Raw genomic sequence first — 918,742 nt, forward strand, 5'->3', positions numbered from 1 at the left:
TGTGGGGTCAGGTACCTCTTGAGGCATTAACTCCACTGTAATCCAGGGGAGGAACACATGCCCAAGTCCAAGTTAATCAATATATTGTTGCCCCTAGCCAATATGATTGGTTCAGGAAGGGTTTTGGATTTGAACCTGGAAGTATATAGCTCCTGGAGCTATTGGCCGCTTTCAGGAAAATGATGCAGCACTGAGGAACCAGAAATAAAGAAATTAAGAAAGAGAAAAACAAAGTTCTGGTCGTGTAATTGGATCCTGGATCATGATGCACCAAGGAGAGCACTTGGACTGGTTAGTAACACAAGCCCCGAAGTTTCCTTTCGCTTCAGACAGTGTGGATCTCAATGTCTTTCTTTTGCAACTAAAATAATCCTGACTTAGAATAGAGAAGACAAGTCCCTAGGCATAAAGACACACTCAGTAAATATTTATTGCAAGTCTACTATGTACCAGTTTTGAGAAAATCTGTGTTGGAGGCATATAATTAATGAGTACATAAAAATGAATAAAATAGTCTCTCTGGTCAAGCTCCTTTTAGGTAGGAAAGGAAAATCTTCCAGCAGCTTTGCCCAGGTCAGTCTGGCATTCTACCTTGACTCCTTTGTACACCCTGAACCGGATAAATAGAATTTCATGTAAGTGGCTATGTCAGGAGGAATTTCTGAAAGTAGTACTATAACAGACACAATTTGGACTTTTAGTAACCACATATTTGTGGTAAACTCTATCCTTAGAAAACCATAATCTCTCATTACAAAAAATTAAGACATGATACCAATTTAGAGCATAGATTTAACACTATCTTTTAAAAGCAGCAGTGCTGTTTTAAGCGAGCTGTTTATTAAAGATACCACATAAAAATTAGAGGGTAGGTTGAATTAAACCCTTTTTAGATTTATGTGCTGTGCACTTCTGATATTTAAGGTTCAGTTACTTGGTGGAAATCTGGAACAGAAAATATTTAGCAGATTAGGCTGAAGAACAAAGAAAGAAAGGGCCATTCTGGGTACAGCACTTGCTGGACAAATCAATGCCATATTTATTTCAGTGCTTAATGTGACAGATAAGCCAACTGATGCTGATTATTAGCATGCTAGGCGTATAAAACTGCATTTTAGTAATCCCACAGATAGTCTGACACTGAAAGATTTCAGCAATTTAGAGCCAGTCATAAAGCTCATAAAAAGCTAATAAAAATCAGTATTATTACATTCATACTTGAAAAAGTGAGCCAGTTATTATTGATACTAATTGGAATTTTAAAAATCAAAGGCTAAGTGAAACACAGAGTTTCAGTAGAAATCTGTTCATATATAATATTATTTGAAACTTAAAAAAGGACACGTAGACACAATGAGACTCAAACTTTACCCTATTAATTGCCCAGAACCTTGAGTCAGAGGCAAAAGTGAGCTTTCATGTAAGTTAGTAATGATACATTAGGATGAAAAGAGACCTTAATGATCTGTAAGATTACCTAGATGTAGGACAAACTCCTCGTTTATAGAGGAAGAGTCAATTGAATACATACAAATATGATTTTCATAAAGGCACGAGGCAGCCCTACTCTGACATAGAACAAATTTGAGGTAATTTTACAGACTTTGAGTATCAAAGAAACTTTCTGTATGGTGATATCTATATCTATTTCTATCCATATATCTAGAAATATGTATAAATATATATATAGTCTAAAAATTAAAATAATCCTTCCCGCAATACAAAATCAATAACCACTATGCCCAAACTTTGACTCTCTGAAGAGCACTGTTAGGAGGCAATGCTGGCATTTTACAGCCCACAGAATGTTCTACGCAAGTCTACGGCCATACCACCCTGAACGTTCCCAATCTCATCTCATCTCGGAAGCTAAGCAGGGTTGGGCCTGGTTAGTACTTGGACAGGAGAAGGCACTGACTGATGCCCTTTGAGGCTTCCCTGGTGGCTCAGTGCTAGAGAACCCACCTGCTAGTGCCGGGGACACGGGTTCAAGCCCTGGTGAGGGAAGATCTCACCTGCCGAGGAGCAGCTCAGCCCCAGGTCCACACCTACTGAGCCTGGGAGCCACAAGTACTAGCCCATGCGCTGCAACCACTGAAGCCCCGGGGCCCCAGAGCCTGCGCTCCACAAGAGAAGCCTGTGCCCTGCACTGGAGGGGCCCCTGCTCGCCGCAACTAAAGACGAGTCCGCACAAAACGGAGACCCCGCACAGCCAAAACTAAACAAATGGATAAACTTATACCGATTTTAAAAAGACACGCCCTTTGGCTAGCTCTCTGGTAATAGCATTCAGACACTTTCACCTCCTCACTAGAAACATTTCCAATAGTCCTGGCCTACGTAGGGTTGCAGTTTTTAATTTCATTATAGAGTTTGTAGTGAGACAAATTACTGACTTAAATAGTGAATAAGCCTGCATTTATGGTCTCGTTCAAAAAATACTTCTCTTAAATAAATTCACCACGCTTAAATTTTTTAAAAAGAGATGGGATACAGAAGCATGAACAGCCAGCTTAAATATAATTAATACATTAAACATACTTAAGTGTTCCAAATACATATGAATAACCCCAACAAGCCCCTTCTACTGTAACCACCCATAAAGATATGTAAATATTATTTAGAATGCATTTAATTTCTCATTAATAATGTTCTTTTTATAAAAATAAAGTGTGTTATCAAACTATAGAATCCTTCACATAAATACATCTTACTTGCTACCTTAAAAATTCATCTCTATGCAAGGGAAGGAGAGGGTAAGAGAAACCGAGAGGAGCACTGAGACATATATTAATACGTTACCATGTGTAAGACAGATAGCTAGTGGGAAGTTGCTGGATAACACAGGGAGCTCAACCTGGGGCTCTCTGACAACCTGGCGGGGAGGGATGGGATGGGGGCTGGGAGGAAGGTTCAAGAGGGAGGGGACCCATGTACACTTCTGGCTGATTCACGTTGTTGTATGCAGAAACCAAGATAACACTGGAGAGCTGTTATCTTCCAATTAAAAAATACATTAAAAATTCATTTTCTATGACATGAACTTCAGAGTATGTGAAATTAACACTACATGTCTTACTAAGGTGAATTCTAAAGAAGTTCTAGGGCTGAGAGAAAAGGTTATTGATGTATTGGCATCATTACACTAGTCATCTGTTGAGTTTCTTATGACAGAACAGCAAGAATCAAGAGATAAACGAGGAGGGAGATAAAACCCAAACCAGAGGGAACACTAAAGACCAAGAAAAAATGAATGTCTAATCTGCTCACAACCGCAGGAGGACAAACATGTTTTCACAATCCAGACTGTAATAATTACAGGCCTATTTAACTGGAAAACAAGGTACATATTTAGTCCTGTGTAAGCATATTATACTCAGCATCCCCAAAGATGTACTAATCCCAGATTTTGTTTTCCATATGTTGATAAATTTTATGTTTCTAGGAGTATATCCATTTCTTTTAGGTTGTCTAATTTGTTGGTATATGATTGTTAATGGCATTGCATGATCCTTGTTGTTTTTATTTCTTTTTATTTAATTATTTTTATTTTTTCATTCTAATTTCAAAATTGTATTTTTTCAAAATGAAAAAATTGATTTTTACTTTTTCATACCACGTGGCATGTGGAACTTCTCCCACCAGGGATGGAACCAGTCCCCCAACAGTGGAAGCAGAGTCTTGAGCACTGGACCACCAAGGAAGTCCTGATAATTATCTTCTACTACCTACGGGAGATGTTTTGTGTTTGGTAAAATATCCTTTCCCCAAGAAACTACGAAAAAGAATTCTCACGTGAGCCTATAAAAATGAATATTGTGAAATTGCTTATTAAATCAAAAATATATTCTGAGATCAACTTAGCTTAAGGTTTTCATTTCATGTGAAATTGTCAAGTTATCTGAGTACTTGATGATTTTTACATTGCTTACTCATATACCAAGTGACAGGCAACATATGTTCAGCATTTTCAATGACCCTCTCAACTTCACCCAATCTCCATTGCTTCTTATGTACTTGTTTACTCATTTATTTATTTATCCACTTATTTGTGATTCAGCAAATGAAGTTATTGAGTACCTGATATTCTAGAATTGGGAGATTCACTTATGTACTATGTTTTCCCCATTAACTATGACTCTATTTTTATCCTCTTTAAATTATATGTTTAGTTTAAAAAAAAACAAATTATATGTTTAGTTTTTTGAGGAACTGACAAACAGCTTCACTTGTATATTTTTTAAAACACAAAATACTTCTATGTCAGATGGGTGGATAGGTAGGTAGATAAACAGACTGAGAGAGACAGATGTTTGGTGTAATGGATAAACTGAAAAAACACTCATAGAAGTCATTTCGGTGGTGGGGATGGAATTGATATGAGGAGAGAGGAAAAATTAGGCTAGGAGTGATCAAAGGAAACATTAGTTTTATCTGTAGTGCTTCCTTTCATTTTTTAGAAGGGCCACACTCACGTATGTTATTTGCAAAATTATTTTAAAAGTGGGAAAGAGGGACGTAAATTTGATAGAATATAAACAGTTGTCAATTTGAGGTAGAAGGAATATCCATGTTATACTATTCTTTATACCTTTCTTTTTTTTTAATTAGAGAAAATGATTTTTTTCTAAAAAAAAAAATTACTTGATCTATATAAAAATTGGTGAAGGAGATAGGATCATGATATAACATTATCCTTACTGTAAAAGGCAGAGCTCTGAAATAGTCGTGGGCCAGAACCAGGAGTAGGGCTCTGGTCTGCTGGTGGAGGGCTTGAAGAGGAAAGTGGGGCTGAAGAGGTGAACACCCTAAATTCTTTGATGCTGTGTGCCAAAACCCCTAAAATTGCTTATTTGTTCCCCATTTTTGATGGTATGAAGACATTTCTGTTTTGAAGTTCGCTGCTTTAGTAAGGTAACATGGAGGAAGAAAGGATGAGGTTCAGGAGAATATAGCAACAAGAGGCAAGGCTGGGGGACAAGATAACAACTGAGAACAGTTGATAGGAAATGAGCAAAGTGGAGGAAAGGAAGGATTCTGAGGTAACACAGATCAAAGTCAGAGAGCTTCAAAGGGCCATTTGCAGCAGGCCATTTGTGCCAGTGAAGAGGAGATGGATTTTCCCAAGTCTTGATTTCCTACCAGCACCCCTGACCTCTTCCCAGGTTTCACTATCTTGGTGCTAAGTGACTGAGAGGGCAGGTATGTGCAATGTGTGTATTGCAGGTAAGGAAAACGAAGGACACGAGGAGCCTGGAAGCAATGTGGGATGTGAGATAAAAAGCCAGTTAAATTAAGAACAAACTGTCATCTCTCTGAAGTAGACCAACTGTTGGCTGTCAGATCATTCAAAGCCGACGCTTTGTCAGATACATCTTCCAGACGCTAACAAAATTAGTAAACAAAAACTTCCAAATTCCTCAATAACATTTCTTTTTTCACATCCTAGCCATGGAAAAAGATTGCTTCATAACTAATTTGTGCAAAATAATTAAGTCTCTTGTTTCTAATGTCTTTAAGTTGCTAGTTTTAGAGACACGAACAGTATCAGGGCTGAGAACAAAGAACCCTTCACTCACAAATGTACTTATTTTCAGCTGAGGAAATTAGAAAAATCTAAGAAGGAAAGGAAAGTTATCTGTGGTTATGAGTTCCACCTACACACTGCCAGCAAATTCATTTTCCTCAAGCTCAGGGCTGAATACATCATTTCTCTATTCAAATTTCTCTCGCTGACAAAAGCAATAACCCCCCCCCAAAAATTTCTCAAAATTATCTTGGTATTTCTTGAGAAAAGGAACTCCTAGTTCAAATAAGTTTAGAAAACGATAAGCAAAATTTCTTACTGCAGAACTTTAAAAAATTAAACTGAAGCATGAAACTGCATGGTGTAGAGCAACTTTGAAACTTATTTAACCAAAATATTCCCTTGCCCTTATTCCCTCCCAAACCTCTGCCCTTCAAAAACCATCTATAACTTTTCGTGGAATTAGAATTCTGTGAGACATAGTTTGAAAATCTTGAACAACCTCATGAAAAGCCTGGATGCTAAAATCAGACCTGGGTGTAAGTCCCCGCTCAACCACTCAGTAGCTGAGTGATATTATGCTAACAACTTAATTTTTCCTATTTCCGTTTGCTTTTTGGTAGAATGGGATAACCACCTTTGCAGGGCCATTGTGAAGATTAACTGAGATAACATTGTTATCCTTGGATTTAGGCCTCAACCTGTTTTTCCAGCCTTCTGAAAAGAATGAGGACCGGAGAGTGAAGGGCCATAAGTTATTGGAAGTCATGGTAAGGTTTTAAATAAGAGTAAGGTGAATTCTCCTACCCTTCCTAGGGCAGCTTATTCACATCTCCAGAGCATGGTCATGCCTTGCCCTTGTTTTACACATATAAGTCCTACTTACCACTCAAGATCCTTCTCAAAAGCCTCTTTCTCAACAATGCCCTCTTCCATTCCTTCACAGGCAGTTTGTAAATTTTTCTTGTAAACTCTCTCACCTTTTTCCCCATACCTTTCTTCTAGCACTCAACTCATGCCATTACAGATCAGAGATATTTATGTGGTACTGTATTTATTTCCCTGACAAGTAACCTTTTAAGGGTAGCGTCCTTAATTTGTCCCATCCTTGTAAGTGTGATACCGTGATCTGCAGTATTCACTACATATCTGTCAAAGAGAAACATGTTTATTATTTTATGGTTCACAAAGTGGCTTTCTCATTATACCACTGAAATAAAAAGAACTGGTTTTCTCCCATTAGCAGAAATCTACAAGTTTAGAGCTCCTTCCAAAAACTCCTTCCAAAGAGCATCATCTGCTGCCCTCCTGTGTTTGATTCAAAAATTATTTCACACCAGTACAGAGTTACAGGTTCAATTAAAGGTATTTGGACCGCATTTTATTTACTTTCAAACCCTTGAATGGATTTTTCCTACATAAGTGAATATTTCCATTAAAATAATCTTTCTTCAATACATTTCACATTATATTTTTTAAGTGTTATATAAGAACTTTCACATTGGTCTGATAGTCTTTCATTATAATCTACTAAACTTTTAATATTTCCATTTTTCATCTGAGACAGTAACTTATTTCCAATTATTCTAATATGATTTTCTACCTGTTTGGGCAACAGTATGTTTAAGACTTTGTACTTTGGAACTAGAATGACCTGGTTCAAATCCTGGCTTAGCCACATAGCATCTGGGTGACCTTGGGCAAATAGCTTTTCTGAAACTGTTTCATCTGTAAAACAAAGATAATACCTCCCAGAGATCACATCAGATAAAACACTCAGTACACCATAAAAGCTATCGATATGTTAGCTATTATTACTATCTGAGAAGCATATTTTCAAATATCTCTTTCCTTTGCTCTGACCTACTCTGGTGAACTTAAAGACTGCCTAAAACATAAATTAGTATAGTGTCTAAATTAAGCCTTATCTTTTCACATTCAACACAATATTTGTTGAACACTTGTGATATGCTGGCACCATTTGAGACACTTGCGATTTATCAGGCAATAAAACAAACCCAAATCCTTGTCCCTGTGAATCCTGATAGTATAAATTCAAGCCAGTTCATGTAAGTCTCTAGGTTACTAACTTCCTTCTGAATTCCTGTAGTTCTTTATTGTCCACATTTTCATTTGATTCTTTATATAAATTACCCTATACTAAATATTCAGTCCCTTCCTCTCTATTTGCAACGTGGGTTGTCATCTCTCCTGGTCTACTGCTACACACTCCAATCAGAGACAAGGGCTCCCTCTCATTCCAGTTTCGTAAGGATGAGGATTTACAGCTTGACTCTCTCCTATTCTTTATGGGGGGAAAAGCATCAGTATTGATACTTTTATTTAACTGCTGACAATTACGGTCTGTTCTCTGTTACATCACCTATATCTATTCTCAACACAACAGCCAGAAAGACCCCTTTAAAAAGTGGTTCAGTTGTTTTCCTGGAAATGATGGCCCATTTCATTCATTTTCTGAGAAAATATCTGCTAAATACTTAAGTCTTGCTGTTGTTCAGTTGCTTAGTCGTGTCCGACTCTTTGCGACCCGGTGGACTGCAGCATGCCAGGCATCCCTGTCCTTCACCATCTCCCAGTGCTTGCTCAAACTCATGTCCATTGAGTCGGTGATGCCATCCAACCAAGTCTAAATAATATAGTTTAATCTATCATTCTATAAGTTTTTGTTCAAGTGAAAATGGTAGGAATTTCAGAGAATCTGTGAAGTTGACACTATTTTAATAATACTTAATAATACTTAGATTTTACTTGCCATTTTCACTGCGTTATCTTGATATAAAAGCAATCGTGAATAAAACTACTAGCACTTAACATCAATCAAGATAGTGACACCAGACTACTAGTAGTCATTGTATTCTTCACTGCCATATACTCTCAACAAAAATAAACAAAATAAAAAATCGACTCCGTCTCACTTAAGAATGTCCTTGATTAGGGGAGAAGGCAATGGCAACCCACTCCAGTACTCTTGCCTGGAAAATCCCATGGATGGAGGAGCCTGGTGGGCTGCAGTCCATGGGGTTGCTGGGAGTCGGACACGACTTAGCGGCTTCACTTTCACTAAAAAGAAAAGAAAAAAAAAAAAAAAGAATGTCCTTGATTAGGGCTTCCCTGGTGGCTTAGTGCTAAAGAATCTGCCTGCCAAATCAGGGGACACAGGTTCAATCCCTGATCTGGGAAGATCCCACTTGCCTTGGAGCAGCATAGCCCATGTGCCACAACTATTGGGCCTGTGCTCTAGAGCCCACGTGCCACAACTACGGAAGCCCGTGTGCCCTGGAGCCTGAGCTCCACAACAAGAAAAGCCCGCCCACAATGAGAAGCCCGTGCGTTGCAATAAAGAGTAGCCCCTGCTTGCCACAACTAGAGAAACGCCCACGCAGCAACCAAGACCCAGCGCAGCCAAAAATAAATAAAATTATTTTTAAAAAGAATGTCCTTGATGAAATAAAACTGATTTTATGAAATCTTAGCCCACAAGGACACATCTTCTCAAATGATCAAAATTGGTAGTATGCATAAACCATTTCTGCTGCCACCAAAGCACAGTGGTTTTTTTTTAAGAAAAAGCACTTGTTATTATTTGAGTTGCAGACTAAATGGACTCTTTTTTTCTTTCTCTCTCAAGGAACATCATTCTTTACTTGGAAGACTGACAAACTGTAATTATTCAGAATTTGGTGTTTGACAGATATTTTCTTGAAAATGAACCAAGTAGGCTTGTCACTTTAAGGGAAAAAAGAGACTTGATTTGCCACCAGTAAGCAAATTTAGGCTATCAAGTAAAAACTTCAAATTGTGGAAAACTTATACCATCACTGTTAGTTTTTCAGCTTACTAACGCTGTAAGACTTTTCTCAAGAGATCAGCGATGATACTAACAACATGTACAAAGAACATTATTTTGGTACATACAATGAAATGTGTCAACACTTAGAGGGCCTGTATAATTCAGTGAGCCAACACTTTCCAAATGAGCAATTAAAGATATTATAAAATCACATATGGGTAAAAGGTCCATTCAATGCTCAACATAGATTAATGAATTTTAATATAATAGAGAATGAAAAGTTGATCATATCCTACCTTCTATCTAACTTCTAAGATATTTGAAAAGGCTATTGAAGTATTTCTCCCTTACTATATATTTATGTGAAGTGGGTTTTTTTTAAGATGACTTAAAAAAAAACTTTGTTTTTTGGTTGTGCTGGGTCTTCACTGACGCACAAGGGTTTTCTCTAGTAGTGGCAAGTGGGGGCTACTTTGTTACACAGCCCATGGATTTCTCACTGCAGCGGCTTCCTTGCTGTGAAGCAGAGGCTTTAGGTGCACAGGCTCAGTAGTTGTGGCCTGTGGGTTCTAGGGTGCACAAGCTTCAGTAGCTATGGCACACAGGCTTAGATGCTCTGCAGCATGTGGAATGTTCCCAGACCAGGGATCCAACCCTTGTCTCCTGCATTGGCAGGAGGTACCACCAGGGAAGTCCCGAAGCGGGTTTTTTCATACTTCAGCCAAAACTTCATATTCTAGGAGTTTGAATGCAGAAGCAGATAAAAGAATACAGCTGTCTTATATTAAGCTGGACATTGAAGAAGGGGGGCTTCCCTGGTGAGTGAGGTGGCAAAGAATCTGCCTGCAACGCAGGAGACGCAGGTTTGATCAACTGAGCAATTAACACCTTTATATACGGACACTGAAGTCATATGCAAAGTTGTTTTTAAAAAAAAAGACACTATCTTTTTCACTAAATTGTTTTGGAAAAGTTATTTTTCATGAAAAATATTCTCGTTAACATGTAATGGTCTTTTTATTGTTATTTTATTGATTTATGTATGGTTGCACTGGGTCTTTGTTGCAGCGTGTAGGCTTTCTCCAGTTGTGGAGTATGGGTTTCTCATTGTGGTGGCCTCTCTTCTAGTGGAGCACAGGCTCTAGAGCAGATGAGCTTCGGTAGCTGCAGCGCCCAGGTTTAGTTGCCCCGTAGCACGTGCAATCTTCCTGGACCAGGGATCAAACCTATGTCCGCTACATTGGCAGGCAGACTCTTAAAAGCTGGCCCACCAGGGAAGTCCTCTTATTGTTATTTTAAAATGAATTACCAGGTATTTTAAATATTTCTCAGTTTTAATTTTTAATTTGGTGACTATCAACAGCTATAACCAAAAACAAAGGCTCTGTGGGAGTCTTCAAGAATTTTTAAGAATGTAATGGTATTCCAAGGCCAATATGCTTGAGACTCACTGACCTAAATTGTGTCAGACCCTATCACCTAATAGTCTTCCAATGGCTCCCCATATACTCAGGATAAAAGCCACAAGTCCTTACATAGGCCCACCAGGCTCTACTCTTATCTGTTCCCTCTCCATAAGCTATACCTCCACTCTCCCCCGGCTCATTCCCTTCAGCCATACTTGTTTCTTTACTCTTCATCCAATAAGCCATACACAATCCGTCTTAGGTACTTTTCACTGGAAGTTTTCTTGGCCTGGAGAGTAATTTCCCCCGTTTTCTGTATGGCTATTTCCCTCACTTCCTTAAAATCTCTGTGCAAATGTCACCTCCTCAATAGTCTAATACGAGGCAGCCTATTTAAAACTGCAATGCTACTGTTACTCCATTCTCCACAGTTCCTTCTAACATTTGCTTGTTATCTACAATTGATGCAGTGTGCTGCTCCCCCAACTAGTGTTAATATAAGCCCCCAAAGCATGGAAAATGCCTGCCACATAGGACTCAACAAATACTTGTTGAATGTTGAATGAATGAAAGAATTCGTCTGACAGCTTGTCAAGTCTCAAGACACATCCATAAAGTCCCCAAAGAAAGAGAGAATGCAATCTGCAGAGAGAGGACAACGCCAGCAAAGATTTTCTTTTTTTTTTTGAATGAAAGAAAAAGAAGGGATACCATGATCACATTTTTCCATACTGAAAGCGTTATGGGCCTGAAAAAAGCTCTTGGGAAAAGTCTGGGTTGGGGAATGTTATAAAGGTTATGCAGGGTGCATTTAAGTGTCTGGCAATGAACGCTGGCCCTGAACTACCTACCCAACCCCTTCCTAACTCTCCCCTTCTTTATCCCTCCTATTCTCCCGCCTCCCCCAAAGCCATAGTCCCAAAGCCCTCCCTGGACCCCTCCACCAGAACATAAGTAGTCCACACCAAGAGACTGAAACATTTCTAAACTTTATGTAAAAAGCAACAATCAACTAGCCGAAAACGAGCCTCTAAATCCAGTCTCACTCCAGTGCCGTCTTCTCTAAAGTTTGCTCCACGGTCCAGTCACAGTTCTCAGGGGTCCTGACGGTCTCCCAACGCTGTGTTCCACAGGAAAACGGTCCACAGGAAGGCAGGTCATGCGGGACGCCCTGGGTAAGCACCTCTGTAGAAGGAAAGCACGAGAAGGAGAGACATGGAGAATCAGTTCACTTAAGAACAAGCGAGAATGCAGGCAAACCCGGGGGACTCAGGGACAGGTACTCACGTACAGCGGTGATACCGCGGGGACTCAGTTCTCCTCCGGCTTGTCAGCTGGCGGGCCGCAAGGCTGCAGCATCTTCTCCATCAAGTTGAAGCGGACTCGCGCTTTGCTCTCATTCTCGGCAATGGCGAAGTAGTTGAGAAGATCGAAGTGGCCCATGTAGGAGCAGTAGGAGTCGCGGTGCTGGTTCACCAGCCATTCCCACTTCGTGGTGTCCGCGTGGCCGGTGCCGATGTACTTGGACTGCAGATGCTCTAGCTGGCTGTGAATGGTGTAGCGGTCAGTCATCTCACCGCTTTTCCCTTTGCGCCCAGGTGAGAGGCAGCCGACTACAGGAAGGCGCTCTGGGACTTCAAGAGGGACTGCGGAACTTCCGAAACCACGCGGTCGCAGGCGGATGGCGTCACAGCGACGAAGCCGCGCAGATTCGCGGTCCCAGGACTCAGAGGCGGAAGCGGAAGTGTAGTCTGTCACCGAATTGGAGTTGCCTAGGCGACGCTACAAGTGGGCCGCCCCTGTAGAGAGTCCCGCCCCCTTCGCAGAGCGTTGCATGCTGGTCCTTTTAGTGGCCCTTTCCTAAAAGGAGCTTTGCATGCTGGGACTTGTGGTCTCTGAGGGCTGGTTTCGCAGGCTTTTTAGGAACCCTGAGAAATGTTTAAAGGATTTCCCTGGTGGCTCAGTGGTAAAGAAACCGCCTGCCAATTCAGGAGACATGGGTTCTAGCCTTGGGTCGGGAAGATCCCCTTGAAGAAGAAAATGGCAACCCACTCCAGTATTCTTGCCTGGGAAATCCCATGGACAGAGAAGCCTGGCCGGCTACAATCTATGGGGTCGCAAAAAGAGTCAGACAAAATTTAGCGACACAACAAGAAATGGAGAGATGTTTAAAAGGATGTTGGCGGCTTAATGGAGGGAGGTGTCTGGGAGGCAAGAGGCATCCTCAGGTGGAACTGGGAATATGAACTCTTGGTATGACACCGCTTTCGGAGCTAACGAGGCGCAGTGGTAGCCCGTTCACAACCGTGGATGGGTCACCTTGAAATCAGGAGACGCAAGTTCTGGTCCCAGCCACCTTTTACAAGTTGTGTGGAAAGTTATTTCATCGCTTGCAGGGCTGCCATTTCCTGCCTGGTCACCAAAGTACAGCACCAGTTACGACAGGTTCTGGCGCCTTCATCAAGCCTCTCCTTCCTCTTGAGCTTCTAATTTTGATATTCTCCCTTCAACTTCTCACCCCGGCCTACACGCCCTCAGCCTATAAATCTTTCTCAACGTTCCGTGCTGCTCGCCTCCCCAGATCTCCGTTCCTGCTGTTCCCGCTGCTTGGAATGTTTTGTTCCCCCTGGCAAACACTTTTCTCTTTAAGTCACCTCGGAAGTATCTCCTTGAAATTGACTTTGGCTACTCCAGACAGATGGAAATTCTTCCTCTTTACATCTCTATGTTATTATCACTTTAAATCCAATTTTTGGTTTAAAGAACTTCTTCACACGAATACAAACTACTTAAGAAAAATTGTTTGCGTCTATTGATGATGTATCATATGCTTCTTTTATGATATCCTCATAGCCTGGCAGAGAATGTTTCTCTAAAAACTTTTGATGAATGGGTGAACAACTGTATGGTAGCCATATAGAAAGAACTCTTCACGGGGTGAAAGACAACTTTAAAATACTTCTATTCTGGTGCAAAATGGCAGTTACCTAGTACCAGTAAGTCTAGAGAGGTACAGCATGATGATTATAGTTAATGCTATAGTGAATGTCGAAATTTTCCAGAGAGTAAATTTCAGGTGCTGTCATGAGTTTGAGTAAGCACAGGAGATGGTGATGGACAGGAAGCCTGGCGTGGTGCCCTCTATGGGGTTGCAAAGAGGACTGAGCGGCTCAACAACTCTAATGCGAGGAGATGCATATGTTAATTAGCTTGACAGTAGTAAATAACGTTTCACTGTGTATATGTATATGAAATCTTTTTGCACCCCTTAGATACACGCAGTGGTTTTTTTTAAAGAAAGGTTGAAAAAAGAAAATGACACAAATATTCTTAAAGCATCAAATAAGTGTATCAATAATGAAAAAAAAAATGTTACCCCTTCAGTTCAAACTTTGTTACAACAAATGTTTCCTTCCTAAAACCTAGAAACTAATATAAGGCATGCTTGTGGATTTACCATCCAGATGTATCAAACTTGGCCTTTTGCCATTTTTGCTTCCAACTTCATTATTTTGTTTTGGCTTTGTTTTTTTAAAGAAATAAACTCGAAAAATTCTCTGTATTGATGTCCCTAACTTACTCACTTTAGGATCCTATCTTGAGTTTAGAATTAATCATTCCTGAGCCCATGCTTTTGACTGCTGCAAGTTTGTATATCCATAAACAATAGATGTCTTTGTTATGCATGTTTTAAAGCTTCATAAATCTCATGGACAGAGAAGCCTGGCGGGCTACAGTCCATGGGGTTGCAAAGAGTCGGACACCACTTAGCGACTAAACAATGATAATAAATGACACAGATAAATGTGTGTACTGTTATGAAAGTTGTTTTTTTTCCTTGTCAGCATCCTTGTTGATATATATAGCTATAGCTATGTGTTTTATTTAGCATTTAAAAAAATGTGTTTATTAACCTATTGTATTCCTGCTTCTTATCCTTTGCCCATTTTCGTATAGGGATGTTTGACTTTTTCTTACTAATTTTTAAGGAGATCTTTAAATATTCAGGATACTAGGCTTGCCACTTGCATGCAATGAAAAAAATTTTTTTCCAGTCTAGGGTTCATCTTTACTCTTTATTTATGGTATGTTTTGTTATACAAAAGTTAATTTTAAAGTAGTCAGATGTATCAACCTTCCTTTATGGTTTGTCCTTTTTGCATTTGGTTTGAAAAATGAAATAAAAACAAACAAACAAACTCTTTTCTACTCCAGGACCATAAAAAATAGTTTTCTTAATTTTCTTGTAAAAGTTTTAGAATTTTGCTTTTTCATATTTAGAAACTTAATTCACCTGGAAGGTTTTGTTTCTTTAGGGATCTAATTAGAAGGAAATGGCAATCGACTCCAGTATTCTTGCCTGGAAAATCCTGTAGGCAGAGGAGCCTGGCAGGCTATACAGTTCATGGGGTCACAAAGAGTAGGACATGATTGAGCACATAAACTCAACTCAACTCATATGGCTAAATAGTTAAATATGTTTCTATATGGCTAACAGTGATAACCAGTCACTCACTAAATAGTACATCCTTTCCCTACTCACCTTTAATGCTTCTGTTGTACATGTAGGTCTGTTTCTGGGCATTACGTTCTATTAGTCTCTTTGCTGTGCCCATACCAGTAACACAAGATCTTAATTATTGTATCTTTATAATAAGTCTTGATATCTGACAGCATGAAAATCTGTAGAATTTCCTGCTTTCATAAATGTCTTCACAATTCTTGATCCTTTACTCTTCCACATGAATTTAGACTGTCAGTAAAATCCTCATGGAAATTGTGATTGAGTAGTTAAATAAAGCCATGAAAGTTAATATTATTTGCATATCATTAAGAATGATTCTAAGGATATGAGAGAAAAACCTCAAATTCTAAGACCTTTGGAGCTAGATAGAAAATATTTATATGTATTAATTAAGACCCAAGGTGTATAAGTTTGCTACGGCTGCCAAAACAAAGTGCCACAAACTGGATGATTTAAACAATAGAAATTTATTTCCTTCCAGTTCTGTAGTCTGGAAGTCCCAAGATCAACATGTTGGCAAGATTGGTTTCATTCTGAGGACTCTCTCATTGTCTCACAGATCTCGTCTTCTCTCTGTCTTCACATGGTTTTCCTCGTGTTTCTGTGTCCTAATCTCCTCTTCTTAGAAAGTCAGAAGTCATACTGAGTTAGAGTCTGGTTATAACACCTCATTTCATGTAAAGGCCCTGTCGCTAAATGCAGTCACCCGTAAGTTACGAGGGGTGAGGACTCCAGTGTTTGTTTGAACTAGGGTGAGGGGTAGTGAGGTTCATCACTGTAGTGAGGTTCATCATTCCACATACAGTGATGTGGAATATATGAGAACTTTTGAAAACATTTATAATTTGTGAAAATAATATAAGTACATGGGAACTTGTATTTGTTGTCAAACAATTGCAATACTTAAAAGGAAAACTGAAGAGTTATGTTGAAAGTTATGGTATAAAATATTTGAGAGTAAAAATTTGGAATGAAACTCAATTTTATCTCAAAGCCTCTTAAAAATGACTGTGAAAATTTGATAGACTAGTAAATAGTTTAGGATTTTTTGCTGAGCTTGAAAGTTTAAGGAGGGCTTCCTTGCTGGCTCAGTAGTAAAGAATCCTCCTGTCAATGCAGGAGACATGGGTTCGATCTCTGATCTGAGAAGATCCCACTTGCTGTGGGACAGCTAAGCCCAAGCACCACAACTATTGAGCCTGTGTTCTGGAGCCACAACTACTGAATCCCACGTGCCCTAGAGTCCATGCTCTGCAACGAGAGAAACCAAAGAGAAGTCCGCTCACCACAACTTGAGAGTATGCCCTGCTTGCCACAACTAGAGAAAAGCTCATACAATGAAGACCCGGCACAGCCAAAAAAAAAAAAAAAAAAGTTTAAGGAAAGAGGAGGTTCTTCGATTTATGGCTTTAATAAATTGAACATTAGCTTTAAAAATCTAAATTAACCTCTGAATATTATTTTGTACAAAAGATCCTCAAAGTCACCAAGAAAGCCTTCCATGTATCAAGATCAGCATACAGATAACACAAAAACCCTGCTTCACTTTTAATTGTAGTTACCCTGAATTGATAGATTATTTGGGGAGAATTGTCATCTTAACTATATTGAATTTTCTCATCTGGCACATGGTAAATATTTCCATTTATTTAAGTCTAATTTTTTGACTTTAAATAAAGCTTATGTAATTTTCTCCAGATGGATCTTTCATGTCTTCTATCAGATTTATCCCTGGGTATATGCTATATATATTTAAAGATGTTCCTTATGAGTCTTAAATTGTCACCTTGTAAAGAGTATCACATTTTCTTACATTTCTTGCTAATAAAGAGTTTTGGTCTGGAACCAGTGGTCTTGTTGGTGAGATATATCAGAAAAACTGTTACTATTTCCTGTCCGAAGATATTACCTTAAGTCAGTCCTGCCTATTAGGTTACGTCAATATAGCGATCAAATGCCATCTTGTATTTTGGCATTTAAGTAAAGAAAATAAGCAAGACAAGTTTCCAATAAAGGATATAGAATAAAAAATGTATAAGGAAAAGAAAAGATATCTGTTTTAGGTGGAAAATTATACTTTAATCCATTTCTAAAGTCCAGTAATGCAAGGCAACATTTTTCTCTTTTCATCTTCTCTTGGTCTATCTTTGTAGCTGCTGGCTTTAAAATTTTTTTTAAAGTCATTTAATATTTTAAATGGTCAAGGTTTCGTTCAAGACCAACAGAATGCATTTTTCAACATCTACCCATTTCCCATCCTCAGTAAGTAACGACTGCTATGTGTATCTTGTTTATCCTTCCAGAGATTTTAAAAATGAAAGCACAAATATATATGATATACTTATTTAAGTGCCTACGGATATATTTGATATTTAACCCCTTTTAAAATGTAGATGGTAGTAAAATGCTCGCTATAGTTCTCTACTTTGACTTTTTGTTTGCTTTTTGTTTTATTTTCTTGGACATATCGTGGTGATCATCTCATATGAGTACATAAAAAACTTCCTCATCCTTTTTGATTTCTGGTCTTGTTTTAAAGCTGCATAATATTCCATTGTATGGGTGTATTATGCTCTATAAATAAGCACCCTCTTATTGATGATCAAATGTCTTGTGTATCCAGAAATTATATTTAAGTTTTATTAATATTGAATAAAAATACAAAGTTCAAATTGAAATGAACGAAAATCACATCTCCTTTGGTGAAATAATTATTTTAGATATCCTTTTTCTCTAAGCAAATCTTAAAATAGCAAAAGGATTTTCTCTATGTCCAGGTGTTGATATCATGTTTCACACTAGGGGTCGCCAAAACAGTATTTAAAGCTAACAAACAGGCCAGTGGTTCAGTTCAGTTCAGTTCAGTGTCAGACTTCCAGACCCCATGGACTGCAAGACGCCAGGCCTCCCTGTCCATCACCAACTCCCAGAGTTTACTCAAGCTCATGTCCATCGAGTTGGTGATGCTATCCAACCATCTCATCCTCTGTTGTCCCCTTCTCCTCCTGCCCTCAATGTTTCCCAGCATCAGGGTCTTTTCAAATGAGTCAGTTCTTCACATCAGCTGGCCAAAGTATTGGAGTTGCAGTTTCAGCATCAGTCCTTCCAATGAATCTTCAGGACTGATTTCCTTTAGGATGGACTGGTTGGATCTCTTTGCAGTCCAAGGGACTCTCAAGAGTCTTCTCCAACACCACAGTTCAAAAGCATCAATTCTTTTGTGCTCAGCTTTCTTTATAGTCCAACTCTCACATCTATACATGACTATTGGAAAAACAATAGCTTTGACTAGATGGACCTTTGTTAGCAAAGTGATGTCTGCTTTTTAATATGCTGTCTAGGCTGGTCATAGCTTTTCTTCCAAGGAGCAAGCATCTTTTAATTTCATGGCTGCAATCACCATCTGCGCCATCAGCACCATTTTGGAGCCAAAAAACGTAGTTTGTCACTGTTACCACTGTTTCTCTATCTATTTGCCATGAAGTGATGGGACCAGATGCCATGATCTTAGTTTTCTGAATGTTGAGTTTTAAGCCAAACTTTTCACTCTCCTCTTTTCACTTTCATCAGAGACTCTTTAGTTCTTTTTCGCTTTCTGCTGTAAGGGTGGTGTCTTCTGCATATCTGAGGTCACTGATATTTCTCCTGGCAATCTTGATTTCAGCTTGTGCTTCATCCAGCCTGGCATTTCGCATGATGTACTGTGCATATAAATTAAATAAGCAGGGTGACAATAAACAGCCTTGATGTACTCCTTTCCCAATTTGGGACCAGTCTGTTTGTTCCATGTCTGATTCTAACTGTTGCTTCCTGACCTGCATACAGATTTCTCAGGAGGCAGGTCAGGTGGTCTGGTATTCCCATCTCTTTCAGAATTTTCCACAGTTTGTTGTCATCCACATAGTCAAAGGCCTTGGCATAGTCAATAAAGCAGATGTAGATGCTTTTTTGGAATTCTCTCACTTTTTCGATGATCCAACAGATGTTGGCAACTTGATCTCTGGTTCCTCTGCCTTTTCTAAATCCAGCTTGAACATCTGGAGGTTCACAGTTCACGTCCTGTTGAAGCATGGCTTGGAGAATTTTGAGCATTACTTTGCTAGCATGTGAGATGAGTGCAATTGTGCGGTAGTTTGAACATTCTTTGGCATTGGAATGAAACATTCTTTGACATTTCTTTGGGACTGGAATGAAAACTGACCTTTTCCAGTCCTGTGGCCATTGCTGAGTTTTCCACATTTGCTGACATACTGAGTGAAGCACTTTCACAGCATCATCTTTTAGGATTTGAAATAGCTCAACTGGAATTCCATCACCTCCACTAGCTTTGTTCATAGTGGTGCTTCCTAAGGCCCACTTGACTTTGCATTCCAGGATGTCTGGCTCTTGGTGGGTGATCACACCATCGTGGTTATCTGGGTCATGAAGATTTTTTTGTACAGTTCTTCTGTGTCTTCTTGCCACCTCTTCTTAATATCTTCTGCTTCTGTTAGGTCCATACCATTTCTGTCCTTTGTTGTGCCCATCTTTGCATGAAATGTTTCCCTTGGTATCTCTAATTTTCTTGAAGAGATCTCTAGTCTTTACCATTCTATTGTTTTCCTCTATTTCTTTGCATTGATCACTGAGGAAGACTTTCTTATCTCTCCTTGCTGTTCTTAGGAACTCTGCCTTCAGATGGGAATATCTTTCCTTTTCTCCTTTGCCTTTTCCTTCTCTTCTTTTCTCAGCCATTTGTAAGGCCTCCTCAGACAACCATTGTCTGAGGCACAACCATTGTGCCTTTTTGTATTTCTTTTTCTTGGGGATGGTCTCAATCACTGCCTCCTGTACAATGTCACAAACCTCTGTCCATAGTTCTTCAGGGACTCTATCTATCAGATATAATCCTGTAGTTGAGAACATTTTATTATTAGGCACCTTGAGTATCTCAACTATGGGAAGCAGGAAAGGTACATTATGACTGAAATGTTGAAGACAAAACTTTGGTTTGCTGTATTTTCAATGGCAACTAAGGCTTTTATAACATAGGAGAAAACTAAGCTATCTTTTCTTTATCATCATAAAGATTTTACTTTAGGGTTTTATGTTTAGTTGGAATAAGTGATGATGTGGAATTTAGGTAATATGGAATTTATGGAACTTTTAAAAAGAAGTTTGCTGGACATGATCTTACGTTGCTGTGGTTAAAAATGTCTTTAACTCCAGCTTTTCTTCTTCCAGCTAACATAGGTTTCATATATTGGAGCAGATCTAGAACTCTCAATTTTTGTAGGGTTTTACTTCTAGTTGGGCACATACTTCAAAAGTGTAAAATGTTCTGTACTTTAAAAGTTCTCCTTGGGCAGATATGATTGCCATGGGTTTGTATTCAATAACTTTTCATTTGAGATTTTACAGGCTGGTCCTTCTCTGTTTAGTAACAATAGTCAATGACATACTGGTATAATTTTTGAACAAAAATTTCTCATAGGAAAAGTTGCACAAAGGAACTTTGAAGTATTATGCATATTTTCCATTTGTTGCTTAATATGAAATCTTGTAGCATTAAGATTAATGATTTATATATCATAGGTGCTGAACCAATATTCAATGAATATATCAGTGAATGAATGTTCATGACAGCATCTTAAGTGACAACAAATGATTGGAAACAAGCTTGGTGCCAAAAATACAGAAATAATTGCATAAATTGTGCTTTAAACTGAGTACACATAGCATATCTCATTTGAATATAAGCTCCTCTGAAATGTGTGACTTTTTTCTCCATTATATTAGCATGGTGATTTACCCATTGTCAGTGCTCAATAAATATTCCTTGAATTACAATATTTTTCTCACACTGGGTTAGGCATGGATAGCGCCAAATCACACAACATCCCCCAGGAATTGGGACTGTCCACCTCAAAATCACAACCATCCTTTATAAGAGACATGGGTTTTGGGGGAATACTTTTTTCTATGGAGTTAATGTCAGAGAAAAAGACCCATGCCAAGGCTTTACAAAATTATGAATATACTACATTTTAACTGTTTTAGAATTGCTTCACTCAGTTATCTAAAAAGATTGCAAGGAATAGTTTTTCATAGCTGAGCCAATTCAAGTGAGCTCTGTGAACATTGGTAATCAGAACTTAGGATACAGAATCTAAGAACAAGAAATGAAATGGATAGGATTGACATATGCAACATTGCAGATATCCAATTAAACATAAGATTCATTCTTGTCTACATGCAGTAAAAGTCAGAGATGAACCTGGAGGAAAGGAGTTGAGTTTATACCTTTCTTCAGATTTGCATCTGAGCAAGTGTAAGGTTTGGGGTTTGTTTTAATTTTAATTAATTTATGGCTGTGCTGAGTCTTCGCGGCTGCATGGGCTTTTTCTCTAGTTGCAGTGCTCGGGCTTCTCGTTGTGGTGGCTTCTCTTTGGAGCACAGGCTCTGGAGTGTGCAGGGTTCACTAGTTGCAGATCCCGGGCTCAGTAGTTGCGGCCCATGGGCTTAGTTACTCTGCAGCATGTGGGATTTTCCCGGTCCAGGGATCAAAACCGTGTCTCCTGCATTGGTTAGCAGATTCTTTACCACTGAGCCCCCAGGGAAGCCCCTCTAGTGGAGGTTTAATGCCTGCAGTTTTGAATCAACATGGGCAGTTGTTTCATCTTGAATTTTTAGAACAAGTGTATGTGTAGAAGAGAAGACTTTGGGCCTATCAAGGTATGGTGTTTTTCACTCTTCACAAGTTGCACTTGATTTCATAAAACAGAAACCTATTTCAAAGTCTGCATGTGTGTTTTTGTGATCTTTTTTCTTTTGTTTTATTTCTCCTTCGCATGTCACTTATGAGTGTTTTCTAACAGCATTCCCGAAAGGTTCTATGTTAATATGCTGTGTACAGTGGCCCAGAAAGAAAATGACGCAGAAGCAAGCCTAATACTTTTAATGCTGTTGATTTATTTATGGTAGCTTAAGGCCAAAAAGGAATTTGGAGGATGGGAGAGATTGGCACACACAGTCATGGCAAAGTACCAACAGTGCCCTATCCCCACCTGTTCCTTTTGCATTTTTTTCAGCTTATGTAAACCACTCTACAAATGAAGTTTCAAGTCTCCCCACTTCCAACTAGACCTCTGCCTCTAAGCCTCTCTTACAAAGGAATTCTAGCATTACAGCTACTGAGGACTGCTCTAATAAAAAGTTTTAGGGAGTGAACTGTTTCTATTGAGTGAGGAACTGGTTTGCTCTATAGAAATATAGACAAATCTCCAGTTACTGCCTCATCTGTGGGGCCCTTGAGAGAGCAAAATGCTGTTGGTTTAGCCTTTTGTCTCTACTTTTGTGTCTCCTGATTTGTTAGGATAATCTTTATGTTCGGCTTAGTAGTTTAGCTTTAAAACGTCAGAAAAGTGCCCGAAGTTTTGTTTAGTCTAGGTGCAGTTCTGCCCCTAGATCAAGACAAGAGTGGGCCTTGAACTGGGCCCCCATCAGTTTAGAGGGTCCTGCCATAGCTCCCCTCTAGCTGCACCCCCCCATAAGCTGAGAAGTCCATGGGTCAACAGACATACCTATCCCTGTTGATACTCCCTTTAACCCCTGGCTTACACACACAGACAAAGTTTTGAAACACAAATTCCAAGGACTACAGAACTTGCACAGGCTTCCTGCCTGCTCTGTCCTCCTAAAGGCTGACCTTGTGGCTGGTGTGCACACCCCTTGGCTTGCAAAGGGCCCAAAGAATGGCTACTGGCTGGGGTGTTCACTTTATGAACTCAAAGAGGCAAATTGAGGCATTTCACTTGAAGGGGTTGGGCTTGGAGGCCACTCTTAGAGATGATTTTTAGGACTCACAGTTCTACCCATAATTCAGAAAAGGTTGTTGTTGTTTAGTTGCTAAGTCATGGCTGACTCTTTTGTGACCCCCTGGACTGTAGCCCAGCAGGTTCCTCTATCCATGGGATTTCCCAGGCAAGAATACTGTAATGGGTTGCCATTTCCTTTTCCAGTATATCTTCCCCACCCAGGGATTGAAATTGTGTCTCCTGCATTGGCAGGCGGATTCTTTACCACCGAGCCACCTGAGAAGCCCTCAGAAAAGATTACCCTGAACCTAAACTTCCTCCAGGTTCCCTTCCCATTCTCAAATTTCTTATAGGTAAGTAATCTTCTGGTTATTTATTGTAGAATAAGTAACAACGACGTGTGCTAGGTGGTAACCTCAGTTCTCCTAAAATGGAACTTCTCTGATCATCTTCAGTGTTAAAGCTATTGCTTTATTAAGTAGGTAAATGACTTTTTAAACAGAGGAGAATTTATCAGTTCAGTCGCTGAATCGTGTCCAGCTCTTTGAGACCCAATGGACTGCAGCACATCAGGCCTCCCTGTCCATCACCAACTCCCGGAGCTTCTCAAACTCATGTCCATTGAGTCGGTGATGCCATCCAACCATCTCTCCTCTGTCGTCCCCTTCTCCTCCTGTCTTCAATCTTTCCCAACATCAGGGTCTTTTCCAATGAGTCAGTTCTTCACATCAGGTGGCCAAAGTATTGGAGCTTCAACTTCAGCATCGATCTTTCAAGTGAATATTCAGGACTGATTTCCTTTCGGATGGACTGCTTGGGTCTTCTTGCAGTCCAAGGGACTCTCAAAAGTCTTCTCCAACACCACAGTTCAAAAGCATCAGTTCTCCCGTGCTCAACTTTCTTTATGGTCCAACTCTCACATCCATACATGACTACTGATAAAACCATAGCTCTGACAAGATGGACCTTTGTCAGCAAAGTAATGTCTCTGCTTTTTAATATGCTGTCTAGGTTTATCATAGCTTTTCTTCAATATTTTCATGTTAGGTTTAGAAATGATCTGCTTATGTATATTATTTACAGTATTTGTAATACTTAAGAGACTTTGGCATTGTAAACTATCTGATAGATAAATATGACTGTTTATGTAAAACATGTCATTGACTTATAATTTCTAATTAAAAGAAGAATGTGAGCAAGTTTTTTTTGTAAGTTGTATTCTAATATTTAAGAGAAATAGGCTTACCAAATTTGTAAGGTAAATAAGATTTACAACAGTCTGAAATGATTTGGATGGTTTCTCTTACAAGCATCATGTACTAGATTGGTCAGACATTTGAAATGCTTAAAAGTAATTTGAACATATTAAACTCATTAATATAGTTTAAAATATTTAAGTGACATTGCTGGATACAAAAATCAATACAAAAAAGTAATAGTATTTCCATATTGCAGCAGCAAAAAAAAAGAAAAGAAAGAAACAGCCACTATAAAAAAAGGATTCTTGATAAATGACAGTGGTATATTACAGGAAAGTGAGAAAAAAAGACAATCTTTCCAATAAGTGGAGGTTGGACAGTTGTGTACCATGTGGGAGAAAAATAAAATTGGACTCCTAATTCACACTATGCATAAAAATCAACCTCAGGTGGATATGAAATCTAATATGAGACAAATTATAAAGTTGTTCAATGATTAATACAGGAGAGTATCTTCATGACCTTGGGGGTAGTGAAGGGTTTCTTAAAAGAGACACAAATGCACTAACCCTAAGGTACAGATTAGGAGGGCTAAAGGAAACTCTGAGCTGGAGGCAACAGGTTTAAGGTCCAGAGAGGGTGACTGGCCAGTTCCAGATCATGATGCCTCCAGGAGAAGGATTGAACAGTCCTTTTGTAAGTGCAGAAGAAGCTGTTCCTCCCCATAGGCTGGCACCTAAAATATGTGATCAATGGAAGAACCTCAGAACACATCTAAAATGATGACAGCTCCCCCAAGGTGGAGTTTATAAGATGCAAGGCCACATGAGGCTTGATGAAGTGGGATTATTCGAGTCCTTGTTGCATCAGCGATTCTGTCAACTAATTGAGTATCTTGAAACGACTAAAATAGTAGCAGAGTTTAAAGCCACTGTAAGAAAAACAAAGCCAACTTCTTCACTGCTGTGGGATAGAGAAGGAAGGCATAAGCAGGGACACTAAAGGTCGTGGGGCGTCTCTGGTTACAACCTTGTTTAGATCTCAAAGCCATTTACCCTTTGGGGATTCTGCTTCCTGTTCTGAGACTCCTGCTGCTAAATCCCAAATGCATACATTTTATTTCATCCCTAGCTATTGTTCTTCAGTCTTTTCTTGAATGATCTTTATTACTTTTCTTCTCTGCTGCTAGCTGTCAACAAAAACCAAAATGTTGCTCTTCCTTCAGGAGGGACTGGTTTTGGCCTCTTCACAGGTGGTTTTGTTATGAATTAATTGTTCTTTTGTTCTCTCACCAGCCTTAAAGGTCAACCTTTATCCTTCATCAGTGTCATGGACAATTTCCTTCACAAGCTACAACTCTTCCTCTCTCTGGGGCCACTGACTTCTGTAAGACTTTAATCTATTCAGAAGTATTTAGGTAATGGGGTTATGTAAAACCTTAATAGTTCTTTATTCCTGTTAATCGTGAGAAGAAGAGATGCTCAAGAACCATAGGCCCTGAAATTTGAATTCTTTAGTAATAACTAAAAAGTGATTTAAAAAATCTGCTTCCCATAAATGAATACTGATTCTGGCCTATTTCTGATACCTTTCCAGGGAAAAAGTCAGTTATTCAGGTACACCAATTAGGCTACTTTATAAAGCTTTCCAGAAGCTCTAGATCATATTTACAAACAATTTCCAGAAAGGACTTGGAGACCTTAGGCCAGGAGGTTAAGCAGTTTAGCAGAGAAGTGTCAACTGGCTAAATTCATGGTATTTGCCCAAAGATCATGGGCTGGCAAGAGTTACGTTGGCTTTCCAGGTGGTGCAGTAGTAAAGAATCTGCCTGCCGGTGCAGGAGACACAAGAGACCCATGTTCGATCCCTGGGTTGGGAAGATCCTCTGGAGAAGGAAATGGCAACCCAGCCCAGTAGTCTTATCTGGAGAATCCCATGGACAGAGGAGCCATGCGGGCTATAGCCCATGGGGTTGCAAAGAGTCAGACAGGACTGAGCGCGCACACACACGAGTCTTATTGCTATAATCTGACAGGTGAAAGTCTCTCCCAGTCAGTTTGTGTAAGGCTACAGTCTCAATTCCCACCCTTCACTCTTGTTGGACCAACTGTTACCAGAGGAGAGAGTCTGGGTGGTGGAGTGACTCGTATGAGTGTCTACAAAGCTGACACCAAGTGCCAGAAATATCTTCATCATTATTAAAGTTTAGAAAAGCCCAAAGTGTGTTTAGTCACTACACTCCCTTCGGCCTCACTGGTTAAGTGCCTGCAAGAGCTACCTGCCAAGCTCCGCTTCACGTACTTGGCACATCAAGGGGATCTGCTCACGGCTTTGTCAACCAGTTTTCCCTCTTTCAATTGCCCTTCTGACTTTGGAGTCAAGAAATGCTCACCCCGCATGACTCTATGGAGCACTTCCTATCTCCATCCTTTAAATGGTTTGCAGCTCAAAAGTGGTTATAACAGAGTTGATTGGAATTCAGAGCATTTTTATCCCATTAAAAAATGTCATAAACGGTGGTTAGCTTTTTAGGCCCAAACATGCTAACTTGTTTAACTTACAGTGTAATGGAATAGTTGTAGAAATGAGCTACCATTTTTGTCTGTGGTTTTGTTTTTGTTTTAATAGAGAAGAAAATGATTTGTGAATTCGAAACTGGATTGCCAAGAAGAAACCTAACATTGTAGTGCTGACCTTGTGGCCCACCCCGCTCCCACCACTCGCTGCTGTCGGCCAAATGAGAGGAAAAGCTCTCCAATTCCATCAAAGGCAGGGATTTGCGGAGGGGAGATGGGGGAAGCCAGAGATGGGAATACAGACCTGGAGGAAAGAGAAAAGCATGAACTATAGCATAAGCCTCTGGGTGGCAGTGACAGAACTCTTTGAACTTTCTTCTCATCATTTCTTTTCCTCCATGAGGCTGTAAGCATGGGTTTATAGTGCCTGGGTAGTCTGGTCACCGTAAGAAGCACAAGAGGGGTTTCTGTGCTTGATCGGGGTGGTGATTCGTATTAGGAAGAAATTCTGTATATTGAGGACTGCCTGTACTTGGAAGATTCAAAAATTCTTAGCATTCTTTTTCTCAACTTCTAGGCTGCGCTGAGAAATTGTAGACTCTATTAAGCCTAAAACTTTCTAAAAGTGCATTTGATGCCAAATGTTTTTCTAGAGTTGTATCAAAAGCAAAACATCAAACCTGTACTAACATTTCAATGTAATTTTGACAGGACCATTTTGCTATTTTCATCAGGCAGGATTCAATATAGCAATTGAATTAAAGTAGCAATCATGTATTTTTTTAAAGCAAAGATTTGTATATCAATTACATTAAAGGAACGCACTCTGTTTATCAAAAATTCACTTTAAAAGCAAAAAATACAAACCACAGATTGGAAGAAGGTATTTGCAGCCTATGTAACCAATCAATAACAACAATAAATATTTTGTTTTTAAATATATAAGGAATTTTTACAGTTTGAGTCTTAAAAAAGGCAGAAAATCCAATAGAAAAATAAGTGACTTGATTATGCAGTATACAATAGAGGAAATCCAAATGGCTAATAAACATTAAAAAGTGTTTTTAACATGGTTAGTAAAGAAGATATGCCCACTATTATTAGCAAGCTTTCAAAAGTTTTATAACATCACATATTGGTGAGGAAATCTAACTTTGGGTGGAAATGTACTATAAATTATACAGGCACTTTGGAAAACAGTTTGGTATTATCTAAATTGATGATATCCATATCCTATGTCCAAGCAGTGCCTCTCCTGAATGTTTTTTCAAAGTAGATTCCCTGGATTAGCAGTATTAGTATCACCTGGCAACATGTGAGCAATGCGGATTCTTCGTCCCTACATCAGATCTACTCAATCAAAAACTTGGGAAATGGGGCCCAGAAATCTGTTTTAACAAGTCCTCTAGGTGATTCTGATGAAAACTAAAGTTGAGAACCACTGACTTAGAGATTATTCTGTTCCTGCAGACACAACAACATGTAAACAAGAAAGTTTATAGCAGATTCCCAAATGGAAAAAACCCAAATCCCCATTGCTAGCAGAATGATAAATTCATTTTTAACTAGCGGCTAACTGAAGCATCTTTATATACTGAGGGTTGAGAACAAGTCAAGGCAAAAGCCTCCAGTTAAAAGAGAAGAGAAAAATTTGATGGAATAAGTTGAAGATGATAAGATCTAAATAGGGGTGTTAATTGAGGAAAAAAGAGGCACCCCTTTGTTGAAGACCGGAGAAGGAATGCAAAAATTTTATTGAGGGGGTGGAATAGGAGAATTTAAAAATTTATTCATGCATGAAAGCCTTTATTTTATTTATTATTAGGATATTTTTTCTCTGCACATGCAGAGAAAAAAGGTGATTCACCTAGTTTAGTTTGGCCAGAGGAGTAAATTAAATGGAGGATAAAATGAGACTCATTGTCCCTGCATCCTTTAAATTCTCGAGGATGACACTCAACTCTGCTTTTCCTCTCCTGGGATGTAATTCTCTTTTTGATTTACAATCTTTGCTGAGAGGTGAGGGTGTAGTTTTGGGGACTTCTACTTGCCCTTCCTACTACAATAACTTTTAGTCTACAAGTCAAGGAACTAGTATGAAGATCCTATAAAATTCTAATGTCTGTTCCAATTATACTTTAAAAAACTGAGGAAATGATCTGTTTGGATCTGTGGATGAGTGGTCATGTATACCTGGCTAGATCTCCATTAATACGGTGACCCTCACATGCTCCTACTCTAACAAGGGTGTCAGAAGGTGCTTTGGGTCTCTGGATATTAACATCAACTCAGACTCTGTATCTAGTAGTCCTTAAAGGAGCCATATATTCCCCTATCTCCAGTTCATGGCTACTCGAGTACACAGCCATAAGACCCTTTGGGGAAGAACCAGAGGAATATTCAAGTACCATGGCTTTCCTGGTGGCTCAGAGGATAAAGCGTCTGCCTGCAATGCAGGAGACCCGGGTTTGATCCCTGGGTTGGGAAGATCCCCTGGAGAAGGAAATGGCAACCCACTCCAGTATTCTTGCCTGGAGAATCCCATGGACAGAGGAGCCTGGCAGGCTACAGTCCACGGGGTTGCAAAAAGTCAGACATGACTGAGTGACTTCACTTTCTTTCTTTACACCCTGCCATGGTACTGCAGGGTCCTTCTCTATGTGGACCAAGTCTTTTTTTTCAGTCAATGGAGATGTTCTGTGGTAAGTTTGAAAACTGGCTCAGGTTTGAAAAACAGGCAAGGGATCATGACTTTCCTCTGAGGCAGCTGATTCACAGTCTTCTACTCATCTGTTCTTGATCTTTTTTTATTAGATATATTAAGCTATATCCTTGGTGGATGCACATCTATCTTATTCCTTAGAAATCTTATTCTATTAAATATCTCCATAGATTCCTAAAGATCAGCCCCCTATTCACTGCATTCCAAATGTGTTGCCCATTAAAAACATTATACCCATATTGATTCTGGTAGTTAAGTGCTACCATATGACTTCTGCTCTTCTGGGATCCCATCATCTCCATGGCTATTAGGGACCCTAGTTCTGTAACAGAATCATTTTATCAATTCTAACTTAGAGGAGAGCCACCACTGAGCTTCTGAAAGACACTGATTCAGTGGGTGTTCTGGAGCATTAATTGCATCTCAGAGTTGGTGCTACTGAGACAAGGGACTCAGTATTTAATTTCCCAGTGTTCGTCACTAACTGTGATCTGCACCAAGGATAAGGTGGCTCCTATTCAATCAGGGGCAATTCCTTGGAGAAGAAGGTACTTCTTCAAAAGCTGATAGCAGCCAGTGTCTAGAGCAGTTGGGGATGGATACAAGAATGTGATAAAAGTGATCTGGGTGGGGCAGATCCTGAAACTTCTGTGCATTAGTTTCCTTTATCTATAAAATATGGATATCAATATTTAGTTCACAGATTTATTTGGAAGTAAAGGAAATTAAATGATAGGTGGCTTGAATCTAAGTGGAATTTGGACAAGCCACAATAGAATGTCTGCAGAAAAATCTTGACTAAGCCTCCCAAGAGCCTGTTTGGATGTGGAGTAAGAAGCAATGTGGGAGAAGATTCAAATTGTGATTGTTAAGATTGATTCATTCCTTCACTCCCTGGCAAATGCTGAGTGCTCTTCGTTCATGTGCCTGCCCTCTATTAGGCTGTGAATGTCTGACTGGATTCAATGTGTGGAAGTGGGGGAGGTGATCCATCAGGAGTCCCTTCCTCTCTGTCTTGGAGCTGAGACACATTGAAACATGGATCAGGCGTGATGAGCCTGACCGAGCCTGAGGCCTGAGAAGACTGAGGGCAATAAGGAAAAACAAAAAGAATATTTTATTAAGATCTCTACTGTAGTGGAAACAAGGAGCACAGCTTAGGAACTCATCTGACAAAGTCTTGGACACGAATGGGGGCAGGGAGTGGGGCAATGACTTCTCACTTCACAGCAGAACATCAAGAGCTTTGTCATCAAGTTCACTGAGACTGTGATGGGAGAGCACTGTGCTAGGAAGACTTGTCAGCAGAAAGCACGGTGACTCTGCGGAACTATAGCAGTAGGAGGCAGACACGGACATCTGTGAGTACATGACTACATGTGTGAGCCCTCTGGGCACTGTCAGAAACTCCCCAGGCCCTCCTCAGCATCTGTCTGATGAAGCCTAAGGAAGCTTGCTTCCAGCTCTAGCCTGTCTAGAACTCTCAGCAGGGTGTGCAAAGCTTTACTCTCTTTACTCAACTCATTATTCCATTGGTCCTTCCTCAATTCAGTGCCTTTACCTTGCTGCCCTTAGGTCACCAAGCAGGCACCCTAAATACACATTTTAATTACTGTCAGTTTAAGGAACATTCTAACTCCCAGACACACCCTCCCAAATTTTTTCATTTAATGATAAAGTCTTTGTTAACGATCTTTTTATTAAATTCCAAAATGGCAACTATTTATTCAATGTGGGTAGAAGGAACCAATAACCTAGAAAATCTAGGGCTCAAAGTTAACCTTTCCAAAAAGATACTGGTTTTTTCTCAGGTGGCACAGTGGTAAAGAATCTGCCCGCCCATTCAGGAGACACAGGATACCTGGGTTTGATCCTTGGGTCAGGAAGACCCCTTGGAGGAGGAAATGGCAACTCACTCCAGTATTTTTTTTTTTTTTGGAGGCTAATTACTTTACAATATTGTAGTGCCACTCCAGTATTCTTGCCTGGAAAAATCCCATGGACAGGGAAGCCTGGCAGGCTACAGTCCATGGGCTCGCAGAGTCGGACACAGCTTAGCGACTGAGCATACACACTGGTTTGTTGTTTTTGTGACGCTTGCTCTGTACCCAGATGATTTCATGAGTCACTGACTAAATGACTTGTCTTTTCTTTTGTTTTTCACTGCCCTAGAAAGGTAACTGATTTTCCTTATATCAAAAATGACTCAACCTTCGACATAGAGTTAGAACTAGAAGTATTAGTCTTATGGTTTATTTTCATCCTACCGTATACTTTTCTGTCTTCCTCTGGCTTAGGATTCTGCTTGAGTGGTGTGTGGTCCTGAGTTCTGATGGGTGTCCCAATTCTTCCCATACCACCAGGATTAATACAAAGTGCATGATATAGTTTAAATCAGATCAGAAACAAGAACTATGGACCAAAAAAGAGGTCACATGTAGAATAGACAGAGAGGCCAATAACATGAAATTACAAAAGGGTTAATATGAAATCCTGTTTCTTAGGAAGAGGTGTCCTTATAAGGCCAATATGGGATCTACTTTCAAATAATTTATTCACCTTAAACTTAGAGTTTGTTTATTTCAACAAATATAGCCATATTTTTCCTGTCTCATTCTAACAACAAGCTAATGAAATTGGCCAACATGGACAAATCATTCATATGAAGTAGAAATTGTAGTCCTATTGTAACACACAATTTAATACTGCAACTATTTTCATTTCTACTCTGTCACAAAAAATTTAGTAGCAGTCAAAACTATAATTTTCTTTTCTTCACATTTCTGAATAGGCCTGTGAGGTTAAAATAGAAAGTGAAGTAACATAAGTGACATACTAAATGACCTAGCAAGTGTTTGACAGAGATAAGTTATAACACTTATGCTAAAAACTGAAAAACTGTCACTTCCTTGTTAAAGCTGAAAATAGCTCTTACCAATTGTTCTTCCTGATGCAAATCCATATTAAGCTTTGTATTACAAACACAAATCACTCAAAACAATTCCAAATGAGCACATATAGACTTAGAGAGAATTATGCAGTAAGTAACACTAGATTGTTGATAAAGCCTTTAATCCAATTTAAACGAGCGCCTCATAAAAAGTGAGCTGGCTTGAGATTTTTCTCTTACCTTGTATAAATTTAGCACTTATATACCAATTTCATTTAATAAACATGTATTATGTAGCTCTTAGGTAAAAATTCAGAGATTAGGTGCTCCCAGCCCTACAAAGGTAAGATGTAGTACTATGTAATTTACAATATAATTGTTGTTACAAATATGAATATTTTCCAATTTATTATAAAGGAATGCAGTATAAAAACAGCAACTATTCAGAGAACAGGTAGGCTATTTTTAATGGAAGTGATGGAAAATGACTTTACAAAAGAAATATCATCCGGGAGAGGCTTGGACATCTGTGCAGCACAAAAGGTGGTGATGGGCTTTTAGAAGATCATCCTGGTAGAAGGTCTGTCATGAGAAAAATCATGGTGTATTCAGAGAATGGCCAGTTGAGAGGAATAAAGAAGGGTAGGAAAGAAGAGGGTGACCAAGTATTGAGATGGTATTATGGAGGATTTTAATAGTGCATTCAGTAAAAGTGTTTAAACTTCTATGTAAGTAATAGGGACCTATTGAAGATTATGGGACAAGAGAATAGCTTACTGTACTTTAAAATTTTAATTATTTATTTTTAATTGGAGGATAATTGCTTTAAAACGTTGTGTTGGTTTCTGCCATACAACAACACGAATCAGACATAAGTATATACATAGCCCTTTCCTCTTGAATCTCCCTCCCATCCCCACCTCCATCCCACCCCCTAGATCATCACAGAGCACTGGGCTGAGTTCCCTGGGTTATATAGCAACTTTCCACTAGGTAACTATTAATATTTTACACATGTAAGCCGGTACTTTGAATTGATGGCCAATGACAGTAACCTAGAAGAATCTGAAAGTGGAGGCAGATAGATTGGTGAGGTGGTGTGATTATACTCTAGGTGGGAAACAAGGTCAAATTTTGGACAGCCTTGAAATGTTAGGCACCTGAGACGAGGACAGCGTGTTGTCTCCAAGGTCGATTTTCCTCTTCTTCCTTTACTTACAAATCACCCCATTTTAGCCAAACATATGTTCATTTGGAATAGAGATTAATCCCTGCCTCCCTTGCAGTTACATGGGCCATGTGTCTAAGGTCTGGTAAATGGGTGTAAGTGGAAATAGCCTGTGTAACTTCTGTGGAGTAGTATTAAAGAATAGGTATTATAGTCAACTTTTCTCCTTCCTGATGGTTAGAATATAAACTAAACCTTTGTCCCTGCCCCCTACCCTCAAATACACATGTCAAATCGTAATTCCAGTGTGACGGTATTTGGACGTGGGGCCTAGTGAGGTGATTAGATCATGAGGGTGCAGCTTCAGTGTATGGATTAATGCCCTTATAAAAGAGATCTCTCGACCCTTTTCCAATGTAAAGACACAGAAAAAAGGCAAACATCTGTGAGTCAGAAATCAGGCTTTCACCAGACACCAAATTTACCAGCACCTTAATTATGTACTTCCTGGCCTCCAGAACCATGAGAAATAAATTTCTGTTGTTTATAAGCCACCCAGTCTATGGTACTTTTGTTATAGCAACCTGGATAGACTAAGAAATAGGGACAAAATGACTAGAAATGGAACAGCCATGCTCTTGGGCCATGAGGTAAGCTCAAACATGGTAGCCACTCATGGTAGAGCAACAACTTAGAAGCACCCCAAGTCCTTAACATCTGGCTCTACAGATGAGACCTGGAATACTTATCTCTGCAACTTCATCTGAGAGAAATGAACTTCGGTCTGGTTTTAGCCATTGTTGTTGGGCTTTCTGTCATTCATAACTGACCCTATCTGTGAGCTATGAAGAGCCACAAAAAGTTTTAAGCAGAGGAATGAAAAAATGAATATAATCAATTGTAGAAGCTTACTCACTGTATCTTGAAAGAAATGGAGAAATGAAAATCAATAGGCAAAGACACAACTTGGAATGATATGGCAGCCAGTCTGGTTTGAGAAGGTCCTGGGCTACAGTGGGTTAGCGGGAATGAAAGACTATGTGAAGTTATTCTGTGAAGATACCCCCAGCCCTCTCACAAGTCCCACATTTTGGCTCTTGCTATGCCGTCTCATTAGAAAGACTTCCCCTTCAAGACCTAGTCTGGTGACATTGTCTTCAACATTCTCAGTATTTCTCTTTTCCATAAAAGTTTGCGCATTCATTTAGTTCATGCTAATAGTGCTCTTTCAAACACATACATAAACCTGATGGTTTCTTGTTGCAACTCCTTAGCCTTGCAGCAAGTTAGAAGTACCCCAAGTCCTTAACATCTGGCTCTACAAGGCTCAAAAGACAAGGCTTTTGAGGAGATAGCAATCATGGAGTGCTTACTATGTGCCAGGCAGTGTATTAAACCCTTTATGTGCATGATCTCAGGTAATTCTCAATACATTTCTATGAACAGAGCAGACTGTCTCAAAGAACATGCCCCCAGACTCAGCAAAGCAGCCCCTCTCTCCTAGTTATCCTGCACAGACAAAGTGAAAGTGAAAGTCGCTCAGTTGTCTCCGACTCTTAGTGACCCCATGGACTGCATGCTGGAATGGGTAGTCATTCCATTCTCCAGGGGATCTTCCCAACCCAGGAATTGAACCCATGTCTCCTGCATTAGCAGGTGGATTTTTTTTTTTTAATCACTGAGCCACCAGGGAAGCCTCTGTGTGTGTAATTCTGTGCAATTTTATTCCATGTATAGATTCATGTTACCACCAGTGTAACAGATATAGAGTGATTCCATTATTTACCTCTTTGTATTTGTACCCACCTCTCACCTCCTCCACTTCTTGATTCTCATCCCTGTTCCCTGGCAAGCGCTGTTCTGTCTCCATCACTATCATGTTACCATTTTGAGAATGCTTTATAAATGGAATCTCACTGTGGGTAATCTTTTGGGAGGGCCATTTTTCACTGAGCATAATGCTCTTGAGGTCTAACCAGGTAGATAATTGTATCAACAGTTCACTTCTTTTCATTACTGAGGAGTATTACGTGGTATGGATGTACATTCTTTAAACCATTCACCCATAAAGGAACATTTGGGCTGTTTGTAGTACTTCGTTATCATGAATAAAGCTGCTGTGAACATCCATGTAGAGATTTCTTGGTGTGAATATAAGTTTTCATTTCTCCGAGATTAAAGAATGTGGCTGCTCAATTATATGGTAAATGCATATTTTGTTTTGCAAAAAATTGCCAAATTATTTTCCAGAGTACCTATACCATTTTACATTCCCACCAGCAATGTATGAGTAACGCAATTTCTCTATATCCTTGCCAACATTTAGTATTATCACTATTTTTTTCCATTTTCTTAATTGTGATACAATTCAAATACCATGAAACTCACCCTTTTAAAACATATGATTCAGTGGGTTTTAGCATATGCACCATCACCACTACGTAACAGCAGAACATTTTGATCATACCCTAAAGAAAGCTTGCACACATTAGCAGTTATTCCTCACTCCCCACTCCTCCTCCCAGCCCCTGGCAACCACCAATCTACTTTGTGTTTCTATAGACTTGCCTATTCTAGATGTTTCATATAGATGTAATCATATGTGGTCTTTTGTGTTAACAGAAATTTTAATTTTAGTAGGTCTAATAGACGTGTAGCGATATCTCAATGCAGTTTTAATTTTTATTTCCTTAATGGCTAATCATGCTGAAAATCTTTTCACTTGCTTATATGTCATCCTTATTTCTTTGTGGTGAAAATTTCTTCATGCCTTTTGTTTACACTGTAACTAAATTGTTTACTATTGAGTTTTGGAGGTTTTTTAGATATTCAAGATATAAGGCCTTTGTCAGATATTATATACAGCTTGCAAATCCTCCCCAATTCTGTAGTTTGTCTTTTCATCTTCTTTGCAAGATTGTTCATAGCACAAAAGTTTTTAATTATGGAAATTTATTAATGTCCTCCTTAGTGATCATACTTTTAGTTCATGTCTAAGAACTTGCTTATCCCTGTTTCAAAAATATACAAAAACAAAAACAAAGGCACATCATAATCAACCTCCTGAATCTCAACAGTATGGAGAAAAACCTGAAAAGAAACTAAGAAAAAAGGTACATTAAATATAGACTTTAAAGTGCTGAAAGAAAAGGTACAAAATGAATTATTGATATTTTAATTTTAATTTTGTGAATGCATATATGAATGTGTGTGTACACATATACATACATACAGGCAGTTGATCTTACACAACTGGATTACTTGTTCAGCAGACTCTGCAAGGCTGATACTGGAGATTGAACTCCAGAACAGCAGGCAGAAAAGGAAGATGGGCAGAAAATGGGGGGAACCAAGAAAGGGCACCCCAGAACATGCCCCAGAAGGGTTTCAAACACTGTGTTTATGGAGAATACATCCAGTTAGGCCCCAGCAAAAAACAAGTCCCTCCAGGCAGGATTTGGATAAGAATTGGCTTCCCAGGTGGCGCTGGTGGTAAAGAACCCATCTGCCAGTGCAGGAGATATAGAGTGGGTTTGCTCCCTGGGTTGGGAAGATTCCCCGGAGGAGGAAATGGCAATCCACTCCAGTATTCTTACCTGGAGAATCCTATGGACAGAGAAGTCTGGCGGGCTACAGCCCATAGAGTCGCAAAAAAAGTCAGATACAACTGAAGCGACTTAGCACTAACTAAGTTTACACAGGTGAGGACAGGTGAAAGGAACCAAGAAAAAGACCTGAGGCAGGTTTCATATGGTATGAATGTTCCATATAAAACCATATGTTTCATATGATAATTTATGTTCTGGAATGTTCCAGAACAAGTGCCGGCAGAAGGCTTTCCTTCCCCAGATTTATAAGCAGACCAGAGCTCCATAGCAGCTGCTGTGATCAGGGACACAGCTACTGTCAGAACCTCGGTGTCGAGCCTGGAAGGGAGTGAAGAGGAAATATTCTGCTGATTGTCATTCTGCCTTAGGAACTCGTGGGACTCAGAGCAGCAGACAGAAGGGCTGAAAATGAACCTGGGAGAATACACAGAGACTAGCTAGCACTGTGAATAATATCCCATTCAGCCAAACTTCCTAACGTTTTACCAAAGAGCCTGAAATATTTATAATGATAAATAATATAGTAGAAAGTTTACATTTTCTGTGAAACTGGTTCTTTTCCACTGGTGTTGCAACTTTATTCATCATGATCTTGACAAATGCCATTAATTTTCATTTTCCCTCCAATGGAACATTGCCCTATAAATTATTTTCATAGCAAAGAGTGACTCAACTCTCAATAAAAGTGATTTATAGGATTCTGCCATGTCTTCACTCTGCTACTCATAAATTTTATGCATGTAGTCAACTTTCTTAAGTATTCTGAGCCACAATAACTCATGGTCAGGCACTGAAATGCAACTCAACTGTTCCAAAGGTGAAATGTATGATGGGTTAATATGTCATTCGAGTAATAATACAAGAAAGCAAGCAGCTCAACAAAATCACAGCACCCAGTGCACTTAGTTCAAGAAGTGGTGGATGGAAGTCAGGGTTACAACAAAACGCTTCTCAGGTACACTCTTACCTTAGATTTAAATTTTAAAAGTCCAGTGTAAATCTCTGGCTCTTTCTTTGGAATACAGTTGGTATTCTCTCTTTCTTCCTTTTCCCCTTCTTTCCATCATCCTTCCTTCACTCCCTCCTTCCTGTCTCTATTTTCAAGCACTTTTATGTGCCCTGTCTTATTTAATTCTGAATAGAGATATTATCCCATAACGCAGATGATGAAACCAAGGCTCAGGAACTTTGAATAGCATCCAGCTAGGAAAAGTACAACCTCAAATTGAAGGTGGATCATTTGCTTACTGGAACTCCCTACTTCAATTAAAACACTTTCTAATGTTTTAAAAGGCCATTGTCCTGCCTGCTGACTCTGTAACCGATACTTTCTGTGAACTATCATCTTAAAAATCAGTCTTCCAGCTTCATTTCTATGATTACCCTGCCTTGCTAGAGGGCTGTGTTAATACAGCCTTACAAAAGAGCTTAAAAAATTTTTTTTAACTTCTTGGTAAACGTATCAGTTCCACAGTGACTTAAAAAAAAAAAATTCAAGTGTAGTAGTGACCTTTAATGGAGAAGGCAATGGCACCCCACTCCAGTACTCTTGCCTGGAAAATCCCATGGACGGAGGAGCCTGGTGGGCTGCAGTCCATGGGGTCACTAAGAGTCGGACACGACTGAGCGACTTCACTTTCACTTTTCACTTTCATGCATTGGAGAAGGAAATGGCAACCCACTCCAGTGTTCTTGCCTGGAGAATCCCAGGAACGGGGGAGCCTGGTGGGCTGTGGTCTTTGGGGTCGCACAGAGTCAGACACGACTGAAGTGACTTAGCAGCAGCAGTGACCTTTACAAGTACGGGACTTCTCTGGCAGTCCCGTGGTTAAGACTCCACACTCCTAATGCAGGGGTGTGGGTTCCATCCCTGGCTGGGGAACTAGGATCCCACATACTGCATGCATGTGTGCTGCCCCCCACATTTTTTTTTAAAGATTTTTTTTTTTTGGTGTAGACTATTTCAAATTCTTTATTAAATTTGTTACAATATTGCTTCTGTTTTATGGGGTTTTTGGCCATAAGGCATGGGGATCTTAGTTCCCTGACCAGGGATTTAACCCGCACCCCCTGCATTGGAAGGCAAAGTCTTAACTACTGGACTGCCAGGGAAGTCACATTTTAAAAAAATTAAAAATAAATAAAAATTAAAATTAAAAGTCACTCCAGGTCAAGAGATAATAAATTGGCTGTAGGACCAGAAGTTATCAAATGCACCTGACACATATATAATCAGCTCCTAAATCAACTTAAAAGAGAAGGCTTGCTAAAAATCTGTCTATTTAATCTTCTTCAACAAGCTTTGGAGAATGCAGGGTAGGGTTTTTCAGCTCATATTTTCAGAAAAATCTACTCTTACTCACTACTCACCCTCCATTCACAATATAACACTTTTACTAATTTTTTTATTGGAATATAGTTGCTTTAAAATGTGTTAGCTTCTGCTGTATAACAAAGTGAGTCAGTTATATGTACACACATATCCGCTCTTTTAGATTTCCTTCCCATTCAGGAAAATCTGAACAGTTCCATTACTGATAAAAAGACTGAATTAGGAAAAAAAAAAGACTGAATTAGTAATTTAAAAACCTCCCAACAAACAATAGTCCAGGATCAGATGGCTTAACTGATGAGTTCTACCAAACATTTACTAAAGAAGAATTAATGCCAATCCTTGTCTAACCCTTCCAAAAAGTGGAAGAGGAGGGAACACTTCTGAACTCATCTTATGAGGCCAGCATTACCCTAATATGAAATCCAGGCAAGGACACCACAAGAAAAGGAAATTACAGGCCAATTTTTCTGATAAGCATAAATGCAGAAATCCTCAACAAAATGCTAGCAAACCAAATTCAATAGTACAGTAAAAGGATCATACACAGTTAAGTGGGATTTATTCCAGCGATGCAAGGATGGTTCAACATCTGCAAATCAGTCAATGCAATACATCACAATAACATAATGGAGGATAAAAATCATATAATTATCTCAATAGATGCAGAAAAAGCATTTGACAAAATTCAACAGATCCACTGGAGAAGGGAATGGATACCCACTCCAGTATTCTGGCTTGGAGAATTCCATGGACTGTATAGTTCAAGGGGTCACAAAGAGTTGGGCATGACTGAATGACTTTCACTTTTCACTTTACCATCCATTCATGATAAAATCTTTCAGCAAACTGAGTATAGAGAAAATATACCTCAGTATAGTAAAAGCCACAAAAAACAAGCCCACAGTGGACATCATGCTCAGTGGTGAAAAGTTGAAAACTCTTCTTCTAAAATCAGGAACAAGATGAAGATACCCTTGTCACTTTTGATATACTACTGCAAGTCCTAGCCAGAGAAATTAGGCAAGGAAAAGAAGTAAAAGGTATCCAACTTGGAAAGAAAGAAGTAAAATTTTCTCTATTTGTGGGTGGTATTTTGTAAATAGAAAACTATAAATGCACCACCAAAAATACTGTTAGAGCTAACAAATGAATTCAGTAAAGGTGGAGGATCCAAATTTAATACACAGAAATCAGTTGTGTTTCTACACACTAACAATGGACTACCAGAAAGAGAAGTTAAGAAAACAATCCTATTTACAATTGCATCAAAAAGAATAGCATAACTATAAATAAATTTAACCAAATAGGTGAAAGATCTATACACTGAAAACTATAAGATAGAAGTGAAAGAAATTGAAGAAGACAAAAATAAACGCAAAGGTAATCTGTGCTCATGAACCAGTAGGATTAATGTTGTTAAAATATCCATACTACCCAAAGCATTTTGATAAGTATTTAATGCAATCTCTATCAAAGTTCCAATATCATTTTCATAGGCAAAGAATGGTAGCTGATGTAAATACAGGCATATAGATCAATGGGTTAGAATAAAGAGCCCAGAAATAAACTCATGCATATATGGTCAATTAATTTTCCACAAAGGCACCAAGAATATAATGGGAAAAGGACAATATTTTCAACAAATGGTGTTGGGAAAACAGGACAGCCAAATGCAAAAGAAAGAAACTGGATTTCTCTCCTACACCCTACCCCATAACCAACTCAAAATGGATTAAATACTTGAGCATAAGACCTGAAACTATAAAAAAAAAAAAAAAAAAGACCTGAAACTATAAAACTCCTAGAAGAAAACACAGGGGTAAACTCCTTGACATTGGCAGTGATTTTTTTGGATTGGATGCCATAGCAAACGCAACAAAGGCAAAAATAAAGAAATGGGACTACATCAATAAAAAACTTCTGCATAGCAAAGGAAACCATCAACAAGATGCAAAGTTAGTTTACTGAATGAGAGAATATGTTTGCAAATCATATATCTTGATAAGGAGTTAATGTCCAAAATATGTGAAGGTCTCATACAAGTCAAAAGCAAAAAACCATGCAACTGGATTTTAAAATGGACAGAGGAACTGTGTAGAACATTGAACATTTCTTCAAAAAAGGACATGCAAATGGCCATCAGTACAAGAAAAAGTGCTCAACGTGACTAATCATCAAGGATTAATGAGTAATGAGTTATCTGCTCATATCTGCTAGAATGGCTAGCATCAGAGGGACAAGAGATAAAAACTGTTGGTGAGAATGTGGAGAAAAGAGAACCCTCGTACCCTGTTGGTGGGAATATAAATTGGTGCAGCCACTATGGAAGAGAGTATGGAAGTTTCCCTCCAAATTAAATAGAACAATTATATGATCCAACAATCCCAATTCTGGATATAAATCCAAAAGAAATGAAAAAGCAAGATACTGAAGATATTTTAAAAAAAGATACTGAAGATATATCTGCACCCCCATGTTTATTGCAGTACTATTCACAATATCCAGATTATGGAAACAATCTAAGTGCCCATCAACAGATAAATGGATAAGGGAGATATGTTATACATAAGTGCATGTTTCTCTGAAATGGCAACCCTCTCCAGTATTCTTGCCTGAAAAATCCCATGGACAGAGGAGCCTGGAGGGCTAAAATCCAATGGGTTTCAAGAGTAAGACATGACTGAGTAAACATAATAAATATAAATAATACATAAATTAAATTTGTAATATGATTTAGCCATGAGAAAGAAGGAAATCCTGCCATTTGCAACAACATGGATGGACCTTGAGGGCATTATATTAAGTGAAGCAAGCCGGACACGGAAAGGCAATTACTACACTGTGTCACTTATATGTGGAATCTCATAGAAACAGAGATTAGAAAAGTGGTTGTCAGAACCTGCAGGTTGGGGGAAATAAGCAAAGGTTGGTAAAAGGCTACAAACTTTCAGCTATGAGATAAATAAGTTTACACTAAAACCTGTGTAAACACGGTGTAAAACGTGGTGACTATAGTTGATAGCACTGTACAGTTGATCCTTGTACAACACAGGTTTGAACTGCATGGGTCCACATACACATATATATATATATTAAATTAAATGCATATTACACAATCTGTGGTTAGTTGACTGGCTGTGAAACTGTGGATACAGTAGCCTATTAAAATTATACTTTGATTTTCTACTGTGTGGGAGGCTGATGCCCCTAACTACCATATTGTTCAAGGGTCAACTGTATTATATAATTGAAATTTGCTAAGAGAATAGAACTTTAATGTTCTCACCCCAAAAAAAGAAAGATCAGTATGTGAGGTGATGGATATGTTAATTAATTAGGTGGTGGGAATCTTTTCACAATGCAAACATGTATCAAATCACCACCACGTATACTTTAAGTTTCTTACATTTCTATTTATCAATTATATCTCAATAAAACTGAAAAAAATTGTGGCTTGATGATTCAAGATATCAGTATGTGAGGTGATGGATATGTTAATTAATTAGGTGTTGGGAATCTTTTCACAATGCAAACATATATCAAATCACCACCACATATACTTTAAGTTTCTTACATTTCTATTTGTCAATTATATCTCAATAAAACTGAAAAAAATTGTGGCTTGATGATTCAAGATGAATGTGTAGTTTAAAAGGGAAAATCATAGCAATAATAAGGAGAATCATTCAAATGAGTGTTATCTTCAAAATAAAGAGACTCATATAGATAAATGAAATACAAATTACCCCAATGCACTTTTGGAATAGACATTTGGTTTTGCTTCATCAAAAAAAACATTAAATCAATGCTGTTTATTTTAATATTATTAACTTTATACTTGTAGTGTGTGGATTTGGTTAAATTTTATAGTTTTTTAAAGAACTTGTAGTCATACAGAATTTATGTCATATTTATATAAGCTACATTGTATTTATATTATGTTCAAGTAATTTGTCAATATTAGGTGCCGTTTATTCTTTTTCCTTGAAGAGCAGTGTACTCCTTACTTAAGCTGGAAAGATGATGTACTAGGACCGTAAAAGAAATAAGGAGTGAATAGATTATGTCCAGCGCTCATATCTACATTGTAATCAATTAGGAATTTCAATTTGCAGGGGGGCATTTGTTTTGTAAATGTTTCTTTGTGACTAGGGATGTTGAGTTGTGTCAAAAGTTCCTGTTTCATAATTGACCTTTGCTGTCATCAGCCTATAGAAAAGAGGGTTTTAAGAAATCAGGTGGGGTGGCCTGCTTTCAACACCCAGAACTAGTGATGTAAGACCGTGCCAGCTGCTAGCAAGGATTCCTGCTCACCCTGGGACACATAGGAAGGTGAGGAGCTGGGGACTTGAGAGGAACATCTGTCAGCTTCTACACGGTCTCCTCAACAAGCTCATCATTCCAAGAGCAGGTATCCTCAAGGAAAGACTGTCCACTGAATCTGTGACTTCTCTGCTCGGACTTCAGTCTATTTTCATTGCGTCACTCTTTTGTACTAAGCTCATCTTTAAAATACTCATCATTTAAAACACACTTTTTTTTTGTGGTGCCAATATTATACTTTTATGTTTTCTTTAGCATCACGAAGGAATGCTGGTTGTGGTCTATGAACTCATAGAAATTATAGACCACCTTTGATGAAGGAATCTATCCAATTGAAGTGTGTGTTAAAAGGAAAAATAAGACAAATAAAGACATGGAGCTGCCGCAAGGGGATGAAATGGATGACGAGGAAAAAACGAAGACCACGTCTCAACCACAAAGTAAGGCTTTTTGCTGTAGAAGCTTACAGTTTCTAAATGGATGGCACAAATTCTTCTAAATGAACAAACTATAGATGTAAAAATGTTTAGTCTATTTGTGAACACTACACCTTTGAGAACTAATTTAGTTATTCAAATTCGAAAGCAGCATTGGCTAAACAGCCTGTAAAAGGCATGGCTTATTTGTTACCTTCTGTTGGTGTTTTTTTGTTTGTTTGTTTCACTTTTATCAGTTCTTCAGGACAGGGCTATGGTGCAAAAGGGATTTACCAGAAGTGAGCATTGATCAACAGTCTCATCTTAAAATACTTTTTCAAGTTGTTATGCAAAATCACAGTTGCAGAAAAATTGAGGTATTAAACAGATCATTTATGCTATCTCTAGTCCAGATTTTTTTAGCCCGTTCTCTTTCACAGAGAATGTTCTGTTTGTATGCAGAGTAGCCAACACATGCTAAACTTCAGGCCTCTTACAACAAGTATGCCAGTATATCAGAGGAAAGTTTTTACTTATTTGCAATTTCTGTTAAATTGAAAATACAATGGTGTCATTTCAGGAACTATAAGCAAAGATAACATGTAACTAATACCAAAATAGTACAATTTGCACCCTCACTTTCTACCCCTTCTTGTGTACCATGCACAGAAAAATAAGTTTATTAAACAAGAAATTGCTTTTCTAAGAGCGATGTCTGTTGCATTTTTTATTTTTTGTATATTTGTATTTATTTTTTAATTTTTAAAATTGTTATTGGAGTAGAGTTGATTTATTAACACAATGTTGTGCTAGTTTCAGGCTCATGGCAGAGTGAATCAGTTATACACACGGCCACACTTTTTTAGATTCTTTTCCCATATGGTCCATTACAGAGTATTGAAAAGAGTTCTCCTTATTAGTTATCTATTTTACATATAGTAGTGTGCATATGTGCATTCTTGTTTCTTTTCTTTTTTTAGTAGTTTTTCTAAGCTTACCTTGAGTTTGATATAACAGGATGAAATAAATCATTTGCGTTGGAAAACTTTTCTTTTCTGTTTTATCTGTGGTCTTTGAATTGCTCTTGGACACTTTTTTGTAGTTAAGAACATAACCTTTTATGTTGGACGCTAAGATTTGGATCCAGGTTCCTTTGCTTGCTGGTCCCGAGACAGTGGGCAGAAGATTTGAAGGCTCTTTTCCTCCTCGGTCAGATGAGGTTGAGTTGTGCATACCTCATACCTTGTGATGCAAATGATAAATGTTGGTCATCTTTGATATGAACCTGCCCTCAACGTGGGAGACCCAGGTTCAATCCCCGGGTCAGGGAGATCCCCTGGAGAAGGGAATGGTCACCCACTCCATTATTCTTGCCTGGAGAATTCCATGGACAGAAGAGCCTGGGGGCTACATATAGTCCATGGGGTCACAAACAGTTGGACATGACTGAGCGACTTTGATATATTAGTATTATGGGGTTTATTATTTTTTTTAAATGATCTGTTGTTTGCTAATATTCGTAAGTTTAAATCTTGAGTTTCCAAGATGTCTTAATCTGTTTGGACTAAACGGTATACAAAAATACTCAGACTGAGTGTCTTATAAATGACAGAAATTTATTTCTCACAGTTTTGAAGGCTGTGAAGTGTTACATCATGGTAGTTACGAATTTGGTGTTTGATGAGAGCTTGCTTCCTGGTTCATAGATGGCTATCTTGTTGCTATATCCTCTCACAGCAGAAGGGGTGAGAGAGTTTCCTGGGGCTTCTTTTCTAAGGGTACTAATCATGTTCTTAAGGTTTCTATATTCATGACTTCATCACCTCCCAAGGTTCCACCTCCCAATACCATCACATAGGGATTGAGTTTTAACATATGAATTTTAGAGGGGCAGAAACATTCAGTGTATAGGAAAGGGTTAGAAAAACATTGGCTTGTTTGAAGTACTGATCTGTAAAAGGCTTATTTGGGGAAAGGGTTAGAAACTCTGTTCTCCTATATGCTGTGTATGTTGAATAACAATGGCTTGTTTGAAGTACTGATCTACCAATTTCCTCATATACCTTTAAAAGGCTTATTTGGGAAAAATAAATAAATATATTAAAAAAAAAGCTTATTAGATACTGGATAAATGAAACCTTAAAAAGTTACCTGTTTATAAAATCTTATTTCTGTATTTCCATAAATTGCATTTTATATAGATAATCTATATGCAAAAAGATTTGGATGTGAATCTGAGAATATTTTTCTAGTCCGAGTGTATTAGGGAAAAATTTATATCATATGACATACAACATTGTTTCTTTGAAAAGCTGACCAGTGGATTTAAATAAGAAGATGAAAATATCATCAGGGAACATTTTTCATAGACTGTGGGTATAAACATTTCAGAGCAGATTCAGGTTCTACGCTCTGGTGGCTCAGTGGTAAAGAACCTGCCTGCCAGTTCAAGAGACCTTGATTCGATCACTGGGTCAGGAAGATCTCTTAGAGAAGCAAATGGCAGTCCACTGCAGTGTTCTTTGGGAAATCCCATGAACAGAGGAGCCTGGCAGGCTACAGCCCATGGGGTCAAAAATGGCTGGACACTACTTAGCAACTAAACAACAATCCCTATGCTCTAGCTACCATTTAAGGATGCTGTGGCAGTTAGGGTCTCAATGTGAAAGAGACGGCGCATTCAAATTAAAATAATTCAAGGAAGGTTTGTAAATAAGGGTACTATTGTAAAAGTGTGAGCAGAGAGGGAACTGAAAGGGACCTCTGGGTTGTCATATCCCAGGCCTGAGAACCATGAGTAGAGAGAGGTACCAAGAACTGAGGGAGAGGGAATCACGTAGACCAGACCACCTTAGAGGAAGCGTGAGCTTATGCTGAGGGACACAGACACAGATAGCCCTTCTGTCTAGAATAAATTCCCTGACCTCATCCCTGCTTTTGCTCTCCTGCAGGACTTCCCTTCTGGCCAAACCCAAGGAAAGCCAAAGGGCACAGGAGCCTGTTAGAATAGTTCATTCTTAGCCTCCAATTAAAAAAAAAAAAAGAATAGTCCCTCCTGAGAGTCATCAACCTCCCAGGGTTGAGAGCAGAACAGAGGGAGATAGAAAGTGGATCTTAAGGAGCAAACAGAAGATTACACACATGCTGACATCATAAAATCTAGAATTCATTTTTTTCTTGTTTTATTCATTGGTGGCAAGTGTTTGGTGGCTCAGATGGTGAAGAATCTGCCTGCAATGCAGGAGACCCGGGTTTGATCCCTGGGTCAGGAAGATCCCCTGGAGAAGGACTTGGCTACCCACTCCAGTATTCTTGCCTGGAGAATTCTGGAAAGAGTGGTCTGGCGGGGCTACAGTCCGTGGAGTTGCAAAGGGTCAGACATGACTGAGCAACTAGAACTATTCATAAATAGAGTTAAAGCTTTATAAACATGCAATAGACAGAATCCTTGCAGGAATTTTAAAGCAACTTTTTCAACAGTAGGATAAAAGAACAAAGCTTAAATTCCATGTTCTGTTTTTTTTTTTCCATGTTCTGTTTTTTAAAAAAAGTCTTTTAAAGCTACATCAGTGCTAGAGACAAATTCCAAAATCTTGTTATACCCCGCGTCACCCTCTAAAATGTTCTCTCCGTGACCTGAGCTCCCCCAAGTTCCACTTGGGGCTTACACTGGTCATTTATTCATTCATTATGTAACAGATATTTATTGAGAGTCTCCAAGGTATTTTGCTAGACTTTGGGTAAATAGTAATAAGTAGAATGGACACAATCTCCACTGTGAATCTGAGAATGTTTTCAAAGTTTATGGTTTAGTAGGTAAGTAGTTTAAAGGATGTAAAGAAAGATTTAAATAGTTTATAGGGATTTTCCTGGTGGTCCAGTGGTTAAGAGTCTGTCTTCCAATGCAGGGTCCACTGGTTCTATCCCTGGTCAGTGAACTAAGATCCTGCATGCTGCGTGGTGTGGCCAAAAAAACAAACAAAAAAAAGACTTAAAAAGCCTAAATAATTTAAAAGTCTGTGTTCACAAAGGTAATCATCCAGAATAACAGAACCATATGCTCACCAAAAGTCCAAATTAATATCTAAACATTAAATTTGGGGGAATTCACAGAGTAGCCATTTATGTATTAAAGAGCCACAGACATTTTAGACAGTGTACATCCCCCCTTCTGAAGGAGATCAAACCAGTCAGTCTCGAGGGAAATCAATCCTGAATATTCCTTGGAAGGACTGATGCTGAAGCTGAAGCTCCAGTATTTTGTTCATTTGATGTGAAAAATTTGACTCATTGGAAAAGTCCCTGATGCTGGGAAAGGTTGAGGGCAGAGGAGAAGAGGGCATCAGAGGATGAGATGGCTGGAAGACATCACCGATGGAATGGACAAGAACTTGGGCTCATTTCGGGAGCTGGTGAGGGACAGGGAAGCCTGGAGTGCTGCAGTCCATTGGGTTGCAAAGAGTTGGACAAGACTGGGCGACTGAACGACAACAACTTCCTCTCTTATTAAAGAAGGATTTTTATCTTAAACTTTAGTTATCCAGCTCTGGGAAAACTTATCCAAATATAATTAGTGAGACAAAGAATAAGTGGCTACCAGGATCTAGAAAGTGCTGTCCAACACAGTAGCTAAAGAGTTGTCTGCAATAATGGAAATGTTCTATTCTGTACTGACTGATACATTAGATACTAATAAGCGCTAGTTATTATGGTGACATGTCGGTAATGAGACTGATGAACTGAATTTTAAAATCTGCTTAATTTTAATTAATTTAAATTCAAAGAGCCACATGTGGCTACAATAAGAACAAGATGTACGAGGTGGGGCTTGCTGAATACAAGTTGATTCATTTAATCTCATTTCCCTTTTCTACAGAGTTAATAACAGTTATTTATTTACTCATGCAGCATCATGGGCCCAGCAGGATATCTAATAGAGAGGAAATTAAAGATAGGTTATATGAAAATTACAAGTGTTAACAAAGAAGTGGAAAATTTGGAACACTTATGCGCTGCTGTGTGAATGTAAAGTAGTGCAGCTGTTGTGGAAAACAGTATCATGATCCCAGAAGAAATAGAATTACCATTTTTTGTTGTTCAGTCACGAAGTTGTGTCCAGCTCTTTGAGATCCTGTGGACTGCAGCATGCCAGGCCTCCCGGTCCCTCAATATCTCCCGGAGTTTGCTCAGATTCATGTCCACTGACACGTCCACAACTGAGCATCATCATTTCTGCTTCCGTCCAGCAGCTTCATTCTTTCTGGAGCTCTTAGTAATTGCCCTCCGCTCTCCCCTGCTTGCATATTGGACAGCTTCTGACCTGGGGGCTCATCTTGCTACATTATATCATTTTTGCCTTTTCATGCTGTTCATGGGGTTCTGGAGGCAAGAATGCTGCAGTGGTTTGCCATTCCCTCCTCCAATGGACCACGCTTTGCCAGAACGTTCCTCTAGGACCCATCCACCCTGGGTGGCCCAACACAGCATGACTCATAGCTTCATTGAGCTATGCAAGCTCGTTTGCCACGACAAGGCTGTGATCCATGAAGGGGAGAATGACCATATGATCCAGCAATTCCACTTCTGGGTCTCTACCTCAGAAAAATGAAGGCAGAGACTGAAAAAAAAATATTCAGTCTTTATTTTTTTTTAAGTATTCAGTCTTTAAAAGGAAGATTTTGACAGATGTTATAACATGCATAAACCTTGAAGCCATTATACAGACTGAAATAAGCCAGTTATAAAAGGACAAATATTGCACGGTTTTACTTATTTGTGGTCTCTAGAGTAGTCAGAGACAGAAAGTAAAGTGGTGGGTGCCAGGGGCTAGGGAGAGGGGGAATGAGGAGTTGGTGTTTACTGGCTACAGAGTTGTCAGTTAGGGAAAATGAAAAAGTGCTGGAAATGGATGGTGGTGGTTGCATAACAACGTGAATGTACTTAATGTAACCGAACTTCTCATTTTTTAAATGACCACCGTGGTACATGTTATGTCACATATATTTTAATCGCAGTTTTAAAAAGATAGGTTAAACACCTGTCCTCAAGTAATTTGAAAATTAGCATAGAAAAGAGAAACGGGAGCTGGTGATTGTTACATGGTGTAGGGATATAAAATGGCTATTTAAAATGTTGTATGAAAGGAGAGATTGCTCTATAGCAGAGACTGGCAGAATGCCCTAAATCAACTGTACTTTAGTTTTAAAAAGTAAAATAGAATGACTATTTATAGATGATCTTCTAACACTGAGACTGAATGGGTTTATGAGCCCTTCCAGTGAGGGATCGTGGTACACAGGATGATGTATGCAGTATCCAGGGGGTGAGCCTTTATGTGGCAGATGTGCCCCTCTTCAAGTGCGTGCCCTGCTTTATCTGAGCTTTACCCTAAAGTACTGGCTCAGAGAATCCAAACTGGAGGGAGACTTCCCTGGTGATCCAGTGGTTAAGGCACCATGCTGTCATTGCAGGGGATTCGGGTTCCCTGGTCAGGGAATCCTTGGTCAGGGAATTAAGATACCCCCTTGCGGTGCAGTACAGCCAAAAGACAAATAAAGAAGAATTAAAAAAAAAGTCCAGACTGGAGGTGAGAGCCAACATCTCCAGAAAAATGTCTATAAATGTAGAAGACCTATCTGGGAGCCTAGCCGGGTGGTCAGGCCAAGTGCAGAGAACCAGGTCAGTCTAGATTTTGCCATTATCAATATCTGCATCTCTTCATAGTCTGCTCTCTGACAACCAACTTTTTTTTTTTCAACTGAATCTCTCTAACCACCCCCCTCCCAACTGCAGCAATTTCTTGATACCCTGGATCTTCTGATCCATGGACCTAATATCTTTTCACATGGCCCCATCACTATTATTCATGTCCTCTCTTCTCTTCTTACTCGGTTTAGATGCCATGGTCCTGAATTATGGTTATTCCCTGGCATAGACCCTCAACACTCTGGTCCCTGTTGCCTCTATCATATTCATCTGGCAGCTCCAAACTCTGATTATCTCGGGACCTCCGCCTAATTTTACTGGTGTCCAAGTAGACACACGAGGTTCGTGAAAACACAACTGTACCAACTGGTCTCCCTTCACATTCATGATCCCCGATTTCAAATGAACTCTTAGTACCACTTAACCATCCGACTAGATTTTCAAAATCCATTAGCTCTCTCCCTGTTCCAAGGTGCTATTTCCTACTTTCTCCTCTCTTCTCGAACTTCCTCTTACTCCTCACTCTCAGCTGATGACTTTCCTTCTTCATTGATAATACTTGTTCCTATTTCCACATTCAGTAGCATCTGTGCCTGTACATTCTGCCTCCTCCTCTGCCATGAGGGGAGAAACCTATCTTCTCTTTTTAATCCCAGCTTTCCATCTGTGCACTGGATTCCATATCTGCTCATCTACTCAAGAGCACTGTTTTGGCAATTATCCCTTTTCTGTCTTGTCACCTTTTACTTGTCTTCTGGCTCATGCCTGTGAGCATACAAATATGTAGATTTTCTAATTTAAAAAAATTCTCCCTTGACCATACATTTCCTTCCAGCTATTGCCCCATTTCTCTGTCTCCATTTACTTTCTTGTTATTCTCTCTGGGCTCCACAGAAACATTGATCATCACACACCACGGAACCCTTATCAATTTCACCATCAACCTCCATATGGCTAAGCCCATTGCTCAGTTTTCAATCCTAATTTTATCCACTTTAGCAGCATTTGATAAGATTGACCACTCTTGAAATATTTTATTTCATTTGGCGTCTGGAACTTTCTGCATCACTTTACCTCCTCTCCCATTGATTACACCTTCTCATCCTCCTTTCTTGTTCTTCATCTTCCTGACCTCTAAACTTTGGAGTACCCTATGACTCAGACTTCAGACATCTAAATTCTGTGTCCTGAAGACTTCCAGATTGAAACCAACATCCCAGACTCACCAATCCAACTGATACTTTTGACAACTTAACACTCCAAACGTCAAGTGTCCGAAATGGAGCTGTTAGTCCCCACAAACCTCCCCTCCCCTCCCTCAATCCCCACATGTTGCTTCCCAGGCAGTCTCCTCATCTCAGTCTAATCAGCCATGGGTGTAGATGTGTCTCCCTGTCCCGAACACCCCCCTCTCCTCCCTCCCCACCCCATCCCTCCAGGCTGTCCCAGTGCACTGGCTTTTGAGTGCCCTGTTTCCTTCATCGAACTTGGACTGGTCATCTATTTCACATATGGTAATATACATGTTTCAGTGCTATTCTCTCAAAGCATCCCACCCTCACCTTCTCCCACAGAGTCCAAAAGTCTGTTCTTTACATCTGTGTCTCTTTTGCTGTCTTGCATATAGGGTCCTTGTTACCATCTTCCTAAATTCCATATGTGTATATTGGTGCTTTTCTTTCTGACTTACTTCACTCTGTATAATAGGCTCCAGTTCATCCACCTTATTAGAACTGACTCAAATGTGTTCTTTTTAATAGCTGAGTAGTATTCCATTGTGTATATGTACAACAACTTTCTTATCCATTTGTCTGCTGATGGACATCTAGGTTGCTTCCATGTAGAAGGCACATTCTAAACCACTGGACCACCAGGGAAGTCCCTAAACTTAATTTTTTTCAAATGGTTTTAGATTTACAGAAAAAAATTACAAAGATAATAAGAGAGTTTCTATAAATCTTGTTCCCATTTCCCCCTATTATTATCGTTGTACAATTAAATATGGTACATCATCGTAACTCATGTACTAATCTTAATATTGTAACAGAAGTCCATACTTTATTCATATTTCCTTAGTTTTTACTGAAAAGCCTTTTCCTGTCCACATACATTTAGTTGTCAGCTTTCCTTAGGATGCTCTAGGCTATAGCAGTTTTTCACACTTTCTTTGTTTTTTATGGTACTCATATCTTTCAGAAATATTCAGTTCAGTTAAGTTCAGTCGCTCAGGCGAGTCCGACTCTTTGTGACCCCATGGACTGCAGCGTGCCAGGCTTCCCTGTCCATCACCAACTTCCAGAGCTTACTCACACTCATGTCCATCCAGTCGGTAATGCCATCCAACCATCTCATCCTCTGTCATCCCCTTCTTCTGCCTTCAATCTTTCCCAGCATCAGGGTCTTTTCAAATGAGTCAGTTCTCCACATCAGTTGGCCAAAGTATTGGAGTTTCAGCTTCAGCATAGTTTGTAATCTAATACTACTTTATCTTGTTCAAATTGCTCCTCCTCTGGCTGTGGGAGCTCTTTCGGTTGACTCCTGCATTTCTTTGTTATTCCCCATCAACGCAGATCATTTTCATCCCCCTTCTTGAGCACTTTCTAACTTTTAAGCCTCAGGTTTATTCAAGATACCACTAACCTCCCATGACAAGCACTTTATCTGTCCATCTTTCCTCACTGGAATTCCAGGTCTTTGCGGGTAATGTCTTGGCGGTGCTTTAGACCACACAGCATCCTCATCGCCTGTGTGGACCCTGGGTTGGTACTGAATGAATGAATGAACGAACCGGACTGGTGTTTAAAAGCTCACTGGAAAGGGGTGAATTGGAGTGGGTTCTGGGAAGAAGATACTCAGCCTCGGGGTGACTCGCAGCCTCCCTGCCGGCCGCCTACGGGGTAGGCACAGGTGCAGGGCCGGCCACAGTCCCCCCGCACTGAGAACGGCGCGGGAAACACACCTGCACGGCCAGCAAACGTCACCAGCGCAGGGGGATCCCCGGGGAAAGTCCAGCGCCTTTGGGCCACCCCCGCCCCCCGGCTTCTAGGGGGGCCTCCAAGGAAGAGGAGGCTAGGGAACGCGGTGAAGTGCCCCGGGCGGCACGCTTCGCGGCTGGTCCTCGTCTCCCACGCGCAGAACATCCGGGGTGCACGCGAGGGAGAGGAGGCTGGAGCGGGTCGGCCCGGCTGCCGGGGTCCGGAAAGCACAGGCTCCGGGCGGGGAGGGGCGGGGCGGGGAGCCGGCGCCCGGGGGCGGGGCCTGACCCCCAGCTGTGGGTGCTTCCGACGCCCCGGGGCCCGGGCGGGCGCCCAGATGCGGCGGCGGCGGCGCGGAGCTCGGGCGGCCCGGGAGGAGCCGCGGGAGGCGCCGGGAGCCCGTCGACTGGGAGTCGAGCCGCAGGTTTCCATCCCCGCTGGGACGCGCGCCCACTGGAGACGGCCCCTGGGGTCGCCCGCGCGGCCCCGTTCCTGGTTCGTCTTTCTCTCCTTGGGGCTGCTTTTCTCTCTTCCAGGAGAGGCTGAGCGCTGTAGGCGTGCGGCCGCAGGGGTACTCGCTCGCTCGGGGACAGAGGGATGCCTTCGGGGAGGGGGCACCTCGGGTCCCTCGCTGCCTGTTCACGTCGGGGGACGCGGCCTTTGGGTCTCTAATTCGGAGAGGAGTGATTGTTTTTTCCACGTAATGGACGAGGTCTGCGCATTTAGGGCTTCTTAGAAATTATTTCACGGACATCTGTTGGTAGGCTTCCTTTATACGGTATCTACCCAAGACTGCTTTTGTTTTTTCAGTCGAAAGGCTGAAGTTTGGGGGGATTGTGTTTGTTTTTTGAATTAGAAGGGGCATGACTTCGATCACCTCTTCACTTCCTATTAGGTTGCACTTTCGTAGTATGACTCAGGAGCCAAGAAATACAGAGAAGTCGTACCGCCTTGAAATCGTTCCTTCCCAGCCCACAGAAGACTTTTTTTCTTTCCTTTTTTGTTTTCAGTAGAATGCAGCGCCTAGGTGCTCCACACCGTCCAGAGAGGGAATTCTAGGCTCGGCTCCCAGTGCCCGCGATCTCTATTACTTCCGGTGGTTCTCACGCACTTGTTGAAGCCGTTTCTCAGCAAAGGGAGGAGTCGTTATTTCGGGTATCCAAAAATGAGTCACAGAGCTGCTCTCTTACATGTGAGACTTTGTTAATGAACTTTTGAAAAGTGAGGTTTGCTCTGGCTGTATTTAAAATAAGACTAAGATGTGAAATGCAGGGGCTGATAAACTGGAACTGGTTGTATAGGAAGTCATAGTTTAAAGTTTTGTTTCCAAGAGCGCCTGGGTGGTACCCCATACCAGCTAGGCTCACCAGGCTGATGTAAGATAACCATTAAAATCATGTGCTTTGCCACAGAGGCCCAAGAGAAATGTAATTTCGTTATTCAATAACTGGTTTGTTATTGCTTTTGCTGGGATGGTGTGGTGGAAACATGTCATGTTACATAGTGATTGTAGGTCACGCTGAATCGAAATCTTTTAGACAGTTTGTCTTTATAAATTAGTGCCATGTAAAAGTTGTGAAGATGGTGGATACCCCTTGGGGTTGAGAAACTAAAATGTTCAAGCTGATAAGCCCTATTGCAGCTGGATAGAGACACAGTCGAGATGTGGACAGCATCACTGTTGGAGTTGAGTTGAATTCAGCCCAGCAAACAGTTATTGGGCACTTTCTCTGTGCCAGTCTCTTTATCGAGCTCTGGTTATACAATTGAGAATAAGACAGGATCTTGCTGACAAGGACCCTAAAGACCAGAGTAGAAGGCTGGCAAATCCACTAGAAAATCCAGTAGAAGGAGTTGAGTGCAATGACAGATCTATCCCCACAGTTGAGCCTCTGTCCCAATATGACTGAAGTTCCTGCAGCTCTGGGATTTTTTTCTTTTTTTTTTTTTTAGCTCTGGGATTCTGAATGAAGTAGGTTATCATTGCTGGAAGAATGATGAGGGTTTGAGTTTAATCATCTACTTGTCTTTGTAGGCAGCCTGTTGAGCTTATTCGGTCAGTGTTTTATTCCATACGTGATTTAAAAATATGTTCATTAGAAAGACATGCTTTTTAGAGTTTTTTTTAATTAACCACATTTCAAATTATCTAGTAACCATGTAAAAATAAGTCCAGTCTGTTATTACCCCTAGATAGCCACAGGCATTTTAAAAGTGACTAATTAATGGCTAATAACATGACAACACCATAGTGAAACAACTTTCTGATCATTGTTTTTACAGTTCAGGTCAATCTTTTCTAACACGTTATAGCTGTGTAACTCAACATGAGTAAATCCACTGTTGGGACTGAAATCTACTGAGGTGCTTTTTGAACCTAATGCCAAAATAGATCCAGTTTCTTCAATTCCATAAGCTATCCACCCACTGAGGGAAACAGTGTTAAATTTGACACAAATTTTTCTTAGTTTCCACACTTTATTTCTCTTTCAAGAGCCTCAAAATTACTTTTTCTATGAGAAAATGTTGAGTGTGATCTTCATCATTGTACTCCTTGAATTTGGCACAGGCTTCTGTCATGATAAGTTTTAGGGAGTAGGTATCGATTAAATAATGAACCTTAATGTAAGAGGAGGATTTGTCATCCAATGGAGGGATAGATGACCCAGCAGAAGAATCAACCTGTTCAAGGTGGACACTGGCTGGGGAGAGGGATCGAGAGACAGACTGGGTCAGATCACATAGGCCCATATGTCATGTAAGAGCTTTGAGTTTATCCTATAAAGGACTTTAATCATGTGAATGATATTATCAGATTCATCTGTGTTTGGAAAAGCCAACTTTGACTCAAGATAGAGAATAGGTTGGATGAGCGGGGCACTGGCCTTTGGGTGACATGGAGGAGATTGTTGTAATATTCAAGATGAGAAATTAAAGAAGCCTTGAGTCAAGCAGTGACAGTGAGGAACGGAAAAGAGGGAAAGAGCTAAGAGGTGTTTAGTAGGTGGAATCTGGCCCGGAACCCAGAAATGGCAGTGAGAGGGACGGAGGAGGTTGGGATGACTCCCGCATTTCTAGTTAATGACTAAGATAGGAAGATAAACAGAAGAGTAGGCTTGGTTTCAAGGATAATGAGGACCTCATAAAGGGTTTGGCATATAGTCAGTACTCATAAAACATTTTTGAAGGAATACTAATAACAGCTAACATTTATTGAGTGCATATTATGTTCTAGGCACTATTCTAGGCTCATTATGTGAATCAAGTCTTTCACTCCTTATTGCAATCCTCTGAGATAGGTACTGTTGTTAACTATGTTTGACTGGTGCAAAAAGTGCAGTGTTAGTAATTGTCAGAGCCAGGAATTGATCCTGAGCATCTTTGACTCCAGAACTTGCTTGTATTCTTTTATCATTTTTTATGTTTAGAATGTTTACTGACATAACTAAATATTAACAGTCTGTTACTGAGTTTTATAACTCAGTATGAATAGCATGCTCTTAACTCTAAAAAATGTTCATATGTACATGTATATTTATGAAGCAGTTTAGAAAGCTATGCATCAGAAAGCAGAGCTTGCTTGTATCCTTTTTGTTTGTTTGGGTTTTGTTTTGTTTTCTTTTCCTTGCTTGTGTTCTTGCCACTCTGCTCTGATAGGCTGTCTTTGTGAATGAATGAGTGATGTTTTAGACACTGTGGTAAACTCAAATTGGAGTCATTCTCCTGATTCTGACAATCCTCTCGCAGCCAGGAATAGCCCAGTACATGAGATGGCTCCCAGGGGTTCCACTGTGCTGTGGCACCTCTGCCCCTCCTGTTACCCCAAGAAGTACCTGGTTGGTCTAAGAATAAGCTTAGCTTAATCAGAGCATTTCTCCTGAGAATTTAAAATATTTTAATGGAGATTTAACATGTCTGAAGGTTCCCAGAGCTTCCACAGCTGTGTCCTCAGAGGCACCTCAGTTATTGCCCTTCCCAAAGCCTTAGATGTACAATATTGTGTTTCCTGCTTGTGCATGCATGCTAAGTCACTTTGGTCGTGTCCGACTCTTTGCAGCCCCAGGGACCATAGCCCACCAGGCTCCTCTGTCCACAGAATTCTCCACGCAATACTGAAGGGAGTTTCCATTTCCTCCTCCAGGGGATCTTCCTGACCCAGGGATCAAACTCGCATCTCCTATGGCTCCTGTATTGGCAGACAGATTCTTTACCACTGAGCCACCTGGGAAGCTGCTTGTGTTTCTTAGATGCTCAATGTTTTGTAGCTAAGATGTGTAGTATGCCTCCCATGGGGAAGCAGAAAGGCTGGCCAGGGGATATACATCATCTACTGAGCAGGGTCTGATCGTAGAAGATTTACTAACAGATGCACGCAGGTCCATAACAGCTCCAGATCTTACAGTCTTGGTTTATCATCTGTTTACTGAGGCCTGTTTTGCTTTGGTTTTATCCGAAACCAGGTAATTACCAATCCCTCCTGCTTCTAACTTTTCAGAATCTTGGTAAGTTGAAGCTGGCGCCAGTGTTTCCCGTTTTCTTGATTTAAGCTAGGCAAAATGATTCAAGTTTCCTGGGTTTGGGCTGTCATTTTTATTTACAGGTCCATTCGTTTGGTCCTGATAAATATATTTTTCATTATCAAACCCCGAAATCTGACCCCACCTCTTCACTATTCTCATCGGCTCATGATTCACTCTCTTTTGACTTGGAACAATTCTCTGATTTTTGTCCAGCAAGCAAGGTCTAAATCCCTTTTTCCTCAAGAGCCTCTCCTTTGGACCATGTAAGGTTTATAGACATTGAATTAATGTTGTTCCTAAATGAATGGCAACCCACTCCAGTACCCTTGCCTGGAAAATCCCGTGGACTGAGGAGCCTGGTAGGCTACAGTCCATGGGGTCGCAAAGAGTCGGACACGACTGAGCGACTTTACTTACTTACTTACTTAAATGAATCAGCAAACTCACTTAAGTTTGAAGTTATAAAATGCTCAAGTATTTTAACACTTGAAGCTTTGAAATGTTTTCTCCATGCATGAACAAAATGTTTCATTCAGCATTGCTTTAGATTTACCAGGAAATCTCGATATTTATAGTTTTCTATTATATGAAACTTTGACATAAAGCCTTCTGAGATAATCCAGTCCATGTGTTTACCCCTTGGTCTAAATTCCTATATGCCTGCCTGTTACTCATTCAGTGTTCAGAGAATAAGAAAGGGAAGGGTTTTGGTTAATATTTCATGTGGGTTTGTCTGGCCTTCTCATTTCCACTGTGGTTTTCCTGAGTGCAGAGAATTGCCAGAGTTAACTGCTCTTGTAGGTCTCAGCCTCCTCTGAGTTCTAACTATTCTGTGACTTTTGCTGATCATGAAACCATCTGTCAGAGTAAGTTTGCTGGTCACTCCTTCTGAGTTTCTGGATACCAGACACTATTTGTGTATCTCACTCAAGTTCTTTGTAAAACTCAATAATTTGATTATTTTTAGTAGGAAGAAGTTTTAGGATTAGTAATTTTCATTTATCTTTCTTGAGCTAATTGAATGTTTTCAGTTAGTTTATATACTTTTTTTCTTTCTAGTGGATACAATATCAAGGTAATATAGAAAGTACAAGTTGCTTAGTAAAGTGTTCCCCATTTTGTATACCCAATTGTTTCACTCATTTCTCTATTCAAAGATAAAGGACATTTCATGCTCATTGCATAACTTGTTGGGTAATAATGTAAATTCTGACTTTTTACAGTAGTGGAAATGGCTCAATTGCTATCTTCACATGGAAAAAGAGGGAACAAGGATTGTTCTCACTTTTGTTTCAGAGTTGCATCAATGCATGTCTCATTCCTGGTTTTGCTTTTAATTTCTGTTATGTGCCTGGGTGTACTGATTAGTGACACAAATCTGTTGATTTGAGATAAAGTCAAGCACATTGTGTAAGCGGAATTCTATAATATTAGTGGATATCCCCCTTCTTTTTCCCCTCTTACCCGATTATTACGTGGCTAAACCAACCTACAGTGATGTCAGTTGACAGAATTATACAGTTCTTCATTACTTACAAAGTAATCTCATAGATATTTTCTCTTTTAATTCTCGTAAAACTCTGGCAAAACAGATATAACACGTATTATTGTTTCCTGTATTTAAATTGTGTAGATGAGGAAGGAGACCACGGGAGAGATTAACTGACCACCCAGCATTACCTGAGAAGTAAGGTGCAGAGGCCCCGTGCACTGTGATGTTATTACTTGATTAAAAGAGGCAAGTTTCCTCTTCTGACGTTAGGTCAAGCTTCCTGGGAACAGACTCTGAGATTTGCACATGAGGAACTGATTGGGAGGTGCTCTGAGAGGCCTGGGCCGGGGGAGAGGAGAGCAGGAATGTGCAGATGGAAGAATGAACTGCAGTGCAGGTACAAGGGTGGTCTTCACGGTGGGAAACCTTGGAGGTGGGATGGCCCTTCAGAATTGTAATGCCACCCTGAAGCATGGGGGCTGGTCGTTGTATCCCTGGCATCAACTCATCATTGAATGTGGGCTGTATCCAGGCAGAAGTGTGTAATGTTGGGCCAAACAACTCCCTTTATTTAGTCAAAGGCAGTTCCTGGAGCTGTGACCCTTCTACAGTCAACGTTCCTGGCAGCCGGAGGAGCAAGGGCCTTGGTCCTGAAGGGGATGTGAGTATCCCATCAACCACTGCATTTCTCCAGAAGGCAGCATTCTCCTCCATGAGGGCTTTGTCATGTCCTTCTGAGCCAGACTTGCCCTGCTAAGTGAAGCCCAGAAAGCTGAGGTTTTGTCCAAGACCCTGGAGGATATGGAAGAGCTGATCAGAGATCAAGAAGATAGTAGTCTTAATCCTGGGAAGATTATGAGCAGAAGAGTCAGGTGAGGGTCGGCCAGGATGAGTAGAAAAGGGTGCATCACAGAGAAGGCTAACCAAACACGCAGGCTGTTCAAACAATGGACAGAAGAGCTGGTCTTTCCTGTAATTCAAGACTTTACTGTATTTGAATTAGTATTTACTAATTCAAGTATTGGCCACCTGATGTGAAGAGCTGACTCATTGGAAAAGACCCTGAAGGTGGGAAAGATTGAAGGCAGGAGAAGGGGATGGAAGAGAGTGAGATGGTTGGATGGCATCACGGATTCAATGGACATGAGTTTGAGCAAACTCCTGAGATGGTGAAGGACAAGGGAGTGGTGTGCTGCAGTCCGTGAGATCCCAAAGAGTCAGAACCAGTTAGCGACTGAGCAAGGGCAGCAACAAGGCTTTACCATTGTTAAATGGTAAACAATTTTATTAGGCTCTATTTATTAGGCTGTCTGGAGGGCTATAGTCCATGGGGTCGCAAAGAGTTGGACACGACTGAGTGACTAACACATACATTTATTAGGCAACATTTTCTCTCCCTTCTCTCCCTCCTCCCCTCTCCCTTTTTTAAAAGCCTTTGAAAGGCCCCAAATCAGTCCAGTGAACCTCAATGTGTAGCCTGTAGATTATAAGATCAGAATTGCCTGGGATATTTTAAAACATGCCCCACAAACAAGCAACAAAAAGAAAACAGAAAAGGAAGTCCGGGTTTACATTCAAGATTTACTAGAGTAGGATCTTTAATGGTGGAAACCATGAATTGACATTTTCAACCCATTTTCCACAGATGATTTTCATCTGTGCTATAGTTCAAGTACCATTGCCTGGAACTCTTATGCCCTTGATGGTGACCAAGCCTATTGGGATTTTTCAGATTAGCAAAAAGTCACAGGAACTGTGGAGCAGAGGAGCACCTGAACCTTAATCCCAGCAGGATAGAATTAGTGATATTCACTGTTTGTCCTTTATAGCATATTCCTGGCTTGGCCACCAAAGAGCCTTGCCCAAATTCCCTGGCTGGCTTCCAGCTGGGATTGCTTGAGAGAGGAGTTTCTAGCTTGGCCTTTTACTATCTTGATAACTGGGGGAGAGATGCCAAATTCCTGGAATAGTTGTAGATAAAAAGCTTGGGGGTGGAGAGTAAATCAGTGAATTTATAGGAATCAGTAATTTCTAGGAGAATAAGGAGGTTCCAGAAAATCTTATGCCAAATGAAACTTTGAGGTGCTGTCTTAAAGCTTTAAATGACCATCTAATAGAATGAGATAGATAACTATGATAGGAAAATATATTACCTGATTCATTGAAATAGGGAATAATTATTTCCCTGGTGGCTCAGACGGTAAAGAATCCACCTGCAATGTGGGAGACCTGGGTTTGATCCCTGGGTTGGGAAGATCCCCTGGAACGGGGAATGGCAACCCACTCCAGTATTCTTGCCTGGAGAATCGCCATGGACAGAGGGGCCTGTCATGCTGTAGTTCATGAGGTCGCAAGGAGTTGGACACAACTGAGTGATTAAGCACAGCACAGCACATTTTTCTTCAAAGGGAAAAGCATGGATTTTGAGTCTGGTCATTGCAGGAAATATTAGTCACCTAAAGAGTAGTCTGATAAACTCCTAGCAAATTTTGATATGTTTTGTTCATCTTTGCAGCACCTAATTGCTCTAGTTCCTATAGCTTCAATGGTCTGGGTTGTCTCTGCCTGGTCCCTTCCCCTTTTCCTGGCTCAGCAAACTCCTGATAAACCATTTAGAAGCATCCAGTTGAGTTCTCTGGAGAAGGCACTGGCAGCCCACTCCAGTACTCTTGCCTGGAAAATCCCATGGACAGAGGAGCCTGGTAGGCTGCAGTCCATGGGGTCGCTAAGAGTCGGACACGACTGAGCGACTTCACTTTCACTTTTCACTTTCATGCATTGGAGAAGGAAATGGCAACCCACTCCAGTGTTCTTGCCTGGAGAATCCCAGGGACGAGGGAGCCTGGTGGGCTGCCGTCTCTGGGGTCGCACAGAGTCGGACACAACTGAAGTGACTTAGTAGCAGCAGCCGCAGTTGAGTTCTCCATCTTCCAGTGAGTTCAGAAAGTACACCCATCTATTCCTCTATTCTTACATTTATTATTATCCTTCTACCAGCCTGTCCTCTTTTTTTTTTTTGGCTGTAACTTGAAGCGTAGTATATGGGATATTAGTTCCCCCAACAGGGATTGAACCTACTTCCCTGAATTGGAAGGGTCGAGTCATAACCACTGGACTACTGGGAAAGTCTCTTGTCTTCTTCATCTTGAAGATAAGGAGTGTCACTTCCTCTTTGTGTACAAGAGACCTAGCTTCATCAGAAATGGTTGAAAGAAATAACCAGTCTGGCAAGCATAGTTATTCAACAGATATTTACTGAGGTTCTGCTATGAGCTCGACCCTCGAGGGCACGTGGCAAACACAGTAAGTACAGCCCTTGACCCCGTGGAGCTTATTGGCCAACAAAGTAGATAAGCAATGAAACAAGTAACAATAGAAAATAATGAATGTCAGGAAAGAGGAAGTATCATGGAACCAGCAACCCAGCTTAGTCTCGGGTCAGAGAAAGTTTCCCATTCTTATGGAATACAGTTTATATAAAAAACAGAACCTGTGAACCTGGCTCTGGTTCTAAGATAAGGGACCTCTTTTTAAATAAAGAAAGATCTTTTGTTCTGTCTAGTTCAGAATTGACCAGTCCTTCACACACATGTGTGTTTGCGAGCACACACACTGGCAAAGATAGAACAAGAAAGTGACTCCAGTTTTTTTTTTTTTCTTTTTTGGCTGCATGGCATGTAGGGTCTTAGTTCCCTAACCAGGGATTGAACCTGCACCCCCTGCATTGGAAGTGTGAAATCTTAACCACTGTACCACCAGGAAAGTCCTCAACTCCTTTATTTAATGAATAAAATAGATAGCAAGGAACTGAGAAGAAAGTTTCTATTCATCTCTTTCAATGTGCCATTGCTAGAAGCTAATGTATACATATTTTAATATGTAATATACAGTGAAGGAACATAAACTTAAAGCTGACAATCATGAGCTTATGTTACAGCTTTTTAAGGGTTAACTTTAAAAATCTGATGATTACAGCCTAGGAGGGTGCTTGACAGATTTGCCTTTGGATCTTGTTTTAGATCAAGGTAGAGGCACCTGTGCTCAGAGGTCAGTATCTGCTCTGACTTCTCGTCTTTCCACTTCGTTTTCTTGGCCCTGCTGTGGGAGGACCTGGCACTGGTGTTGTAGCTCTACCTGGCTTAGCAGCTCCTGCTGAGTCCTTTTATTCCTTTTATGGCCAGTTCTTGCTCTTTGATTATTTCTGTACCTGCCTATTTCTCACTATACATTTTAAAAAACTTAGTTGAGGGCAGTGATTGTGACTTCTTGATTTTTTAATCTTTGAATCTCCTACATCTCTTCTGCTGCAATTTATTTATGTCCAACAAAAGTCCATCTAGTCAAAGCTATGGTTTTTCCAGTAATCATGTATGGATGTGAGAGTTGGACTATAAAGAAAGCTGAGTGCCAAAGAATAGATGCTTTTGAACTGTGGTGGAGTAGACTCTTGTGGGTCCCTTGGAGATCAATCCTAAAGGAAATCAGTCCTGCATATTCATTGGAAGGACTGATGCTGAAGCGGAGACGCCAATACTTTGGCCACCTGGTGGGAAGAACTGACTCATTTGAAAAGACCCTAATGCTGGGAAAGATCGAAGGCGGGAGGAGAAGGGGGTGACAGAGGATGAGTTGGTTGGATGGCATCACCAACTTGATAGACATGAGTGTGAGTAAGCTCTGGGAGTTGGTGATAGGGAAGGCTGGCGTGCTGCAGTCCATGGAGTCGCAAAGAGTCAGACATGACTGAGCGACTGAACTGAACTGATTACATTAAATAAATAAATATAGTATTTGAATTAAGAGTCTTGGGGTTGAGAAAGTAACCAGATTGCTTCTCTACTAAGAATCGATTTCCTGTTTAACCAGACATCACAAAGCAAATATGTGCACATTTAACCTGTGAATGTCTCCTTTACTAAGAATACCATCCATTGGGGAATGCCCTGGTGGTCCAGTCGTTAGGACTTGGGCACTTTCACTGACAAAGCCAGATTCAATATCTGGTCAGGGAACTAAGATCCCACAAGCCTCATGGTGTGACCAAAAAAAAAAAAAAGTCTGTTTGGCTGATTTCGGGGAAGGAAGGGTTAAGTCATCATAGAACGGTGTTTACTAGATGTAGATGGAAGTGTAGAATGCTCCGCTGTGTCTCATTTCTGTCAACTTAAACACAGCTGCACTGTCCACCATCTAGCATCTCAAAACAACTACATCTCAAAACAAAAGTGGAATTAAAGACTACACTGCAAGTAAAAATGTAACTCAGATTTGAAGTGTGATTTTAAATGAATGGACAAGTGATGTCCTGTGATGACCATAAGCCATGTTTTCTCTCATCTTTCTGCCCATGCTTGGCATTTTCCTTAGTATTGCAAATGTACTTTATGTTCTAATTTTTTTCTTGCTTCTACTATAAATATTGTATTGATATACAGGGAGTATATGAACGATGAGGAAATCATTGCATCAGTTCTTATACTTTCTATTTTTCATAGTTCAAGCTTGGTTTATCGCTGAGTGTAGGTGGGTGACAAGTTTAACCATGGTGAATCCAATTGAATACTTTTGTAAATTAGTTCAGCTTTTATATTTTCATTGAGAGTTTTTTCCAATGAGAAATTTCCATGAGATTTCTAAAATATAGTTGACTTAAAAATTATTTATTGATGGCTGTATCAGGTCTCAGTTGCAGCGTGAGGGATCTTTCGTTGCGGCCTGTGAACTCCGGAGTGTGAGGTAGTTGCTCCAGGGCATGTGGGATTTTAGTTCCCAGACCTGGGATCGAACCCATGCCCCCTGCATTACAAGGAAGATTCTTAGTCACTGGACCAGAAGGGAAGTCCCTATGTTTAATTTTTTATTTTATATTGCAGTATAGCCGATGGACAATGTTGTGATAGTTTCAGTGGACAGCAGAGGGACTCAGCCATACATGTACATGAATCCATTCTCCCCCAAGTTCCCCTCCCATCCAGACTGCCACATTATACTGAGCAGAGTTCCCTGCACTATACAGTAAGTCCTTGTTGGTTATCCATTTTAAATAAAGCAGTGTGTACATGTCCATCCCAAACTCCCTAACTATCCTTTTCCTTCTGTCCTTCCTCCTGGCAACCATATGCTAGTTCTCCGGGAGTCTGTTACTGATTTGTAAACAAGTTCATTTGTGTCATTTCTTTTTGGATTCCACATAAAAGGGAATACTATACTGTGAGAGGAGACCTTTTTTCTGTTCCTGCAGGTGAGCTGAAATATTTTTCTCTTTTGAAAATGTAGAACTCTTGAGAGGATGAAGCTTTTTCCTTAAAGAGTCAAAATTATAGTAGTGCCAACCCATCTGAAAAGATTAACAGTTGGTGGAAGAAAATTCCATGTAGTCAGCATTATTTTGTTTTTGTTTAATTAGAAAATTTCTCAAGATATTAACTGCCCTTTGCTGAAGCTGAGTGCATGGAGTTTTTCTCCTTTCTGTTGACATCTAGACCCCTACACCTACCACTGATAGCAACATAAACACACAATAAACATTTTCAATTTTGTTCTTTCCATGTGGTAACTAAGGCATCAATAAACCTTGTGGTTTTTTTCTCTCTATCTGTTAGTCTAAAGTAGTATCTTATTTTTAATTTGTATTTATTTGCTAAAGAGCAGATCTTGTCATTTCATATTTTTATTGAGAATATTTTATTTCCTGTGATTGTCTTTTTATATGTTTCCTTTTATCTTTTATGTCTTTCCTCAATATATTTTGTCATGTTATTTTCTTTCTGGTTAAGATTGTGTATTCACATAACATTGTATGTCTACCTAATGTCTATTATGTTTTGCGCAAATATTTTCTTCTGGTCTCTTGCTTTGATTTTTAATATTTATTATTATTTTTGTTTCACAGAATTTTCAAATTTTGTGTAGTCACATTTGGTTATCTTTTTTCTTTGTGAGTTCCCCTACAACCTCCAATCCAGTTTAAAGTTATCATTATCCCAGAGTACTGATAAATACTCCATTTTATTTTCTATTAATGTTACTATTATTGATGTTTGCATTTTTAACTCTCTCATGTTTCTGAGGTATATTATGGGGTCTGTGATAAGGATTAGAGAGAAATAAATTCTTTTTTTTAATAAATTCTTGCTCGTCATTCTAGTTGCTTAAATTCTTTCCTATTATTTTTCAGTGACTGCTTCTTCATAAACTAACATTTTATATATAACTGGCTTAGTTTTCCGTGTTTCATTCATGTCCATTTATCTACTTTTCATGTTTGCAAAAGTATCACACCTTTGTGTGCTTATTCACTCAGTCGTGTCTGACTCTGACTCCATGAACAGTAGCCCACCAGGCTCCTCTGTCCATGGGGTTCTCCTAGCAAGAATACTGGAGTGGGTTGCCGTTTCCTTCTCCAGGGATCACGCTTTGAATGATTGTCTTATAATAGGCGTTCCTATCTGCCGGGCTTCCTCTGCTTTACCAGTGTTGTGTTCTTTCCAATTTCTAAAATAATTAACCATTTATTATTTGAGTTTTGTTTTAGGATCACTTTGGTTTTCAGATTTATTTTTTAACTCTGTCAGGAGTTTTGGATTTAGTTCAGTCAAAATATTAACTTGAGGAGAGTTCCCGATTTCACTTATAACTGTGTCTAAGTGTCAGTGCTATAGCAGAACCTGTAAAGAAATGTTGGCATGAGAAGGAAATGAGCAGACAAGACGGAGGGTTGGTTCCTAGAGAGCTTCTGGTTAACCCCAAGCCAAACCCTTAAATTCATATCATTGCCCTTTGGATTGGTGGTGTGGATTTCTAGAAAGCCTTCTTTCTTCCTTCCTGCTTTCTCCCCTCCCACCCTCCTCTGCGCCCTCCCTTCCTGCCCCCACTTCCTTCTTCTTTCTGTCTCTTTCTCTCTCATTTTTAATTTCATCAAACTTACATGTAGATAATTAGAATGAACTAGTTCTATAAAAGATTTAATGAAAAGTCTAATGACAAAAATGTCTATTTCACTTCCCCTTCCCAAAGGCAGCTACTTTCGACTATTTTTGCTGTTTCCTTTAGGATGTATATTCATGTCTCTAAATAACACACTTCTATTACTATTTCTTGATTGCTTTCTGTTTTGTTTTAAGCATGGTGTATTGACTTCTCTGTGTGGAAGATGGTGTTTTAGTTCACTTTGACACCTCTTTTCCATAGACACACACCCTTCCTGTCCCCTTCTCCCATTCTCCCAACACAATTGCATTATACGTTGTTAGGTCAGTCTTCTATGATCATATTTTTATGATTATGAAAATGCTAATCACAGCTGAGCCATGATTACCTTCCCATAACTACATATTTCTTTTTGCTTTTCTAGAAGTTATTGGTGTTTTTTAATTGTTGTTGTTAGTTTTATTTACACTTACAACGTACTCAACCCCACATGGTCTAAATCTCCTCTCAAGATATTTTGACTCCTCAGAAATTCTATCAGTTTCACCTTCCTGCAGAAACCACTCTGGCCGCCTGCTCACCTCATCTAGACAGAGGATCCTCTCAGCCAGGTTCCTAGCCGTCATCTTTGTCTCCTTTGCCATCATCCTGGGATGCCTTTGCCTTTCTCCTCTGTTCGAACTTGTTAGGAGTCTTTATTCTGTGTTATTTTTCTGCTTCATTTCTTTCTTTTGTTGGAACATATTCCTCAGCTTCTTCCTGAAAAGGAGAACAGAGGAGATAACTTTTTTGAGACTTTGTCAATCTGAAAATGTCTTTATCTATCTTCACCTTTGATTGATGGTTTGACTAAAGTCTGGGTTAAAAATACGTCTTCCTCAAAAGTTTAAAAGGTGTTGTTCCATTAGTTTTAAGTTGTTTTGACCTTTAAAGCTTTTTAGGCGATCTATTTCTTTCTCTGTGGAATTCCTGGTATTTGGAATTTGAACTTAAACGATTGGACCCCTAAAGTCCCATCTATTCTGTTATTTTTTGCTTCTTTTTCTTTCTTTCTGCTTTATGGAAAAGGGTCTTCCATTCTCCTCCCTATCGACTGCAGGTCAGTGTGCTGGACGTTAGGTGAGTGAAGACATTCACTTAAACATCTTCTCTTTAGGTGGGCATCTGTAACCCAGTCTTGGTTCAGATTCTAGCCTTCTCTCCTGCCACAGTAGGATACACTCACTTCTTTTTAAAAAAATATTTTTATAAATATTTTTATTTCTTTGGTTGTGCTGGGTCTTAATTACAGCATGTGAAATCTTTTAGTTGCAGCATGCAAATTCTTGGTGTGGCATGTGGGATCTAGTTCCTTGACCAAGCCTCCCGCACTGGGAGTGTGCTGTTTTAGCCGCTGAACCACCAGAGGAATCCCTACACTCACTTTTTAAGAAGGCTTCTAACCAAACATATCTGTTATTACCTCACCGCCACTACCTCCTTTTCCGTCCTCAGCTTTCAGTTCTGGTTCCTAAGCCTTTGAGTACCTGTTTATGGTGTAATCATTTCTTGGTCTTCTCCAATTTTTGCTTAGGGTTTGACTTTCTTGAATCTGCTGAGTTAGTTACCATTGGCCCATTTGCTTTACAAATTCTGAAATTTTGTTGCTGCTTTCTTCTGTCTTGTTCTTTACCTTGTGGGTGTATGCCTTCGAAAGTTCCTTTAGTGGAATTTTGGAAGAAAGCAAAAGTAATGTTCAGTTTGCCATTTTACCCAGAATATAGATCTTCTTTAAATGTGTGTGTGTCTGTGAGTCACTCAGTCATATCCGACTCTCTGCCATCCCATGGGCTGCAGAACAACAGGCTTCCCTGTCCCTCACCATCTCCTGGAGTTTGCTGTTTCATGTCCATTGAGTCGGTGATGCTGTCTAACCATCTCATCTTCTGCTGCCCCCTTCTCCTTTTGCCTTCAGTCTTTCCCAGCAGCAAAGTCTTTTAAAATGAGTCACCTCTCCACCCAGGTGGCCAGTGTATCGGAGCTTCAGCTTCAGCATCAGTCCTTCCAGTGAATACTCAGGGTTGATTTCCTTTCGGATTGACTGGTTTGATCTCTCACCATAATTTGAAACCATCAGTTTTTTGGCCCTCAGCCTTCTTTATGGTTCAGCTATCACATCCATACATGACTACTGGAAAAACCACAGCTTTGACTGTATCGACCTTTGTCAGCAAAGTGGTTTCTGCTTTTTAATACACTATCTACGTTTCTCATAGCTTTCCTTCCAAGGAGCAAGCATCTTAATTTCATGCTGTAGTCTTCATCTGCAATGATTTTGGAGCCCCCAAAAATAAAGTCTGTCACTGTTTCCACTTTTTCCCCTTCTATTTGCCATGAAGTAATGGCACCAGATACCATGATCTTAGTTTTTTTAATGTTGAATCTAGGGCATAGCAAGGAGAGATAAGAAAGCCTTCCTGGGACTTCCCTGGTGGTCCAGTGGCTAAGACTCCATGCTCCCAATGCAGAGCGTATGGGTTTGATCCCTGGTTGGGGAACTGGATCCCACATGCTGCCATTAAGAACTTACATGTTGCAACTAAGACTGGCACAACCAAATAAATTAATCAAAAAAAGAGAGAGAGAGAAAGCCTTCCTCACCGATCAATGCAGAGAAATAGAGGAAAACAACAGAATGGGAAAGACTAGAAATCTCTTCCAGAAAATTAGAGATAAAGGGAACCAAGGGAACATTTCAGGCAAAGATGGGTTCGATAAAGGACCGAAATGGTATGGACCTAACAGAAGCAGAAGATATTAAGACGTGGCAAGAATACACAGAAGAACTGTACAAAAAAGATCTTCATGACCCAGATAATCATGATGGTGTGACCACTCACCTAGAGCCAGACATCCTGGAATGTGAAGTCAGGTGGGCTTTAGAAAGCATCACTGCAAACAAAGCTAGTGGAGGTGATGGAATTCCAGTTGAGCTATTTCAAATCCTAAAAGATGATGTTGTGAAAGTGCTAGACGCAATATGCCAGCAAATTTGGAAAACTCAGCAGTGGCCACAGGACTGGAAAAGATCAGTTTTCATTCCAATCCCAAAGAAAGGCAATCCCAAAGAATGCTCAAGCTACTGCACAATTGCTCTCATCTCACACGCTAGTAAAGTAATGCTCAAAATTCTCCAAGCCAGGCTTCAGCAATACGTGAACTGTGAACTTCCAGATGTTCAAGCTGGTTTTAGAAAAGGCAGAGGAACCAGAGATCAAATTGCCAACATCCATTGGATCATCGAAAAAGCAAGAGAGTTCCAGAAAAACATCTATTTCTGCTTTATTGACTATGCCAAAGCCTTTGACTATGTGGATCACAATAAACTGTGGAAAATTCTGAAAGATATGGGCATACCAGACCACCGGACCTGCCTCTTGAGAAACCTGCCTCTTGAGAAACTGTTGCTTCCCAGGTCAGGAAGCAACAGTTAGAACTGGACATGGAACAACAGACTGGTTCCAAATAGGAAAAGGAGTACGTCAAGGCTGTATATTGTCACCCTGCTTATTTAACTTATATGCAGAGTACATCATGAGAAACGCTGGGGTGGGAGAAGCACAAGCTGGGATCAAGATTGCCAGGAGAAATATCAATAACCTCAGATATGCAGATGACACCACCCTTATGGCAGAAAGTGAAGAGGAACTAAAAAGCCTCTTGATGAAAGTGAAAGAGGAGAGTGAAAAAGTTGGCTTAAAGCTCAACATTCAGAAAACTAAGATCATGGCATCTGGTCCCATCACTTCATGGGAAATAGATGGGGGAAACAGTGTCAGACTTTATTTTTTGGGCTCCAAAATCACTGCAGATGGTGATTGCAGCCATGAAATTAAAAGACGCTTTCTCCTTGGAAGGAAAGTTATGACCAACCTAGATAGCATATTAAAAAGCAGAGACATTATTTTGCCAACAAAGGTCCATCTAGTCAAGGCTATGGTCTTTCCAGTAGTCATGTATGGATGTGAGAGTTGGACTGTGAAGAAAGCTGAGCGCCAAAAATTGATGCTTTTGAACTGTGGTGTTGGAGAAGACTCTTGAGAGTCCCTTGGACTGCAAGGAGATCCAACCAGTCCATCCTGAAGGAGATCAGTCCTGGGTGTTCATTGGAAGGACTGATGCTGAAGCTGAAACCCCAATACTTTGGCCACCTCATGCGAAGAGTTGACTCATTGGGAAAAGACCCTGAAGCTGGGAGGGATTGGGGGCAGGAGGAGAAGGGGACTACAGAGGATGAGATGGCTGGATGACATCACCGACTCAATGGACATGAGTTTGAGTAGACTTCGGAAGTTGGTGATGGACAGGGAGGCCTGGCATGCTGCGATTCATGGGGTCGTAAAGAGTTGGACACGACTGAGCGACTGAACTGAACTGAACTTAGGGCATTAATATTCTGTCACCTGAGTTTTAGGAATAATACAGAAACTGATATCAGAATAGTTGTTTGGTTTTATAGGATCGTTTAAAATCACTTGGTCTGTATGGGTTTCTTAAGGAATAGTACTTGAAGTATTTTGAATAAACTACCTCGTGAAATAAACTGATTATGGATGGAAAATATGCAAAGCCGCAACTCCTAATATCATGTTGTGGGTTTCCCAGGTGATGCTAGTGGTAAAGAACCCCGTCTGGCACTGCTGGAGACGGAAGAGACAAGAGTTTGATTCTTGGGTGGGGAAGATTCCCCTGGAGGAGGGCATGGCAACCCCCTCCAGTATTCTTGCCTGGAGAATCCTGTGGATAGAGGAACCTGGCGGGCTACAGTCCATGGGGTTGCAAAGAGTTGGACATGACTGAAGCGACTGAGCATGCGATATCATGATCGTAAAATACTTAAAAATTTACAGAGTGCTTTTATATACATTTTAAACCTCATTTAATTATCAGAAAAAGAAGCCCTTATAGGTAGTGTCATTACCATTGTACCAATGGAGAAACTGACACTCAGACGTATGAAATGTCTCCATCCACTTTATACAGCTAGAGTTAGAAACAGGAAGGCCTCTGACACCTAGGGGAGCATTCATTCTCCCACACCTCATTTGTTTTCAGGACTCGAGGCAGTTAGCTGATGAGCTAGACTCTTCTGTGAATGCTCTTGAAAAGTAAAACAAACTCCTCCCTGACCAACAACAAAACCTTGTGGAGTGGGGTGGGGAATAGGGCTTATCTTTATAGACATTTATGAGGGAGGTGTTTGGAGGATGTTTACTGAATTAAAATTGTTCATCTGTTCCTGAAAGAAAGCCTGGTCACTGACTTTATAAACACTGAATCCTGAAGATACCAGTCCTCATTCTCCCGCTTTGGGATTCTTGAACATGAAAGTAAAACACAAGGACTGTCTCATTCTTTTTCTTAAAATAATTAAGTCTTTATTGAATTTGTTAAAATACTGCTTCTGTTTTATGGTGTTTTTTTTTTTTCTTTTGCCTCGAGGCATGTGGGATCTTATCCTCCCCACCAAGGATTGAACCTGCACCCCTGTGTTGGAAGGTGAAGTCTTAACCACTGAACCGCCAAGGAAGTCCCCTCTCTTTTTAAAAAGAATTTCCTTTCCTTTTCCAGATTGCTCTTCAGTGTTCCTTTTTTAGCTGATATCACCTGCACAAAAATGGTGGTGGTGGAAAGTACAGTGGTCCCCTGGCAGGAATAAACCCCTAGAGAACTCTTGCAGTTTACCAGAAAAATGTCCCATAGTTTGTAATCAGGGTCAGCTCTTCTGGATACTGTTAAGTATTCACAGCCTTCTTGAATAGAAAAGAGTCTGGAAGACTATGTATTAGACTTTAATCATTGGTTATTTTATAGTTGTTATATGTTGTTGTTCATTTGCTAAGTCGTGTCCTACTCTGCAACCCCATAGACTATAGCCCTCCAGGTTTCTCTTTCTGTGAGGTTCTCCAGTCAAGAATACTAGAGTGGGTTGCCGTTTCCTTCTCCAGGGGATCTTCCTGGACCAGGGATTGAACCTGTGTCTTCTGCATTGGCAGGTAGATTCTTTACCACTGAGCTACCAGCGAAGTCCTAGTTATTATATATAGTGGTATTAAATGATGAGACATTTTTACTTTCTATGTAAAACAATTCTGTGTCATTGGATTATTTCTTCTTCATCTTTTCAAAGAGCAAGGGTTGCTTTCATAATCAGAGAAAAGGAGAGAGACTTTTACAAAGAAAATCTTAAATAATCTGCTGACCCATGGGTATTAGAGTTCACTTATGATTATGATATGAGTAACAAGATGTTAGTAATAAACTGTTAGTGGTATATCAGCCAATGCACTATTTATACTGCTAGTTACTGAATCTGCATTAGTTTTTTGAGTGAATTAAAATCACAGAATAGATGATAATAGAGCACGTATACAGAGTGCTTGCTCTCTGCCGGACACTCAGTTCTAAGACCTTTTTTTTTATTGGAAGATAATTACTTTACAATGTCGTGTTGGTTTCTGCCATACAGTAAGTGAATCAGCCATTAGTATACATACATCCCACCCTCTAGAGCCTCTCTCTCACCACCTCCTCATCCCACCCCTCTGGGTCATCCCAGAGCACTGGGCTGAGCTCCCTGTATTACACAGCAATTTCCCACTAGCTGTTTATTTTACACATGACAGTGTGTGTATGTCAATAGTGAAGTGAAGTCACTCAGTTGTGTCTGACTCTTTGTGACCCCATGGACTGTGGCCTGCCAGGCTCCTCCATCCTTTGGATTTTCCAGGCAAGAATACTGGAGTGGGTTGCCATTTCCTTCTCCAGGGGATCTTCCCGGACCAGGGATTGAACCGGGGTCTCCCACGTTACAGGCAGACTCCCTAACATCTGAGCCACCATTGCTACTCTCTCAATTCGTCCCACCCTCTCCTACTCAGCTTGGATTATCTCATTTAATTCTCTTCCTCATCTTCTGCAGTCGGTATTTATACATGTGGAAGATAAGACAGAGAGGAGGTGAATGTAAGGAAACGTGACATCAGCAGACATTTGCAAAGCACTTACCTGTTAGGAATTGCCCTCTCTTACTGCCAGGAACCCTGAAACCAGTGAGGAAGCCCAGGCTACTCCCAGTGTCAGCAGAGTTCTCTCCCCAGGCTGGACACTTTGCCACACTCTTCCACTGCCCTGACTGGGTGTGGAATTCTAAGCAGATTCTACAACTGGGAAGCAGTATCCTGATTGCCTTAAACACTCAGAAAGACTAGTAAGGTCTTAATTCAGTGCTCCTGAGGACCCTGGTTCACATCACATTAATTTTTGTTCCTTTTAGTCAGCAAGAAATGTCTCTGGTTCAGTCTTGGGTGATGGAGGGTTGGAACATGGCAGGAGAATCATGTTTGGAAGTTGCATTTTGCCTAGCTGGTGTTCTTTACTGATTTGAACAATAGACTGATGATACATTTAAACTATCTACTTCCATTTCAAAACTGGCTTTTCAAGTTCTTAGAACCTCTTATCAGACTGAAACTCAGCCAGAGTTAAAGCTGCCTCGCCTGTCTGTGCTGCCCTGCCCCCACTGCTCGAGAACCTCGATTTAGCATACTGCATTATCAAACCGCTTCTGCAGCCTTTCTTGTGGAGGCTGCTTGTGTGTGAGATAGTCTTTTTTTAGCATCGTTTTTTTCCCCCTTACTATGCTTATGACCACAATCCTCAAAAGGAAAGGAAGGCTGTCCTCAGACTTGTTAAGAAACACATGCTCCTTTTATTTGTATGCTTTACATTAATGTCTGTATACAGTATGAACAGGAAGTTGTAAATGTAGACTGTCAAAACCCAGGTGTGTAATTAGGCCATGATCATCAGGACAATGATTTGGTACACGTTTCTTATGTTTGTGTGTTTAAATTGTAGCAATGAACTTTGGTTTAAATGCAGCAGCCTTTACTTTCAAAGAATTATGATTTATCCATGAGTCACATCATCCACCTAGGTGCTCTTTAAGAAGAACACAAATATGGGGGTATAGAGAAACCCAAAGAGTGGTGTATCAGTTAGCTCTGTGAGTATATCAAAATACTCCCAAGTCACCATTGTTATTTCTCATCATTGTGAAGATTAAATGAGATAATCTACAATATGTAAAGCTTCTACAGTGGCACCTGGCAGAAAGTAAATTCTGATTAGTTCTTCCAATGGGTTCACTTTGAGGTCAGTCATACAGATGTAGGGGTGGGTCACCTGGGGTGCGCTGGCCTCTCTCTCCTTGTGGTCATTATCTTCTAGGAGGCTAGTCTGAGCTTCCTGACATGAGGTTTTGGTGTTCTTGGTAGTAACAGGGCACATGCCCCAATCTGCTAGTGCTGTTCAAGGATCTGCTTGCATCATGCTTTCTATTGTCCCGTCTGTAAAAGTCTCATGGCCAAACCCAGATTGAAAGTGTAGGGAAATTGACACTCCGTTTTTTTTGTTTTTGTTTTTTTTGAGAATGATACTTTCTGTTTTTATACAAATACTATAAGCATGTGTACATACAAGTACATAGATTGCCAGCTTTTGGTGCCCCCTCACTAAAGAACTGTTGAAAACACTGTGTCAGACAGGTCCAGTTGATGTGTTGACCTCTGCTCAACACAGGCTGGTCCCCTCTTCTTCCACATGCTCTCTCCGTTCTGTTGTACCTGCTCTTCTCTGCAGACCCCACTTACTGCCAGGGCTGTGAGTTTCCTAGCCCTCTGCCCTCCCTGTGAGTTGTGACTGCTGAGAAAGCAGCTGATTACTCTCAATGAAGCTTCACCTCACTCCTCCAGAATACCGAGGGTGATGAACTTTTATTAACAGGGCATGTCTTTTCCATCAGCACCGCTTCTTGATCAGGAGGTACTGCTAAGAATTTGTGGCCTTTTTTGGTGCAATCACATATCATCTGCCTTTGGTAAAAATTACTCACATTTCTGCTATAAGAAAGATACATTCACTCCTATCATAGGATTTGAAGAAGCCTTATCGCATTAAGGCATCAGCCTCTGAAGTCCAGAGGCTTATCCGTGATCTGCATCACTTCTGGGTATAGATGAGCCCCCTCAGATACAGCACGTCAGATATGGATCCTCTTGATCTAGTTGGATCTGTGGATCTAGTTGGATCTGTGGATCTAGATGTGGATCCGATAACTAGATAACTTTTTACGATCATATATTGTATCTATATTGCATATAGATATGATATATACACAATATATATGACAACATATATTTTAGTTATGTATCAATAGTTATCATAGTTTTTACTTATCATGGACAAATTATCTCCTTATACACACCCAACACATAATGGTGAAAAGGCAAAAGATAACCCCTCAAAACTACAGAAACAGAATACAGGCAGCGCTCAGCAGTCCACAGCCAGTCTATCCAGGCCCGTGTGGTTAGCTGCCCCCCACTCCCGGGCCAGCGGAGGTTCTTTGCTTAGGACCCAGTTCTCTTCCCCGGGAATGGTTCACTGGTGTCTCTCTGCTGCCCTCGGCTCTATCCTCTGAAACATTCTTCCTTTTTCCATAAGAAATGGCTTATATTTGCTTCTAAATAATTTCTGTGGCCTCGTTATTGTAAAAGCCCAAGCATCCAGACGCCTCTTTTCCTTTGAATGGTCTCTGTCTCTCTTAGGTCACACTTCTGCGCTTGCCAGTGCAGGCATGCATGCGAAGTTGCTTCAGTTGTGTCCGACTCTGTGTGACGCTGTGGACCATAGCCTGCCAGGATCTGCCCGTGGGATTCTCCAGGCAAGAACACTGGATCGGGTTGCCATGCCCTCCTCCAGGGGATCTTCCCGACCCACCTTTTCTTGTACTTCCTGCATTGACCGGCAGGTTCTTTACCACTAGCGCCACCTAGGAAGCGCATGCTTGTCAGTAAAACTCGCTTAAAAACTTTGAGGATTTCCTTAGGAGCCCATGCCCCTAAAATCCACAGCCACAGTTTGTTTTTTCCAAGTCTGACAGACCTCCCTTGACTCTGAGCTGAGCGTCAGACTGCTATGAGACAGTGCTTCTAGGAGTCTCAGAGGCCCTCTTGTCCAGCAGACAAGGGCCACAAGGCATCACATTAAATTTTACAAAAGTCTTCCCTCCGAGGCCATTTCTTGCTCTAAGAAGCTTGTCTTCCAGCTGAAGAGACTGGAGATATAAAAAATTTTCTTTTCCAATATCGTGAGTTCTTCTTCTTCTCTATTTTCTCTAAATAATGCTTATTAACTGGATAAATCATTTTGCAGCCCATCCGTCCTTTGCAGAACCTTACATGCAGCTAGAAACACTCAACGAACACCTCCAAGCTTCTGCCTGGAGTGCCTGGGAGCTACATTCAAACTTCACTGTGTACATTTTTTGTCTTTTATGTTGCCACAGGCACCACTTTCACCAGTTGTTTTGCTGCTGAAGAATGTGGGTTGCATTTTTGCCCGACAGCTGTACGGTTTCCTCATCACTACTCCAGCCTCCACCAAGAGTTTGTCTGCCATTTTCCTGGGTTTTGCTAATAGCTACCTCTCTGCTTTTCACCTGCTGTTTGCTCCCAAAGCTGATGTTGAGTGTCTTAAGCCTTTCATGGCATCCTGCTGCTTCTAGGTAACAATTTCTCTATCAGTTAGTTTTGTGGCTAAAGAAACTGCTACAAATCTTAATTGCTTAAGCAGCAATGGGCTTCCCTGGTCGCTCAGAGTCTGCCAGCAATGCGGGAGACCTGGGTTCGATCCCTGCGTCGGGAAGATCCCCTGGAGAAGGAAATGGCAACCCACTCTGGTACTCTTACCTGGAAAAATCCCATGGACAGAGAAGCCTTGTAGATAGTCCATGGGGTCACAAAGAGCCGGACATGACTTTCACGTTCACTTTTAAGCAGCAACAATTAGTTATTTCTTACAATTCTATCAGTTGGCTCATCAGTCTTCTGTTGGTTGTCTCCTGGATCATTTGTGTAGCTGCAGTCAGCTGATGGATTAGCTGGGGGCTGTGTTCAGCCAGGATTACTAAGACTCCTGGGTCTTATTCTCCTGCAGGGGGAATCCAGGCTTCTTCATATGTTTGATATAAGGGTCCCCAGTAACAAGCTCTTTTGCAGATGTGCTTTTCAAGCTTCTGCTTGCATTGTGTTTACTACTGGCTCGTTAGCCAGACCAAATTCCAGTCTCATGGCCACACCTCAAATTCAAGGAGTTGAGAAGTAGTCTGTACTTGTTGATTAGAGGACATGCAAAGAATGTATAGCAAATTTTTTTCAACCTTCCACAAAGAGTATGTCCATATTTGGGAGGGGAAAATTGGGCCCTGTAGGAAGTCAGGTTAAGAAAGTAGATTATGAATTGACAGTCATCACATCATGGAAATAACCTAACAATTTGATGCTTTCATAGTTATTGTGAATCTTGTTGATGGGTTATATTTCAGTTGTCCAGTACAAAGGCAGGCTCACACTGACACTAGCTTTTCTCCTTTCCTACTGTGCTTAGGTTTGACCCTAGAGGGCTACTGACCCACTCATAGCTTACATTGTTAAATGCTTGGTTTTTATATAATTTCTTGGCCTGATACAACCTGTATGGGGAGGGAGAGGAATGTCAGTAGCAGTATACAGAAATAACTGAGGTGAAGTCTGACATCATAACCGTGTGGAAAGGGAAACATTTTAAAACAAAGAAAAGTGCATCATTACACAGTTTAAGGATTTTAGTAATGATAATCTGAGTCACCAATAAATCGTAATCAATGCCCTGTCTTTAAGGAAGCAGTGAAATATATCAATGCAGTTTAGAAGAGGATTTCCAACAAAAAAGGAGTGATATTTTTCACATTTGAAGGAAGAAACTTCAGTTAGGTAAAAGTCACTTATACAAAAAAACCTCATGCACTGATGATGTTGAATAACAGATTTTTCTGCACTTGTGTAAAAAAATGTCAGCCAAGAGACTTCCTTGCTTCCACTTGCAGGGAGCATGGGTTGGATCCCTGGTTCGTGGCCTCCTCTCCCCAAAAAAGTCAGCCAAAATAATTATTTGTTTCCTTGGGGAATGAAAGAGGAAGAACCAGCCAACAGTATTAGGATCACTTGTTTATAGGACTTTGTTTAAGAGGAAGAGGGACAGAGAAAGAAACGTAAAAATTCTGTGAGATTGTCCTTAACTAGTATTATGAATTGGAATAGAAAAGATAATTAATAATTCTGGAAACACTATTGGTGTCTCTTTTTCAAAAGTTTAAAAAATAATTTTGGCCACACCACATGCGGTGTGTGGGATCTTAGTTCCTCGACCAGGGATTAAACCTACATCACTTGCATTGAAAGCATGGGGTCTTAACCACTGGACCACCAAGGAAGTCCCTGATTTCTCTTGTTTTAAAAAAATACTCTACGGAATAGGTATGAAATAAAAAGTTTAATCAAACTAGACTCGATTTATTCCCCATCACTCTTTCTTTCTACATAGATTTCTGCTGTTGTTTTTCAGACAGAGTTTTGCTTCACATCCTAGGGCCAAACCAGATCAGGTGTAAGACGCAGCAACAACAACTGTGTGTTTGTAGGTGTTGATACAGATAACAGTGGGAGAACTTGTATGGATGACTCGACCCTTGAATCTGGAGTGGTCCTCCCTTACTCTCTCCCTTACAAGGTCATCTCTAGCATTTCCTCACTTGTCACTTCTACACCCGCAACTGTAAAACTTCTCCCTCCAAGTATCAGTACTTTGGTCTTTCACCAATCTTGAGTCAGTCATAACCACAGTGGATCTTTGTTAGAATTATCTGTGTTTGTTAATAGTTTTGTGGGCTTTGGACAGTTATGATGAGTGACAACCTGACTGAGTGCTCTAATAATTGAAACATGACTGTGTTGGGAAAACTCTGATATGAAGACATGATTGTGGGAAAGAAGGTAATGGTTGTAATAGTGAAAAATCTTTTCATGTGTTCATCCAGAGCTAGGTTATTAGGAGCTAACAGTTGCTCTAAATAAAAAACCTCACTTAGGGAATGCTCCAGTCTGGATGCTTGTGTTCCCCCGAAATTGATAGGTTGAAATCCTAGCCCCCAGGGTGATGCTATTGGGAGGTGGGGTCTTTGGGAGGTGACTGGGTCATGAGTGTGGAGCCCTTGTGAATTGAAAAGGTGCCCCCATCAACAGACCAGAGAGAGCTTGCTTGCCGCTCTGCCCTGTGTGGTTACCGTGAGAAGGCCATCTATGAATGAGGAAGCAGGCCTTTATCAGACACAGAACCTGACCATGCTGGCAAGTCTGATCTCACACTTCCAGCCACCAGAACTGTGAGAATTACATTTCCATTGCTTACAAAAAAATTTCTGTTGTTTATAAGCCAGCCAATATATTCAGAATAAGTTCAGAATAAGTTCCCTATAAGATGAACAATTTCAGAAACCCTTTTAGGGCAAGGCTCAGGAAAAAGAAGCTAGCGTAGCTTTGTGGTTTACAGAAGGGCTCTCAAGTCAGATTTTCTGGATTCAGATCTCAGTTTCATATTTATTAACATTTATGGCTTTAGGCAAATTGCTTAAAACACCAGATTTCACTCACTGAAATAAAATGATTATTTATGGATCTGAATCAACACACTGGGAAAGTACACTCCTTGTTCTTTAAGGGTGGTGTTACTAGTGAAAGTGAAAGTTGCTCAGTCATGTCTGACTCTTTGCGACCCCATGAACTATACAGTCCGTGGAATTCTCCAGGCCAGAATACTGGAGTGGGCAACCTTTCCCTTCTCCAGGGGATCTTCCCAACCCAGGGATCGAACCCAGGCCTCCTGCATTGCCTGTGGATTCTTTACCAGCTGAGCCACCGGGGAAGCCCATGTTGCTATGGTGTGTCCTAAAAGTAACTCCCAAGTTACTGTGACACAGGCCCTATAGGGTTTCCTGGTTCTTACTGCATGTCTGTGGTGATGGTGGGCAGGAGGGACTGGGTGAGGTGGTCGAGAAAGGATGATCACATACGGCTGTGCAGGTGGTGTTCAGCACCAGGGTGAGGGGGCTAGAAACCCACCCCACGCCCAGTTCATCGGTCCTGTGCCCTGGCGCAGGGCTGCATCCACCCAGAGACGTCAGATGTCATACGGTCCTACACAAGTGCTCACAGAGGGACTGTCTGGACCAGTGGTGGACCTCAGCATAAAGACACATTCTGATTTGGAATCATCTTATTTTTTTTTTAACAGAATTTTAATAATTGGTATAAAGTCTGGACTTAGGAGATACAGATTATAAAATCTGAAAAGCAGAACGTGGGTGCTACATTTCAAGTTCCTGCTCAAAAGTGCTCATTTGGAGTATATATCTGCAAGATCTTTTTAGTTTTATTAATAACCAAGCCCTGTGTGTGTGTCTAAATGTGCACTTCAGTTCCTGTTGAAAGAAGAGTCCTAAACTTTATGAACTCACATCACATAAACACATCACATCTCTCTCACATCACATAAGAGATTCTAAAGCATCTCTTTGGCGTAAATACCGAAAGGAAGGCTCTTCCATGCTTTTGGATTGGTTCTCCTCCTGTAATCTATAAATTAATCTCCATAATAAGCCTCACATGATTTGTGTGTTGCCCTGCTACTCTGCATTGTATCTTCCTGTGTCTGAGTTTTTCACATAGTGCTGCGAAGCAGGGAAATGTTTTTACCCCTGCTAGTAGGCAGTTCAGTTCAGTTCAGTCGCTCAGTGGTGTCTGACTCTTTGCGACCCCATGAATCACAGCATGCCAGGCCTCCCTGTCCATCACCAACTCCTGGAGTTTACTCAAACCCATGTCCATCAAGTTGGTGATGCCATCTAACCATCTCATCCTCTGTCACCCCCTTCTCCTTCTGCCCCCAATCCCTCCCAGCATCAGGGTCTTTTCCAATGAGTCAACTCTTCACATGAGGTGGCCAAAGTACTGGAGTTTCAGCTTCAGCATTAGTCCTTCCAGTGAACACCCAGGACTGATCTGCTTTAGGATGGACGGGTTGGATCTCCTTGCAGTCCAAGGGACTTATCTCCAGGTAGAATTATATTCTGAAGTACTGGGGTTAGGGCTTCAACATATGAATTTGTAAAGGGGCTGGGAGGAGGTAAGACAATTCAGCCCATAACTTTGTAGGTTTTGTTCCCCTTAGAGTAAGTAGGCACATGAAAGATAACATCTCTTATGATCAGAGACATGACTATGTATTGTGTTTATAACTGATTCACTTAGAAGCAACTAGGGAATAATGCTTTCATGGGTATTCTTGGTTGGTTGGTTGTTTTGTTAGTCAATGAGTCTGTCTGACTCTTTTGCAACCCCACAGGATTGTAGCCTGCCAGGCTCCGCAGTCCATGGGATTTCCCAGGCGAGAGTATTAGAATGGGTCGCCATTTCCTTCTCCAGGGAATCATCCTGACTCAGGGATCGAACCCACATCTCCTGCATGGGTAGGCAGATTCTTTAGCACTGAGCCACTAGGGAAGCCTAGGTTATTCTCTGTAGCGTCCTGCATATTGGGTTACTTACGCAGTTATCACCCCTATTCATTGATCTTCTGAGGTAGGTAGAAACCTACTTTCTGAATCTTCCTTTCCCCATCTTTCTGAATCCTTCCCTAGCAGTTGCTTGTTTATCAAGATGCCCCAACCTGGGAGCTATTATAAGTTGTCCAGGACAGCATGAATAAAAAAATGCCATAAGTACCTGTGGAGTTGGTCCGAAATTTGAGTGTGCATTAAAATCACCCAGAGGGAATCCTAGATCCTCTGAGTCAGAACCTCCAGGGTCCCAGGCATCAGTACTTCATGTTTTCAGCTTTTCAGAAGATGCTGTTGCCTTCTAAAGTCCGAGAGTCACTGAGCTACCATCATCTATTTTCTCTTACATTGAATCACATTGCCCCATGAAAGAAGGCTGACAGAATTTCCCTGAACTTCCCTGTGGAATCCAGGTCTCAGAACAGATGACCTGCGTGCCTGAAAAGAAAATTAGAAGCAGATTTCTGGTAGCTGGTTGTAAATTTTCTTTTGAATTCTTCATCTCCATGAGAATCAAAAAAGCAGGATTTATTAAAAGACTCTTGCTCCTTGGAAGAAAAGCTATGACAAACTTAGACAGCATATTAAAAAGCAGAGACATTACTTTGCCAACAAAGGTCCATCTAGTCAAAGCTATTGTTTCTCCAATAGTCATGTATGGATGTGAGAGTTGGACCGGAAAGAGAGCTGAGCACCAAAGAACTGATGCTTTTGAACTGCAGTGTTGGAGAAGACTCTTGAGAGTCTCCTGGACTTGTTACTGAAGTAATAAAGGACTTGTTACTGAAGTTTTTCCTGACAGCACTTTTCAGAAAGAAATTTGGGGCAGGCTGAAAGCATATTCAAAGCTCCCCTCAAATGCCATGAGAATTTCCAAGCAGATCATCAGAAACAAGGAGAAAGAAAAGTCACATGCAGTTAACGTGGAGGAAAGCAGTGTCCTGAGGGAGAGGTGGCTGTCAGACAAGTGCATGATTGTCATCATGAACTTCTTGTCCAAAAATGCAAAAGCAAAGCTGTGATGACCAGCATGGCACAGCTAAGTGTTTCCAGAGATCTGTTGTACTACTGCTTCTGCTTTTCAACTCCTGAGCCAAATAAACCTTGCTGTGCCTTAAAAAAAAAAAAAAAAATGCAGGGAGATCAAACCGTCAATCCTAAAGGAAATCAGTCCTGAATATTCACTGGAAGGACTGATGCTGAAGCTCCAATACTTTTACCACTTGATGCAAAGAACTGACTCATTGGAAAAGACCCTGAAGCTGGGAAAGATTGAAGGCAGGAGGCGAAGGGGACGACAGAGGATGAGATGCTTAGATGACATCACCGACTCGAAGGACATGAGTTTGAGTAAGCTCCAGGAGTTGGTGATGGACAGGGAAGCCTGGTGTGCTTCAGTCCATGGGGTCAAAGAGCCAGACATGACTGAGCAACTAAACTGAACTGAACTGATTTGAACAATTTTATGAAGTTTACCAAAGTTTATTACATTATCCTTTATCATAATGAGACAGGAGGGTCAATAGAATTGTTTGACTTTTCTTTCTCATTTACTATGGTTCCCTTTTTCAGCTGTCACAGTAGAGAACCAAGCTATTGGGTATGTGGCTTATATTGATTTTCTTGCTGTGCCTACTTCTGTATTTTGGTATAACTACAGTAAGGAGTATATTTAAACCATTTAGGGAATATTGTTAGAAGTAGCAGCCTCTTGGTTGACCTTCTGTTGTAGTTTTCCCAATGTTTGCACCTTGGCAACCAGGAAACCTTCTAGATCAGTGGGACCAGCTCATTTGGGGCTGAGCTGGGCCAAAAAAGGTGGGCAGGAAGGCAGTGAAGGCCACTTCCGTGTGTACACCTCCTAGAGAATCTGGAGCTCCCACATCCTGCCTCTCTCCTGACTGGTTTGTAGACCTGAGTCTTCAAGTGAATTTAGACCTTCATCTTATTTAGGACCCATGGCTTCACGTTGGTAGGTATTGGGAAGGAATGACTGTCTCTGAATACCTTCTTCGAAGGCCACTTTCTATATAATTGCAGCGCACTTTGCTCATCCTATTGTGAATGAAATGATTCCCTTGAATAGCTTTTTCAGGGCTCCAGGAGAGCAGTAGCGGGCCTGGGACCTGTCTACGACTAGCAGAGACCAACAAGCAGGTCCCTAACGTTCTGGTGCATGATGCTCCCCTTTAACTACCCCCTTACCTTCTGTGGTAGTGCTTCCCAAAGCCTTCCTTGCATCCATCACCATTTCTTGTCCTTCAAAAATTTTTCATTCTCTGTTCTATTTACATTAAAAAAAAGTTTATATTTATTCTATCTGTATCTATCTTCAAAAATTATTAATTCTACACTTGCAGAGTAGCATATGTTGGCTGCTAACTTAAGCAGATAAATAAAGCTCAACTCCATACTAGCCAACTCATGTACTTTCCTCATGTCACATAAGGTGGTAACCTGATTGTAATGCATACATATTTGCCGGAGCCTGCCGGCAAACGAACTGGTCAAGAATGCAATTACCAGAGTACCTAGGAAAAATAAGACTCAGAAAGAAGACTCAGAAAGAGAAAGATGGGGTTGAGAGGGACGGAATCCGCTTGCGTCTGACTCCGCCAACTTTATTGAAGAATACCACGCCTATATATATGCTAACAGGAGTTACTAAGAATAGATCGAGGGTTTTGCATACGTGCAGAGCTACAGATGTTTTAAATTCCCACACTTAAGATCAGTAAAGCATTAATTACCCTAGCGCCCAACATGATTAAGATCATTAGAACATTAGATAGAAAACAGGCTTCATCAATAGAACATTAGATGGAAAACAGGTTTCAGGCATGATGAGCTTATCAGCACCAGAAAAACAGGCAAAAAGGTCACCGGTGTGTTTTTTCCCTGAAGGAGACAAATGCCAGTCTATACTTTAACAAGAAGGGGTGGCAGGACAAAGAGAGACTCTTTGTTCTCTCTTAGGGCCGTAAGGGGCCTGTACGTTCAGGCCGGCTCCCTGCACATCTTAAAGGAGTTAGCCTTTTAAACAAATACTTACGGTTTTGTGGGGTTTTGTCTAATTGATAAATCTACAGGACATTATAAAAATGTTGGAAAATAGAGAAAAGCACAAGGAAGTAATTAAAGTGATTTATTATTCTACAATTTGAAGAAAACTACATTTTGATGTGTATTATTCAAGTCTTTATTTCAAGATATTTGCATGACAGCACTGCTCATTCTCTTCCCTTCATAGATTTTTTTCTACCTAAAACGATATTTATGCTTTTCATCCCATTAGATAGCCTTCTAAATTCTGTGATTATGTAGCCATCACTATCTCATTTTTGCACCTTTAAATTATTTTTGAATGCCTGTGAAAACTGTGGTGATGAAAATATTTACAACGATGAGCTTCACATAACTCTGAATATATGCTTAGAATAAATGTACCTAAAACAAATACACATTTTAAAAGCTTTTAATACATATTATTCAACTGCCCTCCTACAAGGGTTTTTATCCATTTGCCCTCCTACAAGTATTTTTTTCAGAGTTCCTAGAATTCTCTTTTAAATTATTTTTATTGTTTTGGCCACAGCCTGTGGCATGCAGGATCTTAGTTCTCCAACCAAAGACTGAACCCAAGCCCCCTGCACTGGGAGTTCAAATCTCAACCACTGGACTGCCAGGGAAGTCCCTAAATTATTATTTTTAAAAATTCTTGCCAGCTTGATGACCAAAAAAAAAAAAAAATTTCAGTGGCTTAACTTGCATTTCCTTGTTTTGATAGTGAAGTCCCTCATGCCTCACTTTTTTACACTTGCTGGAAATAATTGAAGGTAGTGATTAAGCAGGGCCACTCTAGAGCTGGACTAGTCACTTACTGGTGACCTGGGGTATGTTCCTTCATCTCCCTAAACTCACTTACCAACTCTGATAATGACAGTACCTACTTCATGAAGTCCGTATGAAGATTAAAGACAGTATCACATGAGAAGTACTTAGAACATGCTTCCTGGAATTACAGTAAACACCTGATACCTACTAACTATCTCCATGTTCTCTGGCACTTATATTTCTTCTTATATGAATTGCCTTTTCATTGTCTTTGCTAGGGCAAGTGGTTTTTCTGTGTTTTTGGTTTGGAGGGGCAAGAGTTTTTAATACAGTATGTTAACTCATTATCTACTATATATTGCAATCCCTCACCCCCACCAACTTGTGCTTTATCTTTAAATTTTATTCAAAATGAGGAAATATTTAGGTATCAGGCAATTCAGGCCAGGGAAGGCATAGTTTTGGTCCAGCCTGGTTCTTTTTTCTGCCTTTCAACTGTGCTTCCTAGAGTCACTTTCTCCTCAGTGAGAAGGTCTGGTATTGATCTTTGTCATCAGAAAGCAGAAATGGCATTTTAAGCAGGATAATTTGTTGTATTAAAAATCACCACTAAGGAATAAAACTTTGCCTAATTTATGTAACTAATGGTCATGGCAGATGGGAATCCATGGTTAATATTTCACCATTTTCTATTTATCACTGAACCCAAGTTGTCAGCATTCCATTAGTGGTGTTGTGAAATTAATTACTTCAACTTGAGGGAGGCTTTTAATTTGAGATCAAGATCCCTGATAGATTGAGTAGCCATTAAATGCGACTACTTTCCCCGTTTCCTGCAAATTATATAATAGAAAGATTCTAGCCACAAAATCTTGTATAAAATGGCAAAATGTTCATTATTTTGGCATATATACAGTATTAAAAATGAAAGTTTTTCACTTCACTGGAAAAAAATATGGACACAGAGAACATTATTTTGCCTTGCTAAGCAGGGAATTGATCAGAACCACCCTTATAAAAGCATGGAAATTCTGCTTGAGCTGCCAACTTATTTCAAAAAGCTATTAAAAATGGGCAAATATTGCTGCTGTGTGATGGGTATATGGGAGTGTGTTATATTATTTCTAGTAGGCGTGTGTATGATTGAAAATTTCCATATAAAGCTTTTTTAAAAAAGCAGTTTTGTTAACATTTACCACTAGAGATATTGGGAAAATTTGAATGTCTTTTGCTTCTGATTCTTCCCCTGGCTTTTGCCATGTGATTCCCGCATAAACATCTTCTTTCTGCTCACCTCTCCTACTTATTAAAATCACATCAGTCAGTCAGTGAAAGTCGCTCAGTCATGTCCGACTCTTTGCCACTCATGGACATGGATGTGGACAGTCCATGGAACTCTCCAGGCCAGAATACTGGAGTGGGTAGTCTTTCCCTTCTCCAGAGGATCTTCTCAACCCAGGGGTTGAACCCAGGTCTCCCAAATTGCAGGCGGATTCTTTACCAGCTGAGCCACACTTAACTATTTCCTAATTTCTTTTACTCAGTATCATTCATTAGCTTGTATTTTGGGATTTTCCCCCAAAATATTTTTAAGCACTGAGTCTCAGACATTCAAGTTAAAGTATGTATTGGTGATATGGTCGTAAGAGCAAGGAAATTTCAACTTCCAAATTTTATACTTCCTTATTAGATTTTCATCTTTGTTCATTTTGTTGTTTTACTTTAAGCAGGTTCAATTTTTATGTTTTTAAGATAAAAAATTAAACCATGATTTATATCATTAAAAAACCATTATGATGTACAAGACTGAAGATGCTCACCAGTACTGAAATAGACACAGAATAGACAACACTTAGAGTTGGACTCAAAGCCTATAAATTGACTATCCTTATTTAACAATCTTTTTTTTTTTTTTTTTGCTTCTTATTGGCCTTTATTTTTCTACAAGTAGACTGAGGCTATCTGAGTGGTTGAACTTTGATATGTAAAGCAACATTTTCAGGTGATGGATACTACATATGCTATAGGTGTAAATCAAGAAATAACAATAAATAGTGGTAAATAAAAACTGTTAGATGTCTCAACAGTAAATAGTAAAATACAGCAATTATTCTTAAAAAATAAATTTTAAAAATAAAATGCAGAAAAAGATCCAAAAAAATCTGAAAATCAAGGCAGAAATTCGTCATTAATGTGTCAATGTATTTTTTTTAAAGTATGTATTTTACTTATTTAACAATCTTTATCTTTGCTAAGGGCATCTCAGGTGGCGCTAGTGATAAAGAACCCACCTGCCAATGCAGGAGACATAAGAGATGTGGGATCAATCCATGGGTCGGGAAGATCCCCTGGAGGAGGGCATGGCAACCCACTCCAGTATTCTTGCCTGGAGAATCCCATGGACAGAGGAACCTGGTGGGCCACAGTCCATAGGTTCGCAGAGTCCCACACGATTCAAGTGAGTTAGCACGCACGCATGCACTCATGCATGCATATAGATAGGGCTTCCCTAGTGTCTCAGTGGTAACGAATCCGCCTGCCAATGCAGGAGATGCCGGTTCATACCTCCCTGTGTGGGCAGGATCCCCTGGAGGAGGAAATGGCAACCCACTCCAGTATTCTTGCCTGGGAAATCCCATGGACAGAGAAGCCTGGCAGGCAATGACTTAGGGGCTAAAACAAGGAAGAATGAAGTAGCTGGGCCAAAGCGAGAAGCACCCTCCGCTGTGGGTGTGTCTGGTGGTGAAAGTAAAGTCCCAAGCTGTAAAGAACAATGTTGCAGAAGAACTGCAGATACCTACAAGCTATAAAACACAAAGGTGTCGTGACTCCCAGTCACATCAGTCCTTCACTCATAAGCCAAATGTCGTGAACCATTTAGCTCCTGTAGTGCATTTGTTACCTACACTCGGGTGTTAAGAATTGAGAGTGATGAACAGTGAGCAGAATGTTTCTCTATTTTAATGTCTAATTCTCTCAATGCAAATATTTTGACTCTCGCTAGAGGAGTTGAACCTCCATGTTTCTATTTGCAGGCAAAATGAAGGACCGACTAGGAGAACTCGCGGAGTTAACCAAGCAGTATGACCAGCAGTTCCCGGACGACGACGATGATTTTGACTCGCCTCATGAGGACATCGTGTTCGAGACCGACCACATCCTGGAATCCTTGTACCGAGACATCCAAGACCTTCAGGCGGAAAACCAGCAGCTGATTGCCGATGTGAGGCGCCTGGGAAAGCAGAACACCCGCTTCCTCACGTCCATGCGGCGCCTCAGCAGCATCAAGCGGGACACCAACTCGATCGGCAAGGACATCAAGGCCCGGGGCGAGAGCATTAACCGCAAGCTGGGCGCCATGAAGGCGCTGAGCGAGCAGGCGGAAGTCCAGCACGGCGCGCACTCAGCCGTGGCGCGCATCGCGCGTGCGCAGTACAGCGCGCTGGCCCGCACCTTCCAGGCCGCCATGCACGAGTACAACTGCGCCGAGATGAAGCAACGCGAGAACTGCAAGATCCGCATCCAGCGCCAGCTGGAGATCATGGGCAAGGACGTGTCGGGCGACCAGATCGAGGATATGTTCGAACAGGGCAAGTGGGACGTGTTCTCCGAGAACCTGCTGGCCGACGTGAAGGGCGCGCGGGCGGCCCTCAACGAGATCGAGAGCCGCCACCGCGAGCTGCTGCGGCTGGAGGGCCGCATCCGCGACCTGCACGACCTCTTTCTGCAGATGGCCCTGCTCGTGGAGCAGCAGGCGGACACCCTGGACGTCATCGAGCTCAACGTGCAGAAGACCGTCGAATACACCGGGCAGGCCAAGGTGCAGGTGCGCAAGGCTGTGCAGTACAAGAAGAAGAACCCCTGCCGGACGATCTGCTGTTTCTGCTGCCCCTGCCTCAACTAGCAGGTGGCCCCGGACCGCCACACCCGCATCCCCGAGCGGGATGGACAGGTAAGCGCTCTGGGGGTAGATTTTGAGGCCATCTGTCCTGGGGTGAGTTGCGCTAATCACTGTGGACCTGAGCCCTTAGAGAAAGGGAACAAAAAACACAAGGTGCAAGAATTCCAGCCCAGCTCGTACTTGGAACAAGGGTGGATCTCACCCGCTGATTCTTCAGTCACGACAGATGCCGGCTGAAGTTTTCTGAGGTCGTTTAAAGGGCACATAGCACCCTTGCCTCTTAAAGGAAGCCAAGTAAGGAACTGACGTTGTGACAACTCTACGGTAGGTGTCCAAGGCATGTTTGTACATGAACCTCTAGCCGGAAGTCAATTCTGGATCGGCTCACAGTATGAACTTGTTATCAAAATTCCAGTTCGATTACCTTATCCTGAAAGTACCTCGGTTCTGTTCCTTTTCGAGTGAAACTGACCTTGGGAAAAACTGCACATCTTCCATTTCTGAGTCTTCCTCTGGTTTATGCTATGCGATCCCCATCTGAATGAATATCTTCTGCTCACGTCCTCTACTTACTAAAATCACATTTAACACTTACTATTTCCTTACCTCTTTACTTTCAGTGTCTTCCATCAGAATACATTATGGGATTTTTTTTTTCTCCAAAGTTTTTTGAGCACTCACTATTGAACAAGCACTCAAATTGAAGTATGTGTATCACATTATATATATTTTTCATAAATAAAAATAATTTAAAATTTATCTTTTTACTTGATAATTATGAATACACTTATATGTTAATGTAAAGCGCCAATATTTACTAATGTATGTACATAATGACCAGTTGGTTTAGCTTTACCTTTGTAAATATGATATATAAATATCAAGAAAAACATTTTTACTGTGTTGATGTTGGTTTGCTTGTTTTGAGTTTATCTTGCTCCTGTCTGCATCTCCATAGTTCAGTCTGGATCAAAACCACCCAAGTTTATTTTGAGTTGGTTGGTTATGGTGGTAAAGAACAGATATCAAATGCTGAAAATGCATACAGAGTTAGAAATATTAAAAAAAAAATCTGAGAAATAATTACTTTTGTTTTACTCTGACCCATTCCTTTTGTGCATTGAAATGTAGTAATTTAAAATAAATCTTGTTTTTCAAGTTAAATAAACATTACATTATAAGCATGCTTTTTATGTATTTGTGTCCTGACCATTTAAATCTTAGTCTAACTTTTCAATTATTGTCTTAAAAATTCTACCACCTTGTTTGAGGCTGCAACAGGTGAATGGACCTCTGAATAGGGGAGGGGAGAATGAAAAAGAATTTACAAGGGGTTGTGTTGCTTTCTCTCCTGTGTTATTAGTAATAATTTAGCAAAGTCATCATGTTTTGGAGATTTGGTTTCATTTGTAAACTTTGTAATATCCTTACCTACACTCACCATGTTTCCTGTCTTTTTTATGAATCAACTCTGAACTCTTTCTACTCATTGTTTAATAGATGAGAGGGTTTATTCAGTGGTCATTATCCACAGGTGCTTCAGACAGTGAAATTTTAAAAGCAGTAGAAAGAATATCTGAACTCTTTGGAACTCACTAACTAATCTGCTTATGACCATGAAATCTAGCCCTGCTCCTAATTTTAATTTCATGGTTAAATATGAGAATTGTGGAAACCAAGTCCCACTGGATTCTTAGACTTCTCCCAATTCTTTCTCAGCTAATTCTAGGGATGATATGTTTCACCTTTGACCTAATTCCCTTTCTCTAAAAAAAAAAGTTCACACAGCTCCATTACTAAGTCTTCCATGGTAGTGAAGAGATACTGGGAATACAGGACACGAGCTATTACTAGTTTCCATAAGAGAGAATACTTCCTGAGTTTACCCCATAGTGCATTTTCTTTGTTTGGAACCATTGCTGAAAGTCAAGGAGTTTGCTGGTTCTGTGTATTAAAAAATTTTTCACATTGGAAAGTTAGGTAAAAATTTCACTTTAATATACTCAGAGATTTGTGAACTGTTGCTTATTGAAAAAGCAAGAATTTTTCTTCCTGCTCTTCAGTAACTATCCAACTGTGGCATACCAGAAAAGAACACAGATTCAGGACTGCACTCTCTGGGTTTAAATCATGACTTTGCCACATACCAGCCATATGACTTGTGCCTGTTTCCTTATCTGTAAAATGGATATGATAGGACCCACCTCCTAGAGTTGTTGGAAGAAGTGAATGACTAAATATGTAAAAGTACTTAGGATAGTGCTTGGCACATGCTAAGTACTATATTCATTATTGTTACTGCATAACTTTCTTGTAGACTGATAGAGCTGCTATTAATAGCTATTAACTTCTGAGAAAAAATACATGCTTATAAGGGCTTCCCTGGGGGCTCAGCCAGTAAAGAATCTGCCTGCAATGCAGGAGACTTGGGTTCAATCCCTGGGTTGGGAAGATTCCCTGGAGAAAGGAATGGCTACCCACTCCAATATTCTTGCCTGGAGGATTCCATGGACAGAGGAGCCTGGTGGACTACAAACCATGGTGTCATGAAGAGTTAGACACGACTGAGCAAATAACACTTAAACTTCCATTCTTCTGTTAATAATCTTTAATAAAATAGAAGAAAGAAACCAAGACCTTATCTTCTTTGAATATTAGGGTTTACATTTTTTTTTTTTTTTTTACAATGAAAGAGCTATTTTCTTAGTGGCATTTCATGCCTTCTTATATTCAAGTATGTTACAAAGATGAAATTAGATGTTCCACTCAAAAAATGTTAAGCAGGAAGCAGCTGTTCTGCTCCATGTGACAAGTGCTTTCCCCTGATCCTTCCAAGCTATGAGTCAGAAAGTCCCAGAAGTTCAGCTGTGGAGGCCAGGTCACTATAGACCAAAGACTCTTCCCACATCCCACCCTATTTCCTCAAAGCCCTTCCCGGCTCTGACTGCCCTGCCTTGGGGTGGGTGGAATGCTGGTTTTTTCCTTAAGAAAGGGGGCTCCAGTGCCATGAGCAGGTGCTGAGAGTGGGGTTTCCCTCATCCTGTGATGCTCACTTGGTAAACTCTGAAAGTTGCCTGTGGGTAAGAAGCAGACTTTGAGGCAAACCTGGAAACTGCGTCACTTCCGTACAAAATTAAAGAACCAATCACAAAGAACAATAGATCCTTCAGGGGCTGAAGGTAAAAATCTTTTAAAGCTATTTTTGAAAAATTTTTTCCTTTAAAACACTTGGCTGCACCAGGCCTTGGTTGCCGCACACAGGATCTTTAGTGGCAGCATACAGGATCTAGTTCCCTGACCAGGGATTGAACCCAGGCCTCCTGCATTTGGAGTGCAAAGTCTTAGCCACTGGACCACCAGGGAAGTCCCTTAAAGCTATTTTTTTTTAAATTTTACTTTTTAAAATTAGAGGATAATTACAATATTATGATGGCTTTTGTCATACATCAACATGAATCAGTCATAGGTATACACATGTCCCCTCCCTCTTGAACTTCCCTTCCATTGCCCTTCCCATTCCATCCCCGCAAGGTTGTCACAACACTGGCTTTGGGTTCCCTGCAACATATATTGAACTTCCACTGGCTATCAGTTTTACATGTAATGTATAGGTTTCAACGCTATTCTCTCATCATCCCATCCTCTTCTTCCCCCCACCGTGCCCCACCCCCGCCAGCTTAAAGCTATTTTAACATATGAAGTGACTCCTAACTAGCCAAAAACCACAGTCACAGCCACAGACTCTAGCTGATGACAACCCAGAAATGTAAATAATAGGAAAGATGCTCACCTTGGATGCATCAGTATCCAGGATAAAAAGAGTTAGAATTTTTAAAAAGCTGATCAATAACATTAAAATGTTTGAACTGTGACATCACAAGAGTCAGTTTATAGTCTTTCAAGATAAACACTTGGAAAGAAAATAGGGTTTCTTCTTGTGTCAATGCTTTAATACTTAAAAACAGTTCCAATGCTTTGTAGTTAAATGTCACATGCAAAGATTTTTCAGGCTCAGTATAAACTTGCTATAAACAGTATAACAGTTTAAACTTGTACAGTTTAGATCCTTTTGTAGTTCATGAGCATGATGATTGGGTGCTCACGCTGCTGCGTGACATGTGCCTCCCTCCAAACCTTGTTACGACATCGGCACATTACCTGTCTGACGTAAAAAGAATAAATAAATAAAATAAACTTGTACAGTTTAAACTTATACAGTAAACAGTATAAACTTGCTATCTTGACAGGCAACTACTGAATATTGTGCAGAGCTTAAAAGTAATAAAATAGGGTACCCGTAGTCTTGGTTTCTCTATATAAATTCTGCCATTCTACTTTCTATTAATACTATCAGAACTCTCTCTTCAAAATATGAAAGGTAAGTATTAATGGATAAAATGAGAACCTATGCATAGCAGAGGAAACTCGACTCAGTGATCTATGATGACCTAGATAGAGAGGAAGTCCAAAAAAGCGGATACATGTATATGTGACTGATCCACTTTGCACTACTGCAGAAACTAACAGCAGTGTTGCTGTAAACAACTCTACTCTGATTTAAAAAAATATGTAACGTATTTCAAACTGCAGCATGCAAGTCTCCCATTTGTAATCAAGGTGATAGTTTGAACATGCATTTATAATCAGAGTAACAGTTGACTGACTTTTGATAGCAGAATTAAAAATGATTGGCCTTAATAAAATAGGACTATTAGAAATGGAAAATAAATAGGATCTAGAATGTAACTGCACCATCATATAAAAATTGAGCCTCTTTATTAGCAACATTTTCATTATAGGGGACTGGAATGCAAAAGTAGGAAGTCAAGAAACACCTGGAGTAACAGGCAAATTTGGCCTTGGAGTATGGAATGAAGCAGGGCAAAGGCTAATAGAGTTTTGCCAAGAGAACGCACTGGTCATAGCAAACACCCTCTTCCAACAACACAAGAGAAGACTCTACACATGGACATCACCAGATGGTCAACACCGAAATCAGATTGATTATATTCTTTGCAGCCAAAGATGGAGAAGCTCTATACAGTCAGCAAAAACAAGACCAGGAGCTGACTGTGGCTGAGATCATGAACACCTGATTGCCAAATTCAGACTTAAATTGAAGAAAGTAGGGAAAACCACTAGACCATTCAGGTATGACCTAAATCAAATCCCTTATGACTATACAGTGGAAGTGAGAAATAGATTTAAGGGACTAGATCTGATAGACAGAGTGCCTGATGAACTATGGATGGAGGTTCGTGACATTGTACAGGAGACAGGGATCAAGACCATCCCCAAGGAAAAGAAATGCAAAAAGGCAAAATGGTTGTCTGAGGAGGCATTACAAATAGCTGTGAAAAGAAGAGAAGCAAAAAGCAAAGGAGAAAAGGAAAGATATTCCCATTTGAATGCACAGTTCCAAAGAATAGCCAGGAGAGATAAGAAAGCCTTCCTCAGTGATCAATGCAAAGAAATAGAGGAAAACAACAGAATGGGAAAGACTAGAAATCTCTTCCAGAAAATTAGAGATATCAAGGGAACATTTCAGGCAAAGATGGGTTCAATAAAGGACCGAAATGGTATGGACCTAACAGAAGCAGAAGATATTAAGAAGACATGGCAAGAATACACAGAAGAACTGTACAAAAAAGATCTTCACGACCCAGATAATCACAATGGTGTGATCACTGACCTAGAGCCAGACATCCTGGAATGTGAAGTCAAGTGGGCTTTAGAAAGCATCACTATGAACAAAGCTAGTGGAGGTGATGGAATTCCAGTTGAGCTATTTCAAATCCTGAAAGATGATGCTGTGAAAGTGCTGCACCCAATATGCCAGCAAATTTGGAAAACTCAGCAGTGACCACAGGACTGGAAAAGGTCAGTTTTCATTCCAATCCCAAAGAAAGGCAATCCCAAAGAATGCTCAAACTACCGCACAATTGCACTCATCTCACACGCTAGTAAAGTAATGCTCAAAATTCTTCAAGCCAGGCTTCAGCAATACGTGAACTGTGAACTTCCAGATGTTCAAGCTGGTTTTAGAAAAGCAGAGGAACCAGAGATCAAATTGCCAACATCCATTGGATCATCGAAAAAGCAAGAGAGTTCCAGAAAAACATCTATTTCTGCTTTATTGACTATGCCAAAGCCTTTGACTATGTGGATCACAATAAACTGTGGAAAATTCTGAAAGAGATGGGCATACCAGACCACCGGACCTGCCTCTTGAGAAACCTGCCTCTTGAGAAACTGTTGCTTCCCAGGTCAGGAAGCAACAGTTAGAACTGGACATGGAACAACAGACTGATTCCAAATAGGAAAAGGAGTACGTCAAGGCTGTATATTGTCACACTGCTTATTTAACTTATATGCAGAGTACATCATGAGAAACGCTGGGCTGGAAGAAGCACAAGCTGCAATCAAGATTGCCGGGAGAAATGTCAATAACCTCAGATATGCAGATGACACCACTCTTATGGCAGAAAGTGAAGAGGAACTAAAAAGCCTCTTGATGAAAGTGAAAGAGGAGAGTGAAAAAGTTGGCTTAAAGCTTAACATTCAGAAAACTAAGATCATGGCATCTGGTCCCATCACCTCATGGAAATATATGGGGAGACAGTGGAAACAGTGTCAGACTTTATTTTTTGGGGGCTCCAAAATCACTGCAGATGGTGATTGCAGCCATGAAATTAAAAGACGCTTACTCCTTGGAAGGAAAGTTATGACCAACCTAGATAGCATATTAAAAAGCAGAGACATTACTTTGCCAACAAAGGTCCATCTAGTCAAGGCTATGGTCTTTCCAGTGGTCATGTATGGATGTGAGAGTTGGACTGTGAAGAAAGCTGAGTGCCGAAAAATTGATGCTTTTGAACTGTGGTGTTGGAGAAGACTCTTGAGAGTCCCTTGGACTGCAAGGAAATCCAACCAGCCCATCCTAAAGGAGATCAGTCCTGGGTATTCATTGGAAGGACTGATGCTGAAGCTGAAACTCCAGTACTTTGGCCACCTCATGCAAAGAGTTGACTCATTGGAAAAGACCCTGATGCTGGGAGGGATTAGGGGCAGGAGGAGAAGGGGACAACAGAGGATGAGATGGCTGGATGGCATCACCAACTCGATGGACTTGAGTTTGGGTAAACTCCGGGAGTTGGTGATGGACAGGGGGGCCTGGCATGCTGCGATTCATGGGGTCACAAAGAGTCGGACACGACTGAGAGACTGAACTGAACTGATTAGCAACATGTGTTATGAAGAGTGAACAAGATGTCTTTATACACACAACAATGTGCTGTGTGTAGTCGCTCATTCATGTCCGACTCTTTGGGACCCCATGGGCTGTAGCCCACCAGGCTCCTCTGTTCATGGGATTCTCCAGGCAAAAATACTGGAGTGGGTTTCCATACCCTCTTCCAGGGGATCTTCCCAACCCAGGGATCGAACCCAGGTCTCCCGCATTGCAGGTGGATTCTTTACCATCTGAGCCATCAGGAAAGCCCATAACAGTATCTGTTGGCATAACACTTATTTTTGGCTGCGCACATGGGGGGTTATCAATTCCTCAATCAGGGATCAAACACAGGCCCTAGCAGTGAAAGCCCAGAATCCTAACCAGTAGGCCACCAGGAAACTCCCCTATAAAATGCTTTGATTTCATTATTTTCACGAGAATTCTGTGAAGTAATATTACCTTCTCTCTCTCTCTCTCTTTTTTTTTTTTGGTGGAAACTAAGAAGCAGTCCTATGCTGGGTGCTGGGCCCAGAGTAGGGGCAGTGTCCTGGGAGCAGGGGTGGGTCTTGGTGAGAGGAAGACAAATAAGACTGGAGAAAAAACTACTTAGGGAGAAGCAGATCATCCAAGAGAATGGTCAGTCCAAAAAGACTTAATGGAGAGAGAATAAAAGTCTGTCTCAGGGGACTGAAGTTGGCAGAATTGGGGTCAAATTGAGACCAGGAAGACTCTCTACCTTTTTAAAGGTACAGACTAAGGTGGGCTGCAAAGAAAGTTGTAAAACTTAAGTTTTAAATTTCAGTTTTAAGAAGGGACTTTTTTTGTTTTCTTTTTTATTCTTTCAGCCAAACAAAGATTATTTTTAAAATGGCACACAAGGGCTGACCTGGTGGTCCAGGGATTAAAAACCCACCTGCCAATGCAGGGGACACGGGTTCACCTCCTGGTCCAGGAAGATTCCACGTGCTGCAGAGCCACTAAATTCGTGCGCCACAACTACTGAGCCCAGATGCTGCAACTACTGAAGCCTGTACCCTCGGGCCCGAGCTCCCCAACAAGAGAAGCCACTCAATGAGAAGCCCACGCACTGCAGTTAGAGAGGAGCCCCTGCTTGCTGCAGCTTGAGAAAAGCCCACACAGCAACAAACACCCAGCACAGCCAAAAGTCAATAAATTTTTAAATGTTTTTTTAATTGTGGACAAAATATGTTGGCTCAGGTTTCAGCTATACATATTCCTCTTTCAGATGGCATCTAGTGGGATCATTTATATAAGATACTAAAAGGTTGTTCCTGACCCTCAAAAAGATGCCGGGATTCTTGGCCTCCGGAAGAGAAGAATTCAATCCGGGGCCAGAGACGAGGCTTGATCACTCAGAGCTTTTGTGTAATAAAGTTTTATTAAAATATAAAGGAGATAGAGGAAGCTTCTGACATAGACATCAGAAGGGGGTAGAAAAAGTACCCACTTGCTAGTGTTAGCAATGGAGTTATATACTCTCCAATGAATCCAAAGAATGTCTGGAGGTTGTAAAGGCCTCACCAGACCTTGGGCTTCCCTGGGGGCTCAGAGGTTAAAGCATCTGCCTGCAATGTGGGAGACCTGGGTTCCATCCCTGGATCAGGAAGATCCCCTGGAGAAGGAAATGGCAACCCACTCCAGTGTCTTGCCTGGAGAATCCCATGGACGGAGGAGCCTGGTGGGCCCCAGTCCATGGGGTCCCAAAGAGTAGGACAGACTGAGTGACTTCACTTTCACTTTCACCAGACCTACTCCCATAATTTACATTTTAAGATAACAGGATTAGCCAGAAGGTTTAATCCAGAGACTGTCCTCAGGCAGGATACATTATTGTTATATAATCCTAAGGAATGTAGAGGAAAAAAAGTTTGTCCTTTCTTCATCCTTGAGAATTCCAGGCCCCTCTCTCCTTGGGGACCCCTACACTTCTTATCAACCTGCCAAGGAAATGACTCTCTCAATACTAGTGTAAAAATCTGGTCATAAAAGGCTGTGTTTCAGGGCAGTGGCTTTGGGCATCAGTCCTAAACTGTCCCCAGTCACTGAGGTCTTTTTATGAGGCTGCCCTGAGATGCATCAGTTCATTTTCCTAAGTATGTCAGGCTACATCCACACCCCAATACAGATTCCTTAGGGATCCATAATACTTGTCCAGTGCAAAAATGTTCACCTGCAGGAGGACTGAGCAGAGAAATAACTGGCAAGGCCATTCCTTTTGCAGTAGGAGTTGAAGATCAAGGAGAGATTGGAGGACCCCAAACCGCCCATCCTTTGAGCTGTGAGCTCGTCTGGGCTACAAGGCCTCACTCTCCGCCTTTGGAAACCATCCTGGCAGAACTACTGTTAATGTTCTCCCAGCTGCCAGCAGCTGGTGCTCCAACACTTTCAAAAGATGGTTTGGGACCAAATCAAGGAAAGAATCTCCAGCGGGTAGAGAGGATATAGGAGGAATGTCACCCCTAGACAAAAAGAAATGATTCAGCCTGCATGTGACAGAACAGGAATTTCTCTTGCAGCGAGGAATGTTTAACCAGTTCATTCTTTCGCCCTGCCCTGTGGTTTACCCCGGTCTAAAGCACCCTTAAAAGGGAACAGATGAGGTTACAGAGCCTCTCTTTCGCGATTTTCATTACACTTGGTAATCCGGTTCATGGAAGAAACCTGTCAAACAAGAAATGTCACTGGATGGCAAGATGTTAAAACAGGCACCAGCCCAGGAGAAAGTAACACTGGCAAATGAAACGAAGTGCCTGTTTTTTCAATCCTGGGACTCCTCAGCAGGGGAGCTTCTTGGGTTTGGCACCCTGCCTTGGGTGTTATCAATACATGAATAACTTTGCAACAAGTGTTCATTTCCAAAAAGAAACCACAGCTTTATTAGCAAAAGTTGCATCCCTTCTCACTGATAAGAATTTCACTGTTATATTAGATATGACTGGCAGAGCACACCGGGGAATATAAAAACGGTGATGAGAAATCCTTTCCTTCTTGATAAGAGACAAGAGGCTTAAAATCAATATTTTTGGAAGGAATGGTATGAATGAATTTGATATTTAAAATAGGAAGAAGAAAGGATGACCTGTTCCTAGAATCAGAAAGCAAGATAACCCTGAACACCCTAAAGGGAGGAGGATTAGGGGACATGGCTGAAGTGGAAAGAAGTTGAAAGGGGAAGATGAAAGTACAAACATAGACTTTTCAGTGAATTAATCTGATTGATTTTCATCTGTGTGCTAAGAAATAGAAATTCTGAGCAAACGACTTACTTGGCTGATGTGTCAACAGGGGTAATGGTTTCAACTAGAAGTTGGTAGGTTAACTTCTTTTTTTCTCCTCTGTGTATGCCCTGTGAGTATAATTTGGTTAAATTATGTACTATAACATTCTAGAATATAATTTTGTTTGGACCTAACCTAAATTCAGTGTAGTAAGTGCGTTGAAAATTTTGGAAATTTCTCTTAACTCCTAAAGGCTTTCATAAATTTCTGATAACTCAGAGTCTTTATACTCACTTGCATATTCATTTATTTTCCTTTCACATTTTTTGTAAAACAAAAATGAAAAAACTGTGCCTCGAAGTTTGATATAATATGATTGTCACTACTCTCTTCATCCTACTATTACATTATTCTTTAACAATAAATAAAACTGGGAGAGGCTGATGCCATTAATTCCATTTAGTCTATTGTTTCTTCACCTGGTCTGCTTTTTTATTCAGAAGAAAATTTATATGTATGTATATATGTAATAAAATGTATAATATATACATATATATATATTTCCCTTTTCAAAATTTTTGCAACACTTAAAATAGATACTACAGTTTACACCTTAAACAGTAACTCCTGGGATTAAAGGTACATGATGTAGCAACTGAACAACTGAATTACCTTCTTAAAAAATATTGCTAAAATAAAACAAAATAAAAGGAAATATTTATGCATTCAGATTTATATTACCATTTCGTCTGATTTATTTGACTGGAAAAAGAGGCTGTGATCTGCCAATGCCATGCTCTTGTGGGCTTAGCTGACAGAGTTTGCCTTCTCCATAGCTACACTACACAGCTAAATTATCAAATGAGTAAGGCAACTAAGAATAAAGGGGGAGGGAAGTGACTGCTCCCCAGGGCTTGGCAGCGTAAGAACACAGAGGTACCACATATATTTTTCAGAGTAGTGGGTCAGATGAGTTTGCCTACACACCATCATGTGAAATGGCCAAGGGGGTCTACCCTTGACTCTCTCCTCTCTGTACATTCTTTGTAAGTGACCTCATCTGTCCCATGGCTTCGCTGCCTTATGGTGATGATTCTCAAACCTCTGTGGAGAGAAGGCTGCTCACTGATGACTCCAGCCTCTCCCTTGAGTCTGCCTGACGAGGAGGCAGCAAACAGTTTTCAGTGCATTCGAGGCATCCTGGTGCCCTCAGCATGAGTGGGCCACCTCCCCTGAGCAGGCGGCCCCCAAGTTAGAGTCTTTTTCTTCTGGTTGCAAGACCGCTCCTGTGCTCACCTGTGGGAAATACTGGTTTTGAGTAGCAAGGGTGAACTCCTAACGACTGCACTGGGTCCTGCTCAAGGATATCCTGGGATCACTAGACATCACACCACGGTACCTCCCTCCCTCCAGCCTGTGGTTCTGCCTGCACCGTGGGACACTCAGACATTTGCCTGAGCCATTCACTCAATAATCCCTATCTTAAGCCTGGACTTGTCGCCTGAACTGCAGACTTTTATATCCTACTGTCTACTTGAATTCCCTTCCTGAATGTCCCATGGTTCCTCAAACTCAGCTCGTTCTTCCTCCTCCAATGGACCTCCTTCAGTTAATGGAATCATCACCCTCCCAGATATCTAGAGGCAAAACATCAGAATTGCCTTCATTCAATTCTGTCCACAACAAAAAAAGAAAGTAAAGAATTGCTGTTTATACTTTTTGAAAAAAGATGAATATTTTTGGGTTACTATGTGGTTAATGTGGGCTTTCCTGGTGGCTCAGTTGGTAAAGAATCTGCCTACAATGTGGGAGACCTGGGTTTGATCCCTGGGTTGGGAAGATCTCCTGGAAGAGGGCATGGCAAACCACCCCAGTATTCTTGCCTGGAAAATCCCCATGGACAGAGGAGCCTGACGGGCTGCAGTCCATAGGGTTCCAAAGAGTCCGACATGACTGAGTGACTAACCACACACACACACACACACACACACACACACACACACACACACACATGTGGTTAATTTAATCCAAAATGCACAGGAGAAACTTGAACTGTAAAGGCAGCTACAATTTTCTGTCTGGATTTTTCTAAGTGACACAACAAGAAAGTTTCACATCTCAGGAATTGTGTTTTGATTTACACTTACGTTTGTATAGGGGCTTCCCTTGCTGCTTAGACTGTAAAGAATCTGAATGCAAGGCAAGAGACCCAGGTTCCATCCCTGGCTTGGGGAATCCCCTGGAGAAGGGGCTGGCAACCCACTCTAGTATTCTTGCCTGGAGAATTCCAAGGACAAAGGAGCCTGGTGGGCTATAGTCCAAGGACAAAGGAGCCTGGTGGACTATAGTCTCTGGGGTCACAAAAAGTTAGACACGACTGAGTGACTAACATTTTATGTTTATATAACTATCAATGTAGTTGTTCATTCAGTAAATATCTTTTAAGTGCAGAGCTGATATTATTTAATTCTGGTCTAAACTTGCATACCCATTTCTTTCAAATACATAAGTTGCTTAGCACCAGCTTCTTGCAGATCTGTCGTCCAGCATGACTTTTAATAGCTTCTCCTTTCACTTTCACAAGTGTCTGAGTATAGATGATAAATTGTATGGTCACCCAACATATATCTGATGTATAATTTTGGTGTCACTTTGTATGACATTTTCTAAGTTCACTGTGCCCTTTAATATCTAGCCAATATAGTCTGAGTCCCCATTGTGACTGGCTGCAGGAAGACCCTACCCTTTGTTAGATTGTCCCTCTCCTCCCCTGGGGACAGAGGATATGGCCTTTCTCATTGCCACTTCCGAGGCTGTATTTCCTACTTGCTAAAAACAGAAAGTAAAATAAATACCCCTAAAAAAAATTAAGTATAATAATGCAAAGAAGAGAGAAAATTAAGAAAAACTAAAATGTTAAAATCCAAATACAGGTTAAAATAGAAATATCATGAAAAGTGAACTACAGCAAGATAAAATAACTAGATTTAACTATAAAATAAAAATTAAAAGCTAAATAAAATAAAATCATAGCATAAATATAGATTAAGTAAAAATCTAAACTAAGACTAAATATAATTTCAATCAGATATAAAAGTAATAATACTTTTAAAGGAAATGCAAATAAAGGTAAAGTAAGGAAAACAAGATAGAGGCATAACACTTAAATAATAAAGAACTAAAATATAAATGGGACACATCCCTGGTGGTCTGGTGGTTAAGACTCTGAGCTCCCCAAACAGGGGATTCAGATTCAAACCCTGGTCAAAGAACTAGCTCCCGCATGCTACAACCAAAGAGCCCATGCACCACAACTAAGACCCAGCACAACCAAATAAATAAGTAAATTTTTAAAAATAAACATTAAAATATATATATATATATACACACATATAGGGAAAATTAGATAAAATGAGATAATAGTGTAAAGTGCTTCTCACAGTAAAGTGATCTGAAGACACTGCCCCAAAAAACAAAATTTGTCTTTGATAAAATTGGAAAACAAAAGATGAGGGGGAAGGAAGGAGAGAAGGGAGTAAACAGCCCTGTTGAAGGCAGGCTAAAAGTCCTTTGCAAAACTCAGAATGTGCTTCTCTGTAGCTGAGTCCTGAATTGCCGGGAGGCAGAGGGCACCAGGCAACACAAACCTCCCTCCCCTTCCGTCCCTTGTCTCATGTCCCAGCAACCTTGCATCCCTTTGTGATACCTCTAGCCCTTAGCTTTCTGAAAGAACCTCATCACAATTTCAGCAGAGTCAGAGCTGGTTGACCTCACGCTTGCTCAGTCACCAACACAAGAAAGGCACACTGAGGTACCTGAAAGTGCCTGAGAAGTATTTGGTAATCCCCACTGCAAGCAAACAGAATGCTTCTCTTTCTCACCTTCAGATGAAAAAATATGTCCTGGTGTTAATGCCGTTTAGTGATAATGTTATCCAGTCTGGTTCTTGGTCTCTTTAATCGATAGAAATTGGTAACAGGCCAGACAAGAAATTCATGCAAAGTTTTACTGGGACTTGGGCTGCAAGCTCAAGGGAGTGAAAGCAAATAATAGATTCCCTTGCTTGCTCCCTTGGCAGAGTGAGGTTGTCCCTTAAACGGGGTGAGGGTAGGGCCAGATTCAGGCGTTGGGAGAGGGGTGGCTTAGGTGGTCTACCCACCCCCTTGATGGTGCTGTGTGCAGGGATCATGGGAAGTAACCTGCTTTAGCTCCTGACACCTCAGAAGTGGCAGTTGGGTTTTTGATCTTATCATACCAACTGCCTGTATACACACTTATATTTAGTCCCTTACAGTTTCTTTGTATCCTGTTACTGAGATGTCTGTCCATGCGCGTCACAATAATATTCTAAAAATCTATGATGTGGTCATATTTCTTCATTATAGAGATAAAGAAGGGGTTTAAAGGAAGCTGGAAGTTGAAGTGTTTAACTGATGTTGAAATAAAAGGGTGTTAGAATGAAGTCAGGAAATGAGAGATTTCGGGGAAGGTGAAAGTGAAGATTCTATCAAAGGCAAGACACAGCTAGAGAGAAGGCAGCTTCGGGGCTCTACACAGTAATTTATATATTTATTTAAATACTGAAAGATAGCAAGTGCATTCTCAGGAGACAGTCTCAGGGGAAAAAAGATAAATGATAAGAGTCATGCTTGTAATGGGGAATCAGTCAAGGATGGATTCTTGACCTTGGGGGAATACTGTAGAACCCTTCAAGTGTTCTACATGTACTGTCTAGCCCTTAGGAAGGTTTTGGCAGAAACCCTACGGTGAAAACAGTGCTACTGTATGAATGCATACATGTGGAATCTAGAAAGATTGTACTGATGAACCTATCTACAGGGCAACAGTGAAGACGCAGACATAGAGAACAAACTTATGGACACAGTGGGGGAAAGGGAAGGTGGGATGAACTGAGAGAGTAGCATGCAAACTCATACATTACCATATGTAAAACAGACAGCCAGTGGGAATTTGCTGTGAGACGCAGGGGGCTCAAACCTGGGCTCTGTGACAATCTAGAGGGGTGGGATGGGGTGGGAGGTGGGAGGGGATTCAGGAGGGAGGGAACATACGTTTACCTATGTCTGATTCATGTTGATGTATGGCAGAAACCAACACAACATTATAAAGCAATTATCCTCCAATTAAAAATAAATAAATTAAAACAAACAAAACCTGAGCATGCCTCACAACCCCCCAGTTCTGAGACACAGATTCAGGAAGTTGGGCTGGGGCCTGAGAATCGGTGTTTCCAACAAATTTCCCGATGATCCTGGTGTTCTGAGACCCATTGGCATGTATTTCAAGGCATGCTAATTATCCCATATCACAGACAGATTGAGGGTAGGTAGTTTCTGGCTAGCAGTGGCTCTTAAAGGTCATTAAGAGCAAAGTTTCTTTCAAACACATCTTTCTGACATCATCGGGTGTTAGCTCCTCAGCCACAGGCTCGTCCTCTTGTGGCCACAGGATGTTAACACAGTTCCAAGAATTTCGTCTCACACCATGTCGTTGAAGGTAGGAAGAAAAGGGGAAGGCATAGCACAAATTTTCACTTCCCAAGACTCCCCCTGCCCCTTTTTTTTTAAATTCTGAAAGAATACCTTTCTCAGCAGCTCTAGCCAACTTTCCTTATCTCCTACTAGCCAGATCCAGATCACTGGTCCACTCTTCCCCTTATTTCCAGCCCCAGGCCAATTATTGGCAAGAGGCCAACAATAATTTACCTCATGGGGGAGGGGGTAAAATCTTCCTTCCTTGAAATCAAACTGGGAATGACCGTTTGAAGAGCAACAAGCAGTGACTATCACAGGAGTCCCCTTCCAACCAAGCAGCCTGCTAGATGCTTTCCATGTGGTTTTTCACTTAATTCTCACAACATTTCTCTAAGACAGGTATTATTAGTCCCACTTTACAGATGAGGAAATTGAGACTTGCAGACGTTAAGTATATTGCCCACACAGCTTGGGAAAAATCAGAATTTGAACTAGATCTATTGACTCCACAGCCTAAATAATGTCTTTATATTATGACATCCTGCTTCCTTGTGTTTCATCTGTAGAAAAATCACTGCGGTCATAACAACAACCCTTAGACAAAATGACTAATTTATATGCTGCTTAATATATAGAAAATGTGTATTCTACATTTCATGAGTTTTGAGACAAAAATTTAAACTCTGTAACTAAGGAAATTATGTTACTAACAATAATATGTTATCACACATTGTTATCACACACACTAATGTTATCACATACCTTAATTATTACAGTAAACAAGATCAAGCAGAGTGATAAGGATGCTTCTAAAATCTAATTTGGAACTTCCTAAGTTTTGTACACTCATATTTGCAGGTTAATGTAACTGACACTTACTCATATCACCTTACAATTCAATGTGTAGTGGGGAGGTAGGGTTTATGCTGAGCCTTGGAAGACAGTTGGGCAGAAAGAAGCAGGAGGAGAGAGACAGAAAATGCCCAGCATTTCTAAGGGACAAGGGTCCCAATTCAATATGACTGGAATGACAGGGCTTGTGGAAAAGGGTTATGCACTCTACTTCATTCATTTCTATATTGTTTGAACTTCATACAACTTTTTCACTCTGAATCTGTTTTAATAAAGATGTTTTCATTCTGAAAAGATAGAAAAGGGTAGAAGCCCCACAGTAGAGGATTCTGGAGAAAAGTGAAAGTAAACGAGAGGACTTGGGAAGTGTGGGCAACTCCATCTAAGAGTTTGAAAACAAATGGAGGACGGAAAGTTCAATTTTAGCAAAAGGGTCAGCAGGATTATTCTTTTAAGATGTATGTATGGACAGACATAGAGAACAAACATACAGATACCAAGGGGGGGAAAGGGGTGTGGGGTGAACGGGAGATTGGTATTAACATATACACACTATTGATTCTATGTATAGAATAGATAACTAATAAGAACCTACTGCATAGCCCAGGGAACTCTACTCAATGCTCTGCGGTGAGCTCAACTGGAAGGAAACACAACAAAGAGGGGATAGATGTACACGTAGCCGATTCACCTTGGTTACAGCAGAAAGTAATAGAACATTGTACAGCAACTATACTCCAATAAAAAAAAAATTTTAAAGATATACGTATAGAAAAAATATACGCCTGTGAATACACTGTCAAAGCTAGAGATGGCGACCCACTCCAGTACCCTTGCCAGGAAAATCCCATGGACGGAGAAGCCTGGTAGGCTACAATCCCTGGGGTTGCAAAGAGTCGGACACGACTGAGCGACTTCACTTCCACTTAGTATGTCTATTAGTTATCTATAGCTGCATAAAAATAATCACAAAAGGATTTATCATCTTGCATTGTTTCTGAGGGGCAGGAAATCAGGGTTTCTCCGGGTGGTTCTGATTCAGGACCTCTCAAGAGGTTGTAGTTGAGATACTGGCCAAGGCTACAGTCATTCAAAGGCTTGACTGGACTGAGGCCTCCGTTCCTTGCAGTCTGTTCTTTACCACACGGGCCTCCAGAAAGCTGCCCAGGAGGTGGCAGCTGGTTTCCTTCAGTGGGAATTGTCCAACAGAGAGAATCCAGGCTGATGGCAGCACTGCCTTTTGATGACCTGGTCTCCCAGGTTGCACAATGTCTCTTCTGTTTTATTCTTCTCGTTAGAAACAAGATCCATCCATACTCCCAACGCTGGGGACCCGGGGTGTGATCCCGGGTCAGGGAATTAGATCCCACACACCACAGCTAGGACCCCAAGCAGCCAAATAAATAAATAAGCCTTTAAAAACTAAAGAAACAGGATCCAACCTACATTGAAGGAGAAGGTAATTAGCCTCCATATCTTAAATGGAGGGGGGCTTCCCAGACGGTCCTAACGGTAAAGAACCCACCTGCCAATGCAGGTATAGATTCCCTGGAGGAGGGCATGGCAACTCACTCCAGTATTCTTGCCTGGAGAATCCCATGGACAGGGGAGCCTGGTGGGCTATGATCCATGGGGTCGCAAAGAGTCAAACATAGCTGAAGCTACTGAGCACAGTCTTGAAGGGAGGAGCATCAAAGCAGTTATGGACATATTTTCAAAACCACTATAGAGAGCATAAAGAATGTCATGTCTTAAATAAACACATACACAGCGAAAAGTAGTTTAAATAGAGTAAATCATTTCCCCATGAGAATTATGTTAAATGCAATTTCCTGAACATGAGGCCATTTCAACCTTAAAAAAATCCATTTTAATACTATCTTTTGCGCTCTAGTAGTGTCAGTTGTAACAAATGTCATTGCATGGTGCTTTTCATATTTTGTTCTAGCTTTCAGGTGGATATCTGTCATGTCTTGTGATTGCTAGCATCTTTTGAACACCTTCTGACATTTGAGCAATCTCCTCTATTTTGAGGCCGACTTCCTAAGGTACAAGCCAGCACTCGGCCTCCGAGATGCAGGTGGTGAGTAGTGGGTGGTGTCATCACCACATTGGTGCCTATAGACCCTGGCAAGAGTCCACGTTCATCTCCTCTCAGCAGGGCAGGGCCGGCCTGGGGGATGTTCTGGCTCTGTCCTCTGCAGGCTCTGGGAGGGCCAGGCTGACGGCCAGCAGGTGGGACAGTGTTCAGGCTGGAATGTACACACAGGCCACTGATCCCCCACGATGTTACGTGGCCAAGTGGGTAGTGGGCAGTTCCACCCATTCCTCTCCCGGGGAGCTCTCTCAGGGGGTGGTCCGTACTGTTGACTGGTACTCAGAGAACCAGGGCAACAGGCTGGGCCAAGGCCTCCCGGGGTCACGGCAATGTTCCCGGGGAGCACAGGCGTCCAGGAGGTGTCAGGGCAATGGGCTTCTCCGTGTGACCCAGTGGGTGATGAGCCAGTTGGTGATGTGAATGTGTGTACAGACTCCAGGACGATGGAAGCTCTCGGTCCAAGACAGCCAGCCTGCACACCCTGGACAAGGGCCTGGCTGCCAGATGGTGGCTCCCTGACGCTCCAGAACGCAGAAGCCTTGGCTGTGTGCTGGATTCCAGGTCCTGGGTGGTGGAGAATGAAGTGAAAGCCCTGGAAAAGGAAGCGAAGTGAAAGGACCATGTGCAAGCTCTGGTGCCCCGAAAGGAAGGAGAGCATTGCAGAAAAGTTAAGATAAGAACGTAAACATCTAGGTGCACAGGCGGGTCAGCGACCCGAGAGGAGGCCGTGTCCGCAGCCAGCCGGGCGGGCGAATAGTGCTGCGCTCCCTGCACTTGCCGGCTCTGTGTAGACCCACGTGGCTGCAACGCTCCCTGCCCGTGTGACCTGTCGAGGAGAAAAGCGGCCCACAGGGACGGGGCGGGGTGGGGAGGGTCCCCGAACTCTGCTGCTGCCCGTGCAACCCACTCCTTGAAGTTTATCCCACCTGGAATAAAACAAACACACCGCCACCCTCTGGGCGGCGTCGCGGCGCCGCGCCCAAACGCGGTCTGCGAAATCCGGAGGTTCACTGGCGTGTTTGTTTCCCGCGCCCGCGCACCTCGAAACCGAAAGCAGAGTGGCTGGGCCCGAAGCCCGCCTGAGCGAGCGGCCTGGCCCGCCGCCGCCGCCGCCCAAAGCGCGCCGAGCTCGGCTGCAGTTGCCTTGGCGGCCGTGGCCGGCCGACAACAACAGTGAGTTGCAGCGGCAGAAAAAGCAGGCTCTGGCTGGCGGGCAGCTGCAGCTCCAGCTCGGGGAAAAAAAAAAAAAAAAAAGGGACGGCGGCGAAGAGCGAGACGGTGTAGTACCGCTTGTAGGGTGAGCGAGTGAGACACCAGGATGGCCGAGTGGTTAAGGCGTTGGACTTAAGATCCAATGGACGTATGTCCGCGTGGGTTCGAACCCCACTCCTGGTAGCTAGGTTTTTTTCCTCATATTAAATTTTTTTTTTTTTTTAAAAAACATATATACATTTTCACTGAGCACATTATGCCTTAAACTCAGGAATTCTGTCTCCTAGTTGAGAGAGGAGTTAAGTCCCACAACACGCGGCTCCGCTTCCCACAGGCCAGAGGCAACCCAGCGAGTGGGCCGGGCGTGGGGCTCGCGCGCCGGCGCTGACCCCCGGTCGGGGCGGCGGGGTCGGGTGGGGTGGGCGTCGCACGCGCTCAACTGCCTCGGGGGGCCCCGGCGGGGTCGGGACTCGGGAGGCGGCCGCGCTGCGGGGCGCACCTCCCTCGCTAGCTGGGCAGGAAGGCCGCCTGTGATAATGGCAGGCAGCGTAGTTAGAAAAGTGCAGAAAAAGTCAAGAATGCATCTCTCCCTTTTCATAATTTTTCGCAAAATTAATTGTGTGCCCAGAATTCTTTCGTTAAATCCATGAAGATGGAGACAATATGCATCACAGCTACAAAATGGACTCTAATCGGTAATCGCTAAGAATTTTAAAATAAGATACACAGTCTAGGTTTTTTATTTTTTGTCTTTGTTGTTTTGAAAATACTTTTAAAAAGTGAAAGTAATTACAATCTAGAGGGGCGGAGTTGCAAGTACAATGAAAATTACTCCCCCCTCCAAAAAAAATCATTTGAGAGTAAGATACCAAATAGATGCTCCAGTACAACCGTTAAAAATCAGTAAATTAACGTTGATAATTTACTACCATCTAATCCCCAGGCCCCATTTAATCACCAGTCGTCCCTTAAAGTAAAAGGCTCCTCCTGTTCAGAATAATGCGTTGCATTTACTGGTCACATTGCTTTAGGCTTCTGCAATCTGAAATAATTCCTCACTGTTTCCTGACTTTCATATCTTGAAACTTCTGAAGATGACAAGCTCGTCATTTTGCAGAATATCTCTTTGTCAGTTTGGGTTTGTCTAATGTTTTCTCGTGATTCGATTCAGGTTGTACTTATAAAGCCCAGGGCTATCCCAGAATTGACGTTGTGCTTGCTTTCTGGCCTCTCAGGTGGCATGGTTTTGATGTGTCCTGTTACTGATCTGAATTCACTTGATTAGGCTTTTCTGCCAGTTTCCCCGACTATACTTAACCCTTTGTGATTGATGCATATTTTGAGGTGAAGTGCTTTGAAGCTATGTAAACATCCCATTACTCATTAAACTTTCTGTTTTATTCAATCATTATAGAATCACAAGTTAGGCAAGTATGCATTCATAGTGTCCTATTTTTAATTAATGGTTACAATCTATTTTATTTCTTTTGATGCTGCAAGTGTCCCAGATTTGGCCCCAGTGGGAATCTGTTCAAACTGACTTTTGACATGCCTGAATTTTTTAGCATGTCTTTACTTCCTAGTCCAAGATGATCCATGCTTACCTTGTATTGCTCTTGATCCAGACAATGCAGGATCAGACATTTTGAAAAGAACCTTTAGTTCTTTAGGAAACCTAAAGTTTCCTTTAGTGGAGAATGGTAATTAGAAACCAAGATCTCAGTAGTAGATGTGCTCCTTGGTTTTGTTGTGTTACTGTTCCCAAGCCCTCTCAGTGGACAGAAAGAGATATGTGTGTACACACCTAGTACACCTAGATAGTATCTATCTATCTATCTATCTATTTATATTTAGGAGTTCATACCAATACTCTAATTCTGATACAACACTATAAATCTTGTTCTAGTTTTTCTATCCATATTTGTAATTCCCAAAATTGCCCCCTGGTCCCCTGCCCCAGTGTACTATCTACCTTCTTTGGGCCCATCTAATGGATTTAGAATGGAATTGTTCAAGAAGAAGGGAAGAGGAAAAGAAAGAGGGTCTAAACAGGTTAGAAATAAGCATCCTGCCAGCACCTAGAACTGGCTATAAACCAGTCACTGTTAGACCTTTCAGATGTGCAGATAAATAAGCCAGCCTTTCCTTAAAGGAGCTTAGATAGTGAGAGACCCAGATGCTAAAGGAGCAGTGCTGAAAGCCCTCTTTCCCAGAGAGTCAGCTTTAGATGAGAACTGAAGGAAGAGGAGTAGGGTAGGAGTAGAGAAGGGCAGGGAGGAAGAGGGGTACATGTCGGGGAAAACATCTTGAAACCATCCTAAATATGGTGCCTGAAGTCCACTGAAGGATCCAGAACAAGAAGCAGCCTGATCAGTGTTGCATTTGAAAGTATCTCTTGTCTATTGATGTGCAAACTCTTGATGTACAAACTCAATGGGTCTCTTTATGCTCAGGACAGGGGACATGTTGAATTGGCAGGAAATATTTCTTAGGGAAAAAGCTGAATGCAGTCAGTAGCCAGTTAGACTAAACTCTATGCCTCTCTTCCTCCTTAAAAGTTGAGCAAGGAGAAAAACAATATTGACTTGAAGCCTTCCCAGTCTGAACCCAGGGGTTCTTGCTGATTTGTTTTTGTTTTTTTTTTTTAATTTTTATTTGTTTTTATTAATATGTTCATGTGCAAAAATGGAACAAACCTTCCAAGAAGAGGCAGAATAGAATTGTACTTTGTAGAACTGTACTTTGTACAATTGTACAGTGTAGAATTGTACTTTGTTCCTTTAAAAGTATATTGTATCTCAAGCTTCTAGTCAGTAGTAACCAGTTACTGTGCTATAGCAAAGATGGTAAAAGTCAGCTAGTATTCTTTCTTGTGCTTGTTAAAATTCTGACAGATCCCTGAGATTCCATGAAAAGGAGTGAAATGATGTCTGAAAGCTGCTGGTCTGGAAACAAGAGAATTTATTAGATGAATCCTAGGGCACTGTGATTGATCAGTATAGTTGGCCCATTTAACCGCAATCTTCACATGGCAATTTAGACGGAATTTTCTGCTTTACTGTATCCTTCTCTATGAAATGTTCTATCATTGATTTCCTCTGATTGGAAGAATTCTCTAAGTGAATTTCAATTTAGTGTGGCAAACTCTAAGACTATGATTCAGTTTATGAAGTACATAGCACAGAGTGACTCGGTAGGAAGAATCCAGGCTTTGGGGTCAGACAGAACGTAACAACTTTCCCAGGTTATCAGCCTTCTTTCTTCATTTGCAAATAGGAAAATAATATTTTACCCACACAAAATGCTTGTGAGGCTGTAATATTCTTCTCATAAATGTGGGTGTTTTGTAACTGAGTTCACTTCCCTTTTCTGGAGCAATCTTTTGTGGAAAGTACAGTAGAAACCAGCAGTGCAAGTAGGAAGGAAGCTTACCTTGCCTGTATAGACCACTTTGCAGTTTTCCCAAACACTTTTACATTCATATCCTTCTTTGACAGACAATATCATATACGTAGACTAATTGTACCTAGGTGGTAGATATGATTAGACACAATTTCCCTTAATAAATGTAAAGAATAATGTTTTCTTTCACTCAAAGATAGATAGATATCTATATCTATCTGTAGATAGATAGATATCTATCACACATAGATAGAGCTAGAGGATAGCATTAGTTCTTTAAAAATGGAAACTCTCTCCTAAAATGTAGCAGAATTTTTACTTTTCCTTGAGAAGTAGACGTGTTATATTTGACTATTTATTTTTAAAAATTCTTAAAATATTTTGAATTTAAATTTGAATCATTTGTAGGTATACTACACCTAAATTTAGGATGATTTTCCAGTGATTATTTTAGCAATAAGAAATTAAGTCATTAAGTTGAGCTATAAATATGAGTGTAGATTTATGAGCATATTTTCGGTTCAGTTCAGTTCAGTTGCTCAGTCGAGTCTGACTCTTTGAGACCCCGTGGACTGCAGCACGCCAGGCTTCCTGGTCCATCACCAGCTCCTGGAGCTTGCTCAAACTCATGTCCATCGAGTCAGTGATGCCATACTTTAAGTTATTAAAAAATTGATCTTTTTCTATGGGACTTTACACAGAACATAGGAGAAGTGTTGCCAATGTATTTAAATAGTGACATCTACTGGTTCATTTGAGGTAAAATGTTTGCTAAATTCTGTCTGCTTTACTCTGTAAAATCCTGATAGTTACTCCACAGTTACTGTATTTAGGAGTACATTAAGGCTATGTGTAATCCAACCAGCAAATTGAATTTTTCTCTCTTTCTATCATTAATGATAAAGCTGCCATTGAAGAGAATCTCAAATCACTGACACCACTCGCATGATCTATTATTTTAATTGTATGAATAGGGCTTTTATCTCATCATATCCATCATCTTTGGTTCTTCCAATATAATATTTTTCTTCCAAAACTCACTATGAAGTTAAAGGAAATAGAGGTTTGGATTAGTCATGTGCTTTACAGAAGTCAGACCCAATTTGAGAAATCCTGAACAAGAAGCTTTCCCTGGAGAGCTTAATTATGCCCTTTCTTTTACATTTTGCTTTTAATACAATTGCAGCAATTTCATGAACAAATTGGGCTTCCCTGGTGGGCTCCGTGGTAAAGGCTCCACCTGCCAATGCTGGAGACATGGATTCAGTCACTATGTCAGGAAGATCCCCAAGAGGAGGAAATGACAGCCCACGCCAGTATTCTTGCCTGGAAAATTCCATGGACAGAGGAGTCTGGTGGGCTACAGTCCATGGGGTCACAAAGAGTTGGACATGACGGAGTGACTAACTTTTGTTTGCTAACTGTTCAAATGATGTAAATGGTAATGCCCCAAGTTTTAATGAATGTGTCCAATTATGAAGATGCCATGTAGGAATCAGAGACATAATCCTAGGTCCTTTGCATCCACCCTATTATTTATTAAAGAGAGGGCCATCGTGAAGCACCTGGTTCATTAGTGAACCACTTGGTTTCATTTTTATTCATATAAGTTTTGGTGTTTCTGGACCACTTATCAGTGCTTGGCAAAGAAGCAGTGATTGCACTGGGTCTTTACTAAAGTGAGATGGGAACTGCTTAACAGAGTGTCTCTTCTATACGTGGTATGCACTCTATAAATGCTTGTTGAATAAATGAACAGCCTTGAAGTCCATTGAGTATATTTCAGAGTTCATTCTATTTATTGTACACACACTAATTTTCATTTAGGATATGTGTTTTAAAATGTCCCCAGGGTTTTCTTCAATCAGGCATGTTAAGATACGGAAATGACTGTCAGGAAGAATTTTGTATATTCACAGATCCCTGGAAGCAAGAGCCATGGCACACCACGCAGGGCCGCCTAGGGACGAATGAGGATCAGGAGGCAGAGGGAACAAGGAGAAAGCGAGGGCAAGAACTTTTATTGTGGTTTTGTTGTTGTGTTGTTTTGTTTAGTCGCTGAGTGTCCTACTCTTTGCGACCCCATGGACTAGCCCGCCAAGCCCTCTGTCCATGGGATTCTCCAGGCAAGAATACTGGAGTGGGTTGCCATTTCCTTCTCCAGGGGATCTTCCCCACCCAGGAATTAAACCCGTGTCTCCTCAGCAGGTAAATTCTTTACCACTGAGTCACCTGGGAAAACCTTCATTTCAGTTTTTACAGGAAGGAATGAGCAAGGCAGAGTAAACAGGCTGAGGATTGGCTAGTCTGAATAATTTCAGCAGGCTCTGGAGTGTTGGGGTTGCCCTGAGTTTTCTGATATTTTTAGGAATTACCTAACCCTTGGAGGAGCAGTCCCTCCCTGGTCAGCAAGGCCCCAGACGCCAGCACATCAAGAATACAGAAAGTAAGAAAGTAGAGTTAGTATAGTAGGTCACACATTCTCACACTTTTTTCCCCTTCTTCCTTCTCCATCTTCATCTAGGGTAGACCCTACTCATTAGGAGAATCAAGATTCAGAAGCCCAAAGAGACAAGCACTTAAATATTGGGAGCTTTTAAAATCATTTCTATCTGGATTAGCTATACAATATACCTGTGCAATTCAACTCTCAGATATATCTTTGGGTTTAGATTGTATTTTCAGTCATTTTGTTCATTACTATAGAATAATGAGGCTAGCAGTTACTGAATAAGTTAATTTTTAAAATGGCATTGGAAAGATGGATTACTAAAAAGAGTGTTGCATATCTATCTCAATTCCACAATCTTCTTTATATATAAATGTAGGAATATATATATTTGTGAAATACGCATCATAGGTCCTAAGTAGCAACATAGAACTGTGATTAGGAGGAAGATGACCCAAGTTTTTAGTTTCAGGTGTGCATACCATTATACTTTGACATATGTATGCACTATGAAGTTATATCCACCACATGTGTAGTTACCATTGATCACCATACAGTTGACCTCCTTATTCATTTCACCCATCCCCTTTCCTGCCTCCACCCTGATAACCCTAAGCTGATCTCTGCATCTGTGAGTTTGTCTTTGTTTATTTTGTTTGTTTTTTGACTCCACATATGTGAAATCATACAGTATTTGTCTTTCTTCTGACATTTCATTTAGCATAATATCTCCAAAGTTCATCTATGTTGTTGCAAAGTGTAGAATTTTTTTCTTTTTTTACTGGCTGGGTAATAGTCCATTGTATATATGGATATGGATACCATAGCTTCTTTATCCATCCATCATGGAAAACTTAGGTTGTTTCCACATTTTGACTGTTGTAAAAACTGCTGCAATGAACATACAGTTGCATACATCATTTTGAATTAGTGTTTTTGTGTTTTTTGGATAAATAGCCAATGTGGAATTGTGAAACCTGTATGTGGGTCAAGAAGCAACAGTTAGAACTCTGTATGGAACAACTGACTGGTTCAGGATTGAGAAAGGAGTATGACAAGGTTGTTTATTGTCACCCTGTTTATTTAACTTATAAGCAGGGCACATCATGTGAAATGCCGGACTGAATGAGTTACAAGCTAGAATCAAAATTGCAGGGAGAAATATCAAGAACCTCAGATGATACCGCTGTAATGGCAGAAAGCGAAGAGAAACTAAGAGCCTCTTGATGAGGGTGAAGGAAAAGAGTGAAAGAGATGGCTTAAATATTGAAAGAACTAAGATCATGGCATCCGGCCCCATGACTTCATGGCACACAGAAGGAGAAAAGATGAAAGCAGTGACAGATGTCCTCTTCTTGGGCTCTCAAATAGCTGCAGCCATGAAATTAGAAGATGATTACACTTTCCTGCTTCTTGGCAGGAACACTATGACAAACCTAGACTGTGGTAAAAGGCAAAGACATCACTTTGCCGACAAAGATCCATATAGTCAAGGCTATAGTCTTTCCAGCAGACATGTACAGATGTTAAGAGCTAGACAGTAAAGGCAGAGCACTGAAGAACTGATGCTTTTGAACTGTGGTATTGGAGAAGACTCTTGAGAGTCCCTTGGAAAGCAGGGAGATCAAACCAGTCAACCTTAAAGGAAATCAGCCCTGAATACTCCTTGGAAGGACTGATGATGAAGCTCCAAAACTTTGGCCACCTGATGTGAATAGCTGACTCATTGGAAAAAACCCTGATGCTGGGAAAGGTTGAAGGCAGAGGAGAAAAGGGTGACAGAGGATGAGATGGTTGGATGGCATCACTGATTCAATGGACATGAACTTGGGCAAACTCCAGGAGATGGTGAGGGACAGGGAAGCCTGGTGTGCTGCAGTCTATGGGGTTGTGAAGAGTCAGACACGACTTGGTGACTGAACAACAACAGAAACAACAGTTGTATTTTTAATTTTTTGACGTATCTCCATGCTGTTTTCTATCACGTCCGCAGCAATTTACAGTTCCACCAATAGTATTCAGAGGCTCCCTTTTCTCCACATCCTCTCCAAGATTTGCTGTTTCTGGTCTTTTCTATAATAGCCATTTTAACAGGTGTGAGGTGATTTCTCATTTGATTTCGATTTTCATTTCCCTAACAATTAGTGATGTTTAGCATCTTTTCTTGTACCTATGTCTTCTTTGCTGCTGCTGCTGCTAAGTCACTTCAGTCGTGCCCGACTCTGTGCGACCCCATAGACGGCAGGCAACCAGGCTCCCCCGTCCCTGGGATTCTCCAGGCAAGAACACTGGAGTGGGTTGCCATTTCCTTCTCCAATGCATGAAAGTGAAAAGTGAAAGTGAAGTCGCTCAGTCGTGTCCGACTCTTCGTGACCCCATGGACTGTAGCCTACCAGGCTCCTCTGTCCATGGGATTTTCCAGGAAAGAGTACTGGAGCGGGTAGCCATTGCCTTCTCCGTATGTCTTCTTTAGAAAAATGTTTATTCAGATCCTCTGCCCATTTTAAAATTAAGTTGTTTGAGGTTTGTTGTTGTTGAGTTATACAAGTTCTTTATGTATTTTGGATATTAAACCCTTATTAGATATATGATTTGCAAGTATTTTCTCCCACTCAGTATGTTGCCTTTTCATTTTGATAATGGTTTCTTTTGCTATGCAGAAACGTTTTAATTTGGTGTAGTCCCATTTATTTATTTTTGCTTTTGTTTCCGTTGCCTGGGGAATCAGATCCAAATTTTTTATTACTGTTTCATTCTGCTTACTTCTAATTGGTCTGTTCAGATTTTCTATTTCTTTACAATTCAGTATTAGATTGTATATTTCTAGGAACTCATCCATCGCTTCTAGATTGTTCAATTTGATGATGTGTAATTATTCATAATGGTTTCTTATGATCCTTTGTGTTCCTTCTGTCTCAGTTTGTAACTTCTTTTTCATTCTGATTTTATTTATTTGAGTCCTTTCTCATTTTCTTGGTGAGTCTAGCTAAAGGTTTGTTGATTTTGTTTATCTTTTCAAAGAATCCCCTCTTAGTTTCATTGATCTTTTCTGTTGCTTTCTTAGTCTCTACTTAATTTATTTCTGAGCTTTCCTTATTGATTTTCTGTCTAGTTGAACTTTCCATTGGTGTAAGTGGGGTGTTAAAAGTTCCATGCTACTGTTGTATTGCTTTCATTTTTTCCCTTTAAGTCCATTAATACTTACTTTATGTATGTTGGCTCCTCTGGTTCATGTACATTTATAAATATTATATCTCCTTGCTAGGTTGACTTGTTTATTATTATGTAATGCCCTTATTCATCTTTTATTACAGTCTCTGTTTTAAAATTTATTTTGTGTGATACGAGTTATAACTACTTCAGCTTTCTTTGCATCTTCATATACTTGAATATATTTTTCCATTCCTTCACTTTAAGTCTGTGTGTCTTTGTTGTGAAGTGAGTCTCTCATACACAGTACATAAATGGGTCTTGGTTTTTTTAGCCCATACAGCCACTATATATTTTTATTGTCAAATATGGTCCATTTTCATACGGGTCTTATTGACACATTTGTTAATTTTGTTGTTTTCTGTTTTTGTATCCCCTCTCTGTTGTTTCTTTTCCTTCTCTCTTCCCTTGTGTTTTGGTGGTTTCCTTTAGTGTTATATTTTGATTCCTTTCTCATTTTCTTTTGGTTATTTGCTATAAGTTATTTTTTTATAGGTTTTTTTACTTGTGATTTCCATGAAGTTCACATGTAACATACTGTGTCAATAGTTGCCTGTTTTTTTTTAAGCTGGTAACAACTTTAATTTGAATACTTTCCAAAGCTTTATCTTTTTACCCTCTGTAATGTGAATGTTACTCCTCTTCTTCTTGTCCCAAAGCTCTATTAAAGTACATTTACTTTGCTTAATTCTTTTAAAATTTTGCTGCTCTGTTTGAGTGAGTTCCAGTGCTTTGTCTTCCATCTCATTGATTTGTTCTTCTACCTTATCCGGTCTGCTATTGAACCTCTTTATGTATTTTTCAATTCAATTATAATTTTGTGGTGAACTTGCTTATGTTTTTATTTCTTTGTTGAAGTTCTCACTGTGTTCATCCATTCTTCTCCTGAGTTCAGTGAGCATTTTTATGACCATACTTTGAACTCTTTATTAGTGAGTTTCAGTTCAGTCACTCAGTCGTGTCCAACTGTTTGTGACCCCATGGACTGCAGCACGCCAGGCTTCCCTGACCATCACCAACTCCCAGAGCTTTCTCAAAATCATGTCCATGGAGTCGGTGATGCCATCCAACCATCTCATCCTCTGTCGTCCCTGGCCATGGCCATTCCAAGAAAAATCAGTTTGTTTATCCCTGTTTCATTTAGTTCTTTTTTCTGAATTTTTTGTCTTGTTCTTTTGGTTGGAATATATTGTCTCCTTATTTTGCCTAATTTTCTGTATTTGTTTTTCTATATTAAGCAAATCAGCTCTCCTGGTCTTCAAGGAGATGTTCTGTGGGGCTCAGAGTCAAAATCCTGCCTAGCCACAAGAGAAGGAGCTCAAGGGGTGTCCTGAATATGGGCTACATACACTTTCTTGTTGTGACTACTGTTGTGGCATGCTGGTGGGATGGACTGGACCTGGACTGGCTGCAGGGCCTGTCCATGGCCATTCCAAGTTTTAATCCCATCTCCACATTTTATTATTAATAGCTGTGTGACTTTAGGAGATGCAAGCTCGATCTCTGGGTCAAAAAGATCCCCTGGAGGAGGGCATGACAACCTACTTCAGTATTGCTTGGAGAATCCCACTGACAGAGGAGCCGGGCGGGCTACAGTCCATAGGGTTGCAAAGAATCAGACATGACTAAAGCAACTTAGCACATGAGACTTTAGACTAATTATTTACTATTTCCAAGACTTCAATTTCTCACAAGTAAACTGGGTGATAACAAAGGTACCTATCAAACAGCTTGTTGTGAGAATTAAGTCAATGTTGGTAAAGTGCTTAGAAAGTAGTGGCCTGTAGAAAGACCAGGAGATTAATCTGTTGTTACATTTTGTGACAAAGAGCTGTATAATCAAAGCTACGGTTTTCCCAGTAGTCATGTATGGATGTGAGAGCTGGACTATAAAGAAACCTGAGCAACAAAGAATTGATGGTTTTGGACTGTGGTGTTGGAGAAGACTCTTGAGGGTCCCTTGGCATACAAGGAGATCAAACCAGTCACTCCTAGAGGAGATCAGTCCTGAATGTTCATTGGAAGGACTGATGCTGAAGCTTCAACTCCAACACCTTGGCCACCTGATGTGAAGAACTGACTCACTGGAAAAAACCCTGATGCTGGGAAAGACTGAAGGCAGGAGGAGAACGGGACAACAGAGGATAAGACGGTTGAATGGCATCACTGATTCAATGGAGAGGAGTTTGAGTAAGCTCCAGGAGTTGGTGATGGACAGGGAAGCCTGGCATCCTGCAGTCCATGGGGTTACAAAGAGTCAGACACGACTGAACAACTGAACTGACTGACTGGCTGATACTTTCTGATTCTTATAAAATGTACCTATTTTGTAAAGTACATTTACAAAATCCAGTATGAGACCAGATTTGTTAAAATGGTAAAAGTTGTTCATGGAATTGATTCTGCTGTAGGAGATACATTATATTTGCCATAGAAACTGCAACAAAAGACACAGTTTTTAAAAGACATGAATATTCGGAAGAAGGACTTAGATTTCATTCTTCTGATTTGTTCATTAAACTTTATTTTTCCATTTAAAAGTCTTTAAATGTTAATATTCCATAATCAACATTCTCTTTGTAAAAAAACTTCCATAAGTCCTTTAATAATTTGTATCTTAAAAAATAGCACAGAGTTCTAAACTCCAAGTTTTCAAATTCATTATAAGTGAACTTATTGTTTTCCTTTGGGTGTTACACCCACTGGGTTAGTCACAAATAGCTATATTAAGGATGTTGTTCACATTTTTTTAAACACTAGCAATTCTGACCCACCCAGTTTAGCTTCAATTTTAAGAGCAACCTGACTTTTTTTTTTTTTAATTTCACATAAGAAAACATAAGAAATGCCTGTCATTGGAACATATGCAAAATAATATATAATGTAATGCTTTTAAGTATGGAAAAGTGCTTCTTACACTATAGACTGGCATTGAATTCTATTATTATGCAGGAAAACTCTTTTATAGTGATTCAGTGGAATGCCTAATTTTATTAGTGCATTACAAAGAACAGGGAAAAGTATGTCCATGTATGCTAAATCCCTTCAATCCTGTCTGACTTTGTGTCTGACTCTTTGGGACCCTATGGACTGTAACCTATCAGGCTCCTTTGTCCATGGGTATTCTCCAGGCGAGAATGGGTTGCCATGCCTTCCTCCAGGGGATCTTCTCCACCTAGGGATTGAACCTGTGTCTCCCAGGGCTCCTGCATTGGGAGACCCTATGGACTGCAGCACACCAGGCTTCCCTATCCATCACCAATTCCTAGAGTTTGTTCAAACTCATGTTCATGGAGTTGGTGATGCCATCCAACCATCTCATCCTCTATCATCCCCTTCTCCTTCTGCCTTCAATCTTTCCTAGCATCAGGGTCTTTTCAAATGAGTCAGTTCTTCACATCAGGTGGCCAAAGTATTAGAGCTTCAGTATCAGTCCTTTCAATGAATATTCAGGACTGATTTCCTTTAGGATTGACTGGTTGGATCTCCTTGTAGTCCAAGGGACTCAAGAGTCTTCTCCAACACCACAGTTCAAAGGCATTAATTCTTGGGCGCTCAGCTTTCTTTATAGTCCAACTCTCACATCCATACATGACTACTGGGAAAACCATAGCTTTGAGTAGATAGACCTTTGTCAGCAAAGTAATGTCTCTGCTTTTTAATATGCCATCTAGACTGGTCATAGCTTTTCTTCTAAGGAGCAAGTGTCTTTTAATTTCGTGGCTGCAGTGATTTTGGAGCCCCCCAAAATAAAGTCTGTGACTGTTTCTATTGTCTCTCCATCTATTTGCCATGAAGTGGTGGGACTGGATGTCATGATCTTAGTTTTTTGAATGTTGAGTTTTAAGCCAAGTTTTTCAGTCTCATCAAGAGGCTCTTTAGTTCTTCACTTTCTGCCATAAGGGTGGTGTCATCTGTGTGTCTGAGGTTATTGATATTTCTCCCTGCAATCTTGATTCCAGCTTGTGCTTCATCCATCCTGGCATTTTGTATGATGTACTCTGCATAGAAGTTAAATAAGCAGGGTGACAATATACAGCCTTGACGTACTCCTTTCCCAGTTTGGATAAGTATACATAGAATGAAATTTTACAGTGGCCTAAAGAATCGAAATTACCACAGCAATATACTAATTGAATCAGTCAACTTCTTTCATGCTGATTTTGGTCTCCTATGAGTAATTCTCGGACTAAAGTGAAATGGGGGTGACTTTGGATAATTCTGGATGGAGAAGCCACTTAGGTGAATCGGGACAAAGAGGATCCCTCCCATTGGATTTCTCTATTTTGCTTCTACATCTCAGAATCATGAGTCAGCCCACTGCCTGCTTCTAGAACACACAGCTACTGCTGCCTTTTGCCCATATTTTCAAATGTCTAGGAAATTCTTGTGGCAAAATATCAGGACTGGGCAACCTCTAGTTTCAACAGGGTGAGTCACTCATTCTGTAAGTATTTTTAAAAGAATTTTATTTATTTATTTTGGGCTGGGCTGGGTCTTTGTTGCTGCACAGGTTTTTCTCTACTTGGGACGAGTGGGGGCTATTCTCTTGTTGCGGAACCCAGGCTCCTCACTCTGGTGGCTTTTCTTGTGGTGGAGCACATGCTCTAGGATCCAGCACTCGCAGGCTCTGGAACACAGACTCAGCAGCTGTGGCGCACAGGCTTAATTGCTCCCGGTGGGATCTTCCTGAATCAGGGATCGAACCCATATCTCCTGCATTGGCAGGTGGATTCTTTACCGTTGAGCCACCAAGGAAGTCCTCTGTGAGTATTTTTTAAGTGACCGGAATGAGCAATGCTATGCTGGCTGCTGGGATACAGCAATGCATAAGAAAGACCAGGTCCTGTCAATAGAGCTTACATTTTATTAGGGAACGCAAGTGTTAAACAACTACTTGGAGCATCAACTTTTTCATCCTCACAGTGTCTTTCTTGAACCGTGGGACACAGTTCGGAGCAGGAGAAGAGAAGCAGAGACCTTCCAGAGAGCAGACAGAATGTGAGTGATGCCCATAACCATCTGGGCATAATCACCGGGAGATAGCCTGGATTCAGCCTACAGAAAGAAAGAGGAAAAGGAGAGGGCGGGGAGAGAGAGGGGAAAGGAGGGACAGAGGAGGGGAGGAAGGATAGAAAGGGGGAGAGAGAGAGAGAGGAAGGAAAAGAGGAAGGAAGATGAGGGCATGACCTCACTTGACTTCTTTTTTTAAGACTGGGTCTTCGCTGCTTTGTGCCAGCGGTCTCTATTTGTGGTGAGCAGGGGCTGCTCCTCGTTGCGGAGTGTGGACTTCTCATTGTGGCGGCTCCTCTTGCTGCAGAGCGTGGGTTCTAGGGCACCTGGGCTTTCAGTAGTTGCAGTGCATGGGCTGAGTAGTTATGGCGACTGGACTTACTTGCTCCGCCACATGTGGAATCTTCCGGGACCAGGGATGGAACCCGTATCCCCTGCTCTGGTGTGTGGATTCTTATCCACTGTGCCGCCAGGCAAATCCCTCATTTGACTTCCTGAATCCAGTTATTTCAGAACCAGCTGCACACTCTTGGTTCCAAGTTTGTGTGTGTGTATGTTCTTGAGCGTGCGCGTGCGCACACTCAGTCGTGTCTGACTCTTTGCGATCCCCTGGACTATCGTCTGTCAGGCTCCTCTGTTCGTGGAATTTTCAGGCAAGAATACTGGAATGGGTCGCCGTTTCCTCCTCCAGGGGATCTTCCCAACCGAGAGATGGATCCCGCGTTGCCTGCGTCTCCTGCATTACAGGCAGATTCTTGACCCACTGAGCCATCCGGTTAAGACAGTAAAGCCTTCTTTTGTATGTGGATGGACACAAGTTTGCGTTGGTTTCTTGTTATTTGAAGCTAAGAGTTCTGACTGAAATAACTAATATTCATATAAATTGAGTATCTTTTTGAATATCAAAGAAGCAGAAAAATATAGTATTTCAGAAGGCAAACAAGTAATGGCTTCATGAGATATTATTGTGGGCTTATTGAAGATTAGAGTTTGAAGTTTGATTAGAGTTTTACTTAGACAAAGCTTCCAATAAGGCAGAAATAACCCACCAACAACTCCTGCCAGATGCAAACTTGTTTCTAAATCAGTGGTCCTTAACACTGGTCCTGGGGGACATTCGAGAAGAAAGTAGGGCTCTTTGAGCTTGTCATCATAATTTTTGGAGTCTACTGCCATTAGGGAGAGAGCAGAGATGTTGGGCATACTGCAATGTATGGGTGTCCCACACATTAGAGAATTACCCTTCATCCTGCAAGATTTTGAAATGTCCAGCAGGGTATCCCTGTAGGTTAAAAGCCTGTTTACCTGAAACTACAAACTAAATCGATTTTTCATATTAAACATAAAATGTTTTTGCAAGCTTTCAATATGCAGTGGATTTTCAAAGTATACCACTACCATGTAAATCAAGGGAACACTGTATTTTGTTTTATATAGAATTTCATCAAGAGTTTGTTTCCATGTTGGAAAACTCACTTCACTCACAGCAAAAGCACTGGTGGCATTTGAGTCATTGATTCAACACACCTGCTTCAGTGTGCATTCATAGCTGTTGTATTCCTCCTGGTTCAACTGGCTCTGTCTTCCATGTGAAGTGAAGTCGCTCAGTCGTTTCCGACTCTTTGCAACCCCGTGGACTGTAGCCCACCAGGCTCCTCCGTCCATGGGATTCTCCAGGCAAGAATACTGGAGTGGGTTGCCATGTCCTTCTCCAGGGAATCTTCCCGACCCAGGGATTGAACCCAGGTCTCCCACATTGCAGGCAGAGGCTTTAACCTCTGAGCCACCAGGGAAGCCCCTGTCTTCTATAATCATGCTCTAACACTTACATATTGAGATATAATTTAGAACCAGAAGTCTTCAACCTTCTCACTCATCAAGATAGGCCTTTCTGTGTCCCAGCCATTGTAAATAGTGCTGCAATGAACATCAACAGATGAATGGATAAAAGAAGTTGTGGTATATATATGTGATGGAATACTACTCAGCCATAAAAAGGAATGGATTTGAGTCCATTCTAGTGAGGTGTATGAACCTAGAGCCTGTTATACAGAGTGACGTAAGTCAGAAAGAGAAAAACAAATATCACATATTAATATGTATATATGGAATCTAGAAAAATGATACTGATGAACCTATTTGCAGAGAAGCAATAGAGACACAGGGGGGCTTCCCAGGTGGTGCTAGTGGTAAAGAACATGCCTGCCAGTGCAGGAGATGTAAGAGACACGGGTTCAATCCCTGGGGCGGGAAGATCTCCTGGAGGAGGGCATGGTAACCCACTCCAGTATTCTGGCCTGGAGAATCCCATGGACAGAGGAGCTTGGTGGGCTACAGTCCATGGGTTGCAAAGAGTCGGACACGACTGAAACAACTTAGCGTGCAATAGAGACACAGACGTAGAGAATAGACTTGTGGACACAGTGGGGGAAGAAGAGCGTGGGACGAATAGGGAGTAGCATGAAACATATGCATTATCATATGTAAAACAGATAGCCAGTGGGAATTTGCTGTTATGATTCAGGGAACTCCGGTCAGTCCTCTGTGACAACCTAGAGGGGTAGGATAGGGTGGGAGGTGGGAGGGACATTCAAGAGAGAGGGAACATACATATACCCATGGCTGATTCATGTTGATGTATGGCAGAAACCAACGCAACATTGTAAAGCAATTATCCTCAATTAAAAATAAATACATGTTAAAAATAATAAAAATTTAAAAAATCAAAAAGGCCTCTCTGGTCTTATAATTTAGATAAGATGGTATTGGACAGGTTCTCCACTGTAAAGTTACTTACTAAGTATTTTATACTTTCACCCACTAGTACTAGCCTCTGTTGATTTTGTTTGAAAAAATTACTATGATTTTTTTTTCCTATGTCCATCATTCTTTCTATATTTCTTAGTTGGCCTTCTTCTATAAGACAGACTTTTCTCTTCTCCCTTACATATTAATTCATTTACTTATTTGTTATCAATGTAGGCTCATGGATTCCTATTTTACTCAATTAATTATAATCTATACAATCAACAACTAAAATTTCACTGCTCAGATTTTTTAAGATTTGGTCTCTGGGAGCGCCTTCAAGTTGGGTCATCTTCTCCTTGACTCTGTCCACACTTGCCAACCAAGTAGACCCAGCTCACTTGCTGTGGTCATGTTGAGCTGACACCCTTCCCAATTCTGGGCCATCCATACCCAGATCCCAAGCAGTTATGAATCTAAATACTGAACTTGACACAGGTCTTTTAATAGCCTTTTTTTAAGCTATTTTTTTTAAGATTATTGAGATCATTTTGAATTTTGATTCTGTCATCCACTCTCTCTCATACTGTTGAACCACCCAAGCATTTAATACATTTTATATTCAAGTTGCTGATAAAATCTCGAACATAACAGAGTGAGACTTTCCTGCTATTAGAGATATTCTTTCTAGGAGAATTGATACATTAATACACATCTGTGTATGTCATTGTTCAACTATTTCCAGACTTACTTTCAATAATTATCCAGTTTACTTTTATTTATTGTGACCACAAGAATATCTTAAGATATTTTTTCCAATGGTGTGCCAAAATTAAAATGCGCTCTGTCTATGCATAGTAGTGACCTTGTAAAAGATAAGAATTATGTTAGTTTGACCTAAGATGTTATTAATGAATCTACACTGGCTTCTACTACTGCTCATGGCTTTCTTATCAGAGAGGTTAAGTAACTTGCTCAAAGTATTGCTACTAAATGAAATCCTGGAATTTGAATTCAGGCTGGTGTGTCTCTAGAGCCTTGCTCTTTTTACAACACCTCCATCAGTTTACATGGAGATGGGGAAGGGATCTCCTCTTTCCCCATCTGCAGCCAAGGACATCTTGGGAAAGGGCTCAAAAAGCTGTAAATAACAGTTCCCTGTATACCTCTGTTCCCCTCCCCCCCAATCCCATCCTCAGGGACCTGAGACAGTGGTAACTCCTAAGTCTTATCAGATTAACCTTTGTTTTGCCATTGGGTACCCTGGGGCTTCCCAGGTGGTGCTACTGGTAAAGAACCGGCCTGCTTGTTCAGAAGACGTAAGAGACTTGGGTTTGATCTCTGGGTCGGGAAGATCCCCTGGAGGAGGACATGGCAACCCACCCCAGTATTCTTGCTTGGAGAATTCCATGGACATATATAGATAGAAACCTAACATACAAAAGCATGTGTGTTTCTTCAAGATCCAAGCATTTCTAAAACACAAATATGAAATTGAATTATTCATACATATGAAATATTTAGTCAACATTGTTTTATCTCTCAGAATATCAATATTTCAAATATGGATTTCTATGCAGCTTTTTAGTTCAAGAAAGTTACAAATTTTTTATAATGTCTTTAAATCTAAATCTACAGCTTAGAAATGCCACAGAAGCCACGGAAGACATACCCATATCCAAGAACCTGATGAAGGTGGCATTGCTAGCCAAAAAAAAAATGGAGGAACAAACAAACATCTCAAGTACTAGAAGTGGTCTATTGAGGCTTTTTGCTGGATTTGATAGAATGTTTTGTGCAAAGATCACATTCTTGAGGTTGTGGTCGTGTTGAAGGGGTCAGAACAGAGGACGAGGAAAGAGTCTGAACAAAGGAAGATTTAAGTTGACTGGCAGGGAGAAAAATCCCCACAGAGGAGTCTGTAAATTCAAAAGCAGTGGTGGGAGTTCCCGCTGGAATACTCGGAGATGAACTGCACGAAATAACAGAGGCCCTTCTGTGGGAAAGAGCCCAAGCTGGCAGTTGCTCAGACAAGTCCACCCACCAGGACCAGAGTCAATGATGGCTCTAGGGCTCTCTCCGTTTCTGTGGAAGAGTTCCCTGCCTACAGCCTCTCAGGAAGATGGCCTGCAGGCCTCTAAGTCCTGGCTCAAGTGATTCCCACCATGCTGGATTGCACCTGGAACTGAACAAGCAGGAGGAGCCTTGGAAAACATCTTATGAGCTCATTGACTTTATCCATGTGAATATCTTTATTTTTTTCTCTACAAATACAAAAGTAACATTCCTGGCATGTTCCCTGGTGGGCCACTCTGAACTTCCAATGCAGGGGTCATGGCTTTGATCCCTGATTGGGGAACCAAGATCCCACATGCCATGTGGCCAAAAAAAAAAAGTAGCGTTCCCTTTCATGATCAAATATCTAGGTATTTTCTCAAGGTCTTATCCATTGTTCAGAGAATAGTATTGCTAGACTGCATGTTGTGCCCCTCCCCACATGTACTCTTCACGTCATCGGTAGTAATTGAAGCTGTGTTCGAGGGCACCCAGAGCTGCCTTGAATAAAGGCCACATTGTCCAGTTTTCTCTTAACTGCAAGCTGTAATGTGAATAATTGGCCAGTGACTTATAAGTGGCCCTGGAAAGCTTCCAGGAAAACATACTTAAAAGATTGTGTCAGTGTGCCCTTTGTCTGCTCCTGGGAACACCAATTCGATGACTGATAGTTCAGCCATTGTATTGGACCACAAGGATGGAGGTCACAGCCCAGAATTGGCAGAGAAGTGAGCTAGTTTTTTTTCCTGACGCCTTAGTCAAGTCTCTATCCCAACTCTGGACTACCAACCTTCAGACTTTCATGAAGGCTGAAATAAGCTGTTATTTGGAGAAGATTTCTTTCATCTGCAGCCAATGCTAGACCTACCTGATATTAGTACAAATTAGTGTAACTATTAGTATAAGAAATACAAGAAAGAAGTCACTAACCATCTCCCCATAATACCCTAGCTTTTTCTTTTTTATCACGTGTCCTCTCAATCCTTCTCTGAAATAATGCTATAGAATCTAAAAAAAAATTGTTAGAATTTCAATTTCTCTACCTGAATATTGACTTAGAGAAATACTCACATGCTTCAATTTTTTTTGCTTCTGGTCTCGTGATTGTGTCCCTCCCTTCTGGATCCTCCCATTCTCTGCTTGCCCGAGGACCTTCAGATATATGATATTAAAACTCAGGAGAGAGGCAGGTTAGAGGCATCAGATGAGAGTTGCCAAGCTACAGGTGGCAATGAAAACATAGGGCTGAATCCAATTGTTCAAGAATAAAGAGATCAGTGAAAAGACAGTCTCGGATGAAGTTCTGTAGAAAGTTCACATCGAAGTAATGGGTACAGAAAGGGCATCAGTAGCACAATGAAGACCATGAAGAAGTGGTCAGAGGTAGAAAAACAACAAAAAAAGACATTATCTGGGATTTCCCTGGTGGTCCAGTGGTTAGGACCCCCTGCTTCCATGGCAGGGTGTGTGGGTTCCATCCCTGGCTGGGAAGCTAAGATCCCTGGCTGACAAAAAGAAAAAGACATTACCATGCCTTTTGTTGACTAATTGGTGAACAGTATCAACTTCTTGTGACCTGGGAAATAAGATACGAATTGATGGATGGTTCTTTGGATCTAGCAACTAGAAGGTCATCAGTGAGGACGGATGCAAGGAGCAGTTTCAGGTGGCAGGACTGGGGATGGGGAGACGTTCAGACTGGAGAAGGACTGAGATTCTGTGTATAGATATATTCAAGGCTACATCCAACACCCAAACTGCTGGGCTGCTTTTTTTTCTTTTTTGCATTCAAGGGCAAAATCAGTTTAAAAGTCAGTTGACTGGACTTTTCAAGTCCTTTGACACATCTTAGCATGTGTGTGCAAACCCAGCCTCTGTTAGAGGAAGGAGAACAACTGGAAAGCAGCTTTTCTTGGAGGGTAAAATCTTTATGGTTGGCAGGCACCCTCTGGTTACATGTGTTAATCACTCAGTCGTGTGCGACCCTTTGCGATCCCATGGACTGTAGCCTGCCGGGCTTCTCTGTCCATAGAATTTCTCCAGGCAAGAATACTGGAGTGGGTAGCCATTCCCTTCTGCACGGGATCTTCCTGATCCAGAGATAGAACCTGCATCCCCTGCAATGCAGGCAGATTCTTTACTGTCTGAGCCACCACGGAAGCTAGTGGCAGGCACCATAGCACTGCCGAAGTGCCTGGTTGGAGCATGTGGAAACGGCAGGGAAGCCCTAATGGCCATTGCTAGGTAGAATCTTCACATCAGCCTTGAAAGGCATTAGCTATCTAAATAACTCCCCTGTATCCAAAATCAGGCACTTCACATGGGGAGGGAGGCTGAAAACTGGGAGAGAAGGAACCAGAAGTGCCTGAGAAACTGCCCTGCCTTTTGGGAGCTAGAATTAGGATGGAAATCTGGAACTTGGACTGTTTTTTTTCACACTGATTGTTTTTTTAAAAATCACGTTCCTTCTGCACACGCTGAGTATTTGGTAAAGTTCTCTAATCATGTAGAGACAGTTTCTTCTTTTTATCTCTGTTTCCCAGTGCCTCGCCTTATCGTGTGCTAAATATACTTCACCATTTTATTTACTTCGGGCTGAAGCGCTGACACCATTATGTGACTTTTCCACATCCAACTCGAAGCTGCACATTTCAGAGATAAATCACTGTAATTATTTATTCTCCTGAAAAGGAGCAGGAGGTGTAAAAGCCAAACTAATATGCACCTTTTAGCCCACCCAAATGACACTTTGGAAGCTGTCTGCTCTGATTGCTCTGAACTCCTAACTTTTGGCTCCCTATTTCCAGATCCTCTAATAGTCTGAGATAATTGAGGTTCATAGAACAAGTTGGGAAATTTTACTTATCTTTCAAAGACTACCAACCATAGCTACATATTTATTAGGATTTCTTTTTTTGGCCACACCAGGCAGCATGTGGGGTCTTAGTGTCCCCAGAACCAGAGAACCTGCAGTGAAAGTCTGGAGTCTTACCTGCTGGACCACCAGGCAAGTCCCTATTTATTAGGGTTTTTATGAGCCCTACGGTGTCAGCTCTCAGGGCTGGTAAATTCATCAAAAACTCAAAGATAAACTGACAACTAGAGGTTTGGAATTCAGGATGAGCTTTCAGTGCTAGGACTAGCAAAGTTTTTATTCAGTTGCTATGGTTTATTTCTAGGAGACCATTTTTTTTTCTCAGTATCATTCTTCTTTGTTGTTTAGTCGCTAGGTCATGTCCAACTCTTTGTGACCCCACGGACTGCAGCCTGCCAGGCTTCCCTGTCCTTCACTATCTCCAGAGCTTGCTCAAATTCTTGTCCATTAAGTTGGTAATGCCATCCAACCATTTCATCCTCTGTCACCCTCTTCTCCTCCTGCCCCCAATCTTTCCCAGCATCAGGGTCTTTTCCAATGAGTCAGTGGCCCAAGTATTCCCATCAGGTGGCCAAAGTATTGGAGCTTTAGCTTCAGCATCAACATTTTTCTTAGATAACTTAAAATGCGATTATACTCACAAATTCAAATTCCCTTCCCTTCACAGTGGCAGAAAAAGAAGTTTTTAAACAATTATTTCCTGGACTTCCCTGGCGGTCCAGTGGTTAAGAATCTGTCTTGCAATGCAGGGAACTTGGGTTTGATCTCTGGTTGGGGAACTAAGATCCCACATGCCATGGGGCAACTAAGCCTACACACCACAACTAAGACCTGATGCAGTCATAAATAAATAAATTTTAAAAATATATTTCCTATTCCAGTCTGAGGTAGAAAGAGAAGTTTTATGGAGAATTTTTTCTTTAGATGGATAGACCAAAATATGGCCCACATATGTACCTTGAACTGGCTTTGCAAGGATAATGCACAAAGATGATCACTGTTTTCTTGAGAAAATATGCCAGTGTCAGGGCCTTAATGTCAAATATGACCTCTTACCCCAACACAGTTGCCAAGTTCTGCTTTAAAAATGTTTATTTTCTGCGGCAAAAATGTCTTGGTTCATTGTTTAAGAGTACCTCCCAGGCCTTTGGGAAAAAGCTGGGTGGATTAGAAGTGGCTCATGATTTCCTTCTCCCTACTCCTGCCTTTTAATTTTAAACACTTTAAAAATGTTATCTCTTAAGAAATATTAGTGGAAAATATTTGGGTTTAACCCATTTTATTTATAAATCATTTTCACATAAGTAAAATTTTGTATATGATTTGTTGTTCAATTGCTAAGTCGTGTCCAGCTCTTTGTGACCCCATAGACTGCAGCACGTCAGGCTATCCTGTCCTTCCGCATCTCCCAGAGTTTGCTCAAACTCATGTCCACTGAGTTGGTGATGCCATCCAACCTCTTCTCCCTTTCATTTTCGATGATGGAAGCTAGTAATAAGCAAAAGCCAGGAAAATAAGATGCAGGTTCCAATTCATTGAAGGCCAGTTTTTTGAAAGCTAATCTGTAGGCTAATATGTCACATTTTTATGAATTTACAAAATTCACTATTTTCCTTTGCAAAATGTTTGATTTAACAAAATGTTAGCATTTCATGTGGAAATCTTTCAGCTCTTACTTTTTTCTTAATATATAAGATTGTTTTAGGTAATTTCTGACTTATTTTAGACAGTTTTACATTCAAAATTAAAAGTGAAAGCTGATAGGGACTTCCCTGGTGATCCAGGGGTTAAGACTCCAGACTCCCAATGCAGGGGGCACAGGTTCAATCCCTGGTCAGGAAACTAAGATCCTGTATTGAAAGGAAGCTCTCTATTTATCCAGGACTCATTCTATGACTAGGGTACAGTTGAACCGGTGGGTGCTAGAGTTCTCATTGCTGGGACTGGATGGATCTGGAGTCAGCAAGTACGAGATTTAAATAATTTAAATCCTTCCCATAAGTGGCTTCTTAAAAAAGTAGGTTGAACATGTGATTATTTCAGTATGTCTTGGTATCTTGGATTTCTTGATATTGACGTCTGAATGAGAAACTCTCGTCAAGGTCGGGTTGTCACTGAGAAAGGACTGATGGTCTGGCTTCCAAGAGGTCTCACAAGGTGGCATTTATCTTAATGACTATCACAGTTTTCCAGATGCGTAATTTCCAGCTTGCCATCACTCTAGAGTCGATTCAATTTGGACAAGCCAACTCACGCTGCGTAAACATCAGGAGCCTGACATATGTAAACCCAAATATGTGTTAATTCACAATATATCAATATGACTAGGGCTTCTCTATACAGAAGACTACTTGGGGAAAAAAAAAATGTCAGAAAGTACTTTGTGGTGAGCATGCGGTATGTTTTGAATGCCTAATGGCCTGAAGCTCCGTCAGATGTACGGCCTCCATCTCCACCTTGGGACTGTGCACACCCGCGTTGCTCAGCCTGCAGACTCTCTGCCTGGCGCAGGTAAGGCCTGCCACACCCGCCTCTCCCTCTGCCCCTTTGCTTTGCTTTCTTTATTGATCCGTGTTCTCTGCTGATTGCTGCTTCTTCTTTCAAATGTGTTAACTTTAATCAGGTTGCTATCAAATCTTCCAGGTCTGAAAGCCATTCTGTCTCTTTATCAAGGTGACTTTACATAACTCTCCTCTGCTCTGTCATGTAGTGAGTTTATGTGTAATTTTCAGACAATAGCTTTAAAAATTATCTTTATTGTTTTCTTTTGATTTAAAAATACACTTTTAAGTCTCTGGTCATAGCACCCTGAATGTGCCCGATCTCCTCTAAAAATGCACTTTTTATTGGAAAATTCAGAAAAATATAAAGATAATTTGTAATTCCACCATTTGGTTGAAACATATTTTTTAATTACAGAGTTTGTTTCTGCATTACTGTGAATGTTCTATCAATAGAACTGCTTTTTTAAAATAATTCTATTGATATAAAATTTATATGTAAAATTCACCCATTTCAATGATTGTTAGTAAATATATGGAACTGTGTAAGCATCATCACAATCCAATTTTAGAACATTTACATCAGTTCAAATCAATCTCTCATGCGCATTGGCTGGAGCCCATTCCTACCTCCACCTTTGTCAACCACTAATCCACTTGTGTCCTTAGATTTGCCTATCTGGACATTTCCTAGAAATGGATCGTATAATATTTGATTTTTTGTTACTGTCTTCTTTCACTCAGACAGTAAAGTTTTTGAGGCTCATCTATGTTGTAGCATGTATTGTTCCTTTTTATTGTAGAATAGTCTTCCATTATGGATATACCACACCTAACTTAACCATTCACTACTTGAGAGAAGTTTGGATGGTTTCCACTTTTTGACTATTAATGAATAATGATCCTGTGAACATGTATGTGCATATCTTTGTGTGGACATATGTTTCCCTTCCTCTTGAGTAGATACCTAGAAGTGAAACTGCTGTACCATATGGTAAATTTATGTTTAACATTTTAAGAAACTGTCTAACTCTTTTTAAAGTGGTTGCACCATTTAAAATTCCCACCAGCCATGTACGACTTTTCCAATTTTTTCATATTATTGCCAGCACTTTGTATTGCCTGATTTTTTTTATTGTATTCTAATACATGTGAAGCAGTATCTCATTATGGTTTCAACTTGCATTTTCCTAATATGATGTCTTCTTACTATTGATTTGAAAGAAGTCTTCCGTGAGATTTTCCAGGCAGGAATACTGGAGTGTGTTACCATTCCCTTCTCCAGAGGATCTTCCTGACTCAGGGATTGAAGCCGGGTGTCTTGCATTGCAGGCAGATTCTTTGCCATCTGAGCCACAAGGAAAACCCTTATATGTTCTGCTGCTGCGGCTGCTAAGTCGCTTCAGTCATGTCTGACTCTGTGCGACCCCATAGATGGCAGCCCACCAGGCTCCCCTGTCCCTGGGATTCTCCAGGCAAGAACACTGGAGTGGGTTGCCATTTCCTTAGTAATTTATCAGATATATGATTTGCAAATTTTTTTTCTTTTTCTACATCTTATCTTTTCATTTTCTTGAAGATATCCTTTGAAGCACAAAATGTTTTAATTTTGATGAAGTCTAATTTAGCATGATTTGCACCTTGCTCTATGATCTGTTTTCAATATTTCTGGAGTATAATGTGAGGTAAGAATCTAAATTCGTCTTTGTGCATGTGGATATTTAATTATTCTAAAACCATTTGTTGAAAAGATAAGTCACATTGAATTGTCTTGGCCCCCCCTTTAAAAAATCTAATGACCATAAGTGTTTCTGAGCTATAAATTCTGTTGATTTTTTTTTTTAAATCAGTACCACACTATCTTGATTACTGTAGTTTTACGTTGAGTTTTGAAATTAGTATCTCTGTTTTTCTTTTTGGCAGTTCTGCTCTGCTCTTTGAGCTATAGCCATCACTTGGTATGTTTATTCTATTTCCTTTCTTGTCATTTCCCATATCCGGTTGCTATCATGGTATCTAATACTAGGACTCCCTTTTTCTCTTCTCCTTCTTTTCCTCTCTCTTCTTTTTTTTCTTTTTTCCACCAGGTCATTTTAATCATATAGTTAGGTCTGGAAACCAAAGAACATTGTCGTGTGTTGATGTAGTGCTTTATATTTCCCATATCATGTGTGAGTTACCAGCATAGAAAGAGGACTGGAAAATAACAGCTCCAGTTATTATGTGTGCTGTGCTTACTTGCTCAGTCACGTCTGACTCTTTGCGATCCCATTGACTATAGCCTGCCAGGCTCCTCTGTCCACGGGGATTCTCCAGGCAAGAATGCTAGAGTTGGTTGCCATGCCGTTCTCCAGGGGATCTTCCCAATCCAGGGATCAAACCCAGGTCTCCCACATTGCAGGCGGATTCTTTACCATCTGAGCCACGAGGGAATCCCAAAGAAAGAGGTATAGTTTCAGAATGGAGAAGACACTCTCAGTCCCTCCTATATTGATATATAACATTCATTACAAAGGAGGTGATTGTCCTGCTGTATTCTCTGGACTTACCTCACCCAGGATACTGAGTTCATATCTGGACATCACAAGGTAAGTTCTTCTAGTAAATACAGCTTGCTTTCCCTCTGAGACACCACTTGTTTCCCCACTTAAGTGCATGCATTTCCAATAAAGATGTCTTTATTCCTTACTCTTGACCAGTCAGCATATGACATTCTTTTGGTGACAGAGGCGTGCTCAGGGGAAAGCATTTGGCATTTGACACATGCAGAGCTACTAATATGCAATGAAACTTTGTCTGGAATTCCTGAAAGATTCCCACTCTTCTCTGTTAGACTTGAGACTGTAAGAAGATAAGACTGGAATTCTTTAACCATCTTGCTGTCCTGAGGGAAAAGCCTGCCTGAAAATCTTTCTTAGAAAGATGAGAGCTGGGAAATGAAAGAGACAGCAAATCCTGGTTCTGGGGATCTTCTATGAACCCTGGTTTCAAACCATGTCTTAAATGAAACTGACTTTGGAATTTTAAATTATGCGAGCCAATAAACCTCTTTTTTTGCCTAAACTAGCTTAAACTGAGTTTTCTGCCATATGCAACAAAAATAGTTTTTACTAATTCGTTTTAAGAGAGACATTGATAAATTAGAATAAGCCTAGAGAATTGCCATTGGGGGTGAGTGTGATCAGAATTATGTTAAAAGGGGAGAAATCAAAGAGAGTTTGACTTGAGGAAAGACAGTCTGGTGTGTATGTGTTCCAGGAAAAGAAGGATGTTAAAAGTATGGAGCAGGATAACAAAGAAAATACCTTCAAATATTTAGTTAGAATTCATGATAGCAAGAACCTGGGAAACAAATTTCAACTCAAAATGTTACAATTTTAACAATTTAATGTGTCTGAAAATCAAATAAATTTTGTTGATAATACACTTGCTAAGTCTAAAAGCATTTTAAATCACTTATCAGAGATATTATAGAGTGAATTCAATAGATGGTGTTTTCTGAACTTTGGTCGTTTGAATATGGTCTTTACTGGTTTTGTGCCAGTACCATACTATCTTGATGACTATAGCTTTGTAGTATAGTCTAAAGTCATGAAGTAGCAGGTAGATTCTTAACCACTGGATGACCAAGGAAGTCCCAAGATTTCTTTCTAGAAGTCTACAATGCTATACTACTTACTTTTTACATTTATGAAATCCAAAATTCAGTTTGAAGTAGTTACTCCTTTTTTTTTTTTTGGAGGGTTGACTGCAAATTTATTCATCTTATAAACGTTTTATAAAGACAACATAACAAAAACTAGAAAAGCCTACTGAGATACCAAAACTTGAAAAGTCATAAAATATGTTTAGAGGACCATAAGAACAAATGAGATTAAAGCAGTGCATGTGTGCATATGTGCTCAGTCATGTCTGACTCTGTGACCCCATGGACTGCAGCCCACCAGGTTCCTCTGTCTATGGGATTCTCCAGGTTCCTCTGCACAAAACTGGAGCAGGTTGCCATTTCCTCCTCCAGGGGATCTTCCTGACCCAGGGACTGAACCCCCAACCTCCCAGGCTCCTTTATCTCCAGCATTGGCATGCGGATTCTTTACCACTGATCTACCCGGGAAGCCCATAAGAGCAAATTAAATAAAAGCCAAAGTTACTTAAATTCTCCAAACTCTTCTTCACTGTGCACAGAGTTGACTTTCTAGTATCCACTTTAAAAATTATATACAAAGGAGGTCTAGAAACAGAAGGAAAAGCTGCCCCAAAACATTCATATCTACCCCAGATTAAAGAAAATAGAATTATACATAGAGCAAATAATAGAATATATGTTGCCTTTTCAATAGCAAACAAATTAACAGTATAAAAACTTAGAAGTGATGGAGCAGCAGGTGGAAGAAAGAAGGAGAGGAACATGCAAGTATAATCATATAAACATCAAGATTGCTTGATGTGAAAATAGATGACTCTTCTACTTTCTTATGATCAGGGAAAATAACCCAGGACAATAAAAAAGTAACATAAGAATCAAATAGCAGTGAAATGACTAATGTTTACATCACTATAGAAGAAAATCAAGATGGTAGCCCAAGGGAAATATCTGAATTTTTCTTATCGGTATTATAAGGAGCAGTAGATGGAGGGGAGGGACACTCCGAGGAACAATAAACAATTAGGAAACAAATGAGAGTCTTCCTCTAACTATATTGAATAATAAGGATGGGATAAAAAGATGCAAAGATTTCCCACCTGCATTCATTTTCCTTATCAAATAGACAAATTTCTTAGTAAATCCTAAATAAATAGATTCTCACTTTATTTCTCTTTTTAAAAAATGTTTATTTGTTTATTTGGCCCAAGAGCAATCTATGAAGATTACATGTGTAAGGTTTTCCAGTCTGAGTAAATAGAACTTATCACAAAATGATTTAGGCTCAGGAGTTAATGAAATATATATATATAATCATTAATAGGGGTTTCCCTGGTGCCTCAACAGTAAAGAGTCTGCCTGCAATGCAGGAGACTCAGTTTTGATCCCTGGGTCGGGAAGATCCCCTGGAGGAGGAAATGGCAACCCACTCCAGTATTCTTGCCTGGAGAATTCCATGGACAGAGGATCCTGGCGGGTTATAGTCCATGGGGTGGCAAAGAGTTGGACTCGACGGAGTGAGTTTTACTTCACATTTTCATAATCTGTTCTCTGATTAGGAAAGAATAGTAAACAGTTCACATCAATTAATACAGTTTATGTTACAGTAACCCGTCAAATAAAATGATTTTTCTGCTTTGTTAGCTCTCCAATGCTGTTGCAGAGAATAGCAATGAATGAAGACTCCAGTGAGCACTGGGGGCCCTCTACACCTCTGGTGATACACTGTCTCCTGATGGGATGCAAATAAAACACATGGTGTCATGAAGTATTCTTGCCAAAATCGTTTAACCTAAATCTAATCAAGTTTTAGATACAACTCCCATAAAACGTGAAGTAGTTACTTTTTTGTCTCTGGGTCTGCAAACTCATAGGCTAACTAAAGACCGTCTCTGCACCTTCTGGAATATTCTCTTTGGGGATATTTGGCATCTCCCTTCGTACATATGACAGAGGAGCAGCAATGAAATCAAGTTGCTATGTTACAATGAGAAAACACATCCTCCTTGCTCCCTAGCCACCAAATGAAACCACAGACAGCTTCTCTTCTTGGATTATAAATCCTTCTCTCCAACTGACATTGGAAAGTCTGACTCAGTAAAAATGTGGGGTGTGTGGGTGTGTGTGTGTGTGTGAAGAAATCTTTACAATTCTTCTAATCTTACATGTATAAAGGTACTTTAGTTCTGAAAACAATTGGTTCATTCTAAACCAAGTAGATGAGCAGGTAAGAGGAAACTGTTGTCTTTAAGAGCATAGCTTTTGACTGGGGTTACCTTATTTGGAAGAATCTGAAATGTTGCTAACGCTCCCTGTGGCTCTATGACTGATGGAGAACATCTGATACCAGTTTACAGATTCCATGATTCATTAAAGGATTTTGGTCTGTTTCTACTCCTTTAGTGCCCTGTCTTTATCCTAAAGATTTCCCCACAAACAGATTTCAGCATTTTCCTAAATGGACAGATTATTTCTCTGAGTTTATTTGTGTGATTTATTTTTTCCTTGTCTTTTTTTCCTAATTGTGGTGATTTACTGTCACTGGTGTTTTTCTTTTGAGTTCCTTTCTTGGGTGGGAGATCATTTTTGGCTTCAGACTGGAATGTCCCAGAATAACTGCTGTTTAAAAGACTACTTGTGTGTTGCAATTTTAAGGAACTCTCATGATTGAGGCCCGAGATCTATCTATAGGTCCCAAATAGGGTGGGAATATTTATATCTCTGATTTCTGTGCTAAGACTCCCATTACTTCAGAGTACATTTAGCCCAATTCTCTACTCAGGCCTAGAAGAAGCAAAGCAGTAAAAGGACATCAAAGTATGCTATAGACTCAATTTCTTATGTCCCCCAAACCAATAAGCTGAAACCTAATTGCCAGTGTGATGATATTTGGAGGTGGGGGGGTCTCTGGGAGGTAATTAGGTCATGAGGGTGGAGCCCTTAAGAAAGGGATTAGTGCCTTATAAAAAAAGACCCCAGAGAGATCCCTTCCCACTTTGGCCCTGTGAAGATATAGCCAAAAGACAGGTATTTATAAGCCAGACACCAAATTTGCCGGCACCATGATCTTAAACTTTTCAGTCTCCAGAATTTTAAGAAACAAATGCTTGTTACTCAAGCTACTGAGTTTATGGTATTTTTGTTAGAGTAGCTCAAATGGATTAAGAGTGTATGGTATAGTAAGAGGCAGGATTTTGACTCAGTTTTCAATCATCTGAGGACCTTGTTAAAATGCAGATTCTGAGCCAGTAGGTCTGGAGTGGGGACTGAGAAATTGCCTTTCTAACAAGTTCCAAGATGATACTGATGCTGCTGATCGAGGCACCGTACTTTAAGAACCACTGTGATGTAGTCTTTCCCGAATTTGCCTGAGGCTCATCAGAAGTGACTGTTGTATATACAAATACCAAATCTTTCCCCGGGAACAGTGATTCAGAGGTCTCCTTTGGGGTCTCTAGTCTGCCATTCTAAGAACCTCTTCATGCTACGGTTCCACACTACATCCTGACCTGATCTACTGGTACTCCTCTACCCTCCCTTCATTCATTTTCCTCCTTCCCTTCAGGGGCTTCCCAGGTGGCTCAGTGGTAAAAGAATCTGCCTGCAATGCAGGAGACGTGGTCCCCAGGTTCGGAAGATCCCCTAGAGGAGGAAATGGCAACCCACTCCAGTATTCTTACCTGGAGAATCCCAAGGACAGAGGAGCCTGGTGGGCTGCAGTCCATGGGGTCTCAAAGAGCATGACTGAGCACGCGAGCACACACACACACACACACACACACACACACACACACTTCCCTTCTATATCTTTTTCTCCCTTCCCTCCAACAAATATTTATTGAGCCTGCACTTGGGATATATATCTGAATAACAGACTACCTTTGCAGACAATAGACAAATAAATAGGTAAATAAGCAGAAGAATTACAGTCTGTGATATAGTTAAGAGGGAAATAAATAAATCTGATGAGATACAGAGGGATGGGTGGGGTGGGAAACCATTTAAGTCAAGGTTGTCAGGGGTGTTCTCTAAGGAAGACAGTTGGGCTAAAATTCTTATTGAACCCTCCAGCCTAAGCCTCACTACTTGTGTTTTGGGGACACAATGCCTTGGTTCATGCTGTTTGTTTGTTTTTTTTTTCACCATGAGTGTTTCAGAAGAGTTCTAACATTAGTGTAACATTAAAGAGGAAAGAAAAAAAAAAAAGAACAGAATTCCCTTCCTGTCTTGTATTAGTTTGCCATGGTGCTGTAACAAAGTACACATATTGAGTGGTTGTAATAACAGAAACTTACTATCTCACAGCCCTAGAGGCTAGAAGGCTAAGATGAAGGTGTCAGCAGGGCCAAAAGCCCTCTGAATGTGCAGGGAAATATTTGTTCTCAGTCTCCCTCCACCCCCAGCTTCTGCTGGTTCCTTGGTTTAAGGCTGCATAACTCTGCTCTTCCATGGTATTCTCCCCGTGTGTGAATCCCTTTCCCCAAATTTCCCCTTTTCATGAGGACACCAGTCATATTGGATTAGGGACCCAACCTACTGACCTCACCTTAACTAATTATGTAAGTTAACAATCCCATTTCCATATAAGGTCACATTCTAAGCTACCACGGGTTAAGGCTTCACATATGAACGTCTGGGGGACACATTTCAGCTGTGGACAAAGAATGTCACTGACTGCCTTGTCCTAAAGCCATCAGCCACTGCAGCCACCCCACTATGGGGCACACTCAGAGAATTCAGGATGAAGAAAACTAAACCCTGGCCCTAGATAGTTAAGGTGCATGTCAAAGGGATGATTTCAAAGAGTCCAGATTCTTGCATCTTCCCATACATAGAAAAGTACTAAATTTATTAACTTGAGATATGTTTTTTAAGTAAGAGTAATCATTTTAAAAAATATATATTTGTGTATTTATTTATTTGGCTGCAACAGGTTTTAGTTGCAGCACATGGGATCTTTAGTTGTGGTGTGTGAACTCTAAGTTGCAGCTTGTGGGGTCTAGTTCCCTGACCAGGGATCAAACCTGTGCCCCCTGCATTGGGGGTGCAGAGTCTTAGCCACTGGACCACCATGCAAGTAACAGTGGTCTTTGGATGTTCTGACCACGAGGGTTTTTTTTTTTTTCCAAAATTTCCTATATATCCTCCCTTATATCCTCCTATATATCCTCTTCAGAAGAGCCCCTCGGAGCTATGAGAGAGTGTATCCCAGCCTCAGTGTGTCTGCTGAATAAACCCTAATTCTCAACTTTTAGGTTGTGAAAGTTTTTCAGTCGACATAACCCATAACAGATTTCTACTACATAGCTTTTCTCACAATGCTGATCCCTAACTTACAGAACCTGATATAGTTGTGCTATTTGCCCTTTCCCAAAGCCAACACTGCTGAGGGGTCAAGTGATCAATTTAGAGAAGTTTCACTGTGCCAAAATTGAACCTAGCTTTAGCTTCGACCTTCAATAGATGTAGCTGTCCTACAGTCACCAGCTCCAATGTGAGTAAGTTTTTCTCATAAGCAGACGAGGTCACCTACATAACTCCAAAAACTTGCCTTAAGCCACAATAACCTTTGATTTCTTCTGACCCTCACTAAAGGGGTGTGTTGGTTTCTACGTATAACATTACAATATCTAGAAGTTATGTTTGATGATGCTTAAAATGCTTAAACTTTATTTCAAAGTGGATTTAACTTAGTAACTTTCACTTAGTATCAGAAGTAAAAGGAAATGAAATATTGAAACAGAGCAGGTCCCTGTGGGGCCGTCCTGGGTACAAAGCCTTTCAGTGTCCCTCATTTCTTGTTTGTAGGGAAAAGGCTTCACCCTTCTAGACCTTCCCTGAGTTTCAAAGAGCAGACCTCTGTGAATTGTGTGCTTCAGTCGTGTCCAGCTCTTTGCAGCCCCGTGGACTGTATTCCACCAGGCTCCTCTGTCCAGGGGATTCTCCAGGCAAGAATACTGGAGTGGGTTGCCATGCCTTCTTCCAGGATATCTTTCTGACCCAGGGATAGAATCCATGTCTCCGGAGTCTCTTGCATTGGCAGGCAGACTCTTTACTACTTAGTAACCCACACTGGAAGTACATCATAATGCAAAATAGGTTAGAGTGATACAGAGTCAAACTTTTAAAGTCCAATCAGTCACAAAGCACAGGATATGTAAATATTAACAATATTGAATCGGCCAACAGGGCATTTTGCTTAATAGACTGCAAAATTCCTAAGGAGAGAGATTCTGCCATCTGACTCAGCTTTGATCCCCAACACAGTGCCTAGCCCAGGGCATTGCACAGAGCATGTTTCTGATACATTAAATTGAATGAAGTTTTAAAAAAAGTGGCTTATCTCCCTTAACAGAGATTGGAAGCATTCAAAGTTAAATTTAAGGAGTTAAAGTAAAACTCTACTTTCGGGGAACTGTTATAAATACAATCAGAAACAGAAGTAGACTCAATTATCTCCATCCTAAAGAAAAAGAAACAGAGATTAAATACCTCACACAACTAGGGAAGTAACCGTGAGAATTCACAATATGTTTATAATCATTATGGTCCACATACTCAACCATTGTTATATATGTCAGTTAATACCACTGGTGAATAGCCAGAGGTCCAGAGCATCCTTTTTCTAAGGAATTCTTCAACTGAGAGGTTTGCTATTAGCTTATTAGTGTATTCCTCCTGTTGAAGTCAAGAAATACACTATAATGATTATTCATTCTATCTTTGGCATTACTCTATTCCTAAGTTCAAATTCTGGCTTTGGCATAGTGTAACTGTGTAACTTTGTGCTACTCAACTTTTCCAAACTCAGTTTCATCATCTGTAAAATAAGGCTAATTATTGCTACCTCATAGAGTTGTGATTTCATGTTTAAAGCACATGTTTTAGCACAGTTCTTGGTACATAACCCAAACTCCATAAAGATATATCAAAAGTACACCTATTTTGTATGTAATATGTCATTGTATGAATAGACACAATTTATTTATTCACTGTTGATATATATTTGAGTTGTTACCAGCTTTTGATTATTACAAATAAAGCTACTTGAACATTCTTATATGTTTTTGTATAGAGTTATGCTTTAATTTCTCTTGGGTACATTTCTAGCGTGGAATAGGAGATGTATTTTTAGTTTTTACAAGATTGCCAAAGTGTACCGAGGGAAAGGAGGTGGGTGGGATGAATTGGGAGGTTGGGACTGACATGTATACACTGCTGTATATAAAACAGATAACTATAAGCACCTACTGTATACCTCAGGAAGCTCGACTCAGTGCTCTCTCATGACCTAAATGGGAAGGAAGCTTTAAAAAGAGAGGATATATGTGTACATATAACTGATGCACTTTGCTGTTCACTAGAAACCGCCGCAACATTGTAAAGCAACCATACTCCAATAAAAATAGTACAAAAAAAATCTCCAAAGTCTTTTCCAAAGTGGTCGTGCCATTTTGTATTCCCACTAACAGTGAGTGAGAGTTCCAGCCCTTCACATTGTTATTAAGACTTGGGATAGTCAGTTTATTTATTTATAGAATTGCTTGTGTGGTGAAACAAATAAAATTTGCCGTCTTGACTAGTTTTAGTGTATAGTTCATTAGTGTTTAGTACATTTACATTGTTTGAAACATGTTCAGAACATTTTAATCTTACAAAACTGAAAATCTATATCCATTAAACAAGTCCCCATTGTCCCTTCTCCCTAACCCCTGGCAACTACTATTTTACTTTCTGTCTCTATGAATTTTACTACTTTAGATCCCCCATATAAGTGAAATCACACACCATTTGTCCTTTTGTGATGAGTAATTTCATACAGAAAATTTTACTTCTTCCCTTCCAATTTAGATGCCTTTTATTCCTTCTTTTTCTTATTTAATTGTACTGACAAGTAGTGATAGCACTGTGTTGAAGAGAAGTGGTTAAAGTGGGCATCCTTGTCTTATTCTTGATCTCAGAGGAAGAGTTTTCAGCTTTTCACCATTGAGTATGATATTAGCTGCAGGCTTTTCATATATTGGCTTTATTATGAAGGTAGTTTCCTTCAACTCCTATTTGGCTGTTTTTACCATGAAGGGATGAGAGAACTTGTCAAATATTTTTTCTGCAAAAGTTGAGATGATCATGCGTTTCTTGTCCTTCATTTTGTGAATTTGGTCTATTATGTTGATTTTCATATGTTGAACAATTCTTGCATCTCAGGAATAAATCCGGCTCAGTCATGGTGTATAATCCTTTTAAATGTGCTTTTCAATGTAGTTTGCTAGTGTTTCGTTGAAGGTTTTTGCATTAATATTCATCAGGGAAATTAATCTGTAGTTTTCTGGTAGTTTCTTTATCTGGTTTTGGTATCAGGGTAATGCTACCCTCAGAGAATGAATTTGGATGTGTTCCCTTCTGTTCAATTTCTTCACAAGCGTTTGAGAAGAACTGTAGTTAATTACTTCTTTAAATGTTTGGTAGACTTCTTCAGTAATATCTGGTCTTGAGTTTTTCTTTGTTGGGAGATATATATCCATCTGTCTCTCTCTGTATATATCTCCCTGTCATTAGAAATGATAAAGACTATATTCTATTTGGAAATGAGACTGTACCAAACAATGGCTGCAGAAGAATCATCCATTCTGTGTCTTCTCTTCTGTTGGGTCACTCAGAAATACATCAGCTAGTGGTTTTTGCTTGTCACTTCCAGTTATTTTTCATTTGTGCATTTAGTTGCACCTACTTTCCCTTCCATATAAATTCAAGATCCCCTTTTCACATACTGTTCTGCCAAGTCTCTGAGGCCTGGCCAGAAAGCTGATTTTCTGTGCCGTGTTGTCTTTTGACTGACATCGTCCATATCTCAGTTTCCCCTGATCACAACATCTCATTTATTGCTGGAGAAAACACGGTTGCTGGATTTTCCCGTGTCACCTGTCTCATGACAGAGTCCTGACTCACTTCCCAAATAACTGCACACAATTAAGAGATCTTTTGAGAACCAAACTGCTAGTTATTTGAGACTCATCAACCTAGGAAATACCTGTAATACAGGTTTTTGAAACATGGTTTATTTTTTGGTTACAATTGTGGTCTTTCTGATGCTCTAGCCCTGATGTCTGACAGTTCAGAGATCTGTTGGGAGGTTTTCGTTCACTGATTCAATCTCCTTACGAGTTATTGGTATGTTCAGATTTTCTTTTTCTTTATAATTTAGTTCTGGCAGGTTTCTAGGAATTTTATCCAATTTGTTGGCATACAGTTGTTCATAGTATTCTCTTATAATCCTTTTTATTTATGTGGCATTGGTTGAAATGCCCCCCTTTTCATTTCTGATTTTAGTTATTTTTTTCTTAATCTAACCAAAGGTTTCTCAATTTTGTCGGTCTTTTAAATAAAGCAGCCGTTAGTTTTATTGACTTAAAAAATCTTTTTCTATTCTCAATTTTAGTAATTTCTGTTCTAATCTTTATTATATCCTTAAAATAGTAATTTTTATGTTATGTTTTTCATGATAATTTAAAAAAAAATTTTAAACATCTTTTAAAAAGGAAGTCAGTTTCCCTGGGAGAGGGAACAAGAATGAGAAGGGTCCTGAGGAAACTTTTCAAGATTGATGGATTTTGATTGTGGTCATGGTTTCACAGATATAAACATATGTCAAAACTCATCAAATTGTACATTTTGCAAATGTACAGTTTATTGTATGTAATTATACCTTAATAAAGCTATCAAATAGCAGATTTCTAAAAACAAGTCAAATTTTAAAATTTGCAGGCATACGTTATTTCAAGTGATTTTTTTTCTAAGTTTAGTCTATTCAAAATTCCTTCACTACAAAGTCAATATTTGTATATTTGTCTCCTGTGCTTTGCCTGTTCCTGGATCTCCAGTTTTGATACTGACCTGCTATTCAACTCTGAGCCAATCACTCTCAGTCTTCTTGAGTAGAGGTATCACTATAAAGAAGTTCAACAGAAATATTCTCTCAACCTTTTTCCAGTTAGACTCTTTCATCATTGCATTTTCAGGTTGATATTCATCTCATCAAAGGAGGTTGCACCTATGAAATAATCTTGTTCTCTTAATTTTTAAAAGCAGATAGCATTTATGACATGATTGCAGATACTTTATACATTTAACTTTGGAGTTTTACTTTTCAAGAGCTTTATTTACCAGTATGAAAACTGGCAATGATGTTACACTACTCCCGATGGCTTTAAGATGCTAATTGTGTCACTGACGTTGTACAGTTTTAATAACAGATGTGACTCCTTTGACACTAGTACTTGGAAAAATCTACAGCCCCTCTTTGTTAAAGCAACTGAACCTAAAATACTAATATGTGCTCTATAATAGATGAAAGATGTTTTAAGATAGGTAGGCCTAGGGGCAATTTGACATTTTTCTCTTTGATTTTTAGTTATTACCAATGTAATCATACCAGGTTCAATGCAATCCCAAGATTCTTCCCTTTTTCGTCTTCAAAACTTGAAAATTCTTACTTTTTCATATAATTGATTCCATCATATACTGCATCACTTTGTACACTTACAGCAACTCCAAATCCACCTAGTGGTTTTATCTGCAATGTAAATCTACTGGCTCCCATCATCTCTCTTGAAGGCTATGGCTTCAACATAATTTATTCAGCATTTTATTCAAAAGATATTTATTGAACGTCAAACTATGTGCCAGGTCTCTATACCAGAGATATGGCTGTGAACAAGGAAAAACAATCACTCTCATGGAGTTTGTAGTCTAACTGGAAGACAGATTTTGAACAAGCAGTTATAAGGTTGATGAGTGTAACAATAAAGGAAGTGTAAGACCAAGATATTTGCTATGGAAGCATTTCTTTTTCCTTCGCGCTTTGACGGGCAAAACCACTAGCTTAAAAAATGGTATGTATTTCTTCCAACTCCCTGCTCCTGGCAACTCACAGGAAAGATTCCACATAGGGAATATCGTGTCAAGAAGTAGAAACAAGTCCTTATGACTTTTTTTTTTCCCTTTTTAGGGAAGTCAAAACATCCTTCTTAACAGTAGTCATTCTGGTTTAGCTGCCGGCTGAGCAAGACTAGGTATTTAAAACAATTCTCCAAGTTTTCTCTTGGTGGCTACAGCTGTTTCCCACATTTTATAAGTTATCACTGCATGGGAGATACTTAGAAGAAACACCCTCCGAAAAAGATTGTTTTCCTATGTTTTTAAACAATAGTTCAGAGAGTTGTTAGACCATATCTACAAATTGGTTCCATGAGAGCCTTAAGGAGATTTTTTTTTGTTTTCTTTAGTCTTAGATTTCTTGACATACCTGGGGGCTCTCAGAGAAAAGACTTTATTGACTTTAAGGCCATGTTTACAAGTGAATAGCTCAAACATTTTTGCTATGAAAGCTGTTTGGTGGCTCTACAAGCACAGTTAAGCTTGTCAGAGGGTAAGTAAATGAACAACTACAACTTAGGCATCTTCTGAAAGATCATTAGGTCCAAACTCAACCCCAATATCAACAGCAGCTGAAAAAGACACTGAAAAAGACAGAAAAAGACAGTCACACCTGGTGAAAAATACAAAAGAGATAAGATGCTTTTCAAAAGGCTAACCTAGGATTATCTTTCAACCAGGGCTAAACCAAATAGAAGATAAAAGACGTGTTTACTTGCAGAATCCTATCATATTTGTGCAGACCCAGAGTCCAGGCCTGCTTAAGTGAGTTGTTTTCGCTCTTTGTCACCCCAGTTTACAGAGGAGGGGAGGAGAGTTTGGGTGCCTGCCACTCAAACCTTCCCCCAACCCTCTGCTTCCTAACATCCCTGGTGTGCATGGGTGGATCTGTGAGGCCAGTTCCGCATTTTGATTGAGTCTATAATCTTCTGGCTGACGAGGACAAAAGGTTTTGCTGGCAATAGACCTAGAATAATCAGGCAGCACATCTGTGTGAATGTTAGCACCTTATGGTGGAAAGAGCCCCAAGTCTTGGTTAAAATCGCATAACCTCTCTGGGTCTCATTTTCCCCTTGTTTTAAAATGCACTAGATTAGAAGACTGCACATCTGAATCACCTGGGATACTTATTAAAAGTAGGTATTTCTGGGGGCTTCCCTAGGGATCCAATGACAAAGACTCCGCACTCCCAACGAAGGGGGCGGGGGTTCAATCCCTGGTCAGGGAACTAGATCCCACAAAACGCAGCTGAGAGTTCACATGCAGCAACTAACAGCCAGTGCAGCCAAACAAATAAAATATTAAAAGGAAAAAAAAAGGTATTTCTGGCCCTTCCTTGCAGATTTGAATAAGTGGTGGCATGAGGATAGGAGCTGGGTTAGGGGTAAGAGTGTATGTTGAAATCTGTTTTCTAGAAGCTCTGCTGGTGGCTCTGCTGGGTAGCCTGTCACATTCTGTTGTAAATTTTTCAGAGATGATTTCAGAAAACCACAAAGTTAATATTAAACAAGGAATACACTAGTATTGTACTATATAAAGTATTAAAATATGTGCTGAAAAATACAGCAGTTGTTGCTCTTTCCTCCCATCTCCAAAAGACTAATCTGAGTTAACCCCAAAGTTATAAGCACTAGTAATGATAACAATAATATTAAAACTTAACTACATGCCAGGCACTGTCCTAAACACTTCATAGGTCTTCAGACAATTATCTCAACAACCCTATGAGATAGAGTATTACTGTTAGTCCATTTGATGTATGAGGAAGCCAAGGCATGAAGAACTCAAGTAACTTATACATGGCAACACAGATAGCAAAATAAACCTGTTGGATTCAGGCTGGGCCAGAGGAACATTCTGTCTGGAGATATTCAAGTAGTTTCCCTCTGACATTTGCAGGCAGTATAGTTGTCTGGAAAAAGCCAAGGCTTTCGTTTCAAACACTCAATTCTGGTATAATTACTCACTGCTTGTGTGGTCTTGAGTGATCTTACTAAAATAGCATAGTTGTTGTTTAGTTGCTAAGTCATGTCCAACTCTTTGCAACCCAGGGACTGTAGCCTGCCATACTCCTCTGTCCATAGGATTTCCCAAGCAAGAGTACTGGAGTGGGTTGCCATTTCCTTCTCCAGGGGATCTTCCCGACCCACATCTCTTGTGTCTCCTGCATTGGCAGGTGGATTCTTTACCAATGCACCTTGTAGACTGTGTGGCTAAAGAACAGACATTTATTTCTCACATATCTGAAGACTGGGAAATCCAAGATCAAGATGCCAGCCACTTCAGTTCCCGGTGAGAGGCCTCTTCTTGGTTTGCAGAAGGCCATCTTCTTGGTGTATGCTCAAGTGACTCAGAAAGAGAGGGCTCTGATCTTTCCTTCTTCTTATATGGGCACTAATCCCATCATGGGGGATCCACCCTCATGACTTCATCCAAACCTAATTATCTCCCCAAGTCCCCCCTTCAAACACGATCACATTGGAGGTTAGAACTTAATGTAGGAACTTCAAGAACACACACCATTCAGTCCATCGTACTGAGTTTCAATTTTTTTTTAAATCTTCATGTTACATATCATAGCTATTTGTAAGGCTTGAAAATGACAAAGCAAGATTTTTATAAGGCCATAGCTCGGTCCCATAATAAAGCCAAAGTAAAACGTTCAAAACTTTTATTGATTACGTACTGATTACATATCAGTCTCTTAGTTGTGTCTCTTTGTGACCCTGTGGACTGTAACTCGCCAGGCTCCTCTGTCCATAGGATTTACCAGGCAAGAATACTAGGTTGGGTAGCCATTCCCTTCTTCAGAGGATCTTCCTGACCCAGGGATCAAGCCAGGGTCTCCTGCATTGCAGACAGATTCTTTCCTGAGCCACCCGAGCAGCTAACACATGGTGATTGTCTCATGGTGTATACTTTTATTTTCAAACTCACCAAAATGTATGCATTAAATATGTACAGCTTTTTAGTGTATGGCCCCTACCTCCTCAAATCATGAACTTAAACAGTGGAGCAAACTGACCTAAAAAGAATCCAGTGGCCATAGTCTCTGCTTTGCCCCTGTCCCACTCTCTCCTCTTTGTTTTTTTTCTAAAATTAATTTCCATTGGAGTATATTTGTTTTGCAATGTTGCGTTAGTTTCTGCGGTACAACAAAGTGAGTCAGCTCTCCATGTACTTATATCCCCGCTTTTTGGGATTTCCTTCCCATTTAGGTAACCACAGGGCAGTGAGTGGAGTTCCCTGAGCTATACAGTAGGTTCTCATTAGTGATGTGTTTTACACAGAGTATCAGTAGTGTGAAAGTGAAAGTCACACAGTCGTGTCTGACTCTTTGCAACTGTAACCTGCCAAGCTCCTCTGTCCATGGGATTTACTAGGCTAGAATACTGGAGTGGGTAGTCATTCCCTCTTCCAGGGGATCTTCCCAATCCAGGGATGGAACCCAGGTCTCCCGCATTGCAGGCGGATTCTTTACCAGCTGAGCCCATATAGGGAAGCCCATCAATAGTGTATATATATATGTCAATCTCCCAGTTCCTCCCACCCTGCCCCCAACTCTTGATGTCTATTACCCGAGGCCAACTTCAAGGGGAGAAAAACAGCTGTGAAATCTTTAGCCTAAGGGCAGTGTTCTTTTCTAGCTCTAGAATTCTTTAGTGTATGAGCCATCATCCAGCCCCTCCTCCTTCTCTGTTTCTGATTCATCAATGGAGTGTGGAAATGTTTAATACTTTCTCCTTTGGAATAATTCTTCTGTGACCTTTTCACCTCCAGTCTAGCCTACAGGCTGAACAACTAGGTTAAAGATTGAAAAGCTTTGGGTTTTAGAGGAAACAATAAATAAACTGGGATTGAGTTTCCTTTTTAGGAAAAAATTTCTAGATTAAAAAAAATAGCAGTATCATTTTAATATTTTTAAAATATGTTGGTTATGAAATTCATGGAGAAAATATGAAGTAGTATAGCAATGTTCTGAAGAAACTGAATTGTAATCACAAAACCACACAACTGATATTAGAAACAAAAGCACTGACAGAAAAGCCTCTTTTCCCACATCACCGGAAAAATGAATCTAACCGCTGAATCTCTTATTTGGCAGGATCCGAAGACTCAGCTACTTAAGGTAACCACTGGAGAAGCTGGCGGTCAAGTCCAAGGAGATGCCACAGAGAAACCACACTACAGTATTCATCCAGCCAACACAAGACCATTAATCAACCACAAAGACAGAAAGATGAATAAGGAGACTCGAGAATTTGAAGAAGTTAACCCCAGGAATCTTGGCCCTGTCATGCAGTGACCCCTCACGTTAATATTGGACAGACCATATCATTATCTGAAGGAAGATAAGCAAAGTATGTAGGGCTCTGGCACATCCGCATTGAGCCACTTCAGGGAATAAGCTCTTGAAGAAGGGTCTATGAGTAACAACCTGGTAACACCTAACATTTGGGGACAATTAAACAAGCATTGCTATTCACAATCATTGTGGCACAAGACCAAGAAGAAATCAAAAATTTATTCATGTGTTTTTCTGTCTTAACCTTGTTTCTGACCTCGTCTTATCTTTCCAACCTATAATTTTAATTTGGTTCAGCTTTCCTCAGCCATTTAGCTTGAATTTTATTTAATCATTATATAAATAACCTTAAATCCCACGGAGAGTCAGTAGAAATCATTAAATAATTAAATACTTATTAAGACAATGACAGCAAGAAATTTCTCTCTCCCTCCTTTCTCTCTGGCTCTCTCTCTCTCCTCTCTTTTCTTTATACAAAGATTCTTTGAGAATGCAGTGATCTCAGGCCTAAAATATTCAGCTCTGCCTTTTGTTCAGGACTCCTGGAAAGCTGGGGTGGTCTACAATCTTAATCTACAATTAAGATGTCATCCCCGCACCCTCCTCTTTTGCCCCATGCTTTGCCTGTACAAATGGAGGCTTTGGGATTTTGCAGTGTGCTAGCACTCTAAAACCCTATTAATACTGTTGCCTTTTTGGTTGACAGATTTGTAGTTACGGTAACTAATCTGAGCTAAAAGATGTAGAGGTTTTTGCAAGTTCAAACAAAACCTATTATTATTTTGAAAAAAACAAAAAACAAGCCACAGACTCAATCTCCACACTTAATTTCAAAGGACAACCATCAGAACAATATTCTTTATCCCAACGTGGGAAATTAAAAAAAAAAAAAGTAAAGGATTTTTCAAACTGCAAAACAGACAAAAGTTCCTCTACTTAAAATTTGAGGTTAATAAACTTCAGAAATCTTGCTAAAATAATGAATGAGACCGGTTTCCCAAGCACTTCCTGTTGTAGTTGAGGAAAGAAAAGGCTCCTTCCCCAGCCCTCCCCCAACCTGAAAGACAGTGGGTGCTACTAGGACTGCATGCTGGTTGAGCAGACGCCTGGCTGGAATTCCCAAAAAAAAGGCGCAGCCAGGGTGGGGCAGAAGCACAGGCCTCCAAATTCACAGCTGCTATCAGTTTCCCAAACTGTTTTTAGAATCTCCAGGGTTGGGAGTGGGATAGATTATGCTCTGCACAATTTGGTTTGTGGATCTGGGAAGGGAGCCAGATAGAGTTCTCCCGTGATTCTGGGGATGATGTGTGCTCTCCAGAGACACGTGAAGTTACATGGGCCTTCGGATATCACTCGGTGAATCTGTCCATTTGTTTTCCAGAACATGCAATGGAGGCGCAAAATGTAAAATAATAGTGTCCAAGGTCATCACATAGATGTTCTCTTGACACAGCAGGGACTCAGACCCAGTGTCTTCTTCCAACTCATTCATGTCTAATAAACCAAGTAGGTAGTAATCAAAATTGTCAGATATAATTTGAAGATATATAAAACACGGACTTTGGTTTAGTATGCATATAATAATTTTAATGTAGTAAAATATATATAACAAAATTTTTAAAGTGTACAGTTCAGTGGTATTAAGTACATTCACATTCATATACAAATATATATTTTACAATGCCCACTATCTGCATGGAAGTGGAAAAGTTCAGCCAAAAGTATTTTACTATTCTCAATCAATTATTGAATGGGAACCTACTATGTGGCCATGTTAGGCCATGTTTAACGTGGCCTATTGTGTCTACCATGTTAGAATCTGACAGACTCTAGGACTCAGGAGTTTATAACTTGTTCAGGAAACAAGATTCATAAATAGGAGGCTGTAATTAAACATAAAAGGAAGTATGATGCCGTTTTCTTTTTGGTCACACAGCTTGTGGGATCTCAGCTTCCTGACCAAGAATTGAACCTGGGCCATGACAGTGAAAGTGCTAAATCCTAACCACTAGACCACCAGGGAACTCCAAAAGGCAGTATGATACATTTTAAATGAATGATAATGACAATAAGTGTGTAGAATCCAAAGGACAAAATCTTGTCCTTGTGAGATGTATGAGATGTGTGCATGTGTGCTCAATCACTTCAGTTGTGTCCAACTCTTTGCAACCTCGTGGACTGCAACCCCCCAGGATCCTCTGTCCATGGGATTTCCCAGGCAGGAATACTGGAGTGGGTTGCCATTCCCTTCTCCAGGGGATCTTCCTGACCCGGGGATTGAACCTGCGTCTCCTGCCTGACGAATTTTTCACCACTGTACCACCTGGGAAAGCCTCGTTGTGTGATGGGTAGTCAGGAAAAGCTTCAAAGAGAAGAAGGACTTGAGCCACATTAGTAAAACAGAAGTCACCAGTGGATGCTCCAGAGGAAGGAACAGAGCGACCCAAGCCATGGAGGTGCACTGCAAAAGACTTTTTGACAAAAAGTAAATTAAAAAGTCTGAGAATAGCAAAGAGCAGCTTGCTACCAGATTCAAATGGCCAGTTCTATGAAAGAGGCCATTTTATTGGGAGCTGTTGAAGACTCTTGAACAACATGATTTTAACAGCACATTGCAATGAAATGTGTAGGATGGATTGAAAGAGAAAGAGCTGTAATTAGGAGGCCATTATGAAAGTTTGAGTACAGAGAAAAGAAAGAACGGTGGGGTTGGGATGTGGTGCCATAGGTAAGTGAAATATTGCAAAGAGAGAATCAATAGAACTTATTAACCAAATAGATATTGAAAGTGGGGAGGAGAGGCAAGAATCCTAGGTTCAAGCTAGAGTGACCAGTATTGTGGTACCAAAGACTGGATTAAGTCAAGAGAGGGAGATAATAGTAAAGGGAAGTTCAGTTTTAGATATGCTGAAATGGAAAGACTTCCCTGCTGGTCCAGTGGGTAAGGCTCTGCCTTCCAATGCAAGGGATGTGGGTTCAATCCCTGGTCAGGGATTACTATTCAAACACATTTTAAAGAAATTCTTTTTATTTTCACTTGCATCTTTGGCACAAAGTCTTAAACTCCTCAACTCAACTAACTGAAATGGGAATGATTAAGTTAATCACAATGTATGACATAATCTTCATGCAGAAGTAGAAGGACTGTAACTCAATGGCAAATATCAAGTTGACTTTATAATAATGGAGAAAGAATTGGAGACAGAAAGCCTTTTAATATGGTATTCGGTTGAGACTAATCCTATTGAAAATTGCAAATACACCCAGCAAGTTTGCTATTGGTTTATATTAAGCATCTGTGGTGGTGGTTTAGTTGCTAAGTGCTGTCTGACTCTCGCGACCCCATGCACTGTAGCCCCACCAGGCTCCTCTGACCATGGAATTTCCCAGGCAAGAATACTGCAGTGGGTAGCCGTTTCCTTCTCCAGGGACTCTGCCTGACCCAGGGATTGAACCTGCATCTCCTGAATTCCAGGCAGATTCTTTACTGCTGAGCCACCAGGGAAGCTTGTATTAAGCTGCTAGGTTCAAGAATTTCAACATGATGTTACTGCTCTGAAACAAATTTAGAAAAATCAAGAGAAAATACTGTGTAATGTACTAACAGTGTTGGAATCAGACAAAAGAAAGTTTTATTGTTTATAAAATTATTTAATTGCCATCACTCTGACCTAGAAATTTTGATACTTAGCAGAAAAAGCATTAACTATAGAGTAAATGAACTCTGTATTTTTCTGTATGTTTGTCCTGTAGGATGGATCTAATCAGTAGGTACAGTGCTTAGGGACCATGATATTATTATTATTTTTTGGGGGGACCATGATATTTTTTAAAAGCCCATGAAATTTTATTAAATTTTGTCTAAGAAGAAAAAAAAATGTTGAAACATATAAATTACATAAAAAATAATTTACAATATTGATATTAGAGTGGGAGGGACCCACAGAGTCAAAAGTGTCTATAGGGTCCACAAAAGTCATAATGTGACCTGCCCTCTGTACTCAGAACTGGGTCTCTAGTTCTAACCATAAACCACTGCTTTTCAAACTGTTCTGCATTCACTTAAGAATTCTGTCAGCCTATTATTTTCTTTTAAAGTTAAACATACTCATAATTAAGGATCAGCTAGTTCTACAGAGTTTGCAAAGACAAATGTCAGTCTGCAATGGCTTTTCTCCATATTCTCTTTCTCAGAAGCATCCACTTTGTACTTTTAAGTTACTCTTCTGACATTACCTCTAAATCTCTAAGTAACAAGCTTGTAATGCTCCTTGTTTCCTTTTTTAAGGTTTAGATTTTATCTATTGACTTCCTATCATGAAGATAATTATTTATTTATTATTATTTTAAAAAGTATTTATTTATATATTTGGCTGCACTAGGTCTTAAGTTCGACATGCAGAATATTTAGTTCAGTGGCATGTGAAATCTAGTTCCCTGGCCAGGGATCGAACCCTAGGCCTCCTGCCTTGGGAGTGCAGAGTCTCAGCCACTGGACCACCTGGGAGGTCCCTGGTTAATGTTTATATTATACTGGGCTTGTTCAGTCACAAGTGATAGAATTCCCACCTAGGTTAACACTGAGAAGAACAGAGCTATAGAAAGGGCACTCTTGTATGTGGAAACCAGGAACTCTCACATCCTCAAGTCTCCTTTCCCGCATTTATTCGGCTCCAGATGTGATACTTTATTTTCTCCTCTATAGGTATAGAACTCAAGCTAGCAGTAGGAGCAGGAGATGGGTGTGGAGAGATTCTACTTTATGCTGCTCCAGCAAACTAATTCCAAAGAGAAGAAAGAAGATTCCCTTCCAGTGTTATTGCGAAAACTCTTCTGGAAGGACTCAGATGGGCCTAGCCTGGATCTCCCCTCTTCTCTTTTAGGTTAATCATTATCACAGGGTTTGAAGCCTATGATTGGCTGTTCTTGAGGCATAAGCCCACCCCAAGGCAAGGTAGAGAAGTGATTGACAGCTCCACAAAATTTGATTGGCACAAGAGAGGAGCAATTACCTAAAGGAAGAGGTAACATTCCTTCCAAAAGGGGAGAAAAGATGTCGGGCAGAGTCAAGACCATAGATGTCCTTTATGATCTCTATGATCTCTTAAGGATCAGCTTGGGTGTCATTTCTTGGTACCCCTTACGCCCTCAGTTCAGTTCAGCTGTTTGGTCACTCAGTCATGTCTGACTCTTTGCAACCCCATGGACTGTAGCACGTCAGCCTTCCCCATCCTTCACCAACTCCTGAAGCTTATTCAAACTCGTGTCCATCGAGTCGGTGATGCCATCCAACCATCTCATCTTCTATCATCCCCTTCTCCTCCTGCCTTCAATCCTTCCCAGCATCAGGGTCTTCTCCAATGAGTCAGTTCTTCGCATCAGGTAGCCGAAGTACTGGAGTTTCAGCTTCAGCATCAGTCCTTCCAATAAATATTCAGGATTGATTTCCTTCAGGATTGACTGGTTGGATCTCCTTGTAGTCCAAGGGACTCTCAAGAGTCTTCTCCAACACCACAGTTCAAAAGCATCAATTCTTTGGTTCTCAGCTTTCTTTATAGTCCAACTCTCACATTCATACATGACTACTGGAAAAATCATAGCTTTGACTAGACAGACCTTTGTTGGCAAAGTAATCCTGTTGGGTTACATGTCCTTTTCTGGGCTCATGTTACATCTTGGCTATACTGAATCCATATTAATTTATATGTGCATCCATATTAATTTAAAATTGTCTGTGTGTTGGTCTTCAGAAACAGAAGCTTTCTGAAGAGAGCTACTGTAGCTTATTCCCATTTGCACACCCAGCCCCTCAGCAGATAGTGGGTGTTCCAGGAATGTTTAAAAAAAAATTAAAGATTATTACAAAATGGCAGCAAATCCTTTTGAATTGAGAGGAAAGAACAAAATGAAAGCTTAAAAGTATCAAACATTGTGATAAATGGTTTATAACAAGGGATTCATTTGATTTTTCACAACAGCATTTGAGGGAGGTATTCTTTTATTTCACAGACAGGAGGTTACAGATCAAGGTCCCACAACCTCATACAAATGATGTGCCAAGCTAATAATAAGCACTTTACCACTTGCTCAGTGGTAAAGACTCTGCAGTGCAGGAGACAAAGGAGATACGGGTTCAATCCCTGGGTTGGGGAGATCCCCTGGAGGAGGGCATGGCAACCCACTCCAGGATTCTTGCCAGGAGAATCCCGTGAACAGAGGAGCCTGGTGGGCTACAGTCCATGGGGTGACAAAGAGTGGGACACGACTTAGCACACACGCACTGCACACAGGTAACTTAAACCAGCCTGTTGGCTTTCAGCTACATTATCTTCTGCCCTCGCCTTCAGGTTAACAATGAATTTATATAACTTAGTGGTGCTCTTCTCCCTTCTTGGTAATTTGAACATTTCCTGCCAAGATTGTTTTATTTTACCTAAAGGTACTCCCTAGTAAGTTTTGCATCTTTCATTTGTTTATATCCTTAAAAAAATTTTTTTATGTTATATTGGAGTATAGCCGATGAAGAGAGTTGTGATAGTTTCAGATGCACATCAGAGCCACTCAGCCATACATATACATGTATCTGTTCTCCTCCCATCCAGTCTGTCACGTAACATTGAGCAGAGTTCCCTGTGCTACACAATAGGTCCTTGTTAGTTACCCATTTTAAATATAGCAGTGTGCACCCGACAATCCCAAACTCCCTAACTATCCCTTCCTCCCATCCTTACCCCCTGGTAACCATAATTTTGTTCTCTAAGTCAGGGAGTCCTTTTTCTGTTTCTTGAATCAGTTCGTATGTATCATTTCTTTTTAGATTCTGCATATAAGCGATATCACACAATATTTCTCTTTCTCTGTCTGGCTTATTTCACTCAGTATGACAAACTCCAGGTCCATCCATGTTGCTGCAAATGGTTTTATTTCATTCTTTTTAATGGCTGAGTAACAGTCCATTGAACATATATCCCACATCTTCTTTATCCATTCCTCTGTCGAGGGACATGTAAGTTGCTTCCATGTCTTGGCTCTTGTAAACAGTGCTGCAATGAGTATTGGAGTGCACGTATCCTTTCGGACCATGTTTTTCTCTGGATACATGCCCAAGGGTAGGATTGCAGAGTCATATGGTAACTCTATTTTCAGTTATTTAAGAAACCTCCATACTCTTCTTCATAATGACTGCACCAATTTACATTCCCAACAACAGTGTAGGAAGGTCCATTTGTTTCTTTATCCATGAAATTAAAGGGTTGAAGGAGAGACTCTGTATAATCTCTGCCAGTGGCAACATTATAAAATTATACAAAGTAAGTGAAACCAAGTAAAAGTAACAAGTATGCTAACTCCATCAAGAAAGCTGAGTGCCGAGGAATTGATGCTTTTGAACTGCAGTGTTGGAGAAGACTCTTGAGAGTCCCTTGGACTGCAAGGAGATCCAACCAATCAATCCTAAAGGAAATCAGTCCTGAATATTCATTGGAAGGACTGATGCTGAAGCTGAAACTCCAACACTTTGGCCACCTGATGCGAAGAACTGACTCACTGGAGAAGACCCTGATGCTGGGAAAGATTGAAGGCAGGAGGAGAAGAGGATGATAGAGGATGAGGTGGTTGGATGGCATCACTGATTTGATGGACATGAGTTTGAGTAAGCTCCAGGAGTTGGTGAAGCACAGGGAAGGCTGGCGTGCTGCAGTCCAAAGATTTGGACACAACTGAGCGACTGAACTGAACTGATGATAACTCCAGTTTTCTGGTTGTCAGGAGGCAGGCACACGGAGAAGGAGCTGGTGTGGGTTTACACCCTCCACTCTCTGCTCCCCTTCCTTCTGCTTCTGAGCCTCCTTTATTCTCTCCTTTTGTATCAGTTGCTCTTTCCTCCCCAATAGCTTAGTCCTTTTATTTTATCCTTAGTTTCCCTGGACCTGGCATTTCAGCATGCGTACCCTCCAGGGTCCTCTCCTCTCTGCCCTCACACCATCAGACTTTTCCTTGCAGATCATCCAGGCAGGCTTTAAACCACAGAGCAGGTTGAATTGCCCAGAGGGCTCCTGAGATGTGAATGACCTCTGGTAATCTCAAGAGTGATCCACAACTGAATGAAACACTTGAATGTGAAGTGTTAAGGCTAATTGTGGGTATTTTGAAATTATGATTGATCCAGTATGGATTTTTTTCCTTGTAGGGCAATTTCTAGACCCATTTATAGTCATCCAGAATGGCCTATTTGAGGCCAGTCCCTTAGGGAACAGTTGCTCAAAGTGTGATTCCCCAACCATCGTGATCTAACCTCATGGGTTGCTTATTAAAACTGCAGCTTCCTGGGCCTCACCAGACTAGTAAATCAGAATTTCTCACAGCTGGCAAGCAATTTGAATTTAAAATATGCTCCTTGGCGATTTTTAAGTTCACTAAATTATGAGAAACTCTGCCATTGTGCTAATTATCATCTAAAAATCATTATCCTCTAAAAACCCACTATAATTTTTCCCTCTTTATATCACAAAGAATTTTATTTATATGTACCTTTAACTTGTGCAAATGTTAGATATTAGATATTAGGCTGAGGAATTTAGCAACAATATTCAGCAAATATTCTATCTGTTATACATAAGCCATAGAGCTATACTCTCTTGACTTGAAAAAGATAAGGTGAATTCTCCAACCTATGTCCCTCTTTTAAATGCTTCCATGTAGGGGGAGTGATTCATAGTCACCAAGGAGCACCTTGCTTTTTAAAAAAATTTTTTATTTATTTTTAAAGATATTTGCTTTATAATACTGTGTTGGTTTCTGCCATACATCAACATGAATCAGCCATAGGTACATACAAGTCCCTTCCCTCTTGAACCTCACTCCCACCTCCCACCCCATCCCACCCCTCTAGGTTGTCACAGAGCCCTGGTTTGAGTTTCCTGCGTCATACAGCAAATTCCCACTGGCTGTTTTACATATGTTAGTGTATGTATTTCATGCTTCTCTTCCATTCGTCCCACCCCCTTCTTTCCCGCCACCTCCATGTCCATGATGTCTGCATGGACATTATGCCTGCATATCCATTACTGCCCAGAAAATAGGTTCATCAGTATCATCTTTCTAGATTCCACATATATATATAATGGAAAATTACTCAACACCTTTTTTTTTTTTTCATTTATTTTTATTAGTTGGAGGCTAATTACTTCACAACATTGCAGTGGGTTTGTCATACATTGACATGAATCAGCCATGGAGTTACATGTATTCCCCATCCCGATCCCCTCCCACCTCCCTCTCCACCCGATTCCTCTGGGTCTTCCCAGTGCACCAGGCCCGAGCACTTGTCTCATGCATCCCACCTGGGCTGGTGATCTGTTTCACTATAGATAATATACATGCTGTTCTCTCAAACATCCCACCCTCACCTTCTCCCACAGAGTCCAAAAGTCTGTTCTGTATTTCTGTGTCTCTTTTTCTGTTTGCATATAGGGTTATCATTACCACCTTTCTAAATTCCATATATATATGTTAGTATGCTGTAATGTTCTTTATCTTTCTGGCTTACTTCACTCTGTATAATGGGCTCCAGTTTCATCCATCTCATTAGAACTGATTCAAATGAATTTTTTTTTTAACAGCTGAGCAATATTCCATGGTGTATATGTACCACAGCTTCCTTATCCATTCGTCTGCTGATGGGCATCTAGGTTGCTTCCATGTCCTGGCTATTATAAACAGTCAACACCTTTTTAATACATTGTGTATTTCACGATGCTTCTAGGAAATGGCAGCCCACTCCAGTATTCTTGCCTGGAGAATCCCATGGACGGAGCAGCCTTGTAGGCTACAATCCACGGGGTCGCAAAGAGTCAGACACGACTGAGCGACTTCACTTCTTCACTTCACTATTGTTCAGAGAGGATCTGCATTTATATAATTTTACATAAAAAGTTTAGTTGGAAAGTTTTCTTTTTGGCCCTTATGTTAGTACACAGTTTCCTGTATATGAACCATATCTATGTAGAATCATGTCTCTTGATATTATATACACCTACATATGCATATATCTTTATGTAGAAATCTATCCACTACTCATATCATCATATTTTCTCCTACGTCAAGGACTTTATCCCTGAGACATCAGTTCAGTTTTCTTCAATTTTCATGTTCTCTGGTGACTGTGGGGCAATTCAGAGTTTGGATTAATGACAAACCCAGGCCACATTCCTGACTTTTCCCGACAGGGGTTGAGGGGACAAAATCCCATTATAGGCTACTGTCCCTGCTGCGTGGACTGCAGCTGGAATAATGTGGATTGTAGGTGCACTAACTGCTATCCGCGTCCTGGTGGTCTGTCTTCACTTTCCCCTCATCTCCATTCCCAAGGTCACACTGGCCGCTCTATGGAGAGGCAGTCCTTAGGGACAAAGTCTCCAGCTAACTGTGGCTTCTCTACTTACGGAGCAAACAGGGAGCAGGACCGGAGTGGGACTGCTTGGTTATTCCATCAGCAACAAGTTCTTTGGCCTCTTTTGCTCATGTCCCACAGAGAATATCAGTGTCTGGGTGAGAGGAGAAGGGCTAGAAAGAGACAGGGCACAGGTCCCAGCGAAGCCCCCAGAAACCGCCCTCTAGCCGGATGTGGCTGGAGTTGGTCTCGTACAGACGGTGCCTATGGTCCATGTGTCCCCTTTCTTAGGGTTTTCCGGGAAACTTAACTACACATCCCTCAGAGCTTGAAAACTCAGAAATTCTAGGTTCCCAAATGACTGTTTTTCTCCAAAATTTTGAGTTTAATAAATTAATCTTTGTGTAGCATTTTGCAATTTACAAAGTGCTTTTCACTTACATAATTTTGAGTAATGAAACCCTCAAACATTCCCAAGTGGTTTTATTTTAAAGGAGGAGATTTCAGTTTCCATTAACCCCATCAAGACACAGTGCATGACAAGTAGCTTTAAGAGTTTCTAGAATTAACAGTTAAAAGAAGCCCCAGTCTCCTGTAATATAGCCCGACTCAGAAAGCATTTGATCTATTCTTTTCTTAAAGCATTTATTGCTGATCTTGCATATTCTTATTTTTTTACTTGCCTTATCTCACTTAGTAGATTTGAAATTCTTTAAAGCAACATCTCTGTCAGATTTATCTGTCTATTTTTCACAGCACCAGTGAAAGTGGCAGGCCCCAAATTGATGTTTGTAAAATGAATGAAAGCAGATGATTAATTATACTTATTTCCTATTAATATTCTGGATTTTATTTGGCTTATGTGAAGAAAATCCACATAAAGGAAGGAGTCTAAGCTAGAGATTTTATAAGGAATCCTATCTTTCAGAATGCAAACCCCACCACCCCACCCCCAGACCTTTTACTCTATAACTAATAAAAGACTAGTGAGTTCTTTCTGAAAAAACTGTTTAAGGTCCCTAGTGTTTGTCTGTACTAACTCATAAGTTGATAACTCTCAAATATTAAACCAGCAACAAACCAGAGTTCCTTTTCTCACTGTTTATAGGAACTAGGAATTTAGGTTGCCGTTTTATTTTCCCCCCTCCCAAGTATATTGATCATGCAAGAGAAACACAGACCACACTGGGAATGAAATATGTAAATTAAAAAATGCACACACAGCACAAAAGCTGTATTACAAAAGCTGTAATAATTTCTTATCAGATATTATTTTGACCAACACCTCAGCCTTGAAACAGACTCTGCAACAGATGTTTTAGTGTGTATGTATATTGAAAAAAATGGAAAAATAAGATCAGCGCAAACACTATTTGTATATATGTATGAACGAATATAAAACGAAATTGTCAAGTTTTTCTTAATATTAAAAACGACACCAAGAAAATGATATAAAATATATATACCCTTGCAACTAGGACCAAAAATTTGACAACGTCAACACACTGGGATGGGGCGAGTGGAGGGGTAAATGAGAATTCATTTCTCAAAGGAGGGAAACTGGAGAGCGGGTTGGCCTGAGGTGGGTGTGACTCACATTTTCGGTTAATCTGAATAAACGGGACCGTGGCAGCACCAGGCATCCATGCTAGCTCCGGGCTCCCGGCACTCACCCTCCGCTCCGGGTGCGCCGCCCCAGGCCAGCCGAGCGCCAGCCCGGCTGCTGCCTGCGGGGAGGGAGCGCGGGGCGGGCGCTGATTGACGGGGCGCGCGGTCAGGTGACCCCGGGCGCCACGTTCCCGGAGCCCAGCCTGCGGTGGCCGCCTGGGCCGGGCCGGGGCCGAACCCGGAGCCGAGAGGACCTGATCTCCCGGAACAAAGTTGCCGGCCCTGCGGCAGCCGGGGCGGGAGAGCCGAGGCGGAGCCGGACCTGCCGGGCGCCCCTCTACTGGGGAGGCCGAACCCGTGTGCCCGGACAGGAGCCGGTTCCCAGGAGGGCGGCGGCGCGCACCCCGCGGTGCTGCGCCCTCCCCGGCCTCCGGCGCTCCTTTCCCCGCTTCAACAAAGGGGCCGGCCGGCGGGCGGGTGAGGGGAGGAGGAGGAGCCGGGGGCGCGAGCCGCCGGCGCACCAAGTTGTGGAGTCGCCTTTCCTCGGAGGAGGGGAGCGGGCGGCCGCGGCGGCCCGCGGGCTTTCTCCCGCCGAGGGGCGAGGAGGAGCCTCCGGCTCCCGAAGCCGATTGGGGAATCTCGGGGAGCGGTGCCCTCCCCGCCGCCACCCTCCTTCGGGGTCATTTCTGCAGACGGAAAACTCTCCAGTGTTTGGCAAACTTGGTGCCTGCGCGCCCGTTCCAGGTTCGCACTGGGACTGTTTTGTTTTTGGCGGAACTACGGGGCAGGAAGATTGCACAAGTTAGGGGCGTTTACAATCGAGTGTCAAAAAAAAATTTTTTTTTCTTTCGGATCTGGTCTGGTTTTCCATATTTCCTTAAACAAAACAAAACAAAACAAACCAAGCAAAAAAAAAAAAAAACAAAAAACCGCACCACAAAGCCCACGTTTGCACACACACCCGCGATTACTGCGCCTGAAACACCTCCGAGGAGACCCGGGCCGGCTTGGGATTCGGCGGCGGCGGCGGGCTGGCGAGGCGGCCCGCGGGGCATGGGAGCAGGTAAGTCCGTGCATTATTGAGCCTCGGGCCGGGCAGTGTGACCACAGCCTCGGGGACATGGGACGTAGGATGGAGGAGGATGGAGTTTTCTGCGACTCCTGTGCCCAGCATCAGCGTCCCGAGCTCCTTCTCAAGGCTGAGCCTAAGATGTAACCAACTTTTGCGTGCACTTTCCTTGGAACCTCAGTGCAGCTCCCCGCCCCGAGGCAGGGAATTCCAGAAACGTGGGGGAGAGCTCGGGCTCGGAAGTCCTCGGAATCCGTGTAGTATTTCCTAACGACCCGAACTCCTTCGACTGGTTCTGGGCAGCTTCTTGACTCCCTGAGTCTTTCTCCTGGCTGGGGTGAGAGGGTCGTGCCTCCGTGCGCTCTGGGCCAGTGATCCCCAAGAGGGGACGTGGCTTCCTAGGAGGGCCTGTCACACACACACACACACACACACACCTCAGCCCCGGGAAGGCGGGGCCCCGGAGGTGTCCGCCAGGACCGGGTGGGGAGACGTTCCCAGCCATCCGCCTGGCAGGAAACGTGCTCGACCTCCGGGCCGTTGCTTCTCCCGAGGGTGGGGCTTTGGAGAGGTGACAAGGAGCGCTGAGTTGGTGCGTAGTCCCGCGCGATTGCCTCTTCTGGGGTCCCGGATCCTTGGCATCTCTTGCGGCAATTGGTAAGGTAATTCATGTCCCTGTGTGGCTTGGGGTCCGAGGCACTGGTTGCCCAAGGCCCCTTTAGGAAACCGACACAGCACAAATTTTAGGCAGTGCAACTTTTAGAAGGCACGCTGTTAAAACTGGATTTTTTTTTTTTTTTCTTTTAAAGCCAAGCCCCAGATTACGAAAGGGACTGATTCCAGGGTTGTTTCAAGGGGAGGAGAGAATGTGCCCGACTTGCAGGAGCCAGAGGACTCACACTTTGTTTTCCACTGAACTGGGGAGCCCGGGTCTAACCCGGGTCTAACTGCCCTCCCCCGCTCCCGGGATGGCCCGGGAGAGTCTCCTCTTTGCCAGCCTCCAGGTGACCTGGGTCACCAGGGCCTCGCGGGTTGTAACCCCTTGTGGGCGAGTGAACCGAATTCTGGGAAGCCTGGATCCCCGGGTCCGGGCGGGAGCTTGCTGCTCCTGGGAACCCGGCAGTAGCCGCATCTATTCCTTTGTAACTTGCATGGGCCTCGGGAGTCGGGTGGGCGCCTCTGGGCTGGTTGCTAGTGGACCCGGGGGACCCGGGAATCCGGCGACAGCTGCAGGAATGTGGAGCTCCTGGGTGCTTCGGCTTCCAGAGCACCGGGGGGCGAGGACCATGGTTTACGCGGAGTCATTCCCCGCCCCCTGGACCAGTTTCTGAGACCCAGCAGACTTCGTTTTAACTCTCCTTCAGGTGTTTACCTGAAATTGATCGCCACCGTAAAAAGTATTAACCACAACTGTTTGAACTTCCCTTGGAGCGCTTCCGAGAATGAATGGCAATTCTTGACACTGGGCGGTGTCTTTTACTAAGTTTCCTAAGGAGCCTCAAACTCTGGCCCCCGGGCTTTCCTTTCCACTATCTCTAGCATTCTTAGGATTGTGTAAACGAATGAGTACTTTTTGCCCAAGGACCTACAGCATATTTCCATCATAATTGTAGATTGTTGAAAATGCTTGTATTTTTACTTCTTGTAATTTCCAAATTAAAAAAAAAAATTAAAGCTTGAGTTTTGCCTGTAAGGCCATCCCCCGTCCTTTTAACCCAGGTTTATTGTGGTGGCTTCTGGTTCCCTCTGACAGCCAGAGAACTTTTGAAGAAAGAACTGGATGTAGAGTTGAGGGTATTGGTTTCAGTGAGAAAGAGCTGGCTAAACTTTGCAGAACTTCATTTTGGGGAAACAGACCCTAGAGCAGAGGTAACAATAAATTATAATTATAAAGCAATATCTCATTCTTTTATTCGGTTTGTCACCTAGCTTGGTGTGGAAGATGGTGGTGTTTCCATAGTATGTATGTGGAAGTGGAGGGTCGCACGGAGGCGCCTTGTGATGAAACTTTGATCCTGTCTTCCGGCAACCAATAATGACTTGCTGCCAAATGTTACTCAACTTGGAGACCCCTGCCAATTAGTGGCATAAAGTATCAGTCAGTGGCAATGTTACTGTTAACATTTTGGTCATCTGCAGTTCTCCCAATTTGCCTTGTCTTTCCTTGTCCTCTGATCTCCCTTACTGCTGAATCTGTGTAGCCTGTAAAGGATTTTGATTATCAAGAGAAAATCTGAGATTATCTTAAGGAGCTGGCAAAGTAAAACTTTATGATGAAGGAATATTAATGTGCAAATGAAACACAGTTCTGTGCAAGCAATTTACTTTTCTCTTTTGTGGAATGGGAAAAATCTTTTGAAGACGTTGGCTAAGACCACTTATGAAAGAGAGAATTAGAAATGTATTTCAAGGGAAATAATTAGTTGCTTTCCAGTAAAGAGAATTTTTTGCTGGGAAAAGCTGATTTTCATAGTAAAATTTTATGTGCATTCTTCTGAACAAAATTTTTGGTACTCGAATGTAATAAAATACCTTTAAGAATTTAGCAAATCTTTGGCAGGTATTTACCCCCCAAAAGGAACCTAATTACATGATAATCCATAAAGTACAATAGTAGTGGACAGTATAAAAAGTGAAAAATGTTTTTATACTCTCACAAAATCTCGGAGATTCAGGCTGATGATCTAACCCATATATTTCTCCCTTTTGGAGAGAAAATTGTTCCTAAAGCTTTAGCAATTCATCAGTTTTCATCTACCTCAAACACTTTAACATTTAAAACCTGTTTCTAAGGTGACCTTGACTTCTTTATTATTAGAATATACCCTTTTCCTAACTACTAAGGAAAAGAAATTTTATATTTTATGTATTTATATTGTTATGAAATATAAAACAAGGTGGTGTGTCCTTGAATGTTACATATTATAAACATTATGTAAGAACTTCTAAATAGTGAATAGATATGTAAAAGAACTATATTACAAAATACTAATGCATATGATGTGTCCTTGAATTAAATAATTGAGTTGTCTAAGCCTAGCTAACAATAAACTCTGGTTTTGATATCTATTATAATATGTGAATTAATGTCTATTATTTGTAGATTAATATTTGGATGTCTTGACTGTTATTTTCCCAATTAAATGATTGATTTATTTAGCTGGCATTTGAGGTGCTCATAAGGGGATGTTAGGGTATAGCCAGGTTGCTGACCTTAAACTTGAATTCTGATTCTATTTGGGTTGCTTGGGCATTGTGTTCCAGAAAGTTCTAGGACAGTGCATGTCTAATTGATGACATTTTAAAAGAAAAGTGGTACTGCAGGGTAGAATCCTCAATTCTGTAAATTCTCATCATGCCTCGACTCTTTTAACTACTAAAAGATTAAAATTATTTTGAGTGATGTCTATTCTCAGGAGAATTCACGTGATGGGTTTTCCAAAATAAAATCTGTGTCAATGGATATAACATGTAACTGTCCAGATTTACATATAATCCAGACCATTCCTGAGATCAGACTTTTTGGTTATCTCCACGTGTATATCTCAAACTCCATCAATCCAAATCACACTCCTTATTTCGTCCTTCAGATTCTCATGCTTCAGTGTTCCCAACTCATTGAATGTCTCAATTGCACAGGCCAAAATTGGGCAGTCATTTTGTGCCTCAATATCCTGAAACTCTCATATCCAGTCAGTTCCCAAATCCTATTGGCCTTCATTTAATATCTAATAGCCCTCATGTCCACCCACTTCTTTCTATCTGAGCTTATTTAGGCCACAATCATATGTTGCTTCCCAGCTTAAAATCATCTGCTGTTTTCCCACTGCTCTTCGGAGAAATAACAAAATCCTGTACAGTCTGTCTTTACAGCCCTACCCCTGGTTCTGTCTACCTCACCTAGTTCAACAAATCCCTCTCCTCTTAGGCTCCAAAAGCACCTGCCTTTGCTCAGGTTTTTGAATGCTCTTTGATGCTTCCTGTCACTTTACATGGGAGATTCTTACCTTTTCCTCTTCTCATCTCTTATCCTTGAAGGCTTGGCTCAAATGTCACATCTTCAAGAAAGCCTTCTTTAATTGCCCAGAGCAGGTCAGATTCCTCTGCAGTATGCTCATATTACTCTATGCATCTCCTTTGTACTTTTGTAACTTATTAGTAGTATAGTGAAATACTCCATTATATAATTAATTACTTGGTGTCTGTGGATTTCAAACTAATATAGGTTTTGTCTCTTTGATAGTCATATTTCCATTGCCCAGATCAGTGCATTATACTTGAAAGTGAAAGTGTTAGTTGCTCAGTCATGTCTGACTCTTTGCAACCCCATGGACGGTATAGCCTGGCAGGCTCCTTTGTCCATGGGATTCTTCAGGCAAGAATACTGGAGTGGATTGCCATAGGTCCCAAATAAATATTTGTTGAATGAAGGATTACTGTATAAAACCATATAGAATGTGCACAGTCACTTCAGTAGTGTCCAACTCTTTGTGACTCCATGGATTATAGCCCACCAGGCTCCTCTGTCTATGGGATTTTTCAGGCAAAGATACTGGAGTGGATTGTCATGCCCTCCTCCAGGGGATCTTCCTGACCTACAGATTGAATCCTAGACTCCTGTCTCCTGCAGTGGCATGTGGCGTCTTTACCACTGAGCCACCAGGAAGCCCACATGTAATATATATACATATATTTTAATATTTATAGTCATATATATTATACATCTATGATATATATTGTGGTTATATATTACATCTATATGTAACATGTTATACATAATATATATGTCAGCATATATTACTATATTACAACATATTAATATAGTCTTGTATATTTTTTAAAATCCATGTTTTCCCTTTTCTCTTTAGGTATTGATGTTGATAATTATAGAAAATTGAAAGTCTTTAAAAGAGGATCTTGTCAAGCCTTTGGATTGTATTGAAGTGCAACTAAGATGGCCAAGTATGGAGAACATGAGGCCAGAGCTGATGATGGGCAGAATGAGTTCAGCGACATCATTAAGTCCAGATCTGGTAAGTAATGGAAGCTTCAGAAGATGGCTGATTTTTGTTCATAAGCTACTGAGAAGACATAGGATTTTGTTTGTTTTGCACTGTCCTTATGAGACAAACTTCTTGTGAGAAGCAGAAATCTGACAAATGACGATTGCACTGTAAAAGGAAATGCAGTATCTCTGTGTGTGCCCTGCTTAGTCGCTCAGTCGTGTCTGACTCTTTGCAGCCCCCTGGACTGTAGCCGGCCGGGCTCCTCTGTCCATGGGCATTCTCCAGGCAAGAACACTGGAGTGGGTTGCCATGCCCTCCTTGATATCTCTGTGTATTCTGTCTTAATTTCTCAATCCGTCTTGGTCTCCTGGTATGTTGATTGGCATTGCTTGGTGAAACTGCTGCCTGTTAGCTGGTAGCTGTTCATTTTTAAGAAGCCTCTTGAACATAAAAATTCAGCTTAAAAAATGATGCTTTAGGTAGGAAATGCTGTGGTTTCTGATGAGGTGGGTAGTCCTGAGATTTGCTTTCATACACCCTCTCCCCCATCCCGTTTCTAACCAGTGCTAGGCCAGTGTCTTTCTACCTCTGCTTCCCTTTTTGAAGCATCTTATAAACCTTCTCAAGGTACACTTTTACCTAGGTTATCTAGTAAACTAGATTAAGACAGATGAATGGTTTTCATTGAAGATTTAAATTGATGACATAAGGATACCACTCCCTCCCCCAATCTTTTTAGATAACCAAGTACTTTACCACTCTGGCTGTATTAACTGAATCAACTGGGGAGGGTTTTTTAAGTATAGATATGTTGGCTCCACTCCAGACCTACTGAGTAAAAATTTCAGTATTTTTAAAAAGCATCAAATGTGATTGAGATAGACTCTATGGGGAGATATTTTTGAGCAGCCAGGACCTGAGTTGTGAAAGTTACACAGAACTTGACCCTGGGTGTGAACACTATACTTAAGTAACTTTGAGAGTTACTTTGGGCTATAAACTTAATACCTAGTGTCACTTTAAAACCAAAAAAGGAACCTCATGTCTGTTTTTGCTATGTGAACCATCTTTATATTATGTTAGAAGGTTGTTTTTTTATTGTATGAATCTGCAGAAATATGCACTGAAAATAGGCTCTAAATTGATAGAGATGAGGGTTTCCCTGGTGGCTCAGATGGTAAAGAATCTGCCTGCAATATGGGAGACCTGGCTTTGATCTCTGGGTCAGGAAGATCCCCTGGAAAAGGTAATGGCAACCCACTCCAGTGTTCTAGCTTGGAGAATTCCATGGACAGAGGAGCCTGGTGAGCTACAGTCCATGGGGTCACAAAGAGTTGGACATGTCTGATCTACTGACACACACACGCACATTTAAGGTATATTTCCCTTCATGGCCCTAGTGTTGGTTGATTGGTAAAGACTGGTTATTACAGTCTTGGCTCTAAATGTGTAGCCTCTACTGTGTAGTTTGAAGGATCTTTTAGGGGGTACAGCTTAACATCCTATTTTAAAGTATGCTCTGAGAAAGTTTAATGCCCCCTAAAGTTTGTCTTGATTTAAATGCTTTAGTTGTATAAAGTACTATGTTGATGTAAGGGATTACTAATATCTTCTAAACAGTACAGAATGTATGTCTAGAAAAATATAGATGTACCAAGGAGGAAAATGACAGTGAGACAATTTAATGTATCCATGCTTGTCATGTTCTATAAATTGTGAGGAGTTATGTTCTTAAATAGTTTTCTGAGTCAACCACCATTACGGTAAGACCTTTGATATTTATAACTGTGTACTTTAGCCATGTCCATAAAAAAGTAATTATATAAGTTTAAAAATACTTGTTATATATGATGAGTACACATAACTTTTAAACTACTCTTTAAATTAAAAATGATCATTTCAAAAGACTGACTATTCTCATACACTATTGGGGACAGTTGGGCGGAACTTATTACGTTTTTAACGTATGCATTCCAACTGGCCCAGTACCTCTATTTTTGGAGTTTTGTTTAGAAGTCACAGAAATATACAAGCAAAAAGTTGATCATAGCATTTTTATTACAGAAAAAAAAATTAGAAATACCATAAAAATCCAATAGTGAGGATTGGTTAAATCATAATTTCCCAAAGCATTTGAAACAAGCCTAAGTTCTAATGTATAAGTTGAAAAAGGATGTCACAGGCAAATAATTTTAGGAAACAATGGTTAACCTATGCTGTTCCTTTAGTGTAGGGCACTTGACCAAATCATATAGAATCTCAGTGGAGCTAATTAATGTGTATTCATAAAGTAAATATTATACATTCATAAAAATGTTATGATATGTATATATATGAACATAGAAACATGTTCTTGATGTTGTTATATAAAAATTATGTGCAATATGAAATCATTTATGTGAAAAATTTTTTTTTCCCAATAAAGTTCAATGGAATGTACACAAAAATGTTAATGCTGGTCATTCTGGCATTTGGGGATTATTATTTTTCTCTTTTTCACTTATATGCACTTTAAAAGCTTTTCAATGAGCCTGTATTACTTCTTAAAGTATTTTTAAAGTATTCTTAAAAATCTCAAATTGCTTCAAGTGTTTTGATGCCAAGGTGATGACTGTTACTTTCTTTTTTAGTTTTGATGGTTCCTACTTCAAAAAGCATTGAAAACTTAGCTGTTGCATAGCTGAGATCTGAATCACATTCTTTTGGCTGGATTATGTTGCAAAAGGCAGTAGATAAATTTGGATTTGAATGGGCCTGTTAATTTCAATCTTGCTTTCTGAAAGTCAAAGGAATCATATACATATAATGCATATTCTCCTATAGGAGAATTTTGATTCAAATATATTTCTGTGTTTCTACCTTTTGAGGGTCTAGCTATGGCGGAGGGGATAGAGATTAGGGTAGGGAAGACCTGATGTTGAGATTATACTGATAAACTTTTGTCTTGGTTCATGAAGATTTTTCTTGTTCCTCCTCAAATCCTTAAGTTTGGACAGTCTAAAAGCCTGACTTCATAAAAGTATTGGTGCATTTTATGTTAAGGTATTAGGATCGTTTATATTGCCCTCATTCAATTTTAATTTGCTTTATGCAGTGTATGAGGTTTAATAATTTTTAAAGTAATTTCCACCAACTAAACAGAAATCTAAAATATCAAGAGTAGGTGATGAAATATTTCATGAATATAAAAATCACATATTTCTTAATGATTGTAATACATTTGTCTTGGATTTGAGTGAATTTTAGAAAAGAACTTGAAAGAATATGACCTTTAATGATTCAAGATTTGGAATTGGGTAAAAGTAAGTCTTTCCCTAACTTAAGGACATGCAAGTCAAATTTGCCTGTCATTAATCAGAAAAGAACTTGAAAGAATATGACCTTTAATGATCCAGGGTTTGGGATTGGGTAAAAGTAAGTCTTTCCTTAACTTAAAGACATTCAAGTCAAATTTGCCTGTCATTAATGATAGCCAGAATTAGTGAGCTTCAGAAAGTTTTACAATTTATTAAGTATTTTAAGAGTAGGTCAAGAGTAAGATTTTTTTTTTTTTAAGTGAAATATGTTATCAATGGAGTCTGTGGTGCGTAAACTTCTGCTTGGAACATTTTAAACGTGAAATAAAAAAATGGTTTGAGATATGTGTAAAATCAAAGAATAGCCTCACTGCTATTTTATTCTATCAATAGTGACACTTTAATGCCAGTAACATAGAATAAGTCAACCTTTTCTGTTCTTCTCAGTGCTGTTCTGGTAAGTTTTAGCTCAAAGCCCCATAAAGAGGGTAGACCTCAGGGCTAAAGACTGCCAACTAGCTCCTTGTGCGGATTTTGACTAGTAGGGATTAGAATCACAGATTCTCACATGGGAAGGGGCCATTTGTTGAATGAATTAGTCGGTAAAACTCCACATTGTTGTATGATTCAAAATATTCTTGAACAGCCTTTAGGCAGGAAGCCCGAGTGTAACATTTTTATCATTGCTTCCTTCACTTTTTCTCTTCTTGTGTAATCCTGACCTAATTGTGGATGGAACCTGAGAGGTCCTGTTGCCTGGCCATGCCCCCGTGTACCCAACCTCTTCTTGCACACTTCTAGTGATGGGATCTCACTGATTATGGTAATTCTAGCAACTGACACTTACTGAATACATGCAGTGTGCAGATGTGGTGCTCAGAGTTTCACCCTCACAATGACTGTTTTACAGATGACGGACATGAGCCACACGGAAGTAATTTGCCAAACTGGCCTTCTTTCTATTTCTGCAGAGGCCCCGCCATGCCTGCCTGAGGGCCTTTGCACATCCCTCTTTGCCTGTCTTTGCCTGATGGGCTCCTCTTCTTAGGTAGATCTGGGCTTTAGTATCACCTCTGAGAAAACTTGCCTGCTGACTTTAGGAAGTAACTCTCCCAGACATCTTTTTGTTGTTGTTACTGTTTATTTATAAGACTTTCCTGCTTGTCCTGTGGTTAAGAATCCGCCTTGCAGTGCAGGAATGTGGGTTCGATCCCTGGTTCAGGATCTCAGGGTTTTCCCTGGTGGCTTGGTGGTAAAGAATCCACCTGCTAATGCAGGAGATGTGGGTTCGATCCCTGGGTCGGGAGGATCTCCTGGTGAAGGAAATGGCAAGCGGCTCTAGTATTCTTGCCTGGGAAATCCCATGGACAGAGGAGCCTAGCGGGCTACAGTCCGTGGTGTCACAAAAGAGTCAGACATGACTTGGTGACCAAACAACAACACTGGGGACTGAGATCCCACCTGCTGTGGAGCAGCTAAGCTCGACCACCACAGCTAGAGTCTGTGCGATGAAAAATCCCACGTGATGCAACGAAGACCTGGCACGTCAAAGAAATAAATATTTAATTATTTGGCCGTGCCAGGCCTTAGTTGTGGCACCAGGGATCTTGAGTCTTTGTTGCGGCATGCAGAGTCTTTTAGTTGTGACATGTGGGATCTAGTTCTCCGACTAGGGATCGAACCGGGCCCCCTGCATTGGGAGTGCAGAGTCTTAGCCAGAAGACCATGAGAAAGGTCACTCCCAGGCACTTTTGACTGTATCAGTATATGAAGTTCCCCCTATGCTCTGTCTCTCTCTGGTAGTTTTCTTGTTTCTCTTTGTGTGCGTGTGTGTGTGTGTGTGTGTGTGTGTGTGTGTGAGCTTCCTTGGTAGCTGAGATAGTAAAGAATCTTCCTGGAATGCAGGAGACCCAGGTTTGATCCCTGGGTGGGGAAGATCCCCTGGAGAAGAGCATGACTACCCACCCCAGTATTCTTGCCTGGAGAAGTCCATGGACATAGAAGCCTTACAGTCCATGACGTCGTCAAGAGTCAGACACAGCCGAGCAACTGACACCTGAATTTTTCTTTCAATGTCTTACCCATCTTAATTCCACAAGAGCAGGGACCCATGCATCCCTGGGACTCAGCCCAGGGCCTAGCTCATAGCAGGTAAGCAATGAATGTCTAGTCAGTGAAAAAGGCTACAGAGCTAGAACTGTCAGAGCTGGGGTGAGAACTCAGGTGATCTGACCCCAGAAACTGTGCCTTCGAACTCTGGACAGAGTACCCAGTTTCCTAATTTACCAGGTAGTTTATTTTGTTACTGCCAGATGGTCCTTTGTTTTTTTTGTGCCTAAATTGATTCCTTAGAAATTTTGCAGAGTATTAATTGTTTCGCTACATCCCTCTGCTTCTGCCTTTGTGGTTACAAAATTGGGGCCCTTGGCTGTGAGATAGAGCTGCTCCGGGCCGCTGGCGGGCATCCTGTCCAGCCATGGGAAGGCCGATCGCAGGAGACCTAACCTGCCGCTCTCAGCCCTGATTATTGGCTCTGGTCTCTGTCATTCTCTTTTAGAAGTTAGCAAAGGAAAATACCAGAGGACTGGCAGTCCTCTGGGTGGAAGGTAGAAAAACCGATAATCTTTCTGACGTGAATTCCCCTTTCTCTTTTCCTTTGCCTGCTGCTCAAGGCTTTTAACTGGCTGGTGAAAAAAAAGGTAGTGGATTTCAGATGGACTGCAATCTGGCACAGTTTGAGGCCTGGTCTGATGCCTGGATGGGTATCTATGGCATTGAAAGGGTTGGTTGGGGAGGAGGGGACTGGGAGGGGAGAAAAGGGAGGCCAGTGAAATAAAAATAAAATGAATTCTTTACTATGGAATATTATACCTGGTTAAATTTATAACAGGCCTAACAATGATACTGTGTTTGCACGATACTATGTTTAAACTTTCTTAAGAAGATGTGGTTTTATGAAGCTGGGAGGAAGGTTACCTTATTTGTTTATCTTTTAGAGGCCTTTCTTTAGGAAAAACAGTGGTTACGTTGTATTTCCCATTGGTCTTCTTCTTTCTCTTTCATTTAAAGAAATATCTGTGTGGGATTTTCCTAAAGAGTTTAAGGGACTGTGAAAAATAATTTTTTTTTTTCCCTCCCCCTCCAAAGCATTACTTGGCTGGAATGCCTGTGCTTTGAAGGGAGTCTTTGAGTGTGTTTGTTTTTTTCCGTGAGCCCTGGGGATTTGTGGTGAGGGACAGTGACCCTGGTGGAAATTCAACTCTAATAGAGGAGAGCAGCTATTCTTGTCATGCACATAAAATATTCTGTGTTGGTACCTCATTAGGCTGAAATAGTGCCATCATAAAAAAGATTCTGCATTCATGTGATCCTCATGACCTGTAACTAAGGTTGGGAAAGCTGTGTAGGTGATCTGTTCTCCACAGGAAAACATAAATTTTGGAGAATGTTCTAAGCAGTAGAAGTCTTTAGTATATAGACAGAATGGAAAACTCAGTTTTATTGAACCTTATTTGAGCCCAGATTTGAACTAGATGTCGATAGGATGATTTTCAGGAAACAAGGGAACATGCAAGATCATCGAAGCAGTTGTAAATATTAGTTAAAATTCTATTGCGAAAGGTGGTTTCACATGTACTGGTTAGATTTTTTTTTTTTTCCTCTTTAAGCTGCGTGTGTGTGGAGGCATAGATATTTACTGTTTTACTCTTTTTATTTTCTGGTGTGCCTTAATTGCTTAATAATAAATACAGTCAGTTTAGTATTTGAGAGGTGAGTCGGTGTGAGATTTTAATATACATTTACTGTCGAAATGATGGTTGTGGACTGAGAAATCTAAGCTGGACCTAGTTCTTTCACTTTTCCTTGCTCTACCCCTGGATTTACAAAGGTCAAGTGTGGGAGGCAGGTAGTCCCAGGTTCCATGTAGCTCTCTGGCCTTGACATTCGTGCCTTTTCACAACCAAACACCTGAGATTTATTTATATTCTGTGAACCTTCTCTGTCAGAAGCTGTTCTCCTAGCCTAGCCAATAATAGGAATTGTTTGTGTGTATGCCCTCTTGGCAGTTAAGATTAAAGTTTGCATTGGTACAATCTTATACCGATTTTGAGATCTGTTTAATTAAAAAAGCAAAAAAATCAGTTTTGTTTGTCACAGTCATTAAAATCAAGGTGTAAAGCAGGAGAATAACATTTTGTAGGTGAATATTTTCAAATGAACTTTGTTTTGGTGGGTGGGTGGCAGGCTAATTATTATGATTTCTGTCTGGCTCATCAATCTCAGTATTGAATTATGTAACATTCTTTTTCCTGAAGATCAGGACAAAGCACGTTGACACATTGATAATGACATTTCTGATAGAGCAGAGAAATCTAGTAAAAAATATGACTTTCTGTCTCTAGACTGGCACAACTTAGAAGAATCCCATGATTAAAAAAATATTATCCGCTGAGATCATCTTCTCTAATTCCATTGTTTTAATGTTTGCACATTTGTCCCAGGCCATGTTCTGATTAAGATTTTGGTGTAGGATATTTATGTCCAAAAAGGCTTTAATATAAATTGATTGGTTCTCTTGCTCCTTATGGGCGAGTCTTGTGATTTTCATTAGTTCAGTAATTACATAGATGTCCACATATGCTTTTATTTTGAAAGTCGGGTTTTGGGCGCAGTCTCTCAGAGTTCCTAACTCTGGCTGCATGTCAGAACCACCCTTTGGGATTCCCACTCAGTCACGTGGGGTGGGGTCCCGGCGTCTGGAGTTTTAACAAGCTCTGCAGTTACTGTTTAGTGCCATTGATTTATGGACAAAGGAAGCAGGTTTAAGATCCTTGGAACCAAAGTGAAAGTGGTCTGTGCATTTCAGAGGAGAAAGGAGAGCTATGGTCCAATGTTGAAGATTATTTCTACCTCTTCTTTTTAAATAATTTTAAGAGGTAATGGATTTTGTGGTATTGGACTTTTTTTCTTTTGCCTTGTATTCTTGTGCTGAGCAAAGGTATAGTTGTGTAAAGAGAGCAGGAGAGTGATGAAACTTTGGTGCATTTCTTACTGTGGACTGTTGAACTGGAAGATCCTACCAAAATATCCAGCCCTGAAATATTTCTTCTTGGATCACCTTGGTCTTCAGTTTGGTGCATTTAGCCTCTTCCTGCTGCAAGGTTAGTCAAAACCTTAATTCTTTCATGGAATGCTCTGAATTTATCATAAAAACTTACTGTCTGTTTTTTTCTAAGAAAAATTTCCAAGACAGATATGGTTTGACTCATGGTGAGAAAAAATCCCACATCCATCCTTTATGTTGATTTTTTTTCTTTTTACTTAAGTTATAATTTATTCATACAATGGAATTATTTGCAATGAAAAATCACAAGTTCTTTCTGTATTGATATGGGATGGTCTCTAAGATATGATATAAAGTGCAAGAACATAATAACTTGATGGTAGTTTTCTTATCTTCTTTAAGGTTAATAAGGTATTACAATTGTATTTGCCTCCTTGTTTTTGTAATTGTACTTATTTTTTTAATAATCTTTATTTTTTATTGAGGCCTGTTTGATGTACAATAATACAATATGTTATGGGTGTACAATGTAGTAACTCACAATTTTTAAAGGTTATACTTCATTTATACTTATTATAAATTATTAACTATATTTTGCATGTTGTGAAATATATTCTTGTAGCTTATTTTATACTTAATAGTTTGTACCTTTTACTTCCCTACCCTTATGTTGCCTCTCCCCTCACCCTCTCCCCACTGGTAACCAGTTTGTTTTTATATCTATGAGTCTGCTACTTTTTTGTCATATTCACTAGTTTGTTGTATTTTTTAGATTCCACATGTGATACCATACAGTATTTGTCTTTCTCCGTCTCATTTATTTCCCTTGGAGCATAATGCCCTCCAAGTCCAATATTAGAGTTACAAGAATTTAAGTACTTTTGAGGTTTACTTGTCAGATAATTGAATTGTCTTAAAAGATAATCAAATATGTCAACTGTGGTTTGAGCTGCTGAAAGGAGTTTAAGTTTGTAAAGGAAACCAAGGATCAAACCCCCTGTATTAGTTTCTATGGCTTCTGTAACAAATGACCACAAGTTTTACAGTTTAAAACAATAGAAGTCTATAGTTTCCCAGTTCTGGAGGCTAGAAGCCCAAGATAGAGGTGTCAGCAGGGCCTTGTTCTTCTGAAGTTTCTAGGAAAGAATTCTCCTTGCCTCTTTCGGCTTCTGGTGGCTCCTGGCTTTTGCTGGCTTGTGGCAGCATCCCTCCAACTTCTGCCTCTTTTTCTAAAAATTGCAGGATAGTTGCTTTACCCTGCTGTGCCGGTTTCTGCTATACAATCAAGAGAACCATCCGTATGTATACCTACATTGGGCTTCCCAGGTGGCTCAGTGGTAAAGAATCCTCCTGCCAATGCAGGAGACACAGGTTTGATCCCTGGGTCGGGAAGATCCCCTGGAGGAGGAAATGGCAACCCACTCCAGTATTCTTGCCTGGGAAATCCCATGGACAGAGGAGCCTAGTGGGCTACAGTCCGTAGTGTTGCAGAGTCGGACACGATTGAGTGAGCATGCATGCACATACATCCCCTCTTTCTTGGCTTTCCTTCCAGTTTAGGGGACCACAGAGCACCAAGTAGAGTTCCCTGTGCTATGCAGTGGGGAGGTTTAGTCGCTAAGTCGTGTCTGACCCTTGCTACCTCATAGACTGTAGCCTGCCAGGCTCCTCTGTCCATGAGATTTTTCCAGGCAAGAGTACTGGAGTGGCTTGCCATTTCCTTCTCTAGGGGATCTTCCCATCCCAGGGTTTGAACCCTGGTCTCCTGCATTTCAGGCAGATTCTTTACCAACTGAGATACCGGTGAAATGGATTCCTGTTCATGTGGAACGGTCTGTCTCATTCTTTCATCTCTCTTTAGTTTTTGTGTACGGGACCATGTTCAGGTTTTACTCAGGGAATTCTAAAGTTTGCAAGACACATGACCCCTTATCAAAATACTGTCTTTTAAAATGCAAGTCTGACTTAGAGCTGGGAGAGTGACTGAGTCTTATTTGGTGTTGAAGGCTCTGGGCCATATCCAGAAGCTGCTTCCTGGGATGCTCTGAGATAAAACTCCAGGTATACTCTATTTGATACTTCCCTGATAGCTCAGTTGGTGAAGAATCCACCTGCAAAGCAGGAGACCCCGGTTCAATTCCTGGGTTGGGAAGATCCTCTGGAGAAGGAATAGGCTATCCACTCCAGTATTCTTGGGCTTCCCTTGTGGCTCAACTGGTAAAGAATTGCCTGCAATGTGGGAGACCTGGGTTCGATCCCTGGGTTGGGAAGATGCTCTGGAGAAGGGAAAGGCTACCCACTCCAGTATTCTGACCTAGAAAATTCCATGGTCTGTACAGTCCATGGGGTCACAAAGAGTCAGACACAACGGAGCGACTTTCACTTTATACTCTATTTACTTTGTTATCCTTATAGTCCCTTTGTAAGTTGTTTAGAAAATGTTATACTGCAGAATGTAAAGCTATTTATTTTTGTGCTTCTACTTAGGGTATCTGTGGTCAGTTCTATAACATAACAGTCCCTTCAGTTCAGTTCAGTTCAGTCGCTCAGTCGTGTCCAACTGTCTGCCACCCCATGAATCACAGCACGCCAGGCCTCCCTGTCCACCACAAACTCCTGGAGTTTACTCAAACTCATGCCCATCGAGTCAGTGATGCCATCCAGCCATCTCATCCTCTGTCGTCCCCTTCTCCTCCTTAATCATGTATTAAATCCTGTTATAATACTGTGTCTGTAGAAAAAAAATCAGAGTGACTTGAATTATTCTAACTTACATGTGCTTTTTCAAGAGTTGTGGCCTGTTAGAAGGGCGTTGGTATTTGGAGAATGCACGCACATGCTTGCTGTCTGTCTGGGGCTGGCCTTTTGGAGCATTTGGTGTAGCACAGATCTTACTCTGGGGACCTGGCATCAAGGCAGATTGCTCAGAGAGGGGAACTCATTTGCATGCATGTTTCAATGAAACATTTAAGGAAGTCTGATGCTGACCTATCTTTTTATGTCTCCCTCCCTCCAAAAAATACCCTGTGAGGGAGGCGCACGGTGCTTGTGAGGACGGCCCGTGGTCCTTTTCTTGTCTTTGGGACGTGGCTTGCTTTGTTTTCTCTGCTTGATTGTTCTTCCCTCCCCACCCCTTGGTTTTAAAACCTCCATCTTTCAAACATCAGCATAAATGCCACAAAGCATTCTATTCTTTGATCGATCACAGAGCCACAATCAATCTTCTTCCCTCTTGCTCACCATTTATTTCTATTTTTGGCTCCTCTTGCTTGTGCATGGGCACATGCTTTCCTAACTTGACCTTCTGATGCAGCCTTTAGCTTAGTCTCCACACACAGTAAGTGCTCAATAAAGGTTCGCCACGCTCTTTAATGGTTTAAAATAATCAGACTTGCTGATATACACACCTTATTCACTCCGCAAATGCTTGTCATTCATTCAGTGTAGCTAGGTGATGGGCCCAGAGGTGAGCAAGGCATTGGTCTCTGCTTCATTCAGGTGTTCTCAGGCTGGTTGGGAAGGAGACAGCGCTGCACAAACCCTGTGTAGTGTACCCAAAGCTGGGGAATCGGGGGAGGAGGAAGGGCAAGGTCTTACTTCATTGGGAAAGAGAGAGGCCTAAGAGGAAGGGAGCTGAGGTGTGCCTTGAGGGATGCATAGGAGGTAGTTGTGTGGCTGTGAAGGGAGGGCATTCCAAGGTGATGGGAAAGAACAGTGCATTTTGAGCCTGCAGCTGGTAGGTGAGTGTGGCTGGGGTGTTGTAGATGAGGGGAGAGGTTGGGACCAGATTTTGAAAGCAGGCTAAGAGGTTTGATCTTTTCCCTGTTGGGAGCTACTATGGGATTTTAAGTGGGTTAATGATGGGCTCAGTATTGTTTTTCAAAAAGGTAACTTGGTGGACAGTAAGAATGATAAATTTCAAAGCGAGCAGAGTTGAAGGGAGGAAGGGAGCAGATAAGTTGTGAAAATAACTAAGGTTAGAGATCATGGGAGCTTGGACCAGAGTGGCACAAGATTGGAGGAGTAGGGGAGAGGATTTGGAAGATGGTTTGCAGTTAGTGACAACATGCATAAAGCTATAATGCAAACTTCACTTCAAGGGATTTGTTTTATATTCTTCAGTTCTTCGAGCTTTTCACATTATATTATAATTCATATATATATTTTTCAATCAGATGTATAGTTCTAAAAATTATGTTATAAATCATGTTACAGCCCTTTTAGTATTTGCTCTTCCTCCAGAATTAATATTCTTAACTTGATTAATTTCTACATTTTAAAGGTAGCTTTTACTCCTTAATTACATTAATTGCTGTTTTTCTAAAATTGCGCTGTTGGTTGGCTTGTTCAGGTGACTTTGAATTGAACTGTTTTAATAGCATTTGTAATTTTTTTCTATATGTATATTCTGAAAGAAATGTCATGTTTAGGGAAAAAGTAGGTTGATTAAAATAAGAAAAAAGATAATATAAAAGCTCTTTGAAAAGGAGGCAAAGAAAGGTAATATTAATTTTTATCTTGAAGGGAATAGTCTTGGACAGCTGAAAGAAAATTTATGTGTGAAAAGAGCCTGGAAAATTATTTTAGAGGAAACTTAATTGAAGAATAGGATGTTTCATGTGAGGATAGTGTCATCCTATATCACTGATTTCACTTTCAACAGATAGCATAGAGTAAATGCAAATTAAAAATAAATCAAGAACAGACGATGAGAAATACCTCTCATTTAGGAAGTAATTAAGTGGTGGAAAGGTCATTGGAGTTCAGTCAATAAAGCAGGGATGCTCAAAAATCATAATTATTCAGGTAACAGATGCTTTTCCTAATGTGATGCTCTGTTGCAGAGGTTTGAGGAATAGAAGAAAGAAGAAGTTACTATTGTCATATTGTTTTTTCTTTTGCGTTCCGTCTTTCAAATCCTAATATTCAGTGGGCTAACTTTAAATTCTAATAAAGAAGCTGATATTTCAGAATGGTGGTTCCTTGACCTTCAAGGAGAAACAGAAGAGCTAGCTTGAAAATTCTGTGTTGTTGGGTTGTACATTGTGGTTTCTAAGGTTTTGACTTGGCCAGTTTAATTGTCTCTTGAGGTGGTGAATCTTACTTCAAGATTCAGCTTAATTTTCTGTTATGGAGATTGTTAGGGAGGGACTTATTTGTCTGTCTCTGTCTACCTACCTACCTATCTATTCATCCATCTGTCCTTCTAACTAACCATCCATCCATCCTATCTGTAAAAGACATTTTGACTAGCATGTTGTCGCCTACTATATGTCAAGCACTTGGATTGGCACAGGGTGACTAAGACATAGTTCCAGAGGTCAGTTAATCTTTTGCCTGGAGAGGGCGGTTGCACAAGCTTTTAAGTAAACAGATTGAACAGACAGTTAAGAGTTTTAAAAAATGAAACAGCACCGGTTGCTGTGTGAGCTTCCCGGAAGGGTAGCTGATGTCTAGGGGTCTCAGGAAAGGTTTCTTTCCTTAGGAGAGATATTTAAACTAAGATCAGAGGAGTGAATACAAGTGAGACAAAAAGTGGGCAGAGGGAGATGAGGAGGGCTGTTGAAATAAAGGGACTCGATGACATGTCAGAGGTTTGGAGGTTAAAACCGCAGATCACTCAGTGTGGCTGAAGTGGGGTTGAGAAGTAAAAGTAAAGGCTGAGAAGTTAAACTGAGACCAATTGTTGAAGAGTCTTATAAGCCATGATTGAGAGTTTGGGTTGTATCCTAAGAGTGACTGTGAAAGGATTTTAAATTTTTTTTTAAGTTTTGTACTGGGGTATAGCTGATTAACAAACAAGGTTGTGATAGTTTCAGATGAATAGAGAAGGGACTCAGCCATACACATAAAGGTATCCATTCTTCCCCAAAGTCCCCTCCCATCCAGGCTGTCACAGAACATTGAGCTGTTCACAATAGCAAGAGACATGGATGCAACCTGAATGTCCATCGACAGAGGGATGGATAAAGAAGACATGGTACGTATATACAATGGAATTTTCAGTTCAATTCAGTTGCTCAGTCATGCTTGACTCTTTGTGACCCCATGGACTGCAGCACGCTAGGCTTCCCTGTCCATCACCAACTCCCAGAGCTTGCTCAAACTCATGTCCATCGAGTCGGCGATGCCATCCAACCATCTCATCCTCTGTCATCCCCTTCTCCTCCTGCATTCAATACTACTCAGCTATTAAAAAGAATGAAATAATGCCATTTGCAGTAACATGGATGAACCTAGAGAGTGTCATACTTAGGGAAGCAAGTCAAACAGAGAAGGAGAAATATTGTGTGGCATCACTTATTCGTGGAATCTAAAAAGAAATGATGCAAATGAACTTACTTACTGAACAGAAACAGACTCAAAGACTTCCAGAGCAAACTTACGGTTCCTGGGGGGTGGGGAGGACAGGGGAAGGGATAGTTAGAGAGTTTCGGATGGACGTATGCACACTACTTTATTTAAAATGGGTAACCAACAAGGACCTACTATATAGCACATGGAACTCTGAAAGTAATTTTTTTTTTTTAATTTAAAACTTAACACTATTTAAAAAAATAATGAAGTGGTCCATACCAAAAAAAATGTAGAAATGATATACCGGATATGAGAACAGTTCCTGAAAGAAACAAGGGAAGAAGGTTTGGGTGTAGGGAAAATCTGAACTTCAGTGCAGTTACAGCGGGGGCACCATCTGACTGCTTAGGGAGTCCTGCAGCTGGGTGGCTCTTCAGAGGTTTCCCCAAGTGAGACCGTGGTGTTGAGCTTTGGGGCCCGTGTCTTGGCCTGTGTACAGGCTTTAGACTGACCGTGGGAAGGAGGTGAGGTGAAAGTCTGGCCCAGTCAGCTACCTTGGGCCAACTGCCATTCCTGGAGCTATGCAAGCTAGGAATGCTCAGGGCCAGCACTTTGAGCTGCTGGAGGAATGGGTGACGGTGTGTGTTGTCTCCTGTGTCATACAGCCTAGCCTCCCTTCAGTGATACACACGGTGCCGTTCTCCTACTGTCTGTTTGTGGGTTTGAAATAGTTCTATTTTTTCAAACCTCAGCATTAAAAAAAAAATTGTCCAGTTTCCAGATATTTCCCAAATTACTCCTACACACACACACACACACACACACACACAGATTACACACACTACAACATAAACCTCAATTCAAGTATCTGATCACACTCTATTTATTTTTCTCTGGCAGTTGGTGATGCCCTCCTGTCTCTCACTCCTGGTTTTAGAAGGTTTTGCTTCTCTGAGAGGTTTTAAATAGAGGGCTGATCTGATGAGATTTGCTCTGTAGAATAGAGGACTTGTGTTGGGGTGGTGGATGGGCACGGCTAGAGGCCTGGAGGACCCCTGTGTGACTGTCAGAGATAAAGAATGAGGGGTATTGTTGGCCTGATCTAAGGAGTGGTGATTGGGATAAGAAGAGGGGGGTGTTGGAAAGCTTTAGGCAAGAGATAGACAGAATGGGATGGAGTGGTGGGGAAGGAGTCTGCTTTCTGCTTTCCACTCCTGGCATGAGAAGCCTTTCTGTTAAGGTTTTGGGGGAGAGAGATGGTTGAGTGTCAGTGTTATTTGCTCAGTCATGTCTGATTCTTTAGCGACCCCATGGACTGTAGCCCTCCAGGCCCCTCTGTCCATGGAATTCTCCAGGCAAGAATACTGACTAGATTGGATTGCCATTCTCTTCTCCAGGGGATCTTCCCGACCCAGGGATTGAACCCAGGTCTTCTGCATTGTAGGCAGACTCTTTACTTTCTGAGCCATTTTAGGGGAGAAAGATGATTAGGGGATGTATTCTTTCTTTCTGTCCTTCTGTCTGTCTGTCTGTCTGTTTGCCTATCTACCCATTATCTACATCTCCTAGGAGTGTGGCCCAGACTGGGACCACATCCTTGAAAATTGACAGCTGGAGTCTTGACTATTTTCCTCAGTATCCATGGAACTCTTTAAAACACATCCTTAAAAATTTTCAAATTTTGTTAAGAACTGTTTTATTTCTCTTCATATTGTCTGATATTTTTGCCTGACCCTAGAATGAGCATCTGGAAAGGGTAATTTAAGACATGGTAGATGATGGTAGTGGAAAATGAGGAATTAAGAAGTGATCTTTGATTTTTGATTTTTAATATTTTTAGCAGATATTGGTAGTTAACCCCTTAGGAGTTGACTGTATTTATCTCCAAGAGTCATAGGAAACCAATTTGCAGATATTATTCTAGCTGACTTGGTTAGTTTGGGGAGGGAGTGGAGAGGGTTATTAAGAAATGGTTGTAATGTGTCCAGAGTTTTTACTGAGATGCCTCCGTGCATTTTCTGGGAAAAAATTGTCCACAGTTTTCATTTTTTTCTCAAAGAAGGCATATGACCCACCAGAAAGTTACGTCTTATTAGTCTCTTATAGGGTTTCAGTCTTTTCTGATGGGAACTAAATTGGTGGTCTGACACTCTGACATGAGTTTGGGGACCCACACTATTGCCCCAGATCAAATTCTGGGCCTATGTCACCTCTGTTTTCTCAGAGCCATTCCAATAAAAGACCTGATTGCCAGGATTAGGGTGAGTAGACACAAAGCTTGAAGGGCAAAATTTCTAATAATGTTTGACCCTAGTTTTGCATATAATGAATTTTTATTTGTTGATGAATCTTTCCCTTTTGTTGCTAAAAGTAGCAAATCATCAGACAAATTGCTAATTAATAATCTGGCTCAGATCTTTTTTTTTAATAAGTGGAACTTGTGCTTCATCAAGCTCAGGTGGAGTGGGTATCACAATGTTTCATTTTTTTTTAACATCAAACATTTTTTCACAAATAATGATATATCTGTCACTTGAAAATGGGCCAACAGTCTCTCTTGTAGTCTTGGAATAAGAGTAGTGGTCCTCACATGAGAACCCCACTTCCTGATGGCCTTTCTGATATCTCCTTTCTTCCACTCTGTCTCTTTTTTTTTTTTCTTTTGAGAGATCAGGTCATGTACCCTTTGCTTCTCATGCCACGTGCTGACCAGACACCCCCCCCCCCCCACCCCGCCTCAGCTTAAATCTTATATCAGTGAATTGCATCACCCACTAAATGTCATTGTTGGGATGGCACTCTGTCCCCCCATCACTCCCTCTCATTTCTTGGTCATTTTACCTCTTGGTTCACTGTTAACTCTCTCTAAAAGTCACTCTTTTTTAAAACAAACTTATGGCTACCGAAGAGGAAAGGATCAGGGAGGGATAAATTAGGAGGTTGGGATTAACATATATAAACTACTCTATATAAAATAGATGACCAACAAAGACCTACTATATGGCACAGGGAGATCAAACTAGTTAATCCTAAAGGAAATCAACCCTGAATATTCTCTGGGAGGACTGTTGCTGAAGCTGGATCTCCAATACTTTGGCTCCCTGATATGAAGAGCCGACTGTTGGGAAAAGACCCTGATGCTGGGAAAGATTGAAAACAAAAGGAAAAGGGGGTGGCAGAGGATGAGTTGGTTAGATAGCATCACTGACTCAATGGACATGAATATGAGCAAACTCTGGGAGATTAGTGGAGGACAGAGGAGCCTGACGTGCTGCAGTCCATGGGGTCACAAACAGCTGGACATGACTGAAAAACAGCAAATGATTGCACAGGGAACTCTACTCAACATTTTGTAATAACCTATAAGGGAAAGAATCAGAAGAAGGGAAAGAATCAGAAAGTAAAATATATATCTGAATCACTGTGCTATACACCTGAAACTAACATGATCCTGTAAACCAACTATACTTTAGTAAAAAAATTTTAAAAAGATACTCTTGTTTTAGTGATTTTAGTGTAAACATAGATGATTCTTTCAACACTATGCTGTCTCAGTTTTTGAGTTTCTTTTTCTAGTGATCTTGTCTTTCACTTCAGTGCTTATATCCTGGCTAAACCATGTCATCATTTAGGATGGCAGGTCCTCCGCAGTCTGAATGTCAAGTGTCACACTTTCTGGCCACCACATCTTAGACTTCTAGCTCACTCCCTCTTGCATCATAAGTTGAGCAGTTTCTGCTCTGGCAGGGTCTAGAATCCATCATCCCTCTATTATGCTGTTGCCCATCCCTTTGCCCTTTACTGAGATTGCCAACCAAAATCACTCCTTTCTCATGCCTTAAATTTCCTTGACGTTCTTACTTTGTCATAATTGTCAACCCCCACCCCTGGTTAAATCTAAGTCTCTACCTATTCTCTGCCAGTCCCCATGCAGAGACCATGGCTGGAGAAAACACATTCCTTCATTCCTTGCTGCTGCTGCTAAGTCACTTCAGTTGTGTCTAACTCTGTGCGACCCCATAGAGAGCAGCCCACCAGGCTCCCCGGTCCCTGGGATTCTCCAGGCAAGAACACTGGAGTGGGTTGCCATTTCCTTCTCCAATGTATGAAAGTGAAAAGTGAAAGTGAAGTTGCTCAGTCATGTCTGACTCTTCGTGACCCCACAGATTGTAGCCTACCAGGCTCCTCCATCCATGGGATCTTCATTCCTTATCTCAGTGTAATTTAAAATCATGCGTGAGACCTTGATGCTACTTGGCACTCATCTCCCACTGTTCTGCATGATTATTTCATACCGTCTGCTGTTTCCTGAAATATTTGCCCCTTCCTTCCTATTCTGACTCGTAGCTGATGACTTTGCCTACTCTTGTCCTAAGAAAACTGAAGTCAACTGAAGAGGAATCCATAAGGTTTGACACTACATCTACTTCTGACCAGCTCCTGCCCAAGGCCCTCCCCACCATATAATAGTATCCCGTCCTCTCTTGCTCATTTGAGGGTATTTTCATTGTACTTTCTGCATTCTTATTATTTTCCTTTCTAGTGGATTTTTTCCATAAGCATATGAACTACTACTTTTATTCTGTAAAAAAATCCTTCACTCTTGATCTTCCACCTCTCTCCACCTATCATCTTCTTTGTTCCCCTTTATGAAAAGACATCCTCTGAAGAGGTTTTTATACACAGTCGCAAGTCCTCTCCTTTCATTCTTTCCTAAACCACTTTAATGGCACGTAAGTGCATAGCTTCTACCATGCAACTGAAACTGCACTTGGCAAAGTTACTAGAGACTTCCCTATTGCTAAATCTGGCAGTCAGTTTCCAGTCCTCATTTTGCTTGATCTCTCAGCAGTGTCAACACAGTCCATCGTTTGTTCCTCCATGAAGCACTTCCTTCACTCGTCTTCCAGGATGCACCACACTCTTCCTGGTTTTCCTCTCCTTTTCCTTTGCTGATTCTTCTTCCTCGCATTGGAGGATCCACCGTATGGTCCTTGGACCTCTTCGTTATCACCACTCACTCCCTCTGTCATTCTTCAGTCTTGTGTTAAATACCATCTGAACACTGGACTCACATTTCTATCTCTGGCTCCGACATCTTCCCCTGAGCTGCATGCTTGCATTAACAGATGCCTGCTTGGCATCTTCACTTACATGCTCAAATCTGAACTCCTCATCTCCCCCCAAGCCCAAACCTGACCCCACAGTTTTGCCCATCTCTCCTAAAGGCAATCTGATTTTTCCAGTTGCTCAGGTTGAAGGTTGAAAATGCTGGAGTCATCTCTGTGGTCCCTTCTTTCTCTTGTAACCACATCCAGTCCATCAGGAAACCCTGTTGGCTCTATTTTCCTGATACTGTTCCTACAGAATCCTAGTCCAGTGTTAGCATCTCCACTGCCACCGGCGTGGGCGAGGCCACTGTGACACGTGCCTGAATTTCTGCAGCACCCCCCCACCCCCCCCATGGTCTCCCCACTTCCCTCCTTGTCCCACTGAGGCTGGTCTGAACCAGCAGCAGAGTGAGCCTGTTAAAAACAGAAGTTTTAAACTTCTGTTAAAGGCATAAAAACAGGATTATGTCATTCTGCATTCGCAGTTCTGCAGCTACTTCCCATTTTACTTATTGAAAAAGCCAAAGACCTGGCAGCAGCCACAGGCCCTGGGTGATCCGGCTTTACGTCCCCTTGGCCTCTTGCTCCTTGTACACAGCCAGTGCCCTCCCAGGTCAGGACCTTTGCCCTGGAGGCCCTGTCTGGAGTGCTCGTCCCCTTTCTCTGTGACTTGTGTTACTATCTGATTAGAACTGTAAACCCTCGTTTCTGAAGCACTCTCCACCCACTTTACCTGGCTTAATTTTTTCCCATAACCCTTCTCACCCACTAGCACAGTCTGCAGTTTACTTGTGTGGTATGCTGACATGTTGTCTCTTTCCGCTAGAATGTAAACTCCATGAGGGTAGGTCTTTTCCCTGAGTTCAGTTGCTAGCGTCTAGAACAGTACCTGACACATAGTATGTGTTCACTGCACGTGTCTGCTCAGTCACTCAGTCATGTCTGACTCTTTGTGACCCTATGGACTGTAGCCCACCAGGTTCCTCTGTCTGTGGGGTTCTCCAGGCAAGAATACTGCAGTGGTTTGCCATTTCCGACTCCAGGGGATCTTCCCGACCCAGGGATCAAACCTGCATCTCCTGCATTGCAGGCATATTCTTTACCACCAAGCCACCAGGGAAGCCCTTGTGTTCAATAAATAAAGGCTTTCTGTTGCTTTCAATAGACGTGTAATCCCTGAGATAAATATCAGTTTGATCTTTATTGTATCTTTATTGTAGTGATCGAGTAGCTCCATGTTAGCCTATGACTGTTTCCCAATTACTGGTTGGCAGTCCGCTTTATGTTTTTAACGCTCAGACATGAAATGAGAAGACTAAGGCCAATGTAATGTACATATTTGTTAGTGTGAGGTCGTCAACTGCCTTTTCTTTTCCAAGACTGTCATTTATTCTGAGAGTACATTAACTTTTTATTTGGTACAAAAATGCCCATTTAATGAAATGATCATGATAATTTTTCTGTGAGATGAATTTTGGCAGTAGGAAACTTTCTTCAGATTAAGCACTCCAAAAGGATCCAGATATAGGGTTCCTGAAAGTAAGGATGCTCATACTTTGTTAACTGTGTTAATTTTCCTCCCTCAATTCTTCTTTCCTTTCTTTCCTTTTTTTTTTTTTTGGTCTTGGAAGTCTTTCTGAAAACAAGTCTTAGCTAGAGGCCCGTTTTAGGACTGTGACGATGCATTGCTGTTCCCTTTAATGCAAGCTGACAGGTAGAGGGTAGCTTTGGGGGATGGGAGTGGTGGGAAGCCCTCCTCAGGCCCCTGAGGGTCCTTTATGGTTTTGGGAACTTAAAATCACTGCTTTAGTTGATAAATTCTAGAAAATCTGGGCACTCTATTAAAAAGAAAGATCTTACTTTAGTCTCAGAGAGGAGTAAGGATCTAGTTTTGTTCTTCAAATAACCAGGTATGTTATTTGAATTAACTAGTCAGTTTCTCTGCGCAGTTAATTGATTCATTTGTAGGGTAAGAATCAGCTCTAACCCAATTTGTTTGTGGGCTAGATGATCTTACATAGATTGCTTTAGAAGCTCCAGAGAACCAATTGTTCAAGTAAGTGAATTGGGCTTCCCTGGGGGTTCCTGCCTCCTTATGCAGGAGACCAGGGTTCGATCCCTGAGTTGGGAAGATCCCCTGGAGAAGGGATTGGCAACCCACTCCAATACCATGGACGTAAGAGCCTGGTGGGCTATACAGTCCATGGGGTCACTACATGCCTTAGCGATTAAATAACATCAACAATTATCTAAGCTGCGCTAGGGAAGCAGTGCGTTCTGTTACCATTTTTCAATGAACTTCAGTTTTGTCTGCATTGATCTTGTGACTGTCCCAAATATTCTCTATCCCTGGATTCTGATAGGCAGTATTGTTGTTGGGATTATAGAAAGGATTATATGATAGCATTTGGGCTAAGCATTTAATGTCTCAATAGGATTAGGGATGAATTATAGCATATTATTATCTCATACAAGTTTGAAAAGCAGAGTATGAAAATCCTGCAGTACTTAAAAATTTTATCAATACTCTCTTGCAGCAGTACTATAGGGATTGGTTCAAAACCGTATCAGAAGATATGGTTTTGAATCTGAACGTGACCACCCATTGGCTGTGTCAACTTGGGCAAATTGCTTAGCTCAGTTTCCTTATCAATGAAGTGGACATAGTAATAGTACCTTCTCCTTCGTGTTGTTACAAAAATTAAATTAAATATGTAAAAGTACTTTGGTACACAGAAGCACTCAATAAATGTTAGCTATTACTGCCATATAAGAACTTATTATACTTGTGGCTGTATTCTTTCCTGACTTTCTAAACAAGCATGTAACAATAGCTTCAGTCATCACGCGAGCAAAATTTGTGTTTTTATTTTTTAAGTATAACCAAAATTTTACCTTTTTATGTTCAATAAGAAAGCATTCTAGTATGGACTGAGCATTTTCAGGTCATGCTATAGACCTTTTGATACTATGGTTAACTCTTATTTGGAGCTTTTTATTTTTTCTTGTATGTTTAGCTATATATTTGATACATTTTTCTGGTAGGATTTTTGAGGGAAAAAAACAAAAGCTCTGCATGCATACAAAATCCCTCCTCCTTCTCTGCATTTTATTTTTCTTGCTAAGGCATGGTGCTGTCGTCTTTTGTCTGGGGTCACTATAGTTGACATATTGAATGTGTTAGTGTATCTGCAAGTATCAAATTTATAACCGGTTTATTTAGATCATTTGCAAATGTTTACTTAGAGTCTAGACCAAAGAAACCCCAATGCAGTGGCTCAGACGAGAGCAAAGTTGTCTTCCCTCTCATCTTACAGTTCAGAGTTGCTGGGTGCCTTGTGGCTCTGCCTCATATGGTCTCTTAGGCAGCCTGGTTCCTTCTTTCTTATCGTTCCATCGTTCTGCGGTGTTGTCTCATCTTGTTTGCGGCTGCCTCTCAGCACTGCGTCCAAGTTCTAGTCCGAGGAAAGGGGAGAGAGGAGTAAAAAATAAGCAATGTCCTTTTTGAGAGATATGACCCAGAGACTGCATCCAGGATTCCTTTTGTTGTCCTGTTGGCTGCAGCTTGGTCACATGGTCTCATCCAGCGGCAAGGGAGGTTGGAAAGTGTGATTTGTGGTGGGTGGCTGTGTGCTGAGCCAAAAATTGCAGGAGAACAGGAGAGGGCTGGGTGTCTGATACCAAAAAGAAGAAGGGAAGAATGGATAATGCCACGTATACTTTTATAGCAGCTTGGTGGGCTAGGTTTGAATTTAGAGTTCTCTACCTCCTAAGTAGAGGAGCTCTGTGTCAGAACATGGCAGCCAGGAGAACTAGCCTTTTCCCTGGTTTTCCTGTGTCTGCTCCGTTTTGCACTGGGAAGGGCCATGTGCACAAGTTGGTGGTCACCTGGCCAAACCTCCATGGTCTCTCTTCGTATCTCACTTGCAAGCAGTGAGTAGTGTGGCTCACCCTTGGAAAGTGAACTCAGGGCTTGTTTGGGCAGAAGAGGTCACATGGACTCTGGGTGCACTTGGCCCCTTGGGTCTGTATTTTTTCCATCCCATGGGGAGGGATGAGGCTGGTAGAAGACAATAGAGCCCCTCAAAAGGGCAGTGTTGAAGGCAGCACCCCTCTAGGTCAGAGGTTGTATTATAAAGGGAAATATAAACTTGATTTAGTTCTTAAATTTTTCTACTTTCCCTGTCTATGTTTCTTTTTTATGCTTCACTTTACTCATATTTATCATTCATAGTATACATGTTATATATTTAATCCACTAGGAGTGGAGTATCTTTGGAATGAATGGAGTGTCATTTTAATGGATGGTGAGGTGGGGAAGGACACCAGTGGAAGAGGCTGGAGAATGTTCACTTATTTAGCTTAATGTTGTCAACAGCTTAAAAAAAGTCCCTTTGAGTGGCCCTTGTGATTCAATGGCAGTTTGCCCAGACTTGTGGGAGCCAGTGCTGGGAATGAAAACTAGATTCACTTTGAAAATTTAGGAAAAAAAAAAGTGACTAAACAAGTTATAATAAGAATGTGCTTGATGGCGTGTGTCCTCTAAGAGCAAGTGAGGTACTTCAGCGGGCTTGAGCTCCTCGTCCGCTCTCTGCTCAGCCTTCAGCGTTCCCTCCTCTGACCCTGTGCCTGGCCTGTTTAGACCCAGGACCCCGATCCCAACCTGTCCCAGGGCTCAGCCTCTGCTGCTCTGACAGCCTGACAACTCCCTGATGGGAAACAAAGTCGAAATCCAACCTATGAGACTGCCCTTGGGTTGATTCAGCAAACCACCACCTCCTTCAATTGAGAGATGTGTTATGATACACCCTCAATCGCGTATTTTTTGGTTTCAGAGAATTTATGGTACATATGCTCTATATCAGGGGTCCCCAACCTCTAGGTCATGGACCAGTACCTCCTGTCAGATCAGGGAGGCATTAGATTAGAAATAAAGTGCACAATAAATGTAATGTGCTTGAATCATTCTGAAACCATCCCCCTCCTTCCCAGTCCGTGGAAAAATTGTCTTTCATGAAACCTGTCCCTGGTGCCAAAAAGGTTGAGGACCGCCGCTGTATATGATAAACTGTCTCTGGGGTTGTTCGAGACAGCGTTCCATAATTAAGTAGATGAATATTTCTGCATTAAAATGTATGAATATTTGCACAAATGGAAGATAAACAAGGTTATAAATAGCCTCAGGTCAGTTCAGGTTATGTTTTGCTGCCAAGTGGGCTATGGGAAAACCTTTGGTTTTCAGAGCTTTTTGGATGCTGGCATCATGGATTAGGAATTGTGTGCCTGAGATGGTCACTGTTTTTCTCAGTGACCAGACAGTCCTGTCTATTGAGTTTTGTAGCGCTCACAAAAGATCTGGGAGGCAGAAGATATTTTATTTTCTTTTGTTCTCTTTTTCCCTCTCTCTCTTTTTCTTCCTCTCCCACCTCCCACTGTCTCCATCTCTTTTCTTTCTTTCTTTTTTGTAGATAGGGGAACTGAAGTTTTGTGAGGCTGAGTGACTTGCTTGACATCAAGAGGGGCCCCGTACCCCTGGCCAAGACACTTACTGTGTTGTAAAAAGTTTCTGATTTGCTTGTTTGAAACTCTAAACTCTAAGCTAGCCCACAGAATCCTATGTCACGTTGAATGGTGCAGAAAGACACGAGAGCATTAACAGTGTCATTGGAGATAATCATCCTTTATAACATTGTTTCTTGATAAAACGCCTCTCGGTTCATCCGCAGAGCAGGAGCAGGGTCCGAGACTGGGCTCGTCTGTAGTGATCGTCCTTCCAGCAGCTCCTCCTCCAGGCCTGGTAGGGGCAGTGGGTCAGCACACTCTTCCAGGGCTGGTGGGAGTGCGGGCGGGACGTGGGTAAAATGCAGGGCAGAGAGGGGAAGGTTCGGGTGTTTGGTGTGATAGGAGAGGTCAGGGAAGGGGAAATTGACTGAGGTTCTGACACTGTGTGGTCAGGGCCAGCCCCAGGCGCTGGTTACTGTTTCCTAGTGGTTGCCATGGGCGCTGCTGAAAGAGGGATCAGAGACCTGGCGAGTCCAGTGGATCTGTTAGGGCTGCTGCTTGGCAGCGTTTTGTCTCTATGAATATTAGGCCAAAGCATCCCTTCTAGGTGGGCATCGGACAAACACGACCTCCTCTGGAGAGACGCAGTCTGATGGCCGCACTTAGTGGACTGTGCCTTTGTGCAAAGAAAAAGGTGTTCCTTCTGCTTGGAGTCATTGTTCTGGCTGGTTTCAGCCCCTCTGTTCTCTTGCATGGTACCTTCACGCTGTGTACAGAATTCATATTTGAATGTGGTAGCTCGGCATTCGTAGAGATCTGCCCGAAAAGCCCTGTATTCATGTTAGAATCCTAGGGATTGTTTTTTGATGAACTGGGGATTAGATGGTGCTTCCCTGGTAGCTCAGACAGTAAAGAACCTGCCTGCAATGCAGGAGACCTGGGTTTGATCCCTGGGTTGGGAAGAAAGGAAATGACAACCCACTCCAGTATTCTTGCCTGGAGAATTCCATGGACAGAGGAGCCTGGTGGCCTACAGATCATGGAGTTGAAAAGAGTTGGGCACGACTGAGTGACTAACACACACACAGGAAGTAGATGTGACTAGCAGGTGACAGATGAGAGTGCCGTGGCTCTGGGGGCTGTTTAAGCCCATCTCAGGAGTCTGTGACTCCTGGCTCCCTGACATCCTGGTCAGGGCTATTTTCTGCCCATTCCCACCTCTTAGGTGGAAGATGCAGCTTTGGAATTTCAGTATCTGTTTCCCCCAATGTTGCACTCTCTGCTGCCTCTTGTACTGAAAGGAGATCAAACCAGACAATCCTAAAGGAAATCAGTCCTGAATGTTCACTGGAAGGACTGATGCTGAGGCTGAAGCTCTGATACTTTGGCAACCTGATGTGAATGAAAAGCTGACTCCTTGGAGAAGACCCTGATGCTGGGAAAGATTGAAGGCGGGAGGAGAAGGGAATGACAGAGGATGAGGTGGTTGGATGGCATCACCAACTCGATGGACATGAGTCTGAGAAAGCTTCAGCAGATGGTGAAGGACAGGGAAGCCTGGTGTGCTGCAGTCCATGGGGTCGCGAAGAGTCGGACACGACTGAGCGACTGAACAACAACAACTCTTTCATTATTGTGTTTAAAAATGGATAAACCGATATTATTATTGAAGATATTATTTCTCCAGTATTTGGCAAAATTGTCACTTGTTGGCTCGGACTGATCTCACAGCTCTCACTCCTGAGTTTGGGTTAGAGTGGGCTCACTGGTGTGCCACTGAGTGGGGAAATGCAGTCATGTTAAAAGAAAATATCGGAAATCAGAAGGTCTTGGTAAATATGTTAGTATATCAATCCCTTTGTTACAGTGTCTTCATTTATATGACCCTAGTTTGTTAAACTTTTACTTCATGTAATAGATGGGTTCAGGAGTCTTAGCCAAAGTCAATTTTTTTTAATGGGAAGTATCTGTATATACATTAACCTTTTATAATTGTAACTGGTTAGTTATACCATAAAAGCTAGCAATGTGTGAATGAATTGATTGCTTGCTAAACAGAAGAACATAAGGAAAATTAATTATAGGTTGAGAAAGTATTTCCTAAAAGAGAAGGAGGTAGAGAGGTCAGCTTATGTACTGGGACCTTTCACATGCATTATTTCGTTTGCTCCCCAAACTAATTCTGTGGGAAAGATATAATCATTTCTGTTTTATAGACCAGGATACATTTGAGTTATTAGTTGGATCTTACAGTAAGTTTTTGTAATATTTAAAAGATGCATGTGTGTTTGTTGCTCAGTCGTATCCGACTCTTTGTGACCCCATGGACTGTAGCCCGCCTGGCTTCTCTGTCCTTGCAATTCTCCAGGCAAGAATACTGGAGTGGGTTGCCTTTCCCTTCTCCAGGGGATCTTCCTGACCCAGGGATAGAACCTGGGTCTCCCGCCTTACAGACAGATTCTTTACCACCTGAGCCGCCGAAGAAGCCCTTACCCCCCATCTTATTGCAGATTACTACAGAAAGTCACATAAGAAGTAGAATTTGGGCGTGGGGGCGGGGAGGAAATCAACAAAAGTGCAGAGAGAAGCAGAAATGAGTCAGTTAATAAGATAAGGCCAAGAGGAGTTGGTGCAGAGACATTCTATTTGCTTTGCATAAAATGCCCTGTGCTATTATTAAACTTTGAATGCAGGTTTGTTTCAGAATGTCTGTTAGGCAATGCAAAGAGGAAAAGGGTTAGTTAGAAGACTGGCATTATACATAAATTTTCAAAAAGACATTTACTAATGTGAAACAGTTGTTTTCATGGCCCTGAGCCCTCCAAACCTTTTCCCTGGTACCTTGTAATGGGGCAGTGAATGATGTGGAGAAAACTGTGTCCCCAGCTCTACATGAAATCTGGACTAAATAGACTCTGACTCTGACTTGTGGCATCCTTTATTATAAACCTGGTACAGATTTGTAAAGTCATTTAAAATAATAGATATGGGAAGAAGTTCTCTGGTGTTTTGCCTCAAATCAGCAACACATTTAAAAGATCCTGTTACCTCGGTCAGTTATCAAATTGTTGTAATATGAGGATAACAGCTACTCTTACCTTTCTTTTCATAAATGATTTTTTTTTAAAAAATGTGGTCCTCAGACTTCCCTGTCAAGAAACCCTTTGATATTTGATCGTGTGGTGTGGAACTTTTTCCACAGTTGTGTGTACATTTCCACTCTCACAGTCAGTAATTCTTAAGCATAAGCTTTCTTTCTGGGTTTTGTTCTTTCTTCCTTTCCTTTCCTGGAAATAGCTTCCAGATGGGAATTAATTTTTTTTTTTTTAAACAAACCTCAAATCCTTATTTTTACCATCTTTTGACCTATTACCTGTTTTTTTCTGAGTTTCATTTTTGGCTTAGGCATTCTGCTGTTAGGATTTTATCGCTCTGTAATACATCCTGAAAACACTTGGCAACTGTCATAAGGCCACGCAATAGCTCTGCTAATGATGCTATGCCCTGGACTTCTTTGCCACTCCCAGTTCTTAGAGGAATTATCTTCCTTCAGGATATTCCTTCTTTCTCACACCTGTAGGTTTCTTTAGAAGATACAAGAAATACATGGTTAGCTAGTTTAATTCCTATATCATCTCTATTGAAAAAAATAGTAAAAAGACAGACTTGCTTGGTATCTTTTTGAAATGAAGTGAATTTGTACAATATTTAACTAGACTCCCACCCCTGCATTGTTCTTTTGTAATTTTCTAAATGAAGCCACATGTCTTTCACCCATATGATGTCATGGCCCAAGGTGTTCCTGTCCATGAGGTCTTTTCTTTGGGAGGGCTTGTTCTGGGTGGACCACAGCTTTTGCACTTACATGTTCCCTTTGCCAGAGACCTTGACACTTAAGGATTTCTTGATAAAATGCTTCTAGTTGTTTGTTTTATGAGACGTTCACTTGGTCCTAGAGATTTAGATGATTGTTCCTTAAGAGTAACTTGGGTCACTCGTATCCGGCTTCTTGTTTTCATGTCATTATTTCTGTAAGTAAGGGAGCCTGGTAGGTTTTCCTGCAGGATTTTATATATCATGAGATTTATTTGAGACATTGTATCTGTCTTCGATTTTTGGTCCCAAGTTATTTAAAGAAACTTCCCTGAATGGCTCAGATGGTAAAGAAACTGCCTGCAGTGCAGAAGACCCGTGTTCGATCCCTGGGTCTGGAAGATCCCCTGGAGAAGGAAATGGCAACCCACGCCAGTATTCTTGCCTAGAGAATCCCATGGACGGAGGAGCCTGGCGGGCTACAGTCCATGGGGTCGCAGAGACAGGACTGAGCGAATAACACTTCCGCTTTATTTAAAGGAAAATTTAAAAATGTTAAATCTGGGGATTAAGTAGAAGGAAAAGAATGATTCTACTAAATTTTAGTGAATCTGGAGAGTTGCTGTGAGGATTAAATGAGTTAAGAGTGGTGAATTCTGTTGGAGGCTCTTGCTTTTGCTGTTGTTGTTATTATTATTGTTATTTTCTGCCTTTATTCCCACCCTCCTTTCTCCTCTGCATCCTTGCTCTTGACTTTTGGTAGGCTGTGGAGTGAGACTGGGGCTCCTCTGTCGATCCAGGTTTCCCAGGTCTGGCCAAATGGACTCTGATCCCTGTTTCCGGCCGCTATGTTGGTTGGCATATGCCTGATGTTCACACAGTGGGACTTTCTGGTTGGGTTTTGCAATGTAGGGAATGAGGGGAGAGCAAGAGAGTGAGGAAGTGTATTAAGTAAGGTGAGAGGGTGCGTTCTGGAGCAAAGGACAGTTTCTCATACGTAGGATTACTGAGACAAGAACATTAATCAAAACAAATTAGTGTAAAAACGTTCATCAAAACAATTAGCGTGATCACTGTGTTTTTCAGCCCTTCCTTTCAGCCCGCGTGTGAAATATTAGCATTCAGGTTGATGCTGGACTCACGTAAGCTTCATTTAATACTGGGAACATTCATTGGAGTCAGCTTTTTAGAATCTGTTAAGTACTTTCTCAACTCCAAGATAGATGGTACTTCGGCTTTATTTACCACGTTCTCTTATGGCCTCTTTCTGCTGATGGGGAGGAGTGGGAGAAGGTGCTGGTTGAAAGCACTCACATGAGCTTGCTGTGTAGGAACAGTTATATGGGCACAGATGTTTGGAATCAGCTGATAATTTTAAATAATCTCTACCTCATCATATTAAATACACTTGCACATGCTTAGTGGTTGCTTAACTTTAACCTGAAATGCCATGGAAAACGTTTGTTGAATAAGAAGCATTGCAGTAACAAGGACAGTAGCTTAATGGTTTTTGCATGCTCCCTCTGCCAGCCACTGTTCAACTGTTTTAATATTATTTATTGACTCAAACACCCACGTATGTATATCTACGTATGGACACACACACACATGAATTTATTTCTGACAACAACACTATGAAAGTGGCACTTTCTTTAACATCGCCATTTTACAGTGACAAAACCAAGGAACAGAGGGGTTAAGTAACTTCCCAATGTAGCACAGGCACAATTGGAATTTAAATCCACGTAGCTGTGCCACAGTCCCCATCACTACCCTGTAGAACTTCTCAGAGCTTAGTATTTAACTCCAAGCAAATAATAATATAGTAAGTCCGTCCAAAGTTATTTTATTACAAGAAAATCTAAAAACGATATGTGGTTGACCCTTGGACCATGCTTGTTTGAACTGTGTGAGTGGGGCCACGTATATACACGGGTATTATCACCAGTGAAGACTGCAGTGCTGCCTGACTGCGTGGTTGGTTGAATCCCGACCTAAGGAGGAGCCGTGGCCGTGGCAAGGCAGCTGTAGATTATACTTGGATCAACTCTTGCCTTGCTCAGCAGTCAACTGGAATTTGAAAAATGGAACCTCATTCTGTGGCATGGGACAAAATGGGCCTTTGTTTGGGATTTGGCTCTCTGTCTTTAAGTAGAGAGTTTAATTGTCTGGATGTTTCTGTGACCAACATCTTTGTGACTTCCTGAACTGTGTCCTGCATTAGTGAGCACCCAGCAAGTGTGTCCATGGAATTTACTGTCTCTCATCTGGAAACCTGTATCAACCGATCCCCAAAAGTCTGTGAGTGGCCTTTCACAGTGGCCTGCAGATAACTTTGTGGGCCAGGAATTTATTTCAGCCACGAGAAACGTTGTTATGACTCATCATGTAGGGCTTCTATCTTTCCTTATTAGGTATTGGAAATTAACAAAACTAACTCAGAAATGTTTCCCACACAGAGACCCATTAGGTGAGACTGATATTTCGGTATGCTGAGTGTTGGAGAAAAAGTAAAAGGATTTCATGGATCGTTTTATGTCACTGCCTAGAATGATGCTCGACATGTAGGGACTGGATACTCATATAATGGATTAATACGTAGAATACCTTAGGTTTGTAGGAAAATGTGTAGGGAGTGTTTGATTTTGATTTTTTAGAAGGTGAATTCTGTTTAGATGTAGAGGGTGGCACTATTTTGGCTTGCTTAGAAACTCAAGGACTAATTTCCACATTTATGTAGCAAAGACACAAAGAAGGTAATTCTTAGTAATTCTTAAATTTGGTGAGATTGGATCAATTATACTTACTTCAGTAGGCCATTAAATTGTCATGACCACCAGGCAAATTTAAGATTAAATATTATAAATAGTATTTGTAAATATTTTAGTATCTTCATCTTTACTCAAGAGTAATTATTATAATTGATATAACTATTATTGTTTGAATGAGAGCAAAATGATCCTCCCACTCTAATGATATGATAGAAAAGAGCAAAGAAATGTATTTTTGAGATACTCTGTTTTGAATGTTAGAGTTATTAAATATTCCTGGGTCAGAATCCATGGAGCACAATATTAATACATGTTTTGCTTTCAAGTTTGAAGTCACTTAATAGTAATTACCTTAATTTTTAACTTCATCTATCTCAGAAACACATAAAGGTTTAAAGGGAATAAAGGAAAGAACCTATTATTACATTTCTTGTTTTCTGTCATCACTTATTAACTTTTTGTGATACATTAAAGATATATCACAATGTTGGTAAAATATTTTCTGTGAGCTTCCATGACTTTCAGTGGCTTAATCAGATTGGCTTCTAAACAAAGTATTTTGGGCAAAAGTTAGCAATTTTATGAATATGCTGAAAATCTTTACTTTCTTAGCTTGAGAAGTTTCTTCTTTTTGTTGGATTTTATAGGGGAATATTGACATCTAGCTGTGAAGTTCTTTCAAGTCCAAAAGTAAAGTATTGAGAAATTATGGGAAATGCTTTCTGTGTTTTAAAGCTTACAGTCAGTTCTTTGAGACAGTTAGCATCTGGGTTATAGGAACATCTTACATTGGGTGTTTTTTCTTACAGTATTAATAATATACTTGATACGGTTATAGATTTTTTTCTTTAGTAAATATGGGCTTTGAATTTCTGTGTTTATTTTAGCATACATTTTTAAGACATAAAATTCATTTGACTTTATTTAATTTTTGTTAAGGCAATTTAGTACTTTCAGTACATACCAGTCAGCCTGCTTTGAGGTCCGCAAATAGCAGCTATAATTTGGCTGTATTGAATTACTAAGCGTAAATTTTCGCATTTGAAGATAAAAGAAAGAGATGTAATTTTATACTATAACTGCTTGTTGTTGTTCAGTTGCTAAGTCGTGTCTGACTCTTTGTGACCCCGTGGACTGTAGCACACCAGGCTTCCCTGTCCTTCACCATCTCCCAGAGTTTGCTCAGACTTGTGTCCATTGAGTTGGTAATGCCATCCAACCATCTCATCCTCTGTCATCCCCTTCTCCTCCTCTAACTGTTAGATTTCATTATATATGAAGTCACTGTGTTGTACTGTAAATATTGAATTCCAGTTCTAAACTGGACCCAAGCATGAAGAGAATGAGTAGAGGACAGTTATATCTGATGTAACAGGTGTTACTGTACACAGTCTGGTTTGACCTTAAAATATTCAGCAAGATTGTCTTTTGGAATTTGAGCCTGCGGAAACCTCCTACTGCCATGTGCCACCGATGCCCAGCTCTGGGTAAGTAGCCTTCCTAAGGATGAACTGCAGAAAGCAGAACTTGTAGTTAAAAGTGAAAGAGTCCGTGTGTGCCCATTTTTACTGTTGCTGTCATAGCGCTCGAGTTAGAGCAAAATCCCCAAAAGGAATAAACTGACATGGCCAAAGGGAAGTGGAGACAAGGGAGCTGTGTGTGCTTGAGGAAAGTGATGGTAGATGGTGGGGACCGCCCAGGGGACCAGGGCAGGGTGTTGGCAGCCAGAGGCGGCCTGCTGCGCCTCCAGACTTGGCGGGCGCCGACTTAGAGTCACCAGTACTGTCGGAGGTGGGTCAGGGGAAGTGGAGGGAGTTTGGGACTAAAACCGGTAAACAGTGTACTTTGTCTCTCAGGTCTTTCCCCTTCAGCCCCTCCCGCACAGGAGAACAGAGATTTATATATTTCATGGAGGATGATGAGGTTCCCGTTTGACGTCAGGAAAATGAAGGGACGTCAGAATTCTTGAAGCTATCCCAGTCCAAATCAGAGAATGCTTTTGTTGGGAGTATAGTATGAAAGTGTGAAAGTGTTAATCACTCAGTTGTGTCCAGGGGATCTTCCTTATCCAGAGATCGAACCTGGGTCTCCCGCATTGCAGACAGATTCTTTTCCCATTTGAGCCACCAAGGAAGCCCTAGGAGTATAGTGTAGTCACAGCATGGAATTGGATGACCTACTTTGAGCCCAGGAGTTGGCCGGTGACACCCAAGCTCATAGAACTTGAGCGGTCGATTGCCTTGTTTTGAAATGTGAGAGGCTGCCAGAAGTCACATGCTGGAGGGGAGCCCCTGTCATTACAGCCACACCCGAACGACAGGAAAAAGGAGCTTAGGGGAAACAGAGAAAAATGATACCTGATATTATATTTATCAGAGATTTGGGAAAATAATCGCATCTTTGAAGCAAGAAAATGCTATTAAAAAATCAGATTCAGAGAATAAGAGACCTTGGAAATTAAAAGTATGATATCAAAAACTGGGAGAGTGAAACAAGTTATATAGAAACTCTGTAAATAATGTCTGACAGTCAGAAAATAGTAGTGTAAGCATAGTATTTTTTTTTAATGAATGTTTCATTTAAGTTTTTATCTGGATCAGACCTCTTCAACATTATTCTTTTTTTATTTAATATTGATTTATTCATTTGGCTGCATCAGGTCTTAGTTGCGGCATGGGATCTTTTAAGTTGTGGCGAATAGGATCTAGTTCCCTGGTCAGGGATTGAACCCGGGCTCCCTGATTGGGAATGTGGAGTCTTAGTGCTTGGACCACTAGGGAAGTCTCAAATGCGGTATTTAGAAATGCATAAATGAATGTCAGAATAAATGGATAACAGATGAAAGGGGTCAGCCTCACGGAAGTAAAACTGAAGCAGGACTACTGCATTTTATTGTAGTCCTATGTGATTTAAAAAACTATGTGCATTTATTACCTTGGTAAAAATGGAGAAACATGTAATGAGAGATTTACTTCAGAAATCATTTTGTTGAAAAAAATTATTGACAGGATAGGAAATGTGGCACGATATTACTTTTTGGCAATCCCGGAAGTAGTATGGTCCTCTAAATTTTTTTAGTAGCTGTCTTTTTTCAGCACCCAATTTCTTGCCAAAGTTAGGTATGGTTATCCTACCATTCTCTATACCTTCTGCCAGGCCTGGCAAGCTTCGTGGCTTTTGAAATTCTTTATTGTGCATATGAACTGCAAAGATCCAGATTATTTTGAGACAGGCTTCTCCTCACGTTACCACCATGAACTTTCCATATTGCCAGTGATGGTGGGAAGATTTTCTGTTAGATATTTCACAAGTTGTGGCTGTAATGGAGTACAAATGTTGAGGAACGGAACATTTTAAATGAACAGTGAGAGCCTGCAGACCTTCCAGCCAAAGTGGACTCTTTCCAGCATTTCGAGACTTAGAAACCATTTTTTAGAGTTAAACGGCCTCCTTCAGCTCTTCGCTTAATAACTGTGGATGGCTATTGTGAAAACATGGGCCTCCACGGAATGTCAGAGCTGGAAGATGCTTTAAGGGGCCACCTAGTCCACATCTGTTGCCTGATGATTGTTGAGATTCATTCAAGGACCCAGGAAATGACTTTCCTTGGGTTACACAGTGGCCCCAGACGCAGTATTCTTTCTGTTTCCCTGGGCTGCCTGGACTGCAGGAAAATGTCTTGCTCACTTTCCTTCAAATCTCATTCTGTTCTTGATGGTTGTCTATGGATTTGTATTTGAAAAGAGACAGCTTTCCAGGAGATATTTATACATTTAAGAGTGGGGTCTGTGGACTTCTCGAAGGATTCTAAGTTTATATTTACTGTGTTGTGTGTGTTAGTCACTCAGTCGTGTCTGACTCCTTGCAACCCCATGGACTGTTGCCCGCCAGGCTCCTTTGTCCATGGGATTTTCCAGGCAAGAATACTGGAGTGGGTTTCCATGCCCTTTCCAGGGTATCTTCCTGACCCAGGGATCAAACCTAGGTCTCCTGCATTGCAGGCAAATTCTTTTACTGTCTGAGCCACCAGGGAAACCCAGGGGTTTTGTTAATTTCCTGAAAGAGATGTGACATACACCTGTGGATGTCAGATGTGACAGACACCTGTGGATGAAGACAGGCTGATCTCGGGCTTGAAGTCTTCAGTTTTAGCACAGACAGAGACAGGGTGAGAGAGGGGAAACGCAAGGTGGGGGAGAGAGTAGAGGTGCGATCACCAGTTCTTTCCTGTTATTTTCCTTTTGGTTTATGTGAAAGAAAAGCTGTGGTATTAAGTCTTCCAGAGCAGTTTTTACAATGCGGCAGAGACCGGCTTGCTGCCATCAAGGTTTGTGCAAAATTGGATGTTTGTACCTTCTCTGAACTTTTCCCCTCTGATCCAGCCCCTAAATGTTGTTCACTGGCCTTCTAACTCCATCTAGGCTTGGCATCTCCTGGAGCTCCTTTTTTATTGGAGTGTTGTGGGTATTAATGGTTGGCTGATTAAAGGAGCTCACAGCAAGGGTGTTAATGATTACTCTTTACTTCTCCTGGAGGGTATGTGCCTATTCTCACAGAGCTGTTCCAGAAGCGAGATGGGGTAAACCTCAGTTGTTGCTATGGAAGCTCCTGGTAGCAATTAGAATGTGGTATGTTTTGTAATCCTGAAAAGTGAAAGTGAAAGTTGCTCAGTTGTGTCCAACTCTTTGCAATCCCTTGGGCCTATTGCAGGCAGATTCTTTACCAGCTGAGCCACAACATAAGCCCAAGAATACTGGAGAGGGTAGCCTATCTCTTCTCCAGTGGATCTTCCTGACCCGGGAAACGAACCAGGGTCTCCTGCATTGCAGATGGATTCTTTACCAACTGAGCTATCAGGGAAGCCTTTGTAGTTCTACCTGCCTAGTATCTGTGCTTTGCAAACCCCAGAGGCTTAGTAACTCAAAAATGAGTCTTTCTGGAAAAAATCTGGAGAAGTTTCATCATTATCAAGAATATGTTTAAAAAAAAAAAGGTGCTAACATCACTAATTATCAGGGAAATGCAAATCAGAACCACAATGAGATATCATCTCACACCTATTGGAATGATTGTTATCAAAAATAACAAATAATAAGTGCTGGCAATAACGTGGAGCAAAGGGAACCCTTCTGCACTCTTGGTGGGAATGCAAATTGGTACAGCCACTATGGAAAACAGTATGGAAGGTCCTCAAAAAATTAAAAATAGAACTACAATGTGATCTAGCAATTCCACTTCTGGGTATATATCCAAAGGAAGTGAAATCTCTGTCTCCAAGAGGTATCTGCACTTCCATGTTCTTTGTATTATTTTTGACAATAGCCAAGATACAGAAACAACTAAGTGTCTACTGACACACACAGAAGATGTAAATACACACACACACACACACACACACACACACAATCCTGCCACTTGTCACAGCACGGGTAAACCTTGAAGGCATTATTCTAAATGAAATAAGCCATACAAAGGGGGACAGGTGTTGCATGGTCTCACTTAATGTGGAATCTAAAAAAAAGAAAAAAAAAACCACCTGAACTCATAGATACAGAGAACAGATTGGTGATTACAGGGGCAGGGTGTTGGAGGAGGGACAGATGGGTAAAGGTGTTTAAAAGCTACAAAAATAAATTCTAGTGATTTAATGTACAGTGGAGTGACTATCGTTAGCAATACTATAATGAGTATTTGAAAGTTAGTAAAAGAGTAGATCTTGAAATTCTCATCACAAGAAAAAGAATTGTAACTATGTGTGGTGATGGATGTTAACTGATTTTCTTATTGTGGTGGTCATTTTATAGTGCATACATATATCAATTATTTGTGCTGTACATGTAAAACTAATGTTATATACCCCAAAATAATATGTTGAAGATATCTGTTAGTTGAATTGTACAGTAACTATTAAAACCTATGACTGTCCTCTGAGAATTCCTTCCTTAAAAGTTGTGTGGGTGCTCTGTCGCTTCAGTCCTGTCTGACTTTTGTGACTCCCTGGACTATAACTCTCCAGGCTCCTCTGTCCATGGGATTCTCCAGGCAAAAATATTGGAGTAGGTTGCCATTTCTTCCTCCAGGGGATCTTCCAGACTGAGGGATCGAACCCGTACCTCTTATGTCTCCTGCATTGACAGGCAGGTTCTTTACCATTAGTGCCACCTGTTTAAAAGTTATTTTATACTAAACTATTGAAATACATATTTTTATTTATCATAAAAAATAACTTATTGGTTTAACAATTCTGCTAATTTTAAATTGTCTTTCTTTTGGAAATGTTTTATTCATTTCTCCAGTGAGTAAATATATGTTGAACCCATTGAAAACAGAATATAAGTGTTTCCTGGGAATTCCCTGGTAGTCCAGTGGTTAAGACTCCATGCTTTCACTACAAAGGGTGAGGTTCAATCCCGGCTTGAGGAGCTATCTTGCAAGCTGTGTGGTGTGGCCAAAACCAAAACAAAACAAAAAAAGAAGCATTTCTCAGTACATCAAATGTTTGTATCTTTTGATAATGATAGAGATTAGGGTTTTTATTGTTTATCATCACATCCTTTCCTGTTTTATCTCTGGACTCCTTTGGCAGTTAGGTGAATATAGGCAAGTGTTTTTAAATGCATATAGAATAAAGTATTTGGCATTACAAAGAAAAATTTAGTTACAAAATGCTGAAAAAACCTGTGATAGAGTAATTTTTTTTTGTTATATTAGTGCATTCAATGACAAGTTCCAACAGTGGATTCAGTAACTTTTATTCTAGTCTAGTCTGGCCTGCTCTGAAGTGATTATGAGACAAATGATTTTCAGCTATAATGTGATGTGAAAATGGCTGTGATTTTTGTTGGTGATCCTGCCAAAGATACTCCTAAGAGTGTGTTTTGTGATTTAACTTCTTCGTAGGAGATGCAAATTTCTGTTAGAAGTGGGTTGAAGAGTCTACGGCCACACCACCCTAACGTGCCTGATCTCGTCTGATCTTGAAAGCAAAGTAGGGTTGGGCCTGGTTAGTATTTGGATGGAAGAAGTGGGTGAAGATATCTCATTTTTTCCCTCCTGTCCAAGTTCAGGGATCCTTGGCATTGTAATCACCTTGGATGATGGTGATTATTTCAGATGAACATCTGTTTCCTTAGAGCTTTGGCAGTGACAGCAGTATGTCATGAAGAGTATTTTTTAACTTAATTTTTATTGGAGTATAGTTGATTTACAATGTTTCTGCCGTGCAGCAAAGTGAATCAGTTATATGTATGTGTATGTCCACTCCTTTTTCGATTCTTTTCCTATAGTCATTACAGAGTATTGAATAGAGTTCCCTGCACTATACAATGGGTCCTATTTTATATATAGTAGTGTGTATATGTCAATCCAAGTCTCCCAGTTTATCTCTCCCCCCACGGTCCCCCTCGGTAACATAAGTTTGGTTTCTACATCTGTGACTCTTCTTCTGTTTTGTAAGAAAGTTCATTTGTACCATTTTTTTTAGATTCGACCTATAAGCTGTATCATATGATATTGATGTTGAGTATTTTTACAGGGACAACAGTTTGAATGGGAATAACTCTTTGTTGAGTGCCCCCTAGGCTGGGCACTCTACTGGGCATGGTCAACGAAACCGATGAACACACAGTGATGGTGCCCGGCCTTTGCAGTGTGTAGATGAGGAGAAGAAACAGACACCAGACTGCAGAATATACAGGGTTGTGTAATTGCCTAGGGCATAAAAATGTCCTGCAATGCTGTGATAGCGCGTCATGAGGGGGCTTCACTGGACCTGGGAGGGCTCTAGTGGTGGGAAGGCCTCCTTAAGGAAGCCACATTTAAGTTGATGCTGGGGTGTTGTCTGAGGGTGGAACTTGGCCCACGGAAAACCTGAATGAGGGCAGCGATGGGGAATGAAGTGAGCTGAGACCGTGTGGTGAGGTTGGCAAAAAGATGCAGTTTGTATTTTACTCGGTAGTGTTTTTACGTCTGGTTGAAGAGGCCGAGTTTACCTTTTAGCTTATGGCATGTATTATTTAGTATATTAATGGCTCGACCTCTAAAAGCTTTAGAAATTCATTTGGAGTATATAGGTTGAAAAATTGATTATAAAATTTATGAGAACCAGCTTTCTTGAGAGAGCTGGACCCTTAACATTTGTTATCCTTTAATTCCTAAACGTTATTCTTCACCCACATTTTCATTTGGCACAAATGTAAGAAAAACCTAAAGAGAATTGAGGAGGTGCTACGCTCCTTCGTGTTTGTAAAGATACACACCTTCCTTACCTGGCTAGTCCTGGGCAAATAAGTGTTGTTCACTCTTCTGGGTTTTAAGGCAACAGGCTCCACAGCCTGGCAGAGGCTCAGACGGAGCAGAAGGGGATTGGAGCGTGGGGCAGGAATGCAACCATTCTGGTCAGGCCAGTTGGGGAGGGACTCCTCTCCCCACGATTCCCATACTGTTTGGCCCTCTTTTAAAATTTGACTCCAGCAAAGCACACTCTCCAGCCGAGGGGTACACACATCTTTGTGACTTCAGGAAACATGCACGGTTGGCTTGTGAACCTTAACTACCTTTGGAGGACATGCTGAGCCAGCAGGAAATGGAAGTGACATCCGCTTCTACACATGGGGACGATGGAGGGTCACAGGCAGGTAAAGAACATACAATGGCCCTGAAACTTTTGCGCGTTGGTTGTAGAAAGGAAACCTCGGCAGGACTCATTAAGCCAAAAATTAGTGTAAAAATGACTGAGCAACAGATTCTAAATCATTTTGTCTCTTGGTTGACCTTGGAATTTTTTGCAAACCATTTTCTTGTAAAAATATTATGAAAGAAGTTAGTTTACAGTATTTTGGAAACAGGATTTGCTCTGCTTGCTAGTGCTGTAGACCTTCCAGGGCAGAACAGAATTGCTGTCAGCCCTTGAGCCTAATACCCAACCTGGCACTTCACGCATGCTTGTTGATACGGTTGGATTAGAGTCTGTATCTAATGACACTCTGAAAATTATCCATCACTTGTCTATGATGCCAGGAGATTTGTCCCAAAGTGTTTGTTGTATGGAAATCATAAGGGGATAGAAATCTACACGCCGCCCCCCCACCCCCAACCCCCAGGCTATAAATGGGTTAATCAGCTAAAACCGTGGTGTGGTGCTATTCCAAAGCTCCAAGGCTGAGTAATGAATTGGCATGAGTGGCCATCCTGTGTTTGCTTCATCTGGCCATTCCTCTCTCGATTTGTTCGCTGACTCACTTGTCATTTATTGCATGTCTGCTGGTGCTGAATTCCATGATAGGCTGTTGAGAAACAGACAAATAAAGCAAGACCTGCGTTAGTGGCTTTTGAACAATGACTCAGTGCCAGCTGCTGAGGAGTGTGATAGTGGCGAGTCCTAGGGGTGGTGGGGCCATGGACTAGGAGGGACTCATTTCTGGACTTTGACTCTTCCTTGGAGAATCAGGGGATGTTTCCCAGAGGAAGCACCTGCGAGATGGCAGAGGAGAGTGTGGAAGGCAGGGGTTCCAGGCTGAAGGGAAAGTGTGTGTCAGGGCATAGGCATGTTGGGTGAATTATGTGGTCAGATGCCGTTTCTGTATTTATTAATGAGCCTCCTCTGTCGCTGCCAATCGCCTCAGCCGTGGCCAGCTTGAAGCTCCGGAAACAGCCTGTGTACAGGCTCTTTCCTATGCCTGGATCCCTTCCCTGGCTCTTGGCTAGCCCCTTTGACTATAATTGGGCGATGGATTAAATTGCACCTTTTCCGAGATGCTCGTCCTGACTACCCGTCTGAAGTAGATTCGTCCTGTTATTCCTACCATCCATCGTGTTGCTTGCTTCAGCTTACTTGTCACAATGCTGATTGCTTGTTTACTTTCTTGCTGAGAGGTCCCCAGACTGTCATCTCCACCAGGGCATTTCATGTTTACTGGTGTGTCCATAGTGCTTTGCCCAACGCCTGACCCGTAGGGGTGATAGATCCTTGTGGATGAGGGAATGAATGGATGAAGGAATGAATGAAAAGGCCTCACTTGAAAACCAAAGACATTCTTTTTTTTTTTTTTTTTTAGTTTGATTGTCCTTTTATTTTTTAAACATTTTAAAATGTATTTATTTTTAATTGAAGGATGATTGCTTTACAATATCATGTTGATTTCTGCCATACATAAATATGAATCAGCCATGGGTATACATATGTCCCCTCCCTCTTGAACCTTCCTCCCACCTTCCACCTCATCCGACCCCTCTAGGTTGTCTCAGAGTCCCCTGAGTCATACAACAAATTCCCACTGGCTGTCTGTTTACATATGGTAATATATGTTTGCATATGGTAATACATGCTACTCTCTCAGTTCATCCCACCTTCTCTTTCCCCCCGTTGTGTCCACAAGCCTGTTCTCTACGTCTGCGTCTCCACTGCTGCCCTGTAGATAGGTTCATCAGTACCATCTTTCTAGATTCCATAGATATGCGTTAGTACACAATATTTGTTCTCTTTCTGACTTACTTCACTCTGTATGATAGACTCTAGGTTCATCAAACACATTCTTAATGGACTTGTAATTCCAGTTTATGCCTTGAAGTTTGAGGTAATTCTTACCTAGGCACTTAGTATCTCAGTGAAGAATTTTGTTCAAGACCTTTGGGTGTTACCTTGAGGTAAAAGAAAGTGGGAGTTTACTCTGGATCTTAGAAGTGAGTGAGGTCGCTCAGTCGTGTCCGACTCTCTGCAACCCCATGGACTGTAGCCTACCAGGCTCCTCCGTCCATGGGATTCTCCAGGCAAGAATACTGGAGTGGGTTGCCATTTCCTTCTCCAGGAACTTAGAAGGAGTGACATTAAAAAAAAATCTAAGGATTCTTTAAATTGAATATGCAAGGGTGAGATAAATTCTATTCAGAATGCCTAAGTTATAAACAAGAGAAATTTATGAATTTGAAGAAAGCTGAATGAACTGCATCATTAAGTCATTCTTTATAGTCATTTTATAAAATTATTTATTATAATGCATTTCTATTTGTACTGCTTAGTTCTCTGACTTGTCCTGATAATTTTGGTGATTTATTCTTATCTGTGCTCTGAAATCTTATTTTTATAATTAATATCATTATTATTATTTAAACCCTTATGTAAGTCAGTGATGTTCTCATGTTGATAATTATTCTTTTTATTTCATACGGTATTAACATAACATTCCCCATCTGTGGACTCACTTTCATTGCCATTTCCCTCCACTTTTTCTTCAGTTCTTAGAGTCCGTAAAATGTCTTCATTTCCAGTTCATTTTACCCACACTCATATTTTTCTTATACACGTCACATATAGCACAAGATATTTTCCCTGACATATCGTTAGCAGATTATTTTCGTCATATTGGAAGATTATGCAGCAGCATTTATTTTGTAAGTTCTATAGTGGTGGCAGGTGGAAACTGTTACGTGAAATGGCACGTTGAGGAAAGGAAAATCCTAAAGTGAATTGCTTCAATGGTTATGATTGTTTTCCCCATTTGTTCTCCTCCAAATGAGAGTGCCCCTGCAGATATGTTAATCCCAAGGGGCGGCAGACAGGACTTCTCGGCTTTAGTCAGTGGCTGGGTGATTGGCACCTCCTGATATGTTTCATTATTGATATCTCTTTCCCTGGCTTCTGATTCCAGCCTTTTGTTCCCTTCTTGGAGAAATGGGGAAAAATACATTTATATACTATTTTGAAAGTAAGATTTTGGTTATCCTTCTTTGTGAAGGCAACGTCTTATTTACCTGTTCGTTTCATTCATTCATCCAGTAAATGTTTACTGCCCACGTACTCTGTACCAGGCACTGTGGTGGTCACTAGGCACTAAAAAATGACTTACGATTACCAACATTGAAATTATTTTACAGTGTTTCAGGAGAGGATAATGTGAAAGAAGTCTTATGTCAGCAGAGAAATATTTTGTGGTCTGCCTGGTAAATTTTTTTTTCTTTCCCAAAATTGCTACTGGCTAGAAAATGATGATGGCTTGCACTTCTGACAGTGCTGCTAATGTTGGGTTTCTGTGCCTGGGCCCTTTGTGCGGTGCAGACAAGAGGCGTTTGGAGACGCTTAATTTCACCGGAACGCTGCACCTGTTGCTGGCTAATCTTGCATACGAAATCCAGAACCTCGAGTCACTTGCTTTCATTTCCTTTTCCTGCCCCCTCTTTCCGGCGTGGAGGGACTCAGTTTAGTAACTCAGATGAAGAGTAACCATCTTGTTCCTTTGGGGCTATGGTTTTAATGCCCTGGGGAGTGGAATTGTAGGGGGGCCTTTTGAAATTCTCTTGCAGAGACGCTCACCTCAATTGACTGGCCTCAAGATTCTGCAGCTTGTGTTTATGCCAGTTTGGGACTGCGATGGGGGTGGAGCCGGCTACCTGATACCTGGGACCTAACTGCTGTTGAGGAACATGCATTTCCTTTTGGTTTCATACGGTTTTTGGCTGTGACTTTGAGGAAGAGAGGAAGTATTATATATAGTATTATTTACCCTCAGAGAAACAACTTTGAAACCTCTGGGCTTCATGATGATTCAGGCAGTGCTGTTGACAGCCAGTGAGCTGCTTCTCGAAGGCCCACGATGGGATGGGAGGAAATACTTGGGGGCAAGGAGTTAGTTCTGAGGTTCAGAACACCCACGGCATGAATTTGGTGTCATGAATGGAGAAGGAAATGGCAACCCACTCCAGTATTCTTGACCCGCGAATCCCATGAGCAGAGGAGCCTGGCAGGCTATATAGTCCATGTGGTCGCAAAGAGTTGGACACAACTGAACGAGTAACACTAACTTGGTGTTATGAAACCCTAGTTACCCCATTTTTCAAAGAGAGGCTGAGATACTGACACAGCTTAACCTGTAAGAATTTTGCAGGCATCCATGAAAATAAATGTGAAAGGACTCTGAAGTTCAGAGGTCCCTAAAATTGGTCACTTTTTACTGACCAAATTACAGACTGATGTTCCAATAGAAACATGGGTCGTTCCAACCCTCTACTGAATTGGCAGCCTCGGGGAAGTTATTTTTAGTGTCACGTTCCTCATTTAAAACCAGGTTTGTTCTATTGGCTGCATTTTAAAATCTTTTTATAGATAGACGGATTTACTCATGAACATTCTCTGGAGGAGAGAGATTTTATGGAAAGTGGAACTTTGTGTGAAGTGGCGCATAAGTGGTTCCAACCTGCAAACTGTGGAAGGACTTGCTTCCTGTCAGGGGCAGCCCTGGAATACGGGCCTGGCTTTCTTCTCCTCTTCTTTCTGGATCGCTGTTTTCTCTTTTGAACCTTCTGGTATTGTTTCCGAGCTCCACCCTCCCTGTTCTCTGTCACTCCTTAGATAGTTTAATCATAGGCTGTTTGTGCATTTCTTGCCTCTGTCGTGTTCACTCCCACCTTCTTTGGCAGCCCCTGCCCTCTCCTTTCCCCTTTTGCAAGCCCCAGCCTGTGTTGGGGCTGATCCCTGAGGGAGTGACAGCGGGCACCACACATTCTCTCTGCAGTTGCCTCACTTTGCCGGCCCTGGGAACTAGTTCTCGTCTGCACCGCATGGAACAGAGTAGGTGCTAAGTCAACAAATCAATTAGCTGACCGACTCCCATGGGCCCAAGGCTCAGGGATCTTGTTTATAAGTCCCATGGCTCATAAGTTCTGGGCTGACAACCATCACTTGCATTCTCTGTTCCTCACCTGGTTATTGGACTTCCCAGGTGGTGCTAGTGGTAAAGAAAGAATCTGCTGGCCAATGCAGGAGACAGAAGAGACCCAGGTTCGATTCCTGGGTTGGGAAGATCCCCTGGAGAAGGAAATGGCAACCCTCTCCAGTATTCTTGCCTGGAGAATCCCTTGGACAGAGGAGCCTGGAAGGCTGTAGTCCATAGTGTCACAAAGAGTTGGACATGACTGAAGCGCCGTATCATGCACCTGGATATCTCTTGGCAGCTTCATCATCCTAGAAATCCTGAAACGGATTTAAAATACCCAAGGTCAGTTCTTTGGCATTGGTTCTGCCTCATCATTACCTGGATCCTTCATTTTCTCCCCACTCCCAGCCCTCAGTAGGTGATTATGTTTCATTCCCACATGGGAGTGGGGTGGGTGTGCCATGAGTAGGCAGGACTATCTTTGTGTGGTATCAGCTGCAGGCTGAATATACAGATGACTCATGCAAGTTAATACCCATGTCTAATGAGTGGCCAACAGCTTCAGATTTGCATAAGGGCCTAAGAGCTCCACAGGAAACACTGAATTGAGATTGTCACTGCAGGTGACCAAAGGAAAAAGTGTTGTGAATGACATGTCCAGCTTTATAGGGTGTTGTGCCCTATGGGAGTGAGAAATGGAGTATTTCCTGATGTGTGAATAAACTAAGATGTCACAGTCTTCAGTGATTCCAGCCCTCAAGGGCAACTAAGAAGGAGAAGAATACCTGTGATCCAGTGGCTGCAGCCACTCCCTCTGGTGAGCACTGAGAAAAAAAAAAAAACACAAAAAACGTGGGATACTGGCCCCAGGTAGCTGAGATGCATATGAAAGGAATGATTTCAGTGAGCCCAGACTCTTGCATCTTCCCATACATAGAAAAGCACTAAATTCCTTAACTTGAGATAACCTCGTTTTCTTTAATTTCTTTAACTTGTTATTCAGACTACCTGCCCTTTGTTGCAAGCATCTGTATAACCTGACTCCTTCCCCTGTATCCTCGGAGCAGTTCTCTCAGGGTCACTTGAGATGCTGTCTCCTGGCCTTGAAGTCCAAAAATTCCCGCCAAATATAACAACTCTCAACTTTTAGGTTGTGACTGTTTTTTAAGTCACCAGGATACTTAAGTCACCTCTCCCACCAGATGTTTTTATAGCTAACAATGAAGAATAATCCCCATGCTTCTTTTTTTCATACTTTTCCATGAAGCTTGAGGGTTCTGGAACCTTTTAGAACCTGGAGAAGTTTTCCTCACAGACAGCAGATGTACTTCAAGAAAACTCACTGGCTGATCTTTGCTCCACAGCCCAGCAGGTTGCCAGTGATATTGCCTCTATCTTTACAGCACTTTTATTTCCAAATGTATCCTTCTTTTTTACATTCCTGAAAGCACCCTTCTCCCTTGGTCCCAGTTCCCTGATCCCTTTCTGCAATGCTGTGGTCTGCCCCAGAGCAGAGTCTTCCCCAGAATTGCTATTTTTTATTTTGCTCATGTCATAGACTGTGGTACCTCCTTTCTGCATCAGATGGCCTTGTTGTGGAAGCTCTGTGGGTGTGAGAGATGCCCAGGTTCCTCTCACTATCCTGGTTCATTCTTACTTTTGTTCTGCTGTCTTCCACATCAGCTTGTGTCTCTTCTTTCAGTAAATGCTCTTTTACTAAGTCCTTACAACATTTCAGGCTCCATGCTAAAGGATGACAATACAAAGGTAAATGAAAAATGACAATGTTTATTTTTTGCCTGATTGATAGAACATGTAGAAAATTCAGGAAAATTACTCCCTTCCTCTTTCTTGTTTGGTAATGTTTTAAAAGTCCTCTTTTAAAGCATCTGGGTTTTATTCGTCTCTTTTCATGTCTCCTTAAATACCCGTTCCTGCTCCCTGAAGAACCCTGGTGATAACCTTCCTTCCTTCTGCTGGAGTGAGGTGTTTGCCACATGAGTGGCTGTCCCAGGAATCCCTGTCTGAAGCAGCAGGCACTACCGGATTCTACCAGGGCCCTGGCAGAGTGGATCCTGGCTTTTACAGAGTGGTGGCCTCACTCGGTGTCCATGCAGTGTTGGCCTGTTCTACCATGACTGCTGTCAGCCACATATGCCTCACCTCGGTCGGATCATAGCAGTTGTCACTTCTGTTTGGAAGTAACTTAACACTGCCAGTGAAAATCCTGCCACGTGTGCGTACACACAGTCACACACACAGTCTGCTGTGAGACGAAGACAGCCCTGGGAGGGAACCCTCCTCCCCTCTCTTGGTGTAGGGAGAAGTAGGTATATACCGACCACTTCTCTCTACCCCCATCATTGTGGGATTCAGTGGTACTATTCTTTATCTCTCACTCTCACTGCGTTTGTGCACTTTTCCTGAGATAATTGTAAGAAAGGTTATCATTTTATTTTCAAATACAGTATCTAGGAACTTTTGCCATTCTGTGTGTCTGACTATTTGCACATTAGAAAATAAAACCAAAATAATTAAAATGTGATTTCTTTCCTCTTTCTTTGGTGTCTGCATCAGAGATAAGTCTCTATGTGGTTGGGGATAAATTCTGAGCTCTTTGGTGGTGGGGATTTTTGTTTAGCTCTCTCTAACATGATTTTGCTGGTTATAATGTCATTCACTTCCATTAATATACTAATATGGAAACAAGACATGGTTTCAGCTTTTATTTATATCTTTGTGCTTTGGAAAAACAATCTCATGAGAACTCACTCAGCCCATTAAATACCATCTTTGACGTTGCTTTTTTGGGTTTGCTTGTTTTTAGAAAAGTTTTTCTGGCTTTCACCCTTTGTATTTGGAACAGTAGCATAGCAAGTATTTTTAGACATGTGTTGTTAAAATCATGTGAAAAATCCTTTTCATGTCAACATATGGGATTTTACTAGTAATCTTTAATGTGATCAAGAACTAAGGTAGAATTTCCTAGCTAGAAAAGAATGAGTTAAAAAAAAATTTCCCATATTCCTTTGATGGTTGGAGAAGCTACATTCTATATTTTCAGTTTGATAAAAATATTCAAGAGACTGAATTAGATTGGCAGCATCTTGAGGACAGAGATTACACCTTTTTCACTTCTGTTTTCTTCTTGGGTGTAGCACTGTTATAGTCAAGAGGGTTGGCTTAGATGGTGGCTGCTGCTAAGTCGCTTCAGTTGTGTCCGACTCTGTGCAACCCCATAGATGGCAGCCCTCCAGGCTCCCCCGTCCCTGGGATTCTCCAGGCAAGAACACTGGAGAGGGTTGCCATTTCCTTCTCCAATGCATGAAAGTGAAAAGTGAAAGTGAATTCGCTCAGTCATGTCTGACTCTTAGCGACCCCATGGACTGCACCCTACAAGGCTCCTTCATCCATGGGATTTTCCAGGCAAGAGTACTGGAGTGGGTTGCCATTGAGCCTTGTAAACTATACCTCATAAGATTAGACTCCAACCTCTTTTTTTTTTTTTTTTTTGCATGGAAATCTTGAAGGATTTTGAAGCTAGAGAGCTGCAAGTAATTTACAAAGGTCACCCTGGAGACTCTGTGGGAGGGTTAATTTGAGTGAAGAGAGCCTGGAGGCAGAGGTAACACTGGAGGTGAAAGAGGATGTGGTGTGAAGGTGGGTGGGCGACACATGAAGCCACAGATTTCACTGGTAGAGGTCCACACTCTCATTTGCAGTTATAATAGCTAAAAGAACTCTGAAAACGAGAAGGTTTTTGTAATTCACTTGATAGTAAAACCTGAGCTTGACCTGAGCTCATTTTTTGGGCAAAATTTGACCAGAAGTGTTGGGATGCTTTTAAAATCTTTCCTTATCCCACTTACCTCCTAAAACAAACATATTTACTGCAGAAGTATTAGTGTATTTGATTGGGGGAAATTACCCTACATCTCGCCGTTTTTGTTTTGTGTGCTGTGCTAAGTCAATTCAGTCGTGTCTGACTCTGTGCGATCCTATGGGCTGTAGCCTTCCAGGTTCCCCTGTTCATGGGATTCTCCAGGTATGATTACTGAAGTGGGTTGCCATTTCCTTCTCCAGGGGATCTTCCTGACCCAGGGATGGTACCCGTGTCTCTTATGTCTCCTGCACTGGCAGGCAGGTTCTTTACCACTAGCTCCTCCAGCAGAATGCATAGCCTATGTAACTTCTCAAGTGGGAAAAGCTCTGATTTGGCAGCTCCTCTATGTTCTAAGGGCTTCCCTGGTGGCTCAGATGGTAAAGCATCTGCCTGTGATGTAGGAGACCTGAGTTCGATCCCTGGGTTGGGAAGATTCCCTGGAGAAGGAAATGGCTACCCACTCCAGTATTCTTGCCTGGAAAATCCCATGGACAGAGGAGCCTGGTAGGCTACAGTCCGTGGGGTCACAAAGAGTTGGACATGACTGAGTGACTTCACTTCACTTCACTATGTTTTAAGGGTTCTGGACAAGGAATTGAGAAACTCAGTTTGACCTGTGTTTACAAGATGAGGCTGATAAGACTCTCAGATTAGCTGTGAAGAGAATTGTGGAGGAAATAAGCATCTCTAGACTGGAACACTCAATGGTTAATAATGCAACTACCTCGTCAACATGAAAGAAAATAGGACTTTTGGTGGGGGATCAGAAACATTCATTAGAGAGTGAATGAAAGGATGTATTTATGAAGTGTTGCTTGTGTGCAGGCCCTGGGGTTCAGTCATGAAACAGAGAAAGGGAACCACTGGAGACATTTAAATAAGATCTGTGGAGTAGTTCATTGTATTGCATCAGTGCTGATTTTCTGGTTTTGACAGAACTGCTCTGGTTCTGTAAGATGGTAACATTTGGGGAAGCTGAATGAAGGGACTCTGAAAACCCTGTACAATTTTTTACAACTTTTTGGGTAAATCTAAAATTATTTCAAGTTATTAAAACTGAGGAAATAGTTGCTCTAGCCAACCTTAGATAGCAAGACGTGGTATCATCCATGCTCCCTTTAAGCAGAGAATATCTGTTAGCAGGAGTATGGTTTTCTTAGAGATTTTGAACTCTGAAAATGCAGGTTAAGTAGACTTCCAGGTTTCTGTCTTGCCTCAATTTTTTCTTTCTTTTTTTTTTTTCTAAAGCTGGCCTTGTTTTCGCAGAAGATTAATTGAAAAATGTTTGATCCAAGATAAAGCCTTGATCCTAGCTTACATGCATACAGAAGAGTTACAACATGAAACCAACTGTGTCTGGACAGTTCATGGAAGTGTTGTCACTTGCGTTCCCTCACTTTTCATCTCCCTTGTGTTGGGGGGTGTGGTTTATTTCTGGCTTTTGTCTGCTGCTCTGCAGGCTTAGGTGTAGGTTCATTGGTTTGCACGGAAAGTTGTAATAAGATGTTCAAAACCCAGAGGTTTGCAGATTACAGAGAGAATGAAGAAAATGCCTGCCTTTAATGGTCAAGGTTGGCTGACTTGGGCTTGGCTGTGCTGGTGTGCCCAGCGTGGGTCTCTCTGGTGGGAGGAGGGTTTGTCTGAAGGCCTCAGCTTCGCCGTCTCCCTTCCACACCACCTTCTGTGGTTTCAGCTGATGCGTTCTGTAATTCTCTCTGCATTCTGCTCTTTTCCTTCCTTTTGGGTGAGAGTAGGCCTAGGCTGGCAGCCAGGAGCCACTGAGCTATAATAGAGCTAGTGGTATGTACACAATTTGATTACTGCTGTCAACACGAGATTGAATAAGAAAGTGCATACCCTAGATAGATACTTGGGACATAAATGGTCTATTGATTTCATGAGAACTAGAAATGAGGCCACTGTGTAATCTAGCAGAAGAAAGGGTCAGTGGGTAGACGTTACAGAACAGTTTGTAAAAGTGCCCTTCTTTTAGACTTTTTTTTGGAAGAACTTTCAGATAACCTTGATAAACTGATTGTTGCTTCTAATTTTCTTCACCAAGTATTTAAGAAACTCCAATGTAGCCTTTGTACTTGTTTTCGTTCAATGGTTTGCCTTTCCTGTGTAAAATCTGGTTTAGAAATTGTACTGGGTGATATAAGCCGTACTTGCTCGTGAACTCTGATGACATTTCCACTTAGCTTAATATGACTGTTTTAGAAATTTCCCACAATGGAAAGTTCTGTTTGACATAGGAAAGTTCAGCGGTCAGTTTCATAGTCAGCTGTATGCCAAGAAATAACGAAAACAATGGATTACATAGTGCAGCCTTGGGACATGGAAAATTTCTTAGAAGATGAATGAATCATATTATTAAACATCTTGTGGGGCTTGAGGCCTTATATTGAAAAACAGGGGAAAAAGTTGTTATTTTTTTAAAGCTTGTAGCCTTTTCGTATTTTCCTTCTTGTGTTTTGTGTAGACTTTATTCTTTTTAATTTTTTAAGGCATTAAAAATAATTTAAAATAGAGTGTTTTAGGAATAAAATAATTCACTTCATTGTACATGAATTTTTTCAAACATCAAAAATCTGAAAAAAATGAACATCTCTTTGAATGAGATTGAGTTAGATTAGATAAACACTTCAAATTAGAAAATGTGATAATCCCTCAAGTTAGATTGGATTATATTTTTTTAATTTTGGATTAGATAATCTCTTTGAATTTTATTGGCTAATCCCTTTGAGTTAGAATAATTACTATCCTTCTCTTAATATCACATTTTTTAGAGAAAAGGGGAAAACATTGGTAGTGTCTAGAATCCTGGCTTGTTCCTCTTGGCGTCCTTAAAATTTTGTAATAACCTTAATCTTAAATCAAATCTTGTCTAAAATTTCTTCCTATAAATAATTATGATTATTCACTTATAAAAGGCTGCTTTAATTGAGACTGTTTCTATTTAGGAAGAAGACAAATACAGAAAGACATGTGGAAACAACTGATTTAGAATTTAATTTTCTTGTAAGTTTTCATAAGCAGCCCTTGGGTAGGGGAAGATAAGCCAACTGCTTTAGCAGCCTCTTGCTTAGAGATATAATCTGAACACCAGCAGTATTTAGCTGGCGTGTTAAACCAGATTAAAATGTTGAAATACATTTTTGTATTTGGGCTTTGACAACCACCAGGGAAATGTATATCAAGCCATGATGATATATCACTTCATACCCACTAGGGTGGCTATAATAAAAACAAAAAACAAAAAACAAAAACTAGATAACAATAGGTGTTGGTGACGATGGAGAGAATTTTATCCTTCATGTACTGCTAGTGAGGGAATGGAAGATGGTACAGCCACTTTGGAAAACTGGCAGTTCTTACAAAGGTTAACCGTAGAATTCCTATTATATGATCAAGCAATGCTACTTCTGGGTATTTATACTCAATAGAAATGAAAACTTATGTTGATATAATGATTTGTACCAGAATGCTTATAGCAGCATTATTCATGTTAGCTGAAAGGTAAAGACAACCCAAATGTCCGCCAATTGATAAGTGAATCAATAAAATGTAGGATATTCATACAAGGAAGATTATTCAGCTGTAAAACAAAATGATATGCTGACATACTACAGCATGAATGAAACTTTGAAAACATTATGCTAAGTAAAACAAGTCGGTCATAAAGGACTACATATTCTATGATTTCATTTATGTGAAATGCTCAGGAGAGGCACATCTATAGTGATTGAAATTAGATTTTCATGGTTGACTAGAATTGGGGTGGGGGGGTGCAGACAGAGGATGGAGAATGAGTGCTTTTTGGGGTGATGAAAATGTTCCAAAATTGATTGTGTGATGGATGTGTAACTCTGTGAATATACTAATAACCACTGAATTATATACTTTAAATGTGTTAATTGCATGCTATGTGCATTATATCTCAATAAAGCTATTACCAAAAAAAAATCAGGCTTTGACCATGTGACCTAATCCTTAGCATTGTGCTTTTCTCTCTCTCCTCACCACAATCCCACGAGACAGGTGAGGTCTCTACTCACAGCTTACAGATTTGGATATTGAGGCTTAGAGAGGGTGTTTTGCCAGGCATATGGTTTCTAGTCTAGAAGATACAGAGATAGGGAAGAGGAGAGTGGGGACTGACTGTACCTCAGCCAGTAGCAGGAAGAGAGATGTCTTCTGATTTCAGTCTGTGTGTATCCTGACAAGAGAACCTAAATTATGAAAATCTTTGCTTATACGTCGAAAGTTTCTGTTTCGAAGCAGGAGAGGAAATAAGAGTTAAACAGGAATAAAGAAGCCCATGAGGCAATATGGGTCATGAATTTCCTTGCTGTTGTATGTGTGTGGATGACATCTGTATGTTGTTGTTGTTGCGTTGCCAAGTTGTGTCCAGCTCTTTTGCAACCCCATGGACTGAAGCCCATCAGGCTCCTCTGTCCATGGGATTTTCTGGGCAAGTATAGTAGAGAGGGGTGGCATTTTCTTCTCCCTGGGGTCTTCCCGACGCAGGGATTGAAACTGTGACTCCTGCATTGATTCTTTACCACTGAGCCACCTAACATCTGTGTTAAGTGATAATAAAAGAGCGAGGCAAATACACAAGATAGAACAGGCTGGAAAATATGAGTCAAAACTGTTACCTCTGATCTTGTGATTCTGTATGGTTGAAGGTATTTTTTTCCATAATAGCAATCTCTAAGGAATTAAGAACAAATTCTTTTGAGTTCCATTTTTCCCAAGGTGTATATGCATATTGAAGTAAAATAAAAGTTGAATTTATGCTTTGAAGTAGAGTTAATATATAACCAAACTCTTCAGCCCAGTTGCATACCCAGGGCAAACGCCTCTATTTATATACATGTGGGTAAGGAGGTGGGTGGAGGTGTCCTTATCAGCTGACGCTGTCAAAAACAGGAAGCAAAGTTATAATCTCTTTGTAGTGGATCAGAAACATTCAAAGGCCCTCAGTTGTGACAATTAAAAGAACAGTGACAGAAAATGACCTAAGGAGTTTTCACAAAGTGCGAAGTGTAACATCCTGTCTGGTATTTAGAGGAGATTCAGTTAAGTTTTAGTCAGATCCTCTCATGGGAAAAATAAAAGCCACCCCGAAACAGGACATCCCAGTGTGCAGTTCGCAGGCTGCTTTTGTTAAAATCCACTTCCTCTGCATCTTTTTCCTCGTCACTTAAGCAAATGTAGGTGATGAGCGGCCCGGTGGCCACCGCGTTTCGTTGGAAAAAGTACAGATTTGATGTGCTAGGACACGTAGCTCGCCCGTCTGGCAAGCATTTACCAGGTAAGTCTGTCAGCTTGCCTGCCTCCCTGCCCTCCCTCCCGTGAGGTTTTGAAGAGGATGTCAGCAAAGACAGGGCTCAGCCACTTACTGAAGCCAGTGTGTTAACGTAACTGAGCTGTTGGAGGCAGGACCAAGCCGGGGATGGGAGCGCCCTGGCATGTTCCTCCTGGTGTCGCATCTGTTGTGGAGTCTGAGGAGTTGAGACCAGCATTGTGGGGTTTCCTCTTTTCCTCAGAATGCGATGATTTTCCAGTTCTTGGCTTCTTAGGAAAAAAAAGTACACAAGGAACCATATATTTGTTGTGACAGACGTGCTTCATGTATTTTCAAACTAGCTTATTATGTGTTGACTATTTTCTGTCCTATAGAGAAAGTTTCCTTTTTGCTGTTGTGTAGTGATAGTGTTGATTGTACTTGATTTACTGTGCTGACTAAAAATGTATTTTACTTTTAAAACGGTTCAGAGCTGATTAAGGGGAGAATCAGACATTGTACTTTTGGGCGGATTGTAAATGGAGGGGTTTTGTGTTTAGGCAGTCTTGTACAGAAGAACTCAGACGCGGAACTTCATGTTAGATGCACTTTTCTGCCGCTGGAGTTTACTTCCAGGGGGACCTAGTTTTTCTCATTGGTTCTGATGTCCATAACTTGTTTGATCTATATATTCATGTCCTGGTCAAATAAGCTTTCTGAGAAAAAAAAAAACAAACCAAAACTTAAGTGATGTGTAATATTTGACCTTACGTATCATGCTTGAATGTTGTTAGCATGGAATAACTTTTAGACTGGTTAGAATTTTTTAAAAAATGGTTTTCTTTCTTTTGGAATTACTCTTTCCCTCTCAAGTTTTCCCTCCTAACTCCATGTGAATGTGGTGGTAAATGCTGGTAGGCATCCTCTCCCTGGAGTGAATTCTCAACTAGAATGATTGGAGCAGCCCATGTTTTCTTAGCAAATTTGGCTTCTTGGTCAAGTGTAATAAGAGATCAGCATGCTATAATTCACTTTGTTGGCTGTTACTTTTCTCTCTTATTTAAAGAACCATGTGGTCTCAACAGAAAATTAAAATATCTGTCAGAAACCTGAATTAAAACCTCAGGTACAAGAGCAGCATTGCAGCTTGTAGCCTTTCAAATATATCTCTTGACTTTCACTTAATTCTCTTCCTTTTCTCAGCATGAATAATCTTCATTGTCTGCTAGTTTGTGCCGTAATGTCTTGCTACCAAGGGTCTCAGAAATAGGAAGATAATTAGAAGAAAAAATTCAGATAAAGCATTTTTTCCTACTCTGTGATCAGTCCAAAGGCTTAAGGACAGTAGAAAGCATTTTTTAAAAAAATATATTTTAGGGCACATTATTTTAATAAAAATAGAATATTAGTGTGTATATGGTTTGTAAGGGCCTAGGTGCTTTTCTTATTGGCTGTTATTAATTTATTATTTTCTTATATATAGAGGATAGCTTTCTTTAGTGATTTTGTTGTAAATAAAGGTATAAAAAAAGTACATGTTTATGGATGGCATACTCCATTGCAATATGTGGCTATTTTTGATCTTCAAGCAGTCTCCATAATAGATTAAACTTTGGGGGAATCTTTTATTTACAGACCTCAAGTAAGGTGGAAAGAGTGAAACTGTAAGTGTTTTGCATTAAACTGTTGACGTTACTGGGGTTGAGGTTTCAAATGACTTTTGCAGAACCTAAAGGGAGTAATAAAACAAGTAATAAAATGGAATAAATTGAAATATGTTTGTTGAAAATAAGCCTTTCAGTGTTATTTTTGAAAATGCCCATCCTTTTGCCCTGTGTTGTTTTCTAAAATGTGGAACTCTAATTTAGTGCGTTTGCCTCTCAGTAAGTTGAAATCTGATTATCTGTATCTATCTCTGGTATAGAATCATTACATTTTAAAATATTTCCTTTTCTTTTTCTTAATCTTGATGTCTGTGTACACAAATGCCTAAATGTTAACAAATAATCTAATTGAAGGAGAATAAGTTTAAAAAGAAAAGGCTTGAAGGTGTGAAATAAAAATTATTGGAGTTGTAGGCATCTACCAACGCACTGATGCTTTAGGTCTGCTCAGGAAGCCACTTCTGGGAGGCCTCGCTCTTGCCATCCTTCCTCTTTCTCTTCAGGCTGACAGAACCCTGTGTCAGTTGTTTCCTTTTTAGATGAATGGGTTCACACGTCCTCAACCTTGGCTGCACATTAGAGTCACCAGCGTGCTGGAGCCCCACACTTGGAATCTTGACGTAATCAGACTGAGGCCTTGACTCTGTAACTGTTCAAAAGCTGTCCAAGTGATTCTGACAGGGATTCAAGATGGAAGCGTATGGAGGAGTGTTACGGTTCCCTGTTAGACTGAAAGCTCCAGAAGAAGGGCAAGAAGGAAGCTTATGCTGTCCTTCCACACTCAGCCCATGCCTGTCAGCAGGGGAGTCTCAGGTTCTGCTTCTGGATTGGATGGATGAACAAATTCCTCTGAGCTGGAGGAGGCTATGTGAGGACCAGACCTCCTGGTTTCTGGTTTGAGCTGATGGAGAGGAGTGTGTTCCATGAGACTCCGGTCTGTCTGAAGATGGCTGTCATTGGGAAGAAGCTCTTGGAAGAGCTCACTGGGGAATAGGCCAGCTCGGGGTGCACTGAACAGACCACTCTGAAGAGACAGAGCTCCTAGATGGTAGTGTCTTCGTGAAGCAAGGCAAGTGGAGAACTTCGGAGTAAGGATTTCATCAGGGGCGGAGGTGCCTGTGTCTGAATATGGAGGTGGGGCTCGCTGTGGACACTACAGGGAGGTTGCCCCAGAGGTTCTGGGCGCCAGGGTTAGTTTGAAAGGAAGAGGTGTGATTATCTTTGCCAGGAATTAGTGGCTGCCTGACCCACCCATTGTATGAATATAAAGACTGTATGAGTATTTAGTGGTCAGAGTGCAGGGAGGTTTGTCTGAGGGAGTTTCTCAGGGCTTGTGAAATTTTAGCTGATCTTAATGTTTATAAAGAAAATGAGTTAGTGGTTAGGGAGAGCAGGTGGAATGTAATTTGTTGAGGCTTGAGAGAAAAATAATCGTTCATTTGGGTGAAGGGTAGATGGAATGAGTTGTTTGGAACTGAAGAATTTTGGGGGGGAAATGAGAAGTGTAATTAACATGGTAATGAGTTGTTTGAGGGAGGGGACCCGGGTCTCAGTTGCCTGTGCCATCCATGTGTAAGTCACTGAACTTCTGAGACGGGTCCCCAATCAGTAGCATCCCCCAGGTGATTTTGGTCATGAATAATTAGGTAACATGTTCTAAAGCACCTTGCAAGCTGTAATAACAGTTCCAGGTAAATAAAAGGAAGAGTAAGTTCTGTAAAAATTATAAAAATATAGTCAGTTGATAATAAACTTTGCCTGCTATCTACAGTATAGGAATGGAAAATCAAATATTGTGTGTTGGTATGGCACTTATAATGTATTTAAGCTTAAAATGGTACTTAAAATGTATTTAAGCTGACGCTGTGCACTCTGTCATCTTTTTGGTTGTGGTTTTCCTTGGCATTACTTGAAAGGCATGATTATGACACGGGTCCTGGTTTCATGTTTCACTACAGTTCTTTGACCCTAGTTAGAGGGTACCAGGTGCTTCCTCTCTAATTGTTGGCAAATTTAGGATTTGGTTGGAGGGCCACTGATAGACTGGTGTGAGAATTAGGTGGGATTTGGGCTTGGTGACTCCTTCCCCGCTGCCCCAATATTTTGACCTTGATTTGAACAGTTCAATGAACTGGCAGCTCAAGTAGTTTTTTCCCACTGAACTAGAACTCTCATTGTTTGGCAGAGGAAGATGAGTCATAGCCCAGTCCTACCATTGTGACAAAGTGAAATTTTAGTCCAGGGCTAAAGGAACACAGCTTAGAAACTTTCTGTCTAAACCAGAAAGTATTGAAACTTGGATTGTGAGCTGGATGGGAATTAGTGTGGCCCTCTCTGTGGGGTTACCCTCAAGTTAATGAAGCATTGGCAGATGGTAAAGAATTTGCCTGCAGGCAGCAGGAGACCTGGGTTCGCTCCCTGGGTCGGGAAGATCCCCTGGAGAAGGAAATGGCAACCCTCTCCAGTGTTCTTGCCTGGAGAATCCCATGGACAGAGGAGCCTGGCAGGCTATAGTCCATGGGGTCACAAAGACTTGGACACAATTGAGTGACTTTCACTTTCTCACTTTCTATATTGAAGTACATTTTTGATCCTAAATCTCATTTTTAGTGGTATATTTAAATAGTCAGGTCCCTTAAAAAATTCAGTGCAGAATTAAAATTATGCAGAGTGGCAAATTTCCAATTCCTCTCTCCCTCCATATCATTGTTATGTTTAGTTTGTCCTGCCACAACTGTTTTTTTGTGATTATAAAATGTATACTTTTAGGTCTAAATTCCCACAAGCACAGTTTTTCTTTTTAAACTGAAGTTGAAACCATCTGGCCATAGTGTATCCCATTTAAAAAATATTAACAATAATGACCTGTGTACATATAATTTAGTTCATTTGGGTAATTTCTGTGGCAAATATGCTTTTACTATTAAACTGCCATTTATAAAAGGGAGAGAGATGAAAACTAGTATATATTTGTTTGGACTTGCATTGTGTGCGTTTGCGTGTGAAATTAAACTCTGCATATATTTTTTTGGCTCTTTGGACAAATTCTTCAATGAATTGCCTTTTTATATGTTGCTTCCCCCCTGCCCCCAACCCCACCCCCATGGTGTTTGAATCTCTGACTTTTAAACCTCTACTGATTTCAAAGGAAATTAATGCAAAATGGCAGATTTTGAATGACTTACTTGAATTTTGGGTTTTAAGATGCTTAACTTCCAACCGAAAAGACAACCTGACTTCTGGGTCTCTGGGACAGAAGTTTGTGTCTTTGGACTTGGGTTCTGTGTTTTCTTGTTCTCTTTCAGCTGTGGAAGCTGTCATCATCCGAATCTGTGCTGAGACTGGTAATTATTTAGGAGCCCTCAAGACTGGTAATTATTTAGGTGCCTTCACTATTTTATTACATTTTCACATCCTGATAACGTATTTTCATAGTGATGGTGAATCCCAGGATTATTTTTAGAATAGCCCATGTTCTGTGTAATTTGTGGAACATGTTAGAGTTATCAGAAAGGATCTGGACTTGGAATTGCATGGTTGAATCCCAGCTATGTTGCATCCCGAGTCTTAGTTTCCTGTTTTGCAAAATGGAGATAGTGGAGCTGTTCTAAGTCTTTAAAAGTGTATGCATGAAAAGACTTCCCTGGTGACTCAGTGGTAAAGAATCCGCCTGCCAATACAAGAGACATGGGTTCGATCCCTGATCTGGGAAGATCCCACGTGCCTCCGAGCAACTAAACCTGTGCCCCCAGCTACTGAGCCTGTGCTCTCGAGCCTGGGAGCCACAACTACTGAAGCCTGTGAGCCCTAGAGCCCATGGCCTGCAAAAGGAGAAGCCACTGCAATTGAAGCAGAAATGCTGCAACTAGAGAGTAACCCCATTCACTGAAACAAGAGAAAAGCCCACGCAGCAGTGAAGACCCAAAAATAAAAATATATAATGAAAAAATTTTTAAACAGTGTATGCATGTAAGATCCCTTGCACATTACTTGGTAAATCGCAGGAAAGATTATAGTAGAGCTTTTTTAAGTTAATGGAAAAAAATACATTTTAGATGCTAAATGAGGATAATATTGGCTTCAGTGAGGCCCCACATGCACCATCATACTGAAAATTTACCAGTTTTTTCTCATCCTTCGATCAAGATCTGTTAGTGATTTTTCACCTCAAAGCATCAAAGCTGTAATTCTCTGCTGGGCTTATTTAACCACAGATCCAGTACGTGGCAAGAAATTTCAAGCTATACAGGGTGGCAAACGGCCTGCAGTTGCTTGGAGAGTATCTGTGGCAGGATGCCTGAAATGTTTTGCTAGTTTCAAAGTTCACTTTCATTTGCTCAGAAAGATTTGTATTGTTTGCAGGCAAGCAAGGAAGGGAACGGGTACACAGCTTCCCACAGGAGTCTATGCTGTGTGATCTGTTTGCCTTTTGGTGCCTTATAGAAAAAGCTTCGTACAGTCTGTAGCGAGGACTGATTCTCCAAATAGAGGAAAACTGTCATGATGGTCTGGAAGCGTGGTAGATTTCAGTTTAATGCCATTGATTGGGATACTGTTAGAGGCTGGGCTCCACTGCAGTTTTAAGATAGGTATCTTGCACAAAGTCTTCGAGGTCACTTGCATATCATCAGTGGGAGTGCCTCATCTGATAGCTGTGCACATGACCTTCTGAGAAACAGCTCCTCCTGACACACCAATGCAGACTTCTGGCCCAGCCCTCTGGCCCCCAGCTAGGTACCTGCTGCCATAGCGAGTCTCCAGGCTTTTGACTTGGCCTGTTTTCTTGTTTGACTCCTGGATTCTTTGCTTTTAATTTCTGCTTTGACTTTTAGGCATTAACTCTCTTTTTGGTGTTAGAAGCTCCTGGATTGTGTTTGATGGAAGAAATGTATTTCCCTATCAGATGCATTTTCTCCCTAGATAACCCTGACCTACCCATGCAGTCTGGTATCTGACAGTACTCTAATAACTGTTTAGTTAATTGTTAACAAATATTTATTGTCGAACTCTGAATAACTAGTATTATAGCAGGCAAAGGAAAATTAAAGTTTGTGTGTGTTTGCAGGTCCACTGATTTATGGGACATTTGGAGAAAGGAAAAAAATCGTGAAATGAAATACTTACTATATTTTATCCCTGACCATGTGGATTCTTTAAAGACTACATTCCATCTTTACTCACATGCATTTAAAAAATCATGGTGGATTTCATCGTAATGGACTTTAAGCTTAGAAGTTATGGATATTTTGCAAGTGGGTCGAGAAAGCTGTTCTCATTTTCCTCTGTGTCCCACTGGATCCTTCTTATCCATCCAGCTACTTCCTATCCATTTCTTCTGCTGTTACAAGAAAAATCTTATGCTTTATGTTGAGAATTTGTCTGTGCTTGAATTAACTGAGCACTCTTAAAAAATGTCCTGTGTATTTACTGAATTTGTTGCTAGGCCTTATGCTGCAGAATTTCTCAAAGTAATAAAATCTAAATAAAAAAGAATGGTGTTGAAGGTAAATCTCCCTCTTGATTACTGTAATAAAGAATTGACATTTACTTCCCATAATTTGAAAGTCAGTCAGTGGGTAATATTTGTCTGGTGTTTTATGATGAAGAATTCTTATCATATTGGGTTTGTGTTAGGAAGAAAGTAAGCATTGATTTCCCTGTAACTTTCTAATTTTATTTTTCTCATCATTGGTTCTTACCTAGAGTAGTGCTCAGTTTTCTGTCAACCTCAACCCAGCTACACATGGTTAAGAATAAAAGATAAGAAAAAAAAAAAAAAGAGCCAAAAATAAATGATTCAGAGAATACTTACAGAGACCTGCTGTTTTCTGAGTCCTGTCATAATTGCTGAGTGCTTTTGTTTGATTGATTAATTAATTTATTTGACTGCACCAGGTCTTAGTTGCAATATGTGGGATATTTGTTGTGACATGCAGGATCTATTTCCCTGACCAGGGATAGAACCTGGGCCCCCTGCATTGAGAGCTCAGAGTCTTAGCCTCTGGACCACTAGGGAAGTCTCACTGGGTGTTTTAAGTCAGGTTTTAAACTAAATGATTCCGCTCACTGGCAGTCTAGGACCGCTGTGTGCCCTGCAGGCTGCACATAAACGTTGAGGGACATCAATGGGGACATCACTGTGCAGATGGGAACATCAGTGAACTGTCTTCAGTTCAGTTCAGTTGCTCAGTCGTGTCCAACTCTTTGCGACCCCATGGATTGCAGCACGCCAGGCTTCCCTGTCCATCAATAACTCCTGGAGCTTGCTCAAACTCATGTCCATGGAGTTGGTGATGCCATCCAACCATCTCATCCTCTGTCTTCCCCTTCTCCTTCCCTCAGTCTTTTGCAGCATCAGAGTCTTTTCCAAGGAGTTAGTTCCTTGCTTCAGGTGGCCAAAGGATCGGATCTTCAGCTTCAGCATCAGTCCTTCCAATGAATATTCAGGACTGATTTCTTTTAGGATTGACTGGTTTGATCTCTTTGCAGTCCAAGGGACTCTCAAGAGTTTTCTCCAACACCACAGTTCAAAAGCATCAATTTTTCAGTGGTCAGCTGGGTCCTAGGCCCTCATTTTGGTGACTGTTTCCTTAATTCAGACTTAGATGTTCAGTTTGAAAGTAAATTTGAAAGGTAGGGGGCCTGAGGGCTGCTAAAAATGGAAACACTGACAATCATGAGACAGGCCTATTGGCAGGCTGATCCTAGCGAAGACAAAAAAGTAAAGAGCAAGGAAATGTCAAAGCCAAGCAATAAGAGTCAGTATGACGCAATTATTTTGCTACTCAAGTAGGCTAAATTGAGAAAACTATTAGCACGTGAAAAAGCTCTCCCATGCAAGTGAGAGGAGGCAGGATGGTTTTCTGCAGCATCCTTTCAGGCTCTAAAGTCCTCTTTGCATATTTTGTCTGGGTTAGTGTTAGTCACTCAGTTGTGTCTGACTCTTTGGGATTCCTCGGACTGTAGCCCGCCAAGCTCCTCTGTCCATGGAATTCTCCCGGCAAGAAGACTGGAGTGGGTAGCCATTCCCTTCTCCAGGGGATCTTCCCGACTCAGGGATCCAAACCAGGGCTCTTGCTTTGCAGGCAGATTCTTTACCCTCTGAGCCACTAGGGAAGCCACCTGAATTCAAATGAACAAAGCCCCCTTCTCTGACCCTGGATGGCCTGAGTCAGGCTCATCTGTGCTGCTGGTTTCCGTCTGCAAGGGATTGGTACTTTGCAGCCAGTGTTCACTTACTTTCGGAAGCTGTAAATATTCTTGGTACAGAGCCTTCCCTGCTCTGAGCAGTGTGTCCTCAAGTTCACTCTTTTTTTTTTCCCTCCCATCCTAAAACTATTTATTTTTATTTTTTAAAAATGCATTAAAAAAAATGAATCTTTGTTACTGCACACAGGCTTTCTGTAATTGTGGCGAGCAGCGGGTTACTCCCTAGTTGCAGTGTGTGGGCTTCTGATTGCACAGGCTTTAGAGCATGGGCTTAGTCGTTGCAGCACAGGGGCCCACTTGCCCCATGCCATGTGGAATCTTCCCCGACCAGGGATTGAACCTGTGTCCCCTGCATTGGCAGGCAGATTCTTAAACACCGGACCACCAGGGAAGTCCCTCAAGTTTGTTCTGCTATTGGAGTAAAACCAATTTACTTCATGGCTGGTCAAGTACATCTTTTCTAGGAAAAGCTGCCTTCCAGGTATGGATTGGCTACCCTCCCCTCTGCTTCTCCCACAGCTTCCCCACCAGGATCAAAGTCAGCAATCCCTAGAGTGTTTATCTGTTCCAGCATTTATGACAGATGTTATCGTGCCCAGTCACTTAAGTCGTGTCTGACTCTCTGCGACCCCATGGACTATATAGCCCACCAGGCTGTCTGCCCATAGGATTTCCCAGGCAAGAATACTGGAGCGGGTTGCCATTTCCTTCTCCAGGGGATCTTCCTGACCCAGGATTGAACTCATGTCTCCTGCATTGGCAGGTGGATTCTTTACCACTGAGCCACCGACTGTGTTTAGCTCAGCATATGTTTCCAGTAGGCAAGATCTTACATGCGTGTGCGTGCTCAGTTATGTCTGACTCTGTGCAATGCCATGGACTGTGGCATGCCAAGCTCCTCTGTTCATTGAACCTGGATCTCCCACGTTGCAGGCAGATTCGTTACCGTTTGAACCACCAGGGAAGCCCCAAGATCTTATTATAGATTACATATAAACTCCATATTTATGATATAAATGTATTGAGGGCATGCTACTTTCCAAATCAATGCACATAAAATAGGTGGCTTTTAAACATAATTTGAACATACGGATTTATATTTTGGTTTGATAAGATGACTTATTAAAATTTAGAAATCATAATTACCTATCTCTCCTTGGTATTTGTTTTTCTTCTTGATTTCCATTTACAGATGTTATAGATCAGTGTTTTTGAAAGTGTGCTCTATCACGTTTTAAAATCTCTGCAAGTGATTTTGCCTGTTTGAGAACCCCAACTCTAGACTTTGAGTTTAGAGGCAGGGCTTGTTCCTGTCTTTGAATCCTCAGACCTACCACAGCTCCTGGCACATTTTAGTTGCTCTTTTCTTTTTTTTCTCTCCATTGAATGAGATAGAGTCCCAATCAGAAGTGTTTGGAGAGCAGGTGTGCATGTGGAATACAGCAGCACAGTCAGAAGCCACCTGGATAATTCTTGACCATTTTTCTTTATGGTTTTGTAAATCAACAGTGTCTGAGAGTGAAAATGTAATATGGATATATGAGAATTAGCTTTTTAAAAATTTTCTTGCCCAGAAAAATATACTGTAACTTTGTTATTTGTGTTTTTACCTTGTTTGAAGCAAATTTTATTTTAGGATAGTTCTACATTTATAGAAATTAAATGCAAAGATGGTACAGGGAATTCCCATATACCCATCTCTGTGTCCCCTTCCCTCTGTTGTTGACATCTTTTATTACTATGTAATATTTGTGTGGGCTTAGGTGCTCAGTCATGTCCAACTCTTTGTGACCCCATGGACTGTAGCCTGCCAGGCTCCTCTGTCCATGGCATCTTCCAGGCAAGAATACTGAATAGAGTGGGTTGCCATGCCCTCCTCCAGGAGATCTTCCCAACCCAGGGATTGAATCCAGGTCTCCTGAATTGCAGGCAGATTCTTTACCATTTGAATCACCAGGGAAGCCCTTACTATGTCACAATTAGTGAATAATAATGATATATTATTATCCATTAAATCATTATTAATAGCATTAACTAAAGGCCTCCCTAAGGGTTATTATTAAAAGTTTGTAGATTTACAGATGAAATAATATTTATAACTTCTATCAAGTTTTTCTTTAAGTTAGGCTTTTGTATTTGAATTCTTGCACGCAGTCATAGTTGCAAGTATATTCACAAAGCGAGTGGGCCAATTCCTATGATAATTAGATTAGGCAATAGATTTTTCAGGTGTCATTGGCTTTTTTGGGACCTGGAAAAGGGGAAAGTTATTTTCAAAGGCTGACATTCAGTTAATATATCTGAAGCACTCTGTGTTAATGAAAATATTTATTGACCTCTCAGGTGTTGTTAGGTGTGAGGCTTGTTTTAACAATTTATAGTGTATTCAGGTGGAGGTATACTATTAAAAAAGTATTTCACAACTGGTATGGCATGGGCCCCCACCAGTCAGAATGAAGTCCAGATGATCGGAAGGAATAATGGCGGGCAAATGTATTTGTTAGTCCTGGCACTCAAATGTTCAGTCAGGTCCAGCTCTTTTTGATCCCATGGGCTAAAGCTCGCCAGGCTTCTCTGTCCATGGGATTTCCCAGGCAAGAATACTGGAGTCGGATGCCATTTTGTCCTCCAGGGAATCTTCCCCATCCAGAGATCCAACCTGCATCTCTTACATCTCCTGCATTAGCAGGCAGGTTCTTTATCACTAGTTCCACCTGGGAAGCTCACCTACTTATGTCTAAAATCTCCCCCAAATATCTCCAGACATTGTCAGTGTCTCCCATGGGGCATGATTGCTCCTGGTCGTAAACCCCTGATAGAAAGCTTTTTGAGCCATCTACTACTGCTTCTGTGAATTCTTTCTAAATATTTGCTATTATTGCTGCTGTTGTTGGTGTCTTCATTTCAGTTACTGCTGATGGTTAAACACATTCAGCTAACTAAGAAAGACACATCAGGATTCTTTATATAGTGAAATCTCGACATGTAAATAAGGCTGTATTTTTTATAATGTTTACTCAGTTTGTCAGACACGTACCTATGGTGGGAAGAAATCTCAGCTCTATTCACAAAGGAGGTTTTCTGCTTTCCTCACCTGCCGGTTTCCTTCCTGAGGTTGCGGCCTGTGACTAAGACAGCTCACAGGTGTGGAATTTGGAGGTTTCTGTAGGTGTGGAATGTAGGGATCAGTTGTCCCTCCTCCCTCCTCACGCCAGCCTGTAGCCTTCTAAGTCGATAGTGGCTCAGCCTGGGCAGAAGCCTGCACTTTGGTTCATGCCAAATTCCCCTCGTTTCCCATGATGATATGTTATTAGTGTCCTTATCCCTGTTATTTGTTAAGTTAATCTTTGCTTCAGGGATCTCAGAAGATCACAGCATTTTGTTTTCAGCCACTTCATTTTGTAATAAATACTCTGGGGAGGTGAGACGACTAGAGATGCGTAAGCCCAATAATTTAATATCTACAAATAGTGTTTTATATTTAATCTTCCTATCCATTCCTCTTTAGCGTACTAGAAACAGATGCTTAAATTGTCTAAACAGACATTTCTTCTTCCTTAGTGTTAGGTATCCATTTTCCTATTGACAGGAAATAGATAAACTTATTATTTTAATCTTCAGATCTGTGAGAGGGAGAATATCCCAATAGGGGTCCAGGATCAGATGAAATCCCAAGTGAGAATTGTTGGCTGTAGGACTTCTTATGAAAACTCTGAAAGCCTAGTTTTTTTCTCCTTTGCATCCTCACAAATAATTATTTGTCAATATTGATTGATTTTAAAAATAATTATTTACAGTATTTAAATCTGAAATAATAAAAATTAATTTTAGTGATTTAAAATTATTTAAAATGTGAGATCCTGTTGGTTAACTCATTTTTAGGTCTACGCAGAAAAATTAGGAAATATACTTCTTTTTCTTTTTAGTTTTTTTTTTTTAAATTTTGATGTGAACCATTTTCTAAAGTATTTATTGAATTTTTTACCATATTGTTTCCGTCCTGTGTTTTGATTTTTTGGCCACAAGGCATGAGGGATCTAACCTCCCCAGCCGGGGATCACACACGTACTCCCTGCGTTGGAAGCCAAAGTTGTAACCATTGGACTGACGGGGCGGGGGGGGTCCCAGGATATGTACTTCAGAAGGCAGGTTTACATCCCATGTATCAGATACGGTCAGTTCATTGCTGTAGGGAGAGGAACAAGGACAGAGCCTGTCTCCCCCCGACCCCCACCTTGTCCCAAGCACACTTATATTTTGATTGGAGCAGCTGGGCTTCAGAGGAGTCACTACCTAAATTTCACTCCAGGTACCTCCATTTACTACCTCTCTACACCCTGGGCAAGTTCCTTAATTTTTTTTTTTTTTTAAGTTCCTTAATTTTTGATGTCTGTGAGCTCTGCTGAAAAGTGGGGACCATAGAAGCATTTACATCATATGGATGTTATAGGGGTTAGATTACATAGTAACCCAGGAAGGAAGCATTAAATACATGTTGCTAATAATGGCAACAATAATAATGTTACTACTACTACTAAGACTAGTATTAGGGACTTCCCACATGGCTTAGAAGTAAAGAATTGTGTCTGCCAGTGCAGGTGATGCGGGTTTGGTCCCTGGGTCGGGAAGATCCCCTGGAGGAGGGCATGGCAACCCACTCCAGTATTCTTGCCTGGAGAATTTCATAGACAGAGGAACTTGGTAGGCTACAGTTCATGGTGTCACAAAGAGTCAGAGAGGCCCGAGCAACTAAAACTTTCACTTCACTTATGTATTAGAGATGCTAATATGACTCAAACTTAGCTGAATTGAAATTTGATTCTTTTTGCCCATTCTCTTTAGGTGATCTTTCCAACCCAGGAATTGAAGCCAGGTCTCCTGCATTGCAGCCAGATTCTTTGCTGTCTGAGCCCTTTAGGTGATAGTGAGCCATAAAATAGGTACAGTGTGTGTGTTAGTCTCGCAGTGCTGCCCGACTCTTTGCGACTGAACCTGGGTCTGCTGTACTGTAGGCAAATTCTTTACCAACTGAGTTACCAGGGAAGAGAAAGAGATATAAAATCTAGCTTCTTTATTCTTACACTGAACAGAAATATTATGACTTCAGAATTTAAAGAACTAACATTTGGTGCTATTCCATGGAAATCCTTCTTCCTAAATGTCTTGATATTAACTATCTTCTTAGCTTGTTAATTTTTATGTCGTTAAAAAAAAGATAATGTCTTATTTCATAAACACTTTCATTCTTTAAAGAAAATTCCAGATTTCTTACTAACATTGTTGAGTAGTTTTTCTTTTATAAATTACAGAAATATAAAAAAATAAATAAATTACAGAAATATGAAACAATGTTAGAAAAGAAAAATATTCCTATATCTGCCATCTTAAAACATTAGTACCTTCCAGCTCTTTTTTTCCCATTTAGTCTTTGTGTTTCATATCTTAAAGTGATTGTAATTACACAACTCTTCTAACACTTTGTTTTGGTTATTTTAGTTTTATAATATTTCATAAGTAATTTTCATGTTTCCATTGGGTAGCTTTATATAATTTATTTAACTCCCTGTTTTTTTGGTATTTAGTTTATTACTAGTTTTTCAGCCTTATGGGTAACAGTGCATTGAAAAATAGTCTTCATTGATCTGTAAAATTAAGATAATGAAAGTACTATAGGATTGTCTTGTGGATTATATAAGTGAGTAGATATAAAGCAGGGTTTATCAACCATGGCACTGTTGCCATTTTGGGCCTGGTACGTTTTTGCTGGAGGTTCCCTGATGGCTCAGTGGGAAAGAGTCCACCTGCAGTGCAGGAGACACAGGAAATACGAGTTTGATTCTTGGGTCAAGAAGAACCCCTGGAGGAGGAAATGACAGCCCACTCCAGTATTCTTGCCTAAACAATTCTATGGACCGAGGTGCCTGGCGGGCTACAGTCTAAAGGGTCACAAACAGTTGGACACACTCAGTGACTGAGCACACAAATACACAAAAATTCTTTGCTGGGGGGTCTGCCTTGTACTCTGTAGGTGTTTAACAGCATCTCTGGCCACTACCCACTAGTTTCGATAAACAAAAATGTTTCCAGACATTGTCGAGTGTGTCCTGGAAGGCAGATTGGCTCTCAGTTGGAAACCCTGAAATAAAACATTTAGAACAGCTGGGTGCTGCTCTAATGTGTGCTATATAAATATTTGTTATTACTGTTATTGTTTTTTGCTACCATTCTTCATTTCAGTTGACTTGTTTCTGATAAATTCCTAGAAACAGAATTTCTGGGACAAGAGGTTTAGTTTTAGGGTTTCTGACTTGTATGACTAAATATCACTCCCCAGAAGGACTGTGTTAAGTTAAATGCCATCAGCTGTGTGTAATTATGTCAGTATCTCTGAGATCCAGCCAGTATGCAATCGTTAGTACCACATATTGTTTTATTTTCAGTTCCTGCAATTACTAGTCCAGACAAGCATTGCCTATGTTTCTTTATTTGTATTGTCATATCTGAGGATTCTGGCTTATCCATCCTCACACCCCCGTTTCCCCTACACTTCTGTTTTTGAGCTGTTTTGCCATCCACCATATGAAGTTGAAAAGTCATACCCTCAATAAACAAGTTTGCATCAAGTCTCTTTGCTTGACCTTTAATAGCATCCAAGTTGAATGTTGAGATCCTTTCAGATTACTGTGATTTACCCAAATAGTCCTTTACTGTTTCAGATTAAGACACAGTAATTGACAGTGTCCCATAATATGAGAACTTTCTGGATTTAAATATAAGGTGGCATCCTCTTTTTTTGAAGGATATTTTGGTGGAAAAGCACTCAACCTTGTATTCTGTGATATGTGTCATCTAATGTGGTTGCCTCTGGTTTACCCTTTTGGAAACAATCTGGATCCTAGCTGTAGCAGAGGCCATGGGTGCCCTTCTAGCAACCCCTGCTTCCAACACTTTGTTGCTCAGGGGGGTTGCCAGTTCAGGCAACTGCATTCTTTCACTTTCCTGGAAAAGCTCATACCCAGGGTTGGTAGGAAGTGCCAGCCCCCAGCAACTCACAGCCAGTCACTGCTAAAGGATAAGTCCCCAGCTCTGTTGCAAATCTCAGGTAAGATACCTTTGAGATGAACCTTTTACACGGGTTCTCCCAAGTTCCCTGTTGAATTAAGATTCACTGAAAATTGAAACGACTCTTTTGTTGGTTCCTTTTTCTTTCCTGACTCAATTTGTCACTCCCTACCAGTGTTTCCTGGGGTCGTCTCCAAAATAAACTACTTATACTAGAATCCTTATCTCATGGGCTGCTTCTGGGGTAAAGCGGACTAAGATGTTAGCCAGCTTTTCTTTTGACCTTGGTGAAAGAAGAGAAAAAAACAGACCAGGAAAATAGAACTCTTTGAAAGACCTGACTGTGTAGGAGATAGATGAGTTTAGTTTCAGTGACTGAAGACACAGTTTGGACAAGTAAAAATTCCAGTTATGCCACTGCTAGGAAAGAGTCTCTGGGCTGCATGGTGAGATTAAAGCCACAGTAGGTTGGCTTTTAGTGTCCCTGCCTAATGTAACTTTCTGCCCACTTACCTCACACCATGGAGTGACTGCAGGGCTTGCTGGTTTTCAGTTTGTGACTTTCTCCATATAGCGAGAGACTAAGGTTAGAAAGAAAAAAAAAATCCTCATCTACTGTCCTCTGAATTTTGTCCTTGAATTTGAGCTAATTATTAATGCCATTTAACTTGCAGCTCTGCTCGTTTGACAGGCAGGGCAACATAACCTGGTCGCTCAGCAGTAAAGAATCCACCTGCCAATGCAGGAGACACAGGTTTAGTCCCTGGATTGTGAAGATCCCCTGGAGAAGGAAACGGCAACCCACTCCAGTATTCTTACCTGGAAAATCCCATGGACAGAGGAGCCTGGGGGGCTACACAGTCCATGGGGGTTGCAGAAAGAGTCAGAGGTGATTTAGTGACTTAACAACATTTTTGTTTTTCTTGTCAACCAACATATGTACTTTTACTTGTAAAAATTAAAACTTTTTGTTACATAAAACTTTGCATACATTCTTTACAAGTTTGCAGGACATTAAGTGATGGCCAGCATTCCGCACAAAACACAGAGCGGCAGCTTAGATCATTTAGAGCTTGTGTGGTGGACAGATGTCTGCCTCTCTCTGCCCAATGGGCCCAACCAGGCCCACCACCCTGGTTCTCTGAAGAAGAGTTGCAGCTGTCCTGGCTCAGGCAGGGCAATATTTAAAAAAAAAAAAAATTATTAGTTTTTAGTTTGGAAATATTTGCTTTATAATACTGTGTTGCTTTCTGCCAAACATCCACATGAATCAGCTCTAGGTGTGCATCTGTCCCCTCCCACCTCCCACCCCATCCCACACCTCTGGGTTGTCATAGAGCACTGGTTTGAGGTCCTTGAGTCATATAGCAAATTCCCACTGGCTGTCTGTTTACATACGGTGGTGTCTATGTTTCCATGCTACCCTCTCAATTCGTCCCACACTCTCCTTGCTCCACTGTGTCCACAAATCTGTTCTCTGTGTCTGCGTCTCCTCTGCTGCAGGTGGGGCAATATTAATTTCCATTTCAGGCTTAGTCTGGAGGGCTGTGTTTGAGTTAAAAGCATCAAGAAATTGAGGGGAAAACCAGAAGAGTTTATTTACAGATCCGAAAAGGGACAGGTGATGAAGAAAGAAGTGCCTTTTCAATTAGAGGCTCAACTTGATTCCAGGGATTTTTTTTTTTTCTCATTATGCTGCCACTGCCTTACTAAAATTTAAAGTCTAAAAACAAAGTCCAAATTAATAATAGGGATAGTAATAGTAATGGAAACAGAGAAAAGGAGTAAAATATTAGCTTCATTAATTAAAAAAAAAACATCAACTCACTGGAGCTGGTTTTTAAAAAGTCAAATTTGGTCAGAAAGTAATGACTCTGTTTCTTTAAATGGGTGGGGTCAGAATACTGAGGTCCTGGTGTGGGTACCCTAGATAGGGTAGAAGTTTTCCCCCTAGAAGGAGCCCAGCCAGGGAGGCAAGATGCTCAGCATACACAGAGGCACCTGCACCTCTGCCCCTCCCGACACCCTCCCGTCTGCCCATCACCCAGCCGCTGTCCGTCAGCACACCCTCTTCCCCATGCAGACCTTGAGGAGCACTTATCTAGAAGTCCCAGAGCTGGGCTGTTTCCTCGCCAGCACAATGTTGAATGTATTCTAAAAGGCTGAGGTCATTCCAAGGGCTTCAGTGACCTTAGTTGTGAACGTGACCCAGAGTGACCCACAGTGAATGTTGGCCCACATAGGTTTTACATTTTTCATGTGAAAGTTCTTCCTTTGTTGTTTGTGATTAATAACTGAATAGGATGTGGTGCCAAATGATTTCATTGTTGAATGCAGACTTGAAGGTCATGAGAAACTGCTTGTTCAAAGTAAGCTTTGCCAAGATACGGAGAATAGGTCTACATTAACACCTGGATAGTTTTTGAAGCAAGGCAGAGAAAAAAGGAAAAAGAAAAAATAAAGATAAAAGATTGTTCTTTATATGATGTGAAAGTTGATTTCATTTAGGTGAACTGATCATTGGATCCTTAGGAGAGATGATGACTTATGAAGCTGAGTTTGCACTGTAACACTTTGAAATAAAGATGTATTTGAGGACCTACTGTGTGCAAGTTGTTCAGAATAGAAATATGGTGAAGAGTTAGTTATAGGTATGTCTACTTTGTTAGTTGCTTGATTTTGAAGTTTGATATTGTATTGGTTTGCTATTTGAAATATGATTTTGAATCATTTCTTAGTACTTGGCACTTTGAATTTTATGTTTTCAGGAGAATTTAAGAATAACACATAATGATTTAAGAGTAGCACATACTAATTTACTACTTTAATTTAAAGACAGACAAAATAGTATGATATGAAACCCAGTATCATCCAGAACTATGCTTTGTGCTTATTTTCTTTTCTGTGCGTTTTCTGGGCTTTGGAGTCAGAAGATAGGGAAAGATTGCCTTCTCGTCAGTCCATCTTTACTTCCATCCATTGCAGATGGAAGTGCCCCTGCCTTTAGTTATTTGTTTATGCACACATGTCCATCAGTATGGTGAACTGGCATAAGATCTCGTAGCTATAACCATTACATACTTGGGACAGATTCATTTGAAAAGCAGTGCATTGAGAGCCTGGCCTTCCCAAGACTGGTGTGATGTAAAATGGTTGAGAGGTGAGTGGGCCTGGTTTCATTCTGTTCCTCCTCTTATTACTTGCTTGCTTTCCAGTCGGTCTTACATCTCCTCTTTCGGGACAGCTTCTAGGCTGTAACTCAGCTGGTAGGAATTTGATTGTGTGCTAGGAATAACTGCAGATGGGCAGAGATACAAACTACTTATTACAACAGTTCCCATTAGAATTTTCCTCTGCTTAAAGCAAGCAAACAGAACAAAACAAAGCTCCCATCACCCCAAACATTATTATTCTGTTGGAATTGAATTAACCCTGTTAAAGAAATTTCCTTACATGGCTAACTCTTAATTTCTTCTTAATGATCAGGACTTTTCTCCTTTCCCTAAGGGTATATTGGGTGATTTCTTATCGCATATTTATGGTGTATAAGCAACTATGTAGAGAGGCCAGGGAATAAGAAAATTTCTTCCTTCAGGGAATAAAGAATCTCATTAGGAGGGGAGATCAACATAGGCATGGATATATAATATGTGTGTGTGTGTGTGTGTGTGTGTATAGGCCGTGTATATGTATATATATTAGGGATTCCTTGGTGGCTCAGATGGAAATAATCTGCCTGCAATGTGGGAGACCCGGGTTCGATCCCTGGGTTGGGAGGATCCCCTGGAGAAGGGAATGGCAACTGACTCCAGTATTTTTGCCTGGAGAATTCCATGCACAGAGGAAATTGGTGGGCTGCAGTCCATGGGGTCACAAAGAGTCGGACATGGCTGAGTGACTAACACTTTCATAATATTACTAACTTTCAAAATCCCCCAATTGTTTTGTTGTAAGTAATGAACAAAATACAATGTGAATTCAAAAGATGGGAGTGGGACTTCCCTGGTGGTACGGTGGATGGAAATCCACTTGGTGGGTGCAGGGGACATGGGTTCGATCCCTGGTCCAGGAGGATTCCCCATGCTGAGGAGCAGCGAGCCCCGTGTGCTGCAACTACTGAAGTCTGCGTGCCTAGATCCTGTGTTCCACCACGAGAGAAGTCACTGCAGCGAGAAGTCTGTGCACCAAGAATAGAGAGTAGACCCCTCTCTCCACAACTAGAGAAAGCCCAGGTGCAGCAACGAAGACACAGCACAACCAAAAAGAAAGAAAAAACCCGCACAAACTCAAAAAACAAAAGGTGGGGGTGGAGGATAGAGCTGGATAGAGGGAGAAAATCTGTCAAAAGGCTTCCTGAAAGAGAGGGTACCAGCTGATATGAAAACTGATGGGGGTACTGGGCTGGAGGAGAATTCCCAGGCAGAGGGCACCAATGAGTAGGGGGTGACTATAGGCCTGTGTGCCAAATGCCATGCAAAGTAGGTTACTTCACATTGTTTAATAGAGATAACTATGCATGACTTTGAAGGCATTGGGTAATATCTGGAGATGTTGTGTGTGCAGGACTTATGATCATAAGAACTTAAATCTTTCAAAAATCTTTAGGATGCAAACAGGAGGGTGGATAGTTCTACTTGTAGTACATCGAGAGAGGGATGGAGGATCTGGACCCTGGAGTTGGTAGCCTGGGAATGTCTTGGCTCTGCTGAAGAATTAACTTGAGTTATGGCAAAGCTCACTTCATGGTTTTAAGTATTTAAGATTCTGCTGCCAAAAGCTGAGCTTGCTCTTCTGGGTGTGACTGTGATTGAAAGAACTTGTGTGTGAATGACTTTTCCCTGATGTTGCATGTTCAGTGTCCGTTTCTGGTTTAGGAGCTCAGCCAATACCTGCAGAAACTGCTTCGATTGTGATCTGTGTCTTCTTTGCGCTCTCTTTTGTGTTTTTTCCTAGTAATTTTTCCCTTGAAAGATAAAAAGAGGCTCTGAGGCCAAATTTCATTCTTTTGATCCAGTTTGTGTGGGCTTTGTTGGTAGCTGCTGATCTCCTTGGGCAAGTATATTTTGCCCAAGGAGGGCTAGAAGCTTAGATAACTATAGCTTTGCGCTCCCTGCTTTGTGTTGATATCATTACTTCTGATTTTATATTTCCAAGTTTGTGATTCACTGGCAAGGATGAATGACTATGAAATGTTGCAGATAAGTAGATGTGTTCATTTCCTCTTGCTGCTGTATCACATTGTATGTGTGTAGTGTCAGTCATCTCTGACTCTTTGCAACCCCAGGAACTGCAGCACGCCAGCCTCCTCTGTCCTCAACTATCTCCCAGAGTTTGTTCAAGTTCATGTCAATTGAGTCAGTGATGCTCTCTAACCATCTCATCCTTTGCTGCCTCCTTCTCCTTTTGCCTTCAATTTTTCCCAGCATCAGAGTCTTTCCAGTGAGTTGGCTCTTCACATCAGGTGGCCAAAGTATTGGAGCCTCAGCTTCAGCGACAGTTCTTCCAGTGAACATTTTGGATGGCTTAAAACAACCACAAATTTATATCTTACAGTCCTGGAGGTCAGAAGTCAGACATAGTTCTCACTGTACTAAAATCAGGGTGTTGGCAGGCCTCCATTCCTCCTGAAAGCCCTAGGGGAGAATCAATTTTCTTGTCTTTTCTGGCTTCAAGGGGCTGCCCATGTTCTTTGGCTCATGACTCCCTTCCATCTTCAAAGCCAGCAATGGTGGGTCAAGTCCTTCTCATGCTGTGGTGAATAACTCTTGATTTGCACTTTTGGGGGGGAGGGTGGGGGGAAAGAACCTCTGCACAAACAATTTAGCTTGGTGGTTAATTCCCCAATCATTACTTGCATGTCTGAAATAAATTTCAGCACTTTTTTTTTTGGAAGCTGACTTATAATTAATTTTTTAAAATGTTGGAAGAAGCGTGTGAGTGTGTGTGTGATGGTGTTATGGTCTGCATATTTATCTGATGATGGGGAAAAGGCAAGGAATGACCCCTGTACTTTCAACTGCAAGGACAGTATAGGACTGCAATTCTGGAATGAACAATGAAGAGTAGACTTAGCTTTGCTCTGACAAAAACATGTAAACCACTGGCACTTCATTCTGAAGCCATATACTTCAGTTACTATGATTTAGGGGTTTCTGTCAGTATCATTTGGCAGGATGTTATTAAGGAGAAGTATCCAACATGGTGTTGAAGTGTATTTGGGAGCAAAACAAGTGAGTAGCTAAATTAAAAGTGAAATTTAAATGATTCATTTTATGAAAAGTGAAGAAGGTCGAGGTTAGTTAAAAGGTGCTTCTTTGTTCATCTGTGAATTCGATGACAGTTTGCCCTTTGGAAGGAATTTATTTTAGGTCATTCAGTGTTATTATGGCAGATGATCCAGATTTTATGTTCATTGCATTCTACTGTTGGTATAAGAACTTGGACATTACAATTATCATATGAATATAAAAGTTGATATGTTATAGTTAAGCACATGCTCAGTCGCTTTAGTTGCGTCCGACTCTTTGAGACCCTGTGGACCATAGCCCACCATGCTCCTCTGTCCATGGGATTCTCCATGCAAGAATACTGGAGTTGCCATATCCTCCTCCAGGGGATCTTCCCGATCCAGGGATCGAACCCGTGTCTCTTCCGTCTCCTGCATTGCAAGCGGATTCTTTACCCACTGAATCTGTTAATTTAGTTTGAACTAAGGAGCATATTTTGGGGGATGTCACTTCCAAGAAATCTCTGTGTACATTTTTAAGGACTTAAAAATGTGAAATAAGGATTTATTAAGAAAATATTTCCAGAAAAAAAGAAAATACTTCCAAGACCATAAGAGTCATTTAAACATGTTGCTTCTTCCTTGATTACTTTATAGATCATGATTTTTTTCTGACCTCCATCCCACTCATCATTATATAAATAATGTAATTGTCACTGATTAATATTTAGAATTTTAAAAATAGCAAATATTTAGCATTATTTTTAGAAGGTGTACATTTCAGAAATACTCAGTTCAGTCACTCAGTTGTGTCCAACTCTTTGACCCCATGAACCGCAGCACGCCAGGCCTCCCTGTCCATCACCAACTCCTGGAGTCCACCCAAACCCATGTCCATCGAGTCGGTGATACCATCCAACCATCTCATCCATTGTCATCCCCTTCTCCTCCTGACCTCAATCCCCCCCAGCATCAGGGTCTTTTCAAATGAGTCAGCTCTTCACATGAGGTGGCCAAAGTATTGGAGTTTCAACTTCAGCATCAGTTCTTCCAGTGAACACCCAGGACTGATCTCCTTTAGGATGGACTGGTTGGATCTCCTTGCTGTCCAAGGGACTCTCAAGAGTCTTCTCCAACACCACAGTTAAAAGCGTCAATTCTTTGGCGTTCAGCTTTCCTCACAGTCCAACTCTCACATCCATACATGACCACTGGAAAAACCATAGCCTTGACTAGACAGGCCTTTGTTGGCAAAGTAATATCTCTGCTTTTTAATATGCTGTCTAGGTTGGTCATCACTTTCCTTCCAAGGAGTAAGCGTCTTTTAATTTCATGACTGCAATCACCATCTGCAGTGATTTTGGAGCCCAAAAAATAAAGTCTGACACTGTTTCCACTGTTTCCCCATCTCTTTGCCATGAAGTGATAGGACCAGATGCCATGATCTTAGTTTTCTGAATGTTGAGCTTTAAGCCAACTTTTTCACTCTCCTCCTTCACTTTCATCAAGAGGCTTTTTAGTTCCTCTTCACTTTCTCCCATAATGGTGGTGTCATCTGCATATCTGAGGTTATTGATATTTCTCCCGGCAGTCTTGATTCTAGCTTGTGCTTCTTCCAGCCCAGCGTTTCTCATGATGTATTCTGCATATAACTTAAATAAGCATGGTGACAATATATAGCCTTGACGTACTCCTTTTCCTATTTGGAACCAGTCTGTTTTTCCAGTCCAGTTCTAACTGTTACTTCCTGACCTGCATACAGGTTTCTCAAGAGGCAGGTCAGGTGGTCTGGTATTCCCATCTCTTTCAGACTTTTCCACAGTTTATTGTGATCCACATAGTCAAAGGCTTTGGCATAGTCAATAAAGCAGAAATAGATGTTTTTCTGGAACTCTCTTGCTTTTTCGATGATCCAGCGGATGTTGGCAATTTGATCTCTGGTTCCTCTGCCTTTTCTAAAACCAGCTTGAACATCTAGGGTTTTGTCATAGACAAATAGGTGTCAGTTTAATAGCCTACTAGCTTAGCTTAGACACTACCTAAGTCTTTTGTTTTCCTGTGATAAATTTGATTAGCTTTTATTTTCAAGGAGAAACTTATCTTCAAAGAGATAATTATTTGTTGGATGAAGGCCAAGAGAAAAAGTCTAGGAATGTTGTGCCCCTTTATAAGGGGAATTTTGATAATCCTTAGTGATCTAAGGATTGGTAAGTTTATCACTACTCTTCCTTTTCATTTCCAATAAAGATCTTTTGTACAGGCAGTTGAGAATGATCACGTGGATGTTTAAGGTGGCCTGATTCTGTATATTCATTCCTTCAGTTTCTATATTCTGTAGTGAGTAGAAGAAAGAAGGAAAGACCCTAGGCTACTGGGCTATCACAGTAAGAATGACATTAAATAGAGAACAGTGAGTCTGATTTGTAGTAGATGCTTGATAAACAATGATTAAAGGAAAGAATCAAATGCTTCGTAGATGTGGTTACGGTTAGTTTTCACAGAGTGGACTCCCTCTTTCCCTCCCTCTCTTTTTGCTTTGGGAAAGGTGTTTGTGTTGTAAATAAAGGAAAGAGAAACATATCTTTTATGTTTAGAACTATAAATTATAAGCTTAAAAGTAAGATTGGCTTAGTGTCATCCTAAGAATTTTAGAAGAGGATCTAAATGAGATCTAGTGACTATTTTTTCATGATTTAGAAAATGTCTGTACTATATTTGGCTTAAGGGATTTTGTTTTGTTATTTGATCCTTTAGTTTCTGTCTTAACCTTTCATAAACAGAGACTCTTTAATAATCTTTTGAGATAATGTGCTTAAACATTTTTGGGGCCAAAAAGTCATTTAAAAATTGATGAGAACTGTGGAATTTCTGCCCTCACTCCAAATCACATACCATTACACAGTTTTTCTCACAACTTCAAGAAGTTTGTAAAGTCACTACAACTTATCCAGATAAAGAACAAAATATAAACTTTTGTTCATTTATTCATATTTATTCATTCATTTCCATGACTTTTAAGGTTTGTGGAATTACTGGAGAGAATGCTCCCCTTAAAAAAAAAGAAAATATTTTGTATATATGTTTAAAAAGTTGAGCATTTCATTACATAAAAATTAAGCCCTGCTCCTAGGGAGGGAAATCCTCATCATTAGATTTTTTTGTTTGTTTGTTTGTGTGCATATGCTCACAGACTATGTTATTATGTATTCATAATTCCTATTTTTAACAAATACAAAATCATATTTTTTACAGGTTTTTTGTTTTTGCTTCCCCTATACACATTGAATTCCTTTTCATGCCAGTAGTGGTATATTCCTTTAAAACCACTGCTTCACTCTTTATTTAGCATGAACATCATTCTACAGAAACAATAAAATCATTTGTAGATTGACTTTTATATTTAATATGGTTGGTGGCAGAAATAAGAGGAGAGTCAAGAGCAACTTGTCAGAATGACATCTTAGTTGCTAAAACTCTGCTTTGTTCATCTCCTCCAAGTGTGGTTGTGTAGAGCTGGGGGAGGCATACATTTCCAACAGAGGGGCTTGTTGGCCAAGAAATGGGCCTCCACCTAACAGAACACCCACTGTGATGATTTACAATGTTTAAATCTCAGCAAAAATACCCCTTATATTCTGAATTCCTTTGTTTCAACTACATAACTCAGTAAGAAAGTTTCCTACAATTGAAAAGAATAGACACTGTTTAGAGGCCAAATTTTGCCTTTTAAAGGCTGAATGTGCTTTATGCTACTCTTTCTTCTCAAGAAGACTGGTATAAACAAGAGGAGGGCCCTCTGGTATTTCCATGCAAAGCACCAGTAATGCTGGGGTTTTTTTTTTTAAAGTTAATTATTTTTAATCCTGCTTATTTATTTAGTACTTAGTGCTTCTGACAGTACATCCTACTGATTAGTGGAGGCAGACTTGGGTTGGAATCTCTTCTTCAGTTCTTATTAGCTATGAAACCTCAGGCAAGTTTATTAACTCCATTTCCTCATCAATAAAATGCAGGATCACATTACGATCTCATGGTTGTTATGAAGACTAAGTAAGATAACACAAGTGAAAAGACAGTGCAGCAAACAGGAGAAAATATTTAGAAATCATATTTCTGATAAGGACCTAGGGTCCAGAATATGTAAAGAATTCTTACAGCTCAACAAGAAAAGGACAAATAGTCCAGTTGGAAAGTGGGCTAACTTTTAAATAGACATTTCTGCAAAGATATACACAAATGGCCAGTAAGCTCATGAAAACATGTTCAACATCCTTAGTCTTTACGGAAAAGCAAATTAAAACCACAATGAGATTCTACTAAAATGAGTATGATAAAAAATACAGGAAAGAAGTGTGATGAGCTTCCCTGGTGGCTCAGCCGGTAAAGAATCCGCCTGCAATGCAGGGGACCCAGGTTTGATCCCTGGGTTGGGAAGATTCTGTGGAGAAGGGAATGGCACCTCACTCCAGTATTCTTGCCTGGAAAATCCCGTGGACAGAGGAGCCTGGTGGGCAACAATCCATGGTGCCGCAAAGAGTTGGACACGACAGAGCGCATACATGCATTCATACAATTGAACATTATTTAGCCATAAAAAGCAATGTAGTATTGATATAAACATGAACCTTAGGAACATAATGCTAAATGAAGGAAGCCTGGCACAAAAGATCACATACCATGTGATCTATTTATATGAATTGTCTAGAATAGGAATATCCGTAGGAAGTAGACTAGTGGTTGCCTAGGGCTTCAGGAGGGGAGGGAATGGGGAGTGACTGATAAAGGGTACAGAGTTTTGGGAATAATGAGAATGTTCTGGAATTAGATGACTGTTGCACAACTTTGTAAATATACTAAAGCCCACTGAATTATATAGTTTAAATGGATGGATTTGTGACTTGTGAATTATATCTCAGCTGACCAAAAAGTAAGATAATACAGGGGAGTGATACCATTCCCTTACATTGTAAGAACTCTGCACATATTAACTACTTCTGCCATTGCTATCATCATTATTATAAAAGAGCAATTGCTTGTAATGTGCTTATATTATTTCTAGTTCTTTTCTTCAAACTACACAAATACTAGTAATTTGGTGCTTGCACAATGTCTTTTAAGGTTTGCATTTGTGAACAGGTTCTGTGAAGAAAAGCCTTTGGATTACCGTTGGCGTGTCTTTTTCCATTTGCTTCTACTGCATCTTTTTAGATAAAATAGAGTACTTCTTGGCAAGTCATATGACATTTATATTGATAGATTTTTTTTTTTCTTTTTACTCTCTTTCATTTGATTTTTCTGATTGGACTTGTAATGAAGTCCACTCTTGTAATGAATAGAAAGCAGAAAAATCAAGAATAAGATAATCTAGAATTCCTCAATCTTGATGAAATCTCCTTTCAATATTTTTCCTCCCACTCTTAGACTAGGAATTTTTCTCCTTCTGGCAGTAGCTACATAGTATGGGACTTGTAGTAGTACAACATGCTAACATAATCATACTTGGATTTATTTTTACATTTTTAAAAATAAAATATCTGTAAAAATTGAGTCTTTTCTTTCTGTAGTCAGTTATCTGGAATAACACTTACAAGGTTACAAGTGTTAGTCACTCAGTCATGTCTGACTTTGCGACTCCATGGACTGTAGCCCACCAGGTTCCTCTATCTGTGGGATTCTCCAGGCAAGACTACTGGAGTGGGTAGCCATTCTCTTCTCCAGGAGATCTTGCATATGTCTACCTTATCCTCAACACTGATCCTTTTAGGACTAGTAATAGGTGAAACTTGAGAGCATTTCATGGTTTTCAGGATTAAATGGTATTTATGCAAGTATACAAACTGTAATACATTCTAGTTTATAACATGTTAGAATATTTGCTTATGGCTAGGGAAATGCACAGTATCTGCCTGTTATAGGATATGAAATTGATCTGAGCTGTAACTTTCGTTTCTAGATTTACTCCTTCAAGCTTGTGGGATGTTCTAATTTCATTACTATCCATATTAACACAAGATCATTTCAGTTTCCTTGTAGCTGGGTGTCATGTTATCTTTTTTTTTTTTTTGGCCAGGCTCTTTGAATGTGTGACCTTGCCTGACTTGTCTTTGATTATTATATATCTCTACTCAGTGTGGTTTGCCTGGCTATTAATTTGCTATTTCACTTTGACCTCTGATAGAGCTGCTACACTGACTCTTTCTTTCCTAGTGGGGACCCACCTGGTTGCCCTGCCAGTTGGGTGCTTTGGTCTTGCTTGCTGGTTGAAGTGTATCCCCTGGTGGCTTTAAAAACTGGTATCCTTGTTTCCTGTCTCCTGCCTGGCTCATGCCTGGGGGTCCCTTTTTTTTGCTCTAATGCACAAGCTGCCGGTCACCACCTTTTGCATGGCAGTTTTGTGGCATGATTCCCAACCCCCCAACAAAGGGTAGCAGCCTTTTTATAAGTCGTATGTTTAACATGTGTATTAACACTAAAATCTTATTTATGTATGAATACATTTTATATGGTTATTGTTTTGATTTGAGAATTTCTGTAATAATATCCTAAATGTTATTTTTCTTCTTATTATTATTAAGCAAAAATAGTTTAATCAGTGAGCTCTGGTACTTTATACATTAAAAAATTATGTATACGACTGCCATAGGTGTCTTTGATTAAATTCTTTTATTAAAACTTCGCTTTTAGTGAAGTGAAAAACTTCGCATTCTGTGTGTATGTGTGTAATATATCATAACATGTATTATACGAATGAAGTGAAGTGAAGTGAAAGTCGCTCAGTCATGTCTGACTCTTTGCAACCCCATGCACTGTATGTCTAATTGCGGTTGTATTCTACTGATGTGTATTCATATAGATCTATTAAGTCAAAATATGTGTGCTGTTCGTGAAAGTTTGGCACCATCATGCCTTTGTATTATATACCCATGTGATCTTGGAGTTTAGTCCTGCAGCGGGGCTGATGGCCAGTGTGTATGATTACAGGGGAAAGCATTGCACAGTTTCTTCTCTGGTTAGTTGCTGCCGACATTGTTGTCTCACTGTGTGTGGCTTGGCCTCGGAACCCACAGTGTCTGCTCCCAGACCCGCTCCTTCTCTGGTTGCAAGTCAGGGTAGTACTTACTGGCAGTGAGTGACGGGGACGGTTGCTTTATGCTGTGCTCCGGCGTGCCCTTATTAGTATTTCTTGGTTCTCCCATCAGCAGGTCTCTGATTTCTTCATCACAAAATCATCTTGTGCAGAGTCATGAGCCTCCTGCCTTTACAAATCAGCCAAGCTTTGGAAAGGGAAATGATTGTTCATCAAAACTCTAAGCACCAGGATAAAATGTTCTTGTTTAGATGAATCAGGGGTCAATTTAGTTTTCTAATGAGCTTTAGAATTACTTTTCTTGTCTGCCTTTAGGGGCTATTTTAATTCTTGCGCTTCTTCTTTTTAATGTTTCTAGAAGTCACATTTTCATTCTTTGCCAATAATAAAATGATCTTTAAGCACGTGGATAAGAGGAAATGAGAAAGAGAATCTGGGTCATCTCAGTGATCATGGTTTTAATATTTTGCAGATGGATAGATAGAAAGGCCATAGATATAACAAATTCATGTTATTTTATTGGAGTGGACAGTTATTAAGTCTAGATTAAATTATAGTCAAAATATAGTTTGTTTGAACTTAATGAACACATTAAATACATCCACTCAATAAGTTTTAAAATTGACAACCTGTATTGGGAGCTGGGTATACTATGGTGATCAAAGTAGACTTTTGTTGCCCTAATGGGCTTACACAAATCAAAATGTAATCAAATTCAGATAGATATAGGGTGCAAAAGAAAACTGGATACTTTGAAAGATTGGGGAAGTTAGAAGTCTGCTCTGAAGAAAAGATGTTTAATATTAGACCTGAAATACCCATATGGGTTCAGCAGGTTGAAAATGGGCTCTCAGTAGACATAGCAGCATGATCAAATAACCTGGGGTAAGAAAGGGCTGGGTACATCTGAGAAACACAGAGGCCACTGATTGGAGCTGCAGAGAGGAGGAGAAGGCATGCAAGATAAGACTCTGTATAGGTAAGGGTCAGAAGGTCCAGAGCTTTGTAAACCATGTTAACTTGATTGTTCCAAAGTTCATTCTTAAGCTGGCTACATTTATAAAGTGTATTGGAAAGGAACAAGAATAGAAATTAAGAGATGGTGCCAGATTGTTGGTTTTAGATTAGTGGATTCCAAGCAGGAGATGAGAGTAGCCTGAACTGGAGATGGCTGGGAGATGAAGAATTGTGGCTAGAGTTAAAGTATATTTAGGAATTGGGACCAACAAAATTTGGTGATAGATTGTGGTATAAGATAGATTGTGGAATGCCAGGGATTGGTTTCAGGGTCCTGGCATAAAAAAGCAAATGGATGAAGGTGTCAGGCTCTGAGTTAAGAAAGACTGGACAGAACTGATTTCAGAGAAGACCAGCAGTTCAGTTTCAGATGTGTTCAATTTGAAATGAGTCTGTGCAGGTGTCAGATCGATGGCTGGATACCTGCTGTGTTATTTATCTCTTGCTGCATAACAAATTACTCTGAAACTTAGCATCAAATCTATATTAGTTACCCATTGCTGTCTAACAAATCATCCCAGCCTTTAGCAGTTTGAAACAACAAATATTTATTATCTCATACCGTTTCTTTGGTCAGGAATTTGGGAGTGGCTTTGCTTGGTGGTTGCGGCCCAGCGTCTCTCATGAGGTTGCAGGCAGTGTGTTGGCCAGGGTTGCAGGCCTGACTGAGGCTGGAAGATCTGATCCTGGAATGATTTATGCTCATGGCTTTTGGCTCACCATCAGTCCAAACTGGGCCATATGGTTATCCTTAGTTTCAGGGGGAGATGAATGTTATAAATGACTAACTTGCTTCAAGGGAAAAAAAAAAAAAGTGAAATTAGACATGAAAGCAAGGACGGGAAAAGGATGACTGAGTAGGAAGCCTGCGGTATCTCCCACCCTGGGTTTGAACCAGTGTTTCCCTCTGAAGTAAGATGACTAGAGGTGTGGTCATAGTGAAAAACAAGTCTGATTCTAGAATTCAGAATACCTGCCTTTATATTCAAGGGACTATGTTAAAAATATGGCTTTCAAAAGATGAAATTGAAACCAAGAAAAATTTCATTTGTCTCGTTGGGGAATATATGCATTGAGACATACTAAATATCTCTTCTTTGAAAATCAGGTTTTTGATTTGAAAATAGAAATGAAAATGGTTATTGATGTGCTCCCCACCCCGATTTTTCTGTGTGATGCAATACTCAGCATAAAATTTACCATCATGATCACTTCTAAGTGAACAGTTCAGTGGTATTAAGTACATTTACGTTGTGTAACTATGACCACCATCCACCTCTATAACTCTTTTTATCTTGGAAAATGGAAACTCTGTACCTATTAAACAATGACTCCCAATTCCTGACTCTCCCCTAGTCTCTGGAAACCACCATTCTACTTTCTGTTTTTATAAATCTGACTACTGTAGGCACCTCATATAAATGGAATCACACAGTATTTTTCTTCTTGAGACTTTGTTTTAAAAATGTCCTCAAGGTTTATCCATGCCATACAGTGCAGAATTTCTCCTTTTTGAAGGGCGAGTAATATTTCATTGTCTGTATATATCATGTTTTGTTTATCCATTTCATCCATGGGTGGAAACTTGGGTTGCTTCCATTTTTTTAACTATTGTGAATAATACTGCTATGAATATGGGTGTGCAGATGTTTCTTCAAGGTTCTGTTTTCAATTCTTTTGGGCATATTATTGTGTGTGCTTTAAACTCAGGTTCAGTCAGGTTTGCTAGTTTACTGTTGTCCTGAGGGAAGTGCTAATGCTTTGAAGAAAGATTATCTGTCCAAATCTTTTTTGTTTGATTCACTCTCTTGCTAATTCCAAAAGAACTTTGTCATCATGAATTCTGTTTTCCAATAGAATGTCTAGGATGATGGAAGAGAGGTAGCAATTGCAGTGTTCTCAGAAGACTCTGTCATTGGGCTTCTGCAAGGTCAAAGGACCCTAGTTGTTAGGGTGTCATTAGGAAGGAAATACGGGAGAAAGCAGAAAACATTATCCTTTCTTTGCAAAGCTGTTTTGACTGTGCGCAGGGACTATTGGTCTCCTACTTTAGAAATGATTTTAGAGTGAGAGAGATCTAGTAAGGAAGCACAAGTCTTGGAGCAAATGCTTTTGGTGTTTTTATAAAACTGACTAAAATGATTAAGACTTTTCAGTCCAAAATGATGGAAGAGGAGAGAAGATATAATTCTAATTACTAGCTATAAAATCATTTATTTCAGAAAAGCAAGCATGATTTTCTTCTAATCATCAACTAAATTGATTAAATTAATCTTCAAGTTAAATTGATCTAGACTTATTGATGCTTTATTAGTCAGTCAGTCGTGTCTGACACTTTGCAACCCCATGGACTGTAGTCTGCCAGGCTCCTCCCTGTATGGGATTTTCCAAGTAAGAATACTGGAGTGGGTTACCATTCCCTTCTCCAGGGGATCTTCCCAACCCAGGGATCGAACCCCGGCCTCCTACATTGCAGGCAGATTCTTTACTATCTGAGCCACCAGGGAAGCCCACTTTGATGCTTTAATGCGGTACATTTAAGACAAAGAGAAGGAAGAGCTATGATATACAGAAATAATTGCCAAGTTTGCAATTCCAGACTGAATTTTTATAAACAGCAAAAAAATCAGACCCACATTATAACTATTAAATAAAGACAGTGCTAATTTGAAGCAGGATCCTAATTTTCAACAGTGATTTTAGAGGATAAATGATCATAGACGATAACTTTAGTGTGCTGGGGAGTGGTTTCTTATCTTGTTCATACTCTAGATATTATCTTTTAGCTCCTTTGTCTAACCCTACCTGAACAAGCTTTTCAATAAAAATTGTTAATAACTCCTGTGAACTTAACTAGTTATGTAAACTGAAAATGAGGTAATATGCATTTTTCAACATAAGGCTATATTTAATTTGTTTTGTTTATTAACTTTCAATTTATATACCTTTAAGCAAAGAGTGCTGTGTTTCACGGGCTGATTTCCTAACTCTGAGGTTCATGGGAAAAATCTTTACCCCTGAGTTTTTAAGGGGAAACATAGTGTTCCTTTCTGGCATTTTCTTCCTGCTTATTATAAATATTTATCTTGGGTAAAGGATTGTATTTTAATGGACTTGCCATTTTGAAAATTTAATAAAATGATTTCCTTTTTTAAAAATTATCTTACATCTTGATTTTAACTTGTTGTGGCTCAATGTTAAAACATTCTAAAATAGAGAAAAAAAGTTCAAAAAGCTACTTCTGATATACTGGATTTTTTTTTTTTAATTTAAAAATTGCATTTGCACTACATGGTATTTCATCAGAGTACATGAACAAAGGACAAATACTTCTTTTTCTCCCAGGTATATGTTCTTTTTCTCAAAGTGAGTATAATATTAGGCTTTTTATAAAGTCTAGGTAGCTTGTGTGAACTGTGGATCTCTCTTCTCTTTAGTTCTAAGTTGTGTCTGACTCTTTTGACCCCATGGACTGTAGCCTGACAGGCTCCTCTGTCCATGGGATTCTCCAGGCAAGAATGCTGGAGTGGGTTGCTGTTTCCTGCTCCAGGGGATCTTCCCGACCCAGGAATTGAACCTAGGTCTCCTGCATTGCAGGCAGATCCTTTACCAACTGAGCTATGAGGGAAGCCCTGAACTATGGTTAACATTCTGTTTTGCTTAATCTTACATTTTATCTTCTCATCTTCCTAACTGATCAGTACACTGATCATTTTGCTTAGATATACTTGAATTTATTGCAAATGGTGTATTTTAAATGATGGAACTTCCTCTTCAACAGTGTTTCCACAGTGAATAGACTAGAAGGTGGGGAGAGATGGACCAACTTAGCACCTTTATTTTACATCTGTCTGATAATCTCTTCAGACTGGAGTGGAAAACTCACTGGACAGGCAGATACAAGTAAAAGCAATTTAACCTGGAGAATTTCATTTTTAGAAATATGTGCCCTTAACTACATCTAATTTAGAAAGTGTGGTTTCTGATACATTTCTCTCATTCATCCTCTGGGGTTTGGCTCCCTGAGGGAACCCTTCTCGGGTACTGAGTGTTGGCATCTACCATCTCTCCCTCCCCACTAGATCCTTCCTGTCTGCGTGTAATTACAAACACACGGAAGTCTCTTTATTCTCACCATCCCCGTTCAAAGCAGACCGACAGGCAGGCAGGCCTCCTCCCAGCCTGGTTTATTTTTATAGCTGCTAAATTCTCTAACCTTTCTACTTGTGCACATTGAAATGGAGAAAAACATACCTTTTGCAGGGTCAGTGTTTTAAAGAAAATTATGTGTATTATGTGTAGAATATTATGTATTTCAGAAATTAAAAATATAGTAGACTATAAGAGTCTCTCAGGCTCTTCTGAGAAATAAACAGTGCTAATGTTTTGGCTCTTGCCTTTTGGGTCATATTATATAAATGACTCATTGTGTGTACTCTTCGGCCTGCGCTTTTATTCCTTAATATAGTGTGAAAAATCTTCCCATGGTCTTAATATATTCTTCTTTAGTATCACTTTTGATGTTTGCATTTATGTATGAAAATATACTTCTAAATAATGCCCAAGGGTGAACATTTAGAATAACTTTAATGTTTTTTGCAATTATGAAGAATGTTTTGAAAAACATCCTTTTAAAGATATCTAAATATTTGTGTGTCTAATGATTTCGTAAGATGAATTCTCAGAATTTCTGGGTCAATGGTTATGTAATTTAAAAATATTTTAATATAGATATTGTCATATTGCACCAGGAAACTTGTAATAATTTGCGGGTCTGCCAGCCCAGCTTCCCTGTTCCCTCATAGCATCGTATGCCGGCTGGTCTTAGGGGTTAAGTTCACTTATCTTTTTTTCAGGCCTCATTTTCCCCAGCAATTCCGATAACTTTCTTTCAAACTGTGGGATATGTCTTCTGAAAACTTGAGCTTCTGAGATGGTCTCCTCTATGTGAAGACTCTCTCCCGTTTGCCCTAATCCTGCTTGGTATCTTCACCCAAATATCCTGCTAACCTCTAACTCATTAGGTGAAGAGAATTTCCTTTCCTAATCCATTTCTCTTCCGGTGCTTTTTTTCTCTATTAATATAGAGACACTACTGACCTTCTGGGCTTCCCAGGTGGCGCTACTGGTAAAGAACCCTCATGCCAATGCAGGAGACATGAGACGTGGGTTTGATCCCTGGGTCAGGAAGATCCCTTGGAGGAGGGCATGGCAACCCACTCCAATATTCTTTCCTGGAGAATCCCATGGACAGAGGAGTCTGGAGCATTGCACCTCTGGTCCATAATCATCCAGCTAGAGAAAGGGCTTGCATTTTTATTTGCCTGTCCTGTTCTTTTCATGCCTCTAAGACTTTGTTTGCTTCAGCTGGTGTCTTCCACGAATGCCCTCCCCCCCACCCCCCACCATTTATATATGCTTTTAACATGTCAATTCAAGGCCTAATTCAAATGTATCTTTTCGCTTGAATTCTTCCCTGATCTCCTCCTCCCCTCCACCAAGAAGAAACATTTTCCTCTGAATTTATAAATATATTTGTACCTAATATATGGGCATCCCTGGTGGCTCAGATGGTAAAGAATCTGCTTGCAATGTGGGAGATCTGGGTTCGATCCCTGGGTCGGGAAGATCCCCTGGAGAAGGGAATGGTAACCGACTCCAATATTCTTGCCTGGGAAATCCCGTGGACAGAGGAGCCTGTTGGGCTATGGTCACAAAGAGTTGGACATGACTGAGCAACTAACACACACACCTAATATATTAGTTATAATTGTCCATCTGTTACTTATGTACTTGCCTCACGCCCGTCTCCCAATTCTTCTTGACACACCTCCCCTTGATAGCTTCTTAAAAGCAGCACTTGGATCTTTTTTGGGACCAATAGAATTTGTCTGGTGCTCAGTAAGTGTCACCATCTGTTTCTTTGTACAATGTTTTCCTCAAAATAGATGAACAATTAATTTCCATTGAAAAAGAAGAAAATATTAAAACTAAATGATGAATGTAAGAACAACTTAGAAATATTTCCTATCCTTACTGTCTATTTCTTGGACTAAAAGTCTTACAGAATGAACAAGACCAATTTGGTCATGCCCAACTGAAAATTTCTGCTTTATTTTTGCTCAATAATACTAGCTCCAAGTGCTTAAAATAGGGTGTGAAGGGTAACCATTGTCCCACCATCAGGGTTAAAATGAAGGCAACTTTTGGACCATAACTGGCGTGCACATTGGCATTCATTAAACAATCATTATTAGCAAGCAGGCTCAAACAAAGTTCATTCAGCCTGTTTCATGAGCTTGGTGCCCTCTCCTTTTGAAGGACATGAGGTTTTAGTTGCAAGAGATGCAGCAATATTCTAGACCTGTGCAATGCAGTGTGAAGCCCGTTGTGACTGGTCCAAGCTGAAACATGCTAAAGGTGTGAGATACACACTGAATTTCAAAGACAGTAAGAAAAAAGAATGTTAAGATAATAGTTTTAAAAATATTGAATATATGTTGAAATGATACTATTTTGGATATATTGGGTTAAATAACATTACTAAAATTATTTTTACCTCTTTTTTTTTTTTTAATGTGGCTACTAGAAAATTTAAAATTATGTGTCTTTCTGTTGGACAGTGCTGGTTTAGAGAAACAATTTAGGTAGACTTATAGACAGCGCTGGATAACTAGGACCCTCCCAGCTCATGGCCGAGGGCAGGGCCTCCTAGACTTGTTAGATTTCAGTTGTTTGATTGATGTTCGGACACGTCTGTAAAATATTTTGGCCCATTCACATTCATTGAATAACACTAAAGTCACTAGTGGGAGATTGTTTCCAACCTTCTAATTATGCCAGTTCTCAAGCCACAGAAAAAGCACATTTCTCACATTCATTAAATTAATTAGCAAAGGCTCTGGTGTTAATGGAAACAAAGATAATTGATGCCTTTGTAGCAGCCACCTCTGGAGTTTAGCCTTTTAATTAAATTACAGCTCATCATCTCTGGAGTGTTATCTTCGGTTGGGACAACTGTGAGCAAGCCCCTAGAGTGGTTTGCCCACTGGAATGTGTGTGTCCCCTTGTGGCCAACTTTTCCAAGCTGTTTAAGCCACGTGAGGGGGCATCTTAGGTACCTACCTGCTTTCTGCTTTCCTGTCTTTCCTTCTAGGATTCTCCTCCTGAAGTTTTCAAGAGGAGGGCATACTTCTTACCCTCCATCCATCTTACTGGGCTGCATTATTGTGAGGCTCCAAACACAGGGCAGTTTAAGAATGCAAAGCAAAGAACACTTCCTTAAGAATTATTAAAATAGTCAGTGACTTATTGTACCTGGGGCCAGGCGTTGTGCCTCTTTCTGTCCTCCCATCCATCCATTCATCCATCCGTTTATCCATCCGCTCGCCTTAGAATCAGAATTCTGAATTGAGTTGTTGCCCTGGAGTACATGTGAAAGTAGTTTTAATTTTTTAAAGTTTTTTGAAATTTTATTTATTTATCTGACCGCACTGCGAGGCTTGTCTGATCTTAGTTCCCCAACCAGGGATTGAATCCAGGCCCTGGTAGTGAAAACCCTGAGTCCTAATTACTGGACCACAAGGGAATTCCCTGAAAGTGGTTTTTATTTTATTTCATTTTAATTTTTTAAAATTGTAGGTTCTTTATTATGGAATATTTAAAATCCAACTGTGTCTTTAAATCGAAAAATAAAGTCAGACTTTCCATGTCAGAAATTATGTCTGATTTAGCTGATTAGTTTGACAATGAGGAGTTAGTTTTGCCAATTAGGGAATAGAGGAGGCATTTTCTATAATTGAATGATCTAGGTTTGCACCTCATTAACAGTGTGCTAGGACTTTTGTCTGTTTCAGTATTTAAACTGACTATAAATATTAGTTGTCAACTTAAAAATGTGCCTGGGGATTCTTTAAGAGAATTTTCATGGAAACTTACTTGCATGGATTTTCTACATCTTGAGATATATTTTTAGGAAATAGTTTTTTGAGGGTTCGTAGACAGGGTAGGAGGCGAAGGGAATGAGAGGATGAGATGGTTGGATGGCATCACCGACTTAATGGACATGAGTTTGGGTAGACTCCGGGAGTTGGTGATGGACAGGGAGGCCTGGTAATGTTGCGGTTCATGGGGTCACAAAGAGTCAAACACAATTGAGCGACTGAACTGAACTGAAGACAGTTTTTAAAACACAACAGATCTTTATTTAGCTGGAATAAAGTGAAGAATCAGAGTTTGCAGAAAAAAATTTAATTAGTCTAATTTTGTCAGTCATTAAGAAAAAATTAATTTTCTGTAGACTTTTCATGACAGTGACTCATCATCTTTATGACTCATTCAGCTCCTCCTAAATAACCTCTCCTTATTCTGCTATATTTCCAGTGATTTTAATAAAACTCTCTTACTCTCAGGACAGAAGTCCAAAGTGAAGAGTTTTGTATGTACAGTTTACAGTTTCTTTCTCCTTGTTCTTCTGCATTAGCAACACATATAATATGTTTATATCTAAGATGTAAAGAGTTTTTCCAAAGGATACTTCCACAATGAAGGTTTCAGCCAATGCCCGGTGCCTGTAGGACTTACAGACACTCTTCAGTTAAGATTAGCAGCTATAAAGAATGAAAGTAGGAAAACATTTCCTCCTGTATTCCTATACATTCATTTAAAAAGCATGAGGAACTCATCAAGGAGAAAATAGGTAAGAGGTAAATACACTCTAGAATTAGAGGATGGACAGGAATTAATGGTTATACCAAATTCTGAAAATAATTCTTCGAGGAATAAATGAGTTGTTCTGCAATCTTGTGTGGATTAAGTGCAAAAGAGCTGTCTCTGAATCCTAGCCACTTTGTAGTAGCATGCTTTTGGACTTGGGCTAGTTTAGAGTCTTCAGGAAATTTAAAAATTTAGGAGATTTTGCTTGGTAATTTTTGAGTTTCCAAAATGCCTTTTTATGGTCAGCATCACTAAGTCATTAGAGAAATGCAAATACAGACCATTACATACCACTTCACACTTACTATGATGGCTATAATAATAATAATTTAAAAAAAGAAAGTGTTAGTGAGGATGTGGAGAATTTGAAACCCATATACATCGCTAGTAGTGTAGTAGCGTTAGTCGCTCAGTCATGCCCGACTCTTTGCGACCCCGTGGACTGCAGCCCACCAGGCTCCTCTGTCCGTGGATTTTCCAGGCAGGGATACTGGAGTGGGTTGCCATTTCCTTCTCCGGGGGATATTCCCAACCCAGGAAGATCATTAGGTATTATTATTATTCTTAGGTACATTCTATTAGGTACTTTATTAAGTAACCTGAAGATGACCTGGAGTATATGGGAAGATGGATGTCGGTCATATGCAAATACAACACCATGCTATATAAGGGACTCTTTGCTAGTGGGAGTATAAAATAATGCACCTGCTATGGAGAACATTTTAGTAGTTCCTCAAAAATCTAAAGATAGAATTACCATATGACCCAGCAATTCCACTCCTAGGTGTATATCCAGGGGAACTGAAAGCAGGGATTGGAACAGACGCTAGTGTACAGTTTTCATTGTAGCATTATTTATAATCGCTGAAAGATAGAAACAACCCAAGTGTCTATCAACAGATGAATGGGTAAAAAAATGTGGCATATACATACAATGACTACTATATACTATAACTAGCCACAAAAAAGAAATGAGGTTCTGAAACACACTACAACATGAATGAATCTTGAAAACATTATGCTAAGTGAAATAAGTCAGACACCAAGGGACAGATGTTGTGTGAATTCACGTCTGTGAAATATTAAGATGGGTTAAATGCATAGAATTGGAAAGTGGGTTAGAGGTTACCAGGGCCTGGGAAATAGGGGAATGGCAGAAGTGTTGCTAAATGGTTACAGAATTTCTGTTTTGGTGGATGAAAAATTTTGTAAGTAATGAGAATGGTTGCACAACATTGTAAATGAAATTGATGTTACCAAATTGAGTACTTTAATAAATTAAAGTAGCAGATTTTATGTTATATATATTCTACACAATTTTAAACATTGACATTTTAATATACCAAAACTCATTAAATTGCATGCTTGAAATGGCTGACTTGTATGGTATGTGAATTATATCTGCAGAAAGATATTTTTTAAAAAAGGCAATCTCAAAAAAAAAAAAAAAGAAAGAAAAAGGCAATCTCTATGGAGATTCCTTAAAAAACTAGGACTAAAGCTACCCAGTGACCCAACAGTCCCACTACTGGACATATATCCTGAGAAAACCATAACTGAAAAAGACACAGATTCCCCAGTGTTCACCTCAGCACTGTTTTCAATAGCTAGGACATGAAAGCAACCTAGATGTCTGCCAACAGATGGATCAGTAGAGAAGCTGTGGTACATAGGTAAAATGGAATATTACTCAGCCATGAAAAGGGACACATTTGAGTCAGTTCTCATGAGGTGGATGAACCTAGAGCCTATTATACAGAGTGAAGTAAGTCAGAAAGACAAATATATATTAACTCATTTATGAGGAATCTAGAAAGATGGTACTGATGAATGTATCTGCAGGGCAGCATGAAAACAAAGACATAGGGAACAGACTTGTGAACCAGCGGGGTGAAGGGAGAAACCACATGATATTCTACAGCAATTATCCGAAGTTTGTGTTCATACTATATACATATAGATAGACCTATGGAAATACAGAATTTTGTTTTATGGTTGTAGTGTTGGATTATTATTATTATTTTTTACAGAAACATTATAGATTAAGATTTAAATTGAGATTCATTTCTAGGTTCTGCTAAAAGAATTTTTGATGTGCCCTTGAGCTGGTGAAGTGAGAAAAAAATTTAAGCTAGTTTCCTGGAAGATTTATCAGGCAATTTTGTTGATGTTTCTTGCTTCACTTCTCTTACCCATCACAAAAATAAAATTCCAGGCTGGGCAGCGGCCCTTGGATCTGTGTGAGCTTGTCAAAAGCATTTTAAGAAGAGCAAAATATTTAGAGGAAGAATTTGGAAAATCAGCCTTAAGGGATTTAACACATTTTTCTTCTCCTAATTCAGTCCCGTGTTTGTCCCCCTAATGGAGAAAGGTCATTAATGGGTAAGATTTACTAAGCCAAGAAAGGCCTTTCAAAAGTTAGATGTTTTTTCTAAAATTCAAATGTAAAGAAAACACTTGTTTGAAAACCTGAAAGAATAAATTTAGCATGTAAATTATACTCACTTAATACACATATAAATAATCCAGTTATCTGTAAATTTGTATTGTCTGCTTACACATTTTTATTTTGGAAACATTAAAATAACTACTTGTAATGGAGAGTTGAACAAATTTGAGATTTGAAATTTGGTATAAATTTCTATATATATGATCAAAATGGCTGATCATAATAGCGTGATTTAGGATTTTAGTTGTCATGCTACCAACTTTGCCAGCAAATTTCTGTCGCCCTGAAACACTGACTTGGGCCAAGGTTGTTAGCTTAATTTTTTGTGGTGTGGAGGGCAGTTCTATACTAGTAAGTAAGTGTTCCAAATTTGTTACATTAAAAAAACTCATAATTGAAAAACTGCAGGCTAATTCCTATTCCTTTACTGAATTAATATCTGATAGAAAACAAGAGGTTTGTGTGTTTGTGTGTGTGTGTGTGTGTGTGTATGTGAAAAGGGAAATGTGAAATCAAGGCTTATTGAGATGTAAATCCCTCTTTTCCCCTTTAACTGTATCAGGAAAATGAATAAAGAAGAGTGTTTATAAAGTTTGGAGTATTTTTAAAAAGTTTGAATGCAAGACATTTTATCTTTTACAAGGCACTACTTTATTTCTGATGGCTCAGGGGTGAAGAACCTGCCTGCCAATGCAGGAGACGTGGGTTTGATCCCTGGGTGGAAAGATACCCTGGAGAAGGAAATGGTAGCCCATTCCAGTACTCTTGCCTGGGAAATCCCGTGAACAGAGGAACCTGGCGGGCTGTAATCCATGGAGTCGTAAAAGAATTGGACATGACTTCACAACTAAACAACAATAACTTCATTTCATATCATTTACTTAATTAGGCACATGTTCAGACTTTTATTTGAACCAAAGATAAAGACTATTATAGAAACATTAACTTCTAATTTTTACAAACATCTCTGTATGATGGGAACCTATTTTAAATAGTTGATCTCATTCTATATGTGATACAATTGAAGGTTCTTAGTTATCATCTGGGGGCTCTCCAGGTGGCACTAGTGATAAAGAACCTGCCTGCCAATGGAGGAGACTCAGGAGACAAGGGTTTGATCCCTGGGTCGGGAAGATCCCCTGGAGGAGGGCATGGCAACCCATTTCAGTACTCTTGCCTGGAGAATCACATGGACAAAGGAGCCTGGTGAGCTATAGTCCATGGGGTTGCAAAGACTCAGACATGACTGAAATGACTTAGTACTGCAGAATCATCATTTGATAAGGTGATAGGTACTCATTTCTTTGTTTACATTATCTCTGGAGAGGAACCCATATAGTATTTATTAGCTATTTTAACATGTTTTTTTGAAAGTAAGAAGGTTAAATGCTCAGCAAAGAGGTTAAAAAATGTAGAAATGTAGAAAAATAAAACAGAAATAAAATGTGAAATAAAACTTGCTTCTCAGAATTTCCCAAATTCCCAATAATTTGGTAAAAATTATTAAATTCAATGAATTTTATGGAACTGAGAAAATGTAATATTTATGACCGTTATATATATTTTTGTTCATAGCAGAATAATTTGCCCAGTACTCTGAACACTGATATTTAAGATTAAATTCATAGTGGTGGGCTGGTATAGCACTGTGCCGGCTGATGTGTCTTCCTCTTGCCTTACATACTGTGTATAATCCCAGCTCTGTCTCTCTTCAATGTGATGGTCAAGGCTGGGACATTCAGAGTGTGTCAGCAAGTCCTCTTGGTTAATAAATGGCTCATATGTGGCATTGATCAGATGGTAGAAAGCCTGAAATTGAGGCTGATGCTGACTGTGTTGTCCTTTGTGAAAGGCTAAGTCTTAGCTCAGTTGACAACACGAAGTTTCTTAGAAGTTTTTTCATCCATTGCCCTCTTTGTGTTTCAGAGTCAGTCTCCAGTTACCTTTATGGATCTGTAGAAGGGCACTCTTTTCTGAAACTGTTGCTATATTTATTCCAGGAGTGACCTTTTAATTACAAGCTCTCTTTCCAGAGCAGAATAAGGCCCAAAGATACCAGTAACTTGGTGAAGTCGTGGTTAAACTTGTAATTATGCTATTAGAGACGAGTGAGGAGGTCTGTGTTGAAGGCAGTTCTTTGAAATTGATGCATTGAGGGCAGAGCGCACTTGAGCCTTCTCCGTTACTATTTTACTGTTCTCCTGTGGGAAGCAGCCTGGCAGAGTGGACAGTAATGGAACAAGGTGTGTGTGTGTGTTCAGATAGTACCACAAAGTTTCTGCATTGTTCCAAATATTCCTTACATGGACAGTGGTGGAACAAGGTGTGTGTGTGTGTGTGTGTGTGTGTGTGTGTGTGTGTTCAGATAGTACCACAAAGTTTCTGCATTGTTCCAAATATTCCTTACATAGACAGTAGTGGAATAAGGTGTGTGTGTTTGGGGGGGCGGTCAGATAGTACCACAAGCTTTCTGCATTATTCCAGATACTCCTTACACAGCTTTTAGAACAACTCAGAGATGGTTAACATGCTCCTTTGTAGGATTTATGCCAACAATGACTGTTGCTCATTTTAACAGATAATTGAGGAACAATTGAAGAAGGTATGATTAGAAGTAACAGAAAGGGTAGGTAACATGGATATTTTTGTCTTGTTCACACATATGCTATAATAATAATTATAACTAGAATAACAGCAAAGAGCTCAATGTCAGTTCTTTGCCAAGTATTTCCACTTGTATCCACCAGCCCTCACAGGGCCTTGCATTATTAACTCCCATTTTACATGACTTCCTTGTACCTAACTAGATCACTTTGCCCATCTTCAAGAAGTTCAGGATGCTTTAGATTTTTTAAGGTCAATTTTTTTTTTGTTTGACCTGAAAAATGAATTTGTAATTCAAGCCAAAGTTAGTCATTAAAAAAAAAACAAAAACAAAAACAAAAAACTGCTGTGATTTCTCTGCTTGTAAAATGTGTAGATTCCTTTTTATTTTTTTAGGGAGGTTGTTTATTTTTAATTGGAGGATAATTGCTTTACAGTATTGTGTTGGTTTCTGCCGTATATCAGCGTGAATCAGCCATAGGTATATGTGCGTCCCCTCCCTCTTAAACCTCCTTCCCATCTCCCATCCCCTCCCACCCCTCTGGGTTGTCACAGAGCGTAGGATTTAAGCTCCCTGTGTAAGTTTCCACTGGCTGTCTGTTTTTCATATGGTAATGTATATGTTTTAATGCCACTCTCTCGATTCTTCCCACCCTGTGTCCACAAGTGTGTTCTCTATGTCTGCATCTCCATTGCTGCCCTGCAGATAGGCTCATCAGTACCATTTTTCTAGATTCCATATATATGTGTTGATATACGATATTTGTCTTTCTCTTTCTGACTTACTTCACTCCGTCTGGTAGGCTCTGAGTTCATCCACCTCATTGGCACTAACTCAGTTGCGTTCCTTTTTATGGCTGATATATGTACCAGAACTTTTTTATCCATTCATCCGCCTGTGGACATCTAGGTTGCTTCCTTGTCCTAGCTGTTGTAAATAGTGCTGCAATGAACACTGAAGTACAGGTATCTTTTTCAGTTATGGTTTCCTCAGGCTATGTGCCCAGTGGTGGGTGTAGATTGCTTTCAAAGATAAGATCATGGGATGGGGAATGCGTGTAACTCTATGGCTGATTCATATCAATGTATGACAAAACCCACTGAAATGTTGTGAAGTAATTAGCCTCCAACTAATAAAAAATAAAAAAATAAATAAATTTCACACAAAAAAAACACAAAGATAAGATCATTAAAACTTTGTCATGTCGGTCTTAATACAGGAAAACGGGTTACAGAATTAGCTATAAACTTCATAGTAGTTTTTGTTCTATAGGAATTGTATGAAAAGGGGGGAATCATGAGTTTCTTAGTTTTTTTTAAAAGAGAACTTCCATTTTTTGTCTTGAACACGCTATAACATTTTTGTCATGCTGAAACTGTATTTAAACAAAATGCAACAGAAAGTCTATGTGTATATGTATATAGTGCTTTGAAAGCAAGGTCTTGATTCTTTTCTCATGAACGTGGATTTAATGGTTGGTGGCAATATGCTGAGATGTGGGGTGAGAAAGCCAGCTTCTCTGGAAAGGTGTCTGGGCCTTCCTCTGCTATGGGTATTTGTTAGCAGACTCCATACATATTGAACTCATCAGTCATCCCTTCTTCATTAACTGTGGATCATTGTGCCTCAGGAACTCTACTAATAGACAATGTAAAACTCTCCAGGATGGAGATAATCTTATTTAGCACCTAAGTAAAATTATAAACTCTAATATTTTCCCTTCTCTCTACTTTTCCCTCCCACAGATGAACACAATGATGTGCAGAAGAAAACCTTTACCAAATGGATAAATGCTCGATTTTCAAAGGTAATGGAGACTTTCAAAAACTTTGATGATTCAGATGCCTCATTCTGGTTGATAGAGTTTGGTTGGAGGTGCAGTGAATTTTCCCCAGGAAATGTGACCTAACAGAAATCTTCAGAGTATACAGATACATTTATTTTTCGTTTACTCTCTATAATAAGTTTAAATGGAAATTCTGGTGTAAAAAAGTCATGATATAAACATTCATGGTGTAAAAAGCTCTGTGTTTTTATCTAACATTCTCTAGGGGCTTCCCCGGTGGCTTAGCAGTAAAGAATCCGCCTTCTAGTGCAGGAGATGCAAGAGACACGGGTTCAATCCCTGGGTCAGGAAGATACCCTGGAGAAGAAAATGGCAACCCACTCCAGCATTCTTGCCTGGAGGATCCCATGGACGGAGGAGGCTGGTGGGCTACAGTCCATGGGGTTGCAAAAGAGTCGGACAGAACTCAGTGACTAAAAAAATAACAACAGCATTCTCTAGATACAAAGCTGCTAGCTTGCTGCTTCGGATTTTGTGACTTCTTGGTGCATTTAGGAAATAATATCTCATTGGGAAATTTTTGTGCTTACTTAGCTAAAAATATGATGATTTAATTTTTGCCTGGTTAAAATCAATTTGCTATCATTCAGGTAGTCTTTTCTACCTGTGCAGTGTTTGGGGATAGTCATACTGATGGGTCTGGCTAATAATGTTTACTGCCCTGTGGTTCTTTTCTTGTGAACTTCCTGATTTATTTCCCCCAAATCTGTTCTTTGTCAACATTTCTAACCCTTGGATCATAATCAAGTTTTGATTAATATTTTTTTAGGAGCAAGAATGCTGAAGAGAGAAATTGATATTACTCTTTTTAAACTAGTTCTAATATAATTATTCATTGGTCATTGGAGTTGGAATTTTGTCTTCTTAATCTGAGATGGGAGAAGAATTGTTAGATTTTTCGATTATAGGACCATGCAAAAAACTGAAGGTTTCTCAGAGAAATGCTGTTTTGGGGTTTTTAATTTTAAAATTTCTTATTTTTCCATTTGAGAATGTTGCAAAGGTCAGGAAAATAAACATTGGCATTTCTTTGAAGCAAAATCAGAATGTTTTAAGTTTACTTTGAGTTGCAGTGCAGTTTAAAAAGTTGTTCCACTTCCCACTATTTACAGTTGATTATTTGATTGCAGTGTATTTTTAGGTTTTCCAAGTTTTTGTTGAGGGATATTTTATCTTGCTTCTGAGAATGTAAGGAATGTGCAAACTGCCTGACTTTGATAGAGGGTCAAGGAAGAGAATTACTCCATAATTGATGGTTTTGTGTGTAGGATTACTCTGAAGCAGACATAGGTGTTTTTTGGTAAAATTTTATTTGTTTTGTTCAAGAGGTACAGTTAACGTCTGAATGCTTTGGGTTCAACATTATTCAAAACTTTTGAAGTAATCATCTTCGAGGACCAGATTCTGGGCCAGATTCTGGTTTTAGGAACGAAGAGAGTCTATACAGGAGATATTTGATCCCAAGGGTCTCATGAGTGCTCAGTTGTGTGAGATTCTCTATTTTGACTATTACTGAGGTTAATATGGTCCTTTTCTAGACAGAGCAAGTTAAGCAGACCTCGTTTTTAGCATCTTGAATCATTGTGGAAGAATCACCTTAGAGCTGATTTTGAAGATTGATTTGAAAACTTTGTAGTGTAAATAGGTTTGCATTTAGGTAACATTTGAAACTAGGTGAATTACTTTTGTTCCTGTTAGTGAGACTAGAGAAACGTAGATAGTACGGTAGGATGCAAAAAGAGGAAAAGTAGAATAGAGCCGACAGTTGAGCAAAATAACTGAAAATGTTTAACCTCATCATCATTGCCACGAATCTGACCCAGACAAGACATTCCCTTAACGGCACATGATAGATCATTGAACTGGGGCATCACGCGGCAGATTCACGTCCTTTCCAGGTCCATAGCCGTGGCTGATACATGCAAGGTTACACTCTTGAACCCATGCTGCCCAAGTACTGCTTCATTCTGAGCTTTAAAAATATCCTCACTTCTGTTATTGTCCTGGGACTTCTTCTTCACTGGATGGTTCTCAGTATTTACTGATCATGTGGGTCATATACCCCTCTGAATTCTTTCAAGAAGTAAATCAGTATTTATCATGGGTCATTGATCTTTGGGCATCACTGGTGGCTTAGACATTAAAGAATCCTCCTGCAATGCTGGAGACCTGGGTTTGATCCCTGAGTTGGGACGATCCCCTAGAGGAGGCCATGGCAACCCACTCCAGTATTCTTGCCTGGAGAATCCCATGGACAGAGGAACCTGGTGGGCTACAGTCCATGGGGTCTCAAAGAGTTGGATACAACTGAGCAACTAAACATAGCACAGCATTGATGCCTTTAAAAAGATCTGAACACAAAGTCCAGTAGTTCTAGAATAGTTTATTTAGTGAACTTGATAATTAAATGTATACATTTATAATGTATATATTATTTTGTAATATTAAATGAAGGCTTTAAGTCCCATGTAAATTCTTTGCCCCAGGAAGCTTGTAATTATTAGCAAGACAATGAAATGATTAAGTAACATTATCAGTTATAGTAAAAGGTCCAGTTATGTAGACTGACATGGAAGCTAAAAGCTTGTTATCGTTTTCAAGAACAATTTTTGTTAAGACCACTATTAGGTTTTTTTTTTTTCAAGAACAGTTTTTTTTTTTATTATAGCTACTATTAAAAGATTGTTTGGAGAAAAATATCAAAGTAGAGCTACCCCTGGAAACATTTCCTTTCTGATTACTTCTGGTAAGAAATCAAAGTCTAGAAGGAAATCTGGAGGAGCCTAGAACACAGTTATCAAAGGATTTATGATTATTTGGATATAAAGAGGAGAGCTCATAACTGTCACACTAAATTTCAAGCACACTGTTTCCTTTCTTCTGGTTGTTTTAATTCTGTAAGTCGGGCTGCTTCCACGCTCATGATCAGAAAAGGGAATAAAAGTTCTGAACTGGAAGATTTCCATAAACTCCCCACAGATTCTTGCTGAGTTGGGATCAGGTTGTAATTGGGTATGGTGTCACTAGGTAATCCAGAGGTTAGCAAGGGGAAAAAAAGTACTATTGAAGGGAGCGGATTTTATTTCATTTCTTTTTTATCCATGTCCTTTGGTATATTGTGGTGGACTCTAAAATGTAATTATTGATCAAGTCTACTTTTTCTGTGCAATGTGAGTCTCTCTACAGAGCAGTAGTGTCCTTGTGTTGAGAAATCCAAGTAGACCCTTATGGCATCTTCTGCCATTTAGGAATTTGTTTTAAATTCCTTCCCTGGACATCTCCTTCTTGAGCATCCCCCCACTTCAACTAAAGTCTCAAATGCCAAATCTTGTTGATTCTAGTACCATGTACATTCAGCATTGTCCATTTTTCTCCATCTTTCTTGACACTTGACACCCCCTTTTGCCAAGTCATTTTTATCTGAGTTAAGAATAATTAAAAGCCTTCATGATGGGCAGAAAATCTGTGGGAATCCTGTCAGCTCAGCCATATGCTGTATCTGCCTTCCATCATCTTTGAGCTACTGTACAGCTCAGTGAGTTGTAGAAAACGGATAGTAATGGAAATGATTCTTATCCATAAAAATGCAGAGTGGCTGGAATGCAATTGAGTATTTCCCCTTGGATGGACTAGGTTTTGCATCTGTTGTCAATTTATTTCAACTTTCCTTTATTGCATTTACCATGTGGTTTTAAAAACTTTTCTTTGAACCAGTTGTAATACCTTACTGATTTCCTGATTGCTTAATGAGTTAAAGCCTTTAATGTACTGTGATAATACATTTGTTTGAGAGTCATGACTTTACTATTTGGGAAATTTATCCCTGAATATGTGGGCCATTATCATAATCTACCACTAGGTCTTCCTTTTCATGGTTCACCTTATCCATCTCCTCCCTTCCATTTTCTACAGAATAGCTGGAGTGTATCTTAAAGTGTAAGCCTAAATACCTCTTTCTCTTCAGTAAAATCTTTCAATGGCTGTTTATTTGTTTTTATTTGGCTTTTAAGAGCCTAAGAAGTTGCCCCTCCCATCTACTCTAATTTCACTTTACTCTAGCTCGTTATACTCTGGCCACTGCAATGGACCTTCTCAAGGCTTTAGCACATTCTCCTTCCTCCATCTTTTTTTAGGCAACTCCTACTCCTTTTTCTTATCCGAGCGTAAATGTCATTTTCCCAAGGACACTTTTTCTGAGCTCCGAGATTTGGGCAGATATGCTCTGTATACTAAAGTGTTAACCTTTGAAGCACTTACCATAATTGTCTTTTCACTAATTGCATCTCAAAATACTTGTCTTCCCTTTTGTAGACAGTGATATGTATGTTCCATGGGTGCAGGGATTGTCTATTTTATTAACTGGCACAACCTCTAGAATTTAGTAAGCGTTCAGTGAGTGTCTGTAGGCTTAATAAATAAATGAATGGCAGTGACAGAAACATACATTTAAATGCCTAACAGTATATATGTCCAAAAACCAGGTGAATGTGGTTGTCTTGGAAATAGATGGAGTAGAATCTGGAATTGAGTGCAGAATAGCATAAATTGCTTCATTTCATGGAAACAAACATTAGGGCTTTTGCTGCATTTATCCACAAAAACAAATCCAGCCTTGCAAAGTTTCAACATTTACCTGGTGTCTTGGAGATGTGCTGGAAAGATTGTTAGATCATCATTTGAATTTAATACGTATGATTCTCTTATTTATGGGAGAGGCTTCTTCAAATAGGATGCACCTACTGAATTCACAGTGATGAAAAATGAACTTTAAAACTTAAAATCTGCTCAGTTCATTCCTCTATAGGGGATTTGGTAAAGAGTTTGAGAATACTGTGTAATACTTTCATAGCTAAGACATAATTTACTATACATATATATTCTTTTTGCTGCAAGTCCTTGTTAGTATGTCACAGAATACATGCCACTTTGGAGTCTGGTTATCCTGAGAAGTCACACAGTGTAGAATAATTTAGGATTGTTGGGTTTGAGAAGTTATGGAAAGCATAGGAAAAAAATGATTATCTAGAGGAGTTGAGAATTTGGAAATTAAACACTTATTCCTGGGTATGCTGCTCATTTATTTATGACCTCGGGCAAATTATTAGCTAGTTTTTTTGTTTTTTTTTTTGCCAGGTCACTTGGTTTTTACTCCTTTAGCTATAAAACACACTGGCGCATAATTACTTGCCTCATATTGCTAAGAAATATTGAGGCATTATTGTGAAACTTTATAGGAGATTATAATTACCCAGGAATGCTAAATTAAAACTCTATCAGGGACCCTTCCAATTTGTGGTACCCCTGATCTGTGCTTTACATATATTTTAAAGCAGAAATGGAAAAAGGCATTGGCTCATTAAGCCCACTTTATTCCACGGTCTGGTGGGTGAAGTTTGAGTGTTTTGTTCACTCTGATTTTAAGAGGCTCGTTTATTAGCGGATTTTTCTCCCAAGGGAGGCAGCGAAGGCCTCACTCTTTCAGTGTTGGGAAATTTGTTCTGACTTTAAGCCTGCATTTTCTTTGGCTGACTTTCAGAGCTGCTCATCTGTCAGAGCAGAGATGTACAAATTGCAGAAGCTCTTTTATCAGTTTGGTGAGGCAGTTCTCAAAAGAAGTTTAAAGAATAAAGGTTAGGTAGAAAATAGGCCCACTTAAAAACGCTGAACTTCAGTTTGGGCAGATTTCTGCTTTTCCTTTTTCGAAGACAAAGGTGAGCCAAGTTTTCATTTCGTTACTATTCCAAACTTGAACTTCAAATGTATAGAACACCAGAAAGGAAATCTGTGAAGCATTTTTAAACCATTTCAATGTGAAGAGCTTTTCCTGTATGTTCCATTTGGAGACAGTGGGACATTGCTTTCAGTGTCCTATTGTTTGCAACTCTGTTCACACTGGATGTGGAGGGTCACAAAAATAGGAGTGGGAAAGGATGTGTAGGAGAGTGCAGCAAAAGCTGCCTGTATGTGTTTCGTCCTCTTCTTAGCGTCATGAGGGAGACTGGACAGGCGTCCTTGTTTGACCATAAATAACATCTGTAGTAGAGATATGAGTTGGAGTTACACACTGAGGTTACTATTGACTTATTTTCATGAATATGTGTATGGTGGCTCAACTAATTATTTTAGGGGGCCGTAAACATTCACATGGTTCCTTAAGTTTCAACTTATGTCTATCCACCAGTACCTATAAAGCAGACAGTACAGTGCATTTCATATTCCTAAACAGCTTCCTGACATGTTTTAGTTACATTATGTAAATATTTGGTTTTTGTTGTTGTTGTTTTCATTCAGTTTGATTGGTTTGGTTCCAAACATACTTGCAAACATGACCTTCACTTAGTTACTGTGGTTAAGTTAAAATATATATATTAAACATTATTTAACATGCTGTGTTTGTACAGATTGAGGATTCAATAAATAAGTTTGATTGAGCCTATTAGTATTGATACTTTTGAATTGTGGTGCTGGAGAAGACTCTTGAGAGTCCCTTGGGCGGCAAGGAGATCAAACCAGCCAATTCTAAAGGAAACCAACCCTGAATATTCATTGGAAGGACAATTGCTGAAGCTGAAGCTCCAGTACTTTGGCCACCCAATGCGAAGAACTGACTCACAGGAAAAGATCCTAATGCTGGAAAAGACTGAAGGCAAAAGAAGAAGTGGGCAGCAGAGGATGAGATGGTTAAATAAAGCATTACTGACTCAATAGACATGAATTTGAGCAAACTTTGGGAGATAGTGGATGACTGGATGACAGAGGAGCCTGGTGTGCTGCGGTCCATGGCACTGCAAAGAGTTGGATATGAGTTAGCGACTGAACTTTAGTATTTGTAATCGTTAAACAAGTTTGGACATTTGGTAGTATATGCTAAGCCTTTGTCATTGATAATCAATTTTGAGATTGATTTGCTGATAGGAAATGGCTTTTCAGCCTTCACCTAGAGAGGGGAGAGCAGAGCCACCTACCTTGTGCTTTTGCATTCAGCCCATGTGACCCACCATCTCCACCTTCAGAAATGGGCTCTGATTGGCACGTGGATGTGTAGATCTGAGACATTGTGGGCCAGTGATTTATAATGAGAGGATTCTTAAAGAGGTGGTGGTTTTGGGGGAAAAGAAGCTCCTTCTGTTAAAGAGGCCTAGGAGATCTAGGAACCATTTTCAACTGTACTTGCCCTAGGAAGCTTTTAGCTCCAATGGCTACTGGTAGTCACTCTCCAACAATGACCAGTCCTGATGGGAGCAGACTGGGTGGGAAGTTGGGGGAGCTGACACTGCTGTTTTTATTTTTATAATTTGTTGGGGAGATAAAAAAAAATCCTGTCAAGCTAAAGATCTTTATTCAACACAGAATACAGAGAAAACACAATTTATTATTGAATGTTTGTATCAGATGAGGTGCACACAGACAGTTGGTAAAAGACCAGAAATCTGGACAGAATTTCACACAAACAAACAAAAAATAAAGTAGAACAAAGAACAGTAAGTGTGTTTCTCCTGGAAAGACAAATGGGTGCTCCTTGTGCTGGTCTCCTGTCAATCTCCTGAGAGACTTCTGAGATGATTTTGAAGTTATTTTGCACTGGAAAATTGAAGATGGATTTATCAAATTCCTGACCCCCAAATTAGGCCTGTTGTGTCTTTAAAGAGAAATCCTAAGGAGAAGGAAGGGGCAGGGTGACTGCCTCTCCTTTATTAAACAAAAGAAATCTTTTCTTTACCTTTCCATTACCACTATCAATGCCCTAACTGATGCCTTGCCCTTTTCCATGGGAGCCTGTCTGTTGAGGCACTGGATTCTGCTGCCATTTCCACTGCTTTGGTAGTTGAGCATATAGGGAATGAGCTGTATTGTTTGTTGATTCAATAGACCTCACCTAGTTATTTGTCCATGGAGTGTGCAAGTGGCCTTGCCCCTGGCTACTGGGTGTGGGAGCCTTTTATTGTTCAGTGGCTCAGTCGTGTCTGACTCTTTGTGACCCCATGGACTGAAACATGCCAGGCTTCCCTGTCCTTCACCATCTCCTGGAGTTTGTTCAAACTCAGGTCTGTTGAGTCAGTGATGCCATCCAACCATCTCATCTTCTGTCGTCCCCTCCTTCTCCTGCCTTCAATCTTTCTGAGCATCAGGTCTTTTCCAGTGAGTCGGCTCTTCACATCAGATGGCCAAAGTATTGGAGCTTCAGCTTCAGCATCAGTCCTTCCAGTGAATATTCAGGATTGATTTCTTTTAGGATTGTGTTCCTTATCATCCCGGTTTTCTCAGTATTATCTCAGTTACTTCTGTTTTTACCGAAAGTGTTAGTTGCTCAGTCCTGTCCATGAACTATAGACCTCCAGGCTCCTCTGTCCATGGGATTCTCCAGGCAAGAATACTGGATTGGGTAGACATTGCCTTCTCCAGGGGACCTTCCTGACACAGGGATCGAACCCTGGTCTCCTGCATTGAAGGCAGGTTCTTTACCTTCTCAGCCACTTCTTGTTACATGTTGTATGACTTTTAAAAAATTTTTATTGGAGTGTAATTGCTGTACAATGTTGTGTTAGTTTCTGCTCTACAAGAAGTGAGTCTGCTATATGTATAGATATATTCCCTCCCGTTTGGACCCCCTCACCCTGCATCCCACCCATCTAGGTCATCACAGAGCACCCAGCTGAGTTCCCTGTGGTATACAGCGGCTTCTCACTAGCGGTCTATTTTGCACATGGTCGTGTATACATGTCAATCCCGGTCTCCCAGTTCATCCTATCCCCCTTGTCCCGCTTGTGTCCACATGTTTGTTCTCTGTGTCTGTGTCTCTATTCCTGCCCTGCGCAATAGTTTCATCTGTACCATTTTTCTAGATTCCACATGTATGTGTTAATATATGACATTTGCTTTTCTCTTTCTGACTTACTTCACTCTGTATTACTTTTGATTTTCTGAAAGATACTATTAGATTTAACTTGTATTTTATGGTATTCTATAATTTCTAAGGCAAATGCACCTTCATTCCTTTGACTCCTTTGTGAGCACAGCAATTATCACCGCTGGGTAGCTACTGTGACGTGAATTGGATTGCCTGAGCCATCTGCTTCTCCAGAATCTTTCTCCTTCATTTTCCTCTTGCCCTCCCTTCTTCCAAACAAGCTTCTAAATGGAATCTTGTCCAGCTCATAAGGACTTGTGCTGACCACTACGAATTCTTAAAGAGACTGGCCGAGAGCCATACACTCACTCATTCTTTGACTGTGGCACATTTTGCCGGTTTTTCTTTGTCAAGGTGCTTACTGACCTCCTTGGCACTTTATTGCTCCTGTTTTGCTTTTCAGTTGAAAGCAGTGCAGCTTTTGCTCTTTCACCATGGGACTGAATCATAAAGTAGGCACTGAAGATTATGCAGTCTTCGTTTCATCCAGTAAGCTGTATGCTTTGTAATTGTTATGAACCTAATTTCATCAGTTTGCTTAATTTTTCCTAGAGATCAGCTCAGTCAGTTCAGTCGCTCAGTCGTGTCCAACTCTTTGTGACCCCATGGTCACAAGACTTCCCTGTTCTTCACTATCTCCCGAAGTTTGCTCCAACTCATGTCATCGAGTTGGTGATACCATCCAACCAACTCATCCTCTGTCACCCTCTTCTCCTCCTGCCTTCAATCTTTCCCAGCGTCAGGGTCTTTTTCAGTGAGTCAGTTTTTCATATCAGGTGGCCAAAGTGTTGGAGCTTCACCTTCAGGATCAGTGCTTCCAATGAATATTCATGACTGATCTCCTTTAGGATGGACTGGTTGGATCTCCGTGCAGTCCAAGGGACTCTCAAGAGTCTTCTCCAACACCACTGTCCAAAAGCATCAGTTCTCTGGCACTCAGCTTTCTTTACAGTCCAACTCTCATATTCATACATGAATATGTTTTTCCATACATATGGAAAAAACCATAGCTTTGACCAGACAGACCTTTGATGAAGTGAAGTTGTGTCCGACTCTTTGTAGCCCCATGGATTATAGCCTTCCAGGCTCCTCCATCCGTGGGATTTTCCAGGCAAGAGTACTGGAGTGGGTTGCCATTCCTTTCTCCAGGGGATCTTCCCAACCCGGGGATTGAACCTGGGTCTCCCACATTGCAGGCAGACGCTTTACCATCTGAGCCACCAGGGAAGCCCCTTTGATACCACTTTTTAAACGACTTGGGCTTCCCTGGCAGCTTAGCTGGTAAAGAATCCTCCTGCAATGTGGGAGACCTGGTTTCAATCCCTGGATTGGGAAGATCCCCTGGAGAAGGGAAAGGCTACACACTCCAGTATTCTGGCCTAGAGAATTCCATGGACTGCATAATCTATGGAGTCACAAAGAGTTGGACACGGCTGAGTGACTTTCACTTCACCTCACTTTTTAAACAATCTATATTTATTTTATACAGTAATACACATTACAAACATTAGATGGTAGAGTAAATCCAAAGAGACTTTTTAAAACCACTTTTAATTCCGCCGTCAAGAGAAAAAGTACATTTTTGTTGTAAAATACTTAAAAGAAATCCTTTTACACATACACATAATTAACCAAAATGACATTGTACATAGTGCTCACTGATACATTATTGATTTTTAAGAAAAAAAGAATTACAAGAGGTACATTTTTATTAGTGCTGAGATTTGGGATTCATAAATTAAAGATTCTGGTTTTTAAAATATTAAAAGAAGTATTAAATTAAATCATTCACTTCTTTTTGAGTTTTTAAAATAACTCCTTGCAAAAAAATGACTCAAAGGAAAAGAGAGAGAGACTGTAAAACTTACAATATGTTATCAGATGCTGGAGCATCATTTTAAAATTGATTGGGGCATCAGACTGACCTGAGAAGAATGCAGAAATATGATGGCATGTACACTATATGGGCTTCCCAGGTGACTGTAGTGGTAAAGAATCCGCCTGCCAATGCAGGAGACACGAGAGACTCAGGTTCGATCCCTGAGTCGGGGGGATCCTCTAGAGTAGGAAATGGCACCGCACTCCAGTATTCTTGACTGGAAAAACCCCACGGACAGAAGAGCTTGGTGGGCTATGTCCATGGGATCGCAAAGAGTTGGACATGACTGAGCATAGCACATACACACTATATACCTGTATGTGTGTGTGTGTGGTGGGGTGCGGGGTATGCCATATATATGGGGGCTTCCCAGGTGGCTCAGTGATAAAGAAATCTGCCTGCCAATGCAGGAAGACACAAGAGACTTGGGTTCAATTCCTGGGTCGGGATGGTTCCCTGGAGAAGGAAATGGCAACCCACTGCAGTATTCTTGCCTGGGAAATTCCATGGACAGAGGATCCTGGCAGGCTACAGTCCTTAGCATCACAAAGAGTCGGACACATCTGAGCAGGCACACAAGAGAAGATGCCATATATATTAATATAAATATGTATGATACACACAGAATTAGACATACATAGACTCATATACTCACACACACATGCTGTAAACAGTGGGGATATTCACGGAATTGAATAGACTGCTTCAAATCCCATCTTGAAAATATGTAGGGTGTAAGTAAGTAGCAGAATAATCAGTGTCAAAGGGCTCAAATTTATTATTTGTTTGCAAGATACCATCATCAGACAAGTTAGTGGTGAAACCATTTAGAAACTGTTATCTGTTCACTCTTCTCCGTGTTGTTCACAGTTATAACTTCATTATTTATGATGGGATTAGGTAAACTGCAGAATAGAATCAGCCTCTGTACTATTAGTATATTTCTTATTTGGTGCAAATTTGGCAGAATCAAGCTAGTTCATAAATCCCTTTTACTGTGCTCCTCATGCTGTTTTAGTACCGATTTTATTTACTCAGTTTAGATTCTGAGTGCCGTGAAGGCACAGACTGTGTTTCTCATCATCTACTTGTTGGTGTCAGTATGGCACATTACAGAGAAAAAGCCGTTTTCTGACCCCAAAGTCCAAGTCTCAGTTCTGCCTCTGGTTTGTTTATTGTATCATCAAAGCATTAACATTTCATCCTTTTAAGAACTCCAAACTGCACTTCCTAAATATTACTGTTATTGAATCTTTTATAAATTTTTTTTTTCTATTACTACTACGACTGCTGCTGGAAAACTTGACCTCTGATGGAAATAATTGTGATTTGCCCGTACTGAAGAAAGGGGAGAATAATCCAGTATTAGATTATCAGATTAGAGGGAGAGTGGAGGGATCACGTGGGATCTCTCATTTGGAGTTTGAGTTGTATTTATGTGATGGGAGTCCATTAGGTTAAAGCCGAGACACGATGTGATGTGATGTGCACCTTAAAATTAGTTATTCTGACTCTCAGGCAGCAGTAAGGAGAATGCATGGCTTGCTATTGGAGACATGGATGAGAGTAAGGAGTAGTGGTCGCCTTTGGAACGTGTGTTGGGATGTAGAAATGACAGGGTTGTTATGATTAGAGATGAGGCATGAGTGAGGAAAAGAATCTGGTGTGACTCCTTTGTTTTTTTTTTTGGTCTGAGTCAGAATACCAGACTTTGCTGGTATTTTGCAATCAGTCATATTCCCTAGTCCGTGGATGGTGGGGGGTGTGTGTGTGTGTGTCTCTGTGTCCTATCCGCAGAGCTTATCAGTTCCCCAGAGGACTTACTGTTGACCAGTCTTAGGTTTCACCTGTATGTGATTTTGCCCTGTGAGAGAGATTGCCAGTCAGTCGTCCTGGGATCCAGTATGTCTGTAGACAAGGTTGGTTCATCTTGCACAGTGTTTAGGACGTTACAAATATCAGGAGATTATACACATAAATTCAGAGTTCCCACTCTCTGGAGAAACCAGGAGTCCTACCAGCGGTGGGTGGGATTCCCACATGGCTGGGACTGAGCACTAGCTGTCACCTTCAGCCTGTAGGGCTGACTGATTCACCAGGGGTGATGGGTCCATCCCGTTGGCCACATTCAGTTGAACCATCACATCTCCGTGACTGTGTTTGCAGCCCTTGCCCTCCGTCAGACCCCTGCTTACACCTCCCACATTGTCATGACAGTTTGTTTCTGTCCTCTGACATTTTAGGGTCGGGAGCTACAGTGGCTCAGATGTAGGTATTAGTGCTGGTCCCTCTTGAAGTCAAGATGATGTTAGAACTGGTGTCAAGAAAATTCAAAGACGTGTTGGGGACCAGGGGATGAGAGGAGGCAGCCAACGGGAGTCATCTGTAACATCTGTCATTTGGATTCCTATCATATTGTCTTTTTCGTTTTTTTTTTTTTTTAAGCTAAATGCGCTTCCCTGGTGGCTCAGTGGTAAAGAACCCGCCTGCCAGTGCAGGAGACAAGGGTTCGATTCCTGGGTTGGGAAGATCCCTTGGAGAAGGAAATGGCAACCTACTCCAGTATTCTTGCCTGGGAAATCCCGTGGACAGAGGAGCCTGTCGGGGTTCAGACCACGGGATTGCAGAAGATTCAGATACAACTTAGTGACTAAACAACAAAAAAGGCTAAATGCCGCTCAAGGCTTATTTGTCTTTCAAATTCAGGATGATTCATTTGTACTATTTTGTGTTTATTGAAAAACTATGGAAACCCTTGCTTGTAAATGGGGAGAGTGACTTGAATTTGGCATTTCTGCAGGGCCAGTCACAAAGGAGGTATTCACCAAGTATTTGTCCAATTGAATTATTAAACTGCATTCTCTCTGTCAGAGAAATTTCTGCAAATAAGTCTCAGCAGAGAATTAAAAATCTAAATAAGAGTTTAACTGTCGGGCTGAACCAACTTTTGTTTTTATGCAGCAATGACTTCTGACATTTCCAGCTGTTTCCCAGGGTGGATCCCACGCTTAGAGCCTGTGATTTGAAAGAATCAGAGGTGCTTTAAAGCCATGAACTTGAAACAGAATTTTCATTTTTAGTTCATTTACATGTGGTATATATCTTGTTTGCTCTCTTTGGGAAGTCATTAAATAAATACGCCCCTCCTTTTCTCCTCCCACCTCACCACTAGTTAATTAGTGGTGTTTCCTTCCCTATGTGTCAGGACCCCGTGCTCTCGTAATTTTAGCTGCACTTCAGTATGGACTTGGAGAACCTGGGTTTGGAGTCAGACTTTGTGGTATCATTGCCTGGTTCTGCCTCTCACCTGTCATGTCACTTCTGTGTCTCAGTTTTCTTACCTTAAAGTTCTATTTAAAGAAACAAAGAAGGCATTTAAATCTGTATTGATCTCTTAGAATATAACTGACACATAGTAAGTCATGCTATTATTATGTCTAAGAACTTTTCATGTTTCCACTGTCAGTTTTTGTATGGCCCATGAGCTAAGAATGGTTTTCACATTTCTAGGTGGTTGCAAAAAGTCAAAAAAAGATTTCAAGGTGCATGGACAGTCTATGAAATTCAGATTTCAATGTCCACAGATTCAAGTTTGTTGAAACACAGTCACTGTTCCCTTCGGCTTATCTGTTTATATACTGCTTGTGCTGCTTTGACATCATGACAGCAGGCTTGAGAAGTTTCAGTAGGGACCTTCTGGCCAGCAAAGACTAAATGAAATACTATCTGAACCCTTACAAAAGACATTCTCTGCCCTCTGTTGCAAGACACAAAGTACTGAATCACCATACTTAGAGGTGTAACTCTACTAGTTGTAGGTGGAAAGGGGTCATGTTCTTTCCACCTGTATGTGGGACATTCCTAAATTGTATTTTTTCAGGAATATGCAGTATTTTGTAGTGATTGGCCAGGGGTGTGGGGAGTGTGAATATGTATTTTATATGTAAATTCTGAACCACAGTTTTGAATTTGTAAGAGCCCTGGTCCCCCCCTTCCTTCTGTTTGTATGGTAATTTAACATTTTGAGGAAAGACAGAACAGTTTTCTACAGTGGCTGCATCTTTTTACATTGTTGCCAGCAAAGTACATTTTTCCAGTATTTTCACTTGCTCTCCAACACTTGTTAATTCTCTCCAATCTTGTTATTTTCTGTTGTGGCTGCTTTTTAAATTAGCTATCTTAGATGTGAGGTGGTTTCTCATTGTGATTTTAATTTTTCTCTCTCTGATGGATGTTAACTGTCTTTTCATGAAAGTGAAAGTGAAAGTCGCTCAGTCGTGTTGGACTCTCGACTCTTTGTGACCCCATAGACTATACAGTGCATGGAATTCTCCACACCAGAATACTGGAGTGGGGTAACCTTTCCCTTCTCCAGGGGATCTTCCCAACCCAGGGATCAAACCCAGGTCTCCCACATTGCAGGTGATTCTTTACCAGCTGATCCACAAGGGAAGTCCAAGAATACAGGAGTGGGTAGCCTGTCCCTTCTCCAGTGGATCTTCCTGACTCAGGAATTGAACCAGGGTCTCCTGAGCTTAGGATAATCTATATCTCATTGAAACCTAATTTAAGGAAAAAAATCTCCACTGAGGAGATCCATGGGCTGTATTTTCCTTCCTGCAGGTGTATGTGGTCCTTCTGAAGGTACTGGGTGGAAGTCACAGTGATCGTGTCATCACTGGGAGTGGGGTGGGGGAGTTGGGAGAATAGGGACACAGCACAAAGCATATTTCATACTGATTGCCATCAGTATTTTCCTGAAATTTGGGAAATGAATAAAGCAATTGAGTTGTTACTGTTGGATTTGTTTTGGTTTTTAAACAATATAAAGGCATTGATTTACCTTGGATGAGTGACTAACTTCTAGAAGGATAGAACTGTGTCTCAGTTACCTTTGTTTCAAGAGAATGCTTCACAAGGAGTTTTTCTGAAGATGTGTTGCTCAGTGAACAAATGAATGAGCTGGACAAGAGAGAGGAAAAGGGTGTCAGATGCAGGAAAATGAATGCTGCCTCTTGATGAATGCCTCCTGCTTTAACCACTGAGCAGCAATGTCACTTAGGAAAGAATCCTTTGGGTTTGCTGCTGAGTTATACTTGTCTCACGGTGCATGCGTGAAGTGCAGGTGTGCTCTTGTATAACCTTGTTCATTGTTTTTGAATGGGATGTATCCGTACACATCATCGAATTGGTGAATTTGGGACTTGGAAGATCTTTCTCTGTGAAGTGACACTAACATATACTCAGGTTCCGAATTTGCTTTTACATCCCTGCCTGAGATGAAGTGCTTATTTGTTTTATCCTTTCTTTCAGCTGTTGTTGACATTTTATGGCACTTTTATGACAGTAGAAAGCATGAAGGTTATGCTTCTGATATGAATGATAATTCCAAACATTAATTGAATCTCTGTCATCGTCAGATGAGTCAATAGATGTAGAAAGGCCACTTTTCCAAAGTTACATGACTGTTAAGGGGCTGGTCTACAGTTAGGTTCTGAATGGGCATTCATAATTGTTTGTAATATGGAGTAATACTTGCATTTATATATTTTTCAATGTATGTGTTTATTCTGTTTCTGGCTGCACTGGCTCTTTGTTGCGGCGCACAGGCTTTTCATTGTGGCATGTGGACTCTCTCCAGTTGTGGTGTGAGGGCTTAGTTGCCCTGTGGCATGTGGGATCTTAGTTTCCTGACCTGGGGTTGAGCAGCAAGTTAGAAAGAGCATGGACCCCTGCATTGGAAGGTAGATTCTTAACCCCTGGACCACCAGGGAAGTCCTTGACTAACATATTTACTATATTTTATTCTATGCTGGTCTGTGTTACTTTATTTCTTTTTTGGAAAATGGATAATGTAGTGGATTTGAGAATGGATAAATGCCACCCAGGGGCTTTCCTGGTGCCTCAGTGATAAAGAATCTACCTGGCAATATAGGAGATGTGCATTCGATCCCTGGGTTGGGAAAATCCCCTGGAGAAGGAAATGGCAACCCACTCCAGTATTCTTGCCTGGGAAATCCTATGGACAGAGGAGCCTGGTGGGCTGCAGTCCATGGGGTTGCATAGAGTCGGACATGACTTATTGACTAAACAGCAACAATCACAAACGCTGCCCAGACATTATTTAGCTGCCTGTGTCCTCAGTATTCTTAAGATCCTTTCTGTGCTGGGATATCCCTATTTGTTTCTTCCATGAACCTCACCTGTATTCTTGTCTCTTTGCTCTAAAACCAGAGTTGTTCACTTCTTCCTGAAAGGGAATCTGGGTATTTGGTGGCTACTTAGCTCGAGTGTGCTTGGGTGAGTTTTGAGAGGAGGAAGGTAGGGGTAGCAGATGATTGGGGCCTTTTCTGCCCTTTGCTTTTATTGACAGCAGGTAAGGAGTCTTTAAAACATTTTTTTTTTCTTTTTAAAATTTTTGGCCACACTGTGGGGCATGTGGGATCCTAGTTTCCTTGCCAGGGATCTAACCCATACCCCCACATTGGAAACATGGAACCGTCCCAAGAAGTCTTTAATGTGCAGGAAACTTTCCTGATCTGCCTCAAGGTATTGCCTCTGGATCTGGTCTCCTGCATCACGCAAATCTGTTTATTATGTGATAGATGGAGATCATCTAGATAGATGTTTCTGACATCATCGCTGCTAACGCAGTGGTAGCTGGAAATAAAAAAGCAACTTTGTTTCAGATATAAATAAATGATAGTTTATTCTTTACTGATTCTGTGGTGAAGACTTTACCATACTTCCCTTCATTTAGAATATGTGAACTATGGAAAAGCCACCTGATAAAAACCATTGGTTGAGTATATGTTATATATAATCAAAATCATAAGAAATCAAGAGGAGAAGAAAAAAAGGGAAAATGGAAAGTTTTAGGAAACTTGAGAATGTTTTTTTTCCCGCTTATCCATTTCAAGCTCAGTATAATTCTGTTTCATATGATTTCATGTTTTTTAAAGTGAAGAATAATGAAAACACAATAATTAATGGTTATAAAATATCTTTATTACTGATAGGAACTAAGACTGTTAATCTCTGGGGATTTCATGTTGGAAGAGAATAATTTGATTCAACATAATTATGCAACATTTATTATACTGTGCTTTATAACTTTTTCACCTAATATTAATTTTTAATTTTTTTTATAATAACCCGTGATTTAGAAGACAGTTAAGTTGGTGATTTAGGTTCACTACTTAGTTAATGATCATATTGAGATTTTCCATGAGTAATTGTCCTGTTGCATACAGCTATGATGTCACACACAGACAAGGTCTATTTGTGAATGAGTTTGGATTTTCTGGCATCAGGCATTCATCAGGGGAACGTCATGCTTCTCTGGTGGCTCGATGGTAAAGACTCTGCCTTCAGTGCAGGAGACAGCTTTGATCCCTGGGTGGGGAAGATCCCCGAGAGTGGGAAATGGCACCCCACTCCAGTATGCTTGCCTGGGAAACCCCATGGGCAGAGGATCCTCGCAGGCTACAGTCCATGGGGTTGCAAAGAGTCTAACACGACTGAGCAACTAACAATATCAGAAACAAAGAGTTTAGAAATTATGTAAGTTTTGTCATTTAAAATATAGGACTCATACTGAGTTTAGACACAGAGCCAAAAATATCCTAATCATTCAGAAGTTAGTAGCTAGAAATACAGACCAAGCAGAGACCAGGCGCCTGAGAGTGAAATTGGAGAGCTGAAATTGATGACGACATGACCTGCTTCCATAATGGAAATAGCGAACGCCACGGTTATACTGTGAATGTAAAGTGCAGAGCTGAAGTAAGAATACGCTGTTTTCTTTGGTCTCTGCACCCAGGTGCTCTAGGCTCAGTTATATTTTTAACACCTCTTCCTTCTCAGGAATACACTGGACTCTTGAACAGCATGGGGTATTATAGCTGCCGATGCTGCAGAGTTGAAAACCCACAAATAATTTAATTATCGCTCTCCTGTCCCAGTTCCACATCAGTGAACTCAACCAACCACAGATCATATAATATTGTAGTATTTATTACTAAAAAAAAAAAAATCCACCTGTAAGTAGACCTATAGGATTTAAACCGTGTTGTTCAGTGGTCAACCATATTTACCATAGTCAAAGCATATTGACATTAACCACAGTTTTATTTGCTCCTTTTCTAAGAAATAATGCAGTTTATATCTTTCAGCTTACATCATTTGTTATAGAATTCAAAGTTCTTTGCACTTTTTTCCATCCAAGGCAAATTTGTATTGTCCACTGATCACTCAGACTTGTAACTGGAAAAAAAAAAATGCAATTTATGTGTGAAATTTCTGCTGCTGATATTGTACTTTTCTTTTATAGAGTGGAAAACCACCCATCAGTGATATGTTCACAGACCTCAAGGATGGAAGGAAGCTATTGGATCTTCTAGAAGGCCTCACGGGAACCTCACTGGTGAGAGATGTTTTCAAGAACCAGTCTAATGGTGTGTCTCTTATTGCTGATACTTGAAGACCCTGTGGGGGTCCTTGCAATGTAAAGGCTGATATAGGAACATAAAAAAAGGGTTTTAATGAGTTTTTTATTTTTTTTTATTTTTTATTTTATTTTTTTTAATGAATTTTTTGATGGAGCTCTGTTTAGGCTTTATCAAAGACTGTATTTTTATCCAAAAAATTACTTTTTATTTTTATTGCTCTCAGGCAGTAGAGAATTACAAAAAAGGATGGATATTTAAGAAGGTATGATATTCTGAATAGTGGAAAGTAGAGACAAATATGCTTAATGTTATTTAACAAACAGTTAAAAAAAGTTATCAAAACATGATGTCTATTTTTATTCAGATTTTCAGTATTATCTTCATGTTTGTTTCATCATCAAATCCAACTCTATTACTTTATGTGCACGGTAGCTAATACTCACAAAGAAATAACTCTGCCAGTGAAGAGGATGCATTTTATGGGTACAGACTTTGACACTAGAGGTAGAATTACTATGAAAGGTATAGAGAGATGCACTTCTGAAGATGAATTTCTTTCTTGCTAGAGTGTGGGGTGTTACACTGTACCTTTTGCACCAGATGGTGGGTAGCCACCTACTGGAGAAGCTGATCCCTTTCTTAGATAAGATTCCCTGGCCAGTGAGGCAGAAAGAAGCCTCCCAGGTCTCCTTGGCAATTCCAGTCTTCCCAGCGGGCCCTCGTAATGCTATCTGGATCCTGGTATAGCACCTCTGAATCCTCTCTGCTCAATCAACACTAGTGCAGGTGGAGGTGACATAACCTCTAAATCTTTGTGCCTTCAGCCCAATTGAGACAGAAGAAGCTTTTTCCCTGGTGGAGCATTGGTTCCCAAGCTTGTTTGTACCTTAGAATCACCAGGGAAATCTTGTACAAATTCCCAAACCAGACTACACTAAAGACTCGCTAAAACACAATCATAGGGATTGGGATTGGACACAGCATTGGTGTCTTGGGAAGATCCCTAGGGAATTCCAGCGTTCAGGCATGCTAAAGAACTATTATCTCAAGATGCTATTTGTGGGAGGATTTGCATTCTGTCAACGCTGGCCTCCGTGGTGGCCTGAGAACCCAGCGTGGGCTCTAGCGCAGAGAGGATCTGTAGGCTGAGCTGCTGTTTCACGTGCATCTCAGTGTCAATCGTTGACAGCAATATGGAGGGATTCTGTCTCATTTGCTTTTGTGTTTTGCTTTCCAGCCGAAAGAACGTGGCTCCACAAGGGTGCACGCTTTAAATAATGTCAACAGAGTGCTGCAGGTTTTACATCAGAATAATGTAAGTTTGTCGTGTGACTTCGGGGGTCCTTTGATGCTATCGGGATGATTTATTATGAAACCAGCCACCTGCTCTGGGCACTGGTGTCAACTGATTTTTGGAAACATTTTTCATATGAGAAGTATTGAACCTTTTCTATGAGTGAAGGAATAGTTGTGCTTTTTTGTGATTACTTTATTGATCTATTGTTTAAGTAATACGTTGTTGTGACTTAGGTTTACCTGACTCTCTAAAGTGAAATTTTTCTTAACCATTTACTTATATTGTTGTCCAAATGTGCTAAAACAAAAACCTGGGTTTCTGTAGAAAAATTGTCTTAAAAGTTATTTTTTCGTTTTACTAGGTGGATTTAGTGAATATAGGAGGAACGGACATTGTAGATGGAAATCACAAACTGACTTTAGGATTACTTTGGAGCATCATTTTGCACTGGCAGGTGGGGAAATTTTTAATTACTTCTTAATAGGAATGGAAATGGATCATAGGTGTATTAGTTTCTTAGAGTTGCCACAGGGTGCCACAAACTGGGTGGCTTCAACAATAGAAATTTGTTTTTTCACAATTTTGGAGGCTAGAAATTGGAGATCCAGGTGTCAGCAAGGTTGGTTTCTTCTCCTTTATTGGCAGGTGGCTCCCTTCTTGTCTCCTCGTGTGGTCTGTGTATATCTGTGTCCTAATCTCCTTTGCTTATTCCAAGATACCAGTCATACTGGATTAGGGCTAACCCATGTGGTCTCGTTTTACCTTAACTACTTCTTTACAGATTTCTATTTCTAAATACATCCCTATGGTGAGGTGCTGGGGGTTAGGATTTCAACATACGAATTTGGAGAAAGGATATAATTCAACTTATTTGGAATGAAAAGCCTGACAAACTGCTCTATTTTCCTGGCATAGAGAGAAAGTATTTTTTAAATATTAAATTTTAAAAATACTGGACTTATCAAAGCATTGCAAAAATAACTCAAAGAATTCCCGGATACCTTTCACTCAGATTTTCCAAATGTTAACAGCTATTTGTATTTGTGTGTTTTCTCTCTCTGTCCCTCTTTCACTAAATAGTTAAGTGTGTATTTTGTAGAAGCAAATTATTTTTCTAAAAACAAGAAGTTCTCTCATATAACTACAGTATATTAAAATAATATAAAATGTTGAATACATAATATTTCAGTTCAGTTCAGTCGCTCAGTTGTGTCCGACTCTTTGCGACCCAATGAATCGCAGCACCCCAGGCCTCCTTGTCTATCAACTCAAACTCATGCCCATCGAGTCGGTGATGCCATCCAGTCATCTCATCCTCTGTTGTCCCCTTCTCCTCCTGCCCCCAATTCCTCCCAGCCTCAGGGTCTTTTCCAATGAGTCAACACACCTCGCATGAGGTGGCCAAAGTATTGGAGTTTCAGCTTCAGCATCAGTCCTTCCAATGAACACCCAGGACTGATTTCTTTTAGGATGGACTGGTTGGATCTCCTTGCAGTCCAAGGGACTCTCAAGAGTCTTCTCCAACACCATAGTTAACAAGCAGCAATTTTTCGGTGCTCAGCTTTCTTCACAGTCCAACTCTCACATCCATACATGACCACTGGAAAAACCATAGCCTTGACCAGACAGACCTTTGTTGGCAAAGTAATGTCTCTTCTTTTTAATATGCTATCTAGATTGGTCATAACTTTCCTTCCAAGGAGTAAGCGTCTTTTCATTTCATGGCTGCAATCACCATCTGCAGTGACTTTGGAGCCCCCCAAAATAAAGGCTGACACTGTTTCCACTGTCTCCCCATCTATTTGCCATGAAGTGATGGGACCAGATGCCATGATCTTAGTTTTCTGAATGTTGAACTTTAAGCCAACTTTTTCACTCTCCTCTTTTACTTTCATCAAGAGGCTTTTTAGTTCCTCTTCACTTTCTGCCATAGGGGTGGTGTCATCTGCATATCTGAGGTTATTGATATTTCTCCCGGCAATCTTGATTCTAGCTTGTGCTTCTTCCAGCCCAGCGTTTCTCATGATGTACTCTACATATAAGTTAAATAAGCAGGGTGACAATATACAGCCTTGACGTACTCCTTTTCCTATTTGGAACCAGTCTGTTGTTCCATGTCCAGTTCTAACTGTTGCTTGCTGACCTGCATACAGGTTTCTCAAGAGGCAGGTCAGGTGGTCTAGTATTCCCATCTCCTTCAGAATTTTCCACAGTTTATTGTGATCCACACAGTCGAAGGCTTTGGTGTAGTCAATAAAGCAGAAATAGATATTTTTCTGGAACTCTCTTGCCTTTTCGATGATCCAGCAAAAAATATATTATTTATATATTATATATTATTATAATATTTATGTTGCTAATATTAATCATTATACAATTATTATACTATGCCTTAACAAATAGTATATAATTATTAAAATCAGGAAGATAGTATTGAAACAAAACAATTATGTGATCTAGAGATCTGATGGAAATTTTGTCAATTGCCCCGATAATATCATTTAGAGAAAAGAATACAGGATTATGCATTACATTCTTTTGTCTTGTCTTTTTGGTCATCTTTATTCAGGCATAATTTCTGAGTATTTCTTTGCACTTCACGATATTGACGTTTTTGAAGAGTACTGAATAGTTATTTTGTAGAATGTTCTTTCATGTGGGTTTGACTGATATTTTCTCATGGTTAGATTTAGGTTATTCATTTGTGGGATAAATGTAACAAAAATGATGTTGAATTTTCCTTAATACGCCATATCACGAAGCACATGCTGTCTGGTATTTTTTTCTGGCTGTATTAACTTATCGTTTGGGTAAGCTGAACTCTGCCAGTGTCTCCACTGTAAGGTGACTGCCCTTTGTTATTAAAAAGTATCTTGTGGAGATATACTTTGAGACTTTGTAAATATTCACCTACTTATTAAACTTTTGTCCATTATTTTTAAGATCCATTCGTAGTTCTTATTATTTTTGTTTAGTTGCTAAGTCATGTCCAACTCTTCTGTGACCCCATGGATCGTAGCCTGCCAGGCTCCTCTGTCTATAGGATTTCCAAGGCAAGAATACTGGAGTGGGTTGCCATTTCCTTCTCTAGGGGATCCTTCCGACCCAAAGACTGAACCAATGTCTTCTGCATTGGCAAGCGATTCTTTACCACTGAGCCATCAGTTATTATTATGGTGCTTGGCAAAGTGATTGTCTCATTTCATCATTTCTTCTACATTTGTTAATTATCTTTCCACTTGTGAGGAAGAGCTTTCCCTTGTGTCTTGTTTCTCTGTATCTGTCTGTCTATTCATTTATATATCTGTGCACACTGATGGATTTTTACTTCTTTAGTAGGTTATGATCTTTCACTATCATTATTTATTTTATAAACCCCTTTAAGTTGGCTCTTGTGTGTTTTTTTTTATGTCCACGTCATTATTTGAACACTTCCTTCAAACATATGTATTAATTTAGAATAATAACATAAAATATTACTTCTAGATTTTAATTGTTACTGCCATCAGGAAATGCAATTCAATCTTGGATTTCATAGTCAACCAAATTCTTCCCTTCTTTCTGATTTCTGTAGAAAATCAAAATTGAGTTTTCCTCCTATTAAAAGATGTTTGTAACTGTATAGTTTTAAAATATTTTTTGTGGCTATGAAATTAATGTTCACTGTAACCAAATGTATTAAAAATATTGCTAAGGTATAGGAAATGCCATGATATGTGAAGGTGACGTTAAAACCACCTCTGAATCAAAGTCATCACTGTTAAAATGCTTTTATGTTTCCAGTGTATAAAGGAAAGTTTTGAAATAAAATGAATACCATTGCCCTGGCCCAGTGGTTCATGAATATAGCATTCCTTATTCAGGGACTTGATTCTCGTTACTACGTGAAGTTATTGGCAGGCGTTGTTTCCTTTGAAACAGGTGAAAGATGTCATGAAGGATATCATGTCAGCCCTGCAGCAGACGAACAGCGAGAAGATCCTGCTGAGCTGGGTGCGCCAGTCCACGAGGCCGTACAGTCAGGTCAACGTCCTCAACTTCACCACCAGCTGGACAGACGGGCTCGCCTTCAATGCCGTGCTCCACCGGCATAAGTGAGATGGGACTCTTCTTAGCTGTGCAGACTTGTACACATTTGTACATCCTTCCTGTCTCTCCCTACTCCTGTCTCCTCCTTCCTAAAGTCCCTTCCAACCACCACCTCTCTCCTCTGCACATGCTTTCTGAAAACATTAAAAAAAAAAAAAGAAACATCACGGAAAAAAAAAACCACACATCACATTTTGTTTCCATAGGACTTAAATGCCACAGTGTACAACAGCCCTTATTTCTTGTACGTATTTATAAGTTAAAAAATGTAAAATAATTCACATAGTTCAAGCCCACTCATTCCGCGCTACACTAATAATATACACAAAGAATTGTTGATACTTTTCAAAGCCTTCAGCTTAAAGGAAAAAACTCTATGAATTTAGTGCAACCCCAATTGAAAATAATGATTTTTTTTTTCATGAAACTTGTGATCAGAGTCTGATTCTATAATAAAAGGCCAAAGGATCAAAAGGAGCCACTTCATTCTTGAAGAAGAGACAGGCTGAAGTACTTTCCAAACAGAAAGCAAGACTAGTTATGAAGCTATATTAATTGAGACTATGTAGCACTACAAATAAAATACAGTGTAATAATAAGCTGAAGCATAAGAAATTGCCAATATTTGACTGTTTTTGACACGTAAGAATGGCAGTTTCATGTAGTTCAACCTAAGGGAATAAACAGCTCAGAAATAGCTCCATTCTGGTCTACAGCTGAGCCTATGCTGCAGATTAATAGATGGTGTGGAATAAGTGGAAACGGATGAGTTGGATCCCTGCATCACCATATCCCAAATAAATTCCAGATGCAGCAAGAATTTAATTGTGAACAGCAAAATTTGTTATGTGTTTTATCCCTCTTGTAAATTATTTATTGTCTCAAGTTTTATTTCCTCTATGTTCTTTATTGATATATAAAAATGCAGTTGACTTTTCTATGGCTTATATCTAGAAGACTGTTAAATTCTGATAAATTTTGAATTTGTTATTGTAGGTTTTATTTTGTTACTGTAGGTTTTTTTCATGACCATGAATTATAATCATTTATTTTCTCCTTCCCTCCCTTCCTCTCTCTTTCTCTCCTCTCCTCTTTCCCCTTCATTTATGCCTGTCCTTCAATACAATATTGATCTAAATTGGTAGTACTGAGGCAGAATGTCTTGTTCTTTAATGTTTTACCATAGCTCTGCTATTTGCTGTATTTTTCTTTTTCATATACCTTTTATCTGATTAAAAAAACCTAGTCTTCTTCATCTCCTTTATCAGTTTAAGGAGGTTGTCCTCTGTTTCTAGTTGGTTAAGAGATGCTGTCAGAAAACTTGAATTGTAGCTAAAACATTTTTCTATCTATTGCTTGATTGAACAAATATGTATGGAGTATCTTCTGTGTGCTGGCCACAGGATGTAGAACAGAGATAAAAAGCAAACAAAAATCCCAGTCCTCCTCCTTGGAATTAATGTTCAAATAGAGGGAAGCAGGCAATTTTTAAAACAGGGAAATGTGAGTTGTGTAGCCTATAGAAGTGGTAAATATTGCTGAAGAAAAATCTATCAGGCAAGATGAGGGGAATTACCTGGCATGTGGGAGGTCCCTGGGTGCAGCGGTGTGAGTAAGGGGTGTAACAGGAGATGGCGTCTGAGAGGGAACTGGGGGTGGGGGTGAGCGAGGCAAATCTCAGAAGGGTAGGCTGGTCCAAGAGCAGATAGAGCTCAAAGAAAATGATCAACTTTTAAGCAGTTAGGGTGACAGTCATGCCCAATTTGTGGGATTAAAAGAAAATCATGATAGATATGAAATACTAAACAATAGCTCTATGGAGCAGGGTGGATGGAAATTCTCTTAGGGATTTTCGCCTTAGAAATATCCTGTGAAGGGATTAGAGCTGGATTTTCTATTCTGCTAATCTTGGTCTTTTAATCAGAGATTCTAGTCCATTAACATTATTGTTATAACTGATGTATTTACAGAAGTTCATTCTTAACTTTATTTTGAGCTCATTTTTCTTACTTTTTCTTCTTGTCTTCTTGTAGGTTCTTCCTCCTTTTTTTTTTTTCTTTCACTATTTGGGAAATATTATACCATTTCTAGTCATTCAGTGGCTACTCCAAAATTTTAACAGCCTATTTAACCAATACAGAAATCTTAGAATGTTTTACCTGTCATGTTCATATTTATATTTTATAAAGTATTATATATTTGACAAACTTTGGGAATATAAAAGATAAACTTTTAAATTTATATTCACAAATAAAAAAGTAAAAAACTGAAATGTATATGATTATAACAGTAACAACTTTTTCACCACATATTTCATCATCACTGAATTTTATTTGCATGCTAATTTCAGACCTGATCTCTTCAGCTGGGATAGAGTTGTCAATATGTCCCCAATTGAGAGACTTGAACATGCCTTCAGCAAGGCTCAAACTTATTTGGGAATTGAAAAGCTATTAGATCCTGAAGGTATTGTTCAGTGTTTAATTTCAACCTTGGTTTTGCTTTACAATTTTGAATACTTGAAAAGCAGTATTTTTTTGTTTGGTTGTTGTTGTTGTTTTTTCTCTTTGTAGAAAGAATTGTGAGAGTTAAGGAAGGGTTTTTCCTTTTGAAATATGGTACAAAACTTCTTATTATAGACATAATACTTTTGTGCTTAACAATTTCTAGGATCCTTCAGGAGGAAATTTAATTACATCACTGGAGAATAGTTAATAAATACCAGCATAAGATTTAACGTTTTTGGAAAACAAAATTATCAGACAAACAATTTAGTGTTTGGTTCATTTCATTAAAATGTGCTTTTTGTGTGAATGAGCTTCTTGTATATGATGTGAAAACTCTACTTAAGTATGTTGCAAGACTGAAGTCTAGACTTATTTTCATAATATGAATGAAATCTGTGACATTACCTTAAATGGTAGCTTATCTTTTAGCCTTGTGGGGGAAACTGTAAGGGAAGATTTTTAAGAAATGGGATACTGCACAAAAATCCATAGGTAATCATCTTGACCCGTGTCTCATATATTATATGAAAGTTACCAAGCTGTGGTATTGCAAAGATAGTATACTAGTATTGTTTATGGGCACTAAGGACAGTTATTTTATACCTGATATCGAGCAGTTCACATGCTTTGGACATCTGATTTAAGCTGGTTCTTATTTTCTTTCCCTTTTAGATGTTGCAGTCCAGCTTCCTGACAAGAAATCCATAATCATGTATTTAACGTCTTTGTTTGAAGTGCTCCCTCAGCAAGTCACTATAGATGCCATCCGTGAGGTAGAAACACTTCCAAGGAAATATAAGAAAGAATGTGAAGAAGGAGAAATTAACATACAGGTACAGGTAAATTTTTACTAATATATTTGACTTGCCGTATTTGTTTTTCGTAAGGTACTAGGTAAGATAATTCTGAGGGTTTTTTTCTTGACTGAGGGGATCTTGGTTTCTCAGCATCAGAGCTTCAGTTTATCAGTTAGCATCTGTCACCATCATGTGCATGTAATGGAAAACCACAACTTTACTGATTTTACTTTTTAAAAGGGAAAATATATGTTTCACATAGCAAGGCCGGAGTTAGGGCCTAGGATAATCATGCTTTTGCATAACATGCTGTTTGATTAACAGCAAGTATATTAGGGAGTTTGGGATTGACATGTCCACACTGCTGTATTTAAAATGGATAACCTACTGTCTAGCACAGGGAACTCTGCTCAATATTCACTAATAATCTAACTGGGAAAAGAATTTTAGAAAGACTATAGATATATGTGTGTGTCTGTATGTGAGTGTATGTGTTAGTTGCTCAGACGTGTCTGACTCTTTATGACCCCGTGGACTGCAGCCCACCAAGCTCCTCTGTCCATGGGTTCTCCAGGCAAGAATACTGGAGTGGATTCCCATTCCCTTCTCCAGGGCGTGTTCCCCACCAAGGGACTGAACCCAGATTTCCTGCATTGCAGGTGGCTTCTTTTACTGTCTGAGCTACCAGGGAAGCCCAGATACATGTATATGGATAACTGAATAATAAAAAAGAGCAGTGTATTGACATTAAACTCTTCATCTGCATGCTTTCATTAATGCCTTAGAAGTTGAGTTAAGTTAATGGAAGGAACATGATGTGGTCAAGTTGTAATCATCTACTCTTTGACCTATCTTGCTATCTTCTACTTTTAAAAGAATGCTGATAGCCTGCCTTCCTCTCTTTCTCCTTCTACAGATATGTGCTTAGAGCATTAGGTGATCAGTAAATAATTCCTGAATTTCTCTTGAAATTGATCTCTCAGTCAAACATCTCCTCTTGTATTTGAATGAATACCTTCTGAACACTTGGCATTTAGATAACGCCTTCCATTTTCCACCTCATAGACCCTAGTGCCTGTCTTAATAACCTTTAGCTGGTCACTAACTTTCCTAGTTCTCAGATATCTTCATTAGAATATCAAGGTTTGATACTAAATGATCTCCAGGATTATTCTGGCTTCCCAGTTTCAGAGTTTTAGGTCCAGAACTTAACTCATTTTTCCTTCTCTCTCTTTGGCATCATCTCTCTCCTAATTATCCAGTGTTTCATCTATGGGCTCACTGATTGTGTTTAGCTCCTGCATGTCATTTACCGGGTCCCTTTGGATTCTTCCTTCAAAATATCTTGGGGTGTGTTTACTTTCTGTTCCAGCTCTCATACTTATTAAAGACCTCATCTCCTCTTGTAGTTTACAAGGCCCAGCCCCCTGCCCCAACTCATCTCAGGCCAGTGCACTCCAGTCGTGGTAGACTTCTCCTCTCCTTCCCCCAGATTCTTGTACCTGTGGGCTGATCTCCATGAAACGCTCCTCCACCCACTGTTTGCATGGCAAGCTTCCCATCTTTCCCCAGTTTCAGTGGAACTTTTTCAGAGAAGACTTCCCTGATTAACCTAATTGAAATCCGGCCCTACACACACACACACACTCACTCACTCTGTTTCTTGCTGCCACAGTATTTTTATAAACTATGTTAAGAATTTTCAATTGTATCTTAAGAGCATTGAGAAAGCAGTGGAAGATTTTAAGCAGGGAAGTCTTAGGATAAATTGCATTTTCCAAACATCATTCCGGCTGCTCTGTGAGAAGTGGATGGTGGAGGTAGAAGTTTGGATAGTAACAGGGAGCTGAAGACACTGGTGATCAGGCTGTTGTAGTCCTGAGGTCAAATGACAATTGTGAAGATGCAAAGACCTGGATGGGTTTGAGGTAAATTTTGAAGGTAGGAATTGCTTATCCATATTAAATGTAGGAGGGGAAAGGAAAAGAGGAATCATGTCTGGCCTCCTGGATTTTAGCTGGAGGAGTTAGTTAAGTGCATGGAGGAGCCATTTACTGAAATGGGAAGCCAAGAGAGGTTTGGGGGGAAAAAATGAAGGGTTTAAATACTGACAAGGTTTGATATGCCTATGAAAAATTGAAGTGGAAATGTTAAGGAAGGTGGGACATAGGAGTTTGGGACGAGAAATATAAAGGTAATAGGATATGTTAATAGATGGTTCTTGAAATCTAATAGCAATGGATGAAGCCATCCAGGCAAAGTACATAAAGAGAATTAAAAAAGGGCCTGGGACTTACTTTTGAGGAGCTGCATTACTTACATGTTGGCAAATGCTTTTGAACTAGGAGAAAAACCAAGGTGGTGTTATTAAAGCAGAGGAAGGAGAACTTCGAGAGGGTGGGGACAGGTCAGATGTATAGAATGCCACTGGGAGCTTAAGAAACAGAAGGTGACCAGACTTCTGGCTTTGCTTTAAACAGTTCTGGTTTATGTATTTTGTTCTAGCACTGTGATGATAAAAAATGTTCTGGTTTTGTGTTCATTACATGATCCTCCTAAGGATGATGCTAGAAGAATGGATTTGTCATTGAGAAGTTTATTGTTAATGGTGGCAAAATACTTTCCAGGTGTGTGGGAGGGACCAATACCTGATCAGCATGAAAGGGAGTGTTAACAGCCCTAGTTGTTAAATACATGGGCTTTCCTTATGTTGTTTTCTATACAATTTTGTATGTTTCAGATACATGAAAACTGTGGATGAGAGGTGAAAAGGTAGAGACAGGCTGTAGGCAAATTTTAAAGAACTTTGCTCTGGAAGGGAACTTGTAAATGAGATAGGTGGTTAGTTTGGTTATACAATTCTGAAGTATATAAGAAAATACTCCATTGCTTAGAAGGAGCTTGGAATAACTTATTCCACAGGCTCTTAAAAAAAAAAGAAAAAAACCCAGCTAGTAAACTAGAGGGTTACTACCTCAGAAAAATATCATCAGTACAATAGCCTGTATACGTATGGCTGTCTTTTAGTGTCTAAAATGCAATGCTAAAATGCTATTCAGTAAAAGCAATTTAACAAGGGTTCTAATTGCTCTCTTTAAATGACATCTACCCTTTCAAGGTCCAGCATGTTCCAGATTCTCTGTGAAACTTCCTGTTCTATCCCTTGATGAATTCAAATAGCATCCCTTGTTAGACCCATGGAATTTATAATTTTGTTAAGAGCCTGTTTATTTTTGTTCAGAAGTGATTCATGTGGGTTATTTGTCTCTTCCCAACTATATACTCTGGGAGATAGTGAAGGACAGGGAAGCCTGGTGTGCTGTAGTCCATGGGGTCGCAGAGAGTCAGACAGGAGTTGGCGACTGAGCAACAACAGCTATATTGGAGTATATCTGAGTATCGAATCCACGAGTGATCCAGCTTTTGTACTCTTTGCCACCCTGGCATGAATAAATGCTTTCTGACTAGTTCACAGCATTGCTCACCCAGCTCCTGAGAATCCAACGGATGCCTTAAGACACAGTGGTGTTTACCTTGGGTCTCCATCTGGTGTGCCTTTGTTGAACACCTTCTGGTCTTCACGATGCTTGTGGATTTTCTTGGATTTGTTTCTATAGAGCTCGGCACCAGAGGAGGAGCAAGAGAGTCCCCGAGCGGAAACCCCCAGCACTGTCACGGAGGTTGACATGGATCTGGACAACTATCAGATAGCACTGGAGGAAGTGCTGACCTGGTTGCTTTCTGCCGAGGACACTTTTCAGGAGCAGGATGACATTTCTGATGATGTGGAAGAAGTCAAGGACCAGTTTGCAACCCATGAAGTAAGTAGTCTGTGGCTGATGAGCAGGATATATGTGCCATGGTGCCTATGTCTTAATCAGGAGATGTACCCTGATGTATGTTGTTTACTGAATTCTGCTCCACAGAAATTTCATGGCATTATTTGAGGACTTCAGTGCAGTTCAGTTCAGTTGCTCAGCCGTGTCTGACTCTTTGCCACCCCATGGCCTGCAGCACGCCAGGCCTCCCTGTCCGTCACCAACTCCTGGAGCTTGCTCAAACTCATGGCCATTGAGTCGGTGATGCCATCCAAACATCTCATCCTCTGTTGTCCCCTTCTCCTCCTGCCTTCAATCTTTCCCAGCATCAGGGTCTTTTCAAATGATTTATTGTTCGAATTAGGTGGCCAAAGTATTGGAGCTTCAGCTTCAGCATCAGTCCTTCTTCCAATGAATGTTCAGGACTGATTTCCTTTAGGATGAATTGGTTGGATCTCCTTGCAGTCCAAGGAAGACTCAAGAGTTTTCTGCAACACCACAGTTCAAAAACATCAATTCTTTGGCACTCAGCTTTTTTTATAGTACAACTCGCACATTCATACGTGACCACTGGAAAAACCATAACTTTGACTAGGTGGACCTTTGCTGGCAAAGTAATGTCTCTGCTTTACACTTTTTTTTTTTTGAGGACTTAAGATTTTTAAATAGGGCTTCATTATAAAACTGGCATGGGTGATTAACTGTACGTTGGAGTTAAATTTTCAATTTTGATCTTACCATAATTTGTAGATTCAGTGGAGCCACTGACAAAAATCAACGCTTTAGTACTGCTCGTTTTGGAAGTGTATTATTATAGTTAAGACATAAAATGGCTAATCAGTGCATCAAGTCTTTAAATTTTGAATGCTCCCTAGGAAGTGGTTATTTTTATTTGTTATATGATTAAGCAAACTTGTATCCAGTATTCTTGTATACTTTTATATAATGAAAATTTCCTACCATTTCAGGAATATATTGCATTGTAGTGATTGGCTTATGTGAAGAATTCTTTTGATTAAGTAGTTTTTGGTGCTATATTAATTGACAGGTCTTATTTGCTGTTTTGGTTTGAAAATACTACAAATGGTCATTTTCTTTAAGCAAGTCCTTTTGGGCGAGCGTGGTATTTTATTTATTATATCTTCTCATAGCTCCATGTTCATGATCTATCAGTAGCATAATCAGCATTGACATAAAAATAGCTGGTGTTATCAGATGTAACATGGTCTTCTTTGATCTTTTCTTTTTCCTTAGGTCAGCTGCTTATTTCCTATATTCAGAGCTTAAAAAAAAAATGGATCAAAGTCTTCTTTATTTGAAGTCTGCATGGTCACTTTTTTTTCCCCCACAGCATTGACATTTGGGCATTAACAATTTATTAAGATTTGCTTTTCTTCAATGAGCAGCTCATAGATCATAATAATGTACCTTCCCAGGCTTTTATGATGGAGCTGACAGCGCACCAGAGCAGTGTGGGGAACGTCTTACAGGCAGGAAACCAACTGATAACACAAGGAACTCTGACAGATGAAGAGGAGTTTGAGATTCAGGAACAAATGTCCCTGCTGAATGCCAGATGGGAGGCGCTCAGAGTCGAAAGTATGGACAGACAGTCCCGGTGAGTGGAAGCCCAGGAATGAACACTGCTGCAAGATGGCGCCCAGTTGTTTTAAAAATTTTTAAAAAGTCTTTATTGAGTTTGTTATAATATTGCTTCTGTTGTTTATGTTCTGGTTTTTTGTCCACAATGCTTGTGGGATCTTAGCTCCCTGAGCAGGGATCAAACCCTTACCTTCTGCTTTAGAAGTGAAGTCTTAACCACTGAAAGTCTCTCTTGCCCACTTTAGCACAAGTAAAAGTCTACATGTTTGTGGGAACAAGATAACCAGAGAACTTGCCTTATCGCATTTTGACTCTTTTCTGTATGTAGCATTGCTGGAATTTTTATGATCTTTATTTCCCCTTTGATATGTTAACCAAATGAAAGGTAAAAGTGGCCATACAGAAATCAGCGAAAAAAAAGGGTGAAGACATTGTATGTGGACTTTGCAGTATTAAAATTGGCTAACCATCAACTCTGACATGAAGATAGGGCTATGTTATATTTATCTAGAATTTCATTTTGTAACATTTTTTAAGAGTAGTTTTCCTCCACAGTTCATTTTATTTCATGTATTGTATGTTAAGGAGCAAACTGTTCCATTGCAATTTCCACCTATTTAATAGGCAGGAATTCCTGATTAAAGAAACAATGATTCTGATACAAATAGAGGGTGCTGTTATTTGCATTCTTGGAGTGCATTTAATTGACTCCATTTAGGAAGAAAATAATTTTTTTGCTGGTTTCTATATATAAAGACTAAATGTTGCTTTAAAAGGTTAGACAAGAGTATGTCCCCTGCCCCATTTCCCTGATGCCTGGAGTGTGTGTGTGCCTTTGCAAAGGGAAGAAGGAGTGGGGATAACGCTTTGCTCCCCTTGGACAGGCTGCACGATGTCCTCATGGAACTCCAGAGGAAACAGCTACAGCAGCTGTCTGCCTGGTTGACGCTCACAGAAGAACGCATTCAAAAGATGGAAACTTGCCCCCTGGATGATGACTTAAAATCCCTGCAAAAGCTGCTAGAAGATCATAAAGTAAATCTGGCTCATATTTCTTTTATACCTTATCAAATATGGAAAAGCAGCACTTAGAATTCTCAGGGGCTGATGGCGTCTATCATTAGCGCAGAGCTGGGACACTCCTTCAGTAGCTTGCTTGCAGGGTGGAGTGCGTAGGGATGGGGGTTTTCTGAGCCAGGGATGAAAGTGCAGGTCAAATTTTATATGGGCATGTAGAGGTTTGTTATGAAAGTACATAGTGTTTGTAAGGTTTTTTTTTTTTTTTTGGACTCATGAGTGGTTAAGAACCCTAGTCTATTGCATGAAACCAAAGTGTTGGGAAATAAGGAAACCCTCAGATTGATCTGTTCATAATCCTTCCAGGAAAGCTATTGCTTCTTTTCCTAGGTGAGGATTCATGAGTTTTGTGAGTGGTCTGAAAAGTGAAAGTTGCTCAGTCATGTCCGACTCTTTGCGACCCCATGGACTATACAGTCCATGAAATTCTCCAGGCCAGAATCCTGGAGTGAGTAGCCTTTCCCTTCTCCGGGGAATCTTCCCAACCCAGAGATCGAACCCAGGTCTCCTGCATTGTGGACGGATTTTTTACCAGCTGAGCCACAAGGGAAGTCCAAGAATACTGCAGTGGGTAGCCTATCCCTTCTCCAGGGGATCTTCCCAACCCAGGAATTCAGCTGGGGTCTCCTGCATTGCAGGCAGATTCTTTACCAACTTAGCTATGAGGGAGGTCAGAAATTTAAGAGGTAACTTTTCATAGTCAAGGAAAGGTAGAGTAAAATAGCTTCTCTGCAAAATGTTTGAAGAATTTTATTTCTCAATGAAATATCTACATAATGGTAAATAAAGCTTTAAGGATACATTAAAGACAAAAACTCAAGGCATTTGACAACACTATTGGTAGTATTTGAATAAATTACCTATATACATATGTCTTGTGACCTGGCATTCTCTTCCCATGGAAGAGGTAGGAAGAAAATTGTCTGTATACCCCAGTTGCTTTCCATGGTAACAAACCAGAGCAGCTTCTGACTAACATACCAGAACAGCTTCTGACTATCAAATCGCATTTGACTTATGTCACTTTATACAGTGTTGTACTAGATAAAATGATCTCTGACTCTGTGTTTTAAATTTGGAACTTTTTTGATTTAATGATTCTATATTCTTAATCCCTACTGTATGCACTCAAGTTGATTAAGTGACACCTTTTCTCTTATTCTTTCAGCCAAAACTTGGAATAAAAATAGTAAAAGTGATGACATAACATTTGCAGTCTCTTATGACATTGCATTTTCAAATTGCTTTGGTTCATAATGAAATGTAAAGATGTGTAATGGGTTTGTCTCCTTAGGAGAACACTTAGGCTAATGGTTGGAAATTTAAACAGGATGCCTCATTAAGTGTCCTTAATTACTATTGACAACTGGGTGGATTTTAAATATGTAAATGGGAAAGAGTAGACATAATGGTTAATCTGAATATTTTCTCTAGAGTCTGCAGAATGATCTTGAGGCTGAACAAGTGAAAGTGAATTCCCTGACTCATATGGTGGTGATTGTTGATGAAAACAGTGGCGAGAGTGCTACAGCTGTTTTGGAAGATCAATTACAGGTAAGGACTTGTAAAGGAGGATAGTGCTAAGGCACCTGGGGTCTGAGCCCCAGTCAAACATTGTTCCTATTCTTCATGTTCAGTCTGTTTATTTAGGTTAGTAAAATCATCTTCTTTAGGTTGCACTTCCCAGCTGGGGTTCCACAGCATGGGGGTTTATAGGAGAATCAGGGTATCATTCATTTACTTCAGCCTTTGGGCGTATGAACAAGATTTTGAAGCTGAAGAACTGATCCCAACAAATGATCCACAGACTTCTTGCTCAGGATCACTTGACAAATTTGTTAAAATGCATATTTCTGGGCCTCACTGGGAGTGGAACCCAGTGAATATGTAAAAAAATGTCAAGTTTGATGGAGAAGGAAATGGCAACCCACTCCAGTATTCTTGCCTGGGAAAGTCCATGGACAGAGGAGCCTGGCAGGCTGCAGTCCATGGGGTCACATGACTGAGCATGTGTGCACGAGGATGGAGGGAGATGGGTTGGTAGCAATAAACTGGTAGAACTAAAAAAGAAAAAAATGTCAAGTTTGAAAATTTCAGTCATTAGGATTTAATATCCCTGTTTCTTTAGTAGATCAATGTGTAAATGTGAGCATCAGTTTTGGGAATCCTGACAACTTGCTTCTTTTTGCAATGACTATAGTGTCTGTTTACAAGTCTTTATAAAGAGAGTTTTTGGTACAGTTGACCCTTAAACACATGGGGTTTGGGGCACTGACCTCTCAAGCAGTCGAAAATCCTAGTATAACTTTTTACTTCCCCAAAACTTAACTAGCAATAGCCTGTTGTTGACTGGAAGTTGTACTGGTAACAAATAGTCCATTAGCACATATTTTGTATGTTATATACATATCTACAGGTATTTTATGCATTCCTGAATGCTTAACTTTTTCTTAATTTTTTTTTTTTTGATGTTTCTAGGCTTTGTGGTTCCTCTTCATTTCAAATTGTCACAAATCTCCAAAATTTTTTCCTATGTATTTATTGAAAAAAATCCAAGTATGAGTGGACCCGCCCAATTGTTCAAGGGTCAGCTGTATTTTATTTGAACTTGGATTAACTGATATGGTGTTGCCAGGTGATGATTTCAGTAACTTTCAGTTGATGATTTTCAGTAACTATAAATTATCATATGGAATTCTTTCTCTTTTGCAACATTTAAAACTGGGTAGTAGTTTTGAGATTTTGGTGCAACAGTATTTAGTTTTTGCAGTAATCTTAGAGGTAGGCATTCATGTCTTATCTATTTAACAGTGAGGATATTCATAGTGGTTGTGTGGAGGCCCTGAGGTTTAAATAGGCAATGAATTTTCATGCGGAGACAAGAGACCTGTCTTCTGTCTCTATGTTCTCTACTTTTGCACTATACAAAGCCCATTTTGATAATAAAAATTGAAATAAGATAATATGCATTAAATAATTCTTGCTCACAGGTAAGTAATGAAGAAATAAAACTTATAATTTGTTAATCATTATTTATAAAGTGGTAATATTTAGTTGGGAAAGTCATCCTGAAGATTGATTTTTTTTTTTTAAGATTGATTTTTTTTTTTTAAGATTGATTTTTTAAATGTATCAAATTTATTTATTTAGTCTGGCTAATACTTATAACATTCTCTTGCTGTTTGGTGGAATTTTCTGTGGATCATGCAATATAAACAGAACAAATCAAAACAGTTTTTATAAGTTAAAAACTTTTTTTTCTTAATTTTTGGTACTACTGATGAAGATTGTCTTGGCATGTAAGAATGGTTAAGAAATTAGCCACGCACTGAATTTTGTCTTAAAGATAATTATAGTCTGAAAAAATGGAAGCCTTGAAAGTAGATATGTTTGATGTATTTTGAAGGTATATGTGAAGCTGTCAAATTCTCATATAAAAACCACAATAAAATAGAAAAGAGCTGGAGTTTGGAGTCAAAAGTTACAAGATAGAGTTCAAGTTGTGCCATATTCTAGCTGTGTACTATGAGATAGTTAAATTCTATGGAAATTAGTTTGTCTTATCTATAATTTTATGAAATTCATCTGTATTATTTAACTTTCATAATATTTTTCATAATTACTACTCTGTAATAAAGAACAATGGATGTCAGGAATTTCTGTAAGGATTGTGATAACTATCCCTTAAGGCTTTGTTGACAAATGATCGGTTTTTCCTTTTCTAGAAACTTGGTGAACGCTGGACGGCTGTGTGCCGATGGACTGAAGAACGTTGGAATAGGTTGCGGGAAATCAACATTTTGTGGCAGGAATTATTGGAAGAACAGGTATGAAGCTGTATACATAATGGGCAAAAGTGGTGAAAAGTAACCCATCATTAATTATTGCTTTTGAATAAATCACTTATATTTCCTTTCTTTAGAAGGAAAATTTATAAATAATTATTTGTTATGTTAAAAGTCAGATTTCTGTCCATTTTATTATGCAGTTCCTTCATAGAGATTGCATTATAAATTAGCTGCATTGTAATAACAATTTGATCTTGTTGATTAGTTAGGTTAGTTTTTAGATATGCTAATTTTAGGATTTACTTGACATAATTTTTACTGCATTTGTGTTGGATAATGTATTTGAACTTGTAGCCACACAACCTAGTGCATGATTTGTGCTCAGTACATAATGATAAATGAATCCACTCAGTACTTTGTGAACTTTAAACCTGTGAATTTTAATCAGAATAACTGCTGAAATTAACAAGAAAAATATTATTTAGCAACACCGATGATTGAACACGTAGCTAATTTTTTTCCACCAAGGATTAACATAGAAAATGAACCTTTGGTGCAAAGCTGCCACTTAATGTTTTCAGTCTAATTCGCGGCCTTTTGCCCATCTCCATCCTTCCAGAAAAGCAACCATCAAAACAGAATACAAATAAGCAAGACTTTTCTTCAAAATGCCAGAGTTGTGGTGTAGAAAATAAACAGATACTCTGTTCCCACATCCCAGGGTCCACTGTGATTCTTTTAAATGCCTTTTATTTCCATCCACAAAAAGCAGCTATATTCTTTTCATGGGATAAAAACAAATGTATACTGTTTTGTGATTTACTAAATATGGTGGCAGAGAGAACTCTTGAAAAGCAGGTTGCAAAATTTGTCCCCATGTAAATTGTAAGTTACTGCCACCTGCCCTCAATCTTTGACCAGAATTTTCCTCTTAAGAATCGCATGATAGACCTGATTCTGATTTCTGAAATATTTACATTTTGCTTTACAAAGATTTAAATTTACTTATCTTTTCTTCAGGCTAAAAAGTCACATAGAATAATTGAAATTTAACTTCATTAATGACTGTAAGGAGACTGATTGCTCGGGGACCACTGTGTTATTCTTCTTAAAATAATTAAAGAATTAAAATAATTTAAAATTCAGAAAGAATCACAATTTGGTAATTAAAAATATTTAAAAATAGAGAGTGGCTAGGATTTTGACCATTTATTATGTTAGGTTTAAAACTGACCTTTGAATGGCCTTCTGTTAGTGATATGGGAGGAATCTTGTTAAAATGTAGAAATGAAGCCAACATTGGTACTTAATTGATAATTTGTTGTTACAGAGAATAAGACCAATCAACTGTGTCTGAATTAAACAGTCTTTCAAGGGATTATTTTTCACTTAGTTGCAGAGGCTTTAAGATAGTTAGAAATGTGTTCTGAGAATTAGTTCAAAATTTCTCCAGCATGAGGCAAGTGTGGGCAGCGGGATATTCTGTGATTGACTTTGACCTACCTTTCCAAACTTTCCCTCTGTCCTTTCTTGTTCTCAGCATTCAGATCCTGAATTCCCATTTTGTAGCTCATTCCGAGACTGTCGTGGCCACAAGAGTTTTGTTGTTTCTTCTCAGTGCTGTATTCTCAACGCATGGCCCATGGTGGATTCCTTATGGCTTTTGTCTTTGTATCGTTTTCATTTTTTTTGAAAGAGCGGACTAGTTTTCTAGTCTCTGTGTTTTTTTTTAAGTGTGGCATCTGCCTTTAAATACCTTTTTGCCTATCTGTTTTTAAGTTCTCCCCACCAGTTACCAACTCTTTTGAGTCCGGTTCCTCCAAGGGTCCTCTTGCCTCGTGATATTCGAGCCCATAGAATGAAACTGTCTGGTTCAGAAGCAAAGAATTTTATTCTTTGATGAAAGAATGGAAAGGAGTGAGCTTACGCTCTAGTCAGTGCTCTCCCTGGCAGTCAGTCATTGGTGGGGCTGATTTAGAGGGTTCCTGTTGGCGGGAGGGGACAGCGTTCTTGTGGCTTCCGGTCACAGGGCCAGGCACAGCCTCTATACCTGTCGCCGCCATCTTGGTCTGAGGCATCCCACACAGCACTTCTGCGTACAGGCTGCCCAGCTGAGGTGTTGGGCACAGTGATTCTTCTCTGGGAACTCTAATCCATCCTGTTAGGTGCGAGGGCTTTGCACACTGCCCCCTGTAAGCAAGTGAAGCTAGACTAAACCCAAAAGAGGTCACACCATGTCACTTAGATTCCACCTTATTTTCCCCAGTATCCCAGTGGGCTTTGCAGGGGAGATATCCATCAGGGACCATGAAGTTATTTATGAACTCCCTCCCCCTCCCCCAGTGTTTCAAAACTGGAAGCAGTCTCTTTGTGGTGTCTGCACTTTCTATCTGGTGCCACAGGTATTTTTGTGGTAACTCTTACTACATTGAGGACAGAATTCATATTTACATTATTTTCTTAATATTTGTCCTTTTCTGGGTGAAATATAAAGGCAGAGAATGGTTGTTAAGTAAACTGATAAATCAAACTTGAGAAAGAGTTGATTCCAAACACAGAACCAAGAATTGCCCCCCTCAACTCTATGAAAGAAGGTTTCTGTGGTAAATACTACATTTTGGGAAAAATTATACCAAGGCAGCCATTTTTTTTAATCCCTCCTTCAAATTTATCTCTTTACTAAATATCTTCTGTCTAAAAGACATGCATTGTTGGCCAGTGAAGTTTAAAAACTCTCATACTGGCTTTGGACTAGCCTCAGGCTTCTCCTTCTAATCATAACTGCTGTTGAATCTGGAGCATTAGTGTGGTTGTCCTGCAAGATACATGGAAAACCATCGGCTTTGGGGTGCGGGTCTGTGATCTGGCCCTGCAGTTTACAAGCCATGTAACTTGACTTCTCTCTCTTTCCTCCCTAACAGAGGGACTGAGAAAAGAAAATCTCTGACCTTCCCTCTGCATCTAGAGAGTTATAAAGTGATTCTTTTGGAGACTTGGATAGTTGGATTTAGCCTTTTAGAGCCATCAGACTCCCTGAGAATTAGGTTTAGTTTTCCAGGTTTGGGGCTAATTTTAGGTTGATCAGTTGCAAATCTGTGAAGGGTTATATCTTAAGCAAAGATATCTTTCTGAGCTTTTTTTATGCCTCAGGCTTAGGGGTTTGAAATCCTTCTTCTCTCAGATGTGGATAAAGCCTCTAGTAATGTAAAAATGAGAGATTTTAGAACTTGATTGAATTGAATTACCAAATGATTCCCTAAATATATTTCTAACTTTGGTTATTATTTGCAGTGCTTGTTGAAAGCATGGTTAACTGAAAAAGAAGAATCTTTAAATAAAGTCCAGACGAGCAACTTCAAAGACCAAAAGGAACTAAGTGTCAGTGTTCGACGACTGGCCGTAAGTGATGTCGTCAGCATCTCTCTGTGAGCCCTTGATATCTTAGTGTTTATTGTCGGTGGTTAATACAATTTAGTGAATGAATTCATTTCCCTAACACTAGAATGCTGCCCTGTGATGATCTAGAACCAGAAGTCTTATGTTTTAGCTTTAGGGAATTAAAGCAAGTAAATTTTGCTATAAAATAAACATGTTTACATTTTCTGACTGGGGAACAAGGAGATAAGTTCCTGTTTAAAGTGATGCAGTAATCTAATAAGTATCTGAAATACTAGATTTTGAAGGAAGACATGGAAATGAAACGCCAAGCATTGGACCAGCTGAGTGAGATTGGCCAGGATGTGGGGCAGTTACTTGATAATCCTAAGACATCCAAGAAGATCAACAGTGACTCAGAGGAACTGACTCAGAGATGGGATTCTTTGGTTCAGAGATTGGAAGATTCCTCCAACCAGGTACCTTTTGCTTTGGGTAATACCTTGTGCCATTAAGTAGAAATTATACATTCAGGTTTGTTTTAGTGTTTATGAAATAAGAGCAGTAGTTTAACTAAAAAGTTGTTTTTTTATACCTGGTTAACGGTAAAATTGAAAAATTGACATGTATCTTCTTTAGTTTTCTAAAGTAAATTTTAATAGACCTTAAAAAACTTATGATATCCAGTCATTCGACCATTAGTAACTGATAACACTTAGACATGAATCCATTAAATGATCTTTGTGCTCAGTCACTCAGTTGTGACCCCATGAACTGTAGCTCGCCAGGCTTCTCTGTCCATGGGATTTACCGAGCAAGAATACTGGAGTGGATTGCCATTTCTTTCTCCAAAATGATTTTTTCTTCTTAAATAATCTTATAAATTTGAAAAATATTTTAGCACCTTGATAAAAAATAACACTTTGGTCTGTACATGAATGTCCATAGCAGCAAAATTCACAATAGCCAAAAAGTGAAACAACCCATATATCCATCAATAGACACGTGGATGGACAAAATGTGGTCTATTCATACAATGGAATATTATTGTGTGCTGTCTGCCAAGTCACTTCAGTCGTGTTCTACCCTTTGCAACCCTACGGACTGTAGCCTTCCAGGCTCCTCTGTCCGTGGGATTCTCTAGGCAAGAATACTGGAGTGGGTTGCCATTTCCTACTCCAGGGGATCTTCCCAAGCCAGGGATCAAACCTGCATCTCTTACATTTTCTGCATTGGCAGGCAAGCTCCTTACCCCCAGCGCCACCTGGGAATATTATTAAGTAATAATGAAATAATGTACCAATACATGATACAACAGAGATCAACCCCTGAAAACATTGTGCTAAGTAGCTCGTCACAAGGTTAATGCACTGATTCTATCTATTAATACATGCCATATCCAGAATACACAAATCTGTAGAGACAGGAAGTAGATTAGTCATTTCCAGAGGGCAAGAGGGAGAGAAGGATGGGAGTGACTGTTACTGGGTATGGGATTTCCTTTTGATATGATAAACCTACTCTGGAATTAGAAAGTGGGCATGGTTGCACAACATCTCTGAATATATTGATTACCTTGGGATCATATATTTTCGAAGGGAGAATTTTATGGCTTGTGAATTATATCCCAATAAAGCTGTTGTAAAACATTAAACCTGGTTAATTTTTATTTCAGGTGACTCAGGCTGTTGCAAAGCTGGGAATGTCCCAGATTCCTCAGAAGGATCTGTTAGAGACGGTTCGCCTAAGAGAACAAGTAACTACAAAAAGGTCTAAGCAAGAGCTGCCTCCTCCTCCTCCCCCAAAGAAGAGACAGATCCCTGTGGATTTGGAAGCTAAAAAAAAGTGAGAACTATTTTGCACATGATATATTAATATTTTGTGCTTGGTACTTATTTTGTACTGATCACTAATCATATGCAAATTTAAGCATAATTATTGTAATGGAAATTCAACTACTGAACCACTCACTACCTCTGAGTCTTCTGAATATTCCACTTTATACTGGTTAAGCATCTAAGTCATCTGGATGATTTTATTTATCTTTGGTTCGATTGGGAGAACTGTGTGCCCGCAGCCTTCATGGACAGAATATATCGTTTCCTGAGTTCTTTCTTTCCCATTGTTTCCTGTGGGCGGATATAATTGTCCACGATCCTTTGTTTATCCTTTCTTCCACTGTCACAGTTCCTACAGTTTTGCTTCAGATCTATCTCCTTATTCTTTGTGACTCTCCTTCTTCTTACCTTTAAAAGATACTTAATTCAGGGAAGTAATTCCTTTGGATCTTTCTTTTTTCCTTCCCTTTCTCTCTTCATGTCTTCTTTCTTTCTTTGTTAATTCCTTTGTCTTAGTAACAGATTCTTCATGTTATCAAAGATCCATCTTTGGTAAAATTTGTTTCATTTTCTGACTCAAAAGAAACTTAGGATCTTCATAGGAGGAACAGCCATGTCTGGCATACATTGAGCTTTCACCAGTGTTGGACTATGGGCCAGGGACCATGCTCACCGGCCCTGGAGCAGATAGTCTCAGAGCAGCCCATGAATACTGCTGTTTTCTTGCCCTCTGACAGTAGAATTCCAGTGCTTGGGTACATGGGCGGTTACTTTTGCCTGAATAAAAATGATATGATTTCCCCAATTTAGCTTTTGTGAGACAAAGCAGGATTGCAGTTTTACCTGTTGACTTTAGTTTTGGTATTAAGGCTGCGTTCCTGCCTCCTAACAGCATCTCCTTGTAGGACCAAGCCTTGGACCTCTGAGTTGCAAACATCAGCTGTGGGACTTTTACTTCTGGAGCCAAGGCAGCAGATGAGGGAGATGCTTGTGATGCTGATCTTACTGTGGACCTTTGATTTCCTGAGTGTTTATATTCTGTCCGTATATCAGGCAGTGTGTATCTCCAGTGCTGACTTTGTGTGTTTGGAAGCTGGGCAGGCTGTGAAAGACTAGGGTGCATGAATAGGTTCTGGTACCAGTTCTAACTTCACAGGTTAGGGGTTTATTCCTCCAGGTCTGCTTTCTCCTGCTCCTCCCCCATCGCAGATCAGATGCCAGATTACCTATGCTTCTTACCAACTGGCTACAGGTTAGAGGGTTCCACCACCTCTTCCTTGGACTTCAGATGCCAGTTACAAATCCAGATGGTTACCTATAGTTCTGACCAACTGGCTATAATTCAGAGATTTCTAACACCACCTCCTCTGCTTCAGTTAACTTGGTAGAGCAGCTTATAGAACTCAGGAAAACATTTTGCTTAATAGATGACTGATTTGTTATAAAAGGATACAATTCAGGGAGAGCTGGACTGAGGAGCTGCAGAGGGCGAGACATGGGGAGAGAGGGTGTGGGCTCCCATGGCCTCTCTAGGTGCCCTGCTCGCCCTGAACATCCACGTGCTCACCTACCCGAAGCTCTCTGATGCCTATGCTTGTGGGTTTTTAGGGAGGCTGAATTACAAAGTCATGATTGGTTAGATCTTTGATCTCTGGCGATTGATTCAACCTCCAGCCCCTCTCCTCTTCCCTGAGGTCAGGGGTGGAAGGTGAGACTACAAGTTCCAACCCTCTAATCACAAGGTTCGGTCTCCGGACAACCAGCCTACCTTTTTAGACGGGATTCAAAAGTCATCTCACTAACATGACAAATGACACCTTTGTTGCCCTGATCACTTTGGAAATTCCAAGAGTTTGGGAACCCTGTGTCAGAAGCAAGGCCGAAGACCAAATATTTATTTCTTACTGTAAATCACAATGTCGCGGTGCCTAACTATACAATCTCACACATGTCCATGTTGTATAGGGTGAGTTCTGTTGCAAGAAACAGAATACTGTGCCCAAAGTGACTTATACAGCGAGGTCATCGACTATCTCATGTTGCAAGAGGTCCGGAGGTGGGGCAGTTTGAATGGGATGGTAGGGGTCAGCATTGTGGCATCTTGTCTCTGCCATCGTCAGCATGTTAGCCAGGTAAAAGGCAAAACTTGTCTTTTCGTGGTCCCAAGATGCTGCTGTAGCACTTGGCATAACAACTTTGTATAACCTGCTTTACACGCAGGCAGGGAAGTTTTTCCTTATTTGTCTTCTAAAAGAATTTTTTTTTCTTTTTTTTAATCAGGGAGAAAGGCCTTTTCTGGAAGATATTAGCTAACTCCCTGACTCTGGTCTCACTGGCCAAAACTCAGACATTTGCCCTGCCCTGGGTTCCTGGGAGGTTAAATCTATCGTGTGTTTTCCATCTCTGTAGTTGTGTTCTGGGGGTACTCAGGCAGCTAGGAAGAAATGTGGGGAGGGAGGTGTCTGTTGGGTGGGCAACCAGTTGTGAGTTCCATAGTCTTCTGTCTGCGATTTGATTGATGCACAAATAGCTTCAGTTCATTCTTAGACACATAGAGGCTTGAGTATATTCAGTTTGTTATAATAGCAGTGAAATTTCATTATTAGAAAATTTGCCCAAATATTGTGTTTTTTTAAACTTTAAAACCCTTCTCAGTCTACTCATGGTGCTAGTTTTGCATTTTGGAGTGATATGCAACCACATCACTCCCCCTTCAATATGGTACCTCTTCCGGATTTAAGGATACGTTTCATATTCTAATTTACATTGTCCTAAAGTCCAGAATATTGTTAAGCATCCTAGTGAGACTTGATTTTCAGATCCTTTAATATTTTTAGTCTGATGTAGAAAGCATTATTAGCTTATCTTAAAATGGGCTGTCTGAACAGGTATGAACCTTGAATAACTGCATAGCACAGCTTATAATACATGCTTCAAAAGTAACAGTTGATTTCCCCTTCTCCTCTCCTGGTGCTGCTAGTGGCTGTTTTTTTTTTTTTTTTCCTTTTAACACCATAGTAACAGTCATTTCCTATAATCTAGATTTCTATCTATTAACATGACCTGAGATGATCATGGAGGCTCTAATGCATTCACATTGTTCTTGCTCATATTGAGGGCAGAGATGGACTGAGACTCCAAGGTCATTTAAAACATTTGGTTTGTGCTCCTGAAAGATTAAATAGAAATCTGCTGTGAAGATGACATGAGGAGGGTACCGTGGTTTGACTGATACTGTGACCTTTGGATATTTACCTAGGGTGTCACAAAATCCCATTCAAATGACGAGAAGAATTTACCTTGGTGAAAAGACAAATACTCAGAATTCACTTTCAGCCAGGTTTCCCAGAAGAATCAGCAAGGACAACCTGTGCTTACCTGAGAATCTCTAAAAATACCCAGAAGTTGCTTTGAGCTCTGGGTGCAGAGTCCTGCTCAGCTTAAATCGCAGCTCTACCCTTTGTTAGCTTTGTGGTCTGGAGAAGTTATTTAAAACCTCTGTGAGCTCAATTCCATCATCATTAGAAGGGATAATCATAGTGCATACTCACAGGGTTGTTGTGAGGATTCCTGGAGTTAATAACACACAGAAACCATTTCGAAAAGGGCCTGGCGTATGGCCAGCACCCAGGGAATGTTTCTCGTCTTGCTCCTGGCAACTGTGGTTTTAACTGACCTTCTCAACACCTCCCGGGTCTGTTCCCTTTTTTCCTTTTCCACTGTTACTTAGTTCTGGCTCCTGTGACTACCACCGTCTATTCTCTGGACTTGCCGCTCTTCTTTCTTTTCAGGGACCCAAAAGGATAAATATAATCATGTCAGTCCCATGCTTTAAGCCCCTCACTGGCTTTCTGTTGCCTTTCGGTTAAGATCCTGCTCCTTCAGCTAGCCTGCAGGGCCTTCCAGCTCCTGGTCCGAGAGGCTCTCTGCCGCCTCATCTCTTGCTCCTCCCTGCTTAGGTAGTGCTCGCTATTCCAATTGCGCTCAACTGCTTACAGTGCTCAAAGTGTGTGCCTCCCTTTCTTTGTTCTCCTCTGGCAAGGATAACTCCTGGACATAAAGCTGTTGTTCTCCAGGAAGCCGTCCCTCCCCGATTGAATTAGGAGGCATCCTGTGAATTTCTGGGGTCGTTTCTGGTTTACCTTTATATTAAGAGCCCAGTCCAGTGCCTGGCATATATGAGGCTCAGTAATTTCATGTTGAATTAAAGAAGGCATTAGTTTAGGAATGTCTGTACTTGTTACCTGTGAGTATCTCACCATATCTGTTTTTCATGATCTACAAAGAGCTTGTAAAAATACAAGGGGTTTCTTATAATGTTTAAAAATTTTTATTTAATAATTTTTATTTATTAACTTTACAACTTTGTTCCTCTTTTCATACTTTAAACTGTAAATGTATGATGTGATTTTGTGTGGTTACTGTATTTCTGGGTTGCCTTTATTTTTGAGGCGTGTTTAAAACCACATGCCCTATCGGCGTTGTGGTTGCTCTCTTTCTTGAGCCAAGTGAAACAATAGTAGAAAATGAATGACAATTGGTAACATCTGAATCTTAAATCAGGTTTGATGCTATAAGTGCTGAGCTGTTGAACTGGATCTTGAAATCAAAGACTGCCATTCAAGCCACAGAGATAAAAGAGTATAAGAAGATGCAAGAAACGTCAGAAATGAAAAAGAAGTTGAAGGTAAAAGATAAAACAAAAATATAGCAGTGAATAAAATATTTCATCAGAATGGATCTGCTGTTGGCATAAAGATGTGATGGGATCCAAAAATTTTCCTGTAAAATAAATGTAGCCATAAGGTAGCTTTTAGAACTCTCTATTACATTTTGAATCTGTTCAAGCTAGCTGACATCAATTCCCTTTTTTCTACCTTCTTTAACCACTGAGATGTGCAGGAAGGGACACTTGCTAAGATGGTCCAGTTGTTACAACTCTTTTAGCTTGATTAGATCTATCGTAGTCTGACACCTAATATATGAATGTATGCTGAAGATGTTTTGGCTTCTGAATACAACAAGCAATTTCGAATCTCCAGATTTCTTCTATATACATTCTTTTTAGATAAGAGATGTATTTTAAAAAACAGCTATAAAATGTATGGGATCTTAGCTGTGCTACTTTATACTGCGTGTGTAGTACTGTAAATTGAAGCAGGAGGTTGTAGTGATTTATGTTGTTGGTGTTCATGAAGTCTCTGTGCATCTTTGCATGAATTATTTGGGCACTTTGAGCAGGTCTATATTGCCATCTCCATCACCAGTGGAGTTTGTAAAGAGTTTCAGTTCAGTTCAGTTGCTCAGTCATGTCTAACTCTTTGTTACCCCATGGACTGCAGCGTGCCAGGCTTCCCTGTCCATCACCAACTCCTGGAGCTTACTCAAACTCATGTCCATCGAGTCAGTGATGCCATCTAACCATCTCATCCTCTGTCATCCCCTTCTCCTCCTGCTTTCAATCTTTCCCAGCATCAGGGTCTTTTCCAGTGAGTCAGCTCTTCACATCAGGTGGCCAAGGTATTAGAGCTTCAGCTTCAGCATCAGTCCTTCCAATGAATATTCAGGGTTGATTTCCTTTAGGATTGACTGATTTGATTTTCTTGCAGTCCAAGAGACTCTCAAGAGTCTTCTCCAACACCACAGTTCAAAAGCACCAGTTCTTCCGCACTCAGCTTTTTTTATGGTCCAACTCACATCCATGCACAACTACTAGAAAAACCATAGCTTTGACTAGACAGACCTTTGTTGGAAAAGAGTTTGGAGAACGTTTGGAAATGTGAGTTAGAAAGTAGTAGGTACTGTGGGAATTGAGAGGAGGCCAGGATTGCAGCTGTCTCTATCTACTGGTGAAGGCTTGGAGCTGGGCTCAAGGGCAAACCTGGCAGGCAGTGCCCTTGAGCAGAGGCTCAGAGTGGGGCAATCATGCTGCAATGCTTGGAACAGAGAATTTGTTTTGTTTTGTGCTAGATGTGTGTGTAAAAGTGGTAGAGAATTAAGGCTAGAGAGGTGGTTTGGGGTTAGACCTGACTTTGAATGTTTGTGTGAGAAGTTGAGACTGATTTTTGCTTTACCATTTCCACTGTGACTGTTCTTAGCTAGAGGTCACCACTGACGATTGCTTTCAAAAGGATAGGTTTCCGTTTTCCTCAGATCTCCCTTCTCTGCAGCATTTGCCACTGTTGACCTTCCCTTCTCAAATTCTCAGTGGTCAGTCTAAGACATCAGTCTGATCATGCAGCTCCAGTGCTTGCAATTAATTGATGACTTCCCTTTGCTGTGGGGAGATGATGTAAATGATGCCAGGCCCCAGCATACAAGGCCTCCCAGGCCTGTGTCTTCTCTACCCCTCAGCACAGCCTCTGCAGCTCTCATTCACTCCTCAGAGCTCCAGCCCTCCTGACTCCTGTGTTTTTCTCAATCCTTTGCCTTCTCCATGTGTTGTTTTCCGGGCTCCAAATGGCCATTTAGTAAGCCTTTATGCTTTGTGGCTGAAATGCCCTCTATTTCAGAAAGCTTCCATTAGCCGCGATAGGCAGATTCCATATTGCTTTGACCATACCTCTGTGAAAACCCTTATTGCACTTACATCATTGTTTATATGTCTACTGCCAGTGCTTAGAAAGTGAGGGTGATTTTCCACTGAAGCATGTGTTTTCAGCACTCTGTAAAGTTCTAGGCTTGTGGAAGGAGAGAATGATGACTGTGGACAGTGGGGACGTGGAAGCACCATTATCAGAGCCCTCTGCACAGGGGATCAAGAGAGCCAGATGGGAGAGCTGTGTTCCATGATTTCATGTGCTTCTGAAAGACCAATAGAGGCTATTAATCAAAGGCAGTAAACTGGCAGAGAACTTGGAAGTCATAGTGATCTTTATGGAACAAGTCCCATAAAATATTGATAAGTTCTGTCCTGTGATCTAGACACAATTTTACTTACAGAAATTGTTATTGTAATATTTGAGAGGAAAAAAATAACAATTGTGGAAGGGATAGGCTACCCACTCCAGTGTTCTTGGGCTTCCCTTGTGGCTCAGCTGGAAAAGAATCCACCTGCAATGTGGGAGACCTGGGTTCGATCCCTGGGTTGGGAAGATCCCCTGGAGAAGGGAAAGGTTACCCACTCCAGTATTCTGGCCTAGAGAATTCTGTGGACTGTATAGTCCATGGGGTCGCAGAGAGTCGGACACCATGTGTATGTAAGGCATGATTGCAGTTCTTATGTTTTTCCTTTATAAGTTTCCTTATTTTGTTGTTTTAGACAAATAGTGTCAGTGGGATGGGAAATATGTAAAATAAAGAAAATTTAACCATTGCTAATTTTTCTTGCAAATTTGGGAAATATCAGCTAGTTTTGTTTTAATGAAGGAATAACTTGTTCTGATGCAATATCTGAGTGGAGAATCCTTTGTTCAATCTACCACTGCCATAAAAAGTAGGAGAACAAAGATAATTATCAATTGGAGAAATTTCTAATATTGACTGTGTACACAAAAATTTGAGTGTGTGTGTGTCTGTGTGTGTGTGTCCATGATCTTGCTCAGCCTTTTCTTACTGATTCTGGAAGATTTTGTGTTCTTCTGTCTCTGAGATATAGGGACATAGAGAATATCAAACCATAGAGACATAAATATGAAAATTAGCAGCCATTTTTCAAATATAAAGAATATAATTCTTTAGTTTGGTCCTGAAACATATTGTCAGTGTCTAAAAATTATGTGTGAATTATGTTTGTGGTTAAAATTTGCATTATACCCTATGCTTAATATGAAACCAACAAATGATATTGAGACTCAAATTATTTCTTTCTTAAATCTTAAATAATTTATGTTTGGTAATCTCTGTCTTCATAGCACATTCATTTGACTCAAACTTATTTTTACTGAGTTCATATATGTGACTAGATATCCTGGATCTAAAATACTAATTTTAATTATTTCCTCTGATAGAATCTCATAACTGTAGTGTACAACTTTTTCTCTTATAAAAGAAATGAAGGTTTTATACTGTTTGTTTGAATTTACCTTTTGACATTTAATAACCTCTGCCCTCTGGAGGGCAGCCTGAAATGGCATAGTTTTATCTTGTAGTATTTTCTTAGGTAAACTTTGTAACACCTAAAGAGAATGTGGAAGGGCCATAAAATATAAAAATGTCAAGAAGCATCAGCATTATACTAGAAGAAAGTTTGAACTATTCTTATATTTGGAACTTTATTTTCAGGGATTAGAAAAAGAACAGATGGAAATAAAACCCCGACTGGATGAATTACACCAAACTGGACAAATCCTTTTGGAGCAAATGGGAAAAGGTGAGAACTTTGCTTTTCAAAAAATATTTTCTTAGATGGTGACATTGAATGCTGTTTCAGTTCAGTCACTCAGTCATGTCTGACTCTTTGCTACTCCATGGACTGCAGCATGCCAGGCCTCCCTGTCCATCACCAACTCCCAGAGATTACTCAAACTCATGTCCATCGAGTCAGTGATGTCGTCCAACCATCTCATCCTCTGTCGTCCCCTTCTCCTCCCGCCTTCAATCTTCCCCGGCATCAGGGTCCATTCTACTGAGTCAGTTCTTCTCATCAGGTGGCCAGAGGATTGGAGTTTCAGCTTCAGCATCAGTCCTTCCAGTGAATATTCAGGACTGATTTCCTTGAGGATGGACTGGTTGGATCTCCTTGCAGTCCAAGGAATTCTCAAGAGTCTTCTCCAATACCACAGTTCAAAAGCATCAATTCATTGGTGCTCAGCTTTCTTTATAGTCCAACTCTCACATCCATACATGACTACTGGAAAAACCATTGCTTTGACTAGACAGACCTTTGTTGGCAAAATAATGCTATTTACCGTTTAACAAATAAAATATTTACTTGTAAGACTCTAGCCCTCTTTTTGCTAGAAAAATGGTTTTTCATAAAAATTTCTAGGCAGCAGAATCATTTTAGAAATGAAAATTTATGCTGAAGCTGATTATATAAAACAGATAATAGCAAAGTTGTTCTGCTTTTATATGGATCAGTTCAGTTCAGTTCAGTTCAATCACTCAGTTGTGTCTGACTCTTTGCGACCCCATGGACTGCAGCACGCCAGGCCTCCCTGTCCATCACCAACTCCCGGAGTTTATTCAAATTCATGTCCATTGAGTCAGTGATCAACATCTCATCCTCTGTCATTCCCTTCTCCTTTCTCCTTCAATGTTTCCCAGCATCAGGGTCTTTTCAAATGAGTCAGCTCTTCCCATCATGTGGCCAAAGTATTGGAGTTTCAGCTTCAGCATCAGTCCTTCCAATGAATATTCAGGACTGATTTCCTTTAGGATTTATATGGATATTTATATGGATAAGAGAACCCAAATAAAACTCTCATGATTTAGCAGGAGTTAAAATCCAGTTGTGTGGGAGATTTTAAAATCTCATCCTTGGGGTTACATGTTGGAGGGAGGCAGTAAAAGAAAATGTTACGTTGGCGGTATCAGGGATGCGAAGTTATATTAGGGTAAATTCATTGAGATTATTTGATTTTTGATAGCTTTCAGTGCATTATGTTGATTTAGTACAGGTATTTCATTATAGTTAAATTTGACAAGGTGTTACTTGTACTTGAAATTTTTACCTACATTAAAGAACTTGTTTTTCCCCATAGACCCAGTGGCTCTGGAGAATGTAAAGATTAATATTTCTGCCAAACAGTTTTGTATATGATTCTTTTTGGGTCTTGCTTTGAAAGACTCTTCTTATAAACCCTATTCTTTATTCCAACAATAAGTGATTTGGAAGTCTGTTGCAATTCTCCTTGATAAAATCCAGAGATGCTCCAAGCCAAGTTATGAGTATTAGTAGATGAGACTCTTCAACAATGTAGTTTTCAACCTTTTTATTTTTTGACTTCTTACTATAGAAAATGGAAATATACACAAAGCAGATAGAATAGTACAGTGAACCTCCGGTATCAATTATCCCTTCAGTAATTAATGATAGTCTACCATTCTCGAATTATCTATACTTCTACTCCTCATCCACTTAATCATTATTACTATTTTCACATTTTTATAGTTACATTGAAATATATGAAACTGTGTTGTTTTGACAAACCTACACACACTTATGAATATATAGACTATTTCCACCCTTCCAGAAAGATACCTGGTGTCTGTAATGGATCAATCAATTGCTTCCATCTCAGAAAACCACATTTTAAAACACTGTAGATTGTTTTTCCCTCTGCCTTTTGAAAAATATGTCAATTTATTTTGTATATGTACTGAGGTCACATACACAGACAAAGACATGTATGTGTCCAGTATATATACATTTATTTATTAATTACGCAAATGTACCACTGTCATAAATTATTAGTACAGCTTAATTTCTTTCTTTCCTTCTCCCTCCCTCATTCCTTCTGTCTCTCTTTCCCTCCCTGTCTCTCTACTTCCCCTTCCTTCCATGTAGAATAGTATTTTCATTCACAGTCCACCGTAAGTGTCTTATTACTGGGTGTGGGCACCCCACTTGAAGATTACACTTTTAAGTATTTACTTGAAGGGACCTAGAGACAGAGAATGTAATTTCCTTTTAAGATACTTCAATAATTACAATAAATTGTGTGTTAAGTTCATGTTAGTTAACAATCATAGTTTCTTCACTTCTACATCAACATTTGAGCTTGGAAACCAGACTTTATCTGGGTGATGAGGGGGTAATTTCATTAGTCTGTGAACTGAATTAACTTCTTGTCTGTCTCAGGTTTTGGTGGGTATGGCAGATATAGAGTTCAGAGACTCATAGGAAGAATACATAGGGAGGGAGGTGGTGAGAGGTGATATGTTAAAGCAAGAATAACACTGAATTGGGGAATGAATGGGAGACCTTGGTGTCTCCTGTCTTTTCCTAGTTTTGTGTCATTGGGCAAATCAAGTAACCTTTTTGTTACTTTGCTCCTTTGTCTAGAAAGTGAAGAAGTTTTGATAGGTGATTACACCTTTTGCTTGATAAAATCTTACTGTGAATAGGCATTTTCTATAATATATACTCTGAAAACTGAGTTCATGTGGAAGTGCTATTTGCGAAAGATCAAGTACAAATATCAGGGAATATATGATATTTTATAAAGGGGTGAATTTTGTGACCTCATGTATACTTGTTTAATTTTATAGTGAACCTTTGATATTTTGCGTTACCTTTTTTTTTTTTTTTTTGAGCTTTGGTAGGAGTGGAAATTCATTCATTCCCTACAGGGCCCCAATTCTGTTTATTTTAAAAAACATCTGTCGTTAAAATTTTTTAAGATGGGATGTGAAGCTTAGAAATGGGGACATCGATCAGAAAAGAGTCTATATATTCTGGGTTTAATTTTCCCTTTTTTGGGGAGTGTGTGCCTTTTGTTAGTGAGAGAATAAAAGTGATTTAAAAATTTCCCACTGTCATTCCATTTTATCCATTATTCTAATTTTATGGTTGTTGCATTTTCCTTCTTAACATGTCGTTAGTGCTGTTAATCCTACTGCTGTTTTAAAACCAGAAATGTTGAACAGAAATGAAAGAACAACTGGGTGATCCTCCCTGCCCTTCCTCCTCCTCAATACATTTGAAATAAATCCTAGACCTTGGATAATTAATGTAGAAGTTTTTTTAACTTTACCCAGAGTAAATTTACCCAGAGTCTGCCTATGTAAGGATGCAGATACATGATTCAGTTCAGTTAGAAAAACACATCAAATTCTTCAGTAGACAGATGTTCAAATAATGGCATCACTGGTTTTCTCAAACTAGTTTCATCAAAACATTCCAGTACAGTGCAGTCTGATAGGACCTTTCTACCTAACACGCGTGAATTACGTTTTGTGACATCTCTTGTAGCACAAAAATGTTTTTAAAAAGTGAAATAATTTGTTTTGTTTGACTTTCACAACTGCCATACCAAACCTGGTTTTCTTGGTTTTCTTATTTTATTCCAAAAGATTGTTAATTACTATAACAGAAAAGTGGGTCACTTGGATGATGTGGCTTTAAGAACTGACTCCTAATTGGCAAAGTCCTTGTGGCTCAGATGGTAAAGAGTCTGCCTGCAATATGGGAGAGCCAGGTTTGACCCCTGGGTTGGGAAGATCCCCTGGAGAAGGAAATGGCAACCCACTCCAGTATTCTTGTCTGGAGAATTCCATGGACAGAGGAGCCTGGTGAGCTATAGTCCATGGGGTTGCAAAGAGTCAGACCTGACTGAGTGACTAACACACATAAGCCTAAGGAATTTGATAATGATGAAGTGTTTTGCAAACATTTCCCTAGATTTTAATAGTGATAGATTGAAAAGCTAAAGTCAAGTGAGAGTAAGTAGCCAGAATATGTTATATTTTATCCCTTCTGGAAAATTGATACAATGATGGGATATTGATTTTGGCTTTAGGTCAATCATCTAAGAGTTGGATGTTCTATAGAAATAGAAAAGCTATTACTCTGGACCTCTAGGAGCAAAACAATTGTTTTAAAAGACAGTGTATGGTTTTCCTTTTTAAAGATGTAAACTGCACTTTATTTATTACTTTGATACTTGTCCAAACTATAATAATATCAATCTTAGAGGAGGGAGATTTAAATTTCGAGAACTGGTTTGAAAGGGCAAAGTGGATGGATGGTGAAATATCGTCAGTGAATAAAAAAAATATTTGAAGATTTTCCAGAATTGCCTAGAACCTAAAATAACTATCTCTTACCTATTTTCTGGATTTGTGGTGACAATTTTCCATCTCAGGAATTTTATTTGCCAGCTTAATTTCCTTTCTTGTTTATCATAAATTACCCTGACATGTAAATTTGAAGTGGCTGATGTTATTTCTTTGTCCACTTAAAATAGAAATGGCCAGGCAGAAGCACAGGCTAGATTTCCATTGCTCAGGTAGTTGTCAGAAAAAACTATTTTTTTTTTTTTTAGTAATTTATTTAGTTTATGACCTGAATTAACAGGGATAATTGAACTTGAACTGTGGTGTGAATGTTTTGTCTAGGTGTGATATTGTATTACTTGTGTAATGATGGACAGTTTACTTCAGCAATTGACATGGGTGATATATGCACATTATGTAATGTCACATTTGCATTTTTAATTTTCAGTGGATGTGGTGTGTTACAAAAATTTTCAAAATTGCATCATCTCTGGATCCTAAGTGATCTTTTGTCTTACATGCCATTTTTCCCCCATAGAGCTCTCATTACCCTGGATTTTGATGGCATATATTTACAAAGTTTTTGGCCCTCCTGCTTAAATAATAAAGATGTTAAGCCCATCTTTTCAACATGCATGCCCTCCTCAGGAGATAACATTTTTTTTTTGCAGATTTCCCATAATTTTTCATAGTAATTTTATGACTTGATGGTATTTTATATTAAGGGAAAGACTATGATAAAGTCTGTTATATATAACTCTTATTTTTATGAACATTCTCTACCTCTCAAAAATATGAGACAAACAAAATTATAAGATGTCAACAATAAACATAATGGTGGTTTTTTTTTCTTTCTTATATGTTTCTGAAGTAGATAATCTTAACACTGCATTGATATTTTGGCATTTCCTGGTCTATGTGTAACATTCCAATAGGCTTGCTAATGCTTCTTGCTGAATCCTGCCTGCTGGCTTCCTATTCCTGCACTCACCAGGTTGCTCCCAGCACTCGGGACTCTTGACATTTGTTTTGCAATTCCTATGACATGTGGGTTTGGTCACCAAAGTCTCAATCTTTCTCCTCCTTTTTCTCTCTTTTTCCTGGTGACAGAGGGCCTACCTTCTGATGTCAGAGCCCCAGACAAATCCAAACACTTCATTTTATTTCTCAGACTCAGACTAGAAACTAATAGAGCAGTAGGTTGCTAAGGACAGAAACACATACCTATAGAGAAGGCAGTGGCTGACACTCCACTGTTAGCTTTTTGTGATGGTCACCCCACTCCTGAACTGCTATTACAAGCTCCCCCTCTCCTGTTTTTATCAGGGAATTAAGCATAATTATTTTTGAGAGCATCATTTTAATTTTTGTTGTGTAAAAAGGAACTTAAGAGAGTGATCAGTAAACATGATACTGCCTCATTATTTTCAATATGTTATAATGTTTACAGCAAATTGAAAACTAATTTTGTAATAATATCTAAAGTATCTGCTTATTTTTTATGTCTATGTAGAAGGTCTGCCTACTGAAGAAGTAAAAAATATTTTAGAGAAGGTATTATCTGAATGGAAGAATATATCACAGCGTTTGGAAGATCAGGCGAGAAAAATACAGCTGCAGGAAGATATTAATGCTTATTTCAAGCACCTTGATGAGCTTGAAAAGACCGTAAAGACAAAAGAAGACTGGGTAAAACACACTGCCTCTTCAGAATCTCCCCAGGAGTCTGTGCCAAGCTTGAAGGACTCCTATCAGGTAAAGACACAGCACATGAAAGGACTCTGTGTCCAGTTCTGTATTTAAAGAAGATGCTCGCTATTATAAGGAATCAAGAAAAATAGTACTGAAGAACAGAAACACAGGGAATGGACTTGTGAACACAAGGAGGGTAGGAAAGGGTTGGGTGAATTGAGAGAGTAGCACTGACGTATATACACTGCTGTGTGTAAAATAGCTCGTTCCCTGGCGGCTCAGTTGGTAAAGAATCTGCCTGCAATGCGGGAGACCTGGGTTCAATCCCTGGGTCGGGAAGATCCCCTGCAAGAGGGAATGGCAGCTGACCCCAGTATTCTTGCCTGGAGAATCCCTATGACAGAGAAACCTGGCGGGCTGTCATCCATAGCGTCGGACACAAAGAGTCGGACACAACTGATCAACTAGCAGTTTCACAATAGCTACCTGAGTATAGAACAGGAAGCCCAGCTGGGTGCTCTGAGATGACCAAGAGGGATGGGGTGGGGTGAGTTGGAGGGAGGCTCACAGTGAGGGAACACATGTATACGTTTAAAAAAATGCAGAAGATGCTCCTTGTATCCCATGCTTTCGGTGAGCTCTGCTCTGATTGATTTTCTGTGGGGATGTTCATCTTCAGCGAGTTGTGTGATCACGTTTTCTCTTCGTAGCGGGAGCTGGCAAACCTGCGTAGCCTCCACCCCAGAATTGAAATGCTGCGTGCAAGCTGCTCAGCCTTGAAGTCTCGGCCTTTTGCCCCAGACTTTGTCCAGCAGGATTTCGAGAGCTTGGTGGGCCGCTACCAAGCCGTGCAGCAGGGTTTAGAAGAGCGCCACCAACAGCTCGAGAACGGTAAACCCACTCTCTTGCGTTTTTCTCTTAGATGATTCCACCATCTTGCTTTCTCAGTTTGACTTAACTTAAAAATTACTCCCAATATTTAAACCTGGAGAAGGAAATGGCAACCCACTCCAATATTCTTGCCTGGGAAATCCCATAGACAGAGGAACCTGGCAGGCTATAGTCCATGGGGTCGCAAAGAGTTGGATGTGACTAAAAAGACAGGATAGCATGTGTTTAGACCTTTAGTACACTTGCTTGTTTTACACCAGCCTCCCTGTATTTTCCTCTGGGCCTGCCACTGTTCCACTTCTTAAAGTATATTCAGACTATTTCCTGGATTTACACTTGTTTGTAAAAATGCAGACATCTTTCACATGCTATTCAGACTGTGTTAATGGGATATAATGATTTTTAAAGAGGTTTTTTTTTTTTTAGGGTGTTGTTTCTCCCTTTCACTGAAGGAGGCCAGCTGATATCATTACTAACAGGGCTAAAAGGAATGATCGCTTGCTTCTGTTTGCTCCAAATGGCTAAAGTTTTAGCAATGCCATCTCTTCTTTTCAAAGAAATAGTGTTCCTCTTTCAACGTTGGAAACATTTTGAAGAATTTTTACATTTGGATTAAGACTGGTCTGGGAAAGTTAATTCCTATAGATCTTTAAAACTCATTCCTCATATATTATTTTCTCCTTGGCTTTGAAGTCAGAAATTGCGTTGCATTATGTAATACTATGGGGAAGGCATGCTAAAAAGCTACACATTTAACCATACCCTTCCTTGAGGCAACTGTAGGTTATGTAATGACGTATAAGACTCTATGGTGAGCAATTTGTCATGTTTCCTTTATTTTGGAAAGGCATTTGGACACCATACTTCTGTTGACTGAACTCAGTTAATCTAGACCGTGAAGGGTTTGAGAGGACCTCCTTTTCAATTTGCCGTTATGAAATCGGCTTTCATTTTTGACAAGAGCAGTTTAAATGTTTATTCTTTCCTTTAAAACAATTGGTAAATTTATTTATTTTTGTTTTTGATTGTGGTAACATATACATAACATAAAACTTACCATTTTAGCCATTTTAAAGTGTAGAGTCCAGGAGTGTAAAATATATTCACATTATCGTGCAACCCAGCCCCAGAACTTTTTCACTTTGTAAAATCGAAACTATATACCCGTTCAGCAGCAGCTCTTCATTTCCTCCTCCCCCCAGCCCCTGGCAGCCACCATTCTACTCTCTGTTTCCCTGAGGTTGACTATTCTAGAAACCTCTCCTAAGTGGAATCAGACGGTTTTTCTTTTTTGTTGACTGGTTCATCTCACTTATCCTCAGAGTTCCTTTGTGTGGGTTGGGTATGTCAGAATTTCCTTCCTTTTTGAGGCTGAATAGTATTCTATTTTATGTAGACTTCATGTTTTGCTTATCTATTCATTAGTAGATGGGCGTTTGGTTAGTTTCCGCCCTTCGGCTATTGTGACTAATACTTCTGGTTTCTTAACTTTTGCTGCTGGTTGGTCTCAGCTCTTTGTGCTTCATAGGAGCTGGCTTCCTCTCCACTCTAGCATTGCTTGTCTGTAAATTTGCCATCAGTGGCTGAAGTACCCATCCCTCCAGCTGGCTGGGGCAGCCATTATTTCCCAGGGTACCTGTGCACCTAGCTGTGGTGTTCTGTACAGCGTCCACCCCTCTGCGGATGGCGGCCTGTCTACACACTTGAATTTAGAGGATGACTGGCTGGAGGGGATCTTGTCTCCTTTTATTCTTTGTGTGGCTACTGGGGCAAAGGAGATTATATGAGACAAAAGGATCATTGTAGTACTATCTTCAGAGAGACATTTCATCATGATGAAGAAAAATGATGGTGGGTTACTTAATATTTCAAGCATCAACATCCGCAGGAATGAAGTCACCACTGTCTGACTCTCAGAAATGCCAGTGGAGTGATTTATTTGATCTCTAAGAGAGACCCTATGTAATTTTAATTATGGAGTTTAATTTCTTGTGTAATAGAATTCACCTATTATATATAAAGATTAACAATATATATAACAATATTAATTTCCTAACAATAGTTTCTCAAAGTGAGTACTTTTCCATGAACAGAACTGAAGAGCCGACCTGGACGTGCGTATTTGGAAACATTGAAAACACTGACAGATCTGCTAAATGACTCTGAAAATAAGGCCCAGATGTCTTTGAATGTCTTGAATGATCTTGCAAAGGTGGAGAAGGCCCTCCAAGAAAAAAAGGTAATATATAATTTAGGCCTAAGTGGTCTAGGTTCATTTCTAACATATCATATATTTTGAAATGTTTTTTAAAGATGTATTTGTTTTGGTCAAAATTGGTCAAACATTGCTTATATTTCTTATAATTTGAGAGTTAATTACTATAATTTAAGATCTCAGATACAAGGTGGTTATTAAATGTTTTTAATAGAATTTGCTAAGTCACTTCTGTTGTGTCCAACTCTTTGCGACCCCATGGACCATAACCCGCCAGGCTTCTCTGTCCATGGGATTCTCCAGGCAAGAATACTGGAGCTGGTTGCCATTTCCTCCTCTAGGGATCTTCCTGACTCAGAGATCGAGCCTGTGGCTCTTATGTCTCCTACATTGGCAGGTGGGTTCTTTACCAGTAGTGCCACCTGGGAAACCCTCTAATAGAATAAAAGCATATTTCCTCCTTCTATTGTGACTAGCTTAAAATTCTCAACTGGATAAAATGTCTTTAATGAAATGAAGAATATCGATTGTGTTCTTCTTTTTCTGTGTTGAATGAAAATGCTTCCCTGGTCACTTAAAGTATGTGTCTGCACTATTTCATCAGATACAAGTGATCCCCCATTGAGCCTTGCACACCGGGCCCTCATTGGGCCTGTTGTTCTGCTGGTTTTTAGTGTAGAGAATGTTGGGTTGGCCAAAAAGTTTGTTCAGGTGTTCCATAAGATATTACAGGAAAACCCAAATGAACTTTTGGCCAATCCAATATATTGTCTTGAAACCATACACAACTCATATAGGGAAAGCTATGACTTTTTTGATTATCCTTATTGGTTTTTCATGGGACTTCCCTGGTGTTTCAGTGCTAAGGAATCCGCCAGCAATGCAGGAGATGCAACAGATGTGGATTTGATCCCCCAGTCTGGAAGATCCTTTGGAGGAGGGAATGACAGGTCACTCCAGTATTCTTGCCTGGGAAATCCCAAGGCCATAGGGATTCAGTCCATGGGGTCGCAAAGAGTTGGACATGACTGAGGCGACTGGGCACATTCTTTTTTCATGAGTTTTTCACAATTCTTTTTTGATCAAATTCTGTTTAAAAAGTGATTTTGACTGTTTATACATTATTATTGAATACATCTTCACAGATAGATTATTATGTGTATTTTTAATCTTGAAATCTGTTTTCTAGGCTCTTGATGAAATCCTGGTGAATCAAAAACCTGTGTTACATAAACTTGCAGAAGAAACAAAGGCTTTGGAGAAAAATGTTTCTCCAGATACAGAAAAAACATATAAGCAAGAATTTGATGATGTTCAAGGAAAGTGGAACAAACTGAAGGTCAAGGTTTCCAAAGATTTGCATTTGCTTGAAGAAATTACCCCCAAGCTCAGAACTTTTGAGGTAAATCTAAAGGCCACTAGGAGGTTAAGTTTATTACAGACTAAAGTAGTAATTGTCATTAAATATCTATTATTTGAGTAGTTTGCATTCTTTCTGGTCCCATGTTTGTTAATGTACTTAAGATGGGATATATATTTTCAACCAAAGATATACTTTTAATGGTACTGGAAACCACATTTATCTCCTTTTGCCTAGCAAAAAGGCTTGTTGGTAGCAGTAAACTGGACCTTGCAGATAAGATAAAATTGCTTAAAATTGTCAAAATAATGTTTCAGAGATGAGCTCGCATGAAATATTGGTTGGTGGTTAGATTGCAGTGGTGACTCGGTTAGAGTGGTAGAAGTTGCCTGGATAGTAGCAGATAGCCGAGTTCTTGAAGCTGTTTCCTTAAAATTTCAGGCATTTTTAGACCTTTGAAAAACCTGAACTAGGCTACTAACAACCAGTATCAGATTGGGAAAGCAGGTAATTCGAGGGACATGAAAATTCAGAAAAGTGAAAGTGAAAGCTGACTCTTTGCTACCCCATGGACTATACAGTCCATGGAATTCTCCAGGCCAGAATACTAGAGTGGGTAGCCTGTCCCTTCTCTAGGGGATCTTCACAACCCAGGGATCGAACCCAGGTCTCCCACATTGCAGGCGGATTCTTTGCCAGCTGAGTTGCAAGGGAAACCCAAGAATACTGGAGTGAATAGCCTATCCACTCACCAGGAGATCTTCCTGACCCAGGAATCAAACCGGAGTCTCCTGCATTGCAGGCTGGTTCTTTACCAACTGAGCTATTCAGAAGCAGGATCCTTTGTTCCATCTGAAAATGTTGACAGAGAGTTCCAGAAGAAAGGATAATGTGAGGATGTAAGGAGAAAGTGGTCAAGGTCCATGTCAGACGGGACAGCCAGGATTTAACGTTTCACCTGCAAGGAGGATGAAGAAAGGAAGTGATGAAGTTTCTGAGTCACCTGGTAGAGAAGGTCCAGATGAAGGATGAACTGATTACACTCTCTTTGTAACCCACGAGTGCCTCCTTGCTTCCCTTGTGGCTCAGCTTGTAAAGAATCTGTCTATAATGCAGGAGACCTGGGTTCGATCTCTGGGCCGGGAAGATCCCCTGGAGTAAGGGAAAGGCTACCCACTCCAGTATTCTTGGCTAGAATTCCATGGACCGTATAGTTCATGGGGTCACAAAGAGTCGGACACGACTGAGCGATTTTCACTTTCACTTTCAGTGCCTCCTTACCTTGGCCTTTTGTGGTTTATTTTCTCTACTTACGTATCCAGGGTATACTTCTCATATGGTGCCTGGCACAGAGAAGACACGCAATGATATTTTTCAGTGAATGAAATGAGATTAGTAATATGAGATTTAGATGTGCACATATATATATATATTTAGAGATGTTTTATATATATACATGCTTATATATATGAGGATTTTTATAAAAGTTGTTTCTAAGAAAGTGGAAATACTGAAATGAAGACAAAACTTATGAAAATGATGTTTTAAAAATTAAAATTAAAGCATGTGGTAGAAGCTGGTAGGCTATACAGTCTAGGAAAGGATCCAGGAAGATGAGCAAGAGAGGGGATCACTGAAATATGAGGGAAGCTGTTTGACATAGAAACCAACAGTTCCAAGTCATGACGGGAGAATAAGGATGGCAGGGGTTCTGTGTGTGTATGTGTAGTCGTAGTGGAAGGAGTTAGTTTTCTTGAAGTGTAAGCTGCAGTTCTACACTGAGATCTCGTTCGAGCAAACCATTAATTTTGAAGAGGAGTGTGTTTTTCTGTAGTTTTTTGGCTTAAATTTGTGAGTGGATCCACTTCCCTTTGTGTGTGTGCGTGTGTGTGCGTGCGTGTGCATGTTAGTAACTCAGTAGTGTTAGACTCTTGGCAACCTCATTGCAGCCCTCCAGTCTCCACTGTCCGTGCAGTTCTCCAAGCAAGGATACTAGAGTGGGTAGCCATTCCTTTCTCCAGGAGATCTTCCAGAACCAGGGATTGAACCCAGGTCTCCTGCTTTGCAGGCGAATTCTTTACTGTCTGAGCCAACAGTCTTCAATTGTCATTCTTTCTAACATTAAAAACCACAATTAATCTTATTTGTGATTTAAAATTTTTGTTATGTTCCAAGTATTGGATTATCAGTGGTTCTCAACCATGGGTAAATTTGCCCCCAGAAGGACATTTTTTAATGTTTGGAGACATTTTTTGTTATCACAACTATAGGGAAAGGGTGGATTCTGTTGGCAACTTAGTGGGTAGAGGCCAAGGTTACAGCTGATGCACAGGATAGCTCACACAACAGAAGAATTTCCTGGTCCAGATGTCATCAGGGCCAATGTTGAGCAATGCTGGTTAAAGTATTTCCTATCTTTTCAAAAGATCATTGCTTTATTTTCATAAATTCTGAGATATAATTAGGAAAATTTACGGGTGAAGATTAACCCAAGGGTTAATCTCTTCTGGCTTCGTGATGTGTTATTTTAGGGTTAGCTAAATGGGTGCCAATATTTTAATATGGAATTTAAAGTGAATAAGTATTCCTGTGGAACACAAAAGAGAATTCTGTGGTTGTTACTAATGTAGCAAATCCAGGCCAGTTGGAGCATATGCCAACTTTTCTTTTTCTTAAGTTGTTCAGTCATGTCTGACTCTTTGTGACCCCATGGACTGCAGCCTGCCAGGCTCCTCTATCCATGGAATTCTCCAGGCAAGAATACTGGAGTGAGTAGCTGTTCCTTTCTCCAGGGGATCTTCTCAGCATAGGGATCTAACCCAGGTCTTCTGCATTGCAAGTGGATTCTTTACCATCTGAGCCACCAGGGACGCCCAGCTGGAGCATACGCCAACTTTATTTCCATTAAAAATATCTCACTTCAAGCACATGTGTCTGCATATTTAGATGTTTTGTTTTTTAATTACATTAACAGATTTTAATGTGAATTACAATTTTTAAATTTACTTTTTGTGTCCTAACTATAAGACTGTTGGCGTTGTCTGTATTCCCTAGTCATGCAGCTTCTTTATTGAAATATATATTTCTTCAATTCTAAAGAACATTTTGCTCCTATATTTGCTTTGAATGAATTGCTTGTTACTTAACTACTCACAATTCACTTAGGAAAACTTTTACTTTTTCCCCTGAAGATAATTGCAGTCAATATTCATTTGTAGATTAAAATTGTTTTTTCCTTTTTTAATGACCTGGTGTCTTTTTCTAGGCATTCAAGTTCTATTTTGTCTTTAAGGCATGAAGTACTGTAGGTTTTCGGTTCAGTGCCAATTTATGATGATGTTTCTTAGGAACAAAGTGGTTGACTTGTTTATTTTTCAAATGCATTTTAAACTGTGTAAGAAATACATACATACTGCTCGTTGAAGACATTGAGTAATGGAGACTTACTGAGAATGAGCACTGAGAAGTTCCCTTTCTTTCCCAACGCGCTTCCCTGGGGGCTCAAATGGTAACGAATCTGCCTGCGATGCAGGAGACCCAGGTTCAACCCCTGTGTTGGGAAGATCTCCTGGAGAATGAATTGGCAACCCACTCTAGCACTCTTGTGTGGAGAATTCCTTGGACAGAAAAGCCTGACAGGTTACAGTTCATGGGATTGCAATGAGTTGGACATGAATGAGCAACCAACTGTGACTTTTCTTCCCCAATACCATTTCCGTTCCTGGGAGTAGCTAACAGTAACAGTGATTTTTGCTGGAGATACACATACTCTAAGGAAGTTCATGAATATGACTAATTCTAATCATTTTCCCCCCTTACTAACAGAACCAAGTGATACTGGGACTCCATGAGGGAGTCCATTGATACTCCCAGTATTACTTGTATCCCAGTATCACGTCTACTTAAATAGATGGTACACAAATGCATGAATATGGATGAGAATATCAATTTTACTACTCAAAATAATAATGCTTTTTATTGACACAGCACATTTAAACTTTGAGAGTATTTTCAAAGCTGTGTACTTAGAATTTCCCTACCATCCTATAATACTTGAAAGGTGATCTTGGTATCTTTTTATGTGCAAATTTTAGTTTTCCGTTATTTGTTGGTAAATAGTGTTTTTCTTATGTGCCTGCCTTTCCCGTATCTACATGGCTGGTTTCTTTTATATAGACAGTGGTGGGGCCTGCATTGTTATTCATAATGTTATGTTCAAATATGTTTGTAAATTCTTTAAATCTATTTTTGCCAAATTATTGATCTCAATTCTTGTTCTTAAGATGTTGCTGGTGCTTTAAAAGAACTCTTACAGAAAGTCCTACCACTCTTTCCAGGAAACAAAATATTTTAAAACATATGAAAAATTTCACTATTGATTTTACTGTCACGACTTTCTTATGAATTATGGGGATTAAATATTATAAAATCTTAAGACACTGCTATCACCAGCAGTAATATCTTTGAGTTCAGGGGCTGCAAGTGTATTTCCTATGGTTTCCTTTACCCTGTTCAAGATCCCCTGTAGCTTGTCATGGGCTTCCCTGGTGGCGCTAGTTGGTAAAGAACCCACCTGCCAATATAGGTGACTTAGAGATGTGGTTTTGATCCCTGGGTCAGGAAGATCCCCTGGAGGAAGGCATGGCACCCCACTCCAGTATTCTTGCCTGGGAAATCCAATGGACAGAGGAGCCTTGTGGCTACAGTCTCATAGAGTCGCACAGGGTTGGACACAGCACCTCCAAGTCATGAAACTGTCCTCAAGGCTCACACAAACTCTCATATTTACCAATATTTACCTCCTTCCTCTGAACCTTCTCTTTAGCCCCTTCCTTCTGTTTTCAGACTATTATGTAACCTGTTGCCCTGATAATCCCATTACCGTTTAAATCTGACTCTTGCTTGCAGCTCTTCTCTCTTGGATTCACTGTCTGCACTAATACCAGAGTTGTATTTCTGGAAGGCAGCTGGTTGTTTTTGTCAAAATAATACAAAGTGCTCTCACAAACATCTCGTGTCTCCTGCCTTCTCCTTGCTCTCGAGCCCTGCCTGCATCTTCTCCTGTGAGCTGTCTCGGATGGGGAGACAGTGTGGTTGGTCACAAAGAACACATCAGACAATTGCCCTTTTCCGGAAAAGTCACTTACTTGCCAGGAATTTACAGCCTCCTTTTCTCGGTTCACCCTTAAAGAAGAAACTGCTTCTCCGAGCAGTCTTTGGTCTTATTCAGCATTACACTCAGAGCTGATTATTCCTTCCTCCACTACATGTTGTTTATACCTTCACAGTTACCCGATCTCAGGCCACCTTTTATTAAGGCTGAGACCTGTATGTCTGTCCTTCTCCAGGGCGTGAGCTCTTTGAGCATAGAGACCTTGTCTGGCATATAGCAGGCGAGTGGAAGTGAATGTCTCCGCTTTGCAGGGGCCTTGCAGGCATAGTACGCGTTCGTACCTCTCTAGTGAGGTTGGATCTGTTATAAGTCTAAATGCCTGGGTGTCCTTGGCTGGACACCCATGTAGTCACACCTCTCCCTTCAACTGATGGACAGAGACATACACTGAACACTCTGTGTTCTCACCCGGAGTGTGGAAGGGAACATGCTGGAGCTCTGAAACAAGCAGAACCAGGTTGAGAAATTACTTTGGAACACATTTCAGGGTAGAAACCCAAGGGTAAACATTTTCTAAAAGTAATGTGCCTTGTAACTGATTTAATTCTTTCTAGGTAACACATAACTGATAGAATGATCTCATAGGTTTCTTTTTTTTTCCCTCTTCCTCATTGTGAATGTGTTTTACTTTAATACAGGAAATATTGGTGCTTTTTGGATCTTAAATTTCAGAATGCTATTGGTTTCAGATTAATAAATGCTGTAGCAGTGTTACTGCTGGCCTTCTCTACTAAGTGAGGGAACACTGAGAGTGTTTTGAGGTTAATGAATATAAATCAAAGAAAATAGAAACATACGGCCTTAAGTTACTGTTTTAAAGTTGGTTTCACAACTCTTCTTGCCTATGTCTTGGGTTAGATATTGGCTATTTAAAAAGCTGTGGACATTCCAGCAGATGGGGGAGGAACAAGATAAAATGCCAAGAATTTCGCTGTAAATAAAATCTTGGGTGGTAGTTGTGTACCTTGGAATCTTACTGTCGTCCATCCAGAGATACCAGGCTTCAGATTTCCTCCATCCCTGGTTCAGAGGCTGGGGGGTGGAGATGGACGTGTAGGCTTAATGGAATTGTTTCTATGACCTCACATTCCTTTTCTGTGACCCAGCAGCAGGTGTTGCTCATCCAAAGTGCTTACAAATCAGTGCTTTTGAGCCATAGTGGTCAGTGCAACATTTTGATCCCTCCAAACTGGAGTATTTGATACTTTGGTTTTAAAAAGTTCCATGTTAGTCATTTTATATTTCATTGAGAATTTATGAGTATAAATACGAATGAGAAATGGTTACCTTCGATTAGTATGTATAGGGTGTTTCTGCCTGTGAAATAATAACATTCATTTTAGAAATTTACTAGGATTTAAACAATTTTTTTTTTGTTGTTGTGCTTTAAAAGAACTGAAGTCCTTCCAATGAAGACAGAACATTAGAAATTGCCCCTTTAGGGCTTCCCTGGAGGCTCAGCTGGTAAAGAATCCGCCTGCAATGAGGGAGAAATTGCCCCTTTAAGTATCTCTGTGTATCTCTATCCCTATATTCATTCTGCAAGTGAACGGAGAAGGTAAAAAAAAAATTAAATACACATTAGTGTACATTAGAAACTCATAAAGGCATCAGCTGAGTGATTGTTAAATGGACAGAGAAACACTCTTCATGTGAACTTTTTCACTTTCTTTGTGACCTCTTAGCTATACCGTTCACTTAAAGATGAGCAGATTTCGGTATTTTTTAAAAGCACGGGAAACATCTACTACGAGTGGACTAAGACAATTATTTTTCTTCTAGGGGAAGAGGAGATATTAGAAAGCCTCTCCATCTTTCACATTTAACCTGCCCACAAGTGGCTGTTGTAGTGATCGTAGTGACCTAGTAACCTTTCCCACACCGCACAGCCGCAGGGTAGAGAGGCCTTGAGCAGCTGCTGTTTTCAGGCCCCTTTCTTTTGGGCCTTCTCTCATGTACTTGGGTTCCTTCTGCTGAGCTGAATTCAGCCAGGTCTGGTGAGAAAGATCATAAGCACTTTGAGATCACAGTCACTTTGAGCAGTTATAGGATGGAACTAGCATTGATGTTGACAGCAGTTGGACACTTTACACTGATGCTTATGCAGATATGTCCTCACCCTTGCTGATGGTTCAGTGAAGTGTCTGTTGGGAACAGACACCAGAACCCAAAGTGGTAAGTCTTTTGTGGGCTTAATCTTGGTAATAAGACACTTGATTTTGTGGGTCTGAGTAATAGTATCTACCATTTACTGCAAACCTACTCTGTACCAGAGCCAATCTAAACCATCTCTGTTTTTCAGAATAGTCAGGCAGAGTAGTTGTTATTATTCCTGTTTTATAGGTGAGCTATGGAAGCTCCCAGAAGAGAAACTGAGAAGTTTCTCAAGGTCTCGTGGCTGGTTAGGTGCTGAGCTAGGTATTCAGACCTTGGTCTTTCTTTTCAAAGGTCATGCTGCCTGTCTTAGAACTGAGCGCGGTCAGGATTACCCTGCAGGACTTTTAGTAGTGAAAACAGCTTTTCAGATTCCTCTCTGTTCCCTTTGTTATCATTGGGATGATCCATTGGTCTCCTGGGTTGTCTGTGTCTGTTGCTTCCCTCTTCCTTTTTTCTCATGTTTCACTGTAGGAGGAGAGGGCTTCCGAGGTGGCTCAGTGGTAAAGCATCTGCATGCCAATGCAGGAGCCACAGGAGATGCTGGTTTGATCCCTGGGTCAGGAAGATCTGCTGGAGAAGGGCATGCAAACCCACTCCATTATTCTTGCTTGGAGAATAATACCATGGACAGAGGAGCTTGGTGGACTAAAGTCCATCAAAGAGTCCGACACGACTGAGTGATTAAGCATGCACATATGCAACTGCAGGAGGAGGAACGGGTGTGTGTGTGTGAATGTGTGTGCTCACAAGTGTCTGTGTGTGTCTGAAGGAGGGAGAGAGGGAGGAGGTTGATGGCACAGGACTTCCTTTTCTGTACCAAAGACAGGGATCCCTCAGGCTGCTCACTTCAGTCAAGGCTGATTGTGGTTAAAACCTCCATATAAATTTCAAAAATTCTTGGCCCAGGAGACTGTCAATTTTTCTTACTCCAAACCTGATTAAATGAATTGCCCTGTTACACAGCAGTAATGCTGCCTTGAATTCTGAAAAAGTTCAGACTAGAGATTAACAGTGCAAGAAGTGGTAACAAGTTAAGTGAACAGTTTAAAAAGGCCCTCATGAACTCTACAGTTGTATTTGTTCTTTCCTTTTGCATTTTTTATCTTTTGCACACCCCACCCTCCCCTGCCCTGACTATGTCTTCCTAAGCAGTCTTCTTGGATAAGGCCTGTGAATGCTGAAGCAAGTCTAAAAGAAGAGAGATGTCACCAATTGAAAATATTATCAGAGTAGCATGGATGTATGAGAAGAGTGGCAGAAACAGGCTGAAGAGCAGAGGGAAGGGAAGCTTGGGGAAAGAGCTCAGTGTGACTGAAAGGGCTTTCAAAGCTGTTCTTGGGACAAGGAGAATGAGAAATGCCTGCTTCGGGTGGTGTAATATGAATAGAGGAGACAGAAAGGCTCGGCCACATAAGCCCTCTTTGCTTCCCATCTTCATCAGAGAATGACCTTGCGAGCTGGAAAGTGGAGAATGGTCATTACTGAGAGTGCATTAGAGCCTGAATTATGAGTTAGATGGAAAAACCACGCGATCCTTCTGATGCCGAAATCTACATCCCCAGTAATGTGGTGTTTTACCCATGATCTCAAGGTCGCATTATGCGACTTGTGAGGAAATTACCAGGACATTGGAGATGGGTGAATGTCTTAAATAAGAGGGAGATGAGTGAATGTCTTAAATAAGGGGGAACATTCTTTTCTAGAAGCTAAGGACCTGCACTAAGCTTGGTGTCAGTTCCTGGCAAAGCTGTAGATAAATGATTGACCAGAGACCTTACCTGTGCTTAGGAAAGAGTGTGGTGGTCCCCAGAAATCAGCGTGGACACCACTCAGAAGCCTTGTCCAGACCTCATTTCTTTAAGTACTGCTTTCTTTTATTTAATTTTTTGGAGCAGGATACTAGATTATTAGATATACAAATTCATAGTCTCACATTTCATGTGTGCTCATTTAGCTTAAATAGTGCTCACAGACTATCATTTTGGGTAAGGCTTGATTCCAGTAAAGTATTTGGGAATATCCCTTAAAACCTAAGTGAAATGCTACTTAGATGCTATCCCATGTTTTGAAAACTAAGCCGAAAAGTTTGTTGGCTAATGAATGAGGTGATGTCCTCGTGTGGGGATGCTCAGGAAGGGACTGTAATTGGCCTTATTTTTCACCTGGGAAAGAACCCCCAAGCGCAACCAAAGAACAACAACAACAACAAAAAACCCAACTCAACAGGAGAAGGATGCCTCACTGTCAGATTGCAGATAAGAGACAGCTGGGAAGAGCAGCTGATAAGAAAGTGGAGAGACTAAAAATTCGAATCATTCTGTTGGCTTTTTATTGTTTTATTACTAAGTAGTATTGTTAAATATTGTTAATATTTGTAATTTCAAGTTCTGAATTTATTACCAAAATCAATTAAACAATATAGGTATGGTAGGGAAAATATCCTTTTGAGGTTGTTATGGAATTTTTGGACTTTTAGCTAACCATAATATTATGAATAATATATATCTATAAAAATTTTTGAAAAGGAAACAAAATGCAACTCTACAATAAGCAAAATAAAACAAAAGAAATTCAGATGACATTTTCTGAATATACTGTCTATATCTGAAATACCACTTAGGTTCCCTCTTTGTCATTCATTCCAGCATTTTAAGGATAAGAGTAATTGGTTCTTGGTGGCATATTTTAAGTACATTAAAAAGTTGACGTAATTACCAGAGCAAGTTGATCGGAGTGTGGAGAACAGTATCTGGGTATCGTGTTCTAGAGACATCACGGCATGAATTGTGATTTTATAACCACTAAAAGACTAAGGGAAGACATAGTGGCTGCTTTCCAGTCTGAAGGTTATTTTTGAATAAGATAGTTAATTTATCTCCATTCCTAGGGAGGAAGAAGAAACAAATAATTGAGGAAGGTACAAGGAAAGGAACAAGTCACACTGACCAATGATGAATGGGCACCTGGAAAGAAATGTTCATCACTTTAATGTAGTTTTGGAGCTGAAGTTGGATCTAGTTATTTGCGTTCTTTAAGGTCCAGTTCCAATGTTACTGCCTCTCTGAAGTCTCATTCTTTCTGCAAAATGTTTCCTATCTCATTTCCCCAGCACCACATACAGGAACTGGGTAACAGTGGGTGCTTAGTAAGTGCTGGGTGAAGGAATGGGGCTGGGTAGTGGACCGTACTGGGTTCTCAGATAACAAAGCACCCAATCACAGAACTGAGAACAGTCTACTGTATTCCCTCCATTGTGCTGTTTTTCAAATCCTGCCTTGAGTAGCTAACTTAAGGAGAAAACTGTTCTAAATTATATAAGAATAAACGATTTTTTAAGCTGATTATACCTAGAAAAGCATCTCTCCCTTTAATTTGAATTTTTAATCATAGATATAGCTCATATTAAGCAAGATAGCTTTGTTCACTGGAGAACATTTTGAAATTTTTAGAATGATCACCAAGATATCATCTCATGAAGATTTTAGGGTGACAATGGAAGAAATAATTATTTTCAATGTTGGACGTTTTTGGTTTTTTTTTTTAAAGAAATAAAATAAATGAAAATGATGCTATCAAAGTTTTGAAAAGTTGCCTTTTCTCCTGTAGCAATAGATCTTGAGATGTAGTAGGTTGAATGTCACAGAGTAATATCCCTCTTTGTTATTGTGTTCGATCTAGGCTGATTCAAAAGTCATTGAGAAGTGGATGGATGGCGTGAAAGACTTCTTAATGAAAGAGCAGGCTGTCCAAGGAGATGCCGAAGGGCTACAAAGACAGCTTGACCAATGCTCTGTGAGTTCTGCTGATCTGGGGAATCTGCTATAATAAATAAAATTTTCTTCTTCCTCTTTATTATTTGCTGCTTTTATTAAAATTGTAAGAATATGGCATGACAATAAACCTAGATAAAACATGTTTCAATATAAACCTGTTTTTTGACTTTATAACTAGTCAAAGAATGACTTATAATTCACATTTCTATTTTTGGCTGTGATTATAAAGTTTTAAAAAAATTATTTATTTTATATTGGAACATAGTTGCAGCAAAGTGATTCAGTTACACATGTATCTGTTTCTTTTTCAGATTCTTTTCCCACATAGGTTATTGCAGAATAAATTTTGAATGGAGAACACAAGAGCAATTTTAGTTCATTAGTAGCTGCTGTTTTATGTTGCAGTGACAGTCTCAGTGTCATAATTACCAATTGTATATCGTTCTCACTTTGTAAAAAGAAAAACACTTTTTACAAATGAAGTTTGCCAGTAATACTTCATACATTTTATATTTGGTGGAATCATTAGGCTTTTGTAAATTAATCAAAAGTACTATTCCCTGCTGAGAGTCAAGTATTTGCAGTCTAATTTGGCAGGTGGCTATTTGAATCACTCAGGTGAAATGAATTTCTTAAGACACAATATTTCTTAAGTCGTTAAACGTCTTGACTCCCAAGCAGTCTGTTCTTAAAATATTTGCAGGGATAGAGGCAGACAAACTATAATAATGGCATCCACTTATGTCGGAATGGACTCAACAAGGGCTTATTTTATGTGTTCAGGCATTTGTTAATGAAATAGAAACAATCGAATCGTCTCTGAAAGACATGAAAGAAATAGAGGCTAACCTTCGAAGCTGTCCAGTTGCTGGAATCAAAGCCTGGATGCAAACAAAACTAGTTGACTGCCAATCACAACTGGAGAAATTTAGCAAGGAGGTAAGATTTTCAGCTTAACCTGCATATGAATTTCAAGAGGTAGATAATGGCTTCTCTTGACTGAATAATTTTATATCCCATCCAGACTGAAAACCAGTGATCTAGAATAACTATAGCATGGGTGGCAGGTTGGGGCAAGAATTGGGTAACTTTTTTAGTGAAGGGTGGGTACTGTTGTCCACTCTGCCCCTGGATGGGAATGAGCTTGATGTGTGCAATAAAGAATAAGAAAGTCATTGTAGCTGGAATAGAATGAAGGGAAGAGTTAGCAGGTTGGAGGGAAGGATTTGGGGTCAGGAGGTAGGTAGAGATGGGTTGTGTATTGCTTTTGAGGCGTAGGTTTTGAATTTTATTTCAAGTATGATTTCACTTAGAAAGCAGAGGGTTTTGAGCAATGAATTGACATATGATAGATCCGTTAAGGCTTCCCTGGTGACTTAGAGGGTAAAGCGTCTGCCTGCAATGCGGGAGACCCAGGTTTTGATCCCTGGGTTGGGAAGATCCCCTGGAGAAGGAAATGGCAACCCACTCCAGTACTCTTGCCTGGAAAATCCCATGGACGGAGGAGCCTGGGAGGCTGCAGTCCATGGGGTCCCAAAGAGTTGGACACGATCACTCTTGCTTCCATGTGGATAATTTGCTCTGGGAAAGCAAGAATAAAAATGGGGAGAATACTTAAAAGGTTATTGCAGTCTTAGAGAAAGAAGATGGCCCCTTGGACTAGGGAGATAGTGGTGGAGGTCATGAGAAATGTTAGGTTTGGACTAAATTTTGAAAGTGGAGATGGGAGTGTAGTAATAGATTAGTTAATGTGATATGGGAAAAAGTGTATAGTTAGGAACTGTTCTGGATTTTTGCGAAGCTTCCAGTTTGTGTAAATTGTGGTGCCATTTACTGAAATGGTGAAAAACTCAAGGAGAAGCTTTAGTGGGAATAGGTCAAGTGATGCTGCTCATCCTGGGACTAAATTCAAAATTACAGTACATGTAAATGGGGTTTCCAGCTCTAATCACTGGCCAAGGATGCTAAGAAGGAAAGGTTTGCCCCAGGGGAAATGCCCGAGGAGTAAGACCCCAAAGGCTGGGTGGAGAAAATTTTTCACAGCTCGATGCTGAGCTGAGCCCAGCCAAAACTGGAAAGCACATTAGATGGAAACTTTTGATGACCTTGAGAAAAGTGGTTCCAATGGAGTGGTGGGAAAGAAAGTCACACTGCAGAATGTTGAGGAGTGGAAAGGAGATGAGGTCCTGGGGCAAGGGTAACCAGCTTTGAGAATTTCTCTATTCAGGGGAACAGAGAAATGAGATTTGTATACTAGAAGGGACATGGGGATCCAAAGAACTGCTTTTGTAATTATTTTTTTTCAAAGATATTATTGAAAGTTTGCATGCCAAAAAAGATTTCCCTTAGAAAGAGGAGATGATACAGAAGACTGAGAGAGATAATGACGGAAACAAAGTCTGTGGTTAGGCAAGAGTGGATGAGATCCACCCTTTAAGTGAAAGAGCTCCTGTGAGGAGGTCCCTCTGTGGTAATGGATGGGGCAGCAACTATGGGTACTGTAGGAATACGGTGTAGTAGTTTTCTTTTGATTGTTCTATTTTGTTAGTGAAATAATAGTGAGGTTGCATAGAGCTGAAGTGAGTGAGAAGGGATAAAAGAATGAGAAGAGAAAATGTGAAATGCAGGAATACTCTATAGACAGTCACATAGGTAGTATATATCTCTCAATACAGTGTTTTTTTATTTAATGTTTATACAAGAAAACTTTGTATTTACATCCCTGAGTATTTTGTTTTCCCACAATTTCCTTATTTTGAACAAGTTGAATTTTAAAGAAAAGTTAAAATTATGGTTGAGGGAACAGCCATAAACCATTCCTAAATTTGACAGTTGTTAGTGTTTTACCATGTTTGCCTATTCTCTTTCTCCCCCACCTCTTTACATCTATATATGTACGCACCACCCACACATATGCCTTTTTTTTTTTCCACATGTAGTTTTGACAGGAAGTTGAAAGTATTTTGACACTTCATTCTTAAATACTTCAGCACACTTCTTCCATGAATGAGGACAGTCTTCTACAAAAGTGTAGTATCATTGTCACACTTAAGAAAATGCTTTCATAATATCATCTTGTATTCTAGTCAAATTCAGACTCCTCTAAATGTGTTATAATTTGATGATATGTGCTTAAAAAGAGCTGGGGTATTTTGGAGAAGTAAATAAGGAAAATGATTTGGAAGTGATGATGAGGAGCAAGGAAGACAAGAGATAGATGGATAGATTGATAGAGCCTTAGATACATGTAGATATTTAGATCTATTAATCTACTGATAGATAGATATGTATCTATCTATGTATCTATGAGGGCAGAAGGAGAAGAGGGCATCAGAGGATGAGATGGCTGGATGGCATCACCGATGCAATGGACATGAACTTGGGCAAACTTTGGGAGATGGTGAGGGACAGAGGCCTGGCATGCTGCAGTCCATGGGGTCTCAAAAGAGTCAGACATGACTGTGTGACTTAATAGCAACAACATCTGTCTACATATATACATACATACACAAATGACAACATGGAATTAATTGTGAATTGTTATTGACTCAAAGTATGGGAATAAAAGCACAGGAAAATTTTTTAAGTGTCTCCAGCAAGGAGGCAACCACGTGCTATGTGAGTAATTATGTGAAGCAGTTCTAAGCTATTGTATTTCATTGAGTAGTAAAAAGGTTGAAGAAATTTTGGACAAACATCATGTTGTGAAATTTTTATTCTTCTAAGGAAAGACAGACATAGAAAATCAACAAATAAAAACAGTCTGTTATAGTCTCAATCTCATGAAAGGAAAAAGCATCTTAATACCAAAATATAGGAAGTATGTAATCTCAAAATAATTAATGATAACTTTGAGCTTTTCTTTTTTTGAGAAGTTTCCTGCAGTGTCTTTATCTTTCTTACTTCTCTGAGGCTCCATGAAAATTGTATATAACTGAGTAGTGTTTAGAAACTACTTGTGAAAAGAATTTGGGGAATGTGGGTCCCCGAAATCTGTGTTTCCTTTTTTTAAAGCTCACCAGGTTGAAGTGTTGATCAGCAGGGCTGTGTGGCTTGCTGGCAGTAGGCTTTCTGAGTTCCATGTTGGGCAGTGAAATCCAAGCCCCTGTTTAGTGCCCGTCTATTTTTATGACCATGACCCTGTTTGGACAGTGGAACAGGAAGGCCAGTAAGTATTCCCACTTATTCTCATGAGAGCCATCGTATTCCTGTACTGCCCTTTCATCACCATCAGTTTCACAGCCAAGCAAGCCCTGGCAAGGTGACCATACCGTGAGATTTCATTTGAGCGGGAGGTTGAATAGTGAAGTGAGCCCTGGATGATCTACATGGTATATCTTCTTTCACAGTAGAAGTCAGTGTGTGGTTAGAGGAAGGATCTCTCTGAAGGGTGTTTTCAGGCTCCCTGAAATAGTTGACAAAGTTATTGAACCAGATTCAGACAAATACCTATTTTCTAACGTAACTTTTTTGTAGCTGCGTGGAATATACCAGTAGAGGAGGTTATCAAAACCAAAGTTTTGTAAAGCAGTGTTTTATGAATATCTTTAGTAGTAGTCTCCTCTTCTCTATTTTTTAAATTATTTTTTTACTCATTGAGTTTTGGCAGTGCCGGATCTTCGTGGCTGCAGGTTTTCTCTAGTTGCGGAGAGCAGAGACTTCTCTCTAGCTGCAGTGCGTGGGCTTTTCATTGCAGTGGCTTCTCTTGTTGCAGAGCACGGGCTGTAGTGATGTGGACTTTAGTGCTTATGGCACGTGCATGTTAGCCCTCAGTAGATGGGGCACATGGGCTTAGTTGCCCTGCGGCATGTGGGATTTTCCCAGACTAGGAGTGGATCCTGTGACTCCTGCATTAGCAGGCACATTCTTAACCACTGGAGCACCAGTGAATTCCCTCTTCTCTTTTTTCTAAAAATGCACTTTTAGTGGGGAATCCTGTTAAGAAGGAGAAAATGGACATTTTGGCTGCTTCAGTTAATAGATTTCCTTGAGATATATGCTTTTATTGATGTAAGTTAGAGCATTACTCTGTTATGCATTTCCAAAATTATACTAGATATCTCCATATTAATGTCCAAAATGTAATACTGAATCCCAGTTATAATTGTTTTCATTATTGCTTATATTCCACAGCATCAGGACCAAATTTTTAAGGGTTTCATCTGACTTTTAAATCTTGAGATTCTTGGTGGAAAGTTATTACTCTGTCTTTAGATATTAAAAACTAGAAGTTGACATTTAATGTATTAATATTTGTTTATTCGAGCAAATGACTTTTCCTTTGTAGATCGTTATTAAAAAAAATAGGTTGTCTGAAAGTCAGGAAAAAGTGGTGAACCTGAAAAAAGACTTGGCAGAGATGCAGGAATGGATGACCCAGGCAGAAGAGGACTACCTGGAGAGGGACTTTGAATACAAGTCACCAGAAGAACTTGAGAGTGCTGTGGAAGAAATGAAGGTGAGCCTGGGACAGTTAGGGTCAAGGGGCTTTATATCTCATCTCCTCTGTTTAAAACCAGTCAGTCAGTCATCTACCTAGCTTTAAAGGGTAGTATGTACATAAAATCTCTCACAGGAAAATTTCAATTTAAAACAAGTAGAAGGGCAGCTACCTAATGATTTGGGTAGGGATAGGAAGCTGAGACTCATGTGTTGGACTTAGGCCATGAGTTGAGTCCATGAGGGCCCCTGAGAAAGTCTTCTGTATAAGAATTTTGAGGAGCTGCGGGGAATGACTCATTTATCAGCATCAGTTTTACATTCACAATGTTGTACAACCATCACCACTGTTTATTTCCAAATATTTTCAGGAAGAATTATTTTTCATAAAGAACAACCGAGAATTACCCATTTCGGTTGGGAGCTATCTTTATTTCACCAGCTGTATTCTTCCAGCTAATACATAGGGCACACACGAATACCAACCATTTTACTGGGGCAGGTAAGAGTAGTCATAGGAATATTGTCAAGGGATTCAATGTCAGTTGGGTCCACAAGATGTATTTCTTGTTAACTTTTATTCCTGTGTCAATGGTCTTGCACAGTCTCTTTTTTATTTATATGAAAAGAACTGGATATCATTCCCACATGTTTTTACTGTCCTTTAGTGTTGAAGCCAAAGGACAAAGTGTCTTGAAAGCTACTTTTTAAAAAAAATGTGTTGCAACTTGCCTATAAGTATAACAAAAGCAAAAAGTCTCTATGCAGAGAGTTTTTAAAAGGATTGTATTTTACCAATGCAAGGGAAAGGCTACCCACTCCAGTATTCTGGCCTGGAGAATTCCATGGACTGTATAATCCATGGGGTAGCAAAGAGTCGGACACGACTGAGCAACTTTCACTTCACTTCACATAATTGCTTTACAATGTTGTATTCATTTCTACTGTTGTAGTTAGCCCTCTTATTTCACAAAGTACTCTCTGTTCCAACTAGGTAGTTAGAATCATCTGGACGTTTTAGCTTGGGTTTGGTTATTTTTTGAAGAAGAAATTGGTTACTGAGACAGGGAGCTGATTTTTCAGTTCATTCTGTGTTGGAGCAGAGGGCGAAAGAGGACGTGCTGCAGAAGGAGGTGCGGGTGAAGATTCTCAAGGACAGCATCAAGTTATTAGCTGCAAAAGTGCCCTCTGGTGGCCAGGAGCTGACATCTGCGCTGAATGTCGTGCTGGAGAATTACCAACTTCTCTGTAACAGAATTCGAGGAAAGTGCCACACCCTGGAGGTAGGATCTTTTCTCTGATGCCTTTCTGAGATTCAAACTCTGTGCTGTACTGGCTGTTTCCATATCTTGGGGAAAAAAACGCTCCTTTTTTCTTTTCAAAGACTGTATCATTAAAGTAGTTCTTTAATGATTGAGATAATGATTGGAGATAATAATAGTTACAATATATTATTAGATGATAATTTAGGTAATAGGTTGATAAGAATGAAACAGAGAGAAAAGAAAATTGGATATAAGGATCTGACTGCAGTTGGTGGAAGGTTCTTGGAAAAGTTGCTTCTTAGCTTTAGGCATTGACTAAATGTGAAATCAAGGTTTTCATAATACCGATGATCCGTAGGGTCTGTTCCCCTTCTGAAATGCTAAAACAAGGTACAGTGAGTACTTCTTTTCTTGCCTGGTAATACACAGAGATGAACTGAGGTTTCTTTTTTACAATGGTGTCTAAATTTATAAATGAAGAATCAACCATTAGCCTAGTTCTTAGGAGAAGTACTTTAAACTTGAAAGAAATGTGCCTTATATGTGGCTGACCATCATAATAGTTATTTAAACTTCTTGACATCCTGCATTCAAGGTTATTTTTATGAGCCAAAGATTTCAGAGGTTAATTTTTAAAATACTTTTTGGAAATTACAGTTTGTATCTGCTTAATATGTGTAATTGTTAAAAAGGTATACATGTGTCATTTTAAAATTCCAGAATGATAGTGTAATACTTAATGTTATACCTTCCCACTTATATTGTATTAAAAGAAATTATAGATAGGTGGTGATGACCTTGGCTTTCCAGATGGCACAGCGGTTAAGAATCTACCTGTCAGTTTAGGAGATGCTGGTTCAATCCCTGGGTCGGGAAGATCCCCTGGAGTAGGAAAAAGCAACCCACTCCAGTTTTGACTGGAAAATTCCATGGACAGAGGAGCCTAGCAGGCTGCAGTCCATGGGGTCTCAAAGAGTTGGATGTGACTGAGTAACTAAGCACTGAAATTATAGGTTTTACTTAGAGTGAAGGAAATACTAACTTGAATGTGCTGGTATTTTGCTGGACCATTTCCTGTATCCTGGCCATTGGGTTTAAGATGTAGATGATTCTGTGAGGTTTTTTTTTTTTTTTAATATTAAGTGTTTGCTCGTTTGTTTTTATATGTGTGGCTTTTGTTACATCTCATTGAAAAGATTGAAGAAGCTCTTCAATTTATAGCAATTTAATTTAAATTCAGTTCAACCTAAAACAAATGATTATATTGTGATAAATCCTAAAATGTCACTGACGATTGCAAACTATAAAGTAAATTCACTCATTAGTCACTCGTTCTGAATCTCCTTTGGGCTAAGATGTGTGCTGCGCGCTTTGTTGCTCACTGGTGTCTGGCTCTTTGGGACCCCATGGACTGTAGCCTGCCAGTCTCCTCTGTCCATGGAATTCTCCAGGCAAGAATACTGGAATGGGTTGCCATGCCCTCCTCCAGAGGATCTTCCAAACCCAGGGAATGAACCCAGGTCTCCCACATTGCAGGCAGATTCTTTACTGTCTGAGCCAGCAGGGAAGACCTGTGCTAAGATAAACTGTGTATAATTTGGATTACAAGTCACACTAAGGAAGCTGCAAGTCAAACGCTAACTCATTCTTTAGTATGAAGAGATTATCTAACATGAAACACCTGAGGTTACTCAGCTGCGAATCTAAAATTCTGTGAACATGTATATAACATTATGTATGGCTAATCTTAAGTCCCAGTAGATGATCCTGGAATTGAATTCTACCACAGTCTTGTCTTTTCTGTCCCAACCACCCATGATTTTGCTTTTATTTCTTTGTTTTCCTGTTTATTTATAGCCAAAATAGCTACTCATAGCTATTATGTTTAAATAATAGGGTCCCAGGGTATCCCAAGCTAATGAAAGACCACAATAAATTCTGTGTCATTTCTTCACGGTGTCTTTATCACCCAGAGGTGACAGTTTGAGAATGAAGAATGAAAATATTTCAAGGTTTTAGTATTGTTTTGAGAAATACTTTTAGAATTATTTTGGAATTAATTTGAGAGAATTAGTTTAAGAGAATAAAGGAAAAGTGTAAGAAAGCAATATAGATAAAAGAGAAAAGATGACACCTTGGTATCTTTGAACAGAAAAGTGGCAAGAACAAAGAGATTTGAATGCAAGCACTCAGAATTATGGACCTTGGGTAGAAGAAACAGCCCAAACTTCTAAATTAGAGTAAGGATGCTTTTCTTCTGAAGAGTCCAACTTTGTTACCTTGATTATTTCTATATGCCTTTAAAGTGTTTTAAATTATGAAGTATTACAAACTTCTTGAAGAGTATAGATGATATTACTAACACCCATAAATATGTCCCTCAGATATAGCTAATGTTAACATTTTCCCATATTTTTCCAGATCTTGTTTTTAAAATAGAATCCACTGGCATTACAGAACCTGTTCCCTTCTTTCCCATCCCATCCCATCTCTTGATCCCTCTCTTGAAGTAACTGTTATCCAGAAGATGGTATTTAATCTTCCAAACATGTTTTTATATTTTTAGTGTATACTCTTGTGTTTCAGTTATTCATGGCTGTATAACAAAGCTCCCCCAAATGTAATAGGTTGCAAAAGCAACAATTTATCAATTTTTATGGTTTTGTGGGATGATTTGGCTGAGCTGGGTGGCTCTTCTGCTCCATGTGGTTTATGGATATTCCATTCGGGTTGCTGCTGCGTTCAAGTGGGAGCTCAGCTGGAACTCCTCCTCCAGGTCTCTCTCCACCAGTTTTATGACTTTTCTACAGCAGATTTCTTTCTTTCTTTTTAAATATTTATTTATTTGGCTGTGCCAGGTCTTCGTTACATCATGCGGGGTCTTTAGTTGTGGCATGAGAATTCTTAATTGCTGCATGTGGGATCTAGTTCCCTGACCAGGGATCGAACCCAGCACCCTTGCATTGGGAGCACAGAGTTTTAGCCAACGGACCACCAGGGAAGTCCCTCAGCTGAGTAGATCTCTCAGCCTGCTTCCTGCCTATAGAAATTTGGGGGACAAGATACCTCTTTTCCCTTCCAGTCTTAGCCAGGAGTTGGCAGATTATAGCCTAAAGGTCAAATCTGCTTTGTGGCTGTTTTTGTATGGCCCAGGAGCTAAAAATTGTTTGTATATTTTTAAAGTGTTGTTAAAAACAAAACAACACACACAGAAAGAATTAACAAAGGAGAATCTGTGACAGAGACCAAATGTGGTCTGTAAAACCTAGAATATTTACTATCTGGCCTTTTATAGGGAAATTGGCTGACCCCTGACCTGGTAAGTATATCTCATATGGAGTCCACGCTGAAATGTCCTCTCTCAGTGGGTCTGAAAGAGGACCGATGCAGGAGGCTCCATGCTGAGCTCTATTTCCTAAATTTATCAGTCAGACAGGCTCTTCCAAGGGGCATGTTCCTCCCATAATTTTACTCTTAGGAACTGGAGGATAAATTCACGCTCTAACACCCAGCTCCCCATAGGAATAGGGAGTAAGTCGATCCCAACTAATAGAATTGCTCTTGTTGTTTAGTAACTAAGTTGTTTCCAACTCTTGTGACCCCATGGAGTATAGCTCACCTGGCTCCCCTGTCCAGGGGGTTTCCCAGGCAAGAATACTGGAGTGGGTTGCCATTTCCTTCTCTAGGGAATCTTCCCGACCCAGGGATCAAACCCATGTCTCTTGGGTCCATGCATTGGCAGGTGGATTCTTTACCACTGAGGCACCTGGGAAGCAGCTAATATAGTAAGCATATTTTGGATAAAATATTTTTGGATATATTTGGATATCCAAAATAATATTTGGATAAATATGGTTCTCTGCATATACAGACACATTCATATGAATTTAGAAAAAAGTTGGAAAAAGTCTGTATAGGAGCAGGGTAGTACCCAGGGAATTCCAATTTCCTATATTGTTGTGAAAAAGAGTTACAAGTCTGAGTATTTTTTTTTAAACTTTCTATTAAAAAAACATAATAATAATGTTACCTTCCTGGCTTCTTCTACTAATTACCTAATTTTATTTTTGGCATTTAAACAGACCCTTGGAATTTATCTTAGGGTAAAAAGATGAGGCAGCTTATTGCTCTTTGCCTGCCACCTTCCTCCATTTGGGCTCATCTTGTGACTCAGATGGTAAAGAATCTACCAGCAATGCAGGAGACTCGGGTTTGATCCCTGGGTCTGGAAGATTCCCTGGAATAGGAAAGGGCTACCCTCTCCACTCTTCTTGCCTGGAGCGTTCCATGGACAGAAGAGCCTGGCACGCTACAGTCCATGCAGTCACAAAGAGTCAGACACATCTGAGGGACTGACTTACTTTCCCTCTAACTGGTCTAATAGAATTAATTGAAGAATTTGATTTTGTTCCACTTATTTGAAATTCCAGCTTCATCAGTTTCTCAGCGCCCATTTGTACTCGTATCTAAATGAAGTTATTCTTGATTAGAGAGAATGTGCAGTCGTAGAGATGCACGGTATCTCTAAATGGCTCTGTGTCTTGTCTAACTTTTCCCCACCTGTTTTAGGAGGTATGGTCTTGTTGGATTGAACTGCTTCACTATTTGGATCTTGAGACCACCTGGCTAAACACTTTGGAAGAGCGCATGAAAAGCACAGAAGCCCTGCCTGAGAAGACAGAAGCTGTCAGCGAAGCCCTGGAGGTAGGGGCCTGCGTTCTGAGTGGAGCTTTTTGTTGCAGTGAGGCTGAAAGAGAATTCAAATGAGGAACATAATGCCTTATGCCAGCAAACGCTTTTGCTTCCTCCGTGGTTTTCGGTGTAACTTGTGTTTTCTTGCATTGCCTGAAATATTTATACCATCATATATTTAGATTATTGGTGACCCACTAACTCAGCCTCATGAGATGGTTAGTTGTTTTCTGATTAGTACGTTTTAGACACCATAAAGTACTCTAGTGATTCTCCAGATTGTTTTTACCAGTCCCTGGATAAAACTCTGCCTTATGTTATTAGGACAATTGCTCTCTTGTTTCTTCATAAAGTTATTTTTGCTCCTTAGACATGGCAAGGAGCCACTGTGTTTACAGTGACTCCTATTCTGTTTTCTTCAGATGTGAAAAGTTGGAGGACAGATTGAAAACGGCAGTGTTAGAGGCCTGGGATCCTGTCCCCATGCCTGGACATGAGCTCCTTGAGGCCAAGAAATGTGCCTGAATTTCCTGTTGTTCCCCAGTTACCAGCATAGCCTGTGGCACATGATAACTTAGTAGCTCTTTCTTAGGTGAAATAAAGTGTGGAGAGAATAGATTTTCTTAGAAGATTGTAGCTATGCTTTTAAAACTGTAAGAACGGAAAGTGATGAAGTGATTAAGAAGATGACTAGATTCAAGGTCAGAAATAGGTCAGATGTGGTATCTGAATTCTAGGAACCACATGCTCTGCTGGAGAGAAGGTGTCATTTCTCAGATAAAATAGTAGAGGTCAGAGATTGAATGTATTAAGAAAAATATCAAAGCTTATTTTAAAAACACATACTATCCTAACATGAGAGTTAAAACATTTAGTTCCATTCTAAAAATATGGAACATGGAGAAAAGTATAAAGTCAAGTCTAAGCTAACACTTTAAAACATTTTAGTGTACTTCTTTAGAATTATTTTTCTTATTATTTTTACATCTACGTGCTGAAAGGTAGTGCTTTTAGTGACAGGATCAAAGGCTTTGGAGCTTAGGAGCCAAGTTGGAATCTTGGCTCTTCATTTTACTGTGTGTATGTTGGCAAATTACTTAATATATCTGAGCTTTAGTTTTCCCATCTGTAGTATGAAAATAGTTTTTGGTCCGATGATTAGATTTATGTGTGTATGTGTATAAATTGGAGGTGAAATGGCAACCCACTCCAGTATCCTCGCCTGGAGAATCCCATGGACAGAGGAGTCTGTTGGGCTACAGTCCACGGGGTTGCAAAGAGTCGGACACAACTGAGTGACTGACACACACACGTGTATATATATATATTGTGTGTGTGTGTATAAAACAGTGCCTTGCATTTTATATATGTTGTAGAAAAATAAGAACCTATTTTTAATAATGTAATTATTTGAAATAATGCTATTTGTATAATAATTGCTTTTTGTTTTTAAACTTTGAATCATACCATGAACATTTCTTTATGTAATTAATAATTATGGAAATTATTTTTATGGAATTATATCATCATTCATGTGGAATTCTCAATTTTATTTATTTTGTCTAATTATTTATGATCTTGTTCCTTTGATAGATTTCTAGAAGGCAGAATTATTTGTTTAAAAAAATGAGCAATTTTGTTTTTTCTTCCAATTTTATTGAGATACAATTGGCATATAATATTGTGTAAGTTTAAGATGTACAGTGTATTGATTTGATACACTCATATGTTGAAAAATGATTACCACAACAGGGTTAGTTAAATCTCTATTGCTTTACATAATTACCATTTATTTTTTGTGGTGAAAACCTTTAAGATCTACTGTCTCAGTAGATAATTGTTAAATACATTATATAGTATTGTTATAGTATTATATAGTATTGTTAACTATAATCACCATGTTATATATTACACACCCAGAATTTATTCATTTTATAGTTGGAGATATTTACCCTTTGGCCAACTTCTTCCCATTTCTTCCATGACCCCCCCCCCCCGCCCCGCCACCAGTGCCTGTTAACCAATCTACTCTGTTTCCATGAATTTGACTTTTTTAAGATTCTACATATATGTGACATCATACAGTGTTTGTCTTAAAAAAGTGAACAATTTTAGGATCCTTGATACATTTTGCCTTGGTAAATTCATTATTTTTTTTTCTCTGTCCAGTCTTTAGAATCTGTTTTGCGACATCCAGCAGACAATCGCACCCAGATTCGGGAACTTGGCCAAACTCTGATTGATGGAGGAATCCTTGATGACATAATCAGTGAGAAACTGGAAGCTTTCAACAGTCGATATGAAGACCTCAGTCACCTGGTAAGAATTGAGCCATGCTTGAGTGTTGGTTAAATGTTTATGACATGGAGCTGACCTCAAAAACTTACAAGGGGAAAAGTTGGTAACCAGTGGGGATGTTGAGGACATTGAAATACTAAGTGGGCAGGAGCAGACTTTATCAGGCAGGCAGAACTTGATGATTAAAAGGTTTTTATTTTTGAGATTGTTGCTATCTGTGAACTATTTAATTTTCTTTAAGGATCATACTACAGTTGTATATAAAAATAATAACTCATATTATCCTAGTAGACATTAGAGCCATTCATTGTCTCTTAGATATATACTCAGAATGTATCAAACATGCCTGTTCATATCAGTAAGCAGAGAAAGGAGACTGTTTTTATAGAAGGGATAAGTGGGTATTAGAAGTTTTTAGACACATCTTAAAAAATAACTGTTGATGATTAGATCATGAATAGCTTCAAACTTAACCCCAAAGTGCAATAAATAGTGGTTCAATACCATGTACATCTTTAGAACTTTTTTAAACTTTGGAAAAATAGAGATTTATGTATCCACTCTATTTATATACATTCTGTTATATTTTATATTTTTGTTTATAGGCTTATTATTGAGTCCTAAAATTGCCCTAAATTTGTAATAAATGACATATTTTTATTCTTTATTTTAGTATGTTATGTAAGAAGTCTTTACATTTTCCCCTTTTTTATTGAGGTATAATTGATATATGACATTTATTAGTTTCAGGCATACAAATAATGATCTGAATTTTACATACATTAGAAAATAATTACCACTAGAAGACTAGTTAACCTCTGGTATGATACACAGTTACAGTTTTTTTTCTTGTGATGGGGACTTCTGAGATCTAATCTCTCAGCACAGTATCGTTAACTATAACCATCATGCCTTACATCACTTCTGCATGATTTATATATTTAATCTATAACTAGAAGCTTGTAACTTTTGACCCTCATCACCTACTTTGCCCACTCCCAGCCCCTAGCCTGTAGCAACCACCAATTCTCTGTTTCTGTTAACTTGGTGTTCCTTTTTGTCTTTTTCTTGTTTTTGTTATTTTTTAGATTCTCCATATAAGTGAGTTCATACCATATTTGTCCTTTACCCTCTGACTTGTTTCACTTAACATAGTGCCTGCAGGAGCATTTTCCTATTTTGTTATGTTACGTATATAGAATGAAGTAATTTCCTGCAAGATGCATAAGGTATTAGAAGGACAATTTCACTGTTACTGCTAATTATTATTTATAGTGCAGGCCAAAGTCTTGAAGTAGTGCTTTTATAGTTTGCTCTTTTTCTTGGTGGTTAGAACATAAGGGTTTTCTTATATTCAGCCATTTCTGTTTGTGCTGAGAGACTAATGATTACATTTCCCCTCCTGTAGGCAGAGAGCAAGCAGATTTCTTTGGAAAAACAACTCCAGGTCCTGCGGGAAACTGACCACATGCTTCAGGTCTTGCAGGAGAGCTTAGGGGAGCTGGACAAGCAGCTCACAACGTACTTGACTGACAGGGTAGATGCCTTCCAAGTTCCGCAGGAAGCTCAGGTACTGCCATGGATGTGAGGGGGTTCTGGTCATAAAGGGAGCGTCTGTAATCATTTCCTCACCTGCAGGGTCTCCAGCCCCGCCCACCGTTCAACCCAGAATCAATGAGAGAGGCTGACCTTACTTACAGGGCAGCATGTGGGCTTGGGGGTTCTCATAGTTTTTATATGAGGTCCTAGTGAATGGCCACCATTTAAAAATTCTAATTTTCTTAGCTATGAAATTGGGAAAATTCTGTCTTTGTAAATAAGTGGTGAGCATTTGAAATGACCAGTGCAAAGACCGTGCACCATGCACAGAGTCCTGCAATATGGGTGGCCATATTGTTATTATCCTGGAGGAGGAAATGACAGCCCACTCCAGTATTCTTGCCTGGAAAATCCCATGGACAGCAGAACCTGCCAGGTTACAGTCCATAGGGTCACAAAGAGCTGGACACCACTGAGCGACTGAGCATACACACACATTATTATTATGCTGCACGCTGATTAAAGCTTGTATTTTACCTGTTGTATGACTCGATGAAACTTAAAAAAGATATTCTCTCCCTTTTCTAATCTCTCTGTAGAAAATCCAAGCAGAGATCTCAGCCCATGAGCTGACTCTAGAGGAGTTGAGAAGAAGTACAAGGTCTTCACCCCAGACCTCCCCAGAGGGCCGGACTGCCAGGGGAGGAAGTCAGATGGATGTGCTGCAGGTGAGGAGGGGGAGCAGCTTCCTTTTACTTCTCAGTGTGTTGGGCATAAAAAGAAAATGAGAAAGAGCTGATGACTTGGATGCCTTTGGTCTTCTCTGTGATGTGAAGAGGGGGCTGGGAGTGATGTGTTGAAGGAACCCTGCATCCTCAGGTGGGCAGCAGAAACAAATTGTTGTCTGGGTGGAAACTGTTGGATCTGAATTTTCTAGTTGAGTTGAGAAGACAGAGCAATCTCGATTTAGAAGTTCGCTTTGTATAGGTCTTCCCACTGACTAGAACCTCCATCAGTACAGGCTTCCCTGAAGGCTCGGTGGTAAAGAATCCGCCTGCCAATACAGGAGACGTAGGAGACATGGGTGTGATCCCTGGGTTGGGAAGATACCCTGGAGAAGGAAATGGCAACCCACTCTAGTATTCTTGCCTGGAAAATTTCATGGACAGAGGAGCCTGGTGGGCTACAGTCCATGGGGTTGCAGAGAGCTGAACACGACTATATGCATGCACTCCATCACGACTGGTGTGGCTGGTACACTGGGCCGGCTGAGTGCGTGGGACACAGTACGACAGCCTGTGATGGAAGAAGCAGACTGACTTGCACTTTGAGCTTGTGTTGAAGGGCATTATGAATTCTAGGTTTCTGAACTGTGTTTTTCAGACAGGTGAGAAAATTAACGTGGTTTTCATTCCAGTGAGGCTAGCTTAGCCTTTCATTATATTTCAGATTGAGACCCTGAATGTCAAGGAATTCATGACACTGGGCTGTACAGTTCCCTAAGATGATCAGGCAACCTCACAGATTTCTGTTAAGGAATGTTTTTATTGTTCCTTTATTCTACCCCTTTTTGAAGTATGTGTTATGCTGATATTCTCTGCTGAGAGAGATGATCATTCTAATGTGAATTATTATTTTCATTTGTGCCAACAGAGGAAACTTCGAGAGGTGTCCACAAAGTTCCAGCTTTTCCAGAAGCCTGCTAACTTTGAACAGCGCATGCTTGACTGCAAGCGTGTGCTCGATGGTGTGAAAGCAGAGCTTCATGTCCTGGACGTGAGGGATGTGGACCCTGATGTCATACAGACCCACCTGGACAAGTGTATGGTGAGGCCACTGGGTGGCTAATGTGTCCAATGGGTTTTCCTGTTGCTAATATGGCTTCATCTAGTGCTTATATATATGTTTTGTACAATAGTTGTTAGTCTAAAATGTGCTAAGAATAGGGATAAATGATGAAAAACAGGTTAGGAAATTAGAAGTGTGATTCTTTCCTCCTAGGAAATTAGGAGAGATAGGAGAGAGAGTAAAATCAGAAAAAATCAGTAAAACCAGCAGAGAGTAAAATCAATTAGTACAGTGTAATGAGATAAGGAAACTAGAATAGACATGCATATAATGTGATTTAAAAACAAGAGGAAAACATATCTTAATCACAGTATGAAGTTAGGGAAGACTTTGACAGAATGTGACTAACCAGCTAAATTTTAAAGGATCAATTTGAGGTAGCTAGAGGAACCAGGAAATGGCAACCCACTCCAGTATTCCTGCCTGGAGAATCCCGTGGACAGAGGAGTCTCGTAGGCTATAGTCCATGAGGTCGCAAGAGTCGGACACAACTTAGTAACTAAACTACCACCAGAAGAACCGTACTTAGAGTGAATGTCAGGAATATTGCAATGTACAGCAAATTTATTCTCAAAGAAAGTAAAATTTTAAATTTTAATTTATAAAGTTTAAGCCTAAAGTGTGAAAGAAAAAATTATACTTAGAATAGATGTCAGTGATATGGTAGCATAAAAATCATTCTCTAGGAAAATAAAATTTTAAGTCAAAGTCTAAACTTAAGATGTAAAAGAAAAAATTATTTAAAAGACCTTATTACTCTTTTAGTTTTGAACTTTAAAATTCAGTTGCCCAGGAATTTAAAGATCATGTGCCTGAGTATTCACAGTCTTAGAATTAGTGTTCTGTTTGAGAAGAATCATGAGAAAACTGAAGATGACATGTGTTTAGAAAAGTCTGGGAAGAGTTCTTTGTGCTTTTCAAAATTGCAGTCTCCACATGTCTGTTGCATACTGAAGATTGTTTGATTACTTAAAAACTGGAATGAATGGAAGGATGAACAAATAGGATGAATTTTTATACATAATATGTGTGCATATGCATGAATGAGTGTACATGTATATTTACTGAGATACAGAGATCAACAAAGCAAGCACTGTCCTTGACCTTGAGCCATCTAGTCCAGTGGTCTGTTACTATGTGACCGCGCCACATGAGGTGTTTCAGGTCAACACTATGATGAATGGAGATAAGAGAACCTGCCCAGGATAAAGCTTTTCAGCTTTAAAGCAATGAGGATGAGGGCATCTCTGAATTTGACCTGTATAACTTCAACTTCCTATGGTCATATACATATTGATGTATGGAACTTTTATATGTCTTTTCATTATGTAACTAACATGTGCTGCTCTTTGTGGCAGACTTTGTACTTCAGAGAACTGTAAGAAAAAATTGAATCTTAATACTTCCAAATTCCCACAGCCAGAAATAGCCAGCATTAGCTTTTTTCTAGTCACAGCATTTAGGATTTTGAAAAATGTAATTTTAAAAAATGTTGGACGTTCAATTTTTAGTCCTCATGTTTTCCCATTTTATGTAGGAAAAATGTTCATATTATCAAGTACTTTCCTAAGCCTTTAAGATATAGGTTTGAGTCTTTTTTAATAAGACAAGTATAATCTCTATGAGTGTATTTTCTTATCTGAATTTAAAAAATTATTACAACCTTGATCTCATCTTACTCCTTCTTTGAACCAGATCTGAGAGAGAGAAAATCCTTTGATCTCCATGGTTAATTCTTGGCTGTCAATCTTTGCCATCCATGTTCTGAAATGGTTCCAGTTACCACATTTTCACTAATATGTAAAATTTGTCTGGCTTTATTTTTAAGAAACTCTATAAAATTTTGAGTGAAGTCAAGCTTGAAGTGGAGACTGTAATCAAAACAGGAAGGCACATTGTCCAGAAGCAGCAAACCGACAATCCTAAGGGGATGGATGAGCAGCTGACCTCTCTGAAGGTTCTCTACAACGACCTGGGCGCCCAGGTGAGCGGGCGGGTGCACTCCCCTCTGTCTCTCTCATCTGTGTATTCTGAAATTTTACTTCTGGGAGAGGAATGCTTATTTGAATTTTATGGCATCAATAATACATGTTTTAATTTATTCCAATAATTTTTATTACATATCTTTAAAAGTGTGTGTTGTCCATGAGGGCCACTCCATTTCTTCTAAGGGATTCTTGCCCACAGTTCATTTCAGTTCAGTTGCTCCGTCGTGTCTGACTCTTTGTGACCCCATGGACTGTAGCACGCCAGGCCTCCCTGTCCATCACCAACTCCCAGAGCTTGCTCAAACTCATGTCCATTGAGTCGGTGATGCCTTCCAACCGTCTCATCCTCTGTCATCTCCTTCTCCTCCCACCTTCAATCTTTCCCAGCATCAGGGCTTTTCAAATGAGTCAATTCTTCGCATCAGGTGGCCAAAGTATTGGAGTTTCAGGTTCAGCATCAGTCCTTCTAATGAATATTCAGGACTGATTTCCTTGGGGATGGACTGGTTGGATCTCCTTGCAGTCCTAGGGACTCTCAAGAGTCTTCTCCAACACCACAGTTCGAAAGCATCAATTCTTTGGTGCTCAGTTTTCTTTATAGTCCAACTCTCACATCCATACGTGACTGCTGGGAAAACCATAGCTTTGTAGTAGTTATAATAATCATCTGAATTAAATTCACCCATTCCTATCCATTTTAGTTCACTGATTCCTGAAATGTCGATTTTCACTCTTGCCATCTTCTGTTTGATCACTTCCAATTTACTTTGATTCATGGACCTAACATTCCAGGTTCCTATGCAATGATTTTCTTTACAGTATTGGACTTTCCTTTCACCACCAGTCACATCCACAACTGACTGTTGTTTTCGCTTTGGCTCAGCCTCTTCATTCCTTCTGGAGCTATTTCTCCACTCTCCTCCGGTAGCATATTGACCTTATAGACACCTTATAGACCATATAGACGCCTACTGACCTGTGGGGTTCATCTTTCAGTATCATATCTTTCTGCCTTTTCACAGAGTATGTTACTATTAAAATGATGAATAGTTACATAGAAATGTATTTTAATGTGTAATCCAGACTAATTTCTATATTTTCAAAGGCTACAGACATTTCATAAGTTATTGTGAAGAAACTCCACAAGTAATAGTCTCTGTGTAAACACAGGTTATTGGTCCTTGGGTTTCTAGATTGAACAATCCATTGAGAAATGTTAAAAACATTAGGACTCTAATAAGTAGTATCAGGAACTTCACATTAATCCAGCAGGATTTAAAATCTTATCCAGAAACATCTATAATTTGAACATTTTAGTGAATTTGTGAGGAAGTTGTTAGGCCCTTTATTGTGAATGACTGACTGGATCCATTAAGCTTCACGTCTTCTCTTATTGAGAATCTCTGCCCTGAAACCAGACAAGCAAAAACAAGATAAAACACAGAAACAAATGAAGTGAAACATTCTCATTAATATTGAAAAGCTGTGTTAGATAATATATTAGACCCTTCTGTGGTTATTAAATATTAACCAAGTTTCTACACAAGCCCAGAGAATATGAGCTGAAATTTTGTGATCACTTTGAGATTACTAACAGTCATACATTTCCTGGGCAATTTGGATTTCATTTCTACAAGATTAGATTACTGATGTGATATGCTGTATACCATTTTTGATACATTTCACATCTGGAACACGTATGGTAAGAGCTTTTTATATTATACGGCTGAAGTTATTTGTGAAATATTACTGTATTATTTGGGCTTCCCTGGTAGCTCAGATGGTAAAGAATCTGCCTGCAATACGAGAGGCCTGGGTTCAGTTTCTGGGTTGGGAAGATCCCCTGGAGAAGGGAACAGCTACCCACCCCAGTATTCTGGAGAATTCTATGGACTGTATAGTCCAAGGGGTCACAAAGAATTGGACAAGACTGAGCGACTTTCACTTTCACTGTATTTATTAATTGACAGGGCATTTTATAAATGGTAACAGTGTGGCTGGTTTTTACACCAAATTTCTGTGATTATGGCTTTAGAGTTAAGTCATTTTCTCACTCAATACAACTAAACTTTAATGTGTATGAGAAGTTACACAGGCAGTTAGAGATACAGTGATGAGCAAAAACATGTTATCTCTGCCAGGTGGAACTGTGAGAAATAAAAGAAGAAAGCTTTAATCAAGCAGTCATACAAAGTAATGTCAAATTATCAGCCTAAAGTGTTATGAAGGAATATATGTAGCACTGTAGGAGTATGTGTAAAGAGGGATTTGATCCAGTCTGGGTTAGGAAAGCTTCCCTGAGCAAGTGGTGCATAAGCTGAGATCTGAAGGATGAGTCGTAGTAGCCAGGGCGAAATCAGTGGAAGAATTTTTGAGGCTGATGCAACATCATGTGTAAAGGTCTGTGGCAAGAGGCAGCGTGGTACATTTGTGTGGCTAAAGCAGAGAGAACAAGTGTGGGAACAGGGTTTTGGAGAGATGTGATGATACCAGATCCTACCAGTGTCTTCGAGTTTGTGATAAAGATTTTAATCTCTGTCTCTGGAGTAATGAGTAATTATTGCAGGGCTTTAGCAGGGAGAGAACATGCTCAGATGTATGTTTTTCTAAAAGGTCACTCATTGCAGTTTGGAGCGTACATTGCAGACAGGCAAGCATGGATGTAAGAAGACCAGTTAGGAAGTCATTGTCATGCTCTTAGTGAGAAATGATGGTACTTGAACTAGGGTGGAACATTGGAGATAGTATGAACAGATTTTTTAAATAGATATTTAGGATATAAAGTGAGCAGGTCTTGGTGGAGGCTTTGATGTGGAGATGCAGGAGAGAGATGAAGGAGACTCCTGGGTTTCGGGCTTGATTATGTGGAAGATCACAGTGCCATCATTGGGATGGGACACTTAAAGGCAGAAGCATGGAAAATCATAAACATGTTTGGGATATGTTGACATTTTAAGTGTCTTTGAGAGAGTTAATTGCATATGTCAGATATTCATAGTTATTCAAGTCTGGAGACTATATCTGGGATGAAGATATAAATTTTATGAGTCATATGCATAGAGGTGATAATTAAAATTTTCAGTGATGATGAGATTGACTAGGGAGAGGATATATCAATAGTGAAAAAAGAAAAGTTCCTGAATTAAGTAAGTTTTGAGGGATTGCATCACTTAGGAGGATATTTGAAGAAGATGAGCTTATAGAGAAACTAAAGTATATATGTAAGTGTGTGTGTGTGTATGTATTTATGTATATCACATTTCTTCATTTATTTGTCAGTGGCTATTGTGAATAATGCTGCAGTGAATATGGGAATGCAGATATCTCTTTAAAATAATGATTTCATTTCCTTTGTTATATACCAGAAGTAGGGTTGCTGGATGATAGAGCAGTAGTTCTTTTTTAAATTTTTTGAGGGCCCTCCATGTTGTTTTCCATAACTGCAAACTTGACATCTGCTCAGAAAGTAGATCTTAGGTGTTCTCACCACAGAAAAAGGTAACTGTGTGATGATGGACGTGTTAATTAACTGTGGGACTCATTTCACAATGTATATGTGTATAAAATGATTACAGTATACACCTTAAAAACACATATTGTGCAACCATGTATTTTATATGCATGAGAAGCTAAGAAGTGGTAGTACCCCAGGAATGTGCTAGGTCTGGGAAGCTGAAGGACAGAGGGGATTTGGAGAATGAGTGTAGGTTTTTGTTCTGAATATTACTGAAATAGTAAAAACAAGGCATCCACTTAAAAGCATACTTTAGATCTTTTGCCATTGGGGTCATCACTGAGCTTAGCAAAGATGATTTCTGTGGAATGATGGAGGTAGAAGCCAGAATGTCATGGCTTGAACACTGTATGGGGGATGACAGATGGTTTTGAGAATTTGTATGGGAAAGGCAGGAGAGAGGGAGGGAAGGTGGGGCCAGAGGAGGAAACTTGTGTGTGTATGTGTGTGTGTGTGTGTGTGTGTGTGTATGTGTGCGTGTGTGAGAGAGAGAGAGACAGACAAATGCTTGAGTATGTTTCATCCTTGGTGGGAATGATCCTATTGAGAAGGAATGCTTGCATCTCCAGGAGGGAGAAGGGATAAATGGTTAGGTAAAAGATTTACAACTTGATACTGCCTAATTTAATATGCAGTACATCTTAAAATGCATTGATTAGATCAGCTGAAGAGAGTGTAAATTGTTATAAGTTGAACTGTAAATTATTTTCTTCCTGGTATACCAAAATCTTTGGTAGCATTAAGTTTTATGATGATTGTGTAGTTGCCTGGGCATGTCAGTCAGATAAGTATCGTAATATCTTTTAATATAATTCAAATATTTTTCTCCTGAAGTCTGCCTTGAGGTGCTATTAATTTAGAGTCATGAATTTTAATTAAACTCCATAGGAAAAAAATTTCGCTTCTAAGAAGGAATTGAATAATAATCAATCTTTGAGACATGCAAGAGTAAAAATAAACTTACAGGATGAGTAAGAAGTGCAATCCCATTTTACTTACTCAGAAAAATTTGATTTCTATATCTAAGAAAGTTTATATTATTTTATATCATCTAAAAAATTTCATCCCATACATCACATTTCACTCTACTACTTATAATATTATTGTCTATACATACATGCACATAAAAGCAGGAACATGTTTTTGTGTATATATTGTGTTTGACATCCTTTAAAGTGTCAGCTCAGCATTAGGCTGTGAATCATTTTAGTCTGAGACTACCACTGTGTAATGCCAGTGGTCAGACCAGGCTCAGTCTCATGGTCATGCCGCTCTGCTCATGACCGTAACCTTTTTAAGCTTCACTGTCCTGTTCTGTTAAGTGGAAAAAAATAGTTCTGATCACAGGGTTTTATTGTATAACATGTGTAGATTTATTAGTATAATATGAGAGGCTGGCAAATGTCAGTTAAGTTCATTTTCCTTTCTGTCAACAACAGTAAGAACAAAATAGTAATAAAAGTTTGTATTCCATAGCCATTTAATGTATTTTAAATTAAGCGGTTAATTGTGAAACGTATGATTGTAAAAAATCTTGCCATTTCTCCCTCATGTTGATGTGTTTGTTTTTTAAACAGAATCCCTCATTGAGAGGGTTTAAGACATCTTCTGCTCAAAATGATGAAAGATGCTATTCTTTGATTCCTTAACCTTGTTGAAGGGACTGGGGCAAGACCTTTGTGTATATATTTTCCTCACTAAAAACTTGTAACAACCTTCTGAGGGCTCTATCTCTACCAGGGCCACTTAGGAAGTTAAGTGGTAGAACTAAGATGAAAATTCAGGGTTGCCTGAAACTTAACCACTACAGTATATTGTCTTCCTGCAGAAATGCAAGAATGAAGTGATTCTAGGTGCCAGAGATAAAGGTTAGGTATGTCTTGGGGGTTATGAATCTGTGTGGATCTTTAGTCCATGTTTGTTTCCACCCATGTTCATCTCTCTCGTGCTTTTTTTTAAGGTGACAGAGGGAAAACAGGATCTGGAAAGAGCATCCCAGTTGGCTCGGAAAATGAAGAAAGAGGCTGCTGCTCTCTCTGAATGGCTTTCTGTTACCGAAACCGAATTGGTACAGAAATCCACTTCAGAAACTTTGCTTGGTGATTTGGATACAGAAATTTCCTGGGCTAAAGTAAGTTGTAGTTCAGGTGAACCACGAAGATTATCAGTGTAATCTGTGGCATTTTGATCAGAGAAATCTGGGTAGATGTCATTTGTCTCCATTTCATACTAAATATCGTCTTTTCCTTTTTCCGTTCTTTTTTCCACATCTCTGTCCTAAGAATATTTTAAAAGCAACTATCTTCAGAAGACACACACACACACACACACGCATGCATATATATACAAATAACATATACATATACATATGTTAAGATAGGGGAAAGATTTGTTGATTGATTTTGGCCATACCTCTCAGCTTGTGGGATCTTGGTTCCCCACCAGGGATTGAACCCGGGTCCTTGACAGTGAAAGTGCAGAGTCCAAACAACTGGAAAGGAATTCCCCAGAAGATATTTTTATCTTGATTCTGAAAGAGTTAAACTCACATGGCTTATCAACAAGGTTTTTGTAGTCATTACACTTACGTGGTACTTGAACACAGTATAACTATCACCTTCAGAATCAGTGACATTTTTTGAGTATTCATTCTTCACAAAGTATTGTGCTGAATTTATTAATTCTTCTATAGTAAGTTTTGTACCAGTAACTAATCTTTATATTGCAAGCTAACTGGTGTAGAGAGCAGAGAGACAGAATTAAAAAAAAAAAATCAATAAAAGATCAAAGAATTTTCTCTAGTCCTATATTTACTTAGCAATCACATAGATTAGAGAGTTGATTTGCCAGTTCTCTCTTTTGAGGTGGACCAAGAATTGAATGAAACACAAAGTAGTTTTTCTTTTTTTTAACCAAGGCATTCTCTTTTTCTCAATTCATTTTCTAAGAAGCATGTATACTAGAGATAACTGCTGAAAATAAAGGATCAGCACTGTGACAGAGCTTTATATAAAACCCCAGGTGTCAGTTTTGACTTCTTCTATAGGCGTCGACTTTTGGGGTGTGAGGAGGAGGTGCTCTGAGGTTGTGGGGTGATACAATCCCTTAATTTGAATGCTCTTTGGAGTTAGCTGTTGTAAGAAAGTCAAGATGTTAGTCACTAGAAAGAATGTTCTCAGTTTAATAGCCTGTGGAATGTATAATTGCTGTGTGGAGTAAAAGGGATATATGGAGGAAGTGAAACACACTGGAATTCATGGGTTACAGTGGATGACTGACAAAGGCGCTAAACTTTATTTTTTTGAATTAAAGTTTTTCAAGGAAATATCATCTTTTTTCTACAATACACTTTGAAAGTTATTATTTTTTACTAGTCCCTTGAGTCCTATAAGCTCATTGGATGATATTTGCATAGTGTAATACAAAAAAAGAGACAGGAGCAAAAGTGATCTTTAATCAAAGAATACCCTGTTATCATTTCAGTTTTTTGTAGGCCCATGTAGACATGCAAGCACAAGCATATACTTTAAGAAGAATTATATTTAGTGTTTCATGACCTTTTTGAAAAGCAGGTTGTGTCTTTAACATTTTCTTTTATCTACAAGTATTTTGTGTCACACATTGGAGATAGATAGTATTTCATTGTATATTTTATTTCTTATTGTCCCATTCCTCCGTTCATGTCCGTTTAAATTATTACCAGTTTTCACTATTGTAAAATCTGCTGTGATGAGTATACTTGTAGTTAAATCTTAGCATATATTTGTAATTAAATCTTAGCATATGTTTGTAATTAGTTTTCTGAGGATAAATTCTTAGCTCTAAAAATATTGGGTCAAGGGATGTATCCATTTTAAAGTCTATACTGGTTATGAAATTGTCCTTCAGAAATGTTTTACCCAACAGCTGTGAGTGAGAATTTCTACTTGCTTGTTTTAACTAAACTTTTGACAAGGGCAGGCAAATAACATGTCTCAGTTATTTAATTAGAACATTTTCCTTTAGTGTATAGGCCATTTGTAGCTTCTGTCACCATTTGATGTTGTAATTTAGAGATCTTTACCTGTTATAATTATTAATGCTTAATATGTTTTGTATTGATGCAATTTTTTGCCACTCTAGTTTCCTTTCTGTTCTGTATATTTTTAAAACACTTATTATACTTTCTTTTTTAAAGAATAAATTTTTTCCCCTAATTATTTCTGCCTTTAGTGTTTAGAAAGGCCAACTTTACAACAAAATTACATCATTATTTACTTATATTCTCTTCTAGCTCGTTTATAGTTTCATCTTTTTTACCTTTAATGCTTTAATCCTTCTGGAATTTAGTTTGGTGTATGTAATGAGGTAAGGCTCTAACTCTTTTTTCCCCAAATAATTTACCAGTTATCTCAGCACTATTTGTTGAGTAATTATCCTTTCCTCACTGATTTGACCTGCTCAATTCATGTATTCTTTTTGTCTGTTACTTTGCCTTATTTTCTGCTTCGCTGATCTGACCCTCTGAAAATTTCTTCAACTATTTAATATGTGGTTCTATAATATACTTTAGCATGTAGTTAATGACAGGATTTCTTGACTTTCTGTTCCTTCTTTTGTATATATTCATATGAATTTTAAAATTATTACACTTAAATTCTTAAAAAAATTCTTTTAGAAACTTTGGTTGAATTGCCTTAAATTTATAAATTTGTTTTGAGGGGAATTGACATCTTTACTAAATTAAGTCTTTTTAGTAACATGTAAATGTCTCATTTCCTCTCCAAATTCCCTTACATCCCTACATAATACTTTGTAAACATTACGCATATATGCCAAAAAGTTTATTCTTGTGTATTTATTTTATTGGTATGTAAAAAGTATACTTTTCTTTTTATTTTAAACCAATTTCTTATAGCTGGTACACAGGCAATATCAATTTTTGCATATTTAATTTTTAATCATCTTTGTGCACTCACATAAATTCAATTAGTTTTTCAGTTGATTCTCATCATTTTTAAGGCAAAGATAGTAAGTAATGATGTTTATTTCTTCTGGAACCATTCACTCTTAAATTCCCACTTAATCTTATTTCAGATTTGAAATAATGAAGATGGTATATACAAATCACAAATTCACAGTACATTCGTATCATTAGAGTAAACCAAATGAAACATCAGTATGTAACATAATCACTCATTTTTTTCAACATTGTATTGTCAGATTTAACAACCATGCATATTTCACAACACTTCAGTGTATTTCCACACTATAAAATTATGTAAAATTATTTTCCAATGCAAAATTTAAATAGCATCTTCATTCCAAAATGTAATGTTTTTATTCCATAGCTTAAAAATCAGTATTTTCAGTGTAGCCATTTTCTTTACAGTAAAGTCTATTAACATAGTTTGTGTACTGTTTAAATTTAGTTGCATATAGTTAATTATTCCTTATAGTTTTTAAAGACTACTGTAGCCAATCAGTCCATAGCCACTGAAGGAATGTAGAAAATTAATAACTGCGGAGAGTATGGCTGTGGGTATTCTGTTTTTCTGCTTGTTTCCCTCTTTGCTGGAGAAGAACACTTACTTGAGAGAAGTGTTTTGATGTCTTTATAAATATACCAGTAATTAATGAGGCCAAATGAGTCTTACATCTTGACTAACTTGTGATTTTTATCTTTCAAAATGTGATTTAATGATGTGAGACTGAATGTGGACTTGAGCTCCTTGAAATGATTTGTTTAAATATTATTCCAAGGTACAACAGCAGTAGGGTAGATATGTGCATGTTACTTTTTGATTGAAAGAACTTTGCAGTTTTGATTTTGGAACCCAACATTCTCTTTATAATTCTCTGGTCAAACTTATAAATGTGAGAATCAAGTTATCATAATGCCATCCAGGGTATTACCTTTACATAATATGACAATCGCAGAACCAAAGCTTAGACGTGCTACTTCTCCTGTGATGTACTTAAGATGAAATATTTTTTGTAATGTTTATAAACAGAGTATATGTTAAGTTACCTAGTTACAGGGTTGTTCAGTTCAATTCAGTTCAGTCGCTCAGTCGTGTCTGACTCTGTGACCCCATGAACTGCAGCACGCCAGGCCTCCCTGTCCATCACCAACTCCTGGAGTTTACCCAAACTCATGTCCATTGAGTCAGTGATGCCATCCACCTATCTCATCCTCTGTCATCCCCTTCTCCTCCCACCTTCAATCTTTTCCAGCATCAGGGTCTTTTCAAATGACTCAGCTCTTTGCATCAGGTTGTAGTCCTTGCAAATAAATATAGTGTACATCAGTTGTTTCCTGTAGTAGTCAAGGAGATAAATTCACTATGAATATTTTAGAATTTTGAGTTCTGGGGTAGTCCTGCTTTGCCCACTTGTAGTTACTGAAAATGAAATTCATTCTTTATATCTAAAGTTATGATGCAGATAATTGTTGATGTGTAATAAATTAAATTTATATTTAAAAATAAATGATATTATTACCTTTCCACATCTAAAATTGTTACATTCTTTGGTATTTGTGTAATTAAATATTTAATTTTTCTTTGAAGCTTAAAAACTCTCATGTTAGCAAGTTGTGGAATCTTGTGCACTTCTGACGTGTGTAATCAATCTAGGGAGTTGTATATATATATATATATATATATATATATATATATATATGGAAGAAAAATATTTTTAAAATGAAGGTTGTGTAAACTTTTGTAATGTTCTGCAAGATGAAGTGGGTCTTGGGATTTTTATTTTCTAGAATATTCTGAAGGATCTGGAAAAAAGAAAAGCCGATTTAAGTACCATCACAGAGAGCAGTGCTGCGCTCCAGAACCTGATCGAGGGCAGCGAGGCTGTTTTAGAAGAGAAGCTCTGTGTCCTGAATGCCGGGTGGAGCCGGGTGCGTACCTGGACTGAGGATTGGTGCAACACCTTGATGGTAAGTTTCAGGAAGGATTTCATGGTGAAACTCTTTCTCCTATCAATACGTAAAAACCAATACAGCTTTGATTGGAATTCCAAGTCGTATTTTCTGTTTGTCACAATAATGTTTTGCTCGTGAATTAATTTCATTTAGACTACAGTTTGTCTTTTTCTTTGAAAAGATAATAACTAGAAAGAGTTCAAAGTATTTCTATTAAGCAATAAACCATTTGTGATATACATAGAAATGTGTACTTGAACATCTTACTAAATGTAGCTTATCTGCAACATTTTAAATGACTTAATATTGTATTTAATTTTCATACTATTATAGGCTATATGTATAATGTTTTTTTTTATGTATAATGTTTTTAATGTTCTAAAATTGGTTTACTAGTTAAGGGCACAGGTTCTAATACTGGATAGCCCAAGTTAAAGTTTTGACTATAAACTGGAGGACCTTGGTCAAGTTACTTAAGCATTTTCTAAATCTCAGTTTTCTCATATGTAAAATGGACATTATTATAATTTTTACCTCATACAGTTTTTGTGATTATATAGTGGAAAACATGTAGGGTTCTTATAACTAAAAACAATCAATATTAGATATTATGATAATTATGGTAATTATTAAATGTTATATGCTATTAATCTTTGGTTATACCACTACACAGTTAACTAGTATTTCATGAAATAGTGACCCTCTACTTTCATAATGCTTTCTGTTTCTCTTATATTAATACTAACAATGAATACTATATGGCAGCATTACCATCTCCTCCCTTAAAAAGAGTTCTCATCTATAAATTATTATTTCTTCTGATATACCTGAAATAGGACTTTTTCCAAATTCATGGAGTTACTGGGTAATGGATAGAAACAGAGAAAAATAAATTATCATGTGTTTCAATATTTATTGAAATCAATCAGAATGTATAGGGCATTGAAGTTGGTGGGCTTACGTCTTGACCTGTCAGATTGATATTCAGAGTTCATCTACAACTTAGTGTCTTCATAACCTTGTGTGAATTACTTAATTTCACTAAGTTTTAATTTCCCTATATATAAAATGGAGTTAAAAGAACATACTCAGCAAAGTTGTTAAGTGTTGAATAACAAATGTGAAATCTTGGCTCATAGAATATGTTCTATAACTATTTTATATGTTCATTTACATTGTAACTAGTTTTATTCCACATTCTCATAGTCCTTACTTCTGTTTTCTGCAGTCTGTACCTTCTAAATTCTCCTTTCAAATAATATCTATTTCTATTAGAGGATTTGATTTACCTACTTTGGTCTGATGTTTATCAATTCTTAATTAGAATCCAGACCATTGTCAAAACTTTTCTTATGTCATTTATTCTCATTTTTCAATGATTTTTTCATATTATACATTAATAATTTGCTTATTTTAAAACTTACTTCATCCTATAAAATATATTTCCTAAAAGTTGTTAATTTCATCATAACGCTCCTGCACTCTTTTTGATCAAATTCTAAATTCTTGCTTTTGCTTCAGGAATTCTGCCCTGTTTTAACTGGCTTAAGTGTTTGCTTCTGTTTTCAAATTTATACTCTCAATCACATGTTATATCGTGCTTCAGGAAATATCACTGAGGTCTATGCCAAGTGTCATGTTAAGTGCTAATGGTACTGAGGTGAAAAAACATGGGCCCTGCCTCAAGCACTCAAACTTTGAGTAGGCCAAATCTTATTCAAGCGTATTTGAATTGCTTTTTATACTAGTAGTTCCTTAAATGAGTTCTTAACAAATATGATCAAGGCAGGACCAGTAAGATTATTTGTAGTATATGAATGAGAAATAGGGATTAAAATGAAATGAAATTTATAAAGGAACTTTTCGCCATTTATTCTTCCACTTTTCATTGTGTTGAGGTCTAAATTAAAATGAAAAAAGTACCCAACCATAGCTGTGCTTCCGTGGTGGCTCAGACAGTAAAGAATCTGCTGGCAGTGTGGGAGACCCAGGTTTGATCCCTGGGTTGGGAAGATCCCCTGGAGAAGGGAATGGCTACCCACTCCAGTATTCTTGCCTGGAGAATTCCATGGACAGAGGAGCCTGGTGGGCTACAGTCCATGGGATCGCAGAGTCGGACATGGTTGAGTAACTAACACTTTCACTTTTACAGCTGTTCAATTTTTGGAGTGAGATTTATCCATTGGGGAAGAGCTTTGCAGGAAGGTAGAAGTTCTTGAAATTTAGCATTACTTAGGTCTTTGAAGACCTTTTAAATGTCTTTGAAGATTATTGTCTTAATTATTTCATATAGTCGTATCAGTGTTTTATTAATTCCTTTCTAGAACCATCAGAACCAGTTGGAAATATTTGATGGAAATGTTGCTCACATAAGCACCTGGCTTTATCAAGCTGAAGCACTGTTGGATGAGATCGAAAAAAAGCCAGCAAGCAAACGAGAAGAAATTGTGAAGGTAGCAGACATGGAGGATCAGTAACAAATCTGAGAATGGAAGGTTTTGCTGTTGCCTTTCTCTTGAGGAATACTCCAAGTTACTTGTACACATGTGTTTCTTGTGCATTAGATTTATTAACTTTTATGTTGGTGGGACAAACATGAGAATGAGTCTTTTTTTTTTTTTGGTTTTTGTCTTAGCTAAATTTTTGTTCCATTCCTCTGAGGTAAGAATTGGCATCTAAAAGTGCCACATTATGGGAATGTTAACATAATTTTTCCATTGTAATTTGATAAGCTAGGAAAACAGAAAATACGTCTTCATTTTGTCATGCTGCATAGTTGAATGCTGCGTTGTTAGTTAACAGTGAAAGTGCATTCTTAGTTATTTTTTTCATGACTTGCAAAATTTGGTGGCATTACAGAAAGTTGGAGCAAAACTGACTTCATAATGAGCATTTGGCTTGTCATTCAGTCAAATCTGCTGCATATTTACCACCATTAGATTTATTAACCAACCTTTTTTTTTTTTTAGCTAAATTTCAGAGGGATCAGCTGTGTTAAAAAAAAGATAGTACGCTTTTTCAGAAGTGCAGTTACTTCATTCACTTTGCAAAATCAGCTGCTTCATAATGAGCCCATTATATTCCCCACCAACCCAGCTTTTCAGAGGGATCAGCTGTGAAAAAAAAGATAGTACGCTTTTTCAGAAGTGCAGACTTCTTCACTTTGCTCAGCTGCTTTAGATAATTGTTGTTCTGGGGACTTCAGAGTCTCAGAAAAGTGCCAAGAGTACCCCTTATTCTTTCCTGTGTTTTTACATTTTGTTTCAAAGTTGAAGGTCAGACCTAACTTTTAAGAATTTCCCCTGGGAAATCTTTTCTATCTACTGCTCAGGCCCCACCAATCCTTCTTTGGAACTCTCTGACACATCAGATGTGGATGAACAATTGAATTCTGGGTTACAAATATACTCTTACAACATTTTGCAGACATCACTGAATGAATCTTTTTTTTCCCCTTCACGTTGTTTATTGATGACAGGAAACACTGCATAATTAAAGATTTGATGAGGAACCTGCAAACAATAAAGAATGTGTCTGTTGCCAGCAAAATAACAATTATTTCAGGTCCTTTAGACGTTACAGAGCTTTTTCACACCAGATGGTTCATGTGAAACAAAACCATTTTAGAGTGTTTAATTATTCGTCTGTAAAACCTTTAAAGCATGAATTAGTTTCCTTTCTTTACTACATTTTCCTTATTTCCAGGACTACACTTTTAGTGAATTTATTAAATTTATTACATTTATTAAATTACTAACATACGTTTAACATAACCTTTAAACAATTTTTCATGAAAGTCAAGACCTATTTGCAAAGTGTTTATTTCTTTCCACTTGATTTTTCTTAAAGAGAATTTCAAGAATCTGTACACAACTAGCAAAATTTGAGACAAGCAGTGGCTGTTTTTTTTTTTTAATATGACAATAAGATTTAGATGCAAGAGAACACATATGAAAAGTTCCATAGTTAAGTTGATATTCTTCTGTTTCTATCTACATATACTAATTTAAAAACTACTTCCTCAAACTACTTATTTTCTCTCAGCCACCATAACAAGTAAGCTTAGATTCTTCAGAGCAGTGGATTAGGCTCCACGTCTGAGATCATTGAGTACCTTGCGGTATCTTTCATTCTTGTAAATCACCAAGAAAACATCTGCAGAATTTATAGATACGTACAGATAAGCTAATACTTCATTCAAAATGTACCTATAGCCATACTCCTGAGAGATTTCCAGCACTCTTCAAAAACTTATGAATGAAGTAGAAATCGAGGCAGGTATTTGCATTCCTTTCTTAGGCCTGAAAATGAATTTAATGACCATTATGAAATTAGCCAGAGGAAACTGCATAATGTTGTTGTACATTTTAGTTAAAAACTAAATGATAATATTCAACTCACTTCCAAATCAGTTTACCTTCACCAAGGAAAGGAGGATGGTGGTAAACAAGATTTCTAGGGGGAAAAGAAGTTAAAGTCTGTTCCTTGCTACTTAATCTTTTATCAGCCTCAAGAAGCTTTACAACTCTTAGAATAAGATGGTTGAAGAAATGACACAATAAATCTTATAGACTATGCAGTTATAAAGTAAAGTTTTATATAAACTGGGAGTAGTTTAAAATGCTTCCCATATAGCATGAACAAGTCTCTCTCTCTTTTTTAAAATATATGAGTAGCTCTTATTCAAATTGATGGTATTGAAATGTCTTACTAGGAATCTGACATTTATTTAAGCTCCCTTTACTTCCCAGTTACCACTGCACCCGTGTTTGGTTTTGATTTTTCCCATGTGATAATTTCGTGCTTTCTTACAATTAGCGTTTACTCTCTGAGATGGATGATGTCAACCTCCAAGTACAGAATGTCCGAGATCAAGCTGTTGTTTTGATGAGTGCACGTGGAGGCTCAAGCCGGGAGCTTGTAGAACCAAAATTAGCGGAATTGAACAGAAATTTTGAAAAGGTCTCTCAACACATCAGAAGTGCCAAAGTAAGTGTTATATTTTAATATGAAGCTATTTTCTTGTACACATGTAGCTGAATGGTAGATAGTTATACAGTGCTAGTGCTAAGTCGCTTCAGTTGTGTCTGACTCTTTGCGACCCTATGGAATGTAATCTGCCAGGCTCCTCTGTCCATGGGATTCTCCAGGTAAGAATACTGGAGTGGGTTGCCATGCCTTTCTCCAGGGGATCTTCCCCACCCAGGGATTGAACCCACGTCTCTTACATCTACCTGTATTGGCAAGCAGGTTCTTTACCACTAGTGCCATCTGGGAAGCCCCAATTATATGATATATACAACAAAAAATTAAATGAAAATGGTTTGATCACTTTTCTTTGATTGGAGCATTTGTTCTTATTTATGATTGTGCAAATGAAGGAGAGAATCTAAAAAATTAGTATTAAAGAAAATAACCCATTTGAGAAGAGGTTTCACGTATTGAAATTATCTAAGAGGAAGGGTCCTCATTTTTGTAGGAAGTAACTATTCTCTAACTTTGCTTTATTTTGAAATATCTGATGTTGTTATTGTTTAGTTGCTAAGTCCTGTCTGACTCTTTGTGACCCAATGGACTACAGCCCACCAGGCACCTCTGTCCATGGGATTTTCCAGGCAAGGATACCAGAATGGATTACCATTTCCTTCTACAGGGGATCTTCCTGCCCCAGGAATCAAATCTGGGTCTCCTGCATTTGCAGGCAGATTCTTACCACTGAGCCACCAGGGAATCCCAAAATATCTGATAAAATAGGCCAAACTATCTCTCATAGCCTAAGAATATACTTAGATTATTTACAACTTAAAGAAAACAAACAAAAATCTTGCTTTAACTCTTGCCTTCCTTACCTTGTGACCTAAGCTTACTTTAGTCTTTTCAGTAGCTCTATGGGAGATTTTTCTACAAATGTAAAAAAGTAGTATAGGAGACATAGGAGGTGGATTGAAAGAAAGTATGAAGAAAATGATTATTTTTCCCATAAATAATTTCTGTTAACATTTTGACATGTATTTCTGTTCTTATATGTATGTGAAATTAAAGTATCAAAATTTTTATATTGTTTTGTTTATTCTCCTTTGACAAGGTTTTTAACAGCTATTCAATTATATGATCTGTTGTGGTTTTTAAGTCAGTTTTCCACTTTTATTGTGCTTTTATAAATATTGTCTTGTTAAAATTCTCTTACGTGTGTCTTTTTGCTTGTCTCTTAATATGCCCTTAGGATCACTTCATAGAATTCCTTGAAATTGTTGTGAAAGTTGTACATACAAATGCTGTTAAATAGATTTTTCCAGAGAGGTTGCTAGCTTCCCCGTGTTCAGTCAACACTGCTAGTTTTCCTGCATTTCATTTTATTAAAGCTGTTACATTGATTTTGGACTTCTCCAGTGGCTCACTGGTAAAGAATCTGCCTGCATTGCAGGAGATTTAGGTGACATGGCTTCTATCCCTGGGTTGGGAAGATCTGTTGGAGACAGGTCATGGCAACCCACTACAGTATTCTGGCCTGGAGAACCCCATGGACCGAGGAGCCTGGCAGGCTGCAGTCCATGGGGTCACGAATAGTCAGACATGACTGAAGCGACTGAGCATGCACACACATTGATTTTAGGCACGTCCATAGAAACTATTTCTATATAGATATTGTCTGAAAATACTGCATTGAGAAGGATACACTTTTCTGAAGTTTGGATATCACAATCCAGGGGGCACTGTACTGGAGAACATTAATTGGGAGTCATTCTTTGTCACGTTTCTGTATTCGGAGGTGGTCTTTCTTCCTCTCTGGCCAAGGCAGGGGTGGCTTCTGCATCATGGCACTGTTTCCTGATGTTTTGCTTGTGGTCCCAGAATGCCCCTCACACACTCCAGGCAGTCAGGGTCCCTTGCACACTAGTTCACATCTGTGGCTGGAATTTGGAGAATGTGGTAATCAGAGATGCCCAAGTTGGTAAAAATTATTGCTGTGTGAATGAATAAACTAAAGTCAATTCAAACACATGCTAGTTCTTTCTTGACACTGATTAATGGTGAAAGGTCAAGTTAAGACCGTCTTTTTAAAGAGCGTTTTTCCCTCCACAGTTGCTAATTGGCCAGGAACCATTATCATACCCGTGTCTGGTCACCAGTGAAGCATTTGAAGTTGCTGTACCTTTCTCTGACTTGGAAAAATTAGAAAGTGACATAGATAATATGTTAAAAGTTATGGAAAAACACTTGGAATCCAGTGATGAAGATGAAAAGGTTGGTTCAAGGAGATTTTCAAAACCATGGTGTTGTCACTTTTGTTGTTTGTTAATTACATCTTTACACTAATAATGTTTACCCAGATATCTGCCAAACATGATAGAACAGATTTAAATGTGATTTTCTGCGAAGTGTCAATGTAAGATTTGTCATGTGATTTACATAATATCTTAAAAAATAGACATTTTCTGATGATAGTGTTATCTTAGTGCTATTTAGCTTCTAAACTAGCAGTCTTTATGAGCTATTTTAGCTTCATATATAAATATTTTAAGAGAAACACACACATTTGTTGTGTATCATTCAGATAAACATATGGTGACTATAATATACTTTGTAGGTTGGTTCTGCTTGGGAACTGATAGTAATTGACCTTGTGCTTTTTTCTTTTGAGTAATTTATATTTTTCAAACATCCAGATGGATGAGGAGAGAGCCCAGATCGAGGAAGTTCTACAAAGAGGAGAACAAATGTTGCATCAACCTATGGAAGATACTAAAAAAGAAAAGATCCGTTTGCAGTTACTACTTTTGCACACAAGATACAACAAAACTAAGGTATTGTCATGGGGGAGATTCTTTTCCACTTAAATAACTTTTTCAGCTCTTGCCATTCAGATGTTTGATGTTGCAAATCAAATGATTTCTCAAATCAATGAGACGTCAAATCAGTGATGTCTGAAACCAATTGGAATGGTATTTCCTTCTCCTTTCTAGTGTGTATTGCTAGATAGGTTTATATTTTTGGATGAGGCAATATTAAGAAAATAGAAACATAAAATTTTATTATAGGACATCCCTTTTGGATTTCTGATAATGTTTTAAACCTTTGGGGTGTGACTTCCTCCTTCAGTTTTGTATTTTATGTGTAGAGGTCTTGACCACATTAAAAAAAAAATTCTAGTAAGTAAATTCATGACATTGATAAAATATGATTTATGTTCTAGAAAAAGATTCACCACCAGCTCCCTTTTCAATGGCCATCTTTGCAGCTATGTTGTAAATGTGCTGTGTTCCTTAGAGGTCTGTTAAGTAATCCTAGAACCAGTTTTCGTTGATGATGTTGGAATCTACTAGAAGATTCAGGTTTCTCGGCTTGCTGTCTATTGGATGTCTCCATCTGTTTATACTGCTGCCTTATAACAGGTTCCAGGTTGAACTAGCCCTCTCACTACCTCCCCCCACCCCCAACCTGTTTCCTACTTCGTTCCCTATCTTACTTAGTTAATTACTTTCAAAACTACCCATTCTCAAGGTAGAAACCTCAAAATCTTCTCAATCATTTCCTTTTCCACATAGGCTTTGTTCCTCACACCACATTGAGGAAGGATTAAAACCATTAGGTCCAAATGAAATAAGATACGGGACTGAACCAGCAGTTGAATCCAGTTCTATCAGTTACTTGTTTTATGAACTTGGGAAAGTAACTTCCTAAATCCTCTATCCCTTCCATAATTCAGACTTCTGTGATTTTTACCTATTAGTTATTCCCTAAGCTTCTCATAACTCCAGCCCATCTTCTGTTATTTTTCTCAGGATTATTCCTCATCCCCTAAGTCATGGCTGATCATATGATTTCCTATTCCAAGAAATTGTGTAGGAATATTGTAAAATGCATAAAAAGCTTTAAGTGCAAAATTTGTCACTGTAATGATATATAGAGGCTTTGGTTTGACCTCTGCCACCTCTGATTCACTGTCATTCCCCATATAGTATAGCTATACTGGTTTTTTCTACCTTTTCTCAATATACTGGTGCCTTAGTACCTCTTGAATCTTGCTAATTTTATTGTTATTCTCTGGTGTGAGTTTTATCTTCTTATTTTATCTGAAAAATATGTTGTCTCTTAATACTTGTTTCCATTTTTATTTCTAACATTTTTAAGATTATATTATAGTACTTTGTTTAATTGTTGCTTTTAAAACTATCTTTCGTCTCTGGAACTTCATCTTTGGGCCCCAAATAGAGACAATTTTTAGACTTTTAACACATAAATACGTTTGCTTTTTGAAAGTACTAATGTATACTATTACAGAGTGGCTTCATTTTGGTTTCACTAGCATTAGTTATTGTAAATAAAATGATTTTAAGACATTAAAGCATTTTTATCCTTCTTACATTAACCTATATACTTCTACAAATCTATAGTTTTTAAAACTGTTAACTGTGAACATTAGAATCCCTTGAGTAGCTTAAATAAAGTCAAGCCTCAAACCAGTTAAATCAAATTCTTTCAGGTTGTGCCTAGGTGTGGAGACTTCAAGAAGAAAACTTTAGAGATGAGTCTAAGGTTCAGTCAGCACTGAGGACCACCAGTTTACAGGACTTGTTTTCTTCCTTGTCTTTCTTTTCTCTTTTTTCGAGTGAGCAGTGACCCACTGCATGCTGTGGGCAGTATTTTACCCCCGGTTAAATGATTAGAAAAAGTTTATGTGGATGAGAGGAGGTGGAGAAAGGGCCTAGAAAGGATTGTGTGATGTATGCACCTACAAAAAGCTGGAACATGAGAAGGATTTTAGCCGAAAAAATTCTTTCACTTTCCCCTCAGTGAGTTTTCATTTGGATTAACCTCATTATTCGGCTTCCCTGGTGACTCAGATGGTAAAGAATCTGCCTGCAGTGAGATCTGGGTTTGATCCCTGGGTTGGGAAGATCCCCTGGAGAACGGAATGGCTACCCACTCCAGTATTCTTGTCTGGAGAATCCCTTGGACTGAGGAGCCTGGCGGGCTACAGTCCATGGGGTCGTAGAGTCGGACATGACTGAGCTACTAACACTTTCTCTTCACTTTTCACTTCAACCTCCTTGTGAATTCAGGCTGGAAATGGGAAAAGGAGTGAGAGGAGAATTGGGTGGAGGTTGATGAAGAGAGAAAACGGAAGGAGGTGCCAGGCAGTGGGGAACCAGAGCCTATTGTGAAGGGATGTTAAATTTCTTGTTTGTTTTTTTAAAATAGACTTTATTTTTTATAGCAGCTTGGGGTTCACAGCAAAGAGTTTCTGCATATACCCTGTCCCCTCACCCCCAATACACACACAGCCTCCTCCTTTATCAACATCCCACCCAGAGAGGTATGTGTGTTACAACTGATAAATCTACATGGACACATCATAGTCAGAGTCCTTTGTTTCTGTCAGGGAAGGGAAAAACAAAACTTAGAAAATGTTTGTAATAGTGGTAATGGTTTAGTTGCTAAGGTATGTTGGACTCTTGGGCCCCTGCCAGGCTCCACTGCCCATGGGAAATGTTTGTAAAGTGTCATTTAAAATCAGTTTTTTAATGTATCTGGAATTTAGGTTGTTGTATGACATGAGGTGTATCATGTAGTATTGTCTAATTTTAGTGCTACACTGTATTTATCTGTACTTTTGTATTCTAGCTGAATTCTTTAAAAATAAAAATATCGAGAAGTAAAGTCTAGGTTAGATCTTGAGGATCTTATTTTTCTCCTCGGGTGTTTTGATTGATCACTCTCTTGGAATAACACCTATTTCGGGAATATAGTAAGCTTTTATTTGAATCTTGAATGGCCTTGCTGCTTCTGCAAGGGTATGGAGGCTCACTCAGGAAATCCTAGATTATGTGTATAGTATTAATAGAAAGGCCTTCCAGGTGGCTCAGTGGGTAAAAAATCTGCCAGCAATGCAGGAGATGCAGGAGACTTAGTTTTGATCCCTGGGTTGGGAAGATTCACTGGAGGGGGACATGGCAACCCACTCCAGTATTTTTGCCTGGAGTATCCCATGGACAGAGGAGCCTGGTGGGCTATAGTCCAGGGGGTCACAAAGAGTGGGACATGACCGAAGCGACTGAGCATACATGTATGCATTAATAGAAGAATACAGTATTTAATGAACATAGTTTTTTTTTTTTTTAAAAGAAAAACCCTTCGAATTTTCTATTTACAATACTGATTGACCTGCCCAGTTCACCTTGACGCGGATACATGTGACCTTGCAGAATCACAACCTGTTGTATAAATGAAGAAACAGCACAGAATTCCTTGCCTTGTAGTGGTGGTTAAGGTATATAAGTGACTCTCACCAGTCATTGCAGACTGAAAAAGACAATCTGCCCTAGGATGTTTAGTGGTGCTAATGAGGAAAGTACTATAAAGTTGAATGTCCTACAAGCACAGATCGAATATAGCTGGAGGCCTGGAGTAGTTTTTGATCTTGAAAAAACAGAGGCTCTCTGAGCAAGACATTGATTGATAGATGCGAAAGCCAAGTAGGAGAACAGGTTCCAGTTTTTTTCACTCCTTTGCTATGATTACTCAACCTGTTAAGTACTTTCTTTGTGTCTTTTTTCTTTTTCCTTAAAGTTAAGAAGAGGAAGAACTGAGTTTCCTTTTATGATGTGCCAAAAAATTGGCCTGTTTAAAGTTAAAATCTGAAGAAAGATATTATTAAGAAATATTTCACATCTGTTTATTAAAATTGGTTCCTGAGTGTACACATTTTTTTCAGCCTTCTTTTATATTTACTTAAAATGTATAGTTTGCCATCTTAGATGTACAAGTAGATACCTAGACATGTTTTCTGACTGAAATTTGAATGTGTGGCATTAGTCTAATAAAATTAATGTTAGTGTCAGGTAGAAACAAACCTGTGGATACAGTTAAGAAATCAGTGGACTTGCTTCTCACCTGGCTATCCAGGACTGCCTAACAACTGGTGAAAGTGGTAGTTTATCAAATTGTAGGAGACAGGTAAATGCAGACTGCAAGAGTCACCACCATCCTAATCATTCACTGTTTTAAACCTTGGTTTTAGGTCTTGTTTAGGAATTATAACTGTTTTCAGTTATGACCGTGTTCACTGTCATCTTTTTTAAGAACTATTTATGTATTTATTTATTTTGGGTAGTACTGGGTCTTTTTTGCTGCACAGCCTTTTTCTCTAGCTGTGCTGTGTGGGCTTCTCGTTGCAGTGGTTTCTCTTGTTGCAGAGCGCAGGCTCTATAGCACACAAGCTTCGGTGGTTTGGGCACACGGGCTCAGGAGTTGCACCTTCGGGCTGTAGCGCACAGTTTCAGCATCTGTGGCACTCGGGCTGAGCAGCTCCGTAGCATGTGGGGTTTTCCTGGATCAGGGATCAAACTCGTGTCTGCTGCACTGGCAGGCGGACTCTTTACCACTGAGCCACCAGGAAAGCCCTTTCAGTGTCATCTTTGAGTTTACAGAGGAGGACCGTTTTTCAGAAGTTCGATATAGAAATCTGATGCAAGTGTCAAGGAAACTACTGTAATTCATGAGTCGGATGCTCTTTGACCATTGGCAGGTAGTAGACAGCAATTATTAAATGGTAGCTGTCAAAGAGTAAAGGACTTGAACCCAGGGACTCATGGCCTATCCCAGAGACACTTTACTGTTTAGAAAGCTCTGATTAGGGGATACAGAAAATGCTACACTAGGATAAATAATTGTCCACCTAAGTTAGAACCTGTCCGAATTTAGCATGGTAGGACCTATCGTCTTATGTAGGGCATTCATATTGTGTTTTATTGTTCTCAAAGATTAAGATTATATACTGAATTGCCTGGATATTATTTTAATTAAATCTCCCATTGCATTTGCTATGTTATGTTACAAATACATGTTTTACCCTTATTTACTTTTTCACCAGCAAGGCCCAGAAGTGTTTAATCTAATTGTGAAATTTTAAAAAATGGAGTGTAATATTGTATATTATTATTAGTAATAACAATGGTATTAAAATTTTTATTTCATACAGAATTTCATGATTTGCAGCATATTCTCATTTCTTCAATAACTTTGCAAAGGAGTTGTTGTGCTTTCCTATTTTCTAAATGAGTTTAGTGGTGTAAGTCTTAAAAAAACAAACCTTTCAAGCATTAACAGCTTATTTAAGCCTTTTAACAGCAGGCTACAGAGAGATTGTTAATGGTTTCCATAGCAGTGCAGGGAAACTTTTAAAAAATTAAAGCAAGTTTTAAAATTTCTGCTTATGGTATTGAATTTCTCCACAAAATAATGTTGATTCTTTAAAAAGTTTTTTATTTATTGCAGTTCATTGTGGGTATATTCTAAGAGATGTGTATTGCTATTATTGATGTCTATACAGGCAGTCCCTATTCAACAGAGAACAAGTCAGCTCGCTCCTGGAATTAGATCACCACCCCTTCCTACAGATTATCTGGTTGAAATTAACAAAGTTTTACTTTCCATGGATGATGTTGAATTATCACTTAATACTCCAGAGCTAAGCTCTGTTGTCTATGAAGACTTCTCGTTTCAGGAAGATTCTCTCAAGGTAAATATCCAGGCAGTACATTTGAATACCTGCAGTTAATATAGAAATAAAGCAAGGAATTTGTCACTGTGCCTACTTAAATGGTCTTTAGCCTTTTATATTTGTGCCAAGGAAATAATAATATGTATGAAAAACAAACTTTTCCTATATTGCCAATGAAATGCTGTCAGAAATTTTAATTTGTTAATAGTAGGTATGGATTTTTAAGTGTCCACAGTTTTTTTTTTGCAACAGATATTTTAAAATCAAACACATGCACAAATCATATTCCTATCTTATAAACTTGATTGTCATTTGATGTAAAATGTGAGCATTTATCTTACCACCTAGAACGATTTGATTGTCTAGTGATTAGATTTGGAATGGCATGTTGATTGTAAGTTAATTAGGGATCTGAAAGTTTTCAGGTAATTTGTGAAAACTATTTGATATCATCAAGACTCATATATTTTGATTGCATTTTTGTATCATGTCATAATAAACTTGCTGATAGAGTTGATAGGTTTATCTGATAACTCAGTTTTGTCTTAAATGACAACTTAAATATTAACATTATTAGTTGTTTGAAAGTATATGTAATTTCTAGCTTTAAAACACTTCATTAAAAAAAAAAAACATTTCATTAGCTTTACAGACTGTTATTAAAGCTTTTTGTATGTCCTGGACAAATGCTAATTTGAACATCACTGAGGATTTTTTCCCCGCTATTAAGCTATTAGGTAGCATAGCTCATGCTTTGGCCTGTACTGGATATTATTTTTTTTAAAGTTTCCAGTTTTGATGAGCAACAATTATGTCTCATTATTTTTAAGTAACTTGTTCAATATAAATTTTTGGTCTCTCGTGATTCCATTCTTATATCTCTTTGCTGGCTTTTGTTAATTTATGAAAATATCTTTGCAGAATATCAAAGACCAACTGGACAAACTCGGAGAGCAGATTGCAGTCATTCATGAAAAACAACCGGATGTTATCCTCGAAGCTTCCGGACCTGAAGCCATTCAGATTCGGGATACACTTACTCAGTTGAATGCAAAGTGGGACAGAATTAATAGACTGTACAATGATCGTAAAGGGTATGTGCAAATTAAATTAATATTTAATTGTTTAAAAGACCTGTAAATTCATATGTACTTTATTTTTATTGAAGCATAGTTCAGTTACAGTATTATATGTTTCAGGTGAACAACATGGTGATTCAATATTTTTACATATTATGTAAGATACAAATTATTACAATATTATAGACTATATTCCCTGTGCTGTGTGTTAAATCTCTGTAACATGTTTATTTATTTATTTATTTTTACATGTTTATTTTATACTAGTAGTTTGTTTCCCTTAATCCTTCCTTACCTGTGTCGCCCCTTCCCCTTACCCTTTTCTCCTCTAGTGATAACTAGTTTGTTCTCTGTATCTGTCTTTTTCTGTTTTATTATGTTTGTTTCTTTTGTTTTTATATTCTACATATAAGTAAAAACATACAGTATTTGTCTTTCTCTGTCTGACCTATTTCACTTAGCATATACCCTTTTGGTTTATCCATGTTGTTGCTAATGACAAGGTTTCATTCTTTCTACAGCTAAGTGCATATATATATATATAATATATATATATATATACACACACACCTTTATCCATTCGTGTGTTGATGGACATTTAAGTTTTTTCTCTATCTTGGCTATTGTAAGTAAAACTGTTGTGAACATGAAGGTGCAGATATCTTTTCAAGTTAGTTTTCATTTTCTTTGGATGTATTCCCAGAGGTGAAATTGCTTGATTATAGTGTAGATATATTTTTAATTTTTTGAGGATCCTCTTTCCTGTTTTCCATAGTGGTGGTACAAATTTACATTCCTACCACTAGTGGACAAGGATCCTCTTTTCTCCACATCCAAACCAGCACTTGCTATTTCTTATCTTTTTGACGATGGTCTTCCTAACAGGTGTGAGGTGATATTTCATTGTGGTTTTAATTTGCATTTCTCTAATGACACTAGTTGGGTATCTTTTCGTGAACCTGTTGGCCTTTTGTATATGCTCTTTGGAGAAATGTCTCTTCAGCCTCTGCCCATTTTTTAATTGGATTGTTTGATTTTTTGATATTGAGTTGTGTGAGTTTTTTACATATTTTGGCTATTAACCCCTTGTCAGACGTCATTTGCAAGTAACTTCCTCTCAGGTGGCAGATTGCCCTTTCATTTTGTTGATAGTTTCCTTTGCTGTGCAAAAGCTGTTTAGTTTGATGTAGTCCCATTTGTATGGTTTTGCTTTTGTGGTCCTTGTCTGAGGAGACACATCCCCCCAAATACTGCTAAGGCCTATGTCAAAAAGCATATTGCTTATATTTTCTTCTAGGAGCTTTATAGCTTCAGGTCTTGCACTTAAGTCTTTAATCCATTTTGAGTTTACTTTTGAACATAGTGTGAGAAAATAGTCTAGTTTCTTTTTTACATGTAGCTGTCCAGTTTCCTCAACACTGCTTATTGAAGAGATTGATACTATATATGGAAAATTCTAAAACCTCCATCAAAAACTACTAGAACTAACACATTTAGTAAAGTTGCAGGATACAAAATTTAATATCCAGAAATTGGTTGCATTTCTCTGCACTAATAACAAACTCTCAGAAAGAGAACTTTCAGAAAAAAATCCTATTTACAATTGCATCAAAGTGAGTAAAAGACCCAAGTGTAAATTTAACCAAGGAGGTGTAAAAGACTTATACTCTGGAAACTATATGACACTGATAAAAGAAATTGAAGACAACAAATAAGTGGAAAGATATTGTGCTCATGGATTGGAAGAGTTAATATTATTAAAGTATATATACTAACCACGGAAATCTACAGATTCAATATAATCCCTATCAAAGCTTCCTCACCAGTCACATCCACACCTGGGCATTGTTTCTGCTTTGGCTCCATCTCTTCATTCTTTCTGGAGTTATTTCTCTATTCTTCTCCAGTAGCATATTGGGCACCTACCAACCTGGTGAGTTCATCGTTTAGTGTCCTGTCTTTTTGCCTTTTCATACTGTTCATGGGGTTCTCAAGGCAAGAATTGGCTTGCCATTCCCTTCTCCAGTGGACCACATTTTCTCAGAACTCTCCACCATGACCTGTTGTCTTGGGTCACCCTACATGGCATGTCTTATAGTTTCCTTGAGTCAGACAAGGCTGTGGCCCGTGTGATCAGTTTGATTAGTTTTCTGTGATTGTGGTTTTCATTTTCTCTGCCCTCTGAGGGGTAAGGATAAGAGGCTTATGGAAGCTTCCTGATGGGAGAGACTGACTGTGGGGGAAACTGGGTCTTGTTCTGATGGGCAGGGCTTAGTAAATCTTTAATCCAATTTGCTGTTGATGGTCTGGCTTGTGATCCCTCCCTGTTGTTTGACCTGAGACCAAACTATGGTGAAGGTAATGAAGATAATAGTGATCTCCTTCAAAATGTCCAGTGCACACACTGCCACACTCCGTGCCCCTGACCCTGCAGCAGGCCACCACGGATCCATGCCTCCATCAGAGACTCCGGGACACTCATGGGCAAGTGTAGGTCAGTCTCTTGAGAGGTCACTGCTCCTTTTTCCTGGGCCCTGGTGTGCACAAGCTTTTGTTTGTGCCCTCCTATGTAAGTTCTGGTGGCTCTCTGGTGGGGTTAATGGTGACCTTCTCCAAGAGGGCTTAACCCACACCCAGGTCTGCTGCACCCAGAGCGCTAACCCTTGCGGTAGGCCACTGCTGACCCGTACCTCTGCAGGAGACACTCAAACACTCAAAGGCAGGTCTGGCTCAGTCTCTGTGGGGTCTCCTGGTGCACATAAGTTTTTTTTTTGAATCTATTAATATTTATTCAATATTTTAACAAATTAAAATGTATCCAATTTTACCCTTTACAGTCGATTTTTCCATATACTTAAATGGGATCCTTCCCTACTTCTAGGTAGGAAAGTAATCATTTAAGGATAATTGGACATCTAAAGAACTTTGGTAAACTGAACTATAGTACAGTAGTACTTACAAGAGGAAAATAGCTCGTCTTGATTTCTAATTGCTACAGTATGGTGTCAGTGAGATCAAACTCAGGCAAGACAGACCCAATTCATGTTTACATGTGGAAACCATACAACGTTAAGTGGTTAATCTACTGAAAGTTTGGCAGTCTGTTCACATCACTGAGAGGCTTACCTAAGACCTACTTTTATGCTGCAGCATCCTGTGGTGTTCTTGCACCACCCAGAAAAATTCTTTGGGGAGAGAAAAATCACCAAAGCTGTGATATATCCATTGAAATCCTTAATCTTTGATAACCTTTAAAGCTGGGGAGTACTTAACAGCAGGTAAACATGGAACATCTTCCTAGAATGCCAACTTTACATTAAACATGTAACATCAAAAAACAAAAGTAAATGCACAATTATATTCATATTTAACAGACGAGATGTCCCTCAAGTTCCTGCAACCATTTGTATGATTTCATTGGACTTTGACAAGCTCTACATTAGAAAATGGTTACTTCTGCCATAAGATGCAAATATAATTAAGATATCTGTTTGAAACATCTGAAACAGGTACCACCTTTGACAGGTCACATAAATCTCATCCCTAGGTGACACTACCTAAGCCCAAAGGCAGGTGGGGTTGGTGTTATTTTAGCCTAACTATTGATAGTACTTACACTTCTTATCAAATACAATACTGTTCACTTGTCATTACGTTATGTGAAATGATTCAAGTATACAAAAAATTAGGAGCATTTAACCCAATGACATCAAGTTAAGTGGTAATAGCAAAGGCAATTCAAATAGTAACATGGCACAACTTTCCCTGTTAGCGGTTTTAAAATGCTCATTTAAACAAGGGATGAGTTCACTTGCTTAGATATTTGAAATACAACTTTATTCTGATTCTAAACGAAAAGGAATGGGAATGACAGTAACAAACAAGATTCCACCTCTCAATATTGTCATGTGACTATAGCAGTCTTATATTTGAAACTCAAGGAGGAAACAACTGTGTTCCAAAACACCTAAATATGCAGGTCCAAAAAATGAAGGTATTTTTTTTTTTTTAAACTGCCACATTCACTCCAAAGCCCATCCATCTCCTTCAGCATCCGAAGATTAAGCACATGTTCTGCTTAGCTATACAATAAAGTGGCAAACACGCTGCACCACTGACATCACAGGACAGTTGCCTATAAAACTAGACTTCTGACGCTGGGCCCCAGCTTCACTTTCTCACAGGTCATCATCTCCATCCGGGAGAGCAGTTGTCTGAGCAACCTCTAAATCGTGCTCGTACTGTGCTGCCAAGGCTGGGTCCATGACCACCTCTGGCGGGGCAAGAGCAGGCATGGCGACAAACTCCAAGTTAGGGTCTCCAATCAATTTTCTAGCAAGCCAGAGGAAGGGCTTTTCAAAGTTGTAGTTACTTTTGGCAGAAATGTCATAGTACTGAAGATTCTTCTTTCGGTGGAAGACAATTGACTTTGCCTTAACCTTTCTGTCCTTAATATCCACTTTGTTGCCACACAACACAATTGGGATGTTCTCACACACTCGTACCAGATCTCTATGCCAGTTAGGCACATTCTTGTAAGTAACTCTTGATGTTACGTCAAACATTATAATGGCACACTGAGCTTGTATATAATAGCCATCTCTCAGTCCACCAAATTTCTCCTGACCAGCTGTATCCCATACATTGAACTTAATAGGTCCTCTGTTGGTATGGAACACAAGAGGATGGACCTCAACACCCAAGGTAGCTACATACTTCTTCTCAAATTCACCAGTCAGATGACGCTTCACGAATGTAGTTTTTCCAGTACCACCATCACCAACCAAAACAAGTTTGAACTGAACTTGGGGTTCTCCTTGGGCAGCCATCGCGATGTTACTTCCAGAAGCGTCTCCGCGCCCGTCTGACTCTGCACATAAGTTTTATTTGAGCTCTCCAAGCATCTCTGGCGGGTATGGAGTTTGATTCGAAACATAATTTTGCCCCTCCTACCATCTTTCTGGGGTTTCTCCTTTGCCGTTGGTTCTGGGGTATCCTTTTTTGGTGGGATCCAACATTCTCCTGCCGATGGTTGTTCAGCAGTGAGTTGTAATTTTGGAGTTCTTGAAAAAGAAGATGAGTGCATGTCCTTCTACTCCACCATCTTGTGGAGAGCTGTAAAGAACAATTTTGCATAGGAACCTGGAATGTTAGTTCCATGAATCAAGGTAAATTAGAAGTGGTCAAACAGGAGATGGCAAGAGTGAACACTGACATTTTAGCAATTAGTGAACTAAAATGGACTGGAATGGGTGAATTTAACTCAGATGACCATTATATCTACTACTATGAGCAAGAATCCCTTAGAAGAAATGGAGTAGCCCTCATAGTCAACAAAAGAGTCCAAAATGCAGTTCTTGGATGCAGTCTCAAAAACAACAGAATGATCTCTGTTCATTTCCAAGGCAAACTGTTCAATATCACAATAATCCAAGTCTATGCCCCAGCCAGTAATGCTGAAGAAGCTGAAGTTGAATAGTTCTATGAAAACCTACAAGAACTTCTTAAACTAACACCCAAAAAGGATTTCCTTTTCATTATAGGGGACTGGAATGCAAAAGTAGAAAGTCAAGAAACACCTGGTGTAACAGGCAAGTTTGGCCTTGGAGTACAGAGTGAGCAGGGTGAAGGCTAACAGAGTTTTGCCAAGAGAATAGCAAACACCCTCTTCCAACAACAGAAGAGAAGACTCTACACATGGACATCACCAGATGGTCAATATGAAATTCAGATTGATTATATTATTTGCAGCCAAAGATGGAGAAGCTCTATACAGTCAGTAAAAACAAGACTGGGAGCTGACTGTGGCTCAGATCATGAACTCCTTATTGCCAAATTCAGACTTAAATTGAAGAAAGTAGGGAAAACCACTAGACCCCTTAGGTATGACCTAAATCAAATCCCTTACTATTAAACAGTGGAAGTGAAAAACAGATTCAAGGGATTAGATCTGATAGACAGAATCCCTGAAGAACTATGGGCGAAGGTTCATGATATTGTACAGGAGGCAGTGATCATGACCACCCCCAAGAAAAAGAAATGCAAAAAAGCAAAATGGTTGTCTGAGGAGGTCTTACAAATAGCCAAGAAAAGAAGAGAAGCGAAACGCAACGGAGAAAGGGAAAGATGTACCCATTTGAATCAAAGTGCCAAAGAATAGCAAGGAGAGGTAAGAAAGCCTTCCTCAGTGATCAGTACAAAGAAACAGAGGAAGACAATAGAATGGGAAAGACTAGAGATCTCGTCAAAGAAATTAGAGATACCAAGGGAACATTTCATGCAAAGGTGGGCACAATAAAGAACAGAAACAGGATAGACCTAACAGAAGCAGAATATATTAAGAAGAGGTGACAAGAATACACAGAACTATACAAAAAAAGATCTTTGTGACCCAGATAACCACAATGGTGTGATCACTCACCTAGAGCCAGACATCCTGGAATGCGAAGTCAAGTGGGCCTTAGGAAGCATCACTACAAACAAAGCTAGTGGAGGTGATGGAATTCCAGTTGAGCTATTTCAAATCCTAAAAGATGATGCTGTAAAAGTGCTGCACTCAATATGCCAACAAATTTGGAAAACTCAGGAATGGCCACAGGACTGGAAATGGTCAGTTTTCATTCCAATCCCAAAGAAAGGCAATGCCAAAGAATGTTCAAACTACCGCACAATTGCACTCATCTCACAGGCTAGCAAAGTAATGCTGAAAATCCTCCAAGCCAGGCTTCAACAGTTCATGAACGGAGAACTTCCAGATGTTTAAGCTGGATTTGAAAAAGGCAGAGGAACCAGAGATCAAATTGCCAACATCCATTGGATCATCAAAAAAGCAAGAGAGTTCCAGAAAAATATCTACTTCTGCTTTATTGACTACACCAATAACTTTGACTGTGTGGATCACAGCAAACTGTGGAAAATGCTTAAAAAGACGGGAATACCAGATCACCTTAACTGCCTCCTGAGAAATCTGTGTGCAGATCAAGAAGCAACAGTAAAACTGGACATGGAACAGCAGACTGGTTCCAAATCAGGAAAGGAGTATGTCAAGGGTGTATATTGTCACCCTCCTTATTTAACTTATATGCAGAGTACATCATGTGAAATGCCAGGCTGGATGAAGCACAAGTTGGAATCATGATTGCCAGGAGAAATATCAATAACCTGAGATACACAGATGATACCACACATGTGGCAGATAGCAAAGAAGAACTAAAGAGCCTCTTGATGAAAGTGAAAGAGGAGAGTGAAATGTTGGCTTAAAACTCAACATTCAGAAAACCAAGATCATGGCATTTGGTCCCATCATTTCATGGCAAATAGATGGGGAAACAATGTAAACAGTGAGAGACTTTATTTTCTTGGGCTCCAGAATTACTGCAGATGGTGATTGCAGCCATGAAATTAAAAGATACTTCCTCCTTGGAAGAAAAGCTATGACCAACCTAGACAGCATATCAAAAAGCAGAGACGTTATTTTGCCAACAAAGGTCCATCTAGTCAAAGCTATGGTTTTTCCGGTAGTCATGTATAGATGTGAGAATTGTAATATAAAGAAGGCTGAGTGGTGAAGAATTGATACTTTTGAACTGTGGTGTTGGAGAAGACTCTTGAGAGTCCCTTGGACTGCAAGGAGATCCAACCAGTCCATCCTAAAGGACATCAGTCCTGAATATTCATTGGAAGGACTGATGTTGAAGCTGAAGCTCCAATTCTTTGTCCCCCTGGTGTGACGAACTGACTCCTTGGAAAAGACCCTGATACTGGGAAAGATTGAAGGGAGGAGGTGAAGGGGACAACAGAAGATGAGATGGTTGGATGGCATCATCAACTCAATGGACATGAATTTGAGAAGCTCCGGGATTTGGTGATGTACAGGGAAGCCTGGGCCTCTGCAGTTCATGGGGTCGCTAGGAGTTGGACATTACTGAGCGACTGAACTGAACTGAACTATCATAACACCCATGCCTTTTTTCACAGAACAGGTTTGGTGTTTCTACACACCAACTCTTTTTAAAAATTCTTTGCCATTATCATTATGGTTCCTTATAAAGTAGGACCTTGTTGATTATCCATTCTGTGTATGGTAGTTTGCCTCTGCTAATCCCAAACTCTTAGTCTGTCTCTCCACCATCTCTCCTCCTCCTTGGCAACCACATGTCTGTTCTCTATGTCTGTATACACCAACTCTTTAGTAGCAAGAGTAGAGACCCTGCTTATCTACGTCTTGAACACTTCCCAGCTGACTTTTTTTGTGGAGCCTGAGTTAAGAAACACTCATCTGTTCTATTTTGCTTTATTTTTCTTAAATGAACAGCCAATTTTCTCCATACATTTTGCTGAATAATCCAGCTCTCCACTATTGTTGGTGATATTTCCTTTGTCATACACTTAAAGGCATTTCTACTTTATATTTATTTAATTTTGCTAATTCCACCTTCTTACACCATCAGTTTTAATCTAATACCATAGTATTTTCATTTTTAAAGTGTTACACATTTTATTAATCCACCACAGTAAATTTTCCCTAGTTATTCTAAAATTAAAATTCATATTCTTTTTCTATATTTATTCTTTCAGTAAAATTTTAGTCATTTCAATCAGTTAGAAAAAACAGTCAATTTGAAATGCAGTCTTTCATTCATTTGGATCCTTTCTGTGTCTTCAGTAAGGTTTTGAAGATTTGTCTACATCTTTCTCTCTAGGACTATTGCTTGGTAGTTTTGTGCTTTTTTTGTTCGTTTTGTAGAATTGATGTATGGTAACTTTCTTCTGCATCTTTTGCACTATGTGTATTTGTGTGTGTGTGTCTACACCTCGGTCTGTGGGTATAACATTTATTTTCTTAGCCTTTCTTATGACACATCTGTTATATATGTGATTATGTTTCTTCTTTTTTCAGTTATTCTATTTGCATACATGCATCTGGCTAATGTGGCAGAATTTCAAGGATGTTGTGGATTATGTTGATTGCCAATATTCATGCCATTTTTGTGATTATAAAAATTTTAGCAAATAGTTTTTTCCTAGATTTTTTTTAATTGAGATGAGAACAGAACAGTGTTTTCTTTTTTTTTCTTTCTTTCTTTTTTTTTTTTACTTTTCATTTGTTTTTATTAGTTGGAGGCTAATTATTTTACAATAGTGTAGTGGTTTTTGTCGTACATTGACATGAATCAGCCATGGATTTACATGTATTCTCCATCCCGATCCCCCCTCCCACCTCCCTCTCCACCCAATTCCTCTGGGTCTTCCCAGTGCACCAGGCCCGAGCAAGAATAGTGTTTTCTTATGTTAGAAAATTCTTCTCTATCACATTTTAATTTTATTATTTTGTTTCCCATGCTTACTAGATTTCATTTGCTGGGAGGTTGTCTCTTGTATTTGGTTTGGCCCAGGACTTGGTTGCATTAGTTGTTTATGTTCTTATTCATACTTCTAATTTTTGTTTTGCTTTCCTCTTCCAACCTTGGTAATCTATCCTAAAATGTTTATTTTCCCCCTTTCCTGTATATCTAGTTTTACAGCAATACTTGAGTAGTCCTTTCTATTCTGTTTTTCATAGAATATCAAGGCAATGGCAAATATCCTGTGCTTACATGGTGTCAGTTATAGGTGATAATTACACCTGCTGATCACCAAGTCCATTTGTCTACATGAGGTGTCTATGCTGTTTTGCCTATGAATTTTTTATAAGTATTATTGGTCTGTGGTGTGTTATTATTGGTGTGTTATTTATTCAAAGATAAATACCTTGAAAATAAACAGACATCTTTCTTTGAGAACTCCTTTATGCCTTCTTTGCAGTAAGATTAGTTTGGGAGGGAATATATCAAGTTGGAATATTAGAGACAGTAAACTTATATGCTTCTGTTTCAAATACAAACCATAGATGGGATAAGACTTGCATTTTGAGTCCTATGAGTCTCTGGAAGTCCATAGTCTTTCGCAGTTCCCTGCTGCCTCCCGTATAAGCTGGCTGGATTAGAGAGGATGAGACAGTTCTTTGAATCCCATCTGAACATGGATCTCTCTGTCATTTTTTTTTTCTTTTAATATAAAATCTATAAGTATGATGCTTAGATTTATTTGGAATTTATGTTCTGTTTTGATGGTAATGATCTTTACTAAGTTTAACATTTCTATTCTCAGTCTTTAGATCTTTGGAGCAGCCTTTCTAGCAATATTTTCTATTCACACTGCACCATCTCAGAAGTCAGAATTTATGTTTGCTATGTTTTTACAAATGATAGTGAAGATTATCTTAATATCTTCTCATCATGTTTTGTTTGAAGTGCTCTTATTTTTGTCATGCCCAATAGAATGTTGCTTCCTTGTGGGCACTCAGCAAATATTAACTGAATTTTCAAAGTGATTTTCATGGAAGAAGGAAACATAAACATTATTTAGGAGTTAGCAATGTTAGGGACCATTTTATAGCTTTTTGAAAATACTAATATTACCTTTTTATTACAAACTATTTTGTATTATCACTAACATTTCTGAGATCTCTTCTAAGCTTCTCCTGGTACCACTACTCTAAATAAAAAGGCAGTCAGAAATGACATAGGATCCCAAGCCAAGAAGGCTTTTCCTCCTCATACTTTATTTTGTTCCAGATACGGCAAGCACCGGAGTCTGACTTTATCTCGTTTCTAATGAGTTAGGTTTGAATAGAAGTCTTAGTAGTCTTTGTCTCATTGCCTAACCTGAACTTTGCAGCTACTCCCATCCTGCTGTGTGTTCCGATCAGTAAGACACACCAGGTTAGTGACCACACAGAGTATACGTTAGTCTGCTAAGGCAGTCATCACAAGATACTGCAGATGGCCTAAACAACAGACATTTATTTTCTCTCGGTTCTGGAGGCTGGAGGTCCAAGATCAAGGTACCAGCAGAACTCAGCTTCTGGTGAGGCTTCTCTTCCTGGCTTGCAGATGGCCACCTTCTTGCTGTGTCCTTACATGTCTTTGCTCTGTGCTCTTGGAGAGAGAGAGACAGACAGACAGACAGACAGCAGAGAGACAGAAAGAGACACACACAGAGAACTTTCTGATGTTTCTTTCTCTTATTAGGACAACAGTCCTATGGGATTAGTTACTGATACGACCTCGTTTGGACTTCCCCGGTGGCTCAGATGGTAAACAATACACCGGCAGTGCAGGAGCTGTGGGTTCAATCCCTGGGTCAGGAAGATCCCCTGGAGAAGCAAATGGCAACCCCCCCCCCCCAGTATTCTTGCCTGGGAAATCCCATGGCCAGAAGAGCCTGCTGGGCCACAGTCCCTGGGGTCACAAGGAGTCGGACATGACTGAGCAACTAACCCTTATGATCTCATTTAACCTTAATTACCTCCCTAAACACCCTGTCTCCAAATATAGTCATGTTAGGGGTTAGGGCTTCAACATATGGATTCTGGGGGGGGACACAATTCAGTCTGTAGCACAGAGTTAATAGACTGCAAGGAAATTTTGAAGTGTTTTGGCCTTTAGGTTTTGTTCTATCTGGGAACTAAGTGTTCTGGAAATAAAATACCCTATTTTTTTTCTAAGAGAATAAAGTAATTAATCATATTTTACATTTCACGATATCTGAACTGTTGTGTTCAAAGTTGGGTGGGTTAACATGCCTGCAGCTAATCTATCTTGATTTTTGCAGCCAGAGATGCCTGTCTATTCAGTTAGAAAGCTGCCTAGTGTGTGTGTGTGTGTCTGTGTGCATGAATGTGAGGGGGGGAGGGGTGTATGCAGATTGCTTTACTCTTGGTATGATGTATGTTTCTCTAAGAGGAATCATTAACAGTAATCCATTACAAAAACTGGTCTTATAGAGCAGTGAGCTGTGAATTCACTCATTTTGAGGCTTTCAGTTTAAATGAGATTTGAATTTCTTTTTTAGAAAATCACTTCTAGATGGTCCTGGAAAGTTTGGAAACCTATTTTATTTGGTTTGTTGTCTCTTAGTTATTTTGATAGGGCTATGGAAGAATGGAGACAGTTCCACTGTGACCTTAATGACCTCACACACTGGATAACAGAAGCTGAAGAGTTACTGGCTGGTACTTTTGCTCCGGATGGTGGCCTGGACTTAGAGAAGGCCAAGATACACCAGCAGGTGAGTGCTTTCTGTAAGAGGCTGGGGATCTGCTGAACACTTGACTTATTTAGTATGCACCATTTAAGACAGGTTTTAAAAAGAGGGGCCTACAATATTAATTTTTCAGGGGTATACCAATAATCTGTCATTTTTGTTCCAGTTCTAGTTTTCAGTTTTAAAGGTCTAAGAAAAAATAGTCTTTCAATTTTAATTAGGAATTTAAAGAAATTTAAATAAAAATACTCTTTAGTGAATAATATGAAAACAATTTTATTTTACAAATTTTATATTCAGAACTTATAAATTTTTTTTTTTTCAGAACTTATAAAATTTTATACTCAAGACTCTATCAAGGACAAAAAGATATCTGTATACCTCACCTTTATTTTCTATAGTTAAACACTTAGAGATCTTATTTTCTTTGTATCATTGATCATTATTATAAAAGTAAATTATTTTTGAGTTATATCAGGGCAGCTGCTCATGTAAATCTAATTCAGTCTTGGGAAAATAGAACACAATAGCTAAGTCAGTTCTGCTGATAGTAATAGGTCGTTAGAAATAATGGTCAAAATTTCAATTTACCCTTGTTGAGAATATTTTCTCTTTTATTAATTTTTAAAAATATATTCAGTGTAGAAGGTTTATGAGGAGTTAGAGAATGCTTTTATTTTCTCATAAATATGTTAACACATTTTTCTTATTTTTAGAGTCATAGAGAAGTACTTAAATTTGACTTTAAAATGTCCTTCCTTAATCCATTGCTTAAAAATTTACAGACCAGTGAAGCAATGTCTCAATAAAATGCACATTGAAGTTTACTTACATATGGTAGGACATAATAATATATGGGAGTAGAGGGTTTAAACAGTTTTTTTAAGAGACTCTTGAAAGCCCGTGTTTAGAGGATAAGGAATCCACTTTAATCAAGCATGATTGATGCTTATGTGTCCATATAAAAAGCTGTTATTTATTTTATGTTATTAGGCTGTTCTCTTTCACTGTATTTTGCCTGACGACATTCATAAGAGTGGGTTAGATTTCGAAATAGATTTCATTTAATCTGTTGATAGAAATGTAATTAAAGTGTTAAAAATGCCTTTTTCATATACATAAAATATCTTTCCAAGGCTTTGTTTCTCTAACACTTATATTGACACCACGCTGTGGTACCTAAATGGATTCACTACCTCAGAACAGTTTAATTTAGCAGTGGAGTTAATCTTGAGTGGTTCTCTGTTACAGGAACTCGAGGAGGGGATCAGCAGCCACCAGCCCAGTTTTGCAGCACTAAACAGGACGGGGGATGGGATTATACAGAAACTCTCCCCGACAGATGGAAGCTTCTTGAAGGACAAGCTGGCAGGTTTAAACCAACGCTGGGGTGCAATCGCTGCAGAAGTGAAGGATCGGCGGCCAAGGTGATTAAGCCGTGACAACTCAAGGGCACGGGGTGAAGGTATTTGGGCAGAACCTTTTGAGATGCAAGATGATGAGTTCCAAGTTCTTTTTATCATCTGCTATTAGGGGGAGGGTATGGCTACTCCAGTATTCTTGTCTGCAGCATCCCATGGACCGAGGATCCTGGCGGGCTACAGTCCTTGGGGTTGCAGAGAGTCAGACACGACTGAGTGACTAACACTTTTACTTTTTGCTCTCACATTACAAGAGTTTTGTTGACGTTTAAGACCTCCACTGTCCACGTTCTGTATTTTTGTGTTTTTCTATGTTTAAAAGGCCATCTGTAGTCTAACTTTTCTACTCAGGTATGTCAAAAAAAATCTTCATTCCTCTTTTTTTCTGACTGTTTATTATGACACAATGACTTTGAGATAGAAACTTGAAGTAGGTGGGGAAACACGCTGGACTCTCTGGCTGAAGATGGGGGTTTCAGGGCGGGCTTCTCCCTCCCTTGCTTCCCGACAGGGTCTCTGGGTCCTGAGGAGGAATCTGTCTCACTGAGGAATTCTTGGTGTCTAAGGGTGCCCCATGTCTTTCTAGGTCAGTGCTGTGTACATAATATAGTTCCTCATCTATATGACATAGTAAATATAATTTATTATTGTGTTTTTATGTCAGATTATGTTGCACTGCCCCACATATTATTCATACTAGGGTGTCTTCTGGTTGCAAACATGTTTGATTACCAGTGAATATAATACTCAACATTGTATATATTATTTCATGTATTGCTTTACCATTATTTGAAATTATGTTTGAGACAGTCAGGATTTAATGGATGATTCCTATTTTGTTTAATGCATTTCATCTTGAGAGGGTGAGTTAATGATAGTTTTGGTTTAAAATCTCTGCGATATTTTTTTCTGATAATTTTAACTGTAGATGATATATTATTTTAGTGATAAACTATTGTTTTGTTAAAGGCCAATCTAATACTTTATCAAGTTCAGTATTATAGCATAACACAAAATATTGAACTTTGAATATTTGGCTTGTGGCTACTTTTTAAAGATTTATTCTCTTTTATTGTAAAAATAATACATGCTTGTTGCAAAAAGAGCTTTTGCCTACTTTAGAAAAATTTTTTGTTTATTTATTTAAAATTTTTGGCTGTGCTGGGTCTTTGGTGTTCCTTGGTCAACTTTTCTCTAGTTGCAGCAAGCAGGGGCTACTCTCTACTTGCAATGTGCAGGCTTTTTATTGTGGTGGCTTCTCTTGTTGCGGAGCACAGGCTCTAAGGACACACGAGCTTCAGTATTTGTGGCTCGTGGGCTTCAGAGGGAGAGCTCAGTATTTGTGGCACATGTGCTTAACTGCTCCATGGCACGTGGGATCTTCCTGGACCAGGGATGGAACTCATGTTCCCTGCATTGGCAGGTGGATTCTTTACTACTGGACCACCAGGGCAGTTCTGGCAACTTTATAGACTAACATCATCTTTTATTTTGTGTGGTTTGTTAAAAAGTCAAATCATAGTTTGTGTGTCTTGATTGAGAGGTTTCCATGTGACAAAGACAGCATTTGGCCTCATTTAATCCTCACAGCTGCCCTGTGAGGGGGCTATTTAGATCCATTGTACAGCTTTGGAAACTGAGGCTCAGAGTGGAGAAGTGAAGTATTAATAACTGTCCAGGGTCTCATAGAAAGTTAGTGACAGTGCTTAATCTCTTGAATACTGTGTGTGTAAAAGGTGGGTGGACCTCAGAGCTCTCTGGCTAAGTTTCCTCCTCTGTGAATGAGAACTGGGGTATCTTCTCAGAGGAGTGCCATGAGGATTAAAGGAGACACTTTTTGTAAAAAGCTTATGCCCTATCTGTTGATACTAAACACTTAAAATATCTAGTTCTGTTATTGTAAGCTATCCTATGACTTATTCTCCAAGCATGATATTGCTGAGTTTTGCCAATGATTGATTGAATGATTTGATCGGTATTCATGAACTTTGTATTTAGCACAGGGGATACAAGTATGACTAAGGAACTCAGAGGGACCATGGTGAAGAAAATGTTTAAAGGAAAAAGTAATCTGATGTGATTAAAGGGCACATTATTATTATAAGAAGATAGTGTGTTGTCATAGACTCAGGGATGATGGGCTGTGGAATTTAGCCATCCAGGGGAGGGATCCTGAAGCTGGTTTTGAAGAATTTATAGCAATTTCCTATAAATTCTTTTTAGGGATGGTCTTGTAGGGAAAAGGTACAGAATAGGCAAGGTGGGAGGCATGAAATAGTGGGACTGAGTAAGAAATCTGTGAAGGTTAGATGGTGAGAAGGGCTTGGGGGACCAGGGCCAGGGTGGGGAGTCCCATAGGATTTTATGTGTCATGCTAATGAGTCGGCACTGCCAGGAGATCCAACCAGTCCATCCTAAAGGAAATCGGTCCTGAATATTCATCGGTAGGACTGATGCTGAAGCTAAAACTCCAATACTTTGGTCACCTGATGCGAAGAACTGACTCCTTAGAAAAGACCCTGATGCTGGGAAGGATTGAAGGCAGGAGGAGAAGGGGACGACAGAAGATGAGATGGTTGGATGGCATCACCGACTCAATGGACATGAGTTTGAGCAAGCTCTGGGAGTTGGTGATGGACAGGGAAGCCTGGCATGCTGTAGTCTATGGGGGTCACAAATAGTCGGACACGACTGAGCAACTCAACTAAACTGAATGAGTGGGCAGGGAGAGTCCCTCTAGCTTGAGAATGATCTATTCCAGGTCTTCTTAAGGAAAATGATGTACTTGCTGGTATGGTATTAGCAATAACTGTAGAAATTTCCCTAATCAATTTCAAATGGATCTCTGTGGAATGTGGTAATTATTGCTTCTGGGACTGACATGGTGAAGCTAAAAGATGCTCCACTCATTTTTTTGAGAAGAGGAAAGAATAATGAACCTCTTCTCTAGCATCTTGTATTTTAACTAAAACAGTATTTGTTTTCATAAATTCATGTTTAACTTTAGGTTTGAATTTGTCTTAAATTGGGGTCACCTTGCAATTTTATGGGCTTATTATGTGTACTGTTATTACTCACTGAGAAATAGCTCAATTTATTTTTGTATTGAGTGTCTGTTGTTAAATATTTGCACAGTTCAGCAACTTATGGTGTTATTCCTTAATGAGCAATTGTTATCTACTGTTAGAACATGAATTTATAACTTGTTTTTACTTAGTGATAACATTCAAAATGTAGATTATATTTAGCTAGTTTGCAGATAAAAATTTTGTGTGACTCAAATATGTCTTATTGAAATTACTTGATAATGTTAGTTTTCCTCATACATATATTTTCAAAATACTACATCAGTTGTGATTATGAAACACTGGAAATTTAAACTGCTACTTTTTTTTGAAACACAAGGTCAATAGTAGTATTTTCATTGTTTCCCCAGTTGTTGTTTAAAGACTCTTTGATACAGAGGGTGAATTACCTGTTTGGGTTGTGGTAGTCTAAACAATTCATATTTAGCTTGCTTTATTTATTTATTTAAATCTTGAAGCAGTGTTCTCTCCTGATGAATACTGAAAAATGAAAACTTATGATACTGTGGAGTTTAGTCTGTAAGTTGTGTCCGACACTTGCAACCTCTTAGCCTAGCCCGCTAGGCTCCTCTGTCCATGAGATTTTCCAGGCAAGAATACTGGAGTGGGTTGCCATTTCCTTCACCAGGGGATCTTCCCAACCCAGCGATCGAACCCTGGTCTCCTGCACTGTAGGCAGATTCTTTACCGACTGAGCTGCTGGGGAAAGATATGATTCTGTAGTGATTATCATTAATTTTTTTAAATTAAAGTTTATTTACAATGTTGTGTTAGTTTCACAAAAGTGATTCAGTTATACATATACATATATATATGTCTATTCTTTTTAGATTCTTGTCTCTTATAGGTTATTATAAAATACTGAATATAGTTCCCTGTGCTATAGAGTAGGTCCTTGTTGGTTGTTTATTTTATATATGGTAGTGTGTATATGTTAATCCCAAACACCTAATTTATTCCTCCCCCTTTCCCTTAGTAGATTTTTAAACATTAAAATACTCTCCTTCAAATATCACTGACTCTCTATTAAATATATAAGATTTATTTAGCATTTTATTCTATATGTATTGCATCATTGTGTTAGGTGTATTTGTGATCAAAAAGAAAAAATTATAGCCATAAAAATGTAAATTCTTATTAGGGATGACATAATGTAATTCATTTAAAAAATTGCATTCTATTTTTAAGCCAGCAGCTAATAGCAGGAGCTATAGAAGTGATACCGCCACCAAGTTCTAAATAGCTTTCAAACTCTTTCTTAAAAATACATGATCTTGTTTGTCAAATGAGTTCTAATCATATTCTCATCTTTTGACAGATGGTTTATATAATTATAAATGTTATTCTTATAACATTAAAAGATGTAATTAAGGCAGTTTCTTTTTTATATTCATATGACTGTTTCCTTATGTCCTTTAAAACTTTGGCTTTGTTTTTTTCTAGACCCTTTTTTTGTAACTTGGTGCTATATTCAAATATAATACTCATTTTAATGAGCTCATCAAATTCCCATTTTTCTTGTCTTTCCTAATATTTCTAAAAATTTCCCACTTTTGGTATCTTGCCTTGTTCTTGCTCTTTCTTTCCTATGAATAAAGTAGAATAATAGTTGCCCCCTAATGTGAATGTCATATAATGATGCCTTTCTATCTCCATGGAGTACTCAAAGAGAATTATGTATTTTTCCTTATTATTTTAGATTAAGACATTTTTCATGTTTTCTTCTTAAAGCCTCCATTATGCTGTATGGTGGTGTCTAGCTTTAAAAAGTTCTTTGTATTAAATTTCTACATAGTTTTTATGATGAAAGAAGACAACATTCTTTAGTTTCAGTGTTTTTTAATTTAATGAAGGAAGAAATCTTATTCTTATATTTGCATATAACCTTGCAAAATGTATGCATTACTATTAATACTCATTTAGAAATGCATGTTAAAATAATTGATACATATTAAGATAATTATTTTTTTGTGTGTGGCATATTTAGTCAGAATATCCAATGTAGATATATAATGTTCTAGTTAATTGGTTAGTTTTCTCAATATTTTTAAATAATATGTCCTTTTAGGTTAAAAGGAGAAAGTAAGCAGGTGATGGACTGTATTTTTAAATAATATGTCCTTTTAGGTTAAAAGGAGAAAGTAAGCAGGTGATGGACTATAGAAAAAGACTAGATGAAATTATCTGTTGGTTAACAAAGGCTGAGAATGCTGTACAAAAAAGATCAACTACTGAACTGGAAGAAAACCTGCAAGAATTAACAGTAAGTGATATATTTGTCTCTATATTTGCTGATGCTTTTTTGATGCGTGAACATTTACACTAAAAATAATATGTTGCATGATTAAAGAAGAAAAGGGGAAGAAGTTTTGTATTTGTGGTAAGAGTGGTGAACTTTAAAGAGGAATATCTTTTTTTTTTTTTTTTTTTTTAATTTTAAGGAGCAACTGTTATTTCATCATTGCAGAGGTAAGGCTTCACTCATGTAAAAGTGATGTCATGTGGGCCTAAGTATTGAACCAAAGGATTTTGGAATGTTTTCAACAGACATCATCATTTTAGAATATAATAATGCTGTGAAGTATAGTTTTTTCATTTGGGGTTCAGAAGATTATTAATTACTGATTACTATCTATAAAATGAGTTCTACAAGAAGACTCCAAGTGACTTGAGAATTACTGAAGCTTATTATGGACTTTGTTTCACAGTTGTATTATTTAAATTTTCTTTGTTGATCTGCAACCAGCAAGAATTGTTTAAAATTGTATAGGTATACAACATATAAAAATACATAAAGGTATATAGGTATGTTATTAATAATATACCCAAATATCCATATTTTTATATCCACAAACTTTATATTTTTTGTGTTAAGAATTAAAGTACTTGTAGAGCAATAAGAAATATGTGCTCACATTTTTATTAAACAAAAGAAATTGTGTGTGAGTATAGATACATACCCATGCATGCAACAAAGAATACCTAAAGTGATACCCACTAATCTGATTAGAGATTTTGTCTAAAGGAATATGATTGAGGTGTTTCGGAAAAGAAAATTTTAATACCGATGAAAAATACATGGCAAGTGGTTATGAAGTTTTCATTTCAAAATCTGACAAGTATCTAACAAGCTTGTTTGTGTTTTTTATAAAACTTTCAGTAGTTTTCTTGGAATATGCCTTTTGTAAACAATTTGGAGTCAGTCTCAAGGGTTAGGATAGTATATTGGGATAGGTAGACATGCACGCATAAAATGGCTTCTGTTGTTTCTGGGGTTTTTTGGCCTTTCATTAGAATAATCATTTTTATTATTTTTCTCAGAACAGAATATTAAGTTGTCAATGTAAATATGATTTTATATGACCCTGTTAAGAAGTGCAGAGTTTGGAGTAGTAATTCATGTTCATACAGTGCATACTGAAAGTGGGAGTTCATTCCCAGATTAATTACAGTTTGTTAATGGCAACCCACTCCAGTGTTCTTGCCTGGAGAATCCCAGGGACGGGGGAGCCTGCCTGGTGGGCTGCTGTCTATGGGGACTCACAGAATCGGACACGACTGATGTGACTTAGCAGCGGCAGCAATGTCAATTCAGGCTTCTTAGGAGTTTATTTTCCATTTAAGAAATTAAACGTCTACATTTATAGGACTATTTTCCATAGAGGTTTCTAACAGTTCTTGATCTTTCGCTGGTATGACAACCTTTTAACCATACCTCTCTTCTGATTCCTTTAGGACTTAACCCAGGAGATGGAAGTACAAGCTGAGAAACTCAAGTGGCTGAATAGAACTGAATTGGAAATGCTTTCAGATAAAAGTCTGAGTTTACATGAAAGAGAAAAAGTTTCAGAGAGTTTAAGAACTGTAAATTCATCATGGAATAAGGTGTGCATTAAGAATTACTCTGATACCTTTCTCATGTTTATTGATTTTGTTCTCAAAGAAGTGGGACTATGGAACTGTCTTAAGTATCCCCAAATATAGGCACATTTTACTAATGCTTACTCATATTGGTAATTATGTTTTTTTCATCTGTCATAGATGGAAACTTATGTTCTCAAAGAATACTTACTTCACTTGGGATTTTTTGGCATAGAAGATTTATATGTTATATACTATATTAAATAATGAATATATATTAGAATTAGGCATAAAATGCTAATAACTATGCTCTGAAAAATGAAAGCATTAAAATAACTTTGTGATGTTGCATGTGACTTTTCATATATATAGATTTATTTTAAATGGTTTTATTCATTCAACATGTATTTACTAGGTTCCAAGTAGGTTGTAGTGGTATGTGGCTACCAATATGACTAAGATAAAGTCCTTTTTCTCATACCATCACTTCTTTTGCAATTGAATCAGAGGTAAAGTAATAGGTTTCTATTTATTTTGGCTTGGGCACATAGCATAACGGGGCTTCCCAAGTGGCACAGTGGTAAAGAACCCACCTGCCAATGCAGGAGATGCAAGAGACCCAGGTTTGATCCCTGGGTTGGGAAGATCCCCTGGAGCAGGAAATGGCAACCCACTCCAGTATTCTTACCTGGAAAAGCCCGCGGACAGAGGAGCCTGGCGGGCTGTGGTTTGTGGTGTTGCAAAGAGTCGGACATGACTGAGCAGCTGAGCACATACTCAGTAAGAAGTCTGCCTGGGACATTGAACAGATATGTTTCTGTCTTAGTTTGGACAGGACCCATATCAGTCATTTTTCTTTCTCTCCATCCTTTTAAAATGATAGCCATCCTTCTATATCTAATGATTTAGGTGCTTTATTGATCTAGCCTCTCTGCTTGAGAACTACTATCTTGATGGGTCACTGTTACTGATGACTCACACAGCTGCATCTCTGACTTCGACCTCTCTACACACTCAGACTTCATCACGGTTGCTTGCTGAGCATCTGTACTTAGATATCTACGATATCTAAAGGAGATGAGTTCTGGGTGTTCACTGGAAGGGCTGATGCTGAAGCTGAAACTCCAGTACTTTGGCCACCTCATGCGAAGAGTTGACTCATTGGAAAAGACCCTGATGCTGGGAGGGATTGGGGGCAGGACGAGAAGGGGATGTCAGAGGATGAGATGGCTGGATGGCATCACTGACTTGATGGACATGAGTTTAAGTAAACTCTGGGAGTTGGTGATGGACAGGGAGGCCTGGCGTGCTGCGGTTCATGGGGTTGCAAAGAGTCGGACACGACTGAGCGACTGAACTGAACTGAATAGGCAACTGATACTAACATGTAAGACTGAGTATCTGACTCCACCTCCCTCTGGGGTCTTAGTTTACTTTTCCCACCTCAGTTACTGGTAATCGAATCCTTTTTATGGTTTTGTGCCAAGACTCTGGACTCAGTTTTACGACATGTGAATTATATCTCAGTGAAAAGCAAACAAACGAATAAACACGGTAGTCACCATCATCAGCTTCTCTTTCAAAATTCCTGTCTCCTTGATGGACGGTTTGAATGGAAGGCTACATGAGTAGATACACAATAAGGCACTGGGAGCAATTTTAACACTTGTCGATACTGAGTGGCATGTGGGTATTCCCTGGGCAATTCTTTCATCTTTTCTTAGGTTTGCAAAATTTCATAAACTTGGCCACTTCTCACTGCCTCCATGGCCACTGAGTTGTTCCTGTGTGATCATCATTGCCGTCTTCTCTTGCGTGATTCCTGCCATGGCCACTTCATTAGCCTCCCTTTTGCCTCCCTTTTCCCTTTGTCCGTCTCTCTTTTTTTTTTTCGAATTAAAATTTTTTTTTCATTTATTTTTATTAGTTGGAGGCTAATTACTTTACAATATTGTAGTGGTTTTTGCCATACACTGACATGAATCAGCCATGGATTTACATGTGATCCCCATCCCGATCCCCCCTCCCGCCTTCTTCCCTATCCCATCCTTCTGGGTCTTCCCAGTGCACCAGCCCTGAGCACTTGTCTTATGCATCCAACCTGGGCTGGTGGTCTGTTTCACCCTGATAGTATACTTGTTTCAATGCTATTCTCTCAGAATATCCCACCCTCGCCTTCTCCCACAGAGTCCCAAAGTCTGTTCTGTACATCTGTGTCTCTTTTTCTGTTTTCCTTATTGGGTTATTGTTACCATCTTTTTAAATTCCGTATATATGCGTTAGTATACTGTATTGGTCTTTATCTTTCTGGCTTACTTCACTCTGTATAATGGGCTCCAGTTTCATCCATCTCATTAGAACTGATTCAAATGAATTCTTTTTAATGGCTGAGTAATATTCCATGGTGTATATGTACCACAGCTTCCTTATCCATTCGTCTGCTGATGGGCATCTAGGTTGCTTCCATGTCCTGGCTATTATAAACAGTGCTGCGATGAACATTGGGGTGCATGTGTCTCTTTCAGATCTGGTTTCCTCAGTGTGTATGCCCAGAAGTGGGATTGCTGGGTCATATGGCAGGTCTATTTCCAGTTTTTTAAGAAATCTCCACACTGTTTTCCATAGCAGCTGTACTAGTTTGCATTCCCACCAACAGTGTAAGAGGGTTCCCTTTTCTCCACACCCTCTCCAGCATTTATTTCTTGTAGACTTTTGGATAGCAGCCATCCTGACTGGCGTGTAATGGTACCTCATTGTGGTTTTGATTTGCATTTCTCTAATAATGAGTGATGTTGAGCATCTTTTCATGTGTTTGTTGGCCATCTGTATGTCTTCTTTGGAGAAATGTCTGTTTAGTTCTTTGGCCCATTTTTGAATTGGGTCATTTATTTTTCTGTAATTGAGCTTCAGGAGTTGCTTGTATATTTTTGAGATTAATCCTTTGTCTGTTTCTTCATTTGCTATTATTTTCTCCCATTCTGAAGGCTGTCTTTTCACCTTGCTTATAGTTTCCTTTGTTGTGCAAAAGCTTTTAAGTTTCATTAGGTCCCATTTGTTTATTTTTGCTTTTCTTTCCAATATTCTGGGAGGTGGGTCATAGAGGATCTTGCTGTGATTTATGTCGGAGAGTGTTTTGCCTATGTTCTCCTCTAGGAGTTTTATAGTTTCTGGTCTTACATTTAGATCTTTAATCCATTTTGAGTTTATTTTTGTGTATGGTGTTAGAAGTGTTCTAGTTTCATTCTTTTACAAGTGGTTGACCAGTTTTCCCAGCACCACTTGTTAAAGAGGGTGTCTTTTTTCCATTGTATATCCTTGCCTCCTTTGTCAAAGATAAGGTGTCCATAGGTTCGTGGATTTATCTCTGGGCTTTCTATTCTGTTCCATTGATCTATATTTCTGTCTTTGTGCCAGTACCATACTGTCTTGATGACTGTGGCTTTGTAGTAGAGTCTGAAGTCAGGCAGGTTGATTCCTCCAGTTCCATTCTTCTTTCTCAAGATTGCTTTGGCTATTCGAGGTTTTTTGTATTTCCATACAAATTGTGAAATTATTTGTTCTAGTTCTGTGAAAAATACCATTGGTAGCTTGATAGGGATTGCATTTAATCTATAGATTGCTTTGGGTAGTATAGCCATTTTCACAATATTGAGTCTTCCAATCCATGAACACAGTATATTTCTCCATCTATTTGTGTCCTCTTTGATTTCTTTCATCAGTGTTTTATAGTTTTTAATATATAGGTCTTTTGTTTCTTTAGGTAGATATACTCCTAATTATTTTATTCTTTTTGTTGCAATGGTGAATGATATTGTTTCCTTAATTTCTCTTTCTGTTTTCTCATTGTTAGAGTATAGGAATGTAAGGGATTTCTGTGTGGTAATTTTAGGTCCTGCAACATTACTGTATTCATTGATTAGCTGTAATAATTTTCTGGTAGAGTCTTCAGGGTTTTCTATGTAGAGGATCATGTCATCTGCAAACAGCAAGAGTTTCACTTCTTCTTTTCCAATCTGGATTCCTTTTATTTCTTTTTCTGCTCTGATTGCTGTGGCCACACTTCCAAAACTATGTTGAATAGTAGTTGTGAGAGTGGACACCCTTGTCTTGTTCCTGACTTTAAGGGAAATGCTTTCAATTTTTCACCATTGAGGATAATGTTTACTGTGGGTTTGTCATATATATGTTGAGGCATGTTCCTTCTATGCCTGCTTTCTGGAGAGTTTTTATCATAAATGGATGCTGAATTTTGTCAAAGGCTTTTTCTGCATCTATTGAGATAATCATATGGTTTTTATCTTTCAATTTGTTAATGTGGTGTATTACATTGATTGATTTGCGGATATTAAAGAATCCTTGCATTCCTGGGATAAAGCCCACTTGGTCATAATGTATGATCTTTTTAATATGTTGTTGGATTCTGTTTTCTAGAATTTTGTTAAGGATTTTTGCATCTATGTTCATCAGTGATATTGGCCTGTAGTTTTCTTTTTTGTGGCATCCTTGTCTTGTTTTGGTATTAGGGTGATGGTGGCCTCATAGAATGAGTTTGGAAGTTTGCCTTCTACAATTTTCTGGAAGAGTTTGAGTAAGGTAGGTGTTAGCTCTTCTCTAAATCTTTGGTAGAATTCAGCTGTGAAGCCATCTGGTCCTGAGCTTTTTTTTGCTGGAAGATTTCTGATTACAGTTTCGATTTCTGTGCTTTGATGGGTCTGCTAAGATCTTCTATTTCTTCCTGGTTCAGTTTTGGAAAGTTATACTTTTCTAAGAACTTGTCCCTTTCTTCCAAGTTGTCCATTTTATTGGCATAGAGCTGCTGGTAGTAGTCTCTTATGATCCTTCGTATTTCAGTGTTGTCTGTTGTGATCTCTCCATTTTCATTTCTAATTTTGTGGATTTGGTTCTTCTCCCTTTGTTTCTTGATGAGTCTGGCTAACGGCTTGTCAATTTTATTTACCTTTTCAAAAAACCAACTTTTAGCTTTGTTGATTTTTGCTATGGTCTCTTTTGTTTCTTTTGCATTTATTTCTGCCCTGATTTTTAAGATTTCTTTCCTTCTACTAACCCTGGGGTTCTTCATTTCTTCCTTCTCTAGTTGCTTTAGGTGTAGAGTTAGGCTATTTATTTGACATTTTTCTTGTTTCTTGAGGTAAGCCTGTAATGCTATGAACCTTCCCCTTAGCACTGCTTTTACAGTGTCCCATAGGTTTGGGGTTGTTGTATTTTCATTTTCATTCGTTTCTATGCATATTTTGATTTCTTTTTTGATTTCTTCTATGATTTCTTTGTTATTCAGAAGCGTGTTATTTAGCCTCCATATGTTGGAATTTTTAATAGTTTTTTCCCTGTAATTGAGATCTAATGTTACTGCACTGTGGTCAGAAAAGATGACTGGAATGATTTCAATTTTTTTGAATTTACCAAGGCTAGATTTATGGCCCAGGATGTGATCTATTCTGGAGAAGGTTCCATGTGCACTTGAGAAAAGGTAAAATTGATTGTTTTGGGGTGAAATGTCCTATAGATATCAATTAGGTCTAGCTGGACCATTGTGTCATTTAAGGTTTGTGTTTCCTTGTTAATTTTCTGTTTAGTTGATCTGTCCATAGATGTGAGTGGGGTATTAAAGTCTCCCACTATTATTGTGTTATTGTTAATTTCTCGCTTCATTCTTGTTAGCATTTGCCTTACATATTGTGGTATTCCTATGTTGGATGCATATATATTTATAGTTGTTTTATCTTCTTCTTGGATTGATCCTTTGATCATTATGTAGTGTCCTTCTTTGTCTCTTTTCACAGCCTTTATTTTGAAGTCTATTTTATCTGGTATAAGTATTGCGACTCCTGCTTTCTTTTGGTCTCCATTTGCATGGAATATTTTTTTCCAGCCCTTCACTTTCAGTCTGTATGTGTCCCTTGCTTTGAGGTGGGTCTCTTATAGACAGCATATATAGGGGTCTTGCTTTTGTATCCATTCAGCCAGTCTTTGTCTTTTGGTTGGGGCATTCAACCCATTTACATTTAAGGTGATTATTGATAAGAATGGTCCTGTTGCCATTTGCTTTGTTGTTTTGGGTTCACGTTCATACAAACTTTCTGTGTTTCCTGTCTAGAGAAGATCCTTTAGCATTTGTTGAAGAGCTGGTTTGGTGGTGCTGAATTCTCTCAGCTTTTGCTTGTCTGTAAAGCTTTTAAATTCTCCTTCATATCTGAATGAAATCTTTGCTGGGTACAGTAATCTGGGTTGTAGGTTATTCTCTTTCATAACTTTAAGTATGTCCTGCCATTCCCTTCTGGCCTGAAGAGTTTCTATTGAAAGATCAGCTATTATCCTTATGGGAATCTCCTTGTGTGTTATTTGTTGTTTCTCCCTTGCTGCTTTTAATATTTGTCCTTTGTGTTTGATCTTTGTTAATTTGACTCATATGTGTCTTGGGGTGTTTCCCTTGGGTTTATCCTGTTTGGGACTCTCTGGGTTTCTTGGACTTGGGTGGCTATTTCCTTCCCCATTTTAGGGAAGTTTTCAGCTATTATCTCCTTGAGGATCTTCTCATGGCCTTTCTTTTTGTCTTCTTCTGGGACTCCTATGATTCAAATGTTGGGGCATTTCACATTGTCCCAGAGGTTCCTGAGATTGTCCTCATTTCTTTTAATTCTTTTTTCTTTTTCCCTCTCTGCTTCATTTATTTCCACCATTTTATCTTCTACCTCACTTATCCTATCTTCTGCCTCTGTTATTCTACTGTTGGTTCCCTCCAGAGTGTCTTTGATCTCATTTATTGCATTATTCATTTTTAATTGACTCTTTTTTATTTCTTCTAGTCCTTGTTAAACATTTCTTGCATCTTCTCAATCCTTGTCTCCAGGTTATTTATCTGTAACTCCATTTTGTTTTCAAGATTTTGGATCATTTTTATTATCATTATTCTAAACTCTTTTTCAGGTAGATTCCCTATCTCCTCCTCTTTCGTTTGGCTTGGTGGGCATTTTTCATGTTCCTTTACCTGCTGGGTATTTCTCTGCCTTTTCATCTTATTTAGATTGCTGGGTTTGGGGTGGCCTTTTTGTATTCTGGTAATCTGTGGTTCCTTTTTATTGTGGAAGTTTCTCCCAGTGGGTGGGGCTGGGTGTTTGGCTTGTCGAGGTTTGCTGGTTAGAGAAGCTTGTGTCGGTGTTCTCATGGGTGGAGCTAGATTTCTTCTCTCTGGAGTGCAATGGAGTGTCCAGTAGTGAGTTTTGAGATGGGTCTATGGGTTTGGTGTGACTTTGGGCAGCCTGTATATTGACGCTCAGGGCTATATTCCTGCATTGCTGGAGAATTTGCAAGGTATGTTTTGCTCTGGAACTTATTGGCTCTTGGGTGGTGGTTGGTTTCAGTGTAGGTATGGAGGCTTTTGGATGATCTCTTATTAATTAATGTTCCCTGTAGTCAGGAGTTCTCTGGTGTTCTCAGGTTTTGGGCTTAAGCCTCTTGCCTCTGGGTTTCAGTCTTATTTTTTCAGTAGCCTCAAGACTTATCCCTCCATACAGCACTGATAATAAAACTTCTAGGTTAATGGTGAAAGGATTCTCCACAGTGAGGGACACCCAGAGAGGTTCACAGAGTTACATGAAGAAGAGGAGAGGGAGGAAGGAGATAGAGGTGAGCAGGAGGAGAAAAAGGGGGATTCAAGAGAGGAGAGACAGATCTAGGTTGTACTCTGTTCCCTAAGTGTTCTCCACAGCCCAGAACACCCACAGAGATTCACAGAATTGGATTGAGAAGAGAAGGGGGAGGGAGGAAATAGAGGTGATCTGGGGGAGAAAAAGGAGAGTCAAAAGGGGGAGAGAGTGATCAAACCAGTAATCACACTCCTGAGTAAAAATGGGTACGGAAGGTTGGATTCTTAAATGTCCAAAATTTATATCAAACACTGAAAAACAAAGATTAAAAATCTAGAGTAGAGGTTAGACTCAAAAATACAATATTAAAAAACCACATAAACACACAAAAAAATAAGAAATATATATGAAGTTGCTTTAAAAATAGGGTCCTTTTTTTTGCCAGGTTATAGTGGGTTATAAAAATGAAAATTAAGGAATAATAGAGGAGTAATTGAGGACTTTAAAAAAAAACGAGGAAAGAGGGAAAAAAATTTTAATTAAAAAATAATAATAATAGTAAAAATATATCTAGGAATTCCTCTGGAGCTGTTGCAGGCAGTGTGGGTTCGGTCCAGTTGCAGATAGCTCCTTGTTTGAGCTTACACTTCTCGCTATCTATAGGCCCCTTACGGTGTAGTCGGTGTTACCTACAGGGATTTTAATCTGTTGCACTGGTCCCTTCTGAAGCGTTCCCTTTGTTTCTTTGGCTTCTGTTTGCAGGTCTCTTCAGTGTCTAATTTCCGCCCTGACACAGGCTGGCGGAGGTGGTCTCTTGTTTAGGTCCGCTTGCTCAGTCGTGCTGTGGGGAGGGAGGGGCCCTGCAGACAAATATCACCGGCCTGTGTGGGGAGCACTCGCGGTTTTCTGGCCGCATTGGGTTTGCCCCCGCTCGGGGCGGGTGTGTGTGCTCTCCCTGTCTACACTGCTCAGGCTCCAGGCTGCTCTCCAGGGAGCTGGCCCTGCGTTGTGTGGACTTCCCAGGCCTAAGCTGCTCAGATTCAGGTTTTCGGGTCCTCCACAAAGGCGCAGACTCGGTTGGGCCTGCGTTTTGTGCCTTCCCCGGCCGGAGCAGCTCAGGCAGCCAGGCGCTTGACGGGCGCACTCTCCCCGGGTGCGGTGCGCCTTCTCCCCTCCGCGGCCCCAGCCTCAGTTTCCGTGCACGCCGGTCGGGTGCGCCTTGTGTCAGTTCTGGGGAGCTGGACTCTAGCTGCGACCCTCCCGGTGGATGTCGACCATCCAGAATCTCAGGAAGTCTTTGGTTAGAAGCTGGAAGCCTGTTTGCAGTTTGGTAGGGGTGCCGTCTCTGGGGCCGAGTTTGCCCCTTTCCCCTCCCCCCCCCCCTCCTGCCTCCGGCGGGGGATGGGCCGGTCTGCCGCTGGCTCCTCTTCTCTGGTATTTGCTCAGTCCTTCGTTCTGGCCACTTTGGGAGCACAGTATCAGACAGACCTTCCTTTATCACAGGACTTTATGTAGATTCTACACTAATTATGTGAATTATGAGAATCTAAGACCAAGCAAAAATGGGCGGGTAGTGCCTAAGTTTAGGGCTTTTCCCAACTTAATTCTCTCTTGCTATCCCCCAGTTTAAGTTGCTATCTCACCTTGGCTCCCTCTGATTGCCCTCAGGGCACTCAGGCCCAGTCCTTACCCTAAGCAATGCCACCTGCTCCTCTATGTTCCGCCCCCACTTGCTGGTGGCGGATGCGGGCGCCTGGGGTACTTTTCTGCTGGGAGTTGCTTTTAGGCATGTAATCTGTGGGTTTTATTTATTTTCCCTCCAGTTAGGTTGCCCTCCGAGATTCGAAAACTTCCCCCAGACCTGCCAGTGAGAGGGTTTCCTGGTGTTTGGAAACTTTCTCTATTAAGACTCCCTTCCCAGGATGGGTCTCCATCCCTAACTCTGTTGTCTCTCTTTTTATCTTTTATATTTTGTCCTACCTCCTTTCGAAGACGATGGGCTGCTTTTCTGGGTGTCTGATGTCCTCTGCTAGCGGTCAGAAGTTGTTTTGTGGAGTTTGCTCAGCGTTCATATGTTCTTTCGGTGAATTTGTAGGGGAGAAAGTGGTCTCCCCGTCCTATTCCTCTGCCATCTTAGTTCCCCCTCTGTCCGTCTCTTCTTAACAAAGCAACCAAAGTATTTGTTAAGAATTGTTCAGGTCAAGTAAATCTCCCGAGAAAAACCCACTAATAGTATTCCCTCTCATTCAGAGTAATGGCCAAAGTCCTTAAGGTGGCTTATGAGGCTGATCGTGTTCTGGCTTCCTGTTATCTCTCTGACTTCGTCTGTTACCCTCTCTCCTTGCTGTTTTTCAGACATGTTGGCCCCGTGTCCAATATGCCAGACTCAGCTTGTGCATATTCAGTGGGAGCACATGTATTTATTTAACACAGAGGATGTCAACGGGTTTTGTGTAGAATAGGGCATAGTGGTCACTTTGGGAGCACAGTATCAGACAGACCTTCCTTTATCACAGGACTTTACGTAGATTCTACACTAATTATGTGAATTATGAGAATCTAAGACCAAGCAAAAGCAAGGCTTATCATGTAAAGAATTTCAACAGACACATTTTAGGAAATACTAATCTGGAAGTTTTCATTCACTCATGCTTTTATTTGCTCAGTAGGATTTTGCTGGGTTCTCATTTTATGCCAGGTACCATTTTAAGAACTGGAAATGTAGCCAAGAGTATGAAAATGCTTCTTAACCCAAAGAGCTCACTGTGGGTGAGACAGGTAGATAAACAATTATAACAAGGAGGTATCTGTGGGAATATATAAGTGGAGAACCTACCTAACTTTGGGTGGTAGCTGTGGAAAGTTTTGTGGAGTTCATATCCAAGCTAATTTATTAAAGATGAATGAATATTAGTCAGGTGGAGGATTGGAGGGAAAGACATTGCAGGGAAAAGAAGCATAAATGACAGGGGCTAGAGAAGACAGAGAGTGAAGAGCATGTCAGGGAGACAGGTGATGAATACACACTTGGACATATCTGAATATACAGTTGACAGGAAGAGTATGACTGAAGATCTGCTTTGGAAAGTCATCAGTCTCTTAAAACTCCATTTGATAAATGAAGCAATTAGAGACCAGGACCCAGGGAGAGAGGCCAGGGACAAGCATAGAATATCTGTCACAGAGGTGGGAGTGAAATCAGGATTGTAAAATACTAAGAGAATCAAGGGAGATGGAGCGGCAGCATTAAATGTTGTACAAGAGCAGGCCAGCTGAGGACTGGATGATGTTCTTGATGTCAGCTGGGGGTCAGGCAAGACCGCAGTGGATAGTGAAAGTGGACACAGAAGCTTAGGCATTGAGGAGGGGCAGGAAAACGGCAGCGAGATCATTTAGAAGAACGCTTTCTCTTCTGAAAATATCATCATCCGTATTTATATATTATTCTTCTCTTTCTGTTTGGCCTGATGCTGTAGATATGCAGAGAAGTGCCTGGTGTGCTGAAGGAACGCTTCCAGGATCCCTGTTCTGTTGCTCAGACGAGAATTGCTGGTAAGATACAGTTTATTCCTTCACAAAATTTTTTATAAACGTAGCAGAATTTTAGGATTATGAGCGTTGTATGTGAATTAGGAAAACATTTAAAAACACAATGCAGTTATGACTTATCATTCTGCTTTCAACCGTTTGAAAAGAATGTCCTCTCTAAACACAAGATGTATTTCACTGCCTAGTGTGTGCAAGGCATTTCCTCTCACAGGAAGTAAGAGTTTTAGCCTTTCTTGAGGCCAGCGTGGAACCTGAGCTCCAAAAGAGCTTGCTGAAGGCAAGGGGAGAGGTAAGGTGGGGACGTTGGGGGAATAGTTTTCTAGGGACATGCAGCTTTTCAGCAACTCAACGGTAAGTCATTGTGTTAGCATGTTCTGGAGATGTGTAACTAGGCATTGATGATGACTGAAAGAAGAAAGTTTGGATACCCCTGGGAGCAGGAGTTGGGGATTCGGAAGAGGTGTCCATCTCAGGGAGGCTGTTTGTGGACAAATGCTGATCACTTAGGGGAATGAAGAGCGTTTTCTCACTGTTCATTTCCTTCTCTTTGCTGAGACTAGAGTGCAATCTACTGCCCCAGAGCCACTGTGACCTCTGCTAATTAATCACTGCTTTGCAAGCTCTCTGAACCACCTTGGCCGGCTCTCCTGCTGTTGAGTCACCGGGCAGAGCCTCAGATGTGGTTAACCCTGTCTGCTTCCTGTGTGCCAGCTGCTCTGCCTCTCCCCGTCCTCCTCTGTCCTCCTCTTCCTCCTGCTCCTACTCCCCTCCCCCCTCTTCTCACTACTCCCCCCTTCTTTCTCCTGTTCCGCTTTTGGAGTCAGAAAGTGATGAGTGACAAGACTTTTTTTTTTTTTTTTTCAATTGAGATGGGAAGCTTGTCCAGGGCCAAGTTTGTATTCAGTTTTTAATTGTATTTCCCAATACCTTGTACTGGAAATACCTGGCACCTGACTGGTTTTGTCAATCAAGGTCCAAAACAGTTGGATTAGCACTTGGGTCCTGCTGCTTTGTCACCTCAAGTTCAACTCCATAACCATAGGGAAAAGGCCTGATGCATTTTGCAAAAGCACATTAGGTTATCATTTAGAAGAACGCTTTCTCTTTTGAGAATACCATCATCCATACCCATATACTATTCTCTTTCTGTTTGCCCTGATGCTGTAGATATGCAGAGAAGTGCCAGTGACTTGCATCATTATGTATCATCATTATGGCAAAGGAGCAGGGAAAATTTGAATGCATATTTAAAAGTACAAAGAGCATTACGTTGTAAATCAACTATGCTCCAATAAAAATTTAAAAATACGTATCGAAACAATAAAAATAAAAAATAAAGTACAAAAAGCTGCCAGCAAAACTACACCTTCCATGTGGTGGGCAGTTTATTCTTCATAAGATATTCCTCCCTGAAGTGTGAAACCTGAAGCTAATTCCAGTGTATTCCGCTCCTCCTATACAGTATTTTAATTCCGTTTTTTTATTATTCTTTTAAAAATTATATTAAAAAATAAAGTTAACTGTTTTAAAGTGGACAATTCAAGGGCATTCTCGTGTTGTGCAGCCACCGCCTCTATCTAGTTTGAAAATATTTCCATCACTCCAGAGTAAAAACTCTTCCTCAGCAGTTTGTCCCCCTTCCCTTCTTGCCCCAACCCCTGGCAACCACCAATCTGTGTTCTGTCTGGTGGATTTATCTGCTCTGGATATTTCCTGTAAATGGGATCATACAGTGCTTCTTTCACCTGTGTATTGTCTTTGAGGTCTATACATGCTAGCTTCTTGCTGACTACACTCGGATAGGCACTCAACACTGAAGACAAACCTATTGCACTTTCTTCTGAGTGCCCTTTGCTCCTCATTTCTCTACTAATGACCTCATCTCATTTTTTAAAAACGAAAGTACTGTTTGTTCAATGAGGTCTTCTTTTTCCCATCACCGACTCCCTCCACCTACCTACCTGTGTACCCACAAACTACATGCTTTCTTCCTATTCTGTGGAAGACTTATCTCCATTTCGAAGACCATCCCCTCCTCCACTTATGCTATGGATCACATCTTCTCTTGAGTTTAACTGGTCCTCTTTGTCTCCTTTCTACTGGATCATTCTCATTAGCATACATCTTGATGCTTGTAGCTCTAGTATAGTCATTTAAACTGATGTATAGTATTTTGTGGCATGGGTATACCTCAATCCTCAGAACTTTCTTCTCTAGCTTTGTTCACCAGTCCCATGACTTTAGACACTTTATAACCTTAGGTAATTTGGCCAATTCTTAGGCCAGTGGATTTGGAGTCACCCTTGACTCTTCTCTGGGTTTCATATCCAATCCATTGCCACCTTGTGCCAGTTCCATGGCCCATCCCAACTACTTCCCTGATCTTAAACTATTTATCTTTCATATAGATTGTTGGAATATTCTCCTAACTTACTGTTCAGATTCTGTTCTTATCTTGCTATGCTAATGCTAAGTCACTTCAGTCATGTCCGACTCTTTGTGACCCCATGGACGGCAGCCCACCAGGCTCCTCTGTCCACAGAATTCTCTAGGCAAAAGTACTGGAGTGGGTTGCCATCTTACCCCTCATCAATTATTCTGATAGCAGCCAAGCAATAGCTCTAGAAAACAAGTTTGATGTGTTATTCCTTTGATTTCAGTCTTTTAATCACTTCCACTATACATAAGTGATTTCTGCTCCCTTACCATGGTCCAGAAGACCAGGTATGATCTGTCTGCTACCTACCTCTGTAATCCCATTTCTACCACTTTTTCCTTTGTTCATTCTGCTTCAAACATACTGGTCTTCTTGCTGTTTCTAATATGTCAAAAACATTTCCATTTATGGCCCTTGCATCATTGCTATTTCTTCTTTCTTTCTTATCCACATGTCCTTCCCTCAGTTATTACGTTTCACATACTCACTTCACTTAGTTCTCATATATTCCCTTTTTAGATGGGCCCTTCCTGACCTGAGCACCATAACTCAGTTACATCCCCTCTCCAAGATCCATCCTGTCTCTCTCCAACTTCTTGCATTAGATTTACTGTATGCCATATATCCATCTCTAGTGGCTCAGATGGTGAAGAATCTGCCTGCAATGAGGGAGACCCAGGTTTGATCCCTGGATCAGGAAGATCCTCTGCAGAAGGGAATGACAGCCCACTCCACTATTCTTGCCTGGAGAATTCCATGAACAGAGAAGTCTGGCAGACTACAGTCCATGGGAACGCAAAGAGTTGGACATGACTGAGCAACTAACATTTTCACTTTCATATATCCATCCACCCCCACCAGAATGCAACCTCCACGAGGTCAAGGCCTTTGTCTTGAAGTGAAGTGAAGTGAAGTCGCTCAGTTGTGTCCGACTCTTTGCAATCCCGTGGATTGTAGCCTACCATGCTCCTCCATCCATGGGATTTTCCAGGCAAGAAGACTGGAGTGGGTTGCCATTTCCTTCTCCAGAGGATCTTCCCGACCCAGGGATCGAACCAGGTCTCCCGCATTGTAGGCAGACGCTTTATTACCATCTGAGCCACCAGGGAAGTCATATACATTCCCATACCTGTAGCATCTAGTCAAGTGCCTTGCATATAGTAGGTTCTTAATAGATGTTGATGAAGCAATGGATGGATAATGTAGGTTGTTTTCAATTTTTTAAAACTACAAACAGTAACAGTGAGGATCAGGCAGAATGATGGGTGAGTTATTCTCCATGGTATATCATGGTGAATTACTGGGGTGACCATGGTGAATATTGGCAACTTTACTTCACTAACTATAGTCTAGACTAGTTGTTCCAGATTATCTATCCACTTGCTGAATATGAACCTTTCCATTCATTGTTCTACGTTGTTCTCAGCACTCCAACATTTTATCCCCAGAACTACTGTATGCTTTTAAAAATTATTGATTACCCCCAAAGACCTTTTGTTTGTGTGTTATGTTTATCAATGTTTACCTAATTAGAAAGTAAAACTGAGAAATTTCAAAGACTATTTGTTTGTTAATTTGTTCAAATGACAATAATAAAAATACATTCTATCAATAAAATATTTTATAAGGTATTAACATAAGAAAGTGTATCTTCCAAAACAGAAAAAATCAGAAAAGAGACAGCATCACATTTTTGAAAATCTTTAAATTTCTGGCATAAGTGAAGACGCTTGGATTCTTGTATTGGCCTCTGCATTTGCTTAGTTGTGATATCATATGTCTCGTAGCCTTGAGTAAAATGACACTTTACATTTGAGAAAGAGTGAGCAGGAAGAGGCAAATAACTTATGATGATGATGCTTATGGTTTAGGCATCCACATTCCTTGGAAGATCTCTCAGGACCCAGAGATCCCCAGACATCACATTTGGAACATGTGATCTGTGGAGATAGGGAGCTTGATTTTAATTTGTCTTTTCTCAGTTACCTGTGTGCTTTAGCCTTTAAAAATATGTTTATTGTCTTTCTTATTTCCTCTTCTGTGGATTGTTGGTTGATGTCTTTTTTTTTTTTTTGGTTGATGTCTTTTGAGTTTTAAAAAAATACTTAAGTTACTAATTCCTTGTTTGGAATGTGCATTGCAAATGATGAGTGAGTGAGTGAAAGTTGCTCAGTCATGTCCAGCTCTTTGCGACCCCTTGTGACCCCATGGACTATACAGTTCATGAAATTCTCCAGGCCAGAATACTGGAGTGGATAGCCTTTCCGTTTTCCAGGGGGATCTTTCCCACCCAGGGATTGAACCCAGGTCTCCCGCGTTGCAGGCAATTCTTTACCAGCTGAGCCACAAGGGAAGCCCAAGAATATTAGAGTGGGTAGCCTATCCTTTCTCCAGCAGATTTTCCCGACCCAGGAATCAAACCAGGGTCTCTTGCATTGCAGGAGGATTCTTTACCAACTGAGCTATCAGGGAAGTCCTACCTTCTCCCTTAATCTGTGGCTTTTAAAATTTTTGTTTGTAGTACTAGTTTCAGAATTCTTATAAATTAGTGATCTATTAATAGCTTTCTTTTTTGTGATTTATTTTAGAGCTCCTTTAGTCCTCTGAAATCATAAAGATATTCTTCTATATTTTACAATTTTAGTTTTCATATTCAGGTCTTTCATTCCACAGAGAATTAGCTTTCCTAAGGTGCATATGAGATCAAAATCTGTCCTATTACCTTCCTACTGCAGCCATGGGTCATGACTTTTCCCAGCACCACTTATTGACCAGTGAATTCTTCTTCATTGATCTACAGTGTAGTCTCTGCCAAGGTCAGGTTTCTCTGCCACCTATGTTCTGTGGTTCCTCTTTTCTTGTGGTCTATTTGAATGTTTGGATCTGTAATACTCAAAGTTAATCATTCATTATTAGCTGAGAAATACAACTAAATATGTGGTAGGGCATAACCCTCTATCCAAAAAAAATTGTTTTGACTATTCTTGACCCTTTTCTTTCCAAATTAATTTTAAAATCGGAGTTCGAATATATAATTTTGTCAAGTTACAAACCTGTCGGGGTTTTTCTAAACATTTCCAACTTTTAAGGAAAAAGACTTGGCAATTAATAGTTAATACATTAAATGTTTTCATATTTTTTACTCCAGTGATTCTGTTTTGGGAATTATCTGCTAAGATGGCAATCAGAAATGTAAAGATACAGAATTACAAAGAAATGTAAGGATACAAAAAGATACATCTTACAAGTTGTTATTCTTCTAGTTTTGTTGTAGCTTTGTTTTTGCAAGTTCTTTTTTTTTTTTTTTTAAATTCAGCAAATATTTATTGGGCATCTACTATGTGCCAGGTATAGTTCTAGGTGTCAGGGATTCATCAGTAAATACACATAAATGAATGAAATACATGGTATGTTAGAAGAGAAGCAGAGATGTGTAACAGAGACTGCGCCACTGAGTTGGCTCTGGAACACTTGAAGAAATCAGGTGTGCTGAGAGAATATTGAGATTTTAAAAAGAGTGGCATGAGACCTCATTTAGAAGATGACAAGTAAGCAAAGACTAAGAGCAAAATCGCTTTTGTTGAATTTCTTTAATATTCCTTAATATAAAGAGTATCCTTATGTTCTCTGACTTTCAGTGTTGCGATAGGAATTTAAAAGTATCCTTGATAGATAAAACTGTACCTGTGTTAAGTTCTGTTGATAATAGCTTACCTGAAAACTGACAAATGTTAACCACCTAGGTATAAAGTTTGTTTTAAAGCTTTCAGAATAATGATTTTTAAGCTCTTTTTGTTCTTTTGAAAAACAAACCGTTAAAAGTATTACTAACCACTCTATAATGCTGTTAATTAAGTTTATTGATGGGAGGGATCCTGATTTATCAAGCTTTTCTTTGAACTTGGAATATTATATCTAAACATTTATATATGGCTGATCAGCCCCTACATATGGACAGAAGAAAAGCAAAGTAATCACATACACAGTTTAGGTCAAAACTTGACTATTTAGGGAAGGAAAGGGTTAATATAGATGGTCTGAATTGACTTTGATGGATGACCAGAAGATATCTTAATTTTCAGGTCCCTTAGAGCCATGAATGGAAGCTAGATTTTAATGTATTTACTGATTTCTTTTGATTGGCAGTGGCTCTATGGAATGTTGTGTTGAGAAGGTACATCTTAAGTCATTGAGAAAAATTGTAATTTGTTAGAAATGTCTGCGATGCACAGAAAGAGGACAAAGAGACAGCCCTTGTGCCAAGTATTCATCAGCTTTGACCTACATTGGCAGAGTTAGCTTATGTGCCACATCAAATCTGGGGGCCCAGCCTGGCAAGGTTTTCTAAAAGCAAAACCAAGGGCTTGTGCCTTTCTGAGCTTATAAAATCTGTACTGAAAATCAGTGAGCAGGAATGGACTGAGTCAGTCATCTAAACGCTTCACTCACAGAGAAGAAAGACTAAAGTCTGTGTCTTTAAGTGTGTGTCATAAGTCTAAGTGGAAAATATGGCAGATGGACAGCGCAAAATGACAGTCTTGTGTTGGAACCTGTGAAGATCAAGAAAGGCAACTAAGAACAGGAATATCCAGGACCTGTCCATTAAGTGAACTGAGTGGGATTCTGCCAGCAGGTGTTTCCTAGTCTAGTGCTACTTTTTTGTGAGGTGCTTACATCCTCCACCCTTCTACAAAGACAGCCTGTGAGAGGCTGTGCTCAGCATCTGGCACTAATGGAAACATTAGAATTGCAAAGTCTTTTTTTAGCTTATTATGACTAACTTTGAGTTTCATACCCTATTACTTTGCATCTTCAAACCTAGTTTTTTCCCCCAGTTTTATTGAGAAATAACTGACATATATCACTGTATAAGTTTGAGGTGTATAGCATGATGGTCTGATTTACATGTATTGTGAAATGATTATCATAAATGGATCATCTTTTCTATATATACATAATTAACAAAAGAAAAGAGAAAAAAATTTTCTTCTTATAGGGAGACCTCATACGATTTACTCTTAACTTTTCTGTTTCTTATACAGCAGGGTTAACTATAGCCTTCATGTTGTACATTACATCCCTAGTGTTGATCTTGTAACTGGAAGTTTGTACCTTTTGACCACCTTTTCTAATTTCCCCTCCCCCTTCCCATTCACTTCTGGTAACCACAGGTCTGATTGATCTCTTTTCCTATGAAATTTTTTTTTTTCTTATTTGGATACCACATATAAGTGAGATCATACAGTATTTGTCTTTATCTAGCTGACTTACTTAGCATAATACCAAGGTCCATCCATGTTGTCTCAAATGATAGGATTTTTCTCATTTTTTAATATGAGTTATATGAATACATATATATTTCAGTATTAACCCCTTAACAGAGATGTGGTTTGCAGATATTCTTTCCTGTTCTGTGTATGTCATCTTTTCACTTTGTTGCGTTGATGGTTTCCTTTGCTATGTAGAAGCTTTTTAGTTTGATGGTAGTCCCACTTGTTCAGTTATATTCTTCAGGTGTTATATTCAAAGAGTCAATACCATGACCTGTGTCAAGGAGCTTCATTTCCTATGTTTTCTTCTAGGAGTTTCGTAGTTTCAGGTTTTACATTTAAGTCTTTAACCTATTTTGAGTTAGTTTTTGCAAGTGGTATAAGACATAGTTCCAAATTTACTCTTTTACATGTGAATGTCCAATTACCTTAGCATCATGTATTGAAAAGACTATCTTTTCTCCATTGTATATTCTTGGCTCCCTTGTCAAATATTAGTTGACTGTATCTGCAAATCTTTTTTAAAGTAAAGGTTCAAGAGGAGTCTAAGTATCCAGCTGTAAGAAAAGGGGTAACTAAAAGTTAGTGACTATAAATAAAGATTATTACCTAGGTATTCACAATGATGTTTATTAAGAATGACTAATACTCATGTTATAGAGTTAAGTAAAAAAAAGGACAGAAAATTACAGATAAATTGACTTTATAATTAAAGCAAAAACATCTTGATAAAATAAAATAACACTCCTAACTTTCTCATGATTGATGTATTTTTAAAAATTTTCTCTTGATGTCAGTCTTAGTCCCTGTTAGTTGCTTTTGAGTTATTGCTGCCCTTGAATAGGCTGTGTGCATGCTAAGTTGCGACAGTCATGCCCAACTCTGTGTGACCGTATGGACCATAGCCTGACAGGCTCCTCTGTCCATGGGATTCTCCAGGCAAGAATACTGGACTGGGTTGCCATGCCCTCCTCCAGGGGATCTTCCCAACCCAGGGATTGAACCTGCTTTTTTTTTTGTCTCCTGCATTGGCAGCTGGGTTCTTTACCATGAGTGCCACCTGAGAAGCCCAAAATATGGTGAGACTGTCTTTAATTAGCTTTATTGCAACCATAAGTCCTATAGATACTTCAGGAAATAACATTGCCCTTTGATTATTAAAAAAAAAAATGAGGGAGGGTATGTATGTGTACTTATGGCTGATTCTTGTTGTATGGCAGAAACCAACACAACATTGTACAGCAATTATCCTTCAATTAAAAATTTAAAAAAACCTCTTTCAATCATTTTACTTACTTAAACTAAAATTTACATAAATACACATATACATACATCTCCATTATATCACCAATATCAGATTATCCTGCTGTGTTATTAACACTTTGCTTCATTTTTAATTTCAGCTCATCCCAGTGTCCAAAAGGTGGTGCTAGCATCATCTGCATCAGATATTCCTGTCCCGTCTCCTCGTACTTCAGAAATTTCAGTTCCTGCTGATCTGGATAAGACGATAACAGAACTAGCCGACTGGCTGGTATTGATCGACCAGATGCTGAAGTCCAACATTGTCACCGTCGGGGATGTAGAAGAGATCAATAAGACAATTTCGCGAATGAAAGTAGGTACCTAGTTTAAAGGTTTGTCATGGAAACACCACAGCACAGGAGTAGACAAGATCTGTTTGGATCGCTTGTGTTTATCTTAAACTCTGCGAGAATGAGCTTTAAAAAATTCTTTTTTTTAAAAAGTGTTTCTTTCCCATTTAATCTGCTGTGTTTTCATCCCACTGAATTCTTAACTTACATAAATTATTTAAGCAGCACTTCCTTAGGAACAGGAGGGCCACTGAAAGAATCCAGGATGCTTTCAACCAAATTTTCCATCATCTGTCCGTCTTGCGGGATGAGTTGCACTTCCCCTGTGAGGTGTCAGCATGACGTTCTTCAGCTCCAACAAAGGATGATCTCTGGGCAGGGACTCTGGGTATGTCACATTCAGCGCTGCTGCCTTAGTGAGCCCGGTCTGAAGGGCTTCCACCAGGGCGTCTTGATCAACTAGTAGACCTCTGCGGATGTTGGTGAGGATGGCGGTGGGCTTCATTAACCTCAGTTCCCGCCTCCTGATCAGGCCCTGGGTCTGGGGCGTCAGGCTCACAGCCATCACAGAGTCCGACCGCTGAAGCAGGTCACCCAGCCTCTCACAGTACATGGCCCCAACAGCTTCCTTCCCCTGCAATTTTCAGTACTCTTCTGTTAATAAACCGCTTTGGGGGCTTCCCTGGTGGCCCAGATGGTAAAACATCTGCCTGCAATGCGGGAGACCTGGGTTCGATCCCTGGGTTGGGAAGATCCCCTGGAGAAGGAAATGGCAACTCACTCCAGTATTCTTGCCTGGAGAGTTCCATGGACGGAGGAGCCTTGTGGGCAGCAGTCCATGGGGTTGCAAAGAGTCGGACACGACTGAGCGACTTCACTTTCACAAGGAAAGCAACTGTGCTTGTGTCTGGAAAGCGGGACCTCGAAAATGATTAATTAGGGGGACTCTGCGTGGCAGTGAACAGCGGCGAGCCCTTCCTCAGCGAGGTTATCGTCTCCGTCCACTCCTAGGTCCCGCTGACACCGCAGAAGCTCAGCTGCCGATTCACTGACTGGAGAGGCAATAGGTGTGAGGCGGCCCGGCCCTACCGGGTCGCCTCCAAGACGCTCACGACATGGACCGCCCGTCCGCCCCCGGGCCCTCAGAGCCGAGTCCACGTCCCTCTTACAAAATTCTTAATCTGTCAGCCATGCTGGCTAGCTCTGATGAATAAAGCTTTTCTTGCATTTGTGTTGTTTGCTTAAGAATGTGAGCTGTAGCCTCTCTTTTTACGAGCTAAAACTGACGTCCCAAATTTGGCCGTTTATCAGTATAAATGTAAACTGGTGTTAATTTAGTCCCTAGTGTCCTATAGGCATTTGTTGAAGTGCCTTTTCAACCTGTATTTCATAATGAGCTTTTTTAATTGTTGACATCATCAGTGAGACTCTCCTGACTATAATTTTATTTCTGTACATATGCCATTTGATATCAATTTTAAAGTTCTTTCTCCATATTCAATGTATTTTTGGTCCTGGGTTATGTGTTGTCTAGGGATGCTGAAAAGAATATATCAGATAGAAACTAAGAATGAACTATGAAAAATAATAAAATAGCAGCTATCACTAACTCTTATAAAGTGCTTAGTGTATGCTAGGTGTCTTTCTAAGTATTTAACATGTATTATCTCATTCACTTTAGCAATCTTGTGAAGTAGGTACCAGTTTTATTCCCATATTAAAGATATATGTGACCAGGCACAGTCTAATAAAAGCCACTGGGCAGGTACAGGCCAGGTGGCAGAGGAACCAGGATGAAGAAGGGGTTACATCCCCAGTGAAGGAATGCAGACTATGTGGAATTTTGATGCTTAGAGACAAAATAAATGACATTCCTGGTATAGGGACCAGGGTGCATAAAGATTTGCGGTGGGGAGCATGAGGGATGTTTCAACAGTTGTGCAATAAGGAGGTGTAGTGGGAAGACAGTGAAGTCGGATCAATTCACTTTCTGAAGGAGCTTGTGGACCAAGAAAAGCTCTCAGGACTTTTATTCTGTAAGCCATCGGTAAGCATCTTTTTTTCCAATTTTCTTTTTAAAACTGTGGCTGGAGACTGATCATAACAATGATCTGTTTGAGTAAGAAGACTGGGAATAGTGCAAGAGATGCTTAAAACAAGGAAAAAAGCCCTTCTGAGTGGCTGAGATGATGTCATTGCAATTAATGGAAATCAGGAACAGAAGAAATGGAATGTGGATAAGGGTTTGATTGATTTAGTTTCAGATACATTGTGTTGAGAGGTCCTTATGCCACTTACAAGGAAATGATCAGCATTCATTGAACTGTCTCTGTGTGATTTAGGATTAGAAGTTGTGAATAAGCCATTTAGAAATAATACTTGACACTATAGGAATAATTGAAATCTGAAAAGTTAGTGAATTCACGGAGGAAGAGCTGTGGATTCTTTTTGGAAGTTGTATATTTTAATCTTTATGGCTCTGTGTGAGTTCTATACCTAAAACACACTGTTTTCCTAATATTGCTAACTTTTCCCTCCTAAGAAACTCAAACTTTCTCAAGCAGCAGTTTTTTATGTCTTTGCTGTGCTGTGCTTAATCGCTCAGTTGTGTCCGACTCTTTGTGTTTAGGGTTATTTAATTTGCAGTTCTTCCAGTTCGAATTTTTCCAACTCCTCATCTGCACCCTGTAGGTGCCATTGGTTTATGTTTCATTTCCGTTGTAGGACAGATGTGCAGAGCATCAGCTCCAGAAATCACTGCCAATGTTTTTGGTTTTTGGTTGTACTAAGTCTTTGTTGCAGGGCATGGGCTTCTCTAGTTGAGACACACGGGCTCTGCGGGCTTAGTTGCTCCAAGGCATGTGGGCTCTTAGCTCCCAGAGAAATGACTGAACCTGAATCCCTTGCAGTGGGAGGTGGATTCTTAACCAGAGACCACCAGGGAAGTCCCATTGCTAATGTTTTGAACATAATTTTTAGTTTTCAAAAGGATTTTCTTCATTTAATCTCCTCAGACTTGATATAGCTGAACTGCAAGTGCTTTTATTATTTCTTTTTGTGGAAACAAGAGAGGTAAATTACAGTGCCTGGTGATCCAGATAATAAGTGGGAGAGCTAAGATTTGAACCTGGGACCTCTGACTCCAGATCCTGTACTTTCTCCTCTATATCACTGATACCTCACTGCTCCTTTCAGGAGGAAAACAACAGCTTGGATGGCAGCCCACCAGTTATGCTTTGATAGTGTTTTTATCGTATGGCTTATTAACCTATCTTAACCATCATTTTGTCTTGACAGATCACAAAGGCCGACTTAGAACAGCGCCATCCTCAGCTCGATTATGTCTTTACATTGGCACAGAATCTGAAAAATAAAGCTTCCAGTTCAGATGTGAGAACAGCAATCACTGAAAAATGTAAGATTTAAAAGATAAAATTATACAGCATCATTCACTTTCCTTGAAAATGGTAACATGCACATTTTTGAAGATTATTCAGCCAGAAATTAATATTATTTGATAATTTGATATTTGATAATCTCTATTAATAAAATAGCTTTCCCTTGTTTTTTTAATTTTTTGTGAAGATTGTCATTAATTCCCTTATGAGTTCCTTAAACTATGAATAACATTACTTTTTAAGTAATTAGTAATACATTGAAGTTTTCTTTTTTTTTTTTCCATTTAGGTTAGAATTTCTTTTAAAGAAACCAAAAAGACAAAAATTAGAGAAACCCATGGGAATGCAAATCCATTCTCCTTTTATATTCACTGAAATCAAGTCTTACCAAGTCTTTTAACTCCTCTTTTCAGAATTCATTCCAAAAATATATTGAGTAGCTACTGTATACCTCTGTACCTGGCTCTAATTTGAGAATACTTTAGTTAAATACAACATGAAACAAAACAAAAATTAAGTACAACTCAGCAGCTACAAAGTTCCCTGTTTCAAATTGGCTTTCTGGCCTAAAGGCTTCTGTTAAATCTGTATGACATACAAAACAGTCAGGATTCTTAAGAATGTCATGTAGGGGCAATCACTGTCTGCTTGCATCATTCCCTTCCTCTCTCTAGCCCTCAGCACTGTCTGTAGCTGTTCTGAACGATATCTGTTCTTTATAATGTCCTGACATTTCCTAGGCTTCTTACCTTTATTCACATTATGTTTTCTTCTTCTTGGCCTTCTCTCCCCAGGTGAAATTCTACTCAGCAGATAAAATGTCACCCACTCTGCAAAGTCTTTCCCACCCTCTTTTAGTCCCTGGTGAACTGTATTTTCTATCTTTAGTTCCTGCCATGGCCCTCCCCCCCTGCATAATTTCATTGTATATCTCAAAATTAATTCTCTCTCCCTTCTATAAGTTGTAAATATTCACCTCTTTGGCCCCAAGATTTCCCACACTGCCCAGGACCAATTAGGAACTTAATAAATATTTGTGGCAGAATATAAACTGGAAGGTATTTTCTTACCTTGCCTAATATTTCTCAAGGAAAGTCAACTGTTCCCCATCTTAAACATGTTTTGATTTCAACATGAATGTGGCGCCAGCAAAGTTATTAGAAGAGATGAGTTAGCAGAGAACTTTTAGTATCTCACAGTGTTGGTGTGTTTTTACTAAGTGAGCCATTTTATTTCTTTTTAAATTAATTGGTAGATTGTGTGTGTGTGTTCAGTTTTGTCTGACTCTTTGCAACCCTGTGGACTGTAGCCGACCAGGCTCTTCTGTCCAAGGGATTCTCCAGGCAGCTGAGGTTACCATTTGCTCTTCCAGGAGATCTTCCTGACCCATGGACTGAACCCAGTTGGAGACTTCTTTACCACTAGTGCCATCTTGGAAGTCCCTTCTTTTTCATAACTCCCTCTTGAAAATAGAAGAGGAAGGAAAGTAGGAGAGAGGAAACGAGAAGAGCAAGGGACAGAAAAAGAAAATCAAAGAAAGAAAAATAAAAAGAAAGAGTAAAAAAAAGAGAGAGGAAGAGTCAATATGGATTTTTTATAATAGAAACTGTTGATACATAGAACTTGAATCTCATTTACTTTTAGTGCTTCTCTTAAATATATAAAAACACTTCCTTTTAGAGAGGTTTCATGCTACAGAAAAACAAATGTGAAAAGAACTCTTAAATATTTTGTTTTCTCTTAAAATCAATGCTACCTTGGAGCATTTCCTTAGAGGATGACAAGTGACTGTGTCTGTGGTCATAAAATTATATCATAAAGTACTGTCAAAATCTCCCTTCTTCAGACTGGGTTCTATAAATATAAACTAGGTAAGAATTAATTTTTAAAATAATTTTTTGTTTATCAGTTTAAAATAGTAAATATCTTTATTGTGAGATATTTTAATGTGATCAGAATAGAGTTTAATTCAACATTTTTTTCTTCAAGGATGATTTCAGAAATGTATCAGTCATATAGTGTGGCAGACATAATAAAATTCCTTTAAAATGTATGTACCATTTGGCTACCTTTCTCTTTTCCATATGACCTTATTTATGATGAATTTGGTGTCATGTATTTTTTCCTTTTCCTAATGGCTGCTTTCTGGGATTTTTTATTTTTTAATGTAATGCCTCCTCCAGTGGAAAAGGTCAAGAACCAGTGGGATAACACTCAGCATGGTGTGGAGCTAAGACGGCAGCAGCTGGAGGACATGATTATTGACAGTCTCCAGTGGGATGATCACAGGGAGGAGACTGAAGAGCTCATGAGAAAGTATGAGGCGCGCCTCTACATTCTTCAACAGGCTCGAAGGGATCCACTTGTCAAACAGATTTCTGATAATCAAGTAAGTAAGGCTCATTAGTTACTGGCATTACCAATTTGTGGGATATGCTTTTTTAGTCTATTGTTAACCATAATTTTTAGAACCCTTATCATAAAGTTTTCCCAAGTGCTTAGAATGTACACTGAAATTTATATAAAGAATTTTACCAGAAAGGTTTTTTGGAAAATTTCCAGAATAATAAGGAGTAGAAATGTACATGTATTCCAGAATTACAGCCCGCTGATTCTTTGCAGATGGAAACACACCCATGAACCAAAATCTAGAAAGAAAACACCTTCAGAATCTCAGGAATCCTCCTTTTGCTCCCTTCTGTATTTACGTTGAAGGTCATTTTTATTTATGAAATCTCCCAAAGTTTTCATGAGGACTCAGTGAACAAGGGCTTCCCAGGTGACACTAGTGGTAAAGAACCCTCCTTTCAATGCAGGAGGCTTAAGAGATGTGGGTTTGATCCCTGGATCAGGAAGATCCCCTGGAGGAGGGCGTGGCAGCCCACTCCAGTGTTCATGCCTGGGAAATCCCATGGACAGAAGTGCCTGGCAGGCTACAGTCCACAGGGTCACAAAGAGTCAGACATGACTGAAGAGACTTAGCAGACATGTAGTGAACAAATCAAGTATTAAGTTTCGTTTCTTTTAATACCTTTATAACCAAACTGTTTTATCAATATCATCAGAGCAAGTACCTTTTTTATGATTAGTTTGATTATAGCGTTGATGTTATTGAACACTTATGGTACTTCAAAGTGCTGTTTTAAACCTCTCTACAATCATAGAAAATATTCTTGAATTGGAGGTTATGGTTGTTAGGTTATATTTTGGTATAACATTGATTTACCCTTCAGATAGCCTAGATGAAGGTGTATGCTTGTGAAGGATATAATATAGAATATACAGGAAGCAAAATCTCAAACAGGGCAGCATGTTTTTATTCTTCAGACCTGTAGACTTTTCATGATTGCAATTTAAAAATCAAGTGGCCAGGTATCCTGGTTTTCTGGATCATTCTCTATCTATCTCTATGCTATGCTATCATTATCATTCTCTATGCTATCTGCTGATTTGTTTTCACCAAATGACTCAAAAAATAATAATCAGCAAAGCCCTTGGACTCAACCAGAGGAATGCAATTGAAAACGATATCAGTATTTCAATCATTATATTCAGAATATTCTTTTCTAAATAGCAGCATTATGAAAAGGGAAAAAGATATGACACTGAAAGATGAACTCCCCAGTTCGGTAGGTGCCCAATATGCTACTGGAGAAGAGTGGAGAAACAACTCCAGAAAGAATGAAGAGATGGAGCCAAAGCAAAAACAGTGCCCAATTATGCATGTGACTGGTGATGGAAGTAAAATGCTGTAGAATGTTAGGTCCATGAATCAAGGTAAATTGGAATCCATGAATCAAGGTAAATTGGAAGTGGTCAAAAAGGAGTTAGAAACTGTGAACATCGACATTTTCAGAATCAGTGAACTAAAGTGGACTGGAATGGGTGAATTTAATTCAGATGATAATTATATCTACTACTGTAGGTAAGAATCCCTTAGAAGAAATGGTGTAGCCATCATAGTCAAGAAAAGAGTCTGAAATGCAGTGCTTGGGTGCAATCTCAAAAATGCAAAACTTGCCATATCTCAGTAATCCACATCTATGCCCCAACCAGTATTGCTCAAGAAGCGAAGTTAAACAGTTCTATGAAGACTTACAAGAACTTCTAGAATTAACATCCAAAAAAGATGTCCTTTTCATCATAGGGGACTGGAATGCAAAAGTAGGAAGTCAAGGGATACCTGGAGTAACAGGCAAGTTTGGCCTTGGAGTACAAAACGAAGCAGGGCAAAGGCTTACAGAGTTTTGCCAAGAGAATGCACTGGTCAAGATCTGAAAGAGACACGTGCACCCCAATGTTCATCGCAGCACTGTTTATAATAGCCAGGACATGGAAGCAACCTAGATGCCCATCAGCAGATGAATGGATAAGGAAGCTGTGGTACATATACACCATGGAATATTACTCAGCCGTTAAAGAATTCATTTGACTCAGTCCTAATGAGATGGATGAAACTGGAGCCCCTTATACAGAGTGAAGTAAGCCAGAAAGATAAAGAACATTACAGCATACTAACACATATATATGGAATTTAGAAAGATGGTAACGATAACCCTATATGCAAAACAGAAAAAGAGACACAGAAATACAGAACAGACTTTTGAACTCTGTGGGAGAAGGTGAGGGTGGGATGTTTCAAAAGAACAGCATGTATACTATCTATGGTGAAACAGATCACCAGCCCAGGTGGGATGCATGAGACAAGTGCTCGGGCCTGGTGCACTGGGAAGACCCAGAGGAATCGGGTGGAGAGGGAGGTGGGAGGGGGGATTGGGATGGGGAATACATGTAAATCTATGGCTGATTCATATCAATGTATGACAAAACCCACTGAAATGTTGTGAAGTAATTAGCCTCCAACTAATAAAAAAAAAGAAAAAAAGAAAAAAAAAGAATGCACTGGTCATAGCAAACACCCTGTTCCAACAACACAAGAGAAGACTCTACACATGGACATCACCAGATGGTCAATATCGAAATAAGATTGATTATATTCTTTGCAGCCAAAGATAGAGAAGCTCTGTACAGTCAGAGAAAGAAGACTGGGAGCTGACTGTGGATCAGATCATGAGCTCCTTATTGCCAAATTCAGCCTTAAATTGAAGAATATAGGGACAACCACTAGACCCCTCAGGTATGACCTAAATCAAATCCCTTACGGTTAAACAGTGAAAGTGACAAACAGATTCAAGGGATTAGATCTGATCAACAGAGTCCCTGAAGAACTATGGACAGAGGTTTGTGACATTGTACAGGAGGCAGTGATCAAGACCATCACCAAGAAAAAGAAATGCAAAAAGGCAAAATGGTTGTCTGAGGAGGGACAGATAGCTGAGAAAAGAGAAGTGAAAAGCAAAGGTGAAAAGGAAAGATATACCCATTTGAATGCAGAGTTCCAAAGAATAGCAAGGAGAGATAAGAAAGCCTTCCTCAGCGATCAGTGCAAAGAAATAGAGGAAAGCAATAGAATGGGAAAGACTAGAGATCTCTTCAAGAAAATTAGAGACACCAAGGGAACATTTCACGCAAAGATGGACAAATAAAGGACAGAAATGGTATAGACCTAACAGAAGCAGAAGATATTAAGAGGTGGCAAGAATACATAGAAGAACTATACAAAAAAGATCTTCATGACCCAGATAACCACGATGGTATGATCACTCACCTAGAGCCAGACATCCTGGAATGTGAAGTCAAGTGGGCCTTAGGAAGCATCACTATGAACGAAGCTAGTGGAGGTGATGGAATTCCAGTTGAGCTATTTCAAATCTTAAAAGATGATGCTGTGAAAGTGCTGCATTCAATATGCCAGCAAATTTGGAAAGCTCAGCAGTGGCCACAGGACTGGAAAAGGTCAGTTTTCATTCCAATCCCAAAGAAAGGCAATGCCAAAGAATGCTCAGACTACAGCACAATTGCACTCATCTCACACGCTAGCAAAGTAATGCTCAAAATTCTCCAAGCTAGGCTTCAACAGTATGTGAACTGTGAACTTCCAGATGTTCAAGTTGGATTTAGAAAAGGCAGAGGAATCAGAGATCAAATTGCCAACATTTGTTCAATCATCAAAAAAGCAAGAGGGTTCCAGAAAAATATCTACTTCTGCTTTATTGACTATGCCAAAGCCTTTGACTGTGTGGATCACATTAAACTGTGGAAAATTCTGAAAGAGATGGGAATACCAGACCCTTTACCTGCCTCCTTAGACATCTGTATTCAGGTCAAGAAGCAACAGTTAGAACTGGAGATGAAGCAACAGACTGGTTCCAAATCAGGAAAGGAGTACATCGAGGCTGTGTATTGTCATCCTGCTTATTTAACTCATTTACAGAGTACATCATGAGAAATGCTGGGCTGGACGAAGCACAAGCTGGAATCAAGATAGCTGGGAGAGATATCAATAACCTCAGATACGCAGATGACACTACCCTTATGGCAGAAAGCAAAGAAGAACTAAAGAGCCTCTTGATGAAAGTAAAAGAGGAGAGTGAAAAAGCTGTTTTGAAACGCAGCGTTCAAAAAGCAAAGATCATGGTATCCAATCCTATCACTTCATTGCAAATAGATGAGAAACAATGGAAACAGTAAAAGACTTTATTTTCTTGGGCTCCAAAATCACTGCAGACAGTGACTGCAGCCATGAAATTAAAAGATGCTTCCTCTTTGGGAGAAAATCTATGACCAACCTAGACAGTATATTAAAAAGCATAGACATTACTTTGTCAACAAAAGTCCATCTAGTCAAAGCTATGGTTTTTCCAGTAGTCATGTATGGATGTGAGAGTTGGACCATAAAGAAAGCTGAGCACTGAAGAATTGATGCTTTTGAACTGGGTGATGGAGAAGACACTTGAGAGTCCCTTGGACTGCAAGGAAATCATACCAATCAATTGTAAAGGAAATTTGTCCTGATTGTTCATTGGAAGGACTGATGCTAAAGCTGAAACTCCAATACTTTGGCCACCTGATATGAAAAACTGACTCCTTGGAAGAGACCCTGATGCTGGGAAAGATTGAAGGCAGGAGGAGAAAGGGATGACAGAGGATGCGATGGTTGAATGGCATCACTGACTCGATGGACTTGAGTTTGAGCCTGGCATGCTGTAGTTCATGAGGTTGCAAAGAGTCAGACACGACTGAGCGACTGAACTGAATTAGCAGCATGGTTCTGTTCTTCTGGTACTCTAGGGTGGATTTTTCTGCGAGTTGCTACAAAAATTATGGGAACATTCATTAGTCATTTAGGTTTCATGGGGAGTATCTTGATGCAGGGGCTCTCAGGGATAAAAAAAAAACATGTATCATACAGCCAATGCCTATGGACACACAGCATCAATACAGTGTACTCAGGCAACTCTCAGTAACCCTTGCTTCACTACTGGATCCACCCAACAGTTAACTTTGTAAGCAGGCATAGTGATCCAGGGGCAGGAAGATTTCCATATTGTAGACCTTTCTGTATCTCCAAGTGCATATAGAGGAACTAACTCTGTAGTAAATTCATTCCTATGAGATGCATATTCCTGTTTTGATCAGATGCATAGCATTTGTAATGAACAAGACAAATGGTTTGAGGAATTAAAATATATCAGAGAGGAAAAGATAGTAATCTTTTAACACCATCTGCTATGTACTTGCTATGTACTTGATCACTTTTCACTTCCAGAATTATTTTTGTTTGAGCTTACATGTGAGAATTTGTCTTATAATGTGTTCCTTTCTTTTGATATCTGTGTCTGAAACATATTAAAACCTATTGTGAAAGGACCTAGTGATTCGGTCATATTTGTAACTGAATGATCCAGTGTTAATGATTACATCTGAAATTACACCTTAGATGTTGCTTCAAGAACTGGCTCCTGGAGATGGTGTTGTAATGGCATTCGATAATGTCCTGCAGAAACTGCTAGAAGAATATGGTAGTGATGACACGAGAAATGTGAAAGAAACCACGGAGTACTTAAAAACATCATGGATCAATCTAAAACAAAGGTATTGCTGAGGCCTTGGCAGGTGTATGTGTGTATATTGTCAAGTTGAGAATTTGATTGCTTTGACTTTCTCATGGAAGCATGTAGAAGATGTGCCTACTAGATGCATATTTTATTATTATTTTTTAAAAATATTATGCTGTGCTGAGTTCATATTATCACACTTCATATAGAGTGTGATACGTTAGCTAATTGAATTTCTACTATGGAGTTTTTCCTTGAGTAAGTCTAAACCTTGACAGTGGTCATTTTATGAGTTCTGATTTTCTTATGCCTCTCAGCATTGCCTAGAATACATTTTGTGGTACTCTGATGTTAAGGAACACTTTGGTATTATGGCGCCTCAGGGTAACATTATCCCTAATAGTGAAACATGTGCTATTTGGCCAGGTTATCCTCATTTGAGGATGTGAACACATGGATCCACACTAGACTCCTGAAATATACTAAGTGTATATTGGGCTTCAACTCATTTATTATCTTTTCTTTCCATTACTCTGTCTTGTCAGTATGTTTGGAACAGTCTAAAATAGCATGTGTTTATAAGAGAAATTTTTCTGTCACTTGAACATCTAGAATTTGAGGCAGTGTTAACAGTGGTTAGCATCTCTTTAAGGCTGTGTATTTATATTCATCTTCAGTAAAAGAAAGTGTGTACTTCCTGCACAGTACTGGGAATACCTGTGTCTAAATGAAATTATGACTTCACACGCATCTTATATATTCAGATGCAAATGCCTGAAAGCTAATTTGATATCAAAACCACATTTATTTTGCAGTGAATAAAATGGAACACTTATTATACATATTACTAGTAATGAATTAAAGCCAAATGTTTAGTAACAGTTTGATCTGGATGTATTTTGTACATTTTTAAAATGTCACTTTTAGTTAGAATCTATATTGTAAATTTTGGGAAGCTCAAAATTATGAGGCAGTTCATGAACATGAATATGTTGCCCTGTCTCCCTTGGATTCTGGAGAAGATAAAAACAAGTGTAGGAAATACAAAACTCTGAAGTGGTTAAAGCAGAATATAGTTGTAATATTGATCTTTCTATCATTTTAGAACAACTGCTTTTGTTTTGTTGTGACAGATAATTTGGGCATAGTAAGGATTCTAAAACTAAGGCGGGGAAGAAGGGGAATTAAAAGCATCTTTAAAGTACAAACTTACATTCTGGGGATGTAATGTAAAGCATGGTAATTATGGTTAACAATACTGTATTGTGTATTTGAAAGTTACTAAATCTTAAAATTTCCCATCACAAGAAAAATCTGTAACCATGTGTGGTCATGGATGTTAACTAAACTTGCTGTGCAAATCATTTTGCAGTATATACATGTATCAGATCATGGTAAGCTAATATAGTCACATATGTCGATTGTATCTCAGTTAGAAACCCCAAACGTAAGGATGAGAGAGATCATCCTTAAGCGTACTTCGCCTGTGTTTCCAAATATTCCATCTGTAAGAATTATGACTTTGTTTATATTGTAAACAATACTGGAAAAATTGATCACTTTGGAATGTGTGGCCTGCTTTATTTAGCAACTCCAGTTCTTTTTTTTGCTTTTACTTTGTAAATATTTTAAGGCAGCCTACAGCAGTAGTTAGATTAGATGGAAGAAGCAATTAAAAATGAATTATATTCCAAGGTGATCTTTCATTTATCAAAGCTGAGACGACCACAGTGTTCCATTTTCATAGTAGTTAACAAGTCATTCTCTTTACTCTATTTTTCTTTCTGCATTTCAGGGGGAAATGAATAAACATGTTAATATTTAGACATGATTTAGATATATTATTATCTATGAAGCAGAGAAAATACAACAAAATTGTGGCTCACAGAATCCCAGCATGAATAATAGCTCTATTGCTAGGATTTTTTATTTTAAACAGAATGATATTTACAATTTTTAACTGTTTAATTGGAGATATTTCTAGAATATAGAAATCTTTCCTTACCTTCTTAAGTATAGTACGTGAACCTATATTAAACATTTTTTGAATTCTTGGCATTATTGTTATGAAGATAGAATTAAGGAACTGTAAGAGCTGTACATGAACCTTATAGTTCACTTAAACTGGTGTTTCTTAACCTTTTTGACATTATCATCCCCCTTAAAGAACACTTTCAGTTTCCTGCTCCCAGGACATTGTAATACTGTGATCTCTCTTGGTACTTTATAGGTATATGATTTCTTCATAAAAAGAGCCAGTTTTTCTCACTTACTCTACCACCTCACCCCACCAAAAAACCATTTATCTCTTCCGTTGAGAATATTTGGTTTACTGTAATGCTCTTAGGCTCAGAGAAGTTAAATGACATGTTCAAAGGCACAGCACACAGCCAAGATGACATTTTTCTAACCTGAATTGTGACGGTGCTCTCCATGTTCTGAAGAATTGGTAGCAAATTTATTCAGGTTGCTATGCTTTGTGAGATTCTATGCTTTGTTTTTAGTGTATAAATTTTATTTGCCATCTCCTCATGGTCAGGCTGTGTGCTAAGCTCTTCCCTTGTATTATTTTATCCTTACAACAACCATAAGAGATAGGCAGAATTTTCATCAACATTGTCAATGAATAAACTGAAGCAGAGAGAAGTTAAGCAAGACATAAGATCACACAGCTCGTATAGACAGAGCTGAGACTGGAATCCAAATCTTTTTGCCTGCTACCAGGCTCTTACCTTCCTTTAAAAATAGTTTTCTTTTTCTTCTTTGTTATCAGAACTTTAGCTGTTGCTGATGACGTCTCTGTGTACCCACCTCTTGGATCTTTGTCATTCCAGTGCTGGTTCTTATCTGTGTTGAGTTTAGAAACCTGATCTGATTAAAGATACGGGAGCATCTGCTATGAATAAATGTAACTCTCTTCCAGAACGTGGCCATTGTGCCTGTTGTAGTGGCCATGGAACAGCCTTATACTGTGGTTTTTCCCTTATCGTCCAGCCACATTCTGAATGTACATCGTTGTCAGCAGCCAGATTCTGGAGGGGTGAAGGGTTATTAGATTGCCTTGGAACACTGTTATTGCAGCATAACGTGTGATGTTTAATATCAGCTTTCAGAGGAAATGTTTTGGCTGAATTGCAGTTTGACTAAGTAATTTGGCCATTCATAGTTACAGGTCCACAGTCCCTTATCTGTCATACCAAAATCCAATAGGCTCTGATAACCGAATGCTTTGAATTGACATGAGGCTATTTATTATAGTTTTTATTTATCCTGCTTAGTGCAAATAACTTTGTTCCTAGCTGCAGAAATATTAATGTGCTTGCTACTTCAGACTGTAGTTGGGGTTAATATGCCATTTAGATACATTCATAATGGTTTCCTAATGTACAAAAAATTCTTAGTTCTTAAACATTACTGGCTCTCGATATTTTGGATTCTGTAACCAACAGGTCTGTGTCTGACATTTTAAACTAATTGAAATACCTTGTGTTTAGTTGTGTCTGACTCTTTGTGACCCCGTGGACTGTAGCCTGCCAGGCTCCTCTGCTCATGCAGTTTCCCAGGCAAGAATACTGGAGTGGGTTGCCACTTCCTACTCTAGGGGATCTTCCCTACTCAGGGATCTGACCTGTGTCTCCTGCATCGGCAGGTGGATTCTTTACCACTTAGGGCCACCTGGGAAGCCTAGGACATATCTTGACTACCATTCTTTTCACCAATGAATTTTTTTTTTTTTTTACATTTCTTAATGCCCGTTAACAGATTCTGTAGTGCACATTGAGATAATGATAGTTGAAATTTACTAATGATAACTTTTGGAGTGTAGATGCCTCAGTTGGATCTGAAATGTTATTTTAACCCTGGAGTGCATATATTCATGTATATGTGTATGTATATACACATACACACATACTTGCACACATACATGTACACAGTTATTTATCCTGAAATATTGTGAGGGAAATGAGACAATATAACTTTATGTTATAAAGAATAAATGATCCTATAGATCATTAATTACTGGATATTTTTCTCTTTGTCCTCATTCCCTGGAAGCCAGCTTTTGCTACCTACTTTAAGGCATTTCTTGGTTTGTATAGGCAGGACAGAAAGTACACTGACTATGATACCTAATAGTCCTTGATTAACATCTGTACTTTATTCACTTATTTGCGTGAACTTTGACCAAGTTATTTCAATTCACTGAGTCTCAGTTCCTTGCTGCTGCTTCTTGTTCGTTGTTTTAGTCACTAAGTTATATCTGACTCTTGGTGTCCCCATGGACTCCTCTGAAGCCCACCAGCCTCCTCTGTCCATGGGATTTTCCAGGCAAGAATACTGGAGTGGGTTCCTTCTCCAGGGAATCTTCCCAACTCAGATATCAAACCTGCATCTACTGCATTGGCAGGTAGATTCTTTACTACTGAGCCACCAAGTAAGCCCCCACTTGTACAGAACATAATATCTAATGAGTGAGACTATTGTGAAGATCAAAAATTATGTATGAAAGTTCTTTGTACATGGTACATGCTCAACAAAAGATTACCCCAAATTATTATCATCTGGTCTGTCGTACTGTGTCTTCCTTATAAATCCGTTGACCTTCAGTCTGTTTGACAGTACTGTCTGTGGTTAAATGAGCGGAAGGCTGAGTCATCATCAGTTGTTTGTCTGTAGTCAATTTGAATAGTCTCTGCGTCAATTAGTGACAAAATAGTTGGTGATCTGATTTACTGAGTACAGTATACATTTTCTAAATGTTTATTAACAGATGGAACTTTTAGAAAATGCAACTTTCTTGGTTTGTGTTCTTGTCTATTCAGTCTGCTATAACAGACACCACGGATTGGGTGGCTTATAAACTACAGAAATGGAAGTCTGAGATCAGGGTGTGAGCATGGTTGGGTGGGGACCCTCCTCTGGACAGACTTCCTGTTCCCCCACGTGGCAGAAGGGAGAAGAGAGCTCTCTCAGGCTTCTTTTATAAGACCATTAATCTCATTCATGGTGGCTCTGCCCTCATGACCTAATTGCCTCTCAAAGCCCTCAGTTCAGTTCAGTTCAGTTGCTCAGTTGTGTCTGACTCTTTGCAACCCCATGGACTGTAGCCCACCAGGCTCCTCTAACCATGGGGATTCTTAAGGCAAGGATACTGGAGTGGCCTCCTCCAGGGGATCTTCCCATCCCAGGGATCGAACCCAGGTCTCCCTCATTGCAAGTGGATTCTTTACTGTCTGAGCCACCAGGGAAGCCTAGCAGTGTAGCAAAGAGAATATTTAAAGAAAGAATGGAGAGAAGAAAATGTTTCTAGGAAGGAATGATCCATTGTATTTCATTAAACTGAGAAATCCAAAAAGATGATGTAACACTATTCCTGGAATTCCACATCTTGGAGATTGTTGTTTGTTTGAAAAGAACAATTTCAAGGAGTGATGGAGTAGAAGCTAGAGAGTTAGATCAAGTTGAGGAAGTAGAAACAATTTATGGGACCATCTGTAGAGAAGTTTGTTGTTAAGAGGGACAGAGAGATTAGGTAGTACCTGGAAGGCAATGAAGGGTAGAAAGAAGTGAATAACTTTTCTTTAAAATGGACAAAAATAAAGCCTGTGAATGTGCTCATGGGGTTGATCTAGTAGAGTTATGATTCAAGACTGAGGGGAAAAAGGAAGAGGAAAGAGGTCCTTCTGTTGATAAGAAGGCAGGATCTATAGAACTGAGTTTGGTAAGAGCTGGGATGCTTTTTCCATTATGACAGAAAGGCAGTGAGAAGATGAATGTAGATACACGTGGCCTGGCGCTTTAGTGGTGGGAAGTTGAAAGATTCTCAGTGCAATGACGTCTGCTTTCTTTATGATCCATGAGGCATCCTCTTGGTGAGGTTGGAGGTGGGACTGTGAGAAGTTTGAAGAAAGAGGATTGTTTGTAAAATCAGAGTCTAGGTGGGTGGGACAGATAGCTTCCTAGGGGAACTTCAGTGCGGGGCAGTGCTGGGTGCCTATTTGTGATCTCTAATATCTGTCAAGGGAAGATAGTCCTGTTGTAGTGCTCTTTAGCAGTGTGTATCTACTTGGAGGTAGGTCAAAAGAATGCAGATGAAACACAGACCGAGAGGGAGTCGGGGAGAGGAAGGTATTTGTAAGGGAGTGGAGACTGGGACACTTTTAGTCGATAATGGTGTCTATCATGTCCCTTTCCCTGTGGGGCGAAGTCCCTCACTGGAGCCTGTGGCTTGTCAAGCAGATCTTGAGTTCGATTTCAGACTCTACTTCATTGTTGGGGCAGCGAGCAGTGTCTATGTGCCATTTCCATGGACATGGAGGTTAGCGTATGAACACAGTGGAGAATGTCTCCTGTTTTGAAGGAGTGGGATTTTGTCTGGAAGATGGGGAACAATGGCTTAGAAAGCAGCGATGCGAAGGAGGCAGACTCTCATGTGAGTGCTTCACCCCAAACATATACGGTCCGAAAGAAAAAAGAAAAAAGCTTTGTTAAAAGTTCGCAGATAAATTCATGGCCCTATGGAAACCAATTTCACTTCACAAGGTGAAGGGATTGATCTGAGGAGTCTGCCAGTGGTAGGATAGGTTTCCAGGTTTAATGGAAGAAGGGTTTTGAGGGTAGGTTGGGGAAGGTGTGTAGTGTTGGGGTGTGGTTTGGTATTGGTTGGCTAATGAAGATCAAATATCTTGTAGTGACTTAGTGAAAAGGGAAATAGGATGTGGTGTGCTGAATCCTCACAGGGAAATAGTTCTGTCTTGAATATTTATACAGTGGGGGTGGGGAACTTCTCTTAAGCTTCCAAGTGATGTGGTTGGCAGCTTAGAACAATCTCCTTAAATTCAATGGAGTGAGTTTTTAAGTGCTTGATGAGAACCCAATATCTGTGTAACAAAGATTAGTCACAAAATACCATAGAGGGTTGGGAATTTCTTCAGTGACTAATTCATCATCAAATCCACTGCATTTCCTCACTGCATTAAAGCGTGCTTTTAATATATTTCCTAGTTAAATGATATTTTGTACACCAAAGGACAAATTACCTTGTGAAGGTACTCATTGGAAAGCTTAAGGAATTGTTTCATTGCAAGTTTTCTACATGCCACTCAAACTACTGATGCTACTATTTTCCACTCTAGAAGAGAAAAATGTATTTAAATCTCATGTGACTGTAAAGGTCACCTTTAAAGTATACCAAAATTTAGCAAGATACATCTCTAGATTTGCTAAGACATTCTTTTCCATTGAAGTCTTTAAAAAAAAAAAAAGATTCACCTATTTACATTCAGACACTCTTTTGACTAATGATAAGCACATGCATATTAAACAATATTATATATTATAGATTAAAAAATGAAGTATTATTTAACATGTAAAATCACATTTTAAAAATGTCAGTTATGTGGGTGACCATGTTTTGTAATGCTACAAAATTACTGTAAGCTATTTTGTAGCCTATCAGCTAGTTGCTTGTATAATAGACTTCTCTTTAAAAAATAAGCATTTGCATTTTAAAAATCCCAGTTCCTTTTAATATGAACTATTATAAATTTGTCACCCATGCATTCCTTAAATCTTTTATGAGAAGTTATTTATATTTTTGTTCTCTACCATTTCTTGCTCTAAAGAATTCTATAATCTGTTACTTCTGTATGAAGAAAAACTTTTTATTTCTGCTAAAATTATCCTTCTAAACATCAAAACTTATGTCTTTTAGATTTTCAGCCTATCTTTATGCTTTATGATTTGTGGATTTTAAAAGATTAAAAAAAAATCTTCTGTATCTTTGTCTAGTAGCCACAATTTCCTGAACATAAAACCATTTCCGATTCATTGCCAGTGTTCCTTCTGCTATACCCTCTCATTTACATTTCTCAGAACTTCCTCCCGCTCTGTTCTGATCTTTCTTGAGATGTAGCAACCAGGACTGCCAGATAGGAGCTCTGCATTGAGAATTGTGGACTAGTGTAAATTCAGCGCTGGATGTGCTGTTAGGACTGAATCTTCCACATTAGTGCTTCCTGACCTCTTTGCTGTCTGCACCACATATCCATTCCCATCAGTAACATTTTATTTACGTGCAGTGATTCTTCATGAAGCTGAATTTGAAACTAGGGGTGGAGTGAGACTGGATAAACTCTTCCAGTAGGTTTTATAATCTCTGTGGTGGATTCTGTAGTTTTCAAAGGACCGCTAGAGATTCTGATTCTGACACGGGCCCTTTACTCAGCTAGTCCAAGCTCCTTATTTTAAGGATGGAAATAGAAAATTGGAGATTTGAATGGTTTACCCCAAGGCGTATATCCAGTAAATGGCGGAGGTGGTAAAATTAGGTTTCCTTCTGAGAGCAGTGTGCAAATGGCAGTAAAAGTGACTTGTTAGCCGGTGTCATGTAGTGCATACATACTCCTGAGGCTCTAATTTTAGTGACTTTTTTTGCTTTGTGGCATTATGATAAATCAAAATTCCTTGAAAATAAAAAAAAAAGATTCTTATACTATCTTGTAGTGTCCAGTGTTACTATTCTAGACTTTTTAAAAAAAGAATGAAATGAGTGATGTGGGGAACTGATATCTTTGAGCTATACTCACTCTATTAGAAATATCATATGAACTTATATTAGTTTCAAAAATAAGACCATAATATAAATACTGTGATTGTGCTTTTAAAATGTATATTTATTATAATAACATGAAGATAATTTGGACTTCTGTACACAGAATTTGGTTTTCTGTATGTTCACTATTTTTTAGTTGATTATGATCATGGTAAAAAAAAGTTCCCCAGGACATTTATTATTAAAGTGCACATTTGCATCCTACAAATAAAATTAATTTCTTAGTATTTCACCAAATTAGGGAAAAAGTTTTAAGCCACTGTATTTGTGGTGATTTGTCATTACAGCAGCAATGACCTGCTAATAGCCACTATAAGAGAAATTATGGGATGCTGTGGAATGAGTTACCATAGGTTTGGAAGGTGTCTGCACCCAGTTCTGTAAGGGAAGTAGAAATTAACCAGGCGGAAAGGGAAAAGTCAGTGGGAGGAGGGAGGAGTGAAGAAGGATATTTAAAGTAAAAAATAAAGCTCTAAATGTGAAATAGTGACCACTTTGAGGGTTAGTCATTGGTTCATTTTTGTAGGTAGATAAAGCATGAGGCTTAGAGTGATTAAATACTCTTAGGAGAGATAAGCAAGGCTCAGACCATGGAAAACCTAGGTGCCAAGTGGAGTTTAAGGATGATGAAAATTATGTGGGAGGAGGTGGGCACTGCCTAGCTTTTACAGCTGGTCAGTAGTGGAGCCATATCTGCCTTAATTCAAAACCTGTATTCTTTTTACTATCAGTTCAGTTCAGTTCTTTTTGCTTTAGTAACCAACAAAGTAGACGTCTCTTAACCATTGCCTAGAAGTTATTTTGCAGCAGTTTCCTACAAAGTGAATATTTTTAAGGGACAATCTCTTTTCCCACTGATGACTAGTAGATAATTTGACAGATTTACAGTGAATGCCCTGAATTCTGAATTCAGAATATTCTGCTGGTTACCAGAGTGTGCTGCTGGTATTAATGCAGCTCAGTGGATCCAGTACTGTCTAAGGTCAAGTGCTCATGATCCTCTTACCTCCCTTTTCCTTTGAAGCATCATTTTAGACTTTTCACCTCCCCTGCTAGGCTAGTCCTTCATGCTTGTTAAGTATATAAATGACTCTTATATAGAATAACTCTCTGACTTCACCCATGAGGTTCTTAGATGTTTGTGTCCTCTTCCTTCTTCCCTAGTCTGGGCATTCTTAGGGTTTAATAGAGCTGATCTCTAATGATGTGGTTTTACATTAGCTGTTTGCCACATAACCTGTTATGTACATGTTATGTACATCTTTATTCTTAAGAATATAGGGCACTTATTATGTAAAATGAAAGTGTTTTACTTCACTAAATTTTATAACTACTAAATTTTATGTGTTCTTAAAATAAGAATAGTCTACTAAATTTATGATTACTAAATTTTGTATGAATGTTCTTAAAATTAGAATCATTTGCTCATGGTTGATTACTTGTGCATATGTGTCCTTTAATTCTGATACTCTTTTTGGTGCAGGCTTTATTTGGCTATTCTTAATATTTTTTTTTTAGTTGATGTTTTAATAATTGAAAATATGGGTAGGGTTAGGTGGAAGACTAAACACCATCACCACCAACCATGCAAATTCTGGTGGATAACTTGTAAATATTAAAAAGAAATATATGCATATGATTAAAAATGTTTTAAAAATTGAAAGATTTATAATACAGTAATCCCTTCCAAACAAATGAGTTCTGTTCTGAGAGCATGTTCATAAGCCCAGTTTGCTTGTTACTTCCAACGAAGTTAGTGTAGGTACCTAACTAACCCAGTCAGCTATATAGTACTGTATTGTAACAGGTTTATAATACTTTTCCCACAAATAATACATAAAAAAAAGCAAGCACAAAGAATAGACACTTTTAATTACAGTACAGTACTTTGAAAAGTTCAGTAGTCCAAGGTTCAGCACTGCTGCTTTTATGCTTGTTTCCAGTCATTCTGGGCTTGAAATAAAGGTACCACACTACCATACTCTACACAGTACTGTGTAGTAAAGTACATAAAATAAACGACTTGTAGAGGATACACGCACGCACATACAATGGATGCCAGACATGTGAACTAGCTTTCATGACTAGACATGGAAACACACATTTGCATCTTTGAAACTTTGCAACCTGAGGTTCATGTGTAGGGGACTTATAGTGGTTCTTTCACTGCTCATCACAGCCCTCTTCCTAGGGGCAACATTTTTCATTCCTTGCTTGATCATGTTAATTCTATTTTTAATTTTTTGAGGACTTGCCATATTGTTTTCCATAGTGTCTGTATCATCTTATCATTGAATTTTTAGAGAAGCAGATACTCAATGTTGACAGTATTGTGTCTGTCTAAGCATCATTAACAGCCAAGCACTGACATTTACTATAATTTTGTTTCTTCTCTATTTATTTTACCTGAAATTAATAATTGCCTTGTTTTTATATGCTTAGTTTTCCTTGCACCTATTGCTAATTCTTCCCACATTTTCCATGGCCTGACAGTACAATTTCCTACAAGGTCAATCACATTAAGCAGTCTATCACTTCTAATAATTTTTCTTGCAGACATCTCTTCTGGAGACAGTTTTCAAAGCCTGGTACACAGGCATTATCCTAGGGATTTTCTGAGCTCTCCTCCTAGGATCTCATGGAGTTTTTTGTTTATTTGTTTTTGTTCTTTTTTTTTTTTTCTGTTACGATGAGAAGTTGATTTTAATGTCATACTAATGTTAAAGAGAGGGCAGACCTCAGCATATTTGACATATGACACATAAGTTAAAATTACAGTACTTTTTACAAGCTTAACTGTATCCGTAATAACAACACCTGGGTTTGTCCACTTTTTAAGACTCTGTTTTGCTCAGATGGTAAAGCATCTGCCTACAATGCAGGAGACCTGGGTTCAATCCCTGGGTTGGGAAGATCTCCTGGAGAAGGAAATGACAACCCACTCCAGTATTCTTGCCTGGAAAATCCCGTGGACGGAGGAGCCTGGTAGGCTACAGTCCATGGGGTCGCAAAGAGTCAGACACGACTGAGTGGCTTCACTTTCACTTTCACTTTCTTCCTTGTTAATTTTGTCAAATTGAAACAAGAAACAGAGCAGTTGGTATGATGAAGACAGGCCTCATAAGATCCGATTTGAATACATAACCCTTTGTCTGAGATCTCCTTTCACCATTAACGTGAGAACCTGTTTGCTTCTCCATGTGTTGGATTTCTTGTTTTTATGCTTCCTAATGTATTGTCTTCTTTCTGGATTCACAAACTGAATATTCTAGAGGCCTTCACTCTGTAGCTTCTTGAAAAGTGGTATTTGGGAGCTAATTTTAAAGTCCTGTTATAAAAAGATTTTCATTATTTTATAAATGCTATTATAATGCTATAATGGTGACTTCCTTGTAGCTCAGATGGTAGAGACTTTGCCTGCAATGCAGGAGACTTTTGTTTGATCCCTGCGTCTGGAAGATCCCCTGGAGAAGGAAATGGCTACCCACTCCAGTATTCTTGCCTGGAGAATTCCATGGACAGAGGTGCCTGGTGGACTACAGTCCATGGGATCACAAAGAGTCAGACATGACTGAACAACTTACACAGAATGCTATAATAAAGACTCTGAGAAATATGGAGATGCAAAAGACTGCTTTTGCCTATTGTGTGTTTATAGAACTGGGAGAAAGACAAGAAATCTCTATGATATAGTTAAAGTAAAATGTAAGAGAGATAAGATCACAGTCTAAGGGTTTTTTCAGGATACATGTGATAAATTTCTGAAGAGGAGTTTTGACCTTTTAAGAACTCTGGGCGAGGAAACCTAATTAGACTGAGAGGTTCTGGAGGAGGTAGTCCTTAACCCTTAAAGGACTGGAAGGATTTTGGTAGGTGAAGATGGTCAGAAGGACATATTTTTTAAAAATTAGTTTATTTATTTTAATTGGAGGCTAATTACTTTACAGTATTGTGGTGGTTTTTGCCATACATTGACATGAATCAGGCATACATGGGTGTACATGTGTACCCCATCCTGAACCCCTTCCCACATCCCTCCCCATCGCATCCCTCAGGGTTGTCCCAGTGCACTGACTTTGAGTGCCCTGTTTCATGCATCGAACTTGGACTGGTGATTTGTTTTACATATGGTAATATACATGTTTCAGTGCTTTTCTGTCAAATCATCTCCCCCTTGCCTTCTCCCACAGAGTCCAAAAGTCTGTTCTTTATATTTGTGTCTCTTTTGGCTGTATTGCATATAGGGTCGTTGTTAACCATCTTTCTAAATTCCATATGTATGCGTTAATGTAGTGTATTGGTGTTTTTCTTTCTGACTTACTTCACTCTGTTTAATAGGCTCCAGTTTCATCCACCTCATTAGAACTCATTCAAATGCATTCTTTTTAATAGCTGAATAATATTCCGTTGTGTGTATGTAAAACCACAGCTTTCTTATCCATTCGTCTGCTGATGGACACCTAGGGTTGCTTCCACATCTTAGCTATTGTAAGCAGTGCTGCAATGAACATTGAGGCATATGTGTATCAGTCAATTCTGGTTTCCTTGGTGTGTATGCCCAGCAGTTGGATTGCTGGATCAGATGGCAGTTCTATTTCCAGTTCCTTAAGGAATCTCCACACTGTTTTCCATAGTGGCTGTACTAGTTTGCATTCCCACCAACAGTGTAATTTCCTTTTCTCCACACCTTCTCCAGCATTTATTGTTTGTAGACTTTTTGATAGCAGCCATTCTGACCAGCGTGGGATGGTACCTCATTGTGGTTTTGATTTACATTTCTCTGATAATGAGTGATGTTGAGCATCTTTTCATGTGTTTGTTAGCCATCTGTATGTCTTCTTTGGAGAAATGTCTGTTTAGTTTTTTGGCCCATTTTTTGATTGGGCTGTTTATTTTTCTGGTATTGAGCGGCATGAGCTGCTTGTATATTTTTAAGATTAATTCTTTGTCAGTTGCTTCATTTGCTATTATTTTCTCCCATTCTGAAGGCTGTCTTTTCACCTTGCGTATAGTTTCCTTTGTTGTGCAAAAGTTAAGTTTAATTAGTTTCCATTTTGCTTTTATTTCCATTACTCTGGGAGGTGGGTCATAGAGGATCCTGCTGTGATTTATGTCAGAAAGTGTTTTGCCTATGTTTTCCTCTAGGACTTTTATAGTTTCTGGCCTTCCATTTAGATCTTTAATCCATTTTTAGTTTATTTTTATGTATGGCATTAGAAAGTGTTCTAGTTTCATTCTTTTACAGGTGGTTGACCAGTTTTCCCAGCACCACTTGTTAAAGAGATTATCTTTTCTCCATTGTATATCCTTGCCTCCTTTGTCAAAGATAAGGTGTCCATATATGCATGGATTTATTTATCTCTGGGCTTCCTATTTTGTTCCATTGATCTATATTTCTGCCTTTGTGCCAGTACCATACTGTCTTGATGACTGTAGCTTTGTAGTATGTCTGAAATCAGGCAGGCTGATTCCTCCAGTTCCATTCTTCTTTCTCAAGATTGCTTTGACTATTTGAGGTTTTGTATTTCCATACAGATTGTGAAATTATGTGTTTTAGTTCTGTGAAAAATACCATTGGTAGCTTGATAGGGATTGCATTGGATCTATAGATTGCTTTGGGTAGTATATACTCATTTTCACTATATTGCTTCTTCCAATCCATGAACATGGTATAGTTCTCCATCTATTTGTGTCATCTTTGATTTCTTTCATCTGTGCAGAAGGACATTTTTATGTGAGTATAAAATTTTTATGTGGACGTGGTATTAAGAATATTTTAGAGGAAAAGGAACCTCCCACTTTTATTTGAATCATTGGAATGAACTAGGAGGTAAGTTAGTGATAGATTATGGAGAATTATTATTGAGTTCCAGGAAAGCAATTTCAATTTGTTCTGTAGGCAGCCAAACACTGTTGGAGATTTTTCAAAAGTAAATGTTGAGATGAGGTTGATGACATTCCAGAATGTTATGTAAATGGGATCACAGTATGCAGCTTTTATGTCTGGCTTCTTCCACTTAGCAAAATGCATTTGAGGTTCCACCCATGTTGTTGCATCCTTCATTAGCATTTAGATTTTTATTGCTCAGTAGTATTCCATTTTATGCATATGCCCCAATTTATCTATTTATGGGTTGATGATATTTGAGTTATCATCAGCTTTAGACCATTATGAATAAAGCTGCTATGAACATTTGCATTTAAGTTTTGTGTGGACATGTGTTTTCGTTTCTCTTGGGTAAATACTTGGGAATAGGATCCCTGGCTTATATCTTTAAGTGCATGGTTAACTTTATTAAAATCGGCCAAACTGTTTTTCAGGATGGCTGTACCATATTATACTCCCACCATCAACTGTGAGAGTTGCAGTCATTGCCCTTTGTAATGTTACCAGAACTTGGTTTGGTCATTTTCTTAAAGCCATTCTAATATGTAGTGATATCACATTGTGGTTTGAGTTTACATTTTTCTGATGATTAATGATGCTGAGTATCTTTTCATGTGCTTCTTTTTGCTATCCATTTATCTTCTAGGATGGTATGTGTATTTAAATTTTTCATCCATTTTTTAAATGAATGCATTTATTGATACATAAGATGCTTGTTTATTGTAAATTCAAAGAATGCAGAAAAGTACTAATAGGAAAGTAAACCACACTAGAATCCAGCACCTGGAACTAATTTAATATTAAGTTAGTGTTCCAGACCTTTCTCCATCTATCTGTATATACAAATGGATGGTTGATGATGAATGGATGAATGAGTGGATGGACAGTTAGAAAAAATATGTACATGAGATCTTATTACATGTGCTGGTTTTTAAATTGTGGTATAGTTCATGAAATTTACCCTTTTAAAGTGTACAACCAAGTGGCTTTTAGTATCTTTTCCCTGTTGTGCTTCATCACAACACTCTTAATTTCAGAACATTTAATCACTCCCCGAAGAAACCCACAACCATTAGCAAGTCAGTCCCCATTTTCTTCTACCTTCCAGTCCTACTCAACAACTAATCTACTTTCTCCTTCTATGGATTTGGTCCTCTTAAATATTTCATATACATGAAATCACAAAATATATGGCCTTTTGCATCTGTGTTTTTCACTTGGCAGAATGCTTTCATGGTCCATCCATATTGAGCATGTATCAGTATATCATTCCTTTTTATGATGTGATAATATTTCGTGGATGAATATACTACATTTTGTTTAGCATATCCTCTCTCAGTTGATGGATGGTCAATTCTATTATTTGACTTTTCTAAATAAGTAATGCTGCATTTGTGTACAAGTTTTTGTGTGGATATATATTTTCAGTTCTCTTGAGTTTAAATACTTAGGAGTGAACTTGTTGGTGTCCATTCATAAATTAAGTTGTTTTCTTTTTTGGAACTTTGAGATACATGAAGTTTTACAGATTGAGTTTACAGGTGTATGTATCTCTTAAATCATGCAACTTCAAGATATATGCTTTAGTTTTTGGTGTAGATTTAATGAATGCTTTATAAAAACTTAATTGTCTGGTGTCTTCTGAATATTATTATTTCATCTTAAAGAACCAATTTGCATTGATCTGAAGTGTTTAAAATATATAAAGTAAGTCCTTTAAATTATTTGATTGTATCTTAATCATTTACTCAGATGTTACTTCTTTCTAGAATTCACGTGTATGAATATTTATTGATATTACCTTCTGAGTGTTGGTGGAAGTCACTCTGTCGTGTCTGACTCTTTGTGACCTCATGGACTATACAGTCCATGGAGTTCTCTACGCCAGAATACTGAAGTGGGTAGCATTTCCCTTCTCCAGGGGCTCTTCTCAACCCAGGGATCAAACCCAGGTCTCCCACATTGCAGGTGGATTCTTTACCACCAGGGAAGAATAAAATGTACGGGGAATAACTTAATGTGCAATTTCGATTTGTAAAACGTGATGATTATTTTATGATATGGATATGATTTTGTTAATATTTATATCTCTCACCCACTCCTTCCTTTCAAAATTCCATTACTATTAAGGATTATTCAAGACACATAGAAACACATTTCCTAGTTACCTTAGGTACTTAAATAAAGGTTGCTTGGAGGCTGTGTGTTAATTTTTCTTTAGGGTGCGCTTGCTGTGTCCTGTCACACTGTAAGTAATGGAGGTGTGCCTGTCATTTTGTTACTTGCAGCATTGCTGATAGACAGAGTGCCTTGGAGGCTGAGCTAAGGACAGTGCAAAGCTCTCGCAAGGATCTGGAGAACTTCCTAAAGTGGATACAAGAAGCAGAAACCACAGTTAATGTGCTTGCGGATGCCTCTCAGCGGGAGAATGCTCTTCAGGACACTGTCCTGGCCAGAGAACTCACACAGCAGATGCAGGCAAGTGCATGGGAAACTGGGCCTTCTATTTTAATATTTGTCATCCTCTTTTGATCCATCTACATGCAAAATTTATTACAGTTCAAAGGTGAGGCTATCACCTTATTCAGTTATGAAATCCATGCTTCTCTGTGAATAATTGGTTTCCAGAAATGAGGTCTATAAAATACTCTTAGTTAATAATTAAGGAAAAAAAGCACCTTGTTTTATGGAAGTGATAATTATTTATTTAGACTTATAGGCTCATAACTACTCCATTTTCTGTCATCTTAAGCCCTATTACAGTTAGCCTTATTGAAACCTGATTTATCAGGGCAGTTCCTTTTAATATGAAGTTGTTTCTTTGTTCATTTATTATAAATACTTAATATAAAAGCTGCAAAGGCCCTGTGGCTTAGTTTGCAACTAAGAATATCAGGCTTGAGGGTATTGCTTTTATGTCTTTAGCTTGATAACTACGATTGTGAATGCAGTCTGAGGTTCAAATTTTCTTCCACATGAAATATGATAATACAAAATCTTTCCTTTAAAAGAATTTATGAGGAATCTTATGAAGCATGTCTGAATCTTTTTTCTGCCCCAACTGCAACTGCTTCAGTGCCCTTGAATTTCCCATTTTCTTTGTGCAGAATGACCTATTCTTGCCAATCACAGGCCTTCTCACTTAGAATTCGGTCTTAAACCAACTTCATTGGAGAAGTCTTGTTTACCAGAGTTTTACATCTGATTACTTCTTTATGCTGTGTCATTCTCAAAACATTTTGACAGGTATTATTTCTGATGCTTCTGAACTCATGATCCATTGTCATCTGATGCCTGTCTCCTCCTCTCCTAGTTGATCATGTGGTTCTTCAAGGGCAGAGATCACATTATTCCGTACTGTTGCCTATGCAGAGCTCTGTGTGGAAATTCTAAGCAAATACTGACTGCTGCCCTTGGGTCCTAAAACATCATCGTTATGAAATTCAGCATGATGACCTTTTTTGAATCCTTTCTTAGAAAATCTTTTCCCTCAAAACATCAGAATGTTAACAGATATGTGGGTCTGGATGAAGGGTCCAGAAACTTTCTTGGAACAGTTCCGATTCTTACAGATTTTCTCTGTTTGAAATTATTATCATTAAAAAGTTATAAATTTTTTAAAAAGACTCTTTTGGAATAGACTTATTAATAACTTATTCCCTTGCCTATTGACTATTAGAGTGTTTGATGGTTGAATTCTCAAGATTAATTCAACAAAAATCTGTTTACTTACATTACTTCTTATTTTTTATTCATTGATTCATTACATAATACCCTTGTGTCTTGATAATGAGAATGAGCAGCCAAATGTTGAAGATAAATCTGTTCTTTTTGTGTGTGTTTTGTATTACCCTCTGGAGTCCTATGAGGTCACTATACATGTTAATTGATAAGATATTTAGCTATCATCTCATGTTTACAGGCTTATGGAGAGCTCTAAATGTGGCTATATGCTAGAATATATTATTTTTTATGATTTAATGATCAGTCTGACCCAGTAATGCTCACGGATACTCAGTTTATTTAATGATGTTAAACTCAAACATACGCAGGTTGTGCATTTGAGAAGGTAACACTTTTAGACAATGAACAAAGGAGGCTTGACGTGAACCTTGATGGTGAGCACCAGTAAAACACAGACCTATTTTGGAGTTTAATAATGTCTGTAAATACATCTTATCCTGGGATATATTTTTACATAGCCAAAAACTCTTCTCAATATTTAATGAATTATTCAAACTGTGGAAAAAATACATGTAAATAGAGATGTTTAAAATCTTTCTGAATAGAAATAGCTAAGACGGGACTACTTGTCTTATGGCAACCAGCATCAGGAAAAAGAGGTTACTGACTAAAGTTCATTATAACATGAATGGTAAATGCTTCTTGAAACTAATTTAATGTTGCTAAAATAATTTATTTTGTCTCATAAGATATAATAAAGAGGGTATTTATTAAAAGCTTATTAACATCTCTCTACCTAAAGATAAGCACATTCGTTTATTTATGGTTTGGATGTTTCACATTATGATAGTTTGCCTGAGTTTTCACTCTCTTGCTTCTTCGTTAATTGCTGTTAATTTTAAAGCATTCTCTTCACTTTATTAAAAAAAGAAAATCAGTGGCTTTGCTTTGGGCACCTTATGGGTAGATGATTTTTAGGCTTTAGTACTATTTGCTTAGTATTTCTGATGCAACAGAATTTTAATTTTCTTTTGGATTTTTGTTTTAATGACTCTCCTTTTGTGTGAGTGAACAGACAGTTAAAAATGAAAACTCATTTGGAAATGGAAAGATATTTGTTGAAGAAAAAGAATGAGGAAAAGCACTTGGAATTATAAAACACATGTTCTGTTGGTGTGGTGATGGTGGTGGAGGACATGTGTGCACAAAATGATGGAATGAGGACCTCGGCAAGCGTGGGCTCCGTGTACCAGGGGTGTGTGTAGACTGCTTACACGACACATTCTCTAGTTGTACTTGCTTTGTATCTTAACCCAGTGGGATGCAGGGCCATGGGAATATTTCATGAAGGTGAAGAAATTTATTCTGTATTTGGTTTAAGGTGAATTTGGGTAACTTTTGATAAAGCATAGTTTGGAAGCACATGGGAAGATGATTAATTTCTTGGAGTATGCCATGATACATACCACTTCTGATAAGAATAAATGATCACATGGATGTATGAATTTATGTCTCATTGCCCTGCTGCACGGCAGTTAGGTTTTTCTCCTCAGCAGAGAACTGTTGGCAAGAGAAAACCTGATCTTTTTGGAGACGAAAGCTCTTGGAGAGCTGAGTGGTCCAGATCATAGAGAGTCTTGTATGACTTGCCAGGTATTTCATATTTTAACCTGGTGGCAATGAAGAGAAGTCTTTTAAGAATATTAAGCAAGAGCGTGATACAGTGGGACTTGATCTTGTAGGAATCTAACTGATGACTTTATGGAGAATGTGTTTGAATTGGGCAAAACTGACAGCCAAACAGGATACTCCAGCCATCTGGTCAGGGATGAAAATGACTAGAAATGAGGGAGTATGGGTGAAGAGACCTAATGACTTGATAGTTTGAGTAGACTCAGGGCGGGAGAAGGGTTATTGACAAAGAAGACTGATAGGCGGTGTCGGGATCTGAGATCGGGGACAACCGGAAAAGAAAAAGTCAGGGCAGCCGTGCAAGTTAGTGCAGAGTATGATGGTAAATTCCATTTGGACTGTGTGGAAATGAGGCATCTGAGGAGGGTCCAGGAGAAGATGCCTGGCACACAGTGGTCACTGTGGATCTGTATTCAAATGCGAGAACTTGACCAGAGATGCACAAACTTTTTTTGTTGTTGTTTTGTTTTTGAATGAAAGTCTGTTATTGATTTCCCAGTCAGTTTATCTATTAATTCAAATGCATTTACTCTTTAATTTTCCTGCCTGTATTCTAAGATATTATTATCATCACCTTAATTATATTTCAAAATATAAGCTTTAAATTTTATCAGTACCAATTAATTAACATGTTTTGATTCTTTCCTGAATAAAATTCTGTTGCCCTGTTGCCTTTCTGGGGTTGCTGTTTTTACTCTCTAATAATATGTGCTTTGGGATTATTCTGTTTTTATCTCCTGTGTTCTCTTTCAGCCTAATTTGTATCCTCTTTGCCATAGGCATAGACTTGGGTTGTTTAGATTGTTTCAGATCTTGTCTGTTACCCAGATCTCTGGTGTTTAGGGGGTAGCAATGGCACCCCACTCCAGTACCCTTGCCTGGGAAATCCCATGGACGGAGGAGCCTGGTAGACTGCAGTCCATGGGGTCGCTAAGTGTCAGACACGACTGAGCGACTTCCCTTTCACTTTACACTTTCATGCATTGGAGAAGGAAATAGCAACCCACTCCAGTGTTCTTGCCTGGAGAATCCCAGGGACGGGGGAGCCTGGTGGGCTGCCGTCTATGGGGTCGCACAGAGTCGGACACGACTGAAGCGACTTAGCAGCAGCCTGTACTGTGGAAGCTTCACCTGTTGATTCAGGGACAGGAATTACAACTTCAGTTTGTATAACAGCCTTATTAACATTCCACATACCCTACAATCCTTCCATTTCATCCCTTTAAGTTGTACAATTGAATTGTTTTTACTGTATTCACAGAGCTGTGCAACCTTTATTATAATCAAATTAGAATATTTTCATCACCTCAGAAAGAAACCCTGTAACCCTTGGCTGTCAATCCTCTGTTTCCAATTCTCTGACCCTCAAATAGTTACTAATCTACTTCCTGTTTCTATATATTTGCCTAAAAAATTGCTAGTTTTAATCACCTCGTTCTTTGATGAACTCTTCCGAGTTGGGCTTTGTATAGATATTTTGATGTTGTTAGACTCTCCAGAAGGAGGCAGTATAGGTTCTCAGTATACAGCTGCCGGGGAAAAAAATAGACAAACAGAAACACAAAAATGCTGCTTGATAAACGCAACCCTCTAAGACCCACTTTAGGGCTTTAAGTCATGCTGAAATGAAGGACTAAGAAGGCAGACAAAGTAAAAGAAGAGAAACGAATATTTTTAAGTGCTGCATTTCTTTTAAAGAATCATGACAATGATGCAGAAAGGTGAAAATGCAGACTTACCCAGGTTATTAATTTGAGCAGGACATAATGAGAAACTTCTGGCTTCTGTTTCTGGCTGTGCCCTTTAACCTGGTTATGGAATCATTCTGGGTTATTTTGCTCATTACCTAACAGTACTTTACCTCAGTGGATATTTACTGTGGTATTCAAAAGCTGAAGTATTTAGAAAATGCGTCTGAAATATATACACATAAACATAAAACCTCAAAATTCTGTCCTGGGTTCTTCTGTCTATGTGGCATATAGATCATGTCTTACATTTCTTACTTCTAAAATTAAAACAGCTTTATGGCAAATAAAACAAGATCATGAAGATACTAAGGAGAAATGTGGTAATTTGGAATGTCAATTACAGACTTTTTTTTTTTTAAATTAACCTTACCGTATAATTAGGGGAGTCTTAACCTGACATTCGAAATTTGATTTCTGATGGCTTTCCTCTTAGCTAAGCAGGCATCTGAGAGCCTGTGGACGACTCTGCTTTTAGGGTATGTTAGGTAAAGTCCCCTGCATGTATTTTTTGTTTTGTTTCAGATGGTCCTGTTCTGAGACCAGCATGGAGGGAATTTATTAACACTTAACGTCTGGGCTGATATCCTTAGAGTCAGATCCCCTTCTGTTCTGCTCGAGGTTTGTCATGGGCTCTATTCTATTCACTCATCCCATAGAACACAGCCAGAGCTGTGTTTAGTCGGGCAGCGAACGCATCTCTCTTTAAAGTGAGAGAGTGAATGCCACTGGATCGCTTAATATAAACCTGCTACAAGGCATGCATCTTGGTGATGTGTTGAATCTCTGTTCCCCGGGGATATCTGCGTTGTATCTGCAGCTTTAATGTTTCACTTAATATCCTTTTTGGCTACTGAGCGCTCTCCTCTCCCAGCAGCAGGCAGCGTTTGCCTGCCCAGCAACTTGCTTCATTGTCTGGCCGTGCTGGGCTGAGCAAGTCCTGGCTGTGTGCATCTGCTGGGGGCTTTCTGGGTGGCGTTAGTGTGTGTTTTTTAAATTGAGAAGAAGTTGAAGGAATACCAGCCTCCTTCTGCCTAGCACCTAAGTCCCCTGTATTTTTCAAATGCTTTCCTGGAAACGAGCATGCTCAGAGAACTGGCAAATCATTGTCCAGTGACCGGGAGGAAATGATCATTGCTCTTCATTTATAATGCAAATTCTGAGGTGTCTGCAGAAGTGTGGTAAACTTAAAATGATGGCTGTGGTGAGAACGTCTCTGCAGAAAGTTGTGGTTTTGTTACATCGTTTACAAAGGATGGCAGTTTCTTCTCCTCGGTATCAGAAGCTCTGTAAGGTAACTGAGTGATTGAAAATGAGGATCTCTGGTGTCAGACAATTCTACTGTTTCTCGGGCTCTAAAACCTAGTCTTTCAGGGTTCTTATCAAGGAAAGATTCCTTTTCTTAGTGACTAACTGTAGAAGCTGTTAAAGTGAATTGCTTAATTACATTTTGTTTCAGAATCAGGAGCAAGTACTATTTTAGTGCATATTTTATTTTGTAATTGACAAAATCTTGTTTTTTGTAAAGGACTAGTGAACTGTTTGGAGAAAATAATAGCAAAAACTACATTCATTAAGACCTGTTACCTATGAGGTACTTGTGTTCTTAATACTAAATGGGCAATTAATTTTACATAAATGTCAGTAGATTTTTAAAAAGTTTAAAATAATCTTTCAGAAGATTCATTAAAAACTGTCCATCTCTCTATAGTTCATTGTTTATCAATTAAAAAATTAAAACACATTTTAGAAACTATCTTGAGAAACACATCTCATGGTAAAATATCCCCCATATTCCTGAATCTTCATATACTATAGTTAAACATGAAGAACTGAATTTTGTTTGGACAGGTGGATTTAAGTACACTTTGAGAAGGCAACTTGTTTGACAGTTGCAAATTTCAAATACTACGTCATCCTAAACATAAACCATTGAATGAGCTTCTGTGTATTTGTTAAGTTAGCTATTATATTTTTTACTATTGTTTTGTTTTATGTAAACTATGTTCATACTTTCTTATTACTTTGGTCAGAAATTGGAGTGATTTGATGTGAGAAAGGAAGGAGGGAGTTATAACTGGAATGCTGAAGAAATTTATCCAGCACCGCAGTACAATATTCTTCCTTCATATCATGTTCTTAGTACCATTCCTGAGAATGTATCTTGTTGCCCTGTTAGCCAAAATCATTTATAATTCAAACAGCTGTCTCTAGGACAGTGTTATTTTTCTGACGTTATGACATGTCTGAGCACCTAAATCGTGCTTATTATATGGCAGTGGATTAGACAGGGGAAAGCAAAATTCTATTAACTTTATCATATATTGTTCTTTCTTACATTTTGGCCAATTAAATGTATTTCTGTCTGGAATTTTTTTTTTTTTTTGAAAAGTTTCAGGAGACAGATTATGGTGATGGGCATTCCTTGCAGAAATAGAAGCATTTTCATTTGAAGTTCATTAAAACTTAATACAGCTTGTAAAAATTCATATATTATTTATTCAAATGTTTTGTGTTTTGGTTCACTTCAGATAATAAATTTATCCTGGTGAAATGTTTATGTAGTTCATAAATAGGCAGTTTTGATAATAGAGAAGAAAAGCTCACTCACTAACTTGTTATTTTATCATTTTATCTGTAAGTATGAATATATAAAACATCCTGTTTCATTAACTGGATCTTTTTTCTCATCTATTTGTATATGTATTTTCACAAAATTAGATAGTTTCCTTAAGTCATGTGACCAAGGTATTAAGATGGTCTTAAGATGAAAGGCAGAAGTTCAAATACTGGAGAAGTTTGCTTAGTTTCATAATTACTTCCCAAATTAGTACAACTTAAATTAATAAAGTCCTTGTATAACTTAGTTCCCAACTGAAATACTCTTTGGCCTGACTTCTTAAGATTTTAATTTCCTAAAGAAACCATTACAATTTAAATGTTTAGAATTAGATGTTACTTTTTTCTCTTAAAAAATTAAAATTTGCATTATTCTCAGTTAAGATGTTTATCTTTCACATTTTTTTTTCTCAAAAGTAAAATTAACAACTGTCCAGATAATGAAATGAGAAATAAACAATTCCAGTACTTTCCAGCAGGTGTCAATGTAAGTCAGTGATATATGAAATTTATAGGAAGTGGCAAATTACTAGGAAATAAATCACTTAGTAATGGATATATTTTATTTGCTTGGTTATATTTTGAAAACTGATCTTAATTACTGAACTATATTAGCTCATATAATGTAAGTAAAAATTTTGGTTGCAGAATTGCCTATAAACAATTGCCATCTGAAATACTGACATAAGTGAAATATCTATACCAACCAAAAGTACTTTATTGTATTTTAATTATCAGTAGTGTTCTGTGTATAATACTTAAAAGTTTGAATAAGTTTGGTATTTGTTTACTTTAAGACACTGTATATTTTTTTCCCCTTACATTTTAAATGCTATCATGACTATCGCTTCCTATACCTCCTACATTCTCTAAATTTAGTTTCTTAGAAAGGAAATGTTCTAAGTTGCAGTGTTTCTTCATAAAAAATAGAGGCAGTCTATTGTAAGTACATTTACAGACTGAAATGAATTGGAAATAGTGTTGAGAAAATGACTTTTAAATTCATATTTGTGTTTTGAAATCCAGTTTATCCCTCTTTTAAATTTTCATTTAGGATCTCTGTTTTTACATATTAAGTGGAAATTCAGCCTTTCATCAGGCCTTTTCCTCTCTGATACCATCTCTTTCTTTGCTTATATTTATATACCTTTTATCTATAAGAAAATAGCTTATGTATGACAGAACTAGAAATTTGTGTTGAATATTCTCATTTTTTTTTCTGTATGTTTTGAAGATTAGGAAGGAGTGAAAAGAAGTATTTGGAATTTATAACTCTTGGAGTTAAAATATACTTTTTTCCTTTTCTTAACCTATTTACACTTTCACTAGTATTTTTGGCACTTAAAATATTTCTTTCTGGTCATACATAAAATTTAGACAGGAAACTGAAAAATAAGTGATGCTTACTTGAAGGTATAATTAACAGCATTGAAATTGCCCTGATGACCTAAAATCACCTTATGCTGGATGCTAATTTTTCCAGATTTGGTTTTGATTGCTTAGTTCCTTTAAAATATTAATGACTATAAAGATATTTTTTCTCCTAATAGAATACAGTAAAAGCAAAGGTGAATGTAAATGATTAAAAAATAAAATGGACTTTTATTTGTTTTCATTGTTATCTGATTACTTGGGGATATTTCATCACTAAATCTTTGCACTAGAAGCTGAATAAATTTACGTTTTATTAGTGCCATTCTTTTCCTTAGTGCCAATTTTCATAAAATATTTGTTATGAAAATATTTGAGGACATGCTAAAAGCAACTATTTGTAAAGTAGAATGAGATATTAACCATTATAAAAAATAAGAAAAATATAAAATTAGTGTTATAAATTGGATTCCTCATGATTTAAGCATTTAAAAAATTCTATTTATGTAATGTAACTTGTTTGCCTGCAGATATATATATGTGTGTGTGTGTGTGTGTGTGTATAACTCACTTTAGCTTACACGGTTTTGATCAGCTCCAAACTTTTTTGATCATGTAGTGCTACCTGTAAAAATATTTTAAATATATGTGTGCATATATTTTTTCATTTAAAAATTATACATATATGGCATTGTAATATTAGTAGAGTATATTTTATTATTAAATATTAGTAGAGTATACTTTCTACTGTTCTCTTCTTGCAACCCAGTTGGTTGTCTTTTTCTTCCTATGTGATATATACACACACCATTTTGGTAACTACTGATTCATCCTTACAGTGAAACTGGCTATTCTTAGCTTAGTCTTCTGGAGGACTCAGATTTTCAGAACTGTACTGATCTCAGTCATCTCTGAAAAGCCATGTCTTCTGTGGTACCAGAGCAGCTGCCTCTGAGTACTTTGTGAACAATAGAGATGGGAAGATTCCACCCAGAAATTGGGATTGTTAGGTGATGTCTACAAATGTCTTGCATTGTGTGTAGTGTATGTGTTTGCATGTAGGCAACAGAGAGCTATGTGGAAGCTTATGGTGCCAAAAAATAAGGGTGTATGATGACAGAGGTGCATAATCTCTGAAGAGAGTTTCAGATTCACTGATGAGTTAAGTTTACGTACCACTTCTCATCTACATATGGGGGCCCCCTTTATTTAGAGGTAGTTAAGGTTGATTTTGGGCTTCCCTGGTGGCTTAGAGGGTAAAGCATCTGCCTGCAATGCAGGAGACCCGGGTTCAATCCCTGGGTCGGGAAGATCCCCTGGAGAAGGAGATGGCAACCCACTGCAGTATTCTTGCCTGGAAAATCCCATGGACGGAGGAGCCTCGTAGGCTACAGTCCATGGGGTCACGAAGAGTTGGACATGACTGAGCGGCGACACGTTTAAGATTGATTATGCATTTTTAAAGAATATAGAGAGTGGAATGGCGTATCTTCAAATGATTTTACACTCCATATAGCTGAATTTTATATTTTTTACTCCCTTGAATGTCCTGTTTTGCAGGTGGAAAATTTGCATTCGTTGAATAATTAAATCCTCCAGTGTTCTAGGGTCATAGAACTTTACTTTGTCTTTATTTGAGTGTTGAGATGTAGATATTTGATGGTCATCCCTGAGATTCCGTCAGTTTCTTTCCATAATTGAATCACACACATATTGTTTGAACTCCAAGAATGGTCAGAGTCGTGGTCTCTCGCCTGGAGGTAGAACTCCAGTTGATCACATGAATACTGTCTCTTCTTGGTTGTATGATAAACGCATTTTGGATAGTTCAAAAAATTTGTGAAGCCTGAGGTATTTAATGGAAGAAAAATGCCAAATGTGGAAGGACTTACTTATAGCTTACCCATCTCCATCAGTGTGCTGGGGATGTTGCCTCAAGGCTGTGTGGACACCTGGGAAGTTTATTTCCCTTATTCTCACTGTATTTCTTCTTTCTCAGTGGGTTCAGATTACAGCTTAAAGCGTGGCGGGTCAAGAAAGACAGTATCTACCTCCCTATTTGTCATCAGATATTTTCTTCTGGCCTCCAAAAGCAGCAACATTATTTATATGACTTCCTGATCTGTATTTTACATAGCTCCTCAAGTCAACGTGTATCTCAAAATACTTTTTAAAAAATTATCAAATTAACATTTTGTTAATCAGAAAACTCATGCTATCAGTGACTTTTAGCTAAAGCAGTGTAATCAGATATGAGGTAATGGTTTTCTAATTAACTAAAAAATAATTGAAACCATTCTACAGGATTGCCTTCTAAATTGTTTTTTAACAGCCAGGATATTATTATTTGCTTTAGTCTAGATTTGTAATCTAGAAATCGGGGACAAACAGCCATTTTGACAGCATTGGTATAGCATTATGACTACGGATAAAAGATCTCCTTTAGAGTATTGAAAATTTAAACTAAAATATTGGTGATTTATGTTTAACCTAGGGATAGAGTTTATTAAATTTCAAGGGGAAATTTCCAAGAGGAATGCACTGATAGATTTTAAATGTACAGACATTATCCACTCCCCTTAGTAGTGACTGTGAGCACTTCCTGCTTCTTTTGGTATATTTGGTAGTTTATTTTTAGCCCTCTAAAATAGGCAATTAGTAGAACTCCTACCATAGAGATAGAAGAATAGAGAAAATTTCATGCTATGGTAGCTTGCTCAGTTTCACAAAGTATATTCATTTCTGGGCAAGGTAAATGAATCCAAATAATTGAAATTGGAAAGCATATGAAGTGCATCAGAGGATTTCTTTTCATTTTTCTTCTTCTAGTTTGTTCAGTTCTGTGGAATTCTAGATTAATTTATAACAAAGCTCATTTATAAAAGCAGAAAGAACCTTTAAATTCTTAATAAATAATAGGCCAATATGAATGTATGGCTAGATAAAGCTTAAGTAAGAATTTTGGAAAAGCATCAAATGGAAGAAGACATTGAATTGTTTCCACAATAGACTATTTTACTTTTGCTTTAAGAAAATTGAAAGAAAAGTGGTCAAACACAGCAATAAAATAACTTCAAGCTTCCATGACTGAAAAAAGTCTTGTTACTACTGGTGCAGTTTATTTTTATTTTTAGAGTGTGTGAGAATTTACAGTGTATTTTCTCATATATTTCATCATTAATACATATGGCATTAATTAACTACTACATGATTATTTTTCCTTAAGAGCTAGGTAGGAAAGAAATTTGTCACTATTCCCATTTAGCAAGTGGAGAAACAGATTTTATAAATTGGCAGGTTAAGAAATATGTCAGTAATTGCTGAACTTATATGTGGTACAAACTAAACTAAACACAGGCTTTCTGATTCCAGATTCAGTGTCTCTTTACACTTAATTTCAGATAGTTTTAGGAATTATACTGGACTAAAATGAACCATGCATTATTGAAGATATAGAAAGATAAGTCATATTAACTAAGTAATAGTATTATTTCTAAATTTATGTACATTTCATTTTCAGTTATATAAATTTCTGCTAGTATCCTTTAAGACATGAGCTAGAGAATCCTGGAGCAAGAGGGGATGTTGGAAACCACTGAGTTCAACCATTTCATTTTATAGATGAGGAAACAGATCATCTATAATGGACGCTTTATTGCTGCTAGTTTTGTGAGGTGCAGATGTAGTTGTTTTCTCCTAGAAGTTTAAGCAAAGTGAAATATGTTCTTTTCAAAGATATTTTGATATTTGAGTTCTGGCTATATAACTCTAAAGAGGATAAAGACTTTGTTCTTATTGAAATTTGTTCATTGGATGCTTTTTTAATAGACTCATTTTGTGGGTCTAAGAAGATGGATTGGTTCATTTTAATACAAATTAATACAGTTGATTTTGGTTTTTAATTCATAATTTAAAGTTTCTGTACCAAAAGTATTGAATCTTTTTGCTTGAAAACATTATCTGAAATCATATTTACTCAGAATTCAGAATTTTAAAAAAATGAAGGTGGGTGTGCGCCTACCTAGCATGGAGCTTCTGGGCAATTGGCAACCCTCATGCCTGCGTGATTGTGATATGAAAGCAAAGGAATTGTTGTTTATGATTAGGTTTTCTCTGGAATTCTATAACCTTCTTTTTAAACATTACACACCATTAATTTTTCTCCATGTCATTAAACATTTTGTTATATTGTGAGTTTTTAATGGGGTAAATATAAATTCTATTGAAGGATAATTTATTTAAGGGATCCATTATGGTTAGATAATTAGGTTATTACCAATGTTCTCATGATAAACAATTCTGTGGTGAACATCATCATAAATGATTGAGACCATCCTGATTATCTCCTGGATATATTTTCATTATAGAATAGGATAACTGGATCAAATTTGCATTTAATGACATTTGCAATATATTGCAAAATTTTCCCCTGGCAAAACTATTTACATGCCTACTGGCAGCTTGAATTCTCCTTTTCTATTTCTCTATTTCTATTTCTTCTATGATATCATTTAAAACTATTTTATGAAATTTTCAGAAGAAAAATGAAACCATGTTGTATAATATAAACCAAAATATAGTGATGTTAACTGATTTACTGAATTTTGGGACCAAATAGTCTATTCCAAACTATCTGAATTCCAGATGCTGTGCTGGGAACCCAAACACTGTCTAAATGGAATGTGACAAAAGCATTCAATAAAGTTCAAACCTGTTTGAACATAGGAGAGAGTATATTTTGACTTGAAAATGTAAGAGAAGAGCTTAGAGAAAGGTAATACTTAATAGAGATCTTGAGAGTAGGTAGAGTTGAATAGAGCATTCTGGAAATAAACCCCTCAATGAGTGAAGACATAGGCAATAGAAGTGTGCTCACTGTATTCAGAGAACATTGGGTACTTGTTTATCAGAAGTGGCGATGAAGTTCATTTATCAATATTTTCATTATTCTTATTACTCTTTTGAATGCCAGTCAAATGTCATTGACTTTTGACTTTTTCCAGAATTTAGACCAGTTTTAAAGAAAAAATGTTTGTGAATATTGGAGATATTCAAACATCGAGAGCATTTCCAAGATAGCATTCTAAAATGAAAAATTATTGAATAATATTGAAATTATTCAATATTCATATCTTTGAAATAAGAAAACAGTTCTTCTGAATGTCTCCCTTAAATGGAATGACCTTCCTTTGGATGTGAGTCATTTCGGTATGATAATGACAAAAATAGTTATACTCTGTTGATGAGAGATTGACACAATTTTTCAAGAAAAGATGAAAAATAATTCATGATAGAAATCAGTTTGTCTAGCATTAATCTAAATTGTAGACTTATAAAACTTTGGAGTATATAAAATTGTAGAAGTTATTTTACCATTTTTCTCATTTTATTTAGGAGGAAACAGTGCATTTACATTTATGTAGAGCTTTGTTCTTAATGTGCCTTAATATATTATTTTATGCTGCCCAAGATCACACAGCCAAGTGATACTTGGCTACATATTTAAATTTCCAGGGGATTACTCTAGTATCCATTACATTTTATGTGTACTTAATTTTTATATAGTTTATATTTAACTTTCTCTGGTATTAAAATTCACTGTCTATTTCTCCATTTTGCTTTCTAAAGTATTGTCAATTTCTTGAATTTGGGGTCATATCTTATTTTAAAAGTGTTTAGAATAGAGCAAGTATTCATAAATGTTGAATAAATAATCCAAATTTCAATTTGTCTTTAGATTTGTAATGTTATTATGATAAGTAAAAATGCTCTACTTTGACTCCTTATTTTCCTGTTTAAAATAGCTTTATTGAGATGTAATTCACAATACAATACAATTCACTCAAAGTAAATAATTCAGTGTTTTTTAGCATATTCACGGGACTGTGCAATTATTGCTACAAATCAAATTTTGAAAAGTTTTTGTGCTCCCCCCAAAAAAAGAAACCCACTACTCATGAGGATTCTTTATTTCCTCTCCTCCATCCTCCTAGCCCTCAGTTCAGTTCAGTTCAGTTCAGTCGCTCAGTCGTGTCTGACTCTTTTCGGTCCAGGGACACCAGGCTTCCCTGTCCATCACCAACTCCCGGAGCTTGTTCAAACTCATGTCCATCGGTGATGATGTCAAACCATCTCATCCTCTGTTTTCCCCTTCTCCTCCTGCCTTCAATCTTGCCCAGCATCAGAGTCTTTTCTAATAAGTCAGTTCTTTGCATCAGGTGGCCAAAGTATTGGAGTTTCAGCTTCAGCATTAGTCCTTCCAATGAATATTCAGGACTGATTTCCTTGCGGATGGACTGGTTGGATCTCCTTGCAGTCCAAGGGACTCTCAAGAGTCTTCTCCAACACCACAGTTCAAAAGCACCAATTCTTCAGCGCTCAGCTTTATTTAGAGTCCAACTCTCACATCCATACATGACTACTGGAAAAACCATAGCTTTGACAAGGCAGACCTTTGTTGGCAAAGTAATGCCTCTGCTTTTTAATATGCTGTCTAGGTTGGTCATAACTTTTCTTCTAAGGAGTAACCGTCTTTTAATTTCATGGCTGCAGTCACCATCTGCAGTGATTTTGGAGCCCAAAAAAATAAAAAGTCAGCCACTGTTTCCACCATTTCCTCATCTATTTGCCATGAAGTGATGGGGCAAGATGCCATGAGCTTAGTTTTCTGAATGTTGAATTTTAAGCCAACTTTTCACTCTCCTCTTTCACTTTCATCAAGAGGCTCTTTAGTTTTTCTTCTGCCGTTAGGGTGGTGTCATCTGCATATCTGAGGTTATTGATATTTCTCCCGGCAATCTTGATTCCAGCTTGTGCTTCCTCCAGCCCTGCATTTCTCATGATGTACTCTGCATAGAAGTTAAATAAGCAGGGTGACAATATACAGCCTTGACGTACTCCTTTTCCTATTTGGAACCGTTCTGTTGTTCCATGTCCAGTTCTAACTGTTGCTTCTTGACCTGCATACAGATTTCTCAGGAGGCAGGTCATGTGGTCTGGTATTCCCATCTCTTTAAGAATTTTCCGCAGTTGTGATCCACACAGTCAAAGGCTTTGGCGTAGTCAGTAAAGCAGAAGTAGTTGTTTTTCTGGAACTCTCTCACCAAGGGACTCTCAAGAGTCTTCTCCAACACCACAGTTCAAAAGCATCAATTCTTCAGTGCTCAGCTTTCTTTATAGTCCATTTCTCACATCTATACATGACTATTGGAAAAACCATATCCTTCTATTCCTAGGCAACCACTAATCTGATTTCTGCCTTTTCTACTTTTTAGCATTAGATTGGGAGTAAGAGTTTGAAACTGTAAATGTTTGGTTTAAAAGAGTGGAAAATTTTTTCAAATTTATTGTGATAAATTTATGACTTTATCTTACAGAATCTGATAGTTTTGGAATGTGTTAACTGTTAATAATAATTAGGGTAGCTTTGGTTAAACAGTTTATAAACTTTATATTGTACAGTGCATGCTAAGTTGCTTCAGTTGTGTCCGCCTCTTTGTGACCCCATGGACTGTAGCCTGCCAGGCTCTTTTGTCTATAGGGATTCTCCAGGCAATGCTGTAGTGGGTTGTCACGCCCAGCACTCTTTGCTAAATAATTTGTAAACTACAAAATGTATAATTTGTTTTTCATGTTAGTTCTTTAGAGTATATTAAAAGTGAAATATCACGGGGAAAATGCTGAATTTGGGATCTGAAGACCTCCATTTGATTGTCTTATTTGCTGTCTGATCTATTGCAATATTCAAGTGGTATATCCATTCTCAGTTTCTAGATAGTGAGAGTAATATGCATTCTATTTATTTTAGAAAGATAGTATAGGATTGATAAGTTAATGTTCATGAATTCGCTACGTAGGGATGCTGCTGCTAAGGCACTTCAGTCGTGTCCGACTCTGTGTGACCCCACAGACAGCAGCCCACCAGGCTCCGCTGTCCCTGGGATTCTCCAGGCAAGAACACTGGAGTGGGTTGCCATTGCCTTCTCCGTATGTAGGGCTAGAGTATTACTAAATGAAATAGTAGATTTTCTGTAATTTTTTATTCTCCAAGCAAACAAAAGCCATGACAGTAATTATCCACATGGGTTACTACTGTTGACTGCTGGATTAATTTTTGAAATAATGGAAGAACATGTTAGCTGAAAGTTTCTGTTTGTCTCAACTCAGGTGGCAAAATGTTGTATACCAACCACCTCTTATCTTTCTGCAATGCAGGGTCATTTCATTTTTCTTCTTTCGTAGGGCACGAAACCAACGTCCATTTTAAGGTACATTCTCTGCCAGCAAAATCATACTATTTCCAAACAACTTAGATTCCCACTGGGGCTACATGAAAGGGACCATGTCTTCTGAGTGTGACTAATGGCCCCTGAAGCAGCAGTATCTGGTGAAAAGAAATATTCTGACATTTTTGTTCAATCTACAATTAGGGCATTGGGAATTCCCTGGATGTCCAGTGGTTAGGACTTTGTGCTTTCACTGCTAAGGGCATGAGTTCAGTCTGTGGTCAGGGAGCTAAGATCTTGCAAGTCATGCAGCATGGCAAAAAAAAAAAAAAAATTAGGGCAGCCATAATTTTTATAATCTATGTACTTTTTATCTCAGACGCTGGTGGCCACATGTTAGATTTGGGGAGACTCAGGGGAAGATCTTTCTTAAATTTCAGTAATTAAATCTTCTGATGATTCTCAGATGATTTTGGCCTAATCTCTATTTTGTGAGTGAGGTTTTTGATAGGTAGTGAATAACTTGAATTAATGACTGTAATGACTGATTGCTGTTCTGCATTAATATTTGAAGCAAATCCTAGGTTGCTTTATTACATAGCCTATCGTTGTGGAAAATAGGTGATGTGGTGGGAAAGAAAAGGGAACATTTGCTCTTTTTGAAGTAATTGCTTCTAATGGAAGTCTAATGACCTGTTATGCTTATTTATAAAAGCTGAGCAGTGAATCTTGATAGGAAGCTAATGAATGCTTGGAGAAATTATAATATAAACCAAAATCTCGGGAAATCTCATGTAGTTGAGAATCAATACTTTATGACAATTAAATAGTTCAATAATTTACTTGTACCATATGTCATCCTTGGTTTAAAGCTGGAGTGATTTCCAGAAATGCATCCACAGCGCTAAGAGTTGAGGAGAGGACTGCTTCTGACCAGGTGTCTTGTACCTTTTAGGTTTTTTAAGATTTATCTGAGTTCCATGTCAAGATTGAAGAAACCAGTGAGAGCAGTTTTGTTGTGGTGTTGAGATGATAAATATTATGTCCAAAGGTGCTTGTGTGCTTAGTCGCTTAGTCGTGTCCGACTCTTTGCGACCCCAAGGATTGTACCCCGCCAGGCTCCTCTGTCCATGGGATTCTCCTGGCAAGGATACTGGAGTGGGTTGCCATGTTCTCCTCCAGGGGATCTTCCCAATCTAGGGATCGAACCCAGGTCTCCCACATTGTAGGCGGATTCTTTACCGTCTGAGCCACCAAGGAAGCCCATAACCAAAGGTGACATTGGATATGTTCAAGTTTAGCGCCCTCAATTTTTAAAGGTGAGAAGACAGAGGCTTGGAGAGGTTAAGTGATTTGTCCTAGCACTGATTAATAGTGGCAGTGGTTGAACTGTTTTGATAAGGGTATATTCTATTTTGGGATTTTATGGGACTGTATTATAAAAGTATATTTTATAGATTCCAGAGATGGATAGACATCAGATGAATCAAGTAGTTGGTATGAATGATTTATCTGGAAATGATTCCCCAAAATAAATAAATAAAATGTATCTCTTCAGCTAGAATCCATGTGGTAACATCTTACCAGTTGTTAAGTCTGGTTGTCAGTATATGGCAGTATACCATTCTTTCAACTATTCTGTATGCTTGGATATTTTCATGATAAATGTTTCAAAAGTTACAGCAACTCTACTCTGATAATGGTTGAAGAGATTACTTGAAACTCTGCAGACATAACTGTTGAGGATCTTTAAAAAAAATGCAACTGCCCTCTTTGTGCTTTTTTCCCATTTTGTTAACTTGAGACTGTGACAAATACAAACTAGTTTAAAAGTGTCTTGACTTTTTACCTGGTGGTCAATATTTGCTCTGTAGCTTTTCATTCTTTTAGGTCATTTCAATTTGAACAAAAGGCATTTTAAAATTCTCATTTTTCCTTTTACAAAAGCTGCACATGTCTACAGCTAAAGTTTGTGACTTCCCAAGGCAGGAAATTTGTAATGTTGACACCCTCATTTGTTATAGTTTAGTAATTCCTATAGAGATTAGAAAGAAGATTGTCTTTTATGAAAGCATTTATTTTAAAAAATTCAGTCTAATAGGAAAGTTTGGTTTGCACCCCTATTTAATAAGATTTTCCAAATCCTGTTTGGAACTGATAACTTCTGTTGAGGAGGGCCTTTTCATTTTGGGTATTGACTTAATGTCTTTGACTTTCACATTTTTCTCAGTTGGTAGAAGTTTATCAAGATGAAATTCTTAATTTCTTAATCCTGTCTTGGGAAAGACATACAAACTTTATCACAAAAGCAATTTACTCCTGGTAGATTATTATAAAAATTGTTTATATTTACATCTTTTTGTTTTAATTTTCCCCATTTCTTACGAGTTGACGTTTAAAGCTGCTTCTATACAATATGACTTAATCACATATGGTGTGGTTTCTGTCAGGACATGTGCTATTATCTTTAAGCTTTTTGTCTTTTATAACTCAATATCCAGAATACTTTTCGCATTGCCAGATAAACTGAAATATCTCATCTGGTGAAGAAATGATAGAAATTGTAATATTTGAAACTTAGACTTGCTCCTTATTTACTGAAAATTATATGGAACACATTTTATACTGTTTTCTAAGACTGAATTGGAATGGCATATTCTGAGACTATAAATAACTGGAAGAGTTGTTGGGAGATTTCAAAACATATTTATTTATTTGTAACATGTAGTTTGTGCTCTTGATTAACTGCTCTTGATTAACCTCCCTGCTCTTTCAATTAAATCAAAATTAGCAAATATTTATTGCAATCTTGGAGAAATCTCATTTGCGGCTCAAAGTGATATAAAATAGTAGAGTGTTGCCTTAATACAAACCAGAAATTGAAGATTGGGAATCCACCACCCCATTTCCCGATGTATACCTATTTAGGACAAGTGTGTATCAGGAAATAGGGTGGTAGATTAGGGCTGGAAGGAATTGAGGAGGTACTCATTTAAATAGTTCTCCATGTTATTTTGCATTGAAAACATCTTTTGGGAGGTTAAATAAAGAATTACGGTATAGTTGATCCTTGTTATCTGCAGGTTCTGCATCCCTGGATTCTACCAACCACAGCTCAAAAATATTTGAAAAGAAAAAAATTCCAGAAATTTCCAAAAATCATAACTTGAATTTGTGATGTCCCCAGCCTTCCAATATGGGAGGTGAGGGTTCGATTCCTAGGTCAGGAAGAGCCCCTTTAGGAGGGAATGGCTACCCACTGCAGTATTCTTGCCTGGAGAATTCCATGAACAGAGGAGCCTGATGGACTAAGGTCCATGGGGTTGCAAAGAGTCAGACATGACTGAGCTACTAACACACACACAGCAACTATTTACATAGTATTTACATTGTACTTACAAGTGTGTACATAGAATTTACATTACAGTATGTCTTATAAATAATCTAGAGGTGATTTAAAGTATGTGGGAAGATGAGAGGATGTGTGTAGATACTGTGCCTTTTTATGTAAGAGACTTGAGCATCCATGGATTTTATTAACTCTAATGGTCCTGGAGCCATTCACCCCCATATACAGTGGAATGACTACTTTTGAAGCAGCAAGAGATGGTAGAGGGGACCCTGGAAGGGGAGTGAAGAGATTTTCTTTCTGGACTCAAAAGTTGTGTTGAGTGAAATGGTCTTACCTTGCTCACAGCAGTTACCTTTCTGAGCCTTGGTTTTTCATCTTGAAAAAGTTGGTATAAAAATTGTTCTTCAGAAAAATCTGTGAATTATACTGTCATCAAAGACAGTAATGACAGTCAGCTTTTAAACACACATGTGCATATATATAGCAAACCACCTTGAATATTGTTTGGCAAATTGAAACAGATTTCATTAGTTTTAAAGATAGCATTTACATTTTACTCTTGAATATATTAAAGAGAAAGGGCTTTTCTTGTAAAATGCAGAAAGAAAGGAAGAAGAAAATAAAACTTACCAGTTAATTCTGCTGCTCAGGAGGGAAAGTTATTGTCTTTCTCTATTTAATTTTACTTTTCTTTGTATAAATGTATTTATGTAAAGCATATTTATACAAATTTGGAATCATATTTTATATCATCCTTTTGTCTTTTTGAATACTGATTTCTTTCTTCCTCTCATAATAGTGATTTATAAGCTTTTTTACATTTCTTTATATTAAAAAATCATGATTTTTATGGTAATATTAGATATTCTGTTGTACTTTGTAAACTGGAAAAATGACTTTTTTCTGTTTGACCTTATAATGTTGCAGTGGATTCTTTCTATGTAAAGATTTGACTCTAGTGGACTGTAATTTTTTGTTAGGATGAATTCATATAAGTAGTTCTGCTGGATCAAAAGTTGTACACTGGCAGTTGGCTTTCAAGAAGGACTGTTCTCAGATATACTCCTATAATGTATGAGAGGTCCATCTAGTCAAAGCTCTAGTTTTTCCAGTAGTCATGTATGGATGTGAGAGTTGGACTATAAAGAAAGTTGAGTGCCAAAGAATTGATGCTTTTGAACTGTGGTGTTGGAGAAGACTCTTGAGAGTCCCTTGGACTGCAAGGAGATCCAACCAGTCCATCCTAAAGGAAATCAGCCCTGAATATTCATTGGAAGGACTAATGCTGAAGCTGAAACTCCAATACTTTGGCCACCTGATGTGAAGAACTGACTCATTGGAAAAGACCCTGATGCTGGGAATGACTGAAGGCGGGAGGAGAAGGGGATGACAGAGGATGAGATGGTTGGATGACATCATCGACTTAATGAGCATAAGTTTGAGTAGGCTCCGGAAGTTGGTGATGGACAGGGCAGCCTTATGTGCTGCAGTCGATGGGTTGCAAAGAGTTGGACATGACTGAGCTCCTGAACTGAACGGACTGAATGTATGAGACTATTGATTTCATCATACTCGTGTGAACCACGAATTTTATAATTTAAGATACATGTTGATTTGATAGTTTTACATTGAAATCACTGACTACCTGTAAGAATTTTTTCTTATATTTATCTGGCCCTTTGCCTATGAAAAAATTTCAATTTCCTTTGAGCTGTTTTATATGTTTGATATATCAATACCTGGCCAACATCTAGTTGATGTTATGGGATTCAAATTTCTTAGAAAGCAATTCCATCACTGAAGTTATGAAGCAGTTTCCTAGGTATTTGAGAACAAAATATCATGCCTCAGTTTCTACAGTAAAACGTTTTGACATCTATGAAAAAGATCAGATATTGCATTGTTTGCTAAAGATGCTGACTTGGAGATGTATCTGTTAGTCCTCAAAATAAAAGCAGAAGTTACAAGCATAGTCTTAGCTTTATTTAAGCAATTAATATTTTCTTGGGAATTTACATATATTTTAAATTAATTCTGAAAGGGTCTAGTCCACTCCTGACACAGGAATAGGGTATCAATGTTCATATTCTCATAATAAACAAAATATTTGAATTAAATGATTTTAGGTATGGTTGAACTATAAGGCCTTCTAGAAAATAGATTTTTGTCCACCTCTGCATCTTTATTCTACTTCTCTTTCCATGTAATTCCACAGCCTTTGATCACACTCTCTTTTGTCACTTTCAAGCTGTCTGAACCCTGTTTCCACATCTATGTGGTATGCACAGTAATTCATATCTCTAAGAGTTGTCCAGTAGACAGACTCTGCATGACAAGAGTCCATCATAACATACAAATGTAGGAGCTCTCTCAAAAATGTTTTAGTTGCCCCTCCCCTAATGGTCTTCTGAAAGATCACAGGATTATGAGAAAAAACAAAGAGTGGGAGGTAGGTGTAACTTCTACCGCACTATGAATGATCTAGTCTTAAGAAATCAATGATCTGATTTTAAGAGTTTAAACAATTTAGTGTTATTTATAGTGTTATTTTAACACTTCATAAAATTATAGGCTCATGTTCAGATATAATTGACATATAACATGTACTGATAATATGGTATTTGTTAATTTTAGTCACCATGCTATACCATAGATGCCTGGAACTTATTCCTCTTATTACTGAAAGCTTGTTCCCTCTGACCAACATCTCCCCATTCCCCCCACTCCCAGCCTCTGCCAACCACCACTGTACTTTTCTATTTCTATGAGTTCCATAAAAGATAAATTCTTTTGTCCTTCTTCCATCATCTCTCTCCAGTGTAATGGATGGGGGCATTTTGTAGTTGTTGCTTAATTCTAAATATTACAGTTTGGTAGTATGTTTTGATGGCTTTAAAAAGGTATAAACTATTTGTTTTTCTCTTTCTGACTTCTCTCTATATGTCAAACTCTAGCAGGGCAGGAATAACGACTCAGATGTAGCAAATGGACATGTGGACATGGGGTGGGGGGAGGGTGGGATGAACTGGGACAATAAGATTGACATATGTAGATGACAGTGGGCAACATAGTTAGCTAGTGGGAACCTGCACAGGGAGCTCGGCTCGGTGCTCTGTAATGACCTAGATTACAGAGATGTGGGATGGGGATGTAGTAATTCATGTCTCTGAGAGTTGTCCATAAGACAGACTCTGCATGGCGAAAGTCCTACATAACAAGCAAATGTAGGAGCTCTCTCAAAAATGTTGTAGTTGTCTCTCCCCTAATGGTCTTCAGAAAGATCATTATAATTATGAAAGAAGGAAGAAGGGAAGTAGAAGAGAGAGGGGATATATGTATGCATACATCAAGAGAGAGGCGATATATGTAAACATACAGCTGATTCACTTTGTTGTTTAGCAGAAACTAACACAACATTGTAAAGCAATTGTAGTCCAAAAAAAGAGAGAGAGAGATGAAAACTCATTAAAGTCTGCGAGTATTTGATCTGAGCCTAGTTTCTTGCGCTCTTTATGGAAGGATCCGTGCATCATTGTCTATCCTCAGCTCCCCTACAGCTCTGTTGCCATCGAGTAAAATTCTACTGCCCGATAAAATTCTACTGAAAAAGTTCTTCCAAGTTCACAGTAAACACGGATCTCTCTTTGGCAAGAGCTTGATATTATCTCTTGGGTCTTAGACTTGATTGAATTGCCTTTGTACCAACTCATAGGACTTACTCAGTTCATCACTTATTTCTGACAGTTATATTCAAAATAGCAGGGTACAAAATTTGTAACAAAAATAGACTTTCTGTGCATCAAAATTCTATAGTGCATCTGTCAAAGGTTTGCTGTGCACAGAAAATCACAGCCTTGATAGCCAGCATTGGCACATAATAGATATTCAAAAGTATTTGGAATAAATTAGGATAGAATATCAGTTGCTAGGCAGGGCATTGATAATAGAACTTCCCCTGCAATATCATTGTTAAACTTCAATTCCAGATCTGTTCCCACTCTTCTTTCATTATGATTGAATAACTTTTCCCTTATCATCACTTTGGCAAGAAATAACCTGTCAATTACTTGTAGAAAATTACTTAGAAATGAATCAATATTCTATTAATTGTGTCACCTCTACTTTAAAAGGCTACAGGCCCGTGTTTTGGTATCTAATCTCAGAATCTTTTAACTTTAGTGTGTGCAGTGTTTTTTAAAACCTTCCATCTTTTATATCTAACAACTGAATTTAATAGTAGGCATAAAGTGATACATTTTCATTTTCAGATTTCATTAGTATAAATGCAGGTTAAGTTTTTTGGTATCTAAGATATTTACAAATGAAGCAGGAGAAATTATTTTAGGGTTTCAGACAGCTGTCTAGTCTCATTTTGGATCTCCCTTTTCTTTGTAAATGTTTGCCTTTCTGAGTTGCTGAAAAGAGTAATATTTAAGGTGTATACCTGTTTTAATGATATTTAAGTTCATACTGAAGTGACTCTTTCTTGGAAAGTTAAACATGGAATGTATTTTGTGACCTTTTTCCATGTCTTAACATTTCATTGGTATTTTGAGGATATTTGTTTACTAGAACTTAATGGAAATAAATTCTGATTATAACCCATTGACCTGAAATGTGACAAAGTCAGAGATTATAGATGAACTTCATTTTATTCAGTACTACTTATAAAACAGTATTTAATATTGGGAAATAAAATAAGTGATCTCTTTGCTATATTGGTTTTGTGATGTCATCGTATACAAAACACAATTTCAAATCATACGCAGTTTATACATGCACAGATGTAGTTGCTAATACAAAACAAAAAAGAGAGAGACAGAGAGAGAGAGCTAGATGGCGGCTAGGGCATATAATAATTAGCATTTTCAGTAACAACATCTGTTGCTGGCAATATTGGCAGCTTTGGAGGAGAAAGCAATCATTTAAAATTAGCTAATGCTCAGTTTAAGTGCCACGCAATGTACTGACATTTTCAATATTTTTACTAGTTTTCTGTTTTCTTATTTCAATAAATATGCATTTTTGTATGAATGCCTTGTATTATATTTAAAATAGTCTTCAGACCTTATCTCCAAATTGATCTGGTCCTAAAGTTTGTCTCTCCAGTGGATCAAACTAGCACTGATCCAAATTGTCATAAACATGTTATCCAGCACCCTTGAATTGGATCTTTGTGTTGTTGAGCCTACTCAATTTAGATCCCCTCCCAGTTAACAATCCACACCGCCCCCCGCAACCTGCAACACACAATTTTCCCCTGATCATATTCTCTTATCTTGATCATTTATCCTGCAGTTCATATATGAGATTTAGTGTCAATATAAACTTAAAAACTTATTGGCTCTTGTGAAGTCAATTAGATTAATTTGACATGTATCCCATTGATTCCTGACCCATGAATCCCGACTGGTAGAAGGATGTATCGCCCACCAAGCCTCTAGTGAACCCAAAGTGAGGGGCTTCTACTATACCATGTGGTGGCCTTGATCTCCTTTTAGAGCCTTTCTGTTTAAATATGTATATACATATTTGTATGTATGTGTATATATATACAAAAGTAAATTTTATATATATATATATATATATTTTTTTTTTTTCCTCTAGAACCTTGTCAAAGATTTGTTACCAGATTTTGTTCTTCTCCTCTGTGTTTTTCTCTGTTGGGCACCATTTTTTTCTGAGGCATTTGTTTTCTTTTCTTTCTTTTTTTTTTTGAGGCATTTGTTTTCTTAGAGACATTCAGATCAGTTCAGTCACTCAGTTGTGTCCAACTCTTTGCAACCCCATGGACTGCAGCACAACAGGCCTCCCTGTCCATCACCAATTCCCGGAGTTTACTCAAACTCATGTCCATTGAGTCAGTGATGTTATCCAACCACCTCATCCTCTGTCGTCCCCTTCTCCTGCCATCAATCTTTCCAACATCAGAGTCTTTTCAAGTGAGTCAGCTCTTTGCAAAAGGTGGCCAAAGTATTGGAGTTTCAGTTTCAGCATCAGTCCTTCCAATGAATATTCAGGACTGATTTCCTTTAGGATGGACTGGTTGGATCTCCTTGCAGTCCAAGGGACTCTCAAGAGTCTTCTCCAACACCACAGTTCAAAAGCATCAATTCTTCAGCTCTCAGCTTTCTTTAGAGACATTAGAAAACTTGATTAAGCTACTGCCACTTCACCAGACCCAAGGACAGGAATTCACCGTCTTCTTACTATGGTACCAATTTAATTAATATTACTTTGAGGATAGTGTTCCTGGGAAAAATATCTTTTGTCACAGTGTATAACAGTGTTTTAATACTGAAAGCCACAACAGTGAATGTAACCAGATTTTGCCTACAGAAAAGGATTTATGATGTTTAATTGTTATCTGTCATGATACTCAATAGTGTTCTTACAGACTCTAACTTTAGGAGACATTCCACAAGATCAGAGTCTTCCAAAGAAAGAAGACAGTAACTTAAAAAAAATTTTTTTTTTTTTTTAAATAATGTTCAAGATGAATGATTTGTGCAGCTCTGTTTGTTAGCCTGTCCTGGTGTCAATTTTATTCTCAAATATTTTTTCTTTGTCAGAATCTAAGCCATCTTGTAATTGAACTCATTATTTTTTGCTTAAAGATCTCTTTTTCTTTTGTAAGTAGTAAGCCCAGATATCCAAGTCATTTCCGTTCTGGAGGACATGAAGCTGAAAAGGGCAATTACATTGCATGTGGAAAGCCACAAAGATAGCTATAGTCTGCTGGAATTCCAAATCTTATTCAGTTCCAATGAGAGTCAAGTTAGCACAGATTTAAGTGAGTTCCTGCACTCTTTTAAGAATATGAAGTGCTAGGGAACTCTGCTTATGTGGCAGCCTGGAGAGGAGGGCAGTTTAGGGGGAAATGGGTACATGTGGCTGAGTCCCTTTGCTGTTCAGTAGAAACGATCACACGTTGTTAATTAGTTATGTGTGTTCAGTTGCTCAGCCGTGTCCAACTCTTTGTGACCCCGTGGACTGTAGCCTGCCAGGCTCCTCTGACCATGGGATTCTCTAGGCAAGAGTAGGAGAGTGGGTTGCCATGCCCTCCTCAGGGGATCTTCCCAACCCAGGGATCAAACCCGCCTTGCTTAAGTCTCCTGAGTTGGCAGGCAGGTTCTCAACCACTAGCGCCACCTATACTCCAATATAAAATAAAAAGTTAAAAAAAGAATATGAAGTGCAGAGTTATGCAATAGAGGAAATTCATTAACTGTTGCTCATTTCAACTGAAGAGTCCATAGAACATAGTATAAGGCAAATTTTGAGAAAATATTTAACTTTTTCTGTTTTGGCTTAATTGAGCGAAGTTAAAGATGATGATGCCTTTTCAGTGGAGCCTCATCCTTTTCTCTTCCCTCCCCCCATCCAAGGAGAGGTACATTAGTGTTTTAAAGGTCAAAATTTGGGTTTCCTTGCCTTCTCGGGAAGACAGGTAGACGAATAGATGATATAAACATGTTTTTCAGGGAGGGAAGAATTTGAGAATGATGTTGTTACTAGAGTGGCCCTTCAGATGACTCTCCTTTGTGTTTCATAACAACACTGCAAGGCCATTAGGCTGGGTTATTTGCAGAATAAGAAAATAAAAATGGCTTTTTAAAGTTAATATTAGTAAACAACCCTGCTCTATTAAAATATCTCTGGGTGGTTCTGCTTGAGGGTGGCTGATGCATATCTTCTTTGTTTATTTATTCATCCATTCCCAGACTTACTCGCAAAGCATTGCCTGCTATGGTCAGGCAACATTTTATGGCTGGGGATACAGTAATAGACAAATTCGACCACAAAGGCCCTGCCCTCCTGGTACTCACATTCTCGCAGGGGAGTTAGGCAAGTGCTGTGATGGTAGGGGAGCACCATTCAGGAGTCCTGGGAGGACAGATTTTCCCTAGTAGCACAGTTCACCATTCATTCATTCTAGTTAACCTCAGCTGTGTTTGAAAAAATAGCAAAGTAGCAAAATCTGCTTTGGGAACTATCTTTGCTATGCATATGGAATACAGCCACGTCAGTTTCCCATGCAATATGAATATTGAATAAACAATGTTTAAGTAAATTGAATAAATATTGAATAAAGTAGGTTTGTAGAGAACTTTTGCCAAAGTAATACTACAACTTTAGCAAAAAAATTCATAAGATGAGAGATTCTTTAAAGTTGTAAGGGCAGTCTGAAATGTTCAGAAATGACATCTTTCATAGTCACAACAGTAACAAGAGTGACTTCCTTCTGCTTTATATACGGTACTTCTCCCTAGTGGGCAGTAAATGGATTGAAAGGTCTCTATGGAAAATGCTAAGTTTAAGTGAAAAGAAAAAAACAAAACAAAACAGTATCACCACCATTTGTGACTTTTTGGAAAGGTTTAATGAGTAAATGAGGATAGCATGTATTTTCCAAAGAAATGTCCCTAGCTATGTTGTTTCACCTACATTTTGTATTTGTTGATAGGATGATGAGTTTTGAGTTGTGGATTATTTTAGGAGCTTTCAGGGTCCTCAGTTGAGTGTAAGAGGCAGAAAACTGAGAAAGGAACCTTAAAAAAATTGTTGATTTAATTATATTTTGTGAAGTATAAAGTATATACATGTTAAGATGTGTATATACATATACATACATATTTAACATCACACTTTTCTTTATATCGACCACTGCTACTAAAAGTTCAGACTGTTACTCATTTCTCCTGCCTTTCCCCACCTCATTACTATAGGAAAGAAGGAATTCTCCTATTAGGAACAACATCCTTTTTCTTTTTTTCTGAATTTTCAATTATTTCTTAGCACTAGAAGTGCTCTCAGCCACCTGGTTTGTCAATCATTAATCGTTTAATGGAATAAAATATATATGATATATTATGCAGTACAGTGCCGGTGTTTAATGCTTTCTGCCTGCTTCCAAAATGTGCTGTTTTCAGATGTGTTCAGTGTGATTCTTAGTGGTAAACAAGAACATAAATTCAAATGTTACCTTAAAACAGAAACAGCAAAGCAAGGAAAAAGATGCGGCAGATTCTAGAAGAGCAGATGAAGGAGAAAAATGAGTGAAAAGTACAAATTATATACAAATGTCATATTTCCTTAGATATATAATATGAATTCTGTGTCAGTTGCATATTCTGCTGGCAAAATGAATGAACAGATGAACGAATGTAAGGGACCTGGTTGTCAGATTCCTCTGACCTACGGTGGAGCTTCCATTACCAGCGTGGGTTAATTAGTTACATTTAGCTTAAAAATGAAGTGGTTGAATGTTGTGCACAGTGGTATGAAATGTGAAGAAGGATAAATTCCTTTCAGTGCTTTGAGCTATGCAGTCAGTATAAGGTTGGAAATATAACCTCTTCCTAAATTGTTTTCCTTCCCAGTGAAGTATTATATTGTATGATAATCACAAGAGCTTAGAAGAAGTTCTGGTACTAAACAAAAATAACATCTATCCCAATATATGGGTCTTTTGGAAATCCTAAGTATTCCAAAGGTGTTCCAAATTAGAGCACTTGATTTCCTTTATCAAAAGTTTCACCTTGGGTAGTATACATAAGAGGTCCCTTTTTCCTGGTGTTCCTTTGCAGGATAAAAAATATTGATGGTGAAATTAAGGTCAGAAAAAATGGTGAAATTGTTTAAAATAGTGTTAAAATCTATTGTGTTTCAGTATATGAAAAACTTATAATTGTTCAGAAATACTGTTATTGACCCAGTGTCCCAAACTGCTGGATCTGTTTGGGTGAGGATCAGTTTCAGTGAGGAGTCAGTCAGTGTGTGTATCATGAACAGTTGCCCACTTCTTTTTTTTTTTTTAATTGAATTGTGTACTTTATTTATTTATTTATTTTTATTTATCTTTTTTTTTCATTTATTTTTATTAGTTGGAGGCTAATTACTTTACAATATTGTAGTGGGTTTTGTCATATATTGACATGAAACAGCCATGGATTTACATGTATTCCCCATCCCGATCCCCTCTCTCACCTCCCTCTCTACCCGATCCCTCTGGGTCTTCCCAGTTGCCCACTTCTTAACAGCTCACTTCCAAAAGTCCTTTCCTTTGCTCTTTGACCATAATTCAGCTTCTCAAATGTATGGACCTAATCTTTTGATTCTGATCCTTACCAAGTATTATTCCTTCTGACTATGTGGAGTCTTCTTTTTAGGAGTCTTCTAATTCCTTCAGCTCTTGAAAGCCCACCTGACTGCTTCCTCCTTCAGATACCTGGCCTAGTAGGTATCTCTCTACTTATGTGGTACCCTATCCCACCTTGTTATCTTCATCCTGATTAGTTTCTGATTTTTTTAGCTTGAAAAAAAGCCCTGAAAGTAATGCTGCTTTGCTCATTTTTCACCTGTCTTTTGCTCCATCCCTGTTTGGTCCACATCAGGGAGCGTGTCGGTCTGTCTTCAAAGTAGGTTCTCAATCAGACCATCCTCTTCATCTTCACTGCTAATCAGTCAAAGCCACGCCGTTTTAACTAGACAGATGTAGTAGCCACCTAAGTGTTCTCTTGGCTTCTGTTATTACTTCCCTGCAGTCTGATCAGCAGCCCCAGTGATCTTGTTTGTTTGTTGCTCAGCCGTGCCCGACTCTTTGCGACTCCATGGACTGCAGTCCACCAGGCTCCTTTGTCTACGGGATTTTCCAGGCAAGGATTCTGGAGTGGTTTGCCATTTCCTTCTCCAGGGGATCTTCCCCACCCAGGGATCGAACCCGAGTCTCCTGCACTGCAAGCAGATTCTTTACAGCTGAGCTACCAGGTCTCTGCTTCAAACCCTAAAGGCTTCCCATCACACTCTGAGTAAATTTCAAACCCTTTAATCTGTCCTGGGCTTCCCTGGGCTTAATGATAAAGAATCCGTATGTGATGCAGGAGATGCTTGTTTGATTTCTGGGTTGGGAAAATCACCTGGAGAAGGAAATGGAAACTCACTCCAGTGTTCTTGCCCAGAATATCTCATTAACAAAGGAGCCTGGGAGGCTACACAGTCCATGGGGTCACAAAAGAGTTGGACATGATTGAGCGGCTAAAACTACAACATGCCCTACCAGGTCCTGCATGATCAGGGATCCATTTGTCTTTCCGGCCTTTCTGTTTTAAAAAAATCACTCTGGTCCCCTTGGCCAACTACACTTGAGCCACACTGACCTCTCTTTTTGTACACATCAAACTCATTCCTCCCACAAAGCCTTTGCATCACTGTTCCCTTATCTTGCAACAATTTTCATAGATCTCCATGTGGTTACTCCTCATTAGCAGTAGCATTGGGCTCTAAGGATATGCATGTTTAATCCTGTGTTTCGTTCAGTTACTCTGAGCGAGATAAATAGAGGCCCATACAGTATATCAGGGTGAAATCTTGAAACATTTAAGAAATTACTGACTCTGAACTGTTGGATAATTCTCACAGTTAACTATAATTAGCATTGTTGCTTAAGAACTACTTAATAAAGTGAGGCTTGGGGTTGCAATCTGAAGGGAATTTATTAGATATCTTCAAATAATAAAGACGATTCACACAGATGAAAGGAAATAATTGTTAGCTGATCTCTTTGGATTAAGCACCAAACTGTGATAATCTGCAGCAGCGAGCCTTGTGATGCTAATCACAATTGTGAGTCAGTTATATTTGTTTCTTTTTCAGTCATGGATCTGTGGTTGCTTTGGAAATTTGCGTTTTCCCTAGCAGATTTTTCACTGATAGCCTTTTTATTTTTGGATTTGAAAAATTGAGGTGAATTTCACGTAGCATAAAATTGACCCTTGTGAACATATTGAATAGATTTTAAACTCTGCTTTCCATCTATGTTGTTGGAGTTACTTACTATTTCCTAAGACCCAGAATGTTTTTCCAGTATTTGAAAAGAATTCTCTCGTCTCTCCAAATCACATGCCCAGTGGCTCATTGGATGGTCTCTCTGAAATGTACGCCAGTTCTGCTCTGTGAATTGGGAGCCTGCATTTCTTGTGCCACCTTCTGCTGCAGACGCAGGTGGGCCCTAGCCCAGCCAACCTGCCATGGTGCTCCACCACTGGTGAAGAAATCTGTCAGGAGTGTGAGAAGACTGCTTGTGGCTTTTATTGACTGTTCCTTTGCCTTTGAATCTGTGAGCAGAAATCCACTATTGAATAAAGCACCATGAATTCAACTCAGACACTGTATTATTGATTTTCAAGCAGAGCTAGTGCTATAATATTGTCATACTGTTGGTTACATTCAGGGTCAACGGGAGTGATCTCTTGAGAAATCAGAAGGCAGTTTTTGTTGATATTAGATAGGAGTGTGTTCTTGTCTTCCATCTGTCCACATCTTTTAAGTTCTTAATGCTTCAATACCAGTTTGGGATGAGTTGTATTCATTATAACCTTACATGGCAAATAGAGAAGCAGTCTCTAGAATGCAGATAACATGTTTAGTAACAGGAACTGAGAATATTTTAAACCATCCATTGATTCAGCTATTCAGTCCTTACCATTGGTTCATTATTTTAAAACCACCATTTTAAATCTCACTTGATAGTCCCTAAGTTTAAAATAGTATGATTAGAAGTATGAAAAAGCAAGTTGTGTCAATTTGGTCCCCTGGTTCCAAACCTGGAATCCTGGGTGCCAGGTGTTTCGCAGCTAATTCCTTTTAACATTATCAGAAGAGCACATGTGTTAAAGCTAGATATGCTGAGGTTATGTTCATGAAGTTCATGTGAGTGTTGGGTTATATTTGCTTTGAACAGCCTCCAGTTTAAAGTTGTTGTGACCATTCTCTGTGGATGAATTGTAGGAATTTGATTGTCCTTGGGTTTGCATTAGAGTGATCTTAGCCCCTGTACTTCATGTTAGGAGAGTTGAATTGGACTTTTCTTGAGAAATGTGGTTTTTAAAATTTGGCTGCTTATAAATATCCATCAGCCCTGTTCTTCATGGCCAGATTGTTAAGCATGATCACTTTGCATTTAATAAGCTATGTAGATAGACTAACAATTCTACTGGGAAGTATAGTTGCAGGGAGCATAATCTCAAATTTATTGCCACCCACTCAGATTCATTCAGCCCTGGCCTGAGAACTTAGGGAGGATTACCTGAAATATGCGATTCAGTCATTCCTCCAGATCATCAAAATCTATCCCTAGATTTAGCGGACCTTTGGGAATTCCCTTACTTTGATTGTATTGTATTGGTTCTCTAAAAGCTTACTTTAATTAAATTGCACCTTGATGTTTTAAAAAGAGAGTACATATGAGTGTTAATGCACTTACATTGTAATTCAGAAGATGGGTTATTTTGCAAACTAAATTAAAAGGTACAGTGACCATTCAGAGAAGTCATATGTCACTATTTGAAAGTCAGAATTAGGATAATAATTTTTAATGTAACTGTCGTGTGTTGGAAAACAAAAGAGTTGGGACATAAATTTGAGGTTCTCCCCCCTCCTCAGTAATGTTACAGTATTTTAAAAGTTGGAAATATAGCCAGCTGAATATTTTTCAATTTTAAAATTATACTTATTTTTTAATTCTTAATACTGTGAGGCACAATATTTCATTGCACGTGATATTCCTTAATGATATTTCTTCAACATATATGACTACTCTGCCACAGCTAATCCTCAGTTTGAATTTATACTTCTGTATAAACTAGGTAAGTACAAAACATAGAAAATTGCTAACTGTGTTTTAGTCACGGACTAAAAAGCTTTAGAGTTAATTTTCAAAATCCGTTTGTTTCAAATAATTTTAATACTAATTTTAGTAGTTAATCATGAAATTTAAAACAATGGAGCCCATTCTGGTTTTATCTGTCCAGCTATTCATTCATTTAACAAACAATTATTTGTGCTATGCTTAGTTGCTCAGTCATGTCCGACTCTCTGCGGCCCTATGGACTAGCCCGTGAAGCTCCTCTGTCCGTGGAATTTTCTAGGCAGGAACACTGGTATGGGTTGCCATTTCCTATTCCAGGGTGTCTTTCCCACCCAGGGATTGAACCTGTGTCTCCTGCATTGGCAGGCAGATTCTTTACCACTGTGCCACCTGGGAAGCCCCTACTATATATATACCTGGCCCTATGAAAACCTTTGCTCAGTTCTTTTTCTCTGTCATTATTAATTTTTGGAGATTAAAATACATTACAGTTACATGCTTTATTTGTTAGAGCTATTCATGAAGGTGTGTCACCAAACACAGTAGTAACGGCCAATAAAGTCAGGATGCACCGAATATATTTTATTTATACTCAGAGATTTAGTATGACATTCTTAGATGTTGTGTTTAATAAGCTTCATGTTCCATCAGAATTTATACTTTTTTCAAGAAGAATTATTTGTAAGAGGAGAGTTAAACTGACCATGTGCAATTCTTGATGAAATTAAACTATTTAGTCTTTTAAAATGGAATCAGTGCATTTTGACACTTAGCAAAGAGCCCATTATATTAGATATAATTGCTTTGTGATCATAGTAAGTTTAAAATAATAAATGATTCAAAGTTTTGGTAGCATATTACAAATTTGGTATTTATGTGACTAAATGAACACAGCAAATTCAGATCAAATTGATCAATATACACATTTTATTATTGTGCAGGTAGACTAGTTGGCTTTTAGTAAAGTAAGTAAAGTCTCTCAGTCATGTCCAACTCTTTGCCACCCCATGGATGGTAGCTTACCAGGTTCCTCTGTTCATGAGATTTTCCAGGCAAGAATAGTGGAGTGGGTTGCCATTTCCTTCTCCAGTTGGCTTTTAAGTTAACATTAACTTTTTCAATCAATAAATAGAAGTATGACCAACTTCATATTCATTAGCCAAGTACAACTGCTTTTAAGCCATCAGGAATATTGCCATTTAAGCAGTACTTTCTACTTTAAATGATGCCATTATCATTTGAGAATATACCTATCCAGTCTAGAAATGTAGTCCATTATGGGATTAAGTAGAATAACTAACAAATGGAGCAGAATATAGCTCTACGACCTCTTAAACCAGAATATGGAAGAGGTCCAATTTACCCTTCAAACGTTTTGGTGTTTGCATGGAAAAAGGTGATAATGTGCCATGTTAAATTTCTCAGGAAGTACCCAATGGTGAATACATTTATTGTTCTATGTGCTTTATTTTTGGAGAGTTCCTTTCATCTTTCTAAAGTTGCCTTGGAATTTGGTTGAGTTTGCCAATATACCAAAAACATAAAGTATCTTGCCTCTGTGACTTGAAGCACATAATCTGGAGAAGACAAAGTTTGACTGACTCCATAGGAAAGAAGAGAATTTAAATGATCTCTTAAAATCTCTCCCAATTCTGATAGTGTGACTTTTGTGAATTAATGTTTATATTACAGTTGAGTTAGAAATAAAGAAGTGTTTTAAAACCACGTGAGTGATTAAATCCAGACCACCCAGAAAATGCATTTGGTGTCTACAAAAAAGGTCTTTAACTCTGGAATAACTCACCACGTATATTGTGTAAGTGTGAGCCATAGCCCTAAGCTAGGTATCCTGTATGTATATATGAGTCTGTCTGTCTGTCTGTCTGAGAATACAAAAGCAATGTAATCTATTGTATACCTTTTGTATGATTAGTTTAGTTACTGTCTGCTTCTATCAAGCCTGACTTATTTGGGGTTGGTTTGTGAATTTAAAGAGATCATAACACATTGTGATGGCCATGATTGCAGAATGGAAAATGTCGCTGCTACGTGCCGGTTCATTTAAATCATTTTTAAGTACCCACCTGTGCTGCTGAACTCTCCATTTGAATTTTATTGGCTAATGTGTTTTTGCTCCAGTTCTGGTTCCTTCAACTCCTATGTGTAAGTAAGTGAATCTGTGTGTCTGTGCCGTCACCCTTTTAGCTTTTGTTCTTGCTCTAATGAAGGTACCATCTGCTAAATTGGTAAACATATAGCCCTTTCATATTTTAAAAGTCAACTTGAAGAAGCATAGTTCGTAAAGGGCAAGAAGAACCAGGACACTTTAAAATGCATCATTTAAGAGACAGTCAATTTTTGCTGTTGACCTGTTGAATTGTAATGAAGGAGAAATAGCATCACAAATAATACTTTCCTTTTTTTTTTTTTTTTTTTTACTGCTTTTTCCCATCCATTGTGCATCTTTGTTTGTATATTTCATGAAAATCTGCCTTCTCTTGCAGAGGCGTGGGGAGCTGGAGGCAAGTAGCCCAGGGATTTCTCTGTCTCACACAGACACAGTCCTCTTTGCTGTTAATCCTCCTGCTGTGTTGGTGACATTAGCATGAGAATGAGGGGGAATGAGGGATTCTCAGAGAGTGAAACGAAAAGTCTTGAAGTCTGAAATAATGAGAGGAAAGAAGGAAAAGGAGAGAAGTGGAAAAGGGTTCTAACTAGAATTGGGAGGTGAGTGTGAGGTCTCGGACCTTCCTTCTTTTTGTACAGAGTATATTAGGCAGGCATGAGGAGATGCTTGAAGAGTAAGGGCTGCCCTGGTGTAGTATCATGAGGACTGATGTTTCAGTATATGGGTTAGAACATGGCTCTAAGGACATCCTGAAATCAGATTGTGTGACTTTGTTAACCTCTCTGGGCCTCAGTATTTTCATCTATAAAATGGGGAGAGTAATAGTAGCTCATGCCTCTTAGGGTTGTGAGGATTAAATGAGCTATTATAGACAAAGTGCGTAGACAATGCTTATTTAATTGTTATCTTCTTATTTAATAATTATTAGCTGGAGTGGGAATAGAAATCTGAGTTCTACTTTAGAGAGCAATATTTATTTTATCGCTAATGTGAATAGACCACATGGTACATCAGTTTTGTCATGGGTCTTCAAAGGAACCACACATTATTTTGATTTTGTGCCCTTCCTTTGCCCAGAATGCCTTCTAGAAAGAAATATTTACTGATCTTTCAGGGCTCCTCTCAGATGCTGTCTTCTCAGAGAATTCCCTATGAGTGCCTTCAGGCAGAATTAGTTTACCCTCTCCCAGGGACTCCCATGGTGCTTATAAAGTTAATATCTTTAATATGGCACTTATCTCATTATAATGAAACTATCTTCTTACATTTGTGTATTCCCTCCTTATTAGCAAACGCAGAATCTTGTAAATTTTAGTAATCAACATGGGCCATCTGTGTATATGAAACAGGTGAATGTCACTAATACTTGGTTAGGGAAGGTATAGGATTCGCCTAGTGTTCATAGGTAAGATTCTCTTCATACCTGAGACACCGCGATGCCTTTTATCCTGCTTATAAAGATCCCATTTTGAGAGTGTAATAAACATCGCTTCATTTCCCAGGAAATGCTCAAGGGAACTGGTAAGGTGATCTGGATCGTTCTGGAAAAGAAATGTTTATTTTCTTTCTTCCTCCTCTTCCCCATTTCCATTTTCTTTTCTTTTTCCTCCTTGTTCCTCTTCTTTCTTTATCCCTACTTCTTTTTTTTGGGGGGGGGTATAGTTACTTTACTTAAAGTCACTGTTTATTTTTGCACATCCATTTAGAGATTTACTTAATCTTGGTATAAATAGATTTTCGTCCTGTTTATGAAGTGTTTTATTACATTTTAATGAAATTTTAATTAATAACTGGTTGATTATTTTCTGTGTATAAGCTATTTATATAAATACAATATCCAACCCCAATCTGGTTTTTTTTTTTTGTTTTTTGGTCTTACAAAGGGTGGTGTTCTATAATTAAAAAAAAATAGTAGAATTATGACACCAGATTTAAGAACAATAGCCATATACAAATTTGTGGGATCAGCTGATAAGAGAGATATGCTGGTTTATTATTTTTAAATGGGATTAATAATAGGTATTTTGTTCTGATATCTTCACAGGTATTTTAGAAATCATCTGTATTATAATGCTGTATCATCTAATCCAGGGGGAAATAAAGCATGAACATTTATAGAATTTTATTTATAAGTGGATCTTCCACACATGTTTCCTCCAAAAGAGGAAGTTTCACTCTAGAAAACAGGAAAGGATTGTAGAAACTCCCATCTGCTTTGGAAAGTGGCTTTTCTCATGCTGGGCCAATGATTGTTGCAAATGATATCTATTTCATTCTGAACCACCTCTATTTAAAAATTGGAGAAGACTAATTAATATGAGTGATATTATTAGTAATTTTATAATATTAGTATAACGACAGTACCAACTGGGAAGGTATGTTTAGAGCACAAAATATAAGTTGTCCCTTGGTCCACCCATGACCCTAGGACAACAAAATCAAGTCCTTTATATAAAATGGCTTATTATTTGCACATATTAGCCTATACATATCATCCCATATACCTTAAACCACCTCTAGATTAATTATAATACCTAATATACTGGGTATACTATGTAAATACAAAGTCAGTGCTATGTAAATAATGGCTGGGTGTGTGGCAAATTCAAGTTTTGCTTTTTGGAACGACGTGGAATTTTCTTTTCTCTAATACTTTTGAGGGCTTCCCGGGTGGAGCTAGTGGTAAAGAACCTGCCTGCCAATGTAGGAGAGAGAAGACACAGGTTCAATCCTTGAGTCAGAAAGATTTCCTGGAGTAGAAAATGGCAACCCATTCCAGTGTTCTTGCCTGGAGAATCCTATGAACAGAGGAACCTGCCAGCTACTGTCCATAGGGTTGCAGAGTCCGGCAGAACTGAAGCCACTTAGCACCCAATACTTTTGATATGAGGTTGGTTGAATCAGTGGATATGGAACCTGTGGCTGCAGAAGGCTGACTGTAGGAGAGGTGTTATAAAGACATGCCATGACAGTGCTTCCTATCAACCAGGTTTCTTTCAGAAAATTACAGAAGAATCTCTCATATAAACTTACTTTTTTACTGGCTATATTTTATCACTCAGCAGAGTGGCTCTCTTGACTTAAGGACTGAATACAGTGTGGGTCCTGACTTTGCGACTTTATGAGCTGCATGAGTTGAATCAAGTCATTTAAGTTCTCTGACCTTCAGTTTCCTCATCTGTGACGTGAGAAAGGTTGAAATAATTGATTTGCCATTGTTCTGTTCAGTTGCTCAGTTGTGTCTGACTCTTTGCGACCCCATGGGCTGCAGCATGCCAGGCTTCCCTGTCCATCACCAACTCCTGGAGCTTATTCAAACTCATGTCCATCGAGTCAGTGATGCCATCCAACCATCTCATCCTCTGTCATCCCCTTCTCCTCCTGCCTTCAATCTTTCCCAGCAAGAGGGTCTTTTCCAAAGAGTCAGTTCTTCGCATCAGGTGGCCAAAGTATTGGAGTTTCAGCTTCAGCATCAGCCCTTCCAATGAATATTCAGGGCTGATTTCCTTCAGGATGGACTGGTTGGATCTCCTTTCAGTCCAAGGCACTACATTTTATAAATCTTAATAGAAATATTACTGCCATCAGTAAAGTTTACATCTGCAAAGTATTTTAATCATTTAAGGAACTTAGATGTAAAATGCATCTTTGAAATTCTTTACAAAGTGTTGTATTTGTATTTCATTCATAGATGGAAATGGATCTTGCTTAGGACACTGAGGAGGGTTTCTTTCAATTTCATTATGGTACACACAGAATTTAGTGAAGAAAAAGAATAGCCCCCTTTGGAATAGATGACTAAGTCAGCTGTTTGAAATTCTTGGTGTAAAAGGTCCTAGGGCCCTGCAAGCTGTAGAAAGAGGAAATATATTTGCTTCAATGTTCTGAGTTCATTCTTTGCTGTGTCAGTGTTTTACAGATTTCACGGCTTTTTTTTTTCTTTTTTTAATGAAGATTTATGAAATTTGTTCCTGTCATTCAACAACAGGTTGTAGAGCACATCTTAGGGAAATTATCCTGCCTTGGTAGAAGAAAGAAAGACATAAAGATGAAAGATAGTGATGCCTTAAAAAAACACTGGAATTTTAGAGGGCAGATAAAACTGTATCACTGTAGCAATCAAAGAAGACAAGTAGGGTGAAGTTATCATTGAAAGAGAGGCACAAAGTGTTATAGTAATTCCGACTTGAGAGACACTGCTTCTAGTTGGGAAAACTGGTAATCTGGGGAATGCAAGAATGGTAGAAAAGAGGAAAAGGGCACCAGTGTTAGAAGGGACAGTTTGGGTTGTGTTTTAGAAAAGGGATTAAGGCAGTATCACCAAGTAGTACTTATTAAAAGGAAAAGGGTAGAATTAGGTCAGAGAATTTGGATTTCTTGTAAAAATTTTTGAATGTGATGCTTTCTAGATTCAAAGAAGTTGTTAAAGGTTTTTGAGCAAAGGAGAGAGCCTCACTGTATCTTAGAAAGATTAATCCAGCCACAGTATGTAACATGGTTAGGTGGAAGGAATGGGGAGAACCAGGTATGGTGACGTTATTAATACTGTAGGCAAGACAATAAACAAGAACGGAAATGTCAGTGAAAGTCAACAAGCAATAGGCGATTTGGGCAGTTAGAGTTAGTAGAAAATAGTCACCGATATCTGGTTATCAGGGGTATATAAGAGAAGAAGAGGGAAGAGTTGGAGATGCTTTCCAAGATTTCGGCTAAGAGGACCAGAGGCGTGATCGGGAGCACCATTACCAGAAAGAGTGAAGTGAGGCTAAGGTTGGTTGAGACTGGACAGAAGGGACAGTGGGAGGGGATGAAGAGTTGTGCTCTCAATTCACTGAGATTTTGACATGTGTCAGCTCACCAGCTAGAGATGTCCAGCAGGCTCTTGGCAAGATAGTACTAGGCTAGTATAGAAAGACCTTTAAGAAAGCATTTGAGTAAGTAGTCTTAGGAACCTAGTTTAAAAGTCAGTACTTCATGAGGCAATGAGTATAGTTATTATTTATTTATTTATTTATTTTGGCAGTGGAATTAAACCAAATGCCATGAGTAGGCCGAGAGATTCATGAGGCCGAGAGACTTGTATCCAGTTAGATGATATACATGGAGGAAATGATGAGATGCTACTGGAAAGAAACCAATGGATATAATTCGAGCACTCAAGAAAGCTAAGTTTCAAATACAGAGCAGACCCAGTAAACATCCTAATATTAGGTCAGCAGTGAATGAACAACAAAATGAATTGACTGATACTGGGTGTGTGTGCTTAGTCGCTCAGTTGTGTCCAAGTCTTTGTGATCTTTTGGACTGTAGCCCACCAGGCTCCTCTGTCCATGGGATTTTCCAGGTAAGAATACTGGAGTGGGTTATCATTTCCTTCTCCAGGGGATCTTCCCAACCCACGGATGGAACCTGCATCTCCTTGTGTCTCCTGCATTGCAGGTGGCTTCTTTACTTGCCGAGCCATCGGGGAAGCCCCCAGTACCAGATAGATTCTTACAAAAATGTCTCTTCTACCTCCATCAGATATTTCAAATACCCACACAGGCTACCTGGCATATGAAAATCTGTGTACTTACATAATTCTGAGTTGTGTTTTTATGGTGTACGTTTTCCATGGAGAAATTTGATAGGGTCATTTGTTGATAAGGTGTTTGTATATTTGATTCCTGTGTACATTTGATACTTGTTACTTTTCGACTCTGTTAATTCTCAGAATTGAAAACTTGAACTTTGTTAGGAAAGCGTTTTGTCTGTTTTTGGTTTATAAACAATATCTGACATAAAACCACTACAGTTAGAATTCCCTTAGATTTTTCAAAGGAAGTGGCTTAGAAGCTTGAGGATTCAAGGGAAAAAATTGGTATGCTTTGTTCAGAGAAAAGCTACCAAGTTTATGAGGAAATGTAATAATAAAAATACTTGTGAATTGATTTGGTCTGAATATTTTTCCTAGTGCCTTTCAGACGTCTGTTACTTATTAGAATCAATTCTGTGCAATGTGGAACAAAGCATAAATGATTTCTTTGGATCAATTGAATAAATTTTACCTTCCTTTTGTGCCTGTATATATGTCAAAAATGATCAGGAAACATTGAATGATGCTTAATTATTTTGAAAATAGAAACAAAATTTGAGATTTATAAACCTTAGTTCTAAGACTGAAATGGGAAAAATCAATTTCCAGCTGAAAATCTTTCCGTTGACACTGGGCCAAGTAAATAGTTTTCTTTTGAGACAATATTTCTGTAGCTGTATCTCAGAAATCAAGGCCTGACAGTGGCCAGTAAAGTTTCACTGCCTCAAACTTTTAAAGAAAGAGAATGTAGATTTGTAAAGTTCTTGATTAAAATGTATGTAGATAAGGAACAAGGATTTACTATATAGCATGGAGAATTATCTATGCTGCCCAATATCTTTTAATAGCCTATCATGGAATATAACCTGCAAAAAAACACAGAAGACAAATCAGTATGTTCTTTACCTGAAAGTAACAGAGTATGGTAAATCAGCTATACTTCAGTGAAAAATATGTATACATATATTAAGTAATTGATATTTATTTAGAGAATTAATGAGACTGCTGATTTAAAATTTTCAACCAGTCCCCCTATAATCTCTAACCTTTTCTATTTGTTTTTCAGGTACTACAAAAACTATTTCAACAAATCTGAAAAGCTCTTGCTTATGCATCAGTAATAAATAGTCCATAATTCTTACTTAGCATGGCTATCTGCAGATTTTCTGTTCACCAAGTACCTCTTTTCCTTTTTTTTTTAAATTTTAGAAACTCTTTTAATTTTGAAATGATTTTAGACTTTACAGACAAGTAGCAAAAATTGCACAGTGAGTTTAAAGTACCTCTTTTCTAATGCTAGGTCTTCTACTAGATTAAGGACCAAGTTTTATAGGTACCTGAAATGGTTTCTACTCTCATCCTGCAATTAAAAATAAAAATACTTGTTTTGGTTGTGAAGGATCTTCATTGTGATGCACAGGCTTACTAGTTATGACATGAGGGCTCAGTAGTTGCAACGCACAGGCTTGGTTCCCTGACCCGGGATTGAACCCATGTCCCCTGCATCGGGAGTGTGAAATCTTATTCACTGAATCACCAGGGAAGTCCCTCATTCAGTAGCTGTACTCCACCTTCAAGATACAACCCCAGAGCTATATTTTATGAGACGCTTCATTTCCATTAGTTCAAAATGGTTTCTCTTGGAGAATTGGTTGTTGTGGTAACCTTGGACTTGTACATGGCAGCAGCTGTCTGGAAGCGAGCGGATGCTCCTTTGTTCTGTTGCTCCACAGGAGCCCGGCCCACCGCTGTGTCTTCTCCAGTATTGAGGGTGTCACCCATCTGACATCAAGTTTGTGCTGTTATTTTTCTTACCCACTGTTCACTTTGTGCATTTTGCTACCAGCACTTCAGTTTGCAGCTCTGGGGAATGGCTTGTGTCTGAGCAGATCAGGCCCCATTTGGTAACCGTTTTAACCATTTGTAAGTGTTCAGCTCAGGAACATTAGGTACATTCACAGTTTTGTGCAACCACACCATTGTCCATCTCCAGCTCTCTTGCATTATCTCAAGCTGAGTCTCTGTACCCATGAATTAGTACTCCCCGTTCCCTGCATCCTGATAGTTCTGCTTTTGTCTCTGTGAATTTGACTCTCTAGGTATCTCATATAAGTGGAGTTATGCGATGCTTGTCCTTTTTGTGTCTGACATTTCACTTAGTATAATGTTTTCAGGATTCATTAATGTTTTATCGTGTATCAAAATTTCATTCCTGTTTTTTTACATAAACATAGGATATATTAACATTTATTTTGCCTGTAGTTCATGGAGGAATCAGGGGAATATACAACCATTATAGGTTTTCTATATGTATACAAATGTATGAAATTATATATATGTGTAATTTTGGTAACAGGTATGCTATAAAATAATTGTTTCAGCACCATATGGGCTGATTTTTACTTTCTTTTAAAAGTTGCGGTATAATACACACATAAATATAAAATTACTATCTTAATAATTTTTAGCTATACAATTCAACATTAAATACATTTCCATTATTGTGCAACCATGGTCATCATTCATCTCCAGAACTCTTTTCCTTTTGCAAAACTGAAACTCTGCCTATTAAACAATAGCTTTTCATTCCCCTTTTCCCTAAGACCCTGGCAACCACCATTCTACTTGGTGTCTCTGATTTTGAATACTCTAGGTACCTCATAAAAGAAGAATCATACTGTATATTTATTTCGATGACTGGCTTATTTTGCTTTGCATCGTGTCCTCAAGATTCATCCATGTTGCCCGTTTGTCAGTATCCTTCCTTTTTAAGGGTGGACACTATTCCATTGGATGTTGGATAAGACACTTTGCTTATCCCTTTTTCTTTTGATGGACATTTGGGTTGCTTCCATCTTTTGGTTTTGTGAATAATGCTGTGAACATGGGTGTACAGTAACCGACTCCCTGCATTCAATTCTTTGGGGTGTATATATAAACATGACTTTAATCAGGTGTTTTATTCATCTCTTACAGTTTTTGTCCCAATCTATATTTCCTTTGCTATCTAAATGCTTTTTGATATCTAAATATCTCTATGCTTTCATTATTGCATTCCTGAGAGGAATGTGGTAACCCTTTCTTTGAAATTTATACAGGACTCCAGTGCTTGAAACTTCCCTCTGAAACCATTGGTTCTTATCTCACAAGAATTCCACTGAAGCTCTGCTCTTTAGAAGCTCTGCTGAAACCATGCTTCTTTAGAACTTCCAATATTTGTAGCGTTTCTTTGACTTTTTCTTTAGTAGATATTACTTCATATTACTTAGGTAAAACTTTCATTTATTGGTTGCTGTCTGAACTGGATTTTTTAGCTTACTGATTATCTAAATTGAGTCATCTAATTAGAGGACTTGGAAACAGTTGATTTTATTTTGGTTGGTGCTTTGAGATAGAGAGTTTCTTATTCTATGAATCTTAATTTCCATTCTGAGACCTAGGGTTAGAGATTGGCTGATTCACAATCCATATCTTCTTGGGATATATCAGCTGTCATTGTGGAGAAGAACAACCTGCCCTGGCAGGTGGGAGGATCTGGGATAGGACTGGTTTAACTAATCAGAGCACTTAACCTGTACCTATAATACATCTTGAATGTTTGAGCTGTAGAGATAAAGCTCTACAGCTGTTAAATTTGATGATTACCATGTGTGTGAAGAAGGAAATGGCAACCCACTCCAATATTCTTGCCTGGGAAATCCCATGGACAGAGAAGCCTGGTGGGCTATAGACTATGGGGTCACGAGAGTCGAACACAACTTAGTGACTGCACCACCACCATCGTCGTGTGTATGGAAAATTGGTTACTACATTTGCAGCTCTTTTTTTAAAAAAAACTTTTTGTTTTGAATGTGGGCATTAGAAACACTAACTCTCATATTTGAGATCTTTCCCTTTAACTGTGAATGCAAATCTTCATGACCTACCCTTAATGTTAATGTGATGTATGGGTGAAGTTTTAACATATTGGCTTTTAGTGAGTTTTCAAAAAGTGCTGCATATATTTAGTTTTTTAAAAAGTGGAGAGGATGTGTAGTGAGTATTTTTCTCCCATGAGACAACTCACTGATACCAGTTTTTTTGTGTGTTCTAAGAACACTCAGTGTATTTCTTATTGTGCAGTACAACATATATATATATATATATATATATATATATATATATATATATATAGAATGGTATATAAAGCATATATGTTCAGTATAAAGAATCATAATAAGAACAAGCCCTGGGGCTTTCCTGGTGGCTCAGTGGTAAAGAATCTGCCTGTCATGGCAGGTTCAATTCCTGGTCTAGGAGGATCCCACATGCTGTGGAGAAGCTAAGTCCATGCACCACAGCTCTTGAGCCTTTTCTCTGGAGCCCAGAAGCCACAACCACTGAAGCCCGCATGTGCTCCACAAAGAGAGGAGCCACCACGTTGAGCAGCCACACACAGCAGCTGGAGAGCAGCCCCCACCCTCCGCAACTCAGAGGAAAAGCCTGTGCAGTGAAGACCCAGCACAGCCAAAAATAAATTAATGGAACATTTTTTAAATTTTAAAAAAATAATAAAAAGAACCAAACCCTCAGGAGAAAGTTGTTGCCAGTCCTTTAAAGCTGTCTGTGTGTGCCTCTCTGGTTGGACCCGCCTCCTTTCTCTTAAGCGTTGACCACAATTCTGACTTCTCTGATGACCGTTCTGTGTGTCCAGCAAAGAAGCAGCAACACTGAATCCTAAAAGCCCTTGCTAACATGCATTTTTCAGATACAGAGACTGAGTCTCTAAAGCACTGATGAATTCTTCATCTTTCTTTTTTAACTACATTATAGATGTTTCCGTGTAATTATAGCACTCCTGAGCTGAAACTTTGCTCCCCTTATCACGTGATTTAGATATTTGAAAAGTAATCCCACCTATAAGAGCACTTCAGAATTTAATATATTCATGTTCTTTTAGACATATTGCACACCTGCTAATGTAGCATGGCGCTTTGGAAAATGGAAGACAGTTTTAAAAATTGTAGAGCATACAAAAATGGCATTTGGGAATTAGTAAATTTTTATTGTGAGAAGGACTAACATGCAAAAAGGGAGCTTAGTCTTGTTTTGATGGTCTTCAGGGTGCTTATGCATAGCAGGTTGTTAATCAATGTTTATTGAATAGTTTTGAACTGAACGGTTCATTTGTCATAGGTGTTCTTCAGTCATTCTGCACATCACTAATACTTTTTCCTCTGTTTAGTGACTTGAGGACAGTATTTGGCTACCTGCTCTTGTCTTTTGCTTTAATTTTCACCCTTCCTTGTCTGTCACTCAGCTCCCCATCTTTTACAATAAGCATCCTAAGAAGACTTTTCAGGTTTCTTCTGATCTGAGTGAGAAAAGGAAGAAGAAGATACTTTTATGGTTTCACTTTTGGCTCTCTCGTCACTTTGTCCACGTAGTGTGTTAGAAATGATGTCCACTGGTTGCGATGGAGCAGAGACTGTCAGACCAACCATATTGAGAAGACTCTTCTCAATCCTGGTCTGCTGCTGAGCCTGATTAACTGACACCCTCTCCCAGGCTAAGAATGGAAGACACACTTCTGCGATTGCTTAACTGGAAGTAAAAACCCATGTGTGTATGTGCATTTGTAACTCTTCATTTTAAGATGTTCTGGGCCTGCTCCTGAGTGAGTAACTTCCCGCCTGGAATTCACTCCTTTCACCTGGCAAACTCTAGCTCTGCTGGTCCTTGGATATTTTTACCATACAGCTTGTGTTCCAAGTGTTGGAACAAAGAGAGGAAGCTTGTAAAGAAATTTCATTTTACAGAACTTGTAAAATATTCATGGTTCATGATTCGTCATTCTTTAAAATTCAGAAACGACAGGGTAATTTGCGGGAACAAATAATTAAGGGAAAAACTGGTTTTGTGTTGGAAAGGAGGAGCAGGCAGAACAGAGAGTTGGGCGTAGATACTGGAAAATGATGGTAATTTAGCAGGTAATCAAAGATGTTGAGAGCAGGGCTTGTCACGATTTCAAGGAAATATAGAATATTTTCGTTCATTTCATCTGCTGTGGGTCAGTTCTCCTTGAGTTTGCTGCTTCTCCCATTTCTTGTTTGTGAGGGCTTCAAGCTCTTTTTTTTTTTTTTTCCTTTTGTAAAGTCTTTCATTTTGTTTAAAATTTTGTTGAAATTCCAGTTGACATTGGGAAGGCAATAATGTCTTGTACTTCACTATGGCATACTAATGCTCTGAAAAGCAAGGAAAAGAAGAAGGAAGAAAAGCTAAATTTTTCATGGTAAAGTAATACTGAACTTTTCTGAGAAATCTGGAGGACTGACATTCAGATGTTAAGGGAAAAGTCCTTCTGATGTGTTGGCTTCTGAGGGACCTGAGGAGGCCCCAGGGTACATCAAGACGTAAGGAAATTTATTAGTAACCACATCTCTGTAAGCTTTCTGAGTTCCCTGAGGCTCATCCAGCCTTCAGAGTATCTTGAGAGAGAAAGTTCTGGCAAGGAAAAACTCAATTTTCTCTTGACTCAGTCCTATTAGAAAGCAACTTAAGTCCCAGCTGCTCTAAAGGATATGAAAATCCTTTTTAAAAATTGGGATTTCTAGTTATTTGTCTGTATTCTGCATGACAACTGTATCCAATAAAGAAGTCTTTTCTAAATACATGGAAACAAAAAAGGAAATTGAATTGAGAAACATTTATGCACACAGATACAGATTCTCTGGGCATTTCCCCTCCCGCCTGGCCCCACCAAGTACAGTTTTCTCAGGTGTCTTCAGGGGATTGACTCCAGGACCTCCTGCAAATACCAAAACCCAAAGATCCATATACATAAAATAGTTGAGTATTTGCTATGACCTATGCATATCTTCCTATGTACATTAAATCATCTCTAGCTTTCTTATAATACCTAATACTGTGTAAATGCTATGTAATTAGTTGCTAGCACACAGAACATTCAAATTTTGTTTTGTGGGACTTTTTGGAATTTTTTTGTTTTTAAACATTTTTGATTTGAGGTTTGTTGAATCTGAGGAAGCTGAACCCACAGATATGGAGAGCTGACTGTATCAGCAACTTACAGCGAGATTAAGGAAAGGTTTTTATCTTAACTACTTTTTCCCTGGGAAATTCCAGAAGTATGAGGACTAAAGTATTAGCAAATATGGCTTCCGTGTCCTCAGACCTTTATATTGTCTTTCTTAACAGCAGAGATATGCAGTTTTATAAAATATTGTTTTCAGTATTGAACCATGAAAACTCACTTCTCAAATGGCTGCTAATATTTAGACTTACGTGTTCATTTTCATTCTGTGATAATAATGAGAACATACCAAAGATTAGCTTTCACAAATGTTTGAGATACTGTGTAACAGTATACACCATTTTAAACTTTTACCTTTCTTTCAGTATGCTTTTAGGCAATTAATAAATGGCATAATTTAGTACTTTGCCAATACTTCATTGCTTATTTGCAAAGAGGCATTTAAGAGAATGAATTGGGAGTGTAGATTTATCATTCTTTCACCTACTCAGTCAGATAATATAGTTTTTAAGGAGTTAAGAAACTTGAAATATAATCTCCTACTTCTCCATTTTGAAAACAGAAATACATTATTTCTCAGGACTGTGGTGTTGAATTATCCATTGTTTTGCAGTGAGGACATTTTCTCAGTGAATGCACAGTTTCTTTGAGATAGTCACCGGAATAATCATCAAAAAGAAACACCTACCATTTAATGTGCAATAATACACAAATATTCTCTTAAGTTCTGTTTGAGAGATTGACTGGATATTTTTAGTGATCTGTTAGGATAATTTTCATTCTTTATCTTCCCTGCAGTATGATACATTCTTTCCAAATGATTTTATTCAACCCCAGGAAACTGAAAATAAATGAAAAAAATCTTATTTTGCACTTTCTCAGAAAATGTTTCATCAATACTTAACTGTTCGGTAATCTCACATATTGTCTGATTAGTATCTGCTTAGGAGGTGGAAGGTTCTGGAGTTTGATGGGCAGTGATAGGTATTCTGTTGGCCGCAGACGCCCATCTGTATAAGCTGGCAGTCAGATCAGGCTGCGCAGGGGAATTCCTGCTGTCAGCCACCTGCAGATGGGTGTGCAAGCTGGTGGGTGAAGCACAACGAGGACAAACCCAGGCTTGGGATTTGTGGATGTGCAGTCTTCCCAGTGGTCAAGAACTTGAGAATTTAGAGCTCTCCTAAGTGGTGCCAGTGGTAAACAAATGCCTGACAATGCAGGAGACAGAAGAGATGTGAGTCCAGTCCCTGGGTTGGGAAGGTGCCCCGGAGGAGAGCTTGGCAGCCTGCTCCAATATTCTTGCCTGGAGAATCCCATGGACAGAGGAGCCTGCTGCTGCTAAGTCGCTTCAGTTGTGTCCAACTCTTCGTGACCCCATGGACTGCAGCTTACTAGGCTCCTCTGTCCATGGGATTTTCCAGGCAAGAGTACTGGAGTGGGTTGACATTGCCTTCTCCAACAGAGGAGCCTGGTGGGCTACAATCCATAGGGTCACAAAACGTCAGACATGACTGAAGTGACTTGTGCCCACACACAAGTAGGGTGAATAGGCCATGAGGGCAAGGGTGTCAAAAAATTCTGATAGTAGGACACCAAGAAGTATCTTGGATTGAAGAATTTGGGCATAGAAGCTCTGTGATCTGTTGCAAACCTGGTTAACAGTTGCCTATCAATTTCTGACTATCCGCTGAGGGCTGGTCGTCCCTGGTTAGAGCTGCCGTGTGGGTGACAAGAAGCCTTTACAGTAATTACCCATGATTCATGGCTGGAGTGGCTTAGATTCTGCCTCTGGCAGAGTTGGTTCAGATACAGGGTTTATAAGGTTGGGATCAATGAGTACAATGGGGGAAGGACTTGATTTGTTAATATATTTTTAAGAATTTTTAACAGCTTTATTGAGATTTAATTCTCACACCATGTAACTTAACCCTTTTAAATTGTATAGTTCAGTGGTATTGAGTTTATCCATGGAGTTGCACACCCATTGCTACAGTCTATTTTAAACCATTTTTATCACTCTGAAAGGAAGTCCCCTAACGCCTTCCCAGTGTTTTCTTTCTTTTTTTTTTTTAATTATTATTATTTTTTTTATTAGTTGGAGGCTAATTACTTCACAACATTGCAGTGGGTTTTGTCATACATTGATATGAATCAGCCATGGAGTTACACGTATTCCCCATCCCGATCCCCCCTCCCACCTCCCTCTCCACCCGATTCCTCTGGGTCTTCCCAGTGCACCAGGTCCGAGCGCTTGTCTCGTGCATCCCACCTGGGCTGGTGATCTGTTTCACCCTAGATAATATACATGCTGTTCTTTCGAAACATCCCACCCTCACCTTCTCCCACAGAGTTCAAAAGTCTGTTCTGTATTTCTGTGTCTCTTTTTCTGTTTTGCATATAGGGTTATCATTACCATCTTTCTAAATTCTATATATATGTGCCCAGTGTTTTCTAATCTCCAGCCCCCTGGCAACCTCGAATCTATATTCCATTTCTATAAATTTGCCATTCTGCATATTTCATATGATTTCATATGGCTTGTGGTGCTCTTTGACTGGCTTTTTTCACTAAGCATCATGTTTTCAAGAATTGTCCATGGTGTAGTTTGTTATCGGTATTTATTTTATGGCTAAGTAATATTCCATTGTATGGATATACCATTTTTTATATATTCATTCATCAGCTGATGGATATTTGCTTTATGTCTTCTTTTTGGCTGTTATGAACAATGCTGCTATGAGTATTCCTATACAGTTTTTTTTTAATGTGACCATGTAATTTATCTTGGGTATTTCATGTAGGAGTAGAATTGCTAGGCTGGTTAATATGTTGTAATTTTTTGTATGTATTTGGGGCCATTATCAACTAATGTGAATATCTTATCAATAACATAAAACCTCAAATTATTTGCGGTTGTCATTAAAAGGCTTTTTGCTTTGAGTACAGTCAAGTTTTCTGAACTGTTAGTAGCTAGCCCTTCTTTTCTATCCAGATTTTTAAAATATTTAAGCCTATTCTGAATTTCTTTGGCTTGTGGGCTCTTTGGCAGTTATTCTGTTACTTTTTTATAAGAATGTGATGACTTTTGGCACCATATAAGGGTTCTTGCTTATAATTTATATACATGAATTTTAAGTGTCTTAAGAATGGTAATATATGTATGTTGACTTTTTAAAACAGAAAATTCTAAGGTATAATATGTTACAAGTTAATGGTTTCCTTACACTGAAATGGGCTTACCTGGTGGCTCAGACGGTAAAGTATCTGTCTGCAATGCTGGAGACCCGGGTTCGTTCCCTGGGTCGGGAAGATCCCCTGGAGAAGGAAGTGGCAACACTCCAGTACTCTTGCCTGGAAAATCCCATGGACAGAGGAGCCTGGTAGGCTACAGTCCATGGGGTCGCAAAGAGTCGGACACAGTTGAGCGACTTTACTTACACTGAAATGCAAACTCCTATGATTTGATTTGTCACTTCATTATGCCTGTAATGAGATTAATTATTTTTAACCGGGTTCTCCAGCGAAGTTTTCCTTTAATGATGAAGATAATAAAGATAGACTAGACCAGCAGAAATATTCTTTTCTCTATTTTTCTAGACATTTTCATAGTCGTCTTTATGGTTTACTCCAGGACCATAACTTGAGAATATAGTCGTTTACAGTATGAATTTTATGTGTTTGGATTTTTATTTTCTTCTTATGAGTCATTCTGAGAGCAACTCTTGTTTTTTTCCTATTTATTCATCCTCTCTCTTCCTCTCACACGCCCTTTCTCTCATCTCTCACTGGTCCTGTGAAATAACATGGTTGGATTTCTGCTTTAAGCTATCTTTAAATTTGATTTCACACCATAATAGAACATTGAGTTTTTTTTATGATAACTGTTTTGCAATCATGTGGTTGAAATCATGCATCTTTATTTTCATCATGTTATGTTCAGAATCAAAAGCATCATTTGGCCCTTAAATTATATTGACACCCACTCTCTTCTTTATTATTCTGCTTTTATTTATATTAAATTTTGAGATATAAAATATGTTTCTTTTAAGAAAAACATAAATATAAAGCTTATAAATTATACAGTGAAATATCTCCTACACTGTGATTCTTTATCTCCCAAGTACCGCAACCCAGAACAACCAGTTTTGAATGTGGCTTTCCAGAAAATGTTATTATACATACATACACTTCACACACTTATATTCACATACATTCTTTTAAGGAAATGTTGTTATTTTATACATTACATATGCTTCAATATCTTGACTTCCTTTCCCCCATCCCATTTAGAATCGACACTGAGGGGTGCTATAACTAATTTCTACTTTCATGTCTGCTTTGGCAGCCGGGGGCTCTGGGCTCACAGTTGCCAAGAACCTTCTGTCCAATTACAGTTGCCTATTCTAGGACCAATTTTCTGGTTTAATTTGTCTTCTGTCTTCTTGTTTTTTTTTTTTTTTGGTGGGAGGTGGGTTATTATATCTTCTTTACATGAGCCATGTAAGCAGTTTTAGTAAATGGGAGAATTGAAAAGTTATTATTAAAATAAGAGGTCTATTTGACCTTATGCACCAGTTATTGTTCGATGCTATTGTGTATAATTTATGACTTTGGAAGTTCTAAACATCAAGATAATATTTGGGAAACTACTTTTTCAGTATTGTAGTTGGTGCTGAAATACTCCAAATAAACTACTTTAATATAGTTAACAAACTCAGGAAAGTTTTTTTTTTTAATCTAATGAGAGCATTATTTTTTAAAAAAAAGACACTAATGATTTTCTATTTGAAACATTTAAAAAAATTTTGAAATAGAGGATGATTCTTTTTTTTTTAAAGGTAGCGACTGTTTCATCCTTAAGATAAACTCTTGTGCATCTGTTATCATCCTTGTTGATATAGTTACACTGTATTCTTTGGCAACATATTTAAATAGGAAATGTATTTCATGGATTTTTGTTGTTCTCTGAGTCTGCAGTATTATGGTTTGACTGTAGTAAACATGGATTTTATTACCCTTGGGGACCGCTTTTCTCTGGACCCTAGGTGATTTCCTTGAACATGGATTCACAGGTGGTAAATTGCTAGAATTTTTGTTTCAGTGAAAGAAGTCATTTCACATAGGTCTGTCCTCATTTGCCTTTATATATAGAATTCTTAGGAGCTCAGTGTCATTTTCTTAGCAAGGGAATTAGGCCTAAAATATGTCTGTTTGGAAAATTAGATTAGAATTGATTTTCAGTTGGGGTTACTAATTAGTGCTCCAGATTAAGAGTAGTATTAAAAGTTATTTTTGGAAGTGTGTGTGGGTGGGTGGGTGGTTTATTGTCTTTTTCTTATGTAACTTAATGTCCATGTATTAAATTGTGGCTCTTGGTTTTGATCCTTTTCTAGAGGGCAGTGAGATGAACTGGTCAATCACTGTCCAGTGACTTTACTGGTAGGACTCCAATTATTTAATTAAAAGAACTAGGACTAGAATTACTACTATTCATATATTCTTGCATCTGTTAGTGGTTAGCTTAGCCAAGATTGTTTTTCAGTGTTTTTATGAATCATCAGGATAAGCTGTTCTGTAACATTCATTCATTCATCATTTCTCTGAGTCAAACATCTTGAAACAGTTTCTACTCACAGTCTTGACATCGTCTCTTCCCATTTGCTGTCAATATAATGCAGTCGAGCTTTTGCTTCAACCACATCAGTGCTGTGGTTGCCAGGATCATCAATGACTTTATTGCTTACATTTTCCCAAGTCTTACCTAATTTTGTCTTTCTGTACCATTTTACATGGAAATACTCTCCAAGTGTTCTCATCTCTTGGCATATCACATACTCTTACTTTTATTGCTGTAGTTGGCTATCCCTTCCCTTTATTCTTTGTTGGCTTTCTTTCCTTTGTTCAATATTTAGCTAATTTTCCAGAATTTTGTCCTCAAACATATTTTATTTTCACTTGGTACACTCTTCTCTGGCCTCTGTCTCTATTTGCTGATGACTTTCAAATCTTTATCTCTAGACCTTGACTTTCTTGAGCTCTAAATTCTTTTGTCTAACTGCTTACTAGATATTTCAGTTGGTGAATTCACAGATCTTTTAAAACCCACATCCATGTCTCTCACTGTATTCCTTTTTTCCCCTTAATCTTGCTCAGTTACCCAAGACAGAAATTTAGGCATCCTCCTTGAAGATTTTCTCTCCATCATTTGTCACATACAGGCAATCTAATACCAAGCCCTATTGCTTCTTACTTTTTTCTTGTCTTACTGCTTTTACTGCCATTATTTCTTGAATCACAAAGCCATGTAAACAGAGAAGGTAAGGTAATAGGTTATATTAGGGTTGTCTGCAGGAAGCTGCTATGGAAGTTGCTAGGTTGAGGAAGGAGGCACTTAACCAAGCCTTGAGATTTCAAAATTTAGAAGTTGCCATCTGCAGATAGAAGAATGTATTAGCATTATCCTGGCCAAAGGGACATGAGGCCTTATCACGGGAATGAGAGAGAGGGTATATTCCCAGGAAAGGCTCCAGCATGTGTCAGAAACCAGGCAGGTAACATTAAGACAAAGTTATAAAAATCTAACATTAAAAAGGAGTTTAGGAAAAATGGTTTGGCAAAGAAACTTCTAGGCTAAGGAAAAAAAAAGAGAGAAACTAAGAGACATGATCATTACATTCAGGTAGAGGAAGGATCATCTTTTGAAAATGTGTTTGTTTTGTGATATCAACGGAGGGGAAGAAGGTAGGACCATAGCTCAAGTGTACCATTTCCCCCTGCTTTAATAGAAAGGAGAAAATTTAGGGTCTGCTGCATTGAGAGGCAATCTTCACTGTTCCAGATGTTTGTATAGAAACTGGAAAATACTTATCAAGTATATTGTAGGTGGAATCATCATACTGATTGTTACAATGTTCATACTGCTAATAATACAATTATGGGAAATCATTATATTAACTGAATCATTATATAAATGTAGCTTAGAGGGCCCTCTAAAGTCCACTTCAAACATCCTTTGCTTTGATACTAAAGAACTTCAGAGACTTAATGGTTTACTGTTAAGCTTGAAAGCGTTTGCAAGAATAAACTACTTAATAGACAAAGTCTGAACTTTCTTTTGTATCTATTTTCTGAACAGGTATCATAAATAAAATTTATCTATTTATTCTCAACTAAGATTATTAGCTTACAATTTCCTGAGACATTGCCAGAAAAGAAATGTTTTACTTTATTTTTGTATTCTTTAAAGAGCATCTTGCAACATCCAGATTTGAGGTGGGGAGACATATAATCATGAGACAGTTTATATTTATTTGTTCAAAGCTCTGGTCTCATGAAAATTGCTATATGTATAGTTGTTTCAACAACTGTTATTATTAGGGGTTTGTATGAAAGTCTGCCAACGTGGTCTCAATATTTATATTATAGATCAAAATGTTTTGAAAAGAGCTGCTTCTCAACTGTGATCTTTGTTGTTTTTGAAATCCAAAATGTACTGGAGTTGTTTTCATTTCATACAGTTGAAATAGTTTCTATTGCCAGTCTTTTTTCCCTCTTTTATTTAAAGACCAGAAGTTCTTGGACAAAGAATTTCTATCTCAGACTGATAAGAAAAATGAGAGAATTTTTTTCTGGAACAGAGGAGGGTGAGAATTAATAAAAATTAACACCCTTAAATGTTAGTATCCTAGTGATCCTAACACATTCTCATCAATGATAGCAACTCATTATTGAAATTGTTCATTGGTCCTAAGGTAGTCATGAATTCTGGATATCATTAAGCAATGTAGATTAAGCAATGTAACAAAATACTAATTTTACAGTTTCAACTTGCCTTGCCTTCAGTAAATTCAGTTGAGCAGGACTCAGTTCCTAAGGAAAAAATACTTGAGACCTGAATAATATTTCCATGAATAAGGTAATTGATTTGTGATTGGTTCATTTGATGCTTTTAGGTTCACAGAAATCTTATTGCTCACGAATCTTGACACGGGCAATGCAGGTGTTTACATGAATATAAAATTAGCAACTATATTTAGCTGTAATTAAAATCTAGTGTGGTATGTAAAATCTGTTTGTCTTTGACTATAACTTATTCCAAGTTAATGAGATCTTAACAAGGCATAGAGTGTATGTCCCTTTTTGCAAAGGTGATGATATTTTCTTAATGACTGTCTGTGTATGGATTAGCTAATTTTGACTTAGCTACAAACCTGCAAAAACATGGTCTAAACTTTTTTTTTTTATTATGGCCAATTTTCCTTTAAATTTATACTACTTGTACAAATACCCTGTATTATGAGCCAGGAAATTTCACAGGTGTGGATTTAATTTGTTGTGTGAGTCCGCAGAGGTTGTACATATTGTATAAATGTTCGGTTCTTTTTCCTTAGTTGGCCGAGTCAAATTAAGATTTTTCCAGTCATTGCTCTTTAACTTCCTGCTAATCCAACATCACTTACCCCATAATCAATTTCTTTTTTTCATATGATCTTTTGTTTTTTTCTATTCTTAATCCCAAGTGGAAAAATTAATATATTTTGAAGGTTTAGGGAGGGATACTTTTAAATTTTTGTATTCTGTGTTTCCTTTTCTCCCCTCAAGCAAGTTGCAGTGCTGAAGGCTCAATTCCAGCTGCTTTATGAAGCAGCGACAGAAGGTCATTTTAGAGATAAAATGTCACAAATCTACCAACTTCCTCCACCATCTCAAGGAGCTCTATAAATTCCCATTTTTTTGGCTTTTTACATTGGAAATGCTTTATCTTGGGAAATTTTTTTTTTTGGGAGATTTTTAAAGACACTGACACAATATCACCAACCCATGAAAGAGGAGATCTTTCTCTAATAGGGTAGTTGTTTTATTCTGAGTGTAAAGGGTGGTCACCTGAGAATTAGGGGAATAAATAAGTATGACTTTATTATGTTGACTTCCCTGCATAAATTGTTTATAACTGTGCAGTGTGTTATGGATGTTCTTCTTAGATATGTGCATGTGTTCTTAGTTGCTTAGTTGTGCCTGACTCTGAATCCGCATGGACTGTAGCCCTCCAGGCTCCTCAGTCCATGGGATTTCCCAGGCAAGAATACTGGAGTGGGTTGCTATTTCCTCCTCCATGGGATCTTCCCTACCCAGGGATCAAACCTATGTCTCCTGCATTGACAGTTGGATTCTTTACCACCGAGCCACCCAAGAATCCCATGTTTCTTAAATAGATGTCCTATAATCAAGAAGATTTTAACCCTGGGCCTAGTTAAATACTTTTTTCTCCTCCTGAATTAACATAGATAAACTTTTGATTTTCCCATGGAGTCTCTCAGAACCCAAAGCACTCTTTATCAGTTGCTCTTTCATTCAAAATAATCACACAGCATTAGTGAAAGTTGAAGTACATTGTCCTAGAAAATTTGTTGATGCAAGGGGTAAAGTATAAGGCAAAAGTTAAAGGTACTATCATCAAAGACTCTTGTCTCAGGACTTCCCTTGTGGTCTAATGGCTAATATTCCATGCTTCCAATGCAGGTGGGCTTGCAATGCAGAGGGCCTGGGTTGGACCCCTGGTCAGGGAACTAGATCCCACATGCTGTGATTAAAGATCCTGTGTTCTGCAACTAAGACCCGGCACAGCCACATAAAAATACTAAGAAGAAAAAAAAAAAAGATTCTTGTCTCTCTCAGAAAGTGATAAAGTATAGAAAATGATGAAGTCTAATGAGGTGGATGAACCTAGAGCCTATTATACAGAGTGAAGTGAGTCAGAAAGAGAAAGATAAGTATCGTATACTGATGCATATATATGGAAGCTAGAAAGATGGTACTGATGAATTTATTTGCAGGGCAGCAATGAAGAAACAGGCACAGAGAACAAACTTTATGGACACGGAGGGAGGGGAGGAGGGAGAGGGTGAGAAGTATGGGGAGAATAACATGGAAACTCACATTACCATATGTAAGATAGACAGCCAGTGGGAATTTGCTGTATGGCCCAGGGAACTCAAACAGGGGCTTTGTGACAATCTAGAGGGTGGGATGGGGAGGGAAATGGGAGGGAGGTTCAAAAGGGAGGGGACATATGTATACCTATGGTTGATACTTGTTGATGTTTGACAGAAAACAACAAAATTCTATAAAGCAATTATCTTTCAATTTAAAAAATTTTAAAAGATGAGTGGTCATCGTTTTAGAATTAGAGTTTCATGGAAGAAGTGGGGAGGGGATTTTAAAGGTGGAAGTTTAAATTTGGATTTATCAGAAAGAACTAGAATATAATGTATTTTAAGGGAACTACAAATATACCCAAAGTCTAGGTTCAGGTGCGAATATTGCATGCAGGAAAAACAAGACAATGAGTTTAGCTTTGTCCAATGAAGAGCAGGTTGGATTGGATAGTTTCAATGGAAATATGCAAATTCCTGTTTATTTTTATAAATAATTGGGCTTTATTAAAGATTTATGTCAACCTAGAGAATGTCACACTGAGTGAAGAAAGTCAGACGGAGGAGAAGCATCCTGACATCCCTTGCATGTGGAATCTAAAAAGAAATGATACAAATGAACTTCCAAAACATAAAGAGGCTCACAGACTTGGAGAAAGAACTTCTGGTTGCTGGGGGCAAGGACAGTTAGGGAGTTTGGGATGGACATGTACGCACTGCTGTATTTAAAATGGATAACCAACGAAGACCCCTTGTACCGCACATAGAACTGGGCTCAGTGTTATGTGGCAGCCTGGATGGGAGGGATTTAAGGGGAGAAGGGATACATGTATACGTATGGCTGAGTCCCTTCACTGTTTGCCTGGAACTATCATTACATTGTTAATTGGCTATACCCCAATACAAAACAAAAGGTTTTTTTTAACGAAAAAAAAAAAAAAAAAAAGATTTATGTCAATTATGCTGAAGCAACACTGAGACTGGGTCAGAAATTGTACTGCTGTATACTTCTTTTTTTTTTTTTTTGCTGTATACTTCTACATACATAGACGTGTTCACTTTTCAAAATGTTTTGAATGTACAGTTGAGTCCCCAGTGTCTATGGCTTGCCATGGGGCTTCCTTGGTGGCTCAGATGGTAAAGATTCTGCCTGCAATGCAGGAGGACCAGGTTCGGAAGATCCCCTGGAGAAGGGAGTGGCTACCCACTCCATTCTTGCCTGCAGAATTCCATGGACTGAGGAGCCTGGAGGGCTACCGTCCATGGGATTGCAAAGAGTTGGACACGACAGCGCCACTAACACTTTTTACATGGCTTGCCGTATTTGTGATTAGGTTATTGTTTTCATCATCTTCCTGAAAAGAGAAAAACCAGTAGGACATTTTTCTCTTTAATATGTCACATACGATTGTAAGTTTACTTTTACATTTGCAAAAGAGGGATATATATGTGAATAAAAGCATGGCTCCTTAATTGTGGAAGTGAATCAGTATCATGTAGGAAAAGCAAAACCCTATAGAAACATATACGAAACTCAGTGTTTATTAAGAAAAAATTCCTAATCGTCATCTTTGTCAAAGGGCAGAGATAATACCATTTAAAGTTTAATGTCCTTTATTCAAGTCAAACAAGGTGAGTGCGGTACCTCACAAGCAGTAGGGTACTCTTCCCAAGGGATTTGGGGCAAGAGTGAGGGTTTTTTTTTCCCCCAGTATAAATTTATTTGGCTATATTGGGTCTCCATTGCAGCATGTGGGATCTTCTCTGCATTATGCTGGATCTTTCGCTGAGGTGTTAGGATTCTCTAGTTGTGGCACAGGGGCTTAGCTGCTCTTTCCCAGATCAGGGATGGAATTGGTATTGCCTGCATTGCAAGGGGCCACTGGGCCACCAGGGAAGTCCTTCAAGAGTGGGTTTTATTGCGTTTAGAAGAGGCAGTGTGGAAACAAGGACATGACTGGCTAAGAAGTCGGACTTTCTTATAAGGCTGCGAGGTCCTGTTTTCTAGGGTAAGATAAGCCAGCTGTGGTTGATTATGATTGGTGGATGATGCTGTTTCCTGGACAAGGGGTATTTCCCAGAAGTGCAGGCTGACTTAGGTTCTGCTTTGTGACCTGAGCTGGGATACTGGGATGGCCTTTATGTGGGTCCATACGACTTTCATTATCCTCTTATGCTGTTTTAAATGAACTTGAAAATTAGTATTGGAAAAGTCTCTCTGACTAGTTCAAATGACTGATGTTTGTGTCATTTTTGATCCAGATATCCAAAATATAGAGTTTCATACAGAGGTACAATCATTTTCTAAACTGAATTAAGCTTCTGGTATAAAGTACCAGAGTATTCAGGGTATAATGACCTCTCATCCAAGTGATTAAGAATTAAAAGAAAAAAATTCATAACACATGTGCTATTATTTAGTTTTATAAACTGTTAATAACCTAATAATAAATCTAAGAGCTTTATAATAAAGAGGAAATTATGATAGCTAGGTACATGTTTAGTTATATATTTGATCATACATTTATTTTTGGAGGCCTAATGTCTATTTTTCCCCCCAGCAGTTTTTTAGTTATATTTTTCTGTAGTGTTTTTTTAATTTAATTTTAATTAATTAATTAATTTTACTTTACAACATTGTATTGGTTTTGCCATACATTGACTTGAATCCGCCATGGGTGTACATGTGTTCCCCATCCTGAATCCCCCTCCCACCTCCCTCCCCATCCCATCTCTCCTGGTCATCCCAGTGCACCAGCCCCGAGCATCCTGTATCATGCATCGAACCTGGACTGGCGATTCATTTCACATATGATAATTTACATGTTTCAATGCCATTCTCCCATATCATCCTGCCCTCGCTCTCTCCCACAGAGTCCAAAAGACTGTTCAATACATCTGTGTCTCTCTTGCTGTCTCGCATACAGGGTTATCATTACCATCTTTCTAAATTCCATATATATGCATTAGTATACTGTATTGGTGTTTTTCTTTCTGACTTACTTCACTCTGTATAATAGGCTCCAGTTTCATCCATCTCATTAGAACTGATTCCAATGTATTCTTTTTAATGGCTGAGTAATATTCCATTGTGTATATGTACCACAGCTTTCTTATCCATTCATCTGCTGATGGGCATCTAGGTTGCTTCCATGTCCTGGCTATTATAAGCAGCGCTGCGATGAACATTGGGGTGCACGTGTCTCTTTCAGATCTGGTTTCCTCAGTGTGTATGCCCAGCAGCGGGATTGCTGGGTCATATGGCAACTCTATTTCCAGTTTTTTAAGGAATCTCCACACTGTTCTCCATAGCGGCTGTACTAGTTTGCATTCCCACCAACAGTGTAAGAGAGTTCCCTTTCCTCCACACCCTCTCCAGCATTTATTGCTTGTAGACTTTTGGATAGCAGCCATCCTGACTGGCGTGTAATGGTACCTCGTTGTGGTTTTGATTTGCATTTCTCTGATAATGAGTGATGTTGAGCATCTTTTCATGTGTTTGTTAGCCATCTGTATGTCTTCTTTGGAGAAATGTCTGTTTAGTTCTTTGGCCCCCTTTTTGATTGGGTCTTTTATTTTTCTTGTTTTTTAAAAGTAGCTATCATTTCATAATTCTTAGTTTATCAGAGAAACCAGCTTTATCTCATTTTTAATAAATAGTGCTAATGAATTCAAGTCTAGTCGGCATAGATTCTCTGAAGTCTTAGAAGTATATCCATACCAGTTATGAAATTGAATTCTTATATAATTTTTTTCTTTCTTGTTCAGTCCCTCAGTCATGTTTGACTCTTTGCAGCCCCATGGACTGTAGCCCTCCAGGCTCCCTGTCCTTCACTACCTCCCTGAGTTTGCTCAAACTCATGTCCATCGAGTCGGTGATGCCATCCGACCTTCTCTTCCTCTGTCACCCCTTTCTTCTCCGGCCTTCAATCTTTCACAGCATCAGGGTCTTTTCTAGTGAGTTGGCTCTTCTCATCAAGTAGCCAAAGTATTGGAGCTTCAGCTTCAGCACAGCCCTTCCAATGAATATTCAGGGTTGATTTCCTTTTGAATTGACTGGTTTGATCTCCCTGCCATCCAAGGGACTCTCAAGAGGCTTCTCTAATACCACAGTTCAAAAACATTGATTTTTCAGCACTCAACCTTCTCTGCGGTCCATCTCTCACATCTGTACATGATTACTGGAAGAACCATAGCTTTGACTATATAAACCTTTGTCAGTAAAGTGATGTTTCTGCTTTTTAATACATTTTCTAGGTTTGTCATAGTTTTTCTTCCAGGGAGTAAGCGTCTTTCAGTTTCATGGCTGCAGTCATCATCCACAGTAATTTTGGAGTCCAAGAAAATAAAATCTGTCACTGTTTGCATTGTTTCCCCATCTATTTGCCATGAAGTGATGAAACCAGATGCCATGATCTTAGTTTTTTGAATGTTGAGTTTTAAATTTAGTTCTTCGTTGTCTTCTGCCATGAGGGTGGTGTCATCTGCATATCTGAGGTTGTTGATATTTCTCCTGGCAATCTTGATTCCAGCTTGTGCTTCTTCCAGCAAGCATTTTGCATGATGTACTCTGAATATAAGTTAAGTAAGCTGAAAAGAATCATTTTGTCTGTCCTATTACTCTGCATAATTTTGTTTATCTAATGTAATAGAATTGTAGTTCAATTTTAAAAAGTTACAGAACTTATTAGACACTGTTTAATTATAAAGTATTTTGTTTGCAAGATGTGTTTAAATTTAATGGCTCTAAAGACAATTTTTGTATTCCAACTTGGACCTTGCACCTAGTTCAATTTGAAAATAGAGAAAACACAAGAATTTAGGTGAATGACACAAATATGATCCACATGATAGAGTGGTGCTTTGCAACACTAACAAAATAGTTAATACAAGTCAGTAAGGTAGGTTGATAACAGGAGACAAAATATTAAGGGTTAGGGGAAATATGTGAAAATCTGGAGAAAGTAAAATGAACCAGAGAAAGCAGCCTTAAAGGTGGTAATTAAGAAATTTGTGCTGAATAGAGGAGTTGTTGGGGCTTACGGACGCAAAAAAAAAAAAGTCAGGGGAGGGAAAGAGGTAGAAAGCCTTGTTGGTGAGTGTTCTGAGCTGCTGGGAGCAAGGTTCTGACTGGCAGCAAGTGGGAGATGCTCATGGTTTGACTGCTAGGGAGCGGAGGAGGGAGAAAGCAAGCACCTCTTTAAAAAAATTTATGTCAAAATGGTGTTCAGTGGTCCATCACATTGAATCAACACACCTTTATGGAGAACATTATTTAGCACACCCTAGGGGGGCACATTTCTCTTGGTCTTTGAACTTGAAAACCTTTTCTTGTTGATCTTTAATATGGGTCATTGAACAGATTCTGTTTTACCTGATTAGATAAATGGTAACAAGACTTAGGTCGACTTCTTCTATTTTACTGTACTTACTCAACAGTTCACTTTGTCAAATTTCTACCTCCTCTACAAGATTAAGGAAATTAGTGGTTACAAGGTAATGTAATTTATTCAGCTTGAAAAGTTACTGAGGCATATATTTTCCCACCTTCTTAACCATCATTTATTTGTTAGAAGCATTCCCTGAAGTGTATGATGAGTCAACATTTCTTTTGCCTAAGTCCAATAAAATCAAAGCATTATTTAATTTAAAACGTTATAAATCATGTGCATGTTAATGTTCTTTTCTTAACATTTAATTGGAGACTTTTTCTCAATTAGCTCACTAAAATGTTACTAGGTTCCTCTGTGTCTGTCTGGTATTTGAACAGAGAGGCAACTAATTAGAATAACAGAACAGCATGACTGTCATTCCTGCATTTTAATACGTTTTTTTTTTTTTAATGGAGATTTTTTAAAGGAAGCTGTGCCAAAAAATGTATTATATTACTAAATATAAGATCCACACTCTTTCTTAAGGCACTTTTTCACCTCATTATCTAGACATTCTTTTATTTTCTATCATAATACCAACCAAAAAAATGGAATGTTTTCCCAAGTTAAAAAAAAGAAAAGCTTTCATGCATAAAAACTCAAACTGCTAAAACAAATTTATCAGGAGGTGGTTTTTGACAGATCTTCTCCATTACAAAAGAATTTCCTGAAGATTACTTTAAATAGACAAGTCCCTTAGTGTGCTGAGAATCCAATCAAAGAATGTTCCAAGTTTTAAACACTTTCTTTTATGGGCACACCTGTTCCTAATATTCATATGTAAATGTATGCTGTTTGCATGTGTGTCCCAGCGTGGGGGGGTGGGTAAGTGAAAAATGGTTTGTAAATTGCCAATGTTGAAAAAACAGTCATGATGCCTTAGTCTACTTTTGCCATATACTATTTTGTCCTGCTAACCTCTCATCCTTTCATCCCAGTCCCAGAGGAGAGTGTTGGAGATAAAGTGAAATTTCACTCAAGGAGGCATCCTCTGTGTTATACTCCAATAAAAATATTTTAAAAAGGAAAAAAAAAACTTAGAATCTTGAAATATTAAAAAGGAAACACGCTCTGTGAAAAGAGAGGAAATTATTAGATAATACTAAATTAGGTAATGTTAAATAAGTTTTACCCTCCTATTGTAGTTCTTAGTACCCTTAGATCAAAATACTTCAAATTTGTCACTCAAGTATGCTTTTAGTAAATTGATCTAATTTAATTGAATCCTTAAAGTCCATAGTATTTATAGTGCTCATTTCTGTGAATTGTGAATCTGCTCACATTTGTTGTTCATGAAACTGTGAAAGGATTTTTCATGTATTTTCATGAATAGCTTTGAGTGTGAACTCCTTCAAAATAACACTTTCATGGCTTTTTAAAATGGTCCCTAGTAACTGTACCTGGTACTTTGTACCTAGTACTGTTGCAGGAAGGGGGAAACTGGGCTCTTGTCTAACACTCAGAAATGAATTGTCCGAGGAGACACGTGCTGACAAAGCAAGAGATTTTATTGGGAAGGGCACCCGGGTGGAGAGCAGGAGGGTGAGGGAACCCAGGAGAACTGCTCTCCGTCGTGGCTCGCAGTCTTGGGTTTTATGGTGATGGGATTAGTTTCCGGGTGGTCTTTGGCCAATCATTCTAATTCAGAGTCTTTCCTGGTGGCGCACGCATCGCTCAGCCAAGATGGATGCCAGCAAGAGGGATTCTGGGAAGTGGACGGACACGCGGTGTCTCCTTTTGACCTTTCCTGAACTCTTCTGGTTGGTGGTGGCTTATTAGTTCCGTATTCCTTATCAGGATCTCCTGTCATAAAACAACTCATGCAAACGGTTACTATGGTGCCTGGCCAGGGTGGGCGGTTTCAATCAGTGTGGGCCCCTAATAGTACTACATAATGGATGCGTAACTAAAGGACAACATATATTGGACAAGTGTTTAACTTTATTTTACCTCTGCTATTTCACTTAATCTCAACACAAATCTGTGCAACTGGGGCATTATTAGAGTACTACTCACCTTATATGTAAGACTAGGTGGACTTGCTATAGCCATGCGTTCCGGAAACAAACTCACTCAGAAGGACAATGCAGATAGTGGAGTGCAGTTTATTACACCGGTGGGCCCCAAGGCAGAGTTTCCTCTTAGCCAAGGACCCTGGCCAACTTTTGTGAAAACCTTATATACCTAAGTGTACTGCTGAAGCCCACATCCCCAAATTCCGTAAACCTAGCCTGGAAAGTGTTAAAGGGAGATACAATCAGGTTACAGCCATGATTCATAATCAGAAGGGTCAGCTGGTTATACATTGTCGCCTACACCAGTGGTTGCCATAAAGATTACAAAGGTGATTGACTCCATAGGGGATTATTGCATTCTTTTTGGCGATGGGAAATCTGGTATGGAATCCGGTGTTTATCAGTCTGGGAGGCCAGTTCGGCTATAGGTATGTTATCCCCATGGCTACATAGTCCAAAGCTCCCTGAAAGTGCAAGGTGGAGTTTCCTTCTTTTTCAAGATGGAGTCAGCTCAGCCTGTTCTTCTCCTCCCTCAGGCTCAAAGACAGCTCTTTCCCAGGGTCAGACAGCGAGTGGACTTCAGACTTGTCATGTTGTCATGGGCTCATCTGTTCCTTCACCAGCTGTTACTCCCTTTCTCCCCTCAATCAATCAATTCAATTCAGTCGCTCAGTCGTGTCCGACTCTTTGCGACCCCATGGACTGTAGCCTACCAGGCTCCTCTGTCCATGGGCTTTTCCAGGCAAGAGTACTTCCAAATTAAAAGCGGCAATCTTTTATCCTTATTATTGTGAAATGATACCAGTCACTCCTTCATTGTATCACAGTTTATACTATAAGTGTGAATTTACCATGATGATCCATCCTTCCTTTATTTGGAAAATTAACCAAGAGCAGGAGGAAGATACCTCAGGGGAAACACAGTTTGGAGAGGAACTCCATTTTGTTTCAATGTTAAATTTTAACTTTCAATCCTGTTGAAGTATTTACTCAACTGTCAGTAAAATGACAAATCTTCTACCTCATTTCACAAGAGGGCAGCACTTTCTTTTAAAATTTAAAGTATGACTCTTAAAAATATAGTCACATTAACTTTTTCTGTCTTGAAGTTAAGCTTGAGTGGTTTACCGAAGGACTAGCACCTATCTTTCTTTGGGGAAATTTAAGAGTAAGATAAGTGCAAAATTTCAGAGTAACTTGGGATCCTTTCAGGAAATGAAAAGATGAATTATAATAACCCCTAGAATTTTTCACTTTAAAGTTGTGAGATGAACTACTTTAGTAACTTTTACATTATGTAAGAGTTTAATAAGATCATGGCTGTCTCTTCAATTTTAAAATCACATTAAGGGTGTATCATTTTAGTAAATTCTGGTTGTTTTACTCTTGTCAATTAAAAACTATTTATTGGACAGTGGCTGCATGTTAAGCAGTCTACAGGGCATTTGAGGCACAAATTAACTTTTTCTCCCTCTTTTTTCTTCAAAGAGCCTAATATCTAATGAGGTGAAAGGAAAGTGAAAACAAATTCACAAGACAACCTCTAAACAAAACATGCTATTAATGCCTGTAGGTAAAAGACAGGGTGGTAGTGCAGCATGATGGAGATAGCCAACGAGGAAAGAAAATTGTTGCGTTAAAGCTATATAATACAGGGCTTTAAGTAGAGGGTGGCCACTGAATTGGAACTTAATGGCTGGGTAAAACTTGAACAGATAGAGAAAAGGGAGGCTATTATTTGAGAGGAAAAGATCCTATCACTAGAGAAAAAGTTGTATTGCAGAAAGTTAGAAAAACATGTCCTTGAAAATATTGTGTGGAGATCACACCTGGAATTGTATGGCAGGGTCACCAGTCACATGTGACTATTACATTTAAATTAAAATGAACTAAAATTAAACAAAATCAAAATATAGTTCCTCAGTCACATTAGCCACGTAAGGGCCATTCTGCTCTTAGATACATCAAAAATAGAGAATATTTCCACCATTGCAGAAAGTTCTACTGGACAATGCTATATTACAGTTTTGATATTTTGGGGTTGGGATGTGAAGAATCATTAAAGATAGAAGGGCTGATATGATAGTATTAAGAACTTCTGGTAAAAGTGGCAGTGTGCTTTAAAAACTGAGATAAGTTCTATTATTTGGCTCTCTGGTTAATTATAAAAGGGTCTCTGAAGCAATGTTCCAAACAGGTTTCGTGCAGTAGCAACGTTGCTTGGGTATTTGTTTAGCCTCCCAAGGTTATAATTATGATGCCAGTATTCCTTTTATAAGCCTAAATACTAGATTCAATGTTGTGCTCTCAAAGGCTCTATTACTGCAATCATCTCATAGCTTTATTTTAAAGTTAAAACACCTGCCAGATCAAATTTTGCATTTAAATAGTGCTCTAAAGCCTTGGCTTGACAATATTTAATGTAGAGCTAGTGGTTCAGTGGTAAAAAAAATCCTCCTGCCCATACAGGACACATGGGTTCAATCCCTGTGTTGGGAAGATAACTAGAGAATGAAATGGCAACCCACCCCAGTATTCTTGCCTGGAAAATCCCACAGACAGAGGAGCTTGGTGGGCTACAGTCCATGTGGGTTGCAAAAGAGTTGAATACAAGTCAGCGACTAAGCAACAACACAGACATTATAGACCTCCTCCTACTATTTGATATAGCCTTAAACAAGAAATTGCCAGATCTCGGTGTCCCGTGGTTGCTTAAGCTGTAGTTGTACATTTCCTGCAGTATTTTGTTAAAGACACCCACTCCAAACATGGCAATCAAAGCAGAGTCCACGGCCTTTTCTCTCTCACTCTTGTAACTTAGATGCGTGAAAGAAATCGCTGTTTGTATTTGCAGCATCTCTTAAGCCATTAGTGGACTCTGGTACCCAACTCTCTCTGCCAACCCACCAGGTCAGATCACATAGCCCAATTTGAAAGGTGAAGCCATACTTCAATTGCCTTGAACAAATCAGGCTAGATATTCTTTTTGGGGTGTATATCAATGGGTTTTATAAGCATTCCTCATTTTTTATAGGGTAGAATATCACAGTATTAGATGACAATAGGAATACTGGTTTCCTTAGAAAAAGAATAGCTTGAATTGTACAATGCCTATTTAGACACAAAGTTATTACTTAAATAAGTTGGAGCTACTAGTTATAGAGTAACTTATGAGAACAAAAAGGCTTTGTCTCCATCTCTTTTAGAAAAGTTTACCATTGACCAACCCACTGCTGTGGAAGGCTTGTTTCTATTGAGGTTTGATTTGCTAGAATGTCTGACCATCTGGCACCTCAAAGTTTCTGAAACTTTCAGAGACAAAAATGATTGTCTGCAGTGGCATTTACTTTCAGGTCTAATGAGGCTACTGTTTTTAAATAGGATCTACCTCGAAAGATAATTTTTTTTAATATAATTTTGTTTTACTTGGGAATTTTTCATCTATTTCTTGACTTAATTTTGTGTGGAAAAAGTAACATGGCTCTGTAGTAAAATTTTCACACAGAATAAAAGACAAAATAAAGTGTCTCATTCTAGGCACTCATATCTCCAGCCCCCTCTTAGAGGTATCTGTCTTATCTTTTTCCAGAAATACTGCCTGTATTTCATATATTGTTCCTTTATGTAACTGTATCAATTATCTCTGCGTTTTTAGTGTATACATATATATCCCATGTACATATATGTAATTAGAGATTATTTCTTATCTGCACATAGCAATCATCTCCGTCATTTCCAAAACTGTGCAACATTCCATTATAGGAGTCCACCATAATTTATTTACATAGTTATCTATTGACAGACATTTAGATTGTTTTCAGCTTTTTGCCATGTCACATATGACTTACTGTGCATCCTTGTACATATGTCTGTTCACATGTTTGAAAATTAAATTCCTAGGGATAGAATTTCTGACTCAAAGTTTATATGCATTTTAATGTTTGATGAATTTTGCTAAATGATCCCCAGCCCCAAGTTAGGCGGATTTTTAAAAGTCAACTCTGCTGCTTTTAATAATCTTCAGGAAATGTAATGGCTTAACTTAATGCTATCAAACATAGGAATTCCTCATTCCATAATCAGGTTTTATTATGAGCTGCATAATGGATTGTCTGGGTTCACTGTCTATAGAGTACTTTATTGAAACTTTTTGGGGAGGAAATAAAGACATAATGTAGAACTTGTTGCTTAGTGTAAACAGACTAGGGTTGGAGATAAAGATATAGATAGTAAATAAAATGAAATATCCTCAGGGAGAAAAAGGAATACTACAAAATACTCTTTGTAGAGAGCCATATTTGTAAGTATAAGAGGTTTGTGTGGTATGTGTATTGATTGGTTATTGTTGAGACTAGTGAGGGTGAGTTACACTTAAGGAGTCAAAGTAGGCTTGGGGCGTGATTTTGCAGAGAATTGCAGGTGAGATGCTAAGCAAGAAGATGGCAGGAGCATGGATCAGAGCTGAAGCAGTAACTCAGCTTTGAATGGATTGGCCTACAAGCCTCACAAAAGCCCCACCTCTTATTGTCCACGGAAGCCTCTCTGATCTCACTAGGTTAGTCTGAACTTCTTCATGGTTCCCTGAATGTCCAGTTCTTCAAATCCATACCCAGATTGTAGGAACACTGCCCTCCTGGGAAGAGTACCAGTGTTTCACTCGGGAGTGAAAACAGCACCTTCAAGTTTGACTTATCCTGACACATTCATTCTTATTATTAAAATTTGTATTTTAATTTTGGCTTTAAATGTCTCAGAAATGTCTGCAGAAAGTTGGAAAAGCTCTTTAAAAATCTTTAAGGACCTTCTTCAAAGCCCTTGCAATTTAGTTGCTTATTCCGCTATCAGTACACATCTGGAATTGTGAGGTTCAGCCATCTGGGATGGTTTCACTCTTGTCTGATGCTGCATAGTTTTTAGGAAGGATATGGTTTTTTTTTTTTTAATTAATTTATTTATTTTTTTCAGTGGGTTTTGTCATACATTGACATGAATCAGGAATAGATTTACACGTATTCCCCATCCCGATCCCCCCTCCCCCCTCCCTCTCCACCCGATTCCTCTGGGTCTTCCCAGTGCACCAGGCCCGAGCACTTGTCTCATGCATCCAACCTGGGCTGGTGACCTGTTTCACCATAGATAATATACATGCTGTTCTTTCGCAACATCCCACCCTCACCTTCTCCCACAGAGTTCAAAAGTCTGTTCTGTACTTCTGTGTCTCTTTTTTCTGTTTTGCATATAGGGTTGTCGTTACCATCTTTCTAAATTCCATATATATGTGTTAGTATGCTGTAATGTTCTTTATCTTTCTGGCTTACTTCACTCTGTATAATGGGCTCTAGTTTCATCCATCTCATTAGAACTGGTTCAAATGAATTCTTTTTAACGGCTGAGTAATATAGGATATGGTTTTGAAGCATTAACTTATCTTGGCATTATTTTACTCACCTAACAAGGTACTCTCTGAATCATTAAATATTGAGAAGGTTGCTAAAGGCTGACCGCTGCACCTGGTTGACTAACTCATAAGCAAATCAGCTGACGTTTTTCTTCCTCAGACCCCACCGCACCCATCCACTTCCCACAAGAAGAAAAAGCTCTTTGTGCTTTTAAAAATGTCAGGAGAGTCTTCTGCCTGAAGGTTATGAAAATCTTATATAGAATCTTTTATTTTACAATTTGTAATTTCTATTTCCCAATTGCTACCTGCGTAATTATCAAAATAGATGACATTATTGAAGAGATGAATGTGCAAAATAACTCTCTGTGCACCAAGCATATTGCCTAAACTTCCTGGGATAAAAGGAGAGTTCCGCCTTTCATCAGGGGGCTCAGGCCTCCATTTTAGAATGAACCTTCTGCCCTTTAGGGCTGTATATTATTTTAAATAGCTACCAGCTGACAGACTGGGTTGCTGGCTGCCGTTAACTAGAAGGCAGTAATGTATTGAGTAGTCTTCCCTCAAGAGAACTGCAGAGGCAGTAGACAATGAATGGAAATTTCAGATCATGATTAGGGTCTAGAAGCTATTTTATTTTTGACATAAACCCCAAGTTAGAAAGGTTGTGAGAAAAGATAATTGTGTATAGTCCTTTCAAAGCCATTACAATCGGGATCTTTCCTTAAGTCTGAATGGCTTTGTAATAAGTAAATTTTTCTACCCACGCCTGAAGCTCTTCATTTGAATAAAGCCATGATGTACTGATTTATTTGTAATCACCTATTGACCTCCATATGCTTTGCTTTAGAAACTCCCAAGAAGGCTTTCTTTTCTTTTTGTTATCTTGATCAATGTAAAGAGAAACCTGTTAGGTTTTGCATAGGAAGCATACTTTTGTCTTTACAGTGTTTATAAATGTGAAGTTTATGTTTAGTGGGAAGGGTACTTTAAGATCCACTATTTGGGTATGGCATAAATTGTTTTTCAGTAAAGCATTTAGACTTCTCCTTTTGTTTATATTTGACCAAACCCTAAGGAATGTTTTCTTGCCTTGATGAAATTGCTAAAAAGTAAGTCATCTTTTAAAAAACTAAATAAAATACTGTTTTGAAGTGTAAAAAATTTTTAAATTAGCTTATCCTTTGAAAGTTTTTGTCAAAGCCATATATACATGTAGCTCTCTTCATTTTGGCAGTGGAATGTCATTTTTATTAAGCAGTGTAGGTTTAGATTTTATTGATTCCATTATTGACTTTTCCTGTTCTTCTCTCTGGTTCTGTAACCTTCACTTTCTCATGGAACTATGTTGTCTGCATTTGAGACATGATTTATTTAACTGGAGAATCTTAGAACAGTCAGTGTTTTTTTGATCTGTTACAAACAGATTAGTAGAATTATGTTTATTCCACTTGAAGATTCAGTGCACAATTACTTTGCACACTAGTTTGGACTGGCAAAATGTCAGTTGCTTCAGATTTCACCATCCAGTTTACTAAGTGTCTGTGGTGATATATTGCTTTCACTGGGGGCCTGTTTTTGTGTGTGCGTGTGTTTTAATAATTACAGGATTACAGAAGATAATTTATCAAAGAGGTGCTTGGTTAAAAACAGAAAGGACTATGGAGATGTAAGGAATATTACCAAGAGGTTATTTTGTGTACAGAGTTTAAACTGAGAAAATATTCTTATTTATAGATGCCAAAAACAAACACATAGTAAAATGTGCTCACAGCTCTAAAAACAATTCAGTCACATTTTACAGGTTTTACTTCTAATGTGTCACTCAGTTACATAGGGCACAGTCCTTTTGAGTAATATACTAAATATTTAGCTATTTGAAATTTATGGAGTGTCTTTGGACTTTACATAAAATAATTTGTCTTTAACCCTTTAAAAATAAAATTGTTAATGTCACTTCTGCCTCAATTAAAAACTAACTTTTAAAAAGTAACTAATTAAAAAGTAACTTTTAGTTACTTTACAGTGTTTTAGTGAAGATATAGTCACAGTCTTGTTAAAATTAGATGAGAATTAAAAATTTTTTTTTGAATGGTTCCATGTGATCCATTTTTCTCCGAAAGAGGATGTCATCATAGCTAGGTTCATCACTATCTTAGTTTTTGGTATTTTATAATTGTGAGTGCATGCATACATGCATATTAAGTTGCTTCATCATGACACACTCTTTGTGATCCTGCCGACCTTACAGACTCCTCTGTCCGGTCAGGCTCCCCTCCAGGCAAGAATTCTGAGCGGGTTGCTGTACCCCAGGGATGGAAATTGGGAGTAGGGAGCTTTGTTTAAGTATTCCCTTTTCTGCCCAAGCAGAGGATGTCAGTTCTGAGAATGAGCATCAAACATTTGCAGGGAACATCAGGGCGGTGAATGGTTGGTAGAGCCTCTGACTTCTGGACACCCCACTCTTGAATTCCACGTGGGAATTCTTCTCTTCCCTTGTTGTTCGGTCACTAAGTTGTGTCTAACTCTTTGCGACCCCATGAACTGCAGCACACCAGGCTTCCCCATCCTTAACCATCTCCCAGAGTTTGGAGTTTGCTGAAATTTGTGTCCATCGAATCGGTGAAGCTATCTAACCATCTCTTCCTCTGCATCCCCCTTCTCCTTTTGCCTTCAAATCTTTCCCAGCATCAGGGTCTTTTCCAATGAGTCAGCTCTTCGCATCAGGTGGCCAAAGTGTTGGAGCTTCGGCATCAGTCTTTCCAGTGAATATTCAGGACTGATTTCCTTTAGGATGGACTGGTTTGTCTGTCTTTATCTCTTCTAGTACTCAAATGCCAGCTTTAGTCATGCTGATAAAGTTCCCTCTGCTCTTTTCTTGGGAAGGTACCCTAACCTGCAGAGTGCGGCTTCCTTTCCCTCATAAAGATTAACTTTGCATTTGGAGCTCCAGCTGAATCATACCATTCTTGTCTTGGTATAAAACCCCGTTAAACATAAGGCTCTACTTCAGGGAAAGACTGTGTTCCTCCTGTCTGTTACAGAGAGTTTTTATTTAATTCACTCTTCTGATAAGTGCGTGGAACAGGGTTGGGTTGGGGGGGGGCGGGGTTCATGTTTGCGCACGTCTCTGATCACAGTCACCCAGCATCCTGGGTGGTAGCTGGACGTTTGCCCAGCTGAGAAAGATGGTTCTTTTTTTCTCTCACTCTCCCCTTTATTTGTTTTTTGTGGTGATGGTGCTGGAGGTGGTGTCCATGCTGGTGGTTCCTTTTGTCTGGTATTTATGTAGAAAGTTTATCTGTGGCTGCTGAGAGCTCTCAGCATGTGGCCCCCGAGCCCTCCCAGGTCAGGACTGCCCTGGTGAGTTTCTATGTAAGTTTCTTCACTCCGTTTTTGATGATTGGTCTCCATGCTGATGTCAGTGCTTTTTTTTTTCTTCTGGATGTACCCTGCACAGACTAATTTCATTTCTAAATTTCTGGATAATCAGTGTACTACACTTGTGTTTGAAATTGTAGTGTCTGTGTATAAATCTGAAATGGGCACTTTGAAAACACATTCCACTAGAGATCTCATAAAGCCAGCTTGCCTCTGGGGACATGTTGATTTTTATGAATAAATGATGAAAATATTTATTAAAACCTGTTAAATTTTGTATAGATCTGCATATGTAAAACACATGCTACTTCAATACTGATATGAATAAGTTGGGAATGACTTGGAAAGAAAAATTGTTTGCAAATCCAAAAAATAGTAATTACATTGTATAGGTTCCCCTATAGCATTTGTTTTTTCTTTTTGTTTGGAATCTCTTTCTCCATATGGTTAAATGGGTGCTAGTAATTTTGATGTTTAAGTAATTCAAATAGCTTTTTAGGAGATACATATTCTAATTTCAGGGTTATTTTTCCTTTGCTGTAAGTACTGATGCAAAAAACAAACTTAGTTATGTTAAGATTAAATTCTTTCCATTTGTGATAGTGCCACTTTTAAGAGCATTACATATTTATGATGAAATTCTGCACACAATTAAAGAAGTATGTTTCATATGATCATATCTGTTATATTTTTATTGGTATACTAAATAGCTATGTAATGCAAAAACAAATTCACATTTTTGCCTTGGAATGATGTCCCTAAGAGCAGTGCAAAGAATATATCATTTGGATTCAACTTTTTCCTTGAAAGCATTTAAACTCTTAAAACTTTGTAGAAGATAGTGTTTCTTTCAGTATGAGGAATAATTTAACATCAAAATAGAGGGCACATTTAAATGTAACTGATTATTGCTCACATTTTGAGTAATTTCACTTAAGTTTTATTTCAGAAACAAGTAGATTCCCTCCATGAAAACAGTCAATGAGATTAAAAAAAAACTGTCCTTTTAAAAAGACTTTCCCATCCATTTTGCTGTTAAAATATTGTTTTAGAAATAATGTGACTGATCACACTTATTTTGTTTGATGATTTGTATGGTGCTGTGCTCCCAGTCCCTCATGTTTTCATGGGTGGGCTCTGAACTGGAATATGGGTCCTGTGATTATTCAGGATTGAGACAATTTGAGAGGTTCTAGTACTGCAGATTGGGGCGGGGAGACCTCCAGGAAGTGGGAGTGAGCTTCACTTCAAACTGTGTGTGAGGGGTGGTGGAAGGGAGGATGGTGATTAAAATAATAAACAACTGCTTGAAAGAGAAGTGGATTACCACACTCCTGTCAGATTGGCCCGGGGAGCTGCCAAAGCTGATGAGGCTGCCTGCCCTGTTGCACATTCTGCAAGGGGGACCATGAGACCTGTGGCTTAAACTTTTCTCTGGGTGCATAGAACCACTTTTTAAATAACTTAGTTCTTTTGCACTGACACAGCATCCCTTAGGCACAGCCTGACTTAGGGAAATGGATTGAAACTAGCTTGGTGGTTACCATAGCAACACAGGCTGCCGGTGTCTCTGCGAGTGCAAGCTGGTGGCCTCTTGTCCCGAGTTCGGGTGTTTCTTCAGACACGAGTGCCCTCCTTGCTGTTCGAACTCCACATAAGTCATGCTTTTTGAAAACTGGCTCCTTACCCAGGATTTTTTTTTTTTCCTTTTTCTTCCTGAAACCAGTGTGAATGGAGGAAGTTGGTAATGCTTGGCTCTTTATTTTTATTCTTTTTTTTTTCTTTCTTTCTTTTTTTGGCCTTCTCTCATGCAAGTTTCCAGGATATAACTTCTTTTTTTGCTGTGCGTAATTGAGACCAAACTCTAAGCTTGGGGCCCAGGAGAGAACAGTTGTGGGCTGCAGGTCATTAGTGAGGTGAACAGAAGGGACTCCTAAGCTTCCCAGAGAAAAAGGAGACCATGCCAGCCTCGTGGAACGCAGCTAGCAGAGAACATACCGACAGGTCTTTTCCTTGTGAACTCCGAAGTCCATGAAGTCCCGGAGCCTCAGTGAAGTGGCTAAAATGTCCCAACGCAAGCTGCTGCTGCTCATGGACCATAGCTCAAGGGCAAGGCTTGTAAAGGATTTTACAAAGGATTTTAAAGTATAGCCAGAAAAGATACGGTTTTTAGAAGTTAAATGCTGTTGTCTGAAGGAAGTTTGCCGGAAAGATGTAGGCTTCAAGGGCTACTGGACAATGATTGGTCTGAACTTCAGCTTACGGGAATTGCTGACAAAATTTGAAAAGGTATGCAGAAAGTAGACTTCATAAAGGTACTTTTTTCCCCTCTCTCTCCTTTCTTTCCTTGTCTTCTTCTTTCTACTATGCATTTCATTTGAATGGCAGATACTCTATCAATTCTGATTATTTAATATAATTTCTAAGGCATTTGATTTGATATCCTCTAAATTTTTTTTTTTTCAACTAAAGATTGAGTTAGCACTTTCCTTTGGTCTGGAGGGCTTGTCATGATGCCTGTCAGTTTTAGAATTTCACATCAGAAGAGATCCTTTGTAGTCAGGTCGGCTGGTAATTTAATTGAAAGTTATTTTGGAAAAAAAAAAAAAAACAGTAACAACACTCTGTTTTCATGCCAGAGTCTGACTTCATCAGGCGTGGGTTTTATTTTCCATACCCCTCAGGTTTCTGTCCCTGCAGTGGCCAAGCACTGACTTTTCTAGCCTCATTTCTGAAGTTTCAGTTCTGAGAGTTGGGGGAGGATGCCTCCCAGAGATGATGGCCCATTTGATCCTAGACTTTTCCTCTTTCTTTCTGGCTGGGTCTGTCTTAAATGCGGAGTGCTTGTGTGCACCGTGGAGCTTTCATGCTTGGATCTTTATTTTTGCATTTAGTTCTTTTTTTCCATAGGAAAGTTCTTGGCACACTCTAGGATTGAGTCTAGCCTGCCAAATGCTACCTTACATTTATAGTTAAACAAAACAGAAACCCCCAGCGTGCTGCTCATGGGCTCCTGCCTTCCTCAGCTTTTGGATACCAAACACCTATCTTCTTTCAACTTCCCATGTTTAAAGGAAAGAAAAGGGGCAGAGGATCTGCTGTGCATAAATCAATTACTTATCAGTTGTTAAAGATGTACTCAGGGGCTTTCACCACGGAATACCCTATGGTTCATTGAATGTACAAACATAAGCAAGACTGTATTGAGTCACTGAAAGAATAATGGGCTTTTTCTTACAAACCCACAATTGCCGGAGAAAAAGGGCATAAAACCACGTCATTTTATGAAAAGTTTGAAAGCTTTTCCAAAACAGTTGCAGTCATTGCTTGCCTCCTGATGGTAGAAACAGCGCAGTGAAAAGAGGATGGAAGAATTCAACTTCTGCTGGTCAAATGATCCCTCCTCCTGGCTTCTCTCCTTGCACCCCAACTGTCCTAGGAAGAGTTGTTAACTCGGGATTCACTTTGACCTCTCCCTTTAATATGTTATTAAGCACCTACATTCCTGAGGATAAAGGATGGTTCCTGGTTAACTCACCCACCATTTAGAAGGGGTGGAGGAGATTAGAGAAACTTTCTTTATGGCAGCTGGTAACAGCAGGTGACAAACTTTATGACCATAAAGAAGTCTGTTGGCTTGGTTTGCATAGATTTTTCTGTTTCTTCCTAAAAAGGTATAGGGCATATGTTACATAAATAATTCATTACTTAGACCCCCTGGGAAGCAGTAATTGTGGGCGATAGCTGGACTTTTGTATTGTAATTGCTGGCCTTAGTCTCCAAAGCCTGGGTCAGATCCCCGAGGTTAGTAACCTGACTCAGCCTTTTGGCCATTTTTTTGACGAAGTTACAAGCTCTGGTCATATTCCTTTGTTTCTTTCTTTAACTCCCAAACTTAAGTACCTGCATGTTTCTATTTTAGTAGTTAAATTGACAGTAAAAGAAGCCTGACTTAGTCCTGTCTAAGGCTTGATTTAGGGTTTTTTTTTTTTTTTTTTTTTGAGACAGAGCAAATTCAAAGAAACAATCTTGTTGCCATTCATCATCTGAAGTTCTCCATATATATTTATTTTTGTTTTAGATGCCTTTATAAAAATCTATGTGAAAGTTAATCTCTTTGCCATATTTCATTTTTAGGAAGTTGTCATACGTAAGTGTATTTTTCTCCAACTTAAGTCTCTCTGAAAAAAATCCTTTGTGTATTTTCACAAAAGCTATCTCATATTTTTAGCCTATGCTACATTGATCCCTTGCCAGGAAAACTATATTATGGAAAGGTACCACTACCTCACAGCTCTCAAATACAGCTATTTTCCCCCCAGCTCTGGAAGGAAAAATGTCATTTCTAGGGAAAGGCTAAGGCTTACTGCTCTAAAGCAAAAGGCACATGATACCTTTGGAAACTGAGTAACAGTCTTCCCTTAGTCCCTTTATTCTTAGTTTCTAGTCTTATCTTTTCCTTAGTCTTAGTGATCTGCTTCTAGAGAGAATACTAATATTGGTGATTTAACACTTTTCTTTTCTTATCAGGAACTGTAATCAGTTCAGTTCAGTCCCTCAGTCATGTCTGACTCTTTGGGACACCATGGACTGCAGCATGCCAGGCTTCCCTGTCCATCACCAACTCCTGGAGCTTGCTCAAACTTATGTCCATTAAGTTGGTGTTGGACCATCCAACCATATCCTCCTCTGTCGTCTCCTTCTCCTCTTGCCTTCAATCTTTCCCAGCATTCGGGTCTTTTCCAATGAATCAGTTCTTCACATCAGGTGGCCAAGGTGTTGGAGCTTCAGCTTTAGCATCAGTCCTTCCAGTGAATATTCCAGGACTGATTTCCTTGAGGATTGACTAATTTGATCTCCTTTTGGTCCAAGGGACACTCAAGAGTCTTCTCCAACACCACAGTTCAAAAGCATCAATTCTTTGGCGCTCAGCTTTCTTTATGGTCCAACTCTCACACCCACACATGACCACTGGAAAAACCATAACTTTGACTAGAAGGACCTTTGTCGGCAAAGTAATGTCTTTGCTTTTTAATATGCTGCCTAAGTTGATCATAGCTTTTCTTCCAAGGAATAAGCGTCTTTTAATTTCATGGCTGCAGTCACCATCTGCAGTGATTTTGGAGCCCCAAAAAATAAAGTCTGACACTGTTTTCTGTTGTTTCCCCGTCTGTTTGCCATGAAGTGATAGGACTGGATGCCATGATCTTAGTTTTTTGAATGCTGAATTTTAAGCCAACTTTTTCACTTTTCTCTTTCACTTTCATTAAGAGACTCTAATCTAGTTCCTCTTCGCTTTCTGCCATAAGGGTGGTGTCATCTGCATATCTGAGGTTATTGGTATTTTCCCTACAATCTGGATTCCAGTTTGTGCTTCATCCAGCCTGTGCTTCAACTATTAACTGTAATAGTTACGGCTTATGCTTGAGTTCTCAGAGCAAAAAGGTATTTTGCTGGAGTCCTGAAGCCATTTCAGGCTTTAAGAAAGCTAGAGTCCAAGCTTGCAATAGTCGTGGGTTTCCTGAAAAGTTGCAGATTGGTCAGATAAGTGAAATTTCCAGGTGATAGCCGATCTTCAACATAACTTCAGGATAGCAGTTTATAAATTGAAAGGGGATATCTAGTTTATGTTTTTGAATTTTAGAGAAATCGAGTGGTTTGTGACTTACATTGGGTATCTGTTCACACATAGATGTTTGGCATGTGGTTGGGATCTGTAGTTTGGTTAGCTAGTCCCAAAGTGTGTGATGCCAGAATTGTGGTTTCCCACCATAAGCGGGATGGGCAGATTGTACCTGGTCCCCAGGGTTCCTGGGGACCCAGGTTGCAGGAAGTGTTCTGTAGTATTTCCTCATGGTGACAGCTCACCAGGGATCAGGAAACCCCAGCTGAAGGGAACCACATGTTCTCCAGAGTAGTCTTAAAGAGGAGATCGAAACAGAAACTTCTCATCAGGGGAGGATGACCTTATGGCAAGAAGTACCAGTCAGCAAGCAGGTCCTAATCACTCAACCAGGTGATGAGGGGTGAGCATTTGTACCAGGGTGTAAACAAAGAGTTCACACTCACAGTTGACTTGGCACAGTAAGCTGATCCGCTAAAGGACATTTCTGAAGTCTAGCCTGTGAGTTGTTTTATTGCCACTTTGATTTTAATGAATTAATTTTCTCCTTGAAATTACTTCATAAAGAAAGTATGTGACGGACTTAGTGGCTGTTAATATTGTCATACTTGAGCCACCTATATTATGCACTGTGTGTTCCATTTCTTTATATAGTAGTCACAGAGGACAGAATAATGGACAATTTTAGCTTAGTGGCGTTTTGAGTGACTGTTGCCTTTAATTTATGCAGTTCTGCTACTCAATGATTAACAATAATAGTAGTTCTCTAAGGATGTGTGTGTGTGTGTTTCTGTAAGTCCACCCTCTTGGTGAATCCTTTGGGAATGATGTTTCTTATAATGACAACACAGACAGAAAGCATTCAGTGCTAAATTTCCTTTATGATTTTGATATTCTTTAGGATGATCACTATTTAAAAATATAATTTGAAGCTATACTTTGCTGCTCCATTTGTAGTATCTAGTTACAAAAATTTTTTCTAGAAAGACACAGTATCCAATTTCAAGATCTACTCTTTCTTTAATGTATATTTAGTAAATATTTGAGAAGTGAACACTATATACCAGATACTGGGATGAGTTCAAAGATGGGGTGGATAACAGGGAAGACCTCCCTTCTTTGAGCTTGTAGCCTAGTAGGAGAAAATAGACCTTAAACAAAGGTGTATTATGTAAGTCTGTAATTGAGCAAAAGGAGGAAGCTGTAAGTAAGTGTAAGAGGTAGACATAATCTAATCTGAGTGCAGTGAAGTTTCTTCTGGAGAAATGACATTTAAGCTGGGACTTAAGATGACTTTAAAATTAAGGAAGGAACTGAGGTTGTGTGCTGATATGCGGATGGTGAGGGTTGTGTTGGGGAAGAAATTGAGAGCTTTCTGAGCAATAGAACTGCTTTTCACAGATCAGGAGTTGAAAAGTTGGGTGCCCCAGGACTGTAGTTTAAAATATTTAAAATACAAAAACCTTTGAGTTTTCAAACTTGTTCGATTTTATTTATACAGTCTGATTTTGGGAATTATGGTAGTTTGATTACATAAAAACATTGGTTGATAACTATTCTTAAACTCATGTTCCTGTGCAGATCAAGCCTGCTTGTAGAAAGTGCACCTCAGAAGGAAAGCCACTATGTGTTAACTCACTAGGATGTTAGTATGTTTTAGTAGCAGTTGGTTTAGAGTCAAGGATTTTGAACACCTTTTTTTGTTGTTGTGAAAGATATCTTTCTTGATAGCAGTGTTTGCTCTGTTGGAATTTAAAATGTAGTTTGTTTATTGATTCTCTATCATTTCAAGTTGGCTTCTTCAAATTGTCTTGCAAGTGCAGTTAATTGTAAATTTGTTCCACTTGGTAATTTAACTTTTTTCCTACTTTATTGTCTAACATGTATTTATAATCACAGATAATGGGAAAAAAACATTACTGGCATTGATTTTTTACTTTTTAAATGCTCCTATATACCAGGGGATACCACTTTCTTTTGTGTGTCAAAATGTGCTTCCATAATTATCAGTAGAGTGGTTAAAACTTATGAAATTAGCTATTGAAAGAAAAGATAATTTATAAATAATTAATTGAATGCTTTGTTGACATCAACAAATTAATTGTAATAATTAATTGACTAACTGCAATTGCTCACCATTCCAGAAGTCTCACAAACTGTCTCAAAGCATATTTACATAGCACATAATGACCTTTGAGGATATTGTTTGGTTGTGTATTTTTTAGGTAACACCTGCCTAATTTTAAAGATACTCATGATCCCTCATTTTCAAAACGTGAAATTTTGGTAGTGATACTACTGGGCTCTCGACAATCCATCCTAAATGGTCTCTGATTTCTGGTCTTACTTTTGAAAGGAACAGTAGATTTCTTTTTCACTAATGCTTAACTTTGTTGATTTAGCCTGAGCCTTGGGATGTAGTTGGGAAGTTTTTGCTAACCTCACTTCTTTGCCTTCAGGAAAGGGGTCAGAACTCCTTCAGAGAAAACATTGCAATGGCCATGTAGGGTTAGGTAAATATGCCGTGCAAGAATAAACCAAAATTATGTCAACAAAGGGGATGAATCTATCCTAACACCATCTTAGTTGTTGAAGACTTCCTAGTGGTACTGTTCTGAATTTCTTTTTCTTATCAGAGAGCTAAAACAGTTCTGTTTACTGTAGTCTAAGGAAACATTTTTTCTTATATAGTTACAGCCACTATTTGATCCTTATGAAGAAATAAAATGTATGTGATTTACAGTATAAAGTGTTTGCATATAATATCTCTAGGGGTTATATCATTAGAGAAATGTTCAGTTAGTGTAAAGCTGGTATTAAAATATCAACTATTGAGTAAGAAAATAAATAAATGCTTTTTCTTTATTTGTGTTGTTTATTTTGACCTGGGTAATGGGTGTTGTGTACAAAAAGAGTAATTGTTCATCCAGTGAACCTCTGTGAATTCTTGTAACTGTTTTCTGCAAAGTTCTTCTGTAAGTGTGCATCTAAGGCTTTTGATGGTATTTTTCTTAGAGTGTGTGTGTGTGTTCAATCACTTGATTGTGTCCAACTCTGCGACCCCATGGGCTGTAGCCCACCCGGCTCCTCTGCCCATGGAATTTTGCAGGCAAGAATACTGGAGTGGGTTGCCATTTCCTCCTCCAGGGGATCCTCCCAACCCAGAGAGCGAACCTGCATTTCTTGCATTGGCAGGAGGATTTACCACTGTGCCGCTATTTTACTTAGAGAGTAATATGTAATCCCTTTATTCTAACCCTTTGCTTTCTGTAACCTTCTGCATGATGCTTATGTTATTTGAAGGTTCATTGCAAGCCTTTCACATGAATTCCTGAAGTATTCTTTTTTCAAATCTTAGTTTAACTGCTTGAATATGTTGCTAAGGCCCCTCTGTGCACATGACTGGCTTAGGTTAAATGCTTGGAGGAGCATTGCTTTGTGCTTCGAGAGGGATTACATTCCCATAACTAATTATCAATAAGCATTTCGAGCTTTAATGTTTCTTTAATGGTCAGAGGCTTTCAGGTGACAGAGGTGAACATTAGTAGGGCAAGCTGGCCGCTATGCAGTGAGACTCAACCCTCTGTCATAGAACTTTAATTTATTTTGGCATTTGATGTTACATCAAGGTCATGATCTGACAGCCTCCCATGCTGGCATCTTGATTTTAAAAACCAGTGCATCGTTACACAGGGATCTATGAAGGAGCATGATTCATTAACCATGTGTAATTCTCAATTTCCAGTGAGAAGCTGAGGCAAGGCTTTGCAATGCAAGCTTGTAAGTAATTTTAGACTCTCCATGTTATATTTTTGAAATGAAGAGATTAACCAAAATGATTGCTACATTTTCTTCTAATTATTCGTCTGATTTTTCTTGGCATTGCAGTGGTTAATATGCTAGTCAATCAGATGAACTTATACAAACATTCATTTATGTGTTTTACAACCATCTATTTATACCTATCTGTCTATCTACATCTGTTTTTCTGTGTAACAGAAACTGTGTAGGATATAGAAGGAATATTATGATGATTATCTGTTTTTAGGAGCTCTTAATACATTTGACCAAATAAATATGCCACCGACTGTTAAATTAAAAAAATAATGTATGCTGGTTTCTTCTTCTTTGATCATTTTCTGGTTGTTGGATTTTCTTCCTCAGTTTTGATGAGGCTCATGTGTGGAAGGGTTTTCCACATATTGAAACTTACGTTCCAACATGAGTATATGATCACTGCTGGTGCCGTTAATCACAACTTTATAGAAATGCTTATAATCATTGACTGGGCCAGTGACATAGTTCTGTTTTACTCCATTTGTAATTGTGGCCAGATTGGAAAACCCATCACTTGATCTGATGTGAGGAGCCAAATTTGCTTCATGCTGTTGGTATCCAAATTTCCTCATGTTGTGGAATGCTCTTGTGAAACACAACTGTTTATGAATCTTATGTCTATGCCTTTCTATGTCTCTTTAATATGAAAAGAAGCAAATAGGCTGCTTCAGGAAACTGTGTTTTGAAATTGCCTTGTGATTTTTGGTGTGGTCCACTGATAATGATATTTAGGAACCTGCACAGGAAATTTGAGGCCAGTTTCTCCTTCGCAACGCAGAGCTTATTTACTCTGTCACTGAGCTTCTTGAGAAAAATGGCTGTCATACATATTTACAGCCTAAGTTTTAAAACTTGGCTTTTAATGTATCTCTTTGGATGTCTTCAAATGCACTTCAGGATACAAAAACAGAACATTTCTATTCTAAAGGATAGGACTGTGTTGTTCAGGAGATGTCATGAAAGACTCTTCCAGCAGAACTTTACTTTTCTTTCTCTTTTTACTGAGAATTTCTATTTGAAACATCCCAAGCTAAGACTATAACCAGATTTCCATTTGCATGCATAATGTTGCCCAACCTGAAAACCTTGAATCAGTGTCTGGCTGTGTTGCACTGCTTCCCCATCAGTGTCTGCTCTGTACTCTCTGGGATGGAGATGCTAGTAGAGTGAAGAGTCAACAGTCTTAGCGTTTTTGTTTAGTGCTTAATGCTAATTCTGGGTGTACTCAGATTACACTTTCCAGGGAGACCTGGCTTGGCTTTGTCATTAGATAACCCAGAGACCAATGGGTTTGCAAATTTGGAGCATAAATTTTGCAGAAGCTATCCATCAAGCTTTGTGTCCACCTCTTCCACCTCTCAAATATGACTCCATTAATGTCATGCTAGATATCTCAGATTTTCTCAGAAGTTGTAATACGACAGTTCTATCCCTTAGCCTCATGTAAGTGTTATCTTTTTACCATGCTGATTGGAGTAATGAGGCACAAAAGGGCTTTCCATGTGTCCTAGGTCTGTAGATGCTTGAAAAACAATTACTGTGATGCTGGCCACTAACCCTTGGTTCTTCTTTGGGTGGTGGGAGGGACTGTTTCCCTCTCTTGCTTTTTTTTTTCCTTTTGGCTGTGCCTTGTGCTTTGTGGGATCTTAGTTCCCTGAAGAGGAATTGACCCTGGGCTTTCTGTAGTGGAAGTGCTGAGGCCTAACCACTGGACAGCGGGGAAGTCCTCTAAGCCTTGATTCATAATGGAATACCTGAATCGCTTATCAGGAGTGAGTTCTCAACTAGTAACAGGTTTCTGAGTACTGGAAAAAATTCTGTTTAATTTTTTACCATGCTCATTTAGAATTGGAGAAACTTAAGAATGAGGTTTATAAGGGAAATTAAAGATGAGACATATAACAAAACTATAATGTTTAAGAGTTTGCTCTCCTTTTACTAATTCTCATTCATTACCAGAAATACAATTTTTATTTCTGCAGTACATTGCCTTAATATTCATTACTAATTAATGCCTTGGAGACTTACCCCACAAATTCAGGGCCCCTCTGGTGTCTGCTTTTCCATTTGTAAGTTCATGCTTGGTAGTTGCATGGTAATGACTATCACACTAGAGTTAGCCACATGTCCCATTTATTTTGAAGGAAAGGTAATTGCCAAATTAATACAAAAAATTGTGTTGACAACTTTGTAACAGGGGAATACTAAAAAATTCATAAGACTGGATGTATTTTAAAGTTTAAATTTGTTATATTTATTTAATTACAGAAAGAAATCCTGTTTTTTATAGAAACTTGGAAGCTCAGAGAAATGTAAAGAAGAAAACTAAAATCACCTTTAATCCTCTTATACAGAGATTACACTATTCTGATTTATTTCTTACAGTTTTCTAAAGTATGTGTGTTCAATGATTTACAAATACATATGTTAATTTAAACACCTACTTTAAAAATTAAATTGACATCACAGTATCCTCCATTTAAAAACCCAGTAGTATGTCAGCATTAATGTATTATGATGGTTTTTACTTTTTTACTTTAAAAACAATCAATGTGATTAATGTGTTTATACATAAATTTTCTTAGGATAGGTAATTTGAACAGTTTTAAGACTTTTGGTACAAATTGCCAAAATGCTTTCTCAAAGTCTGAACCAATTTGTATTATTAATTTATAGTAATTCTTATTTTACTTAAACTATACTCAAATTTACTTCATAAAAGTGAACCAAATATTTTCCTTTTTAATAGGAGAAATACTATTTTGTCATTGTTTTTTATTTCTTAATAGGATAAACACTTTTGTGAAATGCTTTTGTAAATTTAGAAATGAATTTTATTGGATTGGAAGAATGAACTATTAGTAACTTTGTCTAAATGTAACAAAAACTTTCAAATATGTAATATCATAGTGACCTCTGTAAAACTTCATATTTTGAGGGAAGTTTTGTTTGTGTGGAAAGGGGAGAAAGAATTTGTTTGGGTATTAAGCAAAGTTGAGTGATTTGGCAATCACAATTGTACAAGATTTCAAAAATTTCTCATTGAATTTGAACATCTAACTAGTTGGTACTTGAAATGTAGATTTTAATACATTGTATTTTTAAGAATGGGGAAATCAGTGCCGTAAAGATTTAAAGATTATTATTTTCAATGTATAAATTGTGAAAACACCTCAATTTGTTATCATATAAGGTAAAATTAGCTATTTTGCTTTTAAAAAGTTCATCTGTGGAATATAAAAGAATACAGTTCTGTACAGCAATCCCAAGTAGTGTTGACACTAATATCTAATATTTGTATTATCTCTTTGCCTTTTTTTGTTCAGGACATCCAGGCAGAAATTGATGCCCACAATGACATATTTAAAAGCATTGATGGAAACAGGCAGAAGATGGTAAAAGCTTTGGGAAATTCCGAAGAGGCAACTATGCTTCAGCATCGACTGGACGATATGAACCAAAGATGGAATGACTTAAAAGCAAAATCTGCCAGCATCAGGTCAGTGATGTCAGTGTCAAAAATAACAAGGGGGCAGGATTTTCATGATTTTTGCATATCAGGAAGAGAACAAGAGGCCTTACCACTGTCCAATGCCTTTGTCGGCTGTTCCTATTTATAAATTTGCATATCACGTTTTAAACTTAGTAATGCTAATGATGTTACCAGTACCTGGTAATTGTTGACAGTTCACCTTGACCAAGTACTGTCTTTACAAATATTGATTGATTTAGTATTCAAAAAGTCCTTGTAAAGTGAATAGTAAAATCCTTTCTTACATGAGGTATCTGAGGCTTACTAAATATAAAGTACTTGACAAGTTTTTGAGCTAACTAGTTTCATACCAGGATTTGAATCTAGATCTTTTTGACTTTTGGCAATGAATGTGTTTTCGTTCATTGTGCTATTTGTATGTCCAATTTGAAGGTATACTTTTAGAAATTACATGTCACTTATGGATACTAAAATGTAAAATTGATGACATGTCTCCATTTGGAGAAAGAGGAGATCTGGGTTCGATCCCTGGGTTGGGAATATCCCCTGGAGAAGGGAAAGGCTACCCACTCCAGTATTCTGGCCTGGAGAATTCCATGGACTATATAGTCTGTAAGGTCGCATAGAGTCGGACAAGACTGAGTGACTTTCACTTTCACTTTCAAAATTAAATAAGGATGAATTTGACAACCAGAATGTTGACTAAGAAAGGACCTTGAAAAATGACCTTTGTGGCAACTATTAATATTATTGGGAGTTAAGAACATTTAAAAATTATGTTTGCTGAATGGTGGATAATACCTAACTAGATATGAGTTCAGTGGAAAGTGACAGAATGTGTTATTGAGCAAAGGTACAAAAGATGAATGTTGGTATAAAGACCTGGATCTTGCACCTGGATTGGTTTCTTAAATTTTAAAGTTCAGAAACAGTATGATGTCTTGAAAAACGTACAACCTTCAGCCAAATGATCTTGAATTTGACTTTACTATTTACTTACTGATCTTGAGCAAGTCACTTAGTCTCTCTGAGCCTTGGTTTTCTCATTTAAATATCAAAATATAAATATTTAGCCCACATGATTACTGTGAGGATTGAATGTGGTAATCTCATAGTTCCTTAATCTATATTAAGTCTTTGTAGCATCTGGTTTTATTTTTTCTTACATAAAGGGGCTCAGGGAATCTGCTTCAACTGGTTTCTGCATTTCATAGACTACTTCATGGAGAGCAGAAATCTTTCAGTGGCTATTTATCATGAATGAATTTTTTTTTTTTAATTAAAATTTTCTTTCTGGAAAAAAAAAAAAATTCTTTCTGAGAAAGAGAAATCCTGAAAGGTTTTTTATTCTTCAAGACTCATGAAGGGAGATTTGCACCTCTTTTTACGCTTAAAGAAGGAGGTAATGTAGCATGATTGTGGAAGCGTCTGTATAAAGATCCTATTGGACTTTATCCACCCACTGCTCTTTTCCAGTAAGAGAGAAAAATTAGGGAGTGTTATACACTGAGAGAGTATGCTTATGCTTGCTTAAAATTGAATTTTCGACTAGTCAGATCCCATTGGTTTTTCCTTTTCTGTTCTCCATAAATATAAAAAAATAAAAAGAACACAGTGAAAAACGTTCACTGAGGTTCTAGAAAAACCAACAAGTCTAACAAGCTGAAAGCCACAGGGATGGCCCTGATGAAGATTGTGCATGTGGTGCTGAAATTTTGAGAGTTTGGAGGATGAGTTCTTCAGAAAGGAGAATTTAATGAAGACAAAAAACCTTCTTTTGGACTCCTCATGGCCTTTATTGACTAAGCCTGTCAAGTCACATTTTTTTTTCCTAACCTGGAAAGGAAGAATTCATAAATTATTGTTGGAATATTACCTAATAAATGATGTTATTTTTAGAAGATGGGAGAATAAGCTTTTGTCAGTGGACTTCTGCATCAAGACAAATCATACATTGCAGTAAAATGTGTTATTAATGTGATAATGAGTTAAAATAATTTTCAGCCTCATTACCCATCTCTGGAGATTCAAGCATTTAATGAGAACTTCTAAGTTTGAGGCATTGCTAATCATAATTAAGTTATGGCCCCTACTCATAGAGGTTTCACCGTTCTGTTTAGGATAAGATGGGTCCAAAGGAGGAGGTGGTTACTTTCCCTTCAGATGATTATCAGAGGCTTCAAAAAAGAGGTGATGGCTAAGCTGAGCCTTGAAAGATGTATAGCTTTCCCCAGATGGACTGGTTGAGGACTAGAGAAAGAATTCTAAATAGGAGGCTGGAAATAACACTGTGTTTTCACCGAACAGTTAAGAAGTTCAATGTGAGTGAGAACAGCATTTGCTGATGATGCAGAGAGGAAAGATTGTGAGTAGAGAGAAGGGTGAAGGGCGAGGTAAGAGAGAATCTTGGGACACCTGTATATAGTGTGCTGCATTATAAAATTTGAAAAATAAGCTTTGGAAAGATCCCTCGCACACAACTATGGAGGATGCATTATTAGGCAAGCAAAGTTCTAAAGACAAGGAGAGCTGCTAAGAGACCTTGTCAGACAAATACAAGAGTGGAATTGCTGGATCGTATGGTAGTTCTATTTTTAATTTTTTGAAGTATTGATATACTGTTCCCCTAGTGCCTGTACCTATTTACATTCCCACAATAGTGGATAAGGATTCCTTCTTCTCCATGTCCTCACCAGCACTTGTTATTTAGTTGTTTTTGACTATGGCCATTCAGACAGGTGTGAAGTGAGATATCATTGTGGTTTTCATTTGCATTTTCCTGATGATTAGTGATGTGGGATATATTTCATGTGCTTGTTGGACATCTGTAAGTCTTCTTTAGAAAAAAATGCCTATTCAGCTTCTCTTCCCATTTTAAAATTGGACTGTTTTTATACTGAATTATATGGGTTCTTTATCTATTTTGGATATTAACCCTTTATGGGACATATTAGCAAATATCTTCTCCCATTTTGTTGATGGATTCCTTCTCTGTGCAAAAGCTTTTTTAATTTAATGAGATCCCAGTCATTCAATTTTGCTTTTGTTGCCTTTGCCTAAAAAGACAAATCACCCACAAAAAATATTGCTAAGACCAACAAAGAATATACTGCATAGATGTTTTCTTCTAGAAGTTTTATGGTTTCAGGTCTTACCTTTAAATCTTTAATCCGTTTTGAGTTTGCTTTTAGATGCTATGTGAGAAAGTGGTCTAGTTTCATTTTTCCTGGGTAGTGTCCAGTTTTCCCAACACTACTTATTGAAGAGACTGTCTTTTCCCCACTGTATAGTCTCGCCTTTTGTTATAGATTAATTGACCTTTTGTGCACGGGCTTATTTCTGGCTATTATGTCCCACTGAAATACGTTTCTGTTTTTGTGACAGTGCCATACTATTTTGATTACAGTCACTTTAGATATAGAGCCAAAGAAAGTGAAAACACCACTTCAAAAAGATACATGCACTCCAGTGTTCATAGGAGCATTTTTTTACAATAGCCATGATATAGGAAACAGCCTACATGTTCATCAACTGTTAAATGCATAAAGAAGATTATATATATGTGTATGTATACACATATAAAATAATATTTTTATAAATATTCATATAATTGTGTATGTGTGCATGTGCTCAGTTGCTCAGTTGCTTCTGACTCTTTGCAGCCCTGTAAAGAGTAGCTAAAGGACTGTAGCCCATCAGGCTCCTCTATCTATGGAATTTTCCAGGCAAGAATACTAGCATGGGGTGTCATGTCATTTCCTACTCCAGGGGATCTTCCTGACCCAAGATCAAACCCACGTCTCTTGCTTCTCCTTCATTGTCAGGCATATTGACCAGTAGCGCCATCTGGGAAGGTCCATCTGTGTTGTCACAAGTGGTAAAATTTCATTCTTTTTTAGGGCTGAGTAATATTCCACTGTGTGTGTGTGTGTGTGTGTGTGTGTGTACACACGCATGCTAAATCGCTTCAATCATGTCTGACTCTTTGCAACCCTATGGACTGTAGCCCACCAAGCTCCTCTGTCCATGGGGATTCTCCAGGCAAGAACATTGGAGGGAGTTATCACATCTCCTCCAGGGGATCTTCCCAACCCAGGGATTGAACCCATGTCTCCTGTGGCTCCTGCATTGCAGGTGGATTCTTTACCACTGATCCACTATACACACACATATTGTGGAATATACATGTATATGACCTGACATATATAACATATATATATATATAAATATATAGCTTCCCTCATAGCTCAGTCGGTAAAGAATCTGTCTGCCATGCAGGAGACCCTGGTTTGATCCCTGGATTGGGAAGAGCCCCTGGAGAAGGAAATGGCAACCTACTCCAGTATGGTTGCCTGGAGAATCCCATGGACAGAGGAGCCTGGCAGGCTATAGTCTGTGGGGTTGCAAGAGTCAGACATGACTTAGCAACTAAATCATCACCACGATATATATATATATGACCAGAAAAGTATTTGGTTCACTTCAGTCGCTCAGTCATGTCCAACTCTTTGCGACCCAATGAATCGCAGCATGCCAGGCCTCCCTGTCCATCACCAACTCCCGGAGTTTACTCAAACTCATGTCCATCGAGTCGGTGATGTCATCCTTACGTAAATAAGACAAAGACATATACTGACAAATATTGTATGTTTTCACTTACATGTGGAATCTAAAAAATTAAACAATTGGATAAATATAACAAAATAGAAACAGACTCACTACTGAGAACAAACTGGTGATTATCAGAGGGAAGTTGGGGATAAAGAGAATTATGATATTAAAGACAGTAAAGAGAATTAAGGTATACAATAGATAAGTTTCAAGGATATAATGTACAAAGCAGGAAATATAGTCAGTATTTTATCATGACTATGGCATGTAATCAATAAAAATATTGAATCATTATGTTGTACATCTGACACTAATGTTACATGTCAATTATATCTCAATTAAAAAAAGATAGAATGGTTCATTATTCTTAGTAATGGGCCCTCATATAGGAAGCGCACCTCAGAGAGAAGTATAGGATGCTTTAATACTCTGGAGCTAGACCACCTAAATTTAAACACTGGTTTTGTCTTTGGCAGCTGTGACACTGTGGAGGAGGTTAGTAACCCAATATGTATTTCCTCATGTGCAAAATAAGGATATGAAGAATAACTTCATTATAGAGTCATCATGAATAATTGATTTAATTAGCCTTTATAAAGTGCCTAAAACACATGGTAAGCACTGAATAATTGTTAACTATTCCCTGGGTGGCTCAGATAGTAAAGACTCTGCCTGCAATTCAGGAGACCCGGGTTTGAGCTCTGGGTCTGGAAGATCCCCTGGAGAAGGGAATGACTACTCACTCCAGTGTTCTTGCCTGGAAAGTCCCATGATAAGAGGAGCCTGGCGGGCTACAGTCTATGGGGTCATAATGAGTTGGACATGACTGAGTGATTAACACTTTCATTTACTTTTTTTCATTATTATTTTTCTCATTGATTACCATTATGTTTGGAACTAATTAATTCAAACGACATAGAAATTCTCCCTACCTCATCTTTTTTCTCGGTCACTAATACTAGGAATTTCTGAGAACTAACATCCTTCTCTCCTGGCTGCATTCAGAAGAAAAAGTAAACAAAAGTAAGAACAAGTGAGAACAGCAGTGTCATGTTAATTACTGACAGAAGCCAGGCTATATAAGAGGTGGCTTAGAGTGGGAGCTAAGTGAAACTGGTAACTGGGCTCCAGAAGCAGGCAGAATCACCAGCAGTTACTGGAGAGTATGGTCTCCCATGTGGGAAACCCTCCATGGAAGGATAGAAAAGAACTCAGTCTCTGCAGGTTTGTTCTCAAAAGGGAAGATTGGGCTGACCTAAGTGTGTCCGGTTATTCCCCAAATCTACAAATCAGATTCCTCACTCTCCCTCCACTACAGGGATGGAGAAGCATCCAGGCGTGTGCTTAGTTAGTGAGGAAAAACCCTTCCCAAAGAGTTGGGGCGGGGAGGTGTTCTCATACTGAAGTGGGTTGCCATTTCCTTCTCCAGGAGATCTTCCTGACCCAGGAATTGAACCCAGGTCTCCCGCATTGTAGGCAGATGCTTTACCATCTGAGCCACCAGGGAAGTCTCTCATTAACAAAAGTCATTAACAAACGTGTAGAGTAATCTACAACACCCCCAACCAACTGCCTGCTTCAGTCCTTACTGAAGATAATGTGTGCTGAGTGCGCTATGAATTTGTTTCTGTGTTCTTGATTCTCATTCCTTTTAAAGTATCATCTACCCTTGCACTGGCCCATTCTCCTCTGTATTTCTGTAAACTCTCTCATCACTTTTCTCCAAAGTTGAGCGTTGTCCTCTTAATTGCCTGCTTTACTTAAAACACTCTAATAGAGTTCAGTTTTCCCATTTTCCTCACCAGCAGTCAACAAGAAGAATCTAATATATAACAACTACTGTGGACAGCAAACAATTAGAATACCAGTCATAAACTCTCAATATGGCGCCAGCAGACACTGGCTGAACAAGAGCCCTCCTGCCCAGGGATAAGAGAGAAGGTTGGCAGCCTCATTGGTTTCTTAAGCATTGCTTTTGCACCTCTCAACAACTTGTCCTTAGAAATCAATACATCCATTATTCTACCCTCTCACTGTCTTATTCCTGCTTCTTCCTGATCTGGAGGGCACTCTTCTACTTCACTCATTGATTTGAGCATCTGACTTCCTTTTTATTCTCCATCCTTTCTTCAACTGTCATCCTTGGTATTGATATCTCTCTTGATAACTTGCTATATTTTGACTTCTGTTGCTTTTTACTTTATCTGTAAATGCTTTTATTCCCATTTTGTTTCTAAGCCCCATAGATCTGGCCATGCCTGGGACTCAGTTAACACCCCATGTTTTCTTGGCATCCCTGGGATGATCAGTCTTAAGAGAGCAAGAGCAAATTGTTTTCAAAACACACATTTTATTTTATTACATCCCATCAGGCCATGAGCATCTGAGTGCCATTGATTTTACCATGTTAGTTGCAGAAGAACCCTCTGTTGTAGCAAATCAGGATTTGTTTAGAACATCATCAGTAAAACAAATGTCTTTCACATGAAAGTTATGAATTTTATGAAGGGGACCTTTCTCCGTTAGCTTCTTATATACCAGGACCATCCTACCATATATTGTCCTCCAACTTTATCATTTTAATCTGTATATATAGTGAATCTACAATATTTCATCTAGATTGTTTAAAAATGCACATCTGCCAATATTTTCAACTGTGGAATTTCTAGCTTTCTTTTTATTTTTCCTTCTTCTTCCCCAACTTGTCCATCTTTCTCCTTATCTTTAGTTGCTAAAATCTTTCCTCTTTTCAGACTTCATCAGCCCCTGCTACTGAGCTTGGATTTCATGATAAGCCATTTCAGTAACATCAGGACTTTGAAATTACTGTCCTCCTTGAACTTCCTGTCTGCTTTTCCAGCCTCTGCTGCTCTGTCAACTACACCTTCCCTATCCCCTGATCTAAATTCTGGACTCCCTAGTGTTGCAGTGGAAAGTGAAAATCAGTCAAAATTTCTTTAACTATAATTTGACAGTTTCTACTTAGAATTGGTATTGTGATTCTGAATGATTTTCTATCATATTCACCACTATCTCTAACTTTTGAAGATTTTAATTCCTCTTTAGCTCCCAAAACCTCTCCAAATCTCCTTTGTGATATGCAGCCTTGCCTCATTCTTTTCTGAAAATAAGGCTATCAGATAGGTGTCCTTTCTGTACATTCTTTTTTCAAATTGTTTTGTAATTGTGCTGAAGTCAATATTGTCATGGCAGAAAGTATTTGCTGCAATTTATCGTCATTTTTAGAAAAGAGAATATCTGTCAAAGATCATGACAGTCAATATTTATTGAACATTCCACATGCCTATAAGAAATGCTTGATATTACCTCCTTTGACCACGATGTGGTCATTAGAACTATGGAATTATATGTGGCTCAACGCCTTGGGTTAATATCTTAAATATTATTTTCAAGTCTTTGGAGATAACTTCAACTATACCTTTAAAATAGTGACATCTAATTTGCCAACTATTCTTTTGCAATCAAAAAACAATGTTTACAAATATATATTCCACTTAGATGGATATAAAATTATCTAGTAACTTGAAACTTGAGCTAGAAGATAGGTGGTTAAGAACTTTGATGGTGTATTCAATATTTTACCTCCGGGAAAAAATGTGAATTGGAAATTACTAATAAATTCAGTAATGTGAATGCCACAGCTTAAACTTTTATGTTACATTTGTGTCATTTAGAATTACGTTAATTAAATCCTCACTTATCAGCTTAATGATGTTTAATATGGATCCTTATTAACATATGGTTTCAAAGGCCAGTGAAATTGTCAAATCTAATGAAAACAGAGTTCAAAGATAAAATTCTATCTTCCCTTCCCTTTATGAGCCTCCTAAAGATTGAGAGCACCTTTTTTAAAGCCCTTAGAGAAGATTAACCTTTAACATCATCATTACATCTGATGTTACCACACTTTTGCAGTGTCATCGACACCACTTTTAACTTAAGCTAGTTGATTTTGCTAGCCATGTTGTAAAACTACTAAAATTTTCTTCTCTCAAATCTCATAGAAGAAGATTCTGCAGCTTTATTTATTTTTCCCTCTGGCTGAGTGCTTTTCTGTAGAACTTTCTGCAGTGATGGACACGTTCTCTACAGTAGCCATCAGCTATGTGTGGAAAGTTGAGCAACTTTCCAATGTGGCAAGTGCAACTGGTGAACCGAATTCCCCATTTTATTTATTTTAGTTACCTTAAGATTTAATACTTATTTGACTCCTTGACAGCACTGGGTCTTAATTGTGGCACATGGAATTTTTTTTCCTTTTCTTTCTTTCTTTTCTTAGTGGCAGCATGCAGGATCTTTAGTTGCAGCATGAGAACTCTTAGTTGCGGCATATGGGATCTAGTTCCCTAATCAGGGATCGAGCCTGGGCCCCCTGTGCTGGGAGCTCAGAGTCTTAGCCACTGGATCACCAAGGAAGTCCCCCTTAAGCTTTAAACTGAAATAGCCACATGTTGCTGGTGGCTACAATGTTGGAAGCACAGCTCTGGTGTTCTTTTCAGAACAGTCTGAGTTCTGAGAACGCCACTTTTTTCTCGTAGTCAGTCTTAATTCCTTTTCTGGGAGCAGGAGTAACTTACATTTAATGTTACTGGTGATTTTTGCACTAATGAAGGGTTGGTTTTTTTTTTCATTATAACTCAATTTATAATCTGTGGGTTTTACCACGAAATAAAAGTTTATGTGTAGTAAGAATGCCAAAGTGGATATTTAATTTTGTGCCTTCCCTGGTGACCAGTGGTAAAGAATCCGCCTGCCAGTGCAGGAGACATGAGGTACGTGGGTTCGATTCCTGGGTTTGGAAGATCCCTTGAAGTAGGAAATGACAACCCACTCCAGGATTCTTGCCTGGGGAATCCCATGGACAGAGGAGCCTGGTGGGTACAGTCCATAGGGTTGCAAAGAGTCGGATGGAACTGAGCAAGTGAGCACAAACACAAGCACGATTCCTTCTTTACACAATAAGGGATAGTATATCTTTACTCCACTTAATCTGAATCATCAAATTCTTTGGCAGACCTACTACTTTCCAAATGTATCTTTCCTTGTCTACATATATATCTGGGCAGTTTCTATCTGCCCTCTTGAGTGTTCTCCTGATGAAAGCAACATAGTATAAAGGGTTTGGAACTAAGTATGAATATTCCAAATTCTCACCACGGCTTCTTGAGCAAATTTCTTCCTTCTCTGAGCTGTTGCTGCAGAGAGTTCTTACGGTTCCTATCTCAGAGTATATTTGGTTTACTTCTCTTTCTCCTAACTTGACCCTAGAACTTTATATTTCTGAAACAGTGTAGTGCCTGATATCAGAGCAAGTGCTCCATAGATGTTTGCTTTTATTGAAAAAAATAGAAAACTGTATTTTATTTTAATAGATGTCCCTCTTATACTGTTTATTTCTTTCTTTGTTGTATCTGTATGTTGGGAAAAGGAATAAATACTTCTTTGAGAAACATAATAAATAGCTTTTTGGGTTTAGAATAAGTGGTTTAGAATATATATTAATACATAGTTTTGTCCATAGTTCCTTTTATGCTATATTTAAATGATGAGGTACCTTTTTTAATGATTATTTACCTTCTAACATGTTTTCATGTTATAGTTTCAAAAATAACTGATCACTTAAAATTGTTTACTGAGTTGTAAAATAAGTGATTCAACCTAGAAGAAGTAACTTTCTGTAGTAGAAGAAGCATTTTCTGTAGTAGACATCACTCTGAGTTAATAGCACAATGAAAGTATCTGTTGCTTTGCACATGTTAGGTACCCAAAGAATGAACTGAAGCAGGTGAGGGTGTAATAAGTCTATTATCCAAAATGTGAGTGCCCGCAGATATGTGTGGGATAAAGAAATGTTTTAAGTGATGATTCTGAAAGCATGATTGATGACTGGTTATCTGTAGTCTTGGGAAAATACAAGCTTCAGAATGTTTAAAGTAAAATTAAAGAAGTACAACTACACCAAACACAAATGTAAGGTTTCTTTTTGTAAACCATTCAACCCAGTGCCCAAGAAAAGGCTTTCATCTTGAAAGATGAAAGAATTAAATTGAAACTAGGACACTGAAGGCTACTACAGAAGCATACATTTATTTGGACATATGGTAGTAATCCACTAAACACATATTTATAATCTATCAGAGAATAACCAGAACAGATTTTCCAGGCAAAGATTCTGTCAGATCAGCTTGTTTTTTATTATGGAAAAGGAAAGAGTCTGAGAGGCACATACACAAATGTTATCTTTATTTATTTCAAAGTTACTTCAGTATCTCTCTTAAAAATGTATTTCCTCCATCTTTTAAAAGAGTTATTCAGGTCCTGTATGCCATAGATTTCAGTGATCAATTTCATTATCCCTGTGCAGTCAGAAAGTTAATTGCAGTGGAAAAGACTTTTGCATGCTCTTCAGTACAATGAGTATGTAACTGGGTTTCAAAGGGATGTAATGTCTGGTTTGGTTATTGATTAAAGCATTAAACTATAGACATTGAAGATGCAGGATCAAATAATCTAAAATAAAGAGGTCAGGGTATGTGCATAAGTGTTTTGCACACAAAGACACTCAAAACACTCAAGCATTTATTGATTGACTAAGGACTTCTGATTTCTAGCTGTTATTTATTTATCTGTTATTTATTTATTTAGCTGGATTTAAAAATATTGGAAAGAAATTGCACCAACTGGCAAATATACTTGACAAAATGCTTTGTAACTGGCAGAGAGAATATCAGTTAATATCTTCCCTGATAGCTCAGTTGCTAAAGAATCTGCCTGCAATGCAGGAGACCCTGGTTTGATTCTTGGGTTGGGGAGATTTGCTGGAGAAGGGATAGGCTATCCACTCCAGTGTTCTTGGGCTTACCTTGTAGCTCAGCTGGTAAAGAATCCACCTGCAATGTGGGACACCTGGGTTCAATCCCTGGGTTGGGAAGATCTCCTGGAGAATGGAAAGGCTACCCACTCCAGTATTCTGGTCTAGAGAATTCCATGGACTGTATAGTTCATGGGGTTGCAAAGAGTTGGACATGACTGAGTGACTTTCACTTTCATAATTGAAATTATTTAGTTCTGTTCTGTGCCAGATAAAATTAGTATTTATCAGGGATAGGTAATTACATATTTGGCTTAAAATTAATCAATGTGAACACAGAAAAGTTGGCCCTCAGAACAGAACTGGGATCTCATTACAGTGCAAGTTTGTAATGTGAGGTCAATCTTAGCACCCGTAGAATGAACAGAAAAGAGTTTAAATACAAGAGAATAAGATAAAATTTTAAATTATAAGATGTCAAATTTCTTTCTGTATTTATAATTTTTTAAAAAATATTTCATATCTTGGTTTTATAAGACATAGAATTTTGTTGTTTGAAGAGTTTGTTTTATATTAACCAGCTGACAATGGAACTATAAATAGATTGCAGGACAGTTGGTCTTTTGTGTTTGACTGAATGCAGATATTGGTATTTTAGAGATGGCAGAACTACCTTTTTTTTTTCTTTTATCCAAGAATATTGGGTGATAGACTGTGGCCATTGTGTTAGGAATTAGAGATGAACTAGAAATCAGAGATCCGTAGTTGTTCTTCTGAAAACATTATGAACTTTTAAACAAGACTTATGATGTTGTTCAGTATCCACTGCTGAGATCACCTAATGTGATTTGCTTTTTTCTAGAGCAAGCTATTATTAGCTTTGAGACAAAGGTTCAGATTTCCTTTCCCAAAAGGGAGGATTCACAAAGGAATCTTAGTCTGAGAGACAGTAGTTGTGCTTGGTTGATTTGTTTCATACTATTCAGTAAAGCAGCAGTTTTGTGGAAGTGTGGACCATAAGCCAGTGTTATGGTAAAAGTTGTGTATGAAAGGATGTGAAGCCTGGTGAACAGAGGTTTCATGTACCTGGGTTTGCCCCCAAATGAGTCATCTTTATCTATTGTAAATCTTTAGTCTTTGGAAGCTGTTATGTAACAAGGCTTATGTCTGTCTCCATTAGCCTTGCCTCTCTCTTTCTGAAAGGTCATGGACAGTCAAGGTAATTCCATTTCATGCAGTTTAGCTTGTAAGTCCACGTTCATGGTCTGTCTGCTGCAAGAATGAGGAAACACTGATTCCTTGAGTCTTTTGTATTGCTTTTGACTGATTCATCCTTTTAAACCCATGTGGTGTGGGCTTGAGGCTGTATAACTGGACTTTCTCCAAGGTTCTAACAGGAGTAACTAGCAAATTTGTCTTTTGTTTACACTTCTATTTTCAAAGGTTTTTCTCTTATTTAAATATTCATCACATAAAAATATATTTCCTAAATAAAGTTCCCTAATTATAAGTTCACAATTTAAGAATCTGAAGGTACTTTGTGTTAAAAACAGAAATTTTTACTGAAACAAAGACCTTATCTTTGATTCAGAGTATAAATACTTCAATCAATGGTTTTTGATCAATTATTTTCTTTGCACAGTGGATGTATGTCACTGGACGTCAGTCATCCATAAACCAAATAGTGTTCTGTCCAAGTAATGTCTTATTGTTTTTCAATATTCTGAGATAAATATTGGTGATATTCTGCTTTCAGTAGCTTATTTCACTATGAGAGAAATTAAGACGTTAGTAATCCCTCTGAAAATTAGCTTTTTTGGAAAGAAAAATCACATAAGCCTGTTGCATATACTCAATTAGTACCAAAATATATAAAAATTAAGTGGTTATTTTGCTGTCCGTAGTAACTACATCTGTTATGTGTCTTTCTAAACATTTTATATACATATAATTTCTTGTATCCCTCTCTTTGTATATAGATAGAAGAAATGAAAAAAGTTACATTTGAATATGTATATACACTATACATAAACTATTGAAACTTGCTTAATTTTGCATTATATCATGGACATTCTTCTTGAAAGCCTCACAGATGCCTTTGTGGCATGGAAGTGTATGTTTTAACTTTTGACAAATATTGCAAACACATCCTGACTAGTCTAGATTATTCAAAAGAACTATTTCTTACAGGAAATATATATTCTTTTTATAAAGTGTCAGTCTCTTTCTTAGATGTGAGCATTAGTTGGTTATACAAGATTATTAGGTCAAAGGAGGGAATATAATTTTTCAGATGCATTTCAAATGTCTAAATGTGGTCAGTGTTATCTCTCAACAGGGCTCATTTGGAGGCCAGTGCTGAGAAATGGAACAGATTGCTGACGTCTTTAGAAGAACTGATCAAATGGCTGAATATGAAAGATGAAGAGCTTAAGAAACAAATGCCTATTGGAGGGGATGTCCCAGCCTTACAACTCCAATATGATCATTGTAAAGTAAGTTGACCACATACAGTGGGTACCTTTCTTTGTTCATTTTTATTTTGTGAAGCGAATATTCCAAATAAGATAAATATGTTAGTGGAACCAATTATGACAGGATTTTTTTTTCCTCCCTCTGTTTCTAATTACTAGTATTTAGGCATCTTATTGAAATTGCATGCCTTGCTCCTTTTTGTTTCAGATTAAGTTTTCTCTTCATATTTAACTGAATAGTTTTTCAAATCTTTCAGGTATCTAAAGCTTAATATTATTCTTAGCCGATCATGAAATTTATCTATTCCTTATAGATTTTAAAATGTTAATATATTATATTGAGGAAATATTTACTCTAAGTTAACCTTAGACAAGTTACAGAGTCATAAAGAATTACAAACTATTTTGTGTTACTAAATGATAGTGGAGAAAAGTAAGGACTTGAATGAAGCCCATTGTATTTAAAACGATTTTACAGGTTTGTGGGGTTTTCTTTCTCTTTTTTTATTGGTTTGATTTTAAACTCTTTGTTGCATTTCTGTTCTGTTCAAATATCTATCTCTATGCAAATTTGTACTTTTACTTTGAAAAGCAGATATACTGAATATTATCAAGTGACACATTGACTCTTATGTCCTTGAATTATTTAAATTGTTTGCCTCATTAACTTTCCATTCATTTATTTTATATCTCCTTATACCCATTTTCTCATGTATTGCATATCACCTTGTTTTGTTATATTGTTTTACTCTTCACATGCAACACAAGTTCTTATTCTAAATCTGTGCATTTTACTGTGATGTTAGAACTCTGTTCCCATTTTAAAAAATGACGAACACTAACATATGCTTCTTCTAAAGGAAGATGTCCTCTATGTTATAAGTTGCTTCAATGCAAAATGATAAGATCCTGAAATTTATTATATTTCAAATGCTTGTGATCAGGTTATTCAAGTTACCATTTGGGTAAATTTTCTCTTTGTACTTGAAAAGAGAATATAGTATAGAAATAGCTCTAAGATTGAGATAAAAAGGAAGATAATTGTAATAATAATGATAGAAGAGTTAAAAATTACTGATTTAAAAAATCAATGTCTCCTTACTTTTTTCAGCTTTGTCTACTATTGATTATTCATATACCCATTTTGAAGATTCAGGTATTAGTGATGAAATGAAATAATACAAAGCTCTTCTAATAGAATTGTTTTTGTTAAGGAATAAAATGTGTTTGTGACTGCACTACCATTTTGATTAAAACTGAAATCTTGAGGTAGGAAATGATTTTTCCTTTGTACAGGTTCATGTTGATTCTAGATTGTAGAGCATGTTTTATCATAGTCTACCTTCTAAATTTATCAATGATCCAAAACTACAAGTTCTCTTAACATTATATATTATTAATGTTTTGATGAAAACTTCATATTTTACTTTAAGAACTGAGGTGGAGATGTTAGGAGAAATAACTTAGGCAGTAGATTTTAGAGTGACGTTTGTGGCGATGTATTAGTTTGCTAGGTCCACCATAGCAAAGTTCCTAAATAGGTGTTTTAAACATCAGAAATTTATTTTCTCATCTTTCTAGAGTCTAGAAGTCTGAAATCAAGATGCAAGCAGGGTGGATTTCTTCTGAGGCCCCTCTCCTTGGGTTGTAGATGGTTGTCTTCTCCCTTTGTCTTTACATGATGTCCACTTTGTGGGTATTTGTGTCTTAAAACTGGTCAAAATGCCCTCCTTTTATTAGGACCCCTGTTATACTGGATTAGGGCTTATCCTAATGAATGGCCGTATTTAAATTTGGTTAGCTCTTTAAAAGCCCTGTCTACACTGTCACATTTGGTCAAAAGTAACCTTCTTTCCTAACTGCCAAGAGTAATGTTTCTAATTGACATAAATTATTACAAGGAGGGTGAATCACCGTGTGTTAGTACAAACAAGGCAATATTTAAAGATATGACACCTACATGTAATATTAGTTTACTTTTCTTACTGAACTTTGTCAGCTATAGGCATAGAATAGTCCAAGTCCAAACCTCAGCCTTGCCAGAGTTCTCTCCTCAGTCTTTTCTTAAAATCAAAATCCATTTGGATGTACCCGTGGTAGCTCTATGTTTCAGGCAAGATTTTTCTTTCCTGGGTACTTGGAGATATCTTTTCCCCTGGCCTTCAGATGCTTTTTATCAAGGAAATTGTGTGTGTGTGTGTGTGTGTGTACAACTTAGGATTATCAATTGTTAGGACTGAAAGGAACCCAAGAAATAATTTAGTCCAGTCGCCTTATTTATAAGAAGCATATGATCTCATATCTGAGTTTGCCTTCCTCCTTCCTTCACTTCTAGCAAATACTTAACATTTACTTCATGTGCATCTGGCAGTTTGTAACACAGTAGAAGGACACTGGTACAGAAAACAGACATGGGCCTGGCAGTCAGGGGGAACTTACGTTTGTCCTTCTCCACCTTGGAGTTCCTCTGTCTTCTCTGTGCTGTGAGAAATCATGGCCAACGAGGTTTGTAGCTCAGCTGTGAACTGCATATTGCTGTCCCAGATCTCTGGTTGTCTGCCTAGTCACCCATTTCTCGAACCCCCAACTTTGGTCCCTTGGTTATAATCTATGCATGGTTTCAGTTCATATACACATTTATTACCAGTTTTTTTTCCTTAATGAGTTGTAGAGTTCTCTTCAATTATAACATTATGGTGTAGCTTTAAACATAACACAAAATAATTTTTAAATTAATTTTTTACAGATATGCTTAGCATTAAATTTAGCATTTAGTCTCTTAGTTTTTTCCTATTATTAAAAACTCTCTCTCCATATATATATTTTACCGACTTGCTATTTTAGGTCTTTAATTGTCATAATAAAGTTTAAAAAATCTTTTTAACTTCAAAGAACTCTTGCCTTTTGACTTGCCTAGCTAGAACAATGAAATTCAACCATTGAGTGGTTTGATATTACTATTAGGCAAGATATTTTATTCTCTGAAATGTTCCCTTAGAAAGAGGGGAGATCTTGTATTTGATTTCAAACTCACACTCATTTTGTAGGTGGCTGTCTGAATTACTTTATTTTGAATCACACAGTACTATTTAGAGAAGCTGAATAAATTTGATATAATCTCTGCGTGCTCATTTAGAATATCTAGAGATTACTAGATGGATTTTTTTAAGTAAGAGACAAAGAAATTTACTCTGATTTGTTAATTATTCCAGGAGATATGATCGCATAAATGCAAGTCTTGAATGTCATTGCACAGAAGTCTTTTAAAAATCAATTTAGAAAGTGACACCATATGTTACGTTATGGACAAGACAAAAATACACATCCGCCAGATGCCCCAAATAACCACCTGTGCTGGTGTTACACTTAATTAGCACTTAAGTTTTACATTAAAATTTCCAGTGGCATTATTATATACAAAGTGAAAAACAAACCTGTGTCTCAGTACCTTAGGTGGATGTAGAGTCACTACATGCAAAAAACTGTTAGGTGACTCAAAATTTCTTCCAATAAGGTCAAAATATGATGTCAAAGATTTATAAGAATTTGGAGAAAATAATTATAAGTAGGCATCTGATGATTTAACCCATATCCTCAGCAGTATATGTATTCAAGTTCACCGAAAACTTTCTTTGGCTCATCTCACTTGGATAGTGGTGTATTATTCTCTATTCTGAGACACCTTATGTTGGACCTGACTATACAGAGTTATTGAACCTAGCACATGGTCTTAGGTAGACCTGGTTTCAGTTACCACCCCTCCCCCCACCCCAACACACACACACAAGCCCTGTAATCCCAGCTTGGGGATATGCTTTGGGGCATATTGTCTAATCATCACTATATTTGACCATGTAGCAGGGTACAAATAGTAAGTAAAGCATCAGATGTTGTAGTTATTCTTTAAACTAGGACGTAAGCTTATATTTTATAGTATATTTTTAATATTAGTTGCTCTGTGTCTACATTTTGTATTTTTCCTCAGATTCATTATGTCTGAGTGCTCTAAGTTTTAATATCATAACCTACACTTATTGTTTTAGCCTATTGGTTCCTTAAGCAAACTTAGACTCCTCAAAAAATTGGATGAAGCCATTGAAACAACAGTATTTTTGAGAATTTATATGGGATAAGATATGAGCTTAGAAACTGGAAGGTGATTTATTTCTTGTTCATACTAAAGATACAACTTATCATGGAAAGGCCAAACCCATAAAACTAATGTGCGTACACTGCCTTTAATTAACTTATTTAAAGGTAATAGGCAAATTATATATATTTAACCATGAATCTAATTACCTTGAAAGGCAATATTTGAGTGCTTGTAAGTAAAAGAACACAAATGCGTAAAATATAAAATATGCATTATTTTATATGTACATCTCTTTACCCTGGGTCCAGTCTACTTTCAATGTTGCAGATGGTAAGAGACTGTCTTATCTCAGATGTATGTATTCAGTCACCTCAGATACAAAGAGGTTGATTTATGGGAACTCATATATTCTCAAAGTTTTCTGCGTCCCACATATATTTTTATACTCTAGTACTTTACATGTATATCAGTGATTTAATGACACTTTTTTATAACTGTTCTTTGATAATGGCAGTGCTAGTCACTTCATCATCCATCCTTCTATCCATCCATCCATCCATCCATCCATCCATCAATCTGTCCACCTCCACTATTCACAGAATGACTTATATGTTGAAATTGATGCTGAATATACAGAGGGCAGTAAGACACAGCCACTACTTCAGTAACATATTTTAGTTATTCTTATACCTAAATGCTCTATGCTTGTGACTGTATCCAGAAGAAATATACATTTAAATATTTAGGTGATGGCTCTGAGACTTCAGTTAGAATGATACTGTAAGGTCATATTTCAAAGCACCTCATCTACTCAAATGGCTAACAATTACAGATAAAATGTAAAAAACAGAAAAATTAAACATGGCAAAATTGGGCTCCAAAATACAACAAACATTCTGTGGATCAGAAACAAAGCAGAAAAGCAAAGAAGCTAGTAGGGTTGATGCTTCTGGAAAAATGTAGCAGTCCTAGGCAATGAGCAAGCAGAAAGCCCCATAGCAAAGGCTCAGCTCAAAAATCTGTCTTATACAGGGAAATGCATGACTCATGGATTGGCATCTTTTCCTTCTGTTATGTAAATGTCCCAGGAACTGATATTATGAAACATCAATATATTTTGAACCCTTAATTAAATATCTATACTTTCTTGGATGTTTTAACCAGTGACTTAGAACACTGATAGATTTTCAGCAATAATTCTTTGTGTTTTTTTTTTTCAGCAATAATTCTAATAAATACTTTGTTCAATGTTTTAACAGCCCATCATAGGCCAACTTGTTAAATCATAATCATAAGTCAAAGTGCCTTGATGGTAAAGTGTTTGGCATGGCACCTGGTCCACAGTAAATACTCAGTAAGTGGTGGCTGGTCTCATCTCCCATAACTGCTGAGAATCTGTCTTGATAGTTTTGATAATTTTTATTTTGTTTAAAACTGTCATAGGCTGTATGAGTTGTTTTAGCTAATTAAATAAAATCATATTAATATCTGTTATTTACTGTCCAGCAGAACTAGCCTCCCATTACAATCTAGGGTCAACCTGTTACATTAAGCAGAAATCACGCTCTAAACATTTTAGGTTTCTGTTTGGCAAACAATGCAATCATATTATCTTTTTTTTCTCATGCAGGTACAAGTTAATCCCCTTCAATGTTGAAATAAATTACTACTATAAAATATATAATATTTCTAACGACTTTTAGAATAAATTGATAAAGTTTAATTTTTCTACTTAGTATAATTTTAAAAGTTTTTTGAGAAATAAAGTCCCTTATATGTAGTTTCACTTTCAAAAGTGTGAGATTATTGTTCAATCAGCAATTACTTAGAAAACACCTATAATATATATAGCATTCATTTGTAATGCTATGATATTACTTCAGTCAGATACTTGAAGATTGGGATAAAATTGCAGATTCAGTTTTTGCTATTTGCACTTCATTTTCATAACAATGTATATATTAAGTTATATAGGGGCAGTTATCAGAGCTCTAATGCTCTTTCTGCAATATAATGAATGTTTGATTTTAGAGAAGGAAATCGCCAAGAATAATTGAAAGTGTATGATTCAGGTGCAAGATCTTATGAGTTTTTCCATTCCTTCAGGGCTACTCTGTCCTTTGCTTAATTCAATTTAATTCCTATATTCAAACCTCGTTATATAAATATCAGGACATTTGGGCCTTAAACTGAATTGCCAAGATATATTTGCAAGTTTACTCATTAAAATAACAAATTTGAACTTTGTCTTTAAAACAATAACATGCCACCTTTAAATTGAGTGTGTGTGTGTGTATGGTTATTCTCCCTATTAAATATGTTATTCTCCTTGCTACTCTTTGCCTGAAAACCTGTAATTTCAAGGTCTTGCTCTGTTATAATGTTACCTAATGTGAAAAGTCAGTCTTTTTCTAAAATTGATTAAATTATTTCCCAAGTTCCCCTTCAGCCTTTGCCACCTGTATTGACTTCCTTTTTATCAAAAGCACAGCCATCTAAGGTCTGTAAACAAAGACTGTGTGAAAGACCTAAAAAACAGCAGTTCTGTAAGTGAGTCTGCACCTACCCACCCATTCAGCTGACTGCAGTTGACTTGCCTCCCAAGCCTGACATGGGTATTGAGAACCTCACCTCAAAGGGTCATAGAATATCTAAGTTTAGAGGGAAAGGCGAAGCAACCTAATACTTATCACTGCCTAGTGGTGAAATTGAAGAGTCGACCACAGTTGTAGGCAAGTTAAGGTCCGTGAAACCAAGCAATACGGTTCTCCCTTTCATTCAGCCCTTTCCTAGTGAACTGCCTCTGGTCATATTTAGCTGAGGGATAACAGTTCATTTATTCCTTCAGGAAACTTCCAAGTTGCACCTGATGTTTGCTACATTCCTTGCTAGGTGCTGAGCATGCCTCAGGTCCTAAGACTGTTTTTGCTGTCACAGACTTCATCATCTAAGGACAGAAACAGGCTCAAAAACAAGTGACTACTGTAGATATCAAAAGTGCTGTCATGTGAGTATGTGTGTGCAGCCAGGAAGATACAGATGAATCAAGGCTGTTTGTACTTGAGAAGATTGGAAAAGCTCCATAGAGCAAGTATGTAGCTTTTGAGCTGGAAAGAGACCTTGGAATAAAAATTCACTAAAGAGTGTTATCAAAACTCTTGGAGGGAAAATCCTCCAAACTGACCAGGGCATGACTTGGGGTATGCAACAGAGCAAGAGATGTTGCTCATTCTCTTTCTGATTATATTTAGGACAGGGCTGAAGGAGAGACAACACAAGTGTAGGACCTAATAGTGTGCCTGGTAATAGTAAACACTAAATATATTTGCTAGGTGAAGGGATACATTTATATATGCACATATTTTTTAAATGTAGGAAAGACTACTGTTTTATTACTGTGAGAAGCTTGAGGATTCCTATCTTAGTTTTAGCATTCATACTTAGTCTTCTGATTCAAGCATCATTTTTTTTATGTCAATGGGGTGGAACCAAAATGAATTTATATATTAAATGTTCATTCAGGGATGTTAACCAAAACTCTTAAAACACTATGGAGATTCTTTAAAAAAAAGAAAAATTGTCTGCATACCAATGACAAGTAAGCTTGTTTTCTTTGCCTTTTTTCATGTCATTTTATTAGTGCTATCAAATTTAACGACTCTTCTGCCCTTTTTTGCTGTCATACTATAATGACTTCAGATCCATATATGCTGATTTAGCTTTGAAAGCAAGTTGGGGAGAAAAGTAAATTACATTCTAACAGATTCTCCTTATGTTTGTATCATTTTTTTTTTTTCTGCTTGCATTCTCTAGTGAGCAGTTAAGTGCTTTTTTGAAACCAGAAGCTCAGAAAGCCTGCTATACCAGCAATACTTCTATTTACTATAGTTGAGATGCCTTGTGTCATGGGTGTGTGTCCCATGCAGTCACCATCACATAAGGTTCTGTTCTTTGAAGGGCTCTGCACTTGATTTAATGCTCTGCTGCCTCCATCTTGAAATTCTTAGTAATATTTGGAAAAGGGGCCTTGCAATTTCACTTTACACTGGGCTCTGCAAATTTTATAGCCAGAGCTGCTTGCATCCAAAAGGAAAACATTAATGTATGTTTTGACATACATAAAATAACACTTTTACAGGAACAAAAGCCTCTTAAACTTACCACAAGCATCTCTTTTCTCAAGTAAGCCACCCTGAGCCCCGACTCTTGAGTTATATGTCCCTCATCGTAACTTACGTCTCTGTTTGTTAATGTTGGCGGACTTGTGACATTTTTGGTTCTCTCCTGTTGGCTCACGAACAGTACTTCTGTCTCTCTACCTGGCTCCTAAGATACTACTATATCATGATTTTCTTTTCACCTTACTTTGTAGCTCCTTCTCAGTTTCCTTTGCTAGTTGCTCCTTCTTTCCCCAGCCTTCTAAAATTGAGATGCATCGTGTTTCAGGCCATGCCAGCTTCTCTATATTCATTCCTTCCTGAACTCCTAATGAGTTCGTTCATTTGTCTGACCTCCTGATGAGTTTTACGTGTCATCTATATGGTCACTCTCAAATGTTATATGTTTTCATACCACCTCCCATCTGGGAATCTAACAGACATCTCCAAATTAGTATGTCCGAGCTGAATTCCTGAACCTGCCCCTCAAAACTTGATCTAACCAGTCTCCCTCATTTCAGTTGATAGAATTCTATTCTGACTGCTAGCTAAAAAAATAATCACCTTCAATCCTGCCTTTCTTGCATACTCAGTCTGTTACTCTTGTTGGAAATCTTTTGGAAATCTTGTTGGCTGTATGTTCAGAACATAGAATTTGAATCTGTCTACTTCTTGGCAGTTGTTCAGCGCTCCAAGTACATCTCTGTTGTTCTCAGCACAACAGCCAGAGTGTTCATATTCAAATCAGTCAGAAGTCTCTAGTGACTTCCTGTCTCATTCAGAATGAAAGCTACAGTTCTGATAATGGTCTTCCAAACCCTGCATGATCTGACCTACCTCCACTACACCTTGCTCGCCTCATTTTACTAGTTTTTCTCTTACATGCTAATTTCAGCCATGCTGTGCCTTCAGCCACAGCTCCATGCTGACTTCTATGCCTGGAATGCCTTTTCCCTGATATTTATGTGGTTAATTCACTGCTTTCAAATGTTTGCTCTATGGCACCTTCTTAATGAAGCCTGGACTTCTCTACTTGAATTGTAATTCCCATCCCAATACTCCTAAACTCTCTAATTCCCATCTGCTTTTCTCTTTTTCCATAGCATTTATAATCATTCAATTATTCATTTTCTATTGTGTCTTTGTCTACTTCTGGCTCTCTAGATGCTAAGTCAATATTTATTGAATGCTGAGTGAATGAAAATACCCAGAAATAAAGGTCCTTTGGTATGAGTGTTCCTTTTTCCTCTTTATCTCTCTATAATCCCTTTTTTTTAAAAAAAAAGAAATATATTTTGAAGATATTTCTACTTTATATAGCTGAATCTTTAATAAAGGTAAAGCTGACAGAAACGTAAGCAACAATCTTTCTTCAAGAGCTGGAAATAACATGCTTGAAGTTGTAAGAAAATTTATCAATACCATCATACTTCTTTGTGCCTTAATATTGTAGTCAGTTAAGAGGTTACCTTCTTCCTGTCTTGATACTGCCTAAATTATTTAAAACAAGAGTGGGAAAGATTTTTTTATGAGAGGAAAAGATTTGGAATATCTTTGATTGTTGAGGTAGATTTTAAAATATAGCTTATTATTTTACCCTCTTGCGCTGAGTACCACTAGATTCTCCCAGTGCTTGGGTCTCACTATTGTGTAGAAATTTGACACCTATAAAGAGAACAGATTGGTGGTTGTCAGAAGTGAGGGAAGAGATTGGCAGAAATGGGTGAAGGCAGTCAAAAGATACAGACTTCTAGTTATAAGATAAATAAGTTTTGGGGATATAATATACAGCATGGTGGCTATAAAAACATTTTTCTTAAAAGATTTTCTTCCTCTTTATTGCTGAGTAATGTTCCATTATATTGACATGCAATTTTTCTGCCCATTCTCCAGTAGATAGATAATTGAGTTTTTTCCAGTTTGAAACAATTGTGAATAAAGTTGCTATAAACATAGGGAAGAAAAAAAAAACTAGATGAGTTAAGATCCCTACCAAACAGGGAGTGGCATAAACATGTGAAGTCTCTCATTTGGTAACTATGTTGTCATGTTAATTTTATAAGTAACTCTAGCTTCAGAGATGTCCTGAATTGCATTTTATAAGTAAATCTAGATTCTCATTGATATAAAACATAATGGAAAAGTTTTATGATTGCTGTAGATACGAAAAGTTTGCTTCTAAAACACATTTGAAATTCTTAATAATGCTGTTCAAAAATAGTAATTTGTTCCATTATAAATGAACTTGATTCCTTTTGGCAGTCTTTTCTTAAAAGCATAATTTTTAAAAGAAAATAATTTATTGCACATCTTATAAAATAAAGGGCAAAATATTAGCCATAATTTTACTACTCTAATATAACCATTTTCATTTTGGGTTATTTTATTTTCACATATTCACCTTTCACACAGTTTTAATAGGGTCCATAGTTTTTTCCTATCTTTTTCACTGAGATACGTGTTATACCTATTTCTTCACATTGCTATGCAGTCATTTTCAAAATCATTTTTCAAGGTTACTTCCTTAATGATCCCTAGAGTAGCTATACTGTAGTGAATCTAAATATTTTCCACGTGTTAGATATTTAAGTTGCTTTCATTTATTAAATCATAAATAATGTTATAATGAATACTTTTGTGTTTGTAGCTCTTTCTGGATCATTTTCTTAGGATATAGTCTCAAAGGTGAAATTCTTGTTTCACACAATACAATCATAGTAATGACTCTTGATAGATTGCCAACTTACTATACAAATGATTGGACCAATTTTCTGCTTCCACCAAAGCATGGAAGAAAAGTTTCATGGCAATCTTACTTGTGATTTCTCATTTTTATCCCCTTTTCTTGAACATCTTGTATTGTTAGAATTAAAACACTGGTGTTCCGTGTCAGCATGGGAATTTAGAAAGTTGTTTCAGAATGTCTGGCTTAAGTTCTCTCCCAAGCAGAAGAAAGAGGGAGAACTGGTGGCTATGTTTGACTTTGTTGTTTCTAGAAGGAAAGGAAAAAAGTCTCCATTTGTTGGACTGAACAGTTGAAGAAATTTGATATTTCTACCAAGTTAGGATGAGTGATGTAACCTGGCTAACCATTTTTACCACCACAGAGGTTTACATTGCTGTTTCATTCTGGAACAAGTGGTTCACAAATAGCCACTACAGTTGTTTGCCTTCTAAGAATCTGAAGCGACATAAGAGTCTTGTGTGTGTGTGTTAGTCTGTCAGTTGTATCTGACTCTTTGCGATCCCATGGACTGTAGTCCACCAGGCTCCTCCATCCATGGAATTCTCCAGGCAAGAATACTAGTACTTCCCCCACAAATAACAGTAATGGAAGTTGAGGAAAGAAACTTGGTCTCAGAGAAGAGCCGAGATTTATGGGTAGGACTTTAGATTGGCCTGGTGGCTCAGATGGTAAAGAGTCTGCCTGCAATGCAGGAGACCTGGGTTCGATACCTGGTTTGGGAAGATCCCCTGGAGAAGGGCATGGCTACCCACTCCAGTATTCTTGCCTTGGAGAATTCCATTGACAGAGGAGCCTGGTTGGCTACAGTCCACAGGGTCACAAAGAGTCGGACACAACTGAAGTGACTTAGCAGGCACATACATACAGACAGTGTGGGTGATTAATGCCTTTAGATTAAAGAGAGGAGAGGGGAGAGTTTTTTTATTTATAGAGGAGGGGATGACACCAGGATTTAGCTCACACCCACAGATTTGTCATTCTCGTCTTCTCAGTCCAGTGTGACCAAGTTGCCAGTTGAGGACAGAGAAGATGGCGGGATTTCCCTTCTCCCTCTAGGTTCCCTCAGACTCTGTGTTCATATTAAGGAGCTTGCAGGATCCTGTCCTCATCCATGTCAATGGTGCCAGAAACAACTAATAATACTGCCCTTTCCTTGGCAGTGATTCAGCTGTCTCAGTGAGTGATGCCTCTTTCATGATGACAATGAAGAGCAACTGATTGATTCATGAGATTTTCTAACTTAAGCCACATGGGTCATTTCTTTATACCACCTTATCCCTTAATCCCCTGCCTTCCCATGAACTAATAGTGGGTGTGGAGAAATGTTCCCCGACCATTCAGAAGGATCATTGAGAATCTCTCCTTAGGCATTTTAAGTTGACTAAGAAGCAATTGATTTACTCAGCTGCCAGACACTCATGGGAAAACAGCAGGAGCCACTGAAGAGAAGTGGGAGGAAAGGAGAGCTCCGCTGAAGGGGTATTTGGTTCACAGAAATTGCTGAGGATGAAAACTCTGGGATTTTAGTAGTTAAATTCTGATATGCGCATCAGGTCTTCATCCATCTGACGTTCTGGGGCTTCATTTTGTTTAAATGAGCATACAGAAGCTACCTAATAGGAAAACAATGAGAGACTAAATTAGCTTACCGGTTTATTCTGTTTTCTTGAATTGCTTTCCCCCTAATTACATTTAATCTGATTCCAATTTCTTTTTCAATACAGAGTTTACACATTTTTGAGGAGGTTGCTTGTAACTGCCTCTGCCTCCCCGCTCCTCTTTGTTTTCTCAGCGCCCTATTTATACATCTCTAAAAATTGGTGGCACCAACATCTTCTCACTTGTACTGTGTTCTCTTTAGGCTCTAAGTTCCTTAAGAGTTTGGATCATGGGCTTATTAATTGCGGTCTTCTCTTGTTGCCTGGTATATTTCTTTATAGATCTGTGCTCATGCTAAGTCACTCAGTCATGTACAACTCTTTGCAATCCCATGGACTGTAGCCCACCAGCCTCCTCTGTCCATGGAATTTTTTCCAAGCAAGAATGCTGGCGGCTGCTGCTGCTGCTAAGTTGCTTCAGTCGTGTCCAACTCTGTGTGACCCCATAGACGGCAGCCACCAGGCTTCCCCGTCCCTGGGATTCTCCAGGCAAGAATACTGGAGCAGGTTGCCATTTCCTTCTCCAGTGCATGCATGCATGCTAAGTCGCTTCAGTTGTGTCCGACTCTGCGGCCCTATGGACAGCAGCCCACCAGGCTCCTCTGTCCATGGGATTCTCTACACAAGAATACTGGAGAGGATTGTCATTTCCTCCTCCAAATCTTCCCGACCCAAGGATTGAACCCGCCTCTCCTGTAGCTCCTGCATTGCAGGCAGATTCTTTACCACTGAGCCATCAGGGAAGCCCTTCTTTGTAGACTATGTGAATGTAATATGTGTTTTGAAATTTTAATGTTGGTGGAAATATTTGTTGGAAAATTCTATTGTACATTCCCATGCCACCTTGGGATGGCAGAGACATTGAATCTTTCTTATGGGCATGGGACAGTCCTTGTGCCCTCCATTTATTTTTGACTTGAGGTAGCTGAGTCTCTATCCCCTTAAAGTAAACACCTAGGAGCATGCAATATAATTTTAATTGTATAATTTAAAATATAATTTCAATTGTATTTTTTGAAATTATTCCGTATCTTCCTCTTATTACAGCTGATCGTGGTCTACTGCTTTTAAGCTCAAGCTTCATTTTGCATGTGTTTTTCTGAGAGGGGGATTAGGGTCTTTCTGCCTATGTACTAGAATAGAAAATGCATAAGCTTTGTGAAACGGAGAACTGTTAGGCTGATAGCCAAGCCAGAGTCAGCAACATAGCCAGATTCTGTTGTATGAAGAAGGATACAGATACCTCTCGTAACAACAACAAAGCATGTTTTTCCCTCTAACTTTCATGATATAAAATAATTTTGCAGAAGTAGTTACCCTCATCTGCCACTCATTCAGTCCTGACAGTGCCAGCCTGCCAAGCCAGGCAAACACTTCCCTAGGACCTTGGCAATTATAGCTCCTTCTACCTGGATTGCATGCTGTCTAACATGGTAACCCTTGCCATGTGTCACCATTACTATTTGATTTAAATCAATTACAATTAAATACAGTTTAAAGTTCAGTTCCTCCACTGTACCTGTCATATTTCAAGTGCGTACCAAGTAGCCATGCACGGCTAGTGTTGCCTTATTGGCCTGCATAGTTTTAGAGCATTTCCATCATTGTAGGAAGTTTTGTTGGATAGAGCTATTCTAAAGCTAAGACCTTAAAAGATCTTTCAGTTTTCATTCTGCCCTCTGGGGACACCAGTCATTATGTTGAAGAAGCCTGGTCCAGCCTATTGGGCAATTAGAGATCACATAGAGGGAAACCATGGTGTTCCAGCCAATAGCCAGCAGTAATTCCAGATATGTGAATGAGACCATTTTGGGCTTCCAATCCCATTCAACCACAGATGATTACAGCCTCATGAGCAATCCTCTGTGACAGCAGCAGAAGAGCTAATAGGTTAGCAATCCATAGAATCATGACAAGTAAGTTGTCATTGTTTTAAGTCAGTCTGTTTAGATGAATTTAATATGATGGTAATAACAGGTGCTACTTTCAGTCTAATGACTGCACTAGCTTTGAAACTATTACCGTATGCACTTACCTCATGAATTAGGATGTGGAAAGAAGAAGCAAGATGAAGTGAGCTTATATCACTTCTTTCAGTGAGATAAGTTCTTTGGTTAGAGAGAGAAAAGGATATTTGCTATTAATAAAACAATGACCACCGGCAAAGTGAAATACTAGTTAATCGCTGAGTTACTAGATTATCTAGCTACTTACAAAATGATAAGAGAAAATTAACTTTGCATCCAAAATTATTTACCAGTAATTTTCAAAGTAGATTGTTCAAATAATCCAGAGCTAACTGGAATCCAATAATTACTCTGTTTTAGGATAGTCAGAGTTGGGGGACTCTGGTGTATTAAATTTTAAAATTTAATTCTGAAATCATGCCTTCTTTTATTCATTGTTCCCCAAGCATTTATTGGGGAAATAAATGGAGATATATATAGGATATATGTGAAGTGAAAGTCACTCAGTCGTGTCCGACTCTTTGCGACCCCATGGTCTATACAGGCCATGGAATTCTCCAGGCCAGAATATTGGAGTGGGTAGCCTTTTTTTTCTCCAAGGGATCTTCCCAACCCAGGGATCAAACCCAGGTCTCCTGCATTGCAGGCAGATTCTTTACCAGCTGAGCCACAATGGAAGCCCAATAATGTATTAGGCAAGTATGCTATTTACCCCATTGAATTTTAATAAAGTATTATATATATAAAACATAGGATATATTATATATATATATATATATATATATATATATGTATATAAGTATATATATGGGCTTCCCTGATAGCTCAGCTGGTAAAGAATTCATCTGCAATGCAGGAGACCCCGGTTCGATTTCTGGGATCTCCCCTGGAGGAGGGACAGGCTACCCTCTCCAGTATTGTTGGGCTTCTCTGGTGGCTCAGCTGGTAAATAATCTGCCTGCAATATGGGAGACCAGGGTTTGATCCCTGGGTTGAGAAGATCCCCTGAAGGAGGGCATGACAACCCACTCTAGTATTCTTGCCTAGAGAATCCCCATAGACCGAGTATCCTGGCGGGCTATGGGGTTGCAAAGAATCAGACATGACTGAGCGACTAAGCATGCACACTCACACACACACACACACATGCATATATATATTCTGTATATACCTAGACAGGCACTGAAAATTTGAATAATTAAAAGGTGAGTCCTACCTGGAAAGACTAGTAGTATAGTGGAGGGGAGAGATGCATGGTTACAATATATGAGGATGAGCTGTCCCTGGAAATGCTGAGGTGGGAACATACTTAATATACAGGATGAGCAATTACCTTGCAGATGGGTATGAATGGAGGTTCATAAATAAAGAGATTACCTAGGGGGCTTTTTGGGGGGGAAATAACGGATTATTTTATTTTAATTACTTTATTGAGACATTATTCACATAGCATTAAAATTCACTCTATTAAAGTGAACAATTTAGTTGTTCAGTTGCTAAGTCGTTTCTGACCGTTTGCAACCCCATGGACTTCAGCATGCTAGGCTTCCTTATCCTTCACTATCTCCCAGGGTTTGCTCAAACTCATGTCCATAGAGTTGGTGATGTCATACAGCCATCTCATTGTCTGTCATTCCCTTCTCCTGCTGCCCTTAATCTTTCCTAGCATTAGGGTCTTTTCTAATGAGTTGTCAGTCCTTCCAATGAATATTCAGAGTTGATTTCCTTTAGGATTGACTGGTTTGATCTCCTTGTTGTCCAAGGGATTCTCAAGAGTCTTCTCCAGCATCACAGTTGGAAAGCATCAGTTCTTCGGCACTTAGCCTTCTTTTTGGTCCAACTCTCACATCTGTATATGACTACTGGAAAGACCTTACCTTTGACTGTATGGACCATTGTCAGCAAAGTGATGTCTAAGCTTTTTAATACCCTGTCTGGGTTTGTCATAATTTTTCTTCCAAGGAGCAAGCATCTTTCAGTTTCATGGCTGTAGTCACCATTCGCAATGATTTTGGAGCCCAAGAAAGTAAAATCTGCTACTGTTTCTATCTCTCCCCATCTATCTGCCATGAAGTGATGGGACCAGATGGTCAGTGGCATCATCACTATCTAGTTTTAGAACATTTTTGTTACTCCCGGCCCCAAGAAACCTGATGCCCATGAGCAGTTAACTCACCCATTCTTCCCTCAACCTTGAAGTCCTAAGCTGCCACCAATCTACTCTCTCTATATATACGCTTACCTCTTTGGGCATTTCATAGTAATGGGCTTTTGTGTCTGTCTTTTTTCACTTCGTGTTATGTTTTCTAGACTCATCCATGTTGTAACATGTATCACTATTTCATTCATTTCTGTTGCCTAATGAGATGTTATTATATGGATATACAACATTTTGTTTATACATTCACCAGTTGATGGATGTTTTGGTTGTGCCCACATTTTGGCTATTATGAATAACATTGCTATGAATGTTCATGTGTGAGTTTTTATGGGGATGTATGCTTTCAGTTATCTTAGGTATATACTTAGGAGTGGTATTCCTGGATCATATGTTAACGATGTTTAACATTTTTAGGGATTTCCAAATTGTTTTCCAAAGTTGGTGCACTATTTTAAACATTCCAGCATCAGTTTATGAAGGTTCCAACTTCTTCACATCCTTGCTAATACTTGTTATTGCCTGAGAACAGGATTGTTTTGAATGAAAATATAAAGTCATTAAAATAGAAGAAATTCCAATTAGATAGTGTTATGCTCATTTAAGATAGTTCATATATGTCATGTGATATTAGAACCTAAAGCTGAATGCCACTTTGTAGCTCTGTGTACAAAACAACTCTGTTGGAGTCTAATTATCTTATCATTAATGTGCACCAGGTGGTTAGGAAATGCTGGTTTTCTTTTATGTCTAATTGAGAGGTAAAGGGCGGTAGAATGATTATATGTATAGTGCTGTTGAAAGTTAAACCCATTTCTGACATGCAATTAAATATAATTGGAATAGAACAAATTGAGTAACAAAATTAAATTTGCGAAATAGAGTATGAAAAGATATTGAATGTATGCTGTTCCCTGGGATATTTGAGTGGTGAGTTGGCATTAGAGCTTGAACCCCTTATATTTATGTACTCGGCATGGTTCCCACCTGCCCACCCTTGCCTCCTCTACTTCCCTTTCTTGGCGCATCCGAGGAGTTCAGGAGACATTCCCTGCCAACGCCCTGTGCCTGGGAAATCCCATGTACAAGAGGAGCCTGGCAGGCTACAGTCCTTGGGGTTGCAAAAGAGTTGGATGGGACTTAGCTACTAAACAACAACAACAAATTATGGGTTGATATTTTTGTTGTTGTTGTTGTGTACTGTTATTCTTTTAATTTGAAATTTTTATTAAAATATAATTGTATACAATTTATAAGTCAAATAATATTTACAATGCTTATCACAAAACCCAACACTGTCAGCTCCATTTCTCTCTACTCCTTGCCTGCTCTTCTCACACCTCCCCACCTGTGATGGTCTCTTTCAACTTCGTTACCAGTGTTTTTCTGGTGCTCAGGTTCAGGTTTTTTTTTACATAAGATTATTCTGATATTTCTGCTGCTGCTGCTGCTAAGCCACTTCAGTTGTGTCTGACTCTGTGAAACCCCATAGACAGCAGCCCACCAGGCTCCTCTGTCTCTGGGATTCTCCAGGCAAGAACACTGGAGTGGGTTGTTATTTCCTTCTCCTTCTAGATATTTAGAATTTTTGGTTTTTATTTACTGTGGATGATGAGGATATGGCCTCCAAATGCAGTATTTGGAGGCCATATCCTCCAGTATGGCCTCCAAATCAAATGCTGTTAAAAATACTTAGGTTTAGAAGGACTTGGTTGATTGTAACATACAATTTAGAGGGTAATATTTTAGAAAATACAAAGTTGAGTTTTCATAATGCATTGCCAAGGAACTGTATTAAAAACAAAATATTAGAGCCAGTAGGTGTTTATGTACATAATTTAACAGGATAACAGTAATTTTGATCTAGCTACAGTATTGAAATAGCACATGAGAAAGTCTTCTTTTACTCTTATCTTGCAGTAGACACTGGATGAGTTTTGTTGTTTTTAAACCCTAGTCAATTAGTCTTACTCACCAAACATTTATAGGAGCGGAGGTGAAAGTTCAACCCTACTGAAAATAGTCAAAGTACTGTAGATAAACTGTTCTGAGACTTGTAGATTTGCATGAAAAATGTCACAAGGGAAAAACTGTAATTGCCTCAGCATGAGAAATAGAATATATTTTAAGATAATTGGAGACTGTCTTTTATGTGTTCTCTTTGGTTTAGTTTTGATTTCATATACTTTAATTTGTTTCTATCTCTTAATTTTTTTTTTTCTTAATATATTCCAAAGGATGTAAAACACTTCTGAGGATCTCATTACTACTTGTGAAATTGCCTCTTTTTGTATCATTGGATGTGATCTTTTTGGTCAGTCAGTCTCATAAGAGAAAAGTGTCTTAGATCAGGCTCTTATATTTTAGCAATCTGATAACCCTAAAGTACATTTTGTGTAAGTTCAGATATACTCTAGCAATTTCCCTCAGGTGAATATTGTAAATTTAGGGGGGTTTGGTGGGTTTTTGCATGTTAGTTCTACAGGAATCATCTTTTTGCTTTTGTTCATGTTTCATCATTCCAGTGTGTAGAATTTACATTTTCATTTTGTAACCTCGCTTACACGCTGGTGATTAGCCATTGCCTTGACAAGTGTGAACAGATGTGGTCTAATTGAAGATGTTCCATGACTTGGTGAACACATTGGGTTACAAATTCAACTTTTCCTTCTCTTTGCAAAGGCACTGAGACGTGAGTTGAAGGAGAAAGAGTATTCTGTCCTGAACGCTATAGACCAAGCTCGCGTTTTCCTGGCTGATCAGCCAATTGAGGCCCCTGAAGAACCAAGAAGAAACCTACAATCAAAAACAGGTGAGCCTGGTTTCTTTAGTATGTCATAAAAATACATATGAGAAGAACAAAACACCAAAATCATGTAGAGAATTTTTTTGCAGCATTTTAGGACCTGATATCTTTAAATTCCTTACAGAATCTCAGGACCTCGTGTTAAAATTTTTCTTCTAAGTATTACTGCAGTCAAATATGTCATTAATAAATACCTAGATTCTTAAATTAAAAAATGAAATGACTGTATATTCAGTATCATTAGTTTAAAAGGGAATTAACTACAGAAAAATTAATTTATTAGAAAATATACTGTAACTACAAATAATTTCTTTAAGAAATAAATTACATTTCTTACATTTAAACTACATGATAAATAATTATATATAGAAGAATGGTATTTAGAATATAAGAGTAAACATATAAATTATTTAAATATCTATAAAGTAATGTTTTTTAACTTCTCTTTTTCAAGATTACAAATTTAAATAAGACACTGAAGTGCCTTTCTTTTATAAGCAGACCACAGAATTTATTTAATTTAGATGCTAACAACTTATATTGTTTATGTACTTTGGCTTAAAACTGAAATGGTATCTACCTTACTAGCAACCAGTAATAAATTACATAGTAGATTTAAGAGATGAACTTGGGGGCCAACATATATCTTTATTTTGATTTTTCACTTTTGGCATAAAAGCATGCTGATGCATTTTAAGAAATAAACATGCCATTCAGAATATTTTCTCATCATTCACTTTCCATAGTAAAAGCAGACCTGGAAGATTTCTCATGCTGTGTCTAGAAGAAGTGTAATTCATGAGCATTTATTACTTGTAAGGGATGTAGGGTTGGAAAATGCTTTGACTGTACTTGGAACCGGATCAGATATTTGGAAAGTAGCCATTTTCCTTCTCAGCCTTGGTCAGAGAAGCTCTACTTCAATGTGAATACATTTCCCATCAGGATCATACCTCTCTTCTTGACCCTTTGGGGGAATGTGTGTGTGTATGTGTGTGTGTGTGTACATACAGAGACACACACAGCACGCTTATCATCTCTCGAAGCTTTGCTTTACTACTCTCTCCTGGCAGTATCGCTGTTTTTCCAGTCCGCCTACCGGGGGACCTAAATCATTGTTGAGTCTCCACCTCTCACCGTCTGCAAATCGTTCATGATGGTTATTTCTATCTTTGGAGGACTATGCCTTCTGGGTACTCTGTTATAGATGTAATTATGTGTGTGTCACATACACACACGGACATAAGGTATGCACACACACCACGCACACAGCTACGAAGTAGGTGGTTGAATGGCTTGGACGCTGAGCACGCTTGGGTGTGGATTGGGTACTGAGCACGCTCCGGTGTGGATTGAAGTGATTAGTCAGGATAGAACCATTGGAAGCCGCAGCCCAGCGTGAGGAGCAGAGCAGCTGTGTGTCAGGGCAAGTCGGCGGAGCTCAGAGAGGGGCAGGGGGTGGTGGGGGGGCTGGGCAGGGACTGTGCCTGCGCGGGAGGTACGAGTGAGGAGATCGCGCGTGCTGAATGGTGCAGGTTATGAGGCCCTGGGAAGGTGCACAGCACGTTTCAACTTAGATACAGCAAGAAGAAGGCGCTATTTCGCCTGTTTTGTTTTTTTTTTTTTTTCATTTATTTTTATTAGTTGGAGGCTAATTACTTTACAATATTGTAGTGGTTTTTGTCATACATTGACATGAATCAGCCATGGATTTACAAGTATTCCCCATCCCGATCCCCCCTCCCACCTCCCTCTCCACCCCATTCCTCTGGGTCTTCCCAGTCGCCTGTTTTTTTAAGCTTGGAAGAAAAATAAGAAGTTCACTTGTCTTACTTTATCCAATTTAAAGTCTACCTTAAATCTGCCTGCAACCTCGTCTCCTTGTTTCCTCAATATTTTTCAGAGAATAGAGGAAAGATTTTTATAATCAGTTACTTCATAGCAGTAGAAAAGTGCTACATCACTTGAATTTCACTTTGCTATCAATTTTCTTCCTCAGTGGTTAGTCACTTTAAAGCGTAAAAACATACTGCTTTTTGAGCCCTTAGATTGGGAATTTTTAAGGTCCATTTTCATATACTGTATTTGGGAGGCAAGGAAAAAAAGTCATATCAGTGTAGCTTTATGATATTTTTTGTTTTGTTTTTTTTTACAATTAGTCATTCCCGTGCTTTCTCCTGATATTATTTTGTATAACGTTGGCTGATTTTACCTGTTGTTAGAAGTAAATGAAAGAAAATTACCCATAATAGCTTTTATACTTTGTTGTTTACTGTGACTTATGAACCTCTGCTGTCAGAAACAGAGAGTGTTTGAACATTAGTTATCTTTTTTGATGCTACTCAAAGTGCTCAGTGTTGAAGGAAATAGAGCGGAGAGAACCTGTATGATTTTTTTTTGGTTCTATTTAATAAGCATTTATTGAGTATGCTATGTGTAATGTACCAAAGGACACAACCAAGGTGAATCTGTGTCTTTATTTTTGAATAACTATTTCAGAAAATACTTCTCTCCATGATTTTTCTCTCCTGAAACCTTTTCTCCTAGCTCCTTTTTTTTTTCTCCTATTACCAATTAGTATCTCATAGAGTCATATGTGTATATGTGCATTTTATGATAGCTTATTGAGTTTCATTTTCTTACTGAGTAACACTGGATGAGTTGCTCTTAGGCATCTTTTAATAAATGCTGTTAAAAAAACAAGCAAACTAATTATTTCAACCAAATAATCAGTTGTTAACAAAAGAATCTTATCAGGTACGCTCTGCTAAAAATTCCCCCTCCCCCCAGTTTTATTGAGATATAATTCACATAACATTGTGCAAGTTTAAAATGTACAACATAATGATTTAATATTTGTATGTATTGTTAAATGGTCACCACATAAGACTAGGAACATCTGTCATCTCACATAGTTCCAACTTTTTCCCTTGTTTTGAGAACTTTTAAAATCTAGTCTCCTAACAACTTTCAAGTATTTATATTTTAAACACTGAAAATCACTACTGACATTAATTGCGCTATTTCAGGTCCTTACCATCTTTTGATAGGACTGTTGCAATACTTTCTTAATTGGTATCTCTGCATCAAGGTAGATGCTACCATGATGTATTTAAAACACAGAGCTAGCATTTGCTACCCTGGTTTGAAACCAGTAGTAGCCTCTGCAGTAGAATCTGCACTCCTTTACCTTCATGCAAAGCTGCACAGTGATTTGGCCTCAGTTTCCCTGGTGGCTCAGACAGTAAAGAATCTGCCTGCGATGCAGGGGAACCAGGTTTAATTCCTGGGTTGGGAAGATCCCCTGGAGAAGGAAATGGCAACTTACTCCAGTATTCTTGCCTGGAGAATTCTTTGGACAGAAGACCCTGGCAGACTACAGTCCTCAGGGTTGCAAAGAATCGGACTCAAGTAAGCAACTAACACTTTCACTTCACTTTTCTTTTTAGTAGCATCTCATGCCTCTCTCTGCTCCAAACTAATGTCATTTAACACCAACTTCTCCTGATGGTGTGCAGGTAATGATCTTCATTGCCCATTCTATTTTTTTTCTGCCTATTGGTCTCTTCTACCTGATCTCCAACTCCTTCTTCCTTCGCCTACCCAGCCCTTGCTCATTCTGTCCCACTCACTGAGGCTGTGTGTCAACCTGAATCCATTCCTCTCCAGCTCTTCTCCTTGCTCCCTGGCACCTGGTCACCTCTCTGACTATATACTAATATCTGTGTCTGAAGCTCAGCCCTGCCCTTTCTTAGTGACCTCTCCCATTTACTGAGAATCTGAAAGAGTGTGAGAAATTATCTGAGCAGTCAAGAGAGTATTATGTTGAAAATATAGTGAAGATCATAGAAAAGCCACTCTCTCAGAGGTATTAACTCTTACTTTAGACACTGTTGTAACTAGTTTCACTTGTTTTCCAGTGAATTATGGTCATGTAGCAAGATGGAAATGACACGGCAGGGGAAAGGGTGGCAGTGAGAAATGATGTCTGGCAGTCTGACAGCTATGAGGAAAAAGAAAATTATAAAAAGGATACATGAGAATTCTAAAATAAAACAAACCAGAGTAGTCTTTGGGGATTTTTACAATAAAAGAAAAGCTGAAGCAATGAGCTGTGGTTTGTTTATTTTTGAAGATAGACTATAAATCAGTTAAGAGAAGGCATAGTAGTTTATACTATATTTTAGTAAATTTCCTTCCAAAATGGCAACCATACAAAAATAGGGCTAAATGAATGAAATATAGCCATCTGGACCACTCAGCTTCCCAGAATTACTCATTCTGCCTATGAAAGGTTATTAAGTCAATATAATTTTTACTTGATCTAAAATTATCTGAATGATTATAGAAATTTAACAAAGTTCACAGCTTTGTCAATAGTTTGCTTCTCTTGAGTGAGAGGGAGCTACTTAATTTGACTTGAATTGTATCATTTCCTTTTAGTGAGGTTGAATTGAAAAGACCCTGATGCTGGGAAAGATTGAGGGCAGGAGGAGAAGGGGATGACAGAGGATGAGGTAGTTGTATGCTCTCACCAACTCAATGGACCTGAGTTTGGGTAAACTCCAGGAGTTGGTGATGGACAAGGAGGCCTGGCATGCTGCAGTCCATGGGGTCGCAAAGAGTCAGACACGACTGAGCGACTGAACTGAACTGAACTGAATTGTTTTTCGTTTGATTTTAACCACCTGGTTTATATCTGTTAGAAAGTAGAACAATGAGACAGCAAAAATTTCATTGTCATTCATACTGGTCTTCCTATGTCTACTCTTCAAACCACTTTTGTAGTTGGCCTAATGAATTGAGCAGATGGTATAGTATGCCTCTAAAAAAAATTAGGTTAAAACACAAAGGCCAAGAAAATACTGTGGTGCTGACCAAGGTCATCAGCTATTATGGAGTAGATGAAGGACTACCTTGTGAGTAGATGAACAACCAACCTTGTGTGTTGGTAACCTTCCTTAACCTTGGGTTTGGGGGCTTGTTTTCAACTCATCCCTTCATTCTCCTCTCCTTTCTCTTTGCCTCTGCTCGTTGGCCACTGACCTCCTAGCTCTTTCTTGACTCTCAGTGTCTAGAGCCTCTTAACCCTGCGCAAATGTTTCTTGGCTTCTTTCTTGTTCACCCAACCTCCTTTGCGGTTCTCAGTCCCAGATTTAAGTAGACGGGAAGGACAGCTGTGGGGCTTTAGCCCACTCTTGCCCCTACACCTCTTGAGGTAGTCAGGGAATATACATAACTTCTCACCTATCCGTTATCTAGAGTTCAGGTTAAAAGTCAAAATTGCACAGGGAATTAGAGCCTTATGTCTGCGTTCCCCTGTCTACCCCCAAAACAGATGCAGGCTCATGTGTATGCAGATGCAGGCATGCACGCACACCCCCACCCACACACACATACGTATTTTATGAGTTGAAGCTATGGTAGCAATTATTAAACAAAACAGTTAACACTTTTAACAGTGTAGTTCACCTCTGAAAGTGTTTAGAAAATTATACAAATGATTGTCAATGTGGGTGTGGAAAAGCTATTTTCCTCTACTCAGGTTCTGATTTTAAGACAAAAAAAGATTGCATTATTTTGCTCATAAATTTCCCTTTGAGTCTTCTTTAAAATTTATTCCTGTCAAGACATTACTATTACTACAACTATTACTTTACTGAAGGCTGTTTGAACATTGTTTCTTTTTCACCCTGGTGTTTCATGTTAAATGATAGAAGAAAAAAAAAACATTTTATAGTATATATAGTATACAGTCCATGGAATTCTCCAGGCCAGAATACTGGAGTGGGAAGCCGTTCCCTTCTCCAGGGGATCTTCCCAACCCAGAGATCGAACCCAAGTCTCCCGCATGGCAGACAGATTCTTTACCATTTGAGCCACCAGGAATTAATGGCTAATAAAAAACTTTTCAGATAAAAAGTACGTATGGATTACTGTTTTTCCTCTTTGACCTTTAACAACTGTGTGTATATTTAGTAATGTTTAATATTTTAACTCAGAATATGCTATTTTCTTTTAATTATTAAATGCTTCATATTATTTTAGAAAGCCAATTAGGAGTATTTTTCACCTCTGTGAAATCTCATATATTTTACGATATAACAAAGAAATAATAAATGACGTTTTTCAGTCTACTATGTCAGTCTGTTTTGTGCCAGTATTAGCAAACTTGTACAAATAAAGTTTCATGACCATTAAATGAGTGAAAAAGTGAAATTATCATAGAGTTTAGAAGTAACTCTTATATTGATTCTCAGTATAACATAAGATCACATAAAAACAATGGCAGTAATTATTTCCTTGTGTCTCATAAAATGAGACCAAGTTATACATAACCTAACCTAAGTAATGAGGCAGTAAAACTCATGGGTGTTTTTCCCCAGGGAATTTCTTGTTTTCCTAATAACCAGTTTATTAATTAGAACCTCACTCATTGGAAGTGACAGACACCCAGCTTCCATAAGCATAGACACAGAGGGGAATTTATCCACATTAAACCCCATAACAAAATTACATTGAACACAAGGACACAGCCGGTCACAGAAACCAAGCTCCCAGCTGGCCCTTTCTACCTCTCTCCACAAGTCTTCATTTTCTTCACTTTCCTGTGACCTTGTACCTCACAATCACATATCAGGGAGGGAAAGCCCTGCTTTAGATCTAGCACGTTTCAAGAGAGAGCAGCAACTGACTCACCTTGAGTAACATGGAGCTTGGAGTCTTGTGGGATTGGCAGACACCCCCACCCCCCCACCCCCACTTTATAAGCATCATGTCAGATGGAAGAGGAATCAATGCCCAGAAAGGAAGGAAGAAGAGAAAAATGTTAGTCCACATGAGTGTTCACCACAAACCGACACTTATCCTTGAATAAATTATAAACCTGCCAGGCACTGTTTCCTGAAATTCTCATAACAACTCTTTGAGGTGTGCGTCCTTTACCACCCATTTGACAGATGGAGAAACTGAGGCTTTGTGATATTTGGATGCATACTATCACCCATGTGACAGAGCTGAAACACCAACTCAGGCTTGCCACATCCCTTGTTGGCCTTAACTATCATAGCAACCTATCTTAACTATATTTGTCTACTTCTAAAAAATTAGTACAACAGTTAAAATGCTTTTTCCTTCACTATTACTTTTCCTTTACTGAACTATTAGGCTGCTTAATGGAATGACATACCAGTTCACTGATTTCCTAGCACCAAGGCAGAGGGTGTTTAGGCAATATTAGACTTTGTCTTTTTAATTTTCGTATAAAAACTTGAAGGATAAATAATTGCTTTCAGGTCTATAGACCAAGGCAATAATTTAATTAGCTTCTTAAGTCCAAATTAGATTAGTAAAGTTGTCATGCATGAAAAAGCACAGAAACATATAATGTTACTTCCATTTTCAGTGTTAACTTCAGAGCAGCAACGTGATCCTTCCCATTTTAAGGTTCTATAATGTATGGATGGTTGTACTGAATCCACTCTTCAACTTTCTTTAAAATATAATGAACTAGTTGAGTAACCCTATTGATTGGATAAAAATTTCAAAAACTTTTTTGCATGCTAATGAATACCATCATAGTGAAATTCAATTTAAATCTATCAAATTCTTGATGAAGACTTACATGAGAACAAAGGTTAGTTTGATGGACGTAGGATTTTAAATTAATTGTTTACCATTTGTTATGGTCTTTCATCACCATTATCGCTATGCATAAATCACATGTGCCTTATAAAAAAAGATGGCAATAATTTACACATATGTACTTTATTAAAATTAACATCTGGGGTGTCACTCTCTGATTTAAACTTAAAGAATATGAGGAGACTAAATGCTTTCAGTGCAGTGTGTTTTTTTCTTCCTGTTGTTGCTGCTCATCTTGAAAGCTGGTATCTTCAAGAGTTAATTGAAAGCTTTGCTATCTTTTGAAAAGTGTAATCCTAGCCAAGGAATAAATTCTCCACTTTAAACTTCTCATTTTGACAGTACGTTAACCTAGGACATGCCTAACTTCTTTAGTGAGAATCACTAAGCTTGAATAGAAAGCCCGGGACTTCTTTTGTAAGTTGATGGATCATTAGCTGCTATATTCTTCAGGGAAGCAGCCTGGGGAGAGACGGGCAGCAGTGTAGCAAGAAATGCAAGACTTTTAATTGAAGATTCCTGTCCTCTGATCTTAAAAGTGAATTTTCCAAAACAAAGAAATATGTACATACATCTTTTTATTCCCTTGACCAGTACTTATTGAATGCCCACCTTGTGTCCACCTTGTAGTGTTCTAGATCCTGGGGAAACAGCAGTGAACAAAACACATCCTTGCCTTCCTGGAACATACATTCACAGCTTCTCTTCTGCCCCTCTCAGGACCACTCTCCTGTTCCCAGTGACCTGTTTATAGCTGTCTAGCACTCAAAACTGACTTGAATAAGTTATAAAATTGCCATTGGTATGAGGAAATTCAGGGAATATTCCATTACAGAAAATTGAAAGCTGGGTCTCAAGTGTCTTAGCTAGATCTGTTCCAGGGCCATTCTGCTATTTCTACCTTTTTCCTTGGCAGTTAACCTTCTTAATGGTCTCTTAATTTTTCATCCTTAGCCCTATGCTAGGTTTATTTACTTTGGCCCACTTTGAGAGAAGGGTAGAACATTAAAGTATTCAGACTCTAGCTCTACCTTCATTGATTTCTGCTCTGAAGTGCTGTTTATCCCTCTCCACCGTGTGGTCTGTGTTCCTGTTCTCTCCATCCACCCCACCTCCACCCCTGACTCTCATTCATAGCTTGTATTTTGGTATTTGTGAAAGATTTTCCCTAAATCTCTTTACTGTAGAGTTCTTGACCTAAATGTTTCTGTTCACTGTCTTCTTTCCCTTAAGGATTTGACAAATTCCTTGGCAGCATGATGGATCCTTATCATGTTTATCATATACCTACTGAAAGACTTAGGCTATATATTATCAGGTTAATCTGCTCTGGTTATCATCTTACTGTTGTCATCCTTATAATGTATTAAATGAATATAATTAGAAATACTACAGTAATCAGATGATAGCACTTGATGGTGCACTTGTAATCTGGTTACTAATGAATTGTCACCAGTCAGCATGCAGAAAAGGAAATGGGCAGGGTCGTCTTCAACACTGATCATTTCAGAGAGATTAAATTGATCTTAATCATGTAATCAGAGACTTTGAGAACATATTTTCCATTATCTTAATCAGAAACATCATCTGAGACAGAAAAACAGAATGGGCTAAAGAGAGGGACAGAGTGAAGTCTGGTCTCTAGATATATGAGGAAGCTTTGTTTTTTTTCCTGTGAATTCTTGTTGGCTAATTAGCTTAGTTTGCTTATGTGAAAAATCTCTAGAGATAGCTAAACCTCCCAGATATAGTAACAAAATCATTTTAAAAAAGAAAGAAATTAACCTTTGCTGAAGCTTTTCTGTCAGGCATGTGTCAGTAGCCTTATAGATATTAACTGAATTTCAAAGACGTAAGGAATATATCTATGCTATGAACATATAACTAGTTAGCATTGGATTGGCATACAAACTAATCCTTCCTTGCACCAAATTGTCCACGGGGTGAAAAGGCTACTCTGGAGAATTTTTGTTCTCTACTTGTTTGTCTTAACATGTCCTCTTTATCTCTCAATGAAATATAACAAGATTATAGATACATGCAAAAAGTAAGCAAACAGTACAAATGAGATGAAATTACCATACTTTAAATGACTTCATAAGCTTTATCCTTCTCTTTCACAGTAAAAAAGTAATAATAATAATAATAATTAATAGAAATGCTTTAATGGGTTTAGGGTGAAGGAAGAAAAAATAAGTGGAAAGATTTCCATTTAAAATTATGAAGTTGAATATTCTCAATAAAGAGTAAAGTTGCAAATTCCATTCAGAAAATTGAAAATTTCAATTCAGTAATTATATACATATTGAAGACATACTAGTCTCTAGACCGAATACTGTAAAACCAAGATGAGAAGAAACAAACATGCATGACATAAAGCTTTAAATTCTAAGAATAAGAAGTCACTATGGAGATTATGTGTTAATTCCAAAATTGAGAAAGAAAATAAGACAAATGTGGAGAATCTTTGTTTAAAATAACTGAACTGATTCTAATTTCTACAGGTTTCTATGGTATTTCATTGGGGAAACATATATTTGAATGTTTTTAAATGTAAAATAAAATTTATAAGCACACAAAAAGAGGGAAAAGAAAATGTTTTTCCCTCTAATGTGAGACTTCTTTGAGACACACAGTGGCTTTGTTTTTCTTATATAATTGAATTTCAGAGGTAAAAGGGGCCCTGTGTAAAATCTTTTTCCAGCATGAGGACATAGAGTTCCCACTGATCAAGCAGGTCATCTAGCTCACCTGGGAGCCCAGGGCAGGATGGGAGCAGTGCTGACTGCAAGTCTTAGTCCCTGCTTCCGGCCCAGGTTCCTTTTCCGTCTGTATTCCAGTGAAGCGTAGAATACAGGGTAGAAAGAAGAGAGTGGTGTAAGTGCCATCCAATTAATTTGCATACTTGAAGAATAAAGGTCACTGGACTTGAAAGAAAGCTTCAGGGTTGGTCATTCCTTTCTCCGCTCTTTCCCTGTTTCTCCTTCCTAAAAGACAGTTATCTACTCTTTATTAAATGTTTTGTAACACAATAAATGAGTTTCTGTTTTAATTATATAAATATAAAGTAAATATGTTAATATTTGTAATACTTTATAACACGTTATACTATATATAATATATAGTCATAAAGTAAAAGTTGCTCGTCTGACTGTTTGGACTGTAGCCCACCAGGCTCCCCGTCCATGGAATTCTCTAGGCAAAAATGCTGGAGTGGGTTGCCATTCCCTTCTTCAGGGAATCTTCCCAACCCAGGGATGAAACGTGGGTCTCCTGCATTGTAGGCAGTTTCTTTCCTTCTGAGCCTATAATACAATTATAAATATAAAAATGAATACAGTCCCATCCTCAGAGATAAATTGCAAGGCTTGAAGGGAGAAGAACAGGAGAATGGAGAGTGAAGCAGAGTACTCCCTCCCGAAAACATAGACACACACACACCAGGGAGTAGGAAAGTGACCTAGGAAAAGTGCTTTTGGTCTGTGAATTGTCAATAAATTTACTTGGTTTTATCCTACTGTTTCCTCTGTCTCTTAGCCTCTATTACTGCCTTTTCAAATGCAAATTAGATTCCCCTCTTATCACCAAGCTTCATTTGCTTTCCCACCTTATGTAGTTGGCACCCTGCTCTGCGTGGGAATGACACAGCAGCTCAGTGGGGTGGAAACACTCTGTCCAACTTCAGCAGCAGTGACCAGAGAAATCAACTTATAATCCAGTAGACTGACGCGGCTCCATCCTGGCAACAATTGCTGTTACTTGGGGAACTTTTTAAAATATATCCATGCCTCCCTTCACCCTTGACCAACTAAGCCAGAATCTTTTAATACTTGGTCCTTGGGGATCAGCATTTAAAAACAAACAAGTAAACAGACAGACTGTCTCCGGGAGGTTTCTAATAGGTTACCAGAATTCCAAACCCCTGGTCAAAGAGATTCTCCACTCTTGCATGAGGGTCTTGAAATTTACTGCAAAATATCTACTTGTAAATTTTGAAGCAAGCTTTGTCCTTTGATTTTCAAGTAACAGGAGGTTTTTTGTTTTTTTAAAAAGTCTGGATATCCTTTTATTATTTTCATCTTTTATGCTTTCTTTCTGTTTTGATTTGATTTATTCTCTTAGCACAAATTGTCATAATTTGAGATTTCACATGTTGCTTCTTATTACCTATTTTACAGAAGTTCTGGAAGGTTTTGTTTGGCTTTGTACTTCGCTCTGTTCTTGGTTTAAAGTATGTATTAAACTGAGATTGTTGCTGCAACAGGAGCAACAATTCTGATTCTGTGATTAGTTAATATGCTTTCTTTCTGGCAAACAGATGGTGAATTGAATGTAGAATTTTCTTTTGAGTAGCTGCTTGAGTGGGGATTTTATTATAAATACCACAGAAGGACTGCTCAATCAAAAGATTTTACGTTAAATGAAGACAGAAAGTCACAGCCAGAGTTGGCTATTTTGTCACAGGACAAAGAAGCTGTGTGTCTCCCTACCAGGTTATTCAGTGGCTGACTTAGAAACAGTTTTTACTTTATCTAGAGAGAATAATCATAATTAAGTTGTCTCTTCTGAAATTGGCACTGTATTGTGTTTTTTACAAAAGTCAATAAAACAAGAGTGTTTAAAATATATCTTTAAAAAAACTCAAGTGATTTATTAACAAGTACAGCTGTTGCCATCATAAAAATTATTAACTCCCTTTCTCATCAGGCTAAGAATGATATTTTTCTCTTATCCATAGCATATTATATTTATACAAAATATGAATAGTATTGATAATATTTTTTGATTTATAAAAAACCTTGAAGGTTTAAGGATTTAAATAAAGTTGCCTTTTTAATGATGTACCTATCCTCACAGTTTTTTTTTTTTAATCAAGAACCTTGATACCCTGACCTGTAACAAGTTTGAAAATTTTTTTCTCCAGGATTCTTAACTCCCTCCCCTCACCTTTGTACTGGATTGTGTATCTAATTCTAAGCAGTCCTTAAAGCTGGGCTCTAATTCACTTATTTTCCTTATTTATCTTTTACTAGTATACTCAGTCTGTCTATCATAACATTGTCTCTTCTTATAATCAGTTCATCTGCTAAGGGATTGGTCAGTTTCTGCGTAGCCTAGAGTCTTCAGCAGCACACTAGAAGTTCTTGGGTTTCTAAGCTCCTCATCATCCATGTCATTCCTGGAGATTTATTATAGCTGTTTGCATCTAAATATTGAGGTCTAGAAATTTCTGGAAACTGGTTGTTACTGTTCACTACCCAGGTTGTGTCTGACTCTCTGCAACCCCACGATCTGCAGCACACCAGGCTTCCCTCTCTTTCAAGATCTCCCTGAGTTTGCTCAAACTCATGTCCATTGAGTCAGTGATGCCATCCAACCATCTCATCCTCTGTCGCCGCCTTCTCCTCTTGCCCTCAGTCTTTCCCAGCATCAGGGTCTTTCCCAGTGAATTGGCTCTTCTGGAAACTTAGATAAAAATAAATGTTTTGTCCGTTTTGTCTCAGCTTTTAAATAATATTTAAATAAAGACAGGCAGACAGATTTGTGTGGCGAAGAAAAGTTACAGTTTAGAAGGGCTTGCTTCGGTGCATCTTATCAGAAGTTTTGATGAACTTCAGTGCATTTTGTGAGTGGTGTGGAATGTTTTGAGGTGAAGTGGATGTTGCTAATGTGACTCATACTGAAAGATGGGCTGCTATCACAATGGAGAATATGCACTTCTATCCTAAAGTAATATATAGTTTATTTACCTTGATTGTATGTTTCTGACTTGCCTCTCTGTTTCCAGGGGACAAGCATGAGAACCATCAAACTAGCTGCTAGGAAGGAAAGGAGGCACCCTGGGGTGTTAAGGGTAGTGAGGCTCAGGAGTGTTTAGATGGAGATCTCTGCCTGCTTCAAGAGTGTCTGTTCTACGACCATCAAGTTCCCCTGTTCTTGTCTTGCCAGCTTCTCATCGCTGTTTCTGACTCTTGGCTTTCAACCTGACTTTGATTTCTATTTCCTTTGCTTGTCTTCTGGACTCTTACCCTGTCTTACCGCCCCGTCCTATGGCAGCATCTTGCATTATGCCTGCCCTTTCCTGTCTGAAAAGTGTACTCTATTTCAGAAATTTGCAAGTCCCACTGATGATAATGCTAAGTCACTTTAGTCTGACTCTGCAGCCCCAGGGACTGTAGCTCACCAGGCTCCTCTGTTCAAGGGATTCTCCAGGCAAGAATCCTGGAGTGGGTTGACGTGTCCTCCTCTAGGGGATCTTCCCAACCCAGGGGTCAAATCTGCTTCTCTTTTGTCTCCTGCAGTGGCAGGCGGGTTCTTTACCACTAGTTCTTTACCACTTGGGGAAGCCCCAGTTCTGTTGGTCTAGTAAATATTTAGGGTGGTCCTTGAAGTCTTGCTGTGTTTTTATTGAAGTATGTGTGGCTGTGTTATACTTCTAGGCTACAGAGAATGCCTTGTATTAAAGATGAACTAACTGCCAAACAGATTCAGCGATGATGAAGTATCTATGATATGTTATTTGTGTTTGTTATATGTTATTTGATATGTCAGTTATATATTTTTTGGTAACAGGATAAACTAATCGTATTTTCTCAAAGTTTCCCTCATGACTTAAAGCTGTTTCTCTCCCAATTATTTTTCCCATTTCTATAGAGGACAATGAAAAACTAACGAAAAGCTGTCTTTGGATTTTACTTAACTAAATTTTTACTAAAGAAAAATTGCTTTATTTCTTGAGTTGCTACATTTCAAGGTTTGCAAATATATTAAAATTCAAAAGTCACCAAAACCACAGGGCCGCTTATTACTCTGAGTGACTCTTGTCTATTTTGGAGAAGAGCAGGGATAAGTAGAAGCAGTATGGAGACAGTTTTTCTTATTCTGGCTAATGTAGCTTAGGTGCTATCCTTTGAAAGGTGGTATTTACACTTGACTATAAGAAAGTTGAGTTGATCAGTCATCCAAATATTCTTTTTTTTTTTTTCCTAAATTACAGAATTGACTCCTGAGGAGAAAGCCCAAAAGATTGCCAAAGCCATGCGCAAGCAGTCCTCTGAAGTCAAAGAGAAGTGGGAAAGTCTAAATGCTATTACTAGCAATTGGCAAAAGCAAGTGGACAAGGCGTTGGAAAAGCTCAGAGACCTCCAGGGAGCGATGGATGACTTGGATGCTGACCTCAAGGAGGCGGAGGCCGTGCGGAATGGCTGGAAGCCTGTAGGAGACTTACTCATCGACTCACTTCAGGACCACATTGAGAAAACCATGGTCAGCATCCCTGCCTTAGATAAGGGGTTTTAAGAAATCCTTTCCCTGGTGACTCAGAGGGTAAAGAGTCTGCCTGCAATGCGGGAGACCCAGGTTCGATCCCTGGGTCAGGAAGATCCCCTGGAGAAGGAAATGGCACCCCACTCTAGTATTCTTGCTTGGAGAATCACTGTGGACAGAGGAGCCTGGCGGGCTACAGTCCGTGGGGTCAGGAAGAGTCAGACACTACTGAGCGACTTCACTTTATTGTTAAATATAACACAAATAAGGAGAGTCACATACATTACATAAACTGTTACAAAGGATTGTTACAGGGCCAACACTGTTACAACATCCACCAAAATCAGGTTATAGAACTTTTCTAGACACAACAGATGTTTTCCATATGCCCTTCACCATCAGAACTCCCCTTCCCACCAAAACAGCAACTAAGGTGACTTTTACAATACTTTACTTTTATTTTGTGTTATACATTTTCACCCAGCTGTGAATCCCTAAGCAGTATAGACTTCCCTTTGAATCTCTAGATTTCCCCTCTATCTTTTATTTTCTCTGCAAGGTATTTGTTGAAGAACCTGAATTGTTTCCTTTATAGTGTTTTTCACAACCTGGATCTTACAGAATGGCATCTACATGATGTAGTCTGGCAGGTTGCTTTTTAAATTGGTGATTGGATTTAGAGGTTTAATCAAAAGTGTACTGTTTCACTGGGCATTCTTTACCAACTATATCTTATTGTCGGAGTATATAATGAAGAATTATTTTAGCTATAAATTCTGTTTGTGATCACATATTTCCCAGAGTTAAGGATGTTAGACTTCTGGTCTAGATTCCCTTTGGCTCTTGTATTCTAGAACATATCCAGAAAAGAGATTAGTGGAGTTTAGGCAGTAAAAGACACAAGTAACAGATTTAGAATGTATTGGGATTTGTGAAAAAGTGAAAGTCTTTGTCTCTCAGTCGTGTCTGACTCTTTGTGACTGCATGGACTGTAGCCTACCAGACTCCTCTGTCCATGAAATTCTCCAGGAAAAAATACTGGAGTGAGCTGCCATTCTCTTCTCCAGGCGGTCTTCCCAACCCAGGGACTGAACCCAGGTCTTCTGCATTGCAGGCAGATTCTTTAACATCTGAGCCACCAGGGAAGCCATTGAGGTTTATAATAGCATAGTAAACTATATGGGTTTCCCAGATGATGCTAGTGGTAAAGAAACTGCCTGTCAATGTGGGAGGCTCAAGGGTTCGATCCCTGGGTTGGGAAGATCCTCTGGAGGAGGAAATGGCAATCCACTCCAGTATTATTGTCTGGAAAATCCAATGGACAGAGGAGCCTGGAGGGCTACAGTCCATAGGGCCGCAAAGAGACATCACAAAAGCAGCTTAGCATGCAGTAAACTATACAGTAGGTAGTCATGAAACAAAGAATAAATGGATGAAAAATCAGACTGAAAATATCATATTGTGAATGGGATTTTTATTGCAAAAGATAACACATCTTTTGTGCACAGACTTTGGGTAATAGTTTCCTTTTTGTTTTGCATGTGGCTGAATAGGAAAGAGAAGAAAGGTCTAGGAAATAAACTGAATCCTACTCATGCAAATTGCATAAGTAAATATATATGTGTGTATAGACATAGGAATAATAATAGCATTTATTGATGCTTAGTATGTGCCAAGAGCTGTTCTTTAGCCAGTTTGCATTGGTATCCTTTTTAACTCCCACACCAACCAAGCAAGCTAAGTATTATTATTTTACATATGATAAAACTATAGATATTGCTTCATGCCCACACAGCTAGTAAATGGTAGGGTTTCATGATTACTTTCTTGCTCTTCTCTTTCATTGTAGAGACCTCATTGATAATACTGTCATTAAGCTCAACTTTGATCAACTATTTGAATTTGAATCTTTAAAGGTTACATATTATATTTTAAGCAAATTATTTATTATTGAAAAGTATTGGGGTCTGCCATCTTGCCATCTTTCATGGTAAATATACATGTTTCCAGTGACCCTATGAATTAAGTAAGGTTCTTCATGTAACTGTAGTATCCACAAATCTGAGTTAAGATAGCAAACTGTAAATGCAACTTTTTAGGATAGGATAAGTTCTTTGGAAGGTGCACACGTCTTGTGTTTTAAAAGATGATTTTCAAACACTGAAAAATCTTTAAGCCAATAGATTACAGAAACTATTTTCTGTTGGTTTGCAAAACTGCCTCTTGATTGAGTAAGAATTTACCTATTTGAATTTGAAAGCATCAGTTTTTTTTTTAATATGGGATGATTAGTGTTGAGGGAAAAATGAAGTTATATCTGGCCTAAAAATTTGGGCCTTGTTAATCCCATTTGACTGAAGAAATTACCCATCTTTGCATCCAAATCCTTCTGTTTACATTTCTGCTTATGTGGGAAAGCTAGGAAAAATACAGTTAATATTTAAGACCAAGGATTAAAATATTTTAACATCTTACTAGGAAGAAAAGAAAATAAAACCTAGGTCTCTTTAAACCAAATAAATATATTCAAAGTTCGGCATGTTTCATATGTGCTCAAAGAATACTCCTGAAGTTATAGGCAGGTGAAAATAAGTTCTGATTATTGCTAAATATTATTAAATATACCAAAGCAACTGGAAACAAATATTTTAGGGTGATCGAATAATTTCAAGTTCCTAAATTATACTTAATCGCTCTTATCTGTTGGAGTACACACCTCTGACAGGAGAAGAGCTGAGTTTCCCATCTGCCCACAGGCTGCTGATCAGCACCTTTAACACACGCAGATGTTTTTGTTTTTATACCAAAGAAAACTACATAGAATTTTATTCTCCCATGGGGAAATGCAGCCAAATCATGATAAATTGGTTCTTTATATCAGAACACATAGCAGATCTGAAACCATTTTACAATTTGCTTTATTTCAGAAAGCCCCTTAGTTTGGAGCTCTTAAAACCCAAAAGATAAACTTTCTTAATGGAAAGATTCCTTGTTACCATAAAATACTAGACCACAAAAACAAAATTAAGCCTGAAATGCATTATTTGTCTAAGGGCTTTTAATGTTTTTACCTGTGGCTTGCAAGAAAAAAGCATTATTTTTATGTAGCAAGGATAAAACTCTTTTCATCTCTAAGATCAAAAAAGATCTGTCTTGAAGTTATAATTTTTAAAGAACTTTCACCATCGTTTGAAATAAAACTGGTTATTATTTAAAATTATATAAATCTGAAAATATTTTCTAGCAGTTTATTGTTCATCTTTAAGCCCTTCAAAATACAAAGATATTGATTTTAAAAGCTGATTATTAGTGTGTGATATAAGGTCATCACTGAAGAAAGCTTGAAAGATTTGAGTTCTGTAATTATTCTCTAACTGAATCTGAGGGAACTTGGGCCTTTTCAAAGTCCAGACTAAAAAATTCTCTTTTCCCACCCCTTTCTATGTTCCATGCTTCTTTATTAAATATGAATTCTTTAGACCTATAATGTCTCTGTTATCATACATCTTCTTTTGTCATTGACCTGTATTTGTGAATCTGTTTATTTGTATACATTCTGTAACCCATGAATGATCAACATCTGCAGTCGTGGAGAAGAACTATCACAACCTGAATTCTTCCATGCAGCAGCAATTCTCACATCTTCATGGACTTCTGTTCTTCTGATTTTGATTTTTTTCTTTTTTACTTTATGCCTGATTACAGAGTAATTTATTTAACCCCACCACTTCAATCATTTATTTACAGCTGAAATCAAATGTCCACCCAAAGCCTGACTTTGAAATGCTAGTGTCTTCAAGGTTCTGGTGATATTTCCTTCTGTATGTTGACTTCTGTGCTCACTGTATCAGGTGTCATTTACACAGTTACCTCCAAGGTCTATATCTTTCATCCTGTCTCTGGGCTCCAGATCTGTTCTTCTGACTCTCCAGCTTGTACTTCTTCATGTGGCTTTTGGACATGTTCAAGAATTTTGAAATATTAAAATGTATTCTCTGATTCTTTTTAAAAGCAAAATTATATTAGTAATGTTATTTTGATGTTTACCAACCATAATGATTATTTTCAGCCTTTTCATGTTATAAAAAGAGGAACTGGGAAGCAGCTAAAGGTTTCCTTTTTATAAGCTTGAGGACGAAGTCAAATTAATATTGTAGTGTTTTAATAAAACTTTATAGCATTCAAAAGCACTTTGACATCTATTATTCATTAGCTAAACTTGGGGTGATGAAAGAGCAGAAGAAATGGGACTGAGAGACGTATGCCTACTCTCTTAAGGGGTGGAGACTGCAGAAACGATGACACTTGAGAGCTTATTCTAATAGCATGTTCACAACACTTAATACCTGTATGCTTGGTACACAGTTAATATTTAGCATAACAAAGAATTAAAAATATTCAGTTGTCTTTTAATATCCCACTTCTGTTCCTGGTGCTATATTGGCTTGTGTGTTGGTTGCTCAGTTGTGTCTGACTCTTTGTGACCCCGTGGAGTGTAGCCCACTAGACTCCTCTGTCCATGGGATTCTCCAGGCAAGAGTACTGGAGTGGGTAGCCATTCCCTTCACCAGGGGATCTTTCTAACGCAGGGACCGTACCCCGGTCTTCCACATTGCAGGCAGATTCTCTACTGACTTAATCTTGCCTCAGATACCATTTTTGAACCTTCATCATTAGAAATGAACCCTGCCCCTCTTTGATTACTAACTTTGTGCTGAGTACTGGAGAGTGTCTGTTCTCAAGAAGCTTCCATTATATGGAGGGAGATATTAAAATATGAATGCTTACATGACCAGGAACCTAAGAGCTCTGATAAGAAATAGTATGTAAAATCTATAATCAGTGGTTCAAATGGCATAAAACAATAAAAAATGCCTCCACTGTAAAATCTGATTTGTGTGTCCAGAGATGTGCAGCTTGGAAACCCTGGCTGAGTTAGAGATGAGGGCTAGAAAGCTGGTGAACACAGGGGCAGGGCCTTCAGGACTGGAATAGGAAAGGCGTCTGGGAAGTCTTCTCAACAGATGGGGCACTCCAGTGAGTCTTTCAAGGGATGGATGGAATCTAAGCAAAACCTTATGGGAAAAAAGATACATAAACATAGAGGGGGTTGAAATTATGTGGAGAGAAGGGAAAAACTTGGTGTTTTCATTGTTTTGTTGTTCGTTCTTACAGGACATATCACAGTCACTGAACCCAAATATTTTTTGTTTGTTTTATTTTTCCCTCTTGACATATATCCCTTCAACCTCCACCTGTACGAGGCCTCTTACTCTGCCCAAAACTGTCATTTGTCAGTTCTAAGCTTCATTTGCCTCTTTTCTGATAGACCCTGCTCTTCCTTCCCTACCTCTAACCACAAAGAAAGGTCAGAAATGACTTTGAAAGAGAGAACACTTACCTCTTGAGTATATAATAGGCATGGATTTTATGGTTAGGAAAGCTTTTTGTACTGGCCACTTTCTAACTTAATTTTAAATAGAGACATTTCAAATCAAGCTGTTGCATCAAGAGAAAAAATATTAAAGTATCCATATGAAAAAATGGAAAACATGAAAGAAAGTTAAAGATAAAATCCAGCCTAGAAATTAGTAAAATGGATAATAATGTTTTCCAGACTAAATAGTATAAATGAAAAATTTGAAGGAAGTACATAATCATTTAAATGAGTTTGTGTAACAAGTTTTCTCTTCATGCGTCTGTTTATATTCTCTGGCTTATAAAGGGGGGCTCTGGCTGTGGTCCTGGTTGCTCAAGACCTCAGTCAAGTCAGTTGTTGAGTGAGCAGGTGTCATAGATGACTTCTCGGCTGATCTTGGTGTTTTATTTATTTACTTATTTAGAAAATACGGAATACTAGCTTTTGTGTTACTCTTTTCTGATGACATTATTCTTATCTTTTCTCCTAGGCATTTAGAGAAGAAATTGCACCAATCAACTTAAAGGTTAAAACAATGAATGATTTATCCAGTCAACTGTCTCCTCTTGACTTACACCCGTCTCTAAAGATGTCTCGCCAGCTCGATGACCTTAATATGCGATGGAAACTTTTGCAGGTGTCAGCCGATTCCTCTTCGTAATGCAGGCTTACACCTTGGTCTTTAAGCCCTACCTCACTGTTCCTCCACTCACCATCCTTTTCTCTGTCTTTATGGGTTGTATTTAATAATGGATTTCTAGCATATGATGACATTAGTTATTTGTCTTTCTGTACCTTGAAACCAAAGGCCTCATTTACTTTTGAATATAGATTTTAATGTAATTTTATAGCATTCTCTTCATAGGATTTTTGTAGAAAATTGCAAAAGGTCAAATAAATCACAGTAATTGAAACCTATGGTAGGTCACAGAAACATTCTTTCCATGATGGCTCATAAAGGAGTCATTTTTCTTACTTGAATCGTGTTTTTTTTTTTTTCTTTTGAAAAGTTAAGAAAGTCTCCATCCTTTTTCCGTTGCTTGCTTTTCATGTATCTTGCTCATTTTTTGCAGCTAGCAGACTTTAGTATAATGGTATTTACCTTTAGCTCTTAGATCTTAGTTGCTCTAATGTAGTTGTTTTAATGTAGTTGAGCATTTCAGTTTTAAAAGAGTCAAACCAGGAAGAATATTGTTGAGTGTTACTAAGTATCTGTAAGTCACTACATGTTCCAGTCAGTAATTTTTGGCTCAGTCTTTGTAGACACATTGAGTATCTAGTTTCTAGGAGTCATAATAGTAATTTTTTCCTCTGAAAAGGAGCAGGATAGTTTAAGTGAAAAGTGAAAGTGAAGTCGCTCAGTCAGGTCTGACTCTTTGGGACCTCAAGGACTGTAGGTCCAGGCAAGAGTACTGGAGTGGGTTGCCATTCCCTTCTCCAGGGGATCTTCCCAACCCAGGGATCAAACCCAGGTCTCCCGCATTGCAGGCAGATGCTTTACCCTCTGAGCCACCAGGGAAGCCCCAGTTTAAGTGGAAGATTGAAAAAAAATAATGCTTACTAGTCTCTTTATATGTTTTGGATCTAAATTGAAGTGATATTTGACAAGATAAATATGCAATTTTGAGGTAGCACATAAAACCATTTTATTTTAGAGGTATAATATTTTATAGCATGGTAGGTCCTGAATAAGTCCTGTGGCCCGTGAAGTGTTTTTAGTTGCTCAGTCATGTCCGTCTCTTTGTGACCTCATGGACTGTAATCCACCAGGCTCCTCTGTCCATGGAATTCTCCAGGCAAGAATACTGGAGTGGGTAGCCATTCCCTTCTCCAGGGAATCTTCCCGAGCCAGGGATTGAACCCGAGTCTCCTGCATTGCAGGCAGATTCTTTATCGTCTGGGCCACCAGGAAAGCCCCATGATAGGTCCTGAATTAATTCAGCTGTTGAAACACCTAGTGGTTTATATTTTCTTCATGAGATGGAAGAGGTTATAAATGAGTATATAGTATTAAAGTCTTTTCTGTCTTTGAAAAGAATATTAATCTGGGATTAGTAAAGCAGGATCTGTTAAACTCATACATGCTTTTCTACTAAGACAGAGAAGCATTTGACCTTTACTCTATTTCCTTTGATTCTGCTTCATTTCTCCAATTCGTTATCTTCATACTGGTATTGCTGTGTCCATCTTGATTCCCTTGTCACTCTGCTTCTTTTGTTACCATCTGCAAAGATTAGAAGTCAAGGAAAACGTTATGCATGAAAAAGTTATTCTTTCATCCTGATCTCTGAGCTTGGTAACCACTATAGCTCAGATGTTGCTGCTGCTGCTGCTGCTAAGTCACTTCAGTCGTGTCCGACTCTGTACAACCCCACAGGACAGCAGCCCATCAGGCCCTTCCATCCCTGGGATTCTCCAGGCAATAATACTGGAGCGGGTTGCCATTTCCTTCTCCAATGCATGCATGAATGCTAAGTTGCTTCGGTCGTGTCTGACTCTGTGTGACCCCGTGGACAGCAGCCCACCAGGCTCCTCTGTCCACAGTATTCTCTAGGCAGAATACTGGAGTGGGCTGCTCAGCTGTTAGCTGCTGATGAAATATGAGGAGATCGATTTATGCTGGCCGAGCGTGGTGTTAAATTTCAAGAATAGCACCTTGTGTTCTCCGAAACGTAAATGTGTGGCATTTGAATGCTTTTGGTCACAACAAACCAAGTACCTGCTAATGTAATTTTGATAGCTAACCAGGAAAAAAATGGAGGTATCCAGTGAGCCAGAGACACACGTTCCATTTAAAGGCAGCTGAAAATAAGATTGGCAATCTAAGTGAAACACCTGACTAGCACTACTAGACGAAGACCAGGAAAAGGAAATGGAAATGTCAGGAGGCTGTGTGCCATTGTTAATGATTTGCAGTTAATTTCTCAGGGTACCAAATCCGCATTTTCAAAATGTAGAGAGCTAAGACTGTGTGTAAACAGATATATAGAGTGTATTATTCACCTGGTGTCTACTTGAATACTCCCAAGTCAAGATGATAAACATGAACTTGGAGGAATATAAGTCTTTCCATATTTATATGTCCTTTCACTCTCCCTCTATATCTGTCATATGTCTTATCATCATTATCATCTATTTTTTTCCCTTGGAATATTTTAAACTTCTTTTTACAGCCCTTTTACCACCTTCTTTACAAAAGAGAGATGAGTAGCCACTGACCCCATGGCCGCATCTTTACTTTAGATGCTTTAGAGTGTTACTGCTTTTGACTAAAGTGTTGAATAATGTCAAGACATAGATTCTGACATCAGATGGATTGAGTGTGAATACTAACATTGCCACATACTAATAACTTTATCTCCTTGAACACATCTTTAGGTCTCCATATCTTTATCTGTAAAACAATGATTATAAGGAGTAATACTTATTCAGTGTGAGTTTTGTGAGAATTAAAAGAATTCACATAAAGTACTTAGAAGAGTACCTGGCACTATTTACTGTTACTTGATGTCAGGAGTCTATTTTCATATCCATACTTTGATTCCAAATTTAGAAGAGTCTGTACCAGTAATCATATCTTGGGTTATAGTACCATTTGTTATAGTACTTAAATCAAGGTTATTATTAAGGTCATTGTTCTGAAATCAAATTATTTCTTGTATGTATATATGCAGGTTTCTGTAGATGATCGCCTTAAACAGCTTCAGGAAGCCCATAGAGATTTTGGACCATCCTCTCAGCATTTTCTCTCTAGTAAGTACCAATAAGCTGATTTCCAGTTAATTCATTAATTGAATGAATCAGCATATTATTTCACTTTCACTCAAGGAACTATATCCTTTGCTATAAATATGTGTGCTTTATTAGATGAATATAAATAAAGAAGATCTCAACATCAGTGACCAATCAATACCCAGTGCTTATTGGTTACTATTTCCATCATCTGGTCATGGTAAGTCTTTGAAGTGAAGCAAAAATTAATTCATCTTTAGCTAGAGTTTTTCACTGAACCATCTGTTGTAATAACTAATATAGTATCCTATTGCTATGCCATATGCAAAGATTTTGAACTTTTTCACAGTAAAGAAATCATTTTTATATTTAAAAATTTTAAATTAATTTTCCTACTTAAAAAATGCATGTTTATTTTCAATGCACCTGGAGACTTAAAAAGAAAAAAAAAAAAAAAAATTCCCCATAAATCTTTGAGAAGATTCTGGTCTATTAGGCTCACTGCAATCATACTTAGCTTTTCTTCTAATTAAATACTGCAGATTTAGCCAAAGCACATATGTAGAGTTTTATGCAATAGTCTTCAACTGAAGTTTTTCATCTTATGAACTGACTGTTCATGAGATCTTTAATAAGTAATTTGAGCTCTTTATCACTCACTGCTAAGGAAATTAAAGAATATAAGATTCAGAGTCACCCAGATTGAGATTAAAATATTAATTTTCCCTTTTACCAGGACTGTGAAGTCCTGAAGGTTCATTTTTTTATCTTAAAGTTACTAAAATAATACTTATTTTCTCTGATTGCCTTGAGATTTAAATAAGAAAACATACCAAGTTACACAAAACACCTAGCACAGTTCTTGGCACCAGGGTTTTCTCTAAATGTTACTCCTTTCCTTTCCTTGTCTCTGGAAAACATGTGTAAGCAAACACTTAGTTTAATTTAATAAGTGAAGGTTGAAACTTAATGTGAAGCTAATTTTTCCAATTCTGGTACCTGTGTATCTACAGTCATAGAGAAAACTGAAATAATATCATGTCTTCCAACTAAATTTATTGCATTTATGTTTTCTTTTAATATTTGCCATGCTTGATAATTTGCTTTGCCTCAATTCAAGGTCAGGCTTTTCTTACTCTCACAATTTCAAGAATCCTAATCAGTCGTTCCTGATCCTTCTATCCTACGCGGCTCTAGTGCTCAAGCCAGCTCTCCTGAGTGTGTGTCTGTGTCTCTGTTTCATCTCTCCCTGTCTCTCCCTGGTCCCTCTCACCCCATCACTCCCATATCTGTTTCACACACCTGAGCTCTTAGGTAGCCTATCTTTGAAATGTTGAGTCCTTCCTGGAATATGCTGTCTACCTGGATGCGATAGTGCATTTCCAAAGTTTGGATGCTCTCCATGTTCATGAGTAAATAGGTTTGCTTCATTATTCATTAGCTATGAATTACCCCAGATTGCTTGCACTTAATTTTATGGAACGTAGAGCTATATGCTGAGACCAAAGTAAAGAGAAATTTAACAAATCTTTGAGACTGTATAGTTCTACAGTGTATGTATTTATTAGTATTGACGAAACTGAACACTTTCACCTAGTAACCATTCTTTCATAATAAAAATCAAGCTCGTGCTCTTTAGCAAGTGAAACATTGTAAAAATTGTGAAACTCCAGCACATTGCCCTTCATTGCCTGGCATGGACAGTCCAGGAGGTCAAAGTTATTCAAATCAAAACAATCATTAAAATGAATGGAGAATTGTACAAAAAAAAATCCCAATTAATAAATTTAGTAATTGTTATCCACTGCTGCTTGAAATCTTTGGCTTTATTAAATTTCTTGAACTTTAGCCATGGTTATGAAAGGAGCCTGTTTAGTTAGGCACAAAATAAAGACTGACCTATTAGCTTGGTGCCAGTGCTGAAAAGAGGTTGGCTCTAATGAGAAATTTAATATACCTAGTTCCACATTGTCATCCTCCTTTTAGTCTTTCATGGACATAGTTCAAGAAGGAAATGCTCACACTTTAGAAAGAGAGGAAGGGTTGTCGAATAGAAATATTGCTGACTGGTGGTCCGAAATCCTGAAATCATGTTTGGATTCAGCCATTTATTTTGGGGCGAGTTATTTCACGTCTAATATTTAGTTCCTCATTGTTGGCTTCCTTATTAACAGACATATTGAAAATGCTTTGCAAAGTTTAAAAGGCTAAATATTAGTAAGTAGGATTATGACACCCTATTCAGGAGAAAAAAAAAAAAACATTAGCGACAACTGGTTATATGAGAATCTAGTGATATTTGCAACACTTTAGATGGATTTGCTTCTTTTTTAGTTTATGTACCAAAATTCCTTAAAGGTTCTAGATGCATAGGTACAATTCTACTTAAATAAGTCTTAAAATAATTAGTTTAATGTAGAATAAAATTTTTGTAAATAGTAAATGGAATTGTAAAAAATTTGTACCTCAGTAAAACAAAACATAAAATCTCAATCATAGTGTATAAAAGTAGAGAACTGTATTTCCTGTGCATTTCAGATGAAAATAAGTATTCAGAATTATTCTATCTAGATAATTGCCTTAGTTCTTTAAAACCTTTGGGCTATGTTTAATTTTCCTCTTTTAAAATCCATATAATTGACTTTGTTTAAATGACATTTGTACTAGTTATTCTGTGCCTATGAAGCAAAGTGAAGAGTATTATTAGTGACCTGGAAAATTCAATCTTAAGAAATCTATTTACAATCTTGGTATACCTAGATTGTAGATTATACCTAGATTTTGCCTAGGTAAAATTAACTTTGGTTTAAGCTTAATCAAAATTTATACAGCGTATGTATTTTCTAATAAGTTTTAAATGTTGATTGTTAGAAACAATAAAATGTGATTTTTAAAAATATTTATATCAACAGGTTCGATTAGAGTTGGCATTAGAAATTGAGACTGTACTGTTTCATATTTCCAAGCTTTAAATGAATCTCTAAAGCCACTCTTTGTTTGGCCTAGCATATTTCATAATTATAGGAATCCAGCAGTTCTCATTGAATTTGCTATAAACATGTTCAGTTGTTTTGCATTAAGGCGTAAGACATAAGAGTTAGAAGTGTTTCCAATAACCTCGGTTTGTTTCTCCAGCTTCAGTCCAGCTGCCGTGGCAAAGATCCATTTCACATAATAAAGTGCCCTATTACATCAAGTAAGTTGATTTTAATTCTCCTTTATGATACCAAGACAATAAAATTGTGTTAATAACTTAAGAGGCTTTTCCCACGTAACTTTAAAAACCGGATTTCAAACCTATTATAGGAAGGAATTTATATGTTTATATGGATATAAAGAATATATATTTAATATTTGAAAAAATTAGTTTAAAAATAAGACTGATATTTGTAATTCATTATATTAGGCAATAGGTAATATAGGTGATATTTTTGTAAAGCAGATATTAATATATTCAGGGAGAAGGACAAAATTCCTAAGTATTCTTGACATAATGAATACAGTTTCTCCAACTGTATTGCTTCTAAGCCATTTTTGTCTTCCAGAAAATTCATCTAAAAAGTACTTTGTACTCTTCTCATTTTAGTCCACCAAAAAGAAACAGGGTTTTATCATTAAAAAGTTCAATATTTTCAAGTTTTTTCTCAACTTGTAGAAATTATCTGCAATTAGTTTAAGTTTATTATCTCACACTTTTCTTGTCAACTTGACAATTTCTCCTTTTTTACATAGTTTTTTCCATATTATGTAATATTTTATAAATTTTGTATGAGTTACACAAGGTCTGCATAGGATATGATCCTTGCCTGTCTGTGTGTTGTCATTGGGCAGAATGGTAAAATACATCTTCTGAAATCCCTTGAAGTGTAAGTTATTGATTTACAGTGTGATAAAGGTGATTATAGTCATAGTTGAATGTATTTTATATATAAGGTGAATGGTGGCTTCGTTTTGAGAGAAAAAGTTCACTATTGTCCAGAGTTAACTGTGTCTCAGATTAGTCCTATGACCATAGGTAAGTCAGGTGAAGATCTCTCGGCCAAGTTTCTTTTATATCTTTCCTAAAGTGTCATGTGGTATCTCCAAAACTTGTGCCAAGGCTAATAGTCTATTTTTCCAGTATCCCTCTTCCTAAAAACTGTGTGTGTGAAATCAAAATGCTTACAAAATGCCATTTAACTATGAAGGTTTTATTGTGGTCTGAAATATATCCTCATATTTAAAAAAACAAATAATTTTGCCATAGTCATAGCAAATATAATAAGCAATATATGTTACATTGTCTTGAGACAACTTAATACTTTTATCAGTGTATAATCTACCATGTACTGAGTTGTGATAAATTTAGTATAAGGTAGCAAAGTGGTGGATTGGTATCAAATGTATGCAGGCATGAAGGGAAAGAAGTCACAGGGTCAACAAACTGACATCTTTATTAAGAGAAGATGCTCTGGAAATAAGTTCATCTGTACCATTTTTCTAGAGTCCATATGTATGCGGTAATATACAGTATCTGTTTTTCTCTTTTTGACTTACTTCATTCTGTGTGACAAATTCTAAGTGTATCCATGTCTCTACATATGACCCACTTTTGTTCCTTTTATGGCTGAGTAGTATTCCACTGTATATATGTGCCATATTTTCTTTTTTTAAAATTTATTTAATTGGAGGCTAATTACTTTACAATATTGTGATGGTTTTTGCCATACATTCACATGAATCAGCCATGGGTGTACATTTGTTCCCCATTCTGAATCCCCCTCCCACCTCCCTCCCCATCCCATCCCTCAGGGTCATCCCAGTCTACCAGCCCTGAGCACCCTGTCTCATGCATTGAACCTATACTGGCAGTCTTTTTCACATATGATAATATACATGTTTCAATGCTATTCTCTCAAATCATCCCACCCTCGCCTTCTCCCACAGAGTCCAAAAGTCTGTTCCATACATCTGTGTCTCTTTCTCTGTCTCACATATAGGGGTCATCATTACCATCTTTCTAAATTCCATGTATATGCGTTAATATATTGTATTGGTGTTTTTCTTTCTGACTTAATTCTCTCTGTATAATAGGCTCCAGTTTCATCCACCTCATTAGAACTGATTCAAATGTGTTCTTTTTAATAGCTTAGTAATATTCCATTGTGTATATGTACCACAGCTTTCTTATACATTCATCTGCCGATGGACATCTAGGTTGCTTCCATGTCCTGGCTATTGTAAACAGTGCTGTGATGAACATTGGGATACATGTGTCTCTTTCAATTCTGGTTTCCTCAGTGTGTATGCCCAGCAGTGGGACTGCTGGGTCATATGGCAGTTCTATTTCCAGTTTTTAAAGGAATCTCCACACTGTTCTCCATAGTGGCTGTACTAGTTTGCATTCCCACCAACAGTGTAAGAGAGTTCCCTTTTCTCTGCACCCTCTCCAACATTTATTGTTTGTAGACTTGTTGATAGCAGCCATTCTGGCCGGTGTGAGATACCTTACTGTGGTTTTGATTTGCATTTCTCTGATGATGAGTGATGTTGAGCATCTTTTCATGTGTTTGTTAGCCATCTGTATGTCTTCTTTGGAGAAATGTCTGTTTAGTTCTTTGGTCCATTTTTTTTATTGGGTTGCTTATTTTTCTGGAATTGAGCTATAGGAGTTGCTGGTATATTTTTGAGATTAATTCTTTGTCAGTTGCTTCATTTGCTATTATTTTCTCCCATTCTGAAGGCTGTCTTTTCACCTTACTTATAGTTTCTTTCATTGTGCAAATGCTTTTAAGTTTAATTAGGTCCCATATGTTTATTTTTGCTTTTATTTCCATTACGCTGGGAGGTGGGTCATAGAGGATCCTGCTGTGATTTATGTCAGAGAATGTTTTGCCTATGTTTCCCTCTAGGAGTTTTATAGTTTCTGGCCTTCCATTTAGATCTTTAATCCATTTTGAGTTTATTTTTGTGTATGGTGTTAGAGTGTTCTAGTTTCATTCTTTTGCAAGTGGTTGACCAGTTTTCCCAGCACCACTTGTTAAAGAGATTGTCTTTTCTCCATTGTATATTCTTGCCTCCTTTGTCAAAGATAAGGTGTCCATAGGTGCATGGATTTATCTCTGGGCTTTCTATTTTGTTCCATTGATCTATGTTTCTGTCTTTGGGCCAGTACGACACTGTCTTGATGACTGTAGCTTTGTAGTATAGCCTGAAGTCAGGCAGGTTGATTCCTCCAGTTCCATTCTTCTTTCTCAAGATTGCTTTGGCTATTCAAGGTTTTTTGTATTTCCATAGAAATTGTGAAATTATTTGTTCTATTCTCTGAAAAATACCTTTGGTAGCTTGATAGGGATTGCATTGAATCTATAGATTGCTTTGGGTAGTATACTCATTTTCACTACATTGATTCTTCCAATCCATGAATATGGTATATTTCTCCATCTATTTGTGTCTTCTTTGATTTCTTTCATCAGTGTTTTATAGTTTTCTATATATAGGTCTTTTATTTCTTTAGGTAGATTTATTCCTAAGTACTTTATTCTTTTCGTTGCAGTGGTGAAGGAAATTGTTTCCTTAATTTCTCCTTCTGTTTTCTTATTATTAGTGTATAGGAATGCAAGGGATTTCTGTGTGGTAGTTTTATATCCTGCAACTTTACTATATTCATTGATTAGCTCTAGTAATTTTCTGGTGGAGTCTTTAGGGTTTTCTGTGTAGAGGATCATGTCATCTGCAAACAGTGAGAGTTTTACTTCTTCTTTTCCAATCTGGATTCCTTTTATTTCTTTTTCTGCTCTGATTGCTGTGGCTAAAACTTCCAAAACTATGTTGAATAGTAGTGGTGAGAGTGGGCACCCTTGTCTTGTTCCTGACTTTAGGGGAAATGCTTTCAATTTTTCACCATTGAGGGTAATGCTTGCTGTGGGTTTGTCATATATAGCTTTTTTTATGTTGAGGTATGTTCCTTCTATTCCTGCTTTCTGGAGAGTTTTAATCATAAATGAGTGTTGAATTTTGTCAAAGGCTTTTTCTGCGTCTATTGAGATAATCATATGGTTTTTATCTTTCAATTTTTTAGTGTGGTGTATCACATTGATTGATTTGTGAATATTGCAGAATCCTTGCTTCCTTGGGATAAAGCCCACTTGGTCATGATGTATGATCTTTTTAATATGTTGTTGGATTCTGTTTGCTAGAATTTTGTTAAGGATTTTTGCATCTATGTTCATCAGTGATATTGGCCTGTAGTTTTCTTTTTTGTGGCATCCTTGTCTGGTTTTGTATTAGGGTGATGGAGGCCTCATAGAATGAGTTTGGAAGTTTTCCTTCCTCTGCAACTTTATGGAAGAGTTTGAGTAGGATATGTATTAGCTCTTCTCTAAATTTTTGGTAGAATTCAGCTGTGAAGACATCTGGTCCTGGGCTTTTGTTTGTTGGAAGATTTCTGATTATAGTTTCGATTACTGTACTTGTGATGGGTCTGTTAAGATTTTCTATTTCTTCCTGGTTCAGTTTTTGAAAGTTATACTTTTCTAAGAATTTGTCCATTTCTTCCAAGTTGTCCATTTTATTGGCATATAGTTGCTGATGGTAGTCTCTTATGATCCTTTGTATTTCTGTGTTGTCTGTTGTGATTTCTCCATTTTCACTTCTAATTTTGTTGATTTGATTCTTCTCCCCTTTTTTCTTGATGAGTCTGGTGAATGATTTGTCTATTTTATTTATCTTCTCGAAGAACCAGCTTTTAGCTTTGTTGATTTTGGCTATGGTCTCCTTTGTTTCTTTTTCATTTATTTCTGCTCTAATTTTTATGATTTCTTTCCTTCTACGAACCCTTGGGTTCTTCATTTCTTCTTTTTCTAGTTGCTTTAGGTGTAGAGTTAGGTTATTTCTTTGATTTTTCTCCTATTTCTTGAAGTAGGCTTGTATTGCTATGAACCTTCCCCTTAGCACTGCTTTTACTCTATCCCATAGGCTTTTGATTGTTGTGTTTTCATTTTCATTCGTTTCTATGCATATCTTGATTTCTTTTTTGATTTCTTCTGTGATTTGTTGGTTATTCAGAAGTGTGTTGTTTAGCCTCCATATGTTTGTATTTTTAATAGTTTTTCTTCCTGTTCAGTTCAGTCACTCAGTCATGTCCGACTCTTTGCAGCCCCATGAACCGCAGCACGCCAGGTCTCCCTGTCCATCACCAACTCCCGAAATTTACCCAAACTCATGTCCATTGAGTGGGTGATGCCATCCAGCCATCTCATCCTCTGTTGTCCCTTCTCCTCCTGCCCTTGATCTAGGTTCACATAGTTACATGGAGAGGAGAAGAGGGAGGAGGGAGATAGAGGTGACCAGGAGGAAAAGAGGGAGAATCAAAAGGGGAGAGAGCAGTCTAGTCAGTAATCAATTACCTGTTTGCTCTCCACAGTCTGGAACACTCAGAGATGTTTACGGAGTTCCATAGAGAAGAGAAGAGGGAGGGAGGAGGTAGAGGTGACCAGGAGGATAGGAGGGGCAGTCAAAAGGAGAGAAACCAATCTAGCCAGTGATCAGTTCCCTAAGTGGTCTCCACAGCCTGGAACACCCAAAGAGATTCACAGAGTTAAGTAGAGAAGAGAAGCGGGAGGGAGGAGATAGAGGTGATCTGGCGGAGAAAAAGGAGAGTCAAAAGGGGAGAGAGTAATCAAGTCAGTAATCACACTCCTAAGTAAAAATGGGTACTAAAGATTGGATTCTTAAAGGTACAAAATTGATTAAAAATACCAAAAAGCCAAGATTAAAAATCTAGAGTAGAGTTTAGACTCTCAAAAATATAATATTCAAAAAACAAAACAAAATTGCAAAAGTTATTAAAAAAATATGAAATTTGCTTTAAAAATAGGGCCTTTTTTTTGCAAGGTAATAGTAGGTTAAAAATGAAAATTAAAGGAGTAATAAAGAACTTAAAAATTTTTTAAAAAAATTAAAAATTATAATAGTAAATTATATCTAGGAATTTCTCTGGAGCTGTTGAGGGCAGTGTGGGGTCAGTTCCGTTTCAGATAGTTCCTTGTTCCAGCTTATACTTCTTCTCAAGGTCTATAGGTCCCTTCCAATGGAGTCAATGCTAACTACAGGGGTTTTAATCTGTTGCACCTGTCACTTACAAAGCGGTTCTCTCTTCTTTGTTTATTTTGGCTTCCTCTGTTTGCAAGTGTCTTCAGTATCTAACTTCCACCCTGACACAAGGGGGCGAAGGTGGTCATTTATTTAGGCTCACTTGTTCAATTGTGCTGTGGGGTGGAGAAGCACTGCAAACAAATATCACTGGCATGTGTGGGGAGTGCTTGCGGTGTCTGGGCCACACTGGGTTTGCCCCTGCTCATGGTTTGTGTGCTTTCCCAGTCTACACTGCTCAGGCTCCAGGTTGCTCTGCAGAAACTGTCTAAATCAGGCCCTGCATTGCGTGCACTTCCCAGGTCTAAGCTGCTCAGGTTCAGGTTCTCGGGTACTCCACAAAGGCACAGACTCGGTTAGGCCTGCGTTTTGTGCCCTCCCCAGGTCCGAGCAGCTCAGGTGACCAGGTGCTTGGTGAGCGCACACTCCCCAGGTGGAGTGGAGCATCTTATCACCTCCCTGGTCCCAGCCTCTCGGTTTCCCGGGGGCGCAGTGGGAGCGCCATCTCAGGTGTGTCCTGCTTCTCCTCTGGGGAGCTGATCTCTGGCTGTGATCCTCCTGGCAGATGTCAACCATCCAGGATCCCAGGAAGACTCAGTTAGCAACTGGGAGCCTGCTCGCAGTTTGGTAGAGGATGCCGTCTCTAGGGCCGAGTTGCCCCTTGCCTTCGGGCTCTGGCTGCCTCCCTGCCTCCAGTAGGGGATGGGCTGGTTTGCTGCTGGCTAGCTCTCCTCTGGTATTCACTCAGTCCTTTGTTCTGTGAGCAGACCAACAATGCCTTAGGTTAGAGCTTTTTGCAGGAAAGTTCTCTCTCTCTCTCTTTCCTTTTTTTTTTTTTGTCTCTATCTCTCTGGCTCTCCCACAGTTTGGGTTGCTATCTCACATTAGCTCCCTCAGATTGTCCTTAGGGCATTCAGGCCCGGTCCTTACCCTGAGCAATTCGGCCTGCACCTCCCTGTTCAACGCCCCTGGGCTACTTTTCCGCTGGGAGTTGCAGTTAGGCGGATAATCTGTGGGTTTTATTTGTTTACTTTTTCCTCCCGGTTATGCTGCCCTCTGTGATTCCAAAACTTTCCACAAACCCGCCAGTGAGAGGGTTTCCTGGTGTTTGGAAACTTAACCTCTTTTATGACTCCTTCCCTGGGATGGTCTCCGTCCCTAACTCTTTTGTCTCTCTTTTTATCTTTTATATTTTATCCTACCTCCTTTTGAAGACAATGGGCTGCCTTTCTGGGTGCCTGGTGTCCCCCGCCAGGGTTCAGAAGTTGTTTTGTGGTATTTGCTCAGCGTTTAAATGATCTTTTGATGAATTTGTTGGGGAGAAAGTGGTCTCCCCATCCTCTTCCTCTGTACCATATTTTCTATATTCATTTTTCTGTCTGGATGTTTAGGTTGGGAGGCTCAGATGTGTGCTCTGTGATGACCTAGATGGGTGGGGTGGCGAGGGGATGGGAGAGAGGTCCAAGAGGGAGGGGACATATGTGTGTATATATAGCTGATTCACATCATTGTATAACAGATACTAACACAACATTGTCAAGCAGTTTTGCTCCAATTAAAAAAAGAGAAAATGTGATCATCTAATTCAAATGTGTCATTTTAGTTTTTATTCCACATGATAATAATGATAGTTATAGTATTAGAGAATTTTAATTTGCTTGGTGAATATTGACTTGAATATTACAGGTCTTGATATAAATGTGACATACTGAAGTAGGCAGAATCTGGCCATATACAGATGCCCACTTCCTGACCCCTGGAAGAGAATAGGTTAGGTCATATAAGGATGTAGAAGTGGGCATGATCCAGGGATTCAGGCAGCTTCTAGAAGCTGTGAAAGGCAATATGCTCTCGGAACCTTCCAAGGGGAACACAGCCCTGCAAACCTTGATTCCAACTCAGGGAGACATGGATGAGAATTTGTTACAGCATGGACTGTATGGACTGTATTTGTATGGACTTCTAGATTTTGTATGTATGGTACATGTATTAGTTTTCTATTGCTACTGTAACAAATTTTCATGCATGTCTCCCTGAGCTGGAATCAAGGTTTGCAGGGCTGTGTTTCTCTCAGAAGGCTCTGAGAGCACATCCCCTTTCTTTGACTTTTGCAGCAAATAAGAATAAAAATGTTTTAAATGAAAAGGAATTTTTGTATGTTCATGTCAATTAAATGTGCCTGAGCATTACATTGTCTAAGTCAGAATTTCACTAGATCAATATTTTTATAATTTGGGGAGAATCTAGCAGAATCGTTTCCTTGCCCAGTCTACAAGTTCTTACAGGGCAGGCAGGTAAAGTGAAGGCTGGTTTCTCTGGCATTTTATTGGCTAGGGTGCATAACTAGCATTTCAAAATAAGTATAACACATTGATGGCCCATATTTTTAATGTGGCCTGTAGGATTGTAGCATCCTGAAATATTTTGAATGCCGTTAGTGAAAGATTGTGTTTTCTTAAGTATTTTAAATTTTTAGTGTTAAATGTCTTAGAATTTTCAAATATTTCAAACTCTGCCTGTGTATATAGAATGAATTCTCTTATATTTAGAAAACTTGTTCAACCAGACTGTTCCCCATTACTTGCTCTGTTGTGAAACCTAACAGTTTATTTAGACCTCATAAAGAAGGAACATCAATCACTAGAGATAAAGTTATGTAGGCCAGTGTTTCCAGATGAAAAATTATTATGAAAACAAAATTTATTTCCCATATAAATTAATAAGTAAATGATGAATGAAAAGGATTTTAATATATACTTCCCTTTGCATGGTTGCACAAGTAAGTAGAAGAAAAATGTTAGAAACATGTTTTACATGATTGTCACGCAACTAGAGCTTCCTGGAACATACTAAAATATATTAATTTGACCAACAAGAAAGTAATATTCCAGTAGAAATATTAAATATTTTCAGTATTTAAGTATACAGTTTTATGTATTCTAATGCTAGAGTAAGAAAGTTGGCAGAGAATACGAGGGACAAGTTGTTTTTATTTTGTATTTTAATTTTATAGGTTAGTTAAAACATCCTTGGGTGGTTCCTCAATGCATTTCTTTCTCTCTATTAATATTTTGAGGTGAACTGCCATGGTTCCAAGACTTATTTGTTTCTAGAAAAAGATAGGATATAGATCTGAACTGTAAGAATCTGTATAGTATAAATCCCTCTGTTCATATCTTAAGTTGAAGCTGATATCTTTAAATGATACTTGCTGCTTATAAGGTAGACTTTCCAGAGCTGATCTAATTATTTTTCTTTTCTACTATAGTCCAATGCCAACTCATCAATTTAAGAAAATTTGAAATGGCTCTTGCTGCCTTCACAGTGTACAATAATACTGTAAAATCAAGATCTCTTTCTTTGTGAATTTTTGGCTCTGCATTGTGCTTTGTACAAGTTGTTCATTTCCTCAACTAAAAGTTAACATCCACAGAGTTTCAGGTATAAAGGGAACGGTGAATAAAAGCCTTGAGTTGAATTTTCTTAATATGTCATAATTATCATGTAAAACTCATTTCTTCTCTTTTTGATGCAGAAGTAATAATATTAATTCATAGTCATAGAGGGTGATAATAATGATCATTGTAATAAATGATATGTTTTGAATATTAACTTGCTAGCCAATGCCTGTGCCTGGGTTATCTCTTTTAATTCTCACAGTAGCCCAGTGAAGTATAGGTACTATGGTGGTGGTTTAGTCACTTAGTTGTATCCGACTCTTGCGACCCCACGGACTCTAGCCCACCAGGCTCCTCTGTCCATGGGATTTTCCAGGTTCTCCAGGGGATCTTCCCGACCCAGGAATCTAACCCAGGTATCCGGCATTGCAGGCAAATTCTTTACCAGCTGAGCTATGGGAAGCCCATAGGTACTATCATTACCCCCATTTATAGACAAGGCTTAAATCCTAAGTACACACATAACTTGCTTGAGATCACATAACTGGTAAATGTCAGAGCTGCCATTCAAACTCCAGTGCCTGAATCCTTGACAGGTATGCATTTACTGCCTCTTATTCTCTGTATTAGAAGAGGGAGAGAACAGAAATTTTTAGTACATTGAAAATTGGGGTGGGATGAAAGATTATATTTAGGGAATGCAGTCAAGTGGAGAAATTAGGAGCAAACATCCTTTCTTAAATACTGTAGACTGGTTACCATCTATTGTGCACTTGCTATGTGTCAACAGTGAAGTTCAGGGCTGTCTTAGCGTAAGGCCTTGCTTTCTTCCAGGCTGCACTTTGCCTTTTCCATAGGATTCTCCATAAGCTATTTTCAGTAGGCCTGATGTATGATTAGGGCTTCCCTAGGGGTTCAGTAGTAAGGAATCCGCCTGTTGATTGAACTGGCATCCTCTAAGCTCAATCCCTGGGTCATGAAGATCTCTTGGAGAAGGAAATGGCAACCCACTCCAGTATTCTTGCCTGGGAAATCCCACAGACAGAGGAGCCCCGAGGGCTACAGTCCGTGGCGTCGCAAAAGTGCTGAACACAATTCAGCAACAATATATGATTAAGGAAAGTTCACACTGTGGTCTGACAATAGACTAAGGTGCTCTTCTGTAGGCAGCGAATGTCGTTCGCCACGGCCCTGCCAGTGGGATGGGGACTGTTCGGAGGTGGTGGGGAGAAGACTGTCTGGCCCTCCTCTACTTTTTCTCATGCACAGGGTCTGGAGGTTTCTGACACTGGGGTGATTTCCATCTGTGAGGAGCATGGCCAGCAAAGCTGGCTTGTAGGTCCCCTGGGGCTTTTAGCATAGCTGCTGCTCCACCTTATTTAGCTTGTTAAGTAAGCCATCCTGGTTCGTAGAATTTCACGAGGGGTAGTTAGGAAATAGAGCTTTCCTCTCTCTCTGCAGTGGCTTCTCTACACCCCACATGTAAGCCTTAGTCTTGGTACAGATGATGATGATTCTGCTCTTTATGACAGCTTCAAGCTCACAGCTCAGTTCTATAGCTTTATTTTCCCCATTAGAATCTAAAGTACAAAGTTTAATTCTTTCTAATGTAGTCACACCCAACTTTAACATGAAGACTTTAGTCATCTCTGATTATGTAGATAATACCTGTCACCTTCCCTACAGCTGACATTCCTTAATCTTACAATGTATTCACCAGAACAAATGAATCTTCAGCTACAAATACCACTACCTTGCAGTCTCTGCCTTTTCTAAAGCCTCCTTATGAATAGGTCTAAATCAAGATTTCCCTCCATTTATTACACCTCTTTTATGTTTTCCTTTTCCATCCTTGTGTTCATTATGGGTAATCCTGCAGTACTGTTTTGGACCCCTTTCTTGCCTCCCAAGGGCACCCTCTGCTGCCCTAATTCATCAATTCCTAGAAAAAAAGGTGAAGTTTATAGTTGTAAATGAAATCTTGGAGAGCAAGTAGTTGTTCTTTACAGCAGTCATGCAATTTATTTGCATAAACTGTATATACTTGTCTCATTATGTATGTACAGTCTAAAGGAGAGAATTAATGCTTATTTCTTTAAAGGAATTGTGAACCCTGCTTAGATGATGTAGGTGAAATATTTCTCCCTTTAATAAGAGCAGAGAGGAGTGGCAGCTTGGGAGATTCAAATATCCAGCCTCACCAGGAACTCACAGCTAACAAAGGTATAACATCAAAAAAGAAATTAACATAAAACGTTTTATCTTTAAAGGTTAAGGAAGCTCATCCCAAAGCAAAATAAATCCACAACAAAGATATTTCTAACAATGAAAGATACAATTCTCTCTGAAAGGCTTCCCAAAGCAGCCTTCATCTCTCTCCTCCTTCATCAGGATGGGAAAGGGTGTCTTTTTGGTTCCAGAATTTTAAGTGGAGAAATCTTGGGACATGCTTTGAGTCTCTTTCCAGAAATGGGGCTTGTGTTTTTGATTTTGATGATAAAGAAATAAATGAAATAGAAATATAAGAGAATGTCCTAGAGAGTCTGGTTTTACAAGAAATGATCTGTGACTTTATTTTTATTGAAAATAAAATATTTAAAACTCACTGGGCCAAATCTGCTGATGAGGAGGTAAGAATGAATTTGCTTTATGAGAGAATGAAGTACCTTGGGATCACTTAACCTCCTGGGCTTGGGGGCAGCTTCAGACAAAGGAGTGAAGCTTAGCTCACTCGAAAACTAAGCAGCAGACTGCCTGCTCCGCAGCAGCCCCAAATGGGCACCTTCTGGAGTACTTACCAGTGTAAGTAGTTTCTTGAGATGATTTAGGTGGAATTGACATTGTCTTAGAAATATATTGACTAGTTCAGGACTTGAGAAGATATCTTTCCTGTCATTCATCCATGCGTTGCTGGTGCCAGAGATATTATAACCATGAAGTGGAATTTTGGCTTGGAATCTTCTGGATTACTCAGCTTCATTGATTTATAACAGCACCATCAGTTGTACTGTACATTTTGATTTTTAGGGTCAGGGAAGCAATTAATAAAGGCTTACCATATAGCATAGGAAGGATCACTGAGGGATCATTAAGGGAAGGAAAAAAAAATGATATTGAACTTGAATTTGTAATGATTCAATTTTTTAAATAGTCACTACAATTAGCAAAGATGCAGAAGTAATAATGATCAAATAAACTGTGAAATAAATAGAGTATCTTTATCTGTATTGATTATAACCTGAAATGATAACAGTAAAAGATTCAATACAACCCTATAGTAAAAATTAGAATTAATTTCTCATTTAAGATATATGTGAAATGGGACTATCTTCATGGTCCAGTGGTTAAGGCTTTGCCTCCCAGTGCAGGGGGTATGGGTCCTTGGGAGCTAAGATGCCATATGCCTCGGGGCTAAAAAACCAAAACGTAAAACAGAAGCCATATGGTAACAGATTCAATAAAAACTTTAAAAATGGTCCACATTAAAAAAAAAATCTTTGAAAAAATAAAAATAAATGTGAAAGAGAAAAAATAGTTCTGTTTAAAAAACCAAATGATACACGTTCAGCTTTGAAAAACAGAACTTAAAGGATACAACAATAAATTGAACTCTGGTAGGAGCAGAAACCTGAGGTTAACATCCTCAGGCAAGGGCAGACACAGCAGGGCCAGTGCCCCCCAGATGACCTGTGGGTCTTCTGTTGGTTATGTGTTGGTTGATGGTCTGATTCTCCCTAGTTTGAGGGCTTAAAGAGACAGGAGGGTAGAGTTGGGTGAGGTCGGGGCTTCCTTTGAGTTCTGGGCTGACGTAGAGATATCACCAAAGTGGAGGCTCTCTTGCATTTGTCAAGTGTTTTATTCTTGCAGTCAGTCTTCCACTGCCTTAAGACCATTGTCACCTGTCTCTCCTGTATCTCCCCTCACACCCAGGCACATCCACTTTGGTCATTAATCCTACGACTTTACTTAAACACACGCAAACAAACCTTGTCTTACTGTTCCATCATCCATGCGTGGGGTGCTGACACGTGTATTTTGGGGTATTCTGTAGCCTCTGCTTCTGTATAGCTCTTTACCTGCTGGTGTCTTTGAGCCTACTCCTATGCGTGAGAGAACTTTTAAGTGCATTTTAAAAAAATAAAATTCAACTAGGTAAATGTACACATGTAATTGGCTTTATTCAACAATTTATGAAGTGGACAGCATCCCATTTAGTAAATAGAAAGCAGCTTCAAGGAACTGTACAAAATGGAAGGCTTTTATAGAAACTGGAGGGAAAGGAAGGAGCTGATAACAAGGAAGTTATTAGCCAAAGAAAAGAAAGGATTGTTTCAGGCCAGGTCATCTTATTTTATGGGGAAGGGAATGTAAGAGTCTTCTTATATAGATTCCCTCACAAGTGCTGACCAGGACATTTCAGACTAATGGTTTATTCCACTCCTGGGAGAGGGTGAAACTGCAGTTGGGTTAGGTATTAAGTCTTGGTGGGGTTTAGCACAAGTGACTCCATTTTGAGTTTATTGTTTCTTTGTAATAGCATTTTATAATTGAATTCAAGAGATTATCCATTGTTTACAGCTATGTCTTCATTATCATGACAAACAAATGGCATTTTTTATGGTTGTATGACATCCATGGGATCATATATCTTATTTGGATTTTGAACAGAAAGGCTTTCTTTTTTTTTCTTGAAATGTTGACATTCATACTTTTTCCCCCTTAGATTTATTCTTAGATTTCCAAAACTATAATCCTGGATTTTATGCCTTTAAAAGCTTAGAGAATGGTAGAAAGTATCAGTGAAGATTTAAGAAGTTAGATATAACTAGAGAAACAAATATGTTTACCCTCACACAGCATCCTAATCTACTGTCCTGTCTCCTCCCAAGTCCGCTCAACCCTAGTCACACACACAAGCACACACAAACGCACAAGCATGCACACAAAGTATGAATCAACGTTATGACAGGTGTATTCCATATTCTTCGTATATTCATGCATGATGAAACCAAGATTGAGGGGATTATAAATTCCAAAATGTCACCTCTTTGATCTTTAAAAAGATATTACTCAGATAAATGATATCACATGAGGTTGCCAAAATGTGTTTTAGTATTTATGCTTTTGTCACCTGAATGCAAATTTGATTACTTGGGAGCTCTACTTGATCCCTACATATAACTTGTATATGTAAAGAAGGTGTCCAAATAGCGTACATTTTGCCTACATCAACTTCATTCAGGATATTCTGTTTTTTACATAGCTTCTCTCAGTGTTTACTACACTGGATAACTTACTTCTGAAGCCTCTACCCTATTTCTCTTTGCTTATGAGGAGAGGTCTAATGAGCTGAAGACAGAAAAGCAGGCATTCCACTCGACAACATGGAGTGCCTTGATAATTCTGACAGGACCAGTTTGGGTGGAGTGAGGTTAAAATCCAAATAAAGTGACTTAAGTCCTGAATGAATCCGGAGGATGTGGACTATTCATTTGAAAACTTCATCTGTAAAGAAGACAAAAGGGGTCCTAGGTGGCAGAAAATGCAGATTCAAGATAGGGTTATGAGTGAGTGAGTGTGTGTGTGTGTGTGTGTGTGTGTGAGAGAGAGAGAGAGAGAGAGGTTGAGAATAAGAATGGCCAACCCTTCTGCATCTGCATTCTGAACCTAGTCTTGCTGAGAGGAGTTGATAATCAGCACAAGAGTTATTTAGAAATCTTTGGGAAGAATTGGCCTTTCATAGGAGAAGGGGTCACTCCTCATTTTAAAAAAGGGGAAAGCAGATAATATGGCAGATGGAGGGAAGCTTATTGATTTAGAGGTGGGAAGATGAAGAAATTCTAGTGTGATGGTTTTTAGTTTTTTCAATAAAGTGTGAGATCGAGTTAAATGATACTAAGACAGGCAGGGAAATTACTTAGGTTTGGGGAGTGAGATGGCGGTGGTAATTGTTGCCTTGGGCTCTGGGAAGCACTTTATTAGGGAATGCAGTGCATTTGCCAGCACTTGGACATTTGAGGTTTGAAGTTAAACATTTAAAGTAAAATCAGTCTGTTGAGTGATTTTCTCCAGCTGTATTCATGCACAGCTGCTCTGGTCCAGAGAAGGCAAGTAATTGAGCTGATCCATGCTTGGGTTTTGCCAGGAGTGAGAGAAGCAAGGGAGATGAGGTTGTTTGTAATGATTATAATGATGGACCTCGGACTCAAATTTAGACAGCTTCATCAGAAATATTTTAAAACCTCAATGTGCAAGTACACATCCATATTAAGAACTCAGGCTTAAAATCAGACCATCTGGGTTCAAATTCCCTTTCTACTATTTACAAACTATGACCTTGAACAAGTTATCTAAGTTTTTCCTGGGTTCATTTATTTGTAAAGTGGGGATAATATTGGCCCCAAACTCATAGAATTATTATTTGGTTTTGAGTTTACATATAGAAAGAGTTTAGGAGAGTACTTGGTACAAATTGCACATTCAAATAATAGGCCATTACTGTAATGAATGTTACATATCCTCACCTAGTGTATTAAGTTTCACTGTGTGTAGCAATTGGGCTTCCCAAGTGTCGCAGTCTTGAAGAATCTCCCTGCCAATGCAAGGGACACAAGTGACGCCGGTTTGATCTCTGTGTTGGGAAGATACCCTGCAGTGGGAAATGGCAACCCACTCCAGTATTCTTGCCTGGGAAATTCCATAGATAAAGGAGCCTGGCAGGCTGCAGTCCATGGAGCTGCAAGGAGTCAGACACAACTGAGCACACATGTACACGTGTACCGCAAAGACGGGGTATTTCTCTTTCTGCGATTGTCTTAGCCAGAGCGTTATATTCTCACACATATTTATATTTTACTTTTATATTTTTAATTAACTAACTCACCTAAAGATAATTCTTTTCTCTTATGTATGTGCTTAGTTACTCAGTCATGTCTGACTTTTTGCAACCCCATGGACTATAGCCCGCCAGGCTGCTCTGTCCATAGAATTTTCCAGGCCAAGAATACTGGAGTGGGGTGCCATTTCCTTCTCCAGGAGATCTTCCCAACCCAGGGATCAAACCTACATCTCCTGCATTGGCAGGTGAATTCTTTACCACTGCACCACTTGGGAAGCTTTTTCTCTTATAAGCCTTTATAATTAAAATTGGAATGGAATGATAAATAGCAAACCCACAAAATCCAGTTTCAAACATTAAATTGGATAGATAAGTAACAAGAAAGTGTTTGTGTGTTGGGTTTTGAATATCCAGCATCCCATCTTATCATGTTTTGATGAAAAAAATGAGACCACTCTAATGAGAACAAATGGGTTCAACAGATATCTTCCCCAGAGCAGTCTTTGCCTAGAAATCAGAATCATATTGACATTATGTGTAAAGTGCTATTGATTCACTATATTATCTACTGGGCAAGTGTTGTGGCCCAACAGTTTTTGTGTTCTCTTCATTGGTGCACAGTCTTATTTGTGTTTACCTTTCTGTGGCTTGTGAGAACACATTATGAATAATAATAGCTAGAAGCATATGCTACTTTTTAACCATACTGGTTTAATATTTCATCAAAGTCCATAAAATATAGAGTCATATGTTTTCCCAACTGGAACACTTATGGATACAGGGACACTTTAATAATTATATGCAGCAGCAGGTATAATCCAGGACTGTCCCAGGTTTTGAAGGATGATTTTAAAAATTAGGTAATGGAGATTTAATGCACAGTACAGGATTTATAGACACTGATCCTGTATGATAAGGGCTTTCCAGATGGCTCGGTAAAGTGTCTGCCTGCAATGCAGGAGACCCAGGTTCGATCCCTGGGTCGGCAAGATCCCCTGGAGAAGGAAATGGCAGCCCACTCCAGTACTCTTGCCTGGAAAATTCCATGGACAGAGAGCCTGGTAGGCTATAGTCCATGGGGTCGCAAAGAGTCAGACATGACTGAGCGACTTCACTTTCACTGTATGATAAACTTGAAAGTTGCTGAGACTAGACTTTAAATGTTCTTACCACAAAAAAAGGAAATGATGATTGTGTGATCTGATAATGGTGTTAGATAATGCTATAGTGGTAATCATATTCCAGTATACAAATATATCAAACCAACATGCTGTATACCTTAAACTTACAAAGTGTTGTTTGTCCGTTATGTCATGGTCCAGGTGTGGGTTGGAGAAGAATTTCCAGATATGAGACAGAATGAGAGGGAAATAAAGTTTATTAGAATGGGAGATGCTGTTAGAACAGCGGGCCAACTCTAGGGAGAACCGACATTGAGTGGGGGTCCTTAATCTACTTTTATACCCAGGGTACAAGGAGTGGGATGGGGGTCTTGTAAGTCATTTGCTAACTGGATGAGGCATGTGTACTGGGTTGGGGAAGAGTAAGACAAATACCTTCTCCCTATGGGGCAGGAGGGGAGACAGGTTATACTGCTCAGGAAGACCTGAAATCCATTAATAGTTACAACATGGGGGGGAGGCGATAACGGTCTGGTCTTTCCATTCTTGCATTCCAAGAACCTCCTTGATTTTATCTGCTCTTTCATCCTTGAGTCACCACGAATTGTATCTCAATTAAAAAATTAAAAATTTTAAAATTTAAATATAGAAAAAAAATTTAAACTGTGGAAAATCTTGACTTGTACAAATATAAAAAGAGCATTCACTAAATAATAAGGGAATGGATAAAAAGTTCTAGCAGGTTCCAAGGAGAATACTAAATATTAGTCTTTATAGTTAAGTAAGGCATGCTGAAATGAACTAACAATGGATGCAAAGCTGAGAAACTGGTCAGTATCCATCAGGAAAATAATCAGTTGCATTCGAGTGGACACAATTTGCATTTCTGTGGACAAAAAATCATTTGCATTACTATCGGTTTTCTTCATTTTGTAGAGTTTAAAATAGCTTAAAAATAATCGCAGCCACACAGGTGTATAACTCACTAATTTCTGACCCACATCAAAGGCCTTCACAGTTTTCCCTGACGCGAGCAGGCTAGGCACCGCTTAGTTATATGTCACATATTCTCGTTGTTGTTTGCATCACATGATCTGAACTTAACTCCTAATTGCTGCTTTGGTGGATTTTTTTTATTTTTCATTTATTCTTAGACCCTGTGTTGGTTCCCTCTTAAAAAGAGGATTTTTAGTAACAAAATTGGAATTTTGTTTCATTGTTTGTCAAGTTGTACAATATTAAATTCTACTCCTCTTTCATATTTGAGATTGGCCAGAACCTAAACTGTTGTTATTTTGGGGGGAAAATGCTACTTTTATTCTGTTTTGGTTGCCTCCTCTGGGAGGACTGGGAGCATTTTGGCAGGATGAACTGAGCAATCTGCAGCTGTTCAAATACTTTGAGCCTTTGGATTGATTGTGGATTTTGCTTTAAAACCCTCCCCCCACTTAAAAAAAAGAATGAAAGAAAATCCAACAGTCAATTGCATCTACTACTTTTTTTAAAAAACTGTTGTTTGGTAAGCTGCAGTTTTACTTTTGTAACCAGAGGCTGTGTTTATATTCAGCGTTGGCAGTTCTGCCTAATGAATCAACTGGTATTGAATTCACAAGGGGAGGTGCCGTTTCCCGCCCTCCATCTGTTTGCCAAATGTGTGTGTTCCCTCAACTCTTAGTGGTGGCTTCACTAAAAAGAGCCATTAGCAGGCGGGTGTTCTCACTGATTTCTCAGTCCTCTGTCTGACTGCTTGCTGGTATTTTTCCCTTGTGGTTCCATAGAGGTTGTTTGCCAAAGCACCACACTTGTGATTCTAGAGAAAGTGTGTGTCTGTTTGTTGTTTAGGTATAAAGTTTGGCTCTGCATTACTCATAGTTTTAGTTTGGTTCTTGAGCCTTGGTTTGGTCCTTCACGATGGGGTGTCTGTCTCTAAGCAGTAGTGTTGCCATGGGGATTGAAATTACTCCAAGGAGGAGACAAGAGCTCCAGTGAATCCTAGTAGGCTCTCTTAAAAACTGGGAACCTGTGATGAATTTCTTTGGATTGCACTCTATTTTCAGCAAATCCTTCTTTAATTCTTTTTCTTCCCTTTTCTTTTAAAAGTCTTATTGGTAATAGGGAGGAAGTTGTTTTATTAGCAAAATTTGGAGGTATCTTTTTCATGTTTTACTTTCGTTTGTATTAGGAGTCTTTTAGGTCAGTACTTCTCTTGAATGTGCATATGAATCACTTGAGATTTTGATGAGATGAAGATTCTGATTCAGTCGATTTAGGAATCTGAGATTTTGCATTTCAATTCAGTACAGGCCACACTATGAACAGTAAAAAAAAGCCTCAGGGCACATAACTTTGGTACTTTTTCCATGGCCTTTGGAATAATTTAGATAGTCAAAGAGTAGAATGATTTGGTTGGTGTTTAGTAGCAAAGTATTTGGAGATATTTGCCTTCACGTTGGTATCAGGAACCAGGTAGAGGAGTCAGACAACTTTCTAACTCTTCCTAAGATAGACCTTCACATTGAACATATGTTATTTTGTTTGAGATTTTGAAATTTCTAGGACATTTTACATACCCAATTTCAAATCTAAACTTGAAATGTTTTTTCGAAGCAAAGTATGAGTTATTTGGGAGTTCTATTACTTGTGTACAAAAGCATTGATTATGTTCTTTTTCCAGTGACATGCCTCACTTCTTGATATATTACTTAAGCTTTAAAAATAATTTCCCTGACATTTGATTGTATGAGTATTTTAATATCACTGTCTCTTGCGTACTGTGCGACTTTACTTAGCCTACTAAACAGTTTTATAAGAACTGAGTGTTATCTACGAAGTCTTTTGAGTACTATTAAATGTTATTACTCTATTCTGACCTAGATAATGAACAGTAAACTATTTTAAATAAGGCCACTGACCCACTGAAGAGCTGTTCACCACATATATACACAAAGAAGGAACCTAATTTAAGCACTGCATTGATCTCTATTACCCTCACCTTATTCCCCCAAACTTCTAATTAGTTTTGGAAGTTACTGAAAAAGAGGAAGTACAAAAACTTGCTTTTAAAGTAAAGGATAAGGATCATGAGAAAAAACTGCTCAATACTTATAAAAAATACTGGCTAACTGGAGGAGGCTGAAAGAAGAGTATGAAATTAAAATAGCAAAAGAGAAATGCATATGTAAGGGGAGTGAAGAATATAGATGTTCATGAAGAGTGTATCAGGGAAGAGAAACAACTTTTTCTCCACTCTCTCAGGTTCAGTTATTGGAGGCCTGTGAATTGAGGTGACAAAGGGCAAATTTGCAGGAGAAAAGAGTTTATTTATGAATGCAGTCTGCATACAGTGATGAGTAACTCAAAAAAGTGGTTGGCATTTAGGGCTTATGTACCCAGTGCAGTAGGGAAAAAGAATTGGGTAGAGAAAGGCTCCTGTGAGAAGACCCAGCAGGTTTCTTTAGGAAACACACGTGTTTCTTGAGGAGAACAAACATGAGATAAGAACGTCTGTGACAGTATTTGTTTGTGCAGGTGTGAGTGTTTTTTTCTGTTTTTTTCATAGCCCTGAAACTCTCTTGGAGAGACTTTCTTGGAGAGCCTTGTTTCCTAGAAGATACTACTTTAAGTCAGATAAAGGAAGCTCTGACAAAGCTTCTTTCTCCATTTGTTGACTCTCAGATGTCTTCAACTTAAGATCATCTTTGTACTAATCTTTGTACTCTAAGGGTGTGAGGTCTGAGTGGATCCCCACAGGGTTAGACGAGGTTAAAGAGGAGGAAGACTCAGTGGATTGTGTGATGCAGGTGTTATTCACAGTTCTCCTCATTTCCCTCTCTGGGAATTTGATTAGGACTCCTAAAGTTAAGCGGCTCTTCAGAGCACTTCTGCTCTCAGAGAATTTATTCTAAATGAGAATCTACATCAGCCGGACACAGGTACAGTTATTTTGGAGCCTACATCTGTCTGGCTACATCAAGCCTGAGGCTCCAGGGTCCGTGACAGTCACATTTTATACCTAGGTTTTAATCTTTAGTTGCAATTCTTTTTGAAACAGATAAAACATATTTATACATCTATACTGTCTGTATATATATATATAATTACATATATATAATCTATATATATAATTGCTCAAGCAAAAATCTAATGTTGTTTCATATACTAAGTATTGGGTTGGCCAAAGTGTTCATTCAGGTTACCATAAGATGTTACAGAAAAACCCAGATGAGCTTTTTGGCCAGAACAATAATAACTGGGCTAAATAATAACTGGAAAAACCCAAACAAGCTTTTTGGCCAAAACATTAATAAGCCTGAGTGACCCATCAAGGGGATAATTTTGTATGTATTCTTAAAAATTTGAATAAGAATTCTGTTTGCATATTTTCTGTATAGCAATTACTATTTTATACAGTCTTTTATTTAAATGTATTATTATTTTTTCCTAGTCATCAAACACAGACAACCTGTTGGGATCATCCTAAAATGACCGAACTCTTTCAATCCCTTGGTGAGTGTTATTTTAGTTAATAGTAATTAATTGACTTCAACAACTTGAGAATTGTATATTCTTAAATGGACTCTAGTCACCAGTTTTCCATACGTGGCATATTATGTTTAAAGGACCATGTCATGGGCATGTAAAAGCAGTTGAATTTCTAAGGGCAATGCAGTAAACAGATTTTACTTTTCTTAAGAGAACGTATGGTTCACAATAGCATGAATTCAAGAAGGTTGATTTTAAAAGAAGTGTAATTGGTTTTACCTCCCTCATATTGTATCATCTTAAGCTTCAGCTTTGTGTAAAAACAAAACAATAGAGTACAGCAGCCTGTAATCCACTGCTTCATATTTACTTTTTGCTCACTGTTTATTTAGTAAATATTATTAAATTAGTTTGTCTAATTTCATTCTAACTAGTCATTAAAAGCTAAATTCACTTTAATAAAAATGCATGAGAACACATGAGATGAGAATCCTAACATTGTAGATTTCTAGTAGACTATGGCTGTGAGCTGATTATTATTACTGCTTCTCTTAGGTCGTTCCAGTGGCTTTGAAAGAGTTTCCTTATAGGGGATCTAAAGTGCCACTGGAGAAGGGGAGTGGCACCCCAAGGCTCTCATTCACACTGCCATTTCAGCAAGGAGGGGGCACTCCTTTTATCTCTCTATATATCAGGCTTCTGTGTGAGCTTTCTCTTGGATGAGTGAGGACAATTGCAAAGGTTGAACAAGCAAAAGACAAACCATTGGATTGTTTTAGTTTGTAAAATGAGCACGCCAATGTCAAGAATTAGAGACTAACTCTTCTAATTTCTCTTATGGATACTCTAGGAGACAAAGAAAGAAATCCCAGTGTCTTTTTTTCTCAACTTGATGCTAAATCTTTCAGGTTTTTTTAAATTAAGATAATATATAACATTACATTAATTTCAGGTGTACGGCATAATGATTTGATATTTGTATATATTGTGAAATGATCACCATGATAAGTCTAGTTAACATCCATCATCAAACATAGTTACATAATTCTTTTTCTTGTGATGAGAATTATAAGATTTATTCATTTAGCAACTTTTGAATAGGCAATATGGTATTATTAACTGGAGTTAATCTATCATTTCTAAAGATTGGAATATTGATTATTGTATAATTTTAACCAGATTGATTAAAGGGTGGAAGAAGCAAATAGAGCAGGACAGAAGGAGCACAGACATAAGATGTGCTTTGTGAGTAGTGAGATGGACGCCTAGGTGGCAGAAAACCGATTGCCCTTGTGGGGAAATGCCCTGGAAGAGAATCCCTCTTAGCAGTAGAGAAGGCAGCCTGTGGTGTGATGTATTTATTAAGTCATGGAAAGTCAACAAGCCATGTTTCCCTTTCCTCATTTCCCTCCTTTTCCTGTTTGAAAATGCTTTCTTGAGATCTATAGAGCATTGCTTTGGAAAGTATCTCACCATGGTTCTAATGAACATTTGATTATTTTCTTGTAAACGCTGTGGATTTTAGGAAAAGACCTTTTCATGTGAAAAGACATAATGATTTTCCATCATTGAAGTGAACAGATATATTCTTGCCATTCAGTGTAAGTTAAATAATCCTAAGCACGCTTTTTGAATGTGTTCCATTTTCCATTTCAGCTGACCTGAATAACGTACGCTTCTCTGCCTACCGTACAGCCATCAAAATCCGAAGACTCCAAAAAGCACTATGTTGTGAGTTTATTCTGCCAGATTTAATCACTCTGTTGTTTGGATTGCCTTTCTTGTTTTTTTTTTTTCTTTTAAGACAAAGATAAATGAAGAGGGTGATGTGTTTGTCGAGTTAATCTGATTTTCAGTGTACCTCACTCAAGGAGTTGGCTGTGTTTCTGTGAATGCTCTATTCGCCCCATCAGCAAACATGCAGTAGTAAAACAAATGAACATACGCCATTCTCAGTTGGAGAACAAAATTAACCAAAATACAGGAGTCACATAAAAAGCTTTTTCAAAAATTATGCTGCCACCCAATTTAAAAGGATTAAATCAAGGAATTGAAGTAGTAGATCATTGCCTTTTTAGTACTTTGTATTCATCTGTAGGATTCATTTGGAGCATGGGGTTCGGAACAGTTTAATTCAGAGCAATCATATAATAAAGAAATACTGAAAAATTATATTCCTGATCCAAATTTGAATTGACCATTGTTGTCGTTCAGTCGCTAAGTCTTGTCTGACTCTTTGTGACCCCACTGACTGCAGCACACCAGGCTTCCCTGTCCTTCACCATCTCCCAGAGTTTGCTCAGATTCATGTTCATTGAGTCAGTGATGTTATCTAACAATCTCATCTTCTGACACCCCCTTCTTTTGCCTTCCGTCTTTACCAGCATCAGTGTCTTTTCCAGTAAGTCAGCTCTTCACATCAGGTGGCCAAAGTATTGGAGCTTCAGCTTCAGTCCTTCCCATGAATATTCAGGGTTGATTTCCTTTAGAATTGACTGGTTTGATCTCCTTCTGTCCAAGGGGCTCTCAAGAGTCTTCTCCAGCACCCTAATTCTGTGTGCATTTAGAGCTCTGTGTTCATGTAACACAGTGTCTTGAGACAATTAATATTATCAATATGAACTTTAACCTGTAGAGTGTATGTTCATAATGGTAATCTATGATAGTTTTGGGTTCCCCTTTTAGCTCAGTTGGTAAAGAATCTGCCTGCAGTGCAGGAGACCCGGGTTGGGAAGATTCCCTGGAGAAGGAAATGGCAACCCATTCCAGTATCCTTGTCTGGAAAATCTCATGGACAGAGAAGCCTGGTGGGCTGCAATCCATGGGGTCGTGAAGAGGCGGCCACTACTGAGGGACTAACACACACACATGATAGTTTTACTAAAGGATTATTCCTTCTCCCATAACCTAAATTTAAGTATCAATATGAATGCTTTGCAACAGAGTATAGATTCATGCTACCTGGATTCTATCTATAGCTTCTATTCTTTTGCTTTAATGATTGAGTCTACTTAGAGAACTTTTGGGCCTCATCAGGTAGTTAATATGGAAAGTGACATGTGCCTTAATGCTTATAACAGCATAACTTGAATAATTCCAAATATTCTTGTTGCTACCTTTTGTTAACAGTTGTTGTATGTCTAGGCCATTCAGTGAAGCTTTGCAGGTTACCCTTAGAAATGATATATTAAGGTTAAAAATCTGCTAGGTCAGTAAAAATTAAAAGTACAGTTTAAGCTGGTTATATGAGGAGAGTTGAGGAAAGAGATGTGTAGAACCATTCCAAGAAAATATAGCAAGGCAAAGCTTTAGAATAAGAAACACTTAAGCTATGTTTGGGCTTCCCTGGTGGCTCAGCTGGTAAAGAACCCACCTGCCAATGCAGGATATGCAAGAGATGTAGTTTCAGTCCCTGGGTTGGGAAGATCTCCCGGAGAAGGGAATGACAATGCAGTCCCATGCAGTCCCATGAACAAAGGAGTCTGGCAAGTCTGGTCGCAAGTCTGGTCGCAAAGAGTTGGACCCAGCTGAGTGACTAATGTGGTGGAAGCTACATGTGGAAGAGCTGTCTGAAGGGCTGAAAAAAACCTCCAAGTGAGGGAGTGGACAAGAGGCTGACATGGCCTGGAAGCCCATCATCCTCAGAGCGCCAACGATGATTGGCAGATTGTAGCGGTCACAGCAAGGATGGCAGAATGACCAGTTCCCAAATAGAAAGCCTGTGCACTCTGGTGATCTGTATGTTCAGCCGGAAGGGAAGAGGAAGTGAATTGGGAGCACGCAGAAGGGATTTCAGGGAGCTCAGTCGGGCCAGGGTACCAGCAGTTTTGAAAAAGGCTCAGCTGCAGGTCTGGTGTCCAGCTGACAGACCTGGAAGGACTTCTCAGGCCGGATGAGCTGTAGAATGAGGGCAGATGACTCAGCCACAATACTGCAGTGGGCAGCCTTTCCCTTCTCCAGGGGATCTTTCCAACCCAGGGAGTGAACCCAGGTCTCCCGCATTGCGAGTGAATTCTTTACCAGCTGAGCCACAAGGGAAGCCCAAGAATACTGGGGTGGGCAGCCTTTCCCTTCTCCAGGGGATCTTCCTGACCCAGGAATTGAACCAGGGTCTCCTGCATTGCAGACGGATTCTTTACCAACTGAGCTATCAGGGAAGCCTCTCCATTGACAGGAGATGGCTTTGTATCACTGTGAACATGGGTCCAGTTTTCAGTAATACTTGTGGGCAGATAAACAGATTAAACACATTTACTTGTTTTCTTCTGTGGGTTCTCTGAGTCCTAAAGAAAAAACTCTCTCCTTCAACTCATCCCTTCAAACTGGAGAGGAGCAGAAGAGACATGCCTCCCACCTCTAAACTAAATGACCTTTAGTGGTGCTCACTTAGAAATGGGCTGGGTTGTGTTTGATTGCGAATGTTCGAGGTGATGTCCTCAGGGCCACCTGGCCTCCACTTTCTCAGCCCCCATTGAGCTCCTAGTGAGTCCTTGGCACTCCTGGTCCAGCTCACCTGTTTATGATTAATCTGCTCCTTCCTCTCCCATCTTTTCCGTTTACTCGAAATGCCTTGACCCTTCCTCTGCAGTTGTCTGCAACCCTTTATTCCCTTCCAATGCTGTTAAAAATTTACTTCTTTTGGAAACATTTACAAGCTAATCCCACCTGCCTCCAGCTTTTCCAGAACTTTATGATGGCCTGTAACGACTTTCTCTCCCATCAAGCGCCCCTCGCGTGCCTTTGTGTGACAGATAATGTGAGGAGGATTGCGCCGTCTGCATCAACACCTGCTTTGAATCAACAGTTGTCTCTCTCTGTGTAAATCTCCGCCCATCATAGTGTCCTCACCAAGAGGGCATGCTGTCGTTGCTAACATTGTTCTTTCATTTATTGGGCTTCCAGATTGGGCAGGGGATAAAACAGTAGAGACTTTGTTCCCACACTCAAGGAATGTCAATTCAGACACAACCCCCCTGCTTCCAACAGCCTTGCTGCCCTCCGCATGGAATGGCCTTTACCACAGCCAGTCTCTCCATCCTCCTCATTCATCATGGCCCACAGTGGACCCTTGTAGTTCGAGAGGATGCTGAAAGGGCAAGCTCTGTTTTCTGCTCCTCCTGCCTGAAGAGCTCATTCCCTTTCTTTTTAGGTCCTAGTTTAACTGTCATGCATCTCTAAGCAGGCTTTCTTGGCTACTCTACTCCAAATTAGGTCACTCCTGATTTTGCATCTCATAGATTCAGTTCTTTTCTAATGTGACACTTGTTTGTTCTTCAGACTCTCACAGTGTTATATTTGATATTTGGATATTTTCTTTATAGATTGAGATACTATAGAATGCTTTCTGTTTTGCGTAAGTTAGGAGATAGAGCCACTCGTGGGTGTACGTGTTAGGCGATGTCTGAGATCAAAGTACCAAGGGAACAGAGGACAAGTAAGCGCTCAGGTGAAAGACGATGAAAGCTGATTGTTGGAGGGGAGATGAGAACACAGATCTGTGAGCAGGAGGGAGAACTAAGGACTGGTGGACTTGGTACTTGATAGATTGCAGAGAGTGAAAAGAAAGTGTTAGGGTGTCTCGAGAGTTACAGACTAGTGATCTATGGACGGTAGTAACAGCCTTGTTGTTCAGTCACTAATTCGTGTCATGTCAAACTCTTTGCAACCCCATGGACTGTAGCACGGCAGACTCCTCTGTCCTCCACTATCTCCCAGAGTTTGCTCAAATTCATGCCCATTAAGTCAGTGTTCCTATCTAACCATCTCTGGATTTCTATGTCATGAAAAGGCAAGACCTTTATTTGCGTGCATTAAGGTGGAGATTCCTGGAAGAAGATAGTATAGCTCTGATTGGGAACAAAGCAGCAGGAATGTGGATCGGATATTCAAGCAGGAGATGAGGAAGAGAATCTAGAGTCTTCCAGAGAGAAGTAATAACCACAGTAATGAAGGTGAATGAGAGCATCAGGCTTATAGAGGGAAAGGGCAGACATGAGACCTTGAGCACCTGAGATGTCTGGGGAAGAGGAGCTAGGAAAGGTGCTATGAAGGGATAAACATTTCAAGAGTTGGAGAGTCATAGAAGCCCAAGGTCGGATGCTAAAGTGTGTGTTTTTGCAGAGCCGAAGAAAGGTGATCCAGTTCCATTCAACCCCCTCTGCTTCATTGTGGGTTTAAAGAAAAGCCTTAAAGTTGGTAGAAAATGATTCTTCTGTTTATTTCATTTGCTGCATGACTGAGCCGTCATTTGTCTCTCCTTGAAAAGAGAAAAGCATCATTTTCTGTGATTAAAATGTAGTCTGTCGTTAAAGGTACCTAAATGTGACATACTTCAGGGAGATGTATTCCTGGCTTAGGCACGAAGGTAAAGTGTCAGAATAAATCACTAAAAATTGAAGACATGGTAGTCTGTGGGATGTGGCAAATCACTGTCACAGCTACAAAGTGTATCACAAAGGAGACTTTTCTAGAAGAAATTCAAGGACAGCCTGATCCAGGAAATGGTCTTTTTGGAATTCGGTCTTTTGTCACTTCATGCCATGTGGGAATGTAATAGCGGTGCTGTGTTGCTGGCAGAATCAGTGTTGGAATTCAGAAAACTTAGAACATTTTGGCAGCATTTGAATACGTTTCTCTATATCTGTATGGAATTATAGTTCTATGGCTCTGTCATTTATTACGCACTTCTCTTTGTCAAGCATTCTGAAGAACAAATTTGAATTTTACTCCTGTCCTCTTCAAGGTTATAATTGAAAATAGTGTACCGTGCCAAGAAATGGGGTAAAAACGACGATGAAAATTCTAGATGGTTCTTTATGTTTTTTTCTGACACCATCTAGAATGCTTACACAGGTTACTTTTGTAATAGCTGAAATTTTACTATCTGAAGGAAATGGATTCATCTTTTATCTAGATGTGTGTGTTTTATATTCTCTCTCTCTGTTGAAAGAAATGACTTCTCTGTTGATTTAGAAATCATTTTAATCTGTACAATTTTAAAGCTGTTCTTTACCACCGTAGATAGCTTAGGAAAAAAAAAATAAATCATTCTATGGTATTTAAGCAGCTAAAGTAGACACATTTCATAAATGTCTTTAAAAGTCAAAAATTACTGGTTATTCAATGGTTAAAAAAATACAAAGGAAGCTGTTTGTTTATTTTATTAAACTGTCAAAATAGGTCATATTTTTGAGGGAACAATTTTGTATTATGCAAAAAGAAAATGTTATTTACATATAAAAAAACTTTTCTGAAGCTTATTTTTTAATGTTAAAAAGTTAAGTATGAAAAAATAAAAAGTTAAGTATGGCGATTGGGGAAGAATTTTATAACACAGTAGTTTCCCTGAGCAAACCTTAAGTTCACATGGGTTCTGTAATTTTCCAAACCTACAGGTTTATATTTAGATGTCATCTCCATACTCAATAGATGTATAGATATGTGGTGGTTTGATAATCTAACATGCTTTCCTGTTTTCGGTTAGCTACTGATTGACTCAAAGTGAATTAAAAGAAAAGATTAAAGTTCTTCTATTTGTCCAAACTCTTCCTCTTGGCCTTGGAAGGCCTCGCCTGGGCCAACATGGCCTGCCATCTGTGTGTCTGCCTCACAGTAACCATATGCCGCCCCGTGTGTGACCACACACCATCATACTGCCGTCATCATTTCTTGGAGCTGCCTAGACTTCTTTGAATTCTTTTCTTTTCTCAAGCAATTTTCTCTTCCTGGAATTCTTTCCTTGTTGTACATGGATCTCTTGTGTCTTATCTATTGTTTAAGGTCCATTTCAAATCCCACCTTCCCAGGGAGCTTTCTCTAGGCTGCTTCTCCTCCCCTGGCAGTAATAGCTCTTGTAGAAATCCATGTCTTCTCTTAGGGCATTTTCAGTTAAGTCATCAGAATGCTTATCCTCCTTCTCAGACTGGTGATTTTTGAGAGCAGGGCTCTTCTCCTTTCTGCTCTGTGCCCACTCTGCATGCTCTAGCACCAGCCATGCCCATGTAGAGTTTCCATCCATGAAGAGTAAGCCATGGAAGGAAATACATGAGAGTCATGGCTGGGGGTCCTGGCCTGTGAGCCTCTTTTATCCCTACCTAGTTACAAGTTACTTATTTGCCAAAGTGTCATGGAAAGCAAACCACTTTGGCACCAGATTTTGAGGGCCTTATAAATTAGGCTTGGGCTTCCCAGGTGGTGCTAGTGATAAAGAACCCACTTGCCAATGCAGGAGACATAAGAGACATGGGTTTGATCCCTGGGTTGGGAAGATCTCCAGGAGGAAGGCACAGCAACCCACTCCAGTATTCTTGCCTGGAGAATCCCATGGACAGAAGTGTCTGGCAGGCTACTGTCCATAGGATCACAAAGAATTGGACACAACTGAAGCGACTTAGAACATAGATAAGACTTGACTCAGTAGGCAGTGGAGAGCTATTATTTTTCTACAGAACCTATTTTAGGCACTAAATATCTTCAGTGAACTTTTTATTTAATGATGTGCATGTGGAGAAACTATTTAAGAATGATCAGGTTCACAGTGATATAAAGAATGAATGGGAGAGTGGTGAGTGGGCTGTTCTCAGGAGTTTGAAAAAGAGCAGTGTCATATTCTAGGTGTTCTACCATAAGGAATAGAGCTTCCCATGTGGTACTGTGGTGAAGAATCTGCCTGGCAATGCAGGAGATGCAAGAGACTCACGTTAGGTCTCTGGGTCAGGAAGATCTCTGTATCTGTTACGGTTAGGAAATGGCAATCCGTTCCAGTTTTCTTGCCTAGAAAATACCATGGGTAGAGAGGCCTGGTGGGCTACAGTCCATGGGGTCACAAAGAGTCAGACTTGACTGAGCGACTGAGTACACACACACACTCTCACACACACACTCACACACACACACACACACACACACACACACACACACACACACACACACATCCCCCATAAGGAATAGACTTAGAGATTTATGCTTTCCTACATTCAAAAGTACAAAGAGGCTGAAAAGAGGAAAACCAGAAAAATAAAGTAGGAAAAACTAATATTCTATAGAGTGAAAAATGAGGTCATATTGAGAAGTGTCAAGAATATAGATTCAAAAGTGTGAATGTAAGAGATGTGGATAAAAGAAGAGTTTAGAGATGTACAAATGGAAATGCTATTTATTTCTTTAAAAACTGGAATTAGCTAAAAAGGATAGATTCTTAAATTGAAGAATCAAGCTAAAAACTAAGACTGTAAGGACTTTGTTTCAATGTTGTTCTGTAATGTAGTGACTGTACATATTCCTTTTTCTCACCTGATTAGTGGATCTCTTAGAGTTGAATACAACAAACGAAGTTTTCGAACAGCACAAACTGAACCAAAATGATCAGCTTCTTAGTGTTCCAGATGTCATCAACTGTCTGACAACAACTTATGATGGCCTTGAACAAATGCATAAGAATCTGGTCAACGTTCCTCTCTGTGTGGATATGTGTCTCAACTGGCTACTCAATGTATATGATACGTAAGTTTGCATTTTTTCCATTAAAATATAATCATTTGATGAAATTTTTTGACAATGTAAAATATCTGAATTTTTGTAAGTGAATTTTTAAGAAAGTACTTTCAAAGTACTTTTCCCAGTGGAAATATTTACGTTAATTGTTGAGAAGGAATGACTTTCCAAAAATTGAGTTCTTAACCAACAATGGAACAAAAAAGAATGTCCATCTATGATTTTAAGATCTTGCTTCAGTTTCAGATTTGTAGTGTTTTTAGTCTCTGTGCTAGAGGAAACCTAATGAAAAAAGTCTGATTTCCTTCCTCAGTTTTTTAGAGTATTTTTTCAAAAGATGAAATTTCATATTTATTGTTTTGAGTTTAAAAATTTATTGGTTCATAATAATCCACTCTGCATTTTTTTGTATGACTACTTAAGAGCAATTTGGATGGCAGTTAAAAGGATTTAATTTCTCTTTTGGTATTGCCTTTATTTATTGCAATTGTGGTTATGTGTATATATTGTGTTTTAAATAACATATGCTTTAGGCCACTCTAATATCTGTAATTTAATTAGATACTTAATGTTACATAGAGAGCACTCCCTACTTCCAGCATGACTCATTTGCCATTAATTTGACTTTCTTGAATGTGACAATGCATTTGTGAAATAATCAATTCTAGAAAGCCCTGCTGTGGGCTGACATTTCTGAAATATTAGGAATTATTCATTCTTCTGGTAGGGGGTTAAAGTATGCAAAGATGAAATAAGAAAATTAGAACTTTTGTTTTTCTCTCAGACTCTGAAAGTTATTTTCCATTAATTAGCTATATGAAAATTTGTGCTTGTCAGTTTTTTATTTGATTTAGAGTGAAAGGAAATAGATGATAGTTCATAAATGCAAGCAGCTGATTGATTCTATATAAGAAGTAAATGATAGTTACAATAGCTTTCAGGATGATTTAATTAACATTTCATTTATTCTTTGGGTTAGAAAAATCTTTTATCTTTCATTACTTACGAATATCATAGCAAAGCCTTTTTTAATAATCAAATTGCCATTGTGTGGTTGAGAGCTCTTAAGAAACTCCCTGAAGAACAGGTAGCATGAATCTCCATTACCATGATGAACATGGGCTTTGCTCTCTCCTTGTCTAATACATTTTAATGCATTTCATTTTAACTCCAATTTTTATGCTTCCTGGATAAAACATGCCTGTTAGCATTAATTCACTGTTAAGTTGATCTTCAATTTTTTTAAACCTATAAGAGACATTTTCTGTAGTAAATTCACTAAAATAACTGATCAATTAGGTGTTTTATCTACAAAACGTTTCACTTAATTTTATGTCCCAGAAAGCTATAGTTAAGAACTTCCTTAGCTCTGTGGAGTATGATAGAGGTGTGCATTTTGGTCTATATTGTAAGGAAGAACTGGGGAATATGTTAAATTGCCCTCTTTTCGGCATCATCTATGACTCTAACACACTGTATTAGTCAGCTTGGGCTGCCGTAACAAAGTATCACAGCACAGCCTAGGTAGCTTAAACAACAGAAATTTATTTCTCGCAGTCCTGGAGGCTGAAAGTCCAAACTCACAGGGCTCATTTCTTCTGAGGCCTCTTTCCTTGGCTTTTAGATGGCTTTCTTCTCCTTGTGTCCTCACATGGTTTTCCTTCTGTGTCTATCTGTGTCCTAATGTTCTTTAAGAACTCTAGTCATAGTGGATTAGAGCCCACCCTATATGCTTCATTTTAACTTAATTGCCAGTTTTAAGGCTCTCCATATATAGTTGCATCTTGAAGTACTGGGAGTTAGGACTGAAACATATCAATTTTAGGGGAATGCAGCTCAGCCCGTAACATGTACATATGCTGTTTTCACTGGACCGCCCAAAGGGAATAGTGCCATTAATTGGGAAGGAAGCAGTGTGTGAAATGTTGTGATTCATATTCCAGGGAGTTAAATTTTGGCATATTATCATTTTCTACCGTCAAATGTGAACACATGAGAAATGCAACACAGAGATAAGTGTTTCTTATTTAGAAAGACAGTATTTTGAAATTCTCCGTTTTAAAAGAAAAGAGCTTTTAGGATTTATCCCCTTTCCATGCCAAAGAGAGTCCCTTGGACAGCAAGGAGATCAAACCAGTCAATCCTAAAGAAAATCAACTGAATATTCATTGGAAGGACTGATGCTAAAGCTGAAACTCCAATACTTTGGCCACCTGATGCGAAGAGCTGACTCATTGGGAAAGACCCTGATGCTGGGAAAGATTGAAGGCAGAAGGAGAAGGGGGCTCGACAGAGGATGAGATGGTTGATGGCATCACCGACTCTATGGGCATGAGTTTGAGCAAACTCCAGGAGACATTAAAGAGTTGGACATGACTTAGTGACTGAACAGCAACAGCATGCCAAAGAAACAGCAACAACCATGCTGGGTTAGAGCAGTGGCCATCCATTTGAGTTTTCCATTTTGAAGAGAAGCACCACTAATTCAGCTAAGGAAAAAACAGTTACTCCTCTGATGGTAGTCTCAGATGGCCAGAGTTAATTACCCAAATTTCTGTAGCAACTATGACTTATTCATTTATCTAAACAAGAGATATCAGGCTTCCCTTGTGGTTCAGCTGGTAAAGAATCCTCCTGCAATGCTGAAGACCTGGGTTCAATCCCTGGGTTGAGAAGATCCCCTGAAGAAGGGAACGGCTGCCCACTGCAGTATTCTGGCCTGAAGAATTCCATGGACTGTGTAGTTCATGGGGTCGCAAAGAGTCAGACACGACTAAGTGACTTTCACTTCACTTCAAACAAGAGTTATTAGCTGTTTTCAAGTCATTAGTTTCCTTTGAGAAACTAATAGAACTGTGATCTACTCCATCCAATGCACCAGGATATTATGGACCCCTAAGAAGTCTCTGAACCTTGGAAATGGTATCATGACCAAATTCTTCTATTCATTCAGTTAATCTGACATTCTTCTATATATTTATTTAAACTGCATTGCTTTGTGTAGCATGTTGCAACAAGACCTGGTATTTTCAGCTATTGAAATATATTCAGCCAGCTCTTGAAATAACAAATGATGCACAGACCGAAGGTCCTAGAATTCTGGAAGCAGAAGGACTTCAAGGATCTTCCATTCTGTCCTTTTTTTACTGATTGAGAAACTGAACCAATGAGATAAGACAATTTATCCACAGCTACCTATTGTATATTTTTAGTGGTAGATATGTAACTAGTATTCAGGTTTTTTGATGATCACTTGATTTTTCCTACTATACTGCCATATCTAAGAAAAATGGGACTTTATAAATTATATTGTTTACTGTTTCTTTCAGCTTTTAACATGTGCCACCTTCTAATATTCTGAATTGTCTGAAAAAAGTCTATTTTCTTCTGTTGTGGAGGATAAGAATTCAAATTTTTGGTTCTGGTTGCTTTACAACTTGGGAACCACTTAATTTTTGGCATCTCAATTTTTCAGATGAAAAGCTGAGATAAAAATATCTCCTCTGCTTCTCATATATAAGTGATTGTGAAGGGCAAATGATCTAGTATATTTAGAAAGTACCTTAGAAAATATAAAGATAAGATTGATTCCATTTATGTGTTCACAGCCTCACTCAGTCTTAATCTTCCTGGGCTAAAAAGTCTTAATTCTACAATCTTCCTTTTAAATTTAATGGAAATCAAATTTATTTAAATCAAGATTTAAAGCAGTAGTCTGGATTATTTGGTTTAAATATTTTTGTCCCTGCAGAAAATATTAATCTCATTTGATGCATTTTCCCCACTATCCAAGGTGCATATAATTTTATTTATAAGGTATAATACATATCTTTCTGGCTGAATTAATTTCAGGAGAACTTATGAAAACTAGCAGGGAACTAAATACTGAAATATAGTCACTCACTAAAAAATTTTATTGCCTCCCTATTCTCTTTCAAATTCTGTAACATATTTAATATCAAAGCCCTCTATCATCTGGCTCCATATAACCTGGGCAACATTATCAGTCATTTACCCTTGATGCACGTTCTTGCTGTACCTGATGGGTCTCGACTCTAGTGCTCACATCCCCTTCCTCTGTCCCCTCCCTTGTCTGGGCTTTTCCTATGGTAATTTGCTTTCTCCTAGTCAGGGTGGTCTAGCCATGTCATGTCTTCAATGTCTGATTTTAGACTTCTCTATCAAATGCTGTGAGGCTAATAACGACTTAGGCTAAACACCAATCATTAACGACTAGTCAGCCACAGTGATCTTGTACCTGATTATTTCCATGCGTAAGATCGGTCTTGTATTTCCTTATGATTCTCTATCTGTTTTCTTGTCTCACCTGTCCAGCTAGGCATGGGTAGGAACCGTGTCTTACGGTACACAGAACAGTGCTGGGATCTCAGTAAGCCTTCCTAAGCATTGGTGGTGCGATGAATGGGTGATTGACATTTTCAATAGTCTTCCTGATGGTGTTGCTTTGTTGTTCTGTCACCATTGACTGGAGGTCAGCCTCCAGTATGTATGAGTTTGATCTTTTTTTTTTCCCCTTAAGGGCTTACTTTGTCCTTAGCCATATTCAAGTGCTAGTCCATTTGCACGGCCTTTTGTTATTTTCTGCAAGTCTATTGTCCAGAGAATATAATATCCTGAGTTTTGGAGGGTAAAAAACAGACACGGTCTTCTTTTCATGTGATAATTAGGAAAGACCTTAAAAATATGAAGTAGAAACACTCTTCATAGCATGGCTTAGTTTAAGGCTAATTTGAAACCTGTACTTCTATAATTGTGAGAAACTGGAATGTGCATGTAAAGTTTAGATTTCTGCTTATAATGGGTTTATTTATTTTAAAATTTAAGTATTAGTTATTTCATAGGTCAGTTCTGAATGTTGTACACATACATAGCAAGGGTTCAGTATGTTTGTTGGGTATGATTTAATACAGGTTATAAACTCTAGGCTATCAGGGGACTTTTTTTTCTTTGCTGTGCCCTACAGTTTGCAGACTCTAAGTTCCCTAACCAGGGATTGAATCTGAGTCCTCGTCTGTGAAAGGACAGAGTCCTAACCACTGGACAGTCAAGGAATTTCCACAAGGGACTATTTGAAAATACATTTTACTAATTCCTAAGCATGTTTTCCTTTTTATAAATTTATTTTATACTTTATATGTCATTGTGTGAATACAGAAACTTACTTGAGTATTTATAATTTGAGAATGAAAGATATCAATTAGCATTAATAATAAAAATATCAATAAGTCAGACTTAAGTCCAGTTTGACAATAAACTATCTAAAATTAAATGAGACAAATATTTATATGTTTTTAAATGTTATGAATTACTGAATTTTATGCACTCGTATAATTATGTAAACATTTAGTTACAGGTTTTGAATGTGTTGTATTTGTGTATGGAAAACAAGAAAATTCACAACCAAAACTGAAATTGAGAACTGATCCTGCTTATGTGAAATAGTAAAGATAGCAGTCTTTATTATCTTTATTTTTTTGAGACTGTGTGTTATTTCACAGCAAGGATCATGTGTTATTAATGTTTGTAGCTTCTGCATTTTCCTTTCCACAGCCCCAAGATCCAGTGCAGTGTGACATCTGATAAAACAACTCATTTGTTCTTTAACAAAAGAATAAATACAACTTTAACGAAAGATTTTAACTTTTGTTAAAATTCTTTAACAAAAAAATAAATAAAACTCTGTGCTTTTAAACATAAAGTTATTCTTCTAGCCAAAGTATATGTGAAATTGAAATGATCTCTCATTGGCATAATATGAGGCTATTTCCTAGTGTTAATTAAATACATTTTGTGTTTAATTGTAATTTGATACTTTCCCAAATAAAGATTGCACACCTGTGTTTTTAAGATCATTGACTATTATAACTGCAGTAGTAATTTATAGAAACTGCATTGACAGAGCTAAAAAAAATCAATGAAGACCAAGTGTTTTAAGTATTCAGCAAGTTATAAACCCTCAATATAGAGCTAATTTTCCAGTCAATTTCCTTACATCTGTTTTTAGATACATCATTATCCCTTTCTTGCTGTATTGTCACATACATATTATATATATCAGTAGCTATTTTGTATATTGCATATATAATTATTAACAAATTTTAATTCAGTGTTTATAAAAATAAAATCTTTTTAGCTTTATAATTAGCACTTTCATTTTGTTTTATTTTGTTCTTTCTAGTTCCTATGTTGTGTAAAGTGATTTTAGGCTGTATATTCTTCCAGACTAAGTCAAATATACTGTTAAAATTTGTCATGAACTTATGGTATGGGCTTCACATTAATTAATAAAGTTGAATAGAAAGTTGCATTAAGATGCAGCTTTTTTATGGTTTACCCTCAAGAAAATAGACATCCAGAAATAATTAACATACTCTATAAAGTTTTAAAGGCATCTAACACACTGAGATTCTTACAATTTCAGGGGCCGGACTGGAAAAATAAGAGTGCAGAGTCTGAAGATTGGATTGATCGCTCTCTCCAAAGGCCTGTTAGAAGAAAAATACAGATGTATGTAAGACTTTTCCTTTACCAGTACTGTTTTTAGTAATAATAATAATAACAACTTATTGGATACTTACTTTTGTGATTTGCTAGTAATAATGGTTCCCATTTTTTAAAAAACCTTGACTATACATGTACTAGGCTAGACAAAGGGTATTGGTGCGAAGTGATGTGGACTTGTGTGAAATGGAAAACTGATTTATAGGATCAAGATGTGAGGTGCCTTGATGAAGTAAGAACCAACTACAGACTATATCTCATTTAATTCTTAGAATGATTGTCCCATAATATAGGCATTGTGATGTCCATCTTCCAGCTGGAAAAAAAAAATGCTGGGGTTGGGTTAAGAATCTAGTTAAGGCTGCAGAGACAGTAATTGTGGAGCTAGAATTAGATTGTAGATTTTTCTGACTCTAAACCTACAGCCTTTTCTATTTCCATATATTTCCAATGCTTAAGAAAATTGGGATGACTACAACTGTTATAGTGAGACAAATAATTGTATTTTATAGTGTGGAAAAATTAAAAGTAGTACATTAAAAAATTTTTTTGTTATATTTGTTTTTATTCAGCAAATAAGTCAGTGGTGACCTTTTAACCATCAGTTAATAAAGGTCAGCATCTTGGCATTTGGAAACAAACAGGCTTAGGAGCCAGGAAGACCTGCCTTCAAATCTCAGCTCTACCACTTAGTGGCTGGGTATTTCCACTGAATACCAACAGCTAAGAGGTAGTAAGAATACTCCCATTTCACATTTCAGGAAGCTGAAACTTAGCAAATCTTCAACTGAAGAGTGAAACTAATAATTCTTGCTTTGAAAATAATTACCTAAAATAGCAGTTGTTGAATAAATGGTAGTAAATACTGCTATGTCTCCAAACTCTGTATGTCTCCAAATTACTGTAAAATTTTTGATTTAATTACATCCATAAAATATGAGTTACTTGATTATGTCTTGCATAGCCTCATGTGATTCTGTATAGATACGTCTATCCATACTTTCGAGGGACAGGGAGAGGGGGATATTTCATGAATGGAAGATACCACAGACAAGAGACTATTTGACCTCAGCTTCTATAAATTTTAGTTTTGCATCTTCTCTGAACATGAATACATTTTAAAATGCATTTATTTTCTGGGACGGCTGTGAGGTGGTTTGATTTTGAATTCCAGGGCTAAATCATGATGGCTTGTTCTTACACAGTTTGGAAAGAATGCCAATGAAAAGAGACGTGGATCTGTATGAATTGAAAAGCTGATTGTAGGATCAGGAGGTGAGGTGCCTTGATGGAGTCAGAACTCAGTAAACCATGCAGAAAAAATCTTTACCCAGACTTTTGCGTGGTGGCACTTTATCTAGAATTTAAATTGTCTTCAGCATCATAATTGTCAGAAGATATCATTTTCAAAGCTAAAAATGTTGTTACTATAATGAGTGAGAAAGAAAAATGTTAATGAAATCATCAGTGTATCAGATTAGAAAAGGACTTTTTAAAATCAACTGTGATTTGCTGTTTTCATGTGTTCCTGAAAGAATTTAGGGTTTGTTGAAAAGTTACAGTTATGTCATGGGGCTTAACCTACTCTGAAAATAGTGTAAATACAACTGCAGAGTTTGTCATGAATACTATTAAAATGTAATGGTGATCTATTTTTCTAGATCAATAGTTCCTCCTCCTCCTTTTATTTTTTAAGCTGATTATGAGAGTCATCTAAAGCCAAAAGAGTTACAACATGGTGGCTGTAGGTTTAGAGCAGAAACCAAATTCTATGCAATATATAAAAAAAAAATCTCTTATCTACACACATACCTTCACACATACTTCTGAAATGTATAATCTTTCAATTGAGGAGGTATTTCAGCATATGTGTAGTGATACAGTCGAACTACAGTGGACACACTTTCCACAAATATCGTTGAACTTAATACTCTGTATAATTCAACGTTAAAGTTTCAGATTGTGGCAGGGGAAGAGGAAGCCCTGCAATGAAAACCTCTGATATTTAATTTAATCCATGAAGTGTGCCGTTTAGGGGGCGTCCCAGGTGGCACTAGTCGTAAAGAACCCACTTGTCAATGCAGGAGAGATAAGAGACGCGGGTTCAATCTCTGGGTCAGGAAGTCCCCTGGTGGGGAGCATGGCAATCCACTGCAGTATTCTTGCCTGGAGAATCCCATGGACAGAGGAGCCTGGTGGGCTACAGTCCATGGGGTCACAAAGAGCTGGACACAACTGAGGACACACAGCGTGCACACACATGCCATTTAGAAATTAAATAAGAAATCTTTGGGTTGAAATCTTTAAATCTTTCTTGAGAGTGTTGAGACTCAGAATATTCTCTGTTTTTTTGCTTGTTTTTTACTTTGAGGTCCTTAGTATCTCTGATTCCAGTTGTGATTTCCCCGGTGGTATCAGAACACTTTCTCATTATTATTTTCTTTGTTGGAATTAATATTCAGGACAATTTGTTCTCCACACTCAGGGGCAGAGCTGCTCTTCTGGGTGAATTGGTATCCATCTAAACATTGATTTTGCAATGGTCATGTCAGTGTGTTTACCCTGTGACACCCTCTTTCTCTTTGTGACTTCCTGGGAATGTCGCTTGATTAGGTTCTAACAGCACCATGGCCTTCCTGCTATATAGCTCAGTGGTTTCCTGGCCTCATCAGAGCACATTTACAAAGATGCTTTCAAATGGCCTTTTGCATCTCTTTTTTGCTTATTTATATTTAGATTGAGACTTTCCTATGATCCATCGCCACATCCTGACACTCCTTATTGTATCTGACTGTAACATCAAAATGTGAACTTCTATAAGACTTCAGAAATATGTCGGAATGTTAGGAAATTGTTTCTGTTTTGCGTGTAGTTTTACCTTACTAGTGGCATAGTAGTGTAGCTGTCTTCCTCTAAAGGGGAAAGGTGGGCAGGATGGATCTTGCTGAACATGTGCACTGTCTCTAGAGATTATTATTACATGTATGCATCAACTCTATTGATTTCAGAGGCCTCATCCCAGGAACAGGTTTACTCTGAGAATCATAAGAATTTTGAGTCATATGGTAGTTTTACTCTTATTTTTTTAAGGAATCTTCATACTGTTTTCCACAGTGGCTGTATCAGTTTACACTCCCAACAGTGCAAGAGTGTTCCCTTTTCTCCACACCCTCTCCAGCATTTATTGTTTATGGACTTTTTGATGATGGCCATTCTGATCAGTGTGTGATGATATCTCATTGTAGTTTTGATTTGCATTTCTCTAATGATGAGCAGTGTTGAGTATCTTTTCATGTGTGTGTTAGCCATTGTATGTATTCTTTGGAGAAATGTCTGTTTAGGTCTTTTCCCCACTTTTTGATTGGGCTGTTTGTTTTTCTGATATTGACTTTTTTGAGCTGCTTGTATATCTTGGAAAGTAATCCTTTGTCAGTTGTTTCATTTGCTATTGTTTCCTTCCATTCTGAGGGTTGTCTTTTTACCTTGTTTATGGTTTCCTTTGCTGTGCACAAGCTCTAAAGTTCTATGAGGTCCCGCTTGTTTATTTTTGTTTTTATTTCCGTTACTCTAGGAGGTGGGTCACAGAGGATCTTGTTTTGATTTATGTCATCGAGTGTTCTGTCTATGTTTTCCTCTTAACAGTTTTGTAATTTATGACCTTACATTTAGGTCTTTAATCCATTTTGAGTTTATCTTTGTGTATGGTATTAGGAAGTGTTCTAATGTCATTCTTTTATATGTAGCTGTCCAGCTACATGTTTTTCTAGGACCACTTACTAAAGAGGCTGATCCTTGCCTCCTTTGTCAAAACTAAGGTGCCGATGGGTGCATGAGTTTATCTCTGGGCTTTCTATCTTGTTCCATTGGTCTATGTATTTCTGTTTTTGTTCCAGTACCATACCGTCTTGATGACGGTCGCTTTGTAGTATAGTCTGAGGTTAGGAAGGTTGGTTGCTCCAGCTCCATTCTTTTTTCTCAGGGTTGGCCATTTGGGATCTTTTGTGTTTTCATATGAATTGTGAAATTTTTTGTTGTAGTTCTGTGAGAAGTGCCATTGGTAATTTGATAGGGATCATATTGAATCTGTAGGTTACATTTGGTAGTATAGCTGTTTCTACAGTATTGATTCTCCCAACTCAGGAGCATGAAATATCTGTCCATCTGTTTATGTTGTCTTTGATTTCTTTCATCAGTGTCTTATAGTTTTCTGTATGCAGTTCTTTTGTCTGCTTAGGTAAATTTATTTCTAAATATTTTGTTGTTTTTATTGCAATTATGAATGGGATTGATTCCTTAATTTCTCTTTCTGATTTTTCATTGTTAGCATATAAAATGCAAGTGATTTCTGTGTATTGATTTTGTATCCTACAGCTTTGCTAAATTCACTGATTCACTCTAGTAATTTTCTGATAGTATGTTTAGGGTTTTCTGTGTATTGTATCATGTCATCTGCAAACAGTGAGAGTTTCATGTTGATGTTTGGCAGAAGCCAAGACAATTCTGTACAGCAATTATCTTTTGATTAAAAATAAATTAATTAAAACATAAGAACTCTGGATAAATAATTTTGGCTAGAATGGTCTTATTTTTAACAAATGAGAAGAAACATGTAAACTCTAACCAAATCTAAGTGAACAAATGATAAAAATTAAATTTATTTTAATTGAATTTGCTTTCCCTATGTATGCTTTTAATTAAAGTCATATTTCATTATAATTACTGTGTCAATATCACTGAGCTTGGTTTGTTTGCTTGAAAATTTACTGTTGACAGTGTTAAATCTAGTCTTATTCTCTTTGAAAAGGGGGGGAGGGCAGAGGAATGATACATTTTGATCTGATACTCATTTATCAGGTGTTTGAAAATGGTTTTTAGGATCCAAAAAATATTTAGTCTCCTTTCTTCTATTTTTAGAAAACCTCATATGAAAACCCATTAGAATCTGTACAATTTTGAATTTTTAGAACTTGAAATTTTCTTTCCAAAAAGTATTCATTTCTATAATGAAGTGGATTGTTTTTATGTGAAATTTCTCCCTACTCCAAAAGTAACTTGTTTAAGTATGTTAACCTTGTTGCTGGAAATATGTTAACAATTTTTAAACATTTTTAAATGAATAGCAAAGCCTAAGAACTATGAAAGTATGTATTTTTCTTAAGTCTTTTACCTTGGAATTAATGTAGTTTGTTGCATAAAGTGAAGTAAAACAAAAATAATTTTTATCATTGATAAGGAATGAGAGACTGGGCAAAAAAAAAAAAAAAACACCCTAAAAAAAAAAAGACAATTCCTTGTACTGTTTAATGTTTCTTTTGCAAAGTAGATGTGAGTCTAGAAACTTTAAAAGAAATTAAAATACATATGTTTAATAAATACTGAATTTAGAAGTGAACACAAAAAGTTGATGAACAAATCTTTTAAAATTTAAAGATTTACTGCTTCAGGTACATTCATTCCTTTGACAAGTCATAGAGAAAACTTGGTTTTAGCTCTCTCTTTTTCAGTCAGAAGGGAAACCTATTTGAAACCGTTGAATGAATCCATGTGCATACATTGGCCATTTAAAAAGGAAATTTGTATTTATTGGTCTGTTCATATTTACTCATATACTACAGTAGAGTGTTCTAGGAAACATGTACTTAACCAGTTCCTGATTACAAACATACAGAATATCAGAGTTGTCAGAGTGCAGGAGACAAGTAATGTAATGCACGTCCCCATGAGTTTTCTTTTCAGTCTGCATCGTTCATCCCACACAACCAAAGGTATATTTTACTTAAAAGATCAGTATGGGAGGTTCACCGCTTGCCTCTCTTCCTTGTAGATCTCTTTAAGGAAGTGGCGGGGCCCACGGAAATGTGTGACCAGAGACAGCTCGGCCTGTTACTGCACGATGCGATCCAGATCCCTCGGCAGCTGGGGGAGGTAGCAGCTTTCGGGGGCAGTAATATTGAGCCCAGTGTTCGCAGCTGCTTCCAACAGGTGAACGTTTTGGAAGGATCGTTGGTGTATAGAGTGTGTGGGGAGTGGTACTGAGGATGCTCTGAGAAATGAAACAGGGGTCTTGGGCTGGACCCAGGTGGTGGAAGACGCTGGGTACCATCCCAGGAAGTGTATATTTTAGTTCTTAAAGCACATTTGATTCAAGAAACAGCAACCCTTTCAAGGAGACTCACTGTCCCTCAATGGATAAAACCTCAAATCCTGACCACGCACCACTAGATTGCTATGATTAGGCCCAGCCTTTGCCCCAGCCTCACCTTGTACCACTGGTCCCCTAACTGTCTGTTGTCCAGTCATGCTGTTTTAGTTCCTTCGTTCTGGTGCTCATCTCTTTGGACATGTGCCCTCTGTTCAGAATGTTCTTTACCCTCTACCCACAAACTCTCTTCTCATTGCTAATCCTTATTCATTCTTTAGATCTTCCCTTAAATCTCACATCCTCTGAAAAACCTCTGACTCCTTCAGATGAAGCTGTGTATGCCTGCTATATTCACCTGAATCTCCTCTGCCTTCTTCACATGCTCATTAAAATTGATAATTACATACTGAATTATATAATTATCTGTTTAGTGATTTAGTGGGTTATTCTTCTTTTGTATAAACCTAAGATCCATGAGGGCTTCCCTGGTGCTTCAGTGTTAGAGAATCTACTTGCCAGTGCTGGAGACACAGGTTTGATCCCTGGATCAGCAAAGAAGGAAATGGCAACTCATTTCAGGATTCTAGCCTAGAAAAATCCATGAACAGATAAGCCTGGCGGGCTGCAGTCCATGGGATCTCAAAGTGTCAGACACAACTTAGCAAATGAACAACAACAAACCTCCATGACCAAGGGCTGTTTCTCTTTGCTGTTGTATCACTATCTACAGTGTCTTGAACATCATAGCTGCTTAATAGTTGTTTATTAAATAAATGAATGAAATTGCCCTGAGCTCCTTATAGGCAAGATTTTTAAAAAATATTAAGATGTGTTAAAATTGCATTGTTTTCTTTGAGACATATGTACAAAAGGAGAATGATATACAAAATTTTATACTGATCTAAGTTAGTGTTATTAAACAGGAAAAGCATGTTTGTTTCTTTCTGATGCTTATTGTATAGAAAAGCATTTTAGGAACGTTACTACTGATGTTATGCATATGCATAAAGTAAAAGCCTGTAGATATTTTTTCCATATCCAGTGATTTATCACTGCTGAGGAAAAAATGCTCACACCATCTCTTTAAGGAGAATTGATGTTATGGGTTATTACATTTTATAATAGCCCCATTTGTTGTTTTAGAGATAACAAAAAATACCAAATGAAAATTCTAAATATGATTCTCATATGTGCTGGTTCATAGAATGACCTTGACAACAGCAGGAGATGGATGTTGGTACAAATTAAATTTTGCACATGTGAACATTACTTAGTCTTAGGATTTAAAAAGACACCAAGACATTTCATACAATTTATCACAATACATTTGGAAATCCTGCAAAATATATTCATGGTAATGTGCTCCTGGTGTGATGTTATACCAGGACTGAAAAAGAACAGAGAAATAACAGTTTTGGGGGTCATGGATTTGTTTATGTGAAGTAAAATTTATAAAAAGACCAAAAAAGTATATACAAATGTATGATAGCGGTTTCTTCTACAGAAAAAGGAAAGTGAATGCGGTGAGGAGAGTGGCAAGTAAAAATTAGGTCTTCAACTTTATCTGTAGTGTTTTGTTTCTATCACATAAAAACAATCAAAGAATTATAAGAAAAACTGGAGAACTGTAGAAATAACAGCTTTTATTTAGCGTTCACAATGGCTTTCAAGTTTGGGAACTTATCAGTGAGTCTACTTTCTCAGTGTTTGCAGTCTTAGATGAATGAGTTTTATAGTTTTAAAGTGTCTGTGTGAAGAGCACCTAGAATTATATGAGTTTGGGTTTTTTTTTTTTTAATCTGAGTCTATTAAGATATTGAGACTTTTTTTCTTCTTCGTATATGACAATTTCTTCTTTTTCTCTTTTCCAATTCTAGAATTTTTTTTTTTCCCTGATGAACCTTAAATATTTTGTGATTTAAGTGACCTGGAAAGAGTTCTGTAATTCTCCTTTTACTTCTATACAGATTTTCAGAAGAGTTTGAAGCAGCAACAGTTGCTGCAGTTTAAATGGAGACATTTTCTTCACTTTTAATGTACTTGTTTCTTGCCCAGAATAACAACAAGCCAGAGATAAGTGTGAAAGAGTTTATAGATTGGATGCGTCTGGAGCCACAGTCCATGGTTTGGCTGCCGGTTCTACATCGCGTGGCAGCAGCTGAGACTGCAAAGCATCAGGCCAAATGCAACATCTGTAAAGAATGTCCAATTGTTGGATTCAGGTAGGGTGCTCCACTACCAGTGGTGCCAGGAGGCTTTTTTTCTGTTCCATTTGTGTAGTTTCAGTGTTTGTCCATTATTCCTTCCCACTTGTTCCCATTTGGGGGGGGGGGGGTTGCCTCCTAAAGAAGTGGTATGCTTGATATGTACCATCTGTCTGAAAATAGCATTCCCTCGACTAGCCAGTACATGAAGCTTATTTTTTTATCGTTCTTATTTATATTGTTTGGCTCCAGAAGCAGAGATCTTTCTGAATTTATATTTACATAGGTCACAGAAGTGTCCATGTGCATAATATTTTGCATGACTCTTTATGTATATAATGACCCTGATGGAATTTGGTGATGTTCTAAGACCATTGAGATCAAACTTGGTAAACAAGAAGTAGCATTTAAATACTAACTGAGAAGTAATCAGATTACTTCATGTTACTTCTGCCGAGTTTGATATGATGGAGATTAACCCAACTTTCACACAAGGAGTCTTTGACAGGGAATTTTGAGATTCATTTTTTATTGATGGTAAAGGTGATATTTTAAATTTTGATGTGTCAAGCTAATAAACGTAACTTTTTTCTTTGTCATTTTGCATTCACATTCAACATTATAGAAAATCTTTTGACATGGATATTTGTCATCTCATTATGTTGAAACAGATGAAAACATGATTTAGAGACTTCATCTACAAAAATTTGCCTTTTCCTCCTCACTTAGGAGATGGTTTCTTTAATTTCTTTTGTGAAATTTAAGATTCTTTCTGTCCTAATTTGGAGCTAAAATACTATAAAAGCAAATTCTATACATTTCTGGCCAATATAACTTTTAGTTTCACTGTGATTCAGATCAGTGAAATTCCTTACCACAAGTGAGTGTTTTAGGCTATATAATAAGCTTGCAAAGCAAAGAATTTTCTTTTTCTCTCTCTAGGTATAGAAGCTTGAAGCATTTTAACTATGATGTTTGCCAGAGTTGCTTTTTTTCGGGTCGAACAGCAAAAGGTCACAAATTGCATTATCCAATGGTGGAATATTGTATACCTGTGAGTACTGAACCATTGTTTGCTTATTTTTTTTTTTAACATACTGCTGTTTCATTCATTAGTGTCTAAAATTATTCAGTTTTAATATTGTCTGAAAAAAAGTCCATTTCAAAATTGCTTAACCATAATTTTTTCTTGTTTTTTTTTAGGCAAATACATCTGTGTTGAAATTTTTAGCACAGAATAATTATACTCTTTTTTTAGAAAAATTAACTTATTAAATTTTATTTACATCCATGTTTTGACTTTGAACTTAACATTCTTAGTAGCTAACTCTTTTAAGAGCTCACACTGACCTACGTTAAAAATGATACTGTGATGAGAAGTTGTTTTTTTTTAGACATACTTAAAATAGTTTACATGACTAAACATTGTATTTACATTAACAAAATTTAGACAACTGGAGAAAGTAAAAACGTCATAAATCTAGCTGCTGAATAAACTACCTTGCAATATTCTTCTATATCTCTGATTTTAAGGCTTTATTTTCATATTTCTGTGATTTTGATACTGCTTTTTCACTGAACATCTTATATAATAAGTATTCCCACATGTTGTCATGCAGTATCATTTTTCCTAGTTACAGAATGTGGGAGTGAATTATTATAATTTATTTTACCATTCCGTTAGGTTTCAACCTTTAGTTTGTTTTCAATTTTCTGATATTATAAGCAACATTCATAAATATCATTGTGAAAATAACTTTCCATATATTACATAAATTACATTTCTATAGAATAAAGCACTTAGAAGTAGATGATCTGAGTCAGTGGCCAAAATACTTCATGTCAAGTTATTTTTCAGAAGAGGTTTATGCAACTTTACATTGGACTTCCCTGGTGGTTCAGGTGCTGAAGAATCTGCCTGCAGTGTGGGAGACCCACATTCAATCCCTAGGTTGGGAAGATCTCCTGGAGAAGGGCATGGCAACCCACTCCAGAATTCTTGCCTGGAGAATCCCATGGTGGAGGAGCCTGGTGGGTTCATGGGGTCACAAAGAGTCAGACACAACTGAGCAACTAATATTTTCACCACTTTGCATTGTTATAACACTTTGTTAATGCTTCACCTAGTATTGGATACTGATTCCTGTTGTTCCTTTGATCTGAAATATTTTTTTCTGACATTATCTTCTTTTTCTGTCAATAACTATTTCTCAACTTCTTTCCAAATAGTGAACCAAAATTTATTCGTAGAGCTGTACATTTTCTTTGGCTTAGGGAATTGAGTTACTTTTTGGGTCATAAATTGACAGAAAGGCAGCAATACTTAGAAAATACACACATAAATCTCACTGACATTCTTAGGTATCTGATGTCAAATAAATAAGTACCATATATGTGGAGGAAAAAAATCTCTAGAATGCTGCTGAATTATAATAGATGGAATGCAGTGCATAATAACTTTAGGAAAAAAATGCCAAGAGAATCTGTGAAGCACCATTTATTACTATGATTAGCATGCTCATTCACTCAGCAAATAAATATTGAGGACTTGCCATGTGTCAGATGCTATTTTTGGCTCTGGTAATTCTTCAGTGTACTACTAAGATAGACAAGATCACTGACTCTCTTACTCCTTTCTTTTTGGGAGGAGGAGATATGTGACAGAGAACAAGGAAACAAATAAATGAGATCATTACAGATTGCAGTAAGTGCCTCGAAAGAAATAAATGGATAATGAGGTAGAAGATTAGAGGAGGCACTTTAGATAAAGAAATCACAGACGGTCTTTTGGAGAAATTAACATTTTAGTTGAGCTTGAAGGATGAGAAAGAATTGGATGTGTAAAGAACTGGTATCAAAGGGTATTTTGGAAAGAGGAACCAGAGGTGGGGAAGAGGTTGGCATGACTGGAGCATAGAAGAAAATGGAGTGTATTATTGCACAACGGGAGTGTGGTAGGTAGCACTGGCTATTTGAAGTGCCCAGAGCAAAGTAAACACATGGGGCCCCTTGCTAAAAATTTGCTAAGACTTTCAAGATGGTAACAGCAGAGCATTAAGCCAAGCTCAGGGAGACTCTGAGCGTGCACCCCTTTGTAGCTGCACAGGTCACACCACCACAGAGCTGGCCCTAGGGTTGGGAAGGAGGTGAGACCAGCAAGGCTAGGAACAGAAAGAAACTGTGAGTTTCAGGAAGAGTGAATTTCTCCCTTCACAAAAGAGACAATGAGAAAGGTAAGAGATGAGATTAAAGAGAAATGCAGCTATCAGGCTGTGCAGACCCCTGCTGATCACTACAAGGTCTCTGGATCGGGGAGAAGTATATATTGAAGGACTTGCCTGGTGGCTCAGTTGGTAAAGAATCCACTTGCAATGCAGGAGACCCCAGTTCGATTCCTGGGTCAGGAAGATTTGCTGAAGAAGGGATAGTCTACCCAACCTAGTGTTCTTGGGTTTCCTTTGTGGCTCAGATGGTAAAGAATCCACGTGCATGGAGAAGGAAATGGCAACCCACTCCAGTATTCTTGCCTGGAAAAGTCCATGGACAGAGGAGCCTGGCGGGCTGCAGTCCATGGGGTCACATGACTGAGCATGTGTGCACGAGGGTGGAGGGAGATGGGTTGGTAGCAATAAACTGGTAGAACTGAAAAAAAAAAAAGAGAAGAATCCACTTGCAATGTGGGAGACCTGGGTTCGATCCCTGGGTTGGGAAGATCCCCTGGAGGAGGGCATGGCAACCCACTCCAGTATTCTTGCCTGGGGAATTCCATGAACAGCGTAGTCTGGAGGGCTACAGTCCGTAGGATCGCAAAGAGTCGGACATGACTGAAGCAGCTAAGGGCAGCACATCACAAATATTGAAATTCACATAATTACAGTTAGAAATTTAGGAAACTGATTATAAAGGACTAATGTCAACATGGGGAAAATCATAAAGTAAATACACATTAAAATGTATAAAAGTGACTACACATTTTAAGATGTATAAAGTCATTAGACAGCATTTTGAAAAGCAGAGACATTACTTTGCCAACAAAGATCTGTACAGTCAAAGCTGTGGTTTTTCCTGTAGTCATGTATGGATGTGAGAGTTGGACCATAAAGAAGGCTGAGCATGGAAGAATAGATTCTTTTGAACTGTAGTGTTGGAGAAGACTCTTGAGAGTCCCTTGGATGGCAAGCAAATCAAACCAATCAATTCGAAAGGAAATCAGTCCTGAGTATTCATTGGAAGCACTGATGCTGAAGCTGAAGCTCCAATACTTGGCCACCTGATGCAAAGAGCTGACTCATTGTAAAAGACCCTGATGCTGGGAAAGATTGAAGGCAGGAGGAGAAGGGGATGAGAGAGGATGAGATGATCTGATGGCATCATCAACTCAGTGGACATGAATTTGATCAAGCTCCAGGAGATGGTGAAGGACAGGGAAGCCTGGGGTGCTGCAGTCCATGGGGTTGCAAAGAGTCAGACATGACTGAGCGACTGAACAACAACAGCAAAGTCAGCAGGGCTTCCCCAGTGGCTCGGCGGTAAAGAAGCTGCCTGCCAACACAGGAGACCCAGGTTCGATCCCTGGGTCAGGAAGATCCCCTGGAGAAGGAAATGACAACCCACTCCCGTGTTCTTGCCTGGAGAATCCCATCGACAGAGGATCCTGGTGGGCTACAATCCATGGAGTCACAAAAGAGTCAGACATGACTTAGAGACTAAACAACAACAATGAATTCAATAAAGGTGTTTAAAATTACTATTTTTCTTGGCCTTCATAGTGATTCTTAATAATAACTCATAAAGATTTTGACAAACACCCACAATTTGAAATCTACAGCTCTTCAGCATCAATCTGTGGTCAGTGGGGTGAACCTGAGAATCACGGATACACTGATGAATTTTACTCTCTGGCTATCATTTTAGGATAAAATCTGTTACCCAAAGCTTGCTAGTCTTTGCAAAATCACTGTTACCATGCTTAAGAGTACAGCTTGCCCTGCATTATATAGAATGGCTTCCTTTTTGAAGATGTGTCCTGGAAGGGTTTTTTGCCCCTTTCTGAAGTTTGCATAGCAATATTAATCAGCAGCCTCCTCATCAGTCACCTCTTAGGGCAGGTTATTTTCTGCATTTGACCCCACAACTTTTGATAAAAATGACTAAAAATATACATAAATTGAATCTTTGAAAGACCTACTGTTAAATTCAAGTAGTAATGAATTACTTGATATAACTGCTTTCCAAAATTTCTTTCTCTTTCAGTGAGCTTTATTCATTTATGGTATCTGTTATCCAGTGTTCCGTCAACTCATCTGATGTCTGCTTATAAAATGAACTCAAATGTGAATTTTTCAATACAGTCATAGTAAGCACTGCTTAAATGTTAAATGGATTAGACCTTTCTGTATAAATCCTGATGTTGGCATTTCTTATAGTACATCTCCACTTATGGTTAGGAAAATGCCCTAATCACATTACTGACTTGATTTCTTTCCCATTCAAGTTTGTTTTTCAACTGAATCTGAATGTTTCTGTTGGTAAAAGCTTTCCAAAGCTTATAAGCTTTATTTTAAACCCTCAAAGCTCAAAAAATATTTTTTCAAATGTATCTTGAAAAAACACTGTATTATCTATGACAGTGTTTGTCTTTAGATGTAGAATGACTAATAGTGTATGAATTAGCTATCCTAATTTATGAAGATATTTTATGAAATTGATAGTTAAAGCATTTATCTACAGAAATGAAATAGAATTTTTCTTTTGCTAGGAAATGACTTTTTAAAACTCTTATTTCCTCTCCACCATTCTATAATCCAGATTTGTACATTTAAAGTTCTTTCATGAGGCCCAAAAAGAGTTCATCTAAAATAGACAGCATGACATAAACTATATTTAATGCTTGTTACCATTATCTCTCCATTCATTTGAAAATCCCACTTTTTCACAAAAACATGACTCTAATTTTCTTTGTGAAATCTTCCCAAATTTTGTTGCCTTCTGCTCAACAAAACAGGTCATTCTGTGGTTTTGACTACTAGCCCTTGCTTTACTATTTGGTATTTGATTCTGTGTTATCTTGAATTGTTTTCTCTGTTGGTGTTTTTGCCTCTTCAACTATCTTTTTCACTCCTTGGGACATGGATGACTCATACTTTTCCTAATATGCGTAGTTAATTCTGGTACACAAAAACTGAATGTGCTTATACCTGATATCATAAATACTATTTATAGAGTATTAAAGCTGGAAAGAGTCTAAGAAAATACCTAACTCATCCTCAGTTTTTAAAAAAGACTAAGTTGAAAAAAAAGAGACTAAGTCTTAGAGAAAGTAAGTGATTTGTTTAAAGTCAGTGCATGGATTTAGTGATTTATCCACATTTGGGAAATATATATACAGGTTAGCTCATTAACAAACAGTGTTTTCTGTATGCTTGGTGGAATATTATATTTGTTGAGTATACCAGGCATTTTGCTTGTTACTAGAGATACAGAAAAAATATAACCAAAGAGAGAAAAAAGGCTTTTATGTAGATAAATTCAACAGGACTATATATAATATTTTTTTAAGAAAGAATAAGCTTATAGACTAAGATAATACATGTTTTTCTTGTTACCTGTGTACTGTATGTTTGAATTCTGGATTAACATTTATTTTTAAAAATAGTTACATTTTATATGCAAGATACTCAAATTTTAAGTTTCTTGTTTATTGGAATGAGTTAATGATCATTTAATTTCACAGTGAAAATTACCGTAATTTGATTTTTTTTTAAAAAGTCTATGTTCTCTGTTGTAAGTAACCAAATTTAATTCCAATTAGAAACATTTTTATGTTAGGCCACACAGTAGATAGTTCTTTAAATTAGAGAGGGGGATGATGTATTTCATGTATGACTTATAAGAGTTCGTGCCATAACTGACAGTGAGAGAAGCTGGATAGCGTTAAATATGAATGAGAAGCAAAACATTTGGAAACGCTACTGGAGGCCAGCATGAGTCACCGAGAGATGAGTAAATTGCTCTGTTGCTACAGAGTGCAGCTGAGGTTGGTTGGCAAGGATTTGCAGTCTGTGATTCCATCACTGCTTAGTGAGTTTGGAATTAAAAGATGGCAGGTAGAATTGAAGGCCAAGGGAGTGTGTGATTCAAAGGTATTAATGATACTAGAATTGATCTGGGCTAACCTCATGCTGAAGAAACCAAAGGCTCTAGATCAAGATAATGAGGCCAAGAAGTTAGGAGCAAGAGTCAGAAGGTTTGAGTTACTGAAAGGTTTTTATGAATTAAAAATTCAGGTTTGAAAGATGTTTTGAGTTAGAATGAAGCCCGAGGTGGGGCCAGCCCCCAGTGTATGATAGAAGTGCGATATAGGAGGTTTTAGAGATGAGATGGCATTTAGAAGATCATAAGTATGTCTCTAGAAAAGTGGCCGATGGTAGCTGCATCTGGCCAAGAGCAGTCAACGGGGAACAGATAGGCATATTGGTCATAGGTACTAAGGCTGAGGCTAAGGGGGAAATGGCACAGACCTCCTTTGTTCTTGTTGTTTGATTGTATAAGTCCTTGATGGAAAGGATTGTAGGGGAGATGGTATTGTCATGGGAGCATCAGTATTTACTGAAAGAGAAAGATTGAAATTGCAGTTATGAACAAGATGTAGGGGAATGTGTTCATAAGTAAAATACAGAATCCACACTAACAGCTAAAAGGGAAAAAGTAAATAAAAGATAGAGGCTGTGTGCATCTGTGGACAGTGGCCTGATCCACGTTGGGAAAGTGGGGAAAGTGAATAGAGTGCTTGCTCATTGGTAAATACAGATATCAGGAACTGAAGCAGTAGCCCAGATAGGAAGATATTTTGAGAGTCATGTTAGCTTAGGGAGAAGGGATGAGATATTTGTAAAATTTTATTTCTAGCAAAGTCAGCAACATCAGCTACTTCCAGCATTCAAATTGTTGGGAGCGGAATCAAGGCAAAATTCTCGCTTACATGCTGGGTTTGGACAGGACTAGTTTGTTCTGGTAGTCATGTTGAGTTCCTGGTGAGAAGAGAGGAGGATAGGTAACCGTCTATTAAAAGTTAGCAACACTTAGAACGTATTGCATTTTTTAGAAAGTGTATGTTACTTTTAAAGCAACAGGTTCAAGAATGTTCTTCTCACTATTGGTTATCATATAGGGAAAAACTAAATTTCATATTTTCAGTGTTTTTAGAGGTATAGAAAAATCAGTTTCCTACTGAAAAAAACAGAAAAAGTTTTCTTTTTAAAGCTAAAAGTGAAATCACTCTTTTCTTTACAAACAATATGTCACTGGCAAGAAATAAACAAGAAGAACAAAGGGAAAAAAACAGAAATAGTTGTTTTGTCGACCCCTCCCTACTCCTGCCAACATCAATGTATTCGTAGGACTGTAAACATCAAATATAGAAAATGCAGATTCATCCTTTGGGAAGCTCTCCACTGAGTTAGTGTAGTTTGTTTCTGGCAGTCTTACTTCTTCGGCTGAGACTTGGGGTGTTGCCAATATGCTAAAAATGCACCATCATTGCTATTTCTCTGTCCTCAGCATCCTAAGTGGTTTTTTTAGTTCTTGCCCAGTCTCCTTTGTTTTCCCAGTAAGTTGAGTGCATTTAGATTGCGTTGTTCACTTTTAAGGTGACATTTGAACGAAATCTATTGTTTGGATGACTCATTTACCCTACTTATTCTTGACCCCTTGATGATTTTTTTAATGCTAATGTTTTAGTTTCATATTTTTCCATTAGAACTGAGAATGCTCTGAAGCTTGTCTTACTAATTTCATCCTACCTATAGAATTCGGTGTATCAGAATTTCAACTTGTTGAAATCATTGAAACTTAAAGCGAAGCTGAGAGGTTGTTTTTCATTTTTTAAAAAACTATTGGAATGTCTTGAAGATTAGCTCTATGATAATGCAGTGTACTTTTTACACTTTGCATCTGTCATTTGAGACTATTGACTATATATTTAAGAAGTAAATCCTGCTAATGAGAATCTTGTTCAACAGTGGTTTTTGTACTTGTGAATGACCTAGATAATATTATTTAATTATTCTATTCATGTGCCAAAGATCATATTGTTTCTTATGTAACCTTGATTTTCCTCCTTGTTCTAGCCTGTTTTCCTCTGTTAGCCTGTTCATGCATATATGTAGTTAAGTTAAAAATATGATGTTGGGAGTATTTGGTAAAGAATTAGATAATACTGCTATCCCTAGTTATGAATTGACCAAAGGAATTTTTAGAAGATTTAAAATGAATATAGTTTTGGTTTTTGAAGTAGAATTCAAGAGTTAAAAATCATCTCATACCAGCTTACACAGGAGTTTTTGGGGTTTTGGTAGAGACTTACTGCAGGCTACCTTTTATAATTCAGTAACACATTTTAAATAATTGATTTGTACTAGTTGGTAGGGACCAAATCAAGAACTAATTACTTGCTATTATCCAAATAAGTTTTCATTATTATCTCACTGCTACTTAATAGCTGCATAGTAGTGAAAGAAAACGTAAGTGCTCACTTGTCTGTGTAGGTTCAGTTTTAAAATGTTTTTCACAGTGACTCACCTTCATTAGATTTCCAAAAATGACAGTTTGAATGACAGTCCTTGTTTGAATATGTGAGTTCTTACATAATTGTTACAAATCAATCCAGAAGGATTTGGGGGAGATGGTGGTAGCAATGGCTTCAGAGTTTTTCAGTCTATTTGCCTTTGCCATTTTCCTCCCATTAGTAAAGTGGTTATGTAAAAAGATACATAGCAGATAGACAGCAATACCAAACCTCTGGATAATATTTACAACAAAACTAGGTAGTGAGATATCCCCCAAATAAATTTAGGTGGTAACAAGCCATACCAGTCACAAAACTTGCAAGATATTGTCAGGGAGGAAAAAAAATTTACCTCTTCCTTTTCTAGATTCTTCTGGCTGGTCTAATAATTAAATTAACATGAGATAGATTAACAGCAGAAAATCTAATGTTAATTTTGTGCATACGAGAGACTCAAAGAAGTGACCAGAGCCAGCAGCTTCTGTACCTTTAAGACAAGCAAACACCAGCAAAATAACTTTGTGAAGAACTGATAATGCAAAGAAATTTAGGCTTGGGTGCCAATTAGTGACACATCTAAGCAGATGGTTTACACAGCTTTCTCAGCCTTGAAGTCCCTCTTTCCATTGATAAGGATGTCTCTGTCCCTCCTGTTGCAGCGAGACTACGTTTTACATGGGAGGTGATTTCCTGCTTTCAGGGGAACAAAGAGGAGGGGGGTCAGAGTGTTCTAGCACTGGCTGTTTTCTTTTTTTTTTTTTTCCATTTATTTTTATTAGTTGGAGGCTAATTACTTTACAATATTGTAGTGGGTTTTGTCATACATTGACATGAATCAGCCATGGATTTACATATATTCCCCATCCCGATCCCCCCTCCCACCTCCCTCTCCACCCGATCCCTCTGGGTCTTCCCAGTGCACCAGCCCCGAGCACTTGTCTCATGCATCCAACCTGGGCTGGTGATCTGTTTCACCATAGATAATATACATGTTTTGATCCTGTTCTCTCGAAACATCCCACCCTCGCCTTCTCCCACAGAGTCCAAAAGTCTGTTCTGTACATCTGTGTCTCTTTTTCTGTTTTGCATATAGGGTTATCGTTACCATCTTTCTAAATTCCATATATATGTGTTAGTATACTGTATTGGTCTTTATCTTTCTGGCTGACTTCACTCTGTATAAGGGGCTCCAGTTTCATCCATCTCATTAGGACTGGTTCAAATGAATTCTTTTTAATGGCTGAGTAATATTCCATGGTGTATATGTACCACAGCTTCCTTATCCATTCATCTGCTGATGGGCATCTAGGTTGCTTCCATGTCCTGGCTATTATAAACAGTAGCACTGGCTGTTTTCAGGTAACTTTAACAACTGATTGGTATGCCCTTTTGTCATATTTGGGGTGATAGAACTCAGGAAAAAATTAGAAATAAAAGAAAAATAATTTTGAAAGTTAAAACTAATTAATTTTAGTCTTAATAAACAGAACACATAAATACCATAAAAAAATAGAAGGTAAATAAGAGGCGAACTTTAAAGCTCAAAGAAAAGTTAATAGAGGCACAGAGGTAGAAAACAAACGTAAGGATACCGAGGGGAAAGCAGGGGGTGGGGGGCGGTGGAAGGGGTTGAATTGTGAGATTGGGATTGACATATATATACTGTTGATACTGTGTATAAAACATAACTAGTGAGAATATACTGTATAGCAAAAATAAAAAACCTCTAAGAGAAGTGAAGAAAGCAACATAAAGGATCAAGAGAAAATGACAACTACTGAAGATAGTCATAAAAGAAAAGAAAAAATGGAAAATATGGACAAATATGAGTCCATGAAGAAGAAACCCAAGGTAAAGTAGAACAAGCACTAGTAATAAAAATGCCAGAAAATAAGGAAAACTAATCAATTCTACTTCCAAAATTATTTCTTAGAGAAAAATCTTTCCATTTACCAAAAAAAAGAAAAAGTGAATCTCTATACTGAAAGAGTATATTATGCCTGAGGTGTCCAACACTGTGGAATATCCTGGTAAAATTACTGGTCTTTGAAGTAAAATGAAGTCTTTTGGTCATTTAAACAAAAGGAAAAACTGAACTAGAAAAGAAAGAAAATTAAATAACCATCAGACTTTTCAATACCAATGCTTTATATAAATGAAAATGGAGGAACATACTTAAGAAACTCAAGGGAAAAATATATGAGCCAAGGATTTTATATCTAGAAAAACCAACTTTCTAGTAACTAGCAAAGAACACAGGACATCTGTCATCAACATGTAAGAACTCAGGTAATATTGGTTCTATCAACACTTCTTGGGGAATTTTTTAGAGACCAGACTTCAGATAACTAAAGTAACTAGAGAAATAACATCCTAGGGACTGATGGATTAACAACATTAAATACATTGTTACAGATGGTAAAGAGTCTGCCTGCAAAGCATGAGACCTGGGTTTGATCCCTGGGTCAGGAAGATCCCCTGGAGAAGGGAATGGCTACCCACTCCAGTATTCTTGCCTGGAGAATTCCATGGACTGAGGAACCTGACGGGCTGCAGTCCATGGGGTCATAAAGAATTGGACACGATTGAGCGACTAACATATACACAGCTTACTAGAACTTAAACAGGACAACCAGGAAGAGGCCCCTACAGGCCAAAGATGGGACACTTTGAGCTTCAGTAATGATAATATAGTTAACCCTTGAACAGCTCAGGGGTTCAGAGTACCAACCCTCTGAACAGTGGAAAATCCATTACAGTGGGTCCTCTTTATTCATAGTTTGTGTAGTGCTATCCTGCATATTCAGTGAAAAAAATCGTATATGAGTGGACCCACGTAGTTCAAACCCATGTTGTGCAAGGGTCAACTGTAATTGACCCTTTCATCAATAGATGAAAATCATAAATATATTAATCTATGAGTTCATAATGATATTTTGAAACAATTTAAAAATTGGTCATCTTTGGAAGATGATACGAAACCAATCCGTTACAGAGCAAAGTGGTCAATAAAAGAGAAAATCAAACATGTAATTTGCTTTCTTGAACTGCACCACTGAGTAACTAAACAGATGGGGAGGATGTCTTTAATTTTTTAAACTAAAAATGAATGATAGAATATCACCATTTAAAAGTCCTCATTGGATGGATATAGGCATTTAGCATGAAAGGTACTGAAGTGAAGTGAAGTGAATTCGCTCAGTCGTGTCCGACTCTTTGGGACCCTGTGGACTGTAGCCTACCAGGCTCCTCAGTCCATGGAATTTTTCAGGCAAGAGTGCTGGAGTGGGTTGCCATCTCCTTCTCCAGGGTTTCTTCCTGACCCAGGGATTGAACCCAGGTCTCCCGCGTTGCAGGCAGACACTTTACAGTCTGAGCCACCAGGGAAGCCCATGAGAGGTGCTAGGAGTACATAATCGAGATGACCAGACATCATGTGTCTCCTATAATCCTATGAAACACCACCAATAATCTTGCCAGAAGTGCAAACCTGAGTTTCATGTATTCTCTGGATCCAGCTGCCAATTGGAAGGAACATGCTAAACTGCACCAAAAATGTGCAACCAGCAAAATCTAGGCAATAGGAAAAACGCTACCAGTCGAATTGCCTGTGTTTCCAACAGGTAAGTTGTAAGAAAATGCACACTATGAAGAAGAACTCTGGTAGGTTATAAGTGACTTTAAATATATCATATTTTTTTAAATGAGCTAAACTAGACTATAGTATCTAAGGACGGACATTGGAATGATAAAACTACTTTTAAAACACAAGGAAATTATTGTCACAAAAATGAGGATGATGGTTTTATGGAGGTGGGGAGGGGTTGTAACTGGAACAAGTCTTCTGGAATATCCAACAAAGTTCAATTTCCTGACTTGATGGCATTTACCATATAATTTATTTTATTAAACCATATGTCTGTTGTATATAGTTTTATATGTGTGTTCTATTTTGCCATAAAAAGGAATAAAAATAACTCAAAACAGTACCAAACGTTTTAAGACTGATTATCTCTGGGTGACAGAAGAACTGGTAATTTTAATGTTTCTTTTTCTCTTTCATGTGTATTTTTTTCTAATTGTACTTACACTGAACATTTCTGAGATATGCAATTTAAAATTAGAAAGTGACATTTCAATATAAATTTTGTAAAAATCAGCCACAGGGTATCTTGGTAGGACTTTATTTAAAATAAAGGGGAAATTCAGAATATTATAATATTTTAATCAATAGCTGTGACTTCTTTTTCTTACAAAACTTAAAACTGTTTAGTTTTTCTTAGAGAGGTGACACAGTGCCAGTCTGGTGAACAGATGCAGGTTTGCAAATTTTCCTGAACTTCTTGATCCGAATCCCTCTAAGCCTTAGTGTCACTTTCCTTTTGGGTCAAAAAAGGGGTGACGGTCTCATCACACTTGATAGTAAAAAGAAATTCAAGGAAAGCTGTTTGTAAGGTGAGACTTCTGTGCTAACGCATCACCCTCATTACATCTACTGAGCTCTACAAAATCTTGTGTTCTTTTTATTTCTTTGCTTAGAGCAATAAATGAAAACCTAGTCTTTCAGGAAATGCGTGGATAAGTTAAAACGCTGGATAATTTGTGTAGTAATGAATGGTCCTTTCAATTTCATCTTCACATCATATTATCCATAGCTGTTTGCTTTAAAAAGAGCAACTCTCCATTCTAGCATGGAGACGGAGTTGAGTTTGATGATATTGATTATGCTAGGTGGCTGGTCCTCTGTTTGACCTTTTTACCAGACTGTTGCTCAAGCACCTTCAAACAGAGAAATATTAGGTACTATCATTAGATAGCAAATTAGACCACATATGTACAAATAAATTTTAACCTTTTTTGGTGAGAAAATAGGCATAATTCATTTTCTTGGTTCTATCTCAACTAAGGAATCACATTCCTGTGGGATGAATTACTTTTCACTTTTTCTTTTAATATTGCGCAAAGTTTACGGTGATAGCAAATTTAGTGCCCTTAGATTACGAGGGCACTTTCTCCTCATTAGCAGTCTCTATATGAGAATGCACTGATTTTTTTCTAAAACTAAAACTTGAGCGTTATCAGAAACCCCTTCTATAACTTTTTGGGAGGCAGGTAGTTGTTTTTTGTTTGTTTTTTGGTGGGAGAGAGAAGGGTTTTTATTGCTTGGCTGGTTTTGCTTTCTTCTTCCATATCGTGAATGTCTTTACCTAAAGAATGTGTGATGTGGAACGGGACTTGTACTTTTAGATGATATGTCATTTTTTTCCCCATCAAGAGTTCACGCTGAAACCCAAATAGAGATAAGCTAGAAGAACATTATGCTTAGTGAAAGAAGCCGGTCACAGAAAACCATATATTATATGATTCCATTTATAAGAAATGTCCAGAATAGACACATCCATAGAAACAGAAAGTAGATTAGCAGTTGCCAGGGGCTGAGGGGAGGAGATGGGGGTGGCAGTGGGGGCGGGAATGATTGCTAATGGGTACAGGCTTGCTCTCTTTTGGAGGTGATGATGCTATCCTAGAATTAGATGGTGATGATGGTTGCACACCACCGAGAATATACCTAAGGGTCCTGTATTGTAGGCTGTCCTGGAGGAGGTGCCCTGCCCACCTGACCTTTCTCCCACCCGCCCACTCAGGGTTGCCTGAGTTAGAGACCTGGATGTGGCTTGAAAATCACTCATCCGAGCAATATAAACTCTTTTATTGCCTGATGAAAATAGACCAAGTAAAAGCTGGAGGCCATTACTTCCTTATCTCCTTGTATATTAACAATGTGTTAAGAGCAGACATAGAAATAAATTGGGTCATAAATGCTTATTCTTGCATGGGGCCTTCTTTCTTTTTGTATTTCTATCGTGGAAAGCCTCTTCCCTTTTTTTTTTTTTTTACCAAAACATTCAGGATAAACATATCTATAAACTTAATGATCTGCGGCTGTGATACCCACTGCTGAAAGTCCAAATGTCCTTTATAGCAGTCCTTTATATCCTTTTGGCTTTATTCTCAGGACCAGGCACTATGTCTCTAAATATTGCCTTCTTTATTCCCAACTGTGATCTGCGCCTCTCCCCTGTTCTGCCTGGTTAGACATAAATACCCCCAAACCAGCATCTCATAGCAACCTTCTTCCCTGTGTAGAGTGCCTTGGATTCTTTTTTTTTCTTTTTTTCCATTAGTAGCTTATCTTCTACACTTTATCTTTGGGAGGGTCTGTATCTATATAATGCAGGTATTATGTAGTTTATTCTTTGTTATTCAGAAAAAGATTTGACATTGTGGGTCTGATAGCAAGGTCCAGTGATAATGTGGGCTTTGCTTGCTATACATATTCTTTTAAATAAAGATAAAACTGATATATACATAGCTTGGGCTGATTTATGTTTTCTCTCTGCTCTGCAAGGTTAGAGAATCAAGTAGTAGTAGTAGTTTAGTCGCTCAGTTGTATCCGACTCTTTGCAACCCCATGGACTGTAGCCCACCAGGCTCCTGTATCCATGAAATTTCCCAGGCAAGAATATTGAGTGGGTTGGTGTTTCCTACTCCAGGGGATCTTCAGGACCCAGGGATTGAACCCACATCTCCTGCATTGCAGGCAGATTCTTTACCACTGTACCACCTGGAAAGTCCCATGTCAAATAATTATACGTTTGTATGGACAGGAAAGAACAAAGAATCTGAGAGTATTCCGTGCAGTACAGAGAACCAACGTGGCCCTGTTCTTTCTCTCGTGTGTACTGTTTTCTCTTTTTCTAGATAACAATTTGTGCTGGCTTCTGTGAATTATGAGGATGTGTGTGCCTCATTACTTAGCTAAAATCATATAATATCTAGAGTACATCATCATCAAGTGTTTAATAGCAAATTGCAGCTTTTTTAGTGACAGGAATCAATGAATAACGTTGCCAAAATTGATTTTAACATATTGGGGAAATGATCTACTTATTGTTTATTCTCAACAGAATATTAAAAATTATAAGCTAATTGCTGGATTGCTGGGAATATTTAATGATGAGTCTTGATTGCCATGTGTTCTCATGACCTTGTGTGCTATTCCAAAAATACATAAAACTACTGAAAGTGTTGTCATTTAATTGCATCAATTTACATCTGCTCTAATTTGATTGTAGATAGTTTTCTCCTTCCATTTTAATGAGAAAAGTGTAATTTTTTTCAACTGCATAGACAACATCTGGGGAAGATGTACGGGACTTCACAAAGGTGCTGAAGAATAAGTTCAGATCGAAGAAATACTTTGCCAAACATCCTCGGCTTGGCTATCTGCCTGTCCAGACAGTTCTTGAAGGTGACAACTTAGAGACGTAAGTTCAATTTTACTATTAAACTTGTATCTGTATATGCTCTTATACCTGATACTTTTATATTAGTGACAAAAGATAAATCTGATACCAAAAAAGAAGTTGTGTTTTGGTAAAATGTTTCATCTACAAAGAGGTAAAATAAACTTGAAATCAGTCTTTGCAACATGAATTTTGACTGTTTGTTTTTGTCAGCACAGGTTTAATTTTGCATGTTTTCCTGAACTTTTGAAATATGTAATAATATGTCCGCCTTTGCACTGGTCATCTCTTTTAAAAATACTTAAAGCAAATTATTGTATTTATGCTCTTTCATTACTTTATTTTCCATTTTCCTCTCTTTGTGGGATTTTTTTTTTACTATTTCTTATATGTTTTGCACTCATTTTACTTATTTTAATATGTTTGTTAATAATGCTTAATTCCTTGCTTCAGATATATACCTATATGAAATCTCATCAAAATCTCACATTGCGTTTCTAATTTCCTTTTTTCTTGAACATGGAAGTGAAATGAGATAGCTTTAAATAGAACCTGTAATAGACAAAGTTTTCTTAAAAGTATATCATTTGAGTTTACAAACATAAATGAAACAAAGTTTCAGATTGCAAAATTACTTTGGGATTATAAAATGAAGGATAATAGTTTATAGCCTGAAATGAAAAGAAATTTTAAAATGAGCCAGAATAAATGCAAGAACAAAATTTAAATTACTAAGCAATTATATGTCAAGATCAAAATAAATATGATTTTAAATCTTTGAATTACTTTTTTTTTGAAATATCAGCATAAATATGCCTGCCAAGGCAATTTTCTTATGCTTGAATCTTGGGGAAAATTAAGTTTTATTGCTAATCATCACCAGAGTTCCTAGTCATAAAGAATAGTGGAGTTCTAGTTACAGAAATATTCCTTCTCAAGTAACTATAGAAGAGAAGCTCTGAAGGGTGGAGTTTTCTACATTATAAAGTAAAGAAAACTGAAGTAAGAACTATAAAAATGTGTTGACATTTAACCTTCAAAACTCATAGTTAATTTATTTGTGTATATGAGAGATAATCAGAGAACAGTAGCAGTCCAGTGTATTATGACAGTCCACGTCTCAAAGATGTCAAAATAGAGGGATAGACTATTTAGTTCAGTTTTTTTTTTCCATATAAAACCCTTTGGACCACGGGCTTTACTACATTTATATGCAATTTTTTTTTTAGTTTGTAGAACTACTAAGAAATAAAAAGACTACAGACAAAGTAAAGTGGGTATTTTTATCCCTCCATAGGTAATATTATGGATGTACATGAAGAAAGAAATACAACACGGCTATATATGTAGATAGGTCCAAAAATACCACATACTCATTTAAAGCATACCAAAAACTTCAAACTTTTTGATAACTTTGCTTGATATCAAATTCCATACAATTAAGATATATGCCTCCCAGTCATTTTTTTCCACAGTACGTTTTAGAAGAAATTTTATTGAAATGATTTTATTTTAAGGCACACTATTGAAATACTTGGGATTCCCTGATAGCTTGGTTGGTAAAGAATCCACCTGCGATGCAGGAGACCCCAGTTCGATTCCTGGATCGGGAAGATCCACTGGAGAAGGGATAGGCTACCCACTCGAATATACTTGGGCTTCCCTAGTGGCTCAGCTGGTAAAGAAAATGCCTGCAACACTTAAAATCTGTAAAGAAAGGTATATTTTTGATCCTGTCTTTGTTTTGCGGATAGATTATTTTCCCTTTCTTTCGAAAGGTATATAATAATACATTCCTATTTGTTTTAGTATCTAACATATAGTTTAACTATGCTGAATACCTAATAAAGATAAAGTGTTGCTTATCTTGGTATCAGATCTAAATAATCTTTAGAGTAAGTGCCTGAAGCATAGAATTATCACACAGTGGTTTTATTTACAAGATAATTTGATAGGTTTGAAATAGTGATGTGCTTTTGACTCTTTGGATAAACCATTGGCATTTTATGTTCCAAATAGCTACATCCCTTGCATGAGTCATGCGGATAGATAGATCTTTTAAGTTGCTTTTAAGCAGTTTTGATAATTTGCCTTTCACTGTTAAAATAATGACTGACGTTAATAATTCTGAGTGATTCACTTAAAGGAAAAGGGAACATAAAAGTGTGTGCCAAGTAATTCTGTGCTGATTTTGGGCTGTAACGCTGAAGATGCTTCATTTCATCAAAGATGAATGTACCAGCATTTCAGTGAGAGGAAAATGAGAGAAAGAAAAGGAGTGTAAGATTAAATCAGATGTCATGAGATCCTTTTTTGAAAAAGATTTATGAGCTACTGGATACATTGGGCAGATTTTCTCCCTTTTTTAATCCTAGAACGTATTCTTAGAGTCGGTATAGTTCATTTTTCTACTGAGCCCTTTCTAGTACAGGGCCACTTAATCTTCTGGTGTAACAATTTATGTGAGTAGGTAGTAAAAATTTTGATTTCACTTATTCTATTTGTGGGAGGAGAACATTGGAGAAAAACCAGTGAAGTGGTAAATGTGTTGAAGTTATTTATGAAGCTGATTAGAATTTCCTTTTGCTTCTTTCTCTTTCATCCCTGCAAAATGTAATGTCTTATCCCCTATCCAGTAATTTTACATGCATGCATGGAGGGGATTTATGGGAAAATTAGTTATTACTAAAAGGAGGTAAACAAACCCATGCTTAGGTTTATTCAATTAATTTTATAACTATGCAAGATTTTTTTCACAAAAAATAAATCAAAATAAATGAGTAGAGCTTGATGAAAGAGTTATTACCATTGAAAATAAACCTGGGAAACAAGCTCAAAGGGTGACAAAGTAATTTGAGAATTGAGTGAGATTTATTGGCTAAAAAGGTAGCTTAGTTTCCCTGAAAATTAAAAGGAATAAAATAGGCACGTCTCCCTGGTATTGGTTGGGCTTCCCTGGTGGCTCAATTGGTAACGAATTCACCTGCAATGCAGAAGACCTAGGTTGGATCCCTGGGTTGGGAAGGTCCCTTGGAGAAGGAAATGGCAACCCACTCTGGTGTTTTTGCCTGGGAAATTCCATGGACAGAGGAGCCTGGTGGGCCTCAGTGCCTGGGGTCACAATAGTCAGACACGACTTAGCGACTAAACCACCGCTACCGCGTGTATTGGTTAAGGTGGAATAGATGAGTTTCTTGGTTTTTTAAGTTCGTACTGTAGCAAGAACCATCTCATAGTAAGTGGAATTATGGTTGTGGGAGCATTGGACTGGGACGAAGTGACAGTTCATCCCCAAACTGAAAGATCAGTAGGACCCAAAACTCAGTGTTTGCTACCCCGGGGAGGAGAGGGAGAGTTTCCCAGCAAGGCAAACATTTTCAAAAGGTGAAAGACAACCCTGTTTTGGAAACTGGAATGAGAAGTTGAGAACTGTGAGGAGAAATGAGAATGGAAAGGAAAGCAGGAAGCAGATCATGATCAGTCTTATAAAGCAGGTGAAGATGTTTGTAGTCTGCAAGAGCAGAAGGGAAGAAGGCATTGAAGCTTCATCTGTTAGAGCCGCTGGGACCCTTGCTATGGGACAGATGGACTTCTGAAGACAAACAGAGGGGAAGTGTGAGAAGTCTGCTGAGAACTTAAGGTGCTGAAAAGTCTCTAAATTCATCAAAGAAAGTCTGGATTGCATTTCCTATAACATTAGGTATATTTAGTAGAGTCTCATGTATTAGTGTGTGATTAGCCAAAACACCCTGTTGAGACACCACTCTGGAACACAGTTGAGAGGCAGCATTATGAAGTCTGGGTTAACATAGAGATTGGTCTTTTCTTAACCCCCTTTAATCATGGATTCTAACAATTCAGGGAGAATATTGCCCAGTTTTCTTCTTCTGGAATTAAATGAAAAAGCTTATCAGTTAATATATTTTCTACAAATCAAAGTGCTTTGAAGTCAATAAAGCCTAAAGTTTTATTTATTTTTAATCATTTTCTTTTCTCAGAAATTTTCACAATATATAAAGAAGCTTTCTTTTGAGACACTCTTCGGTTCAGCTTTTTGCCTTTGCCATTCTTATCTTAGTTCAATGAATCACTATTGTACTAACTGAATTAACTTTATCAGAACCAGTCAAGCAGTTTCACAAAGCTTTTCTGAGTTCAATTAAGATTTAAATACACACACACACACACACACACACACACACACACACACACACACGTATTTTTCTTACATTTAAAGCTCACAGCAAACGTTGTATAGTTGAATTTTAGAAATGATCTCTGGGGCAGTTCCTGTGTTTTTTAGAAAGTGTTGAAAGTGAGAACCCAGGTCTCCTGCATTGCAGGCAGATTCTTTACCATCTGAGCCACCAGGGAAAGTGTATAGAAAATCATTTATCTGACACTTAACATCTGTATTTCAGAGTTAATGAAAAGTAGTGATGTGAAAGACTTTCCTGGTGGCTCGGACGGTAAAGCGTCTGCCTATAATGCGGGAGACCCGGGTTCAATCCCTGGATGGGGAAGATCCTCTGGAGAAGGAAATGGCAACCCACTCCAGTACTCTTGCCTAGAAAATCCCATGGGAGGAACCTGGTAGGCTACGGTCCATGGGGTTGCAAAAAGTCGGACACAACTGAGCAACTTCACTTCACTTCTAGTGATGTGAAAAAAACTATTGAATAATACTGTTTTCTTTCATTGTTATGTCTATTTTATACATGGGTTATTAAGTCTATTTACAGTATAAATGTTCTGACAAACACAGACCAAATAAATGCCTTTTTTTGAAATAAGTCCTAAGAATCTCAGTTTTCCACACCAGTAAGATGACTTTCCGTCCTTTTAATCTTTGCTTTGTAGACATCAACTTTTGCTTTTCAGTGGGAGATAATGAGATCATTAACTTTTTCTTAAGTAGGTATCTATAATAGAAATAGGAGAATCAAGTAGATCTAGAATAATTTAAATTTCTCTTCTTCTTTGTTTCAACCAGCATTAGCTTTTGCAGGAGACTTTATTTAATTAGACAACTAATTTTCTTTAGGCTTGTAAATTTCCACATTCATCAGTATTCCCCCACACCTCCCCACACCCCCAATAAAAAAGGGTTAGGGTTTGAACTAACTTTTTATTAGGATCATTTGTTTTCAAACATTTCTTACAGACTTGGGGTTTTCTAGGCAGTGCTGTGAGATTGGAGTGTATCTCCAGGGCTAGGAATGATAATGAATAATTAAGTTCCAGTCTCAAGCTCTGATTCTAGTAGACAGTGTTCCTTTTATCAGTTTCTTAGATAGAATTTCTGGATAAAATTTTGTTTGATAAAAGTGTATCATGATCTAGCAACATTACTTTCAGTTTTATGGATAATCGAGAATTTTGGCCAGGTGTAGAGGAGAGCATCTAGGCTGTATCTTTTTTCAGTGTATCTGTGAGGTTGAGATACTCCATGTACACCTTTATTTGGATTTTATTTAAAATTGGGGAAAGGGGACTCCCCTGGCAATTCAGTGGTTAAGACTTCGAGTGTCCAATGCAAGTGGCGCAGGTTCCATTCCTAGTCAGGGAACTAAGATCCCACATGCCATGTGCTGCAGCCAGGAAAATATGTTTTTGAAAGATAAATAAAATTAAGCAGAGATTCAGAACATTTCCATTTTATTGCAACTCTGCCATCAATATGTAATGTAGTCCTTGGTATTTAACTTTACCTTTCTGATCAAGTTTCTTCTGCAGGAAAAACAAAAATATGATTGCACCTCTGTCCAGTACATTCTGAAACATTACTTTTTAAATTATCCCATAATTTTGAGCTATTTTAGAGCATTCTCTTTCTTTTTCCAATCAGACTATTTAAATGTGTTTGCTGTCTATAACAAATATCCTATAATATCTGTGAAAAGGCCCCTGCAGGCACTTGGATACATAGCAGCTTTTCTAGAATAAACAGTCATTTCTGTTTGTTTTGACTTCTTTCATGGTGGACCTCAGGGCAACCAAATGCAGGCGTGGAAGATGATTGAGACTGTACCCCACCCCCCACCCTCCGACTGACCGCTTTTATCTTAAATTGCTCTAAAGTGTTTGTTCTATGACTTTTGTCTCCTTCTGCCCTCTTTGCAGCCCTATCACACTCATCAGTATGTGGCCGGAGCAGTATGAGTGAGTATCCACTGCTCCGTATGCGCAAGACGGATGTTCTGATCAGTTTTACTAGCATGGGGTGATTACTAAACTCTTATCCTAAAATAATAGTTCTGCCTCCTGGGTAACAATCCTAGTGGTTTGTTTGCATGTCAAATTCATGATTTAACTAAGCTAACATTCGTAATAGTAACATCTGTCAATATTTGGGCATAAATCTGTTTCTTTGCTTTCTCTCTTCCAGCCCTTCGCAGTCTCCTCAGCTGTTTCATGATGATACCCATTCAAGAATAGAACAGTATGCTACACGGTGAGAAACTCTGCTGGGATCCCTCCACCGTACTGCCACCCAGAATGTATTTCTTTCTGTATTAATCTTATATCATTCACATGCCTTGATTTAAGAGATGTAGTTTTGCAGGAGTGATGATTCTATTATATTTGAAATCTGGGCTTTCATCTTTCTATACTGTAATTTGCACTTTACCAAACACTTGCAATATATTCTACTGAGTAAATCTCCATGGGATGTGATTAGTGAGCTCATGAGAATGCAAACACTGTACAAACAGGATTTAGATAATGTAACCCAGTTTCAATGAATGAAAGTACTGAAAGTGTTCTCAAGAGATGGTGTACGTATGAATTACAATATGTAATTAAATGTATGCTAATACTTTACCACAGAGGTTTATTTTGGAGTTCCCAAACAATATAAAAGTATAAGCTGGTCTTATTGGATTGTACAAACTTTTAACAAATATGTACTAGGCATTGACAGTGCTAGTAACTGGCTATGCTTTAAAAGGTTATAGTTCAGCCTATGGTTGCTGAGGGGAAGGATGATGGGATGGGACAGTCAGAGAGTTTAGGATAAACATGTACACACTACTGGATTTAAAATGGATAACCAACAAGGACCTCCTGTATAGCACAGGGAACTCGACTCAATGTTACGTGGCAGCCGGGATGGGAGGAGAGTTTGGAGGAGGATGGATACGTGTATATGTATGTCTGAGTCCCTTTGCTGACCACCTGAAGCTATCACAATATTGTTAATCAGCTACACTTCAAAATAAAATGAAAAGTTTTTTTAAAAAGGTGTGAAAAATCTTAAGGACAAATATAACACCTGAAAAAATAAATAAATAAAAGGCTATAGTTTAAGCAACATAATAAAAACAGTCACATTTGAACTGAGTCTAGGCCAAGTAGAAATTTTAGGAAAAAGTGGAAAAACATGCTTAAAAGCATTGAGCTCGGAAAGAATACAGTTTATTTAAAGAATGGCAAGTAGAGAAAGGGGCAAGGACAAGACAGTCACAGTGAAGGGACGGAAGCTAAAGTCCAGTACTGTGGGGCCCACTTGCTAAGGATGGGCTTCCCTAACAGCTCAGTTGGTAAAGAATCCACCTGCAGTGCAGGAGACCCTGGTTCGATTCCTGGGTCAGGAAGATCCACTGGAGAAGGGAAAGGCTGCCCACTCCAGTATTCCTGAGCTTCCCTCGAGGCTCAGCTGGTAAAGAGTCTGCCTGCAATGCAGAAGATCTGGGTACGATACCTGGGTTGGGAAGATCCCCTGGAGAAGGGAAAGGCTACCCACTCCAGTATTCCTGAGCTTCCCTCGAGGCTCAGCTGGTAAAGAGTCTGCCCGCAATGCAGAAGACCTGGGTACGATACCTGGGTTGGGAAGATCCCCTGGAGAAGGGAAAGGCTACCCACTCCAGTATTCTGGCCTGGAGAATCCCAGGGACTGTATCATCCATGCGGTTGCAAAGAGTTGGACACGACTGAACGACTTTCACTTTCACTTGCTAAGGAGTAAGATTCTGTCCTTTGGTAAAGAGGAGTTAAGGAGAATCTTTAAAGATGAGAGGGAGAGGGACATAATCAGATGTGTGAGAGAGTGAAGACTGACTTAAGAGTCTGAGAGATGGTTCACTAGGAAACTACATAACATGATGTAAAATAAAAGTCTTTAGGCCTGAAGGCGGTGGTAATAGAAATAGAACTCAACATTAGATGTTGTTCTCATTTCAACGTCTTGTTAGGGAATTTGAGCTGTTCTGGATTTTGTGGGAATTAGGACAGTTTAAGAAACACTGAGGCTGTAACCAATCAACTGTACCCTATGTGGCCACATTCTCTAACCTCTTCATTTTCGTTTTTCAGACTGGCCCAAATGGAAAGGACTAATGGATCTTTCCTCACTGATAGCAGCTCTACCACAGGAAGTGTGTAAGTAAATCATGAAATTAATGCTGCCTTGGAAAGCTGGTTCTTATATTATGGCTGTCGGAAGTAATCTTCATTGACTGTGGCTCTGAATTTTGATCCAAATCAAAATTGATAAGTGTGGTTATAAAAATGTCTACATAGATTTTATGGTTTCAAGCCATGATAGTATAAATTGGATATGTTTATTTATTTAGTTTCATATAAGTTACTGAAAATCCTATATTTGGCTACTCGTCTGCCCTAGGAAAATCATATTATTTATTTATAAATACAGGTATAGATATTCATTCCATTTATCTGATATTTCTTGTTAATTTAACAGATGTAATTCTATAGAATATGTGCCATTCTGTAAAATTCTTTTCCTTCTGCATGCTCATATTTTCTCCATAATCTCTGCCACTTAATAGTTATGACCTACACAGGCTTGGACATCTACTCCTTACCCTTCACTGGAAAGTGTTAACTCCTCTGCCAATAATTTGATTTTATTAGCAACTAGGAAAAGCCTCATTAACTTTAGAATGCTTTTTAGAAACCTTTCTTGGCAGATATTTTATCTCTGATTATTCCACTGTCATGTGCCATCTTGCTTTTATAGCTTTTCCCACCCTCCACCACCTTGGAATTAACATTTTCAATTCTGAATGGTGTCTGTGGTTTCAGCAGTGTCGAGTTTAGTTGACTCACCCAGTCATTGTGGTTTGGATCTGGTGGGAAGCTCTAAGGTTGCCAGGAAAGTTGTCGAACTTGGTTCTTAGGTATTTTATACTAAATAAGATTATAGAGACAGCCAAGTTGAAATACCTAAGATACTCTAACATGAAATGTCTCCTGGTCAATATTTTTAAAAAATTGTTTTACTATCATTAAGCTTATAAATAGAAGTTCTCAGGAGATTTTTCAATTTTCAATTTCAAAAAATAGTAAGTTAGTACTTTATAACAATACAGTAGTGACTTATACATTATTATTAATGTACTGTGTGCTTGGAACAATTCCCAAACCAAGGTAATAGCATATTCATAATGCTTGTTTCATATTTAAACTCCTAGTATGTATTTCTTATAAAGCAGTTAAGTATCTTGAATATCCTAAATCGACATATTTTCCATCAAGGTTGAGAAATAGCTAAAGAATTAAACAAAATTTAAAAATACGAATTAAAACCAAACTTAAATTCTTTAAATGTGTTTTTCACACCTTGAGATCCAAGTAAAGGCAATAATCAAATTTAGTATTTCCTGTTTTCAAATTAGAATAGACACCGTTTTATTTTTAAGTTTAGCACTAATGTCTGAGAAATGACAAAATAATCATATGACTAACAGCTGAATACATTTTAATATACTGTCAAGAGATATATTAACTCATTCTTCCATCCAAAAAATTACTTATTGCATGCCTACCTTGCAGTGGTGTTCTGGAGGCAGTTATAAGAGCTGGTTGTTAAATTTTTAAGAAGTTTGTAAGCTGCTTGTTAAACAAACACATTTTTAAAATTAGTTTGTATATACTTATGGACTGAAGCCCACCAGGCTTCTCTGTCCATGTAATTCTCCAGGCAAGAATACTGGAGTGGATTGCCATGCCCTCCTCCAGGGGATCTTCCCGACCCAAGAATTGAACCCGTGTCTCTTACATCTCCTGCATTGGCTAGCGGGTTCTTTACCACTAGGGCCACCTGGGAAGCCCATGTATATACTTACAAACCAGCAGATTAGATTAAAATAGTAACAAAAGTAATACTCAGAACTCATTACATCTTAGCTATTTTACCTCATTTTACTCTTACCTATGCTCTTGGGGTGTCAGGGGCTGTGCAGCTATGTATCTTTTTTCAGCTCTATATTCAGTGAAGTCATTAGCTTAAATTGGCCATAATAAAAGTATTTAAACCATAAAAATTAAAAATGCTACAAAGCAGAGCCTTTTTGTTTATTGATCTTGTAGAGAACCTGCTGGTGAACACTCAGCAGCACACCCCTGACATGCTCCCAGTTCTGTAAAGGCCGATGCCGTCTTCAGGAATCTTACGGGCTAGCGGGGAGATGGATAAGTGGTCCCACAGAGGAGGAACATGGTGAGGGCATTTAAAGTAGACAGAATAATGGGACCCAAAGAAGCCCACATCCTAATCCCTGAAACCTATGGCTGTGACTTTACATGGCAACAGGGACTTTGCACAAGTGACTAAATTAAGGATTTTGAGATGGGGAGGTTAGCCTGGGTTATCTGGGTGGGCCCAGTGTAGCCGCACAGGTCTTGATAAGACGGAGGAGAGTCAGAGTTTGGGAGAGAGAGGTAACCATGGGAGCAGAGGTGAGAATCAAAGAGACTTTAGAGGTGCTGCACTGCTGGCTTTGAAAGTGAAGGAGTATGATGGCCTTGGGATACTGGAAAAGGCAAGAAGCAAATTTTCCCTTTTGTGGGAGATTAGATGACTAGTGTTAAGAATGTAGAAACCACTAAAGAGAAATTGTTGTCTAGTTACTGATACATTAATATTTTTAATGAATATTTTAATAAATCTTACTTTGATAAAGCCAATCTGGAAGTCCTTTGCTCTCCCACACTTTAAACTACTGAGTGTTTTGGGGGTCTTTTCCTGTGAACATGCAGAGATCATTCAAGTGAGAACATTAGCAAGGACTCAACCTTCGAAGTCCTACTTTGGACCTAAAGTCTGGTGGTTTGACAAAATTTGTTGTTGTTTTTTAGTCACTAAGTCATGTCCAAATCTTTTGTAACCCCATGAACTGTGTAGCCCACCAGGCTCCTCTGTCCATGCGATTTCCCAGGCAAGAACCCTGGAGTAGGTTGCCTTTTTCTTCTCCAGGGGATCTTCCCAACCCAGCAATCGAACCTGTGTCTCCTGAATTACAGGCGGATTCTTTACAATTTTGCCACCAGGGAAGCCCCAAATATTTTCATTTTAATTGGCATTATTGACTTGACAAAGTGAATAAGTATTACAATAACAAATATCTTTTCTCCCAGTGGATAGCTCATCCCAATGAGGGTGACTTTTCCCTCCTACAAAGAATGCTCAAATTACTGCACAATTGCACTCATCTCACACACTAGCAAAGTAATGCTCAAAATTCTCCAAGCCAGGCTTCAACAGTATGTGAACCATGAACTTCCAGATGTTCAAGCTGGATTTAGAAAAGACAGAGGAACCAGAGATCAGATTGCTAACATCTGCTGGATCATTGAAAAAGCAAGAGAGTTCCAGAAAACATCTACTTCTGCTTTATTGACTATGCCAAAGCCTTTGACTGTGTGGATAAACTGTGGAAAATTCTGAAAGAGACGGAAATACTAGACCACCTGACCTGCCTCCTGAGAAATCTATTTGCAGGTCAGGAAGCAACAGTTAGAACTGGACATGGAACAACAGACTGGTTCCAAATAGGAAAAGGAGTACGTCAAGGCTGTATATTGTCACCCTGCTTATTTAACTTATATGCAGAGTACATCATGAGAAACACTAGGCTGGATGAAGCACAACCTGGAATCAAGATTGCCAGGAGAAATATCAATAACCTCAGATATGCAGATGACACCACCCTTATGGCAAGAAAGTGAAGAAGCACTAAAGAGCCTCTTGATGAAAGTGAAAGAGGAGAGTAAAAAAGTTGGCTTAAAGCTCAACATTCAGAAAACAAAGATCATGGCATCCGGTCCCATCACTTCATGGCAAATAGATGGAGAAACAGTGGAAACAGTGGCAGACTTTCTTTTGGGGAGCTCCAAAATCACTGCAGATGGTGACTGCAGCCATGAAATAAAAAGACGTTTACTCCTTGGAAGAAAAGTTATGACCAACCTAGACAGCATATTAAAAAGCAGAGACATTACTTTGCCAACAAAGGTCCGTCTAGTCAAGGCTATGGTTTTTCCAGTAGTCATGTATAGATATGACAGTTGGACTATAAAGAAAGCTGAGCACTGAAGACTTGATGCTTTTGAACTGTGGTGTTGGAGAAGACTCTTCAGAGTCCCTTGGACTGCAAGGAGATCCAACCAGTCTATCCTAAAGGAAATCAGTCCTGGGTGTTCATTGGAAGGACTGATGTTGAAGGTGAAACTCCAATACTTTGGCCACCTGATGTGAAGAGCTGACTCATTGGAAAAGACTCATGCTGGGAAAGATTGAAGGCGGGAGGAAAAGGGGATGACAGAGGATGAGATGGTTGGATGGCATCACCAACTCAATGGACATGAGTCTGAGTAAACTATGGGAGTTGGTGTTGGACAGGGAGGCCTGGCGTGCTGCAGTCCATGGCGTCGCAAAGAGTCGGACACGACTGAGAATTGAACTGAACTGAATTGATTCCCTCCTTTGAATTGACAGTGCTCCTCCTGAAAGCAGGGTTAAGAATGAAACCTACTATTTCCCTGCCTCTCCTGCTAAGTTTCCCATCTAATAATTTAGCATCTTGGATCATAGGATACAGCAAGAAATGTTTGCTGCCCTTATCAAGACATGGTGTTGTTCTTTCTTTGCTTTTAGCTTAGATCAAAGCTTATCTGTTTCTTATGGGACCTTATTGTAGTAGCAGGAAGTATATGCGCAATATGAGCTTCCCAGGTGGCGCTAGTGGTAAAGAACCTGCCTGCCAATGCAAGAGACTTAAGAGATGCAGATTCAGTCTCTGGGTCAGGAAGATCCCCTGGAAGAGGGCACGGCAACCCACTCCAGTAATCTTGCCTGAAAAATTCCATGGACAGAGGAGACTGGCGGGCTACAGTCCATAGCGTCGCAAAGAGTCGAGCACACTGAAGCTACTTAGCACACACACGTATGCAATATAGTCTAACCCTGGCCTTTTCCTGGAAGTCTCTTAAGGCTCTGGCATTGGTAGGATCCTGATACAATCCCCAAAGACAAAAGATGACAGTATTCAGTGCCACCTAACAATTCAACAACTTTTGAATGAGGGATCAGTGGCTTTCTAAGGCAGACTTGGCTCTTCTGCATCACCCTCAGATCTATCTTGAGGCAACCAACATCGGTATTAGCAATTTAAATCCCAAGGTATTAGTAATTTTTATTGTTGTTGGGAAGGGTTAAAAAAAAAAACAGCTCAGAGTGCCTTAAGCCAAAAATTGTATGTTAGTGAACTTCTACAATAATTTTGCAATTTTTTCTCTCTTGAATTCTCCACCTTACCCCTAGGCCCTCTTGAGTTGAGGTTTTTTGTTATTCCAATCAAGGCTGTAGAAATATTACTAAATATCTCTTGAATAATAATGGTGATGGTGCAAAAACAACCACCATCTCCTCCTTGATATAGATAGAGACTCCTCTAAGAGCCGGGCAGGGCTTTCCTGCTGACTCAGTGGTCAAGAATCTGCCTGCAATACAGGAAATGCAGGAGACATGGGTTTGATCCCTAGGTTGGGAAGATCCCCTGGAGGAGGAAATGGCAACCTACTCCAGTATTCTTGCCTGGAGAATCCCCATGGACAGAGGAGCCTTGTGAGTTACAGTCCATAAAGTCTTAAATAGTTGGACACAAGTGAAGCAACTGGGCATGCATGCAAGAGCCAGGCAGCCACTGTTCTAAGCACTTTGCCCACCGTTGCTTATTCAGTTGTTCATGATGCTCTTGTTACACCACTTTATAGAGGAGGAAATCAGGACCCCACAAGGTGAAGGAGGACGCCCAGGGTCTCGTAGTCAGTGGTGGAGCTGGGATTCAGACTCAGGCATCCTGGCTGCAGGCACAGGGACCCCTGACCATGCCTGACTGCCTCACTTCGCTGCCTCAGCTGGTGTGGGAAGGGAGGGCTTCCTGCAGTGAGGGAGGTGGGAGGGTCAGAGCATCCACAGATCCTTCCAGGCCCCTCTGTCCTTGTTCTGCTTCTGCTCATGTCCATCTGTGCTCCAGCTTCACAGTCTGGACCCAAGGAGAAGATTTTGTAATTCACCATCTGCTGGGCCCAACCTCCCAAATTTGGTTTTTAGGTGGTCTCAGCTGTCGACAGTAAAAGAAAGCCCCTGCCTTGAGGTATGGATTTTGAGACTTGAACTTGTAATTCTAAGTTACCCCAGGCCCTTTTAGTCATTTGTATCTTTAGAAGCAATCATCCTATCCTGCAATTTGGGCCATTCTCTGTCCCTCAAATTGGTCTATGGAACCAGTTCCCTGGCTCCTCACAGCATTCATCTTCCGTGAAAGTGTTAGTCACTCAGTTGTGTCTGACTCTTGCGACCCCATGGATTGTACACTGCCAGGCTCCTCTGTCCATGGAATTCTCCTGGCAAGAATACTAGAGTGGGTTTCCATGTCCTCTTCCAGGGGATCTTCCCAACACAGGGATCAAACCGGCGGCTCTTATGTCTCCTGCATTGGCAGGCGAGTTCTTTATCACTAGTGCCACCTGGTGAAGCTGGTTAATTATTAAGAGTTGTTGACCCCTCATGCATCATGGGCTGCTACTTCTTCAGCCTAGACCTGAATCAGTCTCATGGCATTTTGCCTCACATAAACCTAATCCACAAAACCTAATCCCTTTTCTTCTGAAAGTCTAACTTGGAAATTGTAAAGGCATTCATTTTAAGGATACTAATTTTCTTTCAGGGCTTCCTGAGTAGCTCAGTTGGTAAAGCATCTGCCTGCAATGTTCAATTCCTGGGTTGGGAAGTTCCCCTGGAGAAGGAAATGACAACCCACTCCAGTATTCCTGCCTGGAGAATCCCATGGACAGAGGAGCCTGGCGGGCTACGGTTCTTGGGATTGCAAGTCAGACACGACTTAATTTTCTTTCATTTCAGAGAATGAACCAGGCCCGTCTCAAAAAGAGACAGGACCCAGGATAGTCCTGGGAAATCTGAGTAGCTGAAACCCAAGGACATTGCCTTAGGCCATTGCCATCAGGGTGTCTCACTCCACCTCCCCTCTTGAGTGAACCTGTAGTGTGTGGAAGGATCAAACTGGGGAGCTGACATGATTTGCACTGGTGTTGCTGTTTTCAACTCTGGAGCCTGGAACAAAACAAATCTTTAAAGGAAGGAAATTATTGTTATTTTTGTTTATGTCTTACTTGCAAAAGGTCATTCAATGAATCACAGTTCTTTTGTCACTGGATAAGTACTAATTTTGTAATCCAGACAATTTACTATGCATGACTTAAATACAGTGTAATGGTGTTCTGTCTAATTGTATTTCATTGGTACAGTTCCACATGTTGGTGGCATTTTCTGTTTTAGCACTGGGCACACTATTGATGTTGAATGACTCTAATCTGGTACCTCATGACTCTATAATTAAGAACTCAAATATATCTATTTTTATATCGAACTTTTAGGACTAACAGTCTGTGAAAACCACTTAAGACTAAAATTATATGTTATATACGAATGATATTTAAATTCTTAGTTTTGGAAAAATTGTCTTAATTTTCTTCCAGACACCTTATTGAAAGAATATAATGATAGAGATGATGATGGTAATTATATTTTTTAAAATAATAATATTATGTTAAAGCCCCATACACTTCCCAAAAGAAGTGAATCTATATAAATGTCGACAGCAAGATGCATCTCAAGTCAAATTTTGACTCAGCTGTTTGTATTTGTTTCACTGTAGATAGTCCCCAGATATCTAAAATAGATATTTAGTTGGTGTTAATATTGAGCATTAAGTATAATTCCTGAGGTCAGGTGCCTGAAGGCATAAGTGCTCCAAGGACATAAATGGATTAATGTCGGGGAAATGGGAGAGGAACCATGTGGGGGTCTACGATCCAATCATAGGTCTGCCAGAGAGCTTATAGGGACCAGGCTTTCCTCTAACTCATCTTATCCTTATAGTATTTTTTTTTTTAACTTTTACTCTGGTCTTTGATTTTCTTTTAGGTGAGTTACTCATAGGCATCATATAATTAATTGTTTTTTAAACCAATGTGAGCTTCAGTTTATCACTCTTATTTACTCCAGTCCCTGAGATCACCACCTAATTTGGTTCTGTTTTGCATTATTGTCGCTCTTTCTTTCCTTTGCCTTATGGACAACGTGCTTTGCTGTACATTTATGTAACCTGGCTGGTCAGAAGAATGGCTAGGTTAGGACTATAGGCATTGACTGGTATCTTTGGACACTAAATATTATGGAGAATGGGAGGCTAAACCTTTTTCTTCTTTATATATGATTTACTGTTTTGTTTTGATTTCTGGCTGATTGCTTGTGATGCTTTATTCTGATGAGATAAAATTTTCACTGAGATATATATGAGCATTTTTCTTTTGTTACTATTTCTTTTTTGCCCACTCAGTCTTTTTGGTTTCTATACTCATTGTTTTTGGCCTAAGAAATATTTTAAATGTTCTGCTTTACTCCTACTTTTTAATTATTTTATTGTTTGTTTAATGCACACTGTATCTTTCTAATTTGTTCATTTGTTCTGTCCATATATCAGATCTGTACTTTATAATCCCCTCTCATTACAGTCTTTCTCATCATTTAAATTGGGTGAAGTGACTCCAAGCATTACTGAATTAGGGTCTTGTCATCTTTAGCAGCTAATTGGTGTCCCTGTGGTGTTGCTCCATTAGCCTCATAGCCTTCTCTGCTCCTTCATAATACAGTTAGGTTTAGGGTACAGTAATAAATTACCCATTTATTCTCTATCAAGAAAATACCCTCTCCCTCCTCAAAATACACATGCACATACCTCCTTGCCACGTTTCTTGTCTTTTCTTTTTTTTCATTTATTTTTACTAGTTGGAGGCTAATCACTCCACAACATTGCAGTGGGTCCTGTCATACACTGACATGAATCAGCCATGGATTTACGTGTATTCCCCATCCCGATCCCCCCTCCCACCTCCCTCTCTACCCGATCCCTCTGGGTCTTCCCAGTGCCCCAGGCCCAGGCACTTGTCTCACGCATCACGTTTCTGTTTGACTCCGCCACCTGGGCATCCTGAGAGCTTTGCGTTCCGCTTCCAAACCCTGCTGCCCCGCAGCAATGCAGGGGCCATTCTCTCCTCTTCTGCTCATCCTTCTAAATTTAGGAGCAAGTGTGAGATTCTTCTCAAGGCTCCCTTATTTATTTCACAGTGATACCGCGTTTTTGCAAGACTGGTCATCAAAGGATGATGCCATAGCTTATTTCAATCCTTCCCATCTATGTTTCTTATTTCCAGTTTACTCCTTTTTTATTCATTTGATAATAGAAGGAAGGTGAGGTTAGGGAAATTTACTGATAAAGGAGCAATGTAAACCAACAAGAGGCTCATTTGAACCTTTGCTTTGGCTGTTTCGCAGCCCTAACATTCATTATTTTCATTTGCTTCTTTATATCACTCTGATCTCAATGATCAGGACACAACTTTTCTAAGAATGCACTACCTATCAGATGCAATTTCATGTCCCCTCTTTATCAGAGTAAACTGTGATAACACAAGGTAAGATTTTTCAAGCTAGACTCAGGGTCACAGATCTTACCCAATATCAAGCATGTTCATCATCTCCAGGACATAAGTAAAAGGTCCAGGGCTGCCCGTGCCACTCACCTTCCTTCTGGCTGCGTTAGGATGTGCCTGACCCCAGGGTAACAGACAAGCTCTTTAAGGACTATTTATAGTCACATCATTACACAGGAGGGAGCGGGTTCAGGCATGGGATAGCTCGATTTTATACTCTAATTGCTACATAACTTACAAGATGTTTTTCTGAAGCCCTACCCTATACATGCTTCCCAGGTGACTCTGGTGGTAAAGAGCCCACCTGAAAATACGGGAGACATGAGATGCACAGGTTCGATCTCTGGGTTGCGAAGATTCCCTGGAGGAGGGCATGGCAATCCACTCCAGTATTCTTGCCTGGAGAATAATCCCATGGACAGAGGAGCCTGGCAGGCTACAGTCCGTAGGGTCACAGAGAGTCAGACACGACTAAGGCGACAGCATGCACGCATGCACCCTATACATCCGTAGATTCCAGGATTTGTTTACCAAAGGCCATAAAAACCATATCAGGTACAATCTGCCCAAGAGATTCTGTAGCGGCACTCTCCTGCTAGCATTAACCAGGAAATCTATCATTTGTACATTTACAAGGAGATCTGACTGGATCTCTGGGCTTCCCTGGTGGCTCAGATAGTAAAGAATCTGCGTGCAATGCTGAAGACCCAGGTTCAATCCCTGGTCAGGAAAACCCCTGGAGAAGGGAGTGGCAACCCACTCTAGTCTTCTTGCCTGGAGAATCCGATGGACAGAGGAGCCTGGAGTTCCCACAGTCCATGGGGTGCAAAGAGTCAGATACACTGAGCGACTGACAGTCAGTGACATCTCTGGTAAAAGAAGGGAAGGGATTCCAAGCTTGCTGGTAAGCATTTCTTTCCCATAAACATGTCAACTCTGTCTACGTTCTTATGCTTCTGTTTCTGTCAGTTATTAGATTTGACCACATTATTAATACATCTAGTCCATTAGACAAGTAGTTAGAAAAGTGGGAGAACCAGAGTGAATTAAATGGAATTTCTTGTTTAATGCAGAATGATTGATCCTAGAAATGATGTGCTGATAATGTCAAATAAAATAAATATAGATGTTTTAAAAATATCTACAATTATAATTTATACTAAGTTATTTAAATGAAAGAATGTGACAGCTTCTACCACCCTTTGGGTTACAAAGCATTATACAATTGCTTTCAACTACATGCTAAAGATAGTGAAATCAGGTACTTCATTGGGACAATGATTGCAAAAGACTTTAAACTGGATGGTTTATAAATGACAAGTGTTTTCTCTCATAGTTCTGGAGCCTGAGAAGTCCAGGGTCAAGGAGCTGGTGGATTTAGTGTCTGATGAGGACCCCCTTCCTGGCTAATAGCTGTCACCTTGTAGTTCCCTCACAGGGAATAGGGGGAAGGGAGCTCTCTGGGATCTCTTTCATAAGGGCACTAATCATATTCATGGAGACCCCACTCTCATAACCTAATCACCCCGAAGACCGCACCTCCACTCATCTTTACACTGGGGGTTAGGTTTCAACATGTGAATTTCAGGGAGGAGAAATAAACACTCAGACTATAGGAATTTTTTTTTTTTTTATTTTTTGGCCACTCAATGTGAGGCATGTGAGATCTAGTTCTCTGACCAGGGATCGGAACCCACGCCCCCTGAATTGAAAGCATGGAGCCTTAACCACTGGACCACTAGAGAAGTTCCTATAGCAGTTTAATTTTAGTTAACAGTCTTTTAACTTACTCTTTTGGCATTCAGTTTTTTTATTTTGCCTATAAAGTCTTTTATATTAACTATTCAAGTGTTGTACTTTATATACTTTGCTGAGTAAAATATCTCTTCTAAGTTTTGTGAGATATACATGCTAGACCAAGGCCAAGCATGAAATGTTGGTGTGTGTGTGGGTAGTGTACATACACTCTCAGGTAAACTATCTTCCCAGAGTTTTAAAGGAAGGTCATGGGGACGGTGAGTTTTAAGGCGGTCGAGGCTCAGCAGCCGGCCTGACTGTCCTTGTTTCTCCTTCCTCGGTGTCCAGCGACACCCACCTCCAATGAGCCTTTGTGCGTGTCTCCTCTGTCACCTCAGGGAGGACGAGCACGCTCTCATCCAGCAGTACTGCCAGACGCTCGGAGGGGAGTCCCCGGTGAGCCAGCCCCAGAGTCCAGCTCAGATCCTGAAGTCGGTAGAAAGGGAAGAACGCGGAGAACTGGAGCGGATCATTGCCGACCTGGAGGAAGAACAAAGGTGTGCTAGACTTTGGAGAAATCAAGAAGTCTTTCACCCTGGGAAGACTTCTCATGGGAAATCCTTTTGTATGCACTTCCACATGCCCTTACCCATTCTTTTTTCAGGACTACTCTCTAGGAAGCACCGTGGAGGCAAAGTTTCAGAGGACATTAGCACACTGGGCAGCTGGGTGCAGATTACAGCTACATTTCAGGGTTCAGGGGTGCTGTCTGTTAGAACATCTATTTATTTAAAGCTACGGTTTTATTCATGCTTGCTTGTCTCATTAATAAATGTTTTTACCTATGAGGAAGTAGATAGCCTGGGCTACATTTGGAGTTCATGAGCTGTTTTGGAGAGAAGGTGCTATGTCCAATACTAATTCCAGTTTTCCCTCCACTAGAAATCTGCAGGTGGAATACGAGCAGCTGAAAGAGCAGCACTTGAGAAGGGGCCTGCCTGTCGGCTCCCCTCCAGACTCTGTTGTGTCCCCTCATCACACGTCTGAGGATTCAGAACTTATAGCAGAGGCGAAACTCCTCAGGCAGCACAAAGGTCGGCTGGAGGCTAGGATGCAGATTTTAGAAGATCACAACAAGCAGCTGGAGTCTCAGCTCCACCGACTTCGGCAGCTGCTAGAGCAGGTAGAGTGTGCGGAACCTGGCATCCCCGGTCCCCACGCCATCTGCCCCAGTCCCACGTTCCATGGGGCTCAGTCCCAGAGTCAGTAGGAAGATTCATTTCTGGTTTCTCCTCTCCATAGTTGATTTCAACTGGCTTAGAAATCCCTCTACAAACATAAGCATTAAATCCTCACTGGCACCAAAAAAAAAAAAAATGCATTTTCCCAGCTTAAAATGGAATTGCTCATTCTTCTTTAACACTGAAATCTGTTTCAGCTCTGAATAGGTTAAAGGAAAAGATCCTGTCACATACATCTGCATAAATTACATTTGGGAAACATCTGTGGATATTAAGGGAGAGGAAGTGACCTGAACTCTTCATGCTAAAATCTCCTTCCCATAAACTATTTTCAAGAAATTAAGTAACAGATGTTTATTAATTTTCAGCTATTATTTCCTCACATAGCACCATGTTTTATGGCAGTTGTTTGCAAACTTTCTCGACAATAAAAATACAATTTGCATTATGATGAATGCATACAAGTATGGTGAATACAAAATACTAATTGCTGTTATTAAAAAATGCTGCCTCTTTCTATTTTTCTTCCCCCCTCCTCCCTTCTTCCTTCCTTCCCCCTCCTTCCCCTCTTGCCTTTCATTTTTCTTCTATCTTTCTTAGTGTTGGTCAGACCCAATTTTATGACTCATCAGTGGATAATAGCCTGCAATTTTGAAACACACTGTTCTTTGGGATATAAAAGAAGCATCAGATATAGTTTCTGCAATCTTGTTAGGGACCATAATAAGACAGTATGATATATAACAAGATAGTATCATCTATAAAGACATACACACTTTAGAGAGTTAAGTAACTGATTACATCTAGCAGCTGAAGAGTGGGGATCATGTCACAGAGCTAGTAGTGAAGATATCTTTGCAGCAGGTGTTTATTGTGAAGAATCCCAGACGATGGGCCTGGAACTTCCCTCTCTTGGAGAATCTCTGACATCAACATTCATGCTATCTTTTGCTTTCTTCTCTGGCCCATGCAGTGTGGGGCCCCCTAGACAGTGAATAGGAATGCTTTTCTCCAGAAATGATGTGTTTATCAAAGGCAGAAACAACTTTCTCTCCAGTGATTTTCTCAAATTTTAGAAAACCATCTTTTCACAGTTGCTTGCAGTATCTTTTAACTTGTCAGAATCATTCAAAACAGTGTAATTTTTGCATTACCTATACAGCGGGCCACAGAACACCCCTTATACTTTCTGAATGTCTGTCACTGTTTCAGACTTTGTGAGAGACTGTTTGGGAGAGGCTTTACTTAGAAACTGTGCATCATTTAGACCTTCCCCAAGGCCTGGCAGGCTTTCTCTTATCCTTTGAATATTAGGTTCTTACCTTGATGTCACTCCCCTACAGCAGAAAAACTGTATTGTCAATATTGTAAATATGATGTTTCTGATTGGTGCCTGGACAAAGGATGGCTTTTTCCTCGAACTCTCTTATTCAGAATATGAAGTGTGAGTATTAAGGACTTAGTGCACAGGTAGAGTTGTTGTGGAAGGCAGCTGTGCTTGAAAGTTTTGTTTGCTTAGCCTGGTGATACTCTGAAGAGAGAGCCAAGGCTCTCCTGCTCACCGCCCGCCTCCCCCTACTCTCTTCCTCCCATTAGACTGAGCTGCCTAATGGCTCATGAGCCTTCAGAATTGCACAGTAATGCTTTACAAGATATCGGATATCTAAATAGCTCTGTCTATTCTAGACTATAAGGCTCTTATCTCTTCTTAATGACCTAGCATGAATGCCAAAAGTTGATGGAAAATTCAACTCTGATAGTAAAAACTAGCAAAACCGCCAGACTTCAGCTAATATGGATTTAATGGAAACAAACAACATCAAAATCAATGGAACTTCTGCGTTGCCTTTACCATGAATCACGCTTTTCTCATCTGACCATGTACCTGTCAGTGTATCCATCACTATTTCAAATTTCCTGCCTTTGTGAAGTATTTATTAGGTGTGTCAGACTCCTTTCTAATCACAGCAGAAATACTAATTGATCACCTCCTTCATAAAACCCTCTGATGCTGATGCTGTTATCATCAACCCTAGTTTTAAAAAAAAAAAAAAAATCTAGGTTTTTATAAATAAAAAGCAGATAGTTATAAAATTTCCTCAGAATGAGACAGCTCTGAGTGACCAAGTCTGTATCCAAGCAGCTGAATCCAAAGTCATGCTCTTCAAGCACAGGGAACTTTATTCAGTACTCTGTAATGATCTATATGGGAATTTACGAAGAGTGGATATCTGTATATATGTATAAAGGACTCACTTTGCCATACAACAGGAACTAACACATCATAAAGCAACTTCAATTGAAAAAACAAAAAAACCCCAAAATCGTACCCTTTACCGCTCTCCAATATTGCTCTTAAATATTGATTTAAATTAAAAATTAGCATAATTTTTAAATTAGATAAATTTACTGGATGAGAAGCAGTGTTAATTTTAAAGATGAATGAAACATCTTTCCAAAATTGCTTGATTGACATAAAACTAATAGAACAATCGAGGGAATGACCCTGACATTGATAGGTAAATCCTGCCATATAACCAAGTGAATTCTTCAAAGTTCTCAGATCCAAAGGGAAGGACCGTTTGGTCTTCAGCTGAACACTAGTGAGTCCACCAACTGATGTTAAAGCGTATTTGAAAATAACTGAGGGTGAAGGATGTTGTGTGATTTAATTATCCATAGTTGGGGAAGGGAAGTTAGAAATGTTTTCTTTAATCATTTTTTGAATCTCTTCAATTCTAACCTCTGAATGTGATTCCAGCCTGAATCTGATTCGCAAATCAATGGCGTCTCCCCTTGGGCTTCCCCTCAGCAGTCGGCACTGAACTATTCGCTGGATCCAGACCCGGGCCCACAGTTCCACCAGGCAGGTCTGTGTCCCCAAGACTCGGCTTCTCTCTCCTGTGGTCTACCCCCGGCTTTGCCGTTTGTCTTTTCATTTTAAATAACATTCTTGCACATACGTGCCTTAAGCATGAGGGAATTTGTATTCTCTTTCATCTCAGCTGAGTATAAGGCCATTTTAACAATACCAAAAAAGCAAGCATTTTATAATAATAAACCATAATGCACTTGTCTGTGTAAGGTGTAGTAGTGAATTGAATTTTGATGGGAGAGAAAAAAGAGCTCCTTCCTTTTGGGATGAGCAACAGTTTATTTTGTCTTTTGACTTAGGAATGATTTTTTTTTTCAATAAACTTCTGACTCTGAAATTTCATAGTTGTACACATTCAGAATAAACGACTAACAAATATCACACCAAATATAGTTTTTCTGCCCAGGGTCGGGGACTCAGTATTCTACCTTCTCCATCCTATTTCCGCCAGGCATTTCTGCCTCACCCACCCCATCTAAGGCTGAAGTCCCACCTAGCCTGTCCTTGGTCACAATGGGGACCTGTCACTGCTGTGAGGATGGCCTCTGTCAACCAGGAATTCTGGAATGACATTTTGTTATTGATGAAATTAAGTTCTAAAATCCTACTGAGAACCCCATACTTTAACCAAATTAATTTGTTAATGGGATATCTTTTGCTGCATATATCCGAGGAAAACCTAAAATAGTGAAATTATTTTAAATTAAGTAAGATAATTATTTTGCTGTTGATTGAAGACAAAATAAACATCAAAGTAGAAAGTATCTTATAAAATACCTCTAACTTTTTAGCAGTGTGAGCTAGCCTACGCTGAAGTCTCCTTAAAGAAGGAAGGAAAAAAGTTGATGGAATATATTTCTCTTATGAAAATATACTTTTGGGTTTCCATGGTGGCTCAGTGGTAAATAATCCTCTTGTCAATGCAAGAGACACAGGTTCAATCCCTGGTCTGGGAAGGTCCCATATGCCACAGAGAAACTAATAAGCCCTTGCACCACAACTATTGAACCTGTGTTCTGAAGCCTGGGAGCGGCAACTACTGAGCCGGTGTGCTGCAACTACTGAAATCTGCAACGCCCTGGAGCCTGTGCTCCGCAACTAGAGAAAAGCCCACATGCACAGCCAAAAATAAATAAAGTTATTTTAAAAATAGCTGTGCAAAATAGTGGATTTCTAACTAAGAAATAATATGGCCCCATTACTTATTTTTCACTCGTGAATTTTCCCCTGGCACTTGAATTCTTTCTATAGAAACATCTAATATATTTTAATTATGTAAAAATTCTGTTACCAGAAATTAATGCAAAAATGATTTTGGAATTTTCCCCTAAAGTGATTCTTTGCAAGGAGATGATTTTCACACTGGTGTCTAGAGGCCAGTGCTGGCCTTCTTCCCCCTGCAGTTGGGTTTTAGTGGAAGACCGGACGTGAATCTGAGAGCGTCCGTTGTTCCTTGTGTCTGCAGGCACGGCGGCAGAGGAGCTGCTGGCACCCCCGCACGACACCAGCGCGGACCTGACAGAGGTCATGGAGCAGATCAACAGCACGTTCCCACCCTGCTGCCGTGAGTATCAAAGATCGTAGCCCCACTGCTAGGCTTTTTCCTTCGATTTCTTCTTTTCTGTGTGAGGCCCTTTGTCTTCTTTGGTGAGATAACAGCAATATTGCAAGCGAGACTGAACATTATTTGAAGATAAATCAGGCTTTCCATATGTCGGCAAGGCAAACAAAACCCAACCTGGATGCCATCACATCCCGGGTGGAGGGCCAGAGCCACCCTGCTCTTTGAGAGCCTTTGATCTGCCCTGTAGGCAGCAACATGGGGCACGTCAAACAAGCCTGTCTTTAAGGAGAAATTATCCTCTTCAGTGCAGGCCATAGTAAGAAAGGTGCATTTCTCCAAAAGAGTGTTTTTTGTGGTGTGCCAGACAAGTTCTGAAAATAGCTTTTTCTAAGTCATCTCTTCTCTTTTCTTCAGATACTGTCTTCTGATGTCATGAAGTTCCAATGTAAAAAGGGATTATTTTCAATTTCACTCCCCCCCCTTTTTTTTTGTTTTGGTGTGAGTTTTGTTTTGTTTTTTTCTTTTTTTCTTTTGGTTAGGGGGTTCTTTTCTCAAGGAATAAAATAGTCACTGTATAAAGGCCAAACAATTTAAAGCATGGAAGATTATGACCCTGTGAATTTTCCATAGGAACAACCAAGAGCCAGAAAATAACCAAATAAAAACAGTTCAAATCCCAAAGGAAACTATATGATTGTTATTTATTGATTTTTTTCCCCAAACATTTTGTCTTCAGCACCTTGGCACCTTGTAGTTTCTGCTGAGCTGTCAGCAAAAACATTTATGCTGTTTCAAACAAACAGTTTACTGCACATATATACATACTACTTGATGCTGCAGTTATATTTTAAATAATATTTTAAGGAAATCAGAATATATTATTTAAAAATATATTCATAATTTTGGGGTGATTAACTGTACTCAGCCTGCACTAAGATTTTAGTATTACATATCAGGTGGCCCTAGTGGTAAAGAATAACCACGTGCCAAGGCAGGAGACATAATAGACTCAGGCTCGACTCCTGGATTGGGAAGATCCCCTGGAATAGGAAATGGCAGCCCACTCCAGGATTCTTGCTTGGAGAATCCCATGAAAAGAGGAATCTGGCAAGCTCTGGTCCATGGGGTAGCAAAGAGTTGGACAGGACTCAGGTGATTTAGCACAGAACCACACTATTATATGCTATTCATCATATATATGTAGTATGTATAAAACAGCCTGACATTGCACCCATTTCCATCCTCTCCTCAGAAAATACCATTTTAAGTGATGGTAAGGAGTCTTTATACTTTGATAATATAAAAATCTCCCAAGATAGGGATAGCTTTTCATAAAAATAAAAACAATTGATTTATTTGTGAAATTAATATATACTTTTAAAATTCTGCCTAGATTTATTAAACTTTAAAAAAAAATGGATGCAGAATAGAAATGAGCACCTGTCATAGATTTGGTGCCCAATATATTTCTGAATTGAATGAGTGAATGAATGAATGATTAAATGTTCCCATTGGGAAGGAAGGTTTAATTGACAGTACTGGATAGTACTTAGAAGGTTCTGTCGGATTCCTTTGCTTTGTTGCCCCTTTTAAGTTGCACAAGTTAGCAAATTCTTTAATAAGCCTTAGCATTTCCAAAGCTTCAGTTCAGTTCAGTCGCTCAGTCATGTCCGACTCTTTGCGACCCCATGGACTGCAGCATGCCAGGCTTCCCTGTCCATCACAAACTCCCAAAGCTTACTGACCATCCTTGGAGAATTTTTGAAAACAAATCGGATTGGCATCCTCCCAATGCCAAGCCAATCCCTTGAGCCCCTGTAACTAATGAGAACTTTAAAATTGCTGGTCACCAGCATACAGTGAATTGATCTGCATGTTAATCTTGACTTTTGATCCTTTGTGAATGAAAAATTAGCATGGTCACAAGTGAATTTCCACTCCTGGCACTTTTGGAATTAAAATGAAACTGTATTCGTAAATCCTAATTGCATGAATTGCCTACTTAAACATGACTTTTTTTTCTTACTGTGTCTCTATATTGTTGCACATAACACTTTAGAATTCCTCTATCTTGGATTAATATCCCAGTTGGTCCTGATAGCATCCTTGAATTATGGCCTTTTAAAGTTTTCTTTTAATTATTTACGTTGAGTTTCAGAGCAGAAAGGCAAGCATGTCCATCTCTTCCTGGCAAGGAGTTAATGAAGGGAATTGTAATCATGTTGCCTATTAACTGACGTACTAAAATTTTCACTGACTGCTGTAACTAATTTTTTCAGTGTAGCATCATTTTGTTGTTTTTTTCTTTTATGTCATCCAAATATATAGGATGCTAGTAGTAAGCTGAATATTATTTTCACCAATAGACCAACAAATGCTTTTTAAATTATTTTTTTTATCTGCAGGCATATTCTCACTGTGAATTGCCTATATTTATTGAGCTTGATCGACATTCATCTAAACTTTAAGACCTACTAAAATATAAAGTTTCCTGATTTCTTTAAAATATGTATTTGTATGATTTGTTCAAGACGGTACTTGTAGCCTTTATTTAATAAGAGGCTACAGGGAGAAGGAAATGGCAACCCACTCCAGTACTCTTGCCTGGAAAATCCCGTGGATGAAGGAGCCTGGTAGGCCGCAGTCCATGGGGTCGCAAAGAGTTGGACACAACTGAGCGACTTCAACTTTCACTTTCACAGGGTTAAAATGTTGATTTGCAGCAAAACGGATTTGATTTCTGTTTGGATTTGGCTGTTTGTTACTGAGAAGAGAAGCCTAACTCTACCTATGGTATACTTCACGCTCATGCAACTAAGCTTTCCCTCAAGAGGGTGTAGTTCTGTGCAAGTGTAATTCCCATATGTAAGCAAGTCTACTCTTTTTTCCCCTGATATAACTTACATAATTGGTAGGACTTGATTATTCCCCCCAATACTACTGGGGTGCACGCTTTCCCTCCAGGGCATCTTAAGAAGCTTCTGCTTCTTGCTCTGTCTTTTTCTCATGAAGCACCTACTGTGTGGTCACAGATTTGTTTGTTTGTTTTTTTGTTTCCCTTCAAAAAGGGGGGGAAGAAAAGAATGATGAAAGTAGTCACATGCTGTTTAATTAGGGACAATCCTTAATGACCCAGAACAGATGCTCCCACCATAAGCAGTGGAGCTCCTCTCTCTCCCAGGGCTGAGTGTCAGTTCAGAAATTGTGGGGTGTCACAGAGAAAGGGGGAGATGCAACCTCAGCGGCCTTGGAGAGGAGCGGTGCTGGTGGCTGTCCTCCCAGGTAGTGCTGGGTCAGCTTCACCGCACCATGCGCTCTGCCGCCAGGAAGGAACTGAGCTGCTTCGTGCAGAGGCAAATTAGACACCATATTCTAACTTCTCTCGTGCTCTTAACTCGGCCCATGGAAGGCAAAGTATTAACCGAAGTTCCTACAAGACTTCTGAGTGCTGAGGACTAGGCTAGCTCTTTCCTTGATGCGAACACATGGCCACCATCTTCCTGGTCTTTGGGGTAAGGGTGGCAGAAACTAAAGACTCTGGCCCTGGCATTTCCTTAATGACCTCTTGGTCAGAATTTGTACTATTCAGGAGAATATACAGAATTTTCTCTGTTCTAATGCATAAACCAAATATATGGCATGATTTCAGTGGGAAATTTTGGGATTTTTTTTTTGCAAAACTAATTATTCACTGAATGCTTTAGCATGTACTGATTTGAGAGAGCTGGCATATCTTTTGCATATTTTGGTGGAATTTTTATTTCTTAAAGCACATGGGATATGAGAAGCTAAGTAGGGAAACTAGCCCTGTTGAAGCATCTGGCCAAAAAAAAAAAAACTTCCTCAAAGCTTTTTCTTATTAATATCCATTTAACAGCTGGGAATGGTGCAGTTCACACTTTTGCATGCATAAAACGGGAGAACCACAGAACTGCCTTCAACTGACTGCTTTTGTTTTCTCTTTCAGCAAATCTCCCCAGAGGGCCACAGGTAAGAGTTCATGGGTTGATTGGTTTAGGTGTTACAGATTATGACTTGGAGTAAGCGATTAGTGGGACTTCCCCTGGTGATCCAGTGGTTAAGACTCTGTGCTTAGAGTCAGAGTTTGATCCCTATTCAGGGAACTAAGATTCCACATGCTTTACAGGATGGCCAGTTTTTGGTTTTGTTTTTCTTTATTTAAAAATAAAAACTTTAAGTGATTAGCTACTGTTGATTTTTTATTTTTGCTTTATTTTCGCCTTATGAAATCAGAGAATTGAAATTCTTTTATGCTATACATGTGCATTCAGAGTCCATGAACCATGCTCTGTTTTTATTTAGGGACAGAATGTTTTCCTGTTAGACCCCTTTCTTCCCATTTCTCGGTAGGACCACGGTATGGAGTCTATCCCTGGCTTCCTGCTAGTGCACCGGGCGCTCCGGCACAGCCCCCTCGCAGTGCCTCCAGCCCTGCCCCAGGACAGGATTTCTCCTGGGTTTGCTCTTCACTTACTTCATATCCTGTGCTTGATGAGAGTACACGAAATGCTGCTCTGACGCTATTCAGCGTTTGTCTTTGTACCTGTGCCCTTGCTTACTGCATATGTCGTGGACAGCAGCAGTTTACGGCTCTGCAGGGCTGGAGAAGCCATGCGTTCAGGAGGCCTGTGTGCAGTTGATAACAGACCAGTCACATGCCTTATGAAGATAGTCAGGAGACAGATCTTAGGTGTGCTTCTCCGCATTCTGATACCATGAGCTAAGGGGAACAAGGTGTAGGAGGTCTCGGGCTTCCCCAGAGAAGGCAATGGCACCCCACTCCAGCACTCTTGCCTGGGAAATCCCATGGATGGAGGAGCCTGGTAGGCTGCAGTCCATGGGGTCGCTAGGAGTCGGACACGACTGAGCGACTTCACTTTCACTTTTCACTTTCATGCATTGGAGAAGGAAATGGCAACCCACCCCAGTATTCCTGCCTGGAGAATCCCAAGGATGGGGGAGCCTGGTGGACTGCCGTCTATGGGTTTGCACAGAGTTGGACACGACTGAAGCGACTTAGCAGCAGCAGCGGGCTTCCTAGGTGGCTCAGGAGATAAAGAACCTGCCTGCCATGCAGGAGACAGTGGCGATACGGGTTCGATTCCTGGGTTGGGAAGATCTCCTGGAGGAGGGTACGGCAACCCACTCCAGCATTCTTGCCTGGAGGATTCCTCCAGGACAGAGGAGCCTGGTGGGCTACAGTCATGGGGTCGTAAAGAGTCAGACAGACTGAAGTGACTGAGCACAGCCCAGCACTGTTGATTTATTCCCCATGTAAATAAGGAAACTTGCTTGACATGTTAGTTGATTTGGTACAACAGTTTGTTGGTCTGGGAAGGGGGACCCCTCCCAAGTCAGTTTTTCCAGATGCCCCAATTGCCAAATCTTTTGTGTTCTAACAGCTTTTTAGTGAAAGTTGCTCAGCTGTGTCCAACTCTTTGTGACCCCGTGAACTATACAGTCCATGGAATTTTCCAGGCCAGGATACTGGAGTGGGTAGCCGTTCCCTTCTCCAGGGGATCTTCTGACCCAGGAATCAAACCAGGGTCTCCACATTGCAAATGGATTCTTTAACATTTGAGCTACCAGGGAAGCCCAAAGTGAAAGTCACTTAGTCGACTCAAGCCTTTAATAGTTCTATGTACTATGTACTATCTGTAACCCAGATAGGTTTAGCTGACAGGGTTCTACCAAACATCTACTTCAGATAGCTACCACAGAACATAGACTTGAAAGCCATGCCTGGGGCATTACACAAAGCTGCTTTTGTTACTCTGAAGGGAAAAGATTTTGATTTTTCATTTAAGAATTTGCTGAGAACTGTTAGCAGATATAGCCCATGTATTTTTCAGTATTTTCCTTATCAGGTAGTCTTAGAAATAGTGTGTCCCAAGACCATAGTAAATCTTTGGAGAACATTTTTCCTCATGAACTTGTTTATGAATCTCTTTGAAACCGTGAACCCTCTGATTGTGTTACTGCCTTCATGGCATGAGAGGCTGAGATATTAAGGAGAAGCCCAGGTGGTTCATCTTTAGTAACCGAAGGGAACACAAGGGAATATGAAGTAGATTAGTGGCTGTGGTGTGAGAGCCGGTGAGAAGGAAGAACCTCATCCCAGAGAGCAGAAGTCTTGTGACTGTTCTGTTGTCATAGTGAATCAGAAGCAGGGGCTTTAGCAGAGAGTGAGGATGGGGAGGAGGCCTTGGAGGTATGAGGAGAGACTGGAGGATGTGCAGTAGCTGCTTGGAGCTTGGGAGAGCATGTGGAAATAGAGTGACTACCAGGTAGCCTTAAAGGCCACCACTTGCTTGCTTGTGAATTTCACTTGAGGCCTGTCTCCAGGACTATGTGTTGCCCTTCGGCCACATTCAAGTTCATGGGCACAGGCACCAGAGTAGGCCGAGCATTGCATTTAACTTGAAATGTATTGCATTTAAGTTGAAGTAGTTGTTTGGCCAAGAGAGTACAACAGTTCAAGGGAAGAGGCAGAGGAGTGATGATAATGCTTGAACCCAAGTCTGGTAGGAAGAATAGTGAGGATGCAATAGGTGTGGGAGACAGAAAATCCATGTGCTGTAGTACCAAAGGATGAATGAAGTTTGGGTACTAGTGGAAGTAAGCTGGAAAGGTACGGGTAGGTTGTCAGAAAGTGGGATGATTGAAATTGAAATATTGAAAGAGATGCAGGTATTGGCAATCATCCAGATTTGAGACTTTGAGTGGAAGGCTAAGAAAGGGTGAAGGACAGATTCTGGGAGAAGAGTAGCTCAAGGAGCTAAGAGGCCACAGGTTTGGAAAAACCATCTATGTATTGAAATCATGAACATTTAAAACCAGTGAATGACAGTGATTTTTTCTTCAAGAGGTAAGGGGACATGAGCTAAGACACCAGAAGAGGACTGAATAGTGGGTGGTATAGTTTAATGACAGGAGATTCAAAGCTGGGTACTTTTAGGAAAGGAGAGAGAGAAAAGGCCCTGAAAAACACAATATGAATCTATCCAATATCTGAGGAGGGTGAGAGATGAAAAACAGTCCTATGTGAAGAAGTCCTTCCTTTCTATGGAGGAAGCTGTGCCTTTAGGGAGATGTAGATATCCATTAGAGCAAGCTAGTGAAAGATGCCTTTAGTTTGAAGACACAGGTTTTAATGATGATGGACCCAACCATTTGACCTCTGAAAGGTTGATGCCACTCCTCGGAGTGTGACTTGAATTTCTATCTTCCTTTTCCTCTGTACATTAGCCCTGAGTCTTTAACAGGCACCATCGCACACCCTTGGACTGTGATTCCTGTCTTGAGTTCTTATTGTCTGGATCCCAGCTGGGATCCAGCTGGTACCCTGGAATTGTCCAGGGTACCAGTTCTGCGGGAGACCTCCCACAGACCCTCAGGGGGGCACAGAGTGCTTGCACCAACCTAATTCAGTCAACATTAGTATCTCCCAGGGGGGGAAAAAAAGACAAATCGTCTCAGTTTTAACTTGGTTTCCAGCCTGAACAAGAGAAAAGTCTTCCAGACTTTCTCTATATCAGCTGAGTTTATGAAAAGCAGTCTATGAAATCTTAGGATGAAAGCAAAGGACTTCATTCCGGGAACAAAAGTCACGTGGGAGTCAAGTGTCCCCGTTAAACATAGCAAAAGAGGGCTTGTCTATACTGAAAGAAGCACTTTTATTTTTTTAAGAGTTGACGGGTCTCTGCTACCTGTAATGCCTTCTGTAAATGTTGTTCTGACAGTGCTATTTTCTCTTCCCACAGGCAATGTGAAGTATTCATCTAGCCAACCAACATTTCTTGATTTACAACGTTGCCCTTTTCAGCAAATGCCAGTGTCAAGTCCCATTTAATCAGAAGCTCCATGGCTGTTTGAATTATGCTGTTGAGTGCTGACTGTGTGTTCTACTGAAGGAGTAAAACACTGACTATCCAAAGAGGAAAGGATATTTTGTTTTTATAATAATCATATATTATTGTTTTCTTCTTCCCTTTCTATGCAACTGTAAATTAATGAACAGAATGGTATTTGGAAATGGAAATACATTTGTCACTGATTTGTATACTGTATACAGTATTGGGAAAGTGGGTGGGGGGTTTCTAATGTGAGACCTTCTTTTTAATAACCATGAAAAAATGCATAAGAATTAGAAGACAATTTTACATTTTTACATTCCTTCTTATTAACCTTGTACAATAACTTCATTTGTTTCTTTGACTCTTTTACCATTATATTTTGGTTATTTATAATGCATCAGCCACATGACCAAATAGATTTTATTTGTTTCCATGATTTGGCCAAATTAATAATATCATATATGTCAATCAAATATTATATGTTTATGGATTAGGCTACAGCTCTGTGTATGCTGTAACTTTACTTCACATCATACACTTATTTCTTTAGTGACCACTTGGATAACCGCAATAAAAATCCTGTGGGCCTAACAGGCATTTCTATTGGGATTTTTTCCCCCCTTGTCTTTTATCTCCCCGCTCTATATAAGTAGGTGTTGATTTCTTTATTTATTTCATGTTCCAATCTGTATGACAGAATTATAATAATCTCAAAGATTATTTTACCAAAGGTTGCCCATTTAAGCATATTTTCATTTTGACACACAAACAAGGCTTGGTCCAACTTTTCCTAGTTCCCAGGTCTTGATTTTCATCATTCAGTACACAGCAGACCTGTACCTAATTGTGATACCAAAATATGTGGTTGTCTTAAGTTCCCTTTGAAGAAAGTTTGATGGTTGTTTATGTCTCTAATATTTTCAAGCCCTCTATGAGTCTTAAAACCTCCAGTTATTTTCCTTCTGAAAGCAGATGCAAATTTAATGAATCTCTCATTTTACTTTTTGAAGGAATAGCTATTATATTACCCTTTATTTGACCAATGCATTTGGGAACGATGTTTATCAAAAGCCTATATCACTGCTTCTATTGAAGAATGAAATTAATGCTTAGATGGTGGAATCCTGGCTTATACCTTTGAGTGCATTCAGTTACGTATTTTGTTCAGCTCCTGATTCAACATTTATTTGGTTCAGTTTAAACATGCCACGTCATTTACCAAATGTAAAGAAACCAAAAAAAAAAAAAAAAAGTGAAAGTAATGTGTTTTGATTGAAGCATATGTGCTTTAAAACATCAGGACATTTTAACTTTGAGTTCTCTTTAACTGGGATCTGGCCAGAAGGAGGCTTAAAGTTAGAAATTCCTATTCTTTTAGAATAGGTTGGGTGGGTTGGGGGGCAAGGGTGTCTATTTGCAGTAAAGATATTTTGAGAAGAAGAAAATTGTTTTATATAAGAGGAAAGCCATGACCACCTTTCTACCTCAGATCCATCTTCATCCATCGTGTTGGAAATAGCTTTATGCCGCTGCAGTTTGAAAAATCTAGAGCTTCTATCAGATCACATCATACCCAGTAAAAATACCTATTTAAAGAAAAAAAAATTCCCTGAACTCTGAACTACAAGTTGTAGATTTGGTGTCTTCCTTGTCCTTATTTTGAAAAGTTATGTATTAATTTTTTTTCTGCCTGTAATTGTGTGCAACATGTTCTCTATCTGCTATTAAGGAAAAGCTACATAAAACACTACATTGTAACATTTTAAGTAATGGTAAATATAAAGAAATATATTGCAGTAACAACAAGGGGAAATAAGTATGTAGTTCTTTTGAAAAATGTGGTAAAGAACTAATCATAGACTATCATCTAATCTGGTTACATGTTGTATTTTTCATCCTGAATAAACGTAATTTTAACACAAAATGACTTTGATATTCTTCAGTGGTGTTCACTGATAGACTTAGAACTTTGAATGTATGTTTATGAAAATAAAATATAAAGAGAGCCTGTATCCTGGTAATCTACATATGTTCCTGCAGCTTCTCTCATGCACCCTAATACATTCTTTCTCACTCTCACTGTCTCACTTTCTCTTTCTCTATGTTTCTCTCTTTTCTCTTATATATATAATTCTCAATTTTCCTTACAGATAGAAGTTTAGGAAAAAATAATATTGGATGTTAAAAACATGCATGTGAAACCTATTTAGCTTTTGTTTTAATATCTTAGATGCTATTCGTATTTAGTCAATTATTCTTTCTTTTTTTTTTCTCATTTAGTTGTTTATTTCACTCATTTGTATTAAGTATACCTTTCTTTAATGTCTTAGTATATCAAGAAATAAGTTAAACCTGCCAATTACTCTTTCAAATCTACTTTCCGCTTCAAGCTCTTAAATAATGTACTTTTTATATATGCATTGGATTTTACCACTCTAGTAGAAGTTTAATCCATTTCAAAGCTACCCCATGGGAACTAGTGCTGAGAATCATGTTGCTTGATTCTGAAAGTAAAAGCTGTCTATGAAATAGAAAAGTCCCCTTATTTATAGTTTGTTAAAGAAAATCGACCCACTCTAATGAACATACATTTTAAACATCCTGTCTACTTCAAAGTAATATTCACATTAAGCATTCCTAAAGAACCAATTGTTGGTTTCCAGCAAACTATTGAGTAGGTAGTTGAAAACAGAGGTGAGTAGATGAAAATCTAGGTTTCCCCAATGGCTCAGCAGTGAAGTATCTGCCTCCAATGCAGGAGATGTGGGTTCAATCCCTGGGTGCAGAAGATCCCCTGGAGGAGGGCATGGCAACCCACTCTTCTTGCCTTGGAAATTCCATGGACAGAGGAGCCTGGTGGGCTACAGTCCATGGGGTGGCAAAGAGTTGGACACCACTGAAGTGACTTAGCATGCATGCACATGCACACACATAAACACAAACACAGACACACACATACATATCTATATATATATATATATATATTTTTTTTTTTTTTAAAGAAGAGTGTCCCATGTACAGAAAAGCCTTGTGGGCTACAGTCCATGGGGTCACAAGGAGTCAGACACAACTTAGTGACTAAACAACAAACAACAATATAGAATTTTTTTTTTTTTTTTAAAGAATATAGTTTGCCTTTGGTTATTCCCCCACCACCATTCCACTGTTTCAATTGACCAACTTTTTCAGGGTCATTTCTTAATTCACTCGTTGAGAATTGAATAGAGCTGAAGCCACTAATACCACACCACCTAACACTATACGTTGTATCCCCAAGTTCATTGACATGATATCAGCTTGTGTTTTTTGAGGTTCATTAACAAAAGCAAGCCTTCGATGGAGGCCAGGGTGCAATCACAATCACATTACGTTCACTGCCTGTGGCCTTAGTTACTGCTCGCCACAGTGTGACACAGCAGTCATAAAACCTTTATTTAGTTTTTGGGATGTGAGGGTCAGCTGATCTGGACAGGACTATTCTGATTCCATCTGGACTTATCTGGATTTGACTGGCTGTTGAATGGTGTGGGATGGCTAGACTTGGAAGACTGGGGCTATTGGGCTGAGTTCTTTCATCCACTAGCGAGCTAATTAACTGGGTGTCTTATTGTGCAATGACGGAAGTGTTGGAATGTAGATGGGCTTTGCTGAGACCTGGTGCATTATCACTTCTACTGAATTCTGTTGGTCAAAGCAAATTACAAGGCTCAGGATGAGGAATAGAATCCACTTCTGTTGTGAGAGAAATTGCAGAGCCACAGAACAAAGGGTATAGCTAAGTTGGGGAGGAGCCATCAAATTTCACCTTATAAACTTAGAGGGAGGCAAAGCAGAGGACTTGGGCTAAAACACTGAAGTGTCCCTTCCCTTGGGTATGATGTCAGCTGCCTCAATGGAGTGGGAAGTAAGTAGACTTTTCACAAGGCCTTCTAAAACCCTTGTAGCTCAGCTGGTAAAGAATTCACCTGCAATGTGGGAGACCTAGGTTTGATCCCTGGGTTGGCAAGATCCCTGGAGAAGGGAAAGGCTACCCACTCCAGTATCCTGGCCTGGAGAATTCCATGGACTGTATAGTAAGTGGGTCAGACACAAAGGGTCGCGAAGGGTCGGACAAGACTGAGCCACTTTAACTTTCACTTTTCTTCTAAAACAAAGGTCAAGAAGATCAGCCCCTCTGCCCCAGGCTATCAATCCAGTTTCAGGGGAAAAGCAAGTATGAAGACTTAGCAAGTCTCTGCCCCAAATCCTAGGAGAAGCAGAAGACGTGTTAGAAAAGAATTGGCAGTAAAATTAGAAAAGAAAAAAGAAAAAAAATCCAGATGACAAATGGAATAAAAAGGATATTATTATCAACTGCTCAGAAGCTGTGTTCAAATTAAATTGTTGATTTTTAGCTGGAAAAACACACAATGCATAGGAAGTTCTTCACATTGAACAAAGGAGTAGGTACATGTGACATTGTGCCCTGGCAAGCATTTGTTTAGAAATATGCAATTTATTTGTGTTTTGTTTAAGCTTACAAATGTGGCACTAATCTTGTATTGTGAAGCCATTCCAATTGGTGATGTATTTTTCATAATTTGGGAATATTTACAGTGTATGCTTGGATTCAACTATTCTTTTACAGATAGCTTATTTTTGGTACTATTTTGAATTTTGTACTTGATTAATTAGAAAAAGTTAATAGATGATTTGCCCGCAGCCTTGCCCTGTTGTCAACCCAGAAAGCACAAATGTTGAATTTGTAATTAAATGAGAAGAGTTCCCAGGCTGCCATGAGATGTAATTACAATTAATTCCTGACATTTTTTAAGAACCATTTTGAAAATTATCAAAATACTGATTTTTTAATTTTTACTTCGAGTTTTTTAAATTTAGATAAAATGACATTATAAAACCATTAGAAAGAATCAAGTCATTCTAACTTAAATCTGACCCAAGTGAGCCTATCAAAATCTAGAATAGTCTTGTTTATATGAACCATGCTTACCCCTTAGCAAACTGAGGACAGCTGTGTATGCTGCTTGGGATGTGCCCGAAGACAGTTTCAAAGGCTCAGCCCTTCCCAAACAATCCTCATGTATCCTGTTTTCTACCCACTTCCACTCCCACCATGCAGATTTATATATTGACAATGATATCCAATATACGATGCTGCTTCAGTTCATTTCAGTCGCTCAGTTGTGTCCAACTCTTTGCATCCTGTTGGACTGCAGCACGCCAGGCCTCCCTGTCCGTCACCAGCTCCCAGAGTTTACTCAAACTTGTGTCCACTGAGTCCACGATGCCATTCAACCATCTCATCATCTGTTGTCGCCTTCTCCTCCTGCCTTCAATCTTTCCCAGCATCAGGGTCTTTTCTAAGGAGTCAGCTCCTCACATCAGGTGGGCAAAGTATTGGAGTTTCAGGTTCAGCATCAGTCCTTCCAATGAATATTCAGGACTGATTTCCTTGAGGATGGACTGGTTGGATCTCCTTGCAGTCCAAGGGACTCTCAAGAGTCTTCTCCAACACCACAGTTCAAAAGCATCAATTCTTCAGCACTCAGCTTTCTTTATAGCCCAACTCTCGCATCCATACATGAATTGGAAAAACTGTAGACTTGACTACAGGGACCTTTGTTGGCAAAGTAATGTCTCTGCTGAATTGAACTGAACTGAACTAGGTCTGTCATAACTTTTCTTCCAAGGAGCAAGCATCTTTTAAATTTCATGTTTGCAGTCACCATCTGCAGTGATTTTGGAGCCCCCCAAAATAAAGTTTGCCACTGTTTCCACTGTTTCTCCATCTATTTGCCATGAAGTGATGGGACCAGATGCCATGATTTTAGTTTTCTGAATGTTGAGCTTTAAGCCAACTTTTTCACTCTCCTCTTTCACTTTCACCAAGAGGCTTTTTAGTTCGTCTTCATTTTCTTCCATAAGGGTGGTGTCATCTGCATATCTGAGGTTATTGATACTTCTCCCGGCAATCTTGAATCCAGCTTGTGCTTCATCCAGCCCAGCATTTCTCATCATGTACTCTGCATATAAGTTAAATAAGCAGGGTGACAATATACAGCCTTGACATACTCCTTTTCCTATTTGGAACCAGTCTGTTGTCTTATGTCCAGTTCTAACTATTGCTTCCTGACCTGCACACAGGTTTCTCAAGAGGCTCGTCAGGTGGTCTGGTATTCCCATGTCTTTTAGAATTTTCCACAGTTGATTGTGATCCACACAGTCAAAGGCTTTGGCATAGTCAATAAAGCAGAAATAGATGTTTTTCTGGAACTCTCTTGCTTTTTGATGATCCAGTGGATGTTGGCAATTTGATCTGTAGTTCCTCTGCCTTTTCTAAAACCAGCTTGAACATCTGGAAGTTCACAGTTCATGTATTGCTGAAGCCTGGCTTGGAGAATTTTGAGTATTACTTTACTAGCGTGTGAGATGAGTGCAATTGTGCTGTAGTTTGAATATTCTTTTGCATTGCCTTTCTTTGGGATTGGGATGAAAACTGATCTTTTCCAGTCCTGTGGCCACTGCTGAGTTTTCCAAATTTGTTGGCATATTGAGTGCAGCACTTTCACAGCATCATCTTTTAGTATTTGAAATAGCTCAACTGGAATCCCATCACCTCCACTAGCTTTTTCATGGTGATGCTTCCTAAGGCCCACTTGACTTCACATTCCAGAATGTCTGGCTCTAGATGAGTGATCACACCATCATGATTATCTGGGTCAAGAAGATCTCTTTTGTACAGTTGTTCTGTGTATTTTTGCCAGCTCTTCTTAATATCTTCTGTTTCTCTTAGGTCTATACCATTTCTGTCCCTTATTGAGCCCATCTTTGCATAAAATGTTCCCTTGGTATCTCTAATTTTCTTGAAGAGATCTCTAGTCTTTCCCATTCTGTTGTTTTCCTCTATTTCTTTGCACTGATCATTGAGGAAGGCTTTCTTATCTCTCCTTGCTATTCTTTGGAACTCTGCATTCAAATGGGTATATCTTTCCTTTTCTCCTTTGCTTTTTGCTTCTCTTCTTTTCACAGGTATTTGTAAGGCCTCCTCAGACAGCCATATTGCTTTATTGCATTTCTTTTTCTTGGGGATGGTCTTGATCCCTGTCTCCTGTACAATGTCACGAACCTCTGTCCATAGTTCATCACGCACTGTCTATCAGATCTAGTCCCTTAAATCTATTTCTCACTTCCACTGTATAATCGTTAGGGATTTGATTTAGGTCATGCCTGAATGGTCTAGTGGTTTCCCTATCCATCAATTTAAGTCTGAATTTGGCAATAAGAAGTTCATGATCTGAGCCACAGTCAGCTCCCAGTCTTGTTTTTGTTGACCATATAGAACCTCCACCTTTGGCTTCAAAGAATATAATCAATCTGATTTCGGTGTTGACCATCTGGTGATGTCCATGTGTAGAGTCTTCTCTTGTCTTGTTGGAAGAAGGTGTTTGCTATGACCAGTGCGTTCTCTCGGCAAAACTCTGTTAGCCTTTGCTCTGCTTCATTCTGTACTCCAAGGCCAAATTTGCCTGTTACTCTAGGTGTTTCTTGACTTCCTACTTTTGCATTCCATTCCCCTATAATGAAAAGGACATCTTTTTTGAGTGTTAGTTTAGAAGGTCTTGTAGGTCTTCACAGAACTGTTCAGCTTCTTCAGCATTACTGGTTGGAGCATAGACTTGGATTACCGTGATACTGAATGATTTGCCTTGGAAATGAAGAGATCATTCTGTTGTTTTTGAGATTGTATCCAAGTACTGCATTTCAGACTCTTTTGTTGACTATGATGGCTACTCCATTTCTTCTAAGGGATTCTTGCCCACAGTAGTAGATATAAAGGGCATCTGAATTAAATTCGCCCATTCAATCTGTTTTAGTTCTCTGATTTCTAAAATGTTGATGCTCACTCTTGCCATCTCCTGTTTGACCACTTCCAATTTGCTTTGATTCATGGACCTAAGATTCCAGGTTCCTATGCAATATTACTCTTTACAGCATTTGACCTTGCTTCCGTCACTAGTCACATTCACAACTGGGTGTTGTTTTTGCTTTGGCTCCATCTCTTCATTCTTTCTGGAGTTGTTTCTCCACTGATCTCCAGTAGCATATTGGGCACCTATCAACCTGGGGAGTTCATCTTTCAGTGTCCTGTCTTTTTGCCTCTTCATACTGTTTATGGTCTAATCACATGGACCACAGCCTTGTCTAACTCAATGAAACTATGAGCCATGCCGTGTAGGGCCACCCAAGGCAGACAGGTCATGATGGAGAGTTCTGACAAAATGTGGCCCACTGGAGAAGGAAATGGCAAACCACTTCAGTATTCTTGCCTTGAGAACCCCATGAACAGTATGAAAAGATGCTGCTTAATGCAAAACAAAATGCATGCTGGATACTATATCCCCAAAATATTGATGAAGTAATACAATTTTAAAAGTAAAGAGGAATTTTCTGATTAGAGGATGTTAACCATGAATCAGAATTCTTCCTTGACTTGAAATTTAGTGGTTATAACTGAATTGGAAACAAAGTATCTAAGTGCCTGCAATGGGCAAAGCATTTATTCAAGTTGCTGAAAAGAGTTAGGGAACAAATCTCTACTTGCCTAATCTAGATTGGCCCAAACATAAACAAGAGGGTATAATATTGATAATAGAAATGGAAGCTGGAAGGAGGATTAGCAGGCCCTTATAAGAACTTGTCACCTGCAGTGCAGGAGACCTGGGTTTGATCCCTGGGTTGGGAAGATTCCCTGGAGAAGGGCACGGCAACCCACTTTAGTATTCTGGTCTGGAGAATCCCCATAGACAGAGGAGCCTGGACTGTAGCCTTACAGTCCATGGGGTTGCAAAGAGTCAGACATGACTGAGAGACTAAGCAGAGCACATACGAACATGTAGTGCATTCTAGATCCCCACAAGTTGTGTATCCAAAAATAGGGCTACATCTCATGAAAAAATATGTGGAATTAACAGCTTCCTATGGAACCACATCGCAGTAATTTCACTGTGATGTTTCAATGTGCTTGTTGGTGACGTTAGTAGTCCAAAGATAACGATCTCTAAAATGCAATGCATGTAGCAGTATTTCCCCAATAAAGGGATTCTCTGGCCAAATAGTTTTGAGAAACAATGCATGCTCTAAGGCACTTTGGAGATTTGCAACGCACATGAACATAAAAGCTTTGAGAAATCCTTAAAGAAACCTGTCTAACTGTGTATCACTCTACATTTCTAAAGCTTTAAGCAACAGAATTCTTTTTCTGCTAACCCATAAACTTTCTGCAGTGTATACTTTGGATGCTAAACTAATATCATAGGTCTTAATCTTGCAAATATACATAGGTGGTGAGCCCATGAAATCTAGAAAAGTGACAAAAGTAAAACAATTATCAGCATTAATTCAGGATTTTAAAATGGAAAGTAATCTTGCATGACAACCAATATATTCCTTTTGTTAATGAGTTACGCTAAAGCATGGGTAGGAATCAACACGGTTTGTCTCTGTTCTCAGTTCAGGAAGCATTTATATTTCTAGAGAAAAATAATTTCTATTTCTAAAATCTATGTCTTCCTAGACAAGCCATGCATAGCAGGTGTTACTAAACCAGGCATGTATTATAAAAATCACAGGATCTAGGAATGGCTGGAGTATCCAAAATTTGTGTCCTAAAACCATTTTTAAAAAAATTTCTTTGATTAACTAATAATTGGAATTTCTTGTGTCTGCTAAAAATGACCCAAACATTATCCAATCACAATAAGATTACTGGGATTTCCCTGGTGGTCCAGTGGTTAAGAGTCTGTACTTCTGAGGCAGGGGACACAGGTTTGATCCCTGGTCAGGGAACTAAGATCCCACAGGCCTTGCAGTCAAAAAGTAAAAAACAAAACAAAACAAAAAAAACCCACCATGATTGCCTGTTAAGTGGAGCTATAAATAGCATATAGTTTCTCTCTTCCAAAAACCCCTTTCTTTTGTAATCTGGCTCTTTTGCATGCAGGTAAAAACTCAGTCATATTTTCCTCCAGATCTATTCATATTTTTAAAATAGCAAAACAATGTTCTAGATCATCACAGTCTGTTTGAATTATTTTCTAAATCTATTCCTTTCGTGTTTGGAGAAAATATCTACAGATTATTAAATTCATTTCCCACATACTATTGGTAACAAACAAAGGAATTGAAGACAGGAATTTTTGGAAATGAGCACTGCGAATGTAACAGATCCTCTCAAGATTAGTTATCGAATGTCAGTGCTCTTGGGTTTTAACTCCCATAGATAAATTATTTAAGTGGAGTTCCTGAATCAGAACAGTTTAGAACCAAACTCATAAACAAGAGGGACCGGAATTTATGCTACTACAATTGGCCTAGCATCAAAGAGTAATTAGTTAATTAATTTAATCTAAGCCAGCATTTAAAAAGATAAATGCTGTTGACACAGAGTTTTGAGATTCTTGTGTCACCATCCTCAGAATCACCCAGAGTCTGATTAGGCCTTTTCCTGACCTAGTGAGTGAAGGTCCATAGGCCGTGCTTAGGAATCCCTGTTATACCAGTCTACTGGTTCCCCAGACCCCAAATTACCTGTTGTAAGAGAAAGTTGAGTTTATTGGTAAAAGTATTAAAGAAAAAACACTATTTGATGGATGTTTTTGTAACATGTCAGAGGGGAAAGGGTTTGATTAGGATTGCAGACAGGGAATATAACAGTTTATGATTGAAAGGCACAGTAAGATGAAGGTTTAGAAGCAAAAGTTTTGAAGAATTTGGGAAAATAAAGTGGTCTGATGCTATCTGTTGGAAAAAGAACCGAACAGTCTCATGTTCATATACAATTTTTCTTCAGGAAGTTTCTGGAACAATGAAGTTATAATAAAGCCATGATAAAGATAGAGGAATACCAAAGCTATATTAGTGAAGAAAATAGAGTTCTAAACTCATGACATTGTAGACAGAGTTGCGTGGGTATAGATGCTTTCAATTCTAAGCTTCTCTAGCATGAGCTAAAGCTTAGGTCATTAATATCTGGAAGTGTGATCAAGTCACAACTTCAGGGCAATTTGTTACAATTAAGTATCATATTTCTGGGGTGACTGTTTCAACTGCCCTAAGCATCAAGTTTTCCTGTTCTTTTTGTTGGAGAATCATTTGTTGGGTCATTAAACGAGACAGCAGCTATACACATAATATGCAAAACTCTGGGGATCACAGATCTGAACACTGCAACACAAACAGCAAGTAAAGGTTAACGATAAGAATCTGCGTTCCACTTCTCAAGAGCCACAACCTAAACCAAGAGAATAAATACAGTCACCCATCTGAAGAGCCTGCAGAATTAACAATGGGGTTATCAGCAAAAATCTTCAAATTTATAACTTCTTTGTTTGCATCCTGGATCTCAGTAATATTTTAGATACCAGAGAGGTCTAGAGAGATGTAATTACAACATCCTTCTAAAATAGCACCTGTTCCCTTTAGAGAGCCATATTACATGGCAGCTATATTCTGAATCGCCTATTTTCCTGTTTCGGTGTTCAAATGTGGTCAGTTGCTTCAATTGTGTCTGACTCTTTGTGAGCCCATGGACCGTAGCCCTAGGCTCCTACATCCATGGTATTTTCCCGGCAGGAATACTGGAGTTGGTTGCCACGCCTCCTCCTGGGATCTTCCCAACCCAGGGACTGAACCCGCGTCTCCTGCAGGCAGGCAGATACTTTACTGCTGAGCCACTGGGGAAACTCCCAGTTTTAAGCTATGTCCTATCAATAATGAAAACTAAGTCTTGATTTTCTAAACTAGTTTCTAGCCTATTGAAGAGCCTAGACAGTTTGCAAAGGTTAAGTGAAAGTCGCTCAGTCACGTCTGACTCCCTGAGACTCCATGGACTATACAGTCCATGAAATTCTCCAGGGCAGAATACTGCAGTGGGTAGCCTTTCCCTTCTCCAGGAGATATTCCTAACCCAGGGATCGAACCCAGGTCTCTCGCATTGCAGGCGGATTCTTTACCAGCTGAGCCACAAGAGAAGCCCAAGAATACTGGAGTGGGTAGCCTATCCCTTCTCCAGCAGATCTTCCCACCCAGGAATCGAACCAGGGTCTCCTGCATTGCAGGTGGATTCTTTACTAACAGGGAGGCCCAAGTGTCTCTTAAAGATGATAGTAAAAGAGTAGCAGGATTCAAAACATTACAATGATGCATAGAGATAGAAAAGAATAGGATTTCGTAGAAAGTAAGTCTAATTGTGGAGAAGCATTGTTTATTTTCAAAGAGTAATAAAGAATGTGCAACATGAGGAATTGTCAAGTTTAAATGAGACCCTAAAAAACAAGTTAATAGAGCCTTCATTAGTTTGGCTGCTGTGGCTTATGCCCTTATCAAGATGAGTAGACTTTTGCCACTGGGTCAAGATAGAAACTATAGTAAGCTATTTCCTTTTAAATGATTCACAAAAGTTGAGTCGGAATACTCAGGGCTTATTCAAATCTCTCATTATATATACAATTAGACAAGTACTTGATAATTAGACATAAAGTGGGAGGTTTTTCAAGTTAGTGTTAATTCATGAAAGGAGTGTTTGTGTTTAGATTTTCGAAAAGGTTGATTCAGAAGATGTGATTGAGTCCTACAGTGATGTAGAGACTTCAAAAAGCTGGGAACTGCAGCAGCTAGTGAGATCTAGGAATCTTCTTAATTGTCTCTCAATTAATGGCCTGGTGAAGTTTTGAAAAACCAAATCTGTTAAGAGAAAGAAATGTACTTCACAGGAGAAGTCATGTTCTGTCACCTAGACAAAACTTAGTTTGTATTACTTTGACAAAATTGTTTATTTGAGACCCCTGTGCCCTTTCTGAGCTAAAACAATAAGCAGGTAGATGGAATCAATCTTAGAGTTCACTTCATTTTAAGAACACAACAAAAGGTCATCCACATATTAGATAAGAATAGAATCACAAAGAAATTTGGATCCTTGAGGTTGTGGTTGAAGATCTATGAAGAGAAGGAGGGTGCATCAATAACACTTTTGGCCACAGTAGTCAAGGTAGACTGTTGATTTTTCCAGGAGAAGGCAAACAAGTATTGATAATTTTGACCTAAAGGATCACTAAAACAGGAACACAGACATATTATTGTAGAATTTGAGCCTCAGGAGCCACCTAAAAGAAAACAATATTTGAGTTTGGTACTACAGGGAAGCAGGGAACAAATTGTCCTCATGTTCCGGACAAGCACATAAAATTGTCAATGGGTAATCCTGCAAGTACTGGTTCTAGGACCCCTGTGGATATCAAAATTCACATTCAAGTTTCTTATACAAAATAGCATAGTACTTGCAAATAACCTACACATATTTACTTATATACTTTAAATCATCTTTGAAAGTGAAAGTCTTGTCCAACTCTTTTCGACCCCACGGACTGTAGCCTACCAGGCTCCTTTGTCCATGGAATTTTCCAGGCAAGAGTACTGGAGTGGGTTGCCATTTCCTTCTCCAGAGGATTTTCCTGACCCAGGGATTGAACCCAGGTACAATATCTAATACAATGCAAATGCTGTAAAAATAGTTGCCAGCAACTGAAAAATTCAAGTTTCGGGTTTTGGAACTTTATGAACTTTTCTTTTCCCAAGTATTTTTGACCCGTCCTAGCAATGGCAACCCACTCCAGTACTCTTGCCTGGAAAATCCCATGGACAGGGGAGCCTGGTAGGCTGCAGTCCATGGGGTCGCTAAGAGTCAGACACGACTGAGCGACTTCACTTTCACTTTTAACTTTCATGCATTGGAGAAGGACATGGCAACCCACTGCAGTGTTCTTGCCTGGAGAATCCCAGGGACGGGGGAGCCTGGTGGGGTGCCGTCCATGGGGTCGCACAGAGTCAGACACGACTGACGCGACTTTGCAGCAGCAGCAGGTGGAACAGAGCTAGGCGGAACTCACGCTAGGAGCCGGGTTAGGTGGAACCCACGCTAGGTGGAACCCAGGCTAAGCGGAACCAACCTCAGCAGATTCCGGTCTAGGCGGAAACCCAGGCTCGACGGAACCGGGGTAGGCGGGATGTGTATTGAGTCCTGTGGATTATTAACGGGAATGTTACCAGTGTTACAGGGAATGCGACAAGGTATGTTTGTTGATTGTAGTCTGTCTCTAACTCTGGCTAAGAGGCTGTTGTGAAACTTTGAGTTGTCACTTTTGTGGGGCAGTCTTAACCTGGAGCGGTCCAGCCCCAGTAACGCATCCTAGAATGTTTCCCACGAGAAGTCTGGTACCTCGAGATTTGCCCGTGAGCTTGGGTTAGATATACTGATATTAGCAGGTCACTGTCCAGATTAGCTCTGCCGTTGTGATGAATAGGAGGCCCTCGGGGACTTCAAGAAAGGCACTAGGAGCATGTTTTGTTTGGCAATTCAGTTTGCGCAGTAAACCACTGCATGTGAGTGAGCAGGTGTGTGCGATCACTAAGGTGGAAAACAAGTTGCTTGGTTAAAGATCCGAGGTTGATGGTTATGGCTGGAACATGGGGGAGTGCCAGGTTGTTAGGGACACCTACCACTGAGTATTCTAATAGTTCCGTGCTTTGTTTGAATGTATTCTCAAAGTTCATTCCTCAATGAGGTTGTGTAACAGTGGTAGGATTTCAGGTGATATTACAGCACCTGTATCACTAAAAATTTTGCATGGCTTTCCTTGAATACTTGGAGAAATGTCTCCTTGTAAGTTTAAAAGTGAAACAGGACATTGGGTTCCCCCTTGGAGCACCTTTACTGATTTTTCACTTCATTTTGTCACTGTAGTTTCTGGGCTAACACAAGGTAATTTTTTTCCAATGCAGTTCTGCTTACAGTAACTACTCATGGCTTCATCAGTAGATGGCCTTTTCCCATATAGAATGACTGCTTTCCCATATAGGATCCCACATGCTAAGTCGCTTCAGTGGTGTCCGACTCTGTGCGACCCCACAGACGGCAGCCCACCAGGCTCTGCTGTCCCTGGGATTCTCCAGGCAAGAACACTGGAGTGGGTTGCCATTTCCATATAGATGGAAGTATCTGGCTGTTTTTTTTTGTTTTTGTTTTCTGTAAAGGCATAATTTACCCTGAATCTTACTCTATTTTTGTTCTAAGCCTTTTTCAAAATAGTATTTAAGGCCTGGTAAAGACTATTTACCAATCTAGTTTTTGCTTTCATATGAAACCCTAAAGACCACTGATAAAAAACGAGAAGAAAACTGGGGTTCCATTTGCCTCAGGATCTACTCCTAAATTTTGCCTAAATAGTAAAGAGCCTGTCCTTGAAATATCAAATAAACATAGCCTTGGTTTGCTACAAGACTATATCATAGTCCAATCTATTTTTGTAGAAAAGTCTTTGGGGATAATCACCAAAAGACTGTGCTCAACATTTCGAGCTTTTCTAAGCCTCTCTAGATCCCTTTTTAATTAGGACTTGATTCAGTTACCCTTGAGATCTTCTCATTCTGCCGTATTCTTCTAATTTTCTGCACCTGAATTTCCACTAATGTATTAATTAATTGGTATAAACCTGGAAGCCCTGGATTATTGCTTTCTAAAGTTATTCTACATTCCTCTGCAAATTTCTTTCTATCTTATATAGACTTTGGAAACGATTTGACAGTGGCTTTCAACTCATAGTGAGACCTCAGCTTAAAACCAACCATAGGAGATTTTTTCCTGTTCTGAGGGCAGTATAAAGAGTTAATTGAGGGTTTCTGGCTAACTAGGAGTGAGAGAGAGAGTGCCAGAGAGAGAGCTAGAGTAGAGAGAAATGAAGGTATATAGTCTGGTGGAAAAGAAGGATACAATAAAGACTAATAGGTTCATTTTGTAATTTGAGAGAATCAAAAGGAGAGATTGCTTTATATTTTTCACACCATGCTTTGGAGAATTTTTTTTAAGGAAGCAACTTTGGATCTGAATTTCTTTTAGCCACTTCCCTACGCTAATCAAAATCTACAAAAAAAATTGGATGTTTAAAATTTTGTTCCCCTTTTGGGTCTAAGGTCACTCTCAAATGAACACTTTTGGTTATATCATAAAGTTCCCCTGCAGTGACTACTGTAATTCTAAATTATCCTTGGTGAATTATGTCATTTAGACAGTTAAGCTCATGATTTGCAGTTGTAGTGTTAAAAATATGAGAATTAGACATCTGGCTCAGAGGGAATGCAGATGTATATATGGATGAACATAAACCCACAGGAGTCTGGGAGTGGTTAGTCAGAGAGTGTGGTTTGTGCACCTCATGACTGTAATCCTCCCGCCTAATGGCTTGGCCATATCTGATTAATCTCAGAGGTTGGAAGAACTTGGAGAAATCTTTCCCAACCTGGACTCCTGTGGACAAAACAAATCAAGACTTAGGGAAGTCCTCTTAGATTTGGTTAGAGACCAGGACAGGTAAGAAACTAGCGAATTTCTCAGTTTCCTAGGGCCAGTTTGATAAAGGGACATATTGGGACCTCTGTTCATTTTCAGATATGAGCAGACAATAAAGAATTCCTAAAATGGGTTCCTTTTCCCTAGAAGTTAATCTCAGCATTTTGGGAACTCATCAGCAGAGTTTTTTGGTTGAGTAATTTTGGGGTGGGGCAGGATTAAGAATGTGCATTTCTAACAAGTTTCCCTGGCAGGATGTCAAGGGGACTTAGAGTAGCAAAGTCCTAGTCAAGGGTCTTGGCTTACTATAGTAAGGAGAGCTACATTGGATGTCGGTAGGAATTGCAAGATTGTCAGATACTTGCTCCTGGAAAAAACCCAAGACATTAAAATAACCTCTTGATAAGACAAAGCTGAGTTTTTTTTTTTTTTTTTTTCACCATGGAGAAAGAGAGCACTGCTTAATAGAGTCTTGGATGGGGATGTATATGAGCTTTTGGAGTCTGGCTTAAGGTAGATCTTTTAGTACAGGTATTTGATTAGGATTGGATAAGTATCATGATAGAATAGTTTAGGATTTTAGTTTAGATGAAATCTAAATAGATCCAAGAAGGAAAGGATTTTAAGGCAAAGGTTTTAAAGAGCTGTGATGAGTAAACAGATGTTTGATGCTATTTGTTGAAGAGTTGAACAGTGTGATATTCATTTAAATGGTGTTTTGGGAAGTTCCTGGAATAAGCAATGAAGTTATTTGCAACTTTTATCTTCCTGGGCAAGAGATTCTTGGAATAGTAAAAGCATGTTGACAAAGATAGTGAAATGCTAAAGTTAATGTTAGTGAAGATGGCCTAATGGTAAAAATTGCATTAACAGAAGCAGTAAGCTGTGTAGGCATAGATTTTGTAGTGATATTTTCATACTTCTCAAAGCATTGCATATATGCAAAATGTCAATACCCCAATTGCATGTGCAGTTGTCCTATCATTGATAAAAATGGCCTGCAAACTTAGCATTATTAAAATCAGCCAGTGAGCATACAATTAATAGGTTTTAAATAACATATTTTCATCTTACATAACAAACTTTATTCAAATTATGCTGGGATTTTTGTACTTTGAGTCCAAGAAAGCCTCATGTTAAGGGAAGAAACCAGAATAGGTAATTTATTTTGCCAGGGATGAGAGGTGGGATGGGGAGTGGGAAGGGTAGTTTTATTTTGCCAAATCAAACTAAAAACAATATACAAATGTTTGACTTACTTTTGAATATAAGTAAAATTTAGTGAAGGAGATGGGCTATTTAAGAAAAATCCCAGTAAACTTTAATTAAATGAGAAAATGGTTGTCAAATTTATGGGAAAGAAAAGAGCTATTATTGATAAAGTGGAATCTTTAGACCAGTGTTGTTTTGCTCAGTCACTAAGTCATGTCTGACTCTTTAATAATTGCTCTCTGCTCTTCCCCAGTAACATATTCTCACCTGGGGGGCTCATCTTCTGATGTTATATCTTTCTGCCTTGCCAAACTACTCATGGAGTTCTCCTGAAAAGAATACTGGAGTGGGCTGCCATGTCCTCCTCCAGTGGACCACATTTAGTCAGAACTCTTCACTTGGACCCATCTGTCTTGGATGGCCCTGCAGGGCACAGCTCATAGCTTCACTGAGTTACGCAAGCCCTTTTGTCTTGACAAGGCAGTGATCCATGAAGGGGGTAGACCAATATTGGATGATCTTTCTAAGCAATATAATCAATAAATTTAGATTTACTTACACATAGTGGATCTTAAAGTGATGTCCCTGGACCACCAGCATCACTGTCACTGGGAGCTTGTTAGAACACAAATTCTTGGGCCCCACCTCAGACTGAGTGACTCGAAACTCTGGGATTGGGCCTGGAAATCTTGTTTCAATGAGCCCTAGAGATGATTCTGATACAGGTTCAAGTTTGACAGCCCCTACTGTAGGACACAGTCAAATTGTGCTGAAGCATAGATTGCCATGCTTCTTCTGAATGTTTTGAGCCCCAAATATTACTCTGAAACTTCTTTTTTTTTTTTACTTTGAAACTTCTTTAGTAAAATCAGTTGAGGTTCAGAGAGCTATATTAACAAATTTTAGCAAATATAGTAGTATTAACAAATTGTATTTTTAGAGATCTGTGAGGGCCCATAGCGTTAGAAAGTAATTATTTTGTGTGTGCTATTTCGCTTTAGTCATGTCCAACTCTTTGCAACCCTATGGACTGTAGCCCTCCAGATTCCTTTGTCCATGGGATTCTCTAGACAGGAATACTGGAATGGGTTGCCAGTTCCTTCTCCAGGGGATCTTCCTTACTCAGGGATTGAACCTGCATCTCTTATATCTCCTGCATTGGCAGGTGGGTTCTTTACCACTAGCACCACCTGGGAAGCCACAGAATTAGAAAACAATTGTTTTAATTTTATTAAAATGTTAAAATCATGACTCTCATACAAATATAAAATGAACACATTTCAATAATTTTATATAGCTCACTAAATCAACAAGAAAACCAAAGATATTAAAACCATACTGCTGAATATTTCAAACTGAAGCAAAAGCAACAAAGTTAAGACTAGGGATTCGCAGTTGAAAAGTAATGCAGGTAATCAAATTTTTTGAAGGAAAAAGTATAGAAAATGAAAGAGTGGATATCCAGTACATTTAAAGGACTTATAGGTCAAGGAAAGATGTGAACATTGATTAGGAGATCATTAGAAACTTTGAGTCCATTTTTAATGGGGTACTGGAGGTATATGTAGATCACAGGGGGTTAATTGAGTAAGGGGGTCCTTGGAAATAATCTGTATTCACTCATTTAAGAAATGTAACTGTAAAAGGGAATGAGGAATATAATATGAAGCATTGAGTAGCAGTGGAGACATATAATTTTAAGATGGGATCTCCATTTCAGAGGATTTTGGTTTGCCAGGGCCAAATGTCAAGATAAGGGAGAAGGAGCTAAACTCACACCATGAGAGACCACATCTGTAATTTTAGTGTATTCTTTTTCAGTTCATCTATATAATCCCCAAGAAGAATATGAATTTAAGAAAGCTCTGTATCTGCTTATTTTTCAGTTAACAAGGAAGCATCTCTGAAACTTCACTTTGGGGACCTAGATCTTCTCTTTAGTAGAGTAAACCTGTATCCATTTTATGAGTAATAGTCTGTCTCTGAGTCTCTCTCACACACACAGTCAAAATTCAGAGGCAAAGGGGATCTAATTCTCTGACCAAAAAACAAACAAAAAACCCCTCCACTTAGAAATTATAATGCTCATTTGTCTGTAATCATCCCAATCTGGTCTCCATTTACCTTTAAGCCTTATGGAAAGCAGGAGGGAAAAAATGATGTTTTCTAATACTGAGAAAGTGATTTTGCTTTAAATATAAGTTTTTCTGTTTGCAACAAGGAACACTTTGTGATCCTTTGAACAGGAAACTTTCCTATTTATCCATTTTAAAAATAGCAAGGCACCACTGAGCAGTGCGAGAGAGACCATTTCTCAGTTTGAGGTCGCAGTTTTCTCTGCGATTAACAAGAACTAGGTGTTTTCTTCAGGGATCATGGCAATTCCTTTCACAACATAATTTCTGAAAATGCTAAGAAAGAACATGTGCTGTTTCTGCTGAACTTTTGCAAATGTGTTTAAAATGTGCTCAGGCCTTCATGTGTACATAAATGATTTCCCCAGTGAAAAATGTGTCTCTAAGTCTGGTTACTTGTTAAATGCTTCTAGGTATTGGGAAAGAAAGTAAAAGTGAAAGTCCGACTCTTTGTGACCCCATGGACGATATACTCCAGAATACTGGAGAGGGTAGCCTTTCCCTTCTCCAGGGGGATCTTCCCAATGCAGGGATCAAACTCAGGTCTCCCACATTGCAGGCAGATTCTTTACCAGCTGAGCCACAAGGGAAGCCCAGGTATTGGGAAGATGCATTCAATTGCCTCTAGGTTCCTGAATCCATTCTTCCCTGGCACTTTACCAGAAATTGAAATATCCTTCCTTTATTGAGCACTTTCTATGTTGTTGGACACTTGTGCTAGGTTCAGTACACACATTGCTCCAGTCCTGAGAACACCCTGAAGATGGGTAATTTGGTGCCTTCTTACAGACAAGAGAGCCCGTTCAGCAAGGTGGCTTCCTTAAAAGGTCACAAGAGAGCCTGGGCTCTGAACCTAGATATGCCCTACTCCAAAAGTGTGTTCTTACCTCAAAAAGCAGCCATTTAAAAGAGCAAGAGTGCCACACATAATTCAACATCAGTCAGGTTAAAACTCTAGTGAGGCAACGACATCTTGAAATAAGGTTTAGGAATGACAGCTTATTTTGTAGAACTCCAAATTTTCCTTCATGTGTATCACAAGGTGATAGATAAGCCAGGTCGGTGTTGTCCCCAATGCCTTCACATTCTGGGCATTGAGCCTCTAGTTCATGTCACTCTGTTGGCCCACTCAGTGTCAGATCCCTCTCCTGTTTATCTATCTGGTTATCCCCTTTTACCACCACTATCCACCTCCCTTTCTACTCCCCCTACCAATGAGGCAAAGGCTGCGAACTCTAGTCCCAGCTCGGCCCCTTACCAGCCAAAGGTGAGGCTTGTCGCTTGGCAGTGACTGAGGCAATGCAGATGGACACAGGGTGGAGATCTTAGTCACCCTGTGACTAAGTATAACTATCTTATACTAACTATCAAGAATCAGGAGAAATCACGTGCAGGTTCCAACAGGCCTTAAAATTCACTATTTGAGTCAAACTGACCTACATGACCCTTGTGGACATTGAAACCACATAAATACAAGGAGAACACAACGTTGCCATGAATTTTTTGAGCACTTGGATGGAATTTGGAGGAATGTGTCTACCAAAATGTATGGATGTGAGAGTTGGACGATAAGGAAAGCTGAGTGCTGAAGAATTGATACTTTTGAATTGTGGTGTTGGAGAAGACTCTTGAGAGTCTCTTGGACTGCAAGGAGATCCAACCAGTCACTCCTCAAGGAAATCAGTCCTGAATATTCATTGGAAGGACTGATGCTGAAGCTGAAACTCCAATACTTTGGCCTGACTTATTGGGAAGGAGCCTGATGCTGGGAAAGATTGAAGGCAAGAGGAGAAAGGGGACAACAGAGGATGAGATGGTTGAATGGCATCACCAACTCAATGGACATGAGTTTGAGCTTGCCTTGGGAGCTGCTGATGGACAGGGAAGCTTGGCGTGCTGCAGTCTTTGGGGTCGCGCAGAGTCGGACACAACTGAGTGACTGAACTGAACTGAACCGTCTACCAAAATATCTGCACTGCAGCTCCCTCAGACTCATGCTTCCACTGAACTGGCTTTCCCAGGAAGAGGCAAAATGAGGAACAAGAACCATGTCAGGATGCAGAGAGGGAAAGTAAGACAGTCACAGAGACTGTGGCAGCCTGAGTTGCAGGAGGCAGCTGTAGAGCTAGGCTGAGGTGACCATCAGCTGGTAAGTCAGAAACACTCTTGAAGCTCTTCTGGTTCCTCAGTGGCAAGCAAATGATTTCTTAATTCTGCCCCATGGCTGTGGTGAGCTTGTAATCAAGCAACTTGTCAGACACTTGGGGAGCCAACTGGCTAGAGGTGTGTATCTAAGATGACCAGCGTTTTCCTGAATAGTTCTACAGAACTTCCCTTCATTTCTTTGCTATTAGCAATTTTTCTGAGGCTTGAGCTCAGCTTCTTCCTTTGTATAATATGGCACACATTTAAAATGGTTCCATCATTTTACACTTTGGGAAAATAGAAAGGAATGAGAAGGTGTCAGACTGACAGTTTTGCACCAAGCTACCAACAAGGATAGACTCCCTGTCTCTGACTCGTGACAGATGAGGGGTTGATTTCATTTTTCATCCACCATCTTGGTGGATGGTACTGACCAGGTTTTAACCCATAACAGGAAGACAGAGTGGCAAGTAGTGTCTCTGTTCAGGTTCCTCTTCTTTGCCGCTGAGGCCCTCCATGCAAGCAGAAGAGTAGTTCTGACCTATTTCTTTCTAATAGTATTATAGCTCTTACCAGTTTTCCATAAAAATCAGGTGTGGGGGAAAAAAGTGAAAACTTGATGGAGCACAACATGGGGTTGGATAAGAATGTCACTTCTCCTTCACTGTTTCACATTTCTCTTAACTGTAATGAACACATGCCCTTGGAGGCAGAAACCCAAGGCTAGTTGTGACAGAAATGAATATCAGGCAATTCAGGTTCATTGCCACAGAAGTGTCATGATTCACTTTCAGTAGACAAGAGGTACCCAGGGACCCTGCTTGTTTTGCGACATTCTGACCTCCACTCTACTGAATTTGCTGATTACGTAATTGAAAATTAGAATTTCCAGCCTGGGGGTGAGGGTGCTCTTTCTCCCCATCTAGAGCCATCAGTTGGAACGTCCTTATCCCATTGCTCACTCACAGAAAGCTAGAGAGGCTAGGGGAGACAGAATGCGTCCCTGGAGGCGCAGGGATACATTCAGGCTTTATCTTCCCTGCCAGCACGTGCACTGGGAATAGACAGAGAAACCTCTGGAGACGTTAATGTGGAGCTTGCCAGAAAGAAGCATTCTGAAAACTGGCTCCTTGCAGATGAAGTTGCGGATCATTTTGAAAGCCCAGCATCATGGTAAATTTGTCACCAGGTGTTCAAACATCTCATGATGGCAAAGAAGCTGGGATTGGGACAGGGGGAGGGTGCTGCCAGGGGGCTATATATGTGGCTCACAGTATAGTGTCAGACGGACCTGCAAAAAGACTGTGTGAAGCAGAGTTGGAGAAGAGGAAGACAGAGCCTGGAGGAAGCCCACGAATGGCTGCCTGCCTCGAGCCCAGCTCCCTGCTGCTCTTGAGGGCATCTCCTCCTGTCTACCACCTGAGGCTGACAGGCAGAGATTTCCTGTGTGTACCAAGCCCAGTTAGGCTAGGAAGTAAACACAATGGGAAACACAAGAGGAAAAAATGCAGCTCAGCAAATATAATATAGATGATAACATTAAGTGTTCCGAAATTGGAAAATAATCACTAGAAACACAGCTCTCCTCCTGCTCTGTTTTCACGTATGACTAATTGCCAGTTTTCCACGAGACAGCACCTGGAGTCCCAGTGTGACAGACGGCGATGGGTTTTGGAAATGTTTACTTTGGTTGGTCAGCAAGAAACACCCCACTGCTTTTCCTAAAATGCGTGGAGTTCAAGGTCAGCCTGTTGTGCAAGAGGAATCTTTGGTAGAAATCCCACCTGGTTGCTGGCACAGAAGAGAGATTTTCAGATGAGGAGATCCATGTGATTGAATGTCGCTCGTCTGCTTTGATAAATATTCAGGGAAGCAGCACTGCCCAGCAGGTGGAGATAAAACCTGTTTGACTTTGACCACAGGCGTCCTCAGACTCTGATATTTTTAATGGCATTCAGCATTCTGGCCAGTCGGGGAATAAGCCCATGGCTTTTAAACATGTGTGAAAATCCAGCAGGCCTGTCGGTGTCTGTTGTTAAAAACCATGAATTTATAGTAACTCATGTGGTTCTGAACCAGGAGGCTGATTCCATTTTGGAAGGACCAGGGAGATGGGCATGCAGGGAACAGCACGGACAGTGAGAAAAGCACAGCCCTTTGAGCTCAGCCTGGGCAAGGCCACCACTCAGGGTCCTTGGGCCAGCTCCCCTGGGCTCTCACCTACCACATGTGCACAGATTTCCTAAATGTTGCAGGGAACCAGTGGTCTCTCGGTGCCCAGGAAGGATTTTTTCACTGGTATCACAAACCCCATCCCTGCTGTGGGCTGCACTGTGCCCACCTCACCCCCAACCCTTTCATGTGTTGAAGCTGTAGCTTCCACAACCTCAGCATGCGACTGTGTTTAGAGACTGGACCTTTAAAGAGGCAAGTAAATTAAAATGAGGCCCTTAGGGTGGGCCCTAATCCAATGTGATTGGTGTCCTTGGAGGAAGAGAAAATTTGGATATGTAAAGAGACAAGAGGGGCCACATGCACAGAGTAACAACCATGTGTGGACGCAGGAAAAGGCAGGTATCTGCCAGGCAAGGAGAGAGGCCTCATAAGAAAGGAAACCTACTGACTTCTTGCCTCCAGAACTGTGACAAATTAAATTTAAGATGTCTAAGCCACGCAAGGAGATCCAACCAGTTCATCCTACAGGAGATCAGTCCTGGGTGTTCATTGGAATGACTGATGCTGAAGCTGAAACTCTAATACTTTGGCCACCTCATGCGAAGAGTTGACTCATTGGAAAAGACCCTGATGCTGGGAGGGATTGGGGGCAGGAGGAGAAGGGTACGACAGAGGCTGAGATGGCTGGATGGCATCATTGACTAGATGGCCATGAGTTTGAGTGAACCCCGGGAGTTGGTGATGGACAGGGAGGCCTGGCGTGCTGCGATTCATGGGGTCGCAAAGAGTCGGACACGACTGAGTGACTGAACTGAACTGAAGCCACTCAATCTGTGCATTTTTTTTTTTTTATGTTGCCCCTATTAGACTAAAACTTTGCCTTTACCAGAAAGTTTATTTCCTTCCCCTTCTCCTTTTTGGTTTTTCTCTCTCCCATAGGAAAACTCAATTTGAAGAAAACATCACAAAATCATTCACACTGAAGTGTACATGACAAAGAGACCTTGAAATGTCCCCTTTCTCTGGGCTCTCATGTCACTTGAATTTAACATCCCTACTTTGAGTCCCAGGGTTGAAGGTCTAAGTGGATGACCAGGAACCAGGAGAGATGTGATGGGTGGACATTGGTCCTCTTGAGGGCTTCTTGTACTTTAGGCCTCCAACTCTGGTGCTTGCCCTGGAGCCTCAGGCCGAAGGACATGCTATGGACCAGAGGACTAACTTTTCTTTCTTGGCACAGTGGGGATGAAGTTTCAGGTCTGGAGATAGGATGCCAGGGTCAACTGTTGAGAATTTTCTCCATCGTAGGAAAAATCCAGTGGTACCCTTCCCCCTACCCCAAATGTTCCCATCATCTTATTTTTAAGAAATCTTCAACTGATAAAAAGGAGAAATGCCAAACTCCAACTACGTATTTTACATGGTAATAGAAATCCAACTCAAAAGGGTTTAAACATAAAGGATTTTTTATCTTGAATATTGGCAAGTCTAGGAGGAGAGTTGGCTTTACATTGATTTAATGGCTTAGGCATGTCACCAGGCACCCGGTCTGTCCTCCCTCTTTTTTGCTTCCCTCAGTGTCAACTTCATTCTCAGACAAGCCAGCAACCAGAAGAAAAGGAGAATGTATCTTTCTGTAGCTTTTTCTTAGGAACCAGAAAACTTGGAAGCCTCCTAGGCAATTCCTTTTCACATCTTGGTTTTCTATAAATAAAGAAGGCTGCAGATGGGAATAGATGTCAAGTAGTGACTAACCGTATCCACTGCAGGGCACTTGTAAGTTTTTATTAGATCTGAGAGTCAAGAACAACACTGAATGACAATAGGAAAGAGTGTGTTGGTTTAAGCCCTGCGCTGGTCAGGAGATTATAGCCACCTCCAGCAATGGGGTTACAATGAGATGAGTGGCATGAAGAGTGATTGAACTGTCCAAGAAACACAGAACAGGAACAGTTGTGTTTGAAGATCCACAGTTGTTCTGTGGTCCAGCGACTATGTGACTTTGTGTATGTGTGACTATGCTCCTTTCTTTGGTTTCTGCTTGTCTTTTTATATTTCTGTTCTTTTCACTACCCACCCCTTGGCTATCTCTCTAATTTCCCTATCCAGATTCCACCCAGAGACAGTCCGCATGGCCTGCCCGACAGCACCTTTTGCTCTTGAGCACTATCCTGGGCATTCCTAGCTTATAACCAGGTTGACCTTAGGCCACGGGGGGCTAGGTTTGATTCCATCACCAGAAATCTCAAGCCAGAGCAGGAATATTGGCATATTTGCAGTCATCACACCTCTCTCTTATAAACTCCAAGAGCAAGTCTGTATTTAAATGTTCTTAACTGTGGTAACACCAAAACAGAAAAGGATTTAATGGTCCAAATCAAAAATAAAAGTCTAGTGTCATAATGTTTTTAAGTAACATGGTGTATTTCCTACAGTGTGTAAAAAGGAAAAAACAGAGAAAGGCAGGGACTATAGTTATTTATGTTTTGTTTCTTTTTTTAACTTGTTAGACTTTAATTAGAATTTTAGGTGCTCATGCTCAGTCACTAAGTCGTGTCCGACTTTTTGGGACCCCATGGACTGTAGCCTGCCAGACTCCTTGTTCTAGGATTTTTCCCTGCAAAAATACTGGAGTGGGTTGCCATTTTCTTCTCCAGGGTATTTTCCTGACCAGGGTTTGAAGCCGAGTCTCCTGCATTGGCAGCTGGATTCTTTACCACTGAGGCACCAGGGAGGCCCAGAATTTTAGTTGCTACAATAGTAAGTCGTATTGGGATATTTAAAGATATGGTTTGAGTCCCCAAGTCCTTTATTTTCACTGTTATCTGAGTGATGTTCTTACAAATTCCACCATGGAGTATAGAAGGAAATAATGACACAGGACTTTTAAAAATCCCAATCTACATACTGTTCTGTAAAATACTCAGTCACCATACATGTGGGCTTACAGTTTGCTCAGAGCCAGGACCAGAATTGGCACCTTCTCTCTCTCTTTCTGCCTCCTGAAAACATCCGAAAAAGAAACAGGAACTAAAGACATAACTCCATCATCCTTCATATATATCTGCTGATTTCCCAGCATATTCACTGAGGGTCTATTACTGGGTGAGCAGTGTAGTGCTGATCCACTTTGATGAGATCTTATACCTCGCTTAACTAGACAGAATAAATAGAAGGTAAAGGAAGTATCTACAGAAAAATTGACATATATAAGAATGGAACAAGAGGAGAAAAGTAGTCTATAGGAATTCAGGAGCAGGTATGAGTACAGGTGGTAGTAGAAGATTTTCAAAGGGAAAATTATATTAAACTCAGCACATCTTATTGTTTTATGACTTTCTCTGATTGTCTCATGTGTCTTCTCACTGGCTGGCTTATTAACAGAGACAAGCCTTACACATGAATATAATTTGCTAGTAATATTCTGGGCAATCAAGGAATCCTTGTCAGATTCACCAATAAAGAAATAGGTGTGAACCACCGTAATCCAAATTATAAGGATGCTTATTATAGTAATCAGTTCAGTTGTAACTATTAAGAGTAATTGTTTGGGCATCAGTTCAATTCAGTTTCTCAGTTATGTCCGACTCTTTGCGACCCCATGGACTACATCACGCTAGGCTTCTCTGTCCGTCACCAACTCCTGGAATTTATGCACTGTCATCCCCTTCTCTGCCTGCCTTCAATTCTTCCCAGACTCAGGGTCTTTTCTAAGGAGTCAGCTCTTCACATCAGGTGGCCATAGTATTTGAGTTTCAGCCTCAGCATCAGTCCTTCCAATGAACACCCAGGACTGATCTCCTTTAGGATGGACTGGTTGGATCTCCTTGCAGTCCAAGGGACTCTCAAGAGTCTTCTCCAACACCACAGTTCAAGCATCAACTCTTCGGCGCTCAACTTTCTTTGTAGTCCAACTCTCACATCCATACATGACCACTGGAAAAACCATAGCCTTGACTAGACGGACCTTTGTTAGCAAAGTAATGTCTCTGCTTTTTAATATGCTGTCTAGGTTGGTCATAACTTTCCTTCCAAGGAGTAAGCGTCTTTTAATTTCATGGCTGCAGCCACCATCTGCAGTGATTTTGGGGCCCCCCCAAAAATAAAGTCAACCACTGTCTCCCCATCTGTTTGCCATGAAGTGATGGGATATATCCAGATAAAACCATAATTCAAAGAGAGATATTCACGCCAGTGTTCATAGCAGCACTATTTGAATAGCCAAGACATGAAAGCAACCTAAATGGCCGTTGATGTATGAATGGATAAAGAAAATGTGGTATGTATATATATATCTATATATATACACACACACACACACACAGAGACACACACATGCACAATGAAATTTTACTCAGCTGTGAGAAAATAAAATAATGCCATTTGCAGCAACATGAGTGGACCTAAAGATTATCATGCTAAGTGAAGTAAGCTAGACAAAGACAGATATCATATGATATCACTTATATGTGTAATCTTAAAAAAATGAATGATATAAATGAACTTATTAATACAAACAAATCAGAATTAGTCCTACAGACAGAGAAAACAAACTTGTGGTTACCAGTGGGGTAAGGGAGAGTGGGATAAATTAGAATGTTGGGATTAACAGATATATGTTGCTGTGTGTAGGTAACACACAAGGACCTAGATAACCAGCAAGGACCTAGTGTATAGCACAGGGAAATATATTCAATATTTTATATTAACCAATGAGGGAAAAGAGGACTTCCCTTGTGGCTCAGAAGGTAAAGATTCTGCCTGCAGTGCTGGAGACTTGGGTTCAACCCCTGGGTTGGGAAGATTCCCTGAGAAGGGAAAGACTACCCACTCCAGTATTTTCGCCTGGTGAATTCCATGGACAGAAGAGCCTGTCAGGCTACAGTCCATGGGGTCACAAAGTGCTGGACACAACTGAACAACTAGCATTGACACATACCAGCTCAACATTAAAACCCAGCATTCAAAAAACTAAGTTCATGGCATCTGGTCCCATCACTTCATGGCAAATAGATGGGGAAACAATGGAAACAGTGACAGATTTTGTTTTCTTGGAATCCAGAATCACTGCAGACAGGGACTGCAGCCATGAAATTACAAGAGGCTTGCTCCTTGGAGGAAAAGCTATGACAAAACTAGACAGCATATTAAAAAGCAGACACATCACTTTGCCCACAAAGGTCCCTGTACTCAAAGCTATGGTTTTTCCAGTAGTCAGGTATCAATGTGACAGGTGGACCATAAGGAAGGCTGAGCACCAAAGAATTGATGCTTTCGAATTGTGGTGCTGGAGAAGACTCTTGTGCATCCCTTAGACAGCAAGGAAATCAAGCTAGTCAATCCTAAAGGAAATCAACGTTGAATATTCATTGGAAGGACTAATGCTGAAGCTGAGGTTCCAGTACTTTGGTCGCCTGATGTGAAGAGCTGAGTCATTAGAAAAGATGCTGATGCTGGGAAAGATTGAGGGCAGGAGGAGAAGTGGGTGACAGAAGATGAAATGGTTGGTTGACATCACCAACTCAATGGACTTGTGTTTGAGCAAACTCTGGAAGACAGTGAAGGACTGGGAAGCTTGGCATGTCGCAGTCCATAGGGTCACAGAGAGTCAGACATGACTTAGAGACTGAACAACAAGAACAGCATGAGGGGGAAGAATCTGGAGAAGAACACACACAACTGAATCACTTTGCTGTATACCTGAAGTAACACAACACTGTAAATCAGCTGTGCTTTAATAGTAAATAAAGTCACCGTTCCCTTATGGGGAACCAAAAGAGTAACTGTTGCCGCGGAAAGCTCAGGCTTAAGTTGATGTGAAAGGATCAGTCTGGAAAGGACTGTAATGAAGGCTAGGAAAGACTGAAGCCGAATAGGGGGAAGAGTTAAAGGTATATGTGTGTGTGAACTCAAGTGGATAGAATTAATGGAAGTTTAAGGTAAAATAAAGTACAATGGGAGAATGGCAGTCATATTATGATGTCTGTAGAGTTGAAGCAGGAATGAAACAGGACCAATAAAATGGGACTTGGTTTGGTCTGATAAGCATACTCTATTGAGACCTTTTACGCTAGGGAGAGTCTGCAGCAAAAGAGATTAGAGATAAGAAGTCGCCATGATGGTACATGAAAATCACTTAGAAGCATATAGAAGAAACTTAATACTAGTGTTATTAATATTGCACAAAATTTCAGTGTCTCAATAATTACTGGATTTTGAGACTTAAAATTTTTATGAACATGTACCCAAGTACTTGGGTTGTTACTTCTTTTCTTTTTTCCTACCCAGAGCCATATAATCTTGAAATAGAAGTGTGATTTTCTTCTGTGCCTGCCAACATACCTGTCACAGCTGTTATAGATATGCAGCTTTCTTTTTTCTGTGTTAATGCAGTGAAAGAGCTTATATATATGTTAATTTTTACACTTCAACAGGTAGAGAAAAGCCATGCCTGCTTATAATAGTAAAGTCATCTTGCAGTTATTTAGTAATGTTCACTTTTCTCTGTTGACCACCAAATGCTTTCCTGTCTCCACATGCACACTAGCCACAGTGGCTGGGTTAATTGCCTAGTCTAGTTGATGGCTTGCTTTTTAACACTCTCATGCTCACGTGTAAATACATTGTGCAGGTAGAAAAACTGCTGCAAATTTCTTGGCTTTTTGTATGAAGAGTTAAGAAAATGAAATTTCCTCAGGGTATCTCATCAGAACAGACCAAAGTAGCCATCTGCTTCTGCCTGATTATAGCTGACCTCTTTGAATGAATTATGGTACCTAAGAACTATCTATGCTTCTCTCTCTTGGTTTTCCTACATAAATATTAAAGAAATTTATTTGGAAATTGGAATTCCACAACTTGTATGAATCTTTTCCTTTTTCCTTTATGTTTTACATATAAATAGCATTATTTTAAGAAAACTCTAAAGAGACATATTTTTAAAAAGCATGTATGTAACCCATTTGCATTAGAGGTTCAAATTTTACCTAACCAAGTGAAATATATCTTGACATCCACTTTAAGATTGAGCACAGAGTTGTATTATAGTTTTCCGTGTAAGATTCCATTAAAACAATAGTAAAGGGGCATTAGAGAATTGCAAATCCACAAAAGTGAAAAGAATGAAGAGGAAGCTAACAGTAGATGAAAATTGTCAACCAATGTATGCTGTGTTAAAGTTCTCCGGAGAAACAAAACCAATAGGGTATATAAGAAAGCTGAGCGCCAAAGAATTAATGCTTTTGAACTGTGGTGTTGGAGAGGACTCTTGAGAGTCCCTTGGACTGCAAGGAGATCCAACCAGTCCATCCTAAAGGAGATCAGTCCTGGTTGTTCATTGAAAGGACTGATGCTGAAGCTGAAACTCCAATACTTTGGCCACCTCATGCGAAGAGTTGACTCCCTGGAAAAGACCCTGATGCTCGGAGGGATTGGGGGCAGGAGGAGAAGGGGACGACAGAGGATGAGATGGCTGGATGGCATCAGTGACTCGAAGGACATGAGTTTGGGTAAACTCCGGGAGCTGGTGATGGGAGGGAGGCCTGGTGTGTTGTGATTCATGGAGTCGCAAAGAGTTGGACATGACTGAGTGACTGAACTGAACTGAACTGATTATATATATTGAAAGGTTTATTTTAAGGAATTGGTTCATGTAGTTGTGAAGTCTGTAAAGTTTGAAATCTGTAGAGAAGACTGGGAGGCTGAAAATCAGACAGGAGTTGATGCTGAATTTCTTATTTTGGAATTTGTTTTTGTTCTTAAGACTTTCAACTGGTTGGATGAAGTTCACCCACGTTATGGAAGGTAATCTCATTTAATATAGGGTCAGCTGATTTATAAATGTTAACCACATCTACAAAATACTTTCTCAGCGTCACTGAGATTAGTGTTTGATTAAATAACTGGGTCTGATAGCCTAGCCAAGTCGACCTATGAAACTAACCATCGCGTATGTTGACTTATGAAACAGGGAGGTGAAAATTGTAAACAGAATTGACGATTGTGCAGAGGGCCTGATTATTCTCCTTCTGCTTAAGAAAGAAAGGAACAAATGCACACACACACACACACACACACACACACACAGACACCCCATACCTGCCCTCTGCCCAAGCACAGAACACTTAGCCAGGGTACTACTATCCCATGTCACAATCTGTGGTAGGCAGACCCTGTGTGATCTGCTTTCTAGTGTTTATATTTTTGTATAACCTGCTTCCCCTGAGGTTTCAGGATGTCAGTCTTGTTATGTTAAATGATATAAGCCTCTTTTCCAAAAAGACTCACTGTGGCTATTCTTGTTGACCGGATAAAGTAAGAAATCATGTTGAGGAAGCCCATGGAGTAAGGAATTAGAAGTGACCTCTTACAGCTAAAGGTGACCACTAAACGAATTCTTCCAACAGCCTGAATGTGCTTGAAAGCAAATTCTTTCCCAGTTGAACCACCAGGTAAAAACTGTCTTTATTCACAGATGGCATGATCTTCTAATAAGGAAACTATGAAATCCCAAAAAAGCTACTAGAAGTAAAAAGTGAGTTTAACAAGGTTGTACAATCTAAAATCAATTTATGGAAATTAACTGTATTACTGTAAATACATTAATACATGGAAAAAATGTAAGTTAACACTTAAAAAAAAATACCACTCATCATTGCATGACAGATATAAAATGCTTAGGGATCACATTGACAAAGGTTGTATAAGATCTGTGTGTGGAAAACTACAAGACATCACTGAGAGAAATTTTAAAAAGATCTAAACAAATTGAGAGATATACCGTGTTTATGAATAAAAAGATACAATTTTTTTTAAGATGGCCATTCTCCTAAAATCAGTCTGTAGGTTCAATGCAATCTCATTCAAAATATCAGCACAATTTTTCTGTAGTAACTGACAAGTTGTTTCTAAAATTAATGTAGAAATGCAATGCAGATATCTAGAATAGTCAAAAAAGAGAGTGAGAGAGCTTCTTCTTGACTCCAAATCTTATTAAAATGTATAATAATCGAGATAGTGTGATATTACATGATGGTAGACCAATAAATCAATGAAACTGGATAGAATTTAGAAATGGCCTCCTACATATGTGGTCACTTTGAAAGTCAATGGTGAAGGGATAGGCTTTCAGCACCTGGTATGGGGAAAATTGGATATGCATTTGCAAAACAGATGAACCCTGAACTGTATAAAAATATAGCACATACTATAAAACCACAAACTAGAAAACTAAAAAAAACATGCAAGAAAGAAATATTTGTGACATTGAGTTAGGGATATTTCTTTTAGACATGACACTAATAATACAATCCATGAAAGAAAATATTGGGAATTTAAACTTTATCAAAATTAGAACCTACTGTTTATATAAAGATACCGTGGATGATAAGAGTAGCCACAAAATGGAACACAATCTTGTAAGTCACATATCTGATAAAGAACCTATATCTAGAGATATGAAAATTCCAAGAACATAAAAAATTGCAGCAAAAACGGACAGAAGATTTGAAATAGCGCTTCATCAAAAAAAGTGTGGCATGGATAAAAGTCCATGAAAAATGCTAAATATCATTAATAATTAAGGGAATGCAAACCTAAACCACAATAATATGGACCTATTTATTACTAAAATTGAAAAGTCTAACCATGCTAAGTGTCTTTAGGGGTATGGAGTAACTGAAACTCTTATATGCTATTGAGTAGAATGTAAAATGGTACAACCACTTGGGAAAACAGTTTGGCAGTTTCTAAGAATATTAAATATATACTTACCATATCACCTAGCATTCAACTCCTTGGTATTTACTAAAGAGAAATGAAAGCGTATAATGACCCAAAAGATTGTTCAAGAATTTTAGCAGCTTTATTTGTAAGAGCCCCATGTTAGTTTCTTAGGCCTGCCACAACACGTTACAATGCACCTGGTGGCTAAAAACAACAGAAATACACTCTTCTATAGTACTGGAGGCCAGAGTCCTGAAATCAAGATATTGGCAGAGTCACACCCTCTAAAGCCTTGAGAGGAGAATCCTTCCTTACCTCTTCCAGCATCTGATGGCTGCTGATATTCCTTGCCTTGTAACTGCATAACTCAGCTCTCTTCTATGTTTACATGACCTTCTTCGCTGTATGTCTCAAATGTCTTTTCTCTTATGACACCAGTTTTTGGATTTAGGATCCACTCTGAATCCAGGAAGATGGCATTCCCAAATCCTTAGCTTGATTACGTCTGCAAAGACCCTATTTCCAGATAAGTTCATATTCACATGTACTGGGGCTTAGGACCCAAGCTTGTCTTGGGGAACTCAATTTAATCCAGTACAGCCCCAAACTAAAAACAACCAAAACTTTTATCAGTAGGGAGTGGATAAACAACTTGTAGGACATTCTTACAATGGAATACTACTTACTTATAAAAAGGAAGTATTCATGTGTACCATGATAGGGATACATTTCAAAATAATTATGCTGAGTGAAAGAGGCCAGACAGAAGAGAAGACATACCGTATAATTCAATTTATTTAAAATTTAGCAATTGGAAATGATAATCTATAGTGACAGAAAGCTGATTATTTGTTGCCTGGGGAGAGGGATGGAATAAAGTGGGAAGAAGTGAGACAGGGAATTGCAAAGGGACATGAAGGAACTTATTTGGAGAGAAAGGATATGTTCATTATCTTGAGTGAAGTGATAGTTTCACAGCATGTGTGTGTATAAATATATGCGTGCATGCTAAGTTGCTTCAGTTGTGTCTGACTCTGTGCAATCCTGTCCATGGGATTCTCGAGGCAAGAATATTGGAGTCGGTTGTCATGCCCTCCTGAGGGGATCTTCCCTACTCAGGGATTGAACCAGCATCTCTTTATATGTGTGTGTATATATATATAGAGAGAGAGTGAGGGAGAGAGAGACAGAGAGTCAGAGAGGCAGGGACAAACAGAGAGAGAGATGTCAACATTTATTAAATTGAATAAACTATTAATATTTTCTCTGCTTCTGAATGCTTCCTTTCTTTAAGGTCCCCTTTCCCCACTTGAAGTGATTGTTATAAACCTGACGAACAAAGGAGCTCCCCAACTCCTTTGCCAGGTGAGGTTAAATGAGACCTTTCTGTTGACTGATTTGGATGCTGGAACAAAGAGGCCATAGGTATGGACTCTGAGTGCCTGAAACTAAGGTTTGGAGGTCATCTTTATTACATGGGGAGAGAGTCTTAGTTTAAATAAAGTCCATAGAAGAAAACAGAGAAAGGGAAAACAAATTCTGAGACATTGTTTGAATCCTCAAATCCATCCTTTCCCGAAGCCAGTGATAACCATGAACTTCCCAAATAAATGAGTCAGACAATTCCATTTTTTAGATAAGATAGTGTGAGCTTCTATCACAACAACTGAAAAGGAGATTGACTGGCAAAATGCTGAACCCAAATTTGTGTCACTCCCAAACTGAAGCTCAAAGACACAGTGCTATACCATGTCACTGGATATCTTATTGTGCAAGAATCAGTCTAGTGAAAATGTTGCCTTGGGAGGTAATAAACAATTAAATGAAGTAGTATAATACAGGTATACAAGGGATGACAGCTGTGTTTTCTATAGTAGAGGAAGATACAGGCATCAAATCAATTAAAATAATTCAGAAATCTGCCTGAAGAATGAAGTTGAATTGTCTGTTGAAGACAACAGAAGGACACAGGGCAGAACTGTGCAGAGGGTATGGTCAGGCTAACCTAGTTTCCTTTTCAAAATAAAATGCCTGCCAGACAGAGTAATGGCAAGTTTTGCTGTAATAGGACATTAGTTTCCAGACAACCCAGCCTCATTGTTTGATCTTGAGAAAGCTGCATCTTCCCTTGGGCCCTCAACTTCCTCATCTGTGTAATGAGGCCATTTTAATATTTATGTTCTTCAATTCCATAATTTTATTTTTTAAAGAGGAGGATGTCTGGCTAGTGGAATGGAAGGCTGGGTTCTAGAATGCCTCCTCTCAAGGAGCCTAAAAGGGCCCCCCAAAGCTGATCTTCCTCCAGAGCAGATCCCTCAACCTTGGCTCTGTGGACATTTGGGGCTGAATAATTCTCTGCTTGTGGGGTAGTCCCGAGCACTCACTGTAGTATGTTTAGTAGTGTCTCTGGTTTCTACCCACAAGATGCTAGTGGCAACCAAAATGTCTCCAGACATAGCCATACATTTCTGGGAGGTAAAAGCACTCCTGTCTGAGAAGCTTTTGAGGCTTTGTGTTCTTACAGGTAAGTAACATTTGGAGTCAAAGGAGAAAAGCCACGGTAACATAAAATGGGTGGCAAAGAGGCAAGTTGTGATTTGGGGTGTGGAAGAAGTAATTTCTAATGAGAATCTAGAAGAACAGCATTCTCCAGCCAAAATTGGCTGCTTATGGTCTTGAGCCTGAGTGTCACAGGTCTCTGCCGTTCCAGCCCTGGAAAACTGGGGGAGGTGATTAAAGAACCATGACGGCGGCCCTGTAAAGAAGGGCTCATCAGCCTGGAGGTGGGGTGGCTACCATTCATTGCCTGATGGGATGGGACTCAGCCTTCAGCCCCTGGAAGTCAGGGCCCAACTGCTGTGCTGGTTTCTGGTATCTCCCACTCCATCCTGCCTCTCCAGAGGGAAAGTTCATCTTCTTCTTCCATTTCTTCTTACTGTCATTTGTATTTTGAGAACTCTCTTTGATTTGTTTAAACTTTGTTCCCGAGGGACTGACTTACTGCTGCCAGTGAGTCTATGGAGAGACTATTAAATGAGACCCTCTTTGTTTAATTAGCTCCACCTCTTTGTTTGGAGTCCTGCCTTTGGCTTATTGAATGTCATCGGCAACTTAGTTAAAGGTTGCTAAGCATGTTGAGTAGGAACCGACTTTGACTGAATTCATGTAGAAATTACAAAAGAAACAAAGGAAACCGTTGTTGAATCTGCACCCTCTCTTTTAAGACATTATGAATCTTTATCTCAATAAAGAGAACAAGTTAACAGTGGGAAAGATAAATAAGGACCAGATAGAAGAGCATGTCAAACCTGTGGGAAATTAAGAAGCACAGGATTGTTTGTCTCTGAGGGACAAAAGGTGTGGTGAGTCAACAAGCAGCGCAGGCTCTGGAGTTACAGGTGTGGCTCTGGGATAGAGACTTGGTGGCAAATTTATTCACCCTAAACTGAGACTTCAAGGAAAATGTAACTTTATTCTCCCTGTGTTACTGATCATTTTGAGATAACAGAAGAGAGAAGCTGTGTATAGGTGTGTGTGTTTGGGGGCTGGGGGAGGATGATGGTGGCAAGAACTGATTAGTCCAATCCAATAATTTTAAGATGAATAAACACAGAATATCTTTCTAGTTAAATAAATAATTCAAGCCCATTGTAGAAAATCCAAACAGTATATAAAAGGAAAAAAGGAAGAAAAAAATCTTGAAATTCTGCCAACCCTGAACAGATTGGTGACCATCTTTTTGCTGATTCAATACTTTAAGCAGCCGTAGGACTTCCCTGGTGGTCCAGTGGCTGTGACCCCACATTCCCAATGCAGAGGGCCCGGGTTCGATCCCTGGTCAGGGAACTAGGTCCCGCATGCTGTAACTAAGAGTTGGCAGGCCACAACTGAAAATTCCACCTGCCTCAACGAAGACTGAAGATCTTATGTGCCACAACTAATTGCAACAAAATAAATAAATGCGTATTGAAAAAGTCTCCCTTTCTAGAGTGTTTCAGATACATTAAACCTGCTCCACTCTCCTCCTCGACAAGGGAAGATGCTCCTACTGTATCTCTAAGACCTAGGGTCCTCAGGAATGTTGGCTTGTTTCTTAGTCACTGCAAGAGGATGGGCAGAGGGGAGTGGCTGGAATTATTCATGATTTATTCCTTTGCACTTAGTCCAGTGCTTGGCACAGTTGCCTCTCCACAATCACTTGTTGAGGAATGAAAATATAAGTGGTAGATACAGTCTATTGTACATAGCTAACTAAAGTTTATTTTGTTTGTAGACTGAGAGACAAGATGCCCCTCCAAGGTCGTGGGTGAGTCTCAAGTCAGTGTACACACTCCCATGGCTAGACAGCAAGATATTAAAATCTGTCAACATTTCATGCTGTCCACCTAGCCAGCTGCTCTGTTCAGCCCTGACATCTGTAAACAGGTCATTTGTATTCTTCTGTCACCTGCGTTACTCTGAAGGAATATCCCTTAGGTTCACAGAAATAAGTTATCCTGCAGGCTGGACAGATGATAGATAGGTGGCTTTTTCACTGGCCCCACTTGGTTTGGAAAATGCCAGATGCCTTCGCAGTTCTGCCTATGTTGATGCGCATGATCAGAGAGCCGGGGGCACAGTCAGAGCAGGAGCACAAGAAGCAGACGTTTCTCCCCCAAGGGAGCTGTCTCAAGCGACCCAGGACTGCCATTGCACTGGGACAATCTGTGACGTCTTTCCTACTCCCCACCCCTCCCTAATCCCTCCCCGGAGAGAAAGCTGAAGGAGTTGCAGCCTTGGAGCAAGGAGGCCACCTGCTGTTTATCTTCCCTTTTCTCAGTGGGGTCTTTCTTTGCCTAATTGTCCCATCTTCTTTCCCTGTTCCCTTTTAAAAGCCTGCCATTCAAAGCAGAAAGAATTCTGTTCTAGGATGCTGCCAGCATGAAATCTACCCAGTTTTGAATTCCAAAATTCACCTTATTCTTCTAAGTAAAAGCAGGACATTTGTTGCTTTGTGTTCTTTTTTCTTGATTCATCAGGCAGAACAACCTGTGTTCATTGTTCTATTGATTAAAATGAAGAGGACATTCAGATTTCCCCTAAAGCCATCTAGCATGTATCTTTGGACCATTAGGCAAACCTGTTGAGGGCAGTGGGGGCACTGTGGAGGATGTAGCAATTTGGCTCAGGGGGACATGCTTGCACTCCAACTCCCAGAAAGTTCTAGAATATCATCAGTTTATCATAGGGAAATACTTGGATTTCATCCTCCATCCTTATCTTTTCGTGCCTTAGACTACTCCCTAGAGAGCAGACTTTCAAGTATTAGGAACACTCTAAAGAATATTTGTGTGTCATTTAGCATATTATTGATAGGAACATTAGCAAATATTCTTTCCATTGTTTTGTTGTTGTTGTTATTGTTACAGAATCCACGTGTGAGTGAGAAAGTGGCTTTTTTTGGTTCTCATATTTTTGTTTACAGATACATACTCCCCATTACTTGAACCGATAGCTCATCTTTTTGACTCAGTTCATGTTAACACTGTATTAGTTTGCTAGAGCGCTCGTAACAAAACAGCAGAGACTGGATGGCTTATACAACAGAAATTAATTTTCTCATAGCTCCAGAGACCGAGCAGCCCATGATCAAGACGCCATCAGGTCTGGTTCTCCTGAGGCCTGTCCCCGTGGCTTGCATATGTTTTGCCCGATGTCCGAATCCCAGAGCGGGAAGAGAGAAGGCTTCCAAGACAATGCAATTCGCAAAAAGGGAAGTTTATTACTGACTCGAGCCAGGGCTTCTGCCGCATCCAACGCAGTGGTGCAGGATCAGAAAGCGCTGAGACCAAGCTGTTACCCAAATTTATAGGGTGTGCATGAGCAGTTGGTAGCTGGCTTAAGCGGGTTGGTTACAAATTTGCAAGGCAATCTTATTGGCCCAAACCTTCGCGGGCTTTTTTTCAAACTTGGGCGTTCGCGGGCTTCTCAGCTTTCCCCTGATAGGTTCCCTTTTTCTTACTAGGCGCATGTTGATTGGCTGGCTCCAGGTGGCTTGATAATCATGTTACCCCCAGAAAACCAGGCCTACTCCTAATCTAGGCTGCCTGTCATGGCGTTAGCCCTGGCAGCCTCACAGCATACACCTGTCTTGTCATGGTGTCCCCATGTGGCCTTCCCTTTCTTCTTGCAAATCCTTGGTGTCTCTGAGTGTCGAAATTCTCTCTTATAAGGACACAGTCAGATTGGATTGGGGCCCACCGTAATGGTCTCATTTTAATTTAAATCCTCCTTAACAGCTTAATCTCCTAAAGCAGTCATATTCTGAGGTAAATACTAGGATTGTCTCTTCAGCATATGAATTTTTGGGGTGGAGGGTTCAGTTCAGTTGCTCAGTCATGTCTGACTCTTTGTGACTCCATAGACTGCAGGACACCAGACTTCCCTGCCCATCCCCAACTCCCGGAGCTGGTTCAAACTTGTGTCCATTGAGTCGGTGATGCTATCCAACCATCTCATCCTCTGTCATCCTCTTCTCCTCCTGCCTTCAATCTTTCCCAGCATTAGGGTCTTTTCCAATGAGTGCTTCAGGTGGCCAAAGTATTGGAGTTTCAGCTTCAGCATCAGTCCTTCCAATGAATATTTAGGACCGATTTCCTTTAGGATTGACTGGTTGGATCTCCTTGCGGTCCAAGGGACTCTCAAGATCTTCTCCAACATCACAGTTCAAAAGCATCAGTTCTTTGGCACTCAGCTTTCTTTATAGTCCAACTCTCACATCCATACATGACTACTGGAAAAACCATAGCTTTGACTAGACAGACCTTTGTTGGCAAAGTAATGTCTCTGCTTTTTAATATTCTGTCTCGGTTGGTCATAGCTTTTCTTCCAAGGAGCAGGTGTCTTTTAACTTCATGGTTGCAGTCACCATCTGCAGTGATTTTGGAGCCCAAAATAATTAAGTCTGTCACTGTTTCCATTGTTTCCTCATCTATTTGCCATGAAGTGATGGGACCGGATGCCATGATCTTAGTTTTCTGAATGATGAGCTTTAAGCCAACTTTTTCACTCTCCTCTTTCACTTTCATCAAGAGGCTCTTTAGTTCTTCTTCGCTTTCTGCCATTAGGGTGGTGTCATCTGCATATCTGAGGTTATTGATATTTCTCCTGGCAATCTTGATTCCAGCTTGTGCTTCATCCAGCCCAGCATTTCTCATGATGTACTCTGCATATAAGTTAAATAAGCAGGATGGAGGGTGGAGGGACACAATTCAGCCCATAACAAACACCTGAAGTTTTTTTCTGAGTGCTCTTTTGTGCCAGCCAGTGTGATAGGCATTTATGCTCTTGTTTGTTCCTCACCATGATCCTGAATTGTTGTATTGATTGTTTACCTGGTCAGATCCTTTAAGGCAGCCACACTCATCTACAGATTATTTACAGGATTATCTGTAGAAATTTCCTGGCAAGGGACCTCATTTCTGAGCTACATTCCTTACTTCATCCCTGTAGTACTGCAGCCCTGACTTCACCCATGACCTCAAGGTCCACACACTCAGCCCTGCTACATGCTGTGTGTTCTGGGTGTGCAGGTTCTAGTTCCTTTTCTACAGAACCTGGTCCAGGAAGACATATTTTGCAAATGAGGAAAATGAAATACAAGAAGTCAAGTGACTTCCACAGGTATACTTCAGCATGTGACACAGCCATCATTCTGATCTCTGACTCCAGTCCAGCCCCACTCTTTTTGCCCCACACAGTCCCCAGTCAGTGATGGGAGCCAATTGGAATTGAGATCATGCTCTTCTGATTGAGACTTGAACCCATGAGCTGGGACTTGAACTGAACCTAAATCTAGATTGGGACTTGACCCCATGGTCTTTTAATTTTAATCACTCACCTGGCATCTGGACTTACTGAGGCTCAGGTTCTTTGTGTCTCAGTGTGGAAAGAATTCAGTAAGAGACAAAGTGATAGGTAAGAAGTAGATTTATTTAGAGAGAAACACATCCTGGAATGCGAAGTCAAGTGGGCCTTAGAAAGCATTGCTACGAACAAAGCTAGTGGATGTGATGGAATTCCAGTTGTGCTATTTCAAATCCTGAAAGATGGTGCTGTGAAAGTGCTGCACTCAATATGCCAGCAAATTTGGAAAATTCAGCAATGGCCACAGGACTGGAAAAGGTCAGTTTTCATTCCAGTCCCAAAGAAAGGCAATGCCAAAGAATGCATGAACTACTGAACAATTGCACTCATCTCACATGCTAGTGAAGTAATGCTCAAAATTCTCCAAGCCAGGCTTCAGCAATATGTGAACCGTGAAATTCCAGATGTTCAAGCTGGTTTTAGAAAAGGCAGAGGAACCAGAGATCAAATTGCCAACATCTGCTGGATCATCAAAAAATTAAGAGAGTTCCAGAAAAACATCTATTTCTGCCTTATTGACTATGCCAAAGCCTTTGACTGTGTGGATCACAATAAACTGTGGGAAATTCTGAAAGAGATGAGAATACCAGACCACCTGATCTGCCTCTTGAGAAACCTATATGCAGGTCAGGAAGCAGCAGTTAGAACTGGACATGGGACAACAGACTGGTTCCAAATAGGAAAAGGAGTATGTCAAGGCTGTATATTGTCACCCTGCTTATTTAACTTATATGCAGAGTACATGATGAGAAATGCTGGGCTGGAAGAAGCACAAGCTGGAATCAAGATTGCCGGGAGAAGTATCAATAACCTCAGATATGCAGATGACACCACCCTAATGGCAGAAAGTGAAGAGGAACTAAAAAGCCTCTTGATGAAAGTGAAGGAGGAGAGTGAAAAAGTTGGCTTAAAGCTCAACATTAAGAAAACTAAAATCATGGCATCTGGTCCCATCACTTCATGGGAAATAGATGGGGAAACAGTGGAAACAGTGTCAGACTTTATTTTTGGGGGCTCCAAAATCACTACAGATGGTGATTACAGCCATGAAATTAAAAGACGCTTACTCCTTGGAAGGAAAGTTATAACCAACCTAGATAGCATATTAAAAAGCAGAGACATTACTTTGCCAACAAAGGTCCGTCTAGTCAAGGCTATGGTTTTTCCAGTGGTCATGTATGGATGTGAGAGTTGGACTATAAAGAAAACTGAGCACCAAAGAATTGATGCTTTTGAACTGTGGTGTTGGAGAAGACTCTTGAGAGTCCCTTGGACTGCAAGGAGATCCAACCCGTCCATCCTAAAGGAGATCAGTCCTGGGTGTTCATTGGAAGGACTGATGCTGAGGCTGAAACTCAAACACTATGGCCACCTGATGTGAAGAGTTGACTCATTGGAAAAAGACCCTGATGCTGGGAGGGATTGTGGGCAGAAGGAGAAGGGGACGACAGAGGATGAGATGGCTGGATGGCCTCACCGACTCGATGAACATTAATTTGAGTAAACTCCGGGAGTTGGTGATGGACAGGGAGGCCTGGAGTGCTGCACTTCATGGGGTCACAAAGAGTCGGACACGACTGAGTGACTGAAGTGAACTGAACACTTCATAGGTGGGTCTCAGCCATCTCAGAGGGCGAGAGACCCCAAAATAAGGTGTGATAGTTGTTATGGGCTGACATTGCGTAGACTAATAAGTGAGAGGATTATTCCAACTATGTGGGGAAAGAGAGCAGGGATTTCCAGGAATTGGGCTGCCACCCACTCTCTGGTCTCTGATGCTTGGCCTTGGGACTGTGTTAGTGCTGGCGGCTGTGCCACTTAGCTTGCTGATGTGTGATAAAAAGCAAGAGCGTGTAGTGAGGCTCAAGGTTTGGTGGGATATGACTTGTGTGCCATCTTGAGCCTGTTTGGCTCTTACTGGGTTTCATCACATCCTATGGCTCTGCCATTTTTTTATAGGCTGTGTCCTGCCCTCTTCCCTCTAGTTTCGAGATAATTGGCATCTCTGCTTATAATCCTCAAGACTTTCATCAGACCCTGAAATCATACTCTTAAGTAAATAGGTACATAGGCTTTAAGTCTGTTAAATCAACTAATTTGCCAATTGGAGATAGAATAATTTCTAATTTCTCTGGCGAGAGAAATTCCTCACCTCCTGCAAGAAGCAGCATAAGGGAGGAATTCTGTTTTTATCCTGACAGTTGTGTTTCTGTTGACTTAGTGTTGTCCTGTAAGCCCCTTGGGGTTCAGTGGTTGAGATTTCTGAGGATTGGTAAAGGTCAAAGATTGTTGTAAGAGTCTCTTATCCACAGGTGATTTAGAGTTTTCTTTCTGAAATGCCACAGCCCTCACCTTTGATTTGTAATGTTCAAAAAAGATACTTCTAGTGTGTCTGGTTATTAAAAGCATGATGTAGGGCCCTGTGCACTCTTTTTTGTTCACAGCCAAGTTGATTTTCTGAGATTTTCTTTCATGATGAATTAAAAGTTTCTCTTGGATTTGATTTTGATCTCTGCTCTTGAGGGTTTCCTGAAAGTTCCTCTCTAATTGATGAGGTAATTGGAAATCAGATGATGTAAAGTTTTATGACAAGGAATGGCTTCCTCCCTCTTGCTCCAGATTGTCTGCCAGGAAGAAATATGCCCTGGATTTTCTGAAATGGCAAAGACAGCATGGAAAAAAATCCCCTGCAGTTGTTAAATATTCAATCATTTTTGGGGGCCCTAACTCCATAAGTAGTGTTAAATATATATGTCCTTTGCTTTTCTTACTTTTTAAAACAACTTTACTTAAGATAAAATACACAATTGTAAGAGAAGAGTTTAATGAGTTTCAACAAATGTGTAGATCTGTGTAAACTTCATGAAAGTAAATCTTTCCATTATCTCCCAAATTTCTTCTTGCCCTTTATAATTAATCTCAGCACCCAGTACTAGCCTCCAGAAACTAATCTTCTCTCTGTATAGTTTTACAGAAAGAGTTATAGTTTTGCCTGTTTTGGAACTTCATATAAATAGAATTAAGCAGTGTGTACTTTTGTGCCTATATTCTTTTGCTCAGCATTGTGTATGTGTGTGTATGTGTGTGATTCATGCATGATATTCTATGTAATGAAAGGTTATTGCTTTTTTTTTTAGGTTATTGCTTTTTATTAGGGAGTAATATTACATTATTTGGATGTATATTGCTCCCATTATCTTGCACATTTACATGTTAATAAATATTGGGGTTGTTTCCAGTTAGGGGCAATTTTAAATCAAGATGTTTCATACAAATCTTTGTTTTCTTTTTTCTTGTGTTAATACTTAAGAGTGGAATTAGTGGCTTGTATTTTAAGAATAAGTTAACTTTGTAAGAAACTGCAAACTATTTTCCAAAATAATTGTACCATTTTACACCCTTACCAGCAGTGAAATGAGAGTTGCAATTGTTCTATATCCTTAGTGATACTCCAACACTTGGTATTGATAGTCTTTTTTTTAGGATCTCCCTGTGGAATGCAGGGATGTTAATTCCCTGATTAGAGATTGAACTGTGCCCCCTGCATTGGGAGCATGGAGTATTAATGACTGGACCTCCGAGAATGTCCGTTGTCTTTTTAATTTTGTGAGTTGCTAGTGGTGTCTCTACTTTAAAATCTTATTTTCCTGATGGCTAATGATGTTGAGCATATTTTCATGCGCTTATTAGTTATTTTTAAGTTATTTGAGAGCATTTTCATGTTCTTATAAGTCATTTATGTGCTTATGAGTCATATGTTTAATAACATCATTAGTTTGCTAAAATATTTTGCTCCTTTTTATTAGGTTGGCTTATAATTACAGTGTAAAATTTCTTTATCAATTCTGGATATAAGTCCTTTGTCAATGTATGTATTGCAAATCTTTTTTCCTAGAATGTAGCTTGCCTTTTCATGTTCTTAATGCTATCTTTCAAATAGCAGAAGTTTCAAATTTTGAGGAAGTCTAATTTATCAATTTTTCTTTTATGTTTTATGTTTTTTGTGTTCTCGCTAAGAAAGTTTTGTCTAACCCAAGAGTGGGAACCCAAGGTTCCTGCATTTTATTCCTAAAAGTTTTAGCCTTTCTTTGTGAGATAAGGGGTTGTTGCTCTTTATTAACTTTTAAAAATATGATTGTCCACTTATGCAAGTACCATTTGTTGAAAAGGCTTTTCTTTCTCAGCATTCCAGAAAATCAGTTGACTGCATATGTATGTCTTTTTCTGGACTTTATTCTGTTATCATTGATTTATATTTCTATCCTTACACCAATATTGTCTTGCTGACTTTTGTATTATTAATATAATGTCTTAAAAACCAAGTAGGGTAAATTCTACAACTTTGTTCTTCCATTTTAGAGTTATTTTACTGAAACTTTTGCATTTGTATAAAATTTTAGAATATACTTATCAATTTCGACAAAAAGAAGTTGCTGGGGTTTTGAATGAGGTTGTGATATACTGATGATTAATTTGGGGAAAATGGATATCTTAATATGGAGTCTTCCAATTCATAACCCTGGTATATCTATTTATGTTTTCAAATCTTTTTTCTCAGCAGTGTTTTCATATTTTATTTTACAGGACTTGCACATAGTTCATTAAATTTATTCCCAACTATTCCATGTTATTAATAATTTTCTGAAATAAACTTTGATATTAAAATTTTCATTTCCCAATTGTTTTTTGTTAGTATTTAGAAATATAATTAAATTTTGTTAGTATTTGGATAAATACTAGGATAAACTGATTTATCCTGTATCTTAGGATGTTGCTAAATTCACTCATTAGTTTTTGTAACTTGTGGTTTCTTTAGAATTTGCTACATACATGATTACATATCCACAAAAAAAGACAGATCCCCCCCCCAATCCATATGCTTTTTATTTCTTCTTCTTTTATAAACCTTATTCCACTGAGTAGGCTCTTCAGAATTATGTTGAATTAGAAGCAGAGAAAGTAGAAGCCTTACTTCATTCCTGATTTTAAGTGGAGTTTAGGTTTCATCTCTTAAGTATGAAACTAGTTGTAGGGTTTTTTGACTTGCACATGCACACACACACACAAACATACACATTCTTTATGAGGTTGAGCAGGCTTTCCATTACTGGTTTACAGAGATTTTATAGTGATGTAAATTCTCTCAGATTTTGTTTGATAGAATTCTCACCTTTTTTGCAATTGGGAAAAGTTTTATTTATTTGTTTGTCACTATAAAGGTCTGTCTAGTCAAGGCTATGGTTTTTCCAGTGGTCATGTATGGATGTGAGAGCTGGACTGTGAAGAAAGCTGAGCACCGAAGAATTGACGCTTTGGGACTGTGGTGTTGGAGAAGACTCTTGAGAGTCCCTTGGACTGCAAGGAGATCCAACCAGTCCATCCTAAAGGAGATCAGTCCTGGGCTTCACTGACGCTGAAGCTGAAACTTCAATACTTTGGCCACCTCATGCGAAGAGTTGACTCATTGGAAAAAAACCCTGATGCTGGGAGGGATTAGGGGCAGGAAGAGAAGGGGACAACAGAGGATGAGCTGGCTGGATGGCATCACCGACTCGATGGACACGAGTTTGAGTAAGCTCGGGGAGTTGGTGATGGACAGGGAGGCCTGGCATGCTGCGATTCATGGGGTCGCAAAGAGTCGGACATGACTGAGCGACTGAACTGAGATAAAACACATAAAATTAACCATTTAATAGTGTACTATTCAGTAGCATTTAGTATAGTCACAGTGTTATCCAACCATCTCTATCTCCTCTTCCAGAACATTTTCATCTCCCCCAGAGAAGACCCGTTAAGCAATAACTCATTTCTTATGCCCTAGCCCCTAGCAACCACTAATCTGTGGCCACATACTTACCTATTCTGATTATTTCATGTAAATAGAATCATACAAAATGTGACATTTTTTTGTTTAACTTTCATGTAGCATGACATTTTTGAGTCTGTCATATCAGTATATTATTGTACATCAGTACATATCAGTACATTATTGAGGCACATTATCAGTACATGATTCTTTTTTATAGCTAATGCTCTATTGTATGGATATACTGTGATTTGTTTATCCATTCATTCATTGATGGAAACTTGGGTTGTTTCCATCTTTTGGCTATTGTAAGTAGTGCTGCTATAAGCATTCATGTACAAGTATTCATTTGAGTCTCTATACATTCAGTTCTTTTGAATGTATACCTAAGAGTGAATTGCTGGATCATATGCTAATACTATGTTTAATGTTTTCAGGAACCACCAAACTGTTTTCCATAGTGACTGCACTGTTTTATATTCACACTAGGAATACATGAGGGTTCTCATTTTTCCATTACCTTGCTAACACCTGTTACTTTCCTTTTTAAAAAGTATAACCATTCTAGTGGGTTTGAAGTGTTGTCTCATTGTATTTTTGAAGGAAATACCTCAATGAGGAAATGCCTCATTGTATTTGCATTTATAATGGTTTGAAAAAAAGCCACTGCATTTTCATAGGGACTGCATTGACTACAGATCCCTTTGGGAAGTATTGTTATCTTAATAGTATTATTTCAATCCAAGGACATACGATGTTTTTTGTTTATTTAGGTATTCCTTAGTTTCTTTCAAAATTGTTTTATAGTTTTATAGAACTTCTAGTAAAATGTTGAATTTAAGTGGTGAAAGTAGGCATCCTTGACTTATTCCTGAGCTTGAGAAGAAAGCTTTCAGTTTTTCATCATTGAGTGTCATACGAGCTATGGATTTTCCCAGATGTCATTTATCAGGCTGAGCAATTTCCCTTTTATTCTCCATCTGTTAGTGTTTTTATCATGTGTCAGTGCTTTTTGCCTGTCCCTCGAGATGATCATGTGGCTTCATCCCCTTGAATTTTATTAATGTGTAAATATTGTATTGATTGATTTTTGTGTACTTAACTACTCTTGCATTCCTGAGATAAATCTCGTACAATTCACCTTTACTTTAGAAGGATATTATTGTTGAATATAGTATTCTAGATTGGCAGTGTTTTCTTTTGGAAATGAAAATGTTATACACTATTTTTTTAGCTTCCTTCTTTTTTTCTGACATGAGGTCTTTAATCATTTCTTTTTCTCCAGTTGTTTTAAGTTTCTCTATCATTGGTTTTTTAGCAGTTTTATTATTATGCACCTTGATGTTTTTCTTTGTTTCTTCTGCTTGAGTTTTGTTAATTTTCTTGAAACTATGAATTTATAATCTCCATTACAATTGGAAAGTTTTTCTTTATAATATATTCATATGTTTTTCTTAGCCATTTCCTTTTTCCAGGACCTCAATTACAGTGTATCAGACAAGGATATTGTCTCAGAAGTCACAAAGAAGCTGTTCTTTTAAAATTTTTTTAAAGACAATTTTTTTTGTTTTTTTCTCTCTGTGTTTAGTTTGCACAATCTATATTACTGTTTTCAAGTCACTGATATTTTCTTCAAAAGCATTTAATCTTCTCAAATGGCAATTCTACCATGTTATTCTTTGTTTTCTCTCTTAGTGCTTCAGATAGTGCTTTCTAAGCAGATATCCTGAGCAATTAAGTGCTCACCATGTTTGATTCCTTTTCTCAGAGATCACACTCTGATATTGCTTACTGTCTAGTGCTTAAAGGTAATTCTTTCATATATTTCATCCAGTTTTTAAGTTGTTTAACACGGTCAGAATTTTGGTATTTGTTACTGCATTGTGTCCAAAGCAGAAGTTCCTTGTTTCTTTTTTTCATTTAGTGCCTGAGTGATAGTTTGGCTTCAGCTTTTAACTGGTTACCTTAATATAGATGTCTCCAAATGATTACTTGACTCTGAAATTGATTGATAAGTAAAAAGACTTGTCTTCATGACTCTGGGGGTTTCAAACAGGAAGTAGAAGTTGTTTGGACTAAACAACTACACTGAATAAGTGCTGAGATCCAATTACCAGTCTGAGGGACCTATGTCTTGAAAATGTAGGATATGATGAACTTCTGTTACTTGTAGGTTAGTTCTTGTGATGACATGTTAACCTCCTTACCACCTGCCTGTAGGGAGCAGGTGTTGGCCCTAAGTATTCTAAGAGACACTACCATTGCCAATAGGAAACTCTCAATAGCCATCATTATATTTCTCCTACTCATATTTCACATTATCTATTTATCTAATGAGAACCATATGTAATTTGATTTAGCACATAAAGTCCAAAATAATACAAGAGTTTACAATTTCAAAGGTATGAACAGCATCAACAAAAATTAGTTATCACAACTATATGAAGTAGAAAAGGTGAAACAAACAGGAAAAAAGTGAAAGATCATCATATAGTCCATGCATGCTTACTTGCTTCAGTCGTGTCCAACTCTCCATGACCCCATGGACCATGGCCTGCCAGGCTCCTCTTTCCCTGGGATTCTCCAGGCAAGAATACTGGAGTAGGTTGCCATTTCCTTCTCCAATCATATAGTCCAGTTGTTTTTAAATATGGCTGCTCATTAGAAACATAACCGGAGCTTTGGATGACAAATGACCATTTATATTTATATTTTTCAGAAAGTTCCAAGGTAATTCTGATATGTGTCTGAACTTTTTAAAAAGTGATTAAAGGTTTTTTTTTTTATTAAATGGTAGTTTTAATGATATAGAATTCTAATAGTTTCTGTTGACCAATTATAGTACAATTATTGTATTAAGCAAAAATTACAATAGTACATTTATCATTTTTCACAATCAATAGCCAGACAAAAAAAAAAAAAGATCATTACAGTTGCAAACCATAATGGAAACATGGTTAACCTAACAATACAAAATAATTACATACAATTGGAGAGGGGGTCAAGCAGAGTGATGTGGTAAGTGGAAGTGCATAGTGCCCATGTTTTTATCCAATCAGCCAGACTATGTCTTTTGGTTGGTACATTGCATCCATTTACATTTAAGGTGATTATTGATGTATATGATCCTATTACCATTTTCTTTATTGATTTGGGTTTATTTTCTGTAGGTCCTTTCCTTGTCTTGTGTTTCCTGCTTTGAGAAGCTCCTTTAGGATTTGTTGTAAAGTTGGTTTGGTGGTGCTAAATTCTATTTTCTTGTCTGGAAAGCTTTTGATTTCTCCATCAAATCTGAATGAGAGTTTTGCTAGATAGAGTATTCTTGGTTGTACGTTATTCTCTTTTATCACTTTAAATATATCATGCCATTCCTTTCTGGCTTGTAGAGCTCCTATTGAGAAATCACCAGATAGCCTGATGAGAGTCCCCTTGTATGTTATTTGCTGTTTTTCTCTTGTTGCCTTTAATATTTTATCTTTGTCTTTAGTTTTTGGCAGTTTGATTATTATGTGTCTTGGTGTGTTCCTCCTTGGATTTATCCTGCCTGGGACTCTTTGTGCTTCCTGGATTTGATTGACTATTTCCTTTCCCATCTTAGGGATGTTTTCAGCTCTTAACTCTTCAAATATTTTCTCAGTTCCTTTCTCTTTTTCTCCTCCTTCTGGGACCCCTGTAATGCAAATGTTGGTGCATTTAATGTTGTCCCAGCTTCCCTGATAGCTCAGTTGGTAAAGGATCCACCTGCAATGCAGGAGACCCCAGTTCAATTCATGCATCGAGAAGATCTGCTGGAGAAGGGATAGGCTACCCACTTCAGTATTCTTGGGCTTCCCTTATGGCTCAGCTGGTAAAGAATCTGCCAGCAATTCAGGAGACCTGGGTTCAGTTACCTGGGTTGGGAAGATCCCCTGAAGAAGGGAAAGGCTGCCCTCTCCAGTATTCTGGCCTGGAGAATTTCATGGTCTATATAGTCTATGGGATTGCAGAGAGTCGGGCACGACTGAGCTACTCTCACTTTCACTTTCAGAGGTCTCTTTGGCTGTCTTCATTTTTATTTTCATTCTTTTTTCTATATTCTGTTCTGTGGCAGTGACTTCCACCATTCTGATCTCCAGGCTATTTATTCTTTTTCCTGCCTCAGTTATTCTATTATTGATTCCTTCTAACATATTATTCATCTCTATTTGTTTGTTCTTTAGTTCTTCTAGGTATTTGATAAACATTTCTTGCATCTTCTCCATTGTTTTCTTAAGATCCTGGATCATGTTCACTATCATTATTCTCAATTCTTTTTCCAGAAGGTTGTCTATCTCCATTTAGTTTTTTTCTGGGGTTTTATCTTGTCCCTTCATCTGGGACATAACTTGCTGCATTTTCATCTTGATTAACTTTCTATAATGTGGTTTCTGTCCTAACCACTGGAGTTGTAGTTCTTCTTGCTTCTTATGTCTCCCCTTTGATGGATGAAGCTGAGAGGCTTATGTAAACTTCCTGATGTGAGAGACTGGTGGTGGGAAAAATTGGGTCTTGCTCTGATGGGCAGGGCCTTGCTCAGCAAATCTTTATTTAGTCCAATTATCTGCTAACGGGTGAGGTTGTGCTCCCTCCCTTTTAGTTGTTTGGTCTGAGGCGACCCAGCCCTGGAGTCTGTGGGTTCTATTGTAGGGTTAGTGGAGAACTCCAAGAGGGCTTAAGCCCAGGGGGACCTTCCAGGACTGCTGCTTCCAGTTTCTCTGTCCATGTGGTTAGCCCCTGCCAACCCATGCTTCCGCAGAGACACTCTGACACTAGCAGGTAGTTTTGGTTTGGTCTCTGTGGGGTCACCAACCTAGAGCCAGACATCTGGTGGTGTGAAGTCAAGTGGGCCTTACAAAGCATTACTAAGAACAAAGCTAGTGGAGGTGATGGAATTCCAGCTGAGCTATTTCAAATCCTAAAAGATGATGTTGTTAAAGTGCTGCACTCAGCATGCCAGCAAATTTGGAAAAACAGAAGTGCCCATAGGACTGGAAAAGGTCAATTTTCATCCCAATCACAAAGAAAGGCAATGCCAAAGAATGCTCAAACTACCATACAGTTGAGCTCATCTCACATGCTACCAACGTAATGCTAAAAATTCTTCAAACTAGGCTTCAATAGTACATGAACCTAGAACTTCCAGATGTACAAGCTGGATTTAGATAAGGCAGAGGAACAAGAGAGCAAATTGCCAGCATCTGTTGGACCATAGAAAAAGCAAGAGAATTCCAGAAAAACATCTACTTTTGCTTCATTGACTATGCTAAAGCCTTTGGCTGTATGAATCACAATGAACTGTGGAAAATTCTTAAAGAGATGGGACTACCAGAACACCTTACCTGCCTCTGAGAAACCTATATGTAGGTCAAGAAGCAACCATTAGAAATAGAAATGGAACAATGGACTGGTTCAATATTGGGAAAGGAGTACATCAAGGCTGTATGTTGTCACCCTGCTAATTTAAGTTATATGCAGAGTACCCCATGCCAAATGCCTGGCTGGATGAATCACATGCTGGAATCAAGAGAAATATCAACACTCTTAGATATGCAGACACCACCACCATAATGGCAGAAAGTGAAGAGGAACTAAAGAGCCTTTTGATGAAGGTGAAAGAGGAGAGTGAAAATACTGGCTTGAAACTCAACATTCAAAAAAGTAAGATCATGGCATCTGGTCCCATCACTTCATGGGAAATAGACGGGGAAACAGTGAAAACAGTGACAAACTTTATTTTCTGGGGTTCAAAAATCACTGTGGATGGTGACTGCAGCCATGAAATTAAAAGATGCTTGCTCCTTGGAAAAAAAGCTATGACAAGCCTAGACAGTGTATTAAAAAGGAGAGACAACACTTTGCCAACAAAGGTTCATATACTCAAAACAATGGCTTTTGCAGTAGTCATACTAATGTGAGAGTCTAATAAAGAAGTCTGGGTACCAAAGAATTGATGCTTTTGAACTGTGGTGCTAGAGCAGACTCTTGAGAGTCCCTTGGAAAGCAAACAAAGAAATCAAACCAGTCAATCCTAAAGGAAGTCAGTCCTGAATGATCATTGGAAGGACTGATGCTGAAGCAAAAACTCTAATAGTTTGGCCACCTGATGCAAAGAGCCGACTCATAGGAGAAGACACTGATGCTGGGGAAAGATTGAGGGCAGGAGGAGAAGGGGGTGACAGAAGATGAGATGGTTGGATGGCATCACTGACTCAATGGACATGAGTTTTAGCAAACTGGGATATAGTGCAGGGCAGGGATGTCTGGCATGCTGCAGTCCGTGGGATCGCAGAGTCTGGTGCAAATTATCAATTGAACAACAACCCGTGGGGCCCTGCTCCTTTCCTCTGGGTCTTGGTGAAAGCAAGATGTTGTTTGTGCGCTCTAAGGCTGGGGTCTCTGGTCAGGTCCTGTGGAAGTCCTATAATCAATTTCTGCTGGCCTTCATGGTCCGATTCCCTCAGGATTCCTAGTCCTTTTGTCAATCCCCAGGCTGGGACGATCTTTAGTGTTATTTTTTACAACAGTGGGAAGACTTCTTCACAACAGTGGGATAACTTCTTTGGTATTAGTGTTTTCCAGTTTGTGGGTCACCCACCCATTGGATATGGGATTTGGTTTTATTATGATTGTGCCCCCTCCTACCATCTTGCTGCAGCTTCTTCTTTGTCTTTGGATGTGGGGTATCATTTTTTGGTGGGTTCCTGCATTCTCCTGTTGGTGACTGTTAAACAGCTAGTTGTGATTTTGGTGCTTTCACAGGAGGAGCTGAACACACATCCTTCTACTCCACCATCTTGAACCAGGAAAATAAAATTAATTAATTAGAGAAATTAAAAAAATTTAGAACAGTTGAATGAAAACACCAAATGCCTATATTCCCACCATCCTGAAATAGCAATGTTTAACATTTAATTATATTTGCTTGTTTTAAAAAAGATAGGATAAAGAAGCATTACAAATACAGCTAAGGTCCTTTGCTAATGGCACCTGCACCATTGTCCGCTTTCCCTTCATATACTAGAGAACCAATTGCTGCTATTATATATATCCACATACATGTTTGTGAACATACATTTTAATTTGGATAAATGCCATAATATGGTATGCATTGAGCTGTATAGTGATTTTATTTCTCCACCCAGTATTCTGAGCTTTATCTGTGTGGATGTGTCACATGGCTCCTGCTGTCTCATTAGTGTCTCTGTAGTGCTCCATTATAGGGCATTCCAACACTGTTCTCGTTTGTGTTGTTTTCAAATTTTGACTTGTACAAGTCCTTCTACACTGTACATCCTTGTGCACATTCACGAGAGTTTCTCCAAACTATATACCATAACTAGGACTGCTCATCACAGGCTATGTTCATTTTCTATTTTATTATATACTAGTAAACTGCTTTCCAAATATTTCCATATCTGCATGTCTTTTCCACCTTTGAAAGGGTCAGACTGTCCTGATTCCATCTAAATTCCTTCGATTACTGATGAAATTCAGCGTCATTTGTTTTGTTTATGATCCATTTGGATTTATTCTGTTGTAATTTGATCACAGTTATTACTCATCTTAAAAATTAGATTTGTAGAGTGGTTGTAGGATTTATATATTCTAAAAAATGCTTCAGAAATTGGTTTACCAAAAGTTATTTTTGGTGTTTCCTTCAAAAATTTTATGTGTATATTTACATAAAATCTAAAGTTAATATTCTTAACTCTTGTGTGAATTCCTAACTCTTGCTTTTTATTTTTATTTTTTTCCTGGAGTGTTAAAAGTGAACTTATTTAGATTATGTCTATCTTAATTTTTTTTTCACCTTCATCATTCTTCATTTGATCTGAAGATATTATTCAGGTAATGTGTTCAGTTGCTCAGTTGTGTCTGACTCTTTGCAACACATGGACTGTAGCCTGCCAGGCTCCTCTGTCCATGGAATTTTCTAGGCAAGAATACTGGAGCAGGTTGCCATTTCCTACTTCAGGGAAACTTCCTGTCTCAGTGCTCAAACCCATATCTCTTGCATCTCCTACACTGGCAAATGGGTTCTTTACCTAGAAAGCCCTTAATTATAAGTGATAGAGCTTTTCAATTCTGATATTTTTTTTCCTATCTTACATGTCATTTTTCATAATTTTAATTTTACCATCAAAATTCATCATTGCCAAAATTATTGATACTATTTGTTTATGTTTTTAATCTTTATGTAGATTTATCTTCATTGCCTGAGATCTCACTTGTAATTCTTTTATGAATCTCAACACTTACTCCTAGGTTTACTTTTTTTTCCTGGAGTGTTAAAAATAAACTCATTTAGATTATATCTATCTGTGATTTTTTTGTTCAACCTTCATTCTTTGTTCCATCTGAAGATTAGGTTTGTTTTTTATTTTTTCCAGGAGTGTGAAAAGTGAACTCATTTAGATTATTTCCATCTGAATGGTTTTTTGTTCACCTTCATCATTCTTTGCTGGATCTGAAGATATTATTCAATTATTTTCAGCTTTCAGTTGTTGACATTGATATATCTGGAGTTAGTCTAATTAATTCTATCTTAAAACACAGTACTTTCTTTATATTTCCTTTAAGGTTTTTGCTATTCTACATATATTCATTATGAGGGTTTCCTTGGTGACACAGAGGTAAGCTATCAACCTGCAATGCAGGAAATTCGGGTTTGATCCCTGAGTCGGCAAGATCCCCTGGAGAAGGAAATGGCAACCCACTCCAGTATTCTTGCCTGGAGAATCCCATGGACAGAAGAGGCTGGCAAGCTACAGTCCATGGGTTTGAAAAATAGTCAGATACGACAGCAAGTAAACCACCACCACCACATATTCATAATGCTAGTTGTGGATTTCTTTTTATTTATCTTCCCTTGGATTAACAAATCCAAAAGTTCTTTATTCTGGTGACTCATATCTTTTTGTCAACTCTAGAGAGTTCTTGGCTAGTCCCAATTCTCTAATCTTCCATTCCAAACCATGTTTAAATGAAAAAGGTGTATGTTTCATCTTCTCATTCTTTCTGTCTCATTACTTCTCTTTCTAACTACTTAAATATTTTGATGACTTTGAGTTAATTTCTTGAGCTCAATCTTCCATTTTATAAATGATCTCTTTATTGGTGCCTAATTACTATTAACTTGTCAACTGAGATTTTAATTTTATGAATCAGTATAAATTCTTACTATAAGTATTTAATCATTTTAATTTTGAACCTGTATTTGATGATTCTATTATCTCAAGTTTTTAGGGCATTAAGTTTGTTTTTGATTGGGCCTGGTGGCTTCTGCTTATCAAGAATTGTATCCCTGTAGGTGAACTCCTGTTTGGCAGGGCATAATTTGTAGAACCCTGTGTATTTTTAAAGTGGTATATTCTCCCAGTCAATATGTGTATTTCTTTATGCTTACATAACCACCATCTTGGATAATTTTTATGTTGATTTCTCACTCTACTGGTTCTCTGATGACATAGCTGGTATAAATTCAAACTCCAAATTTGTGTGAACACAGGTATCTGCTCTCTAGGGAGAATTATTTTTTCACCTAGATGCTAGCTCTAGGAAGACAAGAGACCCGTCATTCCCTGATCTCATGGATAATGTTTTATAATACACCCTTTTATGCGGGTTATAGCCCTTTAAGAGTCTAGGCTTCACAAGAAGGCTGTTAGTTCTAACCTTTTCCTTCATATGAACTCAAAGCCTCATATCTTTTCCTTGTCTTTTAAAACCCAAGCTGCTTGATAATCAAGAAATGTACCTCAGTTCCATACAGGTACAGCATCACTTCTGCTGCTGCTTGTCTTTAACTCTCCTCTTTGTTTTGACCCTTAAGAATTTATAGTTCTTTAGATATATTTATTATATTTTCCAAAATTTATATATATATTTTGGAAAAAGAGTGTATTTCTAGTTATTGGTAGCACACTACATTGACAGAAACTGATGTGTCTACTGGGTTTTCTATGTAGATAGTCATATTCTGCATCAAATGACAATTTTATTTCTTCCTTTCAAAAATATGTATTTTTTTCCTCCTTGTTTAATTTGCCAGGACCTTCAATTTTTACCTTAATGGTATTTTCACCATTCAGAATGATACTGGCTATAGATTTTAAGTAGAGATCTTTAATCAAATGAAGAAAGTTCTCTTCTAATACCAATTTCCTAAGATTAAAAAAAATTTAATCATAAGTGGAATCAAATTTTATATATGCTTTTCCTACATCTGGTAAAATCATTATTTTTTCCATCCATCAATCTCTAGATTTTGAGAATCACAGTATAGTTTTTCTGAAGTTGAAACATATTTTTACTTTTGGGATTAATCTAAACTGGTCATGATACATTTTCCCCAATTTTTTATTCTGAAAAATTTTAAACCTTCTAGTAAAAAGAAATATTTCAGTGAGCAACCATTTATCTTTTGTCCACATTTGTTAACATTTTTGCCATATTTGATGTTTGCCTGTACCTTCCTCTTTGTGCACACAGAAACATATACACATAAATGATAGGTAGCAGAATATGTCATCCCCAAATATGCTACTGTAGCATAGAATTATTTTGAGCTGAGTGTGTTTAAGAATAAGCAGATACAAGAAAATATTTCTGCCCTCTTCCCTATTTGCCTAAAAGCAAGATATAAATTTTTGAAGATTTCCCCTCTCAGCTCTCTGTTAGGAAAGAGAGAAGTTAATCACTGGACGTAATTCTAAACTCTGATTGTTCCAGAGAGGGCACCAGAGGAATCTACATAACAGTAACAAACTTTACTTAAGCTAGCCCAAGGGTCTTGGGCACCCAATTCCAACATATGAGGAGCTGAGTGCTACAATTAGGCAGTGTTACAATGCTACAGACACTAGCTGGGTGTCCTGCAATTTAACCCAATTTTGACACTGTGTACCTGGAGATAGCATCTCAGGTAGGATTAATCCCACAGTTTAAGGATTCAACCATCTAAGCTTGCCTTACCTGCTCCTCCCACAACTTCCGATACCATTTGCAAGCCCAGGTTATCACCTGTACTTCTGACCAACTAGCTATAGATTCAAGGTTCAATCACCTCCACGTTGTTTATTCTGCTTTATCCAGTTGCTCAGTCATGTCCAAACTCTTTGTAACCCCATGGACTGCAGCAGGCCAGGCTTCCCTGTCCCTCACCATCTCCCAGAGCTTGCTCAAAATCATGTACATTGAGTCGGTAATGCCATCCAACCATCTTGTCGTCTGTTGTCCCCTTCTGCCTTCAATCTTTCCCAGCATTAGGGTCTTTTCTAATGAGCTGGCTCTTGGCATCAGGTGGCCAAAGTATTGGAGCTTCAGCTTCAGCATCAGTCCTTCCAATGAATATTCAGGACTGATTTCCTTTAGGATTGACTAGTTTGATTTCCTTATGGTCCAAAGGACTCTCAAGAGTCTTCTTCAACACCACAGTTCAAAAACATCAATTCTTCAGTGCTCCGCCTTCTTTATGGTCCAACTCTCACATCCATACATGACTACTGGAAAAACTGTAGCTTGGACTAGATGGACCTTTGCTTGCAAAGGAATGTTTCTGCTTTTTAATACACTATCTAGGTTGGTCATATCTTTTCTTCCTAGGAGCAAGCATCTTTAAATTTCATGGCTGCAATCACCATCTGCAGTGAATTTTGAGCCAAAGAAAATAAAGTCTGTCACTATTTCCACTGTTTCCCCATCTATTTGCCATGAAGTGATGGGACCTGGATGCCATGATCTTAGTTTTTTGAATGTTGAGCTTTAAACCAACTTTTTCACTCTCCTCTTTCACCTTCATCAAGAGGTTCTTTAGTTCCTTGTCACTTTCTGCCATTAGGGTGGTGTCATCTTCATATCTGAGGTTGTTGGTATTTCTCCCAAAAATCTTGATTCCAGCTTGTGCTTTATCTAGCCTGGCATTTCACTTGATGTACTCTGCATATAAGTTAAATAAGCAACGTGACAGTATACGGCCTTGACATAACTCCTTTCCCAATTTTGAACCTCCATGTTGGGTTCCATTAATTTGCTAGAGAAGCTCATAAAACTTGTGAGAAGCATTTTACTTACAATATCATTGGCTTATTATACAGGAACCTAACCCAGGAACAGTCAACTGGAAGAAATGCATACAGCATGGCATGGGGAATGGGCACAGGCCTTCCATGCCATATCCAGCTGTACCCTTCTCACCCAGTCTCCATGTGTCCACTAGCCTGAAAACTCTCCGAACCTCTTCTTTTGGGATTTTATCGGAGCTTCATTACATACACATGAATGATTAAATCATTGGCCATTGCTAATTGATTCAGCTTCCAGCCCCTCTCCCCTCCCAGGAATTAGGAGGGGAAACTAACAGTCCCAACCCTCTAATCACATGACTGGCTCCCCAGTGTGAGGCCACCAGTATTCCCCTCACCTCCCTTCCCCCTTCCCTCACCTCCATCTATGGGGAATTTCCCAAAGTCACCTAGTTAGTATAAACTAAGTTGTGGTGGGAAGGGGCTTGTTGTGAATAACAAGACACCCATTTTGCCTTTATGACTCTGAAGCAGTTTCAGGAACTGAAGACAAGAAACCAAACTTTCTAATAGAAGATTCTCCCATTGCTCTTATTGCCTAGGAAATTCCTAGGGTCTTGGGCACTGTTTGCCAGAAATGAGGATGATCAAATATATATTTATTATATACCACAAGATCATATAGCCCCTATCTACTATTAGTTTCCCCATATATTTGCCTTCCCACAATTTTCCACTGCCAGAAGTTCAGAGTCCCTCATTTTTCTTTGTCTTGTCACTTTTCTAAAAATTTATTGTTCTTTTGTTAAGACGCTATATAAGCTCTAGTTCTGACCACACCTTTGAGTTACTTATTGCTGAGTGCTCCTATGTGCATTGATGATGTACATGTTAATAAACTTCTGTTTGTGTTTCTCTTGTTAATCTATATTTTATTAGTTTAATTTACAAGGTCCTAGACAGAGAACCCAAGATGGGTAGGTTAAAGAAAACTTACTTTAAAAGAGAACCTATACTTCTACATGTTTCTTTTTCACTCTCACACACACAACAGTACAACATTTCTGATACTAGATGTGTTTTTATTTCTCCCCCAGCAGCAAGAAATTCTGCAAGACTAGCTGGATGCCCTACAATTTAACTCAATTCTGATCTCACAGGTCAAAGGCTCAATCCCACAAGACTGCCTCCAACCCCCATTTTAGTTGCCAGTTGTTAGTTCAGGTTGTTACCTGGGCTTCTGACCAATGGCTTATAAATAGGTTTCCCAATTCCCTTCTCAGATATAATTAATTTTCTAAAGTAGTTCACAGAACTCAGGAAAACAATTTACTCACTGTGAAGCAGTTTATTGTAAAAGTATGTGATATATACAGATGTTGGACTAAAATGATGTACACCTGAAACATATAATAATAATAAAAATGAAAGAATATGCTGGAGGATACAGGTGAACATCTAGATGGAAGAGATGAGCAGGGTATGTGGGAAGGGGCCTGGAATTTCCATGTTTCCTTTGGGTGCTCCACTCTCCCAGTATCTCTCCACATTCAGCATTCTGGAAGCTCTATGAACACTTTACTTTGGGGATATTTATGGAGACTTCCAAGTTTGGCCTTGGAGTACAAAATGAAGCAAGGCAAAGGCGAACAGAGTTTTGCCAAGAGAACGCACTGGTTATAGCAAACACCCTCTTCCAACAACATGAGAGATGACTCTACACATGAACATCACCAGATGGTCAATACAAAAATCAGACTGATTATATTCTTTGCAGCTGAAGATGGAGAAGCTGTATACAGTCAGCAAAAACAAGACCAGGAGCTGACTGTGGCTCAGATCATGAACTCCTTATTGCAAAATTCAGACTTAAATTGTAGAAAGTAGGGAAAACCACTAGACCATTCAGGTATGACCTAAATAAAATCCCATATGACTGTACAGTGGAGGTAATGAATAGATTCAAGGGACTAGATCTGATAGACAGAGTGCCTGAAGAACTATGTACAGAGGTTCATAACCTTGTACAGGTAGTAGTGGCCAAAACCATCCTAAAGAAAAAGAAATGCAAGAAGGCAAAGTGCTGTCTGGGGAAACCTTACAAATAACTGAGAAAAGAGAAGCAAAAGGCAAAGGAGAAAAGGAAAGATATAGCCAACTAAATTCATAGTTTTGAAAAAGGTCAGTGTTTATTCCAATCCCAAAGAAAGCAAGGCCAAAGAATGTTCAAACTACTGTAAAATTGTGCTCATTTCATATGCTAGCAAGGTAATGCTCAAAATCCTTCAAGCTAGACTTCAATAATTCATGAACCGAAAACTTCCTGATGTAAAAACTGGATTTCAAAAAGGCAGAGGAACAAGAGGCCAAATTAATTGCCAACATCTATTGGATCATTGAAAAAGCAAGGGACTTCCAGGAAAATGTCTACTTCTGCTTCATTGACTATGCTAAAGCCTTTAACTGTGTGGATCACAGCAAACTGGAAAATTCTTAAAGAGCTGGAAATATCAGATCGCCTTACCTGACTCCTGAGAAACCTCTGTGCAGGTCAAGAAGCAGTAGTTAGAACCAGACATGGAACAATGGACTGGTTCAAAATTGGAAAAGGAGTACATTGAGGCTGTATATTGTCACCATGATTATTTAACTTCTATGCAGATTATGTCGTGCAAGATACCAGGCTAGATGAATCACAACCTAGAATCAAGATTGCCAGGAGAAATACCAACAACCTCAGATATGCAGATGACACCACGCTAATGGCAGAAAGTGAAGAGGAGCTAAAGAGCCTCTTGAAAAGGTGAAAGAAGAGAGTGAAAAAGCTGGCTTAAAACTCAACATGCAAAAAATTATTATCATGGCATCCAGTCCCATTACTTCATGGCAAATAGATGGGGAACAGTGGAAGCAGTGACAGACTTTATTTTCTTGGGCTCCAAAATCACTGCAGATGGTGATTGCAGCCATGAAATTAAAAGACTCTTACTCCTTGGAAGGAAAGTTATGACCAGCCTAGACAGCATATTAAAAAGCAGAGACATTACTTTGCCAGCAAAAGTCTGTCTAGTCTAAGCTATGGTTTTTCCAGTGGTCATGTATGGATGTGAGAGTTGGACCATAAAGAAGGCTGAGCACCGAAGAACTGATGCTGATGTTGGAGATGACTCTTAAGTCCCTTGGACTGTAAGGAGATCAAACTAGTCAATCCTAAAGGAAATCAGTCCTGAATATTCATTGGAAGTACAGATGCTGGGATTCCCTCGTGGCTCAGACAAGGAGTCAGCCTGCAATGCTGGAGACCCAGGTTTGATCCCTGGGTCAGGAAGATCTCCTGAAGAAGGAAATGGCAACCCACTACAGTATTCTTGCCTGGAAAATCCCATGGGTGGAGGAGCCTGGCAGGCTACATATCATGGGGTCACAAAGAGTAGGACACGACAGAGCGACTTCACTTTCACTTTTTCATTGATGCTGAAACTGAAGCTCCAATATGACCACCAGATATGAACAGATTCATTAGAAAAGACCCTGATGCTGGGAAGGTTTGCAGGCAGGAGGAGAAGGGGAGGATAGAGGATGAGATTGTTGGATGGTATCATCAATTCAATGAACATCATCAAACTTGATGAATTTGAGCAAACTCTGGGAGTTGGTGATGGACAGGGAAGCCCGGCGTGCTGCAGTCCATGGGGTCACAGAGTCAAACATGACTGAGCAACTGAATGAACTGAAGAATATACAGTAGCACTATTTTGCCAAATTAATGGTCCAGTTGTAATTTATGGTAAAATAAAATTTAATTTAATTTAAATTAACTAAGGTGAGTCCATTCACCACAGTTGTGTGGTTTTCTGCAGGCTCATCCAACTGATTTGGTGCAGGTGAGGAGTAGGTGGCACTACTTGAATTGGGTGTTGCTGAGGGAATTCAGAGGAGGGAGAGTGGGAAAAGGACATTAAATGTGTTTGCTCTGCATTGAATCCTAAACAGCCACAGGGAGAAGTGAGCACATTAGTGTCACATTATTTAGTGAAGGTATTGCACACACATAGGCTCAGTGATGTCAAAATATTACTGGAATGGAAATGTTAGAGTACACTGGAACACAGAACCTGAGAATCAGCAAGAGTGAAGTTGTGAAAGGATAGTTCAGTGCAGTCTTTCCTCTTGACAAGGTATGGCCATCAGTTGCATGGCTCAGGTGGGATTGAGAGAAGAATAATAGGAACTAAAAACATCCAGAACCTGAGAAGTGTCAGAAGTGGATGTTGAAATCACAGTAAATTATGCTGGAGTGTGTGCGGTAGAGAGTTGCTGAAGTCATTGGTGAGTAAGGGAGAATGATTAAGGGACCATATTTGAAGTAAATGGGAGTGATCTAGGATTTTGAAGTCAGTTGACTTGCACTTCAAGGGAGAGGAGGGGATTTTTGTTTTTTGTTTCCAAGAAGAAAAAAGACACTGTTGCCTGACAACCTCTAGACAGCAAACATTTATTGTGTGTTGTTGGTTGAATGCTTCCATGAACTAAACATTCTAAATGAAACGCATCTCTCTGGGTCCATTTAGAACTTTTACACTGTCTCCTTGTTGATTACCTTGTCTTTAGGGTCATGATACTTTTAACTGTGTCATACAAAGGAGTGCTCTCCTTATGCCCCCAAATAGCTCCTGAAAAGTTAGCTAAGAGCTCCCTGTCCTTCATAAAATTCAAACTAAAATTCAAAATAAAGCAGAGATGACATAGTCTACCTGCATGTCTTCCTGTTGTTTGTAAAATGTGGCTTTGCTTTTGACCTGCTTCACAAGAATAAATAAGCCATTGCAAATGCAAAATATTCAAATAGGGAGAAATAATTTTTCCTCTGGGCTGAAGCTACATTACTTCTTTAAGTAGTTGGGACACAAACAATCTCCTTAAAGAAGCTTTTATGGTCACAAGTCACAGGACAACAGTTGGGTTATGCAATATCCACTGATAGTGTGATGCTGGGAAAGATGGAAGGCAAAAGGAGAAGGGGGCGGCAGAGGAGGAGATCTTGGTTGGACGGCATCACCGATTCAGTGGACAGACTCCACTTGCTCAGACTCCAGGAGATAGTGAAGGACAGGGAAGCTTGGCATGCTGCAGTCCATGGGGTCACAAAGAGTCAGACACAACTTAGTGACTGAATGACACCAACATCTGATATTCTTGGAAGGAGCCAGTGTGTCAAAGCACAGACTGATTAATATTAGGCCTTGACAAGGAGAAAACTGGACAGGTTAGTTGTCAAAATTAGTATCTGCTAAGAACTTGAGAAAAAAACATTAAGAAATCATCAGATTTATCATCAGTTAAGAAAGAATATTATTTGTGGGAAAATTGAAAATAGATGAAATGACCAGACATTTTTAAAGGAAAATGATAAATTTGCATACTAAAAAAAAAACTGCATAGATTATTAACCACTAGAGAAATAAAATTCTAATAAAAATTTTTTCCTTACCTATTCAACCAAAAAATATACTAGGCCAAATTTATAGGCAAATTTTTGCAAATTTTCTTAGTTAAGCAATGTGTTATAAAAAGTATACCTGAAACTATAAAAAGAGCTAAAGCTGTGTGATTCACTTTTATTACCTTGTTATAAAAACTAGAAAAAGACAGTACAAAAAAAATAAAATTGTAGGCCAGGAAATTGAATCTAACAGCATATAACAAATAACCATCATAAACAAGTTGGTCTATTGCAGAATGAAATGATAGTTCAACATTAGAATTAATGCTCCACAATACCTGGAGATTAATAAAGAAGAAGCATATGCAGAAAAAATAAAACCACATTTGATAAAATTCAACATCAACTCACGGTAAATCTGTTAGCTATGCAAACTCTTAGCAAACTAACAGCCGAGGGAGCTTCTCTTAACTTGGTAAAGGATATAAAATATCAGAGGTAAACATGATGTTTAATGATCAACTGTCAGAATGTATTTCCATTAAATTCATGAATAAGACAGGACGCCTGCTCTTCCTACTATTGATTACCATCAAAGTGTGTAGGTCCTAGTCCTTCTAGTAAGAGAAAGAAAAGAAAGGTATAAAGATCAGAAAGAAGAAGTTAAAACTGTCATTGCTTGAGAGTATTATCATCTCAAGAAACAGATCAAGAAGATAAATGGGCAAACATTTTAGGCTAAAAGAGAGCTCACCATTATAGAAAATTCAATAATGTTTCATTACACCATTAATAAATGAAAAATTTACTAGGAAAAGTAACACTGGTTTCAAAACTATAAATAACATGTAAATCCTTTTCAAGAGCTAATCTGTAAGTATTGACTAGGTGGAGCATTTAGAAAGATAAACTTCACCATAAGAGGAAAGTGGAACCAGAAGAGATTTGAGTCAAACACTGTAATGTTTTCAGTTACTTGGAGGGCTTCCCAGGTGGTGCTAGTGGTAAAGAATCCACCTGCCAATGCAGGAGATGCAAGAGGTATGGGTTTGATTCCTGGGTTGGGAAGACCCCCTGTAGGTAGGAAATGGCAACCCACTCCAGTATTCTTCCCTGGAAAAATGTCATGGACATAAGAGACTGGTGGGCTACAGTCTATGGGGTCACAAAGAGTCGGACGCAAATGAGCACACACACACACATTAACTATTAGTCTATGTTCTAAACTCCTACTTTTGTAGCAGTTCAGTCCTGTTAATTCTAATAATTCTCACCAAAATGTTCTTCTAATTGTTATGCCCTTCCTAGTCATTTGTTGGGTTACTTCGCCGAACACTGAGCTCCTTGCGGGTCTGACTGTGTCTCCTTCACCTCTGTATCTTTGATGCCTAGTGCAGCATTTGCCATGTAAGAGAAGGCATAGCATATCTTTGTTGAATGGACTGCACTTGGAAGAAAAAGATTTGCCATGTATATATATGTTCTTGCCTGGAGAATCCCATGGACAAAGGAGCCTGGCAGGCTACAGTCCATGGGGTGGCAAAGAGTTGGACATGACTAAGCAACTAACAGTAACTAATGATATTGTGTCTTAAAAACAAGATAATTTATAGCATTCAAGAGAGACTACAGAAGTTTTAAGCCTAGGATACTGTGTATGTTTGTGATGAAATGCACTTTTCTCAGGAAAGGGCTGAGTAGGGTGGTCCTTCAGAAAAACATCAGGCCCCCAGGCTACTGAAAATACCTCAATTTAGGATTCTGTTATGCCCTTAACACTCTGGTTGTGAAGTACCTGCTTAGTCATTCATTTGGAGTTTTCTGCTCTCAGGCTTTTGTTCTCAAGTAATCAAACCAGCATTGAGTTTCCTTCTCCTGCTTTCTTCCCTAAATGGCCCTTTTCAGTTGCTTCTGATAGAAGACCGCCTTTGAAAGGCTGCCTCATCTCAGGGAGGGACGCTGCAGGGGAGAGGGTTCAGTTGCACCTCTCACGCCATCCCTACTGCACCCGTGGCTTTGCTGGTCTCCTGATTGCATTGCCCATTTTCTTTATGATTCCTTTTCAATTCCAATAGAGATAATAACAATGACACCTTATACTTATGCTTTGCTGTATAAATATAAATAAATATAAATCGAGGCTTCCCTGGTGGCTCAGATAGTAAAGAACCTGCCTGCAATGCAGAAGACTTCAGTTTGATCCGTGGGTTGGGAAGGGGGAATGGCAACCCAATCCAGTGTTCTTGCCTGGAGAATCCCATGGACAGAAGAGCCTGGTGGGCTACAGTCCAGGAGATCACAAACAGTTGGACACGACTGAGCAATTAACACTGACTGACTGTACAGTTAATAATTTTCCAGGTTTTCTTCAAATTAAAAAAAATCCCCCCTTCTGTCTTCAGATAAAATATTACTTAGAAGCTTAAAGTAGATAACCAGATTAAATGGCTGAGATGCTCAGTTGATAAGAGTGTAGTAGAGAGTGGGAGGGAAGGTGTGTCTCAGAGTCCTAAGATTTCTACCTCTTAGGGCTGCATGGATCAAATTTCAAAACCACTGACATGTATTACTACCTCATTCAAACCAGATTGGGCAGGCGTTATAATCCACATTTTCTAGGTAAATAAATTTAAGCAATTTGCCCAAGATCTTGTCCCTAGTAATTAACAGAGTGATGACTGGGGTTGATATCTATTCAAAGGAGCAGTAGTAGTCTTCACAATGAGTTTTGCCCAGAAAACCTGGGCAAAATGAATCTTATGTATGAAAAGAGTAACACTGCATACATTCTAGTTAAAATTGTCATACTCATATTTTTCTTCAACTAAAAATATATCCAGTTGGTTAAATAAATGGTGATATTAATACATCCTTTCAATGGACAGTTTTGTGGTTGTTAAAAAGAATAAGGCACTCTATATGTACTGATATAAAATAACTTAACTGTTAAATAAAAAATGAAGCAAGACAGAGCACTGGCTGGTATATAGTTTTTAGTGTAAAAATGTGTGTAAAAATACTTGTATGCCTTTATGCATATGTATGTGACAAACCTAGATAGAGTATTAAAAAGCAGAGGTGTGACTTTATTGACAAAGTTCCGTATAGTCAAAGGTATGGTTTTTCCAGTAATCATGTACAGATGTGAGAGTCTGACGATAAAGAAATCTGAGCCTGAAAAACTGATGCTTTTGAATTGTGCTGGAGAAGACTCTTGAGAGTCCCTTGGACTGCAAGGAGATCAAACCAGATCAATCCTAAAGGACATCAAACCTGAATATTCATTGGAAGGACTGATGCTGAAGCACCAATACTTTGGCCAACTGATGTGAAGAGCTGACTCATAGGAAAATACTCTGATGCTGGGAAAGATTGAGGGCAGGAGGAGAAGGGGATGACAGAGGAGGAGGAGATGGTTGGATGGCATCATCGACTCAATGGACATGAGTTTGAGCAAAATCCGGGAGATAGTGAAGGACAGGGATCCTGGAGTGCTGCAGTCCACGAGGTCACAAAGAGTTGGACAGGACAGAGTGAATAAACAACAACAATGTGTATATTTAGAGTAGAATGCAAAAATGCACCAGAAACTGTTGATACCAATTCTTTCCAGGAGTGAAACAGGGTGACTGGGGATGAGGAGAATTATCCTTCATCTTATATCACCAGTACATTTGACTTGTACCACCTGAATTTAACCACAATTAAAAAGTAATTAGTTGATATAAAAGCTTGGTCTATGACAATATTTTTTTTATTAAGGGCCACTTTCTGACCCTCAGCCATATCAGTTTCCCCAGATATATTCTCATGTCACTATATATCTTTATTTACCAATTTGCAATTATTTACCTGTTTTGTAATTAGTTGATTAATATCAATCTTTCACAAGACTAAGCTCCAGAAAGTCAGAGCCATCTCTGTCTTTGCTCTTTTAAACTCTCAGGAAAAATTGTCTAAGACTTGAACATGGGCAAAAGAAGTTGCTGGATGTCATTTTGTTGTCTAGTGCTTTATTGACTATGCCAAAGCCTTTGACTGCATGGATCGCAATAAACTATGGAAAATTCTGAAAGAGATGGGAATACCAGATCACCTGACCTGCCTCTTGAGAAACCTGTATGCAGGTTAGGAAGCAACAGTTAGAACTGGACATGGAACAACAGACTGGTTCCAAATAGGAAAAGGAGTACGTCAAGGCTGTATATTGTCACCCTGCTTATTTAACTTATATGCAGAGTACATCATGAGAAATGCTGGGCTGGATGAAGCACAAGCTGGAATCAAGATTGCCGGGAGAAGTATCAATAACCTCAGATGTGCAGATGACACCACCCTTATGGCAGAAAGTGAAGAAGAGCTAAAGAGCCTCTTGATGAAAGTGAAAGAGGAGAGTGAAAAAATTGGCTTAAAGCTCATCATTCAGAAAACTGAGATCATGGCATCCAGTCCCATCACTTCATGGCAAATAGATGGAGAAACAGTGGAAACAGTGTCAGACTTTATTTTTTTGGGCTCCAAAATCACTGCAGATGGTGATTGCAGCCATGAAATTAAAAGAAGCTTACTTCTTGGAAGGAAAGTTATCACCAACCTAGACAGCATATTGAAAAGCAGAGACATTACTTTGTCCATAAAGATCCATCTAGTCAAGGCTATGGTTTTTCCAGTGGTCATGTATGGATGTGAGAGTTGGACGATAAAGAAAGCTGAGTGCCGAAGAGTTGATGCTTTTGAACTGTGGTATTGGAGAAGACTCTTGAGAGTCCCTTGGACTGCAAGGAGATCCAACCAGTCCATCCTAAAGGAGATCAGTTCTGGGTGTTCATTGGAAGGACTGATGTTGAAGCCGAAACACCAATACTTTGGCCACCTGATGCAAAGAGCTGACTCATTGGAAAAGATCCTGATGTTGGAAAAGATTGAGGGAAGAAGAAGTAGGGGACGCCAGAGAATGAGATGGTTGGATGGCATCATCGACTCAATAGACATGGGTTTGGGTGAAATCCGGGAGTTGGTGATGGACAGGGAGGCCTGATGTGCTGTGGTTCATGGGGTCGCAAAGAGTTGGACACAATTGAGCGACTGAACTGAACTGAACTGGACCCTCCAAAGATTATCTCTGACTCTATGGATTTACACCTTTATCTTTCTACAAAGTTATTGTTGAATTCTGTGTGTGGAAGTTACAGAAAACTGATAGTTACACAAATGATTCCCATCTATAGCAAGGCAAAGAATTTGTCTGATAGCTTATGTCTTTTTGAAACTATAAAACACTGATGAAAGAAATCAAAGAGGACACAAACAGATGGAGAAATATACCGTGTTAATGGATTGGAAGAATCAATATTGTCAAAATGGCTATTCTACCCAAAGCAATCTATAGATTCAATGCAATCCCTATCAAGCTACCAACGGTATTTTTCACAGAACTAGAACAAATAATTTCACAATTTGTATGGAAATGCAAAAAACCTCGAATAGCCATAGTAATCTTGAGAAAGAAGAATGGAACTGGAGGAATCAACCTACCTGACTTCAGACTCTACTACAAAGCCACAGTCATCAAGACAGTATGGTACTGGCACAAAACAGAAATATAGATCAATGGAACAGAATAGAAAGCCCAGAGATAAATCCATGAACCTATGGACACCTTATCTTCGACAAAGGAGGCAGGAATATACAACGGAAAAAAGACAACCTCTTTAACAAGTGGTGCTGGGAAAACTGGTCAACCACTTGCAAAAGAATGAAACTAGAACACTTTCTAACACCATACACAAAAATAAACTCAAAATGGATTAAAGATCTAAATGTAAGACCAGAAACTATAAAACTCCTAGAGGAGAACATAGGCAAAACACTCTCCGACATAAATCACAGCAGGATCCTCTATGACCCACCTCCCAGAATATTGGAAATAAAAGCAAAAATAAACAAATGGGACCTAATGAAACTTAAAAGCTTTTGCACAACAAAGGAAACTATAAGCAAGGTGAAAAGACAGCCCTCAGATTGGGAGAAAATAATAGCAAATGAAGCAGCAGACAAAGGATTAATCTCAAAAATATACAAGCAACTCCTGCAGCTCAATTCCAGAAAAATAAATGACCCAATCAAAAAATGGGCCAAAGAACTAAACAGATATTTCTCCAAAGAAGACATACAGATGGCTAACAAACACATGAAAAGATGCTCAACATCACTCATTATCAGAGAAATGCTCAAAACCACAATGAGGTACCATTACATGCCAGTCAGGATGGCTGCTATCCAAAAGTCTACAAGCAATAAATGCTGGAGAGGGTGTGGAGAAAAGGGAACCCTCTTACACTGTTGGTGGGAATGCAAACTAGTACAGCCGCTATGGAGAACAGTGTGGATAATCCTTAAAAAATTGGAAATAGAACTGCCATATGACCCAGCAATCCCACTTCTGGGCATACACACTGAGGAAACCAGATCTGAAAGAGACACGTGCACCCCAATGTTCATTGCAGAACTATTTATAATAGCCAGGACATGGAAGCAACCTAGATGCCCATCAGCAGACGAATGGATAAGGAAGCTGTGGTACATATACACCATGGAATATTACTCAGCCATTAAAAAGAATTCATTTGAATCAGTTCTAATGAGATGGATGAAACTGGAGCCCATTATACAGAGTGAAGTAAGCCAGAAAGATAAAGACCAATACAGTATACTAATGCAAATATATGGAATTTAGAAAGATGGTAACGATAACCCTATATGCAAAACAGAAAAAGAGACACAGATGTACAGAACAGAATTTTGGACTCTGTGGGAGAAGGCGAGGGTGGGATGTTTCAAGAGAACAGCACTGAAACATGTATATTATCTAGGGTGAAACAGATCACCAGCCCAGGCTGGATGCATGAGACAAGTGCTCGGGCCTGGTGCACTGGGAAGACCCAGAGAAATTGGGTGGAGAGGGAGGTGGGAGGGGGGGTCGGGATGGGGAATACATGTAAATCCATGGCTGATTCATGTCAATGTATGGTGAAAACCACTACAATATTGTAAAGTAATTAGCCTCCAACTAATAAAAATAGATGAGAAAAAAAAAAAAAAGAAAATTCTAAAAAAAAAAAGAAAAGAAATAATACCACAAATATTATGTTTTACTGCCATATAGAATATTAACCAGTTTTCCATCTGTTAATTTCAGCAGTTTTTTATTCTGATTATATACATATAATCAATAATAATTAATATTAGTATTATCAATATATTTCTATTCATTATTCAAATTCTTCTTTGAACTATTTTTAACATTTTACTCCTTCCTATTAAGTCAAAAGTGAAGGATCTGAGATATTCCTTTGCTCACAGAAACACTAGACTCTGAATAGGATGTCACACCTTCGTTATTCATAGCAATAAGAGTGTAGCACTGGTTCCTCATGCCTAGCACCTTTCTAGGTGAAGTGATGAGAGCCAGATGGTTACACCTGTTTTTGTAGGAGGTTGCATCACAGATGAAAAACCCCCAAATTATGAATCTCAGAGCTTACATAGGAGCTGGTATATTCACCCTTCCTCCCTTCTAGGGAAAGAGAAAAGATTATGTTTTTATTCAGAGTGTAAACAAATCCTCTCTGGGAGGAGGGAAGATCTTTACCCTGGATGGACACATTTGGCTTGGGGAGGGATAGGAACAAAGTTATGAATCATTGAATGGGAGCAGATGCCTCTGCCTTGAAGGAGTCAAGCAGCTTCATGAGGAATACCTTTCAACTGTGAAGAGCAGATGGTTCTGGGGGTAGAGAAGACATTCCCTATCATTCTAGCGAGTCACTTTCAGTGCTCAGGAGACTCACACTGTGTGGGAATGTGGAGTAATAAAGAGAGGACTGGCTTCCAACAGTCCCTTTGTTAATGAGTTGGATAAAATCTTTGACATGCATTCATTTTATAATTATACAAAAGTAAGAATTTCAGCTTTTTGACAATTACACTGTAGGAATCCCTCTGTCTTTTATAGTCCCCACCACCTAAAAGATATTCAATGAATGTTTATTGAATAAATACATAATACATTAATAAAAAGTAAGAATTTAGTTTTTTCCTTTTTCAAAAACTGATTATGAGATTTTTAATGATTTAAATAACATTACAGAAAATGCCCACCTCTTCCTTCCCTTTTCCAGTTTTTACTGGTAGGACTTCTGAAGTAAACATTATTAATTGAGCTACTTTATTCTAAGAGTAAACCTATCCTGCATGCCTGCATGCTCAGTTGTGTCTGACTCTGCAAACCTAGAGACTGTAGCCCACCAGGCCCTTCTGTCCATGAGATTTTCCAGGCAAGAATATTGGAGCTGATTGCCATTTCCCCCTCCAGGGGGTCTTCCCCACCCAGGAATCAAACTCATGTCTTCTTTATTGGCAGGCAGATTCTTTACCACTGAGTCACCTGGGAAGTCCCCCAGACCTATCCTACTTTGCACATTATCTCCTGTGTTGTCTTGTTTCTTCTCAAGAAACGAACCATATATGTCCTGTTCTAGCTTGCAGTAAAGGAGGGCTTGCTGATCACGTGTGTGTTGCTTTGAGAAGGAAAAAGGGTCTAAGTAGGCAAGTTCCAAATTCCCTTGATTACAGTTTATATTGATTAGGACTCTTTGCTTGCAAATAACAGAAAATCAATTCAAACTACTCTGAACAAAAAAGAAAATTTATTGGCGGGATAATGGACTATGTCATTGAATTTGAGGGCAATGAAGCGGCTGAACCTTAGGAACAATAGCTTGCAGTGCTGCAGGGGACCCAGAAAGCCCTCTCTCCAGCTCTCATTTCTGCCTCTCTCTCTCTGTTCATCTGTTTCATTGCTCTCTCTTGCTACTTTCCTATTAGCTGCATGGCCTGGTAGAAAATGGCTGGTACCTCCTGCTTCCAAGTAACAGTTGCTTACTGCAGACCAGTGGCCCACTAGGGAAAAGATCTCCTGCTTGCTCTGGTTAAAGAAGTGGTTTCCAATTCCCAGGGGACAGACTGATTACCCAGCTGGGTCAGGTACCCAATCAGTGGGACCAGAGGATGTTGGTGTGGGGTGACACGCATAGCAATGTGTCAGCTTCTGAAATAACCCTGTGGCTAGCTAAAAAGAAGGTAATTTCTAGAAAACCAGAGTTAGTGAGATGATTCAGTAAGTGCTCACTGGAGTGACTTTTCAAAACAATTTGTGAATAAAGGAAAGCATCAACCCAGCAAACGGGGAAAGCATAAAAGAGGGCAGAGGCACAGTCTGGTGATTAAAGTAGAGAATGGAGATTTAAAGTTGTGGAAAAACAGCGTCAATGAGACTCAGAGGGAGAAGGGAGAAGGTGGAAATTTTCCAGTAGGATGATAATGGTGCTTGCATTTTCCTAGAGTTTGGAAGTCTAACAAACAAAGTTGTAGAAGTGTTTTGTCATCTCTTCTATTAAACTATCTATATCTGCAGTCCAGCGTGGTAGCTCGTCAGCCGCATAGGACTAGTGAATGCTTGGAATGTAGCTAATGTGAATGAAGAGCTGAATTTAAAATGTTATGTTTTCATTAATTTAAATTTGAATAGCTGCATGTGTCGAGTGACTACCGGACTGAATAGTGCAGCCTCATACTGAGGGACTGAATATACACACAGACAATGGCCATACCACAGAAAATAGAACTCTTACCCACAAGCTGCAGTAAGCTGCCCGGGAAACCAATCCAGGAGGCCACCCTGCTATACCTCAGGTTGGTAGGAAGCCAGACTACTATGTCTGGGAACAACTAGGAAGCCAAACTATCACCCCTAACGTTCAACCACAGATGGCCAGGGCTTGATTAATAACTGACAGCTTCACTAATTTTTGTCCCTGCTTCCAACTCAGGACCAAGCAGAGAAAGCCAAATACACGATCCTAGTCAATCACGTAGGATTCCTGCTCTAGTTCACACAACTCCCTGTGCCAGCAGCCTACAGTCAGGGCGCATCCAAAGCCTTCTCTTTGTCAACTAGAATGCTTTCCCATTCTGCTATCTGCATTTGAGTCTCTGCCACAATGTAAGCGTCAGAGGCTGACTCCTGTGCTATAGCAACTCTGAATATAGGCTTTCCTTGTTCTCTTTGTGTGGTCTTTATTTCTCCATAGCATTTATTTAGTGTGTACAATTTGTTCCTGTATGAATCTCAAGATATGCCAAAGACTTAGAGATGGCCATGCGCTTAATTGGCTTGGCGTGTGTTCCTTACTGCAGTACTTTCATGATATTTCAATGGGAAATCACTGTTTCATAGGGATTTATATTTTAAAAAATAATTGACAAAAGTTCCAATCATCCTTAATATATGGGGACATGCATTCAGTTGTCTGCTTATGTTTATTACCTGTGCCTATTTATAAGTTGGAGAAGGAAATGGCAACCCACTCCAGTACTCTTGCCTGTAAAATCCCATGGAGCGAGGAGCCTAGTAGGCTATAGTCCACGGGGTTGCAAAGAGTCGGACACGACTGAGCCACTTCACTTTCACTTTCATTTATAAGTTAATTGATTGAGGTTGCCAGAATTAGCAACCAAAAATATAGGACACTCAATTAAATATGAATAAACAACACATTAATTTTTTTGTTTAAGTACATCCCATGCAATATTGGTTCTGTTATGCTAAAATATGATTCACTGTTTACCTGAAATTCAAAATTAAGCTGGCATCTTACATTTTACCCAGCAGCCCTAGTATATATGCTCCTCCCAGTATGTGAATATGTCTCTTACATAGCCTCACCCTGGCCAGGTTTTATATAGGGCTCAAACTTCAGGAGAAAGGGCAGGGAGGACCAGAAATGTTTCTAGATACCCTGCTCTGTCATGTCCCTTTTTCCTTGGATGGAAGGAAAAAGTTAGAATAAAAGTGATTGAGGAAAGCAGAGCAGAAAAGTGGTGATGATTGTGTTTGCTCTGGTGGGGCAGGGGCACCAGAATGGACAGGAGACCAGCCTGGGGGCACCTGTGGCATCTGTGCCCTGGTTCAGTGCTGCTCAGGATTCAAAGGGAAAGTCTGTAGCCTCTGTGATCTTTCCAGAGATGCTTGACTCATTCATTTCATCTCACTGCATATGAGGAGGCTTCTATATGTGCCTTGTCTCCTTGATCCTGGCTCAGCCAACCTACAGAGCTCACTCATTTATTAACAATTTTAATGAGAGCCTACTATGTGCCGGGCATTGTCCTATTTTCACCAGGATTTCTGCCAAGGATAAGACAAAAAATATCCCTGCCATTATGGATCTTATATTTTATTCCAGGAAAACAAATAAATGAGTAACAAGTAAATGATTATGTATATATCTGTTAGTAATAAATGGTATGAATACAAATTAAACAGGGTAAGTAGAAAGGTGGGCAGAGTCAAGTGCCAACTCCTCTCCCAAGTCATCAAAATAACCCACTGAGTAAGCAAAGCTGAGCTAATCACTACTGCAGTTTCAGTGCTGAAAGGAAGAACAGTGCCTTGACAGTCTTAGATGTGCCCCAGGTCGGGAAAGAAAACATGGGATATTGGTGAATTTTGGAAGTTCTAGTTTAAGGCAGTCTTTTCAGTGTCAGTCCAGATGGAGATTGTTGAACACACCTTGGATTTGAAATTGAAGAGGAAACTGATTAACCCAGCTAATTTACTTGAATGAAGTCTAGTGTTATTTGGATAAATGAATATTGAAAAGTTTCTGAAATAAGCAATATCATTATCTGCACATCAGTCTTCCTTGGCAAGAGTTTCCTAGGATGGTGAAGTCCTGTTGCTGAAAACAGTGAGCTATGTGGTTGATAGTTAGAGGGCTGGGGGCTATTTCAGTTAGTTTGGTCATGTTGATGACCACTGATGTGAAGGGTGAGTCATAGGCAGTTCTTGAAAAGAACATTCCAGGTAGGAGGAAGGGAAAAGGGCCAAGCCCCTGAGGTGGGAATAATGTGGAGTGTGCAAGGACCAGCAAGAGAATCAGGGTGGCGGGGGAGCCTAGTACATTCTGGGGAGAAATTACTTTGGAGAGACAATCAGGAACCAGGTTATTCAGGACCTTCCTAGCCCTAAGGAAGGGGTTGGACTGAATTCTAAGTGATATGGGAAACATTAATGGCTTTCAAAGAGGAATAATCTGATTTATAGGGTTAAAGGACAGCTTTGCAGGGAGACCAGACAGAATGCTATCTCAGTGGTCTGGGTGAAGGCTCAAATGATTTTGTCTTCTGCTATAGCCGGGGAGGTGATGAGATGTCCCTGAAGTAGAGGTCTGCTTTAAAGGTAGATTGGGACCTCCCCGGTGGCCCAATGCAGGGGGCCTGGATTTGATCTTTGGTCTGGGAACTAGATCTGACAAGCCACAACTAAAGATACTGCTTGTCTCAAAGAAGATCAAAGATCCCATATGCCACAGCTAAAATATGGAGCAACGAAATAAATTAATTTTAAAAAATAGTAAAAGTAGATTGATTGGATGTGCGATATGAGAGAAGAAGAGGGATCAAGGATAATGCCTACTATTTTGGCTTGAACAGTAGGTGAAAGTTTGTATGCCATGTGCTATAGTCTGAATTGTGTCCCCCCCGACCCCCAATTCATATGTTGAAGTCCTAACTCCAATGTGACTGTATTTGGAGATAGGGCCATTAGAGTGGTAAAATTAGTTATATGAAGCCATAAATGTCAACCCACTGCATTATTCTTACCTGGAAAATTCCATGGACAGAGGAGCCTGGTGGGCTACAGTCTGTGGGGTCACAAAGAGACACAACTGAGCATGCAGCATGAGGCCATAAAATCAGGGACCTGATCTGATAGGATGGTGTTCACCGAAGACCCTTTCTGTATCCACAGAGGAAAGGCCATGTGAAGACAAAGCTAGGAGTCTACTGTTGACAGGCCAAGAAGAGACCTCTCACCAAAACCAACCCCGCTGGCACCTTGATCGTGACTCTGGCCTCCAGAACTGTGAGCATATAAATTTCAGTTGTTTAAGCCACTCAGTCTGTGGTATTCTGTTATGGCAGCCCCAGCAGGCTAATATACCGTGTAATAGTATATAGAAAACTGTGGAAGGAGTAGATTTGGTGGGGTAGAAGGGTGGGCTGAAAATCAAGAGTTCTCTTGGAGATGTAGATGTGATGGTTGATACATAGTAAAGGATGTTGAGAAACAAATGTGGGAGTCAGTGATGTGTGGCTCAGAGATTTTGATTTCCCTTTTCTTCTCCAAACATCTGACCACCATCACCGCCAGCCTCCCTTCCCGCCTTCTCCAGCACCTACTGCTTTTATGCCCTTTCTCACCTTCCCACTGAAAACTACTTCCTGAAAAGGATCAGCTGTGATGTAAATATCTCTGGACATGGTGTTAAATGCACTGCATTGATGTGCCACCTCTAACACTTACCATCTCTAGTCAGGGAGTCTTGGCAACCAATTCACTTAACCTTACTTGGCATCAGACTCCTCTCCTAAAATAAGAATAAGGATATTTGTCTTACAGGGTTATTGTGAAATGACAATGATGCAGGAGAAAAATGAATGTGAAAGCATTTTATAAAGTTAAAAAATCAATTAAAATATATGAGATCATTGGTATTATTCAATTTCATTTTAGTGTGGTGAGTTATTTTCATAGGGGTGATTATATATAATCTGTAGAAAAAAATTTGACCCATGAAAAGCATGTCTAGAATTAGTGCTGCAAGAGAACTCTATCCACTCTGCTTTCCCAAATCTCATCAGAAAAATGAGTGACTGATCTGCCCACAAATGAAACCAGTTTCATCCTCAGTTCTCTGTGGAGTGGATCTATTTCTGTTTACAAACCAGACTGTCTTGTTCTAGAAGATATAATACAGACTATAACATAGAGTTATAAAATCATAGAATGTTAAAGAATCCTTAGATATATTTCCAAGGATGGCAAAGTTGCAGCTTAAATCACCATTCTCCTATCCTTTGACCATAGAAAGCATTTCTTATCCATCATAGTGCACTTTTCTCCTAGGCTTCTGTATAGCCTCAAAAATTCTTTTTTTTATAGCACTCGTATAACAAGTACCATTCTGCTTTGGTGGACAAATTTTATTTCCTATCTGTGATTTTAGTTAAATTCTCTTATTACACAGATGAAGAAACTGAAACCATGAGAAAGAATTTGCCTAACAGTGTGTTTATTGTTTCCAGGAGATGCAAAAACTATTTAAGTAGACAGCTGTATTCCTATATGTGTAAAATAAATGTGCTTATTAGGCATGTGTGTGCCATATCTCATCATCCACCCCTACCCCCACGCCTCCCCCCAACCATATAGATGATTGTTCACTTAAGTCTTCTTTTCTGATTGAAGACATTGCTAGGGAAGTTGGGATGCTCATTCAACAAATCTTTCTGGTCCAACATTAGCAGTATTGAAGCACTGTCTTCTGAGAGATATGAATCTTGCCTTTTGCCTACTTTCAGTTTCAGTTCAGTCGCTCAGTTGTGTTCATCTCTTTGCGATGCCATGAACCACAGCATGCCAGGCCTCCCTGTCCATCACCAACTCCCGGAATTCACCCAAACTCATGTCCATTGAGCCGGTGATGCCATCTAGCCATCTTATCCTCTGGCATCCCCTTCTCCTCCTGCCCTCAATCTGTCCCCACATCAGGGACTTTTTAGATGAGTCATCTCTTCACATCAGGTGTCCAAAGTATTGGAGTTTCAGCTTCAACATCAGTCCTTCTAATGAACACCTAGGATTGATCTCCTTTAGGATGGACTGGTTGGATTTCCTTGCAATCCAAGGGACTCTCAAGAGTCTTTTCCAACACCACAGTTCAAAAGCATCAACTCTTCGGCACTCAGCTTTCTTTATAGTCCAACTCTCACATCCATACATGACCACTGGAAAAACCATAGTCTTGACTAGACGGACCTTTGTTGACAAAGTAATGTCTCTGCTTTTTAATATGCTGTCTAGTTTGGTGATAACTTTCCTTCTAAGGAGTAAGCGTCTTTTAATTTCGTGGCTGCAGTCACCATCTGCAGTGATTTTGGAGTCCCCCAAAATAAAGTCAGTCACTATTTCCACTGTTTCCCTATCTATTTACCATGAAATGATGGGACTGGATGCCATGATCTTAGTTTTCTGAATGTTGAGCTTTAGCCAACTTTTTCACTCTCCTCTTTCACTTTCATCAAGAGGCTCTTTAGTTCTTCTTCACTTTCTGCCATAAGGGTAGTGTCATCTGCATATCTGAGGTTATTGATATTTCTCCTGGCAATCTTGATTCCAGCTTGTGCTTCATCCAGCCCAGTGTTTCTCATGATGTACTCTGCATATAAGTTAAATAAGCAGGGTGACAATATACAGCCTTGATGTACTCCTTTTCCTGTTTGGAACCAGTCTGTTGTTCCATGTCCATTTCTAACTGTTGCTTCCTGACCTGCATATAGGTTTCTCAAGAGTCAGGTGAGGTGGTCTGGTATTCCCATCTCTTTCAGAATTTTCCAGTTTATTGTGATCCACACAGTCAAAGGCTTTGGTGTAGTCAATAAAGCAGAAATAGATGTTTTTCTGGAACTCTCTTGCTTTTTCGATGATCCAGCGAATGTTGGCAATTTGACCTTTGGTTCCTCTGGCTTTTCTAAAACCAGCTTGAACATCTGGAAATTTCACGGTTCACGTATTGCTGAAGCCTGGCTTGGAGAATTTTGAGCATTACTTTACTAATGTGTGAGATGAGTGCAATTGTGCAGTAGTTTGAGCATTCTTTGGCATTGCCTTTCTTTGGGATTGGAATGAAAACTGACCTACTTAAGTAAAATAAAAGTAAGACAGGAATTATTAGATTCTTGTAACCCATTGTTAACTCACTACATTTCAGCTGAGCTCTTCCATTCCTAAATCCCTTTTAACTTCTGAAATAGGCAGGCAGAGAGGTTTCTTCTCCTTTGATCTTCTTAAGGGTAGTGATACATTAAGGGATATCAAGTCTAAGATATCATGTCTCAGGCTGCCAAAATTTAACACTAATAATACTGTGTGCTCTCTGAACATAACATCCTTCTATAGCATCTTCCCTTGACAGGCATAATTAAGTGAACTAGCCACAGGGGTCTCTGGATGAAACTTTCTGTGTTTGTGGACAGTTTTGTTTCATTTAATCAGCTGTCTGCATGAATAGCACATGAAGAGAGTTGCTTCCTTCCTCAAAATAGAAGAATATTATCCATTTCTAAAGATGGACTAAATTGAAAGTTCCTAAATTAGAAAAATAATCACTTTGGGGTTCTAAGTAAGCCCTCAATATATAAGACCCTGTGTTACAGTATTTTTTGTGTCATCTAACCTCACTTATGAATTTGCAAATCTTTCATCAGATTATTCTTGACCCAGGATGTTAAAATGGGACTCTTCCTGTTTCAATTTTAGTTGAGGTCAAAAACAATAGGAGGATACTTCTAAGGTGAATTCTAAGTCAAGTCACCATGGTTTAATTCATACATAAACCATATTGAAGGTGTAAGAAGTGTTAAATTATTGGGCCTAAAGAAAATTAGATTTCTTTGGAGAAACTTACCCTATTGAGTCTGTATGCTCAGTCACTTAGTCACTGCTATTTAAGGCCCCATGGACCGTAGCCCACGAGGTTCCTCTGCCCATGGAGTGAGTTGCCACCTCCTACTCCAGGGGATCTTCCCAACCCACGGATCCAACCTGCATTTCTTGTGTCTCCCGCATTAGCAGGAGGATTCTTTATCACTAGCACCACCTGAGAAGTCCTTAGCACACACATCTTGTTGAGTTCACTCCATCAAAAGAGAGAAGTGTGTGTTTACAGGAGGAAAATCTCATGTTTCATAAAAGAAACTGTAACAAAGTCACATTAAAAGCTTGCTATGGAATCTCTACAGGTATAGGACACAGATTACTAAGGCTAGATTCATGCTTGAGAAAGCTTAAAGTATCTTGTGGCATGGAAGTGGGCTGTGTTTGGAAAAGTACTGCCTCCCATCCAATGCAGATCACAGGGCATAAACTATAGGGAACAAATGTGGTACCCAAACAGTTCACGTCAGCTTGAAGTAATTGTAAAAGAGACCAGCCTAGAGGAACTTCCATTTAGGGTACTATGAAGAAATTGGTAAATCTCTTCCGACAAACTAGGCAAAATTTTAAAAAGAAATATATTTCAGGGCTCTGGACCACAGAGTCCACATTGTGTAGATCACAATTTAGGAAGCATATATTCTTTAATTTACTTATTTTTATCTCTCTGTGCTGGGTTTTTGTTGCTGTGCACAGACTTTCTCTAGTTGTAGTGAGTGGGGACTTCTCTCTAGTTGAAGTACAAGGGCTTCTCATTGCAGTGGTTTCTCTTATTGTGAAGCGCAGGCTCTAAGGTGTCCCCCATGGCATGTGGGATCTTCCTGGGCAAAGGATTGTACTGGTGTGCCCTGCATTGCAAGGCAGATTCTTAATCACTAGACCACCGGGGAAGCCTGAAAAGCGTATATTCTTAAACAAAATTGGAATGCTTTGGGTAAGAACAGCAGGAGTCTATGGCTTTTTTGCTTGGACTGCTCTCATCTTCTGTCCCACCTCAGCACAATTGGCAAGAAGTATAGTTTTACCAGCTTAGAGCTGGCTGCAAAACTTGGTAGCATTATTGCCAGAATGAGCAGAGTCCATTTGGGGAAGGAGGAGAAATCTATAACCCTGTCTACTAAAAGTAAAGAACTTGGTAGGAAATAATTGGTGAAAACTTATAGACTTGCCCAAGTTTGTGGTCCAGGTTAGGATAAGCAGTGGACTAGCAAGAAATTTAATAAAGCAGTTCTGGAAAAGAGATAACTCTAAAAGGGCTGAGTAAATAAGCTGTCCTTAACACTTGTCCTACTGGGAAACTACATTTATCCAAGTTTTTTTTTTTTTTTTTTGCAGCATAAAGTATAAGTGAAGGGAGACTTGGAGTATACTTCCTGGTGCATGTATAAATCAATAGTCAGAAGGTCTCAACACAAATTATTTATTTTTTTCGATGTTAAGATCCTTTTATTATTAGATAAATGCTTAATGGAAATAACAATTTATAATAGCTACTAATAATTGCATCTCTGTTTTCAATTTACTGTTACTTTTATATACACAAATGTAATCTAACCCTCATGGTGGTGGTTTAGGCGTTCAGTCATATCTGACTCTTTGCGACCTCATGGACTGTAGCCTGCCAGGTTCCTCTGTCCATGGAAGTCTCCAGACAAGAATACTGGAGTGGGGTGTCATTTTTTTTTTTCATTTATTTTTATTAGTTGGAGGCTGATTACTTTACTATTGTAGTGGTTTTTGCCATACATTGACATGAATCAGCCATGGATTTACATGTGTTCCGCATCCTGAACCCCCCTCCCACCTCACTCCCCATCCCATCCCTCTGGGTCATCCCAGTGCACCAGCCCTGAGCACTTGTCTCATGCATCCAACCTGGACTGGAGATCTGTTTCACACTTGATAATATACATGTTTCGATGCTGTTCTCTCAGATCATCCCACCCTCACCTTCTCCCATAGAGTCCAAAGGTCTGTTCTATACATCTGTGTCTCTTTCTCTGTCTTGCATATAGGGTTATCGTTACCATCTTTCTAAATTCCATATATATGCGTTAGTATACTGTATTGGTGTTTATCTTTCTGGCTTACTTCACTCTGTATAATGGGCTCCAGTTTCATCCATCTCATTAGAACTGATTCAAATGTATTCTTTTTAATGGCTGAGTAATATTCCATCATCAACACAAATTATTGGCTAATCACAAAACTATGTAGCCACAAGGATGACTTCTAAAAAGACAGGCTGATATATAATAATAAGAAAAATGAACAGTTCTGTTCAGTGCACACTGTGGGCACTTAAGCATTGCAGTTTATATCCAGGCAAATGAAAACAACCCTCAGAAAAATAAAACAGAATTTATAGTTTCTATAATAGGTTAACTAAAATGTCCATTTTCCAACTAAAAATTATGAGACGTGCACAGAAATAGAAAAATATGACCCTATACTCAAGGAAAAAAGCAATTAATAGAAACTGACCCTGAGTAGGTTCAAGTGTAGGCTTGAAGACTAAGACTTCAAATATGTGCAAAGAAGTAAAAAAAGATATTATGACAATGACTCAACAAACAGGGAAATTTAAGAGAGAAAAGGCTCTAACAACCAAATAAAATTCTTGAATTAAAAATTCTAAAAACTGTAATGAGAAATTCGATAGGTGAACTCAAGAACAGATTTGAGATGGCAAAAGAAGTAATTAGTGAACTTGAAGTTAGAGAAAACTTAAGAACGTAGGGAAAACAGATGGAAGAAAAACAAGCAGAGTCCTGTGGGATAATGTCAGTGTAGCAGTATATGTGTAATGGGCCTCCCAAAAGGAGAGGAAAGAGGGAAAAGAGGAAAGAGAGGAAAGCAGGAAAAAATATTTGCGAAAATAATGGCTGAAAACTTCCCAAATTTGATGAAAGCATTAATTTACAAATCCAAGAAGCTCAATAGACACCAATTAAGATAAACACAAAAGGCTCACTTCTAGGTCATAATAGTGAAGTTGATGAAATCCAAAACACAAAGAGAAAAAATTGAAAGCAGCAAGAAAAAAGTGACTCATTACATATGGGGGAATGTCAATACAATGAATGGTTGACTTCTCATCCAAAACAATGGAGTCCAGAAGGCAGTGGAATGATATACCCAAAATGTTGAAAGAAAGAAAAAACTGTCCTTCAAAAGTCTCATATACAATGAACCTCTCTTTCAAAAGTGAAGATGAAATAAAGATATTCCCAGGTACACAAAAACTTGGGGAATTTGTTGCTAGCTGACCTGTCTTACTAGAAATACTCAAGGAACTTCAGGTTGAAATGAAATAATATTGACAGTAATTTAAATTCACAGGATGAAGTGAAATAAATATGTAAGTATATATAATCTTGTGTGTGTATTTTTTTCTCCTTTTCTTCTTTTATAAAGTTGTTGCCTTGCCAGGTGAGGGGTCAAGCAGTAAAAAGCCAGGACAGAAATTTGGAGGGAATCGGGAGTAGTTAGGTGAATGAGAAGATTGTATCCATGATGATAATTGCAGTCAGAGGGGCCCACAAGGGGAATCTGTGAAGAAGGCACAAAAGCGACTGGGGTGAAGAATAAGCTTTAAATCCTGGCCATATTCAGAGAGCATGAAGCTTTCTTTAAACTGTTATAGTCAAATAAGAACATTCCAGTCCCCCTTACTCTCCCTCAGCTTGGCTCTGCTTTAGTTCTCACAAGATTTAAAATAGCTTGGTCTGTGGGGAGAAAGAGAGAAGAAAACAACTAGAAATGTACCTTCCCAAGTGGTGGGCAGCTCAGCTATAACTAGTCCTAGCTCAAGGAGAAGAAGAAGATAAGCTTCATCTTTCAATGAGGGTTGAATTGTGATTGGTATTGTACTGGCCAATTTTGATTATTGGAATGTTGGCGAATTAAAGGAGCTGTAGAACCATTCACTACCTAAGAGGGGTCAGGCTCTTCTAGAGGCAGAGAACATTCTACCCCATCCCCTTACCCGACAGGTTTAAAGGACAGTGGGGCCAATATGTAAATTTCCTTTATGAATCCATCACATCTTTCCCACATGTTAAATATCTAGTAGGCTTGCTCATTCTTCACTACCACTGAGATTTTTAGTCCCTTAACCTTTCGTCTTTTCTTCCCTGTTGATTCTCATGATTTATCATTCTTATCTATTCAGAACAGACCCCACAATTTGTTGCTTCAACCAAATTCTTTTCTGAGTTTTTAATGATTATCCTTGTTTTTCCATCATGCAAATCTTGTAATAAATCTAACCTTTAGAGAACACCGCACACCTGAGTTCTCAGTATCAGGATTTTTTTATGGTCTCGAGTCTCAGATGACCCATTTACATGACTCATCAAGATTCCTGTCTGCCTCTGGTCAGTTTCCTCTCCCTGTCCCCATGTTTATCACAGATTTTAACTCCTCTATTCAAGCTCCTTTTTCTGCACTTGCCTTTTCCTCTTCCAGTTGGTAAAGCTGCTGTCTGCATCCCAAAGATAATTGAAGTTGAAGTGGGATAAACTTTATGCTCACTCACATCTTCACTTCTTTCCCTGCAGCCTTAGGGGAAGACACTTCTATTTAAGCTGATCTTAAGCTCATTCATCTTCTCTCCTCTCTTCTATATTTACCCCTCTTCTGTATTTTTAAACTTATCCTCTTCACTAGCTTCTCAACACCTCGGAAACATGCTAAAGTTGTTCTCATTTAGAAATTAACCTCTGTGTAAGTCCCTTATATTCCTTCTCTTAGAGCCCTGTATCAGGGCACCCCTTCACAACCAGGCATATGGAGAAGTAGTTTCTATTTTTCATCTTCACTTTTTCAGGACCCATTCACTCTGCTTCTAGAAATGAGTGTATATATATATATATATATCTTCTGTTTGACCAGTATGATGCTGTTAATACTTTCTCATCTGCCCTGTGAGGTTTGACAGTGGTGATGCCCCCTCCTCCTGCAGACGCCTCTCCTTCCTTGACTTTTAGGACATGACTCTCCATGGTTTTCTTCTTTCCTCCGTTTGCCTATTCCTTCTCTATTTCTGAGACTCTGTCCTTAGATTTTAGTTTTCATCCCTAAATGATGACATCTGATCTCAAAGTTTTAACTGCAGACACATGATAATCTGGATCCATGGACTGAATCTCTGTCTATTCAAGACCTTGGACACCTTCACTCAGATTTCCATTCCCCAGACACCACAAACTCAGTGTGTGGAACACTCACATTATTACCTTATCCCAGCACACAGATCTGGCCTGTCATGGTGAAATGGCATCACCCATCATCTTGCTATCCAAGCCAGACATCTGAATTGAAGTATCACCTATTTAATTGACTTTTATCTTCTTACATCGAATTGATTTTCAAACCACGTCGATTTCGCCACCTTGATATCTAGCCTATAGTTTTCATTCTCTTCTGTTAAAGTCTCAGGGTAGGCCCTCAAAACTTTCATGGATTTTTCCTATACTCTCTTTGTTTCTGCAACTCTGTTGGACTTAAGTCTTTTAAAATGCACTTTCCTGCTTACATCTCTTAAAATCTCACAGTTTCAAGCTAAAACCTAAATTTCTTACCAGGCTTGTAGGTCTTTTATGCTACAGTCTCTGCCTCCTTCCCAAACACTACCATGTCCCCTTCCTCTCCAGCACCGCCCAGCTCTTTGTATCGTCACTAAATTATTTGTTTTTCTTCACTTCTACTCCGTGGGTCATGCCATTGTCCTTTTGTGTTTGCTATTCCCACTGCTTCTCTGCCCTTCCCTACTTGTTACTCTCAGAACTCTTTTTCTCTAGTAGAATGGATCCCGCCCTTATTTCTGCCTTCACCTTATTCTATGAAAACACCTTAGTGTCACCTTGGAATTTAATTAGGGTTTTTGTCAGGTTCTTGGGGGGCAGAACCTCATACTGCTTATTATTATATATGCAACACAGAGCACATAGTAGGTGATCAATCAATGTTTCTTTCAGTAGAATTAATGTAACAATAATACATTGCTCTGTGTCTAGAGAACACATTTCTTCCTCTTTCCAGCCTTACTCTCTCAAATTTTGTGTGGGGGTCAAGATTGACAGCCCACACTTAAAGAAGCCCCAGTTTCATCTCTTGAGGTAACTGGGGGAGGAGCAGGTTATAGGTGGAGCGCCTAGATTTTTCTCTGGATCTTTGTGTTGAGACTCTTCAGTGAACCTCAAGAGAGCCAGTTCAAGTGGGAGAGACCACACCCATAATTGTTTTCCCTATTTATTTATTTTTAAAATAAATAATCAAGAATTTTGGAATATATGTCCTAAAATTCTAGTTAATTCTTCTCATGTTTGGCATAGTATTGTCATCTAAGGTTCTAAACTAATTAAGAAGCATAACCTAATGTTTAGTGTTATGTCTTCCTTTTTTTCAGAGAAACAAAAGCATGCGAGTTTCAATGACTTGCATTGAAATTTCTTATAAAAGGAAATTTCTAATTTCTGATGAATTAGAAAGAAGTGCTTGCTCCCCTTATATCCAGTTGTGGAATCCCTATATCCTTTTAAGGAAACTAGAAAATGAAATATGGAAATATTCTTCTCAAGTTGGTGGCATTTTTAGATTAAAAAATTTTTTTTAACTTTATTTGCTCTCTTACCATCTAGTCCATCAAAGGATATTGACTGATCACCTTTTACATGAGGCATGGTACTACACTACAGACTTGCAACCATCTAGAGCTGGTCCTAAATCTCACCCTTCTGCCTAGCGACTGTGTGATCTTGGACCAATTACTAACCCCCTTAAGTTTCTCAGCAATAGAATGCATTTGGAGTATATAAGTGACATGATTGCTTCTGACCCTGAAGATTTGTTCTTTAACTGGATACGTATGCACTGTACGCCACAGACCAATGGTGCCACAGCACGAGGAAAGAGTTTCTAGACTTCAGTTCAGCATGAAGTAGAATGCAGAAAACAGGGACTGGTCAGAATGGTGAATGTGTACTTTGCTGATAAAGAGCCATTGATTTTTTTTTTTTTTAGTAAACTTGAAGGGCCTTCTTGGCTCAGTAACGGAAGGAGAAATTGCCTTCCGTAATTAGCTTCTCATCCTCACTTGTTTGCCTCCATTGCCTCTTTCTCTGGTGACTGTCCTCCTGTAACCCATGCCTTTTATCTGGTGCTTATTCTTCCACAAACTATTAGCCTGTCATGTAGGCTTATTTTCTACCTGCTCCTTCTTTAGAACCTAGAAATCTCATTGGTCTGGTTGATAAGGCCATAGCCCAAAGCTCTAAAAATCTAAAGATCTAATTCTGGGACAGAAAAATCCTTGGCTGATGCAGGGAAAAAGCCATTTGTTATTATGTTAGTCTCTCTTACTGATTTTGTAGATTTGTTAGAGGTGTAATCTAAAGTAGGGATGTCAGGTACTCTTTTAAAGAACTGACAACTCAGGATAGTTTATGTTTTTAATACGCATCATTGATAATAAAACAGCCTTCTGAAGGTTAAGTCCTTTCCATGTGGTCATTCCTTTCTTTCTTGTCCCACCGTTCTTTTGAAACTGTGAAGACACAGATATACTGTCAACACACATAATGCTGATGAGGTATGTCTTTTTAGCAAAGCATTTGAGCTTCCCTTGCATGGACAATTCTGTACCTGGCCTTGGCATCTTCCCCAAACATCAAGAGGCAAACCAGAAAGCCTTAATTCCCTTTATTTGAGGTACAATTTGGGTGCCAAAGCACTGTGCTATTTCTTCTCAGCCATGGGGAAAACTGGGTCAGTGAAAGGGGCGGCCCAGGGCACCGATCTCTGTCAGTCCAAGCAGAAGTGAGTCAAGAGGCAGCATCACGAGAGGAGATGATGCACTCTTTCTCACACTATTGTGAAAGCCACCTATTGGGAGACATGGGATTCTAAGCAAGCAATGGAAGCTTCCTTCTGACTGCTACTGTCTTCCAGCATTTAATATGAGCAGGCTGGAATCTTAAGAGAATCCTTGGGGGACAGTGCAGTAATAAAATGTTAACCTTGATGCCAAATGATTGTTTTGCCTTCTGGATTATGACCGAGAAAAACTTGTGGCACCCCAGTTGGTGATGGTTTTCAGAAACGTGTCTTCAGTTGATTAATAGCTTTTCATGGGCTTGGTTCATTGGCTTTAGAGTTGGTGATGGGAGATTTAAAATAATTTTGGAGATCATTTTGTGAAAGACATTAACGATGGCCAACTATGACACAGTCACCTCAGGTAAATGGTTTGGAATGATGCAAAGGATTAAGGGGCATAGAAATAATAGAACAGAAATCATGGAATTTAGGGGGGAAATGGTGAAGGGATGACTAACTTAGAAGTAAATTGTGAGAAAAAGGAGAAAAATCTTCCAGAATTCAAGGAGAAGGTGACCTGACGGGGCTAAGGACAAGCAAAAAAAAAACAAAAACAACAAATATTGATTGAAGTAGTCCCTGGTAGCTGTGGGACATTTTTCAAGTACATTTGCTTTTGCGAATGCCATTGCAAACACAAAGGACACTGAGATATGTCTGTGAATCATTCATGGAATGACTTTAAAATGTTCCCTTTAATTAGCAATGACAACCAACTGGCCAGTTTAGGGGCCTCGGTGGACCGAATTAGATTAAATCCACCAGAGAGGGTGTCCGGTGACCGAGCACACGGGAGAAAAGTCCTCCCATCTCGTCAGAGCTGCAGTGCGTGTGAACTCTGTCTGAGCTAGTTGAGAGAAACACCCTTTGACTTTCAGAAGAGGCTTTTTAAAAGTGGGAATGATTGAAGGAGTATGTTTTCCAGGAGAATAGGCACAAAGAAAATTGACTCCACAGAGAGCAGAGGCCTTTGTCATACTCTGGAGAAAGAAATGAAAAACAATATGCCTGGTTCTTCTCAGGAGCCAGACAATGCACTCCTCCAGGGAGTAGAACATGGTGCTGGGTTCTCTCAATCCTACATTTTCTCTCAGGATTCTCGACCTCATGTGGAGCGTGGCTAGGCCCAGATCAATGGTACCTGCATTGTGCCTCTGTCCTTTGCTCTGTCTCTGGTTTATACGTAGAGCAATAACATCACTGTGGACTAGGAGAGCGCCTGGTGGCCATGAAGGACAGTCAAATTGTGGGAAGCGAATGGCCATTAGACATTTACACTGAAGTCTCACAACTTCTGCAGTCTTTGTTTGTGTCTGCCTGTCTGTCTGTCCATCTGTCTCTCTCTTTCTCTGTTGTGTCTCCCCAAACTCTTACTTCCTCAACTGAAAGGGTCAAAGGATCTGACAGGTGATCACACCATTAAGTTTGAATCTTAGACACTCTGTGGAGTGAACCTTTGACTATGTTATTCAGAATTTTACATCATCATGGCCTCGAGCTATCAGCAAACATCTTATAATTCTATTTTGCTTTATTTTATAATTTTATCATTTGCTAACCTGAGGTAATATCTACACTGGATTGATAGACACAGAAAGACTGAAAAGTATTCAGTCATTTCTTATTTCTTCACAGCCATCTCTCTGACCTAAGTCACCATCCATTCTCATTACAGTTACTTCAGTTGTTTCTATTGTTCTTACCTCGTCCCTTTTTTCCTTCTCAGTCCACAAGTGGCCAGTTTTAACATCATCCTGATCATGTCACTCCTTTGCTCAAGAGCCTGCAATGATTCCTTATTTCATCTTCAGTAAAAGCTGAAGTCCTTACAATGGCCTCCAAGATCTGAATAATCTGGCTTCTCACTAAATTTCTCTTAAAATCCTACTACTCTTCTTGTTCACTCCTCTTCATATGCAATGGCTTTCTCACTGTTCAAACATGTGAAACTCTGATGAATATCAGTTCCAAAGTTCTGATGTCTCACAAACCATCCACTCAAAGTTTTCTCTTATCCGATAAGATAAAAATGTCTAAAGCAGGAGGCTGGCCGAATCCTGGAGCCAGAAGAGATTTTAGACTTGGTCTCCCTATGGCCCTTGATGATACAGAGGCAACTACTTGAACTCAGAGCTCAGCAAACCTCTGTCTCATCACCTTGATCTTAGGATCCAAGAGAACATGAGGACCTCACACTTGATGAACCACTCTTTTAGGACTTTTACGCTTCTAAAGACATAACACGGCCCTTTGTTCTCAGGTGTTCAGGAAGTTGTGCTGGTTGGTTCTAGATGGAATCCAACATGCTCACATGTGGCCGTTGTAGATTGACAACCACACATTTGAGACCGATGATGGAGCATGGAGGTAGTAACCAAAACCTGGAATGGCTTGAGACCCTTTCCTAAGCTATTGACTCCAGAAAAAAGGATGAGAAAGTATGCAGAGAGTCAAAGGAAGGAAATGAAGATCATCTCCTTCCTTAGCCTAACATGATTTTCCTGAACACACTTTGTAATTAATGCTAGAACTAAACACCAACCTCTGAAGTTGGGAAAAATCAGCAATCCTAGATTGGGATGTAAACCAAAGATCAGTTGATTTCCTGGTACAAATACTGAGGCAGAGGAATAGAGTCTCTTTGACGATGTATTGGTGTCTGAGTTTTGACAGAGTTATTTGCACATTAGGCTATGACCTGAGTTACAGGATGGGCCGTTAAAACCTTCAAGGAGAACTTTATTACACGTATAGTTTGGTCAGTGTCAATGAAGGGCACATTAAGATTTCTGTTCTTGTGAGAAACAGATGTGCCAGGCCATGAGTCTGTGTATGGTCATGGGAGCATGTGTTTGGAAGTTGTTCTAACAGTGACGGTGGGTTGCCCTGCTGTAAGCACATTTGCCCAATGTATCCTTATAGGTTGGCATTTAACCTGCATTTTCTGCCCAGAGAAGAGACTTGTGTGTTCTTTCTACACATTTGAGGACAAACCTCAGACTGAGCACAGAGCAATTTTTTTAAATTGATTTGCTTTTTAACTGAAGGATAATTGCTTTACAGAATTTTGTTGTTTTCTGTCAAACATCAACAAGAATCAGCCATAGGTACACCCATGTCCCCTCCCTTCTGAACCTCCCTCCCACCTCCCTCCCCAAGAGCAACCTTTTTAAAATATTAAAATCTAGTCATTTAATTCTCTTTCTTAAACCCTTCAAAGTCTCCTAGTGCCCCTGAGGAAATGGTCAATATTTTAATAGCCACCGGGGTCATAAAGAGTCTGACTTCTGTCCATTGGTCGTTTTCTGCCACCACACTTTGCTCATAGTGCACCAGGCACGCTGACCTCGATGTTCTGTGAATTGCAAGGCTGCCCACCCCTCTTTCTGGAGTTTCTCTCCCTGAAACACCCTTTCCTTTGTACTCATAGGACCAATTTTCACTCCTTCACATTTCAGCTTAAATGTCACTTTGGGAGGAAACATTTTGCCTGATATTTCCAAAGGTAGGGTGCCCCAAATTCTGTTATTTGCACCTTATGTGTTGTTGTCGTGTTATTTAATTGCTAAGTCATGTCCAACTCTTGCGACCCCATGGACTGTAGCCTGCCAGACTCTTCTGTCCATGGGATTTTCCAGGTAAGAATACTAGAGTGGTTGCCATTTCCTTCTCCAGGGGATCTTTTGGACCCAAGGATTGAGCCCATATCTGCATTGCAGGTGGACTCTTTCCCGCTGAGCCACCAGGGAAGCCCACTGTATCTTATGTATTTTTTATAACCATCATTTGAGTGGTAATTATTCAGCTATCTCCTTTTTTGTTAGACTCCAGACTCCATGACGCCAGGAGCTATTTCTACTGCAGACACCGCTCTGTTCAATTCCTGTGCAGGGTCTGGCACAAAGTAAGTGGTCAAGAAATACTTTTTGGAGATTGAATGGTTTATAACCACGACCTTAAATTGTTTATAACCATGACCTTAATCATTTCAGTCTCATGCTGGGATTCTTGTATAATGAACCTGCATTGCTGGCAGATACTTTTAAGACAAATATTTTAAGTTTAACAAAGGGAACTTTTTGGATGTAAAAAGGCAACAGCAGAGTTCTAGCAGAAATACTAGCATAAGGAACTCAGCTCTCACGCTTCAGAGAGTAAACCAATCACCATTTCAGGGAAAGTTGAAAGATGTTTCCCTCTTGCCTCATCCATCAGAGTATTGCAGTTGGCAGACCTCTTTATGAATTCACTTTTCTTCCTCTGAATGGTCTTGGATGTGCTCTGGTACATTTCTCAGTGACACTACAAAGGACAGAGCATCAGAATATTCCCAAAGCAGATCTGTTCCTTGTCCACAACACAGTATGAAAGACAGATGTTTAAAAGCTACCACTTTCTCGAAGGAGGTTTGGGCTTAGTACTCCTGGTCATTGAAGGATGCTTGTGACAGGGCTAATTCGTTTAGGTTCATACCTAGTGCTCTGGTTGCTCAGCCTTTTAGAATTCTGGGAGGAAGAGCATCCATTCCTAAGTTCAATAAATACAGAACTATTCTAGCTCCAGGCAGAGAAAGTCTCAGGGATGTGTTGCATCTCACTGCTCAGAGATTCAAGGCTCCCTTTTGTGAAGAGAGCACTCTATTACCATCTTAGAGTTCAGGACCTCTACAATATTTGTGAAGTGCTCTTTTTATACTTGAGTTGGAATGAAGACATATAATACAGATTATGATAATTTATATGCTTATAAGTGTATAAATATGAGTGTTTGTTGATGTATTAACATTAGGTAGAGCTCTTTCTAATATGAACATGTACAGTCTCCATTCTGCTTTAGTGACTATGCCAAAGCCTTTGACTGTGTGGATCACAACAGACTCTGGAAAATTCTTAAAGAAATGGGAATACCAGACCACCTGACTGCTTCCTGAGAGATCTGTATGCAGGTCAAGTTAGAACTGAAATGAAACCACAGACTGGTTCCAAATTGGGAAAGGAGTACGTCAAGGCTGTATATTGTCACCCTGCTTATTTAACTTATATGCAGAGTACATCATGAGGAACGCTGGGCTGGATGAAAAACAGCTGGAATCAAGATTGCCAGGAGAAATATCAATAACCTCAAATACACAGACGACACTGCCCTTATGGCAGAAAGTGAAGAAGAATGAAAGAGCCTCTTGATGAAGGTGAAAGAGGAGAGTGAAAAAGTAAGCTTAAAACTCAACATTCAGAAAACTGAGATCATGGCATCCGGTCCCGTCACTTCATGGGGAAACAATGCAAACAGTGAGAGACTTTATTTTTTTGGGCTCCAAAATCACTGCAGATGGTGACTGCAGCCATGAAATTAAAAGACGTTTACTCCTTGGAAGAAAAGCTAAGACCAACCTAAACAGCATATTAAAAAGCAGAGACATTGCTTTGCCGACAAAGGTCCATCTAGTCAAAGCTATTGTTTTTCCAGTGGTCATGTATGGATGTAAGAGTTGGACTCTAAAGAAAGCTGAGCACCAAAGAATTGATGGTTTTGAACTGTGGTGTTGGAGAAGACTCTTGAGAGTCTCTTGGACTGCAAGGAGATCAAACCAGTCCATCCTAAAAGAAGTCAGACCTGAATATTCATTGGAAGGACTGATGCTGAAGCTGAAACTACAATTCTTTGGCCACCTGATGTGAAGAACTGACTCCTTAGAAAAGACCCTGATGCTGGGAAAGATTGAAGGCGGGAGGAGAAGGGTACAACAGAGGATGAGATGGTTGGATGGCATCACTGACTCAATGGACATGAGTTTGAGTAGGCTCCAGGAGTTGGTGATGGATAGGGAGGCCTGGTGTGCTGCAGTCCATGGGGTTGCAAAGTTGGACATGACCGAGCAACTGAACTGAGCTGAAACTGAGCAGTCTCCGTATTTAGTAAATTCAATACTGTGTAAATAATCCTATTTCTCTTGAACATTGGGGGATTTTTCCATGCCTCCATGCCATGAATATTTATTTTCATTTTCTAAAATTATGGTTACAAGTACAGAAACCATGAAAGATTGGAATACATGTTTACAGACCCAAGGACATCATCTGAAAATTTCACTTTTTTGGGGGTCCTTAATTACTGGTATACCTTTATTTTCTCTTATTTCTTTCCTCTTAAATTAAATGCCAAAATATTCCAACAAAGTAAGTTATCTGATATCAGGAGTTCCATTTGTTGGAATACTTGTCATAAATTTAAGAGATGTAATAATACCCAAATTTTTAATCATGTCTCCTATGGTATTCCACAGTGATGAGGTTTGTTTGTTGTAAACTTAGGAGAGAAAAACCCCATAATCAAATTCACTGTTTTTTTTTCATATCTAAGAATCAAGGGTTTTTATAGAGCCTGAGATGCAAGTTGTAATAGGGGTGTGTGTGTGTGTACCTGTGTGTGTGTATATATACCTGTGTGTGTTATTCTCTCATCCCAAACAACTCCCTATGGAAGAATAACTTTTATTTTATTAATACTTTACTTTTACTGGCTACCTAGCCTGATGTAGGAACTGTAATTCTAGAAAGATAAAGCTGTTCTATTATAACTTGTATTAATAACTAGGGCATTATAAGCAGATTCTCTTCATAGCACTTCTCACCATCTACCACTCATCTATCTTATTTATTTTATTATTCTTTGTGTCCCATCATCAGAATGTACATTCCATGAGGGTAAGGTTTTTGTCTGTTTTTTTCATTGCTTTGTTCTCAGAGCCAGAATAGTGCTAATCACAAGAAAGGCACACAATAGATATTTATTAAATATATTTTAACAAACCTCTTTTTGAAATCTATATATTGAGGGTTTAAATTACTGTTGTCAAAGGAGAGGGCAAGCATCCACTGGAGAGGGGACCAAGCTCCCTGACAAGGGGACCTGAAGGCCTGCTGAGAGAGTGGCTTATAGCCAGGTGGGGACAGGGCTCATCTGTAACCTTGCCCAGAAAGCAAAGCAGCCTTGCCATTGCAGAACTTCTGAAGAATTTCAAAATTGCTGTAATTCTGGTGATTAGAAAAAAATTGTTTTTTTATCCAGGGGTGGCATTAGTGAATATAAAATTTTCTCTTTTAATGGGCAGTTAATTTTTTAGAAGTAGAAATTCCATTGTTTATTTCAGAGAAGAGAAATTCAACAATAGCCTGCACCATGATGGAGGAAAGTACTCTGTGTGTGTGTGTGTGTGTGTGTGTGTGGTGGGTGTGTGGGTGTATGTGTATGTATATTTGGTTGGACTTAGTTAGATTTTAAGGTTGTACTGAGAGAGAGCAGGCTTTATTTGCTCCCTTGGCTCCACTGATTTTCACTTTACTCTATAATAAATGGATTTATTGTCCTGGAGCAGTCTCCATTGATTTGAATTTAAAGACATAGTTCTTTTCATTCTGCATTCATGCATGACACAGGAATTCAGTTGTGCATAAAACATATTACTTTGCAAAATTAAAATGTTTTCAGATGATTTGACTTATGCCAATAATGTGGAATGTGGCCAGGGGTCATTTGAACATATTTCATTTCATGGGAATTGAGAATAGCCGGGGATCTGGACTTTGGAGTTGGTCAGAGTTCGTTTGAGCCCCGTGTGATGACTTCCAAACTACTGTGGTCAAACCATGTCACCTCTTTTTGTCTCATTGTGCTGTATTTCTGAAATTTGTGACTCAGAAATCTATAAAGTGAGGGTGTCTCATGAAATCTACAAGGTCAGACTTAAGGGGGATTAGATTGGGAACTTAAAGAATCCTTTATCACTGTAGAGACAAAGGAAGTTTCTTTCTGGCATTTTTGAACACAGTAGAATGCAAACAAAAGTTTATCAAATAAGTCCATTATTCCCTAAAGTGTTTCTATTTATCCTTTTATTAGGTTAGTTGTGTAGAATTCTAAGGTCAGAAGAATGAATTAGGGACAAAACAGTTACCTGGTAGTTTATTTGGTAGGTGTGGGCCAGGGAGTCATGGCAAGAAGTACCCTTCTCTAAGACACAGGTAAGGGTGGCTCTTGCCCAGGGACCCACGATTTAGAGGGTCCTACTCTGGCCCTACTCTGGTTGGCCCCCCTCATCAGATGAGGAGTTTGGGAGGCCAAGAGGATGTGCCCACATAGAGCCCCCACCTTCCTTTCTGGACTACAGGTGAATTTTTTCCTGGGATCCCCAAATTCCCTGCTCAAATGGCCACCCCCTCCCCCAAGTCTCTCCATTTTAAGCAGACCTCCGGCTGCATGCACAACCCTAAGTCCCAGGCATGGCCGAGGAGCAGAGGTCTGGGGGATGGAGTGGAGGAGTTGCATATATGGACTAGAGCGGGAGGCTATGTGTGTGCACGAGCCCCCCATCATGTGGGAAACAGCCTGGGATGAGAAGCAAAGAGGAAACAGGCTGTAAGCTGGGGGCCTGGGCAGGCAGGGGCTGGCCTTCCCAGTGCTACCACATTCCAGAACTCTTAAGGAGTCCAGGAATTCTGAATTCAAATTTAGCCCCCCAGGGCTTTTTAAAGGTATGTTATCAAGCATATTTCATTTAGCTGCTTTTCCCTTTGATTTATAGAACTTCTGTGCTATGATATTATGCTGTGTTATGTGTGTGTGATTCCATTGATATTCTCACTATGGACCCTACAGATGTTAGATGTAGTCTGCAGTGCAGGACATGTTATAAAAAGTCATAGATTATAGAGCGTCAGAGCTGGCAATTGTCATGATCAACAGAGTGCAATCATCTCATTTTACTGAGAAGGAAAATTAGGTCCTTTAGAGTTTGGCAGAAATTTAACAGAACAGCATTATAGATTCTTTGATGAAAGAGGACACAAGTTCTATAATACAGGTGATATGACGGCTACAAATGACTTCAACCATGTTAATTATTGTGTTTGAAATTCAGAAGATATGGGTATTTTGTTCACTTAAAAAAGTTTTTGTTTCCCTTTTCCTGACAGAGGATGGTTGGAGGTACTGGTGAGGTAGAGTTCAAGCCTCACATTCCTTCAGGAAGCCAGTGCCCAGTTCTGGGAGGTTCTGGCCTAAGCCCTCCCATAGGAGGCATTCGTAAGTGCGTCCTTACACTCAAGTGGCCATGCTCTATGCTCTCCAGTGCCCTCTGCTGGCCACTACTGAAAGCCCCAGGAGCATATGCCCGGCTCAAGGGAGACTGATTTGCCAAGCACCTATTAAGTGTCTAATAGGACTGTTTTGCTTGGCAGGGACATTGGGACTAATTTGATCCTATCGAAGGAAATCTGAATGTAAAATACAGAGAGAAGTGGGGTTGGTACTGGGGGAGAAGTTCAGTGCCATATAGAGAGAAAGCAGGAGGGGGACATCAAGAATAAGCAGAAGCTGGAAAGGCAGAAGCTATAAAGTCAAGGAAAGAGGCAGTAGACACAGGTTCAGGGGAAAAAGTTGAGTCATATTTGTGGTGAAGATGGGTGAAAACAAATAGATCTATAGCTGAGGTGGGTTTAGGTGGGGGAGGAAATAAAATAACTTGGTCATTAGCACTACATGGATTCTCAATGACTTACCAATTCATGATATTCCAGACCTCATGAGGCCTGCCTGCCTGAGATGGATTTTCCTTCCCAAGAATTCTTACCATTTAGCTTTCGCTGAAGCATAGAAACATAACACTGATGAATGATAACATTTACGGAGCTCTCACTTTTTGCCAGAACAGTTTAAAAAGTTTTTCAGGGATTTCCTTTTCAAGCCACAATACAATTTTTTGAAGTACTTTCTTTAACCCCACTTAAAATATGGGAAAACCAAGGCATGGAATGTTAAATAACTTGCCCAACATCACACAGTGAGTAGGAATAAAACTTGAAATTCAAACACAGGTGGCATGATTGAAAGCCCAAACTCTAACCGACCATACAAAACCACTCTGCATGGTTGACATTTGTTTTTTCTTATGTTTAGTATTATTTTGCTGCTCACTTCCTCACACACCATATTCTAGATGGGGTTTGTGTTCCTCACAACCTGGAGTTCCAAATTATGTAATCTCGTTCTGGGCAACAGCAGGCCTGCCAGTCTCAGTCACTAGGCAACCAACTTTAGCTCCCTCTTCATAGGCGTGGGTGTTATGCTGACCCTGTTGTCCACATAAGCAAGGCCAGCTCCTTGGGATACAGTGTTTGTCTCTGACCCATTCCTAAGAAGAGTGATTGTCTGTCTTAGCACATCCTGTCCTGAACTCAGTGGAATTGTTGTGTCTCCTCCTCCAGACTGAGGTCTCCTGAGAGTACAGATTGTTCTTTTATTTATTTATTTTTGTCTCTGGTACTTCTCATGCTGTCTGGGACAAAGCAGATGCTCCAAAACAGCTCAATAAATGAACACAGTGCCTTCTTATTTATGCTCTGGGCTTCCAATGTCTTCTGTCCTAGCCTACCTTGGGAACAAGCCAACTGATTAATAAAGAATACATACCAAAGAGGGGGGGGGAGAAAGAAAAGGAAAAGAATATATACTTAATCCACATGACTTTCAGCTAAGAATGATAATCTGTAGGCATTAAAAAAGAAAAGATTACTTTGGAATTAGAGACAGGAAACCAGACCAATAACTTTGTATCAAGATGTATGTGATTGATATTGGTTTACAATAGTATTTTTGTGTAGCACTTTATGGTGTGAAAAGCATGTTTACTGAAATGGTCTCATTTGATACTCACAGTATACCTTTGAAAATTTATTACTCTGGTCTTGAAGACTTTTCCTTACTAAACGCTGGTGGGTAGCCATGTAGGCCAGCAGTGCCTTCTCTCTTTCTGTAGTTCCATGGGATTTTCTACTCTGTAGGTCACAGGGCGTTCTGCTTAGAAAACACCAGGATGGGGGTGGGATTGGGGCTGGGATGGAGGAGTTCCTCATCAATTCCCTCTGTGACCAAGCCTCTTCCAATGAGGGGGAAGGTGGTCCTTTCCCCCTGGGCATCACCCTCCTTCTTGCCACCTTCCTGCTATCTTCTCCAACCCATCACTTACTCGACTATGATGGAGGTTGAAGATTTCTAATGGCTCAGATTTCAGAAGAGAGTGATCTCTATCTAAGAACTTGGTCTTCAAAAGGAGGGCGAACCATTCAAAACTCTCTCTCTCTCTTTGATCTCTTTCATCTCTGTTGCCTCTCCCGTCAATCTTTTCTCCAGTCTCCTACACCTTTCCTTGAGAGTGTCCATTACCTTCTACATGAAGATGCATCCAGCATCCTTTTTACCTTCCTAAGTCTTAGCCCAATTATTAATTCAAAACTGTGCTCTTGTCTGCACAGGCATTCGTTGTTTAGAGGCAAGACGGGGGCCATGGTCCTGCCAGTGCTGATGGAGACAGGAACTTCAGATCCTCTCAGCCTCCTTCCCAGAGATGAACCAAGACAATTTCCTCACAAGTTTACCTGGGATGCTGGCACATATTGTTACAGCCCAAATTACTTTCTCTGGGATAATACAGTCAAATGTCTGTTGTTTAGCCGCTAAGTTATGTCTGCATGACTGCAGCATACCAGGCTTCCCTGTCCTTCACTAGCTCCTGGAATTTGCTCAAACTCACGTTCATTGAGTTGGTGATGTCATCCAACCATCTCATCCTCTGTCAACCCCTTCTCCTCCTGCTGTCAACCTTTCCCAGCATCAGGGTCTTTTCCAATGATTTGGATCTTCACATCAAGTCCTCCCAATGAATATTTAGGGTTGATTTCCTTTAGGATTGACTAGTTTGAGAAGAATTGATGCTTTGAAATTGTGGTACTGGAAAAGACTCTTGAGAGTCTCTTGGACAGCAAGGAGATCTATTGTCTGAGGCAGAAAGAATAGTCAGCCTGCTTCTTGAGAACAATAAACTATGGCATTATTGTGAGGGCCTTTGACTTTTTCCTGGACTTGGATCAAATTACCAGAATCTCTACCAGGTGCAGATCTGTTTCTTTTTGCCATCCAAGAAGAATGAACTGCCTCTGATTACCTTTCTAGAGTTTCAGTTTCAAATATTTTCTTCCACACCAAACCAATCTCCCTTACCCAAAGGACTGGGGTCAATTGATTCTACCTCAGCACTAAGGAAATGGAATCTTAGAGAAACTTAAGTGAATTACCAAGCAATGGCAGATGTAGGCCCTACAGTGCCTCACTCATAAATATTAATTATGTACTCTGCAAAAGATTTACTGGCAGCTGTGAGGAAACTTCTGATGGTAAATTATCGAATCTGTTTGTTGATATCATTTTCTACATTTCCTTCTTTTCCTTTCCAGCACCCTCTTTTTTTTTTTTTTAAGTGTTAAATGTATTCAAAATTCTTGATTTAGAATGATCAAGAGGTGAAGTTTTGTCTCTTAAATATGCAACATGGAAATTTCTGAAGACAGTAATGTAGAGGTAAGTTTTCTTCAAGAAATTACTTCTTTACAGCTCACCCAGAGTTAATGCTCATGGCATACATATTCTACTTAAATTATCTCTTTAGCCAACACTGTGCCTTGCACATAGTAGGAATTCAACAAAATCACTGTTACAATTCTATGTATGCTTCTATTGAGAATGTTTAAATAACATCGTCTCAGAATCTGGACCTTGCCAATAATATTAGGCTGGGTCAATTCCCTACCAACCAATTCTGCTCTGACGTGGAGATTATTTTTTAGAAGAAAATTATGTGAAAGTTAATGTGTTTCCTGAAGTGGAAAGGTCTAGGAAAGCTTTTTCTCTTTATTTTTGAGGACTTCCAATTGTGGCAGAAAAAAATTCTGGCTCATTATTTTCTAAGCAGTGCTTCGTCTAAGGAGACATGCATCTCCTTTCCTTCCTCACTCAGTTTTTCTGGTCAAGCCTAAAGACCACAGAGTTTTCAAACAAAACGAAATAAAGCAAAGCATCACAAGCCCCTCCCCTTGCCAAATCCTCTCATCCTCACTTTACCTCCCTCTAAAACTCTCATTTCACCAGCCTTACTGCTACCTCACCACCCCCTACCCCCCAACTGTGCTCTTTCTCTTGATTACCTCTCTCTCCTGTATTTAATACACACCTGCAGAGTGGAATTTCCCTCGGTGAATGCTTATTATATTTGTTTTAACAACCATTTTTATGTGCTGCGATCTTATTTTCTCTCCTCTGCCAGCAGCCTAAGCATCCGTGGGACATATTTCCAGATTTTCAAGGAAAGAAGCCCAGTTTTCCAGCTTGGGCTAATGGGCCCATTTTTTCAGATTGGTGAGCGTGCCACAGGCTGGGTGTGACCTGTAGTCTTCCCAGCAGCCCTGAGGAAATATGTGTGTGCTAAGTTGTGTTAGTCCTGTCTGACTCTTTGCAACCCCATGGACTGTAGCCCACCAGGCTCCTCTGTCCCCGGAATTCTCCAGGCAAGAATACTGGAGTGGGCTGCCATTTCCTCCTCCAGGGGATCTTCCCAACCCAGGGATCAAACCCATGTCTTCTATATCTCTGCATTGGTAGACAGGTTCTTTACCACTAGCGTCACCTGGGAAGCCCATGAGGGGATATGACTGGCATTCAAAAGTATTACTTTCAGTCTAGGTAATTGTAGAGCAAGGTGAGCCACACAGCAGGAATGCATACCCTGAGTAGATACCTAGATGGACGGACAAAGGAAGGCAAAGAAGCCCACAAAGACTTTTGCAGAATGGGGTCTGAATAGAGCATGTGTGTGTAACAGGATGTTAGGTAAGATTCTTCTTGCTGTTTCACTCATGGCTGAGGCCTCAAAGCTAACAGTGGTGGCAAGTTCCCCACATCCTGAAAAGGATGCGCTATTATGCCCAGAAGATAAGGGTGTCCTTGAAGTAAACAAATGGATGACTGTGCAGCGGCCTTCTCTTTACACTGGGGAGCTGATAGGGGCGCTTCCTAGGATATCAAGAGAAAACCAGAGGGGCTCAAGAAACCATCTCAAAGTTGGCTGGGATATCAGCTAGGAAGAAAACTGCCATTTCGATCTTGTTCTCATGACATAGACGTTAAGACGTGGTCCTGTGTCACTGAGGGACTACCCCAGATGAGAGCAAAGCATGAAGGGAAAGTTCTTGGAGAACTTGACCTGTGCCTCCTAGACTTTGGGGTACCAGAGACTGTGTCTGGTTCTCACCTGGAAGGTCCGAAGGCAACAGGCTGGCTGGCATTGCCTCTGATGGCAGCAGAAAGAGAAAGATGGCAGGTGATCAATAGATGATAGATAAAGAAGATATGGTACATATATACAATGGAATATTACTCAGCCATGAAAATAATGAAATAATACCATTTGCAGCAATATGGATGGACCTAGATATTATAAGTAAAGTAAGACATAGAGAAATATCATATGATATCATTTACATGTGGAATCTAAAAAATGATACACATGAACTAATCTACAAAGCAGAAGCAGACTCACAGACTTAGGGAATGAAAAGAATTTAAAGAGAATTTTAAAAAAAGAAAGAGCCACCGATCCTTTCAGGTTTGGCAGGAAAAGGTACTGAGTGTTTTGCCTTTCGTCCTTAAAAGGGTCCCCCTCCAAAGGGCTGCCTGATACCAGACAGAACCCAGCAGAGACAGCAGCAATGGGAGCAAGACTGCGGAGTGCTTCTTGGTGTTCAGCCAGAGATCACATGGGCCAGAAGAGGGATTATCTGGGGAGTAGTCTCTGTGGGCATGGGTGAAAGAGTCTTCAGAAGTGTCCCATGAAAGAAAGAACCAACATTAGAGGAGAGGACTGTGATGAGACGCTACCACAGTCAGGGAGCCTTTTTATCCATTCCCCTTATGAAGCCCCTCTGCTAATGCAAGTCCCCAAGTCCAAGGGCAGCACAGTGAGAAGGAGGGAGTAAAAGAGGAGGACGAAGAGACAGGGACCAGGAACAGCCTACTCCTCCTCTTCTGGGGGTTTTGAGCCTGGGTTAGGCTCAGGTCAGAGGAGTCAAAAAAACTTGAAATCAATTGAGAAGGTGAAACTTAATATGAGATAGAACTGAGCCCTGGTGGCTCAGACAGTAGAGAATCTACCTGCAATGTGGAAGACCTGGGTTCAGTCCCTGGGTTGGGAAGATCCCCTGGAGAAGGGCATGGCAACCCACTCCAGTATTCTTGCCTGGAGAATCCCATGGACAGAGGAGCCTGGCAGGCTACAGTCCACAGGGTGGCAGAGAGTCGGACATGACTGAGTGACTAACACAAACACAGACTTTTTTTATACCTAAAGATGATACTGTTTATTATTATCCAAAAGACAGTGGAGAAGCGATAAAGCTGTGTAAGCAATTGCCCAGAGAGAAAAAGATAGACATGAGAAAGAATAAAGATTTCTTTTCTGTCTTCATACTCTGCTGTGCCCAACTTATTCCATAAATCAGTCATATGTTCTATAAATAAATGTTTGGTAAAACTCTATATCAATTTATTACATTTCTGATGAAAAGCTCCTGTGGCCAGACTCCCTTCAGTGTATTAAGCTTCAGTGAACAAAAAGGATTCTAAATGACTTGGGTGGGAACGTATTGTTGTAGAATAAAGATGTGAATACCCACTGCACGTTTTTCTAGCGTTTGCTCAAGATGTTCATGAGTTCCTTTTGGTTAGGCAATATTTCAAATAAAAATGCTCTCTGAGACTGGAAATATAGCTTGGAGCAATTCAGATAATGGCTCATGGCCTGATCCTTGCTAGAATCTTTCTTTACGTAACATTGCACATCATTGGGAATTAACAAAGAAGTTCATTATCTTCCTTTGAATAGGAGTGTGGGAGAACTATTTATTTCAAGTGTTACATTAGATGAAGTGTAGTGGTCTCTTAATCTAGCTAAACTTTAGCTTGGCTATGTGCCCAAGTGTCGATAATACACAGGAGCATAGAGAAAATTCTACTGTGATGAATTGAATAATTTCTTGGGGATGGATATTTAATTTTTTGCAATTATAAAAAGATTTTTCTATCACTGTTTGGGGACTTATTCTGAGATGGTCCAAAGCTCTAGTCTATAGTGACATGAAGTATATTGGGCTCACATGTGATAAATTAAGCCCCCAAGAAAGAAAACCTTAGGGCTTCAGTAAAACTGATGAAAACATCATGAAGTGCACACACAGAGAATATTAGGCCTATCCCATGCAGTTGCCAAGAACTGGCTGGTTTTCCTCTCCAGAAGAGATTATTTTGGTGATCTCCAGAAATAGGAAGAAAAGAGTAAGTGAAGGGTAATTTGCTTCTTCTTTCTTTTCATATCTCATATGGTAAAGCCAAAAAATCAAGTATAAAATACAGCACCTAAAATTTAGATTAGATGACATAAAACATGCAAATAAGGATTGCTGAGAGCGTGGGGTCTTTTGGGCCAGTTGTACAGGGAAGGCAGCACCTGATTTTGACGTTGGGATTATGTCACTCAGGGCAAACAACTGGGCCCCAGCAGTTGACCCAGCACTCTTTAACTCTTCCCCATATGTCCATACTCCACCAAGAGTTTCAGTCTGGGGTGTACAGAGGTCTGTGGTGTGTTCGGCTCCTCTTACACTGCCTTCCACCTGTGGGCTTCCAGAGGATCAAACAAACCTTTCACTTTACATTAGAACCTAAGTTTAAGTGTTTTCAAACTAAACTTCTTTTCCTAAAAAAAATCATGATAACTTTGACATTCAAAATTAAAATCAAGAGGCTTATTTATAACCAACTATTTAAAAACCATCAAACATTTCACTCATTTCCATTTGAGAATAACAGACCTATTTGCAAAAACAAAAAACCACTTAAAGATAGGCATACCCTTTCCAGATTCTCCTGGAGCCTACCCTTTTAGAAGCTGCAAAAGTACATGTTATTAAATAGGGTGTTCCTATTAAGTTGTGGGGTTAGTAGGTAAAAATCTAACAACTTGAAACTCAATTATAGTGAAATTTAATCTGTACTTGCAGTTAAGTGATTCAGTGAAATCACACATAATGAGCTTGTTATCATGAGAAATACACAGCAGAAAAATTCAAGTTTCTATTACTACTATGCAAGGGAAATTCTTAGGAAAAATATGATCACAGATGGAATGAACCTATGGAAAAAAGTTAAAATTTCAATGTTAGCCTACCTATTTATAAAATCTATTGGCATAAAATCATAATAAACATACTTGAGGGAAGCATCATTCATTTTGAAAGTTCCTCATTGTAATTTTCTTAGTGTTATCCAGTACTTATTGTATTACTTAATACCTATTAAAAAAGGAATCTTGTTATTCACCTTGGGAAAAATTATAGAATTGCTTATTTTAAAAATATTTTCTATAATTAAAGGCAAAGCTTTTCTTATTTTGTATCATAGCATCTCCATTTCCTCATACTGACCTATGCTACCAACAATTCTCTTCTTGCATTTTCATTGTTACCTTGAAAGAATTTATAGTCTTTAACTATGTTCCACTGAGTCTTGTCTTTTCTATTATATACAATTTACCTCTACTAGGTTCTCAATATGTTGTCCCATCTGACTGCTGAATCTTTCTGGGCTGTTGCTATTATATGTGTTGGCCAAGTTGTTGGGAGCTGAGGTGCATATGAGATCCTGTGTACAATCCATCCCAGTGCATCTCTTCCTATGTCATTGTTCAGTCACTCAGTTGTGTCCAACTCTTGAGACCCCATGGACTGTAGCCCGCCAAGCCATTTCCTTCTCCAGGGAACCTTCCCCACCCGGGAGTGAAATGCACATCTCCTGTACTGGCAGATGGATTCTTACCACAGAGTCACCAGGGAAGCCAATCTCCTCCTATACCCAGGGCTTAAATCAGATTCCTTCTCAAATTTAGGCAGAGGCGCTGTGCATCTTCCTAGTAGGGCGGGGGCAGGAAGAGCTACGTGTACCACAGGTTTTGGCTCAATAAGCTGGTGGGAGAACAATCCAGAGAAGGAGCATATCCTATGCCTTCTTTCACTCTGGCATCACACGGAAATTTTGCTGCCTTCTCCTAATACTTCACTGATAATCAAGCAAAAAGCAGATACTGGCTTTAGATGTATCCTAAATCCAGAGCTACTTCCTTAGATTAGTGGAAGGCTCTGGGCTTCCCTTGGAAGAAAAGCTAAGACCAACCTAGACAGCATACCAAAAAGCAAAGACATTACTTTGCCAACAAAGCTCTGTCTAGTCAAGGCTGTGGTTTCTCCAGTAGTCATGTATGGATGTGAGAGTTGGACTATAAAGAAAGCTGAGTACTGAAGAACTGATGCTTTTGAACTGTGGTGCTGGAGAAGACTCTTGGACTGGAAGGAGATTAAACCAGTCAATCCTAAAGGAAATCAATCCTGAATATTCATTGGAAGGACTGATACTGAAGCTGAAACTCTAATACTTTAGCCACCTGATGGGAAGAATTGACTCATTTGAAAAGATGCTGATGCTGGGAAAGATTGAAGGTGGGAGGAGAAGGGGACGACAGAGGATGAGTTGGTTGAATGGCATCACCGTCTCAATGGACATGAGTTTGAGCAAGCTCCAGGAGTTATGATGGACAGGGAAGCCTGGCGTGCTGCAGTCCGTGGGGTCGCAAAGAGTCAGACACGACTGAGCGACTGAACTGACTGGGCTTCCCAGGTGGTGCTAGTGGTAAAGACCCACCTGTCAATGCAGGAGATGAAAGAGATGCAGGCTCTATCTCTGGGTCAGGAAGATCCCCTGGAGGAGGGCATGGCAACCCGATCCAGTATTCTTGTCTGGAGAATCCCATGGATAGAGGAGCTGGTGGGCTATAGTCCATAGGGTTGCAAAAGGCTGGACACAACTGAAGTGACTTACCATGCACCGGTCTGTTTATTGGGCTTCTCTGGTCTGCTTATTATCAGATCAGCCTCATTACATCATAGTCATTCTGTAAATAAGGAAAAGATGCCATATGAGTATTGAAGAAACAAAAATCAATAATGTGAGAATTTTGGAACTCCTTACATATGGCATTTGAAAATAGATAAAACTTCTCTGAGCTCTGTCTGACCCTTCTATAAGAAATCAATAGAAACAGTCATAGCACCAGTAGTGTTCTAGTAAATGTTTAATGACAAGTTCTCTGAAAAAAATCTGTGCGTATATATGTACATAAATGGGCTTCCCAGGTGGCACTAGTGGTGAAGAACCCAGCTGCCAATGCAGGAGACGTAAGAGTTGCGGGTTTGATTCCTGAGTCCCGAAGATCCCAATGAGGAGGGCATGGCAACCCCCGCCAGTGTTCTTGCCTGGAGAATTCCATGGACAGAGGAGCCAGGGGACCTACAGTCCATGGGGTGGCCAAGAGCCGGACAAGACGGAGGGAACTTAGCGTGCACACATGGATGTACATAAGTATATTACAAACCTTAGTGATAGAAAGGATGTGTAGCACAGCTGACAAATAATAATAAAACATAAAGTACTCTTTATCTCTAATGCCATATAGCCAATTGATTCTCATAGAATGACTTTTGCTGAACTCTGTTTATATCTAGCCAACCTATGGCTGTAATTGATGAATGAGTACAGTTCTGATGTGAATGTTAGTTGATACTGTTTATATTAATAAGTAAGACTAAATTGAAAGCAAAACAATGAAGATGTTTATCAGAACTTCATTAGTGTGTGAGTGACGTGAGCAATTTCTTTGCTTCAAATACTGGGGCAGTAGCCCTCAATTTTTTGTGCTACTCACACTGTAATGGCTACAGACATTTACAGGTTTAATCTGCATTGTTAGCATTTTCTTCATTACTTCTCATGTCAAGACAATCAACAGAAAAATAAATCAATCTCTCATTGGTGGCCACCACGATCAATTTAAAGCTACAAACATAGCGTCACTTATTGCAGAGCTGGGAGGAGATACGCAGTAGCATACAGTCATAAATTTTTCATAACACACAGATAGAGTAGGTGTAAACAACCTCAAAGGCAGAGATAACAGAAAAAATGTAGTATAATGATAAGGATGTGATGCATTTTAAGTGTTTATTGTCTTTATTTTTAATATTATTCCTTTAATATGTAAGTTTGCATAATGTAATTTTAAATAATGGCTATGTATACCAACTGCTTACAAGATTTCTTAAAAAGTTATTAATCAACTCTTGTAAGCCAGCCTAAGTGGGCTCCAAAACACCACTGGCCACAGCTCAGAAGTATTAAAACATCATAATGATGAGAAATTAGAGTTGGAATGGATCCTGTCCATTGTGCCTGGTAAAAATGTGGACACTGACATGTTGTGGTTTGCACAGGAAACTATTGACAGAATAAGTTTTGGTCTGGTTCCCAGATTCCCAGTGGTTTGAATCACCGAGAAAGCATCCCTTTTATATATTGGCCCATTTCAAGGGGAAGCTTGGCCAAGGAATGGCTGCTTGTGATGAAGACCAGGCCAACTTCTGTGTCTGCCATGCTCTGTGTAATGTACATGTATGTGGAGGAAGGTGGGGCAGAGAAAAAGGGACTTGTCAGGAGTTTGCATTCTAGCACCCAGGACTCTAAACCCTTGGGCAATCAGGGGCTTTGAGAATGTCTGGGTTCCCCTCAGAGGAAGATTTTCTCTGTATAGAAGCAATCAGCTGAGGCTGAGCATGGAAATGGTAAAGTTTTGGAGATAAATGAAGTTTCAAAACTGCGATTATGCAGAATGGAGGAGGAAAAAGTTAAAATCATCAACTCCAGCTGGGACTAGAAACATAATAGCTAAGAACAGTTAACATTTACTGATTTACTGCATATTTATCATATGCTAAACACTTTACATGTGGAGTTTCGTTTAACTTCACCACAACCATTTAAAATAGATATTATTTTTCTTATCATTTTTCAGATAGGAAAACTGGTTGAGATTAGTTGCACAAGGTAATATAGGTAGAAAAGGGCAGAGCTGGAATTCATAGAAAACGCAAACCTTTGAATCTTGAACACACACAGTCATTTGAATTTTTCTATCAGTTTCCCATGTATTGGGACTAAGGAGAACAGGGTTGTATTTTACTTGTTAGATGGGATAGAAAATCAAGCAAGAGGAGAGGAAAAGTGTTGTTTTTGGTTCTTTGGAATACTTTTCTATGACCAGAATGAAAAAGAGGATAAACCCAATTATTTCTATCACCATTAAGGAGCGTGCATGCTCAGTTGTGTCCGACTTTGTGAGACCCCATGCACTATAGCCTGTCAGGCTCCTCTGTGCATGGAATTCTCCAGGCAAGAATACTGGAGTAGGTTGCCATGCCCTTCTTCAAAGGATCATCCCGACCCAGGGATCAAAGTCCCCTCTCCTGCACTGGCAGCTGTGTTCTTTACCACTAGTGCCACCTGGGAAACCCTATCACCATTAAAACCCTGGTCAAATACTACCATCACCACTACCAATACTAACAATGAATTATCAAGTCCTTGATATCAAAGGATTATCAAGTTCCAGGGTCCTAGACACCTAGAATGAAACCTGTAATAATAGTTCCCTCATTTCAAGCCCCTGTTCTACTTAATTATTTGTTGTCATAGAATGTTAATTTTACTCAAAAACTAGTCTGAGAGGAATAGAGGCAAATGCATGCTGGCTGTCAGACTGAAGATAGGGATTAATTAAGAAGCAGTGGTGATATCCATCCATGGTTATGGAATGATGTCTCAGTGGGCTGTGACTGAATCTACGCTACTTGTGGAGTAGAAAGAGGGTAAAACCTTTGTCTGACAGTGGCCCATGGCAGGTCTTGCATGGGTTCTGTCCCATCGTTGTCCTGAGTTGATGATTTGGATTCAATATTTTCTCGACTCCATGTATACTCAGCCCTATTTACCATCTTCTAAGTTTTGGCAACAATATTTTTTCTCCTACACAAGTCTTCTCTTTGCTTGCTTAATACTTAAAAATGAAGCTTAATTTGTGGCTGTTACTGTGGTGGTTTTACTGGCTAGCCCCAAACGCAAGTCTGAATATAATGAAAGAAAAAGGGACATGCTTGAGACATCATATTGGGTTAGCCAAAAAGTTCTTTTGGAATTTCTGCATTGTTACAGAAAGCACATTATTACTGGAAAAGACCCTGATGTTGGGAAAGATTAACGGCAGGAGGAGAAGTGGGAAATAGAGGATGAGATGGTTGGGTGGCATCAAGGACTCAATGGACATGAGTTTGAGCAAACTCTAGGAGATGCTGAAGGACGGGGAAGCCTGGTGTTCTGCCCTTCATGGGGTCACAAAGAGTCAGACACAACTGAGCAACTGAACAATAGTGGAAAGAACCAAATGAAATTTTTGGCAAACCCAATACATCACAGTTTTTAAAATGGACCCTTCCAGTGTGAATTTGGATGCATTTATCACAATAATTATAGGTCAGGTGATGATATCTGAGGCTACGGCAGAAAAGGCAATGTAGTTTCTTCCTGGGCTTGCAGCTCTCTCTTTTTAGGAAATTCCACTCAGAACCCAGTCTCCATGCTAGGAGAAGCTCAAATCATATGGAGAACGGCTTGTATATGCTCTGTTCAGCAGTCCTAGTTGAACCAGTCCTTTTACAAAATTGTTTATTTTCTTGTTATCTATTTGTTTTTGGCTGCATTTGGGTCTTCATTGTTGCATGTGGGCTTTCTCTAGCTGTGGTGAACAGGGGCTGCTCTTATGGTGTGGTGGCTTCTCTGGTCGTGGAGCACAGGCTCTAGATGTGCGAGCCTCAGTGGTTGCAGCTCCTGGGCTTTAGAGCACAGGCTTAGCAGTTGCAGTGCTCGGGCTTAGTTGTTCCACGGCATATGCAATCTTCTTGGACCAAGGATCCAACCTGTGTCTCCTGCATTGGCAGGCAGATTCCTATCTGCCGTACCACCAGGGAAATCCTGAGGTCATCTCAGACTTTAAGTCATCTCAGCCTGGGCACCAGACTTGTGAATGAAAATGCCACTTTAGAAGCGTTCTCTTGCCCCACTTCTTAAAAGGTAGACCAGTGAGGTAGCAATGAATGTTATCCAGTGAAGTAGCAATGAATGGTAACTGGGCCCCACACTTAGAGCCTGTCTAGGCTAGGTGAGGGTGAAAATACATCAGAGCGTAATGGCCCCCTCCCCTTGTAAAGGATGACCATATATTCCAGTTTGCCCTAGGCAGTCCAAATTGATATCTGTTCCCCTGACATTAATACTAGAACACCTTCACTCTTAAAAGTGTTGTGATTTGGATGATAAGTTAAACGGTCTCTCTGTTCACAAGTCCAGGGGAAATCTCTGTAGCACACATGCATACACTTGGTGGCAGGTTCCTTTTCATTTGAATCACTGGCCACAGCATGGAATGTTGTGTCCAATTTCTTCCATCGTGTTTGAAGAAGATCCATTAAATCCATATGCCCTCTCCTGTGTGCTTAGTCACTCAGTCTTGTCCAACGCTTTGCATCCCCCTAGACTGCAGCCCGCCAGGCTCCTCTGTCCATGGATATTCTCCAGGCAAGATTGTTGGAGTGGGTTTCCATGCCCTCCTCCAGGGGATCTTCCCAACCCAGGGATCAAATCCAGGTCTCCAGCATTGCAGGCAGACTCTTTACTGTCTGAGCCAGCAAGGAAGCCCACGTGCCCCTGGCTTTTCAAGATAAAACCAAATTACCTACAACTAAAGCTCTGTTTGTCTCATTTGTGTGGACTAAACACCTATGACTTTTATGGCACATCTTTTGGGGTTGGTTTACATTTTGCAAATAAATTTATTTGAAACCATTAAAAGCTCAGTTTTAGCATAGTTCTCTAGAATGGACTAAGTACTGTTTCCCATAAGTGTTTCTTAGATTCAATTAGACTGAAAGGCCAGCTAGAGTGTAGAGAAAAGAACATCAGATTCAGGGTCTGGAGCTTTGTGATTTGATCCATACACTGCCCCCCATAAGTAGAGGACAAAACATCCCAGTTCACCCAGGGTTATCCAACTTATGCCTGCTCTCCAGTGCAGTTAGTAAGAGTGCCCTGTTTCCTTCTCCTTCTGGTTTAAAAGATAAACGATATGGTCACTCTAGTAATATCATATAGAATCAGGCCAATAAGTAACTCCTTTGTCTTCATCCCTCATTTGTCTAAAAATACCCATCCCGCAAAGTTATTTTGTGGAGTAAGTGAGAGTGAAAACATGAAATAGCTTTTAAAATCCCAATGTACTGAGCAAGTGAAACACATTTGATGAGCGTCCTATTTTTCGTACTTGTGCCGTGGGGTTAGCAAAGTCCAGGATCCGTAGTTTCTCTTGGCTGAGCCTGGTTCTCACTCTCCGGTGCAATTGCTGTTCTTTCTATCAAGGCCCAGCCTGCTGAGTGAGAGGGTAGGTGGGCGTGTGCAGTGACTGGGTGCTGTCCAGTGGAGTGTTGGCAGATGTGACCCAGGCTGTTTCCTGCCTGGCACGTATCTCCCCCACGTGATCTTCCATACTCTTTCCCTTCTGCCTGGCCAGATGGAAAAGACCCGCAGGGAAACACTGAGAGTCCTGGATTGGAGAATTTTCACTGTGAATCTGGTTTCCAAATTAGTGCTTGGAGGAGAGTGCTCCAAAATGGAACATTAGCATCAGATTGAGAGGGAAATAATCTTTTATTATCTTTAGTCAGTAAGATTTGAGGTTTGCCTGCTATTATTATTAGTTATTGTTAGTGTACTGGTGCTTTCTTGATCTATCAGAATAATCAAGCTTTGATTCCCCCTGTCCCCACAAACTATGTCACTAATGGCAGTAACTATAAGAGTCTGCCCACTGTAGGATGCAATTTGGCTTCAGAGATGTTAACAGGTGAAATAAATGCATCTGTGCATCTTAGAATGGATGGAATAAGACAGTCTATGTTCCAATGTGGATTTGTTCATACCATTGTCTGAGTTCTATAGCCAGTGCCTTGAAGAATGGAGAAACTGCTATTCCTGATGCTCACAATGTAGGCTCCAAAAGGGCTTAACATTTATCTGCTTTATTTACTCTTCCCAGGTGGCACTAGTGGTAAAGCAGGAGACTTGCCAAAGCAGGAGACTCAAGAGTTGAGAGATCGATCCCTGGGTGGGGAAGATCCCTGGAGAAGGAAATGGCAACCCATTCCAGTATTCTTGCCTGGGAAATCCCATGGAGAGAGGACCCTGGCAAACTACAGTCCATGGGGTCACAAAGAGTTGGATGCAACTGAGCATACAACTGAGAGAAGGCAGAGGAGCCAGAGATGAAATTGCCAACATCCGCTGGATCATCGAAAAAGCAAGAGAGTTCCAGAAAAACATCTAGTTCTGCTTTATTGACTATGCCAAAGCTTTTGACTGTGTGGATCACAATAGACTGTGGAAAATTCTCAAAGAGATGGAAATAACAGACCACCTGACCTGCCCCTTGAGAAACCTATATGCAGGTCAGGAAGCAACAGTTAGAAATGGACGTGGAACAACAGACTGGTTCCAAATAGGAAAAGGAGTACATCAAGGCTGTATATTGTCACCCTGCTTATTTAACTTTTATGCAGAGTACATCATGAGAAACGCTGGGCTGGAAGAAGCACAAGCTGGAATCAAGATTGCTGGGAGAAATATCAATAACCTCAGATATGCAGATGACACCACCCTTATGGCAGAAAGTGAAGAAGAACTAAAGAGCCTCTTGATGAAAGTGAAAGAGGGGAGTGAAAAAGTATGCTTAAAACTCAACATTCAGAAAACTGAGATCATGGCATCTGGTCCCATCATTTCATGGCAAATAGATGGGGAGACAGTGGAAACAGCGTCAGACTTTATTTTTTTGGGCTCCAAAATCACTGCAGATGGTGATTGTAGCCATGAAATTAAAAGACACTTACTCCTTGGAAGGAAAGTTATGACCAATCTAGATAGCATATTTAAAAGCAGAAACATTACCTTGTCAACAAAGTCCATCTAGTCAAGGCTATGGTATTTCCAGTAGTCATGTATGGACGTGAGAGTTGGACTATAAAGAAAGCTGAGTGTGGAAGAATTGATGCTTTTGAACTGTGGTATTGGAGAAGACTCTTGAGAGTCCCTTGGACTGCAAAGAGATCCAACCAGTCTATCCTAAAGGAGATCAGTCCTGGGTGTTCATTAGGACTGATGTTGAAGCTGAAACTCCAGTACTTTGGCCACCTGATGCGAGGAGCTGACTCATTGGAAAAGACCCTGATGCTGGGAAAGATTGAGGGCAGGAGGAGAAGGGGGCTACAGAGGATGAGATGGTTGGATGGCATCACCAACTCAATGGACATGAGTTTCAGTAAACCCCAACAGTTGGTGATGGACAGGGAGGCCTGGTGTGCTGTGGTTCATGGGGTCACAAAGAGTTGGACACGACTGAGTGACTGAACTGAACTGAGCATGAACCCATACACAGATTCACTCTTCTGTGTTTAACATCTGCAGCATAACCTGGTACACTGTAGGAACTCAATAAAATCTGTTGAACGAGGGACTGATGTACATATGTAAGTAATATAACGATGTTATTAATTTGTGGTGAGAAATTTCATTTCTTTGTGCTGCCTGCCATGTTCAGATCTGCATGAAGAGTTAATTCTCCATCTGTGGCTAAGCCTCATGGGAAAGTGAGCAACAATAAGAAGCATTGGCTCAGAATTTGGAGTTGTTTTAAAAAATTAGGTGTTTATAGGCATCATGGTATATGCATGTTAGTGGGGCTTCTGAAATGTGAGGGAGAGGAGTGCCTGGAGGCAGAGATTATACCTTATAATGTGGATTCCTGAAGAAATGTCTCAAGATTTTAAAAACGGAATTTATTTATTTATTTGAATTATGGCCTTTAGTGTTAAAAAATCCATAAAGCCGTTTGCTCCATTTGGTTCTAAAACATTGCAAGGGGATGCTTTGTTTCTGATGTATGCCTGTTCAGTCTCTGTGAGGATTTCTCTGTGGCTAGGAGAAGAACGCACACCCTTTCAAGGGCGTGTCCTTCTCAGACATGCCCTGAGTTGACTCTGGCAGGACAGAAAGCATGGGCTGTGTCTTGCCCATGGCTGCATCTCCAGTGCCCAGGACAGCACCTGGGCTCAGAACTGGTGCTCGATGCATATTTCATGAATAAGTTGTAACTACTATTTAGAATGGCTGAATGGATGAATCAAAGCTGAAAACCTATCTGGAGTTCCAAAATAATATTGGCCCCAGTGTTTGAGCATTGATCATGAGCCAGGCATTTTACATATATTATTTTGTCTAGTAAAAGAGGTAAGCACTAGCATCATCTCTGTTCGGTTCAGTTGCTCAGTCATGTCCAACTCTTTGCGACCCCATGGACAGCAGCACGCCAGGCTTCCCTGTCCATCACCAACTCCTGGAGCCTACTCAAACTCACGTCCTTCGGGTCAGTGATGTCATCCAACCATCTCATCCTCTGTTGTTCCCTTCTCCTCCCGCCTTCAATCTTTCCCAGCATCAGGGTCTTTCCCAATGATTCAGTTCTTTGCATCAGGTGGCCAAAGGATTGGAGTTTCAGCTTCAGCATCAGTCCTTCCAATGAATATTCAGGACTGATTTCCTTTAGGATGGACTAGCTGGATCTCCTTGTAATACTGAAGAAATTGAGACCCAGAGGAACAAACAAACAAAGTCACAGAGCAACAAGAGGTCAGGTGTGAGCTCTGGTGTGGTGTCAGCCTAAGCCTATCTTAACCGCTGTGCCTAGTGAGAAGCAGTGCGCTTGGAGCCATGGCATAGCATTAGCACAGCTCCATCCCTGGATACTCCTACTTCCTTGGGCTTGACCTCAAATCAGTGAGCCAAACATGGAAGTGAGTAATGCTAAGTTTTGGAAACAACGTTCCAGTGGAGCCATATGTTTTCAGGCCCCAGCCTGAGGCATCTGTGATACGAAGCGAGAGCAAGCACGGAGTGGAGCTACCTCAGTTGCTGAGGATATGCAGTTAATTCCAGACATGAGTTTCTGCACATAATATTATAGGTTCAGAGTGGCCAAAACATTTGCAAGGACATAAACTTCTTGGAGGTGCTAGTGGGAGGTCTCCCTGGGAAATGAAAAGATTGCAGTGTTATTCTTCTTTAAATTTTGCTAAAGCACTCATAGTTTTCCTTTTAATTTGAATGAAAAAAATCTACATATTTTTACCCTGTGGCAGAATAGAACTGGGACTTATGTTTCAAAATAAACATCTCTGACAGCCTGTCCTATGCATGGTTTACTTTGACTCGGACACTTGTAATTTGTTTTTCCTTCCCCCAGGAAGTTGGAGTGGCATCCCACCCCCTTTTTCATTCTTTGACTTCCCACCCAATGATACACATTCACAGCATAGTACTAGTCACAGGTTGAAATGATTTTGCATGTCACCCACTGGAATAACTCAACATATTTCACATTTCAGATTGGCCACCCAATATATAATTTCTATTTTATTCAGTACTAGGAGCTCCATGCGGGGAGGTCATTTCCTGGGAACTGATTATTTGTCAGGTATCAGTTTCTGTAACAGCAGCGTACAATATTCTTTGCAGAAGTCACAATTACAACCCTCACTGTCTTCTAAGTGCTGGTCAGAAACCAGGGGAGCTTTGCAAACATAGTGATTTTATCGAGAAATTTTCATGGAGGTATAAGAGCAGATTAGGGTCTCTGATTACTAAGCAGAAGGGGGTCGTGGGAAAAAGCAGGTGCAAGGCAGAACACTGTTTTTTGGTAGTGAAATATTTTTACCTTAATTTTTGTCCCAAACAATTAAGAAAATAAAACTAAAGAATTGAAAGGCAGTCACTTTTTAAACTGTTTCTGAAAATAAGAACATGAATAAATCTCTTTAGGGTGTCATGGACTGTCCTTTGAAATTATAGTCAGTGAAAAATAATGTCTTAATACTTTTCTCAACTAGTGTCACACTTGTATTTATAATGATATACGTTTGTTATTAACCTCTCTGTTTATTGAGATGGTGTTAGAAATAACAAGTATCTCATGTGAAATATTGAGATAATAATGGGCCTGGATTTGTAACCATAATCTCAACATAGATATGTAAGTTGTGTTATATTTTTTTGTTGTCAAATCAAGTCTATTCTGAGCCCCTGTCCTATTAATTAGACTGGTGAGAAGCTGGTCATTACTGGGAACGAGGGAGTTTCCAGTTTATTAAAAAACAACAATGGCAGTAGAAATGACAAGAATAACTGCAATAAAATACCTAACTTCAAAGTGTTCCCTCTAGTTCTCTGCTAGAATGCAGCTGTTCAAGTTTTTGAGGTCCTTGAAAGTTAGTGACCATGTGGCTTCCATGTCTCATTTTGGCAAGGGGTTGTTTTGATGCCAAGAATTCAGCCTTGGCAGGAGCGCTTCTTAGCCCTTCTCCTTGGAGGTGTTCTTGGGCAAGCCATGACCCCTTTGCTTTCTGATCCTGATGCTGTATTCCTCTGACAGGATGTGGATTTAGTAGAAACAAAGTGAAAGTGAAAGTCGCTCAAGTCATGTCAGACTCTTTGCGACCCCATCGACTGTATAGTCCATAATCTGGAATTCCATGGTCTGGAATTCTCCAGACCAGAATACTGGAGTGGGTAGCCTTTCCCTTCTCCAGGGGATCTTCCCAACCCAGGGACTGGACCCTGGTCTCCCACATTGCAGGCAGATTCTTCACCAGCTGAGCCACAAAGGAACTCCAAGAATACTGGAGTGGGTAACCTATCCCTTCTCCAGCAGATCTTCCTGATCGAGGGATCAAACTAGGGTCTCCTGCGTTGCAGGCCAGTTCTTTACCAACTGCGTGATCAGGGATTTATTAGAAAGCTCATTAAAACTAGCTTCAAAGCGCCTCATTTCAGGGACCATTCTGAGGTTATTGGAAGGACTCTACATTGTATTCATATGATCGTGTATTTTGACTACCATCAATGAGGATTATTGTCTTCACTCTGATTCCATCTCATGTTGAATGGCTTTGGTATTTACTGGCATGCTGGAAGTCACACTGCATGGAAGGTGAGTTGAGGAAATGTTTAGTTGGTTTAGATCATGCTCAATGCCTTCAGGTTGTGATTATGTTATTGCCAATGGTAGGTGTAGTGTAGGACTGGCTTCTGGAAATCCTCCCAGGACTCATTCAGCACCATGAAACAATGGTGCAGGACCATTGTGATATAAATATATCCTAAGGCACTAGAAAGGAGAAGGAAATGGCAACCCACTCCAGTATTCTTGCCTGAAGAATCCCATGGACAGAGGAGCCTGGCGGCCTACAGTCCATGGGGTGGCAGAGAGTCAGACATGACTGAGCGGCTAAACAACAATAACAAGGCACTGGAAATATGTGGAGGCAGTGGAGAAAGGATGAGTTTTGAAAAGTTTGGAGCCAGAAGCTATTTTATGGAAAATTCTTCCAGTTATCAGATGTTAGTGTTAAAGCAGTTCCTACTGATGCCTAGTCAGAACATTTTCCATAAGGAAATACACTTGATGATTCATTATATACAATCATAAACGTAACATGAATTTTCTTTGTAAAATGAAAGTTATAAAAAAATCCATTATCTGTCAGAATTTCTATATTTGTGGAGCATAAATCTATAACAGTACTTTAAATATTGGTGTTTTTGTGTGTGAAATCACATTTTTAAAAAAAACCTAACACATTAGCTCACATCTTAGTGTATTTGAACCTTCCCAGGTAGTGCTAGTTGTAAAGAACCTGCCTGCCAATGCAGGATACTTAAGAGAACCAGGCTCGATCCCTGGGTCAAGAAGATCCCCTGGAGAAGGGCATGGTAACCCACTCTAGTATTCTTGCCTGGAGAATGCTATGCACAGAGAAGCCTGGCGGGCTACAGTCCATAGGGTCACGAAGAGTCGGACATGACTGAGTGACTAAGCTTGCATACACATGTCCTGAAGTAGTCTGTGGGTCTCAGATGAATTGGGATGCCAAATTACCACTAGCAGAGCAAAACATCATTAAGAAACAAGTGGTCCAGTGACAAAGTTCCTACTCATATTTGTTGATATGCCACTGTATTTAATTTAGAGAAATATTACTATACAACTATGTAGGTCCCTACAGTGGCAGGAGACTAAAAATAAATATGAATTTTATATGCCTTAATTTCAGATAAGTTAAATACATGATTACCCAGAATTATTAGTTACACACAAATTCAGGTACTATGGAAAGAGAGTACTCTAGTGGAAACCAAAAAATATAATGGGTAATTTTGGTAAAAGACAGTTTGACACAAAAAGACAGAATTTGGCACACCAAAAACTCTTATTGCAACTGAAACTAAAGCTTGTATAATCACAAGAGCATGAGGGGCTTTCAACAACTTTATTGAGAAAATTCACTGACTTTGATATGTACCATATTTGTCCTGATAGTACTATTTAATAGAAGATAGCTGTTTCCCCCCCCTAAAATCATGATGGCAGTAACATTTACAGAGAATTAAACAGAACGTACAACAGACGTTAGAAATATTTTTCAAGTAGATATTATGAGCAACAGCAAAAAACCAGTGTTCCAACTGTTAAAAGATTCCAGCTACTGAGTCCAAGATAAGACATTGTATATACTGTATTATTATATAATTTATAAAATATTTTCAGTAAATTAGACAGAACTTCCTGAAAGTCAGGAGGACTTCACAGACAAGAAGATTCTTGAATTACACATCAATCAAATACAAATGCACTAAATGAACACCTTGAAGAACCAAGGAGAGAGAACAGGTTTATTGACAATATTTAGAGTTATTTTTAAGCATTTAATTGAGTACTTATGCCAATTAAATTTTCAAGTGAATGGGATTTGTCTTTCAGAGGGTACAATGAAAAGTGGTGTTCTTTAAATAATGATAATTATTGAAATAATTATTGAAATAAGACTTATTGAACAGATCACTACATTTGATTCAGTTTTGTATGATCACATTGAAAAATGTCAAAATGAAAAGGAAATGTGACTTAATTATCCCAAATCATTTTTCAGAATTAAATAATGGGAAGAGTGTAAAAATGAAGTGTTAGGTAAATAAAACAGATGCCAAACATTACTACTTTACTGTCATTGTTTAGTCTCTCAGTCATGTCCTGACTCTGCAACCCCATGGACTCACCAGGCTCTTTTGTCCATGAGATTCTCTAGGCAAGAATACTGAAGTGGGTTGCCATTTCCATCTCTCCAGGGGATCTTCTTAACCCAGGGATCGAACCCACATCTCCTGTATTACAGGTGGTTCTTTACCACTGAGCCACCAGGGAAGCCCCACCTGATTGTTGTCTTTGCCAAATTCGATTGGTTGACTAGCATATGCTACTCTTCTTACTGAAATCCTATGAATAATTTTAAATTCTTTTGCCAGCCAAACATTTTCTCTGTATGAGAGAGGACTTGATACAAAAAGATAGCAAATTTGCCTTTGGATTGCTTAATAATCTAATTAATGAAGAGGAGTGACTCACATGGACACATTGGAAAACAATTTAAACTTTGTTGTTTTGACGTAAAAGTGACTTCAGTGATTGTTTTATAGATGCACAATGCAACACTACAGTGAAGACAGTGACAAACGTCTCTTGGTGTCATCGATTGAAAGAGTAAGATTTGTCACAGGAAAAGAAAGCTTGAAATGACCCGAAGTCTTCCACTTCATAAATAAAATAGACTTGATAGAAGTTTCCTGAATTTGACTATTCTTAAAATTTACAAATTGCCAAAAAGGAGTAAGCTGAAGGAAAATTTTCTAAACTTTAAGTAAATAATCAAAGATGATAATATATCAAAATGCAACTGACCATGATAGAACAAATAGTGAATTATCTACCTTTTCTATAGAAAATATATGGTTATCGTATGAAGAAATAATAGAAGAGTATGCAGCTGGAAAGTGTAAGCAAAAGCATTATCATATGGGTGTGTGGGGCAGTTCATCAATAAAAATGTATTTATGGATTTGTGATGTTTTCTGTTTTTAAGTATCTTTAAAATTTGCAATTTGTGATTTATCTTTCTAAATTTATTTTAAAATCTAAGTTTGTGTTCATAACTTCATTTTTTTAGAAGAAGGTCTCTCAAACTGTATAAGCTTCAGACCCATGCCTTTGGTCTGGTCTGTTCTCATCTTAGTCTTCCTTCCACTTTGGGAAGATCTCTTCTTATTTGGTCTTTGGACCTCTCTTCTTCCTGGAATCAGCTGCACTTAGGCTGAGAAGGTCACAGACAACTTATTTTGTGGGAGTAATCACATAATTTTCCCCTGCAGCTCTAGACCCAACAGAAAGGGGGAATGTCAGGGAGGGTGGGAAAATATTGTGAGCCTGAAATAAGACTGTCCCACCATTTAGCCTCCTGCCACCCTTGGATTGCTCAATGAATGCCTGTCCCATGCTGAGTTAGCTTCCCTTCTCCTGTTCATTCCCCACTGCAGTCAGAGTAAACTCAAAAGCAAAAATTAGAGCTACAAATGAAAGTCTCCTTTGATCACATGACTCTAGCTAGTTTATTTATTGAGCACCTTTTCTGCCCTAACAACTCGTGGTGTCCACAAGCAGAGTGTCGAAAGGTCTGTGGTCTTCAAGGAAGGACCTTAGGCTGTGTGTGGAGATGGAGGAAAGGGGTCAGCTGGCCACTCAGCAGCCCAGAGCAGCTAAGGTCTTATCTACTTTATAGGCTTTGGTATAAGATTTTCTCAAAGAATTTGCCTGTATTTAGAAGAGTTTTGAATGTCATTAGTCTTGGAATTTTAAACTCATGACTTGCAAGGCCCTTCAAGATCTAGCCACTCTTGTCCAAGCTCATTGCCTGCCCAGGATATGCATTGTTTATTCCAGTCACGGAGAACCACTGCTCTTCTCTCAAACAAGCCAAAGACTTTCCCCACGCCTTGCACACATTCCTCTTTCTCTGGGAGCATTTTTCCTTCTCTGTTGGAGAGACAAACTCACTCAGTCTCAGTTTCAAGCCTCCTCTGCCCAGTCACAGCTCTCTTGACCCCATTCACATTTTTCCCTTTCCCTCTGGCCAAGCCCACAGGATGATTTATTTACTTGGATCAATTTCAGCCTAGGACTTTGACACACTGTCTCATAATTATTTGTCCAGTTGGCTCATTGTGAGTTTTATCTTGTTAATCTTTTATCTTTGAGACCTAGCTCAGGACTTGGTAACATAATGGGTGCTCAGAAAAAAAACAAAAACAAACAAACAAAAAAACTATTAAATGAATGAAGAAGAGTTAAAAAATAAGGTACACTAAGCTATGTTTGTCAAGTCAAAAGAATACTTCCCTGAAAAACCATTACCTGAGCTATTAATACAAACATTTGTGTTCATACTAAACAAAGGAATTGCCAGATATGTCTTGGCTTCATTCTACCCCCTCCCCTTTGCTGATGCAGACAGCCTTATGCTATCTGCATGATACTTCCTTCTAGTCAGATCTAGACATTGTATGATGCTGTGGTTTCTTCTCTACCAATTGCTTCTTCCCTTTGAAATGAGAGAATTCAAAAGTTATATTAGCCCATTTCTTTTGACCTTTTTTTTTTTCTCCTAAAGCTTATTCTACTGTGCTTATTCTAACCTCCCTTCCTTTCAGGCAAGATCTCTTTTCTGTTCCTTTGTTTCATTTCTTAAACAATATCCTCAAACCACATCATGGTGTAAAAATCTTGTAATATTACATTTTTATAAAGAAAAGGGAGGGCTGCTTTAAAAACACAAGAATACAACAAATACTTATTGAGCACAGGCTGTGCTATGTAATGTGGACATAAAGGTGACAAGAACAGACAGTGTCCCTGATATCATGGAGCTTGTCTCTAGTTGGAAGACAAGGTTAAAGAAATACTAAGCACAAGAAATTGTACTAATTCCTCATAATTATGATAGAGATGAAGTGCATGGATTCTCAGCCCAGGATGCTATGTTGTGTTGTAAGGAGGGCCAGATCTCATCTGAATGGCCCCCTAGTCTGAGATCTGAGGATGAGTAAGTGGTAGCCAGGTGACATGAGGAAGCTGGGTGGATGGGGAGAGCCTCAAGGACAGAATGAGCATCATGTCAGAGACCCTGAGCTCAGAGGAGCCTGCAAAGATTGAAGAAAAAAGAAAAGTCTGTGAGGAAGGAGCAGAGAGGGCTAGAGATGAAGCTCATTGACAAAGTGAAGTAAGAAAACTGTGTTCAGCCTTGAAGCTCTTGACACTGTCCAAGGGTTCTTTTTCAGACTGAGTTTCATTCCTCAGTTTTACTACTGTTCCTGCTGTTTAATTGTGAATATAGGCGCACTATTTTCTTCCCCCTCCTCAATATTGTGCGTTTTAACCAAATTATGACTAATTTAGATCTTTGTGGATGTGTGTGGAACTCCAACCAACACTTATTATGTGTTTGCCTCTGGGGACAAAGCTTCTTGCAATTGAAATAGCCCTCTTCCTGAATTCTTTCAGAGCACCTCCTTTCCAAGTTGGTAGGGTCTGTGTTGCTACACAGATGCTTTGTCTGTGATGACTGCTGAGGGGCAAACATTAAGCTCATTGTGAATAGCAAATGATAAGGCTTTGTTATCTGTAGGGGAAATTGCGGTTTTCATAATTTTATTGCTAAAGAAATAGTTGTCATGGCAATAATTTATGTAACTTTGAGCAGCCAGTGGTTAAGAAGTACTGTTAATGGTGCACTTTCAGTATACCAAGAAAGTACTGCCTAATAAAGCTTTTACTTAGTGCTCTATTGAGGCTGGTATATTTTCCAGATTTTCCTGAAACAATTAATCAAGTTTTCAGAGCCTCAGGTGATTTCTGTACATGTTTTTTTTATTTATTATTTTTTTATACACATTTATTTTAATCCCTCAAGATGTTCCTTTATGTCAGGAATTGTCCCTCTGCTTCTGTGTGCTTTAATCTTATCCCTTCAATCATGTGGGTTTATAGAAGTCAAGCATGAGACTCAAATCTTAGCAACTCCAAAATAACTTTGTTGTTGTTGTTGTTCTTCAGGCACTAAGTCATGTTCAACTCTTTGCGACCCCACGGACTGTAGCACGCCAGGCTCCTCTGTCCCCCACTATCTCCCGAAGTTTGCTCAAATTTATGTCCTTTGAGTCAGTGGTGCCATCTAACCACCTCATCCTCTGTCGTCCCCTTCTCCTCTGCCTTCAGTCTTTCCCAGCACCAGGGTCTTTTCAAATGAGCCAGTTCTTCACATCAGGTGGGCAAAGTATTAGAGTTTCAGCTTGAGCATCAGTCCTTCCAATGAATATACAGGACTGATTTCCTTTGGGATGGACTGGTTGGATCTCCTTGTAGTCCAAGGGACTCTCAAGATCTTCTCCAACACCATAGTTCAAAAGCATCGGTTCTTTGGTGCTCAGCTTTCTTTATAGTTCAACTCTCACATCCATACATGACTACTGGAAAAACCATAGCTTTGGCTAGAGGGAACTTTGTTAGCAAAGTAATGTCTCTGCTTTTTAATATGCTTTCTATGTTGGTCATAACTTTTCTTCCAAAGAGTAAGCATCTTTTAATTTCACGGCTGCAGTCATCACTGCAGTGATTTTGGAGCCCCCCAAAATAAAGTCAGCCACTGTTTCCACTGTTTCCCCATCTATTTTCCATGAAGTAATAGGACCAGATGCCATGATCTTATTTTTCTGACTGTTGAGCTTTAAGCCAACTTTTTCACTCTCCTCTAGAGGCTCTTTAGTTCTTTACTTTCTGCCATAAGCGGTGTCATCTGCATATCTGAGGTTATTGATATTTCTGCCAGCAATCTTGATTCCAGCTTGTGCTTCCTCCAGCCCAGCATTTCTCATGATGTACTCTGCATAGAAGTTAAATAAGCACGGTGACAATATACATAGCCTTGTCTTACTCCTTTCCCAGTTTTGAACCAGGCATTTCTTCCGTATCTGGTTCTAACTGGTGCTTCTTGGCCCGCATGCAGTTTTCTCAACAGACAGGTAAGGTGGTCTGGTACCCCCATCTCTTCACAAATTTTTCACAATTTGTTGTGATCCACATAGTCAAAGGCTTTAGTGTAGCCCCCAAATAATTTAATTGAATCCAAAAAGTATTTTTGGGTACCTACTGTGAACATGACATAATGCTAGGCCCTGTGATGGATAGAAGAGATTCTGAGGGATGTGTCTTAGAAAAACACAGCAGAAAACTTGGAAATAAATGTTGCTTGATGTTATGACAAATAACATTTGGAAATAAACATAGCTGCTGCTTGATGTTATGATTAATTTAACAGAGTGGCATTGCTATCAGTTAGAATTTGCAGCTCAGGCCGCATGAGAGGGAGCTTGATGAGGACTGGGTGGAAGTCCCTGTTTTCCGTTTATTTATTTATTTTTTACCATTCTCTTTGTAAAAGTAAGGCAGCATAATGTAGTCATTCAGAGTGGACTCTGGGACTCCTCCATTTAAGCACATTTCTTATCTTCTCCCTGAATTCCATTTCTTCTCTGTAAAAGGGGGTTCTGCAACTCTTTTCTGTAGAGGTTCATTTTGGGGTTTAAATGATTTAGCATACACAAAGTACTTACAGCAATACAGCATATGCTAAGCAATTAGTAATAATGGTGGTTGACTATCATCATTATTATTACTGAAAGATGTGATCTATTTAGACATGCCTGGCACACCTTGGTTCCCTGGTTTGGTCCAACTTGCGTCTTTTTAAGCAGTAAGTTGTCTGCCTCAGAATGATGGATACGTGTATTCATCCATCCAGTAATCATTTATTCAATAAACATAAATTGGAAGTCACGGACTTAGATGCTGAAAATATAGTGACAAATAGACAGTCTGGGGATGATGGGAAGGAGCAAGATCAGTGGTTGTAGCCGTTTTGGACCTCATGGAGCAATAATATTGCAAATAGGAATGTGGAGACTGGCACTGGGTTGTTAACATTTTACTTTGCCAAGTGAGGATGTTAAAAAGAGGCAATTTCATTTTGCATCACTGTATTTCAACCCCCAAAGAGGAGGAAGAACATAACATCACAACAGGTCGTCTATAAATTTAAATACATGTTGTGTTGGGGAAAAAGACCTGACTGTGTTTACCTGGCTCAGAATAGGTATTCCATCATCATTTGGTGAATGAATGTGTAGACCAGCGAAACTTTGTTTGCAGACTAGTTTTAAGGAACTTGGAAGAAAATGGCCTTCTGGTTGTGCATTTAGATTAGAATCTGCAGACACTTTTTACCTCATGCATCTTCAAGGAGAAAACTAGACGCAGAGGTACATCTGACTAATAGAAGGTAGTGAATGATATCCAAATAAAAAGAGAGTTATCAAGGATAAGGCTTGGAGAGCTCTTCTGTAAATTATGGGAGTGAGTTTTATTTCATAAATCAAAATGTTCTATGAGGCTTTGTGATCTTTACATGCTTTGTGGCTGAAGGTTATATTCCTGAGAGTTTAAGCAGAAGCTGCATGGTTAACAGTTAAACATATCAGAAGCACTCTGCTTGCTCTTAGTAGAGATAATGAGACAGGACCTGTAAGGGTGTAAACGGAGAGACTTTTTTTCCCCACAGGATCATCTTTTATCAATGCCCTTTGTTCACTGTGATCCTGTTTTCAAGGAACATTACTTTTTTTTTTTTTTTAAACCTTTTATACTTTATCTTTCCAGCAGACAGCTATAATAGACGTATGTCAGCAGAATGCTTCCTTCCAAGGCTTATTAGATACCATTGGGTGCTACACTGTCTCTTAATTTTAACCAAGACTGAACAGTTTTTTTTTTTCTTAATAGTTTTATTTTTACCAGGACCTCTGATCAAAAACTGACTGTAATCCAACTGATTTCTTAAGATTGAAAATAACATTTCTTTATGTAGAATATGGTACATTTATCAAAAAGGGGATGATTTTGTAGTTTTGAGAAGTGCCAGCATTTGATGGACAGCACATCAGTGTGGGAACAACAGACTGAAGAGGTGTGCCCATCTGCCTTGTGGTTGTCCTCATAAACTTGGATTCTCTGGGGATGGGAGACTGATGAGTGGGGTAGATTTTTTTTTTTTTTGGAAGACATCACATTGTAGACAGCAGGGATGAAAAGCCACGTCTCCTGGGAATCCGTGTATGTGCGTGTGTGCGTGCTCAGTCATGTCTGACTCTGCAACCCCATGGACTGCAGCCTACCAAGTCTCCTCTGTCCACGGAATTTTCACAGGCAAGAATACTGGAGTGGGTTGCCATTTCCTACTCCAAGGCATCTTCCTGACCTGGGGATTGAAGACACATCTCCTTCATTGGCAGGTGGATTCTTTACCCCTGAGTCACCAGAGAGGTCCTCCTAGGAATCAGAAAGTCTTCTTAAGGCCTATCTTGGGTGAACAATTACAGACACACTGGGATGATCCGGAATCCTGCTCAGGTTCTTTGGGATATAGGAATGAAATTGTCTCCAGGAAGTGGCATAATGATCATTTAAACTTTCTATTTTAATGATTTCAGTTTGCTGTAATAAATAAATTATTTTTATTATCTCTGAGAGAGGGTTAACATGCCTTTCCAAATAAAAGGTCAAGTGATATATGTCAAAGACCTAAAGTTCTTGAAGAGTACTTCACATTTTCATTCAAAACCTTATTCTAGACACAATTCTAGTGTGTTTGGTTATTTGTTTTATTAGTTCATATCAGTGGAAAAGAAGTAAATGACAAATGGTAAAGAACTTGCAGTTACAATAAGCAAAGACACTAATTATAATTTAAGAAAAAATAGAGCCTGACAGCAAGAATGGCAAATATTCTAAATCTAAACAAACATAAAAAAATTCCAGTCCATTCCATTGAGTATAGGGGCATGGTCTTTGTGTTCTTTGATTCTATTTCCCTTTAAACTAACATTATATTTAATGCCTTTTAATTAAGAAGACAGGAATATATATAATGTGTTTAAATATTTTTTCCCTTTAAACATGTTTAAGAAAACATGTAAGAGGAAGCTATCATTATGTGGCTAGTTCATTTGTTTAACCAGGGAATTCTGTTAAATGCAACATGTTTGTAAGGGAGGCAGGATTATAATTAGTAAATTTATCTTAACCCTCTCCAAAAAACTTTTTCCTGCACCCTTAAAATTATATTTCTATTACATCATCAAGGAGAATCAAACAAAGAAACAGTTACCAGACCGAAGCTGGAAGCCTTTTATATTTTCTGCAGAAGAAAACCTGGGACACTCATTCTCCTTTCTATGGTGACATCCATTAGAATCTAAGGAAAGGTATTTTTGTGCGACAGGTGGTGATCAACTGGACTCTGGTCTTCCAAACTGTACTATGCATGAGCTGCCCCATGGTAATTTTTGAGACATTATCTTGGTTTAAAGTATTTCTACATCTGGGTAGCTTTGTGCAGTTGTTGCTGCTCTTTGAATCAAATATAGGTGTGTAACAGTTATGCCAGCTATAATCACCTTTTATCTATTACACATCTATATTCTGTAACAGTTATATGAGCTATAATACACCTGTTATATTATACCTGATAATAGATTTCCAATATTTGATTCAAAGAGCAGCAAGAACTGCAGAGGTATATTTATACTTAATAATGAGCCCAAAGTTTAGAAAACTATCTATGGGAAAGGAATTAGCTATTTCTCAAAATTATTAATTTATCATGGACCTAATACTTTTGTAAAATCCAATACAAATGTTGTAGCAATATGAAACACTCTACATGATCAGTCTGTTCTTCAATTTATCTCATTACAAACTGGTAGCAAACAATTTGCAAACTGGCATAGGTCCACAGACAACCCTGAGGAGCACTGGTTTAGAAGACATTAAGCCCAAAGGCATTATCTGCCATTGTCCCACTAAATTACTGAACGTGTCCAGAATTATGTGGGCCACAGGAATCTCCAGGTCATGAAGGAGAGCCTTGGTAATTAGACAGAACTGGTATTCTTGTTCGGTCTCTTCTACTTAGTGGTTGTGTGACCATAGGTATCTTTTTTACCTTCTTTGAGCCTCAGTTTATTCACTTCTAAAATGAGGTATATTCATCAATTCTCCAGAGATACAGAAGCAATGATATATTTATTTTCATTATGACATTTATTATATATCTACATGCCTACCTGAGACATATAGAGGTTTACATCTATATCTAGACATAATGAGATTTATTATGAAGAATTGGCTCACCTGATTATGTAGGCTGATACTTCCGACAGCCTACCATCTACAAGCTGGAGTCCCAGGAATCCAACAGTCTAGTTTGAAGAACTGAGAGCCAGACAGCCAACGATATAGGTTCCAGTTTGAGCCTGAAAGTCTGAGAACCAGGAGTGCCAAGGGTAGATAGAGAGTGAATTCAACCTTCCTGTGCATTTTTGTTCTAGTCAAGCCCTCAACAGATTGGATGGTGCCCGCTGACACTGGGGACCACCATCTACTTTAATTAAACAAAGTAAATGCTAATCTCTTTTGAAAACACCCTCATAGGCACACTCAGAAATAATGCTTAACCAGTACCTGGGAATCTTACAGCTCAGTCTAGTGGACACATAATATTAACCATCATGTTAATAGAGTAAGTCCTCTACATATAAACCTTCAAGTTATGAACCTTTAAAAATGCAAACGTGTGCTTGTATGTCCAATCATGTGCGTTAGTTCACTGTCTGGCATACATTGTCATGTGTGTGCATGCCCTACAAACGGTTAGGCTTTTGTGTACCCTATTGTGCAGTAGTCTATGCAGTGCAGTAGTGCAGTGTCTTCATTTCAAGCCCAGGATGTCCAGAAGCATGTGCAAAAGCAGAGATGATATAGCTGGTATTACTGTACTTTTCAAAGTACTGCACTGTAAAATTAAAAGTGTCTATATTTTGTGTTTTTTTTAATGTATTATTTGTGTGAAAAGTATTATATGACTATTAGAGTACAGTACTATATAACTGATTGTGTTGGTTCGGTACCTAGGCTAACTTTGTTGGACTTGTGAACAAACTGGACTTATGAACGTGCTCTCAGAACAGGACTCATATGTTGGGTACTTATGGTATATGATATTAATTATATCAGTCAGTCAATGTCTATTTGGGAGACAAAAGCTACATAGAGACTATTAAAAGTTTAGCATAAAAATTGTAAACAGAAGAACGATATAATGAAGGGTTGACTAACAGGAGGAAGAAAACCTTAGGGTACAAAAATGGTAAAGGTAAGGAGCAGCCACTGTCCAGGGGACTGGCAGAGCCCCGGGAAAATGACCCCTCCAGCACTGAGATCCAGACCTCATTGAAGAGCACCTGCCTATGGCTCCCTGGATGGCACAGAAATCGCTGTGGCTCATGCTTGTGACTTTCATTGGAAATCCACTGTCTGGGGTTCCCGGGGACTTTGCTGCCTTGGGTGGGAGGTGGGAAGGGGTATCAAGGGAGATTTCTGGATTAGCATCCAGAACACAGGATTCTCTCTAACCCTGCGCTTTAGTTAATATTCTGTCTTCTGTCAGGGGGCTCTGACTCCAACTGCACTCTGATATAAAACAGGCCAAGTCTGTAGGAAGAGTGTGATAAATTTTCAAGTCTCCTGAAATTTGCTTTTAAGAGTCAGGGGAAGTGAGGAGAGAGTTAGGAGGGTAATATATATATACTGAAAATGTTGAGGCCCTTCTCCAGGAGGATTTAGAACTCATTTTCAGCAATATACTGAAAATATAATGAGCTTGGTGGTTTCTAAGCTACATCCCCAAGGAAATATTAATTTGATTTCTTTAAGTTGCAAGAAACAGAAACCAATCCTTTCTAGCTTAAAGAAGAAAAGGAATTCATTGGAAAGATATTAGGGAAGCTCATGAAATTAAAGAAAAAGTAGAAGATCCTGGAGTTTGGAAGGGAGATCCCTTGGAGTCACAGATGCAGAAATTAATGTCCTTTCTTCAACTTCTTCCCTGATGGCTTAGCCAGTAAAGAATCTGCCTGCCATGCAGGAAACACAGGAAATGCGGGTTCAATCCCTGAGTTGGGAAGATCCCCTGGAAAAGGAAATAGCAACCTGCTCCAATGTTCTTGCCTGGAGAATCCCATGAATACAGGATACAAGACCCCCAGGCTACAGTCCATGAGGTCACAAAAATTGGGACACGACTGAATGACTATGCACGCATGTCTTCAACTCTTGGCATCACCTCAACTCAGCTCCAGTAAATGTCACTCCCCAAGTGTAGGAGGCAGCCTATGACTGATCTAGTTTGGGTGAGAGTGAGCCCTTACCTGGATCTTCTAGTGATGGCCCAGGTCACAAATCACAGAGTATGGCTTGACCAACAGACATCTGAACTGGGTTCAGTTCAGTTCAGTTGCTCAGTCGTGTCCGACTCTTTGTGAACTGCAGCACGCCAGGCCTCCCTGTCCATCACCAACGCTTGGAGTTTATCCAAACCCATGTCCATTGAGTGGGTGATGACATCCAACCATCTCATCCTCTGTCGTCCCCTTCTCCTCCTGCCCTCAATCTTTCCCAGCATCAGGGTCTCTTCAAATGAGTCAGCTCTTCACATCAGGTGGCCAACGTATTGGAGTTTCAGCTTCAACATTAGCCCTTCCAGTGAACACCCAGGACTGATCTCCTTTAGGATGGACTGGTTGGATCTCCTTGCAGTCCAAGGGACTCTCAAGAGTCTTCTCCAACACCACAGTTCAAAAGCATCAATTTTTTTTGGCACTCAGCTTTCTTTATAGTCCAACTCTCACATCCATACATGACTACAGGAAAAACCACAGCCTTGCCTAGACAGACCTTTGTTGACAAAGTAATGTCTCTGCTTTTTAATATGCTGTCTAGGCTGGTCATAACTTTCCTTCCATGGAGTAAGAGTCTTTTAATTTCATGGCTACAATCACCATCTGAAGTGATTTTGGAGCCCCAAAATAAAGTCAGTCACTGTTTCCACTGTTTCCCCATCTATTTGCCATGAAGTGATGGGACTGGATGCCATGATCTTAGTTTTCTGAATGTTGAACTTTAAGCCAACTTTTTCACTCTCCTCTTTCACTTTCATCAAGAGGCTCTTTAGCTCTTCTTCATTTTCTGCCATAAGGGTGGTGTCATCTGCATATCTGAGGTTATTGATATTTCTCCCAGCAATCTTGATTCCAGCTTGTTCTTCCTCCAGCCCAGCGTTTCTCATGAACTGGGTATCAGGGCCAAAACCAGAAGTGCTGGTGTCCTGTTGAGTCAGGCAATCAAAGGAGAGAAAGCTGCATAAAGAAGAAATTTTACCTATAGCTGTTCTTGCTAATAAAATGTGCAAGGCACTATCTGGGAACAGCCAGTCCCATTCTCTCAATTGAGAGCCAATCCTCATTTGGGAATCTTCAATTTGTGACTAGCCAGACATCCATTACCATCAGATAAAGCCTGGCAATAATGAACATCTTCCTGATAACTCTTGTCACTCTTTTCCAAGGAGCTGAAAATGATAATAAATGCAAAAGCTGTGTTTATTGGTTCGTGAAATTGAGTGTGTGCAGCCCTTTGATAGTGTGTCTTCTTGATGGTGAAAGTCTGGGAGGGGGTGGGAAACATTCTGCACATTAAAGACTCAATTTATTTGACAAGGTATCTCAACAAAGACAACCTCATGTACATGAAAATCTTGGGCTTTTGTTTGCTTCACCAAAGTAGAAACAACAGAGCAAGAAGCAGGTGTTCTCCTTATTCCCCCTCCTTTCAGAGCCCCCTCCCACGCCTTCGCTTTCCTCCTTATTAAGACAACTGCAGGGTTGGGATGACTTTAACTGTTTTACTCAAGGACATGGTTCAGAGTTTTTGCCCCTAGAACTCTTCTCACTCTGAGTTCTTAGTAGGAGGCCAGAGTGAGCAATTTTATCTAATAAATTCTCAAGCCCTCAAGGAGACATCGAGGCATGGAGATCTCATCTGTAGCTTAAGAAAATAGAAAACCGTGCTAATAATTAATGCAGATTCTGGGACAGAGAGCCTCATAGCTGGAAGCCCTGAATATGCTCCTCCTTTTATTAAGCTGTGAGTTTTGGTTATGACCAAATCTGAATTGGATAGGATTTTGGTGTCAAATATTAGTCGTGATGATAGTGAAAAAAATATTGATGGGAGGCTCTAAGAACTCTGATACACACACACACACACACACACACACACACACACACATAAGAGGAGGCAGCAATGTGACTAAAGAGAGAGACTGGAGTGAGGTGGCCATAAACCAAGGAATGTCACAGTCATCAGAAGCTAGAAGATGAGCAGAGGCAAGAGACTCTGAACAGAAGTAATAGAGGACAGTCTCAAAATTTGGGGACTTTCAGGATTGGAAAATCTAGTTTCTGGACTCAAAGTGCCAAGTAATGAGAATGAAAAGAAATTTGAACAAAGATGTGTTAGGATTTTTGTAGTTAAATAGAAACCATGCTCTGGCAACAAAGAATTTATTAAGGATGTTTCTTTCTCACCCGAGTCTATTTTTTAGGTGTCCTCAAGGAGCTACCATTAAGAAGAAAGACAAAAGAGCAGGAAAGTTATGTATTCAGCAATGTTGGGTAATAATGTCACACGTTCTTGGCACATGAGGCTGAATAGAAACGGTTGTATCAGAAGGTTAGTGAGCTTTTAAGGGAATTGTACTGCCAAAGCCATCACAAGCCTGGATGGAAAAAGGCTTGTGCTTATAAATCAGCCTGAAGGTACCATTAGGACATGAGCTGAAGACAGTGTGTAGCCTCCACAGAGGGAACACAATGCCCAGTTCAGAGGTGACCAGGGAGGATAATAGACAAAAGGAAACTCCCAGGGAACAGAACCTGAGGCTCTGGAGAGCTATGGACAAGGGAGTTTCTCAGAAAAAGCAAAAGCAGAGTAAAGCTTGGAATTTCTTCCATTGCTCAGGCTGAGGGTCTTTCTTATTTCTTCCTGGAAAGATTCCCTATTGCTGTGGGCCATGGCTGCTAAGTATAACCATTCTTCCCTTTATACAAAGGAAGTTTTCACTGGACTATGAGTCACTGGCCCACAAGGAGACTCACCTGTCCCTGATGAAGAACACCATACACCCACCACCAAGGGATCCTGGGTGTGGTCCCGGATACAGTGACTGGATGGGACTTGGGGTTGACATCTTTGGGGAGGCAGTGAGGGTATTCTATATGGGAAGAGGGCTGGACTGGAGGGACCAGCTGTGCAGAGATGGCTTCCTGGCCATAAATACTGATGCTTCACCTTCAGCATTGTTGATGGGATACGGTGCCTTGTGAAGGGCCACCGTTAACCAGCCTCACCTCCTTCAAGCTGAGGCCATGTGATCAGTACTTCACTAAGGAGGTGATGTGTATCATTCTTTGTTTAAGAAATGCCTTCTCAACCGTCTATTGCTGCTTCTTCCTTGATGCAGTGAGCTCTGAAACCTTAGGCAATGGTAGAGTCATAAGACTGAAGGTCTCTGGACTCCCTATGGCACAAGGGAGAAGCATTCACCAACCAGAAGTGCCTGCATTGGGTTGTTGCATGAAGGAGAAAAAAAAGACTTTTACAGTAAAATACTACACTACTCACAGCTGCATATGCACTTACATCACAATACTTTCTTTTTTCTTTTAACTGAAATATAGTTGCTATACTATATTATATATGTGGAGATGGGTGGATGAGGTGCTAGAGTAGAAGTGAGTACTTGAACTGGAATGTTCTTGTGGATAATTACATAGACAGAGAAGTGAGGCAGCTTTCAGGAGATGTTGACTAGCTGGTGATAGAGCTAGGTGTAGGGGTGAGGTCTGTTAAGTCTCTGTTCAATGATCTTTCCACCCGACTGGTCTTCTTCCCACTTGGGAAATCACTTAAATCGCACATCAGGGACACATCAGTAGCTCTGATAAAAAGCTTATTCCTGGAGGAAATTAAAACTATTGACAACAGTGAAGTTCAAGATTACTTGTAAGCTCCAATCATCTTGCCATACATAGCTTCATGAATGATTAAATAGAAGGTGGTTCACTCTTCACTCATTGTGGGGTTTGCTATTTTCTAAAAAAACATTTTCCAGTTTGAATCTTTAATGTTTTATTTTTAACCTCATTATCTTTCTAAGCTCAAATAAATATTTTAAGTGTACCCTCTGCTCCGTCCTCCTGGAACTCTGAGCAGATGGCCTTGCCACATTAACAAGGATTCTGGAGACCATTATGAATCATTTTAAACCCTGACTCCTTCCCCTAAACCTGCCTGTACCCTTGCCCTTACCCTTACCTAACTTCAGAAGAACAAATCCCCCTTCTTGCCTAACTCTAAATCCTTCACCTGCGCTCAAGGTACCATTTTCCATCTAGTTCTTCCTAAAGTTTGCATCATCAACTATTCTCTCATTCTCTCTCCTATATGTTTAAATTCTCATCTTAGCCTGTAAACATGCTTGCATCTCTTTATAAACAATCCCCAGAGTGAAACTTTCAACCTTTTCCCAGCTGATACCTTATCTCCTCTGTTCACTTAAAGGTTCTTGAGTTTTCAGGATTCACTCTCTCCACCTCCTCATATCTCCTTAAAAGTCACCTGTAAGTTCCTGATTGCAAAGCATTGGAGTCACTTTATTTCTACCTCCTTTGTCTTATCTGTGATATTTAGCATTAGTTATCACTCCTCTTTCTTTTGACTCTCTTGGTTTTCCTTCTACTGCTCTAGTAGCACCTACTTCATCTCCTTCACCACTTTCTGTTCTTAGAGTTTTTAGTCTAAAGCTGGGATATGATGATATTTTGCCCTTGATTGTTCTATGAATGAAATGATATAGTCTACATAAAAGGTATGATAAGCACTTGGGACAGGGTAACTGCTTGGAAAATACTGTAGTCACTCAATGAGTTTGGTTTTAGAATGTTCAATTTGAAATGTTTGTAGCATCCTAAAGTTAGGGGTGGACATGTACACACTGCTATGTTTAAAGTGGATAACCAACAAGGACCTACGGTATAGCACATCTAAGTCTGTTCAATGTTATGTGGCAGCCTGGATGGGAGGGGAGTTTGGGTACATGTATGTGTATGGCTGAGTCCATTCGCTGTTCACTTGAAACTGTCACAACATTGTTAACTGGCTATAACCTCAATACAAAATAAAAAGTTAAAAAAAAAAAAGCAGCTAGAAATAAGGATCAAGCTATAGTTGTTGACCTGATTTCATCAGTGCATAGCAGAAGTTATGGAAGTTTATCAAATCACCCGGGGAGTGTGTGTCCATCAGGATAGGCTAGGGTATCACCAAAATTTAGTGGCTTTGAGCAACAGAAGTCCAGTTCTCATTCAGCATTTGTGTTGATTGTGGGTTAGCAGCTCATTGTTATCATTCAGTTACTGAGGCTGCCTGAATAGCTGCCGAGTTAACGGTGGGCAGGTAGGGTCAGGAGGAAGGGAGCTCTGGGGAGTCTCACACAAGCAAGAAAGTGCTCTGGTTCCTCCTGCTCACAGCAGGTTGGTTAAGGCTTATCACAAGGTGCTCCAGGCAAGAAGTGCAGTTCTACTGTATGCTCGGGAAGTGGGGAGGCAGGAATATGTGATGAGTAGCACCCAGAACTACCAGACTCTGTCTGGGGTGAAAAGCAAATAGAATACACTCAGGAGAACACACTGGATTGCTTTTCATTATCCTTTGCCTTTCTTCTCCCCAGCCCAATGCCTGCATTGTTTTTCAAATCTCACTTTTCCGGATGGTCAAGCCTTATATCCCTAAATGTCTGTGCTCCTTCATCTCGTTTACTCTTTCCCTCTAATTTTCACTCTTACTTAAATATAGCATTCTATCAATTCAATAGGTGTGATATTTACTGACGGCATGCCCTTCCCTCCATCTTCTCTGGAACTATTATTAGAACCTCCAAACTGCTCTCAGCTAGCCTGACCTTCTAAAGCACAAATTCTGTCATCCCACATGGCTTTAAAAATAGATTTTTTTTTCTAATAAAATAATTTGCAGGATAGGTTAAAGATGGAGCACTGGTGGTTATATATGAGAGTTTTTATATGTTAAAATATAGGCTGGAAGTAGAAAAAAATGTAAAAAATAGAAAAGTAAAAAGGGATAAATGCATATCTCCTTGTGGAATCTGACATGTTCATTTACTCCTTCTTGAAACTATTCATGTGGCCCTAGTACTCTCTCCAGAACTGCTTATCCACCCTTTATCAGTCAATTCTTTCTTCCTCTGCAGGGGTCTTGGGGTTCTGTTTTGGTTCTGGTCTCCTCTCATTCTTTTACTCTGTATAGTCTCTCCACTTGTCTTCAGGGTCTCATCCATGAAGACCTTATCACACACACATCCAGCACCAACCTCTTTCATTATGTTCTCTTACAGGGTTAGGTATTGTTGTTGTTTAGCTGTTCAGTCATCTCTGACTCTTTGCGACTCCATGGACTGCAGCATGCCAGGCTTCCCTGTCCTTCACTATCTCCCAGAGTTCGCCAAAACTCACGTTTATTGAATCGGTGATGCCATCCAACATTCTCACCCTCCGTTGCCCCTTTCTCCTCCTGCCCTTCATTTTGCCCAGCATCAGGGTCTTCTCCTATGAGTTGGCTCTTCACATCAGGTGGCCAAAGTATTGGAGCTTCAGCTTTAGCATATGTCCTTCCAATGAATATTTAGGGTTGATTTTGTTTAGGATTGACTGGTTTGATCTTCATGCTGTCCAAAGAACTCTCAAGAGTCTTCTCCATCACCATAGTTCAAAAGCATCAATTCTTTGGTGAGAGTTGGAATGGTCCATGCATGATTAGTGGAAAGCCCTTAGCTTTGACTATACGGACCTTTGTCGGCAAAGTGATATCTCTGCTTTTTAATATGCTGTCTAGGTTTGTCATAACTTTTCTTCCAAGAAGAAAGCGTCTTTTAATTTCATGTCTGCAGTCACTGTCCACCAATTTTGGAGCCCAAGAAAATAAAGTCTGTCACTGTTTCCACTCTTTCCCCTTCTATTTGTCATGAAGTGACAGGACTGGATGCCATCATCTTAGTTTTTTAAATGTTGGATTTTAAGCCAGCTCTTTCACTCTCCTCTTTCACCTTCATCAACAGGCTCTTGAGTTCCTCTTCACTTCTGCCACCAGGGTGGTATCGTCTGCATATCTGAGGTTGTTGATATTTCTCCCAGCAATCTTGATTCCAGCTTGTGAGTCATCCAGCCCAGCGTTTCTCATGATGACTCTGCATAGAAGTTAAACAAGCAGGGCGAGTATTTACAGCCTGATGGACCCCTTTCCTTACTTTGAACCAATCAGTTGCTCCATGTCTGGTTCCAGCTGTTGCTTTTTGACCCACATACAGGTTTCACCGGAGTCAGGTAAGGCGGCCTGATATTCCCATCTCTTGAAGAATTTCCCACAATTTGTTGTGATCCACATGGTCAAAGGATTTAGCATATTCAACAAAGCAGAAGTAGATGTTTTTCTGGAATTCCTTTGCTTTTTCTATGATCCAGCAGATGTTGGCAATTTGATCTCTTGTTCCTCTGCCTTTTCTAAATCAAGCTTGTATATCTGGAAGCTCTTGGTTCACATATACTATGTTCAAAATTCAACATTTCTCCCCGCTCTCACCCCAGTTATTCCTCTGCTCAGTTCCTTACAAGTTCTACAAGCCAGAGATGTAATTACTCTTGAGTTTCCTCTCTTCTATTCCCTTCTTATATAATTAGAAACAAGCACTATTGTTTCTGAGTTCTCTCTAGCTTTTTACTCTCTTCTCCATACCCATTGTCACTGCCTTAATTCAGGTGCGTAGCATTTCTCACCTGGGGAGTGACAAGAAAAATTCTTTCTGAGTTTCTTTGTCTTCCTGACCTTTTCCGCAACCCTCAATCCACTAATCTATCCTGTCACTGAGGAAGTAGACTGAGTCTTCTAAAGAACAGAGCTGATCATCTTATTCCTCTTTTAATTCTTCAGTGGCTTCCTGTTGTCTTCAGGATAAAATCCATGGTCCTTAATCACAGAACAGAAGATTTTCATGACCTGCTTCTTTCATGGTTCTCATCCTTACTTGCAGTTTAGTCTCTTACAAATTCTTCAGGAGCATCTTGGAATTCAGAGATTCCAAGTCTTCGTCCTTTAAGGCAGCACATTGTTTACATCTCTATGAAGAACTTTGCTGCACGGCATGGTCCTTTTTATCCTTCCTATCTCCACATACCCCTTTTCTTATGAGATTCAGTATTTTCTACTCCTACTCATCATATAAGATTCCACTCTGCACTGAATTCTTTTCAACAGTTTTTGTGGCACTCCTGAAATCTCTCCCTCTGTCCTACTTCCATCCTCTGGTTTCCATGACATTCTGGACTCAGTTTTAACTTGGCAATTGGTTATTATACTGTGGGGTAATTTTGTATTAACTGTGATTTGCTTGAAGGAAAATAACTGTATTCCCAACATCTAGAATAGTAGCCGGCGAAAGCATGGTGTTCAGAAATACTGCTGAAGGGAGACACTGTGCTGAGCGCTCCCATGGCTCTTCAGACAGTGTTTTTTTATCACTGCACTGTCATTATTTCATTTATATGTCTTTTTAAAAAATAATAATTCGTTTTTGGCTGCACAGGGCTTTTGGTGCTATGTGCAGGCTTCTCTGGTTGCAGTGAGCAAGATCTACTCTTGTGGTGCTTGGGCTTCTCTCTGGTGGAGCATGGGCTCTGGGCATGTGGGCTGAGTAGCTGTGTTGCATGGGCTTAGCTGCCCCATGGCTTGTGGGATCTTCCTGGACCAGGAATCAAACTTGTGTCCCCTGCATTTGGCAAGTGATTCTTTACCATTGGGCCACCGAAGAAGTCCTATCATTTATATGTCTTTCTCTACTAGATTGTGAAACATCTCCAACATTTACACAAGTCTAGACACAAAATAAGTACTATAGACATGTTACCTGGTGCTGTCTAATTTGGAAATTATTTGTTTCAAAGTACTGTTTAAGGTAAGAATCTATAAGGTGAAGATTTATTTCAGAGCTTAATATAAAGCAGGATATATGACCTGTTATTTTCATTATGACTGTAAGATGTAGAAATGGAGAGAAATTGATACTAATTTTATACAAACTGTCTTCCTCTTCCACAGTTAAATTCTCTTAGCTTTTCAAGGTTGTTCCTAACAAATATAAGAAGTTATCTTAATGTTTCCCTAAGAGGAATGAAAAGAGAAGGAAGTAAGAACAGAAGAGAGAAAAGGAAAGAATGAAGAAAGACTGAGGAAGCAGAAGAGAAAGGAAAAGAAATACAGATATAGAAAGGAACTTTTGCTTATCCAAAACGCTGACATTTATTAAAAAAAAATAAGGACATTTTAAAAAGTGTTAATTATTCAAGCGTTTCATCTCAAGAAATAGACTGAAAAGTTTCTTTACATATTTAAAACCACATATAATTATGTATACACTTGAAAGAATTGATTAAAAGTACACTAGATCTAACACCATATTTAACTTGTAAATTTAACATTTATTAGAGGAAATGAATCTGTTTCATTCCCCTTCTTGTGTTAGTATCACACTTTGTTATCTACCACAGTGAAGGGACACTGTTGTCATGCTGGAACAAAAGAAACATTAGCATTTCCAGCACATCTTAAATGCATATTGGCAATAGATGAGAATCACAAATAATTTCTGATGTGTTTTTCTTAACAGTTCCATTTTTGTGTTTTAACGAACTCCTTAAATTTGCTCGTTAAATCTATTCCATCAGTTTTGAATTATTTTCTTGGGGGAAATGATTAAGGAAGAAAATCTCCATTAGGGGAAAAGTTCTCAGTAATATGAGTTAATCAAAGAACAAATAAAAGAGGATTAAATTCAATGAGGCAGCTACATTTCTAAATATGTTTTCCATCTCTTCAATCAAGACAAGGGTCTTGTTCTTGAGAGACTTATAATCTAATTGGGGAAACAGAGCATATACATAAAAAGATGAATAGCACTATGGGGAATCCAAATGAATAGGCCAGACAGTAAATGTTTCCAATTTAAGAGTCTGGAGTAGTGCCTGAAAGCTGGAGTGACTGGATTTAAAATGGATCTTCAGAGAAATGGGGTGATCTTCAACAAGGGGTAGGAGGAAATAGGGAGTGACTGTTAATGAATATAGGGTTTCTTTTTGGGGGCAATAGTGAAAATGTTCTAAAATCGATTGTGCTGACAGTTACACATTATTGATGTCAATATTAAAAGCCATTTAATTACATATTTCCAATAAGTGAATTGTATAGCATGTGAATTATATCTCAATAAAACTGCTTTTTAAAAAAAATCAGCTATGGTCTTGGCAGCAGTTACGGAAATGGGTCTGGCAGGAGCTCTGGATATTCTCTCCTCTTTGCCTTTTCCTTTCTCTCTCTCTCTCTTTCTATATATATATATATATTTATAAAGGGAAACTGGTAGTGTTAAAATTTATAATCTGGTGCACAAGTCACTAGACCAATGAGGAACCACATCCAAAATAGATGTGAATGACGGCATATCACCTGAAGTTCATGAATTATTAAGACAAAAATACTGATGTAGCTTTGTGTCTCCTTTTTTTGAGGAAAGTATGAGAATAACTTTCTACAAAGAAGACTTGCAGCATATTGGGTGGAAGCCTGATGGTATGATGTATGGAGAATAGAATATGGTGGAAAACCAAGAAGAGATGTAACATGACCCATCTTTGGCTTGTTTTGCTCTCAGATCCATTCTTCACTCTTCTTTGATTCTGCTCTGTATAATCTCCCTTGCGGTTGTGGGGAGGGGGTGACTTTTGTGGACTGCATTTTCTGGGTTATAATGACCACTGGCTTCTGGATTGGTTTGTCCAGAAAGAGGCATCAGCAGACGTTGGAGGACAAAACGAAGTGAGAATTCAGCTTATTCCTCACTCTCTCTTCCTACTTGAGCAGCATCTCTGGCAACAGCTGTGTCTTTTTTGTTGTTGTAGCTTCTGCCAATGATTGTAGTTTCTTCTGGGTGATCTTAAACCTTGAACTTTGTACTAAAATCTCCTCTCCTCATTCTTTTAGCCAAGATTCGCTTTTGCTAATCTATGTGTTACCTCATCATCCCCTGTTTGACTTCCATCACTTTTGTAACCCATTTCCTGTATTAACTTTTGTTTGCACAGAGCATTTTGAGCAGTTTCTGATTTTGTGTTTGGATCTTCAGATGGACAGGTATGAACTTAGTAAATATTTGGTGAATAAATACACTTAGTAAATGTGGAACTGGAAACTTCCTTGGTCCATTACAAACAAGGAGACATTTGATGAAGATAGTAAGTTTGGTTTTAGGCATGTAGAATTTGGGGAAATGCAGTGATAATGAATCATTGCCTGAGGTATGGGAAGAGGTTTGGGACTGGATACATGAAACTTGAGATCTGTTTCCATAGAAATGAACCCTGGAGTAGAAGCAGTAGGAAAAGAAAAATTAACAAGTGAGAATGTGGAGCAGTTGAAGGAAAATAAAAGGTCATGGAGAAAAATTTACATAGCCATAGAGACAGACTTTGGGGAACCAATAAAATATTAGTCAAAGTTAGGGAAAGATCTGCTTAGCAGTGAGGGCAATGTCATGGAAACCAGGTAAAAGAGATAGAGAAGGGAAAAACAGTTAAGTGGTATGTAATACAGGGTAGTCAGGAAAAAAGGAGACTGAAAAAGGTTATTGAGTTTGGTGATTAGGAGATTTTTTTTGACGATCTTGAAAGTGTGATTTCATTAGTAGTGCAATGGCTGATCATGTGTTGGCAAATGGTTACTTAGGTGAAGAAAACACTGAGGATAAATTATACAGTGATAATTTGATTGTATATTTTTTTCCCAGAAGTGAAAGACAGCTAGAACAGTAGCTAGAAGGGATATAGTCAGTTTAAAAAAAATTTTTTTTGGGTAATGTAAAATCTCAACACATTTATTTTTTAAACACATTTATAAACAGAGGAAAAAAATACTAATGGATACTGAATGAATGAAAGTGAAGGAACTACAGAGATAAATGATAGAATTAAAGGCTGGGAAAAGTGAGCAGAAACAGAGTTTGGGACACAGGGAAGTGGATATACTACTGAAAATGTAAAATATTTATTTTGAAATAGAAAAGAACAGATATTTATAAGTAGAGAAACAGATTTGGAGATGGAGAGTAGAGAAGCTTAAGGAGCTTGTGATAGACAGCCTGAATATCTGTTGAGAGTGAGGGAGGTAAGATGTTGACAAGCATTTCTGAGAGATGGATGAAAGTCAGAGAGCAAGAAATCCATACCTGGCTTGTCAACAGAGAAAGTGATTGGTGAGCAAGGTGGAGGGAATGCCCGTGGATAAGGGTGGGTTTGGGAAGTAATAGGATATGGTAAGAAAGTTCGAGCACTTGATCACCCATCTGAATGAGTCAACATAGGAAGTGTTAACTGAAGGCTGACACCAAGTTTATTACCACTGATAGAAAATGTTTCTCTGAGTGGGACAGGAAAAATGATGTACTTGGTGTATACATGACATCTTAAGTTTGAGTTGAAAATGTCCCAGTTTGCAGTGGGAGATGCTGGACTAAATTTCTGAGAAGCAGATGTAAATTTGAAGTCAAAAGCAAAGATTTGATAGTGAGGCAAAGAAAGTAAATGAGAGCTCTGACGTACATAGAATAGAACAAGAAGATTAGAATGCCAAGGACTAAATGCATAACCACATCTGGGGATAAGAGAGGAAATATGCAGAAATTAAAATTAAAAACCTTTTCTCAAGTGGAAAGTGGCAGTGCCTTCTCTGTAAGTTAAATTTCCATAATCCAAATGTTTCACAAGAGGAGCTATACTGGTTTTGTCCATATTCTGCACATTTGCATCCCTAATAGACATCTTGCAGATCTCTTTGAATGACTGTAATGTTTCTCCACATTTAAGAAGATGAGCCCATTCACAGAGAAGCACACCAACTGAAAGAGAAATCTCTGCAAATGACTTGTAATAGGCACATTCATGGGTTGCAAACACACTGAAAATTCCTAGAGATGTATGTGTGGGAGCTGAATTGATGTTTGTGTTTGTTGTGTTAAAGGAAAGAAACCACAGGTCCAAAATGATGTCACTTGTTCGAAAGTTCATGATACCAAACCTACATGTAACAACTAACCTGACTGCAGTTTTGACCTTCATCAGAAATGTAATGTTAATGAAGCAGTCTGGAATTTTCTGGTACACACCAATAAAGTGATCCGTCCTGTGGATCCTTTCCATTCCCCCCTCCGCCACAGGAAGAAGAGATAATCTGCATTATAAAACCCTTGCCATCCCCCCTAAAACATGTGCTGGCCTAGAAATCATCCTTTTTTCCTTTTAGTATTTACTCCCTTGCCCTACTCTTCTTCCTAAAAAACTTCCCATTTGTACAACCCCTGGAAGCACCATTTTCTTTAGTAAGTGGGATGCTGCCTGCCTCATGAATCATTAAATGAAGTCAATTCTTTACTTGGCTGAATTTTGTTTTTTAATATTTGATAGTGAGAACATGGAGTTATCATAGTCAAGTCTTCAGATTTGTTCTAAGTCCTTTGAAATAGATTACTACAATGTCAGATTTTCTCAGGAATTCACTGTGGCCTAAGACTACACTATGGTGGCTTAGTCTTGTCTAAGACATCTGATACATACATTTTAACATACATGAGACAGGATATTATTCTATTCATCTAAAATGAACTTTACAAAAAAAAAAAAAAACTCTAAAAAAACCCACAAAACTCTTCAGAGGTGACATGTTCCTGAAGCTACAGGTAGCATCCTGGTAACAGTCATCTCTGACCCCCAGTGGATTAAAGCCAAATTGCTTATCAGAGGGACAATAAGGGGAAGTGGAAGTAGGGGTGGGGTTATATCAGTATTGCATAAGAAACCCATTGAAATACACATGTTCTGAGAGCTCTCTTCTCTCCCAACTGCATCCCTTCCAAAATATCACCAACTTGAATTTACTTTAGGATAATTCTTGTCGTTGTTTTTTTGAAATTAATTTTACTATTTATCTATTTAAACATTTTTCTGGTTGTGCTGGGTCTTGGTTGCTGTGAGTGGGCTTTCTCTAGTTGCGGTGAGCAGGGTCTATTCTCTAGTTGTGATGCACAGACTTCTCATTGCAGTGGCCTCTCTTGTTGCGGAGCACTGGTTCCAGGGTGTGTGGACGTCGGTAGCTGTGGGACTCTGGCTCCAGCTGCAGGGGTCAGGAGTTGCCGCTCACGGGCTCTAGAGTGTGGGCTCACTAGTTGTGATGCGTGGGCTTAGTTGCTCTATGGCATCTTCTCAGACCAGGGATGGAACTTGTGCCCTTTCAATTGGCACGTGGATTTTTAACCACTGGGCCATCAGGGAAGTCCATCTTGTCATTATTAAAAAAAAAAAAAACTTATACATTAATAATGAATTAAGCTTTCTGCTTTGAGGAGATAGTCCTGATTCAAGGACCGAGAAGCATCTAAACATTTCTATGACAGTCATCTAGAAATTCCTGTAAGCGTATAGGTATTTCCCGATTTTAGAATGAAATCTTAGCCACACAGCATGATTCCAGCTTCTCGATACAGCTCAGATTTGCCCTCTCCCCTCCATTCTCAAAGCCATGTGTGACTCACGCAACTATCAACTCTAGTCTGATGATGAAATTTAGCTCTTAATCCTCTCCTTACCTTTAATCTTATTCATGCAAAGAAATTTTCATATTGCTATCAGAATAAGCTTTAATATCACAAATTGTTAACATTATTCCTTCATGTGTTAAAAAAGATTGACTGAGCACTGACTATTTGTCAGATACTTTATTAGATGCTAGAAATACAATATTGTCAGAGAGTTCAAGTGGGAAAGACATATAATGAAGTAATTACACCAAAGAACATGTGACTGACACAGGGATGTCAGGAATGTTATAGTGACAATGGAAGAGAAGCGAGAGAGGGGGGAAAGGGAGATTAATCTAGACCAGGAAGCAGAACGTGCAATCGGAGCAGGAGGAGGGGGGGACAAGGTACATCTGAAGAGCTGAGAGGAGGCTGCAATGGCTGTAGTTCACAGAGAGAGGTGAGAAGAGATGGGTAAGGTAGCAAGAGCCTAACTATGCAGGTTCTTATAAGCTTTAAGTGTGAAGGTTTTAAACATGTAAAGATGGTATTAGATTTGCATTTTGAACAGATCTGGCTTTGATGTGAATATCAGATTGCAGGAGATGGGGGAGACTGGAGAGATAGTGGTAACTTTGATTTGGATGGCAATGGTGGATGAAGAGATAGCATGATGATTAGAGAAAGGCATTTTAGTAGTGGTTTGGTAACATGATGAAGATGGGGACGAAGAGGTTTAGTATCAAGGGTACTGCATTTATCTCTGGTTTATGAAACAGCACAGATAATGGTGTGTGTGTTTAGTCGCTCAGTTGTGTCCGACTGTTTGTGACCCTTTGGACTATAGCCTTCCAGGCTCCTCTGTCCATGGGATTCTCCGGGCAAGAATACTGGAGTGGATTGCCATTTCCTCCTCGAGGGGATCTTTGTGACCCAGGGATCGAAACTGCATCTCCTGTGTCTCCTGCACTGCCGGTGGATTCTTTACCACTGAGCTATCAGGGAAGCCCAGATAGTGGTGACGTTCCCTGAAATATGGAACTCCACATGAGAGCTAGTTTTGGAGAGAAACTAGATGTGTTAAGTTTGGATGAATTGAATTTAAAGTGATGTTGAGATTTCTGGGTTTACTAATAAACAAGCTTAATGGCTTCCCATTGCCAAAGAGTTCAATCAAATTTCTTCAGAAGGGTTTTATAAAATCCTTGTGATCTAATTCCAGGCTTATCTTCTGTCATACTCACATATGGTCCTTATTTCAGCCATTCTGAATCAGTGCAAATTTCCTGAATGCCCCAAAGTATTTTGTAATTTGATAGCTTTGCAAATACTGTTACTTTTGCTGGACAGATCTTTCCCTCTGCTCCCTTCTAGAATGCCAAGTTAACTATTGTACTCAACTTAAGCATCATCTCCTCTAGAAAGGCTTCTCTTGTGGTTCAACTAGTAAAGAATCTGCCTGCAATGTGGGAGACCTGGGTTTGATCCCTGGGTTGGAAAGATTCCCCTGGAGAAGGCAAAGGCTACCCACTCCAGTATTCTGGCCTGGAGAATTCCATGAACTGTAAAGTCCATGGGGTCACAAAGAGTCAGACACAACTGAGCAACTTTCACTTTCACGTTTCCTTTAAAAGAATTCCTTTTAGTTTAACTCTATGTATATATATATATAGTGTGTGTATGTGTGTGTGTATGTATCTGTGTACATACATACTTGCATGCTCACTCAGTCATATCTGACTCTTGTGACCCCATGGATATAGCCCACTGGACTCCTCTTGCCTGGAATTCTCCAGGCAAAAACACTGGAGCAAGTTGCCATTTCCTCCTCCGGGGGACTGAAGTTACGTCTCCTGCATCTCCAGCATTGGCAAGTGGATTCTTTACCACTGAGCCACCTGGGAAGCCCATGTACACACACACACACACACACACACACACACATATCCGTCTATTGTATATGAAACCATGGATAATTAGTCAAATCTATTTCAACTGCCTTACTAATTAAGGTTGTTTTAAGACTTGCATATCTTCTAAGTGATAGGTAGTCTAAAGAATAAGACATCTGCTTGAGTTGTCTTCCAGAGTCAGCTTCATCTAATTCCAGCTGAGCTGGTTAAGACTGGATGGGGCCACCTACACTTTAACTGGGCACGTGCAAGAGTCAACTCTGTGACCTTTGGAGCATGCAGAGATGTGTAGTTTAGTTATGCCTGCACATCTTTTCCCAGTCATTTTCTCCCATGGTCCCTACTCCTCAGAGCTCCCTTCTCCTTTATTCTTGATCACGTAAATACCCTGAGCCCCTTCCTTTCAGGAGGTGGATTTGAGATTTGTTCTCCTGTCTTCTTGCTCAGCTACATTATAAAGAAGTCTTCCCTTTTCTACAAACCTTGGTGTCTCAGCTTTCTGGCTTCTGTGTGTTAGGCAAGGTGAATCTGGCTTGGTAGCATATGTATATGTATATGTATATAACTGTTTGTGATTGTCAATTTATTAATCTCTCCCACTAGACTGTGAATTCCTCGATGTCGGGGACTATATTTTGTTCATTTGTATAAACCCCATGTATAGCAGTCAATCAATGAATTCAAACACGGAATAAGGGAAATAATGAATTCTGAATATGTTTTGCTCTTTCCAAAAAAACATGTTTTAAATGGACTATTTTCGGTTAACATAACCAGAGACTGCTGACAGAACTGGAAAATCAGCACTCCTGTTCCTATGAAAGATTTATATTAACAATATGGCACTAAAGAATTCATCAATCATTGTTTCCCTGTGTGATCAACTACAATTAAAAAACTGTATTATTTTTTATAAGATACTTAGAATATCATTCTAACATGACCATAAACTAAAAGTCAAAGCTAATATGAAACAACAGAATTAAAAAAATATGTTTTCCTGATTACAGAAATGTAGTTCCACTGGGAAAAACACAGAAGAACACAAAAAATATAAAATGTAAGTATCTCACCACCAAGAGAGAGCCACTTTTAATATTTTATTTGTAAATCTTTTCTGTTCTTTTTCTGGGAAGGCACATGCATTTTACCAGCTTTCCTAATGGATAAAAACATTAGATATGCCAAAGGTTAGCTTTCTAAATCACCTTGTAACTGGTAATCAGAGTAATTATGTGTTCAAAAAAATGCATGACGGTTTTCTGGTTCTCTCCAGGACCTTCACCTCCTGCTTCCACACTTTAAGAGGTTGAGGACTAGTCAGAGCCAGACTCACCTTGGGCAGGCCAGCTATTCTCTCTCTCTCTGTCTTTCTAGAAATAAATTAACTTGGTAGCTTTAAGAGTCAGATCTGGAGAAAGTGAAAGACCACATTTGGTCCTCAAGGCCTCAGCTTTGTGCTCAACAATGTTTTTTAAACAGCAGTCTTGCTGTAGGGGATATTATTGAACTACTGGCAGTTTTTAACTCAACTGCTGGAATGGATGAGTCATACTGTGAATCAGACTCATTTTCTTATATATAGACCTCTATAGAGATACGTGGGAAGGACACATCACTGTCAAGCAAGTACTCAGGCATTCCCTGGTAGTTCTGCTGGTAAAGAATCTGCCTGCAATGCAGGAGACCCCGGTTTGATTCCTGGGGTAGGGAAAATCCCCTGGAGAAGGAATAGGCTACCCACTCCAGTATTCTTGGGCTTCTCTGGTGGCTCAATGGTAAGGAATTCTCCTGCAAAGAAGGAGACCTGGGTTCAATTCCTGAGCTGGGAAGATCCCCTGGAGAAGGAAATGGCTACTGACTCCAGTATTCTGGCTGGAGAATTTCATGGACAGAGGAGCCCTGTAGGCTACAGTCCATGGGGTCAAAAAGAGTTGGAAATGACTGAGAGACTATCACTTTTCACATTCTGTGTTTCCAGGACATCAATGCATTTGACACATCTAAGTTCTAACTAACACTGTGCATCTCATAAGATTAAGGGATAAAGTGGTAACAAATGTGTATACAGACCATATGTTTGGCCACATGGAATACTACAATATCAACTGAGGGATCCTTTTATAAATATATTTGTATATATATACATACACATAAAACACACATATATAGTTTATATATATGCATGCATGCATGTGTGTGTGCTAAGTCACTTCAGTTGTGTCTGACTCTGCGACCCCATGGACTAAGCTTGACAGGCTCCTCTGTCCATGGGATCCTCCAGGCAAGAATACTGGAGTGGGTTGCCATGCCCTCCTCCAAGAGATCTTCCCGTCCTAGGGATCAAACCCACATCCTCTGTGCTCCTGCATTACAGGTGTATTCCTTACCACTGAGTCACCAGGGAAGCCCCATATATGTACCTGATTCATCCTGATTTAGTTGCTAAGCTGTGTCCAACTCTTGCAACCCCATGGACAGTAGCCTGCCAGGCTCCTCTGTTCATGGGATTCTCCAGGCAAGAATACTGGAGTGGGTTGCCATTTCCTTCTCCAGGGGATCTTCCTAACCCAGGAGTCGAGCCCAGGCCTCCTGCATTACAGGAAGATTCTTTACCAAATGAGATATGAGGGGAGCCTATATATGTATAGGGAAGCCTATATATGCCAAAGCCTTTGACTGTGTGGGTCACAACAAACTGGAAAATTCTTAAAGAGATGGGAATACCAGATCACCTGACCTGCCTCCCGAGAAATCTGTATGCAGGTCAAGAAACAACAGTTAGAACTGGACATGGAACAACAGACTGTTCCAATCGAGAAAGGAGTATGTCAAGACTGTATATTGTCACCCTGCTTATTTAACTTATATGCAGAGTACATCATGCAAAATGCCAGGATGGATTAAGCACAAGCTGGAATCAAGATTGCTGGGAGAAATATCAATAACCTCAGATACGCAGGTGACACCACCCTTATGGCAGAAAGCAAAGAAGAACTAAAGAGCCTCCTGATGAAAGTGAAAGAGGAGAGTGAAAAATTTGGCTTAAAACTTAACATTCAAAAAACTAAGATCACGGCATCCAGTCCCATCACTTCATGGCAAATAGATGGGGAAACAGTGGAAACAGTGGCTGACTTTATTCTTTGGGGGCTCCAAAATCACTGCAGATGGTGACTGCATCCATGAAATTAAAACATGCTTGCTCCTTGGAAGAAAAGCTATGACCAACCTAGACAGCATATTAAAAAGCAGAGACATTACTTTGCCAACAAAGGTCCATCTAGTCAAGGCTATGTTTTCCAGCAGTCATGTATGGATGTGAGAGTTGGACTATAAAGAAAGCTGAGCACCAAAGAATGATGCTTTTGCACTGTGGTGTTGGAGAAGACTCTTGAGAGTCCCTTGGACAGCAAGGAGATCCAACCAGTCCGTCCTAGAGGAAATCAGTCCTGAATATTCTTTGGAAGGACTGATGCTGAAGCTGAAGCTCTAATACTTTGGCCATCTGATGCAAAGAACTGACTCATTTGAAAAGACCCTGATGCTGGGAAGGATTGAACGTGGGAGGAGAAGGGGACGATAGAGGATGAGATGGCTGCATGACATCACCAACTCACTGGACATGAGTTTGAGTAGACTCCAGGAGTTGGTGATGGACAGGGAAGCCTGGAGTGCTTCAGTTCAGGGGGTTGCCATGAGTTGGACATGACTGAGCAACTGAACTGAACTAAATTGATATATGTACATACATACATACATATATATATATATATATAAAACACACATACACATACATACATTTGCATGCAGGCACATACACATATTTCATCATCATCAAAAAGTAAGTTCTAGAAGTAAGATATTTGTCAGAATTATTTCTGTTTATTTCATGGCAATTTTGAAAATCCCAAATATATTTGCTTTACTTCTGTTTGATTTTTTGAAATTATAGCATTTTTAATCAGCTGATATATTTTAATTCTAATATGGAAGAGTGGCTTATCAGTTATTAGACATCTTTCCTCCTAAGTGTTCATTCATTTTCTTGTTAGTCACTCAGTTGCTTGGCTGAGGAGAAATGTCACAGTAACTGAATGTAGATTTCTTCATTTCAGTTCAGTTGCTCAGTCATGTCCAACTCTTTGCGACCCCATGGACTGCAGCACACGAGGCCTCCCTGTTCGTCACCAACTCCTGGAGCCTACTCAAACTCATGCCCATGGTATCAGTGATGCCATCCTATCATCTCATCCTCTGTCGTCCCCTTCTCCTCCTGCCTTCAATCTTTCCCAGGATCAGGGTCTTTTCTAATGAGTCAGTTCTTCGCATCAGGTGGCCAAAGTATCGGCGCTTCAGCTTCAACATCAGTCTTTCCAATGAATTTTCAGGTCTGATTTCCTTTAGGATAGACTGGTTTGATCTCCTTGCAGTCCAACGAGTCTTCTCCACCACCACAGTGGATTTCTTAGCTTAGTTTTAAAGGCAACATGAACACTGACAGTGTTTCCCTTTCCCTTGACCTCTGTCCATGCCACATCCTACCAGCTGCTTATGCTTAGGTGTAGTAGTCTGCATATACTTTATTCCTGGCTCCAAATCCCTGTTTGCTTTCCTTCCTTGTGAGTTATGGTGAATTTTGTGGAAATCTAAAAGAGAAGGCAACAATGACAAAAATACCAAATGCACCAAAGCTTCTCAACCTCTCCTGTTCAGAGCCCAGGTGGATCCATGCTTAAATGCATTGCCCGTTGGCCTCACTTTCCTGAATCTGCCTTACCCAGGAGGCTGTTAAAGATTTGGGGATGGTGGGTTTGTTGTAGAACACCACTCTGGGGAAATGGCAGTCTGTTTAAGGGAGTCAAAAAGACCTTCTCAAGTTTCTTTTATCCAGAGGATCTGAGAGGGCTACTCTCTATGAGGTGAAGGTCAAACAAATGCATCTTAAAAAGTGTTTTGTTCAATGATGGTACAGCATAGACTGACCACATCTCAGAAGCACTTCTTCTATCAGGAATCCATTGAACCGAAGAGCTCAATAGTCCAGTTGGAGCTTTCCTATCTTATTGTTATCTATCATTATTAAATTTCCTCCTCCATTGTTCTCTTTTGCCTTTGTCTTAGTTTCCCTTGAAATTCAAGAATATATTGTATTAGATTCTTCAATCAGCCAGACTTAGGTTATTTTTTGCTTCCTTGGTGGCTCAGTGGTAAAGAATATGCCTGCCAATGCAGGAGATGTGGGTTTGATTCCTGAGTCAGGAAGATCCCCTGGACTAGGAAATGGCAGTCCACTCCAGTATTCTTGCCTAGGAAATTCCAGGGACAGAGGAGCCTGGTGGCCTACAGTCCATAGGGTCGTAAAGAGTTGGACACAACTGAGCGACTAAACAATCAGTCAGTCAGTTCAGTTGCTCAGTCATGTCTGACTCATTGCAACCCCATGGACTATAGCACGCCAGGCTTCCCTGTCCATCACCAACTCCTGGAGTCTACTCAAACTCATGTCCATTGAGTCGGTAATGCCATCCAACCATCTCATCCTCTGTTGTCCCCTTCTCCTCCTGCCTTCAATCTTTCCCAGCATCAGGGTCTTTTCAAATGAGTCAGTTCTTTGCATCAGGTGCCCAAAGTATTGGAGTTTCAGCTTCAGCATTCATCCTTCCAATGAATATTCAGGACTGATTTCCTTTAGAATGGACTAGTTGGATCTCCTTGCAGTCCAAGGGACTCTCAAGAGTCTTCTCCAACACCACAGTTCAAAAGCATCAATTCTTTGGTGCTCAGCTTTCTTTATAGTCCAACTCTCACATCCATACATGACTACTGGAAAAACCATAGCCTTGACTAGATGGACCTTTGTTGGCAAAGTAATGTGTCTGCTTTTTAAAATAAATGTTATTTTTATGTCATCCTTCCTTTCACTCAGAAATGTAAATGATGTTTATTCAATCATTGTCATTCTTTGAAAACTTATATAGTCTTACTTATAGAAAATATAGCTCATAATATATATGCTATGATAATCCTTTGCTAAAGATGGTTGATGCACATTAATCACTTTAAATATTTTTCTAATTAAAAAAATATACCCATGAGTTTTATTACATGTTTTAAAGAATATTTTAAGATATTGAATAATTTAAAAATTGTGTCCCAAGTCAATTATACATAAATGATTCATATATAAAAACAAAGTGAAACAAATGCAATGACCTGGATATGATGAAGGTTATATCAACCAAAAAGATGGTATTTGTCATAGATACTGTAGTGTTTTTCCCAGATTCCTGAGAATCAAGATACTTATTCATAAAAATAAGTTATATTAACCATATAAAAATGATACTTGAATATTTATGATACATCAAGTGATAAGATAGGCGTGATCTTTACTCTCCATTAACAGAGACTTCATCAAGGTAGGTGGATATGAAACAAGAAATAAATTTGATGATTAATTTAAAAAGAAACACAGGATAATGTAAGGAACTTAAATGTAATATCCCAACTTTTGCTTTCAGAATAACAAGAAGACAACTTCTTGAATTTCAAAGTTTCTTTCATTGATGGAAGTTCCTAAAATAGACAGAAATATAATTTATGATTTCAGTATGGAAAATAAAGTAGCATCTCACTCAAGCTCATCTGGCTTTAGTTGTCTTGCCATATGCCTCTGCTCCCAGCTTTCTCATGGTTGGCTCCATCTCATTCTTTAAGGATTGGCCCCATTCCAGTCCTTCTCTGACCATATTTCTTTAGGCATCCTGATTATTTTCATCATGGCATTTGATACTGCTAGTAATCATTTGATGTTTTTTGTTGCCTGCTTTTTATTCCCAAATGACAGGAACTATATCTGTTTTGTTTACCTGTGTATTATGTAACAATTGTTATAACATGGACAAGTAGTTTGTTCTGAATAAATTTTTGATGAATAAATGAATGAATAAAACTCAAAGGCAATGAGATAAGGCTGAATTTTCAGTTATCCCAGAGAATATAAATGATACACTTACCCATTTGACCACTGTTTATTAAATATGATCAGTGAAGTCCCAAGAGACTATATTTGTTATTTTTTAAAGAGTTGTATGGTTGGATACATTTGGCAATCATTGACTTAAATAAACTTAATCTGATTCCTTTGGGTTTCTCAGTATATCTATATCTATGTATCTATATCTTTATCTCCATCGAGTATAGTTTGAGAAATGCTTGCTTACTCTGTTAGGAGGTGGGACCTATTAAGTGAAAGATCACAAGACTTTACAATCTAGTTTAGCAGTGACCATGGCTAGATCTGATTCAAAGATGGCCTCAGGACGGCACTGGGACATGAACTGACCAGATATGTTGTGTCTGCATCCTTTGGAGATTGGCAGACTTTTATGTAAAGCTACTTCCTAGTTACTGCAAAGACTTCTGCACCCTGGGAAAAAGAGAGAAATGATCAGTCAACTTGCTGCCCTGATCCTTGCTGAGCTGTGGCCCGTGTTGTCCCCCTAAGGCTGTTGCCTGTGTTCTTTACGGTTCAGCCTGTTGAGAATTTTATCTCTTCAAAAATCCGTGTACCACACTTGCTATTTTTCTGTTGAAAGTAGCTTGTTGGTTTCATCCTTGCCCTTCAGGAATCCTGTATTAATACACTACATAGAAAGAGATATTTTAAGATCAAGAGAAGAAGATGCTCTCCCATCACCTAGACAATTCGTGCTCAGAGTTCATGTCTCTGCTCAATGGGTGATCTTGCTTTATGGGTGTAAACATAAAACCCTGTGCAGTGATAGAGATACATACCACTGGCAAGGGTCACCTGATCCTCTCCTTCTGCAGGTGGTCTAATAGTCAACTTATAAAGAAGAGGGAAAAGAGGTTCTCCCTACCTTCACCTCAGTGTGGCCACCATCTGGTAATTCCCCCTCTCCTGGTGACATAGGTCTCCTGGGTTAACCTTGTGGGACCCACAACTTCCTAGAGCTGTGTTCGTCTGGGACAGGAGAACTGGTGAATGGACAGGCGGCTTCCAAGCTCCAGACTCTTCCACTCAGCCTGTAGAGTGCCACTCTTATGTCCCAAGACCTGATGACGGCATTCTCATCCACCTTTCCAGAGTAGCCTGAATTCCTGTATTACTAATAACTAAAATTTAATTTGACGATAGCAGTGCTTTCCAAGATTTTTTTTTGCTTCCATTCTGAGCTAGCCTACCGAGATGTATTCCAGCCCCATACTGTGGAAATTAACTCATCAAGCATTGTGGGATGCTACCATGTCATCTCTCATGAAAGGATTATAGTACGGGTCACTACTCCCCCTTTCTTAAAGGTGCCCCTTTAGCTGCTAAGAATTCCTAGGGATTCAGTTTGCCTTGCAAATGTTTAACATTCTCTTGAGAGCAGAAATTTTTTTTATCAGAGTGACCAGCACTTGAGCTTTACAACAATGACCATCACAGCTCTCTAACTTGGAGTCGACTCTTATTTTTTATCTTTAAATCAAACCCCTAAGTGTTGGAGACATGAATGATAGTGTTTTCAAACTATTTTTAGCCCTATGAAGTATTATTATATGAAGGTTATTGTGAGAATGTAATAAAATATGTAATGTGTCTTGCACATTACTTGGCACTTACTGGGTACTCAGCAAGTTTTAATTCTTTTCTCTCTCATCAATCTAATAATAATAAGATACAAAATATATTTATATGCTTGCTTCCAGTATCCAGTTTTTCTGTACCAAAAGCCTGATGCTCCTGGGTCAGAATTCTAGCAGTTGTAAAGTAGAAATTAAATTCTTCTGTAGGTCAAAGACGATAGGGAGGAAGTTGGGTGTTTCTCTTTTGAACCATATTTTTAGGCCATTGAACAAAGAACCAAACTGCACAGACTGAGTATTCACTTCCCTGTGTCTGACTGACATGCAGCTGAGGTAATACAGCCAACATTCCTAGCCCTTCCATTTCAGTGGCCCATCATCCCTTCTTTCTGTGAGGGAGGCAAATGGTATTCTTGATCCTGATTACCTGGATGAATATTGAAAAATCTCTTCAGGCTGGTGTCCTAGAGAAATTGAAAAAGTTCCTTTTCCATTTGAAATGACTTAAACAGTGAGGCTGGAACAAAGGACTAATCTCTTCAATAATCATCTCACCTTCCTGTCACTTGGAGTCCAATTAAATAAATGACTGCCTGATCTTTTGTCAATTGTCAGCAGATCTGGCTTTTACTTTTAATCAGCCTGCACATCATGCAGCCTTAAAAAATTTTTTCCACCCTTTCCTTTGTCCATAAATATGAGAGTAGGAGTTGAAAAGAGTAGGTTTGAGAATGAGATAAATATGCAGATTTCTATAAGACATTCTTCATATTCTTCCCGAGTCACCTTTCCTGTGCAAAAATAATTAGGCCACTGATTTAGCTTGTCAGGAGCGCTGGATGACTTCCACATGCTGGGAGCTCTCCATTCTGGAAGAAGTTTTTAAGGACTGTTTTTTTCTCCTTTTTCATTGCTATTCCTATCTTTACAGCACAAAACTTCCTTTTAAACAACAAAGTATGCTCTTTACCTGGAAATTGGTTGAAGGAAAAACAGGTGCTTGAAAACAGGAACGGATTGTCTCTCTCTCAGTGACTTGGGAACCTGTGCTCCGAGTCTGTGGGTATGGTCCTGTAATGAATGTTTCTACGTTGCTCAGATCGAATGAGATCTGATTCTTTTTCTCAAGAAAAAGTCCTTGACTCAAAGAGAATTGCAAGTCAAGGGGAAACCAGAAAGGAAGACAGAAATGTTAACAAGGGAAGAAATAAAGATTCAGTAACATTCACAAGGACTGATCTGCAGTGTTAATTCATACGTGTGCAGTCTTCACGTCTTTCGTACCCTGCAGCCCAGGCAGCAGTACCATTAGGAAGGGAGCCTGGAAGTTCACATCTTTTCTGGCAGGAGTACAGATGTCCCAGCACTGGAGAAATGTTTGCCTATCATCTTTTCTTTACCTTCAACTCAGATGAAAATGGTAGCTTTCGATTAATGTGTGTCAGGACCAAAAGTAAAATAACAAAGAGGGTTAAAAATACCTGGTAAAACTTCTTTTCGGCAATATGACCCACAAGCAGTACTACCCCTCCCAAACGTTGGTAGGCAAAATTTAACAAAACATTTTGATTGCATGGTTTAGTTTTAAAGACAGAAAGGGAGAACTCCCATGAGAGGAAGGTGAAAATCAAGGAGCTGAACTGTCTTAGTCACTTGCTGGATTTAGTGACCAGGCTTTAACTTCCCCTTGGAATGGGAGACAGACTTGTGCTCTGTAAGATGGGACATTAATTAACTTTAACTCCATATAAAACCAGAATCCTAACAGTTGGTGAAAGGATGGGCTAAGAAAAAAAAAAATATATATATATATACATATATATGCCAGCAGAGATAGACTGTGAGAAAAAGTATCTATTTCCATGGTAGATAGAAGGAAAAAAAAAAAGTCACTCCTGAGAATTTGTAACCCTAGGTCTGGCCTCATTTCATTCACTGTTTTGAAAAGATGTTTGCCTCTTGAATACTTGAGATGATAATGCATATTAGCATTGTCCCCAGGACACACTACACTAATGCAAAAGTGAATCATTTCTGTAGGGCCATGATCTCTGCACTGGGCCAAGATCAAATGTCAAAGCAAATTTAGGAACTTAAAATAATGAGAAATCAAGTTTCATATTTTTTATTTAAAAATGTAGTACAAATTGTTATAAAAAGAAGAAATGAAATAAAAACATGATAAATTAATAAACTATTAGAATGAAGCAGACAGGTTTAGGAAAGAACTGAAATACAGTTTCAAAAATGAAAAATACAGCTGTTTCAATGAATCATTTAATAAGTTGAGTAGATTAGACACAGTGAAGAAAGAATTTTTGAACTAAAAGCTAGACATAGCAAAATCCATCAGGAAACAGCAAAATTAGAAAAAAGATAAACTGTGAGGGAGATTAAAAGATGGAGAAGAGAATAAGGAGATCTCACATACATTTAGCATGCACCCAGAGAGAGAAGGCTGAAAAAGGGAGAAGCAATATTCAATGAGAAATGAGGGAGAACTTTCCAGAATTGAAGAGAGATATGATTCTACAAAACAAAGATAGTCCTAAGCAGGATACATTAAAAAAAAAAAAAAAAAATCCCCCGGTAAACACATTGTAATGAAACTGTAGAACACATTGTAATGAAACTGTAGAACACCAAACACCTTAAAGCAGCCAAAATGAAAGACAGATTACTTACAACAAAGCCACTCTTATACTAACAGATTTCACAAAAACTAAAGGGGAGGGGAGATGCTTGAAATTTAAAAACGGAATAGAGTCCTCAAATTAACTGGTTGAGATAAATCCAAATAAGTCAGTATTTACAATAAAAGTTACTAAACTATCACAAAATTTTACTTCACTGAGGATTTTCATGTGATTTTTTTTTTCTTTTCCAGATAAATAGTAAGAATTAGTCTTGTGCTATCACTGAGGCCACATTCATTCATGCAGTTCAGTTCAGTTCAGTCGCTCAGCCTTGTCCAACTCTTTGTGACCCTATGAACCACAGCACACCAGGCCTCCCTCTCCATCACCAACTCCCGGAGTTTACCCAAACTCATGTCCATCAAGTCAGTGATGCCATCCAAGCATCTCATCCTCTGTCATCCCCTTCTCCTCCTGCCCTCAATCTGTCCCAGCATCAGGATCTTTTCAGATAAGTCAGCTCTTCACATCAGGTGGCCAAAGTACTGGAGTTTCAGCTTCAGCATCAGTTCTTCCGATGAACACCCAGGACTGATCTCCTTTAGGATGGACTGGTTGGATCTCCTTGCAGTCCAAGGGACTCTCAAGAGTCTTCTCCATCACCACAGTTCAAAAGCATCAATTCTTCGGCCCTCCGCTTTCTTTATAGTCCAACTGTCACATCTATACATGACTACTGGCAAAACCATAGCCTTGACTAGACGGACCTATGTTGGCAAAGTAATGTCTCTGCTTTTTAATATGCTATCTAGATTGGTCGTAACTTCCCTTCCAAGGAGTAAATGTCTTTTTATTTCATGTGTGCAATCATCATCTTCAGTGATTCTTGAGCCCAGAAAAATAAAGTCAGCCACTGCTTCCAGTGTTTCCCCATCTATTTGCCATGAAATGATGGGACCGGATGCCATGATCTTAGTTTTCTGAATGTTGGGCTTTAAGCCAACTTTTTCACTCTCCTCTTTCACTTTCATCAAGCAGCTCGTTAGTTCTTCTTCACTTTCTGCCATAAGGGTGGTGTCATCTGCATATCTGAGGTTATTAATATTTCTCCTGGCAATCTTGATTCCGGCTTGTGCTTCTTCCAGCCCAGCGTTTCTCATGATGTACTCTGCATATAAGTTAAATAAGCAGGGTGACAATATACAGCCTTGACATACTCCTTTTCCTATTTGGAACCAGTCTGTTGTTCCATGTCCAGTTCTAACTGTTGCTTCCTGACCTGCATACAGGTTTCTCAAGAGGCAGGTCAGGTGGTCCAGTATTCCCATCTCTTTTAGAATTTTTCACAGTTTATTGTGATCCACACAGTCAAAGGCTTTGGCATAGTCAATAAAGCAGAAATAGGTGTTTTTCTGGAACTCTCTTGCTTTTTCGATGATCTAACAGACATTGGCAATTTGATCTCTAGTTCCTCTGCCTTTTCTAAAACCAGCTAGAACATCTGGAATTTCATGGTTCGCGTATTGCTGAAGCCTGGCTTGAAGAATTTTGAGCATCACTTTACTAGCACGTTAGGGATTTGATTTAGGTCATACCTGAATGGTCTAGTGGTTTTCCCCACTTTCTTCACTTTAAGTCTGAATTTGGCAGTGTGTTCATGATCTGAGCCACAGTCAGCTCCAGGTCTTTTTTATGCTGACTGTATAGAGCTTCTCCATCTTTGGCTGCAAAGAATATAATCAGTCTGATTTTGGTGTTGGCTATTTGGTGATGTCCATGTGTAAAGTCTTCTCTTGTGTTGTTGAAAGAGGATGTTTGCTCTGACCAGTGAGTTCTCTTGGCAAAACTCTATTATTCTTTGCCCTGCTTCATTCTGTACTCCAAGACCAAATTTGCCTGTTACTCCAGATGTTTCTTGACTTCCTACTTTTGCATTCAAGTCCCCTATAGTGAAAAGGACATCTTTTTTGGATGCTAGTTCTAGAAAATCTTGTAGGTCTTCATAGAACCATTCAACTTCAACTTCTTCAGCGTTACTGATCGGGGCGTAGATTTGGATTACCGTGATACTGAATGGTTTGCCTTAGAAACAAACAGAGATCATTCTGTCATTTTTGAGACTGCATCCAAGTACTGCATTTCAGGCTCTTTTGTTGACTATGATGGCTACTCTGTTTCTTCTAAGGGATTCCTGCCCACGGTAGTAGATATAATGGTCATCTGAGTTAAATTCACCTACTCCAGTCCATTTTAGTTCACTGATATAAATATAAATAAATTCACTTCTCTATTGCCAACACATAGTAGGCACTCAGTTTTATGTGCTGGAAACAGACAAGTGAAAGAAACTAGCAAAGATTCTGTTTTCCTGGATTGCATTCATTCATAAAGCCATTCACTACCTAACTATAATGCACAAGATATTTCTTAAAAGACATCTCCAGGTTAAAAAGTTTTCAAGCCAAAATATTTTCTCAATTTTCCTGTAAGAAAATTAAAATTTTCTCATTTTTATTTGTTCAGTTAAGAGAAAATAAAAAATAGTCAGCTTGGTAAGTAAGATTAAGAATTCTACCTTCAGGACGTGATCACAGTTTGTAACATTTTTGCTACTGAATTAATGATATATGAAAGTATCAGATATCATTAATATTTCCACCAAAATACTCTACTGAGAGTTGAGGAAATATTAGATATGCAATAATTAATTTATTGGGTAATCATATCTTACTAAAGAAATGATCAGAAAATTAAGGAACTGCTAGAGTTTATTTCCAGAATTTGTCTATTAAAGTGTCTGAAAGCTCCTCAGGAGTAGGGACTGTGTCTGCTCTGAGCACTATTCTTTCCCCAGCATGTAGCATAGTCCCTGGCATGAAATAGGTGCTCAATAAATATTCATCTGGCTTCCCTAATGGTGAATAATCTGCCTGCAATACAGGAGATGCGGGAGACACTGGTTCGATCCCTGGTTTGGGAAGATTCCCTGGAGTAGGAAATGGCAACCCCTTTCCAGTATTCTTGGCTGGAAAATTCCATGGACAGAGGAGCCTGATGGGCTGCAGTGCACAGGGTCACAAAGAGTTGGACACGACTGAGCAACTAAGCAGCAGCAGAACCAGATCGTTGTGAATGAATGACCACTGCGAGTCAACTAATTTGTACCACACAAGGGCAGTAAGAAAAATGAAAATTAAAAAAAAAATTATACTTTCCTTTCTAAAATTCTAGGAGATTGGAGAAATAAATAAACTAGAACATAGGGATAGACTTTTGACCTTTTAAGTGAAACTCCATAGGAATTGAACTGTGATTATCATAGATTTAAATGTTATAATCTGAATCATTTCTTAACCCAACTGTACTAAATACCAGTAAGAGTATATAAAACCCAGTCTTGCCATACTTGTCAGTTAGAGTCACACATGGGCAAATTTTTTGTGTTTGGGATTAAATGGGAAACGCAGTCTGTATAATGTGAAAGAAAATTAAATACAATGGTTGTCTAACTCTGACAAAAAATACCCTAACACTTGCTGATCTCTTTTTTTTGTTGTTGTTGGAGAATGAGCTCTGGATCAGCATAAAACAGTAATATTTGTGCCAGAAAATTAAGTCTGGATTTTCAGCCAGGAATGATCATATCATAATACTACTTGAGATCTAATTCATCTCTAAAACAAAGCCCTGACTAGCCGAAGAGTGCTTCTTTTGACTTTTTGTGTATAGCACCTGGCATAGTTGGCCACGTGTGGAGGAGGGTCCATTTTCTTTGTTACAGTGATAATGGTGAATAAGAGCCCTTTCAGAAGATATGAAGAAGCCTCAGCATGACATGGACTTTGAAATAGCAAATTGCTGCAAGGGCAAAAGCTCATTATTTAAAAATCTTAGGGGGAAAAGTCATCAATAAATACTGAAGATTATTACCAATTGGTTTCAGCATAAAATATATAGGAAATGGATGTCTTAAACTGATTTGGGTTTTAAGAATTGATGTTAGTGATAATCTGCATGCATGAAATCATGCCCACATACCTAAATTGCAGGAAAAGAAAGAAATGGGTGACTAAGGTAATGTCAACACAAAATGGTAAAGCAGTTAGTTTGCTCAAATCAAAACAAACACTAAAACTGGCCATGTAGGTGAGTTATGTGAGAGTATAAGAAGTATGGGAAAGCATACATGTATTAAGCTCTCAACTGCTAACTTTTAAAAAAGTGAGCCTATTTTAAAAATATGAGGGAGACAGGAATTTGGAACAAGGGCCAGGGAGTTACTTGTTTGGGAAAGTTACTTGTTTGAACTTGCCTGGGGTCCTCTGGGGACCATTTCTGTACTGGGGTATCATTACTGGCAAACACCGTGAAATGATATCTTTTCCAGAAGATCCAGAATAATCATATGCTCTATTTCTTAATTCATCATTATGAAGATCAGGATTTTTTTCCTTTCCCCAAATAAATAGAGCAAACAGAGTTCAAATACTTTTTACAGCCTCTCATCACTGCCCAATTATAATGACTGAAGACATATTGAGTCTTTAATTATTAGCAATCTGGCTAGCAATTCATAACAAAGTCTACTTGCTAATTGAGATGAAATGCCTTTTGTCATCGACAAATTGAAACAATATTGCTATGCATGCTACAATATTTGTTTCTCTCTTTTCAGATCCTAATATGAAAAGATCATTAGTTTAGCACCATTTGGTCATCATACCCTCTCTGAGTTTCAGAGCAATTCCAAAGAAATCAAAGTTATTCTGATACAATGCACTCAATCTGTTGAGCTCCACTCATTAACTTTGGAAATTAAATGGGTGTGCTTAATAATATGAGCTTTCACCACTCTCCAAGCCTTCAAATTGGAACTTCAAAAAAAAAAAAAAAAGACATTACATAAATCCATATTGGGGAAATGTGAATAATGTCAGTGTTCTTTTTTGGTAGGGGAGGGATTCTTCAAGGGCAAACCAAATTGTTTCTGTTCTATATGCATAGGTTGGAGAGAAGCAGCTTATCAAAAAGGCAGGAAATAAAAGAGCAGGGTAACTATTATAGAACTTCAATTTAGAATTTTTGATTTCTTTGTGTTCAGCCTATAGCTCATGGTAGTGCATCTGAAAGTCACAAAAATCAATGAGAGGGTTTTTGAAGACACACAGCATGAAGGCCTAATCTGGTGCCTTAATGCCTGACTCCTCAGAGCTGAGAAGGAGGTTGATCAATACATATATATTTTGGATTTAGGTGTATTTCAGGTTGGAATATCTTCTTTGAAGAATGTGGATATGACTAGGTTATTGGCCTCAAAGTCTCTTCTTGACCACAGTAAGTCTGTCTTCTCTTTGAATTGGTGAGTCTAGAAAGAACGGCAGAGGAATGCACTCAGTTTTATCCCAGCATGCGCGTGTGCTGACGCAGCATGAAAGAGGAATGCACCAGGAAAGATGAGAAAAAGGCAGTGGTGAGAAAGTTTCCAATGAATTGTGGACTCTTTCTTTCTCTCTTATGTAATCGTTTGTGGTGTAATCCATAGCATTGAAAGTCAGGCTTTTTAGTTTCTGGCACTTTCTGCAAGAGTTCATTGGCCTTACCTGGGGAAAGAATTATGCCGACAGGCAGTAGCCAGCAGTGACCTGAACAATTTCATCTTCCGCCTCTCTGTCATCTTGTGTCCCAACCACTTGTCTCAGCGTCACCCTATTCCTTAAAGAAATGAGACTGCCATCTTCTGGTGGCCTTCTGTGTGCTGTCATTAACATAGTCATTTTCTTTGCACTACAGATGACTCTATGACTATTTATATCGTTTAAATATGCTTGTCTTAGGCTTCAGGAATAAAAATTCAGATTTGGTCAACAAAATGGAGAACTGACTGCATGTTGACAGTTTTGCCATTTTTTTCTTTTGATGTGTTCATATCAACCCATCTGTGTTGTAGGTATTGCAGTGGAATAAAAAATGACTTGATGATTCATTTCTAGAATCAGCACATCAGGCAAATACTGTATATAGTCAAAACTTCATGAGAAAAATTGTTTGAATTGCTCAGAAAGTGTAATAAACATGATTTTGTGTGTACAATTACACATAGTAAAGTGAATGTCACCAGTATATAATGTATGCAGAATGATTATATATAATGAAGTATGCAGATATAAAATATAATTTTATAGTGTCTTTAATTATGTAAAGGAGAGCCATTTGGTTGACTCGTCAAAGTTAAATGTAATATAATATCTCTACAAATGAGATAATTAAAACTCAGATAATATATGCCCCATCATACATTATAAGAAACAAAATTAAATTGTGTACTTATATTTATTCTGAGTGTAAACTTAAAGTTATGAGAATTTAAAGCTTGTAGAAAAGACCAAATATATTGGCGTGTAATACTTTTCAAAAGGATAAAATTCATCTGACTTGTGTGTTGATATTTGTTGATTCGTTTAGTGATTGTAAAGTATTTATTTTCTTGTGCTTGCTCCCTCTCCTGACATTGTCTATTTGAACTGATTCCATGTTTCAGCTCATTTCTTTTCTCTTTTTCCAGGGAGGATTTAAATAACATATAATTTGTGTTAGAAAAAAATTCTTAATACAGTGATATATTTACTGCTCAAGAAAATTTTGTGAAAACAAACTTTAAAAATAGGTGTGATATTTAATAAAACACGGCCTATCACTGGGCTTCCCAAATGGCACTAGTGTTAAAGAACCCGCCTGCAAATGCAGAAGGCATAAGAGACATGGGTTCAATCCATGGGTTGGGAAGATCCTCTGGAGGAGGAAATGGCAACCCACTCCAATATTCTTGCCTGGAGAATCCCATGGACAGAGGAGCCAGGTGGGCTACAGTCCATGGGATTACAAAGAGTTGGACACTACTGAAACTACTTAGCATTCATGCACACAGTCTATCACTCTTGACCAAAGAACATCAGAAATACACCTTTATCAAAGTTAAATCTGTTAATATTATTATTGATACATACCAACGTAGCTGTAGAGTGTTTTGCGAAAGATGGAGTTAGGGAAATGTACTTGCAGGCTAGAGTTGATCATATGGGCGAGGCTTCTCAAGAACTAGTCAGAATTTGTAAACTAGGGAGCTTTCCAATTAGAGATTTTATGAATCTAGGCAAAGTTAAATCAGTTTCTAGTTTGTCTTGGAACATATGGGTCTGAATGAAGTGAGAAATTTGAGCTTAAATAATTTGTTTGCATGTCACAGTTTAGTATAGCTTACCTGTTTTGTGAGTTAGACAGTTTTTCAAGTTGTTATTGTACTTCACTTCTCAATAACAAAATGATTTCATTTTTGGCAGCCTTGATTCTACAAAGATAAAATTTGTGATTCCTCCCTCTTTGCTGCTAACAGTTGTTTTTTTTTTTCTTCAAGTATTTATAAATTATCAGATACATGGCAGACACTGTACTATTGTTACATGGAACTTATAATCTAGCTAGACAATGACTTAATTATATGATTAAAGCAAATGTGATTTGGCTTTTCCAGTCCGTGTGTGGATTAAAATAAGATTCTAGGCTGCTGCCAGTGCCCCCATCCTCACAGCTAGCCACTGCCAGCTCATGCCTCCACAGGAGACCCTCCAACACTAGCAGGAGGAGATGAGCACAAGTCCTTCAACTCCGCCATCTTGAACTAGAAGGCATAACTGAATAATTTTTAAGATCTAACTGACTTTATTCACTGGAAGATTTCAGTTACCCCAACAGGAAAATGTCAGCTACTGACCTCAACAGGAAGAGTGGTACCTTTCACTCCCAAGCAGGAAGTGCAACTACTTTACTCCTCCAACAGGAGGAAGACCTCTTTCTTGCCCAGCAACAAATGCAGTCAGTGAAAAACACCTCAGCTTAGCCAATGAAGAGCCGTCTTCACCTGAACTTTTACTTTTCTTCAGCGAGCTTTCTTTTTTTTTTTCCCCTTACTGATGACTTGCTTGTCCCAAAAACCTATTATGTGTAACACCTTGGAGCACCTCTGTGTATGCCAGATGAGACATTGCCTGATTCATGAGTCATTTAATAAAGTCAATTAGATCTTCAAAAAAAAAAATTCTAATCTTTAATTACTCTGAAATGAACTGAGTATCTGTCTGTCCCACTCCCACCCTCCCCTCAGTTCATATGTTGAAATTCTAATTCCCAATGTTGATGTTATTAGGAAGTGTGGCCTTTGGGAAGTAATTAGGTCATAAGGGTGGAGCCTTCATGAATGAGATTAATGCCTTTATAAAAGGGACCCCAGAGAGCTTTCAGTTTCTTTTCATTGTGGAAGAATAGTCTGCAATCTGGAAGAGGACTCTTATGAGAACCAGACATGACACCCTGGCCTTAGACTTTGGCTTCCAAGATTGTGAGAAATAAATTTTTATTGTTTATATGCCACCCAGTCTATGGTGCTTTCTTATAAAAGCTCAAACTAAGTCTCTCTCTAATGCACGTGGAAAGATTCTTGGTTTTTACCTACTGTGGCAGGCAATCTTGACTGACAGCTATAGAGATCTCAGTTTATAGGTGAGCAAGTGGCTATCTCAAATTACAGCTTCCTATGATTAGATATAACCACTTGAAGAAATTATGGCAACAGGATGTAAGTGAAAATGGTGTTTACTTTCCAGAAAGTATGTTCAACTCAAAATGAAGGTGTATGCCTTCTTCAAAACTTTCCCCTCTGATGGCTGAAATACAGATGTGATGGTTAGAGGTTGATCAGGATCTTGGGAAATCAGGTGAAATTCAGATGATGAGAATGACAGAGGAACAAAATAGAGGAAATTAGAGTCCCTAAGGATCATGAAGTCCCATTTACCTCCAAAATTCATTTACTTCAGCAATAAATAATTGTTTATCTTGTTTAAGCCGTTTCTATGTTGGGACTTCTGTCACTGCTTAAGCCTGCATTGCATGTGTTCTCAGTCGTGTCTGACTCTTTGCAACTCCATGGACTTAGCTTGCCAGACTCCTCTGTCCCTGGAATTTTCCAGGCAAGGATACTGGAGTGAGTTGCCATTTCCCATTCCAGGGGATCTTCCTGACCCAGGGATCAAACTCACATAATGAGCGTCTTCTACACTGGCAGGCAGATTCTTCACCACTGCACCCCCTGGGAAGCCCCAGGCTTACTTTGTTCAAGGGTAAGATAAGCAAGAATTGAAAGTGTTGTGTCTAATGATCCCACCACAGATGGACGATGGTTGGAATATTGAATATTTTAAACTTTAGTACTTCTCAGTCATGAGACTATATAAAGCTTCCTTATATGGCACCTCTTGCATTTCAGAAAACTTTGCAGATGTGTCCTTATTCAGTCCTTATGGCAAACTTGTACAGGGAACAGGAAAAGTATTAATGACCTCATTTTAAAGATGAGGGAACTGTGACTCAGAAGAATGATCACATGCTCAAGCTTATTGAGCAGGGTGGTAATATATTCAGGGCTAAAATCCAGGCCATCCTGGTTCAGAGATTTTCTGACCACAGCTTTTTAAAAAAGTATTTTACTCATTTATTTTTTATTAATTTTGGCCGTGCTGGATCTTTGTAGCGGCACTCGGATTTCTCTTGTTGAGGAGCATGGGCTCTAGAGCTTGGGGGCTCTTGGTAGTTGTGGTGTTCACGCTTAGTTGCCCATGGCCTGTGGGATCTTTGCTCCCTGACCAGTGATCAAACCCACATTGCTTGCACTGGAAGGTGGATTCTTAACCACCGGACCGCCATGGAAGTCTGCCTCCCACAGTTCTTGAGTGGCAGCGCATGCTTTCCCTGGCACACAGTGATCATGAGAGGCTAATCAGGATTCCATGTTTTTGTCTTAGCAACTTAAGTTTGCACCTACCACAACTGATAAAGGAGGTTTATTCTTTTCAGAGGCACCTGACTGAAAGGATCAAGTCTGAGAGTCCTGGGCTCTGACTCTGTTCTAACTTATCTGTTAAAAGAAAGCAGTAGATTAGAAAAGTTCCCTCCAAGGAATGCATTCTCTCTGGGGAGCCATCCAGCACTGATATCTTCTGACTGGTTTCGAGAATCTAACCAACATAGAAACATCTGTTTGCTCCCTTTTTTGGGAGAAATTATAAAGAAGCGAGAGAATGTCTATTAGTTTAAAAGAAGAAAGTGCTTCCATTAGAAATCTGTGGGTACTCTACTGCAGGAATCCTTAACTGAGAATAAATATTACCAAAACTTCGTATGAATTGGGAATGATGTCACTTTCTATCAGTTTCCATGGCAGTAGGATTGTAATATTTAGCAAATAAAAATGGAAAATGCCCAAATAAGTCTGACTTTCAGGTAGATTATGAATATTTTTTTTTTAGTATCAATGTGTCCCTTGCAATATTTGGAAAATTCTAAGAATTATTTATTGTTTATCTGAAATTCTAGTTTAACTGGGTGTCTCAAATTTTACCTGGCAATTGTTTGTGGGGTAGATACTAGAGACTGGCTTGTTTACCAACTATTCAGCCTCTATTTAGTTCGTTAGTGTACCAGGGAAGCTTTTGCATGTGATTTAGGTACTGTCAATCTGATGCTCTTGTTCAAAACGTATATTCAGAACTGAGTTACACAGTCAGAGAAGAAAGCATGAAGCTCCATCTCCTTGGTGCAGTGCATACAGAGGCAGTGTTCCTTTTCTAGTTTTGCAAGCTGCTTGCTGGTCATGGAAGGAGAAGCAGCATTTTGGGTGTCCAGTTCTATGTGACAGCTTCAAGACATCTCTGGAAACTCAGTCCAGAGTCCGTTTCCTCAACTATTGCCTCAGTCCAGGAATAAATGCCATCCGGCTTAATCTAGTTGGAATGGTTTCTTTTCTTTGTAACTGGACCATGACTGATACAGTTCTTAAATTATTTTAAATATTAAAGGGAAGGGGAAAAATGAGTTGTTCTCTGTTTTTAAGCTTATAAACAACATCATAAAAACAAACATTTATTGAAGAAAGAAATATAGCCTTCATTCTACCACCCTAAGTAATCCTGTATTTCAGTTCATCAAAAAAATCATTTTTGTGTTCCTTCCAGTCCTAGTTCTTATGCAGACATCGTTTTTCATATTGTAATCATAATGCAGATACAATTTTACATTCTACTTCCCTTCCTTCACATTATTCCATAAATACTTTCAGTATTGTTGCATAGTTTCCATAATCATTTTAATGACTGTATAACTAACAGTTCTTCTAGTTGATTATTATAATTCACTTAATTATTCTCTTATTTTTGGATGTAAAGGGTTTTTTTGCCATTATAAATAATTCTTTAGTTAATAAGAAGTTTTTTTCCTTCTTTGGAATTATTTCCTTAAGATAAATTCCCAGCAGTGGGATAACTAGGTCAAAGGCTGTGAACACTCTGTGTCTCCTAAAATGTTTCCCTCAAATCGCTTTCCACAAGAGATGTAACGATTTTAACTGGGAGGCAAATTTCATGGGTGATTGAATTAAGGAAAGTCAGTGAAAGCTAAACATCCTTCAGAATGTATATGACCCAGCTGTACACAACCCACAAAAAGGAGAAATGCATAGAACAAGTGACCAAATAAGGCATGGAAACAGTACATTTTTCTGTTAAGGACCAGATAGTAAATACTTTCAGTTTTGCAGGCCATACAATCTCTGTCCCAGTTAGTTAACTCCACTCTTGTAGCAAGAAGGCAGCAATAGAGAATATATGTAAATGGATGGATGTGACCGTGTTCCAATAAAAACATATTTACAAAATCAGGCTGCAGGGCCACTTGGCCAGCTGGCTGTAGCTCAGCAACCCCTGACTTCCGGAATCTGGCTTCAGATGGCCCTCATAGTAATTCAACTATGTTTCACAAATCTCTTAACACTAGTAAGATTATCAGCTTTACAATGAAAAAAATTAATACGAAAAAGAAGACTTGGTTTAAAATGAACTCTGATGATAGCTTAAAGAGAAATAAAGTTTGTGTATGAGATAATCTGGAAGCAATAAGAAAGGACACCAATACTTAGAAATAAACTTGGGAGAACTATCCAGAATTTGAAAGAGCTTTGGAAAATGGATTCCCACCCAAAACCTAGAACAAGGATAGAAGTAGCTGACCAGGCTCAGGAATAATACCTATGCCCTAGCCTTCATTCCGTCATGGTGTTTCTTCTCTCAGTGTCTGAGTCAATCTAAGGGCAGAGTTATTGACCTTTTGACTGTGATTTTTACTGGCTAGAATGGACCAACATCATTAGGGTTCTTGCCGCAGATAGCTAACACTGCACACTCCACTCCACTCCAATGTGGAAACCCCGGGGGGCTGTATTAAAGGTGGAGTCTCTTGAGTGAGGAGAATGGGGTGGGGTGGGTATCATTCCTCATCCTCTGTAGATGCCAATCAGTGGGAGAGTGGAACAACAGCTAGACGTGCTTGTTAGGCCCCCTTGAATTTTTTACTTCAAGTTTAGGCAATCAACTCTCTTTAGTAGTGCATGTTTATTATCTATTGTGTGTTAGGACATGCTCAACTATCTGACTTACAGTAGATATAATCCGTATAATAATAGTTGACCTTTATTGGATATACCTGGAGGTCTATGTAGTACTGAACATACAGTTTTCAATTCTTACAGCGACTCTATTAAGTGGGGAATATTATTATTCACATTTTATAAGCAAGGAAACAGAGGCCCCAAGAGATTAGAGAGCTGAATTACCCACTGAATGTGGACCATTACACACCCAGTGTTCTTGACTGTAAGGCTCTTAAACATGACATAGTGTCTCTTTTGGTTCAGTAGGAAATGAGACCCTCTTCTTTTTTTTCTATTACATCCAGTAAGCAAGCGGGCAAAAGTGAAAAATAGAACACCTCCTGTTATGTCAGAGATGTCTGGTCATCTTCAGAAATGGTCATCTAAAAATAGTAGCCCTTGAAAATGAGGAACCTGGGAACTAAAACCTTCTTGCACGTACAGGAATGCTCATCTGTCTGTACTTCTGCTTCCTGTTCACTGAGGAACGTGCATCCTCATGGGTGAAGGTGAGCATCCCTCCAGGGGGTGGAGCCCTGGAGAGGTAAAAAACAAGGTGGATTCCACAGAGAATAATGATTCTGCCTGTGCTCTCGGCAGAAGAAATAGCGTACATACTGCCTCTCAGTCTGAGCAATATCCTTTGGTTTCTCCTCCTGCCATTAGACCCTCCAATGGCTGATTTTCTCCTACTCCTTAGAATTGTCTTGATTCTCATCCTGTCTAGCTATGCCTCGGTGTCTGTTCGTGTTCCATGATATTGTGTACTATTGCATATACGTGGAATCCAGAAAAATGGTACAAATGTGAACCTATTTGCAAAGCAGAAATAGAGACACAGATGTAGAAAACAAACGTATGGACACCAAGGAGGAAGAAGAAGGGCGGGATGAATTGGGAGATTGTGGTTGACATATATGCACTACTATGTATAAAGCAGATAACTAATAAGAATATTTTCATACTGTTCATGGGGATCTTAAGGCAAGGATACTGAGGCAATCTGCCATCCTCTTCTCCAGTGGACCACTTTTTGTCAGAAGTCTCCAGTAGTCATGTATGGATGTGAGAGCTGGACCATAAAGAAAGCTGAGTGCTGAAGAATTGATGCTTTGATGTTGGAAAAGACTCTGAGAGTTCCTTGGACTTCAGGGAGATCAAACCAGTCAATCCTAAAGGAAACTAGTCCTGAATATTTATTGGAAGGACTGATGCTGAAGCTAAAGCTCCAATACTTTGGCCACTTGTTGTGAAGAACTAACTCATTGGAAAAGGCCCTGAAGCTGAGCAAGGTTGAAGGCAGGAAGAGAATGGGAAGACAGAGGATGAGATAGTTGGATGGCATCACCAACTCGATGGACATGAGTTTGAGCAAGCTCTGGGAGTTGGTGATGGACAAGGAAGCCTGGTGTGCTTCAGTTCATGGGGTCGCAAAGAGCCAGGGTCACCAAGAGTCAGACACGACTGAGGGACTAGACTGAAATGAATGAGAACCTACTCTATAGCACAGGGAACTCTACTTAGTGCTCTATGGTGACCTAAGTGGGAAGGAAGGCCAAAAAAGAGGGGCTATATGTATACGTCGGAGAAGGCAATGGCACCCCACTCCAGTACTCTTGCCTGGAAAATCCCATGGACAGAGGAGCCTGGTAGGCTGCAGTCCATGGGGTCGGGAAGAGTTGGACATGACTAAGCGACTTCACTTTCACTTTTCACTTTCATGCACTGGAGAAGGAAATGGCAACCTACTCCAGTATTCTTGCTGGAGAATCCCAGGGACGGGGGAGCCTGGTGGGCTGCCGTCTCTGGGGTCGCACAGAGTCGGACACGACTGAAGCGACTCAGCGGCAGCAGCAGCAGTGTGTATATACGTATCGCTGATTCGTTTCGCTGTACAGCAGGAACTAACACAACATTGGAAAGCAACTAAACTCCAATAAAAATTTTAAAAAAGAAAAATCAGAAAACCGAAACAATTAGAGATGTTAATTTTTCTTTTAATTGGAGTGACCTCTAAATTTCAGAGGTTGATGTGAACATGGAGGAGGGGAAAACACTAAAGGAACATGCCAAGCTGCTTATTTCCTGTGTTTCATGGGAACTTACCTTTTGGCAGAGCTGATTTTTTTTTCCAGATTCTAAAATTCCATGAGTGACAAAATATCAAAGACATTCAGGTGTCATTTACAACTTGGCCAAGTTTTAAATTTTGTTTGGTAAGGATATTGAAAAGCAAAAACAAACACAAGTAATCACCATCATAACCACTATCATTTCATAACAGAAAGAACATTTTCAACACTAGAAGTGGCCATAATCTCAGAAAAAGAACAATGCTTTAAATTGAATTCGTTTTATTTAAAAAAAAAAACCAACCCGCTACATTGTCCTTGTATTTTGCTTGTGACAGCTTATAACTTAATTTTGAGCTGGCCCAGGTCCAAGGCCTGGTGTTTGGGAAGTGCTGGCATAATGGAAAGAATCTTATCTTGGAGTCAGACAGGCCGGGCTTCAAATCCTGGCTTCTGCATGTGACCTTGAGCAACTCAGACAGTGAGTCTGGAGTTCTCCTAATGGGGAGAACTGGGAGGCCCTCAGGAGGTCCCTGGGGGTTCAACCCAGGTTCGATCCCTGGGTCAGTAAGGTACCTTGGAGAAGAGAATGGCTATCCACATCCTGACTTATGTCTACTCTGTCTTTCTTTTCTCCATTATGTGTTACAACTGTTGAACAAGAAACAAAGCAAATTTACCATGAAAGCTATTTTTAATTTTTTATAAAATAGTTTATGTATTTATTTGGCTGCTCCAAGTCTTAGTTGCTACATGTGGGATCCTCAACCTTCATCGTGGCATGCAGGGTCCTTCACTGTGGCATGCAAATCCTTAGTTGCAGCATGTGGGGTCTAATTCCCTGACCAGGCATTGAGCCTGGGCCCCTTGCATTGGAGTCTTACCACTGGATCACCACGGAAGTCCCCTGATGGTTTTTATTGATATATAAGCATATGAGTTATTTGAATTGTAGCCTTTCTATAAATTCACAAATACCAGTTAGTTAAAAATGACTCAGGTGATTTCTAAATTATGCCTTCAAAATAATTTTTAGATTATTTTGAGCAGTTGGCCAATGAACCAAGGGAAAGTAAAACAAACACCATCAAACATGTAGGTAAACGTGGTCCAGTTCTTGGACCCTGGGCTATCACACCGCTGTTAGTGTGAAGACTGGCTGAGTGTATCATCTTAAAGGACTCTCACTCCCTGACTACATTTTAGCTGGGCTTCTCTGAGCCCTCTTCTCTACTAGGCCTTATCCTTGGCCTGTCAGCCTAGTTCAGCAAGAATCCTGCCAAACCAGTTTAGTAGGGAGTCCCTCTATCCTTGACACCAAACCAAATTCCTCATAACTTTCTTTCTACTTCCTCACCCTGCACATTGGCTACAAATACCCAGCTGCTTTTGGTGGTTTCCAGAGTTATGTTCAATCTCTCTCTGTTACTGAACCTCCAATACTTTGGCCACCAGATGGGAAGAGCCATCCCATTGGAAAAGACTTTGATGCTGGGAAAATTGACGGCAAAAGGAGAAGAGGGTGGCCGAGGATGAGAATGAGATGGTTAGATAGTATCACCGACTTCAATTGACATGAATTTGAACACACTCCGGGAGATAGTGGAGGACAGAGGTTCTTGGCGTGCTGCAGTCCGTGGGGTCCCAAAGAGTGAGACATGATTTACCAACTGAGCAACAATGACCTCTACTGAGATGGTCTTGAATAAAGTCCTCATTTATTTTACTGTGTGCAGTGCAATTTTTCTTTGATGTATCTCAAACCTACACTGTGTTGGAAACATATAAATTAATTAAATTAATTGCTCAGTCGTGTCCGACTCTGCGATCCCATGGACTATAGCCTACCAGCCTCCTCAATCCATGGAATTTTCCAGGCAAGAGGACTGGTGTGGGTTGCCATTTCCTTCTCCAGGGGATCTTCCCAACCCAGGGAAGATATAAGAAGATATAAGATATAAGAAGATGTGGAAAGTCACATGAGGAATTAACTCTAGTAATAGTCATAGTCAGTTGGTCTTCCCTGGTGGCTCAGACGGTAAAGAATCTGCCTGTGATATAGGACACCTGTATCCTTTGACCTGCCATCCCTGGGTCAGTAAGATCCCCTGAAGAAGAGAATGGCTATCTACTCAAGTATTCTTGCCTGGAGAATTCCATGGACAGAGGAGTCTGGTGGGCTACAGTCTATGGGGTCACCAAGAGTTGGACATGACTGAACAACTAATGCTAACACTATAGTAAGTTCCAGGCTTTATAAATTATTATTATTTTTTAATTTCAGGGATTAAAACTAGACAGAGTTGCTCTAATTTGATCATCTGGGGGCAAAGAGAAGTTAATTTCCATCCCTAAGAACTAATCATTTGAGAAGGAACTGGGCAGAAGAATTTTTCACTCATGAAGTGTTTGTTAAATGCCTTATATTACCATAATTATTTTTTCTAGTGTTTGGAAGACTAGCAAGGAAGCTTTCTTAAGTGCCTTCACTGATGACAGGTTTGTTATAGGTAAAAATGCCAGAGGTTTTTTCCTAGCAAGTGTGTGTCAGCACTGATGTTGCTATTAGTAATTCCCTCCCCACCAACACTTTGCTTCCCGCTGCTTCATGTTGGCCTTCTTAATTATGGAAAAGAATCCTGGGGGAAGGGGGAAAAAAGTGGTTCAAAAAGTTTCCTTTTCTCTGCAGAACTGCTTAAGAAACCATTTGATTTGCATTGTACCACTTTGTCCTGAAGTTATTATTACATATTGTTATTATTATTTTTACTCTGCGGTGGTTTACAAGTCATTTGCAGTGTGGCCTAAGTGCTGAGTACTCACAGCCCTGATCCTCTTGTATCTTTCTCCCACTATGTTGCTAACCTGACAGGGTCATTGAAAGGAAAAGAGAAAAAAAAAATTTTTTTTTTTTTCCCCTATGAAAGTCAGTGACAGTTTTGATTATAAGTTCTTCCAAAGCAGGATCTGGTCAGATGTATCTGTGTTCTCTGCAGACCCAATCTGGGGCATAGTTAGTGCACAATAAATAGGTATTGAGATTTGTCATCCATTTTTGAATATTCCATCCAGTTTTCTTCTCAGGGCTGTACTAGTTTTCCAGGGCTGCTGTAACAAATTACTACAACAAAATTTTATTTTCTCATAGTTCTGGAGGCTAGATGTCCCAAATCAAGATGTTGGTAGGGCCACACTCTCTCAGAGGGCCCCAGAGGAGAATCCCTCCTTTGACCTGCCTAGATTTTGGTGCTTGCTGAAATCCTTGCAGTTCCTTGGCTTATATCACTACAGTCCCTCTGCCTCTGTCCTGCTCCCCTGTGTTTGTGTCAGATTCCTTCTTCTTCATAAGATACCCAGTCATTACAGTAAGGCCCACCCTTATCCAGTATGACTTAATTTTAAATTGATTATATCTGCAAAGAACCTTTTTCCAAAGAAGGCCACAGTCAAATGTCCTAGTCAGTCAATTCTTGTTAGTTGTTTAGTTGTATCCAACTCTTTGTGACCCCATGGACTGTAGCCCATCAGGCTCCTCTGTCCATGGGATTTCTCAGGCAGGAATACTGGAGCGGATAGACATTCCCTTCTGGGGATCTTCCTGACCCAGGGATCGAACCTGAGTCTCCTGCATTGCAGGCAGATTCTTTACTTTCTGACTACCAGGGAAGCCGTCATAATTCCTAGGTAGACACAAACTGGGGTGGGGGGTGGGGGAGATCACTGTTTAACCCAGTATAAGGCATAAAGAATCCGTCACCCTGGAGGAGGAATAGAATAGTGTTAATTGCTCAGTAGTGTCCAACTCTTTGAGACCCCATAGACTCGTAGCCTGCCAACCCAAGGATTGAACCCAGGTCTTGTACATTGCAGGTAGATTCTTGACCATCTGAGCCACCAGGGAAGCCCAATAAGAATTGTTTTGAGCTGCAGCGACTGAGAAGAAGCAGGTACAAGGAACATTCCCTGCCCTCCTCCTATTTGCCTAAATAGATATTGCAGCACATAAATGTGTCCCCCTTCTCCTCTCCACCAGCAAGGACAAAAGTTAATCCCTAGTGTTTAATCCTCAGTGCCTAAACAGCTTCAGGTTGTAGAAGGCCCTAGAGAAATCTACATAACAAATGACTAACTAGCCTTTGTCTGCTCCTAGCTTCCTCCCATAGATCTACCTTCCCACATTTTGCCACGTTTGAAAGTCAAAAAAAGCTTTCTTTTCTCTTGTCATTTCTCCACGAGTTTATAGTTCTTTATTGAAGATGCTATGTATAAGCTGGAGTTTTAAGACTTCACTTTGAGTTACTCAATTTTCCTTGGGTGTCTCCCATTCATACATGAGGTATACATATTAAAAAACTTACTTGTTTTTCTCTTGTTAATCTCTTCTATTACAGGGGTCTCAACCAAGAGTAGAGGGAAAATTATTTTTCCTCTTCTACTGTCATATCATTTTAGACTTTTTGAAGTTATTGCTATAGTTCTAACTCTTTGAGATAGCTGTTGGCCATTCAAGGTATTAAAATCTCCTTGGTTTCCTTTTAGCTCTGAGTTAAAATCAAATATCTCTTGATGCCCTAGGCCATCACTTGATTTGATGGGGTACCCAGCTTCTCAGCCCGGGGGAGATGGCTTTTACTTCCATACTGTTCAGCCAGATACAGGGGACAGATTACAATAATCCCAAGAGCCTTCCTCCCTAGTATGAATCCCTCAAGACAGTCCTTTTTCAATTAGGATGAATAATTTTCCTCCTCTGACTACTTTCTCTCTCTCAGATCCTTGCCCTTTGAAGCTTGGAACCAGTGTAAATGCTAATTTGAAATTAACATACAATTTATTTCTTTGCTAACCTCCCCTGGTTTACTGCCAGCTTCTTACCTTGACCTCTCACAGATACCTTAGGCACTGATTTATTGATACTTCCTTTTTAAAGAGCCCATAACTATTTTTCTCCAGGTAATGTTGGGATCTATTTAAATTCTCTCTGTCTCTTGTGTGTATGTGGGCGTGGGGGTAGCGGTGGGGTGTGGGTGGTGTACATGCATGCAGGTGTCTGTGTGAAGCAAAGGCATTGGATTAATGTCCTGTCTACCTCAGGTACCTGTGGGAGCAATATAAGATTCCGTCTGGAAGTAAACAGCCACTTCTTATTTATTATTATGTTTCAGAAGTTTCTGATAGTGCTCTCTCCTCAAAGGCAAGAGGTTGAAAAGACACTTATTTACTTGAACAGGTAGTCCCACCAGACACTACCTCAAAGACCATCCCTTTTGCCTGGGAGGACAATATTTTTTGCCAGTCATTGTGGCTCTTTTCATTTTCACATGATATCCTGTAACTTCTCTCTGATTAAGTGACATCTTTTCAGAATGTTGCATATCATGTTGAAGGATTCTGTACTACTCTTTCTGTGGATCACAGCTAAACAACACCACCTGAAGGCATGTTTCCTATGATCTTCTCAAATGGCTTCATTGCACTGACATTTCCTTTAGTTTATCATCCTTAATTAGGGTTCACTGCTGTTTGGGCTTTTTATCTCTCTCATTACCTTCCTTCTTCACAAATATTTATTGAACTTATGTTCTTTACCAGGATTGGGGCTAGAACTCATTGAGAAAAGTTAATACAAGTCGTAGGATTTTCCCTTAGACACTACTTTTACAAACGGATAAACCATATATAACAGTAGAACTTTGATCTATCATCTCTGCAGCAACCAGCCTGGAAAGTTAAACCAACACTTCTGCAGCAATCAGGCAAGGATGGTCAGGACTTGGTCTATGAGTGCCAGGATCCCTATTTATTTGTCTCTACTTCCAGCTCAGGACCAACAAGAGAGAACCAAATGTGTTCTCCAAACCAATCACGTAGAATACCTGGCTTCCTGTTAGCCCACCTCCTGCTTCCCCGTGTTAACAAATCTCTAATCAAGGCACACCTGGAGTCTTCCTTTTTGCACTATGAAGTTTTCCACTCCCTTGCCTGCTTTTGAGTCTCTGTCAAATGTAAGTGATGGTGACTGACTCCCATGCTATAGAAAGTTCTCCATAAGTAGGCCTGTTTGTTCTCATTTGAATGGTCTTTGTTTATTTCCCCAGTTTTCCTGAAGGTTCCACTGAGATCCACTCTGCACTGCCTGTCACTTTGATGTCTGATGCTCTTGGAGGCCCCTGCATTTTGCTGCTTGATGCTCGTTGAATCCACACTGCTGAGGTAAGTCAGCACTAGGCCTCAACTTGACTGCTTTTGTGTTACTTGGCTATTTATTCTCAGTTTGGTACCGGGGTTTTGTTATTGGTTTCCATTTGCTTGGCATCCTTGGTGGAATCAAGCCACTCCTTTTCATCCCCTTTTGTGCTTCCATGTTTGGTTGTGTCTGTAAATGTGTCATGATAAGGAGACTTACTGAATAGAACATAGGCATAGACACTTATAGGGTTTAAGACCTTTATAGGGTATAAGCCCATTGTGCAAAAGCCAGCTTCATTAACCATTGAGTTTATGGTTTCTGAAGCCAGTGTCCATTTAGAAAAAAAGAAATGTGTCAACAACAAAACTGGATAGAGGTCTCCTTCCATCTTTAATTCCTGATTTGAGAGCTTGACTTTGAGAGTTCTGAGAGCTTGGTGTTTATTGGGAGGTGCGGACTGTCAGGTCTGTGTTTGGAGGCAAATAAATGTTAGTTGGGGCCCAAGGCATGAGGTAGTTAATCATCACTTTTCAGTGACCATTGCTACGGGTTTGTCTAAGTCTAAATCACCTCTTTTTGTTAAAAAAAGTTCCGCTTCTTATGAATGCTCTCTTAAATCTTGCACCTATTTCTCTAATGGCATAACTTCACTGAGGGTGATTTGGCTTTTAGTGGCCATTCTGGGAAACATTTGACTTGAACATGATTGTTCGTTTGATATTGCCACCTGGAGAACGTTTGACTTGAGCACAATTGTTCATTTGATATTTCTGCCACCAGCTTTTTATGACCCCAGAGAGGCACAGCCACTCCCTGCCTCCCCAGGAGACCCTCCAAGACTAGCTGGTAGCTCTGGCCCAGGCTTCTCTGAAGTCACTGCTTGTGCCCTGGGTTCTGGCATGTGCCAGACCTTTTGTGTGACCTCCAAAAGTAGAATCTCTGGTTTTCCCCAAGCAATCAAGCCCCACTGGCCTTCAAAGCCAAATGCTCTGGGGACTCCTGATCTAGCTTCTGATGTGGGTCTAGAACGTTTAGTCCTGTGGGAGAACTGGTCACCCACCCAGAGGGTAAGGGATTTTATTATCTTACAAGTGTGACTTCTACCCACTTATTGGCTTTCTTCTTTGTGTCTTTGAATGTGCAATTATTTTTGATAGGTTCCAGTCTTTTTTACTGATGCTTGTTCATCATTTAGTTGTGATTTTGGTCTTCTGAAAGGAGGTGAACTCAAGGTCCTTCTACTCTGCCATCTTGTCTCCAATCTTTAATTGATCATTTTTAGAGGCACCCTAGAAGGAAAGAGAATAATATTTTTCAAGTCCAATAAGCAGCATTTTTTATTGGTAGCAGAGGCCTCCAAATAAAATTCTCATCAACAATTTCTTCACTAGAAGACTCTTTGGCCAATGACAATGAGCAATTTGACAAGCTCGTATATCAAAAGATAAGACGCATTTCTGAGGTAATTCCTCCCCAGGCTTGTCTTCCAGTTGCCTCCCACTATCAAATATTCCTCTTCTTTTTTCCTTTATAATCTCTCTGTTTATACCTCTGTGGACTCCTCCCTTTTGTCTCTCTTGTTCAGATCACCTAATTTTTTTAAGAATTGAAACTCCAGTTTTGTCTTAAGATCCATCCCTCCCATGAATCAAGTGTGTAGGCAACTGTAGAATTTAAACTTTGGAACCAAGCTAAATCATGAGCTATAACTAAGGTATCTTTAAATGCAGACAAGACCAACAAATATTCATAGAACAATTTAAAATTCTTTGGGGTGCATTAGACCCATGGTTGTGCTGAGCTCAGTCACTAAGTCATGTCTGACTCTGCGACCCCATGGACGCTTAGCCTGCTAGGCTCCTCTGTCCATGGGGATTCTCCAGGCAAGAATACTGGAGTGGGTTGCCATGCCCTCCTCCAGGGGATCTTCCCAACCCAGTGATCGAACCCAGGTCTCCTGCATTGCAGGTGAGACCCATGGTTACCTGATCTATGTTAAGTTATATACATGTTGGTTGGAATCTCAGATGCTAAATTCTGAATTGCAAAAGGTGATTGAACTGACCCAGAAAGGGAACTGCAGGATCCTTCCTTCCTCAGTAAACTTGAAAGTCAAAAAAAATGCACCTGCCAATAGAGCAAAGTCTCCTAAAAGTCATACCCAAAATATTTCCAGTAAAAATCAGTTGAAGATCTGTTGCATGATAATGTGAATGTAGTTAACACTACTATTAGTCACTCAGTGGTGTCTGACTCTTTTCAACCTCATGGACTGTAGCCCACCAGGCTCCTCTGTCCATGGAATTCTCAAGGCAATCGTGAAGTGGGTAACCATTCCCTTCTCGAAGGGATATTTTCAACCCAGGAACTGAATCCACATCTCCTGCATTGCAGGTGGATTCTTTACTGTCCAAGCTACCAGGGAAGCCCAACACTACTAAACTGTACTCTTAAAAGTAGCTAAGGATTTAAAATTTTACATTACATGCTTTTAAACCATAATTTCATATTTAAAAAAATTTTAAACATTTAAAAATTTGGTTGCACCATAGTTTAATCATGCAAACAGAAGAGAGATGAAATAACAGGAAATTTTTAGAAAGATTATAAAATACTTTCTAAAAAGATATATCTGGAAGTTCAAGAAGGGGCAGTCCTTTCATCTCATTTTGACCATGGAGTTAAACATGGAACTGGAAATAAAGATGAAATTGGAATCTTAAATAGTCCCTTTACCTGGATTACACCTGACAGAACATCTTGAAAATGCTTTAGAACAAAAAACAAGATAGAACCCAAATAATCTTAAGGTCCTATAGATCACATTGTTAGGTAGCTCACTTCCAAACTAACCACCTGTTGCCAAGGATGAGTTGTAGATGTTTGTAAATTGAATTGGCACCGGGGAAAAAAAAAGGTAGTCTCATCCAAAGAGAAACCAAGGTGAAGAAAAATTCTTTTATTTAGAAGAATAAGGAATGATGCAAGGAAAGAAAAAGAGCTTCGTATTTTCAACTTTAAACATTCAGTGTGAATTAAATATAAATATAAATGGTTAGCCTCATCAATTACTGGTAGACATAGACCCTCCTGTTTATCTATGTTAAGCTTTACTATGTTTGCTCAGCTCTCTAAGAGTTAAACACACCACTCAGATGGTAGGTATTTCAAATAACCGTAGGTGTTCCCTGTCTCCTAGTCCTTAACTGTAACCTGTGGGCCCTTGACTAAAAACATTCCTTCCTGCTCTGTGATACCACCCCTGCAAACGTAATAGCGAAGGATTTATTAAATACTTTGTAAATGAAACTATAACATTAAATACACACCAGAGGGACAGTTTCTTAAGGGTACTCTTATTCATAATCAAGTTGTATCTTCTCTGGCTGGTCCTTTATCTTCTCCATTATATTTGGTACGTAGCCCAGATGAAGATCTTTACATCATATCTGACACTATGAGCTAAAGTTGCAGTTGACAAAGGAAAAATAACAGAAGCAAAACAGCAAAATTCAGGCATATCCTACCAAGCTTATACAAACTTCCCCAATAGCTGTTGAAGCCAGGAGCCAAAAAAGGGATTAAACCTATAGTTGAAAGCTTTATATCGCAAGGCTATTACTCAATAACCTTCATAATACTCCTGTCCTGCTAGTAAAAAAACTAGACAGATGAGGATATCAATTTATTCAGACCTCAGGGCCATTAGTAAAATTGTTATCCTTTGGTTCCTGATAGTATTTAATGTAAATAGCACCCTGTCATTAACTCCGCCTGAAGCCACTTGCTTTACCACATTAGATCATTGTCTTTTTCAGTGTGGCTTTAGAACAGAATAGACAGTATCTTTTTGCCTTTACCTGAGTAAGACAACAATATACCCAGACAATCACACCCCAGGTTTTTTTCTTTGTTTCCTCAAATCAATACTTAAAGATTAAATTTCCCTTGTGAGTCAACTGTGAAATATATATGACCTCCTATTTTCTTCAGAGAACAAGGAAACTCATAAAAAGTATTCAGTTTACATTCTCTCAACCTTAGCAGAAAATGAACATATAGTTTCAAAAGACAAATTTGCTAGAATACCGTTCATTATTTAGGATATGACCTATATAATGAGGGACAGAACACTATTTCCTGATAGACTAAAAACAATCTAAACTTATCCTAGACCCTTCAAAAAAAATAGCTACTAAAAGAATTTCTAAGTTTAACTGGATATTCTAGACGATGGGTGCCAGACTTCACTGAAATTGCAACAGCATTTAAGACTTTACTAAGGCTACAGTAAAGAAACTCTGTTTTCAGAGAGTCCAAGCATTAACAGGCCTTCTCTAACAAGAGAGAGTTCTTCAACATCCTTACTTCAATATCATGAACTACAACAAGCCCTTTTGTCCATTTGTGCAACCTGGACAAGATTTTGCAGTTGTTACTCAATTTCATGGGAATCACCAGAAACTCACTGCCTCACTCCTGATAGGATACCTGCCGCTCTACAGCTTGTGGGCACTTCTGCTGAACGAGAGCTGGGTTCCCTGCTTGACCTCATGGCTTTTCATACGTACAAACATCCCTGCTGCCTGAGAACACACAGCACTTTTCAGCTGGTCAGTTAACTTTTCATGAAATTCTTTCACTGTCTCCCTCTCATATTATTCTCCACTGCAATACCCTGAATCCCCCCGCTCTCCCATTACAGCTAGAAGGGGAGCCTCATGCCTCAGTTGGGGAACTCTGTACTCTGCTTGTGTTTACTGGAGACTCTTATTGAGAACTCTGACCTGATTGTTAATGGATTATGCCTCAAAACAAACTGAAGGTTATCAAACAGGACATGCTATCACTAATTCAAACTCCCCTTTGGAATATACTCCTCTTCCATAGGTAGATATAGTCTTGTATGCTCAGTTGCTCAGTCATGTCTGACTCTTTGCGACCTTATGGACTGTAGCCTTCCAGGCTCCTCTGTCCATGGGGTTTTCCAGGCAAGAATATTGGAGTGGGTTGCCATTTCCTCCTCCAGGGGATCTTCCCAACCCAGGAATAGAACCTGCATCTCCTGCATTGCAGGCAGATACTTTCTGCTGAACCATCAGGGAAGACCTTGCAGTATGTAAAATAAGCCTAATGGAGAACTTGCTGTACATACTAGACCTTGTCAATTAACCAAAGGCCAGAGAATAAACATATATACAGACAGCAGATATGCGTTTGGCTTTGGAGTGCTTTGGAAACAAAAGAAGACTCTCACTGCTACTAGAACCCCCATTGGAACCGAAAAGCCAGTTAAGGAACTTTTAAAAACATTCCAACTTTCCTAGAGAGGTGACTATTATAAAAGTTGAGGCCTGTGTAAAAAGACATAATATAGAAAATAAAGGAAGTGCTCCAGCAGATCAGTATGTCAAACAAGCGGATTATCATCCTGTCTAATCCCTGAAAGGATAAGTCCCAGAGGGATGCAAAGAAGCCATTATAAAATACCCACATTTAGCCTCTGGCTTGTAAATGGAAGAATGGGAAAATTCTGGTTGCACTCTTCACTCCAATGCTGAAACTATTCTTTGGCCTGAAGCTATTCATTATGGTATAGACAAATTGGTTATTATCTTAAGTTAATTTTGGTGGGGAAATTTAAAAAACAAAGCTGAGATTATTTGGCGGTCATGCCTCACCTGTCAACAACATACTGCTGAAAAAATGATAAAGGTAGGACGTAGCCAGAAACCAAAACCTCAAGGGCTTTTTGAAAACCATGAAATGCATCTTATCCAGCTTCCACCTCCATGTGATTTGACTATATTTTAGTTATTGCCTTTCTGTTTCCAGAAAAGGTTGAAGCATTTCCTTGCTGAAATCTACAACCCCTGGAGATGCTAAAAATCTGCTTAAATGTGTGTTTCCAACCTCTGGCATATCAACTTTTGTGTCAGTGAACAAGGCACAGGCTATATGGGGAATAATAACTCTAGGTTTCTCAAGACCTTTAGTCTCCTTACTGCCTATGATCTTCTGGAAAGGTTGAAAGAAGCAAAATCTTCCTTAACTTAAAATTAGGAAAAATCTCAGAAACTCTGAGTCTCCCTGGCCAAAGTACTCTCACTAGGTCTTGTGGCCCTATGGTCCACTCCCTGGAGGACACGTTGGTGACTGGAAGGCTCATGCATTTAGTGATTTCATCTTCCCTACTGCATGCAGATAGGACAAAATATTACAGGGGACTTATGTGCTATATCCGTTCCCTATTGCCACCTTCCTACAGCATCTTCCCAAAGAGCCTCTGTATGATAACCAAGAGTTTTCATCTATTGGAAGAGACATCAAAGAAAAACTGTCCTTGAACCTCTCTGGAAGTAACCTTATCTGATAACGTTAACAACAAATACAGCAGTGAAACTCCAGGGAGTCAATCTTTGGGTTCACCTTTCACAACTAAAGAGGTAATTTGAAATTCTACATAATTGAAAGACTACTCCAATAGGTGACCTCAAACTGAGAATTCTCAGAAATCCTTCCAAACAGCATATTTTCTGAAATAAACTGTAACCCAAGAACATTAAAATAAACAAATGACCTCACATAATGTATAGATTCCCCCAAGACACTGGACTAAAACACCTGCCTAATTCTTGCTTTATTTTTGATATGCTTGTGTATATTCACCCTTTTCATCATTTTCTAAAGATCACTGGTTTTTGCCTACCTGCAGTTATTTTTTTCCCTTCCTTCCTAATAACATTTGTTAGAGTATATGCTAATTTCATTCTTAGGTCATCCTAAATGCTATCCACTCCCCTCAATCTCACTGATTGCTAGAAATGCCATCTATCAACAGATCCTATCATCAAAACCTCTGGGCAATTCTGGTTTCATCAAATGAGACCATAGGGTGATATTTCCACTTGCATCTGCAAGAACAGATGACCTTAAAAAAAAAAAATCAACCTGTGACTTTGCTAGTGACCTTCTTTTCCAGAAAAAGAGCCAATTATTATAATCTCTTGATCAGATCCTCGATAATTCTAAATTTTAATTCAACAACCTTTGAAGGGCAATGACCAAACATTTTGTCATTTGGAAATGACTAATGGAGATCCAAATGTGTAACCCAGATAATGTAATGGCTTGGTTCCAACTTTATGTCATAAATGACTCCTTTTTCCCTGGATCTCCATGTGCCCCTATACGATGCTGCTTCCTTTGTGGCCAGCACACTGGTCCTGTTTGCTTTACACTAATATCTTGTTTACTTCAGGAAAGGTATTCTGACAATTCTCTGTATGGAGAGAACTTAATTTTTTAAGTTACCAAAGCTTGAGAGAAGATATTTTATTAATACAAGTTTGTAATTAATGAAATCTTATTTATAATTCCGTAAATCAGATGTAAGTTCCTATATGAAGGCACTGCTAATTATTCAAACACTCTCCCTGGAAGAATTACTGACTCCTTTATGCAAACAGAGAAGTATCCACAGTGTTGGTAATGAGACAAAGAGACAAATTGCTTTTTAACAATATCACCTCTGCCTTAGATGGAAAACATATCAGTTTGAACTGGTTGGCATGAGTAGTGATGCAAGCTTCTAACACTGTTTCTTATTGGCTAGCTCTGGTGTCATCTATGATGCTGTCAATACTTCTTGCTATACTTGGATCAATGAAATGGGTGCAAGGAAAGTAGAACAAGCTTAAGGAAAAAATCTTAAGGAAAAAAATCTATTTGTTCTCTAAGGCTGACCTTCATAGCATATAAGATTTATTCTCCTGACCTGGGTTAAGCAACCAGAGTTCCTGATTCTGAATCATCTTATGGGGGCTACTCATTATTCTTGTTTCTGTCATAGTGGTCACGATGCTGGTTTGTTGTATTTTATCCAGATTCTTAAATGCATTTGCACAGCCTACTCAGATGATTGTCAGAATGATATAGCAACAAAAAGGTCAAGAAGATTTTGTAATATTATTGAATATGGAGACAACTAGAGAATCCTCAAGCAGTAAAGTATCTATCTGCCCTTATATCTACCCTTTCCTGAACTGGTCAACTTTCTGCAAAAGTGTCATGGATGAAATGGGGAGACTGAGAGAATGACACACAAAGGACAGTGATCAGATTATTTATGACAAGAGAAATCTGACTCACAGTCTGTAGCATCATCAGCCCAGGACGGTCAAGACTTGGTCTATGAGTGCCAGCATCCCTATTTTTTGCCTCTGTTTCCAAATCAAGACCAGTCAGAAAGCCAAACATGTTCTCCAAACTAATCACACAAGACACACCACTTCTGTTTAGCCTACCTACGCTCGCTCATGCCAACAGCTTCCAATCAGAGCATACCTGAAGCCTTCCAGTTTTGGCAGTTATAAAGCTTTCTCTTGCCTGCATTTGTGTTTCTACCAAGTACAAATGATGGTTGCTGACTCCCTTGTTATAGTGAGTTCTGAATAGATATAACCTTTGCTTTTTTTTTTTTTTTTTCATTTGGGTGGAGTTGTTTATTTTTACAGCTCCTTAAGAAACTCACAGTCTTGTGGGGAGAGAGAGTATTAGCCATGTAATTATCTTAACATTACTATATGCAAAGCAATCAAGTTATATACTAAAAGGTATAGAGGAGGCAGAAAGAAGGGAATAATAGACATTTCCTATTTTTCCTTGATAAACTTATTTTATTGTATCACTTCACTGACTTTTGGTGAGGAATGTTGAAGTGGCCTGAGGATTCTTTGGAAAACTGGTGTTCAGCTGTAGCTGAGGAGACCAAGGAATGTAGATGGCACTCAGTCATCATTAGATGGAGCCGCTGCCTCTGGAGCACAGCCCCTGATTCTTCTCGACCTACACCTACAAAGCAGTAAAGGACATTATAGGCCCCAGGATGTCTATCTCTGCAAGACACTGAAACAAATTATGTCCAGCTCATGTAGGGTACTCCTTGCCAGAGCCTGGCTGATTATTGAGCTTGGCCGTGACTGGAGGCTGATCTGGAGGAGGAGTTGTACAGTTAGGATGTTTCACAGTCATGATTCTAGTGAGGAGCATCATTGGCAGGGTTGCAATGAAAGGAGAGCCTTCTGAGAGAGAGGCGTTCTTCCTGGGTCCAGTTCCTTCTAGTGATCTTCCTACTCTAAGGTTGTTGTGATGGTTGAGCACTGCTCAAGAAATCCTGGCTGCCTCAGAAGAGAAGAGCACAGATTCTGGCTTGTCGTTCCTCCTGGAAATTGAAGCTTTCTGGAGTCAGCCTATCCATCAGCCTGTGAGGAGCAAATGGCCTTCTCCCGCCATATGGGTCTTGTGATACTTATTGCTCGTCCTCTCTCGGTGCCAAGGACAAACTGAGTGAAAAATTAGGAGTCTAAAAATTCCAGCGGCTGGGGAGTGTCCATGAAATGTTTTGGCTGCCATGCAAGAAAGGCATGGTGGCTTGATAACCTTTTCTTTTTTGGTGGAGGGTGGGCATAAGGAGCCTGGACAGTAGTATTTTAGTAGTGGAATTTTACTACTAGCACTTGTTTTTGTTTTGAATTTTTTAAGTTAATTTATTTTTATTGGCATATAATTGCTTTACAATGTTGTGTTAGTTTCTGCTGTATAGCCGTGTGAGTCACATACATGTGTACGTATATACTCTCACCCTTGAGCCTCCCTCCTACCCCCACCCTACCCCTCTAGGTCATCACAGGGCGCCGAGCTGAGCTCCCTGCGCTATACGGGAGCTTACACCAGCTGTTTTACACACGGTAGTGTATACGTGTGCTTAATCGCTCAGTCATGTCCGACTCTTTGCGACCCCATGGACTGTAGCCCACCAGGCTCCTCTGTCCATGGGGATTCTCCAGGCAAGAATACTGGAGTGGGTTGCCATGCCCTCCTCCAGGGGATCTTCCCAACCCAGGGATCGAACCCAGGTCCCCTGCATTGCAGGAGGAGTCTTTACCAGCTGAAGCCTGGGAGTATATACATGTCAGTGCTGCTCTTTCAGTTCGTTCCATCCTCCCCTTCCTGCTCTGTGTCCATATGTCCATTCTCTACATCTGTGTCTCTGTTTCTGCCCTGCACATAGGTTTATCTGTACTATTTTTCTAGAGTCCATGTATATGCATTAATATATGATATTTGTTTTTCTCTTTCTATCTTACCTCACTGTGCAATAGACTCTAGGTCCATCCATGCCTCATCAGAGAAGAAGAGAAATAAAAGGAATACAAATTAGAAAAGAAGAAGTAAAACTGTCATTGTTTGCAGAGGGCATGATATTATACATAGAAAATCCTAAAGATGCCGCCAGAAAACTACTGTTGCTAATTAATGAATTCAATGAAATTAATGAACTAATTGATAGAAATCATTGCCAACATCAGCATAGGGGTTATTTTCACAAAGATGTTTGGTGATTTCAACCAAAGATGGCCTAATACATCCAGCTTCTTCTTTTTGTTGTTGTTTTTTATAATTTAATTAATTTATTTACTTTTGGTTGTGCTCGGTCTTTGCCACTGCACGCAGACTTTTCCCTAGTAGTGGTGAGTGAGGGCTACTCTCTAGTTATGGTGCACAGGCTTCTCACTGTAGTGGCTTCTCTTGTTGCAGGGCACAGGCTCTAAGGCACACAGGCTTCAATAACTGTGGCGTGTGGTCTCAATAGTTGTAGCTCAATAGAGCAGCTTCATTAGTTGTGGTGCATGAGCTTAGTTGCTCTGAGACATGTGGGATCTTCCTGGATCAGGGATCGAACCCTTGTCTCCTGCATTGGCAGACAGATTCTTTACCACTGAGCTACCAGGGAAGCTCACATCCATTTTCCTCTTTTGAATCTGCTTCCCACTGGGCCTTGGTGGTCAGTTCTTGGCTGGACACACTCTAATAGGAACAGGGCTGACTTGGTAATGTCAATATTGCCACTGGAGCTACCCGTTCTCTCCTTCCATGGTTAACCAAGTCCTTTCATATGGCTTACTATTGTTCTTTAGATTTTCATTCTTATTGGAGCTGAAATTCGTGGGTATAGGTACTAGTCTTTCTTTCAAAGATGAGTTTGCTTAATTCTTTTCTAATCCTTTAAGCATTGATTTTTTTTTTAACTCTCTGAGAAGATATTTATTTTATTTCAGAGTTTGAAGAGCTGCCTCCCTCCAGCTCGCAAGAACTGTCAAGTACTCTTACTTTAAAAATAATCCTATTCTTAATTCACTGATTGACCTGCTTCTTGAGTGTCAGTCCTTATAATTATTTCTTAGTGTAAAAGAACAGAGCTCTAATGAGAAGTTTAAAAAGAATTCACTCATATTCTAGAGGGAAAGCGTGATGTTATACTCTTATTATTGCATCTTTCGTCTTATTTATCATACAAAAATCCTCAGTAGGCAAGTGGGAAACGCTCTTAACTTGAAGTCAGGTTATGGGGGCGTTTTATCATTTGATAATTATATGAATATCAAATGTTTGATATTTGTGAAAACATCAAACATCAAGTGATAGTTTTTCTAACATACGGAATTAGTTTAAGTTCTCTGAGCCTCAGGGTTTTAAAAATCTATAAATTAAAGATAATAGTACCCAACCCAATATTCTCACATAGTTGTAAAGAAAAATGTAATTTTTCAAGATACTTCATGAATAGTAAAGTGTCCTATAGTCACATTATTTTATTAAAATTGGTTTTAATAATACTCATAATTCTTAGAATATTAATTTTTGTGTAGTGCACATGTTTTATGGCCCTGCTCAGAATCTGTCTCCAGAACTATTATTCCCAGCTGATAGAAGGGCTGACAGAAGATGTCCATTAGCCATCAGTCTTCCTTAGGAATTTTTCCTTAGCATTCTTTTCTATCCAACAGAAAGTTTTATTCACTTTGTATGGTAGTATTTACCATGTTTTCCGGTATTATGTCAACTCTCTCTTTAGCTGTCATAATATGGATCAGATGAACATCCTACAGAACATGACACTGGTTTGCTATATTGATAATATCATGTAAAACAGCAAGGATAAGCAAGAAATGGGTAGTATGTTGGAGAACTTTGTGAGGACGCATGTGTTCTAGAGAAATGGGACTAAACATTCAGGGACTCTTCACATCCTCCACATTAGTACATCACCTCAAAGTAAAGGATAGGTTATTAATTTTGCAACTTCTCCCATAAAGAAGAATATCCAGTGCTTGGTAGACTTTTTAAGTATTAGGTGCAGCATATCCCACACTTGAGAATAACACTCTGACCTATATTGAGTGACACAAAAAGTTGCCAGTTTTGAGTTAGGCCCACAGCAAGCAAAAGCCTTGTACCAAGTCCAGTCTGCAGTGTGAATGCCTTGCCATTGAGCTGTGTGATCTGTCAGGCCATACAGTGGTGTAGTAGATATTTGTGGTGGAAAAATGCAGCATGTGGAATTTATGCCAAGTTCTTCTGGGAAAAGCGACAGCACATGTTCACAAGGTTTTGGAGAAAGGCTATGCCATTATGTGCAGAGAATCGTACATCTTCTAAATAATAACTCCTGTCATATTACTGGCCCTAGAAGAGACAGACACCTGACCATAGGACACCACGTGCTCATTTGGGCAGAACTGTCCATTATGAGATGGATTTTATCAGAGTTACTACATGGTAAGATCAGGTATATCAACTAATCATTCACAGGGTGGAAGATGTTCATCTGGGATCATAAACAGAGCTAAGGGCACAAACAATCAGAGCTAGCATGTAGAGCAGATATCCATTTTCTTCACCACTATTGTCTTAGTGGCTCTCTTTCAGTCTACATCTTTGGTAACATGAGTCATCCTTCATACCAACTAATGGAAGAGGAAAAAGACTAAGCACTGTTAATAAGAGGAGCAGCTGAAAATGATCAGGGGTTGCACTATAATACCATTCAGGCATATTCTTGAAAAAAGATGATAATAAAAGCCCTCCCAATGGGTAGTGTCCAGGCAGTGCATCTGGTCTTTTACTTTGTCCCTCAAGGATGAAACATAAAACACATAGACTTCCCTGGCAAGAGACTTCGCCTTCCAATGCAAGGGATGCAGTTTCGATCTCTGTTCAGGGAGCTAAAATCCCACATGCCTCATGATCAGAAAGACAAAATATAAAACAGAAGCAATATTGTAACAAATTCAAGAAAGACTTAAAAAAAATGGTCCACATTAAAAAAAAAAAAAAAAAAAACAACACTTGGGCAATAGTGAATGGTTTGGTCGGCTAGTCTAGAAGAAGAAAGATGAGAAGATTGGCAATGAGAAGATTGGGGACATGGAGATGTTGGGGAGAGGCACACTGATGGGCAGATGGTATGAATAAAAAGTGTAAAGATCTTTCTATTGCATATTAATACCCACGAGAGTGTATCCGCCATGGAAGAGGCACTTCACAACAATACAGATTGCTGAAATCAGCCAATTTCTGTTCTCATCTACTCTCATGCAGACACAGATGCATGCCATAATGACATTTGTGGAATGATACTGTACTATTTTCAAAATAGATATGGAGAATGCTGTGCCACTGTGTAAGAGTCTGCCCCCACAGAAAGGAAGTCTGGCATTCTATATGATTTCAGCATGCCTGGAAATGGCCATGTGGGTAGAGATAATGAAAGAAGGGAGTTTATTGATGCACCAGTGGTTTTCAAAGTGAGGTCTCCTGAGAAACAGCAGCAGCAGCATCTGGGAACTTGTTGGAAATGCCCACCTCCCCATCCCTGCTCTGGGGGATGCCCTAAATCCTAGCCTACTGAAAATAGTCTCCTGTGAATGAATCCCACTGTCTTTGGATGTCAGATGCTGAGGTGGTTTGATTTGCTTTTCCCAGGTTGATGTAGCTGGGTGAGAAGAGCTACTGTTTGCCTCAGATCTTAGGAATAGAGATGATAAATTCTGTGCCTGTCGATTTCAGGACCCTGGAGCCTCAATGCTTCAACAGCAGGTAGTCTGTGCTTTATGGTATCAGTTAAGGTTCTCACTGCCAGGGCTACTCCCTATGGGCCAGATGGTAGGAAATGAGAAGGGGGAAAGGAGATGTGGAGTTTGAAATGTGAGTTAGAATCTTACTTTATGCTATTACCCCCTAGTTTATCCATCTGTGCCCTGGAAACCTAGTAAATTTTACTTGATAATAGTAAAAGACATTTTTAGGAAAAATGTTTTAATTGTATAACTATACAGTCTTTTAACCAAATTTATTTTTTAAATACTTTCCTATTAGAAATTATCTAGGGTATGCGAGGAGTCTGTGTATCTTTCTGACTTTATGATTTTATTGAGATGAGTGAATCCATTTTTTTCTGCTCATTAGACCAGCTCCATTCAATCTGGCCCAAAAGCAAAAATCATCAAACAGAATTTAAATTTCAAAAGAGAGTAGCAGGGCCCAGAGGATGTGTATGTTTCTTCTATCATCTTCTTCAAGTATTCATAAGTATTTTTTGTTTTTCCTAAATTCCTCTATCCAGGGTCATTCCTAGTTATTACACATCCATTAGATGATCCAACACTGTGTGAGAAAGATTGGCATTAAATGCTAGCATCTGGTACCATAAAATAAGTGGTGAAACCATTTTTCATTGAGTTTCAAAACACTAGTACTCCAACAGTTAGATAGCATGGTAACGAATCACCAAATTTACTAAGCTTTAAAAAAATAAAACCAAAAAACGAAAACATGATAATCTCTTCTGGGAGCCACTGAACTTCACCTGAGAAGAGAAAAATGGCTAATTAAATATACACCATTTACTACTTTATGTTTTTCCCACAGTCTTTTTTTCTTCTTTCTTGTATTTATTATATAAAGTGAGTGAGCAAGTGTAAGACTGATTTTAATATAACTTTGATTTTTCAATCCCTGGGCTTTTATTAGAACTTGGTTCTCTGGGTAGACATGTAGAACTTGCCACAAAGACTGTAAGCTGGTTTGTCCAGGAAAATGAGTAAGACGTGAGGTTCAAGGTCTCCGTAATCATTATCATAATATTTCATCCGCTGTATCTTTTTTTTTTTTTTTTAAATATGGAACGCCTCACGAATTTGCGTGTCATCCTTGCGCAGGGGCCATGCTAATCTTCTCTGTATCGTTCCAATTTTAGTATATGTGCTGCCGAAGCGAGCACTCATCCACTTTATCTTATACTCAGATATCCATGTGGAGAGCAATCAGTTCCTACCTGGTCCTTGAAACTTTTCATGATTACCCCAACCTGCCTGAGCCCCTGCTTTCTCCGAACACTAGTATGTACCCCTTATTTGACATTGATCATCTACTGCCTGAAATTTCGTATCTTTTTGATCTGTCTGAAGACTAGATTGCAAGCCCTCTGAGCCCAGGAACAATATTTTCTAACCTACATGTGAGAAAGTCATAGATCCTTATATGAAATATTCTCATATAAAATTCTAAACCATACATCAATAAGAATCAGCCACAGGTCTACATTTGTCACCCCCTGCCCTTGAACTTCCCTCCCCCAGCTCCATCTCACCCCTCTAGGTTATCAAAGAGCATCTGATCTGAGTTCCCTGCATCATATGGCAAATTTCCACTGCCTCTCTACGTATGGTAATGTATATTTCCCATGCTACTCTCTCTACTCATCCCACCCTCTCCCATCCCCACTATGTTCTCAAGTCTGTTCTCTATGTCTGTGTCTCCATTGCTGTCCTGCAGATAGGTTCATCAGCCCCATCTTTCTAGATTCCATATATATATACGTTAATATATGATATTTGTTTTTCTCGTTCTGACTTACTTCACTCTCTATATCTGAAAGAGACCAATGCAGTTATCCTCCAATTAAAAATAAATAAACTTATGAAAAATAAATAAAATGGACCTAAAAAAAGTTTAAAAAGAAAAAACCAAACCAATCTTCAGAGACTTGACTTTGAAACTTGTAAATACTTTACGTAATTTTAAAAACAAAATTAGCATTAAAATAATATTAAAATTAAATTTAAAATAATATTAAAATTAGCAAAAAATATCTATAGTCACAGCCCAACATTATACATGAAAGAGAAAATCCTAAGACTTCTCATCAAGTGGAAAGCATTTTTTTTGATTTCTTTAATGTTGTATCTACATGAGATGATGGATATTCACTTCATAATGTATGTAAGTCACATCATTATGCTGTATCTTAAACTCACACAATTCTGTATGTCAACTATAGCTCAATAAAATCGGAAGGGAAAAAAAATCTAGACCAACTTCCTACTCTCTTGGGCTAATAAATATTTATTGTTTTTAATGTACTATACTAATAACTTTCCTCAAAGATTTTTCTCATAGCATAAAGAATGAAATGCTTCCCCAAGAATCTCTGAAGTCATGCAATTCAGCAGTATTCTAGAGACTGTTGTTCTCTAAGGCATGCTTGAGAAGAAAGCTGTAAAGGAAGAAGAGAGAATATTACAAAATTAAGCAGAAGCAAATAGTGCCACTTCTGAAGAGACAGCATACATAAAGAAAGAAAGCCAGATGGTCTTCTTCATTAGAAAGATATGAAATCTGATACCAACAAGCGGAGAGAATTTTGGTTGTCAGCTTTTTCTCAGTTCTAAACTTTACCTTAAATTGCAAGTTAAATTGATTCTCTGAGAAAATTCTAAGTGCTTTATGATGATTTCGAGGTTTGTTTTAGGGGATTAAGCTGGTGCTGTCCTTGTATATATATATTATACCTTCCTGGTTTTGGAATAAGTACATGCTGTCTTTAAAATGTTTCTTTTATATTATGTAAATCTATGTGTTAAAATCTTCCTTCATGTCTTGCTTTCTGTATTTTTCTAGGATTAGAGTTTATGTCTAAAGGATTAAAGTTTCATATTTCTCTGCCTCCGATGTTTTTCTCTTTCTGGGTTCACTGTCCTTTCTTTTCCTACTGATTATGTATGTTTTTGCTCTTTGCTGTCTTAAGATATGCTATTGGCTTCGTTGCTTCATGTCAACGTAATACAAGATTATAGTTAAAACTCTGCCATTGGGGTTGATCTGCATGTTCTTATTATAAAGTGAGATTTAGTATTAAAGTAATAAAATTCCATTAAGATCTTATCTACATTGACTGTATAATAAGACAGATTGGTAGTTTATAAAATATGACAAATATTTGTAATTCTTGAGTATTCCAATGATGGCAAGTGTATAGAAACTCTCAGTCCAAATGTAGGCAAGAGACTTTATCTAAATGTATTCTTAAGTATCTTTGACATGTGTCCTGTCCTCTTACAGTCTATCATTCAGTTTTCTGTGGTGCTATGTGTAATGCTTAAAGTCTAGTTATTGGCATTTAGGGCAATTTTCTTCCATTCTTTAAGAGAATGTCATCTCCTCATCTTAAAGACACATTTGAACCAAAGCGACTGAGCCTTTTTAAATGACTTAGAGCTGCTAATTTTTACAACTGTAGACAACTTAAATGTTATAAGTATTTCTAGAAGCAATGTGGTTGCATAGGATTTAGTAACTAAATGTCCATGGACACCTAGGGAATCAGTTCATGGGCTTCAGGGGGCCCAGAAACACTCCAAAATATTGTATATTTGTGTATCTGTTCAATTTTTTTCTATACAGAGAGATGGATCATTTAAACATATTCATAACAAAGTCAAGCATCATGACCCTAAATGGAGTTAGTATAGGAAAACCGATTGGAGACTTTAGTATGAAAACCTGCATTGAATTCATTGATGTAAGAGTGTTAGACAGTAATGACCACAGGAAACTGAGTAGCAGAGCCACTTACTTTAGGAAGTATGTTACTTCTAAATGTATGGTATTGGGCTGCCATGGTGTAGACAGTTCCAGTTCAGTTCAATTCAGTTGCTCAGTGTGTCTGACTCCTTGCGACCCCATAAACTGAAGCAAACCAGGCTTCCCTGTCCATCACCAACTCCCAGAGCTTACTCAAACTCATGTCCATTGAGTTGGTGATGCCATCCAACTGTCTTGTCCTCTGTCGTCCCCTTCTCCTCCTGACTTCAATCTTTTCCAGCATCAGGGTCTTTTCCAATGAGTCAGTTCTTTGCATTAGGTGGCCAAAGTATTAGAATTTCAGCTTCAGCATCTGTCCTTCCAATGAATATTCAGGACTGATTTCCTGTAGGATTGGCAGGTTTGAACTCCTTGCAGTCCAAGGGATTCTCAAGAGTCTTCTCCAACACCACAGTTCAAAAGCATCAATTCTTTGATGTTCAGCTTTCTTTATGGTTCAACTCTCACATCCACACATAACTACTGGAAAAACCATGCCTTTGACTAGATGGATCTTTGTTGGCAAAGTAATGTCTCTGCTTTTTAATATGCTGTCTATGTTGGTCATAGCTTTTCTTCCAAGGAGCAAACATCTTTTAATTTCATGGCTGCAGTCACCATCTGCAGTGATTTTGGAGCCCAAGAGAATAAAGTCTCTACTGTCTCCATTGTTTCCCCATCTATTTGCCATGAAGTGATGGGACTGGATGCCATGATCTTAGTTTTTTGGATGTTGAGTTTTAAGCCATCTTTTTCACCCTCCTCTTTCATTTTCTTCAAGAGGCTTTTCAGTTCCTCATCACTTTCTGCCATAAGGGTGGTGTCATCTGCATATCTGAGGTTGTTGGTATTTCTCCCAGCAATCTTGATTCCAGTTTCAGCTTCATCCAGCCTGGCATTTTTTGCGTGATTTACTCTGCATATAAGTTAGATGACGTACTCCTCTCCCAGTTTGGAACCAGTCCATTGTTTCATGTCCGGTTCTAACTGTTGCTTCCTGACCTGCATAGAGATTTCTCAGGAGGCAGGTCAGGTGGTCTGGTATTCCCATCTCTTTAAGAATTTTCCAGTTTGTTGTGATCCACACAGTCAAAGGCTTTGGCATAGTCAATAAAGCAGAAGTAGATGTTTTTCTCGAACTCTCTCGCTCTTTTGGTGATCCAGCAGATGTTGGCAATTTTATCTCTGGTTCCTCTGCATTTTCTAAATCCAGCTTGAACACCTGGAAGTTCTTGGTTCATGTACTTGGAGAATTTTGAGCATTACTTTGCTAGTGTGTTAGATGAGTGCAGTTGTGCGATAGTTTGAATATTCTTTGGCATTGCCTTTCTTTGGGATTGGAATGAAAACTGTTCTTTTCCAGCCCTGTGGCCACTGCTGAGTTTTCCAAATTTGCTGGCATATTGAGTGCAGCACTTTCACAGCATCAACTTTTAGGACTTGAAATAGTTCAACTGGAATTCCATCACCTCCACTAGCTTTGTTCATAGTGATGCTTCCTAAGGCCCACTTGACTTCACATTCCAGGATGTCTGGCTCTAGGTGAGTGAGCACACCATTGTGGTTATCTGGGTCATTAAGATCTTTTTTGTATAATTCTTCTGTGTATCCTTGCCACCTTTTCTTACTATCTTCTGCTTCTGTTAGGTCCACATAACGTCTGTCCTTTATTGAGCTCATCTTTGCATGATGGACACTGTGAAGTGGTGGCTCAGAGGTTAAAGTGTCTGCCTGCAATGCAGGAGACCTGGGTTCGATCCCTGGTTCAGGAAGATTCCCTGGAGAAGGAAATCACAACCCACTCCAGTATTCTTGCCTGGAGAATCCCACGGATAGAGGAGCCTGGTAGGCTACAGTCCACTGGGTCGCAAAGAGTCGGACATGACTGAGTGATTTCACTTTCACTTCTTTTCACTTTTGCATGATAGACAGTTCCAGACCTTCTCATTTCCCATTTTGTGGAAGCCTATCAGCACCCAGATATGGCAGCTCTTTTTAAAATGACTTGCCAGGACCTTAGTCAAGGGTGGCATAGAGGAGAAGAAAGAACCACTATGGTGATCTTCCAGCCATCAAAACCAGGTCAGAAAGGACTTGCTATATTTAGGAAAGGTTTCTGGAAAGAAACTGCTGCAGTGTCACTGTCCCTGATGTCAAGAAGTTCATTGGAAAATCTCTCTAAATGTGTTCAAGATGGTTTGGATAATTAGAAAATCCAATCTTCAGGCAGAAGGAGGCAGTGAAAGTTATTTCTGGATATTGTTTCTACATTTGTGAGGAAATAAAGCCTCAGTGGAACCCTTTGGGCTGTCTCATCGTGCTCTGAGTTTTCAAGCCCAGTGAGATAAGCGGCAGAGTACCATCTTGCCTAGAGAAAGAAAGCAACCTAATTTTTATAGACTTTGGAGCACTGGGATTTTTAAGGCTAAATAAAGTACTCTGATGTGGTTGTGCTGTGTTTTCCTCTCCCTTCTTCTCTTTATTTGATTCCTCCTCCTCCTCCCACTTCTTCTTCTTTGTGTCCTACAAAATAAAATCAAGAGGACCCTGCTTTTACCCAGTGAAGTTTTAGAACAATTGCCAATGAAGTTATAGAATAGTTATGCAAACAAAGAAATGATCCAGTTCAAACCCCTACCATGTGTGAATTTATTCTAAAACATCGCAAGACATGATTTAAAATTTGCTTAAGCACTGTCAGACAGACTGAATCTATGTTCTTGCAGAAGACTTATGAGATTTAAAACATGGTTCCTAGTGATCCTCTCTGCAGGGGAATGGTGAAGCCTCTGGGACCTCATAGGTAAGTCCCGCAGGCTGGGTGTGAATGCAGGTTTGCACACTTCCTGGACTTGACCAGTGCCCTCCTGGTGCTACCTCCTTGCCTGTTTTCCTCAAAATAAAATCACATGGAATTAAGCCCTGATACAACACGGGGATGTGGCTTCCCTGGTGGCTCAGACAGTAAAGAGTCTGCCTGTAATGCAGGAGACCTGGGTTCGATCCCTGGGTTGGGAAGATCCCCTGGAGGAGGGCATGGCAACCCACTCCAGTATTCTTGCCTGGAGAATCCCATGGACAGAGGAGCCTGGTGGACTACAGTCCGCGGGGCTCACAAAGAGTCGGACACGACTGAGCAGCTAAGCACAGCACAACATATACTACAAGGGCTCCTTTGGTAAATCTTCCTTCGAAATTACTTCCACGTGGCTGAGCCTTCTCCTTGGCAATGTTTTAACTCCTCCCATGCAGCTGTCTTTAACCCTTTGTGTCTCCACACCCAACTGTTCAGAGACCTTCCCCAGGACCATGTGTCTTTCCAGTCTCATCCCCAGGTATCTTGGCTGGATGTCAGTGGAGCTTCCTCAGCTCTAAAAGTCTCCTTGTGGCTGAAGGGGGCCCACTGGTCCTGGGCAAGATGGGGTTGAGGGAATGACAGTTGCTTCAGCTCTTGTTCTATCTTTGCCCAGTAACAGAGCTGTGATTTGATTTTCTGCTTAAGTTTTTGGCATAAACAATGTGGTGACCATGAGAATTAATTCTTTTTCTCAAAATTCGGCCAAGTCTAGTTTTCATAAGAAATGTGTAATTCCTCCTTGTAACGAATTTTAGTCATGCCTTTTATGAAATGAAAAACCTTGCCTTTTCAATGTACAAAAGCACACAGTTTCTTTGTTTTTCAGGCGTTCCTGCACTTCACATCTCATTGAAGCTCTATGTTAATTGACAATGCTTCTAGAGTCCAGATAAATGGCACCTAGTTTCCAAATTTCTTTCTTATCCTTAAGCTTGTCTCTTGATCCAGGAAAAGGGATTTTGGCGCTTCTTGTCAAATTAGAAATTATGAGACACAGCCTCCTTAGACGTGATGGCAAAGGATGATATTGAAGGACTTGATGTATTGAGGTTTTAAATGTCTTTGGCTATAGCTGTTGCTCCCTCTGAAATCTTGGTTTTCCATTCCCATTTAGCCTCTCAAAGGTGGATTCATGGTTTGGAGGTTAAAAATCAGGAACAAGTCTTGATTTAAATTTGGAACTCAAAGGGAAACTGTCATGATATTTAGTGTGATCCAGCCATTAGCCAGACCTTCCTCATGGTTCATATTCCCTCAAGGTAGAATTTGTTCAACTTCACTGAATCTATACAGTACTTGGTAATATGTTTACATGAGCAGCTGAGTGCTCTCAGACTCCTTATAAACTGATAAAAAATCCACCTGCTTTTACAGTCTCCAGAGGTATTTGTAATGATGCTGATTTATGGAGTTAGAAGAAAAGACAGACTGACAGGAAATAAATAGTCTTAAGTGGACACAGTTCATTAGGAAGGTTGATAGAGGAAGATAATGAAGTCAGTGAGTTAAAAAAATACATTACTGAGTGCATGCGTGCTAAGTCACTTCAGTTTTTTTCAGTTTTCCCAACTTGTTATGTACAATGAATATCTATGATTACTGTGTTGGGAACAAGTCACTGTGTTTAACTGAAGCATCTCTGATATTAAAATTTCATCCTCATTTCCTAAGAAATCTTAAATAATAATATATTCTCATTCAAGACTATGTATGAAATGATGGAGTACTTTATTCACATGCTACAATGTAATAATCAGAAGACCATTACACTTCATAGAATAGTATGCCCAGTGACAATGCCTATAACAATGAGCTAATAGCAGCCTTGAACATTCAAGGAGGAAGGTGTATGAATCATCGAACGGATCCTACCATCATTAATAATACACACTAGAAATAAGGTATAAGGTATCATAAGGTTTTCATCATTATTGTTATTCCTCAGACTGTAGATTTACTTTCAAAGGTTGAATTGATGATCCCATAAAACTAAGAACAGCACTCACAGAAAACAAAATGTAAGTTAACATATTATAAAGGACTTGAAAACCAGTTTTTGCTAATTGCACTGAAGCATAGCCTAGATATTTACTTTTAGTGAGTAATTTTTAAGGTAGTATTTTCCAGAAACCAATCTGGAGCTCTAAGGATTCCTGTACACTCCCTTTGGGGGTACCTTAGTTAGGGGATTTGGGTGTCTTCTTCCTCTTGATTTTATCCTCAAATACTAACTTCTTTTGTGAAATATTTTAAGTCCCTTTTTTCCTCCCCAGGATGCTTCCTGTGGTTCCAACATCCTCTTGTTCTCTCAATTCCCAAATTGTGTATTATTTAGACACTGTCTTTTGGCACTTGGGCACATGGATCCTGACACTGATGGAGCTCTCCAAAAAGATTATAAGTTTCTGAAGTCATTATGCATTATGTATTGTGCATTATGTTTATTCAATATTTTCCAGTGCGTATGGTACTATATACATGGCAGGCACTTAATAAAAATTTGAATTGTGTGCGAATGATATAATTATAGCATTTTTACCTTATGAGACATCCAGAAATCATTTAATTCATGTCCCAGTTTTACAGATGCAAAAAATGAAGCCAACAGAGTTAAGTGCTCAAGGTCATATGACTAATGTATAATTTTAAAATAATCCAAGCACTTATTTGCTTAGGAAGTAGATATTTCATTTATATTCTTGCTTACCCTATTTGTTTTCTTAATAGACTTCCCTTTTCACCAACATTGCAAAATTGTACCTCATCCCTACTACTGAGGGGATAAGTGAGAATTTGGACATATTTGCCATTCTCTTTAGTGTCCTAGAGCTGTGATGAATATGCACAAACACATTTGTTAATGCTTGTAAGCTCTTTCTTTGTTTTTTTAAACTTGATAGTTTTAAGCTTTATTGTCAAATCTCTATCCTTTGTTCTGATTGGAATAAATGCATCTCCCTGCTTACACAGAGCTTTGTTTCTGCCTCAGTTTTGTTGCTTCCTACAATTAGACATGTATTGTCATTTGATGAATAGATATCTATCTCCCCTACTATTCTGGGGCTATTTGAGGGTGAAAGAATCACATAATAATCACCTTGATTTCTCTGTATTACTTAGCCTAGTGCTTTGAGTACAGTAGAAACTTCAAAAATGCTGAAAAAATATGTCCAGAATAATATTATAATATAATAGTGTTCAGAATAAAATAATGAAATGATAAGAATCTGTTCCTGAAAATAAGATATGTTGCATAAAAATGCTAACCAAATCATATGACTCACCATTTAAAAGGAGAAAAATTATCATCTATTACATGTCAACACACAACAACCAACCAATTTCCTCAAATATAACTGCAACCCAGTAAAAGATCTAGGCAGAAGTAGCTGACAAGTTGGGAAGTAAAAAGATTAACCATTCCTTCCTGATCAGCAAACTCTTAGTAAGACTATTAATAATGCATTTTATGCAGTAACATGTACACTTTTTATTCCATGTCATAAATATTGTGTTTATGATAGGGCATAGAAATGGATACATAGCAATAAATATAGCTGTTAGGGGAAAAAGCTAATAAAAATTTACAATAAAAAGTTCATTTCTTGTGATGAATTATTTGTCATTTGTAGGTTGAAAAATATTGAGAATGGAATTGGGGAGAAGGGTTGAAGCCATTGTTTGTCAAGGATTATGGAAAGAGGTGATGTAAGAAGTTGGCATGACTGGGTGAAAAAAGGGCAATTTCAGGCAACTATCAGAATCAGAGGAACAGTTTTGAAGTTCTGAGGCTTCTCTAAAGGCTCCTGAACAGAAGACTGGTCAATCTTCAGGGAGCTGGTTGAGGCTGTTGGACGCAGAAACACTAAAAACAACCAACTTTGTATTTTTTTTTTTAAAGTTTTTTACCACAGTCTTGTCATATCACCAATGTGTTCCAGGATAATCTCTGTCATTGCATCTGCAGGATCCCTTGTGCTACAGTCCACTCTTAGGATCCACTTTCTTACACCAGCAACAGCTGGGATAGGCCCACACCTTTTGTATTTTGTGTGATGCTGTATTTTGAATGTAACTTAAGATTTTAGGGCTTCCCTGGTAGCTCAGATGGTAAAGAATCTGCCTGCCTGCAACCCAGATTCCATCCTCTGAAGAAGGGAATGGCTATCCACTCCAGTATTTTTGGCTGGAGAATTCCAGGGACAGAGGAGCCTGGTGGACTACAGTCCACGGGGTCACAAAGAGTCAGGCATGACTGAGCCACTAACTCTTTCACCTTCACTTTTACTGAGATTTTTATCTGCACGTCAGGTTCTTAATAATGTTGCACTGAGGTTTGGTGACATGAATTTTTTTTTTTTCATTTATTTTTATTAGTTGGAGGCTAATTACTTTACAATATTGTAGTGGTTTTTGTCATACATTGACATGAATCAGCCATGGATTTACATGTATTCCCCATCCCGATCCCCCCTCCCACCTCCCTCTCCACCCGATCCCTCTGGGTCTTCCCAGTGCACCAGGCCCGAGCACTTGTCTCATGCATCCCAGCCTGGGCTGGTGATCTGTTTCACCCTAGATAATATACATGTTTCGATGCTGTTCTCTAGAAACATCCCACCCTCGCCTTCTCCCACAGAGTCCAAAATTCTGTTCTGTACATCTGTGTCTCTTTTTCTGTTTTGCATATAGGGTTATCGTTACCATCTTTCTAAATTCCATATATATGTGTTAGTATGCTGTAATGTTCTTTATCTTTCTGGCTTACTTCACTCTGTATAATGGGCTCCAGTTTCATCCATCTCATTAGAACTGATTCAAATGAATTCTTTTTAATGGCTGAGTAATATTCCATGGTGTATATGTACCACAGCTTCCTTATCCATTCATCTGCTGATGGGCATCTAGGTTGCTTCTATGTCCTGGCTATTATAAACAGTGCTGCGATGAACATTGGGGTGCATGTGTCTCTTTCAGATCTGGTTTCCTCAGTGTGTATGCCCAGAAGTGGGATTGCTGGGTCATATGGCAGTTCTATTTCCAGTTTTTTAAGAAATCTCCACACTGTTTTCCATAGCGGCTGTACTAGTTTGCATTCCCACCAACAGTGTAAGAGGGTTCCCTTTTCTCCACACCCTCTCCAGCATTTATTGCTTGTAGACTTTTGGATAGCAGCCATCCTGACTGGCGTGTAATGGTACCTCATTGTGGTTTTGATTTGCATTTCTCTGATAATGAGTGATGTTGAGCATCTTTTCATGTGTTTGTTAGCCATCTGTATGTCTTCTTTGGAGAAATGTCTGTTTAGTTCTTTGGCCCATTTTTTGATTGGGTCATTTATTTTTCTGGAATTGAGCTGCAGGAGTTGCTTGTATATTTTTGAGATTAATCCTTTGTGGTGACATGAATTTTTCCCTTTATCATTATTGACAGGAAAACATTGTGTTTAAAGATACATATGATTTTAAGTTTAATTGGGTTCCATTTGTTTATTTTTGTTTTATTTTCATTACTCTAGGAGGTGGGTCAAAAGAGATCTTCCTGGGATTTATGTCAAAGAGTGTTCTTCCTACATTTTCCTATAAGAGTTTTATAGTGTCCTGTCTTACACTTAGATCTTTAATTCATTTTGAGTTTACTTTTGTGTATGGTGTGAGGGATTGTTCTAATTTTATTGTTTTGCATGTAGCTGTCCAGTTTTCCCAGCAGCACTTGTTGAAGAGACTGCCTTTTCTCCATTGTATATTCTTGACTCCTTTATCATAGATTAGGTGGCCACGACTGAGCGACTTCACTTCCACTTTTCCCTTTCATATATTGGAGAAGGAAATGGCAACCCACTCCACTGTCCTTGCCTGGAGAATCCCAGGGATGGGGGAGCCTGGTGGGCTGCCGTCTATGGGGTCGCACAGAGTCGGACACGACTGCAGTGACTTAGCAGCAGCAGCAGCAGCAGGTGGCCACAGGTACATGATTTTTATCTCTGGGCTTTTTATCCTGTTCCATTGTTCTGTATTTCTGTTTTTGTGCTAGTACTATCTTGTTTGCTATGGCTTTGTAGGCATATATACACTACCATATGTGAAATAGCTAGCTAGCAGGAGGCTGTGGTGTAGCAGAGGGAAAACAGCTTGGTGCTTTGTGATGACCTAGATGGGTAGGATGGTGGGAGGGTGGGAGGGAGGTCAAAGAGGGAGGGGATATATATATATATATAAGCTGATTCACTTCATTGTATAGCAGAAACTAACACAGCATTATAAGGCAACTATATCCCAATAAATTAAAAAAGTGATAAAAGTTAAAAAAAGATACATGTGTTTTATGAAGTGTGCATATTAAAATCTAAGAGGGAGTTTACTGAGAAATGACTAATATGGGTTGTCTTCCATGGTAATGTGTACAGTCTCAGCTCGCTTTGTTCCACTTCAGGGAGTATGTAGTTCTTCCAAGGGAATAAAGTTCTCAAGTCATTAAAGATATTTTTTGAGAACATAGAATGTTTATAGCATTGTCAACAGTAATGTAGAGGAGACAGACAAACCAGGCAAGGATACTGAGATAAATAAGGCCTGTTCAGAATCAGCTACTCGACCTGGTGGGAAATGATCGGATCTGAGAGCAAGGTGCAGAGTCCAGAGGAGTAGGAGCCTGGGTCACAGAGGAAGTAGCTGCATCTGGAAGAACCTGGTGGTGTCCTCCAGGGTAAAGGCAGAAATCAAACGTGAGCGTGAGCAAGACCACACCCTTACTTAAAAGCAAATTTATCCTTTACAACAAGCAGTATTCCCACGGGGAACAGCAGGGAGAGTGTGAATTGGCTTTCCAGTGGCAGGTGGTGGCTTTCCATTGAGTTATTGGTGTTCTCCCTCTCGGACTCTTTGGGAACTGCGGCAAACCGGGAATAGTGCTTCAGTCTGAGGCTTTAGTGGACAGCGAATCCAAAGACCCTCTGGTCATAAAGCTTTCTGCCTATACTTCCTCAGATAAGGGGAGACGGGAGTTGGGAAATCATAAACACATCCTGGTACCTTGGTTCTGTTCAGGGTGAAATCATAGTAATGATGAATTCATGCCGGTTGAACACTGATCTGGGGATTTTAACTCTTGCAAGGGACGCAGCCTTAAGACAAATGTGGACTGGATAAGCATAGATTTACAAGGTACGGGATGAAAAGGCTTGTAGCTAGCACCTGCTATCTGTGCTGAATATCTGTTCTTTGCTGCCCAGCTTCCATCCCTGTTCCTCACTTTCCTTTGGCCACTATGCCCGTTCTCAGTCATCATGGGTGTGGTTTTGACCTCACTGCTGTCTTGACTGTCTTGAATCTATCCGTGTGTCTCAGTAGAGTGACTGAATCAGGGGCATTCATGTCACACCCGTGGACAGAATTAGATGTGAGATGTTTGCTGAGGCAGACGTGAAGGAGAAGTTTCTAGAAGAAAAAAAAAAAAAAACTCCTTCTCTGTCATTCTTCTTTGGATAATGGAAGAAAGTAAGTTCCAAAACTGATACTGTGTCTTTTACTATTGGTATTTAATCATTTTTAAATTTTAATTTGCTTTAATTTACTTTAGGCTTTGGCTTCCACAGGTGGAAAACCTGGAGCTCTTAGAAGATGGAATGGGTGTCTCAGGGTGGGGTAACACAGACATGATGTGGAGCTGGGAGACAGAGAACCCAGGCCCTTGGTGACAGTGTCAGGGCTACTGGGACAAGTTTTACCTGAAGCTGGCCCCATGGGGAAAGGGACTATTCCTGGTACTGTTATAAATCTCTTAGGTATTGTTTGGGCAAGATTTTGTGCGTGTGTGTACATGCACATGTGTATTCATTGTGGGTGGGGCCAACCAACTTTGAAATGAGACTATTATAAAATGAGGATGAAAGGCTCAGAACTGGGTGAGGCGAAGCCCCCTTATTGCAGTAGAATGACTTGCCTTAAGTGTCAATGCGTCTAAAATTGTCTTGGAAAATCCAAGTGAATCAGCTGAAAGATTTTAAATTAATGGAAGTTCAAAGAGCATCTGATTCAGGAGAAATGCACAAAAGTCAATACTTCTCTATACCAGCAATGACTGGTAAGCAAATAATGGGGGAAAATTCCATTTGCAATACAGCCCCAATCCCATTAACTAATTATGAAGCAATGAAAAAAGAGATGTGTATGTCTCATATGAAGAAAATTATGAAAACTTAAGGAAGATATGAGAGAAGACTGGCTTTCTAGCTAGATCAAAAGATTCACTATTCTAAAGGTAAAAAATCTGTCTCAATTAATGTTATAACTCTACAACAGTTTAAATTTGTATAACTTTTTTTGAACTTGACAAATGAGAGTAAAGTTTTAGGAAAAATTTACAGATGAGAACAGATGTTTCAGGAATTTTTATTTTTGTTCAAATAGCAAAAAGTGTCTCTTTTTCTTTCCAAGCCCCAAATTAGTTCTTCTTCTTCTTTTTTTTTTTAACAGAAGATTAGATGAAAGGGTAAGAACTCTGAGACAGACATTAGTTTGAAGGGTTATTCAATAAAGTTATTTGATTTTCTCCCCAATACAAAATTAAGTTAAAATAAAATATCACTTGAATCAATTTCACAGCCCTGTTGATGGTAACTTTTTCCTGAAATTCTATTAAATGCCTAAGGAAATCTTAGGCTTTATTCTTCTATCCCATATGAGACTGTGGTCACAGTTTCTCCTCCAGAGGGACTTGCTTCCCTCTTAAAGGACCAAAATAGACAATGATGTCATCAAACACAACTTTCCATTTTTTATTTTGTTTTGTTTTGTTTTTTGAGGCACTGGAAATAGGTTTCAACAGTCCTCTAAGAGCGATATAAAATTGCACAGACTTGCACATTTTTATGATACAACGAAGCCTAAAGAACAGATTGCACTATCCCTTTCTTTCTCTTATTAAGATTTATATAAGCCATCTCATGAGAATAGAATGAATGACCTAAGTGTGACTGTACTCTGCTTACTGGGTAGCATGTGTTGACAGTAAAGAAAATGATTTCATATTAATTCAAAGATGTTTATAGCACTGGTTATCAAAGAGGTATAGATTAAAACAAGAAAACTTTTTTGTTAATTAATTTTATAAAGATAGGCTAGGTGGTAACTCATAAAACTTCTGAGGGGAATGAAAAAAATACACCCACATATTGATGGTGGCAGGCATAGTGGCGCAACTTTTCTGATAATTCAGCAATATGTGATAAGAGATTAAAAATATTTCATCATGTCTCACCAGTTATTTCACTTCTAATAATGTCTCCCATGGAATAAGCCATACACCCAAAGGTGTACCAGGGCTTACTTTGCTTGTATAATTAGAAAAATATGGAAAAAGAAATATTAAATACTTAGGGAATAAATTAATGAAGGATCATGGTGAAATATCTAGTACTTATACATTAAAGCATATCTTTTCCTTGCTTATCACTTGTCATTCTAAAATTGAGCTGTAACATATATAAAGTGCACCAATCTTAAATCCAAAATTCATCAAAATTTATCTTTTTATACAGCCATATTCATAACCACGTCCCTGATGGAAAGAGTAAATTTTTGGACATCAGAGGAAAGAGTTACAGAATTAACCAAACTTTGCCAATGTCCTCTACAGGTACTTGTCATGTTTTGTGGCTAACTCAACTTCTACTGAAAACCTGCTGATCTTTGGGAACTTCCCACATCCTGATTCTCATCTACCCAAGGAATAAGCCACAATTCACTCTCTCAGTCTTCTTTGCAGCAGTCATGGGACCTTGGCTTCACCAGTTAAAGGCATGTTAGTGAAAGCTTGCATCAGAAGAAAGTAACATGGGGAAGCAGGTGCTCAAAGTAGGTTTCATTTTCTGGTGTGAGAAGCAGTGGGTTCGTTTTCTCAGGAGTCAGTAGGTAAGACCCCCAGGCCTGGTATCAGCAGCCGTGTCTGTGCTCTGTGTGGTCTGAAGCCGTGACATCGTCAAGATCCTTGCATGTGTCATTTGGTGTTGCCCCGGGCTCATAGACTCCAAGTCTCTGGCCCTTTCAAGGTTCTATAAACTGATTAATGCTCTTTAATAAGTAATTTTGCTGCTTACCCTTGATCTTAGCCAATTTGCACAACTAGAGGAAGGGGTGCCCTGGGCAAAGTATCCTTCACTATTTTCCAGGTGGAAATGCAGGCATTGAGTTTACAGAGTCTGATGCTATGGAAACATTTAACTATAACTCCCTTGCTCATGAGACAGCTTCATGATTATCTTTTGTGTCTACTGGGGGAAAATGCAATGAAAATGCTGATGTGTTCTAAGCACTAAAACCATTACACTTCTCATTTTTAATTCATAAATTATAATTCTGGTTTTTGGACAAGCCTTCTGTGAGTTTGACTTAGAATGAATTAGACATAAGAGATAAATTTATTCTCTGTGTGCTGACAAAGTCAAATTGCCAAACCTAAAAGCTAGGATCACAAACTGAATCTAGTTACATATTTTTTAACTTAGTTGACCTCTTGTAAAGACACAAGCAAGCCCATTTCTTGTGACCCTTTGATATTGCCACAAGACTTCCCTTTTATTATTTATAGTTATTCATAAAGATTCAAGAATGACTTATGTGACCATTTTTGGACATGTTAAACATGTTAATACAATATACTTTTAAAAAAGAACAGCTCACCTATAACAGAATTTTCTAAATCATGTGTTAAAATTTTAAGTTAAACCAAGTAGCTGCCCCTCTTCATGAGCTCATTCAATCTGAATAAGAAATTAAGAATTGATTTATTGGAATTAAATTCAAGTTTGCAGTTTTACATGTAAAGTGGGAAAGAGGAGCAATGGAAAAAAGTCGATTGAAACATGGAATAATCTCCTCCAGATGATAGAAAAGATCTTCACTCGGCAGAATTCTTCTTACAGGAATAATTCCCCTTTGGCATTAAAAAAAAGCCTATTGAGTGTTATAGGACTCTTTGTACCTGATCTATATTTTCTCATTTGGTAGATATATCACAGTTTCTTCCATATTCTTTCAAGTAATTGAATCAATTTAAAAAATCAGCTTGGTGACCAAGAAATAAAAAGCTGCTTGTTGAGAAACAGTAATTTAGATTTGATAATTGTGATTCAGTCTGAAAAGTTTCTTCTATGAAAAGCATAAAGTGAAAGTGTTGAAGGACACTTCAAGGAATTAACAGTAACATAGGGTGTAAAAAGTGCCAGACTAAAAAAGTCCCAGAAGTCATTCATTAATAGAAGTGTTGTATGCAACTCTAGCTATTAGAGAGTGGATGGTAGGTACTATTATGGCAAACTCATCCTAAGCTAATCATTGCAATCAGGATGTTTCAGTGAATTGGTATTAATTTAAATTTGATGGAATGAAATCAACTGATAGGATAATTTTGGAACATATGAATAAATGTATATGTTTGAAGAGCTATTAGAGAAGATGTGGAGTAACTGAAATTTTCTTACATTGTTGACGAGAGTCAATTATATTTAGAATACAGTTTGGCAGTATCTACCAAAATTAACATATACCTAACCTATGACTCAGCAATGCTACTCTTATAGATATGCTCAAGAGAATGAATGCATGTACCCATAAAAACACATGTGCAACAGTATTTATAGCAGTTTTATTCATAATAACCTCACTGGAAACAGTAAGAAAATTCTCCATCAATAGGAATGGAAATAAATTGTGGAATATTCATATAATGGAACATTAAATAGAAAGAAAAAAACAACAAGAGGGAGAAATTCCAGATACACACAATAACATAGATAAAATAACATAAATAAAATGCAAAAGTGAAAGAAGCCAGAAGCAAAAGAGTACAAACTGTGATTATATTCTTATGAAGTCCATGAATAAGCAAAGCTAAGCTATAGATTTAGAAATCAGTACAGTAATTACTCCTGAATGAAGATTTGACTAGAAAAGAGCACATGACAAATTTCTGGAATTCTGGGAATGTTTTCTGTCTTAACAAGATATTGGTTCCGTAAGTATACACACATGAAATGTTCATCGAATTGTACACTCAGTGTAATCTAAATCTAACCTAATTAGTGCAATAAAACAATTTTAAAGGGAATTCCCTGGTGGTCCAGTGGTTAAGACTCAGCACTTTAACTGCCAAGGGCCCAGGTTTGATTCCTGATCAGGGAACTGAGTTTCTACAAGCCATGTGGCATGACCAAAAAAAAACCAAAAAACAAAAAACCACACACAAAAAACCAAAACACACAATTTAAAAAATTCATCATAAAGTCAGTATTCAGAGGAAAAAATAATATTTCATTGTACCTCTCTTTTTTTTCTCTCACTTCTCAACTGGATACTTTCACCTTCAGTTCAGTTCAGTCACTCAGTTGTGTCCAACTCTTTGCGACCCCATGAACTGCAGCACACCAGGCCTCCCTGTCCATCATCAACTCCCAGAGTTCACCCAAACCCATGTCCAGTGAGTATTTGCTTAAAATTCTCCAAGCCAGGCTTCAGCAATACATGAACCATGAACTTCCAGATGTTCAAGCTGGTTTTAGAAAAGGCAGAGGAACCAGAGGTCAAATTGCCAACATCCGATGGATCATCGAAAAAGCAAGAGAGTTCCAGAAAAACATCTATTTCTGCTTTATTGACTATGCCAAAGCCTTTGACTACATGGATCACAATAAACTGTGGAAAATTCTGAAACAGATGGGAATACCAGACCACCTGACCTGCCTCTTGAGAAACCTGTATACAGGTCAGGAAGCAACAGTTAGAACTGGACATGG

At 39.1% G+C, this 918,742-nt stretch overlaps 4 protein-coding genes and 4 non-coding genes across 18 annotated transcripts; 4 read left to right on the forward strand and 4 right to left on the reverse strand.

Annotated features, from left to right (window-relative positions):
• Nucleotides 1–11,717: 11,717 nt before the first annotated feature.
• On the reverse strand, nt 11,718–12,433 carry SF3B5 (splicing factor 3b subunit 5). Of its 2 annotated transcripts, none has more exons than XM_043457363.1 (2): nt 12,036–12,433; nt 11,718–11,929 (listed from the first exon to the last, which is right to left on the reverse strand). In XM_043457363.1, exon 1 carries the CDS (start codon nt 12,314–12,316, stop codon nt 12,056–12,058), a length of 261 nt encoding a protein of 86 aa, XP_043313298.1. In that variant the 5' UTR covers nt 12,317–12,433; the 3' UTR covers nt 11,718–11,929; nt 12,036–12,055. The 2 variants fall into 2 exon arrangements, with proteins under 2 accessions (XP_043313298.1, XP_043313299.1); XM_043457364.1 differs by having other exon boundaries at nt 12,032–12,424.
• Nucleotides 12,434–43,817: 31,384 nt separating this feature from the next.
• On the forward strand, nt 43,818–92,319 carry STX11 (syntaxin 11). Of its 3 annotated transcripts, none has more exons than XM_043457313.1 (3): nt 43,818–43,914; nt 44,082–44,266; nt 90,268–92,319. In XM_043457313.1, exons 2-3 carry the CDS (start codon nt 44,200–44,202, stop codon nt 91,134–91,136), a joined length of 936 nt encoding a protein of 311 aa, XP_043313248.1. In that variant the 5' UTR covers nt 43,818–43,914; nt 44,082–44,199; the 3' UTR covers nt 91,137–92,319. The 3 variants fall into 3 exon arrangements, with proteins under 3 accessions (XP_043313248.1, XP_043313251.1, XP_043313250.1); XM_043457316.1 differs by lacking the exons at nt 43,818–43,914; nt 44,082–44,266 and adding exons at nt 54,173–54,417; nt 54,936–55,114; XM_043457315.1 differs by lacking the exons at nt 43,818–43,914; nt 44,082–44,266 and adding an exon at nt 54,175–54,417.
• A 2,104-nt stretch (nt 92,320–94,423) lies between these two features.
• Nucleotides 94,424–94,496, reverse strand: TRNAW-CCA. Its single transcript has one exon. It is a non-coding gene; the product is annotated as a tRNA-Trp (tRNA).
• Nucleotides 94,497–95,196: 700 nt separating this feature from the next.
• LOC122434259 lies at nt 95,197–95,301 on the forward strand. Its single transcript, XR_006267329.1, has one exon. It is a non-coding gene; the product is annotated as a small nucleolar RNA U13 (small nucleolar RNA).
• Nucleotides 95,302–111,363: 16,062 nt separating this feature from the next.
• Nucleotides 111,364–111,446, forward strand: TRNAL-UAA. Its single transcript has one exon. It is a non-coding gene; the product is annotated as a tRNA-Leu (tRNA).
• Nucleotides 111,447–167,320: 55,874 nt separating this feature from the next.
• On the forward strand, nt 167,321–706,209 carry UTRN (utrophin). Of its 8 annotated transcripts, none has more exons than XM_043457450.1 (75): nt 167,321–167,455; nt 172,330–172,494; nt 272,924–272,985; nt 292,144–292,236; nt 293,499–293,576; nt 293,920–294,012; nt 297,480–297,652; nt 299,998–300,113; nt 300,827–300,993; nt 304,569–304,772; nt 306,206–306,387; nt 307,256–307,406; nt 308,883–309,002; nt 311,174–311,275; nt 314,528–314,635; nt 314,911–315,090; nt 316,287–316,456; nt 321,013–321,136; nt 324,673–324,760; nt 330,623–330,864; nt 331,512–331,692; nt 333,786–333,931; nt 335,097–335,309; nt 346,276–346,389; nt 347,154–347,309; nt 351,658–351,828; nt 352,913–353,092; nt 357,644–357,778; nt 359,936–360,085; nt 361,473–361,634; nt 362,203–362,331; nt 363,257–363,430; nt 365,280–365,435; nt 370,914–371,084; nt 375,705–375,884; nt 378,194–378,322; nt 380,688–380,858; nt 382,953–383,114; nt 383,537–383,674; nt 389,203–389,391; nt 390,295–390,467; nt 402,413–402,563; nt 403,791–403,966; nt 409,174–409,309; nt 410,782–410,931; nt 421,988–422,063; nt 431,171–431,385; nt 434,660–434,777; nt 436,944–437,149; nt 442,601–442,755; nt 459,508–459,697; nt 547,239–547,411; nt 561,187–561,343; nt 580,784–580,913; nt 595,549–595,817; nt 601,727–601,873; nt 604,911–604,989; nt 608,104–608,164; nt 629,902–629,963; nt 631,596–631,670; nt 639,239–639,440; nt 645,874–645,959; nt 651,778–651,935; nt 654,151–654,317; nt 655,242–655,353; nt 671,056–671,192; nt 677,295–677,333; nt 677,560–677,625; nt 679,488–679,553; nt 691,127–691,285; nt 691,671–691,911; nt 694,731–694,839; nt 696,310–696,408; nt 700,376–700,398; nt 704,193–706,209. In XM_043457450.1, the coding sequence occupies exons 2-75, from the start codon at nt 172,416–172,418 to the stop codon at nt 704,199–704,201; spliced, it is 10,311 nt and encodes a 3,436-aa protein (XP_043313385.1). In that variant the 5' UTR covers nt 167,321–167,455; nt 172,330–172,415; the 3' UTR covers nt 704,202–706,209. The 8 variants fall into 8 exon arrangements, with proteins under 8 accessions (XP_043313385.1, XP_043313383.1, XP_043313386.1 ...); XM_043457448.1 differs by lacking the exon at nt 167,321–167,455 and adding an exon at nt 167,939–168,118; XM_043457451.1 differs by lacking the exon at nt 167,321–167,455 and adding an exon at nt 167,939–168,118 and having other exon boundaries at nt 300,827–300,987.
• Nucleotides 394,268–395,317, reverse strand: LOC122434219 (GTP-binding nuclear protein Ran-like). The gene has a single exon (XM_043457455.1). It carries the CDS (start codon nt 395,279–395,281, stop codon nt 394,631–394,633), a length of 651 nt encoding a protein of 216 aa, XP_043313390.1. The 5' UTR covers nt 395,282–395,317; the 3' UTR covers nt 394,268–394,630.
• Nucleotides 706,210–900,346: 194,137 nt separating the features above from the next.
• Nucleotides 900,347–900,453, reverse strand: LOC122434237. Its single transcript, XR_006267311.1, has one exon. It is a non-coding gene; the product is annotated as a U6 spliceosomal RNA (small nuclear RNA).
• Nucleotides 900,454–918,742: the final 18,289 nt, after the last annotated feature.

This window comes from Cervus canadensis, chromosome 33 (genome assembly GCF_019320065.1).
Source record: "Cervus canadensis isolate Bull #8, Minnesota chromosome 33, ASM1932006v1, whole genome shotgun sequence".
NCBI classification, from domain to species: Eukaryota; Metazoa; Chordata; class Mammalia; order Artiodactyla; family Cervidae; genus Cervus; species Cervus canadensis.

Bases quoted from the DNA above. Each gene is read 5' to 3' on its own strand.
- SF3B5 (XM_043457363.1), bottom strand. From the start codon at position 12,316: ATGACTGACCGCTACACCATTCACAGCCAGCTAGAGCATCTGCAGTCC.
- STX11 (XM_043457313.1), top strand. From the start codon at position 44,200: ATGGAGCTGCCGCAAGGGGATGAAATGGATGACGAGGAAAAAACGAAG. The intron at 44,267-90,267 runs GTAAGGCTTTTT...TTCTATTTGCAG, and splicing joins GACCACGTCTCAACCACAAA to GCAAAATGAAGGACCGACTA.
- UTRN (XM_043457446.1), top strand. From the start codon at position 227,078: ATGAGCGGCCCGGTGGCCACCGCGTTTCGTTGGAAAAAGTACAGATTT. The intron at 330,865-331,511 runs GTAAAGACACAG...TTCTCTTCGTAG, and splicing joins GCTTGAAGGACTCCTATCAG to CGGGAGCTGGCAAACCTGCG. The intron at 431,386-434,659 runs GTAGGTACCTAG...TTGTCTTGACAG, and splicing joins AGACAATTTCGCGAATGAAA to ATCACAAAGGCCGACTTAGA.
- LOC122434219 (XM_043457455.1), bottom strand. From the start codon at position 395,281: ATGGCTGCCCAAGGAGAACCCCAAGTTCAGTTCAAACTTGTTTTGGTT.